Raw genomic sequence first — 1,153,433 nt, forward strand, 5'->3', positions numbered from 1 at the left:
TGTGTGGTTATTAGGAAAAGGAGCAGAGAGCCCAAGAATTAAGGGATGCTTATTCAAAAAGGGGGGCTTTCATTCTCATTGACACTGACGGCTATTGATTATTTACATTCTTACGGATAGGTCCTTTTTGTACTCTGAAGCTCCCAAAGATCCTCATCTTTTATTGTTACAGATAATGTTCAGGTAAGTCTCTGCAGACCTTTCTTAGCATCTAGGGTGGCCTTGCCTTGCCTGCCTTTTATTATTGTAGGATTTGAGGCAAAAGGAAGCAGATTCCTGACTGTGCTGGTTTTGGCTGGGGTAGTTAATTTTCTTCATAGTACCTAATATGGGGCTATGTTTTGGATTTGGTAACAGTGTTGATAACACAGGGATGTTTTTGTCACTGCTGAGCAGTGCTTACACACAGTCAAGGCCTTTTTTGCTTCTCACCCCACCCCACCAGCGAGTGGGCTGGGGGGGCACAAGGAGCTGGGAGGGGACACAGCCGGGACAGCTGACCCCAACTGACCAAAGGGCTATTCCATACCATATGGCGTCATACTCAGCATGCTAAGCTGGGGAAGAAGAAGGAAGGGGAGGACATTCGGAGTGATGGCATTTGTCTTCCCAAGTCACCGTTAAGTGTGACGGAGCCCTGCTTTCCTGGAGATGGCTGAACACCTGCCTGCCCATGGGAAGCAGTGAATGAATTCCATGTTTTGCTTTGCTTGCATGCGCGGCTTTTGCTTTACTTACTAAACTGTCTTTATCTCAACCCACGAGTTTTCTCACTTTTACTCTTCTGATTCTCTCCCCTATCCCACCAGGGGGAAGTGAGTGAGCAGCTGTGTGGTGTTTAGCTGCCTGCCGGGTTAAACCATGAGACTGACACAGACTGATTGTACACAGACCAAAGTGTGCACAGTTGCCATGGTTGACCACACTGTTGTTTCAGACATAAAAGTTTATCCAACACAGCCTGAGAAATGCGTACATGCAAGATTATCGTCAGAGCTAACTGGGTACAGACTGCTCCTTGATCCGCTAGTACTAGCTTCTGAAGAAGCTGTCCAAGGAACAGCCTCCTTCCTTCCCTCATCAACACTGGGTCCCAGGCACAGTGGCAGATGGTTCTAATTGCTAACCCTTTTTTTGCAGAAATATACTTTTTCCCTTGATTAGGCTTAATGCCTGCCTTTGATTTTTGTATGATCATGTGTAATCCATATGCAGTAAACAGATAGCTTGTCATCTATGCTAAACTGTCTCCTTGCCAACACCGATGATCTCACACTGCCCAGGAGGTCTGGAGTACAGACAGAATCTTTATTTTCTTTCTCTAAATGCTGGTGAGACACCTTTGTACATTCTTGAAATGTAATGATGCACTGAAGTTTTTGGACAGGTTGAGAGGCAGGACACAGCAATACTCGGCTCCATTTGGGTGAGCAGTCAGAAAGGACACCAGTAAATGTACAAAATCTGTGAAGAAAAAGAGAATGGAATACTTTGCCTGTGGCATCTGTCCTGTTACATGTGACAGCAGTTGGAAACAAATCATGATCCCTCTTCTTTCTTGTAGGTGCAGCCCACTCAGAAATATCCTGATATCCCCAAACCAACGGAGTCTTGGAAGATGACACAGGATGTAATTTCTGTGAGAAAACAAAACAAAACAAAAGAAAACAAAACCATCTTTCTCAGAGAAGAGAAAACCAGAAAAAAAAAAACCCTGTTAAGATGTTTTCTGTGAATCACGCTAAGATGCAGATGGGCCTTGAGAATGACAAAGAAAAATACGTCCATGGTAGTCTATAGAAACTGAAATAAGGGCTTTTAATGCTTTTTCAGTTTTCAGTTTTCCAGGCTGGTCCAGTGGCTTGAGGAATTGCTAGCAGCTCAGTGCATCTGTGTTTAATGCCTCTAGTCAAGGACTTTTACCAGAAGGTCAAAATATACTTTGATCACAATAACTTGAGGTGCTGCAGCATGTTCAGCTCACTCCAAGTGCAATCATACCAATTCTTTTCTATCAATTGGCAGTAAATGGCACTGACGGGCATGACTTCATGTAAGGAGGGAAAGGTTAATATGAGAAGCAGTGAATGTCAGGACAGTTTATTTCCAGGCCAGCAGCATTAAATTGATATCCTGGAGTTCAAATTTCTGTGGTGGGGTTTAACATACCACACTGATCTGTTTCTCTTGGCTGAAGCGATCAGCTGTTATTATCAAAATGTAAAGTTCTAATCATGTTGGAACTGCCTGTTCTCTGGTGTTGCATATGTGATAACAATACTTCTAACATATTTTTCCAGCAAAATATTTAACCCATCGACAATTGATTGCATACTGTGTAGCTAAGACTAGATTTTATGAGAATTCACAGACAAGAGACTTTTCTGAAATGTACCAGTGCAAATAGCCAGATCATTCTCAGGACACCTCCTCAAATAAACTTTTCCATTTCTCTTTTAATTTACCCCCAGGGCTAGTGCTCTGGGATATAAACTGATTAGGTCCTCCCACCCGTACAGACTTTTACTCAGATGCTACTTCTGTCTCAACAAAACCAATCCAGTTCCGCTAAGAAGCCTTCTCTCTGTGTGCAGACAGTGGCAAAATAGGGGTAAGATTAATTTTGGATTCTATCTCCTTTAAAGTGCTCCTGTTTGGAGCCTTTGTTATCAGAGTTCAGGTTTATCTTACCTAAATGCGGGAGCTTAGTGACTGAAGTCCCTAAATCCAAATCCTGGTTCAAAATAGTGTAGGTTCCTCATTTAGGCATATCAATTAAGTGCTTAATGATAGGTGGGTTGAAGTGAGGTACACCAGGGTGAAGTACATGTTTGGGTTCTTATTTTGTTTTGTAGGCTTTATCTTATCTAATGGGCATGGAAATGATCCTATAATATTTCAAAACGTATTTTAATTTAATGAATTAATAAAATAAATTTTAAATTAATTTTCAAAATCTAATGTTGAGGAAAGAATGGAGTAGTCTAAATTTTCTCCTTCAGTACTTGAAACTCAAACAGCATGGCATGACATTGCAAAACAATTAAATGGACCAAAATGGATGTAAATAGTGACAAGCAACACAAGGGAAAGAAAATTAATAGGTTGGAAAGATCATTTAAGGCATTACAAATACATAACATAATTTGTTATAATTCTTTAAAATAGTTTGTTAGTTTTGTCCACAAACTTTTAGTCTCTGCTGGAATTATTTAGCTGGAATATCAAATCTAGGACAAATTAATAAACAGACTTTTTAAGTGAGTGGAACTTAGCAAACCTACCCCCAAGCAGTTGGAATTCACATGGTACTTGGATGAGCACAGGGCCAAGTCTATACAAGAAATGCTTTGTCAGTATAAACATATCAGGATACTATGGGGGTAATTCTAGCAGTGATATTAATGGTGAAGGTCTGAAGCAATGAATCTGCTAAGTTTGCCCAAAAAGCTGAGAGATACGGCTCCATGACATGAGGTATCTATTATCCCCCTCCCTGATAAATTCACACCCATGTAGTACCAGCAAAGCATTCCTAGGATGAACCACTAGAACGGCTTTGCTGGTAATTCATTCTAGCTACCAGTAAAGTATAGTTTTGCCTTTATAATGTTAACCACAATAAGAAATTTTGCCAGCATAGCTATATTAATCACAGATCATACCTCACTGCAATTCTTGTTAAGCGTAGAACTGAACTATTTAACAATAAAACTGCTGTATAACATCTTCACCAGCCTACCCATTGTAAATTACATTGAGTTCATTGGACTTTGGATTTACAGCAATATGAGTCTGAGTCAAATTTAGCCCAAGGAGATCCATTTTGAGCTTTCTTATAATTGATGTGTCTGTTAAAAGATTCAAGTAGTTGCTTCCCCTCCAGTTCTCTAATTGTTTTCTAGAATTCGTTCATCTGTATATTTTTATTTTATTTTGTATTGTTTTATTTTATTTTATTTTAAAGGAGCTGGGACGGATCATTGAGGTGAATATATAGATATAGTTTTGTGTCCCTTGTACAAATTTGTTTGTTTGTTCACCTCCAATATCTGTAGTAAAGAGCAAGCATATTCCTCTGGAATTTAGTTGCTGACTGTTAGAAAGACAAGTTCTGAAGCCAGCTGTGTAGTTTATACAGGATTCTGCTTAATGCTATATAGGGATCCAGTTTTTGTTTTATTGTACTGATACTTTACACCTCCACATGCTAGTATTTTTAGATGCATATTTTTCAAATATGCTCACAATCAGAAACGTGACTGCAAAAGCAATCCCCCAAGAACTGCCCGCATTTGCTATTGCTGTCTATACATCTGGGTCTTCTTTCACTTACATTAGTGTAAATCAAGGGTAATTCTACTGTTATCAGTGAAATCACAGTGATGCAGAAGTGACATAACTAAAAGGCAAAATAAGGCCCTGAATCTTTTTTGAGGGATGCTGACTTAGTTATTGACACAAAAAAAGCTGTAATTACTGTCAGCAGCATTGCAGAACTAATGAAGCGGCAGCTCTTCATGTATTGTCAGCCAAATTATCAGTTCTGATTTTAGGATTTTTATTGTGGGCCAGGATTAGTTTTCATGGGAGAAGCAAAATGGATACAGGCTAGTTTTTAGGAAATGGATTGAACAGACAGCTTTACAGATATTTTTTTAAACTTGTACATCAAGCAAAAAACTTGTATTTCAAATCATGTCGTAGTATCTGAATTCCTAGGTGTAGGGTTACAACTGAGGTTATGGTTTGGACTTAAAAGAGACACGAGTCAATACTAGGCTCCAGTAGCAATAAGCTCTTTGACTGTAGCGGCATATGAAGAACATGAAGTTGGTCAATGGCAGGCTCTCCTATTTAAAGTTTGAGTTATAAGTAGGCTTGAGTTTGAGACTTACTGAGATTAAAGAACAGTTATCTATGGACTTTCACTGAGTAACAAGTGCTCATATTGGGACATGGAGTCTACTTAGTTTTCAGACTAATTCCACCTCCCCTTGTGATTTGCAACAGAAGCATTACTGTGATTAGGATTAGGGTTGTGGAGCTAAAGTTAGATCTAGAGGAGAAGGCACTCTTGAGTATAGTGCTTTGTATTAATAATAAAGTGAGGTTCAGAGTTAGGGAAAGGGTTAGGCCCTTGTAAGAGAGAAGAGCTGGTGTTAGACCTGGTCTCCAAGCATCTATTTGGCTAAATTTAAGGCAGGAAATATCAATAGGTACTGAAGTATATTTAGTTTTGAACTTCGTCAAGGGTTGAGTTTTGGTGAGGATTCTTCCTAGGACTGAAACTCACTGGGTTTTTTGCTAGGCCTATTTTACAAAGACAAATTTGCATTAATTGAGGGCTGGTATCATCAGTGGCTACAGACATATGTTTGTCAGGCTGAAAGCAGTTGCTTTCTTCAAGTTAACAAGAGAATCGAGAATAGGTTTAGGATTAGGATGTAGGTTAGGCTTTGGGTTCTGACTCCTTAAGGGAGGTTAGGCTAGAGTTTATAATAGGTCTTTGGGTTCACAGTAGCACTCATACCATCTAGGCTTGCCAATTACACTCATCTTTGGAGGTGATAAAGGTCTTTTCTTAGCATCAGAATTACAGTCAAGGTAGAATTAGGATTAGAGTTCAGACTCATCAAGGTAAGTCAATTAAGGTTAGGCCTGAGTCTGAAAGGGGTGGCTACATGAAATTTACAGCAGGATCTATTGGGATGATGCAGACTGTGTTCAGTTTTAGAGGGGGTTGGACATGGGTTTCCTCCTTAGGTTTAATGTAACAGTCAAAATTAGGACTGGGGTTAACATTTGGGGTAGGGTTCTGATTCTCTTGAGTACACAAGGAATTGTTCAGAAGGGTATTCAAGAAGCAGACAAGACAAGTTTACTGTTGATATCATCAGGTGTTGATGAACAATTGATTTTTGGACTGCTATAGGACACTAGCTGAGAGCAAACAGTGAGGTTAGACTTAGGGCTAGGATTAGGATTAGATAATAAATTTGCTAGGAAAGATAAGATCAGGCCTTCATTTATTGGGATAACATAAAAGATGTTTGGAGAAGTAGTATTGTGGAGGAGAAGGACTGCTTGCTCAGAGTTATCAACAAGGAGGACGGAGCTTAGTTTAAATATCAGTAAGGTGATCTCTTAAATGTCCAGGAAACTGCATTTAGTGCAGGAGCTGGAAGATGAAAAGGGACTTAAAGTTTGCCATACAGTTAGAGTCAGAGCTAAAGTTAGGCCTGAGCTTACAAGGGACAGCTGAGTTTAGTCCTAATTTTACATTGTTAACTGTTACAAGTCAGCAAAACGTAAGTAGTTAGGTGACTCACATCCTTTTAGCAATTCCTATTATGCATGGCACCAACATCATCATTATTTTAAACCACAAGAGACAGTCATCCATGCCAAATGGAACATCTTGCAGGAAACAGTTTCGCACATGCACTATAATCTCAAAAAAATAATATATCACTATGTAGAAAATTTAGGCATCTGAAACAGATTTGCAAATTTCTTTTCTATAAACAGGCATACAAAATATTAGATGTCCCTTTGTCCCTAGCAAATTCTTTGGACTTGCCCCAGAAGAGTACAATAGATCCTGTATGTTGCATACAGTTTGCTTATGGGACCTGTTCTTTCTGCTTGACTTCTCTTCAGTCTGTTCCGTCTTCTCACCAGTTTGCTTTTGTATTACTTTTAATGGGCTAAGAAAACTTACTGTGCTGTTTACTCACCAAAACAGCACACCTGGTAAAAAATCTATAGCTTATTCTCATAAATGTAATAAGATAGGAAATTTGAGGAACTGAAATGTGATCTGCAGCAGTTCTCAAAGGTAGATTAAACCCTTTCGGCAATACCATAGTTTACAAAACTAGGGGACAAGATAGCTCTCCAGCAGAGGGCTTTCCTCAGCCACAATAAAAGTAACTCAGAAATACCAGTATTTATGCCATAATAAGGCACTCACATGATATCCTGCCTAGGTTGGGGCCCATGACAAAGAATAGCAGGTCTATTATTTATGTGCTTTCCTGTTTTATTATTGACTTGTCTCTCACTTGTTTGGGCTATTACAGGTCTGCCACTGTGCACAGATGTGTCAGGGATCACATACTAGGAACTCCCACCCACAACCCAGAACCACTCTCATTTCTGTTTTCTTGAAATAGAGCCCTCTTCCTCTTTGTTTCTTTCTCTCTTTTTCTCTTTCACAGAGATCTGAGTATTTTTAAAATACAAGCACATTCCTTGATAAGTCAGCTAAAGAGGAATTAGCATGCAACTGGATATAAAGGCCAAGGATGCTTGAATCATTTGTACCAAACTAATGAGTTAACTAGATCAAAGACTGCTTGAGGATACAACAAAGGAAATGCAGAAGAGGTGGAGAATAGTTCTTTCAAGAACCTGTAACGCAAAAGAAAGTGCAACCCCATGGATGTAGCCTTTATGAGAGATTAAGACCATTTTCCATTACTCACATGCAGAAAAGGTTAGGCTGGGTATTATTTGGAGGTGTTCCCTGAGGCGATCTCTGCTCTCACTGGGTAATATTCTGGGCACACATAACTGGAGACAATTAATTCCCATGGAGCATTTTCCATGCTCACTTAATATAAAGACAACAGCTGCAGAAAGATGGGTCAGTTCTGGGTGGGACCTTGTCAGAGTGTCAGAAATTTAAGACTATTAATTCACACAGCCAGACTGCTACTGAATAAAAAATGGTGCTTGCATGCAACACTGGCCTTTCAAAAGGCTCAGATCTCTCGTCTCATCCCTGCCTGTTTGAAGCATCACTTATTGCTAAAGAAACTAGTTCTTGCTCACATAGTTAGACAGTTTTACTTTGCGCAACTGGAATCCATGGGTATCTCTAGTTTGTATTTTATGGGCCACTTCATGTCTTCTTCCAAAACAGTTCACGCTGCAGCAAGTCAGCAGGACTGATCCAAAAGTCAACTGGAGAGTATGTTGCAGATTACACAGTTACGCAGGCAGACTGAGTGGTTTAATATATCCTTAAACAATCTATGACCAGGTTTGTGAGGCAGCCAGGTAAATGGAAGGCACAGCCAGTCTTATGGCTCCTATTCAGAGGCCACACAGATTAAACCATTTAGTTTTATTTGCACAAAACACTCAGAACTCCTTTTCAATATTCACTCTGGGAGTAGTATGCATTTTATTGGAGAAAGCATTGCTTCACACAGCTAATAGAGAGTTTCCCTACAGCTTCTTGACTAGAATGCTTCAACAGAAGCAATTCAGTGCTACAGGGGGGGGATCTGCCTGCACCTTTGCAAGTAACACTACAAAAATGCAATGGACCAAAGGGTTTGAAATGAGAATAAATGTCATTCAACATTGTGACAAGCCAACAATCCACAGCATGGCCTGATTCTCTAGGGTCTGCAAGGGTTGCACAGTGCAGAGAGGAAAAGCTTCCACATTTTCTAAAACACTTTATGTCCTTTTTATTTGCTACTCGTGCCTGAACTGCCCTTATGGGTTTTCAGACCACTTCTGCTGAGTGCAATCTGTTCATGCAACTAGGGAATAGAAACATTTCCGTGTGATTTACATAAGCAACTGACATGATCAGCTTGAATTTCAAACATCAATTGACAGATGGAGGCAATGACAGAAAGCGATAGATAGAAAATGATCTATAGACAGAATATATATATTCTTTCCCCTCACAAGTGTATCCTCATGAAAACCACGTTTCACTTATAAATCCCAATTCTTCAGGCACCAAAGAGAAAAAAAACACATTATGGAATAAATACATGGAGTGAAAACCAAGCCCCCAAACCTGCAGAAAACAAATAAAAAATTTGAAAGATTGCCTAAAATCACATCTATATGGGAGCATTCTATGGAAAGAAAAAATGGGCAGCATCCATGAGCAAAGCATTCCCTCCGACTTACTTGCTAACCTTTGCTCATAGCTCCTACTGATGTCAGGGTAAGGTTACAACTAACTGGCTCTTTGAAAATCAAGCCTGTTATTTAGGTGGTCATAAATGCTATTTGAATTTATCCTAATAGTTAGATGTCATAGCATTTGAAGTATTGTTGCATTTGAAGTATTGTTAGTAGCTGGGAGCACATCTGCATTGGGCTTACTAATTTGAAAAAGCCAAGAGAGCTAGACGCCCATGCTGAATAAGATGCAGTGTTTCCCATTATACCATTGTTTTCCTTCGGAATTGTGTTCTTAGGCTGGTTTATGCTTTTTCCAATCTTAGCAGTTGTTTAAACCAGTTTTCTTCACTGGAGGGCGCTAAAGGCCTAGCTCCGGAAAGGGAATGCACCGCTTGAGTCGGCAAGCGGCACTGCTCAGAAGTATCACAAGAAAAAAAAATAAAAAGGATCACTACAGTGTAAATAATGAATTTTAGTTATACATATTAACATGATGAAATCTTGGGTGCTAGAGGTGGAAAGAAACTATTGTCATACAGATCGTAACAGCTGGCCGTGTGCTGCTGTCTGCCTTGGATCAGAAGATGACCAGAAGCTCACCCAGGAGAAGCGTGTCATATCTGCTTCTCTGTGATCAATACCTTTTCCACACAGGTGGGCAGACGGATACATGCCAGAGTTAGCCCATTAAGCTAAACAGGGACCTGAAGATTTTGTTTGTATTTGCCTCCATCAGATGTGATCCCAGTCCCTTCCAATCCCTGTATGTCCAAATTCACAGCTACTGTTCAGCTCGCTTTAGTTCCAGGGGCTAATATTTAATTCAGCAGCAGATCTGGTCCTCTCACAGACTTAAAGACTTCACTTCATTCAGATTATCTTTCTCTTCCCTCTGGCTTCTCCTTCCCAAAGAGCTTTTTATGGCATTAATCTACACAGTAGTCTTTTTGTTTTTATTTTTTTTTAGAAGATCTATAAGCAGAGCATCTACTTTCTGTCACTTCTTCACAATTGAATTGTCATTTAAGCTGTAAAGTACTAGCTAAACCCAAGAGGAAACAAAAGCAATATTCCATTGATGTCATAAGCAAAGCCACTTTTCATAGCGAAATCACATATGACTAATATATTGGTCATGCTGATGTGCCGGGTTGTGGTTTAAATGTTTCTAATGACGTTCTGTAACTATTTCTATGACTACAGCTTAAGAATAATCTGGCAGTTAATCTGAAAAATTTACAGTCTGTTTGAGCAAGAAGACTACTTCCCGCCATGGATTCAGATATTTTAAACCACTCTGTCCTCCTGGCATTTTTCAGCTGTAGCTTGATTTTGCTTGCAATACTATATAAATGAGAACACAACGAGACAGGACGTGTTAATTATTACACATGCAAAATCAGAGCCTGAATGAAGGGCTGCTGTAAACTGTGGGTCCTTCCAACGTTGATTTCATTGCTAACATTTTTCTGCTACTGATCATAGCACTTTAGCCTCCCTTCCTGGGCTAAAGGCAGGCATATCTCCCAGATGACTCTCTCTATACTAATTTATGCTGTTAAAAACTGGATGGCTCAAGTCCCCATGTAGTCAAGCACCAAGACTGAGGTGAGCATGTGGAAGAGTAAGTCTCCCTCCTTCGTTGTGGGGCTTACTCAGCTGCCTGTCCTACTGACTGTCTAATTTGTCTTAGAGACGCTAGTTTCCCACCCACTAGCTGCAAAACAATGAGCTCTGTGTGGTTCCCAGGTTTTACTGAAGTGGACGTGGAAAGCTGGCAGGAGATTATGAGCACAAAAACTCAAAACTGAGAAGCATGAAGGCCCCTTCTCAATGTGCTTATATGCCCTTTGACAGGTGGGAGGGTTGTCTGCATTTTTTACTAAGCAAGGCATTTCCAGAATGTCTGTGATGATGAAGAAAAAACAGTAAGGGAAAGTGCAAGAAAGCAAATTAGCTAAGTCATCTGAAGATCCTGAACTGTCTTGGGTCTCCTGGGAAGAGAAAAGTGAGATACTCAATCAGCATGTCCTCCTATACTGCACACAGGGAAATTAGGACAGTATTGTCAACAGTGGCTGTGTCTATGATACTGATCACAGTGGGGAACATAAGCAGAAGCACAACCTTGTCCCTACTACATGGCATGGAAACCACACTGCAATAAATGAGGTCAGAGAGACAGCGACATTCCCTTAAACCTGCAATATACTGGACCCTGTCTACAGTGGGTTGATATAATCCACATTCCTTTTAACTCCAGCATTGATCTGTGACTTGTATCCACCCAGTAATTTTAAACCAACTGAGCTGTTTTCATTGACACTCATGTCAGCACATATGACAAAAGACAAGATTTTCAGAAGAGTGTGTATCTGATTGGCATACATGGTTACAGAAGCAGCACATGTAAATCATCAAAATTTACCATCACTGGCTGCTTGTGACACATTTGCTAAGCACATGGCATGGGAGTGCCAAACCTGAACCAAATGCCTATTAGATACCTTTCTTGGGGGAGAAAAGAAAGACTTGGAAAAAATAAAAATGTTGCAACTATGTACATGAATTATGCTGTGCTCCACACCAGGTACTATAGAAATACACAACAAAAAACAGATTCTGCCTCAATTACAGATGTGTGTAATAAAAATCGTGATCCCTTATCAGTGTAATATGGCTGCTTTCTTACAGTAAATTGCATAAACTCCTACATGATAAAACACTGCCTTGTTCTTAGTATACAATATATGCCTTTCTGTTTCTAAAAGTTTTAACAGTTCCCAGATAAAGAGACACTTGTTCTCATAATAACAGACAGACACTTAACTTTTGGTGGTGTCTTGTCCCTGCCTCTTTCAGATCACTGTGTATCTATGATGTTTTATGTGTTATCTTGACAGAAAGTTTCAAATGCTTGCAATAGCTTCATATGCTTGTCATATTAAAATGCAGCACTGGGAATTTAGAAATCCATTTAGTACAGGCATATGGTTAAGTAATATTTTACTATAAATAATAAAAAAGCAGAAGGAGTAAGAGATTAAAAAAAATAGAAGCATTACTTCCTTCCTGCACCAGCTAATTCAAACAAAGCCAAAACACAACCAAGACAGCTGGAGACAACCAACTTCATTGCATTATGCCTTTCAGTATGGTCATTCAGATGGGAAAGACCTTGAGTAACCTGATTTTCACCTGCTCAGAAAGCATGGGTGCATTGCCATTGCTCTGCGAAGAGGCCACAAGCCAGGTCACAGTGTTAATCACTGAGAGAGCTGTGAGGTCTGAGCAGAAAGAGATCTACAGTTACAAGAAAACAATGTGCACACTGGTTTCATAAGCAGTGAAATCCCCTGTAATTTTGTTGCATGCATTCAGAAGCTGAGAAAGCAGAAGTCTGGGGATCTCACTAGCATTCCCACAAATCTGCTTTGTCTCCTACGCCAATTGCAAGACCTAACATTTTGCTAGCAATCCAGCTAGCCAAAGAGAACTACAACTTGAGTTAATAAGGACCCACTGCCAAGTAATGTGAGTTTGCCTCAGCCTAATACAACCATTTCTAGGCTCTGCTGGAATACAGCACACACTGTAGTGCTGTTCAACCATGGAGAGAGCTCGGAGTTAGGCAGAATGGGAGAATGGTTTATGCCAAAGAATTTGTTGGCCAGGGCTGCTTTAGATCTGGCTCATATTTTGTCTGAAACCTCAAAATTTGTTGATAACATGGTTTGGATGACTTTGATTATGGTTTATCCTTTGATTATGGCGAGATGCTGTCGGCAAGGTGGCGATGGGTGTGGGAGATGCCGTCAGCAAGGTGGCGACGACGTGGAGAGGCCGTCGGCAAGGTGGCAATGACGTGGACAGGCCGTCCGCAAGCTGGTGATGGCATGGACAGGCTGTCGGCAAGGTGGCAATGGCATGGGAGATGCCCAGCCTATAAGATTATCTGTTTCAGCCCTTAGTGGCTTGGGTGTGTTTTCCATATGCCACAACCTCACACTGATATGTCAGTCTACAAAGTATTTTACTCCAGATTAAGGAAGGAAACAGAGGACAGGTCTCTTAAGTGACCCCTCCTCTAAAACATACCTGTAATTTATGTGTAGAACAACCTACAGCTTCTGTCAGCAGGTGGCAAGTTGGTTCATTTAAAGATACAGAAAGCAGAAAATAGAATCAGAATCTCTTTCCCATTCTAATGTACTATATACCACTATAGTAAGATTACTGTGGTAGCTGAAGAAGGTACTTTCCTACGATGAGAACCTGGCAGCCTCGTTCACTGGTTAGCTTTTTCTACAGTGCTAAATCCACGTGTTTGTGAAACAGGAATACAGCTTCCCAAACTATCAAACTGCCTTAAAAGGCATGAGATCTTACAGAATTTAAAACTGGTTTGTCTCTGATTGTGCCTTCTGATTGTAAGGACTCATGTTTTGAAGATTTTCTCTCCAATCTCAAAAGCTATGCACCCACTTGAAAATGAAAGAAATGCTCTCACAAATCATGGCTACTTTCCTAAAGCAGTAGTGGCATATCCTCAATGACAGGATATGTGAAGCTGAGCCTAGAAATTGCTTGTTTCTAACCAGAATGTCACTCAAAATAGCTTTGACTAGGGAGACTGAATTAGAAAGATTTCATCCAGAGATCTCATAAAAAGGTGATCACATACTCTTTTTCTCCACTCTTCTAACATCTCTGTACTTCCATGAGAAAACAGGAAACATGTTTATTTTTTAAATGACCAGGACAGATAGAACAATGTTGTGATTCCCATGGTTAAACTCTATGGAACTTCAGAACAAGCAGGACAACACATCAATCTTCTTCGCAAATAACCATTTATGATCCCAAAAAGGGGAAGAAATAATATGCAGCCTTCAAACTTAGTAGCTAGCAACCAGGTAATCAAACTGCTAGAAAAGCACTGTGAACATGGCAGATGATACACATATATTTGCACAAGTGTAGTACGTCTATTTTACAGTCTTCTAAAGTAAAAACAAAAATGTCAAAATGGGGCCATGAAGTTGGCCTGTCAAAGAAAGAATAGCCATCAACATGACAATGGTGGAAGAGACTAAGAACCTTTTACATGTTTAGGGGTGCTTTTGGTTGCTGGTTTGACATGGTATTAGTGGAGCCCCTTTGCCCTCCTGATAAGTCTCTACCTGCTCGATATATCATTAAAAAAAAGTTTTAGACTACATTACATTTGAATAGTGCCTCACTGAGGGCTTCTTTCACCTGAGCACCAAATGCACCTGGGCTTTCCAGCACATGGCATAATGTCCTAATGTCTTCCAGCCCACATAACATCTTAATCTCCCAAGACACACAGTTCTATGTCAAATTAAGCACACTTGGCAAACAGTGCTCTCATCACACTGAAATGAGATTTTGCAACTAACTGCAGTGAAAGAATAATGGGTTTGGTATCATTCTCAGAACTATTTTCAAAGTTTTTTAATTCTTTTCCTCAAAATATTTTAAGATCACATTAGCTGATTTTCTGAGGTGAGAATGTGAGTTATTTGGCTAATTCAAAAGCAACATAGACTAGCTCAACGTTACTACAGAATATAGCACTGTGCTGCATACAGGGTTTAATTGCATGATGTGTATTCATGGTTGGAGGCATACAAGGAAAGAAAGCCTTTCAAATAGAACAGAAGGCAGATAAACAGGGAAAGAATACATGTATCTGCATGTATGTGCTTGCAAGTACTTTCAGTGCCAATTAGAAGAATTACTATTAAACTGATGTAAAGACCTACTTGTAGCCAATGTGTCTGTAGCGCAAGACGTTAATCAAGAGCATACAATGCCTAACAGGTGGACACAGTTCACAGTTTGTATAAGCTACTTCCTTGGCAAGAAGCTTCTCTGGATTTCTGCCCAGGGGCCAGGTGCTCCTCACTGACTGACAGGGCTAACCTCACAGCACTCCCCCACTGGCATATTGCTACATATTTTGCATTAGGAAGGAAACCTCACCCTAAAAAAAGATGCAGAATGGACAGGAAAATTCTTGGGAAAACAGCACTGGTCTGTACAGTAGCTCAGTTCCCAGTCCAGCATTAGCAGAAATTCCTTGTAGGTCTTCTTTTCCCTTCTGCTGCCCATTTTTAATCATTTCTAAAGGGACTGATTCTATTTATTCCGCTTGGCTTCTAGCTGTTTTCTCTGCTGTCCCGTAATGTACTTACTAGTGGATTTCCCAGGGGACTCCACATTTGATTCACCGTCTCAGCTCTCTAAATTTTTTCCAGTTCAACACTGCATGCCCTAAAATCAATAAATCCAGATGGTAAAGAGTTCTCCCATTGCTAACAGTATAATTGAGGTAACTGAAGGATTACTAAAACAAATTATTAAGTGGGTATTTATATGAGTATTCGGGTGGTATTAGGAAGACATTTAATCATGAGTTTTATATACAATTCTCTCCCTCTCATTCCCACTGTTTTCTTCAAATCCAGATCTCAGGCCTTCTGTATCTTTCTGACCACTTTACTGCCAGCAGCCTCACACTGAACTTGCATTCCAAACCCAAGGAAGCTCTGTAATTTGAGAAAAGGACACTGACAATATATCTAAACAGCACCGGGCAATGTCACAATATGAAAAAAAAGTCATTTGACAGGACAGGCAATATAGCTGTATTTACACAGTGCTGTGCCAGAGAAATTAGACCAGCTGTTTGTGTAATTCATCCACACAGAGCATTCCACTAATGCAATGATACTCTTCTACGTCCACAGTCAGGCCTCTGAAACTTATATCAGTATTCCTGCACAGTGCTGATATTTTACCTTTTACCTTAATATTTTACCTTGAAGTAATTTACAAAGGATAATAGCCATATATGGAATATGTGAGATTTATACAATTCTAAGTCAATAAAAATTAAATTCTTCTTTCCTTATAAAGCCAACAGGACTGATCAGATTTTCAGCTGTCTCTCTCACAAGAGAACTCGGACTTTCTTATAAAAAAGTCTGAAAAACTAACAGTTTGGCTAAACCCAAAATCTGCAGTTTTCATATTTTTCGCGTTTCAAAGGATCAGCAACATGTCCAAAGAAAGCAGACACTTCTCCCACAGAATAATTTTGTTAAAATCCCACATTTCAATCAAAAACAAATTAGAGATTTTTTTTTAGTAGTCCTGGCAGAAGGAGCTCCTTACTGAAATCAGTAGTGGTCTGGTACCTATTGGGTAGAATACAAGACTCACATGACTTAGTACTGTAAACCACATCTTCAGACATGCTGTACAGAAGCAGATAAAGACACTTCCATCCTGAACTGCAGTCTCTGTCCATTGTCATAATAACAAATAATATGTAACAATAATAGCATCTGTTATGAACATAACAGTCTTTAGACAACTAGAGATGCAATAGAATCTGAAGAACAGATTTTAAATCTAAGTGTTCACGTATCCAAATATTATTACCGTCATGGCCTATTTTACTGAACTATTTTACTGAACACCCACTGGTCCCACTGACTGACATCAGTGTGTGCTTCTGGTGCAGCCCTAAAAACAGTCATTTTAAGAAGCTTAACATACTCAGGCTTGGAAATTTGAGACTATTTTCCTTTTATAGTCTTTAGAACCACGTCTAGGCCAGAAAAGCCTACAATTACCTAAATATATAAACATTAGAAACAACTTGTCTTTAAAAAAAAGAAGTGTATTTATTTTTTAAAAATAGCACCTAGAGTGAGAGAGCAGATGGGAAAAATATTTTTGCCAATCACTGCTTTTCACTGCAGAGTGAGAAGTCTAATTGAGTGGAAAGACGCAAATGAAACTGAGTAGCTCCCACACCCTGAAGTGCCTGAGAGGTGGAAGACCCAGGGCTGGATAATCACTCACTTGCAATTTTTCCTGTCTGAGAGGTGATAATGAGACTTTATTTGCCATGCAAGCAAGTGCTAGTTAGACTTGCATGTATCTGAATGCCACAGGACTGACTTGTTACACATTCTACCTTGTGCACAAAAAAGCCTATTTTGCATTGTATTTTGCTTTTCACATAGGTAATAGTGTAACTATTCAGATTTTGTTGACAGAAACCTTGTATTCAGTAAAAAGGAAGGAAACGGAATGCTAAGATACCAAAGATCCTGGTTTTCAATATAACAAAAGTCTGTCAGAATTTCTTAAACTGAAAGGAGTTGAAGATGTTTGCAGATTTATAGGGTTTAGCAATTGCTCTCCACCTCTGACACACGCCTGTGCATCAGCCCTGATTCTGCTTACTAGTGGAATGACTTCAGTCACAAGGTCATCTATTAGTAGCACCAGGAATGAAACTGATAAATGACCTTCTCTCTGACCTTTCATCTGATCTCTATATCTCATCATTTCTTCTAAGAAACTAAGAGAGTCATCAAGAAATGTCCCTGGCTTTTACCATACAGTAAGGATTTTATTCATGCACGTGCAGAACTTCTCATGTTTTTCATAAAGCCAGTTCAGGACAGTTCTTTGGCTCCTTGATTCAGATTTAAGAAGACTTGTTTCCTTTCCTCTCAGCAGGAAAGGCTTCCTCTCTCTGCTCATTACTGTATTCATTTATTCTTGATTTGCTTTTAGGTATTCTTTAGAGGAATCTTCATTTGGACAAAAGGAGCTTTGTTCTGGTTTCGCCTCTTGTATCTTCTGCCTACTGGGCCAGAATTAACATGTGTAACCCAACAGGTCTAGTGAGCTCTCCAGTCACCCTTATTTTATTTAAGCTTCATTTTCTTTATCCTTTCAGTGTTTCCCAAATACTTCATGAGACTAAATATTACTGGAACAAAAGAAACATATTGACAGAACTGAAGTGTGTGTGTGTGGAGAAATTGGGGGTATGGGACTGATTCTTTCTCTCTCCCTCCAGACCGGTTCAGTTATAAAGCGCAAAATTATTTTTCTATGCTGTTGTCACCGGAAACTTTTCCATAACCTTCTTGAATGTCTCTGTCTCATCATTATGTTGGCTCTTTTGGCCTTCTTTTTAAAACTGGTATTTTGGTGCTCTAGTTTCCCTCTATATCTCTGTACTTCACTACTTAAACCCCAGCTACCATTTTAAGGAAACTTCCTATCCAAAAATTTAGTTGCAATATGTTGTACTGACATAGAAGAAAGAAGCTGTTAACTGTCCTGGTCTGGTGCTATTAGGAAGCATGCTCGATTTGAAACTGAAGTGGTTCTGTAATTTTTTCAGCCAGTAGAGTGGAAAAATAATTTCCATATCAGAGGTCATTCAAATGAAATGTGGAGACTCAGATTTACTGAACCCACCCCCATCCACCCTTACGCACATGGGTATTGTCAATGACTTCAGTTGGCCTATTTGTATGATTACCTTGCACAAGCTTGCTTTGTTGCTGTGCATACCAAACAGAAGTCTAGCCAAAGCCTGAACTTCACATACAAAACACTGACTTCTATAGAGGAGCACAGGAAAGATGGGGCTCTGTAGGGATTTTGGTGCTTGAACAATGAAAACACAGCTCTAGCACAAGCCACGCTCAAAGCATCAGCCATTCAAAGAGAAGGCTTTGCACGCAAGGTGTTTCCTCTCCTTATGCTTGGGAGAAAGCAAACATAAAAGGTGTTTTGCCCTCTTCCCCAGGGACTGGCAGAGCTCAGGGCTGCTGTCTGAAGTCTGCAAAGACTTCCAGAAAAGTCTGAATTGTGGAAGTCCATTTCAGTGCTTGGGACTATTTATGTAATAAATCATCATGGAGATCAGCACTGGGTGTAAAGGTGTAAAATTGGCTGCACAATCTAGTTCAAGTCAACATCCTCATTAAGGGAAAGAAAATCCTGCTTAGCATTTTATACTTTATAGTCACTTAACACGAAGGTGCACCTATGAGCTATAAAATTCAAATGTTGCTGAAGACAAACACCTTAGACTTTGGTAAGTACTTTTTGTTTAAACAAAGCACTCTGTAGCATGTTAGCTACACCTAGTTCAAATTAACTTTTTTTTTTCCCCCAAAAAGCAATTCCAGCATAGCATTGAGTCTACATGGTGATATTTTTCTTCAGTTTTGAAAAGAAAAGAGTATTTTTTCACTTCTACTCCAGTCAAGCACTCTGAACAAAACTTCACATTTTTTACCTCTGGACTTAGACTAGAAAGTTTTGGCCAAAATGAGGCTTTCTCAAAAGTATCGAGCTTCTGAAAGAAAAGGGGCCATAACTGACATGTTTGCTATTGTTAATGTAATTTGGTTGTTAAGAAAAGCTGCAAGAAAACCAGATCTGCCTCGTTTCCTTCCATCTTCAGTCTAAGACTTTCTGCATGCTATGTTCTGGGCCATCAGTGTTTACACCGAGTTCCATCTTCTGTGGCAAAGCATATAGGCCTCCTCCTAACTTTAATCTGCTATCACTGGCTTCCTGTTATGATTTGTACAGCATTTACACTGTAATTCAAATGAAAGTGTTCTGTGATTTCATGAGCGATACTGCCAGTTTAATGGCATTTTTATTGCTACACCTACTTTTAATGTTTCTGCACAAATTCGGCAAGAGAAAAAAAAAGTCCCCTTTGAAAATATCAGTAAGGCAAAAAAAGTCTGATTCTCATTCTCTAGTGGGACTGCTGTAGTCAATTAGTATTCTGTTAGAGCTGGGTGTTGATTTCCCAGAATGTCTTTCTACTCCTACACTGTGAGCTCACAGCCCATGCACTGACCTTATACAAGTGGTTATAATTCCATGGACTGCATCCAGCATTGATGCATACAGCAGTGTAAGGCTATATTTCACAAATGGCTTTAAACTGATCTGCATGTGAGTTACTGCCAAAGGAGGCAGTCCCATCTCCCAGCCCTGCCCTTACCACAAGACCTTATGCCTCCTCTCATGCCAGCAGTAGCTCTCAGGGGTTGCACACTGAGCCAGTCAGGGAGCAAATCTGACTAAAAAAGGACCTTTTGTTTGTTTGCCTTCCGGTTAATTTTCAGCTGGATCAGCTGATCAGTTCCTGATCCCATTCACCACAGTGTCACAAAGGAGGTGGTGAAAACATGCAGCAATATAGAAAGGGGAAAAAAGGTAGCTCACACTTAGATTGACTCAAGTCCAACTGTAAAACCACAGCCTAAGCTACATACAGGACTAAATTTTTCCCAATTACGTGAATTCAGCCCTATGGATATAAAATATGTGCACTACAATAACCATGGAAACAGTTTTACACTGAATACAAGATGGCCAGGGAGACTGTAAATGGAAAAGTTACGTATTATGACAAAGTTATCTATTTTGTGCTAATATGAGATCTAACTGGTTCAGCCCATCCCTAGTAAAAGATCTTCAGTTTATCAAATGCAGACCTCCCTCACTCTTAGGATTTAGTGGAGAAGAGTTCACATATCATCTCACAAATGCCTATTAGGTTACTCATGTTCCCCCAGTATTAAAAAAAAAAAAGATATTTTCTATCTGACCAAAATTGCAGGTGCAGACAATAAAAACCAGGAATTACATCTCTGTTCATTTGGAGCACTGAGTGTCAAAGAAGCAGCTGATGCAGCATCATGTTATATGATGCCTTGCTCCTTTCCCTTACACCAGCACAGGGAGTAGGCCCCAACTGAGTCAATGACTTAAGCACAATCTGAAGTTAAGCATGTGAATGATCCATCAAACCTCTTAAGCACATGTTGCAGTTGAAAGCCAGCAGACAACAGATTGCTGAGCTATTGCCAGTCCCTAGCCCTAAAAATCAAGATCTACATCTTCAAAACCACTGAAGTGCATGGGAGAAAGCAGAGAATAGAACTGGAGAAAAGAAGAGTGGGTGGATGGATGCCTGCTGGATAACATGTATTTCATAAAACATTTTTTCTCTGATCTTCAAATCTCTGTTCCATGAGGGAGACTCTTTTTCCGGCTCTAGTTATGAAAACCACACAAGTTTAGAAGTGGCTGCATAATTCTAGTTTCCACCTCTTCATTACTTTTTTTATACACATTGGTTATGCTGACATAAATGTAGGTGGCTTTTCCTGTAAGATGTACTGATGGTTGAAAATAATACACATGCAGTTAGGAAGAAGCAATTTATAAACAAAAACAAGCACCATCATTCGTGTTATTTTTTCTTCATGTACTTATAGAGAAAAAAATGCAAAAAGTGACTTTTGGTTGATTGTGTTAGCTCAGGGCAAATACTTATTTGCAATACAATCCACAGAACTTCCAGCAGCCTCTCTTAGTACTCCCCCAAAACAATAAATTTCATAAGAATGTTAATTTGTCAGCAAAAAATGCAAGGAATTGCAAACTTGTAAATGGTCTCACATGGGAAAAAAATCACTTGGAACAACCCCAGTTTAATTGACTATTTCATCAAAATCTGACAAACTTCCAATTTGCAAAACAAAACAAAAAAAGTCATTCTACTTCAAGCATATTGAATTTTGATGCATCTTCTTTTCCCCACCCATAGTTCTGGTGCTTTAGATGAAAGTACCTAAGCCTGCTGTCAAGACAATGTTTCTCTTTTGTTGACTTTAGAGGGTAAAGAGCATATCACATAACATTATATGTCAGGAATAACAGAAATGCTTTCTGCGCATTACTTAAAAACAAAACTGCTTAAAAATACCCTGAATTGAGCAAGACCTTTTGATTAATTAAACCAAAAATCTTCTCTCAGTTCAAGAGCCCAGTAAGAACCCTTAATTACATAATCAAAAATTATGTCAGGAAAGAACATCATGAAAATCTAATTATGCACTTTTTAGTACGTGATTAGTTTTAAGTAGGTGGGTATGATTGAGGAAGAGCAAAAGTGGGGAAATATGATAAAAGAGGTGAATCAGGCAGTGGAAAGAAAAGAGGTATCAGAGAAGTGAACAATAACAAATACAGCCTCCTCCTAGAGTGTCTTCAAAAACTGGATGTCTTGACGATTATAGAACATATGAAATAAGACATGCTTCTTCCTCCATTATATGCACTTAGGATTTGACACAAAGCTCACTGAAGCTTATGAAAAGGAGTTAGGCTGCATTTACAATCAATTAGTGAGTTCAATACCAGGAATATGTTAAAAAAGTTTTGTCCATCTCACCTGACCTTATGATGGAAACAACTGTCCATTCTCATTGTGCTGTCCCTCTGCTAAGTGAAACTGTGATATAACATTTTACAAAATGCGGTGTGCAGGTCTCATGATATAGTTTATAGTATCTCCCTCTTTCTTCTCAAATCCTGAATCCTTTTTGTCATGAAGTTGTGTTAACCTCCAGTTTTCTCCGGGATATTAGGGTTATCAAATAAGTAGGTACATGGGGATGCCAAGGAGAAGCACAAGCTTCAGGCACTACTGTCTCATCACACTCCCAGATGGCCTGAACAACGCCATGGTGAAAATCTGAGTTGCTGACTGGAAACTTGTGTGACATCGTGGGGGCCCCTTGGAGTGGGCTCTGTAAGTCAAAGCCGGGAACCGTGAATTCCTGAATTCCAGTTTTGCTCATATTGACATTGTGTTCTTGGGCAGCCACTTCATCTGTCCATATCTCAGTTTCCCCATTTTCAAATGGACATAATAATACTTACCTCCTTCTGCCACGCACTGTGAGTCTAATTAAGTGCTTTCAGAGTTTAACTGAATGTGTACAATACTATCCTCTAATCAAAGAGAATTCCACCCAACCCTGCCTAGCAATTCTGTTTCTTTGTTCTCCATGCTCACTCTAAGCCTCTCTATATTTGTTCCAAGTCACTCTGCAGTCAAGTTACCTGAGCATTTTTATTCTAGAATTATTTTTATGCTGATGTTAAAAAAGGAAATGCAAATGCTCCACTGGCAGTCTAGGTTCCTGGAGAGTGAGAACCTGAGAAATTATTCCTGCAAAGCTCACTGCAAACTACCTCTATACATCTTGCTTGAAGATAAATCATTTGTAGAAAACAAAGGGATTAATTTTTAGCTAGAATAAATCAGTAGTGGCTTTAGTGAAATCAGTAAGCTGCAATGAATTATATAGGGGTAGGTGAAAGGTGATTCATGTCCACTACACACAGGCCAGAATGTGATTTCAATTACACTGATGGAAATCTCTATTAACTACATTATTTTGACTGAAGTTTCTAGAATTACTCTGCATATCTACAGATACAATGATGGGTTTTAAATTAGCTACTGCCATTCACTAAACAGTTCCTGGAGTCAGGGTTTATTCTCTGCTCAGCAGCAGCCATAAAAGCAAGTAGCATTTTAGAACCTATATGGAAACAGCACACAGAACATCATGGTACCACTGAACAAATCCCTGATGCACATATATCTTTAATGTATTGCAGAAATCCATTACTACCATCTCTAAAAGGATATCGTAGAACTGCTATAGGTACAGAGAAGGGCAATAAAGATGGTCAACCACTTAAATGGCTTCAATATGAGAAGGGTCTAACAGATGAAGGCACTTTAACTTGATGTGGACACCACTGAGGGGAAATACACTAAAGGTCTGCAAAGTCTTAAATGGTGAGTAAAGCACAGACAGTGATTAAGCTCTGTTTCTTGCAATACTAAAGTTAAGGTGCAACCAAGCAAATTATCAGGTCTGAAGCAGAAGGAAATATTTTTTTCATACAGTACATCATTAAATGTGGAACCAGTTGCTAAAGGATGCTGGAAAAGCCAAAAGTTTAAACGTGTGCAAAAGGTTTTAGGAGCATTCATTGGGAAATAGGCCCATTGGTGGCTATTAAAAACAGTGGTCCAGATACAACCCCTAGCTCAGGAAATCCTTAAAATACCTTGAGCCAGGTATGTCATAAACAGGGCTTGAGTGCCAAAATTGTTTTGGGGTGCCAAAATGAAACACATTTCAACTGACCTATTGATTTCCCATGAGTCCTTGGGCATTTCTATTCTGCTCAGTGAAATGGGCTGTGGATTAGTAAATGCTGAATTGAGATGGTAAATTTAGGGTGCCCCATGGACAGCATGTATCAGATCTGGAAACAGTATAACTGTGATCATGTGAGCAATAGCTCTGTGATGCCTGCCTCTCTGCAGCGCTTACTAGCTCATATGCAGCTCCACACAAAGCTCACTCCCAGCTTTAAGCTTCTCTTAGTTAGCTTGCCATACACGGACTGTTTGAGACCCATATTCACCAAGAGATCCAGATGAACCACCTTGTACACTAACATACAGGAACCTATAATTCAGCAGCTCTTTTAACACAACAATAAGAACATACACACAAAGACCCAGTGGAGATCAGTACAGGAAAGTGATGTTCAGATACCTTGTCTCTTACATGCACACTGTACCCAACACTCTTTATTGTCCACATGCTTTTCACCACAGAGAGGTTCAATAAACTGTGAAATTGTGGTGTACTAAATTCCACTGAAAAGCTGTATAAACATTTTCATAAATCAAAGCACGTGAAGCAGGAGTTTATTTAGCACCACAGAAAAATAAATAAATGTATGGATTGATTCATATAAATCATATATACAATGTGTGCACAGACAAAGGGTCATGCAGAATGTGTAATGCACTTGAGCATCTGCCTTTGTCATCAAGTCATTTTGAAACTAAGCATCCGTGGCAATTTTTTGATAAGTCAGATATAGGGATTTGATTCAAAATTTCCTAAAGTTAGCAGAAAGAACACCTGTTAACTTCAGCAAACTTCAGAACGGTATGCTTTTGGGAAGCCTGATGAACAGATATTCCTTTCAGAAAGGAATATCAATGGTTAAAGGAGAATTAAAAAAAACAGTGGGGAAAAGGCAGGTGGGTAGTTTATCAGATCTTCCTTGCCAAGACTAAAGGGTGTATCAGTATAACAAATTCTACAGTCACTCTGGATGTCTAAATCTTATTCTACAGCAAATAGGGTCCCAATCACATCCCACACAACTTTCTGGGAGCTTTCCTAGAGCCTTCAGCAGGCCAATAGTGAATAATGTCTTCTCCTATAAGAGTGGATACAGCTAGTATGCAGACAAACATGTAATTGATGATTATTTTCTTTGGTATTGTGACACCATGTAGAGACCTTACCACCTTGGTGCTACTGTGGTAGACAATGTACAAATGTAACAGCTCCAAACAACTTACAAGCACATGTAAATTAATTACATCTTCACGAAAGATGGCGAATTTCATGGTAATTGATATGTCAGCCTCCTGATAATTGACTCCCTGACTGTTTTATAAAGTAGCAGCATTTTTTGCATTTGAAGTGCTCACTTGAAAAAAATATTGGCAGTAAAGGTTCTCTTCAAAACTGAACAGTAGCTGTAAACTACATCCTTTTCAAAAATACAAAAAATGAAAAAGAAGCAAAAAGAAAACAAGCTAGAAGAAACATATATTCAGTTGAAGCTTCATTCAGTTAACACACAATAACCCTTTAAAAACAAAAGAGCTTGCTGACTAATTACAGATTTTTGTCTTTAAAATGAAAAGACATGCTAGGAACTAATAAAATATCCAATCTGAATTAAGGACTACGTGTATGTCTGAGATAATTTGGAAGGAAATAAAGTAAACAGTAATTGAAAAAAACTCCACACTTTATCAAAATGAATTTTCCTACAGCTAAATGAAAACGATTTCTAAAAAGTAAAAATCTCCCTTTAATTTTAAACTTTTTTCTTAACATTTTAATCTTTCCAGTCACAAGTGGCATCCTTTTAAAAATCCTTACCTGGTAATGCTTCTAATGCTGTCAGTAAAGCTAGTAAAAGTATTTTGAAGCAATGTAGCTCATACACAATGTCAACAAAAAGGCATGCACACCACAGTAGTTCAGGCATTGCTCAGATAGCATCCTACTGATCCTGTGATGGTCTCCTGTCTCAACATTTGCTATGGAAATGAAATTATTGTGAGAATTTCGAGGCAAACACAGGAGACAGAGTTAACAAATTAACAACTTTAAAACTAACAACTTTCTCATTCAGCCACAGGGTGGGGGCGTAGCTTTGGTGATGCTGATTTTTTCCTAACACAGTGTATTGGTATTTAAACCGTTAGGATCTTGAAGAGAGTTTTGCCACTTCCCCCAAACAGAAAAAACATTTGATGATTTTTAAAAAGATGTCAACTGGAGACACACTAACTAAATACATGAAAATGCTGTAGTGACTTTCAGAAGAAAACAAGAATTTAAACATAATCAACTTGAAAGAAAACCAGTGAATTGAGAGTCTAATCTGACCTTCTGAAGGCTTGCTTCCCTGTCCTTGTCTCAGGCCTGTGCTATGGTGCTCTTCCATCTCCCACAGCACTCCTCAGTACAGCTGAGACCTGCATAAACCCCAGAATTAACCCTTGCCATTCCCTTCCCCTCAGTGCTTTTCCCTCAGACCCCTGACCTTCAGGGAGACAAGAGCTTTCCCACATTTTTCTTCCCATTTTGAGCAATCGTGCTTCAGACTGACTTCAGACAGCGTGAAGGAAACATTTCTCATTAATGAGGCTGCAGAAAGTGGTATTACAACATATCATGAGAGTCATGTTTGAGAAGGTGCATGTTGCACACCTTGACCCAAGGCTACATCATAAGGAGACGTGGCGAAGTAATATATTATTGTTACTTGATAAAAGCAATTTCCACACCTAGGACTGAAAGCATCTTAGATATTTTCTCTATACTGCAGATCTGCAGCCTGCTGCAATTATATGTTGACTGAAGAGCTGTTTTCTCATTTCATGTAATACAATATCCATGAAGCCTAAATCAGACTTTAGGATGACAATTGTGTATGTTAGACTGCCATCATTTTCTCCTGAATAGAAAACTTAACGACTAGAATAAAGAAGATCAGTCAAGACAGAAAAGTCACTGTTAAGGTAAAATACCAAAGAGGTATTTTGTTTTAGCCTGAGGAAGATGATGATTTATTACATCATTTGTGTTAGTGTTTAAGGTAATAGATTCAATAAGTGTCTCTATCCTTATGCCACTGAAAAGTTCACATTATTAACATTTTTAAAATGTCCTCTTGAAACTTTTTTTCTTAATTCAAAGTAAATAAATATGTATTTGTAGTTTGACAAAAGCCTGGCAGCTTTCTTATGGAGTAATGAAGACATTTGGGAGAATCTCCACTGGTACAAATCAAGTTAGCTTTTTGGAAGTCAGTGGGAGCAGCACTGAATTGCAGGACTCGGTCTATTTTTGTGTGCAATTTGCCCCGTTCACCACCACCCTTATGCCTTGCACTCACTTTGCACAAGCAGTTACAACCAACTTAACCCCCGTATTTTTGATTCACGGCAATGAAACACTTACGTTTGTCGTATATATTCTCTGTTGGCATGGAAGTCTGCAATAGCTTATTTCTGCGTATTTGTGTACCTTCTGGTGCGTGTATTCCTGTATGCACTTCTGGGTATGAGTTGTGTTTGTGTGTCCACCCCTCAGCGCTGTGCAGGGGAGGGAGGTCCGTAGATTTGGGTGCGATTCTCTGTACATGCAAGTAGCCGTGGTGTGTTAATCTCCCTGTGCTGTGGTAACGAGGTGTGGGGTGTGCGGGGTGTGTGTGTGTGTGAGTCCAGTGTCTGGGTGTGCTGTGTGAAGGTAGTGTGTGCTGTGTGCGCGTGGCGTGGGGGGGTGCAAGCGCACGGCGTGTGAAGTGCGTGGGAAGAGGGGGTGTGAGTGCAGGGTGTGTGGTGTGCATGTGAGGCATGTGTGAGTGCGGGCTGTGAGGTGTGTATGCGCGGGGGGTGTGCGGGATGAGGGAGTGCGGGTGTGAGGTGTGTGTGGGGTGAGGGAGTGTGTGGGGTGAGGAGATGAGGGAGCGCGGGTGTGAGGTGTGTGTGTAGGTGTGCGGCACTGTCGGGGGTGAGGCCGCGCTCCCGCCGCGCCACCGCCCCGCCACCGCCGCCTGACCACCCCCGCCCGCCCGCGCTCTCGCCTCGCCGCCCCGCCAGGCCGCTGCCTGCCGCTGGCCCGGCCAGGCCCCCAGGGGCCGGGCTCCGCCGCCTTCGTCCTCCCCGTCCCGCCCTCCCCGCCCGCCTCTCGCTTCCCCCCACCCCCTCCCCGCCGCCGGGGCTTCCCTTCCCTCTTCATTCAGCGCTGCGTCGCCGCTGAGCGCTCGCCGCGCCGCTACCCCAGCATGTCCCGCAGCCGGGCTCCCCTCAGCGACCGGCCCCTGTAGCGCCTCCACCCGCGGGGGAGGCAGGGCTGAGGGGGCGGCAGGGGGTGCCGTTGCCCAGTCGCGCCGGGCACCGCGCGGCCATGGGGGGCTCCTGAGGCGGCCGAGGAGAGCGGCGGGGAAGCAGAACGCCTCGCCCCGCGGCTGCCACCATGGAGGCGCCGCCGCCGCCGCCACCCGGCGCCCCCAGCGCCGCGGAGCCCGCCGGCTGCCCCAAGGACACCGACCGACAGCTGCGCCTCCGCCTCTGCGTCCTCAACGAGATCCTCAGCACCGAGCGGGACTACGTGGGGACCCTCCACTTCCTGCAGTCGGTGAGCGACGCCGCGGGGCGCGGGCGGGGGAAGCCCCCTCAGGGGCACCGGGGGGACTGGGCGGGCGGGCGGCCCGGCGCGGAGCGGAGCGGCTCCTCCCCGGGCGGGCCGGGGGCTGCGAGTGCGTCCCGGCGGCGCGGCAGCGCTTGGCGCAACTTGTGGGAAGTGCCTGGGGCCAGGCCCGCTCCGCCGAGGGGGAGTTTCTTCTGCTCGAGAGGCTGGGGGGAGGATGTGCGAGGGGCCGGCGTGGGTCCGCCGTGGGCAGAGCGGGACCGCCAGCAACCGCGTTTTCTCCTCCGGTGAGGAAAAACCCTGCCGCCGGAGCGATGGAAGTGCCGGATCTCGCAGCATCCTGGCCGTGCTCTGGCCGCTGGGCCGGGGGAAGCACGCGGGCGTCTCTGCTTCGCTGTGGGGTGACAGGGACGGATCCAGAAATGAATGTGCTTTTCAGAATGCCTCATCCCTTTTGTTGTTGTTCAGAAGTTGCTGTTACACCCACTTGGAAACTCTACCCTTACTGCCTGTTATTTATAAATAAATATTATATATATTTTGCTGTAGTGGTAAACATAAATATGTGATTGGGCCGGGTGAGTCTGTGCATGTGGAGACAATTATACCCGCCCTCTGAAATTATCCACGGACTAGTTCAGAAATAAAAACTCCATCTGGATATTTCCTTTTTCCTATATAGGCTCTAGATGTGGAATTCATCAGCATACCACCACACTCCTGCAAATAACTAGAAGAGCCTGCAGTAAAAGTTACTAGATAACAGATATGCCATAAAAAAGAAGAAGAATAAACTGTTTGATCACACAGAGATCAAGAATCAAAGCAAGGGAAGTCTCTGCAGAGATTTCTAAAAGATTGGACAGGGCAGAAATTCTTTCTGGTGTTTTGCTAGATAAGTACTAAACTGTGTTTTCATCTAAATGGGCTTACACCCTGGACCCTTTTTGACTTGTCTTTCTGGCAAGGTTTTTGTTTGTTTGGTTTTTAAAATCAGTTCGTCTTCAGTGTTTTTCAGATTCACCCAAGTGGCAAACTGTCTAGCATAAAAGATAAATTAAAAGGATGTGGTTGCTTTATGAACTAGTCTCTACTTAAATCCTCCTTTTCTCTCTCAAATAGTTGAACTCAGAGTCTTTAATTTCAGAAGGCTTCTGACTGACGTGCCAGTTAGCTTCCTTTAGAACTGGGATTCTGTCTCAGTGTGAGGAGATTCTTAAAAAAGCTTCAAGTTGCAGAAGTGCCCCACCCTACAGACAAAACAAAACAAAAAAACCTCAGAAAACTCCTCTGTCCTAAGTACTGAATTTGAGTTTTTGTCAGCTGGAGGCTGGAATGCAGATTCAAGCTGCATGTATTTTTAGCTTCAGTTCTTACAGCTAAATACATTCACAGCGTTAACTAATGGGATTTTCATATATTGAAAACCAAAACAAATATTTTATTTATTTATTTATATTCATTAACTTGGCAGTTTTCATGAGAGCCGTAGTGAGTCATATGCCTTAGGTAATGGCAGGAGAAGATACTTACAGAGTATTCTTGGCTGTGGTCTCAGGATGGCACTCAGTCAGAGCCCTTCACAGTCACTTTGTTACTGGCTACTAGGTGTAGATTGGCTGTAGTATCTTGGGGGGGTGATTCTGATCTGATGAGCTTTACCCTCCGCTATGGAGTTTGTGTTTTGGTAATTATGTTTGAACAAAGCACTGAGGGATAGGGTCTTTCCTATCTCTAGGCCTTGGTTTAGAACAGCATTCACACACAGGCTTAACTTTAAGCGTGTGTTGAATGTTCATGTGCTGTCCTAAATAATGACAGTTCCTTCAGTCATTGACCTAGTTCTTATGGGCTGAATTGCTATACAACTGCATTTGGATAGTTGAGTGGTGTTGGCACCAAGGAAAGAAGAATGAGGATCTACTGCAGTATGTGAGGGGAAAAAGAGCAGTAGTGGGATGAAATTTTTAAAAATAAAATTTGGAGTGAGAAATATTTTATGCATAAATTTGGTGGATGGCCATAACTTAATACCTTCTAACAAGATACCACAAAGGAAGGAATTCTGCCCTGCCTCCCACATTGGACAGCTGACATGACATGCAAGGATAATATAATCTATACAGTCACTGGAATTACAGGCAGCTATAGGGCAAAAGTTTTGCCTTATGACACTAATAAAAGTAATGCTGTAGCACTGGGACCCTGTATTCTCAAATCTACTTGGGCCTCACAAATAAAAGTCCACTTTACTCCCATTAGTTTGTTTTTCTGAGTGCTTGGCATTACTGCATAGGAACTGCTGCTCCTGCCCCATGGGTCTCTTTCTTACCATCTCATGTTCTGTGCGAGTAGCACTTACCCAGTGCAAAACAAATGTCAACTATTACACTTTCTGGGGTAATGCACCTAGTTAACACTCAAACATGGTTGGGTGATGTTAGTTTTTTTTTTTTAATTGTGTGAATTGTACTGAAATTGATTATACTTCCATATGTTGCAGAAGCAATTTTGGCTGTAGTGGAGAACAGACTGCAGTTCCTCTGTGCAGGACAGCTGTAGTTCCCAGATCTTATGGAAAGTTGTTCCTGTCAAACATGAGATGGCATATATATGCAGGGTACAGGTTCCTTTGCTTAAGAAACTTTAATAGCTTTGATAAATAAAGGAAGGCTAAATCTCATATCTTTCTGTTGTCAGAATGAGTTTTCCTTAGGTAGGATGGGACAGTTGTGCTTTAGAAAAAGGTTAGGTGAGGGAATTTGTGCTCTTTGTTAAATATTTGCTATTGAAGCCCTAGTCCTCATTAAGTATTCTCAATAAACAATGTTTTAAAAAGCAAACAACTAAATTCTATGGGTTTATTCACAGCACTGAGGTTGCTTGCTAGCAGCAGCTTCCTGTGTTCCCTGGTAATGTAAAAGAATCTCTTAAGTATTTAATACTATGGATTTGCAAATAAATCAAAGTAACTTTGATTTATTAAGAGTATTTTGGTCCTTTTTAGAAGACTAATAGGTGACCATGTTAAAGGAAAGGTTTCCTTTTTCTTTTCTTTTTTGTATGCTTAGAAACTTTTTCCCACTAAACTGCAGGGAAAGTAGGTTCGCTGTAAACATAAGGACTCAATCCTTATTTGCTTTGCCTAAAAGATTGTGGTCCTTATTTTGCTTCCATAGATTAATAAAGTGGATATCATTAAAGTTCTAGAACATGGAGTTCTCTTTTCTCACAATAAAAATTGTGTTAGTCACCATGAAGAACATTTTGCTATGAGTTTTGTACTCATTTAATAAAAATGCTCCAGACGTTTACCTATTTAAATAAAATTTAGTCTCTAGAATCTGTTATATTTCATACCTCAAGTAATTCTGACAAAAGGAGTTATATCTGCAAATTTAACTTAGATGTCCTGTGCTACTACAGCTAAATTAGGCTATTCAGACTGTTAGGTTTAATACATAGAGTTAATTTTTCACTGTGTATGTTGTTTGTAACATTTTTATTCCATTGAATTTTGGACACAAGAAGGTGTTCCTAGTCAGTTTTGCTCCTGTTTAGTTTCTGGTACTCCTGTTGATAGGTTGTGTTACAGTATTACATATCAGAACTGTGGAGAGAATGAAACCCAGTAGCTTTTCTCTGTGGTTTGTTCCAGATATCACAAGATGAGATGATCAATTCCAAGGGATATAGCTTTTTTTTTTTAAACAGAGTCTGGATTTTATGTTAAATGGTAATACAATACAGATACGATACTCATATGCATATCATGATTTCGATAGTCTTACTTTTCTTAGATTAAGCCTCAAAATGAGGGGTTACCATGCTGAGAGAGTGCAAACTTTTTTCTACCAGCTCACAGCTGATGATCTGAAGTTATTGATTTAATTATTAATATGCACATGCTGTATGGTGTCCTGTCTTATACCTGCCTAACAAAATGGCAGATGATGTGGCAAAATACGGAACCTTCCTTGAAGAAATGTTGTGTAAATCAGGAGTATTAATAGATAATACTGCAGTTATGCAGATATGTTAATAACTTTACTAATAAAGGCTCATTACACAGCCAAACCTTTTAAGCAGCAGGGAGAACTACCAGGAATGGATGAAAACGTACTGCTGCCAACATCATTAAAGAACTACTTATTGAATAAGAAGCAAAGAGGAAAATTGTCAGAAGCTAATGGAACTTTACTAAAAGTTACTGATGGAGTAAGATAAAGTTCAAAGAGATAAAGGCAGATAATTCTCTTGTAAGTCTCTGGTGAGATCATAAACCATAAGGATTTTCAGTCTCCAGACTTCAAGATTCAATTAATCCTTTGCCTACCTTTGGCTTCTTTTTACTCTCTGCAACATATGCAGAGATGTTTACATTTTATATGTGATCTTGTAAATATTTCTTTCTATGTGACAAAATTAAACCAGGTGATAATTTTGTTTGAGTGACCAGTTGCTTAAATGTCAAAGCATCTGTCTGGTGGCATGCAGTCTTGCACATGAATATGTGGCTGACAGCAGAGTCTTTGGGTACTGAGGTGCAATGTCTGCACATTGCAGCCCTTAAGCTTACCCGTTCTCTGGGTATCTGTTCTTGCCTGTGTTGTGAATATGTATGGAAAAGTCACAGACAACTCATTGAGAAAAGGAAGGTTGTGGTTTGTTTGAATGCCGCATGGTCGTTCCACAGAATCCCAGTCAAATACGTGATACTAATATTGCAGTAATTAAAGACCAGCTTTCAAGTAAGGAGAAACAGGAGCCCTGAGCAAATTCAGACATACTCATAGACCATCATTCTAAAAATAGATTGAATAGTGGGTACACAACAGTTAGATGTCAGTATTTAAAGGTTTGGTTTACCAGTTTGTAGATATAATCATATGAATTACATGTGAAAGTGTAGTAACAGTAATTATCCAATACACTAGATTGCAAAGGTAGGTATTTTGTTGCATAGACTTTTTTTTTGCCATCCTTAATTTCACTGAAAGCTTAGCTCTAACCTGCATGTGCAGCTTCCACAACTTAGGTAATTGCAAGTATATAAAGCCAAATTGTTCTCCACATTGTGTGTAAATATGGCTCTTTCATCTTTCCAAAGACAAACCACCAACTTGTAAATTTTAATGTCAGAATGACAGGATGTACTTTTAGCTTTAACTTTCATGCAGGCATGAACACAGTATGAAAGGTGAACTGTCCTTATCAGATGGGTATCAAGTTGGATAAGTAGTTGTACCAAGACTATTTTTAGGTTTTAATATTATGCCATCCTTCATTTTTATATGAAGACATCTCATCAATTGTATAAATATGTTATGTTAGTACAGGTGCCATCAGAGAAGTTAACCCACATCCTACAGACTCAAAATATTTATGTTATGGTCCTTTTTCTTGCTTGCTTTGTTGTTGTAATTGATCTAGTATCTCTGGATTTTGCACTCCACCCATCTTGAAATATGATAAGCATCACAGGCTTTTTTTTTTTTTTTTTCTTAACCATATTTCACAATCTTGTTTGCATCCAAGATTAGGGCTCTGGTGCTCAGATAGAGTAACAAACAGACCATTTGTCTGGGTTGTGAGGTGTGGTTTCCTGTCTTACCCTGTTCTCTGCCCGTTTCATCCTCAGTAGGTACAGATAAACTCTGATTCTGGAAGGTGAACCATATGGTTTGGGTAATGTTGCTCCTTTATTATGAGACAGCTAAAAGAGCAATTGGGGAGAGGAAGGAGATGGAAAAGGAAATTTGTTTGGAAGAAATCTAAATTAGCTTTGCTGTTCTGTTGTTTTGGTCAGTTAGTCACATGCACTCACCTACAGCCAGTTGTTACAATTGCAAATGATCAAGATTTTCTACTGTTGAGTCTTAACAACATGGGACATTTTTCTTAAAAGCCCAGTTCCTGACACTGAGGAAGATTGCAGCTTTCATTTTAAATTACACATCTGTAGGCCTTCTAGTTGTAAACAAAGTTTGAAGATAATAACATCAGCGAAACATAAATGCTCATGAGTTTTCAGGGGCTTGTGTTATGACTCTTGAATATTTGGGGCTGGCAATTCTGCTAGTAGACTTTTCTATTCAGACTAAGTGTAGTGCAAAATTAGCTGCTAAAGGCTGAAATGCAAACAGATTAAAAGGTTCTTTTGCTCTGGATACAAAGAGAGAATGTGAAGAAAACAGTCTGGATGTAGAAAGTGAAGCAGAAGTGAAAAACAGAAAAGCAAAACAAAGCAGAGAAAGCTCTGAAAATATTTATTCATCTGAGCCTGTGGTCTGCGGAGCCCAGTTTACAAGCCATGGGTCTAAGAGCAGGGATGGAGGATACAGAATTCCCAGGTTCTCTTCTGCTCTGAGATGCATGTCTGAGCTTGATTTTTCACTTGGAAAATTGTGTGACCAGCCCATGCCTTTTGCAGTGAGGCTTTACAAATCAAAGGTATATAGGAGTACATCAGATTTTTGCTATGAACAAAGCTGTTTAGTTCTTTTTGCGCTCGACAGAATCTCCACCATGAGAAAATATCAATAAATCCCTTATGTAGTTTCTCCAGTTTACTGACACACAGGTGAGAACTAGAACTCCTTTCCCTTTGCTTCCCTTAGCTCATTCCAGCTTGGTGTGCATCTGACCCTTGTTATCCTTTATCTCAGACCTACTTTGGTCTCGTTACATCCTTCAGAATGAGGTGTTTGACCTGACTCTGGCTCTGCATCGCTCCCTCCTCTCAATTGCACTGGTATCGTCAATCAGCCCTTTTGCCATTTGTCCCTCCCTCTCACTCCAGGGATGCCAGTTGTTGTCTGAACATGTGTCATGATCTTTGGGGGGGAGGGACAGGTTGGCTGCCCTCTGTTTTCCCAGCGCCACGCTGGTGCCTCTGCAACAAAACTCACTTGCAATAGCAGTCTGGGAGGTGAGTGAGTGTACGGGAGGGACAGAGACCCTGGGCTTTGGTAGGAAAGGGCATGTGGATCAAGAAGTGAAACAAGCACCGCAGATAGCAGAAATTATTTTAGTTGCTCCACACATAGGTGAATGCATGTTTGATTTTACACAATTTGTGCCTGGTTTTTGCGGGAAGCAGACTGATACCCATTACGGGAGCTTGTTTGTCCCTAAATATGGGAAGAGAAGAAGTTTGAAAGCTTTGCTGATTTTCCACTTCCCAGGTCACACAGTGTTTGTGCCATAGGCAGGAGTACTGCTTTGCAGGAGTGGGAAATGTGGTTCTACAATTTTTCATCATATCATAGAATCATGAAAAACAGTCTTGGAGAGGATCTTGACAAACCATCCCATCATGTTATGATCTGAAAGGAGGGGTCATTTCTGGTGGTTTATCCTGGTGTTCAGACGTCCTTATTATTAGAAATGTCTTCCTATGCCTAACGTAATGTCTAATCTCCTTTTTTTTGCAGTGAGCACAGAGGTGATCTTTCTCTTTGCATCAATCCCTCAAGTATTTAATGGATGTTTTCATATTTCATTTCAGACTAGACTAAATTGTCAAATTATTTAACTTTTTTTCTCAAAAACTATTTCATTTTACCTCTGATAATTCCTGTGCTATTATCTGGATTCTCTAATCTATATTTTTCTCGAACTCTCGTGCCCAAAATGTAGGTACAAGACACTCCCAAGGTTTTAGCAGTACTGAGTGAGGGAATGGATTGCTTCACGTTTTTTGTACATTATACAGGAGTATTATTGTAGCACAGGAGCCTTAAGAAAGGTGTATCTGAGGTTGTACCTGTATTTGAGGACAACTCATTGTTCATACCAGTGACCGTGACTAGGTGTCTGCATAGAGGATTTATGGGAGCAGTCTAATACTTAGAATTCTGGGATGTACCCTGGAAGGGCAACGCTGAATCCTCCTTAAGGGGAAGAGAGTGATGTGTTTTCAAGCCAGCTTTCCTGTTCAGACCCTGGCAGTCCCAGAGGCATGCCACTCTGAGAGGGTATCTAAGGCTTGAAAAAGCAGGATCTCCCAAGTGCAGTGTCTGCCTGCAGGCATCCAGATGAGTCCATGACAAATGAAGCTTTAGAGAAATTACTTATTTCTGTTGCCTGCCTATTGTTTCCTTCAGGCACTTGCAAGAAAATATAAGGGACTATGTGTGAATTTCCCTCTTCTTTCCAGCTGTAGAATCCCTTTTCTGTTGTTTTTGTTTCTAGCCTCAAATGGATTCTCAGCCTGCAATGGGTGTTTTCTTGGTAAGGGCCTTGCACAGTTGTAGTGTGTTTTAGGATGTAAATGGTAATGTATATTTTGACTTTGGTGATGCTTGAAATCACTGTGCAATGGCAGTCTATACTGGTCACCACCAGACAGAGTACTGCTCACCCACATATATCTGCTTGTCCCCTAGGCCTTCGTTATCTGCAAAGACTGCCATCAGTTTTCTTGCACGAAATGGGAATTTAATGACAAAGCTTTGCAGAAACCTTATTTGACCTCTCAAATCTTGTTAGACGAGGCCTTTCCTATGGCAAAGACTTTCGAATCTCCTGCACTTCATCTCCTTTTTTGAGATACTCTTGAAATTAGGAAATAGAAATATATTCTGTGGACTCATCTAGTTTGTGAAGATTTTTTTTTTCATTTGCAAATAGCGATTGCCATGATTGCAGAGATCTGTTTTGTGGATCAAATCTTTGAAATTGTCCAGAATGGTTGTATCTCCCAGTTTCTCTCATTACATGGCAAGGTTTCTTTGCAGCCTTCTTTCAGCCAGGCCCTTTTGTTTTGTGCTTTGTTTTGTGCATGAAACCATGTGTAGTCCACTAATGCTGCTACTTATTACCATTGTCTTTGTGTTGTGGTGGGATACTTAATCCGTATTTACACAGCAGTATTTCCATTAAATGCTCTGAATTGACAGATGATCCCTTGATTAGTGCAATCAAAGGTGATGCTGTTTCGGAGTGCATGAAGGCTGTTTGAATTAAGGATGTAAAAAGTGGGGTTGGACTTGTGGCATAGGGTGGTTGCTATTTCCTCCTCTGTTAGGGTGGCTTCAATCCATTCCTCCCCTGCTCCCCTTTTTGTCTCTGTTTCTGTCTCAATATTTTCTGTTCTGTTTTCAACTTGTGTTGAAGCAACCAGTCCTGTCTCTTTGAAGGATGGACTGGAAGCATCGCTATCTCATCATGTTTCTTATCTATTTTGAAGAGTTCCTATTTCGCAGTGGGAATCACTGCAGCATTCTCAGCCTTGAACAGCTAGAGGCAAGAAAGAGATTTGAAATATGCAACAATGTCATTTCTCAATCAGCTATAGAGACTTCATTGTGGAGCAATGCGATTCATGCAAAGCCATCTCTCATACGGAGACTGAATGCTACCTTTTACTACTTCTGCCTGCTGGATCACAAACTGAGGCTTGGACTGGGGGTTGCACCAACAGCATGCCTAAGACCTGAGCAAAGTATTGGATTTAAATATTACTGCAGATGAAGATTTCTGCTTGATTGCCTAGCCAACCCTGATTAAAGCTTTAACACTGCCTTCTGCACAGACGATCGAGTCAAGCTGTAGCGGACATTCAGAACTGCAGTAGATCTGTACTGGGAGAGAACCTCGGTGGGCTAAAATACTTGACTCCTGCATGTACACTCTCCTTCACCCTTCTGTAGAAGCCACTCATCTGAAGAGGCCTTGCCTCTCTTTGAACTGCAGATCTCAAGACCAGAGTAAGATAAAGCAGCTCTGTGGTGAGAAAACAGTTCCTTCACTCTTCCTAATGAGCCCCCCTCCTTAGAAGAATAACTCATTGCTTACACAGCTGATAGCCATATGTCAAGCCATGAGATAGTGATTGCCCAAAGCTGAATGGGAGCTCTGATAGGCCCCTTGAAACCTAGTGACAGAAAGACAGGTATTGACCATTCTGGGCATCGTGACGCTTATGTACGCCCACCTGCTTTTTCACCTAGTGCTATTAGCACAAGAACTTGTCACAAACTGGCTGGCAATGTGACTTCCTGCAGTTCTGGAAACAGCTGCAATTTTATGTCATATATCTTTGAGTTGCCAAGAGGGCAATAGATTTCTACACCTTGATTACTTAAAGATTAAGATGGTTACTGAGATGATGGGGCTGTGGAACTGAGTTAAAGGAACATTTATGTTCATGTAAGGATATTGGGTCAATCTCACTGCTATTGCCATTGCTATAATTATTGTTATGGAAGCATAACAGTCATACAAATAATACCTTCATGCAATTCATCTGATGTCTCATGACTCATGGAGTAAATTTTGTGACCCTTCTCAACCCGACTTTCATTTTGTACTTCTGGTTTTGCTTGTGGTCAGTTCTTGTGCCAACAGGTTAATTTGTTGGTTCCCAAACCATTTAGCCTGCATAAAATGAGGACACTTGTTTTTCTCCTAAACAAGCACTGCCTTTTAGTCATTAAAAATCTTTGTAGACTAGTCATCATTTAGTTGGCCCAGTAATACACTTTCAGGGTTTTTTTGTTTTTTGTTTTTTGTTTTTTTTAAAGGGAGCAAACAATCTAATATGCAGGGTGCTGATTATATATTCCCTGTGGATTTGTCAGTTGTTTAGTTGCCACTCTCTGAGAGTTAGGGCCAACATTTTCAGGCCTCCTTCAAGCATATATTAGGAACTGCTTGGCTGTATGTTTTGGGTGTGAAACTTGATGTGATTGAGCTAGGAGTTTGACTTGCACAAATCAGGCTGCTGGTTTAATTGTGAACCAGCGTCACTACCAGTGATACCAAACCCACGTTCTTTCTGCTAACGTGTCTTGCCCTAATGTGTCAGAATGAGCAAATATTGATCGCTGAAAGGTCACACTACTCACCCCTTCCCTGAGTGGACCACTTTTAAAGAGAGAGGCTAGCACAGTCCTTTGCAACTGGTGACCCTGACTACTGAGTTTGCCACCAAGGAGTGATGCTTGTCTTTGTGATCTGAGCAAGTTATTAAGAAACAGCTTTGAACCTGTGAGACTCATTTTACTGGATGGCTGTCAGATGTTAACTACCTTTGTACGTGATAGAATGGGCTTAGATTTAAAAAAGCATAACATCATCATCCACATCTTCTTACACATTTTCTCATCTACAGTAAATCACTTCAGCAATAACACTTTTGTCTTGAAAGTTTTGCCTGCTTGTGCTTCTGGCATCCTAGTGTGGTTTGAGTAACTTGGAACAACCTGCCATGGGATACATGAGGGAAATACATGTCAGGAAAGAGGGGAAAACATAAAAGGTTGCATTTGGGGATTATTTTGGAGGCTGAGGAAGCTGACAATGAGAGGAGTTCCCTGATATTCAAAGCGTTGTGTGTCACTGTTGAAGGGCCCTGCTTTGGGGACAGACTCCTGATAAGAATTTGCATTTTAGTGAGTTCTTATCTCAGATAGGTGGGTGGGTTTTAGCTACACAGCAAAGCCTCTGGTCCCATGGGACTTTCTGTCTAATCTAACAACTGCTTTGAATTCATCACCTCACAGGGAGCCGTTTGCTGTTAACCTCATCACTAGGTGGCTAAAGAAGCCCCTTTCATTTTGTTTGAAGGGGCAATAACAGAAGGTTGTAAAACTTTTGACCTGGTAAAATGTTTTGGACTCTGAAACCTGATTCTTAAACAGCATCCAAGTTGTTGTGGGAACAACGGAGAAGCCTAATGTAGGTATATATGAGCAGGCTGTGTGCTATTTAAAATGTAGGTCACAGAGGAGAAGGCATGGAGGCAAAAGTTTATCTGTCTTGTTAGATCTGAACAGTGGTTAATGCCCTGTATTGTTAAGCAAGAGACTTAGGCTACAAATGTAGTGAACAAAACAGTGCCAGGCTTTATTCTTTGGCCCTGAGGCCAACTGGCATGATGTGGTCTTGTCTTGTACCACTGAACTCTCTGAGTCTCAAAGTAGGATGGCTGCATTCAGACTGCCTGTTGGGAATGGTCCTTGGCCCATTCTAACTCTGGCACCATGCCTGAGAATTGTTTAGGAGAATGCTAGTAGGCCTGGGCCAAAGGGTGCCAGGAAATATTCTAACAGTTTTCTAACAGAATTGCAAGGCTCAGGCCCATGTCCTGGCACTGTTAGCTTACTAGGCTAGGCATAGCTTGAGGTCCCACCCTAGGCTGTGGCACATCTTGCTAAAATAGGACTCTGGTAGAACGGTGATGCCTGTGGCAGAGCTGACACCCAGACCCAGTGCTACCTTTTCTGTGTTGGTGGCTGGTGCGGATGAGTTTATTTCTGATGCTTGGTTGTTACGTGAAAGTTGTAGGTGCCAGGCCAGAAGTGTTGGCAACATGTTTTGTCAGCCTTCCTTAGATTTTTGTTATTACTGACTCTGTTGTCATCATTACTTGAGGTCTTCTCTTTTCTTGATCTGTGGAGGAGGAGACAGAAAGGAAATACAGTTTGAATGGGTGGGGACTACTTTAGGACAGTGTGAAAAGGAACTGGATGTTAATTACCTAATTCTGAGTGTCATTACTAACAGTTGTGAGCTGAGCTATCGTAGACTGAAAGCACTTTAGTCCTTCACATGAAGTGCCGCTTGCTCATTTCTGTTTTATTTACTTCCCTTTTTATTGTGGAAAATCAAAGCCTTTAAATGGTAATCACTGGACAGTTGCATATAATTTTTTAGCTCATATCCCTCTGGGTGCTGGTGGTTCCGTCTCTGTGTTACTGACACTGTACTCAGAAATCAACTCAGATGGGAAGCAGCTGTTTGTGAGGAGAAGGTGTTGACAAGACACAGAATAAGGGAAGAACAGCGGGGGAAGATTTCTAAAGAGGGCTGCAGAAATGTGTTTGCTATGAGTGTTCAGTTGTCAGAGGCATGATCCCTCTAAACAGGAAAAGGAGAGAGGCTATTGGGAAGACACTTGTCCCAGAGTTTGGCTCCTTTGTCAGCTCTTAAAACTTTACATGTGAAGCTATCCCTGTTGCAAATATGTCTCCTTCTTTGCATTGGCACAAGTGTTTTGCTCACATGTGAGGAGAATGTGTTCTGAAAACTTGCCAGTAAATAAATAATGATTTTCAGGCTATACAGACCAAAGATAATTTTTTGGGGGAGGTATAGTTGAAAAGTGAGATTTACCGATTAAGTTATTTATACAAGACAAAAGTACCACTGGAGTTTTCAACCTAGTCATTAAGTGGTACAGGGTACACAAAATCTAGTGCATTTAGTGTTGTGGTATCTGTTTTGCTGGGCTTCTTACTGAGTCAGACCTCCAGCTTTGCCATCACTGAATTTCTAGAATTCTGCTGCATTCAGTCCTGTGGCCTTCACATTGCACTCACATTCTTGATTTACCATTGCCTTCCCTTGCAGTGGATTGCAAAGCTGTTGCACAAGGACAGGTAATCTTACTGTACACCTTTTTTTCACTTCTGTGCATTCCTCCTTCTCTGTTCAGCACTTACAAGTAGTATTTGCCAGAGTAACTGCACTTAGAATTAGGGAGCAAGAGCAAAAAGCATTTGGAAACAAAAATGGACCAATAAATTTCAGGTATAGTCAAGGCTTTTGAACTAAATGCGATTGGAAAGAGTATTGGTTCTAGATGAATGGAAGAAGTCAAAAAGAAGGACAGATCAGTACTTCTGGAATTAAAACAGGTCATTGCAGACATACTACATTATTACATAGTCTTTCACTATTTACCAATGATGATGGTTCTCTGAAAAAATCAGCTGTGGGCGGTTCCTGTTGTTATAAATTAACAATTGTGGACTGTTTTTATTACTTTGCTTTGGATTTCATTGTTGGTTGGGTTTGGGTTTTTTGTATGTTTGCCAAATGGGGCAAAGCTTTCTTAGTCTTTACTCAGTGAGCAAAACATTCCCTGAAGAAATGCATATCTTCCTTTTTTTGACTGTTAAGCCTCTCTTTCTTTAAATATTTAATGTCCACAGCTGCATCTTGATTCTGATATGGTGAACAGATCAAGCTGATGAAACTTTGCTTTATGGATGGATTTGTTGGTGAAGGGTGCTGGAAGTTTTCGGCAGTTACACTCAGTAGCAGAGGAAAAGGAAAACAGAAAGATTAATTAGGATGATATTCTGTTTTGCATTATGTCTGGTAGAGCACCTTTTGAGATTCTGGTATCTCTATGGACTTTATCCTGTGGGGTGCTGAAGCCAGGAGGAGCTCAGCCTCTTCTAGCAGGTGCCTATCACCTTGCAGTATCAGCATCTTCTGTGTATAGAATATGAACATCATGAACAGCAAGGTACATCTGGGAATTTCACTCTGACCTCTGTTTCCTTCCCCATTTAAAACCAGCTTAATATGCATTTTGATGTCAAATAAATCTAGAAAGAACAGCCAGCCTCTTGATTGGTTTTGTCTGTTATACTGTGTATGCAGTGTATATGTGTGTGTCATAAGAGATCCTTTTGCACAATAGAGGCCAATGCATCTTTCTTAAGCAGTTGCACAAGAAAAGCCACAATATTTGGAAAGTAAAGTATGAATCAAAACTTTTACAGCACACAACCAGAGGAACTGAAATTTGCAATCAGCAAGCAAGAATTAAATTGCAGTGGCAGCAGTTGCTACATCCAGGTGGTGTGTGTTTGGAGGCAAGGCTGCATGACATCAGTTCTCTTTTAATGTGGTTCTGGGTGAGCTTCTGGGGCAGCATGGTATCAAAAAACAGCTTAACCCAGTGGAAAGAAAAATCTCAGGCTATTTTACTTAGAGAAGAAGAAAATTTTGCTTTGAAGTGCATTAAGAATAAAGATACTAGTCTGTGTTTATGCAGCACTTTTTTGGCTGTATTATCTCAAAATAGAAAACCAGTATTTAGCAGATGGAGAAACTGAAGCACAGAAAGGCAAAATGGTCCAGAGGTTGCAGGGGAAGTAACTAACAGAGCCAGCAACTGAAGCTGAATATCTTGTCTTCATTCCTTACCTCTTTTAGGAAAAAAAGCAGAGCAAAAGATGTCGCATAGGCTATACTTCTTTTTTGTGAAAAAGTGTAACAAAAATTTTAATTCTTTAATTCAGTCTTCTGGCAACCAGCTGACACATCCTTGGCAGTTAGTGCTTGATGAATTGGTGGTCTTAGCTCAATTCCAGGGGGACTGTTAGGCATAACCAGAAGCAGTATTGACAATCTTTGTGCACAGACCAAGAATCAATGGGGATGGGAGGTACTAATGATTTTCCATTCTGGGAGTACCTCTGCTGGATGCCAGAGACTGTGCTAGGAGAGTTTTCCTGCTGTAGTCCTGTGTGAACATTTGGTGTAGAATGTAAGTCTTGGCTGTTCAGGAATTGCCAGTCAGCAGCTTCCCATTGCTCTCAGTGAGTAGTAAAAATGTAAATAAAGAAGCTATGTTATGTCTCAGAATTACTCAGTGGCAGTTGTCTGAACAGTTGTGCTTATGCTAGAATCTCAGCAAGTGCAAGTGCAAACACTCAGACATCTGGTTGCTTCACACTTGCCTAGTCTGCTTGTGTATGTGTTAGCTGCTGTAACTAACTCTTCTCAACACTATGCAGAAGTGCTTTTTAAAGCTGTAAGTGCAAGCCTGAGTTCCGCAATCAAGCACACATTGAGCACAAAGGGTGTAAAAGACAGAAATGAAGTGAAAATGTCAGTGGTTTGGATGTACTGCTGGTGCTGCCCCTGTGTTCACTAGGAAAAGCCAGTCTGTTCCAGCAAAGTAAAACTGTCTAAGGCCAGTCTGAATCCAAGGAGAGATTTGGAAAAAGTTTAGTTACAAAAGTCAGTATATAGAACATTTCACTTGTGTGGCTTCCCTGCACTTCTTGATTTTTGGTGAGGAGCTGGAACTGCAGAGTTGCCACAGAAAGGAGGTTTCTTCCTCTAATTTTTTAGCTCCAAGGTTCAGACTTACAGTTTTAAGGTGAATTAAAGAAGTAGTTGAATCCTGAAATTCACTGCACAAACCCATCCTTTGGGACAGGAGGGTCTATTTTTGGTATGTTTTGCACCTCTCGGCACACTTCTGATCTTCCAAGGCTTCAGCTGCCCGCTTTTCATTAATTTTGAAGATATATCTTCAGTCAACACCCTTGCTGGGTGTTGTCTTAATTCTCCTTATTTTCACATAAAAATACTTTTGTTCACTAGTTCTGACTGTGTCAGAGGCCACTATTGCCTTGTTCAAACTAACACAGTACCAAAATAAAAACAGTAGCATAACATATCTCTGCAAATCATGATACTGTTGAACCTTTTGACTAAGAGATCAGTGAGATTTTGAGGGCGAGTGGTTTGGGGAGAGGTGGAGTAATGCCCTCATAGGAACATTACTTTCCTTTTCTTTCACCCCAGCTGATGTAATCTTTCTAGAAAGCCAAGACTTACGCTTGAAACACCCGGTATGATGGGTACTGTTGCCCAAGATGGTGTTAGACTGTCTTTCTCCACTTCTCTCAGTTTGGCATCCCCGCACCAGTACAACCTCCTGTCGTGTCTTGTTTCCCACATCACAAATTCTTGGTAGTCCCCACATATATTTCTGTTCTGCTCCACTCCAGCAGTTTATGAGGTGGAGTGGAGGTACCTTTGTCCAAGGGGAAGGAGAGGAGAGAACATAGTGTTTTCAGCCTCCTTATACCTACTGCTGGAGCAGGGAAGTGACACTGTTGCATGGCTCAAAGGAGATGGACATGCGAAGGTCTGCGGGGACTGGTTGGTGCAGAGAACACAACATTAATATTGTGGATACTTTGGGATTATAATTTCAGTATTTCCTGGCCATTGCAAACAATTGGAAATGCCAGTGTATGTGATATGCCATTATCCTGGAATCCCTATTTCACATCATTATATTAGAGTACAGTAGACCAAACCAGAAGATATTCCCACCAATTTCACTCTGATTCACTGCTTAGGGCTTTGATTTATGTTTGTAAGCATGTTTAAGTGGGGTGACCATGACAGTTATCGCCGTGCCTGTTTGCCCTGCCACATTCCTAGAAGTAGAAGTCCCATGGTATGAATGGATGTCTGGGGTTTGTATCCTCAGATGCTATAGTTTACAGCTTAATGTATAAATGCAGAACTAAAGGCTGCAGTGGTTTGTTTAAATGCTTAAATGTTGAGTTGCAGAGGGTGGTGCTTAAGCAACAGATGCACATTCTGTGCAGCCTTGTCAGAGGCAGAGGTATAACCTTCAGGAGAGGAAGGAACAGAGAGTAGAGGACAAATAATTGCTTCAGCCATCTCATTTAAATCAGTTTGCAAATGAGAGCTACAGTCCTTAACCCAAATGCATGTTAATTACAGTTTATAGTTATCTGTAGGATGGCAACTAGAGTGGCTAAGGATTAGGCACTTGCCTATTTTGCCTACTTTAGACACAGTAAACACTAGGAAAGTGGTACGGAAGATACCTGGGGGCTTTCAAATACAGTATTTGCCAGAGCTCCTCTGTTGGAGGTGTGAGTTGGTGCTGTATACCCGGGCTGGCTGACGGTATGCTATGGATATTGGTTTTATTTGGACTGTGTGAGGGCAGTAGCTGTGAGGGTAGAAGAGCTCAGGCATGGCTCTGCTGTACAACTGCTTGCATCTAGACTGAGCTCTGATGGTTCTTCCAACCCTTTGCTGGTCACCTAAGTCATCTGCAATTAACCTCCACCATAAGACTAGAGCTTGCTTTTTGGAATCAAGAAATGTTAAATACAGATGATATTTGAGTGACAATTTCAAAGGAGGAAGAGAAACATGTGCTGTCTTAGTCTGCTTCTGTTTTCTAGGCTTATGTTATTTTCTTATATTTGCTGTGTAAGCAAGTTTCAGCTGAGCTGGTGGAATTGGTCAGAAGGGTTGAGACTTTTGGATGAAGTGAAAACAAATTCCCTAGGGTTTTTTTTTTTGTATGCGGGAAGTAATTTGGGCTTGAGTGTACTTTTTTCTGACTAATGATATACCAGCTGTGGCACTAGTGACAGAAATCTCATGATCTTTTCATTTCAGAGCTTCTTATTTAGAGATGTATTACCTGTCCATTCTAATGTACATTTAAGTGGAATTTGGCTAAATGAATAATTTGTCTTCACTCATCATTATATAAATTTTTTCTTAAAGGAAAAAAAAAGTATCTCTTTCCCAGCAGGCTAAACACCAGGTAGTGACATGAACCAGTTACAAATCTCGCTGTATGTTGTGTGTCTCGGTAACATAATATTCAGTTGTCAAACTTCCCTGTTTTTCTGGGGCAGCTGTGCTGCCTTTAGAAGCTTTTGGATAGGATGCACAATGCCATCCACCAGGAACGTCCCTCCAATTAGAGACACTCAGCATTATTTCCAGCACGTGCTTCTTCATATGAGTCCCTGTGATGCTGTCAGGATTCTGGGATGCCTCTCCAAAGGGGTGATCTGCTTTGGAGTACCTGGAAGAAAAAGGTTTGATGCTCTGTGGTATGTAGATCTCCTTAACAGCACTCTTCTGAAACAGGGGTTCTGTTTGTGCCCGATGAGGCAGTCCTTTTATCACACTTTGTCCTTGTTACTCTCTTTGTAGGAGTGAGGGAGAAGGAAGAGAAAAGATGTATATAAATTTCAGATTAGCTTCAAATGTGGAGCGAAGTTCTGATGTGCAATGAAATCCTATAGCAAGTTCTCTCTCCACATCTTTCTTTAATCAGCCCTGAAATGAGATCTATGTGAGGTGTGCATGTTGTGCATACCAGAATTTCATACCCAATGAAGAAGTTCTCATTTGTTTCAGGCAGAATATATTTCAGGAGAGAGATGGACAGTAACCATGAAATGCCAATTCTCCATGTGTTCTATCTCTTCTTGTAGAGATATGGGTGTGGGCAGGGGAGGGTTAGTATGAGACAGAAAGATATAAAAGTTTTTAATCTCGGATACCATCAACTAGGAAAGTTTTCATGGGTCCAGAACTTGAGGAAAGTAATTGTATGATGGTCTCCTGATTCAGGATCATGGGTGAATGCTGAAAAGTTAATTTAATCTTCAGAGCTATGGGGCAGGTTTTTTTGTTATTTTTCATGTTACTTGCACAAAACCATGCTTCTTCCTGCATTCATCTACCCTTACCATTCATTTGCCAGCTCTGATTGGAGCTGCCCTTATAGTGATTATAGTATAAAATAACTATTTTCAGAGTGACTCTAGTACTTATCTTTACCTTCAAGGTGATAAACAGAAGGGTGCGAACTGCTGAGAAATACAGTATCTTTTTTTTTTCCTTCATGTAAAGGTTCTCATTCATTTTGCTTATAAAGGAAGTATATACACAAAGATGTAAAGAAGATGGCAAGAGAACAGATTAGAAAAATAATCTTACATGTTTCAGATTCAGCTGAATTTATAGTCTGTGTGTATATATAAAAACTTAATTTTGCAGGCTGTATTACAAAAGCAGGAACGGTAATATTTCTGAAATACCTCTGAAATTGGTTTTCTGTGCAGTAAGTGGTGAATACACAACAGAAGAGGGAAGGGATTCAGTTAGGTTTGTACCCACACAAAAAGAGGTGTTGTGTGCAAGTCCCTGCCTGCATAGGGTCTGGGGTCCGCACGCTCTGCTGCAGGAAGGTACTGCACCCTGCTTACTGCCCAGGAAGAGTAAAAGATGAGGCCTGGCTAGAATACTGGCACCATCCTACACAAGCATCTTCTTTGGAAGTAAATTGCTGCTAGTTTGGAGCAGTTTCCTGCTTTCTATGTGTTTATGTTTTTAGTTTCTAAAACTTATGCCAGGATAGTTCCTCCCATACCACATATATACTTTGCCCATTTATTAATGGGATGTACCTTCTAGACTATAGCAGAATTATGGGATTCTTGTTTCTTGGTAGTGAATTCTTGGCTATTACTGATTCAAGTGGAGCCTTGATGAGTTTACATAGCAGTCATAACTCCAAATTCATAACCTCTTGATGTGTGGTACCAACTGCTAAAGCATGCATGAGCTGGAAATCTTAGCAGAGTCTGGAGTGAGTTATGGAGGGTATTCATGCATAAAGAGTGTGGTGCTAAATATTAGATGATGCTGCTCCTCCTCAGCAGCTCATAATCTGCTTTCCAGGTCTTGAATTCTCCAGCTGCAGTGGCTGTTTCTTCAACAAAACAAATCAAAGTAAAACAACAACAAAAAATTTGCTATTTTTTCATATACTACTATGTAAATCTTTCATTAACTAAAATGTCAGGGAGGTGTAGATTCACTTCAGTGGTGGAAACACAGTAGAAACTTCAGTCCTTGCTGCTCTGAATTTTAAGAGGTAAAAATGGAATCTACAAATGAGTGGAGGAAACTGAGGCCAGCAGTTCTTCAGAGGCAGAAATAACTTGAACAGAATAACGCGATTGCTCCAAGGGCGGGGTATGAGGGAGCAACAAGAAAGCATTTCTCTTCATTTCTGGGTGATAGCTTTCTTTGTTGGAGAACAGATGAGCTCACAGCACAGCCAAGAGTAGGAACAGTATGGCATAGGCACACCCCTGGAAGAGAAAAGAAAGGATTTTTGAAAAAAGAAGGAAAAGGCTAAAAAATCCAATCAGAAGACTCAGGAATTGCGATCTACTTTCCCTTAAAAAGCAACTGAAGAGCCGTTAAGCATGAGAAGACACTGAAACGCCATTTGTCTGACAAACTACTTATACCCTTTCCTGTGTGCAAACCCTAAGTCTTTGTATACAAGAGCAGGGAGCCAATCCATGTTTCCCTGTCTGGATTTGCCACCTAGAATGTACTGCTTGGACACTGTGCTAGTCGGCTTGTGCAGCCTTGGCTCTACTCATTAGCAAATGAGCTTGGTGATCATAGCGTTTACTGAATAAACAGCTGAATACCGGTCTGTTTTTTGTTTACCTGTGTTTGTGACAGACATAATCATCATATACGAGGACAAGGGAGGCTATGGGAGACAGTGTGGACATGGGAAAAAGATTAATGGGCTGTAAAGCAAGAATGACTAAATTCTGGAAAGCTTTTTTGCGTTCATCTGATACTGTTAAAAATCAGGCACAAGTAATAAATTCTTACACCTGTATGGCTAAAATTGAAAGAATTCTTCAATTATTTATTTTGTTATTGAAGTTCTTTGCTTAACAGGACAATGTCTAGTTTTGTGTATAAACTTCCCAAGTTGCTGGTATCCAGAAAAGAACAACGGGAATGTTCTAAAGCAAAACTTGAATGAGTTTGGATTGCTCAGGCTGAAAAAGTTGCTGAGATGAAGGGAGTAAACTCTTATCTGTATCCATAGTTGACAGGACAAGAAGTAATGGGTTTAAATTGCAGCAACTGAGAAAATTAGGAGATGCTTTCAAAAAGTCAGGATAATGAAGCAGTGGAGTAGGTAAAGGGAATGTTGTGAAGTGTCTGAAACTAGTTCTTGTTGAGAATGAATAAGAGGGACTGCTGACAGAAGCGTAGAAGATACTGTGCACCTGCCTTGGTGTACAGGGTGGCATTCTGATCTCTTACAGTCCTGGTTTCCTTCGTTCTTTGATTTTTAAATAGTGGAGAGGAATTGGTCAAAGGCTTTTTTAATTGCTTTTAGACAGCTTTCCTGTCTGATTATTTCCTCTTACCTTACATTATGTATTCATAACCCTTATCCTTTTGGTCTCATTGAAATTTGTGAGAGCTCTTTAATATATCTGAGTGAAAAATTGGGGAGTTTAGCTTGACATGTTCCTTTGGTGCCTCGAACTAAGCTGGTTGACACTATGCTGAAGCAAAGGAGTAGCTCACACAAGCTTGCTGAGAGCAGGCACAGTAACTTCCAGCAGCGAAGTGGTAACCAAGTGGAAGGGGTGGTGAAGTCCTAAATCACTCCAGTCCTTAGCAAAGTAAATGTGACTTAGCTTTGTAAGCCACTCTTAAACAAGTTATTCTAGCTTCTCCAAAAGCCAAGCATATTTAAAAACAGAACAAATCCCTAGAGACACATAAAAAGTGTGGATTCTTTTTTTGAAAAGTAATAGTACAACAAGTGAAACCAAAGTAATATTGGAACTACAAATTTTCCCAAAGTCAGAATGTGCAATCCAGTTTTACGATGCTGTTACCAATGGTAGGAAGAGGTACCGTGGGGGACATCCTGTGATACTGGGTGGATGTTTCACATTTGGAGGAGATTAATCAAGTAAAATTATTGCCTAGATCCTCCCAGGTAATTTCTTTTCTTTCTGGTTTCAAATATGTCCTGCAAATATGGTGACCTGAAGATTTTGTGGCAATCCATATATCATATTTGGAAGCTCTCACCTTGTATAAAATTAGCCAAAGTCTCTTTACGTGAGCTGGTTTATGTATTTTAAATTTATAATGTTTTAGAAAACTCCCTCCCTTTTCTACCTGAAAAAAATCAGATGGATTTAGACTATTTAGCATCCAAAAGACAAAAATATAAATTTGTGACATGACTGTCAAAATACTAATATCCTCCATCATATGAGGAACACAGTTAGTTGTTTTACACCTCTTTGTATGTTTTTGTAGATATGCAAAATCACCTCACTTGATTAAGAATTTTCTCCTAATTGGGATAGTGTGCAACTCCCACAGATTTCTGGGTAGTCACTTGGGTCAAAAGAATAACAGCATGTTTTGTCTGCCTGGATTCTCAAAGGTATAAATCACTGGACCATTTTCAATTGTACTTTGAAATTCTCTTTCCAGGTTCTCCTGGAAACTAGACACTGCCTGTCAGCTTTCCTTACATACCTGGCTCTGCTGTCTCTGCACAGAGGAGCACCATAGTAGAATGGAGGTTTGCTGTGCAGATGAAAGGATTTTGCCCATTGTTCATAAGTTACAATTTAGCTCCAGAACCTGGCTGGTTTCACCTTTTTTGAATGTTTTTGGCATCCAGCTGCCTCATTTCCAGCCATCTTTGTCCTGGCTAGTTTCATTTTGCTGTGAAGTGGCTTCCTCACACCACTTCCTTAGTGGTACAGCTGCATTTTTCACTCTTGTAGACAGCATTTTCCCTTTAGCACTCTTGCCTCTCAGCCTGATATTCCCACACTTTATAAATATGCTTGCAGTTGTGCCATAAGCTGTCCCTCCTTATTTATGGATAGAATTGCAAATTTGATCCAGATGGTTATGTTTTCTAAAGTCTGCTTCTGAAATCTGTTTGCAAGATACGATCTGCCTGAGCATATGCCTGATCGGCTGTTTTCAGGAGATCTCCTTTCAGGACTCCTGGTTATTTTTGCTGTATCAAAGTTGTGCTTCCTTAAATGCCTCGAGTCAGTTGGATTGGATCCTTTTGTTTGCAACAGCAGCACAGGCAGTGTCTAAAAGCTGCTAAGACTTAATTGTTACTTTGTCATAATAATTTCCAAGAGACTTTGTGCTCTTTGAGCTTAATGAGAACAAAATATTATTTTATGATATGTAGTAAAATGACGATTAATGATACCATTAGTAATAATTACTAGCTTTGTATCAAGAGACATTTGACAGTAGCTCTAGCTATAATAGGGGATGTGGTTTCTCAGAATGCGTAGCAGAGTGCCAGCTACATTTAATGATACATGGGCTGACTACCCAAGACCACTCGCAGCTTGCACACTATCCTTGGTTTCTCTTGTGGACTTAATCTCATACAATTTATATTGCCTCTTTTTCTTTTCTCTCCCTCTGTTATCTCTTTATGTGCTTATCCCTTTGTTCTCAAAACTGGAAAAAAAAATAATCTTCAGAGTATAGTGTGCCTTAGCATTTTTTCTTAAGCATGCAAATTATCACCGAAGGCCTTGAGGAGGTGTCTGACAGCTTCAGTTTTACGAAGTTGTATCTCTGGAGAGCAGAATAAAAAAACCCACAGTTGTATAGCAGAGGTGTGTAATGAAGTATGGTGAAGTCTGTGCTTCAGTCAAATTGAGACCAGCTTGTGGAATAAGAGTGTACCAGCACTGAAAGCCCCAGAACTCAAAACGCAAAGAATTAAAATACCACTCTCCCCACCCCCAGCTCCCCAAAAAACCCTACCAAAAAACCCTTTTGATTTTAAAGATGGCTAAATGCTTATGGTTGGTAGGCCTCTACTCTGTATCATTTGTCGGTCCATAATTGTCAGTTTATACATTCAGCTGCTTGTTCTTCTAGGTAGAAATCATGCTGGCAGTTTAGCAGGAGAAGCATGGGTGGCATTGTCTTTTCCATGGTAAACCTGAACTGTGCCTCTTCATGGGACAGGGCTCTGGTTTGTCCATGCATTTAAGTCTGTTAGTAGCTGGCTTTGAGGAGCTGAATAACTAATGACTGTGGGGGAAAAAGTAACACGAATGGCTTTTGTCCTGAGCTTTCAAATCACAGTGGTTGCATTGTGAAAAAAGAGACTTGCAAAACAGAAATGTTTTACCACCACCTTCCACAAATTCAGGGTCAGGGGAACTTAGCAAAACCTGCTTTTGAGCGTTAGTGCCACACTGCACAAAACATGTAGGACAGTGACCCAAAGCCTCTTTCAGGTGACCTCCAGCTGCTGTTGACAACTACTGAACAGATACATGCTTTGATGTGTAGAACTGTTGAGGCAATTTGACTTCTCTGTTTCAATGGATATAAAACCTCAACAGTGTGTTAAGTGCTTGGTAAAAGAGAGGCTGCAGCTCTGTTCTGCAGCAGAAGGGCAGTTGTTCTGTTGCCTTGCATTGGCATTGCAGCTTTTTGATAGTTCTGTTTCCATAATCTTCCAACACAGAAGCAATGCATATGTCTTCGGACAGCATATTACTAAGATGAGCCTCTGGAAGAAGTTGTGACACCAGAAACCATGGATATTTGTGGACAACTACTTGATTGTTTGGCAAAATTGGTATGTAGGACTGGGAGAAGAGTTACTTCTGCCTCATTGATCTTACCAAGTCACCATCCTAGCAGTGACAAACTGTTAAAAATTCCCTCTTCTGACAACAAAATAATGTTAACTGCAGGCAGTCTTGAAGAGGAGTTTGACTTTGCTGTTGTCACTGTCCCTCTGTGTGCACCTCTGGAAGTGTTGTGAAGAGTCATATGCACGTCATGAACATTCCCAGTCAAAAGAGATGAATGTATAGCACAGAGAGAACATACGAACAAACAAGCAAACTGATTGGGCTGCCTTCTGGTGTTACCTTGTTATTCTTACAGCTCTGCAAAGAGTTGACTCTACTGCTCCAAGTCATCTTCATGTTAGTGGAGTGCTGAGGCAGGTTATTCAGAATATGGACTTGTCCTTCCTTTGTGTCTTGTGCAGTGTACTCCTGAGCAAACTTTGTAAATGTTTTAAATCACATAGATCTCCAAAACTGGGGAGAGTTTTCTAATTCCATGTCAATATTGGCTCAAAGAGCCACATTAAAAATATAGACAACTATGTTTTCTCACAGCAGAACACTCAGTATTGAGCTAACCCTTGCTGGGAAGGCCTCCTCCCTTCTGCACTGCTTTTTAACTAATTGGAATAAAATATTACAATAAAATGGGGGGTTTTTGTTATGTCTGCAAATCAGATTTGCTTATAGCTTTTATAATTGTTGTTATTTTCAGGGAAGTCATAACTAGTTTCCACTTGCCGTGTCTTTTCTTATCAAGCTGCTGGGGCAAGGGCTGGGTTGTCAGGGTCTTGAGGATGTGAAAGAAAGAAGGGGGCCAGAGAGAGGTGCCTGGTTTGCCGTGTTTTAACTGATTTGGAAGAATAAGTTGTCTTGATTTCATTAAATTTTTGGAACCTTTCCGAAGGTCCTGAAAGAAACAATGGATGAATTTTCTCTTCTTCTCTTCGCTCCCCACCTCCCCTTTAGATTTTCTTTTCAGTAAATATTCATCCATATGCCCGTGAAGTAGATTCTTCAATTGCTTCTTCCAAGTAAGGTATTTGAAATGAAACATCCTGTCATCATATGTATAGCTTGGTTGAAAACTAAGATGTTTCCTGATTTTTTTTTTTTTTTTTTTTTTTCTGCAGAACATGACATTCCTTTCTCTATATGAAAATTTTCAACCAAACCCCAGGAATTTCCTACAACACAATTAGTTTAATTTCAGACTTCTGGTTCAAAGCTTTGGTTTTTTACATTTTTGTATTGAAAGAATATTGTGAGTAGAAGAGAGCATTTTCCTGATGAAATTTTAAACTTTAGTAAATCCATTGTTTTCAGTGGGGAAAGTATTTAATCGCAAATTTGTGAGATAACTCTTGTGTCAGGTGACTGTCTCTAACACTGGCAGGTGATGATTTAGGAGCCCTTTCTAATAGCTGACACTGCAGTTGAATGTCGTCTCAATAAGGGCTGAGGCAGGAGCCTAGAGTTTCAGATGCTGGGGGCTAGGGTGGGAGGGCTGCGTGTCCTGATCTTATAGAGGTTAAAAGCAGTTTTGCCACGGACTTAGCAGAGTATGAGTTTCACGATCAGATTTTCTTCCTGCCCTCACAGTGGTTCAGTAGATGAATTAGGCTAGGCAGCTTACTCTTCTGTGGCTGCTTCTGTAAAACAAGATAATAACTATTAAATAGCATGATTATGAAGTCTACTTAATTATTATCTGTAATATACTTTTATATCTTTGGAAGTCCTGCAGAAGGGTAAGTTTTAACATTAGTGTTGTGAGTTTTGTGAGCCAGAGATGCAGCGAACAAGGATCATCATGAGCAGAATGACAGTGGAAAAGAGCATTACAATGGTAAATGTGTGTACACCGTGAATTTGCCTTTTATGATGTTTTTGGGTGGGTTCTTTAGTAAGCGTTTCCCTTTTTGCATAAAATCATGGCGTTGTAGGTGTCTGGAGAGCTTGGAAAGAGGGGAGATGGAAGAAAGAGCTGAAATTTTGGTTATCACATGGCACAATTAACTAACTAACTCTGGGGGTTTGTGTCTTGGGTTTCACTGGGCAATGGTTGTTTTACTGTGGCTCTTGGTTTTGGCACCAGATTTTCCCCTTTTTGACATAGCAACTGTCAAAAAAGAGTCCAGCGTGGACTCTAGGTCCTTTCAAGCTGACACCTGTTGCCATGTTTATTTCCTTTTCTTTTTTTACACACTACAGACAGTGTTAATAAACTAGTTTTGCCCAGTAAGTGAGAGCAGAAAGTGACATCACTGCAGTCAGAATTCATGTCGCAATGGGGAAATCAGCGTGGTGTTTAACCTTACTGCTGCTTCTCCACAGCTAACTGTTGCACAAGTTACAGCTTTGGTTTATGTATTTTCCTTTGAAACTTGCTGTACAACACAAAGAAGATCCCACCTTTGCAAAGGCTTAGTTATCAGTGAACTGCTGTTCAGGTATGTTAACACAAAGCAGTCTGCCCACGCATTTAGCATGAAGGATAGCAGCGGGTTGTTTTGTTATGTTCTGCCACAGACTTTGCAGACTAGAAATTCCTGTGGAAGCCTGGGAGCCATTTTAAGAACAGGTGCCAGCATTTGAGAGCTTTGCCTTCACTTCCCTGCACACATCAACATCTCTGAGGAGTGTGAATTTGATTTATAGGGAGACAGAGAAAGAAATATAGGATGGGAAAGGGAACAGGAAAGAGAAAAAATTGGAGAGGAGGGAGGGGGAAGGGGAGAAGCAGCCAAGGAAGGGGAAATGGAGACAGACAGAAAGACAGAGAAAGAACTGTTTCCCCTTTTATGAGGAAAGGGAGCCTTCAAATCAAGATGACTTAGTTCAGCTGTGCAGGCCACTTAATACCCATGAACTTGCAATTAAATGCGGAAGTGGCAGACGAGGCAAGTTAAAAGAAGATATTGTTAAATACTCAGCATTGGAGGATGCAGGGGGAAACTCAGAAAATGGACAGAGCCCAAGTCATGAATAAGCACTCAGTTTCCTGGGATTCTGCTGCTGGTGGGAGGAGTGCTGGAGGTGCTGGAGGCCTCTGTCATTCAGAAACGCTGCAGTGGCAGAGACCCTTTGTCCTTCTCCCCTGGATGCTGTCACAAAGAGAGGTTTTATTCAATTTCATGGTGCTGAGTCGACAGGCCTCTTTCTACTAAGCGAAGGGTTTCTTCCCCAGGCCAAGCTCTCAGAGAGCTTTGCAGAGAGGCTCTGTGAACCTCGATTGTTGTTTGGCTTGGAAGTACATTGTTTGCTGCTTGAATTTTTCTTGATCTTTTGCCTAGATAACCTCAACTGGTTCCTATTTTGCTTTGGAAAATTACATGTGCCTGATCAGTTTTTCCTGGATTATTTTACAGTATGGAGACACCCAAAAGGAGTCAGGAATGTTACTTTGTGGGCTGACCAGAAGGTTCTGAAGTGTTTTGTTTTCTTTTGGGTTACAGGGTGAGAGCTTACCTACTCTCCTGATGACAGTTTGCATGTAATTGTGTGTTTCTAGTAACCTCTGCTGGCTGGTGAGAGGTAATCCCCACTTATTCCTGTAAATCTGTTTTACCTCTTGCTTCTGGCCAGAAGGTAAACTCTAATAGTTGAAACATCAGCTAAAGCTTTGAAAGCATTTTGGAATTCTTTAGGCTGGAAGATGCTGTGTGTGTGTGTGAGGTTCCTGGGAACCAGGGGCAGATAGTGATTTGACAAGACAGGGTAAAGCTATCACGTTTATTTCCCTGTCATATACCTTTTGAGTATTGGAATGGGAAAAGGATTTCTTAATGCTTATGAAGACCTTAGTGGAACACAAAGGATGCTTTGCTGACTTTAACAACATCTGATCTACGAAATTCATAACCTGTGAGAGCAGAATGGGGGTTCTTGCGCCGTAATCTGCCAAACTCACTGAAGTAAAGGAGATTAACTTCAATAAGGACTCAAGAGAAAGTGAACGCATTCTTTGGGATCAAACCTTATCTCATGAATCTGTGGAAAGCATCTGAAATGCTCATGTATTAAAGATGTTTCTGTAAACTAGGTTTTTGGGATTTTTATTACTCTAAGGACTAAAGCAATATTCAGATTAGAGTTCATGATTTAAACTGAAGTGTGTATATTATTAATAGGGACTAGGATGTGTCCCAGCTTGTAGAGAGTGAAAGTAGGTCATTCTGACTCCTTTGTAGCATTACAACTCCAATACCAATTTGCCTCAGCATATGAAATCAGGCCGAGGGAAGCCCTTGAATGGGGTGGTTATTTTGATAGCCTCTCTGACTGGTACTGTCATAATATTCTGCCAGTTCCTTTTAACTTGGTTCTCTTCCCAAGGTTGTGTCTGTTTGATTGTTTGGAATTGTTTGGAAGATTATTTTATTTCTTTCACATGTACAGGGTTGGATTTGAGAGGCTGACCTGTGTCGGTGCTGCTGTGGGAGGGACAACAAGCAGTTTTTCCTGCTATCATTTGGCAGGGAAGAGATCCAGAAAGCTGCTGCAAAGCTAGTAGTTCTTTTTGTTACTACAATGCTGTGTGGATTAGGCATTGTTGTAAAGGAGACATTTGGCTGCCTGATACCAGTTGTCTGCAAATTGTCTCTACAGTACGAATGTAGCTGTTAACAAACTCTGTTCCATTTATAACTTCTCACAGTCAAGTATACTGGCACTGGATAACATACTGCACTACCCACTATCAAATATAGATTCCTAGTAATTACAGATGTATGGTGGGGCCAGCTTTGTGTGAATTTCTGATTCTGTGCCCAACACACCTTGTTATCCACATAATATGGATATTATTATATCCATTATACCAACAACATGCACCCAGGCATGACTGGGAAAACCTATTGAAAATTTCACCTCTTGTATCAATATAACCAACTGCTTTGATCACAAACCGTGAAATGATTGGAAGTCTGGGAATGACATGCAGTCTTAAGCATGTTATGACATTTTCTTTGGATTGGAGGAGCCCCCTAAAAGTTTTATGGAGTGTTTCAGGTCTGCAGAAGAACTGGGACGGTAATCACAGAACGGGATGTGTCTTAAATACGGGCTATCAATATATGCCTACTGCTTGTAATCAACACTGTCAGACTTGGATGGAATGTGAAATAAAGCAGCTCCCCAAATTGAGACTGCTTGTGTGTCCCAAACTTTTGTTTGTGGTTAGGGAAAGCATTGCTGGGAATTTTACTCAGAGTAGTTCATCTCTCCCATCATTTCCAGCTCTCAGTACTCCTGGCTAATTTGGTGATTTGGCCCTTGTGCAAAGATTCCTGTCTAAGGGAAGAAGTGTCTGTTTATAATTTTTATTTTGTTCCTTTCTGTTTTCAAGCATATGGAAAAAATGTCGAATAAACAATGTTGAATAAAATTTCTCTGTGGTGTCATCTCCATGATTTAGTCACAAACTACTGGGGCTGCATTGTGCTTTGCCGGCATGAACGTTTTAACTCATGAGGCCTTTTAGGCTGCTGCATGAGTTGTCTTTGCTGCCTAAACCAAATCCCTGGAAAGGATTATTGCCCCGTAGCAGGCAGCCATTTGACTGTTTCTTGAAACACCCAGTTCCAGTGGCTAGTTCTAGTTCTGTTACTGTGACCAGTTGGTCACCATGTAACCTGTGATTCTTTGAGCAAAAAGAGACTGGTGGAAATGGACAGTGGCTTCATGGGAGGACAGGACAAACAATGCGAAAAAGGACAAGACTTTAGATTTAGGTGGGAATCAAAGGCAGGTAGAAGAAATAAACTTTTTTATTCCTAGCAAGACTGATTACACATTAGCATCTGGAATTGACATGTGTCAAAAATCTCTTTTGTTGCGGTCCCAGACCAACAGCTGTATGGTAGCACTGTAAAGGAGTTAAACATCAGACAAACTGCAGCTGTCCCTACCTTCAGTTGAACTCTCATACTCTTTTGCCCCAATGTAAACAGATGCTCCTTTCCACCCTTATTCATAGTTCACTGGGATTTCAAAATAAGGAGACAGCAATTATTTTCTTTGGGTAGTATTTCTTTTTTCTCTGTAGACCATAAAGCTGGTAAGAGCCCAGTGTAAAGAAATAGTATCACAGTAACAACTTGCATTGTATGTTAGCAGGACTCTGAATAATGTAGCGTAGAATACAAACAGATGCAGCAGCTAAAATGCCCCTGGTAACAACACCAGCATTTTAAAAACGTATACATGTGTGCATGTTTAAATGGGGAAGTAAGAAAAGATGGCAAGGAAAGCTGATTAGTATCAGCCAACATCTTGGTAGAGGCTAGAGCAAGCTCTCGGAGTTGCTTTGGGTGAGATGATGCAATGGAGACAGATTGTCCAGTACTGTAAACTGGCTGAATTCTCTGTTGGATTCAGTGCAGACAGGTGATTCTGGCCCACGCTTTTCAGGAAGGAACTACTTCTGTCAGAGGCCAAGGCACAGTCATAGTATACAAGGAGAGAGATCCAGCACTGCATGTTAGCATGGCTGAGTATCCTGTAGCCGGGACAGGCAGTGTTAAAGAGGAAATACTGTCTGTTCATGGAACACTGAGTTAGGGACACATCTGCATCCGAACTCGGCATATCTGAGGTGGAATAAGTTACGTGATGGACTTTGTGTATACCTCAAGTACAGATTCCGTGGAGCTTAGTAATATTGCACCATGGTATGCATTACGTCTTTCCTGCACTCTTTGAGTTTCATGACTGTTGCGACTCCCTTGTTTTCTCCTGGGAATTTGCATCCTTTTGCATAGGTAGACCTGACCAGCCTCACCGATATGGGATGTGTGAATAAAATCTTTCAGTTGAAACACCTTAACCCAATTCTCTCTAGAAAGGTGATCCCCTTCGTTGATTCCTCAAAATGGTCCTGACTAGTAGTCCTGTTGGCATTTGTACAAAAACTTCAGGCTATTGTGAGAACAGATACATCCGTCTTTCTCTCTGCCTGAAGAATGCAGGGCTGCTGCATATTGGCTGGGCAGTCGTGAGATCTCAAGTGTCAGTGGAATGAATCTTGTGTTCCTCTTTTGATGGATTTAATTTTCTAAAGTGTGAATCCAGCTTTTTTATCGACACTTGAATCCTCTCAGAAAAAAAGAAAAATATTAAGAAAAAAATCTTATGAAATCTCTTGCCAAACAGAGTTTTCTCTAAGGGCGAAGTAACTGAGGGCAGTAGAGTGGGATATAAAGGGTCAAGAAAACAAATTTTTCACTTTGTAGTGTCTGGTACAGGTTCTGGAGTCACCTGGATCTTAGCTGGGAAAACTGTGAGCAGAATGTGATTTGGTAATTTTATTTCAGTCCTGAGTGAACTATCAGGTGTTCTTTGTTCTTGCGGCACATGTATTTTTTAATGATCTGAATGTTTCTTGACTAAATCTGTATTGTTCTGATACCCCCATAATGCTTTTGAAAGCTGAAGCACAGCAATGGGCTCACTTAGCTGCTGTTGGCTGGAGCTCCCTTGGCACTCACTGTCGCTCATCTGTTGTTGTACATTATTCAGATGCAGTCGAGTGGAGACAGTTTTATACAAGTTCACAGGAAGAAAATGAGGGCAAATCTCCAGGAGATGGTTCTGGCTGATAGTAAGTTCTCCCAGATGAGACCACTGTAGAGAGGAGCTGCTCAAAACGATTGCATTTCCTTCTTATAAGTTACTTGTTACAGACACCAAATCAAAGTGAGCTCAGAAAAAACTCAGAGGAGTTTTTAAATCCTCCTATATTCCTTGCATCTTAAAGACCTTTTGTAGTTGTTTAATGTGGTATTTACAAGGTTTAAAGCTGTGTCTGCAAAGATAATGATAAATAATAAAAATACTTAGCAAGACCCCAGAGTTTGGAACTGAATCACTGCTGCTCACAGGATTTACCTGTCTAAAGAAGTATCTAAGTCTGGAGAAGAAAGGGAAAACTAAAGAGTTAACCCTGATTACAGCCTGAGATCACCAGGAAGTTTTGGGACTGATTCTAAGGGCAGCTATAGGAAGTCTGAAGGTGATATGTATGTTACATCCTGGTCTAAAAACATCACAGGTGGGATGTGTGTCTTTATGTGTTGTTGTTTCAGTATTTTTTTATGTATTGTCTTTGCTAATACATATATTTTTTTGGTGAGGTACCACAGTCTCACCAGCAACTATTTTGGTGGAAACAAAAGATCATTTTGTCTTTGTAGTCTTCTTGAAGAAGCTTTGTCAACTATTGAACCAAATGTCATTTCATAATTAGCCCTTTCTATGAAAGGAATATGGCATCCGAGTCCAGTCAGTAACCTAAAGATCTCATCTAGCAGCCATTAATACGGAGGGGGATATTTTGTATAATAGACTGGCTCTAACCTTTAACTGACATTTCCAGGTGTACTGCTTTCTCTTGTAGTCACTTGGGCCAGAGGATGGTTTCATATCTACAGCCTTGTTCTGCATCCAAGACAGTGTAGGTGCTAAATATTTACTGTAATAACGTTGGCATATGCAAACAGAGCTAACCTGTATCATTGTCACCTTATTGTGTAGCCCCTATATTTTACATTTTTATTGCTTGCAATTGAATTAATTCCAGTGAACTTCATTTCACTGGATCAAATGAAATCAAACAAATAGGATGCTGCCCACAGAAGTTTTTGAGCCTTCTTCAGTCTTCCCCTTATCCCTTTTTCCTGCATTTGTGTATCTTACTAGAATAATTTCTGGATCAATCATGTGTTTCCAGGGGCAGAATTAAAAAAGGTGTTTTGAATTCTAAATCATATTGTGGCCCACAGGCTGCTTTTGTAGATAGCTTTGATTTCATGTGTGTTGATGTGCAGCACTTGCTTTGACTGCTGTATGTTGCTGCTAGAGATGAATAAGACATGTTCTTTGCAGCCTAGTAGCCAGGAGAGAGGGAGACAGACAAAGACAGGCCCTTCTCATCTGTGATCTTTAGCAGAGAGTTATTAGTTACTGGAAAGGGGATGTGATCTTGTAGTTACTGTAACAAAAGAAGAAACTGGACTTTGTGTGCTCTGTCGTTCAGCAAGAGAATTATGCTGTAGTTTGGATCACTTTTCTGTGCAGAAAAGATTTTTTCTGTACCTCTTTGGGTTTCATCATTTCTGGATAAAAGCTTATTTTTTCCTGTTTTTCTGTATTCCTTTAATTGGATCAGACCGGGTTTCCAGGAAGACTGCAAATAATTCCTTTAGAAGGAGCTTCATGCAGCAGTCTTGAGGCAAAATTCAGCACGTCGTGTGTAACCAAATGGCCTGCTTTATAGTACTGACTGACTTTCAATATTCCCCTCTGCAGCGCAGATGCGTGCTTGCAAAGGGCTGGAATGATGGTGAAACAGCACTGAGGTATTAGGAGGAAGCAGCAAGTCAGGAATGGAGCGATAGAGAAGGTGAACCGGTGAGAAATAGACTGGGAACACTCTCCTTTTTTCATACACACCATTAGGAATAGTGGAAGTGACAGAAAATAAATGGAGCTGAAGGGAATACACACACACACAGAGCCATGGCTTTTAGCTATGGCCTACCTTTTTTTGCCTTTTCATCTGAACTAGTCTTTCTTAACATGCAAGCCAAGACATGTGGCTACCCAGAAGCATCGAGTTTTCTGTACACATGCAGCATAGCCAGTATTTCCCAGGAAGTGATGGGTTCTTGCATGCTACTCCAATTTGGTTTTGAAAAGGAAATCCTATGCTTCCAAACACGGAAAGAAGATAGGCTATCTATCCATCACGTTGAATACATCTGGCTTAGAGCATCAAAAAGTACAAGGCTTTTCCAGGCAATGCCCTCAGGAGCTGCTGCCCCAGCTACTGGCCAGCTGGAGGTTTTCTGTTGCCACAACAGTTTTGGAGTTGGTTTCCTGCACCCTTCCCTGATGTTTTGTGTGACTAATTACTGTGGTAAATCTAAGTCCTCTCACCCAGAAGGGTTAAAAATGGTTTCTCGAGAACTGCTTTGTATCACATCTCTGCTTGGGGGAGTCTCTTTGTGATTTCTTGCAACTAGTAACTCAGTTCAAAAGAAAACAGGCCTGAAATCCAGGGCCCCACACCTATCAGGCAAGTGCTACGATCTCCCCCATGGAGCTCTGTGTTTGAAATTATTCACGGCTTGGCCAGACTCTGCATACAGGAAACAACGGTATCTCTGAATTGGTGTCTAGGCAGTGTCTAGCAGTCTAGCTCTTTCTGTGTCACCTCTGCTGATAGCTCCAAATGTCCTTGTAGATACTCATCACTTCGGTGGCATTGCAGATTTGCTGCTGCTACTGAGGCTTCTACATCACTTCAGCAGGGGGTGGAGTAGGTTGGGGAGGGGGGAGTGCACAAGGACTGCCCATCAGACAGCTTGGTACCTTTGCCTCCTTTTCCTTCTGTTATCCTGCAGGAGATATCACAGTGCCTAATTGCTGAAGCAGATGACTGTGTGGAACTGGCCTCAGAGTGCCAGCACTTTAGACCTGCACGCATATATTCAATGCCACATCATAGACTGTGGTATAAATAGAAGAGTTGTGATGCTGGGGTATCCTGAGAAGCTAACCATAAATTAGAGGTGTGGTTCTGAAGCTGTTCCCATGGGTGGAAAGAATAGGGAAAGGAGAGACTTCCATAACATGTACTTTCCTGTTTAACCCCAACAGTAGTGGTTAATGTGTTACACTGGAGGAAATGGAGTGCAGAGTAAAGTAACTTGGCAGTCTGAGGGAGGAGGAAAAGAGGAAGATTTAGATGACATTGATCAGTGGGCTATAGATCACAGGTATCTATAATCTCTTATGAGAGCGAAAGGAACAGCACAGTGCTAACTTCTGGGGCATATGACTGACTGCACAGCTTGGGCATCTTTGAAAGGAGTCAGACTCAAGCAATGCTGTATACTTCTGCGAAAGAAGCTAAACTTCAAAGAGCCCAGATCAATTCCTCTAGTGTGTTACGGAAGAATCCAGAGTAGTTATACTGGCTGGGAAGACATTAACTTCTGCTCTTGACTTACCTCAAGATAGCTCAGAATGTTTTGCCCAGAGAGATTTGATCTTTTCTCTGTTGGGGCAAATCCAGGTGGTTATTCTGTTCTGTGCTTGGGCAAAAGAGGAGCTGACATGGCTGCCATTTGCTTGTGTCTGTGCTAGCAGATAGACACACGGTAGGCAGGATAGACCATACTTTTTTTCCCATGTAACTCTCCTGGGATCCTTGAAGACCCCATGGGCAGAATGGAGTGACATAGAAAAGAATCAGGCCTAGTGATATTCTGAATGTTACGTGAGAATTTAAATACTCCCTGTTTTGCTTGGTTCAGAGGAATGATTGTGGCTGCAGTGAAGAAAGTTGAGGCGTGTTGCAGTGAGTGCATGGATGTTACTCATTTTGGGAGGCCTTTAGACTCACTGTTCCCTGCTAATGCATTTAGGGCTGTTACGCATTACAGGCTGAACATCTGGCTTGGTTTTTACAGGCATCACTAGAGTGTCATCTTCTCCTGAAGTGTTAAATTCCACAAAATACTGTAATTCTAGCCAAGCCGAGAAGTTAACCTCTGCAGCATCATGAAGCTTGAACTTCACATGGCTGCTTGCGTAAGGCTAGAAAGCAAATGCAACATTAGCTGATAGGCCGTTAGGAGTTGTACGGGACTTAATAAGTCAGGTAGATAGTAACTCTCCCTCACTTCCTTCCATAGTAATGTTTTAGAGGTGTCTGAAGAATATATCGCCAATCAGACGTTGTTGGTATCTTATTTGTTTCACTTCCATGCAATTTTGGTGAGGCCGACGGGCTTGACACGTTTTGAGACTGAGGCCTTCTGTTGCAGCAGAGCAAACACAGACAGTAGCAGCACGCTTTAACCTTCAGTGCAATACACCTAATCTGTGTTTGAAAGGAAAGTTAAATTTCTCTCTGCTTAGACCACCACCAAGATTGCAGATGAGTGCCTAGAGCAGTGGTGGTTTTGGAAGAATTAATTTGTGACACACAGAACTTTTTTCACACAGCTGCCAAATGAGAAAAATATTAGGGCATGACTAGAGTGAGCGAAATTCAACTTGATGACCAAATTTTTATATAATCATATAAAAACATTTAGATGAATATATTTTAAACATTTTTTACCAGCTCCAAGCCCCTGAAGTACCTAGTCTTCTCTTCCCTGTATTGTAATTGATTAACAGCTATAAAGCAGCAAGACATATCAACTTGTGTCTTATATTCACATGTGTCTTGCCCCAGGTGAGAATTACAACTGCCTTGTGCTGAGATGGTAAATAACCAAATTAGAAAAGAGTCCCTATTCCAAAAGGAGTAGGGAGATCAAAGTAAAGTGTTGGACAAATGATGCTACAAAATACCACTGAAGGTTTGCTGTACTTGGATAATGCCAAGGTGATCAGCTGATTCTTCTGGTATGAAGCTTCTTGTGTTGGCTACCAGAACATGGCAGAGTCATTCAGAAAAGATGGCACTTTTCATGTATGAAGGCCATCAGTTTTATGGGAAAATCCTGAAATGATTTTGACCATGGTGTTCATGGAATTCTGATCCTCACTGAGGCAACTCGTGGCGTCATCTTACGTTTTTCTAGATAACCTTGATTTCTTTAGTCAAGAGAAAAAAAAAAAAAGGAAGTCTCATGTTCTTAGGAGTATGAAGTCAGGTTGAGCAGTTCTGTATGTGCAGCCCTCGCAAATGTGTGATTATGCATGTAATAGGATGAGGATGAATCCATTTTGTGGATCTTTGGGCCTCTCTGATTTCCTCTGGAAGTGATTTCCCATGAGCTGAGATGGATTTTAGTAAAGCAGAGAGAACGCTCACAACAGGGAGCCACTTGAATGGGAGCTTTTGTACAGGCACAATGTGAACAAAGCAAAATGATAAATCGACATAAGCATGTCTGTCTTCCTCAAAGGATGATTTGGTGTCATATTTATCAACAGATTCTGAGGTCAATTCTTTGCTAAAACAATGGGTCTGTTATTCAAAAGCCACTTCTGTAAAACAAAATTTAATCAACAGCTACAAACAGCAGAAATAAAAAAAGTTGTTCACTATATGTATGTTTAAATCAGTGAATTAAGGAACCTAAAGTATATCAAGAGAAATGCATGGATCCTTGACTTGTAAGCCAGAGGAGCCATCTGAACAGAAAGAACAAGTAAAGTAAAAGAAGTTTTGCTCAGTTAGTCAGACCCCAGGGCCCTTTTGAGAGCTAACATTGGCTGAAGCCATATGAATCTGCACTGGCTGTGAGAGCCTGGATCTCACCACAGCCCTCACCATTCTGTCCTGTCCTAGACAGCATCTGCTTCCATTTTGTTTAAAAATAAGCCACAACTTGTCTTCTGTGTGACTAAAAAGAAAAAGAACATCACAGCACATAGTTTAGAGATGTTTGTACGAGAGTCTGCCTGCAGTATGATCAACTTCATTGAACAGCAGAAAAAATAGTTTATAAGCTGTTGTGATTAGATTGCTGATGATTGCACTAGGTAATTCAGTTTGCATATAGGTGTGGCTACTCATATGTTGCTAAATGCAGCATAGATGTACTTCTGAGTCTGCAGAGAGCCTGAAAGAGTAGATCTGAGGATGTGAACTATGTCACACATCTAAGTGCTGCACTAACTGTGAGGACACTGTTGATAATGGCAACTGTGTTCACATTTTTCCTGAGGTGTGAAAGAAGGGGAGGACTTAATCTGCAGCGTTTACTGTGAGCAGCATCTCTTTGGTACAATGAGTAGATCACTTGTGGAGATCCCACCAGTCATTTCTAAACAAAGTATGGTCCAGTTATTTGGATGGTGTATTCCAACATAGCCCTTTAAGAGACAGAAACATGCTTTCATTCCCAAGGCAGTAGGAGGTGGTGAAGGCAGCTGACGTCTTGCACTGGTTTTCTCGCCCCCCAGCAAAAGTGTCCCTAGAGCAGCTGTTCAGGAGGCAGTGACAGTGGGGATTGATCGTGTAACCCAGCTCAGTGAAAGTAGAGTCATACAAGGTGTTCCATATTAGAAAGGAAAAACATCCAAGATCTATCTGAGTAGCTACCTGAGTTTCAGAGGAGTTTGGTGTCCAGCAAGTATCACTGATGTCACTGAGCAAATGCATACTCAGGATGCTGGAAAATTAGATAGATTTCTGAAGTTGATTGGAGCAAGTGAAAGTTAGTTTTCTGTTTTGGAAACTGCTGGCCTAAACCCTTGTTTCTATGTTGTTATTTGTTTCTCTATTAGTACAACTTTGAGTATTAAAGAGTAAAATTTACAGGTCATCATTAATGCTGACTTTTCATATTTTTGTAATCATGAAAACACGGTTTGCATCTTGAAAATAGTCTTCACTTCTTAAGTGCATAATGAATGCATATATATGTTGAAGAATGGAATCTCATCATTGTCCAGTGAAGACCCTTTTAGAGTAAAAAAATATGTAATGGAAAAGTACTAATTTCATATTTATGAAAAAATGTATCTTCTAGTGAAACGCGTATATGTTAGGGCCTGACAATGTTTTTAATTATGAAAGCATTCTATAGCGTTTACTGAGAGATCAGAGACTGTATGTGCTTTCACACAGATCCTCTACAAAATATTGTGTCCTCCACTGCTTGTGTTGCAGAATTCAAGTTTCGTTCTATGCCAACCTCATTAACTTCATTATGCAATCCTCATCTCTTCTCCAGAGACTTGTCCATTGTCAAGGGCAGCTGCATTTGCTTATTACAAGAACCTCAGTCATTAGTAGCATCAATACAAAGCAAAGCTCTTAATAGAACCCCAGATTACAATTATAAATCAATCTAAATTTCTTTTTAAGTGCAGTAGCAATATATAGCTTTGGATGCTGTGGTGGGTGGGACTGCATGGGAGACAGTCCTCCACGACCTTCTCCAACGTGAGTCCTTCCCATGGGCTGCAGTTCTTCACAAACTGCTCCAGTGTGGGTCCCTTCCACGGGGTGCAGTCCTTCAGGAACAGAGTGCTCCAGCGTGGGTCCCTTCCACAGGGTCACAAGTCCTGCCAGCAAACCTGCTCCAGCGTGGGCTCCTCTCTCCATGGGTCCACAGGTCCTGCCAGGAGCCTGCTCCAGTGCGGGCTTCCCACAGGGTCACAGCCTCCTTCAGATGCATCCACCTGCTCTAGGGTGGGGTCCTCCATGGTCTGCAGGTGGATATCTGCTCCACCGTGGACCTCCATGGGCTGCAGGGACAGCCTGCCTCACCATGGTCTGCACCAGGGGCTGCAGGGGAATCTCTGCTCTGGCACCCGGAGCACCTCCTGCCCCTCCTTCTTCAGTGACCTTGGTGTCTGCAGAGTTGTTCCTCCCACATATTCTCACTCGTATCTTTGGCTGCAGTTGCGCAGGGTTTTTTTTTTCCCCCTTCTTAATATGTTATTCCAGAGGTGCTACCACCGTCGCTGATGGGCTCGGCCTTGGCCAGCGGCAGGTCCATTTTGGAGCCGGCTGGCATTGGCTCTATCGGACATGGGGGAAGCTTCTAGCAGCTTCTCACAGAAGCCACCCCTGTAGCCCCCCCGGCTACCAAAACCTTGCCATGCAAACCCAACATAGATGCATTCACCCTAAGGGCTGCTACTTATATTTTTACAATTAAAACAATTTTTAATTGTTTTTCCCCCAAAATTGTCTTCTCTACTAGGTGGAAGAATAAGTAGAGTTTTGTGCCTTGACAAGTCAGGTCTTATTTTCAAGATGAATGGATAACACTGAGAGTCCTATATCTGTGGAAATTTGGGTGTCTCTCAACAGTTCTCAGACATATTCTAGTGCATTGCTATGAAGCAGACTGAGTATCCTACTTGCAGAGCTTCTTGAAATTCAGATCGATCATCTTATATGTTAACTTCTAATATTTCAGAAAGTCCTTTCATCCCAAATCAGGACTAATCGTCTAGCTCTAATTTTGAGAGTCATAGGTTCTAACATGAAGGATGAATCAATATTTCTTTTGCTCTTTGTGGAGATGAGTTACAAGTCAGGGCTGTCCAGGAGCTACCGCTCTTAAGGACAGACTGGCTTTTGCAACATGATTCCATATCTGTTTAGGCCATAGTTTCATTCCTAATCATACTATTTATATTTTGCCAAATCAGAGTTATTGCTACAGATAATTGATGCACAGAACTAATACATTGTAATGCTTATGTAGTAACTAGGACAACAGAATGTGAGAAGCAAGCAATGCAATGTAAGCCCTTGGTCTCAGTCCAGGACAGTGATTTGTTGTGTTAAGGGGAAAGCCTAAAGTGTCTCGCTATTGCACCATCCTTCTGGGTCAAAGGAACTTTGCTTCTTACCCACTGTTGAGAGAGGTGATACAATTTCACCAATCCTCTCCTTCTGGTACCATACACTACCAGTGCAGTGGAATTTCTTATATACAAGCAAATCTGAAATCTCCGGGGAAGGAGACCCCTCACATCAGAACTGGATTCAACTTTCTAGGCATGTTTCCAAGATTCAAGTGTTACTGAATGCTTTGGGAAGAACTCTGAGCTGACATTTCTCTGGGAGATGTTAATGAAAGGAAGGGGGTGAGAGGCGGCTGGTTTCCTTAGGAACACAAAGACTTTAATCATTCCGGTTCTGCATTCTTGTATTGGTTGTCTGTAACATTTTATATTGATTTCAGGATTCTTTTACATTCACTGTACTGCAGTAATTAAGAGATTTGTGAGCATTTGACTAACATTCTGTCATCTGATGTACGTTATGATTCAAAATCCCTGGATTGTTTTGCATGTCTCAGTTTGATTATCAGAACAATTTATAACACTGCTTCTTGAAAGTAGAATTGATTTTTCTAGGGACATCTGTGCTGATCGGTTGCTCATCTTATAACAAAATTTAAATAGCATGCACACTTCTCCTTTTAAGTACTCTGAGCACTGTTAATTTTGCTTGCATTTAACAGTCAGATTTCCTGTGGCTGCTTTTGTGGGTACTGAAGTTGTAAGTGCATTTTTGTTGATGAGACTTCAGAAATAGAAAGAAATGCAAGCCATCGGTGAAAAAGTCTGCTGTGTGTGGAAATACTACTAGGAATATCACTTGCAATGGGAGACTTACCTCAGTTTTCTGTAGTTACTGCAATGTAAAATTGATGCTTCTGTGTCAGTGACAGCTTATGTTGCCATATGACACTTTGGTAACTGAGCCTATCTTTCTCTGTGAGGGAGGCTTTCAGCTCCTCATATTTCTTCTTAGTGGGTGAATACTGAAGAGAGCACGGAGGAAGTAAGTTTTCATCGCACTGTTTAATGTGGCAAGAACTTTGGAGGCTCTTGGGAATCCTGAAGTTACAGTCTGATCATGTCATCATTCCTTTAGTTCCCAGAAGGGAGAGTTGCTGAACTACCAGGCGCACTGATGAGACCTTAACTTTGGTACATTCTGCTTCCAGATAAATGTCCAAAGCCAATCAGGCATGCCTGATGCTTTCATTGTGTTAGTTAAATGCCCCAGCTCCTGGGAATGCTGGAGATTCAGGAGTGAGAGTTTCATGAACTTCATGAATCCTCAGATTTTAGAAATAGAACAACATCCTTTTTCACCATCTGAATATGTGATCCTTAATGAATAACAAAAGAGCTTTGGAACAAAGAGGAAACAGATGTATTTTTTTATGAGAGGGTTTGTAGGTAGCATCAGTTATAATGGTTGCTATGTGAGAGTGAGGGCTGGAATCCATCTCTGTGTTGCTATGTGACATCAGTGTCACACTTGATACCTAAGCAGTAAAATCACATATCCTATTCAAAATGCCTTTCCAGATTTCACCCCATAAGTAGAACCTTTATGGAGCATTTTAGAATTGGAGCTCCTCAGGAGCCAGCATCATTGCAATCAGCACACACAAACAGGTTACTTCAAGCTATGAAACTGGGCCTTGAGCAGAATCTTGAATCAAAGGAACTATTGGCAATGTCATGCAAATGTCAGCTTGACAAAGGCTCATACTTTTTGGTGCTCTCATTGTGACTTGAAGACGACATTGAAAGGATTGATAGAGCTGGACTGTGACATCTTTTATTATTTTCATGTAGCCCTGTATGAAAAAGTATTCATTTCTTCCCTGAATTGTTTCCTCCCAACCTCTGACTGCCACTCTTTCTCCTTACATGCAGGCTGTCACGTTAGTCCTTGGTTACACAAGCAGATGTGCTCATGTAACCTGAGAAGTGATTTTAAACCAAATCACTACTCTTATGCAAACCTCTTTTAGCAGTGGTTGTTTGCAGTTTAGCTTAGATCAAATGGGAACAGTTTAAAACTAACCTGATGTAAGATACTTCCATAGAAATCAAAGCGTCTACATAGAGGTTTGCCCCTGCTTAACTAAATCCCTTTAAATCAACATGGTCAAAATACTGTCCGTTCCCTGCATTTGCATAATATGATACTTCTTTGTTGTCATTTAAGGTCTAGGTATGAGTGATTGCTTCAGCTCAGTTATTGTAACTGCCTCATTTCTGGCCTCAGTGATAACTGTGTTGTTTCCTGCCAATTGTCCAGTATTTGCCAAGGTCAGATCAATGCATCAGTAAACCTAAACCTTTGCAAACCATTAGCCTTAGCTTCCTCAGCAACCCAAGCAGTGAAACACTGGTTTTGGTTTGGTGAAGGATTTTTACTAATTTAATTAAACCAGTGGAGACTTGTGTACAAATAATTCTTTACATTCACTGGAGGAGCTAAGGGGGTTTAGGATTTTCATAAGTACTTGAGAGTTCAGTGGCTTCTAGCTAAAGCCTCTTTTGGACTTTTCTCAGTTGCAAAATTTGACTAGAAATCACATGAATTATTATTTGTTTTTTTGTGATGTTGCCATATTTCTGTAGTTACATTTTCAGCACTGAAGCTCAGAGATATGTGAACGTAAGGAGTAAAGAAGGAAAAAATAACTGAACTTCATGCAATCAAAAATAGTATTGACTACAGGCTCCATCTTGAAGATTAGGTCTGGTGGCTTTTTTGGTGGTCAGGCCTTAATTTCATTCTCTTACTGCTTTTGGTTTCTGAGAAAGCTGTCCTGTACCTGTTTGTTGAAGGTGCAGTTGTTCACAAAACTGGCTCCACGAGGATACTAGTTCCTCTCTGGCATTGTTAGTGTAAATTTTTCTGGATTTTTCTGGACCTTATTCACAAAGATGTTATGAAAACTCACTGCTGGAGGAAGATACACTGTGTAGGTTGCAAAATTGTGTTTTGTCTTTGATTCTTCTTTCTTTTTAAAAAGTAACATCTATTTAGAACTTTTATTGGAAATTTTAGCAGTCCATCAGATCTTCCTGCAAGAGATGCATTTCTCTGCAGAATGTTGTACTGAGGATAGATTTCACCATTGGAAAACAGGCCCTATTGTTTTCCTGTTACAAACTTAGTGTGGAACCACTTGCAGCAAAAAAAAACCCAAATCCAACTCGTATAGTAGAGCCATGAAGGTAGAATAACAGAAGTAGCAGCCCAGAAGAGCTGATAACTCAGTGATGTGCCACTGAATAAAACGTCTTGCAAGTATTCAGACTAGAGGATCTGAGTTCTTAAAAGAAAATGATTTCACTGGGTTTCTGCACAGGGCCAAATATGGAAAGACTATGCTAGGAGGATATCACTTTTATTCCTCTCTCATATTTTGTAATTGTCAGGCTGATAGAGTACATGCTGATCTCTGTAATTCACTTAACTGTGTTCATTTTGGCAAAGTGTTTTAATTTTCTGTACCTTATTTGAAGAGCAACATGTATCTGTTGTTATTATTTTGTTTTTATTATTGTGTTTGTGCTTTGAAATCCCTTTGCAGAGGGCTGGGGGCTGTAAAAATATGAACACTGCTTTTATAAAATGCCTTGAGTACCTCTGATGACAGACTCAAAAGAAACAGAACTTTTTTTTTTTTTTTTTTTTTTTGCACTGTCATGGAATTTAAGTAATTCCCCAAGTGTCAATGCAAAGCACAAAGTCATTCCAGCAGCCGGTATTACCTCTGAGTAATAATACCTGCTTTTATCTCTTCTGTTCTCCACCTAGATTGTAGATAAGATATTTCTGTCTTCATTACAGTGGAACAAGATGTGAATGGCGTTCGATACTACATTATCCTAACACTGGTACACTTCATGGAGAAAAGAATATAGTTGGCTCATGGTTTTAGCAGCCAGCATGTTGATGGTATCAATAAGAGCCCAGGGATATTGTAGAACCAGTGATTTTAATAGCACCTGCTTTATACAAGGAAGCTGTAAATCTCTGCGAGAGGCTTGTCATTTCTGGTGTACATTGTGTAGAGGGTTTGGCTGTTTTACAGAAAAAAATGCCACTTCCTTGTCCATGCAGCCAGTTGAGAAGCAATGTGTCAATCCTGAAAGATGATTTACAAGAGCCAATTGTAAGTGCATGTCCTACAAAAACCATCAAAAACATAACATGATACAATACAGCACATGGAAAGAATAACTTGTGCAATATTCAGCCAGTCACAGAATTGTCTCTGGAACATGCTTACGTAGGACAAGAGTTTCTTTGATCACTGAAGTTTTATCTGGTGTGTCTGAGCATTTAAAACATCCTTGCATGACTCACTGGTATTACCTGGCATAAACCTTCCCATAGTTAATGGTCACCATAATGAGCCTTTGGACAACAGAGTATGTCTTTTAACCATTTATTCTGTGGTTTATGTGATAGAGGCTAGCCTACACTAGTATAATGTGAATGACTCTCTTAAAATCTGTTAACGTGAATTTTTTTTGAAGGAAAACAGTTGGAAAGTGTTCTTCCCTCATTACTACCTTTTTGCTGAATTTGAAATGTGTCAGTGACTGGTGTGATGACTCAGAAGGAAGTGACACATAGGAGAGGCTTTTTTTATAAGCTGTGCTCTTAGTTCTTGAATGCCAGGTGAGAGTCAGCAAAGAAGGTTCCTCTTAAGGAAAACAGTATTTCCCTGCACATTTTAGACAGATAACTTCTATTGCCTTGCGGTTCAGCCGTATCAGCTTCTATCTCTGTGTAGTTCAGTCACACCATTTTACCTCTAAGAGCTTTGTTTTCCAGCCTGAAGATACTACAATGGAAAAATAATAAAGCAGGTTAGACTTGATCGTTCCTGGTGAGTGGAATGATAAGGAGAAAGGATTTAAGTGTATTTGCCAGTGTCTTTAGATGCTTCTGTGGTATATACCTCAGTGGTGTATCATAAGGTATAAGCTGATTGATTGAATATTTTGCTGATTATGGAAGTTTTGAAGAGCTCAACTTCCACATTGCGATCAAGCCGCTTTCTGGTACCTGCTTTCTTAAAGACTACTTAAGCTACTCCATGAAAAATTGATGGCGGCTGTCATGAATAGAAAGTACTTCATGTGCAAGACAACTCCATTAATAGGAGATGTATATTTTCGTGTCCATTCTTGAAGTTAAGAGTAGCTCTGTGTTGTCCTTGATTTGGTTCCCTTCTGTTATTCTGGAAGCACATTTTTTGATCCCCACCCCCAACTAAAATCTGATGCTTTATCCATTGCTAGGATGTGAGTTTTCTATTTTCTTCTCGGATCCTTTTTTCACGTTCCCTTACTGGGTTTCTTTTATGCCAGGGTGCCAGAAGAAATTAAAACTAGAGGGATTTCTATTTATATCTACTCCAAAATCTGTATCTTAAACCAGTCCCTTAAGAACGTAAGTAACTGAAAAACAAAAGCTACTAACTGGAGACTGGAATGGCTCTGTGATTAGAATGGCTGGACTCTAATTCTAGTCCTGCTGCTTGTTTGTAGTTTGACTTTGTAATCTTCTCAGAGACCTACATTTCATGACAAGTTTGCTTCTGTTTTTAATTGTCCAGCCTCTATAGCCAGTGCCCAGTTTTCACAGGTGGTCACTGCCATGGCTTGTGTTCAAGTCAGTATGAATTTTATCACAAGACTGGTGTCTCTTCTGCTCTGTTCGTGTTTCTCTGTTGATCATAATTTAAGGGCAGCTCTGCACAAGGATGTTTCTTGTCACAATGGTTTCGCTGAAGGGTTTAGCTTATTCACATCCTGTTTCTCTAATGACTCTCAGCTTACCATCTAATATAGTTCCTACAGCTTTGACATAGTTTAAAAGCATATATCCGAGTATGTGTTCTTTTAATATTTATATATACAAAGTGGGTCGAATGTGGAAAAACAAGATGGTAATGCAGTAAATGGAAAAGTGTTTATGGAAATCTAATATTCATTAGAAAAGAAGACATGTGAAAACCCCAATGGGGACCAGGTCAAAGATTCAATGGGTAAAGGAAACAGAATAATAGAGATTTAATCAGAGTTTAGGCTTTCTTAGGGGTGAACTTTTCACCTCAATCACATACCTAGTGCCCCATTGACTTGATAGGATTTCACCTGTATTTTACACATGAAAGCAACTAATCCACTCCTCAAAACTGGATGCCAAGTACATGGAGAAGAGGTTCCCTGGTGAGTATTAAATGTTATGATGTGAATGTCATCTCTGGAATTTATCAGAAACTAGGAGAGTATGCTGGTGGAATCAGCAGTTTTACTTGCTCTCTTATACTTCTTCCTTAAGCAACTGCTCCTTACCACTATAAGAGATAGGATGGATAGGCTTTGCCTAAATCTGTATAACGTTTATGTTGTCGCAGTGAGGATGCAGACAAATTATGCTGTTTCCATTTTACAAATGAGGAAATACAAGTGGAGAAGTTGAAGTGATTTACTGCAGGTAGTAGGTGGCTTATTCCAGGTTATAAGTGGCAACATTTTATTGATAGGATTTAAATTCAGGCATTGCTAGTTTGTCGTTCTGTGTTTAAATTTAACAACACTGAATAGATTGTGACTAGAGAACAATAAAAATTAACCCTTGACACTGAAAGACAATGTTTTTTTCATCAATGCAAAAATATTTTTCTGTAAACAATCCTGTGTATTCTGGCAGGGGGTGAAGTAATTCCCTTCTGTTGGGCTAGTCATGTTGATTTAAGAAGCTCAAGTCTCTAGAAACAATACACAAGAAACACAAAGGGTAAGAATAAGATGGACTCTCACGAGAGAAGCAAATGAGAAAAAAAGCCTCTTGATACTTCCTGTGAAATTCTTTACCCAAACAAAAGTCTTGGACAACTGAAGAGAGGGAAAACGTAGAGAGGGGTAGAGGAACTGAAGATGTATACATGTTTGTGTACTTGTTAATACAAAAGTGCATAAGCCTTGGTATAAGCCATAGGTATTTTCGTTTCTATAAAATCAAACTCCTTTTTAACCGGTTGTAAATTGCATTGGTGGTCTGAAATGCATGCCTGTCATGGTTTAGCCCCAGCCGGCAACTAAGCACCATGCAGCCGCTCGCTCACTTCCCCCCGGTGGGATGGGGGAGAGAATTGGAAGAGCAAAAGTAAGAAAACTCGAGGGTTGAGATAAAGACAGTTTAATAGGTAAAGCAAAAGCCACGCACGCAAGCAAAGCAAAGCAAGGAATTCCTTCACTCCTTCCCATGGGCAGGCAGGTGTTCAGCCATGTCCAGGAAAGCAGGGCTCCGTCACACTTAACGGTGACTTGGGAAGACAAATGCCATCACTCCAAATGTCCCCCCTTCCTTCTTCTTCCCCAGCTTTATATACTGAGCATGACGTCATGTGGTCTGGAATAGCCCTTTGGTCAGTTTGGATCAACTGTCCTGGCTGTGTCCCCTCACAGCTTCTTCTGCACCTGGCAGAGCATGGGAAGCTGAAAAGTCCTTGACCGGTGCAGCAACACCTAAAACATCTCTGTATTATCAACACTGTTTTCAGCACAAATCCAAAACATAGCCCCGTACCAGCCACTATAAAGAAAATTAACTCTATCTTAGTTGAAACCAGGACGCCATATCCTGTGGTGTGTTACTGACAGGGAGTTCCCATATTAAATGTCTTTCTGAGAAAGAGGTAGGTGGTGAGTGCTTAGCATGAAATTTGGAGATCCAAATGCAGAGAATGCAGAGGCACCAAGACCAAGAGGAACAGATCCTGCCAGATCTTACACCGAAGAGCGCATCTTGGAGTAATGTGAACCAAAGGCATAGAGCAGTCAAGTGTGTCTGCTGTCTTTAAAGAGACCTCCATGAACTGACCACATGGTGCCAGGGGGGGTTGTGTTTCCTGTCCTCATGAGGCCTGGGAAGAGCCTGTCCCATCAGGAGAGCAACTACCTTCTGACATAGAAGAGATGCATTTGCTTTCCTCTTGCCACTGAACTAGAACAAAACATCCTATCACATATTGTAAACCCAAAGGCAAGGATGTTATAACTGGATTTATCAAGAGCAAGAAAAGAAACAAGGGAGCATAGAAATCTTGGCAAGGTATGTGAGTGTGTTCCTGGGCAGTACTCATATTGCCACCATAAATTTTTTTATCATGTCAAAGACAGCATTTAATTCTGGCTTAGGTCAAAATTAATTAATAATTTCTGGGACAACATTTAGGCATGTTCTAAATTTTAAGCAAGGGATCTCTGAAGTCACTCCACTGAGACGTAGACTAGTTCGCACTCCAGTGCTGTCTTATGCCAGGGCAGTATGTGAAACTTTGTAAGAAAAAGTTGGCCTTCTATTCACCTCCCTCACTTCTTTACAGGTCTGCCTTTCTCCTTCACCCATATTCTCTATTGTTCCTTCTGCTGTTTCTGGAAAAGGCTGAAGGAAAGACGTTTGAATTCTGGGAAGGAAATTGTCACTTGTGCTGTACCTCCTTTTAATATGCCCTTTTGGATAGTTGTGATTTCAATGTGAAACAACGTATATAGGTATCATGAAGCTATATTGATGAGAACAGTGGGCTTCAGTATCTATAACATGTCTTTGTCAGTGCCTAGCTGTACTATGATTTTTTTTTTTACTTTGTTATCCAGTTTCTGATAAAAGTTCCTCTCATAATTACCTGAAAAGACTTAGTTTCTACCTATTTTAATATGATCAATGCTCTATTTGTTTTACAAAGGGGTTTGAAATATTTTGCATAGAGTTTGCTTGAACCACACCATCCCTCCCTTGCAAATTAATGGTGATTTATTAAGGTTTTGTAGGAAAGATAACAAAACCAAGAAGCACTTAAAACAGATTTTCCTATAATAACCCTGTGGTTATTCTGTGGTTTCAGCATTCAGATCTCAAAAATTAATTCTTTGAATTAAATGGAAATGATTATTAAATAAAATACTTAGAAAATAAAAAATGTCAGCATCTTCTGTGATGGAAGAAAGGCATTTCCTAGATATTGCTCTACTTCATTTGGGGAATAAGGCTTAATATTATTTCTTATAGTAGTAAAGTTATAATGTTATTTAATTAAAAGCAACGGATTTTGAAGGTAATGCTAGGATAATGGGAAGGTTTTGTAAGTATGGGACTATAATTAATTGTCTGTATTCTGAACAGTCATTGCCATTAGCTTCCTGCCTCCCATATAAACTGCCAGCAGCACTATAATGCACAGGAGGACCTTGGATCCAGGGCCGTGGGTTACATCTCAGAAGATTTCTGGCATCCTTGCATGCATGGCTCATTCTTTTAAGAGTTCTGCCCTAAAGATAAAGTTTGGTTTGTGACAGTTCTTCTGTAATTAGAAGCATTGCTGGCAGCTCCAGGGCAAGGGGTAAGATAAAGATGAGGTACTAGCCTGCTGCTACATTCAGTAATTGACAAGGCATCAGGAGTGATATGATGAAAGCTATGTAAATTAGCACTATGATAATGAGCCAGAAATCCCATCTGTAGGAAAGGACCTGTCACCTTTAAGGCTGAGGTCAACACTTCTTAATTCTGTAGAATTATGCCAGTTCAATCAGCATATGCATTTGAAACAGATTGATCCTTTATTACATGGTGCCAAGGAGGGAAGAGCAACCAATTAAGTGAGAGTCAATACAGACAGTGAGTATAGAGTAATTCACGTTGTCTGTGGTGTCTCAGTCTGTGCATCTGTATCGATAATTACCCTTAATGTGTCCTTCCATCTGACCAATGCAGCTTTTCAAACTAACAAATAGTATGTGTTTTGGTGACACCTTTTACGTGCCAAAATGGCATTTCAGACTTGTGGTTTTTTGCTACTGGCATTCAGACACAGCAGAGTTAGGAGAGCACCGAGCCCTTTGTCAGAACAGGGAGAGAAAGTAAACCAGAAGGGGAAGGAGAGGAGAGAAGCTGGAAGACTCTTTCTCTTAAGAATGCCTTAGGATCTCTCTAATGTGTACATCACAGGCTGAGCCTTGTTTTTATGTTACTGGAGAGAAATCCCCATGTAGGAAGTGGTACACTGCCCTCTTAATCTCCTTGCAGTGCTGAAGGGCTCAAGCAGCATGGCTGAAATACAGTGCCGGCACGCTGAGGAATTCGTAGATTCTTTCTTTGAAAGAGAGTGTTCGCTTTTGATCAATATGATGGGTGACCTCTCCTTGTCTTTCTCTCAAGAGGTTCTCCCATTCTGATGGAGTTATGCAGAAGTAACAGCATGTTCTTCTTGTCATCCAGTTTTCTTGTTTGTAGCTCACACAAACTTGTGGGATGGATACTCGCTGAAGATCCCCCGTGCAACCAGGCTGCCTGCACTGACCTTTGAAACTATATGGTCATGCATAGCTTTACAGTAGTCTTTAATAAATAAAGAGGCTCTATACAGTTTCTATATCTAGCATGCAGTAATAAAATGCTTTGCTTTTACTGTTTTTTCTGCTCTGGTTGCTAGAAGTCATAACACAAGAAGTAGCATATAGACTTTTGTGGGTAATCACACCTTGCCTTATGTTGCTTTCCAGAGCAGTAAGTGAAGCCTACAAATGTTTGGATTCCTAGCTGGAGAGAGCCAGGAGTCACTGGGAAAGTGTTAGAGCAGGCAGCAGCCATTTCCCATTGAGGTGTCTTGCATGGCCTTGAGGACTGTGCTACAAGGCGGGGGGAAGTAAAAAGAAAAAACCCAGCCACCTTGCCAGGTATATACAAAGAGATGGCAATGCTGACTTCTTACAGGTTCCACTCAAATCTAGAGGCGCTCATAGCATGACAGACCATATTTTCTATCAAAACTGAAAAGATAGCAAGCAGCAGAATCGAATTGTATACAGGCACCTAGCTGTAATGGCCTGATGTGTTTCCAGTTGTGAGGCTTTTTCAGTAGAGCATGCAAGCGTGTGCATTGCCCTGAAGAAGGTTTTGGGTTTTTTGGAGGGGAATTAAAGAATAAGTAGAATAAATATAAAGACTTCTTGTGACATCCTATGCTTATTACTTCCTGCTGTGGTTTCTCGGTGTTTTGCATGGGTGTTTTGTCGCCTACTTTCTGTCTTTAGTGGGTGGCTGACAGCAAGAGCAAGCCACTGTTCTTTGGTATGGCTGGTTTTATGTTGTCAGGAATGTTGGTGTCAGAGCTGTGTATTGGTTTTTCAAGGTTCAGTTAAGTGCCCTGAAGATTTTTTCAGTTATTTCTCATTTTGCTTCCCTTCTGCTTCCTATCTGGGAGACTACCAGGGAATATTTTTGCTTCTGGCTGAGCTTTCCTCCCAAGACATCCAGCAGAAGTTATGCCTTTGGCCACATCAAGGCCATGACTTTGCCTGGCTCACAGCCATTGCTGAGCAGACACGAAGCTGCACCAGTGCAAACCTTTTGCGGAGTGGCAAAAGTTCCTATCTGCAATGGCTTCCCTAACAAAACCAGAGTAAGCTGCTCCAGTGCCAACTGAGGCTGGCAGCATTTTGTCCTGTATACATTAGGATAAAGCAAGAAGGATGACTTGGGTCTGGCTGCTGATGGTCATGACCAAAACCAATCCCTCAGTGTAAGCAAGACCTGAGTTATGTCTCCAAGTCTTTCCTGTGCTTAAATGTGGAAAGCAGGAAGCATGCATCAGGACTCGTTGAGTCTTTGCCCACTGCTTTGTGCTCCAGCTTAACAGATACAAAGTGAGACAAGTCCAAAGTTGAGAAGCCTAGTGTACTCTTTGGAAAAAAAACAACAGGGAAAATGAAACAGGTGGCACTGTATAAAATAAAGTAGGGAAGTTATTAAGTACAGGGAAGGTCCTTAGATTGCTGAGAGGCAGATACCGTGTTTTGTAGCTTCATCACTGCTGAACTGCCTGTTGCTTGTTTTAGTTTAAGGACAAGCAGGCTGCTATTTCAACAGGGAAAAAGCCACAGTGTTGAAATGAAAGCACCTCTCTACTTGAGTGGATGGATGGAGAAGGCTTGACGGTGAAGCCACATGTCTTTGCTTTTGAAAATTTTCGAGAAAAACCCTGTGCCCTCCTCGTCCCTGAATATCAAGCCATGCTTCTTACTTACATATACTTGCCACTCAATTAACACTTCTTATGCACACACCAGCAGGGTGTTAGCCACAGGATGTTACAGTGAAACCCTTAAGCCTCTGTTATTTACTTTATAGTCTGAAAGTATACACAATAGTAGATTAGTGTAGCAAGTTCTCCTGTTGCTTTGGGCTTGATGCACGCAGAATGGTCAACTGTCCTGCTCTGCTGGGCTATACTGGGCTTCAAAGACAGGATGTAAATCTAAACTCCAGTTTAGACCAAGCATTGCAACCCCATCCTCACTGTCTCCCCAGTTTAACTTGAGTAGCTTAGTACGTTCTAGTGGAAGATGGGTGCTCTCCAGGGTAGGTTTTAGAAAGCATGAAGAGAGCTGTGGGTGCAGTAGCTTAAACAGCTCTAATTTGTGTCTAACTTGCTTAAGTATATTAGCAGTAATGCTCAGGTGAGTGGGCGATGAGGCAGTTCAGGAAGCTAAGGTGGCTGTAAGAGAATTACTTAATTTTTGTGTGGTTAGTGTTTGGCTGTGGGAGTAACCTCAGCTGGCAGCAATCAGGCTGCAATTGCCTAATTGCATAAGCAGCAATGTTGGTACAAGGCAGAGGATAGGAATGTGCAGCCAGGGACTGGGTGCAGAGGGGGTTTTGGTTGGTGTAATTGCCTGTGGAATCATGCCCTTATTTCCATCTTGTATTGCTTCTCTAATACCTAGGCTGAAGAAAACCACAGGACAGCTTTCAGTGTCAATAGATTGAAACAGGAAGATGGGCTCTTTCCAGGTCAGAGGAGAGCGATTCCCCAGAGTACGGAGAGCAGGCAACTCTGCTTGGGCTGTTTGCAGAGAAGGAAGAGTTGCAGTCCCACTTTTACTCCTGTCTCTGCTTTATCCACCATCTGTAGTGCATTTAAACACATGGTACATGGCTCGAATAAAAACAAAAAAAGTTTTAATAAAGGATCCTGTATTGAGGTGATAGTTGATGGAGCATCCAGAATTCTTTTCTTGTGATCTTCACTGTACAAGAAGGCTGAAACAAACTCTAGAAAAGATGTTGCCTCTATAAGCTTTCAGGGTAATTTTTATAAACACTTATTCTTAAAAAGCTTTTATATCTATTGTATTTTCTATGGGAATGACCCACACTTTAAAACTCAGATGTCTAAATGCAATTTTGTGTGTGCATTTTGCCTTTAAGTTGGCTTATGCAGGTGTGTTTAGGTATGCAAATTAGATGTGTTTATTCTCTGAACAGTCAGCTATTTAGGCAAAGTAACTGTGTGAAAATATGTCCACAAATGGAGTCTATTTACAATCCAGGACCTCACACTTTATTTTGTATAAGTAAAATTGGTTACTGTTTTAATACAAAACTGAGTTAAAACAGGCATTTATTTAATTGGCAGAACTTGAAAGTCCAGCTTTATTTATGTAGAGAATTCCGAGCATCTGAATAGATGCACCACAAGCCATTGGCAATCTGAGACTGTTGCTTTTATTAATTTCTGGGGTGTTTTTCCACTCTAAATATTTTATTACAAATAAAAGCCCTGCTATGTGTGAGCACTCAGTAACTGGCAATCAGCTCAGTTCACAGATGCGGTTAGGACTCTTGCAAAGGCTAAATGCAATCCAGTGTGTAAATGTGGTGGATGAAGTGTTAAATAAGCTATTTGCTTTGGCTCAACATGGACCTGGGCTTTGGCAGCATATTTAGAGGTTTGTTCTTTGGACTGGTAGAGATTTGGGGAATCTCATTGGGGGAAGTAGTGCCAGCAGTGTCTGAGGTGACTGACGATGGACTTGGATGGGGAGCTGCTGCATTGACAGTTAGGATGAATGGCAGGAGTATCGGCTCCAAAGGGAACTCCTTGTGTGAATTTCTTGGCTAGACAGTAGGTGCTACTATTCAGCCTCTAATGAAAAGGCAGCTGAGGGGAAAATATTTGAGAAGAGAAAATGGCAGCCTGAATGAATGGACTCCTAAATGCACCAGTCAGTGCACTGGCACGTAGGCGGTGTGGTCAATGTCCTTTTCTTAGCAGGGACAATTCCTGCGGCTGGATGGGGGTGGTGGGCAAAGCTGTATCTAATCCTAGCTCCAGGTCTGCAGATATGAAGTACCTGCATTAAAAATAGTTGTTCCAGTTTTCAGAGGACTGTCCTGGTGATAGGGCCCTAAGCTGCTTTAATCATTCTTTTTGCAATGCAAGGGAGAAACCTGTGGCGTTGAGAGAAGGGCAGATTGCAGAAACATAAGTTGGATTGGAGAGATGTGCTTCACGTCTCCCAACAATGTAGCTCGGTTGACTTCAGATGAAGGGAACTCAAATTTTAGCTGTTTTTCATTTAAAAACATCAGAATACTTTGAATAAACTGTTTTGATCACAAAGCCACTTCTAGTAAAAATTAAAATTTTAGTAATTCCTTTTAAGTTTTCCATCTATTTGCACCTCTGTAAGGAAAGAGCAAATGGATACCAAAGCTACATTTTTAGCTTTGCTCTAGAATATACATAAATTAGAAACACAACTGCTAGCTCACTTTCAACACTGCCCTCCTAACACAGCACAAAACATTTGACCCGCCAGTTCTAAATAGCTCCTAGTGAAGATGACCTTTTAATATAGCCTATAGTTAAGAGAGCCCTGTCCATCCTCATACATACCCAGGCAGTAGTAGTATGTCCTCGCAAGCATTCAAAACAAGTCAGAGGCCACGGGAATGCTGGGGAGGGCAGTCTGCTTGCTGGAGCCATTCAGTTCAGGGTCTGCTAGCAAGCTTCACTCTCTCTCAACTTCCCCTTTATGTTTCAAATATAATGGTCTAATTCTTTGCTCTGATTCAGAGGAAGCTGGGGTTTAACACTGTGTGTGATATGATTGTGTTCTGCAAGAACATGTGTGCAGAGAAGAAATGCCACAATGAGAGGGAGCTTTTCTTTGGTCTGTCACAACAAAATAAATGTACGTGAAGGGAAACTATGAAACCCAGCTCTTTGGCTGGCTTGGGGCAGTAGGATAGGCGATATTTTTAGGCTGTGCTCTTGTCTAGCTCTTTGACCTGGCAAAATGGCATAATTTTCCACTTGTCTGAGAAGGAATGGGACAGGTTACTGTTGAGTATTGGATGCAGTGAAGAATTTAGGTCTGGCTAGGCACTCCAAGCTGGTGCTTTTTTGAATAGCCCAAATATTTTAGGTCTGTAAAACTGGGCAGGAACCCTGACATGAATAAGCCCTCTGAGGATGTTTCTGAGGTCCTCTGTGGACAGAGGTTGGCTCCAGGCCACTCTGCAGTGGGCTCGTTCTTCTCTGTAGAGGTTAGGGGTGTAGTGCTATTTGGGAAAGGGAAGGAAAAAAAAGCAAGGCCCATAAATGACATTGTCTGCCTTCAGGGAGATTTCTGATTTGGTTACAATTTTGGCATCATATTTCATAATTAATTGAGGATTTTCTCCTGCCTGTTTGTTCAGTTCAGTCTTTGCTTACTACTTTATTCCAGTATAGGAAAGATGGCTAGAAAACGCTGTGTGCCATCACCATGAACAGCTGCAGTCAGATGGTGCACATTTTAACACGGTGCAGACATTGTTAGATTGGGCTCAGTTAGGAAAACTAGCACAGATCAGCTACTGTACTTTCAGCAAGCAGCTTTTCATCAGCTAAACTGTTTGTTCCTGCTCGGGGCTAGTGATGAAAAATGTGCTTGTGAGGTTAATTTTTCTAATTCCTCTTTTAAACCAACATGTGAAAGACACTCTTTCCTTTTTTCCTCTTTTTTGTGCGTAAATAATTGCAAATACATCAAGGCAGATTTTGCAAGGTGCATCTGTGTGTGCAACCCGTCTTTCTCTGCATGCAAGCATAATCAGTGGTTGTGTGTGAGCACCAGCTGAGAGTAAAGTGCATGCAAAGTGGCAGCTCTGAAGCTGTGTTCCTTTCTTTTCTGTGGTAGGAAGTATAAATAACTTGTGTTTCTTTCAAAAAAACCCCCAACTCTAAATTAACAACTTTTTTTATGAGTTAGATTTAGCCAAATTTTGAAATATTTCCTGCCGCATTGCCTGGAAATACCTCTCCTGAGGTGAAATGGTGTAGCTGAAACCAGACAAAACTGCCTGGTTTGTTTTTTTCTTTTTGTTTGTTTTGGTTTTGTTTTTTAAAATCCACGTTGAGTGAAAAAGCCTGAATGCTTGGATAGAAAAGTGCTGGGTAGTTTTTGCAAACTTATTCCCTGTATTTACTTATAGAGAGGTTGGTGATATGATCAGAGACCAGGGACCTTTCATTCTTATTTACAGCATTATTCTTTAGTGAATGATGAAATTGTAATACAGACAAATATTTACTATGTAGTCAAAATATAGAAATGGATGTCTCTGTAAACAGACACTTTCTTTTCTTGGAAGACATATAGCATGGCCTAACGAGCAGTTTGTATAAAGACAATAAATTGGAGACTAAACTTCGCTTTCATTGATTTCAGGGGGGATTATGTGTCACATTGCCTTGTGGCCTTTGTGTGGGGAAGATGAAAATTCAGATCAGTATCCTTCTTGGGATTCATTTTCCTTTCCATTTACCTGTAGAAGGTTAATCCTTTAGATTACAAATAAACATACCCTGTCTGCTGGTTTTACATTTATGAGGTGGGAGAATTTGTAGCAGGGAGAGCTTGACATGCTGGTTGCTTCCTGAAAGCAGCCCAAGCTGCATAAACCACGCATTGTCTGGTGTGCTTCGGGAAGAGGGGGAGAGCCAGTTCCATGAACATCAGCCCATCCTGCCTTTAACAGAAAAGGCTTGGGGCAGTCGGAGTTCCCTCTTTTTTTCCCCCCTCCTCCCCCCTCCCTTTCTGGGATTCTACTCCTTTTCACCAAATCACGTATTTTTCCATGCATTTGAAGTTCTTGGAAACCTTTCACAGGCTACAGAGAAACAGCCGCTCTCCTTAGGCTCCAGTGGTGAGAATCCCAGAATGTCATGGCCTTTTGTGGAGTTTGTACTGCCTCCACGGAAAGCTGCATTCCCCATTGTCACACCACAGGCACTTAAGCAGATTTCTCCCAGCAGGAAATTTCAAGCTCCAAAGGCCAGGAATGCTAACCTGGTGTGCTGCACCAGAGCCCCAGTTGCTGGTTATGACGGAGGAAAAGTTCCATAAGAATTCACAGTCCCAGCCAGGGAGCCCGTACAGACATTGCTGCTTGTAAGGAGCCTGAGGGGAGCTGACTGCAGTTGCTGCCCAGGCAGATACCAGGATAGTCTCCTAAACTAGAAATAACTTTGGAATTTAAGTCCCTTGACCTATGACTGCACCTGTGTCTGGTATACCTTCATGGAGATTCTCAAATGCAGTTATTACTACTTGCTGCCTAGAATATGGTGGCCAATATGCCTGAAATCAGGAAATCAGAACAGTTTCACTTGGATTTCTAGTAGTTGCTGCCAATTCCAATACTAGTTTTCTAGATAAGGCACCTACAGGTTTCAATGCTTCCCATTTTACCTCAGCTATGAAGACCGATTAATAGGAAACCTGTGAGTGCACAAACGGATCTGATGCAAATAATTCTCAGGACTTCTCTAAGGTGAAATGTCTAGTTTTGACATTTTGATTAGTTCTTTTGTAGCTCTGAATTTTATCAGTTGAGAAGATACAATTCCGTTCAGTCAGCTTGCACTCTTGGGTCCTTTTAAACTTAAGAATCAAGCACAAATATTTATACATTATACATGCATTTGAGAGTTTGATTTGATACACAACCTGATAGAAATCCAGCATGTGTAAGTCAGTGCATGGAATACTGTTCATTCAGCTTGTTAGCCACTTGCATACATGTGAAATGAGGTCAGATAGACATCTCCTTGAGAAGATAGCCATAGAAGCAATCCCGGTATTTAGATCCAAAGTCTGATGCTAAACTGGCTTCTGAGACTCTTAAGTATGTATCAGCTGGGTATAGACAAAATGTTCCTGGTGAAATAGAATCCTGGGATTTTGTTACATGTTTGCAATGTAGATCAAGTTTGTGGGTCACCTGAGATCATGGTATTTGGGCCTCGTGTAGATTCACTATGTAATTTAGAACAAGTGTCAGTGAACCTGATGGTAGTAAGCTGAACTGGTCTGCTTCACTTAGCTCAGAGATTCAATCTAAGCTTGAAAGTTGATATTATTCAATATCATGACATAAACTCTGTTGGAAGACTAAGGGCCAGGTTGTCAGGTGAGTCTACTCACATGCAAATCAGTAAAGTTTATGTGGATTTGCATCCCTGCACATTTTGACAGTTCTGTTTGCCTGACCATTCACTTGAGGTAAAATTGTTAACTTTGTGGCTCTGAAATGATCAGCTCATTAACAATATTCAGAAACCAAGTAGCAAGACAAGATTCAACATTTTTAGGCTTTTATCTATTCTCTATGATCCTTACCTGCTGAGGGGATAACACTGGTGAAGTCCTAGCCTATGTTGCAACTAATGTAAAAAATTCCATGGACTTTAATACTAGATTTAATTTTAAAGTTTTTCTCTGTCTTGTCTACTTAGTGTCTTGTCTGCTTAGTGTTTAATGTATTAAGACACCATCACTGGAAAGAGAAAGAGTGGAAAAGGGAGAGAATAATCTTTCTGTTATCAAAGTTCTTTAACTTAGATTGGAATCTTGAAATATTAATTGAAGAAATTCCAATTTTTGCTACAATTACATTCAACATCTGGACTTTACTATTTTGGGGGACCACTTGATGTTTCCAGTCACTCTGATGCTTCTACCTCTCTCTTGAAAAAGGAGTAGCTGTGTAGAGCCTGAAACCTGGTTAAACATTCCCTGGTACTGATAGGATCTTAGTTGGAGACATCACTAATCTAGACCTGGTTGCAGTCTGCAGGCTTCTCTCTGTTACGGACGTAGTGACGTAGATAATATGGGTCAAATCCTGAAGTATTTATATGTTGTTTACTGGGCCCTTACTCCTGAAGCAAACTTTTGTTAAAGTAACATAAAGGCTAAGCAGATGCAGACTTGACAGGATTTATTCCTCTACATAAAAGAGAAAAGAAGTAAAGCACATTATTTAAACAAACTACGTCCTGAAAGCATTTTGAAGAGTTCCACGGTGCAGTAAGGTGATCAAAATCATCTCATGATTGTAGATCAGGGAGAAAGACATGAAGAGGCCGATAAAAGGGAGAATATGCCAAAGGCTTGAGAGAATTAGGCACATAACTTTCTTAAGCTCCTTTGAAAATCCAAACAAATACATTTTTTGTTGATATTAAAAATGGGCTGGAGTCATACAGGGATAGATATTCACAGAAGGGCATGCTTAAGCTGTGGCTCTGCAAAGGAGAAGAGCAGGTTTTTTTAAATCTACAATAATGAGAATATTCAAAGTCATTTAGGGGTAGTGTTGGAGAGGAGGGAGCACATGAAGAGGAGTCAAGAGAGACAGGGTACGGGAAATATGAAGAAATTAGTTGAAATGAGTTCTGAAGGATTTCAAAGGTGAAAAATGTAGCTTTTGTTGAGCCCTGAAATGAACTGGGGTCTTCTGACCTGCCTGAGGATGCAAATATTAGTGACTGAGGGGAGGAGGGGATAGCAAAGGTCAGGGCAATGGTAGAGAAGAGACAACAGACCCCTCTGCAGCACCAGCCTCTCTTTCACTTCACAAAAAGTTTTTTGTAATTCAAATGAAAACAAACCCTCCTTAAGAAAGGGATCTCTCTTTGGAGTGAGAAACACTGCAACACGTTTAACTCTCACTTCCCTTTGGTTTCACCTTCCATCATCAGTCAATGCATGAATGAATTTGGTCTGACCTTCTTTTGTTGTTGCAGGATTCCAGTGTAAACATCAGTACACTGGAAATAAAGATATAGTCTGTGATCTTTTTGAAGCTTTCTTTGTAAATTACTTTTTCTGGGAAGTGCTGCTAGATCAATTCACTTCTGATGAGTCCCAGAATACTACTGTGCTGAGAATGTCTGTGCACGTTAATTTTGCACGTGCCAACTTGCAATGCCCCCATGTTCATAGCATCCATGTTGAGAAACACAGTTGCTGGTTCACTTTTAGAAATTATTCAATAACACTCATTGCCCTGGAACTTTGTATTTGCAGATGCTGTGAAACTGGTGCAGGCAAGGAGGGTGGTCTAATCTAAACTTGTCACCCAGGCTCTCTCTTGGTGGAAAGAGAAAGGCATTTCTAGAGAGTAATTCAGCCTTTCTTCTTCACTCCTAGAGTGCAATGACTTATCCTCTGAAGTTTCCTGCCCATTGCCTTCTGTTGTGGAGGGAACCTATATCACTAATTTTGCGTAGGCTTCGGCTTTCAGGTGGGTGCAATTGGATGAGGTGAATCCTAGCCACAGTGATTTGTTGACAGAAACCATTTTGTGGTGGACCCATGTCAAGAGAGTCAAAGTAAGTAAAAAGCAATTGGAATGTCTGACTCCCTCAAGCACCACTGAAAGTCCCAGTGCTACGCAATGCCAGTATTTTGCAACTGTTTTTCATTGACTTTGATGTTATAGACAGTATAACACTCAGTGGCAAGACAGATGTAAGATAAATCAGCCAAGCATGGTCATAACTGCATGAGCCTTAAAATGCAGGATTGGTTAAGGACAAATCAGTCTGATTTTTGGAAATATCTCAAGCATATAGCTTACATAAGCAGTGGCTATTTCTCTTACGTAGTATATAAAGAAATAATCCAGTTTATTTATTCAAGCATTTTATTCATATGTACACTTACATAATTTTAAACAGCTGAGTTTCTGAATGCTTCCCCATATTTCATTTGGTATTTATCAGGATTTATCAGGACACCATATGTCAGACTAAGAAGTGGGGAAGAGGTTTCAAATTGCCATGATCAGTGATTAGTTAATGTTTATTAAATTGTCAGTATCAGTGGAGGTTTTGTAATACATATAGATGTATTTATTGCTTATATATGTATACCATTGTAAAAAATACCTGTTGAAAGTATTCTTCAGATAAAAAGATCTCTCCCCTGTGATACATCTGGATTTTGCAACTGAAGCTGCATTTGTTTTCTGATGGTCTTTGCAGTTTCACATGAGATGGAGTCTACTTTTTTTGCAAATGGTCATGCAGTCTTCTGTGGGAAGAGATGATTCATGCTGTAACATCCATGCTTTTGTGTGTGTGAAATGATTGTTATTCTAAATTACAACACTGGAATGAAAAAAAATCTTCTTAAAAGAAGGAAGTGTGGGGGTGGGGGTGGAGTTGAGGCATATGAGCAAGAAAGACATTGTCCCCAGGGATATGGGAGTAATAGTTCTGAAGACAGAGATCTTCATATTTGCTTTCAAAAATAGTGAAATGAGTATCATAGAGCATGGGCGATCCGTATAAGTAGTTCACCTCATTTCATGTCTAACATAGTCCAAGATTATGCAAGGGCTGTAACCTTTGGAAAAGAAGTGTAATTTTAAAAACTGTACAGTAGAGTCTATTTGACCTTCTGTCCAGCAGTAGGCAATGATGCAACCTTACAGCTCAGACTACCTAACTGTTTGCAGAGAATGTGTTTGATATTCTGTAATGTACATGACTTTTTTTTTTTGTTTTTTTTTAAATCATCTTGGTTAGCAAATAGTTTAGTTCCTCTTCAGGGGATAGATCAAAAAATAAATATGTACCAATAAGCTTTGAGGCTTTAAAGCCAACTTGATACACAGGAAGCCTGAAATTAGGGCAATAAAAGATATTTCTGATGCTATTTCCTCTTACTAAACACCTCTGCCTACCAGGCAAGTCCCTGTTCAGCTGTTTGCTGATGAATTAATTTGGCTGTAGATCTAAGCTACTTTTTGCAGAGTTGCTCTCTCTCACAGCTGTGGCTCTTTATTGTTTTAAGAGGATCTAGAGAAAAATATTCTTCATAGGTGAAATACTCTACGCAGGAATTTCAGTATAATGCACTGATCTGATGCTTAAGTTCTTTCTTCCCTTACCAGGCACTGATAATTTGAAATATGTTTTTATAAAATCTTAATATAGCAGCCAGTAATTGATCAGTGAGTGAATATGGGATTGCCAGTTTACAGTATAAGAGGTACAGTAATATACTCTTTAAAAGTAGTAGAGTTGCTTCAGTCTTGCTCCATTTTACGTGTGTAATGCTAATGATACCAAAGGAGTTGCTTCTGATTTTCAATGTTCTAACTGAAGTTTCACAACTGAAAAACCTGAATCAGGTCCAGTATTCTACATGTATATGCTGGCTTTTGTCCAGGAAGGTAAGAGATGTTTGAAAACCAATTGTATGAATTTACACAATAATGACTTCATCTGTCTTTAAAATCCATCTGTCTCTAGGATGGAAGTCAGTAGATCTTGGTTAACAGTGCACAGTACTGCAGACCACTCTAGCAACAATAGAACTGAAGCAGGTTCACCTCCAATTGAAATTACTTGATTCCCAATTGGTTGGTAACTCAAAGCGGTGCTAACATTCAGTGAAAGACCTGCATTCAGGTATTTACAACATGCTTAAAGGGAAATGCTGAAAGACTTAGTTTTCCATAGAAATGCACACTTAGCTGTTATGAAGGGGAAAAAAAAAAAGTGTGATGGGATTTATTTTGTATGAATAGCCCTGTGCAGTCATTGTTACATTATTTTGAGATTATTTATTGCATTGTCTTTCAGACTCAGTGCAGGTGAGAACTGCAGTTCACATGTAGGATGCAGGATATTTATGTTTCCTGTCATCTGTGTAGAGCTTTAGCTTATAAACTGCATATCTGATAGAAAGCAAAAGAACATGATCAGGATGACAAGGTTCAAAGCTAACAATTGAATAACATGAGCAAGGATGCACCTGCTCTTAAAACACAAACTTCAGCAAACATTCATTTTAAATCATCAGACTATTTCAGTAGAGCCATGTTCCCACAGGACTTTTAAGCGGCTTTGCTAAAGACAATGGACTCTTTTGGTATCTTACTTGTAATGCAATGGAGGCAAAGGCTTATCTGACAGCCACATTTAGTGGCAACACTTATTCAAGTGATGAAAAAAAAGAAATTGAAATTACACCTGCAAGTTCTTGTTCAAATCTTTATGACAAGTTTTACTCTGTATTGTCAGAGAAAGATTAATGCATAGCCCCTATACTGTAGTTGCAAGGTGAAGATGCTAGTGATGGTCAAATGATTAAATTCATTGTCTATGTCACCTCTTCATTTTTCACTGTGAGCACGCTTTCTTGGAATCAAAACGTCTGCACTTGCAAGAAGCTTTAAACAATTGATTGCAGAAGTGTCAAGCATTTTATTCATTTTAACACTGAAAATACTAGGCTCCTCTAGATCCCTGTATTGTTGTGAATCAGACCTGATCACTGACGAGTTTAACGAAATTGTCTCACTTGTCTCTTAAGGGCAATATGAAATTCCAGTCACCTGTTCAGAAAACAGGTTTCACAGGATTGTGCTTTCAGATATTTCTCCTTCTGGATATGGTAGCCAGTTGCCGCCTCATTGTTTGTCCGTTTCTGTTCTCCCTTTCGTTTCCCTCAGGGTTATGCACAGTTTGCCTGCCTTGCTGTTTGATCAGAAATCTCTTGCTATTTCTGAACATTTGAGGAAGTATCTGCCTTAGACGTGAATTTTGAGAAGGGGCATGAGCAAACTATCACTGCCCCGTCCCTAGTATTTGCCATGTGTTACTTACGTTACATAGAAACACTAATTTTCTCTAATGAAGTTAAGGCTACAAGTCAAAGTTCAACAAGGCCCATTTGAAAAGCATTTGAGAGAAATCCCAGTTGCTTCAGTCTGTTTCATGTGAGAAAATCTCAGAATTAGCAGATTCTTTCCTTAAAGTATGCTTCGTGCTTTTGTGGTTTAGAGGTGCAGCAAAGAGACTCAAAGCAACAAGGTTTCATTGCAACAGTAGATTGTGAGGATAGTGAACTGAAGAACAAAACACCTTCATGAAAAAGGGGCCATTAAAAAGTACTTTTTGCTGAAATGAACTTTTATACCTAATTTGCATTCTAGCTTTGTAATGTGTTTGTCTTAGTATTTATTGGAAGGAACTTACCCAACGTGACATGGTGCAGAAAGGAAGCATTTCACTCTGCTCATTCTAATGTGTCATAGATTTTCTTGAATCCTGCAAAGCATTTGTACCATAAGACAAACTATAAACTGTGTTTATGCATGACATGAGGAGCATCAGACATGGCCTGCTGAGTTTGGAAGAGGCAGACCTCTAGGGCAACAAGTCACAGTGCACAAATAAATGTTATGTTGATGCAGCAGCAGAAATTTAAACAAAAACAAATCCTCTGTGGGCTGTTTTCCTAATGATTAGCACACAGGCATGGAAGATGAGACCTTCACAGACCTTTATCAGGAGAATGAAAATTTATGAGTCTGGTTTCACATTTTTTCCCTACATTGTGCCATGACCTGTTTTTGTTCTGGACTCATGGGCTCTTCCAGTCCCTCTCCCCTCTTCTGTTGTGCAAGCAGTAGTCCACTGTACAGCTTGGGTTGCTCAGAGACCTGGCCCAGCGTGAGCACAGCAGAACACTATGAATGGCAAGAAAGCAAATGCAGCATCCGTGGGGATAAGAAGGAAAGATGTCATGTTACCTGCCATCTTTTTATCTCTGTTTTTTGTGAAATTTTTAACCTTATATCAGTCCTGACCAGCGTACAACAAGCAGATAGAAGGGAACAGAGTCTATTTTTGTTGTCTGGTCATCTCTCTAGCTCTTCAACACTGTCTTACTGATCTGATGTGTGATTGCTGTTTCAGTATAGTGTGTATCATAAGCTGCTGTCCTTCCCTAAATCCCTGATAGTTTTTAAGTGTAGGAAACCAACAGCATGCCACAGTAGAGAGTTCTGCTTTTGATTGGGGTGGAGGGGTGATCATGATAATCCTGCTGTGTCCTAGGAATGATTTTCAGAGTCCCCAAGTCCTAGGAATGTTTTTCAAGAGCTCCCAAGAAAGCTGACTCCTATGCTTCCATGTATCCCTGGAGAACAATGAGTTCATTTTTTCAGAGATCGAAAGTGTTGCAGATGAAGAGGGTTATACTGAGGGGTCCCTGAAAGTTCCTCATGGAAAACGTCAAGGACTAGACCCCTTGAATTCATATATGAGTTGTGTAGAGTGTGAAGAGGTTGGAGCGGCCATAGGGAGCATTTGCCTCAGTAACTTCTTAGGTGGCCAGAAAATCCTGCACCCCTTCAACTACTTCCTGTTTAATAACAATATGTTTGGGAATATAAATAAGGTGTGGGCATGGCAAGTTTTCTAATATTCACCACCACCACCTTCTCTCTTTTTTTCATCACATTTGTCATGTCCTGGCCCAAATACCTGTCTGATTTTCCAGATAAATCAGTTGGTCTAATAAAAGATCATACCACTCCCTCTGTTTCCCAAAGAGAGTTGGTTGCATACTACTTGTGTAATGGATCTTAGAGTCTGTGTCACCAGGTGAATAGAGGGATGGTGTTGGGACAGATGAGCTTAGAGCCTAGTAAAACCGGTAGCACAAAAAAATCACTTGAGAAGTGTGGAAAACACTGGCCTGAATGTCTGAACAACATCTCTGGGAAAAGGGCTGCTTTTTCCAAGCTAGAAGTGGTTTGGAAGGAAGGTGGTGTTGTCATGTGAACAGGGCATGCAACATTAGCTCTATGAGCTGCTGTTTAATAGCTTGTGTTTATCATGCTTTTTAATTTGAATGACTGTGTTGCAAAAGATTCTGTTTGCACATGAGAAGGTATTGAAAACTGGGGAACAAATAGTTCTGCATCCACTAAGTTTTGATTTTTTGGGGGGATTGCATTTTGGAAAGTAGAGTACTAAATTTTTAAGACCAAAATCTCTTGTAACTGTCTTGTTTTATTATTACTGGAGAGACTGCTGTTCATGCACATCAAGGCAAATCAGAGGCTGTAGGAGATTTGACAAACTATCTACAAAGTTGACTGCCTCTTTCCCTCTTATGTCTTTCATCCTTTCTACTCTCCCTGCTTCTATGCCTTTCCTATTTTTTGTTTGATTTTTCTCTCTCCTTTTCTCCTTTTCTCACGCTCACATTAAATGATCTTTTCAGACAAGTGTCACAGAAAAGCTGTTTTTCAGATTAACACAGACTCTGCTTTTTTATTGACTAGCCTGTAACAGCTAATGTGATTTGCACTTCTGTTTACCAGCTTTCTATTATTAGACCCACCATACTGGGACTAATATGCAGGTAACTGTTAGTCACCAGTGGAGCTGCTAATTGTGTAGATTAATTAATCATTCCAATTGGATTTGTTGTCTCCAAACAGAAATGTAATTAAAATAAGGAAAAGTCTCTGCCTGGCTTATATTTTGAGAATGAGTGACTTTAATATGATGTGCTACCTCATATAAATCAGATGCCTGATTATTAATGCTCAGATATCACACCCAACATTGAAGTAGGAGGGCAACAGCTATTCCTGTCAATCCTCCTGCCATTAGTCATCATGTGAACACTTCATCTCAGACAGTTCCCTGACTGTTGCCAAGGTGCTGGGCAGTACATTAACATTGCAGCAGTTCCTGGCCAGATTATTGGCAAGGTGGACTGGCTGCTTCTTATAAAATGCCTCTTCCGCTGCTGGCACACATGTCCTGTTCCTTTAATGCAGGAATCTGTTCTTCAGGCTTCTTAGTCCACGCAACGTGCTCCAAGCTCTCCATATCTAGCTGGAATCTAGCCAGGACCTCCTTCCTGCTTAGAAATAGAAGAGGAGCAATGTGGTTGTAGTCCTTGAAATTTGTTCAAAAGCAGGTTGAGAATCCAGGGCCGAAAACAAATGTAGGGTCTGTGTGCCTCATTAATTAATCTTTTTTAGTGGTGCCTGTCCTATAAAATGTGAATGGCTGACAAGTGACAGAGAGCCATGGCTAAGCAGAAACAGAGCTGTGCCCCTTTTAGTGCTGGAAGTCAGACAGAAGGACATGTTCACTGTCTTCCAACCAGAATACCAGAGGTGAAGGCATCCCATAAGCTCTAAGTTTGGTTCAGTGACATTGCTTCTTATCAGGTTGTACGCTGCTGCCAATCTCAACACGCAAAAGGAAAAAAGAAAAAGCTGAGTGTGCATCAGCTGACATGGGCATTGCTCAGGAATAGTTCAACTTTTGAAAGCTTTTTATTATCAAGCTGTAACAAAGCTGCTTTGTACCACAAATACAAAGAAATGACTCGCTTCCCCACTCTCTGTCTCAGGTGGGTAAGAAAAGTTCCTTTCTTCCTTGTTCACAGCACTCCCCAGGGCTCACTCCTTTGTGTGGGAGACAAGTTAGAAACCACTAATAAGGACAGAGAGGAAAGCCCTCTACTCTTCTGTGCATGGGTCATGTAGTTTATCACAGCAGATTCTGCCCTCACTGGCTTCTGTTCAGTCTCACCTGTGGGTATTTGCATCTCTCTTTGCTGATGCCTGTGGAAGGTAAAATTCCCTACTCTGAGTTCAGAAGTGCCCTTTAGCCAATAGTTACTAAAACAGTGGAGACTCAAGGTAGAAATCCCATACAGTGTGCTTTGCTAAACCCTTCCCACTGGATCAAATATATTGTGGGTACGTTCAGTGCAAATGCGAGTAGGTCCCGACTTCCAGTAGCCAGAATTATGCTTTGAAGGCTGATACTCGGATCACTGTCCATTTGTATCTGGCCTGGAACTTTTTATTTGCCTGTTAAAGCCAAAGTTGTGCAGAGCTGAGGAAAGGGGAAACCTGGCCTAGGTGTAAAGTTCCAGCATTGTTTTTTCTGTTTTTAACCAAATGAAATACAGCGAACAGGGTAATATGTCCCAGGCATTGTCTGGCGATTTCAATTTCCCTTTTCCAAGAAATGAGTCTGTCGAACTTGTCCATAACCCTAGCCCATAGCTCTGACATGCCTCAGCTCCAGCAGCATGAATGTCCTTTTGTCATTCTTTGCAGTCCTTTTTGCTGACATATGTCTTGATGTGCGTCAGGCATGCTGCCTCCCAAAGTCAAAGCAACTGCGTCTTAGAGAGAGGGAAAACCTTCAAAGAAAAAACAAACAGACCCTTGCTGTGGTCTATTGGTAGTAACAGATAATTAAGTTTAAAAGTTTCAACCGAGGGAAGACATTTATGGCCAGGCAAAACCCAACAACATTGTAGGAAATGTCTTTTGTGTTACCCTGAATGCAATCCTGAGTATAAGAACTGTGGTGGTGATTTGGTAAATGTTTACATTCTTTCAGTCTTAAAGGTAATCAGCTGCACCTTGTTGATGGGAACCTAGAGGATATAAAAGAGTGAAATCAAACTGTTTCAACCCATTTGAACATAATCTTTTTTTATTTCTGCAGGCATTTCTTCACCGGATCCGCCAGAATGCTGTGGACAAAGCCGAGAAGTACATAACAGAGGAGAATGTTAAGGTATTTCTTCTATCTTCCTCATTTTCTTGGTAGGGAAAATTATATGTAATGAAAGGCTAGATTCAGGGATATGAATATCAAATATCCTCATGTCATATTGATGCTTATTATTAAACTGGTTCCCTAAGGAAAAGAGGCTCACGTTGACAGTTTATCTGTCAATCTGTTTGCCCATTCGTATAGCTGTCATCTTCCAGCAATTTTTCATCCCACCAGCTAATTTCAGTAAAATTTGACAACAGTGTAGTGTTGTCAGAGATACTAACTTTTGGTAGGATTTGTGAAATGGTGGGTAGAGGACAGAGAGGCCTTTTCAGTGTCTTTGAGAGGAAAGGCAGGGAATGCACAGCCATTGTCTATTTTGCTTGACAGTATTCAGTTAGCCAGTTTGCATCTGCTGTCTTTTACAAATCTGAAATTGGTAGGGCTTATGAGAAGGAGGCAGGAATATTCCTTTGTGTTCTAGTGGGAAGGAATTTGGGTTCTTGTGGGAGGACTAAGTAACGGGAGACCTTTGCATGAGGAGGTTCCTGAATGAATTTTGCACTGGAAAGAGATATGCGACACAGAACACAGAGCTGTGAGACACTAGTTTCTCTAGTGCCTATGGTCACAGGAGGCCGTGTTGGTTATTTTCATAAATATGAGCAACACTTTCTTGTAATAATTTGGCTTAAAAACCCTCCTTGTACACATATGCATGTGAAACCAAAACCTTGTTTGTACACCTATGCAAGTGCAACCTGATGATCAGTGGGACAGGGTGAAGTTTGTTTGCCATTAGAGGCTTACTTATTGGGCTTGCGTTTGATCCTGTAGCTCCTAAATCAGCAGAAACTTTGCCCTTTACACTTGCGGGAGCAGGGCACAGCAATAATTGGTATATCACACCAGCCAGCGCTACTGCAGCTGGCATGTGTTTCCCCAAGGCTGGTTCCTCCATTTCACATAATAGTATTACCTGAATGTATAGAGATCCTAGCAGGGCTCTAGTCCCCTTTTTTGCTATTCATTCTACAGGCTAGCAATACTGTAGTATCGACTGACTGGCATCAGCAAGATGGCTTGGCAGCTTTGTGGAGCTAAGCCTCTCGCTGTCATCAAATTTGGAAGTCCCTGCTCCCCAGAAACTCACCATCTAGAGTCTGAAGTAAGTTTGGGGGTGGCTGAAGAAAAAGTAGACAAGTGACTAGTGACAATAGATCTCACGTGCAGAGAAGTGTGCAAAAGCTCTGCATGGGAAATAAACCTATACAACCATTTGCCAATTTGATTAACAGCCGCAGATGTTGATGAAAGTTATTATTCTATCATTATTCATATACCAAAATGAATATTAATTATGACTGCCACATAATCAGATGCTGTGCCCACAAAGCCTGTGCAGAAGAATCCGTATTTTCTCTGCTGATTTAAATGTATTTGTATTTGAAGTTTCATCACAGTCCTCTGGGGAAGTACCACTTCATTTTTGTGTCATTCTTGAAGTGCCTGGGGGTTCTTTTTGAGGCCACTGTGAGACCTCATTTATTCTTCTTATTACAATACCCAGCTTTCAATAACAGAGCTTCTCTTCAATAATAAAGGGCCTATGCCTATTGCTGGTGAAATGGAATCACAAAGGCACAGTTTTCCTGATCAGAGTCAATGTTATCTCCCCCTCCTGCTCCCCTTCCCCCCTACCCCAAATAATTTCATTGTCTTTCCTGCAGTTGAAAGATATTTGTTCTTTCTTTCCCTCTCCTTTCTCCCTCCTTGCTGGTAGAAGAAGGACAAGCAAGGTGGTGTTGGGACTTCTGATAACTCTGCCTGCTAATATTATGTATCTTGAGTCACCAGAGAGCTGCGAGGTGGCTGGCAGCAGCAAGGATGGTAGCAGAGAGTGTATAAATGGTTTGGCAGCTTATGTAAGGAGAAGCCTGTCTGTTCCTCTTTCTTCATGCAGCAGAAATGTCTAGAGGAAAATACAGGGTATTCTGGCAGTCACTCACCTCTGAGCAAAAGGAGAAAGTGCTTTTTAGGATAATTTGGGTTATTGTGCCCAGTATTATTTTTGCAGGTTTCTCTTACAGCTGGCGCTAAGCACTGGAGATTTCAGTAATCTTTGGCCACCGTATCCCCTTCCAGAAAATCCACATTGAGTCCTGTGCCAGGCCCAGATTTTACAAGTACTCCAGTGACTAACAGCTGCAGCAACATCATAAAAAAATGTTTTTAGTTTATTTGCTGCCTCATGTGGGAATAACTCTATTGATATGTTAGTATTATGCTACATTCACAGCAGGGTACTGATGTAATTTTACTGATACAGTAGATTGAAGGCAGTACAACTTGAGGGTGTACATAAGCTGCCAGCCATAGATCCTCGCATGAGGCTTATAAAAGGTAGCTGTGTATTAGATATAGAAGCACATGCAGTCAAGGTCTCTCTGCTGCCTTGATTTTCAAGTGACTCTTCTTATCTGTGAATTCTCCTGCAAGCAGAGCTGTACTGACCACCACAGAATTCATTAGATTACACAGATATTCCTTGGATCAAAAAATACCCCCCGAAGACTGCTCTTGAAGGAGAAAATCATCCCTGACAGATGTTTTCCTCTTCCCTGTTAATCCCCTTTTGGCACAGCTTCTGGCAAAGCCATGCAGACAGAGGCTACCGTGTCATCACATCAGTTTCAGCCATGTGACAGAACCATCCTATGGTCTGCTTGAATTAGCACAGGAGGTTTTCTGGAAGCAATCAAATGGTCCTAGCTCCCTGTCCTTTTGGTTCAGAGCCCATCAGTGCAAATTCAGTGTGTTGGAATCTTTTAATCAGAGCTAGAAAGGAGCTATGAGGCACAAGTATGCATTAATGATGATGCAGACTATCATATCTCAGTATTCCTGAAGTGAGAGGGGAGCAAAGACAAGGAGGATGCAACAGGCTCTGCTCTGCACATGCAGCCAGCTTGCAGGAGGAGTTTGAGAGAAATACTCTGCCCATCCTTGAATAACAGAAGGTATAGAGTTGAACCTGGGTACATGGAGAGAGGAAGGCTCCTTGAATTCCCATAACCCTGCAAAACCAGAGAGAAACTGGTTTTAAACCAGGAATTGAGGTTTCATTCCTGTCTTTAATGATTAGACTTAATTTACAGATTATTGTTTTTCTGAATTACTGCCACATCACCAGTCACCAGGCTGAATCAGTGTCACATCTGGTGAATAAATTCCACTGTATAAAGTTGAAAAGCTTCGTGTTACGATAACGTGCTTTGGGAAGTGTTGGAAGATGTTAGGCTTGATCACTTCCCACACTGAATGCCAGGAAGATGAAGGCTGATTCTGTCAGGCTGTATGCTTTGTGGTTCAGAGGAGTGTCACCCACTCGCGGTGCAAGACCTGGGAGGCTGCTTCAATGTGAAAGCTGGTTTGACTGCACTGCAGATCTTCTCTTTGCAAGTGGCATAGTTAAAGCAAAGTGATAGAAAATGTTGTCTGCAATATGTATGTCACTGCAGACTTCAGGATTTACTCTGCCCATTCAGGCTTACCTCCAGTGGCTGTCAATACTGATAGCTGTGTCACCATGCATCGGGACTTCTCCCCCTGTATAAATAGCATTCCATCTCTTATATGTGTATTCACACTTTCTTCTCATACTTTGTATGAAAATGATGAAGACTTATAAAGCTGTGGTGGGTTGACCCTGGCTGGACACCAGGTGCCCACCAAAGCCGCTCCATTGCTCCCCTCCTCAGCTGGACAGGGGAGAGAAAATATAACAAAAGGCTGGTGTGTTGAGATAAGGACAGGGAGAGATCACTCAGCAATTACTGTCACAGGCAAAACAGACTCAACTTGGGGAAATTAGTTTATTACCAATCAAATCAGAGTAGGGTAATGAGAAATAAAACCAAATCTTAAAAAAACACCTTCCCCTCACCCCTCTCTTCTTCCCAGGCTCAACTTCACTCCCGATTTTCTCTACTTCCTCCCCCCCCAGCAGCACAGGGGGACGGGGAATGGGGGTTGTGGTCAGTTCATCACACGTTGTCTCTGCCGCTCCTTCCTCCGCAGGGGGAGGACTCCTCACACTCTTCCCCAGCTCCAGCGTGGGGTCCCTCCCTTGGGAGACAGTTCTGCATGAACTTCTCCGATGTGAGTCCTTCCCATGGGCTGCAGTTCTTCACAAACTGCTCCAGCGTGGGTCCCTTCCACGGGGTGCAGTCCTTCAGGAACAGAGTGCTCCAGCGTGGGTCCCTTCCACAGGGTCACAAGTCCTGCCAGCAAACCTGCTCCAGCGTGGGCTCCTCTCTCCATGGGTCCACAGGTCCTGCCAGGAGCCTGCTCCAGCGTGGGCTTCCCGCAGGGTCACAGCCTCCTTCGGGCATCTACCTGCTCTGGTGTGGCGTCCTCCATGGTCTGCAGGTGGATATCTGCTCCACCGTGGACCTCCATGGGCTGCAGGGACAGCCTGCCTCACCATGGTCTGCACCAGGGGCTGCAGGGGAATCTCTGCTCTGGCACCCAGAGCACCTCCTGCCCCTCCTTCTTCAGTGACCTTGGTGTCTGCAGAGTTGTTCCTCCCACATATTCTCACTCATATCTTTGGCTGCAGTTGTGCAGGTTGTTTTTTTTCCCCTTCTTAAATATGTTATCCCAGAGGCGCTACCACCGTTACTGATGGGCTCAGCCTTGGCCAGCAGCAGGTCCGTCTTGGAGCTGCTGGCATTGGCTCTGTCGGACATGGGGGAAGCTTCTAGCAGCTTCTCACAGAAGCCACCCCTGTAGCCCCCCCGGCTACCAAAACCTTGCCATGCAAACCCAATACAAAAGCTTATGTGTTTATAGCAGCTTTCACCCTGGCAGTGTATTCCCCTTAGCACATGTATATTCAAATCACTAGGGATCATTTAGCTGTGAGATTGCACAATTACCTTTTAGTACATATCTAAACTAGGGGCCTCTATCCCATTACATACACCTTTTAGAACCACTGAGATCAGTGAAAGGGAACTCTAAAATGCTGCTCTTGTGGTTTGCAAGCATTTTACACTGTTCTGTACTTCTGTCAGTGAAATGCTAGATCCTACATGGGAGAGATTGTCTCGTATTTACAGGTACATCTTTGCGTGTGGTAGCTTCAAGTCCCTTTCTTCCAGAAAGTGATTTCTAATGCATGGGAAGGAAAGGCAAATAACTTCCTGCTTCTATCTCCTGCAAAGTGAGTTTGGTCCTTGTGATTCCATTCACCTGGTTGGTCTCATAGGAAATCTTCTCTAGACTTGAAAGAGTTTGCTCACATTCATCATGCTCAGGTATCTGGAAAGATAACCTTCATTTACAGCAGGTGCTTCAGTAGCAATAAAGATTTTCGTAAGGAGCCAGGAAAGGGGCAAATACAGTGTAATTCATTCTGTACGAGTCGCTGTCTGTGCTTTAGATCCTGTCACAGCAAGTCTAGAGCCACAGTATTTTGGTGCTACTACTTTAATAAATCACTCTCAGATATGTTAACAGCTAGCAATGTTTTTCTCTTTATGTTTCAGATCTTGTTTTCTAACATCGAAGACATTCTTGGTGTTCACAAGGAGTTCCTGGCTGCCCTGGAATTTTGTTTACAACCAGAACCTCAGTCTCAGCATGAACTGGGAAATGTTTTCTTAAAATTTGTAAGTACAATGACTTAACGCTATCTGAAAATGCAGTTTCCTGTCATAAGCTCCCATGCCCCTTAGCTAGCCCTAATCTCTAGGGCTTGTGGCAATACTATGACAATGTGTGTCTTGTAAGAAAGTTGTAGGTAGGGTGGGAAAAAACTTGTGAATGAGGTTAGAACAATGGAAACCACATCAAACTCAGCTAAACAACGAGGTATTTTTAGAAACTCTTCCTTTTCCCATTGAATTTTTTTTTTCATGTTTTCTCACCCAGGTGATCACACTTTATTGCTAAGAATTTGTCTGCTTTGGTTCCAAATGTTTCAAAAAAGCAGCACAATTTCAAGTAAATGAATAATTTTTGTATGTATTTTTAAATTTAAGAAAATTGAAACCCACAAAGATCAATGATCAAAATTAAAAACAAAGGACAATACATAATTTACAGTAGTTATTGTCTCTGCATACATTTATCCTTTAGTAAATGAAAGGTAGTGTGAGATGGCTTATCTTGCTGAAATTCAGCACAAGTTACAACATGCAGCCTTTTACCATGGAATAAATGAGTGCCTGCATTCTGTAGCTCAAAAGTAAATAAAATTTGGCTTTTGGACTCATAATGCTAGCTCAAGAATGCCAGAGATACAAAATGCAAAGTAGTCATATGATACAAATTCACTCTGCCAGTTCCAGGTTGTTTAGAACATTTTGACGAGTTACTTTTGTGTCATCTGACTTTATGCCTGATAGCTGTATTTTTTCTCCTACTACATCCATAACGTGATCATGTGTGCCAACCTGATCCAGTCAGATTGGTACTGCTAGATGATCCAGGAAAGCACAGACCCATATTAAGGATCATGCAATTGCAGCTTGCGATCCTACCGTTGCTTCTCTCATTGTAATTTGTTTCTTATACTGTGAAATTTTTCCTGTGGTAGAGTTTTGTTTTGTTTTGTTTTTAACTTGGCCCAATTTTCAATCATGTATGTGTGCCATCCTCTGACTAATATGTATATAGAGCATACTGTATATGCAAGATCAATTATTATATACACCTAGTTATAAGCTGGACTAATTTAAATGCAAAGTTACCTAATTTACATGTATAATAATTTGAAGTTGCACTTTTTTTTCACTGGAGCAGCCCTCTTGAGATGTTTGAAAATTAGAAAGCACGTACATAATAGCCATTTCTTCAAATTTTTATTAATTGCATTAAGCCACAGGCCAACTTCCTATGAAAATATGTTCTATTACGCTTTCATAATCAAAATTCATGCTTTCACAGTTCATCAGGTTTGAGCGGACAACAATTATACAGCCATTCATTACTCATAGAGCTTTACCAACTATGCCCCCTTGTTTAATTTTTATTTATGCTGTGACAATTATTAAAATAGTGTCAGAAAGTGTTATATTGAGACCATGCCCCAGAATTGTATCAGATGTGAGGACTGACTGTCAGCTGCTGAAAAACATACTGGTGAACTTAGTTAAAGCCTTGAATACCCACTAGAATCATTGCGTATCAACAAGATGTGCTGTACTAATATATTAGTATTCATTAGCAAGGGTGTCAAAATTAGAGGGCTTTTGAGTGATGCTGTGGAGTTGTCTGCTGTGTTTCAGAGTGGTGCTGAATAACCAGAAATGTTAACATCCTGTCATTTGACTGAATTCAAGCCTGGTATATGTAGTCATTGGTAGTGTTTCCTTGTATATGAACATATAATTTTGTAACATTAGTACTGTTAAATTTAATAATTATGTAATGTTCCTTATTTATCAACCATACTACAATACAGGAATTATGAAACCGTAATGCATAGGGATGAGTGCTGGTGAGAATGTGTCTTCTGATAGAGGCAGTTTTACTGAGATCAGCTTACACTGCTGTCTGTGGAGTGCATTGCAAATAATGTGTACATCAACTGTTTCATGATCCCCTGGGGAAAAAGCAGCTTATGCAGAAGGAAGTAAAACTTATATTTGATTCAGAATGTATAGAAAAAGCTGGTCTCATCCATAATTACCTTAAGGAAATGTAGAAATACCATTAGGAGCATTGTGGTACCTCAAGTCTGAGTAACGAACAGTCAACAGAGGATTATCAAGAGAGGAGGAAATAATCCATCCTTGCATGCAGATTGTGCCTAGGTTTTAGAGGACGAGCTTCACTGTGGGTATTTGGGAGTGAGGGAGGTGGGATTTGTGCCCTGTCACAGTAAAGGCTTCCGTAGTGAGTCTCCAGCAAGTGACAGGGAGATGCCAGTGGCAACAGTGGTTCAGAGTGAGTCTTTGGTTCCTTTCTGCTCAGGCTTCCAAAGCTCCATTTCCCTAATTGGGGCTGTTCTGATGAAGCAGAGGCATTCATAAAAAACCCTGTGCCTCAGAAACAGTACTCCTGAAGGTGTTTCCATGGTGCTGAAACCAGGGGTTTTTTAAGTGGTGTACAGTATTTTGCCACCACAAGAAGGCCTTGCAGCATACTTGAGGTTTCCTGGAGAAAAAGCCAGCCGTTCTCTTCCAGTGATGCAGTCCTGCAACATGGCTGAAGAGCTTTTTTCAGAGTGCACGTTCTTAGCCAGTTTACCCAGGGAAAACATGGGTAACGTATTTCTTTGGTCTTTCATTTTGGGTAAGGTTCTCTTATTGTTGCAATGCGCTTAGAAGAAGTGCTAGGAAGAACACCCTCAGTGCTGCTTTTTCATTGTCATCAAATCACGATGTATCCTCAGGGGAGTTTGCAGTGAGGAAATGACAGAAGGCCTGTGAATCTTGAATGTATCAGTGTATCTTCTATCATGATCACCTGGCAAGGTCATTCTTAGTCCTGATTAAGAACCCAGTCCTTGTCAGCAGCCACATGTTAGCACAGGTGCTTTTCTTCAGAAACTCAATGTTGAAAATGCTCATAAATATGGTGAATAGCTTGAGAATTCTTGAAGCACTGCATTTCCAGACTTTCCAGACACTGCATTTCTTAGTGGCGCATGTTTTCTCTGAGTTTCCTTGTATCATATATCCTTGATAGAGATCCCCAGATTCCCCATGTGGAGTTCCGCCAGACTGCAGTGTTTGAGTCCTGTTCATGAGATCTGTATATCCTAAATTTCCTCTAATCTACATAGGCCTGACTTTCTTCCTGGTTTACCTTGGCCTGGAAGAGCCTCACTCAACAACAGTCCACTGATCTTCAGAAACAGGACACCGCTTTTAGTTGTTGTGAGCCTCTAGGATCAGAGTGGATCCATTTATAATAATGCTAGGACATTCTGCCCTGGATCTCCAGCTCAGAAGGATTCAGATCTTGAGTAACACCTGAAGCAAGCAAGCAGATTTTGCAAGGGTTCCAAAAGAGCAATCATTGCACATTGACTTTTTGAAGTATTTTAACAGATGATGAAATGCACTTGCTCTTGATATTCAGGTGTGAAAAATTGGTTTACTTCAGAAGACAGACATTGTTTGCCCTAGTGTACTCCATTTGATCAGATGATCATGAGAAGTTCATTGTCTGATGCTAGGTGCTAGAATTTCTTCTGGAGTCGTAGTTCAGTATGACCATAACAGACAGTAAAGAACTTACGTGAACATTAATTCAAAGTCAAATCTGCAGCCTTAAACAAAATGGCATATAGAACAAGTCTTTAACATCAAAGAGAGCACATACACTGAACTTGGAATAATCACACCTCATCAGCATAGGCTCTTTACTGCAGGACATGAAAACGTATGACTGTCTGCAGAGCAGAAGGGCAGAGAATTGACAGATGCTTCATTTCTGATATCCCATATTGTTAGAGGTTTGGTGACATAATAGCCAGAAACTTGTTCGAGGGAAACATGTTTTCTTCTCATTTTTAGGAGCAATGTTGCATGAGTGATCAGTTTTACTGTCTAACTCATCAGGGATCTTGTTTTGGTAAGAATTCTATCTCCTGTTTTGTTTAGGTTTTTCATGCTGACAAAATTGTTTTCAGCCTGCTTTGAAACAATAAATGCCATGCCTTGTTAAAAATATGTCCAAATAAAATTGTTACAATTTTCCAAATGTCTTATTTGCTTTTTCTAGTCAAAACTATTTTCAGATTTGGACTAATTTGTGGGCAGTTCTAATGGACCCAAAATAACATATTTGGAGAATAAACTATTGGTTAAAGATTTATTTTAACCAGACTAAGAACAGTACAGACTTATTTCGGTCACCAAAATCAGAAGGTCTAGCTCTGTATCCAGCAGATTTGCTGAGTAAGAAGGTGCCATTTTTATGTGGTCACATCTCTGACCATAATTGCACTTTAACATAGAGTAACTGTAGGTTCAGAATTCCTGGGCTAACATCTGTAATTATGTAACTGATAATTTCCTCACCAGGAGATGGGAGAGTCCAGGACTGAATGTCACCCAGAGAGGAAATTAAACACTTCAGACACTGAGTAATTTAAAGCATAGTTCTCATATTTGTGGGTCTCATGCATGAAGGACAGCTGGAAAGCACTCTGGTGTGTATATAGTTATCGTACTGACTTGAGCTTTAGCAAAGGGATTTTGTCATGATCTAAATATAACCTCCCAAAACTCCAGGCACTCAAAGCTGCAGTGAGAAACCTGAGCAATGACATTTTGTGTGCATTGATGTAACGGATGCTGTTGTGTTAATGGTTACTATTTTTAGTTTCAAGCGTGCTGCTTGTCTGCATCCAGGGAGTTGAGGAGAGGTGAGAGGAGGAAATGTAGGAGAGACTCATATATCTGTCTTCCCGTTCTGTAACTCTCCAGTTTTTATGGTTGAAAACAATCCCATGCCTCTCAATTGCCTCTTTTCTATTGTGCTATGGACCCAGCCCTGCCTTTTCCTGCATCTGGTGGTCAGAAGCCTTTGTTTCTTTTCAGCTTCCCAGTATTAAACTCCAATACTGATATGAACAGCTGTAGATGAAGGATAAAAGTCTCGAACATCTGCATCGCAGCTCTTTGCACCATATTCTTTGTGGCTGTTTTTTTATTTGCTTTGTACCATTGTTGTTGTGTTTGGACATACATCTATTTATTCTCAATTCTTCCTTTGGAAGTACAAAGAGGGAAAAAAAAAAATCATCAGATTAGTGATAAACCAAACCCAAAAACATTTTACAGTCTCTGAGCATGTACATCCAGCCATTGAGCATCTAACCAGAATGTCAAATTCTCCTAAACTGATAATAGCGCAATTTCTTTTCCATGTGACAATAGTGAAGGGAATGCCCAGTGAGTGCAGCTGTGGATGCACATGGATTCATGTTACTTAACTCCTTCAGTTGGCAGTAGTTTTTTGTTTGGATCACTATGAGCTGTCTTAAAAGTAGCTAGGTGCCGCAGATATCTTCAGCTAATGCAGGAAGCTCTACATCTCTGAAGCGTGCTGGGAGTCCAATCAAAACTCAAAAAAAATTAACTTCCTAGTTCTGGGGAGATGAAAAGGTTCAGATAGAATGTTTTCAGGCTGGGATCCTAAATAGAAAATTAATGATGTGAATGCCACAAGAACTCTGGAGGGCATTGTCTACATGGCATGGTGCCTTGAGATGCCAGCTGTGGAAGGCCTCACATATTACCTCTGGCAGAGTGCCATGCTAATGCATCTAAATTACTTTTGATATGCAAAGTAGCTTGTCTGAGTACCTCTGCATGGCACTGCATTGTGGCATAGAAGCCAACCTGAACTAGGAAAGAAACTACTATTGTGAGAAGCACCAAAAAAATGATGGGTCTTTTTGGCTTCTGAATAATTTAACCTGACTAAAGTCTAATACAGTCTCTTGACCCCCCTTTTATTCCAGTGAACATAATACTGGAATCTCATAATATAGCTGCTGAAAGTTCAGCCCTTCCCAACAGCCTTGAAAGGATCAACTCGCTCCTTGCCTGATCTGCTCAGGTATGGAAATAGTTGTTACTGCTTCTTTTGTGAATCATTTCAGTGTTTCCAGATATCTGATGTTTGCAATGGGTTCAGCATCTCTGATCATTTTAGTTAGAAGAAGTTGCACTGTCTTTGATTCTGGAGATCAGTAAAGCAGAACTTGGTGCTGCCAGCTGACCCTTGTTTCTTAACAGGGGATTTCATTCCACTGCGTGTGCTGGTGGGTGTGATATGTTCCAGTGTAAGTACCTCAATCTAGTTGAGAAGCTACCTTTCCCTTCCTTTAATTTCTGTAATATGTTGGTTATTTTGTGTGTATTTGATGAAATTCTTCCATTTAGGGAAACTGTTATGGACAGCTGACCCACTGTTTAGTGTTGCATCGAAATAGTGAAGAATCTTGTTTCAGAACACAAAGTGAACCAGCCAACTCACTGGGGGTTCCCTCTCAGCCCTGAAAGGCAGGGGATTTCCAGCTGGTTGCTTTGTGTTATAGTTCCCCTCCAGATCTCTGAGCTTCTTGCAGGCCTTGGTTCTTCCCAGCTCTGTTTCTTCCTCTGGCAGGAGCGGTCAGCACAGCTCAGAAATGTCAGCCCACTTGCACCTGGCTTTACTTTGCTCCTGGCTACTCTGCAGGAATATCCTGACACACATGCAAGTATCCCTGAGGTAGCAAAATCCATTCTTTCAGCAAAGAATATATTATTTCAGTGATGCATTAAGCGGAAGAATGCTGGAAGCGTCTGCTCAGAAAGCTGATGTTAACCTACAACAGAGTAAGTTAGGAATTAGTGAACACCTCTATACATTATTTGCATTAGAGGAGTATCACGCGCTTCATGTGAACTGCAACCCTAATGCCACTCTGAGTGCACACCCCTTTGTAAAGAATTTGGTATGAGACTGTGACAAAATAGTCACTCCAGTTTTGTCTGAGTCAATAAGTTACTATGTTTTTCCTTGCAGAAAGACAAATTCTTTGTGTACGAGGAGTACTGTAGCAACCACGAGAAAGCACTCAGACTGCTGATGGAATTGAACAAGATCCCAACAGTGAGAACATTCCTCCTGGTAAGCACCTTCTCTAGCACTCTTGACTTAATGATCTGACTTTGCAGTGTACTCATAATAACCCTTTGGTATCCCAGGAACGCCGGGCATTTTGCAGATATTACCCATTCCAGGTATACAGCACTCAGGATGGATAGGTATTGAAATTACTGATGAGTTCAGGCACAGAATGAAGCACAGCTCTGGTATGAGTGATTCCAGTGGAAACAGGGAAGTTTGGTTTTTTGTTTTTTTTTTTTTTAAAGAAGCAACAGAAAATTTGAGCAAAGATTGTGAAAGGAGTAATGCAATAGGTCAGCAGCAGGGCTGTGACTAGTTCCCAGTGGATCTGATTCCCTACTCAGTTCTCTAATCAGTTAATTCACCATCTGCAGACCCACCAGAAAAATGTGGCTTGCTTCTGACACCCTTTTCCCCATGAGTCCAGCTGTGGGCAAGAAATGTAGTCTAGATGAATTGTTTTGACTGCGTCATTGCTGCTTGTATCAAAAATGACCCAACTCCCCATCCAACCCATGACGTACTAGTATCTGTGTTGGGAGGGACTGTGGCATACAGCCTTCAAATGCCTCTATAGAGGCTGGGCTGGGAGGAGAAACAACCAGTAGACAGTGCCTTCAGCCCAACTTTCCTTATTTTTCTTTACTTTCTTGGATGTTTCTCCTTCTAGCCTTCACCCCAATTCTGTGTGATTTTTGGGCGTCTTGTTTTCTTGGCCATGGATGCATGGCATTTGGAATGGGATTGGCATGTAGGTGAGGGACTAATTCAGCACATTAGCTTTTTTCCTTAGTAAATGCTATGAGGTAAAAGAAAGGCTCTCCTTTTTGCAAAGGACCTGCTCTTCTTTTTTCCTTTCTGCCTAAGGTCTGCTCTTTCCCAATATAGTACAGCAAAAGAAAACTTCTGCATAAATGTCTGTCACAAGCAGGGCCAGAGCATTCTTTTAGCCACAAAATATAGGCCTCAGAGGGAGCAGCAGGGACAAGCACTCATGCTATTGGGTAGTCAGAATCTCTTTGCCATGTCTGAGTTTTAATGAACCTTGTTAAACCATTAGTTTGAGTCACCAAATGACCCTTCCGTGGTTCGTGTGTTCCTCTGGGTGCTTCTGTTGAGGGAAACTGAAGAGAAGGAGGAGAGAGACAAAAGTGCATGTAAATGCCATCCTTCACAACATTCAGATTGTTCTCCACTTCCACTGGATTGGCAAAAGCCTCCTGTCTGTGTTACCGGCAGCAGCTGGCAAACTGATTACAAGGCACACAAAAGATGTCACACTGTCTGCTGTGGCTTGCTGCAGCACCTGAATCCAAGAGACTCTTAAAATAGCAGTAAATATGGGAGGAGAGACTACACTGAAGTGTCTACTTTGCTGTGGCTGCTGTAATTTCTTCCAGGCGTCCCTTCTCTTCTCCACTGCCTCCTAAAGCCAATGCTATAATGCCACCATGCAGAGAAAGCTGCATTAAAATACAAAGCTTTGCTTGTGAGGATAGATTTGGCCCGATTGCCCCCTCACAGCTGCTGAAATATAGAATGTGGGAATGTGTTTGAAAAATCAGTAAGTGTTAAAGGGCAGTTTTGAGCCCAGAGCTAGAGAGAGGGCTGAAAGAAGAGACGGGAAGGACTGAATCACTTGAGACTTGGAAAATTGGACAGGGAGCATTGTGAGCTGGTAGCCAATGCCACAGATCTAGAATAGCCTGGGGAAGGGTTGTTTTACAGATGATTGTCTGTAAAAATACCAGTTAGGACTAATGAGATTTATGTATGATGTCCATGAACATTCCTTGAAGAGGGGATTGTTGAACTACAGCCAAAAACCCACTACATTTCAGAGTGTGTCTGAGCCACAGCACACATTTCACAGGAGAAAATGTTATCAGTGATGCCCCAAAGCAAGCACATCTTGGCTGAACTGAATTTAAACTTCAGTTTCTGTTGACAGGACAGGTTTGCAACTGGGGTGATTTTTGGAGCAAAGTGGTCCAGATTCATGGTCGAACATAGGAATGTAGACTAGTTTATCAAGTCCATCTGAGTCCACTACCTGTCTCTGGCAGCAGCCAATAACGGAATCCGCAGGGAAATGTATAAAAAGCTTACAGTAGGTCAGTGTTTGTTTATCATACAGAGATTACAGATTATTGTGACAAAATAAGGACAATTGAAGGACTGTAGATTTTTTTTTTCGATGCCACACCCAATTCTTATATGCCACTTCCATGTCAATCCTGAGAAATGAATTTCCATAATCTGCTGAGGAGTTGAGTATCACTTGTTTTGAGGTAGTGTGTGCAAATTTATCTGTGAAATTATTATTCTGGAATGCAGGGCCCCTCCAAGTTTGTGTGAACTCGTTGTGTGAGTATCGCAAAGGTTGATCAGTTGCTGCTTCTGTTCCTCAACCTAAAATCTATTTGGACTTGGATTTCTTTGGTGTATTGGTCCAATACTTGTCCCCTTCCTTACTGTGTTTAAACAACACTGGGAGAGTAGTAATTCTTCTAGGTAGAGAAATGCCCTTCACCTTCTTTCTGTTTGGAAGTCACAGAGCTTCACAAAATTAATACTGAAACCCAATTTTTTTTTTTTAAATGAGCATCAGAATTAATGAAACCTGATTTCCTTCAGTTTCATTGCCTCTTGCACCTCCTACCTACCAGGTAACCTTGCCTGCATGTCCTTGCCTGCTGTTTTTGCGGGGCAGGCAGCAACATGTGCTGTGACTGGTTGAGAGCTATATGTGTGCTGGTTAGCCAGCCCGTGCGCCCATGCTCTTTGTCCAGCTGTGTTTAGACATAATGTTTTGTCAGAGAATTGGTGGATGTGATGCAAATGTGTCACTTATTTCAATTCCACTTTGATTTCCTTCAGACAGAAGGATTGGACTAGAGTTAATTACACGGCTACTAGTTAGTAGGCTTTATTTTAGCCTTCAAGAGTTTTCTGGACCAACAGTGCAAACTTTGCGTAGTGAACGAAGACAAATGGTCGTATCAACTGTAGGAGTAGGCTGCATTATTTTAGGTAATGGTGCATCTAGGTTTGCTGATTGTCATTATATTATGACATTTTTTGAGTCACCAGCTGTATAATATATTTCTCTGGGAAGATACCTTTCTACACAGCCACTGTTAATTGCCACAAATTTTCTTTTGCTGATGCACGAAGAACTTTGCAGGCTTGATGGCTGTATTTCAGTGGTGAATGAAGTCCCCTTTCCTGTATCTTAGGTGTGGAAAGTGCTTTCTGACCATAATACGTGTTGTAGGAATACAAAATCATGTCAAAGAGCATCTGAGCTTTGTGTCTGAGGTAACATTTGTTTCCTTTTTTGATTATAGGGTTGCATGCTTTTGGGAGGCAGAAAGACGACAGACATTCCACTAGAGGGTTATCTGCTGACGCCAATTCAGAGAATTTGCAAATATCCACTTCTGCTTAAGGTAAACCAAAGAAAGCATTTCTCCAGATGGTTGTTTTATTCTTGGAGTGATTCTGCAATTTTTTAGCCCTGACTTTTGTTGTCACTACTACCTTCCTGGTTTGCACTTCTAAAAGTTGGATCCTCTCTGAAGAAAACAGCTTTTTATGGGTGCAGTCAAAAAGCTGGCTGATGCTGACAGGCTGCTAAATCTTGTAATGGTGTGGGTAGACCAGACTGGGTAACTTACTAACTAATGCCTTTTTACTTCGGTTCTCTTCAGAAATTTACTGAGGCTTGTGGGCGCTATTTTAGCCACTTCCTGAAAAGCTGTGTTCAGGTAGAATTGTATCAGTGTTTTGAGGGACTGGATGGCTCTGGGGACTGGAAATGGGATACATCCTTCATCACGAGGTGTCTAGTTTGAGTGTGTTCAGATCAGTAATGATCAAAATCCTGTATCATCTGACAGCTGTTTGGCAGCTTGTTTGAAAACTGTTTGGTTGTCTCAGACGAGTTCCCAATGGACAGATGTCATTGCAGAAATGACTACTGCAATTAGCACTAATTGGCCCCCTTGCTAGCATTCTTAGCATAGGAGCTAAAGAATAAGAGACCTAAAATGAGCTAACTTGCCTCTCATCCCTCCAGTTCAGGGCTGGGTCACATGCCTGGTGGGGACAGGGAGAGGGAAAAGGAGGAGGCAGTTTCTGGGAGAGCTTGCATCACCAGTGGTCTTGTAGCTACTCTGTGGCTACAGTCATCAACCTTCAGTGATGTCAGTCTCTTTCTCAATCAGGGTAACATTACATTTACTAAAAGAAAATTAAATAATAAAAAATATAAGAAGAAATTGCCTCATATTTTGAAAGAAATGTCTGTTCCTGAGTTGTGGAAGAAAGTAAGAATTCTGTGATGAGCTGGTGCTCTTGGTCACAGGCTGACCACATGAGTCAACTGTATGTCATGTAAAGCTATTGCAGTGCTGTGTCCATACATTCAGCATGAATAAGGGTTTTCATAGGTACAAGCTGGTTAACTCAATACTGATCTGTTGTTCCATTTAAAATTGTTTGTTTCATCTGATAAATGTTTAAATTATTTCTTTCCATCCAATTGGAGCTTTCAGAGCTGTATTTTCAAATTATGTCTTTCCTACAGGTGGAATCATTCTGTTGTCTATGCAGCTGTGCACAAACCCATCTTACAGCAGACATTCGGGCACTGTTCCTTATGGACCTAGCTACTGGGATTTATGTGTGTACAGCCAGTTTATCAGTCCAGTCAAGCTATCCATGACTCCACTTACAGTTTGAACAAACAAAAGCATACGCAATTTAGGTACACAGCAGGAGAAGCTAATGTGTGAGACTGCTACAGGCATTTCTTCCACAGTATTAATAACAGTCAGGACAGGGCAAGGATGCCTAGACCAGGAAAGCACATAAATGGCTCCATCTCTGATTTACCTTTGGAGAGGACTGCTTGTGTAGAGATAATTGAAAACCTAATGATGCCTTAGTTTAAGTCCACTGTGTTTATTTGGGGTTAGCATGGAGAGAATTTGGTGCCTATTCAGTCTGTGGACCTACATGATGAGTGTGAGCAACATCCATGAGCACAGAAAGGGAGTTCCTATGGCACCTGATATGGTAAACAGACCAGGGGATGTGGGGACCTTAAAATGTGCATTCCTGACCAAGTATTTTGATAGTGTTTATGTTTTCTTGTTTTCACTCTGTGATGTGTTGTGTGATTGTTATCTAGCTGTGTGTTCAAGACTGAAAATCAGAGATTGTTTTGATTCCCTACAGAGATTCCTCTTCTATTATCCAAGAAGCTTCAAGAGCTTCCAGAGGAAATAGTGTCTGGGTTCTTACTTTTGAACTGATCTCTATATTTGTGCTGTTACGAAAAGATGAAGTGTTAATCTCCTGCAGATTTCCTGTCATGGTTACCCTTTGTATGAAGAGAGTCATTAATGGGTACAGAGCCTGAAGACCAGGTTCCTTCATCTATTTATCCCATGCTGGAAACATCTTAATCCAGCCAGCGTGGTCAATATCTGGTGTACCCTTGCTATGCTTATCAACCAGTTTTATCCCAGTATTTTCCAAACTTTTTGGACCAAAAGATCACTGTGTTAGCACTCTGTTTTTCTCATATTTTGTTCTGTGTCCTTGATAAGATTGAAGTAGCTCTGAAGTCAATGCAGTTTCATGTATCAGGTCTGACCCCTCAATATGTGGACCACCAGTCATCTCTGGAGCACAGTTTGGGGATCTCAGCTCTAAGCCATGCCCATGGCTGTCTTAGGGAACTTCCGACATTTCTTCTGCACCTCAGTGCCTCTTCTTTTTCTCTTTTTAGTATGACTTGGTTGCTGAATCACCCATTGCTAATCAGACCTGCTTAATTTCTAAGCTTTTTTGGAAAACCTGATTGTGACTGGTAGATTTCTATCAGTTTGGATAATCTGTAGACTTTTTGTCTACTGACAGAAACTTGGATTGCAAATTAAAATCTCTATTCTATTTTAAAGCTCTTCAAAATACTAGAATGGCAGAACCTGCCAATAGTACAAAATTTCCTGAAATCTCAGGGCTTTTACTCAAATGTCATGAGGATGCTGGCTACAGAAACACACCTAAAAGAAACGCACACCTTTGATTACAAGGTAATAGCGTCATCGATGCAATGGCATTTTGGTATTCTTCAGCTTAAATTTTCCCACTCCTCTGTACCATTCTAGGCCAGGTCTTTTGGAAAGTATGGGGTTCTGTATCAGGGATTGGAAGAGCTATGAATGGAGCAGTTTATCTTGCTTTTTTTAAGAATTTGTTTTGCAAGGGGGTAGTAAACAAAAGACTAGAACAAAATAAATATTTCTAAACCATAATTTAAATCTTTTCAAGTTCAATGGCAACTGAAGTCATTGTGCTCTGGGAATCAAATATTGGCCTGTGGAAATAAACTCTGGTGGTTTCCACTCTCTCACACGTGCACAGTTGTATATGTCAAAAGGCCTGCTGGCACAAACCTCCCTTCTTTGAAAGCCAAAACCAAGACCAGCAAGGCTAAGGCTGAAACAGTTTCTTGCCTTCAAGCCACAGTGGGGTAGAATAAAGATAAATTTGTCCTCTGATGCCAACACTGTGCCTACGTTCTGGGATGGGGACTCTGGTGTTTGGCTCTGGTGTGGTTCACCCAGACCCATGCATACTTGTCGAACAAATAGCCGTGAAGGGAGTGAACAGGAGGAGCTGTGAAGAGGCATCTTGTCATGTTGCATTCAATTTTTCTGTAGATTTATTTTTGTATACAGGCTGATATAAATCACATGCTATCCACTACTTGAAATTTCCTCGACAGGAAATAGAAGTTTTAAGAAAAAGCTGAGGGGAATTTCGTTTCGGTTAGGCAACAAATCTGCCTCAGTCAGTGAGATTATGCCTTTACTAGGGGTTGCAGCCCAGAAAATGTCTGTGATCATTAGATAGTTGATGCTGATTCTCAAAGGTAATGAATTCATAGTGACTAAATTGCATCCCATTCAAGACTTGTTTGATACTTGTTAGCACAAAATTACCAGAGCGGACACAAATGTTTCAGACATGAGAACAACTAAGGGAAAATACAGGCTGATTCTGTTAGCACTGACCAGGAAAAGACAACTCTCCAAGCAAGCAAAAAAAAGGTAGATTTAAAAATAACACAACCCTCAAATTAAGTGTTTGCTCTCCCTTTGCTACTGAACTGCAGTTATTGCTCCTGAAATAGCTGTTCTGTATTCATGGGGATTGGATCTTACTTTATCTAATTCCCAGGGCAAACAGATACTATTGTATTCCAACTGATTAGAAAAGTCATAGACCAGACCTATCCTACTTTCCTCTTTTACTTTGTTTTTAGCAAGAGTTTGTGAACATCCAGATTTTCCGATAACTTTCCGATAGCATAAGTATTTAGTATAGCTAAGTAGTTAGGTTTGATAAAGATAGTAAGAACACAGTAATTCAGACTTGTCTGTGTTTGGAAGTCAACCTAAATAGTAGGGTAATGCACATATTTAAAATACTATAACTGTTTTTCATATAATACCATATGTGAGTATTCTTCTTCAGAATAATAGCACCTAGCATGGAGCTAATTTGGGTTACTTAATTACGAATAATATACTGGAATATCTCCAAGTGCAGATACACCTCAAGCATATGTTACCAATAATTTCTAGTATAAAGTATGGCATCCTGCAATTGGTGATCTTATGTTTTCTTATCCTCCGATGAAACTATTTGGTTTTTTGAACTAACAAATGATGGTGACAGAACAATGATTCAAATGATGGTGATTGATAAATTTCAATTTTATTTGTCGTTTCCATTTTTTGTGAACCAGACACTGCAGCTTTGGACTGTCTGACTGTAAACAGGTTTTTTGGTTACTCGTTTGTTTGTTTGTTTGTTTGTTTGTTAAATTTTGGTTGCTTTCTTTGGAAGTCTGTCTAATTTGCAAGCCTTAGGTATGTTTTGAAGGGTGAGACTCAAACCTAGCCATAGTGTTTCATAATCTGTGTGCAAATAGAGCAGTAATGATATTAATATTTTTGCCCCAATACAGTTTTTGTCTGCTTCAGACAGCAAGCAAGAAAATTAGCACAGATTTTGTTGGTCAGTAAATTAGTTTTATCCCCAGTCCAAAGCCTTCCTAATGTGACTTCCACTTCTTTTACTTGCTGTCAAAGTTCAGCAAATGATTTGAAGTCTATTTGGCGATGTAGGAGTTCTGAATATTTGTTAGCTATAAGCCTCGTTATAGAATTTCCTTAAAAGCGAGAAAGGGGCTTGGACTAGGCTCGAACAAAACAAAACTGTGCTTGCTGTGATGGGTGTTATGATTTGCTAAGAGGAAAAGAAGCAAAGGCAAACAGATGCAAAGACCTTGAGAGCGTATACTGTGTGACTTAAATCTCCAGTGCGTGTATGTACACTGGAAAGCTTGCTGAGTAAATATTTCTAGCAGAATGTTTTGGATTAAGGCAGCTCTGTCTCACCGATAATAATTGTATGACTCTGTATTAATTAGTGTGAACTATACTACTTAAGAGTAGAAGCAGCTGTTGTGTAAACCAATCTCTGAACAAAAATAGCCTTTTTCCCTTAGTAAGAGCATTTATGTCAGCAAGAAGAAAACCCTAGGGGAGTGGTGATCATGAGTTAATCACACTGTTGGGGGTGGGGATTAGGAGCAGTCCTTTCTACCTCCTTCCTCCCAACACAGGAGGAATGTGCAGCACATGATAGCCGCACCCCGACAGGCTCCTGATAGCCCGGTGCATGTCACAGAGGTTGTTTCTTGTTTGATGTCTGTTCCCTTAAGGAATTGCTCAGACTCCAGCCAGAAATGCACATTCCGCCTCTGATCCTTTAAAAATACCTCATAATGTACACAACTCTACGGACGATTTAGGGCAGTAATTATGTATTGCTTCACGTGATGGAAGGCTCGTTGGTCCTAGGAGGGAAAGAAAAATGTGGATGCAAAAAGCTGAGTGACCAGATTGAGAATCCTCTTGAAAGGGAAAGCCCAACAGTGAGGCACACACAGGCCTTAATAAATCCAGTGCCTGGACTTTGAAATGGAAAGATGGGAAGCCAGTTTTATGGATACAGAACAGGATGAAGAAAGGTTAACTCGCTGTCTCCCCTCTTCCTCCTCTCCATTTTTCTCAGAGCTGTTTAAGGAACAGAACCTTCTAATTGGCTATAACTGAATATATTTAATCTTTGGGGGTTTGGTTTGGTTTTGGGGTGGGGTTTTGGGGGTTTTTTTTTTATTTTTTTTTCTTCCTTTTTTCCCCACAAAGAAAAATGGTGTTGCTCTTAGATTCATGACATTGCCTGGTTGAAATCCAACTCTATGTAGCACAACATTAAGAATTATATATACCCTACAGAGTTGCAAGGAATGCTGCCAATTTATAAATCATACTTCTGTCTTCCACAGTTTTTATATATAATCAAAAATAACTGGTAATATTTATAAAACTGGAAACATGCTTTAGTTACATTTTAATTTAGCATATGTCATAGATTTGATGGCACGTTGAATATAATCAGTTTTACTGATTTATCGTTGCTTGTCTAGTCTTTACCTTGCAGAAACATTGACATAAATTACAGATTTTAAAAATATACAGAATAAAAAAACCTGCTTGGCAGGTACACAGATACAGCCTGGTGTAACATTTATTTTCTGGTTAGTTTAAGTGGAAAATAAATTTTAATACAAGCAAAAATTAAAAACTGTAAAATAGAAATACAAAACTCCTGGCAACATTTATATCCACAGAAAGGTGGTTTTTTGTTGGGTTTTTTTTTTAAAAAGCATGTTTTAGAGCTGAACTGTTTATTAACACAACTTTTAGAATTGATAAGCAAAGAAATATGTTGTCTTTGTTATCTCTATAGTCCTGAGATGTTCACTAAGTAACCAATGGATGTATCTTTGAAACTATATTTTATGCATGCACTGGTTTGTAGGGCAAAGCGAGACAGCCTGGCAAGCAATGATTTGCACCAGTCAATGCACAATGTTAACGTTCATTGCGCAAAACCCATGTTAAGCCACGTCTGAGTGTCCTCAAGAGTATAAAGATAGGAGAAAGGAATTTTTAAAATATAGAGACTTGTAAATTTCGGCTGCAAAACATGTGTTCAGTTGTCAGTTTGAAATACACAGACAATCATTTTTGTGTGGCAAGGGAGGACATGGGGAAGGATGACAGAGACGACTTCTTTTTTAAAAAAGATCAGTTAAGCAGCATAACGTCCTTTTTTCGAGGAAATACTAAAATTGTGTTTACATTTGAAAAACCTCTAGTTTCCTCTGCCTGCCTGCATTGTTCGCTCATCATCCCTCCTGCCACCTCTTTGCATCTTCCTGTGTAATGTTCTTTTTGCTGAGTTCTCTCCTCGTAGGTTGGTTTGTTTGTTTGTTTGGGTTTTTTGGGGTTAAGCACAACTAGCAAATAGAAGAATGTATGAGCATCTGATATGTCTTACTTCTTATGTGATTTAGTTCTTATATTTAGATTCTATCATGTTTAGAACTCTTTTAGCCTTAAGCTGTTTAAAGCTGCATCTGAGATTGAAATACTTAAGTTGGAAATCCTTTCACTGCATTGCATAATCAAAAACTGTCCTTTCTGAGTAGACCGGATGTAGATGTCCTATCCTTCCTTTCTGTAGGACACTACAGCTGGATATAGATGTCTTGGAGTGCTCTGTTACTCCCTTTGTAAAATGAGTTGTGTTCTGTTTGTAGGTGTTATTGAGTGGCACAACTTCAATCTTTGCAGCTATGAAAGAGGAGTGAAATAAACAGAAAATTCTGTGCCCAGAGGACACAGTTCCCATTTCTGTCTTAGTTCTTTAAAGAACAGAGAGATTTTTTTTTCCCCAGCTTATGATATGGAATACCTTTGCAACTTTTTGTTTTTCATTCCCAAAAAGAAGAGAGAAAAGTCAGAGGATAATGGTGAAGATGATAGAGGCTGTGGAAAAAAAACAGCTTTTCTGTTCTCCACTGCTCGTTAGTCTGAAGGATTAACAAGTCTGTAGCTAGCAAATAGATGTGTTTTATGAATTAGTTTAAGAACTTCTTTGCAAGGAATAGTTTTCTGCAAGTGGCAGCAACCTCATTTCCTGGCCCTATTAGTGCACAAGTTGCAATACATAAGATAGTAATTCCAGACAACAATATATATGAGCTTTATGGAGGACAAGACAGTCATACCCAAGGTTTGTCATCTGGTCTGTCTCTCAGCTGCCTTTCAAAATGTTGTCAAATGCTCTCAGAGTTCACACATCATAAACCTGTCACTAAAATAAATAAGGACCCAGAGCTCCCTGACTGTATTTCAGAAGTGCTAGGCTCTGCTCTTTTGGGGAATGGCAGTGTCAGAGCAGCATGGCTCTTCCTCAGATGGCTTAAGACTAGGCAGTGGTGGGACAAGTTCTCTGACTGTCTATGCTGCTTATGGTGTTGAGGCAACTGACTGCCCCAGCCAGCAGCCTCCCTGCCTTTTCTGGCCGCCTCTCCTGCTCCTTGGACAGAACTGCAGGCACCTAGCAGGAGTGGGGAAGATGCTGTCTTTATTGCAGCCTTCCGTGAATGAAGAGTTCTTTCTCTGTCTCTTGGTGATATTTCAGAAAGGGATGTTTAGACAGTGCTAGTGTATACATATCTGTTTCCAAAGCAGTGTGGGTGACACTTGAGCGGCAGGACTTCATTGATTTTTAATGAGAGTCATGTAGCAAAAATTCTGCACTCTTGTTTTGGAAGCGTGGAGCAGAAGCTAGTGTCACCAAGGTGCAACACGTCTCTCCTGCCTTTTCTTTTTGAACACTTACTATCCTTGGCCTGATCTTCAGCAAAAGAGGGGTAAAAACTTCCATTTGTGATATCAACTGACATTTGTAGCAGCCAGACTCTTTTTCCTGTGCATGTGTTACTCTGTAAATCATCCAAGAGTTTAAGATCATTAACTCCTCTCTCTTAATGGGATTCCCAGCTGTCAGCATATTACCCATCTCCTTCGTCATCCATCTGACAAAAGCCATTGTCAATTTCCATTTATAATTTTCTGAAAAGAGAAATTGAGAGAAATTCTCAAAATACCAAATCTATGCAAAGAACTGAATAGTTGTATTTCATTGGACAAACATCCGACATTCCCGTCCATTCATCTGGGCCTTTCTGTCTCCAGGATCTGTCTATGTGGGAATGAGAGCACCTCCCATTGCCATATTTTGATTCTCATGAGACCTGTCTTAAAGGAGTCTCAGTGGCCAAGCAGTTTACTCTCAAGATGCAGGCTTCACTTTAAAAGGTTCTGCAAACTGAGAATTTAAGAAATAAATAATTAAACCACTTTGCACTTCTGTAACACTGGGTCTCAAGATAGTTTACTAGTGCTAGTGAATTAGGTCATGTTCCAACCAGTGTGAGGAAGGAGAGAGGAAGCACTGAGAGGGTCTGTGCAAAGGCAGAAACAAACCTGTACTACTTTTAACTCTAGCTTCCTCCTTTCGAATATGCCTTCCAATTTTGTTGGTATCTGAGCCCCTCACAGTCTAATTATTCTACAGTTATTCCTGCTAGTAGAAAAGTACAGCTAGGTATGCACAAATCTTTCACATGCTAAAGGTGACTTCTGTCTAAAGAACTTCGCAAAGCAGATCTATGAATCAATACTAGGACAGAGAAAGTTCCTTGATTTAGCAGTGCAGAATGTCTGGATTAGCAAAATGGTTGGATTAGCAGCTATTATAGTTACTATAAGTTAATGCAAGCTTTGGCAGAGCTTGAACTTCAGTCCACATCCCTCCACTCTCTGACGGGCCATGTAACTTGAGCCTAAAAATACAAGTTAATTTGATCTAGAGGTTGTGTGTGGACATAAGTCAGTTTAGGAGCAGTGCTCGTATTACAGGTTGTGCGACCAACTCAGGCAAGGCAAGCCCCAGTAATACTCAGGATCATACCTGAAATTGGAGTATGTCAGCACCAAGCAAGACAGCATGGCACAAAGATCTTTAAATTAATGCCAATACGGCAAAGTTTTGTGTGGTGAAGAGACACTTGCTTAGGTTAACATGCTGATGTGGAGAAGCAAAAGACAAATCAAACCTCAGATTAAGCCTAGTTGGAGCCCATGACAGGCATTTGGGGATTGCAATCACTTATTTTGGATGAACAACAATTGTAACAGGCTGTCTTTGCCCTTAGCTGTGGGAACTATGGGTTGAAGCAATTTAGCTATGTTCAGACCACAGTGCTGTGCAGGTTATCTGGCTATATTCAAACTCATTCTTGTGTCTCATGCAAAATGATGCAATTCAGCAGCAGTTTGCCATTTAGACACAGGACTTTAAAACAACCAAATAACATGTTGAGGCAAAACAGGACATAGTGAGAAAGTTAAATATTCCAGGCAATCTAAAAATGTGGGTCTTAAACACCATATTATGTATCAAGATGAAATTACCAGCCTTAGTTAAGGTTTCTTGAATGTATTTTTATCCAATTGTGGCTGACTATAAAATACTATTGGTCTAAAAAGATGATTAATTGTGAGTTGACAGTGGTTACCCTTTTTGCCAAACTGGTTAATGTTGTTGGGTCCCAAGTTTTCCCACTGCTGTTTTTCAGTGGGCAGTGTTTAACTGGGCTGCTGTGCATTGAATCAAGTGAAGCAGAGTATTTTAGGAACTCCTTCAGAGCAGACACATTGTTCATCTCTATGTTAATCTCTCCAGTCAAAACATGTGCCCCAACCTCCTACATGTAATCTGGGGAAGAGTCCCTGCTAAACTCCTGCTGCTGTCTTGGCCTCTCTCTTTCCCACTCCAGCACTTTTTCCCACTTTGCCTTTTGGGGAGCCCTCTCCACTTGCCATGGGCCTGTCTTGGAGGTTAAAACACTGAACTGAGTCCCAAAAAGTCTTGGTTCTGCAAGTGACTTGCCAGTGGATAAGTTACTCTTCTGTAAATTAATTTCCTCCTTCATAGAATTATTATACTTGCTGACACATAAAAACATTGGACAGCTGTGGCTAGTGCATTTCCCTGCAATTTCTGGACACACGAACTCATCACGCACAGAGCTGTAGGCGCTTATGCGCATGTGGTGGGTTGGTCTTGGCCAGCTGCTGGTTGCCCACCCAGCCACTCTCTCACTCTTACTATTTAATGGAGTGGGGGAGAAAATAAGATGAAAAAATGCTTGTGGATCAAGATAAAGACATCACTTACTAATGACCATCACAGGCAAAACAGACTCAACTCAATTTATTGCTAATTAAAATATATTTGGATGGTGAGAAACAAAAACACCTTCTTCCCAGCCACCACTGTTTTCCCCAGGCTCAACTTCACTCTTGCATTCCCAGCTCCTCTACTTTCCCCCCGGCCCTGAGTGGTGCAGCAGGTATGGGGAATGGGGGATTGCAGTCAGTATGTAACAATTCCTCTCTCCTGCTCCTTCATCCTCACACTTTTCTCTGCTCCAGCATGAGTTCTCCTTGGCCTGCTGTTCTTCAGGATGAACTTGGTCCTGCATGGGTCCTCTATGGGCTGCAGTTCCTGTCAGGAGAACCTGCTCCTGCATGGGCTCTCCACCTGCCACAGTTCCTTCAGGGAATATCCACCTGCTGTGGCGTGGGGTCCTCCACAGGCTGCAGTGTGGATATCTGCTCCATCATGGTCCTCTCCATGGGCTGCAGGGAGATACCTGCTCCCGCCTGGTCTCTCCAGGGGCTGCAGGGAAATCTCTGCTCCAGCACCTGGAGCACCTCCTCCCTGCCTTCCTCTCAGGCCTTGGTGCTCACAGGGCTGCTTCTCACACGTTTTTCCTCTCTGCCCTGCTGCATTTTGCCTTTTCTTAAACATTTTTTCACAGAGACACCACCAGCTTCTCCAATGGGCTCAGCCAGGTCCTGCTGTGGGTCTGTTATGGAGCCAGATGGAAGTGGCATGGGGCGGCCCCTCACGTTTCCTCAGAGAGGCTCCTGCAGTCCCCCCTGCCAGCGCCTGGGTACAGACACCCAATACACTGAGGCATCTGAGTTAGGAGAAGTGTCTCACTGGAATCCCTCAGGATTCTGATGAGGGCAGTTCCACTCTTAGGAAAATCTGATTTGCACTTTCATTGCATTTTTCTGCTGGTTATAGATCTAAACAACGTAGGTCCTAAAGCTTCATGTGCATTGGGATTAATCTACACACCTGATAATTTCTGTAAGTACTGTGGGTGGGGTATACAGCCTACCATTATTCCTGTAAGGCCATAGTTCACAGAAAACCCTACTTCCATAGCTCTAGTGCTTACTGATAAGATCTGCTATGGGCAGAATTCTTATCTGATTGAAGGGGCCTGATCCAGCATCACTGAAATACTGGATGCACATCACTGTGGCTGGTACAGCATCTATACCATGGCTAGGTCAACAGTCCATCGCATGTCTTTGAAGTGGACAGTGTGTTTTTTATGTAATCTTTTAATTTATTTGGCCTTGGTTCACACTAGAAACAAACATATGAGACACAGCAAAATGTATTTGGCTTGAGCTCTCTTAATTTGGCATATTTAACATGAGTGATTGCTTCATTTATTTAGCACCATTCATATAAAACGGCAATCCTGCACAGATGAAGAACAGAGAACAGCATCTACAGTAACATGCCCACACCTTCTCTTTAATTTTGCAGTGGTTCTGGCATTTTCCTGTGGGATTGCACTCTAATACTTGTGCCTTTCCATGAGCCACTTCTAAGTTTACACTGCATGTTTTCTTTTCTTTTTTTTAAAGGAATTAGCTAAGAGGACTCCCTCTAAGCATCCTGATCACCCAGCTGTCCAGAGCGCATTGCAGGCAATGAAGACAGTCTGCACAAATATCAACGAGACCAAGAGACAGATGGAGAAACTGGAAGCCCTTGAACAGTTGCAGTCCCACATTGAAGGATGGGAGGTATGATGTAGGACTAGCAAGCTCCCTGGAGGCAGTTCGCTACCCAGTTTAATGGGCTAAAGTTTAGCAACTCATACTGTGTACAGGGATTTCTGTTTCTTACATAATGTGTAAATGCTCTTGAAGGTGTGGACAGCATCACTCTGATGAGTTTAGAATTTAGTGTTTGAGTGTGCAGGCTGCTGCTAAATTGTAGCAGAACAAACGGATTGTGAAAGAAAGAAAGAAAGGTGTTAGAGCTAGAATGGACTGAAATTTCAAATGGGCAGATCTCACTTGGAAGGCAAATAGGTCTAGAAGATTAAATCAGGACTGGTCTAAATAACGGAAGTTTCTCTTTCCATTCCTACAAGCCTTTAGTTTTTCTGGGAGCTTTGAAAGTTAGCTCACTTAGCTTCATACAGATTTCCTGTATAAAAGATAAAGGTTAGATTATCAAGCATTAGATTCAAAAGCAACGGGTACATTTGTGTTTGCTCCAGTTCAGTTACTCATGGATGTGTTTCTAGGGATGTGTTTATCAGTAGGTGGATCTGTGTAGGTAGAAGCATTTACTATGGAAGGGAGAAAAATAAGAGAGGGGGAAAACTAGAATGTGAAGCTTGGGGGAAGAGGAAATCTGGAAAAAGAGCCACTCAGTAGTCAGGATGGTGTGTAAAGGGTTGGCAGCTTATCCTGTGATGACTTTAGTTGAGGTCCTTGAATTAGTGGAGTTGGAAGCCTCTGGGAGGTGCACCATAGGGAGTCAGTGGTGTTAAATGGTCTCATGGAGAGAATGGCGTCGGCATTTAGTGAGACTGACATTTAAAATGTCGAGGCTGATCATTGCCAGCTGAGGATTTCTTAGCTGAGAACATTTTGTTAGAGGTCATGTAAACTTCCTCATGCTCGGACTCTTGGGTGCTCTCCATGACTCTCTTTTGGGTTGTTTTTTATCTTTCGTGTATGTTTTAAACCTTGCTCATTTTTTCCCTGAAGGATGTTCTTGGCATCCAGCTAAAGACGTGAGAACAACCCAGATATCCAGCTGTGTAATTTTTGGATAGCAAGCTCAGCAAACAAAGTCATATAATGTTCTGTATAGCAAGACTTCTAGAAACAGTTAAAACCATTTCAAGTTCAATGCAACTCGTGGGTCATCTAGGCAAGAGGCATGGTTTGAACTCTGGAGCCTGAAGCATGACTATTAAAGTGTCCACGATGCCATAAATGAAGTGATATCCAAACTTACTGCCTTTTTTTTTTTTTTTTTAAGGTTTAACTTATCTACCGCAACATTCTGGGGCTGAAAACCCTTTCAGATTTGTTTATATACAGTTTTGTAACAAAGTCACCTAGGTCACTCAGCTCAAAATTTCAAAAAGGAAGAAGTGTTTTTCCCTCCCAGTAAGCTGTGGAACATTTCTAAATTATTCTAGTGGCATATTAAAAGGAGGAAAACTAGCTTCAGACATCACAGATACATGCCAATGCTCAATATGATGGCATTTTTTTCTTCTGTACATGTAAAGAAGTTTGAAACTGATTGACAGTTTTCTGTCTTGGGTTTCCACGGTGCTAGGGGTCTTGTAAATTATGACTCTAGAGCAAAGTGCTATGTTTGTAAATAACAGGGTTTAGTTCTTTCAGATGTATTTCACAGTTTATTCCTAATGAGAAGGGCTCCTAACATCTGCTATCTGTGGAAAGCTGCAATTGCTGAATTAAATACATTTTTAGCTTAACAATGCAGTGATATAAGCCACAGGGCTGGCTGTAGGACGAAGTCTATAAGGCAGATTTATGCCTATTTTTAGTTTATCTGATGGCAGTCTTTCCTATGAAATAGAAAATTTCCCTTTTCCATTAGCATGGATATGGATTCTGAAACACTGGTGGCCTGTATATATGGCTATATACCATACATGCTAATTCGACAAGGCCTACAGCTTCCAACTGTTTTAATCCAAGGCATCTAAATTGTCAGAAAAAAAGCAGCTTACTTATGAACAAGTATTTTACGATTGTAATGGATGTAGGCTGAATCCGGGGAGTGTGCAAGCAGCCCAACATGAAGTTTGGCGTTAATTTGTTCACATAATTTGGAACAGTCTCCACCTTGTTTAATGTTTCTGTTTAACCAAACCAGCAGTTTCACTGATTTCTATGACTTTGCACTTCCTTCCAACTGTCCCAATGGACCATCCCTGGTCTCATCTTCATCCTATTGCCATCAGTGCCACCCTCAATATTTCCATCATGAAGAACAACGTAACATCACTTTGCTTCCGCAGTGTCTCTTCTTCTTGCTCTTGAGAGTCATCTGTAGCTTCACTAAGAGCAGTAGTGGTTTTTTAGAGCATTTTCCTCAGTTCAACATTTTTTCTTCAACATCTCCACCCACCAATCTGTGTCTCCCTCTCTAATATATAACTATCACCATCATACACTGAGCATATACTGGCATCATCCTGTCAGTCTCTTTCCGAGACAGATTATAATGAGGGGACATGTTAAAGTAGGCCAAGTCTGGGAAGCCGCTGAAGGCCTGCAGCTTAATCAGAGGTCTGTTCATCAAAATGAACTCTGCTCAGATTCATTCTTTTGGAATGCACAGAATCCTTGTAGATGTATGTTATGGATTAGTCTCAGGCAGGTCAATTTGATTCTGGTTAATCCTTCTGGGAAACAAAGATTAGTTTAAAAAAAGGGGAAAGAAAAGTAGAGGATGCATAAGAAGACCAATTTTATATACAGTGTTTTTGGTTGCTTAGTGAAGAGCAAGTTAATATGCTGTTTCTATTAATTCTATATTGATTTTTCTGTGGGGAGAGCTCCTCCTCATGAGTCCTTGTGAATTATTTTTACTGAACAATTGCTACGTATCCCCAAATTCTCCCAGTGTGGAACACATAGGGAAGCAAAACTCCCATCACAGAACAGCATGAGTTGTAAGATATGTGTTAGTGCTTAGGCAGATCAATCATTTTCTAATTGGCTGTAATTTGCAATTCCACCAGCTATGATGTTTTCTTTTTCTCCCCTGCCCGCCCCCACAGCTTAGTCCCACTTAGAAAGGTGAGAAATCCTGTGTTGTCTCTGAAAACATCAAATAAATCTTCTTACTCTGTTTCTTACTATTGAAAAACCTCTCAAATCGGTATAAATGGGAAGTAGCTAGGTCAACAGCAAACAGGAAATGCATCAACAGTGTTTAGATACCATCATGATGGGTCTGATGGAAAAATAAAGATTCTTAGATTTTAGGGCGAGAAGCAACCATTGCAATCATTTGCTTTCACTTCCTGCACAAAATAGGCCAGATAATTTTACCCAGTGATTCCTGTGTCGGTAAAAGATTTACTCCAATTACAGATGTCACTGTGCTCATTGCTTTTGCTGTCTTTGGGTATCTTTTGGAAAATTAAGTACTTGATGTTGAGGTTCTCTGAAGCCTTGATTTTTCCATGGGCAAACCACATGAAGAGCATGCTTTTATGTTGTACAGTCAGTTGGTTTCTGTTCCTATTTGTGTGTGTGCTAGTAGGCCTTTGGGGTCATAATTCTGAGATATAGTGATTTCTCCTGGAGACAGTAACAGGTCATTTTCAAAATAACAAGTGCTCATTTCTGGACATGTATTAACTCTTTCTATAGAATGCTTAAGAAAATAAAAACTTACCAGGACAGCAGACGGAACTATTGCATCTAGGTAGTTCCTGCATCATTCTGTCCAGAATGTATAGAAACACATATGTGGAACACACAAATTGGTGCTGAATACTTGGCAGCCTTTAAAGAATAGCTGCTTCCTTGTTAACTAAATGCAAAACATGGACAGCACAGCTGGCAAGGTTTGATTTAGAAAATGGTGTAATCAGAGCTTCATTCACACCTTTAGAGTGACTGCATTGTATTTAGAAAGGCTGATTTCAATTCAGTGATTTCCCTTGAATGGCAGCAGACTGTACCTTCCTCAAAAAAGAAAAAAAGAAAAACAAAACAAAAAGCCAATCTCTCATGTGATGTCTAAAATCATTCAAACAAATCCTTCTGGGATGACTTTCTCGATGGAGCTGGATTTCATGCCTGTGCAGAGATGTCTTCAGTTTCTTTAAGTGGGATGAATTGTGTTTTACAAAATTTTTCTATTCTTTGTGAATATAGGGTTAATGGACCTTTGGAAATCAAGCAGTTTTGTTGATAATGAATGTCTTGCAATCCAAAGTCAGTTCTCTTTTCCAGTAAGACTCAAGGCAGTGGGTCACATAATCTAATTTATTTCCTTACCTGCATGCTGACCATGGAAGGAAGTTACCGTTACCCTAAGTTGTTCTTCCTTGGAACTCAAAGAGAAATGCAAAACTAATAAGTGATCCAGAACTGGGTGGTAAATGTTTCCAATGCCTCAGGGTATTTTTCTGAAAAGGGACCTTTATTGATAGGATGCTCTTGTACCTTCCAAGTAGTACTAGATCAAGGAATTTAAGGCTAGATTTAGGCAAACCATCTTGTTTGGTCAAGGGAACAGTTGAGGAGCAGATTCCCAGCTGTGTGCATTCAGAATATGGGGACACTTGGAGTTTGCCTGTCCTGAGAGCAACCTGGGACAGTCCTGTAGTTGTTTTTCATTTGGGCCGAACTGCTTTCTTCCTAAAGGGCCCCATTTAAAATGATCACTTTTCCTAGGAATAATCTGACTAACAGTTTGGGGAATTAATGGTTTAGAGTCTTTCAGCTTCTAAGCATCCTCATAGGCTAAAGCGTTTTGAACACCAAGCTCAGTTATCTCTATGGCTGTTTAGTGCATATAATGGCTTGCACATAGCAGCTAGCACAGTGTCCAGGACCCAGCCTCTGATTCTCATGGCTATGTTTCTAACTAGCATGTGTTTATTAGAACTCCAGAAAGGAGAGCACCTGCGTATACTTCTAACAAAAGGGTTGGAGAGACATCACCACTGAGATGATTTTTGCAGAGAGATAGTTAATAGTGACGTATGTCAGTATCAGAGCTACAATGTTAGGAAAATACCATTATTCTTTTATAAAGCATTCCTAAAGCCATCACTTGTGATATTTGCAATGATAGCTCAGGGTATGACGGGAAGACTAATGGTCTTGAGAGACTCACAATACAGCTGCTTTGAGAGTGAAAGATTTCTTCAGGAAAAAGTCGCCTGGAGTTTAATAGGGAAGATTTATTGTAGTGTATGAGGACTCCAAAAAAATATTTGTAATCCAGAGAAAGCATCATGTATTTAGCCACATGAAGAAATAGAGGACTTCCTTCTTATAAGTGCATCAGTTATTTCACAGTTTAATGACATGCAGACAAAATAACAGCCTTTTAGTAAAAATCCTTCATTGCATGCACACACAAAAAGTTAAAAATAAAGAATATCTCTTGTCTATGTTTCAGGGGTCAAATCTGACAGATATTTGCACACAGCTCTTGCTCCAAGGGACTTTGTTAAAAATCTCAGCAGGAAATATCCAGGAGAGAATGTTCTTTCTATTCGATAATCTACTGGTCTATTGCAAGAGGAAATCCAGGTGAGTGCCTCTGTCTTTATGGTTTTATAATGGGACCATTCAGAAGTTTTGTAAGTAGAAAGTATGATCAATTACTGATCACTCACTGTATTCGCTGTTGCTCTGTAGGGCTGAGTCACAGGTGTGACTTTCCTCTGTTCTTGACTGTTACTATTACTTAGACTATATGAGAAAGTCACTATATGGTAGGATAAATATGCCAGACAATAATGGGTTCCCCACCCTGAGAAGTGCGCAATCCAAAGACAGAAGTTGATACAGCGCAGAAAAAACACAGAGTGAGTTCTTACAGCTGGAAAGCTTCCCAGAGCAGATGGGTCTCCAGGAGTGATGTGAAGAAAGAGGCCTTGCCAACTTTTATTGTGAGGTTATTCCAAGCAGAAGAGGGTGACGTGAAAAATGATATAAAGCAAGAAAGGGGAAAGTGGAAAAAGAAGAAAGAAAGCATAAGAAAACATTAAATAGATGCAGGGCACAGAGGAGTGAGGAAGAGATGAAGATTATCAAGTTGCTGTTCAGCATTTGCAGCCTACGTGTTCTGTGTGTTGTCTTCCTTTCTTATCCTAGTAACAAATTTTGCATCATTCCACCTTATAAAACTTAAGCATTATTAACACCTACTGCTTATTATTAAAATAGCATTGGCAGTCTGGAGGGCAATTTGCTTCTGCAGCAATTATACTGTATTTCAGTTCTTAAGCTTCTCACGTTCACAGCTGCAGTCTCATTCTCATGTCTTGGTCTTTTCTGAATTTACAATGCATTCTCTACACTCAATTCTTCTCCTACTCCCTTTTCTGTAATATCTTCCCCCTTCTTCAGGTTATACTTCTTTACTGGCGATGGCCCAGTACAATGGCCAACCCAATTAGAACTTCTCAAAAACCAGAGTGTTCTCTCCAAAGAAAGTTCTCGTCTCTCAAAATTCGGGTTTATTTCCCAGTTTTTTGTTCAATGGAAATTTTGGAACCATTAAGCTGGGAAAAAATAATTTCAGTGATGTTCAGACTTTTTGTGTGGATAATGCTGAAACTATACAATACAAATACAAATTATTAGGTGAAATCTACATTAGAAATTATTAGAATGCAATAGAAACATTTAAATTAAATTGAAAAAGAATTTACAGAATTCAATCTTTTATTATTATCTACCTGAAGCATTCTGATTCTGCTGAAATGAAGCAAGAAGGATGAAACATTTCATTTTGACAGTTTACCAGGTTTGTCAAAATACACACTTCCATGTGAAACGGAGTTCAGAAATTTGTGTGTCTTCTAACAGAAAACTATTCCTTACCAAAAAAAAAACCAAAACCCCAAAAATTTGATATCCAATCTTTTACTTCTTCAGAGCTCTTAGGAACTGGTTTTCTAGTACCGTTTGTAGTTCAGGTTAGCCTAGCCCCTCCCACACTGTCCAGGCATTTTTCCCGGAATACTAAGATTTAGAAAACAAAATGTTCTACTGCCTTTTAAGCAACTCTCTGTTTTTGTACAGGAGATATTACTGAGCTACTCTGTAGTTTGGCTTGATTTTGGAGGAGGCTGCTGTAACACTTTGATTTTCCCAAAGGATCGATATTGTTTATTTTTGTCTAATAATGTAGCTTGAACTGATGAAATGTCCAGAGTCTGATTTCCATTAAAAAGTAGAATATTTTATTAAGTCTGCTGGGAATTGCCTAATTTAAAAGATGTATTTCGGGATTGCTGAGCGACTTTAATTTTGGATATTTCTCCTGTCTAGCTGCTATTTATAATTAGTCCAGGATGGAAATGAATGTCTATCCAGTTGTGCTGGTGTGATCATTTGGCCAGCTGCTTGACAAACAACTGACATGTTAGTGGGACACAGATTTTGGAAAAAAAAACAAACCCCCAAAACTGCCTGTGTCTGTTCCTAATTTGAAATTGAACAACTTGGTTCTCATCTCACTTATACTATGCTTATCTTGGAGAAATCACTGGAGTTTTTCTTGATTGAAAAGTGCAATCAGAATTCAGGCCTCAATCTTTGTTAAGAAGTCAACAATGCCGCCACTGGAATTTGGGCATCATGTCTTTTCACAACAGCATAAATTAGGAGTAGTCTTGTTGAGACCACTTTAAGATGTGTTTAGAATCAGAATTAGATCTGTGATTTTAGACCTAAGACTGCAATCTCATCTTTTGCAGAAGCTTAGGGAAGTCTGACAAACTGATGACATAGATTTTTCAGGGCTGAGTATTGTTTTGTGTTTTTAGCAGGATCATAGACTGCTGTTTAAACTGAATCCTGATGTCAGGAACAGTATGTTTCATGTGGGGAAATGGGCTGAGTAGTTAAAAGGTTTCACTAAGGCTGCCAGGACAGCTTGTCTTTTGACTCCAACAGTTGTCTTTAGGAAATGATCTAATAGCTCCAAGATCTCAGTCCCTGTCAGTCTGATTGGATGTAAATATATGATCATCACTAAAGGTATATATGTCACTAAAGCTAGTTGTAAAAGGAAAAATTGTTCAGAAAAACTCCTCTTACCTCAGTTTATCATAGATATTTCACTTTGACAGAAGTTTTCTCCCCAGCTGTTTTTTATTGCAATATTCCTTGAATCTTATGAGCTCCTGGCAAGTTGCCACAGCAGTCCCTTCACTGTGCAGTTTGGACACCTGCCTTCTCAAATGATAGTCATTTGACCAGTCGTGTTTTGGTTCACAAAGCAGGGTTGTTTTTAGATATTAAAGCTCAGCAGGTGTCAGTTGGATAGTTTTAAACCTATTCTAGACATAAAAATCAGAACATAACTAGCAATGAAAAGTGCTTTCCTGAATTTTTTTTATAAGACATGTCATCAGAGACACTATAAAGCTTATGGATAAGGATGTAAACTTTGATGCAAAATCACCACAGCAGCACCTTCACAAATGCCACATTCAACACACATACGACAGACCATGTGACACCAGCCTCTTTACATGTTTCATTTCATATTTGAAACTTGGTACAGATACCACAAATTTATCAAAGCTTTATGGAGCAAAGGAGGCAAATGTAACATTGTGTCAGGTGATATGGCAGTTTTCATCCTGAAGCCACGTGCAGTTCAATTGTACTGGCATTTCAATCAGTTAGTCGTCAAGAATGTAAATCTTGAAGGCATCCCAATCTTCACATAATCTTGCAAAATAAGCTCTTTATTGCTACACTGACACTGTTGTGCACTTATCTTTGTGAGCTGATTGAGTATTCCAGTTATTTAAAATCAGAGACGTGGTCAAATACCACAAAACACTATATTGGAATCCTTTTTTAATAGTCGTATCTCAGATTGATTCATGCATATATATGCTACACTATTTGCTTATGCATTGCTAACAGTCTAAATCCTAATTGCAGAGTTACTGGGAAAAAAACATCTAAACGGACAAAGTCAATCAATGGGTCCCTGTATATCTTCAGGGGCCGAATAAATACAGAAGTCATGGAGGTGGAGAATGTGGAAGATGGAACAGGTAAGAGATCAAATACTGTCTTTTAACAACACAGCAAGTCCAGATCTTGTGTTGGAAGTTGGTACAAAAGTACTTGTGCATCCCCTCTAATGAAATCTTAAGTAAGCTATGTAACTTCTGATGCCTTCATTATTAGACCAACTTACGTAGTTGAAAGACTGGACATGTTTTCAAGCACTAGTCCTTCATTCTGAAATGACCTTATGAAGAGTTTGTGTACCCCGAAGCTTGTCTATTTTTTCTCCTAATCCAAGTTAATTTAGTAAAAGATACTTTATCTTCTTTCATCCTTTCTTTTCTTACATCTTAAGCCATTACAGCTATAATAACAGAACTTCTGGATCTTTGTCTCATTTAGAATACTACCAAATATTAGTCTTAGCATCAAATCAGTAGCATGGAATGTGGCCATGAACAAAATAAGGGAATGCAGTTGTGTTACAATTCTTGTGTTCTGACACAAGCAGGAAGACTGGATGGGTTTCTGATTTCATCCAGAAAGGCCACACCAGCCCCTGCTCCTATTGTAATAACTCAGGAATTAATATTATGTCCTTTAAACAGTTGACATTTAAAGAGTTCCCATGTCCTGTGGACAAAAATCCTTACCGTGCAAGAAGTTAGCGTGTCCCCAGAAAGTTCAGAACAAATAACCTGAACAAACATCATAGACTTTTTCACTGATGTCATTGTATTTAAAATATTTTAGTTCTTCTGAGGTAAAATTACAAAGTGTCACTCTTAGGACTGAAACATTCAGTCAGTTGAACAAGCCTAGCCATAGATACTTTTATTAATATTTGTACTTCCAGAGTGGTAAGTAACAACCAGTCACATGGACAGTCAGTAAGACTGGTGCATGAGGAACACCTCCAGAAATCAAGCTCTTCAAAGAAGAAAATTTTAATTAAGGTATCCCACACTGATTTGATTAGAGTAGCAGGCTTCTATTCACTGTATGCATTGTGCTTTGGGTTTTTACAGCAGACTACCACAGCAATGGCTACACTGTGACAAATGGCTGGAAGATACACAACACAGCCAAAAACAAATGGTTTGTCTGTATGGCCAAGACTGCAGAGGACAAACAGAAGTGGCTGGATGCGATAATCAAGGAAAGGGAGCAGAGAGAGAGTAAGTGGGTAATGTATTTTCTAATGCACTGAATGAACTTGTGTACAAAGGAGAAATGTATATATACATATAAGTATCTGAGAGAAAAAGAGAAGGTTGCAGTTTTTCCTCCATGGGCAGAATTAAAATCTATCCTTAACGACAAAGAAAATCAAGTGATTGAAAAAGTATTTCTGAATGTGTACCTTGGGGTTTTTAGGAGCTTGGGTCAGTATATTTATCAAATATTTTTATTTGCCAGAGCCAGTTTCTTTGATTCATTGAATTAGCATGAGAAAATGACATGTAATCAATTTCATTTTTTGGTCTTTTATAGGTAATTAAGATAAAATTGTGTTTGTATTTATCAGTAAAAGGAAAGAAGACAATCCAGCATGCAGCCTTTTTCCAGAGGCAATGGCACAAACTCGTTCTCACAAACTCAGTCTCCATGATCTTGAAATAAAGAGAACAGTTCATGGAGAAAAACTAGAAATATTACACTTAGACTGAGAACAGTGACAAATGTATGCAGGTGCTTGTCACTTTTATCTTTTCTTGTGGAATGAAACAAAAACTAAGCTTATCTCGAAATGGTGTTGTACAATAGGAGCAAGCTCACAAAGCCATGAATCAGGGTGGGTGATAAAAGTTCTGAGTTCCTTTAAAAATCAGAACTAACTTTCACAAGTGAACCTGCTTCCCTGCTTGCTCAGTGAGAAAAATAATAGCTCATTGCCAGAGGAAACAACGCTTATTTTAAAACATTCTGTGCCTGACTTTTAGAATTGGTTCCCCTCTCTGCATGCGCAACTCCAGTAAAGATGTAATTGCTCATCTATGCTAATATCGAAAGAGGTCAGTCTGAAACCCTTTCTTAGTAGTGTATTTTCAGGACTTGTACTTGCTAAGCAATAATGCTTTAGATTTTTAAAGTATTTTAAGAAAGTTACAGATCTGTCACTGAAGTTTAATGAAAGCAGAGAATCTAAAACCTTTAATGTCCTTTGAAATCCAAACCTTAGTTTTTATGTTGCAATGCTTTGCATCTAATCTGCTAAACACAATGCACATTGCAGTGTTATTTGTTACCACAGAATATAAAACATTTCTTACATACCTTATCTTATATAAACCCAAATACACCTTTTGATAATAGCAAGGATACTACCTTCAAAATGTAGATCGGGCATGGCGTAAATTCAAAAGAACTACCTGAAGGCAACAGAGAGAATCAGTTTTGATTTTTTTTTTTTTTTTTTTTTTTTTTTTTTATTAAGAGGAAGTGTTTTACCATTCTGAGCTGGTGATCTGTGCTCATTGGTCAGTTCTGCGTCCCACTTTACCGTAAGGATCCTGATCTTCCACATGATATATTTTTTTAATAAAATACATTTCTTGGTTCTGTTACCCTCAGAGTGCTAAATCACATCTCTAAAAGATTCAGCGGGTCTCCATTTCATAGTGAGTTTTCGCTTTGTGAGGTCACTAGTGCTCTGTGGAGTTTCCTGTGCATCAGGTAAAATGTGTGAGGAGAGAGAAGGTTCAATAAGAAGTAAAAAGACAGGACTATAAATACAGACCATACATAATTGGGGAGCTTGAGAATATGGGGAGGTGACCGAAATAAATATTAGGAAAGGAGAAGTACTCCTTAACAGAAAGTTTCTCAAAGTTTTCCATGCAGCATTGGCTAGTAAGAGTGGTTTTTTTCTGGTGCTTTTTGTCATATAGTTTTATGATGTGGCAGCTGATGACAGGCACTTGGGATAAGCATAGATATTCTGGCAGACATTCCAGGCCTTATTGGAAAATCTTTGGATCAGAGTACTTGCAAAGTCACAGAGATATCAGTGTTTGGATTAGAAAGCTTGGTGAGATTCCCAATTCTGTAGGATGAGTTGGGTAGAATGTGCATTCCAGTCTGCCATTTACATCAGAGCCTGGGGAATTCAGTGATGTAAGACCAGCAGGAAACATGTATACTATTACACAGGCTGTTTTCTATCACAAGTTCACGTTGCAAATTAGCCTCGGCTACATGTGTCAGCGTTCGCATTGAATTGGATCATAGTATTGGGGGAAGAAGAGGATGGAAGAATAACAGCAATAAGCCAGGGGATTTGCGGAGCCAAAACCTTTAGCCAGATATTGGACACATGAAAGAAATACTGTGTTTGAAAGACAAAAAGTTGTGCAAGTCTAATTTCTGGAACGTGCATTTCAAGCCTCTAAAACAAATGCATTAAGCATTTTCAAACAGCTAGAAAACAGCTCTGATGACACAGAAGACTATTAAGTCATTTCAGTATCTTACCATAAAGCAACAGGATTTATGTCCAGTTAGGGTGAACTACTCTTCCCAAAGAATGTACAGTTTTCATTTTCTAGCCTTACACTGATCACTTAAATTCTGCCTAATGTCAGTCTCCGTAAAAATTAGGCACGTAAGTACAGGACCAATTCAGGCTGCCTGTTTTCAAGCTAATCTTAGAAATGTCTGAAACCTGTGCCTCTGTTTTGGACTCCAGAGTTGCCTAGATTTGCAAGTTCTAGCATAATATAGCCAGAAAACAAAACAATTTGTTCAGGATAGAAGAGACAAAACATCTACAGCAGCGAAACAGCTTTTCTCGTGTGCTGTCCTCCTAAAGCAATTTGCAAGTCTAAAGGGAAGAGTGCCAGAAAATGCCAGTTATGACGATAGTTGTAACATAGACACCTATTGTTTTCAGAGGTCATCCTCCTGACTAGCAATTTTCAAGTTAACATGAGCTATGTGGAAACTCATATAAAGTGGATGTGAAATTTTCTCTATATCCAGTTATCTATCATTCCTTAAATCTTTCAGTATTTCTTTCATTGACTTGATAATATGATTGTCAAACTGTATTTTTAGCCTAGGGGTATTAATAAATAGGCTGATTAAGAAAGGATGAGAAAATAATATTCCTGTCTAGTTTTGATTTATTTAAGGATGTGAATTTGATTTCAGCAGTTTTGTATTTTTGGTTTCAAGTAATAGAACACTCAAAAAGTCATCTGCTCTGTCAAGGATTTAGCTGCCTTGAATGAGTCTTACTCCGGCAGTTATTTCAGGGTCAAAAGTGAAATTGCAACAGGAAATCAGTTTCAGAAGGTATATGTTTTATCTTGCCTTTTTTGGAACTTCTCCATGTTCTGTAAACCATCCTACTTTGTGTGATGTGATGTAACCAGAAGTTTAAAGCTGCTTTTTAAAATGGAGAAGAAAAGCTGCAAGCATCTCATTGGTTCTAAACTCAACAGACACAGTTTTGTACTCAGATAAATAAATGATCCAATTTCCCCCTTATTTGGAAAATAAGTCAGTTAATTTTCGTGTTTCTACCACTTTGGCCTCAGCTTTTGACTTTGAGCAAACACTTTATCTGATGTTAAGGATCTGAAGGAATTTCTACTTCGTATTCCAGGTTTGAAACTGGGAATGGAGAGGGATGCATATGTCATGATTGCAGAGAAAGGAGAGAAGCTGTACCAAATGATGATGAGCAAGAAAGTGAACCTTATCAAAGACAGGAGGAGAAAATTAAGTACTGTTCCCAAGTGCTTTCTTGGCAAGTAAGTGGCATTTGAATTGAAAAGGCCCTTTCATACCAATTAGAAGACCGGACTCTGGATTTTCTGGGTATGGCATTGTGAGGTCAGATCAGATGTGCTTTGATGCAGCTTAATTGAAAAGGCCATAACCCCCATTACAGTTGTGATTTATTAAAATTAATCATTGATTTCTATTTTATGCCATATGCAAGCTGTATAGTGACAGCTCATTCTGTTGTACAGTAACTCATAACAGCTGTTTCAAATCAGCAAAAGGAATAAGAAAAAATGCCTTAACTCCCACAAGCTCAGGGCTGCTGGTGGCCTAACCTGTATCGTCTTTTGTATACAAGCAAATGCTTACCAGGTGATGTTTAAGTCCAGCAGAACTGTCCAAGTCTCAGGATTGAATTTAGAAGTTTCCTGTTTGTCAGTGTAACAGACACAAATGAAATTTTGTGCATCGGGAGACCTGATGCATTCGTTAGAAGTATAGGGCTGTATGGGCTGGAAAAAACCTCTTTCACTCAGGCTAGATATTACAAAATAATTCTTAAGAATGACATGTATGAGCCAGTAGAAGAGAGACTCCGTGGACAAATCAGATCAGAAGTTAGGTATGGTAGCAGTGGGGCTGTTGTAGGGAAATGTCCTGCATGGCACACAGAGACACACGTTAGTTGACCTGAGAAGACTTTTCTGCCTCAGCTGTTTATGATTGAAATGATCAGCTGCAGGAGGAAAAAAAGTTCTGAGGCAGATTATCCATTCATTTCCCTTCCCACCCTCTGGTATCTGTAACGGCAGTTTTCAGGCAGCATTCCTTGTGTACACGGTGTGGAAATGATGCATTGTCTTTCTGCCTGACAGAAGGCAATCCAGTAGCATAGGCTGGCAATATTTCAGCTATAAAAAAAATTCTTGGTTTTTGGAGATTTGGTTGCTTTTTTCTTTTTATCACCACCTCCCCCCACCCCCCCTAAATTGATCTTGCTGGATTCAAATTGAAACCTTTAAGCTCTGATTTTGGAGGCAAGATACAGCATTTCCTATTTTCCATGCAACAAGAAGTACCAGATCAGAAACTTACGTTCTTCCAGTGCTGATATATATGAGTCTGTTGTGGATTCCCTGGTATTTTGCTTCATCGCAAGTCTTACCTGGGATTTCTTGCTACTCCTTTTTCTTTTAAAATGTCTGGTTTCTTACATGCTCCACAGTCTGTCCTGCTCATTGCCCTCAGTTTGTTTGACAGCCACCTGACGCTCCAGTAGTGAAGACTTGACCTAACTTTGCCAATGGGTAACTGAGCCCAGAGTGAGATACCCACAGGTATCCTGATCTCTGACAAAATTATTATTTCTGTTGATGTTCCAGCCTTCCCCGTAGAAAATAACTCTGCTGATATCTTTCCAACAGTCACTTGTTGGTACAGTCCTGGGCAACTCAGTTGAGTGCAACTCAGTAAGTACAATCCAGCCATGACTCACAGACTTTTCATATCATTCCTGGGCAACGCGTATTGACTGTGACCTATTCATTTTTTCAGATATTCCTGCCTTAAGGGAGTCACTGATAACTGTGCTGAGGTGTACTTAGTGGTTTTCTGCTACATGCAGCTGAGAGTAACACTAAGGCAGCAAAAAAAAATTTTTCTCTTGGCCTTTGGATATCAGATAGCATCTAATAATTCAAGAGATAAAATGTGTTTGCAGGAAAAAAAAGCATGAACTAATCCTAATGTCTTCCGAAATATCATATACATTTGTTTAAAAGGCTATTTATTGAACTTAACTTCAGCAACTGACTTGCTTGAGTTCATATCCATTTTCCTAGCCACTCCTCAGTGGCATTTAGGCATGTGACTAGTGATACAATGGGAAAGATGTGTGTTGGTTCCAATATATGTAAATTATATGCTTGCCATGCTTCTTTTCAGCACTGCACTAAATTGATTGCAAAACTTTGAACTGTATTGAGCTTGTAATAGAGAGGATCTGTTAACCTCAGGAGATTCCAAATGTATCTGATCAGATTGCACAAACCTGGATGGGTTGGATTTTCCTGTGTATTTCTTGAGTAGCAACCCAGCTGTTCCAAGTCCCTTAATTTCAGAGGTATAGTTGGGAGATGGTGTCCTGACTTGCATGCCAGTTGAGAACTGAGCATGGCAGCACTGGGAAGTGAGGATACTCTGTTATACTGGAGAACTGCTTAGGACAAGATGAGGAAACAAATCAAGCTTTGCCATCTGCTTTTTGAGCTGATGCTTTTTTAGCAGCAGTCTAGCATGTGCCTAAAAAAGTGCTTGGAATATTTCTGGATCATTCACTTTTCAGTGCTTATAAAGCCTTCAGAGTAAATGATTACTGATTTTGCTTATGAGTCAAATGCCACAGAAGTCTTAAAGTGGCTCTTAAGAAAACCATCCCGTAGTTCTGAAGCTTCAGGGCTGTGAGAGTAGCGTTCAGTTATTTTCCTTTTTCAGCCCACAATTTCAAACTTTAAGAAGACTGCCTTACATTTACAATCCAAATAAACTCCAGGGACACAGTTCCAAATAAAAGAAGCAGGGAAGCTAACAGGGTAGCAGTGTTCCTCTAAAGTTTTGGGCAACTGCTTAAGTGCTGTAAACTGCCATAGACCCATTGCACTTGATGGAAAAATGTATAGCAACTGGGCATCTACGCATGGTACTTAACATGATTACAGTCATTGGCCAGCATGTCTGTGATGGGGCACTCCACAGAGTGTGTGTCTTGTATTCTCAGTAATGAGTGTGGAGGATCATTCTTAATTCTCCTTTCTCTGCAGTTTATAGTCTGTTTCAGCTTTTAAATACTTTTAGAAACAGTTCAGAATCACTGGGAAATTATGAGCTTTCCTTAGGAGGTAGTCTGACTCATCACTACAGTACTCTGGCTTCAGGAGTTTTACAAAACTCAGCTGGTTTCCACGAGATTCCCCTGGCACTGTTGAATAGATTCTGCTACTTTTTCTACACTATGACAGTTACAGAGTAGTCCCTCAGCAAACCGAAGTTTTCAGTATTGAAGTTGTTGTTGTTATTCTAAAGGCAAAATGCAAATACTACCTACAGCTTAGATGAGTCAGCTCTGATAAACATCAAGAGACTAAAAATACTTCGTTTAGAGCCCACAAGTGGAGGCATGGATACTGGTTTTGAAAAGCAGCAACCCTCTGCACATTGGCAAGCACCCAAGTGGTTTATTGAACTCAGATTTCCCATATGTCGCTCTACTTTCATATATTCCTTTTGCTCTTCTCTATGAACTTAGCACATTTCTAGTATAATCGCTAATTAACCTGGCAAACAACTCGGCCCGCTAGGGCTTTGGCAGTGCTGTATTCATCAGGCTTTAAATGTCCATTTTTCTGTACTTACTGTTTCTAATTGAGTAACATCCTACATATCTGTCAATTTTTTGCTTTTATTCTGCCTGTATGTGCAGCTCTGCCCCTCACTAGAGAGAGGTTTTGTTTTGTGCTGCATGAGCAGACAGACTTAGCACCTTTTGTCTATAAATTAGAAGCATTATCTATGTATCTGCCAGGCACCAACTCCAATAAATGACCTTAAATTAACCTGTCAGTGGGTCTTGTGTTCTCTCTTACTGCTCTGTGCTTGAATTCTCAGTAGGTTGAATCTTTTGTTCTAAGTCCTACTGTGATTCCATTAAAGCCAATGCAATTACACCACTGGGGGGTGGGCAGGCAGAAATAAGACCCCGTGAAGAAAGGTGAGCATATGTAACTAAGTCAGACCACGAACACTGCTTGGAGGGATAGCTTGGATAGAAGTAGCTGTTTTCTCTACTGTCCAACTTGTTGTTTTTAAGGTCATTAGTTAATCTTGCTTTCCTTTTCCCTCTTGGATGTCAGTAAAATAAGGATTTGCAGCATCTTTATAGATCCAGCCAGGTCTTCTTTCCTTTTGTGTGCATGCTAATTATGATGAGCTAAGGGGAATGGTGGGAAAAGTCATGGATAGGAGATCTGGATCTTCTGCAGAGCATTTCCTCCAGAAAAGTAGGAAATTGAGCCACCTAGTAGAGATATCGTCACTTACTACAGTTTTCATACTTGCTTCAAGGATAGAGTCTCCTGTGGTTGGCTGATGTGTCTGCTTATATTTTAGAATATCTCTGCAGAGGCATGTGTCTGCTTATATTCAGAGCGAAAAAGCTAATTGTTTCTGTTCTGCTTCCCTTTGCAGTGAGTTTGTATCATGGCTCACAGAGATTGGAGAGATAAGCAAACCAGAGGAAGGGGTCAACCTGGGACAGGCACTATTGGAAAATGGAATTATTCATCATGGTGAGTGCTCCATGCCATAAAGACATGTCAGTAATGCCCTGGAAATGAGGGTGGAAAACTGACTGCAGCTGTTCATGTGATGTTCAAATACTTTCCTGTACCATACCCATCAAATCCTCAAAATGTTTAATGACTTTTGGGATTAATGAGTGGGCAAATTTATGTCATGAAAACAGGAGTTGTTGGGTATCCTGAAAGTGTTTATGTCTGCAGTTGCTTGATTTCTCTGCAACATCTTTGTTGCAGTTGCTTGATTTCTCTGCAACATCTTTGTTGCGGACTGTATCAGGTGTATATTCCTTTGTACTTTGTGTGTTTGAAAATCTGTAGTAATCAATAAATATAGCTTTCTATATGAGACATTGGCAATTCAGAGGATAGTCAAGCATTTTAGAATGGGGCACAGGTACAAACAGAGTGAGGGGCTCCAGATGATGAGTCATTCTTTCTAATGAGAATGCTTGTCATAAAGAAAAGAGATGATGGGGAGTTTGTTGTGGGATTTGTTCTTTCCAGCTCATTTGGCAAGAATGTCTCTTTAAAATAGTGATGCACCATATTTCTTCATCACACCCAGCAGATGACCTTGAAGTGTTGTGATGAGGGGTATTTTAGAAGAGTAGGATAGTGCATACAGAAGTGCTGCATGACCAAAGTAGCACAAGATGCTTGTTTGAAAATTTTCTGTGCTATCTGCATTTCTACTAAAATAAGGTCTTTCTCCAGATTACGTCCTTTAAATGCAGATTTGTCCTGCTGTTTCCTATTATTTTCATATTACATTATGCAGACAGAGGAACACAGTCATATTCTAGTTAAACAGCAAATGCCCCAATTTCAACTTGCAGGTGAGTTTAGCTGCAAAATGCACAATCAAAGGAATAAGGTATATAGGTCTTAAGTCACCAGTGGTCTACATTTCCATACAGCCTCTTGGAAACCAATTTAAATAGGGGAGCCATTTAATTAGGCTAGTCTTGCTTTAATCTCTTGGTAACTCAGCTCCACAAACTTGTCTTTCAGGTGACAATAACACCATTAGGAAATTATGTCTGTTATCTTCTTTTAATTAACACATAGAGAAGTCTAATATGAGCAGTACCATAATCCTTCCTGCACATACACTTCTACCCACAGGTACCAAGACAAGCTTTCAGGCACATCCAGACTTTGAGGCCCTTTGAGCACGAGCTCAAAAGCACTGAACACTTTTGAGTACTTGGCCCTAACTGTGGCTTTGGAGAACTGAAAGACTCTGGCTCCAATGTGTAGGGATCCCCCTTTGGATGAAGAATGCTCTTTTGTGCTAACACTCTTACTTGCCTACATTCTGAATGTGTACACTTGCACTGTTGGTGCAAAAAGCTCTCCTGAGACTTGTTATTTCATGATGACTGTTTACATTGCCATAACTTCAAACTTTGACACTTTCAGCAGTGTCCTTTTTCTCTAAACACAAATTTACAGCTCAAAGAAAGTTGTCCTGTTATATCTACTAATTCCCTTATTCAAATGCCCTGAGTAGGATGCATCTGATTTGGTTTTAATATTACCTTTAGTTAGAGTTCCTGATGTTAGTGTCTCCAATGACAGTTATTGCTAGACATTGGAAGGTATTTGCAACCCTGCATTTACTTAAGGAAACATCCCTTGAGATTTTGATAATATGAAAATATCCCATTATGTGTCTCCTAATGTAGCAAGAACTTAAAAACTTAAGCACTGTAATGAAGCCCTTACCCCTATTCTACGTTAGGCAATATCTTTTATCTTTTGTTTTCTCTTGGCATAACATTACTGTCAGGTGAAAACTGCTGATCTTTCAGCCTGCCTGAGAAGCAGGGCCAGCGAAGATTGCTAAATGCTGAGCTCTGTGCTAAGTGCTGTGTGTTTTATCACTCAATTTCCTATGTATCTCCTTTAATTCTGGCTATTTTATCTGGGACTGCTGACGTGGAAGTTCTGGTACCTGTCACAGAGAGCAGAAGTGATCAGCACCTGATCTGCTGTGTGCCAGACACAAAAGGTGCTTTCTGCAGACTCGATTCTCAATTGGATTTAGAAATACAAAATCCAGAGCATGCAGACAGTCAAAGAAGTCAATAGCTTACACATCTTAGAGATTCCACTGTATACAAAAGGATATACATCAGATCCGGCAAATTTTGTTTTACTCTGTGAAATTAAGGAAAAAATATCACCAAAAGCAGGAATCTTAATTAAATATTCATAGACCGGGATGTCCTGTGTAATGAGGGAAGGTCTTAAGAATTTCTGGTCTCTGCCTTCTAAACAATTATTCTGCCCACTCTGCAAGGGGCAGACTAAATCTTAAACTGAGTCCTGGTACTTCTGAGTCCGCCTAACCCAGTTTAATTGTCTTTAGTCAACCAGTGCAATCAGTTTTCTCAGGTTAATCAAACTCAGGCTAGGATGTATCTTAAATAGTGTAAATCCATATTTTCTGTCAGTTCATCGAATGCTGTGCCTACACTGTGAAATACTGCATCTAAAATATTCAAGGGTGCTCCAGCACAAAGATCTGGCCATGTTTTTGTTACGTTGGCAAAGGCAGGAAAGATTACAGTGACTAAGCTACGCCACCTTATCTGCCTGCTTTGTTTGCTCTTCTCTAGATTTCCTCCTCCTTCTCTACATAGCTATAACTGGTCTTCATTAAATTAAGCTATGAACAATGGCATTTCTATACTACATACTGTAAAATCTTGGAAGATACTCTGTTACTTATTTGAACAGTCGTTGGCACTTTTTACTTATAGTTACCACTTATTTACTAATCAGTGAAACAAATAATTCCTGCTAGTTACTAAATCACTATCTTCAGTATGAGTGTTTCCCACCTCCATGTTCTATTTAAAATGTTTACCTTAGAATAGAGATGGGATAAACCTACATATAATTGGATATAGACTTCAACCCTCTTCCAGTCTGGTGCATTGGATAAATCTGTTTGAAACTGGGTATGGTTTTTAACTCTTTGATTTTGGCCAATGCTTCTTTTGAAATGGTTCCTTATCACACTGAAACATCTTTTGTGTCCTTGTCTTTAAAGCCTATCAGTATATAGCATTACCCAATAAGATTTTAACTGCCGTACTGTGAAATGGCTATTCTGGGTGAAAAAGCAGTCTCTCAAAAGTACTATTTGATTTTTAGAAGGAACTCACTAGTAAATAGAAGAACTGTGGTAGAAGAATACCTCTAACAGCTGTAGTTCCTCCCATCAGCATGCTTCTGCTTCTGGAGTTGCAGAACTTGCAAAAATTACAACTGCAAAAATTACTTTAGTGCTGTGATAACTGTTGTGGGAATTTGCAGGCACTTTGTTCAAAACTTATCGAAAAAAGTCAGATGGTCCCAATTACCTTCACAAGGACTGTTTCCAAAGCCTTACATAAATTGAATTGAGTGTACAAGGAAGAAATTTCAATTTTATTGGAGCTGCAGTATTTTAGAAAACTGCTTTTGTTGGTGGAGCTATTCAGAAGTGCGCATAAGCGTGTATATACACAATAAGGGGAAATTCAAAGAGCTGAGTCCTCTCATCAGAAAATGATAGATACCAGCAAATACTTAGGTGTAGACCTACCAGCTGGCCTATGAAGAACATGGCGGGGGAGGAAAGACAAATTTTAATTATCATGCTGGTATTTTAGTTTCAGATAAGCACCAGTTTAAGAATGAGCAGGTGATGTACAGATTTCGCTATGATGATGGAACGTACAAGCCAAGAAGTGAATTGGAAGACATAATGTCCAAGGTTTGTATTATCATTCTTAGTTGGAAGCTTGTGATTTGCATCAAAACAGTTTGCTCTACCTCTGAACGTCATTGACCTGTTGTATAGGAGATCCCGAATGCTGTTTATCTTTGTGGTATTAAGCTATACATCCTAATGCCACAGGAGACATTCACTCTAGGGAGAGGAAGCAGAGCTTAGCAATAAATAACAATACAGTTGTGACTGCACTCAGGACTGCTGATTACAATCCTAATATAGTAACAAAAGGTCTTTAAAGAAAACAGTAGGCCATAATACAGCATGTCTGCTGAAAATCTGGGCATTATGGTTCAGGGAGATAGAAGAGTTCAATATTTAACTGCTGTTCCTGATAATTGTATGTCAAATGATTTCTGTTTATCCCATATCTGCCCGTATACCTTTTAATAAATTGGATTTCTTCTTATGGACATCAGTTCATGTGTTAATTGTGAGGAAGGATTAATGGAGAAAATGTTGGAATGGAGGTGATTAGAGATAAAATAACAGATTTTTCAGCTTCTGGAGGCAAGGAAAGAAGAAAGAATGTTTGACAGAGACGATAAGGGAACTGTTTTGAAAAACAGTTAATCAATAGATAATTCCAGCTGAGTAGAGACATCACTGTCCAGGCTTTGCTAGCTTTAGCTAGTCAGTGTTCCTTTGAAAAGGAAAAAACTGATAATACCATGCATCTTTCCTTCTTCAGGGTGTGAGGCTCTACTGCCGACTTCACTGCCTATATACTCCAGTGGTAAAGTAAGTTCACCTTCATGATCCCATTGTATATATTTTCTGGCTTTGTTGAAAGGATGACATGTTACTATTGAAATCTTTCTGCTTTCTTATTATAAACAGTAATTCTCTGCATTTTCTTGGCTCTCTTACTACCCTTCTATCTCCACAGTTTAGATTTGTAGTTGTACTTCTGCTGGAGGATGTTGGAACTGGGTTCTGGGAGAGTGAAAGGCTAGTGTTATAGTCTTCCTGACATTTGCTTCCTGTATCAGTTCATGAGGGCTGTTAGCATGACACAAGTTTATTTGTTTACTGTGGCATTTTCTGTGAGTTAAAGTGGGTGTGATTAATAAGTGACTACTGATTCAGGGCAGATTGTGCAGTGTGATTGTAGCTGCTGTATTATTTGGGTTGTAGAAAATGTAAACAGATGCTAAAGTGATGTAAACAGATTCCAGTGTGATGCTAGGATTCTTTCATTGAAAGCACCCTAAATAAACAAAAACCATTCTGAAGTGGAATAAAAGCTGAAGCTGTAATTTGAAAAAACCCTGAAAATTTTGGGTGGAATCTTCAGAACTTAGCTCTGTATAAATAAATGCTAAAGAATTGAGATAATCTGCAAGCACTAGTTAACTCTCTTCCCAGATCCCAGGAGATGATTGTCAGATGTCGTTGCCTTACTGTGACATCAGATGAACATTTCTGGCCTATAATCGAAACCACCCAGAGCCATGTAGGTGTTCTGTTTAGGTGTTTACAATTGAGAAGTAGGTATTTTCACTTAGGAGAACTTCATTTTTACGTAGAAAAAACTGATAAGAAAAAAACCTCTGGTGTGGGCATGGCTGGAGTCCCAAATTTGACAAAACAGACCTCTTGTCCCCGAGTTGTACAATAGATGTTTCACTGAGAGATGTCATTGTCATGCTAAAAGGAGCAGCAAAGATATGTTACAGTTCGTCAGTCATAAATTTGCCTAACTAGAGCTCTGTTTTTTTCCCCAGAGTAGCCATTCTACAATAGTACACATTTCGGTTAGCCTAAAGGGTATGGAGAGAGCCAGAAAGCGTGGTGCAGCCCTTGGTAGGCAAAATGGTTATGTATATGCGTATGTGTATTTGCACATACACATTTCACCCCTTAAGATGGCAATTCACATGCAGAGTAGGAATAACGATAAGTGAAGCTGAAAAAATTTCACTGACCTCAGGGTACCCACAAACTGAAAGGGATGTAGTCTTATGCTTTAGGGAATCAACAAAGACAAAATAACTACCATAGGCCTGTCTTGTGGTGTTTTATCAATGTGCTATTTTTGTAATAGAATCCCAGCTGGAGAATCTTCTAATATGAGGATTAATCTGTGTTAGTGACAGCATTAATCTAAAATGTGTGTGACCAGTGAAAAATAGCAGAGTGTCAGAAGTTTTAGGATCCTTCTGGACAGACTTAATGTTCTCAGTATGTTCAGGCTCTTCTTCCCACCATTCTCTTTCCTACTCACTCTTCCTTTTATCTCCCTGTTAGAAAACTGGATCTCCTAGGCTGTCATCCTTTCATGTCTTTTTATCATGTCTTTGCCTCTGACAAGCCTAATGTTAGCCTAAAGGAACTAGCTAGCTTTTAGAATAGAATCAAAGAATCATTAAGTTTGGAAAAGACCTCTAGGATCATCTAGTCCAACCGTCAACCCAACACCTCCATGCCTACTAAACCGTGTCCCAAAGTGCGATGTCTATGCATTTTTTAAATTCCTCCAGGAATGGTGACTCCACCACCTCTCTGTGCAGCCTGTTCCAATGCTTGACCACCCTTTTGGTGAAGAAATTTTTCCTAATATCCAATCTAAACCTCTCCTGACGCAACTTGAGGCCATTTCCTCTCGTCCTGTTGCTAGTTACTTGGGAGAAGAGACTGACACCCACCTCACTACAACCTCCTTTCAGGTAGTTGTAGAGAGCGATAAGGTCTCCCCTCAGCCTCCACTTCTCCAAGCTAAACAATCCCAGTCTTTTAGCCAAGTTAGTTGTGCAAAGCCTATCGCTTTCTGATGTCCCTTTGGACCACTGCTTTATCTGGCATCTTTAGACTGCTGATCCCTGCAATCATGCTAGCAAGGTTGATGAGGCCTACCTTTCTTGTGCCATCTTCCTTCTAGAAAATCAGCAAAACTGCTTGGAGTAGCAGGTGCATGTGCCAAGAGGATCTGGAGGAATCATGAAGTTCAAAATTCAATTATTTTGTTGACAGCCTTGGAATGTAATTTTGCTTAGTTGTCTTCCCTGAAAACCTGGGAGTTTCCATGTAGCCTTGCCTTTATAATTTTCTTTAAGTAAAGTCTGACGCTGATATACTTTGAGGATGAGATGATATACCCCACTGGAAACAAAGCATGCTACTTTGAGGGATGATACATAAAAAGTAAAACATTTTGAAAAATCGTAGATGTACAGAAGGTTCTGAATATGTCTCTGATCTACTTTGGGGAAGTTGTGAGGGTGGGAGAGCTTGCTCACTCTTACACATGTGATGGACAATACTTCACTGCGTAGATGGGCTAGTCCCTGTGAAGACCATTATATTCCTCTAGTTTCTGTGAAGCAGCGAGGTTCTGCCAAAATTTCAGTGGTTCCCACATCGATATTTGACTATTCACCTGCAGCTCATGGTCTGGATAACATTCTATGATTCACATTCTACTCTTGTTCAGGCTAGATTGAAATGGGGGGAAAAGTCAGTGAACTAATATTGAAATATTCATCTTGACAAGCATTTAACTACAAGCAGTGAAAGACTGGGCCTTGGACCAAGATCCTGATGCCAGCTTATTCAAAACTAGCTCTATGTCAGCATCTGTATTAAAATGTTGGGAGTTGCTTCTCACAATCTGGAAACCCGTACTCATTAGTACTCAATATTTTAATGCTTTGCTTTATTGTTCTGACATTTCAAAAGCACATTTTCTCAAGATAAGAGTGTGAGAGGGAAAAATTGCCCAGAAAACTCCCACAGTTTTGTGCTGGGTTTAGCACATTACTGGAAGACAAGTCAAAAAATGTGTGTAAGCACTATGAGGAAAGCTTTTGTTCTGAGGACACATATTTCTGGAAATGCTGTCAGGGGTTTTTTTGTTTGGTTGGTTTTTTGTTTCCCCCCAAGTTCTGAAAGTCCTGCTTCCCTTTCTGATTTCTCACACCCTGCATTCTGCAAACACACAGGCATTTCTGCTGCATTTATTTACAAAAGCCAGTCACAACATAATTGTATCTGTAGATGATTAGTAAAAGGAAAACAGGAGTAGTATGTATTTTAGATGGTCATTTGATTTTAGACTTTTAGAAAAAAGGAAATATCAAATGGTGTGGTGCTAATGAAAGAGGTTGATTTGACAAGACTGAAGAATAAAGTCTTCTCTTGAGCTGCTGTATAGATACATCCGGACTGTAAAACAGTCAACAGTGGCTGTGAAAGTTTCCTTCCACAGTCATGCCAGTGGACCTCAAGCTTGAAATAGAAGGACCACCTCCAAGGGTGAGAGAAGAATTAATTCTTCATGGCCATTCAGCATTTGGCCTCTCTACTGAGACTCTCAACAAGAGGGAACCAATTAATGCAAATTAATTGCGGTAATGGCTTTTGTGATGTGGAACTAGGAACTGGATCAAGACCACCAAACTTATTTCACACGGGCCAGTAAACAGCCTTAAAATGGAAAGAGCTTTTTCTTCTCTCATGAGCTGGATTAAATCCAGGGACCTGGAGGTGAAAGGTGTTAGAGCCCAATGTCCTGAGCCACATAGCCTTCTTATATTTGTATCAAAATTCCTTAGAAGTATTTTATGAAAGACTAAAAACGTCAATTATCTCCATGGCTCTCAGAAGAGGACTGGAAGAAAACTGCTAAATGCAGCAAGTTACAGTAGGGTTTCTTTTCCTTATTTCAGGAACAGTGCTGCTCTCTACAAGGGCTGTGTGTGAGATGGTGCAAGTTGTGTTACAAGACCTAAATACAACACTTCTTTTTTATTTACAATGGCTGAAATTATCTAACGTCATAAAAGAACACTGTGTACTCTATTTGTATCTGGCTACTCTGTGATATTTTGCTAAAGGAAGTAAAACCTGAACGGGTGCAAAGAATCAGGAAAATCTCTCTTGACAGAGTAGGGTAAAAGGTGCTTAATTCAGTGAGCCTAAGAAAAAGGGGGCACAGAGGGAATATGTAGGGTCACTGCCTATGAATACACCGATGGGTAAAGACTAGAGAAGTATTTAAGCTTATAGATGGGGCTGGCACTGGGCCGGTAAATGTAAATTGGACATGAGTGGATTTAGGACAGAAACTAGAAGATGTCTTCCAGCCAGAAGAATGTGATTTTCAACAGGACCGATGGTGGCAATAGTCTAACCTGAGTTAAAGAAGCAGCTCAGTACATCTGTGAAAAGAATGTCCTGGTTGCCTCTGGCAGGAATATGAGCTCTCTGAAGATGGCTTGAAACATCTACAGAAATTTGAAATAACAATACTCTGTATTGATCTGAAATATCTTCATAATTCAAGTTGTTAGAAAAGTTTAAAAACTAGTCCTTTCTTCTAGAGAAAAAGGATATCTGCTTCCTATTCTTTGTCTTATTTATTTGTGGCTGGGAGTCTCATTTTTTTCCATCTATAATTCTTCTTCTTTCCTCAACTTCATCATAGTAGGTCACAATAGTATATGTAGGTTTAGAGTGTAAAAGAAATGTTTACCTTTTTGTCCTGATTTTCCCTGAATTCTCTTTCTTAATTAGAGACCGTGACTACCACCTAAAGACCTATAAATCAGTAATCCCTGCAAGTAAACTAGTGGATTGGCTTATTGCACAGGTAAGAAAATTTTAAGATACTGCTGTCTTTGACAAGTAGCTTAATTTTTCAGTTCCATTTAAAAGTAAATAAAACACTTTTATCTAGAGAACATAATTAAACATATTCTGATTCTTTGACCTTAAAATCTTATGCTTCTGTTATTGTTCATTTGGTGAAAACTTATTATTTGGCAGCATAAAGAGGAAAAAAGTCCTTTGTTAGCCCTAGCAGTGATGAACTGGCTGTTCTCAGGGATCTTTTCTGTTTCTTGTGATTTTCTGAAGACATAAAGTGATGTTGATCTCATTTAATCTCGTATAGGTGTGGTACAATTTTATTGAAAAATGAATCTAGAGTTTTACACCAAAAACTACACCATTGTCTTTAGAAATTGTAGTTGCCCCACATTTACCTTGTGATTACAGAAAAGAGCCTGTAGCTTGGGAAATTAAAAATTTAGTTTTGATAGTCTAAAGCGATCTAAAGGGAGAGTGTGCCGTGTTGCTCCCCATCAGAGACTCAAATACACATTCTGGTTTTGTCTTAAATGATGGTCTGATTCACAATCACATTAAGTCCTATACTGCCAAAATGACATAAAGGGAGGCTAGTTTGAATGAGAATCAGGCCTCTGACAACCAGGGATGTTGTCCTTCAGAAATGTTTCCTGCAATTGCATTTGATGTCCTGCTGCATTAATAAGATTGATATGATTTAAGTGTGCCAAATAATTGAATGAGAATGGAGTATTCAATTGTTTTCCTCTTAAGAGCATAGAGGAGAGCAAGAATATTAGTACTGAGGTTGTCATATCAGTTACATGTGATTTAAGGGGGTCTTATTCATGGAAAGCTGAGGGGGAAAAGAAGTCTGCTTTGGCCAAAGAAGAGAGATGTAATCAGGCTAATCTGGCCAATATAATAGTTAATCATAGAGCTGTAGGGAGTAGAAAGACTCAGACAGCAAGGTAAAACATCAGCTCTTGGTCTGGAAAAGGTAGCTCATTTCCTTCCCCATTTTTCTTCATTCTGGCAGGTTAATCTGGCTGTTAGTTCTCCTGTTTACTGAACTTTCCATTAATATTGAACCAGAATGTACTAAAGCCAGATATGGAGATACAGAAGACTCTAATTTATGTTCTGTATATGTGTGCGTACATACATGTATACAGATGCAAAGATGAGGGAAATTTCTTCTGTGCTCAGTTAAAGGGAAACATTGTTAAACATGTAAATCACTGTCTGTGACTTAGATGAATTCCTGCCTATTTGGCAGGAAAGATTGATTTAATCTTTGCTCGTAGATCCTTACAAATAGTAATTTTCATGGGGGTTCGCTTGGAGTTTTCATACTAGATTGAACTATTTTCTAGCAACCATTCATACTTTGGCCATATTAGCTAACAACAGATTTTAGTGGGAGCTAATAAATACTCAGCTTTTTGCAGAGTAGTGCATTTATTTAACTGCTCAAATACCTACCTTTCAATTTAACTTTAGGCATCTGTTCTTGAAAATCTTGGGGACGGTGTCTGGTCTGATAACTACCTGTTACACAAAAATGCTGGGATATATTTATTTCTGTTTCTGATGATCAATTTGCATCATGATTTTAGTTCAGAAATGCACAAAAAAAAGTGAGGACTTGTTTCTGTTAGATTTAGTGGCATACGGATGACTGTCTTGAAGGATAGTCTCTCTCATTTCTGTTTGCAATTTAGACTATAAATGCCAGTGGGAGCCCTCCCTAATGAGAAAGCTGTTTTTCATTTCCTTGACCTTTACAAATATTCGTAAGACTGAACAGAGCAGAAGAGTAAGACCTTTTTTTACAATCAAAGAAACAGCATCAACTGTATTTTGTACCCTGATCCTCCTGCCTGGAAATTGTTGGCTATTATGCTTCTGACGAGATAGGTTGAGTCCTCAATGAGGCTTAATCTTGTGTACCTTTGAACAGTTGTATTCAAATGTGATATATGTTATTATCCCTATGTATTGTATGCACTCAGAGTCTGGAACTGGATAGACATTAAGAGCTCTACTATTAGATGTGCAGTGCATTTGTGGCTCTGTAGACATCAGGGTTCTGCAGGAGTTGAGCATCTCTGACTATCAGGTTTATTAATAAGTGCCCTGTGATATGCTAGCACAGATTATTCACTACAAGGGAGTTTTTGCACGTGAGAGAGGATGGTCAAGGGATTTCCTAATGAGTTGGAGATTTAATGCTGAATTTGCTTGATGTCTGTTTATAGCTCTTCACAATAGCTGGATCCTATTGCAGTTATCCCCATAGTATGTCTTAGGCAAATTGTACATGAGATGCTAAAATAAAGCATTAAGTATGATAGTGGAGAGAAGCACATGAGCATAAGTGCTGATTGGAGATGGATTTGTTTTATGCCTTTTTTAGAGGCACAAAGTCAAATCCTGGGAAACATAATGCTGTATTAGAGTTCTCCATAGGCATTACTTTAGTGACCCTTTGAAGGTAACAGAGAAATGGTTTCAGCAGTCAGAGCCTGAAAGGAGAAATATCTGACTTGTATCCATGGATTTAGACTGAAAGTGTCTGTGAATTATATTATGGTCCCTATGTATATTTAGAGGTGATCCTTGAAGGGAAGGGACTCATTCTTTCATTGATTCTGGACCCTCTCAACTTCATTTTGCAACCTAATCTTTCTCTCGCTGCCAGTAGGCTGAGGACAGAGAGGAACACAGACTTCACTTACAAATGTCAGAGCTATTTACAGAATCTTAGGTGCTACTGAGGGTGCACTAAAAGACTGCACTGCCACAAAAACAGTACTCTTGTCATCTGGCTGAAAATTTATATCCAGACTTCCAGAAATTATCTGTGATAAAACACTACCAGTTGAATCCTCAGTCCTAAATCTAAGAAACTTAAAATAGCAATTTCATGAAATATAGAATGAAGGTAAAGGGACAAATGCAAAGTAGAAACCTGCTGGTAAGATTCTTTAGGTCTTTTGCTCCATTGGGTCTCTCATCTCTTTCCATCCATCCATTCCTTCTTTCTATTGCAGTATATATTGCACCTCTGTGCATTGCATTACCTTAGGCTTCCTTCCCACTTGGAAGGAACACTTCATAATCTTAAAACTCTCCTTTCCATGATATCAACAAAATATTTAAAAGTGATTTGATTGCTGTTCTTAACTATCTGTGTTCATCTGCTTTCTTTTCTCCTACATGTGGGTTGTAAACAATCTAGGTCAGAGACCATCTTAATTGCTGGGCTTATGCATCTCAAAACAATCAGCCATGGACCATGATTAGGGCTTTAGACATCATTACCAGAACTAGACAACAATAATAATAATAGTAATGGTGGCAGTAGTAATAGTAATAATAGTAGTGTTCTCTGGACATGATTCTTCACTATGGTACTGACTGTAAACTCTTTCTATAATTCTGCTGACTCAAATTCAGTGATTGTATTTGAATAAACCTAAATTATCTTGTCAAAACTAGTGTATCTCGTTTCACATCCAGTTTCTGTATGAGGAAGTTAGGAGAGACGTTCTGTCAAGATTGTTGATTGTAAGTGGTTCTTTTCTTAAGATTTTTCTTACTGCTTTCATTGTGTTTGGACAGATTGCTACATAACATTTAGAAGTACTTACAGGTGAGCTGAAATGATCTATTTTAAGTTATATTTTATAATTAGAGAATGCTGTTTTGCTAGGGGAATGTTTTGAGGCGAAGTTAACATCATCAGGAGTAGCCAACTCTGGTTTAGAGCCATCCTACACAAAGATTTTGTTGCCTAAACCAGAAGTAGATTGAGAGTAACATTAGAAGGCATTTCTCCTCCAGTTTATTTACAGTTGAAAGAATAAATTAGATTTTTAAGTCCCGGCCTCTGTAAAATAAACTACCCATTTATCCCATAAAGTAACACAAAGTGAGTGTTGAGAATTGTCGCATGACAGGATGTTGTTGAAAATGAGGAAGGACTTACGAAGGCTTGAAATTAGTTTGTAGTAAAAGTTAAACTTCAGGTTTATTAAAGCCCTTTTCTTGGCTTTCCTTGTGTGATTACATAATCATGCAGTTCCTCCAGAACTGCCTTGGTTTTTTCCTACCAACACAACAGTATTTAGTTCTTAATTTGTAAATGTCATGCCTTTTTTTTTTTCTCTCAGAAAGTCTCTTCAACAAGAGCCAGTAGTGCTGCAGATTGGCAAGACCTGATCCTGTTTTATCTTGTATTTAAATAGTATCTTTACACCATAGTGATGTTCTTTGCCAGTATTTGCCTGGCAAATAGCTACTGCTCTCCTTAGTAGGACCTGAAGCAGGACTGATGTTCTGCTGAGAAGATCAGAGGGCTCTTGGTCTGCAAGCCAGTTTGCTTAAAACAAAGTCTGTACGCTACTCTGCAGTTGCTGCTAGACCTTCGGGATATCTAGTTCTCCAGATGGAGGGGAATAAAGAAGGTGTAATGCTTGTGTAAGATACAGCTTCTAATTTAGTAGGACTGAAACTAATATGCTGAAGTTGCTCCTCTGCCAAAGCAGCAGGTCCTCTGCCTGCTGGAATGAGCTGACCAACTGCTTTTAGTGAGATAGCAGATCCCAGGTTCTCTTGTGCCCGTTTGGGGCTGGGAAGTAGGTAATCTTGCATCTAGTGACCAGTGTTAACAATGTTTTTCATCTGTGTAAGACCAATAGTGCCTGCTGATTTTTACCAGCACTATTTAGAACTTATATATCTGCCTAAAAGTACAGCCAGCATGTTTGTAAAGTCCTCACTTGTGGCTGCAAATTAGCAGATACGTAGAGAAAGCTAGGCATTTCTTGTATTTAACTGAGTTGTAGATGCAAAACTTAATGCTGCCATTTCAGGTAAATTTGTAAATTTGCAAGTCACCTTTGGTACCTGTTTTGAAATAGTACATTCAAGGCTTCAGGTGGTGAGAAACTGAAGCCTTTGTTAGTAGGTCTGCTGTGTAAGAAAAGAATGCCACTGCAGTTTTAACCAGTCTGACCTCTGGAGTTCGCATACACTGGGTTTACTCAGGTTTTCCTCCCTTTGGTTGAATATAGATAAGGTCTCTCAACTTCTCTCTCTAAGAATGAGTTTTATTGCTGTGGCTAATGGGTCCTGAAGTCCGACACTATGATTGCAAATAAAAAGTCTTTACATTGAGATAATATTATGTCCCTTTGTGGGTTAAACAGCTACTTTCCAGAATCCTGGTCTTCGTCCTCCTAGTTCCCGCAGGAGGCAAGAGATGCTATATATAGGAATGAATGGGATTTGGGCAATGGGGTAGCTATTTTAATTTCTTGCTATTGTTCCCTACAAAGAGCATCCTGCTAATTTTCAGAGCCACAGGCTATGCGGTGGGGAAGGGGAATAATTTAGCTTAGGAAGTTGTCTCAGATGTAATATTTATCCTCTTGTTTCTAGGGAGACTGTCAGACTCGGGAGGAAGCTGTCGCACTGGGTGTTGGACTCTGCAATAACGGCTTCATGCATCATGGTAATGCATCAATATTACTTCCCACAGCCAATTAAAGGAGCTCTTACTTCAGTCAGATTAGCTGACTGTCTGAAAATCCCTTTTCTATGGGCTGTGCCATACATGCTGACGTGCATACAGTTGCAGGCATCCAGCAGGTCCTTCTAAAAAGGAGTCTTCGAGCTTACACAAAATGTCTAAGCCTAGTACCTTCCCAAGTGAATCCCCTTGCTAATAGTTATGAGCCCTGAAACGATTAGACAAGCTAGAAGGGGAATGTTTTTTTCACCGCATCTCTTTCAGAGCCATCAGACCAATGCACAAGCCAAGTACTGTCCTGAAATATCACCAAGAAATGTCAGGTACAACATAAAATTGCCTAGTTCTTGCCACTTGGACAACAAGCACAATCCTCAGTGCTCAATCTCTGAAGCTTCCAAATCCGAAGTGCCAAATTGCAAAGTTAGACATCACCCATCCTCAGTGATGCTGCTGCTAAACTGGGAAAGTAAACAAACCACATCTGTGTCAGTATCAAATAGCATATACAAAGTCCTAAGAGTAAAGCATAGTTTGTCCAATGAAACACCCAGGTTTAGTCATAAATAACATTTGCTCTCTGTATTTTGAATAACATTTTTGAGAGCAGATTCTTGTAAATAACTAATAGGAAGAATGTAAGAATAATTGTTTTTCTTTAAAGAATTTGATCTGTTTTGAGCCCATGTAAACTTTTGGCATTCATAGCATCTTTTGGCAAGGAGTTCCTTTGCATAAGTGTATGTTGAATGATGAAGAAGTTGTTCCTCAGGTTTTAAAATTGTCACTTGCTGCTTTTATTTGAAGCTTCCAGGTCTCGTATTTGAAAACATGATAAAGAACTTTGTCATGCCTTCCAGAATTTCGTAGAACTCATTTCTCCCTCTAAAAATTTCATTTTTAGATTGAAAAGCCTTAGCCTGTTTAGCCATCTCACCTTTAAACAGCCATTTTACCCCTTTTCGCTTCTTTTATAGTTTTACCATATTAATTTTGACATGGGAATGGAGCATAAGGTATTGAGTAGCATCTTTCTTCCAAGAGGATCTTCTGCATTTTATATGCATTCTACATGCCAGGGAGGTTAAACATCATATCATGAACTACTATGCACTGTGAAGAAAAGTCTATCCCTAAAATACAGTAGTAGCTTAAAGCTGAATAGCTGACTGATAGGGATGCATCTGGTCTTTGTTCTGTGAAGACTGGGGAAATGTTTAGGATTTCCTTTAACTTTCTTTTTTGTTTCTCTTTCTTTCTCTGTGTAAATGCATGTATGTATTTCATATATATTGTTTCCAGTCCTGGAGAAAAGTGAATTTAAGGATGAATCCTTATATTTCCGCTTTTATGCTGATGAGGAGATGGAAGGCACCAGTTCCAAGAGCAAACAATTACGTAATGACTTCAAGCTCGTGGAAAACATCCTGGGAAAGAGTCTTCTGGTAAGAAAGATGTTAATGTAAACCTTGACGTTTCTGTGAAACTGGTATTATTTTATACTAGAGGAGAATGAGAAGGAAAATTATAATAGAGTAGAATTGAAAAGAGGAATTGCACCTGTAGCTAGACTTCTTCACTGCGTAAATACTAATTCTTGAGCTGCTTTGCTGTAGAGCTCCAACTTCTGTAGCTCTGACTTTTCTAGCTGGGCAGGCCACATGGCTTATTCTAGTAGCAAGGGAAATCTGTAAGTTGCAGGTCCCTTCTCTAGCGTGTGACCCTCCTGCACTACCTGGGAGCTTTGGATTCACAGCTTACACACACGTGCAAATGCAAGTAAGTTCCTACCTATTTCTGGTAGGTCTCAAGAAAAGAAGAGACTCAGAGATATGACTATTTATCCAGTTCACAGCCCAACCCCTTTCTATTCCCATGAAGCCCTTGAGGGAATCTGGAAGTGAGCTGGGAGCTGGAGATGTTGTCTTAGCAGGCACCATATGTTTCTTGAGTTCACTGAGCAGGCACCACAGTGTTGGCATGGTGGAGGAGAAAGTAACTATCTTGGGAGAGATCTGCCATCAAGTTTAAACACAGTTTAAGTTTAAAGACCATTTAAACACCCTTATATGTGAGGTAGATTCAGATACAAGTTAAAAGACTGATAAGAACACAGATACTTCAGGACATCATTGCCTAAGTGATATGAATATGCCCTGCATTACTGGATCAAGTATCAGCTTTGCTTTGTTTATGGAAACCATTTACCAAAAAATACTGTTCTTTATGCTCGTGCTTTTGCAACATTACTGTTACCTCCAGATTCCCACCTCACTAAATGCCATCACAGCGCTTACTGCACTAGGATTATTCTAATGCTGTTTGGACATGGTAGTCAGATTGGTGCAAACTGTTCTGAGATCCTTATTTACTGCCAGTGGCTCCAGGCCCATCTTTTTCTCCCTTTGAACACTGGCAGAATGCAGGAGCAGGGTAAAAACTTGGGTCAGAAACTAAAAAAGCTGCAAAAGATGCAGAGGTCCATTATATGGGAAAATTTTTCCTGAGGTTCACACAAACTTCACTGTCTCACTGTTGTCTTGTCTGCCAGGAGACCAATCTGTGTTTGTCTGAATGGCCAGAAGTAATATTTAAAGCACCATGTTCCCTCAAAATTATTCCCCTATGCATGCAGTGCCAGAGACTGGAGTGTCAGGTTAATACGATTATCACCATGGAGAGTTGTTGGATAAAGGGAAGCAGTTAAAAGGTGATACACTTTGTGGGGTTTTTTTATTGTGATTTGCAAAGCACTCAGAGATCAGTTTCATGTAAATTGGTGGGATCTGCCATTGTTCAGGTATTTTTAATTTTCCACCTTATCAAGACAAGAGGGTTTGAGGAAACAAATTGACTAGTATGTCTATTCCACTTTTTTCTGTCAGTTCAAGGCACTTCTGTTAAAATGCCAAAACTCACAACAGTAATATGTTAGCTGTGAAATTAGGGATTTCAAATTCTTTGACTCTGTTTTCTGTTAATGTAATAATCATTTATTAGTATTCACTGAAGAGAACAAACAAGCAAACCTTGCACGTGAACTATTTACTAGTGATTAATCGTAATCCCTAATTGGTCCTTCCAGTCACTCCATAATTTGCTAACTGGAATATTTGCAACAGGAATAATTTTAATATTACTATTATTGTAGTTCTGAAGTGTATCAGTCAGCCTCTGTCAAAATACAGTCCCATCTCAAAAAGTAAACAATCTGAAATGAACAGCACATGCTGAATAAGAAATCTACTTAGAGGGCACAGATTTTTGTCAAATGAATAGTAGTCATGCTGAAGTTATGAGTTGCCCTTATTTTCACAAATAAATTAGCAATCCCCTGAATGTTTGTAAAGAAGATCCCACAAATAGCAGTACAGTAAATGCATTACACTTCTCCACAAAAAAATTTGTGCCTGACTTCTATGTTATTTTGTGTTTAGCAATTATGAGCAGCTGGAATCCTGAGGCTTTGCTGTCTGTGGAACATCACGACTTGCCTCTTTACACTCATGATAGGGCATTGATCCTTCCCATCCCCTGGTCCCACCATAGGAAGTTTAATGGAATTTCCTCAGCACTGGCTTTTGAAACATGCTTTTCTACTACTGTGAAATCCTAGCTGTTTAATGGACAGCTTCCCCCACTCCCTTCATCTAAGTTTGCTCTATCACAGGAGAGCTTGCCCTTGAAAAAAGAAAACAACAGAAGCTTTGGCAAATACATCATTAGAAATGCCAAGGAAAAAAGTGCTTTCAGTCTGAAAAAATGCACTTCAAACAAGATTTAATACTCATCTATTTGTGCAATTGTTTCTCATTGAAGGACATAAATCTTGACAGACTGAAAAAATATACAACATTCTTTGCTTAGTTGAAGAGAATTTGGATTTTGGATTGAGTCCAAGCATTGTGACTTGGTTACTGCAGTGTGCTGTTAACTTGTGATCAGCACCTCTACTTGTTAGCCCAAGCCAACCGCAACGCAAATTAAAGCTGGTAGCTTGGAGCTGAATATCAGCATCGTGGTTTAACCCCAGCCGGCAACTAAGCCCGCCCCAGCCGCTTGCTCACTCCCCCCTGGTGGGATGGGGGAGAGAATCAGAAGAGTAAAAGTGAGAAAACTCGTGGGTTGAGATAAAGACAGTTTAATAAGTAAAGCAGAAGCCGTGCACACAAGCAAAGCAAAACAAGGAATTCATTCACTGCTTCCCATGGGCAGGCAGGTGTTCAGCCATGTCCAGGAAAGCAGGGCTCCGTCACACTTAACGGTGACTTGGGAAGACAAACGCCATCACTCCGAACGTCCTCCCCTTCCTTCTTCTTCCCCAGCTTTACATGCTGAGCATGACGCCATATGGTATGGAATAGCCCTTTGGTCAGTTGGGGTCAGCTGTCCTGGCTGTGTCCCCTCCCAGCTCCTTGTGCCCCCCCCAGCCTACTCGCTGGTGGGGTGGGGTGAGGAGCAGAAAAGGCCTTGACTGTGTGTAAGCACTGCTCAGCAGGAACAAAAACATCCCTGTGTTATCAACACTGTTTCCAGCACAAATCTAAAACATAGCCCCATGAAGAAAATTAACTTTATCCCAGCCAAAACCAGCACAATCAGACAAGGATAGTTGCCTGTAGGGATGGGCCTCCATCAAAGTTGCCTGAGAGGTTTAATGCACACACAATACTAGAGCCCCCAGAAGACTCTAGAGTATCACTTATCTGATCTCAAAAGAAAAGCATTTCCAGTGATTTCTAAAGGTGATGCCTGTGTAAGTTTTATGTAGCATTCTCAAAACTGTCATGCTGGATTGGAAATCTGGACTGTAAGTCTAAACCGCATCAACTTTCCAGACCTGGGATATCTCCTACATTCCTCCAAGGTATCCCATATTTCTTATTCTCAGTAGTGTGTTGCAGTAGTTGCAGGAGAGAGTCGTTGCTGTGTCCCACTGCAGTTCACAGCCAGGGCGGTGGCATGTCCTGGAATTCAGCTCGTGCAGGGGCCTGAGTACTGTAGCATATTCAATGAAAGCCAATGGTTTGAGTACAGAAGTCAGGGCTACCTGGGTTTTAATTTAACTTCTCACATGAACTTACTGTGTGGCCTGAGCAAGACCTTAAAGTCACTCCATGCCTCAGGTTACCATGTGAAAATTAGGATGCTAAATCTCATCTATCCACAGGGATTTGCTACTGCTGTTACATCTAGAGTCAGCTTTCAAAATGAAAGTGTCCTTATAATTCACTACTTCTGATACCAAGTTTTCAGATAATAGGTAGTATTATTTAAGTTCATGTCTTCTCTGTTTCAAACCAGCTAATCCAATAAACATAGCATTCACCTTAAAATTCTTATAAAACTATAGACCACATTTCTCCTATTCTAACTATGCATAAACAATAGTAATTTGTATTACTCAAATAAAGCCATACTTGGTCCTTAATAAAAATCTCTTTCATCTTTAATCATTCCAGGAGAATTATTTTTGTGTGTTGTGCTAATATAAAATGACCTAATTCTGCAAAATTTCAGCACAGAGAGAGCAAAAAAGAGATTTCCCTTTGTTCTTCATTGTAATAGTGTACTACAGTCTATTGTAGCTTGAGAATTCAAACCATTGATTTAAAACACCCCTGGGAAGAGAGCCACTAATAAGAGCCCATCCTCTAGGGATTTCTGATCTCCCAAGGAGACAGGCTGGGAAGTCAGTAAGAAGAAGCATCCATCATCCAGGTCTATGTGGCCAGATAAGGGCTTTGAGTGGATTTGGATACTAAAAATTACAGTGAACTCTGAAGTGAAAAACATCCTTTAGGCTGTAAATCTTTCACTGTTCAGAATGAACACTTCAATTTCAGTGCTCAATTTCAAAGCTCACAAACCAAAAGAAACTTTGAGTCATTTTTTATATATTAAGCCTATTTTGCTAATGTGGCAAAACATACCTTTAAAGATAATAGCAGTAGGGGTGGCTTAGGTTCTGGAGCTTCTCATTGGAAAGAAATTTTTTGTCTTTTCAAATTTTGTTTTAGTGCCCCAGCACTCTGGACTTTTGAAAGGCTGGGGAGACTGGAACAACCTGGGAGATGAAGTGGCAGGCAAATAGGTCTCTTCAAATGAATGCTGCTGAGGGCCACAGAGACCTCATCAGTTTTGTGAAGCATTCAGATGACATTATCTGATAAGTCACTGCTCCTTAAGAAATTCTTAACCCAGTCAGACTGTTCAAGTGTATCCAACAGAAAAGAGTTTATGCTGGAGAGTGGTAGGGAAGGCTGTGAGAGAAGGATGTGCATCCTGGACCCTAGTTTAGGAAATGGTGGTTGAGCTGCCTATGCTGCGTCTTCTGCTGCTGATGTCCCCAGGAGTTTAGGCTGAGAGTTCCTGCTTCTGCATGAACAGTAGGAGCAGCCTGGGGAGGCTGCCAAGAGTGAAATGGAGCCAGTTCCTTCACCTCCTTCACTGGGGAATTCTTAGTACCCAACCCAGGGCCCTTCGTGTGTATGCAGTTTGAGGGATCAACAAGTGTGGTGGGTTAACTGGACACTATACCTTGTACATTAAAGTCATGTTCTCATGACATTAGCATGATGCAATGCTGGAAGCTACCCCATAGCTGAGCATCAAGGTACTTCACATCTCCATCATCTTCATTCTCCTGGAAATTTGTCAAATCTCCCTTCATAGACACTGAGCATCCCCATGCCACAAGCGTTTTCTGACTCCATAATCCTCCTCGTACAGGAGTGGGGAGAAATGGAGAGGTACCACACGGGCATCATGACCTACATGCCAAAAATGCTTCGTGAATGTAACAGATACGGGTGTAATAGACCACTCTTTGCATAGCTTTTCTTCTCCCCACTCTCTGCCCCTCCCCCCCCCCCATCTCTGCCAAAATTCTCTTTGAATATATTCCGACTACATTTGCCCTCTGGTTTTGATTAAACATGCTTATTTCTCATATGATCTCATTTTTTAACATGGTTGTCTTTCAAGATTAAACAGCTGCTGCCTTACGTTCAAAAAAACCGATTGGATTTCAGGGGCACAGAAATAATTCTTGTAGATGGCGAGTTAGTTAATTGCTTTGAACTCCGTAGGGATGAATGGTGTTCAGCTGTGGAATTGCAAGGTATTACTACTTTGTAATAAAGAATGAATCATAGCCTTCTCCAAGTATTGCGTATTGAATATTATCCATAGTCTTCCTTTCATAAGAAAGTGTCCCCAGTACAGGAGCATCAGTATACAGAATGTGAGATTTCTTTCTTTACAACATGGTGATAAAGTTGCTAATGTTGATGCACTTGGGGTTTCTTAAAAGTATTTTGGTTCTTTGCTTTCAAACAATACATTTTTGTAGTACTAATGAACAGAGAAAGGTAGGTTATTGAAAATGATAACATATAAAAGACCTTCATGCATAGTAATGGTAGCTGCACCCAAGAGATCATGTAAGTTTATGGAGCTGCTGGCTTCTTGAGTTTGGCAAATCAAAGCCTCCAAAATTTTAAATATTTTTTCACATATGCTTTCAAAATCCAGCAAAAGAAACTGAACAGTCCCTTCAAATGTAAAATGAGAATTGGATGGGAGAGCTATCCTAGAAATTTTCTATTTAATCCCAAATGTGAAGTGATAAAAGTACATATTGTGTTGGGCTGAAACTCATTACACTTGCAACACTAAAAATCAAACCAGTGATATACCCCATTTTCTAAGCTGTCCTTTTATTAAACACGCATAAATAGCATTACTTCTGAAAATGTTTTGTTAGAAATATCCAAGAATGGCAAATTTACCTTTCAGTCTTTTTACTTTCCTGTCCATCATTTAATCTGAACATCATCTGATGAGCATTCTTTCCCTGCAGATATGTTGTTATGCATTATTTTAACATGGTTGTATGGCTCCTGCAGGAAAGGATGATTCTATTTCTTTAATTTTTTTCTAAGGTGAATTCCTGTAAAAGCACAAAGCTTATAGGCTGATGACATTGACTTCAATAGAAAAAAGACAGTATTTTAAAACAGTGCAGGAATCATCAGAATCAAGGAAATAATTGTCAGTAATTTTTTTCCCGGTGGCATGCTAGATTATAGATAGCTTTATTTTTCCTTCTAACTCAATTCTAATTTATCAGATGGTTCTTAAATGTGTAGTGTTTGCTCAAATGCAAGATGTTTATCTGGTAGAATTTCCACTTGTCCATTTACCAGTGCCAGGCTTGCTTTATCTTTTTTTAAATGGGAAGTCTGTTGTTAAGCTTTTTTTTTCATTGTTAATAAACCACTAGAAAAGGACAAGTGAAACATGTCCATGATTGATATGATTTTAAAAAATATTTATAAGGCAGGTCTGTGTGACCTCGGTGCAAATAAGAGGAAGCAGATTCTCAGGAGCAAGACTACGAAGTCTTCTGTCAACCATAAAAGGTGCAAACTGAGCACATGACATGAGTCTTATATTTTTTCCCTAAGACAAAGCTTATGTGCCTGTTCTCTAGAGGAAGGACCTATAGATGCCAGAAATGGTTCGCTCACTGATCATCCAGAATTTTAGCCAGCAGACCAACTATTGTGATGTCATTTGTGTAGTGTTTAGTATTATCTATAAGAAATAGGCTTGAGATCCCCAATTTGTCTGAAACGGACAGCTGAGAAGAACTCATAGATTGTTCATTATTGGGTATGTGGGATGTATTTCAAAAAATAAATAAATGACTACAGTTTGATCTGTAAGTACATTCACCAATGGAAAATACTGAATATTAATGAATTCCATAACCTGAAAGTTAAAGATCTAATGAAGTATGAAGGGCTAGAAGTTAAAACCAAATGCAATTTCTAATAGAAGAGTTGACTAACCATTGGAACAAACTCTCAAGGTGGGGAACAGATTCTTCACTTCTTAAAGACTGCAGATCATAACTGGATAGCTCTCTGGAAATTCTGCTTTAGTATAGTAAGGGCTCAATGCAGAAATAACTAGATTAAATTTTATGGCTTATGTTGTGTAGGCAATCAGACCAAATGACCTAATAGTCCCTTTCAGCCTTAAGATCTACAAGTGTATGTCAATCGTGGCTTGCAGTGGAAAGTCCAGTTTCTCATCTCCATCCTTCAGCTTTTCAGCCAACTCCATATTTATGAAGCATTACGTTGTGCTCTTTTTAAGATTTTACCAGAAGAGGATGACTATGGATTTGACATGGAAGAAAAGAACAAAGCAATTGTGGTGAAGTCAGTTCGACGAGGGTCTTCCGCAGAGGTACAACCTGACATTCATAAATATTATGGTTTTGGTACCTAAGAATATTTCAAGGCTTTGAAAAGGTATAAAACCATCCTTTTAAGGTCTGTTTCATTTTAAAGGCAGCTAATAGAAAATTGGGTATCTTCTACAATTCCTGTGGTAATAAACTGTTTCTTTAAAGTGCTAAGTGTTTTGGCATCTTTGGGTGACTTGCTGAATACTTTTTATAAGTGATAGGACAACAGCAATATCTCTGTGATGATGGCATACCTCAGGTTCATAAGCAACTTAAATTTGAGGAGGGAAGGAAAGTAACATTGTTTTGGGATAGCAAAGATATTAAATGAGAAACAGGTTTATTTGAGTGAAAGCTATATTTTTAGATTTTTTTTTTTCCCCTTAAAAAGCATGCACTCATTTCTCTCCCTGGTATTTTTTTAAGAGCTCTACAGAATATATTTGCTTTGTTTCTTTGAGGCACATAGACGGCCCAAATGTCATAGGATCTGAGTATTTCATAATCATTTGCTTATCCATACAAAACCCTTGAGTGGATAACACAATGTGATCCCCCATTTACCAAAATAAGGCAGAGACAGACTGAAAGTCTATTTTTTAAAAGCTATTTAGGTGCCTTTTAGGACCTATGAAGATAAGAGAGGACTAAATGACTTGTCCAGAGTTTCACAGTAAATTGTGGCAGCACACAGACAGTACTTCTAATTAAAAGTCCAGGACAACCATTACAGAATTTTTTAATGTCCATATTCATTTGTTGGTCACTGCTTTAGGCTACAGATAACTCCTGGATGACTTGCCCGATGCAAACAGCTGAAGTGGACAGACTGATTTTAGCAAGTTGAGAATGTCAAATGGGAAGGAATTTTGAACTGAAGTTTAATATTAGAATTAAATGATTTCAGTATTCCTGATTCTCGTTTGGTTTATGGTCACCAAAGAAACCAATCCTATGCTCTACCTCATGCTCAAAATCAACATAGATTGGCCAAAAAATGTATTAATCTAAACCTCTGCTGTAAACCGTTGCCTGACAGATAATCCTTCTGCCCTTTTTTTGGCTGGACCTTGGGGGAATATCCTGCAAATCTGTTGTTTTAAGATAACAGAAGCACACAATTTTCTAAGGCATCTTTTTCTTGATCTTCCAAGATAAACTATCTGTGACCATGAGCCCGTCTTTTCAACTTGATCTTAAAATATTGCTCCAGAAAAGAACTAAATCTGCATCTCTCTGAACCAGAGGGCTGTCAGCTCATTCTGAAAAGACCTGAGGTCCAACAGTAACGCATTTCATTACATTCTTGGGCTTTTTTAATTGCTTTGTGATATGAGAAAGATACCCAGCATGTAGTTCTGTGTGGCTCAGCAGCTGTAGGCCCTTTAGAGACCCTATGCCTGCTGTCACACTCTTTAGGGACAAAAATTAAGACATGCAGTTTTGCTTCACAGTGCCCATCACAGTGCATTGCATTCATTAGGACTGACAGACTTTAGGCCAGAATAAGATTCCAGGTTCACCAATTAAGTTGGAACTAACCTATTACTTGCATGGATTTATTAAAGATTAACACATTCTGTTTGAGTTTGGGATTGTGGTCTCTTTTTCCTAGTATACCTGGAAAAAAATTGTCATGCGCAGGTTGTGGCGCACACAATATTGAACTTCATGCATGTGCAACAAGGGTCTTTGGGTTTTTTATTCAAAATCAGAGTTGCCAAGCATTGTTCTTTCTATTATTAGTGTCTCTTTTCTTCTAAAGATTTTTTAGAAACTGTTTTGTGAGCTGTTAGATTTGCCTATGCCAGAAGCAGTTCCCAAACTGTGTTTAAAAGTTGTTAAGAAAAGAATTGCTGGAACATCAAAATCCTGTGCTGACAGGGTACTTGAACTGCAGTTTGGGAACTCTTTGCCTGACGTGTGTGTTCAGCTTCTCAGTTTTGGCCCTTAGATAGAAGAGTGCTCTAGTGGGCACTACTCATGCATTTTCTCTCCTGATCTTGAATGATGAGCAGCTCTCAGCCCAGGACTCTGACCTGTGGGAATTGCCCCCCCATGCTCCTGGCAGCAGCTGCCTCTGACTATCAACCCTTGCTCAGCCCACCTAGACGGAGGGTCACAAAAAATCGTATAGCAGTGATTGGTTGATGTAGACTGTGGCACATCCCATGCCTGTTCTAAGTTCACGTGTCTTCAGAAAGACATTCAGAAAGTTAATGTCTTCTCAGTTTGTACCTTATCTTCCTTTCTAACCCAGCTCACTTCCAGGTTAATTGTAGCTGGGCTTATTCCCACAAGTTTTATCCTGGAGCTGATTTATGAATGATATTCTATCAGAAAGAAGCAACAGTGAAAAAAATTATCCTTTTGGGAGGTGTGATTGCTGTCTTACTCTGAACAGCCAACTGACAAGCAGAGGTCTAGTGTTTGAACAGAGCGTGTTCAACAAGCAGCCAGTTGGCCAATGGCCATGCAAAAAGCAGCTGCTGGCATTTCGGAAAAAACAATGGCTCGGATCCAGACAACTGCATTGAGTTGTCATAAGGAGCATCTGTTATTCAGAAGCTCTCTGACACTGTAGGTCTTTACTCTTAAAGATACATGCTGTCTAATCTTCCTTAGCCTGGTTAGTTATATCCCAGCAGAGTAGCAGACTTTTATTTGAAAGTTGCTAGTTTATAGGGTTTAACATGTGACTTTGTACCTCATACCTTCATGGATTTGCTATGATTACATGTGCAGGTAGGTGTCCCATATGCACAAGCAGTAAGTTAGGAATATAAAGAGGTCATCCACAGGTAGAATGATTGCAGGTATGCAAAGAGTTTAGCTAATTACACATACATTAAGTGCGTGAGCTACTTTGAGAAAATCAGGCCTAAAACATAATGGCTTTAGAAATTAGTAATATTATAGAAATATTAGAAATATATATAATGGCTATAATAATTATTACTTTATAATAAACTAATCAGTATAAGTAAATGCAAGTAGCAGAAACATTTCAATTGAATTATAAATTGAAGTTTGTCAAACTCTATCTTAAGTTAAAATCTATTGCTATTTATCCCTATTATCCATTTTAGAGATTATTTACAAAAAAAGAAAGATGACAGATGTTATTTCTAGGTATACAAGAGAATGTTGTCAACTGTAGAGAGCTTGAGAATTAAATCAAGGAGAGCACTTTGTAGCTTTTCCTTTTAATAGCTTTGATTTGAGAAAAAAACTGTAGGTTTTCATGGGTAAACTGCTCTCTGACTTTCAGACCACATATGTTTAAGAAAAGCCAGGCCATGCATAGACATAGTCAGCAGGGTTTTCCAGTCCTACATTTCCAGATTCATTTTTGCAACAGGTCACATTTCATATGTGGGAGAAGTACTGTTTAGACCTCCTTTTTCCAAGTCAATAAATTTGTCAATGGGTTCCGGGCAGAATAGGAAAAGGGTTTGTCACATGTAGAAGAAAGCCCAACTCCTGGATCTTGAAGTGATAGGAAGTCATTCAAACCTGGGAAGGGTTAATAATATTTTTTCTTTTTACTCCATTAAAGGGAATTTTATATTTCCTTGATATCCTAACACCTAGTCTAAGTGCTGCTATGTCATATTTTAACTGGTATAGATCATCAGGAGGTATGTTTAGGGTTGTTGTCCAGTGGGCAGAAGAGCGGATCTCAATTCTATCGTCGGATCTGTCTCTGACTTCCTGTGTGACCATGATCAAATAACTAAAGTTAGGTACAAAAGCTAGGCATTAAAATGAATATCTTGTGGCTTTTTAGGCTGATGAAGAGCCAGTACTTCACTTAAAGCAGAGACAGGTTTTTACCACCACTTAAAAACAGGTTACATTTACTTACGTGACTAGGTATAGGTTGGTTTTGTGTGGCTAGTGGTTGAAAACTATGTTCTTGGCTCCCTGTGCCTGAGCTATAAGTTGTGGGAAGTCACACTTCTGTATCTCACTGGATATCGCAGCCAGTGTATTACAGTCCCCTATTTTTTAGTCCCCCTTTTTTAATATAGTCTCCTTTTTTAGTAGTCCCCTATTAAAAACATTGTGGCAGAAAAGTACAAAGATATATCCATTGCAAAGTAATGTGGCATATTTATACAGATATTGGTGAAATCTCTTTGTTTTCTGTAAAGGCAGACAACTTTAAGGGTGACTGACAAATGATTTGATGAACCAACACTGTATATACTGTATTCCAAATGACAATAATCCTAGGAACATCTGTAAGTAGAGAACAGTTGAACCTTGGAGCCTGAACTTTCAGAGATGCTGCCAGTGATCCAAAGGTTTCTGTGGTGTTTGTTTCATTTGCAGATGGCTGGCCTGCAGGCAGGAAGAAAAATCTATTCCATCAATGAGGACTTAATATTCCTACGCCCGTTTTCAGAAGTGGAAACCATCTTAAACCAGTCCTTCTGCTTACGAAGGCCACTTAGGCTTCTGGTAGCCATCAAATCAAAGGAGTAAGTGCCAAGATGGGCAGATAAGATTATCTAGAAATGTCAATTACCGAATATTTCTTCTACAATTTGTAGTGAAAACTCTGTAAACACTTTGCTATGCAGAAGCCGTTCAATAGGAAAACAAATGGCATAACTGAAAGAGAGATAAGAGTCACAGGTTGTTTTCAGTGGTGAACCTTGTGCTTCTAGAAGAAGTAGGATGTATTGTCTTTATACTGCAGTTAACTTTTGGCTTCCTTGTGCACAAACAGAACTGAATCACAAGAATTGTCATTCTGTCTCAGGTGTGAAGCTTCTCAGACTAGTAATGTCCAAGGGAAAGCAATTTCCACCCCATTAAAGCTTGGCTTATTTTTGGATGACTCTAAAAATATCAACCCTTACAGTTTTTCAGTCCATTATTGTATCTTATAATGAGGCTTGGCCCTGTTAATGTCTTGTGCATTATTAGATTCTGTAATCCCAGAATTTGCCAGACAACTGAAAGTCTCAATGAGCACTTGATGCTAAATTCTAGTCTAGGATGTCTTGTCCAGTCTACTTTTTTTTTTTAATGGAAAAGATACTCAGCTGGTATAAGTCAGCAGAGCTGCACTGAAGTTTGCCTAGAAGTGAAAGGGAATATAAATACCATAGAAAGTTTCTGTCCTGTGTTATTCACTTAAAGATGTAATAAATTTGGATGTGCCAAATTTTAATTAACAAAGAGAATCTCTCATCTGCCTTGGAGAATGAAGATGGAGTGGATGATTTCTTCAGGTCTATTTATTTGTTATTTATTTGTAAACTATGTGGGTGCTTTCTTTAATGCAAAACACGGTTGTGAATGCCAGGGAAAGATGCTGTTAGAACTGCCCAGAGCTCTGTCAGCCTAACTTAAAATGCTGCTTTCTCTTCTCCTTGATTTACCTGCAGGATTATTAAAATCCCAGATTGTCCTGAAGCGCTTTGCTTTCAGATACGGGGAGCAGCACCACCATATGTTCATGCAGTAGGAAGAGGTAAGTAGAAAGGCTGTGGTATAGTTAAGCTTGGAGTACAGCTAAATATATATACCTGTGTATATAAAGTGTGTGTGTGTATATATATATCTCAGTCAAGAAAGATACAGGTTTCATTGTCAAACTTGTTCCAAACAAGTTCTGACAACTTATTTTAATAACTATAATGACTAGGAACCCCTGTCATAGAGAAGGATCGCATTTGTATATAAAACCATAGGACAACAAGATAGTTCCTGCCTCGAAGTGCTTATAATCTAAATACAGTCTAAGAAAATGGTATCATTATTATGAACTGAGTGTCGGGTCACTAATCCCATCAACGCAAAACAAGGAATAACAATTCTACAGTAGAAGAAACTTGTGGATACTGCATTCCACAGTACTGTGGAAAGACTCTCGAGAAAGCATTGTCACTTGAGCTCTTGCAGGCTAGAAATGTGCTTGCATACTGATCCTAACCTTGTTTCTTCTAAGACTACTAAGATACAGCTTTACAGCCACAGGGAATACAAATTAAAAACTGAGCTGGCTGAGAAAAAGTTGAGGTGTAATGCTGTCTGTTGCTTCCTCAATATTTTTGCCTGTGGTCAGCTGCAGTTTGGATCACTGCAGTTGTGAATGTGCTGTGGGATCAGCACTATGGGGTAGACAGACCATGTTTCTTAATGGACATCACAAAGTATGATATAAGACTTGAAGACTACTTCTCCCTTTACGTTGGCTTATACTGCTATAAATTACCAATACAAGATAGAGGCGAACTGCTTTCCTTGGTCTTTTTAAAAGGAGAAAACACAGTTTGACAGAGATATTTACTACTTCCGTAACTGAAATGTGAACTGAGCTGCAAATAAAGCACAGCTCTAACCTTCATTTTCAGCAGATGCAGAAAATACGACCTTTCAGACATGTACCACTTCCTTCCTTCAGAACAAATACGTATATCCAAATATGTGCAGTTAGTAAACAGACAACAGGCAGCACCCAAACGCAACAAGCAATGTTCTCAGGAGACACATTTATTACACTCTTTCATAACAGCACCTATAACAACTTTTTAACAGTCTGAAGAGTGCAAACTGGAAGCGCCAGCTAGAAAGATTCTCCTTTTTCAGGATTTTGCTAGCAAAAGACAAATCGCATTTGGAATAAAACTGTATGAATTTTAGATGATGGTGCCTTAAAAAAGTTAATCACCTTAACTGTAGATTTCTAGGAGCTAGATTTGGGTCTGAGTCTTGTTCATGTGAATCTGGAATACGTCCATTGAAGTTGGTTATTGCACTCGAGACTTACTCTAGTTTTAAGTACATCGTAGTCTTTTCTTAGACCATGGCAAATTGCCTAACATGCAAGTGTTCTGTATCTTTCAAGTGCAACAAGCTGAAACAAACATAACTGTTTATGTTTAAGCAAGACCTCAGCAAATGTAATCATAAGGCTAGAAGAGCCATATTAGAATCCTAAATGATTTCCCACAGGAATTTCAATTTCTAGCATGAATGCATTTAGGTCTAGGAGGTCTCTGTTTTACCCAGCGCTACTGAAAATATGAAGGATAGATGCATGATGTTTTCCTTATACAACAAAGCTCTTGGAATACTTGGTAGCAAAAGCATGACAGCATTCAACTAGCTTTTTCTTCTTACTCTTCTTAACCAGAAATCTTTTGCAAACTTTCCAATTTTCTCTTCCACAAGCAGATGGCTTTACTGTCTAACTCCTCTCCTGTTAATTTTTCAGGTTCTGAGGCTGCAGCTGTAGGCCTTCATCCAGGCCAGTGTATTTTGAAAGTTAATGGGAATAATGCAACACGTGGAAATTATATGGAAGTTCTGGAGCACTTTACAGCCTACAGGACCAGACAACAGGAAGCACTGGTATGAATACAAAACCTCGGAGGAGTTACATTAATTCCTGCCCTCCTTCTGTCATCCCTTTCTTATGTGCTTTTATGCTCACTAAATATTCAGAAAAACAACTTATACATGTCTCTCTTGACTTATTTACTCCCATGCCAAGGTCCTAGTATAACTGAGGGAGCTGATTACAGTTGCCTATAGTTGCAAAACAGCTACAAATAATATGTATGCCAATTCATACACTGCATACAGTACTAAATATTATTAACTATTGCTAAAACTAGAAGTTCACCCAGATATTGATCTAGATTTTATATTCTCTGGAGTTCAGAGGAAAGCTGGGGGAATGTTGATATTTCAGCCAACTTAGAAGATATAAAATTGATAGCTAGATTCACCTTAGTAGTCCAAACATCTAGATATCAGGCACTTTTACTGAGGTCATAGCTGAAGCCTATATCTCTTGAAAGGGATTGTACCAGTGGGTGTACAGAACACATGAAGATGCTGAGGAGGACAGAGTTCAGCAAGCAGCATCCACTGCGTATCTGAATGGCAGTCATCCTGGCTCCAGCAAAGAAGACTCTTCACTGGAAGGAGGTGCAGAATTGGATCCCCTTCAAAATAGCCAACAGGAATCAGGTAAAGATTCTCATGGGGGAAGGAAACCTAGGGAAGATTCAGGGGCTTCAGGAAGGAAAATTGCAGTAGAAATATAAAGTGTAATTATTATTGTAGAACATCTCTTGCCTTAGTAAAGCTTTATAATAGGATGAGGTCTGCCAGAGGAAGTACTCTTATGCTGCAATTTATTCAGGAGAAGAAAAAAATGAGATACACACAGAAATCATACCCCTGTGACTCCCTGATCTTTGCAAGAGAGCCAGTTTCTGGAGTGAAAAGGCTCAGCATTTTTAGAATCATTTGGTAGCCCCTGCAAACCAGGAAATTATGGGCAGTAGCAGCTGGAGAGGGAAGGTCTGCAAGTAACTCCACCTAGAATAATCTATGCTTTCTGTCATTTAAGATTAAAGATTAAGATTTTAAATTACTTCAATCTGGAGCAAGTTTTCAGGGCATGGTACCACTGTGTCAGCAAAAGGTGTGGGTGTATTTCCTCCAACTTAGAAAAGTGTAACTCATCAAAAACACTGCTTTACCTTCACATTGAGAGCTTATTTGGAAAAGTAGGTGTTAGGGGAGAATATTGAAGCCAGATTCAATCCAGAGGACCGAACCTGAACTCTCTGAATGCCATTGGCAACTTCTCCAGGAACAGATGCACATCTGTGTGGATCCCAACTAAGGTCTGGTGAGCCTGGTAATCTAATGGTCAAAGTGCAGCTCCACAGTGGAACAGCTGGAGCAGTGCCCTGGTAGAGGCATGTGAGCAATTCTCTGGCAAATCTCAATCTGACTATAACTTCAATCTGTTCTCCGGTGACAATAGTATTGCTGCGTGTAAAAGATGTTATCTCCTCTCCCCATCCCTGCCCTGCCATCTCAGTCTTATAGCTGCACAGAAAATGGATCTGGAGCATTTCCCAAAATTGGACAGAAAAGTGGCAGTCTTCCAGAGGGTCATTACAAACAAGACCCTGAGATAAACATACTTCACTTCCCTTTGAAAGCTTCTGCTGGGGTCTGTGTGTCTGACTGCTGAACAGAACTAAAAGTAGTGTCCTGTGCATGGATGTGTGCATGCACACATGGAAGAACATCCGAATGTGGATTGGAGCATGTGGATTGTCTAAACCTCTATCACTGTCTCCAGTAGTGGCCAACAGCAAATGTCTTCCTCAGAATATTCTCCCAGCCTCTAGCAGTATGTGGTTCAGAGACTCCTTGATCCAAAGGTTGTGTCTTTGTGTCTTTGCATTTAATAATACCTCTCAACACGTTTCTCTTCCCTATGCATGCCTGTACTCACGTGTGCTGCCAAACACCTCTAATGACTTATTTTGGTTCCAGCCCAGACACCACAGACCATCAGCTCTCCACTGATCATTGGTGAAGAAACACCTCTCATTAGCCTGACTGTGGATAACACCCACCTGGAGCATGGGGTGGTCTATGAATACGTCAGCAGTGCAGGAATCAAATCCTTTGTCCTGGAAAAAATTGTGGAACCAAAAGGTTGCTTCAGTCTCACTGCAAAGGTACTGGAAAACATACATGGCCAGCTTCATTCCTAAACAGAACAGGGAAGCCACTAATATAGCATTTCTCTGGTGGCTTGGCTTGGCTTTTCGGATGAGGTAGCACATGGTCTTCTCAATGCTGCCTGGAGTTTTCTTCATTAGAACGCACCAAGTTATAATAGCTTGTTTGGTATGAGCAAGTCAGCAAATGCCTCCAGGATCTCAGCTGGTGAGGTGGAGGGAGGGGAGCTCTCAGCTGTGGAATTCTCACTTTTATCTGTCTGGTAACATACTCTTTGCTGATACTGAAGATTAATCTTTTCAGGCAAGAATTTGCTTTACCTTGGAAGAAAACCAAGCAGCTTTTTACCATCTGATAGGCTGGGTGGGTCACTAAAGGAAGCAAGTAGAACTGCTGCTATTGGAAAGCAGCAGTGCACTTAGTATTTTGGTCATCTATTACAATAACGAGCTAATAGTAAATGTTTCTGTCACATCCCAGTAACATTATTGTTACATGCCATGAAAGTACGCCAGAGCAGGTAACTTTGACAGTGCACAGTGGATATTTTGATCCATTTCAGTTATTCTAAAAGTTTTTGAGGAATGTGTTATGTCTCTGGGGATTAGACATGATAGTGATTCTCAGGCGGTAATAAAGGCAACTTGTTCTGAAGGCAGCTTTATTCATCCATGACATGGGGGCTTTGCCACTTATTCAATGGAAGAAAAGTGTATTTTCCCCTCACTGTCAAGTCTCATATCATTGACATCATGTCTTTTTGTTTAGATTTTAGAGGCCTTTGCTGCAGAGGACAATCACTTCGTAAGGAATTGCAAAAGACTTATATCCCTAAGCAGTGCTGTGGCCACCATGCCCCAGTATGAGTTCCGGCAAATCTGTGACACTAAGCTGGAAAGCATTAGCAGAAGGCTGACAAACTACCAAGAGGTACAACACTACTAGTTATTGGTGAAGTCTCAAGACAATACTTCGTTGTGATAACTGGGTCTTAGTAGTCTTTATTAATGAATCCGAACTGCTTTAGAGGTAGGTGTCCTAGAGGCATGAAAACAGCTCTGCAAGTTATTGAAATTGCAAGTTTTGAGGAAAAAGGACCTTATCTGTAAATCACTCCTTTCAGCTTGTCAGAGCTGTGGGTTATAACATATTATTGCAGGTTCATTTCCACCATATCAGTGAATAGATATGACAACAGAATGATCAGTGTCTGATTTAACATGAACATAAGTACAGTGTATCATAGTGCAAACAAACAATGTGTGCTTTTTGTGCAGTTACCTGAGCTGTTTGAAAAGAGAGTCCTAGAAGGTATAGCTAATTGCTTTCATTTGTTGTTTTATGAGCTTTTTTAATCAATGTGTTACTCCAGCTGCAGCAGAAATCATGTGATTCTGGAATAGGAGGCAGGAAGAGGAAAGGATTGTCTGTATTGCATCATAATTTTTTGCAAATGAAGTAGCACATGCTTGCTTTATTTCTCCCAGTTTGCAGATGAATTGAAAACAAAGGTGAGCCCAGCCTTCAAACAAGCCATCATGGAACCACATTCCCTCAACAGCATGGATTTCTGCCCCACCAACTGCCATGTTAACCTCATGGAGGTATCATACCCCAAAAACACTACCTCAGCAGGGAGGTCGTTCAGCATTCGCATTGGACGGAAGCCCTCTATTATTGGTCTTGATCCAGAACAAGGTGATAATTAACTTTCAAATTGTACTGATTTTATCTGCATAAAAGGTTGTGTCTTTCCACTGTTCATCAATGTCAAAATAAGTTCCAAAGAAACACAGTCTTGCCAGTACCCTTTTTTCCTCCTTAGAATTTTATAGTAAAATGACAGCCTCCTTGTGTTGTAAAACAGTAATGCCTTTAAGAATAGAGAGGCTTCAGGTCAAATGTTTTTACTAGCTGAGCAGTGTGGTCATCTCATGATAATTAAGTGTCCTGGAGTATTGTTTGCACTTAGTAGAGGGGAGTTACTAAAATAAAAGTGAATGGGGGCTAATAGTAGTGGTAGTGCTGTGAAAAGAGGCTACATTCAGGGGGAAAACATGAGTCAATCAGATTGTAGTGCTGTATTCTTTCATCATTTCTAAATAAATTCCATGCATTGGAGCTGAAAGTCTCTACGCTGTCAAGGGGATCTATTTTCTGACAAATAGCTGCTACATAGCATTTGTCCTACAACCTGATTATTTGAGTTCCAACATTTCTGCATCATGATCTCACCTAATATGCTTCTGATTCATTGTCTTGTGAAGGTCAGAGTGCAGGAATGTTTGGAAGAGACACAGGGAAGTGTAGACTAACCAATCTTCTGAAGAATGGCAGTGACTATTCAAAATGAGATCAATAAAGAAGCCCTGCTAGCTTGAAGATATTAAAATTCCCTAGTATTTTTAATGCAAGCTAAGGTGGTTTAGCAAAGTACCATTCCAGAGTGTCAACATTTTTAAATGAAAAGGAATTGTATTTATCTTCTGTAAGGACATAATCCTATTTCTTTTTATATATATATATGTATGTGTGTGTGTGTAAATATTTGTAAAGCTGGAATAATAACAAAGACCAACTCCTGAGAACCTGAATTCATTAACATTTCAACAAATGCTTTTAGATACTATCCATGTTGTCTGTATGAGTATACGTGTGGACACTTTTTGTCTTTACTTCCATAATTTAACCTGTTTCTGAACTGCAGTAAATTCACAACATCTAGTTGGCATGCCAGGGAGAAAAAAAAAATATTTTTTTTTAAACAATGTTTTTGTCATAGTATGTAATTATGTAAAATAATTCTATGCAATTTTATTTCTTCCTGTTAAAATTCCACCTATCCTAAACTATCATTATGGGGATGGAGTGGAAAAGTCATGAGAGCCATACTAACTAGACCCTTCAATGTTTAGTAGGTACCTTAAATCCAGTCTCATATACTCAACATTGCATCACCACTATGGCTGCACCATCCTGGAGATGTCTGACCCCAGAAGATGGAGATCTTGATGGTAGCTTTGGCCAGCAGAATGGAGGAACGATTCAGGAAGAAAGGGGACTCAGTTTTCTGCTGAAACAGGAAGATCGGGAGATACAGGACTCATACTTGCACCTTTTTAACAAACTTGACATTGCAGTGAAGGAAATGAAGCAATATGTCATTCAGATAAATAAGTGAGTAAAGAATCCCATATGCACTGCAGAGAGCAATTTTGATAAAAATGGAGGCTTTAACCTCAGAAAACACATTGTGCTTATCGGCTCCAGCTGTCATACTCTTACACTCACCTCTTCGCGCATGCGCTTGCATTACAGCTCCTTGCTGGTTGTGTCAAACCTACTCCTGTGCAGAACCACCAATGTACATGTTATTGTCCTTTGCTCCTAAAAGTCTACCTGAATTCAACAGCCACTATTTTGCTTACTATATATTCCAATACAAGAATCTATTTGGTGCCAACAGCAGTTTTGGAATTCCATGACAGAGTCCCTACCCTTGAGATTTTGTCTGTCATAAGGCAGACTAAGCAAAACTTGTCATTTCAGGCAGCTTTCTCCATGGCACCTAATGTTTTCCTTTCCTCTTTTCATCTTTGTCTTTTTGTCTTTCTCATCATGGGTCTCCTAGTAGTAGTAATGAAGGATTTGAGTAGTACATCTGTGTATTGTGCATAACTGGCAGGCTTTTGGTAGCAGGGGCTGCAGGGGTGATCTGTGTGGGAGAAGGCCATAAGCTGCCCTAAGCTGCTCACAGCCACTTCCAGGAAGCCCAGTAACAAAAAAGAACAGCCCATCGTACACCAAAACTTCAACTGACTGTAAAGCATGTGGAGCCTTGGCTCAAACATATTTAAGAAAGGGCAGTAGGTGCTGGGTAGAGCCAGCGAGCTGAGGCCCTGCCCCAGAGGAGAAACCCAATGCCTTGGATGGAGAAAGTGAAGACTTTGGCGAATTAAAACAGAGCCCTTTCAGGCCACCATGGTTACAGTGATTAAGCTGTACCTTATGGAGGTAGAGTACCTAGGGAAACGGGACCTTTTGTGAACTGAGATTCATGGATTTCAATGAACCCCTTTCAGAGCTCGCAGTTTTACGTAGATGTAGTCTACGCAAAAGTCTGGCAAAGTTGCTTTTGATTTCACATAGCTGAATTCCAGCCTTAGTCGTTATACCTCATTTGTGAGACTACCCACCAGTCCCTGAGAGCTGTATGTTTTACATTTGCAGACTTTTGTCCACCATAACAGAACCTACAGAAGGTGGTGCCTGTGAGCCACCATCTACTGAGGAGACATCTCCACCTTCCCTGGGAACAGAAGAGAGTGATCCTGACAAAGCTGAGCATGGTGGAATCAAGAAGGTCTGTTTCAAAGTTTCTGAGGAGGACCAGGAAGACTCTGGACATGACACAATGAGTTTCAGAGACTCCTACAGGTTAGTCTGAAGATTGTGCCACTTTTACATTGCTAATATAATGTTTTGAAGTTCTAAGCCAGCTATGGATTCAACAAGCAGGTTATTTTCCAGTCAGTCAATTATTCTGTATTCACTTAGTAAAGTATTCACTAGCTAGAATTATTTCATTACATTTATTACCATGGAGACACACACAGGAAAAAACCTGTTCTCATAACAATGCCAAAATACCAATGCTTCAAGAAGATTGAATAAAATGAAATAAATAGGTCTAGTGTGACTTTCCCTTTCTATATCATAGAGCTGGAAACTACAGAAGCTCAGCAGAGTTTGCAGACTGCTTGGTCTTATAATAGCCGCTATTGTAAGGGAATGTTTCCATTCAGTTCTGCAAACAATTTTCCCAAAAGTCTAAGACACTGAGAAACAGAAATGGACATTGAGGTTTTTTTGGTTTTAATGGGCCTTTGAAACCACAAATGCAAATGTTTAATCAGGTGTCTCAAAATCTTGGTTTTGGGACATGATTGACTGCTGCTTCTCCAGGAATATCTGCTACCAAAGGAAATCTCACACACTCCAAATCTGTCTTTCTTGGGAGGAAACATTTGGAAATTCGGCTTCAGAAGAAATGGAATAAGAAGTTGCAGTCGTGTCTGATCACTGCGATTTTACATCCTTAATGGGCCATTTTCACATGTGTAGTAAGGCCATAGGACTTTGCCTTTACGAAGGAGTAAAGACACCTTACAGTGAGTTGGGAGGATTAGAGTAACCTGAGTGCATGATGCGTCTTTGAAACTTCAACGCTACAGGCCTGACTTTACTTGCTGCTGTTTTTTTACTAGTACAAGTAGTAATTCATGCAGGACTCAAAAATGACAGAATCAGAACAGTTTATGTTGGAAGGGGTCTATGGAGCCCACGTGGTCCAATCTCTCGCTCAGAACAGGTCCAACAAGATTGGTTGCTCAGGGTCTTGTCCAGTTGAATATTGAACATCTCCAAGGACAGCAAATATGAAGTCAGTAAAGAAACAGAACCAGCACTTACAATGTTGAGATCTGTGGCATCTATTTATTGTGCTAGATTTAAATCTGCACATGTGCTCTGAAGCTTTTCTATTGAAATGTGCTGTATTTCTTTCATTGTTAATAGGAATCCCATTTATGAACACTGTTTCATTTAAATGGTTTCTATAATTGAGGCTAATCTATTCTGGGTAACAAAGTGACATCAAAAACAGTCTCACTGGGTCTGTCACGTGTTTCAAAATTTTACACATAAATGTGAGAAAGATTATTCTGTCTTATCTTTATTAAACAGAGGCAGAGAATTAAGCTTATATTACAGATAATAGTTACTCAAGGGGGAATAAAATGTATTTTAATGGTTTTTGATCTGAAAAACTACAGAGGAACTACAAAAATAAGCAAATTACAGATAAAAAAAAATCTTGTTTGCATTAGCCATGCTTCTTTCTCTGGGATCATTTGGAGGTGTAAGTCAAATTTCATAAGGGTTTGTACTGCAGAGTAATTGCCATAAGTATAAATCTTCTTCAGAAAAAATAGATTTCTTTGATAATAGATTTAACAAAGGACAGGCAAGAACCCCGGTTAGGGTTCTTTCAGTTGCTCCTATATTTTTCTCTCGTCGCAGCCTAAAATAAAAACAGAGGAAGAGACAATATGGAGAATTTTGTAGGCTTTGTTTTGGGCTTGTACCATTAAAAACACTGTGTCACTTAATTGGAGGGGGACAGACTCAGATCCATAGCCTTTTTGATTACTTTTATTAAGTTATGGTTAGTGTAAAGTGAACTTGAAACAGAGGAGATTCATACTAGAATTTTCCATGTGTGCATGAGCCAACATTGGTGTGAAGCCAACTGTAGTGACTCCTTTGCTTCCTGAGGTAATTTTAGGATCTGCAGTGCCTGATTCTCTGATGGTATAGATTCCTGAAATTTCCTCTCCTATCTCCAATATCTGTGCTACTGCAGCTTCAGTGTATGCTGGAGTTGGATGCTGTTAATACCCTCAGAATTGGTAACAAATGTTGAGGTTAGTGGAGATTCAATCTCATAGATTTCAATTATTTCTCCCCTACTCGATGCTCATAGAGCATGTTTAATGATATGACCCAGATGAGGTCCATGGAGGGAAGTCCATTTCCATTATTTATAGGATCCAGGCGATATATTAAGCATCAAGTGGTCACTACAAATGGAAAAAGACATCCTCTTACAGTGCCACCCCCAGAGGCCTTTCTTCAGGGTTGTTCTGCATGTAATTAGCTTTTCTTTTGTATATGCGTAACAGAATTAGTTTTGGGGATTGCAGCGTTAATAAAAACAGAATGATAGTATATGAGAGTGGGTATAAGGACAGCTTTTTTCCAATCACCTTCTTTGCTTTTCTTAACAGTGAATGTAACAGTAACCGGGACTCAGTGTTGTCGTACACCAGCGTACGGAGTAATAGCTCTTACTTGGGCAGCGATGAGATGGGATCAGGTGAGTATACGCATAGGTTACATACATAGTTCTCATACCAGATCCCTTAGTAGAGATGATAAGTCTTTGCTGATTATAAGCACTTCCATGTTTCAGTTGCAAATGTGGTTTCTTCAAAACTAATCGCAAGAACATAAAGATAGGCATTTGTTCTTTTTCTAATGAACCACACTAAATTTGGAATATGGAAGAGGCAGGGATAAGCTTCTTTAGTTCTTGGACATTTGCGTTATATGAAAAATCATGAGTATTTTGGTCTATGAATTAGAGATAAAGCAGCAATCATTTTTCACCCACTCCAGTGTGAAGATGTGCTTGTGTCATCTGTGGCTTCATCACAGATTACGTTGGTAAGACAGCTAAAAGCTTTTCATCTTTCCTTCATTAGGAGATGAGCTTCCCAATGATATGAGGATTCCTTTAGACAAACAGGACAAACTTCATGGCTGTCTGGAACATCTTTTTAACCAGGTATGTAAAGCATTACTCTTACACAGAATTGCTTTCTCTTTATCCATGTCAATACAAGAAATTGGAAATATCTAATTGTTTAATTAAGTCATATTTTGAGGGAAGGCAAACTATGAAGATTTTAGGGTACAGCATAAGCAAGTATATTATAGGACAGTTTGAGGAAGCAATTTTGTCAACATTCAAGTTGCCTTGTGTGATTTAAGCAAGGTTGACCTGCCTTATCTCAGGCATTAGACTGAGGGGAAAAAAGCTTTCATGAAAAAAAAGCAAAAGATGAACAGAATTCTAATACCTTGTATGGTCTAAATGGATCACATGTACAGATCTCAGGAGAGTCCTCACAAGTTTAGCCAAGAGATGTCTTTATAGATGTATAGCACCAAAGAATTGTTTTGTATTATCTTTTATCTCATCAGCACGTAGATCATCATTGTGCAAAATGCTGTATTCAGTGTGAAGCTCTTGAGGCCAGTTCATGATTAAAAAGTCTTAATGCTATTTGTCAACGAGAAATCGTTCCAAAATACAAATAGCGTAATGGCTTTTGCATTTTCCCCGCAAGAGTTCTGTTCAGATTTTCTTCTGCAAGTCTTACTAATGCTGGTTGAAAATGTTCCAATTGTAGGTTGATGCAATCAATGCACTTCTAAAAGGACCAGTAATAACTAAGGCCTTTGAAGAAACCAAGCACTTTCCAATGGACCACAGTTTGCAAGGTAAAGAAAAAGGTTGATTGCATTTAATGATGTGATTTGCTAGGACTTAAGAGCTTAACATGAATGCACATATGCTATATGGCCACACAGTTAACCATGCAGTCTACCCAGGCATACATTAATGGCAGGTACCGTGTCTGACCACCAAAATTTTGCATCCTTAAAAGGTCATTTTCACATGAATTCCTTCTGAAACACACAGAACTCTTTTCTGTTATATGCTGCTGAATCCTCACAGCTCTTTCACAAGTCTCCAAATCTATCCTTTGATGTGAACACAGATATGTATATCAAAAGATACAAGGTAATGTATCTCAAAAGGTCAGATACAAGGTAAATGAGCACTCTGATAAGCTGATGAGGGGCTGACCACTGTAGATTTGAGGCACCAAAAGGTTCTGCCTGAGTTTGCTTAATGACTTATTCTGCTTTTCTTCAGATGGATAATTGCCAGAGTAAACTCATCCTCACATGACACTTATTTTGAAAACTGATTCCCATAGAGAGCAAACAAATGATACCGTGTTTTCTTTTTCCTCAGGGAGCATGATGAGACTTTGGTCTTAATGGTTTTGGGGCCCAGGATGTGGTTTCTTCTCTCACTGAAATACACAGGACTTTATTTTCTGAACATTTGCTGCATTTCCTTTCCCACTTGAAATCTCAAATGTTTTCTACTATTCCTGCTATACTTCAGGTGCTGTAGTCACACTTCAACCTTTGACAAGCTCTAATTTTGAGTTACAGTGACGAACTCTAGAAGAGAGCTTTTTCTGCTTTTCTTTTCCTGACTCCAGAAATAACTCCTATGAAGTTCTGTTACATGAACTCATCTCTACAAACACATTCATATTTATGTAGAATATGTTAGTCTCTCCATGCACTGTTTGAATGAAGTGAAGAAATAACAGACACCTTGTGTTCACTTCCTTTATTTTATTTTGCTTAAACAGAGTCTCATTTATTAAAACTACATTAATTACACTGAGAGAATCTTTTAGTTAGCTGAAGTCAACTGAAGATCCCACATTTATCACCCGAAGGAACAGACAAGTCCTGCTTACGTTCAGCTGGAACCCTGGACCAAAGTGTCTGTTTAATAGCTACTATGGACACCTTTCAGTGATGGATGTAAATTTGAATGCTGTCCCATTTCTGTTCACGAGCAGTTATTTGGCACCGTTTTTCTGTGCTTCTGTCTGCTTATGCATTTTGTAACCAACAATGGGGTATTTGGCTTAGCTACATAGCTAAGTCATGGAGAATAAATCCTCTACTCTGTAATTAAATAATTAGCTTCCATCAGGTGAAAGAAAGCAGAATATTTCATAACTTCTCATCAGTGTTATGGGATGTGACAGCTGCAGCCAAAAAGTTGATCTGTATCGGGCACAGCCAGAGACTCTACTTGATACAGCTGCCTGCACTTTATTAAAGGCAGAGAAAACAGAAGGGAATTCTGTGCTTTGTGAGTAGTGCAGAGCTCCCTTCACTGTGCATGTCACCCATGTACATAACTTTTAGTCCACAGTCCTGAAAACAATGCTAGGAGACTGCTGATCATGAGATTACAGGAATAGCCTTTTTTTCCTTCTGTATTAGATCTATTTAAGAACCTTTTTCATTCACAGTTGTTGCTGTTGATACTGTATCTCTGCTTTCATCTGTATACACATTATAACTCATAAGCCACTCTCAGCTATGTAGCATTTCCTTAATGGCTAACAAAATCCATTTTTTTTAGAATTGAAACAGAAGGAAGAAACCACAGTTAGGTGCCGGAATAATATTCAAGCCAGCATTCAAGAAGATCCGTGGAATCTTCCACTGCGCATCAAGAACCTCGTTGAAATCATACAAAAATATGTGGAAGGTCTGTAAATAAGGAAAAGTTTGTTATCGGCTTCAGGGAGAAAAGATTGTGATCTAATCAAGTCTAGCAGTTCATTTATCTCAGTTTGTAATAAGGCTGTACTGGGCTCTAGAGAAGAACAGGTAAAACAGGTTATTTTTTGCGGAGTCCCTGTGCTGTATGGTAAAATCTCACCTGTGCAGCAATTCCAAAGAACTTTCTCTCCCATATTTTATTTCATCAGCCCATTCAGACAGAATGATACCAGCCTGATCTAATTCCCTGTGCTTTTTTTTAACCCTTTTAGAAAATGGAGGGAAAGATGCTTGGTATATTCCAAAATGAAATTAATGCTAATCAGATACTACAACATCCTAAACCATTGCAATCTGCTTGAACTGGAACAGGAGCTGAATCTGATGTTTACAGTCCAGTGCAAAGCACTGGACAGAAATCACCTCCTTAGGGGTTCATCTACCTGTGAAATTTGTTTCCAGTAATTCATGGTAGTTAACAGAGCATTTAGCCTGTAAAATTCTTTGATTTACACCTTGTTTCTTTTTCAGTCATTAACATGTCTGTGCGAGTAAGGACTACTAGAGTCCTTAGAAATGGCCACATAGGGGCCAGGGATTGTGGGGAATGAAGAGACTTAACAAATGCAATCAAATCTACCTTGGTATCATGTTGACTAGAGCATTCCTTTTCTTCACTGTTTTAGATGGGAAGAATCAGCTGCTCTTGGCCTTGTTAAAATGCACAGGTAAGGGGTTTTGATTTGTTGCAAAGCAGCATCATCTATGCAGAAGTCCCTAACACTTACAGTTGTGTGCATGCATGTGCATACATCAGAATGTTATCTTTCTCCTTAGCATCTAGGTTTTTCCCTGGCATTTTATGCTAACATTTCTCATGCTCTGCATCTAGGGCAACTTTTCCATGCATCTGACATCTGTTCTTCAGTTTTACGTTATTTCAATTCACTGTAGGCTGCTTGTGTTACCTGGCTGGTCGCTGGTGTTTCACAAGCACTGTTTTTCTTTTTACTGTCTTCATTTTTTCCTTTGCACAGTCCTCCTTCCCAGATGGCCTTTACTGTTTCCTGCTGTGGTGAGAACATGCAGCAAAAATGAGACCTATTGCACAACTTTCTGTGAGACCATGGACTCTGTCATCTTTCCAAACAGAGCAGGCATGTTAGGAGTTAGGATTGTGTATACTGAAATTATAGCCAGGAGCAGACTGAAAACCTAAATGTGCAGGCAGCACCTGAATAGTCTGTGGTCATCATTAATCTGTTACCATGCATGAAACGTTGTGCTCACAGATCAAGGGACAGGCCTTTCCCAGGAGTGAATGTGCAGTCTTTTTGTAATTGAAACACCTACTCAGTGTACTTTGGTTTGAAAATGAGGTAGTAAATAACTGGAATAGGCTGTCATTACTTCACTGTGCCAGGCTTGATTCTCAAGTCTTCATAGAATGAAGATGAGAGATTTGTATGGCTCTAAGTCACCTCTCAGCTCCTGCCAGGCCTGGTCCGTGAGTCTGTCCAAACCAGCCTGTGGCGTCAGCCTAGTGACCATAAAGGTTGTTTTTACTGATAGCAGATATAACGACTCCCTAAGTCTCTACCTATGCCTCATCTCCTGCAGCATTTCCATGAACGTCCTCTGGAAAGACTGGAGGAGCAGATGGCACTGGACTGGCTATGGCAGCTTTATGGCACCAGGGATTCCCTTGCCTTGAGGGCAGTCCTAAGCTCTCTTTGCCTTACTTCCAGCCATACAGAGGTGTACTGCTAGAAGGATTGGTTGCCCTTAAGTTGAGAATATGGCCCAGGGCCTGGAGCGTATTAGTCGGTCTATTGTGTTCAGTGCTTTATAAAAATAATGCAGATCTTCAAAGCCTCTGGGTGATGTCTTCAGCTTCTTTCTCTGGGGAACACTGCCTTGACAATGAGAGACTGCTGTACTGCAGTGCCTGCTGGAGGAGCCCAGGGTGCCTGGGAAGTAGCTCTTCACTTATTCATGTGCCTCTTTGGCCTGCAATCCCCTTAAGTGTGACGAGGTTGATTTGACCAGCATGTGGCTGCCTGGCAGGCGGACTAGAAGCAAAGTTAACACAGGGGAAATTCTCCCAGGAAACATAAACCAATTGGTACCGTATGGGCAGGCCCAGTTAATGCATTAAGCATATGGGAAGCCCACAAAATACAGATGGGTGGGGGAAGATGAATCTCTAATAGCCCAGGAGAGAAGTAATGGCAGAGACCTTCTTTCAAGAATTCTCGTGCTCCTGTAAACATCAAAAGAAGGGAATCAGTCCAGATATGGCACTAACAAGTTACAGCTCTTCCCAGTCAGAAGAATGAGCATGCAGATGGCAGAGGTAGTAATAAGCAGTCAAGTGGACTAGAAAATTTTCAAACATATGTGTATTCCAGCTATGCTGTCTTTATCTATACACCCAGGTCACACAGCAAGAAGAGGTTATCTGCTAAGTCTGTGCAAAGCTACAGCAGAAGCCGAATGTCATGCAGACACACACACGCAAACTGCTTCTTTGGCAGTGAGATTAAAGACAAATATGCTCATGACTTCTTTGTGCTTCTCTCCCCTTCTCTGGCAGATACTGAGCTACAGCTGAGACGTGATTCCATCTTCTGTCAGTCTCTTGTGGCTGCTATTTGCACCTTTTCAGAGCAGTTACTGGCTGCTCTCAACTATCGATACAACAACAATGGGGAATACGAAGAGAGCAGCAGAGATGCCAGCAGAAAATGGCTGGAACAGATAGCAGCCACTGGTGTTTTACTAAACTACCAGTCTCTTCTCTCCCCCGCTGTGGTAAGATGAAGAGTTGTGGCACCCTTGGGTCCGCTCACACTTGCCTGTATGCTTCTCTGCCACTCACAGCACAGCCAGAGCCCTTCATTCTAGCAGCATGTTTAGACTCTCACTACAGCAACCTCTGGAGATTCCCGCTGCTGACAACCATGTGCCAATATTCCATATCCCATTTTCATCTTCTCACAAATACGGGACCCACTGTCACACTAGAACACTATAGGAATCTGTCCGCCTTCGTATTTGGAGTAATGCTGCTGCATTTACGGAGGTTTTACTGCTCAGTTGTTGGTGGCGCATGTGTGGCCTGCCATCTTCTGGTGAAAACACACATTTCAACAAATAGGTGAAAAAGTTCTGAGTATTTAGAGTTCGGACAACCTGAAAATCTAGGCTTTTGTTCATACATTGGTCACTTTTATAGAACAGATAGACTGCAGTCTCTCTCTCACTTCCGTGGTGCTGGTATTTGAGGCACCATGTCTAAGGAGGAGAGGAGCTGGTCTTGCTAGTTCATCTGCACCTAATGAACAGATAAGCCATAGGTACAGTAGATAAGCTACCGTAACTGTAAAAATGTTAAGAAAAAAGGAGCATAAAAAAGACAAGTAGCTCTGACACTATAGAGATTCGACATTTTTTTGGACTTTGTAAACATTGTAGACGGGGGGGCGGGGGGGGGTTGATACAATCCAAACTATATGCCTATGTAACTAGTATTTCTTCACATTGCATGGAATGTATGGACATTTATTTTGCAGTAACTGATAGGCTGTTCTTCACATTTGTAGGTATAGATTAAAGTTTGGAGAAAGAGATCCCTTCAAACTTACTCAGTCCTTAAACCTCTCTACTCTCTGAATCACATCAAATGACATCTAGGCAAAGGGTAGCTAAACTTGTATCACAAGTTAAAGAGCCATTGGTAATTACCTGGCTGGGATAGAGTTAATGGAAAGCCCCACATTCTGCTCTAGGTCTCCTGAACCAAAGCACGCCCATAACAACTATACCTTCCTGCCATTGATCTCTTTCCTGCAGATTATAACCTATTTATATCTGTTTCTTTGCTCTACAGAAGGAGGAGCGTACCATGCTGGAAGACATCCAGGTCACTCTGACTGAATTGGACAAAGTTGCTTTCTATTTCAAGCAGCTGGATGAAAGTCTTGTAGCAAGTGAGTGTTCTCTGTTTCTTTGAAGCTCTTTTTTTCTTGTGTGTTTTATGGGTTAATAGACTCCATGATTATAAACCTAACAGACCTTGTCAGACCTGGAGAGCACTTAGCAGCTTCTCTGAAGCACTGTTGCATCCCCTCAGCTTCCACTGCAAACACACAGCATAAAAAGCAGGACTGACATCGTGGATGCTGGTGGCATGTTCTGTGATTTGTAACTATGGTCTGTGCCAGCATACCTTACCTGTGTGATTTCACACACAGGGAGATATGACAGATGATGAGCAGTTCCTGACAGTTGTTTGTAATTCACCACGTTACCTAAGGTAGAAGGACTGTCCCTCCCCAGCTCTTCTGTGTCCTGTGTCCCACCCTGCCAGATCTCTCTCCATGTTTACTGACTATGAGATGCCATGAAACCAGATGGGATTTTAATTATTAAGCATGTTTATTGTATTAGCATCAAACATCATGCTAGGTCATGCTAACGGTGTCTCTTTTTAAGTATAATATTTCAGAGCCAGCATTCTCTCAATAAAGGCTCTCCCTTACTCATCTAATGGTGGAGATGTGAAATGTCATAAGATATCTAACAAACTCAGATAGCAATGGTTTCACATTTCTCCTGCAGTGGTAAAGCAGCAAGTGTTTTATCTTTATTTCTCCAGATACTCATGTCTTCTACCACATCGAAGGAAGTCGTCAGGCCTTGAAGGTTATCTTTTATCTTGACAGCTACTACTTCTCCAAACTGCCTTCTCGGTTTCAGAATGGGGGAAGCTTGAAACTGCACACGGTGCTCTTTACAAAAGGTGTCTATAAAAAGCTTTCTTGAGAAAAATAAGCTAACCGATGATGTTGAAAGATTCAAAATAAAGAATGACCATGAAGCTCTTAACATAATGCAGCTGAGAACTACAGACATATTTAAGGAGCAGATGTTTCTATTCTAGGAAGACCTGGGGAGTGCTAGATTTTAGAATAAGACACAGTCATGAGAACAAGATATGCCTTGGGGCTTTTTTATGCCTTCCTGTAAAGGCCATAGAGACATTATTTTGGACTGCATGGACAATCTGATCTAGTATGGTATCAGGAGATGTTCCCAGACTACAGAGAAGTGTTTTTAAAAGCATACACCATGACAGAATCATCTGGGCTGGAAATTGACTTGATAAGCAAATATTCACACCAAAATACAATACAGGAAGTTTCCTTCAAGGGGATATTAATGGGGATTAATTGCTGTTAGATAGAACTGCTTTCTGTGAAGCTCGCCTTTACAATACTACCACTGTATTCCCATACTGGGAAATGCATTAAATTTATGCAGTAACATAATCAGCCTTGACGTGATCCAAGAGTCATTTGCTAAGCAGTGAGATGACACAGAGATAAATAAATTAATTAATAAAAAGAAAACTAATAACATAGGCTTAGTAAAATGTTTTCTTCTTCAGCTCTGGAGAGTATGGAAGGGCAATCACAACCAGCTGGCTCATCTCTAGAAGAACTTCCACAGCAAATTAATGGTATTTCACTTGAAAAAGTGCAGCAATACTACCGTAAACTCAGGTATTTCATGCTTCTCCTTTGCCTTAAAAGACATTGAAAAGAGCGCTCCTTGCTAAGGACCTTAAAATTTAATGAAAAAGAGATTCCATTCCTGATGGTTTCTTGTACAAATATGATTTTTGGAGATCCTCATTGTGTGGGAAACTTGTTAATTTTCTTCCCACAGTTAAACTTGTTCTGCAGTACAAGATGGGAATTTCGTCCACTGTACAGGATTAAATTCTCATCTAATTTGACTTCAGAATTTTGTGCAGAGCTAAAATTACATTAAAAAGGGAATTTGGAATCTTTTAGTACAGACTCTGTAAATTACTGCAATCAAAATGGTTCAATAAGACAGCAGATCTTGAAGTACAAGATTTTTAGCATAGCCTTCTCGGATGTTTTGTACAAGATAGTATAGATATATGTGCTGGAAATAGGACACACCAACTAATGTAGTCCTTGCTGGCCTTTTTGCAGGACATTTTACCTAGAGAGATCAAATTTGCCCACTGATTCCAATACTACTGCAGTGAAGATTGACCAGGTATTGTTACTGTGTTTATTTCTCCAATAAATTCTCTCATATAAATATTATTTCTACCTCTCTAAAATCCCAGTCGTGGGATACCCATATGGCAGACCTATACAAACCCAAACACCATTTAAAAAATGTTCCCTACCCTACAGAAGTGATCTGAATTTCTCTGTAGCTTGGCTACAGTTCTTTTGTTTAGAAGAAAATGTGCAGAACTGGGGTAGACACAAAACCCTGAACTTGGGCACTAGTAAGACTCCATATCTCCCTGACTGCCCCTGCTAAATACGGTATCTGATGTTAGACAGAATGAGTCAATTTTCCTCTCCCACAGATGCATGAAAATGAACAGATGTTCAATTTGCAAGTTATGCTTTTTTCACTGTTATAAAAGAAAACAACAGGGAAGTAGTACTTCCCAGCATCTCCTGTAAAGGCAGTCTGTCTAACTGGGGCAGGTGACATATGTGAATATATGCATGTAAGGCATTAAGTACTACCGCAGGGAAGACAAAATCAGAGACTGTCTTTGCAATTGTAATATACATTGTAAACAATCTATGTGATTTGTGATAATTGCAAAAAAATGCCCCAAGCCTAAGTAATTGTTTGTATTTTTCCAGATCCAAAGTTCATATATGTTCTAAATAGTTGTTACTGTTTGGCAGTTACTCTTGTGTAGATTATTGAGTTTAGGCATAGGATAAAGAATTGTAAATGTCTTTATAACTGAAGGTGTAAGTATGCCACTGATGCATTTTTTATTGCTTTGTTTAGCTTATTCGCCCCATTAATGCAATGGATGAGCTTTGCAGGCTGATGAAGTCTTTCATTAATACAAAACCAACCCAGTCAGGATATTCTAGCAGTAACACATCAGGAGCTGGCCTGCTACCTATATCCTCTGAGCTCTGTTATCGGCTTGGAGCCTGTCAGATTACTATGTGTGGCACTGGGATGCAGAGGTGAGATTTAAGAAACCTGTGTGTTACTGGTGTGATGAGAACTTTTGTCCTTTCTAGAGATTTGAGCAATATATTTGATTCTGTTCAAAGCAATAGAAAGTTAGATTGTAAGGGAATATAATAAAGAGCTAAATCTACTGCCATCTTTATTTTAGGGTAGGTTGTGACTTTTAATACTTCTGTTAATAATTAGTACAGACACAAACTTTTTTATGTTGCAGTGTATCAACCAATGCAACTGACTGAGTGATCTCATTGCATATAACTTTCAGTCAGCATTGTCTTCAGTGACACACTGAAAATGTAGGAAGTTGCTCAAAAAGAGCTTTAGAATCTTGGTGTGTGCAAGCATTGATTCTAAACACAGCACTGTTCTTCCAGTGTCTCAAAACCATTGAGTAAAGAAAAGATTCATTTGTGAATAACTTTATATGAATCAGTGCAGAAGAGCAGTGAAACGTAGCCTTGTAGTAATGATGCTGGAGACTCAAACAGTTGCAGTATCTGGGTGTAACAAGACTGGAAATGCAGGACTGAGGTAATTTGATAGTTTTGTAAGTAAAAAAGCTAAAAATGTAAGTGTAAAAGTAAATATAAGAAAAGTAAAAGTAAATATAAGAACCCCAGCTAACAGAAGTCATACACATGTAAGTGTCCTGTACGTACCTATTTATGCATTCTAAAATATGATCTGTGATTTACTATCTCTTGTTCCCATGTTCAGAAGTACATTGAGCGTGTCCCTGGAGCAAGCAGCCATACTGGCTCGAAGTCATGGCCTTTTGCCCAAGTGTATCATGCAAGCTACAGACATCATGCGAAAGCAAGTAAGTGTTGGAGGTGTGTCTGCTACATGCCACCGTTTTCATTCCAATAACCTCATAGTACAAACACCAATTTATTTCGATGTGGCACTGTATTTTGTGCACTACAAACCCACATAGCCAAACTTCTATTAATGTTTGAATAGCTACGCGTAGATTTGACAGGAACAAATTAACTTTTGCATGTACAGCCATTACAGCAATTAAAATATATGCCTCAGTGTACATTACTTAAAGTGTGTGCCTTGATGGTTAGAAAGTAGAGACTATCCGGTATATTTCAGACAATTTCTGTATATAAAACAAACCAAGTCTCAGTCACAGTGCTAAATAGTAGAAATTCCCTAGTGCTAGACAGCAGTGCTTGTAAAGTGCTTTGGGACTAATTCCATCTTTTAAGTAAACACAGATGACTAATGTATCCAACCAATGGATTCCAAATCTTCTAAAAGTAGTTAATGGATTCTCAAATAGAAACCATACTCCCATTACAATATTTTCCCCTAAGGATCAGATGCTTTATCGATACTGTCAGTACCATAAATTCTCTGTTTCCTTAGGGACCAAGGGTTGAAATCTCTGCCAAGAATCTGAAAGTGATGGACCAAATGCCACAATGTGCACCTCGGTAGGTTATTATGCATTATGCATTTTATCTGAGTGCTGGGTTTATGTTTCTGTAACAATTGTGGAGTTCCTGTTGTAACCAAAGTTCTCCTTAGCAGCAATAGTGGAAAAAAGAAAAAATTCCTGTTCTTCTTTCTCACTGTACTAAACAAAGTGCACTGTAGATTAATCAGCTTTGCTGCTTACAATTTGCAGATCATTAACTTCAAAGGTTTCTGCATTTTCTGAATAACACATAGCTGATCAGAGAGAAGGGTCTTTTCGGACTGTTGCTGTGAGTTGGCAAAGCTAGCGACTGACAGCCATCTGAGGAATGCTTAGAAAGAAAAATTCCTGAATGGCAAATCTGACTGCAGATATGCAAAGATAATTCATAGGCTATACTATTGTGTGCTTAGAAGAGCTTGACTGTTTAGTGATGGCAGAGCAGGTTTAAGGGCAAGCACTTCAAGTCAGAGTAACCATACAGTAATGCAGCTCTAAGGAAGATCAGTTGCCCAGGGTTATATGTGTTTTTGTCTGGAAGATGACTTTGAAAAGCACTGTATATTTGTGAATCCTATTGCACCTAACAGGAGCTAGAGATGTTCACCATCGCTCTCTGCAGGGTGAGAATACCTTTATTTTTAAGAAAAGTATCTCTTTCTGGTCAATTTCTTCCAATTTCATATATCAGAGAGAAGAGAATATTCTTTAATAAACTGTAACACAGCATTTTCCCACAATGGTAACAAATCGTCATGATTTAGGTGACGATATATACAGAATCAGTCTGTACAAATATCAGAGAAACTTCTGATTGTTCTCTTGTTAATGGCATTGTTTACATGAAGGCAAAACAGTTCTGGCGTGCAGGAATCTTTACATGAAGGCAAAACAGTTCTGGCATGCAGGAATCGGCATCAGAAAAGATCCAGTAAAGTCTGTGCCATCCCTTCAGATACTGCGAGTGTACTTGCTAGTGCTGGAGTCCTCCAAAGAACGTATCGGTTCAGTGTCAAGAAGACTTCCTTAAAACACTGATATCTTATTCACCCATTAAGACTTCTGAGTTAGTTTAAACAAGCCCTGCCTCTTTTCTTTTTTTTTTCTCCTATCTGCTCCTCAAAATGTTTATAGGAAGTTATTTTAAACTTTAGAGACTGTGATTATGCTTACTGTAACAGTCTGGCCTTGGTTTATTTTCTCAGAGACCTTAAAAAGAACAATATTTCTCATTTAGAACCTTATCCTTCTGTTGGATTGTAATTGCTATTTCAAAAAGGAATAAAATAATAGTCTGTGTTGGCTCCTGTACCGTGTCCCCAGTGTCATACATCAGTGTTTTAGCAGCATGGTTATTTTGCCTTATTAATGGCCGTACATTACTTTGGTTCCATTTTATGACCGTAACAGCATGCTATGTTCAAAAAGAATCAGCTTTACAAACAAATCATAAGATGAGGCATTTCTCTTCTTTTGTATACACTCTCAATCACAAGGACAAATTCCAGGACTATTTACGTGAATTATTTCAGGGCAATAAAGCTCAGATAGATGCATGTGTTCCTACTGCGTTCCATCATCATAATATGAAATAAAACTGAGCAAAGTTAAAAGGAGATCTGGTGAATTAATGTTAATTCTCAGGATTATATTTCCTAGCATTGCGGTTTGCCAAACTCTGTAGTAGCAGTCTTGGAACAGAAGTTGTAAAAGGCTTGAGTTTATTCAAATATAAAGTAGAAAAAGCCACCACAAACAGTCATATATGAATGACAGTCAAGATGCACTCAGGTTTCACCACTGGTCTCAATTTGCTAGTCTTGTGGTTCAAAAAATTTCTCTGAAAACATAATTACTAACTTCAAAGTTTGTTCAACCATGCGACAAGCAAATATGTTATTTTATCTGTTTGGTATCCCAGTCTGTATGAGGGGTGAACTCTTTTGTTCAGGAAAAATGGTGAACTGGGTTTAAAACGAAATAGAGAGAAGGGACTGTTGAAGACCCAAATTGGGCCAAAGTTAAAAGGGAGTGATAGAAATTCTCAAACAGTATTTAAACGATGATTGTACATGCTTTAGTTAATAAATCACTAGTGGCACTTCTAAATTTACAATTATTAAAATTAAAAATAGTGGTATTCTTGATATCAGATTACCTCTAAAGCTTGCAGAATGGTAAAGGAGAAGCTGATTCTCATATACTATGCAAGTAACTTTATGTTATCATCCTTACGATGTTTAACACCGTACTCTTCATCTGCCTTAAAGACTCTATAGGTTGTGCCAGCCACCTACAGATGGGGATTTATAAGAGGCACCCACGTGGCAGCATTGTTAAAGCATTCACCTCTGAGCAGGCCTGTCTGAGGACCCATGCTAACTGACACTGATGGTGCTGAATCAAGAGAGGAAGAGAGATTGCTCTGGTTTAGTCGGAGATGAATCTGCTGGACCCAGGCACCAAGAAATCTGCCTTTGAACTCCTGCAGCACGTGCAGGGATTCTTATATTGCTTTGACTTCTTGAAGAAATTCTTGAAACAAACACCACAGAGCTAAGATGGATGTTACTACCATTTGCTAGATGCCTGGAAAAGCGACAATTCTATTTTAAGAAAGCGCAGTTTTACTGATGACTTGTTTGTGCTGCCACCTAAAAGTTGTGGACTTCAAGACATGGGTTGGTTAAGAAAATCTAGAATGATGCATATCTCTCTCCCTGTACTGTATCTGGCATCCATTTAATTGCCAGCATAATTTGGGTCAGTGTCCTTGCGCAGTAGCTTCATAAACACCACTTTTTCATGAACTGACCTGCACTTTTGAACAACGAATAGCACAATCTATGGTTTATTCACCTATGAACATAAAGAATTTCTTCTGGAGTAATTTTCCACTTCAGCCCAGTGAGAACCAATCTGTCTATGCTGCAGAGTATACATTCCATAATACTTCTTAACATTACTTCATTTTACTTACTGTAGCTTTCAGGTTTTTGATTAACTCTTTTTACTAATGCCCTATTATGTACTCTGGAAATACAGTAGTATTTAAGAGAAGAGATTGGGAGTGAAGGATTTTAAAGGAAACTTTACAAAGGAAAAATTCAGTCTTATAATCTGATTATTTGAACAGATGTAGTTTTTAAAACAGGTCAGAACAAAACATATACTTATTTATGTGGAGTGGAATATGTGTTTTCGATCATGTTATTATATATACAAGATTTAAATAAAAATTATATTGTTTAAAATGGGACCAATATGCTGGCAATTACACAGCTACTCCCAGTTTACTGAAAAAAATCTACATTATTTAAAATCTTTCAATATTTAAGTAGTCTTTAATACAGTTATTAAGATGTATTAGGGATGCTTTTAAGTTAAAAGAAAAAAGGAATCATGTATATAATGTACTTTATTTTTTCTTGTTTGAAAATTGTTCTCCATTCTGTCAGTATTACCCTAAGCACAGTAATTTTTTCCAAATTACTGGCTGAAACTAATTGAAACATGTCAGCAGTCTCAGGACAGAAATAATGTTCTTTTGGAGTGAGTGCCTTAATATGACCACCCATCCCTAACGAATTTCACTGGTAGCAGGTGTCAGTAGAAGGGTGAATAGGAAACTTACCATTCCTCTGTTTCGCCACAGCCTCGTTTAAAACAGTTCATAGTTAGGAGATCCAGAAGTGCTTTGCAGTGATGTATATTCTAGAAAATAAAGGTTTGGGGTTTTTATTTGTGACGTTGTTTGTTTTTTAGCTGGCTTAATTTTATTTTATTAACATCCAGACTGACTCAAAAACTTAAATTAGACTTTTTCCATTTGGATATGAAGGTCTCTTAAATTTTTTTAATCTACACTTCAACACAGAATGGCTTATGACAAGTTTGGGGATGCAGATTGTTTTGAACCTTGTTTCTTAATTTTTTAATTTTTTTTCTTCACTCACAGACTGAAATAATTTTGGGGAAGGAACGTGTTTTGTTTAATCTCTTACTTTTAACTGTTTCCTCTGACCTACAGCAACCTGTTGCAGGGAACTAGGACAACCCATCAATCGCCAGCTGTCGGATACAGGGGTTTGTTACCAAGTATCCATTTGGACTGCAGCCAGATGAGCAGATCATTATTTCAATGCACTTTTTGTTAATTTTGGAAGAGTTATTCTTGCCATTTGCTGTTTCAGAAGAAATGGATGTTTCTTTACTGAATCCTCAACTTAAAATGTACTTAGTATTCTAAGAACTGTAGGAACACCCAAAAATAAAAAGAACACGTAGGCCAAGATCCTCGCTTTGTCTACATCAGCTCTGTTCATCGGAACTGCAGCAATTTACACAGCCTGGTGAGGATCCTGGCCCACACTTATGCAGTCACTGTAAACATTAAAGATGCATAGAAGAGTATCTAAGGGCATTTACACTGTGCACTGTTTTACATTGAAATGTATATGTTATTCTCATTGAAAACATGATAGAAGTTTTTATTATTAAAAGTTGGTTTATATTATAAGGACAGAAAGTATGATCTTATTTTTCTATTATACCCTTTAGTTCCTTAGCTCTAAGTTCTGTTGAACAGTTTAAGTTCTGATATTTGCATGGAGCGATGAGGAGTCGGAAGTTTAAACTGTAAGGGAAAAGTTGGTTTTGATATCAGCTCAAACTGGCAGTGTAGAGCTAAACTCTTCCTGTTTGTGCAGTGTCGGCTACAGATGTGGTTTCACTGCAGACTTCCTGTTAAGGTAGAAAAGAAAAACTGGTTTGATGCTGTAAAATTGCAAGGTTAGAATCCAGTGCTGGAAAAAATATGTTCAAGTGGAAAATAAGAGGGCAATGCACAAGCCAACCTGCAAGTAAAGAGAGTAGATTAGGTCTGCAGAATTTCCATGGCTAAAAGCAAAGTAAGAATCAGACCTGTCACAATGAGCAAGTGCAGATTTCATAGATCTGGAGGGTCTGATACACTGGAAGTGTGGAAAATATGGAAAACACAGTCGAGATGGAGAAAATGGAAACTAGTAGCGTGATGATGAGGTGTGTAAGCAGCTGGCTAAAGGAAAGAAGGCAACACTGAAAAGAAAGTGGGGGTTGGGTGACAGCTGCAAGTGGAATTTCATATGCATCAGTCTTGTGACTGAATTTTCTTAGCAACTTCATTAATCACTGAATCACAGATACTGCGAGGCTGGGATTGATTCTAAGTTGGGAGGCACTAATCCAGAGAAGGATCGGGGTACACACACAAAAAAAACAACCCTGGAAGACTTTGAACACTGAAGGGAATGGAATGAAATGAATGGAATGAAATTTTACAGGACAAATATTAACTCATGCACTTGAAGATTAAACAAAGTATTTTGTTATATTTCTTGTTAATTGATAATAAAAGGTCCTTGGTTATAGAGTTTGTCACAAGATGACTCAGATGCAATTTGATAGAATCATGAAAGCTCAGCCTGCACTAGGAGACAAATTTCCAGTTGGGATGGAGAAGTATTCAAGCCACTGTGCAGAGGCCAAATAATTAAGTGAAATTGCAGTAGCTAGATGTTGAGGAAAGATACTAAAATGGTATCAATAAAGTGGATACAATTCTGCAAGATAAAACCAGGAGAGCTTGATTTATTTAGCCGAAGGACACAGGTATAGCTGATGTCTTTATAAGAAGATAATAATGAGAAAGGTAAAGACAGTTCAATCTAGACATAAATATAGCCACAAGGAGAAAAAGGAGTACAAGTAATCGGGGATAAATGCTGGCTGAAAATTGTTCTGGACCCTAGGAACTTTTTTTTCCCAATCGGGCTCTGACAAAAAAAGAAACAACTTTTACAAAGGGGCATGTAAAAGGCAAAGCGGTGGTGCCTAGAGTGGCAGGAGAGCCTCTCTGAGTGGGACAAGGCGGCCCTTCCCAGCCCAGCCCCATGTGGCTGCAGAGCTGTGTTTGGCTGTGACAGGAGACAGCGTGAACAGTCCCTGCTTTGTCCGATTTTGACCATGGCATTTGCAAAGGTGTAAACTGCTTTTCAAATCCAGGCCTTGGTTATCTGTTAGCATTAGACATTTTCATATTCCAGTACTGACTTGCAGACTGAAGTACTGGAATTTTTAGATGAGAAACCACAGATTTAGACAAATATACATCTCGCTTCCATTTAGAATAAAAAACATTGAACAGAAAAATCCACCTGGACTGTGGCAAATCCTTTTTCCTCTGTCATATTTTCTTATCAGCAAATTGTGTTAATTTGGGAATATTTTGAGCACTAATTATTTCATGGTTCTAAAGTGATTTGAAGTTATAAAACACTAAGACCTAACAATCAGAATTGCAAAGTAAAAATAATTTGAAACACTCCTGCTTCCATAACAGCATATATAGTCTTTCGTCTGTTGTAACACTTGGCATTATAAATACCTGACACAGCTTCGAAGCACCTGGTCATTGTTCATTGGTAAAAGGGCAACCCCCCCCCCCCCCAACAAACGGCTCATGAAACCAGCTTATTCACAAAAGCACATAGACTTACTGATAGGATATCATTGATTAATCAAATTACCCAGTACAATTTGTAACTAGTGTTTGTGTAGCACTAGAGTGTTGAAATATGAAGCTCAAATTTGCCATGCAGAGAAGTCTGCAGTAGCTGTTTATGTGAACAGGGAAGAAAAGCCTTCAAACAGCAAAAGGTATTTTTCTCACTTTTTAGAATGAGAGTCCTGGCTTTGATTAGCACCAAGAAACCATTCTCGTGCCATTGGGTTTTGATCCTTTTGTTCCTTCCTGTGCAAAAATCCTTTCTGTTTCGTGTTGAATAACATAGTGCAATAGCAGTTTTGATGGACTGTCGCAGCATCGCTACACTACATCGCTACAGGAGACTTTGTTTAATATTTACTGAAAAAATTCTAGTGTCCTTAAGACATGGATTTCCGAGCACTCAGTCTCACCATGCCCAACTTCTTTTGCTATACTGAGCAATTCACTTTTCCTCCCTGCTGCAGTTTGGGGAGGGAACTGGGGAACTATTTTCTTACCACTGGTATTGTGAAGATTCAAAGGAGAAAAATTGTAAACCGCTTTGAAAACTGATGGTGCTTTACATATATAATATAGTTCTAATGACTTGAAAAACAGGAAAGTAGATGGAAAAAAGGATAAACATCACAAAGACATATAAAAATCTCTGCTTTTAATTGCCATAAATACATTAATTGAGAGCACTTGGTATAAGGAAAGACAACTGAGTATATTTTTGATATACTTGCTCTGCCCCATTTCAGGATTCAGAACTACTGTGCATTAATACCATCAAGGAACCTAATTTAACATACCTGGTTTTGTTAGGGAAAAAGAATAAACTTATATTTATGTGTGAAGTTTCTTCAGACTCCCTTATCTTCAGCAGTAGCAATGCTATAGCATTGATTTGAAGAATATCAGAATTAGAACGTAAGTAAATGTTAGGTGAATAATATTTTAAAAATATGGTCTTGGCAAGAGGATATTCAATTTGGATTTCAGAGTAGCACCTTTTAGTTTGTAAAAGAATTGACAGTTCTTTTATCACACAGTTTGGCATGAGGATAATACTGCTTGTTTAAGGTCCTTCTAATTGCCAGCATATATACCCTGAGAATCAGGCTCTGATGCACTGTTGCAATCAAGTGTACAAGAAGAAAGATTTGCTGGCACCTGGACCCCAATCAGTTGAATGGGTTACGCCTTTGTATTCTGAAGCTTACCCTGGCTTCAGTGCTGAATTAAGATGAAGGACCTGATTATCTTAGAACAATAGGTTTGCTTTTTATAGTTAACCTTTCACAGATGTTTCTAGATGAGCTAAGACCACATGATAAAAATCACTGCACTAGTACAATGCCATAGAACAAACAACTAACTCGTTGAAGAGGACAGAGGACTTTTGAAAGGCCTTTATTTTTGCCCTTTTTACAAAGGGTAGGAATGGCCACAGTAGTCTGACCATAGGTTGGGCCAAATTTAAAAGGCTTTTGAAAGTTAATTGATGATCAGCTATAGGAGCTCAAGTAAGAATGCTATACCATTACTGCATTTACAGCTCATTTTGCACCTAAGATCAATTACCTCGTCTGGGCAGGGGGGCAATTCTGAAATGACACAAGCTGTATAGTATGTTTTTGCATGAAACAGAACTTTTTGTGGTTTTAGGAAAATGTTCCAGAGGTGATATTTTTATATCAGTTTATAGGACTGGCATTTTCAAATGTTTTGTAAAAAGAAAAAATGTACAGAATATTTCAGAGGGTTTTTCCAGTTAAGTTTGAGGGATTCTAGTGTACTAATAGTGTTATATTTTTCTTCATGTTTCTGTATTTTTAATTAAGCACATGTATCGTGCATTAAGATAAAAGTCTTAATATAATTTGTTCAACTTTTTGTGTTGTATTGTCTAATCCATGTTGTCATTTTAGCATTACTGATCTGTGTGGGTTTGGTATGCTGTATGCTCTGTGTCTGTCAGAGTTGAAATCAAGCCATTCAGAAAACACTGCCCAGATGGTCATAACAATGTGTCTTCTATCAGGCAGGATTCAGAGCACTCGTCTTGGGTTTGGAAGGTTGAAAGGTATCCGAACAGGGGACATTTCTGTTGGGTTATTAAAAATACTTGGGCTATTGCTTTAAACAGAACCTTTTGAACTTCAAGCAGATTGAGAAATTAAAAAGCCAACTGTATTTGATGGTCTAATCATTTTTTGTTTTGTGGGACAAGGGACAATTAAAAGAGCTCTTTCCTGCTGTGTGCAAACTGCATTCTGTCTTTATAGGGCATGAACTAAAGAACTAGATCTCTTTCCCCTCCTCTGCAAAAAGAAAGACAAAAACTGGAGCCAGGAAAATGCATTGCTGCCTTTGACTCCCCCAGCTGTGCCTCTAAGATTTCCCTTGACCCTGAAACTGAGACAGGTCCTGAGTTTCCCCTCAGAGTATTAAACTCAGCTTTTTATGTTCTGACACTTATTCAGAATACCAAAATTGGTTACAAATTTTATTATTTCCATGGTGTATGTGTTGCATCAAGTGCACGGCAATCCAGCAGTTCGAATGAGGAAGTTCTGGACAGCCAGACAGACTTACTAATCACCTTACTCTACTCATAAATGCCTCTTGCCTTTGATGAGACACTCAGCTTGTTGGTGCTCTCAGCTATCTTTAAAATGGGAACTCTTCATTTTCCTGTCTATCCAGGGGCTTACATCTGGGGGGACTTTCCCTTCACTGAAGGAATCAACTGAAGAGATTAAATCTGCACACCTGTAAAGGGTTCAACAGGTTTCCAAGAAAGAAGAGAATAACATAAGAGTTAAATCCCTTCATCCATGCCTCTGATCAAGACACTATGATTTGGGCTTCCTTCTCTTTGTAACAATAGAGAGAAAGATGTCAAAGGAGAGATTCAAGAACAGTTTTGTTTGTGGCTTCCTGTGTGGTGAAAACTGAGCTTCTGTTTTGTCCCATTATTGCAGATATGTTAGGTTTTGGTTCTTAGCCAAAATCACCCTGTCAAATTCCCTAAGCCCTCAAAGTCTAGCAGCCTGAACATTATTATAAGGCAAGGTCAAGCCTCTAGTTTTTAACAGTGGTTTAATTTCCACTTCACTTTCAAGAAACTTAAAGAGGTGCTACTGGTTCAGCAGCTCCTGAACAAGAGACTTGTTTCAGCCTTAAGAGTTGAATATATGACACTGGGACAGAAACCAAAGAGAAACAAACTAAGCCAACATGCCATAGGTAGTAGCAATAATGGGCTACTCTCCAAGCAATATTTTATGCTGAGAAAATGACCAAAATCAGAGAACGAGGCAGTTGGTGCACGTCTCCCCTCTCTCACTAACAAGTTACGCAGAGCTGTGTGGTCACACCTCAAGTTTTAGGAGATACTCTTCTGTTTCAGAGGCTACTTCTCCTACATAGGAGGAAAGAGGAACATCAGAAAAATAAGGTAAACAGGCATAAGGAATTCAAAATAAGAAACAGAGACCTCAACTAGTAAGCTTTTCTTCTGAGGGTAATGCAGATCATGAAAGGGACATTGGAGTAGTCTTACAGAGTGCATTAAGACCCCTAGCCCAATGTTTCTCAACCCACCAACACCAAGAGCCCCAACATTTCCCACTTACTTCATCAGCATTGGTTTTCATAAAGTTCCTGTCCTTTTCACTGGTGAATTTGACTGGCTTGCTTTCTAGCCTGCTTTCTCCTTTGATCCTAATCACCTGGGCAATCAGCTAGTCACTAGAAAAGGAATTCACTGCTTGCTTATTGGAAATCAGTTGAGATGTCTGCATTTTTTTTTTCATTTTACTGTTCAGGTGAGAGGAGGGGCAGGGACTGTGACTGTGCCAGTTCCTTGCCTTAAAGTCTTAACAGGATGTTCAATAGCCTGGACTCATAAGCTGTCTTGAGCAAAGAACAAATATCATCAGGGAATCTTCAAAATGAGAACTTGTACTAGTACTCCCAGTACTAACCCCATCCATGACTTACACAGAAGTGATGTGAAGTAAAATTCTGCCGCCTTAGAACAACAGGGCAAAAGAGTAAGTAATCCCCATTCAGAGCAATAGGAACTATTTTTAGAAGGTCTCTGACAACTCTTTTTCCTTGTACAGCTACCAGTAACAGTGGCTCGCCCGGGGGCATGCTGCTGCTGCTGTTGAGGGTGCCAAGGGGCAATGCTGAAGAGCTGCTGACAAACTCCACGTGCTGCGCTTGCTGTCTGCTCTCAGCTCACCAGCTGCTGTGATCATCTGCAGGGGGACAGCTGAAGCCCAACCAGACCAGGACCAGGGCACCCCAGAGGCCGTCGGCTTCCAAACTTTCCCTATAGGGAGACCTAGACTTTAAATCTGCCAGGACAGGGGCTGCCCACCTCCTGCAGGTGCAAGTATACAGGAGGAAATTTTGGGAGGAAGACACAGTACTTACCCCCTTTGCCCAGTCTCCACCTGGGCACTACATTATGCTAGGCAGTTTTTTGCTACAGCTGACATATGGCCTTAATCTTCAGTGTTATTTCCAATCTTTTTGTTTGTTTGTTATTGTTGTCCTGTGCTCATTAAAGTGCTGGGAGTACTCTTCAGTGATTAATTGTTTTCATCTTAGAGATAGCTTTCTATTAAAATAAATGTCTGTCTGTCTTGTATGGGTTGTTCTGTTTTACACTGACAATTAACTAATACATCATGATTTCCCCCTGTTAAGCAGCAAATAACAGTTAGTCCAGGCTTATCCATTGGTATCTACACAGCTTCAATAAATTAATACCCCCCCTCTCCATTTCAGGTCATTATATTTATGCAGAGAAAGGTGATGTTTGGACAACGTGTTTGCTGCATTGAACATCTCAGTTTCTATTTCCAGTTGTGTTCTCTTTATCCCAAGGTCTAGCAAATGACTGACAGCATTTTGAGTCAGTACAAAATAATACCTTCTCTATGGAGCAGAAAGAAAAAAGATTACCTTTTTGCCGGTTTGCCTTCACAATTTAAATGATTCCTTGTTGAAACTGTAGTTCTGTTGATATTTCAATCACGGAAGCTGTGTCCAGTTCTGCCCGTGATTAAGATGGATTCTCTGAGGAGCAAAAAGATGAGAAGGGTGAAATTGATAAGTGTAAAAATGTAGGCTGAACAGGAAATGTTCCTAAAAGTATTGTTGGTAAAATGATAGTCCAATCCCTTAGGTGGAGCTCTGATCACCTGGGACTTGGAAAGCACACAATTTGAGTAAACAAAATCAAGCTATTGGATTAGCTGCAGGAATAAGGGGTAAAACCCATGGGTTGTACTAGTCAGTATGTTACATGATGGTTATAATCATCCCATTGGGGCTTAAGATCTACTATCAGTAAAATTACTGATATATTAATGTAATTTTTCTTAATATATCATATAGGACCACTTAGCCATTGGGTTAAACTCTTTATAGTTACATATCAAAAAGGTAGTCCTTTCCCAAAGGAATTCACAATCCAAAAATTTGTCAAGTTTTTGGAGGGTGTTGGTATTCTTCCCCAGTTCCTAACAAAAGAGGCTAGCTAGTATAGACAAGCTAGACCAAAAAAAAGAAAAAAAAACAAACAACAAAACCAGTCCTATAGTTGTAAGGCTATACATTCCAGGACCAAATCCTGAACAAATTGCTTAGATTCTCTATCCATTTCCAACTTGATTGGAAAGAAAGCAATAAACCTCCTGATTCTTACACTTCTAAACTGACCTAAACTGTTCCCTATCCTGTTCCAGTTTGTCTCAATAAAGCTATTTGCTTTAGGACACTTTTTCTTCAGCTTACTCCCCTATTGCCAGTAATTAAAGGTAGATAGCAACTCCCTGGCTAGTGTGAATAGCAAAGAGTTACAACTACTTTTCCAGTCAACCTGGAGAAGCTGAACTGCTGCTAATAGGGCTGCTTTTTCTAAGAAGTCAAAGCTCCCTTGGAGCTCTTTAACAATCCCTTCTGGTAGTCATGATTCACCATTTGAAAAATACTTCTCCATGCCAAAATAATGACTCATTTTGCAAAATGTCAATTAATGCCCTGCAGAGTCTGCAAAAAAATAGGTCTGTTTTTAATGAATTAGGATTAAAATTAGTAATTAATGTTTGAATCAAGTGATTATTTTCTTGATCCTGCTTAAAATTAAATTTGGTTATAAGCACTTTGAAGGCAATGAGCAAGGAATCATTATTATTTAATCAGCTTTAAATTACTTACATAATTACTTACACGAGTGACGTATTTTCATCTTGAGATAATTAAAAATAATTAGTATGGCTTTATTACAGTTTTAATGTGCAAAAATCAAATTCATATTATTAGTGGTGCTTGAATACTTGCTTTTTTGATGGAATTTATCTGCAAATTATTGCACGAAAGTTAATGAAGCTATCACATGAATGCATTGCTTGGAAAGAGTGATTTGCAAAGGATGCATCATTTATCTCTGATCCCATGTGAACTCAGCTCTATTTTATTTTTCAGGGGGGTTTATTAAAGTTTTCTGAATTAATAAGCAATTTTATAGCCAGTACAACACATAGTGTTGCTGCAAGAAATAACAAACCTTGGGCCTTATTTCTTTTGCCTACTCTGATGTAAATCAAATATAGATTCCATAAATTCAGTGGAATCACAATGCTATAGAATGTATATAACCCAAACGCAGCAACAACTGACAGGTTTGAGTATATAACTCAAACCCAACAAAAATTTTTGACTTTTTAAACTGTGGACCAAACATTCACCTAATTCTCGCTATCTATATACTATTTCACAAATTATCATGCATTCTCTTACTAATAGCATATCATCAGTTCAACTATCTAAAAGACTTTTCTTAAATAGGAAGGGAAGATTAGGAAAATAGTTGAAGTATTTTTACCTTTTAAAGCAATCTAACTTTTAAAGGCAATTTAATTGCCTTTTAAAGCAGTTTAACAGATGGAGATAAAAAGGAGGAGCCAGTAAATGTCATTAGCCAGAAGTGCTTTATGGACCACATTTATTAATATTTCTCATTAGAGAATTACAGTAGGGTTTTGAGATGCAGTCTAGACCATGGCTGTGGTTCGCTTATTTTTATAAAGAGGAGATAATGACAAAGTTCAGAACAGAAGTTTGCCAGCTGTTCAGGATCTTTTGGGTTTTCACACCTACTTCTTATAACAAACAATCCTTACTTACCAACATATTGCTCCAGCTTTAGCAGTTAGTGAGTGCCTCAGCTGAACCTTTTGCCACCAGCTAGTCAGCACAGGGCTATATTTACTGGTGATCTCCTATTTCATCTCCTGTTATGCGTCCTCTTGACCACACTACTGTTATCAAAGGTGCTGCTGTTATGCCTACCTCTGACATCTTGTTGCACTGGAATAAACATTTTCCTTCCTTACTCACTAAGGATATTATCAGTATTACCAGACCTAGGAGGCCCTCCCAGCTCCTGGTGTGAGTGATTGCCAGCTCTGGGTTGAGATCAAGCACTCGTTGTATCTACGTCTCCTCTGACTGCAGTTTCTGACTAGCTTGCAATAATATTGAAATATGTTTATGTCCACAGCATCTCTATAAAGTAGGAAGCACTATTTCCCCACTGTACAGATGGGAAATAAGAACAAGATCTCAAGAGGTTTAATTCTAACTGAAATGACTGCATTAAAATTGTTGAAAGACAAGAAACAAATGGTAGTTTTCACACAGGATGGGTATTACCGGCACTACACTTCTTGGATCTCTCTTGGTAATCTGCCAGGGCTTGTTCACTAATGATTATGGCAACTAAAATTCAGTATCAGTAACTGCAGACTATTGGTCACATGAAACGAAAATAATTAGGCATTGGATGTACAAAGTCATGTTTTAAATTTGGTATCCAAGCTTTGGAAAAATCTTCCAGAGTTTTTGTGGACCAGTATCTGTAAACATTAGTTCAGAGCTCTGTGGCAATCATAAAGAAAATAGAACAGAATTATTGGGAAAGGAAAAGAAACCATAGCAGAAAACCTTATTAATTCCATGGTGCCCCTGAGTCTTAAACACTACAAGAATTATTCTTACGGTTTAGGCCTCCAAACACTTTTGAAGAACCTTGAGAATCTGCACGCAAGCAAATGCCCAGTGTCATACAAGAAGTTTCTTGTGCAGCATAGAAATAAGTCTGTTTCATAGGAGCCTAGGCTTCCTCTGACCACTGAGCCATCCTTACTTTAAAATCAGCCACTGTTCCTCCTGCCCTTCCTCTTTGTATATACCCCAGAAAGCTTCTTGTTGAGAAGCTCTGGGCTTCTCCCTCCATCGAGTGAATTTCCTTTAGTTTGGGTTTTTTTTCCCCGTTAAAAGATGTCAGAAATACTGTTTAGAATCTGCCTTAACTATCAGAGTCTGGTCTCAGAGTGATGAAAAAAAGCCATAGGAAACTACATATTTTTAGCTTCATTCCTCATTACTAGATAACTTTTATTCATGGCTACTCATAAAATTGTAAAATACATTAAATCTCATGGAAATATCAGTATTTAGCAGCAGTAAGTAAAAACCCTGCTGGTTTCAACAGCCTTTTTCAAACATAAAAGTAGGTGGGGAAAAGACTTTATGACAAGTAGCCATGACTTACAAAACCACAGTCCCACTTAATATGTCTCTTTTTGATAAAGGTTCCAGGCAACGTCCCAACTTCCAATTAGTAGTGGAATTAAAGTACAATTTCAGCATACCTCTGCATTAGCAATGCATAGCAACTACAGAGGCTGTGCATTTACTGACTGATAAATAGCCTTATCCCTCTTCGCATGTGGAGAAATTAAATATAGAGAAGGTAAATTACCGTGTCAAGATAGCAAAGGAGAGAACAAGTTTCATCTCTTCCTTAGTCTGAAACTTTTTCTGCTGGGCCAAGCCACCTTGCTTATGGCTTCCAGAAAGTCACTAGTAGTCAGCACACAGTCCATGCAGGCTTTTTCTCCTCCCAAAATAGCCAAATACTAGCTAACCATTAAAGTTGTGTAAGTTTTAATCACAGCTGAAAATATACTTCTGGATTCATGTTCAAGGAAAGTCATAAAAGGACATGCATTCTTCCAAATTAATGCTGTATTAGATGTGACTCTGAAGTCTGCATCATCAGATTTTGAAAAATGGCAGGGGGTGCGGAATTAAAACTAAAAAAACCTGTTAAGCAAAGAAATTTCCAGTATCTCTTTACAATTATGCTGTCTATATCTAAAGCTGAAAGGAGAATGCATTAAGAATACTAGGCTAGGTTTTCAATGCTGCCTGGAGTAGTTGGATCCCCTAAAGAGAGAAAAGAAGTAAATATTCAGTTAGCTCCACTGAGATAAATTGGCTGGTTTTGTCAGTAGGACGTTTCAAAAGAATAATACATATAGCTACACACACACACATAAAATAATGAGCTTTCCAAAACAGAGCTACATATAGAACTCAGCTTTTATAGTAGAAAGATTCAACAGACCCTGTAATGACAAAGCAGGTAAGCTAGTTGTAACTGTCTTAAACTGGTCCTCCCAGTGATATTCTTTACTGCAGTTGAATGCCAGTCAAACAGATGTGAAATTGTTTCTTACCTCTGAAAGCCAGAGGAAATGAAGGGAATCTCTCCCAGTCTCTCTCCAAATGAATTTTACCACTTATTAATATGAGTAAGAAGCAAACATGCCAGCAGTCACGGGAAATTGTTTTTGGAAAGTAATTTTTGATTGATACAACTGAATGATCGCTATTAAGGGTGATTATTAAAAATTAATTTCACCATTCATATCTTTTTGCACATGATGTCATTCACATGATTTGTTGCATAATATCACTCCAGTAATATTACTTTTTTCCCCCACTTGCTCATCTGGTGAAACCACAGATGATGGACTGCTATAGAGACTCCCCATAACTAGCTTCAAACACGTTCAGCCTCATTAGTTTTAGACAGACCAGCTCATAAAAAAATCTTCAAACATACTGAGAGGTTCCATGTGTGTCCCAAAACCAATATACACAGCAAACTGCAATCTGTGTAAAACTGCAAAATCCCTCAAAATAGATTTAAAAGACAGCACAAACCTCTACTCCCACTCCTTTCACATTATGGCAATAGTATGACTTGAATGTATTCAGAGTAGTGTCACCAATAATGGAAGTTGATGCTAGTAGGTGTTGAAACGTAATGGCTTTTCCATACACTCCAATTCATTAAAGTGGCAGAGGTTTGGGATTGTCAAACTATTCAGTTATTGATTGGCCTTTAGATAGGGAGCATTTGTTTCCAGCTTCTCACTTTGACCCTGTGTTCCATTAAACTCACTACAGTTACCACTCAGAATAAATTGCGGTTTGGAAGATTAACTAAGTCAGACGGTAAGGCTAAGTGCACAATCTATTCTCTCTCTTACCAATCTCTTACCAATCACAGTTCATCAGCTCTTGCAATAAAAAAATGAGAAAGGTAAAAGTCTCAGAAAGAGCAGGGTTAAAAGGGAATGTTATGTTTTAATCACCTGAACTTTTTTTCCCTTTTCCACAAAACAGTGAAGAGCATGGAACTGCCAAAGGGCAGACTGAGACGTTCTTTCATTTCCTGACTGAAAAATACCATAAGAAATGAATGCTTCACAAAACCATGTCAGGATGCATTTTTTCCTTTTTAAGCCAGCTTCCTCACAGGAAGAATGATCATTTGATATTAAAATTAAAATCACCGCTAAAGGATCAATAGCTAATCCTACAGATGAATCCCATCAACAGTATCTAAAAAGCTTTTGGCTAATTCTTTTAAAAATGTGTCTCCACTGAAAGCAGTGAAAGTATAGTCAGTATAAGGGGAAGGAGAAGTTGGTTCCCTGCATTCAGATAACCCTGTATACAGCTGTTTCAATCCTGCAGTAAGTGCTACAGCATGATTTAATATGGGATGCTGTAGAACAAAGATGACAATATGCCAGATTGTAAAATAATAAATTCCTTTTTTTCTATTTATAGTTTCTTCACAATCTTCTATCTTATATGGAAGAGCTTTTTAATAAATAACTGTCTTTGCAGAACCACAAAACATTATCACTTTATACATACACCAGTGAGAAGAGATAGGTTGGCATCCACCCATGTGATTGACATGTCCTGCAACACTGAAGTCCTTAGCTCTTGCTCAGTCTTCCCCTAGACAAAACTTCTACAGAAACCAACAGATTTCCATTCATTTAATTTAGTTCCCTGAAAATCCCTTCCTTTGATTATAGATGCTGCTTGGCAAAGCAGTTAATGTATGCTTAAATGTAAGGTCAAATGCATTGGTTGCCTAAGAGCGAGGGTACGCAGTGTACATGGAGAGCCACTGCTGCAGCCAAAAAGACTTCCAGCTGCACGGTTCTAGCCCTGTCCTGTGCTGGTTTTGGCACTCATCCGACTTTTCTGTGAGCTGATTCAACTTGCTAACTCAGCAGAAATCTATTCATTCTTCCACTGGTGTGTTTCATGCTCAGTTAGCAAGCTGAATCAGCTCACAGCAAGGTTCAATGAATCAGTACAAGGTGATGGAGGGAAGCAGGGAGTGAGGAGTGGGGGAAGCAGGCTGTCCTCCTTTCAGCAGAAATGAGCTGTTGTACCGTCTTCTCCATGTTGTGTAACTTCGCTCTGAGGTACTTGAGTAAAATCTGGTATTCACCTTTCTGGGACTCTGGACACAGACGTACCTAAGAAAATATTTTCCTGGTGGCCAGCTGAGGGGCAGCCATAGGCACTACAATTACTATGAAGAAGGCTGCTGGCAGCTAAGGATTGCCAGGGCTTACCACTGCTTCCCTGCTGCAGCTTAGGGCCCTACATCTGAACAAACAGCTCATGCCAGCACTTCTCATCTGCTTCAGTGCAAAGCTGGAGGGCTCACTTTATCCCACCATTGAATGCTGTTTGGTAAACTTGGGCTGACTTTGTGACAAAAAGCACGATGAGCGGATGGCTAACCTACCCTGTCAATTCTGCTTGTGCCTCCAGCAAAGGCATAGTGAAAACTCTCTGGTAACTTCTGTGTAGTGATCATGGCCTTCAGTTTTACACCTCAGGGGAGGGGAGGGAAAGCTGAAGGGAGATGAGGAGGTTCAGCTAGGTGAAGGACCCTGTGAAAAGATTATAACAATAATGATTTCTTTTTCAGTAGAAAGGAAAACTGTGGAGCCACGAAAACATGACAGCCCTCTACTGTTTAGGGATTTAGAAGAGTATAGTCTTGACAGTAAACTGAAGGATGAAAACTGTTAGGGTTACAACTGTTGCCATCTTCACTGGTTTCATCCTTTGACCAACAGAAAAGCACGGTGCTGTAGAACAGAACAGGAAAACAAGTGCAATCTTTTTGCACTGACTCCAAGCTCAGCAAGGTTGGCAAGTGTTTTTTTTGAAGTGAGTTTAAAGATCAATTACCAGGTTAGAAGTGAAATCTTTTGCAATTTCTATCATTGATGAGCTCCAGAGAGAATTCCTTTGTTAGTGGCACCACATCAGATCAGAATGCATCTTCAGATGCTGTCAGTGAACCAGAAAGCAGCAAGAGGATTTCATGGGGGGGAAGAATAATCTTATGAGTCTCTGAAATGAGTGCCCTGCTGGTCTGCTGAATGTGGGCAAAATCCATGATTAAATCTGCTACCATTCCTGCTTTGCTGTCTGCTGTTGTCAGGCTTTATATCAAAGACAGATCAAAAATCTTAATCTGCATTCATCTTGTATGTCTATTGAGGATAATTTAAAAAAACCCAAAACTTACCAGGATCAGGTTTGATTTCTTCTAAATTATTTCCTGGTGATAGGCTTTTTACAATTATCTGTTCTGCTGCAGTTGTTTTTTCCTGCCCTATGGAACATTTCGCTAATACATATGATACAAACATGTGCAACTTCAGGGCATAACAAAATGCTCTGAGATCACTTATTTACCAAAAACAGTTAATGGGATGAGCAGAGGCCTACTGAGTATGAGAAGAATGCCATAAATTACTCTCTGCTCTTTAAGAAGTAAGAACATGAAAACTGTTAAACACAAAGTCCTTTATCCTGAAAGTCCCACAGACTACACAGTGGGGAAGAAAAGACTATTGCACTTCATTGTAGATATGAATGGAAACTATGAATAAACAAAAATAAGATTAAATGTTGCTCCTAGTCTTGTTGTTGAGAAGAAGTGTCAACTTCTGGCCAAAATTTTTCTTGCATGCAGAGTCCATTGAGATGTGGAATTAGGGCACAGAAAGGATGCAAACAAGCACAATGAATCTAAATGTTATGTCAAATGATGTGCATGGCTGCAGGCCTCTGGTCTCATTCTTTAAGGATTCTTTTCTTGTAAAACACAAGCCAAACTCTCAAAATGCTGTAATGGCACTTTCCAGATTTGCCTCCTTACTTATTGGTCTTCTCCAGTCACCACAACATACAATGCATACTAGCAGTTAGAAGATGAACCTTTGTATTTTACTAGCTGGCAGATTCACTCTGAAGGTGGCTATACTTAAGTGGTTTTTTTAATTACTTCTGCCTATGAACTCAGAGGTCACAATGAAGTCAAGGTATCGGAAGATAAAAATTAGGAGATGATCATTCCAAACTGGTATTTCAATAAATAAATATTTAAACTGGCTTACATATAAGCCAGAATTTTCTGATAAAGAAAGATCACAGAAGAGGTAATCACACCAAAGATTAGATTCTTAGGGGAAACATAAATGCCTTATAGAAATGATTGTTCCCAATAAATCAAAGGCAATCATTTTGTCCCCTTTCACATGCAGTCACAGGAATATTATTTAAACAGTAAAGAAAGCATTAGGCATTTACTGGCAATATATGACTAGTTGAGAGGAACTGATGACCTTCAGCTGTGCCTTCAGCCATTCACCCCAACTGATTTTTAAGCTCTTGAATGGCCTGTGCTGAAATGGTCACTTCAGGAGGCAAAAATAAAAGTACAGTCACAATTTATGTTGATCTGTAACACAAAGGAGTATTGTTGATCTGTAAGGGGTATTGTTGAAGAAGTCTAAGACATTGTCTAATGAAAGAATGCTTAAATTGTCTTCCTTTTATAGCACAGATAATTGACTTGTCTCCACTCACATATTACACCAATGATGGAACCGTGTACAAATCTCTGACTAGTCAGGACCCATTGGACCAGGCTGCCAACCTACAATGAGTTAAGTGTTCCCTTTTTCTCTGAATGGTCAGATAAATAACTGGTATAATAAATGTACCGGAATGGCCTGCACGGAATCCATGGGGCTCCCCGTTGAAAATCCCTGCTTCCAGGGGGTGGGGTGATTGTACAGCTCACGAGTGGGTGGGGGTATTTTATTATTCTCTGTCGCTTGACCAGGAGATGGCGGTAAGTCCCTTTGCATAAATAAGAAGGCTCAAAAAAAGATACTCATAATTGCAGACAAGGCGTTTAGGGGAGGAGAGAAGAAATTCAGAAAACAGCCTGCTAGGGCTAAGTGAATAAAATTACATTGCAGATAGCAGAAGGAATATAGCTAAGCTCTTTTTCTTGTTTTTGTGACTATTTTCACTATTTCTTTGGTGTCTTTGGTGAAAGACAAATTATTGGAAAGATATACAGCTCCCAGAGCTTTCAGTTAGGTATTATTTTTAGCACTAATCACATCTGCATATTGCAGAAAGAACAACACATTTCTATCTGGCATTCAGCAGCTGTCTGTTAATGTTATTTGTGAAAATATGCTCAAAAGCTTGTATATTAGAAAGAACTTGAATACGCAGAAGAGACCAGCTTCCCCCCAGGCACCCCCACAGTGAAATGCACAATATTCTGGTACCGGTGCTGTGACTGTACCATGCAGCTTAGCAGCACTCCTCCATGCTACCGCCCCTTTGTGTCGTATCCCTCTTCCCCCCTTGCAACTTTATAGATAGATCACATCAACTATTGTGCTACCCTTAGAGCATATCCTGGGTATGTTCTGTAAGTCCTCTTCTGCCTCAGTCTCGGCCAACCCTTTCACCCTACTTGCATTGCTCCTGAACTTGCCTTCTGAAAGAAGCAGTAGGAATTGTGTGCCTATGCCTGAAACTCTTACTCGCTGGCCTGCAAAATGCATATGCACAAAAAATTCTTTTGAAACCATTTATTTCCCTCATTTTGCTCAAGTTCTATAAATATTCTACAGAAGGAATATCCAGGCAGGACTGCTGAAAGATATAGTGAATTTGGTGTGGCTATTAAAAGGTATTAATGATAACCACATTTCAAAATCATATTTATTCTGGAAATATAAGAGTTATAAATGTATTAAATTACCATGACAGATCCATGTGTGGTATAATTGATGCTGCCCCATTAATCTCAATCCAAAAGACATATGCTGATTTTTACCAACCGAGAATCTGGCAGAATGAGTGGAGGAATATAACATTCCCCCTTTGACCAGTCAAAAGGGTTAACGTTTCAAAAGTAATGATGAACATTCCTGGCAAACAGCTTGCAGAAGCTCCCACGAGAGACATTTTTTACATCAAATATTCATTACATCATTACAAATATACACCACCAGTTAGTCAACAATGCTATGTCAATGTAAGAAATGGCAAGGGTCTTTCTGTAAATTATGTCTTGTGGATTTTAAAAGACTTCTGCAGGACAGATTATGTAAGGAAGGACTGTGGGAATAGGACCTTCTCTGCATCTGTGTCATTTTACTTTCTACAGGTATGTGTGGTGATTTCAGTGGTCTGTCTGAGCCATGTAACTCTGCTGTCATCTGCACCTCATAGGAAAAGTATTTATCCCTGCCTTGTCAGGCTAAACTCCTACTACTCAGACAGAACAACTCCTCATGTTGTCTTTTTGCAGGCTGGCATTAGCTACTTCCATATCACCCTATCCTCCAACCCCCAGACATTTAAATTCCAGTCCCTTCAAGGTTATAGAGTCCTCCAGGCTTACTGAGGCACTGCAGATAGTACACCCTAAGTTCCATAGCTTTATGCTGGATCACACTATGTCAGGAAGGTATTTTGCAAGTAAATGTGAGCATACTCTGTGAGTGCTCCAAGCAAGCTGGCTAAACTTTATTTCAAGCCAAGAAGCTGAAAAGTCACATTAGCACAACCTGGGGCATTGTGGAGTGAACTCACATCACCCAGAGTGTGGAGGACAGGTATTGCCTTTCTAGAAATAATTCTTCTTCATCTACAAAAGCCACTCCAATTTTAGCTAGCTGTGGATGTAACCAGTCTCTACTTAGGATCTCTCTTCACCTCAAGGGGCAATGAAGTTCTTTGTGATGGCCGCAGTCCAGCCCTGTCTGGAGAGACTGTCAATGCCTTCAGATGAGTTCGGCAATAAGTGATACTGAAAGGGTTTTTGAGGAACCAACTTTTGAATGATTCTATTGGCTTCAAAAAGATTGCACTTGCATTTGGGTAGCTATTGCAATCTGTCACTAAGGACTAGTTGCTTTATAGTGTATTATCATACGCACATTAAAACCTGTTACTGTTAAACATTACTGCACTAGTTGATCAATATGAAGAGTGAAGACTTTTCTCCCATTAGCCAGTATTTACTCACACAGTTTGCTTTTAGGAAGTTTCTTTAAACACTTTTTAGATTATTTGTATACTTCCCATCTATAGCTTCACTATCAGTAGTATATATTGATTATATAGTATTATTGATTATATATTGGTTTAGATTTATATTGTAACCATCTGATGAAACTTTAAAGATTCATTTCTTCAGTGTCAGCTTGTTGAGTTTACCACCACACAGTCACAAAATCATCAAAGCAAATACAAGGCCATTTGCTTGAATACACCAAACAAATTATGACTTAACTGTTTTTAGTGAGAGAATCAGTTAGTTCCAACAAAGACAGGTGCCACAGCACCTCAAATATGTCAGAAATAATATGACTGGCAGGCAAAATGAAAAGGTCCAGAAAGTAATTGTCCATTGCTGTTTTGCCACACACTAATCTGTATATATATATGGTATATATTGCTAATGATAAGCTTGAGAAGTTGTATTTTTGTTGGATGTGATTACTTAACTGAAGTAACATGTGTCACAGTGACAGTAAATCCTGTTTATTTAGCCTCAGTCTAATATTTGATCATTAGAAGGAACTGCTTCTTCACAATGTCTTTTCTAGACTACCCCTTCACTTTTTCCTTTAAAAACACCAAGTTGTCTCCTTTTGTCTAATCAAAAACCTGTGATTTAAATTGTGCTCCAGGCCTGTCATTTTCCAATATTTTGTAATCTATTCCCCAATTAACAAGCATAATTCTCCTTTTTCATTTGTCCTGTACAAAAGCTAAGCCTTTGCAATTTTTGCCAGATACTTGCTGTCTACTTCCTTGATCCTAGTCAGAAATCATATTTACAGCAACTATATATGCTTAAAAGTTTAAGACAAAGAAAAGCAAACCCCATTAGGGTCCGTGATTCCATTTCAAACCTAGGTCAGGACAGACAGCCTCAAAAACTACCGGGTATGTCATCCAATAAAATGATATCCACTTCAATTCACCCAAAAGTTACGGCTCGAAGAGTACAATAGAACATGGAGTTCCCCACATCTGGAAAACAGAATCATGCTCACACTCAACATCAATTTCCTTCCATCCTAACTTTCAGCTAACGTTATTCCAACCTGAGCACGGCATCAGCACCAGTGTCCCCTCACTTAACCATTGCAACTTTTTCCAAATGGCCTCTAATCTTGTTGGTTGTCAAGCTGCAGGAGAAAAAAAAATCTGTCAATAAACATAGCTGCAGCTTCCTAAGTCCCTCCGTAATTCTCATTCCAGTCAATGTCAGATTAATTGCAGTTTCATATGATCAATGTCCTAGCCCAAGTACAGTCCTCCATCTGCATAAATATTTCCTGATCTGTCTTTTCACCTAGCCCTGGGAGATCAGTAATTGTTTTCTATTATAATCGTTTTACCATTTCAGTCTTTAGCCTCAAGTTCAAGGTGTCTCTGAGTTGCCATGCATGTGAATGTTATTCTGTTTTCAGCATAATGTCCTTCCTCATTTATACTGTCATATCTCCTTCTCCTTTCTCAGTGAGAATTGCCTGTCCTTAAACTCTGTATCTGGGTAATGTAATATTACAGGCTATTTCCTGAACTGGCCACATTTCAGTTACTCCAATTACGCCAGATTTGTCTTTAAGCAGCAGATGTCCTTGCTCTTCCAATCTTGTTTTCTGTTTCCCCCCCTGCCTCATCATGCCCTCCAGCACACAAAGTATTCACTTGCTAAACAGTAGACAGAAGCTGGTCTGCCTCATTCAAGCATTTTTCATACCTGTCTAAATGGAAAAGGGGGTTCTTGTGCAGTTATTATCACTGTGAAATAGAAATCTAGGATCTTATATCAGATAGGGATTAGCCCCGGTTTCACCAATAGGAGGTGCTCAGTAAAACCCTCTAACATAGACAAGGCAACACGGCGTTACATAGGAAGAGCTTTCCCATATTTGTAGCTCATGTAAGCTCCTAGACAGTCAACTGTAACTTTTCCCAACTAGAGGGAGGCCCATACATCAGTTGTGAAACAGCATCTGTATCAGTTTCTGGTCATCAGTTGCTAAAAGCTAGAACAAACGTCAATGCACCTGTGAAAATACAGGTCCAAAACTCATAGATGTCTGTGGAGATTTTCACTTCACTTGAGTGTTTTTGGATCGCAAAGTCAGGCTCTTTGTCATACAGCTTACAACGTAGGTTTTGCCATTTATTTCGACAGATATGTCTGCATTAGCAAGACGACCATAATATGTCCTTCCTTTGTCCTTAGGCTGGAACAATTACAGTCCATCTGTCACTCTGCCTTTTATTCCCAAGAGGATAGGCATGTAGTCTTATATTTTCCGTTTTACATCTCCAGGAACCCTGGCTGTACTAGTGCTACAACTCTAAACACCAGAGGCCTCTCCTCCTGCTCTAGGGAAATACAGCTTAACACCCAAGCTCATCAACGTTAGCCATAAAAATGGCATAAGGTTTTCCAGCTCACACACCCACTGCACATTTTATTTCATTTTTATTTTGCTTGAATACATGTATTGCATATGCATTAAGCAGGCTATGCCAGAAGCATCATTCCGGAAACATATTTAACTCGACAGCCTGCTCAAGTGGAACAGCAGTGTTACTCATTACATATTGGACTGAAAGTCCTACCAGAGCAGAGGCTTCCAGTGGAAGCTTTCCTTCACCTCTCTGACCTACCGAGAACAGAGGAATTGCTATTCTCTGCCTCAGTTCTGAGCAACACATCACCATGCTGGATTCAAAGTCGATGTAGTCAGGATACGACAAACCAGATGAAGGACAATTTTGTTTCTCAGAATATGTAAATAGGAGTAAAATTATAATCCATTGTCTGCAAGTTCAATGAAAACAAACCAAGCTGTCTGTGTATATTTGCTCTCACTAGTTTTACTTTCTGAGCTACCATGGGTTAAGTTTAAATTTCTGATCCTACTACATTCAAATTACAGAGCAATGTCATGTATGAATTTGTTCTTCTGCAATTTCTTTCATATGAAAAGTACATTCTCCATTTTCTTGCATTTAAAAAAAATTAGAACATTTGGCATTTTAAGTGCCTACAAATCAGTTGAAAGGATGGCAAAAAGAATACGTTAGAAGCAGGATTAAACATGCTGTAACTGAAACACATGAAGTATCAGTGGCATGAGGTACTTACCACAAAAGCATCAGAGGGTTTTCATTGTGACATCTCTGAGGGAACAATAAAATATCTTGAAGCCCTGAGAAAGCATAGTCAGGTACGTGACTACTTAGTAACCTGAATTCAAGTACAAGTGAAAAAGAATATTATTAGAAATATTTTTTTTTCTCTTCTTTTCACAAGTCTAACCAATCTCTGGGGCTGAAGAGGAGCATAAGTTAGCCAGGTCACGGATACTGTGAATATAAAATGTCTAATTCATATTAGCTCTTCTGTACTCTATAAATGGTAGGTAAATGATCTTCACAGCTCCCAGGCTGAATTAACTAGCTGTATTTTACAAGTGGAAAAGTGCCAGCTCAGGTGCCCAATCTGACATGGGCATAGGTATTCTTTTTCACTCAGCTACCTAGATTGAAGCAGAGGGTACCTTGCCTTGATGAAAGTCAGATACAAGGGATGGAAAAAAATCCAGGCCTGAAATTTCCATCTTTCTGCTGTCTTATTCACAAAAGAGGAGGAAGAGATGAGAAATTTAATTTTGAGAAACATCTCATGGAGCAGTGTGCTGTGCCCCCATGTGTGAGGCTGGTCTGTTCACTAGCAGTTAACTCAGCTTTCCTTTTCCATGTTTAGTTTGTCTACTATTGTAAGGTGGGACTTGCTGCAGAGACTGGGGAAACTGCAGTCCCATTGCATTTATATCATTACAGTGTTAACAAAATTCTCTCAGAACCAGCACTCTATTTAGAGCAGTACAAGACCCACCTGAAACAAGTAAAGCTCACTAGTGTTGCTTTTATTTATTCCACAGGTGCTAAGAGCCAGATCAGAAAGACAACTGCATCCAAAGCTGCCCTGATTCCCCAAGAAACTTGCCCTGTCCTCCCAGCTCACCAACCTGCCCGGGACAGTGGAGGTCTCTGCAGTTTCCTTGAAGGTCATTCATAATAAGAGGTAATTTTGTATCACTTCCATACACTGTGCACTCTCAGACTGCAACCAAACCAAGAATTCTTATAGAAAGATTTAGCTAGCCTGCCTTTATGGATTATACTGACCATTCTTAGTCCTAACTGACCAGAAAAGACATGACATTTCACTTTTACCTCAAGCTCACAAATGTTTTCTGTTGCTAGAAAGGAGATGTGATTTCCCTCCTTAGGATAGGTGGTTTCCTTGGTTTCCTGGCAAGAAATGCATATATTTACAATACTAAGACTCTTAGTCAAATGTATGTTGCCAAACATTCATGTCCTAGAAATACTGCTGTTTCCGATTAGTTATTACACCAACTATGTATAATGCCATATGGCCTTAATAACATGCCTGTCACTTTCAGAGAGTAATTACTTCAATTTTGGCAGCATTAATCTGCAATATTTGCTGTCTCTTTGGATGACATCGTAATGGTGCAATGCAAAAGTGATCAACATCTCCCAGGCTGTGAGAAAGGCGGTGTCTGAACAGATTATGATTTAAACCAGGCAAGGGCATTTTTCTTGAAAAACAATAAATTATTTTCACTAATGCTATTTTTAGGAATATTTGGGAAGGGAGGAAGGGACCACATTACTCATACAGAATTGCTAAAATCCTCCAAGATTCAAAATTTGAATATAAAAAAATGCAGAAAAAAACCTGTCTGTTTCCAGATCACTCCAAAAAGTAAAAAAATACAACTGCTAAATTAGAAAAAATAATTTATGATTATATTCTGTGGTCAACAAACCAGCTAAGGAAACCACTTATATTTGTAGGTTGAGTACAGACTTTAAATCCTTGTACCAATCTGATTCTGGAGGATTCTAATTTTAATTGCTGGATAAAAGAGATGCCGTGGCTTTGTAAGTGATTAGAGATCCTCTACAAGAGTCAATGAGCTGGATGTGGCTGCCCTCTAGGTATTGCAAAACTGCTTCATAAATTTGTGAAGCATTAGTTCACACGTTACTAATCATATATATCAGTGTAGTCTCAAATGACTTATGACCTGATTTGGTCTCATTACCCACGTAGCGAAGTGATGTCTGCCACTATTTTAATTGCTTGCAAGTCTGAGAAATGGAAACAGAAGTCAGAATTTGTTAGCCTGCACAAACACCAAGTAAAATTAACATGCTGAAAGCCTGGACTTATGTTCACTTCTTCCTGTGCATACACAGACTAATATCCTGTCAAGACCTACATATGTTGTTAGCTTTATTACCATTAGCATTCCTGCTGATGTGAATGGAAGTAAAGTTAGCATATGAGTCTGAGCAGAACTAGAAGCAGAATGACATTACCACAAGGCAAGACAAAAAGCTCAGAGATAGCACAGGGCTGTACCATATCTTCCTTGCCAAATCACTCACGAGAACCCGTGGAAAACCAATGGTATCAATCATAGCTTTGATATATGATTGTACTTAAAATGATCATCCTATGATTATACATAAAATATCTGTGTGTATATCTTTTCTTGGCAGAAAGAAAGCCCACCTGCTATAGAAGACCAATACAGCCTTCATTTGCCAGTCTGTTTTCAGATGCTCAGTCCTGACCATAAGCACAATACCTCAGTGCACCTGAGCACTTGAGGAAACTGCATGTACTGAATAGCCTGGATGCTTACATACCTACTCACAAAGTGAATATCCATACACTTACGCCCACTTAACATACTCTATATGTTTTTCAGCGTATGGACCTATTCCAGATTTTACAATTTTTTTTCTTGGATGAATACTTTTACAGTTACAGTTCTATATTAAATTTTGATAGATCCATGTAATATGCTATGTAATGTAATTTTGATAGATCCATGTAATATGTTGATGTTATAATAAGCTATATACATAGCAATATAAATGATCCACATTCCATTGAAAAAGAAAATTATTAACACTATATCCTGTGTTAATCTGTCACTTGGACATACATGTAGAGGAAATCTCAAGCAGGGATAAACTAATGCACTTGCACAGAATCCAAGTCATTATTTGTCATACTGGGATACTGGTCATTACTCAGTACAGAACAACATCTAGAGATGAAAGGCAGGGAATTCAGCTATGCAACAAAATTGTGGTGTTCCACAAGAAGAAGTCACTTTGGATTTTCAAGAATTCCACTGAAACAGAGTGGTCTCTGTCCCTACAGAATGAGAAAGAGACTCACAACAGAATTTGAAAAGAGTGATATTGCATGCTTTGTCTGATTATAGAGAAGACACAGGCTTATTTCTAAGCCTGGCAGTTGATTGTTATATACGTCAATTATCATTTACTATGCACAAGAACATTATGATCTACTTTTACCTCCCACCACATATTTCATTGTAAACAAGGAATAGAGACTTCCCTTCAGCGTGTTCTACTTTTCACAAACTGCCACTCATTTCTGACACTACCATTACAGATTATGGTTTTTGTATAGGACAGAACGATTAATCATTTTTGTGAAACCACACAAGCTGATAAATGAAAGGCAGAAAGTACTTTGGTATAAAAATCCCAAGTCCAGGTGGGTGCAAGCCTACAAAATAAAACAGCATTGAAGATTCTGAAAGCAGTTAAGGTGTTACCATGGCCAGTTCCAATAGTAAAAAATAGGCTTTATTTTTATAGGATATACCATAACATATAGAGGAAGAGAGTCTCTTTTTGGTGGTGTTTGCTAGCAAATTCAGTGTCAAAATTTGTATTTATTTCACTGGATGAGTCCAAAACAAAGCAGAATGCCTATACGCATACACTCCTTTGCTGCTGCTTCATTGCTCTCCTCTGAGCTCTACAAAGCACTCGAGGACACTGACCTGCTTTTCATATACTCAGATACAGTCAAGCAATTCCTTAACAGTATTTCTATGCCATATGATCTAATCCTGTGTAAAGGTTTTAGGTATCTTTGAGCAAGACATTCTGCACAGCAGAAGTCACATAATCGTATTAGTGCAGCTCTCCACAGGGGCTAAATAGCCTTGTTGAGAAGGACTTTGCTGAGCAGGGCTTCTCAAGCCAAGCTTGGCAGCTCCCTGGTGGTAATTCAGGTATCTGCTTTGTGCTGTGCAGACACCCCTTTGTTTTCCTTTACCTAAGATCTGGATCACCCTCAGCTTCGCTTATGCTGTTTCTTTCCCTAGCCTGACTGGTTCCACAGTCTTTTATTGCAGATCAAGAAATATACTCTGATTTATGTATGTGGCTGCTGTCAAGATTACAAAATAATATTAACTCCTTCATTTCAGTGGGAAGAACTGCTGCATAGCTAAAAAATGATGTTGTTTCCACACTCTAAACAAGTAGGGACTGTGCTTTCTTACTAGCACTTTGCAGAATTTGTGGCCACCCTCATGAGAACTTTCACATAAAGAAATGAAGTAATAAGTGTGCCCATCACTGTTCAAGGGGATCTTCTGAGATCTTCCCTTGCTAGTAGAGCTTTTTTTGCCCCTTTGATCACTGAAGTTTAGTCTGCTGTCAGAGGCAGCATAATTTCTGGTGATTACAGATTTATTATGAAAGTATTGGTGAAATATTCCAGTCTGGTTTCCTGTTTATATGTGCCCTAGAGTACACCATATGCTAGAAATATGCTGCTGAGATGAAGCCTGAATTATCCATGGGGAAAAAGGAAGGACACCCCAAAAGAATAGAGTGATCAGTCTTCTATATGCAATAAGCTGCATAAAATGATCTTCACTGCCAAAAGTCACAAGACACTTGCTCAGAGGGCCAAGGAGGAGAGGGATCTTCAAGAGTTCACAGGCAGGAAATGAAATGGCAGAAGGGATTTGGGGTACCTACAGTTGGGTCCCAGAGTGACCCAGATCAGTCTCAGCAGCCTCTGCTAGCTCACTTTCTCTAACAGCAAGGATTCAGGATACCTATCAGACCTTATTCCAACAGCACAGCTGTCAGCTCATCAGGTTACCCAGCCCAAAAGGGAAAATGCATCTGAAGTGCTCAGGAGCTGCTTAGGATTGCCTTTACCATTCTTATGGCAGTATTTTGTACTTTTAAGCCTTATAGAAAATCTGTGAATTATATAAACTATATAGGACTAGCATCCTTCAACGTTTATAGAACATCCTGAATCATTCAGCTGTATTGCTGGGAATCTGACATTGCTCAGTTCTAAGAGGCTGCTTAGATTTAAACAGCTCTAACTTGTTTGAGCTGTTGGGAATGATCAGTTTCATCCTGCAACAGGTTTAGCTAAAAGTTTATGGGGTGAAAAACATTTGAGATGCCACCAGCAAAACAGCTCCTCCAGTTGAACTGCTTGCCCAGAGCTCATTTCAGAAAGGTGGGAAGTCATTACATACCAAAAAACCACACACCAGGACATTTCCTTTTCTCTTTGCTTCCCTGTTCCTTGCAAATGAAGACAGCAGCATCTACTGATGCAGAGATCCCAACAAAGGAGGTTCCTCATAAAGATGTCACTTAGTGAAATGGGGAGTAATTGAAGCATATAATTTTCTCAGTCCTGTTCCTATAGTTGCTGGCCTTCTGAATCTGAAAACTCTCTGTTGGTCTCTAGTGTAGAAATTAATATAAAAATGAGGGAGCAAGGCAGGGAGCTGGGGATTAAAGAACAAAACTAAATACAGCAGAACAAAGCTAAATATTCAGAAAGTTTCAGGGACATAGTTTTACTTATTGAAGAAATTGAATGGCATCCCCATGGATTTTACAAACCTTGCCATAATGACAAAGTAATTCTGATTGAATTGATCCACTCCAGAAATGTTGGAGATAAAACACTCCTCAGAACTCAGATACAGAATCAATTTTCTGTGATTTAAGTATTCACTATGCATCAGATCCATACTACACTATACACGGCTACACTACAATTATCAAATGCATACTCTTAGCAAATAACAAAGGTGAGATAAATCAGTTACAGTAAACCTTGGTGAAAGAGACTTAAGCTAATTCTTTTGAGTCTATATTTAGAACAGGCTAAAAGAATGCATGTAGTTTTACTATTATTCAGTTGTCATGTGGTAATTCATTAAGCCACAGTAACTCAATTGTGCATCAGATCTTTAGTGGCTCATCTAATTATGTAAACATGTTTAAATACATAATTATCACTTCTTGCATGTTATAACTGCACACTTAATTTTAAATTAACAGTCTTTTTATCTTTCTAAATATCCAAGTGATAGAAAATTATAGCATATTTATGTGAGAGCCTAGATTGTATCTTAATTTTTCTCATATTTTTCATGTCCAAATACAAATGATTTAAATGAGAATTCTACATCTAAGTAAAGAAATCCTGTCCCTGAATACCCTTGTGGTTCTATACCCAAATTACTTTCTTCTTTCAGCAGTGCTGCACAGCCTTCCCGAAGATGGATGCAAGCACAGTGATTGTTTGTTTCAAGGTTGCTATTAAGAAGGAACAAGATCAATCCTGTAGGTCAGCACAAGAACCAGTGGAGGAATGCAGCACCTGGATGCAGGGTGTAGTTAGCGATATTTATGCTTACCAGGCTATTCATTCCCTACGGCCTGCAGCGTATATCTATAATTTCCCAAGACAGATCTGCCATTACACACATCACCCAGGGAGTGCAAACAGAAAGATTTATCAGCACATTAACAAATGTCTTTATGAAGAACAAATAAATATTTCCTCTGAAATTAAAATTAAATGTCAGTGACATGGCTGCCAAATGTTCATCTGCACTCAAATTGGTTTGTACTGAGATCAAGGATCAGATACTTTGTCAACAATTCTAAATCTCCTGAGAGCCAAACTGTGGAAAGGCGACCCAAGGTGATGGATTGGCAAGTAAGCAGGGAAGAGAACAGAAAAACAAAAGAAGAAAATAAATGAAAGATTAATGACATTAGCAGAAATCTATTTGTTCTGAAGAAGATTTTAAGGTATCAGCACCACTTGTCTGATTATCAATGACAAGTAAGTGCCGGTGAGATTCAGCATTGCAACTGTTGTGAATACTGAGGAAATATGCTCAGTTATGTGTGATCTCCAAAAATTATTTCAAATACTATAGAAAACTACGGTTACAGATAAATGCTCACAAAGACTGACACAGTGACATGGCATTTGATTTAAACCCAGAGTCTAACTACTTTAGAAACATGAACACCTTCTTTAGCAGCTCTTTCTGCAAGCTTAGTCTTACATACATGAAAAACAGGAGCAAGTTAAAATTTTCATCCATCCCAAGCTTATACTATAACTAGGAAAGAAGAAGTATCGGGTGTTCTTATCAGTCTATATACAATACTGCACCTCGAATACTGTGTTCAGTTTTGGGCCCCTCACTACAAGAGAGACACTGAGGTGCTGGAGCGTGTCCAGAGAAGGGCAACGAAGCTGGTGAAGGGTCTGGAGCACAAGTCTGATGGGGAGCGGCTGAGGGAACTGGGGTTGTTTAGCCTGGAGAAAAGGAGGCTGAGGGGAGACCTTATTGCTCTCTACAACTACCTGAAAGGAGGTTGTAGCCAGGTGGGGGTCGGTCTCTTCTCCCACGTAACAAGTGATAGGACGAGAGGAAATGGCCTCAAGTTGTGCCAGGGGAGGTTTAGACTGGATATTAGGAAATTTTATTTCACTGAAAGGGTTATCAAGCACTGGAACAGGCTGCCCAGGGAAGTGGTTGAGTCGCCATCCCTGGAGGTATTTAAAAGACATTTGGATGAGGTGCTTAGGGACATGGTATAGTGGTGGACTTGGTAGTGTTAGGTTTATGGTTGGACTCGATGATCTTAAAGGTCTTTTCCAACCTATACGATTCTGTGATGCTGTGAATACATTCACAATAATGAACCCTACAGATCCTACATAAAGAGACTGTGTCCCTCCAGTTTCTCTGTGCGAAAGCTAGTAAGCTAGTAAGCTTCCACACAGAGAGGGACACAGTAGCTTCTTCTGCTGGAAAACTGATTTTCTTCTAAAACTGCTGTAAAGTGAAATGGTTGTTTCAAATGCAGCAATGCACCATGGGTGCAATTTAACTTACAAAATCCCAGCTCTCTTCATAGACATCTACAAATCTTTGCCCTTTAGACCAGAACTACCATGCATCCCAGCTTCCTAAGCCCTCCTAATTTAATGACACACATTTATTTGGAAATACTGTAGCAGAACAGCTTCAAAAGCACTACTCTGGCATTATTACACTATAAGAAATTATGGTGGTTTGGGGTCTTCTAGCCTAATTAGATTCCATTTTGTTCAGTCATCCTCAAATGAAACTTCTGTTTTCAAAGGATTTTGTGAACAGTCTGCTAATGAAAGAGAATTTATAGTATTTATGGGGCAACAGTATAAATGGAATTTAATAGCCAAGTGCCAGCAGGGAACCGTCTAATCTTTATCGAATGCTGATTAGCGACCAAGGATTTCTGGTGAGATAATGAGCCCTGGCCTGGCTTCTATCCAGTTTTTGACACTGGCACCAATGTACATCTACTAATTGCTAGAGGGATACATATAGTAACTGAACTTCAACTAATTAGTGGAGATTTAACCAAGTCATTGAAGTTTATATCTTTGAAATTCACAAAAATATCAAAAGGCAGATATTCACCACAGGCACTTAACATACACCTTAGTTTATCCAATGTAAATACATTAAGAGATGAATTTCCAGAACCGGGTGACTCCTCAAGAAACTTAGCTCTGCAATGAGAATGTATTACAATAACTTCCATCAATCCAGACCAAGGAACTAAAAATGGTCCCATGCCAAACTAAGTAAGCCCTGCACATCTAGAATGATTTCAGGTCCTAGTAACAGGACTTGCCTGCGAACTTAATTACCAGGTCCTGAAAGTTCAAGTGACCAAACCAAAATCACTGAATTCTGAGAACTTTAACATCTAGATCCATTTTTTCTATCTTCACTAAGAAGGCCACCACACTGAAACTTGAGAGCTTAAGTTAGACACTCACTTGCACAGCCAAGCATAGTTTTATGCACTTCTAGAATCAAGACCCCAAAATTTTTTAAGCTTTTGTATTTGAATGGAATTTTGTTTCCATTCAGCATTTCCCTAAGTGCTAATACACATTTAAAAATTCCTGACTACTTATGTAATTGCAAAAAAATTCACTACAAATCTCAAGGTCTGTAAAAATGGGAGTGACACTGAGTAAAATTTAAAAAAACTCAAAAACCAGAAAACAAACAGCAAACCCAAACCACCCCAAATAGTGCTTTCCTTCTCCTGGTGCATGAGGAACAAAATGAATCCACAAGCGTCATACTCAGGATGAGTGCAGCAGAGCAGAGCTCTGGTTCCCCTCTGTCTCCCATCAGAACCTCCTGCAACTCCAAAAGTATCCACAAACCTTAATTCACAGTATCTATCACTGCATGTTCTAGTGCATTAGGATCCCCCAGCAGTTACACACCTGAATGATAAAGCCCAACAATGCAGTGAAGAAAGCTTATCCCCCTTTTCCCATTGTGCCATAAACCTTAAATATCCTCGTAAGTGAGCAAGAGGGATACTGTCACTAATTCAAATCTTTAAACAAGTGAGAATAAAAGAGCCAATAATTTGTGGATGCCAGTGGATAAGTGTGACTGATAAAAGAAAGAATAAGACTGCTGTCAAAGAGTTCTGTACAGCATTATAAGTAATATAGATTGAGGGGAATTTCAAAACAGTTATTTGACTAAATTAAATTTGAAGTTAAAAAAGGAAAGAATATAAGTTCCATCCAGCTAAAAAATGCACTTCCAAAATACATGTAACTGCTATTTTGGCTTGGAAAGGGGAAGCTGCAGAGATAATCAACTTACATAACATTTCAAATCTATTGTATTAATGTCATAAATATATACACCTTTAATGGGTGGCTACTGATTGTAATTACATCTCAATGGGTGAGAGAAACAATTACTTCAGATTCAACAGTACAAATCCCCAAAGCTGAAACGATGCATCTGAGAAATCTCTTGCCATTACTCTCTTCCAGATAAGACATGGAGGTTGTTTTGACCCAATTCAAGATTGCAAAAAACCTGAGTCTGTATAAAATGACAGTCCTGAGCAGGGAGATGGAAGGGAAACATGCAAGATACAAGAGAACAGTGATGTTATCACAAGAGTACCAATGGCATGAACTGACAGCACTTGAATTACTCTGTAAGAATTGCTTATATGGAAGTTTTCAGTTTGTTAGTTGCAAAGTACTTTGAAGAATAAACTGCACTAAATTCACTATGGAATGGTGATAGATAAGCACACACATACAGAAAACTACTGGAGGCTTGCTAATGCCTTGCAGGTTTTTCCTATTTGTCTTCCCTTTTGTTTATCTACCACTAATCCAGAAATAGAGAGGTGAGAAATTGACTGATTAACCTTATGCAGGAGATGGGTAAAGAATTTCATACTTATTAGCATACGATCAACATCACAGTTTTCTGGAAAATTTTCTCTAAAATCCTTCTGGAGCTTCAAAAGCTCTACAAAATCTCTATTGATGGCATGATCTTCTATGGGCATCTCCTATAAAGAATTTTTCAAGCTCTATCTCCTTGAAGTACTTCATAAAAAATAAAAGAAAAGAAAAAAGATATTAGAATTAATATTCACCTGTATACAAAAAAAGAAATTAAATTTTATTGCAGTGATGACCTTCTGCATAGGTCAGAAAATAAACTTTGCTTATGTATCTACATATTGTAGCCTGCAGCTAGCCTAATTTTTCTAAAAGCTCTAAAATAAAGATGAAAAATAGTATACAAATTCACTTTTAAGAGGCAAAAGCAAATTTCAATCCAGAATTCACCATGAAAACATTGCCTTTCAGATCTTAGATATGAACTCTTTCAAGTAAAACACTTAACAAAAAAAACCTTTGAAATACAGATTCAAGCTATTGATCTTGCATTCATTTCAAATCACACTTCAAAATCATGCAAACAACATCCAAGGAAGCTGCATGCCAAGAGTTGCTTATTTAAGAGGCTTATTTAATTTATAAATTAAATAAATTAATTTATTTCCCATAAGGACTACAGTGACTAGCAGGTGGTTCTTCGCCCTCTTCCAGATGCAAGATAATGCATTTCAGGAGATCTATGTGAGCTATGCTGCTATTCTGGACACCATAGAAGGACTGAACACCAGGGAGATCTGTGCTCTCCTAACTCTGTAATGAATGGGGTTTTCCTTGTTGTGTTCTCAGGAGAAAGTCAGTGATTGTAACCCTTTTGCCTCTGGGGTTTCTCCTAACTGGAGCTTTTTAAAAGTACAGTAGTTACAATCATTGCATCTAAGGACTGTGGGGCATGAAAACCTTCAAGAAAGGAAGATTTTTATGCTTTTTATTTTCAGTAGCCCTGTCTTTTATTAAGAAAAAAACCCCCACAACACAACAACAAACATAGTTTTGTACAAACATAGGTACTGTGTTGTTTTGCACCAAGCAGATGAATCAAAGTAATATACCACTTGCCAGTTCCTCTGCAGAGCACTGCTTTGGGACTCTTGAAGTGGGATAGAATGAGTCAACTATATGGCCGGAGATAATTATTTCCTTGGATTACATTGGCCCTGCTCTCTTAAATGCAGATCCCCTGAAACATTTCTCATGGTTGGAGGGTTCGGACAAAATCCACACTAGTTCTTTCCTCTTTATAATTGAAAATTAGACTTCAAGTGGGCATGAATATTGATCAGTAACACAGGACATCTCCTGAAAACTCTTTTAATTTATCAAGCAGCAGAGGGATATAACTGGAGACAGTAGGAGGCAAAAAGTTCATAGCAATGGGTAGCTTCATGGGGTTTCTGGGTTTTTTTGAACTTTTATGACCAGTGAGAAACACCTCTGGTGTAGAAGGATATGCATATAAGACACTGTTTCATAGACTTTTGTCTTTTTACAAAAGCAAAAAGCCAGAATGTGTCTTGAGTGTGTGAAGAACTTGGATGTCCCCATTACTGAATACTATTCCTATTTATACCCTGTTGGATATTTGCTTAACAAGTCAGAGCTGGCAGGTTGAAAAGCTACTGTAATGTAGCTAGTGCATGTTCAGAAAGTAATGTCAGGGATGTAAAATAAGACTATCAAAGTATTAATTTAAAGGACTTCCAGAATAAAATGAATTTCATTCTGTGTAACAATGTTTAAAGGCTATATTATGAATTTATAGTGGATCTAAGGGCACGGGAAAAAATATAAACCTTTTACACTTCTAAGAAGGCTTTTCTAATTTAGGTCCAGGATTTCAGTCAGAAATAAGAATTCTCACCCCTTCGGTCTGTCCTATTCCATCTGTATCTGGGATTTCATTTAAGTCCTTTTTAAAACAGAATGTTTCTCTACAGTTTTGATTTAGATTCATTTTCCCATAGAACCTTTGCAAACCACTTCCTCTTATGCCTAGTGCTGAGATCTAAGGGTCAATGTTTCCACTGCAAAGTCAAATTACAGGTGTCTGAAACAAATGGAGAGACTACAGAAGAGCATTCTTTTTTGTATACAACTTTCTCAGTTTATTTTCCATAAATGATGTCTTGAATAAATTAAGAGGCTGTCTCTGACTTCTCAGAAGATGTAAAAAAAAAAAAAAGACGGTAAGAAAAGAGAATATGATCATGTGATAACATGAGTAAGAGCTACCAAAGGCAATTGTTTAGTAAAATAATCCCAGTGTGGAAAGCTCAAAACAGATGAAAAGCATATACCACACTAGAGTGATCTCTGCATGCAAAGGGATGTAAGGAAAATAGACCTCAGTCATTCAATCACGGCAGTCTTATTTTTATTTGGCTTTGCTTAATAAAAAAGTTCATTATATTTCTAAATTGCATGATAAGCAGCCTCATTACAGGTATGTCTATTTGACCTACAATGAAATATACCTTTTGGCACCCAACTTGGGCATCAGTTGTTGTTGGTCACAAGCCATAGTCTTGTGCTTTATTCTGAAAGCAAGTGACAGCCGTTGCTCATTTGAATCACACTTTTGGTATATTCCTTTACAGGTATTTAGAACACACATGATAAGAATGCTTTTCATCAGCAGTGCATGCTATTCCTGTGCTACTAACATAGGAAAATGTTGGCAATATACTGGAGAAATGTTGCAGAATAATTTCAAGATTAATTTCTAAGTAGTGGATCTTTCTAGAGTAGCTATAACCTATGGGTATAACTATATCTACTGTATTTTCAAGACCAGCATTTCTAGACATTTGTTATTGGCTTTGTATTCTTCCAAAGCAGGTGGAGAATGCAAAACTGAAAAAAAAAAAGAGAAAAAAACCTGTACATGGTGAACATCAGTCCTGCTGTAATCATATAAGGTCATAAAACCTCCTTGAGAAATTTAGAATGCTTGTATCACACACCTCTTCTTGCTAATAGGATTTGGGTACTGCTGGAGATTATATTTTAGATTAGATATACCTCCAGTTTCATCCAGCCTGGAAATTCCTGTGTTCCATGTTCTTGTTGCCTTAAGAGGTTGGGAGGACTTCAGCGGGTCAAAGAGAAAACAACAAAGGGAAACTTGGGACACATAAAATGTTAAGGAAATTACTGTCAGAGGCAGAGTTATACAATTGTGGGGTTTGCTCGGTTCATAATTTCACATTAATATTTTATTACTTTTTAAAAATATATCTTTGCTGTACACTGCACAAGGAAGGCACAATCTTAAATTACTAGTTTTGGCCCATTTTGTCTTTAAAGGACTGATTGTTGTTTCTGATTTTTTTTTTTTTAAAATATCAACATATCCAACTGTTTTTCCTTCAGTCTTTCAGCAACCTCCAATAACAGAAATGACACTAAAATCTCATCAACATTCTTTTAATATATTTTCCTATTTTTATTGAATATTTGTAATAAAAATGGAGAGACTATCAGAACAATGGATGTCTGCTGCATGTTCTCTTCCTGCTAGAATCAGTTGTATAACAGTACGTTATCTCATGACTATATAATCACTGATATTTCCCTGCTCCTGTGGCATATTATTATGACAAGTGCAGAAAAATAGCATCAACAACATTCCATTTCCTTGGCACACTGAAAAATACTGACAGAAAACGAACAAAAGGAACATAGACTACTAAGGCTGGGCTATCATATCCCCGAGTTCTCAGCATCCTCTAGTGACTATATAGACTTATCTCCTGCCATATGTTCTACCTGCTCTGGCTAGCTGGATAAACATTTTTTCAAAGCAGAACAAAAATTTACCGTGTGTTCCACAGCCTTTAGGCTGCACTTATTAATTTCCAGGTCTTCCTATGATATTCCTTCACAGGAACAATATATTTCAAGAAGGGCAAGATAAGGTAAGAAAGATTTACCAAAATACTCCAAAATAACAGTTTTGAACATTTCATGACTACTTCCTGAATGTTCACTTTCACTATTAGGTCTCTTCCACATTCCTTGGAAAAGTAGTTTTTAAGAAATCAAACTATTTTGAAGCTTGTTTATATTATTGAAGGAGCACTTGGGGGGAAGGAAGGTGAAGACATGTCCTTATTCTTCAAAAAGAGCAAATTTGTGCCTTGCTCACATCTGAATACGCCTGCCACAAAGTATCCCCTTCAAAGATTGTTATAGTTGATATAATTATAAAGCTGTCGTTTAAAGAATGGTCTCTCTCTCATGTGCACATGCAAGACTTGCCCAAAGTTAGATCTCTTAATTTACCCTCTAGTTCAAATTTTTACGTTCAACTAGTTTCATTTTAATCTTACGATATCATTAAAACACAAAGCTCTTCATAAAAAGACATGAAATCTGGTCCTCCCTGCAGATGTCTTCATACTATTTGTATACAGCAGAGATGTAACCTGGTAGGTGACTTTAATGTTTATTCTGTATAGATGTAAGATTTGGTATACTCTATCCCCTTGGCTTGCTTAAGCTACCAAGGAGAACTGGGCAAGAGCTGTTATGATTATGCAAGGCCAAAACTCAAATGTCAAGATAAGTTTCTTAAAATATGAATGCTTACTAGACAGCTCCATTTCTGGCTTCTTATTCTTCCAAACTTTTTCTGCCTTTAAAAATGATTTTGATATTTATAGTATAGTATAGTATAGTACTACATTAATTTACTGTAATTGAACATAGAAATAGAATATTGATTTGTACAGACTAATTGGACACCACCCATCCATTTACATGAATAAATGTCTAACAGGCACATAAAATTACAGCAACTATGCTTGAATATTGGGGACTCAATTCCATTCAGCTAGGCTTCTGAAGTGATGGAAACCAAGGCTTTGGATTGTAAATTTAAGTTTCTCCAAAATCTTTTTTGCCTAGCTTTATTACCATTGACAAACCATCTTTGCTTTTTTTATAATGTTCACTGAGGAATACAAAGGCCTGATACATATTATACTTGAGATAGGTAAGTTACATGATAAATGGAGTTCATTTTTCTTGTGTTGTTAATTTAAAGACTAGTAATGTATTGCTATTTCAAATAGGCTGCTGTGTTCTCTGAGTCTTTGACCATATATCCTTTGTACAGAGGTTATTTATTATTTCTATTGCACCACTGGTGTACATAGCTTCTTGCAATTACTGATTATATGACAGGAGAAAGATTTCAGTCAATCATGGCCAAGAAGAAAAATGTTATTTTCCCACCTCTGCTGATAGCTTTATGAGCATCAGGCTAAATTCATTCCTAGGTAACATCATTGATTCCAATGGCACTACAACAGCAATGAAATATGTGCTCACATCCCATTTATTTATCTGCCCTTTCACAGTTAGCTACCACAGCTTATCTCTTCTATGCCCTGAAGATGGACAGTCCAATTTTTAGGGTGTCTTATTTAAGGAATGGAAGACCTCAGTCCTTTTCACTTTGTACTGAATTACCCCAGTCAGCCCCTTCAGACCTCAGCCTCAATATCAATAGGCTAAAAAGCATCTCTTCTACTCCACATCCACTGCATGTATTTTAGTTATTTCCATTAGATGAAACAGCCTCAAAAGGATGCCCTTGCTCCCAGAGTACCCAAAAGCCTGCTAGCAGGGCATTCTCCTGCCATATTGGAGATCTGGATTCAAGGCACCGCTACAAATCGGGCTGAGTCTCCCACATCATAGAGGAGTGAATGCTTTACAGTAGGCTCTTGGGTTTGATGAGGTGTACATTCACCAAATATTTTAGTCAGCTGCTTTCTCTGCAAAGCTCCAAGACAAAGCCCTGAAAACAGCTATCAGATTGACTAACAGATACAAAAGAAACACTGGTTTGAAAATCCCATGGGGACTATTTGTGAATTATTTCTTTAGGAAGGTTTGCAGTTTCCGCAGTTACAAGATACATGCTTCCTTACTTGCATCTATGCTCCAAGAGGTTTTTGCTGCAGAGAAGCATGTGTTTTAGGATCCCAGCAGTGTGTCAGTGTTTTCCCCAGACCTGAAAGTGACAGCCAGATGCTTTCACAGAAATCCAGAGACTTCACTGAAGTATAAGAGCAACAGTATTTGTAGACTGGAGTCATGGCTTTATTGTAACAACTTACTACAAAGGCTCTTTGTTTCCCATCCTCAAATAACAAGCAATCTCCAGAAATTATTAAATATCAAAGATATCTAGGAGACAAGATTTGCTCTTTCTTTGGTCTGGTCAGATGAGCAAAGGTCTCTTTTATTAAGTCTAATACCTGTTAATTCATAGTGATTTCAGGTTAATTGCTACTTATATTTGGACTTTGTTACCTACTAAATTTGGCTTGCTGATGAACTGCTTATGGCAAACTTAGAAATCTGGATCTGGGTCAGTGAGAGCAAAAGTTGCTGTTCTTAATAGCAGCTTTTAGAATACAGAGCATTAAATCTAGTTCAGTTAGGGTTTTCCTTTTAAAGGTGTGTTGTCCATCCAGCTCTTTCAGCAAGAGACATCCAGCATCTTTTCTTGAACAGCAAAGTACATCAGTATCTTTCTTACTTTATTTGATTAATGTAAATGATTTGCCTGCAGCAATCAGACTCTGTTTGCCAGGATAGTCATTATACAGTGACAGAGATTAGTGAAGTACTTAATCAAAAACAGCAGTGATTGATACTCCGTCAGTTTTGGTCTTTAATCAGTGAAGCTTTCATCCAATCATCAGCCATTAAAGAGTCTCATTTATCTGATTACTTTTGGAGTATTGGACTTAAAAAAGAAATATATAAAGGTAAGCTATAGCCTTCCTGTGACATAACCCAGATATATGACTGCTTTTTCAACTTTCTGTAGCGGGGAAAAAATAACCCATATCAACAACTATTTGTACAGGATGGTTTGCTCAGATGGTTGGGACGAGGATAGGGAATTTTTGAGTTCAGCTGTAGAGCACTAGTAGAATTTACGCCCAGGACAACAATGACCAAAACTCATTTTCATTTTATAGCTCTTTGGAGGCCTACTGTAAATGAGTTGGTGGTCTCTGTCCAGTTCCTAGAAAGTAGCAAAATTGCCAATAAATTTGTCACTTTTCATTTCTTCTTATAATGGCTATGGCTAACCTACATTACAGGATGGAGAAACCAACTGAAATAACTAAAATTTCTTTCAGAAGGTATATATAATTTAATATGTGACACAGAGTGGGTGAGCCAGCTCCTGGACGTAACTTCCTCTCAACTTTCTCTGCACATTAGCAACATGTCTAATCACTCCAAAATGGAAGATGTGTTTCACAGTGTGTACCACGGAACTACATAAATCCCAAGCAATTCTTCAAGAGCTTTAAGAATCTCTCAGCTTTGATGAATTATAGTATAAACAAGGCCTAAATTGGACTGTCAGGTAGTGTAGAGTTATTAAGCAGAAAGAACTTAATGCTCAATTTTGATGTATAGAGAGGTGCAAAACCACCTGGCGATAATTATGCAGTTGAGGTAGATTCCCTAACAGGTAGAAAGGTAAATAAAATCAAAATAATGAAGCTGTGAGAGTCCACTTCCTCCCAATATTCACACTGGAATGGAACAGAAAGACAAAGCCATCATTTAAATAGCTGCAAGTGTAAAAGGTACTAAAAAGACAGGATATAGACTGACCAAACACAATCACAGAATTAGGAAAAATATTCTTGTTTCACATTCTCAGAATAGTGCATTTTTTAAAATGCATGTCAATATGTGAAACTAGCACAATGAAACATGTACTCATGGCATCTCCCAGCCACATTGACACCTATGAGCATATGTACATTTTACAAGCAGAAACACATGGACGGTTCTGAGCCTCTAGTCAGAATAATTGATTACTAAAAAATGTACCCTCTTATGCATGTGATTGGTGTAATTGCATAATAGTAAATGAATTTACACAGGTGGAAAAATCAGAGTATTCTGGAAAGCCTGGGCATTCATATTAATTATCAATCAAATCTCACTAAATTAGGAACATTGGAAGAATGCCTCAAAGCAGCTGCTTCAGCTATATACCCAGGTCCAGCAATAATTTGGCTGAGAGAACATAGTCTATTAAATATGTATCATGCTCTTACTCTTGACTCTGTGTTAATGTAGAAGAGATGCATGTGTAAGAAATCTTGGTGCTTGAAAAAGGGAAAAAGGATGTATGTGTGGCAGATAAATCTGGTGGTTTGGAGATGATCATGTTGAATATTGATATTCTACAAATTATGGAATTTATTCACTTCAGTTATATTTCCACTGCTGGGATAGAAAAGGTGCTTATGTTTAGAAAGGAAAGCATGATTTTTCTATCAATCACTACAATCCTTCAAAACAATTAATATAAATTGCTTTGAAAAAGACCCACAGTTTTTATTTGACTTTTAAGTTCAAAAAGGGTATACTGACTGTATATATTCCTGACATCTGGAATTAAAACAAGGCATGGTGACAAGAGTGGCTGTAGCAAATTGCAATGGGATAGTAAACCCACACAGTACTACTATGTTGGGTTGAATTTTAACCAAGATAAAAAAACGAGTAGTGACTGAACATTATTTTGTCCTACACTTATGAAACAAAATTGACAGAACTCAAGTCTACTTCCCAAACATGAGATCTCTGATTCACTGAATGTCAGAGCAAACCAGGAGAAACTCCAATGAACCTGGCAGCACAGTTATGCTGTAACAAAACTGGAAACCAGAATACTTCAGGACTTGATTGTCAGGAGTGAAATGCTAAAGTCAATAGTTAGACTGTTTTGTACAAACTATGGACCTATCCCAAATCTTACTCACCCAAATGAAGACAAACTCCCTACTTTGTACTAGTAGGTGGCAGAAGATTATAAAGCCTTTCTGTTTTTCTGCCTTCCCCAGATATGCTGGGGGCATAGTACTGTAGGCAGTACATAAGGAGTTTACAGCTGCCAGCCATCTCTTCCCAGGTAAACCTCTTATTTCCTACATTGTCAGACTAGCCCAAACACAGTATCCTGTAAAGAACTGTGTCTCCTTCAACAGACTGATTTAGGAACCTAGTAACGGTGTCTGCACTATTACTCATCAATACCTCATTTTCTTGCCAAGGCTCAAATGAGACTCAGAAAGTGACAGACTCAAAATGAAACACACAGAATTATTATGCATATAGGAAACTAAAAAGCAGGGAGATACACCTTTCTTTCATATAAAGAAATCCTTTGTATAATCTCAGTCTTAGGATTTCTTTCTCAGATTTCTTAACAATACCTACCAGTTGTAGAGAACTTTTCATCAGTAGAGCTCAAATTGCTTTACAACAGAGGTCAGTGTCATTACAGCGCTGGTCAAAGCTGAGTCTCAAGGGAACATGCCAATTTCAACAGGCTTCTGGTTCAGAATCATTTAACTTTGGAACACTGCATTTGATGTTTTCATTTCAAAGAAACTTTCCTTGCTGTTCCCCCCACACACTCCCATTATAAACCTTCTATATTTTCCCCTTTCTCCTTGAGATAAGAGGAGTTAGTACTCTCTTGTTAATCGCCCTTGGTAAATGAACTCCACAAGGTGATTTACCTTGAATAGGCTGTCCCTAAATTTTAATGGTCTATCATGCTCCCTAGCATGTCAAGTTACCCACCTTCCTCATGCTATTCTGAGGACAGCCTGAGGTGTGCAAAAAACCAACGTTTATGTCAGCAACATTGAATTTTCAGATTCCTAGATCATAGAAACTCTTCCTCCCCATTTCCTCATGTTATTTACATTGTAAAAGCATCCCAAACATCACAATGTAACAGCCCTTAACATCTTACTTTTTACTTCATTGCACAGATGATTTAGCTGAAGAATATTCTACTTTGTTTAAATTATGATATAGTTTATCATCATTATTTCTTACACTATTATTAAAGGATTGTTTGTCATATTGTTGCTACATATGGATATAAAGAATACAAGAATCATACAGAGACACGTTCTCCAGTATTCCAATATATGACACTCAACACTTGAAGAAAACTAAAATTTGAACAAGCTGCTTGACCCCGTAAAAGAACACTTAGTTGTCATCAGGAGATGTTGTAATGTGCATGGTTAAAAACAGGGTTAGCAAATTTTCCCGTCAGCCATCCAAATACACTGGCTTTTATTATTATTGGCACAAAAATTAGGGTTACTTTCTTGATGATTCTCATTTATGTTTATGTAGTTTCAGGAGAATGATTCTGAAAGAGTAAAATATTCATAACATTCAAACAAGTGGTTACTAACATATAGACCAGATGAATCACCTGCATTGGGGCCTGCTCTCAGTTGAGCTGCTACAGCTTTATAAATAGTAGCAATAACCATAACAAAATAAATCCACTTCAGCAAACAATGTAACTGCATGCTCAAATTCCTTTTTACTGAGCAACTATATAACTAGTACTGAATCCTTAAAGTTTGCTTTAAAAATGGGGGTAAAACTTCCATCAGTTTCCAGAATTAGGTTAGCTTTGGCTGTTTTTGAAAATCCCATTCTTATACATAACCTTGAATACAGTTTTATTAGAGAAAGTTAAGTGTGTGCTGAAGTATCTTGCTAAATGAACAAGATTATATGACAGGATTGTGTACAACAACAGGACATTGAATCCTGTGGGTCCCTGACAGTCTTATGTTTATATTAATTGAGGACAATGATAGCACCGCAGCTAAATAAATCCTATCAGCTTGCTTGTACATTGAGATACTGACTCCAGCTTGTCTTGCTATAGATGGAATATTCTTAATTTTGAAAAGAGGGAGCGAAGGACAGTCAGAGTTTCTGATGTCACAAAATGGCATGGGAATCAACATTTCATTTCACATTTGTTTTCTTTCAAATGCCACCACGTGCCCATAGGTAACATGTTAAACATCTTTGCAAATGGCTACACACTATATATGTCTGCTTCAGTGATATTTCCTTCTTCAGCCAAGGGTGACATAAATAACGGCATTGCTAACCATGAAGAAAGACATGCTTACAAATTTCAGATAAGAGTATCACTGGACAGAGAATCTCAGCGATTCTATCACTTGATGTACAAACGAGATAGTACTGGATCTCATTAACCTTCTCTGCTAAAACAGTGGAAGAAATTTAAAGTGGTATGAAGGGTATCGGTTTCACTGAATTTATGGAATTTTACTGAATGAAATTAGGTTTGCACTAACCATGGAATGTACAGATATTTGTTCAAAAATTAGAATAAGATGGGTATTTTTTTTAAAAGAGCAATTATGTCTGCAAATTTGTTTCATGACTTTCAATTTGAAAGGCATTTCCAAGGAAATAAAGGTGTATTAATCCATGCTTTCTGAGTTTTATTCTTCATTACATTATGTTGAATTGTTACCCAACAGCTAAACAAAATGTACAGGTTTTATACAATATGCAGTTCTGCAAAGGAAGCCAACTTAGATCATGATCTCCTCCTCATCTCCTCTTGATTCAGAAGCTATCTTTCAGTCTTCATACCTTATTTTAAAAGGACTAGTCCCAGCCTATTTTACTACATATGAAATGTGTAGATCTCAAAGGCAGAGTCAATTTTCTGGAATTTCTGAGAAGAGGATAGATTTTAATCAAATGGCACATCCCTCAGGATATGATCACAAGTGTTCTTTTAAGTGGAAGAAATAAAATATAACATCTGCTAAGCTCTTGTGACTGGTTTTCTAACTTTCATGGGTCTGGTAGAAAAGAAATGAAAAAATACTAAATTAACGCACACAACCCAGGAGTTCAAATGCCAGCAACTCATGGCCATCATGGACAATGCAGTATTAAATTCTGGTCTCCTAAAAGGGGCTATTGTGTTTAACGCCCTAACGGATTCCTAATAAAAGAAAGGGGAAAGACTTTTTCATGGTTCCATATGAATGTACAGTGTGTTAGTAATCCAGTAAATTGTTGTTTTTCCATTCACAAATATATGATATTTTTTGATTTGAGGTTGCTCAACCCTGAAAAATAGCAATACAAGTCTTCCAGAAATATCTCCTGAATCTCAGCAGAGATTTTCAGTGCTAACAAAAGATTTTCACTGTGGTCTAAAGAAAAAAAAAAAAAAGGCACAAACTACAATCTCTGGCCATCACAAAATATTGCTGTATGTTACTACCACTATGAAGTATTAACTTCACTGGGGAAATAATGTAAGTTGCTGCACAGCTGGAACTTAGTTTTATTGATTGTTCCTCTAGATGCATTTTAAATGCAAAGGAGATTTTATTTCAGTCTGAAACTTAGTGTGGAAAACATCTCCAGATAACATATTGGGAACTTCAAAATATGTGCATAAAAGAATGATCCTTTATGGGTTCATAGTTATTGTCATGCATATATTTTTTTAATTTAGTCTTTATAAATACCAGAATTCAAAATGTGGCCACTATGCAAAGAAGAAGTTTCAACTTGATTTCAAAGGAAGAGAGCTCAGGGCATAAGTATGCTAATACAAATACAGAGTCAGAGATGAAGGCTGTTTATTGTGGAGACCAAGAGCAGGTATCTACCAGGCCTTAGAGAGATGGACTACCAAGCTTAAAACACATTTCTTAAAAAAACTTACTCCAAAGTTACGCTTTTAAAAAAAAATCCAATCACTTTAGAGGGAAAAATGATGCAGCATCAAATAAATATAGCAGCTATTTAGAAGAATACTTTCAAATATGTCCAAAAGAGTAACAAGATCATATTTTCATAGCTATATTTTCATGGCTTCAAAACTGGCAGCCATATGTTTGACTGAGAGCACAGTGAGGTACACACTTCCTTAGAACTAAAGAAAAAGCTCTAAAATGTTTGATATGTTAGGAAGGGTCTTCCCAGTGCAGGAACTTAAGATGTCACACCTGTATCTCTGAAGGTTCTATCCATAAGACCAAAATATGCTTAAGCTCGGATATCTTGAAGGCAGAGTGCATATCACAGAAAAATTCTATGTACAGATATAACTTAGGAAAGATCACTGGTGAACTGCTGTAATTTTTGTATGTTCCTACCATGTGGCAGTCCAAAACTGTGATGAAACAAAAGCTACTTTAGCCTCCCTACGTTGCTACCTGTGTGCTGTACTGTAAATACTTAACCGTTTGACATATCAAGGCACGCAGAACGGCAAGGAAAGCACAAAGCTCAAAATAAGGTTCCCTCACTCTACGCAATTGTTTGTGAATTTAAAACTGGAATCCACAATTTTATATACCAAAAAAATCTGCCTATTAATGCTGATCTCAATCAGAACTGCTATGCGTCTCATGAATGGAAAAACATGTTCTTTTGCTAACAACCTGCCTATAGCTTTTGATAATTCTGAATACTTTCCTCACAATAAGTCACTTGTGCTGTTATTGTAGAAGTTTTAAGACATGATAACTCTTTTACCAAAGCCACTGAATGGTCATAGGATTATACGATAATTTAGGTTGGAAAGGACTTAATTTAGTTCAACCCCTTTCTCCTAGCTGAGCCAGCTATGAGGTCAGAACAGATTGCTCAGGGCTTTATCCCATCTTTGGTGCTTGACTTTAATAAAGCAGGCTCAAAAATTAAAGATAAATGTGGAGACGGAAACTATTCTCAAAAGAAATCTTGAGTTTGTAGCAATCTCAAAGCAGAGGACTCTGGATTTAACTAGATTATGACTGGCAATGGCTTTGTGAGTGCAACATCTGTGGATGTGATTGGATCATGTTTGTTGAATAGGCTGACTATTAAAGATAAGAAATAGAGGAAAATACTTATTTGTCGAGTGAGTTCTTAGGTTTAGCTATGAGGTCTGTGAAGCCACTAGATAAGATCTCTGTTCATTTAACAAACTGAGAAGGGCACTCTAAGCTGTCACCATTACTCAATTGAACAGAGACTTCTTAGCTGAGATTTTGAGAAGTGATTATAAGAGCAAGAGAATCTTAAATATGTGACTGGATCGATTAAAAGCAGACGCCAGGTATATATATATATATATATAGTCACAGTGACAGAATTTTGATTGGCTAGTGACAATCGCCTTCTACGTCAAAAATTATGAGGAAGTTAGGCAAAATAAGTGATGACCTATGATCACAAGAGATAGACTATGGCATACCCAGTGATGGAAGCCAGACTTTTCTCTGGAATTCTCACTTTTATATCACAGCTGATGTCTAGAAATAAATGCACTAGGGAGATGCAACGGAAGACCACTCTTGGACATGAATAGCTCTGGGGTTAAAAAAATGAACATTGAATTAATAAAGAAACTAGACAAAAGTTTGGAGGAAACAATGGCTAGATTGAGAGGTAGTAATAATGAACTATAATCAAAGAATAAAAGCACTACAGAATTTCAGGGTACTGCTGACATTAAAGGTCCTTAAAGACCAATACGACTGGTATGAACAGCTTAAAATCAAGGGATGCAAAGAGTCCAAATGAACCATAACATTTATTTCCTACACACTGCAGAAGAAGAATAATGTCCATGCTGAGATGATTAACTGAAAATCCCATAAAGTTGAACATCAAACTGTTACAAACAGGAATATTTTGACTGTCTGGACACAACCCAAAACTTCCAGGGTCAAATTTTTATATTTAGCAGCAGTCTATGATGAGAACATATTGAATGTTAACATAAATCTCCTTTATATTGCCAGCTCCCTGTAAAAAGGAGTTAGTGTAAATGACAATCATATACTTTAAATCAAAGTAACAACGGACTAAGTAAAATAACTTCAGTCGCATCTCAGTGAAATGTATCTGACCACACTAATAAGAGACTCCATTTTGAAAATTAACACTCAGAGAAAAGTCAGGACTATAGGAAAAGCACTGCAAGTGTCACAAAGCAATTTTGCCCCCAAAAGTTGATTTTACAATAATGTGGGAAATAAATTAAGCAAAGCAGGAAAAGTGGGGAAAAGAATTGAGTGAGAGCCCTAGGCTTATACAGTAAGCCCTAGGCTTGTATATTCCACTACCAACAATAAATACACTGACAAAAAAGGGTCAACATTTATGAATGACCATTTGCAAAGACTAACCAAGCTTATGAAAGAGGCTTTGGGGAGGAATAAAATATTCCACAGCGAGAAGTCTGAAAGGACAACAAAATGAAGATGAAGACATACTCATGATAAGAAAGGCTAAGGTAGAAATTAAAGGATAATTACACACTATTTAGAAAACTACTAGGATATTTTCCTGGCATATAAAGAATGAGATGTCAGTAAAAGAGAAAACAGACTCTTAAGAGACAGTCTGAGTAATTTATTGAGAGTATAGGATGATTCTGCTAAAATAATTACTTAATCATTTTTATCTACACTTGCAAAAATTTATTTGTTGAAAACTGCCAAATAGATATCTCTCCCAAAGAAACAAAACTGAATTATAAAAAAGATTATCAAGAAAGACAGATCCCAATACTCACATTTGTCTGTAATGCATACAGCAAAAAGCTTCATGTGCCAAGCAGAGGTGTACTTTGTCCTTTGCTGTTGGGAACAGATTATAGCCCCCTCCATGTAAAATAGCATGGCGTCTGGGCAACAATATTTATAACAGCCTCCAGGAGAAGTTAAGAAGTCATTATGACAACAGAGTGTGAGAGTGCAGTACGTTCTATTTGTATCTCTTCCCTCTTTCTACTTCCTTGACAGATAAAATGAATGCAATTGATTCCATATCATTCCTTCTCATCTCATTTGCTATTTCTGCATGCCAGTTGAATTCCCAGCTGGGCAGGAGAAGAAAGTTCAGGCAGCTTCATCAGATTCTGGTTGCCAGTTTGTGAAATTATTAAAATTGTGTGTCCAAGTCCTAATTCTAAAGAAAGTTGCAGGGGCAGGAGGTATTGATTTTCAAGTGTTCACATATTAATCTTCCTTCTTTGAGGGAGAGAAAGCACCAGTGTGGAGAAATAAAAATCCATCTTCGCTAATAGCATACTGGTTGTATACCCATTCCTAGAGCCATCCAGCCAAGCCAATGCAAATTTCCAGGGCTGAATGGCATTCCAGGTGTAATGAAATAATCACGTCCATATCACAAAATATCTTCCCATTTTGGTGTAAGTTTGTCATATAGCCAAGTAAGTCATATAGGTAGAAATGTTGACATAATTTTCCACCCATTTTTACCTAGCCATATTCATGGCAGTACTTATTTACCTTAAAGGGTGTTATGAGGATTAGTTTGCCTACATTTGTAAGGCACTTTTGAAGAGAGAATGCAATATCCAGCATGAATGCTGACTTCTGTTGTTCTTGCTGTATTTGAATCTTACGAAACAAAAAAAATCACTGCAGAGAATTTTTTAAAATCTTTTAAATGTGAGTAGTGTTAAAACACAAATTGCCTTCTGTTAATTGCCTAAAATATGTATATTCAAGGAAGGTATGTTCAAGGATGGTACATCTGCTACAGTTCTTACACCTGACCTACACTTTTACTTATGCCACTGGTATACAAGCCATGCCCCCTAAATATTTGATTAAAAATACAGCCATTCTATCATATTGACCTCCTTCCTTCTGGTTTAAATGATTCCAGTCTTATCTAAGTTGTAACCCTGGAATAATACATGATCATAGCTTTAGATCAGGTGCTGTGCAATGTATCTTAACCCCTTGCAGAAATGAAGAACTGAACCAGTCTGTAAATCTGCCATGCCTTTGGGCTATAAGGAAGAACTGAAAAGGACAGGAGAGCAATATAAACAAATCTCAATTATTCAGCACTTACTGCAATGGTTTTTGGCTATAAATAGGAATAATACATGACAGCTTTGGGAAGAAGTGGATTATCAGCCATCTCAGTAATACCCAAGAGGCAACACAATCTCTGACCATCATTTATTAAAAATGAGGGTGGCTAAAGGGAAATTTCATCCATGACAAGGTTAGCACAGTTTTTGCTCCTTCAGCAAAAGGAAGTTCCCTATTGATTTTTCAAGTGGCCTCACTAACTACAGATCACACAGGTTTAGCCTGAATCACAGTGATAAGGCCTAGGACAGAAGTGGACCAGATGCTATTCCCACACCAAGCTCATTAACCACAAGGAGCATATTAAAGCCACTGACTTCAGCGGAATTACATCAGCGTAAATTAGAAGTGCAACAGCTCAAACAAGTCAGGCCACCAGATGGCAGATCATTAATAGTTTAAAGCCTACTTTGGGGTCTGGTCACTATTTCACATTCTGAAGTTTTGTGAATATTAAAAGGTACGGCTTCATTTAATAAAACAACCCTAACTTTATAGAAGAATGGATTTTTTTTGACAGGAAACCTTGGATTTCTGAAATAAATCTAAATGAAAAAAAGCCTCCTGACTGCAATGTTTTCTATGCAAAATCTATGAAATACATACAGGTTTACAACTACCTGTAACTGCTGTTTCTTAGCTAACATTTGGCCATGCTGCAACCATAATCAATTTGAGAAGAGACTGAGAAACAAGACCTAATCAAAAAGCTTTGTTAAGACTTCATAGTGGAAAATTAGGCTGAGAAATACACAGTGAAGCTATACAATATTTGGTACAGAGTGGATACAATGGAGGTACATTGTCCCTGCAGTCTGTCATTAACAGATCCACAGCTAGTTATATTTAATGTGCCAAGGCTCTTACATTTCTTTACCACCTTACTGCTTTATCATTATTGGGCAAGGTATTTAGCACGTGTAAATTGGAAGAGCTTCATTTAATTTAATGGGGCTATAGCAATAGATGCAGGCCAGGGTTCCAGTTATTATTTGTTAAACAAATTAGTAGCTTTCTTTTCTATAGTGTAATGTGAGAAAAAACCTGTAGTAAAAAATTCTTCCCCATGGCAGCTAAGCAAACTAGAGTACCAGGCATGGTCAGTCATCATTACTGTCATCATTGGGTGACCAAAGGGGCTTTGGAGCTTCTAGTCAAACCTCATCTCCCAACAGTGAGAAAGTTTCTATGACCTTTGAAGGTCCTGAATTTTAATTTGTGTCAGCAGGAAATCTTCCCTAGTCTATAGGTAAATTATATTTTACCATCCTTGTTTCTCAAGTTCTAATAATCATATTTGGATTTTGGATTTTTAATAGCTCAAAGAGGGCTTTAGCATGGCAGAAAAAGGAAAACGGTGTGGTAGCACTCATATCTTACATTTATTTCAATTAATAGGGGCAAGTCATGCCAGAATTTGGGATCTAAGGCTTTCTTTTCAGCACTTTTTAAAAGAAAACAGAGCTGCTGTTCCCTAAACTCTAAACTACAACCATCAGTTTCAGTCAGTCACTAGTCTCCAGGAACTGAGGCAGCAGCAGCAAGACTTACACAACATGCACACCAATAAGTAGTATAGTTACAGGGGCTTATTCTCAGAGCATCCTTTCCTTTGTTGTTAGAAGCATAGGTATAAGTACTAAAATACTGTAGACTCCTAGCTGTGACTTTCGCCAACACACTTTTTTACTTTGAATTCAGTAAGAGGCTGGAGTTAGTATTTCTAAGATCTAGACTTAACCTCTCTCACTGGCATGTGTTTCTTTCCTCTATGCTTCAGTTTCTCCACCTGTAACATAAGGATAATGCTTATCTACCTCACCCAGAACTTGTGAAGTGTCAGCAATCAGCCAAAATTCCAAATTGAAGGATATAAATGCAATTCAAAGACATTGCAATTCAAAGACTGCAATGCAATGTAACAGTATATTCATCTGAGTTGCCTTGTATTAGTGGCTGCAGGCCTAAATCTGTTCATCTCAAAAATCTAACATATTTTTTGAGTCCTACAAAAGATAGACGGTCACGTTAGTGAAAATGAGGCAGGAAGATCAGAGACAAAACCATTACTATTTCACAAGCTCTTCTGAGTTTTAGTGCAGTCTTCATTGCCTACTAAAGCAAGAGAGGACTAGCTTTATACAAAATATACATGACAGAAGTTCCTAGAATTACTGTTGAATAGTCAGATCCCTCTCTCAGTTATAACTGTGTATTGAAGCTGACACAGCTGTACCATGAAGTGCTTAAATAGAGGTTTTTTCTTGAGAGAACTGTGGTTAGTTTTTCTTTCTACAGTTTCTTTCTTTTTCCTGAACTTCCATTTTATGAGAATGCCCAAAGAGGGGATGGATCATCTGAATCTACTCTCAGAGAGCTGGGGGTGTCCTGTGTTTGTAACCACAATACACTGTGCTCACACATATAGCAATCTTATTTATTTAGGTATCAAAGTAAGAGGATTTTCATCAGCCTTCACTAGAGCTGATGTTCTAGGCTGCACTTTGGAAGTCAGGTTTCATGAAAAATACTTATAACAGTGCATAAGAACAGTGGTGATGGTTTTGCTCAAAAGCTCAAACTAAAAAGACCATTGAGCAACCTTTCACTGACACAGAATTTATTTTTTACAGAAAGCTTTTAAAACTGCTCTTTTATAACTGAATCATAGCCAATCTTAGATAATGAATACACGGTAGAGTTATATTTTTTTGTGAGCAGCTGAGTTCATATAAATATACAATATATGTTACACGTACCATATACAGATTTGCCCTTGTGATGACATATTTCAAACCTAGAGATTAGAGTCCAGGAAAAGCATGTAATAAATTAATGAAACCTAATGAAAAAGTATATTTTTGGCCAGATTTTTCTTTGCACTTTAATATAACTTATTTACTAGGCGCAGTTGAATGTTAAGAGTATGTTTTTTAAGCACTGACATATACACTCCCTGCATCTCTGGAGACAAGGCTTTCAAGACTTGCTCTCCCACTCCATTTGAACACCAGGACTGAAATAGCAGCAGTGGATTTACAAAATCCTGACATGCCAGGCAATGAAGTAACTATTTTCCTTGCTCCTTGGGGAAATCCCGTGGGATTAAAAGGAAATAATTGACCATGTTCTTATTAGGCTGGCAAGCATGAATCTCTGGAATGGGATCAGACATTGGCTGTCAAGGCTTTAGTGAAGCTGTATAATATGCCAAAACTCTACAGCCATCTCCAGGAAGGAGAATGCAATATGAAACTGTTTTTCAAAACAAAAAGCCCACAATTTAAAATCAGGGTCTGACGTAAATCGAACAGGCTTCTGTTGGGTGTTACATGAGGGATAAAATTGGCCCTGTTACATTAACAGTAAGTGGATTGCTCATTTTAAAACAACCAGCATAATTTGGAGTGAAGAACACGTGGTCCATAGTTGGTTAATTCTAAAATAGTTAATATTGTGCCATTCATGTTAAAATTAAAATCTTGATTTGGCTAATGTTTTCAGTTATGTCATTAATTATCACCCATTTCGGAATGGAAAATAATTTTCAAAAAAGCAATCTAGCTTCATACAAATCTAAACTGAACTTATTATTGCACAGGATTTCAGTCATATCCAGTTTTATTCTCATTCCTAGTTAGATATAAAGGAACAAACAGCTTCCATGCCCTCAATAGTGTTTTGAAATCCACAAAAACATTGAAGCAGCTTGTTAGTATAACGATATAACATATTCATTATATGCCAGCTGAAGTATCGCAAAGTTTGCATCTGTTGTCATGAAGATAGATTGATATTAGATAGGATTCATTACAATTTTACACCATTCTAGCCTGTATTGTCCCTGCTTTCAAGCTAAGTAAAGAGCTATTTCCACAAGAAGTACGGAACAATTCATTTGTATCCTTTCAGAATACACAACATCATTACCGCTGTGCCAAAACAGCCTTCAGATGGAAGGCCCTTCTAAATGATAAATTGCACATTCAGGAAGTGTAGTTTAGAAGACTACAATTCCCAAACTGTTCTCTCTTGTATTCCTAACCTGTATGTCTCGATGAGCTGATGAGTTTTGATTTTACTAACTATATTTTACTACTGGATGTACATGTCTGTTATGCAAATACTTTCAATAACAGTGCACAGATACCTTGTACATTCAACTGCAATCAACAAATCAGGTAAGTTTGCATTCCCATATTTAGTTGCACCCACAGTCATGGGGAATACAACTTAAAATCATACTTTTCTGCATGTATTTGCCAAGTTTTAAAAACGTAGCCAAAATCATTCAATCTAGCATAACCTAAAAAGTTGGCCAACCATGCATATAGCCATACTTAAAAACTGCACAAACACTTCTGAATACCAATTACCACAATCAAACATTCATGAAACTGCATGCTCCACATGCAACTGAAGCTAGAGGAGTGATGAGCATTATCCATCTGATTAGCTATGCTCTTTCAAGTTTCAGATTTCCTGAATACACATGTACTCCAAGATGAATTATCAAAATCTAATTAAAAATTTAGAAATCCTCCACTATTTAAGACTCTCTATAGAGTAACAAATGGTGATAAAACAGAGGTTCATCAACATTTCCATTAGGAATTATATTGTTCAAATGTCTAAAAGTAATTAAACCCATAAAAAGTGCTTTAGTTATTTATTTGCATTTTTACTAGTCTCTAATACAAGAACACCATTCAACACCCTAGGTGCCCTTGGTAGTCTTTCAAAGAAAGTAATAAAAGATAATAATACCTAGCTTTTATACATTGTTTTCACTAGTAGACCTTAAAGTGCTTTACAAAGGAACCAAGTCTCTGCAGCAAATGAAAATCATGTCTATACATGTGCATCTACATTTTGCGTGTAACAGTGGTGCACTAGCCATATATGTTATGATTATCTTAGAGATAGCTCAGTTTAAAAATACACCTACTCTAGTTTATTACACTCCTTAAAATTTGTTTTCCTGAAGACTGGAAGAAATGGTGAAGAATGTTTGAGTGTTTCAGGACTGTCAAGTGTAACACATGAGGCATGCATATTCGTGGAGGCTTATGAAATACAGTTAACATTCAGATGTCCATCCCCAGATCGTCATTCCTTGGTGCCAGGTAAGAAAACAACACGAGCCTCTCTTGCCTGCAGTGCAGAAATAATAATTAAACCTCTTTAATGGATGCACTGTTGCAAAATTTCAACACCTTTATAGTTCATAACTCTAATTTCTCTACTCAGAGACCCTGGGGGTGAGATTTACGCATTAAACAAGAACTGCAATCACAACATAGTAACATTTTTGAAATGTGACCAAATTAGCTTCATGGAAGAGAAAACAAATGCTTCAAAGAGGACAAGATGTTCCGTAGCTGTCAAGTAGTATTTCAGTTTTAAAGAGAAATAGCAAATGCACTTTGGGTCTTCGTCTATTTTTACTTATCTTTATGTTTGCCTTGTCTCATTCAAATGTATACGCAGTTTGAAATACATCTCCATCTGTTGAGAACAGTGTTGAAAACAGTGCTTTCATGATGATTGAATGATCTAATTCAGATCTCAGCTAAAGACCATCATAATTACTCAGGTTTCATAATAACTCCAAGTTTCTTCAACCACATGTTAGTCTTTGGTTCACCTCCTCTCATTTAGGAGAAGATATGTTAATAATGAAATATCCCTCATCTCAGATTAGGCTGAGGGTCACTGTGTATCAACCATGTTATAACAGTTAGTCTGATACGCACCTGTACTTTCCTTCACAACAATAATTTTTATAATAAAAGAGACCTTCCTTCAAGCAATGAATTATTAATTAGTAGAAAGCAAGCATGTCTTACAAATAGTGAAAAATGCTAAACACACCTAACTTTCCTCTTATGCTTACCAGTACCAACATACTGGGATAACCAATTCCTACAGAAACGTCCACAGACCATGTTCCATGAAGTGTACCCTGCGAGTGATGCCCATGACACCTCCTGATGTTTGACAATTGTTTTTCTTCTTAAGAAGACCAATTATTTTACAACCTTAGAATCTCTTGCTTCCTGGCCAAAGGCCTCAAGAAACACACACATACATGACTGCCTTTTCTGGCAAGCCATTTTCACCTCCTAGGTGCTTTTCTTCATGAATCCAATGTAAGGTTTAGAGCAGCAATATTCTATCCATGAATTTCTATCACAGACCCTGGCTCTATACTCATACCGTGGTTGCTGTCAAGCATCTCAGGATCCCTACTTCCCCTGTGTTTTGAGAAAAGTTCCCACCTCTGACATCTTCCAACTCTCTCCCATGTTCTCTTCCCTCCTCTCCCACAATGTTTCCCCCTTCTCTTGTCCTCAGACACTCCCAACCAATCCTGAAATGTCCTACCACCCACTCATGCTCCTACCCTCTCCCTTTTACAATAGCAAAGACTGAGCTTTTCTGTCTTTTCCCTCTTTTGCAGTACCTCCCTGTCAATGCCTTTTTGCCTGCCTCCTCTTTTCAATTACCTTTTGCTGCCCAGTGTCTCAAAACGCAGCAAAAGACCTATCATGTACTAGATGACTCCACGTACTTTGACACCCACAGTGCACCTCAAGAGGTAGTACAGGCTGTTTGGCTCATTCAGAGTTCATCAGTCCATTAGGCAGCTGTTCTGTTAGAGTGGATGTACATCTTGGCTGTGTGGCCACCCGGCCAACCAGCACGAACATACGTCCTGGTCAGTCAGAGGTTTGGTTGTGGTATTGCCTGTCAGTCCTCAGGTGAAACAAATAATGCAGGCTGCCTCTTAACTGTTGATATGCCAAAGAAATTGTCCTGCAAAGCACATGCTGCGCAAGTCTGTCACAGAGTCTCTCTCAATAACTAGGTGACATATCAATATTTCAAGGTTTTTGCACAGCCTCATCTGTGGCGTTCATAACATTATTACATTTCAGCTCCCCTTCTGTCACAATCATATGTGACATATTATGTTTTATTTTAAAATGTGTACATGCCCTAACTTTGCTTGAGAATTCTAAATAGGATCTTTGCAAAGCTCCTATTGCAAAGCAAGCAGAACATATGTTTGCTTCTACTAATTGATATAAACTGTTTTCCTTTTTAGAGAGCTCTGTTCAAAATAATTCCAAAATAATTGGATTTAAACCAGAAAATAAACTGTTTCAAGGTGGAATGGATGACAACAGTGTGCTGATTGACTGGCCTGTTACAAAGGAGGGATCCAGAGGGATCTAGTGATGGCAGTTGTTGCTCCGTCAAGATGTGACTATAAAAGCACACTGCTTAGTTTCCCTGCCTGCACAAATGGTAATAATATATGCCCACCTATTCTGAAGGTTTGCCATCAGATTCTTGCACTTTTGTATAGATAATGAAAATTATGATGAGCCCACATTCAGATGGTTAAAAAAATTGTGTGTATCAACATAAGAGTAAGATTATGCTATGAAGAAATATTAACACTTACAAAAATATGGACGAAAATTGACTTGCACAAACAACTCTGCTAATATAAATAAAATATGTTTTACAGCAAATTAAATAAAACTGCATGGCATGGTTGGAAAGCATGATACTTTGTAAAAAAGGCCACCAATCCAATGCAGCAATACTGAAGGAATAAATGCCTAGAAGAAGTGAACAAATTCTTGGTAAATTATTAAACTCTCCCCTTCAAACAGACTACACGTTCTTTTATGCAATGAGTCCTTGCAAACCAAGTACTTATCAAAGGAATCCTCCATCCCATGTCTGCAGCTTCATCCCATCTTCTAAAGCGGGAGCTGCATTGGGAAAGGCAGTGGAATTAGACGTGGAGGGCTGTGCCACATACCCCTGTGCTTCAGTTCCAGCATTATCAATCACCTGAATGGCCAAAAGGGCCATATGGACTTGCCATACTGTTGCCATACAGAACAAAACTTCAGGAGAATGTAAGGGTATATAAGTCCTTGAAGATTTCCAATCAGGCCCCCAAAAAAGAAATCAAAAGTATTTCTCCATAACAAACAGGTTCTTAAAAATGGGATGATCTTTCTAGGGGTTAATCATACTCTGGTGATAGGGACATGGGACCCTGCAATACCTCAGTGGAACCAACCAAATCTTGACAAGAGGTCACTGCTCTGTGATGATTGCAGTCACTAAGGCTGAGACAGCCTGTCCTATAGCAGGAGCTATAGGGAACTTTAAAGATGCATTAATACAAATGGGTTTTTCAGCTTGGGTCCCAGAAGAAATGGTTACAGCATGAGCAGTAATGCAATACAGGAAATAAATGGACCCATAGAAACAAACATATTACACATTTGTAGGTTTGATACTACTAAAAGACCATGATAATGAGAGATTTGATTTTAAAAAGGAAAAAAGGTGAAAAAATATCCCTGAACAGTGCCACAGACACCTGGAGTGGAGCTGAAAGTGCTAGAATCTGCTGTGTAGCGAAAAGTCAGTTTCAGCTCCCTTCTAAATCAGTAGGATTTACCTTGACAAGAAGAGGAATAGGATCATACCCTAAGATAAAAAGCACATACTAGTAACTACAACCAGCATCACACAAGATTACTCACCAAAGCTCTCAAAGCTTTCAGAGAGCTGATAATTTAAAGGAAATTTTAATTAAAAAACAAAACAGAAAAGAGATCTCAAAACCAAAACAACATACTTGATCTGTTTTCTCCATTTCCCTCATGATGTCTTGCTTCCTCCTTACTTCAGGTGGTTCAAATAACAGGATTTAAGATTTGGTTTTGCAATCAAAATATACAGTCACCCCAAAACCAAGGATTAGGGCAGGAGTAGGAAACATCTGTACAGAGTCCTTTCCTCCACCTGCTACTCCCAAAACCACAAAGAAAAACTAAAGCAAAAGTCGAACAATTACATTGCATGTACAAATTTTCACTTACAAGGCACTATTTCAATTTTTTTCCACACTTGGTAGTTTTAAAATACTTACTGAAATCTACTTTATTTCTTCAGTTAATGACTATTTAAAATTACGGTCACCATTTGTGCCAGCAAAATGATGGAAATCAACTTTTTCACCTACAGATCCCATCCCCTCAAAAGATAAGGATTACTGATATCAGTATGATTGCCTACAAATGCAATGGAAGAAAAGTATTTATGAAAGTGGTAAAGGGAACAGTCTGATGAATGATGAAAAGATTTCAGAGTATGCACAACATAGGAGCTGAGATTCTCACATATATGGAACTATGAGAGAAAAATGTTGTCCTGGGGATATCACCTCCAATCATCACATGGAAATGCACATAGAAAATGCACTTTTCTATGGACGGCTTTGCTTTGGAGTAGGAAGAGGGTTTTAAGGTACATGGCAAAATGAGAAAAAAATAGTTCACGTATTTTTCAGTAAATGCGTACGAGTGCTTTCCCATTGGACACAATGTAAAGCACATAACTTATCCCAGGCAACAGAACAACACATGAATAGGGAATGTGTCTTGCTTTATCAACTCAAATATTCACAGGCAAGAAAAAATTACAGAAGAAGAATAATTTACAATAGCCTGGAAACTGTTAATTTAAACTTTAAACTGAAAGAAGAAAAATGTGTCAGAACAGCAATAGTGGATCTTCATTTAAAGGAGAAAAAATGGGGCCATATATATTGATTTTCTCTTTGGAATCTTTGGAAGCCAAAGGTTTGCAGGATTAATTAGCAATCGTGTTAATTAAGGAGTCAGGTCACTGCCACAGTATCATCAGGCTTGGCATGGTGGAAGACTTTCCAACCCATTTTAAATTTATGACCTTGTTGCTTTTGGTCCATGCTTCTCAAGCAGCTTTGATCTCAGAATTGGCCTCGTGTTTAATTTCATTTCCTTCTTGCTCTGGAATAGTGAATTTCCACTTGCCTTTCTATCTAGAGAGATCAATGAGATCTTTGCACAGAACATGTTATTTTCCGATTCATTCTGTTGCTGTTGTGGTCTTACCTGTAAACATTTAACCCACACTGAGACTCTCAGAAGAGTGTATGAAGGAACTAAGATGAAAGTGAAATAGTATTTCCGTGAGTCAATTATACTTTGAAAATAGTTTTGATTTCACCCTGTTTACAACCCTTCATTGTTTTTTCTTATGACAAACTGAGTTGGGCAGAGTCCCACCCTGAGAGTGGGCCAGAGGAAATGGCAAATTCTAACTCTCTCTCTTCCCCCACCACAAGAAATAAAAATTTTCTTCAGAAGCTATTTTGACACCAGCTCAGAAACAAAAGTTGAAATGTAAGCGCTAAACTCACCATCAGACCAATCTGTCTTTAACATGACTTTATAACAACACAAATGCACATTCCATGAAAAGCTGTTTTGACTACACTGTGAACCCAGGAATGTGACATAAGAGGCCATGCTTTCCACAGATCTAGCAGATTTGAGATCTCATGGTATTTTAGCCTGTTTCAATCCAATTTAATAACATTTTCACTAATTTCAGTGATATTTGACACTCAGAAAGATGCCTCAAGAATAAGTAAGTTCCTACAACCTTCATGAAATTAAAGATCTCAGTAAAGGAGAGAAACTGAAACTAAGTCTGTCCTAAGGGGTGAGACCATCTCTGCTCATTTCTCTCCACTTTAGGGCCCTTATTTTGGTCTGTGGTTACCCAGTCGCCAGGCGTATACCAGCACACATCATTTAGCATCAGTCACAGCCCAAGCTGCTTCTCATGGTACAGACAATGAGGAAATGGGAAGGAACACTGGGTATGTGCTGAGGAGCAGGGAAATGTGGGATGGAACTGGATGCATTGTAGAGAGATGTGGGTTGTTGCAGTAGAGCGAGTTGGGACACGATGTCATTATGAACTAGGCTTCATTAATTCTAATGCTGATGAAAAAATTGTTTTGTTGTTGTTTTTAACCAACATGCATGCAAAAGTGTTTTTAAAGAAGTAGCCTTTTGTCCTATAACTCTACGTCATAGTAAAGAAGGTTGAAAGAATTTGATTAATCTGGGAGAAACAGCCTAATTCCACTATTTTTTCCATTGATAAACACATACATAAACACACACACAGATTCTATGTGTATACTTTTATAGCAGTAACAACACAGGAAATTCAAGTCACCATCGGTATTATAGTAAGCCAGCTATAGGTTTTTTGATCTTTGGACTTAGAAGTAACAAATTGCCAGGCAACTTTGCTAAAAGAGAAATATTTAAATACTTTGACAGTAAGCTTTTCCCCAGATTCATATCCCATCCATTGCTGTTAAAGCAGACTAGGTAGGTAGCGTCCTGGCAGATTGTGAACCTGGAGATGTAAACTAAGTATTAGTTTTGTCCTTCCACTACTATGCTTTGCACTGTGGTGGAATACATTATAATGAAACATATCTGTAATACAGAAGATAAAAATAACTGGAAGGAAAGCAGAAGTTCACAAGGTGATATTCCTCCATCAGTGTTTTTGCACAGGTCAGAGGACACCAAAGCAACTTGGTGTGGTCCAACTTTTCATTGTACACTGTGGAAACTTTATGTAAAATATCTGGTGGTATTCCTCGTCCTCCTACATGCTTGACTGGCCACCTTAAATTATATGTTGGAGTTGGTAGTTAATCATTCTCTGTAACATTTCTAAGTACTAACTTAAAAAATAATAATGTGTCACATAGCCCAAAGACTGGAGGACTCTTACAGTCATTGTAAAGAAAAATATTACGTAAGGGAAAACAGATAGGTGATGGATGTCTTGTCTTTAATTTTAGTGTTACAGATATCTGTGATGTTTTTCCAATATTGCTTTATTACAAATGCAGGTTTTGATTCCAATTTATGATGTTCTGCTCCTCAGCACTCTTACAGATGTCACACACCTGCTCCGGATTTTACTTCAGAACAAAACCTTCAGAGCTTTTATTTCTCCGTTTTTTATTTCTGAGTTGAAATTCCACTTCTACGTTAGGTCTTTTACTGGACATTTCTCAACATATACCTACCTGTGTGGGTGCTTTGTGTTACCACTGTGAGCAGACCTTTTGCTCTAAGGAAAATACTCACAACACAGCTCTCTACGCATAGGACAAAGTACACTGAAATGCTGAAATTTTGCTTTATAAGACTCAGTCGTACGTAGAATATCAACCAGAGCTCCCTAAAATCAATGGAAGCACTGTGATTAGTTAAGCACGTCAGAGGGCTTCTAATGAATCTCTGCCTGTACAAAGGTCTTACATGGTACACATGGATAGCATCTGTGCTACTCCACTAAGAATTTCACTTTCATAATGTTTCTATGACAAACATATGTGATATTTTTATAATGACTCATGAGCTATAAGTTTTAAATGTGATCCACAGAAAGAACATATAGTGCTACAAAGACATCAAAACAATGTAAACAGTCAACAAATACGGAATTTGTTAAGTCTACCTTGTCCCTTTATCTTCGCCCGGATGAATGCTTATTGAGGTGAAAAAAAGGAGGAACCCATGAGGCACGAACGTCATAATACATTTCTTTTACCATTCAAAGGTAAAGTAAAGAAGAAAGAAAGCAGGTATGCTCAGGATAATCAATAAAACTAGCTGCCATTTTATAAGGAAAACTATATTGGAAAAATCTGCTTTCTAACTATCACGCAAAAGAGAGGAAACTATAAAATCTCAGCTTTATCACGGAGCAAAGAAAACATGAACATTTTTGCTTTTTGAAGAAAATGATCTTCAGTGTTTTATTGCTATAATCCTCACCTCCACCACCACAACCATGTCGTGCAAATAACTCTCAGGGTTTGCATGGCCAAAGCCTGGTTTGGTTTTGTTATTACTACTATAATATGTCTCAGTGGAATAATGACATGACAAAACTTCCTGGAAAGTGAACTCTCAAATTAATGCTGAACTGAAGAAACACGTAAGTGAAAGAGTTACTGGAAAAACTGACTTGGAGTTTATGTATTTCTTTAGCTTAAAAAATATATCAATTGGAGGACTTACACCATCAGTCTGGCATGCTGCCAGAATAAATAATTCAAAATACTGCTCTATACTCATGTTGCTACTGGTATAATTTCTGCATAAGTTACTTTTGTATTTAATTGATAGTGAAAAAAGAGAAGTACTATCTGATAGATAAGAGTCCTACTTACCTGTGGTGATTTCATTGCAATTCCTGTAAATGAGAAGATGAAGTCATGCTTTTTGAAAAACTGACATATGATTGACAAGATCAGAAAATGGTTCACTTTTGTAGACAGCAATCCTGACCAACAGGGGAAGAAAATCCCACCAATTTTTTGTTAGGAGAGATGTGAAAATTATTCTGGAAATGCTTTTGTGTTTAGCAACTACTGATTATAATATTTATTTATAGGACAAGAAACAGGATTCTGAGCCTAAATTAAAATTAATATTGTGTATGTTTATGTGTCCATTGGTCATATAATTTTTTAAGCTAAATATTTTCATGATTGAAATCCTTTTTTATCATGCCAAAACAACAATTGTACTTTGTTTGTATTAAATTACTGTAAATTCATGGCCAGATTCACCACTGCTTTAAAGATACATGGCATTCTTAAAAGGTGCAATGAAAAGCACCCTAAGTGCAGTGTGATTTGCAAATTCCTTTGGTGTCGATTAAAATCTCACAAAAGCACACTGAAGTCCATAGTTTTTAGCATTTAATGTGTCACTGCCAAAATAGTAATCCTGCTTTCATGGTGACTCATTGTGAACAAAGACTTTTATTAAAACAATATGGTGAATAACATAAAATAATACAACCGCATCAAAAAATCTCATCAGAAAAAAAAAAGAATATGAACCAGATTTTCAAAAGCAGGCATACAAAACATGCTTACGTACACTCGTACCTGCAAACTTTTGAAATTTTGGCTCTGAAAAACAAAAATTACATTTAAAAATAGTGTTCAGTTCTATAGTTTGTGGCATAAATCCAGGAAATATCTTAGATAATGGATCCACAGCCAAGAATCTTTCTCCAACTTGGCCTATGAAAACTCAAGGACAAGTTTCAGAAACCAATCTTTTAAAACACAGTATCCTAACGCTATGCAGATAAACAAGTGTACTATTTTTTACTCTGGTAAGCATGAAAGTTATTAATATAGTCACTGGAAACTCCTTGTGGTGTTTCCCTTCGTTAAGCTAAGGCCTGGTATTTCATTTATCCTGAAAGTGGGCATCATTCACATTAGTAAGCATTCATTACTGAGAATTCTGACCCTCAAATCCTGTCAGTCAATTTAATCAGTCCAAGTAGAGAAGATACAGCATTGAAAAATAGGTAGTGGTGGTAGTAACAGAAATGGCAAACATAACAAAAAGTCACAATTGTCAAGTATGTCACTATACACAGTATGCTACCATACTCCTTGTCACCTCTGAAAATATTCATAAAATGTAACTTCTGTGCAAAACCATTGAGCTAACCAATTGTCAATATTAAGCCCTGTATTTTCTGGGGTTTGCAGACTTAAATTTGTGAGCAGTAATTCCTTTTCTATTCCCAAAACAATTGCTTCTGCTCTGAAAATAATTGTCTGAAACAATAAAAAGGCATTTCTGTCGTTTAAGGAGTTTCCTGAGTGATGAGAAATAGCAAACATCTGTTTGCAAATATTGCAAAGTGAGACCTTCTCAAAAAACTCTGCCTGTTTGGGAAGTGTCAGGTAACTAAATGCAGCTACTAGCTTCCTCGCTAATACTAGCATGAAGAAATGCTTTGATACAGTTTAGCTCAGGTTTGCAACTATTTAATTTTTATCTTTTTTAATGTGTTGAGATATATTTCCCTACTGTGCTACACACTTGTACCAAGTGTTTCCAAAAGTCTACACCTTAATCTTCTGTGGAACCTGTGCATGAGAGAGAGCATGAGGTGATACCAAATCTGTGCAAATATGACTTTTTCAAGACACAACAGAATGAGATGGATAAGCAGAATAGTTTCACAGTAGATACAGGAATAGGATTATCCCACCTTTTGAAGTGTTTCACATAGGTGGAAAGGAAAGAAGGCTCTTGTAGGCATAAAGTAGCAATTCAAAGTCACAAGGATTGATATTCAGGTCAATAGTCCTGTCTGTAACTGAAACGTTCTGGTAATGCTAAATATTTCCTAGAACAAAAACCCTTACAACACATTATCATCAGTGAGACACACTGGCATAATCTTAATCTTGGCTTGTAGCTATTCTCTATTGATCGCATTTAAACTCCTTGATAGAGAATATGAAAATATTCTGATATATAAATATCCAAAGAAACTCAAATACAACATAAATTATTAAAAACTTTCACACCTAAACTGTAAAGCAAATTGCTCTATGGTATTTTCTTAGTTCTTTCAGTGTCATTTACCAGTTTAACCAAGGAAATCTGAAAGGAGGTAGCTAGGCAATGTATTTGCACATCTGTAGCCCCAGGGAGTTCATGATAGTTCTGAATTCACATCATACCATATTATAAATTTGAGGTGATTACCATGCCAATAGCTTAATTTTACTTCAAAAGTGCAACGGCTTTTTACTAGGAGACAAACCGAGGAGCTTTCTGTGATTATGCCAAGTGATGATTTCCTCATCCACCATATTTCACATATATTGTAGACCACTAATAGAAAATCCAGGAGATCTGTCCTCAAGTTTCCATTTACTACAAGATGTACTGACATGGTATTCAATTATATTCTTAACACAGAAAATCTTTATACATAATAAAATCTACAACAGAAAAATACCACACTGGTATGTAATTTGGTACTTTTGAAAATAAGGAGAATGTGGAAAGACTGAAATCAAGTAGCATCACTACAGGTTAACAGATTTTTAGACTAAACAAGTGTGCAAATAAGGGCTTGTGTATATAGAACTGCAGCAGAACACATACGCTGCAATGACTTGCATCCCTGCCTTGCCCATGTGTCAGTCACTCATAGGTGTTTGATTCCAAATATTACACATCTACCACACTCACAGGCAAGGCCAAGAGGCACAATTCTGTGGAAGGAGATGGTTGCTCCTCTCTCTTACAAGGCAGGTAAAAGCAATTTAAACAGCTCTACAGAGAACACAAAAGGCTGCTGATTCTTCTTTTACACTGTTTTATCTGTAGACATTTTACTAGAGGATTGAGTACACTGAAAAGATTCTAGCTTTCACGGTATGATTGTTTAATACGATATTTGGATAAAATGGATGTATCTTAAAACCTAGAGCTCTCTTTACGTGCCTGTGCAACTACTCAGCTGAGTTTCATGCTGTGTCTGTAAGAGAATCAAACGCCTAATACAGCTCAATTCCAGTGTAAACACTGTAGGAGAAAAAGCTGTATTACACATGCTATGCCTATGGTACATTTTTTTAAACCATGTACTTTTTTCTGAGTAGCTGTAGCAAATCATTTGCAACTTGTAAACTAGTTCTACCTGCACACATACGTACACAAACATCATCTAATGTTGACTATCTACAAAACACCAGGTTCTGTGTGGGTTAATCCCAAGTAGTGTTTTCATTAACTGACAATACTTACTAAGTTTTTTTCATTGCAAAGAGATAGAGCTATTTAATATACACGGTGACAACAACATTAATTTGCAGATTTTTTGGCATTTTGAATCTATCTTTCTTAAACTGGCTTTCTTGTAATAAATTATCTTGATCGCGAATATTTCAGAGAGACTCAATAACTGTAGATGATGGGGTTTAGATTTGGTTAGTTCCTTGGTTTTCCTTTCTCTGGGGATGCTTTATTATATAGCTACTTGGGTATCCACTAGAGTAATGATGGAGAATCCTTACTGGGATTGATAATGTGTCTAACAGTTACATTAATTGGGCTGTAATCATGGCTTGCAGTACCACCCATCTTTCGCAGTTTACCTGCTGGCCTATGCTCCCAATTTGCATGGCATTTGTCATTCTGGATCCTTTGCTGCTTTATATTTTCCTAGCTTTCCTTCCTCTCATCCACATTAATTTCAGTGCTATGCATTTCATGCTTTTGCGGTGTTTATAATTGAGCTTCCTTCAAAAATATTTTTTCTTGGCATATTTTCCTCTGTCTTTGAGTCATCCAGATGGAATTTGCTGAGAGTTTCTCTCATTGGGAAGTATTTTTAATTAGGAGAAAAATTACTTATTTTTTCCTCACAATCTTATTTTGAATTATCCTTTAATTAAGAACTAATGCATGAAAATATTAAATAAATTATATTAAAATGAAGATGTATTAACCAACATCATTAATGTTCTCATGGTCTGTGGGGTAGAAGAGTGGGAAGAACCCTCTGATACAGAAAAATTAAACCTGGTACCAGGGGACACATGCATGCTCATTGGCATTTAATTAACAATGTCATTGGAGAGCTGCTGAACAACTTCCATCTTAAACAATTAAGCCTAAATAGTGACTCAGGCTTCTTTAGATCATTCATTAGGAGAAGCTCTCAGTGTCTAGGTACAATAGACTCAAAACGTTAATGTCAGCTGCAAAATAATGTTCATGGCACTCACAGATACACAAGTTAAGCTATGTATCAGACGACTACTACAAAGTTAATTTTGTGGAAGGCATTAATCTAGAATTGAAACATAGTTATGTCGCTGGGCTGCCAAGGAGAAAGCCTACCTAATGAAAGAGTAAAAAGAAAAATAATGAGGTCAAGAGTATATTAATAAAATAGCAATACAGGTGCTTAACCAGATGTGGGCTTTAGTGCCCAGACTATAAATCTGATCTCTCTTGGCTTAAGTTTCTGAACTTAGTGCTTCTGACATAAATAATTTTCAGAAGACACTAAGTCCATATAGGTGTATTGGCTTTGCGTGGCAAGGTTTTGGTAGCCGGGGGGCTACAGGGGTGGCTTCTGTGAGAAGAGTAGCTCTCTGCTACTCTTCTTACAGAAGGTGGCTTTCTGCTAGAAGCTTCCCCCATGTCCGACAGAGCCAATGCCAGCTGGCTCCAAGATGGACCCGCCACTGGCCAAGGCTGAGCCCATCAGCAACGGTGGTAGCGCCTCTGGGATAACATATTTAAGAAGGGGGGAAAAAAACCTGTGCAACTGCAGCCAGAGAGAGGATTGAGGATATGTGAGAGGAACAACTCTGCAGACACCAAGGTCACTGAAGAAGGAGGGGCAGGAGGATTCCCCTGCAGCCCCTGGTGCAGACCGTGGTGAGGCCCACCATGGAGGTCCACGGTGGAGTAGATATCCACCTGCAGACCATGGAGGACCCCACGCTGGAGCAGGTGGATTTGCCCAAAGGAGGTTGTGACCCTGTGGGAAGCCCACGCTGGAGCAGGCTCCTGGCAGGACCTGTGGACCCGTGGAGAGAGGAGCCCACGCTGGAGCAGGTTTGCTGGCAGGACTTGCGACCCTGTGGAAGGGACCCACGCTGGAGCAGTTTGTGAAGAACTGCAGCCCATGGGAAGGACTCACATCGGAGAAGTTCAGGCAGGACTGTCTCCCATGGGAGGGACCCCACACTGGAGCTGGGGAAGAGTGTGAGGAGTCCTCCCCCTGTGGAGGAAGGAGCGGCAGAGACAACGTGTGATGAACTGACCACAACCCCCATTCCCCGTCCCCCTGTGCTGCTGGGGGGGAGAAGGTAGAGAAATCAGGAGTAAACTTAAACGCAGGAAGAAGCGGGGGGTGGGGAGAAGGTGTTTTAAGATTTAGTTTTTATTTTCTTATTACCCTACTCTGATTTGATTGGTAATAAATTAAACTAATTTCCCCAAGTCGAGTCTGTTTTGCCTGTGACGGTAATTGCTGAGTGATCTCTCCCTGTCCTTATCTCGACACACCAGCCTTTCGTTATATTTTCTCTCCCCTGTCCAGCTGTGGAGGGGAGCAATGGAGCGGCTTTGGTGGGCACCTGGCGTCCAGCCAGGGTCAACCCACGACAGTAGGACAGGAATACATTTGGTCTTCAATGAGGAAACTTGAAGCATTCACTGGTGGAGACAGGGTAAAGAAGGAAGAGTATAGCTATAACTGGTTAGCCCTGCTGGAGAAACATTGCATGATACAGTCACTCTTCATAAGCAGGGGCAGGGGATGATGGCTATGATGGAACTGCCTGGCTATTTTAAAAACACGTAACTTTCTACAGCAATTAAAAATTGGGATTCAGCTTAGTCTTCTGTTTAGAACATTTTTATATGCATATTTACATGTCTATATAGACAAAGAAAACATTTCTCTGAGGTGAAATCTCATCCTAAGTTTTGAATTTTATCATAAAGTACAAGAACAAGCCTCCTTTTTTCTATTTCTTCCTGAGATTGATGTAATCTCTGACTAGAAAACTACATTATAAAATGTTTTAAGGTTAATTTTGGGGACATTGCCTATTGTTGGAAAGGGGTCACGTATAATATGGCTTGTTTATGGCAATGAATAATTTAAACTATTCAAATAACTTTTTGGGGTAGTTCATAGAGTAACAAGCTCAAAAAAACATTTCTTCCTACATTCCAAATCAATTTCTTTGCAGAAAGCAATTACATATAAAACAGCTGATGCACACTTAAGAGCACCAAATTAACTTTTACCAGTCAGGAGAAAGTCCCATATGTCACTGTGGACAGTTCAATGAACAACTTCTGTTTGACACAGATAATCCATCAGAAAGATCAGAGGTGTTTAGAAAAGCATTAGGAAATGATTGAACAATAATCCCCAAACCTAATGTCTCTGTATCAGGAAGTGGTATTTTCTCAGCTGGAGTGCTGTGGTCAGGTATGGTCCCACAATCTTAAAAAGGATACAACAAGAAAAAATGGTTTTGAGAAGAGTGAAGTGCTGCCTAAAGGAGTAATGAGATTCATGTGTGAGAACAAACAGATGAGAATAAGATTGCTTTGGTTAGAGGATTTTAAAAAAGAGGGGGAAGGAGGGAATTGCAAGAGCAATTTGAGAGTACAGTGACGACCATCTCTGGGAACCCTGCGGGGCACTGACTTTCCACGGTGACAGAAAGAGCTGAGGGCATGTAGGTACTCCCAGACTGTGGCATTGCTTGCCCATCATTTCTCTGTGCTCTCAAGGTGAGCACAGAAAATGTTCTCCCTGTTGATTTCTTCAAATGCTCTTTCTAGGTCACATTCCTCTATCAGCTTGTTTATTGCTGCTTTTATTTCATTGATTTCATGGGTTTTTTTGTTTTTGACTTGGCTCCACAGTACTATCCATCTGCTCAGCTTCAACTTTAGTGCCTATAACAGCCCAAAAAGCTCAGCTCTAATAAAATAACCACAGTCTTTGAGTATGTGACTATAATAAATACATTAAGCTGTTCAAACACAATTTATCTGTGAAAAATTCAAGAAACAGATTCCTGAATGAAAAATCTGGGCTCTCCCAAAAAGATGGTTATATTTTCAGCCCTTTTACTGGGCCACATTCTCAGCTGGTTTAAGCATGTCCAAATCCATTTACTTGGATTTGGATTAATTCCCAGCACCAAAAGATATAATCCTCTTCACATAGAAATCAAATCAGATGCAGACAGTTATGTGTATGTATATCCCACAATCAGATTTACATTCAGCAAATGCAACACCACACACACTAGTACATATTAACTTCTGTTACACTGGAAATTAACACATAATTTAGAAACCACAAGTTTTAAAGAAATTCCAAAGGACCTTCTTTGCTTTCACAGTATAGAGGGAGAAACAGTTCTACATGCATGATTCTCTATCTGGTAATAATTCTATACATGAAATTAGTATCACACCTAATTACAGGGACACTCAGAGTGTTGTGCTATGCATAGCAATGGCAAACTGCTGTGAGAAAATAGTATCACTTTCACAAAAGCATTGTTTCCTCATGTGATTTCATCCCGAAATTTACAATAGAATAGTTCCAGTTGGAAGGGACATCCCTAAAATAATCATCTAGTCCAACTGTCTGACCAATTCAGGGCTGACCAAGTCACATCATTTTATTAAGGGCATTGTCCAAATGCCTCTTAAACACTGACAAGCTTGTGGCATCGACCACCTTTCTAGGAAGTCTGTTCCATTATTTGACCACCCTCTCAGTAAATAAATGTTTCCTAATATTTCTATTAAAAAAGCCTGAATTTTGCAATGGTATCGACAACATTTCTAGAACTAACTACATCCATTTTATTAGTGTTCAGGAGATAATTTTTCCTATTTTTTCTTTGTTCTCAGATCATATAGCTATGCAATAACTCCTTTACTTCTTCTTGGTCTGGTATTCAACCTTCTAATAATAACAGACAAACAGACCACTCTAAAAATAGAATGAGAATAAATCAGTGGGCAATAGGTAGAATACATTTAACTTGCGCAATGTACTGCTTCAAATATGACAAGCTCTGTAAAAGAAAAAGATACTCCAAAATGAAACGCAAAAGACAGAGCCTCCATTAGAACATGGCTTCCATGTCGATGCCTGCCTTCTGACAAATCAATCCAGAATATGAAATCCATTGTAAAAAGACTTAGGTTTTCACACCCTCATATTGCAACACTGACTTCAATTAAAAAAAAAAAAAAAAGGAATTTAAAAAAAAAAATATTTTCTTCACCTATCTGTGTGAGAGAGAAACAGAGAGGATCATGCAGTTCTGGTTCCAGGTGGGATTCTGTTGCTTCACACTTCAACATAAATTACCGTTGACCTAACTCACATTTACTGCTGAAAACCTGTTAAGACTGTAGGTGAACTTTCTCCTACAGATGAAAATTGATGCTCTAGTATGACCTTGATCACAAGTCATATCTTTGCTTTCTGTATCCAGTTATTCCATCCTCAATGCCACATAATTGTAATGAATTCTGCAGAATTTCTTCTCACAGAGAACCTGTAAACACTGGATAAGAATTTTGGATGAGCTATGGCTCTTCCCTGCTCCCCCCCACCTCCATTTTAATTAAGAAACCAAACAAACCTTAATAAACCTAATGAGAAAGGTGCAACAAGTTGGAAGTTTCACTGAAGATGGTTAGTGCTAGTTTTGTACAATCCCTGCTCCCACATTAGGAAGGTCTGGATTACCATGAGAATCAGTTAGTCCCATCTTCTTCAGTACAAGAAAACAGTGTTCAGCTGAGCAAAAGAACAATACAGAAGATGAGTGAGATGTAAATGAGTGAGCTGAGAAAACGCTGAAAGCAAACTAAAAGCCAAAAGCATCCCTGCTGTAATTTCAGGGAAGTTAATGGACGACAACAAGGATAAATTTGAGACTTGGAATCAATGTACAGATGGTTGAAAAGGTTCTACCTTAAACAAAAATTGGGTTGTTTGAACCAAACGCTAAGAAATTATGCAACAGGTTTCTATACGATTGAAAGCTGCCTTCTGTTGGTTTCCTGTTTTCATTTGACCCTTCATAAGAGCCATTCAGGGCCTGTCATTGTTGATGTAAAAAGCAATTCTAAGCACAAAGCTTTGACTATATGAGCAGATGGTGACCTTATCCCTGAATGTTAGTTCAGCAGGCCATATGCAGCAGGCTTTCACATTAAAATTTAATCGAGATGACCGTACAGATGTAGAACAAAGTGGTTTCAAACAGGCACAAAGCAAACAAGGAATGTGTCTAAACTGGGCAGGTTTGAATGGCTGAAAACAAAATAGCTTTTGACTTCTTCTTAATAGTCTTGTTCAATTGTCAGAACTAAAGAAAAATTCCCTCTGGCAGTTTAATATATATAGCACTAGCAATATCACATTCTCAGTTTATAGAAACATCAATTTTTTCTTATTCACTCTGGCATTCTTCAGATGATAGTATTAAGCTGTGTATTGATACATCCTGCAAATCCTGAAGACTAGGAAATTTTCACTCTTTAGCTTTTCAGAATTAACTTTTTGACAAAAAAATCAAAACAAATTTAAAGGAGAAAAATGGCTACCTGGCCATAAGGTCCACCAGCTAGAGCAGATACAAGGTGAGCTGGGAAGTGTACCACATAGTTTATGAGATCATATCAGCGCAAGTACAGTCACCCTACAGTAGAATTCACCAAAATGCACAGTTCTTAGGTGGTACAGTGCTACATTACACCGCTGGCACCCTCTGTGAAATCTCCATCTTCCAGGAGACAAATTCATATCCTCCATCACATACATCAGAACATACACACACATGCATGCACATATTTCCCACATATGAGTCCCAACAAAGGAGCAAGTGGAATGCAGATCTGTCTGCCTCCTTGCCAATCACCAGATACAGTAAGGTGGGTATTTCAGGCAAAAGCACTGAATTGTATATGATTAACCATCAGCAAGTACCTTGACGTACTGATCATTGAGAGGATTATAATGCAAAATAATCTTGGAAAACTGGGGAAATAATTAAGAGAAGCAATGAAAATTAAAATAGACCATAGCTATACATGACATGTAGGACAAATCAACTCTACAAAGAAAAGAAAGGTTAAGAGGCATCTGTTTATAAAGGATGTGGGGTGTAAAGTGAAATATCAGCCAACATACTTTAAAAATGTCACACTTTTGCAAAAAAGTGTAACCATAGTACTGGTTTGCTTAAACACTAATACAACCTGCAAGACAGGCCAGAATAATTATTTTGCCTGTTTAGCACTGCTAAGACCTCAGCTGGAATGCAACACCAAATTTGCCCACAAGATAACAAGAAACACATGAACAATCTGGGGAGAATGGAGAGGAGAACAAGAATGACCAGAACACATGACCTATAAGAAGAGACTGAAATGAATTGTCTTCAAACTTAGAAGACCAAGGGGAAACATGGCAACAGCTTTTAAATCTGTGTAGGGAATGGGCGGGACTATTCTAACAGTAAGCAAAATGAATCAATGAGACACATCACTAAGTGGACATTGTGATGGTTGTTAAGTACAGGTCAAGCAAATATATTGCAAAGGACAGTTGTTCCTGGTTTGGAACTCTGTCCCTATTTGACTAGGATACCACAAGCTGGAGAGTCACTGGGTCAATGAAAATCTCATTAATTCACTGCAATGTTACCAAAGTGGAATCTTTTTTTTCCGCTCCCTCTAGTCTTTTTTATGCTTGGCTAACCCAATTTTGGAACCAGTATAAGTACATGGCTTAAAGAGTTGGGCTTTTCACTTTTGTTTCTTTAATTAAAATGTGATACTTGCACAATCCCTAGCATGGACACCGGTAAACATATACAAAGATTCTTTATACCAGTATGACAAGCCCTCTTTCCATGGGAGAATAGCTATTGAAATATCAAGTAATATGATACCCATACTACTGTATCAGGAGGCTTGGGCTGTTTTGATGCAATAATCTGTGTGTGTAACAACTCACAGAGTTTGGCAAGCATGAGAGTTCCAAAAAGGTACGTGTGGCCTTTGAATAGGAGGATGCTTTTACGGTTCCATCCAGAACCAGATAACATTGTCCAGAGTCTCCCAAACCATCATCTCTCGACTCAGCCAATCAAACAGATGTCTCTGTTTCACAGCTACCCCGTATACAGTTTTCATGCATTCTTTCTTTTAGCATTTTGAGATACCACCTGCACAGAGATTAATAAGTGGAAAATGTGAGAATTGCATAGAGCAAGAAAAATATTCAACAGCCACAAACTAGTGTCTAGACCTATAGATGTAAACTGAATACTTCCATGGATAAATAATCATACATGTGGTGGCCACAACTGAAAATTTGATCCACAACACTCTGAGCTAAAATGTCATGGTAGGCTTATATTTAGGTTTCATGATTCAGTGAGATCTTAATATGTGAAAATCTTTCATGTCTGCTCTGGTAGGCAGCTGAAGTTTTTCATAAACAAATACATTTCATTTATCTGTTACAACTGAAAAAGGTCAGATACAGCGAATCAATACCCTTATATTGGGGAAATACCCTTGAGGCTAGAAATTCTAAAATAAGATAGTTTTTTTGAAATGTCCTTCCATTAACTGCTTTCCTCAGAGAAGTCTAAGAAAGCATATTCATTAGCCTCAAATTAAATTGACCAAGGTATGATTTGCATCATATGATTTGCATCATTTGCATAATGTGACAGTAGTGAAACCCTAAAATGACATAAGAGACAAAAATTTTCAATTTTAAGAATTTTCAATTAAAAAAGTAGCCTGTAAACCTGCAAAGTCCTATAAACAAAGAGAAAAAGCCTTACGGCTGGCAGTGCTCTCAATGACTTAATTTACATGCGAAAGAGCTCAAATTCTACTTAATTATACTGCAGACACAACCCTGAATATCCAGGGTATAGATATTCATTTCTCATTAGAAAACTCTAGCTTCTCTCTCTCTCTCTGTTTTCTTTAAAGATTCTTCATCTCACTGGTGTTCACAGATCTGCAGAAAAGCATCCAGCTAAAATATACCAATAAAAGTGTGACAAATACGATATCAAAATTGCTTTGGTATGAGTGTTTTATTCATTCCAAGACTGTTTAGCTAAATATTCTGCTTGCCTCTTCTTCTGCTAGATGCTCCCATGATTCCCCTAAGCTTTCTACCTTTAATTCATAATTTACATAGAAATGAATAGGAATTCAAGAAATCTACACACATCTTGCAAAAAAATCTTTGGTCGTGCACTCCTTTCTTTAAAATTCTTTCCATCTCCTTCTTCCATCTCTATTATCATTCAGGTCACAAATAAAAGAATTAAGCTGCAACTGAGTTCGTATTCTCATACTCCACATCAGTAAGATTCCCTCCTGTCACAGCCTCCAGAAGGGTTGTGTTTTTCAGTGAGAGTTCTCTGGAATCATTCACTAGAGCAAGCGGTATCTTCTTTCTCCTCCTCCGTACCATATTACACTAGACACATATACACAGTACTTTTATGGGCTTTTAAAAAGCATATTGAGATAGTAAATTTTACAAATCTAGATTTGTAGGAGAGTGTGTGTTGTGTATTTTATGTAAAAATCTGGAAAAAAAAAGAAAGATGTTGCTCCTCTTCCTTTTACTGACTATGAATTTCCCCCATAGCAAAAGCCCCATAAATACATTATGGTTCTGCTGCTGTGCTGGTCTAGCTGTCATTCTCTGCATACACCATAAAGGCGGGAGCACTGACACTGGATACTCCTTTAGGCTTGTTATGTGAGCTACCTGGTTGCAGTCAATGAAGCCTGTGAGAACCCACAAAAATTTCTGTTCTCTTTCCTTCCCCGAATGAACATATCACCAGTCAACAAAAATATACCATTGGAAAATGAGGGTAAACAGAGGGATTGGAATTTTCTTAGATTATTTATTTTAATAGATCCTCCTCAGCATGGTTGCATTTGTCAATAAATTACCACTAATATGTAACTGCCAGAGGACAACAATGTGCAGCTTTAATGTCCTTTTCACCTTTCTGAAACACAGTGCAGGCTTCCAGCATAGTTTGGACAAAGTGAGGAACCTACACTGCCAGTTACCCCATGGGCTGCAGCACTGACAAAAATCTCCACAGAAATTCTGCAAATTTATTTCAGACCATAACATGCCTGCTAGGCCATCATGCAACTTCTTAGCTTTTTTTTTTTTTTCTTGTAAACAGTACAACAGGGACAGACAATGGGGTTAGCATCTTCTCGTACATCTCTACTGACCAGTTTTTCCAGTGCTTAAAACTTGTTCATTATTGTTTAAAAAGATTCGTCTGCATTTTTTTTTTCCTATTTTACTCTATACATGTTTCTTTCCTGGATTTCACTTTTATGGGGTGTTCAAGTGGACTTGAAGTATGAAAGACAATGTTAAAACAACCAAATTTTACTTGTTCACAAGTAAAATAAAGTAAAACTGTTAGTCTGTATTCATTTATATGCACCAGCTGTAGGCAAATCCACAACAAACCTCAGCTGAATTGAACAGCTCTGTAAAAAATAATAGAACCCAAATAATATTCACTACTATATGTTTCCTAGAATTATGTGCGCATCTTCTATTTGTTCTTCTGGGCTTCCACTGTAACACAGAACAGATTCATTAAATTTCCTCTATAAATCCATCCACTGGCAGAGCAAGCTCACTTCAACAACAGCTACTTAGATGGAGATGCACAACCAGAGTCTTCCTGCCTTTTCAAACACACATGAATAAACTGAGATTCCTAAACTGATACTGGGGCTTTTCTCATGGGCATGCTGAGTGTTCCCTGATTTCAGCAGGGTTTTGCAGGTACTTAGAACATTTCATATACAACTTCACAGATGGACTTAGGATCCCCCATATATCAAAACATTCAAATTGGCCTATTCTCCCTTCCAACTTAACAGCTCTTCCTACTTCAAAATCAACTGCAACAGTGATTCAAATTTATTAATACAAAGCATGAAGTTCGATATTTTTCATAGCTCTGTTCTAATCATACCTGCTGCGGGATGACAGGACACAGGAATATGTGTTTACCCTCAACCTACATCTGAAGAGGAAGGACTTCTGGCACTGCGAATTATTTGAAGTGCTATTTAACCTTTTCTGGTATTGACATCATTTCCTTTGGGAGTGGAACAGAGCCTGTCATAGGTTATAGCTTTTATTCAGCACAGTAGATCTCATCTAGTCTGGCAAAGGTTCTTCTCTGGCAATTAATTCCATGTTTTATTCATCCCAGAATTCTTTAAAGCTGCAAATCAAAATGCCACTCTGTGCATTGCTAACCACATTATGAACTGCCAGTATTGCAAATAAAGGTGCTTTTTGCATAGCAATCAGATTGCCTCTTTTCAGAGAAAATGAATTTAGCTCTGTATTTATCTCACTAATTGCATTCACAACATTACAGACAAAGTATCACCCGCCTCAGATTTACATTATGCAAAACCTAATCTCTGTAAGTTACTAAACAAAAAGTGAGCCATACGTTTCCTCTGGAGACCCAGAAAACACATTGTTTGAACTGTCAATCTGTATGAATTAGATTTATCAGGAAAAAAGTTTAGATACCATAAAAGATAAGAGAATAATCGCCTCAGAGCATGTGTGTGCTGTAAATTCACTGCTTAGGAGAAAACAGGACAGCTGACCAAGCACATGTTGCTGACTTTATGTCCCCCTAATAATTATAAAAGCAAAGAGACGGTGTCTTACTTCAGTTCAGTTCAGTTAAATTCAAGAAATAATGTAACATTCAAATGGAAAGTAGTGAGTGCTCTTACAGTATCCCTCCCAGATGCCCCCAGGGCTCCATTAAGTTTATGGGTAAGGTTAGCCAGTTTTCATTGTCCCACTGCAAGCTTGACAAATGAAAATCTTCCATAAAGAGATATATAAATGTGTGTCCCAACTAGCAGGAAAACTACGTTACACAGAGTTACAATTCAGGGGCCAGAATCTGCTGTTCTTATTTAGGTGCAGCTCCCACTGACGTCAACTTTGGTTCTTTGCTTGAAGCTGTTCTGAGTAAAAACTGAAGACTGAACCCCAGGTTGAAATGCTGAAGCTTAGAAAAAGTCTATAGGGTACATTATTGTAGCTAAGTATTGCCAAGGGTTTTTAAGTACTGCTTTGTACTGTAATTAGTCTTCCACCTCATACTCTATTAGCTCTATCAGTGTGTAAAGCACTCTTCACAAATTTCTACAACAGAACAGATTGAGAGAGTGCATTAGAGACAGTGTTTTCATACTATGAATTCTATTCCATTTTTAATGCTTTATAAAAGTCCCTGTTCACAGGAATGACTCACAAGGTTGATGCATTATTATTCCACAGACTTTCTTTCAAAGTCCCAGCGATTTAGACTTTTGAGTTGAAACCACGTCACAGCAGAAGCAATGCATAACGGTTGTGAAGTTACTTTAGCTCCAAGTATCTTCTAGCAAGGGGGACAGATTAAGTTGCATGTGCAAATGAGATTTTTCTCTATGTAAAAGCATAAACTTCTTCCACAACTGTTTAAAAATGTGGCATCCATTATGTATTGCCATTGCAAACTTTGAGTGAATTTATCACTATTTTCGGTGGCTCTCACCAAAATGGAAAGCATCACAAACACTAATGAATTTACTTTGAAACATCTGAGGTAGGTAGATAAACATCTTAATTTTATATTATAGCCTAAAGAGACTATATGCCTCAGTATATCAAATGCCATTGGTAGAGTGTGGCAAATCCAACAGAATCTAGGTCATCAGCTTCCCTATCTGTTCTCTAAAGTACAAGATAAGGAAGAAAAAGCACAAGAAACTACAGAAAAAGAAAAGATCAATACTGAAGAGCTTTTAAAAGCTTAAGAATAAATTGAGATCTGACCTGAGTTAATGAAGCTGAAAGGAGCTGTACCCATTTTTCCCATTTTTTCAGTATTTGTACTTGTTTTGGTCTCCACAGGTACTAGCTTTGGAGATGAAATACATGGGTGGTGTTTTGTGCTCTTATAAAATATCTGTATTTCCCTCTGTACTGACTTCTTTCATAATATGCCGCTCTTTTTGAGTAAACCATATTGCTTTTGTTTCATTATTGGCTAAATGGAGTTTTGGAATATTTCTTGTGGAGTATTCTGCCTATGGGATAAGCCTACAGGTTGGAATCCTTTGCAGATGGTTCTCTGTGAAACAGAAACAAGTCCATGCCTTCCCAAATGCAATAAACATCTTTAATAATCCCTTGCAAACTAAGAAAGAGACACTATAAAAACATAATTCATCTCACCTGCTTTAAAAGCCAAAGGAAAAAATTGCAAACATTGGACAATGACTCTGATATGCTAATTAATGGAAGTGTTTTATGGGCATTTGATTCTGTCTCCAGAGCTTCAACTGGGGGCGGGGGGGCGGAGGTGACAGGACACGACAGTCTGGGGAAAAGGCCTGAAACCCTAATCTATATGTATTTCTTTCCACAGTAAAACCAGGATAGTGAAAAAAAGGGGATGTTACCTCTCCTAAACTGAATTTCTGACGTCCATTCTTGTCTCTTATTTATGATCAATTTTGAACAACCCTTTAGTGATTATGCACTGTCTCTCCTTATAATGGAAGTGCTCTGTGATCTTACAGGGCAATATGACAAAGTGTCTTTTCTCTATCATCCAGTATTATCACACAGAAATGCAGAAATAGATGTACCCAGAAGAGGGAGGAACTGCTTGTCTAGCAGTACTGAAGAGAAATTACATAAAAGTTTTTAGACCAAGGACAACATTATCTCAAATGGACCAAGAATATATAATTCATACAGTTAAACCAGGAAAAAGTGTTGAGTAGTTGGTGAATTTCCTTCCCCTCAAATGTAACATCTCTTTTTTGGTGATACACTGATATATACAGGCACCTGTCAGTTGTGAAGCACTAACCGATATTCATGTTAATAATAGTTTTCTCTTTCTCACCCATACATACATATTTTATATGCATATATTTTTTAGATTTCAAAGTAGAACTCAGTGGGGCATTCTTACTTTAAAGATACATGTTCTTCAGACCACAAGGAGAGAAAGATACAACCTTATTTGTTTTATCCAAGTGATTTCTGCTCTGAAGTTTGTCACATCATCAGTCAGACCTCAGCTGGGCAATCCTGAAAATCTGTGCATCAGATTGCATGTTGACCGCTAGAGCTAAAACCCAGCACTGCATATAATATGTTTCCATGATTCTACTTAGAGTTTAAATGGTGTAGAAAGATTGGGAATGAAGTTATGGCAGAGAACCTAAATGTAGAAAGGGGAGCTAATGCTCTCTCTCATTTCAAGGCAAGTGGCACCTGGCAGTGTTTTGGAATTTTCTGAAGAATGGCACATTAAATTGACATTACTAGAAACTGTCCCTGATGAAACTAAATGGCTTATAAAAGGATTAATTAAAAAATTGTCCTAATGATTAAGAATCCACCATTTTCTTTCAGAGTTTAAATGTCTGAGTTTAATACGACATTAAGAGATTTAATGACTTTTTCATGAACACTTTACTCATGTTAGTTTACTAAATTTATAATTAAAAAAAATATTTTTTAAAGTCTTTAAAAAGTTCTTATTTAGCTGTTGTAATGGGGATCAAGGTGGCAACTGACTGTATAAAAATCAATAGGCAAACTATAGTAGGAAAAAAAAAAGAATTTTTCTATATGGCAGAAGCTGCTGTGTGAAACAACTAAATTAAAGGTAATAGTCTCACTGAAGTTTGATCCTTCTTGTATGAATTACCTAAATTTTTGGTAATAGCTTATCTACCAAATTCCATGTTTTCCCATTCAGGAATTTTTAGAAAATTCTTGTAAATAATGAATGATAGACTGTGTCATGTAAATATGGTTCAGCATAGCTTTGGGAAAATGAAATAAAAATGTGTTTGTGAACATTCTCTGTTGCTTGCAAGAATAAAGCTGTAAGCAATTAATTATTTAACGGCACACATGCATGCTCTGAAAAGATTTTATTAGTCACATATAACGCAGCAGTTCTGAATGTTCACAAATATTAAGAAAATAGCGAAAGCTGTTTATTAAGCTTCAAAGTTCAAACAAAGACTAATTTGCATCTTAGATGACCAATTATAAATTGTGTAGGCAAACTGTGTAACTGAACGACAAAATTTGTTGAAGTAAACTACATAGGACTGAGTCACAAACAAATTTATGATCTGTTTAGAAAAGCAGAAAAAGGGCTGACTTTGTCAGGAAGGTGGTGCACTGGGATGAGTTCGTACGGTTCCGACTCAGTGACGACTTGCTTTGAACTGTTCCAAGATCTGTAGTGCTCACTGTTCTCGCTGTCTGACTGGCCGCTCTCATCACCTACCAAAGTGCCAGTGGTGTGACTAATGCATATAGCTATAATGAATGTCATAAAGCCAGAGCCAACCAGACACAAGTCTAGTTAGTATGTGAGTGTTGTTGCCATGACTTGGTGCAGGTACAGCTTCATACAGTTCATTATATGAAACATCACTAATTTTTGCACATTCAGTAACATTTTGAAAATAGGTATCTTCAGAAAGACACAGTCAATTTTTCCCATACGCATTTTAAAGTGTACTCTATTCTCAACATTGTGTAAACTTGCTGTGGACGTAAGTGGAAAAGGTCAAACAGGGGTGCGTTGTAGTAATCCTCATCAATTATTTTTTTCCTGGAGAATGAGCTACAGCACTTTGGAACACAGTTCTAGTTTCTCATTAATTCCCTTATTTAAATATCATGTTTGCTAGTGATATCAACACTGTGATACGGAATTCTAGTCAATGCTGCTGGGCATCCAGCTTCCTTGCAAGAATGTATAAAAGACCTGTAGAACTCATCACTAACTTTAATAAGGCTTCAAAAGACTATCTACTAGCTACTATAGTAGCCCATACTAGCTACTATAAAGAAAATTAACTCCATCCCAGCCAAAACCAGCACACTATAAAACATGAGGTTCATTATCATTATTGAAAACCTTTTGTTAGGTTTCAGTGTGTTTGAATCAAATTTTAATGAGTAAGCAGAGCCTCTGGATAATCTGAATTCAAAAGGATACACATTATGAAGGCTGGCTATAATAAACTAATCACCAGCTGAAGGAAGACTCTCCCCTCCTTTCCTTAACAACGTTCATGTGTATTTCATAGATATAACACACACATACACCAGGTTAAGACTGTATTCAAAAAGCATAAAATGCCAGCAAAAAAGATTCTTTTTACTTTAATACATTTTCCTTCTATTGCTCTACTTTTATTTATTTTATTTATTTGACAGCCCAATAGCCAAGTCCCTTTGTTTGTTAACTATACTCCTCATTTATCTTGAGCAATATAAATCTAATTTTCTAGTAATGTGAAGAGGAGATATATACACTATGGGTCTGTAAAAGCACCTCAGCTTACCAGCGCCTTCATACAAGTAAGTCTGTAACTCAGCAGGGATCCCCGTTTCACCTGCTTGCATGATGCTGTCCACCAAGAGGCCCAAGTTCTCTATGTTAATCTGATGCTGGGCTAAGAGGGGAGGCTGGAGAACGTCAAATTTCTGTCTCTTTTCAAGAATACCTTCCACCACCCCCTCTTTCTCTGAACCTAGCTTCAGACGATGTCACTTACTTTGGGCAGGGCTTCTCTCAACTGTACCACTAGCGAACAAAGACAGGTTTACGTAAAACGTTTGCTGTAACTCTACATATTGTCTCATCTGACTGGATTTTGAAAATGAGGAAATAATCTTTAACAGATGTTGCTAGCAATGTCAGGGAAAGTCAAACAGAGTCCTAAACATGTCTGCTAGAGGGTAGATAAAAGGCATATAGCCTCTCCACCTCCTCATAGTAGTCATTTAGATGTACATTTTGACAAAGATACCAAGAGGCCTGTTCAGTGACCATCCTTTACTTGCAAAAGGAGAAATTTAATACTGCAGCAAATGACTGGCTCAAAAGCTTATTTTCACATATTACAGATAAGACACCTCTGAATCAGAAGAGCTACAGTTTCTATTATTCTTCAACTATTTCCATACAGAAGTATACAGGATAAAGATACGTGCTCCCTTTTCAGTGTTTTAGCATCTTTTGCCTCTTCATATATTTATATCCCCACATACAGGCACATGACTGTCCCATTCAACCACCAGATGCAGAGCAGAGCTCCCTCAAATGCATCTATGCAATGTCAAATGCCTCATCAGTGTTCGGCAAGTAATAAATAAGATTTAATAATAATTAAAAAATTATTCCTTACATAACTTCCTTGTGAATCTTGCTTATAATTTTCTCACATGAGAGAGAGAGAATAATACTAGATTCAAGATCTGACATGTAAATTAAGAGGTGGGAGAATTTGTTATTTTCTATCCAGAGAAGTAAACTTGGTATAACAAAATTACTTTGTAGGTTTACATTACAGTTTTAGTACAGCAAATAATATGTATAATACAATGGGTCTGGTAGAAGTAAACAATAGATATTAAGATATTATGCTGTTATTAAAAAACTCTGAACAATTTCTTCAGTATTCAGAAACTACTTTTAAATTCATTTCATTTTGGATATGGACTCTGCTGGGATAACCACAGTTATTAAAGAATCAATATAGCACAAGCCAGCCTGAGGGAATTAGGGCCTGCAAGGATACACTAGGTTCAGAGCTCACTCTGTAATGGCATGTATCAGTGTAACAAATCTCATGATGACAAAGAGAAGAAAACCAGATGTGGGGAGAAATACACAGATTACTACTACCCCATCCCCCAGGCCTGCTGCTGCTGTATGTTTTGTCTTCCCTGTCGCTCATCCGGCAAAATTTTATTTTCTCTGGGCCTCTCCTACCAAGTTTCCAGTTCCATTCCCTGGTACAATACATGGTACCAGAAGCTTATATCACAGTCCTTTGGGTACAGACTCTTCTATCCTCAGAGACTACATAGAAAAACATGATAATTTGAACTTTGAAAAACACGAACTTTTCATAATACACCTTGAGATCCAGGATTGATCCTTCTGCTCTGCAAAAGCAATGTTCTTTTGCAGCCAGCTAATGTTAGTTCGGCACCTCAGATGGAAGACATCTATTCCATACTCATGGGTTTTCCAGACATAACCCTGCTGTTGGTGTAGGATGGGATAAGTACTATGCAGATTTCCTTTTTAATCTTAGAAACACACACACATATACACACATACATGGACACAATTTTAAGGGACATTAATCCTACTGCAAAGTCAAGCAGTAGAACACACATCTGCATCTTTGAGTTTCTGCATTATGAGAGAGTCTTGAATCACAACTTAATGTGATATTTATTCCACATGATCCCTTCAGTTCAATGAGCAGCAGAGCCAAAGGACTGTAAGACGACAGATCGTGAATAAACTGACATATCTCTATGCGTGTTGGATTTTCCCTACATATATGCACAACTTTGAACTGCAGCCTTAAGAATACTTCTGAAGGTATTCTTCATGAACTGAGAAACACAAGTACTTCCAGTAACTTAATCCAGACCATGTTACTAGATAATATTAACTATATGATATGCAACAGATTGAAAGAAAAAAATCCCTAATCAAAGCTTGCAACATGCCTTACGTTTCTCTAGCAGAGCACTAGAAATAATCACTGAGGAATCCACTATTTTCACTGTAAAATATTTCTGTCCAGTTTCTGCTGTGCTTTTGACTCCTGAAAACACTGATAAAGTCTCACACTCTTCATCAGCCACTGGTGCCTTTCACTGCTTGGGAAAGTTGGATGATTCAAAGGCATTATATGATAGTTGTAAGGGAAGAAGTCTTACAGAGAAATTTTTGCTGAAAGAGGAACAAAGAGTCAGAATTGCCTATTTCACAGTTCACTCACCTTTTACTTTAGGATCAGAAAAAATATTATTAATTTTATCTAACAAAACACTAAGTGTGCTACTTGGGTCACCTGGCAAAGAATAGAGGGTGTATTAAGTCCCTCATTTGGAGATAAACACTGCTAGTGTCAAAGCAATCCCTGACCTTGCCTGTGACATGCCTCAACGGACACAGAGAAAACTAAACTGAACTCATTTAGTGTTGGCGTTTTTTTAACCTTTTAACTTTTATGTAAGTTATACCACTGTAAAACTACTACCTCTTAAATTTATATCTCTTCTCTGAAATCGTGTCACATAAAAGAAAGGATTGATATGCACCAGCAATTACAGATCAATACAGTGTTTGTTTGTCACTGATGGGGTAGAGCTTTTCTCTCTCTACTGTCTAATGACTGAGGTTAATTTTCTAATCAGATGTGCATTTCCTCTATAACTATGTTTCGCTGAAGACAATCATCTGGATGATACGAGACATAACAAATCTGTCATTTTTGCCATGCCATTTTCAATGTTAATGTAGTGACTTTGAATCCAACGAGTGCCTTGCACAGATGATGCCTATCTGGTTTTGTGCAAGTTTTGCATTCTTGCAGTTATAATGCAAAGCCAGATGGTTCAATCAGTCAGCGCCTGGCAGGTGGATCCTGCTCACAAAATTGGGGAGAATGCCAGCATTCTTGACAGTATGGATGTTCTACCATCTCCACCTCTTGGCTTGAAATTTATCAGAGGTGAGAGTGATCAGAATTACACTTGAAGTCTGCACGCAAGCGGTTTTGGCATTGCACCACAGTTACAGGAAAAACAGCCAGGCTGAAGGCTTGAATTATGATCTTGCTCTTTCCCCTCCCACCTTCCATTGCCAACTTTTTCTTAACGTCCTTTCAAAAACCTAGCATCATAATAGAATATAAAAAAGTGGAAAGAATGTTGTTCAGATCCCCTTGGATGTACTTCTTTGGTTGATCCCATCCACAGTGAGCAAGCAGCCAGTGAGTTTGCCCTTGGGGTTCTCAAGCAGAGAAATAGCCTCACATCACCTTATTCTCTTTTCTTTCTTTCTCAATTCTTTTTAACAAATTAAGGTGTGATTTGTCTTTACTTTTGGTTTTGTAGGGATTTGGATTATGAGAAATCAAAATTAGAGGAGGTTTATTTGCTGATTCTACTCAAAATGAGCCCTTGCATTTCAGCACCAGGAAGCAGCATGAATTGAAAGCTAAATATAGATGTGAAAGTTCAGGTCCACATTTGACAACCGTAGTCACTGGAAGACTGTTCTCTAGAATATAGAGCTAGAAGATATGTCAAGAGATTATTAGTTCATTACCCTACCCCAATCCAGGACCAATTATCTGTATTGAACAGGGACTCACTTGTTTTCTTTCATTGCTTAAATGAACAAGAGCTAAGACAGGCTGTAGCAGCGCGACAGCCAGACTCTAAACGGAGCTGAACTCTACACCTCTCTCCTCCTCCCCTGGGCCAGCAGGGGATGTGTTGGCCTTCACCATAACCTAATAAAGTTTACTGGTTGCTCTAATTTCTGGCAGTTGAAGGTTTGGTCTACGCTTCATGTCCCTGTAGTATCTCTTCTGTTGGGAAGAGAGCAAGAGCTGAGAGGTCAATTTAGCTGGCTTTATAACGGCTGAGAAACAGCTCCGTCCCCAGAAGTCTTGATAGGTTGGTTTGGTTTGGCGTAGTTTTTTGCCATTTTCTATGTTTGCACTGCTCCAGCTGTGCAAACACAGGATAATGCTGCAAACTATATTATTTCAACAAATTGTTCTCAACAAGGTTTTTGACAAGAAACTCAACTTTTTCATGGCCTAGTCTATGCACAGATGCTCTTATTTGGTATTGATGCCAGCCATCAACAATAGTAACCCTTATGACAACTGTTAGCCTTTATTGTAAGCTCAGCAGAACCTCCCCTATACCATTCCTTTACTGCTTAGGTAAAGTATTTAGGTTCCAAAACCAGATAAAGAAATGTTTGTATAGAAGCTGCACTGTAATAAATATAACTGAGACATCATGATGTGTCCATCACTTGGTCAGAAATACAACTTTTTTCTTCTTCTTCTTCCTTCAGCCTACATCATGAAGCAACCAGTGTCTAAAAGCTGCTTCTGTTAAAGCTGAAATTAGACATGATTCATTAGCCATCCTGATAGAGTAGGAACAACACAATTCATCTCAAGCACCTCAAATCCTCTAGAAGACAAAAGGCAAGTAACGGATACTACACTGATAATAAAAGTATGATTTTCAAACTTAATTAGTAAAAGAGACAAGACCGGAATTCTGTATTTCTTAGCTTTTTCCATCCTTTAGAAGCATTCACAACTGGCTGAAATTAGACACCCAGTTTAGATACATGAGTCAGGAAGCTGGTCTCTCTGGGATCACAGAATAAGTGAAGAAAAACAGGCTTATTAGAATTCAGAGGACAAATTTCCACATCCTCTGGGGATCTTCTGAAATAAAGCGAGTACAATCCAAAACTTCAGTGTAGTTTCTTTCTCATAGATATTTCTCTACAATGAAGAGCCCACCCCCTCAAAGAGGGGTTCTATGAAAAAACCCTCCTAAATAGCTCCACAGAAACAGTTCTACAACTAGTAAAAGGCTTTCATACTATTAGACCACTGTCCTTCAGAGCATTTATTTTATGCTGGTAAATATGGTCCACTGTAATTATTTTCCTCACTTTCTTACACGCACAAGAGAAGAACACAGAGCAAATCTTGCAATTAGATATGCAGGGTTTTTATCTGTAATAAACTATGTATGGCATGACTAAAACATTTGTTCATTATTTTCTGCAAACAGACTTTGGTATTTATGAAGCTGTTCGTTATGCATAACTTTATTCGTAAGTATATTACAGCCTGGCAGGGTTTGAAAAACTATTATTTTTTAAATGATTTTGTCTATTTGGTACTTTGTGAAGCTGCTCATGAGTTACATGGTCAGTTATTGTTTCCTCCAAGCTGTAAATAAATCATTAGCCTCTTTTTCTTAACTGCCTATAAATACACAGCCTTTCCCAGGAACTGGGACGAACAAAGGCCCGTATGCATGAGGGCACAATGAAAAATAAAAATGAAAAACTGTCTGAGTGTGGTTGAACTGCACGCATTTGAATAAATATCCATGAATACAGCTTTACAGTATTTACTTAGCTTCACTCTTTCGCTTGTTTTTTTTCCAAGAACTAATGAGAGAGGCATATGTTCCTGCAGTATAACACAAGAGACACCAGTCCTGCTCTCTTCTAGAAATTATATCCTCCTCCTCCCAACTTAGACTTCATAACCATTTCACATATTGTGACCCAAAATGCCTCACTATAGCTCTAAAAGCAGAATGACAGTAAGAAGCATAAATGCTTCTGCCTGCAGTAATTTGAAGTGGAGCCTGGGCTTGAACACTTGCTTGTGTAGAATTTTCAAGCCAGGCCTCCAAAAACAGACTTGCCAGCCAACACTGGTCGTTTTGTTTCCACCAATAGGTGTGTATGCACTAACACATGGGGATGTTCCAACTAAAAATTATGCTTTTGGCTTGAGCTGTCCCTTCAGTATAAACATATTAGCTCCCTAATGTTTATGTATCTGCTTGACAACTCTCTAGCCATGAGGATGGAATTCTGCCAACCAAAATTTTCTGTTTCATCCTTAATGTAAACAGTTGCTTTGAAGTGCTCCAGGTTTATTGAATGAACAAAAAACTTGTTTATGTAAAATATTCAGGGAAAATTTCCACAACCCTTCAGTACATAATTGCAGTTTGACTTCAGATTCATACAGTATATCAACAGGTCTCTTTTTATGTGTACGGAGGCTCTCCTATATGGTACAACCTTAGAACAATGCTTATTCTGAAAGATAAAACTGAGTGAGTAGGAAAAGCTGAGGAAAACAAAGCAAGCTGGCTTAAGCCAAAATGTTCAAATCTAGATACTTAAGGTTAAGCACCTAAAGTCATATCTGCATACCAGTCACATAAATATTTTTTTTAGAAGTGACTAGACTTTTAGAGGCATCATAAGTGGCTTCCCTGACAAAGATAGTACTGGTAAATCAGTTTATCTTGCAGTATATAATATTGATTCTTAATAAGAATGCAATATAAATGAAGTAAATATCAGCTGTGTAAGAATTAATTTTACTTGTCTCTCTCTTGGGGCTGCCTCTTCCAGGACTACTGCTCAGCTGCAGGTTGAAGAAATCTTCCAGCTGCAGCCACTTGTATCTGTCTGCTATCTAGTCTGGACACTATTTGCAACTTTTGCAACTGAGCTGTACAGCGCACAACTGGTTGTTCCAGGAAGCAACAACCCAACCATACTGTGTATACAGTAGGTGCATTCATATGAGTGGGGTGGGGAGGGTATGTAGCATAGTGTGGGATCCTTACTCACAGCTGGAGAAAATGTGTCTCTGAAGTGTCTCTGGTCTAGACTTTAATAGCCACCAGCAATGGCTTTAACCTAAGGAGTACATTGTTCCCACTGATATTCATATCCTCTTTTTTGATTTGGTAAGTCTAATTTTTAATGTGCCATGTTTATTTTTACTAATTGAAAGTCAGGTTCCATTTATCCTCTGCTGATTAAGATAATCTCCTTTGATGGGCAAACAGCAAAAGTATGTACATCCAGTGTATGCTTCTGTAAGTTATTTTGGCTTCTTTAGCTTCTACAGATTTTGTTCATCTGGAAGATCATACACTGAAATCAAAGAAGTCAAACCTATTCTATTTTTAAAAACTCTTTTCAGTAATTTTAGATTAATCAGGTGAAACTGTGTTCTTAACATGTGCATGCTTCAAAAATGTTTTTAAATTCAAATATTATTGGACTGTATGAAGCATTTAGTGAGCGAAGTCAGCTGCCACTGAAGTCTTAAATCCAGAGGTATTCTTGTACAAGCCTCACCTTCTAAGAGCACTACCAGTTAACCAACTTCTGTTCCTATGCATCCCATGAAGTAGGACTGGAAAATATATTTCACTTCTGCCAGCAAGGCCAGGTTCCAGCAAGACCTGGAGTCTCTCCAAAATCTGGGAAAGAAGCCAATGGGGAGTCCCAAAAATAGGTCCCTCCCAAGCAAAAAAGACATTGGCAAGTGCATCTATCTCCCAACAGATCAATACTTGTAAAACCCTACCACATAGGAATATTATCTTTGAGGACATTTTATTAGTGATTTACACACATAGTAGTTAACTTCTTCTCTAACAGAAAGTAGTTTCTAGCACTTGGGATACCAGCCACAGGATAAGACTGTTCTACTTGTATTTTAGACCACCTTTTAAAAAATTTCCATTCACATTCTCATACAGCTTGTAACTACACTTATGGATGACTGATATGCTCTATTATCTACAGTAAATACATTTATCCATTTACTAACAATAGTGTCATGCTCATCCATGTTACATGAAGAATAATCTCAACCATTTTAGAATCAAGAATCTGAGTTAGATTAGGCTCCTGTTCTGTATTGCTCCTATAAGAGATAGTGGAGGAACTATCTCTTTCTGCTGACTATATAGGAATCCAAGGGAGACTAGTCTCTTAACTTAGGCTTTTAAACCAGATGCCTAACATTAAGCTGTGTGAGAACAACCATCTTACATGCTCACTTTCACCCTCACTAAATTAACTGGGTAAGAATTCTCCTTGCTATGTTCTGTCACATTCATGCATCAATAGCATGAGTTAAACCTGCAGTCATATATTACCCTTTAGTCTGTTTGCTTAGTATCTAGGCACCTCATTATTTAGCCACATGATGGATATAATGACAGTTGCTGCCATTAGGATACCATTCATTCAAACATTTCAGACGGGTTTGAGAAAAGTGCTAGATAATGTTATGACCAAAAGATAACTGCATAGTCGTGGAAGATTATGATCAGGAAAAACAGCATTATGGTTCAGGGCTTACTTACAGACTCTCTTATCTAAATTAGCAGCTCAGCACAAACTGAGGGGAGAACAGTAACTGGTTATCTTTTCAGTTTGTTTGTCTTCCACTAAAATGTCAGGAACTGGGCAAAGCTAGAGACAGAATGTTGCTCCAGATGGATCAGTGATCCCATGTGCTACACCAAATTCAGAAATCCCAGAATCATGTATGTTACAACATTACTAAATAATGGTAAGTGGTTTGAATACATATGTGTGAACAGCTGAGATTTTATTTCATCACTGACCTGGAAAACAATTATTAAAGAAATTAGTTTCACACTAATTTGTCAAAGCTTCTCCCCTTTTTTTTCTCCAGTGACCTAATCTTTTTTGTTGACTTCAGACTTATTAAAATTTTTAATTCACTGAAATAAAACATGATTGAGGTGTTTACAATTTTATTTTCTCATTTAAAAAACTGGAACACCTTGTTTTCAGAAGGATCATACCAATTTTTTACTAACTTTCTCCTTCTAATTAAAACAATTCCACAAGAAGCAACAAAATTATTTGGTCAATCCGAATCTACATTTTACTAGTGGAAGTTTCGACCAACCAACTCACACAGTTCCAACTTGCACAGATTTTCCCTCTTAGGAATACAAGGCCATTCTCCCTTCCTGTACCAACGCTGATGCTCAGGTTTTCCTATTCATTCTCTTTCTTAATCCTATACATATCACTACAACCTCAGTCTTTTTCTTTCCTTCCCTTCTGAATGTTTTCTTTCTCTTTTTCATACATTCCTAATCTCTATTGTTTTTCGCCCTGAATTTTCTTCTCTTTCCCCCAGTGATCCCATCGTTTATTTGCTACCTTTGATACCATCCTAAATCCCTGCATAAATAAGATGCTTCTGTGGTCAACTGCAAAAGAAGCAATAGCAGGAGGAGGAAGATATGCAGGTATGGGATCTGTTCATCCCTGTACTGACTAACTGAAGCCAGGATATTTCATGAGGAACACTGGTCCCATTTACTGCCTCACTCAACCCTTCTTCAATCACTGCCACTTTTCAGTTTTGGAAAAATTGAAATCACCTTTGAAGAGGAAGTGCCTTCCAGCACCCCCTGCATCTTACTAGCTGAGATGCACCCAGGGTCTCCCTAGCCCCAGAAGAGGAATGACTGCTCTGCAAACCTGTTGTTGTAAGTCTCTTCCTGCTCAGTTCAATTCTCTTCTTGTTCTTCATAACTGAATCACAGCCTATCATCTGAAGTGGTTCAAGCTTCCAAGGCCCTTCCTTGCTTTCTGAAAAGTGCCCAAGACAAATACCTGAGTTCCTAGCATACATCAATGACAAAAAGTTTGGGCAAATGCTGGCATCTTTTAATAACTAGAGGATGTGTCAAGGTGAGGATTAAATATGTGCTTAGCACTGTGAATGGCTGCTCAGCCAATGTCAAAGCAAGCGAGCTCCACTTCAGCTGGCAAAGATATTGCACATGTAAAGTCCAGCATACAAAGGTCTTTCTGGTCTTTGTCAAGGCCATAAAATAAAAGCACTCCATAACATAATCAAAAGGAATTCAAAATCTCTCTCTCTCAAGCTGGTAATAAAGGCCCCATTTCAGTTCAGTATTCTGTGCAAGAGCTAAACATGGCAAAACACCAAGAAGAAAGGAGATGGAATCTCCCTCCCCCATAAACTTTTATATAACTTTGGTCATTTTAATTGATTCTTACTCCATAGCCTCATTACTGGATTCTCTCAACTGGCCTTATTTTGCCTGCTTATCTGAAAGGAAGGCAGTAAGTTCCCATTCCTCAGAAAGATTTAAATTCTCCCCTGCCAAGACCTGTGTTGAATTCATCTCCCCCTTCATAGCTGAAACACTGACTTCAGTTTAAGATGGTGAACTCAGCTGCTTATTTTTTTGATACAGACTAACTTCCCCCTCTCCCTCAACCATGAAATTTTCTCACTGACTTTAACTTGCTCTGACTGGGCTATAAACAAATTATTCAAATAATTTGAAACGCCAGTATCATTAAATAAATCTTGTCCATTCATCAATCTAAACTGATCTGTTTGGACATAACTGAACCATGCTGTCTTTACATGAGGGAAGTGTTGCTTGGTTCTTCCTCTGTGCAATTTCTTCCTCAAAATATTTGCTCTTAAATAGGTTAATTGTTTTCCTCTGCCCACATTAAGTCTGCCAGGAAGGTAAATGCACAGCTAACCTTAACACACACTTTCCCAGGAAAGAGAGTAATTTATCATCGTAAGAACTATAGCACATCTAGGAGACATTAATAGCTTGCCAGCCAAGTGACCTACATATGGCAAGGTAAGGCTACAATCAGCACAAGAAATCTTATATACACAAAAGAAGCATGACTCCATCTGGTTTGAGTTGCCATCTTGCTTTTATCTCCTTTTGCTGAAAGTTTTGACTGCTTCTTTGACTGAGCACCTCTTTATGTTAGATCCTAACAAGAGAGCAATTGTATGCAGCAACACAGCATTCTCACACTGTTGTGATTATGTGCTGGTGGGAAGGTCTGGAAAACCACTAAGGGTGTATAAACAGCAATAAATTAGTTCCATCTTCCTTAAGTGGCAAGTGTGAAAGGAATAGTGCAAATGTGTACCAACCTACTGCTGAAAAAAATAGTAAAGACCTAGAGGTCTTTTTGCACATCCATCATGCCAATAACCACTGTTCTTGTCATGTATCAACCACCACATGTAACTATAGGCTTCTTAATCTGCACAAGGCACTGTAACACTTCAAACAGTGTGTACCTCTAATGCACTGGTGTGGACCTCTCTTCCTGCTGAAAACCACTCTCCATGGCAGTTAGCACCAGGTGGCACTATCGCACAGTCTGCCAAGCACTTTTCCCAGCGTGTGAGCAAACGCCCATTCTTTGGAAGACATGTTGATAATAGAATTGCTGATATTTTTGTTAGATGAAGTTTTGTCGTGTCAAAGACAGGATAATTTGCTCTCTGCTTTGCTCTTTGATGGAAATCAGTCCTTTCAGGCAAAATGACTTCCTGGCAGTGGGATTCTGTAGAAGAAGAGGGCTTCTGTCTGCACTTTGTGACTACTGTTCCAGGACTGATGTATGTAACAAAACAAGGTACATTTAGAATACATCCACACTATGTTGCTGATTCCTCCTCCACTGGGAAGTCAACCTAGAAGGTCCCATAGGTGTTTACTACTATTCAACAAAGGAAAACCACTATTCTGAGTGGTGAAGGGTAAGGCTTCAACTAGCCTGAAATTTCAAGCAGACTGAAGTATGACTTGGACATAACCTGCACCACTGTGTCTATATTGAAACACACAAGTAAAAAAAGCACACACATACACAAGACTCACTTTGCGGCACTAATTTAATTTCTCTTAGTTCAAAATGGGGAGAGTGAGAATTCTCACTAAGTTTGTGTGTATCTCATTCTTCATAGTTCAATGGTCACTGTTGGTTGCTCAAACTCATGGTCTGCCAGATGCCGCTCTGTTGGCAAGGCAAGAAAACACAAACATCTTTTAAGAAGTCAGATGAACTATGTCTTGGTGTGTTGTTGAATGCACATATCTTAAAAACATGCTGTTCTATGATTCTATTATCTCAAATAATGTTAACATAGCAATGCCACTGTAAGTTGTGCAGCAGGCATCAACAACTACTACACAATTGCCTATTTCGTAGGAGGAAGGGAAGAATTTGTGAAACACAAGTCCAGAAAATTCTCTGGAAATGCAGAGAAGGGGCTGAATCAATAAACCTTATTAACCCTTCACGTTTCAGAAAGCATAAGGCACACAACACTCACCATTGAAAAATAAGCATTTCCCATCGCTCTGCCACAGAACCGAGCTGCTAGAATGTTTCTCTGTTATTTTAGAAGTGTTGACTATGCTGTTTCTGCTGGCTACCATTGACTTTTTAACTTTCAAAACAGTAAGTGGGATCAATGCTACCCATGGAAAAAGACTGAGGGACTTTTTTTTTCTAAAAAATGGTTTGCATGGAAAACTGCAGTAGTTATATTGCCACATGTTTGGCCAGATAAAACTCCCAGTTTCTTTGTAAGAACATACACATATCAGTCTTGTGTACTATGACCCTTCGATTTCTCTGAAGTTAACACTGCTCAAAAAAGCACTACCTTCAGTAGTCTATACATCAAGCAACCACTATTCAACACCTATCAAACACTTCAACACTTAGTGTTATGGAAAGGGGACCAAAACTGTTTTCGAAACAGCAAAGCCTTCTGCTAACGCCTGTGATTTTGTCCCGTTGCCTTCCTTGCTTCTCCATCCATCACCTTCAAATGTCTCCTGCCTATTCATCAGTGAACAGAGTATGAACTGCAGAAATCTAACACTAAGTGTTTGTATATTTTCCTGGTGTTTTCTGATTACAATAGGAATTTCAGTAAGCAGGCCAACTCTTAATCAAGCTACTCATCTTTGTGAATCAGAAATAAAAAAAGATCACAGTAGTGACCTATAAATATACCAACTCATCTATTGAAACTTACCCTGGCTAGTACTTGTTTTCAAGACTTCCAAAGCAAATTGGAGGTTTTGCAGGACATATGCTTGCGTTTCATTGTCTCAAAATCTACACTGAACTGAGGGTCCTAGTGGTCTATTGCATGAGCTGTAAGATGTTCTGCTAGTTAACTTTTGAACCAGGTGCATTAAACATGCAGGCTATATTCATCCTCACCAGAAGGAGTTACCCATCAGGGACTCCTTTGGTCCAGCATGTAACAATTTGCTGTGACCTTTCAGTATCTGATTATGTCAATTGTTTCTGCATACAAACTATGTAACTTATATAGCAGCTGATAGTCAGAGTACATAAAAAGACTGGTTATGCCACTCTTTCTTTGCTTTTCTTGTTTCAAAATAATTTTGATACACTACATTGGTTTTACACTTTATTTTCAAGCATAATTTAGAGTTTGTACTACTTGGTGAGATGTAATACAACTAGCATTTATATAGCATATCCCGCAATAGTGTTCTATTACACAGAACTAAACATTACTAAAACCCAATGATTGTTTGGAGCCTGTTATCCCTAGTGTGAGTAATAATATTTGGTACTCATGAAACATACTAAATGAACAGACTCTCCCTTTACCAGTAAAAGAGGCATGATACAGGCAGCCTGAGGTTTAAACATTCCCTGACCCTTACCAGCATGCCTCAGGTCTGACCTAGAGGTGGTTAGTTCAGCCTTCAAATTCCATTCAGTCCTTGACCTCTATGCTGAGACTGTCATCACAGGTGCCAATTAGTGGCAAAGCATTTTGCTGGGGGATTCTATGACTGACCTGAGTGTGAAGGGCTCTGTATCCCATTACTGCTTCCTGCACAAACCACCCCCCTTTTTCACTTGCTCCTTACTAAGCCTGCTCTGATGTGCTGTAGAGATTTAATTATCTTAACTGGCCTGTATTTGTGCAGTAAAGTGACAGTTCTTTACTACACTGTTGACCTGTTGATTTCTCTACAGGTCTATAAGCAAAGCAGTGATTAACTTCAGCCATATCAAAAAGGATATCACCAGACGTCTGGAGAGGCTTTAGAAGAGTTCTTTTCAGAAAAATTCACACTGGGCCACATGCCAACTTGACCCTGAGCTCTGGGCTTGTATGATGAGTTGAAACCATTAATGATTTTAAGAAGATTACTATTGCAGCAACTATCATTGCATTTAGGTGGGATTCTGACTTAGAGGAGTCCAGTCATAACCCCACAGACAGCAGCCTTGCTTCAGTGCCTCCCTCAGCCAAGCACATAGTGTATGTCAAGATTCAGAACCTGTGGTTCTTCTCGTATTGAGTAGGAGCTTGTCTTTGAGGAAGTTATCAACAAGATGGAGTCAGGCTTTTTAAAGCCATATATGGCAGGATGATAAGAGACAATGGGTATAAACTGAAACAAGAAAGGTTTTGACTGGATATAAGGAAAAACTTTTTCACCATTAGGGAAGTCAAGCATTGGAATACTTTGCCTAGAAAGGCTGTGCAGCTTCCACCTTTGGAGATTTTCAAGACCTAACTGAAGAAAGCCCTGAGGAACCTGGACTGTTCCCATTGCTGACTCTGCTTTGGGCAAGCAATCCTACCAGAGATCTCCTGAAGCCCTTTCCAATCTGAACTATGCTATGGTGGTTCTGTGATTACATCCAGCTTGACTGCTTAAAAACATCCAAGGGTGGAGACTGCACAACCTTTCTGGGCAGCCTATTCCAATGATTGTTTCAATTCATGCATTTTGCCTCTTGCTCTCCTGCCACACACTGCTGCAAAGAGTCTGGGTCTGTCTTCTTCATATCTATTTACCCTGTAAGTACCAGAAGGTTGCTCTTAGATTGCTATTAAGCCTTCCCCAGACTAAACAAGCCATATTTCCTCAGTATTTTTTCTTAGCACGTGAGCTCTAGGCCCCAACCATTTTCATAACCCTTCACTGAACTTGCTTCAGATTATTTTTGTGTACTGGGAGACCCAGAACTGGATGCAGTATTCTAGATGTGGTCTAATGAATGCCAAGCACCGTAGTGCAATGCATTAACAGAATTTTTGGCTTGCCATGGGTACGCAAAATGTTCCATCATTAAAGTTTTGGAAAGAAGGTAACAATGAACCTCTTTTGTTTGTGTATGCAGAAATTCATCAAAGACAAGGTCTGAAGCAATTAATTTTGTACTCTAAATATTTAATGAAGTGAGGAATATTTGAAAGAAATTAAGATATTATTTCCCTTTAGGTCTGTCTATTAATGCCGCAGCACGTCTGGGAAGTGATTAAGATGGGTAGATGGATACCTTTTTATGAAGGAGCAGCATATTTTAGTGTACTTTATTTATATATATATACACATACAGATACTCAATATATATGTTTGTATATATACATAAAATATTTGTTCCCATGTATTTGAAGTGCATCTGGAGGACCCTTCTCCTACACTTGCTAAGGGATGTCATCGGTAAACAGCACAATTATCACAAGATACAGCAATAATGGTATTCTACTGTGCCATGGCTTTCAGCAATTATTTCCAACAGACATATATCACCTCCATAATTCTTTGGTGTACTCTATGTCAAATATATTCCTTACTTTTCTACCCCTGCATCCTAATGCAACTACTCAGTTGCCTTCATCAGCAAGTAACCTTCAAACAAAATGTTATATGACCAAAATATGGGCAATTTCAGTAAGAAAATTGGAAGGCTGATGTGACTTTGTTGTCATCTTCAAAATCAAATCCATGGACTCATGCTGCTGGAGTTACATTTTTGACTGACATCAAAAGCAATTGTTCAAAATTGTTCCCACTCAGTCTTTTAGCTTTAGCTGATCTTTATAGTGACTGCAAAACACCAAGTGCTCGCCTACTTTCCAGGGTACAGCCAGGAACTATACTGTTTTAGAGACTAATGCCCTAGCTATATTTTAGTTCAGGTAATTAGATTCATCCTACTAAATTCTTCCTGCAAGGTCATTTAAATACACAAGAATCTTCTTCATTTTCTCTCCAAAATATTGCACAGACTGTTAAAAAACTATAATCTTGTATTTGAGATGGCTAAGTGCCATTGGAAGCGTTGAGTAAAGTAAGCACTAGTAATGATTTACACAGCCCCAAGCTTGTCTTTGAATAGTTAACTTTTGTTTACATTCATCAGAAAGTGACATTGGAAACACCGCAGTAACACCCTCTCATTTATAACCAGACATAAGGATGGCATCCTGCATCCTTATGTAGCAATTACTGATAAAAATCTAGCTTTTGGAAGGTAAATACTGTGTGTCATTCCAAGTAAGTATTTAAGGAACTTTCAGCATAAGATCTAACATACGACAGTAACTTACACCACTATATTAGTTACAAAGTGAAGTAGCACAGCTGCAGAAGCTGAACTTACTAACTACGCTCCAGATAGATGTCTTGTAGCTAAAGTACAGACGCCAGCACCATACCTACTATATCTGAGAACACAGTACATGCATGTCAGGAGTCTGCAACACTGCATGTTGAATTTTCACATTGTTTCTAATTGCTCATATGGTCTATTTTTTTTGCTTTTTAAATATATTTCCTAACCTCATTGATTTGTGGTGGATTTTATTGTTTTTCTTTTCTTTTTGGGTTCTAGAAAGTCTGTATCTATGATAAAGCTATATTCACAACGCCCAGCAACATATACTTTTTGTATAATAAATCATCTTTTGCATTTTACGATGAGCATATTTGCCTCACTAATCCTAGATGCAGAAGAGCCCTTAGCAAGGCCTGGAACATTCAGAGGATGGGAAATCAGGGAACTCCCTTTTCTGGTAAGGGTTCAACTCCAGCCTAGGTTATTCTTGCACAAAAGCCATTAACACTGGATAGCTTTTGTCTGGCCTCTTGTCCTGGCAATTGGCAATACTGCTGACTGGCCCATAGCCCATCTGTATATCGTATCAGACTCCACAAAGCTAAAGCAAATTGAAAGGGTTTGAGGGCTGCAGCCTTCCAGATCATAACAAGGCTATTGGGTCTTAACTGACTGCGGATTATAGCTCTGTATGAGTCTCTGTATGAGCAATAACCACTGTTACTAATCCAAGCTTTCTGCAATTGTTAAAAACATGAGATTTATGACTAAAATATGATCACATGTTTCAGGGCTACCCAACTTACATTTTCAAGGTTTAATCCATGAATTCAAGAGCAATAGGTTTTTTTAATGGCATCTATGGTTCTTACATGATCACATGACTCCAGCAACTACATATTTAAGGAAAAAATACTGTAAAATTAGTAATATCATAATAATTCACAACAGTGTACATCTAAATGTTAAGGTCAACTTCATCCGCAATGTTACATCCTTGCGTTTCATCAGGCAACACTAGTACCTTGAAAACTAACATCTACCCAACTATGAGAGCTTTTATAACGGTGTAACAGTTTAATAATGGCTATAATGGTATTGTGGTAATTCCCTTATATTATAATTTCATGGACTAGAATTCCTCTCTGGCTAGAGAGGTATACGCATTAGAAGAAAAGCAGGTTTAGGCAACAGCTGGATCTAGAGAGCTAAATTGAATTGGACTAACATCTGTGTATCCAGTCACTTAAAAGCATTGCCACAATCATCTACTGACTGAAGGACTTCCTGGAGTGATCCTAGGCACCAATGGAATATACAAGGGTGCCAAGTTGTGCAAGGATTCCCTTGACTGCTTGCAGTCATAGTACATGAAAGTGTTTCAATGGTTGGTGAACTGCAGGTCTGGTTTTATCATACGTAAAAGTCAAAGGAGTTTGTCCTGCAAGGATAGTAATTCCCATTCAAGATGCTGAACTGAAAGCTAAAGTCACTGAATTCCTCATCCAGGAGAATCACTTCTATTAGCAAGAGCTTTCTACCTATTTGGAACACTGCTGCTTATGCAGAATGCTCTTTTGTATCCATAACCTGTGTGCTGTCACACACAAGAAATAGGCTATCACTAGAGTTCAGCACCCACACAGTCATTGGGAACCCTGGCCAATTCACATATAATACCCTTCTTCCCTCACTAGTTCATTTAAATTATTCAACTAATCTCCCCCAGTTTACCAGAATACCACATGAATGGGATGGGGGACACTGGGAGGACAACACAACACTGTGAAATACCACTAGAGTTCAGCAGAAAGAGGTAAATAACAGCACAGATTGATTTAATAAAGAACTGATATGTTATGCTGAGCTGTGAATCAGCTTGTAGCTGTAATCCAACTGCACAGCTAACCATACTACTGGAAACAATCAAGCTCCAGGTCATACTCCATGACAGGATGGATACTTTGAGTCTAAAGTAGTATGTAATAGGAGTGAGAAATATTTTCATGCTAGCAGGAGTCAGAATAGTATAAGACCCGAGTTCAGCATTGCTGCACTAAGACCCTAGCACAATTTGAAAAATTGCTAGTCTATTATATCTGCAAACTCAAAAAAAAATTTGTCTATTTGGTGGCTGTTTCTTATTTCTGTCTGTAACCTTACTAGGGTTAGAAATTTTGAAAGTGTCATTTACAGGGCAATATAAATACTCATGGTTTGTTTCAAAAAGCCTGCCTTCAGTTATTGAATTCACAAGAATTTTCTTTTTCTGTATTTCATTGTTACAACATTTTCTATAAAAATCAACATCTTGTAGGTATACATAATTTTACAGATTTGCAACAATATTCCTAAGTAACCCAAAGAGCCTACAGAGAGTTTGCAGTGGACTGTATGAAGTGTAGGAATAATTATATTTAGAGCTGGTACATGCTCCAAAATAATTCCTTGGACGTTGAAAGAACAGAATTATTTCAATGAATGGTGCTTAGTCTAAAATGTCTCTCTCACCCCATGAACTTGCTGTAGTAAGTGCAGTTGAATGCCAATGCATGGCTGCATCAGTCTAAATTCTGCCTTATGGACAGTGTCCAGGTTTGTGACAACTTGGATATGAGACTACCAGGCCAAAGCCCAAGCTTTCCATTTCTTATAATGATGCCAAGTGGAAATCATCCCAGCAGAGAGAGCCCAAAGAATGCTTTATGCATCATTAAGCCCTGAAACAGGGATTTAAAGGAGCTTTAGGTCTATGTGTGGGTCCTCTGCTGTGGTGAATTGTATTTCCATGCATAGTATCTCCTCAGTTAATTTCCTTATCAGCAAAGCAATGTGTTAGCAAAGAGAATAATGTGTGAAGTTTAAAAATAAAACATGAAGTCTATTTTAATCATGACTTTTACTACAAATCCAAAGATTTCACTATTGCCAGGTTCAGGGGTTTGAATTGATGTATTTAAAAAAAAAACAACCAACAATCAGGATACACCTTTGTGTATGGACTTGGCTTTTGGATTTCAAACAGCTCAGTGATTACGCAGTGCAGGCCCATATTTTGTGCATATATGTGTATATATACATACACACATGCATATCTCTGTGTGTGTGCTCATCGACAGTGGTCATATGTCTCTGGCAAGTAACCAGTGAAAACATTCTGGATGTTCCTGTTTTATGCAACCTGCTGACAACAGAATCCTCATGACAGTCTGTCTATCTTGGGCCATGCTTACCACTGACAAGCAATGAACACTGAATTTGATTTCACTGCCTCTACAGGGGGAAAACAAAAACAGCAGAAAGAAAACAAGTTATATTGCAGCCTAAGCTTGAATTACATTATAGAAATAGAGCAAAGCTACTTGTTTCATGTTTCAATTCTGACTACAGCAATCTTGAGATCTGAAAAAACAGAAGAATCCCCGAATGATAAAAATAAGTATTATTGAAAGATGGAGGTATTTGTGCAGTATCCACCAGAATATTTTTCTATAACCTTTAATGGAAATATTTTTTAATTAAAAGAAAGGTCTCCAGCACAGTCGTTAAAAGACAACAGGTTAAAGGAAAATAACAAAGATCAAGAGACAAAGGAAGTTAATAGCAGCTTGGGTCCTGAATTACTTTTCTTTGCATTTTAATGTGATGAGAGCATTTCTTGACATTAGTAGATACTGATCAGAATCACAAGCTTCCTCTAATCTCATTGATTAGGGTGAAAGTCTCAGATTTCATACTTACTTGAGTGTTGTGCGCAGACATCAAAAATTCACACTAGCTCATACTGGGAATGAGTGAGAGAAGATTTGAGATCAGTCTTATTTAGAATAGCTCTGGCTGATTTCTCATACTGCAGGGGAAATTATTTGTAGAACTATCACAAGAGGAAGTGGAATAATTATTACATAGAAAATATTCCCAGTCAGGTAACCCTACATTGTTTGTCTCAGACAAATGCACTGACATGCATTCAGAAGTTTGGTTAATAAACTAAATAAAAAGACTTGCTGTATTAAAGATCAATGTTGAATGCTGCACTTCTTTTTTTAACTCAGCTAATTTTATCCCAGCACAGATTTGTATTCTACAGTCTTTAAAACAGATTCTGGTGCAGATAGGGCACATTAACACGACAAATATTTCATTACACATACTCTACCTGTCTTTAACTACTTCAAGCAGCTCAGCTGCTACATGCATTGTACCAATTGTTGCACAGTCAGCAAAAGTAATCCAAGATGCTGGGTAAATTCCTAACAGTCATTGCATATAAGCAATACTCCTACCTAGCCACTTTAAAACTGGATTCAGTAAGCCCTTGAGAGCTGCAGTTATGTTTTGGTTACTGCATAGCTATATTCATTTACTTTACTCATACTGAGGAGTATCTTACTCTGTAAGTCATCTCAAGTAAAAGAATTAGGCCATTTGTGGAGTAAAATGTGGCATGATTAGTGGCTCAATTACAGAACAACAAGAACTAGTGTAATCAAAATAGAAAACGTGCTTTAAAATTAAATTTGGGGAGATCTGGAGAATCAATGAACAGTACATTAACACCTACAGGAATCACAAAGAAAGTCCTTATACAAAATGTATGAAAGGACAGAATGGAAAATACAGATAATAGGAAAGGTGAAAAGCAATACATATGTGTCTAGGAAGTGACATGAAGTAAATCTGTTGAGAAAGGAAAAGCAAATCAGGAAGTTTTGAATTAGACAACAAAAGCAATCCTCCTTTTCCATCCCTCTCACAAATAGTAATTTTTAAATAGTAAATTTTAAATTTTATAGGTTGAAAGGCAAACTTCAACTAACTGGATTAAGTGATACCTAGAATAATACAGACTATAGATCACTTCTTGTGCTTCAATGTTCTAGATAAAAAGCTGTGTCTGCATATCTTCATAAATAGTATGAAAACTTACTACCTACACAAGGTCTCCTCCAAACATCATGAATTATTTTCTTTTTTAAAAGCTTCCTTATTAAATTAGATTACACTGAGATTCTGAAGAGTTTTTGTCATTTCTCTTTTAGAAGTACACTTAATGAATAATGTTTTTCTGTTTTTACTATGCAAACATCAGAACAAAAGATATCAACATAGTATATTTAATAAACTGTATCTCCGAGAACAAACTGTTAATTAAAGTACCAGCTGCATCCAGCTCCATCCTTTGAGTGTAATGAGCAAATCAGTTAGGCATTTAAAAATCTATTTAAACTTGATTTAAATGTTTTGATGGAGACAAGTGAAGTGTGAATTCCAAAATGTTAATTTCGTTAAACAATTGGCTAAAGCTTGACAAGAATCATAGACCATTGTGCAACAACAAACAGATCTCATCACACTATATTAGTGGGAGAAATAGCCAAGTTCAAGTGAACAGTAGGTGGCAAGAGAAGTTAAGGACGACAAGCCAAGTTTGACCATAAGTCAGTTTGGATCTACGTATTCATTTTTAAAAGAGCTACTCTCCTCATACCAGCAGAAATAACGCATGTGACTTTTGTTTCCTCCTGTTCAACCTTGAGACCTGGTCCCATGGTTGTCTTAGAACTGAGATGCCATAGATTGCTAGAACCAATAAAGTGTGATGTGTGGTTTCTTTGGGTCTTTGCAACCATGAAAATAAGACAAGCTGATAGTCTGCAGAAGTAATGGCCTCTCTGTAGGTCAGTTGTTCAAAATACATGTGTATCATTTGCTTCCTGGGAAGGGTGAACACATCAAAGGAAAATAAACCAAACAGTGGTTGGTGAATTTCAAAGGCCATTGTTTACAATGGTTTACATTGTTTACAACTGGTTACAAGAATTACTTTCTTTTTGTGTTTAAATTTCAGTTGATTCTGTCCCTTCTCCCATATTTTCTGATAACTTGTTCTGTATTAAATAACAAAAACATTGGTAGTTTGCTAAGTGCTGTACCTCAGCAATGCCCTAGCCCCCCCCCCCCCCCCCCCAAGTCATCTTGTGACAGCAGACAGTGGAAAACTCATTAGTTAATGGTCAGGAGAAAAAAACAAAAGGAGCAGCTAATGTACTAAGAAGCCTGTCGTTAACGGCAGTAATGTCCATTCCTGTGATTGCAGCAGTAATAAACCATATTCAGTGGATTTATAATCCCAGTGATCTACTAGACAGCTAAGTACTGTTGGGTGAGTGGAATATGGAACTGCACAAAGGTTCATTTGACATCACATAGATAATGACCTATTTTCCTCTCTCAAGTTAAGGTAAGATCTCTTCTTCTTTTAATAATTAAGATACAGCTAGCTTAAAATTCCTTTTTTTTTTTTATAGAATTAGAACACTGTACTCTCACACAACCTATAGCTGAGATTCCCCACTGACAAATATAACCACCTTCAGTCTGAAAGTGGGGAGTTCCTGACCACTACAAGACCTGCACTTGAAATCAAGCCTCCTGTCAATAATTCTTTCAGTTTGTCCTCATTAATTGAAGAGATCTCAATGGATTCAATTGTCACCTGGTATCTTGCCACAATGGAATTAAAAATCATCTGGGGAGAAGGAGGACTGCATAAACCTTAACAAGACAGGTTATATTGTCAAGGTGTCCCAAAGGTCCTGCACCATTTTAATATCTATTTAGACCTAAAATTCTTGTTGACAAGTTGCAAAATCTGAGTCCATTAGAAAGGTCCTATAAATTCCAAATATTCATTCATTCTGGATGTAAAGGAGAATTAAGTTAGATGTCTGGAATCACATTTGCAATAACTTATTAACAGGTTATAGAAAAAGAGATGGTTCCAAACTAAGAAAAAATATCATACAATATGAAATACTTCTTAGGGATTAACATACAAAAAATAACATATAAATCTTTTATGCCAAGTTTTCTACTTATCTGGCTTCCCTATGAGTTATGTATTAACATAAACCAGTATATTCTTACCTTCTGATCTTAGCAATAGAAATATAACTGTCAGCAGCTTCTTTGACTCTATCAATTCAGCACATTTTCCCCCATCTGTCAGCAAACAGCAGTGCAGTAAACAGAGACACAACAGCCTAACTTAGCTATGAATATATAACAAAGTAAATCACCCGTATCAATTTAAGTTAAATTGTTATGGTTGGCAAAAAAAAGAAGACATATATTAGGCAACTGCTGGATTTGACTTGAACAACTGATCTTCCATAGCAGCATGAAAACAATGTGCCTCAGTCCCTGGAGTTCTAGACCTAACTGCATGACATCCTGTTAGGTATGCAAGTAATGATCATCTTCTTGGGAACAGTAACAGGTTAAACAGCACTAACGGGGTGCTCAGCTATGCAACAGGTGCTGGCACTTTGGAGATCACTATTCTTGGTAACATCCGATTTCAGCTCTAACATGTAAAAAGGAAGCTAAAAAAGGAACCCATTATAGCTTTCTGGTGTGAGTATGGGGGAACCTTTAATATGAGCTCATGTTTGGCATATAATAAAGCATCCTAAGGCTTCTGTAACCTTTCACTATCTGGGTAACCACACTAACTCAAAGAGCTAGAGGGAGACAAGAGCTTGTGGGAGACAAGGTGGAATTGCCAACCACACCATCTCCTTTGGAAGGACTTAGAAAAGTTGACCTATTCCCATTTTTAGATCATCTGACACAGGGCAGTTTTCAGAACTGTGAACCTCATTCACAAAGAGAAGCTTCCCTCATGTTCAGAAAGAGTATACAAGTCCTGATACAGAAGCATATATAACCTTTCTGGCATCTCTTATTAACTAGATTTTTTTAGTAATTAGGCTGCTAGGCAGCTGCTTAAGGCAGCCTAGCTAAAGATAGATCTATAAAGCCTTTTGCAGACATGAGAGAGCAAATCCTACTTGCACTAGAGACCAACTAAATATGAACTGGCTCTGAAAACTAAGTCATGTAGACATGACTAAAAGAGGCCAAGCTTATTAATTAAAGCACCATGATGGTGCGGCTGATGGTTAGAGCTAACTCAAACCTGGACAGCTTACATCACAGACAGAGCAAACTTGTATCTGTTTGCAAAAGTGTGTGCAGACATACCCTAAGCACATACCCAGCTACACTGGGCAGATGGACATCCAAGATCTTGTTGCTGCAAAGCTTGGAGTTTTAGCACTTAATGTCCCTTTGTAATTTCTCCTTAGTTTCCCCATCTCCTATGTGTCCATCATCACAAATATGATGATAATATTTACCTCCTATAGACAGGGCTTTTAGGTTCAATAGATTTAAATTTCCAAAGCGTTTCAGGAGTTTTCTTTACATTCCTCCCCATTTCCCCTCTCTCTCTTCAATTAACACTGTGCCTTTCTTTGTAAAATATCCCATGCTGTTTCGTCTGCTTTTCTCTCCACCCAGTTTTTCCCAAAAACATTGAAGGCAAGAGCAGAACTTTCCAATCCACAGTGTTTGGAATGGTTCATAATTAGGCAAAATGTGTTCACTGACACCTCTAGCAATTGGTGATTATGAAGAAGCTGAGAAAACAAATGAAGGAAAAAGAATTAGCGAGGTCACTAACTACAGAGCCATTTGAGACTTACAGGTGTAATGAATAGCCTTCTGGAACAAGAGAACTCTGGCCACACAGACTGCCTTCTTTGGTGAACTGTTGACACAGTTTATTTCTGTTATTCCTCTTGACCAAAACCAGGTAAACTAATGGCTTTCAAAAGGTGGAAATATTTCACATGTTTCAGTTAAAATTACTATTAAAACATGAAATGGGTGGCCTGGGCAGACTGTCAAGATGGGCACAGTAAGGATTTACCTCTTGCAAACTTTCCCCTGATGTGATTTTACTTAAGGACATACGCTTTCCGCAATCCACAATGTGGATAGTGTGTTTCTTTTTTAAGGGCAGAGCCAAAGTTTGGAGTGCAGAAAAGTTTCAGATCCTGTAGTCAGGGAATCCTTTCGAGAGAGCAACAGATGGCTTTCGTTGGCTTTGCTTTTCCAGAAAGAAAGCACAGTGAGTCTAAGCAAAGGAGAATAGAGTGGAAAAACAGAATGCAGCTCCAGACTAGAGCTACAGCAAACCTCATCATAAAAGTTTACATAGACATGATAAAAGTTTACATACAGACAATAACCAAAATCTTGCATCAGAGCCAAGTTACAATGAAAGCAATGCAAAATGAAATGGCTGGAAGAAACACATTCCAGCATGTACCAACTAATATCAATATTTTACAAGGAGGAGGTGGGGAGTGTGGAGAGTAGAAGTATCTTCAAATTGTATCTTATTCTTTCCAAAACAAAAAACTCTATTCCTATCTTGTATTCTGTCAGGGGTCAGCCCTCCAGAACACTGAGCAACCACAGCTCTCAGAAAAGTGCAGGACACTTGATGGCTTTCAGCACCTTGCAGAACAAAAATATACTATTGTATTGCATTTATGAACACAAACACTAGCTTTTCAAGTCAATGAACCAACACTGTAGATTTTTGAGTGAGGTGTACAACATGTAGGCTGTGGAAACTGAATCTGACCCAAAGTCAACTGAATGAATCCTATCAGTTTCCCTGGGACTGGGATCAGGCATTTATTTGTTTTTGAAAGAGGCCAGATTGACAGCCCTGGAACCATAAGTTCTGTTTATCCACATAACAAGCACAGTACAGGCAGGAGCATGTGATCTTAACCCACACCAAGTCCCCTGACAGGGGGCCTCAATCGTTCACTGGAAGAACAGCTTTTTCAGGTGAAAAGGGAATTTACTCTGGGTAGCCCATTTACCCCTTGGCCTCTCTGCTGAAGTTGCTGATTACAGTCAAATGTTGGCAGCTTACTGCTCCTTCCCCAACCTATTGTCACCTCTGGTGGTGCAGATTTAACTGAAACTCTTTTGCTGCAAGTTGAAAAGAGGATTTATAACTTACTCCAGCTACAGCTGTAGCTAACTAGACCAACTGGCTTTGCAGACTTATTTTTTGTGTTATCTTACAAAATCAACTAGAAGTGTCAATGACCTTCAGAAAGCCCTGACCTTGAAAAGAAGGTAGTACCCACTCCTTAAGTTTGCATTTATTTGTATGTACAGCATGATAGTGAGAACAGTCATCACTGACATCTTTGGCTGGGAAAAGGGGATTGATTCTTGTGCAAAGGGCCAGCACAAGCACCAACAAATTACTCAGAAGAGGGGTACCTTACAGCCCTGTTCTGTCAGCTACTAATTGAAAAGTTTCAGCCACATTAAATTTATCTTCTTAAAGGAAGTACATGGAATAAGGCATTTCAAATATGTCAACACAAAAATAATCTCTGCTAGTCTGCTATATTTTTCCATCTAGAAATTATTTCGCTTTCTGATGCATATATATTTCCCACCCTGTGAATTTCAAGCAAGCTTTCAATTACAGAAAAAATCTAAACAAGCCAGGCTTTACTGAAAGTTAACAGTTCTACAGATGTAACTTCAAGAATCTACAGAAATTTGATGTGGAGTGGGAGCATTCTGAATTAATTTTTTTTAAAAAGAACAAATCTTCATATTGAATTCTCCAAAAGGAGTAGTATTGTTTAATTCAATTCTACAGCGTTTCCTAAAAGGGCATTAAAACTCACGTAATTTTATTTCAGTTCTTTTGTCATCTAAGTAAGTATTTCAAATAATACCATTCCTGATGAAGAACAAATCTCTGTCATTTCCTCATTTATCCATCCCCAACCTTGAGCACGCTTCCACCTGCCCTGTCCCACATGGCTGCAAACCACCAGCTCAGAGCTGAAGAATGCAGGTCTTGTCTATGTAACCCACAATGGAGTTGACAGAGCTCACGTGAGGCACGTTAGTCATGTTCCACAGCTCTGCGAGGGGCTTTTGGGTAACTGACACTAAAATCAGCCCAGCACAAGGGTGTAAGTGGTTTCAAGAGAGGGTCTCTGGTAACTTTCAGAATGTCAACTAGCTCTCTAAACACTTACCTCATGCTATCCAGCCTTTTACCACCTAGCTTTGACACAATGCACACACACAGAGAGAAAGCTTTGCAGCTCAAGAAACTCTTCAGCACATACAGATGAAGTAGGTCTAAATAGCGGTCCCCCACTCTGACTCCATACTGGGGCTAAATCGTTCTGTCCTTTAAGAAACCTACAGAAAGGAAAAAATGCCCATTTGGAAAGTAAGGAAGGTGCAAAAAAGTTCCAGTCTATCCTCTCCTCAGTTTACAGACATGTCAGGCTCTTGAGAACAAAGGCCAGGAGAATTTTGCAACATGGAACAGTCTGGTTCAGCTCAGGATCCCTCCAGAAGCTTCCCCTGATGTCCTTGCTCCACTACTAACAGCATTGCCACTTTGCACTTTCCCTTCCCTTTCCACACTGGCACACAGCAGAAGAGGCAAAAGAGAACTTAACTGTGTCTAAAGTAGTCTTGACAACTGAGCATAATACAGTTTGCAAAATTGTCAGATTACAGTACCACATACTCTAGAGATTGCCTTGTGTTTCTCCATTCCTAAAAATTTTGATACTGCAAAAGTCACAGTTGCCATTTCAGGTCTTATAATATATGAACATGACCAGTGCACAAAATCCTAAATCTTCATTATGTTTATCCTCAATGCCTCTGCATGGCAGGACAGTGCTTCTGTCCCCATTTTACAAAAAAATGAAGTGTAGCCCAGAGATTTGTGCTCAGCCTAGACAAAACTGTTTATGTGTCTGACTCCTGCTGAAATCAGGGGCATGTGAATCAGGGGCACTGAACATCTAGGTCTAAGGTTATTTGCATTAACTCTCATGGGAGGTCTGCAACAACTTCCATTCTCTTCTATCCCTTGCTTCAGCCCCCATTTGCCTGCCCATTGCTTTAACAACACTTTTACAACGTGGGCCAGTCATCTGTGTGGTTCTGAAAGCAAATGGCACCATAAAAAAAAAAGATATTTCCTGCCTCTTTCAATTCTTTACATTTCCCACATCTGCTTTTGTTGCCCTCCTCTGGGAGATAAAGATGAGCTCTGCCCCCGCCGTCTTTACAGAAAATACGTAATATTAATACAGCCTTTTTATTATTATTTACTTTTTAAATGTGGAATGAATTTCCAAGCTGGCAAAAAGTAGGTCTGCAAATACTTGCTGAAATCCAAACTTAGTTTTCTTTGCCTGTCTGCACCACTGTGAAATTGGAATTACCGTGCCGCAGGAGTACCCAACTGAAATCCAAATAAACTCCCACTTTCCTCTCAGGATACTCAAATTTTCCAGCATCCCTGACTAATTTAAGGGTTAACAAATCTTTGGGATCATGGCCCAGTGTAAGGAGGATGCCCAACAACTAAGCCAGGCGCAGCAGGCAGCTGTGAGTCAGAGTCTAAAGCAGAAGGGAAACACTAGCTGGCATACCTCAGAGCTGTTAGCTGCTGGCTGGCTGGAGGCCTAATGTTAAGGAACTATAATTAGGACCCCAGGGTCTATGGAAGGAGACTTATAGCACCATCCCAGAGTCTGCATCACTTTGACCTGAGGGAAAGGCAGAGGCTGAAAAACATCCCACTTGAGGGGTGCTAGCTGGCTAGCTATTACAGGAGACGAGCCAAAGAAACAGAGCCAAAACCAGCACCTTTGTGCTCACAATGCCAAGTCATGTACAGCTTGTAAAAGACTGAAAGCAATATCCTGTGACATCTAGGTGGCCATCACATGCCTGTCCCCAGGCTGAGAAACCCATACCTTTCTGCAGTCTCATGTACAAGCACATAGACCAGGCATAACTTCTTCAAAATTAATGACATTCTATTTTCATAAAAAGCAAGGGGATCAGAATAAGGCTCAGCACTTCTGAGGAGGAATGGGTTCACTCTAAGATGACTGGCCTTCAACACAAGCACATTATCAGTACCAGACAAGGAAAGAAGAAATAATCCTACTTACAGTTCATCCCTAGTTTGATAAATGCTGGCTGAGGAAAGAAAGGTGTCCTTCTGATTTAGAAAGGAGGAATAGACTGGTCAGGCCCCTCTGGATGTGGTAAACATATGCAGGGACTGGTTGCCACTGAACTGCATTTGGCATAATTACAGAATTCAGTGATTTTGATGGAATTGTCTAATCTCTGTTCCCTGTTCCTGGAATCCCGTAATATAAAGTCCTGTTGTCACATCAACTCCTTTCCACACATAATAGCCTTTTGATCACAACACTATTTAAAAATCTGGTGTATTTTGTCAAACATAATTTAGATTAAACTCTTAAGGTGACATGCCTCTGTTACCTATGCAAAAACAAGCATTTGAAAACTCCCTCCAAAACAAGGGCACATGTACAAACTTGAATGTTCACAGTAGGTCTCCAATCTCTTGCTTGTCTAAACAAGAGACCTAGAAAAGAGTCTGAACATGACAACTGCACACCTTCAGACAGATCTGCAGTGCCTCTAACCTTGACTTTTATCCTTCTAGTGGATTTCATTCAATCACTTCCTCTCCAAGGGGAAACACTCAGCTACAGCATAGATGCATACAACATGGCTGGCAGTAAACTACTTCATGGGACAGAAAATGAGACACAGAAGTGACCTTTTGGCTCAATGAAATCCCAGTCAGCTCAGTCAGCAGAGAGAATTTAGACAAACATGCAGAGGTCTGATACCTTCCATCCAATAGAGACCTACAAATGAAAGAACAAGTCAAAACATTGCAATGACATGGTTGCCTTGGTGCAACAGTGAATTCCAAATATTTTTGCATCACCTCAGGATACAGTTCCATTAATACTCTGTCACTATCCTTCTGGTTTTTGGCAACTGATCTTTTTACTGCTTCTTGTCTGTAACTCGTGTTCTTAAAGCTACAATGAGTCCCAGTGCATGTACTCTAAAAACAGCAGATGAAATCACAGAGGTTGAAATATATCTTTCATACCAGAAAATATATTTGGATTGCACTTCAACCCAAGATCACTGGACTAAACAATACTCTTTACATGTGTCAGTCAGCATGAGCAAAAGGCAAAGGAAATAAAAAAACCTTTGATCAGAGAGTAAATCATGCAGGATTCTGGATTTGGTCTGACCTTTGGTTTTGAACCCTTGTTTTCATCTCTGTTCCCAGCATCACTCTCACTGGAATCTGTGTCAAATATAGTAGAAGAGCTCTCAAGATGCCGATGAGACTTTAATTATCTGAAATCTCTGTCATTTTTTCAATGCAAACACAGAATGTCTGAGCTTAGCCCAGCAAAAAAAAATCATTCAGATACCTGTTCTAAAGAGAACCACCAGCACAGGCTGTATTGTTTTCTTTCCTGACACAGTCACTGTCCTCCAGTACAATACAGGACCCCAGACTAAACTCAGAATGCTGCTGGCTCAGGATGCTCTTGTTGTCATTATCTCCTTGCTCTATGCAAGCCTGAGAAACTTCTGTAACAGCAGTTCCCAAGTTGTGGTGTACAGGGAGCTGTCTTGCTCTCTTCATTTCCACAGAAGCCCTCAGAAATAAAGAATATGCACCAGCTTACCTCTTGCAACATAATAAGATGAGGAGATCAGCCAGCTGGAAGCTTCCCCTAGAGATTAAGCAAGAAATGAAAGTAAGTCCAATAAGCACCAACTTGAGGCCTGAAGCTGCCAGCCATAAATAAGAAGCAACAGCCTTCAAGTGGAGAAAGAAACAAGACAGCCAATTGGCCAATCATCAGGGCAAAAAACAGAGAGAATGAAGTGAAATAAATGTAGGACAAACAAACTCACACAATTTATTTTCTCACTTCAAAGGTCTGACTGTACAGAACCAAAACTATGATCCTCCACAATTGCTGCAGGCATGTTCACAATGAAAGAGACGGTGGTGTCCACATGGCATTTAAGAATGGCTCCCCCTAAAAATCACTGAACTGAACTTTAGAATAAAGGTTGAAGAACAGATGTAAGTAAAGATAGAGGGATTATGGGAATGAGATAAAATACAACATGGATTTAGCAACAGTAGATAATGTCAGACTAATCCAGTATCTTTTTCCTAAGGTAACTCATGGTCTAAGGAAATACAGCAGAAAAATACAGCAGACTTAATCTAGCAAAACTTTAAGTGATCATTTGATAAAATGCCATATCAGAAATATTTTATTACCAAAGATAGCAAAGATGGAGATTAATTAGACTGCTGAGGAGCTGCCTAAAAAGCTTGATTGATGTTCACAAAAGCTCCAGTTCTAGACTGGCCATTTCATACTTTCATTAACATTCACAGCAGAAGAGTGAGGAATGAAACAACAGAACCTGCTGATGACAAAAAGTTGGAAGGCCTCATTAACAAGAAGACTGGGGTATCATACAGGAAGAAGTTGGTAACTTGTGACTAGAATGACAGAACTAGGATGTAACATACCTTGAATCTGTTATTTATTAAATATGCCATGGGTTTTCATACAAACAACTTTCAAACGGTAGATCTAAATGAATGAAAAATTATTAGGACAGATTTTCAGCTTCCCCAGCAGCTTAGTGCAGACCCCATGAATAAAAAACATCTAAAGCTTTAGTTTAAATCTTGTGATGCAACAAACAAAATGTTTGCTGAAATGCAAGTTACCTGATAGCACAAAAGCACAAACTTGATTTTACAGCACAGAATATATAGAACAAGGGTTTGCATTTTCTTCCACACTAGACATAAATATAGCCATTCTGAAGCTCTACAATGCAGAACTAAATTCCAATAGGTATGTATGTATTGCCCCTGTATGTGCTAGACTTGTGTTTAGTTACCCCTGAAGTATGGAGAACTGCCTTGAAAATGAAGCTAGGACGAGTTGAAACCAACTTGTGAAACATCTAGGTTTAGGCAACAGATCCAACAAGGCTTCAACCCTTGAGGTACAACTGTGAAATCCAAAATGCCACAAAGTTAGCTTGCAATAGCATGAAACGACTTTTGAAGTACAGGGGAGGATGGGGGAGAAGAGAGGTGACAGTGAATGCAGACAGAGAGATAACTCTAAGAATTGTAGGTAATGATGCCATGGGTAGGTCTTATTTTCTTTTAGAGGTTTCTTTGAGTTTCACCTTTTTCATGTCTGTGGAGACATCACACAAATTGGCAGAAGAAATCATACCACCCACACAGGATTTCCATTTTCACAGGGGCAGAAATGCCAAGATATCTTTCAGGAATTTAATATCAACTCCAGTAGGATTTTCTTTAGTCTAGCAACAAGATTAAAAATAACTGTTCCACTATTAAATTTCAGTTTGATTTTCAACATAAAAACCTATCATTTTAAATCCAAGATATTGTGGTATAAAACTGATAAACAATGATTTCCTATCACCAACAAAAATGTAAAGATGAAAAAATGTTCTATAAAACTGCTCTTCGAAATACTATACTTGAAGAAGGAAAAAAGAAAAACAATCTCCATATGGCCTCATTCTCCTCTGTGGATCTGAGTTTAGCCCAGACTATGTTTACTACATTGCATCTGTCATCCTTCTGACTGAACTTCCTTCTGAATGTGCATCACAGGAAGCCCAGGAAATCACATACCATAGAAAACTAAGTCCAATTACAGTTCAGTGGTTGACAGAGATTACTGGAATGTGTAATATTTAAATTAAAATTTGTGGGAGAAACCACAGTGAAAATGCAAACTTAAGTTTAGGGGAATAGCTGGTGATCTTTGACAAAAAAGCCAAGAGTGTACATGGAAGGTGGGTCCTCTGATCAGCCAGAAAAACAATTTCCTGGCTGTTGATGGCAAATTTTTGAGGAAGAAGCCTTGTTAATTCTGGTTTCAGACACCTTTTACAAATATTTTCTCTACTGAGTATTCCTCAAAGACAAGACAACATATATGGTGTTTAAGGTCTTGATTCTGTAAATACTTATGCACAAGAAGAATTTTATGCACACAAATGGCAGCCTCTCATTAAATGGGATGTTCACTTGCATGAGGTTACTTATTTAGCTCTTTAATATTGTAACTAAAGCTAAACTAAAACTACAATGAGACCTGGAGGAATTATGTGTATTTAACAACTTGAGCATGCTATCTTTTTTTCTTCGAAAAAATATTCATTCACATCATGTTCTGTGAAGAATTCTTTGAAAGACATGTTTTGTTGAACTCATGCCTGCTTCTGGATTCTTCCCCCACCATCTGCTCTATTTTCTGCTATTCACTTTCACTATGGGATTGGTCATCCAAGTCACTGTTATTTTTGCTGTTTAGTTGAATGATTAGGCTTTTAAAACAAGAAAAAATAGATATTTCAAGATGGCTGTGTACTATTTCTGAATGGAATGCATTGACATGCATGTTTGGAAGGCACAGGCAACCTAAAAACTGCATCACTTTATAAGGATATATTCAGCTGTGTGTCACTTGTAAACAAATCATGGTCTCCAGAGAAAGAGCAGAAAAGGGAAGAGGCTTCTCCCTTTCCCAGTCACTATGAGTCGGAAAACATTCACACTGAACTGTCATATGCGTCGTATGGCCAAACTGCAGTTGCTCTGAGAAACAGTGGTGGATTGTAAAGATTCATGAAAACAGACAAGTGCAAAGGGATAAAAATATGATAGAAAAATATTTTCCAATTAATATCTATGGAAACCTAGTCAGTGATCCTCCAAACAAGGAAAGGAAGGATGTCATATGGTTCCATTGCATCTCCTGAATGTTCCCAACTAATAACACGTGCTCACTGAATAAATTGAAATGACTGGTATGTTTGAGACAATGAATGAAGTAGTTGTAGTGAATTACCTGTTTATCATTACTTAAAATGTTAATATAAATTAGAATATTTTAAACTCTTACCAAATTCCTAGTGGAACTACAAACATCCATCACAGCATTCAGGAATCTGCGCTGAAGGATCACACAAAGAATCCTTTGCTGAAAAGACAAGGGGGGAAAACAGTCTCTAGAGAATTCTGTCTGGTTTGCTTCAAATATTCTCCCTGCAGTTCTCCATCTCTGGTAGACAAAGGAGGGGGATTCTTCTCCCTGATGCTAGTGTGAATTTAGCTTGTGTCTTTGTGTCTCCATGGAGACAACGTAAACACATCTGTTTTCTTTTTGCACTTGTGATGGAAGCATTCTACACAGAATTCATCATTGCGGGGAATGAAAACATTATCTCAGGGCAGAAACAGAATTCTTTACCACAGTGACCAAAGCAGACCTGGTTTAATTCATTTCCATCAATGATCAGTGTCAGCAGAAGAAAAGACCAGTGAGTGTAAAGTCATAGCTTAGAGCTCAGGGCTTGTGTCTCTTGATACTTTAATGTAATGTTTAGTAAAATAATAGATATTAAGCTCATCTTGCAAGGGGAGAAAAAGAGATATAAATGCAGGACATGCAAGGCCATCAGGTGAAATGCAACATTCTAGAATTCTGAAATGTCAACATGATATTATAATGTTGCCACAGCTGTTACACATTGTTGCCCCTTTGAGTAGCCACTACAAATGATTAATTCCCAAGACCTGACAACAAAGCTTCATTGTAGAAACTATTTCATATATACATCATTTGTAACTTTATTTTACATTTCCCCCAACATTTATTCATTGCCAGTTAATGAAAGAGGAAAACACATTGCACTGCAACTGTGTCCAAGTTATTTGTTCATCTCGCTAAACACATTTCAACTCCAGAACTGGCAATGGAAAGCAAAAGTTTAAACGAGCATTCATTGTTTCAGTAGCTGCATGTTCATTCAGAGCCTGAAGCATGTTAAGCTGGTTTTTACCAGTCATAAGAATGTCCCATGTTCCTTGTTAATACATGAATATAATGGAGTGTATCATTCTCAAACATCACTGTCCACAAAAGGAGGAAATATGAAATCAAGGTATGCTACTGGAGTTTTAGAGTTTTTAACAAAATCAAACCATTGATTTTAGAAAATACACCACATTTACCACAACCACACAACCTTCAATATGCATTCCTAATATTCCAATATTTTCTTCATCATTCCTGCTTGTGAAATCTTTAGCCTTCAATATGAAATAGTCTCATGATGCACTAACCAGGTTTTGGTTGTGACTACAAGCCAAGAAATAAGTTCTTTCTGTAAAGTACCTTCTCTTAAATACAAGTGATTATTCTTTGCCACACAAAGTCCTCATGAGAGTAAAGAAACAGAAATGTTGCTTTAAAGATATATTGGAAACTGCAAATACCAAACCTTTTTGTCATGGACTAGTAAAGTACTAGTAGTTTGCTTTAAAAAAAAAAAGATTAATGCATATGCTTTATAGGGGGAAAGTATTAAGAATATTAAGAATATGGAAAGCAATGAATTTTTATATTTAATAGCTTATCATTTAAAAAGCCCTTGACAGGTCTACGCAATAAGCAATATAATGTTATCCTTCTAACACTCATGATATAGTATTCAGAGCTTCAGATTCTAATAACTACAGTCCACCTTAGGCTTCTCCAAAACACTAACTGAAGATCGGATTTTTTATATCTTTGCTTTGTGCTACTAAATAACTACCATTTCCCAGACCTTTGGGACTGGAAAGAATGTATATGTGCAGCTCTTGTGTATAACAGTATATTAATTCATATATGAAAGCTTTAGGCCCTTTCATTAAAAGCATGAGTATATTTAAATAAATCATATTCATTCATCTTTAACTAAATACTTGCTTCTCAGATAAGCACCAAAAAATAGAGCAGGCATCCATCTATTCTGTGCGAGCCTCTAAATGAATGAAACTACCTGATAGTGTTTTGCAACGTTGTTGTGGTTTAGCCCCAGTCGGCAATTAAGCACCACACAGGCACTCACTCACTCTCCCCCCTGGTGGGATGGAGGAGAGAATCGAAAGAGCAAAAGTAAGAAAACTCGTGGGTTGAGATAAGAACAGTTTAATAATTGGAATAATAACAACAACAATAATAATAATAATAATAAATTGTAATGAAAAGGACAACAACAAAAGAGTGAGAGAGGAACAAAACCCAGGAAAAAACAAGTGATACAACCACTCACCACCCGTTGACCAACGCCCAGCCCATCCCCGAGCAGTGATTGCTGCCCCCTGGCCAACTCCCCCAGTTTCTATACTGAGCATGACGCCCTATGGTATGGAATAACCCTTTGGCCAGTTTGGCTGTGCCCCCTCCCAGCTTCTTGTGTGCCTGGCAGAGCATGGGAAGCTAAAAAGTCCTTGACTGGTGTAAGCACTACTTAGCAACAACTAAAACATCAGTGTGCTATCAACATTATTCTCCTCCGAAATACAAAACACAGCACTATACCAGCTACTGGGAAGAAAATTAACTCTATCCCAGCTGAAACCAGGACAAACGTTTAACATTTTGGTTGTTATTTTCTTCCCTACTAAAGAAAGGTGTAAGATTATGAAGATAAAATTATGCAAAATTACTTTTGCAGTACTGAAATGACAGAAATAATTCCCTTATCATGGAAGTCCCTTTGCTTTGCAAGACAAGTAGCAGAGTTAGACGTGCAAAAGGGAATAAATCATTCAAACCCTTGGACCCGTTCCCCCACTTTTCTCCACCACAAGCATCTTTCTGTTCATATCATATAATTAAGATAATAAAACTTCTCATATGACAGAGTAGAGAGGATGATAACAATAAAGAAGTAACACATTTAGAAAACAGTACTAGGTAACCACTCTAGGTTAGTTATGTACAGTACAAAAGTCATTTTCCTAGAGAGCTTCCACCTGCAGCTCTTGCTGCAGTTCTTGCTGTTCTCAGCGTGTATGTATTTGTATGTTCACACAGTTTGAAAGAAGGTGTTCCACATCACAGTTCATCAAGGAAAGTAAATACAAAGAACCTGAATGTAGGGAAGTATACTTGAACAATACTCTCTAGTTGAACAGGACAACAGGTTGTAAACCTGTTCTGCTCCTAAGTGAAACAGACTGACAACACCTCTACTGACTTCAATTGAACAATACACTTTGCACATGCAAAAGGACCGATTCTTGGAATTTAATTTATTTTGTTAGTATCTTCCTTTGAAAAACCCTGTAGGTATGTAAAATCTATTTCCAAAATCTAACTAAAATCTGATGAAAATGAAATAAAGTCTTCCATTAACTTGGATGGATACTGAATCAGACTCTGAACCATTAGCACAAACACTTGCAAACCCAATAATTAATATTTATTGTTCTGCATTTTAATTTTTGAACAAGGATAGTCTCTATACATGGATTACTACAATTCCTCTTTCCTCAGAATTCCGTTCTCCTGTGTTCATTTCATAATGTTTGTTCTGCCCTTCATGACAGCGTTTATTAAATGATGTATTCTGATTTATATCTAGCTCCATTTCCTACTAAGCTTGTTACATGCTTCATTCAATAAACTGTATAGCCAGCTCCCTAAAAATAAACCTATGTTTACTTTTGAAATTTCACCTTAAAGGATTTAAATTCATCTGGCAGAGAAGAAAAGAGGTAATTGCAGATAAGAGCTCAAACTTAGGTTTTGTCCCTTTCAATCTCAATATTTCAAATTGTCCAGAAACTCACATGAGATTGGGGTCTGAGCACAAGAGACATTTGTCTGACCTTCACACACAACTAATACTGAACAGATATGCATTCTTGGGAAGCATTATGCCTTCCTGGCAAAATAACTACCAACATCATGAGGAAGAGTTAAAGTAATCACATGAAAGAAAAGAAGCTTAAGCATAAACTTGCTTTAAAATAAGAATAAAAATAGTGATATTTATAGCTGTCTGCAAAACACCAAATAAGTTTAACACACATGGCTTGGAACCATTTTGGTGACAGGCACAAACAAAGAGAATGCATGAAGTAGTAATGTGAAGTCCAGTGCCCTTACATTCACTGAGAAACATCCTTTTATGTATTTTTGGTTCTAGCATAAAACCCTCTCTACCTCTGCCCTACCCATAAACCAGACCTGCCCAAGTCTTAATTTCTTTCACAAGTCACAGACAGAACACACCCCCCCGGCTTCCTACTCTGAAGGTAAAACTATTAATACCATGCCAATTTATATTTCTAATGAACAGCACTTTACAGTTTAGTTTTATGCAAAACGTATTGCAATTAATATGAAAAGGTCTTTGACATCAGTGGACTTTGAATCAGTCTTCAAACTCTAAGCCCAGCATGCAAGTGATGTGGGAGCAGAATAAATACCTTATATCCAGGAGCAGGCAACAAGAAAATCAAATGTCTAGAATTAGGCAGCACTGAGGCTAATGAGGAGAACCCCTTCTGTTCAGGTGAGAAAGAAGTATCAGGTTCGTTGTTTGCTAGTTTTCTGATATTCAGGCAGGTTTCTAAAAATAAGCTGTTGCTTCAATTTGCTTTCAATTTCCTTAAGAGAAGAATTTTAAATCATATTACAAAGGTTTGGAAATGAGCTTCTTTGAGCAGCAGAAGCCTGAATAGCATCCAGCTTCTGTCTAATTAGCTCAGGGAAAAACTGGAAAGTGAGATTTTGCTAGTCCAATCTTAATATATAAAAGACTCTTCCTTTCTAGGACAATAAGAGAGACTTTGTGAAGAATTCATACTTTTGTTTCAGTGTTGGGCTTATCCATTTAAATGTTTCACATTTATTAGCTTTGCAGCTGCCATTTTTATGCTAGTTAAACATCTCAACTTTCAATATTTATTTTAGAAAGGTATCAGCTACCTCGCAGTAGGAATGCCCCAGGCAGGAAGAGATCTTAGCATTCATGTTGCAATTTAAACTGTTTAATTGCTAACTAGATATGCATGATGTCCCATAAACTTCCAGAGATGTGTCACAGAAAAGATGCACACCAAGTCATGTTCTCCCAAAGGACAGGTCAGATGATTAAAGCTGAAGCCGTTAGTCATTTCACAGCTTGCTGGGGTTGGCAGTGATTTTTTATGCCCTTCACAATACTTAGCTAAGGAATTTCATGACATGGCAATACTTAACGTGAAAAGGGCACAGTAATTAGTTCAAAGCATGAAAGGAATTTGATTTTATAATGTCAATTTTTTTACTGCATAGTGCATAATAAAAGCTTATAAGTTTTTGTTTGACAAAACCACAAACTTATCCTTGGAGATGATTTGAAAACTTTCCCTTATGTTTTTGCAGAGTAAGATAGAAGTCAAAATGCCTAAGCTACTTTTCAATAAAACAAACAATTCTTATTGTCAAATATAAGGCCACAGATTGTCATCCCAGGGTAGAAGTCATTAGTTGGTATTTACTAATGATACTCCTTTTCAGCTATGGCTGACCAGCCTGGGTCTGACAGAGCCCAGCTCTGGGCACACACCCAGCTGGCACTCTCGGATCACGGTAGCTCTTGTCCCTTTTTCAACTTTGCTGGCAAATCATCAGTACACATCCCAGGGATGAATTAATCTACTGTATAAATATATACTGTGGAATCTTCCCTTGGGAAAGGAGTCCATGTTCACAGAGAACTGTCATTCTAATTGAAAGTTTCGTTGACGCAGGAAGTGGTATTTAGTTACAATTTAAGACATTGCTTTGGATTTATTCCATAGCTTTTCCAGAAGGATGTTTGCTAGAAATGGCTTCCAAATATCAATAAAGAAGAACACAGAATATATATTTTCTTGATATATTTAAAACATTTCAACATTTTCATGTTTTTATATTTCATTCTTTCAAAAGGTCAAAATAATATTAATTTGGAGGAAATTCTAGAATTAAGAAGGAGGTAAAAAGATGAAGAAAACTTTTGGACAGTGTGGTTTCTTCCTTTTTCTCTCCTCATTCCCAGTTTTCAAATGGAAACAACTAGTAAGTTTGCTATTTACAGATTTTTAAAACAGCAAACAAGTATACCAAAACACAGACTTTACTCTCCTTCTTCCTACCCAGCCAAAGTATCAATACCTGTTCATTTATAAATAGGAAAATTGACATAGAAAGTGGAAAGAATAGAGTAGGTCTAGAAAAACAACTTAGAATTCTTAACCATTCTACCTCAAATCCATTAGACCAAGTGACAGTGCTGCTCACTAATTTCAGACACACAGAATGGAAAATTCAGATTGGGAATCTTGTTTACTAGACGAGTCCTTTTGCTGGGCAGCACTATGCAATTAGGTATGACATTGGTAATAATCTGAAGAGTCTGTCTGTGTAAGAATTGACTGGTATTCTGGATTACTTTTCTAATCACAGTGAAAAATGATGAAACACATATGTGAAGTGTGAAATCCATGATTTCCTAATAGACATTTGTCACAACAGCTATTCTCCCATACAGAAATACAGAATAGCCACACATTTTTCATCTCCCTCCTTCAAATGTGAGCACTTTAAAACAATGGGATGAGCACATATTTGGGAAGTCATTTTTCTCTTGACTCAACACAGAAAACAAGCAGCCGAACACCAGAAAACATTTAGACAGAGATAAAATCAACCAGGTATTAATACTGGGTGTCCAAAACCACAGAACAAAAGAGACAGTGCTCTGAAACACAATCAGGGAAAAGAACCTCAGTGTCAGGGCCCTGAGCACGTCCTCCCCACTCCTGGAGGTTTGGCTGCCTGGGCTGAGGGCCAACAGAGATAGCGCAGCTGAGGGCTGCCTGTGTCTCCGAAGATGTAAGCCATAAATTCCGTGCTCGGAGCTGGAGATCAACACTGCATAGGGCTTTTCAACCTATGAGGCCTGTTTCTGTGAAGCAGGGTCAGATGTTCTTGACTGAAGAGCTATGCACGAGATTGTAGGACAAAAGTGATTTACTGGACCTCACTGAGATTCAAGTGTGAAAAAGCAGTAAGCTTTAGACACAACAACTGGTGATCTCCCACCATGGATGATTTCTATTAGATCCATGCCAAAGCATTTCTGTCTATTTCAAAATATCTTGTCATTGCAATAAAGGGTGTGCATCAAATCCTAAAGACATTAAAGTCAACTGATACTCCAAAGTCTTTCTAAATGTTACCTGTATGGTAAGCGGCTATGTATTATGGATTTTCATAAAACAAATAGCCACCTTATTTAAGATGATTCCTGTCATCTTGTAATGTTGATAGAAATACATCATACCTTCTGTTACTTACAGTGGTACTAAAAACATCCCATCGTCTCTTCAAAGAAGGCTAGCCTCTGCCCAAAAAAAGCACATGCTATAACTAAACAACATACAAGGATCTGTTGCTGAGCAAGAATATTGTGTTTTAAAAGCAAGACTTTCCTTTTCTTCCAAATAGGTCCGGCACAATATCAGCATCCAGTTAATAAAATGTGGTAAATATTTCTGATCCATGTGGAACAGAAGTTAGTTTTGCACTGAGAGAGCTGAACACTGTGTCTAGTCTTCTGCAGAACTGATTGCACAGCTGCATCTCACCAGCTGCTGTCTGTATGAAACCTTCCCAATGTGACTTTCTAGCAAACACTTTGCTACTTGGTATCCATCTGGCAGTCAGCCCTATATTGTCGTCAACTCCTTCTTCTCTGAGACAGTTTTCTCTTTGAATTCTAAACAATCACTGTAGCATCAGTAATTTTAAAAACATGGATCTCCAAACCTCTGGAGAAAATGTTCAAGTAATTTTTTTCTATAACAGGCCTCTGCTGAGCTTCACTCATAAAACAATCAGGTATGGCTTCACTGCTTGGAACAGAAGCCAGGGCAATGAAACCGTATGTTCCATTAATGTAAATCAGCACAGTGATTTAGATTACTGTGGATCTGGCCAGTACAGTTCTAGTTTATACTAAATCTAAGTTTTGATGATGAACATTACCCAGAGTCGAAGCAATCAAATGCAACATACGATTACTATGAACAAATAACCAATTTTGGCCTTCTATGTACATAATTAATTCAGATGTTTAGTTGCATACATAAATATCTTTTACATCCATTTATCTTATTGTGTAATAAAAACCCATCCATCATATAATTAACTAAGCACTTTGGAAATGTGGAAATGATGCATAGCTCTTATACAGCAGTTATCCGAACCTCAGGCTTTCAGAAATCATAAGCTAATACCTTTTAGGGAAAAAAGTACAAAAGAACTCTGGAATGGTGTTTTAGAACTGTTAATCAATTTTAGATTCTTTATTCTTGGAGTTCAGACCTTTTTTAAACCCCACCCAACAGTCCTAATATCTAAAACATTTTGTAAGGAGGCTCAAGATTCTATGTAAATAACTGTTTCCAACAGCTAAGACTGCAAGTAAAACTCCATATGTACCAAGAGCAAGCCAGGAAGGAGATACATAATCACATAAAAAGGAGAGTTTACCACTAGGAATTGTCAGTTAGAGCAAGCAACAGGGATATTGATATATGGTTACTGTTACCGGCTCTGCAAGTCATCATTTACTCCTTATATCATTCACATATAAAATAAGTAAAATAATAACAACACTTCTGGTTCCTCACAGAAGAATTTAATGGAAGTACTTGTTGCCGTAAAGCCCTGTAGAATTTATTTCTGAAAGGAAGTTCATAAAAAGCAGGATATCATTATTCATGTGACAGTACACATATAAAATCAATTACTGCTGCATCTTTTTAAAGTCATTTTGTTGGTCATGAATTCTCATCGTAATATTTGGTGTTCTGCATATTCTCTGAGGAGCCCTACCTCCTCACTATGCATCAAGACATGATGTAAATTTTTAGGCAAGCTACTTTTTCAGATTCTTACAAACCATAGTTTGTTTTGGGGTGGTTTATTTTTTTTAGTGGGGGAGGGGAGGGGAGAGCATATTGCATTTTGCAGTGACCTACCTTTCATCTCCCCTGCCATTTTCCTGTGCAACAACATTGTTTTTGCAGCTGTTAACCTCCACCACCCCTCTATTTAAATGAGTCTTGAATTTCTTAAAGGAAATTGGGAGTCCTAATGAGTTTGAGGTACACCAAAGCTATCCCATGGACGCAGTCGGATACTGTTCATCTAATTTACGATCTTTTGTCTCAAGTATACATATAAACCAGGTAAGTGCAAATGCAACTAGTCAACTGCTGAAGTATGAACCCAATTAATATATTTGACCAGAACTAACTGCAGATGCAAGTTGGGCAACAGGCAATTTATAGAGAAAAGAGCCCCCCCACCACTTCTTTCAGAGTCTGTAGCCAACATTCCAAAATAGTCCTGCTTTTTAGGAAATAGTTTTTATCACAGTCCCAGAAGCAGTAAGGAGTGAGGGGAGAAACGATGATCAAGCTAAACAAGTATCTCAGAATTCAGGCTTTAAACTTGAGCAGATGATGTCAGAACTGCAAAGCTCTGGCAGGAGTGCCAGTATGGAAAATAAACTAAAGAAACAGATGGGTCTACTCACTGATAGAGCAACCTTTCCAAAGGGAGACCAGCTGCAACACATGTAATGTAAGCCAAGATCCTGTGTCTGTGCTTCATGCTGCTGAGAGAATCTAACTGGAGGTGTGAAACAAAAGAAGGAAAGAAGGATACTGACTCTGACATACACACAGATCCCTCTCTATCCAAATTAACATTGACCAAAACATGTTACTGGTCAGTAGAGACTATATTGTGCTAAGGAAAAATTACTTCCACCCTGGTAAGCTGATGCACTGTGAACAGGACTGACAAGTGATGACCTTGTTCTAAATGACAGCAGTGTCTTGGGGGATCAGATGAGAACAGGGCTACTGAAAAAGCCACACATTCAAATATGGGAATTCAGTCCTCAAAAAGTTCTATGGCAGACTGATCAAGCATTCAAAGAATTAATCCCTTGGCTCCAGTACAGAATAGCGTAGGAAATGCTTTTCTGTCCTGTAGAAACCTGGGATTTAACTTTTTTTAAACTTCAAAATGGAAAAACAAAAGCAGACACACCAAAAAGAGCCCAAAGTTTAAGGCTGGCCAGCTGGCAGCTCTTGAGCCACAAACAGTTTGCAAGACATTCATGTATCATCCCATTGCAGTGCTAAGTCAAATGATAGCAGCGAAACCCTACGGACACAGGAACTGCTGAGAAATTCAAATCACTACTGAAACCAACATCAGCAGGATCAACCATTAGCTGGAAACCAGCAGTAACACTAAAACAAAAAATGAGAAACATTTAAGATCTTCTTCCTATAAACTCTTCTTCTGTCAAAGCCTCTGAACAATGAGATGAAAAATTCTGTGGCTCTGTTTTATACATAAGTTTTGGTAGGTGGTCCTCAAGTCAGAAAAAGTCATCCACCTTATGAAGGTTCATCAGTTTAATTCAGCATATGGAAAAGCAATATTCAAACCTAGAAGAGCAAGAAATTGAACCTAGGCCTCTCACATCTTGGAGAACAGGTAGGGAGAACCCTGCCCATTGGGCTTAAGGCTTATTGCACTCTAATCAAAGACAAATTTGATTTATAAACAAAGTATTTCTTCTAGTTTAGAGGTGAAATAAGTAGCTGAGAACTGCAACAAGAAAGAAACTCTTCATTTATAAAAGCTGAAGGCTAGAAATAAAACAAGAATTCCCTTATTTTGAATTTTGTTGCATCCCTTGAAATTGGAATCCATAGCTTTCCTCAAGGCTCAGTTTGCTAGGCCTTGCATGTTGCTTGTGTTTAGTAAATCTGGGTATTGAACCCTGTTGTGCCCCTGTGATTCACTCACATTGCACACTTATGTATTATACTCTTTTCACATTTGATATGAAGAGCAAAAGATAAGAGCCAGCTGGTTTCCTAATACAAGGATATACTGACACAGAGTGAATGCACGAGCCTGCTGTTTTGAAAATTGAAACTGAAACCACAGAAACTGGCTCAGCTCTGTGTTTTCACCTGTATCTCAAATACCTTGGATTATACTCATCTCTTCAGAAACACTTGAAAGAACATACCGATATAGTGCACACCTTAGGTAAATTACAATAAAAAAGAGGTAGAAGGAATATGATATTAGGGTAGAAGGAGCAGACAATAGGGGAAAATCAGGACACCAAGGGCTGCTTAGGGAAGTTGGCTTATGAGGAGCACAGGCAGGAGGGTATCAAGGAAAAGAGAGCCATGGAATAAACTGCCCACACATACACATTACACCTACTCTGCTACTGAACTGCAGGTAGCTTGATGGTTCTTTCTTTTTCTTGTCTCTCTCCTTATTTTGAAAAAACATCATATTTTTCATATATAAAACAGGAAATAATATATTTGGCTATTCTAGATAAATGTCTGATTGTTCAGTTGAAGAGTAGCCCATCTATAATAGGAACCGTAATATTAGATAAACCAAGAACAGCATAAATAGTGAGGAAAAGACATGCTTTACTAGTTCCAGTGAAGAGTATTTCTGCTGTGTACCCCGAGTTCCTAGCTACTGCAGAAATTTTGCTGAGATGAATGATTTGCAATCTTAGAATTACTACTGATTGTATAACATTCTGTGTTATAAGCACATGAAAAAAAAAGCCCTTATCATTCAATGATGTACCTGTGGCATGGTTCACAGACTGAAGCAATACAAAACCACCTAGGGACTAACCCTTGCTGAACTCTGAAGCACCGTTGTATTAAGAGACAAATGCTAAAGGACTGGTATATGTCCTCGATGGAAATCGTGCAAGGAGTATATATAACCTGCTGAGAAATGTTTCTCTGTCAAACAGTGGAAATATTTTAAGTGGGATACTTTGGGTTCTGTTGTTCTAAACTCAATTTTAAAAAAATATTTTCTATATCAGTTTCAATAATAAGAATAGAAGATAGTCACAAAATCCGCTTGTGACACCTACTTTAGAGCCACTGCAAACATTTCAGGGGACAAGCTGAGAACTGAAAATTATCTTGACAGGTTGGAGAGAATCTAAACTCAACCAAGTTAAATTCAATAAAGGTAAGTGTAAAATGCTATACATTTAGGAAGGACAAACGAAATGCACAAAAGCAAAATGGGGACCATCTGGCAAGGCAGCAGTTCAGCAGAAAACCACCTAAAGCTTATGGTGAATCAATAACATGATGCTCAAATAAAAAAGCCTAATCTCATTCTGGGAGGCATTGTTACAAGAGTCATATGTAAGACACAGAGGCAATCTATTCCACTCCATTTGAGAAATGAGGATAGCATTTCCATTTTGGGGAACCAGATAAGAAAAAAGTAGAAGAACTGGAGAGATTCTAGAAGAGCAGGGCCAGCAAGAGACATGGACACAACTGGCAGAGAAAATAAATATGGGGCTGTCTAGAATGTCCTGTAACACAGAGAGTCAAGAGTTATGTAAAAGGTGCCACTGCAGAAGAGATTTCACAATAGAAATGAATCTTATTTAAGGACAGATAGTGAGGAGATCTTTATCCAGACTGGCAGAGCAAAAATTAGCTATGTGTGTAAAAGGTTACTAACTTTAACTCAACGCAAAAACTAATTGAACTTCAGGACAAGGCAACCAATGTTTTCCCTGGTAAAAGTATAAAAATAAAACTGCCCTTAAAGAAGGAACAACCCCTACACTTTGCAAAGTCTGTTTAGCACCTACTGCAATATTTTCAGAGGGGAGGCAATTTAATAGAAGAGAATGAGGTACCCCTTAAGTGCTAATAATCAAAAAGAACGGGACTGTTAATATTTGTGGTGATTCCAAGGTTACCATTATCCAACGCTGTCTGACATGTTCTTTCCTTTTTGTAATTTAGAGAGTGGCTTTGCTCCCATTGCTGTGGTTAACATTTCTTCAGTCTCAGTGAAATCAGCCTCTAACTTATTCTCATGTTGTCTTTAAAACAGGAAAGGTAAATAAGCAAATGAAGGCACTGTGGGTATTGGGCAGAGTGCTGCAATTCACATTACAAGGAGAGTGCCTGCTGCATTAGAGAATGCTAATGCAAGAGCTGTGGTCCCTATACCTCCTGGTTAGGTCTGTGCATAATTATGAAGGATCCATAATTAGATGGATCCTATCTATATCCTACAGATACAGTAGGATCCATCTAATCTTAACTAGCTAAACACAGAATGCCTGGCTTAACTCCATATACTTACTGTTACACCAGCCGGCTTCTTAAACACAAAGATACTATTTAAAATTCTGCAAGTTATATATAAGTATTGTGCCCAGTTATATTATCGCCAATTGGTCAGTTTAATCTTTTTGTGGAATCCTAAATAAACCAGTCTATTTCCATAGACAAACCAGTTACATTAACTGGTGTTAAGCAGTAAGCTATCTTTTCATTTCATTCCATTCCTGCTTTGATCATTTTAGGGGAATAGATCAGATCAAGAGAAACAGAGCCAAATAACTCACTGAAACTTTTCAATTTGTAATGGTAACCAGCACTGAAATCAAAGCTCTTTCTGGTTAGCATTGGGACCTGGGGGAAAAGGGAATTGTATATACCAATGCGCATTTTTTGATACTGGAAAAATAGATTATTGCTGTTCCACAGGAAGTGGATTATTAATCTTCCTGTGAATTTACGATACTCAAACAATGACCAAAGAAATATGGGAGATATTTATAAGCATATAATTGTGGAGAAAAATGTGCTCTATTTCATTGCTAGGATCCAGAATACTCTCCTCTGCAATGATTCAGCATTAGAAAGAAGTTCCTATATCTTCCTTTTTCTCTGTGATACATCCACTCGTTTCCATATTGCGTGTTTCATCATTTGGGTTTTAATTTTCCAATGTCTTCTAGTGCATTTGTGACACTGAATGATGATACAGCAAAAATATTATTTTCTTAGCATCATATGTAAGAGGCAAATGCTTCTTTGCTCCAAATCAGCACATCACCTGCGATAAATTATCCTGCTACTATGTGTACTATAATGGGGCGGGGAGGAAATCATTTAGAATCAGTCAAAACCTCTGTTTAAGACCCTTTTCCCCTCCACCCACCCACTTCTCATTCTGTCCACTGGGAAAATAACCTACTAAAAGCTGAAGGGATTCTCTCAGGTAATAGCGACGGACTTCACTCTTTCGATTTTCTCTTCAGCGATAATGAAGACTTAAATTAACATTAGTATGGACAAATATTATTCCTGTGATTCTCTGGGAGCAGCACACACAACATCCCCTGAAAACTCCCCTCAAAAATTCAAAATTTAATTCATAGCACAATGCCTCCTTCAGGACAAAATGCCAGACTCCTGCAAGCCTTAGCATTCTCTCTGCTCTGCTGCTGAAGGATTGCTATTCCTAGAAGAATTCAGCTCTGTAAGATAAGTGTTAATACATTATTTCTGTAGGTCTCCAGGGCCTGAAGTTTGAATTTAATGTGAACTGAATAAAATAATTTGCTTTTTATCAGCATGGTCCATGAACCATGGTTTGAGGCCAATATGTGACTCTAAGGAAAATGAGTTTAACTCCAACTCCCTAATCCCCGGATAAGATCATAAAATCACTACACATCACTCAGTACTGTTTAGCAAGAAATGCCTGCCTTTGTAGTAATAATAAAAAAACTGAATTACAGTCACTGGCTCCTCAAAGATGATGGCTCTTGCAGGTTCAGGTGAAGTACGTGATTGTGTATGGAGAGGATGGAGCGCAGCCAGTACAGCACAATAACCTCCATTTCACATTGATGTTTGATTTCTGGAAATCTACTCAGAAATCTACTTTCAAAAAAGAACCATCCTCTTGCACACAATTTCTCTTTTAAACACACACATACACATACTTTTATGCATAGTAATTCTGAGTCAAACTCATGCTCTGCTGTAGGTATAATTCCAGAATAAACGTGGGAGTAACTCCTGATGTAGACTCTTGTAATAACAAATTTTGTTCTAATTTATTCAGTTTATTCACATGCAAACATGGAAACTCAAATGTAGAGACAGTTGCTGAAACAATTAGTGTTTTCCATAAAATTAACAGAATTACATATGCTAGAGAAAGAAAATACTCAAATATGTAACAGCCAAGGTGTGCTAGTTCATATGAATTCACTGTTATTTCAAATATTGGTGCCACCTCTCGATTAGATGCAACTAATGTCACTAAATAGAATGCAAGAACTGCATTCTATTTAGTGCACTAAATAGTAGCAAGAACTAATAGCAAGCAACTAAGAGCAAACCAATAGCAAGAATTTCACTAAAATAGAAAAGTATATCTAAATTTCAACTCTGTGGCATGCACAGATACTGAACATTCAACAGCAGAAACTTGACGGTCCATGTGTCCTGGCATGGAGCAGAAACAAACCAATAGAACCAATTACAACTAACCCTCCCATTTAATAGGTAAAACCTAACCAAATGGAACACTTCTGACAATTTGACGGAATAATCTTGGATGACAAATATCCCTGAGAGAAAATGCAGAGGCAAAATGCTCTGAACACATTATTTCTTACAATTTCTTCTCAGAAGCCTGTGAGCTCCTTTAAGATTCTTCACACAGTAAAGGATGAACTCAGTAGAACATTCTCAATTTCTTTCCCTGAAGCAAGCTTAAATATTTTTTATTCCATCATGTAAGCTTTTCAAGAACCTTTTCTTTAAGCTCAGTAGACTATGAACCAAACTGTCAGTTAATAGGGTGATAAGAGTTTAAAGAACAGCAAATAAATAGACATAAGCCAATAAATTGATGGACCCCAACATTGCTCAGATATTTTTTGTACAATTCAAGCAACTACAATCAAGCACATTCTACTCTAGGTAGCTCTCAAGTGCAATTCTTAAATTCAGAGCCATTCCATTATTTAGGCATAGGCAGAATAACTCCAGATTTACCAAAAGCAGAAGAGAATTTATTTTGTTTGTTCACAGAAAGTGTTATACAAGCTTAATTTAAGATTCAATTTAGCACTGGTGTTTTAAAACAACAGGGCAGGATTTGCTAGTTTGACCACAGTCCCATGTTAATCTGCACAAACTGCAAACTAGTTTAGAGTGTCAAGAGAGCTACCACACAGCTATTCACATCTGACTGTGTCTATTAATTCAAAGTTAATTAGAAACATATTTAAAGTAAGCATATTAATGAATGAAATCTGAAATAAGAGTAGCTACAAAAATAGTCATACTGTTTAAACTAAACTAGTACAAGTCTGTGTGTGTAGACTAGTTTTAACAGTTTCTGCAATTTCCATTTGAACTCAAGTGCAGTGAATTATCTGACTCCATCTCTCATAAAAAAAAAAAAAAACAAACCAAAAAAGAAAACCAGTTCCCATTTGGCCCAGAATTTTTAGCCAAGGGTGCCAGATCCTGACAAGAATATGTTGGAGCTATCTGTGCATGCATACCTATTTTAAGCAGTACTAAATAAAATATCAATCTTTCTTTACAAAAAAACCCAATCAAACTGACAGTGATGTTCAAATAGGAATTCAGAGTCAGACAGTGATATTTTTTAGAATATATTACTTTACAACCTGTATTAAACTTAACATATACTCATCTGAAAGATGTTCATACTCAAGAATTCATTATTAAGTATTAATATGTTATTATCATATTATTAAAATTAATTATTCAGTGCACATGTGCTGCAGCATTTTCTTCCAGAAGGGTTCACATAGGGTCCAGCCCAGAGATTTTTAGTGCTCTTTTTTCCAGTTCCTTTCTGACAAACAAGAACATGATCATCATTGCCTTATACCTTGTTTCAAGCCGAATCTCTTGATTTGGCTTCTCTCCTCATACTCAATCACCTCCACTTCCTTGTTTGACTTCTTTCTGGATAATTTTTGAGTCTACATTTTTTCCCCTTTCAACTTCTATTCACTTTTGTTTCCATGCTTAAATTTGTACATTTCCTGCCCACACACCCCACAGATGGTAAAATTCTTCACTCTAAACATGTATCTGTTGTTGCCCCTCTGTCCAGATTTCTACTCTTCAATGAGGAGCTGTGATGACAGGCAAGAAACAAGGCTAAAGTAACCAGAGTGTGTAGGGCATGTATACAACTGTATTAGAGATCTCTCAGGTGACAGGAGGAAAATACTTTTAAATCCAAATTTTTCACAGACAGAGGAAAAACCCCTGTTAACACAAAATATATTGACTGACTTAGATATACCAAACTGTCAGTGAACAAGCATAGATAGGAAATAGTGATGCATGGGCCTAAACAGGTGCAAAGCCTCAAAAACGCAGGAATGTTTTGCACATTCATTTGAAAATTATAGCTAACCTCTCTAATGTGTATTCCAGCTCAGAGAGAAAACATTCGCAATACCCACCAGCACTTATACATGAAGTTATATTAACCCTGCTAAAATAGTTTCTTCTACGTTTGGTTTTGGGAAGAGGAAGAGACATAGGAATTTTTTATTTGCTTGGTTTTTTACATAGCAAGAACTAACTTGGTCCTGGCTAAAACTTCAGCCCCACTGAAATTGTGTCAGAGATATATTTGGATCCCAAAGACATCAGATCTTAAGTGACAAGAAACAACTTCACAGCATTCAGCTCAGGTATGGCAGCAGAACACAAACTCAGGGGAATAAAGAATATTTTCTTTCAAATGCAAATCTACATGCAGCAGGTAAAGTTTTGTCATCTGATGAGAGACCTCTCCAGCCATTCAGTGCATGTTTCCAGTAGTAAATAGGTAATTTTCCTGCATTGCCTTTTGGGACAGTTTGGGTTTATATTCATAAGGATAAGCAGAGAATGCATCTTTGTTGATTAACACGACTGGAAATAGCAGCAAAGCTACCATTAATTCCCTGCTGTTTTAAATGGGACCCAAACAATAAAGGGCAAAGTATTCAGCATGACAGTCTATTTGTCTGTGGACAGGACTGATCTGTGGAGCATAGTGATATCGCTGCAGTGCTAAATCTGCACTGGTACACAGGCAGGGCACAGTCTGGGAAAAGGACCCAAAGCAATGGGAATGAGAAACATCGGCAAAAGTTGCCAAGTGGGAAGCTTGGACTGTTATTGTAATACCTAAAAAATAAAAATCATCTTGATGGTGAAGTTAGAACAAAAAAATATTTCAATTGCACACAAGAAATGTGACCCTCTGCTCTGATTTTCAAGGACTGAAATAGGTACATGCCCAGAAGTGGATATTTAAGCTCCTACACAACAGGTATTCAAGGAGGCAGTTATGTACCTAAGAAATGCAGAAGCCTATAGGTTTTTATTGTAGCCGATAAAATGGGTTTCAAGGATAATATTTGGGTCTCAGGTACATAAAGCCAAGTCCTTTGAAAATCCAAATGTAACATGCTTGACATGAAGATATGTAGTTCAGTGACAGCCCAGGGCAAATATAGAAGAGAATTCTTCAGCACAGGAGACAAGGGAAAACATAGGGAACACTGAAGAACAACTATAAAATATTTTCCCTAGGAAAAGCATTTAACACATTATCACTGCAGATTTACAAGAAGAGTTTAAATTATTAGTAGGAATGATAATGCAGAGAAGTCATCAGAAAGTTATGAAGAAAGCAGAATGATCCATGTGATCTTTTCTGCTTCTGCCATTAATGATTTGAAGCAACATGGAATAACTAAAAGTTCTCTCTCTTGATTAGGGTTAGAGGCTTATCTAATTATGAATGATTGTGCCTCAAATGAGACATCACAAATAATGATCAAAGCTAAGATATTCAATATAAACGGCCTCTGTGGACGTCCTATTTGATTTGAATATTTTCAAATTAAAAAAAAATCATTATGCTCAACTCTGCTGGGATTCATTCCTAAACCTTCAAGTTTAGCAAGGTTGCCTTCTAAAGCCCTCTAAAACAAACACTTTACTGTATCATTAAAAACCCCAAAGAAAACAAACACACACACAAATGCTTCCAGAGCCACTTAGGAATCAGAAACTGTGGATTGAATCTAATCGATAAGCGGATACACCCTAAACTCATCTTTAACTGAGTTGAAATGGAACTCTCAAACACCTTGCCAACCTCTGTGTAAATACCTCCTACAAAATGTACATCAGACTACGAGCTGGCAGAAATGACTGAACTGAGTGTAATTTTTCTGGTGCGCAGAGCCAGTTGTTTCCTTTTTTCCCATGTTACTGATCCTGTTGCTGCCTGATAAGCAAATTAAATTTCTCACAATTGCTAAGTAAAACATGTAATTAGCATTCCAGTACACCAAATTGCTACCAGCCCACTCCACTGGTTTGAGAGCTAGGAATACTCAACTAATAAATAATGCTTTTGATACTGACTTTGGACCATTCCCACAATTAAGTTGCTACTTAGCTATTTCACAGTGGTGGTATAAAAGCTGGGTCACAATTTGGAAGATAGAAGCCTAGTAAACTACAGCTTTGACGGGAAATATGTGGGAAAGGTGATTTACCCTTGACTTGGCCAGTGTCTGTCTTTGATAAATGAACAGCAAAAGGAATCCTGTGAAGTCAGGGACCTGAAATGTCTTTGATTCTTTTTTCTTAATGGTGGGTCAACTTGTTAAAATTGGAATGTGTTTTGCCTAGACAAAACAGTTTCATTTTCATATAGAGAATATCAGTGTGAGGTTAAGTAAATTAATTAGTAATAGCTTGATATTACAGCAATGCCTGTTAATGAATCTATGGTAACCAAGAGAACTACCCCGAGTTATGTATATCACACATATAAGAAAGAGTATTCATTAATTAAATTAACACATACAATTAATGAATAGGTGCTAAAGAATGACATTTCAGAGCTGTTTTCTAACTTCACCTTGCAATGCCTGCTGCTCATTGTTTCAAACAGGATGGGGTGAGAGTAGGAGAACTCTTGACTTTTGTTATAACCGATTCTTTCAATAAAGATTTTGTGACTGTTCAGAGTGACAGACTTAAATCTGACAAGCTAACAAAGTAAAGAAATATATTAATTAGACATTCACTAAAAAGTTGCAAGCCAGCAACCTGGCTAAAGTGTGTTTTGTTCTTTACAACAAGGATTTTTTTTCTTACACTGTCTTTTTGCTTAAATCTTGGTTGGAGTCCTCTTTGAGGATTCAGATGATAATGATGTTGTGACACATATTTTTAAGCTCAATGATTTTGACTTTTTAGTAGTTCATTATCTGGCCATATCTACTTGTCTGAAATCCGAAAGGTAAAAAAAGCACTTTGACCAGTTAGGAGCTCTGTTCTTTTCTCAGCTACATTACTCCCAGAGGCTGAGTTTTGCTTTTACTATGTCAAAAAATAGAATTTTGCATTTGTTTTTTGTTCATGAGACTAACATTTTTCTTATTATGTTAACTGAGTTAACATAACAAGTGATATGCAAGTTGTGCTCTCCTCTAACTGCCATTTTTGGCCTCTCAGACAGTATCTTCAGAGATTTTACCTTTGCTACGGCTAGGGTGTCCTGGATTTAAATTTAAATTTGTTGATTGTCATACTGAGTATGTACCCTTTGTTGATTGTCATACTGAGTATGACAGCTCGAGCTTCACAACATTTTGGTTCAAAGACATAGATGTTTTGTACTAATAGGCCTTGAAATCTAAAGCTTATCCATTGGTCCACTGGTAAAGCTTGTAATACTCAGAAGGAAGGAACTGAAGAGCAGAAAACCAAATCTAATCTTGGAGCTCACCTCCAAACTTTTGACTTCCTTGAAACTGAGTTCACTGATAAAATTCATTTGTTACCACATGAATTATTAGATAGGCATTAAAGATACAATGCTCTGCTCTACAGAGCACAGAATGCTTCTAGATTTTACTCAACTAAGAGATTAAATATCTTAACTCAGACTTGATAGATGCCATAATTTTACCTACAGGGAGTCATTCAATTTATGGTTTCCCACACAGCTCAGTAACAGTGATGCTAGAACTGAAAAAGTGGCCCTAGTACTCCCTAATTCTGGCCTTCCTACCCTATAGTTACTCATCCTTATGACAATGGGAGTGGGGGGGGTCTCTCACATCTCATAGCAGGCCAAACAAAAGGATGCATTTTCATCTACCACCAAGACAACTACTCCAATGACTACTAGTACACTCAGAGGTACTTACTACCAGCCTCTGCTGTAACAGATTCTTTACAAGATTTTTGTATGGCTACTGAGGCTTGTCATGGTAGGTAATATTAACCCTACAGAAACTCTCATAAGATAATGCAGCTTTTTATAAGATAACAAAACAGGAACTTACTAGAGTTATGATTCAGAACATTAGTCTCTATTTCTCAAGACCTAAAGACTTTCTCTCACCAGAAGATAGCTCCTGTAAACCTGACGCTCCTGGAAATGACTCCAAGGTAAGAAATGGTAACTCATTTCCCTCCTGCTGCTACTGCTAGTTTTCCTATTGCAATTGCAACTGACATTTGTATTTTGGATAACAATGCCAAGAAATGTGTTACAAAGAAAAAGAAACATACTTACACAATGTATGTTAAAAACTAGTAGCAGCGAGACTGATGTCAGTAATATACTTAAATTGTTCCAGTTGAGTGTTGAAAGTTTATGGAATTCTTTCCCATCTGACCATTGTGGAGTACTTAAATCACCTGATGACTTTGTAAAAAAACAAGTGCAAAATAGATCAATCAGGCCAATCAGGTATCGCTCTCCTCATTAATATGCATTAAAGATGAGTCTGTCCTAAAGCTTGGCAGGAGATTTAGCAATCCTTGCATTAGCAAATACGTCTGGTATTCCTTTTGATTCCTGTTACATTAGTTTAACAATTATTAACAATTCCCATTCTCACATAAGGGAAAATGATTTAATTATTCATGTTGACACATCAGGGTGTAATCAAAACCAATTTGTTACCCTTAAGGGTGAGGAACCAAAAGGTCCTTATTGCAAACATATTAAGCATACCATTAAAAAGAAGGAATCAATACCGTCTTTTAATTGCACATGCTTTCTTTAAATGGGTAGAAGCATTTGCTTGAAAATGAATGTAGTATTGGCTGCTAATGTCATACTGTAGCCAGTACAATTCATACTAATGGTAGGACAAGTTGATCTTATTTCAGTCAACTAAGATCCAATCTACCAAGTAATTATATTTTACAAAGGATTTCAAGAGTACTTTAAAACACTGGGGAGTTCAGAAAAATAGCATATACCCTACCAGTTCCAGTCTTTGGATATACTAGAGCTTGTAAATTGGACAATTAAAACTAGCAAGTAATGCTACGGAAGCTGGTGAGTGCTAATGGATTTATTAGTTCCCTCTATTCTAATGGCACATTGGGCCCCTTTAACCGTTTCCCAAAGGAAACCATCCTTTGAGGGTAAGCAAAGCATGCTCACCCTGTCATGGTTTAGCTTCAGTCAGCAACTAAGCACCACACAGCCTCTTGCTCACACCCCCCCTCCCCACCCCAGTGGGATGGGGGAGAGAATCTGAAGAGCAAAAGTAAGAAAACTCATAGGCTGAGATAAGAACAGTTTAATAATTGAAATAAAATATTATAATAATAATACATTATAATGAAAATGAAAACAACGACAGAGAGAGAGAGAGAGAAACAAAACCCAGGGAAAAACAAAAAAACCCAAGTGCTCAAAAACAACCGCTCACCGCTCGCTGACTGATGCCCAGCCCGTCCCTGAGCAGTGATCGCCACCCCTGGCCAACTCCCCCAGTTTCTATACTGAGCATGACGCCATATGGTATAGAATAGCCCTTTGGCCAGTTTGGATCAACTATCCTGGCTGTGCCCCCTCCCAGCTTCTTGTGCACCTGGCAGAGCATGGGAAGCTGAAAAGTCCTTGACGGGTGTAAGCACTACTTAGCAACAACTAAAACATCAGTGTGCTATCAACATTATTCTCCTCCTAAATCCAAAACACAGCACTATACCAGCTACTGGGAAGAAAATTAACTCTATCCCAGCTGAAACCAGGGCACAACCTCACCTAAATATCTGATAAAGAATACTAGTCACTTTCAACTTAAGAAGGCAAAATTAGAAAGTTACTTGGAATTCTTACAAAAAACACATAAATCAGATACATTTGCAAGTAGCTACAAAACTGGACAAATCAGAAGTTAAAGCAAAAGTTTCCTTTGACAAGATTCAGCAAGAAAATGACAGGAAGGTTAGAGTTCTTGTAATGTTATAGCTACATGGTGTTCAAGTACAAGCTGAGTCACCAATAGAATAGCCCTTATTGAATTACAGATAAGTTCAGCTCTTGAATGTACAAAATTAGAATTTCTGAGGAAATCATATATAAGGAAATAAATATATATAAAAGCTACTATAGCACCCAACTGAAATCATACAAGAAAGGGACTACCATTTTCAGAAGTATGCATGTCTTCTGATGGAGGAATAGAAAGATGGAACTGAAAAAGAAGATTAAACTGCATTTTATTTTTAGAGGATTTATTTTGTATTTACCTTTTTTTTAAGATAACAAAAAACCTGATTTTAATGCAGCTGCCCTATCCATTACAAATGAGAAAAGCTGAAGTCTTTGTTTAATGGTGATGTTGTTTTAGGACTGTATAAGGTTTAATGAATGGAAATTTGAAGTATAGAAAGGTTATACCCTAAAGTAACACTGGTTTGAAATAAGAAAATAATCTCTTCTAAACCAGGCACTAGGAATCCCTAAACACAGATTTATAGACAATTTTAAAATAATTCCATCAGCAGACTTGAAACAGTTTAGCTGTATTAATATGAATCAACAGAACCTGACAATTCATCAGTTGCCAAGATGTGCACCAGGAATTTCTATGTTGGCAGTTTGGACAGCAACAGGAAAGATGAAAAGATTTGTGATCAAAAGAACTGTTCACGTAAAAACATTTAAAATCCTAGGTACAATAATGAGTAACTATCAAGAATTTCCAAGGATTACCAAACCCAGTGATTATTTCAGACATCTCCAATTACTTCTGGGACCCTGAAATATTATGAGACCATTCAGAGAAACTGATCTGATAGTATACTAGGGAGTATGCTGCCTAGTATAATTTTACAAGTACTAATATGTTACCCTATAAGACTGGAAAAAAATCTCCTTTTAGGAAATGAATCAAAAGGAGAGACTGTGGAGGTATGCTGTAGAAATAATGACACAGCTTTGGGTAATGGGTGTTCTGAAAGAGCCTACAAGAATATGACCCAATGTATACAATTTAAGACTAGCATGAACACTATCAGTATATGCCAATGAATATTCTAAAGTAGGTGTTACAGGGTGTGTTTACTTCCAAAACTAGAACAATTTTCAGTTCAAACAAGAAACTAAATCCTGTAGCCAATTTTGATTAGCCCAATTTGTAGCATATTGCCCTAACTGAAGGTTCTGCTAGTGGCTGTATCACTTTGGAGTTTTGGGTTTCAGTTTTAAATTTGTTTAACTGGTATATAGAATCAATTTGGGTACTGTAAATACCCCAGAGTGGCCTCCTTTAGGCTTTGTTTTTTTATTATTTTACACCAGCTTATCAACGAGTTAGAGGCATTACCAACCTGGGTTGTAAACAAAAACTAAAACCATCTTGAGGTGAATAAAGGATCAATCCTTCAAATTAAGGAACTGGATTTGACTGGACATTTCTGAGGTACAGGAGTGTCAGTGTGGAGTTGTATGTATGTAAACAGAAAGACATTAATCATATCAGAGAGGGAATGAAGGAGGAGCCTGATGAAGTGATTTTTTCTATTATTCAGGAAATTTAAGGGTTAGGTAGAAGAAAAAATTGACATTTAGGACATGCATGAAATAGCCCACTTGTTTAATGAAATCCAAAATAAGATTAAGCATAATAATTACTCAATAATGAGCAGGCAAAACATAAATATGTAGGAAAAGATATAATTTGTTTTGCCTATGGTTAATATGCAATGAATACTGTCTAAAGGCATTAAGTTTCCAAGCCTGAATAAAGATACATGGTATACTTACTTGTACTGCTCCAGCTGTTTCTCTAATGGACAGAAACCAAAAGATAAATATTTTCTATCACGTCTTAAACTTCCTTAAGTAACAGTTAGATCACTAGGAACTATAACACCTCATCCAATCCACAATTTTGTTTTCTTAACCGAATTTGTTCTAGGTTAGCGTTCTGAATTTCTTTTACTCACTGTTATCCTATTACTGTTTGATCCAGACATAGATATTTTTACACAGCCACTTGCCACAGATTTTGCCAGTTTTCTGGAAGTTAACATCTAGAAGGAATGTGTGAAAGTGCTTCCCCAAAGACAACTTCAAATTTAGAAAGTACTTTGCAGAAACTGTTGGTCTTAGGAACCCGATTTGTGTGTTGGTACAATGCACTTGGCACACCAATGCTACATGTTTCTGGAAGGTAGTAACCAGAGAAACTGATCAGAAACCCCTTGGCCATCAGCTTCTGCTATGCGTCCGGTGAAGCTTACTAAGTGGAACAAGACTAACAGAGAGAACAATATACAGTGCAAACAAGTGGTGTTGCATGGTTACTAAAGACTTACAGTTTTACCATGGTTGGCCTAACTGTCCAGGCACAATTCCATATTCCTATTCGGTTTCCACTAAGCTTTGGTCCCACAAAATTTTCCCATTTCTGGGGTTTTTTTAAGTTAGATAGCTGTTATGAATTTATGTAGTTCTGAGAATTCAGATTAATATATTACATTTAAGGTACACATTCCATTACTGAACTTATGAAATAATAGATTCTAGAATAGAAACTGATAGAGATTGATTGGCTCCAAAAAAGCATGTATTAACCCACATTTTTATGAAAGACTTGAAGTAGCAGTATCTACATGGCTGGAAGGTGATACAAAAAATGCTCAACAGATGAAGGAATTGTTGTAGTTAATGTAGCTTTATAACACAACAAAATATGATTTTTTAAGACTTATTTTAGTAGATTTAACCTGATAAGTTTATTCCAGTTATCTTAGACAAGAGGCAAGGATAATTATTTACAGTATTTCTCTCAAGGGAGGGACTTCTTGACTGTAAAGCATTTTTGTAAAGTTAAGACAGACCTTGGGTTTGTTGGGCAGAAGCCTATTTAACTATAGCTGTGATGGCAAATACATGGAAAAGGTGATTTACTTGTGAAATGGATATTGTCTGGTTTCACTAATTGGTGTACTGGGTAAGAAATCCCATGAAAATATATGGAATATGTTTGGTTTATTTTTATGACATATAAAATGAAGTGTGTTTTGCCTAGATTGACTGGGTAAAGGAGTATGGAATTTATAAGAGACAAAATGTTGTGAAGAAGTCATTATTTTCATGGTAGAGTATCGATGTAAGATTAAGTTAATGACAAAGCTGGTATGATTTAATGTTGCTGTGACACATATGTTAATGAAACTATGGTAACCAACAGATTTACCCTGAGTTTACTGTGAGATTATGTATGCCATACATATAATTAATGAATATGTAAATTAGCAAAAAGAGAAAATGGATTCTAAAGAATGACTTTTTACAGCTGTTCCCTATGGTGATGCTGCAATGCCTGCTGTATATCCTGTTTCAGGCAAATTGTAGTGGGAGTAGTAAAGCTTCTGTCTTTTGATCCTTTCAGTAAAGATAACTCCTATCTATCTGGATTTTGCAAAAACTCCACTTCCCTATAATAATTTATGCAATACTGTTCAGAGGGACAAGCCAGCTAACATTATTCACAGCCACAGGAAATTCAAAAGTTACAATTAAGGACAACTGGCATAGCGAAGTATAATGTTTGCAGCATGTTGTATGCTCAGTGCTGTTTGCTAGAAGGTAGTTAATAACCTGCCTTAGAGTTCTGAGAGCTTCTTAACTCAGCAAGAGTGTGGTGTGAATGTACAGACAACTCAGTCTCATGCTGTGCCTGAGCTGGAGTATCTTTGCAGGATCTGGAACCTGTGGAAACTTGACATGTCAGCATAATGCTAAATACCAAAGGTTTCAAGGTGGTTCCACGGCATTGGGTATATTTACATTGCATCCCACCACATGTCCTGTAGCAGCCACACTATCCAGACTTTTCCATATCTGGGGGGGATCCTGTTCTCCTATTACCCAGCAGGTAAGAAGTTATCTGTGTACAGAACAGAACAGATCTAAGTGCCAAACCCAAATGTGTCCAGTTACAGACTGATCCAAAGGCTCCTGAGGCTTAGTCGATCTCTTCTTATTTTGCATTAGTAGCACCCAATATTTCTTCAACTCCCACTGAATGGACTGATGGACAAAATGTAGGTAACACTTACAAAATTACCACCAACTTAGATGGGGTGAAATTAACTTGGTAACTGCAACATACTCTGTCTACAAGCTTGATGGCTTAGGCCCCTACTGCTCCATAACAACATGTTAAGAGCAAATTACCAGATGTACCACAGTGACAAACGTGTGCTCATTAGCAAAGGTTACTATTTTGCCAGGGAAGACAAGCACTTAAAAAGAAGCATTCTTCATGCTAGAAGACCGAGAACCACAGCAGCATTGTGCTTTTTTAGATCTCCAAATTAGTACACTTTTTTGTCATGTCAGGGTTCTACATCTGTTTAAATGTTGCAAACATTTATGAATATTAATTACCATTTGTTCCAGAAGACCTGTAAATCAGTTAATTAGGAATCTGTCATCATGTTTATATTGTCTAAAGGAAAATCCAAACCACAACAGAATATTAAATTGAGCTAAAATTTAGCCTACAATCACCATTTATAAATACATAAATTGGTGCACTTGGAGCTCTCGCATAACATGAGGTGATCTGGCTGGTTTTTTTTCTAGTGGTCATATTTTGATGTAATAAATAAATACAAGAGCTGAAAGATATATTATGATGACATTCCACTAACAGGCAAAGCACAGATCAAATGGGCCAGTTTTGGACTCTCAACTCAAAAATGCCAGCAACTTCAGGAGGTGCTGAATTCAACAGTCTGAGAATTACAGAGAATGAACCCCTAAAATCAGCAATAAAAATAAATTACCCATAAATAAATGATATACTGACAAATAATAAAGGCTCAACTGGCAAATATTTAACGTTGGAACTTTCCTTCCTATACACCTTCTTCCAATATTTATTAAGCTAATCGTTTCAGTGTTTTATGAATGCAAATTGCTTTTTCTCCATACTCAGTTAATTTTGTCTCTAAACAATGAAGTTGCTTCACTGATTCACATCACTTATACTCTGGTTCATTCATATACTCCAGCCAGCAATACTTATGATGTACATTCTTCCCTCACAGTTTGGGGAGAATGTAGCATATATAAATTGGCAGCACAAGTGTAACAAAAGGTCCTTTGAAATATTTGCCTGACTTTGACCCTTCTGTAAATATCATGTATTAAAAAGAAGCTCTGCAGAAAGGCTCAGCTATAGCAAAATGTTGTTTTCATTAATATTCTAAGATCCAGAAATTTTAACTGTGAACCGGACTCCTCCTAGGTTTTAAGGTTTATCACTGAAGAAAGCACATAATTTAAGTCTGGTAATCAATAGGTGCAAAAAAAAATTAGCAGTGCCTTTGGTAAGTAGCTGTCTTAGACTGCTAACACTGACTCAGTAATGTTATTTCATTGCACAGGAAAAAATTACTTGTATGAGGGACAAACTTGTAACTGTCTAACACTTAAATGCAAACCTCTCCAATATGGAGAGTGGTGAAGGAAACAAAGCCAGCCACCAAGAAGAAATATATTTCACTACACAATCTTCCCAATGTAGGTGGCTTTTTGACTTTAAATTACTTTTGATGGATACTCGTTCACCCCTTTTCTATTAATTTTCAATTAAAACTTGTATGCATTAAATTTCAACATTAGCAGAAAAGCCTGAAAACACTTCCAGAGCTTCCATGCAGCTGGCAGCTAACACTCAAATGCCTAAAATTTTACACATTGCTTCATGAGAAGTATCTGCATGTAAATTTTACATCATTTTTCCACTTTCATGCAAATGGAATAATGTAGGGCATGTAAGTTAAAATAAAGGTTAATTCCCTCTCTCACACATTTTACCCCTTTTATGACTATTATTATTTATGTGCAACAGAAGACAATGTATAGGATGTTTCCCCATGAGTTAAAGCCCAGTTGAAGTTAACGACTGCTTTCTCTTTTTTGGGGCCATCAAGTCTCAGCTCAGTGGTCATCAATCCCCAGGAAATGTCTGGTTCCTCAAATCATTATTGCTTAATTGAAAGGATAGCAACCAACACAGTAGAAAACATATAGCCTTCTAGTGGGAATGTATGAAGTACAGGCTCACACTGAGGAACTCTTTTCTTCCATACCCTCAGATCAGGAGTTGAGAACAACCTGGGAGGGGAAATAAATCTGAGGATACAAAGAGCTTCAGCAACAAACCAACAGGTAATAAATAAAATCCACCCCAAACACCAAGCGGTTTTGTTTTTCTTGTCTCTCTTTCTTTTTTTTTTTTTTTTTAATCATTATTCACCCTGACATGAATCCTAATTAAAATTTTACACAGTGTGTCTTTTAATTAGCCGTGGCTGGAGTGGTGAAAGCTATCAATATTTAGCAGGATAATTGTACGAAATGACTTTTCAAAAATGAACAGCAGGCATGAATCCACTCAACAGCAGGGGGTTATTCAGACACACACTGCACAAGATGGGGTGCCTCAGATAATGTGTGAGAGATAATAATGCACACAGGGAGTGACACATGCTGCCATATTTTGTGCTTCATTGGTTTTCTGCAAACAGCATTTGGCTCTTGTTGCACTCAGGACATCAGGGTTCACACAAGCTTCAAGCTGGTGATTTTTATCTTTATGCTGTTGATTTATTTTATCTTAAATAGAAGGATGTGTTTAATAACAACACACACAAACAAAAGACTGAGACACAGCTCCATGTATGACCTAGCTTGATTATACTTTGCAGATGCTAACAATGAACAAGATCAAGAACAGAGGCTTTCTTTCTTTCTTCCTCTTTTTTTATCAAAATGAAAAGAAAAAAGCTTTGCCCATCCTGGCAGAATACAAAGCAGTAAATTAATTTCTGTTTTGCAAAGGCATGGTGTAAATGTACTCAGTTTATTTTGAAATAGCTTTGTAACAGTTCACTTCTCTTATAATCTTTCTCTCCTTTCTTTCACAAAAGAATGAGGACAGGCAAATTGCAATATAATGTGCTTGCTATGGCACAGCAAAAAAAGCAGGAAACACCTGCAAATGTTTCCCACGTGCACCAAGGAAATGTTCAGTAACATCACATAAAATGGGGTTCCAAGGCAGTTATTCACAATGCAAGCAGTCTGTGGGACAAAGTCCTTGAGGAACTATGTATTCAAGAGTAAGAACACAAATCCCAACACACAAATTCCCTACACTGAGAGCCAGATATAAAGCCCAAATGAAAGTAGCAGTGTGCACGTTCAAGTGAAATGTATGCAAGAACCAGCTGTTTAGTTTTAGATGTGAATGAGCATGTTTCTTCCAGTTGCCTGCAGAAAGTTGCTTGCTTTACCATCATGGCAAAGAGCATTCTCTCAGCTCCAGGTGATTCTCTCATCTCCTGCAACTGGGCAGGTAGAGCAGTACATTGGCTTATGTCCAAGGCTCTTATTAATACTAGAATTAAATGCAAAGGCCCAAACTGGTACTGAAATTTCTGCTCATCAGTAAGGTGGCAGATTGATGACTGACAGCTGTATGGATTCTGTACAAGATAATGGTACTTGTATGATTTCAGCACACAAAAAACCCACAGTGCAACAGACCCCTAAAATGCACATAACTTCAGTATACTCTGGCCTTCTCTTTTTTTTTTTTTTTTTTCTTTTCCCCTTTCGTAGCATGAGATTAATAGAAATAGCCCGGGCCCACAATGCAGTATTTCAGCAGAAACATTAACTGTATCTTAGATATGGCACATAATGTAGCATCAGCTGCATCCAAATCTTTCACATAATTCTTTACAGCCAAATCAGCTATAAAACTCAGAGACCAAGACATATAGCCACATTGTATATCATCTCAATGCACTGCATACCAGCAATGGAACAATTATAAAGCTGCTAATGGAATTAGGTTGACAGAAACATGAGAGGTTTACAAAGCGAGACCAGTAGGAAAGACTTTTTTGCACAACTGAACAGAAGTGTAAAGCACTAAGGTTTACAGCACAGCAGCCATTTACAGTGCTATACCACTGATGAATTACCCCTTCACAGGCTCTGATGTAAAGCCTGTGAAGCTACAGGAGTCCCTTCACTGAGTTCAGTGACTACTGGAATGGGCTCCCAAATGAAGTTTGCGTGCAAGCCTGGGAATCCAAAATCTTGTTCTCAGTGCTGCAAGAGACTTGTTGAGTGACTTCAGCCAGTTCATTTCACCCTTCTGTGCCTTAGTTTCAATTTAAACTGAGAATCACAGTAGTTTTTACAACCTCCATTGAGTAACAGTTGTAAATCTTTCTCAAATTCCTGGGAGGTGGTACGCTGGTGCTAAGTATTTTTAACACTAAACACATTACCATGTACAAAGTTGGCACTTAATGGTTAAACAGGAAAGATGAGAGGCACAAAACACCCAGAGAAGTAGAAACAACACATCAAAGTATCCTAAAGTTAAAAAGTCAAATGAAGTTAAAACCCAAGGCAACTGATTTACCCAACTAACTACTTTAAAACAGTTATGTATAAATACTGGAATTTACCCTTCTCTAAACATGAATCAGATCACAATCAGAATTTGTTTTGTCGAAAAAAAAGGGGGACAAAATATGAACTTTGGGAATATCAGTTAATTTTTCAAAATATGTTATGTGTCATAGTATTTCAATGAAAGCTCTTTCTTTTGTCTTTAGAAAAGCTGAATTGATTCTTATTTTTTGAACAAAGAGCTACATTGGGGTGTTTACTATTACCTGGTGCTATTAATTTCGGAAAAACAGAATCTCTCAAAGTAAGATTGAATTATTACGTTCTGTTTTTAAAACAATCTAACCTGAGCCTGAAAAATCTGCAGATAGGAATGACAATAATCCACTTCTTTAACTTTTACTGACTGTTCTAACAGTACCTTCATTTGCAAATTTATATTCTGTATGAAATGCACATATTGAAGACAGCTAATTGAATACTGTGTAATACAGCAGACAAAGCATGAAATGTCTCTCCTGTCAATAGTGACTCCAGAATTTAAAAAAATAAAAAGGTATGCTATGATGGAAAAGTATCAAGCTGGACAAAGAAGAGAAGCAGCATAGTTTTAATCCATTTCATATAAAAAAATATTCATCCATTTTATATTGCATAAGGGGAGGGAAAAAGTTGTGGAAGCAAAAGAAACAGGCTTTCTGATGATTATGATGGATACAATGAATTTACAAAAAATGGGTGGGGTAATTGCATTAAAATGACAACATCAACTATTTTGGCTTTCAGGCAACAGTAGAAGATCAGTTTATATGCAGTAACTCTTAATGTAACACAATGGAATGACTGTAACTGACAGGAGGGTAGTAACAAGACAGTCAAAAAGTACAGGAAGACTGAGTGGCACAGCAGCTGTTAATAAAAGAACTGGTTTAATGGTTATATAGAGCATCAACATTAAGGAATGACCAAGGTTAGCATCATCGGCAGGCTGATGTTTGCCAAGTATTTTTAAAGATGGGAAGCTCTGGCTGAGAACTGGAGTTGGGGTGAGGGCACTGGTATCAGAAACTTGCTCCTCCAATTAACATAAATCAGCAAAGGAATGAAGTTCTCTGTCAGTGTCTATTGCATACCTCAAGGGGCACAGCCTAGTCTTCAACACTGGTTCCACACTCTTGTCCCCTGGAGCTCCTACTCTTCCAACTCCCACACAAATAAATTACAAAAATAATTACACGCAATAACCTATCTAGAGCCAACAGCATCTGGATTGGGTGAGTAACCCCAGAGATCTTGTTAAACATTCACATCATTCACAATACATTAATCTTGCTGCCAGTAAAAGTAATTGCTTAAGAATTAACTTGGGTATTTATAAAGGCACCTTACCCTTCATATAAATGAAAGCTCTGTCATTTAGTGAGCCTTACAAAAGATACAGCAACTGAAGGGACATTTGGATTAAATAAGAAAATAGTATTGGACCCTAAGGGAATGAATCTGCTATAAGTAAAAAAGATATCTAAACATGAAGTACTACGGTAATTTATAAACTGAGAGGTTGTCTCTCCACAAAGTTAATAGGTAATGAACACCAAAATCTCTTGGATGTTTTGAAAGAAAAAGTTACTAAATAATAAGGCCTTGATTTCAAACAAATTAAATATGTAGCCCTGGTAATCCATGCCTGGAACAGAAGGTTTAACAGGCAGAAATACCTCAATAGCAAAATAGTTGAGTCTATTGTTCTGAGAAGGATAATGTGTGACTACAATACTGCAATTAAAAAGTAATTTAGTTGGGTATAACAGCTGTCTGAAATGTTGGGAAGTTTGCCATGCGTTATATAATGCAAGGCTCTCAATTTAGCTTTGCTTCCATCCAGAACTGGTGAATGGTGTTGATGTTATGAATGAAATTAACACAGATTTATTTCTCCTTGTTTTTTTTAAATACCAATATGCATCATTATCCCTGTCACAGCCACCAACATCTTGTGCTATGATATCTACCCTTGCTCTTTTAATAAGAAGCAAATGTGTTACAAATATTCCAAGCACAATTTACAGACCTTTAGTCTAGGAAAAAGGAGGCAGAAGGGAAGTGAATTAACATTAATGTCAGTTCCCCTTCTCACCTGTTTGCATAAATGCTCACAGGGCACTGCAAGCCTGATTTCAAGGGGAAAGATGGTTGGACAGGCAGGTAGTTGTTTGTGAAAGCAGACATGAGATAGGGATGGGAAAACCATCCACTGGGAACAGAAGGGAGATGGAATCACTGATGTGTAAGTAACCTGGAGCACCCACTGGGGAACCAGGAATCACCACGAGCAGCTGAAAACTATAAAGAACTGACAAAACCAGGATAAACTTAACCAAAAAGGAAGAGAAGCTTGGAAAGCTTGGAAAAGAAAATCAGCTGTCCCTGCAGCTCTTGTTGTATTTAAAACAAGTTCATAAGCTTCTTTTCTTGCATTGATGGAGCCATTTCAGATCCTTAAGAAGTAAGCAGCTAGAGGAAGTGATATCTCCTGGCCCTTGCCAATCTAGGGAACAAAGGGCGTGCACACGAACAAATGTTCAGTGAGCGTGCAGCTGCCATTTAAGTAGAACACATGGAACTTAGGGATTTGGAAGACTCAGCTTTGGAGAAAGGCAACATAGATCTGCATGCACAGATGGATGGACAACTTATTTGCCACTAGCAGGAGAGTATGTTCATATCCAAATGCATTGGGACTCTTGTATCTTTGACATCTAGAACCAGGCTTTACTGCAAGCTTTATGCCTTGACTCCATTTTATTACAAACTGAACCACTGCTGAGCAAGAAATAATTTAAGGACAGCCTGTGGATTATTACCAGTAGGATATGACAAACTTAAAAAGTTCCTATAACATTAACTCTTCAATTTGTCCAATATTCTGTTTTTGACCATATCAGTTTTAATCACAATCAGTTACCATAACAGACTTCAAAACATAGTAAGTGACTTGGGAATTCTTCCATCTAAGGGCTTGGTGGTAGATGTGCAGGAACAACTCTTGAAACTATTAGATAAACTAAGCAACAAGGAGGAGTCTGGTTTTATTTTTAGAATATTCCAAAATCTCTATGACATTACAAGCAAAGCCAAGATAGCTGCATTAAAACACAGGCACAGCTGAGTGACAAAAATATCCAGAAAATGTTACTAATAAACTTTACTGGAGGAATTCCTAAACAAACATTGATTTCCAACACTGAATAGAAAAATCAAAGTTGGATTTTAGTTTACAAAAACTACCAGTGATAAAATTTCAAATAATGAATGAATGTAACACTTCACAGTAAGGAGAGATCTTTAAAGTCAAGGCAAATATTATGAAATTCAAACATTACCAGCAGTGATTGCAAAATTTTTTTTACCAATATCTATGCTACCTATTCCAGCCAAAACATATGTACACATTTCCCACACATCTACAAACAGGTGTGTACGTAGCATTACCCAGCAAAAAAAAACCCAAATCAAAACCAAACTTTAAAAAATCCACTGAAAACAGAAGGGAAAAGGAAGATATCCATCCTAATCTATTTCTGTCAGTGAAAGATTTTATCATAGTTTTTAATCATAGAAAAACCCTCACCTTCTGGGTCAAATAAAGCAGAGTAAAAAATTCAGAGGATACTATTAATCAGGCTCTGTGTATCTGATGCATATGGCTTTCAGTTTCACAACAAACCAAAAATTCAAACCAAATTTGTTAGAATTCTCTTTCTGGTTTATAAATTTATCCAATAAACCTGGTCCTAGATGAAATAAATCTGGTTTTATTTATAGCTTTCTCAGAATGATCTAAATTCCAAATTTCGTTTTACTGAGGAATAAGTTAAAGCTCTAGGACTCTAGAAGCTCTATAATTTCATTCTGCAAAATGGCTATTCAAAGTAGAAAGCAAAAAGGAAATTGTAAGAATCAAAGACCAAAAAAAAAGTGGAAGTGCTCCAAATTTCAGAGTTCTGACAATCATCCCAGGAGCTGAACATTGCTGTGGCAATTTTCATCCACAAATTCATCTTCCCTTACAATTAGAAAATTAAAAAATTTAAAAATGGAGGAGGGAGGGAGGGAAGGGAGAGATTCTTTTACATGATGTTATCACTATGTGATTTTTTTAGTGAATAATTACATTTTTCCTCCTAGGAAATCTTCATTTTTCAGAGAGATTTCAACCATTCTAAAGGATTTTTTTTTTTTAAATGTCATATGATTATAGATAACATATGCTAGTTCCAAATACTCAGATAATGTTCTTAGATCTTGAATTCCAAAGGTGACAATTCCTGTTTATCAGATATCCCTGGGATATCCTCTTCTTCCAATATTGTCAACACTCTAGTTTGTCTTACAGACCCTGACAAATACAGCTATGCACATTTGACAGAGGCACAGAGAGAATCCATGGATAGCTCAAGTTCAACTAGGCAACACAGGGATTTAAACCCTGGTTAATTCGCTCCTCCCAGAACATTGTTCCTATCCTGCAAGAAAACCATAACAGTGAATGGGGATAAGGCATCCAAATTCTTTAAGCATCTTCCAAGATCTCAACCTGAGTGTCTTAGAGTCATTTCTTCATAATGCTGTTAAATCACTCTGAACCCATAGCTTTTATCTGTATTTCAAAGAAAACAGAAAACAGTGGGCCTTAATTTTTAAGCAAATGCATTTTACCTGGAAAAGATCTGTAATAATAACAAGTTTTCTACATATACCATATCAGCTTACAACTTTCAGAGTCGGATAATAATGATGTACAGTATCTGAACACATCACAACACATTATGAAAAAAATTTACAATAGGGACATGCATACATAAGAATGAACTGTAGCATGCCAAGTCATGGCACACAGTTGCAACATCCTGCAAACACACTTACAGATGCTCCTATTTAGCCACTAACTTTCTGATTGGCATACAGAAGAGCTTGGCATGCAAACTGTTGAAAATTCTTCCTGCTAACTACAACCAAACATATGACTCTCAACTTTTTTCTTTAAATTAAATCTTATGGAAAAATGTTTCACAACATGTGTCCCTCTCCAAATCCTCAAAAGAATCAATAAGGATCACTATTACAGTCATTATTTGTAGCCTGACACCTGAAAAATTTCAAGAACATCTATTTTACTGTTGGATTAACTAAGGCACAAAGAAGCTGTTAATATAAAATCAAAGTAAGTCAATGGAAGACTCCTAAGTGACTTCTTGATGACCTAAGGGCTGTACAAGTCATTAGTCCTCATTCCCTTCCCAGCAGTAAATTATTCTTCAAAGGGCAAAAAGTTACCTTTAAGCTATCATGTCCCTGACAAGGGTAATATCCTTTATGTAACCTCTTCAATTTGCCTATCTGTACCAAAAGTGCTGTGTGCATCACTGAAGTTTTTAAAGAGCAGGAATCCACAGAAGGTCAAGACCTAAATGACATATTTCCCTTCAGCCTGCAGATAAGTGAGAGCAAGTTTTCTCAGCACAGGCTTAACAGTGAGCCCTTTAACATTTATCCTTCATATCAAACCCAATATCAATTTATAGCTGGGACACAAAGATGAAAGCAAATAAAAAAATGTTTCAAGTATCTCCAGAAAAGAAAAAAATCTTCCTGGAATGTGTTTACTTTCTCAAATAACTGTCATCCAAATATAAAGTCATAGAGGAAAAACATTAAACTATCTTAAGAAGTGAGTTAAAAACAAGATTATGGAAGTGCAATATTTGACTAGGTGAAAATATTGTTTAACACCTTAATAAGAGCTTCAACCTGTTTCTAAAGATCCCACAGAAAAAACTTTATGAAAAAAATGCACCTAAAACTGAGCAAGTAGTGATAACCGTAATTTATAAAGTATTTTTAGTACCTCCAGAAAAAATTTTATTTGTACATTCGTCCGGAATTTCCATGCCAAATATTCTGAGAAATAAGAACTTCCATGCTTTCACAGACATGTTTTGACTTTAAAAAACATCTTCTGGAGGGATAAATAAGATGCAGAATGCTTTCTTTATAATAATTGTCATTATAATGTTATTAGCTATGCTGTTGCAGAGGAGCTCCAAACCTTAATAAATACGTGCATTTTTTAACGTGAAGTTAAGAATAACTTTTTTCCTTCTAAATTAACACTGGAGCTTTAAGCAAAACTCTGCATTAACTTTCTTCTTTGAAAGCTTTGCCATGATCTCTCCAAGAACAGGATCAGAACTACAGTCCCTGCTCCAGGAAATTTCTATGCACTAACATTAAGCTGTCTGTGTAGCACAGTTCGTTAGAAGAAGTACATAAAATCATATTATTTCAGACATATCAGGTGAAACTCACTCTAGAAGACTTGAATGACACCAGCCCTCTAGGCAGAAGTAAGTTTTACGCAATTACAAGTCCCAGGTGATTTGCAGCACTATAGGTTTCTTTTTTTTATTTCAAAGTCATTTTAGTACTAGATACCTTCTAGCTGATTGCTTAAAGCTACTTGCTTCACAAAGCAAGAACACCGTGGAGAGGTCATTACAGCCCACTCAACAAAGACCAGAAAACATGTATCAATTCAAATAATTTCACTAGAGTTCCAGTGCTTAACTGAAACAGGTATGGAAAGAGGGTGTAGGGTGGAGATGACAGCCAGAGAACACAAACAGTGTGTTCTGCTCTTTCTTCTTCACAAACACCCTAAAATCTGAATGCATGAAGATTATAGATGAGTCAATAAAATTTTTCCCTCCTTATATTTACTGGATAACGTATAGGACACATTTATACTAGAATTATTTGTCCCAAACAGCAGTGAGCACACCTGTCACATATAATCTGTGCTGCTGCCATGTGCCATTGACAAATGGTGTCACTTTTAACATCACAGTATATTACATTTAAAATAGTGCAATATCAGGATACAAGTGTTGGTCCCAGATGGAAAAATCCCTAGAACTGAGAAGCTGCAGATCAATTTCCAGAACACTCTTTTTATACATTCTAATTTGCTTTTCTTCTAAGGATCAGAAAAATAGCAAGTGAGGTAACAACAACTTTGGACCAACGACCCGTGTAAAATCACTGCATCCACTGAAGCCAGTGGTAACTCTTCTTTGGACTTAAGAGGAGTAGAAATTAAACCAGAAGTATTTATCAGAGGGAAATGAAGAAAGGATGTGTGTGCTGGTTTTGGCTGGGATAGAGTTAATTTTCTCCATAGTAGCTAGTATGGGGCTATGCTCTGGATTTGTGCAGAAAACAGTGTTGATAACACAGGGATGTTTTAGTTGTTGCTAAGTAGAGCTTATACTAAATCAAGGACTTTTCAGCTTCCCATGCTCTGCCAGGTGCACAAGAAGCTGGGAGGGGACACAGCCGGGACAGCTGACCCCAACTGACCAAAGGGCTATCCCATACCATATGGCATCATGCTCAGTATATAAAGCTGGGGAAGAAGGAAAGGGGGGACATTAGGAGTGATGGCGTTTGTCTTCCCAAGTCACCGTTACGCGTGATGGAGCCCTGCTTTCCTGGAGATGGCTGAACACCTGCCTGCCCGTGGGAAGCAGTGAACGAATTCCTTGTTTTGCTTTGCTTGCATGTGCGGCTTTTGCTTTACCTATTGAACTCTCTTTATCTCAACCTATGAGTTTTCTCACTTTTACTCTTTAAATTCTCTCCCCTATCCCACCAGGGGGGAGTGAGCGAACAGCTGGGTGGTTATTAGTTGCTGGCTGGGCTTAAACCACAGCAATGTGAAATAGAAATTGATAAAATGACAAGCAATCTCTGAAAGTCCAAAATGAAACTTTTTCCAATGTTCTCAGCTTCTTCCACATAATTTTTATCCTAAAATTTCTCAAATGTCTTTCAATTATACTGTCAATAATAAACAGAAGTTATATAAATCAGTTAGGAGTTTGACACAGCAGAGAAAATTCTTTCTTTTCAAAACCTGACATAAAACAGAGGAAAATAGGCTGCTCCTAATAAGAACTACAAGAGAGAAGGTTCTCCAATAGAAGAACCATATTGTACTTAAGAGCATGGTGTACTTTCTTTCGGTTGACATAAGCACCTGCCCTCTTTGACAGCCAGCTCTGGTAGCTTTATCACCTACTACAACTACTAAACAAAGGAGTTTATTTCTTTATCCATCAGACAAAAGGCTCAATGCTTTTAGTATTTCGATCACATTTTGCTGACAACAGGCATGGGAGAAAGCTAATATGCAAGACAAAATTGAAGAACAATTTGTTCTACAATTACAAAATGTAACTTTCTGGTGTAGAGAAAGATCACCAGAAAGGTGATCTCTACCACCCACGCCCCCATCTATGGAAATGGGTGCTGTTGAGTCCAACATAGAATACACACCCCCTCAACTCACATATCTTTTTTACCTCAGGTATATGTATAATCTTGTTGAACTACATTGGAATGCACACATATATTTGTGAAGCAGCAAACTTTCTGTTGTACCACAATAGTACTTAACCAAACACTCAGGAAATAAAACCCCACAGGTCAAAAAGCAAATGATAACACTCCATCTGAGAGTATTTTTTTAAAGATTTAACTCATCCATGTTTCACTTCTATTGTTTTATGCGCCACATGTTTGCTGTTAAATGAGATAATAGAATTAATTTCAATTCTTTCCCAAACTGAGTGAAAAAAGAGACAATATTTATCCATCTACAAAGAACAAAATCAAAAAAGGGAAAATGGCTGCCAGACTTTAAAGAGGGTGTAGAAAACAACATCAAGCATATAAAGAGGGGAAAACCCATTATAAAATATGTCTTTATAATAGCTTTGGGAAAAAAGTCTTTGAACTAATTTTTTTCTAAAGAAAAAGCTTATTCTGCACATTACCCTGTAAACAATACAGCAGTCATGGTGTTGTACTTATTTCCCCATATGACGTTCCTTTCACTGTGATTTGCTAAAACTCTTAAAAAGTGTTTGACTGTTTTACTGCCAAATTGTCCTTTGTCGTCAATTGTTCTCTTTGCAATGGTTCACATATTCAGCAGTCTTAAGATTTATTTTGCCAGTGACACAAACCAGCAGCACAACTCTGCCTGTGGAACTAAAAGAACTGCTTGATCCCATAACACATGGGCATATGTACAGGAACAGTAAGGCTAGATATTCTGGACCTATAAAGTGAAACAAACACTTTAATATTGAAAGGACAGCATATGGGATCCAATCTTGGATAAGCCCCTGTAGCTAATGATATGAGACAAGATGAATTTTGAAATAGAACCAAAGGTCCAAATCCACAAATCAATGTGAAATGAACCCACTCGGCATCTGTCAGGAGTAGTCAGTGCCACACAGAATGGACTGACATGAACTGAAAAGCTAAAAATAAAATTACTTGAAAACTTCAAGTCACCTCCTAAAAAGGTACCATGGTCAATGCTTTGTGAGCCATCTGATAAAGGAATGAAGCAGCTTACAACCCTTGCACTCTGGAAAATGTGAGAAATGGCATTCCCATCATGTGCTATTTCACTTCAGTTGTCAGGTAATTTTGGATGTCACCTCCAGAAGCATTATACCTGACACTATGTGAAAACTATGTAAAGTAAGTGCTCAGGAAAGCAATATCTACCAGGATAAGAAACACTCAAACAAAACAGCACAAGAAATTTTCAAATCAGTACATTTTCCCAGCACAGTGCTCCTTACAATTATTTTAAGGACAAAAATACATCTTATCCTTCACCTGATGCCAGATTTTTAGGGTTGTACACCACTCAGGGTTGATGAAGCAAATAAGATTCTTGAGTGTATCTTATGAGTTTTTTTCCAATAACTTGGATAAGTTTTCAATTATCTCTTTAAAAATGGAGAATAAAAGGAGCAGCAGATTAAACTAGCTGCTACATTTCAATTTTTTTTTTAAATTATTTTAACTCAAGACATTCCCATGATAGGTAAAGGTTTTCTTGATGAAACGTTATTTTTTTAAAGACATTGACAATTTACACTTGGAAAGCTTTTGTGATCACACCTAATCATGAGCAAAGAGAACATCTGTAACCTGGTCAAGGATTTAAGACTGCACTGGAAAGCTTTTCCTGCAAACACAGTAAACACTATAGTTGCATATGTCACCAACAAAGAGTAGAATGCATCCATCTATTAATGCTTTTGAAGTTAACATATCAGCATTGTTGAGACCTGTATTCCTAAATGTATAAGATTTGCATAAAGGAAAAAGAAATAGCAGAGGAAGAAGATCCCTCATAACACAGAAAGTATCAAGGAGTCTCTCAAATTTCATTCTAATTTTAAATACTTTGTTACCATAGTCCATGGAGATCACTTGTGCAAGTTATCTCCAGCTATTTACACAAGCCGCCATAATAAAAACAAAACAAAACAAAATAGGCATTTCTAAATCTATGCTGACAGCAGAAACCTGGAAGATAAAAACCATTTGTTCCTTTAAAGGATGATTAGCTTTAGTGGTGCTAACATGCATTCCCAGCCTCTAGCTTGAGGTGGTCAGCCCATAACCTGCTATTCCAGAATACAGAATGTTTATCCCTGAGCAAAATAAAGTGCAAATATGGAATTCATCTTGAACATAACAAAATGGCAGCAAATCCCAATCCTCTACTTCTCTTGGCATACATTAGAATTATTAGTATAGCCATTTACCCAAAGGGAGTGCAGATACCTCCCCAAGAATATCTTCTGAGAATCTGGAGCCTGATGAATTCCTAAGCCAAGTGTTGTTGATGAAAATGGCACAAATTCCCACCCACTGAAACGCTCGCCCTCCTCTAGCTGGGCAAACAACTACTAATAGTGTAGTTGTGACAGAACAAAGCTTCAATGTAACTGCTAAAGCAGTGAGCCCAAAGCTGAACTCCTCCAGCACTATCACACCTCCAAGGATTTCACTACCAGACATTGACCAACTGGCAATGGCAACAGTGTAAATGCAACCTTTGTCACTAACTTCAAAAGAAACTGTGTCGGACTCTATAAGTTTTCACCAAGGAGTCAGATCTTCTGCCATCTGCTTGAGTTATTCATTGTAAGATTAGTATCTGCCCTGATTTTTCAAAAATATTTTTCAAATATGCTGAACATCATTTGGCTTTAAAGTGCTAGTGACACCTTTCCCCAAAGTATTAAGGATTGGACATTGCTTTTTATCTCAGAGTAAATGTTCACTGAAGCAGGAAACAAGGCAGGTGCAAAAGGGGCAAGGGAAGACAGTAACTAGGGACTGGCTATTTCAGAATTCTGAAACAGGCTGATCACAGGTGGCAGGGGATATGAATTAAATAACACTGGTTTTACCATTTAACCATAAGTATAGACGAGCTGTCATTCTACTAGCTGGAGATTTTATTTCCTAAAATAGCTTCTCAAATGGAAACACTTAAAATCCACTTTGAATGCACAGCTGAGTCATGAGTGTGTTTATTCTTATTACTTCTGCCATAATGTACCTTAAATTTGAAAAATGATTGTTGAACTATTTGTACTGGGACAGAAATAAAGAAATGACTTTTTTTTTGTTCTTCTTATTCCCTCTGGTGACCAGCATATCCCAATTTTGCCCTGCAATCCCTTCTGCTAGTTTATCGGTATTGTTTCTTTCTAAATGAAACTTGTTACTTATCTTCCTGGGGGCAATTAATTTTTTTCTTGTTTGGTCTGTGTTTAAATAAGCTATTGATTTTTTTTTCAAGGTAATTTAAGGTGGGAATACAGTTCTTATTTGATAACTACCAGCCTAATGTGCTTTGAGTAAACAAATATTATGGTTTCAATTTTTTATTTTTGTCATCAAAATCGACCAAGCAGCAACTACTACTCATGTGGTTGCATTTGGAGACTAAATGTTGTGTGAAGCAATAAGTAACATTAATAATTCAGTAAAGTGTTACCCATGGTTAAATAATTACAAGAGATGGGACACAACACACTGTAGCAGTACAAGAAGCTTGTCATTAAAATATACCCTAAAGCAAGTGACAATGGGGTAGCTGCATAAACAAAATTAAATACTATAAATTTTTAGAGGTCATACTTTTATTATATGAGACTCATTCTGCTACAGGTGCTGGCTGAGGATGTCTGCCTGAATGACATGGTAATGTTGCCATCAGCTGCTGGATTGCTCAGAAATCAGAAATAGTTTGTACGGGCTGTCCTTTCCAGCACCTGAAGTTAGTCATACCCAAAAAAAGGGTGGAGACACACAGATAAACTATCATTATGCACATTTTTAACCTCCATCTTTTCTACAAGTTTAGAGGTCTAAGCTGTTCACATTTTCCTAATAAGTACTCCTAATATCCATGTCTGTCTGTAAAGCACATTTTAAAAATGTATTACCAATTCTAGGATAGGTCCCTTAAACTGCCTGAAGATTTTACATGTTGTAGAATGAAAATTAACACCCTCCCCCATACCAGACTTTCATTTTGAAAAACAGTAGCAGCTCTTTAGTCCATCTTTAACAACATGTTGCTCAGTTTTTCAAGGGAAAACTGTATAATCCTGTATTTCTTGACACTAAAGCCTGGACTAAACCAAAGCCCACCAGTAAGCATTTTCAAATGCTATACTCATATTTTAAATATCCTCTCATAAAATCATATTATTCTGAATACTCATAATTTAGAATTAAAGCATCCACAGTAACAGTTTGTATTTTTTTGGTGTAAAATATTGAAAGGTCTATGAAGAACCAGTAAATAACAAGTGAAATAGTGACTGCAAAGGGCTGGGCATATGAACGAGACAGAGAGCCAGCTTCATGCCTAAGGAGTAGATAGAGGGATAACTTTCATGAAGACTTGACAGGTTTCAGTAGGAAAAATCAATAGGAAAAATGTATCTTCAGCAAAAAGAAACAGTGACAAATTGTGGCCAGAGCCATCTGTTAACAACAATAATGAATCGGTACGTACTATTCAGGTATACCGCTTCATTTCCTTTAAAGATCAACATGTCACTGCATATCTTTTTCAACCAATTGTTTTCCTATTCTGTGTTAAGCAAAAGAAAAGGACCTTGAGAATAGAAATCTTGAACAAGATCCACTAGATCTTGAAAATATTATTGCAATGCATTAATACTACATAATTCCCTTTCTATTAGGAAGCACACAATCAACAGTCTGCATTTGTCTAAAGGTAAAACCAAAAACTATCCAGGGCTGACAGCAAAAGAAAAGAAGAGATAAGGCTTGTTTTCAATGTTGAATGTAATTGAGCTTCTATTGCTAAAAAGGTTATTTGACAAATTTGGGAGAGCAGGGGAGGGCAGAGGGAGGAAGGTCAATTGCTAAAATATAAATATTTGAATTGTACAGCACCTAGAAAATGCCACAGGATTCAAATCCTGCTTCCAGTGCCAGCTACTGGAAATAACTCCCATGGAGTTTGATTTTTGTAGCTCTTATTAACAAAACATCAATTAATTTGACCAGATTTAAATACCATACTAGTTCAAGAGCTACCATAGACTTTGGGAAAGACAGGGCCTATCAGTTGTGGTTCTCGTATTGTAAGCCTGTCCTCAAGGCCTACTACTGACTAAAAGCCTGCATGATATTGCTTAGCTAATGGCTATTGCATTCAAAGCCTGGAAGGAAAAGTTGTATGAGCAGCTCCCTTTTCCTTCTACTCATGCCTTTAAAGGACATTACCAACACAGGCCAGACTCCTCCACCCAAGTGTTCTATGCTCTTCCACAGTGTTGCCAGCTTGTTACGCCATAGCAGTTTAATACCATACTTCTGAGAGTCTCAGTTCTTAGAATCATGCAATTACTGAAAGTCTCCATCTTTTTAAAATTTTCCTTCCTATAGAGTTGAAGAAAAAAAGCATAATGAGGGAGGTCCCAAATATTTAATTCCTAAAAAGCAAATGAAAAATTCTAGCTTTGCTTGTTTTTTAAATCTCATGTCTTTGGGGAGAGAATGAGTGGGCATAGTCATGAATTTTCAATATTTGAAATTGGCAATACTGCCACTTCACTTTACTCTAGTATTTCATACTAAACTTCTCACACACATTTAGAAAATGAAAAAGCTGTTTGAAAAGAGAAAAGAATATCCTGTGCAGCAAAATCCCAAACTTTTGAAATAAAAAAGGACATTATATTGCAAACCAATTACTGCATTCCGATATTGCAATCTGAGTAGCTAACAGCTTAAAATATGACTTTATTGTAAATAAATGCATAAAAATGTCAGCTCAGAAACACAGTTGGCTACAAATCTGAAAGTGGTAATGAAAAGGAAATGAAAAATGATGCATGATAATGAGGAGGAATTTGGAGATTAAGCAAAATTCTAAAGCTGCATTAAAATTCACTCTGCCAGCAAGCTTAGATGAAAGTGACCTCCAAGGATTATAAGATCTCTCCCGTCAGCTGCTTGACATTTATCAACAGGTGAGAATTTTTCATACTGAAAAGAATGTAGTCGTTACAGCTGCTTTTTAAAAGAAAAAGGGAAGGAATTTGCCACTTTATGTGGAAAGGAAAATATTAAATAAGTTGCAAAGCATAAGAAGAATGCAAACTCTTCAGGTGAAGGACAGAGTTTCAATAAAAAAGAAATACCCATGATACAGCTGTTACATGCCAGGTCACTGGAACTTGTAAACTGAGACATTCAGGTGACGTAGGTCAGCTGACTATGTCTGAATTGGAGGCAACCTGTCCCACAGCACAGAGTTCGTAAAACTGAGCTTTGTAAAAAATCTTTCCGGTGAAGATGTCTTTCTATGTCTGGATAGAGACCTGCCATCTTATTCAGAGGTTGCCTTCAAGTTTATAGTTCCAGATAGCCACAGAAGCTGGCAACAGGGACAGGTTGAAGGACACCAACCACTGGATTTATGGACATGCAGTGTTTCCAATACAATAAGACAAGCTGTAGTAGACATGGCTTTGCTGCACCTCAGTCTGAGTAGGTAGCTTTTATTAAATAAACTGGAAAGCAAAAAGAAAGAAAAAGCTGTCTAAAGTAGTACTTGTTAATTTTATTGTGCTTCGATAAAAAATAACTGACATGACAAAAACTTCGATTTCATAGAGATGGATCTTATCATCATCTTACCCCTACCTGACACTTGCCTGGAAGAGTAAAATGCCTGAAACATAAATAAATCCACACACTTAAGTGTGCCTCCTTTCAGAAGAAAATTCTGCTTCCTCCCAACATTTCTTCCTTCTATTTGGTATCAAAAAAAGCAGTAGAATTTAATAATCATACATTAAAATTTTAGAACCATTTCAATAACTAGCTTCGCATTTAAAAAAAAAATGAAGCCTTCAGTAGGGTCACTGACTTTTAATGAATTATGAAGTGGTTCTTTCAGAGCATCCCATTCTGGTTATCTTGCTAGCCTCATTAAGATTTTTCCATCTAGAATACCAACCCTTTGATAATATCTACTTAGTCTTGTTTTCTATCTGACAGCTGCCACAGAGGAATGAATGGAATATTTTAAGATCTTTACCAGAGCCAATTTTCTTCACATCATTTTGGTGACACTACATGATACGTTGGGTAAATCCTATGCTTACTAGGTTCTTTAAGAGATACCCTCATCCAATGCAGTCACTGTAAGCATGCCATGAATGAGCTAATGTAATTATTCTACAGTGCTTTTAAAGACAAGATCTTTTGCACTGTATACTGCACACTGTTCATCATCAGACATAAAACTGCAATAGTTCATTATGTACTAAGCTGCCAGCAGACTGTAGTTAGTCACCCAGAGCATTTTATTGAGTTTGACTTATTAATTGTCCTTATATGTAAATATAACATAAAAGTTAGAATATAGGTGGTAGCTAAGTTCACAGTACATGGCAAGAACACTGAAACATCCTGCTTACAAAGACGTCTACAGCCATCAAATCATACCTTGCTGTTAATCCACCGTTCAACCCCCATCAGTCCTAGGCATACAGATCTGTGTAACAGTGTTTCAAGAAAATAGCTGCTAATAAAAGCAAGGCCATCAGGAGTCACAGTTACATCTTCTGCAAGTGTTCTCACTCCAAATTTTTACAATAATTTTGTAAATTCCATCAATATCAAAGGATTCATCTTTGTACACACACGTACATATAAGCATTGCATACATTCACACACCACAAACTCACACTTTCTAGTTAAAGCGCAGCTGCCCTACCTGAAAACTGTAAGTCCCAATCAGTTTGGGACTTAAAACTGCAGGAATTACATAGTTCTGCATTAATTTTGCAGCTGGTATGCTAAAGAAAGAGTTGAACAATATCATCATGCCTCAGAGAGAGAGGGGAAAGCACTGCGTGAACCTGGAAAGCAGTGGGGAAGAAAATCAAGACAACTGTGGATGGTGGTTTCCTTCCAGCACACAGGTTTCAACAACAGAAAAAGGCTTGGTTTAAACTGCAGTTTGCTGGGAATTCTGCTTAAATAGGAAACAAAGTGTAGGCTGAGGTTAATCTGTCATGGAATTGGTAAACACTGCATGGAAGAAAAAATCCAGTTCCTTCAAAGAAGGTCAAAGAATGAACTAACTATTAATGAGTGGAATGTTACAAAGGCAATTATTTTTAAAAGCTATACTTTGAAAGGAAGACTTTCAAAATTGTTCAGCACTGATCCACTATGAAATCATGGCACTTGATTTCATAAAGTATCAGTTCAGTTTGGATGAAATAAAGCCAGCTGACCACTTCCAAACATTTCAGACTGATTTTCTTAAAATAAAGGTTTTTCTGTTGACTGTCAAATAGAGTTCCTATAGTTCTAACATTAATAGTATAGTCTTCATAATTTTCTGGAATTTTATGTGCATGCTTTCAACATTTCTCTGATATACAAACACATATTCTTTCATTTATTATTTGTATATATGTTAATCATAAAGGGGTGTGAAAAGACCACAACCTATGGCTGGCTATTTTACCAAGGAATGTACCGGTTGTGGAGTACCCAAGAAAAAATTACAATTATAATGTGGATGACGCAGTCTTGAAAAGGTTGTTCAGACAGTAGCCAAGCCAGGAGATTTGTAAGGATAGGCAGAACTAACAGCATCTGGTAGTTCTTCCTTTATCTATATTATTCTCCTAACACGCTTTAGGAGAAGTAAGCAAAGGACAGACAGCAAACTTACTGTAGGAAGTCTACCTAGGCAATACTTCTTTAGGTGTTCAAAACCATAAGCTCCCTCTACTGGTACAGCCGAATTACTAGACACTGGTAATGGTCTTATATTCTGTAGTTTTAGCCCTAGCACAAAACACTATTGCTTCTGCATTGTCACAGACAACATCAACTTTTCACTTCTACAGTGTTCTTTTAATCCTAGTAATAAAAAACGAAGTACATGCAAGGTCATATAAATTTTAAATCTATTCCCTTAAAAGACCCATAAATCTTCAGCATTTGGGCTAGCTATCAATTTTTTTTTAACAATGTTTATTCCCAAGACTCTACAATGTCCTCTCAAATGCTAGTTTCAAGTTTGGCAAAAAAGAGTAATACTTGCCAGTGATGAGACAGGTTTTTATTATTAGCAGTGCTATTGAAAATCAGAATCTCATTCAAATATGCCATAGGACAAGAAGCTGATAAAGGGTAGCATACATGATTAATTCAGGTCATTAAAGTTGGTGAAACATTAGTCAAGCCAAAGGGCAAAAGTACCAATTAAAATAATCTGTAAAAAGCCCAGGCAGTATCTTATATACCTAAGTGTATGTTGCGCAATGATCAGTCAGCCCTAAATCTAGTTTTTCTCCAAACTTTGGCCCCTACAGCCAGTCAAGCAAGTCATTCACACAGAGGGGAAAAACCCTACACTTTTTAAAAAATAACTTCTTGCAGTACCTTTTGCTAAATATTCTACCTTTTTACCTATAAGTGAAGTAGTCTGGTCCACTCTTGTTAGCCTTACATTTTCAAAAGCATTTCTAAACTTATCTTTTACTCCATAAAATAAGAGATGCAAAGGCTATAGAATGTTTGATCCTCAAATTTATGCCTGGAGTCTTTTGGGCACTAACGTGCCCCTATAAAAAGATGTATTTCCAGTTTCTATAGGATAGCCATGCTCATTTGATCAATTATCTTGTTTTCTACGTATAGACCAAAGAACAGTAACTGAAGATCTCATTCTTTATAAACAACTGAAAGTTTCACTTTGCTAAGAATTAGCTGAACTGAGCAGAATGCCAGTTCTCCTTCTAAAGATTAAATCTCCAGATGCAATAATAATTGTATCCCAAAAAGCATCTTAAAGCATCTTTACAAATTAGAAGGGGAATGACAGGTCATAAATCAAGACATCAGTACAAGCATCGTACCAGACATCAATACAAGCATGAGTAAGGGTGACTACGTTGGAAGTGCTAGGTGAGCTGCAAATCAAGAGTCAAAAGCACATGAGCTTGTGCCAGACCAGGAAGAGCAGGGAGTTTTTGTAGGCAGGGATCAGGTCTGGTTTTGTTTGGTTTTTTAGCCTGTTTTGACATGCCAGAGCTGGGTCCATTTTGAGTAGATTCCATTCCTATAAAACCCTCTGGCAATGTCATTTTGACTTCACTGTGATTTCTGCACAGCTCTTGTCTGGGAGCCCATTAAATGGAAAGAAGCTCAATAATCCATTCTCAAACTAGCAAAAGCACAATTAAGCATTTAACCTCAGGATGTGAAAGGTGAGGCTCCTACCTAGTAGTGTGTGCTCAGTGATGAAATGCAATTCTGGAAACAACACCAGAAGATACTTATTGAGATCTAAATAGGATCACCTCAACAAGCTTCACTCAAGTGAAATTTGCTAGTGAGAACTTTTTCAAAGCAATGCAATTTTGTCTGTTCAAAATGCCCTTTGGCTATCCCTTGTGCAGCACAGGCACAACACATGAGCATCAGGAGTGTTGCAGCACAGGAAGTGGTAAGAATATTGCCATTTTATGTACCAATGAAAACTAGCTCTGCAAGATCTGAACATACTACTTGAAAAGCACTACTCATAGATGAAACATGAACAAGATAGTGCTTTGGCCTCTGAATGCCTGTATATGATTTGACAATTGCCACAATCCATTTTGACAAAAAGCAGTGGAGTTGAACGGAATTAAGCTTCTGTACAATCAGAGGCAAGTAAAAAACCATAAGGAATTATATAGAGTTTTTGCACCAGCTGAAGTCAGTTTTACAGCTCTTCCAAACCTCTCCTGAGCAGCACACCTGGCATCCAAAGGCCCCACTTAACAACACAACAGACAAAAAAATCTAGAAAAGCAGGAGACAGCAACAAGTTTAGGTGGAGGATATAATAGTTGCTCCAGATGCAGCAGGACAGGACTTACTATCAGTGCTCAGAAAACCTTCCACAGACCATATGCAAGGAAGAGCTAAAATATAGCAAAGCATTTTTTAGGAAAGCATACAGGAAGCATTCAGATCCTTCAGCAAACACATACACACATTGCTTCCCATGGCTTTATGACACAGCCTGATTACAGGACTTTGGCAATGAGTAGTGCTCTGCAACAGCATTCTCTACTGAGGTGGTTTTCATACAAAGTGAATTCTTTCCAGTGCCCACAAAAAAATAGCTAGGAAGGGCTTGCCTGAAACTACAGCAGTATTTAATGTTGTGTGGAAGACCACTAAATACCTTATCATGTGTAAAGCTATTATGTATTCCATAGTTACTTTATTCCCTAGAAAAATAATTTATGAAATATAGCTCATCTTAGAAGTGATTTCCTAAATACTGAAGTTTTACACAAAATCTTTCCCATTCTAATTTGGATTCCTTTGTGACATGCTAGCTAGAGGTTATGGTCACGTCCTAAGCTTTCATCTGAAAGTGAGATGAAGTCCAATTTTTTTTTTTCTTAAAGACGATAACAAGTAGTGCATGTTTAATCACTGGTTACAAGCATTTCTTTACAGAGGATGTTTGCCTACTTTGGGTATCACAGTAACAAGACTCGCACAACACTTTCCTCCAGATTGTAGTAAGGAAATGATAAGGAGTGTTCACTACGTGCCTCTGTGATAATGAATTCAATTTTAGCATGGAAAAGCAAAGCATTTAAAGGTGAAATGACTTTTCCAAGATTGCATAGCAAATCACTAGCATAACCAGAATTAAGACTGAGAAGAAATTTTTCACTCATAACCCTCTGGACCATGCGCTTTTGTGGTAAGTGGTGTGACTCTACAGCTGCACAGCTCACTGGTAATGTAGCAATCTTCATTTACATGCAGAATTATTGGCAGGAAGAGGCAGAGACTATGCATCTGCAGCTCATTTCACTGGACTTTGCAAATAGGCAAATAAAAATACAGTAATTTTATCTGCATTGGGAATGAAATTCTTAGACATTCAATATTCATATATTTTGAGAGCCTGACAGTATACTTTTAAGCAATTCCAACTAATGCTAACATAATTACATAAGCTGTTCTGTCTGTAATTCACTAAAATTTACAGTTATAGATAGAAAAATTAACTAAGCAAAACAACCCCAAAAAAACTTTCAGGCAATTATGAATGTAGCAGCTTTTTTACTCTCAATAAATTCTACTTCAATCATATTAGAATAGCTGCACAAAAGGATCCACATGCAGTGGCATTAACTGGCAGGTACTCTATAAATCTAGAAACACACAGATAGAAAAATTACATTAGGTTGATTATTTACTTATTCAGATTTTCTGCTTATTGCATGTATCTCAGCTCCTCAACAGGGCACCAGCAAAGACAGGTGAAGAAACAGGCACCATGACATTTACAGAATGTAACAGTTCTAATTTCTTTTTTTAAAACTTCACAATAGTTCTAAATTATTTCTACACTTTAGTACTGATGTACTCTTTCTCCACATTCATACTCTGTACCCTGTAGCTTTCTCCAGACTACATGTGGTAAAAGAGTGACCAATATAATCTGTCTTTTATTAACATGCAAAACAACAGTACATGCCAGAACTTTGATGGGGCAGTCATAAACGTCAGTTCAGCCTAGTGCCTGGAGGTTTCATAGTCCAGTGCCAGCATGAACTGACACAAAAAACATAACTACTTCCAGAAAGAAAGACAAAACAATGAAAAAGAGCAAGAGATAAAATAAATTAATGAATGAAAGCAAGCAAGCAAGGAAGAAAGAAAGGAAAGGAGATAAAAATAATAAAATCCTGAAGTCTACACATTAAAGTTTCCTGAGTCTTCTGTACATCATGCTCTGTGCTTAAGAGTACAGAATGTTATAATTTAGAGTGTTATGACATAAATAGATCAGTGCTTGCTATATATGCTGATATTACTTCAAGAAAGGTTACACAAAAAGCCTTTTCTCCACTTTTTTCTTCACTAAAGAAACATGCCATATTACCAATAGGGCTTGATCGCAATAGATAGAGCTTGTTATCTGGTAGGAATGCATTTCTTTTTTTTCCCTCAGCAATAACAGAATTCTCGGACTTCCTATTGATAATGACAAACAGCACAAAATCTATGTCTAATATTTTCTGTATTTTCTATAATCTATGTCTAACATATTTTCTCACTCATTTTTCTTCTTCCTTTAGATATAACAAAGTTCTTTTGAAACAAGTCAGTTTGAAAAGGTATCTTAGCAGATGTGAATTTACCAAAAAATTTGTAAAAGGAAAAAATCCCTTAGTCCGTTTTCACTTTCCAAGTCTTGCATACCAATATCGCTATTACTTCTATGTTAAATATGGCTTCATTTGCAAAATCATATTTGCTCCGATATTGCAGAACTGCACAAAGCTGAAGTGTTCTGAAGTTGCACAATTTCTAGGAATCTTACCTGCTTTGAGTTACAGTTTAACTCTTACTCCCTGTGTCTTTTCCCCAACATCCACTTCACAGGACTAAAAAAGCCTGGTAACTCAGGTGGTTTTGTTTTATTTTCTACTTAACAGGTAAAACTAATTGCACTGTGAAACTAGTGATTTTTATATGAGTTTTCAGAGTTCTAGCATACTTCATGTTTAAAGTCTTCCTTCTACTGTGTATGAAATCCAAAGACAAAAATACATTTTGGCAGGAGTGCCTCATAAAACCAGCCATTTTAGTCAAGAGGCAGGAATATGTGGAAATTTTACAGTTTTAATAAGCCATAACTTCGGGTAGCATATACTGTCTTAGTTTCACTAGCTGCAGTACAATGTTACCAGTTTACACCTGCAAAGACTGTGGCCTAGTATTTTAATTACTAGCAACTGAAGAATGCAAGGAAACAAGACTGACTAAAGAACTAGTGCTTCACTAAGAGTGAAAGACATCGAAAAAAAAATCAGGAAAGCTACAAATGCTTTGTTTCACTGTTGCATGTTCTATCTTTAAGACACTTTTCTTCTCCCTTTAAACATCCTGGCCCTCTATTATTCAAAGTGATTAGCAATTTACTCCAGAAAAAAACATGAAATCTGATTTAAAGTCATAGTCATCAGTCAGCACCATGAGAAATGGTGCCAAATTGGAATGATAGTTGCAGATCTAAAGAAGAATTAACATAAACCTCCAGTATGAAACAGCTGCTGGTACCCACCAGTATCTCTCGGCATCCTCCCCATCTCACTGTATGTATATTGCTGCCTTTGGACAAATCACTTATCACTGTCTGGCAACAGAAGACCTTTAATAAACCAGAGCTAACAAGGACTAAGTATGCACAAATCCTTTACACCTTTTAAAATGCACCTCAGGAAAACAAACAAACAAAAAATGTACAACATTAAGTATGCTTTTCCCATCTTTCAAACTTATTCACTTGACTTCCCATAGCTCAGCAGTCCCACATCTCTAGAGGTAATTCTAAATAACTGTGACACTCACCTCTAATTAAATCCTGACTCAGGAACCTGAGACCAAACACATTATGTGACTACCAAGAACTGCACCATTTACCTTGAAAGTCCCTGGCCATAGTACTTCCATAATGTGTTTCACTTATACCTAAGCAAATAAAAAAATCTCCATAAGGAGATGTAGGCTTTGTTTATCCTGTTACATGTGATACATTGAATCTTTAGAAAATTAAAATATGGAACAATAAAGCCATTGTTCACAATAAAGCAATAAAGCCAATTCCAGTCTCTGACAAAGAGAGATCCCATCTGTTCCTGGCCAACTTGCTTGAATCACATTGCACTTTCTTAAATTATTATTTCACGTACCCTAGTTTTTGTTGTCCTCATTTACCGAGATAACACATTAATTTGGGTAGGATCTTTCCTAACCAGTTGTCCACACTGAGTCTAGCACAACAGAGACATAGCATTCTGACGTAACACATACTATTATACTACTCTTTGTATTAAGTTACCTCATATCACATTTCCTGTGCAGAAGACCATAAAAGCTACCACAGTTTAAAACTAGTATGTGCAACTCAACAAGTAATTTATCAGGCTTTTATGCACTGTGACTACTATATCTTCCAGCCATTTTGATACCCTGCACATACCTTTCTAATTTTCTTTCTATTTTCTTATTGCAATTAGGCAAAACTTACAGGCTCAGCTGGATATAGCAAGTATATCCGATCACTTGTAGATCACCTGTAGAACACAGTGTTTTTGTTACAAATGCAAATCTTCCTAAACTAGATTAGCAATCAGCATTTCTTTCTATAATACAGATTGAAGCACCACCCCAAGTAAGTAGGGTATCTTTCTAAGTATCACAGCTATAGCCACAGCTGAAGCAAGTCCTTAGCACCAACAGATAGATTTGCTCAGACTATAATTAAGGACCTAGCTCATGACATTTAGTAAATAATTTGCTCAGTGATACAATGCATTTTAAAATTCAGACTGCATATCTGAAACTGACTTTTGACACACAATAATTGCAAGACTTTCTATAGTTTCTCTGTTCCTCTCAAACACTAAAAATGTCAGACAAATGGAGAGTGAATGCTATGGTTATGAACAGAAATCTGAACACGAAAGGCATATAATCAGTAGCCTTAATGATGACAACCATACCCTTTGGGAATCAAAACCAGAGCTCCTATACATACCCTTGTCACTTTTCCAACCTAGAATCTGAGGCTGTGGTTTAAACAGCAACATTCCCTAGAGGATACTTATGTGAAACAGAGATCACTGGCATCCTATAGGGAAAAGAAAATAGTGCATTAACTCTCCTTGGTAATCACACACAGACTGATGCAGCAAATAGACGCTGCTCACTCATTTACTTCACAGTGTAAAGGGCACTTGGGATTGACAGAATACTGCAAGAATCTTGGCATGATATTGCCTTGATGGCATGATATTGCCAGTTGGGTTATAGCTAGGGGGGAAATAGCAGAAAGGCTAAATTTTGGAACTATGTGTATCAGAGCAGAAGGTCAATTGTCAGGGTAGAAGGTAAGCGTATGACTAGAAAGGCATGGAGAAAGCAGCAAAGAACAGAGGAGGACTCATGCTCTAAACCATAGTGACTGAGCCCTGAAAGAAGCAGAAAGAAAGATGAAGCAGTATAAGTGGAATGACCTTTTGAAGAGGATCTGCATCCACCCCAGCTTCTGCCTATGGCCATGCTGGTGACACAAAGTTGAGATGCCAGGGAAAGGAGGAGAATGCCTGAATTCCTTTAGTGCAACAATACAAAGGCTCCCTATGGTTTCTGAGCAAAGGAGATGTTGAGATGAGATGTGATGCTAATCGCCCTGAACACTAGGAACTCCTGAAAAATTGTCTAGCTCAAAGGCAGATCAGACTGCTATAAATCTACTAACTACTGGCTGTTCCTGCTTCCACTTGGAGATAATTTGACACTCCAGACTGGCCAGAATCTGGACCTAATGATCTTTGAATTGTCAGTCTCCAGTTATCTGTACCTAATGATCTTTGAATTGTCAGTCTCCAGTTATATCTTCTTTTCAATGTCCAAAAAGATGTAATGAAAAAAGTACTCATCAGGGAAACATTCACAAATGAGTTCTCAAGACAAAGAAATAAGGTTATAATTATATAGTGCCTAGCATATGTTTTACAATATGTGTTCACAGCCTATGGAACACTTCTGACTAACATTTCAGCTTTTCCCAATAGAGAAGGGAACAACTTTTCTCAAATATGCAATCTCCAATTCAAAGAGTTCAGATAAGTATATATAAAAATTAAGGTATGCATAATATACATATAATATATGTATACATGTGTGTGTATATATATATATAAATGGACCAAGTAATCATTCCTGAATATTTCTGAATTTCTTTGTGCTGGCTTGAAGGCTTATTTAAGGTACACTCAATGTTAGAATCAAATGATTTTTCTCTGAAAGACATGATGAAGCAACACAGTCACACACAAAAATTCCACTATTTGGAAAAGATGACAGCATACTGCCTTCATTTGTAGTAGAGGTTATGAGGTTCATCCTCACAGTTTCCTTCCAATGAAGTAACTCAATGGACCCTGAAACAGAGTCATCAGTTAAGGGATTTCTTAGCAGCTCTTTCAAACAAAACCAAACATGGCTGGCCATAGAAAACACAGTCTGAGCTGTAATTTCAATTTGTTTATAAAATTTTTATTTTGCCCTCTGGATTTGATAAAAATCCACTATGAGCAGTGTAAGTTTCACATCTATTGACATGTATGGCAGTGTTGCACTAATCACCCACTTTTCTAATTTGGAAGTCCACTCAAAAACTTATGGTCAGTAATACATATTTTGTTATAGTTGCACATAGTACCTCTATTTTAGTAAAATCTTACATTTATTAATATTATGATGAAAGTTGTGACCTCATTATGCTAGACAATATACAGGGCAAAAAATAGCATGGGTCAGAATTTTCACAACACTGTAGGTCAATTCCCTCACATTCCTTAAATCATGACTGAGAACATTACTTGAATCCTGTGAGGAAAACTGTTTTTAGTTTCACAACAAAATGCCTTCTCGAATGTATGTCACTGTAATAAAATGCACAACTGTGCAGAAATGCTTGGATGAGCTCAGGTGCTAAAGCTAGAAACATTGCACTCCATACAGATTAATTACTTCTGCTGAAAAGCTAGAAAAATATCTGATTTGTCCAATATCAGCCAAATATGACAGCAGTCTCTTATATGTTAACTATTCCCAGACATATCAAGTGAAAAATCCAGGCACTGAGCAAGGAGAATATCATAAATTAGTTGACGTCACTTTATTGCAATGATGAAGCCAATGATGTATGCAAAATGTAAAATTAACTGTATTTTAGCAGTAACATGAATTTCTTCAGAGTTTTGAGCTGTGCTGTATAAGCCTATAGAGCAAAACTAGTGTACAACAGCTTAAGGAGGAGGCCATAAAAGAGCCTGCTACTTCAGAAGACATTTGGAAAGCCATTAAGACTATAAACTAAAAGTAAAAATTTTCAAGGAAAAACAAAAAGCAACATAGCCCTTTTGACAGCCCTGTTGACTGAAGCTCTACCCACAAAATGAAAATAATAAACTTGCACAAGACTTTCAGATAACACACATTTTCAAATCACTTAACATAATGTGATGTGTCACTGATGCAGTGAAAATACCTTAAACTAGTAAGGAAAGAGTTACTGCTATTTCTTAAACTACGAGAACCTATAACAGCAGGTAATGTATGAAGGATAGAACTTCTATTCTTTTCCAACTTTTTAGCAGAAAACAAAGATAAGGAATTCAGGTGAGACAGCTACATCTCGGCCACTGAAACAGAAAGGGGCAGAAATACCAGCATTTGATTCTGAGTAGGACAAAATATTTAACTGCGTTGGCTAATATTTATCAGTTAACAACAGCAAAAGCCAAGCAGTTCTTCAAAGCTTCCTCTTCTGATCATACATCACAATAAATTAAGCTGTAGTATGAAGTATAGCTTGATAGTATTACCCTGAGTTTTTCAATTTACCTATTGATTTAGGGAATGAATCTGTCCAACATACCACATATATACACAGCATTGTCTATAAACTTTATGATAAATGCAAATGTTAAAGACACGAAAACCTCAGCTGCAGAGGCAGACATACATTTTCTTTTTTTTTGCTATAAGTTTCAATGTGATCCAAATGATCCAACAGCATACAATGCAATAGGACAAATCTCAGCACTCACAAGGATCATTCCAAAGAGGTGAATGACATCAATCAACAAAAACTGACTTAGATGGCAAACAGTTTTGTGGGAGACACCTGTCAGTAGGCAACATAGACTTTGTGGCGATACATGAGCAAGAAAACTCTGAGTATGGGTAAATAGGTGGAAGTTTCACTTCCCTTGAAATAAAAAATTAAAATAGTAAAGGAGAAGCCATAACTGGAAGAGCGCTAATATCCTACTGGGAATGTATTCTACAAAGGTAGCACCTTGCAGTCACTCATAGATTTTTTGAAAGGCAGCAGAAACATCAGCAAAATGACATTGGGGTGAGGGGATGTGGAGAGACTTTGCCCATTCATTAAAGAGGAAGAAGCAATATTACTAAGATTTTTAGCAAAGCTACAGGTTGGCATGCCAGGTCTTTTGTTGTCATCAGCCAAGATCCAGTTTATTCTTGCCTTAAACTATACCATTGTAATCTCGACTTCTATGCTCTGGGCCATGTCAAGTTACAAAAAAGATACTAGTGTTGAGGGTTTGGGGTTTTTTTGGCTGGTAGATACACGTTATGATCCATGTTTCCAATTTTCACATAGAAAAAGATGAACAGATTAAAAAAATCAAATTCATCATTCATTACATTATCTGAGCAGAATGGTATGCAGCTGGTATTATGCTGATTATTATACAGGCATATAACAACACAAGATTCTTGGTCCAAGAAGATAACAATCAAGTAGAGAAATTAACACTATGGTTTGAATATGTGGTAACTTACTCAGGTGTTGGGCCCAAATTGGAAGGTCCAATCATGAAGTTCTTGGGTTTGTTTTGTTTTCAAAATTATAAGGAATCTTCATCCTAAAGTCTGACATTATTTTATGGCAACGATCCAAAATGTTTCAGTTTAGTTTCTGAGTACTGCACACATCTGGGATGATTGCTGGAAAATATTGTCATAATTTGGGGGGGATGGGAGATAAAGAGGTTAGATCTGAGGGATTTGATTTAAAGGCTAGTGAAAGGAATGAGGAGTAAACAACAGATCAAGGTTAATAACTCATATTTCTTTGCAATACTGTTTAAACTTTTTATATTATAAATAGTAATTTTAGTCACAATATTTCTGCTCATGTTAGTAAAGTGTTAAACTGTAATTTAATGTTATAAACTGAAGTAAATCAGCTGACATAAAAAATCTCTCAAAAAAATAATGCTACAGAAAATGGATCCTTTGAAATAAATTCCAGAAAAGTTTCAAGCTGCATAACATCATATCTGGCAATTTCTTTCTAGACATTTAACCATCTTCCCAATATGATTCAGATCCTAACATTCCTTTCATGTTAGAAAATATGCTTACAGGCTCCTTTTCCCTGAGTTAAACTGTCTTTTTTGCATTTTGAAGTTAATTTCAAACCTTAGATTGATAAATGCCTCTGCACGAAGTCAGTAGAACGGCAACAACAAAGTCTACAATTAAACTATGGTTATTTGGTCTTGAACTGCTAGCAAACAGCAAAACTCAGCACATTTTTAAAGAAATTTGAAAAAGGCACAAATATAATCAAATAAACCTGAAACATGTTCAGCATTCATCATCTTCTCTATCCTTTGATGTTTTCACACAAAGGTATAAAGTCTCATTTTTCAAAATCTTTTCCAGCACAATGATGTCATTCACTCCTCTTGTAGCTCTTGCACTGCATTAGCTACTTTTTAAACTTACACAGAGTTTTTGACAAAAGGATATACACACATGCTGTACACACAAGATTTCACTTGTGCTTTGTATCATTTCTATTATGAAGTTGGTGGATAATTAACAAACAAATGTTATAAATCTAAATATTTGGAGAAACTGAAAATCTATCTTGGACTTGTCTGGAACAAACACTTACATCAAAGTAATTACAAATGTAAATACATATTTGCCCAATAAAAACTGATATTTGATCAGCAAACAAATATTCCTGCACTCTTCTGTATCAAGCATACCAAATACATACTTTCATTACAGATTTTTTAAAACTGAATTTATGATTCTACTTAAACATGTACTTTTTTGGAAATGGGTTCATATTCCAAACACAAAATCTGATTAGCATATATGTTGTCTGCTCAACAACATTTTGGCCATTGTGAACACTGGAGTTCAGTAAGCCGTAGCTACATCCCTGACACACATTTTTTTCCCTTTGAAATAGAACATAAGTACAGAGATAGCTTGGTTCAGCTCTTTATTATATAGTCATTTTCCTATTAGCTTGTTTCCCGATGATTACCAAATAGTCACAATCATCGGATGCAACCAACTTGGGTCAAACTGATTTCATCCTACAGCCTCACATGAACAATTCCATATCTCATTCCCAACCTCTTGACCCACATATCGGGATATTTTTTAACCCAACACAGATGATCTGTAGCTAGAATTAATCAAAAAATTCAGTCTCTCCCTTTCATTTTCATTTCTTCTCAATCAAACAGCTCTCCAAAGGGAATATAACAGACGTCTGGCTGTATAATTGTGAAGAACAATACACAGAATATAAAAACTTGACCAAGATGAAATGCACAGTGAAGTTACCCTTCTGGGTCCATTAGACAACTTTTTAAACTATTTTAATCACAAAGAGGACTCTTTGGCTGGAATGTTAATGATAAATGTTTCAATGGATTGGAACATTTAAAATCACCCTAAAACTACAAAGACATCTTTAATTCAAAAGACTGGCGAGAGATATTAAAGAGTAGGTCATGTCTTCATGTGAAAGACAGAAGGCAGTATAAAGAAAAAACTTACCATTGCCCCCCTTTTTTCTACAGGTTTCTACAGGTTTTGACTGGTTAATTACAAGAAGTTTATCTATGCCGACAATTAATAGGTAATGATTTTTAAAATTTGGACCAGTACAAAATGCAATAAAGATAAACTACAAACAGACCTGTAGTGAACACTAAGAAGCCTTCCAAGTAGCTGGAAATGGGCCATATTAGCTTTAGCTAGGGTTACAAGGACTTCTCCACATGAAGTGCTGTCCACATTAATGGCAGAATATGTTTGTTCCTGTACTTGGAAATAATTATCAAAGTTCTAAAACACTACCTACAAGAAGTCCAAATTTCTTGCTTTTTTAAATGAATATTTCTATACAGGAGCACTCCTTTTTCCTGCCCTACGGCTCTGCTACAAAATTATTCTAGACTGGTATCTCTAAAAGGTTTTTATCTTCCACAACATCTAGATTTGGTCCTTGGCACTTTGGGTTTCACTTAACATGTCATTAAGGATAAGATGCCTCAGGGATTGGTAAGAAGTGAAGGAATTTTTCACCTCTGTTACCAGAATACATCAAAGCCCAAATCATAAGCAATAACATTACCAGTGTCTGAATTTAAGGTGGAATAGAAAAAAAATACAACATAGATCAGGAGAAGGTATGTTGTAGAAATGGAGCTACATCAACATTGAGGAGCTGAGGATCTGGCCCAAACATCTCATGGTATAATACGCCGCAACCTTTCTACCTTTCACAGTAGATACATCTACAGAACAGATTAGTTTATGCATGTTACAACGTAATAACCTCATAAGATATTTATAGAATGTAAGACACTAATATGCGAGTCCATTCTCAACAGTCTGGCCAGACTGGCCATCAGGGAGCAAGAAGTGTAATTAAACAGCTCAGCTGGGGATACTGAAAGATTAGTGGTAAACCTAAGTTTTACCACTAGGATAGAGCAGAGTAATGCCACAGGCTCAATTCTGAAAGAAAAAGCTGGTAATTCCAAGTTAAATTATTTAAACTGAAATTTATCTCTACCTGCACTGATCAAAATTAGCTCTAGTGCTACTACAGTGCCAATGCTGTACCGTCAGGAAAATTCTTAGTGGGGTTCTAATACATTGATGCAGGGTCACTACTGAACAGCCCCATGGAGGTGAAGTGGCTCTTGATATGACACCAGGATTGTGAGTGAAACCTGGAGGCTATTTAAAATGGTTTTTTTTGAGGAATGTATTAGTCTAGTAAATAAGTGTAGTTTAGAAAACCGGTTTTGAGAGCTCTTATTTGGGGGTCATCTGAAGTTAGGAGTTCTCTCCATTGCTGGCTCCTTGCTGGAGGGACACAGGTTTACACTTACAAAGGAGACATCTTTCACAACGTCTGGTACTTGAAAATGCCACCCCCAAAATGTCTTCTGAATCTCAACGACAAACACAAACACTTGAAATTCTCAAACTTGTTACCTACAGTAGCTTAACAGTCACATTACAGTTTGCCTGCACATACTCAGGTCCACTGTCACTGGTAAAATAAAAGTGCTCAATGTTTGTCACCTTCAAAATATAAAAGAAGCTTTAAAACAAAACCATATGTGTTGCAAGATAACAAACAATTAAGTTCTTTATGTCAAAACAGGAAGCAATTATGAAGGATAAATTACATACTATTTTGTAACTGGTTGTTGCAATCTTTTACACGTTATCTAATGATGACTCCCGTTACATATATCGTAGTAAACTCAGGAACTCTAATGTGCTTTCAGCTCATTATGTAAGAGATTAATAATATAAGTGAAAGCTTTGGCACTTATATTTTTCAAACAAATCTCTTTGGTTTTTGTCAGTTTTATGTGCTTCTGGATCATATACCTAACCTAAAGATGTTAAGATTATTATTTTGTATCTTTGTGGGTTTAGATAGCATGTTATGGGTTCAAAATAAAAGCATTTGAATTTGACATTAAAACCCTACTTAAAAAAAAAAAACCAAAACAAACCACCAAGCCTACTTACTCTTCATTGTGTCTGAATCAACATTTTGTAATAGACTACAGTTATTATGAATAAAATACTAAGACGGATAGGGCTTGGAAAAGGAACTGTAAACAAGTTTCTACCTGGAATCAGCATGAGTTTTCCCAATGGAAACGTACCCAGTTTCTTCATAGTAATAGTCAAACATTCACATAAAGGGAGAAACAACTCTTCACAAAAAGAAAAGATAAATACTCTAAAGAAATTTAACCTATTAAATGCTGCAAAATCACAACTCTGCTGAAAGAGTCCTTTTATATGCACAGCATATAAATACATGCTTAGGACATATGCACAGGGAGAAGGTGAGCCATGAAGATTCAGACCTAGCTAAAAAAAATAGTGCAAGTCTCTGTGTTTCTATGGAAGGTTCAATTTTGAAGGACAATATTCCAGATCTCTTTCTTAATAACAGTTGGCACAGATGGAAGCCAAGGTGGCTGTAAGCCAGCTCTACCTCAGCCAGGGATTCCCTCTTGCAGGAGAAATCTCAGCTGCCAACTCAGGAAAGCTTTATAGATCCTTTTAGTACAAAGGAGCCAGCACACAGTCCAGGACATGGCTTAATATTTTTTTTTCCCTACTAAAGTCAACTTTATGGCAGTTAGTACATATAGGAGACCCTTGCCAAAAAGCAGGCTGGTAAAAGATTGAGTCCCATATTCAGCAATTTATCTGGAGCTTAATTTTCCACCACCAATTCAATGTAAGCAGAAATGCTATCATTTAGCTCTTCATTCACAGTTTGCAGTGACCTTGCATAAACGTAGGTAATGGCAGGAAAGGAATAAGCAAATTTAAAGATTCTATTTCTTTTAACAGACTTTCTCTTTTTTTGTCCCCCTCATTCATATTTTGCTCTTCTTTTGCCCTCCCATGCCATTCTTTTTGTACTGAGCTTTGTATTCTATGCTTTTTCACTGTCTCTCAAATCAATGGGTGCCTATTAAGGTTAGAATGAATGAGTAAAATGGAACATGCAATGTCCAAACAAAGCCATTGCAAATCAGATCATCCCTACTCCAGAAGAAAATGTGCCTAAACTCTTTTAAAGCATCAGCAAGCGATGTCTCCAGGGAAGACCTAAAGGAGTCTGATGATTTTTACAGGTAACAAATAAAACACATGTGGATTTCTCTGACTATGACACTAGCCTATGTGTTTATTGTTTATAGAGCAGCATAGATTTGTGAACAACAAAAGGATCCTGTTGCATACTGGAGATAAACAAAAATGTGGGGAGGCAAGAGAAAAAAATGAAAATCCTACACAAAATTTTATTCTTCTAAAATAGAAGAACATACACAAGTTCTCCAGCAGAAGATCCCAGTTGTCTTTAGTACAACTGGGATTTCTCCTTTAACCTTATCTGAGATATAAAGAACATGACTTTATTATAAGGAATAAACAGGATGGAAATTAAACAAATAGAGCTTGTCTTGGATTGACCAAGTCTTAAATGTCATGGCAAAACTGAGGAAAAGCCCCTAGGAGATTTTTGGCAGTTAGTTATACTGAGCCTTTTGTTACTATCAAAATACTATATTCAGATAAATACATAAAACATAAAGCTGCAAATAACAGAGTAACAGGAAGATAAGACATATGAACTCTAGAGTGAAGTGGACTTAAAACCAACAGTCAGTACTGCTATCTGTGTTGCTCTTTTCCAGAAAATCCTAAATGTCATCTGTCAAAACTTTTAGATTATGCTTCAAATGTATTATCCAACATTAAAAGGGCATACCATGTGTTGCACAAAAAAGAGGGACTGACTTTGAGATTCATTCTTCAAATAATAAAAGAGAGTAATCTAAAAATGCATATGTAACCAGATATAATCCATATTTTCTGGTTTTACAACTAGGTCAGCTGACCACAGTTCTTAGAAACCCTAATTGCAGCCTCACTTTAACAGCAGTTGATAAAAATGGAGAGCTGACTTTTGAGTTTTACAATCAAACAGAAGGAAATATAGAATAGGTGATTTATATGTGCTTATTCTTTTTTGTCCACAGTAATTTTTGCCTGTTGCAATCACAAAGTGAGAAACACAACAGATGCAACTAAAAAGAATGTAATATAATTTATAAGCAATTCTTCTTCATATTCCGTTCTCTCATGCATTGTGCTAAGAAATAGGTTAAATAAACATATAACCAGTGTGTTCAGGCAGTGGGATGAAAGTTCAAATGATAACTAGCTCTCAGCAGGAATAAAATACAAAATGGATTGGGAATTTTATTTTTAATGATGTTTTCCTACATGCGATTTTCCTGCAAAACTGTCAGAAATGAAAATGTTTCCTTTAGGAAGTATTATGATTTATAGTTTATGCTAAAAAAGTTTGAAGAAAGCATCACAAACATGTCACAACTCAGAAAAATCAAACCCAGAAATGAATCCACTCACCCAATGGCAGGAATTAATTTGAATTTTCTTTCTAAATCTTTACTGCTTTAGATAATGTTTGCACCCTTTGCACTGCATTTGCCCATTGTCTTCTCTGCTGGTTTTGGCTGCGGTAGAGTTAGTTTTCTTCACAGTAGCTAGTATGGGGCTATGTTTTGGATTTGTGCTGGAAACAGCATTGATAATACAGAGGTGTTTTTGTCACTGCTGAGCAGTGCTTACACACAGCCAAGGCCTTTTCTGCCTCTCACCCCACCAGCGAGTGGGCTGGGGGGGGACAAGAAGCTGGGAGGGGACACGGCTGGGACAGCTGACCCCAACTGACGAAAGGGATATTCCATACCATATGGCGTCATGCTCAGCATGTAAAGCTGGGGAAGAAGGACGGGGGGGGCACTGGGGGTGAGTGAGCAAGCAGCTGTGTGGTGCTTAGTTGCCGGCTGGCATTAAACCACTACATCTTCTATGATTCAGTAGCCAGAACACCATGATTTACGCATTTTAGGCCCAAACTTGAACGTGTGGATTTCAAAGCGCTTGTTTTCTGAGGGCTCATTTCCTGTACAGATTTAGGTTGCAAACAGCACATGACAATTTTATATTTTCTGCAGTTATTCTTAGTTATACCATCAAAGCATAGAAATAAATATTATTACAAATAATTATAAATGTTTACATTTACATTCTGCCTGTAAAGATCATGATCTTTACAGCTGCTGTGCTAGGCATTTTAAACTAACTTTTGCTATATAACTTTTGGGGATATAAGGATACTATTTGGTATACTGTATGACACCATATATTGAAAAAGGACCCTATCTGGTAAAATCTGTTTAATAAAAAAGACCTCTGCTCCAATGGATTTTCCAGACAAAATTTTGATCTTTTTGCAAAAATCAAAACATGCTTTTTCACTCTGGGAAGCTTCAACCTACTTTGGTAGGATTTCATCTAAGTGGGGAATGGGTTAAAAACCAAACAATGGCCTGGGCATTTATCCCACAATGTAGTTTCTTTCATAAGAACCATATAATTAAAACCTCTGGGTGGGATTCTCATTTGCTGCTCCTGCTTACTAGAAGCTGCACAGCTCAGTCCCTTCCCCCTTCATATACACATTCAGATTTCTCTACTCCGCCAATATGAAATTAAAAGGCAAAACCTGAGGATTCATACAATTGGGGTTGCAGCTTGTGATGTCACTGTCATGGGAGCAGAATTTTTTTTAATCAGAATTTCTTAATATAACAAGAAAACTACTGAAATCGTTTATTATTTCTGATGCTTTATATCAACATGACAAGCAGCAAGAAGAGCACAGCATGGGTCTGTACACTTGCTTTCTATCTAAAGAAAGGGTATGTGCAAAAAAGGATGTGTTATTGTGATGTCTCATTTGTGCCAAATACCTGTTTTACGCTTGGCAATCCAACTTATATCTAAATCTGTTTGACTTCAGCCCAACACTTGCCCATCCTTCAATAAAAGACATGTTTATACAGACAGACATTGTCCCAGGAAAACTGTTACCTATATACAAATTCACAACATAAAGACAGTATATATAAGTATACATTCAGTGCATATATTTGAGAAGAGTAAAATGCAAAAGAAATTTTGGGTTTGCATATATTCTCTGTTCCCTAGCATAAGCAAATACCTTCAAGTCAACTACCCTTGAGATCCTGGAGATTCCAAATATGGCTTCATACATATTGAGATGTATCTCACACATGCAGGTCTGGTCTGAGTCCAGATATTAAGTCAAAGAAGGAAAATGGCAGTTCTGTTAGAGATTTTTCAGTAGTAAAGGCTAGCAGCTAAATCCACATGTGACTGTGGTTCAAACTGCATGTCCCAGAGGTCAGGGAGCCTTTGATTTTAAGGCTCAATACATAGAAACACACATGGTATATGTAAGTAAGATACTGCCTAACAATATCTGTGGTATTGAATAGTTAGTTATTATAGTAGAGACAGTGGTAACCAGTGACGCTTGAAAGATTTGCTGTATAACCAGGAAACCTAGATGCCAGAAGATCAAGTTAAGCTGTCACAACAGTTCCTGCTTTTCTTAATATCTATGAAGCTATGCTTGTGTGGCCTAGCCTATAGCTATACTGTTCATTATATCTTAGATCTCAAACAGGAAGCATGAAGAAAATGTTTAAATACAGCTTATGAATTAACCTGTGTGATTGAAGACAGTAGTAGACAAGTGCTTGCTGCTGCTGAAGAGTGAAACTCAGAGCTGACTTAGTCTTAAAGAGCACATACCTTTCTGCTCTTCACCTGCAAATTACAGATCCACTGGTTAATATACAAGTGTACCTGCAGTAGCATTGTATGTGTGAAATACAACTTCCAGATACCATAAGAAAAAATTCCCAGTAATAACCATGTTCAATTCCTCAAGCATTTTTTAAGAATGCTGAAATTGCATTTTTGTTGATTGGTATTACTGTAGAAATATACAAATAATAGGAACAATCCATGAACTTGTAACCAGAAAAGATGCCACATGCACATTCAACCCATGCCAAATGTAAGTATTAGATCTATGCATAAATCTGTATGTGCAACAGTGAGTAATTTCACAGATTCACTGTGCTCTCAGTCTCATTTTTAATTTGCCTTGTTCAAAATGAAATCATCAATCATGAGACCTGTAGCATATTTTATGGAATTATTTGATCTTTCCCATTAAAAATACAATTAAAGCATGTCACTCCTCCATACACATTGCATATGTATGCACAGGCATGATCTATTGGTACAATCACAACTTTCTGACTTTGGTGAAATTGCAAAGCTTCATTAGAAAGGAAGAGACAGAGAGCCCTGGCAGTTTTCAGATCTTTAGGGGGTCATTTATTGTTGTAATAAATTTCATTTTTCCATCTGAAGGGTAGAGTCTAAACAGTGTAATAGAGTAATATTGAGGTATTTATTTTACCTCGTTTTTTCTTCAGCTGAAATGTTAGCAAGGGAGTGTTTTTCAGCTTGGCAGGCAGCCAGCCATTTCTCAGTAAATAATGTGAACCCTGTCCTGCAGTGTAAAGCTGTCCATCTTTTAAAAAATGTTCAGTCCCCTGCCAGAGTCCAAGGAAACTTTGCTTACAAAGTGTGTCTGCAGAAGCTTCTACAGCAAACAACTTGGTGGAGATTTCTAAACTATATAAAGTTCTTCCTCCCTCTGTCTCTTTTTCCCCACTGAAATGACTTCATGTATTCCTCCTCCTTAAGATGCTTTTCCTCAACATACTGGAGATAGGAAAAAAAAATCTTCTATAGTCTAGCTAAGGTGTCTCTGGCTCTGTCTTCCACCCAAACCATGAAAAAATCTGCTCTGTAACGTCTAGTGCCAGATCCGCTGCTGTATCAAAGCAGACATGCAATATATGCATTGTTCAGACAGTATCATTGGCAGGGCTCCATTATAACTATGTACACTTGAAGTGCATGAGTGTACTATGCATTTCAAATTAAGAAATTTGGTTTAGTTGCCAGTAGCCGATGTTGTAAACAGGCTCTTAAAAGGGTAACTTTTGGACACATATCATTCAGATCCCTCAGGTTACCAGCTGGCAAAGGCAGGATCAGTGTTCTTGGACAGAAGCTGTACAAAGCCAGGGTCCCATTCTTACTGAAAGTGAAGGCAGTCAGTGCAAGTGAATGCATCCAGACAGGTGTATCTTGATGAATTGGACTGAAAAGGAGAACTTGACATCACAAAGGGATTGTGACTAAAACTGAATCCATTTTAGGTTAAATGTAGAAACAATACAATAAGTTTTGCTTTTGCACATGTGGAAAGTCAGAAAAGACAAGTAGTTTGTGAGCATGTGGGGGTAGCAGAAGGAACTTGATGACTGTGATCCTCGTGTCAGCACAGTAACCTGCATTTATGTGTAACACATCAAAGAGGAAACCTAACTTGCGGAAAGAGATTATGAGGCTTTTTTACCCCTGTGTATCACCTAGCACCTCAAGAAAGGAAAAGATTCACAGCCACTGTTAAACATGGTCCTTGCAGCTACCCAAACGGCATGCCTTCAGCAGCTATCACTCCAGCATTGCCCCTCTGCAGGTGCTCACTCACCCGACCCCACAGCACAGTTCAGGCTTTAAAAGCCATAACAAAGCTCAACTGTTTAGTGGAAGGATTGCATGCTTCCCCAGAACTGAACACAGAGTAGATTAATTAATCAATGTTTGCAAAGCCCTTTGAAACAGAAAAGTGCTCCAGAAGCTACAGATTGTTATTGCTGAACATTTCCCTGTTAGCACTGGAGTTATAATCCATTTCCCTTAATGTGTTCTGAGTAAGGGGATAGGAAACATGAGATTGCAGTTACCAATTACACAGTTATCAAAGAACATGCAAAAACTCACAGTTTTGATAGCTGTCTACACAGACAGACTGATCTTGGACTCAAACAGACAACTGTCTTATCTTCTGAAGTTTAGACAGCTGTTTCCTTATGTACTTGTTGTACCTTTTGTTGCTATTGTTTTTCTTTTTTTCCCCTTCTCCTAACAGATACAGTTGTTTGCCAGCAGAAGACATGGCCCTGTGGGGTAGGAACATAACATTTCACTTACCATCCGCTGGCATTTTCAGTGGTTAGCACTGTCCATCCATGTTTTTGTTTTCTCAGTAGTGTCAGCACCTAAGTGACATTCCAACTAGCTTCAGTTCTGCAGCTTCTGAGATTAGTTTGTTTGTTTAGGTAAACGTGCCACACTATTTAAATCTAGGCTAGGTCTTGCAACATTTGAAATAGCACGTTCATTTTCGTAACGGTTCCTGAGTCATGACTGGCACATAACCAAAATAAAACAAACCCCAGCTTTCAACAGTTTATAAAAAGTGGCAACATTCCCACAAATCTGCTTTGTCTTTATAACAAAGCAACTCCTTTATGACTATGGCTCTAAGGTATGTTTCTGATTAGTTTATTCAATCCTGAGGTTTTTTTCCACTGGGAACTTAACATATTTCACATGGAAAAAAAAAAGGGGGGGTTTAAAATTCAAACTTTGTCTTTGCACTCACACGCTGAGTTCCACTCTCATGGTTTTGGCTCACTTGGTTCACTTCAGAGAATAGCCTGCTGCAAGATCTGGAACTAAATCAGTGGCCCAAGTTTGCACTATTTGGATCTTAGGGTTTGTTTTTGTGTTCATCCTAGTATTTAATTACTGACGCTATTAATGTAACTTGATATATCTTTATTTGGAAAAGGGCAGTTGGCAAGCACAATCAGATGTGTTGGATTGATTAAGGTTAATGGATCTTCTAAGACATTAGGGATTTAAAAAATTTGATTATTGCAGCTAATGCATATCAATATTTTTAACTCTACTGAAAGCATCAGCCTAATAGATTGTGTTTCGCTCGACTTTGCATAAAGAAAAGATGTGGGAAGAAAGTTACAGGGTAACTATATGTAACATGCGCACACAGTCTCTTGCTGGAAGTGACTTGAAAGCACCCACTAAAACCAAAATTCTTAGTGCAAACACATAGTGTGGGAATGGCAAAAGATGTTGTTTTCTGAGCTTATTGCGGTGATGAACACCTGCTGCACATGGAAACCACACCAAAATAGTTTTTGAATAGTTTTCTTGGAGGTACCAGACCCTAGTCTCATTGAACTCTTATAATTAGGCACTGCAATCTTTTTTCATGAAGAAAACATAAAGCTTTTCAGGGATACAGTGCTCTTTATCATGAACTCTGTGGAAAACTTCATTCTCCCTGTCTTTGGTCTCCTGAACTATAATTGCTTGCAGCTTTATCTCTGCACACACTGTTAATGCACTGCTTGACCAATTAGAAAAATAGGCTTATTCTCTATAAGACTTTCACACAGGATCTTTGATGATTTTAAGATATTTGCTATGATATTTGACAAAAAATACCGCTTAGTTTTTAAACTTTGTTTTAAGGACTATAGACTGCCAAGTATATGCTGCTTAGAATGAAGCTGGAGAAAATACTGTTATGATGGATAATGATTGGATGCCTATATTCAAAGATGTTATTTACTAGTTCACTTGTTATAGATAAATACATTCACAAAATATTATTACTAATAAAGGGCACTTCTTCAAGTATGACTATCCCAGATCTTACAAATGAAAGAATGATTCACGGGCAAGTTCAACAAATTGCCCAAGGTCACATGCCAAGATAGTAGCAAGTAAAAATACAGAAGAAAACCCCTGAACTGATGGCTTGTTGGTCTATTTGAATCTTGCCCTAATCACATCCATGACATACACAATACTGATAATGTATGCATGCAGAATTTGTCATATTTTTAATCTATACAAATAAGTAATAGAAACTGTAATGAGCCAGGGGAAATAATACATATTTTAAAAAAGGTAAGCAACTGCCTTTGCAGTAGCCATTTTGTTTGTGAATTAAAAGACTTCATAGAGAAACATTATTTTGAGACTTAAGGCATAGTTTTTTATATTTAACAGCAGTGTTTATTACAGCAGTGGACTGAGACACGACTTACCTGCATAAGCTTTTGGATTCTGCCAAGCTTTCTTGTACAACTGAACAAGTTATTTATATTTTCACTGTTTCAGAGGCCAGTTGTTTGCCTATGGATTGTTCTATTTCCAGCTATCCTTTGTTTGACATCTGTGTATGATGACGGCATGCAAAGCACTCAAGTGAAGAGCATCTTTTTATGCATATATTTGGTACCTAGGACAATTGGTTTAAGATGTTAGATGGAATTCCTATGTATTAATAAAATCAATAATAACAACATTCTTAGAGTAGTAAGACAAAACCTTGTAGTAAAGTTAGAAACAATATCTCACAAAATTATTATGATGAGCCTTGATTAGAATATATATGGGAATAATTTAGGCTTGAGAATAGCTTTGTAAGATTAATGGAAGATTCACTAGTTAATTTGTCATTCTAGTAATTATGACTATATAGAAACCATTCCTTAAAAATATCCTGCAATGACAAATTCTCCCTTCAGATTTATAGGCATTCCACATGCATACATGAGGGCAAAATTTCATCCATCTGGAGTCTCATAAGAAAAATCCAAATAATTTAATTTTGAGTATTTTTGAGACTTTTTTGTAATAAGATAAATCTCAGATGTGTTGAGATCCTTTAACACAAAGATAAAGCCTTCCCAGAGGCTAAGAAATGTACCCTATCTTTGAAAGTGTCTATCTGGAGTAACGCATTGTACCATTTTATAACAGCATTGGTAGGGAATACAGGTGGTTGACTTTATTTCCAGAAATTGTATTTTTTTTAATAGTAAAAGAAAAGGACCTATGATTAATTTAATTACTCGGACTATCCAGCTACAGATAACATACATGTCACTGAGAAAAGATAACCTCGAAATTTGCATAATAATATATCTCAAATCCTGCAAGTCCTGCAAATCATATCTGGTCCATACTCTGGTTTTAAACGTATAATTTAATGGCACTGCTCTGGTGAGAAATAAGAATCTGACAGTTTCAAAAAATGACAAAAATTCATTTAGAACCTGTGTTAATACATGCAACAAATGTACATGTTTTTTCTTTCCACAGCATGCATCTCAAGACTCTTTTGTTAACTTCAAGTTTTTGAAAGTTGAGAAGAATTTGCATCATTTTCTTGACACATCTTCATAAAAATATTACCCTGGCACCTGTTGTAATGAAGTTAGCTGCTCATTCCCTAGATTTTCTGTGGAGAACCACGTGAAAATGTAGGGACTTGATTAAAAGGCATAATCAGGGATGTCTGTAACAAGGAAAGTATTAATATAAAAGGGGAAGTAAAACAGGAACTATGGCTCTGTTTTTGGGAAAGTTTACTGTGCACTACAAACATCTGAACTACTATCACCTGGCATGGAAACAGGGACCCAAAATAAGGGACCCCACACATAGGCTGTCCTCATGTTTGTGGAAAAACCTTGAAATTAGGAATGCACAAGGCTAAAACTCAAAACCATTAAATAGTGAAAGAGACTTTTGACTCTTTTGGAACAGCTTCTCCACAGGAGATGTCTAAGAAGTCTAAACACAGACAGATTTTAGCCCTGGTTTATGCCCATTGAAGAAGGATGAGGCACATTTCTCCGTGCAGTACCACTGTCGGCCTCCTGACACCTCATGTGGAGAACTCCGATTATTAAGTGGGAAGTACAGAAGTTTTATCAGGTCACGACTTTATCCCCACCAACCTGAGGAGGATTAGACCCCTCATGCACTTCTTTTTCCCTAATTGACACCCACCTCCCCCCGCCTCGCTGCCCCACCTGGCACTCCTAATGGGGGGCTGCCTGGGGCGGTGCCGCAGCGCTCTCAGGGCACCCCTCAGCCGTGCTCCTCTTCCCTCACCCCACAGCAGCGGCGGGGCTTGCGGGAAGGCGCTCACCCGGCAGGGAGGGAGTTGAGGGGTGCTGTGCGGGGACAGGGGCCGCGGGCGCGGGGAGGAGAGCGCTGAGGTGAGGGGCGCCAGCCCTGAAGGGGGCGGGGGAGGGGGGCGGCGATCCTGAGGTGGGTGGGGGAGGGGAGGCGGGTAACGGCCGCGGCCCCTGAGGGTGCGGAGGGCAAAGAGCTCTTCGGGGAGGGGGCCTAAAACTCTCTCCTGGCTCCCCACCTCCTCGGCGGGGTGCTTGGGCGGGAGCCCCCCGGCAAGGGAGGCGGCAGCGCTTGGAGGAGGCGCCTCGCAACAGATGGTTAAAGCCGGCTCCTCGCCGCGGCCCGCATTGGCCGGCGGCGCGAGCCGGGCGGGAGGAAGGGCGGGAAGGAGCCGGCCCCGCGCAGGGAGGACGACGGCAGCGGCCGGAGCTGCGCGGCCCCGCGGCGGGGAGCGGAGCGGAGCCCAGCATCCCCGTCCCAGTTTGCTCGTTTCCCGCACGGGTGCTGAGGCGACCGACTTCCCGGGGCGGAGGTCGCCTCTCACCCGTTGATCGCCGGCAGCTCCGGGCCACCTGTGAGTTTTCCGCCTGGCCGGTGCTGTAAGTAACGCCGCCTCCGTGCGCAGCCGGGCTGGGGCCGCCGGGAGGGTTCTGGCTGTGGGGGTGGGAGGCCCGGAGGGCTTGGCTTCCCCGGCTGCTGCGTGCGCTTGGGGTGGGCGAGCCGGAGCTGCCGGCTTCTCCTCCGGTTTAACCCGTACAGTAGGGAAACGGGGAAGGTGTAGGGGGAGATCCTCCCTCGGGCGGGAGGCTGAATCAATGTCGGGGAGATCTTTATCACCTGTCAGTGAGGAAACCCCCACTCCCATTCCCCCCCCCCACCTCCCCCGCACCCTTCTATTCCATCTTCGCCGGTGCAGAGTCGCTTGTGGTGAATAATTACCGGGTTTTCGTCCTCGGTGCTCTGTGGAGGGGGAGACTGTCAGATGGGGAGCTGAGATGCGGGGGAAGTGACTTGCCCAAGGTCACGCAGTGAGGCAGTGGCTGAGCTGGAAAATAACATGCGCTGTGCTAAAAACTTCTGGTTCCTAGTCCTGTGCTGGGCTGTTGAACAGCACTTGAAGGCTGCAGGGCTCCAGGCATAGACGTGGTAGAGTTGTAGGTAGGTCTCTAATTAGCTTTTTTGGTTGTTGTTGTTTTTCTCCTTTAACGTGTTACGTATGGATGTGAAACCGTGCAGAGGTGTCCATGTCATCTCCCTTGCTTTCTACAACCTACAAACATGTGAATGAATCCATATATGCTCTTGCTTTTCTGTGACTAATGTTAAGTTCAATAGATTAAAACCAGAAATGATTGGTGAAAATACGCTGTTTTTTCTTCACTTTTACCGTGGCAATAAGTAATGCCTTTGCTATTAATAGTGAATGTCTTCTTATGGCATCAGACAGTAGTTATGAAAAGCCCCTTAACTGGTTAGGTGTCATCTGAATTCCAAAATTAATCTGCAGTGCCATAACTTTTATGCTCAATGCCTGTGAGAGATGTAAAGCATGGTGGGCCATGAAGAGTTCTCCAAAAGATGGACCTGGAGTAATTGTTTTAGTGCTAGCTATATACATAACAATTCTCTCTCCTTCCCTCTCTCCTCTCCAAATATAATTTTAATGATTTTACATAAAGATATTCTTCGGTAGTTTGTCCCTGCTAATGTTCAGTATTTCTCTTGAGTTTCTCATTATGTGGAAGTAAAACTGACATGTGTAAGGATGTTGTTTTGATTAAACATATTATGAGAGTCCTCAGAGTCAATCCTCTTCATAGAATTTGATTTATCCTTGCATTTCATGACATGTCCTGCAGCAGTGAAACTTAAGTTTTAAGTGTGCTGTTCAAAAACTGAAATAACCCCCCTACCATCTTTCTCAATTTTACCTTAACTGTTCTGCTTGCTTTTGGGGGGGTGGGGAAATGGAATATGAGAGATGTTTAGGAAAATACTCAAAATATTAGTGTAAATAGGACAGCTTTATTTTTAATCTGCATTAGGGAGTTCAGGTGAACTCTGGACTCTCTTCAGCACAAATAATGAAATTCAAGGCAAAGTTCCTGGCATGGTGGGGTTTTCCTACTACAGATTTTTTGTGGTTTGAATGTGGAGGGTTTTGTGTATGTTTATTTTAATCTCATTAGGAAAATATAGTGTTATTCTCAAAGTATTTATTGGACTTACTTTTTTTTCCTGGACTTTGATATTTGAAAAAAAACCTTTTTGTTGTGCTTGTGTTTTGGCTACATAACACTTTTTTTTGCTGCTTTAGATTCCTTGCAAGGAGTCTTATTTCAGGGAATTTCTAGCTGAAAGTGTTTGCCCTTGCTGTATAAAACCATCTTGATTAGTCTGGTCTTTCAGTAGCAGATTCTCCAACATTTCTTCTAAATGAATTGGAAAATGTCTGTAGTTTTTCTACCTCAGTAGCTAATATTATTTCATTAAACAAAATGTTAAGTTGGAATAGATGATGCTTTGCTATGGCTCTGTATGTTTTGTTTCTAAGAAAATCTATGTATTCCACTGTTGTGACTTTCAAACATCTCTGTTATGAGGATCCCAGGTGAGAAGAATTATGGCTGCTCATCTACAAAAATAGAAATTCAAACGCACTTGGTGATAACAAATTTGCAAATATAACTGATTTAGGTATATGAATGAGTAAGACTCTTCTCTGTTGCGAATGAGAAAGAAGGTGATGCAATAAAGCAAATAGTTTTGCTGCGTAATAGTAGATGTGTATTTTTGAGATGCTAGATTTAATATCTAATATCTCAAAGAACTCCACAACTTGGAAAGGGTGTGAATTTATATTTTATTTTCCCTTCAAAATTGTTTTTAGAGGTAATTAATTTGAATTCTAGACAGGTCTAACTTCTTGCTCTGTAGATAGCATAGAATGATTAAAATATTTTCCAAATAATTGTACCCCCTCAGAGACAGACAATATTTTTTTCTCCTTTTTCCTCTCAACATCCTTTCCTTGGCCACCTGAAGATGTAGGCTCACTGTGAAGTTCAGAATAGAGTAAGAGTAAGATCAGGAACTGCTACAAACCTATCAGAGAATTTTTGTTAAAGATGTTGGTGAGATCATACTTCTATGAATAATGCTCCATGCCTTTTCCAGGTTCCATGAAGAGTAGATAAGATCTGCCTTTCAAATTGTCCCTTGCAGTATCCTTGACAGAACACATTCTCATTTTTATCAATATGCTGGGCCAATTTCTCAGGCTGGAGCGGACATTTTGGAGAATGAGATACAGGCCTACATTTCCAATATAAAAATGGATGTTCCAGTATGCTCATGTTTTTGAGAATATCTTAGGTTTGTTCCAGTACAAGCCATGATTTAATCTGAAACCTGAAAAGCTGTAATGAGCAGAGTTTGGTTTGTTTCGTTTTTTATTTTGCTTTGTTTCCCTCTCTCCCCATTAGTATAAGTCTCTAATAGACTTGGATTTTTGTTTAACTTTTGGAAATTGTCTGAATTTCTCAATATAGTTTGTTGCTGGTTAACTGCCTCTCCTCTGCCTGTCCCCACCACCCCACCCCTCACCCAAATGGTGCATGGGGAGAAATTCTGGAATGATAATGCAAGTTTGACAAGGGAGGATTTCAACTAATTAGTGGTTAGCCTCTGTAGGAGGAGACAAGATGTGTAATATTTCTGAATTCCATAAAAATGTTACTTCGGACTTGTCTCAATGCTAGATATAACTATGCCTTTCTACAAATACAGATGCTGCAAGTATAAAGGTCTTCAGCGAGAAGCAGCGTCTGAAGGAGTGTTGCTTCTGAGGCAGTAAGAATGTCTCAGTAAACAGAAATTTTTATCTTCCCTCTTGTAAGGAGTTGTACTTGAGTTCTAGTGTTCTTGTAATATGTGAAATGTATGCTTGTACTGTGCAGCTGCCCTAGGATCCCTCATGCACAGATTTATGTGACTTCGCATGTTAGTGTCTACTACAGTGGTCTGTATCACAGTGAAATGCAAAATTCTGTTTTCTGTATTAGCACAGTTGTGGATACACTTGGGTAAGGCCTTTTTTTTTATAGTGAATGCAATAGCTCAACAACTTAATCTAGACTCACCTCTGTGTCTGTGTTTGTGTATGTATGCATGTGTAAAAAATACAGCCATGTGTATCTGTGTTCTTATTTTCCAAATCCTGGTGAGTGAAATTTCCAATTAAAGTGTTTGAAATAGTGTCTGCTTTCTGCAGTTTGCCTGTGGTAGGAAATTTGTTTTGGTGCTCAGAATAGAATGATGCTAAAGAAAATTAACTAGTGTGAAAGATCCAACAACAGAATCTAGGAAACTTTGTTCAAGTGAAACTGTCTGTAAAGCTGAATGAGATTCATAAAGCAGGTATGACTTTATTTAGTTTTACAACACCCTATTTTATATGTGGAACCTTTATAACACAGATACAGTTCCTACATCAAATGTTTTTACTATCTGAACTTATGCACAAAGAACTGAAGTAGCTAAATGATGATTTGATGATGAAGAAATATATACAGTGGCGTATTGACATCTGTAACCTGGTATTGTTATAGCAGTGATTTTTTTTTTCCCCTTTGAACAACGTAGAAGTTTTTTATGTAGTTAATATCTGTAATGAGCTTATTCTAGGTTTTAGTTTGTTATTTTGTATTTCTGTCTTATTTGCTAGCATTGGTTCACCTTCCACAGTAAAATCAGGATAACAGCTCACAGTTCAATGAGTTTAAGCAGTTTGTGGTGAAATAAAAATTTTGATGTGTAATCACTAGCACTAATTAGCCATGTTTAATGGATTGTTGGAAGAGAGTGTCAAAATAAAACATATCTGTTAGGCTGCAGAGTTGTCTCTAATCTGCATGTAGTATTCTAAAATGAAGGTAATAACTTTGTGGTGATGGGGAAGCAACTGTAAATATCAATACCTCACAAGAAATAACATAAATACTGGATGAAGTCTCATTGCTCCAGAAAGACATGACCCATTTAGAAATAGACAGCACCATATTTCAAGTTCCTAAAAATAAAGCAATTGAATTGCCTGCCTTATTTGAAGATCTTGGACAGGCAGCAATCATTGTGAAAGGCTGAAATTACTGATTCCTGAGGTAGGAAGTACTGTAAACAATGGTTCTGCTGTGATCTGACAGTTCTGACCATCTCTGTGACTGAGTCATTGACTATGACTACCCAGTTTAATAGATGGATTCAGTGTATTTAAGAACTTGTGTTTTCTAGTAATATTTGGGAAAGGAAGATTGTGGATCTTAAAGATGCTGAAATGTGTCAGAAGCTGATGTTATTTACAATCTGGAAACCGAATAAGGAAAACTTCTTGTAGGTTTTTGTTATCTGCAAGTCTTGATCAATTGACCTGTTGTATAGATTTTCTTAGATCTGCTTATAGATTTAAAATTTTTCTTCTAGATTCTGTCTTCTATGTGGTTGAAGTGCTAACAATATAAAGTTGTTTATGCATCCTTCTTTGCAGTGTTATCCCTGCATGTTACCCCAGAGTTACTGCCATTCAGTGGAGGGGAAGAACACAGGCCAAAAAGACAGAAGTGTGTTTTAGGGTGTTAATATAAGAATCCTAAGCCAACGCATTCTACTTCTATGACTGTGAAAGGAGTAAGAGTACGTGGTCTTGGAAATTGCAGCTTTCTTCTAAGGAAGATTGAAGTACCGAAACCATAAAGCTCAGTGCACACCTAAGAACTAAAGTTCTGATCCTTCTCCCACACCAAGTACTTGGTAGGACTCTTAAAAAATGATGGATTTGACATCAGCTGATCTTCACAAAGCTTTATTGTTCAGTTTCCTTTCTTCCTTTTCCACTGCTCCCTTTTTGTCTTAGTTAAAAGTATTAACAAGTTTATGTTGCATTGTTATAATAGTGTTAATTTTCAACTGGGGTGTGAAGTTATCTTATGCCAAAACTAATAATGAAATGTATGGGTCTTCTCTTTTTTAAATATAATGAAAAGATCCTGTCTTTATAAATCTGAATTTATAAGTAGTGAACAAGGTAGTATTAAATGTCGATATCTGTCTTGTCCAGTAATTGCAAGAAAAATCTTTGTGTTCTTCTAGTAAGTCATATACCTGCAACCCCCAATGACTTTGTAGAGGACTGCTGTAAGGAGTATGAATGGTTATCTTTATTTTTCTCCTAGTAGTATTTAAATGGGCATTTCAGTACATGGTTGTGTATAGTATCCTCTTTCTTCTGTTTTCAGGTAATCTGGGGAATAAATCTCTTTAATCCTAAAATCACTTCTGATGAATCTAGTAACATCTAGTTTACACTACTGAACTTGATCCAGGAAATAATATTACTGTATTGGGGGAAAACTGCATATTGGTTTGTATATAGAAGTAAAACTTAAAAATGGATATACTTTGAAAACTTAGGGCTTTGTTCTTACTCCAACTAGTTGCTTTTGCCTAAATTATCTTAGGAACCTGAGGAAATATCTCTAGTACTTGAGAAAGTTGGGATTTTATGTATGTATGAAGCAAATAGAGAGCTTGTTAAGGTGCAGACTGTTTCTAGATTGTGCTGTGTCAGGAACATTATTCTTTCATTGTGTTGGGATTTGAAATCCTTTTAATACTATAGACTTCCAAATCTCACTGTGCCAGGCATGTGATATGTGCCTTGAGTGTCAGTTGTTGGGAATATGAGCATTTCTAGAGACTCATTACTTTGGGAGAGATAAAGGTCTCTCTGAGAAAGGTGCATGATAAGAAAGGACTAGTACAAAATTAGATGGGTTGCCTAATGGACTGTTGGCTTTCTTTGGCTCAGACCTCAGTTTAGTGTATTCTGAAGAAGCTGTTCAAGTTACTTTCTTGTGATATTGATGTGTTTGAATTAAGAGATTTCACTGTGGTTTGTATGTATTACAAAAAATAAAGCTATACCGGGTCTACTTAGGTGAGCAAAACAGGGCGAAATCTAATAAAATTGTGTCTGCACTGTTGAGATATTCATTCAGCTTGGCTGGGTAAGAGTTCAAACAGGTTTGATGGGGCAAGTTCTGAATGGTTGTCACTGCTTAGTAATGCCTTGGTTCCAGAGCATTTCTCTGTGATTTTTTTTGTGTGTGTGTCTTTGGTGTTTGTTGCTTTTTTCCCCCCCTAACTTTACTACACAGCGAGTTGAATTCATCACCAGTTTTCACCATCCCTGTGGTCTTGCAACCAATGTACAGCTTGTGCCTTTGGGTAGGGAAAGAACAAAAAGCCAGCTATGTTGCTGACTGTAATGTTTAGAATTATTAACTTGTTTTTTTTTAATCAAAATATGCTATATGTATCTGTTACTAATCAGGTTAAGGGAAAGATCTGTTATCGATAAATGCGTAATGATCATCCTGAAGTTACTAGCTCCTGTTGTTGCAAATGAATTGCTTTGCAATTCCCTTTTCCCACCCTTATTTTTGAGTACGTTCCACACACAATTGGGTTTGTGTGTTATTAATTCTGTTTAAAATAATTTACCTTTTAGTCTTCATCAAGTTTTGTTTCCCCTGTGTTCCAGTACCAGCAGCATTTGAAGGACTTTCTAAAGAATCTGGCTGCTTTATGTCATTCTTTCTTTGTCAGGGGAAGCGTGTGGAAGACTTCAGTGGCTTAGAGAAAAATTATATGGTTCTGCTCTTAGAAAGCTTTTTTCATAGATAACATGTGTGGAGACAAATTACTTTACAAAATCTAACTCAGTTGTGCGTAGAGAAGGGTAAAAAGGCACAGTTGCAATTGAAGACAACACTGCAATGTGCCTTCTGCCATTGAATTCATTTGGTAAATCTTTGGATCTTGCTGTACATCTAGAAATATCATGATGCAATGGTTTCTGTGATCCACTTGGATTCTTTTCTGACTGCTCCAAATCGTAGCACACTGATAAAAGTGGAGTCAGCTGTAAGAGTGTAGATAAGTGAGTTCCAATTAGTGCCTCTAAATCTCTATCAAATGATCTGTCTTTAGTCACACTTGTCTGGTAGTCTAACTACAGAATCAAAGCAATCTTTACAAATTTTATTGAATTTCCTGCATGTGATATTTGCATGGGTTATCTTCTTGGTGCTGTCTGCTGGAGAACAGACTTGCAACCAGTAGAGCTTAGTTATAATACAAGACCCTGTAGGTTGCGTAGCTGTTCACAGTGTGACATTAATGGTGTTAAATTAGCAACATCAGCGATATTAACTAGTTTCCTCATTCAGACTGTGACATTTGTTTGGTAAAAGGATCATTAGACATATGCAAACATCCTACGTGCAGTAAAAGGTCTTTGGGCCCTGACAAATGATAAATGAGAAAATTACAGGTTGTAGGAAAATGTAAATATCACATCTTTGGAAATCTGTCCTTTGGCAAGACAAAAATGTTCCCCTCTAAGCAATGAAGGATTCATTATATTCTTTTCACATCCGTAAAGAATGCTGGAGACTATTTTACATACTTAACGCATATCTTGATGTCTCTTCCTTTCTTTCAGTCACTGCTGTTGAACTGGGATTTGTCCTGGTTTTGTTAAGCAAGTACTCCAGCAGTGCACTGTAGAAAAGTGCTGTAGCCTCAATTAACTCCTTGTATAATCTTCTGGATAATTTTGAATGTTTTTTCTTATTAACAGCTTTAGGTCATTTTTGTAATCAACTGTTATGCAAGAGATTAAAGTAGGGGCTCACATAGCAAGTCCCATTCCATCAGATGACTACATGTAATACAAACTTGCATGTTAACTGATGAATGTATTTACCGTGGCTTTAGGGAAAGGATTAGTCTAGTTTCAGATGATCCTTGTTACTTTCTTACTCCTCCTGTCTGTAGCTGTATAAGGATTTGTAGTGTCAGGTTAGAATACTAACATCACCAGATTCAGAACATAAAAGCTTCAACAATATGATGCGTTTGCAGTAGCTTATTACCTAGTGCAATTCATGAGTAAATTTTCTAGCTTCTGCACCAATGATCTAAAGTATGACTGAGTACAGTACTTCAGCCACTGCTGTTTATCTCATTAAAGCTACAGCTGAAGTTGCTGTGCTATCAAAGAATAAAACTAAATTGTGAGTTTGTCCTGCTTTTATCTTGTAATATCACTGCAGTTTAAAAAGAACCAGACAGACTTGATAGTTATTGTCATTGTCAAAAAGACAAAAATAATTTTCAGAGACTTCAAAACTTTTTGCCTATCTTTGCAAGAATGGAAATGTTACAAGCAATTAAAATAACAAGTTCTATTAAATCTTAAAAACTTAAAGATGGCTGAAAGATTTGACTTTTGATTAGCTAGCAACATTATATTTCTTCCTTTCCTCTGGAAGCTAGATTTGGAAATAGCAACCCTATAAGATATTAAAGACCTATTAAAAAACAAAACAAAAAACCAAAACACAACAAAAACCCAGAATTCAATTTTTTTCAAAATTGGACTGATCAATTCCATTGACCAGAATGTCTGATACCTCTGTTTTTCAATGTGGATTCTTGCTAATTTTTCTAGGATATGATTCCCAAACCATTAAGACATGTAATTTGATGTATGCTGAGATAACTAATAGCCAAGCACAATCTGATATGTTCATGGTTATTTGGATGCATCTGAGATTTACCACAGTATACCAAACTTTGTAAGTCTGATTCAGAAACAAGTGTTTTAAGCAAGAAGGTGTTCTCCAGCACAGCAGAATCTTCAAAAAAGTGAAGACTTTGATTTTTAAACAAACACTTGCTGAACTGTGGAAAGGGAGAAGAGGGAATGGGAATAGAGCCTGAATTTGGCAAGTTTTGTGCAGGAAAGTGTCATATATGCCCCGTGATATTTTAGTACTAGGAGATGAACAGAGCACCTTGACATCACTAATGCCTTACAAGCTGAACCTGAAATGAAACACATCCCTCATTTAAGTCTTTGGCTATATTTCTAGAGATTGAGGAACTGGTTTTCATCCCATATTGTTGGGAGCTGTTAAATATGAGCATTTTTTTCTCTTAAGGATCTATCCTGAAAACATAACACAGGAACTCCCTAGGAGGAATCTAGAGGAAAGGAGTAAAATGATCTATGATCTAAAGTAATTATTACCCCAATAAGGGAAGACTGAATTTGTTGGTTTCCTTAATCTAGAGAATCTAACATTGCTACAAACAGGTCAGCTTTGTGCATATTGTGGATAAGACAAGGTAGAGCAAAATTGCAGCAGAGTGAGATTTTGGGAAAGCATGGGGCATTTTGATATAAAACTTTGGACAATTCAACTTGTTGAGAGAGATTGAAAGAAAACTCTATCCCAGTTGACAGATGGTGTTTTGTGATGGCTTTTTATTTTATAACTTCATGCATGGTGGCTTTTACTGGTTGTTTGTGGGGACTAGTTGTTGTTCCCTTTGATGCATAACTCTGCTTCTGTTGGACTCTCCAACACTTTCTAATGGAGGTGAAATCTTGAGCACTGGAGGGCAGGCAGAGGATTTGGATATTTATTTTAAAGGTAGATCACACTCATGCTTTTGCATAAACTGACTGCCAGATTTGAGACTGAGAGAATACTGCTTCCACATCAGTTGGCACAGACTGTGGACAAAAGGGTGACACTGTTACATGATGGAAATATGTAATATCCATGTTCCTGGAATTAGATGATAAGCCAAGCAGAATTCCTTCTTTCTTCAGGACCTAAGACTTTGAGAGAGCCTGTGATTTCTCTTCTGTCCTCTTCCAAGATAGTGTGCTGTGTTACTTGTTTCTAGTGATCTTGAGCAGCGAGTCCGTATTAATAGGCTTAGAGTAGTTCATAGCTTGCGGTATGAACATGCGCTATGTGTTTGTATTTGAGGGGTGAACTTGGTCTTCTACCACACCACATTTCAGAGGACAGGAATAGAGTATCCAGTAAAGTTGTGAAACCTTGTGAGAAGTTTAACAGGTTGGACAGACATCAGAGAGGGAGAAGAGCTCCATATACCTCCTTTCTCCCATGGAGCAAAGGCATAGGCTGGCTGAACTCCAGTGATCCCTTCTTTTTTGAATCAGCCCTCTGTGATCAGGTTGCACTTGATTGGATTGCTGAGGTGTAAATAAATAAGGCTTCCCCTGTTGTTATTTAGAAAGTGTAGTTACATGTTAGAATCCCATATCCCTCCACTAGTGTTCAGCAGGGTTGTAGTAGAGAATGCTATGTTTGAAAAGAAATCAATTCCAAGACTTTCTCCATTTATCAGTTACCTGCTTAATCAAATTCCTGTACAGAATTCTCTGAATAAATATTCTTTTGAGTCTTGTAATATATATTTTAAGTATTTCTGCTCTATATGTTAATGAAACTCCTTCAGTTATGAAAGACTGATTTTAGGTTTGTGTTTTTTACCAAATTCAGTTAGCCCTGATTTCTCATTCTTAGAGTGTCACCATGAGGATGAGTATGTTTATACTGTGGATTCTCTTTGACTGTATCTCTGATTGCATGTTCCTGATACAGAATGGAGACAATGCAGCTATGGTGGCAGACGGGTATGGTGGAACCACCTGAGATGAGATTCAATTTATTGGTTTTATAGCGCTTGCTTATTTTCAGACTGCTGATAATATCAAGGAAAGTCAGCTTAAAACTAGCTGAGGCCAAAATCAGTATAGTGACAGGAGTAGTAAGAACCCGAAAGTGATATTTGTGGGTAATTTGGTGATCAGGAGCATTGTGGTGTCTTAAATCTTAATTGTGAAGATGTCTTACAAAAGAGGCACTAGTACCATTCCTACTTTTCAGCATATATGAATACTCATCTTTATGCAGGATTTTAAGTTTTCTTCCTTTACTTTTCCCTGGTATGATATTAAGGAAAGAGAAACATACGTGTGTGTGCATGTGTGTGTGTAGAGGAAATCTGCTACAACCTAGAAAGAGAATAGTTGAAAGACGGATTTCCTGTCTTGGATAAAAAATAAACTCTTTACAGTACTTGCTTCTACTTGACTTTTTCTGTGTATGTGTATAAAATCTGTAAGTGGAAAACTTTCTACTATCAATTGCACTGCAAGGTAAGAATATCTTTTTTTTTCTTGTCAGAATCAACATTAAATCAGCTTGTCAGCCAGTAAAGTTTTAATGCTCAATAACTTTTCACCAGGCTAGAATTGTAAGTGTTTCTTTCATCATCTGTGTGCTGAATTTTGCTGTTCTCTTTGATCTCAGGGCAAAGGCTTAGGTACCAAAATTATCATGTTGATATCTTTACTTTCATTAGTCTTCCACATGTGCATTCATTGCATCTGCAATGAGGAGACAGCAATTGGAGCATTCAAGATGCTTATTTGGAGCTACTGATGCTTAGAAATGCCTGTCTCATAGGGCCCGGTCTTAAAACCCAGTGGGAGTTTTGTCTGCATGTGGAGTCTTAAGCGATCTTCATGTGACAGGGCTACTGAATGAGTTGTGAAAAGGCAAAAGGGATATCTAATTTGTTAGAACAAAAATCTATTGCAGTGGCTAGCTGGGATTTTCCATCATTTTGCCACAATCATGCTAGAGTTAGTTGTTTCTTTCGGCTGTGTACAGTGTTCTCTTTGGCTTTCACTTTTGTTTTCTCTAACCCACCACCCCATCCACCTTGGTCCTAACTCTAGATTGAAAGTGGATTATATGAAAGGATACAAAATGACAGTTTCTGTTTTGTGTCTGTGATCCTTCTTAAGTTATGGTATGCATTTATTTATTCAAATATTTTGAAGTATGTTTAACAAATACGTGCCCTGAAAGTCTTTAGCAATTCACTAGCCATGCCAGAATTTTTTCATATAAATACAATATTGTTGGGGAGTTCCAGAATTCACGGGGCTTTTTACATATAAAGGTCATTAAAAAACAAAACCAAAACAAACAAAAAAAAGCCCCACCAACCAAAAACCAAAAAAAAATCCAAAACAAAAAAACAACGAAACACTTCTTGACACGTATTTTTGACCCTTCCAGTAAGTAGCGGAAATATACACAGTCAGTAAAACATAGAAAACAGTTTAAAAACAGGATATAACATAGGAAGCAATAAGGTGGGTTTTTTAAGTTTATGGGGAGTGATGTATCATCAACATAAGGAAATATGCTGTAATGCTTGCTGAGCTTAACTGCTCATGAATTTACAACTTAGAAAACTTGGAACAACTGGCACTAGACAAGATAAATAGCAAGAAGGGGTAGATATAAATATTTAAGATTTATATTACTAAATAATTTAATATTTGTCATTGTCCAAAACCCATTCAAACATTAGCTAATCAACCTTCACTGCAACCCAATAAGCATTCCTAAGCCACATTTAACACATGATGATTCTTAAGCCAGAGAAGCTAAACTAAAAATTTTAAAATGTGGGTAGAGTTTCTGTTCCTTTTGTGACTGGCTCTAGATTTAGGATACTGAATCCTGCTGTATTCAGGGCAGGCACAAATGTGCATGAGACTTTCCAGAAATGGAACCTCAGGCACCCATACTCTGGCTTGGGTGATCTGGTGGTTAGGGTGCTTTTGCTCCTTGACTAAAGGAAACCATAAATGTTTTGGTTGTCCTTGGATGTTAGTGTCAGTCTTTGTCTACATTCTTTGAAAAGCAGACTACATTTAGGAAATCTAGAAGCTGTGGATTATTTTGTTTCTCAAAGCAAAAAGGAGTGAACAGTAGTTGAGCCAGTAATGTGCCCTTATGGTAAAAGCACCTAATGTTATCTTGGGCTGCATTAGGAGGAGTGTTGCCAGCAGGTCAAATAATCTGATCCTTCCCCTCTACTCAGCACTGCTAAGGCTGCACCTGCAGTATTGTGTCCATTTCTGTGCTTACCAGTACAAGAGAGAGATGGACCAACTGGAGAGAGTCCACTGAATGGCCACCAAGATGTTTAAGGCTGAGAGAGCTGGGACTGTTCAGCTTACAGAAGACAAGGATCTGGGGGGACCTCTTAAATTTAAATACCTGAAGGGAGGGTATAAAGAAGACAGAGCCAGGCTTTTCTTAGTGCTCTTTGGTGACAGACGAGGCAATGGGCACAGATGGAAACACGGGACGTGCTGTCTGAGCATAAGGAAACACTTCTTTATAGTGAGGGAGACTGAGTGCTGGACCAGGCTGCCCAGAGAGGTTGTGGAGTTTCCATTCTTGGAGATACTGAAATCTACCTGGGTGTGGTCCTGGGAAACTGGCTTGGGGTAGCCCTGCTTGAGCAGGGGGGTTGGACCAGATGACCTCTAGAGGTCCCTCCCAACCTCAACCATTCTGTGATTCTGTGACAAACTGCAGACTATTCTGTTGCTAGTCACTCTGCTGAGTTTAGCTAACTCCAGCATTTTATTTCTTTTGTGTTACAATTGTGTCTTATGTACTTGAATTTTGCTTAGAAGTTACTGCAACAGCCGGTCACTTAACTTGTAGAATCAGACTCTTTTGAAAACACTCAATTAGTAAAGTTGCTGTACAAAAGCAGACTTTGCAGAATGGGGAAGGGAGAGCTTCCAGTAGAGTTCTGAGAAGGTGCTCTTAGATGGTATCATAAAAGAAAACTGGAAACTCTGTACTCAGATTTTAGAAGTCGCAGGTGACTTGCTAAAGGACCATGAGGTTGATGCTCTCTTCTGACTATTCTTTGTCTTTTTATATTAGGTTACTGCTTACCTGGCATATGTTCCCAGACTGAGAATGGCATGGCGTGGAGGACACTGCAGTAAAAGTGTTTAATCCCCCTTTCTTTGGTATGTTTTCACTCTTCATAACAAAATGCATTGTAGTTATAATGCGAGTTATTGCAGACTTATCTGCAAAATAATGATGGGATGCAAGAATATGGGGCTGACTTCATTAAAAACCATTATAATAAAAATGCAAAAAAAAAATCAACTGTTGCATTGCTATCGCTTGATAGCTTATTTAAAATAATTTTGAAGAGGTGATGTGTAAAGCTTTTGCATTCATTGAATAATTATGATTAGATGTTAAGGTAAGTAATGCAGTGCTATAAGTCCAATGCTCTACCACTGAAAGTGTTTTACCTCATGAGTTTACCGGTAGGAAAACTTTCTGGTTCTTCTCAAGGCTTTAAAACTTGCATTTCTGCTATGGTTCTGAGGAACTATAGGGGGACTGAGTTCCAGGTAGCTTCTGAAATTCTCATACCCATTGCACTGATTTAAATATATGTGCATTGTTAATGAGGAAGTATGCGTACATGGTGCATCTCAGGAAGAGTGCAGCTGTGGAGATTGTCTTAAAATCAGTCATCTTTCAGTGTGGTCTAGTCTTATAGAGGCTCTAGTGAGTTTCAGCTGGCTGCTTTTATGGATGCAGAACTGTTGCCAGGAAGATTCCAGTTCAGCTGGGTACAAATCTTACAACATAAAAGACTCTAACCTACATAGGATGAAATGGGGCTTAAATACACTGGCACCTGAAGGGTAAGCATGAGCACCCTCTTTGTAAGGAGTTCTTTGATTCTGTTTTCAGTCAAATATCAGGTAGTTTAGCATTGTTCACTTTCCAAAAACCCCTTGCCACAGGTGAAGCCAACACTACCAAAGGCAAAGAAAGGAATATCTACAGATAGTGTTGGATGAAGTTAATTTCTTTGCAAGAATCCAGCATAATGCCAGTTTTCTTGGTTTCATCCATGAGCAGAGGGTAATATTTACACTTGGATAGTCAGCTATCTGATTTGCAGACAAGATGACCTCTGCCCATCAAGTATCAACATGAATTCCATTAGGAATTGGGACTCAGAACTTCTAGAGTTCTAGGATAGGCTTTCCTTGCCTAAAGTCTTCACTTTTACTATGCTGTAAGGCAGTAATTTGAGCACTGTTTTAAGCCTCATGCTGAACAGCAAGGCTTTTTCCTTCTCTTCCTGTCACTGATACTTTTACTTGGATTTGTTAGGGTGGGTGCAGAGCCAGCAGCAGAACTTGACAGAATTAAGAGTGACAGGTGTCTGATTGTTGCATTTTCTATTATTCAAATGCTTCTAATATAATTACCTCTAGGCCAGATGCTTGGCTATTTCTAGTCCCTGTCATTCCTATTTTGCTTTAAGGCAAGAAATGAGGAGTTCCCTTGCATAGAAAAATCTCCAGCATAGATCTAATGCAACATCCCTATGTTGGATCTACTGCCTCAAATCCTGTTTCATGATTTGCCCCAGATGCACTGGAGTATCTTGGGGAAAGGACAAAAATACTGTGTGTTTTGATGATGCTGTCTGCTTAAAAAGTCCAGTTAATGGGAAGGATGGTATCGGCACCATTTTCAGTTGTAATGTGTCCTCCTGCTATTTTTTGTGTGCTCCCCTCTGCCCCCACTGTTGCTTGGATACTCCTGGGAATCTAGCCTTGGATACTCAGATACTCTTACCCATCTAGCCTGTGGATCACCAGAGATACAGCTGCTCTGCATAATGCAGTACAACTGAGCTAGCTCCAAATGAGATTCCTTGAGTACTGGAAGCAGTGTAGCTATGTTAGTGATCTGAGCAGAGCTCTGCATTTACCTTGTTTGGCAGGCCTTGGTGCTAATGTGGTTAAATTACTTTGAGCTAGTTTGGGTATCTCTAAACTGAGCTATGGTCTGCGGAGACAGGTAGTCTGGATTTTGCAGATTTGCTGCACTCTTGGAATTAGCTCTTATACAGCAGGTTAACGTGGTTTTGTACATTTAATAATCTATTGAAATTTTTGAGAGGAGTTGAAATACCAGTGAAGTTGTATTGATTTCACTGGAAGCAGAGTGCTCTACAAATTGGACCAATTAGGTGTCCAAATAGAATTTCAGAATTAAGCCACCTTCAAATTAGTATCTTTTTTATTTTCTTCTCTCCAACCTACTGGTCTACCAGAGTAATTTTTCTTTTTTTTAATAATGTCTGTGAAGACTTTTGAAGATAACCAAATAAAAAATATAATGTCCGTAGTGTGCTGAAAAAATAAAACACTGTCAGGCTAGAGACTTGAAACTGATTTATTTTTAAATTTGTTTTCTGATAACTAAAGATAAAATAATTCTTTTCTGCCACTGTAACAAAACAGAAAACAATTTTTTGGGGGGTGTATTATGCAGTGTTGCAGTTGTTACCTGTTGACACTGCCTTTTACAGTACAGGAATTTTTGGAACGATGAGTGAGCAGTCAAGCAGAAGCTAAGCTGAAGCAACAACTCTGAATGACATCTCAAAGCAGAAAGAATGTTTTTTTAATAACTTAAGGCATTGCCTGTAGAAAGGGAAAACAAAGGATTTGCAGTCTATTCATAATCTTAATTTCTGGAGGGAGGGTGGGTGTGCACACGCGTGTGTGTGCATGTTAGAGGGTTAAAGTTATTTAGAGAACCCAAAGAGAAAAGATGGCGAAGCTGAAACTTCCAAGGCTTCCAATGTTTTCTGTGACTCCTGTGGTGGATAAACTAGGTTACTCCCTTGCTTTAATTGCATGTGTGAAGAAATTTAATGGAGACTGTGCCTATGTGGCAAGGGAACTTTGTATCAAAAGCAGAGAAATTATTAACACTAAATTTGAGCTCTTGATTTATATATTAGCAGATGCTAAGCTGCTTCATCCTTCATCAGCTAACATGTAATTAGATGCTATTCTGCATTACTAAATAATGCAATATAAGCAGCCCTGTAGAGCAAGATAGTTGGTGCTGAGCACCTGCCATCCATGTGATGTGTTCTGTGATCTTTCTTTATACCAGTTCTAGTCTGGTCCTTTCAGCTGAATTTCAATTAACATTTGTAGTAGGTTTTAAATAGGCCTCTAAGGTACATCTTCCAGCTTACTTTCATCCAAAAAGTGTCCTCTTTGTGTGCTTTGAGATGGCTCTGCAGCATAAGCCAAAGCACAGTAAGTGGTAGCAGCCGAGAAGTTTGTTGTGCATGACATATATATTCAAGTGACTTATTTAAGAATTTCCACTGAAGTAAATCACGGTTTTCGTATATGTTGTTTTGCACTGAAAGCATTCCAGAATAGGTTTTGTTTTCTAAAGGAGCAGTGAAATCAAACCAGAAATACTGACTGCTAGAAGAATGGGATTTTTAAAAGTGAATGCAGTCAAGTGATGATGTCCTCAATGTTGTGAGCAAAACCATTTCAGAAATGTTGTATTAAAAATTAATTATGCTGCCAGTATGGAGATAGTCTGTTTTAATTTCTTTAGCAGCTTTGAGATGACAATAGCTGCTCAAATGTTGAAAGAAAGAATAGCGGAGTAACTTTTTTTCCCTTATTCTGGTGGTGAGGAGCCCTTTCTGCACACATGGTGACATGGTTTAAGTAACAAGAATGCTCAAATGCCCTGGAAAATGTGACCTATGAGGAAAGACTGAAAACTAGTGTTTAGTCTAGGAAGGACAAGGCTGAGGGTAGACATGGGTTTTCAGATGCATCAAATATTATTGTAAAGAGGAAGGTAATCATCTCCTCCTTGTTCATTGGGTACAGGACATGAAATAATGGCCTTAAGTTTCACTAGAGATTAAGGCTAGATAGAGGTTAGAAGAGCTAGATAACGTTAGAAGAGCTTCTTATTTGCAAATATAAAATAGATTTTTGAAAGAGGTTTGAAACCTCTGGAGGTTTAAAGAATGGGTAACAAACAGATGCCAGAATGGTTCAGTGTAGCTAGGTATGCCTGGGAGAGCTAAATGGATTGTACAATTTATTGAGGAAACCCATCTAGATCTAATCAATGATGGGTAATAAAACATAAGTCTGTCTTCTGAAAAAAGTGATCCATGCTTTTAATTCTTTATGTGCAGTGTGCAATAGAAACAGGGTGTGACTAAAATCTTAAAGGCAAACTACAGTCAGGGTTCAGCCTAGCGAACTAAGTGGCTGATTCCTTTTTCTACATCTGACAGGTTCCAAACTAATGGAAAGTGATGTTGATTTAAAATAAACCTAAACCAAGGTCTGAATTTTCCAGCGTGCTGATTATCCTTATAAACATGTTGTCGTGGTTTAACCCCAGCCGGCAACTAAGCACCACACAGCTGCTCGCTCACTCCCCCTGGTGGGATGGCGGAGAGAGTCAGAGGAGTAAAAGTGAGAAAACTCGTGGGTTGAGATAAAGACAGTTTAATAGGGAAAGCAAAATCTGCACGTGCAAGCAAAGCAGAACAAAGGAATTCCTTCACTCCTTCCCATGGGCAGGCAGTTGTTCAGCCATCTCCAGGAAAGCAGGGCTCCATCACTCCATCACGGTGACTTGGGAAGACAAACGCCATTGCTTCCAACGTCCCCCCTTCCTCCTTCTTCCCCCAGCTTTACATGCTGAGCATGACGCCATATGGTGTGGAATATCCCTTTGGTCTGTTGGGGTCAGCTGTCCCAGCTGTGTCCCCTCCCAGCTCCTTGTGCCCCCCGCTACCTACTTGCTGGTGGGGTGGGGTGAGGAGCAGAAAAGGCCTTGACTGTGTGTAAGCACTGCTCAGCAGTAACGAAAACATCCCTGTGTTATCAATGCTGTTTCCAGCACAAATCCAAAACATAGCCCCATACTAGCTACTGTGAAGAAAATTAACTTCTATCCCAGCCAAAACTAGCACACATGTGTTTGTCAGCCATATAAATTTAAGTATCTTGTTGACACGGGTGTCTAGCACATACATCACAAATCCTAAGGAATGCGGAAGTTATGTGGTGTAGTATTAAGTGAATTTCTAGTTATGCTTTTAAATTAAAAAAAAACCAACAAAACCCCAACCTGAAATAAAAGTTGAAAGCTTCACAAGTAAAGACAGTTAAATGGCTTTCAAACCTCAGGTCTATTTTTTTAAAAATATATTTCAGAAGTTGATTAAAAAAATAATCTACTCTGTGGATTTGTCTTGGTGACTCAGTTCATTTGACTGTTGATCACACTTTTAGGTTTTTTTGCTGATGAGAGAGTCTCAGCTAGAATTAGCTAAACCAGTTTGCAGATCAAGGTTTAAAAACACTGAACCACAATATGTCAGTTTCTATACTCTTGATTTCTCCTACTCCCCATCCCTTCCTTATATGCTAGGAGAAAATGATCTGTCTAGTTTTGATTTATTTTGCACAACACAAACTAAGCTTGTTAAGTCCAAGTCAATTATAATGAAATGTTTGAGCATATGTCAGCTTCCCAGAAAATTGTATTGTGTAATCCAGCACTTCACTATTCTGACAAGCTGAAGAAATGTTTCCAGTAGGGGAATCAATCAGAAGAAATGAATCGTCATCTGTGGGGAAAGGAGAAAAAAACAAAGGCAAGAATATTGTCCTCTATGAATTAAACGTAATTTACTTGTGAGTGAGCTCAGGCTGCCTCTAGAAAGGTTATAACCTAGAGTAGCCCATGAAATTGCAAAACAGTGTTCAAGTTCTTTTGTTGTATTCACCTTCTGTATTTGGCTGACACACAGGGAGAGATCAGCAGCTGAGGAAGTAGCTTCCTCTGAACCTTTGATCCCAGATTCTGTAGCTGCTGCTCAATCTTGGCAGGAGTTATATCACTTTCTCTTACAGTAGCCTTAGGAAGAGTAACTGTCAGACTTCTCTTGCTTAAATATATCTTTAGTGTTGCAGCATGTTCTGAAGGAAATAGTCCAAGTTTACTTGTTCCATTATATTATCTCTTGTTGAAGAAAAAAATATTGAACTTTTTCTATATTATCCTCTTTCCTTTGTAAGCATGTGTTCTGTAGAAACCACAGATACAAAAGTTACTGCACTTAAAGTGGAAACCTCTGAATAAGATGTCAGCTGTTCTTTGTGGTAGGAGCCTTAAATAGAGTTCCAAGGTGAAACTCTTTACTGCAGATATGAACTTGTCATTTTATTTCTAAGTAGGATTTGATCACTAGATTACAGTAATCCTATTCTTGGTGCATAAGTTGTGGAAAATATAAGGCTGAGATCAAAATCACAGTCAGTACAATGTAGTTCACTGTGAGTTATTCTGATATGTCAAGGTGTAGACTTCTACTTGAGTAACTTCATTTGCCTTTGCTTCTTTAGAATAGCTTCTCTTGTTACGTAACAATGTCTAAGTAGTTGGTCTCTTTAAATGATAGTAAAAGAAGAGAACTAGCTAGGAAAGTGGCTACTGCAGCATGCTGTGTTCATATTTACGTAGTTGGGGATGGGGGGAACATTATCCATTTCTGCCTTACTAAATAAGGCAATGGTGTTGCATAACTGTTTCAAGACTTTCTATTTTGGGGTGGTTTTATAAACAGTACTATCATGCATATACTGAAGGTGGTGATAACATAATTTGAACAATGGAGTACCTCAATTTGTTTCAACATAAATTGGAAGATAATTTGCATGTAATTTATTGGTCTACTTTAAAAAAGTCCGTTAAGGAATCTCAAAAGTAAAATCAGTACTGGGGACACTGAAGATAAATAACGCTGTGGTCTAATCCAGTATTCTCATTCTCACAGCAAGGCAGTCACAAAGATCTGTCAAGCCCAGTGTTTTATCTCTGGTTGCAGCCAATAATAGGCACTTAAGAAGAACACAAACATAGAAAGGTATGCTATTGAGAAGTCCCTCTGGCTCAGCGAGTTCTACAAGTTGTACTCTGCCTACACTGTTGCAATTAGTAATCCTTGATTGATTTTCTTTGCCTATGAATGTATCTTTTCACTATATTAAACCTGTTTTACCGTTTTAACAATTTTTGAGCATTTGTGTTTGGATTGTGCTTTTCACAAAGACTCCTGAAGCTTTCTTCTGGGTGGTAGTTCGTAGTTCTGAGCTCTTCACTGACTGTGGATCAGTAAGGTGATACGAAGAGAAGGGACCTAACTTTCAGAGAGTTGAGTAACTGTGATTTGAATAAGATTGTTTAGAAAAGCAAAAAGATAGCAGCTGAAAAAGAGAGGAAATTCTTTTAGTCAGAAATGGCAGGTTGAAAGACAACATTTCTGATAAAGGAAGAATCTTAAAGATTCTCTGTGACTTAGTTTGGAAAAAAAAAAAAGAAATACTTGTTAATTTAATACTATATTCCAAGTCCCATGTAAACTTTGTATTCAGAAGAAGCAGCAATTAAAATTGCTTATCTGATGACTTATGAATGTGTTTGGTATATTGTGAAGATGATTTTGTTCAAGTTGGAATACGGTAAGGATTCTTTGACTCTTAGTAGGCAAAGAACTGAAGCAGTTAATAAACTCATTTCCCAGAAAGCCTTTTTGTAAACTTACTTTTACAGGTTGATTTACTACTGTATTATAAAAAGGTGGCTCAGAAACATAATATAATTTAGTTGGCTATAAATTTTAGATATTATTGAACATTCCACATCATCTGTTGGAGCCCGGGGAAGAACAAACTGCAAACAATGGCACTAAAGCATGTGATGTGGAAACCCTATTGTATAGGGTGATGATTTGGTTAGTGGAACTTCTGATGTCTAAATATTATTATGTTTCACATCATCTGCTGTAGATACCCTGTGCTGGAGAAACTGTATATTCACGCGGTCATGAAGCTAGAATGGATAGTACTACAGAACTTAGTTTTGTTAAACACTGATTTTATTGATTTTTTTTTTTTTTAATTAGGATCTTGATGAAAGTTTCAGCAAGAGAACTCCTGAGCCACATTTCTGTAGCTCTGCAAGAAGTGAAGGAAAATGTTAGGTTTACAAGCTCCTAATGCAGGTGCTATATGTCTCTGAATTCTGGGAAAGCTTCATGCTTATAATAAGCTTTAAAAAATTTTACTGTAGATAATTGAAAAAGTCTTGAAGTTCTTGCTTTGTTTTTTTTTTTTTAATTCCATCTTATCCCATTACAAAACCTTAAGACTGACCTACTTTAAAAAAAGTAAATAAACACATTTGGTTTGAAATCCATTATACTTAAGTGCAAAACCAGATAGTGTTATTTTGCTTTTGTTCTTTGAGCTGTTTAGGTACAGATTTTTGAGCTTTTCTACAGTTGTGCAAGGTAGAATTAAGTGATTCATTAGATAATTCTTTTACATCTTGGTTAATTTCTTGCAGGTGGGGCTTTAAGAAAATCACCAAACAGCAATGCAGTCTACATTTGCAAGGATATGCAAGCCTCTCTGACACCAAGTTTGGCTGCTGTCTAATACTGGACTACTGCTTGACAACTTTATTTTTTTGAGCAGTGGTTTGTTAATATATTAGCTGTGCAGACATTTAGTTGTGCAAAACATGATCTCACATCCGTATGCAGGCAGTTTTTTTCTCTAGCAAATTGCACCTTTTGCTTTTTGCCTTCCAGTGTATACATGTTAGTGTTCTATTCATGCCCATACAAAGCGTTAAATAGAGCTTGCCATTTGTGTGTCTCATGAATCGTATATTCATCAGCATGTGTGATACGTTATTAATTTTTAATCCGAGAATTCAACTGTTGTCACTGAAAACATGCATCTTATCCTGTTTTGATATTACCAAGACAGGAAAAAAATACCAAAATCATTTATTACACTTGTTTTTCTTATGAACAGTTTAGATGAAAATCTAATTGCTCTGTTCATAGTTATGAAAGCTTATATACGGGGACATAGGTGGAAAAATAATATTTAAGGAGGAAGATGGGTTACACAGTTGCTTGATTTTAGCATTGTTCTGCCTGTAAGAACCACCTGCCATTAGTTAAAGCTCATGCACTCAGGCCATGAAGTGCACCTTTTGTTTCTCTAGGTGTATTGTAAGCAGTGCCAACTGTAGAAGGAGGAAAGATTGTTCAGATTTTGGGAAGCTTCAGTAGAACATGTCATGGTGTGCTGAACTGTAATAATGTCCCCTGAATTTGTTGAGAGCAAAGTTATAGGAAAAGAAATGCCAAAAATCTACAAAGTGTCTACAAAACTTACAAGAAATTGTGCAGACCCTTTCTAACTGATCTTTAGTTTAGTTTATGCATCTAAGACAATGAGTTAAAGAGAAATAGACATTAGTTTGTTTCATTATGAAGTTATGTGTGGCCACTTGGACTTTTTGTAAGCTGGATCTAGGTTCAGCTTGATTCTGATTCAGTTTAACTTTGTTTCAATTTCTTCCTTTTTCTCAATGTTTACAGTGTAGGCTTTTTTCTTTTTTTAAGCTATTATGTGGCAAAAAAGCAGACTGTATACAATGTTAAATATTCTGTATTTGTGTTTGTTTGCATACTTTCATTCAGATTCATTCAGAATCATTTGAATTGTATGCGTGTGTGTATACACTGTACTTTGTTTCATCAAAATAATGTGAAATTAGTTAAAAGTGGTATGAATCATAATGACAGACTTGGTGGCTTGGTATCCAAGATACGTTAACATGCTGATAAGTTACTTGTTTTCCTGCTGTGAGAACTGGTTGCTGTATTTGATTCTTTAGCTGAATACAAACTAAATTAAATCTGCAGTGACCTATATTGTGCTCTAGCTAATGACCCAGTTAACCTCTGGTTAATTTTCTGTCTCTTGGTGTCCTGGGAACAGGGACATGTTTACTTCAGTTGCCACAAACCTTTAGAAATGTGCCACTGGCATTTATTATTCTAGAGCTGTGTGTTTTAATAGAAATTAGCTAATGGGCCATGGGGGTCTGCAGAAGTTGTGGAATGCCAATGAGGAGTTTTCTTTCATTTTTCCTCCACCCTGATTTACATGACTAAGCTTTTAGCTTTTCTTGGTTTTGTTTTTGTTCCTTGAGTATTGATCTGTCTCCTGTGGAGGAAACAAACTATTTGCTTAACGTGCAGGAGGACATTATTGTTGGCAGCTTCCCAGAGGCTGCCCTCTTCTGCATGCTTTAAATTAAACTAGAACCAGTACAGACATTGGTAGGGAAGTTTGCAACTAATGCAATTTTACTATTGCATGGCTATGTTATGCAAACAAATCTGAATATAACCATAAAATAATAATAATGAAGATCTTGTCTAAGGGCAGATCTGAATACCACTTTTCTCATGCAAATAGCATTCTCTGGCAACTGGGTGGGCTCATCTATGAAGTATGCATTCTTTTTCAGGAAATGAAGTTATACTGATACAACAACTGGCAGAGCAAGGCAGAATGATTATCCACACCCATTCGTAGTAACAGTCCATATTGTCTGTGTCACAGATCTATTAAGTAATGCATAGTCCAAAACAACCTGAACCTTTTCTGACATGTAGAACATCTAGTGCTTACAGGTTGAGGCCTTGAGAAACAGCTGTTCTAGAGCCAATCCTTTCTGCTCTGTCCGTTCCTTGAAGTTTTTACCACAAACTTCCTTTGGAGTTGAAATCCTTCCTTATTATTTGTTTTGCCCAGGGCAGCAACAAGAACAGGTAGAAACAGCTTACTGAGTGCTCAGCCTTATGCTGTGGTATAGCTGCTCTGCAAAGAGCAGATGGAAACAGTTCTACAGCAATCCTGCCTGTGTTGGCCATGTTAACAGATGGGTTTGGAGGGGGAGTGGGGAAGCTTGGGCTGTTTCGCTGTGCTATAGGACACTTGTTCAGACACTTGTTAGTTTTATTTTGGGACTTTTTATGACCTAAGAATCACTGCTTGATGATGGTATGTTAAAAATATGCAATGCTGAGAGGGAGAGGAGAATTTTCTGTGAACAGATACTTGGGAACTTGCTCTGTTCAGCCAGGTGGCTTAGAGCACCACACAAAATAAGCAGTGTCTGTGCTGTGTGTGTGCCTTGGGTATATTCTGCAATTTTGCTAGGGAGCAGTTACCTCTGCCACTGAGGAGAACTGGCAGTCTCTTTTTATCTGTCCTTATTTCCTTGTTACCTGTGAAAAACATTAAATGTGAAAAACATTAAATTAAATTACCTGTGAAAAACATTAAATGTGGAAAAAACATTCCTGAGACGACTGTACAAGCTTTATCACTTGCTGTGAAACCACTGCCACCCAAATAGGACTTTGCATATATTCTACCTGGTGGTTAAACCAATTTCTTCTCTCGTCTAAGAGCCTGGCTATACAGGATCCCCCACACCGTATCCTACTGGGCACTGCAACCCTTCTCCTTATTCTAAGGGCTGGGGGGGAGTTATGGGACTCCCTAGAAGTAACACTGAAGTTTGGTTTGTTGTGTTGTTACAATGTGGCTTTGTACCTGAACTTAAGTGATTAAAAAGTGTCCTGTATTCTCCTGGGTTTTTTGTTTGTTTGTTTATGATGGAGAAAGAAGCAAAATATCAACCTCTGTGTTGCTTTGCTTTTCTTGAAAATTAAGTCTAAACAAAAGGAATTTTAAGTCGCAAGATACTAAATCCCTCCATCTTTACTGACTGGAGCATCTTGAAAATGAAAACTTTTTCTGTCAGTCATCAGAGAGAACAGGGAATTCTATGTACAAAGGGAGTTACAGTGCCCCACAGCTTAGTCCCTAGTCTTTTCTGTTTATGAGCTTATGCTGTCAGGGTCTGTTAGTTTTGGTATTGTTAGAGGTTTAACAGGATTTCAGACTTGGTGGTGGTCTCCATGGGTCCTTTCCCTATTTAACCTCTGAGTATTCCTACTGCTAGAGGAAAAAAGCAACTGTGACTGAGAAGATTGGAATTACACACAGTGTAATTCCCTTTTTCATAAATTTATAAGGGAATTGCTTCTCTTGGTTAGTGGTTGAGAGGAACCAAATCGCAAGCTTTTGTAAGAGAGGGAATATACTTTTCAGATATTTAAAATCCTAAGCTCAATATCTCTTTATTGTCTTCTCTTGTGTTTAAAAAGAAATCAATGAGATAAGTTATTCCTGTGTAGATGTATGTGGTGTTTCTATTAATTTGTACAAATCTGCAATTGGTGCTATTGAGCCAATATAAGAAGAACTTGTTCAGATTGAAGGCCTGAGTTCCTTCAAGTCCAGGTAATATATATATATATTGAGTATATTATACTGTGCTCTGGATAATGTTCTCATGTGGTATGTGTTCGGATTAAGTTTTGTGATTAAAAATAGTTTTGCCCTCTTGTTGAAGGGGGCAATCATGACATCTATCACAAGTAGTTTCTGAATACCTTGCAGTGCAATGAATTGTGATCAGCTTTCGGAGATGAAGGTATGGAAGCATAAGAAGGATGAAGGAAAAAGCTAAAATGTTTCTGAAATAGGATTTCAGAAAGAAAGTTCAGAAATGCTGTTCACTGAATATGACTTTCGTTGCATGTCTATTTGCAAAGAGGGAAAAGATTTTTTTTTTTAAAATACTTTGATCACAAGAGACTTCATATAGCACTTGATGAATAGCATCATAAATAATCTCTCGGAACTGCTTTTGTTTATGGAAAAGAAATTACCTTCCTAATGGTTCTTTATTTTAAATAATTAACTGAACTTTTCAGAGCTTCCACTCTTGTGTTTGATTTCCTTCTTCAGTGCACTTTTACATTGATACCTGCAGGAAACGTAACTGACACTGCCTACAGTGTGGACACTTAAGGAGAATTTAGATACTACCTCTGTTTGTCTCAAAGGACTGAAAATACTTTGCATAAGTATTCTGTAGTATAAGTGTGGTATGAAGAAGCTCATCTCACATATTTGTGCTTGAAAATCGTTCTTTTTGAAGTGTAAACTCTGTAATGGAAAAAAGGTACGTTATTTTGGGGGTAAATTTTTATTTAAAGACAAATGTGTAAAAACCAGAATTGGGTTTTGATCTTGCAAACATGACTGTAAATAGTCTATTAATGACATTCATGAATCTACTTGTTTAGCCTGATGGATATAATTTCAAAAACCTTCCCAAAAGTTAAAATGTAAATTGCCCTATAGCTCTAGGGGTAAGGAATACAGGGTGTTAGTGCTGGCTGTTTATGGATACTGATTCCATTACTATCCCCAAGACTTAAATACATATTTAGTGTATTGAAATTCATCCTGTTACAGTTTGCTTTTCTTTTAAAATAATATACCTAAAAACTCTGAAACAAAATGCCAAGCTTTTAATTTCCATCTGACTTTTTTCTTATCTTTTTGGTGCTCCCTAATTATTGTGAGCAGGACAACAGTTCATTGTCCAAGTAGTTTTCAACACAGAGTGCAGAATTCAAGTAACTTCTGTTAAACCACTGTTCTTCAAGGCAGAATTTAACAAGACATTGTGCCTTCTCCAGGTAGTGCAGATGCTCAAGACGACACTGATTAAGAAAACTTATCTCAAACTACAGTGTTTTCCTAAACCGCGGTGATGCAAAAGCAATACCTTACTCAGAACATTTATAGAAAGAATAAAGCATGACTGTGTCAAATTTTGTCAAATTAGTTTTCATAGTTTCAGCCCTTGAATATATATAGAATAATTTGAATTTTTTTCCCCATCCAGCTGACTTGAAGCCTGCAAATGTCACTTTTCCATAACACCTGACTGTCAGAGTAAAACTCAGCAAATGGAAAAGAAGATACATGGAAAAAAATTCTTGGTTTGGTAGGTGGGGGGAGAGGTAGCCATTAAGTCCATGAGTTTAATACCAGATTTAATCTCTTATTTATGCCATATTCCATTCTTGCACTGGTATTAATTTGGAGTCAAGTGACTTCAGTACAGTTGCACTAGGATACTTCAATATGAAGAGAAAAGGCACTTACTCGTACCTCTTTAGACTATTTCTCTTTGAAGATGTCTTTTTTACCATTCAGGAAAAAAGTTGGCATTTAGGCAGATATACTCTGTTGTATTTGTTGTTGATGCTTCTACCAAGAGTAAGCGTGTTCCTATGTGTCTTTGTGTGGGGTCTTTTGGAGTTTTGTTTATTTCACATTTATTAAAACTCGAGAGGGGTAATGAGGGGAAAAAAACTTTTTTTTTTTTTTAGTTCAAGTCATGAGTCTTGAACCATCTGAATAAGGGTGGACATGCCACGCATCCAGCCACATGGGCTATATAGGAGCTACACTGGCAGGCCTCTGCTGTTGAGCTATGTGGCCTTCTAAAGGGATGTCTAGTAGATCCAGGAGGTGCACTGCTCCCTTGCTGCTGCACAGCGCTGTGGCTTCTTTTGTTCTCAGATGCTGTGTTTCAGATGCAGCTGGTGAATTTTCTGAACAGCATAGGAAAGGAGAGCCTGTGATGTACTATGAATGTGAGGTCTGGGAAGGCTTTGCTTTTAGCTTCATAGCCACTGAGTTGGGATGCTTGACTGAGCCGCAAGTGAATGTATGCGTGTGTTCTGGCCATTTAACCAAGGCATGCTTAGAGGAGGGAGTAGCCTTGTCAGTCTTTCAGTGTTGCTCTAGCTGTCGTCTTTTGTCCAAGGGATCCATAAGTTTCAATGTGATGATATGTGTGTTACGGAAATTTGGAATTCATTATTTTGAATTTACTGTGAAGTGTTATTAAGTGACTGCACAAAGCCTATAAACAATTAAAATGCAAATGCTGATCATTCACTTGGACATTGAACTTCAAGTTTTAACTCTACCTTCTTTATTCTGCATCTTTTTCTAATGTTGGCTGCAAATAGAACTCAAAGAGATTTCCAGAATTTTATTAAAATGTGAAATCAGAAACATTTTTAGACTTGTGGCATTAGGAACTTCCCCAGTGCTTACTTCAGATATGACCTTCCCATGCCTAAGGTATTAGATACACACCGATAGAGAGAAAAGAGCTCCACGTTCAATATAAATGTAAAAAAGCTTTAGACGCTGCTGATTATCTGTTGCTTTGCATGAATAACTACAGCAGCTTGCAAATATATAGGATTTGGCAAAGAGACCAAAATTGCAAATCCTTTGCAATAGCACTACACTCAGATTAAGTTCCTGTGAAATCTTTCCTCAGTCACTAATTTCACACTCTAGGGATGGGACCATGAACAGTTTATATCATATAAATCTTGTTTTAATAACAGCTTCCTTGAGCTTTAAAATGTTTTTAGGAATTGTTGCTTGTTGATAAGGAAATAGTATATAATGCCTTTGTAGTAAATATTGTAGGTTGTTAGATGTTTTATTTTATAATTGTAGCATCCGTGACAATTTAGAAAATGTTGAGAGAGTGAGGCCCAAAACTTATTATTCTAACACTGCAAATTCTATTTACTGTGGCGGTTATGAGTGGGAATAATACTTCAAGTAGCTTATGAACATCTGCTTTATCTTTATTTGGAAAATAAAACTTGGTTTTGCGGTATCATTTTATATGCAACAGGAATGAGTAAAGCAATTTGTGAAAACTTCTACATAAAAATATTATACATCAAAAATTGGTATTTGTCATACGAGCCTTCTTCATCCTTTTGTTTGAAAAGGAGGTTCTCAGTGGTAGGATAGAGCGCCTGCCCCCACACCCAGAAAATTGGTAAGAGCTGTTCTAGCGTAGCTCTCAGCCATACAGGGGAGGGGGAGGAAGCAAACCATTTACCTGGGACGTGAGAGAATGGTAGAACTGAGACAGAAAACTTTCTTCCCCATGTTAAACACTTGGCACATCAACTGGGTATTAGGGGGTATATTTGACACCTCACACCCCTTTTTACCCAACAGCTCTTGCCCTCCTCCCATTCCCCTACCTAGAAGGTCTTGGTTTTATTTTGATATGATTGATTTTGAAGTCAATGTGATGTGAAGTCCGTATGACACAATATGATGAGGCAGGAACAATGCTTCCTGAGAAGCCCCAAAACTGATGCTGTCTGAAACCTGATGTGCTCTATTTGGGTTACTATGCAAAGAACATTGTCAGTCCAACACCGTTCCCATTTACACACTTTGCAGCTGTGTGTGACAGTGCCCCAGTATTTATCTAATGCAGTTAAAATTAGATTTGTTTTACAATCTATAGGTTTTACTAAGTTTAAGTCTTCGGGAAAAAAACAGTATTTTCTTGATTACGAAGTATAAATCTACAATTAAAACTAGTTGGAAAAAATGAAAGAATTATTCCTGGAAAACTGGCTTAGTATTTGTTTTTAGTGAACAGAAGTAATAGATTTCATTCTTCCATCCTAGAAACATAGCAATATATTCTTTGTAAGGCAACAGGATTTTCTTACTGTCAAACATCCAGTTGACCTTGACTTCAGTCAGTGAAAAATCCTGTTCTAGCTTCCTGCTTCACTTGTTACAAAGTGAACAAATATGAGTGTGCAGAAGTTTGTATTTAACATTCTTTATGGGTTGGTTGCTTTATGGACTGGTGGTGTAGCCTTTTACTGGGTTTGAATCTGTGTCTTATCTCCTGCTACTTGGGCTGGAGGTGTAGACGTGAGAAATAAACAGTACTTAAGCTTCTAGTAGTATGTAGCTACTAGGAGAGACTGGTGAGGTTATAGACACCAAACTGGCTCATAATCCATGAGCCATAATCCAGAATAATCTGGACTGTATTTACCATTTCTGAACAATATTTAATTTAGCCCTTAAACTGTGTTTATGGGCTGCTTTCTTCAGCTTTTGTTTTGCCTTTTTATTTTTTACTTTTGTGCTGCTCAGTTATCTTAGAAAAATGTTCTCTCTAAATCAGCTGAAAAATTGGCAGTAGACTTCAACTCTCAGTTCTGTGGGTTGCAGGACTGTGATCTCTTTTCTGATGTGGTGCATGGCTGATAAATTTTAATGTTACTTCTGTTAGCAGATGTTAGATGGGGAAGGATCTTGTAGGGAACTAGATGTTGAAGTAGATGTGCTCTTAATGTTAACGGCTAGGCATAAATGACTTGTCTATGAAACAAATCCTTCTCAGTCTGCCTTAATTTACTTGGATTTTAAATAGAGGGAAAAAGGTGTTTTTTTTTTTTTTATTTGTCTAGTCTCAGCATTTAATGTTAGGAGGTGATGAGATGTCTAATAATGAGGAAATAAATATAGGACTAGACTTTCAGACAATGTACTTCTTGCTGTTTATTACTTTGCTAATAATAGGAATATGTGTGGTTTTGGTGGGGGTCGGGGTTTGGGATTTTTTTGGTTGGTTGGTTGGGTTTTTTTATACCAAGTGTTCCCCATCCCCCCAATATCTAATAACAAATGTGTGGTTTTCATTACATGTTTATTGCTGGGTAGATCACTTTGAATTAAAATACCTTAACTGTATAAAGATTGCATTTTTCTGCATTTCCCTCAAGCATTCATGTTCATTAGAAATATGAAATCTAAGATACTTTCATGGTAAATTTAGAAATGTGCTTTGGCTGTTTGTCTCCTAGTATAGGCTCTACCGACATATATTTGGTTAAAAACAAAGATGAAACAGATCAACAGAGAAATGACAGCATGGAATACAACTTGTTATAAAAGAAGTAAAAATGTCCAAGTTACTTTGTATACTACATATTGCCAGGCAAATGCCTAGCAGAGGGTGCGATTGTGTCCAGTGAATTAGGTTATTCATCATACATGGGGTGCCATTGATGAGTTGTATTGATTTTTATTTATTATTTTTTATCATGTGGTTCTTAAACCTCCTCTTTTTTAAAATTAGTATTGCAGATGCACACTTTATGTATGATAGTGCTGCAGCTTATAGTGTCCAAAATACAAATATGGTTTTAAGACAATTCTTTTTAAATCTGTTACTTTAAATGGACCAAGCACCAACATTTTTATGCAGAGATGAATGCCAATTTAATCTATATATTCTGCAGATGATGTTACCTTCTTTATATCTTGAAATGCAGTAGACATTTTGATTGCTTGATGTGAAATTATGTCTTGCAAAGTTACCATAATTGTGACTGCATTTGTGACAATTATTCATTCATATGTGAGTCTGTGCTGATCACAAAGTTCAAGTGGTGTGCTTGGTTGAAGTATGGCTAGAAAGTTGTTACTCTTCAGCAGTAGCTGTTATTCAGTTTTGTGCTGCCAATGTAGCCCCCAACTAAAAAGCAAGAATGTTTCAATTTTAACATACCTCTTTCAACTAGAGATTTGTTTTCACTTGTTTCAACCAATCAGTCTGTGACAGTTTTGATTCCGCTGTGTGCTTGCGCTATACTCTGAATGGCTCTATAGAAATACAGAGGGTTTCATCTTTCGTAAGAAGCTATGACATGCTGGTTTCTATTTTCAACTAAGTTCTTAAGAGGAACAGTATTTATTTCTTAGTAAAAGCCTGAAGCAAATTCCATCTGTAAATTTGTGATGCCACCTTATAGTAAAGGAAGTTGCAATGACATGTCTGTGCCAGAACTCTGTTCCTTTCAATGCTAATTCTTCACATTTCTCCAGACCTTGCCTAACGTATGTTGTATATGATGAATTATGAGAGTATGAATGAATTATGCTTCAAATTTAAGGTGTGTTTAATTACCTGCATAAAAATGTAAGAGATTGGAGAAGCCTTCTCCTTCAACACCAGATCTCTTCAGAATTCCTTCTGAGCATTCTTGTAATGTTATAGAAATTGTTTGAAAATCAGTGACCATTAATAGTTTTGTTTGGAAATGCACTAGATTCTGCTTTGTGTAGCTTTACATGCACAAAATACTTAGTGCTTGTTGTGTTGTGCTGTACATACCACCACCACCACCACCAACAACAAAAAACTTCCTGTGATTTTTATGGTAAACTGAAATCTTATATGGTACTTTCTGGCTATACTTCTCAGAATAATTTAGGCTAGAAGGGGCCTGTGGAGGTCATTTAGTTGAATTCCTTCCAAGCAGGAGATTACTTCAAAATTAAATTGTAATTTATTGCTCCTGTCTCTTGCTTAAATATGGACTGTCTCCTTCCAAGTGAGGTGCAGCTGAAGTAATATTAAGTCTGACCTGTTAATTCCATCCAGTCAGCCTCTGTTATGAAGATAGGCATCCCTGATGTCTCTTTATCTCTGCTAATGCGGAGTGCAGCAGAGATACCTGACTGCAATGGAGAGATGCCTTCATTACATGTAAATTGGAAAAGCTAATAGGGAAAATCTAGAGCACTTCTTGTACAACAAAGTTCTCCCCATGACAAGTCTAGAATATGCTGCAAATATCATCCACTCACCAAAGCATGTGCCAAAGAGAATGAGGAGACGGTGTGGTTTATGTGGAGATCTGTGCTGTTACAGCTAATTTATTTTTACGAGATTATTGTGTTGCTCCTCTAACAGAGGTGGCTTGTGTAATGGCCTAACATAGGACAGAGTCAGTTTCTGTAGGTTATTACCCAACCTGAAAAGAGAGAGGAAGCTGAACTAAATGCAGTATAGGATGCAAAATGGGTACTGTGAGCTCTGTGACTGCATGGTAGTTATTTACGAGTGCACCCTCAGTAAGTTTGCAGATGACACCAAGTTGTGCAGGAGTGTTGATCTGCTTGAGGGTAGGCAGGCTCTACAGAGGGACCTGGACAGGCTGGATTGATGGGCTGGGGCCAATTGTATGAGGTTCAACAAGGCTAAGTGCAAGGTCCTGTACTTGGGCCACAGCAACCCCGTGCAACGCTACAGGCTTGGGGAAGAGTGGCTGGAAAGCTGCCTGGCAGAAAAGGACCTGGGGGTGTTGGTTGACAGCCACCTGAATATGAGCCAGCAGTGTGCCCAGGTGGCCAAGAAAGCCAATGGCATCCTGGCTTGTATCAAAAATAGCGTGGCCAGCAGGACTGGGGAAGTGATCGTGCCCCTGTACTCGGCCCTGGTAAGGCCACATCTCGAATACTGTGTTTGGTTTTGGGCCCCTCACTACAAGAGAGACACTGAGGTGCTGGAGCGTGTCCAGAGAAGGGCAGTGAAGCTGGGGAAGGGTCTGGAGCACAAGTCTGATGAGGAGCAGCTGAGGGAACTGGGGTTGTTTAGCCTGGAGAAAAGGAGGCTGAGGGGAGACCTTATTGCTCTCTACAACTACCTGAAAGGAGGTTGTAGCCAGGTGGGGGTCAGTCTCTTCTCCCAAGTGACAAATGATAGGACGAGAGGAAATGGCCTCAAGTTGTGCCAGGGGAGGTTTAGACTGGATATTAGGAAATTTTACTTCACTGAAGGGGTTGTCAAGCATTGAAACAGGCTGCCCAGGGAAGTGGTTGAGTCGCCATCCCTGGAGGTATTTAAAAGACATTTGGATGAGGTGCTTAGGGACATGGTATAGTGGTGGTCTTGGTAGTGTTAGGTTAACGGTTGGAGTTGATTATCTTAAAGGTCTTTTCCAACGTATATGATTCTGTGATTCTGTAGTTGGGGGGATCAAACTGAGTCATCCTGTCATCTGTAACTGGAAGGAAGATGCTTAAGGTGGTTTTGCTGTCTGAGTCAATGGTAATGATTAGACTAGGGTAACCCTAAGGCTGTAGACTATTTTATCCACTTTGTCCTTGCTTGAACTTATGTGCTGTTTCCTTAATAGCTCCTGTTCTCCTCCACTAGCATTGCTTCAGCTTTTGCTGGGTTCAGTGAGAGCCTGTTCTTATTGGAACTTTATTTTGTACTTAGCTAATTTAGCCATCAAACATATTTCATCCTGGTGGCTAAAAAAGCAGTTATAACTGAAAATTGTTGGCAAGAATAAGATTAAAGATGACCAGAATAATGTCTTTTCTGTTCAGTTATTCATAGAGAAGGGATGTGATGATTGGAATGAAAGGGCAGGGTGAAGTTTGTGTATTGTATTTTATAGGTTATCTTTACTGGTTCTGATGTATAGGCCTAGATTATACCTCTGTTCTTTATTATTTAAATAAAACACAATATTTTTGATGGTAACAATGACAATGAAAAACTACAAACAATCTTTTCTGCCTGATATTAGGATCTTTGAAGCTAGAATCCTCTTTTTTTCTGTCATTCTTTTTTCTGTGTTTTCTGTTGCAGTTTCTTGCTACTGCCATTAGTTTTGAAAGTAGCTGCCTTTTACTCGCAGCTTATTGCAGAGAATACTATATTCCAAGTCGTTCCCAAAATGTTTACAAAAATGTGATTGATAACACAATTCACTGTCTTATTTTCTTCAAATGTTATATTATCTAGGCCATGGAATAAAATAGCTATGTAAAGAACTTAGCATCAAGCTTTTGGGAGCTCTACATGGGATCTTATAATATAAGCACATTCCAGTTTAAACTAAAACTTTGCAATAACAAAGTAACGACAAATAGCAGACAGTGTCCTATAGAAAAATACCTCTAACTGGTCTTCTATTTTGGAAGACAAATGTCTGCTTAAGTTGTAACAACAACAGTTGTTGAAAATATGATAGACATTTGTTAATGTTCGCAGAATAATGCTGAAATTTTTCCCCAAATGAACTTTTCTTTCTTAAAGGATTTTTCACAATAGAAATATCATACTCCATAGTACACAATTATATCAAAATCAATATGCAAAGCATGTCATTAAAAGACAAACACAGTTGGCATTTGAACATCAGTTTTAATTGAGGCTGTTCCTACATTCTGTACACTTCAAGGAAATTAATGGCAGTGTTGCAGTCCTTCAAGAAAAATTAATTATCCCTGCTGATTCCCAGTTCCTGTGCTTCCTTCTTAACCCTGTTTTCTGATAGCCCAGCAGGTTTGGAGAGCCACTGTTTATTTATACAGAATATTTCATTGCTTTGAGCGGAGGGTGTGGGCATTTAAAAATTGTACCAGCTGTTTCAGGTCACTTGCAGCTTAAGCAGCTCTTTCATTTTGAATGATTTATTTAGTTGGCCTCTCATTGAGTTGTCAGCAGTTTGCAGAGACTGTAACCATGTGAAGAAAAGATCCTAATTTGTCAGTTTGAGAGAAGGGGAGTTGTTTATAGTCAGAGAGAAAAAGGAATTAGTTCATTTTGTGGGTCTGACATGTTGGCTATCCCTAGATGCAGTACTGAAAGAAAGGTGGCTGTCAGCCATGCATTTGTGATTAGAGATTGAAAAGAGAAGAAGGAGTGAGTGTGTGAGGTTAAAGGAAGGTAGCAGAGATTGGAATAGGATTTTTCTTCTGTAAGACATGAGGGAATGTACATGTGTGCACATTTTATGCCTCAGAGGGAAAACTAGAGGGAGTTGTCAGAACTAAGAGCAGATATGAACAAGGAGCTGAGCTTTCCCCCAGCTTGAGAATAAGATAGTATATGATGATAAAAAGAAATAACTGCAGAATGTTAAATAAGATATGACTGTGGTGTATATACCTCCTAACTGACTCATCTGCTATGGCAGTTCATGACAGTAGGAAGTTTGTCAGATATATGGCACAGTTGCTTTAAAAAAAAAAAAAAAGTGTTTGACAGTACTGCTGAAGTAATTGGAGGCAAGCCTCATGCTGCAGATGTAAATTGATAATTTCTAGAAATCAGAAAAGAATGATGCATGTCATCTGTGTAAATTGGCATGCTTTGGCTGAACACGTATTATTAGGGTGATAAAGGGTTTCACCTTTTTCTGAAATATCACATCTTGGCACTTGGAAGGAGTAGGACAAGAGCAGGATTAGAAGATGATGATCCCATTGATGTAATGCTTTTTTAAATGCCTATCGAGAAACTGGTTACATTTCAAGTTGGTGATGTTGGTCCCAATGGATAACAGTAGGTATTGTTGGCATGCTTGTAGAACCTGATTTAAGCAATGCTATTGATAGAAGACTGTAGTTACTATTTGTATAAAATTATATTTAATAATGCTACTGTTCCTTAATTATATTATTGACCCAATCAAAAGTCTCTTCATAAATGTCTTCTATTCTTGCACCTACAAGTGCTTTATATAGAATCAATTTAGCACTAATAATGCAGACCATATTCTGGAAGAACACATTTTGAAACCAAACTCTTTACTGTCTGTTTACTCTTGCATTATGGGAAGATGCTGAGATTTCTGAAGTTATCCTTTGAGTGTATTGTAACCACAACTAACTCAATGCCAGAAGGTTCAGATTCTTTTGCCCATGGGCTTTCACTATAGCCTAAACTCTCAAAATTTGCGTTATATATTTCATGGATGTTATGTACAAGCAGACAATTATTGGTAGAGGCAAATGGTATTGAGAATCTAGAATGGGTATAGATCTAATCTGTCAGATACCCGTTGTGCGTGTGTGTGTGTGTATATATTTTATATATTTTTTTAATAGATTGACTTACCATAGTAACAGATTAAAAACAGGAGTTTCAGGCATTTTTTCTTTAGCTGTGTTTAACTTTTGTCTTTGTGCTCATAGTACATTGATCTCTACTAATACATGTTTCTTATGGATTTTGGCAACTTCATATACAGTATTTAAAATGATTGGCATTAGTGATATATGCATAGCTCTCTGTTTATAGCCTGCTTAAATTAGTGAATCTGTATTTAAGACACATAGAGGTTAGGCTTGGGTTATAATTTGACAACTTCAAATACCCAGTCACTAAAATTAGTCTAGCAAGATTGTTCTGGATTAGATGTGCAAGAACTGTATTCTTGATTGCTTTGCTTGAGTAAACATTCTGTTGGTTCCTGCTATGTATTGTATTTTGGTCTCTTTAGATGCCTGCTTTTTGTTCTTTTTTTCAGTCTGTTTAATGTTTTTTCTGCACAACTCTGCCCTGCTTGCAAAATACAAAAGAGTTTCAAAACTGAGAAAGACCCTTTAGGCCAGAATTAATTGGTATTTTTGGCTTGTAACAGAAAGATTTATAGCAAATATTATATTTCTTGCAGTTATATGCTAACTACAGTGGTAATATATACAATTGTGTTCCATCAGAGTGACTGAAAGCTTAGAGCGATGTTTTCCTTTGCCTGTAGGTAGCATGTGAGAGACACCATCAGTCACTATCAGAAACTTGTACATCATACATGCCTCTGCCTGCTTTCTTGGGTGCATAAGAGCTGGATGGCATTTCATTCATGAGTTGTTTTTCTTTATATTTTTCTGCGAGGTCATAGTTTCTTGCATGATTATAGGTGATAGTACAGGAGACAAAGACAAAATAAAAAACTCAACTTTTGGGAATGATGGCACATGTCACAATGTACAGAAAGGACAAGGAAGGGGAAATAAACCAGTGTGCAGAAAGAGAAGGTGAAAACATCACCAATTAAAAATTGTTTCATCTCTGAAAATATCCTAATATCAGGGGTTTTTAAGAAAATGCAGCTGTCCTCAGATATGAGTAATATTTGTTGCACTGGAAGCAATTTCTTAGTAGTATGGCTAAAGTAAATGTATTGATATAGCAAAATACAGTGGATGTAAATAGCTTTCTTCAGTGTTGCAATGACACAAAAAAAGCTCAGTCCTGCATGGAAGGTTCAGTTAGCTTTAACGTACATTTCAGCTCAAAGCATTTTCAGTAAAAGGAGAATCTAGAAAGAATATATACTCTTTTAAGAAGTAAAAACAAATGGTAGCTCTATTGTTTCTAAAGGAAAGCATTTTTGAAATGAAAATAGAGCAGGAGTGTCAAGGATTGTCTATATGTAGGCCTGATGTGAGCCTTTCTCAATAGAATGTGGTGAAGAATTTTGTTTCCAGCAGGACTTTTTTGTATAAATGAAAAGGGATCAGAGTTTCATTTTAATAATTATTAAAAACTAAATTCAGGCTGTACGGAGCAATGGAGAGTATTAGGTTCTGTGTATATACATAATTGTGCTTACTTTAAGTCTCTAGTGGAGTTAGAGTGCACATTCTGAAATGTGCACAGAGATATCTATAGCTTTTGGGACTAAATTCTGCAGTGCTATGGTGGTATAACACACCTGCATTTGTGGAAGTAAGGACTTTGTTAAGGAAGTGCTGACTCTATTGTTCTCTTGGCTCTATGTTTAACTATAGTGTATGTTAAACTACTGTATTCCTGTTCTTGGAGTAATTGAGTGTTTTTGTTCTGATTAGACATGCTATTTTCCCTTTTCGTTTAATGTCCTACTATCTTTTCTTCTTTGATTAGAAGCTTATATATTTGCTCCTGCATTCTTTTCCAGTTTCAAGTATAATTTTTCTCTCTTCATTCTTCCATCTCTCCCCTCTCTCAGCCCTCCTATTTCAAAAAGTGAAGACCAGTGCTTATACTTGTTAATTTTCCTGTTCCCTTTCATTCCCAGGTTGTGTGCCCAGCAGCTATTCTTTCCTGAATAGACTCACAGCCACAATCTGTCTCTCCTTGATGTACTCAGTCTGATTCTGCTTTCAAGGAACTGCATAACCAACACCTCTTGCTTCATAGAAGTGGAGGGGAAAAGTGGGAACAGTAGCAAGGTTTCAAAGTCCCTACTTGCTGCATCTGTTCTTGAAATTTGCAGCAGTGCCTGACAGGTTAGGAAGGGAAGAGAAATTTCTTTCTTCACTTGAGCCTTTAAAGGGATCAGTTGATGGCATTGTTTCCCAGATTATGGTTGTCTTGCATTTCACATGCTGTATATATAAATACATATGTTTCAGTAAATAGTTTAAAGTTTGTTATATACAATCTAGGTCTGACTAGTATAACTGTTTAGATTTCAAGAAAAGTACTTCTGACCTTGCATCAGAATGAATGAAAGGGAATTTGATTTCTTATATCCAGAAAGAAACTGAAGAATCTTAAGTTTCTCCTTTCTCTTCTGTTGCTAGCGTGTATGAAACCCACCAAAAAAGTGTTTCTTTCTCTAAGCAGAGGATTGGTACCCCTTTGGTGATGTATTGCTGTACAGTATCAAACCTTGGGGAGGTTATGAAGGCAAGATTCTAGGTTCTCTGTAATTTTTGTAATCTAATTTAAAAAAATTAGAGGGACAGAGGTATTGGCTGTAAACATATATTTTTGGAAACTGGTGGTTGGCTGGGTCAGATAAGTGGCTTGTTTCAGGGAAAGGTTTGAGGTAAAAGCTTCAGCTGAACCATTTTCTGTTAGCCAATTTTTGTCAGTCTGTGTATGTATTGATTAGTGCAAACACAGTTTGGAATCAGGTGTAACACTTCTTGGTCTAGTTATAATTTGAGGAAATTTAAGTGGAGCTGGCACCAAGGCTGAAGAAGAGTGACATGTTGCAGAGGGCTATTTATGAATGGAAGGAGAGAAAGGAGTTGTGTTTAGATGTAACAGGCCAATCCACATGTAAATGAAGTTAGTTAATGACTTAAAGAAGAAATTTTTTTGTAGTAGAACTTAAGTGCTAGATATGTACACAGCACTAATGAGACTACTTAAAAACAAAACCTGGCTTTGCAAACATAACATCACAATTCAATATATGTGATTAAGTTCTGTCACATCACACATTTCCAAACTAACTTTGTAAAGGATCCCCTCATCATTAGTGTGAATTAGTGAATTTCCTCTGCTGTGTCTGGCATAATGAAAAAGTGGAGTCATGTAGAGATGCATCAAACTACCATTCTGCAAAGAAGAAAATGCTAAAAACATCAGAAAGTAATCACTCTAAACCTAGTATTTGGTAATCGCGGTAGTCTATTGCAATAATACAGCCAGCCGTTCATAACTGAAGTGAGCAACCATTCCATTCCAACCATATGGCAAATAATAATCCATTATGGTAATAGTAGGAGATAACAACATATGCATATATAGATGTTATCAGTTCTTCATCTACAATTAGACATGTGTTACACCTGAATTATGAATGCAATAACTGTAACTTCACAATTTTTGTAGTTGTGTGTTCATTGTGTTGCTGTGAATATATCCTGGCTTGTAAAAAAGAAAAATGTTCACATGCCTCTTCTCTCCTCCTTGAGGTTTTTCTTTTATATATATAGAGAGAGAGATATAAGAGAGTGTGTGTGTGTATATATATGTGTGTGTATATATATATATAAAAATACTGCTGTGACTTGTTATTGTATGAGCAGTCTATGATGAAATTCTAGGGTAAAGACACTTGCCAACTATATAAAGTAACGAGTGAAAGTTGCTCAGATTTAATCTTGAGGTGAATATGGACAGACAGTGATTCAGAATTGAATTTCAAATCTGAAAATATTTTTCATTTGTGGTCATGCGAATGACAAGTATTTGTCGCATCATTATCTTATCTCCATGCAAACTAATCACAGAAGATATGAAGGGAAGTATGCATTTAATTACTTCTTTCAGCCAAGTCTTCTGTAAAAGATAGTTTGTAACCTCAAAATTAAGAGCCGGTTGCTGGGAGGTGTTTGCTTACTTGCCAGAGCGTCACTGATCATACAAAGAAATAAAAATGATCAAGGGTTCTACCAGAAAAACAAAATTTGAGTTCCCTAGTCCTGCACCCATTACTCTGGTGAGAAGATTTAATGAAACCTTATCCAAGTTGTAAAAGTTAGTAGCGTATTTCCTCTTGATCATAAATGTGATCTGCCTAAACAATTTCTAGTGTGCTGTATAGAACCTATTTTTGGAATTAGTATGCCATACAACGTAGTTCTGGGGCAATCAACTACAGCAGTTCAATTGCTGGCTGTTGAATTTTTCATATTTTCTCAAATCTTAGCCATATATATATATATATAAACTTTATTTCTCAAATTCCATAGGTAAGACATTTAACTGTGGGTATGCAGAATGATATACAGTTTTATGTGAATTAAAGAAAGATGCCTTGTAAAAGGAAAAAAAAAACAAACCAAAACCCCACAAATTCAGGCTTGCCAACAAATACAATAAAATTCTCTTCCCTTAGGGGTAAAAAAAGTGGATACTGGTATTTTACCTGAAAGGCTTTCATCATCTTCCTTTTTTTCAGAATTATGTAGGACTTGCCTATGGAAATGTTGACCATTCTGCACATTTCATGGTATTTCAGTAAAGCTTGGGTCTTATCTATTTGGTTCTCATGTAGCCTTCAGTTTCATCAAGTTTTTACTTTCAGCAGAATTGTAAAAAGGTGAAGGACAGTAAGTGTTTCTCAGTGCTAGATGAATCCTGAGTTTCCAATGTTATGTAAATTTCCAATAAAAAGATTATCTGAAAGAAAAAAAAATATGCTTCTTAATAATCTGGGCTACACTATTTTTACTAGACAGAGCTTCTAACTGTGGTGTCATAGATGGGAAGAAGTAGGATTCCCGAGATGCCTTGCTGGTTGACAACTTTAGATGGCATGGCAGAAAGTAGGAATTGCTTTTGTTCCATAAAGAAGGAAGGGGTGCTCTTCAAACCAGCTAGAAGGCAGAAGTCTTGTGACAAATATTTCCATTATTGAATATATAGCATCAAAAAGCTATGTTGATTCTGGGTCACAAGGAAACAGATAGGATGTTTTTGAAGTAGGGCTATTTTGGCACCAATATGGTACAGCACTAAAGTTTTGAATGTATGTTGTAATTTTGACAGGAGTGCTGTAAATTAATGATCCTTAACGATAGCGTATTTCACATCATGAAGAGCCATTTAAGAAATGATTCTTTGGAACTTGCAATTTGTAATGCTCCCCCTTCTTCCTCACCAGGACTATGGGGATCACAGAGGGCAAGCAGGTAAAGAAATGCTAGCAGACTGTCTAGGAGATGGCTTTTTTTATATATAAAATAGTTAGGGTTTTTTGTGTGGTATGTTTAGTATGACTACTTAAGACTAAGGTATCAAGAAAAATTAGTAAATTCTAATTAAGTTTGTCTAATCTTGGAGTCATCTGAAGGTTGGTAGGAAGGACAATGGTTCAGTGCTATTAGAGCTACGGAAATGGAGGATATCTGTGTATTTATAATTTGAAGCAACGTTTTTTGAGATTGATGTCAGTGTGGGCTGTTGAACTGAAAAAAATATTGCTGAACGAATACAGAATTCTAACAGCATGCTTGAATTTGAATTTCCTGTGATTACTCAAGGGCATGGTAAATCTGTTTCACGAAGATTAAAATGGTCCTATGCCGTGGTCAGTAAAATGTACAAGAATCTTAATCCACAATAGAAACCAGCTTTCTGAACTCCAGGAGAATAGAAAGTATGAAAAGGATGTAAGCCTTGTTTTATTTTTATGTCTGTACATATACAGACACACACATATATGCGTGTGTATAAACAAAGATAAATGTGTGTTTGGGGGGGTGTACATGTGTGTATGTATATCTCCATATACATTTATACTTGGAAACATTTTTAAAAAAATATTTCCTTCCACCTTTCTTCCCATGCTTAGTAGAAGAGGTTTCATCTCTTAATACTTTCAGGGACTGTTGTGCACTCTGTCAAGCTGGGAACAGAAGTTAAGATCCAGGTCTCTCCCTGCCTACATGTCTGCTAAGCCATTTCAGCATACTCCCTTCCTGAGTGATGAATCAGCAGTAAGTTCTTTAGGACTGTTGGGGTATACAAGATGACTAAACAGTAGCTGAAGGAAAGAAGCCTTGTAGATGACAGGGCATTCCTCATGTATTGCACTTGGACTCCCTTTCTGTGGTGTATGAGGAGCACAGAGTAAAATCTTCCTCTTTTAATAGCTGGAGCATAAGAACTGTGAGTTCTCTTGCTCTTTTTCTGCCTTCAACCACCACCACAAAATAGACAACAAGAATTCAGGAACTTACTGTCTTTCTGAAAAGTTCCATTCCTAACTCTTGGTACTTGGTAAACTCAAGCTCTCCAGTATTCTCAGTTATTGTGTTGCTGCTTGACAAAGTTGGTGGCATCCTCAACTACCACAGTAATCCAGGAAGGCAAAGCTGTAATATAGACTGAAAACTTATAATTAACATATAACTACTGCAGCACCTTTCTCAGTGTCTAATCAGTCTCCAACCTCAGTACATTTCCTCAGTGATGTTTCTTAGACTTTTCAGCACTCTGTAGGTATGTATGACCAGAGTTTTCTAAACTTGGTGGACTGTACAGTTCCTATTTCTTGATGTGTTTGTCATGGACATCAGAGGTCAAGGCTGGACCTACCTCTCTTTATCCATGGCTTTTGTCATGATTGTTAATAAGAATATATATGTGGCAGATGGGGAGCACAGAGTACGAGAAAGTACAGCAGTCAAGTGACCCCTGACCAGAAAGCAGTTTTCTTAAAGAGCCTGACAGTGTTTTGTACCCTTTAACATACCCTTATTGGTTTGTTTAACTATATTGGTTAAGCAATTAACCTCATTGTTTTGCTTGTAATTACCACTGCAAAGGAAGTTTCCTCTTTTTAGATAACTCTTCTTATTACATAATTCAGCTGGCATTTATGGTATGATCACATTAGACAAAAGACTTGTTCCAGTTTATACTTAATGAAACTATCCATGTTTCTGAACTGCTTAACAGTGTATGTGAAGGGTTCATGTTTCAGTTCACCAATAATCATTTCAGGTAGCTTCTTGCCTGATTATTATTAAATAAATAATGGTACATTACTCTAATTTATTCTACCAAAAATGGTACATACTTGTCTTTTGTAAAGCTTGACTGAGAAAATAAAGCATATGATGAACTTAACATTTAGCAAATGGCTTCCAGGTTAATTTCAAAAGGGAGTTAGGCACTCTACCACTCATACAAGTTCTGGAGAGTCATTAAAATGTTCCTGTCAGATATTGATAAATCCATTGATGAGGGAGAACTGTGAAACAATATTCTGCTTTAGCATTTTAGCAAGCTGTCAGAAATAAACAGCTGCAAATATCAAGATGCTTGCACTGTCAAAGAACCCTGATTTTAAAGGTGACAGCAACGTGCACTACTCTGTAACTTTATGGCTATCAATGATTATAGGAATAAACAGTTATAGTAAAAATGTAAAGGTGTGGAAGTCTAACATTGAGGAAACAAAAATGACACAGTAAGAGTTCACAATGGTGTCTAAGCAATTTATTAGGTATTGAAATCACAGACTGCATGATTACTTCACAAAGAATGTTCTTGTAGTAAAAGTTGCATCAGGTAAATTCGATATCCAAGCTGGAATGAAGCTTTTTCCTCTATTTAAATTTGGTTCCTAAATTAGTGGTCCTGAATTAATTTCTGGAGAAACCTACCTTTATTCCATTTCCTATACACTGAATGCAGTATCATAGCTTGGACATCTAAAGAAGAGGGCTAATATAGTATAACAAATACGTCCTCACACTTCTTAATATTGGATTCCTAAAGTTATTTTGTACAAATTATCCTTTTTTTGGCAGAAAAATTTGAGAAGTTCATTATCTGGAATAGACGATACCAGTAATGATAACAGTACTTTTATCATTTCTCTTTCACATGAGCAAAAAAAAAAAAATTGCTTAGTCCAGTAACTGTGTAAATGATAAAAAATGTTAGTTATTGTAATCACAGATAATATATAGGCATTCCAATTCTTTTATTCTTCCCCTTTTTAAAAACTTAGGCTGTGCTGTATGTTATAATCAGGGTTTTTTAGCAAGTGTGGTAAATCATGTGTTGTTCTCTGTGCTGTTTTGACTAGTTTGATTTCTGAGAAAATGAGGAGAAATATACTTGTTCATAATGAATATAATAGGCTTCACATTTGATTATTTCATCATAGTCAATAGTATCATCATCAGATACTAATGATAGTCTGTGCATTTTGCAGCTGCTACCGCTCTGGTTATTCTAAATAAAATGTGAACTTGAAAATGTCTTTAAGCAGGTTGATATTTATATACAAATCATAAGAAAATTTTGGTTAGAAGAAACCTCAGGACATCTAGTCAAGCCCCCTGCTCAAAGCAGGATCAGCTGTGAGGTCAGACCAGTTTGCTCAGGGCTCCTCCAGTCTGGTCTTGAAAATCTCCAAGGATGAAGGTGTGTGTGTGTGGGGGTGTTTATATATAGAGAGATATATACATACATACATATATATATATATATATATGTATACATATATAAATATAAATGTATGCATATATATGTATACATTTTAATACACTATACTCCAATGGTCAAAAACCAGCTACAAGCCTTAAACAACCTCTACCCTCAAGGTTCTATGCAGAAGGACGGTTATTAGGAATCCAGTTCTGAAATTTGGTCACCTATACTATTCATTATCTTGCTGAGCTAGGACTTGCCTGAGTAACTTAAGTTCAAAATTACTGCCATGTTCAAGCATGCTTTCTAATACTTGATCAACTGTGTAATAATTCTTAAGCTTTCTGTCTGTTAGTAATACAACTAGCTGGCTTTTTTATGCAACTTGATACAGTTGTGCTAGAAATCAGTGGTGGTTCTGCATCAGCAGAAAATTCAGGTTTTGATACTTTTGGCATGCTGTGGGTATGCAATCTAAGTGTTATTTCAGAATGATCTTCTGTGTATTGTTTGCATGCAACATACACCTTCAGTACACCTTTGTCTTTTCCTAGAGGAAATAGAGGAGAAATTTTATGAAATCATGAAGAACATGATAAAAAGTTACCCTTAGAAACAATGCAGACAAGAACCTTGGATGAAAAGGGAAAATGTTTACAGCTGTAGTTACCTTCACTTAAGATGGGAGCATATCCTGTTCATGAGCAAGAATATCTGCAGTGCTGATAGCTGAGATGCGATATAGTCAAATTTTGAGCAACATCATCTTGAACAGGTGGTATGTCTTAACATCAACAGCTGCATGACAGCATGCAGTCTTATTGCTTGCAGAATACTTGAAATATTTCTGTTGTTGGTGATGACACAGTCTGAAACTTCTTAGCTAAAGAAAGAAGAGACTAAACTCTGAATTTACTCTGCTTGTAGACAAGATATTAATGAAGCATAGTAAACAAAACTAAACACTCTACTATACATCCTCAATTTTGTCATCCTTTTATCTCTCTTTGCCTCATTAAGTGGAACTGGGAATAGCATTTAGAATGAAATCATGAGGAACTGCATGCTAAATAAAAATTAGCCAAAAAATTCATACATAAAAAGTACTAGAGAAATCATCTCATAGGTGGTATTTACTCTTGAATATATCATACAAATTTCCCCCCATTTTATGCAACTATTCCGCTAAATATTTACGTGCAGATCCCTTCTATCAGGATCCATATTTTTAATGGACAGACTTGGTAATGGTTTCTTCGTAAACACTTTCCCAGTCAAACTGTTTGGCATAATAACACCTTGATAACAGAGATACTTCTCTCTAATAGAAGTAAGTTAGGTTTATTAATTGTAAACATACTGTATTGTTGAGCTGGGACGTTGATAACTTCAGATGTCTTTGCATCATTTATGTAAACATGAATAGTAACTGTGGCACTAGGGAAAAAAAGTTCATGATAGCTGTTCTCATGCCAAAAATTTAATGAAACTAGGCCTTCTGCTTTTAAAGATGTGATGTTCTTAATGGCTGTTTACAAGTAAAAATTTTATCTGGGATGGAAGAAACTTCACAGACAAGTACCCATGAAAGAATATTAAAACTGACTAATAATTGAATGATCTTCTAGTGAAATTTATTTTGGAATCCTATAGTAACTATCCTTGAAGTGAGAAAAAGTTAAATACTTATAATGCTTGTACTAGAGTGCATAGCTTCTGCACATGTGAAGGAGTGAAAAGTTCAAAGGTTTGCCTTGAAGTCAAGAAGGACAGATCGTTGTGGAAGAATATAATTTTCTGGTTACAAGTTGTGACTCTGAAAGAGGTGCACAACAGGTTTGAAAAGGGAAGTTTGTGTGTTTAACTTCAGTTAATCATATGGGTAATTTGTTGTTACGATAACTTTTTGAAGTTTTAGTGTTTAAAATCCCCTATAGCAACAGTCTGGCTGTGATGCCTCAGAAGATAATGACAGACCTAGTGTTTTCTCCCCTACCACATGCCTAAAGATAGCTACTGAGAAGGTTGTAGGAAAGGAATGACAAGAAATAGTTTGCATTTTGGCTAAGCAAAGTGTTGGAGTACCTACTCAGTATACTTCAAATGCATTTGACCGTCTTTTGCATTTAAATATTTTAAATAATACAGCTTGTATGCAGTAGTTTCTCTAGTCTCCGTTATTGGATGCATTGTTATTCAGCTTTCTTACCAAAATTCTTTTGTCAGTTTATTAATTGATACTAGTTGTGATCAATTTAACGTACAACAGGCTCGAGTTCTGATCACAGTCTATGATGTGTCTTCTGTAACTTTTGGAAGTACAGCCTAAAACCTTAGATGGAAAATTTCACTTTAATACAAAAGCACCTTTTCATACATCTTCAAAGATGCAAAAGAAAGCAGCTTTCTAAAGACTCATGAAACAAGAGGAGGTTTAGAACTGAACTTAATTACATTAACACTCTTTGAATGTTAATAGTTACTGTCTTCAGATCTCACCTTATCCTGTGATAAAGACTATTGTTGGAGAATAAAGATCACAGGAAGCCTCAGTTTTATTATGAACTGATTAATTTTTTAAGCTGTTAACTGTTTAATTTCTGTATCTTAGAATACAATTCTTAATTTAGAATACAAACTATAATTTAGTTAATGTATTTTTTGTTTGTATCTAATTCTAAATTATCATTAGGAAAAGTTCTTGTTGTTTTCTGCTGGAGTGATTTAGCCTCCTTGGCTTGTATACAATAGATTGTGTGCAATTTTCTCAGCTATGTTTTCTCCTTTCCCCAAAACAGTTATTAATCTGAGAAGACTATCCTTTTTCATCTTGTCCTAGACTAGCTGCAGTTTCTGTAGATAAGACCAGTGACGTGCAGTACAAACAATCTTAGCTCTTGTGGATCATGTGCAACATTTGCTTTTATCAGAGATGTCTGAGATGCAGGGATGACCAGACAGTCTTACTTGGAAATAAAACATCCAAAAGGAAAAATAGCTGCTACTCTTAGTTTCTCACTCCTAAATTATTTTCTTCAATGTAAACTGCCAAGTCAAAGGATGCGTACATCTTAGACACTGTATTCCTTAGGGTGTTTTGGACATGGATTTGATAATTCATAGCAATTTTGAAATTCCACACAAAATAACTTACTCTTCATTCCTTAGGTGAGTGTTTCTCCTGATGTATACCTCTTTGTTTGTTTGTTTTTGTTTTCTAATTCTCATTATGTGTATGGTTATAGGAAATCTAGAATTTCAAGACTAAATATACTTCCTACAAAGTGTTCTAAACATTGTAATTCAGATATCATGTCCATATCCTTAGGTTTCTGTACTGAAAGGTTTGGAAATAGTATCTATTGTAGGAGGAAGATGTACTTGGAAAGCCATGCTTATCCCTGAATTGAGACATGAGTTATGTGTTTAAGTTAAGAATACGCATCACGGGGAAAGAAAGAAAATGTGCATAGCCACCTCATTTTGTTTGCCGTTACCCTTTCAGATACTGCATTATGGTTCGGTGCTAATGGTGCTACTCCAGAGCTCCATAATAAGAGTAATAGCCTTTTGACCCCTGAGCTGAGGAGTCTACAGATAGTAAAAGCTGAGAAAACAGTGGCAAAACTCATGTGCTCTCTTCATGAGTATAATGTAGCACACAGATGAGCTATCTCATATTCCATTTTAGGAGTAATTCAAGGAAAACTTTTGGGAATTTTGGAAACTTTTGGGAGTTAGGAGTAATTCAGGGAAAACTTTTGGAAAACTTTTGAGCCATCAAATCTGTAAGAAGCAGGACATTATATTAATCTTGCCAGTTTACGATGTCATCCCTCTTGATGCTGAGATGATACCATAGCTGTGCATTGAAACAACTACAAACATTGTGTCATTCTAATTCTGAGTCAGATTCTTGATTCTCTGAGGTATCTTAGCTTTTCTTCTGATGCTGAGGGACTACTGGTAGCCTTGAGAATGTCCTGGGAGAAAGGAAGAGGAAAGATTTATAATTGCCCCATAAAAACGCAGCTCAACAAATTTGTGAGAATCTATGAGTAACTGTAAACAAATGCATTTGGTTTTATCATATTTCTGAGAAAGCAGGGTTTTTTCCCTAACTATCATCTGTTCTGTTTCCAAAATGTCATCTTGTGAGGGATGAAGGCTGACCTCTCCTACTTGATTATTTTCTGCTGGATGGTTTTGCATGTTGCCTCTTAAATCTCTTCTGGATTTGAAATTCAGAATCCAGAGTTATAGCAATATGATTTACTTTGTGCTAACCCTGATTGCAGAGTGTGCAGAAGCTCAAAATGCTATGTGAATCTATGCAAAAGGTACTCGTGTTTCTGAAGCCCCGTAAATTTTAAAATAAGTAAGTGATAGCCAGGGCTTCCTTGCTTATGACTAAAATAGAAATTGCTTCTTGTAACAAGGCCAGTTCTCTCTCAGGGTATGGAAGAGATCATAATTTACTTAGGGTGTTTACCTCACCATCATGCAATAGGTGCTTACTGTTGGACTTAAATTCTATGCTAACATTAATGCAACTGTGCTTTTATTATCAAATTAATGAACTAGTATTTTCACTGTCAAGGTGTAAAACTCTCACCCCTTTTTTTCTTGGGCACCATATTCCTCCATGTAAGTAAACACTGATCATGAGCTGCTCCCTGCTCCAAGAAGTTTAAAGGTGTAGGTGACACAGGGCAAGACAATGGAAAATCAGTTTATCAGACTGTTTATGCTTAAAATACTGTGACCTACGTCATGCCTGGTAATTTTTAAATGAAATGTGTTTCTAAAACTGGTGACTTTTCAATGTTCCAAAAAGCAAACATGATATGAGAGTCAGTGCAGAGTATGTTTTCAAGCAGTATGAGTTCTGTTTGCCAGCGTCACTGCTAAAAATGAGATTCTTACTTTATTCTTAGGACTTTTAGTACACTGTACACCAAAGTGCTTAAAGTTTTATTTTAGTGAGCTTTGCCACTAATGTGTTAGAACAATTCCCTTGCAGTGTTTCAGAATCCAGCACTGAAGAGCTGAGAAGCACCAGAACAGAAATTACTGCATACAATCTGAGCAGGTTATTTAATACAGATTTCTTTGTAGAAATTTTTCATCATTCCCATCAAATACCACTATAATACTTCACAAGAATTAATAATTTTCCTAGTGCACCTTTTGAATGGAAAAGGTTATAGTTGCACATTACAAGTGATGAACTGAGACAAAGATACAAGTCAAAAATATCCTTTGTGCATTTTTGTTGCTGCTGCTTTGGCAGGTGGAAGGCAGCTCAGTTGGAGTTAGCTTACTCTCATACAGCCTTTTCTACACTGCAAAGACACTGACTTCAGCCACAGTTCTAAGCTCTCAGCAACTTTTCAGAAGTCCCAGCTCGATCCTTCCCTTCCCCTTGCCTCTGTAGAGAAAAATTAGGAGCGCACAGTCATCAGCTGTGAAAAGTTTGCAGTTGGATTAATTAGCCCTGCTCACATTCAGGGCTCATTAATTGTGTTTAGCAATGCATTAGCATAGTCATTGTGCTTGCATTTCTGACACTAGCATATTACTGCACTGCATTGCTGTCTAAACACATCAACCCAATCAGACATAGCATATTGTACCAACCAAGTAGATGTGTGACTTAGCTCCTCGTAAGACATTTTTACTGTTGAGGGAAAAAAAAAAAAAAACCCCAAACAAACAAAAAACCAAAACCTAGCTGACAGAACTAGTGAGTTGTCATCCTCTATTAGAACCAGCACTATAGGAGGATGAAATGCACATATTGCTGCAAAGTCTGTCACGTGTTTGCTGACAGGGGAATGGTGAGTCTCAGGAAGCACAGGTTTGTTCTTTGCTTTTCTCTTGGGACAATTCAGCAGCAGACTATCAGAATCTCATGTAGTATCTTGTGTTTGCCTCCTGCAATGATTTACTATAGTAACAGCTGTGTAAATAGTGAAATACATTACTGCTGGACAAAAATTGTAAATAGAATTTATGGGCTAATCAATGTATTATATATTTTGTAATAGTGCAAGAAAATAGCTGGGTACAGTTTACCGTATTGCTCATAAAAAGCTGTAAGTACACATTACACATAATAAAACCAAGAGTACAAGTAGTATGGAAACTGGAATTTGGCTGTAAACTGTTTACAGCTTCCTTTGATTGTTGAGGAAAGTTACTTAGCACATTATTTAATTATTTGTGGTTTTCAGTTATGCTGGTTCAACTTGTGATCTTGTTAAGACACAGGTAACAGTTTTATCAGTATAATGCTATGGTCATGCGCTCTAGAAAGAACTGCTTTTGGGAGACAAAGTAGATGTCAGAGGTCTTACTTATTTAGGGTCCTCTGGTATTTGTCACTAGGATAGGACAAATTGCAGCAAAGCTCAGCAAAATTTTATATAAATATTATATTTTTTTTCCCCTGAAATTTTGTTAGTCTTTACTAAAATATTTAGTGTTGCTTTTTGCAGAAGTTGTGGTAGACATTAGTTTCAGTCCTTACTGAAAGAACACAACTAATTCTTTGGGTTATTTTAAGATCCAAGTTCTTCGTAGATTAGTATTTTTCTGAGGTTTTTCTTCTTCCTGTGGATGCATTATTATTAATGACATAATAAAATGAGTTAATAGTATATTTCTTATTTTATTAGAAAACAGGAGTGGAGTTTACAGATCCAGGCTGACTAGTTCCCTACTAGTAGGGTTTATGCTTTGAAACACAGTGCAGCAGTGGTGGTGGGTGATGGTGCAGGTGCAACATGGTTTAATCGGGATGAAAAAATATGATTTATACAGGAAGCATGCTATTTTTGGATACTTATGTTGACACAAATCCCTTGTGAATTAAACCATTTAATATATGAAATGGAAAGAGTCCTTCTAATCTTCCTTTTGAATGAGCCGTGAAATAGGATACGTGAACAGCCTGAAGTGTGAAGAGGTTACTATGGCTTGGTTCCAATATTTTTTTAATAAGATATTAAGATTTGCACTAGCTAGGACCTTAAAGGAGAACTTATGATCTTCTATAAAATAATGCAATATGTATCTGAAAATATGTCAATTTTTCATGGCAAAAGCTTTCAATACTCTTTGTGAAAGTGATCTTGATGCTCTCTAACAAATGCATAATGTACTCAACCACAAAGTATCACTTTCTAGTAGAAAGTAGTTAAATAACTGTGTTCGCTGTCTGTAGTTGCACCTCTTTTTCAGGAAAAAATAATGCTCACATTTCATGTCTGCTGTAATAGACACTGGAGTGATGACAATTACAAGATTTATATGTAGTCAACTTTGTTTAAAGAATTATTTATATTGAGTAGCTTTTGGTTAGAAGTCCTAAGTTTATGGTACAAGCTTCGAGACACCCAAATAGCTGGGATTTGTATCATAGTAAACTATTTTTTAATACATTGATTTCTTAACACAGTGCCAATTTTAAGCTTTCTTTCCCTTCAAGCAGCATGTTTTGTCTGACATTAAGCTGTTGCTTCTGGTGTGGAAATTAATAATATTGGCTGAATGGTAACTTTAAAAACTTTTCTTAATACTTGTTATTAAACAATTTTAAATCTTCCTCTTCACATGAGTAACCTATTTTTATCATGACTTGATTTAGACTTAAAAGCTAAACCATAGCAGGTGAATAATATGAATCACAGTTGCTGCTTTGAACAGGTTTTTAATGATCCAGTGTTTTCTGTTGTGCTGACTATTTATAGCTCTACTTCCCCTACCTGCAGGTTTGAGTCTTCAGCACTTTTGAAAACTAGACTGTCTGAGAATTTGCTAAAATGGCAGTGTCTGTGTATACAGATACATTTGCTCCCTGGTACTATTGATGCTGCAGTGCCCTAGTGGGGCCTATTTCTGCTTTCCTCAGGTTTATGCATGCAACACTATCACTAGTATCATCAGAAATAACTCCCTGTATTTTTGTGTATAACAGTAGAGATTGAAAATTCTACCTACTTACCAGATCTGGAGGTTATCCTAATTGGAAAGAGTCATAAGGCATACAAAATGTGTTAGGAGCAGACTTCTTGACTTAAAGAAATTGTGCTGTTGGCATGTCTCAGAGTCGCAGCCTGCAAGACTGCACATGCCTGACAGAGACTGCAGACTCTCCTGGCGAAGAATCTTTCTGTTTCTCAACTTGTATTGGTAATAACAAGTTCAGCAAGATTTGAATTCTTTTTGGAATCCCTAAGTACCATCAGTACTAAATATGATGCCCATTCAGCATCAGTGACAGAAGAACTTCGAAGTGAGCAGAGTAGCATATCAGTCCTTGTGTAACGCTAGTAGGACAACTGTATGCGGAAAGTGTGGCAGGAAACTAGTTAGTACTGTATACCAGGAAAGAAACCCACTTCTGTGTTTTGAAGGAGAAAAGAATGCCTGAGAGGCCAAAGTTATGAGCAGCATTTTCTAAAACTGATTCTACAACAGGGAAATAAAAGACTGCTTACGGATAGTTTTGCAAAATGGTGCGGTTTCTTTGGTGGTGGTGTTCTCGTCTTTGCCTGATGCTTTGTCCAAAGAAATCAGTCATATCAGTATTTACTTAATGCTAGTTAATGGTTGCACAGAAGTCCTTCCCGCAGGTGTTGTACAGAGTGCTGTTAGTAGCTTAATGGGCACAGTTTTTCAGGTCCTGAATAAATCAGTACCTTAGAAGGGGGAATATAGCAATACTGTTATGCTGTCTCTTTGGAGGAAACCTCAAATTAAGGTATTTGCCATGTGTTCCTAAAGTCTGATTTTAATGAGTGGACTGCTTTAGTTATATGTGTAAATAAAAGCAAAATTGTGCACACTAGTGAGTCACTTACCACTTTGTTCATGGTAACATTTTACAGCTGCTGATACTGGAAAGCTTGATTACTTGCCCCAGTGTTCCTCTATAGAAGACCAATTGCTGGCCTTGTGAGTGTAAAACCCTCTTGTACTATGTTAATTGCCTGGTCTCTGTGGCACTTAAAATTCACTCATATATTCCATGAGGACATTTGTAGGCATGTTCAAAGTTTATTTATTGATGAGGAGTTTTGCCTGAGGAATAGAGCTCAAAGTTTCCTTTTTGTATGTAAAAAATAATTTTATTTTCCGTTTCCAGGAAATATCTTTTGTCAAATAATGGAAAGCTAGTATTTTCCTGACAGTTGAAAAATTGTCAAGAATTTCTCTGATGCTTGATCTTTACAGAAAGTGCTGCTTTTCTGAGAAAACTTGGAAAAAGTAAGCATTATTGTAAATCAGTGTAGTTGTATTAAGCTTAATAGATGTACTGATTTCTGACGATGATCAGGTGTGGGCAGGAGGGATTTAAAATTCTGAATATAGTTCATTCATACTGTGGCTTCTCAAACAAGTAGTGCTAAAATAACTCTGGACTCTATGAAACTATCAGGTTTGTGGTTCCAATGTTCTAAGTTGCTAAGATAATCTGCTAGGATATAATTTTTTAACCATGTCACACTTGCCTTATATTGAAGAAGGTCTGTCCCATGTCCAGTATTCTACATGGAATATTGGATCTTTTTCTTGTACATTCAGAAAATTATCTGTCACTCTTCAGTTTAAGACCTGTGGTCCAAATCTGAAACCAAGGCTGTGAGAGTCTGGTAGTATGTACCAGCACAATGTAATGGAAATATAGTCCATCTTTCTCTTCTCTGATCTTTGCTATTTGCACTAGATGCTTTTCTTGTGTACCTCACTCTGGGAGTTACTCTTGCTGTTAGGTATCCAACTCATGGAAAGATGTTACAAGAATGACTCTTATTCATAAGATTATTGCAGTACATTGGTCCTAAATGCTGGTCTTCACAATAAATTCAGATGACAGATTGGTATAATTAATACTATAGCTGAGCTCTTGGCCAGGTTGGAATCTTTAAAGCATGTCCTATTTAAAGATCAGTTCATTTACCTTTTATTGGAGCAGGGAAGCAAACATCTGTGCTGCTTTTTTGCTAATTACCTCTGATGTTTCTGTTTAGACAAGCTGTTCATATTCCCTCTATTCTGTACTGCTCGATTTCTCTCTCTTGCATTTTGAGAGATCTCTTTTGTCTTTGTCACTCCCTTCTTACTGCTTTCTGAATACTCTAAAATTCATTTTGGTATGTTTTCTCTTTCTGCCCTTTGCCCTCTCTTTCCACCCTTCGCCCTGTTATTTTGCAATTACAGTTTTAAGGAAGGACCTAGTACTTTCCTGCGATGCTAATGTAAAAGAACATGGTGCAGAGTAAATACGCATAAGGAGGTAGAGGGGAGTAACCACCAGTGGGTGGAAGTAACTATCTTAGTGGGTTGTGCCATTGTGAGTCTGAAGATTTGGCCATTCATTTTTTCATGTCTGGAAGTGTTCCGTGATTGATAGTCCTCACAGAAGGAGAGGAAGCTTTCTTATTAAGAAGTGACTAGATGAACTGCTCAGTATGGTTTTCTGTCCCTTCTTTCCAACAAACCCAAAGAGGTTTTGGTCTGTACTCACAAAATTATTCCGATGATGATTTTTGTTTGTTTATTTATTTAAATATGTTTCACTTCATAGTAGCATATATCTATAAAGGACAAAATATGCACAAATTGAAATGCAGCCAGTCATTAATATTAGGGAATTTGGACGTTCTTGAATATGAGAGATAGGTTTTTATTCCTCCATTGTTGCCATTATATGTATCTTTACCCCTTGCACAGTGGACTTTTGGCATGGAAAGTTTCATATTATGCTTCTGTTTAGGGTATGACTGAGAAATTATTTAAATATGGATTAATCTGGATTTAGTGTCAGTTTCAGGATTCTATAATTTTGTTTCAGCTGAAGAAAAGTTATGGTGTTAGCAATGCATCCTTATTAATCTGTTGCAGAGTGTCTTTTATGTCATTTTATAAATAACAAATCTCTTACCTAGTATTCAATTTAAACAGTTGTGGAGTGTGTTAGCAGTTGGATTTGTGTGCGTGTTTTTTGTTTCATTAATATTTTTTAACAAACCCTGTCATGTGGTCATAAAAATTGAGCAACTCTCCCTACTATTTAAAAAAAAGAAAGTAGTTCTTCACTGCAAGAAGTGGAATAAAGATGAGCAAACTTTACCATTCAAGATTTTTAGGTTTCACTGTGAATATTTTGCACAGCTTGAGTTGTTATGTTGTAGACCAAGGAAGTAATTGCACAGCCTTTGAGCCTGATTGTACTTAAGTATATGGATAATGAGAAACAGTGTAAAAGCTCTCTAATTAAAATAAAATTATTTACAACACCAGCAGCTGCTACTTGTAGTGGCTGCAAACTTCTTTATAGCTGTTCCAATCTTAGGAATTTGGAGCATGTAGGACTTAGCTTTGCTACAATTCAGGCTTTTGGCAGTAACATAGAGGCTATGCTCAATCCTTCAAAAGTTAAAGAAATACAACAAAGTAGATTGAAGGGGCTTCTTAGGTCTTGGTTTTGGTTTGGTTGTGGTTGTTTTTTTTTTTAATATAAAGCAGAGTTAGGCATTTTCTTTGGTTGACATTCTTATTACTGTTCCTAGTATGATACAGCAAGAGAGGAAGAAAAAATTGCTTAGCAGTTCACATGTGAGCTACTAGAGAAACCTATTATAAGCTTAATTCTAAATCATACAGAGACACCACTCTGCTGACCTTGCTATTGTGTGTGGCTTTCAGTAGAACTACATCTTTATTATGGTTATGTCCTCCACTGTCTTAGGAATCTGGGTTTATCTCCCTTTTTAATGGGGAGTTTTAATGGAAAGCAGTGGTACATTTGGCTCCCATCCTTGACTTTTCTGCAGCCAATGATCTTGCTAGTAAGAGTTACTCATGGAGAAATGTGCTGCTCTTGCATGCACAGATTCAATTTCATTACACTTGTGGGTGCTCCTTGACTGTGTTACAGCAGCGTGTATGGTCCTCAAAAGTTGCAGCTTTGTCTCTGCTCACTGGAAAATTAATCTTAAAGAGGTGGGAGAGTGAAAACTGGTTGTCACTGAAGAGAGGTTGATGACAGACATATGAATGTCTTTATGTGAGAGTTGCAATTTTGAATTTTAACTGATTGTGAATGAGCTTCACAACTGTTTTAACAGCTGAGGTTCTGCTGTAGTTAAATACTTAAACATGCACCCACCCCCTTTTAAAGTTAAATTTTATGAATGTAAATTGAGTACTCAAGTGTTCTTTTAGTTTGGTCCCTTGCACAAGTATATTATCATTGTATGTGACCACATCATAAACATTTGTTTTGTTTTCCCTCGTTCAGTGTGCAGGACAGGTGGAGCTTACTGCATCAGATAACTGCAGCACTTTCTTTTTACTGTCCTGATGTCTGGGTTATCAGGCACTACACAATTAGAATGCAGAATTAACTACTTTGGTTCTTTTGCAGCGACTATCAACATAATATCTAAATACTTTGTGATTATTGGAGTAATTTCAAATCAGGTATCATTACTGCCACCATTTCAGACAAGGGGAAGATCGGTGCAACACAATTTAGGTTAAAACTTAGTGATTAGCTTAGGAATTTGGGGGATTGGTTTATCTAGATGACTTTGCATATTTATAGCATTTTACAGCGTAATTGTCATAAGCACATCTCTGGCTTCATTTGCAGTTTAGCACGTACAATGCTTGGAGATAGATAAACACCCAGGAAATGGTGGCCATTGTAAATGTAAACTATCAACTGTGGAAAAGCCTTGCTTTAACTAATTTCTCAGACATTCAACAGAATTCATTAAATGTTAGTGTAATCATTTACAGTGAAACATGCTTTTCGTGGTGGAGGGTTGTTTTGTTACTGCTTGAGATTTTTTGGTTTGGTTTTGTTTGCTTTTGCTGTCATGTGGAAAACTACTGCAGGCCAGTCTGTGAGAAGAGTGATGGGAACCTTCAGGTTCATACCATTGTGTACTACTTGATGAGTGTAGTAAGTGCTGTAGTAACAGCTTGTTATCCTCTGCATATGAGACAGCTGCATGAAAGCACTGAGGTGCATCTTGCCAGCAACCTAAATAGCTTTTTGCCAACAGAAAGGGGGCTTCAGCAACTGAGAGCTTCAAGGTTTACTTTCAAGTTCCAGAGGGAGGTATGCAGGTGTAGTTAAAGGACCCCGAATTCTGTTCCACCCTACCTGTCGTGTTTCTATCACCCTTTCACCTTTCTGGCTATTAGAAGTAATTAACAGCAAATGAGTGCCTCAGTTCTAATAGAAGAGAGGAAACAGGTTAAAGAAATGTGACATGTTGGCTCTATGCCAGTAAATTTATGGAGCATTTTAGATGAGTTCTGAGGATAACATATAAGAATATAGTTCACTAGAGACTAGATAGAGATGTGTACTGTTTCAAAGATTCATTAGTAGGCACTTGGAAGTTGAATGATGAAAGATGCATTGCAAGCCACAGTAAGTTTTGCTTTTCATTCTATCTTTCGTTTAGTGATCCCATATATTAAAAAACAGCACTGTGTTTAAAGAGAAAGGATCAATTAAAGATGACTGGGACAAATGACACTGTCTGCGACACTTGTACGAGTAAATTTATTTGATTGTTTAACAGGGTGCATATTTGTTGCATAAAAATTATGGTTATTGCTGTGCTTGAGGGCAATTATTTTAATGTTTTTGTACCCTATGAAATATAGTACTTATATCAATAACACAAGTACCAAATTATGTCCTGGATCTTTAATCCCATTCAGTTACAACACTGAACCCAGGCAGGGTTGAATAGTCTTCAAGTAATCTGCAATAGCATTATGTTTTGGTGAACTCCAAATAAGTTATACCCAGTGTAAACAGTTTGCTGCTGAGATAGCAGGCAAGTTAGTTGTTTGACATTCTTTTCATGGATTTCTAACCTTGTTGATGTTGAACCTTTCATCTTTGGTAAGCAGAAGTATGATTTTTCTCCAAAACTGACATTTGTATTATATTTTTAATGGGTTTTGACTCACTGAGAATAGAAAATACTCTAGTACGGTGTGAGAATCTACCAGGTAAATTGAGTGGACTATACTGTGCATAGTTAGATGCATCTAGATACAGGTTGTAGGCTGTCTTAATGCTTCTGTGTCCTTTGGACAGAGATGAACAGGCCAACATGCTTGAGCAGGATTATGAGGGAGACTAGAGTGTGATGTGCTGGGCCAGAAAGGTATTTGGCTTTGGAGGAGAAGTGGAAGCAACTGGCACAAGGAGCTTTATGGTTTTGATGTGGTGGATTGAAGGTAATAAGAGATGACAGTAAAACCAGAGGGACTGAACTTTACAGGGCTGTGGATCAAAGTAAGCTATACTAAGTGAAACACTGGAATATGATTTGTGAAGCATCCCTAATACTGGCAAGGGGATGAACTGAATGATAATCTAATATGGGACAAACACAATTCATAGTTATACCCTTCATTTTGGGCTGTCTGTAGAGCTGAGTAGAGATTGAGTTATAAACATCTTTTTGTTTTGTTTTGTTGGTTTTTTTTTTTTGTTTGGTTATTTTTTTTCTTCTGCGTGATTTTGTTTGTACCTGTGGGCTTTGCAAACATGTTTTAATAAAAAGCTGAAGTTCATCAGTTCATCTCATGCATTGTCTCAGGCTTTAGGCAAGGAACTAGAGTGTTTATGCCACAACCTAATACTACCTCAAAGGTGTTATTCATATATTTCTGAGAATATCTATGTAGCAGTATAGGCCTCACCCTGTTGAAGCACTGCAGAACCTCTCTTTGCTAATTTTAGGTGTATTTTTCCCTTTCAAAGTATCTGAGTATCTCCATAAAGCACTATCTGTGAAGCTGTAATTAATTGCCAAAGCCCTGCTGGTAAAGTCCACTCTGCTCCAGAACATAAAAATGAGCTGTTTCTTACCTGTAATGTCATGACTTGTTTCCTTGAACAGTAATTGATGTCAATTGTAGATGATGTCTATGAACTTGAAATTGTGTTGTTTATCTGCTGGGGACCTTGAGAGTGTGATCTTCTAACTCAGTCACGGTGGTATAGATTACATCTGTAGTGCAAGAATTGTCTAGGGACATAAATTACAACAATTAAAATTAGCTAGAGGAGAGACAATGATGCATTATTAATTGGCATAGTCATTAAAGGGCTGCAAAGAACCTAAAAGAGATACAATGTCAATACTCAAGCACTAAAAGTGACAGGCAGCGTGCAAAGACCAATGATTGTATTCAAAGCCTGAGGTCATTAAGACCCAGGCAATTACGTGGAATTTTATGACTGTGTGTTAAGATCACTCGAACATACTAACAATATGTTAAAATGGAAGTTTTTTGAGAATGATAATATTCAGACAACTACTCTGAAGACTGGAATAGTGCAATTAATTTCTACCTAAAGAATGTGTAGCATTTTATTTTAAAGAAGTTGGAACAAAGACTTGTAAGGAAAGCCCATCAGCAATCTGGTGAATTTAAGTAGAAAATGAACTTTTTTCAGCTTTAAATGTAATAATCTGAGCTCATATAAAGAAGGATAAATCTTGGTACACTGAAGAATGAAGATTTAATTAAGAGTCTCTTTATACTACAGAAACAAAGTCTTGCCTGTGTCATGCTGAGAAATATGGCTATCTGAATAAGAGGCTCATGGTAATGCAGCTGTATATCAGCTACTTAATTATTCATAAACCTTCTTGTCAGTGAGTTTCAGTGATTTACCTATCTCAGCTAATTTGCCTTATTGGAAATACTGCTTGCTTTATAAAGTAGTTCATTTATAGTGCTATAAATGAGGAATAAATGCTGAAAAGGAAGTGTCTTTCATGACAGAGAAGTTTTAATAATGGATTTGCAAAGCAAAGTAAGCTTTAAATACTGGCGGTGTTAGGACAGCAATGTATTTGTTTTGAAAACTAATGGAAGAATGTATGTCTACTGGGCAGAGAGTTAAAACTTCAAAGCAAACATCTCAATTTTTTCTCATCTAAGGGATCCTTGGAAAATTTTGGCTTTTCAAAACTTACCAATGCTTTCCTATTCTACTTGCAAAGAATTCAGATTTCTAATTCATCTCACTGTCTACCCCAAAGTTTAAACACTGAATGTGATTAGCTTTGCTCTGTAGATGCCGAATTGAATGGCCTCTGTTGATTCAGAGAAGCTGAGGAGTGTCAGAGTTCAGTTACTATGCTTTCAGGAAGGCCTCCTGTTGCCAGAATGAGCTTTTTTTTCTTTTTCCAAGCTGCATGCCAGAGTCTGCATCAGCATGCAACTGGACTCAAGAAAAGCATGTATGTATAGCCACTGAATAAGCAATACAAATGTACAGCTACATCTTCTCTAAGAGCAGCCACCCACACATTAGTTGCTACATTGGTAAGTCAGGGGGTTCTCTGTTTGCCTATATTAGAGATGTACCTGTTCGCTTAAGTAAATGTTTTTGACCAGTTAGTATCCTTCTGGGCCCTGAGAACCAGATATGCCATGATTCTGGCTATTTAGTCTTCGAGCTGTGGTTAAAAACTGTCATGTCAGCCTTTCTCCTGCTATCTCTGAGGTTATCTCTGTGTTCAGTGTAGTAGAGGAGTTTACTTGTTCCAAGTATAATGATTTAGCACTATCATACTGAAATGTGTCTGCATTATTATATCCAACACTTTATTGTTTTGGCTTTAGATACTTTGCTTATGTGTTACATCCTCAAAACTCTGCACTGGTTTGAATTAACTGCTTAGTAGTCAGAACAGGTATTGTATGATGCTGCATATTTCATCGGGTTTGTTCTCTCTGGATGTTTCTATGAGTCAATGCACGATGCCAACCAGGAGCTGTGGAATTCAAGGTCTCTGGGGTCTAAGTAACTAACAAGCTTCCATTATTCCATTCCTGGCTTCCATTAATTTTGCTGCTGCTCTTTTCAGACTTCTAGGCTGTGTGGGGAACTCATTGCTGGGAGCTATAATCATGTCAATCATTAGAATTGAACTAGAATGGTGAATATTCGTGTTAAGTCATATAGGCAAATAGGTTTGGCTCTTGTGTTCAAACTGTTTGATGTTGAGTGAAAGAAGTTAAGGAGGTAAGCAACAGGGAAACAAAGAATTAAGTCAGACAATTCTGAAGAGAGTTTGTCTGGAGTATAGCAGTTCCAGAGGCTCAGTGAAGCACTATTTGTGTGTTCAGCCACTGTGTAGAGATTGGCAATGTAGGATAATGATGTAAAGTGGTGGTGACAGGTTATTTGCCCTAGGACAGCAAGCAACAGAGCATAAACCTAAGTGCTTTTGTTTGCTTGAAGAAGCATATTGCTGTTACTGTGTGTGAGTTTACCACCTTTCTCTCTAGTAGGCAGTAGTGAGCCAATTTGGGAAAATCTAGGTGTTGTCTTGGGATCATGAAGACGACCAGTGCAATGCATAACTGATACTTGCCAATGCTTTCAGCAGTATGAGTGCTGGGCAGTTTCTGTCGGCTGAGCCAAGTTATGAAAGCGTAATCACAAAGCAATTGTCAGAAACCTTGGCTGTGCTCAGGAGGCTATTGACAGCTTTGCATAGATGAGGTTCCTGATTGGCATTTAATGAGTCACATGTGTCCATCCTATATGTCACTGGGATAGCAATGGTCATCTTACTGAAAAAATAAAGTCACCCACTCAAAAAGGAAATACATGCCCACCATCTCAGCTATGTTCCACCCTGCTCCTTCGGCTCAGATTTTCTGCAGTGTAACATAAATCAATTGCATAAAAACCAACCAACCAACCAAAAGGCTTTACTAGTTATATATTAAAAAATAACATTTTTTAATACAAAATAGAAGGCCAGATTAAACTGGTTTTACTGAGATTTACTGCTGCTGCTTAATGTGAGCACTGAGCATTTTGCTTTGACTTACTCAAATTATTAAATGTAAAAGGGAGATAATTATGTTCTGTTACTGCAGTGTAGTGTACTCTACAACATCTGACTGCAGTAAAATGGCAGTACTTTGACACATAGTATCAGAAGAGTAGTTATTGTAAGCATTGGCTCAGTCTGCTTCCAAAGCTGGTTTTTTCTGTTAGTGGGGAACTGAAAATCATGCAGAACACGAATTGATAGGATTATTAAGATGAAGACATTTTTATTTTTGAAATGAAATATATAAATGTTAGAAATGTCCTATAGTCATTAGTGAGAAACATCTATATTATTTATATCCTTCTCTTGACTGGGGGAAGAATAATGAAAAATTATACAGAACTTTGTCTTTTCTCAGTCAGTATTTGGTGAACAGTATCCTTTTGATCAGGTTGCATACAGCTGTGGAGCCAATTGTTACTTCCCTGCCATTTACTCAAAACTCCTGCATTGAAGTTGGTCACAGCATTACTATGAGTTAGTCTGACTATCTAGACAAATTAAGAGAGCTCATGAAATTACTTGATTGAAGTGAGGTTGGAAGGTGATGCTGAACTTTAGTGATGCCTGTCAGAAGGGTTGCTATTGCAGATATGTGGAGCCATATGTTTCCATTTGACTAAACAGGAGGCCCTACTGCTCAGAATTGCTGTCAATAATGATAACACTTAGGAAGAAAGAAATATCAAATAAAGTCTTTGTGCTATAAATGAAACCTATCTTTTTAAAGTTCTTTGAAAGCACGATTCTGATAACAATTGTAGGACACTATCTTACAGTTCTTTTGACGACAGACCACAGGAAATAGAATACATATTCTTGTTACGGAAGGAACAGGTAATATCTCCTACAGTTACATTGCTCACTCTGCCTGAGCTTCTAAGAGCTTTGCAATATGTTATGTTCTCTTCGGACTTTTTCTGGCAGTTTGACATTGTTGAATTTTTGGGGAAAGACTATACAATTGCTTTCTAGGGAAAAAAATGTTAAGAAAAAATTGTCTTTTCCTTTTTTCTTTTTGTTAGTGTGTTTAAAAACTTTTCATATGAAGCAGGGACTCAGTTTGGCTTGAGGAGGTGGTGGGAATAGTCTTTCTGATTTAATAATCTTGCTCAATCATAAAAACTAACAAAAACTTTGATTATAGGATCAGTAGTTTCATTTGCATGTCTGGCATCTCTCTTGGGGAAAAAGAAAAACACAAACCCTTTCTAACTTCATTTTCTCTTCTTTTTACTTTCTGACCAATTAGGTTTTGCATGTGCTGTCCTTTAGAGTGACTGGGCATGATTTATCCCAGCAAAGGGGGTTTCAGAAGGCCTTTCCACCAATTGTTCTTCTGATTGCCAAGACACTAAACACCCTCAAAAATACATGCCTTGTACTTTGTTATTGCACTCTCTATGTTGAAGCATATGTGAAAATATTTTTTAATCATACAATTAAAGTGAGTGTGCTATACATGAATTACAGTGTATGAACAATAGTATTTCCTAAATTTTATTGCTTTCACTTTATGTTTTTACTTTCCTTTTTGAAAGGGTTTTGATATAAAAGCTTGTAAATCTTATTGATGTTCATGGATTAGCAGCACTGTAGTTTTATTTTCCTCTGTTATAAAGTTGCATGTTAATCCAGCAGAGTGTGAGAAACTGACAATGCAGAGAACTTGTAGGTATAACTGGGCAAGGCTTTGAAAATCTGCTGGTTATTTGTGTAGATGGTACAGTCTTGAAATACTCAGTTTCAACTTTCTTCCAAAGGACCCTTTCTTCTTGAGAGTATCTTTTGCCAGATGCATGAAAATCTGGCCAGGCAAGTTATCCCATGCTGTTTGCACCCCATGCAGGCTTATGCGTACTATGTTTAAAGATTCATCATTATTGATTTTATTTTCCTGAGCTTCTTGTGTCATTTATCACATTTTAAAATATCAACTTCACTTTCATGAACAGTTTATCTATGATCTCCATTCAATTAACATAGCCAGGGAACAATAGTTCCCCTGCAATAGTGCCACCTTTTATACCAAAACTACTTTTCCTGAATTCTTTGAGCCAGATTAAAGTCATGCTATGGATGATACACCTTGCGTATTCCCATTTCACATGACAAAATAAGTTATACTAGAAAGTTTACAGTGGCCTTTGCCAAAATGTATTATTTTAACCACCAGTTGCAGATACTAGAGTGGTCACTGGAGTGTGACCTGAACTACTTCCTGCAGACTAACCACAGCTTAAACAGTTACTTGCAGGTAAGTGGTGTGGATGTAGGGTACATGACTGAGACTTTATGGGTGCAAAGCAACTGTCTGTCACAACGGGAAGTCTGTCTTGAAAGTTGGTGTCTGTGTCCTGGTTTTGGCTGGGATAGAGTTAATTTTCTTCCTAGTCGCTGGTATAGTGCTGTGGTTTGGATTTAGTATGAGAATAATGGAATAATGTTCATAATGCACTGATGTTTTAGTTGTTGCTAAGTAGGGCTTACAGTAAATCAAGGACTTTTCAGCTTCCCATGCTCTGCCAGGTGCACAAGAAGCTGGGAGGGGGCACAGCCAAACTGGCCAAAGGGCTATTCCATACCATATGGTGTCATGCTCAGTATAGAAACTGGGGGAGTTGGCCGGGGGGCAGCGATTGCTGCTTGGGGATGGGATGGGCATCGGTCGGTGGGTGGTGAGCAATTGCATTGTGCATGACTTTTGTACATTCTATTATTATTATTATTATTATTAATAATAATAATTATTTTCTCTTCCTCTGCCATCCTATTAAACTGTCTTTAGCTCAAGCAATGGGCTTTACCCCCCCACCCCCCCTGATTCTCTCCCCCATCCCACTGAGGGGGGGGGGGGGTATGGGGAGGGTGAGCGAGTGAGCAGTTCTGTGGTGCTTAGTTGCCGATTCAGGTTAAACCACAACGATCTACTTTAGATTTCACTGAAGTATACAAATAGTTAATCTTGGTTTTCTCCATATACATTAGTTTACATTATTGACTTTGAATTTCACCTGTTACTTTATTGCCAATTACTCAATATTATGAAATTCTTTTGCAATTTTCTACTAAATTTAACCTACCCTGAATAATTGTTGTGTGAACAAACGTTGTCGTCTCACTTTTTCATCTGTTCCTAGGACATCTATTAATACATTTTATAGTGTGGGTCCCAATACACATTCCCACAGGTCCCTTCTAAAGGTCTTCTCCACCATGTAAACTAACAATCTGTTTTGACCTTTCATATCCTGTTTCAGCCACATAAGTCATATGCTAGGACTCCTGTTCATCCCATGACAGCTTAATTACTTTAAAAACCTTTAGTTGAAGGAATTTTGTCAAGAACTTTTTGGGAAACAAATATGCTTTGTTAATCAGATAATTATAATCACCATATCCACTGACTGCTTCAAATGGGGCAGTGACTTCTGGCTTACAACATGCATATGGACTGCCTTCCAATATATCATATTTATCTGTGTAGTACTAACTGTGTTGTGTTCTAACTTCTGTATTCATGGGTTTAGTCACCATAGCTTAAAACTGGCATGACCCAGTGCAGAATGAATCTCAGTGTTTGTGCTGCGTTTTACCAAGCAGAGAGCAGAAGCAAAACTGAAAGAAGACAAAATAAAATAGATATAAAAGAGAAAAAAATGGAAAATAGAATCATATCTCAAAATAAAAATGAAATGGGGCAGCACTTTGCTGTAAAAGAGCAGGTGCATGTTGAAAGTCCTTCAGGTGTTTTTGACCACCATAGCTTTGTTTAAATCAGGTCACTGAAACAATGACAGTTCATTCCAGCCAAGTATCTTTCTGCAGAGTATTTGGGATGGCTTTAGCCGTTTCCGTCTCTCCTCTTCCTTCCATCCACACACCTCTGTTCTTCCTTAACTTTTGGTAATGATGCTATGTGTAGCAGAGACGTGGGGAATAGAATTCTATTATTGTTGTAATGTTTAGGTTTAAGGTATCATCTTGTATATGCCATGCAGTGCCAAAAATTCATCCATTAGATAGTAGTTCTCTCTCTTTTTCAGATAATAACAGAGAAAATCTGAGTGAAAGACGCTAGCCTAACTTTCACAAGTGCTCAGCATCTATGGTTTCAATTATGTTCACTGGAGTGCTCAGCATTTCTGAAATTCGGTCTGTTAATACCCCAGACCAACAGGAGGAAGTTGATATTAGTGGAAAATTAATTTTGAACTGTGCTGCCAAGCAAAGATCTTTTAACAAAAAGTCCCTTAATTATTAACAAAATTATTCAACTTCCAAAATACTTAATTTTTCTCATTCATGTTACAGTGGTCATCTTGCTGTTATGTTTCATATGGGCAATGGTACCCCTTAGAATCAACTGATGTTGTCAAAGATTCAAAAGCTTGCTGCAGGAGGGGAATATAATAATAAATATTAAAATAATATTTTATATTTAAATGGCTAAATCCATTCTTTTGAGTTGAAGTAATCTGGAAACTGTGGCTCAGAATAGGAGCACGAATACCACTATGTGCAATAAAGGTTAGCTAACTCTTGACCCAGGTAATGTATGTGTGCTACAGCTCAGAGAAGAGCTATAAGCATGAGTAACATTGTTCAAGAACTTGTCTTAGTTCCATTCAGGTATCTCATTTGAGCCAAGGTCTGTAAAATAAGAAATTGACTCAGGCTTGTTTGTTGTCATGGCTGATTTTTCACAGCAGTTTTGAATTGTCTGTCATGAAGGTTACAGAATGTGATTGCATTTACGTGGCTGTGGATATCTAAAATGCAGGATAATCAGTTGGGATCTTATTGTAAAATGTGAAGTTAATACAGGTGATGTACATTTACATGGGTATTAGTATGTGATGGATAACATCCTTCAAGAGAAACAATGTGGGCAAGTTGCTTTAACGTTAAACAGGAGAGGCCAGTGTGGCTTGCACTACTGGACTGTTATTGTGAACAGACCTGTACTTATTTATCTTACAGTGACTACTATGTAACAAGCTGAGGTTTATTTTCATACCTTTGCTGAGATGATTTGTAAAATCCAGAGCAGGAGAGGGTAAAATGTGTGAGATAACTAGTTGAAGACATACCTGATACTTGAATTTTTTTATTTGATTTACAATTTTTCTTCTGACTATATAGCAGGTGGACAAAATGGTAATCAATATATATTTAAAAAAAAAGGCACACTGGTTTGATAAGGCACGATATTCTGCACTGAGGTTAGTGGAATTGGGGTGGCATAACTTAGGACAAACCTAAGTTATGCCACAAACTTAACGCCTAAGTTTGTGGCCCTTGATTATGATATCAAGGGCCACAAAAAAAGAAAAAAACAAAACCAAAAAAAGATGCTGAGGATTCCAGGAAAGAGCAATAGGAGCTTGAGCTCTTTCATTTGTAAGTGCACAAGTCCTCTCACTTTCGGTTCCTCCTCTCTAAAGAGAGAACATACATATAACTGGATTATACAAGAAGCTGGACAATTTTGACCACTATCTTATGCATTTTTTTCACCTCTTTTCTAAAATATGAAACCAGCCTTACCATGCTGTTGATATGGAGTCAATAACTGTGCTTACATCTATTGTTTATTGAATAATTTGCTAGGTATTGTAGCAGAAGTTAAGGGTTTATCTGTACTTTTTCTCATGTAAGAATGGAGGTTTTTTGACTTTCTTAAAAATCTCAGTTTTCTGGTAAGCAGAAAATAAGCCAGCTATCAAAATATTACAATTTGTGTTACTCTTGTAGCGAGCACGCAACAAGGGGTGCTGAAGTGACGCTCTGTTTGAGAAAAAAGGTTTATGAGAAACTGAGAACATACTTTGGCCAAATTACATTATCTGAGACTTCTGTAACAGAACATGGCTTTGCATTTTTCTTTTTGGGGAAATTTGAAGTTGTAAATCTTCCTGCTTAATCTTAGTCTCCTCTTTTCCAGAAATGTGTTTTGCTAGGCAGAGGAGTGCTTTGTACTCTGTGGTCTCCTGAGGGTATCCACTTTAATTTTCAGTTTATTATAATTTGCTTTCTTTGTTGACTCTTAATTTCATTTCATCATAACTTGGCATGTTGTTTAGCTGCTATTTCCCAAGGTCTGCAGCTCCCCTGCCCTGGTCATGTCACTTTTGATTAAGCAGTCAGAAAGCCCTTTACCCAGCTTCTAAAGGGTAAAAGTAAAAAATCAATAATGTGCCAGTCCTCCCCAAGTGCAGTACCAGTCAGAGGTAAATGAATGATTAAACATGATGAATAACAGTGTAATGGAAGACGCAAAGTAGGGAAAAGTGCTCACTTTAGCCTAAACTCAGAGATTTATTGCTGAGTACTACAAATAATGGAATCATCAATCTTCCAAGGACTAAAAAAGGCATCCGCTGCAGCCAGTTTAAAATGCAGTGAAAGAAATCTTACCTCCTCATCACTGCCTGTTGTGGTCCAGTTATTCTGTAGTATCGAATACATGCTGCATAAGGAAATCAGTATGTAAGCTTTGTAGTTAAAATTGGGTGCTTCTTGTACAGTTTAAAGTTGTTAAGGCTGTTTGGCAGAGAAGAAAAAATAGCCAGTATCAATTACTATGAATGTGTGTACAAGGATGCCAATATTCAAGTGTTTAAATGGTACCAAATGACTGACATAGATTAGTTTTGTAAGGTTGGACTGAGATGGTAATTATACTTACTAAAGCAGGGGAAAAAAGGAATATTGCTTAAAGAGTGAAAAGATAAACTTTTCAAGGATATAAGGCAAAGAAGATAATTTAGAAGTTAGAGCTTCTGCGGGATAATGGGAATAATTTGATAGATTCTCAACAATGCCTAATGTTTCTAAGTTAATTCTTTGCTTGGCTATTGATGAAGGAGAAGACTAGCTAGAGTCTTCCTTACCTTGCTCACCAAAGAAGAGGAAAATATACAGAAATGGAGAGTGTGTCAGTATTAGATAATTAGAAGAGGTTTGTTGACTGTTTGTAGCTGTAGTCTCCCAGAGTTAGAAGTAGTCCATATCGGAGAAGAAAACCTTCCAGGACAGCCCAGCTCCTGCAGGAAACAGTACTCTGGATTTTGGTTTAAATCTTATGTTTTAAAGGTTTTAAATTTGCAGCCTGGCAAAGAGTAATAACTAAGGTATCTTCAAGCCATCCCTACATACTGAAGTACATCTGCATTGCTAAAAGTGTGTGGGTGTGAACAAGCTCAGGGAAGCATAGTAATCTTCTCCTGGGGCAGACATCATAGCAGGAAGTCCCTAAGGGCTGTGTGGTGCAGCACAGAGCAGCATCTCCATAGATGTGAGGCTGTAGCCACCTCTTTCTGTGAAGAAATCTCTTCTGGCAAACTGAAGACTTTTAAAGGCTCTTCATTCAGTAGGAAAATAGAGCAGTGGTGAAGCTTCTGTTTTTTCTTTCTACCTTCAAATAAACTAAAACTTGGTGTTAGGACTTGCTCTGTCTTTAGTATGAGAAGTGTTGGGTAACTTCAACTATTTTGAATTCAGGAACTCATCATTATTTTAGTTTTCAGTACCAACCTCTTACACAGTTACATTCTAGGTGTTTAAATTCATCCTGTGGTTTTTAATGGGATGCATCATCACTGTTCTGGGTTTCATTATCACCATCATGTCTCTTGTCTATGCCTCCTTGCTTCTTCCCTATAAAAAAAATCCTTTAACTTTGAGATCTCTTCACTCCTTATGTTTCCCATGACCTATTAGCTATTCAGAGAAATTCCTACTCTGATCTATTACTTTTCTGTACTCTCCTCACCCCAAGTATTTATATGGAATGCACTTATCTTATACAGATCTCTTCTGGAGGATTCGTGTATTCTCTGTGGAACTGTACATTTACTTTCATCTAGTGGTTCTGATATTTAATTCACTTTCACAGTGAGGTCAGGAAGCTGGTACAGAATGGCCTGCAGCCATCTTGGATCCCTAGATCCCTTGCCCAGTGACACTTCTCAGCTTTCTGGCAGCAACCTTTTTTGATTTATTACACATACTACTAATTTGCCGTGGGGTCTGGTATTGATCTTTCAGTCCCATTAAAATCAGCTATTTTAATTTTAACCCTTTTTCCTTGGAAGAACAGAACTTGTATCCTGAGGAGTTTCCCAGTTACTGTCAAGTGGTTAATCCACCCCTTTTTCTTTAACATTCTTGACTGAACTACGGTGCAAGAAATAAAAAAAAAAAAAGCTTTATTGAAGAGCTTGCAAAAGCATGGTCAGAAACTGTATTCTACCAGTAAAGAGAAGGAAGACAGCGCAAAGAAAGGCTGTGACTGATTTGCTTCCTAATCCTGCTGAGTGGGATGTTATCTATGTTCCTGGGCAATTCATTTATGTTTGATATGATCAGTCAGACTGCATCATTAGACTCCTAGGTCCACTTGAATGGGAACTGCACTGTAGTAAATGTTATTACGTGCAGTCTGTTGTTTCTTATTGGCTTTGATTCTGTGCCTGATTTTCTCTTTCTCATATTTTCTAGCTTTTGCTGCCTTTTGGAGCTGTTTTAGGGAAAGGGATCTAAACACATGGATTTATTTACTGTCTATATGGAAATTTTAGATTTATTTGATCCATCTTAATTATTCCTGTCTTTCTGCCAGTTTGGAACATGCCTGGGACAAATATTTTCTGGCAGACACATTCTTGGATTGACCTTTTCTCAGTCAGTGAACTAACACCAGCAATACTTTTGACGTAAGATAATTTAAAAACAAACAAACAAAAATTTAGATTTCTAATTTGAGAAAACAAAACATGTATATACTGCTGTAGTGTATCTCATCGCTCTTCCCTCATTAGGTGTGGAATTTGGAGGTGGACCAGTGTTCTTGCTAGAGGCTCTGGGACTATGGCCCATGCTGCAGCTCAGGCCATCAAATTTTCTGCCTTCAAGAGTGGAACAAATTGCCAGCTGAACTTCTCTCAAACATTCTACCTTTTAAGTTTTATTCATTTTAGTGAGTACTGACTTCTTATATGAGCTTCCACCACTTTTCTTCTGAGGTGAAGAGTGACTAGAGAACTCTTGCTCCCCGTTCCATTTGGTACATCACCTCTATGCCTTCACTGCAGCAGCAGAGAAGATGGGAAAGCATGGAGCTAAGTCAGGACTATGTTAAGATATGGACTTTTAAGTTATAGTTAAGATATGGACTTTTAAGTTGGACACGTGGAATTCCTCAAGTCTCCTGAGAGCTGCAGCTCCATTCTATGAGGCTTAACCTGGATGTGAAGATTCTCACAGAAAGAAGACTTCCCTAAAGCAAAGATAAGTCTTGTGACATTGGGCCCTGCAAAGACAGACCAATGCTGCCAAGCAAGTGACATCAAAATTGGACAGCAGATTCTGTCTTCCTATCGTGAGGAAAGTTTTTTTGTGGCTTTTCTTCTCACAGCAGCTCATTAGACTCTGCCACAAATCTCACTTTTCACAAATGCTTGGACCACTTGTGAAACCCAGTATTGGGATCTAGCAGAACAGTCCGACTTGAACTCCACAGACCCTCGCTTTGAGGGCTTAGTCTGACCAGGCAAAAGAAGTGTCTGTCTTTCCTCTCAATGGGCTCTATATTAAAGTATAAAGAGTGCTTCAGGCAATCTGTGACCAAAAGAAAGGCATATGAACTCTATTACCTATGCAGCTGAATCATCAGGGAATTAGACATACAAATAGGAAAACATTTTTTATGTTTTAAAGTGACTCTGATTTACCAGGGCTCAGGTGAATAGCGTACTACCTCCTGCCTGAAACTAGCCAGGGAGAATCCTGCACACTGCCACGAGGGGGTACACCTCTGCCCAGTTCTTTCTGGAAAGGCTGTCAATGCCTTGTGAGGAACTCCTTAAAATGTAGAATCTTCTCCCTCAAGCATTGTAAAAGAAAAGGTTTCTTATTCAAACTCCCTTTGAGGATCTCGCAATGGCTAAATGAAAATTTATAGTTTTAAAAAGCTGTATAAAAAAAATTCATTATATTTTACTTTCCAAGTTTGAGAAACAGGAAAAATATGGGTTTTCTTTTCCTGAGGTCACACACTGATTCTGTACAGACTGTCCTTTCTCACCCAGACACTGAATAACAATCACCAGTTTACAGAGTTGAAACAGAGAGGAAGAGAGCAGGTTAGAGGACTTTAATCCTCTAACTCTCATTTCTGCTCTGTGGTGCTGGTATTTCTGTGTTTTTAGTACAGGACCACAGGTTGTCTTTAACCCTCTGACTCTGAATGTCAGGTGTGGGGAGCTGGAGAGAGCCTATGACACTCCACAAAGGACAGTATGCTCATCTCTGACAACAGCTCCATATTGTGGGAGCATGTGTCTGTTATGTTATATGATGCACTGAGAGGGAAAGAGAACTTTTTCACCTTTATCCTGAGGCTGCTTCTACCCCTTTTTATGCATCTGAATTCAGAGGGGCACAGGGAAGTTCAGAGAAGTATTAGCTAAAAATGCAGGCAGAGCTCAGCCTTCACTATCAAAGGCAGCATCGTGTGTTCCTTATTTGTGCTCACACTGAGGAGCATTGTGATGAAACCACCATTTTACAGGGAGGTTAGTCTTGATATCTAGCAGCTATGGTAAATAGCTGCTAGATAGTTTCAATTGGGTCCTATTAACCTTCTCTGTCATGAATAATTGCAGATATACAATTAAGCATCTTAGAAATGTGGGCATAGGTTTTCCTTGTGTTCCTTGGGCAAACACACTTACAATTAAGTCTCAGGTGTTGGTAAGTCAACTGACTTAATCATAGGTAAACTATACCAAACTTTGTGATTATCACTACCTGTGAAAGTTGAATTTGATTCTTTCCCCGTGCGCATAAAGTATATTATGTCTTTTGCCTGCAGAAAAAGTTGCTGTCAAAGCAAGCTCTTTCTGTGCATACTGGGAAATAGTTTCTACATCGTGTTAGAACTGTTACTGCTTATTTGGAAGGCTTGGCTTCATGAAATCTCAAACAACATGGTAACTATGCCAATCATATCCCGTTCATCTTGCTCCTCTCAAAATTACTCATGGTCTTGAAATTGTTGCAAGTGAGATATTAAAATCACTCAGCAGTTGGCATACAGGAAATTTCTTATGAAGTATGAAACAAATTTTCTTCCTCAAAGTCCCCTACTGACATTCCTGAAAAAAGCATGAGGCACATGTGATGATCTGGAAAGCAAGTTAAAGTTTGTCTGTGCTGGCATTGTTTGTGTGGGAAGTTGCTACTGGATCAGTTCTGGCATCATTCTAAAGAGTCTAAACTTCTGTTTAATATGAAAGGTATTGCTATACTCAAGAGAAAATTCTAACAGAAAATGTTGTTAGATAAGAAATTTCTCATTCTTTAAACATTGTTGATCAGCTCATCTGGAATAAAACTTCTGGAACTTCTGATTGACAAGGGTTTGTATTAATGTACCTCTCTGTAGAGTAGCATGAGCATTTGATCAGTTTATGCTGTTCTGACCTCATAGCCAATAACACTTTATTTACTCAATAACAATTTATTTCTCTCTTCTTAGAGAAGAGTCTCTCTCTGTGTACTCTTTATAAGCCAACTTCATTTCAGTTCATTATATTGTTTTACTGATTTGCACACACCTTCAAAACCAGGAAAAATTACAGTTCCAAGCTAGATGCCTTTTGCTGCTGAATGTCAACTGCATCTTCACTACTATTTGTGTCTCAGGAGCTGCTTCAGGAGTTCCTAGTGTTCAGTTGATGTCTTTCAGTGCTGACCTCAGCTGCATTAAAAACATGTTGGAACAGACATTGTTTCAGAAATCCTTAATGATAACAGCACCTTTTCACAAATGCAACATCCATTAATCACACAATGGACGTTATTTCAACGCCAAAGGCTAGAAGAGGATGGCCATACATCTTCATTGTTGCTTATCTGTCAGTGTCAGTTCACCAATATCAATGGTTTTTACTCAATATGCAACAGTAGGAACCTGTATCAGGAGGGGCAGACTGTTCCTAGGAATCAGTTATTCTGATGGTTATTCTCAAAGTTAGCTTGTCAGGTCCCTTATTTATTTTTAAAAAGACTGTAGGGGTTCTTATTCTTTGAGCATTATTTAGTGAATGTTCAATTCATGTTAAGATTTTTTTTTTAATCTTCTGAAGCCTTAAATAATTAAGAAAAATCATTTTAACATGCACCTATTGACTTTCTAGCTACTACCAAATGACTTGAAATAAATAAATCATGAAAACAGCCTGATACTTCACAGACAAAAGTGTGCATTGATGAGGAATGAAGGCGTTGATTCAGTTAGGGTAGCAGTGAATGCTGTTGGAAATGACAGGTATGTGCAAAAATGCAAGCCTGGCATATCACACTCCACTCTAATAAATACCAGTACATTTCAAAAGCCATTTGAAATTAGTTTCTTTGTTTGCAGGTGCATTACACCTTACAGCTCTTAGGATTTTTTTTGGTAGTATTTTGTGTTCTAAATTATGAATTTATATATCAGAAGAGCCAAAAGACTGTATTTTAATCAAGGCTTCAGGATGCTAAGTCCCACAGAAATGCATAAAAAGATGCAGCCTTTGCTCTCATCTAATTTGATTACAAACAATAAGTGTGAGGCTGGAGGACAAACAATATAGGTTGAATTATCTGCTTTCTATGTGGCTTTCTACATAAACCACCCCGCTAACAAGGTTTCCACTGTGTTTTCTTTTTTCTTTAAGATGACAAGACTCCTGATTACAGATGTTCCAAGACAATAAGGAAACAGCAAATTCATTTTATATATGGACTGTCTAAGTCAGAGTATGGACAATAGTCTATCATGTAGGGCTTCATAGTTGCCTTATAAGGCCAGTATATGTACGATGCCTGCTGCTATGCCTGCTCACAGCAGCATGGTTTATAGGAGTATAAACAGATTAATGTCTTTTCTCTAAAATATCTGGTAGGTATTCGCCATACAAATCCCTAGAGTGCCCAATAAATATGCAATATCAGGCTGATTTCTTTAAAGAAACATTGGCACGTACTCTGTGCTTCTTTGAAATAAAAAGCTTTCTTCCTTAAGTTGTTTAGGAAAAAGATGACCCCCAAAACTTTTTTTTTAAATATCTGTTTCTTAAATACTTAAACCTGGCTGTTTTGTGATTTGTCCCTCTTGTCTTTTTTTTTCATTTGTTTTAGAAATGAACAGTTTTACTAAAGGGTTCACTACTTCTGTGCTGGAATTTTCCAAGCTAGAGTTTCACAGAATATATTGCATATAAACTTTGGCTCATTTATTGAGCTTGTCAGGGCATATTTCCTTTGAAAGCTCAAAACAGTCTTGTAGATGCCATATTTTTCCCTCAGACAGTGGAGTATGTGATGATATTTGTTCCTGGAGAGGTTCACAGGACAAGCTATGATTCACTTTTTTTTTTAATTTCACAAGAGATGTACAGGATTTCAAGAGGATTTTTTAATTCCCAGTTTTGCATCAGTTCAGACACACGCACCCATATATACTCACATTAAGCTGCTTCTAAAGTAGAAAGTGCATTTGCAACTTGTACTTATATCTAGCTATCCACTTACCTAAGAAAATAAACCTGGGCTCTCAAAACACAGTGTTGTCCCTTGTGACCTAAATGAGCAGCTGTAGTAACTGAAACAGAAAAAAATGCTACAGATGTATAGTGGATATGTTTCCTAGTGTTACAGCAGAAAACTGTATGCCTGGCATCTTATCCTGTTGAGAATCATTAATGAAGGGACACAGCAGCATATTGTTTACTAAATATAACCCAGTTGGTTTTCCTACCATTTAAAATAATAGTGTAACCCTATCTGCTTGGTCACACTGTTCAGTTGGGTTTGTCCAAGGAGCTTGCATGGGTAAACCCTATTGTATTTAGTGCATAAGTAGAAAATATATAAACAGAAGTAGATCTTCAAAGTTTTAATTGTTAGAAATGTCAATAACCATTATTTGGTCTTTCTAAAGTTATGCTAAGGAGAGTGTGTTGCTGTGATGAATATATGCTGCTGCCCTAAGTGTTAGGATGGCTTTCATTTTAACACCTCTCTATTGGCAGATGTTTAGGTGAGCAGATTCCTGCATGCAAACTTTGTGTGCTAAGCCTTACAGAGCTCAGAATAAAATACTAATTACAGCCTTACTGCTTGAATTCTGTTATATGTTAAAAGTACCTTCTATTAAGTTTTTTTACTTTTTGGGTGCTCCTTAGTTTGCAAATTAAGTGGTTGGGCTTTTTTTTTTTTTTTTCAAACAATAGTGCAAGCAGTATCAAAGGCTTGAAATTTGCTTAGTTTTGAAGTATAATGCATATGAGCGAGGAGGAAATCTTGTATTCTACGAATTAGGTATGTAGTTAATGTAAAAAATGTCTTACATTCATGCATAATTGTAAAGAAAAGTATTTTTATAAAGGGCAAAGGATGGCACACCGTTTTCATATTAGATGAGTGACAATCTGACAATCAACTATTCAGAAACTGTAAGCCAGTGTTTCCTAAAATGTTGTAATTTGAATTAAGGTCTGACTGGAAGAATATGAGCTTACACAATGTGGGCTCTGTGTAGAATACTTTTTTTCCTTCATCGTTTTTTAAGGTGAAAGTTCACGGATTCAGCATATCCTGTCTGAGTCTTTGCAGTGTACCAAATATGCTGGAGAACAATAGAAGGAAAAGAACAAAACTGAAGAATAAGAATAGAGGGGAAAATGTGAAAGGACCTAACTAAATATGGATAAACGCTTGTCAAGTTGTTCTGATAAGGCCTTCGCTTTGACAGATAAAGATGAGAGAACATCGGGGGAAGTAGAGTTGATATGAGCTTTGTGCTGCAAACAGACAGTGCACTGATTTTGGGTGTACTGTAAACTTATGACTTCTCTAGAAATCTGGAGCAAGTGTGTTGGAAAGATGAGATCATTTGTCATATCCCAGAACAGCAACCCTGGTAGCCATCGGGTTTGCTGACCTTAGGTGACTCAAATTTGGGAATGGCTTTTTGAAGTGTTGAAACCATGCTGTTCCTGTTTGATTCTTATACCATTCAGATCAGCATAACGTCTTAGCATCTTGCAGTATGCTGTCACATAAGTGGCAGTTGTCCTTTAGGTTAATTCTCTTGTTCATCCTCAGTTTAGGAAGAGAAGTGGATGTGCAATGCAATCCTTGGTTTCAGTAGATTTCGTTTTTTGATTTAAAGATACATTGGATGAGATTGTAAAAAAGAAGTTTGGCATGCACGTTGTTCTTAATGGAGGTGAGGTTTGAATTTTTTTCACCAGGGAAAGGTGGTGTCAGAAAAACAAGAGGAATCGGGAATTCTTGAACCTTGTTCCCTGTTGCTCTGCATCTGTATGATTATTTACGTTGGTATGTGTGTAAAATGAGATGGCTAGCATTACATGCAAATGTTTTGCACCTGTTACGTAGCTACTCAAAGTAGAGGTCAGGTACTGCTGCTTTCTAATGAATCCCACTGTGATTTTGAACAGATGACCACCTTATTATGCTGGCTCCCACTGAAAAAATGAGGGTTAAGAGTGGTCAGTCACAAGAATACCAGGACTGATAACTAGGTTTCTTAGCTAACTGGTAAATGAGCAGAACTGTGTAATTTCTGAGAATGAGTTTGAAATTGTTAAACTTGAAAGCCTCAGGTTAGTCTCCGCTGCCTGTGTTTGTTTATATGCTTAAACTGGTTTGTTGGGGACCAGAGCTTTAGAACTTTGAGATTCTGAATTTTGGCCTCATTTTTTTTCCTGTTTGCCCCTGAAACTATTGATAAAGACACAGAATCTTTCTTATAAGCTTCTAATCTATAGTAGTGCTTCTTTAAAAACTTTTCTGACAGAAGAACACAGTAAATCTCTATTTAGATGCCACTATGTAATACTGTTGTATTGGCAAGATCACATCAGGTGGACGGAGAAGATTTTATGAGTGTTTTCTGCTGTGCATGAAGTGTATGAAGAAATACTGGCAGCAATATAGGCAGATGTAAACTAAGATGACACTTTAGTATTTCATTCATTTTCTTTTAAGTGCATTCTACGTAGCCTAAAAACATTGAGTGTATATTTGATACTGTCTATTTTCCTAACCGCTTCCTTTCACAGAAAATCTTTAATCATACATATTGTTTCAGTTGCTGAATTAAGGAAGATGGCTAACTGGAGGAAGGAAACTCAGGCTACTAACTACTTCCTCTACCTACTTATCTAGATCTAGTTATCTCTTCTTCCTAAGAATATTTACTTATCTAGGTCTAGTTATCTCTTCTTCCTAAGAATATTTACTTATCTAGGTCTAGTTGACTCCTCTGTCTAGGAATATTTATTTATTTTTCCAGCCTGTTTTTCCTGTTGCAATTGCTTGCCTTCAGTGTTAGAAAATGCTGTTTTCCCACTGCCTATAGACCAACTGAGGGAATGGGTCCAGTACCAGATAATCAGACTGCATCCCAAAGAGTTTCTGAATTATGGGAAAGTAGGTGTGACAAGGAGGTAAAGTGTGAGCTGAGTGGCAGTGCACTTATAGTGGTATGAAATGTCTTACATCCGCAAGTCTAATTTTTTAAGGAAGCTTTCCGAAAGGGAGATGAAAACAGTTTGACTTTTATCCATTCTGTGTATTATTAATGGCTATCAACTTTGAAAATTTCTTTGTTACTGTTATTTTTCTCAGATCTGATGGTTGCTTTCTGTTACTTTTGACTGTATTCTAAATGGCTGCTGGGAGAACAAGGTGCCTTTTGTGGTCATAAACACCTGAAGCAATAATTTAAAATCATAATAAACAAACACATAACTTTCTGCTTGAAGATGCTCACTGAGACACCCACTCAGACTTCAGCCGGTTCCCCAGAATTAGTTAGTTAATAATCTGCTTGACCTTTGTGGTAAGTTGTGGTAAGACTGTTCCCATGTGTATTACTAAGTCAGAAAAGGTAAAAAGAAGTATTAATAAAGTTGTAAGTATCAAAGGTGCTGGAGAGTATTTACAAGCTTTTGAGGATGCATCACTGTTGATTTATGGAGTTATTAAAATGTAGTAGTTGCTAAATGCGTGGGAGTGTTGTCCAAGTTTTTGAAAACCATTTCTTCATTGAGATCAAGGTAGTATGAAACCTGAGTGTTACCTATGTTTGTCATGTAGCTTCATATATGCGTTTAATATTGAATTGCATCATTGTCTGAGTATTGGTATGTACAAAAGTATGTGAAAATGCAAGCTTCAAATTATACACGTTTTAATTGTACTTGAAGGATTCACAATGCTGTATTTAATTTGTCTATTGTAGTTCAATCTTCTTAACTTAGGAACTGCTGCAAAGCTATTCAAGTCACTCAGTATTTATTTTTAGAGCTGTAGGTCAGCAAGAGAACTTCTAATGCTCTGTTATAGCAGAGATAGTGGTATTATGCTTCATTGTAGCTACCAACATCAATCTCCTATGCAGCTAATATTATGCCCCTAGGAATAGCCATCCTTACTGTAATCCTTAGACTTTACGATAATGTGTCACAATGGGGACAAAATATTTCGATGCTTAAATTGTAGAAGAATTCATCATTGTATAAACACAGATATGGAATGACCTGTAAGACTATTTTTAAATGCAATACACTTCAGATTGTAAAAATTAGAGAATTAAATTCTAATCTTACATAATAGTGCTGCTAAACATAAACTACAGTTTCATGTACACTGCCTCAGACCAGTGTAGTTGGACCATTCATATGAGGTTGTCTAGTTCAGTAAGAGTGGTGTGGGGAAAAGGTAATGGATTGTTTATGTCACATAGCTGACTTGGAAAGCGGACAATCAGGGACTGACATGAATCTTAAGTAAAGTCAGAAGCAGCTAGACAACATAAGGTTTAAAAATCCAACTTCAGTTAATAGTATCTATATCTGTGCTATAACTATTTGCCACAGTATTTAATTGTTCCTTTCCATTAAACTGATCAAGCTACTAAGAAACTTAAGCTTCTAACTTACCTTAGTTCATCACTGTTATAGTCACTGAGGCAGGTCTAATGACCTTTTCTCTGAATTCATTTTTGTCAGACTTAACAGGGAGAGGGTAAGGAGATCAGCACATTGCAAACTGAAGGAAGAGAAATATCTACTATAAACTTTTTGAGAACGCTTGCTATGAGATTACTGTTGTAAAAGGTCCAAGGAGCTCCTGCTTTGTAACACAGCCTGCAAAATAGAGAGTTTCAGTTTCTTTGCCTTGTGTTTAGGTCTGATAAGCAAATGTTAACACTCCCACTCCCTAGCTCTGTTTTAAAGCAAGGAGAATAACATTTGCAAATTGCATTTGTGATCATTAAGATTACATCTGTGCACTACTGGATTATCTGGAAGTACAAACTATATTTACATATGTCTTTTTGCCAGATTGAACCAAGCTCATGATTTATTCTAGTGAACTATGGGAGGAGAAGTGATACCTAATCTAGCACAAAGTCTCCTGGCATGAAGTTATGCCAACAACATTTTTGAACATGTCTGAACTAGCAGAATGGCTTGAAGTCAGCCATTTTGTTATTAGTTTGATCCATTCAGGCCATTCTAAAATTCAGTAGATTTTTTTTTTTTTAATCATGGTTCCAGCAGCAAAGGGTTTTCTATCACTCAACTTGTGATTTGTACCTCTAGATTTGTCAGCCGCATGCTCACAGCTGGGAATGTGTGTGGAAAATTAGAACTTGCAGAGATTGTTGAGAAGGGAAGGAAAGAAAAGATTGTGCTACTTGAAGAAAAAGGTTCTAGTCTAAGAAAGAAGTGTTTTCAAAAGTCAAAACAAGCCCTTGAGGTTTCTCTGATGTTCAGATTTGATCACAGGGTAAAAACTGATGAGCAGTGCTTTCTAACTTCAGATGCTGTTAGCAGCAGTGGAATGTCTCAATGATTTGAAGAGAGTGTGCATGACACATGCGTCAGCATCCTCAAGGCAGTTTATAGTTAGGTACAAACTAGTATAGCTATGCACATTTTGTGAGTTACCACCATTGCCTATTATCAACTCTGCAACAGACAAATCTGCATTATGCTTAAGTTTTAATAAATATTTTAGTCTCTTAAGATCTCTTACAGCAGAGGCATCAGTTAAGGACTGATGAAAGGGACTCAGTTGCAACGCGGTATTTTCTCTCGGATCTTGAGCACTTGGCTGCAAACTTTTTTTCTGTCTCTTTTGTTCTTGGGCTCGGTGCCTGTGATCCTGTTGTGGGTTAACCCTAGCAGGCAGCTAAGCCACACACAGCCACTTGCTCACTCCCCCGCAGTGGGATGGGGGAGAGAATGGGAAGGGTAAAAAAGCAAAAACTTGTGGGCTGAGATAAAGACAATTTAATAGGTAAAGCAAAAACTACGTGCACCAGAAAAGCAAAACAAGGAATTCATTCACTCCTTCCCATGGGCAGGCAGGTGTTCAGCCATCTCCAGGAAAGCAGGGCTCTGTCACATGTAACAGTTACTTGGGAAGACAAACGTCATCGCCCTGAACATCCCCCCTTCCTTCTTTTTCCCCCAGCTTTATATGCTGAGCATGACGCCATATGGTATGGAATATCCCTTTCGTCAGTTGGGGTCAGCTATCCCGGCTGTGTCCCCTCCCAGCTTCTTGTGTCCCCCCAGCCTGCTCACTGGTGGGGTGGGGTGAGAGGCAGAAAAGGCCTTGATTCTGTGTAAGCACTGCTCAGCAGTAATGAAAACATCCCTGTGTTATCAACACTGTTTCCAAATCCAAAACATAGCTCCATACTAGCTACTATGAAGAAAATTAACTCTATCCCAGCCAAAACCAGTACACATCCTTAGGGGATCAAAGTAAACAGACTGCCTATTGACTGTTGTGGCAAGGTCCTGAATCATGACTTTCCATCATAAATACTTTGGTATTTTGCTACTTGCCTTTTTTTTTCCTCACAAACTGGACAGGGCTTGGATAAATTAAGTACCTGAAGTTATGTGATTATATCAGAATCCTATTTATTTATTTATTCTTTGAAACTTCCTGTTCTGTTTACTTCATGGTTCTTGAGTAATTGAGCACTTGAGCATTGTGTCATCAATATGGATGTGTCTACCTGAGTCTTCAGACAGCCCAGAATACCAGATATGGAAAGTATAAACTGCTTTACTAAGGTGGCATTAAGGAGTGTTTCTGTTTTAATTTTAACACCAGTTGGTGTATAGGTCTGTGTGTTGCATGGGAAGGTTGTTGTCACCTCAGATATTGTACCCCATCATTCCCCTTGGCCTTCTTCCTCTCCCCCTTCTTCTGCCTCACCCTGCCCCCCAGAAACATATGTGCATATTGCCCACTGCAGTAAGTGCTGGAGCATACCTTAGTTGACATTCAACAGATGCATGTGCACACACATACATACCTTGTTTGCCCTGTAGGCTTCTCCAGAGTACAGGGCAGTTCTCATATGCTTGCTCCTCAATAGCATTATTTGAGCGTGTATTGCCTATGGCCCTACATTATTGCTCTAGTTATCTAAGTGGGTGCCAGTTCAGAGCGTAATTGTCGAGATCTTGGTTGGCAACACTAATGTGAAAGACCTTCCATGTGCTGGAGTATCAAGGAGAGCTGTTAGCATGGGATAGTCGATATGTTCTGATCTGTGTATAGAAACTATGGTAAGCAAAGCAAATGATTACATATTATGTAGCCTAGAGATTTAATCTGCCCTAGAGGTCCATGGGCTTCAAGTTGGAAACTGCCAGCCTAGCAAATAGAACAGTGTTTTGGAGCCCAGGATGTCTGTTCCTAGATGGATCACTGACCTGTTGAGTTGACCTTGATTAAGTCATTTTGCCTTTCTACAGCTCAGTTTCTCAATCAATATGACAAATATTCCATACCTAATTCATAAAACCCTTCGAGATCTAATTATGAAAAGCAGTAGGTAAGAAGTAAAGTTATTATTAGAGAATGTAAGATATGCAAAACCAGTTAAGCAAAAAATATAACAGAATTATAACTTTTATATTTTCATCCAGAAAAAGCCAAAGATAGTCAGGTGTAATTTAACTGCAAAATGACCTGATCTGATCTGATCTGAACTACATTGCCATATGACAACGTAGTGTCCTGATGCAGATGTTGTCTTCCTGTTCTGCATTATCAGCCAAAGTGCAGGCTTAGAGTTTGGATTGCAAAAGATCAAATACAGTGGGAAATGGCTGGCCGTTCACACCTTATGCTCAAATCTGGCAGTCTGTAATAGTAGCTCTGGAATAGCTTTCCTGTTGTTTTTCTGCAGAGTTTCTTTTAAAGTACCTGGATTCATCCAGGCAATTCTGCATGGGCTTGTTCTGGATGATTGGTATGCGCAGTTCATATACTGATATAGTTGAATTTACACTGAGCTGCAAAGGAAGAGGCTCAGCCCAAAAATCTTGTTCTGAAGTAAAATTTGTGGTCAAAAACTCGTGCCTCATAGCAGAAAAAAAACAGAACAAACCCCACAAAACAGCAAACCAAAACAACTCTAGAACAATACTAAACTTAGTAATTTGAATTCCAAATGGGAACTTTTTTGTTGAGGTGTATGGAATAGGCTGATTTTTAGAAAAAGCTGCAAGCTACAAATTCTGGCCCTTGTCTATCTGGAGTTCAGATCCAAGGGGTTTATTTTAGGCATATCTATAGCAGTGCAATAAGAAAGGAGAATTATCAGGTTGGGGGATGAGCAGGAGGAGGAGTTAGCTGTCAGGAGAAGGTTCCAACCTTAACATTTTTGTCTTTAAAAGTCGCAGCTGAATATATCAAATGAATATATATCATTCGTCTCAATGCTCTTCAGCCTGGTTTTGACAAATTGCTGACTGAAATCTAAGAACACTTTCAAAATGCTACCTTTTTTTCTTTGCGCATATTATTTTTAAACAGAAGTATTTGCATATTTTGAAAGGTTAGTTGAGTGCTTTTGCTTTTGATTGTTTTGAATTTTAATAGATGGGATATCTATCTACATTAAAAATAACTAAAAATAAACATGTTATTTTTTGAGACAACACTTTATCCCAATTGTTAGTTAAAAGTCTTTCACAGTCTTTGTAGGGCATAAATATGTTGAAAGATCTGGACAAGAAGATGAAATATTACTTCTAACTTCTTATCATTCAGTTTTAATATGGTTCAAATAAAGATGGTTTTTAAGAGATATTACTGTCCCTAAATAATTAACATGTTTTCCACTGTTAGCATTGAAGTGTTATCAGCTTCCTTCTGGCAGATGACACACTGCTTTAAGTTTCAAATATCTACTAATTCATGCATCATTTAAAAGCAAGCAAGCATTCTAAACAGGTGCTACCTGATATAACTCATTTTGATTTTGACTTGATGAGCCTGAGACTGGGATATTATTTGCATATATTTTTCCTTTTTCCGTATCTTAGATATTGGAACCACCATGTTTTGCAAAAATTTTATGCCCAAGATAGTTTTTAAAAATTCAGATTGCCCTAGGCATTTTAGAGTTTTTAATCATAAAACTGGGAGTGTTGAATAGATTCTCATTTAGCAAGTGTGTCACGGTGCTTTTGGTGAAATATTTTTCTGTTCACTTAAAATACTTTCTTATTGGTAAAATATACTAGGCTATTTCAGTTACTTTGTATTAAACTGATGCAAGTCAGAACAAAATTTGGTCTTTGATCTTGTGTGCATTTAGAAATATGCAAGCCAAAAACCTGCTGGTGAGTAGGAAATCCGCCTTGGAATTACATACTACTACAGCCAGAGCTCTTCAGAAAAACATTCCCCTTTACCTCACAAAAGATTTTTTTTAAATCCATTCAGCTGGAAATCATTAACCCTGAAGTTTGTCCTGACCTGTTTCTTTGCTAGGAAACAAAATTCAAACATTTTAATACTGAGCTATAAATATTGATTGGCACTTTACCATCCTTCATACTCGAATGATAGTATTTAATTTTTTTTGTTTTACCACTCTTATTATTAAAAATCTGTGTGATGATTTGATAGGTACCTCCCAGAGCTTTTTGCTGATGCTACATGGTTTTATTCAGAAAAACCTAAGAGACAAATCTGCAAAAATAGATTTTGAGTTTAAAATCTCATATTTACAAATTGCTCTGTATCTACAGTTTACATACCAACTTTTCAGTGTATGGTAAGAACTTTTTCCAACTAAGAGCATCCAGTCTTGTCTTGAAAAATAGTATTTTCAATTCCTGAAGAAATACACTCAGAAATTCTCATGTCAGACGCTCCTGTTTGTCAGGGGAGGTAGTTGATCTCTGTTATACTTTGGGACTAGCAAGTTTCTCAAGAATTATTACTGTAATCAACCATGAGAGTGATGAGGCATACAACTAATGTAAAGCTAACTAAAATACAAATAAAATGGTTGCATTGCCAAACGACAAGTGCGTTCAGCTACAATTTCAGGACCTAAGAAAAGCTACATACATTTTTCCTGTGGGTGCTAACCACTTCTGAAAAATCAATTTACTCCATTTTAGGTGTGTAAATGAGACTTATGATATGTAAGATATCTGACCTGTAATTTGTTGATCACTGGTAATGCAGTAGCTTTGCGGTGATAGAGACATAGACTGTGCTTCTACTAAAGTTAGTAATAAAATTCTCTCTGAAATTGGGATCAGACATAATTTTCAAGGAATGATTGAAATCAGAAATAATATGTATTCTAAGCCAGAAAGGGCAGCTGTGATGTTTCAAAATTAAAAAAAAAAAAGAAAAATCAAAACGATGTTTAAAGGGACCAATCAGGCTCAACTTGTTCTTTGCCAAATATAGCTGTAGCCAGCAATGCTCCTACAATGATGATGAGTTAGGGTTTTTTTTTAAATGGCAAACAGAGAGGATGCTGCTTGTGAATCTAGAGAAAATGACATAGAGCTAAGTATTTTTCTGAAATGAAAAGAGAAATTATGATTACAAATAATAACTCAAAGTGAGGGTATTGAATAGCAAAGGGGCTCAGTTGGATCTTGTAATATGCTGTACACACAAAGAAAATATAGATATAAATCACCTGAAATAGGTACTTCTGTGATAGAAAATAAAAGGTTGAAACTAAGATAATTAAGTAGAAGACCAGGATGCTAGTCAGATTACAGAATTGGAGTCTTTTATCTTGTTATATAAAGTATGAAAGAAGAATCTAATTGCACAGGACTCTGAACACAGACAGTAGCTGAAGCCTTATTTTTAGTGCTTTAGACAAATCTATAATCAGCCTGAAATTTTTGAAAGATGGGCAAAAATCAGCTCTATTTATACAAATGTATTAAAACTTTTAACACAAAAGATGAGAAGAGGAAGAAACAGGGTTGCAAGGCACATTTCAGACATCGCGGAGTCAGTGGCTGTTAGTAGTATAGTATTGTAGTCATGATCTAGCTTTTCTTGCACGCAGGTATCTTAATTGTCACTTCCTTATAGGAGATTGTAAACTCTAAAGGTAGGGGAGTGATGCTAAAGCTCACCTGTAGATTCAACTCTATTTTTAACTTTCTGGAAGTGAAAGTAAAGCATTCTTTAGCAGGGGCAGGACATGTTTCGGTTTCAGTATTTTTCTTGTTGTCGTGAATGAAGTAGAAAGCATTTTGATGGCTTTAGTGTCCTTTAAACATTATATAAATTATCTCTGCCCTTGGGACCTAGGGAAAAAAAAATGGAAATTGTTGATTTCTAATTAAAAAGCAACTTTTGCAAAATATAATTATTTATATTTTAAGAACACATAATGTATGCATTAAGTCTTTCAAATGACTGCACATTACCTGTACTGAGAGTAATGAAGCTACCGTAACACTATCAAAACTGCATATCTACTTGCTGATAGATCTCCGTGGTCCCCAGAGGAAATAACCTGCATAACCAAATGCACCAAATGACCTTACAGAAAGTGAGTCAAGAAACCCCCAAAGTCCTTGCAAATGATCGATAAGTGAGAGATGCCAGTGACTGGTAGGTGAACACTTCTCATAAAGTAACCACTCTATCTCTGATGAATCAGTCCTGACCCTCAAGGGACATCTACAAAGCACCTTCAAAAGATAAGCCTCAATATTAAAATTCATGACTCTGTTAAAAGGTAAAAATGATAGATTTGTTAGAGGTACTGGTTTTATAGGTATTACAATTTTCTTAACCTCTCTTCTGATTTCTCCTGTGTCTCCACCTCAGTAATAAGTTTATGTTTTTCAGGAGATGAGTTACAGCTTGATCTGTTAAAACAAAGTAGTATCTCCTCTTTCTTTGCAAGCAAGCCTTCCTGTGTCAGAGATACAAGCTACTTTTCTTTCAGATGGCTTGATTAACACATTAGTTAAACTCAGAGCAGTTTAGCTTTGAAGATTGCTGCTTCTATTTCAGACCTGAAGAAGTGCTTGATATGCCTGAGGGTGTGTCTGTTCCTTCCCACGTGTAGCAGTTGATCTAATAACAGGCATCACATCCCATCATAAGCTTTGCCTCACTTGTGCTATTGAGGCAACCGAACAAGAAAATGACTTGGCCTTCTTTGGGTGTGCGAAATGATGGCAATTGTGTAATTTGCTCTCTAATATTTCTTAAAATTGTGCATTTGAAGTTCAGCTTAGAATATATAAATTATTCAGTCAGATCCAGATATCTATATTATTATGAAAAGTATTAGTGGTAGAGAGGGAGAACTGTTAAACAGTAATAATTAGAAGACATAAGGAAAAGCAGAGTAAGGAAACAGTAAGATGTAGCTTTCTGAATGGAGGTGAAGTCCAGTTGCATCCCTTTGGACTTTGTGCCTACAGAATAGGTCTTTGTAAGTGAAGGTACTTCTGCTGTAGCAATTCTGCAAATTCACCTGAACCTAAAAACCGCAAACCAAACCTTTATATGGCAAAGAGTACGTAACATGCACTGGATACCTGCTCCAATTTGGGAGCTAATCAGAAGCAGGACATGAAGGTGGCCATTCCAGGGTGCCAGGAGTACTCTTCTGTGGGCTGGAAATAGTGTGGTCACACGGATAGATCCTCAACTAGCATTAAATGCACAATGGGCCACAGAAAAGAGTAGTCATTGTAGTGTTGTATTAAGGTTAGGCCTGCTGCTCTATCCATCCTGTATAACTTAATTACACGTTTTTCTGCTCTAATGCTTTCAAATCAGAGCATAGTTGTTATTAGATGGGCACAGAGTATTTTGTCATTACATACATTACTGTTTTCTTAGGGAATGTTATTTAAATAAGGGCAATGGCTGTTGACTTCTCTAAGAGAAGTTCTAGTAAAAGTGAATATAATAGTCTTTCACATTTTGCATCACATACTGACTTGTGCTGAGATTGCAGCTAATCATTAGTTAAACAATGCGTTCAATTGATTGTTGTCCCATTGCTCCATATCCATACATTTTCAACATCTAGGTATCAGAATAGGAGGCAGCCTGAGCACCATACTAAAATGTGTTGAAAGCCTAGAAGGGAAAATTAGATCAGGATGTAAAACAAACAAACAAATCTGAGTTCTTTATGAAAAGAAAAATTCTTTATTAAAATAAATTATTAAATCATTGCTCGCTTACAAGCAGCTATTCTAAGGGTAATTTACAAATGGGGAAAAAGGAAGGCTGCTTTTTTCACTACTGGTCTCTTTTCTTCTTTATATGGGCTGTGTGACCAACACTGATTCATTGAATTTACATCCTCTGTATAGATCTTCAGATGCATCTTTGAGCTTTATTAATAATATTAATGCTCAGAACGCATATCTTGATTTTTGCATGTGCACTTCAGGATCATTCTAATAGTGTTTTCTTATGAATTTCTGTTTGGTTTTCCAGGAAAGATTTGTTTTGAGTTTGTTGTCCAAATAGGTAAGCTATCACTTTTATCAGTGCACTGGGGTGTTACCTTTGTTACTGTTACAACTTCCCCATCGTCTTTGCTGCTTCAGTAGTTCACCAAGTAACTTGCATCCACTGTTGTGAGTTATGATCAAAATTCATTTGATTAATCTTAAACTAGAATTATATTAAGTCTTGACACATTGTAAACTCATAGTTGTAACTAAGTTCATACAGTATACTAAATCTTTATTTTCACACTGAAGAGTCTAATGCATTTCTTTGCTTAGCATTTGGATCAATCAAGCAAGGTGAATTTTTCCCTTCTCCATTGCTTTTCTTGGCTGTGTTGCCCTTTTCCATTTTCATAGTACCTCAAAACATATAAACCATTTTCCCTCATAATGTGATTGTGTATTTATAGAAAGTGCAACTTGACTTTAAAAGATAAGAGCAGAGCAATTGCCCACAAAATCATATTGAGCTGGAGTCTGTGATATAAAATGCATGCAATGCGAGGGATCAAGGAGTGGAGCATATTGGGCTGTTTATGCCTTCCTAATAGCATTCCGATTTGTTGTTGAAGCAGTATTTACACATTTTTGGCAACTGAAATGCAGTTGTTTAAAGCAGTAAAAAATTAAACTCTATACTGCTATAAGGTCTCTGACCAGTGTAATCAGTATAACTCTGGACTGATTACTGTAATAAATTACACTGAGGAAAAGCAGGTGAGATCAGACTCATGTTCTGTTGCTGGCTTTATTTCTAGGTCTTTGAAGATTGCTCAGAGCATGTGTGTATACATTACAAAATATGAACGCAGAGAGAAGAAATCAAAATGATTATAGTTTGAGAGGTTTACATATGATGAGTTACTGTAAAGGTTAGCAAGTCTGAAGAAGGGTTGGAAGGCATTGACTGAAGTATGTAAAAATGTGAAAGCCAGCCCTTCTTTTCTATTTCATGTAACATGAGAAGAGAACAATATTTGAGCTCTGAAAGCACAATATATTTGGCAACAGTGAAAAAGACATGCCTTGCACAGCATGTGGCCTATCTTCTATTTTTGGGGTGGTTTTTTAATGACTTTGGGCTCTCTCTGACTGTCTGTCTTCTCATTTCCCAGAAGTTCCTTCTCTGTATCGCTGACATGCTGCTCTTCCTGTTGCGCTCCATTATGGGGGGGGGCAGTTCCCCATGAGTGCTTGTTACACCCTTGAGTTTCAGCTGTTATCTCAGAACTGACGGAAAGATAATGGTCTGGATACCCACTATCTGCCAGCTGGATCAAAGTGGTTGCCCTTTACGTGCAAATCCATAGTTTAGTTAACAGTCCAACATGCATTGTTCAATATGATTTTCTGTGCCACACTGTTTGAAAGTAAGGTGGACAGGGAAACTGTAGATTAAATTTTTGGAGGGATTTATGTGCCTAATGATGCAGATAGATATGTGATGATATTTAAAGAAATACCTGCACGTCTTTTTTCCCCCTAATTTTAATAGGTATATCCTGGGATTTTTTTTTGGACAAATTATTTAAATAGGCAACATTTGTTATTTGAGGTACAGTAAAATAGCTCTAAGCTGTTAAAGGGCATACTGTGAGAAATATCTGAAATTTAGTTGACGATGCACAGTGAAAAAGCTCTGGTGTGGGAGTGAAAGGGAATGATCTTGCTTCTTCATTTTATCTTTTGAACTCCTGATCAGTTGTGATGATCCATATACACCAGTGGAACCCTTTTCCAGTTAGTGAAAAGAGTTTGTTTTGTTTAAGAAGTAGATACCTAAAAAGTTCCTTCCCCATTGCACCAGTAGTCTTTCAGACCATCTTGTTTTACCAGTAGTTTCACATTATTTTGTTGCACTAGACTTCAAATAAACCACAGTGTTTTAAATATGTCTATATCCTTTGAATTTTTGGCAATAGGAAAACTAGCTGAAATCGCTAAACTGCTTTAACTTTGGAAACTATTCACCAAGTGTGCATAATAGTAGTTATCCGTCCTGTTTTGTAACAGTGCCAGAACAAGTTCTTTTGAAATGCATGAGATGGAAACCCCATTCTCTTCAAGAGGAAGCACCTTTCACTTTGCAGGGTTGTCTCAGACCAGGGGGTATATTATCCTCTTAATGCACTTGCATAACTCCCATTAACATTAATGGAAATTACATGCACTCACTGTGAGGTGAATATACCCTTTTGTTGAAATGAGCGATCTATTGCGACAGATTTTCCAGTGATGTTAAATCAGATTTTGATTGCTATACTAATGTCACTGATACTAGTTTTAGTATCTTTGTTGCTTGTAGTTTATATTATGAAAATTCACAATGTAGCTTTATATTAGGTCATGTTTCTTATAATAGAAAATCCCATTTACAGTGCTCTAGAAAAATTACATTTTAAGCAGGGAGCTTGTCCATTTCCTTCTCCTATGTAAAATGTGGACCACTGTAGAGCAAACTTTGTATTTTCTTTTGGCTTGGTTGTTACTGTTTGCAGTCCGTTTAGAGATAGTTTGTAGAGGTGGTGTATTGCAAACTGTTGGCCTGTGGTTAGGACAGAGGAATGCTGGGTTCCTGGCCTTGTTGCTGAAAGTCTCTTTGGCTCTGGGTGACCCAGCTGCCTAATCTGACACTAATTCATGTCTAAAATGTGCAGAATCAGAACATCGTAGCTCACAGGTGTGTTGGAAAAACTAATTGTCTGCAAATTGTTTTATTGTGAGATGAAAGTCGCTAGGAAAAGGCCAAATGTTATCTCAGAAAGCAATATAACAATTTTATCAAAATGTTAGCAAGCTGTAGCTCCTGTTTCACACACAGCTTTTGTATTAGTGTGACTCCCTGTTAGGGAGCGGTTTATTTATCCCAATACAGTTATACTGTTGCAGCCCCTAGTGTGGACGCAGTTGTACTGACATAAAGTGCTTCACTTGCATTGTTTATTCCTGTCTGTACAGGAGCACACTTGGTACCTTAGTAGTGACATACCTGTATTTGGAGGAATTGTGACATTTCATTTTTTGCTGATTTAGGGTCAAATCTATGTGTAGCCAAGAATGTAGCCAACAATGAAAACAGGTTCAAGACAATTAGCCTTCTCCAGCAAAGTCCAAATTAGGTCATTGGAGGTCAATGCTTGTTTTAAAGCAAAAGTCCAAATAAATCATAGATGGAACAGAAGTGTGTGTGTGTATATATATATCTTGCATTGCTTTTCAAAATATTTCCTTCTAGAACTCTCTAGTTCTTTCTGTGAGTCTCTTCTGCTCTGGCTCTTTTCCTTAAAACCACAGCTAGTCATTTTCCTATAGCATTTTCAGGAACTATCATATTTCCTCACTGGTTCTGTGGCTGTAGAAGTGTGTATTTTGACTTGAGTAGGGAAATTATAGAATCTTCTTTTTCTAATCTATTTCTTACTCCTTGTCTTCCATTGATTGTTGTTCTTGCACAGGAAAACTATATCCTGTCATTTTCAACCACATAAACCATTTTCACTGTAGCATCATTTTATGATAAAAATAGTGGCATAATGTTAATTTTATTCTCAGATGTATGTTTTCTAATGCATATTTTAAAGATACAAATTCAAAATAAAAACCTACAGATACACTGGAACTGGTGATTTATGGCCTCCTCCGTGGATAATTCAGTATTAGATGTGATAATGTGTCAGGAAGTTGAGACTATCAGAAGTGGGTGACACTATCAGCATGGGAATGCTAGAAGAAAATGTTATACTCTTATGTTTTTTAACATATTAAAGTATCAGTATCTTTTTCAAATATATGAATTTAAGAGAGGGCCTTAAAGAATCCACTAAAGATATCACACATTTAGATATTTATCCAAACACTATTATGTTCCAGGAGTAGAATGTAACTTGTTCCAAGTAGTGTAGACAGCACCTGCTATAAACACAGTCCCTACCTCGAAGAGCTTGATTAAGCTTTTCTTAATTACTAATGAATATTGGGTCCTTTAATTTCAGCTGCACAAGTGGAATGAGGTCTGTGTTACCACCCCGAGGAAGGCAGCAGGCTCTCTCTCCACAGGTGTCTGGGTGCAGGGCCCCAGGCACGCCCCCAGCCACTTTGGAGGCTGCTACCTCACTCCTCAGCCCAGCAGCGCTTCGGGGGAGGTCAGCAGTGAGGGGCCTGACTGAGCTCGGCAAATGTGAGAGATCGGAGACGAGCATAAAATATGAGGGGCAATTAATTCACTCTCCCCACCCCTCCATTGACTATCCCCTTTGCTTATAAATGCTTTGTGCACCCGGCGGCAGCTCAGCGTCGGCCCCTTCCCCTTGGAGGGGGCTGTCTCTGCGGCCTCGCCGGTTCCCCGTCCTGCAGGAGAGCAGAGCTGCAGCCCGCGGTGCTGCCGCTGGACTTTGAACGAGCCGGGGGCTGGTGGAACAGGTTTCCTCTCTGCCCGCCGCCGGGGCATTGCGTCAATCCTGGGAGGAGGATCCTCGAGGTAAATGAACTTTTTAAACGGGAAAAGGAGAAGAAGGGAGAGGAGGAAGAAGAGGGCGGGCAGCACCCGCCCGAGCGCTTCCTCTAAACGCTTGTTCGGGAAACGGGCTTCGGCCGCTGCCCGGCGCCACTGCCGGAGGATGCTCTTCTCCGCCCCGCCGGGCGCCGGGCTCCGCAGGCGGGCTGTGGGAGCACCGGCCGTAGCACGGCACGGCTGAGCGCCGGCTCCGCGGGTGAGTGTGCGGCGGCGGCTGCGCTGCCCGCGCAGGGAACGCTGGAAGGGGCGTCTGGAGCTCGCCCGCCCGCCCGCCTCCCCAGCTAGGGACGGCGCGGAGCCTGGGAGCGGCTGGGCGGCGGTGCCCTCGCATCTGGGGCTCCCGGATGCCGAGCCGGGCTGCCATAGCGGGGAGCCTGGGCGGAGGGTCTAATGCAGCAGGCAGCGAGCAGGTCTGGCCGCGCTCCTGCTGCATAGGTAACGGGCGGGGCTGGAAGTTGAGTGAGGCGTAACGAGAAAGGGGGCTTGGGGCTGGGAGGGCAGGCAGGGGCGAGCGGATGCTGGACCGGCGGGGGCTGGAGGGAGAGGGGATGCGATGCGGTCCTGCCGTCGAGATGGCTGCGCCCCCGCTGCCCTGGCCAGCCCCGTCTGGTGCGGCGGGAGCTCCCCCGGAGCGCCACCGCCCTTCGGCCCTCCCGGCCTTGAGGCTGCTGCCTGCCCTGGCACGGCAGGGTGGGCGCTCGGTGCCAGCCCGGTAGCTATTAACCCTGCTGTGGGGGGATCGTGCCGCGCCCCCCTTGCGCGGGGGCAGAGAGGGTATGGTCCTGGCGGCCGTGGGTGCTGGCGGGGCCGTGTGCGTGCCACCCGCCCGCTGGATGCGTCCCCGTGGTCGGTGAGAGCCAGCCGCGCCGGGCTGTGGCTGTGCGGAGAAGAGTTTCCACAGACGACTGATGCCGTGGCACTTAGCTTCTCGTTTGGCAAATTACCGTGCGTATCCGGGTGATGTGTGTATCTGAATGTCTGTACGTGGTTGCATCTGTGTGTACACAGCATGATTTTTTTTCTGTATGCGGCTACAAAAGATTGTGTTTACTTGGTAGAATGTATTTGTGTAATGGTAACTGTTCTTGCCTACTTTTTCTATCTTAAAACACTTGCGTTTGTTCCCTTCTGGTATTTTCAGAAGTGAAAGTCTGTGGTTATTACTGTACTTAATACAAGTTAATATAATTAAAGTCAAAGACTGTGTATCTTTATTATTTATAAATATGTGAAGATAATAAGTATAATAGGGAAATAATTCTAAATCTCTTTCAAGTTGTTATTGGGTTATCATTGCATGTGGTGCAGAAAAGCATATTTATTATTGTGGATTTGGGGGATCCAAATAGCAATTTAACCTGTCCGAAGACTAAATTATTTTGTGTGTATTACTGGGAAGCTCTAATAATAATGTGCAAGCAGTGAACAGAAAGAATAGTATGGGTTCGTGGAAAGTATATTGTGCTGTTTAAAACACTTTTAAAAATATCACGCCTAGGGAAATTTATAACTAATTTATAATTCAATTTTATTTAAAATAAAATTAAAGAATAGGAAGAGATTCTGTAATGCAAGTAAGCTTCCCTGTGATAAATATTTAGCTTTGGTATAGGGTTCACCATCATAAGGAAAGCGAGCCAGAAGAACACATTTGAATAGTAATTCAGTGCTGTAATAAGTCTGGAAGCTGTGTTCCTGACTTCTTCTGAAGTTGTAGATACTTGAAAATACAAATACTTCAGCCACAGTTTGTGCAGGTAAATCAGCACAACTGTGATCTTCGAGAGTCACATTTAGCACTGGGGGTTTGATTTTGTACTTTCTCTTAAATTTTTGACTGCCTGGGGAAAAAAATCAGGAAGTATAAAACTATAAGAAAACATGGCACGTTGTTAGATTACAGCAGTAATGTTGATACCAGCCTTCCCCTGGGAACCTTGTTTGATTGCAAACAAGATCCTTCCCAATCCACATATAAAAATGTGTTTCTCTCTTACAAACAAAATATAATGGTTTCAAACAATGGTTGACAGCTTCAGTGAAAAAGGAGTTACCATAACCAAACCTGGATGTGTAGGAGTGACTCAAGAGTTAAAAGAACAGCAGCACCGCTGAATCCATTTAACTGGCAAAGTGGTTTTAATTGGGTTGGTTGCTAGGGAATGGCTCCAGCACCATGTATTTCAATGAATTTAAACACTGGACAAATGGCACACTGAAGTCTGCTTAAATAGTACACCTGGTATTGGCTCCAGCCGAATTTAGAGTAGGTGTGCATTGCTTCTTGCTAACCTGTTTTCCCTTATAGTGCAGTTCCACTGTGTGGCTGACTTGCTGTTACCCTGGTCTGTGGCGGCTGCTGGGCGAGCTGAACTTGCTGTACTAATTCTGTATTTGGTGTTTTGCAGTATGCTTATTTAAAAAAAAAAAAAAAATCAGTTAATGTAAACATAACTAGAAACAGCTTTCTAGGAGTAGGCTCGAAGCAGGATTAATTTACGTATTTCATACAAGAATTAATTTGTTATGTGTTTGTACCTTTTCTGTTACAGGAAGAGTCAGATACTACTCTTGATTATATTGGAATAACTTAATTATTTGACTTCAGTGAAGTTGCACTGGGCTTATGCATGGGACAGTTGTGCTAGGACTTGCATTAGCAAGGTTGGGAGCACTGGTCTGTGCAAGCCACTGTCAATTACTAGTTTTGCACACAGTGCCTGTTACATCTGTGCCAAGCAATACTAATCAATAGCATGTTAAAAATAAGATTTGGGGGCGGAACTGACACCAGTCATCCCTGTGCATCCTGCCTGTGCTGCTGTAGAACTGACATTAATTACTGGGGGCAGTGTTAAAAAGAAGTCTTTCCTTAGTGTAAATGCTACTTGGGAAGAGAACTTGGCTCCGTTCTTTTATAAATAGGATAAATGTACTGAAGTCTGGTTTCATCTCTTCAACGTTTATAATGTGACTTAGTGTAACGTTCTGTGTTGCCACACAGGAGAATTAAGTTTTGCTCTATTCTCATTCCCCATACTAGCAGGAGTTAAGAACAAAAAGAGGCAGCTGTATCTAATTCAGGCTATGAAGGGAGTCAGGGACTTGTTAAACTCGACCGTAAACCATAGAAAATAAGAGGACCAGACTTTCTCTAAAGCAGCCTGCTAGGAGGGTTTCATAGGCTTAATAAAGCTCAGCTAGATGCCCCAGCTGAAGAAGATATCATATGTTTCTGATAGCACTTTCCTAAATATAAAACAGGAGTGACCAGACTTGTCAAGTTCATATGTGTAATCTGGGAGAAAATAAGAGGCATACCTAATTCTCATGAGAGCCACTACAGATTAAGCATCTTTAATATTGGATGGCCTGTAGAGGCACATAAAGCAGTGGACCATCTGTACCACTCAGATCAAAATGCATCATTGGAGAGAGTGCTATATTAAAAGTGAAGGCAGATTGGGGCACTGCTGGGGAACTCTTCTGGCTTTATCTACGAGTTGCAGATTAAACTTGTTGACCGAAATGGGGAAAGAACTGTTAATAGAGACTTCTTAATGTCATATTTCTTCCCTGAAGTTCACTGAAGACTAAGGGTTAAAAAAATCAATCTATATTTGACCACTGGCAATGCATGCGAGAGACTCTTCTGCTATTCTGAGAACTATTTAAAGCTGGCTTTTAGATTTTACTGCATATATGCTGTTAGTTGTGGCATGTCTGTTTTTTATGAATACATACTTTAAGAAATAGGTTATTTTCTAAAATTGCTTTAATTTTCTTACCTAGTTATTGGTATGAGTTTTGCACATAATTACATACTTTGAGTTGGTTCCCAGCAGTACTTACCCTGATAATAATAGGAACATAGCACATCAGAATAGTTGAAGAATCTTCATCAAGGAGGGGGTTGAGAAAGAGATAACAGGTTTGGTAGAAGATGCCTGTTGTATTTGACATGAAATTCTGTCCTCCACCCGCAGTATCCTCTTGGAGATAACTAATTCTTCTAACCATAAATATACAAGTGTGGATAAAATAGCTGTGGAATAGCAGTTTATGTACATCCCCAAATGCATTAAGTATTTTGTAGATATATAAGCAGCTCTCTGAGCTGGGGACAACGTCTATTTTTAGATACAGTGGGGTGAGTGAGGGGCGATAAACTGTGAGGAAAAGACAGGCTGAGGGGAGGGAGGCAATGAGGTCATGAGGTTACTTCCATGCATTTGTTTAAAAGAAGTGAGAAGGATGCAAGGAAGACACATGCACATACTCTACAGCGAATGTAGTTATGAGCAGATATAACAAGAATGGACAGCCTTCTAAATGCTGCAAGAAAAGTCAGCAAATGGTATTATTCCAAGAAGCTGTTGGCTAGTATAGAGCAGAAAAAAAAACACATTAACTTTTAGACCTTCAGGAAAATGTTTGTGTGTAATGACAGCATCTATGTTGTCAGCTTCTTTATTTTTTTTTTTAAACAGAAGTACATATGGAGTCATTTCTGAAGAGCAAAAGCCATTTCTCTACCCCCTCCCTCAAAAAGCTGGTGTCCAGGAATATGTGCCTGCTAAACTAACTTCTTTTTTTTTTTTTTCCCCTCTCCTTTGAAACAGATCCAGGTTTGCCTCTCAAGCTGCTTTTGACTACTCTGGAGAGTAGCAACACATTGAGTCTGACATGATTCTTCCCAGTTGTACTGCTGCAGATGGAATTCTGAGTACAAGGAATGAAAATTGATAGGACTGGTCGGTGTTCCTTCTGCTATAGCCTGGCAAATCTCTGAGGAGCAGCAGAGGTACTAAAGCTGTATCTGTAATTTAGGAAGTTGGACTTTTCTCTTTCCCTACCCATTGGAACAAGTGGCAGGATATTTAAAATCAATTTTTAGTTTCTCTGAAAAAAGTTAATTTCACCTGCCTGTGAAACTCACTGGAGAGACTAGTGAGGAAGAAGGATTTTTCATTTCCTCAAAACCTTATTAGTGTACATTTTTGGAAAGCAGCCTTAATAAATGTTGCATCATACTCTAGCTATGTATCTGTTGACTTATATGAAAATTCAATACGTGTTTCTTAAATAAGCATAGAAGCTGAGTATAATTTTTCAGACCAGTGGTTTTGCTATTGCATGAGAACTTTCTTAATCAAAGTTTATCTCAAAGAACAGATGCTGACAGAGATGAAGTAATAATGTGGCTATGAAATAATCTGCTGGAGGAAAAACTGTTTTCCCAAGTGGCTTTAGGGACAGAATAGCCAATGTATTTCTTTGGGTAAAACACACTGTGCTAGGTTTTTTCTACTTGGGCATTTCTGGTCTTTACAAAAAGCAGATAGTCTCCCTTGTGTCATTTTTAATTGATTTTTCACTGCATTACAAGAGATCATTGACACCAGTCCAGGAAAAGGCAGGCAGCAAGTAGGGAATTAATCAAAAACTGACTCACTGATCACTGGATCTGATGAAATAATTAGTACTTGATATTTTCAATACAGTTTCGTACTGTTATTTTGACTTCTGAAAGCAAGAGAAAATTCCTTTATACCAGAAGATCACTGAGCAAAACTATGATTTCAAAAATTCTTCAGCATGCTTATTCATTTTTTGTAATCTCCTTGTAGGAATTGCTAAGAATTTTTTATTGGCTCATTAACAGGAGCAGTACCGGTTAGACATTGTCTGTTTTGCAAACAAGTCAATTTGGGGGCATTGTATTTATGACGGAGGGAAGTCATAGGCAGTGCAAATCATTTTGGTGCATCCATTCCCAAACATATGCAGTAATGGGCCTTCAAATGTGTTCATTAATAATAATGATATTTAAAAAAAAAAAATCTTGGAAACCAACAGAAATGCTGAAGGGATATCACACTAACATCAAAGCTGCAGTAGACTTCAAACAGTATCATACCATTGTTCCAAGATCTGGGCAGCTCTGCTCTCTAATGAAATTTGTAAGATAAATCAGTGTATAACAAGTCTTCTATCTGAGGATCCTCTATGAATTTGCAAATGTTTTGTTAACTCAGTAAATTTTACCACAGTCCTGTTTAAAAATATGGATAGACGTGGGGTTTTTTTTCTTCAGCATCTGCATTTTTGATGCAGTAAACAAAAATGTAATCTCGAAACATCCCAGAACCTTAAGGAAAAAGATTGCTTTTTATATGTATCAAAGCAAAAGTAAGAGTTTGATACCCTGCTAAATCCTTGAACTTGCTGCCAAATTTGAGCGTAGAGTGAAACTTCATTGCCTATGTTGGTAACAGCTTAGGAACGGTAAATTTTTCAAGTTTCTGCTTCTAGCTGTCACTAGAAAAACATTCAGTTACTTTGTTGTTGTGTTTTGGTTTTTTTTTTCCTTAGAAGTTAGATTATTCTAAGTATATTGCTTTTTACTTCTTCAGAGAGAACCTTGCTGTTCCTTGTGGGGGCAGGGGGGTCGAGGTATAAATACTTGTTTCCCTCTCCCTTATAGGAGACCTGCAAACGAAAAAGAAATAGAAGCCATTAACCTACCTTGTTCAGAGAGAACACTAAATCAGCACAATATGGCACAGCATAGTGTTGTCCTTGGATTATTCATGATGACTGTTTTATCACTGTTGGATGGAAGTTCAGCTTTCCTGTTAAATCAGCGTCTGAAGGGAAGATTTCAAAGAGACCGTAGAAACATCCGCCCAAACATCATCCTTATTCTTACTGATGATCAGGATGTAGAACTTGGTAAGAGCCCAGCATAAAGAGAATTTTAGCTAATGAGTATGGCACTGCTTTTCCTTGAAGCTGGATTCTTGCATTCAAACTAATTATCTTTTTTTTCAGTGTGAAAAATGGTAGGAAGAACAAGTAGCGAAAGTTTAAACCTACATTTATGTAGAAAATACTTTCTGTCTGCCTGCAGCTCAAGGACAGCAAAAGTTAGTCTCAACTTAAAATGTCACACTTCCTGTTTCTGTGGAAATATGAGATTCCTGCCTATCTGTCTTCATCTAGACACCTAAACTGTGCTTCTGGCAATTGCAAGTATAACCTGGGAAGCTACATGCCAAAGCAATAGGTTTAAATTCATAACTGATTATTGCACCATGTAATTACCCAATATTTTTTTTTGTAATTACAGACATTCATTACATATACAATTTTAATTTTAGTTACTTAAATGTTACCTAACACAGTCATACTATTCTTGCTATTGTCCATTTAGATGTGTAGTTAATTACTGACCAAAATCACTTAGTATGAAAAGGTTCTACTGTGTTATTCAACGCTATGTTAATTGCTGAAGAAAGGAGATGAAGATTAAACACATGCTTTGCCTAATGATTTGGAATAATGAATTAACTGACAGAGTCTGGGTTTTGTTCTGTTACCTGAACAAGCTTATATTTACCAAATGTTGTCTGTAGGTAGAAGAGATTAACACAAACTAGTTTACATTAATAATTTTGCATTAGAAATATGCTTTTATGTGAGTATAAAGTCTGGATCACCTGAAAGACGAGAGCTTGTATATGTGTGGTCTGGTGGGTTTTTTTGACAGTTACTGCATCAAATTTCTAGTATGGATGGGGAAAATTGGAAAACAGACCTCCCAGAAGAAACAGAACACAATAGTGAAGTTAATCAACTTGTATTACTTATACAATTACTCATCTAGCTGAGAAGTTAATCACAGCAACATGGTAGTATTCTTACAGATGCTTCCTTTTTGTCAGTATTACTGCATGTTTGCAGTATCGTAGATGTCATGTTCTTCTCAAAGGTGGTGAGAAAGCCTGCTGTGGCAGTAACCCCACCAAATACAAATGTAATTCAAATTAGTAGGATCAGCAGATTTGTAGTTGTTGTTGTTGTCACCACTTTTTTTTTTTTTTTTAATGGTTATTTGGATCACAAATAAAGCAGTTTCAATAATGTATATCCAAAAGAACCTAAGTACATTATCTTGCAGACTCAGAAGGTGGTCCTAAAAAATTTATCATCTTCTATTTTATGCTAGCCTGCTTGTTTCTGATGCAATTGTCTAAGTCCTTTGGGCAGTATGTTTCTCTTCTCTGATAATCTGATGCTTTCCAATTTCAAGCATAATGGGCATGTGTCCACACAAATTAGGATCTAACTAAGGAAAATCCATTTGATGAAGCTGAGATTTGATATTTGTCATTTGCCACTAATGGCTTTGTGAGACCCAATATTTATTTGACTTAATTTTTATTCTTGTCTATTGTCTGGTGAGCTGTCCAAGTTAATCAAAATTGCCATTTGTGGGGATTGTGGTTAATGCATTTACGAAAGATGAAAACAAGATGTGAATTACAAATAAAAGCTAAGGAAAACTTGGAAGCTATGAAAGTGTAGCAGAGAAAGCTGTGCATAACTAAGATTTAATCTGTTTCTAAGAATACTCTGTAACTGATGGGTGTTGTAGCTTTCATTGTTCTTTTGAGGCTACTTTTGAGGCAAAAGGGAAGACAAGACAATCTCAAGTGCTCTTAACAGCCTTTCCTTTATTTAATTTAAGATAGATTTAATGATGTACCAGTAGCAGGTGGAGTTTACCAAAAAGATAATGTTGTCCTTTCAGGAAAGGAGTACAACTTTTTTTTTTTTTTTTTTTTAATTTGCACTACTGTTAATCATGAGTTTTGCTTGGGAAACCAAATCTCAGCCTTGTACTGAAAAAAGGAAAAGACTCATGAGGGGCTGATGAAAAGGATGCAGAATCTCCAGGTCAAAGGAGAACGAGTGTAAATTGTAATGGATACAAATGGGAGAAGACAAATGAGAACACCAAGAACTACTGAAACATACACACTCAGTTGACTAATCAAGAGAGTTGTACTGACAAGCAGAATATAAAGAAGAGGAATATACTGATGAGGAGAAAGAATTAATTAGAAACAAAGACTTTTTTTTTTCCCCATTAGAGCCATTTAAGTCCAAGTTAGTATAATGCTGATGTCCCCTGTGTGATGGACTCAGCATCTCCAGTTTAATTACGTTTGCCTACCATATTGCTGTGGTTTAACAAACCAGCTTATTTCATTATCTCATAGTTGGAGAAAGATCTGATTATTTAGAAGATATTTCAGCCATGTTAGAGAAATCTGAGTGAGAGGTGATTTGTATGTTCCTACATCTTCCTCTGAAAAACTACAAAAGTGGCACGGAAGATAATTTTTCTTAGTTATCGTACATGGAGATTAGGGCTTTAGAGCTTTGTTAAAATTAAATACGAGAAAAAAAAAGGAAATGAAGATGTGAAAAGGGTGTCTAATGAGGTTCAAATAGGATAAAAATAGAAGGCTTTAGGGGACAGTTAATTAACATTCTGGGGTTCAGTTAACTTATCTGCATATGGATACCACTTCTTAAATTGTGCTTCAGAGTAGACTAAGTCACTTGGGACTTAGCGCAAGTTCTTCAACAGCTGGAGCTCCCTAAAACTCATGTAAATTATGACCTCTGACAACAAAACACAACTAATGAGAAAGTCAATATTATTTCATAAACAACTGGTATATTTTCTCCATTAATATTAGTCAAAATATCAGCCTTATCCCTACAGTGAACTGTGAAGACACACTAAGCAAAGTTATGGATACCACACAATTTCAAGTGGAATTTCAGCCTAGGTTTTCCTTCCCTTTGTTCAGTGAGCAGCTTGAATGCATCAAATTGATTAAACTTTCATATTTTCACAGTAGTCGAATGGATATTTTTTAAAATAGCTTAGAAATTTCACATTTAATAAATCATTTTTATTTATAATCAGTGGTTTTAGATAGGTAACAGAACATTTTTCTGCATTAAATATTGACAGTTCAAAGCATGACTTCCCTTGGTATATCCACTAATGAAACCCCAGAAGGTTTTCCAACTCAAAATGTGATTTGGTGAGGTTCCAGTTGCTGATTAACACATAAGTAATCTTCTGCCACTGAAAGATCAATTTCTATTTTTTCTCACAATTCTATGTTTGTATTGGAGACAAGCTGAAGAAAATAAGTTTTGGTTGGCTGGTTTAATGCTGTTTAAAATATTTAAAGCTGGCCTATTTAAGATTGTACAGAAGAGTATGCTGGATTTTTACCTTCCACTGATCTGTCACTCTGTGTTAGTTCTCAAGCTGGGGAAGCAGATTAGATCATATGTTTTTGTATTAAAGACTGTTGATATATAGGGCCTTGTCATTACAGCAGTTTTATTAGAGGAGGTTACTGTCCCCAAGGGGAGTTTTAACATGTACTGTTATTTATGCACAGATGCCTCTGTCATTTAAAGGCGTTGTTAAATTGTATTTTAATATTAGGATGACAAAACATTATTTCGGTCTGCCTATTTATGCTTGGGCTAGCTCATAAGACAACACAGAGGAAACATCCACAGTTTTCAGGCTCATATAATGTATAATTGACTGTTATAATTGTTAACTGTGTTGTTAGTGCCTTTGACCACTGACACTTATCCCACAGTTACGGAAACAAAAAATCTTGCTTTCTTCAGAAACTTCTTTTTGATATGTGAAGTTTAGCAAGTTCTAAAGGCGGAGTGCAATAACCTGCCTTGGTTCTTGTCACAAAGTGATGTGAGAGAGATGTGCTCTGACCTGAGAAATGCACAAACAGATTTTTTTAAATTTTTTTTTTTATATTTATTCCAACAAAATGATCTCAAGAATACTAATACCATGGCAATTTTTAGGTAAAATGACCTACAGTAGCAATTAACCTTCCTTCATGGTGCCAGAGAGTCAGATTTTGTATGTGGCTTATGACCATTTTCCCTCTAGGTTTTGATTCCTGGTTATATCAATGTGCCCTGTATCAAATCGACTTACTGTTGCAATTTCATAATGAAATCCATGCCTAAAGAGCTTAGAAGAAACCTAAACTCATTATTGACAGAAACAACATACAGTTTGTGCCAGATGGTTACAGGATGCATTGATTAAAGCTGAACTATTAATCCAACTCAACCGTGGGTAAATTAGCCCCAATCCTACTCCAGCGTGAACCCATGCCTTCATCTCCATGTTGTCTATTGGCTTTCCCTGCTCAACAAGAAGGGAGGGTTGGTGATGGAAAGGTTTCCTCTCCTTTGCAAGGTCATGCTGATGACAGGTACCATTACAAGTTCTTTGGAAAATGGAAATTCTTCCTACATCAAGTATGACTCACTCTGATGCAGTTTTAACTATCAGGCACCTATAGATGAGGGAAACTAAATGTCTTTTTTCTTCTGGTCCTTGGTGTTTCTGCATGTAGGGAGAACTCTGATATGGATCCAGATTTAGCTAGGTGGATGTCTATGGTAAAAATCCAGTCTTTGTCCAAAACCTTGTCTTAAATAGGAAACAGAACAGCCACTTAGCAGCAGTGTGGCTTTTAGTAATTGTTGGCAACAAGACTTTTACTCCTGTTACCCCAATTCATCCAAGTCCCTGCCAGTTAAACTTGCTTGGTTGGTTTTAGATGATGGTTATAAACTACAGGGTGTTATTGGTCCCAAGCAGTCATCTAAAAATCTGATTCTGCAGAACCAAGCCTAAGAAAATTTAGAGAGTTTTAGCTAACACTATTACCAAAATGGATCAAGTGGATAGATAGAACTCGGTGGGCTGGTTATGGAAATCATTATGACAGCTTTACTTTGTCTTTGGTTCAGTAAAAGTTACAGAAATCAATACCTGCTAATACCTCACATTAGGGAAAATAACATTCTATCTAGAGAACAACTCCAGCAGACCCTGCTTGAGCAGGGAGTTGGACTAAATAATCTCCAGGTGTCCCTTCCAACTTCAATGGTTCTGTGATTCTGTGATTACAACTCTCAGCCTTTTGCAGAAGGTTGGCACAAAAGGCAGTGTATCAGGTATCTTCTGAAACCAAGGATTAAATAATGCTTAAGGAGTATGCAAGCTTTGGTCAGGGTTACTGCACAAAGTGAATTTCACCCTCAGGCCACATTGTCTCAGCCTATTTCATGTTGATTCTTGCCTTCAGCTACTGGAGCAGTACTAGTGGCTTCAGAAAGGCTGCACAGATGGTGCAGATAGTTACAGTGGTAAATCTTGAGCTTAGAGAGAGAGAAATTAAAAAAGCTTTATGATCTGTGTCACCAGGTTTGAGTCAAATCTTAACTTGGGACTTAAGTATTTGGTCCTTCTTAAAACAATGGTAGAACTTCACTAGAGGAGAGAGAATAATCTCTTTGGATTTGGGTTCACTGTGAGATTACAGTGCCCTTACTACCTGTGCTTCATTCTGGTTTCTGATGTAACATGTGAGCTCTTAATTAGTTCTTGTGACTGAAACAAGAAAATAATTCTGAGATGGTTTTCTTCTTCCAGGTTCTATGCAAGTGATGAATAAAACGAGGCGGATCATGGAACACGGAGGTGCTCATTTCATCAATGCCTTTGTGACAACACCCATGTGCTGCCCATCTCGTTCCTCTATTCTTACGGGGAAGTACGTCCACAACCACAACACTTACACTAACAATGAGAACTGTTCTTCTCCCTCCTGGCAGGCTCAGCATGAAATACGTACGTTTGCAGTGTACCTCAACAACACAGGATACAGGACAGGTAAGGTCAAGGTTGGCTCCATCTGAAAGCTTCCTTAGACTTACTAGTATAGAGGCTAATATATATAATATTTTAATTTGTTCTCATAATGGACTGCAGCAGTGCAGAATGCCAGAGCTTCAGTCTTGCGTGTAGGTTTAGCTTCCTTGTACTTTTACTTGAGGAAATTTGAAAAGAAAAAAAAACACAAAAAAAACCAAAAAAAAAAACCCCAAAGCAAACCAAAACAAAACAAAAAAAACACCAAACAAACCTAAAAACCGAACACTTTTTTCAGAAGCTGGGAAGGATAAAGTAATGTGCATGCTTGCACCGAAGGCATAGCACATGTAGAATATGCCCTGCAATTACCTGAAGTGCACAGAACAGACAAGAAAGATGCTATGGAAAGGAATTAGTGATTTGAATTTTTCATAAGACAGATATATTAATCAAACTAAGAATACAAGAGAAGGGACTGCTCCTTCTGTGCTTTGGGGCAGAGCTGTCAGCTGGATTCATTTCTCCAGACAATCCATTCCCAGAAAGGTGTTTAGGATAAATAACGACTGAGGAATAATTAGCAAGATCAAATATACTCCTGAGAAACAAATGATCCTCTTTGCGTGCAATGCTCCTTAGGAACAAATATCCTGTAGGAAGGATTTCAGAAAATATGTAACGTTTCACACCTATTTCCTTCTTCCATTCTCCAGACGTGAGATTTAGGTCCATGCCCATTACAGTGGTTTTGTCACTTTTCTTGCTAATGCCTTTTGTCATGATGAGAAACAGGCGTAAACCTGGTTCTATTTGTGTTATTTACAGTATATATACTATAATATAGTAGTATAGTTGTTATCGATAGTATACATTTTTTCTTTGAATTTGTAGTATTTGAGGCTTCTAGAAACTAGTATAAATCTTGAATAATAACTGTAACAAGATCATTATTTTCTTTCTAACAATTAACGTGAGTTTTACATGTTATTGCTGCAAAGTCTTGGTCTTAAAACAAATAGGTAATTTCCTTGTTTTGTTTTTCTAAAATAAAGACCTGAATTAATCTGGAAAGTAATAAATTAGGGGAAGTGCGCATACCTTATTAATGGGTCGCTGTTTCCCTCCATTTATCATTCCTAGCACTAATACCAATGATCATACAAATACCACACCAAGGTTAATGTTTTATTCTTCATAGGTAATTTGTTTTGTGTTTACTGATGTTTGTCTATTGTAAAAATTTTTATATTTAGTGACTGTATTTTGAGCACCTGCAATTTCTACTAACTTGCATAGCTATTGCAAGTGTCCTAGTATTCATGTCTTTTATTTTTTACATTAACTTAATGTTTAAATTTAGACCCAAGATCTTAGTCAATCTATATTACATTTTCAGTCTACCTCTCTTAATTTACAAACTAAATTTATTAGAACACACAGAAATAGCATTTTTACAGGTACAAAGCAACCTTCAGGTGTAAATGAGATCCTCGTTCATGTAGTTAAATGTGATATGTTATCCTACAAATCTAAGTGGAAATTGCCATCATTGGAGGTTGGTGTTCATTTCTGATCTCCGGTTAAACTCTTGAGTTATCCACTATGAAGGATGTCAGCAGTAAGAAGGTATTTTTTTACCTTTTTTTTTTCCCCTCTAAAGATCTGATCAGATTTACCTGCTTCAGAAAGAGCAGGAAATTGTACTTTACAACCTTGTTCACTCAGTTTCTCAAGTTTCAAAAGTAACCTGCTAAGGAGAGTATTTTGGAGATTATGAATATAGTTTCTCTGAGATGAGGAGTCCTCCTTGAATATGACTGCAGTGAGCAAAGGAAGATCTGGAAAACACAGGAGTTCATTTGTAGGTTGGGTTTTTTGGGGGTTTTTTTGTTTTGTTTTTTTTTTGTTTGAGGTCCATAGTAGTACTGGTTTGCCCTACAAACATACAGTTTAGCTTCTTGATCCCCCTTTTTTTGAAGAAGAAGAAAGAGAAGAAAAAGAGGCCATGAGGAATAAAGCCTTTTGAGGCTCGCTTTTATATTTAAGTTCACAGCCTCGGAGTGAGAAAGCTATTATTCTGGAAGGGAGTTTGTTTTTTTTCTTGATTCATAAGCCAGGTCTTCTCCCTGTGTTTTTCTCTTCTCTTTTCTCTTTTGTTTAAACTTGAAGGAAGAAATTGTAGTCTCCTACTCCACTTAACCTTCTGTCTGTTTTTCTTTTCTGCCACTCATTTCACATCTCCTTCCCCTCTTTTCTATTCATCGTGATCTCCCTGTGTTTTGTTCTATTGCAAAAGATGATTCTGCTGGGGACTGTTCTTTCTGCGTTGTAGTATTTTCCCTGCGGCAGTGGCATTTGTGGTTTGGATCTATACGGACTTGTGCTGCTGCTGACCCCTTTGGGAAATGTGCTGGTGGTACGTGGGCAGGAGGGAGCAGTGTGGTGCAGGTTTCTCTTGCACAAGTTGCAAGTAAAAAATATGAGAGGAGGTGGAAAAGGTGCAACTTTCCTATAATTGTTTCTCAGTTTCAGCCTTGGTGGTCAGTTTTATATTTTTAAACTTTGGCACTTTAAAAAGTTTGACCAACTTTGTTAGGTACTGGACTTGGCAGAATAGAGATGAAAGGAAGAGGCTGAGCTCAAGGGAAGTTCTGTCTTTGGCTTTAACAGTCAGGATTTTGACCACCGTGCATAGGGCTCACTGTCACTTTATTTGGATCGATTAAAATAAATATCATGACAGTGCAAAGAATGGGTTTTCCTTCTACAGCGAATGCCATTGGGGCAGTAGGCGTTACAGGTATGTCTTCCTCTACATTAACCTGTCTCACAATCTAAAAAATGCCAGTGTCATGAATAGTGACTGAAAGGCTGTGTTCTTGTTACATAGCCACTACACATAGACAACAAGTTCCCAATCTCAGTATATTAAGCAATCGGTCTGATTTTGAAGAGCTTCTCACATCATTGTCCTATTACATCTTGTGGGAAATCAGGCAAGAAGGACAATGTATGTAAACAAAGCAAGTCAATTGATGAATTAATCTTTAGAAAAGTCAGTGTAAGCAACATCTGAATCATCACTAACTTAAAAGAGTGGACGCTAGTACTTCAACTTGGAGCAGGAGGTGGTTAGAATGGAAAAGAAACAAAGAGATCCTGAGACAAACATTTCTGAATGTCAGGGAATTTCTCTGCCAAAGGTTCCTGTGTAAACGTTTACAGAAAAAAGGTTCTGTTTTCCATGAACATACACATGTCTTTCTGTGAGACAGCTTTTAAAATGCACAATGCATTGTTGCATGCTTGAGTCCTGCAGCAACAAATACCAAGATGTTTTATTGGAATACAGATTTAAACTTTCCCTTAGACATTACTTAATGAGAAAAGCTTCTCTTTTCCATTTGCCTGGCTGGCTGAATGATTAAGTCTTAAAATTGGTGATTGATTCCAGAATATTTTGTCAGCCTTATCTGCAGTCAGGAAATGAAAAGACATGTTTATCTTATTAAACTAAACAGAATTAGGGATGGTGGGCCAAATTCAGCCTGGCAGAAGGACACTTTTGCTTCAGTGAATCTTCTGAGAGAGTCCTGTTAATTTAAGGTAGGGCTTAATGTGGCTCCATATGCAGCAAATGCAGTACGCATTTTGGCTAAGTTACCATCCTTGCTCCTGTTGAACAGTACCCTATAGTACATCTAACCCTATTCAGTCAAATGAACCTATTAACAAAGGAAGAAGCTGCTGCTTGTATGGTAATATGTCAGTATCTCACTCTGATCGTAAGTCCGTACTTGAATTATGCAAAGAATTAATAAATGCCAGTTTGCACCAGTCGTGTGTTTTGAACTTAGAGAAAAGTTATTGTGGGAGGTCCATCTCTGCCATTATAAAAAATTTCTTGGGAATAAAAGTAATAATCATTCTTAGCAGTTTCACGGGGCTTTACAATAATTAACTAATGAATTCATTAAAATTCAGTGACAATCTTCCATTTCCTCCCATTAATATTAGACTAAGAAGATACAGTGGCTGACTGCATTCAAATAATTATTTTTCCACTTCACTGTCTGAGCCTTTGACATTTTAAAGTGATTTTAACATTAAATTGTAAGAAAGAGGAGAAAGGCTATTGGTAAATGTTTGTTAAAGGAGGAATGAACCTGAAAAATATGTGATCAGATTTTGATATCTAGATACGGGCCAGGAGAAAAATTCTTAGATTATTAGTTCCCTGCTGTGGAATTTGCTCTCCACAATAGTTGCTGGTTGCTATTTTTTATTACAGAAACACTTTAAAACTTACCTGAAGTTGATCTCTGTTTGTAATTGCTTGGTAGGGAATAATTGGTGACCTAGAGAGTCAAAGGGTAGACAGAAGTGGAGACAGAACAGTGAAGTACTTTCTACAAGGTCACATGCAGGTGAAGAGCAACATTAAGAAGAGATGCGGGGTTTGATTCACACTCCAGTGCCCTAGCCAGTATGCTGTGCTGCACCGCTTCTCTGTCATGTTACATGCATATAAAGAAAACAGATCATCCAAGTCAGAGTAACATCCTATATGCAGGACAGATAGCTTTTGCAGCTGATGAAGAACTGAGGGCCATTTTTAAAAATAATAACCAAGTGGTTTAAGAGTCAGACTTAATTTTTAGAAGTGATTTGCACAATTAGGAACTGAAGTGTTATGATATTCACCTCCAGGACATATAGGTGACTTTTCAAAACTGGATATCAGGTTTCTGAATTATTTATCTTGAAGGTAAATTAGTTTCCTTAGATCTTTTGCTCTCTATGCAGAAATATTATCTTAGCAAGGTCTGTCAAATTATATCTGTAAGATGATTTGAGACCATTAGACTTGAAAAAGGTGTGAAAGAAAGATTCATCATAGTGGCTATATCATGATAGCTGTTATTGCAAAAGGAAACCAAGGATCTATGTTGGAAAGGGCATAAGAAGAGTCTTGATGTATAGCCCAAATCCTCTGACTCTGTCCATGTTACTACTTCTGGCAGGCTTGGTCCATGGCAGTGAATTACTGAGCTGGAATATCCCGCAAATATTCTGGAGAATGACATTTTCAAGAAAAAGACAGTTCTGGATTTCCTGCCTCATGTGTGTTAAAGACTTTTTTTTTTTCTTTTTTCTTTTCTCCCAGCTCTAACTTCAGTTCTATACTATAAGTTGGTTTCAAGTCAAACATGTATCTATCTTTTCCTTCTGTTTCTATGAATTGAGTTCTAAGCATCAGTAATTTCACTTTAACCATATTATAATGTATGATAACTTAAAATGAGAACACATTAAGTCTCCTGAGGATTATGCAGAGGTTCTAGAGGTGAAACTTATCTATACAGCTACTGTTTCATCACCTGTCTTCGGCATGTAGCTTTATGTTTTTTAATGCACATTTTAACTACCCTGAAGAGAGGAATATATGCACTTCTGTGAATAACTCACTGAGTAAAATCCATAAGATAGCCTGCAATCCAATAAAACTTTCCCAGGAGTCTGAGACTAAAGCATCCACAACTACAGAAATAAGCCAATGTCTGTGACTCCCTTCTTTCCAGTCATATTTTTTTTCCTTCGTACCCTCTCTCTTATTTCTTCCCCTAAATCTATCTGTTTTCGACATAAAATGTCATAGATTGTGAGAAACACCTCATCTGTTTCTTTCCCCCTACTATAATGTACTCTTCTGATAGGATGCCAATTCTAGCATTTAAAGTGTAATGGCTTTGTCATACTGATTTATCGTTTCAAGCAAGAAGTAACTCATAGCTTGATATTTCTTCAGAAATAGGATTGTCATTTCATAGCATTCAAAACAGCTAAAAGCTAAACAGAATATTTGCACATTATTAAAATATTTTTTAAATCTTTGTTAGTTTAGGTCTTTTAGGATGGCAGTACTTACAAAGTAAAAGAACCTATTGGCTTATTAAGTTTTTCATCTTCCAGTGCCATTTGTGTTCAATATTAGGTAGCTTATCAGCCAAAAATGAGAAGAGGTTCCCTCCTTCTCACTCCAATTTAAGATCTTTTGTTTTAGGTATTCTTCTTGCATTCTTTTTTCTTTGCTTTTCTAGAATGCTGGGGGGGGTTTTCAGAAGTCTTTCAAAGTCATCAAATTTAATTTAGTGATGTACTTTACTGAATACAGTTTTCCTAAGTTGTCTTTCATATATGCCTAAAGGTGTGAGTGTTCTATGTGGCCCACATGGTTATGTACTTGCCCTGTACAGCAGTGATACACAATTTAGCGGGCACTGGAAAAGCTGGATATGGAAATTCAAAGAGAACAATAAGCTGTATGCCCTCTTTAATAAAGTGCATAGGAGAACAGTGATGATTTCAAAGACTTGCCAGTGCCTACAGTATAAACTTTGAAGATAGATTCTAATTCCAGTTTCTGGAAGTTGAATTCCAATTTCTTTGAATTGGAACATTCTCATGTCTTTTTGTATGTTTTAGTAGCATGAGTACTGCCCTGAGACCTTTGTCGCATCTTCCAAGTTAGACATAATAGCACTTCCCATCCTTGTGTGCATGTTATGCATGGGAAGACTACGTGTGTTTTTGAGATGGATGCATTTCAGGACTGTAAGAGGTGATTGGTTCTTTAAAAAAGAAAAATGTGTCAAATATATTTTTTTGTCAAAATTAAAAGGTAAATGTACAGACAATAAACTACTGTAGAACCTAGATTTCTTGTCTTTCAGTGGATATCTTGTTGAAAGGAACTTGGTGGTTATATTGAACCAGGGTTAGACTTTTCTTCTAATTGGATTCAGTAAGAATTTATTGTTTTTATTTATGAACTAATGCTTTTAGTAGTGTTCTTCCAAGTTATTGCGAGGTGGAAAAAATCAGCTTTGTTAAAATCCAGCAAATATTTCCTCTTGCACAGCATATCTCAGTAGCTCCCTGAAACTTGGCAATTGGGTTTTCTTCAAATCCTATAGACAAAATGGCTCTAAATGAAATTCTTTTGGAGTTGGCCCAAACAGCACGGTGCAGACTTTGGTATTTTAGTAAAGATTCAGCATTAAGCTAGATAAACTTTTGCTTAGACTGTTTGTTATTAAATAAGGTCTGACAATCCACTGTTGGGGAGGTTTTTGGTTTTTATGTGTGGAGGAGGAGATGTTGCATGTGATGAGAAGAGGATAAATCTAAAGGTTAAGACTCTTCTGTGATCATGATACATAAAATGGGGGAGTGATACCCATGGTAAATTTTAAATAAAATGTCTCGTTGTGGTGGTTTTGACGTTGGGAAACGTTTTGTGGAAAATGTGAATGGTCAGGATTAGCCACCAAGGAATACGAGCAGACTGACTAGCGATAGTGAGTTGTATTGTAGAGTAGTGCTCTAAATCATGAGGCCAGCCAGCACTCCTGCTTTCTCTTGTGTTGCCCAGTATAGGAAATTATGCTGTTGCAATACATTAAGTCATCTTGTGCTGAATTGTAATAAAGATTGATGATATGAAGATTGCCTTTTTTAGATTTTTTTCCTTTAACTTTCAGAGGGTGTGTGTGAGAGAGATGTTCAGAAAGATACTTATGCCTTACAATTCTAGTTGTATTTAAACTTTTCGTGAGCTGTGCCACAGGCATTAGTGAAAGGTAGCTTTGGCCCCAATTCCATTGGGAATTTGCTCACCTGAGAAGGACAAGCAAGACTTGGCTCACCATCAGCATTCTTCAGTTTGATTCCTTGTTGACCATTTCAAAATATTTGGTTTGAGCCCTTTTGTTTTATTTGGCTTCATCTGCTCCCCTTCAGCCAATTCCCCTGATTCATTAAATAGATCTTGGCACTGATCCTTGGCCACAACTGAGGAATGTGCAATGCAAATTCAGGAAGAGGAACAAAGGTGTCATAAAGATTACTGTGCATTGCCTTTGTCCTGCTAGGTATCAGACTAGTCCCCTGGCATAACAAGAAAGCCTGGAGGCTATTCTAACTGCAGTGGTTACCAGTCACTGTACAACATGGTTTTTACAACAATTATGTTTCATTAATTGTAATGATAATTTGTATTCCAGTTACAGAGAAGAGCTGTGCATGTAAAGGCTCTTGCCTTTAGTACTATTCTCTTTTTATGTCCCTGTGATGGTGGATGGAGCATGTGATCTTTAAGAAAATTTTGTGCTATCAGTGTACTATATGTTAGAGAAAAATTGGGCCATCACGTGCAATAGACTAAAATAAAATGTGTGTATACGCCTGTACTTCTCTCCTTAGTCACTGGTTAAGTACTTCAATGAATTCATCATTTCAAGGACTCTTGCAGACATACAAAAGAAAAGAAATAGCAAAAAAGTACTCAGAGCCCAGTCTTACTTAGCATCCTGAAACTGTTGGAACTAAAGAGATATGAGAAGAAAATGTGGTCTTAAGCCCCTCTTTTCCTTCTTAAAAATACTCTTAACATTTAGGAACTCACTGTATGTTTTATGCAACCCATTAGATTTACTGCGGTTACTGAGGTATTAATACTAATGCCGTATCTTCTGATCTTTGCAGTACTGTCATATTTCCTGTTGTCACTAAAGGTGCCAACTGGGACCATTTTGTTCAGGTGACTTCAGCACTTAGGAGTTACTGATTTTTGGAAAATCTGGTCAGTTATTTTGATACCTAATGAGAACTGATGTCTCATGAAAAATCTTTCCCATGGAACCAAATTTAATACTAAATTACAGGATTTTATCTCAGAACGCCCATACTTCTGCTGTAAATCCATTAATTTCATTGGGTTTATTCCATTGTACGTTGTCGGTTTAACAGTGTATTTGGCCATGATGTGAATGCAAAGCTGACTTGGCCTTTGGGCTTCCTGCTTGTTACATGCGTACTTAGCCATGCTGAGAGTGCTTTCTCATCTGCTGTCCTCTGATTGTCTCTTAGAGGACAAAAAGTACTGAAAGTACTTTTTGCTAGATATACAGCAGAAATAAGATCAGAAATTCCCCCACCCCACCCCCCCGCCCCCAAACTAAGGGATTGCTCAAATGTAGGTAATTGTTCAACTTTGAGCTAGGGAAAACTAGTATCAGATAGAGAAATAAAATATTTTAGAGGGGTAAACAAATTCCTATGAGTAACTAAGACTTGCAACTCGAAACCTAAGTTAATTCTTGGAAAGCTGGCTGCTGAAATATGAAAGAAAAACAGTGCTTTAAATATATCTTTAAAGTACCTAATGCACAACATTCATGTTTAAATGTAGAGGGTTAATAGCTTAAAACATGATTTTAACTTCACAGTCATGGTGGTAAGTGCAATTTAATGGGGTGCTAATAGGTGGATACAGCTAAGTAGCATGAAGGATATGAAGAGAAGACTCCAGGATGTGTGGTATAAATACTAAGCTTTCTGTCCAGGAGCAACAAAAAGCTAAATTTTACTTTTTTTCAGGATTTATTATCAGAGTATGAATATTTACAAATATATTCCTAAATTCTAAAATCCTGAGATCATGTATATTCAACTGAATATGGGCCTCATAAGTCATCTAGTCCATCATCATCTAGTCCACAGACTAATTCAGGTTGGAAGTGACCTCAGGAGGTCTCTTTTCTACCGCCTGCTCAAAGTCTGCCCCAGGCCATGTTGCTGAGGGCTTTATCCAGTCTAGTCTTGAAAAACACCAAGGATTGGAATTGCACAGCCTTTCTGAGCAACCTGTTTCACTCTTTGACTCTTCTTTTTGTGAAAAAGCTTTTCTTTATATCCAGGCTGAACCTCACTTGTTTCAATCTATGCTGGTTCTTTCTTGTCCTCCCTCCATGCACCACCATGAAGAGCCTGGCTTTGTCTTCTCAATAATCTCCTTACAGCTGAAAAGGTTATTAGGTCTTCCTGAAGCCACGCTAACATTGCTTCACGGAGTATATTTTTCTAGTGCATAGCCTGACTTGGTTTTACGTATAGTAGAGCTTTATTTTTCGCTGCTTCCCAACAGTCAGGAAGTTATTACCAGTACTCCTCTCGTACATTCCTTTCTTGATTTAATCATCTTACTTTATTTAAAATGAGCATAAACGTTATGATCATATTGTTAAACACGTTTTTAGTCTAATGGATAAGTGATCTTGGCTGGTAGTTAAGAGAACTGTGTCTAAACAGACAACTATGGTCAGAATCAGAGCTAGGAAACTGGATGAAAAACTGAAGTTCTGTGTCTAAATCTGATTTTACATTGGTGAATCTATTGATTTCCACTGCATTCCTGTTTCTAGTTTGAGAACTGAAAAAGGTCTGTTATATCCAACTCCCAATGTTGGGCAATCCATATGGAATAAAAAGGGATGAATGATCCCCTGAATTATTTTATTGATGCATCCTGAATCATCTTAGTTTTCATTTTAATGCAAAGTTTTGTGAATATCCTTTGTATAGATGCATTTTAGTTGTGTTAAGTATTTTTAGGTAGGCATTAGGAAAAGAATTAGTGTTTAAAAAAAAAGGGAAGAAAACCCCAACAAACTTGTAGCATCTGGAAGATGATATAGATAGATGATAGAACTAGCTTGAGCATTTCCAATGGTGGCAAATGATACCTTGATGTCCGTTCTTTGGATTGTGGTTTTACAGGACATTTGACAATATGCTAGGTGTGCTTTTTAAGCCATGAGCTGTGGCCTTGATATATCTGCAGTTGTGTTACATTCAGAGCAGACCTTTGTATTAATTGATAGCACAGGGAAAATTTTCATGTGCAATTTTTTTCCATACAGGAAGAGTTTAAAAAACAAAACCTCTTGTAAAAATTCTACTCTATACTACAGAATTTTCCAGGTACTTATCATCGAAGAGCGAGACTCTGAGAAAAGAACCTTAGAAGGTTATGAACCCCTGCGGAAGTGGTAACAGTGTACAAAGGACTCAATTCTTGCATATCCTGTTTTATGTAGTCTTAGGAGAAACTACGTTGTATAGTATTTAAAGCAAAGGAAAATCACATTCTTAACATTTGTTAAGCATTTGTTAAAAAACATCCAAGTGGCTGTTTTTAATGATCATTTTATAGACTGGATATAGGAACGTGGCTGAGCATATCAAACAGCAGCCTCTGAGAATGTTTATTAATGAAATCTTGGAGCAGTTTGAAATTGGATGTACCAAAGGCATATGTACTCTAGTGAGCAGCTGTGTCTGGTGGTGAACTAATCTGATGAGGGAAAAAATTGTGTTAGAGAGAATCTTTACAATCCAAAATAAAAATCTTTCACCAGCATCAAGAGAGCTTTATCGTAACCCAATATTTTGTACCGCAGAGGAGTGACGTTTAAAAGTTTTTGAATAACAAGCCTTTAAATGGCTAAGAAGGAGGGGGAAAAGAAAAAGATGTGAAATGGAAGATTGGAAACAGCAGAGAAAATTATTTAAAGCACTTTGACATCCATGAAAGATTATAAAGACATCCTGAATGTACAAAGGGCGGGGGTATGCAAAAGGTGCTGGAAGGAACTTCCGCCAGACTTTCCTTTAATGCCCCAGCAGAATAACAATGAAGTAATTCTTTACAGAATGCCTCTTTCCTGAGTTCTTCAGCTGGCTCAGCCAAAGGTTTTAGGAACGGATTGGTTCCCGTGAGCAGAAATGCCAAATATATCTCTGGATATCATATGTTGAATGCGGGACAAAAGGCTTTGGACTGCCTTGTACGTATCCGCTGCTGTAGGCAGCGGTCAGTGTTTCAATCCTGTGTTCCTTGTTACCAGGACAAGAAAAAATGTGCATCTGTATTGTTTAATTACCCATAACCACTGTGACTTGCCTTTCATTCTTTAAAAATTAGAAGTTGTTCATAAAACAGAATAATTTGAAAAAGCATATATAGTGCATAAATACAGTCCCTGAGTAATGTGATAGTTTTCACCTACAGTGGAGTAGATTTTGCTTTGTTCATTGCTGCTGGTTTACTTTGGTTAAAGGAGATGTTATGAGGTAGTTTAGGACAGTGAAACAAATTATTTTCTGCAGTATGCTTATCAGTCACTTAACCCTTTTGTAAGTGGCTCATCTTTAAAATAGCATAACATCTTACTTTATGTATTTATTAATTGTGCCCCAATAGACATGCCCTCCTCATCTTCTGTCATGTAGATCTTAATTTTGTCAGCACTTTAATCTCTTTCAAACACTTCGAAAGATCTCAAACATTCACTTTCTCTTGACTCACCTTACACATTAATTGAATACATTGAAATTTGTTCAGGAGGATGATTCAAAATATGCTTCTGAATTCTACCTAAGAATTTTGAGCTGGGTCTTATGGTCATTCAGTGCACAATATACTCCCTGTAAACTTATTTAATTCCATTCCACTATATTATTTTATACTATGTTGCTAATATAATGTTTCCCATTTTTTTTAGAAAAGAAAAACACAATCAGATAATGATATGGAGCTCTCTCACATACTGTTTTGGATCACTGTTTCTCACTGTTCTCACTGTGTCTATCTTTTGGACAGATGTTCAGCTTACTACAAATAGATACAAATCCATTTACTTCAGTGAGGCTGGCCTTTTTTACAGTGGCTGAAAACCTGTTCTACTCTTTCCACAGTGTTGCTCCTTGCATGTATAAGTACAAGAAGGTGCAGTATCAGACATTATAGGCTGCAAGCTTAAAAAAAAAAAATCTTAAGAACCTGGGAACTGCAAATTGTGTGCTCAAATCCCCTAGACTTTGAGGTGAGCTTTAATCTAAGGCCAAGATCAGAATCTCAGATATTCTGTTGTCCTTAGAGAAGCACAGTTGTTTACTGATACATGATCAATATGAGGTGCTGCAGGCACTATGTGCCTCTGGATTAAAAATACTTGTAATGTCAAGTGGAACAAGTGTAAAGATCTTTGTGCTAGTCACTGTGGTGATGGTAATGCTAACTTGTATTGCCAGACCATTAAAAAATTAAGATCTGAGCTCGGATGACAAAAAGTCAGATGCTGAATTGCAGTGCAGTCTGCAGACCCAAGAGCAGAATTTTGCCTTTAAGCTTTAAAAAACCAGCTAGACTAATACAGTCTTCCAGTATAATTTATCCTGTAATTGCATAGTGATTATATAACATATAAACTAGTGCTGAAAAGTATGTTCCTTTAAATTATTTAATTTTTTACTGGAATAATGTCAAAGCATCATTGGGTACATCATATACTTTAGAGAATTCGTGTTCTTCTCATAGAAATCTAATGCTTTTCATTTTCCTTAACCATTTTCTGGAAAATAATTTTTTGTCTGTACACTTGTGGCTTACAGAGCAAGGCTAGCATATATATAGCTCTTCTGGGAGGATGGCTCACATGCCTACTCTGTTCTGTAAGAATCCTTGTACTCATTCTGCACTTGTGCCACACAGGCTGCTGCTTCATTTCTTCTATGTAGCAAGTTTAAAATCTCATCATATTTATGGTCCTCATTTGTTGTAATTTCTCCCAAGCCAGCCTCCTATTAGTGACTTCACTGCTTCTGCCAGTTCCTTAGTGGGTGTAACCAAAATGAAAAATGTAGCTAAATTGGGTGATTCAGAGTAGGATGAGATAATGTGGCAGCTGGCACTATTTTAAGCATTTTCTGTTTTGTTCGTCTGACTCTGAATGTATCAGGCACTAAAGAAAATAATTGTGGTCCAGTTTCTCTCATGTGTAGTCAGGTTGTAAATCAAAAGATCTGCATTATGGAGCTCTAAAAGAAACACAGGCAAACTTATGACTCGGAACTTATCTCTTACCTTAAATGTATCTGAATGAAGAAAACAAAGCTCCTCTCAGAACAGACAGAAAGGAAAGAATATGGTTGAATGTGGTGTCTTTGAAGCGTTTCTGTTATGCCTTCTTAATATGCTTCTGCATTCTCTACCCCTAGCTTTCTTTGGAAAGTACCTTAATGAATACAATGGTTCCTATGTGCCTCCTGGTTGGAAAGAATGGGTTGGATTACTTAAAAACTCTCGATTTTACAACTACACACTCTGTAGAAATGGAGTGAAGGAGAAGCATGGATATGACTACTCCAGGGTAGGTCCTGTTGATTTATTTCTATTTTTTTAACATTTGGATGTGACTGCAAGAAAGCTGCGCTTTATGGTTTCAGTCTAACTAAAGAATTCTTTTCGTACTTGAAAGCTGCTACGTGTAACATTAGCTGCAACCCAATAGGCATCATGTTTGGACTTTTTGTTATCTTCCATTCTGGGAGGGTCATGTTACTGAAAACATTGTTAGCAGCAATGGAAACAAACAAAACAACCTGAGGCTGTATTATGAGCTGAAGATGTGAAAATGGATTTATATGCTGCATGATAACTATTTCTGTGCTTTGTATTTTAATTATTGTGTGCTTAGTCAGATTGTCATCTATTCCCCTGGTATAGAACTGACTCCAGTGGAATTACACAAGCGTAAATGAGATAAGAATCCAGTTCCCTCCAGCTAGACCCATCTTTTTATGTTAGTTTAAAGAACTTATTTCACAGCCATAATATGATGGAGAATTCATAATATCTTGGTATATCTTATGATAATTCTGAATGAGTGGAGTATTTAACTATTAAATTTATATCTCTGTGCATTGTTACAGGCACCTATGTTTCCTAATACCCTTGCAAGGATGTTATACCCTGGCCAAACTTACTAAAATGCTTGATAGTCATTGTCAAATGCAGTATCATTTCTTTCCTCATCTAGCACATGTTACAGCTCAAACAGTTATCTGTTTGCAGTCAGGAGTATGTTTATTTCGGCCAAAAGTGTTACCTTTCCAAAGGAGACAGCTTTTGTGAATTCCTAAAATGGCCTGAGTTGTCTCTGAAGTATGATGATAAATAAATTTATCCATAAACTGCTGTAGTTTAAGTAGCATATAACTTACGAAGTTGACTCACTCTGGAGTGATACTGATTTGTAAGGTGTATTTGCTTAACAGGGATTCGGTTCGCTTTCTCTTATTGAGCACAAATCCTGCCTCCATATTTGTGTTTCATTATCAGTGTGTTCACAGTCAGTTTTTTCTTTAAAGATTTGATGTCTCTGTGATTTCCCCCTTCCCCTCCCCCATTTGCAATTTTTAATTGAATGTACTTGTGTTGAAAGACAAAACTTTGCAGGCTTCTAGGGTTTCCTTTTCTATCACCAGCTGCTAAGGGGAAGGGACAACTGATGTACAGAATTATTTGTCTTTTATTTCCCTTCTGATCTATGAAGAATAAGAGAGCTAATCTTTACAGCCATGTACCAAAAGTGTTATGATGGAAACATATCTTACGTGGAACAAAGTCAGGCAAGTGATTTCATAGGGCACTGTTCCCCGTTGTACCAAGGAGCCAACAAGGAACTTGATGTTGCAATATCCCCAGCTCTGTTTTGTGTATACAATACTTGAAAATGTTTAGGTTTACATTTGGTTTAGTTTTTCTTACCGAGTTTGGTAATAAATAAAAAAAGAAGTCTGATGAAAATATAAATGTTTTTATAATCTTCATATTCTTGCATAATACACAGCTATGGTAATAAACAGATGATAGTGTGCAGAGCAACAGCACTTGTTGATGTTAACACTGGAGTTCAAATGAACAAACAGAAGCTGAAATACAAGACTGCTTCTCTTTCTTTCCTGCCTTTTTTGTTGCTGGAAACTTAATTTTCCAGCAATGAACAATATAATCAGTGATGAACAATATAATCAGATTATTTTTTAGCCCTATCTACTTCACATAGTTAATGTTAATTATGTGCCAGTGGAAAACTAGAAAAAAACATTACTGATGCTGTCCTCCAAAGCAACTGCTAAGCACTCACCTTCTGAAAATCAAATCTTTGCAAATTCTTTCAGATTTTCTAACAGGACGTATTCTACTTCGATTTTTATTTTTCAGTTTCTGTCACCTTTTTTAGATGAATTTTTGGTTTTGTATGCATTTTCACGGTGTACTACAACCTCTGCAGTCTGGAGCTTTTAAAAAAAAAGAAATCAGTTAAGGGAAATGTTTCTGTTTGCTCTTTTGGCCTGGTAAACACTGGTTTTGCAACATTGAATTTGAATGATTTTCACTTTGGCCAGATGAAAACCTTCATCTTCAAAATGAAGTTTGAAAACTATGCTTTTGTAATGGCTGAATCAAAGATGAATTGCACACTTAAGAAAGTGACCAACCAGCTTAAAGAACAGGCACGCTTTAGATAAACATCAGTGCATTTTTGAGAGCACTCCAGTATTCTCTCTCAGCTACGAGTGTGGACTCAGGTATTGAAAGCATGTTCAGAAGCCAGTTTTGATTTGGTCTGGCTTATTGTACAGTCTCCCTTCCCCTGCATATGCTTATGAATGGAGGTCCTTTAGTTAACTTTGATGGAATTATGCCTATTTACACCTGCTTTCATGAGTGGAAATATCCTATCAATAACAGTCGTAATCATGGCAGTTCCATAATAGACATCCCTCATGTTGGGACCAATGTGTAAAATTATAAATGGAGACTTTGCCAGCCTTGTTCTGGGATATGCAGGAAATAACCTGGGGAAGGTAAATACAGTCAGTGAAGAAGGCTTCCTTTGAATGATAAGCAGACGTCTTGGATCAGGGACGTTGGCCGTGGTAAAGAGGAGCAAGTGGCTGAACCATGGACAGAAAGCTGTACTTAAAAGGAGATGCAATCCAATATGTACCACACCTTGTACTTGTTCAGCTGACCAGGGGCAAACGTTATGTCTGATTTTACATTCAGCTGTGACATGACAGTTATTATTTTGTTTTTTAAAGGTGCAGTTTCATATCCTACTCATGTTTGAGGGATATTTATATTTGCAGCATTTCCTGTGATGCAGCCTAAGAGAGAACATGGCTTGTCATTAAAAATACTGTCTTCAATCCATATAGCTCCAGCAGATATCAGAAGAATGATAATGATACTTCTTAGAAAATAGAAAGATAGTCCATATCTTCCAGAGGAAGTTTTCTAAATTCTCAGCAATTTATTTGATAGAGCTGTATCTCTATCAGATTGTCACTATGTCTGTAATATTGAATGAAATTTTTGGTCCAATTATCCCAACATCTTCTAGCTTTAGTGACTTCTGGTTCAGAGGGAGGTTAAGAAAAATGAACATCAAGCCATTTGGATTTTCAAAGCACTTTTATTATGTAAGGTCGAGCTATACACCTTGAAGATATGGACACCAAAAAGCAAGGAAATTGACCTGTAATTTTCTAATTTTTTATTAATACCTGGTCATTGTATTTAGTATTGTGATCTTCATAATGTAATTACACACTCTGGGAAGAGAGAGTCCTATTTGATCTTCTTTAATATCATATATTTCTGAGAGGAAGCTGTTGCTTTTCATATTTCTAGGCAGTGAAGAACGAATGATTTGGGTGTAGTTTTTGAAGTTTTAACATCTGTAACTTACTCCCTCCTCCTCCCATTCTGAGTGAAGTAGCTTCTTTTTTCCTCTTTCTTATGAGACCTCAGACCTCCCCTTCCCATCTCACCTCCCAACTTGAAATTATTTTTCAAGTATCTCATTATACTTTTACTTCTACTTGCAGGATTATCTAACTGATCTGATTACCAATGACAGTATTACCTTCTTCAGAATCTCAAAGAAGATGTATCCTCACAGGCCTGTACTGATGGTTATAAGCCATGCCGCTCCTCACGGCCCTGAAGATTCAGCTCCTCAGTACTCACATCTCTTTCCTAATGCCTCACAACACATGTAAGGAAAAATAAAACCCTTTCATTTCCAGGTTCAGGAGTATAGAAGTCCTGGGTACCTCTGGAGGAACAATGTTTGCTTTATAATACTCTTGGCATAAGTTTAACACAAATATGTAAGAAGAGTTTTGAGATATTTTTTTTTTTTTTTTACCTCTTCAGACTAGTACAAGTAATTGAGAATGGCTACTGAACCTAGAACTCAGAATTGTAGCTCACTGAGTTAAATGGAAAGATTCATGTTGAATTCATTGGACATTGTTACAACCTATTTGGGAAGTAAAGGACTGTTTCATTTTGAGCAGGGGGATCAAAATCTGGTTCTTGGGCTGTAATCTCTTCAGGGGAAGAAACTCTATCTCCCGGTCCTTATGTATAAACTATATTATTTTATGGGTATTACCAAAAATCACATAGTATGGAATACTTATTACTCCTGTTTCATATATGGAAAGAAAGGAAATACAGGCCTGCAGCACCAAATTAGACAAGCTGTTTCTGAATGAGCGGGTATGTCTGTACATGACCCAGTACAATGTCTTGAACGGGTCCCAGAAGCAGTATCACCCTGTTCCTGAGTTAACATGTTCATAAGCTCCATGATGAGATGGTTCTTGTTTATAGCACAGAGACATTTTATGGGTACAGCACTGCAAAGCTCCATTACAGGCATCTCCTCGCATGCTGATAAAATGAATGGTTCTCCCAAATCACCTTTTGGCACAATTGAAAACATTCCAATATTTTTCTAGTTACTGGCTTCATGCCTTCATTGATGTTCAACATTTATAACTTTCTTCCTACATGCCCTTTTTTTTTTTTAAAGGGAAATTCTGTTTTATTTGGATTTGTGAAGGAACTGGCAACTGATGGAAATAATAATCAATTGGCAGCTGAAGCTGCTCAGGACTAGTCCAAAGTCCAGTGAAATCCATTTAAGCTTTTTCACTTTATTTTAAATAGAGTCTGAGAGAAAAAGCTTCCTTTGTTCTATTGTCTAGGTATTGCATAACTTAGAATTCTATATTTAATTATTTTGTGTTGTGCTACCAAAGAAACTCTGTGTCCTAGATCTATAGCAATGCAGTATTTCGTGTTTGTTTGCCGTCTTATGCTCATTTATTTTCTTTGAAATTAAAATTACAGAAATGCCAAACGAGCAGCTTCTCATAGCTTATACCCAGTATTGACCTCAGTCTGACTAGAAGTTCCTTTGGAAGGCATTTGTATCTCAGAGATGATAATCATTTATCAAGCAACATTCTGTAGCAATTTAATTATGCTAGTCGAATGAAAAAAATAGAAGGATTTGAGGAAGGCCAGCAATGAAAAATATAAACTACATCTATTTTTCTTTTGCTCATAGTTTAAATTTTATTTTTCACACAAACTAGATTTATCTTCCTAATTATGGTTACACAGAACTATTTTTAATTGTAGGTGACTTTCCTTACAGTGATAACAATTATACAGGGAGTGTCACTTTGTGGAAACAAGTTTTGTTTGTAAAGAAACAAATTATCTTAGTAGATGGAACTGTGTTTTTCTTTTGGATATGAACATAAAATAGGATTTTATGTACATCTTGTGCAAAGAAACTGCCAATCTTATTCTAAACAATTTTCCCGGCACTACATAATAATAATAATCTGTAAGGGTTTTCATTGCCCTGGGTTTAAGATTCAATGTAAAAATGCAGAACGTGCATCATTCCCTCACTGTATGTACAAATTAGTTCTCTACTTTCCATTTTTTCCCGTGTTCCCGCATTCCAGGGAATCTCTCAGTGACAGATAAATCTGTCCATGATAAAGGGGGTAGGCGGTTCTCACTGGTTTTTTGTCATGTGGATGTGGTAGGGAAGAATCAGAACACAGGTAGAACACTTCTTATGAATTGCCCTAAAATTGAACAGTCTTTGCCTAGTCCCAGAATCAGAAGGCAGTACACCATGTGGCATGTCTCTGTACCTCTTCTTGTGGCAGCGCTGACAAAGTCTGCAAGCGGATTCTTGCGCTATATTCACAAAGCAAAGTGAAGGTGTGACTGTAATGCTTACACTGGTTGACGTACATACTGCATTGTGTAGCTTTGCTAATAATAGCTAAAGGTTAGTGGTATGGATTTTAGCATAGACTGACAATCAGAGTACTTCTTTGCTTGGGAACTCTGGTATGTACTTCTGTTGCTAATTTACGCTGTTGTTCTCTTGCTTCTATTATTACGTATACTAGCTGGTATGACCATTCCACCCTGTACTGCAGTCTCTCTCCATCTCGTTCTACAGAGCTCCTTTTCGTGTGCATCTGCAGTCTTTTCTTGTTTGAAAACTATTCACATCAACCAGCATTCACATAGCAAATCCCTCAGCTACATGGCTGGTTTTCCTTTTTTTCTACCTATACTGATAGCTGCAGAGGGTGCAACAGCTGGGCAGTTTAACAGTGATCAGAGCAGTGTTATTTCTGTAGAGGGTACATTTTACCACCCATCTTTTCCAAGGTCAAATGCAGACTAGGACTTACCTTCTGAGTACATTTGAAGAGGTTATCTTAACCAACTTCTAAGAATGTTATTTTTGTGTATTTTTCCCATAAGACAGACAATCTGTTAAGTGTAAGAGGGTTACATTTGTAGTAATCAAAGAAAATCACGGGCTTTGGTTGGATTAAACAGCGGGAGGTTTCAAATCAGCCAGGAAATCACAAAGTAAGCTGAAAAGGAGTTTGCCAAGCATTTTTGATTCATTCAGGGCATCACATAGCAACAGTTTCCATAACTGTCAGCATTTTCAAAGGAGCAATGTCATTATTTCAGCCACAATAACATTCTGAAATTCAAGAGGCTATTAACAATACAGAGAGAATAAACACCAGCCCTTTCCTCCCTATATGAAGAAGCCTCCATTTGCTGCCTACGCACATTTTTCAGAGAGCATCTAACAGAGGCTTTCGGCATAAAACATTTCACTGACAGATTATTAATTTCATATTTATATTAAAACTCTTAAGACTACCTGTCATATTCAAAGATACATTAGATACACAGTATTTCGAGAAGTTTCAACTTATATTACTATTGTTTATCTTAACAACTTACCCTGCTGCTCTGTTGCATACACAAAAACAACAGTAGATATTTGCCAAATAGGAGCTGAATTTATCAGGAAATCGTGTGTTGGGAAGAATAAAATAACTGAATATCTGCTATTTTTTCCTGTGTTACTGTGTCACCCTCTTGGCCTGCACATTTGCGTAGACTGAGTTTTTTGCTTTGAATGAAAAAAGGAAGCCTCAACAAATGACTTAGGAAAAGTAATTTTTAATATTTTACACTCTGCAGGTGATGTGTTTGAGCCAAGATATGAAGAAATTGACAAAGGTGGTTCTCAATCTTAAGTAATAACAAACTTTTTAGGAATAGATATAGTAGGAAAAAATAATATTTATTGCAAATGTAAGCTATAATATAGCTTTCTAGTGAGCTGGTGATGCAGAGAGTCAACATTATGGTAATCATATACAAAATCTTTTGTTTAGATCTAGCTAACCTAGAGCAATATATTATGCAAGAAAAGCAGTCTCTGAAACTGCCAACAACATGAAATTATGGACAATCAGTGATATTTCTCCTCATCACTTTAATGATGTCACAGGATCATGAGAACTTGGAGGGGCTGTGAGATTCCAGGAGGACATTGAATCCAGCTCTTGGGATTTTGCAGGGACTTTAAAGTTTCTGATGATCACAAAGGAGTTGGTGGCTGGAAAGCATCTACAAAATACAGTCCTATTTCCCCTCACCCCTGCTTTTCTTGGCAGGTCTTTAAAATCCAGCTATGTATCCACTTCTGCTTGCCATGAACTCACATGCAGTTTGATACCACCAGGTAGGGTGCCTGTGCTCCTCTAGGTACATGAGTGTGAAAGTATTCAAGTAGCCAGTCATGTTGAATTCAAAAAAGCTGTTAAAGAACATGGTAGAACCTTTTCAGCAAGTTCTAAAGCTATTGTTAAACAGCTTGCACAAGCCATAATATTTGGTGCTAATGTGGGCAGAGTGAAAGCAAAGCAATTACATGAGTAGGAACTCTATAGTGCATGCTTCATCCAGATCACACTTGTGGAGTTAGACTTCTGAGGCTAGTCTCTTGGCCTTGAAATGTATCCATGTTAGTTTGAAGACACTGCAAAAACAATGTATATTTACTCTTTTAATAGATTTTATTCCCCAGAGAGTTGTTTTAATTCTCCCATCTTTCATGTAGAACATAAAAGTATAAGACTTTTCAAATGTAAATCTAATATTTTCTTGTGCACCTCAGATAGTTAGTCCTATAGTGTTGATCAAATAGAAATTACTGGTATACATTACTATGGCTTTTTTCTACGCTGCTAAAACATTCTGGTTTTCTCTCTGTTCCTTAGCACTCCCAGTTATAACTATGCCCCAAACCCAGACAAGCACTGGATAATGAGGTATACAGGTCCCATGAAACCTATACACATGGAGTTCACTAACATGCTACAGAGAAAGCGCCTTCAAACACTCATGTCTGTGGATGACTCTATGGAGATGGTAAGATTAGTAGTCACTTTTTTTTGGCTAAGCAGGTGCTTGTTTCTTGAGTTAAGCTCTAAGGTGTGCTGTATATGAAGATAAGGGGGAAGGAAGGAGGAGGAGGACTGCATCAGTTTTTTAATAGTGTGTAATCCTTTCACCTCTGAGGATTTTGTCTCCCTATTCAATGCATAAGGATCCTCATCTCCTAAAGACAGGTACTGTGAATTGCATGGTGTAAGTGAGCTGATTTGTTGCCACAAAGCCACTAATGATTAAGGGGAAGAGGAAGGGATCGCCTGAAAAAATGTATGTCATAAATCCTAAAAATATATCATCTGATAGTGAAAAGTCATCCTACAACGTGTGGGAAATAACTACCTATGGGCCTATTTTGTTCCTGTAATACTGAGTTTCTGAGAGAAGAACAACAACAACAAAAAGTGATGCTACAGGAGTTGTAACTGGAACAATCCCATGGTAAACCAGGCCCAGGATGTTATGTTAGAAGTAAATAAATATATAGGTAGATTTTTTAAAAAAAAAAAATTAAGTCTGCATTATGTAACAATGAAATCTCATTGCAAGCTGGGTGTCTTGAACGGAAATGTCTGAATTGGCTAAAAGCTAGCCTGAAAAAGAATGGGTTTCGAGTTGTAAGAAGGCAGATTTAAAGGTGTTGCAATTTACTGCTTATCTCTTGGCATTCTTATTCAAAAAAGGTAGAACGCAAAATAAGAGGAGTCCTGTAAGACAAAGATGAGATTATCGGGATGGCATTGCATCAACTTGTTAGTAATGTCTTATAATTACTGATTCAGGCAAGTACAATCTCTGCTTCATATTAATGAACCTGTTTAGATGGATCAGATACTGGCATTAGGGGAGATCGGCTATTTTACTACACTATTTTGATTTTCTGTTTCATAAAATGGTTTCACTTTCAGTGATTCACTGCAGGCAAAATCAGTTGGGTTGGTTTTTAGTTGTAATCACCAAGTTAGCCTGATCTTTTCTACTGAATTATATGCATTTAATAGTCTTTCAAAATTAAAAAAAACAAAAAAAACCCAAAAAACCCCCCACCAAACCAAAAAAATAAAAAACTCCAAACCACCACCAACAAAAGAGTTTGCTTTCTTCTGTGCTGATGCGTTCTGGATCTTTTTGAGGCACCGCTTTGGTGGTGCCCCACCACCTTCATATGTTTGCAAGGGAAAATGTCACATAAAAATTGATCTGTGTTGCTCAAGTTGGTACATTTCACATAAAGATTCTCATGTAAATCCATAGAAGCAACCACAAACAGAGTTAAAGCTCCTCTTAATTCTCCATGTTAGTTCTCCAGCTAGTGAGAGAGTATGACTGAGTGATACTTATCTGGAAGAGATTTTGCAAATATTCTGCATAATCAGGACTTGTTTTTGTCTGAACGCAAGATTGTTGAGTGTTGCTTAAATAAGTGTGAGATTCAGAATGCTGTCATTTTATTAAAATTGTTTGCTGCAGGAAAAAGATAAAGGTGGAGAGAAAATTTCAAAAATGCTTATCACCTTGAAACTTTTATCTCTGTTACTGTATGTATTTAGTGCTATCTTGACAGCTCTCATGCAAAATACTGAACCCAAACACTTTTGAAAATATGGCATGCTAATGTGTTTACCTTAAAGCAGAAAACAGAAGTTTGCCTTGTAATAGCCACAATATTCAGTTAGTAAAATTATTGTGTGATTATGGATTATTCAGAATAGTTCATTGTGATAACTCATGGCATAATAAAACTGTTGTTATTTATTTGTATATTACACATAGGCAGAAGATTATATCCAATATTCTCCATATAGTACTACTCAGTGGAATGAATTTCATATTTTGTTTTGATTTTTTTTTTTTCAGATTTACAATACCTTGGTTGAAACAGGTGAACTGGACAATACGTATATAATATACACAGCAGACCATGGTTATCATATTGGGCAGTTTGGACTGGTGAAAGGAAAGTCCATGCCATATGAGTTTGATATCAGAGTTCCTTTCTATGTCCGAGGTCCAAATGTGGAGCCTGGATCCTTGTAAGTTCTTGGCTATTGTGTATGTATGTATGTAGTGACCAGAAAAATCCTTTATGTTCACATCTCTAGTCATATTGATCTGGCATCCGAATGGAGGTGCAAAGTTCTCTCATCCTGACTGACTTCCTGCTCATCTTTGGCAGAAAAATATGTTTAGTCAGATAGCAGAACTGATAGTATGTGCTGGTATAACATAGTCAAGGTTTTATGCCATTGCCTTTTTGGTTGCATAGATGTGCAGCACAAGACACTACACTTTTGTGGATGTAGTTGAAAAAGCCACTCTGAAGTATGTCCAATCTAGGAAACACTTATTTGCCTCCTTTTGAGGAGTGCAAATAATACGCATAACTACCACATTTTCAAGGTAAAAAATATATTGTATAATGTTCACTCCCACAGTAGATAATTATTGCTGGACATTAAATCACTTAGTGGAGTCACCTGTTTCAGTTTATGAAGAAGAATGTACATAATAGTTCATATATTGTCATCCACAAAGATTCTTTTTGGTTCATCCTTTGAGATTACATGGTTAGGGCTGTCTGTCGGATGCATGCAAGCATGCAGAATATGACTGTTAATTAAAATGGTAGCTTTGATCAGCTAAGAAATTATGTAAATACGCTTTCTAAGCAATTATTTCAATAGCAAATATTTGCACTTAAGTAATGATTTTGGACAGAGTGCTGTAATTTGCTGCCTTTTATTTATATCAGTGTGCATGTTTTAGCATAATCAACACACACAAAGTCTTCCACACGCCATTTTTTTCTTCACCACAGAGGAACAGATCTAGTGTGTAATACAGTAGCAAATAGTTATAAAAAAAGAGTCTGATTCCACTTGCTGTTTAAATTCACTGATTCACAATATTAGTAGGCACAAAAATGTTAAATTCTGTAGATACTGCACTGTGTGTCTAATTTATTTACAGCAGTTATGCATGTGAAATAATATTACTTCTTTAAAGAGCAGGGCAGGGATTCCTCAGATGGAATTAAACATATTACCTGAGCGCTGAAAGAAGTTTGTCTGCAGCAGCACAGAATTTCAAATGAGCTGGATTAGCCTTCTAAGAACATGCTCTCTTTCACTTCAACTGCAGTTTTTGGTCTTACTGGAGAGGCAATGCTAATATGGCCCAAGTGGACTGAGCTAGTTTTTCTGCAACGTGCAATGCTAGAGCCCTGCCACCTCCTATCTGTTCTAGTTCAAGGATCTTTACACCCAGACATATGTAAAAGCTGTGAAACCTTCCCACTGAATTTTATTTTTCAGTGGCTTCTGAAGGTGAAAAAAATGTTTCTATTAGAATCAGAGGAGTCAGCCTGACAGACTCTAACAGAACAGAGCCCATCACAGTACAACAAATAGGAAGAACAGGATAAAAACCTTGGAGGGGGAATATATCAGATAATAAATTGATCCTCCCTTTCAGCCTGATTTTCTTTAAATGGTAGAACTTCAATCATCCATGTTTTGCGTGAACCTTATGTTTTTCCTGCAGAGTAATTGTCATGACTCCCTTTTGATACCAACGAAGATTTAATAGCAGTCACTGTAGCAAGTCATTACTAAGCTCTCATTTCTGTTACCAAATATGCTACACCACAATTATTAGTAATTAAAATCAAATTAGGTACATCAATTTAATTCATCATCCATGCTCTTGTCAGTGCCTGTTTGCTCGCTCGCTCAAAAATGTAGTAATTTTTAAATGGTGTCTCATTAATTAGTGTGAATTTAGCAGCTTTCTTCTGTCCTGTATTTTGAGCTAGAATTCTGCACTGACATGTATAGCAGCCCATCTGGTCCCATCCTTCCTTTGTGCCTGCAAATCATAGCATGATGATTCTTTATGTTCAGTGCTGTAGAAGACTGTCTGTATAGCAGTATGCTCACTTTTTTTTTCTCCCCCACTTTTAAGAAATTGAGTGCCTTGATTTTTTTTTAAAGAAATAAAGAAAAGAAATAGTACACAGCTGATAAATAGTATGTATGTATGTAATATTGTGAGTAATTACACAACACTGTCACAGACATATTTGAAATAAGTTTGTAAGGTTCAACATAAACTGAAAACACTTTTGCAAAACCAGACCCATAGTAAAACCAAGTCACATGATTAGAAATTTGGGCATTCATTTAGCTACTGAATGCCAGGCTGTGCAACTAGATGCTTTGATCCATGAACTCACTCATATTTAGCTGTGGCAGTTCAAGGGATTTGGGGATAGGAGCTGTCTGTACTCCTCTGGAGTTGATGCCAATGTTTTAACCAAATTTGAAGTCAATTTAAGTTCAAATATTGTCCTGTTAACTGTGGTGGCTGAGGAGCATATGCCACTACTCTGCTAAGTAACAGGGCATGGCTGTTTCTAAGTGTTTGCAGAATGGATAACTGTGCACTTGGGAAAATTGATATTATTTCAATTAAAGCTGTGCTTTTATTTTCTCTCCTTTCCCCCCCCTCCCCCCATCACTGCTTTCTCTCTGCTTTTTCTTTCCTGATCCCTTTCCTTTTTTTGTCTCACAGTCTACATTAACAGCAACTTTTAGTTATTTACTGTAGCGTCTAGCAATATATTTCTCCTCATGTTCTCTTCAGAACATGCTTGCTGTGATATCAGCTGAGGTACTTATCTCTATACTATATTTTGAAACAGATAAAGCATGTGCTACCTGCCAAATCTACTTTTTAATAAAGTCATCAGTATATTTGGCAGATGTTTTGATTCTATAAGACACCCAAGGAGTTTTTCCAATGCTTTCTCATGTTTTGAAAGACTTTTGAACCCTCTTTTGCAATAATTAACTAGCTTTGCCTTATAAACTACTTTGCTTTCCCAAAAATGCTCTGTGCTAAAGTTTTAAATTTTCATATTAGTCCCTCTTGAGGTTATGCAATTTACCTATATTTTACATTTTAATTCCCTTCATGGAAAGGAATTGGATTGTGTCCTCTTTTCTTCTTTGCAGATGTCACAAAATAAGCCTTTTCAGATCCCTGGTCTCTGTGGAAGAGCTGGAGTTGCTTGGTGTAATTGCGTAGACTTTAAACCAGGTTCTCGTGTATGTTTTTTCAGGAATCCTCACATTGTGTTGAATATTGATCTCGCACCTACAATTCTAGATATTGCTGGATTGGATATTCCGTCTGATATGGATGGTAAATCCATTCTAAAGCTTCTGGATTCTGAGAGACCAGTGAATAGGTAAGAAATGGAAATATGCGTGTAAACATGCATGTGTTTGTACAGGAGACTGAGCAAGTATTCAGCAACATGCAGCAAATTTAAAGGAAAAAATAATAAAATTACCATCTATATGAGTACATAATTCACTGGCAAATCTAGAGACCTATTTGGCGATATGTGACTGACTTCAGTTATTTATTTTAATTTTGTCAGGTTCATATACTAGCTATATGGCATATATGGCATTTGGATATACTAAATGTAATCTGTGTAGCAGTGAGAGGGCTACACACGAAGGTCTTTAGCTATATGAGTTATAGATATTAAATGTCTCTGTGGCATCATTTGTAGCAAAGCATTTCATATTGAATAAATTTTAGAATAATTGAGTTGAAAGGGTTGGTTATGTATCAGACTGTAATATAAAGACAGGCTAGCACTCAGAATTGCACCATTATTATTTGAGACCTTCCATCAATACTTTCATTGGAAAAAGAGTGAGGAAAATAATTAGACTGGATGCTTGCTAGAGAAATCAGCAGGAAAAGGGAATAAGGAGATTTGCTTTACAAGTAGTTGGGTGGAGGGAGAGGGAGAAAGGAGCAGCTGCTTTAGAATAGGATACTGTGGGGGTAGTGTGCAGGTTGAGCCCAAACTTGAGTCAGGAAATCCTGATTTAATTTGCGATCCTTTGTGATCAAGGACAATTCAGTTAATCCCCTGTGTTGAAATAGTTGTACTGTGTGAATCTGTTGTGGATTTTGTCCCTGTGAGAACAAATCTGTCCTATGTTTGTTCATGATTTGCACTGGAGAGGCATATATGCCTGCTTCATAAAGCTGATGTCCCCTTGTGCAGTTATATGTAATGTTTCTCATCGGAATTGGGGGTGGGAGAGAAAACTGGGGCATGACTTGATTACTGGTTTTGTGAGAATTGCTTCTTCCTCTCCTCATTTCCTCCTAGGTTCCATTTAAAGAAAAAGATGAAGGTGTGGAGAGACTCGTTCCTAGTGGAAAGAGGGTAAGGAAAGTGTTAATCACAAAGCCCAGTCTTTTTAAATAGAAGGATACTGAATAGCTAAAGCCAAAGCAGCACTCTACCACAGACCTAAAGCCATTTAGCTGTGCCAGCAGGGACACGGCTGCAGTATGCCTAATGGCAGTGATTGTGTGATAGGAGGGAATGTATGGCCTTTGCCTACAGCCTGCATAAATGTGCTGTTGGGGTGGGGGAAGGGGAGTTTTACTTGGATTGAGAGATGGAAAGGCATCCCATTTTTCTTTCAGCTGCTGCCCCCCCCGACCCTCCTGCTTGTATCATGGGAGTATGAATAACCTTTCCTCTCTGCGTATTCATCTGCTGGCCGTTCCCTCTATGCCTCTGCGCCTTAATACGTAACATGGGGCATGAAGGGTTTGCAAAGTGCAGCCCTGTAGAGTGAGGAGGATACGGTCTCTTTGTATCGACTGTTGTTACTGCCTGCCAATCAGACATGAAACACACTGTCTTGGTTTTGTATGTTTTTGTATGCTTCCTGAGAGCATGATGTGAATAACTTGTGTGTTATCGGAGATGATGATAAGTGCTAGTTTCTACTGGACTGTTAAGTTTTGGCCACCAGTGATGCTGTGGACTTGGCAGATAACCTACTCCTCTGAGCCTTTTCAGCAAACTGTATATTGGATTAATTTAATATATTGAATACGAAATTGAAAATTAATATATTTAATATATTAAATAAATATTGGATTAATTCCAATATTATATCTTGAAATTAATATTAATGCAAAAATAAATCTTTTTCTTTTTTTTTTCTTTTCCAGTAAACTATTGCATAAGAGGGAGAATGAGAAGGTAGATGCCCAAGAAGAAAACTTTCTACCCAAATACCAGCGTGTGAAAGACCTCTGTCAGCGAGCTGAGTATCAAACAGCTTGTGAACAGCTTGGCCAGGTAGGGCATTGTACCCCGACTGAAAGCAAGCAGTTGTAGTTCGGCTAAGCTTAACACCTTAACTGTGGCAATGTCCTTCACCTTGTCGTCAGTGCCAGCTTATAAATCAAATGGCTCATTCTGTGGCCTTTGCTCAAAACCGTATTACAGCATTTATGAGACTGACTGTCAGTCAGGAAGTTGCTGATTCAAGTACCTCTGTATTGATTCCTGACTACTGTTAAGAGAACTGCTTAGCCTGTTTTAACATTTTATTCCCCAAATATAATGTGGTTTGGAATTCATTAGTGATGAGAAGCTACAATGAACCTAACAGATTGGCCTCCTCCAAATACCTATAGCTCCCTTTGCTTTGAATTCTTAATTTAACTCATTTTGTTGTTATTATTTGGAATTGCATATAATAAGGGGAAACTAACACTCTGTGAACTCAATATATCCCTCCTCTTAAAAATATACAGTGAAAACACACATGCAATTATGACTGCAGGCAGTCTGTGTGTATAGGGGCACAAAGCTCACTGATTGTGTGTCATTTCTTTTGTTGTTACATAACTGTTCTGGGCAGATATGAAAATATGTTAACTTTCAATCCAAGTTATGTAGAAGAAATTCAGGAAAAAAAATTGAGAGTAGTATCAATACATGGTCTTGGCGCAGGAGAAGGTTTTGCAAATTTACCAGAGCAATGCAAAGGCATAGAAAAGCTATCTCCAGCCGCTCCACTCCTAGGGAGATTTCTCCACTCTTGGGGGAATTCTCATCTTCTGGAAACATGGCAAAATTGACTCTGTGCCATTGCTTTCTCATCCAGGTACCAGTCAGAGTACCCTCTTCCAAGGACTGTAACACATTCTGCCTGTGGACATGTGGACAAAGGGGTGAAGGTAGATGGGTCCACATGCTAATGTGTCTGTTATTAGACTGGCATTACCTCATATCCTGGCAGCTCAGAGAGCTGTCAGAATAAGTCAGTCTGTGGAATATAACCATTCTTGCAGACATGATCTGAATATCTTACCAAGGCTATAGTCAGTAATGGGCTACTCAGGCTACAGTAGTTCATTTTCTACTGTCGGAGGCCAGACTCCCTGCTTCTGGCTCTACCGATCATGTAGTTCAGTGCACCTGTGAAATGAGTCCATTGTTCCTTAGGTGTTTGGATCCAATTTATATGTATAAGCATTTTCCAGATGTTCTTTTCTTCCTGTGGCTTCTTTGTCAGATTTAGTAGAGAGGGAGATTATAACGTCCTGTTCTTCCTAAGAACACTGAACTGCAGTAGTTTATTGTCATCAGATGCCTTGAGCTGAAATTTTAGATGGGTGGGAGCAAGCCATTGTTTTTTGAATTTGCAATGTTCTTTGAGAAGCTGGGCAAAAAGTCATTGTTTCTGCTACAACATCATCCAGTAAGTAGTCTGGGGAAATACAGCTTTTCTTTTTCCATCAGTATTTTCCCTGTGAGAGATGTTTCAACTTTTTCCTTTTGTCTTCATCTTCCCAATTATTTTGAACATTATTGTAAGAACAGAGGGGAAAAGAGACTTTCCAAGTCCATGTTGTCACTGAAGCTGTCTCTTTGCATAAGGTAACTTAGCTACATTCAGACTTTCTTACTCTAATTACCACATGTCTCAGTTATGGAAGAAGGAGGGAAGGCCCTGTATTGTCTACACGCATTCACAGGCTTATGTTTTCTTCCATGGATAATAAAATATCTTTGACATCTGTAAGAAGTGGGCATAAAATGTCAACTCCGTACTCAGAATTGCCAATAAATTCTGAAGTGAAGGTGTGCTAATAAGAGATGCGTGTGCTGCATCCTCATTGTCAGGAGACAGAGAGAAGAAGAATTGTTTTGAGCAGTTCAGTCAGACATAATTGGAAGTGATAGGATGAAATTGAGCAAAAAAGAAATTTAAGTTGGACATCAGGCAAAATTGCCTAACAATCAAGTCAATTAGAGTCCGGGAAGGGCTCTCAAGGGAGTCTCAGTCCATCTAACCCCTGCTCTAGAGAATATGTCCTAGTAGTCTGTCTAGACAGCAGGAATAGTGGGAGATGAATGCACTTATTTGAGGATAAATTGTGTCTAAATACGGGTGCACCCAAAAGTCTTTTGCAAGTGAAGCAAGACTAACTTCTCAAATGACAAATGGGTGTTGTCTGTTTGCTGGTGCTGTTCACAGCTCTGCATAATAAGTAGAATGAGCCCAAATGAGTAACATACCACTGCCTTGGGGGAGTTTATAGTATACAGATACAGTGATTATTTAGCAGATGTCTCCTGATCCTGCAGGACACTTTATTATTGTGCATTTAACAGTATCTGAAGTGTTCAGTGGAAAAGGTGAATTTTCACATCCTGATGCAAAGATGAAGAGAAGTCTGGGTCAGAATTAGGTGAAAGCTTGCTAAAGTCATTGGGACTCTTTCTTCTGACTTAAGCAGGTTTTGGGGACCTGCTATTCCATGCACAGAGAAGTCTGAGCATTGCCAGGGAATCTGAAGTGTGAGCAGGAGATGAGAAGCACAAATGGAGGACAAAGACTCAGAAGGGGAGTGAATGAGAAGAGACAAGGACAGAGCTTTGAGTAAAGGAGAGGTGAAGGAAAGCTTTGAATGTGAGATGGAGAATTTGAAATTATGCTTTGTGAGCGTGCAAGTTTGTGAATACAGTTCTATCACCACAAAATGCTCTTCCTTTGCAGATCTCTGTCACCCTCCTTGACCTATAATCGTTTTGATAAGAGAGCACCAGGATCATGGAGATGAGGCTATTCATGCTGTTTAAAACCTTGTTTCAGAGTCCATTATATGGGATTTTTTTGGCAACGCTAATATATGTAAATTCTTCTGAGTGTAATGGGAATCTGTGTGTTGCCATGTTTTCTTTTTCAGTTAGTAGGGTTTGGTCTGTGTTAGTTATTTGCATCCAACAAAGGGTGACTGTAGGCTCAGATGAAAGAGCAGCTCAGCATTTATATTCAAGGATTTAAGAGAGATGAGCTCTTTCTTCCCACATGAAATAAAAAACATTTATCCTAGTACCTAATGGCTTCCACACAAATTTTTTCTCTTCAGTGTAGTTTGACCTTTCATTCTAAACTGGCTGGTAAGTGGAAGCTGACCCAATTTTATCTGGCGGCCTGCATTAATGTGCTTTTGTGGAAGCCAATTATGATATCAGCATTGCTCTGTAGAGTATTCCCAGCAACTCCACAGTATCATAACAACAGCTGCACAAAATCTCCCTCTCAGTCATTTGCCAACTTTGTGCACATTTGTTAAACATGCGATACCTGCAGTACTGCTGATTGCTATAGGGAATCTATGCTGTACATGTAAAAAAAAAATTAAATAGTATTAGTTTTGTCTTTAGCAGGACCTGGCATAGTACAATAATATTGCTAACTTGTGAAGAAAAATAATTGTCTGAATTCACATTATTTCCTTTTCAAATCCTTTTTATTTTCAAAGCTCTATTTATGTGCAAATCTGATACAAGTAGTATTTTCCTTTATATAGCATTAGAAAATATTATTTTATATGACAGTTTTCACCAGGAGAACATTCAAAATACAATAATTAGGACTTTGTTTCCTTCAGATGTTCTGCAAATGAAAGGTTTGATACACAGTCTTCCCTCCGATTGCTTTGCGCTGTACCAGGATCATGAAAGGGTGTTCTCTTTTGTAACTGGCATGAAGATCTCATAAGTAAAAGCACGTCCCTTACTCAATTGGTTCCCCCCAGTTCTCTGCCATAGCATGTCATAGCAGTGATGAAAACTGTTCTGATCAATGTGTGCTTTCCTACAGCAATTCATAAGTGGCACCTCTAGTTTATATTCCTGCCACCATAATCATCATTAGCCATTGCCTAGTGCCAAGGGTGGAGCAGTAGAAAAAATTCCTTACGTTTTCTCCTTTTCCTGAGGGCACTGTAGCTTGAACTTACATTAGCTGGACCTAGGAAACTAAGTCAGGTTTTGTAAGGAATTCCTTTAAAAACTGGGAAGAAGGTTTTTGATCTATGTCTCTTTTGTGGTTGTCCGGTTCTTTTGTACCTAGCAGAGATATCCTGAGGTTACTAAAGAATTTAGGTTCTGTTGATAAGTGAAGCATATCAAGCCAGCTAGAATCCAGATAATTTTAATAGCCCATTAGACAGATCTTTAGAGTTCCTGAATTCCAGTGCAAGTTGCGTGTGCTCAGCAACTTTCAGGATCCAGTTCTTAATCTGTGATGGCAACAAGAAATGACTTGTTGATAACTTCATACATTAAAAATTTTATCAGCCCTCAAACTGGTAACATTAGGAGGCAGCAAACCATGAAAATTAAAATAGTGATGATTTATTAAGGGCTGTTATTCAATGATTGTATTCCTTATCAGGAATTATAATTAACAAAACTGTTTTCCTCCTTTAGCCAGAAATAGCCTATAATGATTTCCAGAGGCTATTTTACTTACAGGATTTTTTGCTTGTTGTTGCTTCGCAAACCCAAGAAATTTGCATCTCTTGTTAACTGAGATTTTTAAACTCCTTGTCATTACAGTAGTGGATGTTGCAAGTAGCTTGCCAAAATCAGTACCAACATTTAATAAAACCACCAAATTTTTCATATATCCTGACATGAGTAGTAGTGTAGTTTAGTTCAAAAGACAATGAGCTGGAGGTCAGGAGACTGACTTCAGTCTCAGAACTGTTACAGACTTGATGTGGGACCTCAGACAAATCAATTCCCCTTTTGGTGCTGCTGGTTTTTTCCTCCACCACTAATGTAATTTCTGCTTAGGCTGCACTCGCTCCTTAGCTTCTGCAGTACCTAACACAGCAGCTGGGACCATTTGATGCCACAATCCAATTATTATATTAATAATACATGAATTATATAATTTTAATCTTAAATTTAGCTGAATACTTGATTTTTCATTTGAGTGTTAGTTGATTGTCCCACCTGCCTCACTTCAGCTACAGTTTGGGGCATTAAAAAGCCCTCCAAATTTTCTGACAATAGATTGTTCATCCATCTTATAATTTTGAGGTTTGAGTGATATATAGTGTTTGACAACTGAAATTGAGCTGAGAGCCCAGAGGTCCGATTCTGCAAAAATCATGAGCTAGTGTAACGAAATAACGTCCAGTTGGAATGAAGACCAGGCAGTGCTATTTAGGTACTGATGACATGATAGAGGAAACTAGACTCGTCCTTTGCCAATGGATAAATTGGAAGAAGGTGTTGGGTAGGGGAACAAAAAAACCCCAACAAAAATATTAAAAGATTAAGAAAAGAATACCTGTGGGGAAGAGCTACGGAACTGGGCATATTCAGGCAAACAAATAGTTGAGCAGAGAGGAATCTGTCTGTATGAATCTAAAAAAATGCTATGCAGAAGACATGGGACAATTTTTTTCAGTCAACAAGAATAGGGTAGTAATGCGTATGAGACAAAGAATGGGAAATTCAGGTTGACTATTTCCTGAAACCTGTAACATCTGAGCAGTAGGACAAGCCACCAGGATAAGCAGTAGAACTACTTCTTGTAGAGAAGGGGCTTGTGTGTCTCTCTGGATTTTGCTGTTTTGTCCTCATTAGCCCAATAAAAAATTAATACAAGGAGCAAACCAAAGCAAAGGAGAAGAAGCTAACTAAACTGTAACTTCCAGTGTTTCATACTAACTGAACTGTAACTGTTTTTTCATACAAGAAAAAACATATACTGACTACCCATAAATTAATTTAGACTGGAAGTTAGAATATTTCTAGGCATTAAAGAAGTTTGTCTCTAGCTCACCATCCAATGTGGCAGCAAGGATGGGATTCAGAAAGCATCCGCATAAACTAAAGAAGATGGATATTGCTGAAGTGTTGTTGTCAGGTTGCTGGCAGGGACAGAGGACTTTGATTCCTAGAGCCTATATTCCTAAAACTGTTAGGGAGGGAGCCTTGCTGGCAGCTAACTGATCAGACAGCTTCACTTTTCACTTCTCTGTAAAAGGGAATGGAATCTTTTACTTAACAAAAACAGGAGCTGATGAGACACAGCGTGATGATTTAGGGCTCCACTCTAAAAGCTGTATGTTTCAACTGGAATCTTTTCTTAGCAAGGCTTGTGTGATCAGCCCTTTTCCCCCAAAGAAAACAATGTCAATTGAGAGAGATTCACTGAGGGAAATGAGTGAATTGTAGGAAAAAATCCTACAGGGAAGGTCATGGCTATTTATTTCTGATTGGGGCCTCAAGTAATGACTTTGAATTAACATCTGTGATTGCTGTAGCTGTAAGAAGACATTGATGTACAATAATGCAAAAACCACTTCATGGTGATGGGGGCTGTGAAGGAAATAATGGGGTTTTGACACACAGAAAAATACAACATGTCTCTTTCTTCTAAGGGGTCATTTGCATGTTCAAGGTGAATAGTGTTTCTGGAGGGAAACAGGGCATCTGTTCAGTCTACAACTGCTGCTGTTAAGATTCATGTTTCATAGATATTGAAGTCCTGATTTACTCTTGTTGATACATATAGCAGGTAGTTTGGGCTGGAGGGGAGAATATATGTTACAAACTGTCCTTTTTTTGCCTTTGCAGGTACCTTTGAATAAGATTTCTGTTCCGTAGCACTAATTTCTCCATTAAACTAAAGCCCAGACTCTTCTGCTTTGCACACAAATAACTGAGTAGCATGTGTTGTGCAGTGGGAGGTAGGGTAGAGGACGGAGTAGAAGTGTTAGAACAAGCCCAGCACAGTAGGTGGCAGAAAGCACAAGCACAGCAGCTAACTTGGTCTGCCTGAAAATGGTGGGAAATCTCCAGCTGGAACAGCTTTAATGATTAAATGAGGTGTCTGGAAAGTTTTGCACAATGTGAGCTCGATGGACTTCAGGACGTATTGCAAAAGCCATTTATATGATGGCTTGAGTAGCTGTTCTGCAAGGCTTTGTAGGAGGAAAGATGGGTTCTTCCTTTAGAGTTTTGATATGAGCTGGGATGAAGATTGTGAGGGAGTTTGGGTTTTCCACTGACTTTTAGTTTGTGTTAAACTGCCCTCCCTTTCAGGACTTAGCTCTTGTGAGATATTACAAGCTATAGGACTTGAATTAGGAACACATCTTTAAGGTCTAATGAAGAAAAGACCTGAAAAGTTAGGGGCAAGTGGTGAACTAAGGGCACTTTGTTTTCTTGAATGGTTGAGTTAATCCACTATTTATATGTAATTGTGTTTTGCTGCTGGGTGGTTATCATTTGTACCTGTGAGCCAAAGTATCTCTGGGGCACTCTGGAGTTCTTCATATAGGGATTTAATTATTTAAGTGATTACCTCCTACAAAATATTTTAGTTGCTTCCAGGCTTTGACACAGGTTTCTGCATGATGGTATGCTGTGCACTAGAAACCAATTTAAAATGTCAGAATTCACAATGTTTAAAACTTCTTGACTGTCAAGCAGATGTTTTCACAGTTCCCTTGCAATTACTGCCCTTTTTTCCTAAGTTTGAAAGCATCCTGTGGAAATGACTGCAACTGATATAGCTGTGATATTGACCTAGAGAATTTGTGTTTGTACTTACAAGCAGACCAAGGGTAAGTTGTTGAATCCCAGACACATTCACACATGTGCCCATATCTGTTTTGGGAAAAAAGTAAAAGCTGGAGACTTTTCTCCCCCACCACATTCAATGTTTGCTTCTAAAGTCATTTACGTAGTTCTGCACTGCAGTCGTTCAGCAGTGGGCCTGTTAATGCATACAGTGTGCCCTTCCAGCAAAGCCTTTAAGGTGTTTTCACTGTAGCATACAGCTGCCTTGGAAAGATTTAAACTGCACCAAAAATTAAAGGATTTTTTCCAGTTCACCTGGAGGGGAAAAATCAGCATCACTTTCTTGACAGGAGATGAAAGAAAGAGAGAAAAGTATTTTTGGGCCACACATCAGAGCACTTATTTACAATAGTTCTCATCATGGCATTTAACTTGCTCTCTGTTGAATCTTCATTTTTCATGTATCAGACACCTACAGCATAGAGCTCTACTGAGCAGAAAATGCAGTTTGTTCATATATTTTCAAAAATAAGATTCAGATGAATTGAAATGGGAAACAGCAACAAACATTTTTACATCTTTTTTTCACTGTGAAAGAAACTGTTGTTTATTCTAGTAAAATAACTTTAACTTCAGACCTCAGTCTGTGCATCAGTCGAAGTTAGGCATTTTTAAAAAATAATTAAAAAAAAGACTCAGTAATTTATTCTTCAAAGGTTATTTTTGTTCTGCACCCCATCTAGGTAAATGTGTCCTGCTTTACAGATGAGGACAGTCATGCAAAGATGTCTGATTCCAATGTCTTATTTTCAGTCTCATTCATTGTCTGTTGTCTCATTGATTTCCGATGATTCCTTGTGCTGAAAGTTAAGCCAGGTTTATCTGCATCAGTGCAAGGCTTGGATGATACAGGAGTTGGACACAATATCTGTACCTAAGAAGTAATTACAGCTCAGGAGACCTGGCATCCAATTGTCTGAGGAAATAAGTGGACACACCATAAAACTCTGATTGTTTTAAATGAGAGGATCTCCTGTGGACATAGATAAATCCACTGTAACTGGCCAGTTCACTTCTGACTCCTGTTAAATTCTGTATTATAAAAGCACAGTGATTTCTGTTTTCTTACTTCGCTGTCATGCAAACAATGGAGTGTATTTCAATGGAAAATGTAGGCTTTGTTGTCCTAGCCTGCGCGCATCTCTCTGTGGGAATTGAAATGACTGAATCTGCCTTGTAGAGCTGCAGGCTGCTGTAAAATGTCATCTCACTTGGGAGCTGTTGCTGGTTTTCCTTCTGTTTTTTTATTTGGAAAATTCTCAATATTCCAGTGAGTCCTGGAGGCACAGACTTAGGATTTTATAAAGGGAAAAAGAGGAATGCCGCTCAAAACTCATCAAAAAGCTGAAGTGTTTCTGAGAGTCTCTCTTTAAAGCAGTAGCAACTGCTACTGTGAGGTTTTTTTATGTATCTCAAAGCCTAGCTCTGTTGCTAGTAGTGTGTTCGTAAATAAAGGAGCAGGTGAAATAATTTTGTGATGTATCTGGGAAGTGGGTAAAACTTCTGTGCCGGATTGAAGGTGGCTAAACTCCTTTGCCTTTTGCACAGCTCTGACAGCAGCACAAAGGGAGCTATAAGCAAATTACTTCAGGTTTTGAGTAACAGGAGGAATTGGAGATTTAGAGATGAGATTTTTCTCTGGTTTGAGTGGAAGAGGGAGGGGGTTCTCACTTCACAGGCATCCAGTGCAACTCACCATTGCTAGTCAAGCCCAAGGGTGTTGAATGGGAAAAGCTATTAAGAGAAACACTCAAGATAGAGATAAACTCGTCTAACTACAGACTTCCATAGCTGATCCAGTCATAGTGACCCTTTTAAAGGTCAGTGAAGAGAAACAGGCGCTTCTGCAGGGCAATCTTTTTTCTTACCTTTTTTTATATGGCCACTTTAGGATGAAGTGAGTTATACCTTGGAAGTGAGTGTTCCCCGTCTTTGACTATAGAATGAGTCTAGATACCCAGCTCAGACCAGATCTTTAAGGTAAAGGAATCCACAACTTGGATAAAATCATCCCACCATCAGGCATTTGAACTAGGAAAGAGAAGGAGACTTCTCCAGAAAATTTTTTCCCTTCTTGTAGAGTATGGGATGGGGCTGAGATTATATTCAGGCCTGGTGTTTGGTGCTGTTTTAATGGCATAATAGTGGCATAGATTCCTGCCAGCCTGAGAAACACACTTGCTGGTAGGCAAGGATTCTTTTCAAATCTGTGGATAAGGATTGAATGTCCTTGCTTTATGCCACAGTTATGCTTCTGAAAATTGTCACTTGTCACGTCCGTGTTTTTAGCTATAGTATTGATTTTGTTAAGAAATTCCCATTGTTCTGCCTCCAAGAAACAAATGCAAGAGGAGTGTTCCAAAGAGTTCCTGTTTTGTCTGAAAATGGAAGATTACAAAAAATCTGTTTTGGTAGTGGGTGATAGATGAGCCTCAGCTTACTACAACGAGGAATCTCTGATAGATCACTGGAGCTGGCCGTTAGACAAAGCACAGTTGGGACAGAGTTTTAACGACCAAATTTTTCTTCCAGAAATGGCAGTGTGTGGAAGATGCCAGTGGAAAGCTCAAGCTACACAAGTGCAAGGGAATGGCGAACTTGGCAGCTGCAGGCAACAGCAAAGGCACCTCCAATATTTTGCCCAAGTATTACAGCAGGAATAGTGAAGACTGCAGTTGTGAAGAGAACGAATACAAGCTGAGCCATGTCGGACGGAGAAAGAAACTCTTCTCCAAGAAAAGTAAGTGAGCCCACTGTATCTTCTGTCTCTGCCTTAGAAAACTGTTATGAGTTTGTTCAGTAACACAGATAATTGTCTGATTTTCGTGGGCATTGAATTCTGTCAGCATATTTACTGTGTATCTACCTATGAAACAGTGTGCCTCATATTGGGCAATCAGATTTGAAAATATCGCTGTCTGTAGAAAGAGGAGTGTTTTGATCCAAAATAGGGTCCTGTATTTATGTCTTTCAAAACTCAGAAATGCAGTACACACACTGGAGTAGTAGCACATTCTTACATAGGCCATGAAAGATGAGCAGTGCTTTACAGCAAATACTCCAGTTTTCAGTAGGTACTGCAATGCTTGGGGCCGTTACTGCAGTGATTTATTTTTAATAAGGATGCGTGTGCTTTGTTACAGAAGCTGCTTGCTTCTAACATACTTTCCTTGCGCTCAGTCAGCAGAGTCAAGACTGACTTTTAACCAGAGATCACATCCAAAGGGGATGACTCTGTTTCTAGTTTCCTTGGCACAGATCAGGTGCTTTTGCAGAAAGCCCATTCCACTGGCTCTGTATTAAACCTTAGTCAGACTAACATCTATATTTGAAGTACATAGTCTAATTATAGATTAAAGAGGCAAACGGCAGCACAGAATTATTATTCACTTGTAATGTTTCTTTCGTCTCACTCCACAAATACAGAGCCTTAATTATTTAGCAGATTAGTCTTTCTGTATAATGACCTGGCACAAGCTTCAAACAGAGTTTAAATTGATTTTCTCCCATTATATTTGCCTTGCAAGCTGATTAGTACCTACTAAGCTAATTTTTAGTTGAAAAAAATTATTGGTTCCAGGATGAAATTACTCAACTATACTTGCTGTTTAAATATGTGGCACAGCAGATAATCTTTAAATAACACTAGAACTTGCAGTTCAATTAACTTTTTTTTTGAAGTCACGCAGAAGAAAGTTCAGTCATGGGGAGTCAAGTAACAGGAGTAGATCGAAGGCACTTAAATAAGAAGAGGAAAACAATTTAAGTGAGGGCAACATAATGCTATCTGATAATACTTAACACTTACTTAAGTACTTTTCATGTGTGTCGTGCTTCCTAAACATTAACTAATTTTCGCACCATCCAGAGGAGGTGGTTAAGTGTATAATTACCTTTGGTTTATGTATGAAGGAGGTTGAGGTAAAAAAAGTGAAGGTTGTTGCCTGTAGCAGAGGTATCAGAATGGCGTTTTTTTCCCTATGTTCTGCTCAGAAGAGGCAGAGTTTATACTATACCCTTCAGCTCACTTGCCTCATTGGCATAAACTGTAGCAGCGTAATATAGGATCTTGACAATCATGTTCCCATTGCTTGTGTCTTGAGTAAAATAATTGACTCCACAGATGCTTTGTTTTTCCCTCTGCCCACATCCAGGGTGTGCCATACAGTCAATGAGGTTGGCTTGGACCTATTGACACAGACTCTTTGATTTGGTGTTGGCTATTCTTTTACGTGCACTTATCTAATAAATCACACAGTGGACGCAAATGAGCACAAAGCAATACAAGTCAAGGTAACATACCAAGGTTTTTCTAAACAGCTTACCTAAAAAGCTGGCTCACTGGATTGTGAATGGTGAGAGGGTGACCTGAATACTGATGATGTGTATTTGGATTTTTATGACCTCTTTCATGAGACTTGGGATAAAGCGCAATCTGTGCTGGGTTGCATAGTTCTGAGGGCATCTTTGGGGTCTGCTACTCGGAATTGGATGAGTGCATGGCATCATACTGCAGCCCTACTTGAACGTCAGTAAATGCTATTCATCAGATTGAACAATAGCTAAATAGAAAATAGAAGTTTCAAACTGGACTAGGGTCACATCCGCATGAATGCTTTAGTTCACAGCAATAGTGTAGTTTTGAAGGAAACACCCTGATCACTCCCTTCTATCATGCACAAGAGAGATGGATTTGCAGAGCAATTTTGACGGATTCTAATCTACAGTCATTTGCAGAAAAACTAAATTGGAAGCCCTGCTTCTAGGGTGTGTCAAGAGTGTTGCAAACAGTGATGGGGGTATGAGAATTGGTCTCTTAGAAAGATTAAAACCAATCATGTGTAGTGAGAACATGTGGTCTAAAAGACTAGAATAAATTGCTGATAGAAGGGCTGAAGCATCAAATGTTTTGATAAAATAATTACTTTCTAATGTAGGCATGGTCTAGACCCATTGTCAGGTGCACCGATGCATTTAGCAGGCAACAATGTTTTCTAAATTGAGTCAATTCAGTTGCAAAACAGGGTCATGTCATGTACGTGCCATTTGGGCCATGTACAAATACACAACTCACCTGCAAAGCTTTTACATGCTAGAAACACGTAAGCATTACTATTCGGTATATCTGGGTTGGGGTGTCAGGAATGTTTGCATTTCTGTGTCCTCTTTATTTTCTTTAGTATGTTTTTATTTTTATAAGAAAGATGAAACAAAGCTTTGCAGTAGGAAGAAAGTTTAAAGTAGTAGTGAGCACTTAAAATCTTTGGCTGTGTTGTGGTCTATTATGTTTTTCTTGCTGTGGATTTGATCTCCTCCTCCTGTGATGAACAAGTGCATGTGATTAAAGGAGTTATTAAGCTGCATGAAGAGAAATGATGATAGGCCACACAGATTTGTAAACAACAAACAGAAGTGTGTACAAAGGGGCTAGTGCTTTTTTATTCCAATTTTCATGTCATTTGTTTTTCTTTTGAGGTAGTCTCAATGTTGGAGCAAAACGACCTTTGTTATTAAAAAAAAACAGACCCAAACCTGAACATCAGCTGCTTTAAAGATAATGCATTTGAAGTATAATTTTTAATGGCAGTTGTGAGAAACTGCATGTAAGGATGTAAGAAAGGTTTTTTTGTTTATTTTTTTCCTCTTTGAAATATTTAAGGACACAGATTCAAAATAAGATTTCTAGAAATCCCATGGTACATAATGCCCAAGAAAAAACACCTCTAAACCTTTATCCGTATTTCTAGACACTTGAGATATTTTAAAAAATTGGACTTCGAAGTGCCTAATTTTACTTTGGTGTTATAGAAAAAAATGCTTCTTCTCTACAAAATTCTGGAAAATATATAGACATTACTGGGAAATGTCAAGCAGGAATTCATGAGGCTAGTGGTGAATATTTTCCTTGTGGCACATGTAGAAGCAGAATCCTTGCATACTGGCTTGTTCTATCGTCATTGTGATGCTGGAAAATACATCAGATCCAAAATACCTACATAGAGTAAGTGTCAACAGGGAAGACCAAGAGTTCTCTGTCTTCTGCAGTGCTCCTGCTGAGCAGTCATGCTCCTGCTTTGGGGAAATTGCCATACAGTAGTTACAGTTGGTTACAGTCTTCTCAGTTATCCCTGAGAGAACTATCATTTCCAAATGATCTCAGTGTTAAATCATGAATTTGGCGGCTGCAAAATAAGTAATAAGGCTTGAGTGATGAAGATGTAAGGAGAGTTAAATATAAACCTGAAGGCTGGGCATGTTTATGTCAGATATTAAGTTTATGATTTTATAATACAACATTGCTTTGCTTTATTCCGTTGGACAATAATTTTGGGTACTGCAGTTCGTGCTTTCACTAGACAGTGTTGAAAGCTGAGATGCTACCAAAAAATAGTTGTAAAAAATCAGGTGTGTTTCAGTCTCTAGACTGTCTGGGGAAATCTGGACCAGAACAGTGTACTTCTTTTCAGGCTCCAACGAAGACAAGCATGCTTGTCAAGTGGTCCAAGGAGGCACAGCTGGATGAGTGGGGCACTGAAACGTAGTTAGCTTTCTTAGGCTTAAATTTCTCCGGACTCTATTTCCAGACTTGATTCTGAGGATGCAACTTTTCAGCAGTACCATCTATAAGATAGCTGGCTTCTGTAAGACCAGAGGAAGAGAGCCATCAGGACACACAGAACTTACCAAAGCCAAACTTTAATAACTTGGAAAAGGGAGTATAGGTGTTTTGAGCCAAATATTTAACAGCCTTAAGATCTACTTTGTTTGTGGGTTGGGTACACAGGTAAATGAATTGGAGAGTAAAACTTAAACTTGAGGGAGGATCGACTAATATGTAATTAGACATTGGTATTTATGCCTGCAGTGCACTTTGCAGGTGGGAGAGCACGGCACAGATGAATATTGAACCTATTAAGTATTTTAACCACTTCCTCTGAAAATAATGGAGTTTGGTACTAGTCACAGTGCTGAGTCAGCGCTGTGGATAGTATGTTGCGATAAAGCAATACAACAACTCCTTTATGAGCTGTCTCACTCCAGACCAATTTGTTCGTTGTAAGGCTGGGTTAGTTTGGCTGCAAGGGAGGAGTAACTCCTGGGTTCTAATTCTTCAGGGACGTGTGTAGACGACAGTTCCCTGCAGCTATCTGCTGAGGGTCCAACATGCTGGATTGGCATATTAGACTTGGAAGGAAGGTAAATTGTTAGTTGGCTTAGCTTAACAAGATGAAACGAGGGAACAATTAAAGAAACGGGAGTTTATACTTCGAATATAATTGTTAGGGTGTAGCTTTTTGGAACTTCCTCCTACTTCTGAAAAGATGGGAGTTTCCTTGTCATTTAGTCAAACATTTCCTGAATGGATGCCTGAAATAGGGTTGGTCTTTTGGGTTTTTTTTTCCCCTTCGGCAGTGACTCACCTGGCTTAATATCAGCAATAAACTTTGAACCACGGCTGGAAAATGTGCAAAGCCAGACAATCCAGCTGGTATTCTACTTTCTGTGTGTGGCGCTGACAAGAATATAGTGCTTGGACCAGTTTCGGGTGGGAGGAGATGTTTATTTCTCTTCCCACAGTCTGCAAAATGGCTTTTGAGACTTTGCGATCCATTTGGATTTAATGTAAGGCTTCTTGAAAAATGTCACTCTGTGTTAATGCCAAAGCATGCCAATTGACATGAATATTTGTCAATTTTGGTTGTTCTACCTCCCATTCCTTTTTTCCCCTGCTTGTTTTGCTATGGAGATTATCCCATAGAGAAAGTTGGTTTTTCTGTGGAGCTTGGGATTGCAAGAAAGAAAGATTGGTCTTCTCATTTGGCACATTGGTTGAGTTTTCCCCTTATCAGATTGCAGAAGGAAGTCCCATTCTTGTGAGATGCGCTGTGTGTTTCAAGTCTGTGTAGAGGAGAGGTGACTGGAGGAGCCAAGGGACTTGCTTGTTTGCAGTAATGTCTTAGATGACTCCACACCTCATATACAGAGCAAGATTCAGGCACTGGGCAGGGGTGAGAATTTTCTCAAGGAATGAGATGATTATGCTTAGTGTAGTGAGTGACTCTGAGCAGTCATTGGCAGTGAGCAGGAAATATGGTCAGAGATGGACCCCATCATACAGTAGGGAAGTTTAGATATGGATTTAGACTCCATAACTAGGATGTATTTGTGCCATTCCAGACCAAACAGAAGAGGAGCTCTGGGGATTTGCGTTGGGACAGAGAACTTTGCAAACCAGTAATGGCAAAAAGATCAATGAGGATCTCGTACTGCGTAGTGATAATTTGTAGCAAATGTTTCATTTTGCCTTTGGGCTGCAAATGCAGAAGCAAAGTCTGAGGGATTGCATAGCACTGGAGGGTGGTGCTTTTGTGTACAAACTCACTGACTGGTCTGCACATCAAGAAAATAATTGCAAAGAAAAGAATTAGATGTGGATAAAAGTAAGGATTCAGATATTAATCTCTCTTGAAAAGATCAAACATCTTACCTTGAATAATGAGTGTAGAATTGAGAAAAGGCTGAGGCTGAACACTGGGAATACTTGGGACAATTTCAAGGAAGTGTTGCAGGAGTCCTAGCAGTGGAGCATTGTACGGTGAACAGTAGAAAACAGTAGAGAACTAGTCTGTAAGGATGACCGAAGACCTTGCTGTGGTGACCAGTCATGGTTATTTTTTTAAGGTCTTACTGCCATCTAGTGACTCTTGGGGGGAAGAGCAGAGCCTCTTCGAGCTGTTTGCTCTCAAAGTGATGTTGGACAAGTACCTTTTCTTTCCCCTCTGCCATCCTTGTGCATTTGCATTATATCTGCCCTCTCTCTCATGCCTTAATGTATCCATCTATCCCTGCAAAAGGTAATGAAGCAGTAGCTCAGAGGACAGCTGCAACAAACACCATTTGTCATCCAGTTAATTCCAGATGTCACAGTATGGGCTGGGTTTTCCTCCCAAGAACCACAAAGAGGACCAAATTGTAACATGCTGTTTCTCCCCCTCTTAATCCTTTCACTTCCTTTTCTACACAGAATACAAACCAAGCTATGTCCGGAATCGGTCTATCCGTTCTGTATCTGTTGAGCTGGATGGAGCCATTTATAAGTTGGGTTTAGAGGATGGATTCCAACCTGTCTTACCAAGAAACATCACCAAGCGGCACAAGATGCAGAGGGCTATTCTTCGTGAGGAGGAAGATAAAGACATGGGGGAATACAGTGGCACTGGTGGCATTGCAGAGTATACAGCCCCTAACCTAATAAAAGTGACACACAGGTGAGTGCATGTGGTATATTTCTAGAAGCTTTTGCTGCTTAAGTGGCTACTTTACATAAATGGGTGTGTTAACTTTTGATAAGCATATTGTGTCCCTTTGGGATACCCAGTCTAGCTTCACTAAAATTCTTATTCTCATCTGTACAACAGCTTTCGGTTTTGTTTTAGTTTTGTTATGTACAGAAGGGCATGAAGCTACTGAGGAACTACAGCAGTGCTTTTATGTCTTCTGCTGTCTCATTTGGAGACAGTAATCACTGATCAGTGCGTGTTTCCAGTGAGGACAAGCAAAACTGTTTGCGACAGTTGCGTGTACACCTATGTGAAACCAGGAAAGGCTCTACCCATGGAGATCTCAGTGTGCAGCGGGTAACCTGGCCTGTCTGAAGACCTAAGGCTCTAACTGGAGTATGGCCTGGTTTCATGTCATAGGTTGCTTTGTATTTCAAACACCAAATCAGTCCTAAGCGAGGAAGCAGCCTCTCAGAGCTTTCTGTAGCCAGTGCTAGGAAAGGAAAATCTATATTATGAATGAAGCTGGATGTACCAGGAGCATTGGGAAATGGAACATACTGAGAGAGAGGTGAGGGAATTGTCTGGGCACTCTAATAGCTAAAAATCTTTTCCTCAGTGTGCAAGTCTAGGGACTGATGATGTATCTTCAACTGTACTTAATTAGTTTAGTCACCATTTCCGCTTGTGAATTATCAGGAAATCCACCAATCATTATTGATTATGTGCATTAAATTGTTTAATGACTAGCTCATGTAAACACGCATGAGCCAGCTGCTGTTGAAGTCCGTAGTTTCCATTTGACTTCCGTTTACAGGGTTAGAGACTCGCTAATATGAGGAAATGTAGCTAGGTTGACATCAGAGAATTGTGCCCTCTTACCCCAGCTCTCACGAATGTTCGGGACCCATAAATCACTGTTTGTGCTTTTCTTCTGGAACAAGTCAAATTGATTTTTGCTGCCTTACTGGGTGAATCCCAAATCCATACAAGGAACTGTCAGGAAGGTTGTGCATAATTCATGAGGAGTCCCCAGGAACACTTGCAGAAAAGAAGGCAGTGGGACAACATGTGCAAGGTGGTTAAAAGAAAATAAGGGAGTATTGAAAATACTTAGCTTTAATTTAAACAAACATTCAAAAATTACTACATAGTATTTGTTGACCCCTACTACACTTCTCAGGTAAATCTGTCAAGCGTTTGTTTGTTTGTTTTTGAAAGAATTTTAAAACCTGGATTGCATTAGAATTTAGTGAAACATAAGCACTTAGAATTGTCAGAGGGTGTTTTGCCTTTGAGGTCAGGGAGATATCTTTGAAAAATGTTATCCCCTTTGTAGAAAACAGCAAAATTTCTTTGTTCCTTTTTTTTTTTCCCCTTTTCTTTATTGTGTAGTAATACATCTTATAAAGAAGTACTTTATCCTTGCCCCTACCCCTGTATCACTTAATTATGCATTGGGAAATTGCTTCTGACTAATGCTTTCTGTGCTTGCTAGTTAGTAGAGATTATTTATGTAGACAGCCTAATGAATAAGCAAGAACTCTGTGCAGCACAATTTACATACAGAAATTAAGCAGTCAACAGGTTCTGCTTGATAGGAATATTCTCCTTGAATTTTTCTACTTCTGAAAAATTTCCATGGCAACTCAAACCCAAATGTCTTTCCTGGCTCATAGCACACGCTTCTTCTCTTGAATGAACGTTGCTTTTTTTAATTCTGCATGTCATTTCCAATCTGGCTTCTCATCTGTCCTGGAGTTGTGTTATTAAAACCAGCTGTTTGCATTGCTCTGTATGAGTGTATCCACTATAATAAATATTGTTTGCTTTCCCATGCCAAGGTGCTATATCCTGGAGAATGATACCGTTCAGTGTGACACAGATCTGTACAGGTCACTGCAAGCTTGGAAGGACCATAAACTTCATATTGACCATGAGGTCAGTGATGTTATCAGTCATGCATTTTCAGTGGGCTGATAGGATAATGCTGACTGTGTCTGTCTGCCTCTGGGTATCTGTGTCCCTCCCTGGAACCTTTTGAACTTGCTGGCTGATGTCAGAATAGATATTTCAGAGATAATGAAGTTATTAGAAGTTTGTGAAGGCAAGATGCTGAGTGGAGCAGAGAACTGCAACTGAAGCAACAGCTGAGAAATGTCATAAGCCTTATGAGATAAATGAGAGACTTATAAGTGTCCCCATCCTAGGAAAAATTTCATCTGGATCTTTTTCACATCTTATTAGCCCTGCTCCCCAATGTACCTCTCAAAAAGAGGCCTTCAACTGTCAAACATAAGCCCAAGGAAAAGCAAGCTTCATTAGTTTCGGTGCTTCTAGAATTATTTATTTTGCTTGCTTGTGTTTAACCCTTGCACTTTGGAATTGAATTCGTTTTCCTTAGGCTTGTGGATATGAAGAACCTGGAGATAATTTGCCCTATGAAATTTGCCTATAAAACCTAATCTGACATTTTTGTTGCTTATATTGAAGAATATAGGCTCAAACCCTTCACACGTTGTGTGTGAAAGAGGCAGCCTTCTAAGGACCAGATAATGGTGGAACAAATGCCAAAGAGAAGCACAAAGAAAGGCTCTCTTGTAATCTCTTACCAAATTATATGAATTCACAGCAAAGTCCTATGTAAGAACTTGTTGTCTGCCTTTTGTGGTACTGATTGACACGTAGCAAGGCAGATAGATACTGAAAAACTTACTAGCTCTGCTCAGATTAAAAAAAGGGCAATTTCAGTATCACCATACTCTTCTAATTCTTTTTTCTTGAGAAAATGTAGGCTATATGGAGTGCCAAAGAAAATGAGAGCTCACTTCTGTCCTGTTGTGTTTCTGATTTAGGGTCACAGGGCTGGATTCTTTGTGTATTTTTCTTGAACACTCTGTCCTGCCTATGCTTCAGCAGCCATGTGCTTCCACTAGACTTATGGTCACTAATGTCTAATGGTAGTTTTGCAGAAACTTTGTTGTTCACACTGGATTACTTTGTTTTTTCTGCTGTGTAAAGAACCCAGGTAGAAGCCTATAATATCCATCTGAGTGGAAGTGGGCCACACTGTGTGTGAGCTAGACTGAACAAAAGCAGGAGTTTCATTTACTGAAAAAAAAGAGGCAGTTAAAAATAAACTATGTGGGTGGCACAATTAACTGCTAATCCATATCCCATGTGGCCAGACGTTGCTAAAGACTGCCATGCAAAATGATGGAGCCTTGCTGCTTTTCTTTTTCAGAAGCTCTGAAGAGGGGACTTCAGAGCACTCCCTCCCCATCCCCTTCTCAGGTTCATAACAGGCTAAAATTTAAGGGCTTCGTTTTCCTTTGAGTAACCTTTCTCCCCTTGCAAATGTGCTGTTGAGCACAAGAGGAAAAATCACAGTGGAACCAGGAGTGGTTGTCTACCTGAGGCCGTGTGCCCCCATTCCACATTCACATTCAGTAATCAAAGCAGGCAGACTGTACCTGCAAGGCTTCCTCCTGCGTAGTTGCCTTTTGGAAAGGTAGATAATCTGAAAAGGCTTGTTAGTGGTGGGAGTCATGGGAGGTGGTGAAAAGGAAGCATTTGGTGACAATAGAATGTATTTGAGAAGGTTAGAATAAGACTAAATCATGCTGTGTTGTTTTCACTTGTATCTTTACTTTTTTTTAGATTGAAACTTTGCAAAATAAAATAAAAAACCTGAGGGAGGTGAGAGGTCATCTGAAGAAGAAGCGACCTGAAGAGTGTGATTGTAACAAGATAAGGTATTTCTTGTGTACTCCAGAGTAATTATTTGTAGTGAGCAACTGTAGCTGATTTATGTCTTCCCAGGAGAGATCAGAATCTGGTTTTTTAGGTGATTGCCTACTTACCTATACTCTTGTATAACGCTTTCTGGGGGAGTTGGACTGCTGCAGAAGTACAAGGCCCACCATCTGCTAGGCAGGAGTTTAATTGCCTCTGTGTCAAGTGGTGATGATGTAACAGGATGTGTAACATAGCTTATAAACCAGTTAGTTATCCCCTTCTGCTGAAGATGCTGCTGTTAGATATCAGCAATTCATATTTTAAGCTTCAAGCTTTTTTCAGAAAAAACTTGCTTGCCACAAGGGCAAATTGTCAATATGGTGCAGCATTACACAAATCTGTTTTAAAAAGAATAGTGTGTAAAGTATATGGAACAATAGGGTGGAGAGATGAGATAATTTCTTCCCATTCAATTTCTTCGAAGCTGGATGTATTATCTCATAGGATGCAATCACTGCAATATTTCGCCGTTATACCAGGTGGGAGAAGCAGGAATTGTAACAGTTGATGCAGAGTAACCGTATTTTTGTAGCCACCACTGACTTAGTGCACCAGATCTTTTTGTTCCCTAGTGCAGATCATTTTTGAATTTTAAGTGCAACAGGCAATACTAAAATAGTGATTATGCATTAAGGTCTCTGCATGGTTGGCTTCTCATATAGCCAAATATTTGCAAAATGCCCACTGATTGCATGGAAAGAAGGTTCAAGCACACCTGAATCCTTCTGGGGAGCATGCAAGCTCTTGCTCTGCAAATAAACACAGCAGAAGATCTTTCAAAATGAAATATTAACACAAACAGAATTTGTCCCTGAGAAAGCTGTTCAGAAAGAAACTAGGAGCAGCTGCTCCTGATCGTAGTGATCACAGAGCAATCTCCAAGGCTGCTGTGAGCCAGGTGTCACCAGGAGTGCAGTAGCAGTACAAGTATCACCAAAAAAGCTGTACTTGAATGTACTCGGAAACACAAGGCAGCCACGCTATTATCTGTGGCTCAAGCAGCTTTAACTAAGTAGCCTCTATGAGAGAGTATGGACGATACTTCTCTGTCTCATTGGTATAACGGAATGAGGTTTTGAGCATAACACTTAAATCCTTGGAGGCGCAACATACTCTACAGACATGAGGTACATAGTCGTCGTGGCCCATGTGGATGCTGCAACATAGCTTCAGCAACAGAGAACTAAAATACGGAGAACATCAATTTCTTGGGTTATGTCAACCCATACATGGAACCCATGGCAAAAAGTGTTTAAAATGAAATCAATATCATTCTAAATGGCAAATCCTCAAAAAGTTTATATTGGTTTATAATCCACTGCTTTCAAAACTGATGTTAACAACTGAGTTTGTTTAATATATACTGTAACAAGGCAGTTATTTTTATTAGTGAATGTTTTATAGTAAAGAGTGTTATATTTTTCAGGCCCAATATAGGAAGCGCTTATATTTGTGCATAGCATTATTCAGGTGAATAATCCTACCGAAATCAATGAAGTTAATTATCTGAGTTATATATGTTCCAGTGTTTGCAGAATTGCATTGAATTAGGATTTAGGATTTAGCATTAGTTAATTAAATACCCAGTGTTTGTGCAAGATAAAAATTTGACTGAAGATAGATAGTTCTTTAATAATTTTATTTTGTTAGTTTGCTATAAGGATTAAATTTATTAAAGCTCCCAGTAGCATTAATAATTGAAAAGGTTTGTTTTGAAGGGAATTTTAGTCTCACAACTAACTTACTTCTGATGTACTGCTTAGAAAATAACATTTATTGAACTTAGTTTGTCTTTGCTGATTTGCATGGGTAGTAACTTTATCAGTCATAAAATATTGCCATTGACTAAGGCTGTTTTGTCTTTAACTTTGCAAACTACACAGAAAGGAAATTTCTGCAAAATCTTGTAAGAGTCGGTGGAGACAGAGCCAAAACAGTAGAGCCACCCAGCTAGAATATGTATGTCTGCTTCCACCCTCCATATCTCAGACTATATTAGACACTGCTATTGCTGCAACAGTTCCGTGCATCTTGTTAAAGTTTTCCTGGAACTTCTGGCTAGTAACAATGGAGAAAAACCCCAACCCTACAAAGTACAAGTGGTATTTAAATTCTTTCATTCAGAAGGAAAATGACAGGAAGGTGGTGCATGCTTGTCATCTGAACAAATTAGTGAATATTCAGTTGAAGAAATGCTGTAATTGAATTATAAGTCTATTGATTTTATCTGCCTCGTGTAGGGAAACAAGAACCAATGACAACTAACATTGAAAATTGTAGCTGGAATAATCTGTGGATACATTTTGCAATACAGTGTTAGAGCACCAGCTGCCACTATGCACAAATGATCTAAGGAAAGAAAGAGGCACAACAAGGCTCAGAAGTGACTGACCCAGTCTAGCAAGGCTGCTTTGTATTCACCACATACATGAATAAATGGGAGAAGTGACACTGGATTAAACCTGCTTCAAATCCAGTATGGAAGTGCGGTATGAACAGGATCAATTGTCTTTCTGTTGTTCATCAACAATGCTGTTTTTGTTTTCCAGTTACCATTCAAAACACAAAAGCAAACTGAGGCACAAGGGATCTAGTCTTCATCCTTTCAAGTAAGTGAAGGCCTGTTCCTTTGAAAGAGGAAATGCAAAGACGTTAACATTTGGTCCATGCACACCGGTTACAAACTAAGCAAAAGTAGCAGTATTTCATTGATCCTGTATTAGAAAGCAAAAACACACAGACACCTGGGCAACGAACTAAGCCCATGCTGAAATGCTTGTAAATTCGAGATAAGGTTCCTGGTTTGGGAAATGTCACATCACAGACTTCAGGCAAGCTTATAAATCCCTTTGGCTTCATTTTTTTTTCCCAGTGACATTGAATTGTTATATCCAGAAACATTTGGAAGAGAAGCCATTTAATTAAAAAATACCGGTTATTTCTTTCCCTCAGAGAAGCTTATTTTATTAGCTGCTTCATTTTTTTTTAGGTCTGTTCAGGTATAACAGAGTCTGCATGACCCTAATGTTTCATGTGTGCAGGAAAGCCCTACAGGAGAAAGACAGGCTGTGGCTGCTTCGAGAGCAAAGACGAAAGAAGAAACTGCGCAAACTGCTTAAGAGAATAAAAAATAATGACACATGCAGCATGCCTGGTCTGACCTGCTTCACCCATGACAACCAACACTGGCAAACTGCTCCCCTGTGGACACGTAAGGATACTTTAAACTAAGTAATAGGTAGGCGGGTACTGGCTAGGCTGGGCTAGGATTCTGGGTTACTAGAAGCTACCAATATCATTAGTGATGTAGCCAAAGCTACACAGCCTTCTTCATACTAAATAATCTCTGTTTCAGTGTTGGCATTATCCTTGCACAAAAGACAAAGGATTTAAAAACAAAAACAACTGCAAATAAAAAACTACAGATATTGTGTACAGTACAATTATGCGTAGTGCCTCACCATCTGAAATATTTCCCAACCAGAGAAGACAGGGAAAGCAACTAGCCAAGACGTTGCTTGAATTAGCCATGTTGTGTAGGTTAGGTATGCATAGAACAAGAAGCTGATGCTGGAAGGCATTCTCTGCTTTAGAGCTCAGGAGTCACAGAGCAACTGTCTATGAATAAAGTGATACCATAAACAGAAAATACCAAACAGTGCTAAAGACAGCAGCATGTAGCTTATGTCTTTATAACTCTTCAATTTGCAGTGGGCCCTTTCTGTGCCTGTACCAGTGCCAACAACAACACATACTGGTGTTTGAGGACAATCAATGAGACCCACAACTTCCTGTTCTGTGAATTTGCTACTGGATTTTTGGAGTATTTTGATCTAAATACTGATCCATATCAGGTACGTGATCATAGAACAGCTCTAGAAATACATCATTGTTCCTTACTGATGATAAGCCGAAATAGCGCAGTATTGGTGCAGAATGTAGATAAGGTCTAAATCATTTAATGTAGTATGATTTGGCTTCTTTCCTGTTACAAATAAACCGCATGTATTCCATATATGAAAGTCACCAAACTACAGAGCAATAGTTACTAACGAGAACCCCTGTTTATTGCAGCTAATTAATGCAGTGAATACACTAGATAGAGACGTTCTCAATCAACTGCACGTCCAGCTCATGGAACTACGAAGCTGCAAAGGATATAAGCAATGCAATCCGAGAACTAGGAACATGGATCTGGGTAAGTGCCTCTTCTGTCACACTCAAAAACTCCCCAAAAGAAATGAGGCTCTTATTTACCATTATGAAACTTGTATCAGTCAAAAGGATTTTAGTATTTATTTATACTAGTAATGTCCTGCTGAGGCTGATGACTGTGTGCTCAGATTTTTGTATTTGTTCAATTTGTGTTCTGTAATGTTACTTAAAAGAAGACTGAAACTTAAATAGTACAGTGAGGAGTATTGCTGAGATGCAGGGGAAGGAGATGAGAAAGGAACAAAACTGGTGAAAGAGGGAAAGAGTACCCTAATAGCCACTTCCAACTTCATAGACTCGTAGGACAGCTCAAGTTGGAAGGGACTTCTGGAGTTCATCTAGTCCAAACTTCTGCTCAACACAGGGTCAGCTGTGAGGTCAGACCAGGTTACTCAGGGTTTTATCCAGTCCTATCTTGAAAACCTCCAAGGCTGGAGACTGCACAACCTCTCTGGGCAACTGGTTTAGCACTTGAGTTTCAGCATTCCAACTGAAGGCATAATTTTTAGAAACACTTGTTTAGAGACAGTACAGCCCATGCAGCCTTGGTAAACCGGCTTAAAAATAACTTCAAAAAGGACGCTAGTGCTTAAGCTGGTCAGTTTTTTCCCCTACCTGTGTTACTGCAAGGTAGTTGTGAAATAACAGCGCATCTAAGAAGGGATGCATTATGCTACCAAAAGATGTGCTCTTGTAACTATGGATTTAAATTCCAAAAAGCAAAATGGGTCTCCACTCTTGTTCTAGGTTAGTTTCATCACTTCCTATCCCTTACATTTTCTCTGGGTCTACTCAATGGATCTGGTTTTACACTGCTTGTGATTTTTTTTATGTTTAATGATGATAGCAAACCAAGAGGTACAGTTACTTGTATTCCTTCTTTTTAAATTGCATTTCTTATGCCCCTTAGTACAATTAAGTTGACATAAGAAATGCTGTTTTTAAAATATGTAGCCTTTAGAGCTTGAAGACCCCAAACCCAAAAATACTGTTACTATCTCAGGTCTTATTTAGTACGTGCACTGCACAGAGCTGTGCATTTTGAAATCAACAGGTTTTGACATTTAAATACACCACTGAAGGACATGTACAGAAAGGTTTCAAAGGTATCCATCCCATTTTACAACCTATTTTACCTAGAATAAGGGATTAAATAAAAAAATAACAGCTCCAGTTAGTTAACATGTATAGCAATACAGATTATTCTGTCAATATTCTTAGGTCTTTTTTTAAATTGTGCCTTACCTGATACCTTATTCTGTTGCAGGCAATGATTAGTAACATTGTTAATTTTTCCTCATCTAGGACTTAAAGATGGAAGCTACGACCAGTACAGGTACATTTTTTAAAAATAGTTAAATTATTATTCTTAAGTACTACCTTCATGGTGAAGGAGTTAGGAGTGTGGGATTGGGAACCACATGGACAGACACTGCCTGGAATAGCGTTTGCAAGATCTTTCCATCCCAGTTACTTTGAAATACTGGAGCTATTTCTATTCCAATGTTACAGCATGTCCTAACCTTTGTAGTCAAAATTCAGGCTAACTCTTCTCCTTCCTCATCTTTCAGACTGTAGTGCTGGTGGTTTTCTTGGTGATGGTTAACTTTTTTCTCCTTTTGCTGCTTGAAAATTAGGCAGTTTCAGCGTCGAAAGTGGCCAGATGTGAAGAGACCATCATCTGCCAAGTCACTGTGAGTTGGGAGCAGTTCACAAAAAGCTTTTCCTTACCTTTCTTTCCTTCACTTTTCTTTTTGCATGCAGCACCTTTTTTTAACATCATCATCTATTCTCATGGAATGCTTATGTGGGAAGTCCTCTAAATTATTCAAGAAATACGATACTGCCATTGTTACAGACTACTGCTGTACAAAACCTCTTGGTACATGTTTTCTGGGAATCTAGGAGCACTGAGGTCAAGGCAATTTCAAACTTGAGCAAAGGTGGATGCTCGGTTGAAGAACCCAATTATGGTTAACTGCCATTAAAAATTAGAGGCCATTACGCTGGTTTTGTCTAAATTTAAACTTGTAGCAGCTACCTAGTGGTCTTTCACACCATCCAGTGTGATGGAAATTGATTGTAATTTGAATTACAAAACTGATTGTAATTTCTCAGAGTAGAGAGAGTATCATGTATTTTCTTGCTCTTTATCCAACCACAGCCTCATGCATTGTGAGCAAAAAAAGCAAGTTAGAACAGAAAGGAGACTACAAGACAAATCTGTACATTTTGTTTTATTCCGACATTAGACTAAAATGTAAGATTGCTTTTTGCTTACTTAACTGCCCTTTAAAACTTGAAGATGATACTCAGTTCTCAACTGGCCAGAGCCAAAGGTGAGATACAAATTTAAAGACATGAAAAAGTTACCTTTGCTATGTCAGTTACTGTCTCTGAATCTCCCCTGAAAAAGAAAAGAAGGTTGAGACTTCAGCTCATTAAAAATCATAAGGTGCTCTCAAATTGTGCAGTGAAAAAATATGCACAAGTGCCTTAATAGGCACAATCTAGCATTCTCAACTCGCTCAAGAGGATTTGCTTGTTTAATGGTAGTATTTTTATTTCTAGTTGAAGAGATCCAAGACTGGCTTTCGAACCAAAATGAAGCTAGAATTAATGAGACAAGTTTTGTACAGGTTGAAGTTTCAAACATAGTTGGATTGTTTCTGTGATATACCTGCTATATTTTTATAGGTGGCCCACAGTGTTTCTTCCTGCATGGAACCATTAAAAATATCTTTCTAACTACTTCCTACTAGAAGTTTATATACTAAATCAATCATGTTTGTTTTATTTTAAAGAGGACAACTGTGGGAAGGATGGGAGGGCTAACCTCCCCCAACTGCTGCACCTCCATGAGGATACAAACTGGCTGGAACTTGAAACCATGTACAGACTAAATGAAAATGTGTATGACTTCAGAAAGATTTATAACGTTAGCCTGGAGGACTGGATAAACTTTGAGGCTGAAATAGATAGAATGTTTGCACTGGTGAGTGAATTAAATAGATGCAGTGAAATCATGGGAAATGCTGTCAGAAATACAGGTCTCCGATATCCACTATTGTACCTGCTTTTTGCTTTGGATTATACCTCACCTGCTTCACAAGGCATTTTACTTCAAGAAGACACCACTAACACTGATCCAGGAATTGACAGAAGAGGAAATACAGCCGCGTCCCAAAGAGGATTGCCATCCCAGTGGGCAAAGCGTACACAAAGACAGCGGAATTAAACTTAAAACATTTTTCAGTTCAACTATATCTTCAGATGTCATGAGAAAAACTTCAAAGCCAAGTATAACTCTAGAGCAAGCTTTAGAAAACATGGACGCTTTTGCTTCTAACTGGGGTAAAGGTAATGGTGGAAAAGAACTTTTAAGAGATTCAGGAATTGAAGCGAGCAGCATTGAATATTCTCAACACACCATGAGATTTCTCAAATTTCCTCTGAGGATCAATTTTAGTTCCATGTCTACTTGTCCATCCTATTGACACCTCTAGGAAAATTAGAGAAAATCTTTACTAACAGGACGCCAGATTTTTGAGGGGGTTGTGTAAATATTGATCAATATACTGTTTGAAAATAATTCCTTCAGGTTGTGAAGAATTTTGTTAATAAAAAGAGTGGAATGCCCACACACCATTTCTCAAACCATTACTTAATGTTGCATAGTACATTTCAGAATTTATCCATTTTTAAAAGTACTGAAAAATTTCAGTAAATGTACATCTTAAATTTTAATGAAATCAGATTTGTATGAAGTTTTTTTACGTGGTAATATTATATTGTATGTTCAAAGCCAAAACAATTCCTTTGAGAAAGCAGCATTTGCTTAGTAGTGTAACTTTTACATTTATTTTTAAAAAAGGCAGCTCCAAGAAGTTCAATACTTGTAGCCAATAATCTAGTTATAGTTCAGTCTACAAAAAAGTAGATGTTCTGAATGACAGGTACTGTTTAAAGGCTTTTAAAGGGGAAAAAAACCATCATTTTACTAAGGAAGCACAGTGTACAGAGTCTATTTGAGTATTTTCATACAGATGTTATTAAATACGTTGTAGAACAGGCACTAACAGCCATATTTGTATTTGTAATTGTTTTCATGTTAATCTGCTACCTGTTTTAAAGGCACATGCAGGAGGGAGCTCATGTGACAGACTCGACCAGCTGTGGCCTTCACTCTTAACTAAGAGGTACTTTTTTCAAAACACAAACTTAACTTGCACTTCTAGAAACACAGTGTAAAAATACATCATGGAAATTATTTTGATACCATTCCTGGTTTTGCACATTAGGAAATTCAAGTGGAATTACTTCATGGGGGATCTAGATCTCTGGTGAGATCTCCCCATACTCAAAAAATATACTTGAATTTAGGAACTGAGAAAAAAAAACACCCACTCAAAAAGTGGCAGTGGAGTCTTTCATTGTATGTGCTACATAGGAAAACTAGGCTTGAGCTTGTATTTGTATCACACGTGAATAAGTCAAATACACTTCCCAAAATCTTCTTGCAAGTTTTTCTTTTTTTAATTACAGAAGTAATATATGATTGTCTGTCTTAATCTAGCCATAGATTTTGTTTATAACCTGTTACAGATTTCCTGGATTATCAGAAACATCTGCTAGATGATGAGATCCTGGATCAATACAAATAAGTAAAAAATACTGAATTTAAACTCACCAATAGAAACACATTTTTGCTGCTTTCCAGAGAAAAGTGTCAGCTGGCTACCATTCCTAGTGAGTATGCAGAAAGAATACTAGGTTAGATTAAAAAAAAATTTGCACTTACCTTCTTTTGTGTTCAGCCTGTAGTCGTTGACAAGATGAGGGTGTGACTATCAAAATCCGGCATGGCCAGTGTTACTGCTGCTGTTACGTATCAGTCGGAAGCTTGAAAAGTTACCATGTCCCTTTATACAAAATATTGAGCTGTGGGACTTGGATGGGACACAAGCAGCAGCTGTTATTTTATGAAAGGTAGGTTGTGGCCAAGTTATGGGGAAAGCTACCACCTCTTCTCCTTTCAGCTCTGCTAAAGACTGTTATTTAAGTTGAAAAAGACATAAATTGCACTCGGCGTCAATGCAACCTTAGTTGCTAAATGGGTCTCACAGGTGGAAGGTCTAGGTTGTTACTCTCTTAGCTTTTACGGCCAACTAGGAAAAAAATTTCCATCATTTGCTATATATAGCTTTCCTCAGTAAATAGCACTGGATTTTCTCTGACCTTCCCAGGATACAGTTATCAGCCTTAAAGTATTAGACAGCTAATACACTATGTCACCAAAGTCTGATTTTAAATAGAAACCTTTATTTACATTATTATTAACATCCAAACACAAAAATCAGAAGAGCAGTAATACCTTACAACCAACTCTTTTATAAATCAGTCCCCATGATTTTTCTGTTTTGCAACATAAAGATACAGATATTTCAAGCAATACTTAATGTAAACTAAACTTAAATGCAGTTCTCAATACTGTATGCCTTCTCCTGAGAATTTTTTAAAATATTGCTCTCAGAATTACATGATTTCATACTTGCTGTATCATTCTGTCACCTGGTAGTCTGCACATAAATTCTAAAATAAAATGTGTGCTAATTGGTACAACATTCAAATAGTTTTGTCTTATGACTGAAAAATGGTCCTGATTTTCTAACTTTCAAAGCAGTATTTTAGGCCAAGATTGGAAAAAAATACTACATATTAATTTTATAAAAACATGGTTTCTGTGATTGAAAGAGTAACAGAGACATGTAGCAAAACAACGCTCATTATGCAGCAGCAATCAGAGGTGGCTGTACTAGCTAATTGTTCTCTTTCTTACTGTTGAAAAATGTTATGCAGGTGGTTTTTAAAAACAAACATTCAGAAAAATCTGCTACTATAGAACCAAAGCAGAATTTGTGGAGATATTCAATGTCAACAGATTTCAAGGTCAGTTTTATTTACTGCAGTAGGTAAGATTTTCCAACTAGATGTAGTATTTAGGATCAGTGCTGCCAAGAAAGATGTCATCAATGCATATTAAGAATGCCCCCTCCCTCCTTTAACCAAGTTTAAACTAAAAATCTTTGGATTCAGCAAAAAAGTAGGTACTGGAAAGCTCCAACATTCTAAACACAGATGAGAAAATGTTGATCCTTTATAACATCAGTCAGGTACCAGTTATACATAGATGTATAAACAGAATCACTCATTTAAAAAAAATTAAAAGGGCACAATGTGTAAAGTAGTGAAGTAGTATAGCCTAAGAGCTCACCTAATGAAAGCAATCAGGGTTTGTAGTTTCCATCAATATAATGAACAACTACAAAATACAAAGATTGTTCTACTCTGATTTGCTATAAAAAGCAAGGGATTGTTGCCTTTCAACTTCAGTAGGCAGCACTTACTCAACAAATAGATATGTTCTAAGAAATAAAAAAAGAAGATAAAAGTTCCTCAGGCTTTTAAAAGTTTTGCATTAAAAAACACACATGAATTGGACTGAAGGTTTCAAATAAATACTATCACCTAATCTATATACTCAGTACTAACTGCAGAGACAGGGTTGCATAAAGTAGATCGATTGAATCTACATTCCCTTTGGAACACAACTGGCTGTATGCTAAGGATGAACTTTTTGAGAATAGCTTTAGTTAAAGTTATTTCTATTAAAATGGAAGATCACTGAATATGCTGAACAATAAAACCACCTCTTGCTTTACAGTACCAAGAAGAAGCAATCAAGAACACAGATTTATTTTTTTTTTTTTACTCACTTGGGAGAAGTCAGTTTTCCATTACACAGTGAACAACAGAACAAAAGCACCACACATCTTAAACATTTCCGGGTCGTTCCTTGTGGAAGTTTAGAAGTTTGACTCATTGTAACTGCCTGAAACTGGAAAAACTGCAAGAGGATCTTCATTTCAAGGAACCAAAATGGGGAGAGGGGGAATGGAACCTAACAGCAGATAATATGAATAAATTTGTAGCCAGACTTAAATACTGATAGGAGAGAAACCTGCTTAGAAAATACATTCATTACTATTAGAACAATCCAATGAGGTGCAGACATTTGGTTAAAGTGTGGCTTAATATCCTTAAAGATTTCTGGATGTCATGTAACAACAAATATTTTGCAACAGACAAACTTTTCTGAAGAACATTTAGAGTTCATTAAAATTGACCAATAAAGACACAATCCAGATTCATCAACTGAAAAAGCAACATATTATAGAAAGACATGACTGTCATGACAAGTCAGTAACATCTTACAATGCAGAGCCTTTTTGTCAAATTGCCTTACTTAAAAAGAAAAGAAATGTAACAAAGTGCTCACAGGTGGAGAAAGCAGTTAACAACTGGTCTTTTATAAAAAGCTATACTTTAAAGATGTAAAAATAAATGAAGTGTTGAAGACCAAAGAAGAGAAAGGTGTGGGCCAAAGTCACCCAGCTTCAAAGTCATTAAATTTAATTAAAATAATTAAAAAAAAAAAAAAAATCTATTTGGACCTCAACTACACTGAGTTTACAGAAATCAATTTTGTTAAATATTTAGCTTCACAAACTCTGCAAAAATGAGTTAGTGACCTACAAAAGTCATATATATAATACATTATCTTAAAGATCATATTTACAAAATTTATTCACAAAAAGACTGCAAGATTCTGATTCAGACTGCAGTGCCTTGCCTTGAGTTTTCTGAAGTTATTTTCAAAAAGATGAAAGATTATTGCTCTAATTTCCATACACAGAAAACATTACATTATGCAGTCTTTTCAAATAATTCTTAAGGGATTGTGTTTGAGAAGGAACATGAGTACACCATACCTTCATATTAAGTCCTTATCAAAGATATTGCATTAATCCATTATATAGTCTTTTATAAAGTGCACTCAGCTGCACATCACTATGTAAATATTAGTCACAATTGTGTTTAAATAATTTAAATTTATTATCCTCTCTTTTTACCCCTTGGCTTCAATGGACAGGATTTTGGACTAGTATGTGCCAATTCATTTTGCACTGCTACTTTGCTTGGGAAATCCTGACTCTTGGGGGTAAGAGATTAAAAGCAGCATTTATATTCAGGAATTAATATAAAAGAGTCAAGGCTAGGAACTACATTCTCTGTCAGATATTGGTACTAGAGAAATCAGAAAATTCTTACCACCGTGACTTCTCCAGGCACTTTTGTCTGCCTGTAGTTAAAGGGCTTTGGATAGCTGCAGTAAACAGATAAGGTATACCAGAGTCTACCCATCATATCTACTAAAATGCCATTGCCAAATTCACATTTCTAGAGGCAGAGCGCCAAAAATATGTATGACCTTTTTTGTACACCACAATATACAGTAATACAGAGATTGCTTCTACTAAAATGGGTTTTTTGTTGGTTTTTTTTTTTTCCCTCTGAATGAAGTAACTTAGGACATCATGGTGATTAACAGGAAAAATCACTTATTTCTGGAAGGCCAGTACTAGTTGCCGTGAAGAATGCGTAGCTTTCCTTTATTATACTAGTGCATCATTAATACAGCGCATTCTTGTTTGAAGGTATGGTTCTAGGTGTCAGCAGTATTTCTGTTAAAGAAAAGAAGAAATAATCATCAGAGAAAATAAAAAACACCTTTGCTGAAAAAAAACCAGTCAACATACTGCATTTTGAAAGGAAAGTACTGACAGTCAGTTTCTAAGCAGAATAGCATTTTAGTGCTCCACTTTGAAGATAAATTTGTAGAAAAGGAATGCTTTCCCAGAACTTCCTAAACATGTTATTTGGGTATCTTCACTGTATGACATGTGGGTTTGGAAAATCTGATATTTCACCTTCATTTTCCCCTCTTTATAAAAGGTACTTGTTATATCAAAGTCCTCTAATACCGTACTTATTCCCCAGAAGTCCTCAGATTATTTTGGCTGCTTCCTTAGGTACCTTAGACAAAATTTCATGAGGTACTTTCTACTTGAATATATTTATCTTATCTCAATATTATGTTGTTCATCCCTTAGTATTTTGTGAAAAGATTACAGCAAAAGTATATTTAGTATTTCAGCCTTCTTTGCAGTGCCTGTTATTAGCTAATTTTTCCCTTAAATAAGGGGCCTAAATTTTCCACAGTTTCTTGCTATGCATACACAAGCTATTCTAGGGTATCATAAGGGTAAGTATCATCATCAGCTTCTGCCAGAAGAAGGATACTGTGCTACCAGGATTCTTCGTCCGACTCATGAGAGCTATTATATATAATCTTTTACATCAGCTGAAGATGCATTTCGCAATCTCTGTGTTTTGCTGTCTGGATTTTCTCCAGGCTCTGAAGTATTTAGGTATCCTTTGTGCAGTTTAAGCCTTGAGCCTACCCAAGATACTTCAAAGTCAACAGCTAATCACAACATACAGCTTGGGTTCATCATGGATTTGATTTAAATATCATCAAGAATAAAGTATCTCTTGGGACATACAAATGGTAGGTCCACAGATGTAAATACAAACAGGGTAACTGAGAACAGGATTGTGCCAGAGGAACGGCTTGAAGCAAACTATACTCGATGAGAAAAGAGTCAACAGATCTTTTACTCGATCTTTATGTACAGCTTACCTGGTCTGGACCCATAGGCATCCCTGACATAGGCATGGCATTAATACTCATCTGTCCAATATGGCCGCTGCTGCCATTCATGTGCATCATACTGTATGCTGCTGGATTACTTTGATGGCTGAACTGCTGCTGTGGGAAAGAACTGAAGCACAAAAGGACAAATAAAATTACCTTCCAAGAAGTTTACACATTGATATATTGCCTTCCCTGCACCAGCTGTCAACACATGAAAGAGAAAACTATTTTTACATTTACTTGTTTCTACCTAATATCTGCTTAATATAGAAACAGAAATTTCCCTCCCAAAAGGAATTTTGAACTTTTAGATACACACAGAAGTATGTGTAGGCATTTCCTATTGTAACCTTTGTGGAGGCTTCTGTTAGGGCTGTACTTGTAATACTATTGTATTACTATTGTAATACTTGTGTCCCGTCCCCCCCCCAAGTTATTTTTTCAATATTCAAAGACTGAATGTTGCTTCCGGTTACAAAGATTGCAGAGGTCCCGTATGAATAAATGGAGCTAAGCATAAGATGCATTTAATTGGCCTATTTCCTAAACCAGAGCAGGATCAAGGACAGTACAGACGCTAGAGATACAATTTTTCCCTCTTCTAAATCCTTTTCCTACTACAAGCTATAACATAGCTTCTACTTTCAACAAAATGAAAGACAATTTTTGAGCTACAGGTTATAACTGTGAAGTTCACCTGCTCCTGGCCATGCTTCCTGACGGCCAGCCCTTCATCTCAGGGGACTGGTACATTGTTGCTGTCTGAGCATGCTGCATCATGGGAGTCTGGGAGGGTCCAATTCTTGATGACATCATTGGGTTGGGAGGGCTTGATACTCTGCTAAATGCAGGATCAGGTTGTTGGCTTATTCCTTAAAAGACAAAGGACAGACAATACACTTCAGTTATCATCACCTTGTACTTTTAGTTTATCTTCTTGCAATGATGGGAAGGGAAAAAGTCATCCTTTTTTGTAGAATTATTTTCCATTTTTCAGAATGATTGGTATTTAGGTAGTTTGGATTAATAATAAATGAAGAAAGGGAACAGAACACCAGACAGACAATAAAAACCACGTTAGTACTAGTACCATAATTAGGTGGATAGGGGAATTGCTGTGGAGGAACTTGAGCCATTGGAGGGCCTGTCAGAGCACTATCCATGCTTCCTGAGGCAGTCACATTTGGTGGTGGACTGAAGGCCTGAGGTTGCTGTTGCTGCTGCATCATCATTGCCATCCTCTGTTGTCTAAAATGATGACTTATTAGCTCCCTGTTACGCTGAGCCACCATTTGAGCATTAAGAAAACCTTGCTGCTATCCCCCAAAGAAAAAAAAGTCATATTAGAAAACACTTTTACAAATGAAATCACATCAGAGTCAATCAAACCACCTACACTCTAAGATCCAGCATATCCATTACCAGAACAGAAAGTTAAAAAAACCCACAGCCAGTACAAAAATCATCAGACTATCAGACAAAGGTTTTTATTAAGTTGTTGTTAGTGCTAAACAAATGATAAAGTAGATTAACTATCATATCCTCCATGGAAAAGACTGCTGGCATACTGCATTGATAGCATGACCTAAGGAACAAAACCTTCTGAATCTCATGAATAAGAGAGGTAAAAAAACATCTTTTTTTAATTGTACAGGGGAAAAAACAAAACAAAAAGGAATGCTGTGGAACCATGAAAGAAGGTCCAAATTCTAAACAGACGTGTAAAAGATGTGTCTATTTAAAAATTACAGTTTCAGATGGCTAGTGTAATAACTACTTACCTGTGATCCCACCTGTGGCTGCATAACTGGTCTCATCACTGAGGTATTGCCACTGACTGGATTTTCCATTTTCATTTCAAGCGCTTGACGGGTCTGATTCATAAACTTGGAAAAAGACATTTTAGCACTATTAGCTTGAAAATACCAGTATCTGAACAAAGTAATGGCAACTCCTCCAAAAAACATTCTTTACAGACCTCCTGAATCCATAAAGTGCAGTGGTTAATTCTTGCCTTGTTTGATGTACCTGAAGTACCAAACTATCTGGTTAAGCAGCTCAAACACACACAAAAAGAAAAAGCTTCCAAACAGTGCAGCACTAACTGCTTTTATTTTTTTCTTCCCTTGAAATTAGCACTTTTTAAGACTAAATATAGAGCAGACTATCTATTTGTTCCAAATCATGTTTTGGGCAGAAGGGTATAATCACTAGCTTTGCTTAAAATAATAAAATCTGTTCCTTCCCTCTCCATCACAAAACCCCAAAGCCATACAGATTGAATTAGTGTCACAGAACAACCAAGCGAGAACACAGTATTTCCTAAGGATTAAACATTGCCATTCCATGTCACACAGCACTATCTCAGTTTTCCAAGTTTTATTTGTACATTGTATTTGGTATCAGGACTGCATTTTCACATGGGGAATTCAATGCTGAAATCATGCAGCAATTTTTTAAGCAGCGCTTTCAACCCAGGGTTAAGATCTATGTGTCTGTATCTATTCTCTCACCTTTCATCCTAAGAAAATACCTAAAATGACATCAAATCAATAAATGGAAAGCAAACCCGTATTTCAATAAGCCCAAATGATTAGTTAGAAAACATAGTGAAAAAGTAGTAACATTTGATTTACAGGAGAAATGCCGCTGCCCATTTAATGATATCAGTGAGATTCAGAAAAAATACTAAATCTTAACATGGATAAAGAGATCATCCAGAGCTACGTCGTACAAGAGTACTGTTTTAAGTAGCAATAATGTTGTGTGCTGCAGGAACCAATCCAATCTGAAGCTAAGGAGGCTGATGAAGGAGAAACACTTGTCCTAATAAAGGTTCCTTCACTCCCACAGCCATTAGGCACTCAGTGTGAAAAGCACTGTCAAAATGAAAGATCCGTCCTTTCCATCATCTGCTGTAATATCAATTTTCACATTCGTGAAGCAACACAATTCAGTGTGCACCTTATTCCATTCCAAAACAACAAGAAAGTGTAAACGCAGGAGCAAAAGATTACCTGCTGCCCCTGAAGCCTCTGCTGGAGCTGCATGCGGAGCTGCTTTGGTGTGTTGGTTCGAGGTCTCATCACATTTGCTCTGGGATGCATACTTTGAAGTGGGAAATTGCTCTGTTGGCTCATCTGGCTCATCACTGAATTAAAGGATGGCTGTTGTCCCTGAATGTTACTAAAACCTCCTGGCATTGCTGCCCCTTGCCCTTGATAGGGCTGACCATATAATGAAGGCTTCTGGTCAATCATAACTGAAGATTCCTGACCTTGAAATGAATCTTGTTTGGGTTCCAAAGCTTGTCCCTTCAACGATACAAAAGTGTTTTCACTAGCAGTATATTCTTTAAGTAGAAATACTTAAAGAAACAATAAAGCTAACACAGCATACAACAACCAATAGTTTCTTGGGTAGAACATAGCATGGACAGATTACTCTTAGTTTTGTCTCTGGGCAAATGAAATAGAAAAAGTTATTAATCATAATAATTTTTTTTTTAAATCAGTTCTGCTGCACACTGCTTACATAGGCAGACCAGTATCATTATTCAAGCCCTTCCACACTTTCAAACTGCTATTTGTACAAATGACAGTGTAATTTTGTGTTTTTTAGCAAGTTCCCAATTATTCATAGAATTTCTTTTGCCTATTTGCTAGCCATGCAAATTCAAGCTGGAACTGGAGGAGATGGAAGTGCCCTACTCACTAACACGTCACCACCAGTCAAATATTTCCCAACCCAAGCTCAGGTTACAACAGTTTACTAAAGAAACCCAACACAATTCTTTGCTTATAGAATTACAATGATTTACACCCAAAAAAACCCCCTATATACCAAGGCATATTACAATAAACTTACATAAGAAGATGCCATTTTATGTTTTTGTAATGCACAAGAAATTTAATCAATACTGAGCTTCTCCAATGAAAATCACTACTCAATGTAGACGCTTCCAAAGGCAGGTTTAGGAAAATGAAGACAAGGAAGTGAGGAGACAGAGTGAGTGAGGAGGCCCTTTTCACTTTCTTTTCAAGTAACAAAACAATACAGGTTTTTGGAAAATAAATGGCCAAAATCTCCATTTACTTACTTGGTTTACAAGATCAGGAATTCCTAATGCTCTGTCAATTTCTTCCAGACCTGTGACATCCGTATTACTCAGCAATGTGTGCAGCTGATCCAAAAGTGCCCTTTCATCATTCTGGCCTTCCATATTTGGTGCCGGACATAAGAGGTCATCCAAAGAGTTTCTAACTAATTGTCTATAAATATAAAACATTACAACCATTATGGACTATAAAGGCATATGCATCATTTTTATATAGTATATTGACCTGGAGATGATTAAGTACTATAATCACCCAGAAGACTGCAGTTAAGACTTAAAAACTTAAGTCCCAAATTTAGGTCCTAAAATGTCCAGTCAACTGCCATATATCCTTGAACATGGCATGAACATTTACATGAACGTAAATTCTGTTTTCTCCTGGCTTCTGCATGTGCCACAGAGACATGATTTCAGATTTTCCCACCTCTTTTCTCCGTGCCTCCCAACTCAAAGATTGATTGATTTTGTTAGCAGTGCCTTTTGTGGAGCTGGGTTAAGAGATATCCAGTGTCATATCAGCAGCAGAAACAGAAATAGATTCTGACTCCAATCTGTTATCCCCACTGTATATGCTACATTAATTTTTCTCCAGGTCTTAAATTCTTCTGACGGTGAACAGTTGTATTTAAACTTATCCTAAAACCTTCTCCAATTCTACCTGTTTTGTGAACCCCGTGATGCTTGCTCCATGGACAGCATGTTGTCCGGCCACGATCCTGGTTGGTTAGATGGTCCTGGCTGTCCATACGGATTCCCCCCCATGCCAATGTTTATCTCATTTGGTCCTGCGAGGTAAAACATTTGTGTGTTGTTTTTTAAAAACAAAAGGTGTCATCTTGCTCTCCCAGTGTTCACATAAAGCATTGTGGATGATCACACAAACTGTCAAGCAGCTTCACGAGCTTCCATTACCATGTTTTAAAGTGTATACGTACATAAACTCACACTCAAGATAATTTCAGAAATATAATAGACCACAGATTTAAATATGACAGTGATCTAAAGCTGCTACCCTGTTAGAGCAGAATTGCTATTTCTCTAATCCTTAAGCCCCTAAAATAGGAACTTGACAGATACAGCCAAAAAGTTTTCTGGCCAATGAAATCTGGGTACTAGCAAATATACATTGTCACAGTGACGTCAACAACATTTGGCATTTAAAATTCCAAAACAGGGTGAAAATCAAAAGAAACAGAAGGGACATAACAACATTTTGCTCTTTGGGAGGACAGCCTTCCTTCTGCCTATTCAGAGACATACAGCACTACATAGGAGAGTCTGTGTCATCCCGTTATTTCCCAATATTTGTAGGAATCACCTAGCAATAATGATTTCTAGGAAGCTAAGCTGCGGAATTCTGTCTCAGTCAGGACTGCACAAATTTCTTCCTGATTTAGCCTTACATCCACATGTCACATTGAAACAGTAAGTCTGTCTAAGAAAACTGGTAACAGCCCTGGTAGCCTTCCATGATAAAAAAGGAAAAAAAGAATACCACTGTCTATTCCAGCCCTTTTTGGGCATGCCGGCATTGGCACATTAGACAGGACAATTTCAGCCCTAGGCTAAACCTTTGTTAGAACAGAAAAAAAACCTTTGTATAGAACAGAAAAAAACCACAGGCTTTGAGACTCTCCTCATATTTTACACATGCAGCTTATTTTCTCCCATGCAATCATGAATACTTAAAAGAGAACCTGTATTTGCAATGTGGTTTTATATGAAATTTGGATACTCTATGTGAGAAAAATTTTGAAATACTTAAGAAAAAGCTTTAAAAAACCCTGATTACCAAGAAGTTAACAGCAAAAAAACATCTATAGCAAGTACAATGAATTAAATGAATCAGAATACTAGTATCTTCAAATATAATCACAGATGGCATTTAGTTCCGGGAATTTAGCAGAGAAGTACTGCACTAAAGAAATACAAATAAATTATCCCCCCAAAAATCTGGAGACTTGGCATGAATTATCGGTGTATGAAACACACAGATATCACCAGAAGAAAACAAAAAGAACACCAAAAAGTCATCAAATGTCCCCGTTAGTGAACAATAACAGTCTTTACCCTCAAAAAGCCTTTGGATGAAAAGCTCCGTATTTTACCAAACCTGGAAGGATTCTGATGATGAATGCTTGCTAAGAAACTAGTGAGATTGTGCCAAGTAGGACAATAAAAAGTAAGAAACTTACTCATGTGAATCATTTGCTGTTGTAGCACGGGTCTGGTACCAGGCATGCTATTAGAGCGAACGGGCAGCCCAGACATAGAGCCGCCCACCGTGGGTCTGGGAAGGGACGCACCAAACTCGGGCCCTGGTCTCAACATCGAAGGAGAACTTGTAGGTTCCAATCTGTTCACCTTTGAGTTTGGCAAACCCCAGTCTCCTGGTTGATGCTGATTCATCACTACATTTCTGTTGGGAGCACTTGCTATAACGAAGAGCAGAAAATACAGTAATTTTTCATCTAGAATACATTACATATTTGGGGTTTAGAATTATTTTCATGGGGTTTTGTTTTGTTTTACCAGCACAGACACCTGCCAATGACAGAGCAATTCCCCGAACTCCTACAAAAGCATCTAAAGCTTACCATGTCAAGTTCTAAATCATCAAACAACTATATTATTCTAAATATATTTTAAAATATCAATGCCTGACTGCCATCATCACCTGTTCTTGCTTCTATATATCAAAAACATATGTTAAATTCAAAACTCGAAATAGTAAAAAATAATTTAACTACTAAACAAAAGTAAAGCACTGGTAATAATACACAGATGGTAAACACTTATGTTCTTATAATTTTAGCTAGGGTTAATAATTAAAAAGTATTTATCTGCTGATGGTAAAATTAATATTCTTTAATGTTAAGGTTTCTTCTAACCAAAATTCATATTATAATCTTGCAACATTTTTTACATAAAAGCTTTTTCCTTTACAATGAGATTTATTTGTACACAATCAACAAACCCAGATTTGCTCCAAAATTTTCCTGGTTTTCAATCCTTCTTGGACTTCCACCCATCAGGTTTTGCTTTTGTAACATGGAGAACGCATTGACATTCCTCACTGGAGCACTTGAGCCCACAGGGCTGTCTAAAGACAAGGCTCTGTTGAAAGGTGGGCGGGTAGCCTGCACAGACTGGGGACTCCTCATACCTGTTAAAGAATTAAAAGATGCATGTAACAGTACATTTTAAATAGAAAGTACCATTAATAACTTAAATAAATAAGTCTGATCTATTTATGGGCACATATATTTGACCTTAAACGAGCCAGGAATAGTTATTTTGCTTATGTTCTCACTACACAAATCACATTTTGAGTACATAGTTAGGACCTTTAACAGGAAAAGCCAAATGCAGTTCCCTCTGGCCCTAGACATGAAAAGGTTAATTTTAATTTACGTTCTGTAATGAACCATGTTTTTAACATTTTGAAACACACTAGTATTACAGACTCCTTGATATATATGAGTGGTCTGCCCAGCCTTTGGATAACTCTGACATGGAGACAGAAACAAGTCAAATGGTTCTGTTTGGAACAGGCTGAATGCAGACACAGTGTGTTCCTGAGCACAGTGTACGACATGGACTAATTAACCCAGAAATCGCTGTGCTCCACAGCCAATAGTCAGTGGCCTTACGTGTTCTTGTATCTGTTTTTACATTTTTCATTATCCATGTTTCACCTCCTTAGGTTACCTCAGCAATCTATTGCCCTATATAATCAAGAAATGACCAACATTATAAAAGGAAGTGACAACTGCAAGGATGCTGGTCTATTAGCAAGGTTATCTTTCCCTCCTACTCAGTTTCCGACTAAGGAAGGGCATTCCTTTCAATGTCGAGGAGGAGTACTGATTAGAATTTGCAGACCACAAGATGTTTTTGCATAGAATAAGTGGGAAATCAGAAGCTTGCCACCTATCCCATATTATTTCCCTGGTCATCTGTAAGGAACAAAAATTCTCAATTTTAATTTACAACTCTCAAAATATTTTTCCTGAGGTCTTGTCTCTGAGAAATCTACACCAGACAAACCCAGAAGAAACCATAATATAAGGAACTGAAGTTAACAGTATTTGCTGTGTATATAGTAGATGACTGCTGTCAAGACAGCTAATAGTGTACATAATAGCCTATGAAAGCATAATTAGCCATTTTGCATTACATTTGTCCTTGAAGATATAGGAGATCAAGAAGGTATTCTCAAAGGATTTGAGGATGCATTATGTTTACATCAGGTAAGAAAAAAACCCTAATTTTAAAACCTAAGTGATATTAGATGTAATTCCTTACCCAGTAGAGCATTTCCTTGAAATAATGCTTGCTTTGTTCCAAGGTTATTTCCATTTGCAGACATAGCATTATTGTAAAACTCTGAACTAGTCAGATCACCTAGAATTGCATCCAAATTATCCAAGTCTCCACTCATCTGAAAAAGATGCAGTAAAATACCAAGGTTATTTACTATCATGTGGCTATCCTTCAGCTTTTATTTAGCTCCTCACTAATCTTAAAAGATGTAACTGGGCAACAAATGTTTTAGTTCACTGACAGTACCTTGGGCCATCTCTGAATTTCCAAAGAACTTCAGATATCATTTAGCTACTTTTTTTTTTTTGAGTATTTTGCTTGGCTAATTTTGAGAATTAGGAGAAACTGGACGTATACACAAATAAAACAAAAAGCACCTTTGAATATAAACATTTCAGTCATCACAAATTATAAAGATAAAAATACTAATGAGAGCAAACAATATCAAGAACGTGTACCATTCAGTGATAAATAATATATGTGTCATACACAAAAAGTCAAATTTGATCACTGGTAAACACAACGACACATGAAAAGTATTCACAGATGTTTCTGGTCAATTGGAGCCCTAACCTTCTTTAAAAATTTGTCTTTAAATCAGATGCAGTTTTAACAGAAAAAAGAATTGCTTATATAGTGGATTCATATCTTCACAAAACAAGCTTCTCTGACTATGTTAATTAGATCTCAGGAGCAAGTACTGAAACTACGCATTGGGTACTATTACACAGTTGTTAGTGACTTTTCCATAAGTCGTACTCAAAAAAATGTTATAAGGTGTTTCATTTATAGTCAGCCGTTAGCTGATATAAAAATTGTGCAGTGATTTTTTATTTACATAGTTATTACTGACTTGGGAAACCCAAGTTCTAAGATATCAACATGTTTTCAGTAAACTGCCATACTGACCACTGTTACGTACTTTGAAGCAGTTCCAAATGTGACTTAGGAACAAAATACAAAAGAAATATTATCTACACTTTATAGTTTTAAGAACAGCTGTCCCTAGCAAGTGTACTGCTGCTTTCAGGAGAGTTGTTCCATGGTGATACAGTTTGCTATATCACAACATTTCTTGGAATTTCAACTCTAGAAACATTGAAACAAATAAATATACATATATTTATTTGAATGCTAAATATAAATGTATTTGAACAACATCTTCCCTCATTTAAGGAAAAAAAAAAAAAAAAGAGTGCTAAAACCAATGAATGAACTAAAACCAATCTATAGCTATTTTAAGTATTACACATTTCTGTGTATAGTTTATATTTCCAAAATGAAATCATGTTTTACCTTTTGCTATTTTATTGCCAACTAATTACAGAGGCAGTCACAGCTCCATTTCCTAATAAGCCATAAAAATAAACGTGTGCTATGTGAAATAGCAGATGTTAGAGATCTGATTTTAAGGAATAATTTGTAAATATATGCTATCTTAATCATACCATAACTTAAAGATAACATTAGTCCATGACTTCAGTACAACACATTTGGTTATATACATATCCTGTAATTCTCTTTGCTTGTGCTTTTTCAGCTACAATGAAACCTGAGCGTATAGTTTCACATCATTTGCACAAAACTTCCTTAGAAATGTTTACACACACGTGCTAAAAAGAGTGTTCTATATTTAGCCATTCACTGTAATGAGAAAATACTGGTTTGTTCACTACCATCATTTTACATTATACTGTACCTCCTCCGCTGGTTCCATTTTTATTTTCATCTCTTTTTCTTGACTAGAAGTAGGAATTGTAGAACTACTGCATTGCCCCATTTTATTATCCACACTTTCTACTTTAGGCTTCAACTCTTTGGAAAGCGGGTCCTTAACATCATCTTTATCTAACAGATATCTTAGTAAAGCATTGTTTTCCTTCTTCTTTGGGCTCAGTTGTTCCTGTTTGACAGTGCCTTCTCCACACGGGGCTGTATTACTAGCATCATGATACGTGTCTTTACCAGTAGCTTCAGCTGTGATCTTGGCTACCTCTGCAGGAGAATTACCATTCTGCAACAATTTATGTAAAATCCTATGCTTCTCTTGCAGGAGCGACCCATGCATGTTTGAGGAGGAAGATACCCCTCCAGATGTTGACGAGGAAACTCCTGAAGGACTGGTAACGCTGGTAGAAGATTCTTTACAATTTGAGTCTAAAGGTGAGTTTGATGCTGTAGAATGTCCTCTTTCATCTGAGGAGCACGTGAGTAACTGAAGCAGTTTTTTATGCCCTTTGCTTTCAGATTGTGTTCTCTGACTTTCAGATGCCTCCAGATTTCCCTCTTTACTATCTTTTTCACTAAGGAGATCCCTGCTGTTTGACTGGCAGATGGAACTTTCCACTTGGTTTTGTTCACAATACAAACCAGAAGGGCTTTTGGAGTCCTGGGTACTCGTTTTACTTTGCTGAGCTATGCTCATGTTTGGGGAATTATCCAGTTTTGGACCCGGTGAAGAAAGTGTTGATAAAAGGGAAGTTCCAACACCCTCACTAATGGCTTGAAGAGCACTAAGAGAACTGCTAGAGAAAGTGCTGTTGCTGGTGTTGCTGGCAGATCCCATTGGAGAGTGCATACCTGTATCACATGACAGAGATCAAACTTATTAGACTACAGTACTGTCTGTATCTACTTTTCCTTTGGATTGTGTATGACTGCCACATTGAGTTAGTTATTTTTAAATAATTTTTTACCATGAAATTAGGTATACTACATTTAAGTAACACATACAAGGTCATATAGAACTGTTAAAAAGGATGAAAGATGGAATTCAGATAAAAGTGAGAAAAGATAGCTTAAAAAAAAAGGGGGGGGCTTATAGCAAAAATAAAATACCTGTAACTGGAGAAAACTGGTGTGAACTCATTTTTGGACTCCCTCGATTCCTAGGAGATATCATTAGATTCTGTTGGTTGGAAGGTAAACCAGGACTACCATGTGGTGGGCTACTTATATTTAACCCATAACTGTTGTTCTGATAAGCAGAGGCCTGCATTCCAGGTCCGGAGTTCACTGGCCCCATATTACCAGGGCCTCCGTATCGAGTGCTGCTGAGCTGACCCACTGCATTGGGGTCTCCCATACCGTAGTTCCTGTTCTGCATTGGCACGCCTTGACCAGGTGACATATTCATAAGACTACCAACAGAATTTGTGTTTCCAGCCACAGGCGTTCTGATGTTTTGCCCAACTGAGTTAGGATTTGGCCGATATCCATTTTGTTCTCTGTAAGTTCAACAACATCCCCAGAAATCCCAAGAAAACAAATTAAAACCTTATTTGGAATCAAGTGCTACAAAGACAGAATAACATTATTAAATAATTTTCTCAATATTTTTTTCAGAAAAAGCAGTGAGAATTCAAGCTTCCACAAAAGCAGAACTAAGTCATGCCACTCATTTATTCATTACAGAAGTGCTTGGTCCTTTAGGTGATTTGAGTTATAAGTACATACAGTATCACCCCTTCAAAAGGCTTTCATCAACAGCCATTAGTCAGATTTCTCAGTTTAAACATCTTCCTTCTTCTACTCCCTTCCTGAGTCAATGCATGACACCATTCTACTGTGCACACTAATGATGCCCTGAACAATCTCAGATACTCGTTTCTCAGCATCTGGAGGCACTTTAATGCCAGAGGCAGACAGATTCCCTCCAGAGTGGCATTTCAATTATTCTTGCAATCAACCAGAACAGGTCACAGGAAGTGCTATTTAAGGTACATTTAACTTTGAGTCATGAATGATGCATCTGAGGGGGTTTTGTTGTCTTATTAATTGGTCTGCAATTAAAAAGAGGAAGAGAAAGCATGTAACTGAGCATTTCTCTTTTCAACATTTCATCATTATAAAATGTTAACCCAAAAGAATAATGAATACATAATACTGGCTCCACGCAGGTACTGAGGAAAAACCTCTCTTTTGACTGTGGCTGTCTTTCTGCCACACAGTTAAGTTGGGAGTGTCAGTGTTAGGTTGACAGATTTATTCGTACGCTAAGTAACTCTGCTTCCCAAGTTATCACCCCTCTGAGTTTTAATCAGATAAAATATTTTGGTATGCTATTTTTTTCAGTTATCTTCAAGGTCAGATATGTTTTAAAAGCTATGACATTTAAATGACAAACAGATACCACTGATTTCACCTTTGAAGAAAGTGGGTAGAGACAAATCCATGGCGGTCATTAGTTACAGGATTTCGAAATAGTTTACTCTTTGTTTGCGCTGTCACTATAGTACCATCCGCTAAAGAAAACCGATACAATGGTGTTTCAGCATGACCTTGTGTATAAGCTGTAAAGGAAATACACAAATATAGTTCATATTTATAAAAACAAGAACTATTAATATGCACTCTATAGATTTTTAACACAATACCCTTCATTTGCTGAAGATTTAAAAAAAAAAAAAAAAAAAACCATATAAAAAGACACACCCAAGACAGATATTCAGAAAAAGGAAGTATTCCGCATTTTCTCCTAAATTAGTAGAGGGAAGATAAAAGCAAACAAGATCATTTTGCTGCTGCAGTATTTTGTGCTCACCTTGCACAGCTGGCAAAGTTCTACATTTGTTAACAGACTTCCAGGGCTAGGTTAGTAGGTTTCCATAGCTTCTCCTTGGGGAGAAGGACTAATCAACACATAAATATTAATTGTACTAAAATATACAGGTAATTAATATGGAATAGGAATGAAACTTGGAAGCCTTCAGATGAAGTATTTTTAAGTTTATAAGTTTTATTTCAATCAAAAAATTGTGCAAACCATTGCTTTTAATCTGAGCTCCAAATTTCTTGTTAATTTAGGACTTATTTAATCAGTTAAGTCGAAGAACTTCCAATGGAATGGAAAGTCCATTTTCTGCCAGTATGAGTTTCTCTTTATTTAATATCCCCTCTACTTGAACTACTGTGTGAATCCTTCAAAAAGACTAGACTTTAGAAAACTTAGAAAATCTCATCTTTCTTACGAAAGACAGTGGCTGTACTTCACTTTATCTATCAAGGTTATCAAATTAGCATTACAAAATACATAACACTGGAACACTGAAAATATTTTGAACCCTTGTGTCTTGAATAAGAAAAAGGCACCAACACAACTGTTACCACTGTTAGTGAGCTATCCTTTAACAAAAGAAGGGATTAATTAAAATAAAAAGAAAGTCAAACTAATGTTAAACAAAGGTAACAAGCTAATGATAACTAAGGATTACATGTTATTACAGAAATATAGCTGTCATTGTCATTGCTATATCCATCTGTGGAAAAACAGATTACTTCAGGCTCCCAGATCATGTATCTGCTATTTTCCATGGAAATTGTCAAAAGAAACATATTAGAAAAAACAAATAACTTTCATCAGAATTCCTGTTTCTCAAGAGGTCATCCTCCTTCAGCTTGTAAATATGAGTCACAGCAATTAACACTAACAAAGAATATGAAAAAAATGAACAAAGGCAGAATTTAGCATTTTTGTTTTTCAGAAAAAAATGCAGCCACTAAGAGAAGCAGCACGACCAACAGTGCAAACAGATTTTTACCTTCATGATAGTGGCGTTTGTTTGACCATGACTGTCCATCATTATGGCATAAGAACCTCTGAATACACCGACGGATTATATCTTCAAAGCCAGGTCTCATGGAAGACCGTAATGAGTTTGTATCAATGTTGACAAGTTTGCCTGTAACAGGAAAGAAAATACACCAGTTAAACTCTTTATGACTATGCCAATCCTTTTGTATAAATATGGTACATTTCAGAAGGCTCCAATATCACCATTTTAATTGTTCGTCAGCCTAACACCAAATGTTGAGCATGCAGAAGTCACATTTATGAATTATCTGCCACGTGAGAATATGATGCTGTTTATTAAAACATCAATATTCAAAGAGATTTTAGATAACTGAATAAGAGGAAGTTAAGCACCCATAGGTTAATGCCAGAGCTTTAGAAAATAGTAACTTTAGTCTCTGGTTACAGGCACCCAAACGATGCATACACAGTAAAATTTTCTGACCGACTACATCCACAAATGAACATCATAAACACTAACTGGCATCTGAAAATGCCCCACGTAGATTATATAAGTATTTCAATTTACACAGCATAAAACACTTTAAACATTATCTCATGTACTGTAGAAAAATACAAGTATTCTGAAGCATTAATTAGCTTCAGTTATGATTTAAAACATTTCTTACGCAGAAAGGAAAGCAAAATGACAACCACGTGAAATGCTGCCAAGTTAAAACACAAGTAATGCTTTATACCAAGCTGCCAAACAATAGCATACTAGCACAGAGACAGCAAATGCGTCCCACAGTTGTTATTATACCCCACTGCCAACAGAAGTATATTACAAAAGCCAGCTGGGAATTCTCACTATGAATTCTGCTAGTCACTACAGATACACGATTTATTTACATATTTGATTTATTTAAAACAAGAGCACACGGACAAAAAAGATACCTTCATACCTTCATCTTGGATACTTTTCTCACCTGAAAGATCATGTCTTGTAATAAAGCTCTCTGGATTCGTTGGAAATACCCTTTCTGCAGTTGTGATACGACGTGCCACACAAATCATACAGGACTGCAAATCTGTATTTTAAAAAGAATGTTTCTTCTTTAATTTCTCTCCTGTTTTATTCTATTAAAGCATCTAATAAAATAGCTGAAGCGTCCTTCATTGTTAAAATGGAAGTATAAACAATAAGAATTTAACTTTTTGTGTTCTGTTCCTACTTACTTAAAAATGGACTGCAGAAGCCACAGATTTCATAACACATACCAAATACCAAAAGGCTTTACTCAGAGATGTCTTTTGTGCACAGTAATTCCACAACATTTCCTACCTTCCCCCTCCTCCATCATAGCTCTTGGCTGAGATAAAGCAAAGCACTGCATTGTTTCATATCTTTGACGTGTATCCTGGTGGCTGCCTACATCTTCCAAAAGATCATGAGAGGTTTTCACCATCATCCGGCAATTGAAGGTATGGCTTTTCTGTCTAGGTGTTTCATTGGTCCAAGCAACTCCATTAACTTAAAAGAACACAGTAAGAGTTTATACAGATTTTCAGATAAAATCAATTCATAACTGATTTTTCTTAACTTAGATACCTTGTTCTTAGATTAGAGAGATTAAAGAATATTTTAAGATGTGTTCTTAATATACCGTTAATTTTATACCTTGGGAATAGTAGTATTGAGAACCAAGCAAAAAAAACATCTTTCCCTTACACGACACTTTCAGTCACTTGAAGGAGAGCTGAAAAGTCATTCATATATTTTAAAAAACAAGCAGTTCTCTCAGCTAGTCTTCTGGCTTTAGGCAACATGTTCCTTTAGCATTCTTGTTTTAAGTTACAGGTAAACAAATTGCAAAGGCTAAAGTACAGCATGAATTTCCAGTGCATTTATTTCTGGTGGCGTGCTTTAGTAAGAACACAGTAATATTTTTCAAGATTAACATACTTCCATAGTCAAATATTCTTTGTGTAAGTAATTTGTTTTGAAAGGTTATCCATTACACATTGTTTTATTCTTCTCTGATTGTTTTCAAATAGCCTAGTTATCGTGTAGTAAGTCATCTTTTATTACCTGAAGATTTAGGTAAGTTTTTAAGAAAGTCCTTCCGGTCCTCTTCATGCAAGATACCATAGACACTTGTATTAACCAAATCTTCTTGTTTATATTGCAGATACTGTGTGACATTTTCTGACACAAATACTATGTTTCCATCTCGATTTACAACAAACAGGAAACCGTCCAATGCCTAAATATTAACATGACAACATATCATATAAGACGCACTGCCTAATTCTGAATGTAATTTAAAAGCTATGTGGGTGATAAATGTCAAGTTACAATACATGCATTTCTTTTCAAGGGTAGAGCTGAAGTTTTAAATTCTTCTCTGAGGAAAATTGTGTCTGGTAAGGAATGATTTCAATATTAAAAATTAATCTGTTCGTTTGTTATTCCATTGAGCTCTTTCACAGCGATAACCAGCCTTCTTGTTTCATTCTTGCTTTATTTGAACACAAGATAATGAATTTGTCACATCATTTCAATAGCTGGCAAATTGGAACAAGAAGAAATTCAGTAGAAACAAGTAGTAAGACACGAACTCGAAGACATTTGCACCAGCGAGTCACAAGATAAGAGGGTGTATTCATATCTTAAAATACTGTATTTTCTTAACTGAAAGAAAAATTCAGTGTCTATGTAAAACAGTTAAGTTTCAAAAGTGCTTTTTAATGGACTTGTAAATACGGGATTGGTTTTCTAGGCATAAAGAAAAGGTATCTGCTATGTATCTTTTTTTACAATTATTCTTAGGTTATTTTACTTGATGGCAACATTTGTTTAAAATGCTTCACAATTTAGAAACACGAAGCCCAATACATATCAAGCCTCTACTTTTTGCAAAACCTCATCCATTTATTTTAATGCCTATCCCCTAAAAAAGGCAAAATATTCCTCATATTACTAAGCACTGCTTTAGTAGTAATTTACTAATGACTGCGGGAGAAAGTAAAGCACAAAAATATAAGAAAAAGCCAAATGCTATTCTTCTTTCCTTCTACAGAGAATTTCAGCAAAATTAAGAAAACATGATAGATTTTATTCCTGTCCCTTTCAAACATAGTCCTGTATAGTTCTTGCATCCTATTTATTACTATAGGATTGCAGGCTTTATTGTAATATTTTCACCTTCCTTAAGTATTTGTTTCCATAGGGATTTACTAGGGCCTAATTTCTACTTGCCTGTAATAAAAGAGGTCCCAGTGAATCCTTATCAATAACTCCTTGACCTGTGGAAGATACATCAGCTTTCTGAACATCATCATCATTAGAAACTGCTTTTCCTGAAACCCAAAAGATAGATATATTTCAGTAAAGCAACATTTCGTATGAAGACCACATTTTAATATTACAAGCCAGACTCTAGGAAGCGTGTGAATAAAGGCAAAAAAAAAAAAGCATGAATAAGAGAGGAAGTCTCATATATTGTTAGTTGCTTAAGACCAGAAAAAAATGTTACGGCTACGTAATGCCAAACCCTTTGCTTACATAAATTGACTTGACAGTTCAAGTTGGATCAACTTCTTTTGTGAATGGTATTTCGTCTGCTGCTTTTGGCATCATCCGTCTGATGAATCCCTGCTGAATCTTTCAATGGCCATTAAACACACTGATTATACATATCTCTGCCTTCCGGTTTTATTTTGATCATCTCATCATCGTTGGTCAGGGTTTTCAGATGCCATCACCATTGTTATACAAAAAGGCTTTGGCTCATGTTGATATATGTGTGCATGTGTGTGTGTAGGTATGTATACATATGTGTGTGTGTATATAATACCATCATATTTTAAGAATCAACATATCCTAAATAAATTGATTGCAGGGGAAGGTGGAACAGGAATCCACACCAGGCAGCAGAATTACAGAAAACAAACAGTAAACTTTGTTCTGTGGTACTTGCTCGCTGGCTAAGCAGACCACAAGAGGAGTACAACATCTTAAAGGAAGATTATCACATACTCAACTCTATAATGAAACAGAATTATTACATTAGAATACACTAGATTACACTAGAAAAACCTTAAAAACAGAAGTTAAGATTATTTTTTTAGAATTGCTTTAACATGTTTTCAAAAGATGTGGCAATTTACCACAACAGGTAAAATATACACCATAGCTCCCTTGATTTTTTAAATACTTTACTGTCCAAAGGAAATATGTACACTTGACAGGCTACAGTCATTTGGGGGTGGGTGGGGGGAAGGAGGGAGGGGTTTAAAAAAAAATTTTTATATATATATATCTATCCCTTACTATACATTTCAAAAAACATATTTTGCATATACTTGTCCATTAAAAAAATATATTACTATACCACTTATGTTTACACTAGCTGACAAAAATTACCAAAACTTGATGCACTACTATTTTCTCCTTTGTTGACTTAACTCTATCCTGAGTACAGTCAACTGCACTATTTAATTATTTGATCTCAAGCTAAATGCATTTAAAATATATTGGAGTCCAATGCTTCAACATTTAGGGAGCATGTCTGAAACAGCACAAGAAAAAAAAGCAAAGTCCATAGAAACATAATAGGAAAAAATAGTAATAAAAATTAATATATCTGATTGGAACAGTGCCCCTTAAGAAACTAGGTACTTTTTAAGAAATTCATTTCAAAGTATTAAAGTCCCTTGAAGCATGAAGTCACTTGAAGTGAAAGACAACAGTATGTACTCTTCATACCAGTGGGTATTTGGTATATTGTACCAGCTGATGGTACAATATCATCTGTCTTTAGTTGCTCTGTGGACTCTCTCAAGCTTTCCTAGTTTTTTCAGGAAACTGATAAGAAAGGCCATACAAAGTTTTAAAGCCCTGATTCCCAATAAAAAAAGTGATAGTAAATACTTGCTTATTTTTAAACAGAAAATTATTTAAGGTTTGGTTCAAGTCTGAAGACTTTCTCAGTTACATGCTATTGTGAAAAACACTACTCAATTTCCCAAGTAACTACTGCTTTGGAAAAGGAATCACAAGAAAATGAAATTATTTATTTTGTCTTAGCAGGGAACTGTACCTTGCTCTTTTATCTGTCGAATTTGTCTCACGGTTTCTTTTAAAATAGCACATTTGTCTGGTTTGACATTGAAATTGTCAATGTCACTCAGATTAGCAGATATCAGTTCAGCCAGTTCTTCAATGTATTTGCTTTCCTGCTCACGCCGACGCTTCTCACCACTGCAGGTCAGACTAGGAACCAAAACCATAATGTCATATATTTACATACCATCATATACAAAAGTTGTGCTCACTCTGTGAACTTTAAGGTACTTCATGTAACACCTACCTATTAAACCTAGGTAGTAGTTATTCTTCCAGCAAACATAAATCGGGTGGGGTGGGGTGGTGGTGTTTTGTTACATTGTTGTTTGGTTTGGGTTTTGTGGGGTTTTTTAAGAATTTTAAGTACAAATTTATCTTAAGAGGATATGAGAAAATTACTCATCCAAAAAATCCTCCTGTGATAATTCTATTGTTAAATTTAATGAAAATAGCAATTGCCTGTTATAGAACTGTACCACTCATACAGAAAGCATGTTTTAAAAGTTACTTTAGATTTGTTTATAATTTATTAGACAAATTAAATAGAATTTTAACATTCTGTGAAATCCCTTTGGCTTGCTTGTAATGAGATTATTACAGAAGGTGATAACTCAGAGAAATTTCTAGGCATCAGGACAAAAATGCCATCTCAGCATCCAAGAAAATCAGAATCCCAAACAACCTAATGTTGCTGGATAAAGCCTCTCTTTGAAATTCCTTTTCCTACATAGATTAATGTGCCGAGTAAAGACACTGTCTACAGCCTAAATCAACAGAGAGAACAGTGTCATACACAGAGTACGCCAAGAGTAGGAAAAAAAGGACTCAGGAGAAAGGGAAGGGGCAAGAATGGGCACACTGAGGAAATCAAAAGAATTAATATTCTTTGAGAAGAAAACAAGTGAAACAGTTAGGAAAGTATGCATGGACCAACAGTGGAGAAAACAAATACATGACAAAGCAGGGCCTTGAAAGATTAAGAAAGCTAATGAAAGGTGACAAACTGAAAACCAGAATTCCTGAATGGACAGACAGAGACTGGAGAAAAGGAAAGAGAAATTGGAATGGAGGACACTCACAAAGATATCCTGGGATATGGTGGGAGAATCTGAGGATCTCATACACAATCTGTTGCATGATGGAGGCAATATAGCATGGGACAGTGGGGACATATATAAAAGGGAGAAATATGAGTACACATGAAGCCTGGTATTCTGGTGAAACTGAAGACAAATTTAATAAAGGTTAATACTCTGTGGGAACAAGAACACGAAAGGATAACACAGAACCCTTAACGTGGTGGAAAGCAATGAGGTTGTAGGAGACAGAAAACCAATTCCCTCAGATAATCTCTGACAGAGTTGAGTGAGGGGCAGGAAAACAGCATGGAATGCCAAAATTTCATGATGAGAGGAGCTTGCAAAGAACTAGTCTGGAGAAACAGAAGTCAAAAAAAGTGCTCAACCTATTGCAGTATTCTGTGCTGGCCATAACCACCTGAAATGAGGCTTGCCAAATCAATTACCAAATATAAGATGCAGCCTTTGAAATGTCTGTGAAGCAAGAAGTTTTTCTTCTTTTGCCTTGCAATCACAGCTTCAAACTGATTCTTTATATGTTCACTCTACTAAGATTTCTGCAAGAGTCTAATTATACAGCACAGTTCATCAGCTTTGGCATATCTACACATAACAGTAAAGTTTTATATCTTCACAACAGAAGCTGGCCTAGAGAATTTTTGAACTGAACAAAATGATTAGTTAGAACTTACTCTAAATCACAATGAAAACTTGAAAAATATTTTTAAAAACTTGTAATACAAGCGAAGACTGTATAAACCTACCTTGCACCTGGTGTATCACAGGGCAATGGCTTGCGCTTCCTTGACTCATTGGTCAAGCTATCCAAGGAGTTTTCTCCTAATCCACTCATCTTGACCATGCATCAGCAACTAAAAGCAATGAAATAAGAACTGTGAATGAACCAGAGAACTTATCCAGATAAGTTATTTATTTTAATTAGATTTATGAGTCAGCATTTTTAGTGGAAATCCATATACTTTTTTAGTATTAAAAAATAATATTTGCCTACCTTTTTAAAAAAATCTATTTTGAATCTTGCCAAAACATAGGTTTACAAAGCTTTATATCAACGTAAGCAAAAATAAATGTAAAAAATACATTTACTTTGATTCAGAGATGTTTAAAGTTTTGCACCATAATACTGGGACCACTGTACAGCTCCAATTTGTCTGAAAATAAAAAGATTCTCAGTGTTTGAATGTATGTTTAGATAACTTGAAAAGAAAGTGGTAAAGTAATATGTTATGCCAAAACATAGTTAAATACTAAAGATAAAGTTAGATACCATTAAAGAAAAAGGCAAGCGATACTCTAAGGCAATGAAGGATGGGTGACCAGAACACTGAAAATACAGAAATGTTGAATAAAATTTCCTTTTCTGTATGCTCCTTTTTTCCCTTCATGTAATCTAACCACTGCAGCCACAAATAATTGTCATCCTTAGGAGTAAATCAGTGGGCTTAAATGAGAGTTTCACACTTGCCTCGGTATAAAGCCAACAGATTGCTATTACCATATCTAACTCAAGAGCTTACTCTAGTCTTAACTTCCTATCTCTTGCTAAACCTTCTAAAATGAACAGTTTTCTAAAACTCTGTGGACAAGGCAAGCAAAGACTTCAGAACTCTTTCAACTGTATTCTGCAGCAAAGATTGGGCCATAATCCAATAAAATAATAGGTTGCTTTTGTTAAAGCCTAGTTATGTTAAACAAGCCTGGCAGATTATATATCCATGACACTCATCTCTCCTCACTCCCCAAGAGGAAAAAGGAACACGGTCACAGAGGAGCGAAGCCACCCATATCAGATCCTGCTATGCTACAATCAACAATATGCTGAGGGAGGGGAAAAAACTTCTTAATGGATCCATGCTATTTATGTAGCCAGGGTATTTTAGAACCTAATAAGAACTATAAAATAATCTAGTAATTTGTATTTGGTTTTTTGTATCACAATGACAACAAGACACATCTGGGCAGTTAGAAGTTTAGCATTATTTTATCCTTTTTACAGAAATTTCCAAATTAAATGTAAATTTAATTTACCGCAATCTAGTTCAGACTGCAGTTCTTTACCCCATACAGCAACGACAGTAACTGGTCTTAAACATTTAGGTAAGACAAGCCATACTTGTTAGCTGGAGAGAAACTTTTCCACAACATATAACACAGACACTGATAAATCTTTCAGGAAAAAAAAAGTTCTTTAAGAATCTCCACAAGCAAAACCCACCATTACTAGAGTTATTAAAAAAAACTGGCTTAGGATGACCAAATCCCTAGGAGTCGGTGATCACATATCACAAAGACAAGGAAGTGACAGACACACTTCCATCTAAATGAAGTTTATGTTAAGGTATCAGAGGCTGGTAGCCAACTGACTCGAAGCAGCTCTGCAGAACAGGATCTGGGCAGCCTGGTGAACAAGAAGTTAGTTAAACAAAAGTCAGCAGTGTACCCTTGCAGCAAAGAAAACCAACCCCTTAGAAAGGCACCCGATCAACTAAGTGCTTCCAGGACAAGACATCTAAATTAAAGAGAGAAGTGTGTGTATTACTTCTGATGTACTAACCTTGAGTGATTGGGTTTTTTGCTTGCTGGCTTTTTTGGGGGGGGGGGGGGGAAACACCAAACCACACAAACCCACAAACCACAAAAAACCTACTTTAGTTCTTTCTACAGTCTAAACCAAAACGGCAAAGACACACAAGAACATACACAAGAACATATTTACATGAAGCAGCATGGGTGTTGCTTGCAATAGCTGATACTGTTGTTGCAGGATGTTAGCTACGGGTGGAGAATGTAAAAGGACCTTCTTCTTACAGCAGTACAAACCTTTGAAAGCCAGACAGGACAGAGGAGTGCTGGCTGCGCTGAGGAGCAGACACTGGATGACTCTGACACGTGTGCAAAGCTCAGAAGTAAAATGGCATCTCTTTAAAGCACAAGTTCTCTTTGCAGCTAAGCAAATGTCACAATGCTTAACATAAAATTGTATTCATAACCAATCCTCATCCCGACTGACAGGCATTAGGAGAGGAAGGATAATATACTTTGTACATGGCAGTAAAATTAAAAACAACAGTAAAACATAATCTTGCATTTGAAATAAACAATTACCAAAGATGCCTAACCCCATAACTGTGGTCATGGACTGCACAGATAAGAAGTTGGTTTTACATCTAAATATCTGATGCAACACCAGGAAGAATAAGACAAAACCCAAGATACAGAGAGATGGAAGAGCAAGGCTGAAGACTTTTATTCAATCATATATTCCTCCAGGGCAAAAATCTCTCAAATACCTAGTGGCCCACCTTATGCGATGTTCCAGAAAACTATACTGTTACGCCACTAGATGACAGTACAGCACTGAACAACTGCAGGGATAATATTGTCTTCAATTAAGCAGCTGAATGAAAAACTACTTATCTGAACAAGCAAGCAGTTTCAAAAACAGATTATATAAACAGGCTATGACCATGCAAAAAGTAGTTGATGATCTGAAGCTGACACTCAACAGAACATATGACTCATAAGGTCTTATGCCTACAGACCTCACAGCTAAGGCTGAATCCCCAGAGTCATTCTGCAGGTGACATACGCACACACTCCAGGATTGGTGCTTCCCCCCTCTAACTGCATTCACAGGCAGGGTATAGAGCTGCAGGGTTAAGAGCTGCTGCGGAAAGAGAAAGGAAGAGCTCAAAATATAAGACTTAAGGATAGTTCAGGAAGGGTGTGGGCACAGCAAGTTACGTTAGAAGCCAAGAGTAAGTTGTATTTAAGAGGAGGAAAGATTTAAAATACATTAAATAGTTGAAAATTTGAGCTAGGACAGACATTTCACCAGAACATAATTTTGCAGGTAACAGGGTTGCATTAAATTATTTAGAATGGAAATGTCATTTCTGGTTTACCATCTACCTCTACTGACAGGTAACTCACAATACAATTAAATAGAAAAACAAAATTATTACATTTTGTCTCAGAAACATGATACATATCCAAGAATACAACCCTCCTTCTTTTTAAGAAAACCTTTCAGTGCCTAAATATAGAAGCTTGGAAAAGGAAGGAAAAATTAGGTAATTTGTGTAGGCTGTTTCCCTATTATTACACCCAAGTAGCTTGTGGTACTTTATTCAGGGCTGAAGCTGCAGAGCTCCTGCACATGTATTTTTCTTTCCCTAAGAGTACCATTACAAGCTGGGAAGGCATGTAATGCCTAGAACAACTCTGTAACTGCTTAGCTGAGGAAATTACAGAAGCTGCTTCCCAATACAGATGGATTTACAGTACAAATTGTTAACAGTCAAACTAATTTCCCTGCAACAGGAAATATTAGCAAAAGAAGCCATTATTCAGTGATTTAATAATGAAAGAAATCACCAGTTAAAAAGTACCAGGTCTTATTTATTCATTGAATATGAACCTATAATTTCTAATGGGCTAAAAAGTTTTTCCAAAAATAAATATATTTTGGGGGCTTGGAGGAGTTTTCCTGAAGTTAATCATTATTTCAAAAGACAGCTCTGAAACACAGCTTTCAAAAGTTAAAACTTTGATGCATTTTTATACTAAAAGCAAAAAAATTTAACACAGCCATCTTTGTAAACTTACTTTCTGAGCCAACAGGCAATGGCATTATTTCTGGCTCATGAACCTATCACGCTGACTAGAAAGACTCCTGTGCTACTTATACTGCATAATATTATCTACCTAAGCGAAGCATTTTTTAAAGGAAAGAATTACACAGTGAAATTCTTTATATTATTCGTGTAATTAAAATAAATTTACAAACTAGCTTAATTTGACTCAATGAATAGCTCCATTACTACATAAAACCAGGCAAATATAAGAAATTATGTCAAATTTTAGATAAGTATAAATTACCCAAAACACAGGAATGATAATCTTCCATCATAGAATATTATTCTTACTCAGAATAACAGAAATACAGATATGACAGCAACCACTTCCATGAAAAATCTGACAATTGTTCTGCTATTTTTCCTCAAAGTTGCACATACAAACTCAAAAAGTGGATGGCAAAACTACTGCATAGAAGGATAACTAACAGTGGGACTGTATTATGAACTTGAGCTATCAATGCATACTATTATGCACTCTTTACTGAAATTTCTATGCAAGTATTTGCTTAAAATGCAAGAAGCTACAGCAGACTGATTACATATAAGGATGAAGAAATGCTGAATATAAATTCTATCCAGTGATGAACAACTAGATTTTTCTAAAATTTATGCGTTCCTAGTTTATGTAATTTAGAGAGAGAATTTATTGGGACTGCCAATTTTTAAAGCCAGGTGCTTCATGAACAATAATTCCTATGTACTTAATAATAATATTTAAATGTTTGCTAGTCTGATGTCATCAGCACCACCAACTAATTTTAATTTCTAAATTAAACTGCACATGTTACTCCACTGTATTAGAACACCTTCTCATTTTCATTGAACATTTTATAAAATAAAAGCATTTTATGCTACACTCCATTTAGCTACCGAAAACAATGACACAAAAGCCACACTTTGTTCTGTCCAATATGATTTTCCAAAAGTTATTTGGAAAAACAAAGCCCTAGCTCTTGCCATTTAGAAAGGTATACATTTGTATGTAATAGAGAATGCTAAAGTTGAATGGAAGCAAGTATGTCCAGAGCCCTCCAAAGTTTATACTTAAAGCAAATCTGAGGAAAACCAAGATGACGTAAGAGATGGTTCAAAGTCTTCAAAGCAAGACGTTGTTTAATTCTACCAGTTGTAGCAGTAATGACCACTATATAGTGATGTTCCTAACCCCACCAGTGGAGTGGAACCCAAGGCAGCAATATTTGGAGAAAAGGTTCCAAACTTTCATGATTATCTGCAAACACTAAGTACTGGTTTCTGCATTACTATTTGATTTATCTTTTCAGATATAATCCTAAATTTTCCAAAATTTTTCTCACTTATCAGAAAGGGGAAACAAGAAAACAACAAATAACAAAGATCTTTTTGCTCACCAATAAGTGTGTTGAAAAAACATTTGGCCTTATTAATAAGGTATACATGTCTACATCCTTTGCAGTGTACCATACACTTTTCACGTCAGGTCTGTTCATTTCTCAGTGTAAACCATAGATGGATTGTTAAAAAGGTACTGGTTTTTGCAGGTGACAGGTAAAACAAGTTATAGTAATCATTAATCCATTCATTGCTACAACATATGTACAGCCTTCCAAACAAAAACATAGACTTTAAAAAAATCATCAGCATTTAGGACTAGAATTTTTCAACCTGCCAGGGTTTCAATATTTTGATAGGCTAAAAAAAAAAAAAAAACAAAACCACCTTTCTGAAATTCTGTCCCAGACTACCAAGAAAAGGATGTGCATGTCGACAATACAGTATGTTTGAAATGGCGAAAGTTCCTAAAGCCATTTCCTAGAGAGCATTCAAGTCAAAAGGACATCGAGAAGCACTAAGCACAGTAAGCAGAAAGTTTTCAGCTTGATACAATAGTTTCTTCCCTGGTCTTACTCACTTCACTCTCACACAAATTGGAAAGCTACTAACTTAACATTCATTAGGTCCCTTTCTGCTAGTTTGCCTTTCAATGCACTGGTTTCCTTCTCCAACTCAAGCGTTATTGCCTCATGCGCATGTTCTCAGCAGCTGTAGATGAAAGACCTATCCACCAAAGAGGACGTGGCAACTGGGAAGTTTTTGTCCTAACAGGGGCCCAACAATATAAACAATTAGATGCTTCAGATTTAGTTTTTGTATTTGTTTAGCTGAAATAGTTGACCACACACATACACAAAAAACCAAACCCCAAAAAGCACAACCATACAGTACTAATTTAAAACATAGCCAAACTATTTTAAAAAATCATATTATTTGCATAAAAAGTTGCATTTTTAACACTTCTTTGGTCCCATGAAAACATAAACTTTTCCCTATACTAAATATATGTACTCATGGTATCTTGCATGTTTGGAAGCTCTTCTGTTTGAGCTGATTTCTTGTTTGAAAAATTCACTAGGGAAAAAGCATAGATTGGCTCTTAGCATTACCCAGAACAAGCCAATTATGAAGAATTAAATCAAACCAGTCCTTTTCAATACATCATCAAGATGGTCTGGAATTTTTAAAATTGTATATAGTGTTAAAATATTAAATATAATTCTCCTTTCTAAAAACTAAGACATAATTCACAGTTTTTTAAGATGCAAATTGTAATAAACTAACTGGTTTATGCTAAGAGAAGCCCCAAATATTTAAATTTTATTTGATATAAATAAAACTAGAAGACATTCCATTCAGCAGCTCCATATTCTTAGTGAAAAATTGTTATTTCAAACTTATATTTCCCTCAAATACACATATATAAAAAGTATGATAGCTTTCCAGTGAAACTTCTCATTCAAAATATTCTTGAAATGATGCAGTTTATTTTATTATAAGACTGGCCACAGAAAAAACTGATGTTCTCATTTATATAGATAGGAATCCACAAGAAAACAAACTTAGAAAACTCACTTTCTGGCAGTAGTGAAGTAAGGTTTTTTCTTTTTTGGGTTTTTTTTTTTCTTTCTTCCCTCCCCCCCTTTTCTTCTTCTTAAGAACATGCTTCTTGTATACTTACACGTACAATTTGTAAATTGTAGCTTTAAAAATGGTAAGGGAATAACTATTCAGGTACATATAGTCCAAATATGAAATCAGTCACTTACTTGTCCTTAGCAAACATTCAAGCACAGCATATTTTTCAGAGGACCTTCAGAATCAGAAGTCATTTTAAGTCACATCCTGAAAAACAAAAAAGGCTGTACTTTAAAAAACCAAGTGCTTGCTTTTCAATTTTTTCATCTAATATTAATAGTCTTACCAAAAAGTAAACACTCAATATTGAGATATTTTAATGTTAAATGAGTTTAAAACTCACTTATAATAACTGTAACTGTCATCTCTCCTATATGCTAAACAAGCTCCAAAGTCTGAATCTTAACATCACAAATGCCACCCAGTGAGCTAGATTTCCTTTCAAACAAGAACTAAACGTACTTATTTTAAATGTAATTTTTTTTTTTTTACTTTGGAAGAAATAATGAAACTGCTGTAGATGTTTGATCTTAGTAACTTTTAAATCTTCATATAAAAAGCTGCAGCCCCAAATTAATTATTTTGTGAAGTTATGACTGGCAAGTAAAAATTAAGTGCGTAGCCACTCTATGTCAGCCTGTACACACTGCTTGGTACATAACTATTATATGAGAATAGCAAACTGTTTTCAGAGCTATGAACACTCAGGTTTCTGTTACTCTGTTTTTCTATGAAATTCTAGGAATGATTAATCTATATCATCGTGCATTTTATAGAAGGTATAATTAAGTGTACCAATTAGTGAGATTCTGGGTCTCTATAGAGAATTACAGTAACTTATGAAAAGTTTTAAACAACAGCTGTGTGGCTGAATTACTGAAAACTGCCTAAAGCGCTACGTAAAGCAGAGGCTGTGCAAGCTAATTAGAAAAATAAATTGCTCTGGGGAAATATTTATGAGACATTCACATGTAAGCACACACCATAGTCCTATCCAAAATCAAGAATTTCAAAACTGATACTTCTACCCAGACTACTTAATAGGTAATCACTAGCAGGTAGGTAAAGGAGTTTTATTCAAGTAGCTCATTTCTTAAGAAATTAAAATGAAGCTTTTCATATCAACTGGTTGCATATGCATTCATCTGCTGTTTTAACCATCCCTTTGACAATACTGATTGTAGCTTTATTTATATGAACTGGAATTACCAATTAGAAGGTTGATTGACAATGTGGTCACGTAAGAGTAAGCATCAAGAGTAAATTGTCTCCTAATTAAAGATTTCTATAACACCATTTCATGCTAAATCAACCTCTGCTAATCATGGAAACCAGAACAAAAGCACACCAAAAAAAAGAAAGAAAAAAAAGGAAAAAAAAAAAAGAAAAAAAAAAGAAAAAAAATCTAAGAAATCTTAAGATGCAGTATCAGAAACATTTGGACATCATGGAAAATTAAATCCTTCAGCTGTTCATTTCTGTAAAAATGCTAAACCTGACCTATACTACAATCAGTGATAGCTTGCTAGATAGCTTCCCTGGGATGGTCTTATACCCAATGAGGGCTATTTTCTGATGTCTCCACTGGACAGAATTTATGAAACAAAAAGGTAGCATAAATTACATTCACTGTTCAGTTTGATGTGCAGGTTTTTTTCCTCAAATTTCTACAACAGTTTGATAAACTAGTGAATACACCTGTGCAAGAACAGAAGCAGTTCACCTGAATCCCAAACAAAAGTCTCACTGAGAAGTTGACGTATGCAGGAGAAATGAAGAGCACAAAATCACTTTAAGGTGGGAGATTTAATACCCACAAGTATCAAAAAGATTCTGTATGACTGGAAACGCAAGGGAAAAGAGAAGAACCCTGGAAATGTATTAAGTTGAAGACCACATACAAATCTTAACACTATTTAAATTAGTTTTAGAATATTCCCTTTATATTCCTCCCAAGTACATATTCATTCCATGGATGTCAATATCTGAGCTGTTTAAACAGAAGATGGAATACAACTTCTCAAAGAAGTACTGGAGTAAAGTAACTAAAAAAATAACCTTCTGCATAATCTGAAGGCTCCTGAAGGCTTAGAAAAGCATCTAGAGTAGCATTTGCACTAATTTGGTCTGGCCAAACACTGCAGAGGACCATCCTACGTGAACTGTCAACTTGCAGGGCAACCTAGACAGATATTCTAAATTCTGTTCTACAGACCAGGATGAAATTAAAACAACCTGAAGTAAGGACAAAAACCCTACCCAGCAAATCAAACAAAAAGTTAACACCAAATACGCTACAGTAAAATTTTGCCATATATCAAAATTAAATTAGACCTCAAGTTACTATCACTATAAATAAAACAGGATATTAAAATTCTATACTCTAATAAGTCATTACATTGTTATCATCTACGACATTTAAATGAAAAAATAAAACATGTCCATCTTTTTCAATAATACTTGGTCTTTTCCTGTCAATGAAAGCCCCAACTCTTACATATTGAAAGCTGACCATTCAACTGTTATCCCTAGTCTCAACCTACATGCTGCTGCTTCTGAGTACAGAGATAATAGCCAACTTCTTAACTTTTTAAATACAAAAAATATTTTATTTCAACACTGTTTTCTGTTCTGCTTCACATGAATTAGTTCAGGTTATTAGAGTGCCTGTATCAAAGCACAGTCATGCACTAAGCAATTGCCAGTCTCAGAGCCAGCATTCTTCTAAAAAGCTTGGCATTTGGGGCTGTGCAGTCATCTCCTCCATCAGCTCTCACCACACCAGTACCACTTTCAACACGTGAGCATACAATTTCCTGTCTAACATCTGCTCACCCAAAAAACAAGAGTGCTTACACAAAAACATAATTCGGCATGTTTTGATCTCAATGAGCTCAACATAGTGACCTTCAACTGATTTCCCCACTTTCAGGATGAGCTACAGAGATACTCAGTTTACACCATATAGAAACCAGGCATCCAACATAGCCTGGCTACCAAATTTAAGTGTACATATGGCCCAGTTTTCGATCCAATTTTTAAAACACATAAAAGAAAGAAGATTACATTAGCTTTTGGATGGGATAGCTAAGTGACAAGCCATATTGTTGCCTGTGGCACAGACAACAACAATATGACAGAGAGCTAAGGCTACACTGTTTTTAAGGTTAAAAATATACATATATATTCATAGTCAAACGAACATAGACAGATATGGTAAACACAATGGTTACTTTTTGAAAGAAGATGTAAAAAGGATTGTATCTGAAATGTTTTAGAGACAATTAATGTGCCTGTTTAAAAAAGAAATTAAATACAATATACTACACTTCAAACTACAGTACATAAAACCAACACATTTTTAAACCTCTGGGGGAGGTGAAAAACACAGCAGATAAAAAAATGCCACTGATAAATACCTACAGCTTTGTGAATCTGAAAGTACAATGTAACAAACTACTGAAACAGATAATGAGACTCAAGTACACTAAGTTAATAAAGAGGTTTTGGTGTAGTGTAACTATTTTGTACTAAAAAGTCTTAAGTTATCTTTTAAGATTAAAGCAGCTAGACTTACATTATGAAGCAAACAGCAAATTATATTGTTATTTGTATTGATACATCGTTATCCTAATCTAGCATGTCCATCACTACAATAACTAATAAAATACTATTCCAAAACATATGCATTTGATCATTCTCCACTCTTTTTTTCCCCCCCCAACCCCTCAGCCAAAAAGGTCATTTACTAGATAATAAATCACTGACTCAGACAGAGACTTCACTGAATCAGGGCTGTCAGTTGTTTTTTGGGTGTTTTTTTGTTGGTGTTTAAAAAAAAACAAAAAAAAACCCCCAAAAAAACACAAAAAAACCAAACAAACAAAAAAACAAAACAAAAGGTGCCATCTATAATCTGGTAACCAGTGAAGCACACCTTGTTGCAACATGTTAAATAATCTTAACTCAGCACACATCCTTTTTATATTATACATTCTGTCTTAGGGAGACTATAATTTTTCAGGCCTTGTCAGGTTTCATTTACCAACTCCCCCGCAGTGTTTAGTAAGCACTATGCACTCCTCGGCTATTTTTCAGACATGACAATTAACTTGAGCCTTGTTCACTTTGCATATATTAAAATGACAGGACACCTTCAGCTAAAGGATGGTCAGAGGTGGAACACAACTCGCAGCGAGTCTCCTGTTCCTCTGATAAATAATGCCTGTGCTCTATTTTCGCAATGTCATTACTTGTTAATTTGTTTCCTATACGTCCCTGTTTGCTAGTCACAGCAATAGATACAGGACCGTGTTACAAGAAACAAAATGTATGAAAGAGAAAAGGAGGGCTCCAGTGAACTCACTGTTATAAAAAAGACTAGTCTTTATCCTTGTGCCTTCACCATACACTGCAGAACACTTGTAAAAATTTCTCACCTGTCAGCTTCTGCACAAAGCATGGTGGTAAAGTGGTTACTGTGTCTCATCACGGGTCCAAAGGCATGTGAGCCACATTCTAAACTCGGAACAAATGCTTCTCTCATAACCCAGCTGTGAAAAGGTATTGAACTTATTTGGCCAGATGTATTTGTCAGGATATAGCTCTTGTAAGTAAAAGGCAATTGGGCATGATGCAGCCACACCACCTACTTGCATGACTCTGGCAACAAGAATTGGTATGCTGAAAGACAGCAGGCCAAAAAAATATTGAAGGTGGCCTTTAATCTTGACTAATTTCCAAGCCACTGTACTGGAAGAGGTAACTTGGGCTTTCAGTATAGCTGATGGCATCAGCCGAGTGTTTTTAGAATATATTTAGAATGTTTTTCACATAGGTAAGTCCTTACAGACTTGTATGTGGAAGAGTTACTAAACAGTTATTTAAAAACATAATTTAAAATTTAATAAATATATATAGAAAGAAAAAATCCCTAGCTCAAATACCACAAAGAAACAGGGTGTGATGTCTGGGCTACTATAACGGGACTTGGTAACTACTTAACTGGTAAGAAACCACTGGTAAGAACACCACCATTCTTTTCTGTTCATCCAGACACTTTAACTGCAGAAGAAACTCAGGCAAGTCAGTTGCTGACTGAAATATATATGGTCTACTTAGGTTTTATATTAGTATTTAATTAAGTTCTAAAAGCAGAAAACACTTCTTCCCATCATCCTTGCCAAAACCAGTGGGTATTATGGAAAGAGATTGTATTGACCAGTGCACAAACATCTACTATTACTAACAGCAATAAAACTCTAAAAAAATAGGGAATTTATATTTAAAGTGTTCCATTTACAAGACAATATACCCTTGCCAGAGCTCACAAGAGAATACCAAGATAACAGGATTGAAGAGTCACTTTCCAGCTCTATATACGCCTAATTCATAAGTTCCTCCATGCCATTTGACACATGACATAATCCACGGGTTAGTAAGAAGAATGCAAGCTGTACAATACATCTCTACATATTACAATGTCAGCTTAATTAGGAATTAAGTTTGAATTAATTAACATAATTTGTTAAAATGGAATTACATAATCCTAAATTATTTAAAGATTAGTTGAAAGTACAAAATCTCTCTAAATTAGAAAAGGACATCAACTAAGAGCCTTAGAACATGAAACTATCAGTTTGACCCTATAAATCTGAAAACATTATTCATTTATTTTTAATCACTTCTAACTTTTTATGTTTTGTTTTTAAGCAGATATATTAACTTACCTGATGAAAGCTTGTTTCATGCCTTATCAATATACAACTTCAATTCTGACCACTCCACATTACAATAATGTGATTACCTTTTCAGTACAAACTCTAATCACTGCCATTTTAAAGAAAAAGTCCAATGCAAAGGGATGATTGCCAGAAACTAAGTAACAATCATATCAAATGCAAACACAAAGCAATAACTACTAGTAGATATTAGATGGGATTCATGGCACAACTTATAAAATTGGGAGAACTATATTTTATGGGAACAAAATCACACATAATTGGGATGTTTTTTTCTTACAGAATACAGTAGCTCCTGTAAGATAAGAGAGTGACATTTTCCTACATGATCTGATAAAGATACAAGAGCTCCTACCTTAATTTAACAATGACTAAGGAATTTGTTTTCCCTTACAAGGGAGGAAGCAACTTCCCAAACATAGTTTCAATATAGTAAGAATTCAATCTGCAAGTTTTCAGTAGCAACAACTATCATTTTCTTTGAGGTAGCTATACACTATCTGAGACTTCAAAAGCAGAGAGTACTTACAAAGTTCTTGGTGAAAACAGGAAATGTAATCAACTAAACGGAGTTTGTTTCACCAAACACACGTGATCCCTCTCCAAGTCATCAACAAGTTCATTCCCTGTCCTGAAGCTCTGCATGTGCCATCAGCAAGTCCATTCTTCTTCCTGAGACTCTGAATAGGTTCACATACATTTTTATATATTATATACATGCAATGTTTTTGTTCTATCATTCTACCCTACTAGTATCTCATGGAAGGAAAGACTGCTTGCTGGATTTCTAGAGAGAGACAACTTAAACACAACTATAGTATTAAAATCAGCATTAACTCGCTTAGTGCTACAGTATTGTTATAATTGAATCAGACCCTATCATGCCAAAATCTTGCTCATTTTCCAGGGATCAGGGATTTATATAAAACATGTTTAGAATGAGAACAATTCAAAATCAGAGTCTTCCAAAGCAGCAGTTTAAAATTGGGCAAAATATCAGCAATTTCCTTGTAAAAGCCTGTCCATTGCAAGCTTAACTATAGAGACAGAAGTCATTTTACATTTGGATCAAAATCTCTAACAATACCAAAATGCCTTCAGACAAAGGGAAAAACTGACTGGTTTTGGCAGAATGAAACATTTACTGTACACACTATCAGTTCCTGACAGGTGATCTCTATCAAGTAGATGCCAAACTTAATGCCAGCTTTTGAACTTCTACAAGTAATACTCAGAAAAGCATTCAACACAGATGAATTTGTTGCATTTTCTACAGCTATTATTAGCAATAGATGTTCACCCCCGGTATTTCCAATTTAGTCTTTGAATCTTGTATGTGAAATGAAAGTATTCATCAATTCCGTAGGTATAGAGATTGGCTTTTAAGAAAACTGCTTATTTGAAGAAGTAAACACTTTCAAGTGTCAAGTTGCAGAGCAAAAATATTTTTTAATTAGAATTGCACAGCTGAAAAAACATTCCAACTATTCTTTTTATATTTGCATATTTAAAAAGCAAGCCTCTCACTTAAAAAGCAAGTCTCTCAATTAGAAGCTGTATGCAATCTAGAATTTTTGCAATGATCTAATCACAGTTTTGTTTCCCCCATTCTACGCTGGGTAACTGTTCATCTTGGGAGATCAAATGTGATCTAGTTGATGCTCACATGCCTTAAACAGCACTGTCATTAATCAACCCACCATACATTTAGCCTATCAGCCCGTTCACTTCATCTGCCATTTCCTAGCACTTGAATAATCACAAATTATTGAGAAGCACAAAAGTTTATCAACAGCTGGAAATCGCAAATCCTTGAAAAGAACAGCCCTGATGCTTGGTGAGTATTTCTACACAGCTCTGTCATATTTTGCCTTTGTGGAAGTACTGGGGAACAGTAAAATATAGTTGTTTCTGTACTCGTATAGAGTCCCGTGGCAGATACTGCAAACTTCTAACAAAGTTAACCTTTTGTTGGGTGGATGCTACAAAAAAGACCATTTTCAGCCAAACTGACCAACTGAGGCGAGTTCAACATAACTCAGCATAAAGACCTCTGAAGTGAAAACGCTTGAATATTAAATACACCAGATCAACTTCAAAATTTTCTGGAATGTCCTGGCCACCAATAGAAAGAGCCTCTTTGATTCTGACTACTAAAAAGCAAACCTTTTACTTTTATGAATGACACAAAATTAGGTCTACAAAGTATGCAATCCAGTGCTGCAGTTTCAAGAATCTTTTATGTTAGTGTCTAGACAAAAATCTTTTGTTCTGCATTTATAAGAACACAATTTGTTACACAATTAACAAATTAGTTTCTGATATTAACCTTGGAAAAATTCCAATCTCTCAAGACTTCCATAGCACAAATACCAAGAAAACAACACACTATAATGCTTAATGAGATATTTTGGTTCCAGTCTTTATGATACTTTAAAGACAGATTTTGGTATTAGTAGCAGAGTTACACACAAACAGATTAATTGAAATAAGCCTTGCCAGTGGTGCTCTGCATCCACAGCAGATGAGCTGGGATACAAGCCACCCAAAACATGCTCACAGTAATTTCTGTCCCTCTTCCTAAATGCTCAAAGCCAGTTCTACAAAACATACCATCCCACACTACCAAGCCTCTAGTACTGGACAGAAGCATTGATTACCCACTTTAAAGAAGCATGTCATAAATTGTGTGGCCTGCTGTCATGAATTTGCAGCCAGCTGAAATACATAACACTTTCAAGGGCACAAATATTTGAGGGAAGAGTATTCTGTTATTAGAAAACAACAACAAAGACAAACAATAATGAGAAGCAGCTTAAATAACTTAGCTAACGTGTAGATTTAATCACAGCATCCTGTAAAACAACTAGAAATTATGCTGTATCTGTGGATTTTTTACCTTTTGAGTTCTCTCAACCTAAAAAATAGGACTAGACAACAGACAAAACTCAGCCTACAGAAGTGATGAATTAGTGTGACCTGCTAGTATACTTTAAGCACAACACTAGTTTGAACTGGAAAACAAAGTAGCCAACTATAAAAGGATGTTGGTACAAGACAGTTCAGAGATGTAATGCAAAGCACAAAATAGTTTCCTGTTTCTGTAAACACTTGCTTTTTCTATGCACAAATAGCGTATCTGAGGAGCATATAAAAAAGGAATCTGTTTGCTTACAGAAAAATCATTCTTAATGAACAGACCACTGCTACTGCCTGCACAACTCACCCATCTGCATATCTGTGCAAGTAATATGGTCCACGAGCAAATACAAATTGCCTAGCATGACACCTCAGTGTACGGAGCCAAGAGTCACAGTACACATGGAGTTCCCGGTACTTCAAAGAAAGCTACATCCATGCTTAGAGTTAAACCCTAAATTCACTGTCCTGACAGACAGGGAATCTGGTATTGAGGGTAGCTAATCTCAAAATAGAACAAAAATATCCATATTCATTTTGAAATGAAAATACATAAAAATAAAAGTATTTGTTTAAAATTAGCCATTCCTAATACCCCTAGTTGTTTTAACAGTACAGGTAAACACACCTGCTTTTAATCTCTAGGAAAAAAAAGCATAAATACAGCTTTAAAACTCTTTCAATTGCACACTTCTATTTCACACTAAAACTGCACACTCCTTTGGTAATATTTTTAAGTCAACGATCTCTGAGATGACAAAATAGTATTTGTTGGATGAAACTAATTTTGCCATATTTTGCCATAAATTTCTGGTACACACAAATACACAGTCAGCTAAATCTTCCTCTCACTCAAGTAGAATAATTTAAAGATTGTGACCTAAATTTCTTTTTGTATAGCCTATGCCGATTTGCCTGAGAAAAGAATCAAAGGAGTAGCGGTCATTAGAGCTGCAAGAGAGAAAAGAACCCAGAAGAGTGTACACATCTGTGACATCTCAATGTGAAAGGAGACAATAGACGCCTTATACGGCTATAATGGAGGGTGTGGGGGAGGAAGGCTAGCAAGCCTTTTTTGTTTGTAACATGAAGATGTGAATAATTCTGTAAAATGCAGTTAGGAAGCATTATGTGCCATAACTAAATCAGTCTTATTTCTTGATGGATTTCTTAACTGGATTCAGTTTTTAGAAGAATCAGGCAGAAGTCATGAAACAGACTCAAACACAGAGAAAGAGGAAAAGAAAACACGAGTCTTTGCAGGAGAAGGAGAAGAAAAAGTAACCGGCTAGGTATGATGGACACATTTTATAAAAGCGATCAAACAAAAGGGCAAATCCATGGAAAATAAAGCCTAGCATTTCTATGGACCTCAAAAAGCATTATTGCCTGGCCATCACAGAAAATAGATCAGAACTTTAGAGAAATACTGAAGTAAAGACAGCAGAAAACAAAAAAGACCAAATTCTTACCAGAACTCACCAGATGTTCATAGATTAAAATGTAAAGACTCTCTAAATTTAATTCCAAATTTGACATAGTATTTAGGGGATCTTTATAAGACCAACAGGAGTACTTCTTAAAATTGAATTAATTGGCTTTGAATACATCTACTGTAAGTTCAAAAAGACCTTTCAAATCTTAAGCTTCATTTTTAATATTACTTTTTTACTAGGAACACGTATTGGCACACTAAAAAGACTGAGCAACACAATCACCGCAAATTCGCAGCTATTTCAAACTTAGAAGTCTTGAGTTACACTATATGAATCGAGTGAAGATTTAATTTTCAAAACTACTTAGAATTCTGCCAAAACACTTTTCCACATTAAAGACACACAGACTGCATGACACACATATTCTAAAATTTCTAGCACATTACAATATTGTATTTATTTCTTCACATCATTTGTAGCTCCAGTTCCAACTATTAAAACCAAATATCTTTAATAGTCTTAACGTGGAAAAAAAAAGGAAAAGGAAGTCAGCACATTAATCAGCTAATGCTTGTGCACAGAAATCAAAGAAATTCTCAAAGATGGTATTATTCTCCTATAAAGTTAGTTGTGTTTAAAAAACAATATGCAGTTCGGAAGCAGTGTGGAACATTAATTTACACTTCTCTAGTGCTATGTGAGGACATCACCACACACCCCTAGCCCTCAAGATGGAAAAGTGATTACACTGTCACTGTATGACTGTACCGTGATGACAACAGTGAGAGAGGGAGAGAGACAAAAAAGATGTAGGCTCTCAAGTGAATTCTGGATAATAGCTGCTACACCTACACAGTTTTTGGAGCAGAGAACAAAAACATCAAAAAAAAGACCCTATATGGATCTAAAGAAAGTTAAGGCAGAAAAGGTTAGCATTTAAAAAGTGGAAAGCTTGTCTACATGGGAAGAACTGAAACACCCATAGAACACAGTAAATTGAATGTAAACAGGAAATACAGGACTAAAAAAAGAACGAGAAGAGTGCCTTACACTGAACTGCTACTGATAATAAAGATATTTAAACAACACATCAGAAGCAGGAAGCCAGCTAGGGAGACAGCGGACCTCTTCATGGCAAAGGCATAAAATGGGCACTCAGAGAGGATGAAGCTCTGAAAATCTCTTCGTGTCAGCCTTCACCACTGAAGATCCTGGAAAGATTCCCACCTCCAGCATTACTTTGTAGCAAACTGGTTGCAAAATGAATTTTAAGGGATTATAGAGGAAGAATTAAACCAAACAGACGCACGTGGTGTTAATCAGTCACCAGGATACCCATCATCCAACAAGGGGTTCAAATGTGACTCTTCAGAACTGCTGGCCAATCTGTCATTACAAATGGCTACTGTATCAGAGGACTGGCAGGTGACCAGTGTAGCTCCTACTGACATAAAGAAATCCAGAGGGACTCTCAGGAGCTATGGACCAGTGAATTTGACATTCACGCCTTGATTGGCTTCCATCCATAGTAAGATGGTAGAAGCTATCCTAAAGAATAATATCACTGAGCACATGGAATAAACAAAGTCTACAGAAAAACAGCCAACATGGCATGACTTCTGAATAGGGAAAGCTTATTTGAGGAAAAAAAGAAAGCTGCACAGAATTACTGTGTGACCTCTATGATCCTCAGACTGATCTAACATTTCTTGTCATTTTACATTTGTTAAAACTTGTAATAAGATTTATTTTTAAATATATGAATTGCTTTAGCACAGCGCCAAAAATATATTTACCCATATAACCTATTTTACTCAGGGAACTTGTATAGAGACTCCTTTGCCAGTATGAAATGTGATTTTACTAAGGTTTGTTGACAGAGCTTTACCAGGAAGCTTCCCTATTAATAGATTAAGCCTAAGAAAAACTAGTGGGATAAACATGGCACTATCATTCTGAACATCTAATGTTTTCTAAAAGTCAAAGCTTCAACAATTTATGAGCCAGAGGTCAAGGAAAGAGGAGGAATGAAGAGAGTTCAGTGAAACCTTGAATTGTGCAACTCAGGTTTTTTGTTTTGTTTTGTTTTTTATTTTTTATTTCCTCTTTACATCTATGTATAATTAAAAATCATGTTTCTCTCTTTATTTTAAAAAAAAAAAAAAGTGGCTTCTAGATGTAAGCTCCTTGCTTCTCCATTTTCTTCAGTTAGACTTCAAGGTAAACTGTTGATATTTTCAAATTTTCTTTTACAGTTCTGGGGGAATGGAATCCGGTTTTCTTTTTAAATGAAAAATGAGATGCTTTGCTAGTCATGTCACTGTCACAGTTGGGGTTTGAAGAGAAAGAGCAAATATAATGAGTTTTGAAAAAAAAAAACTGGCAATACTGCAGCCAGCAACAGAGACAAATGTGAAGAAAAAGCAATTGTGTTTTCCTTCCTCTATTAACTGAGAAGTATTTTAATATGAAAAATACTTGAAACTACAACATCACCTGTGACTTCTAATTGTCAAAATTGCTTCAAGAAAAAATATATTACAATTATTTAGGTCACGAACAAACAAAAATAACCAAATGAACCTAGAAAAATACATGTATTTTAGAGAATGAATGAAGATAAGCACTTGACCATCACTGCATTGTGAGGAACTATGCATAGAAAGGATCTGTAGAACTCAAAACTACAGGCTTGTTTACATGGGAGGACTTACTAGCATTATTATACCAATAAAACACTACATAAAACAATACATTACATCTACCTCAGAACAAAGTAATTGGACTTAAAACACCCTAATATTAGATAAATTACTTAGAGCAAATGTTCAGCCAGGAATGTTCAGCCACTGTAATGACAAAAGTCTAAAAATAGTGGCATAGTAACACTGGATACATTTTACCATGTAGGTAAACACAAACATTTGTGCAATAGGTATACAAGCTCCTTACCTGGGGAATGATAATACAGTCTGGCCAACATATTCTAAAGTTACCTGTGTGCTAATCGCCTCCTTCCTTTTCAAGACTGGCTGTAAGTGAATGAACGTATAGCTGTGAAGTATTTGAAAGTAGAAAAGCTATCTAAGATTAATCAAGCAACCCCTGAGAGAATACACTGTAAATACTGTACCTATACAGCAGTATACTTTTAAGACTTTCACTCATCTACAATAGCAACATGAGTTTTGCACTGTTGCAACAATCACTGTTGCAATAGTACAGCATAAAAATGGATTTAATTACAGGATGCTAATTTCACCACGCTCCCTACTGTAATTTGCTGTTCAATATCAGCAGCTAGCACTGATAAAAATAAAGCTACTTATCCATTTTTATTATTACAAAATGCTTTTTAAAACAAAGGATTTATATCCTTAATCATTCTTAGCATCTACAGTTTTACATAATGATGCCTACAGCTACTTCATAAGGAAAAGAACAAATAAAGCAACAAAAATTTTACAGGCAGAAATATGCTCCCCTTCAACATATACTTTACCATATATTTAAGCTTGTATAAAATTAAGAAAGCATGCCAAAATCTAACTCGGAAAGAAAGCTTCTCACTTTCAAGAGCTTTATGTGCTTGTCCCTCCATCAGTCCCACTTTGGCAATATGTGTGTTACAACTGTGAAATAAAGACTGTAATTCTACAACTGGGGCTAGCCAAGAAAGGACAGACAAGCTTCAAGTCACTACAACAAAATACCTTATTTGCTACGATAAAAAAAAAAAGAACACACACAAACACGAACAACACAAAAACCCCAAAGCATCACCACCACCAAGATCACAGTGTGCCTTTGCAAAGAGAAATCACATGGGTTTCCAACAAAGGAACTCAAAATATCTCAAGAAAAGTCACATAAGAGCAGCTTTCCTCAGTAAAGAGGTACCTATATATACAAAATATTAGTTTTCTTGAGCACATGTACATGGAAGGATTCATGGAAGAAAGGCTTTAGAGGATAAAAGTATATAAACATGGTCTAACAAGGGAAAAATTTAACATTTATAAGAGATCCATTTGCTCATCATTCTACCAGTACTCCATAAACAGCAGACAAATTATGAGGGATACTGCTAAAGAGAAAAATGGATCTTCTGAATTACCTGTAATATACAGATATTCATAAGTAATTAAAAACAATCATCCTGGCACAACTCCACTAACTTTTTTTTCCTGTTTATAAAAGGATACTTTCTGCTATTCGTACAGCTTATTTTGTCTGCAAGGCCAAATTTTACTAGACATCAGTTTAGGGTTCTCATGAGTCTAAACAAAACACTAAACAAAGTCAGCTTTTTTTCTTGTTACATCTTTTGAAATTTTAAAATGTCATAAATCAATGCATTCATTTCTTTAAATGAATGTGCAAAGCTCTTAAGGACAGTAGTTAAAATCTATGGATTATTTCAAGACCAACAAGCTCAACAGAGAGATTTTGTATTGTCTTTGCCTTGTTTGTTGTCTGTATGACTTTTAATACCTGGTTATGCATTAGTAGTATCTTGAAATTATCTGACAAAAGTAACTCCACATTTTAAATTCAGCAAATAAATTGAGAGGATTTGAGGGTTGCCACAATTATGACCACAATTTTGGCGGAGGTCAATCCAAAACAACACAGAAAATACAGTGAATCCATTCTGCCTCTTAGGAGGGTTTGACAATCCACTAATGTTTAAAACCCTGCTGTTTCCAAACTGGAAAAAAGAAATCCCATCTTGAATCTCCAATTTTTAACAAACTAGTCCAGCAAAGTCTGAATTCCAGACTGGCTTCAGACCTTAATTTATCTTTTGACTTTAGCAATTTGGATATTATTTAAAGAAGAAAGAAAATTATTTCTTAGTTCATCTGAAATGACTTCCATGTAGAAGTGACAAACTAGAAGTATTTGATATGAACGTTGGTAATGTTAGTATTAAGTATTTAGTAAGAACATTAGTAGGGAGAAAGAAATGTACCTTACACCATTGATCAGCGATTAAAATGTTGACTATCACAATTATACTCATCCATTTTATCTTTAGGAGTCACCTACAGTTCGAGTTACCTGGCATCAGACCAGTGTGATCTGTTTAGCACTACTCTGAGTTACTGAAGTAACAGGAAACTATGAGTCTAAAAATAGACCAGCAAACCATGTAGATTAGCAGAAAATTTGTCAAGTACGAAAAATAATAATTTCTTCCAGACAATTCTCTTTTTAAGAGGATTATTAAGCAAGAATAATTACATACAGAGTTTTGAACATTTCAAGACAATCACGTAATTCTTTATGACATTTAAGCAAGTAGAACAAGTTTTTCATTATTTGGCCAATGCACACAAACTGTTTACAAAGATAGCAAAATGGCTACCAGACAATTTGTTCATCACTGAATAGAAAATGCATCTTTTTTTTTTTTTTCTTTTTCAAAGAGAAGCGTTAGCACTTTATTCTAATAAGAAACAGCATTTTTACTGTATTTAATTTCATTATTTCTAGAAAATGTATGCTTCTGAAAGACTGTCATACATTCAAAACAATCCCATGTACTGAAAGTCCAGTCTAAAGTTCACTAAAACATGTAGTAGGGAAAAAGTATTTCTAAGCTTTAAACATTACTCTTACTGTTTTACATTATAGTGCCAGTTTACAAAATGTTAACATTGTGACTAAATTTGATAAACAAAAATCATTATGGGTTTATAGTCTGGATTCTCATCTTAATGAGAGTTAACATCTTTAGAACAAAATGTTCAAAGCTGCAAGACATATGCTGAACATGTGTATACATGTAAAGCTTTGAAAGCTGCTTAAAAATGTGAGAATGAGTAAAGCTCATGTTACTCTTGATAAATGTCAGCTGTCAGGCATCGCAGCCCAATACGCACTATTTTTTCCACAAACTAGATACCAGAAAAATGCAATTTTTACTTCACCAGCTGAGTATAATGCATTATACATGGCAATATCTACCCAAGGTCAAAAGTTTAGGGTTTTCAAATTTTAACTTCCAAAGCAGGGTACTGTTACACAGACAACATCATCACACTGAAATTAATGGAAGTGTTTCCAAAAATCTCTGGTAAAGTTACATATAACGCTCCAATATACACATTCTAACAAAATGGACACATTCAACATCAAACCAAGTCAAAAAGAACCTGAAAGAGAAAAACCCGTTGTTCTTATATCCACTACCAATTCTGTATTTCTTACAGACCAATTTTAATTGAACAACATTTTCTGCTGTAGTAAATCACTCATTATAAAATTCTAATTGTATCTTGCACAATTAGCCGGACAAACTGAGCAAAGTCTTGGAACACTAGCTGTACAATAAAAGGGTGAGGTAGGGATCAGATTGGCAGAATTTTCCATTAAGAAATGTTACTTTTTAATGTGATCTAAATACATGAATCATCCCTATCTACAGTGTTGTCCACTTAAAAGCTGTTCATTCCCCAGCTCCTCCATTTGAAACCACATCTGATTTATCATTCCAAGTATATGAAAAATTATTACTATGCTACTGTTATCATGCCAAACAGTGAAATGTACTTTAAAAATTTCACTGTGATTACCATGTTAACAAGCAGGTTTCTTCTTCCGCAGCTAAGTCTGAAGCACTATGATAGTCTTTCGTGAATTTTTACTAAAAGCATTAGCTAGTTTTCCTGAGCAGGTTAAAAGCTCGGTGTGTTGAAAAAATCGTGAAATACATGTGTCATATCAATGCCTTTCCCTCTCTGTGTTTAAGTAATAGGTATTTTGATCCATTGAAATTTAATATACTTCTACTGGGATTTTCAGAAGCACTTAGCATTAGTTTAAGTCTGTTTCTGTTAATTCAATGAGAATTCTACCACCAGCTCCAGTAGAAATACTAAGGCTGAAAGTAATATTTCTTTCAAAAATTTTATCTTCAGCAGGAAAAGAAAAAAAAAATCTTTTACCTGAATATTTTTATTAACTTCAAATAGAAAGATATAGTAAATATGTTTTGTCCCATCAGAAGACTCAGAAGACCTAAATTTTATTTAGAACTATTTCCCAAGTTATGGAGAAACATAGGTGTGCACTGCACACAGAGCCAAGAAAAATGTATAAAATATCCCTGTTTGCTCAACAGACACCTTTAAAGAATGTTCTGGCACTACTATCTATGTTAAACCTGGTGTCTGAATCAGAGCCACTCCTATTTAAAATTATTATTCCAGTCTACTTGATGTTTTCTAAGAATGTCAGTAGTAACTTACAATGTTCACATTTTTTTATTTTAAAGAGACACACTTTTTACACACTAACTGTCCACTACTTATAGTTATGATAAGTAATCTAAATGATCTTTCATCAACCACAGTGAACACCAGGGTTGCAAAACCAGAACAATAACTGCTGAAAGCAGTGGCAACTTAACTGCTAGACTTACTACAAAAATTGCATTATTTGTAGCAATTGTAAACATCAAAATAACATCCTTTAACTGCAAAAGTGATTATAAACACTAATCAGCGCAAACTATTGAGTTTCGGCAGAATACAAAAGCTCTTCAGATCTTTTATGGCATAAGAAAGAATATGAAGTATGAAAAAGTCCCCTTGCACATTTAATTTACAGTATTCACTGCATCTGCTCTGAAACTAACATTGGTGATGTGAAATTAGAGCTGAGCAATCAAGGCAGAAAATCTAATGAAACGGCTGTAACCTAAAATAAGTTGCCTATTAATACCAGCAAGAAGATATATAGTTCTGAAGAGTAACATTTGTATGTTCTGTTTCAAAATAAATATCTAGCATTACATACTTCTTAATGCTATAATCCTCCTATCAACATTTCAACATAGGTATCTTCAAAGAAACAGATTAGTAAATATATCCCGTATTAGCGTGACAGACATAAAAAAGGAAAGGAGAGGTACTAAGAATGACAAAAACTGTCAAATTAAGGACCACAGTGTACCTACTACTGACCAGGGAAAATATCTGGTGAAATGGAAAACAGTTAATTCAAGTTAGTCATAACTGGTTAAGTCTTAAATTTTAAAGCATTACAGAAGACGTACAATACTTCATTGAGAAATTCTAAAATTTTTTCTTAGTCTTTAATTTATATATTTCCTTCTAACCTCACAACTTTTAGGAAGATTGCTAGATTATTTCATTCATTCTAAAGCGAAATCTGTCACACTTAAAACCAAAGTGAAGTTCAGTTTGGATGAGAGGTAAACTTCATCCATCAATGGAAGAGTTAAATGCCACTATCTATGTATGATAACACTGTCCTGGATTACAGAAGAGCCGCAAATCCTGCAATTTTGCAGTAAACACCCAAGTTATTTTTACTGCTTTACTCATCTTTCCTAGGTCTAGATATTCTTTAAAATTCAAGGATCTTTGCAGAACTCTGGATGATGAGTGGGGATTTCTTACTATCTTTGGGTAAGTGAAGGGGTTACCACTTACTGCCCTGCCATTACTGCATGGCCAGCTACTCATTGACAAATTGCTCAGTATTAGCCACTAGGATGTCACACATCACAGTGGAGCATTTTAAGCAAAATGAAACTGGTATCTTAAAACATCATTCCGCAAACTGCAGTAGTTCAGGATTGACAAATAACTGTCACACAGTACAAGCAGGGCAGAAGTTCTCAGTTTCTCATCAGAGACCCTAAGACACTACTAAAAAATTGTCTTAGGTCTGCTAGTTTATAGGACTGAAAAAAATCTTTAAAACACCTTTTAAAAAGGCTGGTTTTTAAATGATTGCACTTCAAAGACACACTGAATTAGGTTTCCTAAAAGCAAAGACTAATTTTGTTTTTACAGCTAAGCAAGTCAACATTTTCCTAACTTTTTGAGCCAATGAATCACCAGCAGCCTTCAAAGTTTGTCAGAAGCTACCCTGAAACTTTATGAAACTGTTAACTGAAGAACACTATGAAGACAGCATGAGTAGTATACTATGTAAAACAGTGCCATTAAACAGTATTAATCTTGCTCTGACAGACTGTAAAAGCAAGCAACAAAGAGAATTACAACTTAGAATGCTTTACTTCTAGAAAGATCAGAAATGTCTTCTGCATCCCTGAAAAGACGTAATTAACATTTATATTATGTACCCATAAAATAACAAGAAAGCAAAAGAGAAGGGTTATTTCCTTCAAACAAAGATAGCAATTCTGGCACTAATGTGTTCATTATCAATACCTGTTTGCCACAGAAACATAGAATTCACCATGCCATATCATACCAGAGCCTCACCTTATTCAGTACTGACAAAGGGTGAATCTACCAAAGGGAGGTTTAGCTTCCAGGAATCAGTAGGAAACTAATATAAACCACAGAATACCCTTATAAACATAAACACTACTAACTAGAACTATAAATATTCTCCTATTAAAAAACACAAAATGCTTTTTAGTATACTAATAACTTGCCTGATAACATGTGCCTGCTAACTGTATAAGTGATTTTTTTTTTTTTAACCAATTTTAAATGGTTTTGCTTTTCATTTAAAAGGATGCCCCCCTCCCCATAAAACACACAAGACTCCAGTCTGTTCTTGTGTGTCACGCTCAGTTATTCAGCTTCTGAAAACCTCAAACATTTATTCTCTCTCCAAATGTTCTCTTCTGCCTCTTACATCAAGCTTAAGCAAGCTTAATATGGATCTTAATTTTCTTCATTTTCAACTTTAGAATATTTCAAAATAAGATTCCTCTGACTGAAATCCTCAATCCTAATCCTGTCACAACAACACGTGAGCAATGTTGACTCAGGACCCAGCAGGACAACGTTATATCAGTGGTAGAGAATCAAGGTGAAAAAACAAAAGAAATCTAAAACAAAGAGACAGAACTGCTTTTCCTGCTTTAACTGTATTGTGGAGAAAAGAAGGGGAATGACAGGTTTTGAAATAACAAATCACCTAATGAATATTCTATACAAGAAGCTGGAAAAGAGAAAAAGAAGCATAATTAAAGTTATCAATATATTCAATATATATATAACTTTAAAGTATTAATTTAAATTTCCTGAAATTAGTATTATCGGAAATGTCGCTATCTACATGGGTATTTTTCTTATGAACAACAGTCATAGATCAATTAAAAAGGATACCGTGACCATCACAGAGCTTGCAATTCCCCTTCCTCCTCCATTTGCATAGCCAGGATAATTCCATTTTGCCCCCCTCAATTTATAATTACATTAAATAGGCATTGAATAAAAAACAACATTATTTCTCCTACTGTAAGACGTACGTAATTCTTCCCTCAAATACAATAAACTTTCTGTAATTGTCCATGTTTGGTACACATGGCCCTTTTTCCTCCCTAGGACAGACAAAGCTTAGCACTTGAAAAAATTTAGACAGGCATCACTAATTTTTCTATTCTCTATCACATCACAGACCTGGGGTTTATTATGAAAGAATGTTTACAGTCATCTGTTCTAGTGCTGGAAATGGGAATATATGTTTAAGTAGTAACATCCAAAATGAAAAATATTCATACTCTATTTTCACAGCATCATTACTAAAAGACTACAATAGCATGTAGAGCCAGCAAGACAAAAGACATACCGTTTTTGTTGGCATATGATTTTTGCTCTGAATCTATTTATATTTGTCAGATCCATGATTTATCAGGACATTCTCTATTTGTACCTTGAGAACTAAAACTGTCTACTCTAAGGATTACAGTATTGTTAGTATCAGGATTATTGCATTGTGCTTTTAATTTACTTATCTTGAAGAAAACTATGCATTTCTACTGCCATCTGATTGGAGAGAGTGAACAATGGGCATGGTGCAGTGATACATCATGAATAATTTTTGATACCACAAACTGAAAAGTTGATCCCTTTTGTTGTTTTAGCCTTCCAGATCTAGACTTCAACAGACTATTGTAAGGACGACTACATACCACAAATGAGCGAATGCAACAGTTATGGAGCACTTCAGCCAATCTTCTGTTTTCCTTCCTCCATCTGTTCAGGGATGTGGTCTCTCTGCTATCTAAAATTCATGTACTGCTTTGAGAAATAGCCAGATTAGTTATACTGATTATCATCCTAAAGGACAAGTACTATATGCTCAATAAACATCAGAAGGAAAATGTAGAGAAATCAGAGCTAATGACGAAATAGAATAGATAAGAAGAACTTTCCAGAACACACAAAAAAAAGCTGGATGTGAATGGCACAGAGGGTTCTACATTAACATGTAGAATTTCTTTGAGCAATCCTGTCCTGTCCTACCCCCATCCCCAAGACCCCCACCCAAACAAACAACCTAAAACCAGTTTTGAAGTGTGCTGGAAATAAGGCAGACTCTTCTAAAAAGACTGCCAAGTAAATATCCTGGTCTGCTACTTCAGCAGAAATCAGTAAGGAAAGCTACTGTTTACTGTCCCTGTGGCCTGAGAAGACCTCAGCCTACAACAGAAGCTAGGAACAACCTGGCTATTAGGGCATGTCAACCCAGACACTTTTATGAGAGACAGCTGTATAGATAATGCAACCTACAGAGATTATAAATGTATAAAGTCCTTTCAGCTATAGCAGCCAGTCCCTGTATTTACCGCATTTTTCAAGAAAGTGCGGAAGGCAAAACACAACTCACAGCAGGAGGTCTGCTTCACTGAGATCACACCACTTTGTTCTATCTGAAAAACACTATGCTTTCTACATACTGTTTTGTATATTAAAAGAAAAAAAAAAAAAAAGATTTCTTAGACACGGATTCCTGAACTCTAACTGCCAGAGAAACAAGACTGTGTGCATGTACACATATGCTTAAAGGAATCAACATGTCTGCAGCTTAAAAATTTTTTGCATCTATTCATCTTGCTACATCCCAATAGCATGCAAGAGAACTTTAAAAAATGATGATGCTAGCAGAGAAGGTGAGAGAATTAATACATTGATTATTTTTTAACTGTCTTTTAAGAAGTTGCTGCTATAAACCTGCTCCAACACTTGAGCAAAACTGGACCTGAAAGTTGGTTGAAAGTGTTTTGAGGACCTCTAGATCTGATCGATTTATTTCTTAGAAAAAGTAAGTCTCCATATCTAACACAGCTCTTCAAAGAGGGATTTACATTCCAGAAACCCAACCCATTATTGTTGCAGAGGACCAGAAGTTGACTCATCACTGGAGATCTGCAACAAGGATGCAGACAGGACAGCTTTGAGATGAACCTATTGAGGAAGAAGCAGAGAAAAAGCTGCTTATTGCATCCCGTGATGAAACACTTGGACTGCAGATAGTAAGTTTCATCACCAATTGAAATAGAAATAAAAGCAGAGAAGACAGAAATACAATGACAATGTTTTAAAAACAAACAAAAAATCTAAGTTACAACTACTACGGGTCTACTCTTTTTCAGCATCATTTGTGCCAGCGTGACAGGAGCTGATTTAGGGGGAAGTGGTAAGGTTTAATACTAGATGCCAGAGTCCAGCTCACCGTACAACTCAACTACCAAAGCCGGGAGACTGAGAGGGAAATAAGCCAGCAGAAGTTTGAAGCACACCATAGAAGTACTGAGGAGTTTTGGAATATAAAATAATTTTCCAAATTGAGAGGCTGTGCTCTAGAATTTCCTCTAAATCATCTTTCCATCCTTCAGCAAAACATGACAATAGGAACTGCTTGCTCTAGATAAAGAATAGATGAAAACACCTCGGCCTGAACTTCTTTTTAAATTTCTTATTCACAGTTTGGAAATCTTGGTGAGGGGAGAAAATTCTAAAAGGGCAGCTCCAAAGCAGCAGATTGCAATTCCCCATCGTTTATTTTCAGTTTGTGACTGCTCATTTAATGCTTTTTGGTTACAAAATGCATTGACAGTATCCCTGATACCCCTCTTTCTGGCCATTTTCATTAGAAGTAAAGGTTACACTAGTGATTTCCTCACGATCAGCAGTTAGCTCTCAGTAACACACTTCAGTAACACTCCGCCCAAAGTAGGATACTTCGAAGTTATAGGATTTACAAATCTGGTGAAGTTTGTGTTTCTTTAGCTTGAGAGTCAGTGTTCATTTTTTGCCAGGTTCCCACCCTACCGCTGGCATATGCAGTAATATTTTTAGACATCACCGATTTCTAACACCAGAAGGCATGTGCAGCCAACGTTACCACAATGCAATCATGCAACTGTTCGAGAGAAGCCTTTCAGGTAGAGACATTTAAATGACACTTCAGAAACAGAGTTCACAAGTGATTCTTAGTTCCTAGCAGTTGTTACTCACTCTTCTTTTCTTTAGAAGAGTGTTTATTCCATTTCACTGTGATAGGCAATATGATTTGCAGCTTCAGTGCAGCTCCACTGTGAAGGCAGGCGAGCTGCCATGAAACGGACAATGAGAAGCAGACAGGACGCACACAGGCGCAGGGAGGACAGAACAAAGAATCACAGGGAGTGGGGAAAAATAAACTAGATAATAGCTGCTGCTTGGGAACACTAGCTGGAACAAACAGGGAGGCCACCAACTATCGTTACAAGCGCATGTTTCTTTTGCAGTTGCAAGGAGAATTGCACGCAAGAGGGGGCAGGGGATCTCCTATTAATCGTATTATATTCATTGTTCCCTTGATGCTGCTGGCAATGCTTCAGGAGACTCCCTCAATTCCCAGATAAAACTGCAGTCAGAACAGCAGCACTCCGAAAACAGCCCACACCGAACCTCACAATCTTGTCCTGCTACACTAACACTGCCGTAAACGAAAACGCTTCTAAACCACTGCGCTGCTTACTGAACTAAATTTTTTAAAAATCCAAGTCACAGCAGTTTAGGGTTCCTCCCGACCCTAATATCTCATTAGGAAAACGAACACGCTGTATAAATCCGATTAAACTATTTGGAAGAACAAGCCACTAGAGAGGTGAAAACATCAGCCCGAAGTAGTCGGGAATCAAGTTTCTTTGTTGAGAAAGAGTTTTGAATGTTATCTCCAAGTCAGGTGCTGAGTGACTCCTTGATGAAGTGGCACTTAACATTCAGTAGGTTTAACGTCCCAGCAAGAACAGCAAGCCGATACCTGTACCTGGGAGTGGGGAGGGAGAAAATGGCAGCTAATGCAGTAAAGTAACCAAGTCAGCTATTCTTTTGTCAGTGAAAAGACAGACATGTTTCAGGGGAAAGAAACGTGGATTAACTGAATCTCGTATTCATACTTCATTGAAAACGTAATGCTACTTTAATTTGTCTGGTTTGGCAAGGCTACAGAGGGAAGGTGACTTTCCTCAACCACAGATTTTTTTTTCTTTTTGGTGACAAACTTTGCATAGTATGAAAGTGACAGACACTCTAATTAGGTCCAGAATTTAGAGTCGCTCTACCTAAATAAAAATTCATAACATTGGCTACCATGGGCCTCTGACGCTTTGCAAGTTGGCAATGAAGTTCAGCTGGCAATGGAGATCAGCTGGCACTACTTGTTTCCCAGACTGAACAAATATACTCTTTTGTTTAAGGATGGTACAGAAGAGTAGAACAGTTACAGTTAGCTAACTATGTATTTAACACACTAGCTTATGAACTAAGGAGTAATAATGAGACATTTCTATCCCGGATTTCAGTAAGGAGAAACCACTTCAACCTTTAAAAAAACAACACGTTTATTAAGCAGCAGAGCTCTCTGCAGCCAGCGTGCCTGATGACTCATCCTCCCTTCCCCACTTTCTAATGAGCTGTGATAGTCAGCATCAATTTGGTGGTTGGTTTTTGCTGGGTTTTTGTTGTTGGGGTTTTTTGTTTTGTTTTGTTTTTTTGTTGTTTTTTTTTCTTTACCACAAAAAGCCGTCTTAGAAGTTGAAAAATGGACTCCTATTTGTTTACTGATCGGAGTTTTAGAAGTTAGCTGGCACTCGCAGTTAAGACATATTCCAGCTTTACCGTTAGCTGGCCACGCAAACTACTTGCTTGCGCTCGTCCTCCCCCTCCCTCGGAGAGACTGCATGCGGCACGGCACGATCACAGAAAATAAATACAGGAAGAGGGGGGAAAAAGCCCTCTGCTCTTGGCAAGGGGAAGGCGTTCCACAAGAACTGCTACAGGGTCAAAAGTTTACCGTGGTTTCAATTTCACCTTTTCGCAACCAATGAGAGCGCGGCGGCTCCAAACCCAACCGCGGCCCTTATTAACTCCTTGCGGCCCGGCCGGCCGCGCCGCGGGGGCAGCCGCCGCGGTGCCGAGCGGAGGGCGCGGGCCGGGGCGAGGGAGGTCCGGTCCTCTCCTCTCCTCCCCTTCCCTTCGAGCAACGGAGGCAGCGGGGCGCCCAGCAGCCTCCTGCGAGTTGAGCGTTTCTTTTAGCATGGAAATAAGAGGGAAGGGGAGCTGTGCAGAAGCAGTACGGCAGTGAGTCAGAAGTGGGTCCCCTAACCCCCACTTTAGTGGAAAACCAGGTCAGTAATCTAAGGGGTAGGGCTGATAACTAGGCAGTATCAAAGCAGCACTGAACTATGGAGCTGTAAGCGAATGGTTTAAATTTGGAATGGTTTCATTCCATGTTGTTTATCTTGCAAATGTATGCAATGACTTGCCATTCTCGAGCGAGATTGTGCTGGCAAACAGGAAAGACTGACCTTGCGAAAGGGGAGGGAGGGAGGGAGAAGACCAGCACAGAATTGTCGGAAAGGATTCTGAATGCGCAGTCCAGAGCTGCGGTGATTTCCTTTGCTTTTAGTCAAACAAGGAATCGCTGTTGCCCTGGCATAAGGCTGGGCTGCCCAAAGAGTACTGCTGCATGCTGTCCATTCCCCACAGTACCATTGATAATATTCTGCTTCAAGATGTTCACTTCAAAACAAGTCATCCTCCATCTACTCCAAGAAGGATGGACATTGAATTTGTGGCTCTTAGGTACAAAAGTCTTCAGCTCTTCACAGTCTGGCACAGGAAAACAAGTAATACCTAGCCACAGAAGTAGAAAATGGTCTGGACACAACGCATTTGTAATAGATTGTCTTGCTTTGGCACATAAGAAGATGATGCATCTTAGTCTCCATTCATTTTAAGATTACAGAACTAGGGGAAGAACACTGTATGCCCCCGTTCTGTACCAATGGTTCCAGGTTCTGTCATCTAACCAGGAGTTCTGGTTTAAAATTTTAATGGAGAGAATTACAAACATAAGCTTTCCAGAGTCAAAATATCGTAACTAGCAATGCCGTTTCATCTCAGGGACTCCTGATTCAGTGAACCAGTACATGGTAGGGTATCCCAAAATCTGTGCTGCAACCAGTTTTATTCTCTGGGAGACTGATTAAAATGCTGATGACAGCAAATACGGAATGACATAATCTATGATTGTGTTTTGACATCCACTTGATCTTGGAAAGTCAGTGTCAACTACACTTAAGCACAGAGAGCAACAGATTTATCACCTCTTCATCGGCCTTGCAGACTACAAGGAAAGAGGACTAAAGCACTCTTAAGTGAAGACGGGGATGAAGAGTTCTCAGTTTGGTGCACTAACAGACAATATGAGGCAGCATGAAGAGAAGTGTATAAAGCATATAGTTAAGGCAAATTCAGTAGCAAAGTAACCTAAGAGTATGTTGAACACAACAGAAAGGGGTAGGGTTACACAGAGATCTTGAAGTGAATGATTAGCAACTCTGACTTGGTACCAAGTAGAATGGCAAGTCATTGCATACATTTGCAAGATAAACAACATGGAATTAAACCATTCCAAAACAGGCAGCAGTCAAGTCAAGAAACACTTGAGAACATGTATGTTCACATACTGAGATCTACAACACACTGCAGAAAGAATGACAAGAGTCTGAATGTAATTGTGAAGAGGTAAAATGACTAAATATGCCATCAACATGCAGAAGAGGTTTATGCTGAAGATGCCAGTTAAAGTAGAACTCAGTTTTCCAAACCCTGAAACCAACCAGATGGTAGATTGTTCGAGATAATGCACATGACAACCTACGGGGAAAAATCATCAGTCAGGTGGCAGCTATTACTAATTCTCCAGAAAGATGCAGTTCGAAAATTGGTAAGTTATTTTACACAGAACCTTAAAGGCTTTCACAGCACTTTGTAATGATGAAAGATATTCTGGTCTCAGCCCTCTGTGCAGGTCCCAAGGAAGGATAAAGACATACTCTTACAAACAGCTATGCCAGCTGACAATACTGCCAACAATCTTCTTTTTGTTAACTGAATTCACAAAATGGTTTTGGGCAAGAAGATAATTATGCAAAACTTAAAACCTGCTTCAGGAATAGTCCACCACTCAATTTAAGAGCAGCCAACGAACAAAAATTTCCAGCTGGCGGGCAAGGTCAAATGGTGATTTCTTGAACAGGCACAGGTAGATTCCTGTCTCAATCTATGCAAATAGGCATAACAGCTCAGTACAGCTAGTATGAGGTTAAGTTTAATGCCTTGAGAGCTGCTAACAAAAGATGCAGTAAGTGATTAAAATACATCAAGTCAGAAAGTTGAAGACATCATGAGGATCTTAGCTGATTGAGATCATGTCCTACTACCAAGCTTTCTTACTCTAGTTCAAAAATGATAAGACATCAGTGAAAAAGCTATCAAATAACACTGTATTTTCATAGGTTAGGTAGGCTAAAATACAGTTTTGCCAATAGTAATTTAAGACTTAATTACATATATAAAAAGCTATTTTCCTCTCAGTAAAAAGAGCAGTTTGTTTTTGTTGTTTTACCTTCTCTAAATACCATGTCATTTTAGATAAATTCTTTTAAATTGAGATATAAATAAATTCCCTTTTTATAAGATGGCCTCATTTTAAAAGAAAATGGATGCTATAAAATTTTACATCAAGTCAGCATGTTACCAAGAAGCTTTTCTGTGTGTTCTGAATTTGATTAATACAAGCCAAGGTCACTTCCTGAAAGATGCCTACCACTGCAGCTGCAAGCAAACTAGGCTCCTCCGAGCTGAAAGGCTGGGGGATGGGAAGACGACACTAGCAATTTCTAACACTGTCTCCAAAAATACACTAATTACAAAACTTGAGTAGTATTTAGAACTGTTTACTAGATCACCACATAAGTAACCTATTAACTAAAGTCTGAGTCCATATAATCACGTTTTCAAGCAAAAAAGATTCACAATGATGCACCACCACGTCTGCAAAAAATGAATAATTCTGAGGACCCTTTACTAAACTTTATGCAATTCCCTTGGAAATGTACTTTTTTTTTTTTTTAACACTCTGTATGTTTTATTATGCAGCTCATGAAGCTAGTAAAAGGCTGCCCTTGAATTAACAGCATGTCTCAGTCCTACTGAGACTGTGAGGCTCCACCCAATCTACACTGTGTCCTATTCTGAAGCCATTTAGGAAAAACATATTTCAGGAAAGCATGCAAGCTCTTTCCAGAAGCCTACAGCATGCATTTTCCCAGTTTCTGAAGACTATACCTATTGTTTACAAAACCAATTAGAAATTAGTTGTGTTCACCTGTAATTTTAAAGATATTTTAAAAGTTATTTTTAAAACATGCCACAATTGCATTATGCATGAGGCCAAACATGTAGTTTCTTAATTCCCAGACACAATTAAAGCTTACAGGTCATGAAAATAAGACCCATACAAAACAAAAGAGAGTATTAATTTTTGTGTGTGTGTGTACAAATAAAGATTCTACAATTTGGACTACCAAACGGAGGGAGCACGGATTGCTGAAAAACATTTAGAGCCACACAGCAACAGACATTTCCACAAGGGCATCTGTTAGTCTAGGAAAGGGGCCCCAGCGACTTTATTTATGAACACACACACGCAATTTAATATACTTCATCTTTAAAACAGCCTTGATAGAGCCAACGTTAGAACTGAAGTTTCATACTAGGGTAAAATTAGGAGGATCTACTGAATGAAAGTTAATTTTGACAAACTGGTGCACTAAAAAGAAAAGAACATTGCTGGTTTCGGGTGGGCATCTTTGCCTGAAATAGAAAAATACACTAAAGCATATCATTACCTATGCAGGCACAGCTACATCTGTGGTTAAGGATGCCTAACATTTTCCATCACAGAAGCCTGTTCCAATTCTTTAATGACTGTCTCTCACATACCCCTCAGCACTACTTTTTGTGGAAGACTTGCATAAAATTGGTTCAGACATTTAAAAACAGAGTGGAGAATTCAGTTGAACAAAATAGAACCTTTTATTCAGTCCGAGAAGTTAAAGCTTTAGAAAAGAAACTGATCAAATGTCTGAACAAGCTAAACTTCATCTTGCTGCTCCAATGAAGACACCTGTAGAGATGGGAAGTGCCTTTAAAGTCTTTGAACGTGCTCAGTTTTGTTTTAAACCACTTGCCAAGACCCTCCAGTATTTTACCTAACCAAGTAAACTTTGTTGCTGCACAGCTCCTCCATGCTGACAGGATAGAACGTGCTTTATCACTGTATTATAAAGACCAAGAGCAGCTTCTCTGTAAACCTGCCAGCTATGAAGCAGTTGAAGTGCCTGGCAGCACAGTAGCTAGTGAACAGGGACATTTTTTTAGCTTATACTGCCCCACCCACACCCAGTATCCACAACACATGAGGCAGCAATAGGATCAAGAGCTTAGCAAAGGCCACCATTCGCTCCCGCCCAATTCAAGATCCCTGTTGAAACTGCAGATGGGGGTCTCGGCCAGGAGTGCTAAAGGATGGTGCTCCTGCCCCTCTAGTGGCTAGCCCATGTGGGAAAGCATGCTCAGACCAGTGACCACACTGGTGTCCGTCTGCTCTGTGGGATTCCAGATGACAACCTTGCTGACAATCAGAGCAGAAATTTCATTATGGCAAGTTATACTATTTTTTCCATATCCTTTTTAAAGGCATACAAAAAGTTACATTGAAAATACTAAGGTTGTGAGGTCATTCAAAAAACTTAAAATAGTATTGTCAACTCCAACGCTCAACACTTCTTCCTTTAACCCTTGTTGCACGTACTTAAGCACGTTGCCGTGTAACTGCTTATTAAACTATGTGGGACTGGCACCAACACAGAAAAGACTACTACAGACTTACACCTGTTGTATCATCTCCAAAGTGCATTACTATTTCAGCAACCATGTTTGCTTTACTATGCAGTGATAGATAGTGGTCTCATAACCGGAGAACTGAAGTCTGTCAAGGACCTGTATCCTAACTTGGCCTTTGCCCAACGTGGGTACATAGGGAGTTTCAGTAACATTCAAATTAGGACACAGAGGGTTTTTTTCCTATGAAGAATAAACAACAGTGATATATACTATCTTGATTATGACAGATCGCAACTTCCAATTAAGAATATTCATTTAGAGCAGACTTTAAACTGGCATTTAAATCACTGATTTAACTGTTAGAAATATTCACACCCACCAATAAGGAGGGGCACATGAGCAGGAAAGAAATATAGTCCATAAATCACGTTGACTTGCCTCAGGCACATTTTGCTAGTCAGCAGATGTAGTACTTACGGACATTTATTCATGACTTTGCATAAGAACTAAGCTATAGAATTAATGTCAGTAAATATATTATTTTATACTGTAAAACAACTGATTTTAATCAAAGCTCTGGATACATTACCATGTTAAAAACGTAGATTCATATTCTGAAAAAGTGTTAGTGCTGTGGGGAGAGGGTAGGGGAAGGGAGCTATCCATGAGGGGTTTCCACATTACACATGCCCAGACTTACACAAACTGGCTTCAATGGGAGTTAAATGCCTGGTGTGTTAGAGTGCTTTTGAGAATTCTACTTGGTATCTCTTTTCATCAGGCTACTAAAATAGGTTGTTTTGGTGTTTGGGTTTTTTTTTTTAATTTATTGAAAAACATCCCCTTTGCTTTCAAAATTAGATCTTGTTATCCTCTGATCTAATAATAATAAAAGGCCTGTTAATGAAGTTTCCCAAGTTTTTGGCATAACTACACTCTCAAATTTGAGAGTATAAGATCAGAGACTAAAAACAAAGGAAGTTACTGAAGAAAGGAAATCAAAATAGTTTAAATTTTCCATGCATAGTATCAGTGCTTACATATAATTTACTTCATTGTAAGGAACAAGTACAGCTACTTCATACAAAGGTGACATTTCTAAAACACAATTTGACCTTGAAACATGGAAATGTTCCTACCTCAATGCTGTAATTAATATCTGATTGAGTGTACACAGGTACACTTAGTATGGCTGCAAGAGGTGTTCATTTAGTTCGGCACAAATGTTTACCATTCAAAATTTGAAGTGACAGTTGTCTATCATTGTAGTATACCAATAAATCTGAGCATTTCAGTAGTTAGAAATCCCCTTTCCTCTATTTTTTCATATACCTTACTACCTTTCATATTCATAGTGACCAAAGCTTAGTAGAGTACTTTCAGCTAAACTGCAAAATAAAGGCAGAATAGAATCACTCCCAAATTAGGTTAATTTATCTCTCCACAGTACAGTCAGGTTATGTTGTTATACTTCACATGTTGCCTATCTGCTGTGTACCAATGATTAGAACACAGAGCATCTGCTAAAATTTACTGCACAAAACTGAAAGCTGTAATGTTATTTTGCATGGCACTGGTAGACTCAAATCTTAGATTTCAGGGGTCAATTATTTAGAAATTAAGCTAAAATGGAGGAGGAAAAACCACCCCAAAGGTTGGTGTCTGTGTTCAATGCTATACAAAACAGAAAACCAGCACCTAGAGAGATATTATAGACTGGAGAGTCACAGAGTCTCCTCCAAGGCCTAAAACAAAAGGGCAAGAGGCAAGCTTTACTACCTGCAACAAGTTAAATTTCAGTTTTCAAGTAGTGGTTGAACACAGGAACCAGTTCCAGGCAGCCTATGGAATCTCTATCCTAAGAGACCTTCAAAATGTGACTGCACAAAACCCTGATCAACCAGCTCTAACTTTGTTCGCAGTGTTTGGATTGATGCTAGCATCATTTCTCTATGATTTTCAGTAAAACATTGTCATCAGAGAATTATGTACTGCAGCCCAATGATAAACTGGTACCATTATAACAATGGGATACTAAGACAAGAGAGTACTTTACAACTGATCCTACTTGTCTTAATTTTAAGATGTATTACCACATTCTTTTTGGTATTGATTTAAGCAGGTATGTTTTATTAACCTTATGTACTCTTTACATTTTGCATACATCCATTAATACTCCCATCTTTACTAGACACAAAGTATGTATTCTTGACCACAACGCTAATTCCTACCATCAAGGATTTTTTTTCCCCATTTATGAGAAAAAGCAGCATGCTTTTGAATAAGGCTCTCAATGCCCTCTGGATTTTCCTCCAAACTTTTCTAGTCTTTACAAAGAAATTGCATTGCATAAAAACCTTATGCTTCTAGTTTTTCTAGTGTTCTATTAAAGAAGCAATACCTTCACTTTCATTAAAAAGACATTATTCAACAAATCTCACACTAAGCTCCTTAGGATTCCTGCAGCAGGCAGAAAATCAGTTTTGCTCATGAAAGTTTTTATACAAATGGCACTTCTCAAACACTGATGTTTATCTGCAGAACTCTCCAAAATGACACTACCATCATTACCACAGAAATTCCAAGTAATTTTAGGAAGATTTGCAGCCATTCTGGAAGTTAGTACAAGAGGTCAGTGACTGCCAAAAACAGAGGAAGGGATCACATCCTTCCCCTTCAAGTGCCCAAAAACATTTGTAATGTTTTGTTTCAGATCCAGCCACTTCCTTGTTTGTAGATAAATGGCTAAGTAGTTGTGTAGTTTCACAACATTAGGAAGCAATTTTATGTATTTTTATGTAGTGCACTGGAGTAAATGCCAGGATAGAGCTGTTGAATTTTTCTTATTATTACTTTTTCTTTAATGCATTGTATCTTTAGTTCCCATACAAGTAGACTGACCAAATTGTCTTTTACATTCAATAAAACCCTGAGCTGGAGAACCATTGTTTGAGCACTTGTCTGCCAATCAGACAGCCAAGATGCATCCACCACAATGTAAAGAACTCATGTTCTCTTTTACCAGACTTTCAGGTCATTCCGCAGTTTAATTCGAAGTTTAAATTGATGCTAAGCTTTAAAGTTCATATTCAGCCACACTTCCGCACTGGGAGGTTTCTATATTAGCATCTGGCAAGCATATCAAACATGGTAACTAACTGATTAGCACCAGTCATGCATTTATGTCATACAACTGGACTATATCAGCTATACAGCATAGTTGATTCAATGTGTTTTCTTGTCAGTAAACTCCACACTGCATTTGTTCAGTTAAGTGACCTTCTATTACAGTACATCACACTTACACGGAACTCTTAAAAGAAAGGGAAGTTATGTTTAGGTACACCACTGCAGAATCTTATATTCTTGGGCCCTATCAAAATTATTAGGAGAAAAGTTACTAATATTGTCTCTAGGCATGGCATAGCTTTAATATTTTCTTTTTAAAGCCTGCTAAGCATTTTTAGTGTACCTAACAGTCCATTAAAAGTTCAAAAAGCTACAAAACCTTACCTACACTTGATCTTTCACCAGTAGGAAGCTTACTTTGTTAGATTCTCATATAGATGAAGCCTATAAATAACAGTGTACATACAATAACAGGATAAACACAGCATACCATGGTTCCCATACCAGGGAACACAAGAAAAGAGCATACAAAACTTAAGTCTGATGTCATTAATTCTGTCTTACAGAATAAAAATGCTGTGATTTAGGTTTTTTTCATTGCAAGTAGATTTATGACAGACAATATGCTTAGACAAGTGTCTCCATCCAGTCAAGAGCAAAAGTTATTTATCCCTTCTCTCCACCACCTATTATTTACCTCAGTGTGTCATCTGTCTGCAAATCATTGCTTAGGAACTTGTCATGGTTTAGCCCCAGTCGACAATTAAGCACCACAATGGCTTGCTCACTCACCCCGCCCCTGTGGGATGGGGGAGAGAATCTGAAGACCAAAAGTAAGAAAACTCAGTGGGTTGAGATAAGAACAGTTCAATAATTGAAATAAAATAATAATAATAAATTGGAATGAAAAGGAAAACAACGGGGGGGGGGGGGGGGGGGGAGTGATGACAAAACCCGAGGGCAGCAGGGGGGAAGAGTTATGCAATTGCTCACCACCCACCGACTGATGCCCATCCCATCCCCAAGCAGCAATCACTGCCCCCCGGCCAACTCCCTCCAGCTTATATACTGAGCATGATGCCATATGGTATGGAATACCCCTTTGGCCAGTTTGGCTGTGCCCCCTCCCAGCTTCTTGTGCACCTGGCAGAGCATGGGAAGCTGAAAAGTCTTTGACTAGTGTAAGTCCTACTTAGCAACAACTAAAACATCAGTGTGTCATCAACATTATTCTTATACTGAATCCAAAACACAGCACTATACCAGCTACTAGGAAGAAAATTAATTCTATCCCAGCCAAAACCAGGACAGTATCCCCCCCTTATTCTATACCATCTACATCATACCCAGGTCCTACCTTTTCCAATACATTCCACTTAATCACCACCACTTCCCTTGTCTTTTGATATATACACACAGATATCATTCCCTTAGTCTATGGGCCATCCCTCTAAAATGTCCATTGAGTTCATTTAGTCTATGACTTTGGGCTCCATCTGTCATAAGAGCCTTTCAGGGCAGGAGAGATGGTGTGTGGTGTTGGATTGTGCATGCCAGTTCTGGTTCCATCACTGCTGCACTTTGCTTGGTTTCATCAAAGTACATTCTTCATTAAACTGGGTGATTCTTACTGTAATACCATTGATATGGCATACAGCAACCACAGAAGTGATGATATATAGTATTATATAGCAATTAACATCATACCATTCAGTTCATTGGCTATTTTCACCCAAAATCAAATCCCCTTTTGTACATATCAGACTTCCCCATCCTTTTGCATTACCCACCAAGTGCACCCAGGTCCTTGAGCAAAAGCAATCCCACAAATAGGTTTTCCTTTGCCCAAGGCAGGAGTAATCCAGACTGTCTTCCACAGCATATTTTTTATGTGCACTAGAGGGGCTTTATCCCCTTCAACAGTACATAAAAGTTTTGATTGGGCAGGGCCAGCTCAGCTGGTACATCCCCTAGAGCTGACTAACCAGGTAGCTTTTGCTAAATGCATATCCCAATGTTTGAATGTCCCAGCACCCATTGCTCTCAGTGTAGTCTTTAACAGTCCATTGTATCGTTTGATTTTCCTGGAGGATGGTGCAGAGAGGGGATGTGATATACCCACTCAATGCCATGCTCTTTGGCCCAGGTGTCTATGAGGTTGTTTCGGAAATGAGTCCTGTTGTCTGACTCAATTCTTTCTGGGGTGCCACGTCACCACAGGACTTGCGTTTCAAGGCCCAGGATAGTGTTACAGGTGGTGGCACAGGATATGTTTCCAGCCATCCAGTGGTTGCTTCCACCATTGTAAGCACATGGCACTTGCCTTGGTGGGTTTGTGGGAGTTTGATATAATCAATCTGCCAGGCCTCCGCATATTTATATTTCAGCCATCATGCTCCATACCAGCAAGGCTTTAACCACTTGACTTGTTTGATTGCAGTGCATGTTTCACCTGTGCAATAGCATCCATGGTCAAGTCCACCCCTCGATCATAAGCCCATCTACATGTTGCATCTCTTCCTTGATGGCCTGAGGTGTCATGGGCCCACCAAGCTATAATTCACCCTTTCGCTGCCAGTCCAGATCCACCTGAGCCACTTCCATCTGAGCAGCCTGATCCACCTGCTGGTTGTTTTGATATCCTTCAGTGGCCCGACTTTTGGGTACATGAGCATCTATGTGACGTACTTTTACAACCAGGTTCTCTACCCAGGCAGCAGTATCTTGCCACAATGCGGCAGCCCAGATGGGTTTGCCTCTGTGCTGCCAGTTGCTCTGCTTCCATTGCTGCAACCACCCACCCCCACAGGGCATTTCCCACCATCCATGAATCAGTATAGAGATAGAGCACTGGCCACTTCTCTCATTCAGCAGTGTCTAAAGCCAGCTGGATGGCTTTCACCTCTGCAAACTGACTTGATCCACCTTCTTCCTTCAGCAGGTTCTGCAACTTGTCATATAGGGCCATGCAGCAGCCTTCCACCTCTGATGCTTTCCCACAAGATGACAGGACCCATCAGCGAACAGGGCATATTGCTTCTCATTTTCTGGTAGTTTATTATACAGTGGGGCCTCCTCAGCACACGTCACCACCTCCTCTGGCAATATTCTGAAATCTTTGCCTTCTGGCCAGTCCATGATCACTTTCAAGATTCCTGGGTGATTGGGGTTTCCTGTTCGAGCCCATTGTGTGATTAGTGCAACCCACTTACTCCATGTAGCATCAGTTGCATGATGTGTAGAGGGGACCCTCCCTCTGAACATCCAGCCCAGTACCAGCAGCCAACGTACCAGGAGGAGCTGTGCTTCAGTACCAACCATGTCCAAAGCAGCTTGAACCCCTTCGTATGCTGCCAGTATCCTTCTCTCAGCTGGAGTATAGCAGGCCTCGGATTCTCTGTATCCTCAGCTCCAAAACCCTAAGCAACCCTGGTGCTTTCTGCCAGAGGCTCCAGGTAGGACCATTCTCCCCAGCTACGGTGTAGAGCACATTTTTTACATCTTGTCCTGCCCAGCCTAAGGGCTACTGCATGAACTATCTCCCATTTAATTTGTTCAAAGGCTTGTTGTTGCTCAGGGCCCCATTTGAAATCGTTGTTCTTCTGGGTCACTTGATAGAGAGGGCTTACGATCAAACTGTAATTTGGAATATGCATTCTCCAAAACCCCACAACACCTAAGAAAGCTTGTGTTTCCTTTTTACTAGTTGGTGGGGACACGGCTGTTATTTTGTTGATCACATTGGGATCTGACAACATCCATCTTGCCATTTTATTCTTAAAAACTGGATCTCCTGAGCAGCTCCCTTGACCTTACTTTGTTTTATGGCAAAACTGGCTTTCAGAAGGATTTGGACTATTTTCTTCCCTTTCTCAAAAACCTTCTTCTGCTATATTGCCCCACACGATGATGTCATCAATATATTGCAGATGCTCCAGAGCTTCACCCTGTTCCAGTGCCATCTGGATCAGTCCATGGCAAATGGTGGGGCTGTGTTTCCACCCCTGGGGCAGTCGATTCCAGGTGTACTGGACACCCCTCCAAGTGAAAGCAAACTGTGGCCTACACTCTGCTGCCAAAGGGATTGAGAAGAACGCATTAGCGATATCAGTTGTGGCATACCACTTGGCTGCCTTTGACTCTGGTTCATATTGAAGTTCCAGCATGTCCGGCACGGCAGCACTCAGCGGCAGCGTGACTTCGTTCAGGCCACGATAGTCTGCTGTTAGTCTCTGCTCTCCATTAGACTTTTGCACTGGCCATATAGGACTGTTAAAAGGTGAGCAAGTCTTGCTGATCACTCCTTGGGTCTCCAGTCAATGAATTAACTTACGGATGGGAATCAGGGAGTTTCGGTTGGTGCGATATTGCCGCCGGTGCACTGTTGTAGTAGCAAATCGGCACCTGTTGTTCTTTGACCCTCAGCAACCCTACAACAGAAAGGTCCTTCAAGAGACCAGGGAAGGTGGATAGCTGTTTAATTTCCTCTGCCTCCAAGGCAGCTATACCTAAAGCCCACTGGTACCCTTTTGGGTCCTTGAAATACCCTCTCCTGAGGTAGCCTATGCCAAGGATGCACGGAGCCTCTGGGCCAGTCACAATGGGGTGCTTTTGCCACTCATTCCCAGTTAGGCTCATTTCAGCCTCCAATATGGTTAAACTGTTGGGATCCCCCTGTCACTCCAGAAATACAGATGGGTTCTGCTCTTGTACCCTGATGTGTACCCTGTCTGCCAGTGTACCCCATAATGCTTGATGGCATTAGGGTACACTGTCCACCAGTGTCTACTAGAGCCTTATAGTCCTGTGGGTCTGATGTGCCAGGCCATCGGATCCACACAGTCCAGTAAACCCAGTTGTCCCTTTCCTCCAGCTGTCTGGAGGCAGGGCCCCTCTAGTCCTGGTCATAGTATTTGTTACCCACTTCTTGTAGATGTAAGTCAGGAGTTCCTTCATTAAAGTCAGGAGTAAGATCAGCCCTTTTCCTCTGTCTGGGGAACTGCCCACTGGAAACTGGAGCAGCAGTTTTCCTGGAAGAACCCCCTTGTGTGGTTATATTTCCTTACAATTCACATACCCGTGCCTCTAGAGTCGAGGTAGATTTCCTATCATGTCCTATCACTTCCTCATGTGATAGGATATCATGTCCTATCACTTCCTCATGTCCTCTCCAGGGTCACGCAGGTAAAACCATAGGGTGCCCCGTGGGGTGTACCCTCTATATCCTCTCTCTTGAGCATAAGAACACTGACTCCTAATAGCTGAGATACTGGTCCGTACAGGTAGACAGAAGGACATACCCTCTTCGAGTTGCTGGACCTTCCAGGACAGTTTCCCCACAGCCAAGACAAGGGAGGAAGAGAGACTTCCTTCATATTCCCAGAGTCAACTGGCTGCTTCCCCCACCATTGGTCCCTCTTCAGCTTTCCAGTATTGCCAATGTGTTGGCATATGATGATAGTGCGTTCCGTAACAACTTCTGCCACATAAGTTGTGTGCACTGGACTTCATCTGGATCTTTGGATAACTGCTCGTTGTCCAGGTCACCATAAATCACCTCCAGCATGGCCAATTCCCTCAGATACTGGATACCTCTCTCCATAGTGGTCCATTTGCCTGGGCGATATATAACACCTCACTTGAAGGGATATCTTTCCTTCATATCTGACAGCAGTCACCTCCAGAGGCTGAGGGCTTGTGCCCCTTTTCCAATCAGTTTGTCAATGCCCTCTTCCCTAGAAAGGGATCCCAGCTGTTTGGCTTCCTTACCCTCTAATTCCAGGCTACTGGCCCCATTATCCCAGCATCGGAGCAGCCAGCAGACAACGTGCTCACCTGGACAATGGCTGAAATCTTTTCATATATCTCGCAGCTCACTCAGCGATAGGGATTGAGTAGTTTCTGTCTCACTTACGAGTTCTTCCTCATCCTCTCCTCATGATGGCCCTGCTTTTTCATCGTCCCTTTCTAAACAAGCTGACTTTTGCTTCCAAGATTTTTTCTTGTGTATAGGGGCAACTGATAAAGTCACAGGTTGGTTCTCTGGTTCAGCCACAGTGCCTGTCGCAGTGGTTGGAGTGGCTGCAGTGCCTGTCGTTTTATTGTCAGATCCAGAGACCTTCTCTTCCCCTTGAGGGTACCGAATAGTGTTGAACAGGGCTTGGTAGGCATGGGCCAGGCCCCAGCACGTTGCAGCAATTTGTGTCTCCCTAGAATTGCTAGGGAGACAGCATACTTCTTCCAAATATTCTACTAATTTTTCAGGATTCTGCACTTGTTCAGGAGTGAAGTTCCAAAATACTGGAGGTGCCCACCGTCCTAGGCATTTGCCCATGCTATCCCACACACCCTGCCTTATCATAACTATCCAGCCTTGGGACAGATCTCTGGATTATATTCTTAAATTGCTCATTAACCTCAGACAAAAACAAAACAATATTCCCAAGAAATACCAATAGAAGTATCTTAACTATCCAAGGATGTTCAAGATACTGAAAAGTTATTGTAATGAAGGAGGAAGGTAGCGAAGGTGCCATTCTGTATTTCCTCCATAAAAAACCTCTCAGAGGAAGCAGTATAATTGCTAATTGTCTACACGAGGTGGTACCGAAAGTACAGCAATGGCTTCAGTACAAAACCTGAATACCACATTAAGCTCAAGGCCACTGTTTTAATAACAAATCTCCCAGGCAAGACATCACTAATCACTGCAGAGCACAGCAAACTGCAAAAAAACAACACCTATCTTTAACAAGTACAGCAAAAAAATGAGCATGGTGCAGATCAGATAAACTAACATCAAGAACAGATTAATCAATATCATGACCCACAACTGTTAACAGATATAAATTCCTTAATATGTTCAGGTTAATCTGTTATTATCTCAAACCCTTTGAGCCCCACGTTGGGTGCCAACAAGGACTGTCATGGTTTAGCCCCAGTTGGCAACCAAGCACCACACAGCCGCTCGCTCACCCTCCCCCCGCAGTGGGATGGGGGAGAGAATCTGAAGAGCAAAAGTAAAAAAACTCGTGGGTTGAGATAAGAACAGTTTAGTAATTGAAATAAAGTAAAATAATAATAATAGATTGTTATGGGGTGGGGGAGAGAGGGAGAGGGAGAGAGAACCCAAGGAAAATAAAAAAGAAAAAGTGATGCAGCCACTCTCCACCTGCCAAGCAGTGCCTCACCCATCCCCGAGCAGCGATAGCTTCCACCAGGCCAGCTCCCCCCAGCCTATATACTGAGTATGATGCCATATGGTATGGAATAGCCCCCTGGCCAGTTTGGCTGTGCCCCCTTCCAGTTTCTTGTGCGCCCAGCAGAGCATGGGAAGCTGAAAAGTCCTTGACTGGTGTAAGCATTCCTTAGCAACAACTAAAACATCAGTGTGTTATCAACATTATTCTCATACTAAATCCAAAACACAGCACTATACCAGCTACTAGGAAGAAAATTAACTCTATCCCAGCTGAAACCAGGACAGAACTGTAACATTTTAATGAGCAAAGCCATCTGAAACAAAACACAATATTTTCTGTGTTTTGATGAGATCATTCTCCAAAGGTTTTCCTTCCACTGTCTCCTTTCATTTTCTTCATTTTGCTTTAACCTTACCTTATTCTAACCAAGCCAGCTTACTTGAATTTTATTTCAGGGAACCTGCTAAACTGCAGAGCAAAGAGGTCGATCTTATCACAGGAGATTATTCTGAAGGACGTGCTTCCTTTCTTGAGACCAAAATCCCACTGAATGGAATGTCCTGACAAGTTATCAGTTTCACTACTCTCCAGCAACAGGTATGGAGCTTGACACATTAATCTATTTGAGTATTGAAGGCTGAATTGCTTACCCCAGAAGTTATAACAAAAAAAACAAAAACAAAACCCACCAGTGATTAGCATCATATCCACTCTGGGCCCAAAACAGCTTTAGCTAAGAAATCCCATTTCATCACCATTGTTTCAAAAGAACTGTTCTGAACAAAGTATTCAGATCATCAGTTACTTCAGAAAGAAGAAAAAACTCTAGTATCAGTGATACAGAGAGCGCTACCACTCCATCCCGTAACTTTTAAGAGCAACATCCTTTAATGGACCAAGTATCCCACAAAAGCCTGTTAGCATTAGATACTATCATATGTACCAACCCAGTCATACCATGCATTTCCTTAAGTTTAAGGGAGGTGGAGGAGAGCAAACTGTATACAATATTAATATAGAACATAAGAAAATACCTTTATTTTTCTAAGGGAATTGAAATTATTTTCTCCTTTTCCTAACCCCCTAAATACCAATGTTTTCTCTGGATTAATTCACATAAATCAAAATAGTCCTGGACAATTAAGTCAAACAGAAGACTTACCTAGCACAGTGTTCTCGCTCCAACAGAAGCCAGTAGGAATGCCTAGAAAGAAAAAGGTAAGCGTATGAATGTGTTTCAGCACACTCTCAAACTTCACAATGTACAGCTCAGGAATTTCCTGGTTCAAAAGGACCGAGTTTTCCAGCAGCTAGATTTATCTTTTGTGTAAGTTTCTTTTTGAACCCATGAAAATTAATACAGCTAAAATATTCTGTGGCAGTCAGTTCTGTAGTTAAGCTCTACACTACATGAAAGTATCAGTTTATTTTTAACTCTGCCATCTGATAATAAGGAGGAAGAAGAAGAGAATAAATGAAATTACTAAAAAGGAAAACACTTTCTTCCTGTTGTTTGTCCATGACACTTGTGGTTATTTTGTATGGATCCACCCTGTACTCTCAAGAAGAAAAAAAAAAAAAAAAAAGATGGCAGAGAAGTGCTGGCAAATTCTGTTTCTCAGAAAAAAATCTAGCTTTGGTCTTTAAAAAAAAATATACAGAGAAAGATGAAGTCCAATATACTCTTTTTGATATGGCATAGACCAGAATTACTTATATTCAAGAGGAAGGCATAACGTGACTGTATAATGATATAGTACTTTCAATTTTGTATTCTTTTTCTTCACTGACAACTCACAACACTCAACTTTTCAAACACCGCTTAGCATTGGTCTGTCATTTTGACAGAATAATTAATTCAGATTTTTGTTTGTTTATTTATTTTAAACTGAGTGGAAGAAAATTGGGAAAAATCTACTGGTGATAGCAGGCCTGCTTCTCCCTTAAGTACATCACTAGGCGTAAAGACAAAAGCATCCCTCGGAATAAGGACAAGTCTCCTAAATCAAGTGTTAGGGATACATACAGCCACTCACCCAAAAAAGAAAGTTCTGTTAAATCACCATTGTTTCTTCTTCAGTGACCACCCTGACACTGACTGTAATTATTACCTGTAGTTAGCAAGTCTACATTCTTAGGGGACAAGAATAAAAGATCAGAGATAAGCAAGCCACTATTAGGACCTACGCCCAGAACAAGAACTATTAGAGGTGTTTTCTTTAAGAGTTTACCAAATCTTCGTGCAATAAGCTTTGCAGAATTGTTTTAGTCAAGATCAGTCTTACGTCTCTAAAGTAATTAGCAAACTTATTAGTTAAGTTAGTAAATGAATTTACAATAAGCAGAATAAAGAAAGATCTATGTAAAACCAAGCTCAAAGAACACTGGAAACTTCTGTAAGGCTGTAGTAACAAAATCCATATAGTGAAATATCTGATCTGCCACACTGGCTTTATCCAAAGCTCAAGTAAACAAAACAAGTTTGTTTTAGGCTTTGACAATAAACACATTTCAGTTGTTTTATGTCTTCAGCAATATATTTTGCCTTTAGGAAAAAAAAAAAAAGTCTTAGTAAGACTTAGAAATCCCATCTCCAAGCTTGAACTTTGCATCAAATTTGTAAAGTAAAATTTAGATAAGATATCCAAAATGTAAACAAAGCAATGACAGCAGCTTTATTTCACAACACACAGTTTATTTCAATACTTTTAATCAGTGAGAAACCAACTAAACAATACACAATTCACAATACAATCCTTGTAAAAGCTGGAAAAGATATTAAGGTTCATGTCAAGTTCAACGTGCTCTATTTTTAACTTTAGTCAAGTCCCTTCTCATTAGCAGTAACTTAATATTTGAGAAAGGATTAGGAGCAGCTAGAAAGTGAGTTTGATATAGAAATTTATTTATGTATTTAAAAAATAAATTTTTAGTCCAAAGAATTCAGTTAAAGTTACTTAGACTTAGCCAACTAATGTAATTTCCCACTGTCACAGTATACCAAATCAAGGCTTACAGATTGCTTTAGAAAGTAGTAATTAATTGCTTGCTATTATTTTTTCATAATCATGGTGTGCTTCATAAGCATAAGTTTCATTCCAAAATTAAAAAAAGAAACAAGTTCTGGACTCCCCCTTTGCTCTAGCTCACAGAGAAATGTAGTCTTCACATCCACATAGTTTGACACTAATGGAACAATTCCTTTAGCATACCTTTTAAATAGTGAAATTTAGGACACTGCTGTAAGACTTTTTAAAGCACTTCACAAGCTCAAACCAACCCTGACAATCTCGTGATTGACTTACTAGGAAAAAGAGAGTTTACATAATAGTGAACTGAAAGAAAGACAACGCCTTTGAAAACAAGCCCAATACTTCTGCATTTCAAGGGTGCTAACAAATAGGGAAGAGGCATGAGCATCTGCTTGTCTTTAAGAGATAACAAACTGGTTTTGAGCACTCCTATATGTGTGAGCACCCATGTCACATGATAGGTAGCCTTGTTTGGAGGCCAGAACTCTTTCAAGAAGTCTAGGGAGTAAGAACTATCTGTTTTTCCTAGAGATAGTGTTAGCACTAGCAGAGACCAGGACACATTTATATGCATATGGCAGATACTGAAATCTTTCAGATGACTGCTAGCAAAACAGTGAATTAGTGGCCATCTCCATGTTATTTTACTGCATGTAAGCAATAACTTACTTTCTCTGAGAGGATTAAACTAACTTCTGCCAATTCTGACATCAGTAACTTCTGCTGTCGTGGTAAATTGTAACTAATACAGAACTTAACATTTCCAAGATGACGGCAATATCTTTGTAGCTAGAGCAATAGAAAAGTAGTGTGGTAAGCTTTTGCCTGGAGACAGTTTAGTCACATCTGGATATATGGCAGCAAAACCAAGATAAACAAATTATCCCAAATGGAAAACAACCAAAACATCTTAATTCTAGAAGCCGTATTTTCTGCTTATCTAAAATTATTAAAGCACTTAAGTATTCTTTGTTTTATCTGACTCTTAATCTGTGCTTTGTCCTCCTGTTTCTCTAGCTTTTTGACAAACAGAGATACGATCTAGGACTGCAAGCACTGAGTGCATGGAGTGAGGCAGGTTCAAGATAATGCCACATTCTAGCAGACTTTGTCAAGAAATTCTTCTTGCACTTAGAATGAGGAAAGAACTGCTAAAATATCTGCCAATGAAGAAATTCAAGTTGATTAGAAATGCAAGTAAAGAGCTTTACACCTTAGGCTTGTTTCAGACTTGCTTCAAAAAAGTGCCAGTGGTACAATTTTTCTGGAAAACTAGCCATTTTGGCCAAGTCTACTTCATGTATCCTCTCATAAGAGTTAATGAAGTTTTAATATTAAAGCTGCTTCATCTGTTCTGCAAAACATGTTTACAATATTGTTTTATGTAACAAATCTTAATGCAAATTCCTCCAGCTATAAACTAACTGATGGTGGCCAATCTTGTATTAAGAACTTAAGCAATTGCTTAATTTTGCTCCATGCCCCCTCAGGTTCCTCAAAGTAATACTGAAATGCATGAAGACTTTTCTCTGTATACTTGCACAGGAAGTCAGGGCAGTTTCTGAAATGCCTAGTTCAGAGGTGGGACCTTTAACTTAGTATGAATATGCTAAAAATGCTACCTTAATATACTAGGCAAGTTAGAACAAGCCACTTTTCAGATGTATTCTTTTGTGGGGTTTTGTGGGTGGGGTTTTGTTTTTGGTTTAGACTAACCAATAGCCCTAGCTGTATCCTTGTTTCAACTGATGGAGCTAAGGTCTCTCCAGGGCTGTTAGTTACTTTTTTTCCAGTGTTGATGCTATGGAGCCAGTGTAACTCTAGAAGAGAAACATTCCATTTCATGCACAGGTTTTTTTTGTTGGCAGGGTGGTTTTTTTGTTGTTTTTAACAATAACAATACATTAAAATCTTTTCTAAATGAATCAATCTGTGGTGAAGTGCCTTGCTAACTTTATTTGGGGAGGAAGAAAAGCCTGGAAGATTTGCAAGTTTTTATTATTCCCAAAAAAACAAGTCTAGACTGGATTGGAATTACTAAATAGCAAAGCTCCATAATAGAAGAAACTTTCAGGGGAGTGAGTATGACTATAGGAAAGTATCCAAGCTTTTGTTCAAAACATTACATTAGAAAGTTGAAACAGCCTTGCTACTGCAAAGAAAAAACCTTTAAAGTGGCTGAAGCAATTAATGTAGCTAAACTTGAGTCTATTTTGGCTATAGCCAGTATGTATACTTGGAATAAAACATTGCCACTGTATAGGTTCTTAGCTCACCTGCTTTTGTTAAAAGGTATCAACTAGCTGCACCCTCAAGAAATCTGTAACAGCTGTGGAAGATCAGACTGTTTCTCTCATGAACTCTTGGACAATTTTTAAATAGGAATAATATACTGTAAAATATGATGCAGGACACAGGTGTAAGGCTAACCCACAAGTCTATCCTGTTCACTTTCAGAAAACCCTCTTGAATGCACATAAAGTGAAACACAAATCTGATTTTTCTCTTAAGCAGATAATAATGGTATCTGCTCTACAATGGTTTATTTTAATTAAATTGCGTGAAGATGCCTTAGGTAGCTCTGAAGTTACCTTTTACCAGCAGCGTAGCCACGATGTTGCATTCAACAAGAATTTAGCTTACAATCTGGATGAGTTTACCATGGAGCTCAGCACAGGCTCAGACCAGCGCAACAAGATAACCATCCTGTGGTGATACAACTAGGGGATTGTGCTGACAGCTTTGGGGTGATAAGCCTGTACCTCAGACTGCAAGCATGTCCCTAGTAATTAGTGATGCAGATCCTAGCCCTGTGGCTCAAATTCTCTCTCAGTAAATACTTCCCCATGTGCAGTTTCTCAGTTGCCTTTGTAAGGCTGTTTGTTTTGTAGACAAGGAAGTACTTGTATATGCCACTACTTCATATCATGTGGAAATGACTGGTGGATCATGCCCTGGAAACCTCTGTTCTGTGGCACAGGTGAAAAATTGTTCTTCTCTTGCTATGGCCTCACACTATAGCAATGGATACATTAGTATTTTCATGCTATAATGTGTGTTAAAATTTGAACAGACTGCTTACTTTGGAGAAAGAGATACAGACACTGAACAGGAATGCCTCTTAAAGACCAACCTTAAGAAGGTGGAGATTTTTCTTAAACTCCTTTTACCAACAGTTTGAACATACAACTTTTTCCACCCTCTTACTACAGTCTAGGCTTGTTTTACTGAGGGTGGAAGGAGACCAGATTACTAACCTGATATCCTTAGCTCTTATGTTTTCATTCCCTCTTTGAATATATGTATATCCTGTTAATCTAGAAATAGAAGTACCATCTCACCTATCATTTCTGTGTAGAACTAGCAGTACTCCAAGGGTGGAGCTCCTTGGGTTCTGTGGACAACTACTGTTGAACCTACTTGTATAAAAATTCCAACCAATCCCAATTCTTAAAGGTCTCGAAGGCAAGATTTAAGTCTTGGTTATGTTTATTTGAAAATAGACACCTCCAAATCCAGTTCTAGAGAATGGCACCAAATCTAGATCACACTATAGGAAGTGACTCCTGGCCCACAGCTCCAGAGATGTTAAAAGAAATGATTCTGGGGACAGCTCTGTAAAGTATTTCTTAGTACAAGATATACAAATCATGCACTTGGGAAACAACAATATTCCCCAAACCTACAAACTAATCAGAAGTTAAAAATCAACAGGTGTGTGGGGGAGACCAGCTAATACATGTTTTTGAGAGGAAGCTAGAAGAACTTGGTCTGTTCAGCCTAAAAAGCAAAAGGAGGGATTAAATTGCTGTATGAATACATTAAGTTCTCAAAACAAAATCTTACCACTTTGTGAAAGAGGTTTGAGATATAGTCACCCATAATATCAACTGCTGAATCTAATGGTTGCTTCTGTTGCTATCATACAGCTATTTTAGTCCATGAAATGATGAAGAGGAAAGAGGAAAAGCAAGTTTAAACCCAAAAAGGAAAACCAACCAAACAAAAAGCCACATAAAACATGGTAGCTTTTTACTAGTCAGGTAACTATCCAAACCAAGGAAACAGCACTTTGTCATTCTAATCAAGTTTTAGTCTAGTAGATTCAATTTTACACATGTAGTATAATAGAATCTCTTGTAACCTCAGCCATAAGACCAACTTCATGAACACCCCCTTCTCTAGCTTTATCTCTGAATCACTCTGGATTAGACTGAAAATGCTGCTAAGTGTATTTGACATTCTCTAACTACATCCACAAGGATTTAGATGCGAGAATGCATCTGGATGTCTCATAAAAGAAGCCCTTAAGAGGGTCTGAATTATCAACTCAGTGTAAGTTTTCACCATCTTGTATAAATTTTCACCAGAGTACAGAGTCATTTTTGCACCATAAACTTCAGGCTTGGTCACTAATTTCTATTCAAGTTCTACAGCTTCTACAGGTTCTATTTTTTGTTTTGTTTTCTTTTAATTAAGATAATTTTCAAATACCTGGCGTCTTCAAATACCTGACGGACAAATATACAGAGTAATTAAAAAGAATCTCCTTTCTCTCAACCCAAAAATAAAACATGGCTTTGCATCCCTATTGTTGCTTTCTCAAAGCAGAATGATCGTGTCCTGAATTGTTTGGTGTAGATATTTTGCTTAAGCAGCAAGCACTCCAGGCTACAACTGATGAGTGACCTTGAGACAGCTCTTAGAAGGCAGTTGCCATAGTAACACCACCACAAATGTGGTACAAACTCAGCTGACACCACCAATCTGGTGCAACAGATCCATAATAAGTACATCTATCCTGTATTAGTGTCTCAATATTCAAGGAGGAAGTTACTAGATTATTTCTTTAAGAATTATTTCAAAAAACCTCTTGTACTCTGGTATAAATACAAGTGACTAAGGCTATACCAGTCCACACAGTGCAAGAGTTAAAGTACCCTAAAATAACACACTACTGAAAGTTGAAGCTATGCAGTGTGTTAATCCAGAGAGCAGTCCTTGGTCCAGGAAATGAGTCTACTGAAGAAACCTTGCAATAGCACATAACTAAGAAAGAAAGTTTGTTGCCACTTCTCAGATTCTCTAATACAAATAAACTTTATGAAGCCCTGCTGTGTCAAACTTAAGACAAAATGTGAGCACAATGGATTATTTGCATGCCAGGATATTCTCAGTCTCACCTGTGCAACCTCATCACCTTGAATAAACTTTCAAACCAACTTGGCACTAAGGAATAGTGTTACCCCAAAGGGTTTTTCTCTACATAGCATGCTACTAGTTCTTGTGAGCTCTGAAAGAGGAAGAAAAAGGTGAATCATTACTGAAATGTCAGTAAAAATGAAACATCTAGAATTGAAGAGTGCTAGTTAACAGAAATGTTCAGTAGAACCATTTCTGTTTAAAGACAAAGGATTAATGAACAGATTAAGACAGTTAACTATAACAACATAGCAGTCAGACATTAAAGTTTACTTTAAAACTAAACTGCAGTTTCAAGACGCATCTTTTTCTTAAACTCTAACCAGCGGAAAAGGCCAATTACATTAAGTTTCATAGTTTGTTGAGGTTCAAGAGATTCTATTATAGGTAAAACATTTGTATATTCTAATTAGAAACAAGAGTTAGGACTGCTCTGCCTCTGATAAAGTCAGCTCACTTCATGGGTTTGCCCTTATCATAATGGAAAACATTTGTTGAAGCCCCATACCAGTGGAATCTGTGTGTCAGCTAAGAGTTAATTCCAGTTAGAAGTGAAGTCATACACTTTAAAACAGGCTTTTGGACACTCCAATCTAAAGAGTCTGGTCCATAGTTAATTCAGTCAGTCAAGTACCTGCCCTGAAACTTGGCTGAGGAGCTCTTGCATCCCTAACTGTAACCTAAAGGTAGACAGCAAACAGGAAAAAAGTTCCCAGACAATACCAAGCAGACATTCAACAGGGCCCTAAATCCAAAAAAACATCAATTATTTTGGCAACTGTGTGTTATAGTGCCATTACCAATTAAAAGGGTTCAGCTGTGTTGCTTTTGGAAGTCTGGAAACACTGCCACCTTGGCTCAAAAAAGTATTATTTGAGATTTATGGTCCTGTCAATTACTGTTATGTGCCACTTCCCACTTTCATCACTTCTGTGAAGTTGCGGGTAAGATGGCTATATTCTAAATTGACCTGTGTCCTATCAATCTGTGTACAGGCATTGACAGATTCCTTTTGAACAAGTGTTCGTATAAACATTGAATATGTTTCTATTTAGCAATAGCTTTCTACAGTAAACATACTTTTATCAGAGTACAATAATTTGTCTTCAGCTTTGCAGGTAGTTGTTTATTTTGGCCTAGCTGTACAGGTTAACTTTGGAAACTATCTAGACCTAGACACGAAAGGCACTCTTGGTATAAAATAAGACACAGCTCTACACAAAACTTGTTCTGTACTGTCCTCCCCTCCCCTTTTGTTTTTGTCTCCATTAAAAAAAAAAGTAATCTTCAGACAAAAAAAAAGTTTAACCTTGATTTTGTGGAAGTAAAAGCTAGAACTTAAGTGACAGTTCCACTACAGATTTTTAAGCACTGATTCTATAAATGCTGCCAAGTATGTCAATCTACTCTGCAAGTTCATTTAGGAACAAGTATCACCAGCTATTAAAGATCTTTACTGTTCTTAGTCCTTGACCTCAACCTAGAAACCATGAGGTCCCTTACCACCTATGAAGGACCACTAATTACAACAGCATAGGAGAAATGAACAATAAAAAAGTTTTTCATAACAAAAAGTAATATATTCTAATCCTACAGTCCTCTTAAAAATCAGTCAACCTTAGACCCCAGAGCATGGGGTTGCTGATCTTCTGAGTCTCTACAGAAGTGATCCATTTGATAGATTAATTTACCCCAAAATAGAATTATTGCAGTACTTACCCCTTTCAGTAGATTATTCTGCTCAGCAATATGTATATGCACTACACTAGTAACAAATACGCATTAAATGTTTGCGGGTTTCTCAACATCAGTTTTCAGAACAGCACTCAATATATCTACTTAATCCCTATTGACTTCAGTGAAGTTAGTTTTCCAATGCAGATACAACAGGTAAGGAACTACCAGTAATAATACATAATTAGTAACTCTACCAACTTTTTCTAGTTACAGCCTCAGGGTAGACAAAGGGTGCTGAATTTCTCCTACACCCAGGTACCACTTGAGTCTCTCTTCTATAACACATTTGTATCAGGAACAGAGTCTTACAGGAACTCCATCCAGTTTAAATTTTGATAGACTGTGGCTGCTGTAGTCCCACCCCACCCATTCCCTTGCACTAGTACTGGTATTTGTGCAACTAGGGGTAAGCTGACAGCCAGAAGTTGTCTGGGTGTTTTTGTTTGGTTTTGGGGTTCAGGTTTCTTTGTTGGTGGGAGGGAGAGAATGGACAACTCTGAATTAAATCTGTTTGCTGACTACAAGGGCCTCAGTCCCAGAGCAAGGGGAAGAGACGTAACAGAAGGGAAGCACAATAGCCCTGACTTGGCTCGAGCAGCTGTGGAAGTGTACCACACTGCCTTGGAAAGACAACATTCCACGGGAATGCATTTGAAGGGTTCTGGTTTTATATTTTCAATTAATACTGGAAAGAAGTCAGTTTGTTGTGATGTTGCTTGCTTTTTGCACAATATACCACCTTAGCTCCCACACCAGCATTTAAGCAAAAAAAAAAACCCTCAACCCATTATATAAAGGACTCTTTAGGCCCTAACCCAAAAGAGCATAAGTCAACAATAAATATCTGTAGTGACAGAAAGACAAGGCACATTCAAAGTAGAGAGTCCCCTAGACCTTGGAGAAAGGTCAGGGAGCCTTTTGGTAAACAAGAACTTAAGCAGAAAAGAGCTTCAAGGTAGACAAATGAGGTTGAATCTGTAGATGCCTTCAGTTTGATTTTCACCAATATATCTGAAGCTACAATAATTTTATAAATAACCATTAAATAGGTTTTAAAGTTAACTGTTTTACAAAAGAATATGATGAGAACAGGATATGTTTCCTAATGTCTTTGTTCCTTTAGTATATCAAAGATACTAGTTTATCATACTAGATACTAGTATATCAAAGATTTCTAGTTTAGCAACATACAGTCCTTATTGGAAATGTTAGTCTAGAATTGCTATTGGAAGCAAGAAAAGATGGATTGTCACCTGGCAGTGATCATCTAGTAATAGTAACAGTTAACACAAACCGTAAAACAAGAAATTGAAGGCAAGATTAATATAATCAATAGTTGATATCCAGCATGGGAGTGGTTTATGCATGTTCTTACAAGCGAGAACTTTTTTTCTTGACAATTCATTTTCAGGGAGCATTTGCTCACCAAGTGGCTTGAAGTTTCAGTCAGAACAAGACTTCTAACTGAAATTCTAGCAATACAAGCATGCCTGCATGTTATTAAAGGAAATAGTGGAAAATTTCACAGGCTGACATCCAGAATGTCTGCGGTTCCTTTTCATATTTCTCTCTTCTTGCAAAGCAGTTATTAGACCAGAACTTCAATTTTTTTTTTTTTTTTGGTGATGCCTGGAAATTTCCACTGCTTTAAAAGATTTTTAAAAAGCTTTCTCAGATGTACAGCTCTAACAACCTTACACTTCTGCCTAGACAGAATCTTTAGTTTGAGCAAAAATTTCATCGATATAAAGCAGTGCTAAGATTGGGGGGAAGGAAAAAACTTTGCTCATATACCAAAAGCATTGCTTGGCCAAGCTGAAATATTATTGTACTACATATTAAACCCTTGATAGAGGTCATTTGAGGTCCAGCTACAGACAGATGGGTAAGAGAAGACAAAGCAGTTCAGGATAAAGCTACCTTGTAGCTGTACATCTGAACAGAAAATACAGTGGATGACAATGCAAGCTATTCTGTCCCTATCAAGTGATGGCTCTCCTTGAATTTCCTCAAATCTCTACTCATTTGACATCTCACTGGATCCCACTTGTCATCCCTACTACCTTCTTATGATCTCTAACACAGCCAATACAAGTCTGGCAAGTTTGCTAGCACTGGTTCTACACCTCACCTCTACAAGTCTTGTTTATGAGCTACGAACATGCATCACCAAAAGTTTAGGGGCTTCAACAGAAAACCCACAGGTGTAATACAAAAGTATCCAAAAGCTACTCCAGCCAGTGCAGATGTTTTTTCAGTTTTCTGTGCAGTGATCAAAAGAACTGCCTTCCTCTTAAAGGGGGATCAAACAGACATTCTAGGTTAACAGAGGTCCTCATTTTGTTCCATTTTAATCAAGAGAACAATTTGCAGATAAAGTACTCTTGCTTTTGTTGCCTTTAGAGCTATCTATGACTAGATAAATACTGATTAAGAAGGGATTCTATCAATTACTGCCTAAAAATGTTATTTCCCATTCAGGTATTTTAATGGGAAACTAAAGCTTTCAAATAAGGAAACACAAGTTATTTACAAAGCAAGAACAATGCACACGCCAGCACATGGCATCGAACTGGTATACAACCAAATAAGATACCTTTAAAGCGTCTTGAATTCATTTGTTCTTTTAGATTTGCTTGTTTAAAAGGCTACTACAAAATTATGCTTAAATGAGAAGTACAGCAGAGTATGACTTAGAGCAAATATTTTTAAACTTCCCTCTTAAGCAGTTAAGACATAAGGATTCTCTTTGATAGCACTTAATAGTTAAAACTGAGCCAAGCAAATGGTATTTTATAAGTACAGGTTAAAAGGATCAAAAACCCATGAACACCTAACAGCATTACCCAAAATGTGGTCCTCTAGTAGGCCATATGCTGAGGTCTGTCCATTGAGCCAGAAATCCCCACTCTGAACATCAAAAAGGCTTCCACAGAAGATGAAACCCAGAGTACTATAACAAAAGATGCTGCTATGTCTGCTTTAGTTCATTGCAGCAGCAAAGACGGACAGAGCACAAAAGGAAGTGCAACAAGAGCCATAATTCCCTATTTCTGTCTAACCTCTTTAGCCCAGCCTTTATAGAGGAAAAAAGTTGTTATAGGGGAAGAGGTCTGAAAAGTCTATCCAAGTCACTGGCAAAAAAGAAGTTGCAAATTTTTGTTTTAAATCATCTTACGATGTAAGCTGATAAGAATGGATAACCATTTTAAAGTAATCATTGTGAGTAAGAGGAACAAATTACTTTTTGAACCTTTACTACTTCTTCTATAAGCTTCCAAGAAACAATACAGCGCTCCCACATACTGATTGATCGCGTGTGCGCGCACACATGCTGTCGTAGTTTAACCCGGCAGGCAGCTAAAAACCACACAGCCATTCGCTCACTCCCCTCCTGCCCACAGTGGGATGAGGGAAGAGAATTGGAGGAAAAAAAAAAAGTAAGATTCATGGGTTGAGATAAAGACAGTTTAATAGAACAGAAAAAGAAGGGAAAATAATAATAATAATAATAATAATAATAATAATAATAAAAAAAAGAATATACAAAATAAGTGAGGCACAATGCAATTGCTCACCACCAGCCAACTGATGCCCAGTTCCTGAGCAGCGACCCCCTGGCCAGCTTTCCCCTAGTTTATATACTGAGCATGAAGTCACATGGTATGGAATAGCCCTTTGGCCAGTTTGGGTCAGCTGCCCTGGTTGTGCCCCCTCCCAGCTTCTTGGGCACCCCCAGCCTTTTCAGTCGGCAGAGTATGAGAAGCTGAAAAGTCCTTGACTAGTGTAACCACTACTTCACAACAACTAAAACATCAGTGTGTTATCAACATTATTCTCATCCTAAATTCAAAACACAGCACTATACCAGTTACTAGGAAGAAAATTAACTCTGTCCCAGACGAAACCAGGACACATGCATATGTGTACACTCTCAACACTCTCACGTTGTCTGAAGTTTTAGAAAAAGTTTATCCACATAGACTACATTAGCTGCTACCCATTCACATATAGTGGCAAAAAGCAGGCAGCACAGAAGTTTCCCTTTTCCTGGGACTCACTAGCCTCCAGAGAATGTGATGAAAACACAACTCAGGTATTTGACAAAACCAGCAGCGTTAAGATGTTAATAGACTCCATAGGACAACCAGTGAGGTGTTGGAATTACAGTTTGAGTGCACAAGGCAAAACCAGGGGAATGCTACCTTTGCTTTAGGTTTTAGTTCTTCAGACTGGTGCGGAGAGAACGCAAAACAGTCCTCTCAATTGACTGCTCTGAACAATTAAAAGTTTCCTCAAAATACTGGAGTAGAGAACAAGCGTTTCATTTTTTTTTTTTTTTTAAAGTAAATTGTTTACTTCTGCCTTCTGCTTAACCCTTCCATTAACAGGTACAGCAACAAAAGCCACCCAACCCACTCCCCGCTCCATTACCTGTTCTATCACTTTAGGATGTTTCAGTGAGGTAGGGCATTCTGTTATTACACAGAAGGTAACCATAGAGAAAAAGTATGTAGAGCAACAAAACCAAATTGTTACGTTTTCTATTCTTAGGTATGCATGTATAACAACTTCTAACTGCATTTTATTAGAGACTTACCAGAAGAATAATTTCCTCAGATTCACGCTAACTAAGAAAGCATTCAAAAGACATTTATGATCTCCAAGATCATTCATATAAGAGTTAACCAGCAGCTGACTGATGTACTTTGAACAAGTCTGTTCATAAGTGATTTTATAACCAAATGTTTCATGCTGAATCAGCACTGGAAGTTGGATTTGACTTCACACCATTATCTATATGTAAATGACTCAGCTCATCAATATTTGGCCAACAGGAACTAACAACAAAACATTAAACCCATGCAGTCTAGAAAGGTTCCTTGCTAAACCTAGAGCAATATTTAAGAGTCTTTTAAAAAGAACAATAAGATGTCTAAAAGAAAAAAAGTAAACTATTGCTTATGCAAGTCAAGAAAGCAGCTCATCTCTAGACCAGAGATTTTGTAACTTTAAAAATCTTGTGAGGACATTTCACTCATTTACATATAAAGTAAATAGTAAAATAGCAAAATAGCACCTTTAGAGCTTACTACTCATTTGCCAATGTAAGGCAGAAATAGCTGCTTAGTCTTATTATACTACAACACTTCATATCTTGTGCTCTAGCTAGAGCTCAGAGCAGTAACAGACCTGCTTAAGACACAGAAAAACAAAAATTCAGAGGCTTTCAGATGAGCAAAATTGAAAAAACAAAAACAACGTACATCACTACTGTAAGCTTCCATTGCTTAGTCATTCTTTGGCATAGTGAAACACCAGAAACACTTCAACTGTTTTTCACGTTTCTTCCCAAGATTATGCTCTTGTTCTTTTAAGTCTTTAACAAAAAGATGAGTCTCCAAAACAGCACATAAGAGAACTACAACAGTAATTTTGCAGTGGCTGGTGCTAGTGAGCCAGCTTTGCATTGCCCTTGTGGAACAAGTATATATATTTACCTACTCACTTTGTGCAGTTCAGAAAAGCATGGGATAAGAAACAGTCTGCTTGATTTTACCACGCAGCCCATTTCTAACAGATTTCAATATTGCACCATCTGGTAGACTGGGAACATTATCAGCAAGTTATAGCTTTAAAAAAAATATATATGTATATACACACACTAATTCTCAAGTTTGTCACAATAGTTACGAAAGTTCAGGATTGTAGAAAAACAAGAGTTTAAAACCTCTATATTGGTTTTAAAAGAATCAAGAATTGGGGGGGTTGCTTATTTGCTTTTTAAATCTCCACCAACTCCTCCTCAGGGACTTGATTTTGCATGACCTAATATTATGAAAGCCTAGAAGGGACAGCACAGTTTGTATGTTAATACATTACCTGAAAACATTGGGTTAAAGTTATGATACAGCCAACATATTTGACATGAAAGCCTTCATTGCAAAGAAAAGCCACTAATAATCACTTTAAAAAGTTTCATGTTAAGCATTATGACAGATCCTTTGCTTTAACACGCTTATATTCCCTCTTCATTAGGTAAATATGACAAGCATTTGATACTATTTAAATTGTGTATAAAAGCATACTATGTGATCTGGAATAAAGAGATATTTTTCCTTTAAAGTTCAAAATTACCTGTTAAGGAGTATAGAGAATGAAGGACATTTAGCACATCTATGGTCATATAAAGGTGATCTCCTCTTACGTCCAAGAAAACATTAATTTAATAGAGCATCACATGATATCACCACAACTATACCTGCAACTGGGTTCAGTAACAGGAGGAGAGATGCTTCCCTAGGCACAGCGTGGTGACATTGAAGTCTTGTCTAGCTTGTGATCAACTACAAAGATAAATGGGTATTCTAAGACACTTGGAAGGAGTGCAATATATGAATTAACAGTTTTGCTACAGTTGCCTTAGAAAAAAAAAAGGTACTGCATTACAGTTCTGTTGCACACGACTCAGACAAACACTGGCATTGAAAAGAAATGCTTAACATTAAATGAACTGGGTAAGCTTTCAAGAAAGTATTTGACAATTGTTTTGAACACACAGGATGATCTGCTTTATTCTACACTGGTACGCTGAAAGTGGCAGGCAAAGACCTAATCTGCCCATTGTTTTCTTCAAAGACAACTGACAAATAGTCTTTAGACAACAGATTTTGGCTTGCTTTTTTCTAGTCTGGGTGGTTTCCCTTAGAATCATTTTTTCTTCCCTTTCCCACATTCACTAACTGCTCTTCTGCATGTATTTCTAACTATAGTAAAACCCAGGTTGAAGACAACATTAGAAAGGATTTCCATTAGAAACAATTTAAGAACTAACTGTATTTGTTGAAGGGAACACAGTCCATTCTTAATTCTTTGATATTTGTAGTGTCATTCAAAAACATGTTTGTATGGCCTGATGATAAAATACTCCAGAAAATTTCATTTTTACCATTTGTGTTTACTGAGAGAAAGCTACTGGAATCACAAAAGACAATGTATCTCATTTTATTCCACCTCACCTAAAAGTTCATGAGAAAAAGCACACATGTAGCCCTGTGGAGATTCTAGGCAAACAAAGCAACCCCCAAAGAGCAGGTTTCATCCATACATTAAATAGCCTTACAGTCTCTGAGACCAGGGAGATAAAAGATACTTCTGCCTTTTCTTTCTGCCCTATTCCACTCGGTCCCCCTCCTACCGCTGCCAAGGGCGGAGGGAGGGGGGAAGTGTTAGGCTACAACTACCCAAGAGAAACGCATTATATTGATAACATTTTTAGCCATGCAACCTGTTTCAGTGTTGCCTCTGAAAAAGCAAACAACTTGCTTATTTTCTCACTTCCATGCAGCAGAGAACAGAAGGATGAAAAAAATCTTCATAACTCAGAAGTCACATACGGAATATGCCATGCAACTATATATACAAACCTACCTTGAAAACGTGCCTCTAAAAGGCCTTCTGGGCATACCTGTGATACTAGATTATCTCATTCCATGGCTCTGACATCTTGACATGCATGGAAGTGGGGAAACAGTAAAGGGTTCAGGCTTTGTGACAAAATCTTATACTCAGCCAAGGCTAATGCAGGTGCTAGTCATTATGGCTAGCAGTATAACAGTTATATTGTTCTGCAGCCTTCCTCTTCTCCCTCCTCCCCCATTTTCAGGTGCACATGATAAATCAGGGCAAAACTGCTATGTAGTTTAGCCACATGTGTAACAACTTTGATGAAAAATTGCTTGCCCTGACCTAAAAATTACAATGTTTTCTGAAGAACTTTTACAATGTTTTCAGATTTCTAGAACAATCTCATCCATAAAATGCAGTTATGATGGTTTTAGACTTCAAGTCACAACACTATCCATGGTTTGTAATCTTCAAAAAAGAACTTAACTTGATGGTAAGAAAGCCTTTAAAATAAAATTTTCAATAGGGCAGTGATCCATAACCTAACAAAGAATGTTTGACAAACAGTTTCACTACACCTGACCTGAACAGGCTCACATTTAACAGTGAAGGTGACGGGGGGGGGGGCAGGGGGAGGGATATGACCAAAACCAAACCAAAGCAAAAAAACCAACAACCCCATACACACACAAAGCACACAAAGTCAGGGAATATTAAAGGTAGATACCTGTAGAGCTGACCTTATCACCTCCACTCTTCTAGTATATTGCAAAGGCAGTCACAACCTCAGAAGTAAGCGACTTACACTATATCCTAAGCTTATCATCAGCAGTAACAAACCTGACTTTCCAGGGTATAAGCAAAATGAGCAGTCAAACCAATGGTGGCCCCCTTGCCCTCTTCTCCCTCTCATTTAAATAGCATGCTGTCTTAAGCAATTGCCTTTTTCTTACCTCTGTACAATGTCAGAAATAGAGCTGTCTCTAGACAACAAAAAAGAGAAATGCATGTCTACATCTAAAAAGCATAAAACCTCACCAACAATAACTCCACGCTCTGCACATGGAAGACTAAAAATCCCTCATGAGATTGAGTTTGGAGACAAGTTAATTTTGCTCCACTTCAAAGACAATCAGCTTATTGATAACTGTCAACCAAAAATAAAAGTTACCAGTTAAATTAAAAATATTATTAAAGTAATAGGGTCCATCTGAAGTATACCTCCCATTTACATGGGGTAAAAAAAGGATTTGATGTACCTTCTCTTAACTAAATGCAGGATATAAAAGCAGGGTAGAATTATGTTCCATAGCAGATTTAATATCAGTAGCAGGTAAATTCTTTCACAATTGTCTCTTCCCTAATGCGCTACATTTAGAAACATCAATAGATCTGGCCAGAGAAAAAAGCACACAGGCATGCTGCCCCAGCATTCAGGTTTAGATATTCTTCACCACCCTCTCATATCCTTGGCATAAAGAATACTATTCTTCCCCTCCCCCTCACCTCCATGTTCAGTATAAAAACAAGTCAGAAGAATATTTAAGATATTTCTAAATACTCATAATCAAAAAGCTTCCATGAACATAATGCAGAATATCCTCTATCATACAGTCATTCAAGATCACCTCTTCGAGGGAGGCTCATTTAAATGCAGGAGTTGAAGCAACCTCCAGTGTCAGACTGTAGCGTCCAATATCATTTTACATGCTACCAATGGCTTGATTTTGCAGACAAATATAACCAAGACACCCCTTCTTTCTCAGGGTTCTTCAAAAAAAAAAAAAACAACAAAACCAAACACCAGCCTTTTCTATGCAACTGTAACATAGAAATTAATCTTGAAGGTTTTGACTGTGATTTCTTGTCCATTATTAATGAAAAAAAGCCCATGATCAAAAGATAACATTCTATTGTAAAACAGACTTCCTTCTCCTTCATACTCTGCATTTTGTCTCAACTATGCACTAGTCTCAGTGACACTATTCAAAAAATTGATAAGCAGACAATGCAAACTTCCAAATTAATAAATCCAAAGCCAGGATGAATAGGGGTTTCAAATGAAGAATTGAAAAAAAAAAAAACAAACCCAAAACCCACTCAACTCACATGCCAAATAAAAGCAGACTGGAAACAGCACACTGTCATCAGGAAAGGTACTTAAAGCGAGGCTGAATACTGGGTTTATTCTGTCTGCTATCACTTCCCCTATCCCCCAACCTCTACCTTCATATCACAGCAGCAAATCCACTGGTATTAATAAATTAAAAAAAAATAGTAGTAGTAACAGAGTTGAATGAAATTCTGAACAACAGTCAGTTAAACAGCCCACTACAACAACTGCTAACAGTAAATACAATTACTGTATGTTATCATGCACAGTCTAGTTAAACAAAAAAACAAAACAACAAAAACCACCAAAAAAACCCCAACACCAACCCGCAATTTTTTCTGTTTCCTCTAAACCCAAGCTCTTATGCTGGGGCTTTCACTCAAATACTATTTGTTACTATGAAACTATCTTGTATTTATGTTTAGAACACACACATCTTTGTCTTGTGTAGCTCATTATAAGTCAGAAATGTTTCGTGAGAAAATATTTATTTTTACAACAGTGAAAATAAGCTTAAAATTTGATAAGTGCCTGTTTTAACTGTATTACAGATACTCTATAACTAGACATTACTGTCTTTCACACTGTCAGATTTGCTTCACTTTTGTCTTGTTATTCCAGATAGAATCCAACATAATGTTTTCTGTTAACTTTTAGATAAAAGATTTAAAGGCAGAATCAGATTTTTTTTCTTAACAGGTTAAAGAGGAAGGAGATACTGCCTGAATAAAAGAGACCGAATTAAAACTGTGTTCACTGGATGAGCTGACAAAGTGGGAAGCTTCTCTTTTAAAAGAAAACCTGACTGTGCTTAAGAGTAGTAGCAGAAACCAGAAACAGAACCAACTTTAGAACCAAACAAAGAGGACTCTGGGAATTATGTCAACCTCAGACAACATCCCCACCCATATTCACCCCATTTATACCCCAGAATCACTAACACCTACAGTGGTATGTGACCTCGGGGGGGGGGGGGGGAAAAAAATCTCATCTCCATCCCTCAACAGCACAGTTTCATTGCAGCTACGAGGCAGAAATGGATAAGAGGCATGGAAATCAACCTTTTATTTGCAGTATTTCTCGTCCCTTTCCTTATTACCAGAGACAAGGAGACACGAGAAGTCACCTCTGAAACTTACCGAGGCTACAGGACGATCAGAAGGAGAATGCAGATAACAAGGTCTTTGGAACCGCCTCGGTATCAGATAAACCCAGATGAATGGCAGATGGGGCCATTCTAGCCCAGGTTTTTCACCCCCACACACCACCCCCCACTCAGGCCGAGAAGCTGAGGGTCAGACGATTCCAAACACAAATCCATAGCGACCCCAAGTCTCTCACTGTTACATCGGGAACCTCCACCCAAACTCACCCTACTTCGATATGCACCACACAGCGATACGGGCAGCCTTCAGCCCAACACACTAGTCCCCCACCGCTGCCTCAGGAATGCCCCCTTCTAACTACACTCAGCGCTAAAGTTACAATGGCTAGAGAGAGGTAAAGGCATTTACACGCTGCCCTGGGAATCCCCCCATCCCCAGCCCTGGGGTCACTCCCCACACACAACCGGTCTACGCTGCCCTTCCTCCTCCCCTCAGGGAGACACATCCATATTGGGGAGGGGGACGAGAGGGAGAGAAGAGAGCCGCCCCTCAGGGCCAGCCCCAAGCTGCTCCCTTCCCCGGCAAGGGGCAGCCCTCCCTCCCTCCCCCATCCCAGTCCCACCCCAGCGCTAGAAGCAGGGGAACAAGAACTAGAACTCTCCTCCCTCCACTCGTTACTCCCTCCCTCCAAACCCCACTCACCTGGGAAAGGAGCCAAAGCTCAGCTACGTCTCCTTCTCCCCGTCTCCCCCACACTCAGCCTCTCGCCGCCATTTTCCTCGCTGCTTAGATTTAAATAGGAACCAGCCTCCCCGAGAGGAGCCACTAGGCGGCGCGAGGCATTGTGGGACCTGTAGTACGGCCCCTCGCGGGCGCCCAGGGGACCCGCCCCCTTCTCCGCGCGGGGCATCACGGTACTTGTAGTACTCGCTTGGGCCCCGCCGTTTTCTGAGCCGCCGCTCCCAGCGGCCCTTGCGGGCCCCGCCCATTTTCTGCCGCCGCGGCCCGGCCGCCGCGCAGCCTGGCGCCTGCTCCTCTGTAGTGCCGCTCCTTTCCAGCGCCGTCCCCAGAAGGGCAGCTCCAAACCGGGTCGAGGAAGCGGCCCCGTGGGAAGCTCCCCGTGCCAGCCTCCCCCGCAGTGCGGTCAGCCACGCCGCTCCTGGAGGCCTGTCAGTTAGAGGCGAGGCTAGCACTCGCCATGCCCGGTATCGGGCACTGCAGCTGTGAGTGCTCCACGGAGTCACAGCGATACAGTATTTAACACGGAGCAGTTTATAGGCACGAAGGATTAAACAGCAGTAAGGTATCAGTCCTGCACACAGCACTCAATCACAACACTGAGGTGAAAGTTACAGCTAAATAACGTCTGTGGAGCGTTTGCTACACCAAGCACCAGTCTTTCCCTTTCAATAAAGAAAAACACAAGTCTGCTGAAGTGAATGTTTAATAAGACACAAACAGGCTGGGATAAAAGTTAAAAAGAAAGTTTCAGTTACTCTCTACTTCAGGTTCATGTCAAAGATGGTTTGCAAACTAACTCATAATGGCAATTCACTTGCCATCTGTAAAAAAGTAAGGCAAGGATAGGGAGGGCGAGAGACTTCTAGAATACAACCTTCCTATGCCAGTTTGCTTGCATAAATACTTTTTTCATAAATGTTTTTAAAATTAGTATTAAAAACTTTGCAGACTTTGCAGTATTAAAAACAGGGTGTGTAGAGGACATGGCACAACCCATAAAGCAGTCATATAAAAATGCTCTTTTTATTTTGAAAATTTATGAAGTGTGAAATAACGAAAATGCATTGACTTAAGTCTTGCCAAGCTATTCGTACAGAGCTCATTACAGGACCATAGCCACAATTAGTATTCAAGATAGACAAGTCAAGCCATTAAGTATACCTTCCAGTAATTCCCAAATAAAAAAATATGTCAAACTAGCGTTGGGCACCTATAAGCAAGTTACTGGTAGAATATGAGCCTCCAGCTACCTCTGAAGTGAGCATTACAAACCAAAATAATCCAGAGAAAAGAAATTCAAACATGTCAAGTTCTGGAAAAACAAGTTCCACCTTGGATTCTACCTTGCAGTTCCACTACACAAGAACTTACCAATCATAAATGCCTGTTGGTACTTATGAACTCAGATTGAACCAACAGGTAGGCACAGATTCCCCATTATGTTATCACAACAGAAAAGCGTTCATGGTGTTGGGGTACCTTAAGACGGATGAGGTCCTGTTGCATGTCCTGCAAGTGTGAGGTCTGCTGTTTAACGATTCTGCTTCCTCTGTTCCACGTAATCTTTTTCTGTAGGTTGTTCTCCCACTACAAATCATAACAGAGCATTTATCAGGGCACAAACAAAGGAGGTAAGCAGGGAGGAACAGATTAATGAGAGGCAGCGGTAACACTGGAGTTTAATTATGTTGTGGCTTTTTTACTTGGGCAAACTGCATGATATTAACGTTTCTTCCATTTAGATCGTAAGGTCTTTGAATTATACTTACATTGCATCTATGACACCTTAGACTCAAGACATAGAGAACTTCCCAGTGTCAGAGTAGAAATATTGTGTATCTTTTTCTCCCTTTTAACCTTTGGTTTCTATTATAGCTATTATAGACAGATAACTTTGAAGTTAGCGCTGACTTTATATAATGAAGGATACAGCGACAAAGTGTTTTCATTTTTCATTGATATGTGATGCTCTACAAAAGTTAATAAGACTCCTCAAATTTTTGTACTTGTCTTAAAAGCTGATCATAGTAAATGTAGCTGTAGAACTGTAACATTTTTATCTATTTGCTCCACCTGCTGGTGCATATTCTGTTTAAAGCAGTCTTTAGAAGCCTAAATGTATTAAAAATTTGGCTAAAGATGTACACAAGAGACACACTTGACTAAGCTGAACTTATGTAATGTACTAATTAAATCCAGTCTGATCCCAACATTCTCAGTCAAAAGAAAGGCCAATGGAAGCACAGACTTCAGGAAACATGACCCATAGCTCAGTTTTTGACACTGCCATTCATTTTTATTGTGACAATAACCCAGTGACAGTCATCATTTTCCATCATCTATTATTCTTCTCCAAAAAATGTTTTTCTCTTCCACATGGGCATCTCTCTACAAAACTGATTTGTCTCCTTAATTTTCCAAGATCAATTTCTGTTTGGACAATTAGTGCAAGAGAAACACCCTGTTTCTTCAGCCCATTTAATTGTTCTCTGCTAAGAGATAGAAAAAAAACCCACCACACCACTATGATCAACAAGCACTCTTTATAAGAAGTTTTACATGAGCTTAGATTTCTTTCCATTCCATTCCATCTATTGATCAGATTAAAAAAAAATTATTTTTTTTAAATGTTTTGCAAGGAAATAGTAACAACATCCCCATAAAAAACCAAACAAACACCAAAAAACAAAACACACACATAATTTCTAGGCTATGACATTTTCCAATAATGCCCCAGGGCAGAAGTAGCTTTCCATCCCTTCTTCCCTTCCCACATTAGAAACAGACAATACAAAAGAAAACAACCGTCTCTGCTCCCCCCAACCTAAAATCCCCCCCCCCCAAAAAAAAATCCACTTTGTTATTGGAAATTTTTTATATTATTTTGGGGTTCCCTAATCTAACCAGGTTAAGCAGGAACTAAGGTTTGTCACATTACCACCAGGTTTTCTGGGGCTGAACTGGTACTTTTTGATGACTGAAAAATTATAACTTGCTTTAAGTTCTGTATTATTATTTTGATATTTTTCTGTACAATAACTGATAGTTTGCAGCAGATTGATTGCAGACCACTTGACTGGAGTTGGCGAGAATATCTGGTGTGCAAAAGACCCTGAAATTACCATACAGACATCATAGGGACTGAAGAGAAAAGTTGTTCTGGCATTGAATAAACAGCAAAGAAAACCAACACTGACAGGAAATGGGTAGAAGTGTTGAAGAACTGGAGTATATTTTGATTTTTATTTCTTTTTTTAAATAAATCCAAAGTACATACATACCTTCTTCCTAGACTAGCCAGTCTATCCAGTTTATGTGGCTAATCTGCCTAACTGACCAGACTATCAAGAGTAACTGGTTTAGCATAATAATAACATAGATTATTTAATGGCAACAAAGGAAATTAAACAAAATTATAGAGTAAGAGTGAGATGCATCAGAAATATATCACTAGAGAACTTTTTTTTTTAAATGGAGAAAGTTTTCTTTAACAATATCTTATCAAGTGAATAATCAGAACCTTACATACACTGAAAACATGGCTCTTGTGCTATGAATTATTGATTATACATTAAACAATCAACAAATCCTCATGTAAAACAGTGTAAAACAAAACATGTAAAACAAACTGTAGTGTTTCAGCAAAATAATTTATGATATTTCAGCAGCCTTTCACTAAACCATAATTTTAGCTTATACAATGATTAAATTATATTTGTGCAAATTCATTTTTCATAATGCATTTTTAAAAAACAACACATTTCAACACTAATTGTTTAACCAGAAAAAGGACAGACATGTTGATTAACTGAAATAAAAATACATCTTAAGGGGAATTAAAAACAAACCAGTATATTTGTTGCAATCAGACAGTCACACATTAGTCAATGTAATCCAGAGTACATTGCTGGTTTCACTAAAAGAGTAACTGTATATACTAATTTTAGGGCATAATTGTAACAAAGAATGTTACAACAGTATTAATTTATAGATATTTCTCTCTTGCTCATGGTCAGTAAATTCATAAGCTCAGTTCCAGCTACTGAGGCTTAAAGCTAAGCATCTAAAATTTCACAGTTCACATTATCAGTGTTGTTTTATCCATTTCTTTAACTACTAGAAATTTTTTTGTGGTAAAAGTCAACATTCATATGGTTTAAGAAAGGCAGTACATATGTGCTTTCAATTTAAGTAGATACAGCAGCCCATTTTAACATTAAGAAACAAATATAGATGAAACATTGCCTCCTCCATCCCAATTCATTTATAAACAAAATAATGAAACTAATTAATTATTTACAGAGATTTACATAGTATTCAACACAACTAAGCATTTAGAAATTCTAGCATTTTTTAGAACTTGCTTAAACCTCCAGCTCCCAGACAACATCCTGCATTTTTAGAACCTACTCTGAATGATTTCTGGTTTCAGTGGACTTGAACAGGAGTGGGCAAGAGCAACACTATTGTCCACATCACTATGCCACCACACAACCTCCACTCTATTCCACTTCATTTGGCCAGCTTAAAACCTCAGTAAGAAGAGAACGTAAAATGTATCAGCTAAAGGAGGCTTTTTGTTACTCTGCTTTTAAAACCAAGACAATCTGTTCATTTCTATCATACAGTTCAAAAACAGAGATACAGGTTTGCAACGTAAACTTTTCTGCACTGCCTAAAAGATACCCTTCCTTTTATCTTTAAAAGAATATTCAGGAGATAAAACAACTCTTACATACCCACTAGGAGGAAAGGAAGGTCAAAAGTAAGAGGACCTAATTTTGGTTTCCCAACAAAGCAGATGCACAGTAATATTTTATATTTTGATGTGCACATAACTACTTGCCAAGGACCTCTGACATACGAATTAAGTTTACAATTAGATTGTGACAAATACAACATCTGAAAGTCTTATGATTTACATAAATGAAAATCTCAAATGTAAAAAGCTTAATAGGATCATTCATTATAGTATTACATCACTAGGGAACATGCCTCAACATCTGTGCTGACAGATTTTATGCAACTTCAGCAGAGGCTACATGGTTGAAACAGGAAGAAATCAGTGCCTAATTTGATTGTATTTTTCACTTTTTTTTTTTCCAATGTTATGAATGTCACATAGAGTAACAATCAGCTTAGTTCTCAAAAAACCTGACAAAACTATATTTAAATAACAAAAAAAAATCCCAACCCAACAACAACAAAAAAATCCACAAAACAAACCCCACCAAACACAACCCTAACACGCTGCAGTCTTGATCCTAGACCTCAAGCGTAGGCTGAATTGTCTCTTTCATGGCACTTAGGACCTGTGTTTCTAAGACTTTTGAAGATCCTCTGTGACATAAACATGACTTTGCAGTACTCTTGTTACCCTTGGCTTACACTTGGCTTTAATTATGTCTTATTTGGCTAAGCAATTCTGTATGAAAATTCTACTGTGCATTTTGTTTTATTGACTTTGTAATGAGATGCCTGGATTGACCTCCGATCTTGCTATGACATGAGGGGTTTGGAATTAGTTTAAGTGTTTGGTTAAAGAAAAGTCATTTCAAAGACATTAGACATTTTTGGCAATGTTTCTGAAAGCTGCAATTCAAAAGAAATTGTCAAGCATGTGGGAATTCACAGCTGATGACCTCTGTCTCATACCTTCCCCATAAAATATTCTGCTTAACACATGGGAACTATCCCTGAACATGGCAGTTTTTTCTAACCATGGAACAAACCAACACATTTTAATTTAAACAGTGTAAAAGGAGTTTAAAAAGTAATTGCAGAGATAAGCTCAGAATAATCTTAAGTCTTGTAAATTTAAGAAAGAAAGAAGTTGCTTAAAATACATCTAAGGAAGTACTCCTGTGAATTCATCGTTTTCACCTGAGTTCTACTTGCCTGACTCCTCATTCCCACTCACCCAGAAAGAAATATGACATTTAAAGAAAAACTAGTCATCTTCATCACCATCTGATTTAACAACCACTTCACATTTCAGCTTTCACAGACTCTATTAGCAAGCCAATGAAAAACAAACAAAAATCACTGCCTTAATTCAGTTTACTTCTAAAAGCATATACACTTGCCTTTTTGTTAATGAACTAGCTGTTACACCAACCTGCTCATTTTCTTTATTTGTAAATTCAATGGAACTATCTTCATATGTGTAAAGTAATTGCACTGTGAAATTTACAGGAACAGTGTTTTAAATAAATTAAACCAGACTTTTTGTTGCAAATAGTTTTCTGAAACATCTTCATAATAACAAGCCTAGAATTAATTTAATGCATTTGGTGTTACTGTAAGTATGTATCCAAATATTTAATATATAGACAGTGATTTTCAATTAAAAAAAATTAATCATATTGTAAGGAGGAGATTCTTACATCAAATGTATCTGTACACGGAATACAATAGTAGCTATACATACACTTGCATTGTATTTGTATTTCTAAAATAATAATTTAAATAAAATAAAGAAAAAATCAAGCTTCTTTGAAATGGCCATCATGAGTGTCATGCAATAAGAATATTTGAGAGTGTAATCAGTTTATTCAAGTGGCTGTATTAGGAACATAATTTCTGATAATACTGAAAGAAAAAAGTCTTTAAAATTCAAAACTGTCTAGTCTCACGTGCCTAGAATTGGATACTGGCACCTAAACCACTGCCTGGATTCACTTTTGAAAGCCTAGTAACTTAGGTGTGCACAAGCTGAAATCTACAGGGACTGTAAGCTTACAGTTGCAGTATACATCTAAGAAAACATTGTCTTGTGAGCAGCATGCTGAGAAATACTTGAAGGCTAAGTACATCTCACTCAAACTGCTAAAGAGGTGACATTTATTGAACAAAGCATTCATTATGATACAGGTTTATTAAAAATATTAGCAAATGCATTCTAGTCCCATGGTAAACATTTTCAGTAGAAATGTATCTGCTTACGTGAATTAACGTAATATCCTACAATCTATTTGCACAGAAAGAAAGTTATGGCAAACAAGAAAGTGAGTTCATGAAACTTATCCAACATTGAGATACCAGCCTCAGATTTATGCGGGTTACTTACAAAAATACGATTAATCTTTTTAATATCAATATTATTATATTATAAAATCATATCCAGATCGTGTTCACATAAGGAGCAAATTAATACCTTCATAGACATAAAACCCTTGAGTCAGACTAAAATAAATTATCTACAGGTTAAGAAAGAAAGAAGTCTTTAAGTTATGCTTGGTGAAATATTCATTGCAATATTGTTTGAGCACCTCCCTTGAAAATCTTCTGAGTCTACTCAGAAGTTTAAGACATATCAGTTATAAATTAAAGAAAAAAACAGTTGAGGAAAAAAAAATCTAGCACATGTGATTGCAAGTATGAAATACTGGCTCTTTAGAAATATGTGGAAGTTTTGTCTTATTTCAAAAGGGCTAAGATTATACTACAGATTAATTGGCTACTTCCCCCTGCCCCTGCCGCATACAAGACAGTACAATCCACTGCAAAATCCAACAGGCAGTCTAGCATTTTTCCCAAGGCACACAGTTTGCATCTTTCCTAAAGATTAGTCTCACCTTTATAATGAAAGAAGACTAGTGATGTCCTGTCAGAATTTGCCCTCTCTCTAAATCTGTAATTTTTGAAGATAAATCAGGTATAGGACATTTTTGCTTTTTTACCAGGCTACTTCAGATATACCTCTTACTCCACATAAGATGAATTAAAAAAAAACCACAACACTCTTGGGGAGGGAAGAGGGGGGAACAGACAGACACGGTAAGATCTTTTTGGTGGAGAATTTTGATCTTGTAAAAACAAATGAATATACAGATAACTTGGATTTAGACAGCCTTCTGAAGTGTCTGTAGTGCAAATATTACAGAAATGTAATAACTTCTGATCACAGAACCAGAAGTTCAAACTGATTCATCTGTTTTCATTGTTAAAGCTAAGTGAAATTTGGAGAGGACTACTGGGTCAAGGTAGATCAAAGATGATCTTGTCATAAATGTAGGGTTATTAACAAAAATCTTCTAAAAATGACCTGATAGGTCCATTGAAATAATAAGACATCCAAATAATAGCTCTGCAGTGTCAATTTTTTAAGTCACAGTCTTCTGTCAAAGGTTGTCTTCCGATACTAGCTTGCATTCTCATACTGGTTTTGATTTTCTTATTCTTGGCGATGCTCCACCTTCTAATTTTGCTGCTCCATTGACAAAGGTAGCTGTAATTTTAATTTAAAGTACAGTAAACAAACACAATTTTGCTTCACATGAAAAAATATAGAAACTAGACGGGAGGGTGGAAAATCAAAAAAAGCTTAAATATTTGCTTCAGTTGAAATTAACTTGGAGTTAGGTATGTAAAATGTTTAAGAACTTTGTACAAAGTCGACATGAACAGGAATCAGACAAAAGTTGCTTCTAAGTCTAGTTTCCTGTCTCCAGGAGTGACAGATGTTTCACAAGGAGTATTAGAAATAGGGCAAATACAGAGTGGTTCTACCAACATAATTTTTTTCCATTTCTACGGGAACCTTAGTGACTGCCTGAGGTCTAACTTGCATTTAGACCATTGTTTTATTAGCCACTGACAGACTGAACCCCAGAAATTAAATCTCAATCTATGCTCTTGCAGAACTTACTTCTACAAATTCTCTGTATTTTATGTCCTTCTTGTGTTTGTTTTAAACATGCTACTACATTAAAGTTGTCTATTCTTATGAGGAATAGCAAACAGTAATTTGCTATTTACCTGCTCAAAATCACTTAAGGTTTTAGAACTCTATAGTGTCTCCTATAAGAGATTTTTTGAGCTAGGTGGTAGTTAGTGTCTCCTTTACTGTCATCTTTTTCTGTATCTTTCTGGCAATAGCCTAAGTCTTTTCAGATGGGGTCATCGACATGGCATACAATTTTGGGGATGTAGATACACACACGGATTTATACAATGGATGGTACATTCTAGCTGAGGGGTTTTTTTGGATTGCTTTTTTTATTGCAAGAAGAAATTGTCCTGATGTTTGCAGGAAAAAACCCATTGATTTAAAATCTTTCACAAGACAAATAGTAGTTTGAATTCCATTGTTGCATATGTATAACTAGGCTTCCTTTTCCCTCCCTCCATAATATGCGTTACTTTGAGTAGCTTAGAAATTTAGAAATTGCATTGCAAATTAGGAATTTGCCATTTTTTACTTATTCCATATTTGCAAGATCTTTCTGCAACTCTCTGCTCTAAGAAATTCAGAATAATTTTGTTTGTAGACTTCATTACCTCAACAGTTTGTTTATGAATATGTCAGCACAGAAACCTGTTGAGCCCTGTTGGTAAGCTCTCTTCAGAGTGCCAATTGACCATTCTTATATTTTGAATAATTACTAATTAACTAAGTATTAATCAATGTCTCTTCTTCTGTGACATCTTAGTTTAACCGAGATCTTAGTTTAGTTGTTCTCCATTACTTCTTAAATAATTTTTACAGATTCCTTAGGATTTTTTTCCTATTATACAGCATTCTTAGTATTACACCAGTAAGGCATGTGCTATCCTAGACAGTCTGCCATTTCACACTTACTAGCTTTGTCTGTCATTAGCATAAGAAGATCAGGCCACAGCATGAAGAGAAGCTGCAACAGGACAGATGGAACAAAGCAGTATATGAAGGGTTTATGGTACACTTAACTTCTAGTCCTTCTTTTGTCAATTAAATCTGAACTTGATTATTTTGGCTACATAATTCTCCACACCTAACGACCTCAAATATATATTCTTGTCCTATACTGTTGGGATCCTATGCCAATCATGCCTAACCACTGTACAGACACATTAACTGCAAACGAGTCTGAATTTTCACCTTAAGAGCTGGGGGACAAGAGGAGTCTATTTACCTTCAAGTAGACTAAAGAAATTACTTACGGCTAATGCCTGCAACTAAACTACTGGCTTCAGTCAAACTCAAGCTCTCCTTCAGAATACTTCTACAACTGTGAATACTTTTGCAATTTGAAGCAAGATAAACTAATAAACAATGTACAACATCTTTCCACATATGCAGTCAGAAAGCTATAATGCCTATGCTATTCTTTGGTTTGCCCAGTTGAAGCAAACATGAAGTCAAACTACAGTATCACTTCTGCTATTCCAAACTGTAATCATCTTGGGAACTTAAGAATTGCACTAATTTCATAAAACAACACAGAGAGGCAATGAATTTGGAAATTATACAATGTCATTTAATTAAAAGCCTTTCTCCGTTAGTTGTCCTTTGCCAGCTACTATGATGTTCCTTTGGAGTTCTTTTTCAGTGGGTTTGATGTTCTTTACATGATGTGCCTTTATATAGAAGAACAAACAGACTTAATTTTAATGGTCTGAAACATAATAGAAGCAGAATTTATGAATTACAGTAGGGATTTCAGATGATACTTTCTTTTTTCTGATGTTAAATAAAAAAAAATTTTAGCAGCATTGTAAAAGACTGATTTAAAATGGAAAGAAGACCCTGGAATCATTAAGCCTAGTTTCATGAAATATTCCTTGCATTTAGATTAACATAGAGGTCAGTGAATAATCCTGAAGATTACCCAGGGCTAACACTTAATACAGTTAGCACTCTGTGTGCTGTCCTGTTAGCAATATGGAATTAGAGAATAACATGCCCTAACATTTGAAGAAGCTATTATCTATATTCTCTGCATGTCAAAAGACAGATGTTTTTGCTCTTTTACAGAAAGGAAAGATATAAGATGATACATCTGGTATAAAAAACATTTGGCTTAGAAACAACTTTAAAAAAATATTACGCTACTGACCTCTGTTTGGTTCCTTTTTTGTTCGTTTGTTCTTAGTGTTAGTTATTTTTTTCTTTGGAATCTGGTTCTTAACATGCTCTCTCCATTTCTTCAGCTGAAAATTTATAAATTTCCACATCATCCAGGCCTGTGTTAGACAAACAGCACCCAGGCAGCCAATCCTAATAAGATTTGAGATTTTGGAGACAGTTAGAGAAAAGTTTCAGTTAACCATTAACAGACTACAAATCTGTACCTATTTTATTTTTGCTCCAAAAGTCTACTATTGAAACAATTAAAATCTTCATACCATGGGAAACCAGATGTATCAGAAGGCTTTACCCAAGACGAGGTGTGTCACACCAGAAGTAAATGGAAATCATATGTAAGTATATTGCTAGAAGCAATCACGTTTATCAAGGAGCTGAGGAGGACCACAGCTTTCAATGGCCAATAGGAAATTGTGTCATTGAGGCCCCTTCTGCAAAGCAATCTATGAATGACAAATCATGTAGACAAAATCCCTCCCACATGCTTGACTACAGGCATAAAGTTATAAGGGTGAATGTTAAAGTGATGAGCTTATGCTGAAAAAGTAATAAAATTTTAAAATCAACAAGCAAAAATAAAAGATATACAAAAAAATATCCTAGGAAGGCACCAAACAAATAATTAGTTAAAAAAAATGGGTATTAATATGGCCAAATGATACTTTGTCCAGTATAGACATAGGAAAAGTAAAAAAAAAAAGTTTAATGAGATTATTATCCCAGGCTTTTTGGATAGTTATCAACAATTCATGAAAAAAAGTTTCTTTTTCCTTTCTTTCTATTTCCCATAAATTCTGTTCTATTACTTTTGTGAAAAGACAACAGAAAAGAGAACAAAATTTCCCTTCCCTTCCCTTAAATATTCAAGAGGAAGACATCACCTGGGGAAATTCTTCAAAACACATTATCATCCTGGATTGTTTTATTAAAAGATATTTTGAAATGCCACATTATACAAGCATGAATGTCTACTAGCCTTGTTATACCTCACAGGGAGTACATTGAAGTTTCCGTCTGCTATGGAAAAACCTGGATTCTCTACTCTTGCCAGACCAAATCCAAATGTGAGGACAGATAAAGTTAAGGTCAAAAGACGCACCATTACGAAAAGTAAAGCCCAAATGGTAAATCTGAAAACAAAATAATGAAATTAATGTGCTTTCTCTTTTTAGTCCATTTCTTTTCAATAAAGTCAAGCGTACAAAGAACTTTACAGTAAAATTCTCCCAGCAACGATAGGGAAATGTCCACGGAGGAGACCAATAATTACAGAAAAACTTGGTCATCTGCAAACATTCAGCCCTGCCTCATTACACGATCCTTTGACTAGAAAGCGCAATGAAGTAAAAAGATGCATCTCAAGTTGGCATTCATGCTGCAAGCCATTTATAAGTAATGGTGATGCTATAAAGCCAGAAAGCTGACCTTAAAAGGTATAATATACATTTATTAAACAGTTGGAAGGTCAAGACAATATATGTAATTTAACAGCCAGACATTTATAGAACGAGAAGGTAATCAGACAGCTAGTAAGTAACAAATGACAGTATTTCACATTATAGCTAACAGAGAAAGATGCCATCCTGCAGATTTTCAGCATTTAGAAGTTTTTGCTATAGGATGTGGACAAAAACCATGAAGAACAGTTTTATTAAGCTGACAATATTTAATTTAGAAAATTGGTATTATTACCGCCATTACATAAAGAATTCTATAGGAAAAAGACTTCATATTGTGTGACTGATGAATGGATTAAAAGAGATACTACCGATGTGAAAAAAGTGTATTTCCAAAATTTCCATTTAAAAAAAAAAAAATACTTCAGCTTGTTCAACTGGTTTCAAGCTTAAAGAAAATATACTTCAAATCTCTCACAGTATAAGCAAGTCTGCTTAAAAAGCAACGCTCTTCACACCTTCTTCCAAAAAAAGATTTTGAGAAAAGCTACAGTGTCTGCATGTAGAACGGTAAGAAGAAATAATAAATTCTGAGCTAGGAAAAATACCTAGTATTTGACATTGTGTTGTTTCTTTACATTATAAGTGCTACATGTTATAATAGAAATAAAATGCCCCAAATACTTCTGCAATTCATCAGTTATGAAAATCAATTTCCATTTCCAGTTATTTAAACTGTGGTAATATTGCACATGGTATAACTGATTTCCAGTCAAAGAAAGACATAGTTGCTTATCTGGCCATTAGATTCTTCATAAGACATGAAAATATGTTCTCCTAATCAGTATATTTAGCCTTGCTTTTGGAGGGCATATAATGAAAAGCAGATAAGCTCATAGCTCCAAAAACCTCACAATTAAATAATGACATACAAGTGAAAGATGAGCTTTCTCCCACTTTCCCTATTTGCATCAGTAAACATTGATTTTTTGCAACAACATTCAGCATATCCATTTAAAACGTTAGCTTTAAGGAGCAACACAAATGAATCTTGTGAGAAGACCAGAAAGAGCAGCAACATTACACTGCCTCAAGGGAGGCTGCCTATATATAAGGCATGAAAGTAAGCAAGGCATTCATGATAATCTCTTCCAGCTGGGCAGTCACTCAGAAAAGGAAGAAAGAATAAGACACAAGAACACATAAATGGGACAAGGCTGCTTTATTCAAATTGAAACCTCCAAAAGTCTTCACATTCAAATGGTGAAATGTACCCAATCCTTCCTAGCATGCCTCACAGTTAAGTACCTCAGTTCCTCATCTCCTTCATTCTCAAATGCATTACTTTTGTATCCATTAATTCTCAGAATAGATGAGAATCTTACTCAAGAGATGTGTAATTGAAGATGTCTCAAAACGTGTAGTTGATAAGATATTACCTCCTCTGTTGTATAGTTACTTCCCTTTCTCACCTTACCAAAAGGAGAGAGACCTGCAGGACCTTACAGGGAATGCTGCTTTTATTACTTCTTCAATTAACTGTTTTTAAAAACTAGTGTCCCTACATACAAACATTTATGAACATTTAAGCAAACAGACAACTTACAGAATCAGAAGCCAATACATAGATATCCGAGATGGAACTTTAGCATCAGCAAAGCTGAAGCACAGAAAAGCTTCAGCAAAACTTTACGTTGATGATCATGAAGTGGTGTATTTGCTTCCTTGACTCTATGTAATGACAGTGACTTGCTTGTGAATCCAAAGCAGGTAATAGTGGACACTGAACAAGTGATGTTTGCTACCTGGGTACCTTTACATACATGCAAATTCATTTATACACAATTAGTAAGCAAAGTTCTGAATTTAATTAACACATGCAAGATTTACCCTTTTTGTTTGTTTTCATCACTGAAGTAGAAAAGACGTGAGGCATGAAAAATGAGTTCCACTAAATAGTGAGGTACCATCAGAATTAGCCCCAAATGCTGCAAACTATAAAACAGAAAAGTTAGAAGTTTTAATGAAATTATGAAGAAAATAGAGCTATCTATTCAAAATGGACATGAGAATACTTACTTCAATATATAGGCACCAGAGATATGAGCAATGTAAAGGCAAATATAACATAGCTGCCTTGGAATATCTTCCTAAAATTAGAGAAGTTATAATAAATGCTGTTACAGTTTAACTATATTGTCCAAAGAAAAAAATCATATCATTCATTAGGTTTTATTATTTTTCACACTACTGTATAAATTTCTGGAAAGACTATCTGAATCAAAAACTAGAGACCACCTAGACTAAATTAGATAGGAAATGCAAGCAATTAAAAATATAAATAGTATATAAATAACTGAATATACAAATATATATGTGTAGATATTTATATAGTCAATATAAACAAATATATTAATATGAATAATTGGAAAGAATAGATATTTAATTAACTGTACTGACAACTTCTCTTCATACCTTTCGGATCTTTTGGAAATATAGCTCTGGCAGTGCATGAAGCCAATAGGCTATCTGGCAAATGTAGAAGAATTTTACCTGAAAACTAAACAAGAATTCAGGTTAAGAAAAACACAAAATAAGTTTTCAAGCTTTCAACAAAAGATACAGGATTTTATTTCATTATCTTAAATTAATTCATTCTGACTCATTATAGTTTATGATTCCTAAATCACAGGAACTGCAAATACAAAACAACTCTGTGGTGACGGTTTTTTGAATTAGCATCCATAATCTTCTTGACAGCAAGTTCTGAATCACCTTTTGAGATAGTAGGAAAGAAAAACCACCAAAAAACCTAACACAGAGAAACAGTTTATCCTGTGCGCAGCGGAACTCCCTTCCTAAAAAATGCATATTATCCCCCTTCCCTCTGTCACACTAGTGGTTCCCTAAAATTTGGGGTGGTTAAATATTCAGTGATTAGAAGTATCAGATTTTTTCAAATTGAAAATAGAACACTTACAGCATACGAGAATGGGGATAATCTTTCCACAGTGAGGCTGGGTTCACCATGAATTCTTCCTAAAGAAAAAGGCCATTGATTTAAGGACCTTCTTAATACTTTAAGTCTATTTTTTAAATAAAAACAGGAAATAGAGTGACTGACTTACTGCATTCAAAATACTTGCTCCCCATACAAATGAAAACAAGTAGAAAAATGCTAGTTGTCCCGATTCATTGAATTTGCTGTGCTTTGTTTTTGACAAATGCAGGCGTCTATTAATTTTCTAGAAACAAAAAGAAGATCAATAAATGTAATTTCTAAAACAAGAAAGCTATTTGGGAGTTAGTGGTCACTCCTAAATTTTTTATTTTTTTTTTTTCTTCTCAAATCTCCCATTCCTCAATCAAAATACATAGCTCCCACCATTTAAGACCTTGATTAGCACTTTGTATTACAATTAGCTTCAATAAGACTTGCCACTATGGTAAAGTTCACATGCAAAATATTCAGATAATGTATTCAGACAAGTTTTTTCCCCATAATCAAAGTCATATTGCTAAATTTTTCAAATCTCTTTGCACACTTAAAAACCATTTGAGCTTCTGTGGCTCAGATGACCTATTTGTGAAGACATTCTAAGACCATTCAGTAATAGATGGTCTTCACAATAGCTTTAACAAATTCATTTTACTTTGCAACTGAGTTGGTGTAAAAGAGCACACAATGAAGTTTGAGCTCCCTCTTTGAGGCGAAGCTCGTCTGACAAACAGAAATCTACCACTGCAGCAATTTTCATTTTTGATCTTCTGAATGTATCTCATTAATCTAATGCAGCAGGCCTCATTCACAGATATTTTGAGTAGGGCATGAACATTTAATGTCTGTTTTTACAGAAAGATATGTTATATTGATTGAAAGAAAGATTCAGTGGTTTATACCATTAATAAATTGAGGAAATATCACTATAAAAATATCATAGAATCATTTAGGTTGGAAAAGACCCTTAGGATCATCAAGTCCAACCATTAACCTAACACTACCAAGTCCACCACTAAACCAAGGTCTATTTGCATTTTTGTCAAAGAACAAAAGGATCAATCATAACAGGGCTTCTAAATGCTAAACAATTCCTTGTACCATGGCTTACACTTACCGTGAAGAAAAACACTTAGCAACTGATGGCTAAAAATAACATGTTTATAAAAGTAAATTATATCCCAGTAAGAAACTTACATCTAATATATACTCCTGGATTACAGCATGCAGATTAATAGCTACGAGCATGTAGAAGAAGATTGTGGCAATGTCTTTTGGACCATAGTCATAAAAATGAAATTGCTCACTGTTGTCATCTAAAAGAAAAAAAAAAAGTGTATTTTTACATTCTTATGAAGGAGTACTCTGTGCAACTGAGAAAGGGCAACAGTGACCATTGTTCTTGGAAGTTATGTTAAATTGATACAGGATACTAGTTATAAGTCTCATGTTTTTGAAAATTACTTTTTATGCTCGATTAGATAACTTGGATCTTCTTTTCCTTCAATACAGTGATACAGTTACAAGTCTAGAACAAACTACTGAGAGCAGAATACACTGAGCTGTAGCTTCAATCCATTTCTTTCATCTAGGCCATCCAAAAAAAAAAAAAAGAGGGGGGAAAAAAAAAAAAAACCAACAACACACCAACACCCTATCTTCTATACTTTGGTAAAGACCAAATGAGATTCCATCTTAAGAAGCATGACTATATGTAGTAAAAAAGAAACTATATAGTGAGGATAGTATCCCTAGCAGTTCAACACATTGGTAAGTAACAACTTCCCCAGAATTAGTAATATGTTCCTATAAATCAAGAACAAAATTGCCAAAAAGAAAAAACCAAAAAACAAACCCACATTCACACTGTTACAAAAATACTTCAAGTGTTTGTATTTACCATGTTTAAGTGTGGGAGAACTTACAAATGACATTCAATTAAAAAAGCATGTGTCAGGAGCAGCAGACCTACGGAAACCTTATTTTGCAGGGATGTCTCTCCTCTGGCCCACAAACACCTATTACAATCACCTCACTTTTCTTTATGCATCTGAAACACTGCAATGGAAAAGAAAGAACTTGTACTACAATTAATCAAGAGCCACACTCACCCTGATTTACAAGCTAGCATGTCTTAACACTTAATTCTTCTGCTTTCACTTAAGAGAGGGCATTAATTTGGATGTCTCTTATCTATAGAGCCTCCGCTTTTCATAAACATCAAGTAATTTTTTTATCTTTAAGACTTCCACCCTTTATCAAACTCTGTTTGTGTTGTCCAAATGCAAAACAGCAGAAATACAGACATCAAACAACTTTTTTTTCCTAAAGCAAACTAGGCTAGAAGGTGTCAAGGAAGCAATTACTGCTTCCTGTAACATGAACAGTACATTAAGGTCCTAAGGCACAGGACATCCATGTAACTCTAAGTGTCAGATGTCCTATTTCTATGTTTGAAAGCAGCTTGTGATATAATTAATGAACAAATAATTGCATAACAAATGCTATTTCTGCCTGGTCCCTAGCACTGTTTTTCAAAATGGACCTTCACTAGCAATATATTCATTGTTTTCAGAGGGCCAGAGTTGAGACTTCAAAATTGCTCGTGCAGAACTCATCCACACTTCCTATTAAAACTAAAGCTATACTTTGTTCATTCCACTCTATATATATACATACATACACATGCATGCACCAAACACTACCAAGAAGTTGCATCACAGGCACTTCATAACTGACACATGGATTTTACTTTTGTCTCCACTATAGGAGATTTCTACTTGATGCTGCTCAAATATCAGTAAAACAGAAATCCACTGACTGTGTACACCTCAAGTATTCAACATTAAACATCTCAGGAAACATTTGCAAAAATGATATATGTTCATTACTGCAAGCAAAGTTGATCAATACATTATTTTGAACATATTAAATACAGTCAGGGTGCTATATTATTTGGAACAGTCATAGCACAGAGGTCTCAAGTTTGGAAGTCAAGATTAGAACAAAAGTCTTAGATTTTGCTAATTTCTCTGGACTTTAGTTCCCCATCTGGAATAATTCTACCACAGTACCTATTTTTTCCAAGACATTGTACAGATTTATTCCTGGAAAGAATTGAAAGTAATCAATACTATTAAGACAAATTAAGTTATTTAATAAGGAAATTCCACTAGCTGCTTACCACTCTTGTATATAGTACAGCATGTACAAAAGATTAAAAAAAGGAAATATTTTTGGGGAAAAAAAGAATCAGTACTTTTTCCCTTTGTTATTTAAAAAGCATGATTGAACCAGCAACATCAGTTACTTGATAATAATAATGTGGTATTTTTGAAATATAAACCACAAATCCATTACTAATGACATAAGAAATCATGAATAAGCAACAGATATATAGAAGAGTACCAAAATATTCTGTTACTTAATAACTCCTGTTGATTGTATCAGAAACTGGAAAGAATGCATGCTTTTCACATTAAAATGGAAGTTAGTAGCAGTGTTAACTCTGGGAAAAATAACTTGGTGTTATTCACAAGCAACAAAGAAAACACTAGAATGTTTCAGTGAATATAGGATTAGTAAATCCAAAAGCAGACAGACAAATATGAGAGTTCTACTATATTATAGAAGTGAATTGGAGTCTTGGGGGGGGAGGAGGAGGGGGAAAGTAATTTTTAATAGTTGAGCTCTTGCATTACAAGAGAAAAAAATATATATTTGATTTAATCTCACCAGTGGTATAGGTGACATTGTACTGCACAGCAATAAAGATGATGGCATACTTGGCTGGGACCTAAAATTCAAAGAGAAACAAGGAAAAAGTATCAGATTTTTCAAACAAGCTAGACTATAAACACCCAAAACTAGAAGATTATGCCATCAACAAATGTTCTGCTACACATGATTTAAATCAAAGAGGTCCCAAAAGTGTTATTCATCTCCCACAAACGTGGAGGCTCACCTTGTTGCAAATCCTTTAACATTTGCTGCATAGGGTCAGGACTTGAATTATGTCCTTTCAGCAAAGGATCAAATTACTCACTGTTCCACTAAATAACATTTTAAAGTGTTTAGAAGTGTAAATGGCTTTCATTTATTTCAAAAGTTAAAAGACTCTCTAAATTAAATCAGATGGAAAGTTTCACCTAACTTTGCAAGATACTCAAAAAAGCGATGTTCCAGCTAAGTGTCCATATAAATAAACAGAGTATTCAAAATATCATAGTAGAATTATAAGATTCATCAATTTCTTCTATGATAAATGAGGCATTTTCTAAAAATTACAGTACAATCAAAGTAACCAATGGTATACTTCTATGTTACTTTTTCTCCAGTGGAAAAATTAGGGGTTTTTGAAAACAAACAAAAATCCCCCAACACTTTCAGCCATCCCTACCTCTTCCAAATGTCCTCCCATTCCCATGCTGTAGTATACTTAGCCCTCAGCTGTAACAGTGAAACTGTTTTTAATGTGGATTACTGTATGACCCTACAACCGAGCGATAAGAGGTAAATATGTTTGCTTAGTTTAGTTGAAAACATTTCATTATCTGGTTTGCACAACTTCAAAAACAAACAGTTGTGCTGATGTAACTGGAAGAGTTGTAAACTATAACACAGGGATATAGGTGGAAGGGAAAAAAAAAATTGTTCCGTTGCTGAAAAAAAAAAAGTGATATGGAATTATGTCCTACGCCGCCAATAGCAAATACATTTATTATGTTTGCAAGCCCTCGGTTATCTAGTTCATAAATCAGAGAAGTACAACAGGCATAATCTGAAAACTGATGTAAAAAAAACCAAACACACACATTCTTGTATCTTTTACGCCTTCTCTTAAACTGATCTTCATAGATACAACTTAAAGGAATATAAACTAAAAAAAGAAAGCTATTTTCCTCAGATGTTACACCATCTAATTTCTGAAAGAGTAACTAAGAACATTTAGGAGTAAATAAAACAAGCATTAATTTATGCAGCTACAAAGTAAGCAAGAGGCACAACAACGCCAAAGAAGATCCTCTGTAGCAAGAAAAGGGAGGAGAAGGCAAATCGCTTCAGTATACTGGGAGTGCACCTGTGAAATTAAGCAGTAGAGGAGTTGTAATACTGAAGAGTGCTTTTAAGAAGAATTCTCATTAAGGAAAACAAAAGTACCAATTTTTCTGGCATACAAAATTGCCTTTCAGACACTGCAGTTCTATGAACAATTTAACCTTTTGTAAGCCAGCACTACCATCAAAAGGAGCAATTATGCCTTTTTCTTTACTGCCAGTTGCTTCTTGTCTCTGTCCCACATTTGTGCCATCAAAAGTAGTGGTGTGGTGAATTGGACAGGAAAATTATACAAGTTAAAACTGACCCAGCAAAACAGGAGGGAGGAGAAAACCCTATTAATCTTAACACAGATTAATTTCCTAATATGCTGCACTGCTCAGCTACAGAAGTTCTTTTGTGTGCTTGATGGGGAAAATAAGCAGCCAGAGCACCAACACCAACTTATAATGCCCATGGAACAAGAGTGTGAAAAATTAATTGCCAACTGCTCCAGGAAAGACAGGGAAAATATAGATAGTTACATAGGTATCGATGTCATCAGCACCTAACTAAAACAAACACGCTTGCTTTCAGTAAGTCATCACTCAGGACCCACAGCAACAGTCTCCCTTGTAGAAGGGCATTCAGACAGCACCACGTAACTTCCAGCAGACCCCTTCATTAGGGAGCTTTCCTGAGAATAAGCTTTTTTTATGCTCTTTGGGAGAAGAGGGTGGTAAGAATCTTTGCTAGAGCCCAGCAAGTTAGCTTTTCTGTTTGTCCGTGAAGCACACAACATAATACTACAAGCATTTCACTCTGCTGGAAGTATGGGAGCCCCATTAAGTGGCATTATGTGGTAAGATAGCCACAGATACAAGGATGGTGTAAATTGTTCTAGGAGGAAAGAAATCGTATGAAATTCTCTGAGATGATACTAGAAGCTTAAAAAGAAACAGAAATACTAAAAGAAAGTTTCTTTAGAAGACAAGGCCCACTCTTGTCAAGAAAAGGAGTAGGATTTGGCACATAAAAGACTATAAATATTCTCAGAGAAGGAAGAATAAAGAAAATAACAGTTAGCACACTAAGATTTAACTGCTACTTTTCAGTATGTTATAATCAGAGTGAATCTCCTACACACATCTATAGACCTCATAATAATCAGCAAAGTTAAGGTATGGGAAAGTATAATTAAGGTGGATAAACAACCTTACATGTAAGAATTCCCCTTAAAGAAATTCTTATAATTGAATTTATGACATCCTAATGCTCATTTGTAATCTTAACATACTTATTGTTTTGTCTCACGGATATGGGCAATTGAATGCCACCTAGAAAAAGAAAGTGCTGTATTTACCATAGTACTATGTAAGCCCAAGCAAATCATTCAATAGGTAGTCAACTGTGAAAAGTTTCCTTTACACATTCTTTAGTTTCTTAGTGTATAACCTATGGTACTATGGGCTAGATTTGGAAACCCGTCATTGACAGATGCATCTGAAATCACAGTAAGCATAAAATGCTGTGAAAAGCACTGATTAAAAAAAAAAGTTGTCTTTCAGTGCTTCAAACTTAAAGCCTAAAAATAATTTCACTTTAATACGAAGAGGAAATCAAGACCAAAAAAAAATAGACATAACAGCTGTGTAGGCAAGTTCAGTAACACTTACGAAGCACTCTATATAGAATCATGATAAATGTCACCAAAATTTACTGGAAAAACATCAGTAGTTTTATTTGTTTGGCAGACTGGATTACCCATTATAAAGATGGTATAAGACCTAGACAGTGAACCACAGAAATATAGATTTCATTCAAATAACTCCAGTATGCTTTTCTGCAGTGAATGAGGCAGAGGTGTAATACAGAGGTCTAACCTGTTACACAGCACCACTGTTCCTCTGCATAATACATGAAAGGTGTCTTAATCAAAAAAGTAATTTTTGCATCAAAAAGGAGATGCAGATGTTTAAATTATACAATAAGTATAATAGTATATATTCAAACAAGCACAATAAAAGCATATCACACGCTACACTAGAGTCTAGTCTGCATTTGAACTTTTAGAATTATGCTGACTAGAAGTGAGATAATTTGCTAATTATCCTTGGATGTAACTAACTAACTCACTCATTTGCCTCTTAAAGAAATCACCTTCATCAAAATAATAACACTCACCCTAGGGGAGCTGCACAGTCCCTTCCATATCTGTAGAGTTACAGAAATACAACTTCTGTGGCCTATACAAAGCCTGAGTTAAGACAAATGGAATTCAGAAGTGGAACTCCAGAAAACATACTTGTTTTTAACAGCAAAAAGACAAAGAGCAATATCTTTTAAAAAATACCATATATAAAGATACATAAAAAGTTCCATTTGGGATCCCAAACTGGGTTTACTTTATCCCAGGTGCAGACATTTACTTTCTTTCTTAAAGCCTTTATCACCTGAGTTGTCAAGCCCCTAGCTATTTTTTTTATCCCAAGATTGAGTTCTGCATTTAATGTATTAACTTTTATGACTAACTCCCCATCAATGACACAACTTATTATACCTCAACACTGCATTTGTTCACCACTTAGAAGGAAATTATCTGGCCATCACAACTGCTTTCTCTACTTTATTTCTGTCCAGTATCCTTGACGTTGTCAGAAGTGAGTCAAGATATATTATAAACAAAAAAGGACAGAACATCTAAATGTAAGTATTTTATCTCAGAATTTAACAGTACTTTTCATTTAAAATGATCTGGGTTTTAATCTTATCCAACTGATGGGAAGTGCTGAAATATTTCAGTAAAGTATTTAAGTTGTAATAACAAGAATATTTCAGTAAAGCATAAGTTGTCTATCCAGAATTTAAACTTTATTTACCAAGCCTTATGCCATACTCAACATCAACATAAAATATTCAATGTAGCCACACACACACAGCTTTTGTCCCAAAAATGGGAAAAAGGTGCCTAATCCATCACCCCAGAAACTAATAAGCAGCTTGCACATGGAAATAAACTTTATGATAACTTTCAAATACAAAGGCAACGAGGAATTCAGAAGTTAAACTGAGACTGTCTAATCCCACATTTTTCTTCAGATTATCCATTGCTAGGGAGCTGAGCTAACGACAGCAATGGACTGAGCAGTGGCGCAAAAGGGTGACTAGCAGTTTTTAACTACCATCTGGTTAAGCATGTTCAAAACAACAGAGACTGTCTGAAACCCTCTTTATAACAGCGTTCCTAACTGCTTTGCCATGTAGACTTTTGAACACAGGGGAAAAGAAAAAAAGAAAAAAGTAAATAGACACAACAAAGAAACATAAAACGACTGCTCTAGGCAAGGGGACTTGAGGACCTCTATAACTCATGAGACTGGAACTGAGTAAGAGGGAGCTTAAAAGGGAGGGTGCTAGGAATGAAACAGGCAGAGATGAAGAAAAACCGGATGAGAAAAAAAGAGCAGCAATCTGACAGAAGAGGATAAGAGAGGAGGTTGCATAGTGAGAGCTGGCAAAGACAACTCAGTAGAGAAGGCACTGGGGACTATGTGAGCTGAGTCAGGACAGAGAGAAATGAAACTTGCTGCACTCAGAAGACAGCCGAGACACGGAGAGGAGGGTGCCCGAGCAGGGTGTCACGGAGTTAGGCCACAGGGTTGAGAAGAAACAGGGACATAACCCTGCAGGGAAGAAGGGGAAAGGCAGACCGAGACGGAGGGGGTGGGGGCAGAACTGCTTGGCAGCGAGGCTGATGCGAACAGGAGGGATGTACTGGGGAAGCTCCAGAGCGGGAAGCCAAGGGCGCCGAGGCTGCCCCACAGCCAGACCAGATGCTGCTCGACTCGGCAACCACCGGCCCCCTCGCCCCCTCACGCCGCCCAGTACCTCAAACACGAGCCCCAGCAGGAGGCCCATCACCAGGCAGGACGCGGTATCCGCATGGTTCTGAATGACGAACTCGTGGCTTAGCACTGCCGGGCTCTTGTTTTTCCTGCGGAACCTCATAGCGGTGACAGCTCCCAGGCCTGGGCAGCCCCGCTGAGAAGAGTGGCACCTCTCCCCGCTCCCCTACAGCCTTCACCTCACGCAAGGTAAACACCGCCGGCCCAAAATACCCACCCCCTTCCGAGTTTCGGCCCATCAAACTTAAAAGCGCTTATGATTGGCAGTCCTGACAACTAATGGCTAGGCGGTCTGGAAGAGCGGTTTCTAAGGAGGCGGTGCTTCGGAGGCAGTTGAGCACTTGCGGCGGGAGACGAGGACCGATTTGAGTGACACAGGCTCCTGCCAATCCTGTATGCGGGTGGGTGGGGCTTGCTCGGAAGGCCGCCGCGGACCGTAGTGGGTGGGGTTTGGTTCGTGCCGGAGGCGGGCTAGGCGCTGAGGAGCTTCCCGCCAGCAGAGGCTCAGCGGAGCGAGCGCCTTCGGTTCGGTTCGATCCGGTCTGGCTTCCGTGGAGGCTGTGCTCGCCGCAGCTCCAGTGGCGGCCAGGTAGCTCTGCTCTCGTTAAGGCTGCGAGGCATGTTGGTCGGTCCGCTCTCTCCATGAGTCCCAGGATTGCGGCCCGCCTAGGTGGTGGGAAGCGGCTCCTCATCATCCCCTTCTAGAGTTGAGCCGTGCTCACTCACCTACGGCCAGACAAAAGCGGAAAAGCTGTTGAGAAACTCCCTTTTTCTTTTTTTCCCCCCATTAAAATGGAGAGAAATGGGATTCAGAGTGCTTTGAAGTCCTTAAAATGTGGACATTTGGCTATCTGCTGGCTCTAGCTGCAATTCAGGGAGAAAGCCATATCAATTTATCAAAAAACTATCAGTGAAGGAAAGGGTGAAGGCCAGAGGGTGGCATGGCATCCCAGAGAACAGCGTTGGAAGAGAAAATAAAAATTAGGTTCCATCTGGCAACCGAGTGTCTCCCCTGCTGTACTGACTGTGGCCTCAGCTGATTCCAGTGAAGAGAGGATCCCCTGGGATCCAGTTGCCAAATAGGACCTAAAATTCAGTTCAGCTGTAAAGTAGTTTTGCTACCTGTTGATTATTAAATATTTATTGCTCACTGAAACAATTTTTTAGTATGCCTGAATTTGCTTTCTGTTAAATGTTCTGCTTAGTTGTTGAGTTTGGCTATGCTCGTACTCCTTTTCCCACCCTTATTTTGAGTTTCAGGCTAATATATTCAGAAACTGTATTTTACATTTGAAATTAAGAATTGCTACAGAGCACAGGTGCTATTTGGGGCATCCCTTTGGCAAGCAACTGCCATGTGTGTTCTTTTTCTCAACTGAAAAGAGGAATTAAAAATAAAATACTTGTAGTAAGTTGTTTACAAATCATGGGTGATTTTTTTTTATGAAAAAGAAACAATAAAATTGAAAGAATTTAATAATTGTTTAGCATAGTTGCTGTTTCTCTTTTCTTTTTTTAAAGCTACAAAAATAATCCTGACTGAGAATTAACTGTGATTCAAACCAGTTTTGTTTCTTCCTGGAACGCACTAGAGAAAGGGGCAAGTAATGCTGAATAGGAATGGAAACCAAGAAACAGGAATTTGAATGTCATTTTGTAACCCAGAATATACTAATCTGATACAATTTATACCATTCTTTTTGTACCATATCAGAGTGAGCAAGCTAGTTTAGATTTTTATTGTCTGAGAATATGGTTTTCTATAAGATCCCTAGTGTAGCGCTTTAAGAATTGTTTTATATTTGTATAGCTTCTACATTTGTAGCTTTGTAGATAATTTTACTTTCAGCATGAATTTCAGCTCTTATACTCGCTTAAGTTCCAAACAAGTAACATTGAGTTTTTATTTTGAAACAAAACTAAAGCAATTTAGGAGCAGATAACTTCTGTGATTTATTACTCACTTACATAGATGCATGCTTTGCTTAGGACAAGGTAAGATTTAACACATTACTCAAATTTAAGATTCATCATTAATCTAGTAGTTACACTATCTCAGCAAAATGAATCTTGAGACAGATTTGCTAGCTATGAGACCTGAAGATTTAGACCATGAGATACAATGAGACAATCAAATATGATAATTTATAGTAATATTAAACTAGTGTTCAAGTGCATGCTTCAAGAGATATCCAGTGACTTCTGCTCTTCTATATATACTAGCTTAAATTTTTAGTATAGACATGCAGTATGCTCAAGAGGACATCACAGTTGTCTAAACTGATTATTTCAATTGACAAAAGGCTTGAACCTATTTCTGCAGTAAAACATTGTGTGTAGGAGGCAAGGAAAAAAAAAAGGTGTGATGTTGCAGACCACAGTTTTACTCTTTAGCACCATGTGGTCAGGTTCTGTTTTTCCTCCTCTGGCAGTTGATGACAGCATCATATTAAGGTAGTGAAGTGAAGTGTCTCATTTTACTTGCTATGTGTATGATATAATTTTTTGATAAATCTCTAGTGTGCTGAACTCTGTCTTTGGAAAGTAAGTAAACTATTTCTTAAAGCAGTGTTCATGTGTATAAAAAGAGACCAGTGAACCCCCATACTTCTATTACATATACTTACCTAGTTTTGTCATGTATCTCTTCAGAATTTAGATTATCTAATATTTGGAAACAGATAACTGGATGGACCTATATAAGGACCACACATTTATTTTTCTGGCCACCTACTTTCCTGCCTGGTTTATAATTCTGTGTCTATGTTATTTAAGCTCGTCTATGTTATTTAAGGTCTAAGTCCCATGTTTAAAGACCCAAGGTTTTTTTTATCTCTTTGATTCCACAGTTTCTGTGTTATATGTGGGCCCATTTCACATACAGCCCACTGTGTCATTTCTGTTGTCCTATCCTTTAAAGAAACAAACTTAGCAAACATAGCTATTCTTATATTCATAGTTGCTTTTTCTGGTAAAAAAGTAAATGAAACAAAAAAACATAGCCTCCAGTCAAGGAAAGATTTCCACTTTTCTGTTGGTTTACCATTTTAAGTATTTAGTCAAGGAATTAAACAGAAAATTAGAAAGTTATGTCCCACCAGCCACCTAGGTTGAAAACAACTGCATAGGATTTAATACTTAGTCTGCTATTAAGTTTTGTTGATTTGTTGTTCTGCTACCTAGGAAGCAAAATGAAATTAATGTCTTTTGCAGAGTTGTAGAAATCGACCGGAGATCTGCTTGACCACACGGAAGTAGCTAAGAATGACTCCTTTATTTTGTGCTTCAGTTAAACAAGATGATCTAATTCAGAATTTGAGTAAATTCAGACATGAAAAAAGATCCAGTCATTGTCATGGGGTAAGTAAACCCAGTTTAAAAATCACAAGACAAATATATTCAAATTCTCTATATGATTTCCTTTTGTGTGTTAGAAGACCATCCAAGATTGGGATTATTTATTTATTTATTTATTATTTTATTGGGCATTGTATAAACACAGAATAGCATGGAGACTATCTAACAGAATTTAGGGTCAAGTAGACAAGATAGATTCACTGTGGGGAAGAACAATACCCCGTAAGCAGTGCAATGGCATCAAAACACATTCATTGTGTTCTTTTGGGACTTTGGGATGGAGGGGAGAGATTACTCAGGAAAGGATAAGGTGGGAAAAACAGAAGAGAAGAGGGACATGTGTACAGTAAAGTATTATAAAAGTCACATTGGGGCAAACAGCCATTGGAATGACAGAGAGTCAGGCAAGCTTGTAGGCAAATTTTGAACTGCCAGAGGTTCTTGCTCTGCATTCTGCTTGACTTACAGGTTAGAATGTATAGGTGATTTCTCTCTGCAGTATTCAGCTACAGTCATATGGCAACAGTGAAGGAAGTATCATCTGGGTGTGACCAAAGTGAGGATGATCTTCCTTGATTTGTTCTTGAATACTTGAGGGTAAGGAATTGAGGTGTCTGAGCCTGTTTTGCTGTCTGTTCTTAAGATACAGGTTTTACAAGGCAAAGTATAACAAGATCGGGATTTCCAGGGTATATGTTTGTAAAATATTCTCTTTATGCTAAGCATTTTGCCTGTGCAGAATCTTCTTAAAGCTAAAATCCCAGTTCATGGGGCATAAAGGCTTCTACCTTAATTTGAGAAGGATAATGACACATATGAAGTAAAACAGTGCAAGATACATATATCAGATATTGTACTGTATTCTTTGTATGTAACTTATGTAACTTATTATTTACCTAAAAGCAAAACTTAAACACAACAGGTTAAACAACTGGCATTTAATGACAAGCAAAGTAAGATCAGTAGCAGCAAAATATATTTAAAAAACCAACCAACCAAAACAAACACCCCCCACAACAACAACTTCCAGTTAATCAATAGTAACTGAGATTAAAATTACAGGAGCCAAGTACTCATTGTCCATTTGGGAGTAAAGGAATTATCAGATGAGCTAAGAAGGGAGTTTTTCTGTCACACTACAGTTTTTCATACCAAGAAATAGTTTTAGGCTTTCCTCTAAAGTATATGGTCCAGTCATTTTTACAGACAGGACTCTAGATGAATGATTGGTATGTTTCTGTATCGTATTTCTTGCTTCTCTTCCCTCTTTGAAAACCACTACAAAGCAGGCTTCTATTTTGTGAGAATTAAAACTTGGGATTTAGTCTTTGCATAAAAGTGTTTCCCAGTCTTACAAAAATGGAACTGTGCAAAAAGGGGATACCATTTGTAGCATCAAATGTACAATAGTGAATTCTTAAGATTCTGTGCTACAGTTTGAGAACAATCTGCCTATTTCTTGACACTCTACTGTCTCTGAAAAAAAGAAAACTGTGTTAAGAACATACAGGGTAGGTCATATAATTGGGACAGGGGAAGTGAAGCAAGTATGGATTTGTGCCTCTGCCCTAAAATTAAAATTCTCAATGGGAACCATACATCAAAAAACCTTTTACAATTAAATAGCAGTTGAAGTCATTTTGCTATAATATGTAATTGAATGATAATTGTAGAGCCTGAAGAAAGGCAGGAAAGGAACAGGTACTAGATTTTAGGTAGCATGTAAGAGTGAAAAGCTATCTTGCTGTTTTGTGAAAAACAAAAGTAGAAATCCCGTTCAATGTCTGCATATGGTAATCAATTACCGGCTGTTATGTAATGATATGCAATTTCTGTGGTGACTGATTGCAGTTTTTATTTAGAATCTATTAAGCAAATAAATATTCTACTTGCAGAGCAGGTGGAACTAATGCTGCATACATTAAAGCAGTAGTGTATTCTTAGGAGATCATACGTTGAATACAAGCTCCTACATCTCTATGGTTTTATGAAACCTTTTGTTTCATTCTGAGACTGGTTCCTCCTTTCAGACTGAAAATCTGGTTGCAATCTAGTATCACTTAATTGTTTTGAAGGGTGTCTATTAGGTGATGAAGTGATTACAAACTAGTTTGTAAGGCTATATTTAGAAAATCAAATGTAGATAATTTTTTTGTCATGGCGTGAAATGTTTTCTAGAAGGGAAGGAGGGGTAGTGAATTAGAGGTAGAATGACTGGTCTGGGGAATGGTTATTTAGAAGAGCTAGATTATGGTTTTAATATAAAATTATTTTCTGATTTATTTTCTAGTATTGTATTGACTGTACAGTTAAAAAGAGGTAGTGTTGGAATGAGCTTTCAGATCACAAGAAAAATGACATTCTTATTGGTGTTTCAGTAAAAGCTTTGAGTTCAAAATTGCTATTTATAAATCCTGTAACATGTTATCTTACAATTGTAGCATGGCATTAAGGTGTTTTTGATGTCTAAATGCTTACATTTTTCATATTTATCCTGAAAGCCTTTGTTTGTTGGTATTAGGTGGGCTGTTCTTTCTAAGGTATTTGAGGTCCACGTAGTTGAACAAAAATGGAGAGATGGAAAGGATTTTGCTATTTAATGTATTAAGTAGGTTCTCCAGATACTGTCAAATTCTTGTCTGAATAGAATCTACTTCAATATGCATTAAAAAAATCCAAACAAACCTGTAAACCTGTGTGTTGGTTTGTATTGGTTGTAAAACCCTGTTTTCATCTCTAGCGCATTTCATAGATATATGCTTGGAACTAAACCTGCATTGTTTTACAACATTTATATTTACTGTGCTTAAATGGTAATAATTTAATCGACTGATATATACAATACAATACCCTATTTCCACATACATCTTTGTGCGTTCATGTGTCATTTCTATTGTAATCTATATATTTCCCTTTTGGAATTGGAGTTTGTATCTCTGGATATGCAGTTCTTCAAAGAACAGCTTTCAAGATCACCAACTGATTAAAACTATTATATTAGAAAATGTTATCTCAGAAATTACATTCTAAAAACTAGAAAATATAAACACTTCTATTTAATGTTATATTGTCAGAGTAGTATGTGCATTTTCTACAGCTCAGATAATGATAATAAATTGGTGACTTAGGTTTTCAGACTCCTACATTTTTGGCCATGTCTGGGGCAGACTTAATTTCAAACAAAAGTATTTTAGGGAAAATTTAAGCTAAAAAACTCTTGAAACGTTTCCAGAAAACACTTCACATTTGCATTTTATTTTGCAAAATTATTTATTGTTATTGGTATGAGTCTATCCTCATCATAACCATTTCCTTTTCCTCCCTGATCGGTTAATAGTATAGCAGTAAAACAAACAAACAAAAAGTTGCACTTTATACTTATTTTCCCAATTTTTAAATGACTGGCTATATAGGAAAAATAAAGGAAGAATAAGCATAATATCTTCAAATGTAGTATATACATCTGTACTACAGGCAGGTTGGGAGTCTGGAATAATTACCAATATGATATATGGAGATTGCACAATGATCCAATAATTGGTATTAGTTTGTGAATAACTTTTTTCCTCTATATGTTTCCCCCCCTCACAGATAAAGTGAATTCTTTATTGTACCACGTTCTTTCTGAGTACCTAAAAAGTACCAAAACATAAATAGGAATCAAAGCACAGGTTAGGACTATTCTTTCACTTCATAGCTAGAAAAAACCACCAATGTTCCGGGCTTACTTTACCTGAACTTTATGAAAGTTTTAGACTGCATTAGTAGAGAAACAAATCATAGAAACAGTCAGGCTGAAAGGGGCCTCAGAAAGTCTCTAGGCCAACCTCCTACTCAAAGCATGATCAAGTTATGAGGTTAGACCAGGTTGCTCATTAATTTATCCAGTCTGGTCTTTGAAAAACTCCAATGCAATCCAGTCTACACAATAAAAGAAGGTAAGCCAGCAATGATGTTCAGCCAGGCCTTTATAAATCTACTATAACAAGAACAATGAGCTGTGACCCTTTACTAGTAGTCATCTCTGTTTACCTTTGCCTGACTGAAGGCTATGAAAGCCTGTGAGGCTTGTAACAGAACAAAAAAACGTGTGTCACTTTGTATTAAGACCTAAATTGAAACTTTGGCAGCAAAATGTGTGTGTATAAGCACCATCCAACCTGGTTTGTGAAGCTATGTTGTTACAAATCACAGCCAAGCTTATAGACGGGGATTCTAGAACAACTGCTGAACTCTCTACTATTAACCTTATTTCCAAAGAAGCCCTCTGCAATATTATTTTTGTGCCCACAGGGTGCATGCCTGTATGCTCCAGCACTAATAGCACTATGCAGAAGCAACATACGCTACTTGTTACAGCATGGACCTTGAAACTGAAGTCCTAGTTCTATCCCAGATCCCTCTCAAGCCCATTAACTTCTAATAACTGATATTGTCTAACTTTTATTTTGACTTGAAAGTAGCATATAGTTGAACCAAGGAGTGAAAGGCTTGGTGTTTAAGGCCTTTTTCCTGCATCTTATGATTCACCAAGGAATCATGAAAACAGAAATAATCTGAAGAAATACTGGACAATTTCCAGAGGGTTTCGGATGTTTACATTCAAATGCAGACCTTTTTCTTCAACGCAGTGTTCCCTTCTTTTATATTCCAAGCTGATCACTCGGGTCATAATACTGAATTCACCTTGTCGTTTACAGGGGGGAAAGTAATTTATTCTTCCTTCCATGTTTTTACCATTTATTAAATGAACAGAGTAATGCTTTTATGAAGTGTTTTGCATAAAAAAGGAAGTATTGATAGTTGCAAAGTAGTAACAGTAATGCAAGAAAACAGACTAATGAAAAATAAAAGATGAGGCTCCAGTTGGAAAAACTCTTCCAGTTCCTTTCAATATGTCTGTCAATTTAACATTTCTATTAACTGTTATTTTTCACAACTTACTCAATAGATACAAGAAGGGCTTAGATACATTAATAACTTTTAATTTGCCTAGAAAAGATTTTATTGTCCTTGAAAGACTATAATTTCAATGGATTGAAAAAACAGATGAATGTCCTGGGTGAAACTCTGGACTCACTGGAGATAATAGGGCCTGGATTTCACCCTAGGGTTTTATGTAATAAGCTATTCAAGTGACATTTAAATAGATGACCGTCCAGTGCAAAGACTAATATTTCATTCATGCATTAATACGTTAAGTAGTCTGTCAAGGAAAAACTAATGACCAGAAATAATTGAAACTGAAAATAAACCTTTTTTTCTTTTTTTAAATCTGATGTTTCTTTACCTTTTATTTGGGTGGATAAACTCCCTTAATTTTTTTAGCATTCTAAAGATTGTTCTACCTAAGTCAATATTTATAAATATATATTATGCTTTCTTGGAAATTTGCTGAGCTAGTGTCTCTGTAGTAGTGTGTCAACATATTACACTGGTATTGCTTAAATGTGGAATCACCTAGCACCAAGTCTCCTAAAATGGGATAAAATAATAAAAAAATATTTAATCCATTGTTGACCTTTATCACTCCTAAAAGTGCAAGAAAACACAAACTTTAGAAGGGAATTGAGAAGAGAATTTATTTTATCCTGGGTTTATTGTCATGACTTACTACTATTCATATTACAAATTGAAAGTTTATGTGAGACTATTGCAAACCATGAGGCTGAGATCACACATATGTAATTTGCCAATCAAGCCTGAGCAGCGCAGATAATAATAGCTAAGTGCCAGATGCACAGAAACCCTGATATCCTTCTTTCAGGAAATACTTTGGTTTTTTTTCTCCTCTCTTCCCCTTGTTAGCTTTTATCCTATAACAGGGAATATTCCGTCACAGCTGTTGACCAATAATATATTCTGTATAAGCATCTGTTCTTATTCTCTGTAAATAACAGCATCATCTCTCTTCTGTGCATTGGTTACACCAATTAAGCATTAAAGAAAAACTGAGAATTAGTAAGTAGAAAATATAGAGAACTAGTGTTCTTATAAATATGACTTGTATAACTTAAACCCACAAAAGCAAATATGGAAAAAATACCAAAGAATCTATGTTCTTCACTTTTCTGTCCAAAACCAGATCTCTTGCCACTGTAACACTATCAAAGAGCAAGACTGAACAGTGTAAACTTAACCTTACTTCTGTTCTGTTGCTTTCTTTTTTCCCACAAAATCTATTATCAAAGTAGCTTCTGCCAGCTTAATCGCTTACTCTGTCAAACAGCCAATGAGGTATTAATGTTGGGAAGAAATGTTTCCTGATCATGTGCATGTACAAAACAGTGAAAGGTGTAGCCTATAGTATTTTAGTGGCTGGAATAACGTAAGGTGCATAAGAGGAGAAATTGTTGCATGTAGTGCTAAATGACTTTATTTTATGCTTCAGTGATTTAGTGAAGTGTGTATTTTAAATGTATTAATTAGTGGAGTATGGTACATGATGTGTTCATCATGGCTTCCACTGTATATATGTTAGAATTTTGTAAGGAATTTTACAAGGGTTTTAGTCATGGAGAAATGCTCTGCATCTGCTTTACCTTTCTTTTTTCCTTTACTTATGTTCATAAGATTAGTCTGTTCTGAAAAATATTTTTCTTTCCTGTTATATGATAACCACATAAAACTTTTACTGATTAGTTTAATGAGGCATCAATAAAGACATCTCTCTGTAAGAAGTAGCATTGTACAGAACTTCACAAACCAGCTGTATTAGTTTAAGCCAGGTGAGATAGTAATGAATTCTGTAAATTCTTGTCTGTCTGCCTGGATATATTAATTCTGACTCTTCTGTATAGCCTGTGTGATAGAAGCATAGCATCTCTCCAGTGAGTGAAAGGCTGGATTCCTTGATGTTCCAGGTAGCTATTAACCAGCACCCCAACTATGTTATATTGTCCAAGAATTTTTCAAAGGGTGGGATTTATCTTCCTAAATAGAAGTATCTAGTGTCATTTTAAGTGCTATCTGGGAGCTGAGATGTCTTTGTGGGGCTGACACATATGACATGGGACTTAGGAGAGACTCTTGGCCTTGGGGATTAGGAGCTAGAGGACACATGGGATATTCTAGGACATCTACAATATTGCTAGATGTCTCTCTAGTTGTCTGAATTATTGTGTTGACATAGGAAGATTTTGGGGGGAATGGGACTAAAGGTTTGAATGTATATTTCTTGGGGTTATGTGAGTGTCCCCTGGTGGTGGTTGCCTTATGCATTCTAGCAGAGGAGTCTCAATTGCCTCAGTATTTTCTGTCTGCTGCTGCACCATAGAAGAACCAATTTGCTTCTAGCCTTTGTCTTTTTATCCATGTTTACTAAGATTTGTTTAGGTAGTACTAGATATTTAACTGTACTTATATGGAAAAACACATCTGGACCGAAACTTAGCAGTGATTTCAAATGCTTTGCATTTGCTTGTTTGTCTTCCTAGAATTAAATTCACATGAGGCGTTTGATGTGGCTAGAGGAAGATTATGCCCTAGCATAATGAGAGGTATGTGAGCTCTTCTTTTCCATCAAAGTGCAGGACAGATTGTTCCATGGTTAGCTCACCAAGAAAGCGTTGAACACTGTTGGCTAGGGATCTTCTGGAGGAACAGAATGGTGACTGCTGATATAAGAGAAACGTGGGTCAGTATAGGATGGTTCATCCATAGTCTTGGTGTTGACACTAACCAATATATGGGTTTAAACATGTTCTTTGATTGCTTCTCTTCATGCTGCTGAAGTAGAGAGATGTCTGTGTCCCTTGAGGAAAACGTCACCCTCAGATTTTTTTATGGTTATCAGGCAGATCAAGTCTCTCTGCTAAAATCTTGGTGTGAAAATGAATATTGAATCCTATGGCAAAACTGTTTTGAATAGCTTTTTCTAGACATGAGGGATTATTTGCCCGCATTTTTTTCCCAGTGTGATAACCTAGAAATGAACGCTAGGGGATGCTACACTTCTACCAAAGTTAGCGAACTAGGTAAGGAAAAACCCTCCAGCTCTGTGAAATTATTACCATTGCTTTCCACACAAAAAGTAAGGAAAACAGCTTTTGGTCATTTGATGCAATAGGGGTATTTTATTGGAACGTACCTGAGTAGAAATAGATAATTTTTTAATTCTTTGCTAAACGTCTGGGGAAAATGTCCTTATTATATATGTATAAAGAAGTTTATTTTTAAATATCTATCCTATAGAATTCCATTCAATTCCAAACATCCAAATCAAGATCAGGATCCCATTTCAATAGATTACATGCACAAGTAGGTGAAGAATAGTTCAGATACACTGTATACAAAGCTACAGAGTTGTTTAGTCTAGGGCTCCAATCTTAGAAACTGTCCTTTGACAACAAATGCAGAACAGCTTGCAGGTTTGAAATTTGTTGCAGGACAAGCCTGATTGTTTTGCACTAGAACTTGTTTTTCCTGTAAATAATTTACATTGTTTTCAAGTGCTTATAAAAGCTATACAAAACAGAAATATTTAAATGTTGGACAATTATGTAAACTTTCATCATATTTTAACATGAAAAACAAAACCATGTAAAAATGTATGCAGATTACCTTTTAATTTAAAAAAAAGTCCTAAGAACAAGCAGGAATGACAACCTTACCTTTCAAAGAAATTGCTATTTAGAAATTGCCTGTTACAGCATTTGCTTTACAAATCTTTGCAAACAGAAGCAATGTAAAAGAGAATTTTTAATTACTATACATGAGTTAAATAAGGACCAGTTTTTTATATTTTAAATTATACAAACAGCTGCATTTCAAGTTTTCCGTCGATAGCCCTGCATTATACAGCCATGCTGTTCAGTTCTTAAAAAAGACCAAATAGTATTTGTTTGTCAGGATTTGTTCAGTCCCTTTGTTCTTTTCTGGGCTGTCAGAAAAAAGGTCAATTTCAATTTTTGGGTGCAATCTGAAATGCTGGTGGTATTCTATGCTATCCATCCATCAAGATCTCAGTTTTCCTAAACAAGTGCATACACGTGTAAATGTGTTTGCTCCAAGTGTTTGCTGCAAATATACTGTGGGTTTTGTGTTTCATGGTTTTCTTTTGTTTTTAATGTAGAGTCTCACAGAGAAAAAAAGAACAGGCCAAGTGCTAAAAGGTTCATTTTGCTCACAAGAATGCAAAGAACTAATCTTACCCAAACCGCTGTAGATGAGTGAGAAGCATTGAGAAGCCAAAACACGGAAAGTCCAGAGAACTGGCCAATATTTGTATGTAGTTTTCTTTTTGTAGCAGTGACTTTGAGGAAAAGTGGGATGTACAGACAATTTGAACTGATCTAACTGCCCCTAGCTGCTGAAAGGGGTAATCTCCCTCCCTCCCTCCACTATTTGTGGCTGCAGAGTCCAACCCCACCATTGCATCTAGTTTTCTGCTGATTGAGCAAACTGAACTGGCTCACTGCAGGGTTCTACAAATGATAAATCTAGTGCAATGGAAGGAGTGGGCATATGTGGCTGGGAATGGGAGTGGTAGTAATGGTACCCCTTTCAGTGGCAATAAAGTCTTATATAAAACTTAACCACCTTGTTTAATTAAATTCTAAGGCCTTAGAATTAAATTCTAAGCTGGACCCAAAATATATGTGCAGATAGTGTCTCTGGTTTGATAAATTTGCTGTTTAGAAAACATATTCTTCATCTTTGTGAATTAGTGTTTATCTGTCTGTCAGGTTTACAAGCACAGGACTACAATAGTGATCAAGGAATTGATAATCTGTATCCACTTCAGATTATTTTGGTAGGGTGAGTTGCAAGCATCTCTTTTGTCAGGCTTTATTTAGGTCATGAAAATTATTTTGATTTGCATCCTAAAGTTAGAATTGTTGATATAGTTTTTCCTTTTGTATTTTAAGCATTTTTCTGCCATCATATAAAGATGAAGAAAAATGCACTGTAAATCAGAATTATGATAACTAGCAAATATGTTTTGTTTCCTGAATCATGTTTTTCTGCTGTGTTAAAATGTTTGCACAGTGCTAATGTCCAGGATTGGTTGTTTTCCCAAAACATTCTCACATCCCTTAAAAGAACAAGCAGTTATCTGAATGCACAGAAGAAATTAAAAATGTGCAAATTGCAGGACTGGAATCTGAGTGGTTTTAAGAGAAATACAGCTGAGAGATCAAGAGAAAGATAGTAAAACGAGGGTCGCAGTACTAATTTTATCCTCCACCTGTGAATGGATGTTGCATAGAGTTGCTTAAGAAATGTCTGCAGAATTCTTTTTCCTCCTCTGTGAAACACCTTGGTATTTCCCGAATTACTAATGACACTCTGAAATGCAGAGTAACATCACAACTTGTTTTCAGTATGCATTGTGTAGTGCCTGGAATGTTATATTCCAACATGTCTTTAAAAGCCAGGATTAAGCAAGGCTATTATACCAGAAGTCAGAATAATGTTTTATAAAAGGGTAAATTGGCATTTGTGCTTGAGTTCTTTTTGGACCTATAGTAGCTTCAATACAGAAATAGATTTAATTCCCCTATACTTTTGTTCTGTTGCTCCTTATGTGGTTGAAATGTTGCTTACAACTTCACTTTTGAACCCCCTAAACTCTGACATCTCTCCACTCTAATGTCATATGAGGATATTGTGGCTTTAAAAAAAAGTATTGAAGTTCATTTAATAAAAAAGCTTGCAGACTAGTCACATAGCTAAGACTTATTTGTGTACCTAATTAACACACACTTGGATTTTATTATGTTATTGGCAAGTAGAATAAATACAGCATGACTTCTTCTGCCCATTCAGACTTATGTTTTTTGATGTGGGTATAGATTTATTTACAGTAAGCCTTCCTTTCGGAAACAACTTTACAGTGGCATTAGCTCAGGAGTGTCCTCATTTCTGTCACCTGATAAGGAGGGCTTAGGAAACATCATCTGTAAGTCCAACAGTGCATGAAAAATAATAATCTGTAAAGGTCCCAAAATGAATTCAACAGTTTATGCAGATGTTAGTTAATGTGAGTGAAATGGGCACATCATTTACCTGGCTTCAGAAGACAAAGCCACAGCTGGAAAACGTGTTGTTTCTTTTCAGAGACATGATTATATTTCAACGGCTGTCTTTCTTCCTGCCCCTTCATAAGGTTGAAGAGACAAGGACAGATGTACAGTGTCATTTGGGCATGAAGAAAACATAGTTAATAACACAAATCTGGTGAAAATATGGATGCAGTGCTTGATCACGTAGTTTCACAAAAATGTCTTTTAGTGATAGTGATTGTTTAAATTATCTCAAGCTGCTTGCTCTTGCTCTCTCAGTCGTGCCATTACAATTGTTATGGCAGCAGTGTTGTGAACTATTGTGAATTGGTGCCTTTCCTGGGTTAAAGTTAACACAGTAATTATTTGATTCATGGATTCTGTTCTCTGGGTAACCATAGAGACATTTCTGCTAGAAGTGTGACTGAGCCGAGTGCTGTGGCTGGAAGGAATGGTGAGATGCTTAAGCTAGTATGTCTGATTAAAAAAAAAAAAAAAAACCTTAAAAAAAAAAGTTGGTGAAGCTATGGGTTAAGCCTTTGTGAAAGTGATTTTACTGTACATTTGTGGTGGAAAAAGAAAGAAGGACTTTTTGCTGGTGAGCGGCAAACCACAAAAATGAGATGAATATAGCAATTGGAATAGCAGATAGGGAGGAGAAAGGTGTGAATAAGGAGAGCCTTAAAGCTGAAGCCAAACTGCAAATTTAGTGTGTGGAGGGGCAGGAAAGAGCTTAAAAGTGAGAGTGATATAGTCTAAATCTGCAGTGGGTTGTGATAAAATATAAGCCTAGGAGAGAGGAAAAATCACTGTAATAATAGTATGTTTGTAATTCCATCACTTTACATATTTGGTGTGAGCTTAGCTGGTGGAGTCTTCTGTGAGATAATCAGCTTTTATTAAAAAAAAACCAAAACAAAACAATAACAAAAGTCATGTATCTCATTACTGTTAACCAAGCGATTCCTGAATGTGAAAAAATCGGAAAAGAAAAAGAAACCATAGTAATAGGACTAGAGTTTAGCATTATCCAGACCCAGTCCTAAATAATTCTTCCCTAACAGTAGTGACTTTCTTCTATTTTCTTGGGAAGGACCTTGAGGTCAGAATAAGTGCTATATGCAGGATGTCTCACACTTGGGCATCACTTGGTGAAACACAGACTTCTTTCAGGATTTTGTACCTTGTTCTCATGCAGGGTGTCTGCATTCCCATAGCCACAGACCTTGCATGTGCAGTGAGTTGGAGTCATTACCGTGTTATCCCAGAGTAGGCATGATAAATCCACTTGCTACGCAGGTGCAGTTCAACTGCATGGTGGATATGCTTTAGGTCTGACATGCAGTATAGCTGCATATGTCTCACAGCTGCTTTCCAGGTAACTGAAAAAGTATTCAGCTGCATATGAAATATGAAATAAATTATATCTGTTAGGCTTTTAATATAGAGCACATAATTTAAATATATAATAATGAAAATCCTGTTTTATACGGGATAGCCAACAGCCCAGCTCGCAGCTGTTAGATCTTGGAGAGACTGGTTTAAACTGGTTTAAAATAGTGAAAAGGATTAAATATATGGGCTTATGCCTTAAGATAACATAGGCTATAGCACCTCTTTTAAAAAGCTACAGCTGCTGAAGGAAAGGGTTCAAGGGTGCTTTTTTTTTTTTCCCCAGGTATTTTTGGCAGACGATTGAACATGAATGGAGATTTCCTTTAGAAGGAAATGTACATGAGGCAGTTGCATAGCATACTAAAAATGGCTGTCAAGAGAAACTTCCATAATGCACCAGATATTCAGTGTATATTACAAATAAAATCAGCTTTTTAATCTGCAGACAATGAGTGACCACTGTGCTCTGGAACAAGTGATGTAAACCAAAAGTATTCAAATATATTGCTCAGAAGGACAAACGCATGCATGTATCTGGCCACAAAGCATTTTAAGCTTATGGGCAAATCAGCTACCTACTTGGTATAAACATATTCTTCAGAAGTTTCTGATAATTTACAAAATTACCAACCTTCTTAGGCAGTTCACTAATTTTAGCATCCAGCCTACTTCTAAAAATTCGGGAACTGCCTTCATAGACACTTCCTGTTGGATTCTGTATCAAATGGCAGTCTTCTGGTCTTTAAGAAGCTACTGATACTTTGGCAGATTCAGGATAAAGTGGAAAAAAACTTAAAAGGAAAGACAATGAATTACAATGTTTCATGTTCTTATTCTAGAAATTAGGGTTGTCAGTCAATGACTTGGAAATCCAGGACCAAGCTACAAGCCCTTAATGCAGCTTCTTTCCCCTGTTTGTTTGTTTGGGTTGTTTTTAAAAAAATATTATTATTATTATTATCCTTGTAAAATATCACATTCTCCCTTTCCTTTTGTGTATCTGTTCAAAATGTTATTTTTAAAGCTCCATCTTTTGTCCATCACCTACTGTTCCCTCTCTGTCAGTGATGATTCACCCCCTAGAGGGGTACCTATCAAACCTCCTGTTTCTGTCATACAGACAAGTCTCTTCCTTACTGGTATTTGTTTAATGTTGAGGCTGTCAGTATATTTTAAGTAGCATAGTCCCTTACAACAGTGCGGTGCTTGATGTGCACACTTTCTGGAGATTCTGCACAGTGGGCAGAGTTCTTTGCAAAGAACTCTAGATATAGTAGGTTGCACTTCTAACATTGTCTTTTAATTTCCTTTTGACTGAATTCGTGCTTTCCATCTTTCCTTTGGTTTCTCTCTTTAGCCTTTTTTTCCCTGCCTCACAGCTCTGTTTTCCTTTAACATCTCCAAAGCATTGAAAAGGACAAATACTAGCTAATCTAATCTCTCCGCCCTCTCTTCTGATTTAACAAAGCTTTTAGTTTCCCCTGTCTCCCTTCTTTGTTTTCTTTACCTTTCTTTCCCTTCCCCCTCGAAAAAATTCACTCAATTGGTCAAGATGCAGTAGCATGTGCAATCATTGTGACTTAACAGACGAAATCTTCTGAATTTTCCAGATGTACCTGTGTGTTGTTATGCCAGACTTGGACCTCCTGTTGCAAAATATGTGTTTGGACAAGAAAATAAAGAGAAAGATATTTCAAGCTTTCCCTTTCTGATTCCTGACAGAATTCTTTTGTCTATTTTAGCAGAGTAGCCTAGTGGCTGAATACAAATGCTATATTCTGTCTGATATACTTTCTAGGTTTTTGTTCTTGCTAATGACTGAAGGTTTGTAAATTTTTCTTTTGCATGTGGGCCACTATTTCCTTGAGTCAAGAGGACAGGACCTTAGGCCTTTTCTAAGGCTGCTTCTGCTTCTATCTATCTGCTGCATGCAGATTCTCTCTGATAAGTCTAAGTGTGTCAGTTTGGCAGTGTTCCCAGTCACCATCAGCATTACTGCATTCCCAGAGTCGGGTCTTGGTTAGCACAAAGCATTGACAAATTCAGTGTATTTAGTTTTGCTCCCTTGCTGTACTTAGGGATTAGGATTTTTTTTTAAATAGAATACTATTAGAGCAGAGCAGTCAATCAATGAGCATACATGTAAATGGCTGACAATCCTCACATTTACTGCATGGAGGAATAAAAATTTGGATGTTTGTGTGTTGGGAGGTGGTATCTGTGAGTGGCATAGGCCTTTAGGTATGCAATTAAAAAGAAACGTATCTTGAATGGTTTGAACTGTTAAAACTGATGCAAGTATGCACTTGAATGTCATGCATTTCCAGTGTGTTCTTGCTGCTGTAGTGGGCTGTACGATTCCCTTTATAGCAGCAGTCTCTCTAGTTTCTGCTACATTCCTAAAACAGAACAAACTGCCAGTGTAATCCATGAGCCTTCCTGCTCCCTGCCCTGAAAAACATTGCCAAAGCTGAAAAGGGAAAATGCTTCCAGCAGGGACTGCAAAATTACTTATGAGATGAGAATTTATACTCTGGGCTGTTAATCCGCTGTTGCAGCCTAAAACGCAAGAACACAAAAAATGTAAGCACAGTGATAGGATGGTTTGGCAGTTTTCCTGTGACAATGATATCTCGAGAAATAATCTGAATGCAGTATGGGACAATGCAGAGTAGCATTATTAATTTTACTGAGTTGCACAGTTATGAGTCATGTCGGCTCTCAAGCAAAGAGGCTTGTGTGGTAAAGTAGTTATATCATGAAAGGTGCTGGCTGGAGCTAAGGGAGGGCATTAGTTTTATTTGTGGTGATTGCTTCTGAGATCATTAGCACTCAAGTAAATGTAGAGTGAAGTGCATATTCTGTTTGCAACTGGCCTTGATTTATGGGAGAGGGTTTTCTGTAATCGGTTTTGCACAATCATAGATCTTGCATGCAGTATTGGAAGAATGTTCATTTTGCTTTGGTGGTTTTAGCTCACTATTTAATGATTATTGTTGTAATATTAAACCTCTCCCTCTACAACTCCATTTGTTTTTTTTCTAACAAATAATCCTTTGATAATATGCAATATGCTTTAGAATCACCTTTTCATCTATGCTTTCCATTGTCATTTGCTGATGGCTATAGAATGATAATGCCAAGCTACCTAATACAGAAGCAAAATTTTGAATAAAAATGTAAAGGCTTGTTGGGGCCTTTCTAAAGATTTGACCTTTCAAATCTTCACCTGGAGTTAAGACTTTCTTCCTTCCTGGCATAGCGATAAATCCTCCCACTTTCACTGCATTAGGGAAGAGAACCGAATGACGTTTTTGAATCAAATACTTGGGAATTGGCCCAAGATCAAACTGGTCGATTACATGCCGTTTTCTCATTTTATTTCATTTGCTGAATTTTAGTAAAAGATAAAAGGCAAAGCAAAAAAATCTGAAAAGCTATGTTATCGTTTTTATGAAAGAAGACAGATAATGTGCCATGTAGAGAAATCTATGTCTTTCCAGGGCCTGTATTGTACCTTAAAAAGTCCCAAGTCCTACAGGGTTAACGGACAGGAAACTGCAGCTGCAGCCGACTAATACGGAAGTCAGATTTTTGTGTAAGAGCCAGCCTGAGCAGGCCGAAAGGTGGGGGCCGGGGGGGGGATTTGAGAATACAGTATCTGCTGCGATACTGGTATTTTTGGTTATGCTCTGCAGCATTTTTGTAAACAGGGAGGGCATGCACTGAATGGCAGCAACCCTCTGTGGTAATGCAATTTCAGTTGTATAATAGTTTTTGTGGAAATGAGACACGAAGTTTTTCCTATTTAAGGCTCGGCTTATGATAGCATCTAAAGAAATCACACTGTCAGTATATGGTTGCTACGGTAGGTGTTAATGTATTTAAATTCTGGAACAGGAGAATTCTCTCAGAATTTTCAGTTATTAATTTCAGTCCCTCCTGTGCATGTTCACTTTCGGTATGTTTTGCTCTTTTTCTGTGGCCTTTCTTTCTCCGTGCAACACATTGCAGAACACCAACAAAGCGAATTTAGCTTTTTGTTTATAAAGAATAGCTTTTGTGACCTGAGTGAACTCTTCCTCCTTCAGGTTTAAAATACCCAAATGCTTTCAGTAATGGCATGTTGAGACACGTTTGCTCAGGCCGGCAGTTTGCGATCACTTCCCTCTGCTTGAAAATCTGTGTATTTTATACGGCGAGTGCACATTTGGGGTTTCTTTTCAAGTTTCTTTTGCTGAAACAGGCCTAGCTTAGCCTGTCTTCTCTATGCACAGGATGGCTCCTGCTTGCCAGAGCTGCACAAAGATAATCGCTCAGGAAGTGTTTCAGCCAATCCCCTGAAGCTTTACATTCAGATTTACCAAAGTAGCCAATCCGGGATTAGCTTTTATTAGGAAGACAGATCATCAAGCTGAAGTGCCAAGCCCTTTCTGCCTGAGTACTGAGAGCCTGTCCTCCATGTTTTATAAGTATTGACATAACACTGTGTTAACAATGCATCCACAGAGGTAAGCCTTACTTTTTACATTTTTTTTTCTCTAAGACCTATGAGTTGTGGGTTGAGAGTGTGATTCTCTGTGATTTGTTGTGCAAAACTCACACCACAGCACTTTATTAAGTTGGAACTGTTTAAATTTGCTTTCTTGGGTCACATGGTTAGTAGCCATTAGCCACAGCTTTATTTTGCAGACTGGCAAAACCTTGGCATACCTACTTCTTCACAGGAGGATGGTGTTTTTAGAGTTTATCAAGATCCTGGTATTCCAAAGAAGCTTTCTCTCTCTGAGCAGTTTGCCAGCACTATTGTCTGTTGTGTCACATGCCTGCTGAAGAGAAAATGGAAGCTAGGGAGCAGATGCATTTAACTGCCCTACAGGGAGTCAAGCAGGGATAATGGCAGACAGAAGAACAGGCAAGTTTACCTTTCTAAACAGTGAATGGAATAGCTAAGATAAGTTATCTCTGAGAAAATATGGGAATTTTAAAAACCTAGACATCAGCAAAAAGTGCTAATGGCAGATTGTAGATATTGGGCCTAGGTGGTGGTGTGCTGTTGCATCATGTTTTTTATGCAGCTTATCTTAACTTAAAATGATTATTGAACCTTTTTTCTTGCAGGAGCAATTAATACAACGTGTTTCTCTTTCTGAGGGACAATGTATGGTTAATATTTTGTTCCTTTAAAAGGGAGATTTTATGCTGCAGATTTTGGAAATGGGTTGCTGCTCAATAAAATGCAGCAGTACATCTGTTTACAAATCTGATTCTTTATGGAAAATGTTTTTGAACTGTTAGCTTTCTTGTTTTACATAGTTCAAATAAACTAATGTACCTTTTATCTGTGCCTTTTTGTTTTACACTGTATCAGCCACAGTTCTGTGTTGTGGAGTCCAGAGGATATAAAATCATGTGTGGTTCATGACAGTAGTACATGTTGTTCGTTCTTGGTTTTTTTTCCTTTTTTTTTTTTTTTAAACTTTTGGTTTAATGCTACGTAATTATTTCAAGAAATTCCTTTTTGATCAATTCCCAAATCTGCCAGCCTGTTGTATCTTCTTAACTGGAAAAATGAGATGGGTGCTTGAACAGTTGGTAAGTAAGCAGCATGCTACTCTCTGAACATTTTTAATAGTTTTCCAAACATTTTGTTTTCACTGGGTCAGTTAGTCCAGCAGATGAAGTAATGTTAGTGGTTAGTCATATAAAAAAATCAGATTTGCTTAGCGTCCATTTTAAGGGACTTGTACATGTAAACTGTTCCAATTTGAATGCACTATTTTTTTGATAATTTGCCTCTAAAGTTTGAAGCTTATACTTCCTGTTTACCTCAGGCCAGTGAAAAATATTCTACTTGCTGTTTGTTCATAGATCATTAATTACCATGTTTGTAGGGTAAAGCGCATTTTCGTTATTCCTTAAGCTTTTGAGGTGTGATGAAAGTGCTAGTACTCAGCAATGAAGTGACCTTATGAAGTAAATAAATAATGCTTAATGAGCATATGTTTCTGATACTATACAGAGTATAATCTCGGACAAACTTGCTTGATTTATAACTAATTTAGAACATTTTGTGCCCTTTATTAAGATTTTAATTGTGGCGCTTGGACGGTTGTTTTAACAAGCTGTTTTTCAGTGATCACCAGTATTGTTACAAAAGTAGAGGAAGGATGCTCTTTTGTGCTTTTAATATAATTTTTGCACTTGTTTTGACAGTCCACACACATTTCTGATTTCAGCAAAGAACTTAGAGCTAAGCTAGCTTTGCAAATGACTGCACCGAGGCACAGTTACATGCTACCTTTAGAAGGTTGCCATGTATTTGATAACATTCTGTAACGTAGAATTTACCTCTGGTTACTTGTTTGCCAGTATGAGTATCTTTGAATATCTCACTTTGCTTAACAGCTACCCCCCCCCCTCCCCCCCCAAGGATTAGATTATAAGAATGTCTAGTTCAGTTTGCAACCTGAAACACTGATGGGTTGTAGGACAGAGTTTCATGTGACAGCATTTTTGTATGCAATTTTGATGCATGTTTCAGCATACATAAAAGCGCTAATACAGCTAAGAAGTTATTCTGGTTTTTGTTCTTCAGTTGCTAAAAACAGAAATTACGTTTGGACATAACTTTCCTAGCAGTAGTTTATACACATTAGCAGTTTACTTTCAGTCTTAAATAGTGCACAACATAATATTTGTTTAATATGAGGAAGCAGGAGTAAGTGATCTGCAATCAGAAAGCTTGTATTAAAATGGCTCCCACAGGTTTTGTTAAACTAGGATCTGTTTCAAATCTGCACCTCCAGACACACTGCTGACAGTGAAGCATATTTGTATAAGCTGCCCTTCTGCATGTAATGAAACATAGCATTGTGAGTCTGTTAAAGTTCACTATTTTTAATCACTCAAATATAATTCTTTTATAGTTCACAAAAAATAAATGTCTGCATTGCAGCAAGATGTCTGAGGCAAGGTAGAGACAGCAGTGTTGTTTTACAGATCAGCCCAATCGCGCTGCTCCATGGAGTACTTGAGCCAATAGAAGCAGAGAGTAGGTTAAAGATTGACAATTGCAGTAGCAAGACTGAGAAAGGCCTTCTGGAAATTTCTACCATCTTTGTTCCATCTAAGTAAAGCAAATTCAGCCAAGCTGAAGAATTTCATATATTTTTGGTGCTTTGTCAAGGTATGATGTTATCACTCGCTTTCATAGATTGCATAATAAGAAGCACTCTGTGCCGTTTTTTCTACTGTTCAGGACAGATGGAATGTGGGGATTTGTTTAAGTGATAGACACAGGGAAAAAGCACGTATTATTTCTACCCAAGATTTTACAGGACTGGATCTTGTTAATATCACAATTAGACAGGACATGTATGAAGCAATGTAGCTGAGGTTTATTCAGCTTGTAGCAAATGGCCATTATTCTAATGTAACTAGCAGTTAATCGTATAATTGCACTTTAAGTTTTCTGGCTACTAAGGAGTAATTTGAATTGCCCAGGATGAATATGATTAGCCATTATTATTTAGTGCCAACATCCAGTTACTTTTGTAATTAGCTGGACAAAGAATGCAGTGGGGGGAAAAACAAAGGAGTGATCTGGATTATAAATTATCATGAAAACAGTAGCTTTTTAAAAGCTACATGCCTCTCTCATTCTTTGCAGGCAAACTGTTTTAGTTGGAAGCTAAATAGTGCTAGGGAAAAACTGAGTGATTTCTTTAAACAAATGACACAACTTAACATACTGAGAATGAAAAAAAATGCAGAGTATAAACCACTCCAAATGTGACATTTCCCCCCCTCACATCAGGCAGGAGTATTGAAATGTAGGGGAAAACCTACATTACTACTAAGGAAGCATGTAATAAAAGGAACTTCATGCTCAAAAATCATAAATAGGTAGATTACATTACAAATTTAGCCCTTTATATCAGTGTCCACAAACTTTGATTGGCTCGTCTTCCTGAGCTGTCTTCCATCTTGTGATATCACTTTTGCTTGGTGATTTTTTTTTTTTTTTCTCTTTTTGCCTTGTTTTCAGGTGTATTGGCCATGTGGATCCAGTAGCTGAAAAGTGATAGGTTATGGTCAGTTTTCCATAGTAATGGTGCCACTCCAGCATAATTGGTTAAAGGGTGTTAAATCTCAGTAAAAGCTCTCCTCTCCTCTGGAATTCAGGGTATTAATTTGAATCTCCTAAATATCTTGGAAGTTGAATATAACCTTTGCCCATGTAGAATGTAGTAGACAGCAATTTTCAAATTGTTATTTGTGGATCCCTAATATTTTTCCCATGGGCACATGAATCCTGTTATAGTGAATTTAAGCCTGTTAGACTAGGTTTGATTTACTTAGTTATTGTCTGCAAACCCCTTAGTAGTAGTACACTGGCTTTGAGGGGTCTGCAAACCAGAGACTGAAAACCATCGCAGCAGGCCATCAAGCTTGGCCCTTTAAATTGTTTTTAGAAAGTATTTAAAATATATTTATCAATAAACATGTCTTGTATTCATGGGTCAAAGTCCAATTTAGAAATAGCTACATAGGAACTGAGTTTTATTTATTTGATAGAAGTTGTCTGTCATTCTTATGTTAACCCTTTATTGCCAATTGTCATAGCATCTGTGTTTCATACTGCGAGTTTAAAACCATGCTCTAGCAGGATGTTAACATCCTTAATTTAGCCAGTATAAACCTTTACTTTCAAACATGATTGTTCTCAAATTATGTTTTTAGCATATGAAATCTACAGCTATTCTGGTTGCCTTGCTTGGGCCTCAGCTCTATAGTTTATAGTCTTAAAGAAGACAGTATGACACCAGGGATCTCCCTTCCTCCCCTGATTTTCTCTTTTGTGGAGCTACTTTGAATGCACACTGAATAAGAATAAGGTTTTAAAAGGAACCAGAATGTTCTTTAAATTAAATATATATATATATATATTTACTTTGTTTGTTATCAGAGGTAACTAGCTTAAACATTGCTATATATAGATATCTGAACAAGCATTTTGTGTAAGTTAATTGCTTAATACAAATTGAACATTTTGCAGGGAATTCTGCAAAAAGAAACGTAAAATATGAGGCGCTCAAACTGGAGAGTGAATCTAAATTTGAGTGATTTCCTTAGTAACCTGTGACTTCACAAAACTCCCTATCTTGTCCCTTTTTAGTTAAACATTTGGATGTCAGGTGTCCTTTTGTCATACTTTACCATTTCTGATATTTAGATGCTTGCTTCTAATATAGCACTGCTGTTTAAACAAGAGATACTGTTATTGAATAAACTGCTACCATTTTAGCTACAGTACAGGAATGAGGCAGTGCAGTGCTGTCAGACGCCATTTTAAGAATCCTGCATAAATAGCATAGCTACCGATGAGTAAGAGACTGTTATAGGTGAGTGCTTATACAAAGCTGCTATTTATTCAGCAATGGCATGCAAATATTTTTTTCAAATTTTTATTGAATGCAGTTTTTTGAAATCATTATTTAGAATTGCTACTCACAAATGTGATATAGGAGAGGCAGGAATTATCTTAAGGATGAAATTCAGTTTTAGTGCTTATAGTCTTAAATCAGTCTTAAATAAATTTTTTTTGTTTTGTTTTCTATTAATTAAAAGGAAAAATGAATTCCATAAATATATAGTTCTTGATTTTAAATTAATGTGTTTATTCCCTAATGTAGATCTAGATTGTGTATGTGGGCATTAGCTGTTTTGAGTGGTTTTCCATATCTGTCAGTTTTTCCTGGTTAAATGTCAAGGTGCAGTAGTTCATCTGCAACTTTTAATTGCTCTTTGTAGTTAATATAGGTTAGAGCAGCTTTAAATATTTTTGTATATGTACATTTTTTCAGGTAAGTACTACTACTAGTACAGGAATGATTTTCCTAAACAGAAAAGTCAGTATTTTATTTACTGGTCTGAAATTTGAAAAACTGAATTTCATGTTAAAAACCTCACCTTCTCTTCAGTTTAATAGAGAACATGTTTAAAAATTAGGCAGCTAAGTTATTTTTGCAATTTTACTTAAGTATCAATAAATCTTGTATGTTTGCAATCCTTATTTTTTTTTCTTTCTGTCCCCAACTATCCCCAAAGAAATAACCTCCACCCCATCTCCCCTCATTCAGATATGTTAAAATAATTTGTATGAAACAAATTAGTTTAACATTTTTAGCAAACAATTTCTTTTTTTTTTTTTTGGTAAGTTTTGTCAATACTAGTAGGGAAGTTTTAAATGATTAATTGGTGTTCTAGTCAATTGACAGTGAAACTGGCAAAGCTTAAATTTCAGTTGTGTTCTTAAAATATGTTCCTCTGCGTTCATTCATCTTAATGAAGAAATAAGAGTAGCTTTTAGAATGACATAAGGTATTTATTGTATTCATCTGGGTACCTAATTGAGTATATACCAGTATCATTTCTGATCTGCCATCTCAGAGCATCACATTCATACTACACATGCATGATAGTAATGCATGCTACCTGAAATAACAGCTCTAAGCCCTGCAAAAATGAATTCTCAAAATAAAACTCTTTAGAATAGTCTACTTGATCATACAGTTATTGTTTCCATAGAACTAGATGTTTGTTTATAATTATTTTGCTGCTGGTTTTAATTTTCTTTTTATTTTGTTGTGGGTAATAGTAAGGTACCTGTCATTAAGGATCTGTTTTTCTTGAATTATTTAATTTGAAATCTTTTGCTAATGAAATTTCTGTGTTTGGAAGTTTGTGCTTTACAAAGCATTTTCAGAATATTGCTTATATTGATGGAACGTGCAAAGGTGAAAGGATCTGTCAGCTTTAGAAAAGTTACTGTAAACTTGCTGTGAATTGCTAGCATGTATTTACAAACTTGAGTCTTAAAGATTACCACTACAATAATCACTGCCACCATTCAAACAATCTCATGTTGTGCAAGTCATAATACATTACAGCAAATAAAACAATGGGAGATGCTTCTGAAGAGCTGTGAATTTTAAGTATCTTTTACAGCTATGTCTAAGACGCTTATTTAACTGTTCCTCCCCAACATTTTGATTTTTTTCAGAACAATCTCAGTGATTTTCTTACATACTTAAATGTTTGTGCCCTTAAAAGATTGAGCGAGATTAATTATAGTAGAGAATATGGCAATGCAATCTGTTCCTCTAAGGCTCAGTTTTCATAGTATAGTAGATAATTGCTGAATTTTGTTTTAGTTGTGGGTGACGCACAGTGTGCATATGTGTGTATAGGATATATGCACCTCCATTGCTAAGAAAAATGAAGAACCTTTGCGTCAAGTGGTGAATGCATTTTTGGCAGTTCATTTGTACTTCAAATCTTTGGGAAAGCTGTCTTCAGGCATCTTTTAGGTGATGTATCAGAGATGTGTCAAGTCAAGATACTTTGTTCATCTTGGAACTGCTTATGAAGAATGTTTTCCTTGACTCTCTAGATCTATTGAAAGAACACTCAAAAAGGTGATGGAGGAAACTGGCTGAATTTCCTAAATTAAACTCATTAAATGGGGAGAGACAGATTTAGAGCTGAAGAAACCTCATATGCTGTAACTAATATGTAGGAGTCCTGACCTGTAACACCCCTGCTAGGTTTGGGCCTGCAGGTGCAGAGCATCTTCAGTCAGCTCTGTAACTTCCCCAGCTACTTTGGTCAGGGATGTAGGAACAATTCCTGCTACTGTGTTGCTGTACTGATCTATCACACCCATTTCTCAATTCTGTGTCTTTTAATGCTGACTTGTAGCAACTACTGTATCTTTCTTGTTGTATCATGTTCCCCTGAGGTAGTGATTTGAACGAAATAACACCTGGTAGATTTGGGTGAGCCTGGAATGTTATGATTGCTTTAATGTAACCTAAATGTGAGCCGCTGCTAAAAGGATATTACTCTCTTCCCCTCTTCCCCACATGTGGTACACTCCCATTTCCTCTTTTCTGCACATCCAGCTGCACAGTGAGCTAGATCACAAAACTGATTGAGTTAAAATGAACATGATTTCTAGAACATGAGGACAGGGATTGGGGAAAACATTCCTTTTAGTAGCAACCTGTGTAAAATGATCTTAAGACTTCAACCTGAGTCTCGTAAAGACTTGTATGTCCTAGTCTGTGGCTGAAACTGGATCTATATTTTAAAACCAGGTAAAGTGTACTGCCAAATTACTTTTATTCTTGACAGAATTAGTGTGTATTATTATAGATTTACCTGTGTGCATTATTAATCATATACACATGATGTTTTAAAAATACATTTTTTGTTACAGTTTGGTGATACTGAAATAGAATTTCATAAGGGGGAAGGGGAAGGAAAAACAATGCAACATGGGAAGAGAACAATGAACCCACCCTTTGAGCCCATCCCTTCCCATTGCTTAGGAAAGAGAATGGGCAGAGGCAAGTGGTGCGTGAAATGTTTTGGTGACTGCAACACACTGCCAGCTCCTCTTTGCTGGAGGCCCTCTGGGAAAGGGTGTAACAAATGTGCAGTGTAATTTATCTGGCCATGCATAGTAAATCGGTGAGCATTGTAGTACGGTCAACTATGTTATGCATTTAATCTGCCCATGCAAAATAAATCTGAGAAGCATTGTGCTATGGTCAACTGTGCTACACATTTACCATAATTCTGGTCACATGGGTGCCTTTCCTTGCTACTGAAATTAACAGCATAGTCCACAAGCTAGGAGGTTGGATGCTGGTAGAATAGAACTTCTCTTCAGTGTTTTATGACTTTAAAGAGCTTAATTTGTAAATTATTGCTATATACAAATGACTAATGATTTCTGGAGTTCACAGATCTTCTTTAGGAAGCCTTGGGTCTTCCTTGCATTGAGTTTGGTTAATTTGTATTTAAAATTTTTGCTGACATAACTGTCCTGTTTAGAAGTGTGAAAGGAATTACAACCCAACTCCCCGGTAGCTGATAGTTGATTAAAAGTGTTTTGACAAATACCAGACTAAAAAGTCCTTCTGCTGGTAAGTTTTACTTTGTTTAGGAAGCTGTTTTAACTTATACCAGTAACAAAACTCCTGCTAATATAAACTGTTTGTCAGGCTGAAGAGTTTCTCTGATATGAATGTAACCAAGTCCTCAGTGTTGTTTCCGAGCTCTGATTAACTGTCTCAGGCAGATTTAACCACAGTGGCTAAAGCAAAGGTCTCTAGCTGTCCTCTTGGCCTGTGTGGTAGAAATAGCTGTCCCTAGAGCTGGGATGGCTGAACGGAATCTCAGCGCACTCCATAGCAGCAGTAGTTCACAGTCTGCCATATCATTATAAACTAGTATCAGCAATGACTTACATTAGGAGACTAGACAGTAAGAGACTAGACAGTAAGTTGTCACTACAGAGGAAAAGGTCTGCATCCTGCTTGGCTGTTGTGCTCTGGTGATATTAATGGACAGCTCTAGTACCTGCGTCAGGTACCATAACCTCATTTGTCTATAATTTTGAATTTGGGCTTGCTTCAACATCATATGTTTTCTTTTATCTTTCATCTCCAATAGCCAGATCTCCAAAAATGGTGTATAACTCAATATTCATTCTAGTTCTTTTTTCCTCTCTCTTCTACCTTCCTTCCCCAAACTGACTTAACTAGCCAAATTCACTGAGTTGTTTTCTTGAATGGCATCACTATAAGAAAGTAGAATATCAGCAAGTCAGATATAGTTTGTTATCTGTTTAATAATTTAATCCTGCCTGGAGTGAATTAAAACTGTCTATGTAAGATTGAATGGTTGAATGATAGTAACAACTCCGTTCCATTTACTCTTTATTATAGTTAATAATTAGTGGAATTGTATTGCCAATAAATTATAAATATTCAGTTTTCTGTTATACAGTCTAGCTTCAAAATCCTTGAAATTATTTATTTAATAGTTTTTAAAATTACATGTTACCTCCTAATTTTGTAAGCTGTTCTGTGTTGCTAAATCTGTTACTTCAGCTAATCTGTTCACTGATGCTGGTGAGTGCTTAAATGTTAGTAGGCATCTGTCCACACAGTTTATAGAGGCCTTCGATTAGGAGCTACAAGGAACAGAATTCCTGTTTGTCTGTCACACACAATTTATACATACAGTGACATAATCTTCAGTGCATGTTACAGGACTGTCATTACTATGTTACCTTTGTAACTGGTAACATGCAGGAGACGTGTACCTGGATTTTTTTTCCTCCATGTTTTGGTCAGTGTATACTCTGGCAAACACCAGACCTTTCATTTCATGAGAAATTTTAATATAGTTATATTTGACAATGTTATGTTGAACTTCTATACATGAAGTTAGACATGGGAATAATACAATCTATAACTATTCTAATTCACCTTTTTGAATCCTGCAGCTTGGCTGAAGAGGAAATAAAGGCAGAGCAGGAGGTGGTGGAGGGGATGGATATCTCCACTCGATCCAAAGGTAAGAAGGAATATTTCATCTCTGTTCTAGAACATACGAATATTTGTAAACCAGGATAGTGAAACTGTGTAATCTACCATGAAGCTGCTCTTGAGTGAAGACTCAAGGCCCATTGTATTTTTCACAATGACTATTGTATGTTAGAAAGTGTTTTAATTTTTGCTTGGTTTTCATTATATGTCAAACTCTCTCCCCTCCTCCCCCCCCCTCCTTGTAATTTCTGGTTTATTAATAACTAACCTAGGTTAAATGATGAAAAAACATCAGCCTCTTGTATCATCTCACTTATCACGGCTTCCTTTAAAGTACTTTTAGATTTGCAATGTAGGAGTATATAGCAGTAGTAGTAATAATAATAATGATAATAATAATAAGATAGTATTTCCTACAGTAACAATTCCTAATTTTCCTAAGAATAAAGAAGAACAGTAACATTTCTGTTTCCACAAAAATTGGTCCCCTGCACAGTATGTATTTCATGGACATTTATGTATCCATCCCTGACATGAATTAAACTTGGTGGTGCAATTGCAGGTGACTGAGAATTTCTGTCCTTCTGGTTTCTGGAGTTTTCCCTAAGAATGAATTACTAAAGGTGAATGACGTTATCTCTCGGTATAAAGAAAGCCAAATATGTAACCATCTATATCAGTGTAAATATTCCCACTGTCATTTGGAGTGGGGGGACAGAAATGCCCTTCAGTCAGAATACTTGCACATAATTGTTTACTCCAGTTCATTGTAATTGACTGCCAGCTGCCTCTCCATCTCCTTTTGTACTTGCAGCTGACTTTGCAGCTCAGTTTACTTGAAAGCCATTTCTGTAAAATGGCAGCAATGGTTACTACCATCCTTTTTAAATTCTGGCACATACTCTTCACATTTCTACTACAGGGGTCGTAAGTCTAGTTAACTCTGAATATGCAGATGTAATTTTCTTGAAAGCATGGCACAGATCATCTGCATTCCCTTGGTTTTTGATGAGGTAGCTTGGGTATATAACATGGTTATAAAATTGCATTTAGGTCTTATTTGTACTAACGGACAGTAAATTTCTTGTTTCCGTTATCATGGTATGGTTAGACAAGGTAGTACATACGATCTGACAGCTCAGAAGAGATTCACTAGCTCCTTTTGCTCCTTCTCCCTTCTCTGGTTCTGGTCTTGCATGTCAGTCTCCATCACTGGACTGCTTTCGATGTTTATTTATCTCTGTATTTCAGTTTTCTAAGCCAGCAGAAAGTAAACTATTTTTTGTTGCTTTAATGATTGCTGCTAAATGGGGTGAGCTCCCAGCTTTGTACTCCCACTGCTTACTTCCTTTGTGGTGCTTGTCAGATCCCAGCCCCTTGAACTTTCTAACCAACTTAAAAACTGAAACATTTTTCTGCTGTTTTAGTGACCAGTTTGTTTGTGAAAGAGTTTGGCGAGTATGAGAACTCGATATAGAGACAAAGGGGGTTATTAGATGCATTTAGCTGCCCGTGAAATCTCACCTTCATTTCTCCTTGGAAAGACTTTGGCCCACATATTAGTACTAATAAGAGTTTCACGTGCATCAAGTGAGCTAAACTATTAGTCATGTCACTCTGACATAATCAATGTCTAAGTGTCATTTATGAGTCTGATACCTATTTATGTAGATGTCTGCATTTTAGTGCTGTTGCTTTACTCAGCCCAGAAACAGGTGTATGGCCCACACAAAAAGTTGCAATTCCCTTGCATTAGTTCTAGTGCTGGTCTGACCTCAAGGTGTACTGTTTCAATGAATTAAGTCCACAGGAAACTTTTAACCTTTTTTTGTAGGGTTAAGATGAAGTTTCCCAGGACAGTGAGCTGATTTAATACCTCATGGTTATTGAAAGGCTCAGTCTTTCATCTCCCAACCTTGTCAGCCACATGATCTTGCAGCTCCCCTTGCTTTGTGGGCTCTGATCAGTTCAAATCAGTCAATTCAAAAGGAGCTAACCTGGCAGAAGACGACTCATTTTTGCACTGAGTTTACTGTTGATACAACTCCCTGAACCAGTTCATAGGCAAGCTCTGGTAGTAATTGAAAGGAGAGTGGTTTGGAAGACAAAGGCAGGATCACCCCAGTGCTAGTTTAGACTGGCCCAAGCTGTCATTGTGTGGAAGTCACTGGTCTGTACACAGTGGGACTCTTAGTATTTTAAACACCAGTGAGAGTGATCTGAACAGCCCGTGTATGTCACCATAGTAAACATAAAATTTAACAGAGTTTGAATTAATTGAAGAATAATAATAATGGATTTGATATTTATTTAACTAGATACTGATTTGCTTTAATTGGTTTGTTAAATTTGACATGTATGCTGATGAAACCCATGCCAGCACCATTCTAAGGGAGAGACTAACAACCACCCACCCCAAGCCCTTACAGGTATATATTTTTTTCAGTGAAGAAGTGATGTGGGTTGTAAGGAAATTTTGAGACTGGCCTATAAGCCATCTTGCTTTGTTGTATTCCCAACCTAATTATGAATTAGTGGTAGAACTTTATACTAGTTGAATATGTAGTTTTGCATAGAAAGTAAAAGGATCATAAATGTCATCTGCTTAGTACAAGAGCTGGCCATATTATACACCTGCTAAAATTTATCTTTCTGGACTGCTGTTATCTGGATTGAGATAAGTTTCTCTGTTAGTTCAGCGCAGTGTTTCTGTAGCAGCAAAGTCAAACCAGAATTTTAAAACTGTTGTTACACTCTGTGAAAGGTAGAAAAAGTGCAGCAAGGTTCTAAACCGGTGGGATAGTGGTAACAATGTTTCCTCTTGTAACATTAATCTTGTTCGGAATTTTGCTTTGTGCAGTTTAGAAAGGATGTAGATGAGGAAATTGACCCTATATAGGCAAACCCTTAAGGGAAGCATACAGCTCTTCTTGGTTTGTTTGGGTTTTTTGATGGTCTGAGAAGCCTGTGCAGGAGATCAATCAGTGGCATTGTGTTAACTTCACACTTGTTCTGGAGAAGCTGATACACTACAAGTTTGTAACCTAACGTGCTCTGCTACAGTTTGTAGAGCTCATTTGAGGCCATGTCTGAAGAAAGTTGTAGGAAAATAAATGGAATTGCTTTAAAACCAATTAGCCTGATGCAGACCTCTTCATGAACATTCTTGTTTTGGTATAGGCAGTTTAATTTTAATTGCTATAAATCAATTCCAGTTCAGTTTAAGCTAAACTGAAACATGCATTCTTTAATCTGTAACAAGGGTGTTGACATAGCCTTTGAATTGGTTTAAGTAAAGTGGTGGTTTCAAAGCAGCTTAAGCTGGTCAAACTGCTCGATGCAGCAGTTTTATCCACTTCCTTCCATACCTAAGCTGGCAGGAAACTAACTGAACTGTAAAACATGAATAGTTTTCTACTAGCTTATTGTGCTGAAATGGCTTGGTAGACTGCCAGAACTGGTGTAAGAGAGAGGGCAGGAATATACCAGTCGGGTGCAGGAAGTATAGAGCTTTGGTAGCTAACATTTGGATAGGGTTAGGCTGTAATGAAACTCGAGCTTAAAACCATAGCTGACGCTTCTTATGTATGCTTTATAATATCATATGTAAGAGTGAGTCTATAGCTGTGGTCAGAGCTATGCAGCCCTACACGCTCATCTTCAGCTGCGTTTTTCTACCCTTCTCCTTAGGCTGGCACTGATGCTTATGCTGTTGCATAGTAAGCTATATCAAGCAGCTGATCTAGCTGAAAATTGATGATTTTTTGTAGTATTAGTTTTTGCCTGAATCATGAACTGATTAACCTTACTATTACACACAAGTGCCTGTCTGCAAAAAGTTATGGGGACAGACATCTGGTGAGGTGGGGAAGGGAAGAGGAGGAGAGTTACTGTAGCAGTTATAATTTAGATCTGCTTATAAGCTGTGCATGTGCAGCTTTACTAAAGACGAGGTTTTAAAATACACTACTCTTGATCAGAACAAGAAGGCATAAGGCATCTGAGAACTGGAAATGGGAAATGACAGCTTAAAGAGATAAAATGAGTCCAAAAACACAAAATGGAGTCAGCAGAGGATTGCTATTTAGCAAAGGAGAAAGGCCATGGATTAGGTTATTATAATATTTTGTCCTCTGCATATGATACATTAACATGTCTGACAGAAAATTCTTGTTATGTTTCTGTTCTAGCCCTATGGCCTACTTTTTAACCTTGTTTATTAACTATTTCAAGATGGGGCTTGCAAGGCTTTCTGGAGAATTTTCTGAGTATTTCCAGGTTGTGGTTCCAGAGCAGCATAACCAACTTAATTGTTTGGTGCAGTTCTGTCTTCACTTGCACTTGTTCTCTTTGGACAGCAGTGAACTCTCCACTGGGCTTTTTCATCCTATTAACCTGGAAGAATTTTATTTTTTTTAAATTCTCAGGTTACTTTTCTGCTAGTTTATCTTAATTACCTGCCAACAGTAGTTAGCTGTGGTGGCGGATGGACTTCCATGTAGGTTTCATATGTTTCAGCTAGTACTGTAACCATTGCCTGTCTAGTGACTTGTCAAAAGGAGCTCTTTAACTCTCTTTTTTCCATCATCAGTCATACGTCCCTTATATTTCCTTTACATCTATGCTGGCTCTTAGTCCGTCCTCTTCTGAGTCAGTTAAGGACTTGGGTATAGAAGTAGTTTTCTACCTGCTTATCTCCCTGAACCAGATTACTAGGGAGTTGGACAGATGTCATTGCTAGGAGCAGACTTGCCCCCCTCAGTGACAGCTAGTCACTGATGGTCTTAGCTTGTTATAAAATCGTATACTGAGACAATACTGCTTAATGGTGAGAATTCTGACTTTTACAGCTTTTGCATTGCTGCAGGTTTGTGCTGAAGGCTTTGGTCTTAGTGGCTTCTCTCAGTGGTAAAAGGTTCAGATATTTTGAATATAAATGCAAAATGACTAGTAAAATGGAATTTCCAGAATACATTATATATTTTGTAACAGTTTCATAATAGTACATTGTGTATCAACTTTCTGTGCAGTGATAGCAAGTATTTAATCACATAGAGATGAGGTTCTTACTCCAATGTGAAATGTAATTTGAGAATCCTCCAGCGAATAGTAGTACAGCCCGAGGCTTTTCTCTCTAGTGCAGAGCCCTTGTTACTTAGTAATCAAGAGGGGGTCTTCAGGAGTGCCTTGGGGCACTAGGTCCCCCTACAGCCAGGCTCTAGTTTATAAACAGCTTACAATCTCTTATATTGCAGGTTGTTGGGAAGTGTTTCTTTATCTTCCGAAGTCCCACAATGAAGAAACAAATAACAGTGTCTTTTTGTATTTGTGTAAAATTATAATGTAGTAGGAGTTCATCAGGTTTTACACAACCATGGCTAACCTCTGTTATTTATTACATTAAGCAACTGGATTGGGTTAATTGCATCAGTTGAAGTTTCTGGAATGTAAACAGGGCTTTAGTGGTTGATTACAACTGCATCATATTTCAAAATTCTGGCATAAGATTAAAATGCCTCAGAGTTGAGTATAAATTCTAACAGATTTATCCATGATTTTAAGTGTTTTGAAGATAATTAAGCTTGCTATAGTATTGTAGGTAATGGATCTGAAAAATCATAAATCTATTAGCAGCCATTCAGGATAATAAATATAACTGGGAGACTTCACAGTTCTGGAATCCATATAAATTATTAATTGAAGCCTGTTCTGTCAAATCAGACTGTAATGATGCTGACAATGGAGTTAGTGTTGCTCCTTTTTCCCTCAGAATTCTTCATTGATTTCCCTCAACACCATTTAAAGTGCACGCATTCAGAGCTTTTGAGGAGGAGGAAAGAGAGAAGTGACACTCTAGGTGGATGTCAGTTTTCTGCTTTTGTTCTTGTTCCTTCTAAAGGCATAGTTACACATTTCTATGGGATAATAACAGTTTAAGTAGTCTTCAGTCACCTTTGTATTCTTGTAACTTTCCTCATGCAGCCTTCTTTTTTAAGCTAGCCTAGCTGTTTCTTACAGCCATCAAATGAATTCTTCATGAAACTGCTTTCATGAAGATTTTTGTTCTGTTACATTTAATCTAATTTAATTCCTTGATATGGTTCACCAAATGTTGGCAGAACTATTTGTGTCATAATAAAAAAGATAGCATGGGATTGGGAATTAATGTTAACAGAAGTAGCCTTGGGCTGGCTGTGTTTAAGTAACACTTCTGCTGAGTGTCTAACTTACATAGAACAATTGACTAGGTTTCTAATTGGAAACATTATTCAGAATTTTGCATATTTGACCCACTTGCATTGAGATATCAAGCACATAACTTACATCACAGAAAACTTTTATTGGTGTAACTAAGTCTCAGTTTACTGATATTTAATACTGTTCCTGGAAGACTAAAATAATGCTTTCACTGAAAAAATACATTGCTGTTTCTGGCTCCTGGAAAAACAAAATGACTGCTAATTTTACCACCTTTATCACAACACAAGTTGAAAAGCTTTTTTTTTCTCACTTTCTGAAAATTTCCAGAACAGAAAATTTTTGTTCTACAAGCAGTAGATATTACCACTTTATAACAGCTCATTTTTCATAGAACATGTATATAAGAAAATTAGGTACAGAATTGGAATAACTAATTCATTTGAATTACTAAAACATGAAAGTTTAGTAACCTTGATGTAGTTAAGATAAAGATAAATTTTGTGATTGTCTGTGCTTTATTTTGTGTGCTGGTTTTGGCTTGTTTTATTTTGTGTGCTGGTTTTAGTTTTGAAATGTAATACTTTTCTTCTTTTCCACACTAGCTAAAAAAAAGGATAATTCTTTGCTGACAGTAAAAAGCTTTTATCCTGCAATTTCCACACTTTTGGGGAAGGCTTTTGTTTTGTTTGCTTAACCTTTTTGTGAGGTTGAATTTGAAAATCATGATGTATAGTAAGACTGATGTACTCAGGCTTTTCTTAATTGGCTTGCTATCCAGTGCACTGAGGATGCAACACTAAGGTGATATATGCTGATCTAAGCCTGCCGTGCTCGCACGCTCCTTCATGTCAGCCACATTTCCATCCTTTTCCTTTATACTGGCACTGTCAACTTTGGGACTTGGTATGTCCCAAAGTTGGGATTCAGCTGAAATTAATTTTTGAGGATTTTGTTGGTTTTGGCCAAATCAGTTATCTAAACCATCTTGCTTCCTGGGTGAACAAATAACAGTGCTAGAGAAAGGAAAAGGGAAGAAAGTGTGTCTGTGAAAGGGTACTGTGAAGCCTTAACTTAGATCTGTGTACCTTGCTGTGGATTTCAGCTCTAATGAAGGTCTTATTAGTAGAGAAACTAATGCAAGTGTAATAGATGCTTAGAAATACAGATGGAGAAACCGTTTCATTTTGGTTTTAGTCTGGAATTACTTTGATTGCATTTAGCTTAAGCAAGTTTTTAAATTAAAAACAAAAAAAGGTATATGGAAAGGAGGGCATAAGGGCATGTAAGGCGTCACTGTTGATAAGTGTTTGGTATTGAGCAGTTTAAGCTGTGTTCTTACAGTAAGGCATGTTGATGTTACTTGTTTTCAGGAAGAATTACATTTGGGTGTCATGGGAAAAGCAAGGAAAACAACATTTTACTTTTACACATTTTTTGAGTTGGCACCTGCTTCCATTGAGAAAAATGAGACTTCTCAGTTAGTTGTCAGGGATTGTTGCTATTGAATACTTACAGTAAAGCACTTGGCAATGTAGAACATAGAAGATACGGTTGTGGTCTATCCTCCATATGCTGCAGCAAGACAAGATCCCTGATGTAGAAGAATAATGTACTTTTTTTTGGTTTTATAGTTTTTTTTCTAAGCTAAATTGTATTAAGTCACTATCGTAGTTTATCTGCTTAAAAACTGCCTTACCATCACATAAAATTGGACTTCTAAAACAAAGTGCGAAATTAAGGCTTTTAGGGTTTAAGTATGCTTTAGTCTGTCTTCTGGAAGCATTAGTTACTAATCCTTTAGTCACATGATGGCATGCTGAAACAAAGATTTTAAACTTTAGGTGAAGCTCGGGTTAGCTTGTTGTCCCCAAGGAATGGTTTGCAACAGCACTCATAGGTGCTTATGTCAACCTTGGCAATATTACAGAGCAATTAATAATAACCTAGTGATGTAAAAACAGGTAACTTTTAATGAGAATTTAAAAAGTTATTTCAGGTGTCTATTTTTTCACTTGCAGTGGAAACATGATTTTGAAATAAATGCTAAGAAAGCAAAATCACACAAAAAATCAAGAAATAAGTGGAGTAAGGTTGCTTGGCAAATTAATTTGTTAGGACAATTGGTTTATCAATGAAATGTTCATTTTTTTATTTTACTGTAATGCCCTTCATTTAGTACACAGCACATTTCATTTCTTACTAACCTTCTGAGTGCTGAGTAACTGCAAGTGATCTCAGCCTTTTCAGTTAGAAAAGGTGGGTGCACAACTGGATGCCTATCTGAAAAGTTTGGTCCAGGTTGACGTGCTCAGTATATGATAGGAGTTTCGTAGAAGCAGCAGGGAGATTGCAGGGATATGTGCTAACTGGAGATGAACTGGCATGGTGAGATACTCTCCAAACTGAGACCATTCTTGCTCATTAAACACCTTTTTAAAAATACTTGACATAGAAGAGATCACACAAATTCTCGCTTTTCCTTTTTGGAGCACAAACTTGAATCCACCTCCTAAGTAATTGTCCTAGTCACTAAGTTATTGCATAGTTTAAATTTGGTCTTTTTTTTTCTTTCCTCTTGGATTTGTTTCATTTTGTTCAAGTAATAAGTATTAAGTTAAACTACACTGGGGAAGTGATCCAGGTTAAAAATTAACTTTCCTCCTGACAGGTTATTTTAACAGGGATGAATTTCTTGATCTGGTTCACAGCACAGCTACACAAACATTGCTAACACAGCTGGAAGAGCCAAGGAGGAAGAAGAGGCAGTGTGCTCTAAACATGGCACTGCTATTGAAAGAAATTCACACAAAATGCAACTTGAGGATTTTTGATCTTAATTAGAATTGAAAACTATAACTCAAACAATTTAAGTAGGTGCTACTATTCTTATTTCACTTTAACTGAATTAAAAGATTGTTCATATTATTAGGTCCCTCACAGATTGGTAAGTTGGCAATATATAGTGATAGTTAAAAACATTAGCCTATTCCACTAGCACAAGTAAATCTTAAAGAAAATGCCTGTGCATTGCTGTTTTCCTGTCTATTCCTTAATTTTTCCAGTTACATCTTACATTGCCTCAAGAAAATCTCTGTGCATTTCAATAACTTGCCAGCTGAAAAAAAAAAGGTGTACTTCAGGTCAGTTTTTGTATGTTGTCCATGAGTCACCACTAGTTTATTTGAAAATCCCTAGTATGCTCAGGCTTGAACCACAGAAGAAAATTACACTAGTTTAAGTAGGTTTTGAAATCACTTAACCAAACACATAGGTCTCTGTGATCATTTGGTTTAATTGGTATTGAATCAGTATCTTTTCTGTTGAAGTGTAGTTTGGATTTGGCTGTGACTGAATTATAATTCAGTTCTGGTTTAGTTAATAACAATTTAACCCTTTTCCTGACCCTGAATCAGTTTAGGAAAAAACAGCATTTAAAAGTAAGAAGCATCACTTTATGGGGGCAGGGCAACGAAGAGGAACTTTACACCTGATTTTCTTTTTTCTTACTTAGAGCTGAGGCACAATATGCACTGTCACAAGCAGCTTCTTTGTAATCCCCACAATCTGAGGCTGAAGAGCTGAAAGGACACTGGTGTGCTCCACTGGTGGCAGTTTTGTGCCTGGGAGTAAGAAATGGAAATCAAAGGGCAGGAAACTATACTCTCCTGTTACCCTCCTGTTTTAAGCTGTGCCTGCATATGTACAGTCTGGGAATAAAAGCCTAACTCTCTTCAGTGAGTTATGGTGAGGGCTTCCTTTGCTGGAGAGAAACTCAGACTCGGAGATCCTTGCAAGTACTTTGGGGATGTTGTTTGCTGTAGAGAGAGACAATTCTGCAGATCTCTCTGCATTGGGAAAAAAAGGATTAAGGCATGGTCAGCACTTCACATTAAGACCAATTTACTTATGACTGCCTTTGGGAATGTATGGAAACTCTCTGTTGGGAACTGCAAATTATAATAAACAAAGACTTATATTGTACATGCTGTTCTTAGCCATGTGGTGATAGAAAGATGAGAAAAGATACAGTATGATGCTGTTTTTGCTGATCACTCTGAATGCAAACAGTTCCCATGCTGAGTAAGCTCTGTTCTACTTTAATGAAAAAAATAGAATTCAGAGCTTGTTTTGGTTTTAAGTTTGATCGCTTTCGTTAAGTTGTGGGTTTTGGTTTAGCTGACACTGATGCTGCAGTGTTTCTTCCAGGATAGCTGTATTTGCTCAGCTCTCTTGGGATAGATGAAGCATATGCTAGCCAAAGGAGCTCTTCTGCCACCTTCTGTGCATAATTAGCTAAACTGAAAAAAATCCCTAGTCTTCTGTCAGCATAGTTGTACCTGTATTAGGATTTTTATTGTCATAATTGCTTAAGGAGGGGAGGAGGCAGACATTGTATTTTTCACACATTTTTCACACATCATACCTTACCTGGCAATTCTTTGTATTGTCAAATCAATCTAAATTTTGGCCTAAATGGAGTGGGAGACAGATTTGCTTGAACTGAAAGAAGTCAAGTAACAATAATTGTCTCAGACACATTGTATTGTTTTAATTCAGCCTAGGCATGTTAGAATATAACTGGTCCTAAATGATGCCTACAGGTATAAAAGGGGAGGAGTGGAAAGGAAAAAAAAAATCACATTTCTTAGTGTCAAAGAAAACTCAAAACATCAAAAGTTTTATTGTTTGTTTGTTTGTTTGTTTAAACCAGCTTAACTACATTTTGCCAAAATTTTATAACTTATGTCAACAGAAAGATTTCTCTGAGAGCCAGCACTACATTTCTGCTAGGCAGCACTGATGAAATAGCTGTGCCTACATAACTCTAGTGGCAGACACTTCCCCTAGGATTGCTGAAATTACATGTGTTGTTAGCCTGGTGCAGCTATTCTACATGAATAAAACTCAGGATGGGCAAATGCTCCTACATTTCTCTTCCCTCCCTCATTTATATCTTCTTCCATCTATCTTTTCATATTTTTTCATATTTATTTGGAGTTTTCTTGATTCTTAATCATTATCTTGACATGTTACCAAGCTTTTGGTCAATCAGAAGTCACCATATAGCACCAAGTTTTCCGTAGAATTGTGTAGGAAGAAGTCAAAACTACTGCTTTTTTCTGTGCAGTTACATATTTGGGGAAAAAAAAATAAAAGCTTCAGGAATTGAAAAAAATGGTAATGTTCACAGCTGATTAGGTAACAATTACATCTTTCATGTGTCTGGACCCATCTGAAAAAAGTGTGATCCTAATTATAGTAGGTAACATTGGTATTTTCACAAATTAATGTAGACCAGTACAACTTTTCTTGCACAGAAGTTCTTCTACTACACCTTTTCTATCTTTCTTTATATTTTCTTCCATACATGTAAATAGCACATGTTCTTGAAATGCAATTTAGTCTAGAGGTATCTTTTCAGATCACTTCTTGAACTTGCATCATGAGTAAGTTTTAGTGGCATCATGTTTTTTTTGAGCATATTTTTTAAAATGTTTTTCTATGTTAATAATTGTGTGGCTTCTTGACATTGTTTCACTGTTTCCACTAAATAATACATTATTTTCAATAAACTTAAGCATATATGCAAGCATTCCAAGGTTAACATCAAGATTACATCGTACATATCACTCCCATTTTTACATCAGTATCGTTTGCCCTTTGTCACAACAGAAGAAAGTCAGTTCATGCTCAACTATTGTTCCAAATACTTTTTTTCTATTTAGAGAAAAGTGCGTAGGTTGTTAATCTTATCTCTATTTGTGCAAATCATTATTGCAGTCAATTTTTATTTCTCCTTATTGACTGTTTCCCCTCCACATTTGCACAAAATACAGAAATCATGTAGAAATCTAATCCAGTTCTTTATTGTGCCATAGACCCTCTAAGATTTGTGCCATGTGACAAATTACCTTACTTTTGAATGTGATTCAGTGTAACTTTTCAATTTGACAGGGCATTATTCTGAATACAGTTTTAAGCTAAACTGTGTTTTACTAGCTCACTTGTAAGACTGTCTCATGAGAAAGTGTCAGTAGCCATATTGTGTGCGAGACTCCTTAAATGTGTTAAAATCATTCCCTGAGAGGAATGTTGTAGCTCAACAAAATTGTCTCATTCAATAAGTAGTTAAAAGTCAGATTGGGAGGCATTTGTGGGAGAAAGGTGTTTTTCCACTGCCTATGTGAACCGGTCTATGCTGTAGTTTTCAGTATTTTTTCTGTTTGGGGAACTTTCAGTATTTTTTTGGTGGTCCTTTTTAAAGTTAATTTAAATCTGTTGACAATAGACATGCTCTGATCAGTTGATCCAGTTACTGGTTGTTGTTCTGGAACCTCCAATGTTCATTGGAGACTTCGAGTAAAGTGTTAGGTTTTGGTGACTTGGCAACCTGAGACAGCTCAGCCGATCACCCAGTGAGGCCTGGAAGGCAAGAATACAGATCTAGGAGGGAAAGGATATAGGATCATGGCAACCAGCAGTTTGATTGCCTCTAGCTTCTGTCAAATAGCTGCCAAAACTGTTGTTTGAAAAAAAACCCAACCAAACAAACTTTAAGGTGGCATTAATACCAAAAGTAGCATTTCTCCTTCTTGCTACATGTTCCCATCCAGTATAACTGCTTCGCTGAATGCATTACAAGGATTCGTGTGGCTGTGCAGTGCATGGAGTCATAGAAAAAAATTACTCAGAAAAAAGTTAGTTTTTAGATAGGTTTTATTCCTCAATTGTTTAGTGTGCAGCCACCGAACATTTTCACTAGCACATGTGAGTATGGGATTGAAAAGATGGGAATGACTTGGGGGAGGGTTCAGTTGTTTCTCTGTGATATTGATGACTTCTGACCCCTATGGTTTTACCTATCATTTTGTTTTGTTGCATGCAATAAAAGCTTAAGGTAAAATTAAACATGTTAAATCAACTCTCTTGAATTTTCACTTGTATTTTGTCAAGGTTGTTTCGCTGTTCTGTGATTGTCTGTTACAGCTGATTGAATACTTGTTTCTTTTGAAAACTGTCAGTAAGTTCTTTGTAATTGAGCTGAGCATTCTATATTCGTTAGGAATCATTTAAATTTTGTTCTGAGAAAATGAAGTGGCAAATGCTCTTATTTTTACCTAGGATATTTCTGATGAGCTTGTCAGTGATTTTTTTTGAAGTGTATTAACTCTTGTAAGGCTGTAAATAATTCCTTCTGAATATTCTAATGAACACAAAACAGTGACCAAGTAAAAAAAAGATGAATTCAAAATCTTTGAAGAATTCAAATAATTTAGCATAATTGGAGGAGTGAAGCAGACATGAAGATCATCATAACAGATATCAATTTGATAGGCCTATGTCTCAACTTCCTTCTATTTTTAAAGAATTTTGCGCATGTTTCATAAAATGCAGTTCAGAGCCACCACGGCTACTTAAGTTGCTGCTGTGATGAATTTACACTAAGATGACAATCCATGAGCAACTGAGACACAGGCACATGCTCCCTTCTGTCACCTTTGTTACTTGGGATAGTAACTTCAGGCATAGATGGAAGCTGTGACTTCTTAAATTGCTCTTGTAATTTGCTTGGTTGAATGTGAGAGCTCTGACTATAAGAGGCACTGAAAAATTATGTCACTTTCAGTTTGTTGCTCTATCTTGCTGTCAAAAGTTACTACTTGACTGGGAGTCTTGTCTTAATTTTATCTTTTTACAATTAAATTTAGCAGGTACTACAAATGACTAAGTATTTGAGGTAGCATATTTATTTTCAGACTATAGGACAATTTCATTTTTTCTATTGACATATTTCAATACATTTATTTAAATATTAGAAATAAATGAGGAGGACTGACTTTCCTCTTACCATGTTTTAACTTCTGTTGCTTATGTTCCTAAAGTACATGAATGAAGCTGTCAGGAACTGTTAATGTTGTTTCTCTGCTTTTAAAGTGTATGACATAAATTATCATAGTAGTCTGCTAAACTACAGAATATAATTGTTCTTATACTTCAAAAGATACTAAAATTTGAGATGAGATGAATGGCCAAAATGCTGTGGGAAAAGAAAAAAATATTTAATGCTGATCTAAATTACTGAGAAATTCACTCAACAGTAGCATTGCTTAGCAAGTCTAAATTACTGAGAATTCACTTAACAGTAGCATTGCTTAGCAAGTCTATGCTTCCAGTTTTGTCAGTGACTGGGTGAAAGACGACTGAGAATTTTTATTCTGTTCAGCAAAGGAGTGTGAATGACAAACCATAACCTTGTTTCCATGTTTTTCATCAATATGCACTCTTCAACCATGTTGTTTTTATCTGTTATAGATCCTGGCTCTGCTGAACGCACAGCACAAAAAAGGAAGTTTCCCAGCCCTCCACATTCCTCTAATGGCCACTCACCACAAGATGCATCAACAAGTCCTATAAAAAAGAAAAAGAAACCTGGTCTATTGAACAGTAATAATAAAGAGCAGGTAAGAGAAATCATGGTCCTGTTATGTTAGAGTATGAAACAATGAAAAATGTAGAGACAGCTGATCAGGAGTGCTCTCCTCTTCAGGAAGCTCCATTTTTGTACTCTAAGAAGTAGATATTCATTTTTGAATGCAGTGGGTGCAGGAGCTGGCATTATAAGTTGGATTTGGGTGTTCTCTTATTTTTGTTTTACATCTGTATGAGAAAGACCACCTGTGTCCTGCTTTTTGATTTCATAAAGCTAAGAAGATTTATAACCAATAAATGCAATTTTGAACAAAAAGATTATGAAGGAATATAATAACAATAGCAACAACAACAATAATAGCTGTTATTAATGAAAACCATTAAAAGAAAAAGTTCAGTGGCATGATATCCTAGATTAGGAAAGATCTCATAATGTCAGTGGAAGTCTCTCATCTGCTTTCAGTCCTGCTGCCAATTATTAACAAAAATCCAGCTCCTTCCTTGGTACTCTGCAGATTCCCTTCCCTTCCTTTACATTGCTGGGCAGTGTACACTCCTACCAAACTAGTTAAATCAAAGGGTCACACTGATAGTACTTTTCAGTCTTCATGCTTGAAACCTTATTTTCAGTGTCTTCTGAATACTGAATTTATAGCATTTGTTGTAGTTCTTAGAAGAACTTGACTCTAGAAGACTTTGACAATTTCTGATTCATTGTGTGATGCAAGCGAAAGAATTATATGAAGCGTATAGAATAGCAAATGCTGTAAAGCACCTGCATCATCTTGGAGGAGATTACATGAAAGCAGTCTTCGGAGGAGGTTACATGATCTAGTTTAATAATAACATGCCTATGTATTTTTCAAAGTGCTTTTGTGTGTCAGTGTATTTTTCCAGGATCATATAAACACAGGATTAAGTTCTGAGTGTTTAAAGCACTTTTTCCTGGTGTAGCTGCATCTGCATTAAATATTATCCTGGTACAATTGCACTGGTTAAGAAAGAAAATGAAATTCCTATCACTACCATTGTCCTGGAACAAAGACTGTGAATAAATCAGGCCTTGCTAGAGAACAGTTTTACAGTGTCAAGCGCATTTTATTTAAGGATAATTGGGAGGTCTAGTAATAGCATGTGTAGGCATGCTTGCACTAGTTTAGTGTGGCCAGTTTGGCTTTTACTGAGCTTCACTGCAGGCTGTATAAATTCCTCTACATCCTGGACATTTCCTGGGGAGATGTTGTCCCACTGAAGTCTGAGCTTCTACCTGTGCAGTGTAGAGATAATTTTACAAACACTGGAATTGAATCTTAGGGTTTTAATTTCCACTTTTTATTCATGCATTTAAAAACATATGTGAAAACATAATTGCAATTGTTGAACTTGATACATTCCCCTCAGTAAATCATTTTCTGTTTTCCAGGTATCTCAGACCTGAAATATTACAGGATAGAATAAAGTTGTATATCTAATGAAGAAAAGCAATCAGACTTGCTTATTTTGCTGTATTTGTTACAAGTTAGCAAGAAAATATCATCTATTTAGTTTTGTTTAGCTTTTACAAGTTGTTTTTAATTTAATATTGTCTTGCATGTCAAATTTGAAATGGGCATGCCTAAAGGTGATTGTTTCTAAAGTAGGTGCAAAACTCCACTCTGTATGGTAGCAGGAGTTGTTAAAGATTATTTCACGGCTGAACAGATGTGAGCTAAGCATACAGTTACTTGTTTTGCTCTCAGGTTAAGTTTTGAATATAATGTAGCTGATAGCTGTGGTTCTGATTGGCTGATAAATCCATTTTGAGGTATGACATCATCATTGAAAACCTCCAACTTAATATTCTCCATTACCAAGTGTTTTGTAGTATTTGGGTATTTCAAGATACCATTACTAAAGTTATAGTTGCATGAAATTTTGTATTACATTTTGTGGATGCAGTAACAGATCTTCAGAATGGTGCCAACAGGTATTTAAAGTGTTGAAATACAAGCAAAGAATTATGGAATTGTAGAATGTAGCTAAGACAGCTTAAAAATCAGGAACTTCTGACACTTAATTGGTCAGTTATAATGTAATTGAAGTTGTCAACTTGTTTTACTACTAGCATCAATATGAATTTAAACTGAATATAAATAGTGATCTTTTTCTCCCCAAAACAGCACTACAATACTGTTGTTTTTTCTTCAGTTTTCTATGTCATTCTACAGGTCTTAATAACTTTATTAAAGACTTTAAAGCAAGCTACCTCCTATTTCAGTTTGAACTGGCTAGTTGTGAAACAGTTGAAAAAACAAAGCTTTTATTTCATAACTGTTAAAATTTAAACTCTTAAAACATTTTACTCTGATTAGAGCAAGTGAAAAGGTCCTTTGATGCAGTTGAATCATTCATTTTCAGTCCTTTAGGTTTGTTGTTTGGGTCTTTTTTGAGTCTCAGAACTTTTTTTTTTTCCCCTTAAATTTGGCTTAGACAAAATAAGGTGATAGATGTCTAAAAGATAGAGACATCCTTGAAGAGAAAATTAATTCCTCTCATGCTCTAGCAAAAATGGACTTTCGTTCAGTTTGGATGTTATGAGCTCATTTCTGTGGAATAGTTTCACAGGTTTTATATTTGCCTTAAAGCAGTATCTGATTCTTAGGAAGCTGATGTGGATATATTGCTTATACCCACTTCAAAGTCAGAGTATGTATTAAATTCTTCTGGTAATTTCCTTTATCTGCAGTTGAGGAAATGCCCCATAGCTACGTCTCCATGTATACACCATTGAGATTTTGGTCTCACAGCTGTGGTGCATATAGCTGCAAACAAAACGTGTTTCTGCACTGTAAATGGCAACTTTCCCTTCTTCACTCTGGGTTTCCGTATGGCTTTATATCTGTTTGAATGATTGTAGTAGTAATACATTTGAAATGTAGTTAAAGCCTTATGCTGTCCCTCTTATTCCACAGGATCTCACAGAACCTTTCTTCTGAAAGTCTTGTCATCTTATATGATTAAATATATATACAGAGAAAGTAGAAAATAACACTTTGCCCATTTCCGTGGTGGGAGCAACGTATCTTTTTAGTAGCTGTATCATCTGTAGAATAGGAAATGAAAAACACCAAAACTGATAGAAATTTGAGTGAAATTTTAGGTAGCAGAATGCTTTGGGAATGTTTGTGGGTAACATCCTTTCTTTGCCTAAAATATTATACAGTATTAGATAACTGCAGACAATATCTCTTCTGGTGTATCTTTTGAGATCTAACATCTTCAGCTGGGTTGTCACTTCTGTGTCATCTGATTTGACCTTGAAGGTCCTCTATTCATGCAAATAATTAGATCTTGTCCTTTGTAACTTTAGAAATCTAGAAATATCACAGTCCAGGCTGGCATGCTGGTGGTTTCTGGTGACATTAATTTATGACTTGTTTGACTAATTTTGTACAGGATGCTGCAGAGGTATGGAACATGCATATGCTTGCACTGTTCTGTAAGTCACATGCACATGTGACAGCTCAAGGGTCTAAGAACTTGCAGATGTGTAAATGGTGTAGGACACATACAAAATTACCTGAGAACCAAACAAAATGGTTCTGCAAACTACAAGCATCTGGATAGTTACAAGTAATGTAATGAGCAAATGGTTTTACATCAAACAAAAAAATTACAGTAAATAAACTGCCTAAAATTCAAGATTGTTTCCCTCCCTCAGCAAACCACTCCTATAATTAATACCAAACAGAAAACTTAAGTTCCCTTGTCATTAATAAATAGAATGTAGTTTTCCAATAAATGTTAGCAGCTCTTCAAAGCTGATCTAACAAACTTTAGGTATCTGGGGACCCATTTTAGCCATCCCAGGCTCTTTGCTTCTTGTTGTTCTGGCATCAGCTGTGTCATCTTTGAGCTGTCTGGGGCTCAAGTGGAAGACTAGTTCATGCAGTTTACAAAGTTAACACTGTTTTCTAGTGCAGGCAAAACGGTGGAGATTGTGAGTCTTAAATTCTGATAGGCATTTAATTGGTGGATTAAATCCCTCCCAGTGTTCCTGCTCCTGTAGCAGAGGTGGTTGTTCAGGATGTGAATTCGCTCCTTTGTCATCCTACTCTACAGTTTGCCTTATTAATCAAAATCAGCACTGGCTTGCTTCATTGTACAAAGTTGTGAACTGCTGCAACTTAGGACAGATTTGCATGGTGTTCAACTTCTTGTTTCAGGACTAACTTCTTCAGTTGTCCCAGGTTTAGCCACCACTAAATATCTCAGTATTTAGCTTGCACAGCCCCACGGAATTCTGAGTTTAGAGGACCTAATAGCTTCTATAGCAATATTTTTTTCTTGAAGATAAAAGTGTTTACTGACTTTTGGTGGTTTGCATGTCTTGCACTTGATGCCCTCACTTGCCACAAAAATTTATTTTCAGTCTTGAGGGTAAACTGGCATTTGACATCTGAATAAGAAGTAAACTTCTTTATGAAAGATTTTGTGCAATGAATAAGATACTGTGCTTGCATAAATGTTAATCGGACTCTGTAAACTTCTGTTTGCTTATATATTATGCATATTATTATTTGAAAAAATGCAAATTTGTTTTGAAACCAAACCTGTTTTTCTTGCCTACATTTCAGTCAGAACTAAGACATGGTCCGTTTTACTATATGAAGCAGCCACTCACCACAGACCCTGTTGATGTTGTACCACAGGATGGACGGAATGATTTCTATTGCTGGGTTTGTCATCGGGAAGGCCAAGTCCTCTGCTGTGAACTCTGTCCTCGGGTTTATCATGCTAAGTGTCTGAAACTGACAGCGGAACCAGAGGGGGATTGGTTTTGCCCAGAATGTGAGGTTAGTTTGATATAAGGAGTGGATTTCTTTCTTGTTTGTGAGATATAAGCAGCTTTTTTGCATTCTGAAATGTTTCTGGTTTATTCCTATATTGCCTCTTGGTAAAGGTACCAGAAAAATTTGTACCAGAAGAGGAGGCATCCATTGCAGCTTCACCACTTCTTCTGTGTGTGTGCCTGGGCTGTGTTTGCCTTCTTACCACGTCTTCAACTTCCTTTGTGTTTCCACCTCTAGAGAAGGCACCATTTCAAAGAGTCATCTCTTCATCAGGCACCTCTAATTCTGAAAACATTCTGCAGTTTTGACTAGTTTAACTTGTGCTTCTTCTAGTGGGCTGATCAGCTCTGCAGCAGTGCAGAAAAAAATTGCACTGTAGGGTCTACATAAACAAGTGGGTATTTTATTACTTTTTTTTTTCTGCAGGGCTGGGGAAGAATTTAATCATTCCTCTCCAGCAATTCCTGGGGAGAGAATACTTAGCATCAAAGTATCTTTAATGAAAGCAAATTGGTTTATCACATGTTTTTCTTTGATCACTTATTGTATTAGAGCCCAGGTGACCTTCTCACTCGTTCGCATTGCTGTGAACCTGCATTGTATTTGGGAATTTTATGTATTCACACATTCACTTTGCGTGATCTTGAAGATGATGGATTATTTTCTGGTCTTTCTTTTTTTTTTTTTTAATTAACATACCTGGAACAAAACCCAAGTAAAACAAGCATCTGAAGTGCTTATACTGCATCATCAGAAATGTTTTGTTTCTTATAAGATAGTTATTACCTTCCATTTGAATGCTAGAATAGTTTCAGTGGAGAAGAATTTACTTAGAAATGTTTGCTGACAAAATATTTTTTTAATCTTAACTTTTAGAAAATCACAGTCGCAGAATGCATAGAAACACAGAGTAAAGCTATGACAATGCTCACCATTGAACAGCTATCATATTTACTGAAGTTTGCACTACAGAAAATGAAACAGCCAGGGGTAAGGAAGATTTTTAATTTTTTTTTTTTTTAAATGCTTGGATCATATGTTTGTCATAATCCTGAGTTTTGCTCCCTTTTGTGGATTGTGAACCTTGCTTATTTTATCAGATTGTATGTGATAGCTTCTGTGCTGTCTGCCACCTGTCTAGTACAGACAGATTAGTTTAGGCTGTATATACTGTTTTGAAGTGCATTTAAAATGTAGTTTCTTGATGTAACTTCTGGACGTAGTTTCAGTAGGTGTAGTGAAAATATAATGTGGATTTCCAGTGGGATGTGGTGCTTTCTCACTCACCAAAATTGGACAATGCTGCCTCTGAGATACAAGAGGAATGAGGAGACATGATCTCTTACCAATACAGTTATACGGGCAGGAACCTTAGGCACAGACACTTTTATATTATTGATTATACCTGTTGAAAACCTAGCTTCTATCTGTTAGTAGAAATTGTTCTTATCGCAAAAGTTAGTTGTGTCATATACTTCTAAAACACTGAAGAAATTTACCTCAGTGGGGTGAAAACCTGCCATTTACTTTCATGCAATATGAAGCTGCTGTTCTATGAATTTTTATCATGGAGGTACAATTGTTTTTCCTCCAACTTCTGCCTATCTCCATGTGTCTGTCTTAGACTCACTTCTCAAAATCACCATGCCTCAAAGTTTCATCTATTCCAGTTACTTGTTCTTGCTTCTAATTTTCAACAATTCTGGTCAGTTGTGCTTCACCTAGTTGTGCGTTGCCTAGTTTTCACATGTGTGAAGAAAACAGTAAATCAAAATACGATGTGATGAATTACCAAGGGTTGTCCTAACGCCTGTTGCCTTCTTGTTCCTGTACGTAAGTTAGAGGAGCAGGAAGAGTGTCTCTGTGCCTGCATTGTTATAGTAAAATATGTTGGGAAAACAAGATGTGCAGAATCATGGGCTCTCTGCAACTCTGATCTCTCTATGATAAGTATTTTAGCAGAACAATAGTGGCAGTTTCTGGGAAGGTTACTCTTAAGTACTGACAGATTTTGGCTCTTGGAATCGCTTTACTCCAGAGTGGTAAATACTATCCTATTAGATGGAGCCATTAGAAGCTTTAAGTGCTGCTTTTCAGAAGCAAAGTGTCAGTGTTTGTTTATATTGAATTCACAAAGTGTTTTGAAAATGTGGTTAGAAATCTAATGTTTAATGAATGCTGTTGAGATATTTTGCCCTTTAGGCATTTTACCTGTTGTTTTGGTGCCTGACTACTTTAATTGGTGTGTTTGAAGAATTGCAGTCCCTCCACATTAGCAGATAAAATGTAGAGTCCCACTGATAAAAATTTGAATGTGTTTGCATTACCAAGCCACCACTGTTTTGAAAGTTATAATTCTAATGAGAGTCTGGAAAAAAAGTATTTGTGAGTCTAGTGAATTGGAAATGTAGTGTCTTTATTCTGCTGAAAAACTATCTGTTGAACCTTGTCTGATACTCCTCACAAAAAATCCCTACTGTAAATAATAACAGTACATTTTACAAAACCCCTAACTTCTGCATTCTTACTTCCAGCATATGAAAAATCAGTTAAATGAGACCTTTTAGTTCCTCTTGTCTTGCCAGTACTTTATTACTTCACAAAATTTTATAATTACCTTTAAAGAATTTTCTCTGACATCACAGTTGGAAATAGTATTAGAAAAAGAACAAGTATTCTGTCATTGATGAAACTGTTCAGTATTAATAAGCAGTGTAATTTTTTTTTTTTCCTAACAGACAGAGCCATTTCAAAAGCCAGTTTCACTGGATCAACACCCAGATTATGCAGAATATATCTTTCATCCAATGGACCTTTGTACATTAGAGAAGGTTTGTATGAAGCTAAGGGAGGAAGATTCCTTGAGTTTGATTGCTATCATTAAGATTTCTGGAGTGTTTGATGGGGTGGGGAGAGAGATTGCTTGAAATTATTTTGATGCTTTTTTTTTTGGTTATTATAAATGCCAGTTCAGTTACAGCTTAAAAACAATCATATGCCAACTAAGTCCACTATTTTGTCTGAACCAGTAACAAATGCTCAGGAAAAACAGTAGGAAAAAGACAAGCTTACACTGATGACTTTCTCCTGTATAAATTCATCTAATTCCAGGAATGATCCTGTGGGGAGACTTCATTAACCAGAGTTTGCATTTGATCATCATGTTTGTAACCTATTAATAGATCACTGGTCCATTAATTTGGGACCATTTGAGTGTATATCCAGGGGTCATTCCAGACTCATTTTACTGATCATTCAACAAATACTGTAAATCTCCACTGCACCTGAGGTGTAGAAGAAAAAAGAAACAGTCGAGAGGTGGATAATGGGACTTCCATTCTCAGTTCAATAATGATTTAAAAGTTTCACATCATGAAGAAGTTGTTCATTCTCCACTGCTTAATGAAGAGTGAAGCACTGCAGAGTTTTGTTCTGCTAGGACCTGGTGAAGAGACAGCAAGTTTTCATTCTCCATGTCCTTACAGTGGAGGTTGATGTCTTCATGGTATAAAGGTGTAACAAATCCATGTGACTGATTTTATCTAATCGAATTATTTTAGCCAGTGGTTAGACTGAAATATCAAACATACTGTCTTATGTACTATGACCAATAATTTTTTCTGGGTCTTATAAAAATAAAAAAATTAAAATGCTGTGGAGTGATAATATGTCAGCAGAGGAAATCATAGACTCAGTTTTCTGAAGAGACATCAAATGGAACACTGTTTCAGGGAAAGAACACCTTTTTTTTTTGAAATGCTAAAGTTGCTGATCTAAATAATTCATTATTTAGAGTTAATTTAGACAGTTCATACATTTTCGGGGTAGTCAAAAGACACCCTGAATTTGACAGATTCTTAAGTGTTTATAATCATAAGTCTTACAGTAAATAAGTAGTCAGTTTTATTAATTGTAGGACTGGTAGGAAACAGCTTCAGGAAGAAGCTGTCACTTTACTCATTTCTGTTTCCTGATTAATTCTTAATTTTTTCTTTACAGAATGTTAAAAAGAAAATGTACGGTTGCACTGAAGCATTTTTGGCTGATGCCAAATGGATTTTGCACAACTGCATTATTTACAATGGGGGTAAGTATTAATATGTATTTACGTCCTCAAATATGAAACTTTGAAATAGTTAAAGTCGTGGAGCAATTTGTAGACTTCTAGTTGGCAAATGCTGAAATATCTTCCTGTTAATAACCATAGTGCCTAAACACAACAGATTTTTTTTTTTTTTTTAACAACTGGCATACATTAAACTGTAGGACCAAATACAGCCCGTGCTGTCACTTGCTCATTCTGCCTTAAAAAAATTGCAAATAAGTTAGAATCATAGAATGGTTTGGGTTGGAAGGGACCTTAAAGATCATCTGGTTCCAACCCCCATCATCTGGTTCCAACCCCAAAGTTACTTTAGCATTTTGTACTGTGCAGCATTCTATAGGAGACCTAATTGAGGAGATGATACAGCATGTCCCTCACTGAAAGAGTGTATCAATGGTGGGCAGGCTGCAATAGGATTCAACAAGGAACATTTAAAGATTGTTACAATGTTATGTTGAGAAGAAAAGTGTCTGCCTTCTGCTTTTGCGAGCATGTAGTTTATACATACGTGTTTTACATCATCTCTTTAGATGTTCTCTTTTGTCTTTAATGTTAACTTTAAAAACTGTTGATTTTATCATAATTCTAGCATAACAATTTTCTTGGTTAAAGCACTTTATTGTTTCCTCAGGAAATCACAAATTGACACAAACAGCAAAAGTCATCATCAAAATATGTGAGCATGAGGTATGCGTGCCCCAATTAACTTATTTGTTCTGTATTTTTAGTATTCCATTTCATGTATTCATGAGTGAAATAATATGTGTTTTCTAATGTGTGTGTTGCATAACTAGAATTCTTGCAGGCTTTCTTTGTTTAGATATGCATATTGATAGCCTACAGAATGATTTTTGGCAAGGGCATTGCTAATGTGTCTTCTATTAGGATATTCACAATCTATAATTAAGACTTGCGGGGGGGAGGGAAGAGAAGAAAGTGGACATATGGATTCTGCGCAAAGACACCGATCTTCTAAATGAATATCTGGAGTTGGAAAAAGACACCCACATCTTCTGATTCATAGATGCATCTTTGGTGATTCTTCTGCTGTAACAATATGAAATTCCTCTGAATAAATGCAAAAATGACTGCATGCATTCTTAACTAATTATTTGCACTGATTTTATTTCAGTGTCAATCCATAATGTTAAGTATTACAAAAACTTGCTATTCTGAATGCAATATATTTGAACAATATTTAATTGATATAAATTATCTCATGATCTGACCCTTTATATTTATAGAAGGGCTTTCTCCATCCCCGGGTTGACACAGTGATATTCACGATTCACATAAATGCTGAGAATTTATCAATTCTTATGAGAACAAAATACATGTATAACCTGAGCCTGATATCTTAACTACTTTATATAATATGAGCATAAGGAGTAAAATATTTTCTTTTTGGTTCTGCATAAATTATGAAATTAAATGCCCAATTGGAATTTTTGCCATTGGAAGAAATTATGATAAATAATTCTTTATCACTGGAATAAATACAACATCAAGCAAAGGATGTGTTTTTTTGACTGGAGTAAATGACAGTAGCATACAATCTGAAGAGGGATGTAAAAATGTGACTGATTTATTAACGGGAATGCATACATTACAGGGTTAGAAAAAGATGGGTGGGTGTCAAAACAGTGTTGATTTCACAGCAAGTAAATGTTGATTTATGACCACAAATTTGTGGAAAAGTGATGCTAGCAAACTAGACAGGCTAACATAATAATACTGATCACACTTTGAACTCTGCTTAAGTTCTCCAATATCTGTTTGCTTTTTCTTTTCAGATGAATGAAATTGAAGTATGTCCGGAATGTTATTTAGCTGCTTGCCAAAAACGAGAAAATTGGTTTTGTGAGCCTTGTGTAAGTTAAGGATTATGGTACTCTAGCTAATACATTAAACTAGCAGTTCTCATTTGACTGTTGCTTGTTATCCCCCAATTGTTTTAAACCTGTGGTCATTACTGAGTCAAGGAACGCTACTGTAGTTTACCCAATAGCTTGTGCTTGCGCATTGTGCTTTGTGGAGTCGGACTGTCTCAAGATGTTTAGCTGTACTATTGCATGCTTTCACAAAAGGATTGGTTCAGTCAAAAATAACTGTAAAGGGTGTCAGCAACCAGTTCGCAACTTCTCTGTCCTCAAATATAAGATATCTGCTTCTGGGTTATCTGTGCTTGCATGTGGTACTTGCACGCAGGGTAAGATTTCTGAAATGTGAATGTCTCTTTCTGCAGGTGTGGATCTGAGAATTTAGACTTGATTTTTCTTTCATGACCTATTAATAGGTTGCCTGTTTTCTGTTTTTGTTTAATACTGCACCAAATTTGGGAAGACTCCTTAAAATTCTTAAGTAGAAGTGTATAATCCATCAAGTTCTGTCTTGGACTTAAGTGAAAACTAGAGAATTTGAAAGATTGGCCCTAGCCTAACTTACATCATGATGCATATTTGGAGAGGCCTAATAAAAAATAAATGAATAAGAAAGTGCAATTACAATGTGTTTAATTGAGATACTTAAGGATTTCTGTATTTTTTTAAAATTTTATTATTTCGTCCTCTGAAGATTTATTATGTATATATCAAGTATATAGTAAAATGGAATCTTGTATTTGGCAAGTGCCTTGTGCATGTTGGATCTTTATTGAATCTAAGTAATACATACAATTTAAAAAAAAAATGTTGTTTGTCAGATTTGAAGGTAATACTGCTTGTATTTTCTTACTGTGTATTTTGCCTTTTCCTCTAGAGCAATCCCCACCCTTTGGTCTGGGCTAAACTCAAAGGCTTTCCATTCTGGCCTGCAAAAGCACTGAGGGATAAAGACGGGCAAGTTGATGCCCGTTTCTTTGGCCAACATGACAGGTGGGAATTTAACCAAAGGATGTCTTTGGCTGTACTTACAAAATTCTTGTTGTAATTTTGTGCTCTTTGAGTTATTGGATCCTGTCTTTTGAACCTTGACCCTAATAAACTATATAATACTGTAGCATATATAGTCTTAGTTTCTTACATGATATCTGTAGAATGTAAGTCGTGTCTGTAAGATAAATACATATATAATCTCAGTGAGTATGCAAGCTAATTCCTGTGTCTGGTTTTGTGCTGCAGAGAACTGTAGTTCTTAAAGGTGGAAGAGGCCAATAAAGTTGTTTATGTTGTCTAAACACTATGGGAATAAACACACAATTGTAGATTTAAAAAACATAGAAAAAATATAGAAAATATAATCCGTGTTGAAAATGCCAGTTTTGCTCTGAAAGGAGTTTTCTGTACTTGTGAACTCTGCATGCAGGCAAGCCATGATGAATACGAGTTGATTTGTTATGAATTGAAAATATAAATCTATACAGTAATAAAACCCTGTACTGTAAAAAAAACTGTATAGGGCCATGAAATAATTAAGTCAAAGTTCCTGGTATTTTAGTATCTTGGAAGGCATGGGTTTAGAGTCTGCATCATTTCATGATAAATAAAATCTGTCCAATATTTGTTGATAGAACTTTTCCTGGCATTGAGGAGTTTGATTACCCTGACATGGGGTATAAAACAGAATGTTATGTTTTTAAGAATGTGCTTGTGAAGCTTTTTTTCCTGACCTGCTTTTTATGTTTTTCTGCTAACTATGACAGATGGAAAGACTGTTTAGTTATGATCGTCTTACAGTTACATAGACTATTCTAATTAAGAATATTTTGTCATATTTGACCAGTGTTTATTCATGTTTTATGTGTTACTGGGTAGAGTAAAATAGCTAGTGATAATCTAAGACATGCAATTTACTTACTTACCAAAACTAAGCACTGAACTATTAAAAGAAGAAGGTAGAGATGGTCCTTTGAAATGGCCTGAGTTGTGCATATCTTTATGATTAGGCTAAAATAAATTAGTTTGTACATAAAAGTTGCCAATGTCAATCCACAGTGTGAAATGTAGTTATATTATCTTTTATTTCTCTGTTTTATATATAGGGCCTGGGTTCCAATAAATAATTGCTACCTCATGTCTAAAGAAATTCCTTTTTCTGTGAAAAAGACTAAAAGCATCTTCAATAGTGCAATGCAAGAAATGGAGGTTTATGTTGATAACATTCGTAGAAAATTTGGAGTATTTAATTACGCACCTTTCCGGACACCATATACTCCCAACAATCAATACCAAATGTTATTAGACCCTGCAAACCCAACTGCTGGAACTGCAAAGACAGACAAACAAGAGAAAATCAAACTGAACTTTGATATGACAGCATCACCCAAGATTCTAATGAGCAAGTCTATGCTGAGCAGCAGTACTGGTCGTAGGATTTCATTGACAGATATGCCACGGTCACCAATGAGTACAAACTCATCAGTTCACACTGGATCTGATGTTGAACAGGACGCGGAGAAAAAAGCAACTTCCAGTCATTTTAGTGCCAGTGAAGAATCCATGGACTTTATTGAGAAGAATACAGGTAAAGAAAAAAAAAAAGGCAGTACAGGACTTTGCATTTGGTTAATGCACTAGCTTTCTTCCATGTACTTTTTAAAGACAGACTGTATTATGACTCATTTTATGAAGAAATTTTAGAAAAAAAGTTGGGTTTAACTTTCAGTGTCACAGATAAGAAATAACAGTCCTTTCTGTCACATTGGGAAGGAATAATCTTGAAAAGTGACCAAACCCCTTTAGTTTAAATAGCGGGAAAGAGTTGTAACTATCAAAATGAATGAAGAGTGGAGGTAAATACAAAAAGGGTCAGAATTGTCATGATTAGGAGGTATTCTATTTAAAATTTGATAGCTCTTTTTCAAGGGAATGAACTTAATTTATAGTGTTCCCAACTGAGTAGCGAAAATATGATAAAACTACAGTTCCATAGGCAGAGTGGATAAAGAGAAAAAGGAGTGTAGAACACAGAATTTGGACTTCTCATACTTATGATGTCGTCAAAGACCAAATGCTAGCTAATTTTGTGGCACTCAGGAAAACTACTTTATCTTAGTTTTTTTCATCCATGAAAGAAAGTTCATCACCCTCTGAAAGAAATGATGCAGTATATTAATTAATGTGAGTGTTTTAAAACTTTGGTTTTGGTGAAAGGATGTCTTTGTGCAGAAAACTAAATCAGTATGTTCTGTTACGATTTTTAGATAAAATGCTGTTAATAATCTTTCTAGCCAATAAAGGCTAGGCTGTGAAACTACCTTTGGGTGCAAAAGTGTCTTGTGATATGATCCTGTCCATCTTAAGAAAGACATGACGAAGTAACTGTATGCATGTAAATATATGAAAATACTTGGATTTTTCAGTAGAGTAACATGTCAAAAGGAAAAATACATTTCATACATAAATTATCATGTATATATGTGTGTACAGCTCTTATACATAAGGTGTAGCTAACAGGTACTGTTTTGTGTCTTAAAATACAGAGCTTTTGTTATACCACATTATTATTTCTTTATAGTAGTGGAGGTATTCATGGAAAGTCATGTTGAAGCTATTTTGTCAGTTAAAGATAAAAGAAGATGACAGATGTTATCCTAGTACTTCTTGATTCTTGATTAGCATAGTAATTCTGGGGAATTTTTCTAACTTTTCCTCAGGCCTTACTGTCCTCTATCCGAGTGCATAGAAATGCTGGATTGGACTTAACAGCAGTTAAACTAGAATATTCAGTTTCCCACTTGGCATTTCTACCTGTATATTGTTACAAATGCTAACTTTTGTAATATTTACTTTATGTACAAACTTAGCTGTCCTATTACTGGAATGTGTGTTTCAATTCAAATGTAAATTAAATTACTTGTTTGCTGTAAAAAGTAATTCACATAGTATGACTGCACTATCCTTAGACAAGAACGGTTTTATTTGGATGCCTCTTGTGTATTTTGAGTGATGTGTAGAAAATAACTTGGAAACAGTTACTGAAACAGAAGATATTGCTACCATTTAGGACTCTGAAAATTTATAGACGATCCTGGATGTACTAGAGAAGAAAAAGTGTCCAGTAGTGAGTTTAGGATGACATTTTCCGAGCATTCAGCAGAGATTTAACAGACATAAATTAGTCTCTTGCTGACAAAAATGAGTCTTTTTTTTTTTTTAATTTAGGTAATGGCCCACAGTGCTTCCCTTTCTAGACTGTTTGGCTGTTTCCAGAAGTTTGTTTTTGAAACATTATTTCACGGAGATTTTAAAGGCTTAGAGCATAGGATTTTGCTTAAACTCTGGGTGAATTAGAATATTGGAGACATTTTACTGATCTCCAGCTGTACTGATTAAACTTACTTATGATTTGTACTTTTAATTCTCTGTTAATGTAGCTAGAAAATGGGGTGGGTGGGGTTTTCTATGTTTACTTACATACATGAATTAAAATAGACAGCAATTTAGAGTGTCAGAACTTGTTAACATCTAAAATAACCAAATCTTGAAAGCTAGAAACTTTCCGTCACTGCAAACAGAGTGTTTTGGAGGGTGAGCACACATTTGGCCCAACTATATAGCTGCAACAAAATTATTTTCTTTAGAATTTCTTTCTTTATTGAACTAAAATTAAAGAGATAGTTGTAACTTACAATGGAGGTATAACACAGTGTTGAAATTATTAAACAAAAACCCTTTCCCTGCTTGTGTAGGTTTAAAAGCTGTTTTGTTCCAGTGAATATGGCTTTATTGTGATCATTTTAAAATCTGTCTTTATTAATTTTGTACTTTTTCAGCTTCTCCAGCACCAACAAGAACGGGTCAAGCAGGGAGCTTGTCAGGCAGCCCCAAACCTTTTTCTCCTCAAGCATCAACGCCAATTTCTGCTAAGCAAGAAAGAACTTCCACTCCAGGAAGCATCCTGAATCTTAATCTTGGTTAGTCTTAACCTTTGAAAATATAATACTGTTATAGCTGAATAAATTACAGTGGTGTCAATGCAACATAATATGAACAAACTTGCTTGTATGTGGCTTTAAATGAACAGAGGGCTTTAAATGAGGCATGTGTGTAATTATTGTTTCGTCAAATATACTGTTCTTTTTTTGTTTTATAAATGAAAGTTCCTGTTATTGTTTCTTCTTGTTGAGGAAAGGAAGTAGTTAACGGATGATTTTTTTTTTTCGGAACTGTTCAAATTAATGTTTCTAAACAGTGGGTAAGTTACTGAAGCTTGTAATTACATGAACATTGCTGCTCTTCACCCCTAGGTCTCTCAAGTGAATTGCTGGCAAGGTTTTCTTGTGGTCTTTAGGATTTAGGATTTACTAGGGCTTCTTCTCTCTTGCTGCTTTCACATCACCTCCTCACTGACCATCCCTCTCTAGGGAGATAGATGGATGAAAGGAATTAGCAGATGTCTTGAAAATCCCTAGAAGTAAATTTTGGGATTCTGGAATTTGGAAGGATGGAGTAGGTAAGTACTAAGTTGGTAAAATAGTTCTGAAAGTCAAATGGATGTAAATCAGTTTCCTCAGTCATGCTTTGTTCCTGTGAGTATTCTGATTCAGTTCTGGCTACTTTTTACCTCCACGTGGTATTACATGGAGAAACAGAATTCTGCCCCTTGGTGTTAGCCAAATGCTTCAGGAAGGCTTGTGAGCTCAAATGCTGAATTCATGTTTTCAGTGGGTTACAGATATTCTGATTCTGGATACAAGCTCAAAAGTATATTTTTCAGTGTGTTAATCTATCTGTGTGGACATAACCATAGAATTAATTTATTCTGTTGCACTGCAGCTGTTTGTCATCTCATCTGCGGTGACAATGCATTTGGAAAAACGTTAAGGAATATGTAGTGCTGCAGTAGTTTGAGCCACAGATGGGAGACATCAGCTGGAGCATAGAATATTTTGAATAAATAGTGTGGATCGGAAAATCCAATGTTATGGTCCATGAGCAATACCATAAAAGAACAGCTAGTATGTTTTCAAGTAGAATATCAGTTATTTTTTCAGCTTTATGGGAGTTTCCTTTGCTAAATATTACTCTTTGGTGCTAGGAATGAAAATGGCAGCCCTTCTTCGTTTAATAGTGTCAGCTGTGCCAGACATAGGTTCATCTGTGAATCCTAGGGTTTTCAGATATGACTTATTGTGTCTCGTTGTCATACGTAATGTGAACAGGGTTTCTCTCTGAAAAAAACAAAAGTGAAAGTCCAGAAAACAAAGACATTTACGTACCTTGAGCAGAGTACTAGGAGGACTCTGTGATCATCCTCCAATAGGGCAATAAGGAAGGAAAAATAATGGAAATGAGCCATCTGTTGTTACTGGCAGACTGGCTAAATTGAAAAATGGAGGTTTGAATGACCAAGCTGTACAGAGATTGCTTGAAAAAATACATATTCCAGATAGTATAGGACCTGTCCTTGTATGACAGAGGCAGAAAAGATAGAACAACAAGTTTGACCAAGTAAGGAGTGAAAATTTTCAGATTGATAGTGAGAAAAAGTAAAGACTTTGGAGATGAGAACTTGAAGATTTCTCCACAATGGTCTTGTCTGCCCTTTGGCTCTGTCTTGTTTTTACTAATACTTTGACATTAATGAGACAGATTGGAAATCCAGATCTCAGTGAGACCTCCATGTAGGTTAGGTAGAGAAATTTGGATTGCGAGACTTCTTTCATATATTAAAGATATGAAAGGTTTCCTGGGGAGGTGTTAGTGTCTCCACTTCATCTTCACCCATTCTCCATTTTTTTTTTTCTTCTGTTTGTGTCTTGCCATGTAGTTAACTAAGGCTATGAAGGCCTTGAATCAAATTCTGTACTAAGGGTGATATAACCATTACTGCTGTGGAATTAGTGTGAATTGGGTGACATAGTTAGCCCAGGAATAAGAAACCTAATTTAGTAAACATTTCCAGTACAAGGAACAAATTTTTCAAAAGTACTTAAATGACTTAGAACCTTCATCTTTATTTTCAAAATTTGCACTGCACTGAAAGTGATAGAGTTTGTATTATGTTTAGTCTCTTCCAGTATGGATATGTGACACAAGGAGTGTGAAATTCAGTATAACCTTTATGACCATTTCACTGGGACTAGAAAGGATAATTGAGTGTTATTTAGACTGAATTTGTGTATGCTATAATGCATATATAAGTCAGGATGATCCAAATTACAGCCTGTATATTTGGCTTGTGGGGTTGCACAACACTAGTTGCTGTCCCTCTCTAGGAAGAAATGAGGAACTGCTGTTTTAGCAGTAAACAAAAACTGCATGAATACTTGAATGGTTCCTTCTGTACCTGTGCTATCTGTAATATAGATTCTATTTGCAACCTCATAGGAGATAGAGTGGCCAAGCCTGATTGAGACAACTGTACTGCTGAAGTTGAGTCATTATGTACTATAGCACTTAAATTTTAAATGTGGAATGTACCTTGATATTAAGTTCAAACTTGTAAAAAATGTCTTGTCAGAGGAATCACTGGCTCAGCCCTTTGTATTTATTTCACTTTCCTCTGAGTTGTGCATCAACAAAAAATGTCTTGTAAATATATGTGGGGTTTTTTAAAGTAAAATAAGGCAAGAGTGTGACATCCTTAACTGCTGTGGAGTGAAACTCTGAATGAAGCACACTGTGCCAGTGTTGCCTTTTGTCTTCTTCATGGCCTCTGTGCTTTTCCAGCATATGGCATTGGCTCTTTTGATCCTACCATGAGCCAGTTCAAGGAGCTAAACTGGCCAAACCTAATTCTTCTCTCCATTCCTTCCCCCTTCTTTATGTCCCCTTCCTCCTCCCCCAAACAGGTAACTAACTCTAGACTGGTTTAGTGCCCTGAGCACTAATGGAGTGTCAGCACTGTTGGCAAAGAGTAAAGGATAGGACTATGGAACAGAAACATAACCTCTGAAATGGAAAAATTGAAGCAAAAATGTGAAACTTAGTTGCTCAGACAGTTTTACCTTTAGCACTGTAGTCTGTACTCTTTGCAGACAGATCTGTATGTTTCAAAGTGAAAATTCTCTATGTGTATAGGAGAACTCAGGAGAAGATTTTGCTGACATACGTTGAAAAATTTATTATTTAATCTTAAATTTATTAATCTATCTAGTGTAACAATCCACATCTTTATTTCTATTCTCATTACTTATCTTTTGAATTTTAAATGGTGACTATAAGGAGTTTTATTCCTATTTAATTTTCTTTGTGCAAATATTACTACTAGTAGTAAATAACAGCAGTAGCTTACTAGAAGTGCTGTCAGACAGCTTACAGATCTGAATGATGATTTCTTGATAATTTCACACTGACGGAGAAAACATCCATGTAATTGATACATGCGTTTTGCACATGAAATATGTAGTATCAGAGAGAAGTATCCATTGTTTGTAGTAAAGTCATTTTAGAATTATTATTTAGCCCATAATTATAAAAGAAGTGAAATACGTTTCAGATTGTCTGCATTGTTACTCAGTAAAATTTGTTTTATCTGGAAAGTGATCTCTTTTGTTTTGTAAAATATTTTTCTTAGTTCCTTTTTCTTTTTCTAGATCGTAGCAAAGCTGAGATGGATCTGAAAGAGTTGAGTGAGTCAGTTCAACAGCAGACCACACCTGTGCAACTCATTTCACCAAAACGACAGATACGTAGTAGGTTCCAGCTTAATCTTGACAAGACAATAGAGAGTTGTAAAGCGCAACTTGGTAAGTATATCTCAAGAATACAATGGATATCTGAGGGATACACTTGAGGAAATTTTGAATTGGAGTTTAAAAGAAGTTTTCAAATAGTAAAACCTTTATACATTAAAACAAGAGTAGAGGATATTTGAACTCTTTGAGGCAAGTACAATGCACTGAACTAGTTTAAAATACAGCAAGACCTGATATTTTAAATTTTTGTCAAAAAGCTTTCATCTTTTAATCTGTTTTTGTACCATTCTGATGTAGATAGTATGACAGAAGTATAGGCCTAATATTTGCTTTGTAAATTGAAAAATTCAGGAATTGTACCTGACTTATGTCAGTTGCACAAATTAGTATATCCAGTCACACAGGAGCTGAAGGCTGTTAGAAACATCAGTGTTGTCCAGCACCTAATTAAAGACTTTCTAGGTACTAAAAGAATTAGAGATTCTCTTCGCAAAACTTACGCAGTCTAAAATTGATTCTGCAAACATGCATGTAAGTAACTTTAATCAGGTGAACAGCGTTACTAATTTTAAGGTGGTTTCTTGTGGATAAAAATAATTCCTTTTTGTATTTACCAGCATTGGTCCCAAGTTAAACAAAACAGCTTGCAGGTAGTGGAAAAAAAGCAGTGAAAGGGAGGGCCATTAAATGAAATAAAAATATGAATTGGAATATGTGGAAGGTAATTCTTATACATTCTGATATTGAGATAGGGCACTAAGGGATGTGTTTATAGCTTAAGGACTGACAGTTAAGGTAATGGTATGTATACACTTTATGCCAGTATATAGAGTATTTTTTTTTGGTAATGTCAGTCAGTCTGATGTCAGCATGGAATGTACTTTCCTCCCCACAATTAGGAATAAATGAAATATCTGAAGCTGTTTATACTGCAGTAGAACACAGTGACTCTGAAGATTCTGAAAAATCTGACACCAGTGACAGTGAATATAGTGATGAGGATCAGAAATCAAAGAATGATCAAGAAGATGGAGAGGACAAGGAAGGTACAAGAAGTGACAAAGAATCATTGAGCTTGAAAAAAAAACCTAAGCCCCCAGCACAGAATGAAGACAAGGAGGAACTTAAAAGCACAAGTCCAGAAGTGGATAAAACAGATGATCCGGTCAAAGAAAAGGCAATTACAGACACTGAAAAAGAATTTTCTGAAAAGGGAAAAAGTTTACAGCATCCTGCAAAAGAAAAACTGAAAGGTAAAGATGAAACAGACTCTCCAACTGTGCATCTAGGACTGGACTCTGATTCTGAGAGTGAACTTGTCATCGATCTAGGAGATGATCATTGTGGCCGTGAAGGAAGGAAATCCAAGAAAGAATCTAAGGAAACTCCTCCTAAACAAGATGGTAGGATGAAATTCTTTCCTTCCTTTTTTTCTTCTGTTCTGTAGGGCTGTTATTGAAGCCAGAGTTGTTACCTTTATTTTTGCATTAAGATAAAAATATCTGTACTAAAACAATTTTTAGGAATGATTTTTCATTCTTTGTGACTATGAAAGAAGTTTTCAGTCCCCATTATGGTTTCTGGTTTCAATAAAATATGTTTCATTGAGTTTCCTTTCAGCAGCATAGAACTATGAATATCTGTAATATTTGTTCTGTGACAAATGTAGAATTTATTTTGCAATTGTTATGACTTTCACTTTAATCTTTACATTTCTATAGACCTCCCAAAATTGCAGGTATAGAAGAAGTTGGAACTTACCAAACATACGAATTGCATAAGGTCCCACTGAAATCAATGTAAATGCTCTCAGTAATAATCAAAAGAACAGCTAAATCACATGTGTTGTCCCTGAGATATTGTCCCTTGTTTCTATGTGTTGCTAAAAGAGGAAAGCAATCTCAATTAATAAGTACACTGCTTTTGCTAAGCTTGTTCTGGATGTTAGCCTTTTGACAAAACAAAATAGAAAACCAGATTTAAATGGTTAGACTGAAAAATATTTTATTCTTCATATAACTTTCTCTTGTCTATATTTTATAGCATGTTGGCTCAATCATTTTATTGAAAACAATGTTTTCAATCAGTTAACTATCTATACTTTAGAAGACAACTTAATGCTTCTGAATTTTGAATCTTAAAATGGAATTTAATGGGTAAATGTTATTATGAGATAATCAGGAAAATAAGCTTATAAACTAAAAAACAGAATTGTAATTTTGGGGAGTTTTATTTTCTTGTTTTATTTAAAAATTTATTAAGCAAGGCAGCTTTATGAATTTCAAAACCACTGATTCACGTATTACTAGTGGCCTAAAGCAGTGATGGTTGAAATAATAAGTAATCCTAAAATTTTACTTTGATATAGAGGCAAAAGAATAATACATATTCTGAACGAAATTAAAAGTGAATTTAAATATTCACATATATATATATTTATACACCTATATGAATATATTCTAGACATAATTTGTGTCCTGTCCATGATTCCAAGGCCCCTACCTTTACTTGTGGCTATCAGATATTAAAATGCCTTGGTCCAGAAAAGAGATCTGATGCATGCAAATCTGAAGGGCTTTGTCCCCTTTTCAGAAACCTGTCAATGCAGCAACCTTCTCTTTCAGATATGTTTTTCCTGGCCACAGCTTTGGAATAATCATCCAGTTCCTAAATTGATCTGATATGTGGAACAGTCAACTATATAAACTCTGAAACTTTTTCGAGTAAACATGGATACCTTAAATACACTGTATATTTGGGTGTCAGTGCCAATTCACCTTTGTTTAGAAAGTTTTTAGTATGTTCTTCCTTCAGTTATTGTTCACTCATTGTTTCTTTTGAATTTATTTTTCTCCTGAAAGAAATTGGGATGAGGGGTGTAAGTGGTAACCCAGAAACATCCTAACAAATGCTAACCTCTCGCGTATCTTCCGCAGGAGGTCAGGCTGGTTGTCTGGGTTTTGTTACTTTTTGTTTTGTTTTGCTTAATGGCTAGTGTTTCTGAATTGCCACCAACTTCAACTATACTGAATGAGTTTACTCGTAGAATATCAAAATGAGTTTACTTGTAGAATATCAATTACCTGTTGAGGAAAATAATGCGAAGTAGACTGGAAAGTACATATGTCTTTTCCAAAAATTAGATGGAAAATTATGAGTCAGATGTGTTGGCTGGTGAAAAGCTGGCATTACATTTTATGTTTGTTTAGTTGTAGGCAAAACTCCACCTTCCTCCAGTGCAAGTACCCAGCCTCTACCAGAAACTCCAGTACTTACCCGCTCTGCAACCCAGACTCCACCAGCTGGTGTGACAGCAACTACTAGTGCTTCTTCTACTGTTAGTGCTCCATCTGCAGCCACTGGAAGCCCTGTGAAAAAGCAGAGGCCTCTGCTGCCAAAGGAAACTGCCCCTGCTGTGCAGCGTGTAGTGTGGAATTCTTCAAATAAATTTCAGACATCTTCTCAGAAATGGCACATGCAGAAGGTGCAGAGACAGCAGCAACAGCAGCAGAGCCAGCAGTCTCAGTCACAGCAACCTCAGTCCTCTCAAGGGACAAGATATCAGACAAGACAAGCAGTTAAAGGTATACACTTTCTAACTCAATGTGCCTGTGATGCCATAATTCCCCAGTAGTGATCTCAGTGCTCCAAGGCTGCCTAACCAGGAGGTCTTCCATATAAACAAAATCTCAAAGTGTGGTTCTACTCTGATAAGTGACTTTAAAATACAACAACTTACTCACCATACCTGCTCTTTCTGGTGTGTATTTAAAGTCATGTCTCCTTATTTTAATGACAAAAAGTTTGTGTGTGTATCTGTATAAATATTTTTGCCATTCTTAGCCATCACAGATTTGGGAGAGTGAACCGAATTATTTTCTGGATTATATGATAAAACCATTAACTACTCCGCTTGCATGATTACCACTATCACCTCAATATCTACAAACTGGATCCAGCTTTATTTGTCAAGAAGCTGATCTGTATGGTTTTTCATAGAATATAATTCGACAACAATGAAATTACCCAGGCTACACTTGTCTTTGAAATCCCTGTTGCTTAACTCTTAACAAGACTTTGATGCTAGTTTACTGAGCAAACAGCAACGGCATTTTAGAATGTTTTCACAACTGTTTTCTTACCATCCCTTTGCCGGGGATTTCGCTAGTGGTAGGCACGTAGTCATATAAACCCATGCTTCTATTGCTTCACTTCACAGAACAGCAACTTTATGTAAATCTAGCTGCTTTTGTAATTTCAAGTTAATAAACCGAACTGTTTACTGGTGTGCCTGATGAATAGATATTCGCCATTCTCCTAACACTGCTGGCAAGCTGGTAATTTCATACAGAAGAGATGTTTAGGTACTGGGTCACATACAGACGTTTACCAGACGCACATTCCTCTGGTCCCAAACTGCTTTTGTGACTGTCATTTAAGAAGTGTTGAAGAAGCAGTATCTTTCTACTTGTAGACTGCACAAATGTGATACAGAAATATTCAGTGAGAAAAATAAATGTGAAACTTGGTGAAGTCTTATCTTTAATAGAATCATATTTTGGTATAAGAGCTTAATAATATGGGCTGAACTTTCAGCCTATGAGTTTGTTTTATCAATGTTTACTATTGAGCACATCATAGCAATGTTCCATCTTCAATATTATATTCTAGAACTATATCAAATGAAAACTATAAAATCTATAGATTTCTTATATACTGAATTGGCATAAACAAAAATGCAGTAAATAGAGATAAATTGAATAACTTTTTTATTTCAGTAATTCCTGTTTTGAGGATATTGGCAATGAAGACATCTTTTATAATATGAATCATTAAAAACAGATTGAAAAGTATTGTCCTAAAAAATAATTTTTCTTTTAAATATTTAAGGCAGATAAGTCATTAGGGATGAAAAGGTGAGGGTCTTTGCATTGTGATTTGTACTTTCATTTTTTAATTACTCACTGTTTAAGATTATTTGAAATATTGACCAAAGATGACAAAATTTTTCTTATCCTGTTTGAGTTAACACTATGAATAACTTCTTTTCTTTAATGAGTTAATCTAATGTTGCATTCCTTGCTCTGCAGCCAGCCAAAGGCTAATGTTGATCTGGATATATGTGTATTAAACGTGTCACAATGCTAATAATAATTAGTAGCGTTAATAACAAAAGAATGGGAATAACACCAGGAAGTACTACTAAAGTAGGCTTTCTTCAACAGTGGCTCACTAAACCTTGTTTCAAAGCAAAAAGAAAAGAAATTCAATAATATGTTTCAAAATTATGGCAAATGAAAATGTCGAAGTCTAACTTATGCTCATATGTATGGTATTAGTTGGGAGTTCTCCAAATTGAGAGGCTAGGAAGTGAATTCCTAGGAATTGGGATGGAAAAGTCCCAAAATGGGAGGAATACAGATCTGAGGGAGACTTTTGCATTGGCCAGTCTAAAATAATAATTTTCAAAGATATATTTGCTTCATTACCTTTAAGCCTTACAATTATGTACAAGTTCAGTGGCTGGGCACTGTATAATTAATTGATTAAATGGCACCATTGTATAAATAATGTAAGTCTTTGAAGTGGTTAGGTGCACACGTTTAAGTCAGACATAAAAGTTAGAAGTTTGCCTATTTATTTTCATAATTGTTTACGTGATTGATCTGCTGTATGTTCTCTTTTCTTAGCTGTGCAGCAAAAAGAGATCACCCAGAGCACTTCCACATCCACTATAACCTTGGTTACAAGTACTCAACCTATTTCTATGGTTACCAGTTCTGGATCTGCAAGCACACTTTCTTCCTCAGTTAATACAGACTTGCCAATTGCAACAGCTTCAGCTGATGTGGCTGCAGATATTGCTAAATACACTAGCAAAGTAAGTCCTTGAGCAAGGTTTTCTTGAAATTTTATTTTGAAGTGAACTTTCACATTTTTGACATATCAAATTCTGAAATAACTTTATTTTTCAGGTTGTCATATGTTGCAAATTCATCCTACTAGGTAGGAACAGCTAGATTTTGATGAAAGTGCTGAACCATCTTTTTAGAGCTGGCTGAATGCTGCCATTCCAAGGCAGAGTGTGTACATGATAGGCTTCAGCAGCTGCTCAGACACTTTAGACCTTTCCTTCTCATGTTCCCCCATTGCTGCTTCTTTTACGTTGCATTGTGTTTTGGACCATTTTCTGTGTTTTCTCCTAAAGGTGTAGATATCCCATCAGCATCATATTTACAGTAAACATTAATATTTCTTCATCTGTGTCCAGTAATACATATACAAAAATGTAGTTTTGTTTTAAAACACAGTATAGCTTCATCAGATGGTAACTTGTCATAAGTGTGTATTCATGTATTAAAACAGAAGCTAAGTTGTTAAAGAGAAGATGTGGTGTAATACTTGTCTCATAATAGTGACAGTGAGGGATAGGACATTAGCTTTTCATATACTCTCTTAGATCTTTAAATTAAAAAATCAAGGTGAATAAGGAAATATAAGGAAATTAAGTTGGGTATCCAGGCATTAAAAGCACCAAAATTAATCTTGACTATCAACTTTCAATGCTCTCACTTAACCATATGGTCTTGGTGGGATTGTCAGTGGTCAGCAATGTCAGTAAAAGCAATGTCAGTAAATGTTTTTTTTAAAACTTTTTCTTTTTTTTTTTTTTTTTTTTGCATTGAGTTTCCTCCCCAAACTCATGGTTATATTTTTTTGTTCATAAATTATATCAATGGCAATTTCTTGGAAAAGTAGAAGGTCAAGCAGTTCACCAGTTCAGGACACTTAAAAATCAGAGTCCTGATTAAAAATGTTGTGTTCTACCTTCTAAATAGTCCTCTAAAAGTAGACCCAGATAAATATATATAGAGAGATGGGGCATTGTTGTCACTAATATAAGTTCACATTAGAGTGGTTGAAAGGAAGTGAAAGTGGTATCTATTAAAAATATATATCAAAGATTTTTTTTCTTTCATTTTGTCTTTCAGATGATGGATGCCATCAAAGGAACAATGACTGAAATATATAATGATCTTTCAAAAAATACTACTGGAAGTACAATAGCTGAGGTTAGTGTAAGATAAAAAATAAAACAATACTGCTTGTATTTTAACTTTGAAAGTTGCAAAATAGTATTTTTATATATAAAAGTACCGTATAACTATACTTACAAAGTATTATAAATTGAGACTGTCTAGAGATCCTAATTTCTGTCCTGTTTGAGAAGTAATGAGAAGAAGTGGTAGAGAAAAACAATGGAAAAAATATGAGATGGGGTCTATAAGATAAGCAGCAAGAACAGCAAGCCATCAAGCCCAGATCCTTAAAGCTTCTGTTGAGGATTAAATTTTGTGTCACCTTGTTTAAAATCAGAAATTAAGTAGGTTTTTTGAAAGTATCTTTTTTTTTTCAAAGCATGTATTTGTCCACCAGAGGAAGAAGATTTCAATTTACTTGTAGTGCAGTAGCTTATTCCAGTTATGTGATTACGACCATTGTTTTTAATACTTTTTAAAAATACTTTTAATACTTTTTGCATTTTTAATGAAATGCTATACATAAATTGCTTTTATTTGTCTCCCAAGGTAGTACTTAGTATCTCTTAAGTGTTTTCTTTAAACTTGGAAAAAGCAGATTAAGCAGTGTAAACTAAGTACAAGTGTGAACAAATAAAGCTCAGAGTTAGAAGTGTGATGGTTTGTTTGCTTGTTTTAACCAAAATAAGTAAAAATTTTGAGCAACAATATTTGTATTCCCAATCCACAGTGAACGAAAAAGTTGCTTTCCTAAGCCTCATCTAGTTAAACAAAAACCCAACCAAACAAAAAGAAATGTCATACTAAAAAATGCGAACAAAACTGAGGAATATGTTTTTGACTCCAGTCAGAGAAATTTGAGACCCGACTAATTTCAGAGGAAGCAAGAGCAAGTTTAATAGAAATGCTTTTTGTTTTCAAACAATCCTGTACTACTTATGGTAGGAAAAAAATATTTAGAATACTTCAGACTTTGGTTTGGGGTGTACTGTGCTCTTGTCCTCATGTCAGGAGGAGGCCAAAGGAGCCTTGATGTAAGTGATGATCAGGCTCTTTGCTTTGGGCATGTTTTTCTGTATAGTAATTATGTATTATACACTGCACCCTCTTTATTATTACTAACTATTAAATTTTTAATATTTAGATTCGACGTTTGAGGATTGAGATAGAAAAACTTCAGTGGTTACATCAACAGGAACTCTCAGAAATGAAGCATAACCTAGGTATGAAAATGGCAGTCCAAAGTAGTATATCAGTCCAAATGCTTGTAGTATGTATTACCTTCGTCACATGATACTACAAATTGTCCAAGTGAAGGACATAAAACCTTATATAATGTGCTGTGCTGGTGTTAGTGGACACCTTTTGAGTATGTACACAAAGTTACTTCTGTCTGTGCATAGTAAGCAACAGGTGTTCAGCCCTCTGAGACAAATTTAGGCTAAGAGAGCTTTTGATAGGACAGAATAACTCTTTATTTTATGCATCATTGGATAATCCCTCTTCATGAGATATTTTATGCTGATTCCTTCATTCTAATTCTCATATGAACCAGGTTCTGTTAATATAGCCACTGGGGGAACCTGCTTGCTTTGGTGTCTTTGGAGATTGTAGCTGACATTTTGGTTCAGATCAGCTGTTGGTGTATATACTTACATATTTATTTAAAGTGAATAGTCAACCTTGACTCAGTCTTGATGCCAGACTGTCAGTGAAATAAATCCAAAATACTATCTTAAACAGATGAAAGAATATTCCTCCTAGGAGGGGGATTTTCATCTCTACATTCACTCAACCATATGGGCAGGAAATGAAACCATGATTAAAATGTGATTCCTCTTAAATTATCTTTATTTAATGCTCTGACTGTGGGAAGAAGGTTGCAATTGAATTATCAAGTCTTCCTTTAAGCTACATGCAGTCCAAACAACCTTAGGACCGTGTAATACAGTGTCCTTGTCCACTTTTTGACTCTCTTTTTGCAGAGCATATCTGGAATGGAAGTGAATAAGGTCTCTGGGGAGACCTTATCGCTCTCTACAACTACCTGAAAGGAGGTTGTAGAGAGGTGGGGGTCGGTCTCTTCTCCCAGGTCACAAGTGATAGGATGAGAGGAAATGGCCTCAAGTTGTGCCAGGGGAGGTTTAGACTGGATATTAGGAAATTTTACTTCACTGAAAGGGTTGTCAAGCACTGGAACAGGCTGCCCAGGGAAGTGGTTGAGTCACCATCCCTGGAGGTATTTAAAAGACGTTTGGATGAGGTGCTTAGGGACATGGTATAGTGGTGGTCTTGGTAGTGTTAGGTTTACGGTTGGACTTGATGATATTAAAGGTCTTTTCCAACCTATAGGATTCTGTGATTCTGTGAATTAAGGGCTGAATAACTCCATATTCAGACTCATGTCTTTGGTTTGTTAGTAACATTCTGCTCTTTCAAATCAGGGTAGACCAGTTTTTCCACTGCTGCAGTCCAGTTATAGCAATCTTCAGAATTACTTGGGTATGGCAACAACTCGTCTGCAGCTCACAGAACTGAATGTCTAGGTGTGCTCAGAAATAAAAGAAAAATCCTTTAAATCCTTTGTCACCAGTCTTAAGCTACTGATTTAAATAAACACCTTTAATGGTGTTTTGAAAGTATGTCAACTTCAGAGTTTTTCAGAAGGCTCAAAGATTCATCCTGAGTCAAGGTGGCTAGAACTGGAACGCTTTCTTTGTATTTGCCCACTTTCTTGAAGATTCTGTCAAGCTCTCTTTCACTCATAGTCACTGAGGTATCAATTAATAACTGCATTAATAGTGGGTGGCTCTCAGAGCAATCTTGAAGTAAGGCTCAAATGTACAGCTTTATTCACGTAGTGATGAGTTTTTACAACTTTGTCAGTGTCTCTCTTGGAACTTTTACATTTTTCTTTGTAAAGAAACCAAGATACAAAGAACAATTGTTTCTCTGTTATTTATGAGAAAAAAGAAGAAATATAATTCTCTGTATTTTCTGAATATTGGAGCAGAGCAAAAGTTTGGGCTTGTAAAGACAAAGTACGTTAGCAGCAGCTGCATACATCCTTTTTGTGTTTATGTTGCACCTAGTACACCTGGATTCTGATCCTTTGTGGGACATCTAGAACTAAAGTGTTAAATGGAACGTAATGGTTAAGGGTAAAAATCATGGTGCCAGAATAAGAAAAGAAGATGGAAGACTTTAATTTGTTGACTAGGTATGAAACAGAGATGCCCAAACTCAGGGAATATTTTGATCGTTACTTTTGATTTCATGTTGTCTTTAAACTCATGAAGATTATTGTTTTGCACCTTGCTGTGGGGGGCAGAAAACGCAAACCTCATCTTCCTTTGCATTTTGAGTAGAACTGACAATGGCTGAAATGCGTCAGAGTCTAGAACAAGAACGAGATCGTTTGATTGCTGAGGTGAAGAAGCAGCTGGAATTGGAAAAGCAGCAAGCAGTGGATGAAACTAAAAAGAAGCAGTGGTGTGCTAACTGCAAGAAAGAGGCCATTTTTTATTGCTGTTGGAATACTAGCTACTGTGACTATCCCTGCCAACAAGCTCACTGGCCTGAGCATATGAAATCTTGCACACAGTCAGGTAATCTTGCTCTGGGTTGCCTGTTTCACAGCTGAGGGGGTTAGGGTGGGTGGAATACACAGTGACTCAATATTCTTCATCTGTATGGGTGCAGATGTGCCTGTGAAGAGCGACTGTGGACTGGTACACAGGAGTAGCAGCTACTTTCTCTTTTTTCCTTTATTTTAGCTACTGCAACACAGCAAGAAACAGATACTGAAATTAGCACAGAAACATTAAATAAATCATCCCAGCCCAGTTCAAGTGTGCAGCCTACACCTACAGAAACAGCCAGCACCCCTAAGGAAAAGGAAGGTTCAGCTGATAAAAGCAAAGAGAGTGTTACAGTGAGTATCATTGTGGTCACTTAAAACAAAAATAATATGTAAGATTTCTCTGATACCTACCCCTAAAGGCTTCCCTGGATTAGCCAGGAATTTATGACCATTTGCATATGTCAAAGAGTGTGATTTGGGGAGTGAGATAGGGAGTTGTGGTTTTTTTTCTTCATCTTGGCAAAAAAATCTCCTTCTGTCCTCTGGGAACACCCTTTCCCCTTCACTCATTCCCAATAAAAGCTTGTGTTGGCTTGACTCATCCTTCCAGCCAAAGGGGACTGGACCTCTTTCTCTCTCTCTCTCCAGGACCCATCAGTGTAGCTTCTGGTCTGGATCTTTCGATACAAGTTGCCTTCTGATAAGCAATACTGACTGCAGCACTTCCAAGCCCTTCTTGCCTGGGGGTTCAGAGGCCAAGCTCAAGACCTGCATTCAAATCAACTTACTTTATCACAACAGACTGCCACTAGGGTACCACAATGTTCCATAACACTGATACAACAATTCACCTGGATCTACAGTTAACGGAGCAGTGTGCAGTTACGAAATCCTCCATAGCATCTACTCTGATAGTATTCAGTAGGCAAGGATGAGCAAATGCTCTGATAAAAGGGACTTAACATTGCATATATAGAAAATGTTTATAGAGAAGATTCTGCTTTATAGGTAGGGCTTGACTATTAGCAATTTCAGCATCGTTTTTCTTCTGCCCTTGCAAGATTTATTAAAAGAAAAATTTGGGGGGGGGGGAGGGGGCTGACCCTTCAAACCCTTACACATGATCCCCCGCATCAGTAGGAGCCTTGTTGTATTTTAAAATATTAAAAGCAAACTAATTTTGTAGTATTGTGATTCCAGCATGATGTCTCATTGAGATAGTCCTATAGAATTGGGAAGCATAGTAAACTAGAGAGCTGTGTTCATTTCTTGACACTTTTGCTACTGTCTGGTGTTAGATCTCTGGGCTTGACACATCATCTAAGGGAGTAAGATGGGAAACAGATTTGAAGAGGGAGAAAGGGTGTGCTGTTCCACCTGAATGCTTTGGTGAAGTTAGTTAAACTCTGGCTCAGTTGATGTTCATATGCGTTGTTTGCGGCAGCACAACCTGTGGATTACTGGAGAAATAGGGGATGGGAGAAAATCAGTTACCTAAAACTTTTGCCAGGGAATATTCCAGTTACACAAATCTGGAATTGCTTTCACGTAGATGTTCTACCTGAAACATCATGCTGTATACATTGATCATGTTCATAATTTGAATTTTGTTTTATTAACAAAGAAGTAACCTGTGAATTCATTAAGATGCAAATTTTTAACACAAACAAAACATCCAACATAAATCTCATTTTATAATAATAATAACAACTAGGTGGAATTTATGTAAAAGCTGAGACTTCTACTGAGGTTGCCTGTGCTGTCTCTGCAGATAGCAACAGGTGTGACAAGCAACCAGCCTATAAAACTGGTCCAGGTACCGCAGACCACCACCTATATTCCAACTACTCAACCCACAATTGTAAGTACAATATCATCATTTAAAGTCTGCAGTAGTACTGTTCCTGGCATTAAAATTGCTCAGTATTTCTGGGGGGTTGTCTCCATCTGCTGTTCTATCAAGATATGAATTCACTGGTATAGTCTCAACTTGCAGTGCAAAATGTCTTATTTTGCTGTGCAACATTCCACGCTTTCATTTCATCGTTCATTATTACAAGGATTCAGAAATTGTCATTAAGTATAGCAAAGGCACTGAGAACAGTCAGGCTTCCATTTTACATTATTATCTTAGTTATTTGTCCGTTTCATGTATATACTTGACCACAACATCAATGTAAATATATAGAATTCATTTTAAATATCTTTTTGTCTATGGTATCCTAAAGAGATTTAATTAATTATGAGCTATGCTTGATATTCCTTTGACATCGCAGTAACTATGAAAAAAAAAATGCATTCAGCAGTAGTGTATCTCCCATGAAGTCTTGCACATTAGCGTTATGAAATTATGAGAAATAGCATTGGCATCAGACCTGTTTTTTTCCATCAAAGACTTAACCAAGGACACTTGAATTCCCTAGTGTCAGTCACAGGAGGTGGGAGAGAAGTGAGTTCAATTTTTCTATTTTATGTACCATAATAAGAATGCACCCATTCTTTCAACTGGTCGTGTTCTGCAGTGCTCACTTCAGAGTCAGCATGGCATTTGAGCTGACATCCTTCTTACCAAAAGGAAACACGCTGGTACTGCACTGGTAACTGAACGGCATGCTCTGTCTCAGTGGGGGGTTCACCAGAGAAGCCCATGTGTGGGTAACTTCAGTTCATTTTCTGACTGAAGTTAGATAATTTATAATAGTAACTATGTGCTAATTTAACAGTGTACCTTAATCACGCTGTGATTGTGAGGCCTGATTTGCTATAGAAGTTACTCTGTCCGTCTCTCTCCTTGCGTACACACACCCACGTGCGCGTGCACACCCCCCCCGCCCCCAGCTGCAGGATACATGCCTCTGTGTGTGTGCGTCTATGAATACACGCACATGCACACACACGTACAGTATTTCACAGCCATTATATTCCACACAAATGTTATTGCTCTTAGTGGGGATCATGACTTTTCACATTCCTAGCAGCATTTTAACTCGACTCATTTTGTCTCAACTGAGAGCACTGTGCACCTTTGCAGCATTGGCCCTAAGTTGCTTGGACTGAATTACCATCACAACAAGATTTTATATGTGTTTTAAAATCAGTAGCAAACATCAAAGGCGTTAGGCTCTGTTGTGAATAGCTGAGAGTTTGTAAGATCGTAAGGTGGTTTTGTGTAATATTCAGAAAAATGGCAGTTTACCTTCATCGGTTTTCTGTAATACAAAGTGTATTGAGTTATGTGAAGCATCATTGGAACGTCTGAAAGGTTTCGACCTTTATTTGTGCATGTTTAAAACTTTGTACACATTTGCATTAGTCTTGCACAGCTACAGACACCTCTGTATTCTAATGACTGCACGTGCAATTTAAATAATTTGAAACCTTAGTGCATGTTTAATATGTATGCAAAATGTACATATGTGTAAAACCGGCAGAGGTGGAAAATTTACCTCTCAGGGAATGATCTTAACACGTTTAAGGAGTCTCGCACATTCCATCTCCCGATCACTGTAAGAACTGAATAATTTTTTCATTTGTGTAAGTGTGTATATTTAAAAGGCGACTGTGGCAACCTTGATTTCCCCACCTGTAGTACTAACAGTGACCTACGTAATGGCTTCTTTAGGGTTCAATTTGCACTTTGTTTCCAACTCGGAATTTCTTCCTCTGAACAACTTCCAGTGTATCTTCTGGGTACCATTTCCATTGAACCCTCTATACACATCTGAAATAATTACAAAATGGCAGTAATCTTGAATTTATTCAGCAAATTGGTTCCATGTTTGGCTTTTATTCTTTCTGCAGTTAAAATAATGTAAAAATATGAATCTGAATGGTCTTTGCATTCCAGGGAATGGAATGAGTAGGCTTCTGGAAGGCACAGACTTTGTCACAAAGGAGCTGATAAACACTCTAGGCTGTAATCCATCTCAGTAGGGATACTCACAATCTTTGTTGAATACTATTAAGACACTAATGTGGGGAAACAGTGGGCTTCAGTGAACTTGTATTTCTTCTTCCGTGTTCTCTTTGGAATGTCACACTACCGTCGGGGGAAGATCTGTGCATCCCTTTCAGATTCCTCAAAATCTCACTTCCTGTTTCTTCCACCAAATGTTGTGAACTGAAACGGATGCGTGCGTTTGATCACCAGTTCTGCATCACTGGAATTGTATCAAAACATCCTTGCAGTTTGTATGGTATAGACATTTCTAGACTTTCTCACATTTTTGGAGGAAGGTTAAGATACAGACTTAAGATTCAATAAATCCTTTTCCAGATCTTCCAGAGTGATGTGACCGTGACCAGATTGTTTAACCAGATTCTTGTGCCTTTGTCTCTGCATCTGTAGAATCAATTACCACCTATAGAGATGTTCTGAAACTTCATTTGTCAAGATTTATAAATCATGATCTGTATGATGGAAGTGAAAAGTTTATTCTATATTAATATTTTTACAGGGTGTATAAGACAGTTCCCAGTAATGCTGATGTTTTTGTTATTGATTTGTGCAAAAATTAACTTAAGTACTTTTTTGTTCAAATGGATGTTCTTTGTTCTCTTCTGTGTGGACTGACTGCATGGGGGAGTTCCTTTTGGGGAAAAAGATTTAAGTATGTGTAACAAGAATATACTTATAAACAAGGGTATTTTTGTACTCCAGTTTGATTTATCAAAACTTTTTCGAATGACAAAGGATTTTCTTAGCCCTTTTTCCTCTTCCCATGTATTAGTTTGGGGGAAATATGTAACTGGACGTAGTAACTATGAAAACCTAATTCTCCAAGCACAGACAGAGTGTGTACAGTACCTATAGGACCACCTGTCCCTGTAATTATACAGTAGGAATAGTAATACAGAAAAACTCTTGGCTATAGGGAAGTAATACACTACTTTCTACCCTGGAATGAGGTAATATTGTGGTAATAAAGGTATTAATTCTTGCACAAAATTGGAACTTGTTCTGGATTTTCCCTGGAAAATAAATCTCTATTTCTGTGGTCATGTTTATGTGACCTTTAACATAACAATATGTTTCTCTTGGTTTTAATCCACAGACCATTCCTGTAGTGGTAAGTCCTTCTGCTGGGACAGTGGCAATGAGAACTGGAGTTCAGTATGTTCAGACCACAATGCCAGTCCAAGTACGAAGAGTCTAACTGCTAACAAGAAGTCCATACAGTTGTTGGAATAAATAAATCTAATAGAAATGTGAAAAATAAACACAGTTCTTTGGATTAACCTCAAAGGTTCAGACTTTAGCTTTGTATACGTGTACAAAGCATTAACTACACTACATTAATGTAAAGCATTAGCGCTGGCTTAGAAAAGCTAAGGACAGGTAAGATCCGTATTAAATCTATGCTTCTTTTGTAAATAATGTACAATTTGTGGATGTCATTAAAGTTAGAGTACCATCTCCTTTTTATATTTGTATTGACTTTAACTTATAAAGAGTGTTTGAAGTTGGAAAAGGAGGGCTTAAAACAGCCTTATCACAAGCTAACACTGAAAACTGGTCTTGAGAAACTGCAGTTACGCATCAAATAATATGATCATGAGAATCTGAACAACTTGATTTGGATTTGGATTGAAAAAAATTTCTGCACTTTGAAACTCTTGTAGAATTTCTTTGAGCAACCAAGTGATGAAGAGTGTCTTTTTTCTGTTAATTGTAGTAGGCAAATTATGGCATTTCCAATCTGTGGACCTGAAATACACAAAGATTTACATTGTTTTTTACAACGACCGGACTGTTAAAATTTATATTGTTTACAGGTTAAAATTAAGTTAAAATTTCATTCAGTAGAGTATCAGAAAAGTTCAAAAGTGTAATACCAGCTGGTTGTAGCACGATTTCTGATCATTGATGTCAAAGATTGAGAAAAGTCAAGTTTGTTCCTATGCTTCACAGTTCAATTTTCTTTTTTTTAAAATCCTCCAAAAGGACTTTGAACAAGAACTAGGTGTGGAGAAAAACATGGATCGGGAAACATGGGCAAAGGACTTTTGATGCTGGGCCAGAGCATGTATTATTTATATGATGGAATTTATGTTTTTATGTAAGCATGAAACAGTACAGTATGAGAGAAAGTAACCCATGAAAATGCTGTCTGTTACACTTATACTGTAGTACCATTTTGTATGTTGTGTAAAACGAAAGCATTGAACAAAGCAAAGGTGATGTATGTATATGAGAAAATTAATTGTATGATATCATTCCAGTACATTCTGTTGTACATTTGAGTCATGTTGATTTCTCCCATTGTTTATAAAAGAATGCGGTTTGTACAGTCTCCAGCTAGTACCCATATTAGAGGGAAAAAAGTATTAGAAGAAAAAAGCAAGAACAGAATATTCGTGAATTGCAGTTGTGTCAAAAATAGCCTAGCTGGCCTTATTTGTGAAGCATAATTGCTTTTAGCATATGGAAGTATTTTTTCACATTTTCTTTGTATAAAATTTGTATTAAACTTAAAGATCTTTTTTGACAATTGTGTTTCTTTGTGACTATGACAGGTGACACACACAATATGCTTTGGGTTTCTCAGATTTTTCAAGAAACCTCACAATTTTTTTATTAAACTGTTTTAGAAAAATGTTCTGTGTTCCTGGATGTCCAGTTTCGTTTCAGTCTGGATGAATGTTCATTTCTGCACACTCTCCAGATCACAGATAAGTTCATTTATGTTGGGATCTTGTGTCTCAGAAGCGTGGGACCTTTGAATCCAAGCCTGTCAAGTTTGAGAAAAAACAATGCAGCGCTGGCAGTCTGTAAACAAGAAGCCATTTATGTATAAAACTCAGTAGCATCCATTTTCTCTCGGTATTAACAGCAGCAAAGGTCCATCGCTGCTTGTGTTACATTTATGTGTTGGTTGGATTGGGGTTGAACCGATACGCATAGTCTTGTTGGGTGTATTTGTGGGTTAGAAACGGGGACTTCCATGATGAGTACGGTCGTAGCCCTCTGAGAAGGCATGAATTGGGCAAGACTGCTGTGTGTGTCTTAATTATCTGTTAGAAGAAAGAGGGAGCTAATGAAATAGTTCACTGTAAAATCTTACTATGAATATTGTCTTAAAGTTCCTACTCCTGTAGGTACTTTGGTACATGCATTTGTAAAACAACTGAAGTTAATGTTCCCAGTGCTACCACTAAAAGAAAGGCACAAATCTTGAAAGCGTGAAGTGATGTTTTGGCCTTCCTCACATAATTTGAATGCTGGTATCACTGAAACAAGCTCTTGTGTTAGGAGGAAGAAGGAAAGAGATGAACAAGTGAAAAATTGTGATCAGAAACCACACTGCTTTCTGAAGCCTGTTTCAACCTATGTTTTTTTCTTTTAATGGGCATTGTTTTTTCTATAAGAGTTCTCTTCCCTCGTGAGAAATAATAGGTGACCAAATCCTAGTAAAGATTTATATAAATATAAAATAATAACTCCCAACAAGAGTTATCAGGTCAAGATCAAGGTATCATCTTGGATGTTCTGGTGGCTGTATTTTTTCCACATTTTAGCTAGTTACAGTATGAAGTTCATTGTTTTTCTGAAGATTATGTTGTGTTAACTGAAGTGAAGGAAGAACACATCTCTGGCTTGGACACTGCGGGAGGAGATTATGCTGATGTGGTATGAATTTAAAAGATAGGCTGTGACTTTAAAGTATGATTGAATACCATGACGAGGCATAAGCTGCATCCTTCACTTGTGTCTAGAGTATCCCTCTACCCTACGTAGTGTATCCCTTTTTTATTTCGGTCCAAGGATTTGGGGAAAAAATACTGTCCTGGGTCTGGAATTTCTACCTCCTTCTGGTGGTGAAGGGTCATCAGCTGCGGTACCTGACTCAGTCCTGGATTGAAGACAGAGATTGATGGCTGTCCTTCATCGTCTGCTGCAAAGGGTAATGCCAGTGATCAGGTGTTGAGTTGATGGGGGCCAGGGGGGGTAGTAAATTGTAAATAATGAAAAGCCTCTTTGGCCGTATACCATCCTGGGAAAACTTGTTTTCTCCCTTCAGCTACAGGTACTGGGTGTCCCTCAGGTTTACCATCCTGTTATAACCTACTGAAAGACATGTGGGCACATTACTGCCGATTCCTCTGGTTTTGGGGACTAAATTGTCTTGGAGTTTGAGCTTAGAAATCTCTCTATTATCTTCCATTATCATGTGGGCCTTCAGTTAGGAAGAAGGAGGGGAGATTGACACTGGTGTTCCTTATCTGGGCCAGTCAACTCCAAAGCTTTACCAAGCGGTGGCAGTATTTTCCTAGTTGTAGTGTTACTTCAGGAAGGCCGGCGCTAGTCCCGCATTCAAGGTGCTCAGCGGTTTTGGTTTAGCCCCCAGATGGTATCATCTGGATGGAGTTTACCGTAGCAAGGTTTCATCACGGAAGCCTGATGTTGGCGTAGGGACACAAGGAGCAGACACAGCTGGATCAGCGCCACACAGCTGTAAGTGCTGCAGCAGCCGCAGCCTGGCTGGCAGTTCTGGCTGCAGAGAAGCCGTTACGTTCAACCTGGAACTTTGCGGTCTGGCTGTGGCTGCAGGGGTTAAGAATTTGCCATCAGTTGTCCTGTCACCTTCTCGTGCTGGTGCTTGCTGATTTAACTTTTCAGCGCTTAAATCATAGAAATGTAAGTGCTTAGAGTGCAGAGGAATGTGGAGCAGCCAAGAGGAACATTGCCCATCCGGAGCCATAAGCTCCTAAGTTTTTCATCCTCCTCAGTAAGGCTGTGTCTGTTCAGAAGGGGTGCTATAGGTTCTGCTATCCATGCTCAGTCGAGGCTGATCTACAGCCCATGAGTGCTGCATTTTTCACACTTTACATGGACAGGTGGAACCATGGAACCACAGTCCACCTGAACAGTTACCCTTTCTTGGTGAATTGTAGTGGCTAGTTTTTAAAACGATTGTACAGCTGTACCGTAATTGAAGACATTTCTATTTTTCTTCCTTTTTTAAAAATCATTTTTATACAGAATGCCACTCTTGGGTACTTGTCCAGTGCCCAGTGTTAGCTCTGCTACTCTTGCCTTATCTGTCCAGTTGTGTACCTCACAGGAGAACGGCTAAATGCTGAGAATTTGGGTTTGTTTACCTAACGTTCCTCAGGCAAGAGGGCTGTGACTACAGAACTTTGCCATGGGCCTCACAAACCAAGGTTCCATCCAGCAGCTCTGGGGGAGGAAGGAGGTGTGCGGCACGCCAGAGCTGGGGCTGGCTGAGCCCGCCTGCCCTTGCGTCGCCGGACGGGAGAACTGCGTGAAAAACTGCAGGAAATGGGTGAAATGGAGCAATCGCAATGTGTTCTTCCATCCCCAGTGATGCCGTATGCTTTTGCAAGTATTTTCTTTGCAGTTTTCTGGTCATTTGACAAAAGGCTATATTCTGTTGTTGCATCTGAACTATTCAGAGCTGGGCAAGGCCCCCCAGCTGTGATTTTTGTCAAAGCTGTTTTCAGAAATGGTTCAGATCCAGGTTCTAGTTTACCAGAATGACTGGAATTTTGAAGACAGAGGCCTAAGAAGATACTCTCTTTTGGCGTGTGTCATCTCAATGGGTTATTTGGTTGTTAAGAGCTATATTTACTTTGTGTGGCACTCCACGCCTTGCTGGAAGCGGTAGTTGAGAGCAGCTGGGTGGAGAGACCCTAAGGATAAGGTTAATGTGGGGAAGAAAAAAAGTATTTTGTTTCAGTCCTTCACCCGAGGAGGATTCCTGCGGGGAAGAGCAGGCGTGTGGTGTGACTCAGTCCCTGCGAAACTCAGAGTTAGGCTTTTGCAAGAGGAGTGCATTATGTGGGTGCAGCATGGCAAGTCATGCTGTATAGGCTCAAAGGATGTATATATATGGATACTGCTCACCAGATACGGTACACTGAGCTAGGAAACGTACCTGAGCTTTAAGCCAGGCCAAAGCATAGGCAGAACTGAAATCTGACCCGCAATTCAAATTTGTAAGCAAAAGGCAGTCTTAGAAACAGGAGCAGCAACGCCAGCTCCATTAAATCCCTCTCGGAGACAGCGCTTGTAGGGCCCAGAGGTGATGGGAAGAGCAACCATGCCCAGAAAAGCTGTTTCTGATCCCTGTCTGCTGGGAGAATTCCTCCACTCCTGATGCCCAGTGACAGCACAGGTCATGAATCAGTCTCCATTTCTGAACGATCTTCGTGTGGTTGCAAGTTTTCCAGTTAAGTGTGTTGCTTCTTTCGTTGCTTCTCATTTTAAGTGTTCAGTAAGTTCCCTGTTCTCAGGACAAAAGGCCTTCACAACTGAATTTGCCATTGCTCTTTGCTCATTTTTCAACAACATAGGTAGCTGAAACTTAGGAAAAGATAAAAAATCTCCAGGTTTGTTCTACTCACATTTTACATATTGAAACAAATGGTATGGTTTTTCATCAAATTTTGTCTGTTAAAAATAAACTATTATCTTCTTATTTAGAATCCTGGCATGCAAGAAAACCTTACGGTGAAAAGTGGAAGAGAAAGGATACTGTGAATTATTATGATAAATTTTTGCATAGTACCTTGTGAGTCTGTTGAGTGTTATTAGATACGAAGCTCTGATCACGCTGAAACTAATTAACAGTTCAGGGATAAAACCTTGGCTCTGATGAAGCCTACAGCATATTCCTTAAGAACAGCTACAGTAAGTGAGGAAGGTCCTTACCCGACAGAGAAGAGAGGATGGAGAAACCTCAGAAGGAAAAGGTAACACAGCAACATTAAACACTTCGTGGAAAAGTGGGAAGAATTGCTCTGGCCCTTAGAACCCACTTCTTGGGATGACAGCCCATGGCACGTATGTGTGAAGTCGTTGTTTATCTCTGTGAAACTGCAGTGTTTCAAAGCGCTGCAGCAGACCGTCAGCACGTTGGTGCTCTTACAGCAATAAATCCTGCTGCATACTTCCAGTAAATTGGCATTTGAAACTCCATCCTTTCCAAAAAGCAAGTAACAAGTCTATTACTGCCCTTAATTTTGTAATATAATAACGCAAGGATGAACTACATCAGATCGTTCTCCTGTCTCTTGAGAAGTTTCTGGCCCAAATAGGCAACCTGAATTATGCAAATTTTTCATTCATTGCTCTAGCAAATTATTGAAAATGTGAACAGTAAACATGTTGTGAGTCTGCAATAGCCTGGAAAATACCTTTAAAGTGCTGTAAAATATTTTAAAAACAGTTTGCAGTGTGTGCCTTTGCCATTAACTTAAATCCAATCTGTATTATAAAAGACAAAATACTCACTCTGCCTTGCACTGTTGGGGGGGAAAAAAACCCCAAACAACCCCAAATCAGCAGCTGCTCCTGAGGAAAAACCAGAATCTGGTTTCCTTCCTTGATTGCCTTCTTGCCTTGCCACATCAACGGGGGAGGCTTTTTGCTGTTCCTGATGGGCTTTTTAGCGTTTGTACATTGTGCTTACCTGGACAGACGAAAATGGAGGCAGCACAGATGGCTGCAGTAGCCTGGCACAAGGCGGCTGCTCTGATCAGCGGGTGTTAGCTCAGTCCTCACTGCTCTGGTGATACTGTCCTGTGCGGGTGCTTAGAGTGGAAGGCTTATATGCTCCGCACTAACCCTTAGCTTTGCTCTGTTTTGCAGTACCCGCTGTCTGCTTGAAAATTACTTGATTTTTCACCCGTCTGGAACAGGGTCCGAGGTGGCTCTTCTGCTCTGCTACAGCTGAACAGGAATGAACATTTTAAAAGGTCTGCATGACATGATGTGAGGTGCTGATTGTTACTACTTCTAGCATTAGCATTTTAAGTCCCAGATTTTTCAGAAATAAAATACATGTGTCTGTGGCCCAAGTGGTGGCAGAGGCTCACACTAGCAATGTTCACCTTGGCTGCCAGGTGAGACTCCGCTTCCTTTACAAAAGATCACGAAACCTGTTAAGATTATGGCATAGAAAGGATCTGCACATGAAATTATGGGAACATTAGCAATCGGGAATTGGTAGTTTTAAAAAGCTGATTTCTTTTACTCTGCAGCATTGTATTCATATTAGTTATCTGTAAGGAAATGACAGAGCAAAGGATACTCCTGGAAATGTGATGAGTATGTCACGTCAGTGTACAGGTGGTGGGTTCTTTATTTCTTGTTTGGGAAAGTATTTTGGTCCTTGAAGTGTTCAAAAGGAGCTGTGATAGCACCTACTGTGCCCTCAGGCTTACAGTCCCAATCAAGACTTCAACCCATATTCTCTCACCAGATATATCTGCCACGTCCCCTTTTCTATTTAAGACACAAAATGTCTGTAGAGGTTGAGACATGTACTAACGTACTAAACATTTTTTGACAGAACAGATTTTGGTGTTGGCTGTACATTTTAATAATGGTACCAACATGACTTGCTTGGTTTGTTCACCTCAGATTCAGCTATACTGCAACTTATTTGGGAACCTTGTCACATCATAGTTGTACTCCAGTCTGGTTAGGGATGCGACTAAGAAAGGATTTTATGCTGTAACAATGTAGAAATACATAAAAACACAGACAAAAGAGCTGAGCAAGGCCTGCACGTGTGTGCGCGTGTGTTCCCAGGCCTTTTGTATGTTCATGAGTAAGAAGTTGCTACGGATCCCCTGTTCTAGCCATCACAGCTTCTCTGGAAAAAGTAAATCCTGATATTGCTGTAGTGAGAGATGAACATGTGCCATGATGACCGGAACGAAGCGGTACGCCTGTCTGACAAACAAGTGTTCCTAATGCCAGTGTACACCGCCCTCATCAGCTGTGTTACCTGCCGGTAACACAGGTAAAAATCAGCTGGGAGGAATACGGAGAAATCACTTATAGCAATGGTGCGTGGAGCATGAGCAGGCACTAACAGAGCACAGGCCTCTGCCAAGAACTTTGGAGACAGAAACAAGAGAGCCTGAGAATCTTTAAATACATTCAGTAAGCAAAATCTTGCTAAGAAGCTTTAGGAAAAAAACATCAATACTCAAATAGGGCAGGTGTTAAATTTGGAATTTCACGGAAGGGCAATTAGCTGACTGACAGGGTGTTAAAAGCTGAAGTTGTGCTTTCTTAGGAGTCTGCCATCCCTGGCATTTGTTCCTCTTTCAAAGGTTTTATTTACAGGTGTGCTTATCTTGCAAGCATCTGTCAATTCTCCATTTGAGTTTGATTTCCTTGACGTGTGATGACACTTCCTATTTGTGACAGTCTTACAGCTGGAAAACCTTCAGGGAAAAATTCTGCCAGACTTGCTTCTCAGCAGGCCCCGAGACAAGCAACACCTCTGCTAGAAAAATCACATTTTATTTTGTTTTGTGTTGTACTCGGCCCAGAGAGCAGCTCTTTGCAAATGCCTCCAAAGCATGTACTTAAAGGATGTTTTTGTTCATGCCTGCTGTTGACAAGTATAGCTAACATGTTTTACAGCTGCTGCATGGCTGCTACCTCTTGAGCCAAAGACTGAGATCAGATTATTTTGAGATCAGATTTTCTGTTTTAGTCTGGCAGAAAATCCCCTCTCAGTTCTAGTAAGGAATCTGTTTCCTGAGGTAAAGGTTTCTAGATGTCTGGAGTACCACTCAGGCTTGTGTAGCACTTGTGCCACACTTGTAACTTGTGCAACCCTTACTTGCTTGATCTTGATTCACATGTGATAGATAAGGGGATTGTATTACTTGCTGCATCTCTCTCTGTTCCAGTGAGGCTCTGATCCTTCTGAGGTTATCTGGTGCCACAGCAAGCAAGAATGAGCAGTTCTGAAAGTGAATTAGAGATTCATCCAGGCCCAGAGAATTGAAATATTTTGACAGCAAGAATTAACAGGCCAGCTCAGCAGAAATCCTAAAGCTGAAGCTTACTTGTAGATGCATTTATTTACATAAAAATAAATACGCACAGCTGCAGTATTTGCTTGCCCTTTATCTTCCTTTGCAGGACAAGTTAGATTTGCCGAGTGCTCATGTTCTCTCCCAGCGGACACAGTCACCGACTGTCTTCAGCCTTTGCCCCACCGACAGACAGAATAGCTGGCTACAGACTCTATTTTGCACCTGAGGGGCTCTGTTCAGAGTCCTTCAAGCCTAACCCCACCTTGAAACGGGGAGTATGTATTCTACGTATACCTCTAGATCCAAGAGTGGCTGGAGAGAAGAGAAGGCAGGTAATCTAGTCCCCCAGAATGTAAACATGTTTTTATTTAATGCCTTTCACTCATCACAAGGTACTTTTTTCCCACCCCCAACCCCCAAAACCAAGATGGCAGCATAAGGCACCGTGTAGACACATGCACAGTCCACATACCATCTATGTAAGATTTAAAAACACAGCTACAGTTCTTACCAACAGTACCATGTGTCCTTGTTATTAATGTACACAATATGATTTTCCCCAGAGTTTGTCCTGGAGAAATGAACTATTAATTTAGAATGGTAAGACTTTCCCCACCCACCCACCCCAAAAAGCCAGATTAAAAACACAGGTACAGAGCTTAATACCAGAGTAATGAGATTAGTTCATAAATTAAAAAAATACAAAAAAAAAAAAAAATCAACAGTTTCACTCTTATTTTCAGAAAGTCCCATGTGATGTGATGTACTGTGCAGAGACTCCTTACTATGTCCTCTTCCCCTTTCAAAAGCAAGACAACTGACAAGTAGACCCAAGACTTCTAGTATTTGTCGTTGATGGCAAAAAGGCAGTCACAGCTCTATGCATCTGGCTTAACCATGTAACTGCAGGATCCCCAGCAAGTTATCTGAAGGCTTTTCCTCTGTCCAAAGGAAGAAGGACTTGACACAATGCTCTTTGGCTGCAAGTTCTTAAAGGCTTCCACTGAAAGGGTTCTCCTTCAAAAAAAAGAAAAACTGCAGTTGCTGTGGGATTTTTTCAGTAAGAAAATGTTGAGGAATAGGTGGAACCGATGTAATAGTTTGAGTGAAGCCCTCACAGTGCTAAGATGTTGGGGTCTGCTACAAATATTCAAGTTCCAAGGCGTGCCGAAGAGCTTCCAGATCAGCGTGACAAGAGATTCTCCAGAATGGCATGTTGTGCTAGAGTGAAACCAAAAGAGGGTATTTTTTGGTTTTTGTTTAATACTGAGATCAAAACAACTTTCTTAGTTTGCACCCTCGGGAACAGCGCTTTGTACTTGGGCCACCAGGTTGTCACGGTGTCACAGGCAAGGAGGCTCATCTTAGAGAGAAAGGAAGGGAGCGGGGAGTGTCTATTTGCTGACACGATTCTCCTATGCAGAGAGGAAGACAGATCCTCCACAATTTGGGAGCGTGCTGCTTCAGAGATGATGTAGGATGTGGGCTGATTTTCTGAATGTACCAGCTACTAAACTTTACTCTCCTATTTTTTCATGGATTCATTAGGAATTTTTCCAGAATTGCAGTGCTCCTAGAAACACTTTTCTTCCCACTTAATGATGTTCAGCTATTGCAACAAGTTATACAAGAAGCTTAGACTCTCCAGAAAGCATCATAATCCTGTCCTATAACACTAATTTCAAAGTTGTCCTACTTACTACTAGTGAAAGCTGTTGCCAGTGCTTCACAGACAAGTACAAAATATATATCATGAGATGAAGTTATTGAAATTTACAAAAATACAAACAAAATATAATACCAAGCAGAGTCAAAATGCTTTCTAACAATTCCCTTTCCAAGTTAACTGGACCAGTAGGTCATACTGCATTTTCTGGAAATGCAGGAGCTGGTATCGTTGCTCAGATCAATTATTCATTTAGTGTAACACTGCTGCCTCAGAGAAAGGCTTATATGACAGCTTGTCCTCCAGAAACTTTCCTAATTCCCATTTTTGAGAGACTATCTTATATTCTTCTCCTGCTTCCCTGTTTTTCAATTCATATTTACTGTGATAAATGTAAAGTCATGTATACAAATGTCCAAGTTCTAACCAGTCAGTTCCACTTGAAATCTTAGTATCTGGACAAAATCTGGAAAGGTCAACTATCTGTGACCTACTACATCTTCTTTATATCCGATTCATCTCTTGAAAATGTGACTATACTCTAGGAAAACCAGACTTGCATCTGAAAGAGGACCAAGTACCAACTTTTTTAAGTGCTGTGAACCAAGTGCAGTTCAATTATGCAGGGGACGCGAGATGGGAACTGTGATCTGGTAAGGTACAAACAGTACTCTTAAAGCATCATTGTACCAACATAGTTCTGCAATCATTAGCAATAGCTAGGATCCCCGTGGCTGCTTGCAAAGAGATAACCTCAAAATAATTAGAACTTGCTTTTAGATGTGAAATGCAGCCTTTCTTGGTATGTTCTGGTGAGCCTGGGGTTTGAAATGGATTTCTTACGCAAACCATTAAAGCAGTTTTACTTTAGATCAAAGACACAGCTCATTTGTGCACTTAACATTTTATAACAACATTTGGGCTTGTGAATTTCTTAGCTTCCTCCCAAAATACTGGTTTCTGTACAGTCAGTGATATGTATGCAGTAACAAGCATACGGAAAGCCTTAACTTACAGAGCTTACTCCCCTTCCAGTGTGGCAATAACATTCCTGAGTATTTCATCACTGTAAATAATTCAACTGTAAACATACTGCTTCTAGATAAATAGGTTAGACAAAGCTTTAGAGAATATATACTTCCTAGAGAGATGATTCTGATGAAGGGAGATGTTCCTTTTCCAAGTGTACCTACCTGTGTAAAAAAACTCCAGTGGTTCCAGATGTTTGTTTTACACAGTGTCTATTTACACACCTCTAATGTTTAAATACAACTCAAGCTTCCTTCTGGTATGTTGGTTATCAGTAAACAAATGTTTCCTTCAAGCTATTTATCAGTGTGTATAGAGACAGCAAGCAAACACAGACATCTGAAGCGATTGGAATCCATCGCTCTGCAATTTCACTTTAAAGGGAAAAGTTATTTCCTGCTCCCTCCCCCTCCCTTGGCTGTTATTAAACTCCTTCCATTAAATTATCTATTTTTCTTTCTTAAACGAGAAGAAAACTTGGCCTCCCAGCCACTCCTGTTGTTCAGCATTTACAGATTTATCACTCATCAGACAGGTGAAGAAAAATGACCCATTAAAATGGAGATACTATCAGCGCTGTCGGCAAAACAGTGAAAGGCTCTCTGCCTGCCCCCCCTCCTTTTTTTTTTGTATAAAGCTCAGGTGTGTAGAAGCCTTGACTAATGATTGTCATCAATCAAAGGAGGCAACAGCCCAGCAAAGAATGTGCTCTACTAATGGGAGAGCTGCTTAGGCCAGGAGACACAAGCAAGAGGGCTCTTGAAATCCTGCCTGTAGAAGATTGTTGAACCTTCCCACTTCTTCCTACAGCCAGAGAGCCCTCGCAGCCTTTGATGCAGTCATGTTCACTGACCCACTACGTTTGAAGTATGGCACCGGGCTGTCAAAAGCAGCAGGCTATTATCACTTCATTCCCAGTCATGCATTTTGGACTCTTCTCTGACAACTCCTTAACCCTTCATGAACTAGAGAACCATCTGCAGATTTAGCTAGTTTTCCAAGGTGGGGGCAGGTATTGTTGCTTCCATTGGCTGGGGAAATACACTATAAAAAAAAAGAGGGTTTCTGCTGCTTCGAAGATGACCTGAGATACAATTCTGGGGATACAACATGTGCTGATCACTTTATTTGCTGGGATCCCTTTGTTCCTGGGTTTGTGCACCCAATGGAGCTCAAATTTGCTTGGAAAGCCTTTGCAGGATCTTCATTCAGAATGAGATGAGAGGTTCTCCGGCACAAGATTCAGCTGTATAGCTGAGTAGTTCCTGTGACATAATATTTTGTACATCACCTGAGCTACAACAGTAATCTGTGTGCCTACTAAAAATTACCTAGTTTGCTGAAGATGGGACTCATGCCGTCAGTTCCAGCATCTCAACTGATATGCAATGCTCCTGAAGCAAATGCAGCTTGATCACATTTCTGCAGTCACATCGGGAGCACAAGACCCAGGATGCACAAAGACATCTTGCAAATAATGCTTGACATTAACAAATTGTATTCCTGTCCCTGTAAAGCCAAATAAATGGAGATTCCAGGCAGGCTTCTGTCCTAAAGATTAGGAAATTAAAACTTTGGCTGTCAGTTCTCATGTTGTACAATTCAGTTGATGTACCTGACTATCTTCCTTCAGGTCGTTGCTGTTCTCCGTGTTTCTACCACTCCTGGGTTTCTGTAATACACTGATATCCCATGTGTATGGCGGAAGGTATTCCTTGCTGGATCTCTAGCCCCACCCCCAAGTCACTGTAAGCAGAACGCGAGCGTTGGTCTTCTCAAATTTTGCTTTTATGTCTTCCAAGCTCTAGGGTTCCGGCTTCTCTCCTCTTACAGTCTACCCAAAACAAAGAACCTTGAACTGGTCCCTAAAACTCCAGGTTCTCATTTCCCAATCAGTGGACTGTGGATACTAACGACTGGAGGACTCAATTGGATGCACAGGTTAGTCCATTTAATTCTTTCTAAGGCTACCTATGTCAGTGGGCCATATCTATGCAGTGAGCATGAAATATTACCGAGGGCTTGTTAGTCCTGACCATACTGCTTTCACAGTTTCTGTTCTACTTTGTATTCAGTACATCTTCCCAATTTCATTTTGCTTGTGAAATTAACCACATTGATCCATAAATCATTGATAAAGGCAGCAACTCAGCACTAGTCCTTCTGGTATTCACTCTAATGACGTTACACCCTATGATCTCAATGAGTCATAAATACATGTATGTATATAAGCATATTCTAATAAGTAATTCAAAACTAATTCCAATAATTTGGAATTTACAAAAGCAATATGTGTAGATCAGAAATTCATCCTGCTTGCTCATCTGAGATCACACATTGGAGTTTTCCTTTTCATGTGTTTAAAGCCATCTTTATTAAGCAAGAATGATTCCTGGAACATGTGACACAGCGACTACCTGAAAAATTGCACTAGCTGCCAAGGTGGGGGTATTTACAGTAGGAAATTTCTCACAAGGTTGTTGAGGACTTTGCATATTAAGAAATGAGACCAATTGTAAACTGCTTCAAATGGAGGGAGCTTCATTGAATGCTTAAATAAAGAAAGGGTCATTGAAATGCAAACTTGGAAGAATCCAGCATGGTATCCACAAACTGTACCTTTTTTGCTCCCTGTTCCTCTTCAACGCCATCTCCTATTACAATGTACACGGCTTTCCTTCCAAACCTTTGCATTATTCTTTCAAAACAGCTCTCTTTCCCTAAGCAACAGAAGAGAAGACAGGTTTTTTTATCTGGACACATACAGCAGGTGGGGCTGACATTCAGGTACTGGAAGTGGAGTGGGACCTAACTGAACTTGCTGCTACATTCCTCATTTTCTTTTGAAATTAGAACCTAACTGAACCTTCATCTGAGATGGATTCTCTCCATCTCATGACAGCTACTAGCATTTTCTTTAACAGCCAAGGACTTCCAAGTGCTGCCAGTTTTCCGTAAGCTTTGTGACTCTGATGCGCTGCTTAGACCGGCAGTTGGTAGCCTGATGTGACACTCATGGTTGAGTGCCCTCTTCTGTTCGTTCTGGTTGCAGTAAAAACATAAAAATACAAACCTCAGAGGTTCAAACACTTATACCAGAAAGGACAGAACACAAAAAAAGCCCCAAGCCAACCCTACCAGTATTTATTACTCACACAGCTTCATAAAGCTCGTTCAGCAGACTTGACCCCTCTGCAAGAATAATGGGATCCAAACAGTGTTTCTGTATGTAACAGGTCCAACCAGATTGTCTTCCTCCTAGCTGGCTGCAGCTGAACATCCCACATGCAGAAGATGCTCCAGAGGGTGGGTATTTTTCAGGCTCACTCCCCCGTGGAGACACTTGAGAAGACTCTGGGTTTTTTGTTTTTTGTTTTTTTTTTTCCCAGTCAGTACTAGCTTAAGTGTGGGCAGTCAGGATGTGAACTAGAGATGTGTAAACATGGAGCTAAAAATAAAGCTCATACATTGCTTGTTGCAATCAGGTTGAATGGATGTGCCTGACTTAGGGACAAAACTTCCATCTATCGTCAGTGAGGCCCAAGTTAGTTTGCTCTTACCCGTTTTTGTTGCACTGTAAATGTTTTCAATGGGGAAGACAGTGCCCAGTCCATAGAGAAGCACTTTAGCAAGAGCTGGTATAAGCTGAGTTGTGGTGACCAACACATTCACACAGTTAGGCCTAGAAAACAAAAGTTAGTAGAAGTGGCAATCTGTGTTTCTCTCTTCTACTCAAAACAGAAAGATGCCAGGAAGCAAACCTTTCCTGCAACTGGAAGTTCCCAAGCCATTGGGAGATTATGCAGCTAGAGGCAGATAATGTGAGTACTGGTAAAGTCTTTTTATCAACTTAGGAGAATGAAAAAAACGTAAAACAAACTAGCAGCAGTGATGCAGCCTTACTGCATGCATGCCAGGATCTATTTTGTGTGAATTTAAACACCATGTAGTAATGTCCGCGCTGGGTTCTTTGAGTGAACGTGTTCAGGGATAGAACGGCCCTTTTCTCCCTTTCCTACTCTTTTGTAAATCTGCTCACATGAAAAGTGTGTCACAGATGAGGTAGCCAAGGAAAGGCAAGAAAAAGGACTGTTTTTTCTTTTGCTCAGTTCATCATCTCAAGCTCACCCCAACCCTTGATAATACAAGTCTGGCAAACATGTGGAGACTGGCCTCCCACAGGTTTGGCCAGCAAAGTCCTATAAATGTGTCTCGATTTGTTTAGAGGGGGGAAAAAAGGGGAAGCAAAGGAGATCCTGGGTCAAGCCTGTAGGCAATTCTTTAAGCTGTTCTTACCGGGAATGTATCAAATTCAGCGCCTTCAGAGCATGTGTGAGCCAGAGATCAGTCAGCGCTTCAAGTTCTGCTCTTAACTGCAGCCAGGTTTCCCTCTTAGGAGCTCCTATTAAACCTGTAAGCAGGGAAAGCATCTTTGCAGAAGCACAGAAAGGGAGTTGCATGGCTTTGTATGTAGAATGCCAAAGGGCTCCTGTCTGTGTTCTGAACCTTCTCTTTCCCAATGCCCTTCTCTTGGCCCTGGTGCAGGCTGCTTCCCTTTGCCCACTGCCATGTCACTCCAAGGCTCTGCCATGAGGTACATGAGGCCCGTCTGCAGCACACTCCTATGCTACTGCAGCTCAGCTTCCTTCCTCTCCAGTGGAATGGTATCAGTCAGCTGCGTGCTGTGGGACCTTGTTCAAACACCTTTCTTGGAGTTAGCACAAAGCTCGTATGGGAAGTGAGCAAGAGGATGAAAGAGCTGTGTGTAGCAGGTAGCAGCCTGAGCTGAGAGACATCTGGAGCCAGGATGGTTTTGTTTCTCCTGAAAAGCTGTGCACCATTTCCAGTACATGCAGATACGCTATTCCTGCAACTCAAAAAAAAAATGTTGTGGCGATATTCTGAGTTTTGCTTCTTTCTCTTTCTAGTCAGAGAACTGGCATTGGTGTTCTAAAAGAGAAGCAGAGCAGCCTATTGAAGAACTGTCTGGAACTAGCTGAGATGAAGGAACCCAGGGCATCCTGATATCTGGTGGTATTGTTTTGGGGGAGTTAAGAACAAGCTGTTATGATACAAGAATGCCTTCAGACAGAGACCAGCCATGTGTTCTGTGGAAAAAAAAGCGTATTTAGTTTTGAACTGATGGCTTTCTTACTAAACATTTTGGAAAATTGGAGAAAATTTTGCTTTCCTGCCAAAGAAATTATAAAATAAAGCCCCACACTCAGACTTGAGTCCTCCAACCACTAAACCAGGATTTTTAGCATACCTCCTGCAAATCCTGTACAGAACCTTATTTAAGGATGACTGCTGAAACACTTGCTCAGCTCAGCGTGAAGTATTCTTATCATGATGCTCTCTACACCTCCTCCATAGCATGTCCCTAGCAAGGTCAGAAGTATTTGGGAAGATGAAAGGCACGCTTGTTGCCTGGCCATAGATACTTACCCCCTACATTGTTTTTGTAGGTGTTGTACATATCTTTCACCCGACGGTAGCGAAATGCTAATTTCCTCATCCAATCAACTCCCCCATGAACACCCGAGCCCAGACACAGATTTGCACTGGCAGTTGAACTGTGAAAGCCATCTGCGGAGAAGTTGTATGTGCTGGGAAAGGGAGGAGGGAAGGGGAGAGGTCAGTATAATTACAGTCTATACAGTGCCAGCAGGGAGTGGGAACAATTGAAAAGAAATGTGGAGACAAGTGGCAGCACAGATATACACAGGACATGCTGTACAGAACTGGAGTTCATCTCTAGTACAGTTACTAGCACAGATTTTAAAAATGTTTTTACTGTAAACACAACGCATGTTACTTAGTACTCCCTGACAATTCTGAGGTTTGCTGGACTACAAAGCATCTGACTGTCCTCAGGTCACTGAAACTCCTCACCTGCTTCTCATCCAGGCTGCTAAGGTAACTGTAGAAATACTCAAATCCTAAAGCAGAAAATCCCGATGTTACCTTTCTCACTGCTTGGCTATATTGCTAAACAGGCTCTGAACACCCGTTAGATCAAGAAAAAAATTAAGAAATTAACTAAAGGAGCCTTAACTGCCTGCAACATGTAAAAATTTTTTTTTTTTTTTAAACTGAGTTAATATTTCAAAGCAACTCTAGAGTAATTACCACAAAGAACTGGGGGCAAGCGACAGTTCCACAAACACTTATACAGGCAATTTCTCTGAAGGAAGCGATCCTGCCTTCTATTAGGCGTTTGCTCCAGTCTTCAGCCCTCCTCGATGTCCCTTTCTTTGTACTAGTGCAAGCACTTCTTCAGGACTGAGGTGAATCAGATCAGGGAACTGTTCCAGTTAAAATATAATACAGCTTTAAAAAAAAAAAATTGCTTTTCAGCTGGATCAGTTCCCTGGTTTCGGGGAGGGAGAGCATGCAGAGGCAGTACCAGCTCATGTCATCTTAAAATGTTTACTGGATGACAGCATCAGGATGGGTTTCATGGTTTGAGCAGATCTCCGACTGAGCTGTGATGGAAGAGGGCAGCCACAGCTCATGGGGCACAGTTGGCTGGATCAGGTCACAGACCCAGTGGATTTGGACAAACTCAGCTTGAACCAGAGCAAGGGAAGAGACAGAAAGGCTCAGCGACACAGACCTACCCTTCTCAGCTGCAGCTTGAAATTAGTTCAGGTTATAGTGCTTCTGACGCCTCACTGGGGGAGTAACCAGTGCTTGTATATTCACATCCTGATTTACTGCACAGTAATTTCCCCTTCTAGAAAGCCCTGATGCCACTTTATTTCTGTATTAAAGCATTCAGATAGGAGTTTAACATGCTTAACATACTTTAGTCAGCTCAGCTTCATTTCCCACATAGACAAGCCATGAGCAGCTGAGAAGTATTTTTGAAACAACTGAAACCACTCGGGCTGGGGCTTTTCACAGGATTCAAGATATAGCATGCAGATTTTTTTTGTTCACTCAAAGTAAGTGCACTGATTGAGATAAACCCCAAATTAATGTTTTAATCAATGCCTGAACAAGTATCCAGACTCACCTGCTTACAGGCCACTGGAGCCAAAGGACCTAAATATACATGTGCCATTTCAGTGCATTGCAAAGCACAAACGAGCATTTCAGTTACAGCAAAAAATCTTTCAAGTATTCTCTGCAGAAGGAAGAGTCTCTTCCCTAAAACTCTTCATTGTTTTCTGTGCTGTTTCTGCACCAATTTCTCATAATAACCAGCCATAAAACCACAAATTAGAAAGCTCTATATGAGCTCTGCACATTTCATTCTTGTGCTAATTACCATGACTCTGCAGGCAACACTTTGGGAAAAGGTAGATGTAATTGTACAGAACTAGCTTTTATGTACATGATGATCTAACTTATACAGATAATAATAATGTTTGGTGCAGTTTTGGTACAAGTTTCTACCAGTGACAAGGCGCTGGCATGGCAAGGTCCACAATCCTCACTACTAAGCCCATTCATTACAGATTGGGCAGTGGGACAAACTTTCAATCTGGTTTTGAAGCGTTTTGGCCACACCTGTGCCAACTGGCTGGCCAAATCATATCAGACACTAGTGTAGTCTGACTGGACTTCAACCTAATTTTAGATATATTTCCCAGAATGGTTCAAAGCTCAGTATAGTCAGGGCTTGACAGCAGGCACAGGCATATTAATGTGAGAAAGGGGACTCCCTCCTTCTGTGTGCTTAATACATGCAGACAGCATGGAGCCAGGGAGGGGAGAGGGCGCATGGCTGAGAATGTTATTTTACATCGCTGACCAGCCCCCTGCTATTTTCAAACAGCTGGGGACTACCTGACCTGCAGCATCCAGCCTGGAGATCCCGTACCTTAGATCTTGACCATTATCATCTGATGATACATCATCTATGTGGATCTGGTCACAGTCCTGAGAAGCGTATGAAAAAAAATACAGCAGTAAGTAAATGCTTTGAAAAAAATTTTGAAAGAATGTAATGAAAAGTTACTTTAACGGTAATATTAAGGAGATAAAATCTTACATATTGCTAGTATTGTCTGGCATAGTCTAGTCAGTTACTTGTTAGGAACAAGTATCACATAGCACTTGCACAAAAGATGAACAGAGTATGCGTGTGTGTGAGATCTGCTGTTATCTAAGGGCACAACAGCTCTTGAATAATACAAAGTAAGTGGAACTCCTTCCTATGCAGACAGGAGGGACAGAGATGCTTGTGTTTTAGCCAGGAAAACTTTGTATGCATGGTTTTTAAACTTTGTATGCATAATAAGGCAGAGATTTGGCAGCCTCTTCCCCTGTAAGAATACGGCTTTGGACAGGAGGTGTATGCCCACATAATTACAAGGGGAGAAGATCTGTTCTAAAGAAATTTCCAGAGATGCCTGTCCTGCTGGTGTTTTCCCAGTTTGTTCCGAAGGGACTGAGCTTCCTTTGATGTGCAGGGAAGCTGGGCTGAAGCACTGAAGGCAGCACCCTTTCATAGCCCCAGCCACAGACAGAGTTAAGGAATAACGTGTGTCAGTAATGAGGAAATCCCTGCACAGGAAATTTAACCAGAACATATACTTGGAGCTCAGCCTGCATGAAGTACATACTCTAGATCTTATCTCCCAAAATTCTTCATTGTTTGAATGGTGGAGGCCCTGCCTCAAAAATTTGTGAAACATTATTTCTTTGGTTTCTTTCCTAGTCTTAGCATTAAGATTAGAAAGACAAAAATCAGGAAGCTTCTCCCACCACCTTGAATCTCCTTTCTCCATGACCCTTGCAGGTAAGAACAAAACAGAAAGCCTTCAAGCTCATGAACAGTATCTATTGTTCTGGTTGATTTTTCAACAGAGGTAAAAGCGCTTGGTACAACAGGACTCCAAAGTCAGAACAACTGCACCTAACCAAGGTACAGTTATTCTTCACCACTTCTAAACCACAGAATTTGTCTTACCTTCCTTATGCAATTATGAGTTTTATGAATTACTTTAAAGTAGCCCCTTTCAAAAAAAAAAATCCCCAAACAAGTAACCAAACTTGCTGTCAATGGCAAAAGGTCACAGATAGTTCTTGTCCATAATCATTAGATTTTTCTGCAGCATTTGTTTTAGATAATTCTCAAAAAGATACACGATTTTATCTTGTTCTTATCTCATCAGTCCTCTTATCAGCCTATCACTGGGGTGTATATTTCTGCATATAATTGGAGCCAAGCGGCTGAACAGCAGATCTCTGCTGGCACCTCTCTCTCTCCTCCAGCCCCATCATTTTTTAAGCCCCCCTCCCAATAGCTGTTGTGAGCCATGCTGGGATAATATTGATGCAGCCCACTCCAGTTGTATGATGCACACCATTAAGTCAGGGGAAAGGTATTTGTGGAGGGATCTGTTTTTCTCATTTGTGAATGAATTGTTCTGTACACTGAAGTGTGACAACAGTAGCTATCACATTTCTAACTTAATAAAATACCATGACACTTGGTGAGACACTACCTCATAGTCCGCCGGCTGAGCCTATCGTGTTACTGGGTGAAACACAGGGAAGCTGGTTAAAGCAAGAATGTGGACCATGTTTTACTGCTTGGTTATGAGATTAATTTTTCATTCTTGCAGAATTTCCTCGAAATCTTAGTGAGTAGGGAATCAAGGCAGGATATCTGGGCTGCTGAAAAGAAGGTCCAGGTTGTTCGAATGGAAGTTAGCAATGGGGACATATCCCAGTTTTCACATCTGCTGACTTTTAAAATACTCTAGGATCTCAGAGGTATATGATGTGTGGCACATACAGCCTGTAACTGGGTCAAACGTGTAAGACCCCAGTCAACCCTCGCAGCTCTGAGAACTGAACTGTTTTTACTGTTGTGGTATCTCTAGGTCAGTCTGTGTACACAACCTGCCTCCAGGTGGGACCAGACCCTTGAACCCGCATGTAAAGGAGCCCAAGCTAATGCAGCTTTGAAAGGGTACTGCAGGCTTGGAGAAAGCCTCTGCTGCCTCCTTGTGAAAGACAAGCTGTTCCTGAGGACACAGAAGAGTTGGAGAAGCTCCTTCTGTTATCACTTGCACTCCCTTCTGAATGCTCTCAAGGTATGTCTCGTGCACATATGAAAACAACTTATGAACACACAGGTTTTCTACTTGTGTATCAGGACTGTGTTAGAGATTTTTAAACATTTTGTGGATTCACTGATCAGTCGAGCTTGCATCCCTCATTACACAGGGTGTTAACAGTTCCCAGAACACAAAAACTCCAGGGATGGCTCTGAAAGGCAGTAACTTGTAAACACACTAATCCCCTTGTTTGTTAATCCCTCATCCCCTTGTCAGTCCCTCTGGCCTTAATACCTGTTTTCCAGAGTGCTAGACAATAATATCTCCAGAGGGACTGGGGGTGGAAGGTACTATTCTTTAGCCCACGTTGCACTGTGATCTGTAACCTTGGGCAACTCGTTTTCTCCCTGATTTCCCAAAAGGGGAACAGAGAGTGAGAATACCTCCTTTCAAGTGAGTACTTGCTGATATATTCTGCAGTGTGATCAGAGCCCTTTGTACACAACACCTTGGATGGCCTATACTTGCATACGATAGGGATTTAATCTGCCTGTACTATTGCAATTGCAAGTAGAGACGATGTGGTCGACAGGCATGGAAGTGCTACGTGAGTGGATGAATTAGTGTGGCAAAACCACACTTGTATGATTTCAACGTGTGGCTCAGCAAACAAAGGCCTTGCTTGCTGGGGTTGTGTTGCTAACAGCCTCCAGAATGGGGGCAATGCTTGTGTCACTGCATGACCTGGAAGTGCTACGCACTGGCTACCCTTGTCAAGGTTTGGTGCCTTGATTCTTTGCTATGGGGCAGGCATACCACTAAGCTGTGCTTCAACAAGCATCAACCTTCCCCCCCATCCTGAATCAGGTGGAAAAAAGTCCAACTTCTAAGTCGTACAAATTAGAGTTAACTTGCTGACAGAGAATCCCTTTCTGTAAAAAGGCCAAAAGTGTTTGGTAGGAGTCTAGGTCTAAAGCTTCTCCAGTCACTCATCTGCCCTGGGGACCAGTGATCAGCCTCCTTCTACCCAACTAGCCTGAGGTTTGGGGTGAATTGAATGGGAAACTGGCATCTCTACTAGGCTGCAGCACTAAGAAAGGATGGGTTGAAGCAGGTTATCTGAATGGATCTGCTGGTTCGCCTTTTCACATGTCCAAGATTCCCACTCCTGTGCAGAGCAGGAAAAAGGCATCTAGGAAACAGTTGCCTGAGTCCTTTCCAGGTAAACCCTGAAAACACATAAAGCCCTGGCTAACAACAGGGTCTCAGAATCCAATAGGTAAAAGGGATTATTCCAGTTCAGGCTCCTCACTCAGACCTTGAAGCCAGTTTTTTACTATGAAGTGAAATCACATCCTCACCAGACTAAGGAGGATCACTCAAATGCCATTAAGGGCTGTGCAAACCTTGCTGTACCTATGGACAAATGTTTCATCCTCATTAGGCGCATTCTGGGAATGCTTCAAAAGGGTTTTACACCCTGGCAGCACCTTCTGCTCTGCACAGCACTGAAAACTGGAGCCAGCAACATCATTCCCCTGTGCTAAAGCAAGGTAATAACTGATTTCCTTGTCCAACCTGCCCCTCTGGCAAGGATAGATGACATTTCCTCCACTTCTCCCCCTGCTTCCACTGTCAGGACTAAGGCCAGTCATGCTCTGGTTGGTTCAGTCTGCTAGGCCACCAAAAATGCCTGAACTTGGCTACAGACTTGTGCCAGAGAAAACTTCTGCTATGTTTAGCATTATCAAGTAAGAGTACTCTTGCTTTAGTGTCAAATGGGGCTACTGCTTTCTCAGTTACAGCTTCTTTCACCCTGCCCCAACACAGAAGATGGTCAGAAATGGTTTCAGCCCCATGTGGTTTTAGCTTATTTTGTCTTGTACAGGCCAGTGTTATACCACATGATGGTGCTAATGTATATGGTAACATTTGCAAGTCTAGAATTGAATCAGCTTCTGTGCTTGTTTTTTATCAACTTATTTTTTAAGAATATCATTCACTGCATTTTTTTAAGCTTAACACGTGGTGATGCATGCTCCTTAAATATCACTTTGTGAATACTCAAACCTGACTTTTATTTATCACCCTAAATAAAGGAGTAGGGTGGTTAACCAACAGAGATGGATGACACTGTTGCAAACTGAAATGGCTTTTTCTGGAAAGTGAAATTTTGTAAAGAACATTTACTTCTCTTGAATTCTCCCTCATCCCTCATTTTTTTCATTGAAAAGGCTCAGCTAAAACCAAATCACCTTGGTTTGGTTTGAAAAAAATTTTGGTTTGTTTCACTTATCAAGCACATGTGAAAAGGAAAACTGAACTTTTTCAGTTGAAAATGCTCTTCTCTTTCCAGGTACCTGGGCCATGCATCATCACTTCGAACGCTTACCATTTTATCTTAGTGCTGGACCTAAGATAAAGTTGTCTCACAATGCTATCTCTTTGCTTGTTTCTGCTCTGGCTAGCTGGAACATTACTTGTTTTCAAAAGTTTTTAATGTTTTTCACAGTTTTGAGCCATCCAGGTCCAGCAGCAAGTTCTCATCTTTAGGTGCCTATGTCCCTTTACATCCTTTGGAAAATCCATTAAGGTTATATTGACTCACTCATTCAGCCACCAACTTTGTGTTTCTCAATTTTTTAGTAAAAGCAGATAAGCTAATAAGACAGCCTAGGAAATCAGCAAAAATTGCTTCTCTTCTCTCATGCAGCAACAAAATAGCACTAGTAACACAAATGTTTTTATTTATCAACTTTGTAGCCCAAACTACTTAGAGACAACCTCCCTTAATATTTTGCTGAACAGATGTGTCCTGTAGCACCTGTCTCTCTTCCTGTGTTGGAGATAGAGCCCAGGTATTTTGCAGAAGGTTTTGATTTCTATTTGGAGACACAGTGCTAAACTTTAGCTCTTCACTGGACTTGTTCTTACTCAGTTACATAGTCCTCCGGGAATGAGAGAGTCCTATATCTGAAGGATTTTTGTTTAGTTTTTGCTTCCTTAATGTCTAGAAACCACAAAAGAAAAGAAACACGACATACAAACGTTTTATAATTAAAAACTTTGCTCTAGTGTAGTGGCTGAAGAACAACTTGGGAGGCCATGCGAGACAAAACTGACCTAAGGACTCTGCTTCTAGCAGCCAAAGCTGTTACTGACTGATAATGTGCAGAATTTGACTGAGGCCAGATAATTTGCTACTTCATTTCATGTTTTACAGCGGTAAGTGAAGCAAGGAGAAAACTTGTTTTAAAATGATTTGCCAACTTATATTCTTGCAAAAGTCTAGATAGGCAGAGGGTTTCTGGAGGGTGGCTTTGTGCAGGACATGGAGATTTGTTGGATCGTATCTTGAGATCTGATGGGTGGAAAGTGCTGGTTGCATATTAAATATTATCACTACTTATATAGTGCCTTGGACTCCCAAACAGCAGCTCTCTCTTTTTTTTTTTCCTAAGAGAAGGATTTTTTCACTTTGCACTTTCCATACCCTCATCACCAACGCCCTCTTTGAAAAAAGCTGAAAGAGGAAAAATCTGTCAGTTCAGGTGTAACCCACTACTTATCTTTGAAAGGAAATGAAAATTCTCAGCAAGTGAAACCTCAGATTGTAAGGACACAGGCAGCAGAAAGGATGTACCTCCTGTAATGCAGAGGACCACAGTGCAATTAAGCACTGAACAAACCAGAAGTTCTCATGGAACTTATCAGGCACAGAAAAAGTTCTCTCATTTCATCTGGCACAGAAACAAATTCTTCCTTTGTCAAGTGAAGAAAAAGACCACAGAAGTCTGCCCAGGGATGCCAGATTCTTTTCCTCCAAACACCTCCAAGCAGTATTCTGACTCCAAGGTGCCCACAGCACAAACCCCATCCTACTCACTTTGTATGTGACTCAGACTATTTCTACTCATTGCAAATGCAAACAAATTCTCATCAGCACTGTACAGCTGTTTCTCAGCTGGTGACAGAATTCTGCTAGCATCACTTTGCTTGAATTTTACCGTATATTCAAAAGTATTTTCGCTTTGTATAAGGCACAGTCAGATCTGACCATGCCACAAACAGGAAGAATCTTTCCTATTGGTCCTTTATGTTGAAACTCCCATAGTTTCATCCTGCAGCATGCCTGAGCTTGAGCAGACCTCCTGCTCTGTGTGTGCAAACAGAGCCTCCTCAAGAACAGAGACCATTTTTAAAACCTCTGCATTGGCTCATAGCTAATTGCTACCTGCCCCATAGGATCTGTGCTAATTTAGCTTAATAAAATTATTAAATAGCAAATTTCAGGAGAAGCAGCAGCAATGTCCTCATTATTAGATTTAGTAAAACTGCCAAAAGCCATCATTGTTACTGTGTATTTAGAAAAAAATTCCTTAACAGAATGAAGATGTCAAAGGGACACAGTAAAGTATGCTTCCAATAAGCCATCTAAAGTCCATTTCTTTGGGGTCAAAAATGAAAGTTTCTTGGCCAGAAAAACAAGTTTGTAGACCAGATGCAAATGATTAGAGAGAAAGATGTTAAATAAAATAAGCAGCTACATACCTCCAGGTCATTAAAGAACAGATGTGTATCTGCAAGGTTGAAGATCATTTCTTCCATCATAAGACCTATCCGCACAGACGTCGTAGTGTCCTGTTAGGGGAAAATCAGTTTTTTTCCATTCACTTTTATTTTATTTTTCTTTTTTTTTTTGGGGGTGGGAGATCTTAGAGCAAACATAGGATCTACACGTTCCTGTTTCTGAAGATACGTTCATTAAAGTAATTTTATTTCCCAGGTGTATCTTAACATGATTTTCCCATCCTTTCTTTTGCTCTCCTAGATAATCCAGTTCTGTTCTTTGAAGGATGTCTATGGCTCGCCTTGACCAGTAATAGCCCACACACTTCAGATGTGAAGACCTTTAAAACAAGAACCTTTAAACACCTGAGACTATATATGAATTGCTTCAGTAGGTTAGACCAAGAATTTATTTCCAGTAGTCATTAGTGAATGGTTAGGGGATAGTTACGAGCAACAGAGCACACAGAGGGTGATCCTCTCCTGACTTCATCCTTCAAACCAGCCATAGCACATCAGCATTATTCTCTTTTAATGGCAAACAGCAACTTGGTGGGCAAAATCTGAAAACGGAACCCAGGAGCTCAAACGTAAATTGAGCCTCTTTTGCTACAGGGTGCAATCCACGTGTCTCAGCACACTTGGCTTAGGTCTTTACTGCCATGCTAACTCAGGTGATGAGCACAGAACAGGACAGAAAGGCAGATGTGTTGTTCCCACATCAGAGCCCAGCATGTGATACAGTATCTACTGTCCTCGGCAGCACACATGCACCTGGGCAGGAGATGCAAGAGCAGCCACACTGCTGCAAAGCTCTTCCATCCCCACTGAAGCTGCCTACTCATTTAACAGCATCAGCAGAGTTAAAACACTCTTATCCTACCATGCAAACCCAATTATAGCACAATAAAATGCTTGTCCAAGTATGACTATTCCTGCTCAGGACAGAGTGTGCTCTGCAGTGGTATAAAGCACGCTTGCAGAGCCAGAACTGGAGCCATAATGGCAGTTACACCCAAATAACTACATCAATTAAAAAAAAAAGACAAAACAAGACAAGACACATCACATCAAAATGCTGGATGGGTTCATCTGTCATTCTAGCTAGTGTTAGAAATGGCAACATGCACCCGATGCTCTTGTCTGCATGGGCTGGCTGACTTGTGACAGTTTGCTCATTCTGCCATTTTCTTGTACCAGCTGCCCCCTCCCTTCCACGAGAGAGTCCCAAACTGCTTCCTAAAAGGGAAGGACATGATGCAGAAGCTCTGGCTGCCTGCAGCATTTTTAAAATACACTTTTTTAACGATTAAGAGAATGTGAAAATGCACATGCCAGCCGCTCTAGAACAGCTTCTACATGTTATTAAGCACATGTGAACTTTCTCACATCCAGATCCTGCTCCTACCAACATCAGTGGCAAAACCTTAAGTAAATTCCCCTGGAGGAGGACTACACCTTCTACCTGCAGCTCTACCTTAGTGAGTTTAGTTGATTCGTTTTAGAAAATTCATGTTTTCCCCTGCCCCTTGCTACCGACCTGAGACACCACAACTGTCTGTGAGAGGCTGTCACTTCATTTCCTTGCCAAGTCAGCAAGTGTATGCTTAAATCAGCCCAAGCTGACAGGGCTGACTCTGCTGGGCCAGAGAAGCCACCCGCACACAATCCTGCATGGCAGAAGTGACTGACACTTTTGGCTGGGCCATTTCCCTTTCTGCTGGCTTGGAGGACTACATTAACAGCTGACTGCATGTGCACAGCAGATCTACTTGGTCCTCCAAACTGCCCCTTGGATGGGGGATGGTGGCCGCAGGGCTCCTACAGCTCTTGGCTTACTGCTTCAAAGCTGCTCAATGGGCACTGGATACAGCCTCTGTGGATCTGTTACTCTGAAACACAATCAAGTGATCCGCTGTACCCAGCCTGGTGCACTGCAATATTAAATGAGTCTCAGTCACTTTTCCATCTCTCTCATGCATAAAGCCAACCACCTCTCCCATGCCCAAACAACTGACCTTGTTCCTAAACCCACAGCAAAAGCATAGAAACACACTGATGCAAACAAGGTCACCAACAGAACATTTTCTTATTCATTAAATACTTCAAAAACACAAGCAAAAATAATCTGTGGTTAATTTGATAAACACTCATAGCTCAAAAGCATTGTGCCTGTTCAAGCTAAACAACAACAGACAACTTGAAAAAAGAAAGAGCACTACCACAACAGGCTTTTATTTGTAATTCATCTTCATTAGGACAGGGATCTCTCATCTTTATGTTTATGTGGGTGGTTTTCCTCCACTAAAGTTACAAGCCATGCTAAACCAGGGCAGATTTCTACGTAGTCTTTGCTCTAATTTTCTGCAGATTTCTGTGGAGTCATGTTATTGTATGACAGGACAGTAATGAATTAGTTGAGGAGCTCTAGCAGGGAGCACAATGTTTAGGGGATGAGTACATTTCAATCAACCTTTGTGGCAGATGCTGTTGACATGGATGGTGTATTACACACTAACCTAATTATTACGCATTCTTGGTGTAGCTCTCTAATTAGAGCAGAATGGCTGTGGTTTCAGCCATGTGTGTGACTCACAAGCATTGTGCCCATCTAAAGAAAAGCTCTGTCACTCATGTTTAAACATGCTTGTTGCCGTCCCAGAAAGAAGGGCACTTTCTCCTCTGGGCAAAAAGTAAACTTCAACAAACTTGCCTTGAACATGTCTCTATAATTTTAAGCCCCAAATCTGCTCCCCTGACAAGGCACAGGGACGCAGGCGTAATCAGGGCATCTGACTGTGGTCCCATGCGAACAGCACTGAATCAAATTTTACTACCCAGGTGTAGTTACACGGGGGAACTGTTTTGAAGAAAATATGCTGCTAGGAAGAAATTATTTTGTAAAATAGTTTTTAATGAAGCAATTTATTTTTATACATTTCAAGGATCATTAGCCTTTAAAACTCTTTCAGGAAATCTCATTGGTTGGTATCTGTCATTTATCCTCTAAGTTTTGTCTTCAGCTTTATTGGTATTAATCACTAATGGGGAGTAGGAAACATTTCCACAGTGTATGAAGTTACCTTCTCTTAAACTAAACAATATGGAAATTGAACTGTAGATGAGAGGAAAAAAAAATCTTTCTCTTGAGATAAAGAATATGATGGAATGAAAATAAAACAGAAAAATGCACTTTACCACCCAGAGGGGAAGTCGTTTGGGGAAATGGTTTGGCATCACTGCTTTCACAGTATGGACATTTCCTCTATAGCAAGGCATGCTTCCAAGTCTTAAAGAGGCTGATAAAGTTAAAAGGCAAATCAGCACTCCCAGTATGATATAGGTGTCTAGAGGCACTAGGCCAGGGTTCCACTGGCAGTTGTTTATTTGCATTACTGTAGCATCTAGAAGCACTAGTCCCAGACTTGAACCCCACTGCGCTAGAGATTGTCCCCACACAGAGGAAAGACACAGTTGCTACAGCTTTCAATTCAAGTATGAATAAACAGGAAAATCAGACTGATGGGAAAGCACCAAAATGAGACAGGTATATCAATCAACATGTTGTCCAAATTCTCTGCACAGTGTGTAAATAATGTGAAAGAGAATTATGAAATTTATCTGAAGATGTCGATGGAGAGCTCTTCCTAGGCACAGAAATCCTGTACCACTAAAGGATATCTCTATGCTGCAGGGGATGCCCTGGTGGACTGCTGACGCTTACGTTAGAATAGCGTAAGTTTAGCAGAGCAACGTAAAGTTGCTGCATTCATACCGATGATCCCTGCTAACATGCCCTTCCATAGGAAAAGTGCACCGTGGAGCCCTGGGAACAAGCTTCCTGGGTAACAGATCTAGCCAATGTTTTCTGATGCATATGAAGCCCAAGGAAGAATGGACCACAGACAGCCTGAAATCAAATCTCCTCCAGGAACCACTTTTTACAGTGAAAACAGATTAATCTAAAAACTCAACCCTGAGTGCTTGTTTAGTAACTTTAGAAGAGCGAGGTCCTAGCCCTCTGCTAATCTACGAGTCATGCTTTCACAAACAAGGACAATGAGAGGCAGGGATAGAAAACAGGCAATAAACTCCTTTTGTAAATGAAACCTCCAGCACCACAGCGTATCCCTATACGCCTCACCTCTGCCACGCACCATTGTTGGAGCTTCCTTCAGGGTCGAAATTAAACAGTCCCACAAATTACTTTTAGTGCTAACCTCTGGTGCTCGGACATGACAGACTAGGCACTCCTGACCCTCCAACACACAGCTTTAACAGGCCTCTTCCCATCAGCTGGGAGAAATAAGCACCAGGGGAGCAGTGGTAATTTTGAAGTATTCATTCTTGAAGAGATTGATATTCCCCCTCCTCAATACACTCTTCACTCCCACTTTTAACAAACAGGAGTAGTAGTTTCACAGCTACCCATTTCTACTTAGTGCACATCTTGAGGGAACTGAAAGGTGAAAAGCCCCATTCCCTACTACATCTTCATAAACAATAAAGGATCAAAACATACAAAGAGTGAGATAAGCCCTTTTTTAACATTTTGGATCAAACACATTTGCCCTGAAGAGCATCCTTGGACATGTCTCTCTGCTGTTTCTGTCACAGCTGTGACTTTCAGCTAAGGACTGATGGGCTATTGCTTACTGCTGACAACGGCCACACCTTGTGAGCAAAATAATTTCCACTGTAAGTGAGGCACTGCCAACTCCCAGCTCTGTATCTGCTTGCTTTGGGGTAATTTTGCTGCCTGTTCAGCAGATAGTCCTACTAGAGGAAAACATGGGCAACAGAAGCCTGTGGAACATGCTGCAGAGGAAGACAAAAGTGCCATTCACCAAGGGGAATGTTTTCTTTCATGTCCCAATGGCATAAGCTGACACATTTGCTCTGAACGTTGGTTTTATGTTGGCTAGTTGCATGCATTGTTCCTAATCCTTGAACTAGTTCTGTACATTTGAAGTGAACTGCATTTTAAAATTACAATTTGAGTTCAATTATGTCCTCCAAGCTAATAACACCTTGCCTAAAGTTAATTTCTGTTTCTGTTTTCATTTTGTCCTCTCATTTTGGGTAATAGGATGACAGAAGATGGCTAAAAGGAGCTTGCTGAACAGCCTTCAGTCTGTCTTTGCTTAAAGATGATTTCCACAAAAACTGGAAGTGAACAAATAACAAATATTTCCCTATTACAGCAGTGGGTTAAAGTGGGAAGTTAGGTCTGCTCATTCTGTGTGAACCTCCAACTAGTCTGTATTTTAGCAAAGCAAAGGGAATGCAGAATGTGTAGGCATACCCGAATTAGCTTTACGCTACCGAATGTGGGTACAAATAGCTGCAAGTATTTCCAGCATGCACTATGTAGGTTCCTAGACCCTTTTTCAAGAGCTAACCTACACAGAAGCCTGCATTGCTGTATCTTCACTACTAAAGCTACTGGCATTACCCACACAAAAGCCCATGTGCATTGCAGCCACACTTCAAACTGCACCGTCAGCATCCTCCCAAGTGGCTCTGTATTAAAACCTTCTTACCACTGCTCTCCTGAAACACTGAGATTGATTTTTCATAAACTGCTTATACTTGCCCTAGAGTATGCATTAAAAAGACATGTATTTGTTAACACCTGCAGCTACTACTAATCCAGTTGGCTGGATGTCCACAGCCAGCACTCCCCTCTTGTACACGGTAATTTTGAAAGGAAGAGAGAAGCAGACTTATCTCTGGCAATCTCTCAAGTGCAAGTCACTCTCGCCTCCGATCCTGGCTCCAAAGCCCATTCCAAGCCTCTGCCTTACAGGTACCCTGTTCAGACTTGCAGGCCATTAGCAAAGGGGAAAAGCTGGCTCCTTTGAGACGGATAACAAATCAGCTCGTTGTCTGACTCTGCTTCTATTTAGCAATGTGCCAATTAACCCGACATTCAAAATGTTAGGACAAAGTCATTCTGAGTGTGGATCTTGGATTCAGACCTCCCCCCCTGCTTTAAAAAAAAACCAAAATAAAGCCCTAGTATTTAAAACTAATCAGTCTCTTTAAATCCCTGCCAAATACCTGTTTATGCCGTGAGCAAATAATTACTTTTCTACAAGGAAGAAAGTATTAATTAAGAGTATTCATCAGACTCGTATTCTATAGGGTTTATCTGCCACAGGTGTCAGCCAGAGGTGAGAGACAGATTAGTATACAATCGAGGGCTTTCTAAGTTAAATCTCCTCCTTGTGGTTAGATGTTAATAATGAAGATGTCGCCAAAAGAAAGAATTTAATAGTTTTAATTGAGTTTAACTACTTGGAAACTCCTGGAAAATGGACCAGGTTGGTTGCAGTATAAAAATAATAATAATAATAATAATAATTGAAAAAGCAAAGATACAAATGCCTGGGCCACATGTTTGAACAAAAAGAGTCTGTGAGAATAATCATTCTTTGGTTTTAACATTTTATACCTTGATCAGAATTTGAGATATGAACAAGGCTTTCCCATAATAATGGGCAATTAACCATGTGCATCAGTTCTAGTTCAAGTAAGTCCACGTCTTTTTGAGAAAGAGAACACATTTAGCTCTTTTACTACACTTAAGTAGTTTAACTTGCAATTTTATCTTTTTAATAGACACAGGCTACAGCTAGACCTACCTTCTCAGAGCTTTTCAAGTGACAGAGTGGGTATTTGTGAGAAAAGTTGTTTTAAGTAAGCAAAGTAGCTCAGGAGCTGAAACCCATTTTCAGAAGTGACTTACTTAAGTGACTACACTTCAGACTTTTTAAAAGAGAGTTGTCCTTTTTCAAATAGAATCACTCAGCTTTTCAGGCTCTAAACGTTTTTTTCCCCAAAATGAAGACATACTGCCTTACCTCAGCACTGATATATCCAGGTTTATTAGACAATCTACCAAATTTAAATGAGCAGTGTCTACAGTCATCACAGTGTGACCTTGTGAAAAGTCCATGCTAGATGGAGAGCAAATATAGTTTAATCCCTTTTCTTCAGATATCTTTTCATATTCACCCTTACTGTGTCTTGAGAGGTACTTCCAAAGTATTGCTTAATATTTACTGAAGGACTCTTTTTTTTTTTTTTTACTGGGATTTATCTGTTCAGAAATGGTTGGGGACTACACCTTGGAAATTATTCCAATAAGAAAATGGGCATGTCAGTCACTAAATCCTCACATTCAAGAGCACATGGAGGTTGAAAAGGTTCTCCTCCCTCTCTAAATGAACTATGCTTAGGGACAAGCAGTAATGGCTACACTAATTTATCCAGTGTCTGAACCCATGAGTTCTGAAATGGATTCCAGTCCTGTGGGAATACTGTACTTAAATACAGGTTAAAAGCTGGGCCATGATGCTTGAGAACAAATGGAAATTGTTTTTATTTAGTAATACAAAAGGTTAATGACCAAAACTCTACAAATAATTTATTTTTACTCTGCAGGGCATAAATGTCAAAAGAGGGAGTGGAATTTAAACCAAATACATCTTCATTCTCTTCCCCTCACCACAGGAAAATCACTGTATTTCTCTATGTAAGCCCTTGATAGCTCTGTGAAAAATACAAAACTCCTGGAAAGCTTGGTGGAAACACATCACGGTGTGTAATCCACAGCACAACTGCATATTTTGCACATGCAACTTCCTAACACAGGTTATGCCCCTTTGGTTTTTTTAAACTATTTTTCCCTTGAAATCAAGTCATGATTCAGCGATACTGGAAAGCAGGTTCCCTTTACTCTTGCTTGTTTGACAATCCAGCATTGTTTCTGATACATATTTTATGTCAAAAATAATCCTTTAATACTTGCAAATGCCACGTGTGCACTTTGCTTAGAAAACCCTCTGCTCACCTAAGCTCTAGTACAAGAGGTTACATCTACACGAGCTCAGAGCATCTCCCATGCCCACCATCTAAGCTGTTGTGGATCTGGTTTTGCTGTTTCTGCTGCTGCTTTTCATCAGCCAGTACAGATGATAAACCCAGATGTTTGCTCCCGAAATACACATTTGAAATAATCAAATGGCTGGAATTATTGACTCCCTTCTCTCCAATAACGAACTAATAATTGATATAGCAGCATGTCTAAAGTAACAGACTTTTTTATTACCTGAAGTGATTGAATGCTTTTTTAATTTAACTTAAAAAGGCATTAAATACAAGGTTTAGCCTCCAGTGGGTAAAAAAATCTCCAACTTCCTCAGAAAATCCTTTCCAAATTGTATTCATCTTGACTTAATCCATGATCTACTGAGTGAATTAGGCTCTATTTGTTTTGAAAATCTATTTTATGGAGTTCCAAGGACTGTGTTTTCCTTAGGAAGGGCTTATTCTGCCTTTCTGACCAGGATGCCTGCTAGCAGCCCTCAGCATAGGCCTCTGCAGGTTTTTAACGTCCCAAGGTGCCCCACACATATGACTAACAAAATGTAAATAAACACAGCTGAGCCAGTAAGAAATTGGAAGGTTTTCTCATTAAAGAAATAAAATAAACAGATGTCCTTAAGCACTTTGGCTCATGTTTGTCAAAGGAATGGAAAACTCTCAGATGTTTGAACAGCAGTAGTGATATAAGGCCACATCTCAAGCGAGAGAAGAAGAAAAAAGCGACGCCATGGCACTTAGAATTAACTAATAGTTCTCAAGGGAGGGTGCTTTTGATTTGAACCTTAGCAACTTCTACAAATAGTTTTTAACAGCCAAGCAATAAAATGGGGTTTTATTCCTTCTCAGTTTGTAAAGTAGTAAAGGACAGATTCGGCCATTAGAAGCATGAATCACCATAAGATTTGATTAAATCCCTATGGTGTTTCAATCAGGTCCTGGCTTTAGGGTCCTGCAAGAGAACAAAGCAGGGAAAAGCACAAGCTACTTGAAGCATTCAATGAAAGCGGGGGGGGGGGGGAGAGAGAGAAAAAAAATCAACCCTAGGGTTTTACAAGGATCTCGAGTAGAGCCAAGCAGGAACTTTTCAATGACTTTTTTTTTTAATTGGAAATTATAATTCACTTAAAGGAAAACTTTTTGTAAGAACATATAACTGCCAGTGAAACTTTTGAGGAATAAGGTTTCTTACATCCACAACATCATTTCTGGTGAGAACAAGACAGTCCAGTTCACAGACAGCCAACATACAGCAGCTATGACGTTTGCTTGAAATTCTAGAAAATCGTGTTTATGTCCTGTCCTCAACTGGGCCAAGCAGCAACTTTAGCTGCTCTATCCAAAAGGTCTTGAGGCCCTGCTGTCGTTAGAGGACCCTCTCCTAGTCCACATACCTGTGCCACTGCAAGTTCCTCATCAGAGAGGTAGAGACCATGTTTGCACAGGCTGGAAACTTGAGTGCATGCCCTGTCTCTATTTCACCAATACCTGTCTGCTTACAACTTGGATAAATCTCATGTTGCCACTTCTGAAATGCAAAAGGAATAAAAAAAATACACGGCAATCGTAGAAAAACAGCCTCTACGTCAATCAAGCAACTACGAGGCAAACTGCAAGTCCCCACTGAAAGCAGGCAGAACGGCCACGCGAGGCAAAGCAACCACATAGCCCAGGCTCACAGGGACACAGTGTAATACAGGCAATCTAAACACCTTTCAGTTAAGGTTAACTAAAATCTAGAACACGACTTTGCATGACTCTGATTTAAACCTGCAACATAGTGTGCTTTATTATTTTTTGTAGTATGTTTTTCTTAATTCAAGCCAATTCAAGATGCTGAACAATCTCAGAAATTGCTATGCACCTTACAGGGATTTTTATAGATCGTAACTACCAGGTATCAGCAGACATAGTCAAAGTACTGATAAAGATCCAACACAATTCAAGAATTTAGACTGTCCTATGTATTCAGTTAAGTCAGTGCTAAAATAAAATCCTTTCCTTTTGGTTCCAGGATTTCAGAGTGACTTGCACATAAAGATGAATTTTAACTCCAGATTTTACTTTACTCAATTCATTTTGACACTAAAATCCCAAGGAGTGTACCAACAAAGAACAAGAATATACATTCCAGGAACAATACAAAATACTGAGAAAAGGTATTAGCTTCACACATACCCCTCAGCTAGGGAAAACAACGCACCCAATGCCTCCTTTTTTCTTGATACTAGTCCTTCAAAAAGCGTGAGAATGGATCTGCAATATAATACTTAAAATTTCTCAGACTGAAAGAGATGCAGACTTTTTTTTTTAATGCTTTGACAACACGGATTATGGAACAAGCTTGCAAATATCTCAGGGAAAGGGGAATAGACTCATGATTTTTTCTGGCAAGGGAGTGCATGCAATCTCTTTTTTTTGTGTCTGAATTAATGCCACCAAAAGAGTCTTTCTGTATTGCACCTAGCTGCTCCAAACAAATGGCCAAAGCCCCTTGACTTGGTTACCCAACTCATGTGAAACCCCAGCAGCACCGTTATGGATTTTGACCTGTTTTTCCCATTATGTTTATTCAGTGATTTGGCAGGCAGATCTTTGCAGACATAGTAAAGGCTGCAGCCATCTTCCTCCCAAATGGGAGCTCTATTATACTTGCCTGAAGGGATTCAAAGGGTGTACAGTATTTAAGCTATAATGATGGTCTGCATTTGTTGTGGTCTCCAGGCACATGGTAAATATTCTGCACCCATACAGCGATCAAAAGCCTGCAGAACAGGTTTCTAAACCTTCCTGAACATAATATCCAGGGTTAACTACCTACGGAACTTTTTTTTTTTTTGGCCTTTTCTTGTCAGGGGGCCTCCTGCTGAGAAACCAAAGGGTGGAGAGATTTCCTTGGGTTTGACAGCTTTGCTGCCCCAATCACTTAGACCGTGACTCCGTATGTTTGTGTAGGTACACATCCATTCAACCGTGGGCAAGAAAGCAAAAGGAGATGTAAATTTGCAGGCCACTCTGACTGCCACTATAAAGGTTATACGGCAGTGACCGTATGGGAAAGACATTAAGACCAAATGTCTGATGACTGTGTAATCCATGGGATAGAGCAAAGAGTTTGGGCAGAGGGGACAAAAAAGGAGCAACCTAGGCTGGGCTATTCATTCATGCTTCCACCTTGAGTAAATTTTGTGTTTTAACTTCTATTAATGCTGTGAGCAAATTATTTTCCAAACACCTGAGATGAACTGTCGACGCTTTGAGGAGCCCATATCTATGGCAAGGACCACAGAGGTTTCCCTCAGAAACCAAAGAGAATTTTCACATGAGATCAGGTCAGAAAACATGCACTGAAGTATTAATGATTAATAATACAACTACAGTTGATAGTCCTTTTTGTGAATTCTTCCCCCCCTCCCCCCGCCGATTATTTTTTTGGACAGCTCCCTATTGCTGCCATCACCAAGGAAGGGGCAACATGCAGAACCATTTGAGATTTTGTAGCTAAAGAACACAGGATTTTAGACCCAAATCTCTGAAGCTATGGTTGATGTTCCTCCTCCTCTCTTCCCAGAAAAATCACCCCAGAAAGAGGTGTTATTCTTCAGCTTGATCAGCTTCATAGACTAATTCTTTGAGTGGCTGCACAGCAGCTCTACCAGTGCAACAGACAGGATGATACTGGGACATAAATGTTGGTCAGGGGAATGGTGAAGATCATATAAACTGACACTTTTTCTGGAGTAAGACTTACAGAACCAAGACCTCCATGTGTGAGATTTAATTCAAAGCATCTGCATGTCTAATTAAAGGCACATTAATCTTTTATGATCAATTATGGACAAAAATAAGAATTTTAGGCCTTGACACTTAATTGACTTTGAGATTAACACTTCCTACATTATTCAAGTAAGAGATTCTAAAACTCTATTAACCTCTGGCTCACTGCTTCACTTGTACTTGATAGTTCAGCTCACTTAAACATTTTTGAATTGTGTTACCATTTAACGGTTCCCAGGACAGCCTGAGTGTGCTGTATTTCCCTCTTGGTTTAAGGTCTGTTCCAAAGCCCACCAAAGCCTCTGGTTGTCTTTGGATCAAGCTGTTAGCCTATAATACTTTTATAACACAACCATTTCCCTTATAGGAATTTAATACTGATGAAACAAATGAAGACCTATGAAAAAAATCCTTCTAGAGAAGTTTCTCAAAGAGCCTGTTGTAACTTAACAGAAAAGGTAATTTATTTGTTAAAAAAAAAATAAATTCCTGTTTCTATCATTCTTTACATTTGTATAAAGGAAACAGCCAACAGAAGTTTGTCATTTTGTACCTTCAAAGGCCTTCCAAAGCAGACAATCCCCTAAGTTTCCATTTTCCTCTCTCCCTAGTCCCTTTTGCAGGCTGCTGCTCACGAGTGCCCTGTCTTGGCCTAACTCTGCTCTCATGGCTGACGGGAACAGCTCAGCCACTGGTGAGTGCTTTTGATAAACCCTTTCTGGTTCCACTCCCTGACCCCACTTCATCCCCACACCAGCAGCTCTAGAGGTGGCAGCTTCTGCCTTTGTGGCAGACCATCAGCAAGAGCTCACAGGTACTGCAGTGGCAGGGCTTCTCACCTCCAGAGGTCCATCACACCCCTCAGTCCATCACCATCTGCCCCCATGCAGCAGATCCCAACCCCACACCCTCTAAACTTGTGCAGGAGGCAGCAGATGAAGGCATCTGCTTCAGAGGTTTTATGCTAGGACAAAGTGAGCCCATTAAGGGAATTCTCCATATGCATACTTGCAGCCCCTACCCAATGCTAAGCATGACCACATAGCAGATCTACGCAGTGCAAGTTTATGTTTCCTGATCCTGCCTAATTCTTTCTATTTTTTGCAGGCAGTAGGTTTGAGCTTACACATGTACACCTCAGACTGCCTCGTTCATTACGTTCCCTGGGAAAAGTAACCGCTTCAATTACCTTGTACAACATGGGTCTGAATAAATCCCTGCTTGGAAACACGTGCTTGGTTTTCAGAGGGTGCTGTTAGAAGTGCTAGCAGCATTCCAAGTGCTGCAGTAGACTTCCACACCACAAACACCATTTTATATACTTTACAAGTGTGCACATCTAACAGCGAACAATAAATCTATCTTACTAATTACACATTCAGCTTGTTATAACCATCGTAAAACAAGTACAGCTGGTAAAGCCATGAAATGATGTCAAATCATATTTCTGCTTTCTAGAGAGAAGCAGGGTTATTTTCCAGTCTCCTGATGAAGCTGACTGTTCAAAGCCATGTGTGGAAACAGCTGCCAACTAGGTCATCCACCTTTAATTAGGTAATGATATTGTCTTTTTTCCTACCCATTTAAAAGTGTTTGACATTCTGTAATTCAAAGTGACTTAAGTGTTTATCATAAAAAGCTGCCTTAGGAAGAAATTGAAGCACATGGTACTAAGTCCAAGAGCCAGTGTTTTCTCCTTAGCAGCCAAATTCAGTCTGTTCAGACAGAGAGAGTGTTACCTAAAAAAAATGGAATTGCCTGCATTTCAAAGGGGGTATGGATAGCTAAAGAGATGGTTCCTAAAACCCCTTAAAAATGTGAGCTTCAGCAGTCATGTGGGATGCAGAGCCAGTATTCTTCATGGCAACCTAGACTGACCAACACAAAATCTCTCTTAAAAAGTTGTCTGAGATTCGTAAGAAAACACTGGTCTAACAAAAAATATGTTACTTCATTCAGGCTAGAGTTAACGCTGTCTGGCTGCTTGATAGGCTCTTTCTTGCAGAAGACAGACATTGAAAGAACATCCTGATGTCCTATCTAGCAGCAGCTGAATAATACAAGCTTTTGAAAAACAAGGGGCTACTTGCAACATGAAAGGGAGGTAAATTAAATTTTCACATGTTAGAAGGAAATACCACAGGACATATTTATACAAATGTGTCTGAATAAAATCAGCAGCATCTGTTTGAAAAGCTGTCTCATTAGCTGCCCCCACAGTTCCCGATGCAATTTGGCTCGACAAGCAGTAATGCTAAAAAAATTAAATTTTACCTTCCCATATCTGGATGCAAAGGTTCCCGTGAGTAAGGAGTGAAAAATAATTATCGTCTCATCCAAATCCCACACAAACACACGCTGTGATGACAGACGGGGTGGAAAAAAGAAATATAGTTACATATTAAGCAATTGCAAGATTTCGTTCAGTCACTAAATATGTCATGTTGGACTAGGAGCTTTTTAAGATCTCAAACCCATTTGGAGCACTGACTGTAGACTGTGAAAGCAGGCAAAATGAAACATCAGGAATTTTGGAACTACATGTGTGCTGGTCATCCTGAGACTCTGCTCTCCTAACAACCACAGAAATCCCCTGTTCATGTCAAGTCAGGGGAACAAAACAGCAGACTCAAAAAGCCCAAAGGAAAAAAAATGTACATATGAAAAATAGTTTGAGATGCTGATAATATAGAAATTGAGCAATCATTTTGACTACCCATGTCTGTAGGCTCCAGTTATATTATGGATTTTATTCTGGTTCTTATAACTCACTAGTCTGATGGTGGGATTTGCTAATAGATGCAACTGTGTATCTTTGCTGGATCTACTAAGGGAATATAAATTAATGTTATTACCTCAATCTCACTGTCAGCAGTAGGGGAAGGATCGTTGCTTCTTTTTGACCGGGCTCGTACCTTGCCATCTGACCCTCTGTGATGTCTGTCTGTTTCTATATCTTTTGCTGGTGTTGTTGAATATTCCCCTATTATGAAAAAAGAAATTCCATTGTAAACTTAAATTTTGCACTGTATCATTATAATTAAAGCATGAAGCCTTTTAATGGAGAGCACCAAAAACATTGTGAAAACACCATCAGAAAATCTTACTCGTTTCATGTCAATAGCTGACATTGTTAGAGAAATAACTTTTAACTCCTAAGATTTGTTAAAACAATTTCAAAAATCACTAAGACTGTATATATAAAATATTTTATATATATTATATTTTATATCCATATTTTAAAATGGATGTGTCACTTCAGAAACCTCATCACATTTTTCATTGAAAAAACAATAGCTTTATGAATTTTACTCCCCCCTGCTTTTCAAGAGAGAAATTAAAAAGGCAATGGAAAAGGAAACCAAGAGCAATTCAACTTCTGAAAAAAAATTTTTATTTTTTAATTTGATGAATGCTCACGATTAAAAATATACTTTCAACATCAACTTTTATTTAAAAATATAGAACTAGCCTGTTTAGCCATATTACATTTCACAGAGGATAGTATTTTAGAAATAACTGAGAAGAGACAAAGATGAGCTTCCCTTGTATAAAGTATCTGTTTCGATTGGCTTGAGCTTCATAAACCTGCCCGGATTTCACTTACCTTACATTATACATCCTTTTCAAACATATTTTTTCTTTTCACCTTGCTCAGTTGTGGCATCTCCAGCTTCCTAGAATAACCATATTCTTCTTCAGAGAACCTTGGATTGTGCCTAACAAGCCTTTTTGAAATCACCCTTTCTCAAAAAGGCTGAGATAAGATCTAAGGAACAGAAAATCCTCCAACTGCTTTTAGAGCAATCTGTGATCACTTCTTTTTAAAAACCAATATTAGTTTATTTTTCTTTTAGAGCAACCACAGATGTTCAGATTTGTTTCACAGACTTATGAAACAAACCTACAATGGGCGTATACTGTGATCATCCACAAATTACGTGGCGTTTTATATAAAATGTTATTGCATGCCAATGAAAACTTTAGTAGGGAAGTGATATCTGAAGATTGTACTTGAACAGTACATTGGAGGATCATAATCCATCAGTAATTCCATAAATCATTTAAGCCCTGAGACTTTAAAAATCAAGCACTCAGAGGCCACAAATTTTGAAGCCTTTTTACATGGAATTAATCTTGAACTTTCAACTTAGATAAACAGTTTGTGCCAATTTTTTAAAGAGGGACTTTCTCTTGATGTACTTATTTATGAATGCATATATTACATGTTGTTGTAAGAGGTGAATATAAACCTTGACAGAGATGGGCTAAAAAAAGTCATCATACAATCAGGAAACTCTGGGGCTTTTTCAGAGCATGGCCGTTTGTTTTGAATTCATTGCGACCCATGTTAGCCCTCAGTACTGATTTGGGTTTCGTATGTAATTATCTTTCTGTACTACCTTTAGAGGAGATCAAACCTCGCATATTCATGAAAAAGACACAGGATGGTTTTAGAGAGCTTGGATGTTCTAATCTTTTCCCAAAACCCTGTGTTGCACCATGTAAGCAGAACTGTTAAGTCCTAGAAATCTGATTTATCCACGGAAAGATACGTATTTTTAAAAATTCCAACAACATTATAGTGTTTATGTCTAAAGGTGGCTGAGACTGCCAAACTGAAAACAGAAGAGATGCACCTACCAGACAGCGATTCTGTGCTCTGACTGGTGATATTGTGAGAAGACTCCTGCAGAGAGTAAGTGGAGGTTGGGATGGCTGAGGGGCTGATGCTGTTTGCAGACACATATGGAGAATTGTAGGAGGAGCTGTAATACTGTGAGTACTGGCTTTGAGGAAAGCTTGGATATGATGAATATTCCTTTGAGGAAAAAAGAAACATCTAGCTTCTATGTATCTGGTTTTATCTTATAAATGAGTAAGGCACCACAAAGGCAGTGTTATCTATACATGCAGCAAGTCACGGCCCAGAAATATTTCACTAAAGAACCACGTTTCATTCACTTACGAAACTACATTTCTGCTTCTCCCAAATATACTCCTATTTTATTAGGATCAACTAATCAACAAGAGGTCAGAAATCAGGCAAATTCTGCTTTTTCTATAGGATTTTAGTTATCAGCACTGATGCATTCTGTATTACAGGGTTCAAGAATTTTATATAAGAGTGAAGTAGGGTGGCTTTTTGAAAAGAGGCATGATGGAACACAGTCTCTGTAAACAACTAAATACTTGAAAAATTAGGAGAACAGAATGAATAATTCGGTGAGGGAAGGAGCAAAACAGGCTGTGTTTTCCATCATCAGCAACATTTTCTGATCAGCCATTAGAATAGGTTACAAAAATGAAGGGGAAAAAAAAAGTAACAATTGTTTTGCAGAAGTGTTCACAGTTGAGATTGTCCAACTCTCTCAGCAAGAATTAAATGCCTAAGTGATCTTCCCTACCTACAGAAAAATGAACTAAAAATATGAGGTGCAAGTGACCTTGGGAAGCTGAGGTATTACGAAACCCTTTGTCTTGATTTTAAGGCTCCTAAACAAATTTCATACCGTTATCCCCACATGTTCTTTTTTTTTGTGAGAAGCAGGACACTGGAATAGATTAGAAAACTCCTCTGGAAAATTAAAACGTAAAAAGTTTAATTTGTTTCTTCTTGTTTTAATTGCAACTCCTGCTCTTGTCCACCTATTTGCTTTTTCAGATAGAGAACTGTATTCATGCTCTGGGGACTGTCTTTCAGCAAAAGGTTTTTATATCCTCAGAAATGCTAATGAGCCTCTGGTATTAAATAAAATTAAATAATAAATAGTCTTTAGAAAGACTAAAAGCACTTTCCTCCTTAACTGCTTACATCTTTGTCTGTGACACAGCTATTTCATTAACTTTCAGTCACCAGGGAGCTCTCAAGAACAAAGACTCAAGTTGTCATAGTAAGAATTAAACTGAAAAAGAAATGAGAGAATTTCATTGTTTTCTCTTGAAGAATATCACAAAATAATGAAAACAGTCCAATTTTTTCCCCCTTTTTAGGTAAGCTCCATACTTCAATCAAATGCACTTCTATAAGCATTTACTGACCATGTTTTTAGCCAAAACTGAAGTAATAAAGAAATTGTCCACTGTTGTCATTAAAAATACAAGTCAACAATCACCTTACAAACAAGGAATTGAAATTACTGGCCAACCAAAACACATTTTCTGGAACAGTGTACTCATTTGTTTGGTCCAACCAAGAAGAGACATTTGCTACTGAAAAACATCTGTCTTGTGTATATATGCATGCTGTTTATTTATACACACACATTTATCAAGGTATCTGAAGCATGAAGCCCACAGACAGGTGTATTCTCAAAGAAGGAAGCGCACAGACAGCTCAGATGGCTCAATATTCATCAGGGCCTGCCAACGCCTCTTTCAAATTGTTCGTATTGATTACACAGTGCCAAGACAGCAGACAACAGGATCCTAGAAGCAGAGCTCTTTGTAGAGGATGGAAAACATATCTGAAAATTGTAAGATGGCAGAGGAATGATGAGACTCTTGGCACTGCTACAGCAGCACGGCAGGCATCCTCCTCCTCCAAGGACTGCACTCTGTGCAAGCCTGTGTATCGATATGCACATCTTAAAATTAATCAAGATACCTAGAAGTCCAGCAAACGGACAGGCCAGAGGAGGAAAGCAAAATGGTGTTCAGCAAAACACATGGCAGTACCTTCCTTAAATATATGTAAACACCAGAATAATCTCCCTGATCTACCAATCTTCCAGGTGTTTGAAGTAAGTGACAAGGTTGCCAATAATAAATGCTGAACCCTACCTGATGCACAGCACTGAATCCTGCAGAATTTGTCAGGCCATTGGCTCCCTGGTAAATCCCTGTTGTGCCTAAGGGAAAGAATATCACAGTCATAAAACACACCAGCAATCAAAGTAACAGGATATATTAATATAAATAATTTCCAACGGGAAATAAAATACTTGCTCACTACAAAAAAAGTATATAGCAAATCTTGACAAATAAAGGCTGTAAAGATTTAGGACTATTACTGAGGTCTGCTTACTGAAAGGCATTCAAAGACAACCATTCCATACACTAAAACAAACATGGAGCTGGGAAACAAAGCTGGAAAACAAGGATTCAACACAAGTTTAAAATTCAGTTACTTCTTTTTCCAACAAATAATGGAAGAGTATTTTTTATCATCATCTTCTGTAGGAAAATTCCTCAGATTACGTATACAACCATACACACACTCTTTAATGCATAGGTATGTCCTGGAATCTGTCCTTATGGACCAGGTACCTGGGAATTTTTAGAAGACTTTGAAAATTTGTTCCCTATTGTTTATATCACAAACATAAGAACAATATTGCTGACATTTCTGGAACAGCAGGGAGCAAAAACATTGCTTCACCCTGGGACATTAGGTGAGTTTAGGACAGGTGAGTTTAGATGGTTCTGTCCCAAATGAAGCCACTGATGTCCAGCCAGGCCTCCTTAGCTGGAGGAAGCATTACCACAAAAATTTTATGGGTGGAGAAGTAAAGGTTCAGAAAAGATCTGCAGGGACAGTCCTCCTTTGCCTCCCAGCAGGGAAGTAGTAGGAGAGTTGCAGGATCCAGGAGATGGGAAGCTTGCACCCCTGGCAAGTTCTAGCCTTGATTTAACTCCAGTCTATACTCTTTTCTATTTAAAAATTTTCCATTTCACATGGGTGGAGAACTTCGCCTTGAGTTTGTTCAGTTTGATAAGAATCTATACCAAAGTCGTCTTCCAGTGTTTTACAACAGCGCTTGCTCCAAGGACTGGTTGTTCGTGTACAAGAGGCAAAAGCTGGACTATGCCATATCCCATCCTAATGGAAGGCAACAGGCTCCAAAGAGCACTCAAACCCACTACTTCCACAGTGGAAGAGGTATGATTTTGATGCTTCGTGGCCATAGTGGTCTCTTGTCTGTGCTTCATTTTGTCACCTTGATGTACCATCAGACCGAGCCCTAATCAGGCACTCAGCTTTTTTTTTTCTTATCTGGTTTCTTAACACGTGAATGACTTTGAGCAGTGCTGTTTTAACCGTATGACTTCCTGCATGTCTTCATGTGGCAACCCTTCTCCAAAGATCCACTTGCTTGTTTTTATTTTAAGACGCTAGATTAGCTAGGGAATGGACAGCTGAACAAACTCTACTCTGCCAAGCGCAGCTACAAAGTACGCGCACTGAGAAATAAATCTCAAGCCAAAAAGAAACAAGCGGGAGGACTCTGCCCTCCAGAACTAATTTGCTGCCACATGTCGTCTTTAAAAAGAAAAGGGCAGAGAGGGGGAAAACAGGGTGCAGGTGACTCCCAGGTACCTGGAGACCTGGGTCTCCCCAAGTCCCCTGCATATGCTGGCTGGGGAGCTGAGCCAACGCAGGTGGGTTCAGGTGATGCCTCCTCCTGGCATTCACTCCTCAGAGGCAACTCTGGGTGGATCAGTATCCAATCCCTCCTCCTCCCCACAACCCATATGGGGAGACTGCCCAGAGCAGCATCCCGAAGACGGCAACACATTCAGCTATTGGCATTTCCCCACCTCCCGCCCATGCTAGCCTTTGCTTTTCTGCAGAGTTTTTCAAAAAGTCACGAGTATGCAGCAGGATGAATATATTCCTGTGGTAACTAAGCATTTCTCACCACTGTGAAGGGGAGTAATAGAGCCCCAGCGCTTACAGGCAAAAACAACTTTCACAGAACACAAAACAGCTCTTGTACACCAGAGCTCAAAACAATACAGGGGGGAATTTTTGATCTTCCTAAACTGTCATTTAGAAACAATCCATCATCCTTTATTAAAGCTGTCAAGAGGGGATGAGTTACCTCAAGGGACTCACGCTTTATGTGTAAATTGTGATGAGAACATGTTTATTGCTGTGCTACCTGCACATCATACCATAGCTTCCTGGTTTCCAAACAATCAGAATTATAAAAAGGAGAGATCTGCACAGCTGGAATGAACTTACTCTGAACTTCACACCAGCTGTGCAAAGCAAGTGTGTCCATGCACACACAGGGTGGGTATGTGAGCAGGGAGAAAAGGGTAGGGGTGAGAGGTAGGGGAATGACTTGTGCTCCATAGCTTCCCACAGTACACCGTGACTAGACCCTATGTGGTGGATTTTACACTGTGGTTTTGTAGAATATATTTTTGCTATTTTAGCTGAGCTACCCCAGGTCCAAGTTCAGGTGTCCCTACAAGCTGCTGCAGTCTCCCTCCCTCTACCCAGGGGATTTTTCAAAAGGAAGGACTGTAGTGCAGAGACAGAAACTAAAACTTCCTGATTTTTTACCTGCATATTTAAATACTGGTGAAGGTACTTAAGACTGGTATTTCCCATAACCTGAAGTTCAACAGGCCTAGGAACAGATTTTGGCAACTCAGGTTTTTCACTTGTTCTGGACGCATCATTGTATCCTGACCAAGCAGGAGTATCATTTGGGCACAGTTTGTCTAAACTGAGATCAAACACAACTCTCTTTCTGTCCCTACACATCGCATTTGGACAATGTGACATGCCCCCCCCCCAGGGTATACCTTGACAGCTGCTAAACTCTATCTCTTGGTAGCTCAGTATTGTTATAGCAGAATAGTTACAGATGAGGAAACTTGAGACAAACAACCAAAGCTAGTAAAAACTTGCAATTTCTTCACAGCTGAACAAGGATGAAAAGCTGGGAGAAAAAAAAAAATCAATTATCTGCATGGAAAAGAAAGTTCTTGAAGATTCAGGTTCAGAAATATTTCATTTCAACATCAACCTTTGTCTTGGGGACTACAGCTGTTTCATGGGGACTACTATAGCTCAGTTCCTGTTCCACTTTACAGGCTAGACTGGAGAGACCACACTTTCAATGATGCACAATCAGTTCAAATGGAAGGGAAACAAACAAGCACCACAGGCAATGAAGACAAGGATAAACCCTCTCTCTTCATGAGCAGAGAATGAGGCCTGCTAGTTACAGTTTCTGTGAGCAGCCTTGCAGAATTCAGCAGTTCAGAACACATCTCAGAACTGGCCCCAAATGTTTGCTTTTCCTCCCTAAGTTGTTGATAAGAAATAAACATTTCCATAATACAATGAATTCTGCCACACACAATTTCAGTTTTGCATCAGTAAATTTTACACTCAAGAAATGCTGGAAAATTATCAACAGACCTTGCATACTGGCATTATCAATTTAACCTTATTCCCCGTGTAACCATTTTTTGTAAATGCTTTCCCAGGTAATAGTACTTCTTGTAATATTCAGAGATAGACTAGAATGACACTAGAAAGTGGTGCTTATATGGAATGGGGCACGCCTAGGAAGCCTCTTGGTAAGCAATGTACATGAATGTCTGCCCCCCTCCCATTTCTGAGCAGATACTGCCCATTTCTACAGGACTTTTGCTTTCACATATATTGGCTTATTTTCCTGACCTCTGAAGACAGTGCACTATCTCATACTGCAGCTGATTTTACATTTGCAATACTGTAGATGTGCAAGTGATTTGTTTCCATCTATCTTGGTAGCTCAATATCAAGTAATTGCATTCAAACTCCTACTTGCAAATCAGAAACAAGCCTAGGATCTCTCCCTTTGGATCTTCTCCATATGGAATATGGTTCACATCTGTGTTCAATCAAACCAGTTGCTAAATGTCACAATGCCCTCATTCACAGGTAGCTTAAAGAACGTTTAGCTGGTAATAAAACAATCTGGACTCTAGAGAAGGATAGCTCTTCAGATGTATGGTACTGTAAATGTTCCTGTAAAGTATGTATATCACAAACACACTTGCATTAAAAGACACCGCATAAAAGGCGTGCATATGCCATACATATTCAGTGCCACGACTTTTCCTTGATAAGTAGATGTGGTCCTTCTCTATATGAGTGTCCAAGGGCAACATGTATAGAGAAACTCTTTGTGAGCTGATTGATGGTATATTCCTGTTCTCATACAGATGGATTTCATTTGCTATTTTCCCCTCATTCCCTTCTTAATTCAAGTATTTTAAAAATCTATGCCATGGTCAGTGATAATTTCAATGGTGTGTGATCTGGACTGTGCTCCTGCAAAAATTTTCATGCCAGTTTCTCCTTCCTCTCAGTCTCTCCCTTTCCATCTTTCAGTCACTGCAATAACAGGCTGCATTTCTTCCCCTCCTTTCCAGGTAAGAGCAAGTGAAGAAAATAAGGGAATATTCATGGTTATTTTCAGTATCTTCAGACTAAGCTCTGGCATTGCTAAAAAAAGTTTTCTTTCAGCTTATGAATACACAGTACGATGTAGGGAGTTGTGATTACAGAGACAGGATGGGCCTGTGGTATAGTTCAGATGAATACCACAGCAAGCTTTGAAAATCAGGTTTGTGTTCTTGCATTTCACAGGTCAGATGGGCCCTGACATCAGAGAGGTGTTCTCCAAGTCACCTGTGCTGCTCAAAAGAGAATAAGCTGCTATATTTAGAAGAACAAACGGTTTGCCCTTCCAATATTCAATTAAATACTCAACAATCAGAGGAGGAGGTAGCCAGGTTCAACACAGGTGGACAGCAGGGAATTTATCACAGCTCTCTAGGTAGCCAGCAGCAATTGTGAGTCCATCATGAACACTCAAAAGATGGAACACTGGACTGAAATGAGTGTGTTCAGAGGGTGGCTACCATGGGCACTTCTGAATATGCTTGAAATAGAACAACAAAGCTTAGATCCAAGTGTTTCCTCTAACTTGTAGATGAATTGCACAGCGGTTCCAGGGAGAGTTCTCTCAAAGGATTATTTGATCACTTAGCACTAATAAAATAAATGCCTACAGGGTTCAGCTGAATTGCATGGTATTTTACAAGCTTGCATATAATGGCTTGTGTATTCTTGCATCAGCGAGCTGTTTTCCTACAGGAAACAATGTTGACTGCGTGATGCAAGGAAAGGCCTTAGTCTAACTCCCAGCAGAGTGTGCATTACTCTATGCTACGAAGAACATCTGGCTGAAGACTTGCATGGTCATTCAGAAATGTTCTTTGCAGTGCTTTAGCTCTCTGACAAGCTAATGTTTCCTGCAGTAAATACTGCCTTCTTCAAGCTGCTACTTTTTTAGTGAGAGGTTAAGCACTCATCAAAATTACCTCCCACCAGCTATACTCCAGTGCCTTGTAAGTTTCCAAATCCTACAACATCTGCCTGCATTTATTGGGCAAGAAAACTCATAAAATGTTGCATGGCTGTCAGCTGTGAAGGTATTTCAAGACTATCTGACCCGTTAAAGAAGAAGAAAAACTCAACCCATATGTACTTTGCAGCATATTGCTCAACTGTTTGCCATTAGGTATAATGAACCCTTCCCCAAAAACAGTCTTGTATTTCTGTCTGGAAGGGCTCAGACAATATAGAGAAGAGCACACTACATTAACCTAGATGAAAAGCATGATTCTACAATGCTATGGCACTTCGCATCAGCCGTGTCTATTAAAGGACATTGCTCCCAGAAGCATATGAACACCTCCTGCAGGTAATACTCACCAATACGCAACCCATTTAAAATATGTCCATTTGTCTCCCACTACAATCCCATTCAATCCTGCTAGCCTGACCAGGTGTTTGAGGGCACTTTCAATGGTGATGTAAAACACATTTTAAAGTACAGTTTTTCTGAGTCAAATCTCTTCCCCTGCTGCCTGCTTCTGGGAGTACTCAACCCACAGAGCCTCAAAGAGCTTTAACAAGTGATGACCGGTGCAGTTTTAAGGGCCTGGCTTTTACCATCCTTTTGAGCCTGGTCACCTGTATAGCTCAATCCAGCTCAACAATAGTGTTGAAAGTGCTGGGATGGTTTATATTTACTCTCAGGATTTGAACCATGGGAAAGCAATTAAATTTTATTATATTTTGAGAAAGTGTTCCTTTTAACCACTCCTATCAGATGATGCTGCAGCTATAGAAGGAAATCACACTGGATTGTCTTCAAAAACAAATCACAAAAATGTTTTAGGCCAAAAAGTGAACATCCTTACAATAATGATGTAGACTGTTTCTGTGCAATCCCTTGTTGAAAAGACAACCAGCAAAACTGACTTTATTTGGGTGACTCCATGGACACCAAAGATTAAAGATTCCTCCAGCTGCAGTTTCATCCTGGACACAATCCTCCACTGACAGATAACAAGACATGATAAAGGAAAGCTGGATTTGCCACCTCCTGTGTTTAGTGGCTACGAGATTCCAGTTCCCAGGTCAGCATTAAAATCTAACTAGCCCTATAACATCTGCTGTCATGCAACTGGGGATAAAAATCTGGCCTGTGAGCACAGCCGCATGTTTAGCAATTCCCTTCCCCTTGAGCAAGGTGAATCTCTAAATACCAATGGAAAAGAAAAGAGCAATCTGGGCAGCATGTCTCCACTCTTTGACCCATCACTTAGGATCATGGTAACTCTCTACTGAATACTCTAGAGCCAGGCATTTGCCCCAAGGCTTTTCCAGCCACTCTATGCACTGCTTCAATACTGCAGTGCCTCCAGGAAAACAACCACAACAGTGGCCAAGAGTGGATGCTCAGAGGAAAGTGTAAGAAACAGGACAAAAGCAGAGTGATCTTTGCCCTGGTATTGCCTTGTCAGCTCCAATTAATCTGCCCGTTACAGACTTTCTAAGCCAAGTTTATAACCTCTTCTTTTTATCTTTAATAACTGTCAATGGACTCTTCTTCAGACAGTGCAGGTATTCTCATAGTTCTAGTCACAGTATTGTAGTGCAGAAGTTTCAGCGTTTAAACCCTCCCAATATAAATAGAAAGTGCATCCAAATGACATATAAAAAAGCCCATGCAAGAGCGTTATCCAATGCCAGCACAGCAGTTAAGAAACTTCTGAGTTGCACAGCCTGTGCTACCTGAAGCAGGGTCAGACCTTATTTGTCCACAAACATCATCACAGTCTTTGACTGTATGACTGCATTCTATTTTTTCCACCAGAGCATTACCTCACACCAGTGCCTGGAAATGAGATAGAACAGAAAGCAGTACCAATACTGCACTAGCATCATGAATCTGATATTTCCTAACTTTCAAGTGCTTGACTATGCAGGTATGATGTTTCCTGATGTAGATTTTTATATGTAATTTTACACTAGCTCTTCTATTGCCTTCTAGATATTTTCAAGAAAACATTATTAGGTATATTGAATCAATTATTCAGTGACGCTTCTATAACATTTTAGCATATACTATGCCAACTGCACTATAAGCTAAATAATCAAGGCCAAGTTCATAATTTCCCAAGCTGTTACCATCCTATGCTTTTTTTTTTTTTACATCCTACAAAAGTGATGAAAATAAAATCCACAAACAGAAGTCTCTATGACATCCAAACATCTCTGTGACTGTTTTCTATGCTGATTTTGCTCATTAACCCATGTTTTGAGTATTCTGTCTGACCTCCACAAACACTCCCAAGATAGTCAAGCAGCAGGTTAGGGAAAAGTCACTCCTTTCTTCTCTGTTGGCTCCCACTTCCTCATTATACCACACACAAACTGTATTTTCTTTATCCAGTCCCTTCACTATTGTCCCCCTACCTTATTGCTTCTCTCTTATTCATAACTGTCATGCCTGCTTCCATCTCCCTGATGCTATCCTCCGTCAGCCTGATGACAGACAGTCAAACAAAACTCTCAAGCTTCCTCCCCCACTGCTCTTCGCACTGAGGAAAGAGTTCCTCCTAAATATTTGCAAAACTGTATGTTTCAAAAGACTCATTTTCTGCAATTCCTCCAAAACTTCTGACACTGGGTAGGAGGCCAAGATGCTCAAGTTAATACTAATCTGCATTAGAAGCAGTATTACTCTTTCTTTATACTTTTCCTAACTTTTCATCTACCCTAATCCATGAGCAAGGCTCATAGTTGCAGCAATGATGTACAAACAGCATCACCACCATCACTGGGCAGCACTCATACATTCTGTTTCAGTGTGAACACCCAGACAGCCAGCTAGACTTTATAGATATCAAGTCTGATCTTTCGTACAGGACAACCACAGAATTTCATCCAACACTTCCTGCAGTGAACCAATGACTTGTCTTACACTCAAACATATCCTTCTAAAACTACCTGTAATAGTTCTTAAGCACAGAGATTTGGACAGACACCTTGAAACACAGGGAACAAGCTAGAAGAATGATGCCTCATGAAGTGCAAGCCAGCTCTCCACAGCAGGCAGCTGGGTGTGGGCAGAGCCCTCCTCCACACATCCCTCTGGTGAAACCTCCTCTTGAGCATCTCAGCAGATGCAAGATACCTCCAAAGTAAATGCTCTGTCTCAGAGAAGATTCCTGGTTTTGGCTGTACCACCGTCATCTCTACAGTTAATATCATTTTGCCATTACTTCTGAGTTGCCATGGGTGCTATTCAGCCATGAGAACCTGTGTCCCCACACAAGCTTTAAACCTTACCACAAACCCTGGTGTTCCTCAGGGACAAAGATGTTGACAATAAACCCCTGCTGAGCCCGGACAGAGCAGGAGTTACAGATGATTTGTCAGCCCATTTCTCTCTTGCAAACACACATTTGCTCCCCTAGCTTCAAGATCATCCACCCTGGTGTCTACTCCTTCCAATAGCATTATCCTCTTCCCAAGTCCCTCCTTGTTTAATAATGACCAAGGAATGAGTTCTGAATGGAACCTCAAAAAAGCAGCAAATGGGAAAAGTTAGAGCAGGGCTTTGCCCTTGGTAGCAGTAGCACAGATCCTTGCAGCTTACAGTGCATCACTGTCAACACCTTTGCCTCTCCCCTTGACTTCCCTCTCCTGTAAGACAGCTCGTTTTAAAACAAAGTAAATGTAGCATGGTCAGCCCCTGGTGTTTAAAAATCTTTGAAAGGGAGACTGTGCTGTTATTCTGAGGAACCTTGTATTTACACTGTAAAAAGTGAGGTCTGACCCCTCCTGAAGAGAGGCCTCTCCCTGCTGAACTCACCATGGAGTGGAGCACAGCTTTACTGCCACAGTTTTAGACTGCAACTAATGCAAACCAGCTGTGAAGCAGAAGCTTTTGAAAGAGACTACTCATTTTCTACTGAGGTTTTAATTTTATGAATCTAAGGCATCTGAATGACAGTTTGCTGAGAACATGCTCTCGCTCTCCTTTATCTTCTGGGACTTCAGATGGATTCACTATCTGTACGCCAAAGTGGGATCCACATTTCTCAAGCGTAGATTGAAATTTCCCCTTCTCACACATTTCATCACTAAGGACTTAAAGAATCAAGCTTAAAATTAAACGTGCCGCTTCCTTTGCAAAATTCATGCATGTAGAGCTAACTATTCATGCCAAACAGATATTTATGGGCTCATATTAAAATATGTAACACACAAACTGGCACACAATTGCAAGAAACTCAGGCATCTCTTGGAAAAAAATTTGTCTAGATTATCCAGATATTAACAAGAGCCAAAATATTTCCAGCATAAGAAAGCATTTCAATTGATTAAATATTCAGGTTTTACTTGGTCTCAGGCCAGGAGAACAATTCATAAGCAACATATATAATTAGTCCATTTCAAATCAGCATTGCACAGAAGAAATACTGCTTTCTATTCATTCATTATTTGACAGCTGATCAGAATGGACTCTACAAAGAAAACAAATGCTCAGCAGTAGCAAAGAATTTCACTGCGTAGGTCTTTGGCCCCAAATTTATGTCTGTACTGAACTCAATACTGCTTTGCAATTCCTTGGCAAAGGAAAGTTATCCCAGTTACATAACTGAATTTTCCTTTGTAATGTAAAAAGTATTTTGTGGGTAGATGGATTTGGATATTTAAAAAAAAAAAAAAAAAGTAGTGGTCAAGTCTTTTCTTGCCCAATGACAGTATCCCCAGTGGTCTTTGGCCTCAGTTTTAACTGTTGTGCAACTTCATAGTTTCATACCAGCTGTCATTATAGCAATAATAACTGAAGAGCAAGGCATTGTCTAGGAATTAATGATAAGCTGAGAAGAGATGGCTTGATGTGCAATAAAGGGGTAACACATGCTCACGCGACCACAGGAAATGCTCTTTAAGCTGGCTGCTATTGCTCTCTCTGCATAGGTGATGGTTTTCTATGGTAGCTAACATGCTAGCTTTTCTCTTTGTATTTTACATAGCTCACTAAATGATAAGTTTCTTATATTCCAAAGATTTCTTCCCCACCCTCAGCAACAGCAAGCAGTTTCCTCAATCGCCAGTTAAAACGGTAAGCTCTCTGGGGCAGAAGTTGAATATAATCTTTGTGGTTTATGTTCAATTTCTATTACTGAATAGTAATTTTACCAAAAGTCTGAGCAAATCACTGAACTTCTAAATTATCAGAAAATTTAAACTTAGAAAAATGTGTGCTAAAAAGCACAATATACTTTAATATCTAGCCTAGGATGTCGTTTGGGCTGTAATTGTACACTTACATGAGGACTGATTAAGAAATGGCATAGGCCTTGAAGCAACGTTTCTTTACCAGCATTACAAATTTATCACTTTAAAGACAAAAATCTAACATAAGCTGTCACCTCCTCTTCTGATTCATGACTCTAAAAATGAGTGGCATCCCCAGATTGGTCACATGCATATTTCAAATATCTTCACTTCATTATGAAACAAATTAATTTTGTAAATACAATAATGACACGAAACAACACTGTATACAGCACTGGTTAAAAGAAGAGAGAAAAAAAGTCACTCATTCAGAGTAAATAAGTGAATAGCATATTTCAGTCTATTTGAATGTTACTCAAAGTCTGATGATATACTATCATATCCACTGTTACATGGCAACTAAAATCATTATTTCAATCTATAGTACCTTTGTGATGTAATTTCATGTCATTTTTATGAGCTATGGAACTTGCCAACCTCATCTTTTATATTTATATATGTGTGACATACTGCATTAGCTATTTGGCTTAAAAACCCTTCCACATTTAATTTATTTTCATGCTAGGGAAGCATAAAAATAGATTTCCCCTCCTGGCTGGCTGTAAAATAGGTTTTTTTTCTTTATGTTAATGACCAAAAGAATGTTCTATTCTGATTCTTGCTTTTTAGTGGATTCTGTTCTCGCTCAAGAACCAGGATACAGTTGATAACTGGAATTAAAGATGAAAAGCTGAATGCTACCCCAGTACACCTGCATCATCTGTGTTTGTAATGAAAATGAACAGACTTAAGAGAGAGCAGAATTTGGCTTCAGAAGTAACCATGTTACTGACAACAGCCATCAGAGAGGTGAGGCTGCAACCCAACACATTCATCCCAGCCAGAGTTAAGGCTGGTACCAAAGAAACATGAGAGCAAACAAACCAGCACCAACTATGCTGGCACTTACTGAAGGAGAACATTTGCCCTAGAGCCCTGTGAGACAAAGTATTTGTCATCCAAGAGGTCATTTATTCCTTAGTGACTGACGTAACACACCTACGATGGGTGCCTATTTGCTGGCTGGACCATGTAACTCATAAATGAGGGGACAGTGAGGAGGAATCACATAGGCTGCACAATCTGCTCAAGATTCACAGTCTGGCCACCCATGCCTGCCTGCAGATGACTTCACTACGTTGCTCTGGGAGCTGGTTCTCAATGGAGGCAAAAAATACCAAAGTTATTTCACTTATGCACTTGAACTATTACCATCTTCAATACTTGCAGAGCTTAGCTTAAAATAATTTTTTTCTCACACTTTAGAATACAAAACTGAGCAGCACACACTCCTGGAGATACCTCGCCTTGCTGATCCCCTGCAAGTCACTCTCTTCAAGATCCCTCTTTCAACATTTTGTCATTGAAGTAGGGGTTAAGAGCTTGACTCTTAAAAGTCTCCCTGAAATTTGATTTTATAAAAACATATAAATAAAAATTTGCCCTTTCCAGCTGGTTTAGACCATCACCCAGAGTCCCTGCCTGAGTCAGCAACGGCGTGACCAAAAGGACTGATGGGAACTTAGCAAAAGTCTCAATGGTCCTGGAGCTGGGCAGCACTGAGAGTTACTTGCTCGCATTAGGGAGACACAGTGATCACCTCCCCGCCTCCAAGTGCTGTGGCGTGGGAAAGCACTGAGCACACATTCCTCAGTAGCACTCAGCACAGGAAGGCTCCTGGCTTCTCACTCAAACCTTTCACTAGCACTCAGCAAGGTAAATAAACTGTACGATCAGGGAGCTTGAGACTGTTCGTCTCACAAGCAAGGAGAAGAAGGGTGGAAATACTTGTTTACAACAGGAAGACACATTTACTCCTGCTCCCTTTGCCTTGGAGTAAGCACCTGCCACTTGCAGAAACTGTTTTTCTCTTTTTTCTTTTGCATTAAAGGCTTAATGAGCTGGCTGAAATGATCCTCCTGGCATAAAAATCTGAGAAGAGATTTCACCTAGTAACATAGCATCGCCCTAGGGAAAATTATCTGAGAGCACTTTGGGCACTTTCATGCTCATACACATATACATGAAGTTCCTCTCAGCCTGTTTTGGTACAACACACGGTTGTGTCACTATTGTTTGCAAGTATAACATTTTCAAGTGCTGATGCACAAAATTTGCTTGTCTAAACCTCTTGACTGAACAAAGGGGCCATCTTAAAAACTTCAGTCCCAAGTGAGTCAAGAGTTTGCCTTCTCAGGCAAGAAGCTCAGATTCTCCCAACCTAACACAAAGCTAACACAAAGCACAGGAAGCTGTGTTCTGGGGAAACAAAAAACAACAGAAACCTAGACAGGAATACGGAGATCTTCCAAGGCAGCAAAAGAAAACGCCAGTACTTTGTCAATAGCGGTGTTACAGCCATCAGTATCTAATCATATAGCAGTTAGTCAGGAGGCAGCATGTCTGCTATTGCTCTGGGAGAGCACAGACCTGGCAATTCAACCTATCGATGAAGCTGTGACACTCCAGCACCTACCTAACTGTTGGTAACTGCCAGCCACAGTTTTACTAAAAAGAGAGGACTTCGGCTGCTGACAGTGTAACACAATCTCAAGACAACATAGGTATGTTCAAGGAGCAAAATAGAAGCCAAAAACTGGACTCCCGGTAGGAGTTGGACAGATGAAGCTTGTAGGAGTCAAGGTAACAAAAAAACCCCAAAACATAGGCTATGTTTTGTTGGGTTTTTTGGGTTTTTTTTTGTGCCACATTCAACCCAGGCATCTCCAGCATGTCCTATGAGGGATTCAAGCCACAAAAACCACCTTAGAGTTAGAGATATGTGCTCTGACAAAACTAGCACATCAAGTCTCAGGAGAGGGTCACCTCTCAGTCCTCAGCTTTCTTAAATAATTTCTAGAATAAAAGGGGTTTTACCTTGTTTCCCAGTTTTCATAACTGTTTAGGATTTATTTGCTCTCAGACTTAAAATCAAAGTGGATGTGTCTGTTCACCTTTCACATTCAGGGTTGAGAAGAATTGAGAGAACAGAGACAGTTTTGCAAGGGGGATAGCTAAGTGTAATGACACAAAAGGGCATTTTGCCTGGAGGTTTTAAAAAAGACCCCCAATAATATCAAAAAGGCAAAGTGAGAGACTTGATGTCTCTCCCTGTCCATGCCTTCTACAAGAACTTGGGAAAGCCATGCAATTCCTCTCCAGTTTTCCAACCCTTGGAAAATATCTGAGGGAAGGACAGAGACAAGGCAGAGCTTTATCCTAGCACGCATTTGCCTTCCCTCCAGCGAAGTCCCTCCCCTTGGATTGACCTTTTTCCTCCAGTGAAACAGCCTCTCAGACAGCTGACGTGCATGTGGTACAGACGGACTAGCACTGCTGCCTGGAGAGCTGCTGCAGTTGTACTTGAGCTGCTTTTAAACTAGTGAGTCTGGATACATAGAGCCACAGCAAGAAAGGGTGCAGCACGTTTAGCCTGCATGGCTGATGGGCTTCCTGACTCTTCCCATTCACCAGCACCTACATTTTGCAATTTTAAAGTACTTGAGGTATATTCATTTGGGCTACTGTCACATCTTTGACAGTAATTAAAGTATTTGCCAAGAAACAGCAAGAATATTTGCATTTTGATCTCTTGGAAATGTTTTTTCAACGCTTGTCTCAGTTCATGCACTCGCGGCAATTCATGCTTAATGCAAGGCACTTTCAAACGCAGGTGTGCTGAAGTTTAGCAGAAGACAAAATCTAATCTTTACTTTTTACTAGTCAAGTTCAATACAAATACCAAAGTGGACTCAGAATATGAGGCCTACAGGTGAGGCATGAAACTGCACTCCCAGGGGACTCAAGGTAGAGGCACAGAGATGGAGTGACATTTTAAGGACATAATCTTTTTCTCAGAATATATTCCTTATTCTTCTTGTATGTAAAACGATTGATAAAGCTGAAATGGTTATGCTACGGTTCCTCTCATCTGCTATTGTTTTGTTAGTATTTATCACCATTCTTTGCAGGATTGCCTGGACAGGAGTTTTTAAATTCAGATTACACAGAGTATATCCAAATTTTAGTTCTCCTCCTCCAATTCATGCTTAATGACTCAGCAAGTCCTAGGAAAATAAAAAAATAACTTAAAAAAATCAACATAATTCACAAAGATCAGGAACAGCACACACTGGAGGAAAAAGCACATGGAATACCAGCCAAATAATGACAGCCTGCCATATGCAGTTCAAGTTTCTGACCAATAGCACCAAAATGCTCAAAGAAATCGAATACCATGCTAGAAATGGGCTAAAGGGAATCACAAATGAAATCCCGCTATTTTCATTTACTTTACACTTCTTGGCAATTCAGATTTAAAACCTTTCATGACTTTCTTGGAGTTGGCAAATCAACATTCAGTCTCCTGAGAGATGGTGTTTCATACAGCTTCTCAAATGGAATGAACAGAAAAGAACTTTATTTTTAGAAATAAAAGTATATTTTGGCCTTCCTGGTTGTACAACAAAACAAAGTGTTATAAAGCTACAAGCACAACACAGCATCTTTGAAGCCTTAAGGGAATCCAATTGATTATTTTATAATCAATTATTATTCTGACAACAATAAAACAGTTATTCTAAACTTACTAAATCTTAGCTCAGTAACCTTGAGGAAAAACCAGCTGCTTTCAGCTCTGCCCCTCTGAACCTTACCTTGAGCAGTCTGTAGGTAATTAATGATGTTGGTACTTTGGGAGTTAAAACAGGCAGATGTATCTTAGCAGGTATTAGTTATGTCTTAAGAGTAAACAAATTTTTTTTAGTATCAAGCTCTCAGCTTTTTTAAAAAAAAAGTTAGTGGAGAGAATATACAGCAGTTTAACCACAGAGCAGTTTATTCAGGACAGCACAGGACAGAAGCTTAATACTAACATTACTGTTTGCATGAAGTGTAAAACCACCTTTGTTTTGCTTCCACTCAGAATCTAGGAATTCACACTAACACAACAATCCCAGGTATGCAGTCACAAAATTAATTAAAAAAAAAGAAAACACAGTTTCTGCAGAAAGGCAAAGCTTATATTGATAATATGTGAAGTTTTGCTAGGGTATACTAGTGCTAAATCCAGTACCTCAGCCAGAAATTAATTCCTTGATGAGCAAAACAGACCTATGAAGACTTACCTCCTTCCCTATCCTGACTGCCCATACCTAAGCTTTTCACTGTAATTGCAAAAGAAGAAGAATTGGTCTCATATGGGGGTACAGGATTCTGACTTCTGATAGCATATCCTGCAAGACACCAAGCTGTACTCACCATGCATCTGGTATGTGTATGGTGCTTGTCCGGCGGTTGGGGTACTGAAGCTGGATCCATAGCTAAGAAACCCACTCTGTCCTGGGGAATGGCTCAGGCTGTCCTCTGTTTTGATGCCTTTGGGGTATATAGTAGGAACCAAGACCAGAACATAAGCGTTTGTCATAAAAGGTGTAAAAAAGCAAGTTTAGGAATTAACAATTTTTCAGCTAGATTTTAATCTAATAAACTCTTTTTCCTACACTTTCTTATATATATATTTTTAAATTATCTGAATTACCCAAACAGGTCTCTTTTTAATAGAGTCAAGTAACTTCATCACAAGTAATATCTGAGTCAGCTACATCCTGTATCCACACCTGAATGAACTTTTGCTAAGATGGGGAAACAACCATGAATTGTTTTCAAAACCAATTTCTGAACAAATAGTTTTGGTTTAGAATTAAACAAACTCACTGACTCCTGAACTTTCTGAACGGTTATCAGATGCAAGCAATGATTAACAAAGCAACAAGATCTTCAGTGTTCAATAACCTCAAGACTTCTGTTCTCAACAGAGTTATCTTTTACTTGCATTATATTTTCAGCTGTGGCAGCAAAATATTTATTGGCAAGTCATACAGGAGGGTTATCATCTATTCAGTTAGATATAACATACAGTTCAGGAACAATAGGTAAGCCCTGAAGCCACAAAAATCTTTTCATTAATAAAATCAGGCAATTAAACTGACAATTTACAGGGGGAACAGCAATAGCTGAATTAAACATTGCAAGATGAAACCTTTGCTGGTAGTGATTGGGGCTGATACTTTATTCTGAGATGCTGCTGAGATTGTACAGCTGTATTATTAAAATAAACAGCTGAAAGGTGCGTCTTATTATGAACCCTTTGGGCGTGATCCTTCCCTCCTTTGCATGCCTATTTGCACAAAACAAAAAATAGCCATTGGACACACCCTGAGTGCTGGGACTAAACAAAGACCCTGTTGATGTTCTGGCCTTGCATTTATACACTTCCCAGGCTGTTGTCATCTTTTAGCACTTGTAGGCAAACTTGCCAAAAGACAAGTCCAATTCACATGCCTTTCAGCAAACATGCTGTTTTCTAGCTTAATGACTCTTAAAAGCAACAAGTCTGCATTTGCTCAGGTTGGGAATAAGTTCTCCCAGATAATGTTTTCTCTAATAAAAATCACTTATTTTAGCTTTAGGTGAGAATAGCTGCAATGCAATTTGAGCACAAGTTAGCAACAAGATGACAATGCTGCACTGTGAAACGCAGGAAGTTTATTTGGACAGTGAATGAACATGTGTTGGTGCAAGCGTCCGGCTCCATTACTGCTGGGGAAGCGAAGGGATTTGCGAGTGTGCGCAGAGAAGCCGCTTTTCATAACATCCCATGCTTTTCAATTACATCAGCACTCCGCATGCGAGCACTCAACCTACCCCAGCCACAATTAATCTTCAGCGAATGGGCCTTTTTGGAAGTCTAAAAATTGTTGTAAGACAGCGAAATAACTTAGCACCAAATTAATTTCCACACAATGTTCTGTTTTGTCTAGAAACTGGCTGAGTTTTATTTTTGTGCCTAAAGACAATACTGCTTCATTGTTCTTGGTTGTCAGCCAGATGGAGTTTTTCATATGCTGTGTTGAGTATCTTAGAGAGGGTATATGGGCTGGGGGAGGGAAATCCCTGTTCAAGGATGCTAAGAGGTCATCTGCAGGATTTATAAGCAGCATATGGGCCTGACATATGTATGCCCTAAAGACTCTAGGCAGTAGCAAATGGCTCTACTTTCACCTGCTCTAACAGGACAACTGTTCAGTTTGCCTTGGAAATCAGCCAGCTGATGCAAACACACAAGTAGCTCCAGGAAAGGGTCTCAAAACATTCCTCTCATCATTCTGGTAGAGCTTCAGCTCTGCCAAGCCCATTTCCCTGGCCTTCCAGACCATTGCATTCAATTTCCCTTCAGTAAAGCCTTGTCAATGGCTGTATAAAAACTTCTTGTTGGGAAGGGATACTGTTATCTGCCAAGCAAACAAAGGTGTTTAAGAGCACAAGAGAAACCAGGAGCGGAAACAGAACTGTGAAGCCATTTTAATACTGCAAGACTCGACACTCACAGGATCAGCTAGGAATAAGGGGCCCAAAGCTCTATGTTAAAGAGCTGTACCTAAGCAAGAGCACTATCTCTTTGGTCTTTAGGAGTGGAAAGAACTTCCCAGCTCCCTCAAGAGCTCAGTATTTCCATGCAGAGCTTGAGGACGCTCTTAACACTTGGTTTACCAGGCATTCCCCCGTCAGGACTGCTGGTTTAATTAGTCCCCTGCCTGAATCCCCCAGCTGCTCCTGGCCAGCACCATCTCCCCACAGCTGCTAGCGAGGCTGTGCAGGAAAGCAGGGAACAAAGCTGACTGGGGCTAGAAATGTTTACTGCACCTACAACTAACAACCATCCATTTGAATACGAACTGTCTTGCAAAACCAAAGTACTCTGTATCATTTCACCCATACCTTATTCTGCTCTGTGTCTTGCCTCTTCCATAATAATATACAAAAAGTTTTTCTTTAAGTAGCTTGTATCATTGAAATCCCAGGAAGAATCAAGGAAGGGAAAGTGTAGTTTACCTAAATATCATATTTACTGCAAGAGACTTTGTCTTGGCAGTGAGTCATGGGAACACTCACCAGCTACTACTCCTGAGCGGCACATCCTACTGAATCTGAGTTTCTCATGCTGCCTCATATCCTACTACTGACCAGCTCCAAACTTACCTAGTTTGTAAGACCATAACCCAGGATATCAAGACCTGATAGATAGTTCAAAGTAATCCTAACAATTTTTAACAAAGTCAGACACTCCTCTTAGCCTGAGAAGAGAATATCGCCAAGACAGAAATGACCTTTCATTCTAAAGCTTAAGACTTCAAATATATTCTTCTAGGAGCAAGAGGAAGTTGTCCTCAAAGGTAACACAATGTCAGAGTACTCACTGTAGGAGGGTATGCCATAGGGCTGCCCCGGAGGTGGATAGGCAGTGTATGCAGCAGCCTGCTGGATTCCTGCACTGTATTGAGTCTGTCCATACGTTGCCATTGTTGGGAAAGATGGGACTGCCACTATATGGGGATAATGTCTATTCAGAACAAGAAAACAGAAGGTCTAAGGCAATAGTTACTGTACATGATGTTCTGGAGCACATGTAGAACATTTCTAGACATTTTGATAAAATAATATCCAAAGTACGATGGTGAATATTTTGGGAAATCAGAATTGACTAGACTGGGACAACAGTTCGTTTCAGTATACAGCTCCTGGTAGGAGGTATTAAGATTAAGCTACCTAAATGCATGGGGACTTTAAGACTGTGCAAAATATGTGCAAGTTAAAAAATAAAATAAAATCAACACTGATTTTTCATGTTTCATTTTGATTTTGCCAAACAACTGAGTGTCATGGGAAACCTCGGACATTTCAACATATTCCTCTGTGGTCACTCATAAACACAACAATATTCAAACTGATAAGGTTTGGAGTCACAGGGTACAAAAGTACAGTGCACAGTACCTCAAACCTTCTTTCACTCCATATCTAACAAGATTAAGAACCAGTTACTTCATTGGGACAGAGACGTGCAGGGGAACAGGTGGATGGGCTTAGGCGAATGCTTTTTAAGGTGACAGAAGTCTGTACAAAATGACTGTTCAGCAAAACACGGTTTTTAAATTACAGCACTTGGCATGAGCACTCACTTTGTGGAGTACAGATGGAGAGGACACTGTGGTGCTGCTTTGCTGCAGCCTGGAAAACAAAATTAAAGGGTCTTAGATTTTCATCATGTTCTGTTCTATGTCCAAGCCGATACCACTGTTTTTACCACTGCTGGTTTGAGAAAAATATACAGGAATTAGAAGACTTCGTTTTTAGTGAATCTCCACAAACTGAAGTAGGTAAGAAAGTTATTCTCCACTTAACAACAAACAAATATAGATTTAGTTTTTAACTGAGGGTGATACTGATGGATTGAGCTACCAGTTTCTTCTTCTCATGGGACTCATGATATCAATCAATCATGAAGCTGGGCTTTGGTAGGATGACTCATATGCTAAAGGCTACAAAAGCAACTACTATGATTACTGAAGTGATTTAAGCTCACTGCATTTTTTGCCCTTTTGCCTTTTTTGGTACTGTCCTAGACCATGACTCACTTTCTTTAATGTTCATTAAAATACATCAAATTAAAACAAATATTAAAAATACAACATTGTAAATCTCCTTACTCTTGAATTTTTTGAGTTAACTATAACCTACCTTATTGACCTGTCAGCAATCAAAATATTAAACCAGTAGGAAATATATCACAGGTTGTATGTGCAGGATGCCTTCCAATGTACTGAACAGTTGTATCCTGCAACACTATCAAAGGAAAATGTGCCACCAGCTTTAGAGATAAATTTAGGTTTAATTAATGAAGATTTTTAAAAAATCTAAATTAAAACCTGCAAGTTGCCTGCAAGTTGTACTGAAAACATCACACCTAAATGCCACCATGAGTATTACACAGGTTGCCTCCATAATGCCATCCAAATTTTGCTTCTCGGTTGCTGGCTGGAGCTCCTAGATGTTATTACAGCACTATAAATGCCAAAACACCCTCACAATCATCAGTAATGACATTAGGCACAACAGATTCAGCCTCTCTATCTGCTGGCTGCATCAGTGAACACACCAGACTAATTGCACACAGCTTCTCCATGCAGGGAGAACATCAAGCATCATGTTGTCCACTGACGGCAGCACCACCATCCTTGACATTGGCTGCTGGCATCTATAGTGTAATTTGTTACACGGGATAGGAAATATCACCCAATCACATGCAGAAGATGACCTCTCAACTGCAGGTGCCCATGCTGCGTGGAAAGGGAGATTCCTTGCAGTGCCCCCGATGCCTGACACTGCTACCGCCAGGCAGGAAACATCTGCAGTGCTGTCCCATGCATCGACAGGGGCGTACCCACAATGCTGTAGAAGGATTATCTTCAGTATGAAGTTGTCCAAAACAGCACCACTTCATTTGTTCAGCTGTTTGTAAGTTGGTGAATTAAACATTTAAAGCATGTTTTATTTAATTAAATACACAAGTGCATATAAAGTCTAAATACATGCAAATAGTTCTATGGGTTTGAGTAACTAGTTACGCCATAAACATGGAGAGAACATCCAAAAAGATCCAATATGCTCGCACATGAAATGTTTGTTCTTCCTGATTTAACTTTCTTTTGAAGTAGTTCTTTCCTACACAACCCTTTTTCACAACATTTTACATGGCTTTATCATTTTACATTATAGCATGGAGATTACACCAAACTATTTTTAAAAATACAAACATTTAATCTGATACCTTTTCAAACTACATTTCATTTAAAAATGCATTTTTATCTTTGTTCACTTGTTTATAGAAAAATGCCAATGGAGGTGCATGAGTTCTAACTAAAAATATTAATTACTAGATATTACTCTTTTTTAGAATGTTGATTTGTATAATGTCTATTATATGTAATAATAATACTGAAAATATTAATTAAAAGATTTTTTTAGAATGTTAATTTCTATAATGTTTACTGTATATAATACTAATACTGCAATTCTAAATTTGCTAGGAAACATAATACTGAGCTTAACAAGACTGAGATTAATTTCCTAGGAAACAATAACATTTGATTAAAAGATGGAAACATCTAAAATGCACACTTTCTTCAAAAAGGAGGCCCTTTTTTCACAAACTCAGAAATCTTCAGAGATAACTTTATTCAAAATAAAAAAATAATTAAATAATATCCATGTACTCCTTTCTCTCTTCTCCAGGATAACTGCAGTTGTGTAATAAGAACTACACATTAGGTTCTATCTAGAATAGATGAAAAATGTGAAAATAAAGGTGTCTGTGTTTAGGTGCTTACTGAACCCTTTTCTGCATCTGAAAGCAAACAGCCTTTTTGCGGTAATGTTCCCGAGCCTCTTGGCTCTCTCCCCAGCAACCTGTCACCCAGCCAAGTGCCTGCAAGCCGACTGTGACTGCTTTCTTGCCCCATGCATACCTTTAAGAGTCTCCCAACTGTTTCACGTGCAGTATTGGAGCCGTGTTACTGCAGCATCGTTGCTTTAGGGAAGGTGGCTCTGGTAACAAAGGCACTGATGCCGGGGGGGGGGGGGAGCGGGGGTGGAACAGGTTTCAGAGTGAGCTGGCCATGACTGCATCGACACTGCTGATTATTATTATTAAGAGAAAAACCCAGCTTGGGTACATCTATGTGTGCAGCAACAGACCCAAGAATCATCTGTCCACGCCTATGCGCCAGACTCTAATGTCTTTCCTAGCACCATGCTGGACATCTGTTCCACCCCCTTCCTCTCCTCTCTGGGTATGAAGAAGAAACAGAACAAACTGGCCCAAATACAGCCACTGTGATCAAACACACTTTCATCACTCACCCTCCGCTCTTCCTCCTGAGTGCTTTCCCATGCCATATTCCTCTCATTGCACCCTCCTCCACAACAAATTCAAGCCTTGTGCCCTTTCTTATCCCAACTTATCCTAAGTTGTCCCTCAGTTCTGCCAGAGCTCTCCCTCTGGCTGAGTACACCCCCAAAACACCACAGAAGGGCAAATATCACAGCTACAACCCCCTTGTGTCCTCTTCCAGGGTCCCCTACAGAGGAGCTCTGAGCACTGACCCGTTTGCAAAGAACAGCTCAGGCAGGAGGAGAGTGTACCAGGGGAGGGACCGTGCAACCCATACAGCCCTAATTGCTAACAGAATCACCCTAATCACTGACAGAAACAAAACCATAAGGGTTCCTTCTTCATGCCCTTACAACCCTGAAACACCTTAGAAAAGTAAAACTCACCAGCAACACTGCCTTAATTCCTCTGCCTATAAAATATGGGTAACAGTAACCTATTTCCCAAGCATCAGGCAGAGAGGTTTAGTTAAAAAAAGAAAAGATAAAGGATAGTGTTATACAAATGTACATATTCATTTACACATACAGATATAGAAAAACAGATTGTTTTTAAATCCAAAGCTGGGCTTACCTGACTCATCTTCAAACTCACTATGAAAAATTTGCTTTGACTTACCTGAAAGAAAACAGTTTAGAAAATTAGATTTTTAGATTGTGAAAAAAAAAAACTATACCATTTCTTTCACACTGTTGTGCACTGCCTAACAGAATTGCATTGAAGAAATATACTTTTTTAGTTTTCATTCAATTCGTAATGCCTTTTACATTTGAAAAACAGCAGAACAGACAGTTTGAGCATAAGCTTAATTTCTTTTCTATTTGAAAAATATTACCTCTTCAAATTTTTATTTTCGAAAGAGGTAAGTACAGAGTAAATACGTTTGCCAAGAATGCCAAATGGGGATTTACTGTATGTGAATATGCAATATGCTACTGTCATTGCCAAAAAAAAAAAAGGCAAGTTAAACCTACATGTGTTTCTACCTGAAAGTGTAGGACTACAGGCAAAATGTGCATTTGAAAATTATATTGATATAATTGCACATCTCATGATAAGCACACATGAAAAAAGCAGGCCAGACATCTATGTGGACATCTACATAAGTAAGTATTGCAACTAGACTTGATAAAATTAAAACTATATGTGTAATACAGAGCATACATTTGTGTGCATTTATTGCATTAAAATCTCTGTCAGTATGAGACTTGATAAACACACAAGTATTTTCCTGTTCTTCAAATTAACAAGAAGTATTTTCAAGGGAAAGAGCATAATCTTGGTTGCACAGGGGATCATTCTGTAGAAAAATAACCATAATATTTCTATAAGAAATGTATTAACATGAGCTGTCACTAGCAAACTGGTGTCCAACAGCACAAGTGCTGTGTTGCCTCTTATTTACATCACATAACAACACATAGTTCCTGCACCAAGAAGTTTACAAAATTACGTATTTAAAAATCATTTCTAGCTCTAATCTTTTCTGCACACACGTACATTTAAAAGGATGTTTCCTTTAGATTGTTATCCCTTTGACTGCTCCTGTAAATAGGCAGTCGTGATGTACGTGATTTAATCACGCAATTTCTAATGCCTTAGCAAACATGCAAGCAAAACATCTCCTTGGCTTTTAAAAGCCTATAAATGAAGGGTTAAACATACTACTAAAACATAATAGCCAGTGCCTTTTGCTAACTCCCCTCCAACAGGAAGGCTGACAGATCCTGACCGCAGCAAACAATAGCTGGGATTGTACTAGCAAGAACTAGTTCAGCTGCATCACTTGCCAATAATTTTTTTAGCAGATTTAACATTCTTCTGTTTCCTTCACTTGAACAGTATGATGGGGGGAAGGAGGAGGAGAAGAGCAGATAAATTTCCATCAGAGCCTCAACCACTGAAAGAATTTGTCCTTGGTACCTGCCAAATGTGAAACTTCAGACCAGAGGCCAGCAGGGCTAACTGTTTGGAGATGATAGCAATGATCTCAGAGCGATGCAAACTGGGGCACGGGGCTGCTTTGGCAAAATGTTTTCTGGCTGCACAATATGCTGTTGGGCCTGGGAGCCCCCACGCTCCCCATCCCAACAGCAGCAGCACAGCCACCGAAGCACAGGGACTCACGTTGATGCCACCACTGGGGCTCTAGTGGGGTCCAAACAAAAACTACCAGCTCTACACAAAATATGTTTTATACCTGTAATTATTCTAGTGGAGCAAATATATACATGCACGTGGGCATACGTATGCACCTACTATACACAGACATATATCTACATATAAAACATTTCAATTCCATTTGCATTCAAACCATTGCTGAACTAAAGGATTCAGCCACAACTGGAGCATCTACAAAAAAATACTCAAAAATACAAAAAAATACTCAGTTGCTCACTATACTGTAGAACTAATTGTCAGAAGCAGAGGCCTTGCATGCGGCCAGTTCCCTTTGGTTACATACATACACACACATTATGTTAAAGCCAGTAAGGAGTAAGCAAAAGAGGCAGCCTACCTTCTATGTCATCTGGAGCCGTGGCATAAATGCTAGAAAGGTTAAGCTTCAGTCTGTCAGGGCACTCTCTATTTACAGTCAGGCTGGGTGATATCACTAGATCTAGCATTTCCTTATACCTGAAGGAAAACAAAGGAAAAATATAATTTATTCATTAATTATGCATGCTTACTAATGATTCAATTTTTTTCCCTAAGAGTATAAATATTAAAGCTGATTACCTAAACCCAGGCTTCATATAAATTCCACATAATAACATTCACTAAAGTTTTCATCAAAGGGAAATGCTGAATTAAAATGAAGTACTTGCTCCCTTGGAGATTACACCCATCTGATTAATGCTTTCCATTTCTTCCTGGATTTTGCCATACAAAAACTAAATTCCCTTATCTCTTATATGCCATCAGAGCACAAATGTACATACCGGTGTCCAGTGAGGCTCCAGTATAGACTATTAAGGGCTGAAAATGAAGTCAAGGGTAGTTAACAGCATTATATGGTCTTACAAGACAATAGGTTAGTACTGGTGATAGGATCAGTTTTTCGGGGGACACCTAAACCAGGCACCTAACTACAATGACCTGACCATTAGGTGGCAGTGATACAAGGACAGTCCCTTTCACATAAATAACCTCATCTGATTTAACCAAAAATTTCAAATGAACAATATATAGGACTTGAGTCTCCAAAGAAAAACATAGTTGTTTGTGTCTGCACATGACCTACACTATAATGAAAGCTTACAAACTCTGCATTACACAAACAGTTCAGAAAAAGAGAATGACTAAATCATTATTTCAGACCCTATGCACAACATGAATAGGTCTATTCATCTAAATACCACCATTTTCAATATATGTGTCTAACTTCAGCTATACATCTTTACAGAAGTGGGCTCCGAAGACACTTGCCTGAAATAGAGCTGCTTGCTTCCCTTGGAAGCGTTGGATGTTTTGGATGGGTACAAAATATGGCATTAAGTGCACAGATTTGCATAACTATGTTTGCATGTTTGCGTAAGGACAATGGGGTGAGTACAGTAAGGAAACTGTGTGTTACATTAGATATCTGCACGATGGCTTTTATGCAAGGCAGGTTTCCTGGACACCTTTACCTGCATAATGTTCTGCCCTGGTTTCCTGTTCTACCAATGCCTGCAGCTGGAACCGTGAAGAACCCACTGCCCAAAGAAAACCTGAAGCTAAATTTGTCAGTTAATTGTATTCATTTTTTTAAAATACACACAATGCAGTGGAAACCTATTTGAATTTTCTATGACTACACCAATGTATTTTGCAGCTTTTGGTTCAGGTCCAGAACAAGTGATGAAAAGAGGAGGACTCAAAGATGCTATGTCCTTCGCTTTCTGCAGCCACATAGAGTACATCCTCACTTCAGTCCTCCAGAGGCTACTGGGCGGAATTAGGGCTATTAGGGAAAAGCAGAACTGTGCTCTCGGACAGAGCAGGGCCCAGGCAAGAGCATATAGGAGAGAGGGCGTATGGTGGTGAGCGGATCCAAGGCACCTGGCTGCAGCCTGCATGGGCTCCCCTTTCTGCGCAGCACTGAACACGCTACCTGCAAAGGTGGCTAGCACACCCTTGCTCTCAGGCTAGGACCTATCTAGGCTGGACTATAAAGGTATCAGTTGGCATGGCAGCAACAGGCTGGTAGCAATCCATACCACACCTAAAACATCATCAAGTTAAAGACAACAGCACTTAAACCTGAAATCTTGACATCGGGCTTCTGCAATACTAATCTACGCACTCCTGTGAGAAGCGAAGAGGTTCGTTTTGATTTTGTTTAAATACCACTGTATGACTTTACCAGCTTTGAGAAACAGAAAACAATAAACTGGATACTTTTTATCTGAACCTCTCCAAATCACTTTTACAAAGCCCTTACAAAGAAGGTAAGTATAGTTATGAACAGGCACAAACCAGATGAAGTATTTTACCTGTAACTGAACAGCAAAGACCAAAGCTGAGTTCATTTTCACTTTCCCCACCTAACAGCTGGAAGGGCACTCTGCCCAGGCAGAAAAAGCATCCATCCTCTGTGAATTTGCAGAACTGCCAAAAACGGGTATGAAGCAGCATAACCATGTACAATGTCCGCAGCCCCAGTCCTCCTTTCTCCAAATGGGATCTGGGCTCCTTTTGTCTGCCTCCCTTGGAAATCCACATGGGTGTATGCATTTTCACCACCAATGTAGCCCCAAGTCCAGAGGCTGGTAAAGGCTTCCTGATTATGTGCCATGAAGGAGACCTTAAGTGAGCAGTAAATGACCAAAATGGGGTAGAAATACAGCACTCCGAAGCCAACACTTGTGAGATCCATGCTCCCTAACTGCTGCGTGTTATAGATTTGCTACAAAAACAAGACTAGCATAAAAATCAGCATTGCTTTGCAGCTGGAGGATCTTTGTTGCTACTGGGCCTCAAAGAGCTCCACCTTCAGATATGTCCCTGTAAGACAAGCACAACTCCTGCCTCCTCCCCCTCCCTGCCTTAGACACAGACACTAAAGCACAGCAAGACAGAAGAAAAATGCAGGTGCACAGGGGCCACCAATTGTGCCCACAGCCAGTGTCCATGCTACCAACTGCATGGAAATGCAACAAGGTACCAGATTTGTACAAGGATAAAAAAATAGTCCCTAGCTGTACAAATTCCTCCCTAAGTGACTCAGTCAAATGGCAGAGCCAAAAACGGCAATCCAGGACTCCTGACCTAACCCTAAACAAAATACAGCCCATGAGAAACTTTACCCAGTCCTAATAGCACTGGAGCAAGCTATGCTCCAAACTGGTACCTGCAGACAGAGGCTTTACTGAAGCACATGTGCATCCACTTCACAGGCAGTCTCAGGCACGGGGGAGGCAGGCAGATGCCTCGGAGCCACAGACTGTCAGGCAATAAGGGATTGTCATGGCCCTTCTGCACACTTTGCTTATGCCAGAGGAAAAAGAGATTTTTCTCCTGAAACTGCTAATCTCACTCTTTTGCTGGTACAGCCCGGCTGCCACAGAGAAAGGGGTCAGGAAAGCTTTTGTGGTGCTGACTTCTCAGTGGGGAGGAACAAGGTCTCTCCTACAAGCAACTATGGCTCCTAAGGCTCTCTTAAAAGCAGCAGGCTGAGCGGGGGCTCTTTTCCCAGAGGGATTACTTTATTTGAATCTATCGGCACCAAATTAAATTTTGTTTGCACGGCTGAGAAGGCAGGGTTCAGTTTTATACCAGGTTTTCCTTTCCACTGTAAGCAATGTCCAATTTTTTTCCCATTATTTCCTTAATGCTATACATGAATTGAGGAAAAGCACTGCTGTCCCAGATCCTGTCAAGCTGGGGATGTTCTACATGTTTCTCAGATAAAACATGCCCTTCAGCATAATCCAAAACCCCATCATTCATGACATTGCCCAGACTGTTGCCAAGTGAATGGGAGCAGATGTTTAAAGGGAAATGATCTTTTATAATGATTAATGCACTTTAATTACATCATTGTTCAGAGATTTCATTAGCTACGCTCTGACTGATGATTTTTCTATTGGTTTTGTTCTCTTCACTTTTGTATTCAAAAAGTCACATCACACTTCCCTGTATTTGTTCTATAACATTTTCCTGGGTTTTTTTCAGCTTCCATTTTTCTTTAGAGTATTTATTAGTTGCATGTACAAACAGGTAATTTTCACAGAAATGCCTGCCTGGTTGTGCATGTCACGTATGTGTTTGCATTGTTAGTGGCTTCACCTGTTTTGCACGTACCATTTAGCAATTTGTTCATGTGCATTTCTTGCTTATGTACTTCTTCAAAAGAGTTTCTGAAATTCCAGTTTTAACAATGGCAATCTACAGAAAATCTTCAGTAAAATAATGGAACCGGAGTGGTATTTAACACAGTAAATGACATGCTGGAGTGCAACTGATGAAAGTATCAGGTGTTTGTTTGCTTACTTTTTAGAGCAAAAACATTTTCTGGCTTAAGTAACATACAGTAAATCAGTAATAAAGTTTGCTGAATATAAGCTTTTATTAAAACCAGTGATGGCAGCATCCAGCATGTTGGGTTGACAGACATCTGGAAGAGCTTTTGGCTTCTATAATTAAGAAGAACCTTGTGTGAATTTGGTACTCAGCTTTTCCATTAGAATCCCCTACTCAAAAACCAATATTTCGCCCTAAAAGTTGGCCCACAAAATCTCTGCCAACAACAGAAACTCTTCTCTTTACTAATGTTTAGGAAGGAAAAAAGAAGAAAAAAGTCTTTTTCAGTCATTCTGAACCTAGGAATGCCAAATTAAACATTTTAAGGTTTCGAATTTTTGATTGAGGTGTTGGGGTAACTTACAAATCACATTTTCTTTTACAATGACGTTTTGAAGGCAGTGATTCCAGCCCCCAACTCATAACACTCAAACATGTGTTGAAGAACACACTACTGAGCAATCCCATCTCTCTCCAGAAAAGTACTCAAAGATGGGACCCAGGACCCGGTGTGCAGACAGAGTCAGCAAGGTGCTCTGGATACCGATGGTGACAAGAACTTGATGGATAATATTTTGAAAGGATGAAACAGGAAACCACCATGCCGTTGTGGGCAGATGCAACCACACTACAGCTCTGCTCAGCACAGCTGAAAGGCCAGAAGGCACCAGCAAGAGATGAAAGAGACTCCTTCCAAAACTTGGACCTCTGGTGCTCAGGCATAATTTAAAGCATCTCTCAGACTGCTCTAACTTGCTTTTAACATCCTCCCCACAACACACTAAAGGCATCACCTCAGGACCACGGGCATTTCCATCCCCACTGTGGAGGCAGTGTACTTTTTCCTGGGAGTTTGCATTTTTTACTTGTCTCTACTCCATTTCTGAGGTGAGAAGATAGTGTTCTGCCTTCAATACGTACAAGTACATGAAGTGGAACAAATGTTCAAAAGAGTGCTTCCAGGGCATTTTCACTAAATAAGACACCTGGGTAGTAAGTAGTACTGGGCTAAACTCAACGGCCAAGTGACAGAGATTTCAGAGAGAATGTATGCAAGGAAGAGCATTTGCCCTGTAACAACAGCAGTCTGTAGGAGAGTATTTGAGCAACAGGAAGTTGATGGTACAGTTCAGAAAGGACATACCAGGAGTAAAAGACAGTATGGGGAAAAAAGCTGGGATGGTTGTAGAAAAAATACACAGAATGAGCTCTGCACCTGCCATCAGTGGAGGAATTGATGAGTTACGAGCCCCGCAGAATGAAGCGGGTGAGAAACAAAAGACAGGACTCCTGCCCTTGAGAAAAACCTGACAGATCCTACAATGGGAAAGACAGGATACTTTAAGGGAGTAAGAAATTGCAAGGAAAGTTTGTCCATGAGGGGAGAGGCAAATCTAGAAATTACTCTCCCCATGACAACCCCATGCAATGATCTTCTCAAGAATTTTTACTTGTATCTGGCTAGAGGCCAAATACAAGCCTAAACCACTAGATCTTCCTAAACATACGCATATGCCAACACAGAGCCCTAGGCAGGAGTGGTACAAGCCAAGTCCTCTGCTTTTAGCTTTGCTGGGAAGGGAAGGAGTAGAGACAGAGATTGCAGCCTAAGTGCAAGAGTAACATTTTTGTCTTGCTTCCATAACTTTATCTGGATTTAATTATTTGATCAGCTGCTTTCACCTTTATTCTCCACAAAGAATGGTGCAGATTACTAAGTAGAAATCTGCAACTTTATGACTCCAGTGCTACTCATCATAAAGAAGACAGTCTGATTCCCCACTTCATTTAAGAAGTGATTTTCTAAAAGGTAACTGCGAAAAAGAAGTGTGAAGACAGCTTTCTCAATCTCTGATTCAAAGAAAACAAACAAACAAAAGCCCAATCCCAAAAAGTTTGTCTTTTCTCCATTCCTAAGAAATACGAGATTTGTAATTCTTTTTTTCACATGGGTAAAATTTTCAAAAGCACCTGCTATGTTTCACTAATTTTCATTGGGAATTATGACTTCTACTGTTTTAATTCCTTGGGAAGCACGGCAGCTTAGCCAGCTTTGCCAGGACTAGCTGCTTGCAAAATTACGATCCCCATTTTACTCCGCTCCTGCACAAAAAAAGGAATCATTCACAAGCAAGGAAAATGCTATTATCTTGCAGCTACCTTCCAGGTGGTATAATAATAGGGAATCTCCCATACTGAAGATTTTGGCTACTTCTATCCACACATTTCAAAAGCAGAGGAAAGTAATTTCATTTCCTCTGTCAGTACATTCCTCCTCGCACTGTTAGGACATTTTCCCTCCATCTATAATAGATCCTTTGTTCCTTCCATTTCAAGAACTGAAAAATGCTTCAGCAGGTAAAAACCACAATGCTGTTTTCTTTTTTATAATGAATCTTAGCTCATCCACAAGTACATCTGATAGATGTATGCAGGAAAGGCCTGAAACAGGCATAAAGTTAAACTCGAGCTGGCATAAATGCTCCCTTACAAGACTGACAGTACAGCCGCGATGACAAGATACCCTTTCAAGGTGACCTGCAGGGCAGCATGCCTCAGGCTGTTTATATTCCCGAGAGCTGCCTTTCGCTGACGCAATCTGACAATAAAAGCAGCAGTACTTGTCTGGATTTATCATTCCCCAGCCCATTCCAGACACAAAAAGTAAGAGGACTCATAGTAGTACAGCTTGTAGCACAGCATCTGCGGGTGGGGGTACACAGTTGCATTATTCTCCAGCACAGAATATCTCACGCTAAGGATTAAACCAAGAGGAACAAGAGAAAAGTTGTGATAGGCAGGCAAGGGACAAAGCACATCAGACTGAAACTAGAGATTAAATGAGGTGGTAGTGAGGCTGCTCCAGATGACAGGCACACAGCTAACCCTTCTTGCAGCTGCTGATCAGGTTGAGTCAAGTATGAGAGATGACAAAAAATAAATAGGTGAGACAAAGAAGGAGCAGGGAGGTGTATTGCCTGAACTCGAGCCCACAGCAAGGAAAATCTTCATTTCAACTGAAGCAGGATGCCACTGGCTTTCTGAAAGAGCTGGGGAGAAAGACCCATCTTGCAGTGCCTTTGTGTGGCTCAGAGAAAGCTGGGCAGAGGCTGCACACGAGGATGCAGGGACACCCAAGCCCTCCCTGGCCAGAGCACAGCGTTCTCAAGCTGTGCTTCTTTGCATCCCCTTATCACTCCCCTTGTGCACATATTGTCACCCCGTTTTAAAATCTTACTGTTGGTCTTCCAAGATAGTAATCTTTTGTTTAGTCCAGCACTGGCATAGCTGGCCATAAGGTTATGTTAAAAAAAAGCTACAACTCTAACAAAGTAAGAGAGATACACACATAGTGCTTCAGTTTAAACAAAAAAAAAAAAAAAAACCACAACACAAAAACAACCCCAAGACTCAAAATAAGAGCACAAGCACCCAAGTAAGACCTGGATCACAAACAGGTTTGTTAATTCAGTATTCAAATTGAAAACCTTTCACAAAGAAAAACAGCCCTTCCTTTTCCATATTAATTCCGTGTGCATCTAAAATGATTCACTTCATATTAAAAAAAGTTTGGTTTGGGTTTACATTAAGATCTTCAACTTCCATTTTCTTTTTAAAATGTGTTAATTCTAAACAATTTTAAGAAAAACAACTGAGAAAACAACAAAATAGACCATTTATGTCACACTTCTGAAACCACTATTGTTTAAAAATACCCAAAGTATTCCAACAGCTTTAAAATCCTTCCCCACATGGGTTTTTTGTTTTGTTTTGTTTTAAATGAGGCAGTCTTTTGATTGAAATTTTACTTTCACTGGAAGTTTTCTGTCTTGCTCTACCAGACAGTAAAAAACAGATGAAAAATCCTGTCTCATGAATTTCTTGAGCCAACTTTACCTGTTGTTTTTTTTTTTAATTTTTGAGGAAAGCCTGCCTTAAGATTTTTTGAGTGCTTGGGACTGGCAAAAATAATTGCATCCCTTGTTTCCCTGGAAGTTCTGAATTTCCAGAAGCATTGGCTTGCTTCACCAGGCTTCATCACCTGTTATTCTAGATTGCTTTTCAATGAGTTGTTTTTTGTTTTTTTTTTTTTTTTTTTAAACACGCTGTTTCTTTCTTGTCTCAGACCTGTTGACTTAAAAAAAAAAGCAGGCTGTCTTCATATAAATAAATGTTCTTCCTACTCCTAGCAAGGCTTCACTACCCCCTTCTGCAGGTGCTCTTTCCCTGATCCCCACATTGCAGACACAGAGCAATACCGAGAAGGAAGAGGGGGGCCGAGCTGGGCTGTGATCCCCCCCTGCACTTCCTGCAATTACCTCGGGAAGAGATTGAAGGAAGATAGACCAGGGGAAGCATCAGCATTTTCTGGTTGAGCAGTCCAAGGTAAAGGGGGTTCAGTGCACATAAAAACAAACAAGCCGAGCTACCTTCACTGTTTGTTATGAAGGCACAGTCTGAAAGGTAGCTTGAAAATTCAAAGTGAGCTAATGATGGGGTTTGTGCCACAGACTTTCAATCTGGCAGCCTAACCAGGAAATACATTATATAATTGCTTTGAGTGACTGGGTATTTTAAAATAAATTTCAACACTAGTATTTCACTTAGAACAAGTCAGAATGAGAAAGCTGAATTTTTCAGAATGCCTTTTTTTTTTGTCCATTGAGCCTGTTTGCTAAATGGAGCAACACTTGCAAAAGATCTTATTATTTGCCAAAGAATAAAATTACTCAGCTGTCTTACTGTGGACAATCAAGTACCACACCGAACAGACTAAGTTGGTAAAGAAACGCTACGAGCTTATAGCCTACAGTCATTTGAAAAATAAAATTGTATGTGTGTACATACATATATATGCGTACACACAAATGTACATATATAATCTCTTTCAGTTTCCACATTTCTCTTTGACACTCACAAGCTTTTAAATTCCATTACACCTCTTCCTATTCATATCCCCCATGCGCACCAGGGCTGCATGCGACTGCAGAAAAGACGAGGCTTCGCAAACCAGGTACTGTAGGCTCTGGCTCATGAGACTTATTTGTCACTACTTAGGCACCTCTTTTCCCTCTGAAGAACTATGCTTTTTATCCCTTTTCTTCAGAATCACAAGGGCTAAAAACTCACTTAAATATAAATCACAAAAATGTGATTTAAGAGAAATTATGAGATTTGAAATGAGGAATGTAACAGCTGATAACTTAGATATTCATGCTGAAATAATCTAGGTTCTCTTACAGGAGTGTGCAAGAATGTGTTTTGTCTTGTAGCCTACTTGTTACTTTTATGTCAAGTCACTGATTTCATCTAGCTTTGAAATTTATAGGAAAAGGAGCTCTGAGAAACTAAGTCATCTACAATTCTTGAACAACAATAACCTCCAGAGAGAAGAAAACCAAAAGAAAACTAATAACTTCTTCACAAATTCTGCAGTACTCAGAATCAGCAGAGTTGTGGGGTTTGTGGGATGGGACCACAGAAGGGATGGGTGCAGGCAGCAGTGTGCTCCCCCATGCACCCCACGCTCCACACAAGAACAGATGAAAGCAGTTACTCTACCTGCTGCTACTGCAGGAGCTATCTACGTGCAATTGCAGAAAAACTATAGATTTAACTGCACTAAAAGCAGCACAATTCTGACATGGAATGAGGAAAAACCTTGCTGTTCTAACATACATTTTCACTGGGATAAATGTTTTGCAGGGCCTTTAGCAGGCACATGGCTAATTCACGGGGGAAGCAAAACAAAAGGGAAACTTGAATAGGTCGCCACCAGAATAGTAATTTCTGACAAATCTGTAAGAATATATGAGAATGTTCTCAACAGTGTTGGTCAGTAAGTGGGAGAAATGCTGAAATTATCATACTTGTTTCTTAAAATGTCAAACTTTTCCAGCCACGAAGCTGCCTCCTCAGACAGAAAGACAGGAAAGATTCTTTCCGTTGCCCACAATCCTCCTCTGAGCATGCTCCCCCACATCCATGCTAGTGGCTCACCTCCACATTTGCCACCATGGGACTGAGGCTAGTACTTTTATGCTGTTTCCTCTCTCAATTCTTTTTTTTAATCACTTCTTGCCAGCAGGGTTTGAACCTGATTTTTGGTTTGTTGTTTTTTTGGGTTCTTTTTTCCCCTCACTCAGTTTTCTGCTTTACATATTCCATGGTGAGGAAGGAGTAGCATCTATGTTTGGACATGAAACTCTGGTCTTATAGCAGCAGAAAATTCATTCTCAGGAGTGAACACTGGTGTGTGTGTTTGCAGAGCTTACTTTATAAAACATTCATATTAATACATTGCAACATAAAGCAATTACACAAGCAAAATTAAGCAGCCAGAAACTACTTCAGCTCTACCAGAGCAAGATGAAGTAGAGACAATAAAGCACAATAAATATCACAGAAGAACATCTGCTTCAAAAAGTAGTGAAAAGTCACATGTGGAAAACAGAGCTTTCCTTTCCCACCTGTGGAGCTTTGCACATACCCGCCCAGACTCCAGTGGCCAAGCTGCAGCACGGCATGAGAGAACCTGTGTTCAGGTAATAATTTGCATAAAGCTATATATTCAGTGCAGAAGGTAGTAATTTCTGCAAAACTATATTCAATGCAGCAGGACAAGTCAAAGAAGTCATCACAAGTTGCAGAGGGCTCAGGAGGGAAACCATGAAAATTTTGCCGTGCAGACAGCACACAAAAGCCATCACTACATCTCTGAAGTAGCAGAGAGCTGCTATAGCAGCTATGGCTGCTGGCTGAACACATCCATGAGTTACGGGGCAGCATTAATTCTCTCACCACAAATACAACCCGTTTCGAGCCATATGTCCCACTCAGGAGCCTTTCACTCTGTTTCGGTTTGAGCTGAACATTAGTAGCAACTTCATTTTTCCTTCTGCTACTCAGTAGTCAAGGGAAGGAAGAGAGGAGCTGGATAGTTTCTTAATACCAAGAGAAACAAAGACTGTTTCACGCAGTGAAAGTTGGCCATTAGCTGGAACGAGTGCCAAAGGGAAACATTTTCCAGGAAGTTTAGTGCCGGACGGCTTTACCTTGGGGAGAGGAGCACTAGCTGCAGGGAGTGCCGGCAGCTGCCTTTCTCCACAGATGGATGGCTTCACGTTGTTGTGGATTTAAATGTACATAGTTACCCATAAACATTTATACCAGCCAGATCCTAAGGAAGAACTCCCGATTCAAAGGGTAGCGATGCATCATTCATGAAGTTCCCACAGAAAAATGAATGTACCAGAAAATTCTTGCCCACAATAGTTGAGACGTAACAGTCTTAATAAAATCCACAGGTGATTGTCTGCAGGAAAGGGTGGTGCTCACATGGGGACAGTTCTCCCAGAGGACACAGTGAGAACAAATCAGTTCTGCCACAGAGAAATAGCAGATCAAGTCCTGCTCTGAGACTCAAAACCTGGAGTTTTCTCCCCACTCTGCCCCAGAACTCAGCTGATCCCTAGGCAAGTCCTTTGTGCCACCACTGTGCTTTCTGACCTTTGTGTGCCTTCCCTACAGAGACTGCAGGACAAGTGTTCCTCTTCTGTATATGTGAAGCATCAACCAGTGCAATGGTGTCCTACTCTCAGTGGGACCTCCAGGTACTGCTGTACTAAATAAACAGCAATAAAAAACAAAATTAATCTTCCCTAGGCTGCAGTTTATCTTGAAGTAACACAAAGCAGCTTCTACTGAGTTCTTCCAACATGGAAAGCACTTTGTTTTATCCCCTATGACTGGACCACTTCAGACTCAGCACTGCTACCACCACTGCATCAACAGCAGATTTTAGAAAAACGTACTTAGGTGTCTTGAGCACATTAGCATCCACATTGTCCACAGGCAAGATACTGCTAAAAATTGCCCCACAAAAGCATCATTTCATGGACAGATAGGAGAAGACATGGACCAGTGCTAACTCTGGTATGAGCTACGCATGCATAGACCCACAGTTTGTACTGGCCTGGATATCTTCACCAGTCATATTTACCTTTACAGCTCCATCATGCGAATGATCCAGGGAAAACAAGATGGACTGAGTAATCCAGACTCTCTTAGAAGGCCCTGACCAACCCGTGCCAGAAGGATGTCATAGGCAGCCTCAGCTGCCCATGTGCACTGGGGCCTTAGATGCTGTATGGCTGGCAGCTGCCCCTACAAACAGCAACATGGTGCAGTATAAAGGTGCATGTTGTCACAAGGCTGGGTCTGACACCAGCTAGGGAGAACTGTGTGTAATTGTTGAAGGAGACAACCAAGAATTGCAATTCTAGTTTTGCTCCGAAGCTCTGTCACAAACAGATTGGGCAAGTTTCTCAGGACTACATTAAGGCCTCTGTAAAACCGGGCAATACAGTATAAACTGCCAATTAAGCTCTTTTTAGGGGCTGGAAAGTGCTCTGAAATCTTCAGGTGAAATCTGTTACACCATTGCAGTATCAGTATCCATGCTGATGAATAATGACCATCCTGAACATGTGACAGCCAAGAAGGTGAGGTACGAGAGCTGTCCTTCAGGGCATGTTCTCTCACTCATTTTTGGTCCAAAAGCTCTCCATTCCCAGACTATGAGAATTTCTTCACCCTTTTGATTTATTCCTTAAACCTGTCAGAGTCCTGCAATGGCTCCAACATCCCCGTGAGAAAGGTAAGGCTGCCCCTTTATAACAGGCCTGTGTCAGCACCTCCATTCTCAGCCTGTAAAGGAACAGCATTCAGGGAATAATAATTCAAAAAGAGCTATGGGAAAAGAACTATGAAAGGTAAGTTAGTAAAAGGACCTTGGATGTGAGAAAAAAGTCTAGCATAACAGTACAGGTGAGGCTGGAGTGAGAATGACGTACCCTCTCCTTGGTTAAATCCCCCAAGTCAGACTTTCTCTGACCAGAGGAGACAGCAAAGAGGAAGGTCTGTTGTACATGTAGAAGGTTGAAAGCATCTTTCTTTGATTGGGACTCTCTTCTCCCCCATTCCCACCCCTAGTGAGGGAAGGGAAGACTCTCTCATCTGTCTGGAGGAATAAACCAAGGAAGATAATTCTCAAGGATTCAGAAGCAACGAATGCCTCATGTTTTATATATTTAGTACACTGTTTCATCTATTTATGAAGTATCTTGATGAGATAAAACACAAATGCCAGCCTCATTGTCCTGAACGCAATTGCTGCCCTACATACCAGAAGGAAATGCGACAAAGTTTGTGGTCTCTCTAAAACTGAAGACGCTTTCTTGAGAAACTGAAGTATAATATAATTTAACAATGTGTCTGAAAACCCTGTACTGCTTTGGCTTGGTCTCATAGTCTGGAATTTAAGCAGCCTCCCAACCATTCCTCAGCTCCTCATATTAAAAAAAAAAAAAATCTTTGTGGTAGTCCATTACTACACATAAGGGAGAACAGAAACTCTAACTGCCCCCAAAGCTGGCTTCCCTAATTATTTCTCTTTGCTTGATAGATTTTTGGGTTAGGGTTTTCAGGACAGAGGGGAAGGGGTTGAATTTTTCATTTTGGACCTTCCTTGCTGTGGTCTTAATTAAAGCATCACTAAATCAGAACTTGTGGTTCCCAAGTAATTGCTGATTGAGCATGTCTGTGGCAGCAGTGGGACACCAGCCCTGCTACCTGGTCTGAGGGCAGTTTGCCTGCAAGGGCAATGGATTCACCCTGAGGCTCAGCACTGTGTGGATGGGAAGGACTCTCTTGTCCCACTTCTGCAAAACTGGGACAGCACATTTAATACCAAAGTCAAGAGGCTTGTGTGCTCTTGCTAGGGAAAGCCGCCCTTCAACCATCCTGCCTTGCTCTCCTTATTGATAAAACAGGAATGATGGTGATAAGCCCATGCGATTTCTGAATAAACCTTCTCTATTAGTGCTAAGGTTTATGGAAGTACCAGATTCACAAAGTTTAGACCATCCTATGATCAACAGTGAATTTCTGGCTGGGTCATCTTCAAACAGGTTGAGTCAAACTAGTTAAGCCTAACAATGTAAAAAGAGCTGCCTCCCTACTTTTGATCCTGCTTAACACACTCTTCTTCATAAATGCTGTAGGCAAAGCTTGTACAGCACTAACGCAGTTGCTATGAAGAGTACTACGAATGCAGGTGCTTGTTCATTACCACTTAACCCTGAAGCTGCTTTCCAAGTGCATGGCCTGAATGTACAGCTGATTTGCTCCTGAATTATGAAATCCAACTGTACTCTGATATACTTTCCCTGTTTTGATTTGAAGTAAGTCAGGTTACCAATCTGGATTTAGTAAATATTGTGGTTAAATAAATACAATCTATAAACTTCTAACATTCACTTAGTCACAATCCTTTCTCTTTGTTTGAAAAGAGCAGAGGGTGGTCTTGGAAGAGAGGCTATCACTCAGCCAAACTTCCAAGAAGTTATCCTTCCCTCCTCTTGTTCACTGATATAATTGAAACAGTCTTTTTCCCCTCTTTTGACTCTTAATTATAAATAATGAAATTTTATTTTTATTTTATTATTATTAATCTCAAATAATTTATCTGAAGAAGGAAATTTTTTCTAGGGGTTACAGCCAGGAAGTCAAAGGTTTTCATTCCCAGCTCTGACACTAACTCATGGGCCATACACAGCACATATCCTTTGCCTATTCCCTATTATAGGGCTGTTAAAGGTTTATTTAACTTGAGAGCAAGCAGTCCTGCACATCAGTAATTCTTGGTTACTGGAACTTGGGTACCCGGATGTGCAAATGCTATGTTTTCATCTGCCCCTACAAATGCAGAAAGGTTTGTGCTGTCATTACTGGCAACTATGTGTGCATACCAGATATGCATTTTTACAGCACTGAGCTCCTCCTATGCTTTTAAAAACACAAGAAAAAGTTATTGTTTAGATTAAAGTCTTCAAGAATCTGCGTGAAATGTGTAGGAGTTACTCTGCTGGTAAATATTATTTCTGTAGTGAAAGTTGGTTACTTCATCAGTAGGAATAACAAATAGTAAATTTTTTTGTTCCTCTTACCTCTAACTGGAAGGTTCAAAACGGATATTCTGAATCAGGAGACAGGCTGATGATGGTAGTTTATAGATAAAAGTTAAGTGGAGCAGACTTCTCATTTTAAAGAGCTACAGTACAACAGCAGTGAGCAAAGTAACACAATCTAACTGCTGCATATCTTGGAGATGTTAGGAGAAAAAAAGACAACTAATCAAAAGCAATGCTTGAGCAACAACTGCACTTTGATTTGTCACTTGAACCAATTAATAGTGTGGAAACAGCCAAGGGGAGAAGGCATTTACTCAGAGCAAATGTTCACATGGTGTTTTCCTTGATATTTATTCCATTAATATTTTGTTTCTGTGGATATTTGAAAGTCAGGCTAAAATAAGAATATAGAAATAACAAATAGGACAATTTGATTCACTTTGCGAGTTCAGGTGGGCTGAGGTCTGATTTCCCAAGAGTTTTGGTGTGACAATAGGCTGAAGCTTTTTCTTTAAGCCCAGGTGAAAGCTAACCTGGACCCAAGATCCCAAAGCTGTTAGCATCAGGTTTATTTTCAAGACAGAGGGAAGGGATTTTTACAGGGATGGCCAGAGGATATTATCAAACAAGGAAGAGTCACGGAGCACCTTTGCAGAGATCCTGCCATCCAGTCACTGATACACCACAGGGCAGCATGGAAGTGAAAATACCAGATGACAAATGCACCAACCCAATGCCATTCACACAAGTGTCCTTGCTTTCCTTTGCAAAGTCTGATCTGATAAAGAAAAACACTTGCTGAAAGTGACATTTTATGATATTAAACAGGCCTCGAATGACTTACCAAAGTACAGAGGGACATTGACATTTGAACTGCAGGAGTTTTGTTTTCCGTCTTGTTTTTTCCCCCCTGTGACTATTGCATTTGAATAACTGGAATTTTTAAAATCCCTTTTCCTCCTTTCACTATGATGTAATGCAACTGTTGCACAAGACTAACAATGTAGAGCTACTGCTGCTGGAGCCAAGTTTGGCACCAAGAGAGATTAGGGTTGGCACCAAACACCACGATCTTTAAAAAAAATTTGGCAGACACACTGAAAAAGTTTGCCATTGCTACCATAAACAGCACACAGAGCAGTAAATGGAAAAGTGCTGAAAGAGGCCATGGTTTTGTCACTGGAACAAAGATGTCGATTAGCTAACCACTTAATCTAGCACCTACTTATATATGAAAACTAAAGAGTTTTACAACAGCATGTCAAAATTAAGGGCAGTAGCATGGACCAAAGTGTAACAGAACAGTGCCTTTCATATGTCCATCATACCAAACTGAGCCTACAAAAACCAGCAGCTAGCTACCTATTAGCCAGGAGAATCTCTGTGCACCACTGCAAGTTCCACTAGATTATTCAAATAAAAATACTTGATCCATACAAGAACACATCTGTCTCAACAAATTGCTCTTTCCAGCACTTTTCAGTTATGCTTTCCCAAGAGGGAATTTGCTCCTACTCAGTGATGCTGGAGCAGTGCTCTGGAAAGAAATGCCTATGCGTATTTCTCTTTTTTAAATGCAGATGGAATGGAGAAGAGAAATGCAAGTTTTCTTCACTGTAATCCCTCTCTCCCGGCTTGAACTGAAAGAGCACCGGCTGATTTTCTCTGCTCTATATAAGGGTCTGATGATTTGTGATGTGGACATCTGCCTGCAACTGGACAGATGCCACTAGCTTATTTCACACAGACAACTAGACAGCCATGTAATAGCAGCATTTTTAAATTGCTACTTATTTTTTTTTAAACCCATTACCTCTACCAGAAAAACCTCCATATTCCATCCCAGATTTCCCCAAATTTTAAAACTCTATAAGCACCAACTCTCAAACAAGGGACCACCTTCACCAGGCAGATAAAAGTCAGAAGCATGTGTGCTGCCATAACAGTTTTTTGCTAGTCTGGTTAGCACTAAAACATGTAAGAACATTCAAAGCAGATTTCAAGCGATTGTCCGATCCTCAGTAGTAACCATGCACTTTCATAAATAGTACTGACAAGCACTCCTAATGGGATATCCAACATGGTGTTTGTGTGTGGAGGCATCTAAAAGTCATGGCCTCCTGTTGCAACTTACTTAGGCATAGATGAAAAGCAAGAATTGGTTTAAAGGTGAAAACTTGACCCTTTTTTCCCCCACCCCCCAAAATCAAACAAACTGAAAAAAATAGGATCTGATTACTATGACCTAACTTTTTCTCTGATGGCTTCACATTCCTCAAACAAAACTGTCAAATCTGAAAACTGAGGACAACCTTAAATGACCACAAATCATGGTATCTTTCACTGGAAGATGTTTACAGCTTCAATGACAAAACTAGCATCTTAAAGTCCACTTTGTTTCACTAAAGAGCAGTTTCCTCCTATCATGTTGTATACCACTTGCCCTTGGGATCACCAGTCAGATTCTCAAGAAGCTACTCTGCAATACAGCTCATCACCTCTGAGGCCGCCTGTCAACAGCGACCGCTCAAGCACACCAAATCAGGAGACTGCTGTAAACACAAGAGTGCTGGGATTCAAAACAGCAACAGAGATGACTGCTTCATTTACAGGACTGCAAGGCAGCTCAAGAAAATTTCTTGTAGGTACAGAAAATGTCAGCTACCTAGAGTTCATTCAAATAATCTAAGAAAAGAGTTTTATCATCTGCACAGGTTAGGAAATCCAGCTGCAAGGAAAAGCCAACTTTAGCTTCTTGGATATTTGAGAACAAGCTTACATGTGCCATTAAGAAGGTGACTGCCTTAGACTTAAAACTCAGATTTGATCTGCAATATCCCTAGCTTAAAGGCAAATTTCTCTCACACGCATGGGACTTCAAAGGCCCTCAAACTTTCACAGACCAGAAGAGTAGCCCGACAGCCTGGTTCAACAGTTGATGTGTTTCCTGACATTGGATTAACTTCAGCTCATCGCCTTCAGCACAGTTTATCTCTGACACTTTTATGGAATAACTGCTACAACAGACAAAAGAATCAAAATAATTTCCTCCCTCCCGCTACTACAGGATGGCACAGATATGACCAATTCACTCATAAGCAGCATGCAAAGATGCTCTTGCTGACCCCCATGCTTCGCAGCAATGAGCTACCAAAAACACCCCAAACAAACAAACCCCCAAAAAGCACTGTGCAAAATATCTGAATGCAGTGCTTGGCTTCCAAAGGAAATAGAGCAGCTCACCTCTTTTCCCTCTTCCCAGAAAAGTAGTCCTGATAACTCTAGTGAAAAACAAGAAAAAAGGAGAGTGTGCCTAGTTTCAGAGGTTTTTTACTAATGCACATACAGGAGTAAAACAAAAATTGGAGTAAAGGGGTTTCAGCTCAGACAAATTACAGTATTACAGTACTACACGAATTTCCCTGAACTACTAATTATAGAGCCACCTTAAAATACTAACACCAATAAAACTACAATTAGGAAAAAAAATTATTTTTTCTCAAGTGGAATTGTCAGAAATGGCAAATTTGATGCCACAGTCCAGTGGCTAGAGCTCTCATTAGGGAGACTTGGATTCAGTTCTGTGTCAGCCATAGGTTTCCTGTTACCGGAGTATTTTACAAAGCCAACTCATATTTAATCTGCTTGCCTCTATTTCCCTTCTCTGTAAAGTAGGGATTACTGCATTTTTCCACTTCTGAGATGCTAAGCTCAAAACCATGAAGATAATATGCTGCACTCAGGTAAGTCAGCAAGGGTGTGAGGGAGAAAACCATACAAAAGCTGAAGACAGAAAAGCAACCCTACACCTACTGAAAATGCCATGAAACCGGCATATTTCTGACTTTTCCTTAGTATGTCACAACCTTTCCCTGCTCTTCTGCCAATGCAGAGAGCAGACACTGCCTGCAGTTGTCAATACAGAACAGAAGCGTAAGTCTCACATTCCTATTTTCTCCTAGACCACATACATCTCTCTCCCTTCCTACACCCAACTTTTGCATGGCTAAATTCTCCCTTTAATTCACATTTGGCTGCGTAACTCTTCTATCCCAGTCATTCTACCCCAGTTGGTCTGTTTCTACCCTTGAGCAATAGGTGCTAGGTATGTCATGCATCTTCTGTTAGCCCATGTCCTGCCATGGTTCACATTAAGCATAACCAATCTGCTAACCCCTGGACAGCTGCTGGCTTTACAGGCTGTCATCACAAAGACTGCCTGTGTGCCTGCTTGTGGGATTTTGATTCTTTAGGAGCCCAGCAACTGAATTAATTCAGTTCAGCTGCAAATTTAAGCATGGAATTGAAATGCCACAATTAAGAGAACCAGCTTCGTTTAGTTTAGCTTGTCTTCACAAACTAGCATTGAGGCTTAAAATCCTGTATCTTTCACTTCTAACATAGTTCTTACAACTGAAGGTTAATAGGGTCCATTTTCAGCAATAGATATTGCAGAGTAAACGGGTGCAACAAAGATCCCAAACTGCAAGCTTTCACAAGAGAGGACAGCCTGTACCAGAACTTCTCCCTCTAAAACTGGTCTAGGATCTACTTCCTTAGTGTGCATGCATCAGTAGTGTGGAAGCTGAGAGAGACAAAAATCAGTGAGAAAATAACACAAAACCAGAAGAACGTGTGACATAAAAGTAAAAAAGCTCCTGGGACATGGGCCTGAGAAAAGCCTTTTGAAATGTTACGTACTACCGAAAAACACAATTTCTGTTCCTTTCTGTGCACTGGATTTAAAAAAAAAACCACAAAAACTTTCAGTACAATTTATAAACAAACAAAACAAGTTTCTGCTAGAATTACACTAGAATTTCTGCTAGAATTACAGAAACTCAAGTTTCTGGCTTGTTGAGGAAAAGGTTAACAACATCTAATTGAAAAAGGCAACTTTTTCCTTGTCCTGTCACATACCACTTTGCCAGTAAATATGTGAGACAGATATTTTGAAAAGCACGTACACACACCTTAAGCAAAAATCCAAGTCTTCAAAGCAATAGCCTGACATTGAGAGCTATAAGAGTTAAGATTTTTCTCAAAGCTAAGCATACATTTTTCCATACAAGCAGCTGAATCATGGATATTTTAAAGAGTAGTTTATTAAGCACAATATAGCATGTCTCCAACTCAGATCTATAAAATATGTCCAGTGCTATACAAAGCATTGAAAAGCATTTAAATTTGGAACTTGCTGGCATCCACTGGCACAGCAGAAGAACTGAGAGAACTAATCTAACAGCTGTCTTGAAACACAGCAGATTTATGCTGTGGGTTTAGCCATTAACTGTAGTTATCTGACTTTTACCAGAACACAAGATGAGCAGTGGTGGTCTCTAGACTAATGTAATGTATGACAACACCTGAAACACACTCTCCTGATGCCAGGCTGCTGAAGTTAGTTGCATTGCTTCTTAGTGGAAGCATTCAATTTTGGTTATTACAAAAGTGTAGTCAAAGAAAAAAGCCAAATGAAGGCTACATAAAAGTCAGTTTATCAAATATCTAGATACAGAATGGTTCTGTTGGTCTTTTGCATTGCTATAGCACTGAATCTTCAGGCAACACCCAGCAACTAAAAATTGGCATGATTTAATAGTCTAACACTTTTTTTTTGTGGTATATGTTTATGTTTATTTTTTAAAGGGAAGAGGAGATAACATCAGAGAAGCAGTGATATAAACATTATCTTTAGCTGTATGGAAACTTAAATCTAAGTGTGCATTAAAGAGTGCAATGCATGGGAAATACTGCTAATGGGTTTTAGAATTCAAACTTGCAGCTCGGTGAATTCAAGGGAAAAACAGAGTTACATGAATACCGCGTGAATCTACGAATAACTGAATGTATAAATGAAATTCTAGAAAGGTTGGCAAAATTACCCTCAGTTACACCAAAACTTTGGGTTCATGCCAAGAAAACCTCTATGGTTTTCAACAGGAGTACTCAGGTGGGCAGAACTTCAGGTTTAGTTCTCACTCCAAAATGGGGTTTTCCTGTGGCCTATAAAAATATTGCACCTCCTACCATCTCTACTCTTCCTTACATTAGAGCAGCCTGATGACTGTTTGCACACCAGGGCTGGAGGATGGCAGAGATGTTACAGACTTGGAAGGCAACTGAGCAAACTTCTGTGGATGTTTCCTGTGAGGATGGAAACTAAATATGTCAGAACCAGAAATCACTCCTTCCCCATATTCTGCCAATAGCATAAGTCAAGCTGCTAAGAAGCTTTGCACTGTCATTTTGTTTAAATATTTTTAAAGACTGCTATCAAGGACAACACTGAGGTAATATGAAAGCTGAGCCTGGCTTCTCCTCTCCACCTCCCATCCCCCAGGCCCCTCTTTGCAGTTTATTTGGCAGAAAGGCGTTGCACAGCGTCTCATCCAACATTGCTATGGGAGTGTTCCTGAACATGATTAATTTGCTAATGATACAAATCTCCAAACAGCATGTTAGTACTGCTGATGATTTATGAAATGCCAGAGATCATTCTCACACCAGTGATAAGCTCTTTCAAGCTGGTGGTTTTGTATGAAACCTCTTGCAATTGCTAAGACCATTCTCATCTCTGCATCGCTCCCAGACAGTGCAGAGGCAGAGAGCTGCAGCAAGGATTTCTTTAATGAATTGCAGGTTATGTATACACACAAATAATATAGAGGGTCAGATTATGAATTCTTGCATACTTTCACATGCAAAAAGCCCAGAGTTTGTGTTGGAACAGAGACAAGCCTCACTGGGCAAACGCTCTGCTTGGTCTGCTCTCCTCCCAGGATGCAAGTGCGCACCAGCAATTGCAAAACTAGGGAATATGTTTCCTTTTCTCAACTGCTCACAATATTGCCCTTGGCAACCCAATAGCCCACGAGTAGATAGAAAGATACACGAGTAGAGATTCCAAAAATAGTCTCAAACTTCACTAGTTTTTCACATTTCTTGGGCAGATATTGCCTAGGCCATACAACGCACCTGAAACCCATAATATGACCCCTACGAGTTACCCTAGTCCCAGCATCCTCTTGACCAGAAAACACTAGTGATACCAAACTGCCCTCAGTTTTGATTTGATTATTTTGATCAATGACATACAGGATATGTTTTTCTTCTTCAAGCAACATTTGCAGTCAGCTTGTGGTTTCCTTGTCTCAATTTAAATTTATGCAGACTATCAGCTATTTTTACCTATGTGGAATTATCACAGATAACTGAAAATATTTAAGATGCGGGCTCTTCACTATGACCAGCCAAGAATCCTATGGCTGCTTTTTCTGTTCTGACAAGTTAGCCCCTGCTTAAGAAAAATATTTCAAAATTGGAGTAGCAGGGATTTATAGGACAGTTTTGGAACTTTCCCTGAATCATATGGACTGTCATTAGCTACTAATTCCTATAAAAGTAGGCTACTGCAAGATACCTTTGCTAAATGCCATTTGAGCTTGTGTTTCAGTTGCTACCTTCCCACAAGTGTGCTGTTTTCAAAGGGTGCGGTTAGCTCTCTCCATAGTGCATTTACTTGTCTCCAGTATGGGTGTGCTAAGACATAGTTGGAGCTCCATCCAGTTTCATTGTCTATAAAATAAGCCATTAATTTGTAAGCATTAATAAGCATGCCATCTATCAGGGTGTGCATGCCCAAGGTCAGCTAGGGGGATTTTCCACTAGTGGTGCCTCCGAAGTCAGATGTTTGAACCACCTTGTATGCCACAAACATGGGGTCATTCTGGGCCTGCCCTGCGTGCTTTCCTGGCACAGAAACAAGTCAATCTGGTCAGATTTCTATGTGTAAAACAAGTGATTTTTATACTGTTAAAAAAACTTTTCAATCCTATCACTATTCCTCTATCCATTCCTCATGCATATTTACTTCACTGAAATATTTCAGAGAATCCCATTCAGTAATGCCATGTATTTCTCTGCACTGTTACAAGCGTGGCATCTTCTCCAAGGTTCTCCAGATTACAACATTGCACTGAGACCATCTCAAATCACCTCCAAGTTACTATTCCAAGCCCGCAAGAAGTATAAAACCTGAATTTAGAACCTGAATACAAAGAGAAGTAACAGGCAGGAGGACACCAGACTTGGGAACTCAGTAAGAAATCTAGCCCTTCCATTCATACCATAACTAAAAATGACAATCCAGAATCGAACTGCATATATACTGTCTAATAATTGTTGTGGCTTTCTTTTTACTTTAGCACAACTGATTAATGTGTATGCATTTAACACTAGGGCATTACCAGTTATGAAACTAGAGTTGTACATTTGACAGAACAGCAGTTTTAAACCTGCAGTTTGTTTTGTAAATCAATGTAATTCTGGTTGCATTTAATAGGCAGGAGAAAGAGAGAACTTCACATATACTTGTTTAAATGTACTTCTGTGCTCAGACAAGCCTCAGAGATTTGGTTGTTTCAACTCTACAGTTCTGTCCACAAGCTGGTAAAGCCATTATTGCCACAGAAACCTCACAGGAGCAATAAAAAAAAAAAACTAAAACCAAAACAAGCTATCTTCATCTGCATGCACACAGTCTTACTGAAAAATATGCATGCAATCAAGCTATAATCAGCTCTTAACACTAACAGCAATCTATGATGCCAGAGATCACCTGCAAGTTAGGCCATGCATTAGGCTTTTAAAACTACTAAACATTTCTTTTTAACTCCAAATGGGCTCCACCTTGGTACTCTACTTCCAGCCTGAAATGAGTTGTAACTTCAGTTACAGAAGTAAGGCTCTAGGACCAACGCTGCTGCACTCCTGGAAGCAGAAATGTTTGAGCAAAGGTGAGGAGGTCAGACAAGGGCAAAGTCCAAAGTAATTTTAAGTGGTTCAACTAAGTAGGGAAGGCTAATGGGAAACCATTTTAATTTATTACAGTCATCCCCAGTGAATAAAAGGACAACGTTTTTTCTTCAGCAGCTTGATTACAAAGCAGTAAATCCCTCTGTGTATATAAAAGGCCTACGAACAGTATAGATCAAATGTCAAAAAAAGGTTTGCATTATATGCTGGATGCAGGAGAAAATACTAGAGTTGGGAACAGTTTGAGATATTCAATCATTCATTTTTAAATATTTCCAACATATATTCTCTATATAGGAACAGACACAAGTACATAATTCTGCCATTCCCATCTACAAAGACACAAAGTAACGACGTTTTTGCAGCACACATTTTTGGACCGTCCCTTCCCAAAAAAACTTAAGAAACATGCTGTTGAACATAGAAACATGTCGTATTTCCCTCTCTCCCCACAACACTTTCTGACTCTTGCTGGCAACAAAAACTTATGCTGCTTCAAGTACTGGCTGCAATCTCTACTTTATAGACCCTAGGCAGCAGTAAACAAGCAAACAAAGCACAGCTCAAGGTGACAACATACTTCAGCAGCATAAACATCTTAAAGTAAGAATTATGCCAGGAAAGGATTTTCTCCGATTGCTGACAGGGGTTTTGTTCAGTGTATCCACTTCTTTTTCCCTCAACAATTGCAAGTTCTGATAGACCCATAGGCCTGCATACAACCAACAACTCTATTTCATTGCACTGGCCTAAGATGGGATTGAAAAACATTTAAAACAGTGAAAGTTGCAGCTACTCAGTCCCAGGCTCTTCTTTTAGAAATAATTTTTTTTTTTAGTTGGAAGCAGGATTTCTAGGCTTAGAAACAGAATGTTCAGCCATTAGGAATTATTGAGCTTTCCCAAAGCTGCACAATTCAGAGGCAAAATACAAATATTTGGTTTACTTTGTAACAAAATAATGACCTGGTCATGGCAATTTGTATCTCCTGTCCATGCTGCTTTTCCATACATTTTTCTCTGGTCACAAGAAATAAATATTCTGAGGCAAGAAGCAGTTTAGTTACACCTACATACAGAGTGGGGCTGGGACCTCCACCTGCTGCTGTAATACAACAGCCACCAAATACTGTCTGAACTATAAAACACATTTTTATAAAGTAATTTCAGTAATGCTTGCTAAATAGTTTTGTCGACTCAAATTTTCAGAAACCTTGTATTGAGTTGGCCTTCTGATGAGGAACATCAACCACTCCTACAATTCTGGAAACCCTTGGGGTATAAATTCTAACAGCCCCCAGGGACTACTTACAGGAGATGTTACACGATGTCTTAGCACATGCTTGCAATAGGACAAGGGGCCATTACAGAGGTCTGGGGACATGATCACATTTCCAATAGCTCAGCTGTAGGGCAGTAATGCTCCTTGTGAGCGTTACTCACCTTTTCCTAAAGGACAAAATGCTTCTGCTGCTGGCACCTCTACTGAGTAATGTATACCTGCTTCATCAGACACTCATATCAACACTTCTCAACTTCACTGTCTTGAACTAAAATTGTTAGTTGCATCCTCAACCAGGTTTTGGGAAGATCAGTGCTGTCTTCAAGGAATGTTTCTATACAGCATTGAAGTTGTATGCCACAGGCATAGTGTAATTTTTTAAGATGTTGAATTTTTAACTTTCAGTCCATTTATCGTCAATAAAGAACTGTACAGCAGTTTAGACAGGTTGATATCAACTCTTGGCCAAAGCAGGCTCTAGTGTTTGTGTTCTGTCTGCCCACAACACTTCCTGTCATTTCTACTGGCTAAAATGTTCTTTTCTGTGGTTTTGCAAAAGTGTCCCTCCCTGCTGCGGACTATACAACAACAGTTGGGTTTTATCTCATATACAGCTCTTTTGAGCTCATGGGGAGCAAGGGGAAGGAGTGAGAACAACGGGGGATGGGACCCAAAGCTAAATAAATCAATGTTTCTTTGATCCTTTGGGATCAGGATGCTGTAAAAACACATGGTTATTAGAACTGTGAATTTATTGGTAAAGGAGTTGGTTACTGGCACTGTATTTCAGCATGAACTTACATTATGGTACTAAGTACAAAGCATTCATTCTGTTTGTGGCTATGAGAATTAATCTCTTCCATGTGCAGAGAGGCTGTGTGATAATTTAACTGAGATTCCCGTTGGTAGTCCGGGCAAGCACTCATCAGCTGCAGGGCTTTCAACAATACACAAGCAACAGCTCTAAGAGCAAATGATGTAACTAACATCTCTCTAAGCACTACCAAGCAGGACTAGAGCAGTCTGCTCATTTCAGGGTTTTCATCCAAGTGGGTTGTCAAAAACCTGAAACTAAAAGGTGAGTTTCTCCCAAAACACTTCAAATGCTTAACTTTGGACAGGATTCAATAACTAACGGACTTTGAATGAAATTGTGTGTTTCTAATACCTTGCATTTGCCTCAATAATAAGAAAAGGTCTGATTTTGATTATTAAAAATGAAAAAGTAATTAGAAATGTTTATGTGGATGGCAGCTTTATATGCAGGATAGAAATGCTCCAACTGCCTTTTCAATCCAGCTGGAACAAAGTTTTTGTTTTTCTGTTTCGTGAAATTTCATTTATTATGAGTACTAATGTCTTAGTAAGGCAACTGTTGGCAGCAACTGTGAAATTAAAGTTGAGCTGGTTAGTACTAAGAGCCAAGATATAATATGCTTTTGTCAGAGAGAAGTTTTTCTTGTCTATATGTAACCTACATTCAGTAATTAAAATCGCTAGTCAGTCAATCCTACCAACCCCACCTGACAGGAGAGTTAATGCTACTTTAAAATACAATTTCCAAATTGTACAAATTGCAACCAAAAAATTAGGATTGCTATAGCTTTTTTCAGTGAGGTCTTTAGCCGATGCATCAATGATTTCAGAAACCCAGAAATTAAGGATTCCTGATTCTCATCACTGTCCTACTAACATGGTGTTAGATTTTGGGCAAGTCACTTCTGACAAGATCCCAAACAGGAATGAAATCAGTGTGTTACTATTATCCACTGAGGATGTCACACACAGCATGCTCCTGGAGGAAATCATCCTGGGCTTCCTATGACTGGGGCAAGCGCTCTTATCATTCAATACACAACCATGATTTTCCTCCAGCTTCTCTGGCTGTCTTAAAAGAAAGCAGCAGTAAACTTCACATCCTGCTCTGAACCTCCTCTGGAATGTGCTTAAGAAGCACATTTCAAAAATACCTACCCAAAAGTGCCCTTGGGAACCAGGTGAAGGAGCAGGACAGGACTTGGCACATGCTTTTGGAAGTCCAAGCCAGGTAAGGGTTGGAATTTTATAATATACTAAATGCATAAATAAAATGAAAAAATGCCTAAATTAAAGCATCAGGCTGATTAATCCTCAACAACTAAGTTAACTACACCTTGTAAATTGACTTATTTCCCAAATTGTTGCCTGGCAGTTCAGTTATCAAGGGTAACAGCAAAACTGTATCACCATGTCTCTCAGGATTTGATTAGCTTCAAATGACTGTAAAAATTCAAAGACCTTATTACTGACCAAAGATGCAACCCTGTCCTCTCCCCAGCCCAGCCACAAGCTCCTGCAGACTCCTGCAGCCACCCAAGTCTGTTTATAGCCAGACCAAACTGATTTTTTTCTGGTTTTCTTCTCAGCTGGATCAGCAAATTGATCCAGTTTGTAGTATGTATGATAGCACCAACACAGAGGAGGAAACAGGAACATGCAGCCAGGCTGAGGAGGCCACTTCTTGCAAAGTCAACACAGCTCTCAGTCAGCTTAATCCAGTCTTGAAACCATACCTGCAATCTATCAACACGACTGCTGTAAGGAGGGTCCCATTGCTTGCAGGGTGACTGTAGTTCTAATGCCAAGTAAGACAGTCTGCCCAAATTACTCCACTGCTTAGGTGACAGCTACCTGTACTTCCCTGTAAACACAGGACTACAGTTAAATACTCCAATACAGTTGAAGTTGGCACCACTTTTACTATTTTAATGTTAACTGACAAACAGATTAATTTAACAAGGCTTTGAGGACTGTGCCCACCCCACCTAATCCATAAACTACACTCATGTGCAGATGTTGAGTCAGCAATTCTTACTTGACATCTACTTTAGGTATTTGCAGCACTGTCCTATTTGCAGGGGTATCAAACTACTTTGGGAGTCTACTTCATGTCATGCGTATACCTTGGCAGCCATCTACTACAGTCAAAAAAAGAGCCAAAAAGCTCTACTAGATAACCAGAAAATTAAATAGCATTTAGGAATTGATGGGAGATTGCTTACTGGTGTTTAGTATCAGTGAACATAGTGGCTCGCTACAGGGTACTTGTAAGCATTTTTGAGCAGAAGAAAGCTTGGCAGGTTCCTTCCTCCATGCAATTCTTTTTCTGAAGAGCTTTTGAAGGGATAAGCATAGGGTTTTACTCTTCTGAGATTACATGCATTGTTAAAGACAACCGGATCAGATCTCTTTTGTACCCCTCCCCCCCCCCAATAAATCTGAGTTGTCAGTATCTAGAGAATCGAAATCCTCAGATCAAAAATGCACTTAGTATGTCCATGAAAGATGAGAGCCAGTGGCCATCACTCCACAAGTACTGCCTTGAAATACAAACTCACAGATTCACAGCAGTATAAAAATACAAGGCTGGCAAGGAATTGGAATGAGAATAAAAAACATATGAATCATGCATACAACTAATTAAACATGAAAATTGACTTTACAGTCACTTACCTTCACCATTGTAAGTTAACATTGAGCAGAACAAATTTGAGCAGTGTGTTTTGGACATTTACAATCTGGGATAAATATTTCTTTTAAACTCATGTCAGGATAACACAGCTTCCTTTCCAAGGACTGATTATTTCAGGCCTTCCTAACTGAAGTGAAAAATACTTAAGACCGAACACAAGCCTTGGTTGACAGCACTTAAATGAGCCTGGAAATCTTCAAATTTACAGTGTTGGGAACTGCTGCGTAACTTCTAGGCTAAGACTTCAGGGTAAAGCATACCTATATTCAGTCAACTCGCAAGTTAAAGTAGTCAGATTCTGGCAACTAAACCCTGGCTTCCCCTTTGCATATGTAATACTCCAACTTCTAAGCACTTCACTGTTCACTGTCAGGGGACCATCTGAAAAATGCCCCCACAAGTCACATCCCAGCTATTTCTTCTTTACTAACATTTGATTTGTGGATTACAATCCAAACTGCACTTCTGAAGGTCACAAGGGTGTATCAACCATTTGAGGCACTACAAAAAAAAACATGACGCAACTCGGGGCTTGATTTTCAGTGACTCTGAAAAAAGCCCAGTATGCACTGACGTTTAAGAGTATATGCCAAGAATAATTACAGAATTTTAAGTTCCAGTGACCACAAGATTGCAGGTTCCATACTACTTCTTCTGGTAATGGTATCTGCATCAACACAGAGAACATCCATTTGAGGAAGGACAAAGAGCATCATGTTGGCACAACAAAACCCTTTCATTAAGGAGACATCAGGGCCATTAATAGTATGTCTGCTGGGGGAGGCAGCACCTCGCTAGATTGGGTTTCAAACCAAGTTCTGCATGAGGTGTTGAGCAAAAGAGAACTGGCTGCAAGCAGGACAACACAGGCTTGGTGGGTTTTGTTTACCATATAGTTAAAGGACCACTGAATGATTAATGAAAGACTGACAGTTTCTTTGTAGAGTGGCAGACAATATTTTGGGGCAAGACTTTGGCTTGTCAGGTTAAGCATAAAAATGCTCACATAGAGCTCTCTCCTGAGCTGACTGCCGTTCAAATCACTTTTCTAACTTGCTTCCCAGGACAAAAGCATAAATCTAAGGCTTTCTTGAGAAGAAGAAAGAAGCCCAACAAAATTTTAGTTTGCCAACAGAGCATCTGGCACATTAATACGTGCAATAACACTAGCACCATGTAGTCATCTTCACTTACCACCTTGTTAGCAGCTACAGGCAAATCTTTGGCAAGATCCCTCTCAAAGTAAACTTACTTCCACTGAGAACAGCAGGATCCTTTGCCCTCCTCAGACAAACTCTCCTGCACACTCCAGGCTCTTCCTAGGCACAGAGCCGCCATCACCAACAGGAATGGCAAGTGGATCATAAAGAACTGAACACAGATCTTCCTTTGTAGCGTAAGTCAGGTAGAAGAATGAAGCCATACAAGCTTCAGGTTAATGGCTTGAAAAGCCCTGAAGCCCAACATCTGAAGGAAATTTTAAGTGTTATTTAAGCCCTGGACACATGATTAAAATCAGAGGATGGCCACCATTTGACGGCAAGACCATCTCACCTTTTTCTACACACTTGATATGAATATTAATAGAACACATGCAAAAAACCCCAAATGTATAAAAAGACTTGGCCTCTGGAAAGATGGGGAGAAGGACAAGTCCCCTGCAGTAGCCTTTGCCATCTCCAGAGCAGTTACAAAATTACAAGCAACTTAAACCCAAAAAACCCTCTCGGGAAAACAGATCTAGCAAACATAAGATCCTGAACATGGAAAAAACATGTCCCTAGTTCAGGTAGTCATTTAAAAGATGACAACACATTTCAACAGCCAGCATGTTACTATACAAGTGCGATTAGATTATTTTTGAAAAAATTCAGTCCTTAAACATCAGTAAAGCACAAGTTCAATTTTCCGTGCAGGATGACTTGTGCCCACAAGATGCCCGAATAGACTTTTAGCATCAACTCAGAGACTTTTGAAAAGATGGATCTAATTTTAGCTTTCAGCAACCAGGGACCGCTTCTTATTATCAGGCTTGTCTCTTACCTCAGGTGGGACGCAGAATAAGCAAGGCTGACCTTCTGTCTCACCCTTCCCTTTCCTTCCCTGTTGTAAAACGCTTTAAAACCCACAGCGATTCCCACCAGATGGGATGTGCAATCACTCCAGATCACAATCCGATATGAATTAATAAAGTGCTGATTTTGTCATACTGTATCGGGTATCTGTATCCAGGCGCTGGCAGGGAGGGCTGCAGGAGCCTCGGTGAGGAGAGGTGAGGGGCTGCCTCATGCCAGTTCCAGCCGGTTCCAGCTGGCTCCACAACAGACCCGCAGCAGGACCTGGCTGAGCCCATCGGAGAAGCCGGTGGCACCTCTGTGAAAACGCAAAATTCAGCATGGCAGAAAGGAAAAAATGTGAGAGAAACAGCCTTGCACCAAGGCCTGAGAGAAAGGCGGGAAGGAGGTGCTCTACACACCAGAGCAGATTCCCCTGAAGCTCTTGGAGACACCAGGGCGGAGCCAGTTCTCCTGACGGGAATTGCAGCCCACAGAGAGCCCACACTACAGTAGGGGAGAAGTGTGAGAAGGAGGAGGGAGTGGTAGAAAGGAAATGTTATATACTGACTGCAGTCCCCCATTCCCCACCCCCCACGCCGCTCTGGGGGAGGTAGAGGAATCAGGAATGAAGGAGCAAAGTTGAGCCTGGGAAAGGGGGCAGGCAGAGTTGTTTTAGTTCTTGCCTTTGTTTCTCACCATCCAACACTATTTTAATTGGCAATAAATTAATTTTCCCCATGTCAAGTCTGTTTTGCCTGTGATAGTAATTGGTAAGTGATCTCCCTGTCTTTATCTTGACCCACAAGCTTTTTTGTCTTATTTTCTCCCCAAAACCTGTTGAGGAGCGGGAGAGGAGCTGGGTGGGTGTCTGGCCACCAGCCAAGGTCAACCCACGACACATACAAAAATGTTTCTTATTCACCTCAGTGCTCTGACTGAAGAATACACTAAAACTGAAAGAAACATAGCAAAACCAATAAATTTCCCTTCCAATAATATGCTTCTGACAGAACATAAAATCTTCCTTTTCTGCAACTAACCATAGAATAGCTGAGATTAAATCTTCCTCTCCAACGAGAAAGAGAGAGCTGTGTTAACATGGCCTGGAGTCTGCAGGACGTGCCAGGGCTTCCCCCCCACTACATAAACACTTTTACCACAAAGTTGTCACGCATGTTGTTTCCAACATGTACGTTGTTTGGTGCAGTACTGACTACTTTTTCCCAAATCTCTAACATTACTGCAGTCCTAACACTGAACCATTACTTCTGTCATAGACATTTACTACTAATGCACTTCTTACTTGACTTTTTGGGTTGTACTAAAAAGTAGGGGAAGAGTAAACCAGAAAGTCCTCAAGAAGCTAGATTGCTGCTGCTGCAGGAGCCCGGGATAGTGATATCTGCTCCATCCAAGAGCACCCACTCCTGCAGTGGAAACCAGAGCAGTTGCTGCGATTCTTGCATCAGTACAGTGGACAACAGAGGCTGCTGGCAGATATTCTGCTGCCACAAGCCAACGCTTTGCTGCCGTTGCCAATCGCCTACTTTGCATTTCTAAAGCTGGTCATAAGGAGATGTCTTCTATCCAATATTCACGTTCACATTTTACTGTGCCTACTAGCATACGACATGAGTGCAGAATTGGTTTCCTAAGGGAGGGAGACAGAAATCCTCATTCCGCTCTCTCCTGGTATTGCAGAGGCTCATGCTCCCCCTCCTTATACTGAGCTGTTGTGAAACTGCAGTACCGGAAGGACAGGAGGAGCGTCAAAGTTTTGTTATTGCAGCAAAAGGCAAAGTGATGACACTATGCCAGTGTCTGGACACTGAAATAGTTCTCCACTGGGAAAAATGACTTTGTTGAGACACTGATGCGGCAGAGACACTGTGACCTTTGCCGTCAGGTTTGAGCTGTCAGTAGCTGCAGATATCCTCTAGCAGCATTTTCATCTGAACTATGTGTCTTGGACCCAATTCATTTAACATCATGATAAAGTATAAAAGCCATCAGTAAGCAGAGTGTGACTTTTTTTTAACAATACGGTTCCTCCTCAAACAATTACCAAGATGCAGTACGTGCAGTTTGGAGGCGAACTGAGCGTCAGCCTGGGTATTACCGCATGTCAGAGCTCCTCCTCTGGAGTCGTATTGAGTGACTTTCCTCCTCGAACATGTCCTAATGAATTCCACTGAAGCCTGCAGGTAAAATCCTTCCCCAAACATTTTGCCCTGATTGATAGCTTGAGAGCCTTCCTTCACACCGCTTCAGCTGCTTTCCAGACCTTTATTTCTCTCTTTTTTGTAAGTGCCTGCAACAGGAAGCTGCACTCGTTTTTTTCACTGTACGTTTCTCTTAAAACTGACATCTTTGCATTGTAATGAAGGAACCCCTGGGTATTAGTGACAAATTAGTCACCAGCTAAAGAATATTTTCTTTTAGTTTCTATACCAGGTGGAAGATATTAAAATCTTTAGAGGAATTTTGCCTACTCTGCTACAATAAATCATCACACAATTTTCTTTTAAAGTGACTTAATTTTACTACCTTTAAAACTTCACCACAAATAAAGAATCCCACAACTGTGTTAATACAAGATTAAAATAGTCCCGTGAACTTGATCAGGGAGACATTATAATAAAGAACATGTATTGAATTTTAATTTGAAAATTAATATACTTCTACATTTTAAATGTTATTTTTAAAATAACAAATTATTCCTTTATGAAAACCAAAAAACATGTACCTACCATAGGTAGAAGTATCACCTTCAAAAAGTTAGCAAAAAATATTTTCCCTTTAATTATTTAACTTAATAGGGAACAGTATTTTTAAAATCTGCAGAAGATACCACAGTCTGTAAGAAAAGTTGAAGTGTTGCACTGACTATTCTTTGTTGAAGAACTTGTAAAGTAGCAGCCAAAGTAGAGCAAAAAAAACTTAGGTAGTTTGCCTAAGTCGCAGGCTGTTGAAATATGGCAAACACATTCAGTGAAGGCAGAGATTTGCCTTTTTTCTTTTTTTTTTTCCTAGAAAGTGGTCAGTAATATTTTAATGGTAATATGTTATTAAAAAGTTGATACTAAAAATGTTAACTTCACAACTATGCAGACTTTGTGTCATTTCAGTGGGGTTTTCTACTTTATAAGACAGAAACTTCTATAGTTTATAATTAATACTAAATACTGCACAAGTGACTTACAGCTTCATGAGTAAATGGCTTCACATACAATTATGTGCTCTTAATCAACAATTAAGTCAATTTTCCATGTTATAATAGGCCCATTAAGTAACCCAGGCAGTGAAAGAGTTCATTTTACAACTGAAAGTAACACCAGGACCAAGACAGAAATTTAAGAGTCCTGCCCGACCAGCAAAGGGAAGGTGGGAGGGTGTCTATCAATAAATACAGTACATGAAGACTACATGCAATTGTTTATTCCTCTATTTGCCAAGGAAAAAATGAGAAACAGAGGATCAATTAAAAAGCAGAAATGTAAAACCAAAGCATTAAACACGACTAGATATTTAAGATCCCGCAGTGCTTCTTACAAGCACAGTGCATCACTCCCCCGCTTCTCCTGGGGGAGTTCCAGCTCCAATAATTACTTTCTGTCTGCTCACAAAGTTAAAGTTCAAAACAATATTCATTTTCCACTTCCTGTCCTAAACCAGGGCACAATGCTTCTGTGCATCATTAAACTACCATCCCGCTCCACCACAGATACAGTTAAACTGCTGTTGTGATCCAATTATTCTGATTTGTGGCAGGGGGACTGGGGGAAAGAGAAGGCTTTAAGAAGGAAAGCACCAGGCTCCAACATCAATACATCTGACTTTTAGCAGCAGCATCCTTTATTACTTTAAATTCCAAATGAAGCATTTGTCTCCACCCCACACCCCTACTTTCCAGGGGGGCATAAGTGATGTTTCAAAACTAACCTAGCCCAGAAGTTCTGCTGGATCTCAAATATTTTACAGAAGATTCAGTCTACTTCCCTATTCCCCCTCCTCATCCATTTCTCTTCCCCATATTATATTCATCTGCTGCAGTGAACAGGAAGGATGGTTGCCAAACACAAAATTAAATCATACATAATAGGCAGAATACACCTTCTTTCGAACCACAACTTAAAACTTTCAGGTGCAGAGAAATTGAAGAGGGCAAAGACATTTTAAGGAGAGACAGCAAAGGTCTGTCACGGTTTTCATACAGAAGATATCTTACATTGCCTTGTACAGGGTTACACACATTTACAGCATTGCTGAACGATTACATATTTTAGGTCAGAGATCTCAGCTTGCCTCTTATTCAGAGAGAACTGAATTTTATTAAAAACAAAATTCCTCTAAAATAGATATTTACACAACAGGCTACCAAGGCTAAACAGAATGAGGATCTTGATAATTTTATTTCAATAAATAAAAATAAAATTAGTGCCTGCCTTATTTTCCTGCTACACACCTAACTCCACCAACACACTTAAGAGCATTAGGTCAGAGGAGATGTTATACCAAGTACTAAGTCACACCACTGCAAAGGTCTTTCAGTGCAGAAGGTTGCATCCACTGTTACCGCAGGGGCTGCAGTACCTCCCTCTCAGGGACATGTACTGGCTTCCCACCCGACATGGATTTGTCAGCTTTTGCTAACTGCTGCTGAAAACCTTTGCCGAGTTGCAGATAAGGCCTATGAGTGTGGATACCACAGAAAGACGGTGATTTCTGCTCCCGTTTTGCAAGGCTCAGGCACTGAAGAAGTCAACTGGACTTGCATTCACAGCAGTTACGATGTGATTTTTTTTAATTTTTTTTTTTTTAAATGCACTTGTGCAACAAGTACATAAGATTTAAAACTGCTCCCTCTCAATAAGGGGTCAATCCTTATTTAAGTGAAATGATTGAGAACTGCAGTGGCATCAGGACAGGATCTAATATATTTACCCACAGTTAAACACAAGGAGAAAATTTATCTATTTTGCTACAAGCATTAAGGCTGACTTACTCCTAACTCTGTATCTCAGTGGAGAGTAGTAGTATCAACATAGCACTTACCAAATGTAAGCTAGCAAAACCCATGCTTTTACAAATTCAAAAAATAAAGTTAGCCTATTAAAAAATGGAAAATTTGGACACAGAAGATATAATGCTTTACTTATGAAAGTGTCGTGCTTCATAAAAAATGTTGCTTTTTAGTTTGTTAAAGGGTGGAAAAACAATCTTTTTCAAATAAAAAGTATTGCTCAATTCTAAACAAGATTTTGAGTTGTTTCAGCCACAGAAATGGGAAAAATAATAAATTTGCATAGCAGTACTTTACAAAACTGAAGTACACATTGTCAACATTTACTGAAAGTAAAGTATTTTGTAAATACATTTTGACTTGACTTACAGAGAATCATCAGATAGTTACAATTAAACTCTAAAGATGGTAATTTAGCATAGAAGAGCTGTCGCAAGGGGAATCAAACTGCTGATACAGATCTATATTCAAAACGGATCAAAGTTATTTCAAAGTAGCTGTAGGACAATTAAACAGCGAAAAGCTGAATCAAACGTGTCATCAAAAGACGCAATTTGCAATAGATGCAAAACTTGCCTTTAAGACAGCTGATGAGCCTCTCTGCGTGGTGCGCAGACCAAGTTGTAAATAACTGGGGCCCCCAGATTGCTTTGCTTACTCAACCTATTTAAAAAACAAAAAAATTTCAGATGCCTGCCCCACTTTCCCCTCACTGTTTCTTGTGGGTGCCTGAGTAATCCTAGTGGCATTTCCAGTTTTTAAGGCATTTGCTGAGTTTAAGAAATTCTCCCCACGTCCCTTGTCTTTGTTTGGAAGTACCAGGCTTTCCTACTCCGGTTGAGTTTTTCTGTGAAGTCTGCCCTTTCCAGCATAGAGTGAGGTGTCAGCTCTCTGTGGGTTAACTAGTTACTATCTGGGCTGACTGGCATAAAATTGTTCTTTTTATTTAGGGTTTTTATTTATTTATTTAGCTGGGCTGTTCTTCTCAAAAGCAGGGATAGCAAATGACAGTTTCTGCACCACAAGACTGAACGCCTAGAGTTAGGCACCAACAGCATAAAATTACCAATTTTCTTAAACCTTTACGCACATCTAAGAAGGGGCAATTAAATCTGGACCTTCTTTAATTACTGCAACCCAGAAAAGTAGGAGCCCACTGCCAGGAACAGGCAGCAGAGAGAAATCTTGTCTGCAGAGCGACTTGGCTCTGGCCAGGCTTGCAGTCTGTAGCACTGGTTTATTTAAAAACATTCCCAAAGAAGTCTATTATTGTTGAAATAATTCAAGACTTCCATTTCCCTGAATTATTAAGTGGTGTTGCAGCAAAGGCAAGTTGAGGTTCTACCGTGCATCAATTTCCTCTCCAAAAAGCAGAGGGGAGATGAATGACACCAGCATTTCATGCAGCACTCAGGCAAAGACACGGATGTGAAGAAATCTCAGGTTTGTAACCAAATACTTTAAACCTTCATTTCCTTAAGAGGAAACCAGCTGGGAATAAGTTTGAAATGGGCTATCATCAAGGAAGTTTCTAACATCTGAAGAACAAACTTCAATCAATTTCTACCAGTCTCTGTCCATCAATAACACACCCTTCACCTGCTTTTCAAATTGCTAAGGCCCAAATCATATGCAGGCTCTCCCAGCCTCAATCCCATTTTCACTCTTTGTATTCAAACCTGGCAGCAACAACAAAAAAAACCCCCAGCAGTCTTTCAAACAACAAAATCCCACACCCCAACGAAACACGCACTCTGCTTCTACAAAAAAATGTCAGTCAACAAATAGGCATGAATTTCACAATGGCTGAGGTCATTCCCTTTAAGTCATTAGGGTTTGTGGGTGAGTTTTCCTGGTGGTTTTAACATTGGTTTCTGTGATTGCAGTTATGCTTATTTATGCATTTAAGGCATATGATCTAATACACTTAGGTTTAACTACTTCATTCTTTTGACATTCTTTCCAAATTATAAAAAGGATTCTTGGTGTTTTCACTGCCTTGGTAAAGAAACAAAATTGCTGTCCACATAATTTCTTAAAAATACAGAACAGAGTAAGTACTTGTTGAAAATAATTCAAAGAAAAAAAACCTTGCACCAGACATTCCCCCCCAACATAACACTTATTTTTGTTCTCTCTCTACCCTTGTAAGGGAACCTACTATTTTTCAGAAATAGCTGTTTTTCTGGCTTTTTAAAAACAATATTCAGGCCCTCAGTGTACTTCAGTTACAACTTATAATCAACACAGAAGTTCAGTTTATTTTTTTAAAAATCCCTTCTATTTTTACTGTTTTGCTTTTAAAAAACTGCACATTTGTGGTATGCTTCATTCACATTGCATCTTCCACAGCCACTTTGATCTCTACAATAATGCTCATTTTATTCAATGCCTTTTGGTTATGGTCCTTGCTTGATAAAAATCATAGAAGTCAATTTTATTTTTTTTTTAAATGGAAATTTAAATTATCTTCTCCCTCCAAGGCAAAAAAAGCCCAACAGGCCCCATCATCCAAATAGGGCTGGACAAATTCACCGACTTGTCAGAAACATGCAGAAACATTTTCAAGAAGCTCAAATAAAAAATGAAATCGTGTGTGTGCACATCTCTCCGTCAATACCATGTGCAGTGCATGGCTATTAGCTTGTATACATAAATCATATTAAAACATTTTAAGTAACCTTTTCAAACTTGAGGCTGTTGTTACTTCTACACAAGGTCTTTCCAGTGTCCCTGATAGTTTCATATATCCCAGCATGTTTCTAGTCAACAGGAGAAAGAGCGGACAGCACCCTACGAGCTTTGTCGAGACAGAAGGGCCCGCTCCTGCTCTGTGCCCTGCAGACAGAGGTGCCACCTCTCCTCTTGAGTCTCAGCTCAGCATCACCACCAGGTACAGCTGGTTTGAGTCTGACTGTGACCCAGCCACACCAACAAAACATTATTCACTGGCACACAAAACGCTCTGAACTTCTCAAGCCATCAGACCCCCATCTCCCCAATTCTGTAAAATACCACGATTTACAGCCATGCACTTTGTGGGCACAACAACATCCCGGGCTCCCCTCTCCCCTGCTGCTCCTCCCTTTCCAAGCTGTCTTCTCTAACCAAACCCCAACTAAAACAATCCTCCACAAATTACAACAAACATTCCTTAAAATTCCCCATAAACCTTATCACAACCCTGCAGCAGACTTCTGGCTTTCCACAGAGCCTCTGTACATAAATGCAAGGGAAAATACGTTAGCACAGCACTAATGAAGTATTTCCCGGAGACAGCAGAGGTGACAAACAGAATGAGAGCAAAGCCAAGATGCCATCTCGACTTCAGGCAAACAACCTCTTCTGACCTCTGGCAGCTCCCACACACTATTAAACAAAAAGTATTCTCTCCATGTTAATGAACCATGTACAATCTAACAGATAACGCTGATGTTAAATAAACATGTTTATATATGACTCCTAATGCCAGGACTTAAGCAGCTGCAGACAAATAATTTTAAATGGGAAGGATTATGCCCATGTAGTCTTTCTCCTCTCATTTTACACACCTTTGAAATAACTCAAATACGTAATTAAACCCAAGTAGAAAGAGTGAAAAGAGGTTTGACTATTTTTAATTAAATATTCACTCTGTGACTGTGACACACTCACTGGAACCATCTATGCAGTGACCACTACTTTGGATCCCATTTTCCTCTCACACCTCTTTCAGCTGCAAATCAAGAGCAACTGAACAGCTTGCCGAAGAAGGGAACTGGATCTGGGTTTGTACGCTGTGATCAAAAAATATTTTGCAAGACGACTGCATAGTCCTAAATCCTTATTCCCGCTTTCTCCTTCCTCCTGCTTCAGTGCTCTGGTAGCACCAAATCTACCTGCAAATGGCAACACCTCCAGGCCCCAAATGACCCAACCAAGATGAGCAATTATTTGCATCCTAATTGAGGGGCTTATCCTCACCTGATTAAAACAAGGTGTTTGTTAAACATCATTACTCAAGTTAAGATCTGCAAATAAAGATGAAGTATTGTGTTAAGAATTAGACTGCCATGAACAATTGTTTTCTGATGAGACCTCTTAACAAACAGTCCCAACCAGGATGGTCAGTAGAAAAGGGAGGGAAAGAGATTTGCTGAGTTCTACCTGTTCATATCAAAGTGAATATTATGCCAAGAGGTTTGAGTAGTTATACCTTTTTTAAAGTAGATATACACTTAAAAAACCCCCAACTTGTACTTTTTACTAAATTAAGCCACTGAAAAGGAAGATTTATCTAAAACCTGAATGGCTTTACTTTTGTATATGCCATTGTTTATAACTCTGAACATATTTTTTGTTCCTTCTTGGTATAACTATTTTTCTGTCCCGTATAGTACAATGTCAAATTTAAAGAAAAGAACTTGATTGTTAGTCCAGGAGACTACATCATGTACCAATCAAGTTTATACTGCTATTGCTGTGAATAATACACATGCATACGGTAACTATACATTGGAAACGCCAGTACAAGATTTCCCTACTTGGTCTACCAAATGACCCCTCCACTTACAGGATATATTAAAAATCTTCATATTAAAACTGCAGTGTTCCATGGTTTATGAAAAGGATTTGTATTTACAACTTCGTCCCTGATAGAAGTTACTCCAGCCAGGCAAAATTAATTCAAAAATATTTTCTTAGCATTCTAAGAACTTTTGCTAGTTTTCACAAAATTCTGAAAGCATTTTTCACTGCACAAGTAATCTTAACAATCATTTCCACGGATTAAGTCTAACAACGTGTGAATTTATTGCAGAAGAAATTTACTGCAAGGAATAATTAGTCTTCAGCACTGTTTTTGCTTGTTCTCCAGTTGAAGACACCTTAAAACCATCTGGTTACTGCAAAATTTGGCACCGAAGAAACAAATCTTACTGAAGAGAATTATAGCCGATTTCAGAATAGCTGTTTTACTACTACACATCATAAATAACAGTTGGGAAGACAGCAGAAAATTACTAACTTCTTTAATTGTTTTCTTTGTCAGCAGTGTGTACATATCCACACTGACATACAAATACAGCCACACTGACTTCAGTAGGATGCCTTGCAGGCTTCAAATTAAACATGCAAATAATTTTTGCAGGATTAATAGTTAAATTTTTAATTTTCAGAAAAATCTAGCATATCAACCACCTAAGCACCACAACACAGCAACACGTAAGATTCTTTAAGTAATATTCTGAGATCAAGTTCTTCATATGAATACCTGAGTTTAATTCCTTTTTATAATCAAGGCGTATCCGCACACATCATGCAGTTGAATACAGGACTTATTGTTGGAGGGGGAATTATCAACAACATTTTTATTTTTCCCTAATGAAGCTCTTCTAATGAAATTTAAGACTGCCAAGGTTGTGAGACATTTGAAACAGGAGCCCATTTCAAACATTTCAGCCAAATAATGGTGATAAGATTAGCGAGTCATGGGAATCAAGTCTCTACGTAGTATTTTAAAAGAAAATGAGCTGAGGGGAGCGGGCTAAACAAAGCAAAGCAAAACAAATCGATGAGCCTAAAACCAAAAGAGTACACTGCTTGTTATTTAGCCAAATGTTTTGACCTGTTGGTGGGGGGGTAGAAGAGGCACAAGAACTGCGTGGACAATTTGACTCAATAACTTCACAATTTAATGCTGCATCACACATTAAGATTTTTTTTTTTTAAGAGACATAAGTTGGAATAATTAAATCAAGTTATCAGCTGCTGTGCCATTTCAAGTGAATTTTCAAAACATGCTTAAAAAGTTTCTGGAATGTTTCCAAAGCTGCAAGCACTGATTATTTTCAAGGCATTTGTACTGCAAGTCCTTCCTACTTGGATGTGTAACATTTGAGGCCACATGATGCCTTGAATTTCAAAGTAGAAATAAAAATTCATCTTTGTTTAAGAATAGAAATGGTTTATGCATGTCAAAAGGATGAGGAGAAAGAATTTATCCTGTATGTAGCAACATATAACACAAAACAATGTAACACTAAATGTATTAAAGGATCTAAGAAACATTAGTTTAGACATAGAACAACTAGTTTAAATATATGCCATCTTTTGGGGACCAGACCGCCCTAATACACACAGATGGAGACGCGCAGAAAGAATTTAGACATGCTTTCTCAATACATTGGGGGAGAACCCCTCTACGGATGGCATTGCAGAGATAAAAAATTCTCAGTAAATTTAGTAAAGTCCACAAGAAAGATTAAACAATAAACGATTGCCATCATTGCCTTTAACTGCGCTAAGGGAGATGTGAATTTGATACTACGCTGAACAAAATTCCTGTTAATAAATTTGATGTAGACCAATAAACTGTTTATTGCTTAACCATATGCATTTTAACAATTAAAATTTTATACAACAGAATATATCATTATTGGAAATGCCTGAAAAACAGTAGTTGTATACCATGCATAATTTCCTTTAGAGGCCATTCACTGGGCTCAAGCACAATTTAACACTCAAAAAAGTTTACTTAAACTGCGTAAATCACAGTGCAAGTTTTCCTCACACGAACAACCGCGAAAAAGAGCACCAACTCATTTTATTTAAACGCACGCTTCGGTTTGTAAAATAATTACCAATCGAAGCCAGTTTTGAGGCAAAGTCAAGCGCTACGCTGCGCATCAATTACCCAGCTCGGCTAATTCTCGGCCGCAACTCCGCGCGCAGGACCCCAGGGCGCTGCCGCGCTGCACGCCACGCCGGGCACCGCACTGCGCCCACAGCCGCTGCGCGCCCGCGGAGGCCGGCTCACCTCGCTCCCCCAACGCCGCCGTCCCCCGACGGGTTTCGGGGTGAGCGCCTCGCTCCGCGGCAGCGCCGTGCCCCCCGCGCCGCTCCGCGCACCGCCCGGCGCGCAAGGCGCGGAGGCGGTTTCACACTTCGGACTAGCCGCGGGCACGCAAAGCCCCGCTCGGGAGCCCGCTGCCGCCGGCCCCCTCCGCGGGCGCGGGAAGCGCTGCGCGGGGAGAAGCCGCTCCGCGGCCGTACCCCCCTGCCCCTACTCACCGGAGGCGCAGCGCGGAGCCGCAGCGCTGCGGCGTGTGCGCGCCCGCTGCGGGCGCAGTGAGCATGTGCGAGGCAGGCGCGCATGCCCGCGGAAGGGAGCGGAGCGGGGCGGCGGCTCCGCACCCCGCGCTGCGCCCGAGGCGCGCCCCCCCCCCCCTCCCCGCCGCGCCTCCCGCCGGAGCCCGCGGGTTGCGCGGGGGTGCGGAGCGCCGCGGTGCGCCCCGGCCGGCCCACGCAGCACGAGGGACGACGCGGGGATTTTCAACCGGTTCATCTGACCTGTTGCTTCCCCGGTAGCGAGGCCGGAACACCCGGCCCCTCCGCCCCCCTGGGCAGCCTGTCACCGGGATCACCGGGACCGCCGGCCCCTAACAGCACCGCGGGGCTTTCCCCGGGCTGCCCGTCGTCGGGGGTGGCCGGCCCGCGCCGCACCTACCGCACGCGTGGGGCCGCGGCGTGTCGCAGCGTGCGCCCTCGGAGGTGTCCCAGCGCCCGCACGGCTGCGCTGCCCGCGGCGCGGTGCCGGGGCGGAGGAGGAGCCTCCCGCGGCTCCCGCACGCCGCGGGGCCCGGCCGGAGCGCGGGGACGCCCTGGCAGCCCCTCGGCTATTGTCACAGACCTGCCCCGCGGGACCGGCCGCCGCCGTTTGGCTGGAGGGAGAGCGGTCCCGGCCGCTTCCCCCGCGTGTTCTAACAAAAGCCAGCCAGTCTTTTCGCTGGTAGCAGGTACTCTCCTAACAGGCTTTTCTGCTTTCGTAGCTGCAGTTTCATCTTTGTCGGCGCTATCAACGTACATTTAGCTGCAAGTTTTTAAGAGATTCGTGGTTTAAAACTTGGGACACTTGAATACCACCTTATCTGTAGGCTCTGCTTCTGTAAAAATAATCATTCTCACTACAGTCCTTGTGTTACTCATCTTTAGTGATGATTTTTACATATAAATTTAAGAGGAAGGGCTTTTGTGGATGCCTGTTTTTCTTACGCGCACTGTGCCACAGAGCCGTAGGTCCTGCGGACCTGCAGAAATAGCTTCACTCACGTGAGCCGTCCCTCGGCACTCACGAACACAGAGCGCCACGCAGCTCCTGGCTCCCCAGAGGGTGAAAGCCCCCTGGGTGATCTTGCTTCTAGCTCTGATCTCCTCGAGGGAACCAGAATGGATTTGTGGCCATACAGAGGTGCTGCCCCATCTCCCATGTCAGCACAAAATCAGAGGCAGTCTCTGGCATGTGTGCCTTGAGGGGGTCTTCTGCTCCTGCCTGATGATGGGTGTCTCTATCAGGTGCATCATCTGCTTCTCCACACATCCGAGAGGGGGGCAACAGGCTCCTTCGGAGGGCTTATGCTGGGGAGATGGGGCTGGGGCCTCCCACTGCGTGCACCCTCCATGCCTCCCCTTGTGCTGTACACCATGTGCACAGCTTCACCTTGCCCGTGCCGGCCTCACCCCCACACACTGCACAGGTACCACACGGCTGCCCCTTCCCACCGGCGTACCTGCTTGCTGGGGATGCAGCCTGGCCACAGCGGCATTGAGGCGTTTTGTTTCCACACCCTGCTCTTCCTCTTTATTCCCCCTTTTTCACCACTTTGAGGCAGACTGCAGCTCTCCAGTTCTGTCTCTTCAGCACTGGGGAGGCATCGGAGGAGACCTGCAAGTCCTCACCCCGACGGCTTTTATTACACCTAGCCTTTTCCTCAGGAAGGGGATGTCCCATGAACCGCAGTGGAAAAGCCAAAGGAGCACAAAGGGTGTTGAGTTCAGGGTTTGAACAAGCTGCAGCCCACTCATGGATTTAACTCAAAATTTTGACAATGGAACAAAAACATCATTGCAACGAGACAGCTGTTTTTACTATCAAAATCTCTCAGATCAGTTCGACTGCAAAGTGTGTTCCTACAATCCAAAGGAGACAAAGCTCCCAGCATCAGTTCGGAGCTGGCAGGCTTCCTAGCATGAGCTACCTCCCGCCGGCCTAGAAAAACCAAAGCTCTTTCAGTTGTTATTCCCCATCAGTTCTCAGCACTAACCCCCTGATTTCCCCGTGGATTATCTGCAGTTCTGAGTTTACACCACTCTCACATTAAACTCGGAGAGAACGCTGGTTTGAGGGACTTCCTTGCTGCCTTTCTTGCCTGTAATCATGGTTCTGGTGAGGAGTCTCGAAGTAAAAGAAAGGCTTTAGATCCATCTTGAAAAAAATCTTTTCCTTTCCCCTGCTGCCCTGCCCAAAAAACTGATTGCCACATTAGCTCCTTTTGAAGCCGGTCTTAACAAGTAAGTTCATATATAACTAATCATCTAAAAATGCCTTGCATGCAAAATTCACTTGACCCCTGATTTCACAACATATTTGAATATATGCTTAGTTTTATGCATGTGAATAGTCCTACAACAATCAATACAATTATTTACTTAAGTGCTTAAAGCCAGGCAGGTATTTAAGAATTAGTATTGTTTGTGGTAATGCCACAGAAAGCCAGTCGGAGACCAGGACCTCATTGTTTGTACAGCACCCTGCACACAAAAAGACACTCCTTGTCCCTTTCAGTATAAGTAATTTTTGTAACTTGTGAATTGGTGCCAGAAACACCTTTCTTGAGCTGGTGGGTAAACATTATTTGTCTACTCTAATATCCTTTCTATTTACTAAAAACATTGTATGCAATATTTAGAAAAGTAGATAAGGGCACAGTGGGAAAAGGGTGCAAAGCAGAAGATAAAGGATATTTTTCAATTAGGAATTTTAAGTATTTTCATCATTGTTAGTATCCAGCAAAATACCTGTAGACCTTAAAAGCAATTTAGAAAGGCAACGGAAGAAAATGGTTTCTGCTCCACAGATGAGACTATGGGTTGGGGTGCACAGGTCATACAGCTGCATGGGGTACCAGGCTGCAAGGCAAGAGAAAGTAGGAGCAGGTCCTAGTAGTTGGCTCAATAAAAGTCTCCATTTCATCAGGCTGGGTCATCATCAGTCATATAATGCCAGGGATTTCTCAGTGATGGAATTTGTTTTGTCAAAGAGCAAGCCAGGATTAGAATGGGGTTTGCCTGACTTGTTACCCTGTGCTTATTCCCATGTACCATAAACTTAAAGAATAAAGGGAACCTGTGCAGAAAGCTCCGCATATTCACCAAATGGAAATGCTCCCAATCACCTGGCTAGGTGACAGTATCCTGGACAGATTGAGGAGCTAATGGTCCCCTTCCTTGGGCACCCCGGGGGACCTGAGCAGCCAGCCTATACCCTATCCTTAGGGCCCACGAGGAGCTGCCTTCTGCCAGAGCCTGGGACCCAGAGAGCTTATTCCATAGCGTGGGAGAACCTACAGCTACACCTCAGCCTCTCCTCTGAGGAGGCAAGGAGCTAGATCCCACAGTTTAGTTACTATGGAAAATGTATCTCCCTTGAGGAAATACTTCCAGTTTCTGCTGTCCACCTCGTCATCAAAATGAACAGTTACGTCAGTACAAACAACTGGTTCCATTTTTAAAAACAAGAAATGAGCCAATATTTAACTTTAGCCTCCTCTCTGACAATTAAGATGTGATGCCACCCTCTGGTACAAACCAAGGTGAGAAGCCCTCAGAAAGGATATAGAGGATTTATTGTTGGGGTACTGAATATGGTTATCCCCAAGCATAGAAACACCCCGAGTCAGACCCTGAGTGTCATGAAATTGCTTTAGAAAGTGTAAGATTTTAAAAGCAATGAATCTCGGGCTCTTACTAATTGTTCTCTGGCCCTTGGGTTCATGTTTTCAATTTCTCTTTGCAACCACAACGCTGAGTAACTTACTTGTCTTCTAAAATTAAGACTGAGAATCTCACATTTTCATGTTTTCACATGATGCCAGAGCTCAGGCTTTGTGGAAAAAAAACCCCAAACAAACCCAAAACACCCCAACCCTCACATTTTAGAAGACTTCCAACAAAATTGCGAAAGTTGGCAACCATAATATTTCCTAACACATTATTTTGTGGACTGCAGTGAAATTTCATTCTCAAGGCTAACGGTTGCTTCCTCTCTGGTAAATGCCCAGAATTGCTGCTGCTGTTATTGTTAGAACATCATTAATTTATGCAGTGCTTTAAAAACAGAGGAGAGGTACTCTGTCCTCAAGTAATTAGAGGATAAATAACACAAGCTAGAGACTATTTTGAATTTCTTTGTTGTACAGCTAAACAGAATTACTTAAAAAAGAGCTATTTCATGTCTTAGTGCTCAATCTTGCAAGGTACTAAGGGTCTCATTCTGGAAAGACTTTAAACATATTTAATTTTAATACCGCCAGACTGACCTCAGTGCAAGAAAGCACCTAATATGGGACCGGCTATTTAACAGGAGTGCCATCCAAGGGGAATTAACGGTGCTATACTTGGTTGCACTTTTGATGCCAAAAGGCTCAGCACCTTGTAGGATGGATTCTTCCAGAATGACAAGAGCTGTGTCAGGATCCCAGTGCTAACATCTCACATTCAGCATTCAGAACCGGAGCCATCAGTTTCAAGATTCTTCTTATTTCTAAGAAATACTTGTTTGCAAAGTCACAGGCCACAATATTAAACAAATTGTTGGTTGGGTCTTTAGTCCTGATGATAAACCAATATGTGTTGTTTAGCCTGCTTCATCAAAATTCAGAACATTTGTAACTGATAAACAAAGTGCATGTTAGCTATTAAAGCTCAAAATTAGGCAGGCAGTAAAAAGTAATCTGAGAGGAGGACTGTAGCTACTGATACTATTGAAGCTGGTCTTAAAACATATGGTTTCCAATCGTTGACACAATGCACAAAAATAAAACCCTGCAACTGAGTAGTGCCTGATCTTTTCACCACTAAATGATCAAATATGCCTGTTTGTTTTTTAGTTTTATGTCCCCTTCCTCTTTCTGGTTTTTAAAAGTAGAAGCTCGCTATTTTATATTAACTGAAGATTTGGCCCTTTGTGCTGGCTACAGACGGGCTTCATTAATCAATTTCCACTACTGGCTTGAAATGAAAAAAAACCAGAATTTTTTACTACTTTTTTTTTTTTTTTAAATACCCTCCCACTATTTTGCTTGGAATTTCTCCTGTAGAAACAAAAGATCCTTCTACTCCATCCTTCCTGTTTCCTCATGCTTTAGCAGAAAAATGATTCGTACTATGAAGACAATGAAATTTCACAAAAAATACATCCATCGACAAAAAATTTATGATTTGTTGCAGGGTGGGATGCTGCCACTCTTTACTGCGGACAGCCGTCTCTAACAATAGGAATAAAACCATTTCACCTGTGAGCACAACTGCATCACAATTAGTTTGCATGGAAAGTTATTAAAATGGAAAAGAAGTTTTGTGGCCATTTTGATCTTTTTTGTCCATGAGTTTTTTTAAGAGCTGTTTTACTAACATAATGGGAGAGCAAAATTCTTGTGTTGTGCTGCCGCCTTACCTTGGGATGAAGCATGATATGCAACTATATGCTTCCTGCTGACTCACTTCGGCACGTGCAGTTCTGAGCCCTGTTCTGAATATGGGAAATGGCCATGGCTCTGCTGGTGGAAGGAATGATGGTCTGCAGGAGAGATTTGAAAAGCTGCCCTGAGACAGAGCTAGCGCAGTATTTTAAAGTTAAGATTTGATATGTTATTTCAATTACCAGTAATTAAAAAAAAATCACCAGGAAGAATTTGGACACTGATCCATTTGGAGAGGAGGTGCACGATTGTGGATTTTGTTACAGCAGAGCAGAGCTGGGAAATGGCCAGTTTTCAATCCTAATCAATATGTGCGTTATAAGTCAGATTAAGAAAACTTGTATTAATTTTTAATAAAAGAACATTCCCTTTGAAAATAGGATGCATTTGTGGTCCAAAAGAAAGACGCATGGTCCACCCATGTGGCTGTGAAGGAAAATGGAAGGTATTTGTGCAGTTGTTTTCTCATGGGTTGTTAGCTTTTTTTTCTTTTTTTACACTTCAGGTGAAGTGTTTTGTAGATATCGGCTTCCTCCTCAGGGAAGACTTATGAATTCCATAGACTGGCAAACCTACTCATAAATTACAACTTTTGGCTCTGTTTCTTTACGAGTAGAGCAGTGTGCATGAGGCAAAACGTAATCCAGGGACATCACTGAAGCTGCTTCTGACCCATATAGTGTTGCATCTGCCTCCAGGTAGTTGATGTTATAGTAAGCCAAAAAAAGCTGATTTTTGGGTAGGCTCCAAATTAGGCACTGGTTAGCTTTTGATGCAAGAGCATCAAAGTCCCTCAGCTGTTGCTGTGACAGCAGCTCAGCAGCACCACTGGTACAGGGTGGCTGACTAGTCTTCCAGAAATCTTCCATTTAATTTATCTTGTAGAATTGGCAAGTATTTGGAAAGTTCATTCACATGTGAATCAAAAGCCATCCATCTTCCAACTTTACTTCGGATTTTGACTGCGAGGAGGAGTTTGATTTTCGAATCTGAATGCAAGCACTCTGGAACTTTTTTTAGCATGCCTGTCCCCATGGGAATGAAGTCTCATTATTATGTACATTAAAATTGATAATCAAAGACAAATGCTTCAGTGTGTTATTTTAAACTTGGAGAATGTTTACCTAAATTCTATCTACTTTTGTTCAAGAAATCTCATCTGGCTTTCTAAACCGTACTCTATCTTTGGCGAACTTTTCTTTAAGTCACATTATACTTGATGGAAAAACTAGGGACAAATTCAGTTGTACTTTCAACGTAATTTAACTACACCACAGAAACAGGCTTTCAAACCTTTCATCGAGCTGATTTACGAGCAGAACTAAGGTTTGCTTGGTACAACATTTTCACAGTAAGAGTTACATTCCCACAAAAGGGAATGCTGTCAGGTGGAATGACCATGAGTCAATTCTGCCAAACTAATTGCTCCGTTCAGATGAGTCAATCTGGCTGCTTCAAACCTTTAATTAGAAAATTTAACATAATATTTTAAAACTTGCTCCAAAACATGGCTGTTAAATATTTTAAAACAAACTGAGAATACAATAGATGCGTAAGAGCATTTTGCTATTTTCCCATCATTAGTATTCATTGGACTTTTACATTTGTTTTACAAACTAATAAAAGGGCAGAATGTTATATGCTGAAGGACTGGAAAGTACCAAAAGAAATATGCTTCCAGAGTGCAACTTACACTACATTTAATGAACGCATGCAATTACAAACTGCAAAGATCCACCCCAAGTTAAAAGAATAAGTGCTCTTTCCTAACTGCCATGCAAATACATTAAGAAACTCAGATCTAGTCAGGTAGTGCTAAGAAGTCACAAATAGTCTATTATCTTTTTTTTTTTTAAATTGAGAAGAAACACAATAATTTCCTTTCTGTTTATTACAACAGAGATCATTTGCATCTTGCTAATCCATATTATAGACAGGAATAAGCCACATCCTCAATCTGTGAGACTGAGGGCTCCGTGCACCCTTCCAATAACTCATTGGTCACCCTTTAGAACTGTAAAGCGAGTAAATCAATATGATTTATAGTTTTGGGAGCAATTCTCTGCAGATCAATTTACCTAGGATAATTCTTTTAAAAACTGACCCTGGTAAAATGTTTCCTTTTCTTTCTGTGCTCAAGAAGATAATTAGACTAAAATGTTCCCTTATGCTCCAAAAATGTGACTTTGCATGATCTAATTTTTACTTTGTTTTTGTTTAAGCCTACATGCACCTTCCACTACCGTGCACTCGTGCAGCGAGTGCTCAGGCAGGCGCTGCGCTTTGTGTCCATCCTTAGCAGAGAGAGGGGACAGGCAAATATCTGCTCTACATGGCACAGTTCAGCATTGACCAGATTCACTCATCTGCTGTGCTATAAGCAGAATAACTTGCGGCTTTCAAAAAATAAGTTATTCTAAATTGTGGGAGGTAGTATGATAAGATCTCCATCTGGCTTGCAGCAATTTGAGTACTTCTACTGCCTTGTTTATACCATTTGAAATATCTAATGAATACAATATGCTGTCCCCAAAATAATATTGCATATAAGGCCTGTAAATTTAGAGTAAAAAGTTTCTTAAAAGAACGTAGCACATTACCTCTCTATAAATGTTAACTAAGTGTTCCTTGTAATGCTTTCCCGAGCTTCTATTACACCCAACAAGCAGATAGGGATGCTGAAGCAGCGGTGGAGATCCAATCTAGTGGTCAAGCTTTCTCCTGTCCCATTGTATTTTGTTGCTGTTTTTCCACCCCCAACAACTTTTCTCTTAAAGTTTATGTTTTTCAGGGAGCAGTAAATGCCAATAGATTCCTAAGGGAGGGTGACCAGGGAACCAAGTGTGACCCCAGCACAGGCAGTGATGGGTGCTGGCAATGGGGCCCATTGAGAGCCCCACACACGGGGAGCGATGAATCAGGGCCAGGGTCCATCCCGGGAGCCCAGTCAGGTACAAAAGCAAAAGGGGCCAAAGAGAAGACCAGAGATGAGCCACCTACAGCACAGGACCAAGGTCCACCCAGGAGCCAAGGCTAGAGACACAAACACCTCTAGCCCAGGCTAAGCTTAGATAGAGCTCCTGGGCCATGGGCAGGGGCTGTGGGTGCAGGTCCCAGGTGAGGCTGGTTGGGGCAATTAAGGCCTCTTGATACATTCAGGGCCCTGACAATATCTGGAAATAGGTGAGGTCCAAATTCATTCGTTTGCTTGAGTTTGGTACAGGGCATGAGCAAACAAGTTGGGGTAAACGGAGCCAACTAAGACCTTAGGCTTGAGTCCAATTTTTCGGAACAAGGTGGTTGTGCAACTGCAGCCTCGGTGCGAGCAGACCTGGGGATCAGGTGTGCGGCAGCTGGAGATGGGCTTGGTGCAAACCAAAGAAGTGCCCCACGGTGACCCGTGGGATTGTATGCTGTAGGTACCCAGTATCTGCTGGTCACCAGCATTTTACTGGGCCTCACTGGATTTTATTATTTAGGTGAATCTACCAACTCTTGACATAGACCAAACTGGCTCCAAGAGTTGTGCTTAGGGCTCAGGCTGCAGCTGAAAAGGGCAGGAATAGAGAAGGCCCAGGTGGAAGAAGTTGTTCCATGAAACTTTGGAGCCTCTTTCTGCTGCACACAGTCTCTGAGAAGACCCAACACTTTTATGTTTCTCCAAAACGGGTTGAGGTCCCTTTATGGCAAACTCTTGCACAGAACAAGATGGATCATTTTGCTGATAAAATATTGTGTGGTATCCACATTGCTCTCTTAGAATATATGTTTATAGAAAATGATATACATTTACAGTCACTTCTTTTTTGCCTTTACAAACTGATGAAAAATAATGTCTTGGTTTGGGAGAAAATGATTTTGCCATCAGCCTTCATGAGCCTCTCTCCATTCATTTCAAATGTTGCCCATTTTAACATTAACTTCCAGAGGCCCCGTATGCCAGTACAATACAGATCAGAAATATTGAGTGCATTACAAGTAGCAGGTTACACTTCAAAACACTTGGTTCACAGTGTTCAAGACCATTAATCATTTTTATTATTCTAAAGGACTGAAAGGGCTTAGAAACTTTGCCTAGGAAGCAGTATAGATTCTGAACAGCTGCACTACGATTCCTGCTCACATTAGGTTTTGGACAGACCATTGATTTTCAGTAAATGTTCTTGGCGGCCAGGAAGTGCTGAAACTGGCAAACTTTCTCTTGCAAACTTTTTTTTTTTGCTTCTGAAATGAAAAACATGCTGGTTATTCTGATTTAGATCATCAGTATGGCCCTGATTTACCACTACATCACACCATCATAAAACTGGAGTATCAGGGGAATTTAGTTACAGACCAGACAAAATCAAATTCACTGCAGGGAGCATATATACTATTTTTGCAAGATTTTTTTTGAGGCTGTGTTAATAGGCACTGTATATGTAAACTTTTGCACATGTTTTTTCTTTGTTGTTATGACAATTGTTAGTAAGGCAGATACTCAATAGAATTTGTCTGTATGTGAATTCAGACTTTCGGAACAGACTGAAAAACATCGCACTTAGAGAAGTATGCCCACAAACTAACAAACAAAAGTATCGCCATTACCCATGCAATTGTATGTACACTAAAATTACATTTAATGTCTGTATATATTTTTGCATACTTCGTTCAGCAAACAATTATACCAGCCACTGTACGGAAAGATGACAGAATACTTTATCCCGGGTTTCCTTCCTGGAAATTACACTTTATTACTTGTAAACTGGAAAATACAGCCTGCATTGTTCCCAAACCTGCGTAACTGTTTAGGAAGAGAGGCATCTAGAACTAGGTTACATTTTTAAGATAAAACAGGACTGCAGTTTGGACTTGAATGTGGGATTTAAATGCATAGGAAAAATCTCAATTCTATTAAAAAAAAAGAATCCATATCTGAAAATGGCATTCTAATTAAATCTTTTCAGGAGAGAAAGGGGGTAAATAAACACCATTTATATCCCCTAGGCAAAGTGATATAACCTTTTTTTTTTTTCATTTTTCTTTCTCTTTTCATGCTCCTTACAAGCCATATAGTTTTTTGCAGAGATGGAGAAAGTTAAGAAATTGGAAACCCTCCTGCCCTGCCAGCAGAGGTGGAAAACAAAAATGTTCAGTTGCCAAAACCTGAAATGATGTTCTGAACAGGTGCAGTATAAAGCAGCAATATTTTGATATTTTCATTTGAACCATTTAAAATGGAAATAGAATTATATAATATTTGAAAATATTTCTGGAAAACAAAAAAAATGGCCGTTTTTGTAATTGGATTTTTCTTGAAAAAGATTCTTATGAAGAGTACTTATACAAGAAAAAGTAGAAGTACTATAGGTCAGTTAGTGTGAAGTACTGCAGTCAGAGAAAAAGAAACATTTTCTGTATTTGACATTTGCAGTCCTATAGAAATCTTCATGTAGCAAAGCGTGGGGAAAAGGAAATTCAGCTGGAACGTTTGATATGACTTGTCAAATATTCAATATAAAAAAGATCCCCATTTCCTAGCTCAGTAAAAATAAATTTACTGTTTGTGGGTTTTTGTTTCTGAAGACAGGGAATTACACAAAAATCTCTTTTCTTTCTTTCTTTTTTGGGTTTTAAAATTTATTTATTTATTTTTTATGGTAGAATAAGTTTCTACTTTTCTTTGCTTTCATAGGCTCAAAACCCACTCGTGCTGAATGAAACAAGTAAGATCTCTCAAACCTTGCAGCCTTTAAAATCTCGTGATTCTTAAATTAATATCACTATTTTGAGTGTGGAGGCCTACACTGTCATGATTTAGTGCACACGTGGTTGGCACAGCTGCAGAAGGGTATCAGACAGCGAGCCCACTCCGTCGTATTTATAGAGACCCACACGTTTTTCATCTCCTGTTGGTATTTTTATTTCAGTAGCATTTGAGATCCCATTTTCCTATGAGAAAATAGTGCCTGTCCTGAAGAGCTGAGATTTTAACAGCAGACTGACGGAAGGGGGAAGAGGGAAGAGAAGGGCTCCCCTGTCCTCTCTGCTCAGCTCCAGGTTCCCAACAGGAAAGTTGGGATACAGAGTCCTGCCGATTTCAAACTGTTGGTTGTTTTTTTTTAATACAGTCATGCTTTGGGATTACACAGAAAAACAATTTGATGCATGGTGCCACTTAGAAAATAAACTCATGTCTTGACAATTTTCCACCAAAACATGTCTAACTTCCCAAACTGCTTTCTTTTGTTGCTTTTGGGATGAACTTGACTTTCATCGCAGAGAGCCCTCTCCTTTGTTTTCAAAGGCTTTTCCTGCCAAGCCAAGTAACCGTGTTTCTCAGGCACAGTCCTCTGAAAGCACTGAAGCATGTTGAATACAGAAGAGTAATTTGTTCCCCCAGGCTGTATATGTCTTGTATTAAAAATTACAAGATGAGAATCTACGGCTATGCGGAGAGCACACACTGGATTTGTTGTATGGTGAGAAGAAAACAGGTTATGGCTAAATCTTGTTCGTTCATTGCAGATAAGAGAGGTGCTGCCCTTTCTGCTATTTTGTTTTCCTGGGTCGGGATCAAATCCCCATCTGTCCGTCAACGTGAACAATTGTGTCTGAGTCAAGAGTGCTTTGATTAAAAATGATATGGTTGGAAACACCCTCTTTACTGAGAAGAAATGAGTAAGGAAATGGCCCTCATGTGTGAGCTTCTGGGGAGAGACTGTCTGCTCAGCTTGCAGGCCAGTCAAAATACGCTTTCTGGCAGGGAAATTAATAAATAGACCAGCTTCAATAGATGGAGATTTAAGGGCAAGAGACTAATGTTGTTCTAAAATTCTTTTGGGTTGGAACTTAAATCCAATTTTAATGAGGTCATAGTAGAAAATTAATTTATTTTCTATCTTCCAAACAATATCTTCTTTGTTAAACAAGAAGATTGGAGAGGGGTTTTTTTAATAATTATTTTTGGTATATGCTTAAAAATGTGTAAAAGCCCTGGCCCCTTTCATTTCCTGAAGACAATCATGTGATAACCTTAAGTGGACCACATAAATGTATTAATCTCATATCCTTAAGTGTTATGGAGAATTGAGAAACCTCCATATTTTGGCTTTCCTTTCTATGGGATGTCATGGATGATATGAAAGGAGTGGTTTTGTAGTGAAAATACGAAACTGCTGAGTAACAGCAACATGAGTATACAGGGACCTGTTATGGAGTAGTCTCCCGTGGAAGTGGTGGAAACTCCGTCATTCAAAACATCGAAGTCTTATGACTGTTGAGAGTCTCACAGTACCGGGTGTTTTTCTTAAATCTCCAGCTTCTGGAATCGATGAATTTGTCAGCATTTCCATGTACCTTACATAAGCAAGCACACGGACGAACTACTAGCTTTCCTGCTTGTGGAGAAAAGCTTAGAAGTGAGACTCTGAAAGGTTCAAATACTAAGAAATACAAAGAAGTAACAGTTCTTGATTTTGCTGATCTGGCAGATCTTTATATTTTGAACCCGAAAGTTTGCCCATAACTCAGCAAATAAAAGCAGTGGCCTATGAAGTGTCCACAATAAAGAAATGTCAGTGGTAAGAGGCGGTGTGGGCATCCTGGGACACCGACATCCTTTAAACATTCCCTGCTTATCCTTTGCCTGTGGCTCTTTGAAAATGCATGGGTGTTTGGTGTGTGTTTTACAGAGCTGGGTGTGAGGCAGTGAGGAGGTACGATGTGAGTGCTCGATGAGTACAGAACTGCTGGGATCCACGTCTGGGTCTTGGCTTCGGGTCTGTCATGACCGGGGTATGAATGTCAGCATATTTCTTAATCACTGGTTTTATGAGTGATTTCTGTGTTCTGTTTTCCACATGAAGTGTGAAAGTCCTCCTCATCAAAATAAGCTTTTTTTAAACAACAACGGATTTGGCATCATACCCTTGAACAAGTGGATAACTCTCCGGTGGCAGTCACAGCTGACCCAGGGGAAGAGCAAAGGTCTTCCTTTGCTGGAAGGTCTTCCTTCCTTTGATGGCAACAGGAGCCTCTTGAAGCAGATGATGTCTGATGGCTCCTCACTGCGTGAAGGCAGGTAACGCTTTATCACATGTATGAGTCTCATCTGGATTTTGGAAGGAAATTAAATGAAGGCAAGGCAGATATTTGCGATAAGAGTGACTCGATGGAAGCGATGGTATAATAATGATGCATTAAATTATTGTGGTCAGGAAACAATCTCTCCACTCATCAGTTCCGGATAAATCTCAGTGCATCTCCTTGCTGCAGACCCTATCGTGACTGATAATTTCCAGCAAAGGCAGAAACGCAGCGTAATGCAGCTCTGTTACTACAAGTGCTTTTAAAGTGGCTGTAGAGATGCCTGGAGTTCGTTTATACACACCATTCTGCAAAATCCACCCAGGATTTTGTGCCAGCGACCACACGGCCAGGGCACCATTAACTCTCTGGTGGCTGTGCAAAGTACCACGTTTGCACTGAAAGCAAAGGGTGCACCCTGCTAGAGCATTTAATGCAAATTAAAATGCACTTAGCAGTAGATTCCTAAAATTTCACCTCCCAAAAGGCCTGAGCTAGTCCTGCTGGGATATGAAGCAGTGATTCCCAACCATGTTTCAAACTTGCTGCTTAGCTCCTTAAGCCATCACATGGCAACTGATGCCTGCACTAAATGGAAAAGGATATTCTTTACATGTAGATGCAGTTTAATGTCTTTGCCAAAGTTTTTTCACCTCCTCTGCTACCCTGAGCCATCACCTGCTAGTGCTTGTGGCGTGCAAATTAGAGAGTTTTCTTTATGAGTTGCACATAAAATCCACACCTCTGGTCATGCATGAGAAACTGCTGAAAGAGCCCGATAGAGCCCTGAACGTGTTCCATGTTTTATGGACAAGACCTTAAGGTTGTTTGCTTTTCAGAACTGCACCATGTGTCATGCCTGACCCTGCTGGCACTCACAGATACTACATGACACACTCTTGGCAGGGGACCCAGCTGGCTCATTATGCATGCAGTCTACCTACATACCGGCTTTAAAAGGAGCCCAATTAAATGATCCAAGGGGTCAGAAGGAAAATGAAGGCATTACTAGAGCAGTGAAACCTTTTCTGCCTCCTGAGGCAAACCAAACTATTTTCACAGTGTTGAGGAAAAAACAAAACAGAGCAGATGTTTTCCCTTTAAAAAGAAGCATACTTTGCTCCTTATTGGTGTTGATCATCATCACCCTTGACATTAATTTTTGTTATTACAAAAAGAGAGCTTCTCATGCTATTTGAATATTATTTTATTGCTGATCTTTTCCTCATTCAATAGCTGTCAGCTTCCATGGGGTTATATTTACAGAAGTGCTAGTTTAGGTGAGCAAAGATAACAGAATCTGTCTCTTCTTCTCTGCCTTGGTTGTTGATAATTTTTCTAGTTGGGCTGGTATAACCCTAGTGTCATTTATAGACCAGAATGGGCTTCCCAAATTAGTCTGTCTCCTAGTTAAACAGACATTTCCAAATCAAAGTTATCTGTCTAACAAAAGAACAAAAACCCTAAAAATACTTACTACAGTTTTTGACAACTATGAGGGACCTTCTTGAGTTTTTAGAAGACCCACCAAGGGGCTTTGCATGGGCTGCTGCCAGGCCCACGATGCTGAAAGCAGCACCAGTGCCCCACTGCAGTGCCCCACAGTTTGCAAATGCCCAGGCACAAGCTGTGGTCCCAGCTCTGCAGGCCAGTGGTCACCAGGCAGTGCAGGAGCAGGGTGGGGATGTTTCCAACCTTAAAGCATTCGCCCTCTCAGTTTTGCTCCATAGAAGTGATGGGTTTTCCCTGGAGGTGTGCCCAGCCCTTCTGGGGAATATACCTCTTGCAAAATAGGACATGAACTTGAGTTTCCTTGATTAAATTTTGTGGCATGCATACTTCGAGAGTTGCCCAGCAAATGCCTTCTGCATTTGACAGTGTGAATCCAAAGATAGCTCACACTGCTGCTGTCTGGGCAAACTATTTTTCCTTCTGGTGCCTATAAAATAGCTGGAAAAACTTCTTGGGGGAGAAAAAATTCTGGAAACTCTAAAGTGAGCTGAATTCCCCAAGTCATTACACTTGGTTAGTGTCTTTCACAACACTGCTAAGCTCTAGGTAATGGTATGCATAACCCCGAAAAGCAGAAACAGAAAGACAGGAAATTATGGCTGAACTAGTGTTTTTCTTAGGGCGTTTGCACTCACTGTTGGAGCAGCCAGTGCCAGGTATTGTGAAACACAGTGAGAAGCCCCTTTTCAGTTAAGTTTCTGTTTAAAATTCAGCCAGATTATAGTGAGATATGAAAATCTCCAGAAGAGGTATCCTGTAAAGGCAGGAAGCTGCTTCAGGAAGTGTCACTTGCCTCTCTGGGAGTCTCATGTACACCCAGGTCGTAGTCCCTGCGAATCTGACCGTGCTGCTAATCCTGCAGCTCCAGCATGACAGGGAGGTTCCCTCACTGGTTTAAGAAAAGGTCAGTTGATGCTTAAAACAATCATCACGTGCTCTTTGAGCTTTAAAGGGTTTAGATTGTCCTCATAACTGCAATTTTCAATATACTTCATGTATTTCAAATGAAGTCATATCTTGTTAGCTAGTAACATGCCATTAGGGCTGTTGCTTTAAAGAGAACTTCAAATGCTGCAACGCTTGGGCAAAAGCTCTGCATATTCCAGTGGGTGCTCCTCTGGTTATCTCTGTCTGTCTTATGGGCCCCTCTTAGAAAATGCTCAATGTGCATGGCAATTCACAAAAACGCAAGTCTAACTGACAAGCCTTGTTACTGTGAGCGTGCAGCCATCCTGTTTCAGAACACCCAGAAGGTCTGATGAGGCCGTTGCTCGTGCTGATACCTGATGCACACAGTGCAGTGTTTAAAACACTCTGAAGTCAGGCTAAGTCACCTGCCATCAGTTTTCCTGAGGGATATAAAGCACAGTAGAGCAGTATTTGCTGCAAGCCATGTTAAGGGCTTGATGAGTTGCTGATCTTCCCCTCTTCCCCAGCCTGGTTTCTCCCCACAGCCTCTCCCCACCTGAAACCTTGCAGTCTGTGCGACTGGCCAGCCAAACCCCTGCTTTCTGCAGGTTATTCGGGGCAGGGAACAGCTATTGCTTTGGATAACAAGGAGGAAGGAAGGAGCAGCAGCAGGAGCAGCCCTTAAACCTTCACAAGGGGTGAAAAAGTCAAATGCAGTTGTTGGGCAGCCACATGAAAGGATTAGAAGCAAGGACAGCAAATTGCTCCCAAGTACATATTGACAAACATGAGCTCGCAGCCTTAAACACTCCCCAATTAAAAGTGGCTTCTTCCAAATTTTGACAGAGAAATGGTGGACTCTTATTGTACCATTTGGCTCCAAGTGTTTTTTAAGATCTTGATGTAGCAGCCAAATGTTTTTATTACAAAACAGATGAGTCTTGGCGTGGCCTAAGGAGCTGTGCAGACAAATACCTGACATACAGTTTAGCGAGCGCCATAAGGAAGAGATCAAGCCTTGCTCACGCGTGTTGTTCATTTACACCTTGCATCACACACAGCCCAGTGCCTTCATCTCAGCTTTGTACTAAATCTAGACAATGAGCCTGATTCACCACTGCATTCCTTTATTTTTACCTCAGGATAATTCCATTTAAATCAGAGTACGGACTGGACTAACCCAGTGGTTTTTGTGCCAAAGAAATCAATGCTACAGGCCTTTGAGCTTCCTGACCTGCTGTTTTGCTTTAGCCTTCACTTTGGGGCTTTTTATCCTGCTTAGGGATCTTGATGGGTTCATATTTGTTGGAGGCTCCTCTGTTGTCTCAAGAGAGCCAGTTAGGTGCTAGAATTAAATACTGAATGACAGATTTTTCATAGCATGGGAAGAGCAAAACAAAACAGCTGTCTGCATAAACCTGAAGGAGCAGGAACTAGACTGCTCTTTAAAAATAAACTTGGCATTGGAGATGGTGACTGAGATAAAGTTATAGCCAAAAACTGTGAATATTTGGGATGCTCGAGAATATTCTTATGTTAGTGGTTTGCAAATGTGGGAACAACATATTCAAGCTTTATTTTCTTTAGCATGTTCTTTGGCTTGAAGTGAAGTTCAACATTCAAAATGACCATGTAATAATGGAACCGTTTCAGTCGATCTGCTGTTTTTGTGTATTCAGTCAGATCCACTGCCTCTAGTGCCAAAAATAAGTTTTTACTGATTTTTACTTCTGTTAGCCTGAAAGAACCAAAACAATGGAGAATCAGCAAACTGAGGATTCAATTATACAAATCCAAGTTCACTAAATTCACCTGTTTAAACTCATTAAGGCAGTGGGGTTCCATGAATATTGCTGAGATTCTAATTTGACCTACAGAATAGTGCATGATGAAGGTATAGGGCTGAAAGAACTCACACACACAAAACAGACTTTGATCTTGGTAATTTAACTCTTCTTAAACAGTATTTACTTGTAATATACATATATTTTTATATGGAAATCAAAGTGAGAAGGAGTAAATACTCCATGATGGCCTCTTTACAAAGATGCTCTTCGGAGCCAAACTGTACTTTTGCCTCCACTGCAGCACTGATGGGTTCTCATTTGCACATCCCACAGTAGTTGAAAATTAAGTAAAAAATTCCTCTTCCCCCTCAAAGTGCTTCAGCCCTGGCCCAGGCTGAGCTGCTCCATATGTGAAAGGACACTACAGTCCCTGCAGCTCTGCTGCGGGATGGCAGGAGAAGGGACATTGCACCAGGGAGATGCTTTTTCTACCAGAGCCGGGAATTAATTACAAGAACATTATTTGCCAGTGCTGCCATGTATGCATCAGCAAATGATAACTTTGGTCACCACCTTCATTACCTGCTGAGCTGCTCCTGTGGAAAGGGCTGTACAGGTGTCAATGGCCATCTCCATGCATACTTGGGGCAGGAAGAATAAGAATGAAATTTCTGCAACTGTGACTTCATTTTTGCATGACTATAGCAAAAGGCAGGGCCATTTCAACAGCTTACAGGGTCTGTTTGGAGGGCCACATCCCAAAGCACAGTTCGACAGTCTTTATGCAGACACAGTTTTGACTGCGCACTGGGGATGTTAACTCCATATTGGGGAAGATCTGGGAAGACTCCATTTACAGCTCTGATATTTCATTTCCCAGGACCTTGCAAAAATGTTTCCCAGTTTTTATGTGAGAGAGTGTCTACTCTGGTTATCACTCAGCTGCAGAGTACAATGAGGCCCAAATCCAGAGGTTAAGCTCAGCTTAAACTGTTGTAATCAACTCATTTGTGTGTCTAAACCATCTGTTCCTGTCTTTGCTCAGTTTTCAGGGCAACATAAGAATGGGTCACAGGTACACAAATCTTTCAGTAGGGAGGTACTTGGTTTGGAGGCTATGACAGAATGTGAAACCAGATTAGTTTCACGTAATATCAAGTTTTCCTACTGGCATTTTCTATGAGTGCATTTATCAGGGAAGCTGCGAAAAGCTGGAAAGCTGCTCGACAGCAACTTTGAAGCAGAGCTGAGGTATTCCTCAATGCTATAGCTGGTACAAGAAACGGATGCTTCTTTGTCTCTGGATTTCACATGCATCTCTACTTTCTCTCATGTGCAAGACCCAGTTATAATGTAACTTAGAGAAAAGTGTCAGGGGCACTATATACTGTCTAGTAATACCTACATGTACTTCCATTGAAATCATTAAGGTATGCACAAAACTTGTTTATATTACATTTCCCCAAATATGTTGAAATTGTTAATTCAAGCACTCAAAAACTAGGATAGTCAAGAATTAATGTTGTAACTTTAATGCAGCTTTTTTTTTTCCTATGCTTGATTCAGTTAAATCATAATTGCATTATCCTGTACTGCTTCATCCACTGGATGCTCACTAGCTATTCAGGATTTTTATGTCCCCCTTTCAAATGCGGTCCCAGATGTTTTGTACTGCACATTATTCAAATTCTGCCGGAATATGAAAGTTAATTTACTTGTGTACATTTCCGTGGTGGTATCACCATAATATCCGAATGCTTCTCAAAATCAATTACTTCACCTTTGCATCAATGCTGCAATAGTCAACCATATTACTAGTCCCCTTTTACAACTAAGTAGAGAAGATAGCTGCTCAGCTTCCACAAGACTCCGATGAGTATTTGCAGACTAGCATTTCTGAACTGCATGTATTAGTCAGACACAGGCAAAGGTGTAGTCACACTAGGGTCTGCAAAAGATCCAGACACCACGCTGATTCCCACAACACCAAATGTCAAGCCCTTACTAAACAGAAGGGAGGAGGCAAGAACTTCTCAGTGAAAACTTGTGTGTTATATTGTTATTTTTACAGTATTTCTAAGCTTCAGAAACATCACCCAGGTGGGTCAGGATGTCAGGATCTAAATAGCAAGACTTTGAGCTGTCTAATGTGATGAAAACCTTACACAGACCCTCTGCTCCTCCTCTTGTTTTGCCTCCTTGTATAGTGAGTGGGCTTGTGACCAGAAGAGCCTTGATTAGCTCTTGAACATGTCCTGAAACAGCAGGTGGAATTTATTCCCATTGTTCTTTTGTGTATTCCTTTTTCCCTAAGCACAAAAGGAAATGTAGTGCTGTCTCAGAGGACCCCCCAGCTGGTATTACTTGTGGATGATGCCCCATCTATTTTTGTTGCTGATGAAAACATGCAGGTCAGTGCTGACAAACACAGCTCGTACTCTGCTTTCTGCAGTTCTGGGGAGGAGCTGGTCTGACTTTCTGGGTGAAATCTCTTTGCACTGCTCTGAGTGGAGTGTATCGCCGCTTGGGTGGCAGCCAGTAACACAGCACATCTGTGAAATCTGGGGGCTGCCTGGTTTGAAGCAGTGTCATTGTTATATCATGTCCAAACTATTTGTGAATGGCAACTGATGGTGATACTTTCAGCAAGGAAATACCTTTCCTGAAGCTACATGCAATAGCTAGACTTGTAAATATCTGGATGCTATTTAAGAATTTCAGTATACATATGACTTTATATATGTGCATGAGTCTCTTAATATCAGAGAGATTTCTGACTTCTTAAATAACGTTAACACTATACTATAGCATGCAGGTTGCAAATAAGTGGCCCATACAAAAATTAAATTAAGAGGCCTGTTAGATCATCTTCTCCTGCCAGTCTCTAAATGTTTCATGTAACGCTTTCTTCTATGTGATGGCTTACTACCATTCATGAGAGCATTAGTACACTGATGAAGCATTAGCATTAATCAGAGAGATATTCAATCCTACGCTGAACATGTCTAGATGACAGAGGAGCCAAGATGCTGGCAGATACATACGCTTTACTTGTAAAAGCGTCATTACTTGTAGATCTTACATAGCAATGGGGGAGGAATTATAAGAAAATAATTTTAAAACAGATGAAGTTTGATAGACCTGAGCAAAATGGACTGATAGCTGTCAAACTGAGCTACGTACCTCTCTTAAGCAATGGAGCTTCTGCTTTCTGGCAACTCAGATCACTGTTTTTTTTAAAAGATCATTTTATATATCTATTTTCCCCTCTTTTGCCTTTGTGACCTTGCATGGATGATACAGATTTAGAGAGAGATTTGAGACTTGCTGACATTGTGATGCTGGAAATGGAGGCAGTATTTTATCAGATTTCCCTGCAAGCCCCAGACTTACCCTCCTAACTTAGACATTTCTCAGGCACCTACAACTTGGCCGATGGAAAAGGGACCGTATTATTTTTAACTGAACTGCTACGGATATAATAATGTCTGCAGTAAATTAAATGAGAAGGAAGGACACCTGTGTTACCCCCTTGCTCGCTACAGGGCAGCGTTTGGAGGTGAGCACAGGCACGGGGGAACATTTACGGTGCTGGAACAAAGACACGGTTGACCCCTGACATCATTTAAAGCTACTTGATGCCAAGGACTTCCTCACTTTTTACGGATATTGAAACAAATAAGTCATGGAAATGATGACTGACCCCAGCCATATGGGAGCAGAGAGATTAGCTGCTAATATGGAAAGTTACCTGGCCAGCGTTGAGATCAGTCACGAGGGAAGGGGGAGATCAGAGGGAGGGCTGCCGAAATCGTGAGGTAATGTGGCTGCTGGTGAAGAGGAGCTGGAGCTCGGGACGACTGGAAGAGAAAAGGAAAAGGTTTTTTCTCTGCTGAAGCCAAAAGTGTACGTCATAATGTGGCTGACAGACAGAGCTGCGTTTTCTAGGACGTGCTTGATATTATGGGAATAACAAGCACGAGGAAGTTACTGTGAAGTGCATGGGAGAAAAAGCAGTAAATCAAGGACCAGCACAAGGCTGGAAAGCCTCTGCCCAGTCCTTAGCAAAATATAAACAAGAACAAGGAGTTGGGGAACAGGAAAAAGTCGAAAGGAGCTTGCTTGCAGGAGAGTTAGAGAGAAGAAACACGGAGCAGCGTGGTGCAGGGACGCTTCTGCTGACAGGAGTACTGCGCAGATGCTTTTCTGGGGGAGACTGAGTTAAAGAACAACATCGAGCCAATTAAAAATGGAGAGTATATAAATTAAAAAAAAATATCTTTGTAGCAACTTGATTGCATGGGTTAATTAGGTGATACCAGTCTTTATTTAAATACACATCCCACTGAAACCCAAGAGGAAAACTTCACAGTGTGCTCTCGCAGCACACAGGGAGTTGATACAGTCTCACTAAAGATTTTTTTGGTCTGCAATTTCCACTCTCCCTGAGCATAAGATTTAAACCCTCACTAAAACTACTTAAATCGATTACAAAACTGAAGTGTGTAGAACTTAATAAACAACAAAAAGAAGACAGGTTTTAAACTGAATTATGGATGTTTTATTGTAGAGAGTCAGCCAGTCCATACCTGAAATATGTAGACTTCAAATTTAGCAAATGACCATTGATATGAATTGCCTTGGAAAAGACTGAAATACAGTTGCTAGGAGGAGCAAAGCTTTAGAGATCTATAGAACCGGAAAGGCAATAAAAATTGAGAGAAAGAGCAAACAAGAAGTAAGGCTGAAGTCAATTTTTTTACCTTTCACACTTGGGGTAATCATGATGTAATCCTGCTGAACCTGACCCGAGAAGAATATTCAACGTGAGAAGATGTTTCTTGCTGAAAGGGAGCGAAGGAAACGTGCAGATACTGGTGAAGGGTTGTGGCACGCAGACCCAAATCCAGGAAATGAGGAATTAGCATGGAGCCATTTGCATGAAAGACCAGAAAACGTATTGTGTGGGATAATGTACTGCGAGAGGTCATTCCTACACTTGTTATGAATTATTTTAAGACATAAAGGGACCATGTCTACATTTCTGTCTGTCTACCCATAGTGGAACTTCTGGTGAAATCAGATATCGAGTTTTTTATAGTCAGATTAAATGGAAGTTGAATTTCCTCTCCAAAATATCATTAAAATGATGATTTTTGTTAGAATGAATCTTTGCCTTAGGATTGCTTGAAAGACACTGTGTGGATCACTGTGCAGCAAACTATTTAGGTCCCGTAAATTAGATCCATAGAGGAAACTGATAAAGGACAGAAGTGGAACTAAGACATTAAAGCTTTACCTCTCATTTTTTTCTTGTTTGTTTGCTATTCAGTCCTGATAATTCATGGGGTTTTGGATAATTTCCTTTCTGAACACTGGCTTACACAATTAGTATATAATGTATGCATTGTTAGCTTAAGTTTTTGGTAATTACGGAAAGCTGTCACCCTTAGAGCTGTCTTCTGCTTCCATTCTTGTCTCTGAATTTGGTGGCTGAAATTTCTTTCAGTGTCATAAAATTTAGGGTTGTAAAATTCATATTGTAACTTTAACAGCCACATCTGTTTTAAACATTTTTGTTTTAAGAACTCAATGTGAATTTAATGACAAGGCAATAAAAGTAAAAGTTGAAGGAAATTATCACAGATTTGTAAAGCCATAAGATATGTTTCTGCACTTCTGTGGGCCATCAAATTACAAAGAAACAACCCAATTGCTTTTATTGTAGCAATTCTGCTCTTAAAGCATTTCATAGTTTAATCTATTAGCAAGAATTAACATTTAATTTCCATCAGTATTAATAATGACAATTATACCCAGGTGTAGGATATTGTCATTAGCATACAGACACCCACACCGTGTTCAGAAAAAAAATAGTCTACAGTGCTGCCACTGTGTTTGACAGTAGTAAATGATAAATTATCAACATATTTTGTGTGCCATCAAATCAATCTACAGAATCAAGAATGTAACAAAAATCACTTTTGCCTTCAGTATCTTGCTACAGATCCAACCTTTTGGATGGTGTAAGCCAAGGTGACGTGGCTGTTTATCGCTCCTTGGACCCCATCTGTACAGGAGAATGACAGAAGTGCTGAGAGTGGAAGGGATCTCTGGAGATCGTCTAGTCCAGCCCCCTGCTCAAAACAGGGTCAGCCAGAGCAGGTTGCTCAAGGCCATGTCCAGTCGGGTTTTGAGTACCTCCACAACCTCTCTGGGCAACCTGGTCCAGTGTTGGACCACTCTCACCATGAAGTAGGTTTTTTGTAGGTTTTTCATAGCTTTAAATGGAATTTTTTGTGTTTGATTTTGTGCCCATTGCCTCTTGTCCTGCCATGGGATACCACTGAGCCATCTTCTCATCTGCCTCCCATCAGATATTTGTGCACATTAATAAGATCTCCCAGGAGGCTGCTGTTCTCCAGGCTGAGCAGTCCCAGCTCTAAACCTCTCTTAATATCTCACATGCTCCAGTCCCTTAATCACCTTTCTTGCCCTTTGCTGGACTCGCTCCAGTATGTCCGTGTCTCTGTGGTACCGGGGAGCCCAGAAACCTTTAATAACAGCCCATCAGAAATGATAAACTTAATCTGATGTTTAGATTAAGGAGATCTGACACTAGATCTCCTGGTCCTTCTCTGCCTCTCCTTCTGGCCCGTTTCTGCTCATAAATGGAGACCACATGGAAAGCTGTAAAAATCTGTCCTACAAATCCCTTAACATTGCGTGTAATGTTTGTCAAATCAGAGTCACATAAACATTTATGTAAATCAATTAGGAGTGAGTGGCCAGGATTCAGGATTGCTTTCAGTATCACTTTCACACCTAAAACCCTTCTAGGCGGACCTGGTTAACCCAGTCAATATGTTACAAGCTGTCTCAGTGCCATCTTTTATATATGTTTGCAAAACTCATTATGGCAGAGGAAAGGAAGGGGTTTTAAAGAAGAAATTTAATGACTAGAAGCATTTCAGCAACCTATCCTGCCAAATATAATTGCTGCCGTGGCCTCACTCTTGGCATGTGGTTGTGGCTCAGTTGTTATGGCTGTCAGTTTGGAGAACTGTCAGTCTTCTACAGTATTTAATAAAGCCATTATAAAGAACTCTTTCTTAGATAAGATTTTGCAAAGAAAGACAGGCTCTATCTCACTGACAACTATTTCAGATAAAGTGATTTACTAAGTATTTACAAGTGAGTTGCTGCTCTTGGCGTTCAGAGCTCACCGCCAGTGCAATAGTTAAAAAGTTTGTTGAAAACAGGTCCACTCAGGACAGATTTAAAATTGCTTCGTACAGTAGATCAAAGATAAGAAAAATAGTACCACTGCAGGTTTAAAACATATTTTGATTCTTAGAGGGGCAACACTGAGCTCAAAGGAGTTTCTGTTACACCGGTAAGTGATGCAGTAAGTTACCGTAATGCAGGTTTAGCATGCTCAGAGCTGTGGTGTTTTCCTGCTCTGTCATTTTGAGATTATCATCTTCAATTCATACATATGCCATGGAGCAAATGCATAAGGAATACACATTTCACCAGTTCTTTTTAATTGCTCAACATAACTTATGTATAGACAGGATATGGCTTTCCATTGGCAAATTGACATACGGTTGTGCAATTTGTCTGTTTTGTCTGCAAAATTCTGTGGATTAAGTTAAAAGCATCTGCTGCAAATTTGATCCTTGCAGTCCTGCTTGGATATAGAAAGGTGCTAATAACTTGCCAAAATTTTTGGAGCCTAAGGAACTCTCTGACAGATTCCTTGAAGTCTTGAGCTGATAAAAAAGCTTTCAAAATTGATTTTTTTTATATTATAGACTTGACTTCTGTATGATAATTTGCCTCATCTGTGTAAGTTCACTGACGGCACACAAAACAGGTAATTTAATGCAAGACTGCACCCAATTTGTCAGCTGTGTGCACAGATTCCTATTTTGCTTGTGTGATAATAATTAAGCACATCTCACGCAGGAACTTCACATACTCATAATTTACTTTCTCTGTTATTTTTGGAAGATCTGGATTGGTAGACACTAAAAGACACCTTTTCTAATAATAGAAAATATAATCCCAGTCCAACACCAACCTTAGTCTTTATTTTCTATGAAATCACAGGTCAAAATTTGCACAATAGCGGGTCAGCTGAATTTCAGGAGAAAAATTTAGGACAATCAACTAAATTTGTGCAAGATACTGGATCTACTCCATTTCTAAAGAAAAGTGTCCTGAGATCACAGTGGAAGCAGTAATTTAGTTATATGGCTTGTAGATATATAATTTTGTCATTCATAATGCACAGTGTCATATTTAATAAAACTGGGAGCGCATTAAGTACTTTTGCCTGATTAATATGTTATTCTTCAGGGTCTGCCATGAACAAAATAAAAGTTGTACAGAAAACTCTCTTTTTTTCAATTATTTTAGTGCTATTTTCTATCCTCAGAAGGCTTGGGATGATACTTGCTGCATTTTAGGGTTGAGAAAGTGAAAAGGTGAATGGTACTCTTTGATTTGAATGAAGCCTGGGGCATTCAAAATAATTATTTTTGATTTATTTGGTTGTAAAAGAAATACCCCAAAGACCACTCTTTCCTTCACTGGCACTCATATTTACCTCCTGACTTCAACAGGTTTTATTACAGTTTGAAACTGAGATTGAATTTTTTAAATTTAAAACAAAAATATCAGTCAGAAAATTGCAGAAAGAGAAGAAAAACTTGGACATTTGTTCCATTTTTACCAGTGGCAGGAGGTTTCATGCAGTATTAATGAGAGAAGAATTTGGATCTAAAAATGTAATTTGGTTTCTTATTTCTCTTTTCTGTCACTTCCACTGAAGAAACAGACTTACAATACGTCTTTGCTTGCTTAATGCTATTGCTAATTGCCCAGATGGGACTCTGAGAGACCATTAAGTGTCTATTGATTGTAATCAGCTTGCCTATGACAGATGAAGTTGGCTCTGGTAGGCTTTTTCTTTTTTTTTACCCTGTCTGGTGCTATAAACTGAGGTCTTTATGCTCTTGCTGACCGTGACTTTCCTGCATTGAGTCTCATACCTTCTTCCAACTGTCCTGGTACTTTTTGTGATTCAGACAGCCGAGCCTGTCAGCTGGCAAGTGCTGTCCTGCACGAGCAGTGCACCTAGCCCTGTGACTATGTAACCCCTGAGCATCCGTGCTGCATGATTGCTAGTATTTGCTGTTGCTGGGGTTCGAGTGTTGAGAAATTGCATATGGTGAAAATACTGTTTTGTAGGAGTGATGACTGCCTGGGGCTCTGCACCTGTGCGTACCCACACCATCTTAACCGGGTCCAGGGGCTGCTCCGATGGTCACTTTTTGTCCTAGGTAAAATATGACATCCAATGTTTTTCTCAAGAGTCATCACCACTTTTGTGGATGAAGGTGTGTCAGTCCAGCCTGGTTATTAGCTAACATGAATTTGAAACGGCTTAGCGAGTCATCCATGTTTTGCTTAAAAAGTGTGTTGCATTATCACTACCCCCGAGGAAGGGTAAAAGGGCTGCTCAGCCTCCCTCTAATTGGAAGCCTAAATCTCTAGGCAGTGTTTAGTACTTTGTCCAACAGCTAAAGAAATTGCTGTCTTAAAAATAAAAGCTGTCTACAAATAAAGAGGAAGAAGGAGCTGGGGAAATGTATGGTTTCAAGAGCATAGCAGGTGGTAGGACTGAGTGGAAAAGAAAAACGAGAAACACTGTGTAGGAAGAACAGATGCAGGGGAAAAAATGAAGAGAAAATTATCTTCTGGAAATGAAAACAAAGGCGGTAACAAAACTGTCAGAAACAGAAAAGGAAGTCTAGAGTTATAAAATGAGTAAAAATAGTGTGATACTGGACGTGGGGAAAAAGGTAGTGTTTCCCAGTAGGCCTTGTGCCTCCTTTGGGCAGGCTGCACAGGCTTCCTGCAGCTGTCCCTGGTTGGGATGGGACTTTGTGCAAGTGAAGGGAAGGACTGGAACCCAGCAGCGCACGTGAAAACAAGGCTCCCTGGTCTGCAATGTGATAATTGTGGCATCTGCAGGAAATGCTGCTCTATAATGACAGGTCAATGAAATCGCCATAACTGGCAAATGCGTCGCACTGATCACTCATGCTCTGAGCACTGTCAGTCAACTGACTGGCATCAGGTGTTGTTGCTTCCCCCTATTCACAACTGTTACTTTTCGGTTTGGTCTGTTCAAATCCTAGTTCGATGATGCTGAACATGCCTCATGTAAACCTCAGCCTTTTCTGGCTATTTCCTCAAGAGAGACAACTGCTTGCCCCGTAGCCCCCTTGTTTTCAGTGCAGTTGAAAAATTGTTGTAACACATTGAGCTGTGAGGTCAGGTTTCATCCCAGTTCGGGGGCCTCACGAGCTCTCGTGAGATGCCTCATTGATTCAAAGCACTTACAGTGACCTACTGGACTCTGTGTAATATAAGGTCTGTCTGTGTCGAGGAAATGTTCCATCTGTGTGCGCCATCCTGCAAACGGCTCGTCTGCGCCAAGGTCAATGTCGGCAGCTCAGCCTGCAAAGCTGTTGCTCATGGGTCTCTTTGTACGATGCTGCCTCTGGAGTTGTACATGGAGTGGGCACAAACAGACACGTGTGGGTCTACGCAGAGAGCATGAAGCATGTGTTAATGTCTAGCAGCCAAAGGGCAGGGAGAACCGGAGGCAGGCGTGCATTTTTACAGCTGAGAGATTCAAATTTTGCTCTTAACTGAAGGACCATCCTTATCTTCACAGTGGCATTAACTTAGGGCTGAGCTTGGCCTCAGATGGAGAGTAAAGGAGAGTCCAGGATCTTCCTTCAAGTGTTGGGTTGGAAATATGTTATGTAAAAATAATGGCCAATGTTCGGGAAGAATCCGGCATGGCTGGGCGAGCCCCACTTTATGCATCAGTCAAGTCTGAGCCATGGACCGGCTGACTCCTGACAGAGGACACATTTCCCGGTGCCAGACACAAACAGTTCCCTTAGGCTGCTCAGGGACCCGGTGCAAGGTGTGGGCTCTGCCTCCTGCAGTGAGCCAGGCCCGCTGACCCCTCTCCTAAATGCGGCTGCTGGGATACCCAGGTTTAGATGCAAACAGAAACTCTGTGCGCTCCTCCTCTGCAGTCCCCAAAGGGAAGGAGCACATTTACCATCTGCACAGCACAGGTGTGGGTCCCCGTGCAAACGCCCCGCACAACCTGGCAGAGCTCGCACACTGCCTCGATTGTTCTGCCGGGCTGCCCTGCCCTGGTGCACAGCTGCGGGGAGACGGCCATCTGCACGAGCAGGGCTGCTGCGGCGGGGTACGGGCAGACCTTAGGCTTACGTAGCAGCCATTCAAGAGCTGACATGAACTAATTTATGAGAAATTGCTTTTAGCAGGTGCTAACCTGTCTCGACCACGGATAATAGGATAGTTGCTATTGGGAATCAAACCAAAGAGCCATAAAACCTGAATATCATTATGCAGTTTGCTAGAGAGCACAGCTGTTGCACTGTCATCATTTCTCTCCGTCGAAGACACACCAATTCCTGCTGAATTCTGGCCAACTAAATGCCAGGAATTAGAGCCATGCAATCACCGAGTAGCAATTGCCACTTCAATATTATTCAATTCTATCTGTGTGTGCGCATGTTTGTCTGGCTGCTGCGTTGCCACATGCTCTTGACACCTACTGCAAATCTCTGTTCTTTGCTTACTCCCTCACTTCTACTTCTCTGCTAGAGTTAAAACAAGAGGTGAGTATTTTTTCCCCTTCAGTCTCACCATATACGTCACTAATAGGACTTTTCAAAACTTTGTCAGTCACCTTCCGTAACAGCTTGAGGAATACTGTAGGGACATCTCTAGTAGCTGGATACAGGATATTGTATTTCTTAGTTTGTCCAGTTGAGTAATTGCTTGGAGTAGCTTTGTGGACTTGCACAATTGTTACTTGGAAGGAAGAGAAAAGCCAGTTGGGGAATCAAAATATTCCTAGGGTGGCTTACAGAAGAATCGGGTTAAAATCAACAGGTCAGGGTTTGATTTGAGATCATAAATTAGGTGCCTGGAGAGAATTTGTTGGGAGGAACAATGTTCAGCATATTGAAATAATTTGAAAAAACACTGTTTATTGATGCACCATTTTTCACCATTAAAATAAAATGTTGCTCCTGCTTTTTGCATTTAATGCATTTTAGCTGCAAGATACTGCTGAAGGAAAAGGTGAGAATCAAAACTATTCACCTCTCCCCTTGCTGTCTCCCTTATTCTGGAGTACACATTCCTGGAGGTGATACTCTTTGATAGTACTATAGGGCTGGATCAGTGAGCTCAGTTCTCACCCTGGAAATCATCTGTTTGCACCAGGTAGCAGCAGGGAGCTGAGCCTGGAGAGGAGCTCATTTGGGCAGCAGCCTGCACAGCGAGCAGAGAACTCTGCTCCTCAGTCTGGCATCTTTCACTAACACCAAATTTGCTTTAAGGATAAAAAAAATGGAGTCAGAATGTGATTGAGAGTGAACATATGTTGGAAGTTCAGCTTAGGTAATAGAATAAGCTCTTCAAGAGTGGATTCTCTTTCTTCTCAATGTAAACAAATACTCATGATAGCCCCAGACATATTCATTTTCTTGCGATTCTCCCCCTCCTTGCTGGAGGTGGTGTCCTGTGTGTTATTGACGTGGGCTCATTTGCGGGACTGTGCTCTTGTCCATATGTGCAAGTCACTTAATAAGATGAGAAGCAATGTGTAAAATAACAAGAGTGTTGATGTAAAGTTCTCAAATGGCCAGCACTGGGATTAATAGTTAATGCCTATTGACACAGAATATTTATTGATGAGCAACACAGGCTTCCAATAACACCAATACAGTGTTGTTTTGGAAGGCTGCATCCTCTTTCAAAAAAAAAGATCATAATTTAATTAGTAAAATGCATTTTATTGGTGTCTGTTACAGATTCTCTTACTATGGTTGTGGGGAAGTGTTCACTTTGAAAGAAACAATTTGAGGTAAAGAAAGACCCTGTAAAATCACAGCAGATTTTTTGAAAGGCCTGATGAGATTGTTACGGCTAACAACTCTTTCAGAAATGCTTGATAAGATAATTAAGAGGAAAATCAAATTTTGTGCTTTGGGGTATAAATTGATCAAAAAAATCTTTCCCATGCACAGCTGTCTAGTTAAGTATTCAAAATGCAAATGCATGTACATGTGAGTGAGTGTGATTTTTCCCAACCTTGGAAACATTGGTAAGCGGGAGCGGCAGAGTGGACCAACACCGTCCCCACCCCACGTCACCAGGGACGGGAGCAGCCCCGATGTGACAGAGGCAGCGGTCAGATGGAGTAACACCAGGCTGGGCTAAGGCTGTGCTGGTTGTTCAGAGGAGGAGAAGGGATTACCTATGCCCCAGGTTCCTCCTGATCGGTCGGAGTCTGGTCGTTGGGAACACCCAGTGCATGTGCTGTGGGTCTGTTTCTCTCTTAGACTTGACCTTAAGACATTGTGATAAACCAGTGGTGCTTCACTGTGCCCAAATTCGGGTATGGACTAAGCACGGCTTTGCTCAAGGAAAGAAACCAAAATCTCTGTACCCCTACAGAACAGCATCAGTTCAACATCGGGTCTGCTCTGCTACTGCCAGTGTGGTCACGCTGAGCTGAGTTCCCAATGCAGGCGTGTGGAGCCAGCGGCTTCACCTGCTCCAGACCTCTCAGCTCTCCTGAGCACCAGCACACCAGGATTACCGAGGACACCACGTGAGTTAGAAACAACTGAGCTTGACTCTCTGCTCCCAAACTGGAGACTAAACTAACTATGTTTTTATGGTAATTGAGCAGACTTAATGAAAAAAGCTGGAGCAAATGGGTGACGTTTTAGAATAACTCTTCCATGGTCAACAATTCTTTGGGGAAACTGTTCCCCTAGACTCAGTTTTTAATAGCAGTGTACTTTACACAAATCTTCACAGAAAAATGCTCCCAGGATAAGTAGTCAGTGGAGTTACTGACTCCAGAACTACCTTGGTGTAACTACCTTGGGAGCTTGGTCTGTATAAAGGCTTAGTGCTCTACAGACTGCAGAGGGCTGGTAGTGAATGGGACGGGAAACCTCAGTGAAAAGTCAGCTCCTTCCCCAAATTACTCCGTGAGTGATGGTCAGGACTGCAGCAATGTGTACTTGGTAGTCCCTTCCTGATCGCTTCAGTAAATACAAACTCATTATCTTCACAGCTCGTGTGTAGGATTTCCTGACTGATTCCTACAGGTTATATGTGCTATCGTTTTAAGGAGGACAAAAATGAAAAAGATAGTGGAATAAGATAAACTTGTTCACTGTGGTTAGAAGAGTGTGCTGGCACACTGACACGGGCAGGAATGCCAATATTGACATATACCTGCATGGATGTAGAAGCAAATGTAACCTTATAGATGTAGATGCGCAAGTGCTAACAGAAACACACCTACACATATGCAGATATTATAAATCTGCAAACATATAGACATACGCTCATGTGACAATCGGTATAAATCTGTGATGAATGCACACTCTTGCTCACAGGCAGAAAGGCAGGTACCCATGCTCTGGTACGTGTGTGTCGTGGTTCAACCCCAGTCAGCAGCTACGCACCACACAGCTGCTCGCTCACCCTCCCCTCGCCCCAGTGGGATGGGGGAGAGAATCGGAAAAAAAAAAAGTAAAACCCGTGGGTTGAGCTAAAGACAGTTTAATAGGACAGTAGAGGAAGAGAAAATAATAATAATAATAATAATAATAATAATAATAATAATAATGACAAAAGAATGTACAAAACAAGTGATGCACAATGCAGTTGCTCACCACCCACTGACGAATGCCCATTCCATCCCTGAGCAGCAATCGCCGCCCCCGGCCAACTCCCCCAGTTTCTATACTGGGCATGACACCATATGGTATGGAATAGCCCTTTGGCCAGTTTGGCTGTGCCCCCTCCCAGCTTCTTGTGCACCTGGCAGAGCATGGGAAGCTGAAAAGTCCTTGACTGGTGTAAGCACTACTTAGCAACAACTAAAACATCAGTGTGCTATCAACATTATTCTCCTCCTAAATCCAAAACACAGCACTATACCAGCTACTGGGAAGAAAATTAACTCTGTCCCAGCTGAAACCAGGACAATGTGTGCACAGACATGGACACAGATGCCACCTGTAATTTTAGACCAGCTAACACATGCCCACACATCTGTTGGTGAGCACTGGGCAAAGTAGGTATCAATGAACTGACCTCTAAGTCTGGGCAAGTGAATTGAAACCTAGAAGCAGCAAGGCTGGTGCTTTTAATGAAGTGAATGAGAAATGAAAAAAGAGAGATTGAAAGTGCCTGGTGCTGTGATACATAATTGATGAGACTCCAAGCAGGGCTTCAGTGTCTAATAAATTATTAAACACTGACTCATTAGGGAAAGATTTCATTATAGGATAATTTAATTAAATGACAAGGAAAAAGAGGAAAGAGCTTTAAGGGACTGAGTCCTTCTGGTTTTTCCACTGTGACACTGATGATTTAAAGAGAGAGGAGCCAAGAAATGATCCTGGGGGTGGGAAAGTTGTTTACTGTGCATGAAAGGACTGATCCTGGGTTTCCTCAACGCTTACATTTTCATTTAACTATTGCAAAGTGGATGTGGGCTTTTGTTGTTCTGGTTTAAAGGCATTTTGCAGACACTTTTCCCTGGTGTAAAAGACTGCCCTCATTGCAGGACAGCTGAAAACTGACCCTGGCAATGCTGTCCCAACTGGTGACAGAAATGAGATTGAAGGTGGTGGTCCCTGGAGGGTGCAGGGCTGGAGCTGCAGCCAAGGCCAGGCTTTGCTCCCAGGGGCTCCGGTGGGGCCAGGACTTGGGTGACCCTGGTTGGTCCCTCACCAGCCCCTGCCAGCCACCCTGCTCCAGGGGACAGGACGGCACAAGAGGGTGTCCAATCTCAATTTTCAATCATGAGTGGAGCCAGATCTCCATCCTGAGCAGGGCAGAGGGATTGGGTGCCACCACCGGAGCCATGGACTGCCTTTGGCTGACCTCTGTACCTGTCCAGGGCACCTACCCATTGTCTTTCAGAGGAAATAAAGTCCCTGTTAATGTCACTGTACAAGTATACATGGAAGGCAGTGTAGAAGACAAAGACCACTCGTGGTGTAGCTCACAGGTGGGTGGTGTCACCAACTCGAGAACAGGAGCAGAACGAAGAGCCAGGTCAACACTCCTCCGCAGCCCAGGTGTGTTTGGGTCCAAGGGCCTTTTTTTTTGATCTGCATTTAAAGAGAATGAAGATACATACCATCTAGATCCCTGAAGACAGATTGAAGGGACGCTGAGTCCTCTGGTGAATATTTGGCAGTAGCAAGAGGGCTGTCCACAGCAGGGCCAGGGTGTGCAGCCACAGGTCCCTTGGGTTCCCGCGTTGTCTGGGCTTTGTGGAGGGGAGAGCTTCCAAAATCACTCTGTGGGCATTGCGGGAAGCAGGGGCAGGGAAAAGAGACTGAGTGTTTGACATCTTCCCATGATTGGAGGGGAGATCTGTTTTCATTTGACATTTTCATCATCAGGACAGAAATTTGTATAGAGTGACTTTTTTCTTCTCTTTTCCTACAGGGTGTTTTTTTTACCCAGATGACTTTATTGCTCCATCTCGGTTAGGTAAGGACATCGGAAGGGGCAGCTGGGAGGAAGGAGACAGGGTGGTCAGGTCAGAGAGCGCCATGGGACAGCAGCGATAGTGAGCTGAGCAACCCAGAGGGATTTCCTTCTGCATCTGTTCTGGTGAAGGTTGGTGAACCTCACTAAGTTCTTCCCCCCCACACTTTTTGCTTAAACAGTGTCTGAAACAAACATATCTACAGACTCGTTGGGTTTTTTGATTGCTTTGCTCGGGGCTGCGAGCGGGTCGGCTGCCCAGCTGCTGTCTCTGCACAAGGAGGTTTTCAAGATGGAACAGACAAGGTCAGGTGCATCCAAACTGATAAATAAAACAAGAACTTGCAAAATGACAAGCATAGCAGAAGCAGAAAATCCTCATTTCCAAGCAGCTACATTCAGTATCTGTTTTACTTTGGAAAGATGCATGCAGCTGTCTAACATTTGCTCAAGCCCTCAGTTTTGGGCCCCATTTCAATTCCTTCAGGCTTTCCTAGAACCAAAGTATATCTGCAAAGTAGGCTAAATTAAGGCTGAAATTTTGCAAAAACTGTGAGGTTATTGCAAAACCAATAACACCTCATTTTATTTATTTTTTTTTTTTACAATGTGAAGATAAAGAGCACATGAAAATTATCTTTGATTGAAGGAATCTGTTCACAGGGAAAGCAAGAAGAGGGAAGGAATGATGAACACAAAGGTGATGAAGGCACATCAGGCTGTGTTAATAACGGTGCAGCCAGCAGGTTGGAGAAAATGGTGATTCCCCTCTGCTCCACAGCTGTGTGACCCCTCCTGGAGTGAAATGCTGGTTCTGGGCTCCCCAGTTTAAGATACTAGTAAACTGGAGGGAGTCCAGTGAAGGGCCACTAAGATAGTCAGGAGGCTGGAGCAAGCGGCTGGGTGAGAGCTGCAAAAGGCTGACGGGGATCTTAATTGCTTCTAATTGCCAGGCTCTTCATTGGGATTGTAACAGGTAATTTTATTCCTCCAAGGATCTTTCTGGCTATCAGATCATAATAAAATGCTCAGCTAGATGTCATTCTTAAGTGTATAGTAAGTAGGAAGAATACCTTTGCCTTTTATCACGAGAAGAGAGTTCTTCATAAATATAAAATTGTACTTAACTGCAGCCATTTGCCAGCAGATTACCCACAGCTCCTCCCTATGAATGCTGGTCTGTCGGGGTGCTTGTTTACTCGTTGTGACAGAAAAACAGGAAATGGCTGGGATTTTATGCTGGAATGCAACCCTGTGGTGAGTGTGGTCAGAAATTTGGGAAGCCCCCCAGAAATGCCAACTTTTTAATTATTGTTCAGAAAAGAAAGAGCCAAGAAAAAAAAAGGCCTGTCAGACAAAGGAGGAATCTGACAACATCTGTCTCTTTAAAATCACCTATAATTGCCTGAGAGAAAGGAAACCAGTCCAAAAAGCACTTATGTGCACTGCGAGAAGAGATTATTCTGTCTGAGACCGACTGTGTCAGCTTTGGTTCAGAGTCTCATTAGATCCTGGCACAAAGCTGTGAATATGCATGAAAGAAAAGACCTTTCCTAAGTTTTTTTTTCTGCAGGGAAAGCCAAAACTGGGCTATTTCAACTAAAAAAAAAAGCAAGAGATGATAGAAAGTATGAGTTCTTGGCTGTCTGGCTGAGCCTTTTCAGGTTAGCATGGAAGCTGCTGCTCTGCTAAGACGGGGAGGCTCTAGAAAACTTGTGGCAGCCAGAAAGTCCATCAGATGTAATTGTTGGCTGGGCCAGATAAATGAAGTTCTGCAATCATACCTGGACCTGTCTCACTGTTCAAAATAAGGAACCTACTCTGGTAAGTCCCTTTAACTGGTGACCTGGGAAATGGAGCTGGGATGCTTAATTTCAACAGATAAGCAAGTAAAAAACAATTAAGGAAAAAGACAGTGGAAAAGATAAAGCAGATCACAAAATTAACACCAATTAACATATTTTGAGTCATACTCTTGAACTGTCTTGCATCAGCCTGATGCATGCTCGTTGCTTCCATTACTTGCAGGTGTTGTTCATTTGTGAACTTACTGTGTTTAGTACTAGGTGGTTGGCACAGGAACAGTCTCCTTAGTCTCTGAAGAGCTCAGTCTTTAGCATTATATTTTCTTTTCAAGATCTCCCTGAATGAACTCAAAATTGCCTTTCTGCAAATATTCTTTGACAGATCTTAGTGTGTGAGCCTCTTCCCCTTCCCTTATAAAAACTTTCCCTTCGAGCATTTCTTGCTACTGTGCACAAAATATCTGTGATAAGAATGAAGACAGATGCTGTAGTCACATCTTCCTTCCTCTGCTTGACAATGAGCATCAACTATTTCATTTCAGAAACGATGGCACACGCTCACGTTCCTATTGATGTCAGAAGGATTACTTTTCTCATTACTCCTACTTACTCTCAAGGACAATTTTGGAGAGACAGTAGTCAATGAAGCTGAAGAAAACTGTCTTAATAACGCAAATTAATATTTTTGCGTGACTGCCCAAATGCAGTGCTTTCTCTGTTCTAAGAATTCAGTAACAGAACTATGAAGAACTCCTGAAATCTCCCAGTTTTATGCTGTGAATGTCGAACTGCCAAAGATTTAGAAGTCTGGCTTGGTTTGCATAGATGCTCAGAAGATGATGCTCTCTTTGGTCTGCAGAGGGAGCAGATAATTTTCTAAGGAAAAGTGTTTCTGAGGAGAGTTTCAGGAAAAGTTGAAATCATACGTGGATTGTCTGTCAGCTGATGGATCAGGCTTTTCCTCTGGGGTGAGGAAGAAAAGAAGTATGAAATGGGTAGAGGGGGAAAGAGGTGAGGAGAAATACTTCCCCCATGTTACTCAGGTTTTGCATTCATTCACTTTTGGCTGTACATGCACAAGACCAAGTTTTTTCTCTCATTTATCCCAGAGTAAGTCTGAGTGACTCTACTAGTGCTCACAGGTATCTTCTTGCCTCCAGACAAGTCCCTCTTTGCTTCTTTGACCTTCTCCTGAGCGGAGGCCATCCCCACAAGGCTTTGCACCACAGCTCAGTTAGGTCTTTAGCTACCACTTCTGCAGCTTCTAGTTACAGAAGAACTAACATTCATCCTGGCACTCCTTCCTAGGGCTCATCACTGCAGCGATGTTGGCATCACAGCTTGCAGACTACATTTTTCCTGGCCATGCTGATGATAGGGGATTACTGCAGCAGAGCTGGACTTGGCACAAGCCTCCAGAGCCAGGCTGGCAGGAGCACTGTGACCACGGGCGGTCCTGGCAAGGGAGGTGTCACATCTTCCAGGTCCACTAACCCCTCCTACCCTGTCACTGAACCGGGACTTGCATGAAGAAGGTTATTTGGGAACCCTGTTCCTTGATGAAACTTGTTTTGGGTATAAATGTCCTTCTCTGCCTTCTGTTAGCAGGAGTGTTAGGATATTTGTCAATCCTTGATGGAAAAGGAGTAGAAAAGAGATTTATCTAATGGAACAGGTCATTTGAAGAGCTTTAGTTATCTACATCTAGTTTCTGGCACTCCCACAGTTTCGTTTGGTGATCCTTAGAAACCATGTAACCTCCTGCCTCAGTTTCTCCAAATATAAAATGTAGAAGTCTCCCAGATGTGCTGTGAAACTTACTGGTTGTCTAAAACTTGCCCAGGAATGAAAAGACTATCCTTTGCACCCATGGCATCTTTTGAGTTAATGGTCTCAAACTGCTTTGCAGACATTACATAGCCCCAAAGCCTAGAAGTCAGGCAAACAAGACGATCAATTCAAATGGTGCAAAAGTGGGACAGACAGACGTCCATCTCAGCAGTACCATCATCTGATGTAAGTACTGGGGGCGTGTTATTGGGATTAGCGTAGCCCTGGGGAGGGAAGGGTGGTGGGCTGCTAGCACCTGCCCTGTGCTTTGAGAACAGCCCAGAGCCTCATCCTCCGGCTCCAGCAGCCTCACCAGCAAAGCTCTTCTGACTGCAGTAAGAAAGGACCACACCAAGTCGTGGAGGCGCTTGTTGTTGATGTTCTTCCCCAGAGCCCGCTGCCCTGCATTGAGGTTTGATAAATAGTTTCTGCAAAGCCTTCAGAAACTTTGTGGGTGGAAGTGGTGGTGGCAGAGTAGTCTTTAACATTATTCTTCTTCTTTGTTATCATAATGATTGTTTTGAAAGATTTGACTTGCTGTTTTTCAAAGAGATTTTCTACCTGATATGCAGAAAACCACCCCGAGGGGAAGGAAGAACCCTCTCCAGTGAAAGGCTCCCAGTTACAGCCCAGAGCTGAGACAAGGCCCTCTTTTATTTTGCTACTCTACCTGCTTTACAGGCTGATGACTCAAAAGGATTTAAAACCTCTCTGTCTCTCCGTTTCAGAGGTAAAACATTGGGCTTGTTCTCTCGCTGTGACCTCCAGGAAGTTTGGCACATTCCTGAAGTAAGATTGACCCCGAGTTCCTTTTTCTGATGTTTTTGGATTAAGCCAGACTTGGCATTCACGTGGGCTGTGATACAGTCAGCATTCCCCAACTGTGATAGTTTGTCATGGGTCAGCACAAGCGAAAGTCTGTTCAGCAGAAGGTCGCAGTGCTGCAGCGGGGCTTCCTGCAGATTAGTACTGCAATGCGTTAAAGCAAGAGGAGGGGAGCGTGTCCGAGTAGGCTGAAACCCTGTGGGTGCCACGGATCAGCCCTGATGTGCCGTGATACTCAAACATACTCAGAAATGCATTAAAAGCTGGTTTATGAACAGAATTTCTGTTGGGTATTTCAGGCTGCCTCACTCACTGCACAACTCGCTGTTGTCCCACGCTGGATTGTGTGGAGTGTATTTCTGCGACACGGGCTGATGTTTCCAGAGCTGTTGAGGCCAGTTAGACACATCTTCCATTACTCACCTCAGTTCTTCTCAAAATGCCAACCATAGCTTCATTGGTAACTGAAACCAGACAGAACTGGAAGTCTGGGAATAAATGCAGCCTGGAGTACAGCAGGAGGCACTGCTGTCTCATTGAGGGAAGATCTGAGGTCTGAGATCTCATCTCTTTACAGATGAACCAGGTATATGGTGTGTGAGACCCCGAGGAATGCGTTTGTGGCACTATACTGGAATCAGATAGCAAGCTTAGATCCGTGGCTCTTAAAGCTTCCTTGGAGAGCCCTTGATTCTGCTTAGCTATGTGTGTATCTAATACCATAGCATTGATAACTTCTGAGCATCCTGCACTCCAGCTGACATTAACTATGATTTCTACATGCTATTGCTGAATGTGATTGTACCTAGGGGTACTTTTCTTTTCTTTTCCTTTTTACAGTTGATTAAGAAGGCTGCAGGAGTATGCTGGGTTTAATTTATTTTCTGTCCATTGGTATTTCTAAGTTCAAAAACACAAAACAATTACAGGAACAGGCCTTTATAGCATGATGGTCAGACTTGGGAACAGTTGGGGTTTTTTTATTTTTTTATTTGGAGTACTTGGAGTGCTTACATCTTATCCTAGCAGTGAGGAGTGCTGGATCTTTATTAAAGAAATTCTTTCTTCATTCATCACTGGAATGACTGCTGTTTTGAAGTTACAAAATTCAAAGTTTAGAAATTCTGAGTAAAAGTCTAATTTATGATATAGTTTCATTCTCTCTTCAGTGTTTGCTCTTCTTCCTGAACCCTTCCAGCACCTCCCATCCCAAAAGCACCTCCAAAGTAGATATACTACTGTTGGTGACCACGAGTTATGTAGATCTACCCTGGTCAGCACTGGATTGCAGAAGGCGAAGCACTCCAAGAGCTCATTTATTATAGTATTTCAAGTGTGGTTACCAGAGGTGGAAAATATTGAGTCTCTTGCACAGATACAGCAGCCTAATCTTGTCCCTGAGCAAAATCAAAAGCTCTGAACAGAGACTAAAGAGATGAGAACCGAGTTACTTTCTTACAGACTTGCTGAGGCTTTGGACGGGTCTGACAGTACGTAAAGCATAAGCTTCACATTGGATGGCTGGAAGGATTTGTGCATTTAAATGCAGGATTTGTGCATTTAAACGCAGCATTAAGAGGAACCTTAAGCACCCATTTGCTGTGACCAAAGTTAGAGCTGGCTATCTCTGGGAGACCGTGCCCTTCCAGAAGCCCTTCCTTTGCAGGCATCATCAGTAGCTTTCTTGCTGTGGTTCGCTGCGTCTTAACCATTGCAAGGTGCCTTTTGTGAGTTTCTTCGGAATTTTGATTTTTTTTAAAATAAATTTCCAGGATAGGCCATATTTCATATGAAAAAAACAGAGCAAAAGAAGGAGAGGAAGCAGTGGAGTGGAGTGAGAAGAAAGCTCTAAAACTCCAGAGACCTTTCAGTTACTTTTAACTGTCCTAAGAGGCATTATAAATAACTATCACAAGCCCAGTTTTTCACCCTTCATTAGGTATTCCAGTCCAGCTGTATTTATTGATGGTGATTCTCCAGCTGAGCAAAACTTCATCATTTGTAGTACTTGAGAAAGTCAGTGAAAGACTAAATGCAGAGCTGATGTTGGTAGACAGAGTACAGACCATAGCCAAGAAAGCTGCATTTCTGGCTCCAGATAATATTTTCCAACCCCCTCCATACTCGGAGAATTTCCAGATCCCCATTTAACTTCTTAAATTATTGTATGTAACACCTGAAATCAAATGTAGACATGACTTTGTCTTTAAGCAGGGAGTCAGGTTTAAAATTATGGCACCTAAGAGCCAAGGGAAATTTTCTAGGTGCTAAATTTGGCTCCAGAGCTGCCATTTCCCAGCACAGTAGAATAGTTCACCCCAAACCAAGAGGTCATGGCAAAGCATGAATGAAGGTGTTAATGTAAAACCCCAAATCCACAGACTTCTTGATTTATGGAGTTGACTTTGCTTTCTAGGAACAAAGAACAAGATTCGTTAGAGAGGAGGATGGAAAAATTGCTTTCATGTTTTTCATGTCACAAGGCTTAGATTTGCCATTTGTTCCTGCCACTGATAGTTCAGGACACTGCAGACGAGCTGTGTTTCATGGTGGTTCATGGAGCCTCCATAGGTTGCAGCCCTGGCAGGACTGGAGGGGCTCTACCAGGCAGGGAGCATGGAGAAAGAGGGACTAATGAGACTGTGAATATGTATATATGCTAATAGAGGCACATGGGCCTCTATGGAGCAAAAATAAATGGCGTAAAATCCTGTTGTCGTTGACCTCCAGGACTAAACTGCTCCTGTTCTCAGCCTCCTCCTTTGCTGCAGAGGTCCGGGAGATATGTTTGTAGCTATGGCAGGGCAGGTGTACCTGCAGTTATCAGGATCTCCAGACTGTGAAACATGTAAGGCGTGGAGTTACTGAAAGGGAGGGTCAGTGCAGAGGGAAGGAGGGACAGTTAATGTCACAGCTCCTCTTCTCCTTCCCACATTAGCATCACTCAAGCTGGGTGCTTTATGTTACAGGATGGGAAGAAGTTGTATCACTCCAAGGTCTCTCCCTATCATTCCTGTTAAAACCATTGCAGTCTCTACGCCTGAAGGCCTTTACCTACTGAAAGGCTCTGCTGATCCTGCAATAAGACAGAGAAGTGGGAAAACACAGAGAAGCAAGCCTGCATTTGAATCATGGCAGAGTAGATCAACGGGATATTTAAGCATGCCTGCTATTGCATAGGGATGAGTCCCTCTGCATCTCCCCGGATGGCACCTGATGCTGTGGAGCTGCTGTAACTGTGCAAACTCCTGAGGCTCTGACCTCAGCAACAATGAAAAAAAAAAGCAACAGAGTTTTCCTCCAATAGATCCTCCTCTGCCCTTGGTATCTGTAAGCTACAGTGGGTGACCGCAGTGTGAAGGTAAACCTTGCATTGACATGGAGAGTGATGAATGGTTTCTATCCTGAAATCCAATCTCTGAAATTGATTGCACCGTCACGGTAAATCCATTACTGGAGCAACCCATTTTGCCAATACCACATTTCAATAATTTATTTTAGAATAAAAGGCTTTTTAAAGTATCAGATGAAATTAAGGCCAGTTCTTTGATATCTGTAAATACTGGAAGCCCTGCTTCAGATGGAAGTGTCATAGATACTTCCTGAAAGCAAAATTATATTTAATATAGATAACAGGCTAGAGAAGGGGGGAGGGCTAAGGGGAAGGGCAGGAATCTCATTAAATGTATGTACCTCCCTGTTTGGGAATGGCCAGTTCCGTGGTCTTTATGTAGGCAGAATTGCTCAATGGCTTATATTTTGAAAATCTGCAGAATAGTAGTTAATAAATGTAGGGACCAACAGTTCTGTGAGTCATGTCTTTGCACCAATGTCCAGACAGGCCAGCGTGCTTTTATTCAGAACTAATTAGGTGTCAGATACGAACACCCAAAGTGGATCAGGCCATAAGTCCATCTAGCCTTGCACCCTGTCTTTACCAAGGGCTGGTAGTGGGTAAATGTAAGACAACAGGAGCAACCTCATGTGTCCCGTCACAGCACCTGGTGAGCTAAGCTGGAGGGACTTCCACTGAGGTACTTGGTACCCCTTGGTAGACTTCTTTATTTCTTTTGCATCTAGAACTGTATGAAAATCAGAGCATTAAATAAGTGTTAAATCAAAAGGAAGACACATTGTTCACAGTAGTCAGCAAGGATAACTAGCATTGGTATCAACTTCCTAATTCTCCTTGTTAAAGTTTTGAGTTTGTAGTTATCTATATAGACCTGGTTATTTAGCTCTAATGTTAACTGTGAGTAGCTCTTAGGAATCTATGTATTTCTCAAGAAAGCACCATCTACAGACCCACTGGATTTGCACAATCCAAAAGTTGCTTTCTGGTACTACATGCATGTGTGTGTGTGTTGACCTGGATGGAGTAACCCAGCACCCTCGGCAGTGTTGAACAGCATCACGTGAGCCCAGACATCAGAGACAGAAAGGCTGGACAGTCCATTTTGACTGTAAGTACAGGCTGTCTCTGGTGGTGTCTTCCAGGATTTTGTTCTTAGGTGATACATTACTGAGTCACTGGGAACTGAAAAAGGTAAAAATGAGACAGTACGCTTCATTTATGGGTCATTTTTATCTTGCTTTGACCATTTTCAGAAGTAATACTCTCTCCTAGTTGGTGAAATGATGATTTGTAGAGCTTTGTGCCTTTTCCTGTAGGACTTGTTTTACTTGAGATAACAAAACAATCTGAAAGAAGCAGCAGCACCCATGCCCTGCCTGTGCACACACCTCCTGTCTTTGGCTGCAAGCACTACTACAAAATAAATTCACAGACTGCTCAAGATAGGCTCTTGCTTTGGATGAGACTGTCCTTTTTTAACACTTGGTCTCTGGTTATGACACGACACGTTAACCAAATGTAGTGTTTGTAACCATGGCTATTCCCCTGCACTATGGTCAGACTCTGTATGGCATCCCCGCTCCAGGCAGAACAGCGCTGACCTGTTGTGAAGCAGCCGGTGCTGGTTTTAAGGCAGCTGGAGGTTTCCTTCTTCACAGTGTGATGCTCTGCAGCTATCAGAGCACTGAGTAATGGGATCTGGGCTTAGGAAGCTGAAAGAAGGGAAAATGCAAAGCAGGGGTATATCCCCATATTTAATAAACATGTAACATTTTATCCTCCATCTTCTGCCTGTTTACAATGCAAATAAAATGAGCTGCCCTTGGTGTGACATTCCTTGCATTTTTACATCAGCTTAACCCTGGAAAAGCTTAATCCTGGTTTAATGGTCTTTTAATAGAAGTGGTCAGTAGTTTGGTAAATGTTTAAGTGACAGGTTGACAGACGTGGAGTTAACACTTTAATCCTGGCTGCAGGCCAAATGGCTACCAAGCTGGTTTTTCTTTAAACCTGAGAGTGGGGCATTTATTTCCAACTCAGCCTCAGGTTAGAAGCGGTGGCTTAGACAGCAAAGTTTGCTCTGAATGTTTACAGGAGGAAAATGGCTGTCGCACTGGGTTATCAAGAGGTACCTTTGGGTGGTGTGAAGCATTTCTATCCCAAACGTTTGACAGACAATTTCCTTTTCCGCTGCAGCATGCAATAACATTATTACAGGTGGGTCTGAATGCTCTGTAGAAAGATTGTCTTTCTCTTAAATGCCGTAGACTTTCTCTGTAAGTGATTGCTATGATATAGAATCATGGAATCATTTGGGTTGGAAAAGACCCTTAAGATCATCGAGTCCAACTGTAAACCTAGCACTGCCAAATCCACCACTAAACCACGTTCCTAAGCACAACGTCTACGCTATCAAGAATTCCAGAAGCAAAATATTAGACGGAAATTTCTCAGATTAAGCAGGTACTTATAAATGTTGTAAACAACAGTGTCTCTGTGCACTGGGCATCTTGGAAGAATTTCTCACAAAATCAAGCAAGGGTTTAGAGCTGAGCTTTTGTGATAAAATCGGGACTACAGAGCTGATGCCCTTGTAATCCAGATGTACTCGCCTCCCCGGACCATGCTGCCTCCTGAGCCAGCTCCTTCCCCAGCTCTGGCAGTGCACGTCTGGTGCCTGTCCGTACGCACCCCTCCCAGGTTGCGCCGGTGCAGGAAAAGCACAGCACTGCTCAAGTAGCTAAGGACCACAGCGAAGCAAGAGTTAAAGAAAGAGACTGATGCCTCAGGCCACCTGTGAACCCAGTGCAGCTCTCAGAAGAGAGAGCAACATGCTGGGGTCCTATAAGCCTCAGATATGCCATCGTTTGATTTAATGCATTTCTTATGTCAGTAGTTCTCTGAAAAGGACTGAAATAATTTCTTTTATGTTCCAGACCATATTTTGCTAAGATCAATCTGTTAAACAGTAAGTTTTAATTTTACGGGAACAGTCTGTCTTCCTTTACGGAGGAGGGGTTGAACAGATTCATTACTTGCTACCAGCTTACATGGGAAGCAGTGAGTTAGTATGAACAGACAGCTTGAACATATTTCAACTAGTAAAAGAAACTTTATATTTTTAAAATTTACACACCATACTTGTAGCTGTGCTTTATTTTTCCCTTCATTTTGGAATTTACCCTGCTAAGAGTTTTGTTATATGTTCAGCATGTGTGTGTATGTTTGAATATGTGTCTGTATATAAAGTATATTCAGTTTGGAATGACCTATTCACAGAGGGATAGATTAGAAAAAAGTCTCTCCCATGATTGACAGTTGCACTCAGACCGTGGGGATTATGGGGGATCAATGAGGATTATCTCATTTACTTTCATTAACCCTTGAGTTTGCTTTGCCCGTTTTCTTCCACATGCCACTCAACTGAATGTTAACAGTTTCTTTTAACAGTCAACTTTGCTGCCAAAGTTGAAGGCTGGTTTTTAAAAATATGTTTTAGTGCTCTAAAGTGGTTAGTGATAGAGAGACATATAATGTTAAATGTCAGTAAGAACTGATGCTCTGCACTGCTATAAAAAGCCTGTTTCAGAATTTATCCATTTTATCTAATTAACTCAGCTCAATGGAAACAAAAATTTAACTCCTATGGGCGTTTTCTTCCTAACATCCCACAATTTCTTTGTAGGAACTTTTGAGATAAAATTGAACAGAAAATTTAATTCCTTTCACCTGTGGTGAGCAGTTCGATACCTGTCTACTTAAATTTGGTACTTTCATGCATTACACATTGTAAAAAATTCCTGTTGGTGTTCAAGCTACACATCTAATTCCTGCTGGTGAGAGATACCAGTCAGACCTTCGGGAGCCGAAGTTAAAAAGCAGGTAGAGGAGATGGTCCTTGGAGGTCCTGCTTTGTCCTCGGCCTTTTTGTGAGGTTACTAACAGGTGCCACTTTGTACCAGCAAGATGGTAGTTCTACTTATGTTGATATATATCCAGCATCCACAGGAGAGAAATCCCCCATTGTATCACCATTGCCAAACCAGGTCCACTTCTGGCAGTTTTAAAAGCATGGAATGAGAAGTTTGGTGAAGGAGCTGGTTTTGCATTCAGAGTCCTGTTGGCAGGAAATAGTCCCTCACTCAGACTTGAAGGAGGAAGGTTTATCACAATTTTTCTGATTCCAGATGTATGGTGTATGAATAACCTCCCGCTTCTTTTCCATCCCTTCTCTCCCAAGGCCAAGAACAAAATAAAGACGATACATGAAACGTGAAACCTTCTGGTATCTTGGAAGAAATGAGTTTCTTTGCTGATGATTGTGCAGCACAGTTGCTTATGTGACTGCATATTACATGTGTAATACTAATAACAAAACACGGAAAGAAAGCCACTTAATCCCACTTTTGCTCCCATGAGACTCTTCTAGGGGAACATCCAGTTTTCGAATATGTGGAACTAAATGTAGAGTGGATATGTATATCCACGGAGGCTGAGCTCAGCCCAGAATCCCTGGATTAAAGGCTGGATATAATTTTCATTGTTCATGCTTTGCACAACTGTCTACTGTATTTCAAATCCTGTGTTATCCGCTTGCAGATCATGAGTGAAAGATATGGCTGGACGTGTCCGGACAGATGCTCCACTGTACACTGCTCCACTGAAAAAATGGCTTTGACATTTGAGGGTCAGGTTATAGAGGGTTTTTTTTCACAAGCACTAAAAAAATCAGTTACATATAAGTAAGCAGAACCTCAACATTAGATTTTGGTGTGCAAATTTACATAGTTCTAAAATGCTCTTATAAAGTATGAACAACATGTCAGTGATGCTAAGAGAAATGTGTATTAAAATTCACATTAGTAAGTTATGTGATAAAGCCAATTAAAGATAAAATTAGTATTACTGACTAATCTAAAATGGTAAGGAATATGAAGAGTAATTTTTTTTAACAGAATCTTATTAACTAACTTTCTAGGAAGGTCTTTCACAGAACCTCCTTCTATGCACTCGGGATATGACTAGACCCCCAAGAATGAATTATGAAAAGCAACTCTTAATGTCATGGAAGCTACCAAAGCCAAAGAGATATCTTTACCTGAAGTTAAGCAATGTAAGTAAATGCGTGCAGATTCATGGCACTGGGAAGTATTCTGGTAAAACAAAGAAGATCCTTCCAGGCACACACGTTGCTTCGTAGTATTACACAGAATTGTTTCTAAAATACGAATATATAATATGATCCTGTCAAATATACCTAAAAAAATCCTTGGAAAATCCTGGGTAGCCACTTTGTGTGTCCTCTGCCAACGCAGAATCATGCAGGCAGAGGTGGAATTTCCCGGCTGTAGGAATTAGGGTGCACCAGACTAATCTTATTTGAAAAAATCAACTATTTCCAAACTCATCTCCAGTCTTCTGATTTTATTTTTTAAATTATATTTGAAAGCAATTGCTTTCTTTGGTGTTTTCTTTGGTATTTCAAACACTTCCAGCTGGAATTTGCAACTACCTTTATCTAAGAACTTAGCTGCAATCTGCTAGGGCATGTCCTTTGGTTAAACAAATAAACCCAGAAATGTTTGGGAATGAAGGAACATCAGATGTCAAAGGCAGCTTCATGCTTTTGAGCAACTTTTTGCAAGGTGCCTTAAGGTGCCTAAAACAGGAGCGTGTCCTGCCAGAGGGAGGATGTTAGCAGAGGTCCTAATGAGCGCAGGTGCCTGTGACTCCTCTGTAGTTAGGAAATGAAGAAACACAACAAAACCAAACCATTTGCTGCCTTAGCAACTCATCCCAAGTGCAAGAAGCAGAGATTTCCTTCAGGTTACACAGTTACTTACTCTCCAGTCAACCAATTAGTGCCAGACAAGGCAGTGACATCTGGATTTGGTTAGTAGAGCATTAGCTGTTCATTGGGATGTTTTGACTGGACTCTTCAATGGGATTTATTGTACTTTATAGTTGTTTATTTTCCAATCAGAGTCAGCCTTTAAGTCAAGATTGCTGCTTCAGCCCCTTCTGAGCAAAAAGAAACACAAAGAAAGAGTCTCCTCTGACTCTTAGGTAGAGAGGGTTTCTCAGCAATTATACATAGGCTTAAAACACTGCAGGGCAGACAAAGTCAACAGAGAGTGCTTACCGCACGCCAGTTACCAGAGCGGAGGTGGCAAGAGGGGGAGGCATGGTGACAGCAGGGCAGGTATGTCTGAAAATATGTCTGGCACTTCTTGCTTTAAAAATAAAGGTTATTGATCTGAAGCTGGAAAAAAAAAGCAAGAATGGGCTTTCCTGCATTTTATCCTCATCTAGCAGAAGCAAGAGGAGCGAGCGCTTGCTGCCGCGCTTACACCTCACTGACCTGCAGACCCTGCACCTCTGAGAGATGAAGACAAGGATTTGCAAGCCGCCTGTGTCTCATCTGCTGAGGTGGCTTCCAAGGAAGCGTGCCTTGCTAGTGAGATGACATTTTCATTGTGGGATTATCTTTTTGGGATTGGAATGAATTCTGAAAGGACACTTTGCTTGCTAGGGCCAGTGACTGTCCAGCACCTGGAAACTGCGTGTAGTGATTACAAACACAGCCCAAATTCCCTTGACCTGAAGGAAAAAGGCTCCCTCTAACTTTTCACCCCTGCCCAGTCACACACTGGGGCGTTTGCGATAACAGCATACAAAGCCTTTGTGCAGAAATGCACCTAAAACTGACTGTCGAAGTACTTCTCGAAAGTACGTGTGCAGAAAGCAGCCTGATTAGTCCTTGTGCATTGGAGCCTGAGTTTCACTGACAGTTTTAGGTGCCTAGTTTCAGAGCAGTGTGGGGAAAAAAGGTCATACATGGGCTTCGAGCCCAGTTAGGAGGTGGGAGGAGATGAAAGTCTGCAGCTCCTGGCCCTGGGAGGCAACTTCCGCGTGGAGCTCTGCACTCCTCCTCCTCCTCGCTCCCTGCACCGTCACACCGCAGCACGTTGGTGGCATTTGGCTCAGTTGACCGGTCAGGCGAGCACTCGCGCTCTCCTGGGGATGCCGGTGGCAGGCGGAGGCCCACCCAGCCGGCCGGGTTTAGGGGCCCAAGAGCAGGAGGCTTTCCCGACATGCAAATCTGTTTCTCCGACACACACCTGGTATTCCTCAAAATCCCAGCCATACCTCATTGCTGGCCATAAAATAGCAATGTGCAACCGAGGAGGGATCACACAGTGTCCTCCAGCCTACACAAACAGCCCTAAGTCTGGTGCTTCCCAAGAAGACGTTGGTGCACAGGTGAGGTGTCCCATGCTGCTAATGGATCGAGCAGCAGGTTCTCCATAAAACTCCCACCCACTCGCTGTGGCCGGCCCGCAGACCTCCGCTGACGCTTCCCCTCTTTAAGCAAACCCCAGGAGCTGCGTCAGTCTCGCTCAGCGCCGTTTGGCAGACCTTCAGCCTCATTCATTAAACCTCCAGCCAAAAAACGTGCAGTTGCAGACTCACCACGGCTACCTCTTTTATTACCCAGTTCTACATAATCTCTAATTTTTTTTATATTATCTGGACTGAAGTCCAGCAAAAGTGCATGTTTCTATGCTGGCCACATTTCAGTTCCTAATCTTCACTGTACAGAAAGCTAGGATTGCTTTTTTCCCCCTCTTTTTTTTTTTTTCTTTATCAGTGTTTCCTTTGGGTCTGCATTGAGCTGCTTCAGTGATATTCAGTCAAGATTAAATATTTTGCACTTAACATCATTTCTGCTACGTTTTTTTCCTATTTATCCTAAGCAGAAGTGTAATTCACAGAGGAATACATCCTCAAATTATACTTCAGCAGCAGCCTAGCTGGCCTTTCCCTAAGTCTGTTCTGAAATGAAAATTACTTTGAGCTCACAAATGGAAAAACCCAACAACTTCATTTGAGAGCAGGTATTAAGACTTGTCGCGTTACCAAATATGTCAAAAAAATAACTGAGGACTGAGAGTCCTGGGGGCATCACATTGGCATTTGAAATTGGGTAATAGATAGGACGTTTGTTTTTCACTCACCGCTTCGCTGGTAATTGTTGGTTTTATACCACAAATTTGATCGTACGGAGCACACAGAATTTGACCTCTCCCTTCCCTTACCTCCAACCACTTGCACATGCTGTTCCAGCGCGTTGGCATTTGGGACTGATGCTAAGAGAGACCACATGGAGTGTTTCAGATTATAGGCGAGGGAGGTGATCTTAATTCGTTCTGATGTGCTCGTGCTTTCTATGTGTGTCTGTAATGTCATCAAGAGCTTCTGAGGGAAACTGCTAACCTTGCAGCCTGTCGTTTTTAATGGAGGGAATAACAAGTAAAATCACCTAATTTGCTATGAACGTGAAGTGGCAAATTAAAAATGCCTGTGTCATCACATTTGTCTGGAGGTATTTCCTGACCAAACAAAGGCCCAACTAATAAAGTGTATTCCAGATTTTCACTAAATAATGTGGGTTGTTACATAATAAAGTCTCCATGCTCCTGGCCCCACTAGAATCCGTGGGGAAACCTCTGTAGCTCGACTGTTCAGAGAGGCAGAAAGTATCTGGGCTTATTAGACCTTCATGCATGGAGGAGGTGTATGTACAGTGCAAATTTTATAGATTTGTCTTGGCCAGACTTTTGCCGTTGCTGTCGTGCTCATGGCTGCCAAGGTTTGGAAATCAGCACGGTGCATGCTACAAGGAAAACTTTTGTCCCCTGGATTTTCCTCCCCCGTATATAAGCCGAAAGTCTTTATATTTGAACAGAATATTTAAATGCTCTGTTATTCAGACAAATGAGAACATGATCTTGGGCCTGAGCTGTGGAATTAATGTCAATACACTGGAATATTTTAACTGACCTAATGTGTGTTTGTTGGGATTATGCCAATCGTCAGGTATGTTTGCACATATGAGAAAATTCTTCGCTTTCACCAGAGTGGCTTGGAAATCTGCTATTCAGGCTACTAGAGGCTTTAACTGAGCCTCTGGTGGACTGGGGAGCTGACCTGGGGAGACCCGGTTCACTCTCAGTTGGACTTTGAAAAAGATGTGTGGGATTTCCTTTATCATGTCTTCCATGCTAATAATAATCAGACTAAACTCCCAAAAGGTTACTGTGCTCATTGTATCATTCGTTTTCATATTTTTTCCCTAAAAGGCTCAGATTTTGTAATTTACGTCAAACTATCCCACAGTTTTCTTCATGCCGTATACCTGTGCTACCACATGGTGTGGACTTTGACAAATGGAGAACCCATTTACTGTCAGATAAAATAGATCTTTGCTCACAGCATGACCCCACCAGCAAATGCTGCTTGTAAAGCCCCGATGCATGTTCAGCAGCAGCTTTTCAGCCAGCTCTGGCTGTCTGTGGACAGCAGCATGGTGCAGGAGGCAGAGCGAGCCGACCTTTGAAAGCTGAAGGGAGCAATTGCAAAAGCATGTAAGTGAGGTAGGATTCTTCTTCAAAACTGACCTGGATCCACGGCGGAAAAAATTACTTTTGAAAATGGGAGCTAGGCTTCAAAACCACAGAGGTGCCTTATAAAAATGCTACCCCAGAATGGTTTTTGCTTTTTGGTTATTTTTGCCTCATATTTTCATTTCTGGAAAAGACCATCAGCAATCAATTTCTATTGATATATTTAAGGAAAAAGTTATCAGAAAACACTAATGTGCCTGCATTTATTTTGGATGAAATAACATACATGTCAGCTGCGGACTTCAGGTGTCTGAACTTGGAGGTAATGTGAAGAATGAAGCCAAACTGCCCCCATGGCAGAAAGGTGCCTGGATTATCACCTGGGTCCTTCTGCTGAGGTTCAGCATGGTTTGGTAACCCTGCAGAAATCCCAGGAGAAAAGGGTGTTAAGGAATTAGCTTGGTGATGGGAACACATGAAAAACATCGGAGCTCCCAGGGCATTTTGAAGCCTTGATTTGGAAGGAGGTTTCCCATGTAGACCCTGAAGGTGAAAGGTCTCCCTGCTTTGCCAAGGTACCACCAATAACTTGGACAGGATGGCTGCAGGAACAGCCATGTGATAAATGGTGGCTTTTAAGAGAAGATCAAGAGGCTGAAATAAAACTTTAAAAAAAGCAAAACGAGATGGTAAAATGGTAAAAAGCACAGAAGTTCTCACTAAAAGATGAGCTGCAGTATCTCTGTGTGTCACCAGGGACTTTGGGCCACAGGGAAGTTCATTTGAGGGCGCTCTGCGCAGTGTGAGAGCTGTTGCTAATGGCAGCTTCACAGTCGCTGGAGTTTATCCATTACCATCTGTCTTTATTTTGCACATTCTACTCAGGGAGATGCCACAAATCAAAATGACTCGGTGCGTCATCCCGGCTCTTCCAGCCGGGCTGTGCGGTGTGTGGGGCTGGCAGCGCTGAGCAAACCGCTCGGAGACAGGCGGAGGGCAGGACCGGGGCTTCCCAAAGAGGATGGAGCCGTATTGTTTGCTCAGTATCAGCTCTACTGCTCTAAAGGTCACAGCGAATTGAGAATAGGAGCCCTAGTGAGTCAAGATAGTTAGACATAGTATCTGGCTGTTCTTGCCCTTTTCTGGTTTTTTCTGTGGTCTAGTGCTGGGCTCTGAGTTGTGAACTTCAGAAAGTTGCTGCAGGTGCGGTACCAGTATCTCCTCCGAGCGGCTGATAACGCCAGTCTTCCCCGTCAGCCTGCCTGCAAAAATTCTCTTTCAAGTGAGTGATCTCTGATGGCGAAGGAAGTGTGGCATAAATTTTCCCCTTTGAAAAATAGCTTCTGTGCATAATGCTGCCAGCATAAAGCCTCTAAGTGAGCATTTCTCCCTCTATACATTAATTTTACTGTTCTGCAACATTGCTTTTCTTAAGATAATGAAATAAAAATGTTTAACGAGAGAAAGAAAATCAGTGCAAGGATGGCAGTAGATGGTAACTAGGACAAGCAGATGTAACAGAAAACAAAACAAATGCCATCTTCTGTGAATAGTTTGATGATGCTCAATGGCTGTTTGCGGACTTAAAGCAAATGATTTCTGGGAGTTCTCACTTGTCTCTCTTCCCTGCAGCCACTTTTCAGTAGTTGTATTAGGTTGATTTTATTACAGCTGTAATTTCAATGTAGCTTTCCAATTTGTTGTAACGTTTATCTGGGCAAGGGTCATAAAGATTCATGTTCTAATAGCCAGGAGGACTGACTGGTGGGGTTGAGCTTGAATCTCTTGCTGATAAAGGCGGGGAAATGCTGAGAATGACGTTACTGATGGTGAAACCCTAGCTGTGAACCCAGCTGATGTACACACATCTACACAACCAGCAGCTCTACAGCCTCTTCAGGGGTCTCAGTTCCCTAGCAGTGCTTTGTCTTTTCTCTAAAACATTAATCTCATGAAACATAACTTGGGGAACAAACCCAATTGCTGCATGCCCGCCCTTGTCCTCCATCACAAAATAACAAAAAGACCCCCAAATTTAGAAGAATTCTTGTCCTGCTTCCTGGTTTCCTCTTTTATGGGCAGCAGGGTGGGAAAAAAGTGCTTTCTTGTGTTGAAAACAACATGGAAAGAATAATCTGCAGCCAGGTCCCAAAAGGGAGGAGGGAACATGATGTTGAGCTCCTGGCTGCAGTGAAATGGCAAATTCCAGTGCGGAAGCTGGGGATGCCAGGCCGGACTGGGGAAAACGCCGAACCGTGAACAATCTGTGACCACAGAGCCAGCGTGTACCCGGGGCCCCGTTACACAGGAATTTTCTGTTGGCAGGAGAAATGTCCGCCTGCTGCCGGGAACAGTGCCCGTGCGAGCTGCTGGGCCAACCACGTGGCACCACGGGGAGCGGGCTGGTCCGTGGACTATCCTGGACGCCAGCAAATGGTCTGTGCTGTGCCACTGCTAACCTGTGGTCCCCGATGCGATGGGGTGCTCACGGAGAGTGTCTCTAGGTCTGTGTTTCAGTAACCATGTCTTAATACACACGAAATTAAGAGATAAAGCAATTGTTTTAGCAAACCTGGAAACGTGAGCGGCTTAATAAATATCTCTTTTCCTTCACTCCCAGATGTCTACTAAGCCTTGTAAAATGGTTTCCTGAGTAGCCTGGATAATAATTATGGAATTTAGCATTATCAAAAATCTGACAATCGCTAGCTTGAGTTTCATTATTTCTTTTTTTAGTTGAGCCTTCTCGCCTTCTTTCTTCCTGGGAGAGCTGAGTCTAGACGGCGAGCTGGGAACACCAGAGAAAGAGAGGCAGAGAGAGTACCTTCCTAGTACATCTGCTTCACCCTGTAGTCCAAGTTTTGCAAATATGCTTTATTCACAATTATTTCTAATTAGTTTTCACAACTTGAGGCCTCCTAGACTGAGAACTAGGAGAGTTTGTTGCCTGTATAGGAACAAAAATATCCCTTCTGTCTTTGCAATCAGTGTTACTTCATTTGAACGGTGCTCTTGGCTGCTGCTCATCTTCTGGGGTAGAAGAGAGGAGTCCCATGCAGAGCTGGGGGAACCTCCTGACGCTCACCTCTTCTCCTTACATCTTCAGGCTCATTTTTTCCCCTTAGTCTTACATTTTACATAAGTAGCAAGAGAGCACTTCTAGACAAGACTCCCAAATATTTGATTTACAAGAAGTGAAAGACTCAGTAAATTACTTGGCCCATGTCCTGAGGATGGAGTGGAGCTGTTCCCCAGGGCACGGTCCCTGGATTGGTCCATATGCGTACATACACACATTGACACAAAACAGGAAGAAAAATAAAAAGTATTTAATGACTGGGTCACATTTTCTACTCTTGATGAAAACTGTGTTCAGCTGGAGAAGAGGATCCAGCACTAGTGTAAGTGTGCGAGCATTACAGAGTGGAGTTACTCTTCCCAAAAGAAAGATTGCAAACCTGGAGAAGTCAGTACTGAAGTCAAAAAGCTTCTAAATGTGCCTAGAGAGCGGATAATACCACAATGCCAGCAAAACAGCCTCCAGTTTGAAGTGATGCCATTCAAACATTATGAAAGTGGAGCCAGCTCAAAATAATATTTTCAACCCAGATTAAATTGCACTGATCTCAGAAGCACAGGAGGGCTCCTGACAGTGATGTCCCTGTGTCCTGAGGCCGTATAGCACAAAGCAGGATCACATGGGCCCATCTTCCTCCAGTTCTTGTGCACAGCCTAAAGCAGCTTTGCTGGAGGGTGTTGTCCAACTGTCTGGCCACATGAAGCTCTACAGCACTGGTGTTTTTGTAGTAAGGACCAGTACAAATAGATAAATCAACAGAATCAGAAAAAGCGAAGAGCAGCAATAGGCCAGAGGAACACTTTCCTTCCTAAAATCTTCCCTGTCTGAATTGCAAGGACCTTTTCCACCTGGATTAGTAACATGAAGGGACCTTGCAAAGGGGTTTATAAGAGTTTTCTCTCTCCATCTCCAGTTTCAGCATCTTGGGGATATCGCTAGCCTCCAGCACTGGCCTCTCGTGGCAGAAACATGTGAACTCCGGAAGCTCTGCTCCAGGTCTCAGATAGGGAAGCTGAGCACTCGAGTCAACACTTCAAATTTATTGATGTCTTGCACAAATATTTATGGGGCCATTTCCTCCCCCAGTGGCAGGCAGAGAGCCAGCAAGCCTGCTAATTTATGGCATGGTATTTATTGACAGAAATGTATAATTATTTTACATTTAAGGAAAAAACTGTGGGTGCTGCGGCACAGGGAAGGGACGTGTGAGCTGAGAGCTCAGTGAGAGAGGGGGAGCCTGAGGGGCTTTTGCAGCAATTTCCTGATACAGCAAAGCAGGGGCACTGCATGGTGTGCCAGCGCTGGGACCCCGGAGCACCCAGGTCCCTTAGCACTGGGCTCTGCTGTTGTTCCTCTTTGTTGTCCTTCCTCCAGCAAACTTCACTGACTTTGAGAGGAGTTTAAGGAACGATTTCAGGATCCAGCTGGTAACCCTGTGAAACTTCAACCCACATGGTGTGGACACATGCAGCATCTCCTGGACCTGCTGTCCAGGTTATTTGACAGAAACACTAATGTATCCTGATAGTTGCCCCGTACTGAATTTCTCAGATTTTGTATTCCCAGCCAAGATATCCCCACACTCAAAACTGATGGCTCTCAGCTCTAGAAATACATATTTGAAAAATAGAGGGGCTGCATACTTGTAGGGTCCCAGCTCTGAAGTGGTGCCAGGGGGTTATCTCCTGTTACAGCCCGTGTGGCTGCGACCGGGCTCCTTCCCGGCTCGACCCAGTGTGGCATCAAGCACAGGCTCAGCGTTAGCTGGAGTCCCACAGACCCAGTCCTCAGCCTCCCCATGGGTCCATGAGTGAATGAGCAAAAAATATTGCTAGACCATTTCAAACTCAGTATGTATAAACTAGAAGAAGCAAGAAGGCTTCGCCAGACAGATGACACAAGCACATTGGGGTTTCCTTCCCTCTTTGGCCCTGGGGTGAGAGGACGGGAATTTTAGGCAAAACGTGGCTGTGTTTTCTCCTTGGCAAATCTTCCTCATGAGCCATATCACTGGCACAGGTTGGGAAGCAGAGCAAGGCAGTGGGCAAGCGAGGAGCCTGGCTTGCTTTGCAGGGCTCCAGCAACGCAAATCCCAGCAGATTTGCACCAGGAAGGTGCCAGCCCAGCATCAAGGCATGGATAGAAAGATGCAAAGGTGACCAAAAGCCACCTTCATCCACCCTCCCCTTTCCCTTTCAATGATGGATATCCCTGAAGTCCGGCACAGAGTCTAATCAAAGTGTTGCCCTTTCATGTGTGCCTAATCACACAGAAGAGAGAAGTCACCAAAATTGTATGTCCCATAATTCTATTATAAAAAATGCAATAAAGTAAAAGCATCCTTACAATGCTTTGTCACTGGCATGTAAAAAATAAAATAAAAAAGCACAGGCATTAATTTAAAACAGAAACGATATTACAGTAACTCTGTGTATAGTGAGAGTTTCAATTTTAATTTTAGTTCATTATCTTTTTCCTTATTAAGAAAGGTAAATCTGTTTTGTGTTTTCATTATTTCATTAGCTCAAGAAACCTCATCAGTAACCATGAAAGCTGCCAGCATAAATAGGACAATTTTCATATGTGAGATGGAATAATTTGCTTAACCACCTATTCAGCAGAGGCCGGAGCTAACAATTAGAGAAAGCAGCGTGATTTGAAAATAAGTTACAATTGATTGTGTTTCAGTGGAAATGAAGTTTGGAATGTGCTAATTGGATTTCACGTACACATCTGAGCCACAGTAAGTTGACATGAGACTTGGGACATCTCATGAAAGAAGACTCTTCTTAGGAAATGTACAAAAAATTGTTTAATATAATATTTAAAACACAATTAAAGCAACATGCTAATGACACCCTCACTTCTCAGAAATGACTGATGACATCTTCTAGGTTTACTCCCAGAAGGAAAATTTAAGAAATGCTCTGCAGGATGAGACATTGCGTGCCCTGGAAGTGCTTATGAACTGATTCACTTTGGAGCGAGTGTTTTAGAATATTCATAATTTCAGTACTTTTTTGGTCAAAATGCCCCATTCCAACAATGGTCCTTGTGGCCTAATTAATGATTAAAGCCAAGAGAGACAGAGTAATCTCTGATAGTCCATACAGTGAACTATACACTAGAATCAGTTAATTTTCACCCTTCAAAGAACCATGGAAGCAGGACAGAAAGTTTCAAGAGGCCAGTTGGTCATTTCAGCTGAATTTTTGAAAGCCCTGTGAAAGGCAACATTTCTTTGTGGAAATGCAGAACAACACCGCTTGGTGTATCTCTGCCCTGTCTTTTCATCACTGGTGATTCGTGTTCACATACAGAGAAGTCCGGGCTGTATCCAGGCGCGTAGTGGATTTGGGGGATGCTGTGGCCACTTGTCAGCCACGTGCCTCAGAGCATGTGTGGGTTAAAGCCTTCTCTTTCCCTCCTAGCTCTCCCCAGCAGGTGTGAGCCTTCATAGGCAGGCAGCTCCACTTCCTCCAGAAGCCTGTCATCTGCTTGATTTTTTAAGCTTTTGCAAAATATCTTTCATTATATTCTCTTTAATGTGTAATTATGGTCAGAAAAGTGATACGGCACAGCCAGCTCCTGGATCTGGAGATGATCGGCTCTTTACGAGTTGGCCAGAAGTGATCTATTCAAGCCATCACACTATTAGGTAAGAGCTATAAAACAGCAGTGCTTTCTCAGGGGATTAGCAGAGCTTCAGCACCAAAGTCTTTGTTACCCTTTGCACTGTCTAGTGATTTTTTTCTGGTGGAAACACGTCCGTACGGCAATAACAGCAGAGCTGGCAGCGTAATGTAGGCAGTTAACCATGCAGTTGCTGGTAGCGGTCTAGCTAGCACAACAGAGAGCTCAGTGGTGGCTAATTTATCCTGGGTTTCAGTTTATCCATCAGCCCCTGCTGAGCACAGTGCTGGTGACGGCCAGCCCGTTGCTGAAACCTGAGCTCACTCACTTGAAGGGAGCGGGTATCCCTGCGCCATCCGGCCATCTGGTGCATAGACACCACCTCCGCTTGCCTTAGACCACATTAGCTAATCTCTCCTAAGAGTACACCTTAATGGCTCCCAACTCTTTCCCTGTTCCCAAAGTGTCTGCCAGAAGGATCAAGGGAGAAATAATTGATGGTAACAGATTACTGTGCTCCTGGTCGCGGTGCCAGTTGTGCATCTGCTCCCTCCGGCCAGGCTGCGTGCATCCCCTCAGCCTTTATTGCCCTAGTACCTTTTTTCCCTTTTTGAAGGGTGCAGTTTGGTTCTTCCCACTCATGGGGCAGGCTCTGGACTCAGGACCCCAGATTTTTACTTTTTTCTGTGACTACATTTGCTGCTGGTGGGTTTTCCCGCTCAGAGCCTGCGACCAAGAGTCACAGTGGCTTCCTTAAAACTGACGACCTCCCGTGGCTGCAGGTCTTTCCTTATTCTGACCTTGTCACTTAACAGCTCCCAAATGCTTGCTGAGAAGTGGCATATCCTGCCACTTTTTAGTTTCTCCAAAAGTCTGTATTAAACTTAATGTATGCATACATCACTACTCATCCCAATAGCCAGTTAGTATATGGTGTACTTAAGTTACTGGGCTGCTCCTGGTAGCCATAACACCTGTGAGCAGGCTTTCAGTTAGCACTTTGATGAACAAAGTAGGGAAGCCAAACTTCAGATTCCCTGTGGGTGTGGGAAGACAGGGATACTTTGGTTACCCTCAGGGTGTGGTTCCACAATGCAATTTCTGCAGGTGCAAATCTGTTTTAAAACGTTTCTGACCTTCCTGACAGCCCTTTCCCTGCCTGCATCCCTCATGCTTCTCTCCACCTTGATGTACTTTATGCAACTGTTCCTTGGGCCACACTCCAAATCAGAAGAGCAACATTATTCAGGTTAAACTGAAATTGGGAAGTTCAAGGTGATATTTCATGGCCTTTTTGAAAGAAACCTTACACTGAAGAGGCTCTGCACTGTTATCTGTGGTCAAAGCTGGTAAGTCAAGCAGGCGACATCCAGCTGGCTGTATGGGTGTCTCCACGTATCAAAGGAAAAGGTGTTTTAACTAGCTTTTCCACCCTACCCTGTTCTGGTTTGGCTTCACCTGGAAGACATAATGCCATATGAGAGCAGAGAGTGGGTTGGTTTTTGTGTGTTATTTTACACTGTTAAACTTCTACAAGTAGCTTCATTTTGAGTGAAAATGCTATTAGACTTGTGAAAATGCTATTAGACCTATCAGACCTGCACAGGTAGGATTGCACGCTGTGTGCAGCAAAGATATATGAACTACTAATATGTAGGCAGTGAATTCTCTGTGCACTAACTCTTCTTCATATGCAGAGGCTACTGAGACAAAAACAAGGAGGTGTTTGTTACTAATAGCTATATATGCACTGTAGAAACCCATCTGCTAGCCAGAGGACCACCCACAGATCATTGTTTTGGACACTTAAACTGTAATTTTCTTTTATAGATGTCCTGCAGTACAGACTCCACCAGGATTCTGGTCTCTGGCACATACATATGTATTGAGCACACTGACAGAAACCTAATGACTTACATGGCTCAGCCGTTAAGAAAATATTTCGGAGGTTTTTAAAGGAGAAATCCTGAATTGTTTATGGAAACCTCCTTGGATCTCCTTTTCCAGGAATGCATTATTTATTGTGCTGGTACCACGAAGGGGTAGGGAAGGCATACACCCTGAGGAGGAGAGGCTAAGCTCCCTGTTGCGTTTACTGTCGTAACAAAGCGCAAGGGCCTGGTTCTGATCTTATTCATGTTGGTGTAAATCATGAGCAACGTGGGCTGTGGACACATGTTCGCTTCTTGCTTAAGCAGTGCCAGCACAGAAGTTGGCTGCTCTTTGCTGCTTTCTTACTACAGGTTCCCACCTTGCCAGCCACAGCCGTCCCAATGCCCCGCTCCTGGCAATAAGATGACCTGGCTGGGTGCTGTGGGCTGCTGTTTCCTTCTGCAGCCCCCCCAGTGCCCGCTTTCCCCAAGAGGTGCACAGAGAAGGAAGCCAGGAGCACCTACCTGTGAAACACGTATTCATTTTGCCAAGCCAGGTGTGGAGGTTCACTTTTAAATAGGAGACTCTGGCCTCAAGCCTCCAAAACAGCTTTGAAAATCTGTCTGTACTTAAAAATATTCATAGCATAGCAATGCATTTGGTGTGCCCATCAGTGAATGATCCCATCTGTGTGTGCAACCACTCCAGCCAGCTTTCCCCCTTACTTCCTCTTTGCTGCCTTGTTGCCTCCGTCTTTGCTTGCAGGCAGACTAGTTCTTCATCAAAAAGGTGCGGGGAGCCTGACCTTTTTGCAACGGTCTGCAAAATGGGCTGACTGGGTGTATTCACCTCCTGGGAGAGGCAGCTTGGCCTCAGGAAGGGCGAGTCGTTGTAGCAGGACTGACTTGAAGGAGGCAAGTCTTCTCTAGTCCATCCTTGTCTTGCTGTGTGACCTGAGAAATGTCTCTTCACCTTTTTCTCAGACTGGATTGCAAGACCTTTGTGTTAGGGGTGGTCTGTGATTATGGATCTCTACTGCAAGCAGGGGTGTGTTTTAACACATTTTTATTACTGTTTATTCTTTCTAAGGTTTCTATGCAAGGTATTCGAATGGTGTCTAGCACGAAGCGGGGCATTGGCAGTCTGGATGTGAAATGAGAATGCAGAGTAATAGGAATGTTCAAAGGTAAATATGTGCAAGAAGGACAAATCTCAGTCCTTATTCTTTTCTGCCTGAAACAAGTAGGGTTGTTTCCTGTTGGTATTATGCCCAGTAAGACCATTTAATCCTTACTGGCAAGGGGTTCTTTGGGAGAGAGATGGTCATTTTAGTCATAAGCTCATTAGTATTACTGGTCTGTTAAAATGTAATATTGCAGAGCTCTTAAGCTGCACAGAGGCATGGATGGGGATAGAGGGGAAATGGTGTCAAGCCATGTGAAAGGTGTGTCCCCAAACATGCTGAGTCCCATGACAGGAGAGAGCGTGCCAAATGAAGCTGCTGCCTGGGTCAGAAATTTTAGCAGCGTGGTACCGTGCTATATGGCAGCTCTCCTGAGCTCCTCCCTGCAACCGGTGGGTGACCAGCTTGTGGCCAGCTGTGCTGTCACCGGTGTCCCAGTGAAGGAGGCAGCAGTGGCAGCAGACCATGAATATGCACAACGAGTTTGCTCAGGTGGATGAGCAAGAGGCCGTGGCCAAGGGAAAGGGTTTCACGCTCAGAGTGTGAGCCTTGACAGGTCTGCGTGCTGGGGGTGGGAGCGGTGCGGAGCAGGAATGTGCGCAAAGTGGTATCGCTCTCCCAAAACTACCCTCTGGGGCCAGAAATTGAATTTCAGTCTCAGAGGCACTGTTGAGGCTATAAACTGGCCACTTGCTTCATTTCACTGCTTTCTGGCTGCCTGGGTTATAAATTGCCATTATTTCTGCATTAGATTTATATTAAGGGAACTGCAAGGAACTTCAGTCGAGGGGTCTAAGCTCATTTCTTCTGCGTTTCTGATCCAGGGACAGGATTTTAGCAGGACAGACAGAAACATTAGCAATGCTTTGCAGTTTATGGGGTGAATTTGAGCTTGTAGGAAATCCCGTCATTCTTCCAGCACGTGCATTCATTAGAACTAAGGGCAGTTATACAGATGTTGGGATGGAGGAGGTCACCTCATAATGTCTATCACAGGGCATTCTTTTTCAGTGGGTGTAGCTCTAACTCAGCAGAAGGCTGAGGGTTTAATTAGACCGACACTGCAGAGTCACGGAGATTAAAGGGCATTCGACTGCATTTTTTTCGCATGGTATTTTGTTTTAAAATGTCATTGCTAAGTACTTTAGGGCTCTGTTTCGTCACTACATTATTTTTATTCTATGCCAGTGTCACCTCATTGATTTCTGAATGTAAGGCTGGAGGGTTCAATGCACCATGGAAATTCTGAGGTTGGCTTTGAAATGAAATCTGGGATTCAGCTCATTTGTCGTCTTGGGGAGTTTCCAGGCTGTGGTCACACTGTGTGTGTTCGCGTATGCAGAGAATGAAAATTCTGCCAGTTCGAGGTTTCTTCCTGGACTAATGACAAATATCACTGCTGAGCCAAGGGTCCCGTGGCTCGTCTAATGTCAGGTGCCTTCAGGATTAGCCAGGCCAGATGTGGGTTGTTAGGAAAAATGACTATTTTTATTAATGTTACTTTAAAAATTGTTTTGTGAAAAAGAACTGGTTTTGGCATCTTCAGTAGAAAACACATTAAAATAAGAAAAATAATTTTGAAATTATGGTTTTGGTTCTGATTTTGGTTGGTTTTGTATCCTTTCTTTCCTGCTGTCTTGTTCTTCTACTTTCTCATGCTTTTGCACTGAAGAGGTGAGGGAAGGCAGAGGAAAGGGTAGAGCACTCATCACACGCAGGGTAAAAGCTATACATTTTAATTTTGAAATCTGAGATTTTTTTTAAAAGAAAAATTTAAGGTTATCTAAAAAATATTAGGAAAATAGCTTTCTCAGAAGAAAAGTTTAGAAAATTGCCAGCCAGCTCATCTTGAAATAAATGTCTGGAAAGTTGACAATACAACATCACTAGGGTATGCTGGATTGGTATTTCCAAATTATTGTTAAGTGTTGTGTAGAGAACCATCTATCGGAGAAAGTGGAGATTCCTCCTGTGGAGAAGCTTGGGCAGGCAGGGACCATCCAGACATCACGAACCCGGCCCGGGGCTGCTCTCTTTCCTTCGACTGCCTCCAGCCCAAGGGACAGGGCATGTTCTACATCCTGGGATGCGCAGTGCTTTCTGGGCTGGCACGGTCTTACGCTGCTCCCCGCTGCTCTAGCACTGCGTTGCCTTCCCTCCAGCAGCAGGGCAAGGGATTGCATTATTTTTGTTCTTATGCGCTGCAAAGACCTCCTGCAACTGAAATGAGAGGCAGGAAAGAAAAGACAAACTTTATTATTACAGTCTGCTTTGCAATGTGCACAAGAGCAGACCATGAGGATCTCCCATTTAAATCTGGTTGGTGTTACTCAGTGGCCCAAATGTCTTACAGCTTGGAGTAAGGGACACTGCAACTGCTGCTGGGACACTAGAAGTTCCCAGGCCGGGACCAGTAAAGAGAAAAGGAAAATAAACCTGTTAGTTTCAAATACATATTTTGTGGGTACGAGCCACATGCATACCATATGTCCATGTGCTGTATCTGAGTGCATATATTTATATGTAACCCATGTGCTTGTGTTTAGCGTATCTCTGAGCGCCTGTGCGCAGGGTGTGAGCGTGCAGGTGTTGTACACGTGCTTCTGTCCTGGGTTTGTGCGGTTGTTTATGAGGTTATGGCTGTGTGCACTGTAAGTACATGGTGTAAGTATATGGTTCTCTTTGCGGCTGAGGTGGATAGATGGGAATGTCCAATCTGTATGACTGGGAGGACATAAAAAATATGTGCAAAGACTTCTGATAATTCCTCAGTTCAGCCTTCATTCTGGCTTCAACTTCTGAATTTGGTTTGGGAGATTATTCTTCATAGCATGTAAAGAAGGAAAAGATACAGTAGCTAATCCATGTATGCCTGCAGATCTTAAGCAAAGACAAAATGTTCCTCCTCTTCATTTCTCCCTGTTCTTGATTGGGCATTGTTTTAAAGAAGTAAAAGATTTGACATTTCTGTAAGTGATATTCTGACCTATCCCTGTGTTTTCTCTGGAGAGCCACTGAGAGGACCACTACTACAGGGACACTAGCAGTGTAAAGACTGATTTGTAGCTTCTACATGGCCAGACTACTCTTCACATCTTTAAAGCACAAGAACAGTTTTACATATGTCTTATGAAAACTGCCTAGCTGAAAAAAACACAAGCTGATGAACCGTGTTTTTCCCTCCTAGATAGCATGAACCGCTGTCTGAAGCTATCTAATAAGAAGATTAAAGATAAAGGTTCTGAATTCAATTCAAAGTGTCAATATGTAACTTTGTAACAAATGAAACATTTTTCAATTACTGGTAATATGAAACAAAATAGTGGGAAATAGAAATGGCAATCTTTTTAGGTAACCTGAAGGCCATTTCCAAGAGGCACTGTGCATTAACTAAGCGGTGAAAATTTTTACATCACTATTTTCCCCTGTGCCCATAATAGCATAAAATAAAAAGATTTTAGATAAGATTTCATTCAGTGAATCAATTGCAAAACCACACAGAGCCTTAGCGGGCATTCAGTCCTCAATCTAATGGAAATTTTTACGAGGATGTCAATGCTAAGTTGATTCCTATAGCGGAAAGCACATACAAAGGATCCAATTACAGATGGAAACCTTTTGCTTTCTAAGAGACTTTATTAACCCTTAAAACACTGAATATGCAAAGGGTTAGTGAAAAGTTTGCATATGAACTGGATGATGGTTTATATCTGATTGCTTCCCCTCCCATCAGCTCCTTTTCCTTTTTCCTTCTGTGAATAGAAAATAATACTCTGCACTTGTGGTAATTAACAGTCATACCAAAGTATGCAGTGAATGTATCGGATCCTAGAGGAAAGTCACAAGCTGGTTACTTTAACTGTAGGAAGTATCTACCTAGCAGATTTTAACCTTAAAAAGATATCATGCCATGAAAATGGTAAGCAAGGAATAAAGTCCTTGTTAGACCTTCTGCCAGGGAGTCATCAATGGCTGAGGAATTTGTAACGCAGGAATGGGACCAGCAGCACCAGAAAGTCAGGGGGAGAAAGAAGGGTCATAGCATCACCTCCCGAAACTGTTGCCAGAACACCATCGGGCTCTCTGGGCTCCCCATGGTCCAGGAGACAGTGCGTTGGTGCTTGGAGCTCACCATTTCACAGTGGTTTATTGGGGGATTGGGGAGCATCCTCCCATTCAGATTCTCCCCTCCATGGTGTCTGAGCAGCAGAAAAGCTTTAGGTTTTAAAGCAATATGCTTGGAGCCGGGATGTGCAGGTTTGGAGTTCTACTATTACAAGCCCATAGGCAGCTTTTCTTAATTTATGTTAAAATGTTTTATTTCATTGGCAGCACAGAAGCACTTTGCCTGGTGAAATCTCAAATGTGTGACTCCTGCCTGCTCTGAGCGGCAAGCAAAGCTCAGGAGCTGAATTTTTGGTGGGGAGCTCATGAGTGAGAACATCTCGAGGTGGATGTGTGTGGGGCTTGTAACAGGCAGCGTGTGCTTGCTGCACTGGTGCTGGTAATTGGGCAGAAGAGGCAGATGAATTTTTACATCCACTTTTGAGCACTTTCTGTTTGTGTGCTTCTGCTAAGTCTGTCCTACTTCATTTCACCTCCTCTACCATTGCACTGCCATGCTTTAGCCCGGGACTGTGTGCACCATGTGCATGTATATAAGCCACTGTCCCTAACTGTGTATTATACCCAGAAATTAAAAAGCAAAAAGGCATGGCTGGTTATACAAGTAAATTCTGTTCTATTCCCACTTGTGGTCAGGTCTAACTTAATTTCATAGCAGTAACTCCTGATTCATGGTGGAGTAAAGCAGAAAAAGGCCGTGGCAGAAGTGTTTATGAACTGAACTCCTAACTGAAACCCTAGAGATGGAAGTCCAACCACAAGCTTCAGATCTGGATCCAGATTTCAAATGTCCCAAAGTTGCAGCGGGTTGGGATCCAGGCTTTTGTTCTGGGCCCATAAGAGCCCAGTGAAAAGTCAAGCATGGTGTTTGTTCAACACTCCTGACAGCACTTATTCACTGCTCTGCTGAGATTGCAGATACGAAAACAAGCACAACGTGCCCTGGGCAGCCTGGCCAGGCTCCAGGGGGGAGTTTCATCCACCTGGAAGAGATGGAAAGAGGGCCTGAGCCAGGGTGCTGGGTGAGCGTGTGTGCCTGTGAGCGTGCACGAGGGGCTTCTGGCTTCTTTTTCTGAAATGAAAGGCAAGAAAAATATAGGGTCAAAGTTCTTTTAATCTCCACTGATTTTGTTTGTGTTTAAGCTGTGGACATTTGAGATGTGGGAATGTCAAAAATGCCTTGTGCAAGCCAAACTTTCTCACTTATCCCTTGCATATTTTGAAAGACTTTTATCTTTGTCCCCCAAGTCCAACCTTGGTCTCAGATGATGGGTAGTGAAATCACTTACTGTTTATCCTTGCAGGGTGAGCTCTGTAGATGACTGTTGGTACTAAGTGATCCCTCTAGTTGTTAGTCAAAGATAGGGATCCTCTAAAGACAGAAGCTTTATATATTTATGCTACTGTAGCAGGATAGAAAGGGAGGCCACTGGGAAAGAACATGTTGCTCAGACCCTGGTTGCCCCAGGCTGTGGGATGCTGGCAAATGCCATTGGGTTTTCCCTGAAGGAAGATGGATCAGTCTCCCGCTGTTGTGTTGTGACTTGTGAAACCAATAGACACCCTGAGAGTTTCTTATGAATAACATATTTGTGTCTAAAAATAGGACAAGCCAGAATGCAGCTCTAGGGTTGGCTTTGTCCCTACCAGCCACTGCACTGGAGAGGAAGGGAGGCTCATGGGGGACCCGATTTGCTTCCATGGGGACTTGTCTAGATCTTATTTCCCAGCCTTGCATTTCTTTGCCTTGTCTATCCGAATTGGGCATTGCAGGTCAGCTTGTGCTCCTGTGATTGAAATAAATGTAAAACAATCTTCAGTGTAGCGTGCTATGAACCTAATTTTTCTGTTCAAAATGACTTGATGAGATTTTATGTCAAGCCACTCATCCAGCTTTATTTGGGCCAATTTATATGGCCCAACTTTGCTGTTTTTAGCTTAAACAGTTCAAACAATGCTGTCTTTACTCGGGTGTACCAGCAGCATCAAAGTCTCTGTCAACACTCAATAAATAAGATAGCACACAGGCTGTAACTTTTAATGATAAATACTGCCAGTATCCTGTGATATGCTTTTTTGTGGAGTGGAGCATATTGCCATTGTATACAAGGAGAGAATATCCTGCAACTGAGAGCAGCTATATTTAGAAGACGGACAACTGCAGCAGGCAATGGGGAGTGCTGAGGTGGCTGTAACTGATACCCCAAAATGGAGGTCAGTAATTTGACCTTTCTGCTTGGCAGCCAAGCAGCTGAGCCTTGTTGTTGTCTTTTTGGATGAATTACAGAGCAGAAGAGCTGCTGCCTGTTCAGAAATGCTTTAATCAAATTGCTATAAATTACTAAAAAAAGTATTTACAACAAATTTGGTAAGTTCATCACATGCTAGGCTGACTTCAGAGTTTCTGCTGAAGGGGCAGGCACAACTGTATTTTTCCCCACAACATGAAAATAAGCACAAACACTGAAAAAACTTTATTGGGAGAAAACACTAAAAATAGACATTTCCAAGCAAATCTTGTCTTTCAAATGTTCTTTGAATATTCTTTGTAATACCGTGAAACAATCTATTTTAATCAAAATGTGTTTTATGGAGTTAAACTGTTTTGATTTTTCTGCCCAGCTTTAAATTGAGAGATTGGACACATTTGTTAGAATTAGCTTTTCAAGCTCAACAACAGAAATAGTTTTGGTGGTAATAATAATAACTAATAATAGGAAAACATCCTTCTAGCATGGCCCGGCCCCAAAAGTTCTCCAAGTGATTGGAAGGGTCCTTGGGCCCACAACAGACATAAAGAGCAGTAAAATATCCTTATCAAGCCTCTTGCTGAGGATGACCTGCAGCTGCACAGCCCAGGGGCTACCAGAGCCACAGGTTGTGCCAGCAAAGCCAAAATGGGAGAACAGTCACTCAGTGTTTATGCCCAGTACAGTCCGCTCATCACTGAGGTGGCATGGTCATTCATTCAGCGTGCTTGCAACAGAAAGGCAGGGATATAGCTGAAATAATATTATTCAGCTTTTGTATGCGTCTGCATAACTCCATCGCTGCAGTTTTCATAATGTAATTTTGAGAGTATCGCAGAAGATCTGTTTTGGAGGACAAGGGGTCCTCATACTTAGCTGTTCCTGCACCATTCCCAGCCTTGAACTAACACGATTCAGAGACACGGAGATATTAAAGAAATCACTGCTTAGTCAAACACTTAAGAAATAAGGGTGACAGATGCGCAAGGATCACACATAGGTTCTCAGAAGAAATATCTTCTCTGCTTCCTTTGCATGCCTACTACATTGACTTTTCACATACACACTGCTGCTGGATTTTTTTTATTGGCCTTGTCTCTCCTGTGCTTTGAATGAACTTCAGCTCTAATTTCTTAGTGCTCCTTGTGCTGCAGCTAATGCCACTTCCCTGTCATTAATTGCCTTGTTCATGAGCCCTACATGAGTGTCACTTTGTTGAGCTGCCAAGGTATGTAGGATATAACGCATCTAACTTGTTTTCTTTTCCTACCCTCCTGGCCCTGAGCCAAGGAAATGCCATCACCTCATCACCTGCAGCTCCCCCTTCTAATATCTCTCACTTTAAATTAAATATCACATTTTATTTCTCAGGCATGGCAAGAATTTTACAGCACTAGCACTTTAAAGAGGTGGCTTTGACCACGCTAGGCAAGGACATGTCTCTCCAGATGTCCGCAGTCTCTTTCCTTCCTTCCTCCTGTATGTGCATAGGTGGACAAACTGATTCCCTATGGATTTTGCAGGGGCAAATACTGGGCTAGGAGAAACCACAGGGCAGTACACTGAACTGGCTACCCTAACTGGTGTCCAGCTCTGGGGGTGAGAAACAAGTCATGCTTTTGCTGTACAATTTCAGCATGTCTTCAGCATGATCTGACAAACACTATTTAAAGAGAACTTCAGGATATTTTTCTCTGATTCAAGGACTGCTGTGAACTTGGGGTGGGCAGAGTTGGTGCCACAGCTCAGCATTTCTCTTGCATGTACACACTGGCTGCTCTCTGGGTATTTTACCTTCCTCCTTGATAATCCAAGGAAAAGATTTGCAGTGAATTGAAGAGTAGACTACTGGTGGCTGAGTTGTGTTGTTAAATTTTTAATGCAGAGATCCAGGACTGGGCTAGATTGAACTTGGGTTTGGAAAGTTTTTCTGTACCATGCTGGGCAGATATATGTTTGGATTCTCTTCTTGTTTATGTATTTTTCTTGGCCCCTGCAACTGCGTCTGCATTGTGATTAAAAAGTATTTAATTAACATACAAAAATAAAATTAAAAAGTGTAATAGTTATTGTAAAAATAAAACTGTACCAAACCACTCAGGCAAACAGCACCCTGGGGAGTTGGTAAGCTTGGAAAAGCTGGAAAAATACAACTACAACTGTAACAACTTCTCCCGAGAGGGGTACAACAGGCTAGAAAAATAAAACCCACCATCTACTGCAGCCAACAACCACCCCGAGGGCACCAAGGCAAGGAAAATAAAACGCACACCCAAAGCTAAAGCAAGAAAATTGCCTTTCCCCATACTTACTCCTAAGACTGGGAGCATGACCAGCCAGCAAAGCCAACCAGGCTTTTGCTGGGATTGCAGTGTTAGGAGATGCAGAGGTGGAGTTATGGCCCTTTGAGCCGTAAAGCACATGCAACTTGAGAGCCAGCTGCTTCTGTCAACGTTGTGTTGTCCCTGGTTCAGTGTCTTGGCATCAGTCATTTTCTCTCGGTTCCTCTTGTCTTCAGGTCTGATGAAGCCCACGCCGTGCTGGCGCAGCGAGGAGCACTGCAGCAGCATGACAGCCCTGTCCCTTGCAAGCAGCAGCAATGTAGTGCCCCAAATTCTTGCAGTCTGCCAGCAAATCTTTGTCAGCAGTGTCTCATGGTATCATAAGAGATGTGTGGCACTGGAAGGCAGCTTGAACAGTCGTGGTGTTGACCCCACACCGCAGAGAGGGGCAGGATCTCCCCCAGGTACCTGAGGGCAACATGGAGAGTCCAGGTCAGAGGCCCTGAGACCGCCTAAAATCAGAAATCACAGCTCTTGCACACCAGCAGCTCTTCCCTCACTACATTCTTGTATTTTTACTAGCTTTATTTCCAAATAGTAAGTTCTTACTTTTCTGTCCTGGTAGTAGGTGGGATTAAAATGCTTGAACAGAATTAGCAAGTGAATATGAGAAACGGGGAAGGGCTTAGAGTGGGAAACCCGGGTCAGGGAGATGGGCTTTGCAATTAGTCTCGCATGCTGTGACGCTGGGGCTTGTCATTATCTCTCAAAGGCCCCATCTTCTCTCGAGCCCTTTGAAAGCGTTTTCCTTCCTGGGCATCCCCATCCTGGGTGTTTGCATTGGCCAAAGGCTCCTGGTTGTCCCAGAGGACCACAACTGTGCTGGGCAAGGGACCTCCCTGGTGCTGAGAGAGGGTGGGCGATGCAAGGGGCTGCTCAAGCGGAGCGTGGGTTGTGAAGGGCCCCAACCGGCAGCGTGTGGGGTAGAAGCAACATGGGAGGAGTTGGGAGGATCCTTTGAATGTGTGGCGTGATGAGCTGGAGTCCACCATGCAGCTGAGCTGGGGACCCCTTTTGTGGGCAGAGCAAGCTTTGAAGCACTCGCCTCTGCCCAGAAATGCTTCTGTCATATAATTTCTTCTGGCTCTTTGCATTGCCTGAAGGCTCACTAATGCATCTTTCTTAACAGAGTGATTTAAACCTCTCTAAGGTCTGAATACATAAACTCTTCTAAATTGCTATAGCCACATTTTTACTCCCTTTAAAAAACAAGTGTAAATTCCTCATGGCCAGCCACTTTTTATGGATCCCTTCAGTGCTTTTGTGAATTGCAAGGTCCTTGGGCCCCAGCCACGAATATCAGGTTTGCAGCAACTGAATTATTTTCATGATTAAAGATAGTAAAGGGTTTACAGGCTTTTTTCATAGAAATCTCTCTTGGTTGCAGTTGTCCTGAGCTCTGTTGTATTTCACATAAAATGAGATGGGAATTCATGCCAAAGCAAAAGGTTCATTTCAAAACCACAGTAGAATTGTGAATATAATGGCACGAGATTAGGCTTTATTTTTCTGCTGGTAGCTCTGGAAGCAGAATCCCTATATTCTGTGCTCAGAAACTCACCTTAACATGAACAATGAGAAAACACTTCTTCTTCTGCCAGAGGAATTAAAATTAATGTGTCTTTCCCCTACAAAAAGGGGCATCACCTGTCTACACCCAGCCCTCTTCTCTCCACCATGTGCACTGGAATTTATGTTATTTTTGCGTGTTCTTTCCCCGCAGCCTTTGGATGGACCTTGTGCTATTAGTTTATTTTACAAACTTTTCTGCAGGCTGAGATGGTACTATTGAAAGGCTCAAGGAGGCACCTGCATGATGGCTGAGTACAGAACAAGTTGGGATGAGTGAATCAGCTTTGATGAAATAAGAACCATCCTGGACTGCTGACCAAAACAAATCAGTCCTTTGATGTGACAAAACCATTTGGTGGTTAATGTTGTCCCTGTCGGTATTTATTCCTGCAGCCTTGGGCATTCCCTGGTGCTGATCCAGGCTGGAAGCTGGTGTACCAGGTGCTGGAAAGCTCGTGTACAAATAGCCAAAGCCCTGTTGTCCCCTGAGGCTTGACATCACCCTGCAGGGACTGAGCTGGTTCTGGGAAGCTCTGGAAAAGCATCCTTCAGACGACGTTGCATCCTTTCCAGACAGGTGCTAGATTTGGCTTTCCTACTATATGCTACTAGGAAGCAGAGATTTATGAGCCAACTCCATGATATATAGCTTTTGATCCTAGTCCTGATGGCTTGCAAGATCTTGGACCTGGAATTGTTTCTGAACCCTTGGCGTAGCAATGCTGTGCTGGCATGGCTCCAGGGCAGAATTTAGCAAGTCCTTCAGCTCAGGCCAGTAAAACTTTTTAACTACTGACAAATGTGATCTTCCTTTGCTCCTTACCCATGATTTGCCTCCATTTATTTTCCTGTCACTGAAATCCCTCATTACTCCCAGTTTAAGCTGTTCACGAACCTTGCTGAATTTCTGCAGCCATTTTTTTTCTTCAGGCTGAAACATTGGTCTGGCCTTATAATTACAGTATTATTAATGTATTTTTATCATTGTTAATTATTTTTACATGCTGAAATTGATTCAATATGCCTGGAGCTGCCATGCTGGAACACGCTTTGATTCTCTTCCAAGCTGGAGCCCTTGCGCACCAAACATGGAGAGTTCCAATGGCTTTAAATCACTATAAACCTCACTGAGTGATTTAAGTTATTGGAGTGTATTCAAGTTTTTATAAGCCCTCGAATGTGAACCCTGCTCAGATTCTGGGTATGTACAGTGCAGCAGGATCTAAAATGATTTGAGTGCTCGACATATTTTCTAAGCCCCTGGCCGACTGGGGAATAATCAGGCTTGTCGGGCAGTGTGCTGTGCAGGGACTTCATATGATGGGAACCGTCACATTTTAAAGATGCTTCTAATTCCTTTAAATTGAAACATTCCTACTTCATTTAAGGGACTTTGGGTAGAGCTTTCTGTGTGGCTTGGAGGATCGGCAGTACGATGAAGTGCATTTCATCCCGGGGCTGATGGATTAACTCCTGCACAAGGTCAGTCTCAAGGCAAGCCATCACCACCTGATCTCTGGTGACAGCCCAGTGCAGTTCTGATCTGTGCCAGGACCCCAGGTGTTGGGTAAGCACAGGGCTGAACCCTCCTCTGATCTCCAGATCAGGTCCTAAGTCCAAGTCAGGTGGTGTCCATCCTGCTGCTTGTTTAGTGATGTCCACGCACCAGAACAAGCAGTCCCTTGGGCATATTTTCTAATCAGGAGGGCAGCAGGGACATCAGAGGCCAACAGCTGGATGTGCTGAAACTTTTCAGCTCCTTTTTATTTTAAAAGGTCCCAGGTCAGGAAAAAGTTGTAAGGCTGCAGGTGAGAGGATGGCCATGTGGTGGAGGGAGGAGACCAATGTGGGTGTGAGAGAGAGCATGGTGGAAGGGCTTCCTCTCACCCTGGCTCTCATTAGTATTGCTCAGCATTCCTTAAACACACCATATTAAGCTTTCTGAGGACCCTATCATCAGGGCCACCAAGTGCAGAGTCCTGAGATACCCGATAGAGCTTGAATACCTACCTGAACTCTTTAAGTAGAAGCTGCAGCCCCAGCTGTGCCCAGCATGGTTTGTGATGCCCCCATCCATTGCAGGAGCACAGCTCAGGGAGAGCTGCAGGTTCAGGGATGCTCAGTTGCAGTTCCAGCAGGCACAAAAGCAAGTGAAAATGCAAAATCTTCTGAGAGCTAAAAAATGGTCTTGGAGAAGAGGTATTGCTGCAGAGCAATATGAGTCACAGCTCTGAGATGCTGACTTCAAGGCTGGGTGGATCCGAGACAGCAGAGAATCCATAGTCCTGCAAAATATTTACTCGTTTCGGATTTCAGTTTTTATGGACAACTGCATAACATCTCCACTATAATTCCCTGACCTTGCAATCAAATAGCAAGCTCTTTTTATATTCACAAGTGCAGCTGCTGAACACATTGCTGTAGTTTGGAGTTTTGCCTTGATGAATTATTTAATTTGGTTTGATATCATTAGGTATGTATTGTGTGTATGTGAACCTGTGCAGTAAAACATCTAAGGTTTGTACCCATAAGACTAATTCCTGCTGCTCCTACTCAGTAAATCATGACAGCCTTGAGACCTGTGAGTGCTGAGGACCTCAGAAAATTCAGATGCTTTTAGTTATGTGCCTATATGGATTTAATAGTCTCAGTTTATTAAAAAGGTAGTTTTTTAATCCTAATGAACTAAATTCTGCCCTGAATTACTAAAATGTAATCCCAAAGTAACTTTAAATAAAACAGAGAAAACCTGAGTTTACCCACCTATCAGTGAAGGGTAGAATCAGGCCCATTATACTGCTCAAATCACATTTTAATAGCGAGAGATAGTTTTATTAGTCATCTTAATGACAGTGCAAACCTCATACTACTGTACCTTCAAGGAACAGGTTCTTATATTTTAAACAACATCTAATTCTCCTTAAAACCTCTTTTATTAAAAAGTTTTAAGAATAATATTAAATACATAAACAGCCATGTTAATTAGATTATATAGTTAATGTACATTGGAACTATGACTTATTGCAGAGTTACTGACCATGAAAGCACATTTTGATCATTCCAGGCTGTAATCCCCACTTAATCCATCCCCAGTCTGTCAATCAGTGGAATACAATCAGGATATTTATGATCACATCAGACCAGAGATCTGGAAGAATTTAGCAACTTTGCAGAGCTGAATCCAGAAAAGAAGGGGGAAAAATGTTTCCACTGGCAAAATGAACCGTTGCCAGGAAAAACATTATTGTTGACTTGGCCCATGTAAATGAATTTTCTGCTCAGAAGTAACTTACAAACCAGCAACTAGGAGAAATTATCAATACTGGGAACTCTCATAATAACAAAGCAGAGGAGTTTTACCTGGCACAGCACTTTTTTAAATCATGTTTTTCTTTTTTTAACATAGTGCTGTGGTTTTTTCCTCTCCTAGTTTTTGCCATCATGAAATAATTCAAATCACTAGAGCAGCAGGAAAACACATCCCTTTCTCGGGCCCCCTACCTCCTGACATCCACCACAGCCCCTGTGCTTGTGATTGCAAGTGCCTCCCAGCAAGAGCCGTGTCTCTGTGGACAGGGGAGACCCGAACGTTGTTGGGGCACCCCATCCCCTGCCCAGGTCAGGGAATGCTTCAGGATCCACACTACTTTTAAACACCTGATTCATGTCTCAGTATTTCTGTAAAGGATGTGCAGTTCAATAGCAAAATACGTGGCAGTAGTGAAGGTGTCCTATAGGACACCTATAGGTACGTGATACCTCTTGTAACAGAAGAGACATGGGGATGGTCATCTTTTGGGGACTGCAGTGATTGTCTCATGGGTTATTTCAGTATTCTTCAGCTTTGAAAACATTTTCCATGGAAAGACATGAAGAAACAGAGACTGTTAGGAATAAAGATGTATCAGAAAGGAGGGAGGGGAGCCTGGGAAACCAGATGATGAACCAGCATTGTTCAGCTTGGGGTGGGGGAAACTGAATGGAACTTTACAGATGGGGCATATAGGCCCTCTCCATGCTTTCCATCAAACCCAGGATAATCCTCCTGTATCTAGCCATGATCCTACTTCTCAATGACAGGATGTAGTAAATAACTTGCATTATGGACATGTTATTCTCTCACTTTCAAACAGCGGGAGAAACTGAGGTAGGAGGCTGTGCTATCACCTTCCTTGCAGCTGTTCATAGCTATACATGGGGCGTGGTTTTCATGTCTGTTTAGACATATAAGTCTGGTATTTGGTTACTCAAAGCAGCATATAAGAGTTTGATCTGGCCATTTCTGCCCTGAGTAATGTGAGGCAATATTATGAAGATTTTCACCTGCTGACTGATGCGCAGCCCCTGTGATCAAGCTCAACCAGTAAGTGTCTTTTTTTTCTGAAGCCTGAATGAATGTAAGCACATGTTTCATACTTTGTCATTTGGTTGTGATTTGGTCCTTTGCCTGGATGGCAAAGGGCTGGATTCCAAAAAATGTTTCTTCCGTGAGCTTCAGTGATTGGAGCTGTGCTGAGCTTGGATAAGCAATGCTATGATGAACTTTCCAAGTTCCAGTTGGCTTTTTAACAAACTCCCCCTCTTTAAGCTCAGAAGGCCATTGGAGATCGTGCTCAAAGAATGAGCTTGCTGGGTGCCTGATGTTGACTCCTCCAAGGCATATTTTTCTCAGTTGCTACTTTGTTCTAAGTCAGAGGTGATAATCTCAATAACATTCTCAATATGAGAAGTGGACAAATATTTCTTAGGGGGTTTTTTGTTTTTAAAGAGAGAAATACAAAATAGAAAACAGCAGGATAATCAATAGTCCCTATGGTTCGCCAGGATCCATCTGATAAAGAGATTCAATCAACACCCTTTCCCTGCTCTGATACCAATAAAGTCCTTGGAACGGAGCATTGTCAGGGGATTAGTCTTCTGCTTGTAAAAGAAATGCCTTAGCAGTTAGTTAGCAGCATGATGCCATTATCTTGTTGACAGTGCTCTCTGTCATTGATACTGTCTCTGATGCAGCTTCTGTTCAGCCACGATTTGTTTTCATTAAGCTTTCATCCAAGTTCTCCCTTTTGTAAGACATTTTCTTTCATTTTCTTACAGGTACTAGAGCATGTCTCTAACTGTGTAAACTAAAACTGCACTGAGGGTGTTTAATGTTAAGTGAGCATTAAGAAGAAAAGAAGCAACCAACAGCTCTGGACCCTTTGCTGCCTGTAGCACAACAAGGCTGCTTGCTTGAGAACTTGAAATATGTCAGTTGTAGTTTGTTTCTATCAGAGTAATGTGGTAGTTGTATATATGCCACTTTCCCAGGAATGAAAATGCTTCGTTAGTTCTGTCCCTGTCCTGAAAAATCTAATATGGCACAAATAAAGTGCGGTAAATGGCTTCATGGAAAGCAGATGTGAGTGGAAGCCTAGACTCCTACCAAGGCTTTAGGGGACTTCAAAGACTGAAAGAAAGAGCTGAACAAAATATTCAACTGTGCCAAATTTTCACTGTTCTTGATGAAAGAGCAAAAGTGAGGAAAAAAAAAAAAGAAGAAAACTGGCTCCTTGTTTTAATTTTCTACTAGCCTAGGGCAAGACTTTTAGAAGGAATAAATTACAAGCAAACAGGGAGAGAGACTGAATGGAGCAACTGCTGAACAAAGGGCATTCTTGGAAGGGTCTGGTTTTAGAGAACCTAGAAGTTGTCAGCTCAGTTATCAGGAGGCTGTCTCCCTCCCCGCTTGCGAGCCTGCTGCTTTTGAGCAACGCCACAGCTCCGCATGAGCTGACTGCATGCAAATGCTGTCGCTGCATGGCGGTGGTGAATGCTTGGAAAGTGTCCTCTGCAGAAGTGTTTTGTAGGACAGCCAAATGGAGAATGCTTTGAAAATTTGGCAGCAGATGTGAATGCGACATAAATGATTGCAACCTTTAAAGTTGTTTTCCAGAACAAGCCATTTGGGCTGGACTTGGAAATTATGTAGAATATAGATGATGGTATTCAAGAGGCTAAAACATGCCAACTCTAAAAACCAGGATAATTCATTCCTGTTGTTTTGGGTATCATGTACTACATAAGGATAAAAAAACCCCCATGCACAGAACAATCAGATTTTTTCTTTCTTGCTCAGATACTGTGTGGGAGTAAAGGCTTTGACTTAACAAGAGCCGGTCAGAAAATGGAGGAGAAATATAAGAAGCTGAGCCATGTTGCTTGTGGCAGTTTTACGAAATGATGCTTCATCTGTTTAAGATCTCTTCCATCTCTAATCTCTTCCAAACTGCCCCATAGGCTCCATCCCTGGTGAAGATTTGGCTGGCGCAGCCTCACTGGTGGGAGCTGTGGAGCTTTGACTGTCTTCTCCACCAGCAAGCACCTCCGTTGTAGGTGCCATTTATGCTGCTCAACTCTGCGTTTCCCTCGTGCCATGTGGGAGTAAGCTGCTGGAGAGTCTTTATCTACATGGCCAAGGAGGTATGATTTGAGCTATGCTATCCGAGACAAATACTGTTCTCCCCACTTTTCCTGCTTTCTTGTACTTCCTTCTCTAGCTCCTAAAAGGAGATACCTTTCAAGTAATATTAATCCACTCTTAGTTGCACATTTCAAAGCTTAATTCATATAGATGCTTATTGTGACTGCACATGACAATGAGCTAATGGTTTGCAGAAATCATTTTGTAGATGGACACATAGCTGTAAATTAGCTGCGGGACCTTGAGGCGCATTTACCAAATACAATTGTGTTTCTTCGTCTGAAAATAATTACATTTGCTTGAGTTTGGGCCAGGCTGCCTAAAGATTCTTCACACTGTAATGAGCTGTTGGTGACTTGGCCTGTGGTTTAGGTGTAACTATGGGGGGGTTTTTTTAATTGTAATGGGGTTTTTTTTGTAGTGGTCATGTAGCCCAAGAAAACAAACAAACAAAAAAAATAGGGCGGCTGAAGTGGATGGGCAGTGATAAAAGAGAAGAAAAATCTGGTACTTAGCAACTGCTTAGCTGATTTACCACTCATTTTTCTGCAGTAGCCCAAATACCAGGCTGTATTTGTTTGCTGCTGCCTGCTGAAGCCTTCGACCTCAGCCTGCCCTTCTCTCCCTCAGTGCTGACAGTAAGTGAAGAAATGCTAAATTCATTCATCTGCCCGAGATCCCTTTGAAGTCCACCACTAAAAGCTCTATTGTTTTATTAGCTGTTAACGTGGCACGGGGGAATTCGGCTGTGCACAGCGGAGCTGGGGTGCGGGGGGAGCCCTTCCTGGTAATTTGTCACTCTTTAGAAGTATGACACGCTCTGCTCTGCAAACACGCTGGCAAGTCCGAGTGCTCAGGGCTGAGGCTGGAGCTGCGCGGTGCTGGGAGCTCCCACCACTGTCGGCAGGAGTCCCGGGGCTGGAGTGGCTGAGGGATTAGGACAGGCTGAGGTCTCGCACCTTGATACTCTCTGCTGGACGTTATGCAGGCCAAGGTCAATGCTTAATGAAAGATCGTGGGCTTCTGCAAAGACCCAACTATGCTGGCTACAGGCTGGATACTGACTGTAGAGAGTCTGCTCGTCAGAGCAGGCACACTGGGGGCAGGTTCTCAGAGGAGAGATGGCTGCGGATGCCCGGACCAGGGGTACGTTGCCTCTTCCCTTCCCTGGATTCAGATGGTTTGGTAATGAATGCTTAAATGCAGCTAATCTAAATCCCTTTCCTGCCCTTTCTCTGATACACGGCTTGTGGAGCTGCAAAACACATGGAGCTGCGAGGTGGTGCCTGCCTCCTGGAGACCCTTCCAGCACCAGTGATGCTCAGTGCTGGCATCGTGGGCCAGGGAGGCTGGCTGGTAGCTCTCGGAGGTGATCCAATGCCTGAACATCAACGTGGCTTCCTAACTAAGTGCAAACACGTGCTGGGAATGCTGCTAAGCTGCAAGGTGAGGTTTGCACTTTTCCACATGCACCCTGTACAGGCAAACGGTCAGTGATCCACAGGCAATTGATAAAGCACCCATTGCTTTCTCCTTTTGGCTTTCAGCTCCTTGTATCTCACCTCCCTCCCGAGATGGAGAGAGCTGCAGGAAGTTGGTGGTGTGTAATTGTCTGGACACACATACGCTTTGCAGCTGCAAGCTGGCTCCTGTGCATGATCTGAAAGCTGGGCACAGCACACTTACGTGTTAAGGAACTGAACTGGACGCTGCCTCAGGCTGTTTATTGCTCAGCCCTGTTGGCAGGTACAAAAGATCTCCACAGAAGCCATCCATCACGGGAGCTGCTGCTCCCTGCAAGCACAATGCAGTTAATGGCAGGAGCTATGTCCTGGTAAACACAAACAGGAAGGCAAGCACAGGCTCCTGGCCACGGTTGCCTGCAGGCAGCCTTCTTATTTGCTTTGCTTTGGTCTGATTGCCTCTCACTAACTCAGCTTGATCAGTCTATCACCAGAGCCTTTCTTTCCATCCATTCTTCCCTGTGCCTTCTGTGGCACTAAAACTAAGTCAATAGAAATGCAAAACTTCTGTCTTATTTCCTCAGTCTGATGAATCTTGAGAACTTTGCCTGGGCAGCTTGGTGGTTTGCATAACTGCTTAACTACACTCCAAAGTGTGGCTTATGTGATGAAGCATATTCATTAATATACTGTTTTCTCGTGATGTAAAACTGCTGTTGTTTGTTCCTGCAAAGAGGGGGAAATGTGTCTCCCAACATTTTCCCATGGCAGAAAGGTCACGAGGAGCTTGTTCGCTAACATCCATAGCATGGGAGTGTGCAATCGATTTGATCTGCTGTGCCCTCACCTCTGGGCTCGGACACAGGCAGGCAGGGCAGCACTGGAGCAGAGGGGACAAGAGCATGTCAATGGCGAGATCAGCATTCATTTTTGGTAGGGTCATTTAAGATTCAATGCCTTACAAAAGCACAATGCAGTGGTGGAAAATAGCTCGCACTTTAAGGTCCTGACTCAGCAAATCACCTGTGAGACTTCTGCGTGTGTTCTGCATAAAACACATCCCTCGCTGCGCTGGAGCCATTGGGTTTGAAATGTATATCTATGCTGAAGCCTTTTTAAGATTTATTGTTACTGATCGCAGTTTTGCTGAGAGGTAACCTTTCAAGATAGTTATTATAGAACTAAACTCAATGCATGGCGCATATTAAGCTGCTCTTAGGTAGTTTAAAAACCAGTGGCCTTTACGGGCTTTCCCCTAACATTGCTAGTGGGTTTGACATTCTTATCAAAATCTTTGCAACCACTTTGGTCCAATGTAAGTATTTGTAAACAGCAAAAGATACAATAATAATGAAATAATTGTTCACCTATTTATGATGCTAAAGAGTTTCTCTTTTGTAAAAAAAAAAAAAAAAAAAAAAGGAAATGGTAGTACTGATTAATCACCACAGTATGTGTGTAATTGCATTACCAACTTTTGCATGCGGTCACAACTACCGCACATGCAGACTGGGTAGCTGGCGCAGGCAGGGAAAGCACCTGACAAGTACGGGCAACTGCTGTGACCCCCGCTGCAAATCCCAGCCCCCTTTGGGGCAGGTAACTACACGCTGGTGGTGAGGGAGACTCATGGCTGTCGCTCATTTAGTAATTAATGTCTTCGGAGCTGCTGTGGGGCAACACGCGCTGCTTCAGTGCCCTTCTGGGTTTGTAAAGCACATCTGGGATATGCTGTTTTACACCGGGAGGAAAATGCACCCCCTCTACTGATCAAATTCACTGTATTTCCAAACCCCAGTTCTTGGCCCGATGGTTAGGTGGGAATTAGGGGTGCAGTGGGCTCCGACGCTCCCCAATTGCTTAATTAGGGAAGCTTTAGGATGACAGCTTTTCCCTCTGAGGCAAAAAGTGTCGGTCAGCTTTGGAAAGACATTATTCTGGGACAAATCCCTGTGGGCAGTGCACATATGCCTTTCAGGTGGCCGCGCTGGGTTTCGGGGCTTTTATCGGTGCAAACATGGGAGGTGCTGGCTCCCGCCAGCCCCAGCTCGGCCACTGCAGAGCCCTCGAGCCACGAACTGGAGCATCTCTGCAGCAGCACAATAGATTGCTTCCTCACCACTCGCTTTCCAGAAGTTTGAGAGAGATTTGAACCCTAGCCCAAATTTCTCTGCTATAATGCTTGGAAAATGCATTTAAAGGAGGCATTTACTCAAAATGCTGCTCTACAGAAATGGTGCTTTCATCACGTTCCCATTAACCTTAGAATGCTTTTAAGCACTTTCTCTTCCGTGGGAATAAAACTGGGGAATATTTCCAGCTACTCCAAATTTTTTTTATTTCAACTCATGGGAACTGGTCAAACCCAAGATATCAAACAGAGTCCAAACCTGACTGGCCTTTTGTCTTCTGAAAACGCCTTCCACCCCACTGTTATGTCTCTGCATTCGGAGCCCTATTTCTGAATAGAAAGTAGGGATTTTTGTGAAGCTCACCAGCAATTCTAGTGCCAGCGTGGTGGATAGTGTCTCACTGCTGCATTAGAAAGGCATGTTTGTGCTTACCACGTTACTTCAAACCATGATAAGTCAGACATTTTTAGAAAGCAGTTTGGTACTTCATGCATCTGACTTCCAGTGGAAAAATGGTGTCATGTCCTGGGTGACTTGTGCCTCTGGAGCCAGGTAAATGCCACCGTAGGGTCCTGGCTTTCTCTTAGAAAACAACTAGTGTGTGTGCGGGTTTTTCTCTCTCTTTTTTCCCCTCTGTCTTTAATCTTACAGCTACTCTTTAGAGGTTGTGAAGTAAATTGAAGGTGAGCCCAAGGGGAAGGTTGGGTATTTCCTGAGTGTAGCTCAAGCTGTAATTGCACTGGAAGGGTCCCTGTTCGGTTTCTCCACAGACCTTGGCGCTGGCCTGCGTGTGAAAGCAGAAGGCAAAGACTGGAATAGATTTCAGAGTCCCTGATTTTTTTCCAAAGAATTTGCAGCAAATCGAAGCATAATGTTAAAAGTAGCCTGTGGTTGCAGGGGATGTGAAGAGGCAGATTTTAGAGGGGTGGTAAAAGCATGATGGCCAAGGCTGGTATTTACACCTGCTCCTCCCGAGTTAGTTTTAGACTTAGGAAATGGAGGTAAGGAGATAGGGAGTTCACATTATCTAACTGTTGGCATCCAGCTAGGCTGCCTGCCACAGGGTCCATGCTCCCTCTGTTGTCACACAGGAGAGACCAGCTCCTTCCATGGGCGCTTTGCAGCGCTGCCAGCTCGCTCTGCAGGGGACTGACGGCCGGGACCTGTGAGTGGCCCGTCGGTGACAAATCCCGGGGGCTGCCAGGGGTTTATACCCACAAAATTATTCTCTGTTTCAGTGGGAGGTTTGACAAGTTCAAGCCAAGCAGAGACTTTTCCATCCTTAAGCCGTGAAGCTGTCGCAGTTGCAGCCAGCCATATTTCCAGATGGGTAAAATTCCAGAGAAACGATGATGGATTTGACACGTCTCAAATGATGACAGCGGAGGTGCTGACTCCCCCTTTAATTCCTTCCCTTAACAGACAAGGTCCCTGAACCTGGCCCACTTCACCAACATGTGCAGCACTTGTTTCTCTTTCACTGCATGTCTGGTTGGCTTTGCCTTCCTCCCCCCGCTCGTAACTCCCAGCTTCTTTCCTGCGGGAAAGATTAGGAAGGATAGGAAGTCGTCTGTGCAAAAGGCATCCCCAGCCAAAGTAAATACAGGTCACAAGATTAGGCTTCATCAGAACTTTAAGCCTGGCCCAAGCTAAACATATGAGCTGTCATGCTTTGGTAAAAGCTCCAGTATGAGTGAACTGGCATGACTGCAAAAACGGTAAAGCAGCTAATAGGTTTTGCAATATGGAAGCTTTACGTTTTGCTTTTAATGCTGCATTCCTGACAGTCAAGACTTGCACTGAACTTCAAATGCCATTAATTTTGTGTGTTGGCCTCACTTGCTACTATGCAAACACGCTTCGCAAAGCACAGCAATAGCAGCAGAACAGCACCATGAGGCTGGTCTGCCCCAGAGAGCCCCTACAGCCCAGAGGAACAACGTGGGACAGTACGAAACACCCTGTCGCAGCTTGAACCCTGGCTTTCTTGGCTGTTGACGCTATGAGACTGAATTTTTGAATGAGTTACAAATCTGCTTTGAAAAAACCTCTAGCTGTTCAAACATCTAATTTTTTAATGTCTAAATATCTACATAAAATCCACTGATAGACACCATAGCCTGTAGTCATTTTGTAGTTGTTCACAAAAAAGGTTAATTGAACCAGTAAATGGGTGCAATGTTTCAAGTTTGCCTGTAAAGAGTAAGAGGGTAATTTGCACTGAGAGAAGACCAGGAATATTTTCTCTTGCAATGAGCAGAGCCCATGAACGAGGGACTCGGACGCTGTCCTCTGTCTCTGGCACTGCCCTGTTATGCATCTCTGGAGATGTTCATCCCCCCAAGCTCTTTGGTTCCCACACCTGCATGGTGGGGATGGCCGTGATGGGACAGCCACCATGCTGGGAGGAGTATTGATGCTGTAAACCACACAGAGCTGCAGAGATCTGCAGCGCTCTGATATGTTCAATAATTACTGGTCATAACCATTATAAGAAAACAAACCCCAACCAACAAGCATTAAAAGTCTTTATGGAACAAAACCCAGGCTTTTAATACTGTTTTAATGTACTTGACAAAGCTTTAGTTTAGAGCCAAGGCCAGCCTCTTGTAAGTATGCAAGGGTTGAGACAATTTAAAAACCAAAATATTTCTCCCAGTAGAGGCCTTGCAGCTTATCATGTAACTGCAGGCTGCATTTCGGCCATTTTTAACTGGGCATTAAAAGTCTTTTTGACACTTGCTTTATTCCCCTACAATAGACCCTAACAGCCCCTCTGAGGCCTTCTACAGCCTGATGTGTAAAATGTAATGGGGATTGGTTTAAAGAGTGGAATTTGACCTGAGAGAGATGTGAGTATTCAGGGACTACTTAGTCCTCAGTAGCACTTGGGGGCTCTTTAGTTTGTGGGGCACTTTATTACTCATTAGTGCTCGGGGACGCTGTGTTGTACTCGTTAGCATGCGGTATGGGCTGTCCACTGACTTTCTCTGTTTAAACATTGCTTTGTTATGGCAGAGCATATAGACCCTTCCCTCCTTCTCCTGCTTCCCTTCCTCCTCCTGCTCATGGCAGGAGCAGCCGGGCCTGGAGCTGCTCAGGGAGATCAGGGTGTCCCCAAGGGTATTTGTCAGCGGAAAGGGGCTGGGGAGTCCTGTTGGCCGCAAACACAACACCCATGGGTGCAGGGGAGCCTCTGGTGTTCATGCAACCATAAATACATGGACAAGAGACCAAAGCATGCCCACAGGGAAGCTGTTCATGCTGGTGGGACTCTTGCGTAATTCCAGTTCAAAGCTACTTATCAATGCTGGCAAGAGAGGTCCTTGTTTCAGCCTTGTCCTTCTGCTTCTCCTCATCCTTGCAGGAAAACCAGGAGCAAAGAGCAAGGTGGCTGCCCAAGCCAAGCCCCTCCGCTCTCTGCCTCTGAAAGAGCCCAGACCTACAGCAGCCATCGCTGAAAGCAGAGGGGAATGCTCTGTTGCTGGCAGACTCTCCATTACTTTCTGTTTCTGTGAAACAAGCCTGGGTGAAACTGCCAAGAGTCTTGCCCTGCCCTGTGCTGCCTCTTTCTTGCTTTACAGTATTGGCCAGTAGTGGAGATGTGGTTGTTCATCTTGCATGGCCGCAGCCATCCTCCCAGGCAGGGCTGCATGGTGAAGGGAATGAGATGGGTTTGGGGATGGTGGTAGTCTTTCTCACTTTTACTTTTCCCCTTAGCTTAAATTATTCCCAGACTTGTGAACTCAGCAAACAAGGATCAAGTTTTCTCCACAAGGCAAGGTTTACTCCAGGCCTGGAATAGTGCCTGAGCTTCCCAGCGGTCAGGAAAAAGCTTGCAGGGAGCAGATGAGCAATTCCTTTTGTATTTTCCATCCATCAGGAAAAGCTGCATCTGAAAAAATAATAGCTGAACTGGAAAATAAAATTAGACAAGTCTGAACAAATATGGAAACCATCCCTGACCTGGTATTGGAAAAGAGTCTCAAATGCTAGAAAGGAGAGAAGCAGAGAGAGGGAATGGATGAGTTCTGGCCTCTGTCGGGAATATGGAAGGAATTATTTCATTCTTTTTCCCCGTCTATTTGTTCTCTATATGGCACTCTGTGTGGTTAACCCTCTGTCTTTGTCATAAATATATGTGGCAGAGACAAGTTTTTTCAGAGGTCCCAACCAAACCATCTGGTTTGTATCTGTGGTTTTGCATATGTAAATATTATTATTAATAGTAGCAAAAGCAATCATAATGGCAGCAGGAATAGAAACACTATTAATAGTCATAGTACTGACATTTTTATTTGTATTGCTGCAGGAGATCACAACATGCACTGGGACTCAGCTGCGAGTTTGAGTGAGAACAAAAAGATGGTTGTTACCCCCAGGAGCTGCCGGTGAGCACAGACACTGCCATGGGTGTGGTGCCAGGATTGTTGCCGTGGGACCATGGTGCCCGAGCACAATAATTTCCCCCAGACCCTCGCAGAGGACCTTTCCAAGGGGAAATGGCTCCTAACGACTACCAGCTCCTTGCAGGTCCTGCCATCATGGCAAGGAGAAAACAATTCCCAGTGGGGAGAGCTCAGCTCAGCTCACCTGGAGACAACTGGGAAAACTCCCCAGTAAAGGTAATTATGGGATTCCTGCTTATCCAGAGCCTGAATTTGTCCCTGTAGGCCCAGGGACAGAGCAGTGGTCTCTGCATTGCCCAGTACTGCACCTGAGGTCTCACTCCCAGCCCATCCCAAGGTATCTTGTCTCCATACAGACAACAGGCTTTTCTAGCTGGATGACCTATCAGAGCAACTCATTCTGCAAACCATCAGCATCCTGGTGTTTGGGGGAACCTTACTTTTCTGTCCCTGCTTTACTCCTATAATTAAAAGTGACAGTAACTCTCCTTCTGCTAATTTAATAAGCAGAGGGAAGACCTCAGGGCTGTGGGAGCTGAGGCCAGAGGCAGAAGCAGTAGCAAGAAGGCCAGCAGAGCAGGAAGAACAAGGTTGTAAGCCATAGACACCAAACATGGGGAGCTTGAAGGTGCTTGTGCTGGAAGTAGCACTTTGGAGAGGACAGGAGAGATGCAGCGAAAGGAGAAAGCCCTCGCTGCACACTGGGCTTGGGTCTGATCCACACAGTGCCTGGAGACACACAAGCTAACAAAGCACATAACATATCCTTCTCTTTCCAGGTTCTCCACAGGTCGAGCTGGTATCTTTGTTCCTATACGAGGAATGGTTTTTGTTCGGGTCTGGTTGTTTTGCTGGGTCTGTAGTGCATTAAACAGCCCATCTTCTGGTTTGTATTTTTTCCAGTTATCGTATTTCATGTATCCTGGCTCCTTTCATCCAGCCCTGTATCCCCCCTAGCAGAGACTAAGCAGGATCCAGTCCTTGAGCTTGCTGCCTTCACATGTGCAAGAGCGACGTGGACCCCCAGCCCCACACTGCTCTGCCGAGCTGTTGGGAGCATTTGCAGCAGGGACTGACACTTCCCTCTGTTTTCAGTCTGTCACCTAGGTCACCTTACCACGGCTGGAGCTTGACGACTCGGTGATGGTACATGCTCCTCAAACTTCACATCACCTGTGTACAAGCTGGTTTCTGAAGTCAGTCTGGACCAGCAATAACAAGCCAAGGTTTATACTTATTTCTTACATCATTCAGATTTTGACTACAGCACACTACAGGAGCACAGGTAAGAGTGGGGGTGTGGCTTGTCAGTGCTTTTTAGAAGTCCACCCTGACAGGGCACCATAACTTCACTTAAAACCTCCTGCAATTCAGTGCTGAATGCCCCTGACCCTGCCACCTCCCAGCCTGCCCCTGTGCAGGTCTGCAGACCCTGGGACAGATAAAATGCTTCTCTATCTCTCTTGGAAATCTTTGCAGATAGGCATTTAAAACACAAGGAAAAAATCCTAATCAGATGAAAAAGGGATAAACATCTACTTCAATTCCCCTCTCTGGCTCTGGCATAGTATTGACCCCGTAGTACAGACCCCAGGGCAGTGGCTTTTGCAGCAGGGAGGAGATGGGGACCCAGGGGAGCACCAGGAGGGGTGCAGGGCATGTGGGGCTGCCGGGGCTCCTCCTGCCAAGGGCAGCAGCCGACAGGCACCCTGCGAGGAAAGGGCAGCAGAGGACCCAGGCAGGTCTGCAAAGGTCCCCAAACTGGGCACCCAGCCCCCTCTGAGGAGCATTGTGAGCTGGCCGATAATCAGGGCTAGCCCCTCACTGTCGTACCTATCCTCTGACCAAAAGAAGAGCTGGAAAACAGAGATAACAGGATAAGGATCATCTACATACTTGAGCTGTCCATTGCCCCGCTTTCTATATCGCAGTCTTCCTGCCAACGACAAAGTCTTCCCTGGGCACAAACACAACTTTGAGGAAATTCAAGCTTTGAGCCTCTCCAGGACCAGTGGTGAGGCACTGGAACAGGTTGCCCAGAGAAGTGGATGCTCCGTCCTTGGAAGTGTTCAAGGCCAGGTTGGATGGGGCTTTGAGCAACCTGGTCTAGTGGAAGGTGTCCCTGACCGTGGGAGGGGGGTTGGAACTAGATGATCTCTGAGGTCCCTTCCAACCCAAACCATTCTATGATTCTATGCGATTAGCTTCTGGTTGTGTCCCAGATGCCTTCAGATCTGGTAGCTGCTCAAAAGTGTTGTTCTCCTTTTGTTGGCAAGGCCTGAGAGCAGTTTTCCATTTGAGCAGGTTGATTTACATGGTCCCCAGCCCCAAGCCCTGTTTCACAATTTCATGCAAGTCATCAAAAGCCTTGATCTTCACACCCACCATATGGCTCTAGCTGTGTATGCCTGAGGAAGGGGGCACAGCCCAGAACAGCTCTGTTTCAACCCCGTGCAATCCCCCCCCATCCTGGCTGTGCTCCTCTTACCCACAGCCACCTCCCCGGGACACCAGGCTTTGCAGTGTCCTGGTCCCCAGCTCAAATCCTCCTGAAGACTCTCCCCTTCCATTTCCCAAGAGATGCTCAGCTAATCTTTTCCTGCCCACTCAGAGGAGCAAGTGGTGTCTGTGGGTGGGCTGGGGCTGGCGGGGCTCTCCCGACCGGCAGCGATTATCCAGCAGCAACTCGGGGGGGGGGGGCAGGGAAGCCACTGCCTAATCCATCCCCGGGCTGGATGGGTGCCTGGATCATTTCAGTGCAGCTCGGCGCGTTCAGAGGATGCGTACACTCCGCAGCGCAACCCGCCTCCTCGGAAAGCTCGTGGCACAGGCATCTGTCACCGAAACCTGTCTGCATGAAAGGCTGTCTGCACAACCGGGGGGAAAAAAGAAAGGCATGACAGCACAATTAGTGAGAGCAAATGAAAGGCTGTTTGAAGAGGAGGAGGGAGGAAAGGGGAGAGCTGCATAAATCCCTGGTGGGGTTTTGGGCTTGACATCAAAACCCCTTAACAGTGTATTACTTCAGCCCCCAATGTGGACAGATGTTGAGCTGTGGCTCAAAGGAAGTCAGAAATCTTTCCTTAGAAAAAATTTGGCTAGGAAACTAAAGAAAATATTGTGAAAGAAAAGGAAATAAAAGCCCACTAAAAAAGATTTATCACTGCCTCAAGCATTTCTGTATCCTCTAGTCTTATGAGGTCTCAGCCTCAGGGGAGAGAAAAAGAGAAACAGCCTGTTGCTACGTTAATGGGTCACAAATTTAGAGTGGGGACACGTTTGTCCAGTTAGATGATGATGGAGGGAGCTAGCTCACCCAGCCGAGGACTCCTCCAATCCACGCTAACCCCAGGCAGCTTCCAGAGGCCTCTGGCACCAGCCTGCAGCTTTCCCTGGCACATCCATCCCAGCTGCCCTTTTTGCCCACTCACTCACTTTTGCAAGGTTCTTCTGGAGCCCTTTGTCAGTGGCAAAATATTTTATTTCCCAAGAGAGCTTAGCATCATCTATAAACCTGGAGATTTTGCTGTCCGTTCCTTTCCCAACACCACAGACGAAGATATTGAATAAAACCAGACCCAGCAGAGATTCTTGGGCAACCCCATTGCTGAATCTCATTTGTCCTCAAAAACTGTCTGTTAAACCCTGCATTTTGCTACCTGCAAGATAGGAATATCTTTTAACTAGGTTTCAATCCATAAAGGACCATTGTTTCAACCCCATGGCAATGTAAATTTTTAAAAAGAGTTTTGCCACGAAGTTTTTTAAAATGTCCATCTGCTGTGTCTCTTGGGTTCTCCCTATCTGTGTGCATACTGATATTTTCCTAGAGTCCCAGCATGCTGGCAGGTCAGGCTTTCCCTCTTCGGCAGCCGTGTCTGCTGGCCCTCTCCCAGCTGCCTGTCTGCCCATGTGCTCCCTGCTGGTGCAGACCCGACCACCCCAGCAGGGACGGAGGTGACACTCACCCCTGCAGCTCCCAGGGTCCCCTTCCAGAGCTTGGTTCGGAGGTGGGAGCTACACCAGCAACCTGCCAGTCCTCTGGTACAGTAGCCATTTGTAAAGTCACGTTGAGCTAGTGCCTCTAGCTTATGGGCTACAAAGAATGAACTGGGTGTGAGGATCTCCCAAATACCCACAGCAGTGAGGACCAACACACAGTCGTGCCTGAGCTGCCTTGTCATGCCTTATCCTCCTCAGTACACTAGTACACCTTTGTATTGAGCAATGGCTCCCTAGCCGGCTTCTTACTTCTGATATATTTAAAGAAACTTTTTTTTAAAGATCTTTGCAGGGAGATCTTCATGCTCTTTTTTAGCTCTTTTAATTTTCTGTCTACACTTTACTTGCTATGTTTTATGGGTTTTCCTTTTCTCCTCATGTGGGAAACCTTTCCACTTTTAAAACACTGACCTTCTCCCTGTGATACCTCCTTAACCTTAGCAGTGAGTCAGGCAGGGTGTTTTTTAGGACCTCTTAGTTCTTTTTGAGTTGTGGCACATGTTTTACTTGGGCTTTAATAGAGCATTTTTTAATCGCCTCCAGACTGCTTGCAGGCTCCTTGCTTTCTGTCTGTTCCTTTTCGTTTTGTTGTTATTGACTAATCACCTTATTTTTTCATAGCTCCCTTTCTTGAAATTGTAGAGCCACACGCTGGATTTATTTGGTGTGCTCTCTCCCACTACAGCATTAAATTGGTTGTTTTGTGGTCACTAGCAGAGAACAGCTCTCCCACAAACACCTTGTGAAGCAGGTCCTGTGCACCGCTCCCCACCAAACCCAGAGCAGCAGCCCTCCTCGCCGCTTCCAGCACTGCTTGGTCCAGGAGACTCGTTACTGTACCCAAAACCACTTTTTTTCTTCCTGATGGGTCACTGAGCTGACTGGGTTCTCTAATCTCATTTTATATTTGCTGATTGTTACCTTTATCCTGATCAGGGGTCAGTAACACAGTCCTGGCTCTACATTTTTCTTATTGGAATCTGGGATCTCCCAACTCGAGAAATCTGTACCGGTACTGGGGTTGTCATTCAGGGTGATCGGAAAGCCTGGCATTATCTTATTTTTTTAAGCTTCTGTATAGGGACAGAATCACCTCTAAGTTTTGCTCTTGCTTGGTTACTTAATAATGTTCCTGTCGATCTGCTGGTACTATACACAGTCAAACTCCCCTTATTTATTGCAGCTCCACCGTTTATTTTGCTGCTGCTCTTTCCCTGGATACTGGCCACATCCTCCTCACAAGGGGTGCAAGTCTGAATTTCTACACCCACTGACTTCCCTTCAGCTTCTTATTTAAATGCTCCTTTATGGCTTTTCCATTTTTCTGTGCTCCCAGCCCAGCTCTGCTGCGACGGAGGCACAGGCCCCATGACACCAGCGGGCAGTTCAGAGCTGTCTCCCTAGCGGGAAGCCCTTCCCGGGTGCGTACACCCCCTCATCACAAGGGCTACAGGAGCGGAGGGGGGACGCTGCTCTGCAGCATCCCCGAGGCTCTCCCAGCACCTCCTCTCCTCTTGCCTCGCACTCTGTGCAAGCACAGACACCCAAACATGGTGCACTCTGCGTGATGAGCTGGGCAGCCCCTTGCGGCTTCTTCCTGCCTCATGGGCTGAAGCTGTTGGGTTTGGAAAGTTGCATCATGTTTTTCTGAAGAAAGCAGGAAAGACAGCCCTCTTACCTGGGGCTTACTAATCCCCCTTACCACAAGCTAACTTACAGCTTTCTATACCATCACCCACAGAGCCTGGCAATGTCAATAGCCCTGTTTGCTGTCCCCAGAGCTAACTTGCCCCCCACCCCAACCCAGCCAGCCCTGCCTGCTGCCCCAGCAGCCAGCCCCCCAACCTGGGCCCACTCCCCCCCTCGCGAGGCCCAGGGGTCTCCGTCCTCTCCCCTTCCCTCGCCCCTCAGGGCAGCCCCAGCTGCCTGCCCACCCCCATGCAGGGGTGCCCCTGAATTCCCATTCCCTTCTTCCCTCCTTTCCAGGCTCCATCAAGCCCAGAGGCACAGCATGGGGGGGCAGCTGCACCCCTGCTCTGCGGGGCGGGGGGTCCCTCAGGCTCGGACGCTGTGTCCGAGGGGTGAGGTGGGCAGACACTTTGGTCACGGGGGTGTGTGTCTGTCTGTCCGCCCGTCTCCCCAGGGTGACACCCCAGTGCCAGGGTGGACTCGCAGCCAGGGGTGCAGCAGGCCCGGCGCGGAGCTGCCCGGCGCGGGGCAGGGGAAGGGACGGTGCCGCGGTGCCGGGGTGTCCCCTCGCGGCAGAGCCGCCGCGGTGCACCCTCGGCCGGCTCCCGGGGCTGCCGGGCCGGGCGGGGGCTGGGGACCCCCGGTGCTGCTGGGGCAGGCGGCGAATGGTCACGGCCCGGAAAGGAAAATGCTCTTGAGCTCTGCTGCTCCTTCGCGGTACCCTCCCTCCAACCAAGTACATATAGGGGTGCATGCAACACCCCCCCTCGCCCCCATCCCTCGTGGCCAGGGATCCCCTGGTGAATATACGACCCTGTTACCAACGGCCACAATCTGCAGCCGTAATCTGGAGGCTGACTTTAACTCTTTGGACAGCACTGACACTTTTTTCCCCCCAGTAAATCAGAGTTACCCCTGATACAGCTCAGTATTCATGAGCTTTTTTGCAGGAAGAGAGCATCCCTTTTCTGTTTTACAGGTGTCCTTGTGTGCCTTGAGGTGACAGCATCTGCAGCGCACGAGGGACTTCAGAAACATCAACTTCCAGCTGCAGCAGAGGTGCGGCGGGGAGGCCGAGGTGGGTGAGGAAGGCCATGGGTGACCCCCATCGCTGAGTGGGAAGAGAAAAGCACTTCCACGGCAGACACCTGACAGCCATGGCCTGAATTACAGCCAAGGACAGAGCATTTCTCACTGGTTTTGTGGCTTCTCTTTGAGACAGGAGTTTGGGTGCTGTGGCCACATCCTTTGTGTTTGTCCCTGTGGTGCCAACCAGGTGGCTCAGCATAGCAGCCACTGGTCCCCAAGGAGCTGCATTTTCAGGGGAAAACCCTAAGCTTTGGGGCTCAGTTCCTTCAGGGGTTCAAAAGAGGCAAGGCTGGCTGTTCAGCAGGATACCAGCTCCTCCTCTCTCACAAGGTTTGAGGAGTGAATGTGGTATTAGTAGGGAGTTTTTTTATAATATATATGTGTCAGGAGGAGGAATGAATTAATCAAAGAATGTACAATTGTAAGAGGTGGAAAACTTGTAGAAGGTACTAGAATATTGCATGCATTTTTGTACATGCAAACCCTGGTCATGAATGCAAAACAGGCTCTGTGTACAGAAGAAAGCAGCCAAACACGCATGTGAGATGTACTTCTACACTCATTTTACATGGGCCTTGGGTGATCAGGCAGGTGAGCTGCTGGGCCTTGACACTGTGGGAAACAGCAGCCCGTGAGCTAGCACTTGTTCTGCCTCCACTGCAACAGGGTGTTTAGCTGCATTAGCTCCCATCTCAGACTTCAGGCTCCTACGTATATGTTACAAAGGGTGACAATATTGATGTACGCTGCTGAGTGCTTGACACATTCCTCCTGCACTACTGCTCCCTCTGTAAAAGCATCAAGTATTTCAAAGAATTCGAAAATAATACACCTTGCTCACAAATGAACTGCTGGAAAGCATTGTCAGCAAAAGTTGTGCTTTAATTCCTGTGTACAAAACCATTAGTCTCTTAAATGATAGGAGATACAAACCATGAAAAATAAAAGATATCAAAGGAAGGATGTGTTCCCTGCCTAGGACCTATGATCCTCCAAGGACCCAAAGGACAGCTATTGGCACATCCCAAGATCTAAGGCACTGTGGTGAGAACTGTCTCTGAGCAGAGGTCACCAGCCAAAGGCCATGGAAAAGAACTGTCCTGATGGCACAGCCTGCTCTTCTCAGGGCGATGCTGTGGGCATGTCACTGGTTTCATGTGCTGCTCTTGTGCTCCACTCTCTGGTACTGGGCGTGTGCGCAGCTCGCTCCTCTTCCACTTCTCTGCTTGAACACATTTCCTTCCCACACCCTGCCGGGCAATGGCGAAGGTCAGCTGCAGCAGCCGCTGCTCGCAGGGAGCCAGGAGGCAGGCAGGGGTTTACAGCAGTTACCCCTCCCAGCCCCCCGCCATGGGGTGTGTGCCCCAACCCCTTGGCATTGTGGCCGTGCGGCTGCACAACCTCCTTCTGCTTCAGCGATGCTTGCCTTGCCACCTCCTTCACAACCAGAATTGCACAAATACCACTCGATCTTCCCTAGCCCATTACAGGCTTTGCATGGAAATTCCCAGGTGAGAGCCCGTGGCCTGTGCTACAGCAGGAGATGTCTCTGCCCCAGAGGAGGATCAGTCCAGGCTTATTCTAAGGACCTCGCAGTCCTGACCTGCCTGTGCCATGCTCTGGTCCTGCTCTCTTCCCCTCACCCACAAGCCCTGGTTTTTAGCCCTTCTCCTCCCAAGTGTCACTAGTGCCCTCCAGCAGCACGGCCACAAGGCTCAGTGCAGTGACCTGCTGATGAACCATGCTGTGGCTCTCACACCCCGTCCCATAGGCCTGCACAAGCCTGAGATACTCTCAGAGGCACTGACCAGACTTTGCAACAGCCCTGAGCTGCCCAGTGCCTCAGACCTCAGGGACTGCTGGTGGGAAGCACCGAAAGGCAGCACTCATGCTGGTACAACAGCACACGTACCGTTTCCTGGAGAACTGCTGGTCTATCTCCTCTAAGGACTGGCCTTTCGTTTCCGGAACAAAAAGGTAAATGAACACGACAGCCATCACTCCCATCAGTCCATAGAGAAGAAACATCCAGGAGAAACCAATGGCATCTGCAAAGAGATTCACGTGCGTGAAGGGTCCATCAGAGATAGGTCAGATCGTGGGATATGAAGGAAGCTGGTTGCTTACTGCAAGGTGGTCATTGGTGTCTGACAGGGGCATTTTATTTTGAGAAGACCTCAAAAGGGCAGGGAAAGCTCCTTATCTGCAAGGTCTGGACCAGGAATCAGCAATGGAGAAGGATGGTCCACACCAGGCTTTGCCAGCAGCAGCACCGAGGGAAGGAGAAGGCAGCCAAGCTCCAGAGGCCAGCAGTGCCTGCCAAGTGCCTCAGCCGAGAGCTCTGCTAGAAAGAAACATCCTAAAGCTACCGGCATGAAAGCTGCAAGCTCCATGGTTTCCTGATACTGCAGTATTACAGTGCAGCCCAGTGGGCGATGGATGATTTTCATGAAACAGGTGGCAGAAGGGCTCAGACCAGTGTTGCTGGTGCCTGGGTTTTCTGCTCTCAGAGGCATCAGGGTCACACTTATTCCAGCGTCAAGTCCCCAGGGTTCAAAATGCCACTTAATCTCCAAATGGCTTGTGGTGGGCACCTTCCCTAACCAGCTGTGGGAGATGGAGGGATGAGGGAGGGACTTACCAATAAGGTCCAGGAAGGAGAGGCTGATCAGTAAATTAGCAGCCCAGTTAAAGCTGTTACAGAAGGCAAAGGCTCTTCCTCTTATCCCAGCAGGGTAGATCTCACTGAGGACCAGCCACGTCACTGCATGGATTAGAGCGATCAGAAAGACAGTTGTAGGGGTTAAGCAATTTATTTGGGAAATGGGCAAGGCAGATTTCAGCAGGGGTTTTAAACTCCGGCTTCACCCAGCACCCACTGCTGGTGGTGTCAAACATTCATCGATCGCAGAGTCAGGTCACAGCAGAACACTTCAAAACTCCCACATTCAGCGCTCCACGGAGAAATTAAATACCAATGAACAGGCCCAGGGAGCAAAGGAGAAAGCAGGGGAGTTGGTCATTCCCTTCATGGGAGATGGAAAATCTGGCATGCCTGCTGTCAGGACGTGCTCTTCGTAAAGAAATGAGAAAGGGGTAGGATTAGGGAGACAATGTTGCATTTGGGCTAAAATCAGAGCTAAAGCAATATATATCTTAAAGTAGTCCGTCCTATCCCAGGGTTGTTTTGCTTGAAATAATTTACAGGGTCACTGTCAAACCCATGAGACTTGCTCACTTACGTTTCTTCTTGAGTTAGATGCTGTTTTCTCCCATCAAGGCATTTAAAGCAATAAATGCCAGAAAACAGTAGAGCCCACACAGAAGCAAGAACTAATCTCTATTCTCATCTGATGAATAAATAATGATTTCAGAAAAAAGACCAGCTGATATTGAGAAACTTTCAAAGAGGTTCCACTTCCAGTTCTGCACTGACTTCCTCTATCACACAGCAGAAGCCCCTCAGTCCCTCTGTCCTCAGCCCTCTATTTTCCTCCTCACCAGGGTGCTAAGAAGATTACGTAGTGCTCGTGGGATGCTCTCATTTTGCAATGAGCTTCACAGAAAAAAAACATTACAAGGGTAGTGATAGCACGGAAGAGAAAGTTATTCTAGTGCTGTGCTAGCCCTATAGCTGACAGAGCTGCAATGCTAGAAAATGATTCAGTGGGCAGAACGGGACCTATTTCCAGTTCCCAGACACTGAGCTGCTTGGTAAAGCAGATACATAATGAACATTTCAAGCAGACTGTAAAGATCAGCCTGAGTTTTATTATCTGGGTTAGTGCAAAGATATATAAACACCACACTTACTTGGTCCAAATCCAATTGAGAAGGCACTCACGAAAGCCATCATGCTCAGCAGCGTAATCCAATTTAAAACCATATGTTCTGCCCAGGGAGCACCACCGAAAGGAGGGCCAGTGCTTCTCACTGTCTCTTCTTTGGCCTGACCTACCAAGCCCCTTTTCTGAGTGAGGGAAGAACCAGGAACAACGTCTCTGCTTTGAGCACTGGCAAAAGCTTTTGTAAGGCTCCTTGTGGCAGCAAACCCAGGGCCTGCCTGACTTTTGACAGCACCTAATGCTGGTGGGATGGGTGACACAGCAGGCTGGGAGGATATGGGCGTCAGGGGGTGCTGGGCGAGGCTATGAGATGCGTTGGGCTCTGCGGCTGCCTTGCAGTCCCTGGCCATGGCCAGCGGAGCGATGCGGCTGGTGAGGCCAATGGTGGTGACGGAGATGGCCATCACCACGCAGCCAGCCATGAGTAGCACTCTTCTGCCAGCCTTGTCTGCAAAGGCCATCGCGACGAGCGTGGCCACCACCTTTATCGCCCCCAGCCCAACAGAGGCCAGGATCGCCGAGGAGTTGCTCTGGAACCCCACCGAGTAGAAGATTTTAGAGGCATAGGCCAGCACATTGGGCTGCCCAGTGAACTGCTGGAAGAGTACTAGTCCCAGGCCCACCAGAGTCCGCCTTCTCATGTTGTCTCTGGTCCTGAAAAGGTCAAGAAATGAGTAATGCTTCTCCTTATAGGGCTCCCGCTTTGCTGCTGCTCTGTCCTCAGTGTCCTGCAATTGAATGAGGCCCTTCTGGCAGTCTGAGTCCCACGAGCTTAATTTAACAGGGTTCACTGGGAGAAAGAGGATGCTGAGGAACTGCATGGCCGTCAGGGCAATGGCCAGTCCAAACATGTACCTCCATCCCTCATCCGCGTTCGCAAAGATGTAATTCAGCGCATAGGACAGTAGGATGCCTATGGTGATGCCTGCTTCGTAGAGAGACACCAGCAGCCCTCGCTGATGAGCAGCCACCATTTCTGAGACGTAAATGCAGCAGGCCATGGATGAGACAGAGATGGCAAAGCCCACGGTCATGCGCCCAATGACCAGCCCAATAAATGACCTCGCCAGTGTGAGAATAAGGCTGCCAACCAACAGGACCAAGTTGCTGACCAGGATTGCTCTCCTCCGTCCATGGCGGTCAATGAGGATCCCCCCAACCAGAGAGGCGAGGAGAGCTCCAATAAGGAGAGCGCTCACGAGAACTTCTTGCTTGAAGCAGCTGAGGTGAAAGTCTATCTGCAACTGCAGCAGCGCACCAGAGATAATCCCCAGCTCGTATCCAAATATCAGTCCACCCAGAAGAGAGACTGTTGCAGACAAGAGGAGGACCAGCAGTGCACGACCTGGAAAACAAGCAAGCAATGCTAGGTCTGGTTTTCTGGTGCTAGCAGGCAAGCTATCAGCATGCACAAGCTGGAAAAAGCTCTCCCATGACACCCAAAGTTTTCCATCTACAAAGCTACAATGCTGAATTTCCCCACAGGTCACCAGGTCATGTGTAGAGAGGCACTTGCACAGTCACACAACCTACCAGGCCTGCACACACTTCCACTAACTGCAGGGGCACTCATTTGGGGTGCAGAACTGTGAAAACAGGACTTCGTTAAGGACAAAGTTAAGACTTGTATTTAAGTGGAGGACAGTGATTTGTAGTGCCTGGAGTTGTATGGAGGGATCCTCCGTGGTCTCCCTTGATCCTAATTACAAAACCTGTTCTGGGCAGGAAACACAGCTTCTGCTTTCTGGTTCTGAATTGTTCTGCATTATCACCAACACGTTTCAGTGCGTGTGGCACCATCAGCTCTCACTGCAGGCTCTGCATTCTCACTCCCTACCTTGTCGTTAAAAACACTGCTCACAAAAGTTTATTTCTCCTAGTTAATCTTGCACCCTCAGCATGACTTTGTGGGGGTGGCCCTGATTTCTTCATCTCTCCTTCTACAGCACACAGCCCAGGATCCCCAAGCCAGGCACAACCTTCTCAGGCTGGTCCAGGACTACAGGACAAACTTCATCACAAGCTGAAAAGCTCACTGTTGCCTTCCCCAAATGCAAGAAGTGATTCTTTGACCTTGCCCTTCCCATATAGCCGAGCATGCAAGTTCAGTAAGTATGTACGTTTAGCTAAAATAAGAAAAAACAACAGCAAAAGCAAACCAAATCCAAACCAATCTGCCCCAAACAACCCGACAAAACCAAGGTGCTTGCTGCACATGCTTCTTTGCCCTGGGGAGAGGATGAAAGGGTGACCACGTGTGAAACATTAGTCATGCTATGGCAGGGGGGACTGCACGTGGCATGAGAGCCAGTGCTGAAGTAGGGACCTCTGGGGAACAGCAGTGACAGTGACCTCCCCCGTCCAGTTACAATTTTGAAGGCACAGGTAAAGTGCATTAGCTTAGAGGTTTGTGCTGGTTTCCAGCACATAATACTAACTGTATTCTCACATTGGGTTTGTTTAATTAGAAATACTCACAGTTTCAGTAGACTGTATGTGGAAAGAATGTGGACACAACCACCAGACCATGGAAAACTTTCCTCACCCTGCCTAAGGGCTTTTTTCCCCTCACAAGCTGTGTTTAATAGGAAGTCTATTCTATATAGGAATAGTTTAATAGGAAGTCTCTATTTGGCCTTTAATTACAGCTAGCAACAAAGGTTATTTCTCAGTGATGGCTATATTTATATTTGTATTTATTCTGTAATCCTCCGTGTTTCATTTGTGTCACTTATGCCATCCCAGGTACACGCCAGTCCCTCCCACTATGCTCTCTGTGACTACCTGCGCTGCTTTTATCGCTCCTTGTACACATGTTATGCAGATAATTAGAAAAAATATTTGCTCACTGAAAAGAAAAGGCTTTGCATAAAGTGGGCATGCCATTAGTTTCAAGCCACAAACTCAATTAGCTACAGACAGCCCCGCTGTAAATACCACAGCTGATTCCAACGGATCTTGCTGTATTTCTTGTTAACTTAATGAGCAGTAATAGTTTATGAACTTTGATTGAAATCCAGCTTTGTATATAGTCTATTCTGATGTAGCTGGGGAACGTGAGGACTCTTCAGACCTTCGCATGAGCACAGAAAGTTTGGTGGGTCTCGCAAGGAGCTGTGCCGGGCGATTCCCTGCCTACGGCAAAACCCGGTCGGAGCGCCGTGCGCCCGGCCCGAGCAGTACCCGGCGCTGCTGACCCGGCTGAGCCCGGACTGCCTTTGGAACTGCCGAAGTCCCTCTCGGCACACTCCGATGCCAACAGCCGCCGCTGCCTTCAGCAGAACGGCCGCGCTGCCTCCGCGCTCGCTGCCGCCCCGCTCCCGCAGGCAGCCCTCTGCTCCCCGGCTCGGCGCCTGGGGGGGCCCTGGGGGCCGCGCCACAGGGAACCACTTCTCTCTTCGTGTTTGCTGTGCCTGCTGCTGGGAGTGCTCAAACACAGAAAGGAAGGGGGCTGGGGGAGAGGGGCAGTCTCAGCCTTCAGGAAAAGTTGAAAACTCCCTGTTTTGTTTTTTTTGCAAACTTTTTCCTGGGGCAGGACGCGCCCCTCCCCAGCCCGGCTGCCCCTTCCCTTGCCCGGGGGGGGCTCGCCGCCTCCCTTCCGCCGGCGGGGGGGGCCGCCGCCGCCCCGCACCCCGGGCCCCCCGCCGCGCCCCCCGCCCGGCCGGCACTCACCCATGGCGCGGCGGGGCCGAGCCCCCGGCGCTCCGCGGCGGCGGGCGCGGATCGGGGCGGAGCGGTCGGGGTCCGGCGGCCGGAGCGGGGCCGCGCAGCGCCACGTCGCTCCCGCCCTGCCTCCCGGCCGGGCAGCCTGGGGCTTGTAGTCGCCCTGCCCGCCCCTCGGGGAGCCGGGCGGGGGGCGTCCCGGGCGGGCCGCCCTCGCTGGGATGTGCTGCTCGGGGCGGCGGCTGCCCGGCCGGGAGGAGCTGATGCAAAGGGCCGGGGAGAAGGAGCGTGACTCCGGGGTGAGGAATGAGTCTGGCGGGGTCCCACTCCGCCGCACCGTAACCCGGGGCCGGGCGCGGGACCGCTCCGTGCGGCTGAGGTTTGCCCGCGCAATGGGCTGCGCGGCATTGTCCCCCGTGGCTGGGGACATTTTACCGGGGGTATATTGCTAATTGGCCTAGAAAAGAGGATGTGGCAGGGTATGGCTTTGGTTCCTGGAATGACAGCTCTGTCCCCAGTCTCTCTCACTTGAGCCAGGAATAGGAATCTCCTCTCCTCGCTGACCGCAGACCCTCTCTGATGCAGAGCCTCACTCCTCTAGACTAGAAAGCCTCTAGAAAGCCCACAAGAGATTGACGGTTTAGTGCCTAGTTTTTAGGTAGCTGGGTTGCAAAGCCAAAGAAAGCCTGCTAGGAAAGGAGTGACCATTTCAAAGCTAAAAAAAAAAGAGCAGCATGACTGAGTTTGCACTCTTACCTTTCTCTTCTGTTGGAAAGAAAGGATCAGCCTCTTGAGCTTATGTGCTTCCCCCTGCACAGTGCTCCATTAGGCAAAGCCTTTCAGTATTCAACTTTCCTTGCAAGTAACATTCTTTTTCTGCTCAGTGGAACAGAAACCTTCCTGCTGGCTACTGCATAAAAGACACCAGGACTTGCACTTGGATGCAAGATTTTTTTCTGATTCTGAGGCTAAATTCATGTATCCCGAAGTCCAGTTTGTAAAACAAGGATTTTACAAAACTTGATATGCCTAGAACTGCTTTCAAAACTCTTTAACACAATGCAAACATTCTCCCTCAGTGCTGTTCATGCCAACTGCAGCTGCTGGGCAGGTTGCGCTGTGGCGAAGTACGTGCGTGTGCAGTGAAGTACGCGCGATGTTCAGAAGTCTGCTGTAACCCAGCTGGTGTGGGGACCAGCGCAGGGAAGATGTGCTGTCACAGGCTCGGGGGTGGGCTTGCACAGCCCTCCCAGAGCCATGCCACAGGCACAGCTGCTGAAGGGTAAGTGCAAATGACCATAAACCCACATTGCAAGCTGGTATGTGACTGCAGGTAATACTTCATTTAATCACACGGTTATAACAAGACAAGCTCCAGCCCAGACAAGTTCTGTGGAGCCCGTGCTGGTAAAGCTTTTTGCTACAGTGCAGCATCAGGTTGGGGAAGATCTGCGTCAGTGACCATCGTGCCCGTGGTGCAGGCACACCCCTCTGACACAGGTAAAAGTAAACAGGTTGGGTGAAGAATGAGGAACACGTGATATTTTTTTGAAAGAGCTTTTTCAGTCATTCCACATACTAACTTAATTGGGCATTTAAGAGAAATATTTAAAGAATCATTATTCTTCTAAGTAGGGGGATACATGTCACGTCTCCGCTCTGGAGACCAGTGGTGCCAACTCTTTTTTTGCTCCAACTCATAGTTTTGGGATGCTTGAGATGTGCAATACCGGATCATGCATATCTTTTCAGCCTTAATCAATTGGGTATCTGGCCTGCAACATGAGCAGCAGTTGATGAAAGGTTTTGGGTTTGTTTCTTCTCAAAGTCATAGTGAATCTTAAAAGTGTTTCAAATCATCTACCTGGTTTATAGATTAAATAAATGTTTCCTATCCATATGCTCTAATTTCAGTGGAAATACAGTATTTAAAAATACCTCTTCTAAAACTGCGTATCTGATACAAGCAGACAGCTGCACAGGGATCACACACTCAGGGAAGAATGGCTTCAAACATGAACACCAGCCAACAGAAACCCACGATGTTCATGGAAGGAGCTTTTCAATAGGATTTGTAATTCATGTTGAAGTAGTTTAAACAGCTCTGAAATCACGACTAGCTCTCATGACACTCAAAGGGAGAAATGACTGCAATCCTCTCTCTTGCCCAAGACCCTGCGTATGAGGCCAGTTCCCGGTAGGCAGCAGGCACTACAGCTCTGCGTCTGGGCTCATGTTCAACGTTTTGGGAACACAGGGGGATGCTGGGGATGCAGTGTGATCTTGCCTGTGACTTCTGGCCCCTGCAGCTTCTCCCTGGAGCTCAAGCCTTTACATTTTGGGTGCGTTGTTTTATGAGCTGGGGCAGATGTCACCCACACGTGGTTCCCCATCATGCCAGGCGGAGAGCCGGAGGGGAGCTACCGTCCTCGTAGCTGCTGGGGAAACCCACTCTTGGCTATGGGATCTGCAATTTGCCTGAGCAATTCCTTCCTTCTCAAATGATTGCAGTGTGAAAAGGAAGAAATTATATTTTTCTCCATAGTCACTCAGCATTTGTTTATCTGCCATCCCGACATTTTCTGGAGGCTTCCTGTTCTCTGGCAGGGCAGTAAACATTATTAGCACAGACAGCAAAGGAGGCAAGGTCCTGGGGAGTATAGGCAGAGCTTTATGGTATGTTGACAAAAGGCGGCCAAAAAGATGACATCAGTATGTACAGAAATGCAGCCACCACGTCGGTGCTGCGCGTGGCTGGGGCTTATGGTCTTCTGAAAAAAACTTGAAAACCTGCTATGATGTACAGCAGGGATAATTTGGGGAAAAAATCTTCCTTTGTGGTTTTTAAAGTACACCTTTCTTAGCATACCATTTGTAGTTAATGGGTATTCTGGGCCTGTTGAAGGCAGTAGCTTTGTCCCTCAGCTCTGCATGAGAAGGTCTGGATGGGTTGGATACACCAGGATTGGCTCAGGTTTCATGTCTGCTGGTGTGTTTCTAGCCTTGCTCCCTCCTGCGATGCTTTCCTCCTCCTCTCGAGACTGTGTGTCTTGGCAGTGCCATTTCCCCATCTGATCCTTATCTCGCTCTTGGCTGCTGGACCTGGGGGGCGCGAGGGCACGTTCCTGCTTCCCAGCCGAACACATCTCCAGGGCTGAGCTGCAGGAATGTGCTTCCTGAAGAGCTTGGCATGTGAAATGGCAGCCTATGTTTGGTAACACAACCTGGCTGTGATTACTGAAAATGTTACTCTCTACCTCAGGGCTGGAGCAGCTAAAAGAGGCTTTAAAAATCACAAATGAAAATATAAATACAAGAGGAGAGAGAAGTCCATTCTGGAAAAAGGCAGACACGGTGTTCAGCAACGCTCACCACACACTTGAGAACGTTTTCTCTAATTACAGTTGACCCTTAGAAAGGGATTCAGGGGACCAAATTGACCAAGCTTAGTTCAGTTATTGATGAAAATTATAATCCAAGAGCAGGCACCAGTGTTACAGCTGGCTGGGATGGAGCCAGCTTGCCAGGCACCTGCATTTATTGCATGGTTGTTTACAGCCCAGAGAGCTTTCTCCTTATGACGCCAGGCGGCACATGGTTTCTTTTATGTTATCCTAACGCTGGAGGGGTTCGCTGGAAATGCTGGTCAGCGCTGGTGGTCGCCCCATGGGTCCTGTTTCCTGCACATTTTAGGGATGCCTCCAGCATGGCAGCCTGCGGCAGCGCAGCCTGCGCTCCCCTGTGTCCCTGCACCCCTCTGTTGGGTGGCCGGTCCCTACAGCCTGCCCTGTCCGTAGCATCCTCTTGCTGGGGGAGTTGGCCAAGATCTGTAATTTTGAGCTGTGATGGGAGTCAGCACTGCGAATTCACACACAGGAGGGTTTATCCCTGTGCCCACACTTTGCAGGTTGAGGACACAACCTCGGAGCCAACAAGTGCATTAGCTGGGTGCGAGGAGCCACCTGAGTCCTGGTGTAGCCCAAATTCAGCCCTTTTCTAGTCTGTCCGGCTCTGAGGATCGCAGCCTCCATCCTTAAATAAGCCGGGTGGTGATGGGAGAGCTGTCTGCAGCGCTGTAGCCTGCCCGATGCCGATGACAAGGGATCGGCAGGAGTATGGGGAGGAGCCCATGGGATCTGCCTTGGTTTCCATTAGCTTGGTTTGCTGCACTGCAATTTTTAACTCAATTACATTGTTGGTAAAAGGAGAGTTTATAGATGCCTGTCACCAGGAGAACAAAGTTACATAATTAAACAATTTACCAGAGAATCTGTGGCTTCAGTGCAATTCTCTGGGGGGATTCAATATTCCAATAAAAATACCAGGTGATACCATAAATATTGTAAATGGCTCTAGATGGTTTCCAAGGGCTATGTCAACTGTTTATTGCATTCAAAGAGAAAAGAATAAGTGAAATCACAGGGAAGGTAAAATTTAAATAAATAAAATAGTGGGAAAAATAAAGCAAAAATATTTTCTTTTGTATTTTGAAAGCTTTGGAGGATGTTTTTGGCCAGCATGAGAGAAGACTATCATATTTACCAGAATAACGGACTGAGGGCATCTGTGTGCACTTGCTCATAGGTTACATATGTATGTCTGTGGGGGCTGCGCACAGATGCTTGGATAAAATCTGCCCACAACACAGGGAAAACCTCTTTGTTTATATGATTGTTTGTGGCATTTGCAAATTCCAGCCACGGAGCCCAGGAACGCATCTGTTTCCCTGGACAAGCTGCCGGGCTCCTGCAGCCCTGCCGCAGTGAGGGCAGCCGAAGGAGGATGCCACAAGCGGGCAGAATTGCGGGATAGATTACCCGTATCATTGAAAACTTGGGAAGGTTGTTGAAAAGTTGTTACTGAAGCAAGATAAATATTTGCCAGGCATGATCCCACCATGCAATGACAAGTAAGCTGTATGGAATGTGTTAATAAAATATAAATGTTCTGAAAAGGAAACAAATGTTGCGGATGAGAAAACAAGGACAAAAGGGACTTGTGGCACCTCCAAAGGCAACAATTGAAAACATATTTACATGAGCTGGGCTGAAGCCTCTTGTATCTTCTGAGGAACATAAATTGCAGTATGTGCAGATCAGCCAGTAGAGTAGTGGGTTTTCAGTGTGCCATAAAAAACCCAAATACTGCTCCCAAGATGATGAGGTTTGTCCATTTTTTACTAATGCAGAGATGTGGGGCTTGGCTGCTTGAAGAACTGGGGACACCCATGTCACTGCACGAACAGCCCGTGCCAGCATCAGGGGCAGAACCTTGCTGCTGCCCACACAGGCACCCGGGTCACACCATGCCCCGTTGCAGGCTGGCGATCCCCTGCAGCCCACGGGCAAACCCCTTCTCCTCCCCAGCCACGAACTGGGCAGCTGCAGTGGATCTGCACGGGCTCCAGCCAAGGCTTTTGGTACATGAAGCGCCAAGAGCCAGTGGTGGAGCCCTGGTGGTGGTGTCCTGGTGGTGACGTCCTGGTGGTGGTGTCCCAGGGGCGATGCCCTGGCAGGCAGCTCCAAGGTGGTGCTGGGAGCACTGCAGGGAGACCACAGGACCCCGCTTGCCGCCCTGGGGAGGCGCATACCCGGCGCCTCGCTTGCAGGCCCTGGGGCAGCCGCGGGTCTTGCTCCCGCGCTGCCAGAAACACAGGCAAACGCCCCGGCTGCGGCCAGGGCAGGCTCAGGCACAAGCCCTGCCGTCCTGCAGCTACTCCGCCCCGCCCCGCACGGCAGAGGTAGGCAGAAGGCAGCAGGACTTGCGGGGGGAAGCACAAGGAGGGTTTTGGGAGAGGCAGCACCGTGAACGGCAGGACGGGGCAGGCGGGGCGCAGGCTGCGGTACAACGCGGGGGGAGGTGCCGCTCGGGGAGTTCGTCGGTTTCCGGCAAGGGCTACCGAAGATTGCCGAAGCGGAGGCGCGACGCGCATGCGCCGTGTGGCGGCGAGGCCCTGTGATGGCGGCGGCCGAGGCCGAGGCGGGCGGTGTGCGCTCTGGCATGGCCGGGGCCGGGGCCGGGGCCGGGGCCGCGGCCGCGGGCCCTGCGGTGGACGAGGCGGGGCCCGCGGGCCCTTCGATGGACGAGCCCGAGGCCGAGGCGGGCGCCGCGGGCCCTGTGGCGGCCGAGGCGGGCACCGCGGGCCCGGTGGCGGCCGAGGCCGAGGCGCCGCCGCCGCCGCTGCCGGGGCTGCAGCTGGTGCAGCAGGGCGCCGAGGCGCGCGTTTACCGGGGGCTCTTCCTCGGGCGGGCGGCGGTGGCCAAGCTCCGCATCCCGAAGCGGTACCGCCACCCCGCGCTGGAGGAGCGGCTGAGCCGGCGGCGCACGGCGCAGGAGGCGCGGTCGCTGCTGCGGTGCCGGCGGGCAGGTGGGCCCGGGGGCGGCGTGAGGACAGACGGGCCTGGGCGCCGGGTGCCTCCGTGCTCGCCGGCGGCCCCCCGGCTCTGCACGGCCTCAGAGCAAGTAACAGACACTTGACGGCCTTCCTGCTTCATCCTGAAGGATGCGGGCGGTTTCCTCTCATCCTGGGGCTACCCGCTCTGCTTTCTCAGGGTGCCCTCCTAAAACGCAGCTTGTCCTCTGACAGAAAGCCCCTATGCGTGTTTTGCCGGGGAGTCTTGCTCCAGGAGGGGCTGATCCTGTTACCAAGCTCGAGCTGCCAACTAGATTTAAGGCTGGGGGCTGGTGCAGCATGGGTTGGAAAATGGGGGTCGGCGGGGGAATTCCTAGATGTGGGTTGTCAGTGGTTGGCGGTGATCTCAACTGGCATTTCTGCTTAAGGCTTGTATTGGTTGAGTTTTGTTGTTAAAGTAAAGTTGGAAAATCCTGTAAATTAACCACTAGCATTTTTGTTCTTCTTTTAATAGGGATTTCAGCCCCAGTGGTCTACTTCGTGGATTATGTCACCAACTCCATATATCTTGAAGATATTGTAGACTCAGTTACTGTTCAAGATCATATTAATTCTGTACAACAGAGTGGGAATGATACCAGTAGCCTCCTTATCTTAGCAGAGAAGATGGGTGAGCTGTTAGCAAGAATGCACGATGAAGATCTTATACACGGGGATCTTACAACTTCCAATATACTTCTGCGACCACCCACAGAGGAGCTAGACTTGGTGCTGATAGACTTTGGACTCAGTTTTATTTCAGGTCTTCCGGAGGATAAAGGAGTTGATTTGTATGTTCTGGAAAAAGCCTTCCTTAGTACTCATCCAGATACTGAACCTATGTTTAAAGCTCTGCTCAAGACCTATGCAGCCACATCAAAAAAATCCGGTCCTGTGATCAAAAGGCTGGATGAAGTACGACTAAGGGGAAGGAAGAGATCCATGATTGGGTAGAAGAGAGCGGGCTTAGGGATGGAGAAATATTACTACTTAGGTTCTGCAAATATGGGTATTTATACTTCCAGTTGGTTTTATTTCACAGATCACTATTTTGATAACTGTGTCTTCAAATAAATACATTTGAATGAGTTTGTCGTAAAGTAACCAAAGTGTGAGATGGGAACACAGACAAGAGAGAAACAACTAAAGGTCACTTCTTTCATAAAAGTTAAATATTTCTTCTAAAAAGTAGTTTACAGTGTCCCTCCTGTTACTCGCCCTCTTCCTATGGTTAGAATCACACCAAGTAATCTTTCTCAGCCTGTGGACGGGGCTGAGATGATCCATGGATTTGATCCATGGATTTGTGGGAGGAAAGAAGGACCTGGGGATACCAGAGCATTTACAAAAGGTAATTAAGAAAAACAAATGTGTTATTTTTCTCAGAAGACTTTACAACAAAGCGTTTAAATTCATTATAAATGGCTCTATGCATCCTGAAAATATTTAGGAGGACTGAATTCCAGGACATGGGCAATGCTGAAATGGAGTGCTAGACGTAAGAGAGGTTCATTTTCTTCCGGTAGTCATTTTGGCTTTTTTAACTTTTAGTCAATAGTATTTCCTTAAGCAAATATAAAAATTGTTAATCAAGAACAGTTTTCTGCTGAGAAACTTCTACTTTAAGCAAGAAGTCTGCTGTAAATTTCCATTTTTTGGAGCTTTATAGGGGGGACTGCTTGTATTGTGATTGCCTGCCTAGGTAGGCAATTGGCAGAGGTAGGCAGTAATGCTGGTTTTTTGGTAACATTTTCTCTATATTACTTGATTTTCTGGATTACTGTATCTAATAGTGGCAATGTAAGATGGCCCAGAAGAAAAACTTAGAAACCCCACAGCAGACGGTTTAGAAGGTCATCGGTCCTCTGCGTTACAAGCAGACTGAGATGCAAGTTGTGTGCTGAGTGAGTGCGTGAGCTTTGTCATTTACTTCAGATAATGATTTAAAAGAAACAGTGAACCGCTGCCCGAGCGGTTTGCTGTGCTGGGCAGCCGCCATCCGTCGGGGAAGATCTTCTGTTCCCTGATGCTGTCACTGGTGCTCTGCCTGAGAATGCTTGTGCAAAAGAGGGAGCAAACCCTGCCCTTCCTCACCTCTTCACAGCCACGGACGTGTCCTTTCCATCCGGAGGGGAAAAAACAGCTGTGAAAAGCAGCGCGGGGGTTACGGTGGGCACAGCTCTGCCTGGCAGGGGAGAAGAGGGTGGAGGGCTTCTTCCTCCCCGTTTACAGCAAAGCAACCCGAGCAAACCCCGGCCTGGGTACGCGCTAGGAGGGGACGGGGCAAGCGGGAGCCCCCTCGCTGGGCGCCGGGGCCGCGGCCCGCAGGGTGCTGGGAGCTGCGGGGAGGGAGAGGAGCGGGGTGCAGCGGGGGCTGCTTTCGGGGGCGGGGGGGGCCGTGGGGGCGGACCGGCGGCGCCGCGAACCACAAGGCGCTGCCGCAGCCGGACGCTCGTTCCGTGCGGTGGCGCCGCCGCAGCGCTGCCGCCGCAGAAGGGGGAGGCGGCGGGTTCGCGGCCGCGCAAGTGTCCTAGCGCTGCGGGCTGCCCGTGCCCGGCGCGCATTCACCTCTTGCCAGAGGAGCCGCCTGGGCGAGTGCCCGGCCCCGGCGTGGGGCCCCGGGTTCCACCGCCCAGCCACAGCTTTGGTGCGGGGCCCGAGGGCCTCCTGCTCTCTGCCGAGCCGGCACCGCGTGCCCCCGGTGTGTGTTTTGGTTTTATTGCTCGGGTGCCCCGCATGGAGCATGGCGCTGCCCGGGCTGGGGGCAAGAAGGAGGAGCCATGTCTCCATGGGGGGAGCGGTGGGGCTTTAGGAGCAGCTGCCGCTGCTGCATGCGTTCCTGCCTGCTTGGAGAGCGAATGCAGCAGGCCAAGCAGCACACGGTCACTTAAAATGGTGCTCCCCGGGTGGCCTGTGGACCGCTGGAGCGGGGCCTCGTGGTGTGGTGGGAGCAGGTGGTTGTGAGCTAACGAGTCCCCTAACGAGGCCTGATCTGAGCCCCGAATCCCGCACCCACTGAGGGGAGGCAGCACGCCTAACCTCCCTGCCTGCCATCCCCCATCTGTACAAACACCGCTTTTACCGTCTCCTGGTGATGCCAGGATTGAGTTATGTTTGTAAAGCCCTTAGAAGAAGTCTGTTTTTAACTATCATTATGTTTATTAAAATGCAGCTCTCCCTGTGGGACCGCGGAGTAGAAACAAAGCTGATCAAGTGCAAGTTTTTATGGCCGGCACGGTGCTCTGAGATGAAGCCCCGCAGCGGAGCTGGGGTCAGCAGCTTGCGGCGAGGCCAGCCCTCTCGGGGCTCTGGTGCGTGGGACTGGCCTTCTAGCAGGGACTCCTGAATTGGCCTCTGCTGAAACCTGCTCTGTGATGGAGCTTCAAAACAAAGCAGAACATTACCAGTAATGAAAAGCAAAATGTTTTGCTTTTTCACTGCATGATAAAACTCCTCCTCGTTACATAAGTGTTACTTTTTGCACATCTGTGGTACGGCTTGTTGATATTTCCTCTTGATCAGCCTGATGTGTCTGTATGGATTGCTGTAGTGAATGCTGAGCTATTGCTGTTTGAGGGTGGAAAAATCACAGCAGGTACACGTCCAGCAAAGAGGACACTTTGGACCTGCAAAGCATCCACCCCACATCTTGCAGCCTCAGCTGTATCACTGGTTGTGCCTGTGGCAGCAGCTCCTTGGATGAAAACCACTGATTCCCTGGCTGGTTCACAAGGCACGTGGAGTTTCCAGTCTTGGTTTGACCGAGGATAGCTTGTCTTGCTGCTGCGTTAGCTTTCAGTGCATCTGCATGGTCGTAAGCAACACTGAATTATTATTATTGATATAATTTGCCGTTGCATTATTAATTCTCAGGCTTCACATCCAGTGTGCATGCATTCTCGTAAGGAAAATAGGACTCCTGTTTTCTTTTTTTTTTTTTAACATGAATAGTTTATCTGCTGCAAATACAGTTTCAAGCCGCCAATATTCTTTCAGAGTTTGGTCTGACTTTGTAAAAAGTCCTTGCAACCCAGTTTAGCTCATTTGAGTTTAAAAAGAAAACCAATAAAATAAAACCTACTCTTTTAAGTTAAATCAAGACAGTAATCTTTGGAAAGAAGTAAATGATCTTTTAGGCTAGAATCCCAAACCTCTTTTTAACTCGGACCGACTGTCTTGTTTTATATTTCCACCGCTGGCCAAAGCAGCCCAGCGGTCAGTCCCACCCTCTTCAGAGTACAGGTCCGGACATGGTGCACGGTCACAGCTCCGTGTGACACTGGGAGAAGCGGTGATGTCCTGCCCCGGCTTACCCGGAGGGGCTGTTCTCACCGGCCCCCAGGCTGTCTTGGCCTGCAGCCCCCAGGCCCTCCCGCCGGCCTCCCGGGGGGCACCAGGGGCGGTGGGGCTGGCGCAGGGCGATGGCCTGTGTGGCACGCAGCCACCGGGGGTCTCTCTGCCACCGTCGCTGGCACCGGAAAACCTTTACATTTGGGAAAAATGTTCTTTCGACAGAAAATATTTATAACTGTGTGCTGTTGATCACTCTGGGTCTTTCAACTGCTTGAATCTTCCTGCTTTTAAGAATGAATTGTTGTCTCAGGGGACCAACTCCAGGCCTGCCAGGAACAGTGTCATTTCCAGGGGCTTCCCAGCATCTGCCTGATCTTGCTCCACACCTAGGCATCACCCCAAGTGCCATGAAGACAAGGAGTGTGCAAATAAGCCGTGGAAAGAGGAATAAAAGGAAATAGAGGCGTTTCATCAGCAGAATTGGCAGCGTTAGGATTTCAGAGGGAATTGCTGATTATTGATGGAGTTGCCTTTTTTGTTTGTTTTGGTGTCTGACCATCACCAGTGATTTGTCTCGTGGGTGTGGGGAGCCAGCTTCTGAGCCCGGGGTTACCAGCCTGACTTTAGTTTGCAGTAATAACGATAAGTTCCGTTTTGCCCACTGATGCCAGAAGTGCAGAACTGAAATAAGGGGATTGTTGGAGATAGATGTGAGTTGTAGACCTATAGGAGCACTAAGAGGAAAAACAGACATGAAAGAAAATGCATACTAGTATGGCAAGAAACAGGAATGAAAATACGGTTGCATAATCTGGGTATGCTGTTACCGTGACTTTTGGACAGTGGCTGCTCTGTGCCGGCAGTTACTGTGTGTATATGTAAAACCTGTGCATACAAGCTATAGGGTGTAGTTTTTTTCAAATGAACTTTTTTTAGTCTAGGCCTTGATGTCTGCAGGAAATTGATATTTTCCAGTTTTGCAAGATGCAAAACACTGATAACCTTTTGCAACCCTCCTCTCCCATCAGTGCTGATGGGAAACCAAGTTAGTGCAATAAAAGCATAAAAGCTCATTTGTAACCCAGAGTTCACTATGTGAGGGTCACTACAGATAAATAAAGCCTCTCTCTGGCCCAAGCACAAGCTGTGTCCCACAGTGTCCCACCTCTTTCTTCTGCAATAAGCTCAACTTCCTCTGTAGGTAACGGATAGTAATGGCCCAGGAGCGGAGCGAGGTCCGATCCCAGTGATGGCCATGGAGCACAGGGAGGGCGCACTGAGGGCACCTGCGGCTGCTGCTAGCACTGGGAATAGGGGTGGTCGAGATGGAGTTTACAAGGAAACAAATTAATTAAATGCAAATTCCCAGCTGAAGTCCTGGAAGGCCAAGTGAACCAGCATGTAGCCCCCGCGCAACATGCTCGGCTGGGAAGCGCTGAAGGCTGAGCCCAGCATCCACTCCGCCGAGCTGAGAGGGGCCGGCTGGGATGGGAGAAGGGGCTGTCCAGGCAGGGATGTGACTGACGTCTCGGAGGGGGAACGTGCTCCTGTTCCCCTCGCCTTCCACACTGGCAGAAGTCTGTATCTTCGTAAGAGAAAGACAGACTGTGGCATTGACAGCTTATTATTCTTTTGAAGCTTTTTTTTAACTTACAAGGTTGATTTTGTAGAGCTCCTTTGGTCCCGCATGTGGCACACACTCATACATGTGCACCCAGTCTCTGGCTGATGGGTATATTGGGTAAGCTGAACCTGTTTTTAAGCAGTTGCATTGTTTTGATGGCCCGAATTTTGCTTTCAGATCTTCAGCCATCCATCTGCCCATCCTCTCCATCATGCACCACTACCCGAGTGCTAAAGCAGCTTATGCTCCCATAGCCCACTGCAGTGGCATTAAGGCAGCACAGGAATCTCCTACTCATTTATTTTATCATGACAACTTTTTATTCATGCTGTTGAGCAGTTAAAGAAAGGCAAGATAAAAATCCTCATAGCTTTCTCTCAGTCAGCCCTGTGCTTTCTTTTGGGCCCCAAGAGAAGGTGCGTTTGCCAGCGGGGCTGGGCAGCCGCAGGGCCGGGTGCCAGGCGGACGCCGGATCCTCGCTTTGCCAGCGGCCCCCGGCAGTGCCCGGCAAAAGCTTTTGTGTCCATTCTGCGATTTGAAAAGAGCCACAGTGGTGATGCCGTCACCCTTTAGCCCCTGCCCGGGATGGCCGTGGGGATTAACTGATTTGTTACTATTTATGCAAAATTATATATATGCCGTTAAGGAGAGGGAGGGGAACAGAAGAGGTGGATCCACACCCGGAGCAGAGTCTGTTCAGAGAGGGGTGCAGTCCTGTCTCTAATGCTGATTGTATCACCACACTCTTCTTCTCTAATTTCTTGTTCCCTCTGTGCCAGTGATTCATGGTTTTTATAAGCTGGAGAGAACTTTCCCCAGTGGGATCTTCTTTTTTAACTGATGCATTTGACTCCGACTTCTTTGATGCTCTAGGGGTGACCTGCCTGGAGGTAGCAATTCTCCAGAGAGCTGATTAATTGTGAAAAGGGAAAGGTTTCTCCACTGAACACGATTTTTATACAACTTTCGTATATATGGGGTCAACTCACCCAGGTTTTGAATATGTTTTAAAGCACTCAAAGGATGCTGGTGAAGTACTTATTTTGCTTTCCCTTTTTTCTCCTCACTACTCAGCTTCATTTAGCCTCCAATTGCGAGAATCCAGGCGATGCAAAAAGCGGAGAGAAAATGCAGCTCCCTTGACTTTGATCTCTTGCTCAACTTGATAGTACATCAGGTGTCTCCTGTGATGTGTGCCTCTCGCTGGGGCTCCCCACAGGCAGATGGAGACCGGCAGCCTCTGCAGCGCACACTGAGATTTACCTTGGTGCAGGGGAGCAGAACCCGTCCAACCCCACATACTCTCCCATTTTCTTTCTGATGACCCTGATGCAGGGCAGAGCTGGCAGGAAAATCTGCCCTCAGAGTTAGAACTGGGCAGCTTTTGTGTTTTCTTTTTGACTCATGATTGAAGCATCCTTAACTGCATGGGCCCAGCCTGATTATGTTAAGGCCAGCAAGGGTATAGTCATATGCTACTCACTTGCTTGCTGGAGCTCACACTTGGGTGAGCCAAGCCTTTGCCTCCTGCTTTTCCGGTATTTCCCATGGCTCTATCCTGCTCCGCACCACTGGCCTTTTGTTTGGTTGTGTTCACTTATTTTTAACAACAACAACAACAAAAAAGTGTTTCACATGGCTTTGCAGACAACTTGTTAAACCTCTGAGTCACTGGTGAAATTGAATTGGGAAAAGCACTCGCAGCTCCCTGTTTTTCTCATGCTTTTGAGTTTTTAATGATGTGCGTTTGTGTACTGTTTGTCCACAGCAGGGAAAAGTTTAAGAACTAAACCGGGTATTCAAACGGCTGCATTTGGGTGTTTTTTCCTAGCAGTCGCTTGTACTATTTCTTTATATTTAGATGTATCGAGCCTGCATTATTAGCACAACCCGCTGCTCTTTTACGGTCTGCAGTTACAGATGGTCAAACCGAACGAGCTCTTGTGCCGCCAGAGTTTTTGAACCAGGTTCGAAACGTCTCCGCTGCCGAGCCCCTCCGACTGCGACGGGTGCGCGGCCGAAGCTGCGGGGAACGGTGAGATGGGGGGGGACGGGCCCCATATAGGGGGCCGGTATAGCGGTCGGGGGGGGGCATGGCAGGGCGGCAGGGCGGTATAGGGGGGCGAAGGGCGGTACGGCGGGGCGGTATAGCGGGGCGGGGCGGTATAGCGGGACGGGGCGGTATAGCGGGGCCCCTCCCGGCAGGCGGGGCGGGCGCCCCGTCCGCTCCCGCGGGATAAAGGGGGGGAGCGGCGGCGGCGGGCGCGGCGGCGGGGCGGGACGGGACGGGACGGGACGGGACGGGACGGGATGGCGGCGCTGGGGGCGGTGGTGAAGAAGGCGTGGAGCGTCCGGCGGTTCGTGGTGCTGCTGTGCGCGCCGCTGGCGCTGGTGCCCGTGCTGCTGAGCCTGCCCGCCAAGGTACCGCGCCCGGGCACCGGCGGGGCTGGGGGCCGCTGGTGCGGGGCACGGAGCGGGGGCGCGGATGGAGACCGCCGGCCGTGGAGCGTGGACGGGCGCAGCAGCTGGGGCTGCCGCCCAGGGGCGCGGAGTGGGGACGCCCGCCCGGAGGGGGGGCACGGAGCAGGGGAGGGCGACTGGGGTGCACTGAGCAGGGAGGCGGATGGAGGGGGGGGCTGCAGCCAGGGACGCAGACGGGGGGGCACCAGCTAGGGCACGCTAACGGGGGGGGGCACCGGCTGGGGCCGTCGGGAGGAGGCACAGACCGTGAGTGCAAACCGGGGACACTGGCTCGGGGCGTGGACCAAGAGTCTGGATCAGCGTTACAGGCCGGGGGCACGAACTGCGGGGCACAGCCCCGGGGACACGGAGCAGGGGCAGAGCCTCGGTGCCCTGTGCCGCCTTGCTGCTCACCTCTTGCCTCAGCCCCAGCAGTATGTGGCCCTCACGAGGGTCACCCTGCTACCTGCCAGGGTTTCCCCACGGAGGGAGAGGACCGCTGAAGCTTGCGGTTTGCCACAGCTCCTCACCCTTCTGCAGCCACCTTAGCGTGCGAATGGAGGGGGCATCCTGGGGTTATCTTAACTTTTCATGGGGAAGAAGGGATAGATAGTGGGAACTGTATTTATGTTGCTTATACAGACATTGGGAGGTGTCAGGAACCTATGGTTCAGAATCACCTGGAACTCAGTGGCACTAACTAGTACTTCTTGCTGATACCTAGCTGCCTTATTGTAGTTTTTGTCAGTAGCTCTCAAAGAAGAGCTGGGAGAACTGAGGCAAAGCAGGTCGACGGCCAGCATCACCCAGTGAGGTGTTTGCAGAGCTGGGGTGGAAGGGAAGTGCCCAGGGCTCTGAGGCTGCCCAGCGTTGCTGTCCCATCCCCTTTGCTATAGGAATTGCACGGGTAGCAGTGTGGGCAGGGAGAGATGGATGCTGCAGGGCTGGAGGTGGCCATGCAGCGGGATTCGTGCTGCAGGGCTGGGAAATGCAGGGAGCCGTGAGTGCCACCTGCGCTCCTGGTGGGCGATTCTCGGGGGGGACCTTTGGTGCTGTATCCGAAAAGGTTTTGCGAGTAAGATATTTGTGATGTTCTGTAGACGTGGGAAAACTGGTCTCCCGACAAGGTTTGGGCTTTGGCATGTGTGTTAGGCTGCACATTAAGCCGTCTGTGACAAAATTTTGGAGACTGGAGGATTTTTGCAGCTGTCCCATGTACGCAGCTCTCGTGCACCAGGGGGTCAGAGCCTTGGGTTGAAATCCATGGGGCAGTGAAGTCACTGGGAAATTTTGTGCCATTGACTTCAGTATGGGCAGGATTTCACTCTTAGATTCTGACTCAGATCCATTTGAGAATGACTTTGTTTACATCAGAAAATAAGTGATGTTCGTACTTAGTAACTATAGGATGATTCAGATGCTGTAAAGACACAAAGGTGGCATTTACTTCTTCCTGTATAGTGCTTCTCAGGTGAAACATTTGCATTCAAGACAGCAAAATAAATTTCCCAAATAATAATAATAACAATAACAAAAAGAATTACTATTACTTTATTTAATGACACCATGTGTTAAAAGAGAAAATTATTTGGATTTAATCTCCCTTTTTTCTATTTTGCATTATTGGGTGGGTTCTTAATAGGAATATACTAAATGTTTGCCTCAAAGAGCAGAAAGCACATTGCACAACAGGTACTTAATTCCTTTGCAGATTCATAAGTAGATAATTATATTTGTATATTCATTTATGGTAGCTGAACAAGCAACTTAAACTGTATTTAATAGTATCTTGTTTGATGTTGCCACTTGTAAAATCATGAGATATGGTTAGAGGGTGAGGAGACACACTGCGTCTTGACATGCAAGCTTGTGCCTGAACCAGGCAGTGGTTAATTGTGAGAATAAATCACAGATGAACCTGGCGCTGCACTGCGGGAAGGCCCTCGACCGAGATGCTCTGTGTCCTGGTTGAAGAGTATAGTGTTACACAGGCTGTGCGAAGATTTGGGTGTTCAGGAGAGGGGTTTCTCCACATGTACAGAAGAAAAAAAGTCTCTGCTGGTGTAATGGTGCTGTTCACACCCGCTCCACTCTTGCCGTTGTCCTGGTAGCATGCTCCTGGCTGCGACCCTTGGAGGACCTCCTGCACAGTCTAGTCTGATCAATGCTGTTTTATTAAAGAAAAGCTGGTGATGGGAAAGTGGAAGTGTTTGCAGCTGAGAGGGTGAAGGAGCAGCGGGGCAGCTGTGAGCAGGGAAGGAGAAGCCCTGGCAGAGCTGACTGGCCCCGCTCGCCTTAGCGATCTGTTCTTCATTTTCCGTGGGCGCTAAATGCATTACAGTTGGTAGCAGTGAGAGTGGCTGGTACCTGCACTGGTCGCTGTCAAAACTCTAATGCTCGCGTTAACCAGTGCAACGTTTCAAGCAAGCCCGACTGCAGCTTCACCAAGTTCTCCCTGAGTTTGGCATAGGGGTGAACCTGTAGCTGTGAGCTACCATACAAAATTGTATCTGTTCATGTTCAGGGGTCAGAGATTCATCTACAGTTTCAACACAAAATTGTCTCTCACTTGTTCAGCAAGAAAGGAAACTTGCTGTTGCATCAACAGGGGATTAAGTTCTGAAGTCTGGAGCTTGCTTGAACCGCCCTCCGCAGCCTGAGCCACAGGAGGGCTGCAGGAGGGGAAGGGAACAGGTTACGCTTTTAACTGCGGTGTAGAAACACCAAGGGGGGAACAGGCGAAGGCTCAGCAGGCGGGGGATCTGGGGTGGTGGAGTTTGGAAGTCACCCTGGCGCATGATGGAAAACATGTGCCCTCAGCTGCACCGGTCGGGTGGTTTATCCTAACACGGGACTCGAGCTCAGGCTCACGCTTTCCTGGGCATCCAGGTCGTGAGAGCTGCTGCAGGTGTTCAGCAAGCTCCATCTTGGAAGGAATTCACCTGACTGGGATGCTGCTGGTGTTACTGGGAGGCTGTCCCAGGCAGGGCACCCATGGAAAGCAGGCTGGGGCAGGAGGAGCTCCTGGGTGTGGTGCAGTCATTGTAGCAACCTTGATGCTACTAAGTACTTGCACATCTGGAGCATGAGAGAGTTGGATGGGCTGGAGAGCCTTGTGTTCCTGCTGGGATGGTTGGTGTGCTACTCTGCAGGGTGTTATAGAAACTGGTAGGAGATGAGAAGCAGTGAGGCTCAGCCCTTGCTAGTCTCAGGATGAGGTTTCCCTTGTGAAAAGGTGTCTTACAAGCACCTCTGCAGTACTTTCCTGCTCTGGGAATGCTAAAATCTGTTCCCACTTCATGTCAGCGTTTACCTTCTCCCCACTGGGATGCTCAGCAATTTTAATCTCCCAAGGGACTGGAGCCATAAGGAGCCACCTGAGCTTTGGCTTCAAGGGCAGCATTTCACTTTGATCTGGAGACCAAGAAGTCATGACCTAAAGTTCATAAAGAACCACAAATAGGATGTGGCTTCTTGGATTTGTGTGTACTTCCGAGTGACACCTTGTGGTCTGGGTGCAATGGGTTGTCCAGTGAAACCTGCACCTAAGTGACATCTCCCTGGAGACAAAATCCTTTGAGAAAAATCATCCGTCAAGTCTGGCCTTGCTCGTTGCTGATGAACTCCAGCATCCATGTCTGAAGCTGCTATTAAAGCTCTTGTCAGCTGTCACCCTGCGTTGGTTCTTCTCCAGATCTCTGTGTGAGTCCCTTCACAGAGGGACAGTGCCAGGGCTGGCACTGGTGCTGACATTACATTGATAGCCCTTGTTTTTATTTGATGCCCTTTGTAGGTTGCAGTCGTGGAGAGGGAGACTTGCATAAGTGGTTTTGTCTGCAGTCTCCTTTCTCTTAAATAGAGAAAAGAAATTTCTGCTTTGTGGGCAGGTTTGCTGAGAACTCAGGATGTGGTCCCCAAACTGTGTCTGGAATAGTGACTTGTGTCCATCACATGAAACAGCAGAAGGAAATGCTCTGTGTGGAGCCTCTTCCGAGGAACCAGTTCTCTGCACAAGGGTCTGTGTGTCACCTGCTGCTCTGGTTGCTGCTGAAATGGCTGAATATTTGTCCCGTGAGTGGAAGTGCCTGCGACCCCCCTGCTTGGAGGGCTGTGAATGATTGCAAAGAGCTCGGGCAGGGCAGGAGGGGCTGGAGAAACTGTTCTGCTGGAAGGGGCATGGGGGCACTTTTAATGAGCTGTGCAAAGAGCTTGTTCCAACAGCTTCTAATGAACTCAATGTCTACAGCCTCTTGGCTTGGTAACAGCTGAGGCAGCCAAATCTGCTAAAAGGAGCTCTGAGCAGGCAAATAGGGCCCAATGTCTTCAGAAAACAGACTTGACTTCCTCAGTGGCCATAGAGCAATTTAAAATTAACTTGGATGTAATGAGTCCTCCTGATTAGAACAAGGAGACTTTAAGAACTTCCAGAAGAAAAATGACATTGCTTGCACTTGAAAGCAAAGAACGTGAACCATCTCCAAATGAAGGCGTTGTGGGGAAAGGGGGTGATGCAAAGGTAGGCGAGTGGGGTGGTGGGCTGGGAGCGGGGTGTCCTGGGAGGTGGAGGGAGCTGGATCCTGGGCTGGAGAGCACGGCAGGAGCATGGGCGGGCAAAGAGGTGGCAGACAGGAGAGCAGCCTGGCAGGCGAAATGAGTAGCCTGATTTCACGAATTTCATGCATGAAGTCCATCTCTGTTATGTACGTGCTTGGTGACTTAGCAAGGCCAATTCCACATAACTGGAAGAAGCAATAATTAGTTAAAGGAGATGAGAGGAAGAACTTGAGAAAAATGAGGAAAAAGGGGTGATAACTGGAAGTAGGGTGACTGCATTTTACCATGTGCACTGTGAGCTTCAGCCTGGAGAGAGGGCAAGCCTGGCGAAGAGCAAGCCAGCACAGAGGAAGCAAAAGCAGCAATACTTGGGGGAAAAGAGAAGTTGACAAGAATCAACATTAACTGAAAGTTAAGGACCATATAAAATATGAAAAGGGATGTGAAAGAATTGAGGAAGAAATCCCTGGGCAGGATGTGGAGGGTGATGAGAGGTGTTTTGAGTGTGTGGCACAAAAGGAGTCTGACCCATGGTGTTCTCTTGCCAGATGGACAATACAGAAAAAGCCATAGTCAATGAAGCATTTTTGTTCTGTACTCAGGAAAGTGCTTGTAGGACAGTCCTATATCAGAAGAAGCTGTCTGATAATGAAATATTTTTATTGTGACAGTAACTAAAGGGAAATTAAAATACTTGCATCCAACCCTGGTTACTTGAAAAACTACAGGTTTAGGCAACTTCCATACAAGAATTTTATAAAAGCTGCCTGAGGAGTTTTGTGAAGCAATAAACCAGGTGCATTTCTACAAGCCCCAGGGTAGAGGGAGATCACCAGGGCTACTGACTGCAGGTCAGGCTCATCTGGAGTCCCTCTTGGGAAGTAGATTCCAAAAAAGGGCTGGAGATGGCAATATGTAATTAGTTGAACACAGCTACCAGACTGGCTACCCACAGCCGAGAAGGTTAATGTGATATTGTGTGTATGGACATGTGAAATTTGAGCAAGAGCAGTGAGGATCTGCCAGGTTGTGGCTTTCACCAGAACGCCCTTCCAGTCTGGCTTCCACAGCTCAGAAATGGCTTTGACAAATTGGAGAAGTCTCAGAATGAGTAAAGGACTGGAAAACAGGCCATGTGATGAAAGGCTGTGGGAGCTCAACCTATTTCTTTCAAAGAATAAAAAGGCGAGGAGTAACTTGATCACTACATTGAAGGTGCATCCATCATGAGCAGAGTTTGGATAAGGGCAGCCCAGGCTAAGGCATAAAGGAGGAGCATATAAGAAGATGCAGAAGACTGAAGCTGGCAGATTCAGATTATCACAACATAATTTCAACAGTGAGGTTAATTAATAATAGGAACGGCTTACTAAACTTGTGGTGGGTTTGCTATCACTCAAAATGTTTCTTTTTTTTTTCTAATCAAATGTGGTGGATCTATCTTAGAAACAAAACCAAACCCTGATGCTGAAATGGAGATTCAAAAGGGGAGCCCTGTTAATCTCACACAGGGTGTCAAATCATCACACTGTGCTGTTTTAGCTTCACAGTCCATGACTGTTTGAAGATGTAGGATCTATTGCTGCCTCCAAGAGAAGGTGTGAGCCTCAGACCTCTGAGGCAGGGAGGATTTTCTCGAAGATGCCCGTTTCATTTTTGTCATTAGTTCCCTACTTGATCTTGGTCAATTTGCCCACTTGCCCTGAGCTTCAGCTGACCCATTTGTAAAACAGAGAAAATGATTCTGTTTTTCTGCCAACTACAAAATACTCCAAGAAGTTTAAATAAAAGTGTTTAATAAAGCTTTATGTCTTTTTAGCATAACTCCAGAGCAAAATATCTTCCCTGCAGCTCTTACAGCTTGTGCCCTGCGTTACTGACCCCTTTCTAGCCACTCTGCAAGTACCCAGTGGGAGCAAAACAACTCTGCTGGCAGGAAGGCTGGTAAACAGGGCTTGGTTTATGTCCAGATTACATAATGTTTGCAGGAGCTGGGTCAGGAGGAATCAGATTCACATATCCATCGCATTGGAGAACAGGCGGTGGGACTGAGATGGCCAGTAGCACAGTCACAGCTGCAAAGTGAGAACAGTTTGCGAGCGAGATGCCAAAAGCCACTGGTACTTTTTTGTACTGAGTAGTTCTGAGTATCACAGATGGGATGTTCCTTTGTGATGGTAGTGGGATAAAAGGGCTTGAAAAGCTCCAGTTCCGGCCAAAATATCTCTTGGTATTGGGATTTTGGTCCTGGAGGGGCCCTGTCACCTGTCTGCCACTTGTTTGCCTGGTCATAGGGCAGAAGAGTGATGGGGAGAGCCTGAGTGGTGGTGATGAGGCTGTGATGACCATGTAACATGCAAACATTGATGGAGAAAAACCAAAGCTTGGCAGTGCCAAGGTAGGGCTTCTTCGAGTGCTGCGTCTGTCTGGGGGCGAGGCTGTGGGCACTGGGCAGGCGGCACTGGGCTGCCTAGGAGCCACCTGGGGCTGGTGGAGTACAAGGTCCAGCTGAAGCTCTTGATGTCCCCGGTCAGGTTGGCGGTGGGGACTGGTGGCTTGTGCATGCCTGTGACTCGGTGCTACGCCTGAGCGAGCCAGTTCGCCTTATCTGACCGACATTCCCTGCCAGCACCTCCTTTCCCTGGGGCACCTCGTCTGCCCTTCCAGGAGACCTCCTGCTCTCCCCAGCTCTCCTGCCCATGGGACACTACCCTGTGGCTTGGCTTCCTCTGCCGTAGCTCAGCAGGTCCCCCAGCGTGGAAAATCCCCCGTGCTTTCAGTGCAGTGAGACAGGATCTGTGTCTGGAGGGGCAGAGGTCATTCCCAAGGCTCTTGAGCAACAGGAAAGAGAGCTGCTGTAGTCCAGAGCCACCAAGCACTTGCCTGGAAATCATTAAATGGTTATAAAATTAACCCAATCACAAGACCCATTTTAAAGTTCATATGTGCTACCATTTTTCCCCCTGAACTTTGATAGACTTATTTTGAAAAAAATAAAAACAAAGCTGCAGGGAGGTGAGAGAAGTAGAAGGAGTCTGACAGGGACACAGCAGAGGGATCGGAGGATAGAGATCATGTGTGGGTGATGGTGCTGCGCGCGATGGCGTGGGCAGCCGTGGCCATCTCCCTACAAGACCATTCTTCCGACATTTGTTAGCATTTATTGTTTGCATACTAATCAAACTTGCTGGGCACCGGGAGCATTAATTAATTAACATTTGCAAGATGTCTTGAAACCAAAACCCTTTCAATTTTATTTAGAGTTTGGTTCAATTTTTTATTAATGGTTTTAATTTTTTTTATTCTAGGGAGTGCTTGCTCCAAATCTAAGTTATTCTGAAGTGGTCTTGTTCCGTTTTTGTTCAATGATTGTCCTATCTTATGTGAAAAACTTGTTTAATATAGGTGCAATTTGCCCTCTTTTGGGGTAGAATAAGTTGGATAAACAATACTACAGCTTTCTTTTTAAAGTGGTTTGCTGTTGATCCATATTTCAAAATCCATGTTTCAAAATTTTGGGAAAACCCTCCATACAGTAGTTTTCTGTCCTGTTTCAGTTTTACCCCTTGGCTTTTGCTCTTGTCATGAAGATTAGTTATTAAGTTCATGCTGTGTTTCATTGCAATGTTTTCCAGAACATTTTCCATACACCAGGGAATAAATATCCCTTAATTATAATTAATTTCTAAATTGTACTCCATCTATTTCATCAAGTCAACTAAAGCCTTCACTGATATGCTCTGATATCAAGGCATTGTTAAATATTTTCAGTTGCTCTACCCCTGTAAGAGGCAAAGTGTCATTATTTTGAAGTTGACTTTGGTGCAACTTTCCTTGCAGAAAACCGAAGAACATTTTGCCAGTGGGAGAAAAAAAATATTTATATGGCCTTTAGAGATCAAATGGAAAAGGGCTTAATGAGAGCAAAGCTGCTTCTTTGCTGTATCAAAAGAGCCAGAGTAAAGAGAAATTATCAGTTGCCATGGGAATGAAATCACTAATCTAGTGTGCAAACATTTTAAAACGTGATTCTTTATTTTTGCAAAATTTAGCACCGCCAGGTTTGTTGCTCTGGTCCTGCTGGTTTGGAGGAGGTGAAGCGATGGGGAGCTCCTGGGAGCTGCCAGGTGCCAGGGCTGAGCCCTGGGAACGTCAAGGGTTTACTTCACAGTATCTTGTATGTCATTTTACCGGGATCTAAAATTAGGACTGCAAATGGTCTTTAAATTCAGATCTTGGGAACCTCACATGAAGTGGTGGCTGCTCTGTGATTAATGTGTTAAAAAATCAAAGCAAATTACTCTCAGTTCTGCAATATTTGTGTTTCCATGTGCATGGAAGCAGTGGAGCTTTACTAGCAGAACTGCTGGTGAAATGCAAAGCTTGAGTGCTAAAAGCAAATCAGAAATTCGGTCACTCTTGCCACTTTTCAAACACTAACTACAGATGTATTGAACGATAAATCCGTATTGGTTTCAATTCACTCAGCTTTATGCACCCAGCAGGGTGTCAGGGTAGATTCTGCTCTTTGGCTTTCTCAATAACCGTGGGCTTTTTTTGTCCTCAGTTTGCGGGTGTGTTACTGGGCTGGTGTCTGCTCCAGGAGCCTGGGGACGACCACAGTCAGCTAAGGTCTGGAGTGAATTTTTTGCAGGTGGACAGGGAAGTTGTGGCTCCACTGTACCTGCTCTGTTGCCTTGCTGCGTGCTCATATGCTGCAGCTGAGACCACGTTATCCCCAAAATGCAGCTCCACACAGTTCCCAGCCCGCGCTGTTCCCGACCCAGCCGCGGCAGGGAGCGGAGCCGTCATCTCCCTCACAAAAGCCCCAGCAAGCCTAGTCCCGGGTGCAGGGGAGGAAGGTCCAAGCGGAGGGACAGAGGTGCCTTTCAACCTGTAACAATTCAACCTGTTCAACAAGCTGGAAAAGAGCGGTAAAATAAGTAGCTCTGTGGCTTCCAAATGACTCTCAGCTGTTATTTATAGTGCTTGTGGGCACTCTGCCCCGCGGTCGCTGACAATATCCCCGTTCAGCCCCGCCGTGGCCGAGCCCAGCTCCGCACTGGGCTCCCCCCTGCCACCCCCCTGGGGTTCTCCCCTCCTGGGCTTGGAGCCGTTCTCTTGACTTCTTTCCGTTGCTCGTTATTTCGGCCGTGGCTGCCATGACAAATGGCTTTGGTCTAGTTTGTCCAAACTCCTGGGAGGATGAATGGGTTCGCGCTGCGGCGCAGGGGCACTGGGTTTCTGCCAGCCTTGGCCGAGGCTGGGGCGATGCTGGGCATGGGCGAGCTCCCTGCCCTCAGGAAGCGCAGTGACACCAGGGTGCTTGATTTACTGATTTCCGTAGGGACTGGGATGGGTTGCCATGGAATGGTTTCTCACAGATCTCTTGGGAGACTCTGATCCAAGAAAAGAAACCTTTCTGTGTGCCTCCTATTGCAAGTGTGGGGACTTGATACATCCATCTATCAAAGCTGTTTTTCCATAGCCATGCAAAGCACGGTCTGTGGAAGTTGGAGAGAAAGCACAAACATTAAGTGTAGCAGGGTCAGATATTGGGACACCTAAGGATGTTAGCAGCAGTGCCTGCTGAGGATTAGCACCCTAATTCAACACGATGGGACAGTTCCTGCTCTCCAGAGCTTCCTTGGTTGATGCCCCAGTGTGCTGCCGCCCTGCAGCACATGGGAAGCTCAGGCAATCGAGGAGGATTTGGGTTTTGCTGTGGTCTCAGAGGATCAGTGTAAGTTCTGAACCCCTACACAGTGTAGGGGGGAAGATGTTGCACTTGATGGAAATTATTTTGGAGAAATACTGTATCCTTGAAGGAGTGATTGGTGCATTTTGCTTGTCTAGGTGTCTCCAAGTGAAAAGATATCTCTGTAATGACACGTCTTACCTTTTGTCTCTCCTCCTTTTGCAGGAAGGAAGATGTCTCTATGTGATCCTGCTGATGGCCCTGTATTGGTGCACAGAGGCGCTGCCCTTGGCCGTGACGGCTCTGCTGCCCATCGTCCTCTTTCCCTTCCTGGGGATCCTCCCATCTAACAAAGTTTGCCCACAATATTTTTTAGACACCAATTTCCTCTTCCTCAGTGGTTTAATCATGGCCTCGGCCATTGAGGAGTGGAATTTACACCGCAGGATCGCGCTCCGGGTCCTCATGTTGGTGGGAGTCCAGCCAGCCAGGTGACTACGGGAGCAGGGGGATCTCCGTGGGGGACGTGAGCTACAGGCGCTCGGGAAGCGGCTCTGCTGTGCCGGGCCATGATGCGAGTGTCTCCCATACCAGGGGGCTGTCCACACCCCCTTTTCTCCAGCTTATTGAGTTTATTCAGCTGTTTGCCTTTGCTCAGAGGCCAGCAGAGCACAAGGAGAATCATTTGGTTCAGCTCCATATTTGTGCTCCATCCAGTTACTGGATAGTCACAGAAGTCCTTTTTGCTATTAGTTTTGTATCCCTGCACATGAGCTTTTCTTCCTATAGCTATAATATATCAGACAACTTGCCAAACTGAAGAAATTCAGCTTTTCCTTTTTTCTCTCTTCCAGACTAATTTTAGGGATGATGTTGACAACGTCTTTCCTGTCCATGTGGTTAAGTAATACTGCCTCCACTGCTATGATGCTTCCAATTGCAAATGCAATTTTAAAAAGCCTCTTTGGGGAGAAAGACACATCTAAGGATATGAACAGGGAAAATGAAGAAAACCAAGGTAATTGAGACAGGGCAGTAGTATAAGCCAGCTGAGGTCTGCCATCGAATATGCCCCGTTTTATTAACTTCACTGGCACAAGTACCAGGTTTCTTAGCTGCAGCTTGGTCTCAGTGCTGGTCCCATTTTAATACGCACTTTATTACCGCGGTGGAAGAGTATTGGCATAAAACTCCCTTTTATCCTGCCCCTTCCTCATGTCATGCAGGAGGCAATGGTTATGCGTTGTCTGGAAAAAACAAGAAGTGGTGATGCCCAGCCAACGTGCCCCATAAACCTGCTGCTGGCACAAGTTAAAGTCCAGCTCTGTGGGCGTGGTGGTGATGGGATTCGTAGGGATGCCTCGCTGCGGGGATAGCCAGAGCCAGGGAGGGCTGTAGATAGTAAACTTGGGCAGATGAGTGCTATGTAATTGTGCGTTGCTGCAGGGACAGGCAAGGGACTGGCCAGGCAGCGAGAGCAGGGCAAGGGCGAGGACAACGGCCCCTCCATGGCAGCACACAGGGCTGCCGTGGCCTCATGGACAGGTGGGTTCTCCTCTCATTTTCCTATTTGTTCCCCCACAAAACTGGAGCCTGAGATGGAGGAGAAAGGGAGGACAAAAGGGAAGGCTGGCAGGTTAAATACCTATTTATAAAGTGCTTTGTGATTTCCCAGCTTGATGCTACTGCTTGGTGGTGTTCCTGAGCAGGTCGTGGACAGGCTGCGTCAGGGGTATGCAGTCAGATAAGGTCTTCCTCCAGCCCTCTCTTCACAAGTCATTTGCCAGGAGTTTGGGCTTCTGGCAGATGGTGGTAAGAAACAGCAAAACATAAATGAAGTCATGAAATCCCCTTTGCAGCTATTCCTGATAGTTGGAGCAGTAGTCACGGCTTCTCTTTCTTGCACTGATTAGTAATTCTTCTGCCCCTGTGATTTAAAAGCAATGGCTTTTTGGTTCCCACTGAGTCCTAAGGCAGAAAAATGAGTCCGCAGAAGAAGACTCGAACATGTGCATACTCTAATAAAGATATAATTAATCATTCATCATTAACGTCTAGCAATCATGAGATATTTGCACTCCAGGTTGCTTTATCACATTTGCTTTATGAATTTTTGACTGTTCACATTATTAAAATCAACCCCACTGACCTTGCTATAATTTCTTATTCTGTAGAAGCATTGTGTTTTGTCAGTCTGCTTTTAACCTTCTTGACCCCATCCTCTGAAATGATTTGACTGTGTAGTTGTGACTGTAAATACAGTAGAGTTTGGGAACACATAAAATCAAGACCCCCGCTGTCCTAGACATTGGCAAGCACAAAATTAATGTCCTTGGCTCACAACGCTTACAGTGGTGAGAGAAGCCAGAAAAGGCAAAGGGAGAGGCATGCAAGTAGAAGAATGAATAAAGTGATGCTTTGTAAATATCATGTGATGGCGTGATGATGTATTTTTCTTTTGAGGTAGAGACTTATAAAAGTAATAAATACAAGTGAAGGAGGAGTCATCTGTAAAATGTACAACATCAAAACGCAGGTTTTCTTGTAGACTTTTTATTTGAACTTTAGTGTCCCAAGGTAGACTCATCCTTTTCTGTAACCTTTCTGAATGGATGAGAAAAGCTGAGTTCCTTGAAGGAAGCCCTAAACCTGAAGTCAGTCAAAAGCGGTGAATCTGGTGTTACACCTAGGAGCGGAGACGTGAAGGTGAGCTTTCTGCAGGGGTTCCTGTCTGTCGGGTGTCATCTGCAGTCAGGGCTGGTTGCACATCTCCAGTGGGGCTGCTGCAGTTAGTTTTTTCACAGACCTGATCACACCCGACTGAATGTAAGGAATGTGCGTTTGAGAAAAATCCATAGTTTATTTAATTTTTATAATCTAACTGAATTGTAATTTGTGTTCCAAAAAAGACAGGCAGATTTATTTGCGGAGGCGACTGTATGTGGAAGCAAACTTTTACAATGGCATATGATAAGGTCAGTTTGCAAATCTGCTTGGTTATGCTTTAATAACACTGTAGTAGTGTCCAGGAGGCTAAAAATACTTGGGTGGCTAAAAAAAAAATTAAAAATATATTAAAGAATATGTAGCATGTAAAAGCATTTGATTTTCTGAAGAAATCTCAGCAAGTGTATGAAACCAGCTTTGTGAAGGGCTTTGCTTACACACACAGTGCCAGAATTAAAGTGATGTCTCTGATCAGTTGGTCACACTTTTTTGCTCATGAGAGAACCTCAGGGTTGCAATCACTTATGTCCATGTGCAATCACTTATGTCCACTCAGCCATGTGGGCAGCATGTTACAGATGAGTAAATAGTTGCATGCTTGTGTCATTGATAGCTAGAATTTGGTGTAGTGTTTTGTTCATTTTGACGCTATTGGCTACTGATGCAAGAACGCAGTTAGATAAGCTTTGGCGGCTGAAGTCCCAGCTGGTTCTGGTTGGTCAAAGCAGGGTTATAAATTGAACACCAACAGGCTTTTTTCAACTTCCAGAATTTTCCTTTCGGAGGTAGGTTATAGTTTCCCTACAATTCTGTCTGACATCTCCAGTGATAGGTGTGTGACAAGCTGGAAACCACTGTGCTAGTGAGCCCGACCATCTCTCCTGCTCTCTGCCCACTAACCCATCATTGGCAATATTTCATTTCTCTGAGCAGCTTCGGTATCTCCAGGTAAAAATCACGAGAAAATATTTCCATCCTTTTTTTCACGCATAGAGAATATCTTCTGCAAATTCAAGATAAACTGCAGTCAGTGATTGAGGTGTTCCGTTGGGTCACAGACCTGGAAATGATGTCTCTAAAGGGGCAGGTGGGAAATGTGTATTTTTGGACACAGCTGCCTGGTTTGGCTGCCTAACCCCAGCCTGTGCTGGCAGGGTATGGCCCCAGCACTGCTGCCTGCACCCCTCAGTGGGTGGAAATATTCCTTCTCAGGCCTTTTCAACTTTTCAGAAACAATAAAAATGTCATTAAAGCCAAACTTTTCTAGGACAACCCTTTCTGCCTCTAAGGTATATGACGTATTGGGTGAGATGACCACTGAATCCTTCTCATACTGCTCTGTGAGAGGTATGTACAGCCAGGTCCTACGTCAGTGATCTCTGGCCTCTTCCGACTTACGGACCTGTAACAATTTTCAACTCCTTTTTACAAGTTTCATAGGAAAAGTTTGCTCTGCAGCAACTCTGGCGTTCCTTTGCACAGCTGCCTTTTGCAGACCTTCCTTGAGAGGTAACTCACAGGTGGTCCTGGCAAGATGGGATGGGAGTTTGGGCTTAGCAGGGAAAAAAATTGAAAAATGTTAAGAGGTGGACTGAAATATGTCTCTTTGCAGAGCCAGCACTAGGCTTGAGTGGGATGGCAGTGGTAAGAGGCCTTGGGCTAAATGTGTTGGGGGATCAACAGTCAGCCATGGGTTAATGTTCATCCTTCTAATTACATCCCTCCATCGCGTCATCGTTTGGATGAAAGCTCAGCATGTGTGTGTCCAAGCCAATTAACTCCAATTTGGTAAATTAGCGATGTGTAAAACATGACTTTGCAAAACTCCTTGGTTCACTGAGCTGGAACGAGCTGCGTGTCTTCAGCACACACGTGAGTGGGTACAGAGACTTTGACCACTGGCCCCTCTCCATGCACTGCTGTCGGTCTCCAGTGCATATATGGGTAGAAGAGGATCATGGTTCGGACTGAGGAGGGGTGCAAGGAAATTCTGGGGACTGATGGGGTGGCAGTGGCAGGAAATGGGCTCTGTGCACAGTGGTCCACAAAGCCCAGGGAGGTGCAGGGACACAGGTCTCTGGACTGAAAAAATGTACAAAGAGCCCTGGGAAAGGCAGCAGCGGTGATGGGGAAGGGCTGCCTGGGCTGAAGGTGAATAAAACTCACAAGTGCTCCAGTCCTGAGGAGGACTATGGAAAATGGGGTTTAATGGCACACCTCTACTCCCAGCCTCAAGAGGTCAAGCCATGAGCCAGAACTACAAATGCCACAAGCCTTAGTGTGAGATCTGGTAAAAAAGAGTGATTGTATTGCATTTATGTCTTTTTGATTTCTGAATTCTCCCATATGTATGTGTGTGATAGAGTGGTGTGCATCTCCCAGTTTACTGCCAAACACAACACTGGTCATTCTGGTCAAATATACCCTTTCCCCAAGTGCTTCTGAGTCCCGCTCATGTTCCCTGTGTGGTGATAAGGAGGACAGTGAGGCAGAGCCTGTGTGAAATACACAGGAGGGTCCCTGGGAATTGGGTATGCAACAGAGTCCCCTCCCAGGGTGGCCCTAAACTTGTGTTGGGGACCAGTCTCTCAGCCTGCAGGGTCTGCCATTTATGGAGGGGATGATGAGCTTGGGAATGGTCCTTGCTGTCAGGGTAGATTTCAGAGGACCTGGTACAAAGCCTAATCCCCAAATGTGCCCCGCTCTTGTCTTTAAAGAGCAAATTACAGCTTTACGGTGACTTTGCACTAAGTGTCTTCAGGGCGTAAAATTCTCATCCCTTGGGAATGGAGCTCTGCGGCAGGGAGTGCTCCTGCTGTACCTTGGGGAGCGTGCCTTACAGATACATCAGGCCCAACAGTTTTTCTTCCTGAGAATGAGCTATGGTTACCCCCAAAAAAACCCCCACCCCAAACCCATGACTCGATAAGGGACAACCTGAAACTCCTGGTCATGTTACAGGATCCCAGAGTCCAACCAGTGGCAGTAGTAGAAGGACCAAGCACCTCTGGGTGTTGGAGGAGAAGCTGGGTGCTGCGGTGGGACCGGAGTGGTGACAGGAGGAGACGGGCTCATTCATCCCCGCCGGGCGCTCCTGACCCCGTCCCTGTGGCATGAGCTCACCCTTTGTTTGCACAGGCCCTCCTCTGTAAATGGCAGTTGTTTCCTCCGTTCCTCTGTTTGGTTCAAGGAGAATTTTCTAGATGCTTTGAACTGTTTTAAAGTCCTAATCTTTCTTTTTCAGCATCTTTACAGCAGAATAAACTTTACACTGTACCAACTGAGATGCAGTTTCTGGCAAGTACTGAGGAGTAAGTTAACTATAAAGTTTGTATTAGAGAGTTGAGAGAGAAAATTATCCCCTGAGCTAGACCAAGCTTTAGGAATTTGAGATTCACTCATTGAAATGTTTTGATTATACCAAACATCCCAATCACTAGCGGCCTGATGATAGAAACCCTCCTCTGTGTGTCCAGCATCCCTCTGCATGTCCCGATCATTGCAGAGATTTTTCCAGCCACTCTGAAATGGTAGCCAGAGGTGTCTCCTGCTGGGGAATTGTGCCTTGATTTTCTCAGGAACATCAAACGTGTGAAGCCGGTGATGTAAAACCCACCAAGATTTACACACTGGTGATGATCCTGCTTTGATAACAACGATGGGAAGGAAGCATCTTTTCAGGAACAGATGTTTCTTTCCTCTCAGTGCTATCAATTTTTTTTTCTTTTTAGCAGTCCTGTGGGCTTTATGCTAAGTGTTACAAGTTGCTGAGGGGCTGGGCAAGGCACATGCACCCTCAGCTCCTGCGGATGGGTGCTGAAGGTGCTCTGCCCTCTGCAAGGCTGCTGGTCCCGCGTGGCAGTTCACTGAGCAGACCCCTCTGCTGCACTGAGCTGCTTAGGTGTCCTTGAGGACAGTGTTAGCTTGGATTTCTAAAAACTGGGAATTTTCCTTCTGTCAAGGCTCTGAAGTGGTTGCACTGTATTTAAACCAGGGCTTTCACCGGATTCTCTTTTGGACTGTTTTAAAGCAAAGATCTGACGGAGGAGAAGGACGTTGCCAGTGATGCTCTCTCAGACTTAAAGAAGGAGGAGGAATACAAAACAAATATATGGAAAGGTTTCCTCATCTCAATCCCATACGCAGCCAGCATCGGAGGTACAGCAACGCTGACGGGAACTGCACCAAACCTCATCCTTCTGGGACAGCTGAAGAGGTATGGGAGGCCATCCTGGAGAGCCCTGTAAATCCTGGAAAACAGAGACATGTTCTCCATCCCTGTAGGAAATCGCCTTCTGTGCCAAGAACTAGTTTGGAAAATTTATGCCCTTGAGAACATTTTGGGAAACTTTGTGAGCAGATGAAAGCAGAGTGGTTCCATCAGCCTTAGCCGTAATAAGCAGGTTTCCAGCGTACCCAGCCAGGCTGCCAGCCAAACCAGTGCATTTCACCTTATTGATGCTCTTAATCCCATTGAATTTAATGGGACTTGACTACCTGCTTACAATTAATCTGGTAACTGTTGTGATGAAACAGACCATGTAGTGTTTTGTGAGCAATTATATCTGCCACTGTATGGTAGAAAGAAAAATAAGGAACCTACTACTTCTGGCCTGTTTTCTTAGTCATTAAAGATGCCTCCTAAGTGGATAGGAACAGAGATTTATGCCATCCTAAGTGCCCGCAGGTATTTCTTAACTTTGCTAGCCTCTGCAAGTAGTGCGTTCAGTCTCCCCTAGGCATGTACAGCATCCTTATGAGGTTCACGTCCAGCCTCCCCAGCAGTTACTGTAGCAGGGTTTAATCCTGGGTGTTGAGGAGTATCATTCTGTGAAAGTATCAGCCCATCTGGAGAGAGATTTTCCGATCTTCCCTTGCAGGCTTGCGCAGCTGGGTGCCTGAGCTGTGGGTGGCAGGGTGCCCTGTCAGGTTGCCCTGATCTGGGCGCTCCCCAGATCGCCTAGTGCCCAGACAACTGCTAGTGCATGCAGAGGAATAGTTTTTAAATGCACACTGGCAAGTTTGTGGGATATTTTGCTGCTGATTTCAGATGTTTGTTTACCCTTAAATTGAAGGGTCGTTCTCCCTTCTTGCATTAACTTGATTTTTCCCGTTTGCTTAGTTATTTTCCAGAATGTGATGTGGTGAACTTTGGTTCTTGGTTTATGTTTGCATTTCCTTTAATGCTGATTTTTCTTCTCCTGGGATGGCTATGGATCTCCATCCTGTATGGAGGAATTAACCTGAGGTATGTTTATATTCACTGTACATATACGTAGTCTGGTTATACCAGCATTGTGAAATACGTGTTCATCACGATTCTCATACTAAATCTATGATATCACCCAGGATCACCTCCTGGATGGTGGGGGGTTTCATAACTAACTTCACGATGTTCCTGCTGTAACAAGTCCTCTATTTTTAAGAAGCTGATATGCAGCAGGAAGGTTTTAAAGATATCTCATAGTTACATACACTTTATCTAACCGAAATACATACATGTGCAGAGTATGTATTATATATTCATTCAGATAAACATACAATTTTTAAAGGTTGTTTTACTGCCTGACCTGGGCCTGTGGACGTCAGTGGCAGATTTTCATTGACAGAAGGGAAAGCAGGATCAAACTTTGAAGACCAGCATGAAATCTTGGTTCCCTTGGCATTAGTAGCAAAAATCTCCTAGAACATAAAAGAGCCAGGATTTGTTCCTGGGGCAGAAACTTGGGTTTGGAACAGATTACTTCACAACAGGGCTTCATTTTACAACGACGTGTTAATCTGTAACTGAGAATAACATGTTTTTCCGGTAAATCTTTGCTGGATATATGCAAGCCCTAGTGTACACTAGTACCCTAGCTGCAAATGGTTGCAGCATTGCCATGCTGGTTCATTTGGAGCCCTTTTTCCCCCCAACACACTCTCATGTGATAGTAACAAACTCACAGTCCTGCTTCCTCCAGGGACCATACAGAATTTCTAATATTTATAGAAGTCTTTAATTGTTATTTTGAGTTAAAAATGCAAATAGAAGGGGGGGTGGGGGAGAGAACAGGTGTCCAAATATTTACATTGTCTCAGAGACAGGAAAAAATCAATGGGAAAGTTTAAATCCAGAAAATGCCAAACGCCAGTCCTTAAATCGCTCGTGGGGCTTCACGGGAGGCTGTGCGTGCTGCTGTGGGATGCTCTGCTGGCTCGCAGCCGCTTAGACCTGCACTGCTCTACATAGCGTGCCCAGGGCTTGCGGGATGCGGAGCCTGAATTCCTGCGTCCTGCGGGAGGGTTGGGGCACGGCCCCGGTGTCCTGCCGGCACGGCCCCGGACGATCAGGTGAGGGAAGAGGTAGCTATGCTGGCCAAAGCCCCTGGCGAAATGCAGAATTGCTCTTGTGCTCGGAGAACGTGATGCTTTTTGTTTTGTTTGGCTTGTCTCTGTCAGCACAGAGCCCGGCTTTATTGGGATAGCTGGGCCAGCGCAGATACCAGTATTCCCCAGGGGCGAGGTGCCTCGGAAGAGCTGTTGCAGAGCTGGACGAGTACGGCCGAGTGCCTGCAGGAGTTTGTTGGGCTGCTTTGACTGTAACAGCTCGGGGATAGTGGCTGGACTTTCTATGTGTGCAAGTCCTCGGTGTTTGCAGCACAGTACAGGCAGATGGGCATCGCTGCAATAGCAGGTCGGCTTTGCTTGAATCCAAAAGACATTAAAAGGCTTAGGTATAGGCTGGCTGAGCTGAGATGAATATGCTATGAATAACACCCTACAAAAAATAAGAAATTGAAGGGCCAGGTATGTCTATTTGAGGTTGAGGAACTTCTGAATGACCAACCATTCATCCACATAGAAGATCCAGCCACGATATCCCTTTGAAACAGTGAATGAGTTAAGGAAGCGTGGGCACCGGGGGCCAGATCGATGCATCTGATACAGAAAGTGGGGGTTTGTAGGCTTAATCAAGGTCACAGTCAGGGTTAGAAACCAGGTTCAGCGGCATGGGATGTGATGGGAGGTGAAGTGTGAGATATGAATATATCATTTGTATGAACATACTACAAAGGAACAAACTGTGTGTGCAGTCAGTGTGGGCAGGCTAAGAGGCTTCGCCAGAAGCACATTAACATTCCTGGCCAGTTAGAAATTCCTCATATTTTTGTTGATCCTCAGCAGCATCCTGGGATCACCCAGGAAATTGCAAGTGACTTGAGAAACGAGGGGACAGATTCGTTTTCCATGTCATCCTCTTCCTAGCTCTGCCCAAGTAGGTATCTGCTAGAGATGAGGAAATCCTGCAATGTTGGGACTTTCTTTTGGCAATCACAGCCCATGCTGGAAGAAACAGTTCAGAACATAAGCGAGACGAAACTTCCTAACCTCTGCAGGGTCTCCTTTGTATGAATGCAGAGAGAAAGGATATATAAAATAGGGCTTTATTGCCTGTATCTGCACCAGAGACCTTCATCATCAGTCTTCATGATTTGAAGATAATGCAAACTGAGCCACCAGAGATGTGCAGCTCTCTGAAACTTGCAGAGCAGGCACTGGAGAAGTACACCGATGCGTGCATATGCTGCATTAGAAAATGCAGCATTTACGGTTGTGTCAGGTATGTTAGAAGCATGTAAAGATATAACTCTGTTTCTTGGCAGGGGCTGGAGAACAAAAAAGTCAAATATAAGAGTGGATGCAGAAGCCCGAGCCAGAGAAGTGATAAAGGAGGACTATCGGAAACTGGGTCCAACAAAGTGAGTCATAAAGTCGGGACTGAAATGAAAAAGAAATCAAGTGGGTTGGAAATGTCTTGTCTTAAGAGTGGAGAACTGGAGGAAATGGAGTTTTTTAGAAGAAAACGAAATAGATGTTTCCACTCAGAGGGTTTGTAACCTGCTGAAGTTTGCTTTTTGCACGCTCCAGCCTCTCCCCCTTCACTAACAGGAATAGCTGCAAATAGCAGCTTGTACTCAAATCTTCTCAAGAACAAAGTTCGTATTATTGAGTGAATTCATGCTGGGTTGTTTAATTACTGTTTGTAATTTTTCTACTCCAGGGACAAAAACAATCCTGTGTGCGTTAAGTTCTAACCAACACAGGCTGAATTTTGACGGTTTGTGCATACCTGTTGTGCGAAGCAGGAAGCATTTGCTGAGAAGGCTGATGAATCATATGATAGATATGAATCACATGGATTGTGGATATACTTTAAGAAAGCTTAATAGCCGCTCAAAGAAAGTATATGCATAGAAGTCACATCCATGCCATGGAATACATTATTTTTTCTGAATAACTCCTTCAACTGTATTAGTCAGGTGAAGAAAGAATAAGACACTTGTAGCTTCTTATTGTAGTTTTATCAAAGGTCTTGTGTTATGGAAAAAGCTTGGTGCAAATTGCAATGATGGGGATCATATTTTGGAGAAAGGAACCAGCAGAAAGAAACATGAGTTTTAGACTTATGAGAAATGCCAAAAAAGGGGGAAGCAGGAAAAGTTGAGTGTCTCCAAGAATCAAACCCTAGGTATGTCCAACCAGCCACTGATATTCTGGGCAACCAGGGCTTGTGAAGGTTTTTGAAACTGTAGGTCTTAACCTTAAATGGTCTGTGTTTCTCCATCTGTAAAATAATATTTTCATACTCACGGCAATGCTGTGAAGATTCAGCGATGTTTGTGTCATGCTATCGACATTGTAATTATTGCTGTTGTGTGGAAAATGGAGTGGTTCTTCAAAGACAATTGTCTGTGCCTGTGCTGTAAATGAAAGAAATTGGTTTATTTGTTCCATTCAGTACATTATCGAGCAGCCTGCAAAATGTCTCTGAAAGAATCAAAGTCCCACTGTGAGGTCTAGGACTGAGAAAGTCCATTAAGCCGTGCTCTACCAATTTGATTAGCGACCCCATAACTTAAAATCAATGCAAGTGGCCTCTTCCCAATGGTTTAAATGCCGTTCCTTGTGCTCAGAGAGATTTTACGCAGTGTTTTGAGGCATTGTGTTGGTTAAATCTTGACTCCACTGGAGTCAAGCCTGACTTAGTGAATGATATTGCCATTTCCCCTGCTGTTTGTCATGTGTCTAAGGGACACTGCTTAGGTTTTGACCTTGAAGTTTGTTCCTGCTGTCTCATATATAATTTGAATCTCAGACATCCTTTTACATTGCTTGAACTGGAGTGAAACCATCCTTAGCTGACCGTGCCTTAGGGACATCCCAGAGGGCAGCAGTAAGAGGAATGACCATGAGAAGCTGCTTGGCCCTTCCTCTCTGCCATACCCAGAGGATCGACCTTGCATACGCCTGTTGTGACATCTGGTCTGGGTATTCCTGATGTCCATCTTGCCTCTCCTTAATGTCTTCCAGTACGAGATAATTGCTGGCAAGTATCAATATTTGCAAATGGATTTACAATCTATTCCAATGTTTCACTGTGGTTATTTTAAGAAAACCAGCCTAACTTCTCAACCAAGCTGCTGCAGCCTGAGCTCAATACTTGTCCTAGCTTGGATCCACCCCTTTAGCACATCAACATTGTAACTGTGTTTCTTTTCATTTTAGGTTTGCAGAACAGGCAATTTTCTTCTTCTTCTGCATGTTTGCGATCATGCTTTTTTCCAGGGATCCTAAATTCATTCCAGGTTGGGCAAGCTTGTTTGCACCAGGGTAAGATTTTATTTTCATTCCACTGTCCCATTTTTCAATAGCATTTCCAAGTTGTTGAGATTCCTGGGTTTCTGATTGCATTGCTTACCACTATTACTCAGGTTTCCTGGGATAAATTAAACTGAGCTTCAAGTAGCAGAGCCAGCTTTATTGTTTCTGTCTTCTGGAGGAGGTACATGAAGCCCGGTGGGAAGTTAGCATGTGTCTATCTGAGACCATCCCTAGGGTTTTAATGTTGGGAATGCTGTTTATAGGTAGATTTACAGTGAAATACTGAATTCTTTATGCAATCCACTGATTTCACTGGAGGTCTGGAGGCTGAAGAGAGATGGCAGGAGTTGACCCCTTGGGCTATCCTGTCTGTTTGGCAAGTTAGTCATCCCTTTGACATCCATACCTTGGAAAGATGAACTGATGTAGCAGTTGGGGAATGCTAAAGCTCAGAGAGGGTGTTGTTATTTCTTAACAGAAGAGACCTTCATAGTTCTTTTTTTTTTAATGAAGCCCTAGTTTAAGAAATGATTCCTTAATACAACAAAGTAGTTACGGACTTTTCCCTCATCAGTTAATAGCTCCTTACAATCAACAACATGCTCTTTATTGGATGGAGCCTGCCTTTCACCTTAGAACCTGAGCATTTTGCAAAGAGCCCATATAAATAAGATGGTTTGGGCTCTGCCTCTCTTCCTTCCTGCAACGAGCTGGGGAAACTTGCCCTCACAACCCCTCATGCACTGACCACAGCTCTGCAGTCAGAACAGCCAGAGCATCAGTGTGGTGGGGATTAGCTCTTGGTTTTTATGTTTACAGGGCAGTTTTTCTAGGGAATTCAAAGCCCATCTTAGAAATGTAGCTCAACAGGGAATTAAAAAGAAAAGAACTGTGAACAATGAACATTGTTCAAGCCTGATGGAAACTTGTAATCTTCTTTGGTAAATCCCTGTTCTCATAAACTTTGTAATTCTACAGGCTTTTTCTTCTTACCAGTGTTTCTGGTGCTTTTGGACAGGTTTATCTCAGATGCGGTTACAGGAATCACCATTGTGATTATACTGTTCTTCTTTCCTTCGCAAAAACCTTCCTTCAAATGGTGGTTTGACCTGAAAGGTGAGTAGGAGGCCCCTCCGGGCAGGGACTCTGCCCTTGCCTGTGCTCTGGCAGGGCAGGCACAGAGCAAGAGCCAAGACTATCCCACCTTGGACCTGCACCAGCCCACAGCAGCTGCCCTGGCAGTCTGGAGCAGCATGGTTTGAAGGTGCAATTTGATCAGAGAGAGGCTTTTTTTCTGAAGTGCCAGAAGAGGTTTAGCAGCCACTGCCGTACTGCCGATTGCAGGAATGACTCAGTTGCTCATGTAGCTGTCAGAGATGATGCCATGGTGGGTTGAAGGGAACTGAAATCAGTGTTGATTTACTGTAGCAGCCCTGATTGTGAAACAGAGGTTTGGTTGCTGACTCCCAAACAGCTGCTGTCCCTCAGCGGGGAGCATGAACCTCTGAGAGGGCAGAGCTGGGCGAGTTGTCTGTACTCAAAAATAGGGGCCCTTCCTTAGTTCCCAGAATGATTTAGAGTTTAAACTCCTAAAGCCCAAACTCTCCAGCAGGTTTTGGTACCAAGAGCCTTTTGAGATCTTGGGTCTGTCCTCTTGAGTAGCACTGAGATATGAATTTTAATTCATAAGCCACTTGGAATAAGAGATGATCTTAATGTGGAGATGCAGCTGATGAAGGCCCTTCGTGGATGGTGCAGCACTGCGTGGGGTCCATGGGAACAAAATACCAGCTGCTCTGAGTCATGCACATTTGTTGTGTTGTCCATACACAGCAAGATGTTTAATCAGGCCTCCTCTGGATAAAATGTGTGCCCTTGTTCAACAGAAAATTACAGTCCCATTAGTGCATCCTTCCATATGACAGAGCTCACTTCATCATGTATTAGGAGATGGCCTTTAGGGGAAATGAGCTCTTTGCTATAAAACCCACTGGCTGTTGAATGGCAAGTGGAAAATTAATAACATCTTCATAATTCAAATGGTAGAAAAGCTCCTCCTTCCACAGACTACCATCTGTTGAGGACAATGTTTATGTCTGTTACAGAGAGAAAATTAACCTGATATTAAATGTTGCCTCAAGAAAGCCTCAAAGAAAACTTTAAGTGCTAGAATTTCTTTTCTTTTCCTTTTTTTTAAGATCTGACATTAAGTTAAATGAACTTCTAATTGTCTAGCTTAAGAGACTCCATATGTATATTTTAACCACCAGCAACTCATGGTTAGTGAGCTTCTGCACTGATGTCAGGCTCGTGTTCTCATTCTGTCAGATGATGACTGACGTGCTCCTCTTTGGGTGGGTGTTTGACACAGGGGTTTTCTCTTCATCTAGCACCAAACACTGAGACACAGCCCTTGCTGACTTGGAGGAAGGCCCAAGAGACGGTGCCCTGGAACATCATCTTGCTGCTTGGAGGAGGCTTTGCCATGGCAAAGGGCTGTGAGGTGAGGCCCGCCGCAGATGCCATGTTGCAGTCATCCTGCCCAACAGAGTTGGATTTTATTGGGGTGTCACGTGGGGTTCTCATTTGGCTTTGGGAAATTTGCATCTGCGGGGTCACAACACTTTAAGGACATGTTCCTCAATTCCTAGAGACAGCAATGCGCAGCAGATAACTAGGGACGTTAAGAGATCTTGCAACTCCTTTCAAACTGCTTGCTGTTAAATACCCTGAGGACACTGCACATAGGTGCTTGTGTGGGTTGGTGGAGGTTGTTCTAGGAAAGGATCAGTTCACGTGCTGGGATGTCGGAGCTCTGCTCTCCACCTTGTTTGCTCTCCCCTTCTGCAGGAGTCTGGTTTGTCTGTCTGGATAGGAGGCCGTCTGCATCCCTTGGAGGGCGTACCACCGCCCGTGGCTGTCATCCTCATCACGATTGTCATTGCCTTATTCACGGAGTTTGCAAGCAACACAGCCACTATTATCATCTTTCTGCCCGTCTTGGCAGAGCTGGTAAGGTAGTCGCATGGCAAGACTCGCTGCTCCTCTGCTCCCCTGCTCTTGGATGGGCAGGTTTGTGTTGTGTCTGTGCTGGGACACGCACCGAACAGTTCTCTTGCTCCTGGGCTTCAGGCACTTTGAAATCCTTGGTAGCAACAAAGCGAGTGCCTGTAGCGTAACGTGGACACTGAAGGATAATAATCCTTCAGATGTTGTTAGTGAGATACGTGATTATTTATCACAGAGTGTGGGACAGGGCTCTGCACAGCGCACTAGCTGTTTGCTTTCTTTGATATATCTGCCTATGACTCCAAATCCTCAAGGTGCAATTTCTGTTCCTTTCTGTTTTTCAAGGCCATTCGTCTGAAAGTAAATCCCCTCTATTTAATGATACCAGGAACTATAGGATGCTCCTACGCATTCATGCTGCCAGTCTCAACACCTCCTAACTCAATTGCATTTTCTTCTGGACACTTGATGGTTAAAGATATGGTAAGTTCTTTTAGATACAGAAAATGCTGAAAACAATCAGTCTGAGTGGAGCGTTTAAAAAAAGAAATTTTCAGGAGTGTTACCAGTTCAACATGTACTAAAGTGAAAAGACAGAAGTCTAATACTGTTCTCAGCAGTGTTTGAAGGCACAGGAGTATGGAAGGAGCCTGTGTAAAGTCTGGCCCTATGAAATTTGGAGCCACTGTGGCTCCAAATGGTGACAAAGCTGGTCTTGGATGTGCTCAGCATCTCCCAGACCCTGCTCCTGTTCCTGCCAGTGTCAGCAGCTCAACTTTCATGGGTTTCTGGGTGCAGAAAAAGTTCCTCAGTGCAGTGAAATAAAGCTTATGAGTAAAATTAGGCTCAGTCCCAGTTCCTGCTCACATTCCTGAGGCTAAACAGATGTTAATGTTTTTGATGGATCAAAGCTTGGTGAGCATCTGCAGAATGGCCTTTGTGGCTTAAGAAAGCGCGCTTAAGATGTTGCTAATATTAACGGCTATTAAGCCTTCCATTTTTATAATGTTTATATTCAAATAGCTTCGTGCTTCACATGCTGTAGATGTCCAGTCTAAACTCAACAGTTGTCTTTGTATTTCTTTTGTAGGCAAGAACTGGGTTGCTCATGAATCTTATGGGAGTTCTGCTTCTTAGCTTGGCTATGAACACATGGGCGAAGAGCATCTTCCAGCTGGGGACCTTCCCTGCATGGGCCAACATCCATGCAGAAAATGCCACCTCACTCTTGACAGCTGTAGAAAATGTCACTTTAAGTGCACTAAATAAAATATGAACAAAGCCACCCCTGGGGAAGGACTCACTCACTTAGGACTTGGGCACTGGAATCGTCAGAGTACGCACAGGAGGAAAGCCACGTGGCTGCTCACACTGTATGGGACCCTCTGGTTTAATTTTACTTTTAGAAATACTGGTCAGTGTCACAACATCCATTTGTTATTTTCTCTGGAGATCTTTCCCCACCTTCCACAGGTACCAATCAGACTCTCCCAGAGTCCATCTGTCGTGGGTGGTTGTTAACTGGACAGCCCTGTAAGCGTCGAGCATCTTTGGGTAGATGCCTCTCCCCCATGAACGCTAGCGAGCTTTGCTGCTCTAGCTTCTGATACCCTACCTCGTTTTGGAGAGTAGCCCTGGGAACAGGGTGGAGGCAACTGGATTATTTATGTACAACCCAATGTGAGTGAGCGTATCAGAATCTGACCGGGGGAAGGCGGCGTGGCCGGGTGGTTCTAGCAGGATGTGAAGGATGGGGTCTCATTACCATCTCATGAGTAATTCTCTCATGGAGGATGAAAAGTATTTCTCCAGGTTTGTGCGTGAAGGGATGATTCAGGAGAAGTATCGGAAGGACTCGGTGCATTACTCCAAGCTTTGGAAACGGGAAGGCAACAGTTTGTTTCCAAACACGTTCAGTGTTTTGAAAACCTGGGACAGTAATTGCTGCCTAGTTCTTCGCACGGAGTACACAAATGGGGGTTTGGGACCAAATTAATTTCTGACGTAACTTTGGACATCAGTGGTGTTTCACCATTGGTGAATGTGGCCAGCCTTAGGTTTGTGAGATTGACTCACTCATAAGCGACCCACTGAGTCACAGGTCAGTGGACAAGTTGCATTGGAATATTATTGACATTTCTGAAAAAATAGGCTTTGATTCTTAACGTCTTTTAAATCAGATTGCTTGGGTACTTTCAATGAAAGCATTACAAATTGACTGTGGTTTTAATCGCCATTTTATCTGATTTTTTTGATTTTCTGTAAGAATCTAAAATATTTAATTTAAAAGATCAGTCGTTGAAATAGATGGATTGAAAGATGAAGGATATGATTCTTGGTTTAGGCAAGGTCAGTGACTGGATCCGTGTGCTGGGATAGATTTCTCTGATGATGTAAACTGGTGGAGCTGGCAAGGCGGACTGGCCGGGGGTGGGGATCCAGCACACCCCCCGCTCCTGTGCTGCTGATACACCCCAGGGCCAGGTGGGAGAGCTGGCAGGGCGATGCTCACCGGCCACAGCTGCTGCTGCGGGGGGTTACCCTAGGGCCGCGTGGTAGGTGGGGACTTATGGGGGTTGAACCGAAACCGCCAAAACCAATTGAATGTGGAACTTTGATCAGTCAAGTTCAAAAAGAAAATCCTTAATGTTCAACAAAATCCTTAAGTTCAACAAAATCCTTAATGATTGTGGAAAATGTACAATAAAGCACATTTGTTAGCACGTCACATCGTCCTGTTTGCTCTGTAGACTGAGAGGAGAAAAGCAAAGCCTGAGCCTCCCCTTCCCCTAGCTTCAGCCCCTGATTTGGGCAGTGGTTCCCCAGGAGGAGCAGGAGGGCAGTGAGGTCTCCCTCCCAGTCTGAGCCAAAACAGAGCCCTGTTAAGCAGAGGGGCAACGAGACTGGGAAGGCTCCTAGCCCAGTGCCTCAGGGCTGCTGTGCTAAAGAGGTGCAGCTCCGGCAGCCGCCTTTGCTGGGGATACCCCATATCACTGTCCTGCTTCCCCGGGGCAGCTCCGTGCTGGCTGCACGCTAGGTTTGGGCACCATCATTCTGCAGGGATGCTCCTCATCATGCCTTAGTGAAGATGGGCGGAATGGGGAAGGGACATTTGCTCCCTGCAGTTCCCCTTCGCAGCCGGCTGTCCCGTGAACAGCACGGCATCACTGTCCTGGGGCCAGGGAACAGGCTGTGCCCTGCGTGGCTGGGCATCGCAGGAAGGAGCCCTGCTGTCCCACTGCCCTGCCGCGGCTAGAGCTGCTGCTGCGGGGGATCAGAGTCGGTCACTGGAACAGAGCTGCCTCTGTCCCTGCAGCCTGGAGAACAAGCAGCGAGGGCCTTTGGATTGTCTAATTTCAGGCTCAAAAGTGAACATCTGGTCCAGCCCCATTGCAGATGTAGGGGCCGCAGGTTTACTTATGGTCTCAGCTCTGGCTTGGTGCATCCTAGTTGAATCCAGGAGGATGGTTTTACTTGGGCATGAAAGCAGAACTGAGACGGCGAAGTTTGTGTAGAAGTCTCCAAAAATCACTCCCAGCATCCTGGCCTGTCTGTGGCACCATCTGTCCAGAGCTCAGAAAGTATTTCACAAATGCGGCCAGGGAAGGTTTATTATCTCTGTGCCAACATGGGAAACTGAGGCAGAGGGGGGGACCAGTGACTTACCCAAGGTCACACAACGGGGCATTGGCAGACCTGGGAAAGGGGTGAGGAGCACCTGGATCCTAAACCTCTACTTTAGACAGACCTGGCTTCTGCCAGCCCTATCAGCAGCCTCTGCATTTCCCAGGGCTCCCCAGAGGAGGTGGTTTAAGGCGTATGGACGACAGCATTATCTAATTCTGCTTTTTCATATCCAGGCACCTGTGAGAGCAGGGCTCATCTGGCATGCTTGATTTTTAATTTTTTTTTTAAACAGAGATTTTGAGATTTAGTATTTTTGGGGTTCAAGGGTGAACTGGCCTGTGTGAATAATTTCTGATTCAATTTGCTGCTGCTAGTACTAAAATTTGCCAAAAGCAGCTTTTAATGGTAAGTCAACCCCATTATTCTTGAAGGGTCTGTGATGTGAGTAGAGATATGAAAATCCCCAGGAAAGGGCATTTCAAGTGCTGTACTAACCTTCTATAACTTTGCCTGTGTTATTTTAAAGGAACTTTGCCCGCCTATGCACCGTTTCTCTAGGAATGTAAAAATCCAACCACCATCACAAAAGCCATTCACAGCAGCAGCCTGCTTGTGAATTTTAATTAACAGGAAATGCCACTCATGCATTGAAATTCAACATCCAGAATATCTCTGCTTTACTCCTTTGATGTTCCCCATCCAATCCTGGACCAAAATCCACATGTTCTCCTGAGACACTTGGAGGAAAATCATTCTGGTTTATTTACAGTAGAAAAGCATTTTGTAGTATCTTTTATCCCAGAAGCATTCAAGTTGCTTTACAAACGGTTCACACAGAAGAGCTGCTATACGGGTCTTTACAGCAGTGAGTGATTCTGGGGCTGTGCTCAGCCGATTTGCACCCAGCAGCGATGCTGGAAGTTCAGGAGAGAAAGGGAAAGATTCCTAAAACAAATGAAAGCCTGGCATGATAGGGGAAATTCAGCTATTGCAGGTTAGATAGCCTTGGTTCCCTTACCACTCTTATCCCTCATCAGTCACTGGAGGGATATTGCTGGGATTTTTCTGTATTTCTATAGTAGAAAACTAAGAAGACGTGAGCTGGCTCTGTATCACTGTAAGTTGTTCATTTGCATGTGATTTTAGCAAGAAAAGAATCACCACTAATGGGCTAATCTTTCCCACACCCTCAATTTCTTGAATTGCAGAATAACACAATCAACAGGTGCTGATGATATTGCCATGGAGAAATATCTTCGGCCTTAAATAATCCTATTTTTAGCCCTCCATTCATCATCTTTACCTAGTCATTTTCTTAAGCTGTATAGTTCATGTACCCCATGCTCTACCTGTGATACGGCTGCTCCTTTACGTTGCACCCCCTCCCATCACCGTCACCACTGCGGGGTTACCCTGTCACTACAGGTTGAACTTGCAGGTGTCTTGGCAAGAGGCTCTTGTCCGGACTGCCCTGAGACCCACTCTGTGAGCGCTGCACTCTGCAAAGCAGAAATGGATTTAAAATCTGTGTCCTGGCAGGTACAAGGTCAGTCGCTATCCCTAACCAGAGCAAAGCCAGGCTATGCTTTCTGGCTACGACACAAATGAAACCCTCTGTTGTCTTCCTGTAGTCACAGCAAGCTAGTTCCAGGCATGTGGGTCTCTTCCTTGTCTCCTGCTGTAGTGCTAAAAAGTCTAAATCAGGGATATCAGAAAATTTTAGAGCTTGAGCTCTACAGACACTGGAGCTTGTCAAGAAAGCAAAGCCTCTTTATACCACCTGGAGCTGGGCCACAAGATCCCCAGTGACACAGGGTGGGAAAAGGCACCTTGGAGCATCCCGAGGGGACCCAGCGTACGCGTCCCCATCACCAGCTCGCCAGCGTCCCACTTCTCCTTCACTTCCTCAAGTTTTCCTTAAAAGTCTTCCACCCACAGACTTTAGTTTCTGAGCTGAAATGTACAGAGATCTTGAGGTACTTTAGCAGAATCCGACCGCAAGATGTCACAGTTGCTTCGCTGAGATGCACGGTCCTGCCCGTGTCCTGCTCCCCAGCCTTCGCCACGGTTCTTCGTGTATCTCTATAAACACACACACTTTTAATTGTTTTTTTTTTTTTGGCAAAGCAAGCTTGTTCATTGTGTCCTGGGGAAAGTTAGGCATTGATGGTTCTAGCTCATTTAGAGGTTATCAGTTCGGGGTATAAAATAGAAGATATCCTAGACTTAGGATAGTCCAGCCTGCAGAGATCAATTTTGAGTTGAGCCAGAGGAAAATCTAGGTTTGTCTTTGCACACAAACACTTCTTGTGCTGCCTGGAGTTACTGGTCAAGCACCACTCCCCCACAGACTTCGGCTCCCTTTTGCCAGATTATGCAGCAGGCTCAGAAAACACTCATCACTATGTTGTGGACTTGAGGTTTTTTTGTTCTTTATTGCTAACTTTTTTTTTTTGTGTGTGGCCCAGAAAGCTACCTGCTTAGCCTGGATGGGGTCCCGGGGGCTGATGAAATCGGTTAGCTCAGAAATACAGCGAAAAAGAAGTTTAATCTGAGTAGTGACTAAGGAGAACCTGATGAGTTTTGCAGAATACAGCTATGGGCCTTTTGGGGTGGTCCTTTATAGTCTGCAAATTGAATTCAAGACCTAATTCACGGCCTGTGCAAGCAATTGCTATGGATGCTCCAAACAAATGGCACTTTCTTTCACGCCCGCCTGGCTGGTGCCTCTTCTCAGCTGGAGCCAGTCAGAGTTTCTCATTCGGTGTCTGTGCTCCAGGGCACCAGGAGGAAACCTTTGCTCTACCAGCCATGTGGAAAAAAGAAAAACTCAAGCAATAAAGCAGAGCTGTTGAGTGGAGCAGCAAGGGTGGAAAGGACCTTGTCTGGTACCTGCAGGAAGGGCTGAGGAAGCAGGCAGAGGTTTGCTCTGCCCGCCTGTGCTCATGATTGTCGTCCTCCAACGCCTGCTGCTGCCGTGGGGTCCGGCCATATCCCCTGGGGAAGGTGCTGCTCTCCCACCGCTCGCCGGAGAGCAGAGCCCCGCGTGCTCCATCCCCGGGGGCGGCCGGGACAGGGCTGACCTCCAGCCCTTTGCCCTCCGCTGCCCCGGGGAGCATGAGAACATCCCAGGGGCCTGGAGGTTCCCACCCGGTGGGAGGGCTTGGCTCAGCTCGGCACAGGACTGCGGGCCCCTGTAAGGAGTGGGCTCAGAGGCGGCTGGGTGAGCTGCGTAGCCTTTGCCCACAAGCAGTGGCTTAGTGTGAATGCATATGGCAAAGCGGCAGGTTTGGTGGGAGCCAGGGAAGGCTCCCGTAACCCATGAGCTCAGTGCAAGGGGGTAGGCAGCGGTGGTGCACGTTTCTTGTGTGCCAGCTTATTGGAGAAGGGGGAATCCTCTTCTTTGGAAACATAACTGAGGAGCAAACACCATGGGCTGGTCCTTGTCTCCCAGCGAGTGGGTTTGGTGGCTGGAGCTCTGTGCCCTGCACATCCCAGGGGTCAGGTGAGTTGGTCCCATGGGGACCACACGTCCTGGCTTGCACATCTGGGAGCTTCTCAGCGCTTTGGGAATCCTGCCTGTGGCAGGGCTTTCTTTGCAGTGGATTTGCTGGCTATAGGGAATTGGGGAAGGTTCAGGTTTGAAGCTTCATCTTCCTCTGCTAGGACTATGACATGAGCCTTTAAGCAGTTTGTGTATCCTGCACGTGAGCTCATGGTTTCAGCAGGGAGCAGCAACCTGCCAGAAAAGAATTATTAACACATGGTTTGCTGGATCCTACTATGCCCTTTGTGCCATGACTGATGTCTGAAAGAGGAAAAGCTCCCCTTCTCTCTGAGAGAAATCCCAACCTTGCTGCTTGCTGGTAGGCAGTGGGAGGAGAAGTCAGCTGGGATGAGACAGCCGATTTCCCCACGAGGGATGGTGACACCCCATGTTCCATGTGATGCTTGTTCCGTCTTCGTCAGTCCATATGTCATTGACTCATATTTTTCAGCTATGTGTTATGAAAATAAGCCTTCTCTGCAACAACAGTAAGATCAGAAGAAGTGTAAAGCCCAAGCAGTGCTGTACATCCTGGCTCTGTCCTGTAGTGGGGTTCACACACCGGGTTTGCCCACTCAATTCAGAAATTGCTAGCATTACTGATCTGAATTTCCTTAAAATATCTTTTTTTTTTTTTTTGAGTCGCGGCTTTCTGGTGCCAGCTGCCTTGGTTTCCTATCCCGTGTCTCCCATCAGTTGCATCCAGGATCCTCTCTGAGAGCAATAAGGCACTGGAGCATGGAGAGTTTTCAAGCAAGACCGGGGCACCTCTCTGCTGCTGGGTATGTAGCGTCAGCTTTAATCCCCCTCCTTCCTTCTGTCTTGATAGCTGTTGAATGGCCTGTTTCCACTGGAAAACCTCCTTTGCTAGTCAAAACTCTCCCTCCTCAAAACTCTCCCTCGAAGGATAACTGAGGCTGCTGTCGGGCGGGGGGAGACAGGGATCGCCCAGCTGCGTTTAATCCTGGGGAAATGCTCCTTCTCCCCACCAGGTTTTCTGGTCTCTGGAGAGTCACTCCAGATGTGAGGCCTGAGAAATGATATTCCTTCCCAAACGTTTGTTTTCATTAGACTTTTAAATAGCTTTATGGGACATTTCGTTTTGTCTGCAGTGGCCAAATTCTTATCCTTGGAGATTTTCTCTGGCACTGGAACTTCAGTGTGAAACTGTTTTCTCTGATCAGTTCTATATTTGTCACCCTTAAACCTGCAGATTTTCGTTTGGTCTTTCTTAAGAGGCAGGGAGATCAGAAACTCCCACTCAACTGCCTCTTATCCACTGAACACCTTGTAATCACAGAGCTGGTCTAACAGTTTCCACAGCAGCCAGGAGCCTTCTCTTTCTCCCTCCAGCATCCTCTAAATAACCACTAAAGCCACTCTTAGCCACTGCCAATGAATTCACCCCCTCTGAATGACTTTATTATGATTGTTATAGAATAATACAATGCTTTCCTGTACTTGCATTAGAGGAGGAGCAGTCACATTGTACTTGGTATTTGATCTTTCAAGAAATGCCTTGAACTTCCCTGTCCTCCATGCTTCCAGGGAAGATCTCAGTCCCAGCTACTCAGGTTAGCAGAGAAGTAGAGAAGAGTGAGACCAGAGGCACTCAGAGAAGGACATTATAAAGACCCATGAGTGATCTTCTTGAGAAAGCCCGCTAATTAGTGCGTTTCCATACTTCCTCTGCTAACACCCAGGTACTTGTTCTTTTTACAGGATGAGAGCCCGTGTCTACTGTGAAGACTTTCTGTTCCCAAAGGTGCGCAGGACTGCGGCAGACCTATGGTCAGTTTACTGCAAGCCTGTCCCAGCAAATGGCAGAGAGCTGTGGTCCTTGTTTCTGCAGTGTTCCTGCATTACAGCGGTGATAGGAGGCCTCTTTTACAACTGGATGTTTGCTTCCCTGGAGTACTCCTGGCATCTCTCCACTGCCATGGCCGTCTCCTTCAGTCTGCTCCTTCTCCTGACCCTGTTCTTGGTGCATCCTGCCCGTTGTGTCTTCAGTATGATCATGCCAACGTTAGGTACCAAACAAGGCCGGAAGCTTCTCTTGTCAACATGCATCATGATAGTAGTGGTTAACATAACACCCAACATCATAAGCAACATTAAAACCATACTGCAGGTTATTAAGTGCATCTGCAAGAATTCCTCTGAGAGTCTTTTGAACTCAACCGCTCTGCTGGAGACAGCTTCCTGGGAGTTTGGGGATGCAGTCCAAGAAACAGTTCACTCCATTAATATTCATAAGCCTATGAATGGACATTTTCAGTTTTCATTGCTTAAGAACAGCTCCTTGATTTACCAGCAAATGCACCTTGCTGGTGAGAAAATTAGGAGGGACTTTTTGGCTGTTGAGGTACTGGTCAAAGACTCTGTACGAGTAGGCAACAAGCTGGTTGCTGGCTTCTCCATGCTCTATATCTGTTTTGAGTCCACCTGGTATTTGAAAAATTATCTCACCAACCTCCGCTTTGACAATTTTTACATCACCAAGAAGCTGGAGCGTTTAGCTGTGGACAGAAAAGCAGCTCATCTGCTGGTGGGCTCATCCAAAAACCTCATTCGACCAACAGGCCTGAAGTTGTCCCGGGAAGAAGTGGTGCTGTGCCTCGTGCAAGCAATGCTCCTCACCGTGGCCCTGATGCTGATGCTGGTGGTTGTGGCAATGGACCACTTTGCGTTCAGAGTGGCAGACACCGCGGTGAGAAAGGCGGCTCAGTTCTCCATGGTGCCTGTCGCTCTCAGCATCAAATACAGTGTAAGTGCTGGGGTCCCCTGTCTTTCCCTATGCGGGGACCCTCCTGTGTATCACACCACAGGAGGCGGCGGTGGGGATTGCAGTCTTTGTAGCCTTATTTACACGATCCTTCCTTCCCTCCCCAGCAGCCAGCTGGACAAGCAACACAACAGGCTTGGGGGGAAGAAGGTAGAGGCACACCCTCAGTTGCTCCTTCCAGTGCATCACACAGCATCATATACCCGCTCCAAATTACAGCCCTTTGGGAGCGAGGAGAGGAGTAAATAGTGCCTCACGCTGCAAAGACACTGCTAGCACGCGGCAGTCGGATGTCCCTGTATCTCTACGTCCCTTCCCTAGGAATGGGCGTCCCTGCGGCACCGTCCCCCCGCTGCAGTGTGGGTGCAAGCACAAAAGGAAAGGGGAAGCAGATGAATACACGTCTCGGCTGTGAGGATGTCTGCTCATCTTATTGCACTGGCCGTTCTTTAAGGAGAAAGCCCTTCTCACTGGCTTTGTTGTCACCCTGTGCAATCCTTTTCACAAGCCTCCCCAGTTTCTATCTATTTTAATATCCTTTATCTGGACTAGTTCTGCTTTAGTTTTTTAGCTTTCCTCTTCTACCATGCAGCCTGCCTCCCAGCCCCAGGGTTCCTTAGCGCAGATATCTGCTTATGATGAATTTATAGTAAAATAATCAGGGCTTAGAAAAAAACCTCTAATATTCAAATATGCAGCCACTAATACTGCTCTCTGTATTATGTCATTCATTTTAAATCTCACACAGTGAATACCTGTTAAGATCTCTGCAACAGCAGCTAAAGATGACAGATAGGACTGGGTCTCACCGTGCCAAGTACTCAGTGCCTACACATCATGCTGTTATTCTCGCTTAGCCTGCAGTGTATAGGCACTTCAATGTCCTTCTCTCAACGCACCCAAACAAGCTGGGTGATTACACACCCCCAGGATGATGTTTGTGTAGTAACCACTTGATTTTGGTTTGTTCATGCCCCATTTAACTTTTAACTCTCTTTATTTCAGGCTAAAGTAGGGATCCTGCCCTTTCTTTTGGAACTGTTACGGCTTCCTAGGGAAGAATTACCACTTCAGGACTTTGAAAGAAGCTACCACCATTATCTGACCTTCAGCTCTGCACACTGTGGGATCAGCCCCCCGACGCCTCCCAACCCCTCTGTGCTGCTTGTCGTGGGGCTGCTCTTCTGCATCCTCTATGCCACCGTATTCCTGGAAACCTATGCACATCGCCTGTGCAGAAAAATCGCAGGCTCCTTCTTCGAGAGCTGGGAGGAAAAGCGAGCACTTTACCTCTACAAGAAGCTGTCCAGAAAGTACAAGGAGGAACAAAACTGCAGGAGAAGCTAAGGGTACTTTTGGAAATACAGGGAATGCCTGAGATCTGTGGCAATGGCCAGGCACAGGCTTCTGCAATAGGATCACACATTTAATTTTCCAGAGGCAGGGAAGTGTTTGGAGTCCTGGGAAAAATATTTGCCAAAAAAAAGAAAAAAAAGGTGAAATACCACGTTTTGCATTAATTTGAGAAAAATGGGCTAAATTTACTTCCCCCTTTTTTTTTTTTAAAGTCTAGAAGGTCTGGAGTCAGCTGTTCCAGGAATGCTGGGAGATAGCTCATATGACTTGGAGGATATCCACAGCGCTAGGCAAGGCTAACTGAGAAATATGTGGGAGTCAGGGTGGGGGAAGAGTTCATTTACCTCCCCCACCACATCCATGCTAGAAGAAGTACATGCTTCCTTTCTTTCTCAAGTTACCCCTTTAGGCAGCAAGAAAGGAAACTCATTTGAGTTGATTAATTTAATTTTCAGGGAGTTTTTCTTTCAGGTTTCATGCACAGAAACCTGGGTAGACTGGATAAATGTTAGCCTTTAGAAGATAGTTTATTCACATAAGAAAGTGTCATTTCAGCCCACTGAAATAAATTCAGGACCGATACAACCATGAGATGCACATCCTGGGCATGGGTGATGGTGGAAATCAACACATGAGGGCTTTATGAAATCACTTCACAAGGGCTCTTCAAAATAAAATATAAATAAAATAGCTGAAGGACCTCAGAAGAGGATGAGACCAGCCAATAAAGGTCAATTTGGGTGTTGGTCTCTTCTCCCAAGTAACAAGCGATAGGACAAGAGGCAACAGCTTCAAGTTACACCAGGGGATGTTTAGAATGGATATTAGGAAAAATTTCCTCACTGAAAGGGTTGTCAAGCATTGGAACAGGCTGCCCAGGGAAGGGGTTGAGTCACCATCCCTGGAGCTATTTAAAAGACATGTAGATGTGGTGCCTGGGGACATGGTTTAGTGGTGGACTTGGCACTACTTGGACTTGGCACTAGTGCTAGGTTAATGGTTGGATTTGATGATCTTAAAGGTCTTTTCCAACCTAAATGATTCTATGATTCTAATTTAGGCCAACACCCTGGAGGACTTCAAAAGTGGTAGACAGAAACTTGACATTTGAGTCAGCGCTCTGCAGGGAACAGGGAAGTAGCAGGACTTGGAGGGCTGGACTTGCCTCAATCGAGAGGTGGTTTTAACGTGTTGGATTGTTTCAAACTCAGAAACTATGATATTGTATCCAAGATGCAAAAATCCATCACTGGGGCAGCATCTGAAACGTGTTGTTTTTGAAAGTGAGGCAGATCAGGCACCTCTGTAAGGGCAAGAGCCAGAGGAGGGGGAGCTAAATCAGTGCCAGGTTAAAAACAAAGCAACTTCGCAGCTTCATTTTTTCAAAGTATCTCTATTATTTTCCTCCCTTCTCCCATTAGAGTCTTCATTAAGGCAATTATTTGACATAATGCACCTCAATGAGATTAAATTACAGAAGTGAAGTGGCAGCTGCAGCCAGACGCACTGAATTCTCTCAGCTTCTGAGGTGCTTGCAACAAAGCAGGTCTGGATTATTTTTTTTTTAAGTATCTATCTAACAAAACCCTGGTGCATTAATCTCCCCAGGTTTCTTAATTCCCTGCTGTTCTGATGATTAATCCAAGAACCTTTCTGCCTCTACAGCAAATAGGGGGCTTTGTCATGAGGTTTCTGTAGAAAATGCTCTGTGTTGTTCTGTTTGGGGGAAGCGAAAAGATTTCCACGTGCTCATTAAGTAGCCAAAATTATCTGGAGCCAGGGGTTAAAACAGCTGGGAGGAGAACAGAGGAGCCCCTTCAGCCAGCAAACCGTCCCAGCAGCATGTTGCCTTCCAACAAGCACATCTTCAAAAAAGTTTTTCCTTGGGAAGAGTCATCTTTTTGGGAAGAGGTGCGCGCATTAATCTTTAAGAAATAATTTTTTATGGCCAGCAGCATTTGGGGAACCCCCCGAGCAACATCCAGTTCCTCTCCTTGCCTTCCAAGGGAGGACTTCAGAGGAGACTGGGGCACAGGGAGAGGAGGCTGAAATGGTGAAGTGCTGGGGACCAGCATGGGACTGGCTTTGCTAAAGAGATGGGCCCTCCAGGTTCAGATGGCGGTTCAGAGCAGATGAGACCACAGAGACGGACTAAGAGGACTAAGGACCACCCTGAGGGTCCCATTGCATCCTTCAGACAGGCGCTGCCCAGCTCCCAGCCAGGGCAGCTGAGCAGCGTGTGAGCCAGCTCCTGAAACACCCCTTTTCAGCCTCAGAAACCATCTTTATTAGGAAAAACTGACACCAAAGTGGTTCTTCCTGTCTTCTCTGGATTGTCCTTCAGCTCCTGCTAAATTTTAACTACTAAAGATTAATCCTGGGAACTTTGCACTTCTAGATTGTAAAATTCAGCATCAGACAAGCCTTGATTAGCATAATTACATCTGCTTGAAAGGATAATAATCAGTGTGAGGTACTGCCGCTCTGCCTCTGCCTTCATGAAGCAGAGATGTGCTCCCATTTCTATTTTGCAGAAGAGGCTAAGGACAAGATTTTTGTGAAGTTCTTCAGTGGGTATCACACCAGTTTCAGCGGTTTCAGTGACAGGGAACCATGGGCAGCAGAGCCCCTGTTGCCTGCCTGCATCTAGGGGTCAATTCTCCTGCCCTCGTTTGGACATCTGCCCTAGGAGGCAATGGATCGTGCCCCACATGCCATCCATCTCCTCAGCCTCGTGACCCTCACACATGGTTTTTTGCTTTAATAGCCAGGTAGAAATCAGTAAGGGAAGAATTTGGGTTTGGAAGGTGCACACCTTGCGAAGCGCTGGTGAGGAGATGAGGGTTGGGCAGTAGCTGAAAAACTGGCTTTTATCATACTGATACTGAGGTTTGTTACTTAGAAAGGAGGGTAATAAACATTGTGAAGTGTTACACTGTGCTGGGAAGTGTCATCTTGTTAGTGTCAGAAGGGTTTTTTTTAAATATGGGAACAAAAAAGTCACTTTGATACTGTTCATGGTTATTTTAGAAGTGAAGTTGTACTGATGTTAAAAACGTGTGTACACTGAAGGCTGATATACTTGAATATCACTGAGAAATCAATGCCTGTGAAAAGGTGTTAACACAAGATTACTGTTGCTTGAGTTCATGTCATCAAATATAGAGATATATCATACATAGTTAAGTGATGACTGTTTTGAGGAGAACAGGGAAGTGGTGACTCTGTTTTGAGGAGAACAGGGATGCTGAAAGCTGGCTCTTTGCCATTATGCCACTTAACCCAGAGCCCAGATTTTCATGTGAGAAACTAAACCCAGGAAACTGTGACAAACATGACACTTGAGTGCGAGACTCAGGGAAGAAGAGCTCGGGGTGGTTTCCAGCCTGCAGGACCAGCAAGGAGAGTCATGGGGAAACCACAGGTATGGAGTTAAACCTAAAGACATGTGTGGCAGAGGCGAGACCTGGGGCAGCCTGTGAGGGGACCTGCCAGCATGGCTGGAAGGAGCTTAGTCCCTGCAGTGACTTGGTTTTTCACCTCCCTGGGGGTGTCAGCAGGACCCCAGGAACAGAAATGGGAAGGGAGGCCCTGAGGAGCAGAGGATGCTCGGACAGTCCCTGCTTCGGCAGGGACAGCTTGTGCAGCACATCAGGCATGTTGTCCCTGGTGCCGAATTGGGCTGCGATGCTTTCCCTGGGCAGGGGGGCTGCTGGGAGGCAGAGCTGCTGGAAATTGCTTTGCTCTCCTGCGAGGTGTTGTTCCCCAGCAAGATAAAGTCATGACAAAATAGAGAATGTTACCCATTATACTTAGTGCCATATTATGTGCTCGAGAGGTAAGCTGCCTTGACAGAGTTTGCTTAATGGTGCAACAGAGAAATACTGAACAGCTTTAACCATCAGGCAAAGTTAATTTATTCACATATTTTTATTAAGTAGGACTAATTTACCAGCCTCGTTATTTGCTAAGGGATTTTCATCCCTCAGAGCCCTTCCATACTCCCACGCTCACTTCTGCTCACTGCGGCTCTCATTGCCTTTGTTTTCCCTCAGCACCACCCTCCCGCCTCGCAGGCAGGAGGAAGCGGGGAGCGAGGCTTTGCCCTGTGTCGCTTCCACATCTGGGCCCCTGGTGCTGTGTCGGAGCCCACGGGGCAGGTCCTGCATGTCCACCTCCTCCAGGGGGAATTCCCCGCTGGGCAACGCTGCTCCTACGCTAGGCTAGCACAGCGGCTTATTTACTGTCTCTAACCGCTTTCTGCAGGGAAGGATTTCATCACATCCGGCTTCTAGTTTTGGAAATTGGTGAAGTTGAAAGTTCAGGGTCAGGCGTTCGTGTGCAATGAGGCAGAGGCAGGGCTGGGGTGCTCTGCAGGGGCTGGGGAGCATTTGGTGATGGGTACCAAACTTCCTTGCTGTTGCTCATTAGTGCCAATGCCAGCCCACACCTCCGCGGACGCCAGCCTTGCCCCTGCTGTCAGTGGCTTGTCATTGTAACTCCAACCTGCTTCAGCTGCCACCAGTGGAAATGTTGCCATTGATTTTGAGGGAGCCGGAGCAGCTCGCTGTATCCGCCGTTGCCCTTGCCTGCTGCTCGCTGTTACAGAGCTGGATGCTGCCAAAACCCTTCGAGGACAAGGGAAGCAGAGGGGTTTCTGAAGGGCCGGGCATGAGATGGGACTTGCAGCTGCAACTGGCAGTTCTCCCTGGAGCTTCCATCGGAGTGGGGCTCGTTGCTGGGGGTGAGGTCCTTTATTTTGGCCTTGGCACGGGGGAGACCCTGTCTGGAGTAATTTCCCCCACCAGGTCACCCTGAGGCCATTTTTCCCAGGAGTTACCACCACATGCTGCCTGCGGAGCTGTCTGTTAGGCAGGGCACACAGGAGTGGATCAGGCGGGGCTGTTTGCCTGTTTTCCTCCTTGCACTTGTTGAGGCTTGAGATTTCTTAATTACCTAGAGAAAAGTCTTAATTACAAGAAAGGCCCATGGTTTACTCTCTCCTCCACCAGTGCAATAAGCCCAGGGGACAGAAAGACCCTCATACATGGGACAGGATCTACCCCGAAGCGCCTGACTCCCTTGGGGTTTTGTGATGCATTTTTGTGGATTTTTCACAGATAAAATATATGCTAAGTTCCTGCTTATGGCTGGCTGGCAGGCAAGAATGAATGGCCTTAATATGCTGAGGAGCAAGTGTAAACTGTTCAGCTAAGACAGTGCTCTAGGAAAGATCTCATCCATAGCCACAAATCTGCATCTACCAGAGCAGACAACCAAGCAAACAAAAACCTTTCTCCAGAAGCAATACCTGATTTTTAAGCAAATTCCATTTTTATTGCATTTATCTTATCTATAGTATTTGCACTGTAATTGCAATGAAGAAGCAACAATTACATGCACCAAACTTTAGAAAAGGAAATGTTAATGAACATAAATACAAGCAAATCAAAGCTATTTCATAGCATTGTGCAGGCTCTGCCCTGGACTCATGCCCTTGCTCACAGTGCCGGGCACTGTACCTGAGGAGGCACCAGCGAACACGTGGAGCACCTCTCTGCAGAAAGCCTCCTCCAGGCCACCTTTGTGCCATGGTCAAAAGTGTCAAATGAAGCATGACTTCAGTGAAGGAAAGCAAAAAAATGCCGATGCCAAGCCCAGAAGGGAAGATCTTCTCTTTCTTTGATTTGACCGCTGAAATCTCTTGCTTTTCAGAAGCTGATGCTGTGGCTTCCCACAGAAAATTGCTCTCTGTGTCACCAGAGCTGCTCGTTGCAGTAAGGCTGGTGGCACAGGGCCAGCTGGCACCGCGCACCCGCAGGGTGCTGCCAGCAGCACTGGTGCCCAGTGGGAGGTGGTCCCGAATGGTTCATCCCATCTGCAACTTCCATAGAAACATGCAAAACCTCCCGGCAGTGATTCGGTAACGATGTTCTCTGTGAGTCTGCATCTCTGATTTCCGCTGAGATGGGGAAGCTCAAGACTTCATCAAGCTATGCCCTGCACAGGCAGGGAACAACCGAGTTAGGATTTATTTAATGGAGCGCTTTGTGCATGAGAAGCCCCGTCTGAAGGCGGCTCCACTGTGCTGAGCACTGCATGGCCACCTGGCAAGGGCAGATCCGTCCCAAGGCATTTACCTTTTAGACAAGGGTGGGAGAGATGAGGAAATTCCTCAAAGCCTTAAAGACAGGCGGTGAGGGGGAAAGGGGTATTCCCTGCCTTTCCCACAAGGACAGCCTGCTCCAGGGCCTTGGCTGGGCTGTGAGATGCTGGTGCCAAAACAAGAGGGAGGGAAACGAGACAAGATTATCTTTGGAGGTAAGAGGTGATAAACAAACCGCTATCTAAGTGCAAAGGTTGCCAGAGGCTGATTTGAAGCAGCAAAGAGATGTCAGCACCACATTATCCTGAACCGATGCCCGGTACTGGTGAAAAGTGACTCTTTCCTGACTCAGGGCTGAAAGCACAAATTCGTAAACCCCCAGGACCACTGCGCTCCTGCGGTGTCTGGCACCTGCACTGGGCTGGCAGATGTGACCAAGGACTATCAGGACCAGTAGCTGATGACCAGGCATCCCATCACTCCTGACCAGGCATCCCATCACTCCTAACATGATACCAGATAATTATCTTGAAGCAACTGCCAGGAGATGTGATGCGAATTGGGAGCTGGCACCACAGCTGGTTCTTGTTCTTTTGAGCAAACTCTCTTAGAGACCAACATTTTTTCCAAGGAGGAACCAAAATGTGTCAAAATGAGTTGGAGATGTGAGACAGCTGCAGAGAGAAGGGGAGAGATTTGCAATTCGTAGGGAGAGTTTCCCCAGTCCTGGCTCTTTCGAATGCAGATTGTGTCAGGGTTTCACTCTAAACTCAATGCCTCACATTTTGCAACAGAAAATTTCCAAATTAGTTGTAACAGGCCTTCAGTCTGCAAGAAAAGGAGTGGAAATGAGGAAGAAGCAATGCCGGTTATCCCAGAAGGCTGCTAAAAGCCGGTCTGTCGATACAGAAGCCCATCCTCCAAGCACCTTTCTCAGCCCCCTGATTTCCAGGAGTCTGTGGACATCACTGATTTCCGAAGGTGACAGGAGATTTGACCACCAGCTCACTCTTCAAGCACTCAGAGAAGCCCCGAGACGCGTGATTTCAGCCAGCAGCTCCAGTGGTTCATGGGGGACATGAGATGTCGTGGCACATTGAGGCGAAGCGGAGGAAATCGAGCTAGCCAGAGATTTGCCTCCATCACTTCACAGCCCTTCCCAAGGACTGGGGCAGAATCAGTTCTGGGTTTCTTTGCAGATGAGCAGAAATCACCAGAAGAGATGTTTTCAACATGCAAACATAAGGTGGAAAAAAGTACCATGTTTCCACACATTTCTTATTTATATGCTGTTCCAGTCGAACCTTCTGTAATTCCTCATCCTACCTCGAAATAGCTTGGGAGATGCTTTCATATCTGAGTAGGGAGAGAAGCCAATTCTGTTAATTTATTTCCCAAGAGATTTAAAGAAAAAAATCACAGCAGTATGACCAGTCGGGGATGATCCATGGCTTGGATAGGAAATTTTCCTTTGAAGTAGGTTGAGAAACTGAAATGGCCAAGTTCAAAGGCTGAGAGCTTCCTCTTGCATTAGTTGGAAATGTGCCGTGGCTGTTCAGACAATAAAGCGGGAACTCTGCAAATTACAGGAAGGAGCAGATCATAGCTGAGGGTTCGGCTGGGCCGGGCTGAGTCACCTTTTCCTTTTACCAGGGGAGAGAAAAAATTGCTCCATGTGCCCGATGCTTTGTGCTCTGTGCTACCAGGGCATCGGCAACGCCAAGTTTACAACCCCAATTAGGTGGGTGTGTGGGGTGGGAAGAACTTTGGTCCCATGTAGCCCTATCCTAAAAAAAAAGATGCCTAAAACCAGCATGCGTTTTGCTCTGTCAGGAGCAGCTGATGTTGCACGTGAGGTCCTGGGCTCCGCGGGAGGCAAGCACGGTGCTCCCGACGGGGCTGCCGGGAGGGAGGAACTTTCTCTGGCATTAAAACAAATTAATCTCAGAGCTGGGAGAGTTTTTTCCTCTGGCTGGACACTGCAATGAGCAGTGCCCGCAGGAAAAACTGAAAAATTATCAAACCCCACAATCAGCTGAAACTCTTTGAAACCACTAATTGGGTAGAGGAGGCTGCCTAGCAGCAAGAGCTGCTGTAATTTCACCCGCTGTGCTTTGGGACTAACCATATTGGCAGAATTAGTGGGTGAGGCATGATCCGTGCAGCACTGAGGCTTGAAGGCAGGCGGATTAGAGACACTTGTTTGGGGGAGCACCTGCCACAGCAGGACCAGAGAGGTGAGCCTCAGCCAGACGTTATTCTGCACTTTCATGCCCTAGAGAGTTAGGCAGAGCGCAGTGATGGGTTCAGTGATGGAGTTCAGTGATGGAGAGCTTTACGAACACCAGTTCAGGTGGGTCCTGGATATTTGCATCGGTGCTGACTAAGGACTCAGAGCATTTTACCACCCCTGTGGTGGACGTACCGTCATTGCCTGGGCATTTCTGCCGGGAAAGGCGAAGGGCACACTGCTCGGTGTGACCCCCCGGTCACGGCATGGTCCTCCAGACCTGGATGCCAAGTGAGGGTGGCCTCGTGTCTCCTGATGCACGTCGTGGCTCTGTGCGCCGGGTGGAAGGGGAGCAGGAGCAGAGCCAAAGGCTGCTGCGCCTCTCCCGGGGCTGCGCTTACCAGGCGTGCAGCACGGTGCTGTACCCAGTGCTTGTTGTTACAGCGTTACAGGGTTGACATTTAGATGTCACGGAATATGAAATAACCTGTAATTACAGCCTAATTGTTCTGCCAGGGTTTTCTTCTTTCATAATATCGCATGCAGTGCTTTTGTCTCCCCTCAGTGTTATCGCTCCTATTATCCCCCCAGGATGCCACTCAAGCACCTCATCCAGCCTAATTACTGTTTTTGGGAACTGCCTATTTCTGTCCCTGCCCCAGGTGTATCCCACCCCACGAGTTGTCCTCGGGATGAGCACTGGGCTGGGTGATTCAGGTTGGATGTGACGCAGCCAGTGCCAAAAGGCATATTGGAAGATGTGTCATTTTTCACACTCAGCACAGCTTCAAGCCTTGCTGGTTTTGGCAAAGGCTCAGCTTTGGTTACCCAAACCTCTCACAGCCATCAGTTTGCACGCTGAGTGGGAGATCCAGGAAAAACCGGGACTCTCGGGGCTTCCCCTTCATTGTGCTGCCCTGAAAGCCAACGCCTCCACCTGCTCCTCTGGCTTTTTGCTCTTCCAGGCAGAATTCCTGGTGGATTGGGCACACTGGAGCAGGCAGCAGAGCTTACTGGTGACAGCAAGAGTTGTGAACCCCGACTCAATACTGTGGGCGATGCTTCAAGCCCTGGAGGGCCACGGGGTGTGCAGGTGATGCCATGGGTGCTGGTCTCGGTGGGAGGGGAAGGGGCACTTTGGGCTGCTTCTCCCACAGCTGAATCGCCTCCCGGCGCCCGCAGCCAGCCTGGAGCCCGCGCTGCTGGTGATGTGGGGCAGGGCAGGGAATCCCTTGGCGCGCAGGATGACAACGTTGGTTTTCACAGGCTTTGTAAAGTCACACTGTGCTGCGCTCGCTTGGCTTCACTCAAGCCAAAAGCCTGCAGCAACGGGGCTTTAAGAGTGAGGGGAAAGTGGTGCCCCAAGAGCTGCACAAAGCACCTTTCCCACACTGTTATTGTCTGCAGAGCTGCATAAATCCCCAGCAGTTTGGGCCATTGCACTTATCAAATCAGTCCAATGCATATGCAGAGTGATTTTTTTTTACTATTCAGGCTGCATATCAGAGAGCTCAGCCCTTCCAGGAGCTACTTGGAAGAGAGTCTGAAGGATGTACCTATTAAAATATTAATAGGGACAGTTCACAAATAAGGTGTACTCAGAAGCAATGACTTAATTTGGGATGCTTCTGGCTGTACAAGGCAGCTAACGAACGTGGGGGACTGAGCCTGTGACACAGGGAGGCAACATCCATCACACTTACTTACAGCTCCGAAGAAGAGCAGCCTAATTCCCCCTTTGTTATTAAAAATTTACCCCTGCAACCTAAAGCTGACCTCCTCATGCTCTCCTGCATCAGCAAACAACGGCTGCATTGGTCCATCTGTGCAATATTTTAATTAAAAGCCAACTGCACAATGCTGGCTGAGAGAAGGCGACACGGTTGCTGCTCCGAGGGGTAGCAGGCTAACTCCTTCCTTCACCAGGGGATGAATCTGGTTTTGCAATGACTCTGTGGTGATATATTTCTGGGGAAAGATCAGCAAGTATCACCTATTATTGTTTTAAAAATACTTGCCTTTTTATTCTTCAGCGGGGTAAAGCCTAGCACTGTTGGCAGAAGGACACCTCCTGAAGCCGGCTCCCCATCGCCTGTGCCACCGGTGGGACAGTTTACCCTGACAGCACTTCCCTGCTTCAGAAACTCAGGTTTTTACACCAGAGCTTGCGATATCTGTTTTCATCTGTTTGCTCATCTCTGTGCAGTGAACAGCTTTTTCCTTGAGGGTTCAGGCTCAGGGAAGCAGGGGAGGGGAGAAGGGATTCCCCCCCCCCCGCCCATTTGTGAAAGTGGCCTCACTTTGCTTTCTTTAAAAGCTCAAATTATACTTATTAGCTGAAGAAAAATCACCAAGTTCCTCTGTGCCCCAAAGGCATTTCCAAGACAGTTTATCATGGATTTCACACAGTATCTTTAGAAGAGATTATACAAATCAGAGAGAAAACTACCCAAAAGCCATGAGACAACTCTGTGCCTGCCAGGCAGGGAAGAGAGGAACCTGAGACGACCGGCAGACGTGCCTGTGCTCACTGAGCTTGGAAATGACAAACCATCCCTGTCCTCACCTGGGGCTTGGGAAACACCATTTCCCCCAGAGAGTGTTGCCCCGAGCTTGGTGCTACAATAAGAGTTCGGAGCTCCTTAAGCCTGGCACCGCCAGTCAGGTTTTCCTGTCCATCCATCAGGCACCCGCTGCCCCCACGGAGATGCTGCCTGCCCCGTTCCTGGATCTAAGAACTTAAAGATATTCTTCGTTGTATTCAAGCCTGAATTGGTTTTCATCCACAGAAAACTGTATCACTGCCTTCCTCTTAATCTTTTTCCATTCCCTCAGTCTTCTTTTCATCCACAAGTTTTTCCAGAGGGACCATATGCTGTTCCCTTCCACATCATTGCCACAGATGTGATGCAGCCCAGATCCATGAGCTGGTCCCTGTGGGGCTCTCCAGGAGCTGCATCCCTCCAGGGATGCTTCCCTGCTCGCAGGAATCATTAGAAAACCACCAGCTAGTTCATTTTTATGTGCGTGTAGCGCATACCCAGGTCGATTCTGCATCTTTTTAATTCCTTGACAGCTGCTGCTTTGCTTGGGTTTGATCTCTGAGGGCATTAACCCGTAAAGCCCCAAAGCGATTTGCCTCTAGGCTGTGACTCTGGAACAGGTGAAGGCGATTTTGACAGAACTTCTCCATCTTTTGTCTTTCTGAGCGAGCAATAACTGCTGCTTTTAACAGCCTGACTCATACCCCATCTCTAACAGCAGTTGTCAGCCCTCAGGCTGCTTTGCAGAGCCCCCGAGCACCTTCCTGCCTGCTCCATGCTGAGCTGCAGGGGTGCAGAGGTGGGAATCACTTCCACAGGATCGCTGACAATTCACAATTTCGCACTTACCCAGGGCCCAAAATCCTGTAACCCAGCCCCCCAAAACCACTTGTGGCTTCTGTGATTCGGCTTCTCCACGTTCACCAGCACCATGCGGATGCAGCCTCTGTGCCTCAGCTCTAACAGCAGAAGTTTTATGGGTTTAATATTTGTAGGTTATGAAGCACCAGAGAACAGAGAGGTGTTTATCACAGATTTGGGTAAAAGAGGATCGCTTTCTCCCAGCTTTGTTTATTAAATATGCTGAGCCTCAGAGGTCTTTTCTGTTCATAGGACTAAATGAGCTGCCCAGCGAGGCTGAGTGAGAGGGATGAGCTGCACGAGGAGCATGGGGAGATACTGAAGCTGGTGCTGAACTTCCCGAGCACCCAGCCCGGGCACAGTGCTGCTAACCCAGCCATGGGGCTGCACAGCCACCCCTTCCCAGAACAGCCCTGCCACAGCCAGCACCCAGGGACATGGCCATTCCCATTTGGGAACTCCCAGGAAAATTAAGACCTCTCCTTCCTGACGTTTCCGGCAGTGGGTGATGGCAGGTATTCACAAGGGACGGCAGCTCAAGGCAATGCTAGTGGAGAAGGAAACACGGAATTCTGTTAAAAGAACCTAACGTGAAATGTTAGTTAAAAGAATCAATGTCTTTGGAGACCAAAATATGTGGATTTGAGAAAATACTTTAGATAAGTGCCACAAAAGTTAGCTAGAGAGTCATTACTCTCAGCTTGTTGGCCTCATCTTAGATACACACCTCAGTCCCATCCTGAACGTTATAGCTATTGAAGGAATCTATAATGGGAAATGTTAATCAGTCTTCACAGCAAACCTGACCATTTTGACAATATGTGGGAGACCTCACCCCGGTGTGCGTGTTGCGCATAGACAGCCCCCCTCAGCCCCAGCCTTGCGATGGACACACAGATCAGCTCAGGGACTCGGGCAGGAGGAGCTGCTTCAGCTGGGTGATTTAATGCCGTTGTTATCGCTGTGCTAATAACTACTGAATTGTCAGTGCCACAAAGCAAAATGTCGAGGGAAATAATTATCTGCAATGATCCTACACAATGTTCCAGGTTTGAACCAAACCAAAAACTTTCGCCGGTCTCTGTGGGAGTTTGTTTTATTTTTGTTTCCTGATGCCACAAAGCCAATTCCTGGAATGGGTTTGAGGAAGCAGATGAACAGCAAGTTCTCCCTCAGGATGATTACGCAGGGTTTGTGCCTTCTCCCCTCCCATGCGCAGTGCCACCACGCCGGCAGCTCGCCTGCCCGTGTTTGGGAGTCAGGGATGTGCCGGGAATAAAGTTTTTGCCCCTCTAGAACAGCTGCTCTGCTGCTCAGCACAACTCGCAGCAAAGGGCTTTTAGCAGAATTGTTAATCGAGAGGCATCAGATTTGGGGCTCCGCGGGGCTGCAGGGCCACGTGATGCCACTGAATGCCACGTCTAGTGCCTCGATGCATCAAATAAAGGTGGTTTAAGCATCTCGTGGTTTAAGCAGAGGACTAAGTTGCAAGCTGGGTATCATTTTCAGCTCTGCTCCTGCTCAGCTGAGAGATCTCAAGGGATTGAAAGGTCTTGAATCCCGATGAAAAGCAGAGAGAGCCAAGGATGTGGCTGTCCCGCAAGCGCCCGTCCCCTCAGAGCTGAATTTATTAGATGCAAGGACTCATCTTTTGGTGCTTAGGAGGCATTTCTCTGCACCTCTTTTGGTGCCTTTCTGAAAATCTGTGGGAGCTTTTATTGTGGTGAAATTGTGCTTGGAAGCAGAGCACCCTGTTGGGCATGAACCCATGCAGGAGTGTCACACTGCGCTCCTGCAGAGCAGGGCAGCTTTGGCCAAGGTATGGCCGTATCCCGGGGACAGGGGGGTCTTCTCCCTCAGGGAGATGCTGTGAATACCTCCAGCTCCCAGCCAGTCCATCCTCTTGTTGGAGGACAGGACTTACAGAACAGAGAATCCCAAGTCCTCTGTAAAGAGGAAGGAGGAAGGGGAATTGGAGAGGAAGGGCAGATATTTGAGGAAAGATACCTCCTTTCCCCCCATTTGAAATAAATATTGTTTTCCATAAACTCATGAAAAGCAGGCACTCATGATTGTATTTCTGAGGCCTCAGCTGTCTCTGCCACAGTCTGCAGCCGGAGGATGCCCAGCATTGCTATGATACAGCAGCAGCCTGATGAACCGCTGGAAGCCTGTCTGTGTTGGAGTCACTCCAGAGCAGCAGAGTATGCAAACCCTTGAATTATGTGAGCAAATACACATGCCCACACTCCCCGTCCTTCCCACGAACACATGCAATAAGATTAAATCTTGTCATTACTCATTTATCTCCTGTTATGTGCTGCTTCACAACTAACTCCAAGTGCCATGCAGTAGCGGAGACCTGTTTCTGACCACCACGATCCTCAGACCTGGGTGTTTCCTGGCAGCATCCATCACGGCCAGCGCAGCACAGGGAGCTGCCGGCGCTGACAGATTACCGTCTGTTGAAATAACTGTGTGCCTGCCACAATGAGCAATATGCAGGAAGAGGGTATTTTTTCAGCTTGGAGAAGGGCCATAGGGCAGAGGTCCCAGGCTGGCCAGGGCACAGGCAGGCCCTGGTGCAGGCTGGCCGTGGAGCCCTAAGGAAAGCAAATGGAAAGAAGAGAAGAGAATACTTGTCCTTTATAACTGACCCAAAGGTGAACGAAATGTCACAGGAGGGAGTGAAAAACTACAGGGGTTGTCCTCTGTGGAGCCAAACGGAGGCATAAGGTTTCCCAGAGAAAAGGGGAAAATATTATTTGCCACAGCAAGCCAGAGCCTGGGGACAGACTACTGCTCCCTGAGCTGAGGCAAAAGGCATTTTATCCACCCAGGTTTGTACAGCCCAGGCTTAGAAATTTGCCTGTGAAACCCTGGACTTGAATCACCTGGCATCAGGATGATCCTTCACATTTTGGATATGTGCCTCAGTGTCTGGGATTAATGGGACGCCTCTGCCTCTAATTGAAATTGGATCTAATAAAAAAGTGAGCTTTCCCCTTGTCCTTTCCTCCACTCCACAGATTAAGGGACCCTTAGCACTTTAGCTCTGCAAACACAACTGCTCTTTCAATTTGAAAATGCATTTTGTGACAGACTGTGGAGCAAGACATCAGGAGCAAGCACGGAGCTGGCAGCAAATTCTGTCCACTGCTGACCATCAAGGAGATACTGGATCTCCCAGCATGACCATTGGTGAGGTACTGGATCTCTCAGCTGGACCATCGGGGAGATGCCAGCTATCCCAGCCTGACTGTCAGGGACATATGGGATCCCCCAGCTCAGGACTGAGTAAACCTTTCCCCAAGGGAGTGACACCAATGTGCTTGTTTGGGACAGGGGTGACTGTAGGAAAGACGACGTGAGGAGGTCACTATTTTGTGACCCCCAGAGAAGGGGTTCTTCTGCCCCAGCCCAAAGGAAACGGGCAAGGCCATGGTTCTCCGCAGCATCACCCTGGTCCCATCCTCCTGAGGATGAGGAAGGAAGGACCCCTCATCCTCAGCTCTCCTTGCAGCCTGTGGCTCGGCTGGGGACACAAGGCACCCACAGTCCCGAGTCCTGGAGTGGACCCGCTCATTGCTGGGGTGCTCTCAGCCCCTGCGGCTCTCAGCCCCCGGGGTCTCCAACCTGCCCCCCCCATCCCCTGCCTGGGCTCCTTCCTCCTCCTCCTCCTCCTCTTCGGCTCAGGGTGCGCTAGGACCCGGCGGGCGCAGGCGGCGGGGGCGGGGGCGGGAGGCGGATGGGGGGTCCCGGGGACTGGGGTAGCCCTGGGGGTCGCGGGCGGTCCTGGGGAGGGCCTGGTGGTTCCCGGGGGTCCCGGCGGCTGGGGGAGGTCCTGGAGGGTCCCGGGCGCTGGGGGTCCTAGGCGGGCCCGGGTGGCTCCCGGGGCGGGGGGGTCCTGGAGGCCCCGGGGGTCCCCGGGACTGGGGTGGTCCCGGCCGCTCCCCGCCCTTCCCGGCGGAGGCTCGGCGAGGGAGTTTGCAGGGGAGGTGGGTGCAAGAAGCCGGGCGGCTGCAAGACTTGGGGTGAATCGTGGCAAAAAAGGGGAGGGAGGAGCCGGGGCGGGCGGGAGGACGGGGAGGGGGCGGGGGGCAGCGGGGCGCCGCGGCGCGGCTCCCGGCTCCCGGCTCCCCCCTCTCCCCGCTCCCGGCTCCCCCCGCTCCCGGCTCCCCCCTCTCCCCGCTCCCGGCTCTCCCCTCTCCCCGCTCCCGGCTCCCCCCGCTCCCGGCTCCCCCCTCTCCCCGCTCCCGGCTCCCCTCTCTCCCCGCTCCCGGCTCTCCCCTCTCCCGCTCCCCGCCGCACGGTGAGCGGAGCTCCGCCGGGGAAGGCTTCGGGGGGCGATGGAGAACGGCTCGGCCAGCCCGGGAGCCGCGCTGGGCGGCAGCGGCAACCAGACCCTGGGCAGGATGCCCCGGCAGCCCCTGGAGCTGCAGGTGGTCACCATCCTGCTGGTGCTGCTCATCTGCGGGGTGGGCATCGCGGGCAACGTGATGGTGGTGCTGGTGGTGCTGCGCAGCAAGCACATGGTGACCCCCACCAACTGCTACCTGGTGAGCCTGGCGGTGGCTGATCTCATCGTGCTGCTGGCGGCCGGGCTGCCCAACATCTCGGAAGTGGTGGCTTCTTGGGTGTACGGCTACGCCGGCTGCCTCTGCATCACCTATTTGCAGTACTTGGGCATCAACATCTCCGCCTGGTCCATCACCGCCTTCACAGTGGAGCGTTACATCGCGATCTGCCACGCCATCAAAGCGCAGCTCCTGTGCACCGTGTCCCGCGCCAAGCGCATCATCTCCTCGCTGTGGCTCTTCACCTCCCTCTATTGCCTCATCTGGTTCTTCCTGGTGGACACGACCCAGGTCACCTTCTCAGATGGGGCACAGGTCAGCTGTGGCTACCGGGTCTCCAGAAGCCTTTACATGCCCATTTACTTCTTGGATTTTGCCGTCTTCTACGTCATCCCGTTGGGGCTGGCAACTGTCCTCTACGGCCTCATTGCCCGCATCCTCTTCATGAGCCCCCTGCCCGCCACCCCGCAGCGCTCCTGCCTGGGCTCCACGCACCAGGGCGGCTCCCTCAAGCTCTCCTGCCTGGGCAACAAGGGGGCCCTGAGCTCCCGCAAGCAGGTAGGGGCTCCCCACGGGGCTGGGGCACGCCGGGCTGCAGGCAGTGCTGTCAGGGGCTCAGTGCTTGGAGGGGCATTCTGGCAGGGGATGGGGTGCCCCAATATTTTGCTTCCCTTTGTAGGGAGAGCTGGGTGAGCCAGTTTGCTGCACGGAGGGTCCCCCCAAGCCCAGCTGGGGTCTGGCAGCACAGATGGGCTCCCCCTGCTTTGGCTGAGCTTGGTGGAGCAGGACAGGGCTCCAGCATCGCTTGAGAGAGGCAGGAGTGCAGGGGTGTTTCCTGGATAATTAATTACTGATTGCCTCCCTGAGGAGGGAAGTGCTGGGTCACATTAAGCCAGCAGGACTTGCTTCCCAGGCAGGGTCCTGGGCAGGTGACCTGGGATTTAGGGGAGCACAGGGAGGGGAGAGCTGGCATGACCCCCTGCCCTGTGAGCCCAGCCCTGGCTGCAGCCCCCTGGTCCCTGCAGCTGGGGAAGGTGCCTTGGTGTCACAGTGGCGTGTCTTCCCTCTCGGTGACTCCTCTGTCATTCAGCTGCCTCCTGGCTCCCCATCTCCTTCTCCTCCCACCTCCTGCCCTCGTTCTTCCTCTTTCTCTGTCCACATGGACAATTACTGTCTCTTGCCCCATCTCCTTGGATGGGTCCGCATCTGGACATGGGACTCTGTTGCCTCCTAGCTGGCTGTTTGCAGGAGACCATCCCATTCCAATTTCAAACTTCGCATAGGCAGAGACATGGTCTATTTTAAAGGAAAGGGCTGAATCTGGGAGTCTGGCTTAAATTACTGAAATCACCAGTTCTGTTGTGATTTCCAGACAGCCTGAAATAGGCTTCAGCCTGTCCTAAAGTCCTCATGTTTCCGAATCAGTATCTCATTGCCTGACTTGTACAGGAACCTCCATTCCCCAGGAGAGATGATTCAGAGTCGCGGAGGGGAAGCGAACAGCCCAGAGAATGCATATTTCTTCATCAGCTTCTAAGTCTTTCCAGTTCAGCTTTTTCCCCCTTTTGCTCCAGCACAGAAAGGTTTAAAGCAAGTCCTGACTTCTGCAAAAGTACCTGCCTGCTCTTCCAGGGTCACTGGCTGCTGCGGGAGCCTCAGGCAGGATGTTGGGCAGCGAGGTCTCTAGATACTACGAGGCAGTGCCTAAAGCTGCGGGTCGATGGACCTCTCCTTCCAGAGCAGCCGCTGCACGGGCTGTGCCGCTTCCCCACAGTGCTGTGCCATGGAGTGGCCGTGCTGCACACAGTGTGCTCCAGCATCATTAGGACGAGTGTCTGAGGCCGTTAGTGCTGATGGGGCTGGATGACAGGCGCTCCAGCTCCTCGAAACATCTTGTGCTCTCTTTTCTGTTACACCAGGAGTTTTCTCGAGATCATCATTACCTCCCGAAATACCTTAGCATGGAAAGACTTCCCCTGGCTGGTCTGACATCGCAGAGCTGGCATCATTAGGAATAAAGATGGCACCGAGTTTTTAAACTGTAAAGCATTTTCCCAGGGCTTCCAGCTATGTTTTGTTGAACGCTTCCTTCTGATTTCACACCAGCAGCTCTTCAAAGCAGGCTGTGTTGAGAGTGATGGAGGAAGAAAGCCCAGCTGTGCAACTGGTGGCATGTGGGCTAGGTGGCCGGCACACGGGCTGGTGGCTGTCAAATGGATGCAGTGCTGCACCCCAGAGGTGGCTGCAATCCAGGTTTTTCCATGAACATCTTTCACAAGCTGGATATGGCTATAGGACATGATTGCTTCATTTTATATATAATCAGAGGGAAATTTATATGACTGTCCATAAAAATCAGAGGGGGGAAAAATGGGATCTGGGAGTTCAAATTTAACCACTTGATTCATTGTGGAGGGGTTGATCTGCTGGACAGTGTGTAGAAATAAGTTATCTGTGCACCAAAGCCAAGTAAAACCACACGGCTATTTTGATGAGAGTTTCGGGCAGTGCGTACAGAAGCACTTCGAGCATAACAAACCCAGGTCCTGTCAGAGCATCTACCTTAGCACTGAAATCCAGCCAGAGGTTTTTGCTGGCAGTGCAATGGATTGAGGAGCAGAAGCTGCAGTGAGTCATGATTCTGCACCTAGTTATGAGGGGAAAACAAATAACCCAGCCACCCGGGGGGGAAGAGGCCACCAGAGACCCCAAGGGGTCATCACTGGATTCTGCCTGGAATTTGTCTCCCTGAGCAGGGGCAGCCAGAGCCACAGGAATGATATTTTTGGGGAGATGTTGCAGCACGCAGGACCCTAGAGGGGTGGTGGGGGCAGAACAGAGGGGAAGCGGGGGCTGAGTGCTGGGGAATGGGCAGATCATTAAGAAAGGGATTTTAATGTGAGAAAGAAGGTAGCCGAACCCATTCATGCCAGCAGAGCTGGCAGATAGAGATGCTGGATAGGAGAAGGGGCTTAAAAGTGAGCGCAGAGGAGAGCATTCCCATGGCCAGTGGGGCCCCACAGCAGGACATGTGGGCGATGGAGGCAGAGTTGCATGTGCCGATGTCAAGGGACAGGGCAAAGTCTGGGGGGGGCTACAGCCCCCATAGCACCCCCAGCACCCAGATCCATGGGACACCCCACCAACTTGGCTTTAGCAAAGGTGGGAGAGAGGCACAGAAGGGACCTGAGTGGTCTTCTCCAGGCAAGGTTCACCTCCAAGGAAATCAACGCCAAAAAGCTCCCCCGTGCAATGGGCAGGTATGAGCCCTAAAAGGGAACAGCCTGGACACCGGTGTTCTGTGTCATCTTCACCAGAAGAAAGGTTTCCTCTCTGATTTTCTGATAGCCATGGCATCACTGCCCTCAAAACCAGAGGAAACTTGTGGAAAGAAGAAGCACAGATGGTTCTCAACTCGGACCACCGGACACTACTTTGCAATAGCTGATGCTGGCTGAGGAGCTCATAAGCAGGTTTCCTTGTTCATTAATCACCCGTGGCCAGGGTGAAAAGGAAAGGGCAGCCTGACAGGTAATGCCATCAACCTTTTACACTCTCCTGAGAAGTGCTTACAGCCCTTGAAAATGTCACCGGGAATTTCCACGGGGCCCCCTGGGAAAGAGCCTCGTGCTGAGCATCAGAAGAGAGGACACAGCATTGGAAACTGCTCTAATAACAAATGCTGGTGCTCTCCAATCTGACAGGCTGATGAGGAGGCTGTGAAAGTGATGCATGTGCTCCCAGTGGGGAAGACTGAAGTGAGGGAGCAGCTTCTTTAAAATGCAATTGCCATGTAGACTAAACCACTAAAGACACCATTAGAAATCATGGTTGCAAGTTTGGTCCAAAACAGCAATAGTGTTGCTGTCTGACAGGCTTCACGTGTGCAGCGAGAGCTTCACAGGACCCTGCAGACAGCAGGTTGTGTCCCAGTGCTGCGGCGAAGCGGGACTCCAACCCTGCAAACACCTTTGAGTTTGTTGGGGTGATGGTGCACAAGCATCTGCCAGGTTCCCATCACAGACCAGTGGTGTGAGAGGGCGGTTTGGCTCCCCGAGGATCTGTCAGCCAGGAGAGCAGAGCAGGGCAGGACGGGCGTTGGGTCTGTGTAGTTCAGGTGGTTCCTCTGACCAGGGTACAGGCACCCATGTCAGTGCTCCTCCTCTGGCCTCCCTTTATAGGGGAACCAGCTCTTCCAGGTGCCGTGCCCAGGGTCCCCTGAGAGATGCCCCAAAGGGGCTACTCCAGAGGTGCCCATTTTTCTCCCTTGACTCTAAAGAGCCTGGATGGCTGGGGGTGTTTTGCTGTGGATGTGCTCCTATGCAGCCCCAGCACTGCACTGCTTGCTTTTCAGAGTATGAAGATGCTGCTGTTCCCTCTAAAACACGTAAGTCCAGAGCAGGACAGTGAGTTTTGCTGTATTTATCACCTCCAGGAGAAAGGGCCACAGATACAAACACCAGCCGCCTCCAATTTCACCTGCCGGAGAGGGACCACTAGAGGGAGTGGGATTCCTGAAAAAGGATGCTGCAGCTCAGGGTGATGGTGCCTGGGCAAGGAGGGGTGACACTGGCTGGGGAGAGGTCTGTGGCCTCCAGAACAGGGGCAGAGGCTGGACCCAGCGCTGCCAGAGGGGATGGGTTGGAAGGGCTGTGCAGGGAGGCAAGATGCCGATCATCTTGAATGGAGCAAGAAGGATGCTCACAGTGGCTTTGCTCTAGGAGTTACACGGGGCTTGGCTCGGGGAGGTGGAAGATGAGCTGCCCCTTAGCTTTGGCACAGGGACCAGGCTGTAGTCAGGGGTCTGTACAGGAGGTACCCTTGGCCATCCAGCAACAACCCTGGCTTACATGCTCTAAAGTGCTTTTCAGCTAAATTTCAACTATTGTAGTAAAACTTACCCTTTTGTCTACAAACCCTTGTCTTGCTTCTATCCATAGCTCCTTTACAGCTGTTGTGTGCACACACTATGTACAACAGAGTTGCTGCAAAACACTTGTCGGAAAAATTGTTGTCCCTGAGCTGGTGCTTCCCTGAGGAATGCTTTGAGGCTACAGCAAAGCTCTGGCTTTTTTGGGTCCAGCTGGTTTTTTGGGGCCATAATTCAGGACTACTCCAGTTAGGGATAAATGTCCCAAACTCTCCTCAGTGCTGATTAGGTTCATTTTTCACATGAGCACCAGAAGTAAGTTCAGAGTACCTCATGCGTGCTATAGTTACTCGCCTCAGCAAGGTAGAGTGAGGAAAGGCACGGGGACAGGTTTCAGCCATGCATGCAGACAATGCTGGAGATGTCTTTCCCCATGTGGGAGATATGAGAGTGAGTTTGGGACAGACCGTTAGGGTTTACCCAGAGGAGACATCCTGTGTCGACACAATTTTGCTGAAGTCGCACCCAGGAGAACACAGTCCATGCGAACGGTTGGCTTTAAAAGGCAAATTCCAATCTTACAGCATGCTCAGGGCAGGGCTGCAAGTCCCAGCTTGTGGTCTGGATGCAGCGTCCTTGGGGAGCACTGAAGGCATTTAGTGAGCTGGAGGTAATAAATCCTCATGGTGCTCTTTCCAGCTGGTTTCCCCTCCCAGGACAAAGACAGCTTTTTTGCAGGGCTGTAGGACACGTAGCTGGAAGCACTCTTTGGATGACAGCACTTTGTGGTCTTCTGCCGTCTGGAGGGAGGTGTTGGGAGCTTGCTTGGGCAGGAGCTGGGTGAGCGCTCGCTGGCACCACCGGCATTTCCATAACAACCAGGCAAAAAGCAGGGGCAGTTATGGCTAAAAAGCAGATGAATCCCTGAATCCAGACTACATTTCTTTTGGTCTCAGAAAGGACCGGAATGAGCTTACTTTCCAGCCTTATTAGGATACGCTCCCCATGGTGTTGTCACGCGGGTGCAGAGTTCAGATCACTCTTCACAAACATCGTGGGTTCCTGAATGGTAAAACAAGGCAGAGAGTTACAACAGTCAAAAAGCCAAAGATATTTCAGTCTCAGGAGAAAGCACATGAGCAGTATTAATCTGGTAGCTTTAAAGGAGACATTTCGGCCGTACAGAAACCTCCCGGCCGGAAGGGACACCTGCCAGAGAGCAGAGCTAAGCGTATGGAAGTGCAGGGATTTATTCTCCCCAGCGCTGCGAGGGGTAACTGTGCATCTTGGAACTGAGACAACCGCTGAGTGAGGAGTGTCAGTGTCTCAGTAAGGACCTGCAGAGGGGTGGTATTTCACTTTCCCAGGATGTATTTTGCAGCAATCCTGCTGCCTAGGACTGCTGAAGTTGATGGAAAGACTACCACCAACCTTACCCCCAAGACAGCCCTTTAACGTGGACCCTTCCAGGCAGGGCCAGGATGTGTTCAGTCTCTGCATGGGATGGAAAAGTGCAGAGCCTGCCCTCCTCTTCCAGGAGGAATAAACTGCTTAGCAGAGGGGAATTAAATTCTGACTGAAATTGTACTTAGGTTCACCTAAGCTGAGGAGTCGGTTGCATTTTGCTTTAGCATTCAGCTATTAGCACAGTTTTGTTCAGATCAGCTTCATTCAGGTTCTTGGGAAACAAACCTCAGATGCATAAAAAATACAGCAAAAGCAATTCTCTCTGCAAACCTGAGAAGCAGGTCTGTGGAAGGCAGCAGTGTGGCTGAATGGTCCATCACTGCCGTGTCTATTCGCTGTAAAGTTATATAGAGAAGTAGAAAATGCAGGTCCCATGCATATGCACCGCTCATGTGGCATACGGTGTTGAAGCAAAATCTGTGCCTTTCTGGGCTGATCTGATATTGGGAGCTCTCTGTTCCCACATCTTGTAGTGCAGGCCACAGCAATACGGTCTCACCATTGCTGTCAGGATGCTCCTTCCCTTGGCAAGGGGTGGCCGAGCCTGGATTGCCCTGCCAGCCTCAACAGGAGGCAGCAGCTACAGCCATGCTGGTACGTAGAGATTTTGACCATGGTCAACTGTGTGCCAAGCAGCTGCTGTCCACTCCCAGCCTATCTGTTCAGGAGATTTCTATAAACCAGATTATCACCATAGCAGTTGCATGCTAGATAGGGTGGCTTGAAACCAAAAGCTTGTGAGATGACTCTCGCTGTCCTGCATCCAGCCAGTCCTTGTAAAAAGCATTGAAAAGCTCTGAAGCTACCTTTCACTGACACATCTTGTACAATCTCTCCTATCTTTCCCAAAAGGCAACAAACTGCGGCAGCAAACATGCTACAGTCTTAGCAACAGCCTCAGCACTCACCATATCACTGCAAGATCTTATTCTGGGAAGTGTCCTCACATTCCCATTAAACCACACGCAGCAAAACACTTCTATTTTGACCTCAGCTTGAGAATAGTTCCTTTCTTGTAGGGAAAGTTTTGTTGCCACTACCAACCACCCCCAATTTCTACTCAAACCAAAGCATTACAGGAAGGCATAGTTGCTTGTGACTAAGTAAAAAAAAGCACTCCAAGAAAAGCTGAGAGACTGTGAACATGATCTAAGTGCTTATTTCCATATTGAGAACTGGAGTCATTGCACAACTCCCTTTCTGATGTTTGAAACGCTACTGCCTTAATACGCGTGCGGCATCAGTGTTTACTCATACTTTCCTCCTCAGGGACGTGCGTATTCTGTAAGCGTTTGCTGGAGAATGGTTGTCACCTACCAGAAATAGCTGTCAAAATCATTAGGATCACTGGAGTTTCAGTACAAAACCCCATTTTCTCAAACAAGCTTGAGTCAAGCTGAGGGCGATTACTGCTCACTTCTGAATTCTCAATATCTTCTTGTTCCTAATATGTTAATGTAGTACTTCCCTAGTGTGCTGCAAATTAAAATAACCCACAGCAGTTAGCTAAGTAACTCCCGTATCAGCACAAGTAGGAATTTGTGTAAGACTCCAGGCAGTCTCCGCTGCTCTCAGTGCTGCTCTGTACCAGGAGCCTCTCCCTGGGAAGAGCATAGCTGGCGTAGGAAAGCAGAAGATCCTAGGCAGGGAGCTGAGATATACCCCATGGCACCCCAAAAGTTATGACCCTACTTTTGCACAAGTTAGTTTCCCCATTGATTTATTGTTACGTGCAATTTTCAAATTTGCTTTGTGGTACAGAAATTCCCATGATTATCCCAGCCCATTTCCAGGCTGGTGGATGCTTGCCCTAGAGAGCTTTAAAGGCTGTTCAATGGTAGGTGAAAACCTGTCATTTAAGGGCTTTATTTATGCATTATTATTTCATGAACAAAATGGATTCAGAGAGGAATAGCCCCATGGTTTGTGTGCCTATTTTAAACGCTTAAAGAGAGATATAAGCAATATGTAGACTGAATTAGCTGTCTGCACCATTTCTCCAGGTGTGAAAGCTCTGCTGGAGATTTAGCACCATCTGACTATTTCTCCTTTTGCATATCCCCGCTGGCAAGGTGACCAAAATGCTGGCTGTCGTGGTGGTCCTCTTCGCCCTTCTGTGGATGCCTTATCGCACACTGGTGGTGGTGAACTCCTTCATTGACCCTCCGTACCTGAACATCTGGTTCCTTCTCTTCTGCCGCATGTGCATCTACCTGAACAGTGCCATCAACCCCATCATCTACAACCTCATGTCACAGAAATTCAGGGCTGCCTTTAGGAAGTTATGCAAGTGTGAAGAGAAGAGTGCTGAGAACCCCGCGCCATACACCGCCCCGGTGTACTACAGCGCTATGAAGGACTATTCTCATGACAGCTCTGATCACAATATCACCAAACAAGAAGATCTGAACAGTCTCCCTGCACCTGCAGAGAAGAACAAGCCTGCCAAATAAATCCTGGGACCCTGAAACGACACAGGCAGTGGGAGCTATGTGGCTGTATGCACTGTGTTGGGAAAGTGCCAACAGAAATTGCTTTGGCATTGCAGCAAGCTTAATTTAATACCTCTCCAGGGCATTTAACAAAACAGATACTTAGAGGCAAATTAATTTGCTTTTCCTTAACGCTAATTTATTTTTGTTTGGTGAAGTGTTAGGCACAGGTCAATGTTCAGCATCTTTAAAGAATCTGTAGTTAAATATAGCAGTGCAACGCCATTCTGTGTTTGTGCAAGTGCAACTGCTTGTTGAGTTGGGCCAGAGCATTGAGAGGAAATCCAGGAAGAGAAGGTCATTCAAGGACAAAAAAACAAACCACCACCTTCTTTCTGCTGGACCAGTTTTCTTATAGGCTGAGATTCACCTGCCTGAATTTACATGCCTATAATACAGACACTGTGTGAGCTGCTCCTCTAGAGTCCTTCTAGAGTTAATGGGGACAATCAGGCACTTCCAGGAAGCGGCTGCTCTCATCTCAGCATAGTCCTCTGAGGAAGACACATACCTCAGGAGGAGATGAATGCCTCCCGAGATGTGACTACTTCTGTCCATGGACTGTAAAGGGGCTCTCTCAGGTGGAGACTCCTACGTTAGGAATCACCGAAGTCGGGTGTCATGAACCTCACCCCATGCTTCTGGAAATATTGCTGTGCTGGTAGCACATAAACCCAAGGTCCAGACTACTTGGATTTGTTACAGAAAAATGAACAAACCAATAATGAATGTTCCTTAAGGTAACAGTAATACTTCCATCATTGTGGTCTAAGCTTCTTTTGGATAATTTTACCTTTTCTGTCCAAATTCCTCTAGTTCCTGCAGCTGGATACCATAGCCTTGTCCTGTAAGCCCCGGTGTGGTGTAGCTGCAAACTGTCGAGCAGTGTTGCTCTCTGTCCCAGCTACAGTTGCATTTCAATGGCAGGTGAAGCAATTCTCTTATTTCCTGAAAATAATTTGTGAAAGTCCATCAAGTGTTTTGTGATAAATGACTATAAGACTAACAATACTCATTGCTGCTATCATCTCGTGAGCAAAGTAGATATTCATAACCTCAGGCATCCAAGAAACCAGCCCAAGGACACTTGCCCCAGACTTGCAAGACACTATCTGAGTCGGAGTAAAATGTAGATTACACATGAGCCAAACGCTAAGGCTCTTGCCAAATAAAACAAGTGTCAGCCACCAGTAACCCTCAAGTGACTGTAAAAAATTCTTTGAACAGCCAATTCAGCCTCACTCTTCAACACCGTTTTTCACCAAACTATAGTGTTAAATGATCTTAGAATTCTGCATACACTTTGAAAAATATCTGTGTGATATTCTTAAGAGCACAAGATGTTAAGTAACCGTTCTGTGTCTATGGGAAATCACTTCCCTGGGTGAGTCACAACAAGACCTCACCTCCCACTGTTGGGAACTGTCCAGGATCGATTTCATTTTGGTGTGGGGTGGCTTTGCATGTAAGATTATTATATTGTGAGTTATTAAACTATCTATTTTGGCCCCAAAATAACTGAAGGATAAGGAAAGAGAACATTGTTTTTTGCAATTATTTGAAACAGTGTGTGTTTGGAATTTAAGGATTCATGCCATTTTTGCACTCTTGTGTGTATATTGGGAATTTAGGAACAAAGTTCCTCTTTATTGTTGTTAAGAAAATTCTGCACAGATATTTGGGATTTGCTTCTTGAAGAAAATTGAAGTGTTTTTGCTACGATGTGAAAAAAATGTTCCATTTGGCAAAAGAAACTAGGAAATTAAACAATTTGCCTGTAACAACTTTTTCTCTAGTACAGATTTTTTCCCCCCTTAGAACAGATTTTTCCTTAGCAGCTCAGAACAAGCCATTGATAAAAGCATTGGTAACACCCTGTAAGCACGGTGGGGTTGGAGAGGAGGAAGAGCTGGGACTGGGGCTCTGCACGCCCGTGCTGTTTACTGTGGTCCAGTAACTAGATCACGGCAGCAAAGCAGAGCCCAGCTGCCCTCGATGCTGCGGGACTGGGGGCTATGGAGCATGGTGCCTCCCCAGGGCGTCGAGCACAGGCAGCATCTCCTCAGGGACGGGCTGTCCCACATCCCCAGCCCTTCACCCTATGGCTGTGGGTGCAGAGAGCGGCAGGAAAGCCAGCTTTGCCCTGAGGCCATGTGGGAAGATGATTTACTGTCTGAGCTTGGAACCCACCTGCATCCTGACCTAAGGCATTTCTCAGGCATGGGGCGTGCAGTTTGACAGATGTCTTGATCTCTGTGAACCTAAGTAGCAGCTCAACTCTGAGGCATCTCCAGCAGGATCTTTTCCACCTCCCCGTCGCATTTCCAGTCTTCACGGTTCCTCTTTATGCTTTTTTCCTCCAGACAGGGACATCCTAAAAACACTATTCTCTTAATGAAATTTCAGCCCCATGCCAACAGCTAATTGATAGTTCTGAAATTTTTTGTTCAACGTGCTTGGGATTCAATTAAAACCCAGTTTTCTTCTCCCCTTTCTGCCTTTATCTGCCAAGTATTGTGTGACCCTTTGTTATTTCTTGAGAAGTAATTGGCAGATAAATCCCCCCAGCACCACGAGATCGCCAGCAAATGCACCAGAGCATTAAACTCTGTAGATGAAGAATGAGTTCCTGCTCCTTCTCCCGGCACGTATTCCGACACGTTAGGAGGATTTGAGAGAGTTTTAGGTGGAAGTGGAGGCGGAAGGTCAGCACTCAGCTTGCTAAGGAGATGCTGGTTGAGAGGACAGGCAGCTGCGTGCTGTCAGGAAATAAATCACCAGCAGAAAGGAATTAAAAGAAGTAACTCATCACTGTAACTTCCTCTGGATATCCAGGGTCTGAATAAAAACCTTAATTCCTTATAAGAAATCAAAGAGCCCCCTTCAAGCTTGAGCCTGGCTTACCCTGTACCCTGCACCCTGCAACACCCCAGCCTGCTCATAAAGTCTGAAGCTGTATTTTACCCTCGGCATTTATTTAGTCTCATCAGCATGAGTATAGGCTGCGAGTTTATAAATATGTCACCAAATAGGGCATCTATTACTCCTAAATAATTTACCACATTGAAGCCACTCCTCAATTTCATGTAACCTGTTAGTTTCTTCATTAAAGCCCTTCCAGTGCTTGTTGACCTGGTAAAATGGCATCTTCTTTCTTCGATTACACAGCAAACAAGTCCCCTGGCAAGAGAGGGGGGACCTGGCACTGCCGCAGAGCCCCAGGGAGGGGGATGACTTTGTGAGCAGTGCAGGGAGGGGGACGGAGGAGGCAGCGGCTTGGGGAAGGGCTGGTGGGAGAGGGGTGAGTGAAGTTTATGGGCTGCGAGAACCACAGGTTGGCTGAAGTACAAAGCATTTGTCAGAGGCTTCCAGTGTAGGAGACACCCCATCCAGCACGTTTACCTGAATCTGGCTCGTCTCTGCTTAGTATTGGTGATAGAGGCCACAGCATAATCGCCTCTATGGAGTGTATGGATGGATCCTCAGCAATGGCTATTTACTCCTGCAAAACACAGAAGTTTAAATAACTTACCAAAAAATCATCAGTTTAAGCTCTAGTCTGGTTGTCTTCTTATCTTGTCTCTGGATTTGGGTGGTGGAAAAAGTGCTTTCAGGGGAGGAATCGGGTATCCACACCAGCCTGTGCCGGAGGAGAGCGTGGCCGTGCTGATGGCTCTTTGGGAGAGCCTCTCCCCTGCGATCCTGGCCAGCGCCCCGGGAGCCAGCCTGTCCCAGGGCCACATTAGGCAGTAACCCACAAAACAGCAGCAGTTCCCCAAGAAAGGGAGGAAAAGACCACGAGGGCACCCAGCACCTGCCTGCAACCAGAGCAGGTTATTAGAGCTTGGCTTTCGCTCTGTGGTACAATAATGCAAAGAGCACATTACTAAAATTAAAATAGTAGTACCTTTAAGTTAGTAATACTCAGGTCACTGAAAAGGATGCTGAGCAACTGCTTAAATTTTTCAGAGCCACAACAGAGTGTCAACCACCCATTAGGGAATGAATTAGATACAGCCCTTTTTCAATCGGGTCTGGCCCCTGGCTGCTTCTTTGAACGAATTAGTTCAGGCAGGTCCCAATTAAGGAGCTGCTAACAAAGCCTGGGGGATAGTCCTGTGGCAATATTAATGTAATCACTCAGCAGTTATTTGTGTATTTTGCAGCCTGTGTTTCCCAAGGCCCCTGGAGGGCTCTTAGGCCAGCGCTGCCCCCGGGATCTGCCTCCTCTCTGCTCGCTCAGAGGTTGCTCCTCAGCACTCCTCAAGCCAAGGCATCCATTTTGGGGAGCGCGCTGTGATGCACAGACCGAAGCTTGCCAGTTCCGCAGGAATGACTCTGATTTACTAAAATACCCTCAGTTTAGCAGTTAACCAGCTCTGCCCATTTCTGCCCTGCTGGGGTTTAAATGCAGACCCCGATGGGAGGGCATCGCTGGCATCGCCTGTGCCTCAAATCAGGGGCACCTTCCCAGCTCCCACCCGAGGGAGGGAACGTGACTGCAACGCCACAGGTCCCCTGTGCCGTGGGTGATGGGGAGAAATATTAAGGACAATCTGTGCTTTATAGTTGCTGAATTTTCTTTAATAACCACCTCGTAAATTGTGCTCCGAGTGTGCTGTTTCTATAGAGACAGGGAATGCTGCGAGAGCACTGGCAGCCGCTCACTGCTCCTCCAAAAGAGGATGCCTGAAGCCACAAGCTGGGGAGCCTTTAAAAGCTTTTCCCTCTCAAGGAGAAGGTCCTGGGGTGGTCACGGTGCTAATACGATTTTGAGACGGTCAGCAAGGGCCCGTTGTCCTCTTGTGTTGGCTGATCCTGTCTGTCCTCGCCGGCACAGTGTGGGTGGCTGCTCAGAGGAAATAAAAGCAACTTTTTCCAGCCATGCAGTGCCAGTGTTTCTGGCAGCAGAGGACAGGAGCGGGTGGCCACCACGGGGTCCCTTGCTGCTGGTCCCGAGCCAGGCATGGTGCGCCCGTGGCTTGGCCAGGCGGGAGGGGAAAGCCAGCGCTTTCAGAGCCGGGGCTGGCGGTTAAGCCGTGGCCAGGCATGGGAAAATGTTTTGCTGGAGTTGCTAACACTGGCTATTCCCCGATGCATTAATGCTCCCGAGGCTTCGCTTCGGCTTCCTCCAGGAAGGGTCCTGGAGCGGAGGCAGTAGTGTGGAGCCAGCCCTGTTCCTGGCTTCTGGGCCAGAAAGGAGCACGGTAACCCCGCTGCGCTTCCCAGCACCTACTCACTGCTGGCTCCACCTTCGCCCCAGCTCTGGCCCTTCCTCTCACATGAAGATGAAGGCCAAGAGAGGGGCTTGCTCCCATGAGCCTCAATGCCACGCAAGGACGGTGGTGGGCAGCGCGGCTGTCCCCGGGACGCCTGGGCAGGTCACTCTCAAAGGACACTGGGGCTCAGATTGCACCTTCCCTCCCACCGGTGGAGGCTAAGACTGCTGCCCTTCGGTCACAGGATCAGGCCAGTGCCTTTATCCCGCTTCTCACATATCGGACACTTCCCTGCCCGCACCCGGGGACGCTCGGCCAGGAGCAGTGTAGGGGATGTTACCCCTGAAACCAGCACCTCCCGAGGCAAAGACCCAGCCCTGTTCCCCCTACCCTGGGGAAGGAGCAGGCTTTTTGTTTTGCCTTTATTAATATTTTCGAAACAATACGTCATTGCTTTAGCAGCAGACTCACCTCCCTCCCTGCTGCCTCCGCCACACATGGGCCAAAGATCTGCTCCATTCATCAGCCTGAGATTTATGAGGTGCAAAAGGCTCCGGTTACCCCGCTGCCCCTAGCCTCCTCCCAGGGACTGGATGAATGAGATGCTGCTGGTTCCTCCCATACCAGAAGCAAAACAAGCCCAGAGGAGAGTAAAGCCATCATTTCACCAAACTTAGCTCCTTAAGTCTCTACCAGAATATGAAATCTTCCACCATGAGACCCCTGGTGTTCCACAGAAGCTGGGGGAGCCCCTGCTGACCGCAGAGGCTGAGCCTGCATCCCGCCAGCCCCTCTGCACAGCCTGGCTTTGCTCATGTGAGACACTCCAGAAATAGAAAAGGGATTGAAGGTTTCAACTACTCTGGATTCCTTGGGCCCCCGGGCCCTGCTGCCCCTGGCTGGCGCTGGGCTCTGCTCTCCCATCCTCTCCCGTAAATCACTCTTCTCCTGGCCGCCACTTCCCTGTCCCTTGTGCCTGGCTTTCCTCTCACTTCGGCCGTTTCAAGAGGCTGAACAAGAGGATGGCCACGGGTGGAGGAGAATCACTCCTCTCCAAACCCAGGAGGACCGTGGCGCCGGAGGAGCAGGCAGTGACGCACAGCTTGGAAGAAACTTGGCAGCAGCCCTGAGGTCAGGAGGCAGCAAAGGGACCTGTCAGCGGTCAGGAGGCAGCGAAGGGACCTGTCAGCAGCCGTCTGCATCGCCCGGGCAGGCTTCAGGCCAGCAAGCCGCCCTTCCTCCCGGCCCCGTGCAACCTCTGGCCGAGGCCAGCACGATGGTAGCAGACAGAGCTTGCTCAGAGAGCTGGAGGTGTCCTCAAACATCTAGCTCCAAACTTTCAAGAAGCAGTAAAAGAAAACAACTCTCTTTGCAAAGAACCCCCCTATCAACAAAAAAGCAGATTTTTAAATAGAGATTAGGGAAAAGCTTAAAAACCATTCAGATGCCACCATGCAAATTCTGCACCACGTTGATGAGCTCTCCTGTAAGACTGGAATGAGTGTGTCAACCCAGAAAGAAACCTGGAGATTCCCCCGCAAAGATCACGTGGATACAGTGAGCAGATAACTGTTTATTATTGCACGTAATCCAGCAGAACAACCGACAGAAAACTCCGGACAGTAGTACACAGATTGTAGTAAACAGCTTGCAAAATCTGTGATGAAGGTATTTTTGTGTGAAGAGTGAAATGTATCTGCATCTTTGTAAGACCTGAAAAGTATAACACAATATCCTAGTCAGTTTTGAAAGCATGCAGTTTGAGGTAAATCTGTTATTTTGCATCTAAGAAAATGAAATCCCTAAGGGGCTATATATATGTATATATATCCATATCTCAGTGCAATATGGATATATTTATACGTCACATAAAAGCAAATCTACCTACTTTTCTCAGAAGGTTACTAGGAGGAAAGCACATTACCGAGTGCATATCACATGCATAAAAAATTGGGGCGGGGGAGGGGGAATTACCTTAGCACTGTTGAAAAAGATCCATTTTTGTGCTTAGTGATAAATAAAAGCCCCTCAGGTCTCTCAACGGAAATTGTCTTGGTGGTTAATAAAAGCAGCTGGCATACTGAAACTGCAGAGCTGGCAAGTGAATGCCAGCAAACAGAGATAAAACGCCAAAGGCAGCAGAGCCTGGGGTTTGCAATACATTTATACTTAAGAAAAGAAAAAAAGAAAAGAAGCAAATTGCTACTAAACTATGCTCTGTGGAAGTGTAGATGATGCTGCACAGCTTTCTCAGGACTGGTACAGCCACATGGCTTTTAGAAAGGGATCACATTCACTTCTCCCACAGTTAACACCACATATTTGCTACTGTGGCAACGTTCCTGAGCTGAATAAGGTTAAAAAATAAACTTGGTTCACAAAGAAAAGTACTGAATTATTCTCACTCTCTTATGCCATAATTAGAGCAGATAACTTAGGCAGGTTTTGCCCTGTGTCTCCAGTCAGTGTAAACCCCTGCCTGTCTGCCACCCCACCTCTGAAATCCTTTCAGATTGACCTTTGGAGCAGACTGGGCATCTGTTTTTTTCCTTAACCATCATTTCCCATCCTTACCAGTCCCTCGGGTTTTCCCACCCAGTCCTGTGCTGTGGGACTTCAGGATACACAGAGGTGCACAACCGACTATAAATAACATTTCCGATTATCTTAAAAAGGGATAGAGAATACATATTGCTCTTAAAAGAAGGAAGAAACATGTCCAAGCACTCAGCCTCACACTAAACTGTAACTTCATCTGTGCCGACTTTCTAAGCTCACACTGCTGAGGATCAGAGCAGATCACGGTGGAAACATCTCCTTCCAAAGGTCACTCTCTGTCACAGCTTTGGGAATATTCGGTGCAAATTGCCCAGGCCTCTAAGCCTCGCACACAAGAACAACAGCTAGAATTGCCCCTCTGTACTGTACCACTGCTGAAAGTCTGGCTGCTGCGTATTTTTGAGCCTAACACCCAAATACACTGGAGTCACTCAGGTCTCTCCACCTTTTTCCTTTCGGGAATAACTTAACCTCTCCCATGACAGCCACCCTGCATCCTCCGGCTGGAAAGTCTGTTCACTCTGTTGCAATGAAAGAGCACAGGAGCCCCCCTGCAGCCCAGTGTGCGAAGGGGAGGAACCTGCGGGCGTACGGAGGTATTTTTCAGTGAGTACCTCCTTTTCATTGTAACTCGCACCATTTTCATAGAAAAAAGGGGTAAAGGGACAAATTCAGCACATCTATTTCCTTTCCTGTTACAGCAGGAAGTCACCCGCTGCAAGACACTTCTGTGTGGAGCATTGCTGGTGGCACGAGAGTGCTCGGATGGCGCCTGGTCCCGAAATGGGCACCATCTCCACCCGCAGCACCCCCCGCATGCAAGAACAGCCTCAGATCAGCCAGTCCCTTGCACCCCACCCCGCAGCCCCCGTCCGTGGCACATTGGCAGGCATGGGCAGGACTCTGGTTACACTTCAACAAGCCCAATTTCAACTTGCTCCCCCTCTCAGTCCTCCATACGTGGAAAACGACTCCAGGCGACAGGGAAAGGAAAGGCTTTTTGTTCATCCCTTTGGATGACTTCCGAGCATGGAGGGCGATGTCGTCCACCCCTAGCCATGGTGTGGCTCTCATGAGTCATTTTGGTTGCTGCGTATTGCTTCTTCTCCACGCCATGGATGATATTCTTTGGGAAATCTCTGACACTGAGTCAACCAAGGGAGTTACAAAACACATCAGTGTGCACGGATGAGACCTTCTCACTCATTTTCCTACAGCTACAGGTAAATCTCTCATCCCTGGCATGACAGGACAGTTGATGGCTTTGGTGAGAACAATTTAAGGCAACTGGTATTTTATACAAAGAAGAGAAGGAGGCTGAATTGCAGAAACCCTGGCTTTTCCTTGGTAGATTGCAGAGGCCAGCCACAGCCTGGGAGCAGGGAGACTGAACTGATCTTCAGGCGCTTTTGTTTAAGGTTCATGTTTGCAGTGCAACCTTGGGATCTCAAGTCCTCCTCTTAGGTGTTTCCAGGTGGCTGAGATTTAATCCCCGCCAAGGTCTGTGATCTCCATCAGCAGCAACGCCTGTCCCAGACAGAGATGAACAGGAGAGTCAAGGGGGAGCAAAACACACGACTGACACGTAATTGCAGCTGTCCGCAAGGTTTTCACCTGTGCAGGCTGACTGGGGACTAATAACACGACAGAAAGCAGTGCCCAGGGGAGCAGTTTCATCCCCCAGGAGGCCCCGTGAGGCAGCCCGATACCTCATGGGGGCTTGGGAGGAGCCTCTCATACTATATTCACATGAGGCCAAGGGTCAGGTTCACTCTTCATGGGGATTTTTTGCAGTATTTGAGCCCAAGGCAACAGAAATCTTGTGCAAACCATGACACATTCCTATGTGCAGGAACCCCACAGGCACAAGAAACCCCACAAGATTTTATTGCCACCAAATCCAAATGCAAACCCTCATCCCAATTCAAGTGGAAGACCTGAGCGAGCTCCAGTTTACCCTTAGTCAGATACTCATCTCAGCTCATATTTACGTTTAGTAACACAGCTACGTAACAACAGCAGCAGAACTAGCACCGGTGCAATTAGAGCTGCAAATTTCAGTTTCACATTCTCTTTGTGTTCCTGCCCATTGCTGGGCTGAGTGCCAAGAAATACTGCAACGCATGAGTTACCTGCAGCAGTGGCCACGGAACAGCAAATTGAAAGTGTTTCTTGCAGAAAACAAATTGCAAATTTAACATCACACATTCTTGCACTGGAAGTCTCCATGAATCATGTCCATCCAACTGGGAAAGCAAAACTATACTGTGGCATTGTATCCAATCAACACAGTTCAATTTTTTAACTTTGAGGAAATGATTTTACGAAAAGACTCAAGAACTATCCACTGAAATTATTCCACAAATACTCTTGGAACAGACAACGGGTAACTGAGAATCTCAACGCTCATCACAAAGCAATTGCATCTACTGAATAAATGCCCATGCATTTCCATCACCAGGGCATCCATCAGTGACTGATTTGTGTTGGCAATAAAGCCAGTCAACCCTAAACCATCCACAGTGAAGCCTACAAATTGAGGATAAAATCTCATTGCTCGTCTTACCTTGTCCGAGGGGCACATCATGTCAAAAAATGTACAAATAGGATGGCCAGACCAATGTTCAATAAGATGACCATGCAGATCACGATTGTGTTAGGTCCCTGAAGGAAAAACCCAAAACAGAGTATTATACTCTGCAACTCCAGGTGAGGAGACAGATACTGCTTGATTCTGCTGTTCAAAAACACCAGAATCACCCCCTCCCGACACGCATAAAGCTAGCATTTAACAACCAGCCTGAATTTCAAACTAGTTGAATATCTATCAATCCCTATTCCTATTTCTCCCCTGCAAACTCCTACTAAGGAGGCTAAATCAGGCTCCTTCCGAGGCTAAAGCAGATTGAAGGAGACCCTGACCACTGGCACACAAACTGCCAAGCTCATGTCAAGCTGCTCCTCCCAACTCCTTTCTCCACCCACAGCACCCACGTTTGTAAAGTTGCCATTTTTAAGATGAACAAATGCATCTGTATGAGATTGCTCTAATTTCAGACCAAAATATTTCCAAGCTGTGCTTTTCTAAAGTCGCATCAGAACCGTACACGTCCAAAGGGCTGCAAGATGAGAAGCAGCGGGCTAATAAAACGTCTTAGTTTTACAGCTGTATTTGCTAACAGCAAAATTGAATTTCTGTATTTTAAACCTGGGAAAACAGCTGGTGATTTGATACCACAGTTCAGCTCATGAGGTGCCCTTACTGCAAAAGAGTAAAAGTAACAGGTAAAAAAGAAACCCCACTCAGCTTTTTCTTCCCTGTCCTACATTTTCCACCCGTTTCCAGGTCCATGTTGGCTGGTAAAAGGGTGGGGAAAGAAGGGGAGAAAAGTGTAAAAACTGAATCAGAAAATGTCTGTTTTCCTCAGATTTTGAAATAGGGACGTGTCTTAAAGCGTATCTACCCTGGCGCAGAGAGGAAGTTGAAATAGCAGGGTTATGAACGCCAGCCCCAGCAGCCAGGGCAGGGCGGGCTGGGAAGGTGGCAGGAGAGGGGAAAACAAGACCTTCCTGCAGGCCTTAGGATCCCGACAAAAGCCTCTGGACGCCACTTGGGGCCCGCTGCAGCCCCAAGGCCGTGGGCTCTGCATCCCTCTGGGCTCTTTCTGACCCCCGGGGGAAAAATAAACCAAAATAAAAAAGCCAAGATGGCTCCCATGGGCGCCTCCCAGGCTGCTGCACGTCACCTCTTCACACTCCTCTGCCTCCTGCGCTGCCACTGCCGCCACCGCCGCCGCCGGGGCCGGGCCCCGCTTGGCCCCTGCCTTGGGCTCCGTCCGCCCCGGCACCCTGGCCTCAGTCTTCTTGTCGGCGGCGGGCTCGGCCCGGCCCGCGGCCCTGCGCTCGGGGCTGGGGTGCTGCTTCGGCTCCTTGGGCCGGGGCGGCTCCGGCTTGGCCTCCGCCCGGGCCGCCGGCTTCTCCTCCCGCTCCTGCGGCGGGGCGGGGGTGCCCCCGCGGCGCTGGGGGTCCCCCCGGGGCTCAGGGGAGGGCAGCTCGGGCTCGGGGAGCGGCTCCTCCTCATAGTCCGCGGCCGGGGAGGCCGGGGAGGTCCGGACGGCGTAGCTGTGGTAGCCCTTGAAGAGCTCGACATCGGGCTCGCGCGCCATCCTCTGCAGCGGCCCGATCTCCATCTGCTCGGTGGGACGCCCCCAGCCCCGCGAGGCCGGCCGGCCCTCGCCCTCGCTGGACGCGGGGCTCCTGCCGCCCGCCCGGCCGCCCGCCTCGGCCCAGCTGCCTGGACGGAGGGCCCCGTCCTGGCGGGGGGCCGCCTTGGCCCGCTTGGCCTCGGGTGGGGTGGCGGCGGGGCTGGGGGCCGGGCTGGCGCGGCGGCGGGCCTCGTCCTGCTCGTGGAGCTGGGGGCTCTCGGGCGGCGTGGGGGGCGGCGGGGCGCCCTCGGGCCGCGGCGCCTCCTCCTCCATGTTGACGGCGTGCTCCGCGTTCTCCATGATCTCCTGCAGCAGCTTCCGCTTCTGGTACTCGGGGCCTGCGGAGAGAGGGGTCGGTGTGAGGAGCTGCCCCGGGGGCCGGGGGGATGGCAGGCCACCCCAGCTCCGCGCTACCGTCACGCCTTTGACAGCCGTGTCCCCAGCCCTGACGGGTTTGGGGACGACTGCGAGAGGGTCCAGACTGGAGGCTGGCAGAGGAGGTGCTCCCAAACCAGAGCCTGCTTCCAGGAGGGATTTCCTCCGGGAGCAGCCCGAGGCTCTGAGCCCCACCGCGTGCTGTCCGGCTGGGAAGAGCCGAAGGAGCAGGTGGGGAGCTCCAGATGAGGGTAAAGAAACAGTGACAATTTGCAGCCCAGCTTTTTGTGGTCACACAGATGGGTTATCCTGGGGCTAAAGAGGATCCAGCTCCCATCCAAGTTTTTGGGGTTTTTTTAATGGCTGGGAAACTCTTCCATGTGGCTTCCTTGGTGTCTAATAGCGTGGCAGCTTCACAAGTGATACAGGAGATGCCTAGTCTCCTTGGGAAAGGCAGGTATCCCCAAATGATCTACCTGTCATCCCTCATGATGGGAAAAACATGTTTTTCATGCACAGAGCCCCGCAACAGCAGCAAAACTACCTGGCACCATCACACAAGGTGACTCAGGGCTTTAGCCTTCGTTCTGGCCTCATCTCCCACGCTGACTGTCAGCTCTTAGCAACGTTGCCCTCGCTTCAGTTACTCACCTATCATTAAATCTTTACTTCTTGTTAACCCTAGGCTGTGCCTGCAGCGCAAATTGCAGCCCAGCTAGGGTCTGGGGAAGTCAGACAGAGCCAGACACTGAAGATATTATCGTGCTGGGTGACTGGCTGAGCAAAATCCACCACTGAACAACTGGGAATATCTTTTGGAATAACAACCTTGCACAGCAATCTGCATGCTGGGACCCACGCTGGGACACGGGGCCCTGCATGTCACCGCGATGCTCATAGCAAGTGAGAACAAGAAGAGTGTGCTCCTTATGGGCAGTGCGAGGTCGCAAAGCAGCTTGTTTGAAAGCAAAGCACCTGCTTTTGAAAGTGGCTTTGGCCTCATTCTGCTGAATCCAAGCAATGCTGAGGGGTGCAGACATACAGGGCTTGCTCTGTGCTCCTGAACGGCACAGACCCCGGCGCCGCGCTGTCCCGGGCTGCCTCGCGGTTCCTCCCCTCATCTCCTCCACCCCAAGGACTGATGCAGACTTCAGCCTGGTCAGGAAATTGGGATTGGTGCTCCTTTCCCTCTAATAAATCAGCGGTGTGATTTGCACGCTGCTACCTCCTGCCCACGCAGGCAATGCCTCTGCTCGGAGGGGGCGGTGGGGAGAAGGAGGGCACTGATTTTAGCTGCTCTGCCCTGCCTGCACGCTCCTGTCAATCAGCATGCGACCCATTCAGGGCCATTTATTTCTGGCTGCAAGTGGATTATTTGGAAGCCATTTCAACAGTTGTTCAGACTCCTCAAAATAGGCTGCCTGCAGCTCCAGGCTCCTTGCTCTCTCCTGCTGCTTTCTTCTCTTCCTGAATAATTCACACCAAAAAAACCCCAACTGCCTGGAGGGCACCGCACAGCTCGGATCCTCGTCACCTCCCCACCTTCACCTCCCAGCACGACATTTCAGCAAGGGCTTTGGCTTACATCCCTCTCCTCTAAGCTATTAGGGTTGATATCCTAAGTGCAACCCAGGGTTCAATACTTATTACAGCTATGAGGCTTGCTGAGCAGGACTGCCCTGTGCCAGGCATAGCAAGGTCTATCTGCCAGGATAGCAGGGGGAAACACAGCTGCCAAACACTGCCAGGCTCTCCTGGCTGTGTGACCAGCAGCTCCGAGTCCTAGCAAGATCCAAGGGTGGACTTTTGTCTGTTTGCTCCTGGACGGTGCAGCCGTACAAGAAGAGATGTTTCCCCTTGTTGTGCACTTAGGAAATTTAGAGATTTAAAAGAATCACAGAAGGAAAACATGCATCAGCAGCTTACAAGGCCATTGAGAGAGGCAAGGACCCAAGCAAAGCCCTACATAAAAGCAGCGAGAGGATTCAGCACCCGAGGAGCCAGGAGCGGAGGCCAGGCTGCTTCAGGCATTTTGCAGAGACCATTTCAATTGTCTCATTCAATTGCCACGGGTGGAAAAAATAATCTAGCTAGATGTCAAAAACCTCCCATCAGGAATTCCAGTTTCCTTCGCCTCTGTGCTATAAATATGCCAGTGTGCAAAGGGTGAATGTGGAGCTGTGAGTGGCAGCTGGGGGGCTTATGTCAGGATCAAGTGACGTTTAGCTATTGTTAAATGAAGTGCCGCATGCTGGCTCACGCCCATGCCTGGGCACTGTGGTGTTTCCCCAGTCAAAGCCAGCTCCGACAGGCCTTGCTGGGCAGTGGGGAGGAACGGGCAGCCCTCCAGCTTGGTGTCTCCCCAGCTAGTAGGTGCAGGGGAAGGTGGGAGTAGAGGGAATTTAGGCAAATCTGTCAGCACGACTCTCCCTGGCCAAGTGCCGGGTGTGAGCTGTTCCCCTTTCCCACTGCGTGCCCTGTGCTGGGGGGTAGTACCGGAGACCCGGAGGCACCAAGATCAGAGCAGGAGCAGGCGGCAGGTTTTGCTGAGCAGGAGTCAACTTTTGGCTTCTATCCCCCAGTTCTGCCACTGTGGTGGTCCCTTGTGACCCTGCCTCAGCAGCCACGGGGCACTTGTTCCAGGTAACAAAGCTGGATAATAAGACAGACGGGATAAAAATGTAGGCACTTGGATCCTTGTTTTCTGCTCTGTTATTACCTTCCCTCTCTGGAAAGGAAAGCTTTCCAGGAAGAACATATCTGTAGCTAACTTGGTCTAGGGAAAGGTAATGGCATTCACAATGCTGCTTCTAATATTACAGTTCTAATCCTCAGTGCTTGGTCTCACAGAAGGAACCACCCAAGTGTTTTCCCAGCCAAATAATCAGCAGTAATACTAACAAATAAATAGGGAATCGGGGTAGTATTTTGCATTAGCAACTTTCTCATAGGATATTACAGCCCCTAATTAGCTGAGTCTGATCATACCCTGGTGTGGTGTGGGGCCCCACAGGATGTGGGCTTGTGAGTCAATGTGCAAAGCTGTTCCAAGAAAAAGCCATGAGGGATATATCTACAGGAGCGCTGCAAATAGACCCGAGCTTGCTGCCTGCCCTGCCTGGCGCTGGGAGTGCTTCAGCGTGTGGAGAAACATGAGGGGAAGTTGAGGGACTGTGGGTTTTTCCTCCAGGCTACAGTAACATATTCCAGCAGGTAAAACAGTGGTGTAAGGAGGACAGCAAATAATCCAGGACAAGGGTCTGGCTGAACTTACACAAAAGAGGATTTAGGATAGACAGGAGGGCAACTTGTGGAGTTATAAAGCAGGTGAAGCATTTGAACAGATTCCCCAAGGAAACTGCAAAATCCCTCTTAGAAGATGCCTCTGGTCCTACCTGGCTGGTAGAAGTCCGGGGACAGCTCCCTGGCCATCATTCTGGCTATGCCCGATTCATTGTTAGCTGCCTGAGCTGCCTGCTCAGACCCTTCAGCCTTGGCTTTGGCATGAGCCGTCCTGCGGAAAGAAGAGGGGACAACAGTGAGCACCGTCTGAGCCAAGATTGTCCCAGCTCAAGCAGCGGACACTGTCCAGCAACAAAATCAAATCAGCCCATCTGGCGTAACAGCGCTTGCCCACTTGACCCAAAAACCCCACACTCGAGGAGAAAAGACCAGATTTTCAACAAGTAAGGGGCACAGATGCTTAAGGCTAAGATGTGAAGGTTGCACATAGCCACACAAGAGAACAGGGCAGGTGTATTTGCAAACGCGAGCTTGTTCATGTGTTGCAGCGAGGCAGCAGGTGCTGCAAAATGGGCTTGCCGCCATGCTGGGAAGCACTGAAAACCTGGCTCAGAGGAATGCCTAAAGCATCACCGCGGGCATCTGTGGAGCATAAAGGGACAATAACGTGATGGCTGAACATCGCTGTGCTGTCACCAGCCCTGAGCTGCTGCACCTCACCAGAGGCTGCGTGCCCCTGCCTAGCACACTGGACACGTTTTATCCCAAATGTCTCTCCCATAGCTCTCCAGCAAACAACGCACATTGTCCAAGGGGCTCCTTTACTCGCCGCAGCCTGGGGGGCTGCTCTCACTGGTGCTAGGAAAGGCAGAGCTATTGCCTCCCTCTCAGCTTGGCTCCCTGAGTCCTCTCCGCTCCTTCCCAGCACATCTCCTCCTTGCTCCATAGGGCTATAGGGCTATCAGAGTTATTTCGCTGGCCGGCTGTCGTATTCCTCGCATGCCTTGTGCTCGGGGCCCTGTGATCTTTACACTAAAAGCAGGGTTGGCTTTACAGCCCAGCTGCCTGTGGTCTGGGAAGGAGCTGGCTTCAAACAGCAAAGTTGCACCTTAAAAATAAGGGAGGGTGAAGCACCATATATGCAGCTGCTTTGTTCCACCCGGGACCTACAGAGAGCTGCTTCCCCCATGCTCTCACTATCATTTTTGCCAAGGTTCCTCACATCTCCCTTGCTGCACGTAATGGAGCACACGCTGGCTGCACATGCAAAACCATATATTTTTGTGTGGACAGTTAGATAAGCAGTTAGCAGCCCTCAAACACCAATTCACTATGAATTACACTTTCATGTGGTCTTAGGGTGTCTGATGAGCCTTTTTCGGGCTCAGGCTGGTATCTGGTCACGTTTTAGGACAAAAAATGAGGAAAGACGCAGTTCTCATCCCTGCAGTGAAAATGCTCCAGAGGAATTTTTGGACTCTCAGTCATGAAATTAGGATTAATTCTTTCCCATTAAACTGAGATGCAGTATGCAGACAAGACTAGCTTCAGTCCGAATACTCGACAGGTGCAATGAAAAGATGATAGAAATGCTGTTCTGAGACCCTTAGAAGGTAGAAGAAATATATATACACATACATACACACACACACCCACCATTTTGAGTAGCTGCAGGGAAAGAACTAAACGTAGGGCACTAATCCCAACTGATACAGGCAACAGTGTGACTTGACAGGGAGCCGAAAATGCTGTTCAGGGCCCTGAGATAGAGAAGAGGGTGTGGAGCTGCTGTGGCTCAGCCTGCCTCTCCCTGGGATGACATGCGGCTCCGCTGGAGCCATGATTCGCCTCCCTGCCCACACTCACACGTTATCTTCCCGCTTTCTCTGCAGGCTGAGCTGCCTGGGATTGCTGTCATTCTTGGCCTTTTTATCCAAAATTATTACAGCTCCTGAAAAACCCAGAGACAAGACACGATGAGGCAGAAAACAGCAATTTTAAGCTGCTGCTCACAAGCAGGAGGTCTGAGGCAGCTCTGAACAGAGAAAGCACCTCCTTTTTTGGTAGCATATAATCAGCGTGATTAATTCCACTATAATCTGGCAGGGGCCAAGGGGGATGTTTCTGTGCTCTCCGTGCCTGGGGGATCAGAGCGGGCTGGGCACACTGTGCGTGCAGCACACAGCCTGCCCGGCGCCGACCCCGAGAAGAAGCTTGCAAAGCGAGGATCCAGCTCTTCACCCCGGCAGTACGTGCTCTGACCCCTGGCTTTGTCCTGCTGGTCTCTGAGGACAGGATTCACCATACAGAGATAAAATCCTCCCTTTCAGCCCCTCACTGAGCCAGGCAGAGGCTATCCCGGCCACTTCCCAGCCAGATAATCAGCCAGCTGGCCCCAGCTGGGGGAGCAGCAGACAGCTCCTGGCAAGCAGGTGGATACTTTCCTAAAGGTGACTTCCAAAAAAGTAGTCTGGAAGTGGACTGGATGCAGGGTCTGCTCCCTCTGCTAGTAAGGACAGAGCTGGACTCATGCCGATGTGTTACCAAATGGGCGCAGATGGCTCCCTCATGCTCGGCTCTCCTCCAGCATCTGGGGCCAACGCAAGGGAACAGCCTGGGAGTGTTGGAGGTGACAAGGCAGCTCCCAGTTGCACTCTTCTCCTACTGGAGATTTCCTTTCCTCCAGAGAAGCTGCTGGATGCTATCTGGCTGGTGCATGGGGCTTGAGTACTGTCACTCCTGCAGATAAAGAGATGGCGAGGCCAGGAAGACCCAACCTGGGTTGCAGAGGCTGCGGTGAGGATGCTGTGGGTGGTGGGGAGCTGAGCCGGCTGGGCTGAGCCATCGCTGCGAGCCCCCGCGGCCCCAAGGCTAGCAGGGCTCTACAACGAGCCCTCCTGGGCACAGAGGGGTGTGAGGCCAGGGAGGCCATGGGGCAGCTCCCGGGCTCCACGCACGGAGCTGTGACAGCAAACTGAGCTTTGGGATCCCCCACCGCCCTGGGGATGCGAGCTGCATGGCAGCTTTGCCCGGCTCCCTCGCTCTGTGGGACACGCCTGACCTCTGCTCCTGTCCCCCTGCTTGCAAAGCCGTCCAGAAGTGTTTGATTTGAGGGGACTAAGATCAACACAGCTCCAGCTTCAAATCTGGCAGCTCCGGCACAGCACGTGTTGGCCCTGCCAGCGTCCCAGGGAAGCCGTGGCACAAGGCAGAGCACTGCTCTCCCCTGGCCAGCAGCCTGGCCCCGGCAGGGGTGCTGATGCCCTGCACTGGGTCCCTCCATCGCCGAGATGATTTATTGCAGCAGCAGCCAGGTGATGAAGATCTGCCTTACGGAGACACGGCATGGTGTTTTACGTACATCTCCCCCAGCTGTGCTGCCCATCCCCGGGGCACGAAGGGAAGGCACTGCTGCTCGCAGCCCTCCAAAAAGCCGCGCTGAGGGTTTAGTAACACCTTGACAAAGCACAGCCTGGAGGAAAGGGCCCAGCCATAACAATAACATCTAACTTGCCTGGAGTATTTCTGAATTTATTATTTAGCCGCATGGCTGGCAGTGCCTGGGAGCTCAATGCAGAGAAAAACTTGGCCCCAGCTGCAAAGCAGGAGACAAATACCAGCCGCCCTGGGAGAGCCCAGTGCACGCAACCTGCAGCACAAAAGCCTCTCCTAGCCCACGGCCCGGGGTCTGCCAGGTGCAGTAGTTAGAAAAAAAAAAAGCTCAGGCAGGTTTGGGGGAGGCAGAAAGGTGATCTTCAAACCTTAGACATGAAACATGTATGAGGAAAAATTTCTTCCAAGGTTAAGATCTGCTCAAAAACCAGAATTGGCTTTCACAAAAAGGAAAATGTCGGCCTTTTATTATATGCATATAAATTTGATACTTTTCAGGCAGCACTTGAATCAGGGCCACACTTTTTTATTTACTGCTGGTTGTGCTGCCAGCACCGCTGCAGAAAGCAGCCCATGCAAAAACCAGCAAGAGGAGAAAGTCTGGAGACGGAGGAGGTCAGGGTGAAACTGAAGCAGAGGCCCACGGACTTTATAGCACCCAGCAGCAGAATTCAAAAGCCCCTTTTCAAGGCAGTGCTGGAAAATGAGCCACGAACATTAAACATGTCCAACTGGGGGCAATAAACACAAAGAGGGGCCTTTACAAACCAACGCTGGTGCTCCCGGCAGTACCACCTGGGCTGAGCGCTTCCCAGTTTCACCCTGAGCCATCTCCCCCAGCAGTGCCGTTAAAAATAGCTCCGGTGAGTTCTTTGCAAGGAGGAGCAGCAGCCTGGGCCGAGCCGAGGGGAGGTATATGGGCAATGCCTGCAGCCCCCGTCCCAGCCCCGCTGCCTGCCGGCAGCACCGGCTGCTCCAGGGCCGCCCCGGGCAGGGAGGCTTCATAGCCCGGCTGGACGGGTGGGAGAGGGAGGGTTAAACGCATCTGCTGTTTTATTTGCTCCTCTGGCACGGCTCTAATGCTCTAATTGTTCTTGTACTAGTGCAGGACAGAGCACCACTTCTGTCCTTCCTGGCCGTCTCCCAGAAACACTGCCCGAACCATTCCTCTGACTGCTACTAAAATCCCCTGTGGACACACGAGCTGCAGCTGAGCACCGTGCTAACAGGTGAGACCCAAAGCCAAGCCAGCATGCCCGTCTCTTTGGACAGTTTATGCAGTTTTGCACATCCACATTGGATTAGACTGTAAATGAGATTGGAATTAGCAGAGAATACTGCAAGTACCAGACGGGGCTGGGGCGCCTGCAGGTGCGGTGATGACCTTGCAGCTAGAAATAGGGGAAGAGCTCAGGTCTCTGCCCAAGCTATTGCACATTGGCTTATTAAGGGAAAGACAGACTCGTCCAGCACCGTCCCTCCTTCTCCAGGGTCTCCCTCATCCCATTGATTCAGCAAACCCTGAGGAAGGACCAACTGAATACCTTTTTCTTGCCATTCTCAATATAATAAGCTGCAAAAAAGGTCAGTAAGCAAATAAAATACATCAGTCTGCTCTAGGAAGGAAGACTTCTGCTAAACTCTCCTCTCCTGGAAACTGGCTTTTCCACCCCCAGCCGCATTCCTGCTCCAATATCTAGCAGGAATCATTTTGTCCTTTTGAAGAAACTTAAGATAACAGTTTGTCTTGGCAGGAATACTTGCAGCACTCAAGAGGGATACAGGGAAAGCTGCAGAAGGCCTTTTGCTGATGGCAGCATGGTCCCTTCTGCGTTCACATCGCGAAAGGCAAGGACACACAGCAGACCTGACCAACACAGACCTGTGCTGGGGGTTGGACTACATGACCTTTAAAGGTCCCTCCCAACCCAAACCATTCTATAATTCTATAACCTGACCAGGACAGACACTTTCCAGCTTCTCCGTTTTCCACACCGTCTTTGGACTTGGTCACGTCTATAGCTGGAGCATTCTCTTCTTCCTGCTCAGTCCCAGTCCATCTCCTTTGTGCCTCTCCCTCCGCCTCCACGCGCATGCAGATACCAGCAAAGCTCTGCTACCCTCATTTGCCTGTAACCAGCCCATGGGACTGAATATCCCTTTTCAGTTCATCGCTTGTGCCACCTTCCCTGCCCACATTCAAACCCATCTGTGTGTCCCACCCCACGGGCATCCTGCCCCGAGAGCCAGCTGTACCTTTTACCCTCCTTTTGCTCTTTTTGCTCCATCACTTGTGTGCACGTACCCACCCAATTTACACTCTGACATCCCTGGGGTGTGTGAGTCTTTGCTGGTTTATATTATGGACTCTGCACCTGCAAGGTGTAATCTAAATAGTGAATTAAGCACAAATCAACACAAACTGCTTCCTGAAGGAAACACCTCCGTACCACTGTAAAAGAAATCCCCAAAGAGAAGCCATCCTGACCTTGCAGAGCAGCTCTGCCCTCCAGCCTCCCTTCCCTTGCAGCCAGCTAATGAGATGCCCCAGGCTTTTCACCCAGGGTACCAGCACTTACACAGAAGTGGTGGCACTCCACACGTGGCCAGGCTGCGTAGCTGGATAAGTTGGACCTTTTCTCCTTCATTCCACAGAAAGGGCACGAACAGACCAATCAGCCAGGAGAAAAGCATCCTTTTCCGTGCAGTGCTTCAGGACCACAGGCCTGGCAGAGCTCCCTGCCACCTAATGAGCTCAGCAAGCATTAGCTTTTATGATTACTTGGTGAATTTTTAAAATACCGAAATGTTATCCTCAGCTCTAAATAGCTCAGAGCCACTTGCATCTTTCACCAAGGGATACTTCCCCTCGGAACAGTTAAAGTTATATTAATCTTACAGCAGACAGATCTGCAGCTGTCTTCAATAAGACGGCAACCTCCGCACCCTGGCCCCGCGTACGGGAGATTTGCTCAATTAATCTCCGCCGCCCCGATTGCCCTGCGAGCTGAGCGGGGCTGGGCGGGCAGCTAGCTGGCAGGCCTTGGCCGTGCCAGCCGGCACAGGAGCCCGTGGGCTGTGACGAGCCGGCGGGGCCAGCACAGACTGCAGCTGCTCTCCGTTTCCCCTGCAGCCCTCGGATGCCAGCCCGCAGCTGCCCAGGGCTGGCTCTAAATGGAGCGGTGCAAGCTGGGGCCTGCCTGCTCAAAGGGCTGCCGGCCACCGGTACGGCAGCATGGCCCCAGGGCCACTGTGTTGGCCCCAGACGGGCAGGACAGGCAGCTCCTCGCCCTGCCGGAGCCCAGGCTGGGAGCAGCTCATGAGAGCATCCACAGAGATACCTTTGGGGGAAAAAAAGAGGGGATTTGCAGCTGCCCACTGGACTCCTTCCTCCTCCCTCTGGTTTTCAGGTCCGCTCTCCTCCGTGCTGCGCTGGGTGCAGATCAAGCAGAGCCGGGAGGAGCGAGTCTCCCAGAGCAGCACAGCCTTGGGACTATGCACAAACGCCACTGATTTATTCCACCACGCCATTCCCAAAGGGGCTCAGCTAATGCTCTGGGGACACTTATTTAATTAGCTACCACTGCAAGATCAAAGCAGCTGGGTAATCCCACTGGTAAGTGCATCAAAACATCTTTACAGCACATACGTGATCAGGGTCTTCCAGCCTTTCGTCCCCCATGTGCTCCTGCCTCCCTGCCTGTACCTGCCCTGAATGGGCAGGGGCTGCTCCCTGCCCTGCCCAGGGGAATGAATTCCCACTTCCAAGAAAACACCAGGGCTGCAGCAGTCATTTGTTTAGAGGGGGCCCAGCCTGACCCAGGAGCTCCTGCCCAGCCCCAAGCTCTGCCAAATGGACAGCATCCACAAGCCGAACGTGTTACCTGATTGCCAGCTCCACCAGCACTAAAATGGGTCAGAGAGTGTGTTTTCTCTATAAGATTGTTGTTTTTTTCAATTAAAAGTTTTAGCAACTTCTAACTTGAGTGTTTTTCACATTTCAGCAATCCAAACCAAAAGAGTGAGGAACTGCAGTATCTGTTTTGTCTTTTTTTTTTTTCCCAGTCAAAAAAGGAAAGCAGGAATTTTTTTTTTTTTTTTTTGAGAAAATGAAAGCATGCAGATTTCTTAAAATATTGCATTTGGTCAGAAGCCAAATTATTAATCAAAGTTTAAGGCAGAAGCATTTTTCTCCCAGCCCTATAGGTCTCTTGAGTTGACATTCACAGATTTGAAGTGCAGAAGAAACGAGAGAGGGAGCAGGGAGCTGTGCGGGCTGCCAGCCCACCGCCGGGCTGCAGCATCCGCTCCCCCACGCCTGCACCCAAGGCTGCTGAGGGCACCCAGGCGGATGGGACGCCAGGTCCCTGCCGGTGCTGGCTGAAGGCTCAGCAGGCCTCGCAGGAGCAAAACGACAAAAACTTGGACTCAGAAAGCCAACAGGCTCTGGCTCGGCACCAGGTTAAGCTGAAAAAAATGCACCTCCTCCAGGAGGAGGGAGGGTTTCTGTATCTCAGGCTTTATATTTAAATTGGACCATTTTACTTAAATATTTTTTAGTTTTCAAGATAAGCCTATTTCACATTCCACTGAAATGACGATAACCTCTGAGCAAAGCCTGATTGAATCAGATTATTTTCAAGCCCAGCTCCCTGCCGGCTGATTTCAAGCATTTGGATGGCATTCAAAGCCTTCCTGCTCCATGCGGCAGCAGATCAATTGAACGAGAAGCTACCACTTTCTACAGCCATTTTGCAGATTAAAGTCGCACTTCATTTTTCCCTTTCTGTGTTTGTAAGCTGTTGAGATAAGGATTTCCCTCAAGGTCAGACTGAACAGCCCATTAATTCCACTTTCCCTGCCTGGCCAGCTGAGTTGTACACATCGCTGGGACTGACATCCTGCCATCCCAACTCTGCTCCTCTTGAGGGGATCCCTGCAAGCCACAGCCCTGCTTGCTTCAACCCCAAAGACCCGGGAAGCCCTGGAGAAAGCAGTCTGCTGCCCAACAGATGCTTTCTCCTTGGAGCTACCGAAAGTGCATGCTCCCTCTTACCCTAATAGGGCATGAAAGTGCCTAAGGAAATTCATGCGAGGCGGGTGGAAAACAGATAAAGCCGCGCACACTCTCCTCTGGAGTCAAAACGCATCTCAGCGTAACAAGCACGGTGGGCCAAAAATGTGTCAGTGCTGGAGCCGCAGCCAGCCTGGGCTGGGGATGAGGCCATTCTGGGAAAGGGCTGAAAGAAACGGGTGAAGGCATCACACTGTCACTTGTTCCATTGCACCGAATCCCTCCAGCCCGCAGAGCCCCACGCACAGTGGGGACACATCGTGGGAGTCCCGCAGCTGGGGCAGGTGTCTGATCCCTGTGCGAACCCAAGCCCCAGGGCTCGCTGTCCCCATGGCTGCACGGGACCGGGGATGGAGAAGGGCTCACCCGAACACTGCAGCCTGCTCCCTGCCCAGCACAGCAAGGGTGAGCTAGAAGCAGGGCCGAGCCCAAAGGTCTTTTGGGGTGGAACAAGGGAGGTGATATGAGGGTCAGGCAGCAGTTCGAAACAGGGAATACTCCTACAGAGCTGGAGACGGCTGCTCTGGGGCAGCAAAACAAAAAAACCAGCCCAACCAAGGCCAAACCAGCCCTGTTCAACCTGAATCACGAGGCTGCAGAGACCAAGCCCTGGCTCTGGGACAGGAGCTGGGTGTCCCCGTCTCCAAGAGGTGAGTGACACAAAGTCCCCGAGCTCCTGATCGAGGGTATGAGGAGGCCTGGGTGGAAGTATTCCTCCTAACCAAACCACGTGTGGTGACAATGCAACGCCACAACATAAGGTAGCCTGTGGTGTTCTACCTCCAAGAGCTTTGAGGGAAACCCAAGCTGAAGTGGTCCTGGCCGTGGTGGCATGGGCCAGGCAGGTTCCCCCTCACCGTCCCCACGGATGGTATCCTGGACACTGACCTCAGTTTGTGCTGATAAGCCACGCGGAGGAGGTCACGCCTGCTCAGGAGCTGCAAGGGGAAAAAGTCTTTATTTGCCCGGTTTCATGGGAAGGAGCAAGCGCTGCTGGCACTAGTGCCGCACAGAAAGCGGGAAAGTCCCAGCCCTGGGCTTCAGTTGGTGCGGAAACAGATGCCAGTGACTGGGTTTCTATTAACCAAGAGTGAATGAAACAAGATTATCCTCTTTACAAACACACCGAGCTCTGTGAGAAACGTCTTTGCTGGAAGACCAGGACCAAGGAGCGTCCCATTGCCGCTGTGTCCTGGCACCAGTGTCCTGGCACCCAGCTGTGGCAGGAACCGTGCGGCTGCCCTCATTTCTCCCTGCCCATGTGCGCGCTGGCTCGTTCCTGCCTGTGGAAGCGGCAAGATGCTCGTTCCCGCTATGGGGGCCATGGGGCAGCCAGAACACCTGGCCATCAAGGACCTGCCCTCAGCTCCTGCCACGCGACCGCCTCCAGGCGCGGCGGCACCTTGCTCAGCATGAGCCCCGCCGGGGACGTGGCCCCCTCCTGTACCCCGTGGGGCATTTTAACAAAGCCGGGGTAGTCCTGCACCCACCTATCTTTTAAGCCTCCTGAGAGGTCAGGCTGTGGCATCTTCGGTGTCTGATCTTACAGCTGCAGAAATGCTGCTCCCAACTCCCGTGCCTCTCCCTGGCAGCTCCCACTCGGAGGCGAACTGCAGCCAGTATCCCACCCGGGGCCAGGGTAAGCTCTGCCCATCTCCTGCCCACTGCTGCCTCCTCGTTACATACCCATCCGTCACACGGTGTGTGCAGTCCTGGAGCAGAGATCGCGAAGCTGGGGCAGCAGAGGAGGATCAGCCGCTCTCCCGAGCAAGGAGCCCACCTGGCAGGGACTGCCTCGAACCACTGCTGCCCGCTCTCGCGGGGTGGCCACGAGCACCCTGCCCTCTGGCCTTGGACCTAAAGGTCTGGAAACGCACTGGGCTCCTGATGTGTCTAACACCTGTGCCTCTGTCTGAAAGCCCGAGAAAAGCAGAAAGCAAAGGATATTTTTAAAAAATCCTAAAACTCTCTCAAGAGGAAACCCTGAGTCTGAGCACGGGGGTTCAACAGACCCGAAAATCCCAGGTGTTAACTCCCCGGACTCGGGGAAGCCAAGCTATGCCATCAGCCCCAGGCCAGCCAAGGCCACCACGGCCATCGGACCAGCGCAGCTCCGCCCTGGACACACGCCGTGCCTCACCAAAGAGGTGCATCGGGAAGACATCACTTTGGTTGCCCACCTTCCCCGCCGGCGGCATAAACCCCCGAGAGCACCAGGGAGGGAGGGCAGGAGCTCGCTGGGGCAGAGTCGTGCCAAATAAAGCACCTTATCGGTGTAAGCGCGCGGCCGAGCTCCAGCAGCGTGGGCTGCCGCGGGCCTCGGCTCTCAGCTGTCGTGTTCGGGCAGCGCTGATAAAGCCCTGCTCTGCCTGCCCTTATTTAGTCAGGAGGCTCTGCTGACTCCAGCGATTTCAGGACGTCATTTGCACCACACACCCGCGTTCCCCGAGGAGACGCTCACTGCTGCCTGGCCACGCAGGCTGGAAACGCTGAGCGCAGGGAGACAGCGGCAGCGCTGCCGGGAATGCGGCCGGGCAGGGGAGGTTCAGAAAGTGATACGGGAGCCGTCAAGCACTCTTGTTATTGGAAGGGAGAGCTAAGACATGCCCCAAAGACATGGGTACAGACAGAAAAACAACTTAAGCTTCAAAACCAGGCAACAACTCACCCTATGAACGATGCCCACGTGTCGCTGCCGCGGAAGCTGCATCGACGTGATTTCTGACGCCAAGCGCTCACCGCAGCTCTGCGGGGCTTTAACGCAGCCCAGGCTCACCGTGATGAGTAAACCCTACGTTAACAGGAATGAACGCCTAACATTTCAGAATGCAGTTTAGAAATTCTTACAGATATCTCTCCAAGCAGCAGTATTGCAGGACCTCTACAGATATTACATTAAAACCAAGAATTATTTCAAAATTATTCATTTTTAGTCGTACTCTCCAGGCATAAAACACCCCAACTGCACAGGGGCTTCAGGGCCAGCGTCTGAAGACAAACAGGTGAAGCACAGCAGCCGTTATTGCCCCTTGTGCCTTGCTTTCCTATTGATCCCATGACATCTGGCAGATATATCTGCGGTTTTGCTAACAGGACAAACACCCGTCAAATGATCTCAGAGTGTGGCCAGACCCGTGCCTTGCAGGACGCACAGCCAAGTCCCTCCATTGATTTTGGTCCAAGTCACTGGGAAGCACAACCCTGTGCAGAGGCAGGCTACGGCAAACACAGCTGCAGTAGGTTGGAGGTGGTATCTGCAATATTTACACTCATTTTGTCCCCCAAAAGTGCCTGGGAGAAGGAAATGCCCTGTGAGAGCTGCCTGGCTACTGAGCGTACAGCTTTCAAAAAATGAAAGTTTCCCCCCACAGCTGCTCCTGCCCTTCCTCTTGCTTTTTATTTAATTTCATTTTATTTTATTCTAAAGAGATGAAAGCTGACCACTTCCAATCTCTTTCTCCCTGCTTTCGGCAGGACCGTCGTCCCCATGTGACAGGTGAGCACATACTGCACAGGCAGCACCCCTGGGTGCTGCTGCTCCCCAAGCACCCCGGGGTGCAGAGCACCCTGTTTGGCACCAACCCACGTGCCCAGAAAACTCCAGGGCAGCCGTTACACACCTCGGGATGGCTTTTAACTCGCTCAATTATGGCTTGGTGATGGCAGTCCCCTCCTCGTGAGGGATGGCAGGGGACAGACCTGCTGGCTGTCCTCGAGCCAGCTTCTCTACTTAAGCACCGGGGAGATGACGTCCCGGCTGCAATCCCAGGACCTCACTGCCTTTCCCACCCACCCCGACATTTTTTCACAGGAGCCCCCAGACAGGGCGGAGGGTGGGAAAGGGGGAGGCTGGAGCGACATGGCACGTGCCTTCACCTGGTACCACGGGAAGAGCTGCACTCCAGCTCCAATGGGAATCCTTGGGTTCACAGCAAGGAAGTCCCAGGGCACCAGCAGCACAGGGCACTGCGAACGGCCGTCATACGGCACCTGGTAACCCCCATGTCCACCTGTGGTTACCCCGGGCAGGAGTAAAGCTATCTCCACTGCCTGACACAGAGGCTGCACTCCAAGATGACTTTTCTCTCGAGTGACAGCAGTCTGGGGGAGGATTCGTCATACTTGAACTTCCATTAGCTCCATCCTATCAGCTGATCCCCAGCGCTGCCAAGAGACATGCCCCGGGTTTCTGCCCGACATCTGAGCAGCACCAAGGGGCTTTGCCTGGGGTGAGGGGGCTGAGCTGGCATGGGTTGTTCAGGACAGCATGACCACACAGCAAACAATTTTCACTAAAATCATGAAAAAATAATTTAAAAAATTGCCGTTCCCTCAGCCAGTGGCGAGGCAATGCCAGCCCTGTCCTCAGCCGCTTGCACAACGGGGAAAGCAGCTGAATTGCCGACCTGGGAGGATTCGGGAGGGAGCCGAGGAGGCCAGGGCAGGACAGGCCGCTCGGGCAGGACAGGCAGCAGGGCAGGCAGTAGCTGGCACTGCCCACGGTGCTGGCTGGAACACCCAAACCGAGCAGGCAGGCGGGGCAGGAGCTGCAAAGCAGCCTGGTGCCTCGGATGCCCTCGGAGCAGAGCACAGGACGAGGAAGGTTTGCTGACTGCGACTGTTGTCCCCGACCGTCACTGCCCTCCTGCCCGTCTCCGCAGGGCAGATCACAGGCAGGGTGCCCGTCGGCACTGCCAGTAGCCTCCTGCCCGCGCACCCCCAGAGCTCAGGCACGTGCCTGGGATTCCCGCAGTGCAACTGGCCGAGGCACCTTCCAGCGCTTGGGCTTGTTTTCCTCAGGATTTCTATGCTTTAAAGAGCCTTTTATGGTGCAAAAGAGTGAAATCTGGTCTTCTCCTGACGTTTCACCCCCCGACGGTGGAAGGCTGGGCATCACCATAGTTTAGCTCTGCAAGGTGCTCCCCCAGGTGCCAGAAGCAAATGAAACTCAAACATCCATATACAACAGCACAGGTACGTGGAGGTAGTCAGGCGTCTGCACAGCCCGGCTGCTGTGTCCTGCTAATTAGATCCTAGCAATAATCTTACATACAGATAAGTCACATCTTCCCCCAAAAAAGGATTCATGTAGCCTCAAAGACATTTGTTTGGGTAAGGTACACACTGCCATCCGAGGAGAAATATAAATGCTCCGTCTAGAAAACTCCACCTCGCAGTTACGAGCTAAGGCAATGCTAATGATAGTACAGCCCTTTTATAAACCATAATAATTTATTTTCACAATCTGTCTGCAATTACTCTCTGTCCTGGGTGTGGAAACTGAGGCAAGGTTCAAGGCCAAAGAGAAAGTCGGTGGCAGAGCTGGGGTTTAACCTAAGGACACTCTCGAGGCAAAATTATCTATATTTACTCTTGACCCCAAAGCTGAGCTGAAAGGAGGAGGGAGGAAAGCACGAGTCAGATGTTCAAAAGGCAGCAGGTAGAGAGAGTGGCTCTGCCCAGAGCAACATACGCCAGGAATAAACACTGATGGAAACGGTGAGTTATAGTTTACAGGACGGAGGAGCCTGAGTTCTCCTCTTGCAGCGGGTCCAGCTCTGCTGCAGGCAGCACCGCAGGGACGGGACCAGCGGCATCGCACTGCTGGGGAAAGCAGCGTTCTCTTCCCCTGCCACAACAGCCGCCCTATCGCAGGGTCTGCTAGGGGAGAACTCCCTGGAGGAAACCGGCTTTAACGTCTTATTTCCTCCAGCTCCGAGGTTTCCTTAATAGGAAATTATCCCGCAGCCGCACTGGGGAGGGACGCAGTCCCCCATCAGGGCAGCAAGCACATTCCAGCCCCTGATGGAAAACACTGCAGAGCCGCTTTTGATCCAAACTGTAAATAGTGTATAATAAAAAGAGGTTTGTATAAACCGGCCGAGCTCTCGGGGAACAGCTTTTGCAGCTCCAGCTTCCTTATTTATGGGTGCCCACCAGCTGCAGCCGCACACTTTTCCCGGGCACAGCGAAGCCGGTGTCGGGCTGAGCCTGCCCTGCCAGGAGGCTCTGGTGGGCCCCACGTTGCCCCAGCCTGTTATTTTTATCCTAGCTGGCCCCGCACGGCATTTCACTTGCAATCCTGGCGGTTTTTCTCCACCGGTCTCCGAGGCAACTGGGTTTTGCTAAAAAAAAACCAATCGGTCCCCACAAAGCTTTGGAGCGGAAATGGCTGCCGGGAGAGTAAAGCCGGGGTTTCTCGGAAGCGAGGATGGCATTTGGGACCAGGCACCCTCCCCGCCACCGTTATTTCCCATCTCTGCCTGGTAATGAAGGAACTTTGATAATTAAACAGCACTAAAAAGGAGTAAGGCAGGACAGCCATGGAGTCCCACCCACTGCCCAGCAGCTACGCAAAGCCTGCGCAGGGCAAGGTTTTGATGGAGAGGCAAGGTGAAACCTCGAGGTCTTTCATAACCATGTTTCCCCGAGGAAGAGAAGAGCGAAGGCTCTGAAGCCCTGCCTGACAATCTCTGCTCTCTTCCAGGCGGGCTCCGAGACCAGCAGGAATGCTGCGGGAGACGGAGCACGCTGTCGGCTCAGCTCGGACACGGGCAGGGACGTGAGCAGAAGGAGATTTTCCCCTGCCCTTCCCAGGCAGACCCCGGAGCCCCTCTTTTATCTCCTCCCTCCTCCATCCCAGGAGGGATGATGGAGCAATTAGCACTTTCCATTCCTGCTAATTTCTAACGCAGCTAATTCTGAGCAGAGCCCACCTGCCTGGTCCCAACATACCGGGCGGTGTCGGGGCAACGCGGTGCCCGCGTGTCCGCCGGCACAAGGGACACTGGTGCGACGAGAGACTGCCCCATGCTCGCAGCAGCCCCTCGCACACTCCTCCCCGCACACCCCTGCACACGCATCCCCAGGCACGCTGCTACTCGCTGCTGGCTGCCGCAGCCCCCGTCCCACCCCTGGGGTCTGGCCAGGACGAACTGGGGGGACAAAAGGGGACAAACTCAGCTGAGCCCTCCCCGGTTCCTCCTTTCCCAGCATCCTAAGGCATCGCGGGCTGCTGGATGTGGCTGTGTGCCACGGGATCAGGCTCACCCATCCACTGTGGGCTCAGCTGTCTGCCCTGCCTCCAGCCGCCACCTCCCTCGTGGCAGAAACTCACTCAAAACCTGGCCAAGGGCAGCTGGGTGCTGGGGGGGAGATGGGACTCCCCGAGGCAGCCCCCTCCTCGGTTTGGTATCCACCATAGCTCCTCCCTCCCGGTTCGCAGCATCCCAGCAGAGCACTGCTCCTCCCAGAGAGCCCATTATACCAAGCTGCTAAAATTAAGGGACAATCCTCATGCACCCCATGAACTCCCCACAGAGCCACACTGGGGGCTCCGGGGCTGAGCCACGCTCTGCTGCAGACACAGTTGATCTGGAACACATCCCGCTTGCTGCTGCTGAGCCTCTTCCATTTACCACAGCCAAACCCCACCATTTCTCATCCTGGCCTGTCAACGACACCCAGCAGCTCTGGTGGCCTGGCACGGCACCAGGGTGCTCCCCGTCCCACCAGCTCCTGCTCCCCATCCCGCTGAGTGCTGGGGCTGGCACCAGTCCCTGCTGTCCAGCAGCTCCCCCCTGGACCAGGGCTGCGGGGGGACAGGAATGGGGGTGAGAGAGAGGACAGGTCCCAAACACCCCCGGGCTGCCAGGAGGCCCCTCGGCCCCGCTCTGCCAGCATTTAGTACAAAGAATTAAATAGAAATTGTGAGGAGCCATGTTTGACCCCACCACCGGTGCACAGCGAGGAGGCACGCAGCACCCCTCCAGAGGGACACATGGGATGGGGACCACCACCACCACGGGGACCTGTGCGTTGGAGCCCCAAGCACCTACCTGGACGCTGCTATCTCTGACTTCTGCCGGGCGATGGCCGCGGCCCTCTGAGCCCCCTCCACGCTCCTGTCCACCTTCTGCCGGATCTTGGCGCTCTTGAGGGGTATCACACGCTTCTTCATGCCCTTGACAAGGACATTGTGGCGGTACTTGCCCTCCTCCTTCTTGCCGTCGGGCAGCGTGGTGCAGCCGTAGCCGTGCCGCAGGTTGTCCAGCCACTCGCCCTCGTACTTCAGCCCGCTGGACCGCTCGCTGATGCCGAAGCCGGCGCGCTTGTCGTTCTTCCACTCGCCCATGTAGGTCTCCGTGGTGGTGGCGTCGATGTCGGACTCGAAGGGGGGATACTCCTCGCCCTCGGCACCCTCGCCGAGGCTGACGGTGGAGGTGGCGTCGCTGGCGGCTGAGCTGATTCCGCTCTCGCTCTTGAGGAAGCTGACGCGGCTCTTCTGGCTGGCCAGGGATGACTTGGACTCGGACTTCTTCAGCTTCCCCAGCAAGGAGCCCCTGCGGAAGAGCCCCCCCTTCTTGGGCTTGCCAGCCTCCGCCTCCGCGTAGAGGCTGAGGGCGAAGCCCCCGCGGGTGATGGTGGGCGAGAGGGGCAGGCTCTCGGGGTTGGCGGCGGGGGAGTCCTGCTGGGGCAGGGTGCCGTTGCTGTGCTCGCTCCGCAGGGAGGAGAGGGAGGTGCGCAGCGGGGAGCGGACCACGGAGGCCATGCCGTAGGGCACGCTCTGCCGCACCCCGTAGCCGTGCCGCATGCCGTTGGTGAACTGGCCCTGGTACGTGCCTGCGGGAGAGAGGAGGGATAGGGTGAAAAGGCAGCTCGCTCCTGGGTGAGGCGGCACAGGAAGGCAGGCTGGGGGTAGCGCTGCCCTAGAGCGGACGAACCCACCTCCCCTCGAAGAGAGGAGCCCCAACTCCGCTAGTGCTCACCTGCGTGCAAAAACAGCCGTCCCCAGGGAGCGGAGGGCAGAGGACACAAGGCCAAGAGCCACTGCTGGCAGGTGACAGCTCACTGGAAAGGGGCTGGAGTGCCAGGGGACACCGGTGCAAACCCAAAGCCACTTAATGGCTGGGGTCTGGATTTGCATCCGGAGCAGGGAGTGGGAGCCAGCCCCACGCGGCTGGAGTTTGGGCTGTGCCAAGAGGGTGGCAGCAGCCCCAGTGGACACGCAAGCTGCGGTGGCACAGCTCTCCTTGGCTCGGTGACAGTCCCTTTCAGCCTGTTCTGCAGTTTGTCACTCGCAGGCTGCCAGGACTGGCTGCAGACCCTCAGTCGGGCACCTGGCCATAGCACGGGCTGCTCCTGTACCTGCAGCTGCATCTGCTTGGCCCTGACATACAGCTTCTCCACAGTCCCAAGACCAAGGCTTGTGCCACACCGCATGAAGCAAGAGATGGGCAAAAAAGGGAGGAGAGGAGCGGAGCAGCTCTGTGCGGGGTTCCTCCAGCTCTGCCCCAAAAACCACTACCCTACCACGCTCCTCCAGACCCAGCTCAAGAGGGCACGCAGTGTCATATGATGGGGGGGACAGAAAGGATCGTGCTCAGCATGGCCAGGGCTGTACCCTGGGTACGAGACCCTGCTAAGAGCCAAGAAGGACCTTGGCAGTGGCACGTTGAAGGACTGGGAAAAGCACATCGCTCCTCTCCAGGCCCCTGCCAGGTCTGCAGCTTTGCAGGCTCCAGAACAGCAAACTGGAGATCACCGCTCTGATTTTTCTCACCAGGATGTCAAGAGCTTAAAGGAGTAGCATCAAAGCCCCCTGCAAGAAGAGCTCCTAGGAAGGGCAGGAGGGCTGGCGGGGCAGCCTTTGCCTCCAGCACCTGCACTCACATGCCAGCACAGCGGGCTGCGAGGCTCGGCGCATCCCCACCGAGACCTGCGGGATGGGACAGGATGGGACGGGATAAGCCATCTCCCCAGCCTGGCTCTCCTCGCTCTGTAGATACACTTGTCTGAGAAACCAGCAAACCACCCAAACCAAAAGCAGCATTCAGTTCTGCTCCTGGCACTACAGGACCTGGAACAGGCCACCTCATCCCAAACCAGCACCCTGCAGGGCAGAGGCTGCTGGCAGCCCTCCTTCCCGGGGGACAGGGGTGCCGGTGGAGGGTGCTGGGGGAGCACAAACACCCTTGGAAAGGCCACCCCACTCCTTTACTCTCCCAGGTGCTTCTTCATGCAAGTGAAGGGCCAGCCATGCTGGTGGCATTTTCACAGGCATCTGTCCTAAACCTGGTTTTCATTAAGCAGCGACCTACCAGGAGGCACCACATTTTTGGGAGAGCAAGCACTCCCAGGGTCCCGGGGAGGCTCAGCAGGGCCGAGCTGAGACAGAAGGGGGTGACCTATCTTCAAGGCATTCATCTCCCTGCTCAGACGCCGTTACTGAGACCAGGGATGACCCTGCTCCCCAGGGAGCAAATCCAGTTCCTTCTTTGGCAATTGTGGGAGTGCATATTTTACGGTCTCCCAGGCCACTTCTGCAGCATAATCTCTCCTCCCAAGCTTCAGGTTTCGTTGAAATCCTCTTTGGACCCGCCTGTGGGGTGTTAACTTACAGCGCCAGGGGCCAAGAAAGACAAGAAGTGCCCGAGCGGGCAGCAGCTGCTGCCCCCGGGTGAGCCGCCCCCCGCCAGCCCCTGCCTACCCCGCGGCACACGGATTTCGGGCTCCCTCCAACATTTGGCCTCCGCTACTAAAAAAAGTAAGGGTTCAGGTAGTGCGGAGCATCTGCCGGCTGTGGCCAGGCACGGGGAGCAGTCTGCCAGAGCAAGGGGCCATCGCCCAGTTTCTTGGCAGAGCTTGAAGCTCTCTTAGGAAAAATAAGGCGGGCGGCGTGGGTTAGGGGTTTGGGCACGAGCTGGGAGCCAAGGACCGTTGTTGGAGACACCCAGGCATCTGAGCGTGTTCCTTACCGTGCTCCCAAATCCTGCTCCATAAAATGGCGATGAGCCTTCCTAGCACAAAATGAAGTTAGAGACCCCCGTAGTGCCCCCACGTCCCTCCCCACCGAGAGCCAGCGAACTTGGTGCTCCATTCCTCCCCACCCAGGCAGGGAGCAGGGCTGACACACGATCGGGGTGACATTGGAGACCTCCTCCTAGGACGGGACAGCCTCACACAGAGCAGGCTGCAGCTGACAGTGCCGCCGTGTTGAGTCCCTGGAAGAGGAACTCTGGTGCAGGGTCACAGGTTCAGGGGGGCTCAGCTGCTCCTCAGGGGCCAGGTCAGAGCAGCCGCTGCCCTCCAGCGAGTCCCCGGCCCCCTCCGTCCCCTGAGCGGCACCGGGGCCACATGGATGGGCAAAGCACAACAGGTCTTCAGGGAGCAGAGATCGGGGTGCCGCTTCTCAGGGGCACACGTGCCTACCCTCGACCCGAGGTTTGACACCAGCTCTTCAGGCTGGTCTCGGCTGCCTGACTTCAGCCCACAGGGGACAAGCAACGTCATCCCTCCGGCGCGTGGTGTGACCAAACCTGCCAACCGCATCTGGCTTAACGGGAGAGCACCGACACACCGCGCTGCCCGCGGCTGCCCAACTAACACGGGGGCGAGCGGGCACTGCCGTGTCCCTGTCATGCCGCGATTCAGCCTCCAGCTGAGGCTTTGTGCCAGGGCAGAGCCATAAACCACCCCTGGAGAGGAGCCAGAGGCTGCTGAGAGCAGCTGGAGGCGCCGGCGGCCGTGCGTCGGGGCACGCAAGGTTCAAGGCGAGCCAAGCCCCGGCTCACCAACACGTACCAGTGCAGTCAGTTCAAGAGAGAATGGGGCTGTGCAAACCCCCTCTGCACCGCGGGCGGTCGCTCAGCAGGGCTGCACGTCCCTGAGCCACCACTGCCCCCTGAATATCAAAGCAGCCTGGGCAAGGGGGGACAGGCAGGAGGCAAAGCTGCCAGCCAGGCAGCCATGTGCTCACACACGTCTGAGGTTCTGGAAAAAATAATAAAAAAACCCAGTGGATGTGATAAAGCCCTTTGTTTAGAATGAAAATGGGACAGAGTCCCACTTCCCTGCCTCCCCAGCCCTGCCTGATTCACCAGGGCAGTGGGACAGAGCCACTTAACCCCATCGGGGTGCGATTAGTGGGGGACAGGACCCCAATAATCCTTTATTGCCTGCATTTTTTCTTGTTGGAATGATGAAAAATGCTGGTTCCTCTGCATGGTTCATCACTTCTGCTCATCCCCGAGCAAAGTAGGGAGGTGGCCCTGTCTGGGTATCTTCAAAGGATGGGAAGGATTCAATTGTGGGATTGATGAAAACGGTATCCTTATAGCCTTCACCTCTAACGACACCCGCAGATGGAGTGCTAGCACCCTCTGTTTAGCCCTGCCAGCAGCTGGCAGGGGGACGGGACAAAGCCCGACTGCATCAAAGGCAAAAGCTTCAGCTCCTGGTGCACACCCAGCCCAGCAGCGAGAGCCCGCTGTCAGCAGCGTCACATCCCCCCTTCCCAGCCCGCCTCTAAGCTCCAGTATAATTAGCAATGAATGTAAATAAAAACCAACCAGGTAGATAACGCAGACAACTCAAATTGTATCACTGCTCTACAATCCTCTGCTGTTACCCAGATACTGTGATGACAGACGTGTTAGAAGAACTCAGTGTAGAAGGCCAGGGACGTTAAATCAATGCACAGCACCACGTGTGCAACAGGCCAGCAAAAACCTAGTGCTTTTTGGTGCCAACAGTATTATCTGATGCTTTCTGTTGGAGAAGAAAGGCAGAAAAAAAAAACAGAGAGGAGAGAAAAATTCACAGCATTAATTCATGGGTCAAATTCAGCCACGCAGGAGCTTTGCCACAGAGGCAGCAGACACAAGCCAGCACCATCTCGGCTCGCCCAGAGCCCGGTCCTGCTTCCCCAGCCGCAGTCCCATGGACGCTGCTCCTTCTGCCCCAGCCCAGGCCCCTTCCGACCACGCTTTCCCTGCCCCGGGCACCTGAAGAGCCGGCGCTGCTCCACATCACCCCATTTCATCTCTCCTGCTAAAGCACACTTCTGCATTTCTTTTCCCCTGTCTTGTGGTCTCATGATCACTGAATGGGCTAATGGTTTCCACACGCAGTTAATTGACACCACTGCTTTCTCTCAGTGCCCTAGAGACCAAACTGCAGCGTTAAAAATAAATTGGTTTTCGGCTGCTTTGATTGTAGGTGAGTTCTGCCCCGCCCCCCCATATATATAAACAGTTATATGTATAGCAAAGCCTAGTTTTGGGCCCGGATCCTGCGTACGCAGCACAATTCCGCATTAGCAGTGAGATTTTTTTCTGCAGTGAGATTTGCCTGGGTCAAGCACTCGGAGTCAAAAGCACAAAAGTATCCAAAAAATGAGGCCTTTCTTACATCAGAGACAAAACTTACAGGTGGAAGCCAAATAACTAGGTGTTTACTCATAGCTTAGGTTGCAAAATGATGAGTTCCTTCATGCTGTGCCTTCCACAACCCCAGTCACTGTCTGCTTTAGCTGGCGCATCCTCTGAGCTCTTTCCTGGTGACAGCAGCAGACACACACGTATATGCAGCTCGGGTACCCAAGGAAATATATCATAGTGTTGCTGTCTCTGCCTGGCCACACCAGGAGCTCTGAACCCCTTGATTTCAATCAACATGACAGAAGGCAAGCTCTTTAAGCCATCAGTCTTCCATAGTTTTCACCAAAATAGGCATTTGGTAGCGGAGAGAAAAAGCAAACAACCCACGCAGTGCCTGGACTAAACCATACCATGAATCCGCTTCTTATTAGACACCAAAAATCTATACATGATTTCCAAAAGCTTCACTGCAGATTTGGGCTTTATTTAGCTGCCAACCTCAGTCAGCTACAAGATAAAATATACTTATAGGGTTGTCTGTGATTTGTAAGTGTATTTTAAAGTGTGTGTGTGTATATATATATATATATATACACACACACACAAAAAAACTTTATATATATATATAAATATATGTGTTTAAAAAGTTAATTTAAAGTCTCTTTTAAAACATTAGAATCAGCTAAATCCCCTGAAATCTGCAGGCAGCCCAGCCATGACCTAAAGCTTCTAACGACCTGGCAAGAGCCACACGTTCCCAGAGCCCTCTTCCTCACGTGGCTGGCTTCCAGGGAGCCTGGGAATCATGTCCCCTACTCAAGGGACGGCAGATTTCCAAAGCCTTTCCAGATGTTTATCTTGGCAACCTCAAATTCAAATATTAACAGGTCCAATAGGAGCCTGGCCACATCTGGATCTTGCAGATGGTTACTGGGTACAGGTGAGGAGATGAAACAGGAGCAGGTCCTGCAAGTCAATAAGATCATTCCACCCATCCTACACACGTGATGCTGGCTGGTGATCCCCACCTCGGCTTCGGATGCAGCTTTCTACGCCTTCCCGTACCATCAGAGAAGCTCATGTGTTGAATGAACGGCTCGGACCAGCTGGGACGTGATGGCCCAACGCAAGGAGCAGCCGCTGGGCACCGTGGTGCAGCTCTCGTGAGCTGGGTCTGGCCGGGCCCCAGGGTGGCTTTGGCAGGGCACATCTTCACGGATCAGGGCTAAGCTGCCAACCGCGGGCGGCACCGGGGACCATGAAGACAGCGCATTCCTGGGTACGGGACAACACCCCGGGGAGCTCTGTGCTGATGGAAGCGGTATCTTATATATCCTTACAGGAGAAAATCTTGACTCATCTTTTCCCTTCTTCTGTCCCAAGTTTTCAGTCCAAGATCTAACCAAATTCAAACTCCTACATCTAGTTTTGCCTCTCGAAATTCTCTACAACATTAACTCGAAATCCAGTAGCCCTTCACCCTTAGAAGAAGATGCATTTTAGGAAGCAGCGAGAAAGTGGCTGTGCGAATTCATAGGAGACCTTGCGATCTCCATAATGAAAGTCCCAACGGCAGCCGTTGCTGACAGTTATGACCGCTGCTCGTTACTCATCAGAGCACACCTTACACGTAACCTACACCTCTTACGGCCAGACGTGAAGTTTCTGCAATGCACAAGTGCACGCGTATGTGTTAGCCTGAACTCTTGCTGCCGCTGTGCAACCTGCACAGCTCGGTGTTTAACCGTCCCATGGCCACGGGGCAGAGGGGGGCAAAACTTTAAGGAGCTGGAGGGATGAATCAGTTCATGTCTGTACCTGCAACCTCAAAGGGCACAAACAAAATCAGTCAAGACTATATTCCCAGGCTTAAAGATAGCCACATACCTAGGCAACTCATAAATATATAGGTAAAACATAACCCTGACAGCCAGTCTTGAATTAGTCCATTTTTCTAATGTCTATAAGTCCGATGCTTTTCATTCCGAAGATTTATACCATTACCGTTATTTTTCTTTACAAACTAACTCCATTGCACGTCCTAGATAAACATAGATGCAATTCTGATCCATATTTTGAAGGGTATTTCTTTCAAATCACCCTCTCTGTTTAGCTATCCTAAATACGGCAGCCTGGAACATTACAGTACTGAAGAGCTACAGAATTACTTGCATAGAGATCCTTGTAATGTTTCTAACCCCAAAATTGCCACTAATGCAAGAACACAATTAGACTGAGCATTTACAAAGCACAACAAATATCTGACTACACGGTGCATTTGTGTACTAGCAGGGGTTGAGAGCTTCCAAGTAATTGAAGGGATTTATTTTAGGGAAAGGCGTGTGACTACGTATTCTGAACAGCTTAGATGAACTCAACCAAAACATTTCAGCAAAGCAGATGTCCAGGCAACCTGTCAGAGGCACGCAAGCAGTGTTTAATGCATAAGCAAAGCATGCTATCATGCTGTGGGCGGCTTATATCTGATGTGAAAACATTCACAACTCGCTGTCCAGCGAGCGAGTGAACAGCTCTCTGCGGTCACGCACCGGCAAAGAGTTTCTGGTTTGGTTCAGCAATGAACTGCAATAACCAGTCCCCGGGGAACCGGGAGTGACGGACTACACAAAACCAAGTTGTTTGGTGTTAACTATTGATACGGACACTCAAGAGCAGCTCCTGAGGGAGGGATGGTGGGGGCAATGCTCCTGCTGCTCCTCCCTCGTGACCGCAGACAGCGAGCCGCACTCGCTGCGCCCGACTGTGCAAATCGGGGCATGCATCGGTCGTGCCCCAAGCCCTGCTTCTTGACTGAAGGACCCCTATGGCTCGTTGTAGACCACCGTGCCTGTCTGGATCTCACTAGTGGGGACGGGATCAGGTCACCCCTTCAGCGGGGACAACACGCAGCCTCTGCCATGGCGGGCTGGGTATCACGCTGTTCACCACCCCCCCAGCCCCTCCAGAGTCACCCTTACCTCCGTCTGCATACGTCTCGGTGCCATAGCCATCCTGCAGGCCGTTATTCCAGGTACCCTCATACTTGGCTCCGCTGCTCATGCTCTGCCTCGCGCCGTACCGTCCCTTGAAGCCATGGGTCCACTCGCCTCTGTAAACCCACCGTCCTTTGGTCTCGATTCCTAGGCCGTGCCTCTTGCCTTGGGACCAGTAGCCTTCGTAGGTGTTGCCACTGGGCCATGTGTATATGCCCACCACTTCGAAGCCGTAGTTCCAGGAGCCCGAGTACTCGCCCTGGCCCTTAGGGCCGGTGCAGATGCCATGCCCGTGGGCTTTGCCCCCTTCCCAGCCCCCGCAATAGGCACCTCCATCATCGAAATCAAACCTGCCGCCGCTCATGGTACCCTCCGGTGCCCCCTCAGCCGGGCAGCTCTCCCAGGGGCCGAGCTCCGGGGCGCGGGGGCCGCAGCCGCATCCCCGACGGAGCCGGACTGGGCGCCGGGAGCGGCCGCTCCTACCTCGCCTCGCCCGGCCGAGGGGCCGGGGCACGGGAGGAGGGAGAAATTGGAGGGAGGGGGGAGGGGAGAGGGGAGAAGGGAGAAGGGAGAGGGGAGAAAGAGGGGCGGGCCGGGCCCCAGCCCGAGCCCCCCGGGGGGGGCAGCCGCGCCGCGCCGCTACCTGCCCCGCCGCGGGGAGCCGAGCCCCGCGGGGAGCCGAGCCCCGCGGCGGAGGAAGGGGGTCCCGAGCCGGCCGCGCTCCCCCGCCCCAGCCGCCGCCGCCCGCCCCGGCCCGGCCCGGCCCGCCGCCCCTCTGGCTCTCCTCCCCCGCCGGGAGAAAGGTCAGCGCTGCCCTAACAAGGGCATCGGATCCCGGGAGCTGCTCCCAAAAATAACCCCCGGAGCCCGGCCTCCGCCTCGGGGCCCTTTTATGAAGCAGGGAAGAGACACATCCCATCCCCCCCGCCCCCCGGGCAGGGATCCAGGCGGAGAAGAGGCTGGGAAAGTAAATGTCTGCTCAAAATAGAGCCTGGGAAGGGGGCGCGCCGCTCCCTCCACGCCGCCCGCCCGGGCGCACCGGCAGCCGCGCCGGCAGAGGCGGGAGCGGGCGGGGGAGCCGCGCCCCGGCCGCCGGGCCCCCGGGATGGCCGGGGCAGAGCCCGGCCGCGGGCGGGAAGGCAGCGCGCCCGCCCTCCGGGAGCGCCGCGGGGCAGGTCCGCTCGCAGCGGGCAGGTAGAACACGGAGCAGAAGCACAGCCCTCCCCCAGGCTGCAGCGCACATCTTACTCACCCTGCCTGCTACTTCGGAGGTGAATTTCCAGAGCTGCTTTAGGGTAGTGAAAAGGATCCACAAATAGTCGTTCCCACCTCTGCCAAACAGCAACAAACTGAACAAAATCTCCTTCTGTTTAACAGCTGGCAGCATAATTTAGTCTCACTGTGTTTGGAAAAGAAAGGTGAACCCTCCTTGGGACAGCTGCACACACACACGGAGAGTAGTGACAGTGCACCTTGCTTCTAACATCCATGTCATCAAATACAGATGGCAGAGAGGGGACAAGGAATAGGTAACAGGCTAAACCAGGTAACAGGCTAATGCAAGGCCTCCCTTCTTCCAGCCACACCTGTGCCATCTCCGAAAGACACTGTCACAGCAAGCCCGTGCACAGACAACCTTCTCCTCGCTGACCACGAGCTGCTGAGAAGCCGCAAGAGCTGTGGGGCGAGGCCATGCTATCAGCAGGCTGTGCTCTGCCCTTCGAGATGAGCTCCCAAGACCCACGCCAAGCTCTGGGGCAAAGCTGCCAGGGACAACAGCGAGTTTCAGACTTACATAACACAGCTTTACAACTTGGACAACCTCCCCATCCGTGTTTCTAGGAAGAAGAGGCATAGGAAAAAACCCCAACATACAATATATAATTGCAAGAAAGGCTAAGTATGTATATATAGCGAATAAACTACAAAATACCTTCAGGCACAGGTGAGAAGGACCAACTGCCCACTATAAAGCTAATTACAAAAGGCCTCACTTTTATTTAGCCAGAGGAAGGCACGGACACTTCAGGAAGGGACTCCGACACGACTCAGAAGTGCTGCTTGGCAGAAGCAGCCCTCTAAAGCCTTTTTTAAAAAATAGTCAGATTGTGAAATTGGCTCAAGTTGGATTTTTTTTCCCTTTAAATCAAGCTTTTAGACTACTCAGTCATGCTTACAAGGTTCTTGCTGCACGATTAAGGGCTGGAAATTCATATTTTCTCAAAGCAAAACCAGAGGGTTTTGTTTTGTGGTTTCTGGGTAGACCAAAACATCTTAAAACAAACGCCTTGTAGTAACAGAAGGGAAAGTGTTAAGGCAGCAGCGGCAGCTGCCCATGGTCTTCTATTTCATGGTGTTCCAGGACCTACCAGCCCAAAGATGTTGTAACTGCCCTAAGAGGATGCCAAGTTCAGGACCACACAATTATTTACTTAGCAACTCTTCCTAATTACACAGCACAGTTGTGAACTGATAGTACACTTCGTTTAAACGTTAATCACTTATGCAGATGCTGGCATTTAAAAAGCCGCCAACATATCCACACAATCGAACTTCAGAAAGCCCTAACGCTGTGTGTGCACTGAGGCACCACCCAGAGCTGGTCTTATTTCTTCATTTTGGCAGAAAAAAAGTCACGTTCTCCCCTGAAGGCTGAGGGGGCCCGGAGGAGCCGCTGCGCCCAGCCGGCCCATGCCCGGCCTGGGGGTGACCTCTAGTGGCCCAGCACCGCTTGCCTCCCCTCCTAGTCTGCACCAGTTCACACTGCTTCTTTTCCCAGTCAGCGCCAGCACGTCCTTCTACTCTATTTTTTTAATGTGACCTCCTGGATTTCAATTCGCTTTCTGTAAGGCGGTACTGAGCACTTGACGTTGCAATCCTAAACCCTGCAGGTACAGGTCTGTGGTGACTAATGGAAGAAATGGGAAAAAGCAGTGCAGTCTTGAAAGGTATTCTGAGCCCAACAGTGCCGTGGCTGCTGCCTGGAAGCATGTGGGAACAGTAAAGAGTAATTATTTGAGAAGTAAGGTCATTTTGTACTTTGCAGCCCAGTATTGCAGACAATAGTTACCAAACAATTGCCTTTAATTCAGAGCACAGGTGGCAGAAATACAGCTATTTAAGAGCAGAGAAATGGACGGGAGATGTGGGACCCAAGTACACTCTGCAAGGGGTAGATGACACTTCCGAACTGGCAAAACAGGTAAATTTGCATGGCCACTTAATTCTAAGATACTAAGGTACTGACACAGAAATGACAAAAAACACCCCAGAGTAACACCAAAGGATTTCACAGGGAAATGTTTGTCTCCATTTCTTCTCCAGACCTTACAGGTCAGAAAAGTTCGGGTACTACAAATAGTAAAGACAAACTTAACACAACTCATCTCTCCCTCAACAGATCATATTATTTGACAGGATGCTCCTTTGCTATATGCACATCTATAAAAGACAGATTGTGCTGATGCACACAAAGTATGGCAAGCTGGTTGTTTCTGAAGAAGTAAATTTCAGGAAGAATGCAAAGCTGGACAAGGCATCTAAAGTGACAATGGTTTAGTAAAAAGACTGGAGGGGAGCAGAAAGAAAACAGTGCTCAGGATTTCCCTACTGTGCAGCTGACAACTGTTCACTCAAGTCTATGGGTCTAAATAGTTGAAGGGTTATACTTGGTGTTATAGAGCAGGCTGAACAAAGCTAAAAAAAAAAAACCCAAACCAAAAACACCCCACCAGAGTGCATGAATTAAGACCACTGAAGTGAGCAAATGCTGTTTCAGCCTTCATAAAAAATACACTGAACCGAGTCCATCATCTCGTTTTTCCTTTGGTTAACTGAAGAAACCAAGCCTCTGAAGAAAGCAGGGTATTTCTCCTGCTGCAGGCAAGTCTCTAAGGCCTGTTGGACATTCAACAAAAAGTTATGCTTGCTTTACAGTTTCCGATAACCAACACTGCAGAGATCAGAATAACCTGTTGAAACAATCTTGCTTCGATCGTCCAAGTTTCTTTTCTCATCAGGCAGCCTTGCAAGCAAATGTTATGTTAACCTAAGAGCATCTGACTACATTAACATCAAAGATAGGGCAGGAGGATACCTGGTGAGCTGATCAGAAATAAATCCTCTTTAGGCACAAAGAAATAATAATGCCTCCAACCCAAGAAAAGACAACTCTGTCTCCTGAATTTGCCTAGAGTGGTAATAGTACCAAGAAGAGGTCAGGAGATGGTCACTCCTTTCTGAAATAAAATCAGAGGCACAAGCGTCCAAAAGCACAAGTGTAAGCATTAACAACCCGAGATCAAAGCAATTTCAAAGAAGTTGAGTTACACCAAGTTTCTCACAATAAGAGCTCTAATCACCAAGCAATCTAGAGACTTTTAGCTTCCAACAAACCGAAACAGGAGGACTCTGAAAACAAAGTAGAATTTCCCAAATGTTAGGTCACTTAAGTATAGGCAGGTACACTCTAAACACATTTACCGTGTTTATTTCATTATCTATTCCAAGCTTAAACTATGATGCTTAAGCTAAACTGTTTGTCCAGCTTAAATAACGAACATTAGCTAAGATGCAAAGAAGTGTTTTTATTGTAAGCACAGTGAGCAGGGAGTGGGTTGCATCGCACGAGTGTGACGGAGGGCAGATTTAAACCACCCACCCTTCTGTTTTTAGTGCTCATTGCTGTCAGGTGTACATCATTTCTGCCATGTGAGACATTTTCTTTGGAATATACAAGTAATATTCCATGTATCCTGAAAGATCTTCAATAGTCACATCATCCACAAAGGCCCTGGCTTGCTCAGAGCAAGAGCGTGGAGAACTTGAGGGAGTTCTTGATGGCAAAGACTGGCAGTGATCCTCAGAAACTGTTCTATCAGGTGCCAATGGGAGGGTGTTCTGCAAGCCAGAGAATTTGTACACTTCCATATCTTGCCATCGTTTACACTGACAGGCTTTATCTGCACATGCACATGGCTTATTCGTGTTCAGCTTGGACATAGATTGAAAGTCAGAAAGCTCCGTAGTCTTTAGGCTTGCTTTGGATACTAGAGAAATGGCAGCTGGAGAGTTCTGTCTGTTCTCTGACACCGACTGCGTAACAGAAGCTCCCAAAGACTCAACATCAGCTCCCTTCTGGCCAACGTCAGGAGCAATACTGCATCGTTCGTGTGCACAAGCTTCCTTTGGGACTGGCATCCCAAACCCACTGCTGTCGTCCTGGGCATCAATCTGGCTCTTGTGCACTAGCTGGTTGCACGTGGAATGTGATTTTGTGCTGCAATGGATAAACTTTGGAGGATGAAGAATTGGAGACTTGGAACGCCTGCGACGCTGGGTTCTCACAACTCCTCTTGAAGGCTTCTTCATAGACCTACCAGGGAAAGATACAAAAGGGGGTGAAGATTCACTAAAAGAATCATTGCTGGATTACAAACAACATGGGGCAAAATCTCCGCTGCATTTATATTGCATGCAAGAGCTTTAAGCTCAGAGTATTTGCTCAGGGTATTCTGCTATCTTGGAATTTGACTTTGTCTAGTCAAGCAGCAGCTGTATAAATATAAAAGGGACACCTAAGAAATGAAACCAAAAATGCATGCTTTTAAGGTTAGAAAATGAGTAAAGCATGTGAGACATGACAAAATAACCTGTAAGAGAAGGACCAAGTACAAGAAGACAGCACAAAACTAATGAATCAAGGGCAAAGGGTGGTTTTGTTTCAGTAGGAGATGAGCGTGAAGTTCTTCATAGACACTCCAGAAACCAATTCTTTATTTTAATCTAGTTCCCAAGGCACAGTGACAGTTTCTGCAATGTCAAACAATGATTGAAAGAGATGCATTCATGATTGTCTGATTCAAAAACAGCAGTTCCCATTTATACTAAGGAACATCTATAATATTTAGCAACCTATAGCCGAACAGCATTTCCTTTCACTTCACACAATTGTAAATAAGAATAGTAGTCACATATGAACAGAAGAAGGTGGTGTAGAGTATTTTTTAAATAGTCCTTTAATAAAGAAAACTTGGGTCCCTTGTTTAGGGGTATAGTTACTAGAAACCTTGTCTATTTAAAATTCCCTTTCAATGCAGTATCACTTGAAGTAGTCTGATAATCCCAAGCTTCTCTTACCCATGCCAGGTTTCCTTAGAAGAACACACATTCTTAGGTTTGGTTTCATCTGCCGCTATTCTAACTAGTGCTCTTGGACTTGTCCCTTCACCCACAGAGAGAGAAGCAGTAGATCTGTGAAAGAGAGAATGAAAAGTTAACAGCCTAGACTGGTTAGCATTATGAATATGAAAATCTTATGAATCTTCTTTGTCAGAAAAGATTGCCCCAGAATGTCTTAAAAGACCTGCCCACAAAGAAGACACAAATCAGAAAGATAGTGTTTACACATTCCTATCTCAAAAGTTTGTGTAACGGACTATGTCACCAAACATGATGCCATTCAGCAACTAGACTGCAAATCCAAACTCCACGTGTCAATGACAAAGCACACACAATGGCTAAATTTCAGTTTCCCAGGAGAGGGGAGGGGAAAAACACCATCACTGAAGAAACATGTCTCTTTTTCCAGAGACAAATGAGCCATTCTTCCTAAAAATAAATGTTCTTTGGACATAAATAGACTTTGTTCAACCGAAGAACACTTAAGCCTCTGTCTAGGACAACATAAGCTAAAACTCTTCATACTATTGCAAGTTCAATCACTTGAGCAACAGAGTTGTGTCAGATCTTCAACTTCTATTCAAGCCAGGGACATTAGAAAATTTACTAATTTTTCTGGTGCTATAAATTAATCCCAAACTCCCATTTTCAAGGAGCTCTAATAGTCCCAAGAACAATTTTTCCAAGTTGTGACTTCATATATTACACTAGAATTCACAAGGAAATTGTTTTCCAAATCCTGTATTAAATTAGTTTGTAAGCAGGGTGGATTCCCTGAGAAGTGAAAATAAGTCCCCACACACTGATCTAGGATAGGGTTAACTGATATTTAATAGAGTCCAAACTATTAGTCAAACATCTGCTATTTTCCATTTAAAGGACTATGAACACAGAGCAGAAAATTGAAGGCCAACAGTAAAAACTCCAAAGTAATTAAGTATGCCTGACTGGGGGTGGGACTAGAGATACTGAAGAAATGAGAGGCATTTGCATGGCAATTCATTTCTAACAAGTTTAATTACTTAAATGAAAGATAACTTTAGAAGCCCATCTACTCACAATCTAAGTTCTATGATAATTCTAGTTACTACCTTGATATTTACATACTGCCTTACCTACACTTTCATTTCAGTCACCCGCATAATTGCATCACTGACAATAGCTTACTGAAACACAGTACTACACAAGTAATATGTAATGGTGCAGCAGAAAAAGCATTCTATAGAAGCCTTTTTTTTTTTTTAATTTCAGATAAAAATTATCATCACCAACAGAAGACACGTGCTGCTTGTGTTCTGCTACCTGGGACAGGGAAGGTAAGTGCCACGTGTCGGATCTCCTACACACCAAGACAAGACAAAAAGCATTCTTTCTCATTTAGTGATTTTGGTTATAAATAGGACATTTGTAACAGACAGCAATGAAAATAGTTTGTGTGGGAATCATGCACTGAATCTAATGCTCTCCTTTACTGACATGGAAAGAATGTTTCTCCCCTGGGAAAAGATGGGAGTTTATTCTCATGACAGGCCTTCAGAGCCATGACAATATGCTAACGTCAATAGTAGAGTTCTAGCGCTATGGACGTAACCTCTGGCAGCCAGATTCAAGCCAAAATTCATTTCAAGCACCTTGTCAGCTGCTGACTATTGTTAGGTTTGTTTCAAGCCTGTTGGGAGCTAACAGCCATCAAACAAATCACAATTTCTTGAGAAGCGCAGTCTAGAGCTAGTGAATTTATTTCAGTTTGTTTAACTAGAACGAAGGCTTTCAGTGCCTAACCTTTTGCAATGACCTCATTCCTTCAAATTTAACAGCAAGGGTGTTCCCTTCGAGTCCATTCATAATATGTTAACTCTGTACCTCCCTGTGGTATTACTTACCCAGCTGTGTCAACTCTTAGCTTTTTGAATGCTGTCTGCAGGCTTTCCTCTTCTCCATCCTTAGCTTCTGTTTTCATTATTGGGATGACCAGAAGGTGACAGAGTTACCAGGTACTGCTACAAGCAGGAAAAAGACATATGAAAATAAGGACCAATGCCTTGTTAAAAATGTTAGTTGCCCAGCAGCATCATAATACATGAAAATAAACTCAAAATAGCACACTGAGCACACAAAGCTGAGGTCATTCTAGTAGAACATTTTTGAAAGTTGATTCAGAACAAGCTTTATGATACCCAAGAATGGAACAAACAGTCTCTTGTACAACTGCACAGGTGAATTAGCAACTTAAAGTAAAATTTGGTGTCAATAGCATCTTGCATATCCATTACAGTCTAGACAGACTCTTCTATTTGTCTTACAGTGTTACCAGAATAATTCCAGAAGAGGGGAAAGGCAAGAAGGAACACCACCATTAGAAACAGTCGACTTCCTACAACTGCTATTTCCAACTTTGGGACTTGATGTTACATATATACTTAAAAATCCAAAACCAACAGATTTTTCTTAAAACAAGATAAAGTTTTAAGCTAAACAAAATTTTTTGATCTTATGTCTAGATCCCAGCAAGAGTTACACAATCCTATCAGAACATGCTATTTTGATTGCAAACAGCTATTAAAATTTTCCGATATCAGCTCTTGAACAAGTACAAATGCAAATACAAGTACAAACAGCAAACAGTAAGCCTTGTTTTAAATAAAAAAAGGAATTGATAAAAACTGGCTGGGTTTTTTTTTTTTTTAAATCTACCCTGGCCATCATTTAATCTAGCTACAAAGGAATCTCAAATCTTTCTAAATTCGATACTCTTCAGTGCCTTACAGTTCTGCAATCACATGCGCATCCTACACCAGCCATGCTTCCGCTAAAAAAATAACAACCGTTTGCTTCCTTGGGCTTTGCTTTTGCTGAGTAGAAACCACTGACAGTAGCAAGTCTCAGTTCTACACCAGACCACCTCAAGCTCAGTGTTTGTTGAAGTTTACCTGGCTGATTAGCCTGCTTCATTTAAAGCTTTTGACTTGACTACTTCTGGAAAAACAGAGCCATTTGGTGTGGGCGCCATTACTGCGACAGCCTTTGGCCATGCTGTATGGGTTGTGATGAGATCATCTTCTCAGTCTTTTTTTTAAATTACAAGGTTGTCATACTTAACGTTCTACAATGAGACTGGTTTGGGAGACAAGGGAAAAGCAGTGGATATTTTCTACCTGGACTTCAGTAAGGCTTTTGACACTGTCTCCCACAAGACCCTCGGAAAAGGTGATGAGGCACAGGCTGGATGATCAGTCAGTGAGGTGGACTGAAGAGTGGCTGAATGGCTGGGCCCAGAGGGTGGTGATCAGTGGCACAAAGTCTCCCTGGAGGTCAGTAACTAGTGGGTGTACCCGGGGGCACAATACTGTGTCCAGTCCTATTTAACATCTTTATTAATGATCTGGGTGATGTGGCAGAGCATACCTTCAACAAGTTTGCTGATGACACCAAACTGTGATGAGTGGCCAATGCACCAGAGGGACCTCGACAGGCTGGAGAAAGGGGCCGACAGAAACCTCATGAACTTCAACAAGGAGGAGTGCAAAGCCCTGCCCCTGGGGAGGAACAAGCCCATGTCCCAGTAGAGCTTTGCAGAAAAGGCCCTAGGGGTCCTGGTAGACACCAGGATGGACGTGAGCCAGCAACGTGCCCTTGTGGCAAAGGGACTAATGGTATCCTGGGCTGCAGGTCAAGGGAGCTGATCTTTCCCTCTATTCAGCACTGGTGAGGCCACAGCTGGAATGCTGTGTCCAGCGCTGGGCTCCCCACTACAAGAGGGACATGCTGGAGAGAGTCCAGTGAAGGGTCACTAAGATGATGAAGGGACTGGAGCATCTCTCCTATGAGGAAAGGCCAAGAGAGCTGGGACTGTTCAGCCAACAGAAGAAAAGGCTCGTGAGGGATCTCATCAATGTACATAAATACCTGAAGGGTGGGTACAAAGAGGACAGAGCCAGGCTCTTCTCAGTGGTGCCCAGTGACAGGACCAGAGGCACACACTGAAATGCAGGAGGTGCTGTCTGAGCATAAGGAAACACTTCTTTACTGTGAGGGTGACTGAGCACCGGCACAGGCTGCCCAGGGAGGCTGTGGAGTCTCCCTCTGCGGAGATATTCAAAAGCTACCTGGACATAGTCCTGCGCAACCAGCTTGGGGTAGCCGTCCTTGAGCAGGGGGGTTGGACCTCCAGGGATGTCTGCTAAACCTCAACCGTTCTATGATTCTGTATCTTCCTGAAGCTCTAAGAATCCATTACAAAGGTAACTATCCAAACCCAGCAAATGACAACAGCTCCTGTAATGAGGACATGCTTATATGGAGCACTAACTCTACCTAATAATACCGCAATAATGCCTACATTAGAACTACTTTTACCAACTAAGCACCAGCTTTTTTGTAGCAAGGAAAAGAAAAGGTCTCGGTGAAGAGAGAGGAGTAATCTGAACCTCTGCAGCTCAGTTACTTATGCAGATACAGAGTGGTAATTTCTGTTCCCTCACAACCTCATTCCAGTTGGAGGTGGCAGCTCTCCCCGCTGTTGTTCCGGCTGCTCGCTCTGCTGTGATTTCATCTGGACACCCTGTATTGCAGACAGCTATTATGACACACGCAGAAGGACAGTGTACCAAAACAACTTCAAGGCACACGGTGTCCAGTGAGTCAGACAGCAAGTAAACACGAGAGGAGGAAGCTAACACAGAGATGGACAACATGATGCTCATCTGAGCAAGTTATTATTTTATATACTCTCTTAGTTACATACTACTGCTCTGGTGAAACAGATGGTCTCTACTTCAGTAAGATTTTTCCTTGACCCAAAAAGAAGATTTCTAAAATAAAAAATTCAGCCTCCAAGCTTTTTTTTTTTAATACCAAACCCCTGTATTATATAACCTTAGCAAGAAGATGAGAGTAAAAAGTTTTTAAATCACTGTACATTATTCAAAACGTACTACCAGTTTTAGACTAAATATTTTATCATGCTGCCCTTCATCACTGACACAGTAAACCCCCAAAACGATGCAGAATTTATTCAGATAAAACCCCACTCACTCTGCCATAACTAAGTATCAGCTTAAGCACTTTAGACACGCCAGGCAACTAGCACTGATATCGAGAAAAAATGAATTGCTGTGAAAAACAACCAAAGTTCAACGTTGCGTCAAAAAAACACACGGAAACTTGTGTTCTTCCCCTCCTAGGAAAATACACATCCATCCTTTCCCATTTTATTTTCAGCTATTTCCCAGCAACACAGGACCATTAACCGAGCTTGGGGCCCTGCAGGCCATCCACCCCTGCTCACGAAGTTACGACGGTACAGTGCACAAACGCATCCGTTGGGTTTTAAAGAAGCGCACGGAAAAGGATTAAAAGCTCCAAGACGGCCTCGGCCAAGGCCTTCAGCAGCAGGAGAGGCAGGGCAGAGGGACACGGCCTGCCGCGCCGCGGCACACGGCCCGAGCGACAAGCGGCAGCGGCCGTTCCCTGGCCGCCCACAGACGGCTGCCGCCCGGGACCGCCCTCCGGGAGCTCCGCAGGCGTTCGCGCCCCCCGAGCTTGCCCGCCCGCAGCCCCAGGGAGCCCCCGGGCGCAGCGGCACCTGCTTCTTACCCCGCGCCCCTGAGGCGGGGCCCAGCGGACGCCCCCGTCCCGCAGCTCCAGGCGAGCGCCGGCACCGGCGCTCGGCCCCGACCCTCGGCGGGGTCAGGCCCGGCCGGCGGCGGGGGTGACTCAGCACAACCCCCGCGCCCCGCCGGGGCTTCCCCGGAGCCCTCTACCCTCGGCGAGGCGGCTCCGGAGACCCGCGAGGGAGGGCCCCGCCGCGGGGGCGCGACGGCCCCACCGGCACTAGCCGCCGGCGGAGAGAGGAGGGGCCCCGGGGGAAGGCGCCCCGCCGCCCACACTCACCGCGCTCGCCCGCGGGCCCGGCCCGGCCCCCGCCGCCTCCCGCCGGGCCGCGCCGCCGGGATGAGACCCGCCCCCTCCACCGGAAGCGACGGCGGCCGGGCAGGGGCGGGGCCGGCGCCGCTCGCGCACGCGCCCTCGGCAGGGCGGGGGAGCCGAGGCGCGGCGGGCGGCGCGCCCGCGCATGCGCCTCACGGCGGGGCGGTGACCTCACTTCCTGTTGTGCTCCGCGCCCCCCCACCCCCGAGCGCGAGGCTGGGCGGCGGCGGCGGCGAGTGACGGCGGCGGTGAGAGACGGCCGCGGGGCCGGGCCCCCGCCCGCCGGAGAGCCGCTCCGCCGGAGAGCCGCTCTGCCGGCCTGGCCCCGGGCGGCGGGGGGGGAGGAAGGGGCGCGGGGGGCCGGGCGGCCGGGCGGCGCGGCGGGGGAGAGGGGCCTCCGCGGGCCTTCCCGCCGAGCCGGTGAGGAGAGGCCCCGGGGGAGCTGGCGGAGCCGTGGCGGGGCGCGGGGAGCGCGAAGCCGCGGCCCTGGGAGAGCCGAGGCCCTGGGAGAGCCCTGCCTCGGGTCTGCGGCGGTTCCTGCCCCGGCTGGCGTGCTGTGCGGCTGTCAGCGGGGCTGCGCCGCAGGGACCAGCCGTCCCTGGCTCCTCCGGCCGTGTCGTGCTCGCACCTCGAGCTGAAGTTAGGCTAGTTGACGGAATGTACATCGTCTGTTCAGCCGGTGAAAAAAAGACGCTTCGTTGGTTTTGACACAGGCTGTGCCTGTTGTGAGAAACGCAGAGTTCGGGTTCACAGCGAAAAGTACTGGGCAGGTCTGGCCAGGAGGCGGTGGGATTGCCTGCAGAAGAACGAGCATTCATTACGTGTGTCCGTTCGGTTTTGTAGAGATCGTGTGTGTTCAGACCTCAACATCAAACCCTAATTTCTGTATTTCAGTTTGTTCTATATGGCACAGTTGGTTACACACTGAGAGCCCATCAATGGACTTGGAAGCTAAAGATGAAGAGGAAGAGAGTCTGCAAACAGCTTTCAAAAAGCTGAGAGTGGATGCAGCAGGGTAAGTGAGCAACAAAGAGGACCGTGTAATTTGTCAGTTTCTTATTACATATTTGTATTTGTTTTCTATTAGTTTGAATCTCAAAACAAATGTCATTTGGTGAAAGGTTCCTTACTCTCCAAGAGGAGACAACTGCATCGCTTCAGATGAAATGCGGTCATTATAACTGTCTAATAGGCAAAGCAGTACTTTTTTACTGACTAATTTTGATGCAGTATCCAACTGAAATTACAGTGACTGTATGAAAACATGAAATGATTCGCCCAAAGTGGTGAACCCTCTCTTGGCTGTTGCAGTAGCCATAGTCACCTCGTGTGATACAGAACTTGTTTGCCCATTCATGTAAACGCTGGTGTCTTCAGCCACGTTCTCAGCCTTTACTACAGTGCATGAAGATTTGCTTAGAAAGCGTCTGAAGGACAGGACCATCACTTCGTAGTGTGCTGCAGAGCCCGGTCTCACTGGAAATCGTCAGGCTAAATATGAGCACTGATCGTTTCTGCTTTCAGGGGGTTTTGTAGAGTAAAATGTCTGCAGACATTCTTATACTAAAAACTTATTCCATAACACACTGGGTATACTGATAATATGCAGTATAAGCGTCCTCCTTAAAAGCAGGAGTTATTAAAATTATGTAGTCTTAACACTTTGTGAGGTAGTTCACTTTAAGTCTTTTGGGAATTCACAGACACAAGAGAAAGCTTTGTGTTGACAATTAGCGTTACCTTGTGAATTCATCTCCATAGCCATCAGTACTGGAAACTCATTACTTCCTCTGCATGTTAAAATATATTTTGCTGTGCTACTCATTTCCTCTACTTCAGGAGGTCTTCTGTTAAACGTGGAAAAAAATAGCTGTTCTCTAACAAGGAACTATGCTTATTAATCCTACCACTTTTGATGTATTACCAGTGACAGACTACGTGGAATCCTCATTGATTCCTGATGATATCTTCTTAGGCATAAAAATATCTTGTTTTGCAGGCATGTGTTTTGAACAGCTCAATTCTTGTGACTAATCCCTTAAGATCAACTTTGGGCAGAGTACTTGGGCTCTTCTGCTAGAATTTCAGCCTCATGTTTTAACAATTTCCTGTCCTGTGTTCCAAATCACACATACAGCCATCATAAATACAGATTCACACGCTGAGGCATTTATGTTTGTTGTCTGGACCTCCAGGGCCAGATGTTTTTTTCATTCCATGTTTATCTGGGAAATTTAATGAGAAATTAAATGAGAAATAAATTAGTAATCTGTCCTTGTCTGTTGTACCTCATCCACTTCTCCGCTGACTACTCCTCAGCCTGCTGCTGTGGGTTCCTGACTTTGCATTTTGGATGAGTAGGAGTCTATCTTTAACAACTATTGTCTGACAAGAACATTTGGAACCTGAGTTTGCATTCCTTTAATGTGTCATTTTGGTACAAATAGGGCATGACATCAGCCTCTGGGCATTTTGGCCTCCTTTCATTTCATCTCACCTATCTTTAGACACTTGGCTGAGGTCAATATAGTAAGAGCGGTTAGACAAATCTCTGTAATAACCTGTTTCTAACTGCTGACTATAGAGGAAGTCAAGGCTGCAAACTTAAACGTCTTAGCTAAGCATCTAAAGCGAGCAGGCTGAATCTAGACCTCTGAAGCAGTATGTGCAGGCAGTACTGTAACGTGGCGTTTTCCTTTTTACTCAGATGTATTGCAGCTCTGTCTGTGGGCGACGGGATGATTCTCAGGACACCGACAAGAGCAGCCATGGATGGAGCCAAGCAACAGACTGTCTGCTCTAAGGAAGCATGGCATGGGTAAAACACACCATTCACTGCACCGTGCATATGTTTCTGGTTTGAGACATTTCACACTTGCATACTGTTTCCAGTGAAAGCCATTGTTAATAGTTGCTTCAACGTATCTTTTCTCTCCTTTCTATTACAAAACTTTAGCATAACTGTTTGATATGATGGTTTTTAAGGGGCTTTCATCAAAGACTTTAAAACCAATATTGCCTCCTCTCTTAGAGAGGGTACCTAAAACTTTATTTTCCACTGATTTCCTCAGAAGTCCTTTTCTTCAAGTCCTTTTCTACCTTTGCAACCTCCTCTCACATTTTTCTTGGGTTATTTTATTTCTGTATTGAAGTACCTGGATATTCAGTGCAATTCTGCCAGCAGCTCCAACTGATATCGGGTTCTCCACTATGGTTCAGTTTGGGATGACAAAGTATCATTTGCTTAACACAAAAGATTTGGAGGGGAAGTACCTTTAAATAAGGGCTGTTTGTATGTGTCTTTCCTTTGGAGGAGCCCCAGTTTCTTCAGACTCCTCCACTGTTCCTGTTAGAGATTGTAAGTGACCAGTCACCTGATTTTTCTAATCAGGAAAAAACCCCAACATCTTCTAAAACGTTTTTAGCCACATTTTAGAGCTTATTGAGCTACGGTGTAGATTCTGGAGTTACCAAGTTGCTCACCTGTTACAACCCTGCAGGTGTGTGAGAAAGCCTTCCAGAGGATCGGCCAGAGTCCCACGTCGCAGACGCTCCAAGTCTCCCGTCCTGCATCCTCCCAAGTTTACGTATTGCAATATGAAAGCCAACAACCAGCTGAAACACAAAACACAGGCAGACACGTCAAAGGGTAATATCAGTTCAGACATTTTTGTTACAGCAGAACACGGTACGAAGGACAGGCACGATTCTCACTTTGAGGCCAGTGATGACAGAACTGAACCTTTGGAAGCTTTCACCGCCGAAGAGCCTTTGGACAAGTCAAGAGAGAATTACCCTACTCTCTCCTCATCCTTTGAAACTAGCTTGCATTCTAGCCAAACCTCAGATTTCCAGTCCTTATCCATGCTTAGCAACGGCAAGCAGTGCCCTTGTACGGACAAGAAATGCCAGTGCAAACAGTGGCGAACCATGGAAGTGTACTCTTTCTCTGGCTTACGGAGCGTCCTGTCAGAATGTGAAAAGGCAGTCCTAGGAGTCCATGCCCAGTCTCTTCAAAATAGATCCCCTTGTGGGACAGCCTCATCAAGTTCTCCTAGATCTTGTTCTGAGCAAGCTCGAGCCTTTGTGGATGACGTGACTATTGAAGATCTTTCGGGATACATGGAATACTACTTATATATTCCCAAGAAAATGTCTCACATGGCAGAAATGATGTATACTTGACTGAAAGCAATAGAGAATCCTGAATCAGAGTTTGTGATAATGGTTGGGTTAAATGCCTTGTCAGTGCCATGTTTTCACTGTTGTGTGTTTGATCAAATGTTTCTTTGCCTCATACAGTTTAGTTTTCTAATAAAATGAAAAATGGAATATAGTTTCCGAGCTTAGTTCTAAAAAGAATGCACTAAAGTCTCTGAATACCTTAACAAAAGCACTGTAGATCAAATGAACTTGCCTTTGTTTTTTGGTTTGTGCTGTGGATATTCAAGCTCTGTATGCTGTTTTCACTATGTTTTGGGAAAAAAAAAAAAAAAGCCTTTTAGGTTTTGTTCTGAAATTTTGCAGTGTTTGGAAGGTTCATTCTTAATGTGTCCCAGTACTTAGAGAAATGTTTCATAGCTACAGCTCCATCTTCCTCATCCTGCTCTAGAGAGAAGAATGAGAAGGCATTCAGTATTTTGGATAGGATGGATCTCCTTTCCTTGAACACTGTGTGGCTCCTTTTTAGTTGGATCAAATTGTGAATGCTTCCTCCTCACAAATTAGTTGGGAGGCCCAGAATGTGTGGGTGTGTGCTTGGACCCTTTCATAATCTAACTAGCTCACTCTTAAGCAGTTCTATTTTTCTGCAGATAAGTGAAGTTCTTAGAAGGAAAAATATATTTTGTTATTTGTGCTTTACAGATGGAATAATTTAGGGGGGAGTGAAGCAGGCTAACAGTTTTTTTGGGCCGTGCTGTCTCAGAAGTGGAGATGGGGGAGCCGTCTATACAGATTGTTTCTGAGTATGTTTGATACACAAAGCAGTGTGGAAATAGGGTAAACAAGAAGTGTGTCATACAGGCTTTGTGGTGTAGAGCTATAACATTCCTTCTGGTTGAAAATATTGAAATAAAAAATTCTGTTGCTGAGACTTGCATTAATAAATGTTTGTAAAAACCCAGCAAATTCAAGACTGAGTAATTTGACTTACTCATCTCCCCTCAAGACCTTTTTTTTTAAAAAAAACCCCAAAAGTCTGCTTTCAGCATCAGCTGTACGCACATGCTAAACAACCGTGTTTGAGTAAAATACTGCGATGTTTACTTGCACACTTAAAAATTAGTGGTCAGCAAGCCAAGGAGTCACAAGCAGTTGTATAAGAATAGATTACAGCAGATGTAGACAGTTGGCCTTGTATTCTGTGCTAGAGAAGTCTCTGACATTCTAGATGATAATTGCTGTCTGTAGATTTTATTCTAATCATCCCTAAAATTTATACTACGAATTCAGGAAGTTCAGATTTAAAGTTCAAATAAATCCAAATAAGTTAACATAAGAATACAACTAAAACTGTTATTTTGCTCTTAAGTGTCATGCAGTTACTTAGCATGCGATACTGGCTCGTACTCTCAAATCAAATTAACTGATTTCTAAATTTTCTCGGGTTAGTACTTTACTGTCCCCTTCTCTTCACCTGCCTCTTCCAGCACTGTCCTGCATACCCACACGGGCTGTTTTGCTTTTCTTCACTTTCTCTTCTTTCTCCCTACAGTAAATCTGGTATAATATGTACTTTGCTTTTAACCGTAAATACTTAGTATGAGTTATCTTTGCTGCTGCTGTTTTTCAGAGGCTGTTTCTGCTTCAGCAGAGGGTGTGTGCTCACGTTTCTGTTCATGTTTTGGTTTTGTGCCCCCTTTAAAATCGTTTGAAGGTATTGTTGCTAGATGCAGTATTTCTCCCTTTTAGGCTCTTCAACAATTACCTTGCCTCTTGGCGAGCGTTGACCTGGAGTCTGTGTGTATGAAGCTGGGGTACGGATCTTTAACCTGCACACACACAGTTATTTAGAACTGGTATTAGTTGTCCCCACTCCCCGCTGCAGCTGGAGCCCTACAAAGGGGCACAGTGAGGCTCTTTTCCCCAGAAATGTGGTGTGGCAGCCTGGCTCAAGGTCACCTCGGTGCAGCTGCTTCTGCTGTGGAGCACAGTCCCGCTTCTCTTTAATAAAGCGTGCACAAACCCCTGGAAGTGTCTAGACCTTCAAGCTGGTGCTACATAAAACTAGCAGTGACTGATGATGTTGGAAGGGCACAAGGCCATTTTCAGCTGTGGAGCAGGACAGCGTGCAGCAGGCCTGCTTGTATCTGGGGAGAGCAGGGGAGTTAGGGAAATCATGGAGGTTAAACTAGTGCAAGATATGCCCTGAAGTTTAGGGCTGAGAAGTGAATTCGAGTTGCCAAAGGCCAGACAGGAGGGAAGAGTCTGGGAGCAGGTTCTCTGGGCACATTTCCACAGTGTCCTGTGCAGGACAGAAGTAACTGGTAGTGAGGGGGAAGGAAAGGGGAAAGAAGAGACAAAAACTCAGCAGTTTCGTCTTCTGCCTGAATTACCGTTTGTGCTCGTGTTTAAGCGTGTCCAGTGCTGCCTGCGGCAGAGGGAGGGCGGATAGTTTGGGTTCTTGATTGCAACAATCAATCAGGCTTGTAGCAAACATACCGAAACACTGCTGCTGACTCGCATTGCGCAAACCATCTCCTTTGGGTGAAATGACGAGCTCTAAGAGAGGACCCCAGCCCAAACTCACTGTTTCCTCCAAAGCCTTCCCAGTTCAGCTCACCCACTTCACTCTGCTGAGTGACTCCTGCTTTCTGCTTGCCTGAAACCTCAAGCATTACTAGTGAACGGCATCTTCTCTGGGTATGCCTGCACAGCACGATTAGCTTGATTGATGAGCATCAGCCCTTGGCCTCAGGTGTGGCCCAGTACAAGCAGTGCTGAGCACAGCCCAGCCAGCCTTACTGTTCCCAGCCTGCCGCTGTACCTGCCCCAACAAGCCTGGGGAATTTTTTCTGTCCACAGGTGCTCTAGGATGTGTCCCCAGTCAATCTACAGAAGAATAGGTCTACAGTTTTCTGAGAAAGCACTGGTGGGCTTGCAGCGCTCCCAGGACTTTCCTCGGATTGGATCCCACCTCTCTATTTCCTATCTCAGCAGATCCAGGCTGGGGGTTTTTTTCAGTGACTTCCCCCCAGCACTTTACAAGTTACTTGCCTGTCTAGTTTCAGGACTAGTTCAACCAAAGTGGGATGCAGAAGGGCACCCTGGATCAATGAAATTTATTTCTTGCCTTACAGAAGCCAGACGTAGTGAGTCCTAGCTAAGCTTCACATTGGCAGATGCTGAATCAGGCCACCAGGAAAAAAAAAAATTTAAAAAAATAATCAATGGACCTGATCCTACAGCCTGATTTCCACCCACTCTATCTAAAACAGGGAGGGTGCTTCTGTGCCTGCAAAGTCCCGTGACCGACTCCCGCCTGCTCTCTCCCCTCTGTAACATTTGCATCAGCTCTGAGACGAAGCACCCCGGGTTGTGTGTTCCCAAACTGCCAGCACCTGCAGTCCTGCCCCGATGGCACCTTCTGCCAGTGCTCCGCTGATGCCACCGGGTCCGGCCACGCAGCATCCCACGGAGCAGCCCGGCATCGTCCCCTTTCGCAGGCAGGAAGGCTGTGGACAAGAGCTGGGGATGATCTCAAGGTCACACAAGGTCAGGACACCCCTAAAGGGGACTGGCACCGGTCCTGCCCCTCGAGCCTTGCTCAGTTTAGCAAGCCAAAACCCAGCTAAATAAATAAGCACCTCCAGAGGCGCCGCGTACCTGCAGGACCCAGAGGGATGAAGCAACTTGTCATTTTTTATTCCCAAAGGCGCAGCATTAATTCATCACAAGATATACCACTAGATGGGGCTTTCTGGACAGCGATCCACAGGAGAGAACCGCTTCTGCTTGGTCAAGCTGCTCCTGTCCTTTCCTAAAGCCAAAGGTGTCCCTTTCCAGTGGAAGGAGCCCCAAAAGATGCTTCTTGGGCAGTGAGGGCTCTCCTGCGCAGAGCGGGTGGGAGGGGAGGCTGCAGCGCAGCGGGCAGGACAGCACCACGAGATGGGGCTTTGTTCAAAGCCCCAGTTGCTCCGAGTTTGCAGCAGCACAGGCCACCGCCCTGACTTTGCAGCCCCAAAGCAGAGGCCAAGCAAGAGCCTTTCCCTGTGGGCGTCCCTGAGGCCAGCGCGGGGTCTCCGGCAGCACTTGGGAAGCCCTGGGCTGGGGAGGGAAGATGGTTTTGGGGGCTGCTGCCTACAAGGGAGAAGGCAGGCAGAAGGTAGGGCAGGGCATAGCGCTTCCCAGCCTCACGCCCCCCCCCCCCCCCATCACCCTCCTGTGCACCCTCGGGAGCAGGACATTGCAACACCAAAGGATTCATTTTCACCTCCCAACCCTCAGAAAATTGCTCCTTTCACTATGTTCGTGCAGCCGGGTACCAGTTTGGCCCCGCTCCCTCTCAGTGCTCTTGGGCAAAGCATGCTTCAGTTTCCCCACTTGAACCAGACTTTCCCAAACCCTCCCTTGTTTCCCTCCACACCTGGTGCAACCTCACCAGCTTCAGCATGAGCGGAGATGGGAACAATGTGTGGAAGAGCCACGTTCACACCCAGAGCCCTCTCACAGCCCCAAGACCAAGCTTGCAGAGCCCACTCCTCCATCCTCTCCACAACTTGCCCCGACGATGCCATAACCGGGCTGGTTTTACCCCCCAGCACTGGCAGCTAATCCCCTGTGTAGGAAATTATCTCCAGGCTCCCGGATTGCCAGAGATGGAGCGTGACAAAGCCAAGTGTCATAAAAAGCACAGGCCCACATGTCCAGGTTGCTGTGTCTAGAAATGTGTCAGCTGCCCACAGGCGTTTGCGTGCAAACCTCTGGGTGATGCTCGTAACGACCGGAGAGCAGCAGCTACAGAAGCCCTAGCACTCTCCAAGCAGCAGAAACCCAGCCAGTTTGCAGGTGCGACACACCTTGCTAATTCTGGAAATGACCCCCAACTGTGCCTACTTTGGTGCAGGACAGCTGTGCGGTTTGGCCAGGCACCCCGGGGCTCCGGTACACAGCTAGGGCTCCTGGGCTCTACCCTGGTACAGGCTACATTAACGCCCATTAGGCAGGAATTAATCTGTGCTCTCCGAAAATCACTGAATACCTTTAAAGAGCCACTGCTGCTTCTTTCCACGAAGGTTGCAAGGCAGGCCAGACACCTGCTAGACCTTTTAAAGCCAGTATCCGTCAATGTAGCTATTTGAGACATATCTGCCATACCTAAACCAGTCAAAAAAATCCTAATCTCTGCTGCAAAATATTCCTAACGAGCCGCAGGGGTTGGCGCTGCCCCGGCTTGCCGAGCCGGCGGGCGGGCAGGCAGCAGGAGCCTCGGCGGCTGACTCGCCTGTGGAAGCGATGCCTGCAGGCGCGGCACGTTTCCGTGGGAGCCCCGCCACGAGCGGGGACGGGCTGCGGTTTCACCCACACCACCGCCACCACCCTCTGCTGTGACCCCCGGCGCCCACCGCCCCGGCTGCCCACCCCAGCCGGGGAGACGGAGCTGCCCGGGAGTGATGCTGCTGGCAGGAGCCCATGTGATGCGGGGCTAGCGCCGCTCGCTCCCCCGTCCCTCTCCCCGCTCGCTCGCAGGCTGTCATGGCGACTCCCAATAATGTTACTCCCACCAACTGCAGCTGGTGGCCCATCTCGGCGCTGGAGAACGACGCAGGGAAATCCACGGAGGGGGAGGAAAACCAGGACCCGACAGACCCCGCTCTCAAATCCCAGGACAGGCTGGTTTTGTACCACTGGACCCAGTCCTTCAGCTCACAAAAGGTAAAAAAAAAAAAAAATAAAATCGCTCGGCCGGGTTCCCGGGGAAGCATCACCTCCAGCCTCCAGGGCAAGCCAAGGAGGGATGCACTTGCGGGGAGAGCCAGGGGCTCGTCCCCAGGGCTGGTGGGGGCAGAAGCGTGTGGCCGGGCAGCTCTTTTGTACCTGCGGTTCTGTGTTTTAACAGCATCTGCCTGGGGAGGGAATGGGGATGGGGAGGTGGGCTCAGCCAAATCCTGCTTTTGCTTTGGGATCGCGGCTTGCACCGGGAGCCTCCTCGGCTTTGTCCTCGCTCACAGCCCGGCCCTGGCGTGGCCGGGCGCACAGACAAAGGCTGAGCTGGGCGCCGGGACCACCCTGCTGCTGGGAGGGGGGGGGCACCCCCGAGCCGGGCTCCTTCCAGGGAGCGGACCCCGGCACGCAGCCCCCTGCCAGGCGGCGATTTGCCCCTGACATCGCAGCAGCGCCCTGGAAATCCTATTCCCGGGGCGCCGCAGCGAGAAATCACATTTTCCAGGCAGTAGTAAACGCTCATTTTGCAGCGCAGCGGCCGGGTAGCAAGCCCGACCTTCTCCCTCCGGCCCCAAACCCCGTCCTTCCCACACCGTATCTATTCCGTGGGGAATGGGCTGTGCAGAGGGGTGAGGGGAGCACGAAGTTCCCGCGGTGCAAGGGCCCCCTCGAGCCCCCCAGCCCGGCGGGGAGGCCGGGGGCAGAGGCGTGTGCTCCTGCTCGCGGGCACAAAGAAAGGGGAGGGTGCCCAATGCAGCAGGGTGGCTGCACATGGTCGGCCTCGCTGCCGCCAGCACCGGGTGACAAGCGGGCTTCTGATCCGCACCGGCGACGGATGCTCGTGCCCGGCTCCCCCGCCTTGCGCCGGGCTCGCTGCTATTTGTTGTCTCGCTCGTTTGGCCGCTGGCAGCAGGGAGGCAGCGGTCAAGGCGCTTCTTGTACCGGGTTTCCTACAACCGGCCTCACCTCTGCGGGGCTGGGGACGCTGGGGACAGGGCAGGGCAGACCTAGAGCCACAGGGCCACCTGGCACCGCGTCCAGCTTTGCTTTTGAGGTCACTTGCGAGGAAGAGCGTTTGCTGGAAGGCGGAGGAGCGCAAGCTGGTGTGATGGGCATCGCAGGGCGGGGAGCGGGGGGCTGCACGGGAACCCCCTGCAGAGGAGTTTCGCTCGGAGCCGGCTGTGGGCGAAGCTTTTCCTGCTCTGCCCCGGGAGCTGCTCGGAACCACCCTCCACGGTGCTGGGGCTGACTGCGGGAGGGATCCTGAGCCCCCGCCAGGATCTGGCCCTGCCTGCAAAGGGATTTTTAGAGTTTTACAGCCAGTGTTGGGTTTTTACACAAGATGCCTCATCGCAGCCGTGCCAGCGCTGCAGGGACCGGCGGGGCGGGGGGGGGTCCGGGCATGTTTCATCACCCCTGGCTGGGACTCCTCCTTGGGGTGCTGGCAGGGGCTCCCCTTGCCCCCAGGCACCGGGGTTACCCCGGGAGCTGAGCCCTCCTGCCTGCGCTGCCTCCTGCCCGGCAGCCGCCTCCTGCCAGGCCTTCGGCCTCGGCTCTTGATAGCAAAACAGGGAAGCACGGGGAGCTCGGGGCCAGATGCCCTGGGTGGTCCTGGCTGGGCTTTATACATCAGCTGGGAGGAAAGGGCCAAGAGCAAGTTGCAGTTGAGGGACGCAGGCTTTTCCTTGTTTGACTTTAAAAGAAAAAATTAATTTGCCAGCCCTCTAAATAATTAATGACTAATTCCCCAGGAACTCTGAAGTACTCATAGAAATGCTTGTATTTGTTAAGTTGTATTTTTAGCTGCTGCTAGTTGGAGGAAAACAAGCGCTTTTCCCTCATTCAGTGGTTCTGTAAATCGTGGCTCTGTCACATCCCCCGAGGGTTTTTTTTGCCTCTTTGACATACTTAGTTCATAACAGTCAGGTTTTTATAGCCCAGAAGCCTAAAATGCCATCCCTGAGTGCATATTCAACACCATCCCAAGCACAGAGCAAAGCAGCAGGATCAGCCCTGAGGGCTGTCCGTGGGCGATGGGGATGGGGACGGTGCCCCGCATCCAGCCCCACTCCTGCCTCCTCCTGCCCCTCCACACCACTGGACTCGGCTTTCCCACCCGCGGGACAGGTGGGTGCCAGCCCAGCGGTGCCGCTCGAGGAGGGCAGCGGCAGGGGAAGGCAGTGGGTTTGGCGATGCCCCCGGGCCGGTGGCAGCGTGGAGGAGGAGGGATGCCATGCGGGCTGCAGGGGCTGCTTGAAACCCTCCACGAAACGGAGCCTTCTCCCTGCTCTGGCCTGGCAAAGCCCAAGCCCACCCCCGAGAGCGGGGCATACCTGAGTTAGCATCCAGTCCTCCTTCAGCCGGGCAGTAGCACCCACTGGGTGCAAAGCTGTGCAAACCCACTGCTGCAGCCTCTGCCTCCTCCTCGGGTATGTGCTGGGCTATGCTGGGACCCACAGCAGCATCACTGGTTCCCCCAGCTGGGGAGCTGCCACCTCCCTCTGCCCGCTGCTCAGGGATGGGTTCTCAGCCCCCCCAGCCGCTCCGCCTGTCGCATGGGCCACCGGCGACCAGAGGGAGCATGGTCCATGATCCCGCAAAGTTAGGATGGGTTTGGGTCTCCCCCGTTTGCTGGGAAGGGAAATCCTCGCTTGGCTGCCTGGATTTTGCAGCTGCCCCATGCCAAGAGCTGCTTGGCTTCTTGCAGGACGAGGTGCGTCCTGGCACACAGCTGTGCTTAAGCGGTAGGGGAGGCCCAGGGAGGTGCGATGGGTGGCAGCGGGGTGCTTCGAGGGGTGCTTCGAGGGCTTTCGGGGCTGGCTCGGTGCGTGGGGCTGAGCCCTGTCTCCCTGGCGTCTTGCCCCAGGTGCGGCTGGTCATCGCGGAGAAGGGGCTGCCCTGTGAGGAGCGGGATGTCAGCATGCCCCTGATGGAGCACAAGGAGCCCTGGTTCATGCGGCTCAACCTGGGGGAGGAGGTGCCCGTCATCATCCACAGGGACAACATCATCAGCGATTACAACCAGATCATCGACTACATGGAGAAGAACTTCATGGGAGGTAAGGGGGGGTGGGCTGTGTCTTGGGGGAAACTCGGATCTAATCCAGATGCTGTTTGCCAAATGCATCCGCTTTGTCCTTTAAAGTTTCGGCTTTACCCCAGAAGAGCAGCAAGCCACCAGCCCTCCCCAGACTTTTACATTTTCCCATGAAAATGAAGGATTTCCGGCAGAAATCCCCAAATGTCCCTTGGAAGTGCTGCTGGGGGGCTGGGGGGGATGTAGCTGGGTTCCCTCTTTTTCTGCTTTGGAGGCCATGCTCCCAAACCAGGCTGTTTCCCCCCCTCCCCATGGTGCGTGGTGGCAACTCACCAGAGCCACAGCTGGGGCACGGCCCATGGAAATACTTCTGGGTTTGGCCACTTTGTACTTTGGCCTTGCGTAAGGGTATAAAAACCCCAGTAACACCCCATAAGTGGCCCCACTGAGAGAAGGTGAGTTTGAGCTGGGTGCTGCTGCCCCTCTCCCCTTCTTCGATGAGCCCTGTGCCCCCAGCCATGGGCAGGGGACCCTGCTGTCCCCCGTGCCACTGTGCCTCAGAGAAAACTGCCTCTTTAAAGTCAAAGAACGCCCGCGCTGCTGGGGACCATGGGAGGATGATGTGACACAAACCCAGAGGAAGGGACAGCCGGGAGAGGGAAGCTCGTATGGCCGCTGCGGCATGGCCGTTTGCATGGCCGCTGCGGCAAGCAGCCGCTCCCCGGCATCTCACATCCCTTCGCCCTCGTTTCCCCAAACCTGCAGGCTGTCAGGCTGGGATGCTCCGCTGGGGAGGCTTCAAAGCTGAGCAGGGAGCTCAGGCTGTGCCATCACAACATTCGCCCCAGCATCCATCCCCCTTGCAACAGAGACATCAAAAACCATCTCAAAATAGCTCCCGAAGCAAGGGCGTCTTGCCAGCTCAGCTGCTGTCCTCTCCCGGCCCCGCCGCGGTGGTGCTGCTCGGCAGAGGCACGATGCTCGCTCGCTGGCAGGGCAGCAGGGACTGGGTCAGTCAGGAGGAGCCCGCGCCGGCGGCGGCTCTCGAGGTATGCCCGGTGGCAGCCCCGGGGCCGAGGGACAGTGGGGAGTGTCGATCCGTGGGGCTGCGGTCCCTGCACCACTTCGCCCGGTCTCTGCGAAGGGCAGGTGGTCTGGCATATGTGACAACAGGCTGGCCCCGGCGGGAGGGGGACGCAGCGCTGCCCGTGTGCTGGGAAAATCCTGTCGTTGAGATTTTCCGGCCAGGTGCAATTTCTTACCTTTTTGCTGAGAAATGGAGAGGGAAGCTCTGGGGCAGAGGGAGGAGGGCCCGGAGCATCTCCCCCTGCTGCGTGCTCTGCCTCGAGCCATCACCCACCAGTGCTAGGTGGCAAAAGTGTTACCGGGATGCCCCGGTGTTGGTCCGAGGGGGAATCACCCACCTGGCAGAAACGTGCAGATCTTGAAAATGCCTTGATAAGAAGATGTATTCACTGAGTTTTACTTTCCCCTGGGCTGGGAGCGTGGCCTTTTTCAACTGCTCACGCACACCCTGAGGGTCAGCAATCAGTAAAGGGTGGTGTGATGAGCAATGGTTTTCTTTCCCCAAGAAAGCAGTGAATAGTGCCAGTAAGCCACCTTCGAGGGTGCTTCTCACTAGGGCACAGCCCAGCAGTGCCAAGAAACCACTGATCATCTTGAGTGCCATCACACGGCACGTAGAGGATAACCAAGGGATCAAGCCCAGCCAGCGTGGGCTTATGAAAGGCAGGTCCTGCTTGACCAGCCTGATCTCATTCTATGGCAAGGTGACCCGCCTAGTGGATGAGGGAAAGGCTGTGGATGTTGTCTACCTAGGCTTCAGTAAAGCCTTTGACACTGTCTCCCACAGTGTTCTCCTGGAGAAACTGGCTGCTCATGGCTTGGACAGGCGTACACTTCGCTGGGTAAAAAACTGGCTGGATGGCTGGGCCCAAAGAGTGGTGGTGAATGGAGTTCAATCCAGTTGGTGGCCGGTCACAAGTGGTGTTCCCCAGGGCTCAGCGCTGGGGCCAGTTCTGTTTAATATCTTTATCAATGATCTGGACGAGGGGATCGAGCGCACCCTCAGTAAGTTTGCAGACAACACCAAGTTGTGTGGGAGTGTTGATCTGCTGGAGGGGAGAAAGGCTCTGCAGAGGGACCTGGACAGGCTGGATCGATGGGCCGAGGTCAATTGTATGAGGTTCAACAAGGCCAAGTGCAAGGTCCTGCACTTGGGTCACAGCAACCCCATGCAACGCTGCAGGCTTGGGGAAGAGTGGCTGGAAAGCTGCCCAGCAGAGAAGTACCTGGGGATGCTGGTTGACAGCCGGCTGAACGTGAGCCGGCAGTGTGCCCAGGTGGCCAAGAAGGCCAACAGCATCCTGGCTTGTATCAGGAATAGTGTGGCCAGCAGGACTAGGGCAGTGATCGTGCCCCTGTACTCGGCACTGGTGAGGCCGCACCTCGAATGCTGTGTTCAGTTTTGGGCCCCTCACTCCAAGAGAGACATTGAGGGGCTGGAGCATGTCCAGAGAAGGGCAACGGAGCTGGGGAAGGGTCTGGAGCACAAGGCTGATGGGGAGCGGCTGAGGGAACTGGGGTTGTTTAGCCTGGAGAAGAGGAGGCTGAGGGGAGACCTTATTGCTCTCTACAACTACCTGAAAGGAGGTTGTATAGAGGTGGGGGTCGGTTTCTTCTCCCAAGTAACAAGCGATAGGACAAGATGAAATGGCTTCAAGTTGCACCAGAGGAGGTTTAGATTAGGTATTAGGAAATTTTACTTCACCAAAAGGGTTGTCAAGCACTGGAACAGGCTGCCCAGGGAAGCGGTTGAGTCGCCATCCCTGGAGGTATTTAAAAGACGTTTGGATGAGGTGCTTAGGGATATGGCGTAGTGGTGGTCTTGGCAATGCCAGGTTAATGATTGGATTTGATGATCTTAAAGGTCTTTTCCAACCTACAGGATTCTGTGATTCTGTGATGGGTTGGCTGGTGGCAACGCCTCTCAGAGCCTGGGTGAGGAGCTCCTGGGGGCTGCAGCCCCCAGCCCTGTCCTTCTGAGCCTCCCCCCATCCCACCTTTGCACAGCCCATTGCTTGCTGACTATACGCAACAGCAGCCCATACGTGCAGGTCCGCCACGGCGTGCAAAGGCAGAGCAAGCGCCGTCCCACCGAAAAACCTCCCTGGGATGTGCTGAAGGACGCGGGCTGGTGGCCAGCATGCTGCTATTTCATTGCGGTCGCTCCATCTCGCTGCTGGACGGGGCAGTCGCACTGGATGTGCTAGTTTCCAGCCTCGGCACCAGCCCGTTGGGTGCTGGCCGGGAGCCCTGTGGAAGGAGCACACAGGCTAGAGGTTGGTTATTATTTCATTCAGCCAGTCACTTCTTTCGGATGGAAAATCCCTGCTTGGAGAGCTGGAGTCCAGGCAGCGCAAGCAGCGAGCAGCCTGCGGGCAGGTAGGAGCTACCAAAACCTCCCCTCGCTCAGGGGACAGTAACGCCGATGCCCATCGGTCAGAACAACTTTCCGGAGCCTACCAGCAGAGACAGCCCCGAACCAGAGCTGCTAGGAGGTTTGCAATACAGAAGCTGCCAAAATTTCCCTGGCTCCTGTGAAGCTGCAGGTGCCAGCCGGCACGACGCTGCCTGGTCCAGGGCAGGGCGAGCTGTGCGTCTGTGCCGGGCGGGCATCATCAGGCTGTGCCCACAGCCTTCCTCCTGGGGACACGGGGGCTGCGGGGCTGGGTAACGCCGTGCGTACACATCCCTGTGGGTTTGCCATCTCGGGATGGGCTGGATGTGCTCCTGGCCGGGATGGGCAGCGGAGCCAAGCGTGGGGTATGGTTTTGAGTTAATGCACCGCCACAGCCAGCCCTGCTCAGAGGTAGCTCAACCGAGGACGGCACACTGGTGACTGCACAGGCTAATGAGCCACTAATGAGTGTCCCGCTAACACCTTTCCCTTTGCCCTCACAGAAAACGTCACCCAGCTGATCCCTGAGCCGGGCAGCCTGCTGCACTCACGGGTGCTGCAGTACCGGGAGCTGCTGGACTCGCTCCCCATGGACGCCTACACACACGGCTGCATCCTGCACCCTGAGCTCACCACGGACTCCATGATCCCAAAGTACGCGACCGCTGAGATCCGCAGTAAGTCGCTTCTCCAGCGGGGCTGCCCAGGGCCGGCACCAGCGGGACAACTGCCCCAGCCCTTCCTTTAGGCTCAGTTTGGCTCCGCAGCCCGGCCAGCCACCCTGCTCTTGCTCATCTCCCCTTTCCACCAACACGGGCAGGGACAGAGCTGGGAAATGGCAAAGCACAGCTAATGTGGGAGCTGCAGGCGCCCTGTAGAGGCTTCCTAACCCTGGAGGTGTCTGGGCTCCCATGGGCCATGCACGCTTCTCGCTCAGCTCTTTCTAGGGCACATGAATTTGCTCCCTCTCCCGCACATCCCCTCTCCCTCCAGTATCTCTAAGGACAAAGGTGGGAGAGTACAGCCCGATTGAGTTGCAGATAGTGGATGAATCGGCATAAGACTGCGTACCTGACCTTCAAGCACTCATGAAACATTGACGATGCTTAATATAACTCAATGGCGAGGATATCTCCTGGAGAGAGTCCCTTGCCAGAAAAGTGACCTTGTTCGGAGGGCACTGGCGTGCCCCACGTCTCTCCCCTCCTTTAGGCTCTGGACCCAAACGGCACCCATAGCAAACACTGTTCCCCCCGAGTCACTTCAGCTGTCTGGGCCATGGATCCGTCTGAAAGGGGATGCACTCACGCACAAAGAGAAAAAAGCTGCTCCTGAGGTGTATCTCATGGTCTGCCCTGCCTCTGCTGGCACCCTGCACAGGCGGTTTTCCCTGTGTCACCAAGTGTCACCTCCACCCCCAGACCTTGGGCAGGTGCAGGGTGCAGAGCCCGTCCCCTCCCCAAAGGGTGCTGCTGTGATGGCTTCAGACCCCGTCTGCCTCGCATCAACTCCCCAGCACTCTGCTGAGGTCCTGAAAGATATCTCCCCGTCCAGACCTCCTCGCTGGTAGCATTTTTCCCAAACCATTGCAGCGGAGTGGCTGTGGGCAGGTCCACGGGATACCCCAGTGCCAGTGGTTCCCTTCCTCCCCAGCGCATCCCCCGTGCCCAGGCGATGGCTCGACTGCCCCGTTGCAGTGGGTGTCAAGGCAAATCCCTGTAGTTGTATCCCAAGGAGAGGGTGAACCGAGGGCCAGGCTCTCCCAAGGGGAACAGAGGAACGAAACCAGGGTGATATCCAGGCTTCCCTCTGAGTTACAGCCCCAGGAGAGCCGGCTGGGAGCCTTAGTAAGCATGAGCTTCAAGGCTCGTGGTGGAAAACAGGGAATTTCACCATTTTGTGTCAGCGTACAGCCCGCTGCTGGCTGCCACCCTGCCCAGCCCTGGCACCTCCCGCACCCGCACAGTGGCAGAGCCAAGCCCTTGTTGAAGGAAACAAGGAGGGAGAGACAGATGGTCCCTGGCAGGAAGAGATTAGCCCAGCTTGGCGTAATTTATGTCGTCCTAAGGTGTTACTCTGCATCTCGTATTCTCTTCCTCCATTTACTCTGCTCCTTTCCCTCTGTTAGCTCCCTTGCACAAAGCCCTTCGCATCCTCCCTGTGCCCTGGGAGGGAGGAAGGTGGGCATCTCTCCCGTGCTTGTGATGGGCTCCATGCTACTGAATGGCATCCCCGGACACAGAGCTGGGGTGGGACAGCTTCACTCAGGAGGGAGCATCCCCTCCCGTGCCGCTGCCTGCCGCGCTGCTCCGCACGCACACCCACACATGGGCAGCTGGCTCAGACATCCCAAAGGATGGACCTGCTGGGGATGGAGCTGCAGGAACCGGGTTATGGGGAAGCTCAGGGATGTTCTTAAAACATAAGAGACAGAGAGAGACCGAGATCTGCTAGCAGCTCTAATATGAATGCAGCAGAGGAAATGAAGAGCTGAACCCCCCCCAAAACCCGCAGAGCTGGGACTTGCCACGGTCGGGGAGGGGGATCTGCCGTACCCCACAGCCAGCGCTGCCCTGCCGTGAGTGGATGGGAGGGCTGAAGAAGCCACCAGCCCTTGGGAGGGTGTGCAATGCCCCAGCCACCCGCCTGCATGGCAGCACGGCAGCAGCAAGCCATGAATTCGGCCCATTTTAGCTCTCTAGGGTGTTTTTCTTGGTGCCACAACACTATTTCACATGCAGGACGAGGTGCTTTGCTACCAGACACGAGGTCATCCCTACCCCTGCCAAACACAGCCCCCCCCAGCCCCTCTCTCTGCCTCCCCCCAGGACATTTAGCTAATGCCAGCACGGAGCTGATGAAGCTGGACCACGAAGAGGAGCCGCAGCTATCAGAGCCCTACCTCTCCAAGCAGAAGAAGCTCATGGTAAGTGGGTTAAAGCCACACACATCTCTTTGGCGGGGGGTGGGGGGCATGACCCATGGACCCTCCATGGGCACCCGGTGCCTTATGTCCCTGCATGGTTGCAAGGATGCATGCCCATCCATCCATCCCTCCCTCCCCCATCCTAACCCCACTCTCCACCCAGGCCAAGATCCTGGAGCACGACAATGTGAACTACTTGAAGAAGATCCTTGGCGAACTGGGGATGGTGCTAGACCAGATTGAGGCCGAACTGGAGAAGAGGAAACTGGAGTACCAAGGTAGGTGCTGGGCTGCGTTTTTGGGGTGTTTTTCCACACGAGGCCGAGGTGCAACACCAGGAATGGCTGATGGCTTTGCAGCTGATGAACAGGGCAACCACCAGTGGGGCTGGGGCTGCCGCTGGGTTCTCCTGTTTTTGGGTGCACCGATGTCATTGCAGCCGTGGTCTTACTAACCTCCGGCAAACCACCCCTGCTCTGGGGAGCCCCCGCACCCCTTGCCACAGGGGCAGCGGGACCCCTGTCCTCACGACTGCTCTGTGGGAGCTCCAAAGTCATCGCAGGGTGGTGGCAGGTCCCCTCCACCCCAGCAAGGGGCCACCAGTGACTGATGTCCTGGCTGATTCAGGAAGGAGCAGGCTGGCCCCAGGCTCTTGCACCACAAGGAGTGCAGACTGCCGAAAGCGCAGGGCTGGGGATGCGTCCTGCAGCCAAACCCCCCTGGCCACGGGGCTGCGGCACATCCCAGCAGAGCGCGGGCAGGGAAACCTGACGGGAATTTGAGGGGCCCTGGAGCAGTGGGAACCTTCACCGGACCTGCGTCAAACGCCAGTGGGTGGGAGAAAGCGACACCAGCCATCCCCGACATCAAATACGTGCTGCTGGGGGCCTGCCCAGAGCCACGCCAGCGCCCTGGCAGACAGGGATGCATGGGCACAGCTGGGCATCACTTGTCCCGCCATCGCCCCAGGGTGATGCCGTCATCCTCTTGTCCCCGCTGCCAGCACGGCTCAAAACCCCAGCCCGGGGAGGGCTGGCGGCTGCCAGCGCCGCAGTGCCAGGTCCGGAGCAGAGCCCAGACACAGTTAATCAGGGGACGGCCCCACAGCTGCCCCTGCCCTCGGGGCTGGCCGCGGAGAGCCATGTGTCATGCTCGGGGACGCACCAAAGAGCCTTGGAGGTGCCAAGGTCGGGCCCTGCAAGGCACCCGGTTGGGGATTTGCTGAGAGCCCTGGTGCATTCACAGTGCTGTCCTGCATTGCTCTAATTGCCTCTAATGAACACCGTCATTAACTGATCTGAGAGCTGGGATAGCTCAGCAGAATTCAGCCTAATGAGGTGCCCTCGGAGGACGTCCTGGGTGCCTGGAGCAGAGGGGTGGCTACTGCTGCCACCGGCACCGGGGTGCTCCACTGCCTTCGGTCCTTGCGTGCTCCTCCTGCCCTCTGGTCCAGGCCCCCAAGCTCCCCCCGCTGTGCCCACGGCCAGGTCGGGATCTCAGCAGCGGGCACAAGCACCAGCCCTTTGGCAACTTCCCAGGAGCCGCAGTGCAGCAGCTCTCCTCCCACACAGCCCAGGCTGCTGGCCCGACGTGCAGCGATGCAGGCAGGGCAGGCAGGAGGAGGGTGGGAGATGCTGCAGGAGCACAGGGTGACCCCCTGCCACAGACACCCTGCTCATCTGGGACGGGCTGATCCGAGCTGGGGCCGCTGTGGATGCAAAGGGGACGAGTTGCCCTTGCCTGTGCTTCTGCCCTGGGGCACCCCACAGCCGGGTCCAGACCTCAGCAGTGGGTGCGAGCCCAGAGCCAGGAGGGGTAGGGCTAGATCACGGCTCTCTCCCAAAGTCGCCATCCTCACGTGTGCTTTCTCCTTCACCCACAGCAGTGCCCGGGATCGAGGCAGGCACCTCAGCCCCGCTTCCCCTTCTTCTGAGCCAGAGCATCCTCAGGGTCCCCGGAGCACCCAGGAGGCTCTGACTGCAGCACCCCCACAATTCATTAGTCATTGAAAACATTTATTGACTAATTAGGCACAGGCAATCTGTCCACTTGGGCTGTGCCTCTAGCAGGATTAGGCAGGCTGCCAAGCAGCTACAAATGAGGGCTGCTAATTACCAGTAATTCCCCTGGCCTGGCCCTGCAGGCAGCCCAGCAGCACCAGTGCCTGCACAGGGGTGCAGTAAAGGTGCCGCTCCCTCCCTCCTGGACATAACAGCCACAGGACAGCAGAAGAGCCCCAAAATTAAGGATTTGGTGCAAAGCCAGGGGCTCAGGCTGGGCAGGGTCAGGTTTTGTGCCCCTTCTGCTGTTCTCCCTTACCTGCACCTCCCTTCATCTGCCTTAGCTCCATTCCAGCCCTGCTCCTTAGCATTGAAAAGGCATGGGGGGAGTGTTTAACACTGTCCTGGCCTGAGCCCACTTCTTCCAGCCTAACGACAGCTTGGTTTATTCCTGGACATCTCTCTAGTGAGGTTATTTCTAGGGTCACCCCTTATCAGGGGCCATGAATGCTTTGGTGCTTCTCCTCACGCCCAGCATTCACACCAAGCTCTGGCTCCCCAAAAACCTGGCTCTCAGCACAGCTGTGCTGCCAGTTTTGGTGTCCCAGAGCTGGGTCCCTGCTGCAGGAAAGGGGACAGAGGCAGGACCTCCCTGATAGCACACAGGGAGAGCAGCCAGGCTGGGCCAGCAAGTGTTTTTGATTCCTGAGGATTTCTTACATCCCTAAAATAGGACAAGTTAACATGACACTCCTGAAACAGCTCCCGGTACAGCCGAGGACAAATGCTGCTGCTCTCCCCAAGCACTAACACAGCAGAAGGGGTCACTGCACTGCATCTTCCTTCAAGGGGTGCCAAGGGCCCTTTTCCAGGGACCTCCTGGGCATGGGAGGATGCCATCTCCTGCTGCTCTTGACTTGGGAGAGAGGCAACAGAGCCATTTTGCAGACAGCAATTTGTATCTTCACGTGGGCTATGAATTATCATCTCGTATTCCCAGCTTTGTGACCCCACATATCCTCCATCACGTAGCCTGGTAGGTGGTGTCTGAACTCTTGGGATATCGGAGAGATGAGGTCTAATGCAAATGCTCCTGCCTTTGTGGATCTTTTGAGCAAGCCTTTAGGTGCCCACCCAAGGGTTTCTTCTTACCCTGCCTGCTCTGTCGCTTCTCTCTTCAGGGCAGAAGTGTGAACTTTGGCTCTGCGGATGCGTCTTTACTTTGGCCGATGTCTTGTTAGGAGCTACCCTGCACCGCCTCAAGTTTCTGGGACTCTCTAAGAAATACTGGGAAGATGGCAGCAGACCTAACCTACAGTCCTTCTTCGACAGGATACAAAAACGCTTCGCCTTCAGGAAAGTTTTGGGAGATATACATACCACGCTCCTCTCCGCGGTGGTACCCAATGCCTTCAGGCTGGTCAAGCGGAAACCTCCCTCCTTCTTCGGAGCCTCCTTCCTGATGGGATCTCTGGGGGGAATGGGATATTTTGCTTATTGGTACTTAAAGAAAAAATACATCTAGTGCTGGCTGCTTGGTGTTTAGTTTGGTGTCTCTGTGCTGTGTGAAATTATGATGAAGCCTCAGTAACTGTAATGAAATTTGAAGCAAGGTAATGAATAATTATATTGTTTAATGTAACATTCCATAGTCTAGAAGTAGAAACGTATACTGCAAGGAAATAAGACAACAACAACAAAAAATGCGTCAACTTGTTAATGCCTTTTTTAGGTTTAAGTATTCAACTCCAGCAAGAGGCTCAGGGGTTCATGGGCTCAGCCGTGCCCACCGGGAAGCGCCGCCGCCTCCGGCACCGGCCGGCTCCTGTGGGAGAGACGGGAACTGAGGGAAGTTTCCCAATGCCCAAGTTAACTGATGGGACTCGGATACTCGGTCCTGTACGTTTGTGTTTCCAAATTGTTCACTGGCCACATTTCACACATGCAGGTAGCGGGGACTTTCTTCTTCCAGGTGTTGTGTTGGCATGCCCGGAGGCTTTCCTGGGAGCAGGGTGCAGTAGCTGGTCACAGTCAAGGTGGATTTGCGTTCTTCAAGTATCCATTTTTAAAATTATTTTCATTAAAAGGAATATTTTTTATTGAGCTGCTCTTAGAATGTATCCACTTTCTACATCTGGTTTTGGTGGGCTTTTTTTTAAAGAATTTAATGTCTGTCTTTAACTGACGCACTTTTTTCCTGAGATAAATCATTTTGACTTCCATCCTGAATTTTAGCACATGAAGGAGATTATTGTTTTAAGCCTTTTGGCTCTGTCTCTTGAGTTTTCTTTCACGGATTTGCAAAGCATCTTTCACCGACTGAGCATATCTGGACTCTGAAAAAGTACGACCATTTTCAGAACTTTTCAGCACTTTTCTGAAGGCACTTTGGCTTTCTCTTCCATCGGGGGCTCTTTTCTGTCATTTCCTCGCTGTGTGTTTTCTTAGAGACACTTTGCACAGAATCACATTGATGACTTTCTTGTGCCTTTTGCATGTTGGAAAGAATAACGGGCCTCACTGCTACTCATGCTTTGAAAACTGAGATCCTCAATAAACCATATGGGAGGAGTAACGGCTTCACATTTCTAAATGTGTTCAACATCCTTCTAGTCTTATTTCAAAGCATGCCCCTGGGCAGAGGGATGTGCAGGTGGTTTGTGCTTTTTCTCATGTACTGCACTGGTATAAAACTCAAATGGAAACAAAACTTATTCCTCTTCCAAGGCACTCATTTCTGTAAGCACTCAGCCTGCTAGGATCTCCTCTGGCTGGTTTTCCAAGTGCTCCCGTGATCCCTAGCAAGTCACGCTGCATCTCTAGGCTTGGGAACATATGCCAAGTGTGGCTGAAGCAATATGAATTGCATTTGCCTCCAACTCAAAATTAGCTTTATGTATTTGAAAGCAGCAGGATTTCCCAGGAGCTTTGGTTCTTGATACAACCTGGCAGCCATGGAATTGTGAATACTTAGCAGGAATTATAAGGGATGAGCACATAGCGATTCGACAGTGCAAAACGCACAAATTTATGCTGTGCTTGTCACAATTGTGTAGGGTGGTCTGACACGCTTCTGGAATACAATGACGTGTGTAGCTGCAAAGGTGCTGTGTTACCCGTGTTACCCCCAGTGATTAGGGCCACACTTAAAATTGGTGCATGAGAACCCAAATCCACCACCTGCCCATGCAGACCAGGCACGTGCAGCTGAGGCTGCCGAGTGGAACATTACAGACACACATTCCCCCAAATACAGTTACGTGTTTGCTTCACGGTATCAATGACTTTGGAATAGTTATTTTGCTTCTTTTTTAATAGGGAGGCAAGAGGGTCCCCTGAGGTCATCCCTTTTGCTGAATCCAAAAGATGTAAGAACATACACGATGACCCATGGTTCATCTGGGCCGTTAGCTGATACTAAACTCCCCAAAAGAATTTATAAAGACACCGACATGAAACCCTTACCAGGATTTCATCCTTTTACCTTTGTCCATTGTCCTACACACACATTCCCTGGTGGTCTCCAAAAGCTGATGAAATGCACACGCCTGCTGTAGAAAGGAATATTAATGGGGGTACAAGGCCAGGAAACCCAGAGAGAACGAGAGCAAATACTCACTCAGTTCCCAGGATTTCAGACTGAGAATGAGGCAGAAGGAAGCTGCTTAGCAAGACTGCTGCTGGTTACTTTGCTCCTCTTTTTTTTTTTAAAAAAAAAAAACAACCCCAAACGTTTAAAAACAAAGGTTTTTTTTAAAAAAAAAACAACCAAAGAATAAATTTAAAATCATGGAGCAAATCAGAACTCTAAACGCTGGAGAAAATAAGTGTTTGTTTTGCTTCGGAGCACACTGTTATAATACAACTGTTATAAGGAAGCCAGACAGAGCCAGCAGCTGGAACAAGGCGTGGGTCAGTTCGGAACAACACGTGAGAACTATCGGTCATGTCGCTTGGTGGGCTGCTGGGAGGCAATGAGTTTCGTACAGGTTCTCAGCTAGGACTATTCACTAGCAAGCCTTTGTTTTGAACTACATTTAAAAAAAGCAAAAATCCATGAAGACTGCCACTCCCTGTTGTTGAGCCTTGTTTCCCTGCCGTGGTAATGAAAAAATACCAGGACTTTGCTCCAGGGAAAAACAATCTGCGAGTGAGATAAAAGACAATTACTGTGACAGGCAGAGGCTGGATTGATGTTCAAGACCATGCTGAAACGAACTGGGAGATGAATGTCACCACCCTGATCAATCCAGACTAGCGAGTTACTGTAAGCAGCCCTGTGGTGATTACAGGCTGTCATCATAAAAACTTGCTTTTGCTCTAGCTGATCTGAGCCTAATCAGACTTTTTCTGCTCTAGTTCCATTTAAAAGGGGAGACCACGGCACTACACAGCCATAAGCCAGGCACTGGCCCGATGTTCAGTGCCCGAGGTGCTTTCTGTACACAGAAATATGAAAATGATAGCAAAAATCTGTTTTCTCCTTCCCAGACTTTACACTTTGCTCTCAACAAGGTGTGAGGTAACAGCAGCACCCAAGGGGTAAGGCTGGAAGGTGAGGCACCTCAGAGATACTATTTGAAGCAAATGTCTGCTCTGGGACACCTTACAATTTGCTGCTGAGCAATTTGGTAGCAAACTCCTATCACTGAAGCACGGCTTTGGCTGCACTAGACAACAGAGGGAATGGCTTGTGCTGTGTCTTGCACCAAATACTTCTGTGTACCTGATCTGACCCCAGTTAGGGTCCTTCTTAGGCTCTACCTATACGTACTTATTTACCCAAGCAAATTTTTAGTCTTCAGGACCTCTGGGTTTGAGAGGAAAACGTGCTTTTAGGCACCTCAGGGCCTGTATCTGTGTTGAAATGCTGAACTTGTAATTAGTAGAGGGGAGAAAAATCAGGGGCTACTTGTCAAGTCCAAGCCATTCTGAGCACCTCTGAGATGGAGCTCCATGACACGGAGCGGGCTGTGGGTACCCAGGACGCGAGGAGCGGTCACTCCCTCCTCCCTCCCAAGCCTCCTGTTTAACAGGCTCCCAACGGTCAGATTTGTAGAACTACAGCTTCTGAAATATTTTTACTCCTACGGGTTTTGCTCAAAAGACTCAATTAGGAAAATTGAAAATGTACATGTCAGTCTTGCAGCTGGCTGGCAGCCTTCTCTTTCGCTTGTCAAGGGATGGAGGAGACCTCTCCATGCAGAATAAAGGATTTCAAAACCAAGCTTGCCAGAGGACAGGGAACACACCACAGAGCTTGTCTGTCACAGGCTGACAAAGAAATTGAGATCAAGGGCTGCCTCAGAATACCTAGTGACCATCTTGTGGCCCTCTCAGAAATTAATTGCTGAGTCTTACTCTGTTTCTGGATGGAAAAAAAACCCCATCCTTACCACCCAACTGCAATTTCAGTATCCTGGCTAAGGAGGAAAGGGGGATGGTGTAAGAGCTGCTCCTTCAAGCAAGGGAAAACTCTTCCTGCTGTGAAAGTAAATGAAGGACTTCCCCACCTGAGAACAGCAAACAGCAAACATAAAAGCTTGTGAAAATATTTAACATGAGGCTGCATTTGGTGGCATTCACTGCCATCATCAAGATCAAAGCCACGCACCCAGACTGGATCCACAATGCAGGCAATGACAGCAACTAAACCTCTCAGGTTCCCAAGAGATATATGGGATTAAAATAATATGGGATAATATGATAATAGTATTTTGAGATGGCCAGGGATAATATGAAATATGATAATATGGGATTAAAAACTAAATAACCTAAGAACCAGGAAATAATGTACAACCTAAGAGCTAACTACTCTAACTCCACACCTGCAGTTATCTGTGGCATAGCAGAGGATAAGAGGGTAATTTCACGTCTGTTCATGCCATCAGCAAAGCTGCTATTACTACACAAGTCTGTAGAAAAGCTACTTCTGCCTTGGTGGGACAGAATAAAGTCCCCAGCCCATGTTCAGCAGGCTGCACCCAGACAAAAGCTCAGACCCACAGGTATGAATGGGAATGAAAACATCTGCATAAGTATGTTGTGAAGAGGGACAGATTTCATAGCCCTAAAGCACTTCCTAAAGCATGGCCTAGTGATAAATCAGAGGGGTTTCAGACCAAGCTGTTTCTAATACTGAATCTAAGGTTTTAAGCAGTAGTGAAAAAAACACTGGAACTTGTATTCTCAGATAAAGCACATTCACAACAAACAAATTTCCCATTTTTTTCCCCCTCATGCTGGTTTCCAAATGACATATTTACTATCATTGTCTTTTACTCTCCATTTTACACGCTTTCCTCTGAAGGATTAAACAGAGAGAAAACAGTCTGCTTTAAATGCCTCACAGTGAAAGAAAGAATACCACATATGCCATAAATAATTTAGGTGAACAATTGCTTTGTCAGAACACAGATGTCTATCACTGCAGCTGCAGCGAAGGCAAGCAGAGGCTGCGGACTGCAGTAACCTGTGTGCTGCAGGCCAAGGCTCTACCTGCAGACGGCAGATGCCGTTGCCAAAGCAGATTATTTCTATTTCCACACAACTTTGATGCCGAAGAGCATCGATGAGCAAAGCGTCAACCTCCACCCACTCCTCAGGAGCTCACGCTAGTTTCTTCTTCCTTTTTTGTTTTTCTCCTCAGCACAGTGATCTACTTTCAGCTCTTTTTTTCTTTACCCCTCTCTACCGTCCTACCCCTTTCCTCTCTCCTGGACTCCCCTGATTTCACTCTCCTGCTGCAGACAGCCAGGGATACATGACCATTTTCAGAGACAGTTCTGTTGCCAGGAGCCCACGGGTTGTGAAACTCTGCATCAGTGGACACAAAACCTCCCATTTCCACCTTCTGAGAAAGAACTGCTAAGAAATGAAGGAGATGCAGTCTTGCTAAAAAGCTCTTAACAAACTGCACAGACCAACAACAACTTAGGAAGCCTTTCTTTAAAAATAACACTGTCCAACCCCCTACTTTCATGACCTCCTGTCTCAGCCCTTTCCTACCAGCACCTCATCTCTCCCGCGACCTAAATCCTTCTTAGCTCTAGGAGAGTTATCCAAATAAAGCTACTTTGCAATCAGAACAGAGTGCAACCAGGTTTGAGGGTGCTTTATAATGCTGCAGGCACGTCTTGACATGGAGCTACGTATTCTGCATAGTTAAGCGCTGTTTTGCACATGCTCTTTACATCACAAGGTCATGTCACTGCTGCAAGCCTCCTGGAACACTCTTCTATTTTTGCTTACCAATTTCTTTCCATTCCATGCCCTCAGAGCCAACTACTACAGACCAGCAATAGGGAGGATTCTTGGCCACAAGCAAAAAAAAAAACAACTCAACCCCAAACAAAAAAAAAAATCCCCATAAAATAAAACAAAAAACCACCCTGTCATAATTTTTTCTCTTAACTTCCAAATCATGACAATCAACCAAAAAAAAAAAAATTCTTAGAAAACTCAAACATCTATCATTCCCATTCTTCTAAAAACCAAACCAGTCAGGTCAGGCTATGGCAAAGCTCGAGCAACAGTGCACAGTGCTGGGAAGAGCTGTGGTCTAGCATGACACTGTCAAGCACATATTAAATCTGTGCTTGCTTCCACCATTTGCAAAACGCAGAGGGCAGACCCTGAGTGCCATTCTGAACGAGCACAATCCTGCTGGGTCTGGGTGCAACAATTCACACATTTGGATAAAAGGCTAACAGGCTTTGAGGGCTTAGTATCACCTTTATTTTCAATTAATTTTGCAGGGCTTTCGCCATCACAGTCAACTATTTCGAGCCACAACCCATTTTGGTGAATTTTCTCCAGGAATGAGTCGTGATGCCCGTCCCTGACACAGTCACACCGCTTGCAGCCCCTCGGCACTGCTCTTCTCCCCAGTCCCCATGAGATGGGGAAGGCCCCACATAACAGAGGCAGCACAGGATTCGGGGAAGACATTTCAGAAGAGAGCTGACATCTACATTGAGGATATGCCTACTTATTGCTCTGACATCAACAACACTTCCCACAGCTTAAATGCATTTAATTGCATGACTGAGGGAATACATGACCTAAAACTGCAAAATGAGCCTCGACTGGACATGGGAAAAGGCTTCAGAGATACAAGATGAAAAACGATCATCATTTGTATTTACTTTTGTTCCACGTTTTTCCTTCTTCAGCCTTACACCACTAGAGACACACACAGTACAACTGCAGGTCTCCTACCGTTGGATACATTGTCAGGAAAAGCACGATTGAGAAAGGGCATTTTCCCTGACTACTACTTTCCCTTGATATTCTCCTGAAACACTGGTAAAGCTCTTCACCTACTTAATTTTCTGTGCCATATTATAGTTCCAAAGCTTTACAGAAAAGTTGTTCAGCTTGTTACAAGGCACATGGCATTGCCTGTGTTTTGTGATGGACAGAGGGTAGTTTAAAAAAAATAAAAATCTTTCAGACTAAATGTTACTACATAATTGCCTGAAATTTCAGGGACTGCACTCAATCCTGATAGCCATTTCCGTTTCTGCTGTCTCAACTTGTAAACTCTATGTTCTCATTGTATACCTTGTTTAAGCACTAAGGTACCCTTCCCCCATTCAAATTAATTAATAATTTCCTACTAAACTCCTGGGTGAAACTACTCTTTACAGAAAATGCAGTGCTTGCTCCCTGAGAAAAGGACAAAGCTAACTCTGCCGATGCACCACGTGGCACTGTCACATTACCTTCTCTTTCCTTCCATGAGTTCAACCACATCAGGCATAGTTCTGCTTCAATAAATTAAGCATGTGCTTTTTTCCAGGTGCACAGCATTACAGTGACAGACCAACTCCTTTAATTATGAGTTCAGAGTCACAACAGCCTTTTTTCTAGTATTAATTACTTTCATCTTAAGCTTTGGCAAAATACTTAAAAGAGGGGAAAACAAAATAACGAGAAAGCATGCATCTAGCAAAGGTAAAGAGCATTTATTACTAATCTGTGCTCCAGGAGGCGAGATGAGCTATGAAAAGAAATAATCCCAGGAAACAGGTTTCTCAGCAAACAGAGATAAACATAGGCTGATCAAAGGCAAAGAGCTGGAAAAGGCTGATTGCAGAGAAGCTGCAGGGATCTACTTTAAGCTACAGTGGAAAAAACAGATATTATTTCACTAAGAAAAGTGACTATAGACTTGTGTTCACAACTAAAGCCTGATTTTCCAAAACTTTTAATATATCACAGCAGCCCCTACAGTTTTTCCATTAAAGTGTACCATAGGGCATAACTGGGTTTTTCTCACTTTGTCAGGAATCGCCATGCATCAAAACAGAAAACAGGATTATTTTTTTGCAGCTGCTCCATGACCCAGGTTTCAGTAGCCACAAATAAATTGGCAAACCAAGAATACCATTTAGCACCAGTGAAGCACTCATGGAACAAGTTTGCTTTGAACAGACTTTGAGGAAGAATCAAACCCCGTTTTCAGATATGTTTAAAGTCTGAACTGTTCAGATGGCTCTTATGAAAGATCTAAACTTTCCTGTTTGCCTGATCTTGCCTGAAGTGATGCAAACATTTTAAAGAGTCCCAGGTAAGTGAAGAGTGAAATGAATCCTAATCCAGTTAACCTTCTCACTGTGTTGTAGCCGACACTCTCTTCCTTGCTGGCCCCAGCAGCGGAAAATGTTTAAGGCACCAAGACCAAGAACTGCCTCAGCCACATCAGTCAGGTCAAATGCTGCTCCTGTGAAAGTACTGTGATACAGAGCCCACAAAATAGGCTAGACAAACACAGGCAATGAAAAATTAGCAAACATATGTTGCAATAAGTAATGCTAGTAAGATGTTGGAGACAAAAATTCCCTGGATAATTCTAGAGACACAGAAAGACAGCTCTGCAGGAACAAGAGGAATACTTAAATGCAGAAAAGCAAAATAAAAAAAAAGGAAAAAGACCAAGTGTTTCTTGTGATTATAGTTGCTGTCTTTTGGAATTCACTGCAAAATATGAAAATTTATCTTTAAAATGTTACACTTTTTTTAAAAACTTGAAACAAATTAATAATACCTGTTGACAGATGATTTGTGCCTTTGGCACAGGACATCAAATCCAGCTACGCACAGCACTGTTTCTCTTTGGCTGCAAATCTGTCGCAGAGAGGCCGCAATTTTTTTTTAATGATAAAAGAGTATTTGGGAGAGGGAAGGAAGTCAGATAAAGGTGACGGCAAATATGTGAACAGAAAATTTGCGACCTTTAGTTTCCAGTTAAAGTGCAAGGAAGAAAAGACTTACTCTGAAATAGAGTCAAAAAGCGCAAAGAAAAGGTCTGGAGCACAAGGGAACCTCCTAAGCCAACAGCTGGCTCAAGGTCTCACGGGTACTGAGAAAGACATGTACGCCAAGATTTCCAAACTCATGAGCAGTGTTACAGCCCACGGGAATTTTCCCGTCTCTTTCAGTGGATTAGGCTTTCACTTTGCTACAATAAGCAACTGTCCGCGTCTACAAAATCAACTGCCTGGTGTAAGGGGCACACGTTAGGAAACTTGCTTTTGTCAGGCATGGCTTTGTTTTGTTTCTTTTTATACCCAGTACTTTTGAGAACCTGTGCTATATTAACCCATTCAAATACTGCAGAATTATCAATGTCAGTTTGATCATGCATCTCAGTAGTCACAAAAATACCAGGAGGCTGGATCATTCAGGGAAGTGAAGAGCAGCAGCATCTTTATAGACATCAGAAACAGATTCTCAAAGACACAAACACTGATAAAGTTTAAGTGTTTTTCTTTCATTGTTTAAATATAAGTTTTGAGAATAACCATATCCCACATTATTTCTGTAATAAAAAGTTTGTATGACACTGCGTAGAAGCGGACAGAAATATCCATATAGTGATGGCACAAAACATTTGTGAAACTGAATATAATTTCAGCATGTTGGTTGGTTTAAATAAATAGCATTTCCTGTTCCAAGGCTTTGTCTATAAAGCAAAGTTACATAAAGATAATCTAAAATAGAAACTTAAATGTAATGAAATTAATCAGAAAACCTTCTGGGTATATAATCCTTTTTCATGGTGAAAGTGGCTTGCAGTCTAGCTTAACTCTATTGGGAGCAGGCTTACATTACATCAAAAGAATGTCTGCAAATGAATTTGCATTGTTTAAACAAATTTTGTTAAACCCAATATGAGTTAATCAGTGCAAACTTTCCAAGGAGTCAGCTTAAAAGGCAGTTTAACACACACACAAAAAAAGGAGCTTGACAGAAAATACATAACCTCCTGAAACAGCTTCTTTCTGAGAGGTGATTTGTACTTTCTAAGGACACACAACAACTCCCACTTGCCACTGAACTCAGTGGAAATTCAGGTGAATCCAGCTCTCCTCGGAGGCAGACCATAAGTGGGGAATTAACACTACTGTATTCATTGCAAATGCTACCGCTCTCTTGCTGGAAGAGAGCTGTTGAGATGGCAAAAAGAAATCTGCCAAGATTAGACTATGGTGCATCATACGCTATATTCAGCAAAATAATCACCTTGGAGTCAAACGCTACAGGCAGATCAAGTCCGCTCTCAGATTAGTGGACACTTATCTACAGCCTTGCCCACAGACCTTTTTGGCTGTCTTGCTCGTCACTACAACTGTCAAACAAATTTTGTGCAACTGCGTCATGAATAAGCCTTTATGAAATAATAAAAAGCTTTTCAAGATAAAAACTATGCTAAATGTCTGATTGATATGATGAGTAAACCCATCCCACATCATACCTATTCATTAAATAACAGTAGTGTTTTATTCAGTAGTGGGTTTCCAGCCACATCAAAAGTGGCCACAGCTTTATGTGCAATCAAATTTAAGTAGCTTATTGATATTGCTGGATAAGCAAGAATAAATGTTGCTTCAGGCACACTGCTTTGCAGCTCTTACGATAAACAATGCGTTTCATTCATTACCAAGCAGACTATTTGGGAAATAGCAGGTTAAGCTAACTTCTTCATAACACCAGAATTTCATTGTTCTTCTAGAAGAAACATACCACAAAGCATTCGTCGTTGCAAAGTGTGCAACTCATAAGATTTTAAAAAAATTAAAACCCCAATTCTCATATTGGACTTTTTAGCAAAATTGGAAGGAGGGTTTTTTTTCTGTCAAGAATAAAATGACAAAATATTATTACAGATACCTCACCTAAGGAGAAAGTTAAGGCTTGTTTTTCAAGAGTTTCCTTTTCAAAGGCAGGCATGAATTTAAAGTCACAGTCTGCTTAGGACATTACATCTCAGATTTACCCTCTTCGCTGCAGAAAGTGCAGACGCTAAGAAACATTTGTGGCAAGTTAGTGTATTTAACACTTGATAACATGAGATGTTCTAGTTTCACAACAGAGCTATATACTGCTTTAAGGAGTATTGATGTTTTTGCAACGCTTAGCAGCACTGTCGTTATTAGAGCCTTCCCGTAAGGCAATACAAATAGGAGTATTAAGAAAAAGAAGCATGACGTTTGGATCATCCATGATATTTTGACATGAATAAATCAGAAAGAGAGAGAATTAATTTGAGATCAGTAAAGCTCTTAAAGAGCAAAGGCCTCTGTCAGCCTCGGATCTGCTCCTCCATTTACTAGTAAGAGAAACACATCCAACTTCTGATTTCTTTGCTGAGAATGCCACTCAGCAGCTCCTAAACAACAGCAATTTTTTTTCTCCCAAGGAAGAAGCTCATTACCACCTGCCAGCCACTGGCTAGTACACATTTGGTTTCCTCCAGCCCATCACCTTGTTCCTTACAGTGAAAATACAGTAACCATTCCTACATTCAACTACTCCAGTACCGAAAGGAAAATCCAAAAATTTTAAAACTTATTTTATCTGCTATAACTGTATTTCTTTGAACTCAAAGGTATATTTGGAAGAGGTAGTCCAGGAGAAAAGGGTTTCAAGTACCAAAATCTGTATGTCCCATACCAAGCTGACAGACCTATCAACACACCAAGAAGCTTTTGACTGAAGTCATGGAAATACACAGCAGTACAGAGGAACATGAATACCCAGATCATGGTGAGAAAACACAAGGAAACGAACAGGCCGTTGATCACAACATGCAGCTTAGAGTTCTGGTCTATGGACAAGCCTTCCAGCACAGCCACCTCCTCCACAATCATCAGAGCACAGTACGAGAGCAGAAAACAGTGCCCCGAGATATCAAAACCATCCCAGATTCCGTTGTCCTGGTGGCACTCATGCTTGGTGGCGTACAGCCGGCGAGGCTCGCTGAGTTTACCTGAGGCAGAGCACATGCCGGTGAGATTCTCGATATACATAAAAAGTCCGGTGCAGACATACCAGATGGCAGTGCCCACTAGCAGTGCACTGAGACGCCGCAGTACCATCAAAACGCTCTTCGTGGGACCATAGAGGAACTTGCTCTCGGCAAACTGGTAGGTGGTGACTGCGATGAAGGGCAGCAGAAGCCAGAACGTCCATGCCCAAGCCACCTTCACAAAATATCTGCCAGAGAAAAGCCAAGAGAGAAACATGCATGTGTGAAACTTCACAGGAGCTGGGGGTAAGTGGCGGTGCCTGAAGAAGTAGGTTTTCAAGGTCAGTGTTCAGAACCATCTAAATTAGACACTTGTGCCCTCCCCTCAAAGCACAGCATAGCTAAAATCTTAACACTCTCCCCACTGTTTCTCTCGGGCCCAACACCTGAATACTTCCTCAACCAGGCACTTCAACTGTTTCCCAGGCAGCATTCCCTCGGACCTAGAGCCCTTGTTCAGACTTGCAGTTCAGTTCTGCAACCGCTTTTACCCTACAAACCTGCTCAACCCTGCCCTACTCAAAACGCAGCTGCAAAGAACGTATTTTTAGCTTGCCACTCTGACCACAGTAACCCCTTCTCCGACTCTCTTCCTCCATCTCAATTATCTTTGCTTTCAAAACCCTTCACAACCTCAACCTCTTAATACTAAGATAGCCAGAAGGGCTGACTCTTTTCCCTAAGCAGCTCATGAAGCTTTTCCTCCGTCATCACCTCACAAAATAAATGAAGAAGCACAATGTGTTTGTTCCTTTGCTGTCCCTCCAGTTGATGAGAGCTTTCCTTTGGCATACACAAATCCCTTCCATCTCTAAACTCACTCTCTGCCTTGAAAATTTTTGCTGCGATGCCTATAAAATCTTGAAAACCAGCTGATGATGTGCTGGTATCCTGTTTAGCAGGAGACAGTATTGCATAACTAGTCCTCTTTTCAAATCTGAAAGTGGAGTGAATTTACTAATGAGTTGAGACCATAGTCTACAATCTTCTTTCTCCCATTAGCACCTTCCAGCACAGCTTGCTTCCTATCAGCTGGTGGGAGAGGGGAACTATGCAGCCCCCTTGTTACCCACATCCTGGTTTGACAGAGACAGCAGAATTCTGGTCTGTGGCTGAGCTATAGCTAGACACACACAGTCATCATTTAATCATCACCTCAGCATCGAAGACAAAAACAAGTAGGAAAAGAGTTCTGTATCTTCATTAAGGGCCTGACAATCCTGTCAGGGCCTTGCCCAGGATTTTGAGGACTACCTCCTTTACTCTTAATTTTTCAGTAGAAGTGGCATCTGTGTGGCAACTACAGCTGCTACCATGGAACAGTAATTGAAAATAAAATCCTCATTTTATTGAGACAGTTAAAAGCAAAAAAGGCTGTTAACGTAATTGCTGCCAGCAAACCAGCAGGCAACTAATTTGTGGGCAAAAAAATTGCTTCAGGAACCGTCAGATAACCCTCCTCTATTTAAAAAGGAAGAATTGAACTGTAGCATGTTTTTTACTGTCAGATCAATTCTGCTCTCTAAGTGTTCCTGCCAGTCCTTCTTTTCAATCACGCTAAAAGCAGCTCTTCTCCCACAGCTCACCAAATGACAAATTCGAATTAATAACGTACAAGATTCCCCAAGTTACAGGGGAAATCAGCAACTTTACCTTTACTTTCTGATCTGTAGCAGGTAAAACACATGTGCACTGGCCCAGCTCATCGCCTTCCTCATGCCCTTCAAAATGTTCAAATGTAGTTTTAAAGAATGACTAAGCCAGTGAAATCATCGCCTAAGTACTAGAAAAGGATGGCAGTAACTCTGCTTTTACAGAAGACGCTAAAAGACTTATCTTCTCCAGCTTGCTTTTACATCAGTTCAGCAACAGTTTACTCAAATACGAGGAATTATCTGGGAGCTAAAGGAGGAAAAAAATTCCTTGTTTTCCTCTTCCAATAAAAACCGAGCGAGAAGCTCCAGTTGTTCTGAAATCTTGCAGTCCTGTAAACTACAGCGGGCGTTAACGCCAGGAACTCTAACAGGAGCCATCGTGTCAGCCCCCAGCAGCCCGGCGCTCGCCAGCACCGGCTCCCGAACTCGCCGCCTCTCCCACCCGCCCGCGGCGCTGGGACCAGCCCGGGTCCCACAGAGCTACTGCAGAGCCAGCCTCAGCCGAGCTCCCAGGCCCCACCGCCGGAGCAGGCGGGGGCCCCGGCCCTCTGTTCCCCCCCGCTGCCACAGCACCGGCCCCCCCCCGGCCCCCCGAGGCCGCGGGGCAGCCCCTCCGCCCCCGGAGAGGACACGGGGCCACGGCAGCGCGGCACAGCCGCCGCCGCCCCCCGCCCGCTCCCGTTAAGACCGGTCGCCCCCAGCCCTACGGGACCCCCACCCGCCCCACGGGGCCCGCGTTCCCTCCAGCGCTCCGCTCCGCTCCCTTCCCCGCCGGCTCTCCTCACACGTTGAGCGGGTTACGCTTGTTCCGCATGGGCGTCTCGGGCACCAGGTCGCCGTCCTTGAGGGCGGACCCGAGGAGGACGATGGCGAGCAGCAGCCAGGGCAGCCGGCGGCGCACCCGCCCGGCGGCCAGCCCGGCCCGCAGCCAGCAGCCGCACGGCTCCATGGCGCCCGCCGCCGCCTCGCCCGCGCGGCCGCCGTAGCGCGTCACGCGCCGGGCGCCGGCCCCTCCCTCCGCCGCACCGCTCGGGCGCCCCCTCGCGGCGCCCGCCAGGCCGGGACGCGGGAACAGCGGGCTCTGCGCATGCGCGCTGCCGCGCGGGCGGGAGGGCGCCCCCTGCAGGGCCGGCGGCGCTCTGCCGCCCGTCACGGCGCGGGCTGCGGGCCGGAGCCGCGTCTGCGCCGGGGAGCGAAGGCCGCGCTCAGAAACCGCCGGTTCCCGCTCTCGCCTGTCAGTGACAGCAGAGGTGAGCGTAAGGGTCTCTTCCAGCCTGTGCGATTCTGCGATTCTGTGTTCATCCATCGCCGGGCGGGCAGGAGGCCGTCCTGACCAGAGCGTCCGAAGAGGCACCCCGAGGGGCTCGTGGGCTGTAGAATCTATACCAGAGAATCGTTTAGGTTGGAAAAGACCTTTAAGATCATCAAGCCCAACCGTTAACCTCGCACTGCCAAGTCCGCCGCTGCACCATGTCCCCAGGCACCACATCTACACGTCCTTTAAATACCTCCAGGGACGGGGATTGCACGGCTTCCCTGGGCAGCCTGGTCCAGTGCGCGACAGCCCTTTCGGTGAAGGGATTTCTCCTAATATCCAGCCTAAACCTCCCCTGGCACAACTCGAGGCCGTTTTCTCTCGTCCTGTAAATGAGCATCCACTACTTCCAGAGTAAGGTGCCAGCTCCTCTGAAAGAGAGTGTCTTACCACCATCTTCAAGAGGCAATTGGAGAATTTCCTCCCTCAGCAGAATTTTTTCACTTTTTTCCTGGGACTTAAGAGGGAGGGAGAAAGTATTTCTGGGACTCTTAAGGCTCCCGCGCCTTTTCACCATCCATGTCTGCAGCTGAAAGTGGTCCAAGCACTGGCCGTCACTGTGGTATTTGAGACTATTTCATCTATTGAACTCCTGCCGCTGTCATTTCAACTTAGTTTTTACAAAATAAAGCGTCAGCAAGCAGAGAAGTGGCTAAATGAACAAAGAGCCTTTATTCATCCCCATGGCCTCAGTGCTAAAAATGTGAGAGGGGGAAAAAAGCAGACCCTATCTGAGACAGGATGGGAAAGTATTTCTTGCCAGAGCGCGTTTCAAAGCCGGTTTGCAGTCATCGTCAGCAAATCTATGACAACATCTGGGCTGAAAGAGCAGAAGGACACATCAAAGCGGCGCCAGTAGATACGGGGAGTTTCAGCTAAGGAGGTTATCCAGGGTAAATGGCATTTGGCAATTGATTAGATGTTGTTTTTAACAAGACTGCCACAGCCATGTCTAGCACTTCCAGCCACAGCATTGTACCCCTGAATTAGAAAAGACAGACAGCTGCGTTCACTCAAACGAGTGAGGATAGGAGGGGCTGGGAGCAGGTTTTACAGAGTCCGGCATTGTCTGCCTAAATCCCCCTCTGCCTTTGAAACCTTGCCTCCTTTGCTTCCCAGGTTTGGGTCTCTGATCTCCAGACTGTTTGCAATGCCTGTGCGCTGGAGGTGGTGAGCTGCTCGGCTGGCTGCTAATGAAGCGTGCTGTGGAGCCTACCACACGGCAGGAGGATTTCGTAAGCTTGGCACCTGCTCCAGATGAATGGAGTTGATGGCATGGGCTGGAAATGTGGAAATGTGTCTATCTTCAGCCCAGCTTGAAATGTCTGAGGATTATCTCTGTAAATCGTGGATTCTCACAAGTGCAGTGAGCAAAGCTCAGCTGGGTCCAGGTGTCCTGCAGATTTAGAGTACATCTCTACTTTCGGGCCATGTATTTGCTGCCATGTGCACCAGCCAAGGCCAATAGTCCTTCTGAGGAGCCGATCGCCGTTCCTCTAAAGAATCAGAGAAGCAGAATTTAGGTCTTTTAAAACTGCAGAAAAAGCTTTTATTCATAAACAGGGAATAAGGTTTGTTCTAGGGGGATTGCAGAAGGTTCCCAAAGAGCTCTCACAGCCACCTGCTCAAGCTGCGACAGGTATAAACCATGTTAAACTGAATTAATTTGTCAGGTATAGCAGATGTGGCTGTCCTTCCCTTCCTTCGTATCTCTTTTTTTAACCTCACCAAATCACTGCCTGATTCAAGCTGAAATCTTCCAGAATATTTGATTAAAAAAATTGGTTGGTTTTGGGGGTTTTTTTTGTTTGGTTGGTTTTTTTTGCTTTTTTTCTGGTTTAATGTGAACCAAGGCCCTCAAAAAATTGTTTCACTTTCATAGAGAAATCACATTTTGCCTCTAAAGTACGCAGGGATAGATTCATTAGGGGCTGTAGAAGCACTTTCAGAGCTGAAGAGCAGTTGGTAAGCCTTGTCCCTGCATGCCCAGGCACCCAGAGCTTAGGGCGCTTGCTTGGACAGGCGATATGGAGATCCCAGCCGCCTGAGCAGAGGTCTGAAGTAAGATCCAACACGCCTGGGAAGAGCATCCTTACTCCTGAGCTGTGGCAGGTTTGGGGGAAATCTTTCCTGGTCATAGGGTTCGTGTTGTATCAGGTATTTCACTATTCATTGCAGCAGGAAGAATGACACTCTGAGTTGTTAATTATTTTAAATAACTAAGTTGCTTAGAAAATTAATTTGTCTCATTTTGGTGATTCTGTTAATCATCTGCTAATCACTTCGATTGCAAAGAAGTCTGTCTTGCTGATGTGCGACTATGGTATGGATACCTTCCGCAGAACTGAGGATTCTCAGCTGGAAACAGAGTCACCCCAGTCTCAGTAGACAGTCAGTGGAAAGACAACCTTAGCAGCCCTTGCCAGGAGCCTAGGGCAACTGCACACCTTATTTGGGTGCTTAAAATTAGCTGTGGAGCAATTCAGACCTTCTTGCAAGACAGTGGCATTTTGCTCAGGCTCGTGGTGCTGCACTGTGATCTGCTGTCACTTCGATGCTGAGAAAATGATGTTGTATCCAAATATGCTGCAGTAGTGTCACAGCCTCACGCATAAGTGTCATGAGATCCCTATGCACAACTTCTTCCTGCTAAACACGCTCAAAAACATTGCATGTTAGAAGAAGGGAAGATCGATACTGAAGAGCTGATTGTGCCTTAAAGCCATTTGCAGAATGAGTTACTGGAGTTTAATTCTTCAGCCCTTTGATAAAGCCCTTTACCCACCACGTGTGCCCCAGCAAGGGAGCCTCCCAACACTGAAGAATAAACTGGCAAAGGTTGGGAAGTTTGCTATGGAGCAGGACCAAGAAGTTTGAACTGAATTCTTGGCTCAAACAGTCAAACTGAGTCTCTTGCCTGTGCTAAATAGGAATCTTTCTTTTTTGGTGAGATTTCTGGGTCCACTGCTCCCTGTTGCAACCAAGGAAGGATGCCTGGAGGAGAAGGAGAGAAAAGCTACCCAAGTTTTTTTACAAAACACAAGCAATGGTTCTTTTTCTGACCTGAGCTTGGGCTAAGGTGGGTTCTTGCAGGCCGACAGACCCCGCAGGGAGGTGTGCTCCGGGGCACCAGGAGCAGACACGGGCAGTGGGTGCCCATCTGAGCACGCTGCCCGGCCGGACCGGCAGAGCCTGTGGCCACATGCTCAGTGGGGCCGAGTTACCCCACCAGTAGTGGCCCATTCGGACCTGGGAGACCTCCTCTCTTCCTGGCTTGTCCTCCTGCCTCCCAGCGATTCCCACAGCCAGCTGGCATCTGCTTACCCATCCTTGCCTGCCCGGGGGCCCTCGCCGGCCCCCCAGCCCTTCCCTTTGGAAGCCAGGTGCTCGCGGCAGCCGTGCTGCTTATTCTTGCCAAGCCTCCCCTGCTCTCTGTTTTCCTTGGTGAGCGCTGCTCACATCTCCATGATTGATTGTGTTTGAGTTTGATCGTGGAGCGTCCTGGGATGTTTGCATGAGAGGTGCTACATAAGCATAATTTGTGCTGTATTTTCTTTGCCTAATAGGAGCTTAAGCTTGAAGTTTAAGATAGTTTTGGCCCTTTGCTGAGACACTGTCCATCAACTTTAGTGCTTTCAGCTCTGCAGCCTTCTCTAGTCACTGTCAGCTTAACAAAAAAAAAAAAAAAAAAGTGCTTTGTTCCCTTCTGTCAGTGATGCCTTTGAAACGCAGGCTGGGGCAGAGGCGTAGCAGCCTTGCCCTCACACTGGCCCAGATCTTTGCTGCCCATCCCTGATGAGGAGGGATGCTCTTCCTGCGAGCCTGGTCTCACCGTCAGTCTGGGCAGAACCAAGGTTAAGTCTCGCTCCTGCGAGCGGATGCTGCGTTATTTACAGCAGAGATGCTGAGTCGAGAGACAGAAGGGAGAAGATGGTAACTCACCACCTGTGTGGCTGCCCAAACAAATGGGGAAGGTCTTTCCCAGTCCTGAAACCCCAAGAATTTTGGAAAAAGGTGTGGAAATTAACCCCAGGGAATTTGTACAGACTGAACCATCGCTGGACCCGGCATGAAAACCTCTGCAGGTCACACATTTCCCCTCCAACTCTCCTTAAATGAATAGGAAGGGTATGATCTGAGCTGCAGGGAATTTTCAGCATATTTGGTGGTTATATCCAAAGATCAAAATATTTTGGGATACAGGGCAAAGCATAATAAAGAACCAATTCAGTTTTCAGTGGTGCAAACTTTATTAATGCTACAAATTAATACCTACTGCTACAAAATATTTACATTTCTTGTTCCACACAGCCAGATTGCAGCAGAGCAGACTAATGACAGGTTTTAATTTACAGGAGAGAATGGTCTTGTGATGAGCATGGACTCCGAGAAGCTGGGTTTAATTTGTGGCTCTAACAAACTCCCTCTCCAGCCATAGGCAAGTCCCTTAACCTCTGTATCACCATACCCTGAGCGGGATATGGGAAAGGTTCTGTTCTCCTCCTTCCTAAATTTCTTTCAGAGATAATTGTGAGGTTGCAGAGGGATACGATAATTATCTGAAGAGCTTAAAAATAACCAGAGTTCGCGAAGATGTAAAATAGTTGCTCTTCCTACAATACAAATTAAACAGCCCATTAGCAGATGAAGTGGGGATGAGATTACACATGAAAAAAGATATAATTCATGTGATTAAGTGTACATACACTTGGGCATGAAATGGTCTTAATTAGCCATGTTTATCTGTAATTACCTGACTTCCTTGAGCAGCTGTGGTGGCTGCGTGTGCAGCTCCTTGCTGAAATATTCCCCTTTTTTTGCACAGTATATAATGCGTGCCTTCTGTGTTTGCCAAAGAAAATCCTCACCCCCCAACACCTGCGTATTTGAATTAATTTGATTCTTGCTGTGCTGTCTTTTGGGGGTAGCTGCTGGGCAGGTTTTTCCCTGCAGGCTGAGTGGGCAGTGCTCTCCGAGCAGCACAGTTACTGGGAAGTAACTCCTGCCCAGTCTGATTAACCTTTCTGTTAGCCACGTGCTAAAAGTGTTATTTGTTGTTTCCATTTATTCCCTTTCTATGATGATTATCAATCTCAGATTAAACATCATGCAAAACTCACAATGACAATTTCCACAAAACCCTTTGCTGGGTGGCCCTTGAGCTGCTGTACAAATATATAGCATTTTTTTTAAAAGGAAGAAACTACTGTTTATTGGAACTGATCAAATATGGGAAGGAAGTGGTCTATACTTATTCCTCCAAATTCAGAAATATGAACTTTTCAAACTTTACTGGTGCATATTTAGGTTGTATGTTTGCAGGAAAGAATCAGGGTCGTATGTTCAGGTGTAAAACTTGAAAGTGACTTTGTGTTGATGAGCTGTGGGGACGACAGTTAATAGTTCCTGTTTCTTGACTGGATAGCTGGTACAACCAGCCACATAACATGAGTTGTAGCTATTTCAGTCAAATATATAATTACAAATATTAAACGTAATACTAAAAAATATACATACATAATATTTAATCTGTGCTTTACTGGCTTGGTTAATTGTATAAGTGTTGTCTGTAAATGTGATTTGAATTTGCCCTGACCATAATCACTATTGAAATGCTCTGTAGATGTAGAATAATAGTTACAAAAGATGTTCAAAGGGTATGTGGAATAGCCAGTGCACTCAAGATTGTCACAGTCTTAATTTGGATGCTTAAATTAATGGAATAATTTTTTTTTTTTGCAAGTGATTTGTTCAGGTTTTTTACCTATGTATGTGCTGTGTTCAGTGAGCTGAACACCTCCTGCTCGCCTCGCTGTGCTCTTTCACCGCAGGGCTGCCCCACGTCTCAGCCTTCCTCAGAAGAAACAAGGATGCCCAAGGCCCTGGAGTTTACCATCAGGGTGGTCATCAACCACAGGTGACATCTGAAAGACGAGACGGGCAGAAAGACAGCGAGGTGAGAGGACGTGTGGGCATGAAGAACTCTGAGCAATGGCCAGGTCAGCCATCCCTGGGATTAGGGCAGCAAAGAAATGAGTTTGCCTCAAGGAGAAGCCCAGAGCTGTACTGGTGCCTGGCTCTGGTTTATCACCATTTTTCCCAGCCAGGACTCTTTCCTTTAGCTTCTGCAGGCGTTCGGGAGCACTTGCTTTGCTGTGTGTACCTGTGGGGTCCCACCAGGTATAGCAGAAGAACCGCCATTAGGATAAAATGCTCCCAAACAGCAGATTAAACCTGAAGTGTTTGTTAGGGAGCTTCTGCACCTTCTCCAAGGCATCTCATGATATTTTACTGTCAGGCACGAGAGGTTCGCAGGACCGTTACTGGTCCATTAGGGTCTGGCCCAGTTTCCTGACATGAAGTGGGCCAGACTGGCTGCTCTCAGCTCTCGCCAAGGAAGCACATCCCAGTCTGCCAGGAGCACAGCATCTCCCAAAATACAGTGACCCAGTCTGCACCACTTGGTAAAAGTGGAAGGAAGGTACGGAGGGTGGTCAGCAATGCACGGGGGGGTGTCACCGACAGCCCGAGGAAGAGGTGGGTGATGAAGGTTGTGCTCCTGGACTCTACCTGTTCTGGGAATAAACAACTTCCCTCCCCCCCCCCATCTTTAAGTTTGGTAAAAAACAAAATTAAAGCCAAATCCTAGTGCTTTAACTAGATCAGAGTATTTACCAGCTTCACTTAAAGAAACAGGATTCTTTTCACAAGTGTTTATTTGTACAGTTCAAACAAGCTATTTTTTTTAAAATACAAGCCCACCACAGATGTGCGACTCAGCCCAGTCTCTGTTGACACCATTCAGAGGTTAGGAAAAAAAATCCATGAGAAGCATGTTCTGCCACTTTGCTGGAAAAAGGCCTTTCTTTGGGCTGTTTATTTAATGTAGGCTCCAAACAATTGGCAAAGCCGTTCTTACCCCGGTGTGGGGAGACGAGCAGGACGCTGTGAGATGATGGAAAATGCCAGCGCTGCGCCAGATCCCCTCCAAGGAGGATGGGGGACACGGTTCCCCTCCTTGTAGAGCAGCAGTTTTGCACACTGGGGAGAGCTCGCTCCCCCCGAGATGTTGGCATTGCTGGGGCTTTGAACTCCAGTTCAAAGCTGGGGCTGGAGTGAGGTTTCTGTAAACCCAGAGAAACAGGTAAATATTTGTCAGAGTCAATTAACCCTCCTCATCACCTCAACGGTCATCTGTGCGAGACAGCTGGAGGGATTTTGGCAGGCACAGAGGTGAGCCTTGTTGATTTACTGAACCACTTCAGGAGGTGGGTAGACACAAAACACTGCGGCGAGGAGACCTGGAGGTTTTCCCCTTAGCACAGTCCATGAACTCATGGAGACATCTCATCCTTTCCATCACTGGAGCAGGCAGAAGAGGAAGGTCCTGTTCTTGTCTGGGGAGAAAGGGAGAGGACCAGTCCTGCTCCCAGCACTGCTCCTGTAGCTGTATAACCACTTCACTCATCCCAGTTACTCCAGATGGGCATCAGCAGTTCCCAGAGCCTGAGAGCACATTGTATCTCCCACCTGCTGTTGCAGGTTTAATGGTGGGACATTGTGAGCCACCCGTGCCAGAAGATGTCACATCATATAACACTTTCATGAATTTATCAAGTTCTAGTTCCCGACATCCCCCCAGCCCACTTACAGGGGTCCAAGGTGTTGGTTTTGGAAAGAGGACTTTGCTGGGCCACTCCATCCCTGGTGCCTGTACTGCAGCAGCCAGTGGAGGGGGCGAGGAGGACAGCCAGCAGCTAGCCCCGGAGAGCCAGCAGCTAGCCCCAGCCACCCAGCAGTGCTCCCAGGCTTCTCTCTCTTATCAGCACAGCATGGAAATACCAGATTAAATAAGAAAAAGGGAAGGGAAGAACTAGAAACAGCTGAGCACCAGATGAGAAGGATGCAGAAGGATGGGGCTAGGCTCGTTCCTCACTCCTCAGCCCCAGCCTGACCCAGCACCCGCCCTGCTCGGACATGGCCCCTGGGGCAATGCCACCCTCCCTTTCTCTCAGCCAGGAACCCGCAGCTGGACGCTGACAAGCCCAGAAGGAAGTGCTGGGGCTGTAACTGAGTCCAGCTGGGACCTGTGTGCAGCCCCTGAGGGTGCCTTTCCCCTTGGCTCTGGGATGCACGCTGGGAAGATGCTGGGGGAGGTTCTGGGGGTGCCCCCCTCCCAGCGCATGGGTGCAGTGCTCCCGCACGGCTCTCACCTCCCCTGGTTTCAAGGCAGGAAAGCTGGGCACGGAGGGCCTGACCGCCCCGGTGGGCTCGGCTCGACAGTAACACATGGGCAGCAGATGGGACGCTGGGGTAAAACCGCGCTCCGTGTCTGCCGGGGAAGTGGAGCGGGGAGAGGGATGTGCCAAAGGCAACAGCTGTCTCGGTGAGCTCAGTGTTTGCTGTCCTGTGAGACGCCGGCCGCGGGGCAGATGGGCTCTGTCCTTTCCTTCACCAAGCACCTCCCTCCGACCTGCCAGGTGCCTCTGCGGGAGCTGGCACCAGCACATCTGCTAGCAAGATGAAAGCTGGATTGTACCAGGCTTGCCTGCGTGCTGTAGTTAAATCTCGCTAGCAGCAGCAGGGAGGACGAGGCAGCACGAACCTTATCAGCCATGGTTCTTATCGGCCGCCACAAACCCAGGTCCCCGTGGGGCACATGGTGCAGGTACTGGTGTGTGCCTAGCTCCACTGCCATTTCCTCCCCATCGCTCCTGGCACATGGGCAAGGTCATGCTAGCACGGATGTGTCAGCACAAGCCGCCATCAGGCCTCTGTGTCGCTGCGTGGACACAGCCCAAGTGACGGACAGAGCCGCCGATGAGCTGCAGGAATCCCCCACCCAGCTCCCCCTGTACTTCAAAGGGCGGACGCTGGGGAGCGTGGGCTCAGTGGAGCTGCCGGCACTCAGAGCACCCTCAGACCAGATAGTTAGCTTCAGACGAGGTGTCCCAGTTCCAGGGTTTTCAGGGACTCACAGGTCAGCGTGTGCCCTGGCCGGGGAGAAAAGACCGCAGGAAGCGTGCCTCCACGCTGAGAGAGATGTGGAGAGAATCGCTCCCGTTTTGGGTGTGTTCAGTTAAACTGCAGATCATGGGTTTGGACCTTCCAAGGCTTTGATTGGAATCTGATTCCCTTCTGTATCTTCCTAGATATGTGCTTTTTTCCCAGTGTATTTTAAACACTCTCATTTATCCCAGGCAGATCAAAGCACATGCACATCAGGGAGTCATGCCCTGCTGGGATGGTCACCCCAGTGTCCACCCACCACGGGTGTCCTGGCTGAGGAGCTCAGGCCATGCACTGACACACCGATCCCTTAGCAGGGCCAGCAAAGGGGAACCTCCCCGCACGGGACCCTTTCCCGTGGGAGCCCCCTGGGATGGCTCCCCACCACGGGCGGCAGGGATCAGCCGGTGGCACTGCTGAGGCAGCCAGTGCCGTTTGTCCTGCCCGGCACCGAGAGCCCCAGTCGTGCCACAGCTGGGCTGGTGGGCAGCGGAAAGCTTTCTGGGGTTTACAGCCATGCTTCAAGATCTTCGGGCAGGAATAATTCCCTGCCAGGCAGGTTAGCCCACAGTTCAAGAGAGTCTGTGGGCTTCTTGTTGATGTTAAGCTTGCACAGGGCAGGATCTGCAAGCAATCCTCACTGTGGCCAGGGTGGCCAGTGAGCCAGCCTCCATCACCTCTTGGCAGGCAGGGAAATACATCCCAGCACGAAACAACACAAACTCCACCTAACACCCCGAGCAGTGTGGTAACCACCCCCCAAGCACATGCACCAGCGAGCACTGACGCTTGTTCCAGGTCATGGGCAAGGTGGGCCACGAGCAAGGGGTTGATGGCAGCGGGCAGTCTCTTTCACTTGAAAGACAGGGAAGATTTGATACGGGCTCTGCACTGCAAGCATACGTTCTTCTCTTTTTCTCTGTGCACAGATTATCCATAAAGAAGTTGTGCTGTTTGCTGCTTGTTTTCCATTTCAAAACCCTGCGGGATGGCCCAGCACGATGCGCTCCTCACCACCTTTGGCTCTTCTTGCATCCCAAAACCATGGCCATGCCCATCTCCCAGCCCGACCCTCTCCCAGCTTCTGCAGCGCAACACAGCTCCACAGGGACACCGTGACACCGACATGACGCGTCTGGCTGGGACCTCCAGCTGCCCAGTTCCTCACAGGCTTCTACCTTCTTGGAACAACAAAATTTATCACTTGTGGCAGACAGGGTGTCTAAGTGGGTTCAGGGGCTGCAGCTCCTTCTTGCAGCGTCAGGCACAGGCTGAGCTAGAGAGCTCCTTTCTTTATATCACGCAGCAAATAGTTGTGGAGTCAGAGCTCTTGATTTCAATTCCTTTATACCTCACATACGTGCTTGGCTCGGCCTCAGGGTAGCAATCCAAAAAGCAGGAGGTTGCTTTTTGGATGGTCAAGTGCACGCAGGCCCTCAACATGCATATTTTGCTGTAATAAACGTGGAGCCCAAGACAGAGGAGAAGCAGATGACACCTCGGTAAGTCTGGCACAAGGCAGCAGTGATGGTATGTCTACGGGCTCTGCAATCCCTTCCTAGTGTGCCAGAGCAGGGCCTGCACGAGCTGTGTTTGCAGGGCAGCATGGTCTCCCTTGGGTGAAGGCTAAGGAAATAAGGCAGAAAAGAGCATCCCAAGGTCCTCATTTTCTGCTTCTCCAGCCTTTGTCCAGCTTTGAGCAAAACGGTTCTTGCAGACATCTGAGCCTCCATGGTTTAACCTGAGAAATTTCATGTCTAGGCAGACAGAAATCTGGTGGCTTGGATCCAGCCATCTGGACATGGGAAAGCTTGGAAGTCCCATGAGAAAAGGGAGATTTCTTGGCAAAGATTCACAATAAATCTTTACGGGAGATTGGAGGGGTGAAAATACAAAGTGTCCATCAAGCTGCTCCTGTTCTGCTGGCAGAAGCCAGGAAGCCCTGAGATGTGCAGGTACAGCGAGAGATTTTAAAAGTGAGCAAAAATATTTGAGGCTTCTTTCAGCTTCAATGCCAGAAACAGGCAGATGTCGTAGAAATCCTGCGTGGCTCTGCCCTGCTCACCTGGAAGGGCAGGACGAGCTCTGATGCGGTGCCCGTCATCGGCAATCCTCAAAGCCCTTTGGTAGACGTGATCAGCATGATAGTACGGATGGAGAAATATGTATGGAAAGTGGTTTGCCCAGTGTCACTCAGGAGACCAAAAGCTTCAGGATTACACCCCCGTCTCACCCGTTAGGTGCTTGCTCTGCTTCAGCACTGCTGGCCTCTCTGGGGAGCCCCAGGAAAGCTGAGCTGCTGCTGTTTCTCAGCCTTATGAAGAGATGTTAATACACCCAGAAGCTGTATGGGCATATCTTTCCTGCTGAAAGCCCCTCCATCTCCTCCAGACGCCCCTGGGAGCTCCTGTGCTGTGTCTTTCCTTCCACACCACCTTCCTGCGCTCACCAGTCTGCTTTTAAAGCTGGTCAGGCTTTGAGTGATCACCACCCACCTGAGCTGCATCCTCCTCCCTGCTGGACATGCCCCAGACAGACCCTGGGGAGAAGCAACACCTTTAGGAGACCCCATCCCCACATCCCAAGGAACGATAAACCGCTGCAAACATCCCCCTCTTCCTTCAGAGCCGGGGAGGAAAAGCAGCATCTCTTTTAGCCCCACTTGTTATTTAATCTGAGCCAAACAAACAAACAGCAGCAACATTTTTCTGCAGAAAAAACATTTTGCAGCTTGAACGTTGCACTGGTGGGGATGGTTGGAGGGTGTTTGCTGGTGCCACAGCGGGGGCCTGGGCACGTGAGCACTGGGGCCACCCCCGAGAAGAGCAGTAACGGGAACAAGACCTCCCTGTGCAGCCATGACAAACCCGCCTGTGAACCAGTGCCAGGTGCTCAGTTTCTATCTTAATTTTGGTCTTGGAAAAAAAAGGAACGGACTGAATACACAGGGGCTGCAGTCAAGCTGCGGCACACACCCGTCCAAGCAAGAAAATTACACGGTAAGGCTGCCAGGGTGTCCTGACTTCACTTTGCCGGGTCTGGGCTTTCGGGGCTGTGATCTGCTAGCCCTCAACCAGCAGCTGATCCAGCCGTTTGCCAGAGCTGCAGCATTTCCTGACCATTACACAGGTAGTGCTTACTGGGTCGGATGCCGAGGAAAGAAATGATCTCAGCTCGCCCCAGATGATGCCTTTCGTGCAGGCTGGTTTTGCCCCACGGGATGGGGAACTCCCACCGGGAGCCCTGGGTGGGACCAATGGGCTTCCCACCACTGAGCCTGAAAGCCGACCATGCGGAGAGCAGACGATAAGCACAGTAAAAAAACCCCACCATCATCGTGTTTCCAGGGCTGTTGACTCTGGCGTGTGTCCGTGTGCGTGGGCAGAGCTGGGTGCGGGCGAGCTGTGGGCGGGCAGTGGGGATGCGGGTGGTGGGACGGTGGGCACAGCACTGCTGCGGGGCAGGGGGTCCCAGTACCCAGCCTGGGTGCGGCTGGCGAGGAGGTCACAGCTGATGTTTGGCTTCCAGGTTGGGGTCTGTCTCCGTCTCAGCTGACTCATGGTGTGATGGGCCCCTCTTTCTATTGACCTGTCAGATTCTTCTCACATTGGCAGAGTGCAGCGAGACCATCACGCACCCGCAGCACCGTGCTAGAAAATAAATTGCTAGCAAACAGCAAATTAACTATCTTCTGAATTGTGCTGAGGGGAGCTTCCATGTTATTTGTTAAGTGGATTTCTAAACTTAGCCCAGTTACTGTAAAAAATACCTTCATGAGAAACTACCATCCACAGTGCTCAACTTCAGAGACATTTATTTCTAGAGCCGGCGGAAAAATTTCTCGCCTTTCAAAGGCTCCAATTATATCTTGGTTCTGGCTGCAGCCAGTGGCCTTCGCAGCTTCCTCTCAGGCAGTTGCGGGCTGCTGGTGTGGACCACAGCTCCAACGGTGCCGTGGGGGACGGGGGAGAGGTGGGGAGGCTGACACCCACCTATTGACCAAAGAGATCACGTAGGATCCCGTTAGCCTTGATGGACACCTTAGTTAATAACCCAAAACAAGTTGGTTTTACTTTGCACCACACAGGCATTAGCCCTGCTGTGTTTTCAGCCACAGTTGCTGCTAGCGCTAAAGGCTCCCAGGGTCGGGCTCCTATCAGGACCTGGCCAGTTGTACCAGTAAAGGAGCAAATCGCAGCTTGCAGAGCTGGGGCAGTGCCAGGTGGCCTTTGGAGAGTGGGTCGGTAGCCAGGCTGTGGGCAAGGCTGCTCTGTGCCGCCCCGCCGAGCCCAGCCTGGGTGGTCGGACCCACATGTGCAGGCTCCTGCCCGCGCTCCCGACCGCCGGCTCCCCGCAGCATCACTATATATAAAATGGGAAAGGGTTTTTTTTCACCTTTATTTTTAGTTTTTCTCATGTCCTAGCAAATATGCAAGTGGAAATGGTGGGTTATGAGAGGACATTGCACCTGAAGCAGAGGCAGCCGCGAGGCATTGTATGAAAGGCTCCAGGACCGTGGGCTCAACCACGGAGAACGCAACCGCCTATCCCTGCCGATGGACAAGCCTACCCCTGTCACAGGAACAATCCCGTAGATGGGTTTTACAGCAACGCCCATGGATTGCAAACAGTCCTGCAAATCAGAGAGGTATTAAATGTTTTTGTGATAGGAAAGAGCAGGAGGGAGTAGTGAAGCATCTCACATTTATTAATGGAGATGCTCTAAACCCCAGAGTTTGGGCTAGGCTTTAAAAGGCACGTGCTGCCACTGCATTAGCCTCCTGTCGTAGGCAGGCCATGACACCTTGAGTAGTTGAGATAAAGGCTGGAGGAGACTTGGCCCTCTGCAACCTGTCCTGCTGATCTCCGCTGTGATCCGTGCTCCTGTGGCTGCACATTCAGGGTCGCACACGTGATGCCCAGGCGTGAGCTGTGCCCCACGGCCAGCTCGGGCACTCCTCCCTCCTGCCATCCCTCCCCTCCTCCCCGTAATCACAGCCCCGGCGGAGGTGAAACGTTCGCCCTGCGAGGGGCTGGTAGTGTACGGTCTCGGCTGCGCTGCTGCTGCCAGCTGGCCAGGAACAGCACAAACGCTGCCCAGGTGACACGATCGCTGCCCAAGTGGGTTAGGAGGCAGTCTCAACAGCAGGGTTCACATGGGCCTGGGGTGAGGAAAAAATCCAGTAGAAATCAATAACTGAAGCCTTCATAAATAATCCTGCAAGCTCTGGCAAATGCACGTGGGCTGTTTTGCTTCAGGTTTGCTCCAAAGGTTCCTGTAAAGCCCAGAGCGTTGCAATTTGTGGCACAGCTTCCAGCTGTTGGAGGAGATGCAAGCCTCCAGCTGGAGGGTTTGCCCTGGCTGGTGTGTCTCCTGTGCTCCCACCACCCACATCCCCAGTGCATGTAGCTATAGGTGCAAGCTATACCGCTACATGGTTTGTCTCATACCATGTCCATCACCGAGCCCATCCTCTTACTGCATGCAACAGGAGCGAGAGGCCTCCCTGGTAGACCTGAAAGCCAAATTAGCAAGACCCTCTGATTTACTGGTGATCTTAGGAGCCCATGCTCCTATTCTGCCTCCTTCCTGGTGTGACTGTACTGCACTGGCACGGGGAAAGCAGGTTCTTGGGTGTGGAGATGACCTGGTGGACACAGCGAGGGAAGGTGCATGCATTGCACCTTGGCTTTCGGCTCCATCCCAGGTTTTACCGTTGAACGACAGGAAAAGTTCAGATGATCAAAATTCACAGTTTTAACTACTTCTCATTAAAATGGTGACATTTCCTTTGAGAAATTCGCCCTGTTCCTGCAATGTCTGAGATATCAGGGAGAAGGGGTTCGATACCTATCAAACTTAATTTTGATGAAGAAAGGCTGAATTCTTTGGAAAAGCCCATTGCAACGTGGTGTCCCCGTGTTCTGGCCAAGAAGGGTGCAGTTCTGCTGGCAGCCAGGAATTCATCCCCCCGTTCCCATGGCCTGGGAGGTCACCTCTTCAGCGTGAGATTGTACTTTTCGGCACCCCTTCCTCCAAGGCTCAGCTTGGTTCAGAAAGGGATTCAACATTTACAAGGAGCTGGTCCTAATTAGCGAGAAGGATGACTCTGAAGTCCTCAGACTTCAGGACTGATCTCAGCTGGATTACAGCTCAACGGGGTGCTTCACTCCAGGGAGATCACAAATAAACCTGCAGGAGTTCAGTCTGGGTTTTCTCATGTCACAACACGCGGAGATCAAATCTGACCTCTAAGTCAGAAGGAAGATGATCCCTTCATGATGCATGAGGAGGAACCAAGCTCTGGATGTTGGACAGGGCTCTAGAAATGCAAAAAGCCATCAAAAGCCCCACCGTCCTTCCCTGCCAGGGTGGGCACCCAGGTAGCTGGAGCTGTTGGTGGTGTTTGGGGCAGGACTGGGAGAAATGAACAGCTTTCAGCAAAGCTGGAAAACGAGCCTTTCTGTCGGTTCATAAGAGGGGGATATTTTACTAGAGCAACAGAGCTTGTGCATTACCTGGGAAAACAGTTTTGTTCAAAGAGGGCTTTGCTTTGGTTTTGTTGTACCCCAGTTAAGAGGAGGCTCCTGCTATGGAAAGCCACATCGACCTCCTCCATGCCTGGGGGTGCTCAGGCATCGCAGCAGATCCCATCCCTCAGCAAAGGGCAAAGCCCTGCTCAGTCCTATGTGGGCTCAGGTCAGTACTTGCCGCCTTGATACATGGGTGATGCCCGAAGCCAGCAGATGGGAGAAACAAACATGACAGAGGAATCCTGAAAGTCCCGTTGTGGCTTATTCTGGATTGAGCTGCTACGTGGGTCAGTCTTAAAAGCATCGGTGGGCGTCTCTGCCAGGAGCGTGCTGTGCACCCAGTGATGTATCACTTTTTTTCCCCCCAGTGCTCATTAAAATGAGAATTTGCCGGCACTGCTGCTGTATCCAGCTGAATGCGTGTGCTTCTTGGCTCCCAGCAAGGTCCTCGCTGC

General features: G+C 40.9%; 16 protein-coding genes and 2 long non-coding RNA genes across 50 annotated transcripts; 10 read left to right on the top strand and 8 right to left on the bottom strand.

Annotated features, from left to right (window-relative positions):
- Positions 1 to 1,199: 1,199 nt before the first annotated feature.
- On the bottom strand, positions 1,200 to 27,798 carry LOC140659538 (uncharacterized). Its single transcript, XR_012045152.1, has 3 exons — positions 27,255 to 27,798; positions 26,178 to 26,266; positions 1,200 to 1,637 (listed from the first exon to the last, which is right to left on the bottom strand). It is a non-coding gene; the product is annotated as an uncharacterized lncRNA (long non-coding RNA).
- A 220-nt stretch (positions 27,799 to 28,018) lies between these two features.
- PREX1 (phosphatidylinositol-3,4,5-trisphosphate dependent Rac exchange factor 1) lies at positions 28,019 to 201,225 on the top strand. Of its 4 annotated transcripts, none has more exons than XM_072879109.1 (40): positions 28,019 to 28,433; positions 98,026 to 98,097; positions 103,632 to 103,754; positions 110,617 to 110,721; positions 114,072 to 114,173; positions 126,525 to 126,686; positions 132,088 to 132,221; positions 135,600 to 135,715; positions 136,700 to 136,849; positions 140,281 to 140,428; positions 144,645 to 144,745; positions 148,423 to 148,526; positions 149,236 to 149,285; positions 154,059 to 154,134; positions 159,561 to 159,633; positions 160,954 to 161,096; positions 168,820 to 168,912; positions 173,252 to 173,400; positions 174,316 to 174,401; positions 176,148 to 176,284; positions 176,737 to 176,908; positions 178,238 to 178,425; positions 179,198 to 179,359; positions 179,917 to 180,127; positions 181,345 to 181,606; positions 182,660 to 182,866; positions 185,278 to 185,366; positions 185,755 to 185,837; positions 186,466 to 186,556; positions 188,301 to 188,429; positions 189,130 to 189,171; positions 191,040 to 191,257; positions 192,336 to 192,435; positions 193,104 to 193,247; positions 193,896 to 194,010; positions 194,473 to 194,539; positions 195,308 to 195,495; positions 196,220 to 196,322; positions 196,880 to 196,947; positions 199,202 to 201,225. In XM_072879109.1, exons 1-40 carry the CDS (start codon positions 28,272 to 28,274, stop codon positions 199,242 to 199,244), a joined length of 4,968 nt encoding a protein of 1,655 aa, XP_072735210.1. In that variant the 5' UTR covers positions 28,019 to 28,271; the 3' UTR covers positions 199,245 to 201,225. The 4 variants fall into 4 exon arrangements, with proteins under 4 accessions (XP_072735210.1, XP_072735208.1, XP_072735211.1 ...); XM_072879107.1 differs by having other exon boundaries at positions 200,962 to 201,225; XM_072879110.1 differs by having other exon boundaries at positions 181,348 to 181,606.
- A 190,802-nt stretch (positions 201,226 to 392,027) lies between these two features.
- On the top strand, positions 392,028 to 559,224 carry SULF2 (sulfatase 2). Of its 4 annotated transcripts, none has more exons than XM_072879386.1 (23): positions 392,028 to 392,387; positions 406,503 to 406,591; positions 492,322 to 492,503; positions 494,187 to 494,434; positions 500,064 to 500,303; positions 514,188 to 514,339; positions 517,869 to 518,038; positions 522,465 to 522,615; positions 524,494 to 524,669; positions 527,759 to 527,887; positions 528,836 to 528,892; positions 529,696 to 529,825; positions 539,966 to 540,173; positions 546,459 to 546,702; positions 548,559 to 548,655; positions 550,375 to 550,469; positions 553,062 to 553,121; positions 553,554 to 553,723; positions 554,224 to 554,366; positions 554,587 to 554,710; positions 556,033 to 556,063; positions 556,365 to 556,421; positions 557,532 to 559,224. In XM_072879386.1, the coding sequence occupies exons 4-23, from the start codon at positions 494,260 to 494,262 to the stop codon at positions 557,560 to 557,562; spliced, it is 2,640 nt and encodes an 879-aa protein (XP_072735487.1). In that variant the 5' UTR covers positions 392,028 to 392,387; positions 406,503 to 406,591; positions 492,322 to 492,503; positions 494,187 to 494,259; the 3' UTR covers positions 557,563 to 559,224. The 4 variants fall into 4 exon arrangements, with proteins under 4 accessions (XP_072735487.1, XP_072735488.1, XP_072735489.1 ...); XM_072879387.1 differs by having other exon boundaries at positions 392,028 to 392,362; XM_072879388.1 differs by lacking the exon at positions 557,532 to 559,224 and having other exon boundaries at positions 556,365 to 556,425.
- Positions 559,225 to 563,025: 3,801 nt separating this feature from the next.
- NCOA3 (nuclear receptor coactivator 3) lies at positions 563,026 to 653,958 on the bottom strand. 2 transcript variants are annotated; one of them, XM_072879008.1, is made up of 24 exons: positions 653,833 to 653,958; positions 633,696 to 633,737; positions 592,256 to 592,331; positions 585,276 to 585,383; positions 583,407 to 583,579; positions 581,564 to 581,664; positions 580,394 to 580,568; positions 579,647 to 579,835; positions 579,291 to 579,392; positions 578,330 to 578,470; positions 576,934 to 577,081; positions 575,628 to 576,016; positions 574,489 to 575,369; positions 572,772 to 572,907; positions 571,441 to 571,629; positions 570,659 to 570,898; positions 569,122 to 569,248; positions 568,446 to 568,617; positions 567,364 to 567,660; positions 566,128 to 566,232; positions 565,437 to 565,659; positions 565,044 to 565,218; positions 564,332 to 564,473; positions 563,026 to 563,312 (listed from the first exon to the last, which is right to left on the bottom strand). In XM_072879008.1, the coding sequence occupies exons 4-24, from the start codon at positions 585,371 to 585,373 to the stop codon at positions 563,301 to 563,303; spliced, it is 4,215 nt and encodes a 1,404-aa protein (XP_072735109.1). In that variant the 5' UTR covers positions 585,374 to 585,383; positions 592,256 to 592,331; positions 633,696 to 633,737; positions 653,833 to 653,958; the 3' UTR covers positions 563,026 to 563,300. The 2 variants fall into 2 exon arrangements, with proteins under 2 accessions (XP_072735109.1, XP_072735108.1); XM_072879007.1 differs by having other exon boundaries at positions 565,437 to 565,662.
- Positions 653,959 to 656,749: 2,791 nt separating this feature from the next.
- LOC140659592 (translocating chain-associated membrane protein 1-like) lies at positions 656,750 to 678,260 on the bottom strand. Its single transcript, XM_072879409.1, has 11 exons — positions 678,041 to 678,260; positions 672,851 to 672,911; positions 670,313 to 670,431; positions 669,246 to 669,362; positions 669,098 to 669,156; positions 668,593 to 668,677; positions 668,197 to 668,267; positions 668,008 to 668,112; positions 665,707 to 665,850; positions 664,692 to 664,852; positions 656,750 to 662,101 (listed from the first exon to the last, which is right to left on the bottom strand). The coding sequence occupies exons 1-11, from the start codon at positions 678,158 to 678,160 to the stop codon at positions 662,028 to 662,030; spliced, it is 1,116 nt and encodes a 371-aa protein (XP_072735510.1). The 5' UTR covers positions 678,161 to 678,260; the 3' UTR covers positions 656,750 to 662,027.
- Positions 678,261 to 698,156: 19,896 nt separating this feature from the next.
- Positions 698,157 to 759,550, top strand: ZMYND8 (zinc finger MYND-type containing 8). Of its 9 annotated transcripts, XR_012045107.1 has the most exons (23): positions 698,170 to 698,326; positions 708,181 to 708,251; positions 722,738 to 722,886; positions 727,471 to 727,689; positions 728,563 to 728,676; positions 730,425 to 730,517; positions 731,686 to 731,773; positions 732,423 to 732,478; positions 733,585 to 733,662; positions 734,549 to 734,664; positions 735,771 to 736,252; positions 738,504 to 738,644; positions 742,269 to 742,421; positions 743,270 to 743,773; positions 745,580 to 745,954; positions 748,061 to 748,251; positions 749,363 to 749,443; positions 750,555 to 750,633; positions 752,779 to 753,018; positions 753,187 to 753,344; positions 754,765 to 754,854; positions 758,048 to 758,331; positions 758,938 to 759,549. XR_012045107.1 is itself a non-coding variant. In XM_072878935.1 (22 exons), the coding sequence occupies exons 1-22, from the start codon at positions 698,313 to 698,315 to the stop codon at positions 758,147 to 758,149; spliced, it is 3,558 nt and encodes a 1,185-aa protein (XP_072735036.1). In that variant the 5' UTR covers positions 698,157 to 698,312; the 3' UTR covers positions 758,150 to 759,550. The 9 variants fall into 9 exon arrangements, 6 of the variants coding, with proteins under 6 accessions (XP_072735036.1, XP_072735038.1, XP_072735034.1 ...); XM_072878935.1 differs by having other exon boundaries at positions 698,157 to 698,326; positions 743,306 to 743,773; positions 758,048 to 759,550; XM_072878937.1 differs by having other exon boundaries at positions 698,165 to 698,326; positions 727,546 to 727,689; positions 758,048 to 759,549.
- A 7,887-nt stretch (positions 759,551 to 767,437) lies between these two features.
- EYA2 (EYA transcriptional coactivator and phosphatase 2) lies at positions 767,438 to 870,762 on the bottom strand. Of its 8 annotated transcripts, none has more exons than XM_072879420.1 (16): positions 870,633 to 870,762; positions 827,496 to 827,614; positions 822,207 to 822,255; positions 821,448 to 821,590; positions 818,449 to 818,565; positions 802,533 to 802,600; positions 800,394 to 800,571; positions 798,605 to 798,732; positions 798,024 to 798,107; positions 784,065 to 784,154; positions 777,326 to 777,384; positions 774,943 to 775,103; positions 773,791 to 773,905; positions 773,055 to 773,176; positions 772,114 to 772,214; positions 767,438 to 768,020 (listed from the first exon to the last, which is right to left on the bottom strand). In XM_072879420.1, exons 2-16 carry the CDS (start codon positions 827,602 to 827,604, stop codon positions 767,940 to 767,942), a joined length of 1,605 nt encoding a protein of 534 aa, XP_072735521.1. In that variant the 5' UTR covers positions 827,605 to 827,614; positions 870,633 to 870,762; the 3' UTR covers positions 767,438 to 767,939. The 8 variants fall into 8 exon arrangements, with proteins under 8 accessions (XP_072735521.1, XP_072735523.1, XP_072735524.1 ...); XM_072879422.1 differs by lacking the exon at positions 870,633 to 870,762 and adding an exon at positions 870,476 to 870,491; XM_072879423.1 differs by lacking the exon at positions 870,633 to 870,762 and adding an exon at positions 870,197 to 870,261 and having other exon boundaries at positions 800,394 to 800,439.
- A 93,232-nt stretch (positions 870,763 to 963,994) lies between these two features.
- On the bottom strand, positions 963,995 to 971,075 carry SLC2A10 (solute carrier family 2 member 10). The gene is made up of 5 exons (XM_072879410.1): positions 970,640 to 971,075; positions 966,936 to 968,312; positions 965,764 to 965,886; positions 965,035 to 965,170; positions 963,995 to 964,372 (listed from the first exon to the last, which is right to left on the bottom strand). Exons 1-5 carry the CDS (start codon positions 971,058 to 971,060, stop codon positions 964,276 to 964,278), a joined length of 2,154 nt encoding a protein of 717 aa, XP_072735511.1. The 5' UTR covers positions 971,061 to 971,075; the 3' UTR covers positions 963,995 to 964,275.
- A 5,486-nt stretch (positions 971,076 to 976,561) lies between these two features.
- On the top strand, positions 976,562 to 978,109 carry TP53RK (TP53 regulating kinase). Its single transcript, XM_072879018.1, has 2 exons — positions 976,562 to 976,997; positions 977,497 to 978,109. Exons 1-2 carry the CDS (start codon positions 976,589 to 976,591, stop codon positions 977,973 to 977,975), a joined length of 888 nt encoding a protein of 295 aa, XP_072735119.1. The 5' UTR covers positions 976,562 to 976,588; the 3' UTR covers positions 977,976 to 978,109.
- A 6,826-nt stretch (positions 978,110 to 984,935) lies between these two features.
- On the top strand, positions 984,936 to 1,013,606 carry SLC13A3 (solute carrier family 13 member 3). 3 transcript variants are annotated; one of them, XM_072878995.1, is made up of 13 exons: positions 984,936 to 984,973; positions 995,876 to 996,141; positions 996,505 to 996,668; positions 1,001,622 to 1,001,688; positions 1,002,408 to 1,002,593; positions 1,003,500 to 1,003,625; positions 1,006,024 to 1,006,119; positions 1,007,927 to 1,008,031; positions 1,009,041 to 1,009,138; positions 1,010,413 to 1,010,525; positions 1,010,873 to 1,011,034; positions 1,011,377 to 1,011,514; positions 1,012,122 to 1,013,606. In XM_072878995.1, exons 2-13 carry the CDS (start codon positions 995,906 to 995,908, stop codon positions 1,012,305 to 1,012,307), a joined length of 1,677 nt encoding a protein of 558 aa, XP_072735096.1. In that variant the 5' UTR covers positions 984,936 to 984,973; positions 995,876 to 995,905; the 3' UTR covers positions 1,012,308 to 1,013,606. The 3 variants fall into 3 exon arrangements, with proteins under 3 accessions (XP_072735096.1, XP_072735095.1, XP_072735097.1); XM_072878994.1 differs by lacking the exon at positions 984,936 to 984,973 and adding an exon at positions 985,249 to 985,359; XM_072878996.1 differs by lacking the exons at positions 984,936 to 984,973; positions 1,001,622 to 1,001,688 and adding an exon at positions 985,274 to 985,359 and having other exon boundaries at positions 1,002,413 to 1,002,593.
- A 5,337-nt stretch (positions 1,013,607 to 1,018,943) lies between these two features.
- Positions 1,018,944 to 1,022,337, top strand: OCSTAMP (osteoclast stimulatory transmembrane protein). Its single transcript, XM_072879601.1, has 3 exons — positions 1,018,944 to 1,018,987; positions 1,019,928 to 1,020,972; positions 1,021,996 to 1,022,337. Exons 1-3 carry the CDS (start codon positions 1,018,944 to 1,018,946, stop codon positions 1,022,335 to 1,022,337), a joined length of 1,431 nt encoding a protein of 476 aa, XP_072735702.1.
- Positions 1,022,338 to 1,038,347: 16,010 nt separating this feature from the next.
- LOC140659540 (thyrotropin-releasing hormone receptor-like) lies at positions 1,038,348 to 1,047,640 on the top strand. The gene is made up of 2 exons (XM_072879314.1): positions 1,038,348 to 1,039,221; positions 1,047,073 to 1,047,640. The coding sequence occupies exons 1-2, from the start codon at positions 1,038,436 to 1,038,438 to the stop codon at positions 1,047,451 to 1,047,453; spliced, it is 1,167 nt and encodes a 388-aa protein (XP_072735415.1). The 5' UTR covers positions 1,038,348 to 1,038,435; the 3' UTR covers positions 1,047,454 to 1,047,640.
- Positions 1,047,641 to 1,054,279: 6,639 nt separating this feature from the next.
- Positions 1,054,280 to 1,088,275, bottom strand: JPH2 (junctophilin 2). Of its 4 annotated transcripts, none has more exons than XM_072879444.1 (6): positions 1,087,699 to 1,088,275; positions 1,079,399 to 1,080,182; positions 1,063,246 to 1,063,364; positions 1,059,017 to 1,059,813; positions 1,057,837 to 1,057,934; positions 1,054,280 to 1,054,424 (listed from the first exon to the last, which is right to left on the bottom strand). In XM_072879444.1, the coding sequence occupies exons 1-5, from the start codon at positions 1,088,075 to 1,088,077 to the stop codon at positions 1,057,854 to 1,057,856; spliced, it is 2,160 nt and encodes a 719-aa protein (XP_072735545.1). In that variant the 5' UTR covers positions 1,088,078 to 1,088,275; the 3' UTR covers positions 1,054,280 to 1,054,424; positions 1,057,837 to 1,057,853. The 4 variants fall into 4 exon arrangements, with proteins under 4 accessions (XP_072735545.1, XP_072735543.1, XP_072735547.1 ...); XM_072879442.1 differs by having other exon boundaries at positions 1,054,280 to 1,056,797; XM_072879445.1 differs by lacking the exons at positions 1,054,280 to 1,054,424; positions 1,057,837 to 1,057,934; positions 1,059,017 to 1,059,813 and adding an exon at positions 1,072,449 to 1,072,498 and having other exon boundaries at positions 1,063,333 to 1,063,364.
- Positions 1,065,253 to 1,069,973, top strand: LOC140659604 (uncharacterized). Its single transcript, XR_012045165.1, has 3 exons — positions 1,065,253 to 1,065,341; positions 1,067,590 to 1,067,715; positions 1,069,897 to 1,069,973. It is a non-coding gene; the product is annotated as an uncharacterized lncRNA (long non-coding RNA).
- Positions 1,088,276 to 1,092,191: 3,916 nt separating the features above from the next.
- On the bottom strand, positions 1,092,192 to 1,099,941 carry OSER1 (oxidative stress responsive serine rich 1). Of its 4 annotated transcripts, none has more exons than XM_072879012.1 (4): positions 1,099,786 to 1,099,928; positions 1,095,777 to 1,095,890; positions 1,093,852 to 1,093,965; positions 1,092,192 to 1,093,087 (listed from the first exon to the last, which is right to left on the bottom strand). In XM_072879012.1, the coding sequence occupies exons 2-4, from the start codon at positions 1,095,851 to 1,095,853 to the stop codon at positions 1,092,400 to 1,092,402; spliced, it is 879 nt and encodes a 292-aa protein (XP_072735113.1). In that variant the 5' UTR covers positions 1,095,854 to 1,095,890; positions 1,099,786 to 1,099,928; the 3' UTR covers positions 1,092,192 to 1,092,399. The 4 variants fall into 4 exon arrangements, with proteins under 4 accessions (XP_072735113.1, XP_072735112.1, XP_072735114.1 ...); XM_072879011.1 differs by lacking the exon at positions 1,099,786 to 1,099,928 and adding an exon at positions 1,099,489 to 1,099,765 and having other exon boundaries at positions 1,095,777 to 1,095,893; XM_072879013.1 differs by lacking the exon at positions 1,099,786 to 1,099,928 and adding an exon at positions 1,098,378 to 1,098,430 and having other exon boundaries at positions 1,095,777 to 1,095,893.
- LOC140659390 (oxidative stress-responsive serine-rich protein 1-like) lies at positions 1,099,939 to 1,104,914 on the top strand. 3 transcript variants are annotated; one of them, XM_072879014.1, is made up of 4 exons: positions 1,099,939 to 1,100,069; positions 1,100,716 to 1,100,836; positions 1,102,529 to 1,102,639; positions 1,103,322 to 1,104,914. In XM_072879014.1, the coding sequence occupies exons 2-4, from the start codon at positions 1,100,760 to 1,100,762 to the stop codon at positions 1,104,004 to 1,104,006; spliced, it is 873 nt and encodes a 290-aa protein (XP_072735115.1). In that variant the 5' UTR covers positions 1,099,939 to 1,100,069; positions 1,100,716 to 1,100,759; the 3' UTR covers positions 1,104,007 to 1,104,914. The 3 variants fall into 3 exon arrangements, with proteins under 3 accessions (XP_072735115.1, XP_072735116.1, XP_072735118.1); XM_072879015.1 differs by lacking the exon at positions 1,099,939 to 1,100,069 and adding an exon at positions 1,100,086 to 1,100,241; XM_072879017.1 differs by lacking the exon at positions 1,099,939 to 1,100,069 and adding an exon at positions 1,100,267 to 1,100,591.
- Positions 1,104,915 to 1,109,259: 4,345 nt separating this feature from the next.
- GDAP1L1 (ganglioside induced differentiation associated protein 1 like 1) lies at positions 1,109,260 to 1,123,711 on the top strand. Its single transcript, XM_072878949.1, has 6 exons — positions 1,109,260 to 1,109,697; positions 1,112,573 to 1,112,765; positions 1,116,728 to 1,116,901; positions 1,119,053 to 1,119,150; positions 1,119,314 to 1,119,428; positions 1,122,332 to 1,123,711. Exons 1-6 carry the CDS (start codon positions 1,109,518 to 1,109,520, stop codon positions 1,122,673 to 1,122,675), a joined length of 1,104 nt encoding a protein of 367 aa, XP_072735050.1. The 5' UTR covers positions 1,109,260 to 1,109,517; the 3' UTR covers positions 1,122,676 to 1,123,711.
- Positions 1,123,712 to 1,128,499: 4,788 nt separating this feature from the next.
- On the bottom strand, positions 1,128,500 to 1,137,116 carry FITM2 (fat storage inducing transmembrane protein 2). The gene is made up of 2 exons (XM_072878950.1): positions 1,136,906 to 1,137,116; positions 1,128,500 to 1,134,653 (listed from the first exon to the last, which is right to left on the bottom strand). The coding sequence occupies exons 1-2, from the start codon at positions 1,137,067 to 1,137,069 to the stop codon at positions 1,134,011 to 1,134,013; spliced, it is 807 nt and encodes a 268-aa protein (XP_072735051.1). The 5' UTR covers positions 1,137,070 to 1,137,116; the 3' UTR covers positions 1,128,500 to 1,134,010.
- Positions 1,137,117 to 1,153,433: the final 16,317 nt, after the last annotated feature.

This window comes from Ciconia boyciana, chromosome 14 (genome assembly GCF_034638445.1).
Source record: "Ciconia boyciana chromosome 14, ASM3463844v1, whole genome shotgun sequence".
Taxonomy (NCBI): domain Eukaryota; kingdom Metazoa; phylum Chordata; class Aves; order Ciconiiformes; family Ciconiidae; genus Ciconia; species Ciconia boyciana.

Bases quoted from the DNA above. Each gene is read 5' to 3' on its own strand.
- OSER1 (XM_072879012.1), bottom strand. From the start codon at position 1,095,853: ATGAAAACAGAAGCTAAGGATGGAGAAGAGGAAAGCCTGCAGACAGCA. The intron at 1,093,966-1,095,776 runs GTAAGTAATACC...TCTCTTTCACAG, and splicing joins CTAAGAGTTGACACAGCTGG to ATCTACTGCTTCTCTCTCTG. The intron at 1,093,088-1,093,851 runs GTAAGAGAAGCT...TTTCCCTGGTAG, and splicing joins TCTAAGGAAACCTGGCATGG to GTCTATGAAGAAGCCTTCAA.
- PREX1 (XM_072879107.1), top strand. From the start codon at position 28,272: ATGGAGGCGCCGCCGCCGCCGCCACCCGGCGCCCCCAGCGCCGCGGAG. The intron at 103,755-110,616 runs GTAAGTACAATG...TTTTCCTTGCAG, and splicing joins GAAATGTTTTCTTAAAATTT to AAAGACAAATTCTTTGTGTA. The intron at 189,172-191,039 runs GTAAGGGGTTTT...CTTCTCTGGCAG, and splicing joins GGCCTTGTTAAAATGCACAG to ATACTGAGCTACAGCTGAGA.
- SLC2A10 (XM_072879410.1), bottom strand. From the start codon at position 971,060: ATGTCCCCAGCCACGGGGGACAATGCCGCGCAGCCCATTGCGCGGGCA. The intron at 968,313-970,639 runs GTGAGTGCCGGC...CTTGTTTTCCAG, and splicing joins TCGGCCCCGCCGCGCCATGG to GTCGTGCACTGCTGGTCCTC. The intron at 965,887-966,935 runs GTAAGTGTGGTG...TAATCCATGCAG, and splicing joins CTCAATTGGATTTGGACCAA to TGACGTGGCTGGTCCTCAGT.
- OCSTAMP (XM_072879601.1), top strand. From the start codon at position 1,018,944: ATGGAGAGTTTTCAAGCAAGACCGGGGCACCTCTCTGCTGCTGG. The intron at 1,018,988-1,019,927 runs GTATGTAGCGTC...TTCTTTTTACAG, and splicing joins GGGCACCTCTCTGCTGCTGG to GATGAGAGCCCGTGTCTACT. The intron at 1,020,973-1,021,995 runs GTAAGTGCTGGG...TCTTTATTTCAG, and splicing joins CTCTCAGCATCAAATACAGT to GCTAAAGTAGGGATCCTGCC.
- ZMYND8 (XM_072878933.1), top strand. The intron at 728,677-730,424 runs GTAAGGAAGATT...TTTTCCTAACAG, and splicing joins AGAAAATGAAACAGCCAGGG to ACAGAGCCATTTCAAAAGCC. The intron at 748,252-749,362 runs GTAAGTCCTTGA...TTTGTCTTTCAG, and splicing joins TTGCTAAATACACTAGCAAA to ATGATGGATGCCATCAAAGG.
- TP53RK (XM_072879018.1), top strand. From the start codon at position 976,589: ATGGCGGCGGCCGAGGCCGAGGCGGGCGGTGTGCGCTCTGGCATGGCC. The intron at 976,998-977,496 runs GTGGGCCCGGGG...TTCTTTTAATAG, and splicing joins GCTGCGGTGCCGGCGGGCAG to GGATTTCAGCCCCAGTGGTC.
- LOC140659540 (XM_072879314.1), top strand. From the start codon at position 1,038,436: ATGGAGAACGGCTCGGCCAGCCCGGGAGCCGCGCTGGGCGGCAGCGGC. The intron at 1,039,222-1,047,072 runs GTAGGGGCTCCC...CCCGCTGGCAAG, and splicing joins CCCTGAGCTCCCGCAAGCAG to GTGACCAAAATGCTGGCTGT.
- EYA2 (XM_072879418.1), bottom strand. From the start codon at position 870,261: ATGCTCACTGCGCCCGCAGCGGGCGCGCACACGCCGCAGCGCTGCGGC. The intron at 802,601-818,448 runs GTGAGTACAGCT...TCTTTCCCTTAG, and splicing joins ATACACATACCAGATGCATG to GCACAACAGGGATTTACCAG. The intron at 798,108-798,604 runs GTAATAACATTA...CTGTCATCACAG, and splicing joins CTGCTGACAGTGAGATTGAG to CGTGTGTTTGTGTGGGATTT.
- SULF2 (XM_072879386.1), top strand. From the start codon at position 494,260: ATGGCACAGCATAGTGTTGTCCTTGGATTATTCATGATGACTGTTTTA. The intron at 494,435-500,063 runs GTAAGAGCCCAG...TTCTTCTTCCAG, and splicing joins TGATCAGGATGTAGAACTTG to GTTCTATGCAAGTGATGAAT. The intron at 550,470-553,061 runs GTATTTCTTGTG...TTTGTTTTCCAG, and splicing joins TGTGATTGTAACAAGATAAG to TTACCATTCAAAACACAAAA.
- SLC13A3 (XM_072878994.1), top strand. From the start codon at position 985,249: ATGGCGGCGCTGGGGGCGGTGGTGAAGAAGGCGTGGAGCGTCCGGCGG. The intron at 1,008,032-1,009,040 runs GTAAGATTTTAT...GCTTTTGGACAG, and splicing joins GCAAGCTTGTTTGCACCAGG to GTTTATCTCAGATGCGGTTA. The intron at 1,011,035-1,011,376 runs GTAAGGTAGTCG...CTGTTTTTCAAG, and splicing joins TGCCCGTCTTGGCAGAGCTG to GCCATTCGTCTGAAAGTAAA.
- LOC140659390 (XM_072879014.1), top strand. From the start codon at position 1,100,760: ATGGACTTGGAAGCTAAAGATGAAGAGGAAGAGAGTCTGCAAACAGCT. The intron at 1,100,837-1,102,528 runs GTAAGTGAGCAA...CTTTTTACTCAG, and splicing joins CTGAGAGTGGATGCAGCAGG to ATGTATTGCAGCTCTGTCTG. The intron at 1,102,640-1,103,321 runs GTAAAACACACC...ACAACCCTGCAG, and splicing joins TCTAAGGAAGCATGGCATGG to GTGTGTGAGAAAGCCTTCCA.
- JPH2 (XM_072879444.1), bottom strand. From the start codon at position 1,088,077: ATGAGCGGCGGCAGGTTTGATTTCGATGATGGAGGTGCCTATTGCGGG. The intron at 1,059,814-1,063,245 runs GTAGGACCAGAG...CTCTCTCCGCAG, and splicing joins CCCGGACTTCTACCAGCCAG to GCCCCGAGTACCAGAAGCGG. The intron at 1,057,935-1,059,016 runs GTGACGTGCAGC...TTTTTCCTTCAG, and splicing joins AGGCAGAGGAGTGTGAAGAG to GGACCTAACACAATCGTGAT.
- FITM2 (XM_072878950.1), bottom strand. From the start codon at position 1,137,069: ATGGAGCCGTGCGGCTGCTGGCTGCGGGCCGGGCTGGCCGCCGGGCGG. The intron at 1,134,654-1,136,905 runs GTGAGGAGAGCC...TTTCTCTGGCAG, and splicing joins AAGCGTAACCCGCTCAACGT to ATATTTTGTGAAGGTGGCTT.
- LOC140659592 (XM_072879409.1), bottom strand. From the start codon at position 678,160: ATGAGGTTCCGCAGGAAAAACAAGAGCCCGGCAGTGCTAAGCCACGAG. The intron at 669,157-669,245 runs GTAAGTCAGTCA...CTTTTTCTTTAG, and splicing joins GAGCAAGTATTTTGAATGCA to GAAGAATTCATGGTGAACCC. The intron at 662,102-664,691 runs GTCAGTAGCGTA...TTAAAATTACAG, and splicing joins AAAAAAGGAACCAAACAGAG to CTACCTTTGTCAATGGAGCA.
- NCOA3 (XM_072879007.1), bottom strand. From the start codon at position 585,373: ATGGTCAAGATGAGTGGATTAGGAGAAAACTCCTTGGATAGCTTGACC. The intron at 579,393-579,646 runs GTAGGAAATGTT...TTTAAAATACAG, and splicing joins TATGATGGAGGAGGGGGAAG to ATTTGCAGTCCTGTATGATT. The intron at 577,082-578,329 runs GTAAAAATCTGT...TTTCCTTTACAG, and splicing joins CAAACGCCACTATCATGAAG to CTTATACACAAGGTCATGCT.
- GDAP1L1 (XM_072878949.1), top strand. From the start codon at position 1,109,518: ATGGCGACTCCCAATAATGTTACTCCCACCAACTGCAGCTGGTGGCCC. The intron at 1,116,902-1,119,052 runs GTAAGTCGCTTC...GCCTCCCCCCAG, and splicing joins CGCGACCGCTGAGATCCGCA to GACATTTAGCTAATGCCAGC. The intron at 1,119,151-1,119,313 runs GTAAGTGGGTTA...CTCTCCACCCAG, and splicing joins CCAAGCAGAAGAAGCTCATG to GCCAAGATCCTGGAGCACGA.